At 35.0% G+C, this 1,136,417-nt stretch overlaps 1 protein-coding gene and 1 pseudogene across 4 annotated transcripts; both read right to left on the reverse strand.

Moving 5' to 3' along the window:
• Positions 1-166,247: 166,247 nt before the first annotated feature.
• On the reverse strand, positions 166,248-751,215 carry GRIK2 (glutamate ionotropic receptor kainate type subunit 2; the record flags this gene model as incomplete). 3 transcript variants are annotated; one of them, XM_084228044.1, is made up of 16 exons in its annotated part: positions 166,248-166,412; positions 179,507-179,757; positions 194,675-194,900; positions 262,955-263,172; positions 267,028-267,146; positions 301,397-301,620; positions 337,255-337,461; positions 369,139-369,252; positions 389,553-389,660; positions 392,310-392,453; positions 483,566-483,739; positions 487,045-487,098; positions 492,997-493,178; positions 533,096-533,353; positions 536,664-536,831; positions 751,101-751,215. In XM_084228044.1, the coding sequence occupies 16 exons, from the start codon at positions 751,213-751,215 to the stop codon at positions 166,248-166,250; spliced, it is 2,727 nt and encodes a 908-aa protein (XP_084084170.1). The 3 variants fall into 3 exon arrangements, with proteins under 3 accessions (XP_084084170.1, XP_084084171.1, XP_084084172.1); XM_084228045.1 differs by lacking the exon at positions 166,248-166,412 and adding an exon at positions 168,956-169,075; XM_084228046.1 differs by lacking the exon at positions 166,248-166,412 and adding an exon at positions 171,123-171,170.
• Positions 751,216-1,008,647: 257,432 nt separating this feature from the next.
• Positions 1,008,648-1,009,582, reverse strand: LOC311187175 (transcription initiation factor IIB-like; annotated as a pseudogene). Its single transcript has one exon. The product of its transcript is annotated as a transcription initiation factor IIB-like (transcript).
• Between the last annotated feature and the right edge of the window lie 126,835 nt (positions 1,009,583-1,136,417).

The following is a 1,136,417-nucleotide window of genomic DNA, read 5'->3' on the forward strand; positions in this document are numbered from 1 at the left end:
TATTCAATATAGAGGACTGCATCATAGCTACTAAATTCAGCGTTCATTATCCTGTACTTCCTATTTGCAACAAGGGCAATGAACTAGAATAGCTTCCTCTGTTACAGGACAGGGAGCAGGGCACCCCGGAACCCCCAAGCCTTCCCCCTCTAAATGGGTTCTGCCATCTGCTGCATCAAGACAAAACATACTCTAGTGCATAAGACCTTCAATGGAATGTAACTTTAATATATTAGTGTGCAATATATAATAGGAAAAGAATAAAGTTTCCAAATTAAGCAACTAAAGTTACCCATCCCCGCATGGGCATGGATAAATGTCCAGCCAAACAGGGTTGACTCAAAACAGGGTCTCTGGGGCCCAAAAGCCTGCCACAAGTCTAAGGCACCTTCTGGAGGGGACCCATAGAAAAGGGCCAGAAACAGCCACACAAGTCTGGGAGGAAAAAAGCATACACATCTGTTTGAACCAGTCCAGGATCAAAAAGCAAGTACAGCTTCTTCACATATCTCTCTGTTCTGCGTGCGTCCTCCAGGTCTCCTTCTGTCTCTTCATCCTGCTTCCTTCCTTCCTCAGTCTCCCCTTCCCTCTTTTTCTCTTCCCTGCTCAGCTCCACCCTCCCTTGGGTGGGAAAAGGAACCTGGCAACTTCCCTTTCCTTGGGGACCACCTTGTGATACTTCCACCTAAATTAGGCCCCCATAATTAACACTGCATGTTCTTATTTAATATTAAACAGTTTAAAAACTAAATCTCATAAAAAAAGAAATTCTTTAAATATACAAAATTTCCTTTTGCAAAATATTTTTTTTTATTCCTCCCCATTCTACACTATATGCTGGCTCATGTGAAAGCAGATGCTCTTCAAATCTTTTTTTATGGGGGAAGACCAATAGATTAAGCATCATTCCTTCTTCAGTCTCCTCAGGAGATTATGTGTTTGCCACTGAACAATTGCTCTTGGGACACCAGAATACACATGAGCAATCAAATGTGGAAATACCATGAGTCTGAATCTAGGCATGACTTGATAAAATAGGAAACAAATCTGTGAAGATAGAATGCAGTGACTTTTGATGAAATAAGGGAAATACTACCAGTCTATTTTGCAAAGTCACTTTCCTTATAGAAAACTAAATGGAGACAGAGAGGGCTAGAAACTGTCCATTAATCCAGCTGCAAATGTTTCTAAATTCGCCTACCTCTCCACCTCTCCCTTTCCACACTTAGGTGCATGAAAATGTAGAAAATGATCCTGTATTCTGGGCTAGACAGACAAATAAGCAACACCTTTGCTTCTAGCCTACTACTTGATGAACACCCCCTTCCACCAAAAAGATGATAACAAATTTGCGTGTAAAGGATTTTTCTTTGTATCTGTTCATATCTTCATATCTGGCAAGGTTTTTCAGATATGTAGTTTTTCCCTTAAATTCTATTAGAGGATTTAACCTTCAGCAGCACAAGCATGTGCCACAGAAGAATCATTGTTTTGTAAACTTGAACACCTCTACTAATTGGCTTAAAAGCAGCAGCAGTTATGAATTTTGAAAGAGGGAGTCTTATCTTAAGACACCAAGACTCTGAATCCAGGTGAAGGAGCAAGGTTCCTATTGATTAGGGCAGTAAATGCACAAGCCCTGGCAGCCCTGATGATGGAAATCCAGCACCACGACCACTTGAGGCTCTGGCAGAAGCATCTTCTAGGGATATCTTCAAGGGGTTGTAAGAGGCTGCTTTCTGGCATTAGAACTGCAAGAGTCTTCAATAGAAATGTCTAGTGTTATTTCTAAAGTTTCTAATTCGTCAGTGTCTGCTCTTGTTGGTTGTTTGCTCAGTGATTCAGTGGCCTTACTGTACTACTTCTGCATGTGTAGGCAGTTTTCTACTCTCCTGTTCCTCTTAGTAGGATCCCTGTGTTCTGCAGGGCCAGATCAGCACATGCAACGTGGATCTATTGGTATAATGACAGCCACAAATGCACTGAAAATTCTTGCCACAGTTCTTGGCATGTGTTTTCAAGTCCCACTACTATATACTCATTACCTGTAAGTTTCTTTTCAGCTTGCATTTTCATAGTGTGATGTTTTATGTGGGGGAGTGGGGAGCAGGGTGAGGAAGGTCTGTCAGGATCTTTAGGGCAACTTCAAGGCATTTGTTATGCCATCCTGCAGGCGGTGGCTCTAGACCAGGTGCATGTTGAGCACAGGCTGTTGGCAGGATCTTCCCTCAGCTGTCCACTGTACACAGGATGTAGGTCTGCACTGGCCAGGACAACACTTTTACCAAGTGCTCGATCTTTCCTTGACCCAAGTGTCCAATTGTGGGCTGCTGCCTCTTAGTGATTTCAGGGTTGCTGTGGCTCCTACCATAGATATACAGAAAATATGCAAGAACATGCCAGAATCCCCCTATATTTTTTTTATTTTACTTCCCCAAATGTTAGTATCTTATACCATTTTAATAAAATTATCAACAAAAGAAAAATAAACAAAGCAAGAACAGGTAAAACTAAACTCAAAGAAATCTTAGACATTTGACTATAAAGTCAGATCTGCCAGAGGGTGAGGGTGGGGGGACACAATAGACACTGGTGGAGGATTATGGTGCCTTGGTTGTGGGTCTGGTGTGGTAACATATATCTGAGAAGGTGTGTGTTTATCCCCTAAACCATATATTGTTGTTTGTATTTACGCATGCATAACACACACGTGTTCTAAGAAACTCCCAGTATATATTAGCACTCTGTAATCCATCATATCAAATTTCTTATGAAAATGAGTAGCATTTTCAGAACTGTTTGAATGTTGGAAATGAGGATAAAAGGTTATAGACTGATAATATATTATTCAGGATCATGAATTCAAAAGAAATCCTGTTAGTATACTTTGAGATCTCTATTTGAGATCACATTATGAAGAAGTTTAAGGTCAATTAGCTTTTTAAAAGAAATTGATCCAAATATATGTGCATTATTGTTTCTTTTCTCCATTTAAATTTCTCTGTGTAACTTTCATCAGAGTATAGATCTTTATATAAACATCTCCTAACAACAATGCTTTGAAACCGTAGGATTATAGGAAAATACATCTGATCAAAAACATATGAATGTAATTTTAATTTTCTACACATTTTAAATCTCCACTCATGTTGCTTAATATTAAAAATTTCCAGTCTTGCTTTATACTTAAAGATATAATGGAAAAAATCATTTTATCGTTTTAATATCAAGATTTTTTATGTTAGACCGAATACCTGTTCATAGATTTATGAAAGAGATTATGACAATAACAATTTTGCCACGTTGTGCTTTTTTGTGATCTTTAAAATTAGACCTGAAATATTAATAATTTAACAAGTCTGTTTTGTTCCCTCACTGAAATATTCTAAAATTTGTACAAATTATTTTGATAAAGTAAATGTAACTATAAGCCTTTCACATAAATTAAAACCTTGAAAACATTATATATGAAAGCATTGTGATTATAAAAGTTTAAAAGTACATAAAATAGGGCCTCCCTGGTGGTGCAGGCGGTTGAGCGCAGCGCTGTGAAGCTGTCCGCAGCCTCTGCAGTGCCGGTTCAATTCCCGCTGGCCTTGGAGCAACCCACCTGGCGAGTAGACCTCTCCTGTCTCGCCTGCTGCTCCCCTCAGCAGTGTATTTCAGTCAGTCTGCCTGTTCTGTTCCCCACTCTGTCTCTGGTGAATCCCCTCACCCTCCCATGCATCTGGCCTGTACCCTGGCTCTTGTATAAATAAAATAAATCTTTAAGTAAAAAAGTACATAAAATAGTTTTTATGAAATAAACAACCTGAAAATGTGTCTATAACTTGTTATAGAAAATACAAGTAGATAAAATTGCCCAATGATTGTGAAAAGGAAAAAGCCAAGCTATAATTTTATTTATATTCAATTTGATAGAATAGGGATAGTAATTCAAATCCATTTTTTTTTTTTTAGGATTACTGACCACCTCCTATGAGCTTTATTTTTAACTTATAGTTAAAACAAGGTAAGTTGGAAAATTTCATTTGAAATTTGAATCAAGATACAATTAGGAGAAAATGCATCTACATATTGATTCTTTTCATATGAAGAATTTGATCTTCATGCTTATTTAAATTATTGTGAGTCAAATTAAAATTTTATTGTTATAAAATCTTAATCCCAGCTGAGATAGAAATTAAGGTTTCATAATCTTTAGACTAATATATTATGATTTAGACTTTAGACTAATATATTATGATTTACCACTATAGTGGCCCTCTTCCCTATTATATTTTCTTACTTTTGTGTGAGAAAGTGAAAATACACAATAGGGCTTAAGTGAATTTGTTAGATTAAATATAATTTTAATACTTTCTAACATTCTTTTTAAAAGATTTATTTATTTATGCATACAAGAGCTGGGGCACAGGTCAGAGGTCGGGGGGGGGTGAGAGGAGTCACCAGAGACAGAGTGGGGAACAGAACAGGCAGACTGACCGAAATACACTGCTGCGGGGAGCAGTGGGTGAGTCAGGAGAGGTCGGCTGTGCCATGTGGGTACTCCCTGGCCGGCTGGGGGATCAAACTCATGCTGCAGTGGCTGCAGACAGCTTCATAGGTTGTGTCTTAATCCCTTGTGCCACCAGGGAGGCCCCTATAACATGATTTTTAGGTAGATGTTGGTGCTAAAGATTTTATTTAAATTTTAACAATTAAATAGAGGAATAACAAATACATTAATAAATGTACTCCATTAAATTAATTCCATATAGCACTGAATATTCAAAGTACCATGAGAATAAAAAGGAAGAAAATGGGATATGTGTACACATCCCAAATTAACTAGAATAGTGTTGGTGGTATAGTGATGCTGCGAGCCAGCCTCAGCAGCCTGGATGTCAGGGGTTCCTGAAGGATGGGTAGGCGTTGGCACAATAGTAGAGAATGATGAGGAAGGGGAAATGAGGAGATGCAAATGCTTGATCAGATTGCTGACATCATCCTACTGAGAGTCTCAGCAGTTCTTTATTTATACTAAGCAAATTGTGAGTGCATAAGCATATGCATTAAGGTAGGAAGATCACAATCATCACATGTTTTTCAAGAGCAGCCAAAGGTCTGTTTGCTATCCTGCAGAGGTTATGACATTTATTATTCTTTGTCTTAAAGAAGGCACAGTTGCTAAACAAATGTTCTTAAAATAGTTATTTACTTTAAACAACCCAACAGTTATATTACTAGCAAAAAGCCTATGTGACTGCAACTAACATTTCTAAGTTTGCCTGGTGAATGATTAAGAGCTAGGGGAAACAAGGGCAGAAAGTAACCTGGGAGAAGGGAGACAAAGGGATATTTCTAACTAACCTATAAAGTTTAGACTAACATATAACCAAATGATTAAAGCAAAAAACAGAAGGCTATTATAAAGAAATCATCATCTATAGTATATTGTTTTAATATTGATTCGATATTAAGGAACCAAGGGCCTGGGGGGTGTTAATGCCAGGCAAGCCGCACTGACTCTTTCCTAGCCCACAGCTCTCAAGTAAGGGAGGAATTTTCCTAATCTAACAAAAGAGTTTTCTACCTATTACTCCTCTACTTATCTAGTCAGCCTAGTTTCCGTATCTAACTTTAAGATCAAGGGACAATTTCTTTTTCCGTAAGATTGCTGTTTGTTGTTTAAGGAACTACAAATATTTCATCAGGGGCAGGGTCGGAGATGGTTATAGCTTTTGGTTTTCAAAATGTTTAATATGTGACATATCAGTAGTTGTAACATTGACTATTTCCAAATGCATTATTGTGCTGCCATGTTTATTAGCTTAACCAGTAACAAAATTGTTATTGACTTATTCTCTAATGCATACTCAAACAGCTACCATATCAATTGTTACATCCAGGAGAATTAGCCCTGAACAAGCAGGAAAAATTTATCAGGAGCTGGCTATGAGTCTCCTGGCTTAACAGGAATTTTCTTAAAGACTTTGGCCAAGAGATATTTATAGCCTTTTGTTCCCAGAAGTTTTTTCACTTTGTTAATGTAAGGCCGAATGTTGAATTACTGCCTTTTGGCAGAGAACTACTAATTTTATAAAAAAATGTAATATTTGTATCACGCAGTGCCAATTGCTATCAAATTGGCTATTTAGTAATTGATTAAACAGTATTTGCAGTTTTACTTTTAAATGCATATTTTAACAATGGTAAAAACTAGCTATAAACAAATGAGGAGAATCTAGGAGTCAGCTAACGAGAATCCTGACTTTTCAGATATCTGCCCCATGCCTGGACCTTTGTCAGACCACATGAGTAGTATGGCTCCCAGTATAGTAATGAGTTGTCTTCCAAATTAACCTGGAGTAGAAATTGATTTTAATGCTGTCTCTAAATAACTTCTACTTAACTGCTTACTTTCAGTTAAAAAAAAAAATTAAAGACAATTTGGAGTAATACAAAGGATAGTAACATAGACTGCAAAATATGTTAGAAGACAAAAGCATCTAATACTATGGCACAAACTTACTTCTTAACAACAAAAAAACACATTAGTCAGCAACATCAATGTTTTTAAATGATAATTTTTAAATAGTTGAAGGCACACATTGTTGTTTATTTGAAATGCTGTAAATAAATAAGTCTCTGACATCTCCTGTATCAGTGTTTTCAAGGTACTTAGAAATCCTGGTTAATAATATAAAATATATTTTATATTTATATAAAATATTATATATGTATAATATAATACGCTATATAAATAAATTCATCACTCATAATGGATGGCATCTAAAATTATGTGGTAAAATATATCACCTAGATTTTTCACTGTAAATTATACTTTAAACATAAGTTTTAAAAGATATTTTATTATATTTCCATCAATGAAAAGCTTCTTGATATAGAAACCACTATTGAAAGGCTGTATAGGAAATGTGTGTCTTAGAGAAAGCTCCTCTATGTCTTTCAGGAAACTACATAAAATGATAGATAAATGTCTTATATTATCAAATAATGATTGATATCAATATTATTTTTGTTTTGTTTTTGTATGCATACAATTTTCTTTAGTATTTTAAAATTAGACAAGCTATCAGTTATATTATGAACATTTACATTTAAGTTAAATCTGGATTTTGTCCCAGAACACTGCTACTTGAAATATTGTGAGCCACATCACTTGGAGGACACAGTAATATAAAGATTTCTGGATCACCCCAGTATTCTGTTTCAGTGGTTCTGTGACACAGCCTGAGTTTACATTTCTACCTAGTTCCCAGATGCTGTTGATGTGACTAGTCCGGGACTCACACTTTGAGAACATTGCCCTGGGAGGTCCAATTTGTTCAAGACAGAGCCACACTTAGGAAACTTCTACCAGTTAATTCAGCTTAAGATATCATTTTAAAACCTGATAGAGATGAAATATAACATGCCAGTAAAACACTCATAGATATCAAGGGTTAATTTCCTTTTGCACCGAGTGAAAGAGTCCCAGTTTGGGTCACAGATTTCTTCTGGAATGTCCTCCTGGAATATTCTCCTCACATCAAATTCTTGTCTCATTTTTCTCATGTTGATGCAGTCCCTATTCATTTTGTTGCTGGTCACTTCCTAGAACGAAAAACTTTGCTCCTCAGAAGATTTTACTCCTGTCTACAAGTTGGGCAAAAGCATTTTTTTTTAAATTCTGTCTTTTTTCCCCCAAGAAATTCTCTATCTTCTGTTTACCTACGCAAATCTATGTTTTCTCATTTAAGATTCCATATGCATATGTCATTTTTTCCCTACATTCCACTTTCTCCTTCACAAAAGTATCAATGATCAGTAAACAAATGATAATTCAAATTTTTATTTTGTCTCATTAGTGTAGGCAATAGCATATAATTTATCCTTATGTACTTACTTGCTAAGTTTTCCTACTAATTTTAAAATCATAGCAAAACATTCTCATAAATAGGAAACCATACATGATTTACAATCATAAATTTAAGTATAAGGAAATTCTTAAGAAAGCAGTTACTTATGAAAGCAATATTGAAAGATTCAAAATGTTTTCTGGAAAATTACCAAGTTTATGTGCAGTTGTACATTAGAAGAAGAAATGTATTCTCCTGATAGCATTTATATAAAAAAATGAAGATCAATGTCTTAATGAAAAACTAAGAAAATACCTTCAATTTTGTCTCCTCTACAAATTTCAGACCAAAAAAAAAAAAAAAAAACTAAACAAAAGAAGGTGGGTTCTGCATACTCATCAACCAAATGAAAATGTGGAAGTTTTCAGATATGAAACTTTGCTCTTTTAACTAAAACACGATGTACTTCTAAAAGTTCCATAGACGATTAAATAATATAAAAAGTGTAAAAGTATGTAAGACATATAACTTCATGTTGCCTGTGAAAAACTGAATTAGCTGAAATTTCAAAAGAGCAAATTAGTATGTAAATACCACTTGGTTGAATGATATACTTCCTGATATATAACTTCCAGAAAAATTAAGATTTTAGTATCTCAAATATGCATGGTGCAATACATCTTGAATAATCATGTTATAAATGATAGTTAACATTTACTGATTGTTTTGTATATAACAAGTTAATACAGCTTTATATGTAAATGAGTTAAATGTTTTATATGTAAGTCCTAGGAATTAGAGGATTTTAATTTTGGATTTCATGTGTGTCATTTATTCATGGTATGGCAATAAACAATAACTTAATTCTTGTGAGTTCAGGATATTCATCTTTAAATTATGTTATAACAAATGGCAAGAAGTGTGCTACATAAATAAACTTAACTACTACAAATAGAAATCTGACAAGAAAAATTACTTCCTTTTCACTAACATTTCTGACCTGTAGGAATAAACTAAATCCTTGTTAATTTTTAAACCTCAATAGAGTCAATATTTATTTTTATTTTTCAATGTTACTGGCTCTTTAAACTTTGAAATCAAAACAGATTTCAAAAGAAATCTATTGCTAAGAGTTGCTGAAGGGAAATTATATAAGGACACTAGCCCATAACTGTACTACACATATTGGGTCAATATTGAGTGTCTGCTTAAAGAAAACAAAAAAAATTTGAAAGCCACATATCAAAAAATATCTCCTATGATTAGAAAAGTTCAAGACGTGAATAAAACACTTCAAAAAGCAAAGGGATGCAGACCATAATTATGATTCCTTTGTTCTTTTTTCCCCAAAAATCTCAGATTAGGAACTAGAAAGATGAAACTTCATAATATGGAAAAATATAATTAAGACAAGAGACATAGAAAATAACATAAAAGGGCTGATTTAGATCAAATGCAAGTCTCTCTCTTGAAGTAGTAAGGTGATTCAAGAACAGAGAGATCAATATGAAAGTCTAATATAAAAAATAAAACAGGAAAATGCTTTTCTAACTCATTAGACAACCCTATAATAAACAAGAACAATAATACAATGGAGCAATTTTACTCACTGTAGTAACTGTTATTTATTGCAGTTATTGGCATAAAAATTATCCCAAAGTGGTATAACACAACAACCTTTTAATCATGTAGGGCAAGATTTCTGTAGGGCACATCTGGGAAGACTCATCTCTAGTTAATTTTGAGGGCCTTAATTGGAAAGATGTAGGTGACTTGTGCAAAAAAGGGCAAGACTTATCTTGATACTTCACTCACATTTCTGTCCTTGGCTCTGATGATTTGTTGACTAAGATCATCTAGAAATGGTGATTTACATGTGGCCTGTCCGTGTAACTTGAACTTCTTCACAGTATGATGACCACTGAGTAATTAACCTTTCTACATTGTGGCTGAGGGTTCCAAGAATGGAGCAAGCAACCATTTTATGCAAGCAAAGTAAAACCTCAAGTTTCAAGAAAAGGAGTCTTAAAGCCATCTCTTGTTGAAAGGAGATTCAAAGATGCAGTCATGTTTTAAAATCACCAAACTGTTGGAGTTCTATGCCACATCCCCTAATCCACGCCTGATTTCAGTTTTATAAGCAGTGGGTCATCCCCTTGCATGCTGCAAACATTCCATTGAGCATTTATTGTGTACTGAGTGTACCAGAGATAGTGCCCTCAGGGACAAGACTTAAGCAATGCACAACTGGAGTGAGAAGATGAATGCTCTACATTTCAAGGAGTTAAAACTAACATATATTTTCATAATGTATTCAGGGTGTTCTCAGCAAGGCTGGACCACAGTTGGTCATGGTGGTGACCAGCTTAATAATTCAATCTATATCTCCTTTCTCTATCTCATGCTCTTTGCTGTCTCATGATTTTGTATCTTCCCAAATAAATTAGCCAAGGACAAGTTCTAGTATATGGTTATATTTTTGGAGAGGAGCAAAACATAAAACTAAAGAGAAATCAGTCTTAATTATCAATGAACATAGATTCAAAACTTTGAAAAAAATGTGAAAACTAAGATGCGATATTAAATCGTACATAAATATAGCACATTGTGAAAATGTACAGTAGAAATATCTAATTGAATTAAATTGATATACAGTAAACTACATGTAAAGTGTAAATTTGATATAGACACCCTTGGAATTATTACAATTAATATATTTAGCATAGCTATCATTCCCAAAGTTTCCTTGTATCTTATTTTAATTTCCTCTTCCTGTTCCTCCTGTTTTATTAGCCCTGAGCAGCCACTCCATGTGGTTTCTGTCACCACACATATTCTGCATTTTCCATAATTTCATGTAGATAGGTCCTGCAGTGTGTATTTTTCTTTGTCTGACTACTTTCACTGTCAATATTTTGAAATTCTTCCATGTGGTTGGCTGCAAATTATTAACAGTTCATTCTTTTCTGATTCAGAGGAATATTACATTGAGGAAGATTTATTTGCCCACTAATGAAATTTGGCTTATTTTGTTTTGTATCATGAACAAAATAGCTATAAACATTTTATATGGTTTCTGTGTGGGTATATGCCTTTATTTCTCTTTGGTGAAAACCTAAAAATAGAATGCATGAGTGTTATGGTGGGTATATATACAACTTTTTAAGAAACTGCCAAACATTCTTCCAGAAATCATTGCATCATTTTTATAATGTCAATAGCAATGTTTCAGAGTTTAGCTTCAGTTGTTTCACATCATTTCTAACACTTGTTTAAGAAGTATTTCTAATTTTAGCTGTTCTAGTTGGTGTAGTATGGTATTTCATTGAAACTGAATAAACATTTCTTACTTGACAAATTGCATTGAACATTTTTCTTGGATTTATTTGCCATTCTTATACTACCTTTGGTGGTGTCTACTCATAATTTGTTTATTTATTTTTTTACCTTCTTGATAGTCATAGACATCATGTTCAAATCCTTTGTCAGATACAGGTCATGTAAATAACTGCTCCCAGTATGTGACTTCCTTTTTTTAAAGATTTGCAGCAGTGTCTTTGAAATATAATATGCTTTCCATGCATTTGAAAATTATATATATTTTGTTGTTGTGTGGATTTTCCCATAAATGTCAATTAGGTAAAATTGATGGTATTGTTCATAGCTTCTATATCCTTACTGAATTGTTGACTACTTCTCTCAATTATTGAAGAAGGGTATTGAAATCTCTGACTATAATTATTGATCTTTTTGCTTCATGTATTTTGAAGGTCTGTATTAGATACATGAGCATTAGTATTCCAGGTGATTTTGATGAATTGTCCCTTTTATCATTATGAAATGATCTTATTTATATCTGTTATTATCCCCTCTCAACATTTACTGTCTAAAACAAAGTTTACTATGTCTGAGATAAATTTAGCTATTACAGCTCTTTTGTTGATCAGTGTAGCAAAGATAAAGCTTTCTCCTTTTTGGTTGCAATGTATTTGTCTCTATTTTTAAGGTGAATTTAGTGTGAAAACATATATTAGAACCATGTTTTTTTCTCTAATCTAACAATGTCTGCTTTTTAAATGGAGTATTTAAATATTTTACTTGAAATGTACTGTTTGATATGGTCAGATTTAAATGTTGCTATTTTTTTATTCTGTTGTTTCATCTTTTGCTTTTCCTTTGGATGAAATGAAAATTTTCATTATTCTGTTATCTCTTTTTTGGCTTCATATCTGTGCTTGGGTCCCTAAGACCATCTTCAGGTTCAGTGATTCACTAAACGGTCTCACAGAACTCAGAAATGCTATTATACTGATAGTTATGTGTTATTATAATGAAAAGTACATATTAAAGTAAGCAAAACCAAAATGTCCCTATACAAAATCCAGGAGAAACCAGATATGAGCACCCAGATGTTCAATCTGGGTTTATAGATACCCTTTAATTTCCCCCAACATTATATGTGATAACACATAGGGAGAAAGAACAACCAGGAAAGCTCACGTGAGCTTTGGTGTTCAAGGTTTGCTTGGGGGTCACTCACAGGACACAGAGCATCTGAGAGACTTAGCCTAATTTTTCAGTCTCCATATCCTAGTCAGCCCAGACTTCAAATTGATACAATGTGTCCCAGGACCCTACCAGGACAAAATCAGGCATTTATTATAAATTGCAATAATGTTATAATAAGTTATTTGCCATGGCTGAAGGCCCAGGTATGCAATACTTATCAGACAGGCTATTCCAAACATTTAATGGTTATCGACTAGGAGCTGGTAAAGATCCCATCATTTTTTTGGAATGTGTGTTGCTTGAACATCCAACATCAAGTTTGTTGAGCAACCTATTATTACATAGCATTTATAACCTTGTGTCTGTGTGTGATGCTTTAGAACTTTTAGTATAGATTTTTGTCATCATAGTCTACCATAAGGTAATATTATAATTCTTTATTTGTAATGTCAGTAAAATATAACACCATAAAGAATTCTATTTAAAAATTAGCAACTGACAAAACCTACCTAACTATAGTAAATATAAGTAAAGCTTAAATAGATGGGTGACAGCGTAGGATGAGTGCCAACTGGTACAAATGCCTTGGAGAAAATGTCATTATTTTTTAAGATGAATCATAAGTGTCATTTATGACTTTAGAAAATTCCTTTTAGATGTATAGGCTAGATAAGCGTATATGTGTATTTATATAGACATGTATATGTATATTTATGGTTGCATTTTTCATGTTAGCAAAGTTCTCCTTCACAATGAGAATGGATAAAACAAAAGATTATAGAGAAATGAAAATGAACCATATCATTATGCATTGACAACCATTGATAATCTATATTTGATAAAAAAGTTGAAAATTATATTTTAAAATGTTTAGGGACATAAATGTTATCCACATATATAATAAACATATACACATATATGCATATGTATAATTAGATATATATAGAAAAATGAATAACTCAATATTATATTTAATTCTGGGAAGAAATTTCAAAAAAGTAAATTCATGAGAAGCAAACATGGAAATTTAAGAGTACTAGTACATCACTCTGTTGTGTTGAGAGATGATTGCTTAGTGGTTTGGTGATGAAGGAAAACAAAGAAACTAAGGAAATAAAGGTCTCATAAAAATACATTATTAAGAAATTATAAAAAGGCATAATCATGTACTGAAAAAAATAGTTTATTCTAAAAGAAAGCATAAAAAAACAACTGAATAAAAAAAGTGAAAAAGTCATCCAAACCAACAATTCTCTTATAGCCCATATAAAATTGCCTGCTCTTATTCTTTTAGGATAAAGTATCAAAAATAAATGTCCTGAAGAGAAAGCAGAAAATTATTGTAATATGCCCCTACAGGAAGTAGTGATATATATAAAAGTACATATATCAAACAAAAATTTAAATTCAGAACAGAAATAGGTAAAATATCTTTTTAAGTTGAAATAACAGTTTTTTAGAATATAGGAAAAAAGTTGAAGAAAAGATACTAAATCACTTTAGTCATTAAAAATAAATTAAAGTTTATAGTTGCTTGTTAATTTTGATTTTTACTTTATTATAGTTAGTCTTTTTCCTGGTCCCTTATTTAAGTTTTCTAAATTCCTGCTATGAGTGAGACCATCTGGTATTTTTCTTTTTCTTTCTGGCTTATTTCACTGAGCATGATCCCTTCCAGCTCCAGAGACACACTACAGTGGGGGGGGGGGTAGGGAGGAGGGATTAGGGTCAAAATGGGGGAGGGGAATTGTATGGGGACTATAACCAATATGAAAATGCATACATTGTGCAAAAATGAAAAATGATGTAAAATATATAAAACCAATAAAAAAGAATAAATTAAAGTTAATAAAGGAGAATCAGATAAAACACTGAAAAAATAAATATAATATCAAAAGCACAGTGAAGGTAAAGAGGAATTAAATGAAGAAAAGAATAATTAGGATAAAAATAACAAAAGCTAAAAGTGGTGAGGGAAGAGTAAATATAAATGTATAGAAGAGACACCATTTAAAACATTGCAATATCTGATGAAGAAAATGATAATAATGAGCACGGAACAGTAGTTTAGTGAACTATTAATAACTGTGAGTACTTATGAGAAACAAATTTGCTACCAACTTACCTACCACTAATTCAAGAAAACTTTCAAGGAATAAAAACTTGTATCTACAAATGTACCAGAAAAAAATGTATTGCCTGAAAATGGTTAATTCAGATATACAAAATGCTAAACTATGAAAAGTAAATATATAAAAACAATAATGGTAATAGAATAAACTATTTTTTGTGTTATAAAATAAGGATAAAATAAGCAATCATGGTGGCCAATATGTATCTTAAGAGCAATATATAAAAAAGAGAGCAGTTTAGCAATACATTCAAGAAACCCCAAAACAAGATGTGTGAGCTAAAGATTATATATCTACCTGAATGTCCCTTCAATTACCAAGGTCACAAAGAAAGCATCTAAATGTGCATGAACACATTACCTATAGCACATCTATGAGTCATACTTTTGGAATTTAATGTAGTGTCTAGATTTTTGATTCTACTTTCCATTCAATATTAAAGACATATCCAACAGGTAGGGAATAATTATTAGATTTGGGGCATGTAAGATACAGTGAACTTGAAATATTTTTTGTTCAAAAGCAAGTAAGAAATCAAAGGGTAGGGCCTTCCCGGTGGCGCAGCGGTTGAACACTGGGTTGTGAAGCTGCACACGGCCTCTGCAGCACCGATTCGATCCCCAGCTGCTCCCCAGCCACCTTAGGAGGGTCCCACATGGCGCGCAGACTTCTCCTGCCGCCCGCTGCTCCCCTCAGCAGTGTACTTCATTCCTGCTGCCTGCTCTGCTCCCTGCTCTGGCTCTGGTGAATTCTCTCACCCTTCAGCGCTTCTGACTGTACCCAGTGCTTGTATAAATAAATAAATGAATAAATAAATAAATAAATAAATAAATAAATAAATCTTAAAAAAAAAGAAAAGAAATCAAAGTGTAGCGAGGACAAATACAAAGAATACAAGATCCCATGTGAAGGGGTTCATATGTACAAAATTTGGAACAAGTAATGTCTCAAGAAGAATGTCTTCAATGGCCTGTTACATAGCTATACATTTAAAATTCTATGAGTCCACATTGATATGTGAGAAAAGGAAAGAAAATTAAACTTATCAGGTAACATTGGTAGTGTTTGTGGCAGCAGTTCCTTCTTCTGAAAATTGGTAATTAAAAAAAAACAAATTAAGCTCTAATTCTCATCTCCCATTGATGAGAACAATGCTTTTAATGGAAGAATGCCAGTTAATTAATATAGAAAGCAGAACAGAATTTAAAAACAAAATTGTAGTGCCTTATAAATAATTGCTTCAGGCTAAGATCATCAATAGATGTTGAAACTTCTGTGTATTCACATGAGGATAAAATAACACTGTACACTTTTTCCTATTACAAGGCGAAATGCATACTGTAAAATGTAAAGATACATTGGTTACCACCTTAAACAAATGATATAGCATTGCTGAGATGGGATCTGCCTACCAGATATATTTTCTGATGGCACATCTACCTGTGAAGTCCATATGATCAATTCTATAAACATAACTTCATTCTTTTGGAAATATAGAAGATGGAAAAGTCAGTTTAGTAATATATCAAGAATAGAGTCAGACAAATATATTCTGCTGATATTCTGCAAAACAAAAGTACTTGTCTCTTCAGAAAGCTGTGCCATGAAGAAAATGGAAAAGGGTGTTCTGTTTCCATCGTAAAAGGAACTAGATAGCTAGCATATAATGCATGCATTTGAGCAAAGCTTCTTGAAAAGGTATTTTTGAGATCATTATGAACATGTGAATATGGACTGTATGTTAATTGTTTGGGGAATTTTTTTTTTTTACTTAAATGCTATTGCTTATTTAGAATCTCTCATTTTTAATAGAAGCATGCTGAATTGTTCCTTGTATATATAGCAACTTCGGTAATCTTAGAATTATTGGAGCTACAATAGCTGATGAGCCTATGGTTCTTCATTGAAATTTAATTTATTTATTAAAAATTTTAAAATATATTTTATAATTATTGACATTAAATTTATTTGTTTGTTTAAAATATACCCACCTGCAGTTTTTCCTCAGTCTCCATGCGTTCTTCACATTGCTGTGAGAATTATCTAACTAAAACACAAATCTCATTATTTCCTTAAGACAATTTAAATAGAATCTCTTCTGAAAAGTTTTACTGAATGCCCCAGGAGTAATTCATTATTCTTACTTTATTTTTGGTGACCCCCCCATACATTTTGTCACAATTACAACATTTATATTCTAAATCTAGTTTTATACTTATTTTTTTCATTCCTCTCTCTCAACATTAATGTCCTTTGTTCTATAACTAAACCCCTGAGAGTTGATGTTATAATTCTATATTTAACATTTATAATAGTCAACCTTATAGAATGTCAGAAATTTTAAAAATTACTAGATTATTCAATGTAATGTGTGGGTGTTCAATTTGAAGAAACATATCATACTTTATGTATTAAAAATAATATGCACATTGGGCCTCCCCAGTGGCACAGCGGTTGAGCACTGGGTTACTAAGCTGCCCACAGCCTCTGCAGCACTGGTTCGATCCCCGGCTGCTCCTGGGCTATGGGAGGAGGGTCCCACATAGCGCACAGACCTCTCCTGCCGCCCGCTGCTCCCCTCTGCAGTGTACTTTAGTCCTTCTGCCTGCTCTGCTCCCTTCTCTGGCTCTGGTGAATTCTCTTACCCTCCTGCGCTTCTGACTGTACCCAGTGCTTGTATAAATAAATAAATCTTTAAAAAAAATTAAAAAATGCACATATGAATGATTTATAGATTTATTCTTAACATTTTAGCATTTTATTAAACAATGAAATAAATAAATAAAATAAAATAAAATATCTTTTAATTAAATCACTAAAATTTGCTATTTTGTCTCATATGAAACACATACATACATACATGCACATGAACTTCCCAAACGTCTAATCTATTACTTTAAAAATCAGAAAAACTCTATCAAATATACTAGCAAAAAATACAATGCAGTCGAATTTTGACCAAAACTGAAGCTTGATACTCAGAGAAATTTAAGATTTTTTATTTTTTAAATAGCCTTTGTAATGATATGGAAAGTTAATGCTAAAACCCATAAATATCTTAAAAAAATAGTTTGGTACTGTTTTTCTCCAGAGTTGTTTTTAAAATAACATATAAAAGATATAAGATAAAAATCTTTACTATTAGAGGAAAGTCTGACCACCTAAGCTGTTATAATATGATTTCTGCATTGGGTCATTGATTCAATTGCTGTTGGACGCTTAGGTTATTACTATTGCTGACATTTTAATACCAACCTTTGTTGAGAGAAAATTTAGGTAATAAGAGATTTTGTATTTAATTAGGTCTCATGGATTTTATACTTTGGATGACAAATCAATTCCCTTAAAATACAAAACTAAATGAAAAACAAACACTATCTCATTTAGTCTATTGATTTCCCCCATGTTTTTGCTGTTTCGCTTTTATTTATCTTTTTTTTTTTCTATTTCTCTTGTCATGCTTGGATTGAAGTCTAAGCTACCAGCCACAGTTGCTACCATTCAAGCTAGTCCTAAAGTGAAATAAAGTGTGCTCTTCTCTGACCTTCCTGACCTTAGCTTAGAATTAGACAACTTATTCCTTCTCTTATAGCAATGGCAGAGCCTCCCCTTCATGAAAAGCCGCTGCATCCATATGTATTAGACAAGGTATAAAGCGCTGGCTGCTTTGTAATGCTTTTTCTAGCACACAGAGCTTGCTCACTGCTTATATCTCAGCTCAAGAGACAAACAAAAGGCTTAAGAAAGACTTCTATTTGTTCTGGGGTCTTAGTTTATTCTGCCAAGTAGAACTACAAAAGCCTTTATATTTTTATATCTTTTTTGATGATGAATCCACAAAGGAAATACTTTGTATGACTTCTCTCCTGATATGTTCCCTCTTACTCAAAAGAAATACACTTAAAAACAATAGGTATGATTAACTGAAACAATCAAATATACATGTAGATTGTAGCCTCTACTTTACAGATGGACTACGTTAGTGTCCCATGGTTGTGCCACATAAGTAAATATTACTTTCTAAATTGATACTGAAATAAATGAGAAGGCAGTCATCATTTTCTTTTACAAGTTGCATTTTTTTCATTGCTAAGGGACAACATTGTTATTCTGAGACATTCTCATTGTATCATTCTCAACAATGATAGTAAGATGATGAACTTTTCTATAATTCTTTAAATTTAACATTTTATAGATTAAATGTTAGATTATAGATTATAATTATAGACTATAATTATAATTCTTTAAATTTAACATTTTAGAGATATATATGGATATATATATATATATTTAACTTTGTGAAAACTAGAACTGAGAGACTTTTTGATTCAAGTAATATTTTAATGTTAAGAAAACTATTCACTGACAGGCCATTATTTTATATTATAGATGCCATTTTCTAGGAGTAATATATCATACTGGTTAAGGATTTGTATGCTTTTTTAAATAGAAGAACTGTTGGTTCACATAATTGTTAGTATTTTGTAGGGTTCCATCAACCCCCTCTCCAGGTGCTGTCACAGGGGCATCCACCACCAAAGAACACATGGTCCTCCACCATCGTGCATTGAGATCCCAGCCCATTTTGTTCTCGCTCCATCCCTCCTCCCCCTTTGGATGCCTCAGTTCTGTGGTCAGTTTTCACGAGTTAGTTTATAAGTTTAATTTTATCTGGCCCTTTGTTCAATTTCTCTATAGTCCACGTATAAGAGCTAATATTTGCCTTTCTCTTTCTGACTTACTTAACTTAGCATAATTCTTCCCAACTCCATCCATGTTGCCACAAATGGCATCAGTTTATCTTCTTTGATTGCTGAATAGTATTCCCTTGTGTGTGTGTATATATATATATATATATATATATATATATATATATATATATATATATACCACATCTTCTTGGTCCATTTATGCATTTGTAACACTTAGGTTTTTTATCATACTTGGCAATTATAAATGGTGCTGCAATAAACATGGGAGTGCAAATTTCCTTTTGAATTAGTGTTTTTGTATTCTTTGGTAGATACCTAGGAGTGGAATTGTTGGGTCATATAGCACATCCACTTTTAGTCTTTTGAGAACATTCCATAATGCTTTTCATCAGGGCTGATCTAGTTTGTGGACCAAAAGGATGGTTCCTTTTTCTCCAAAACCTTACTAGTGCTTGTTGTCTTTTTGATATGGGCCATTCCCACAGCTGTGATGTGCTATCTCTTTGTGATTGCAGTTGCATTTCCCTGATGATAAGTGATGATGAACATCTTTCATGTGTCTGTTGGCCATCTCCTTTGGTCTTCTTTGGAGAACTGCCTTTTTAGCTCTGCTGCACATATTTTTAATGAGTACTTTGTCTGCTTTTTGTTGAGTAGTATGAGCTCTTTATAGAGCTTTAATGTCAACCCTTTGTCAGATGTATGGTGTGCAAATATTTTCTTCCATTCAGCAGGGCATCTTTTCATTTTACTTGTGGGTTTTTTCACAACTAAAGATTTTTAGTTTGATGTAGTACCAATTATTTACATTATCTTTTGTTTTCCTTGCTGCTGGAGAAGAATTAACAAAGACTTCACCAAAGCTTATGCTGTAAGGTGTTTTGCCTATGTTTTCTTCTCTATATTTTATGGTTTCAGGTCTTACATCCAAGAACTTGGATTTTGTTTTTTTAATTTTTTTTAAATTTTTTTATTATTTTTTTAATTTTATAGAGGCATGTTTTATTTATTTATTATTTGTTTGTTTGTTTTTTGTTTATACATGCACTGGGTACAGTCAGAAGCGAGGGAGGGTGAGAGAATTCACCAGAGCCAGAGCAGGGAGCAGAGCAGGCAGAAGGACCAAAGTACACTGCTGAGGGCAGCAGCGGGCGGCAGGAGAGGTCTGCGCGCCATGTGGGACCCTCCTCCGGTGGCCGGGGAGCAGCCGGGGATCGAACCGGAGCCGCAGAGGCTGCTGGCAGCTTCGCAACCCAGCACTCAACCGCTGCACCACCGGGGAGGCCCTCAAGAACTTGGATTTTGATATCAGGAAGTCTGGAACTACTCAAAGTAAAATAGTGCTCCGGCCTCCCCAGTGGTGCAACGTTTGAGCGCTGGGCTACGAAGCTGCGCACATCCTCTGCAGTGCCGGTTCAATCCCTGGCCGCCAGCGACGGTCCCAAATGGCGCACAGACCTCTCCTGCCGCACCCGCTGCTCCCCTCAGCAGTGTATTTTGTCAAGTCTGTCTGTTCTGTTCCCTGCTCTGGCTCTGGTGAATTCTCTAACCCTCCCGCTCTTCTGACTGTACCCGGTGCTTGTATAAGTATATAAATAAATCTTTAAAAAAAAAAAAAGAAGAAAAGAGGAAGTGAGAAAAGGTCATGTTCATGTGGCTAGGCATGATAAACTGGCCAGTATCAAATAAACATCATATAATCAAGGGAGTAGGATCAAAACAGGTGTGGGAAAGCACAAGGAACCATGGTGATAGCTCACAGGTGAATGGGTGGTGAGAATTTCATGGGGACTTTAACTGAGATGAAAACGCATATATTGGGGCCTCCCCGGTGGTGCAGCAGTTGAGCGCTGGGTTGCTAAGCTGCCCGCAGCCTCTGCAGAGCCTGTTAGATCCACAGCCACCAGGTGAGGATCCCACATGGCGCGCAGACCTCTCCTGCCACCCGCTGCTCCCCTCAGCAGTGTACTTCGGTCCTTCTGCCTGTTCTCTCCCCGCTCTGGCTCTGGTGAATTCTCTCACCCTCCCACGCTTCTGACTGTACCCAGTGCTTGTATAAATAAAATAAAAATTAAAAAAATAAATAAATAACAAATACATAAATAATTAAAATGCATATATTGTACAAAAATGAAAAATGATGTAAAAATATATAAAATAAAATAACAATTAAAAAATAAATTTAGATTCAATATTCCCACAAGAAAATAGACTGAGGGCCTCCCCTGGTGGCGCAGGGGTGAAGCTGTCCGCAGCCTCTGCAGTGCTGGTTTGATCCCGGCCAGCGAGGGTGCCACATGGCGAGGCAGACCTCTCCTGTAGTTCCCACTGCAGTGTATTTCATCAGTCTGCCTGTTCCGTTCCCCACTCTGTGTCTGGTGAAGCCTCTCACCCTCCCGCGCATCTGGCCTGTACCCCGGTTCTTGTATAAATAAATAAATAAATCTTAAAAAAAATAGGATGAAAATTATAGGTATTGTGTGTGTATATATATATAAAATTATAGGTATTGTGTGTATATGTATATATATACACATATATGTATATATGTATGTTATTTATATAAAAATTATATACATTATTTATATAATAATGTATTATTTGTATTTATATAATATGTATTATATACATAATAAATAAATAATATATGTATTTATGTAATAATGTATTATTTATTATATACATTATTATTATATACATATACACACAATACCTATAATGTATACACATATGTGTATATAGACATGCATATCCATACAGATATATACACGTATATATATCTTCCACTTCTATAATTTTGCATTTGTCTGTAAATAAACATTTATCTCTTTACTTGAACATGTCAAAGGATATATACAGGTAGAGTTGAAAGGACCAAGTCATCTCAACACTAAACAGGATCAGATAGACTATAACATCTTACTTTATTCTTAAGTCCACACAAACAGCAAATGGAGGTCTTCTTAAGATCCTCCCACATTGTATATCACCCATTCCTACAGGAAGTGCCATGTGTTTTTAATGGTAGCATCTTATTCCGCTGCTAAATATGAGGAATATCATTTCTATGTATCAAATTACCCTAAAATTTAGCAACTTAAATCAATCCTTTATTTTGCACATAGTTTTGTGCACTGGACCAGGAAAGAAATTTACTGGGCAGTTCTCACTTGGCGTCTGGCTTGTGTTTACAGCCACTGAGTGGCCAGGACATTAGACATCTGGAGGCTCCGCTGAGCTGAGTAACCGATGGGACTTGCTCACATACCCGCTGACTGAGGACTCCGCTGAAGCTGCTGACCAGATTGTCTATTCACTGACTTTCAGCATGGTGACGTCAGACTCCTTACATGATAGGTCTGGACCCAAGTCCGCAAATGAGGCATAAACAGCTTTCATTTTTGTGACCTAGCCTCAGAAGCCACAAGGCATCAATTTCCTCATGAGTTCCAGTTTGCAGATGTGTAACAATCTTACTGAGATTCAAGGAAGCAAATACAAGCTCTACTTCTTGATGGGAGTGTGGTGCAATTGTGGAAATTTAAAGAATATGTGGGATTTGGGGATGTTGTATTTTTTCGTTTTTTTTTTAAATTCAGTTTGTGACAATATAGAATATTCTTTTATTCGTGATTCATTTTAGTACTCTGAAAGTTTGTTATCTTCTAAATGAATATTTCAAATTCTTTTCTAGTCATTAACACATGTAAAATGTATAATACATAGATGATTGTTAATGTATATGTAAATAGATTTTCATTTGATTATAAGAAGTAATTATGTTAATATGCAACTGATGGGAAAATGAAAGAGGCTTATGAAAGATTAATGTCATTATTAATGAGCATGATAGGTTTTAAAAATGTGATAATAAAATGAAATATAGAAGTCACTTTGGCATAATTTTTTTGGCATAACTTTTTAAGCTTTATTTTTATCTTATAGCCCAACAACAAAGAAGTCTTACTGGAATTTTATTTGCCTGGATTGCAGTTAATTACTTCAACTAAAGATTAGACTTAAGCAGAGTGAATAGTATTAGAGCATAATATTATAAAACTACACAGTCATTGCAAGAGATACGTAGGCTATATAAAAAGTTAATCTGTTCTCAATAAACTAAAAGAAATTCAAAGCATTTACATGATAAACGTATACTTGGAAACTTTACAAGATGGTTAAGGAAACTGTGTTGTATAAATCAGAGTTAGTGATTAGAATGTTACTATATAATATAGAGCTTTTGCAATAAATAATTGAAGAACTAAATTTTCCTAGATGGCACAAGCACATTTCAACACGATGAGCACTTATCTAAGTGCTTTAAATGAGAATCATGACAATGTTACATGTTCTCTAAAATAATTTTTAAATTTATTTTTAATTGAAGTAACATCACTGTATACAATTCAGAGGCACAGGATCATGTCTCTCTTCACTACACCCACCACAAGGCACCCTTAGTCCTTCCACAGTGTCCATTTGGCTCTTCCCGCATTGCTCCCCACCTTCCTCTTCCCCTTCTTATAGTCTCAGATTTAGAACCAGATTTCTAGGTTTGTTACTGGTTTTGTTTTATCCAATCCTTTCTTTTGTTTCTCTTATTTAACATTAGTGATGCCATCCAGTGTATATTCTTCCCTGGACTTATTTTGCTTAGCATAATCTTATCCAGTTTCCGTTTTGTCATAAATGGTCAGAGTTCATCTTTTCATTATTAACTGAGTAGTATTCTCTTGTGTATACATACCACATATTAATACACTCATATGTACTAGGCCACTTGAGTATTTTTTATTTCAAATGACAATGATTCTATTCCCTAAACTAAAATTAAAAATAAAAAAGATGTTCTATATAATAATCTCATGTTCTGTGGAAGAATTATAATATTATCTTACATATCTGAAAAAATACAACAATAACAAGACAGTATATCCTTGTATTTTATGATAGTTGAAACCCAGAAGTAAAATGAAACAAATTGTAAATACTGAAGATAAGAGCTGGGTATTGGGTATTATGATAAGCTGAGAAGTAATGCCAATGTTTTAAAAAGATAAAGATAAAAAAGACCAGAGAGCAAATTTATTATTATATAATTTAACAGCTATTTGAGAGCCCTCAAAGCTTAAAATCAGCAGCAAAAATGTACTGAAAGTTATTTAAATCCAACTGTTAGTTAAATTTAAGTAAGATTAATAACAGAAAAATATGGACTAAGTTCTATAATTGGTAATAGGGTAAAAATTATAAACCAAAAAATAAAAGAGATAAGATTGAAGTGAGAACTGTGACTCATAATACAAAAAAATTAGAGTACTTCCTCCCCCAAAACAAAAGCCCAGGTCCAGATGGCTTCACAAATGAATTCTACTAAACATTCAGCAGTGAATTAGTGCCTATCCTACATAAACTCTTTCATAAAATTGAAAAAGAAGGAATACTACCAAATACGTACTACAAAGCCAACATTACACTAATACCAAAAGCAAACAATGACAGCACAAAAAAGAAAATTACAGGCCAATCTCCCTAATGAACAATGATGTAAAAATCCTCAACAAAATCCTTGCCAACAGAATCTAACAGTGCATCACAGGGATAATACACCCCATCAAGTGGGATCCATCCCAGGGGCACAAGGATGGTTCAACATACGAAAATTGATAAGTGTAATCCAACACATCAACAAAAAGAAAAATAAAAGCATATGATCATATCAATAGATGCTGAGAAAGTGCTCGACAAAGTACAACATCCATTTATGATGAAGGCTCTTGAAATTCTCGGGATAGAAGGAACATAACTTAACATGATAAAAACCACATATGACAAACCCACCGCCAATATTATTCTCAATGGTGAAAAGCTGAAGCCCTTTCCTTAAGATCAAGAACAAGACAAGGATGTCCTCTCTCACCACTGCTCTTCAGCATAATACTGGAGGTCCTGGCCAGGCCAATAAGATAAGAGAAAGACATACAAGGAATCCAGATAGGGAAAGAAAAAAGTAAAACTGCCACTATTTGCAGACGATATGATAACATACATAGAGAACCCTAAAAACTCCACAGAAAAACTGCTCAAAGTAATCAACCAGTTCAGTCAGGTAGCCAGATACAAAATCAACACACAAAAATCAGTAGCTTTCCTATACACAAACAATCAATATGATGAAGAAATCAAGAAAACCCTCCCTTTTATAATAGAAACAAAAAAATTCAAATACTTGGGAATAAACCTAACAAAAGAGGTGAAAGACCTATACAAAGAAAATTATAAAACACTGTCGAAAGAGATAGAAAAAGACACAAAGAAATAGAAAGACATCCCCTGTTCATGGATTGGAAGAATTAACATTATTAAAATGTCCATCCTATCAAAAACAATATGCAGACTCAATGCTATTCCAATAAAACTCTCAATGACATTCTTCAAAGAAATAGAACAAATACTGATGAAATTCATATGGAACCTCAAAAAACCACAAGTAGCCAAAGCCTTACTGATGAAAACAAAGGAGAAAAGAGGTATCATACTTCCAAACTTCAAGCTATACTACAAAGCCATAATAATTAAAACAGTTTGGTATTGGAACAAAAACAGACACACAGACCAATGGAACTGAATAGAGGGCCCAGAAATAAAACCACACTTATATGGACAACTGATCTTTGACAAAGGAGCAAAGAATATGCAATGGAACACGGACAGTTTGTTTAATAAATGGTGCTGGGAAAAGTGGACCACCACATGCAAAAAAATGAAAATAGACCACTACCCTTCACTGTGCACAAAAATCAACTCAAAATGGATAAAAGAACTGGACATAAGACCTGAAACCATAAAATATATAGGGAAAAAATATAGGTAAAACACTACAAGACATATATTGCAATAACATCTTTAAAGACTCATCACCCTGGGCCTCCCCGGTGGTGCAGCAGTTGAGCGCTGGGTTGTGAAGCAGCCCGCAGCCTCTGCAGTGCCGGTTTGATCCCCGGCTGCTCCCCAGCCATTGGGGGAGGGTCCCACATGGCTTGAAGGCCTCTCCTGCCGCCTGCTGCTCCCCTAAGCATTGTGCTTCGCTCCTTCTGCTTGCTTTGCTCCCTGCTCTGGTGAATTCTCTCAACCTCCCGTGCTTCTGACTGTACCCAGTGCATGTATAAATAAATTTAAAAATAAACAAATAAATAAACAATCCAGTTAAGAAATGGGCAGAAGAACTTAAAAGACATAAACACATTTCTCCAAAGAGGAAATGCAAATGGCCAATAGGCATTGAAAAAATGTTCAACATCCCTTATAATCAGGGAAATGCAAATTAAAACCACATTGAGATACCACCTTATACAGTAAGAAGGACACATATCAAAAAAAAAAAACAAGCAACAGCAAATGTTGGTGAGGGTGTGGTGAAAAAAGAACTCTCCTACATTGCTGGTAGGAGTGCAAACTGATTCAACCACTATGGAATGCTGTCTGGAGGTTCCTCAGTCTACTAAACATGGAGCTACCATATGACCCAGCAATTCCACTCCTAGGGATCTACCCAAAGGACACAAAAACATTGATTCAAAAGAACACCTGTACATCTATGTTTATTGTAGCACCATTTACAATAGATAAAACCTGGAAACAACCCAAATGCCCAAAAATAGATGACTGGATCAAGAAGATGTGGTATATATACACTAGGGAATATTATTCAGCAATCAAAAAAGATAAACTCATGCCATTTGCAGGAACATGGATGGGACTAGAAGGAATTATGCTCAGTAAAATAAGCCAGAAGGAAAAATAAAAATATTGCATGGTTTCACTTATAGCAGGAATATAGGGGAACCAAATAAGACATCAGTGTAAAAAATAATAACAGTACAAAACACAACAAAGCAAAAATGGACAATTATAAATCAGAGACATCCTGCAGGGGAGGAGGAGGGAGAGGGATCAGAGGGAGGGAGGGAGGAGCACAGGGGACTGAGGTGATGGTGCACGGGTGCACTGGTGAAGGAAACTCTATGGGAACGACACGTGAAGGGGTGGGGTGAAGCAAATATTATTTGAAAATGAACAATGATGTAAAAACTAAAAATAATATAAAAATAAAAAATAAAAATAAATAAAAATTTTAAAAAATTGACAAAACTTTAGCTTGCCTAATTAAAAAAAAGGAAAAAATGCTAATAAAAAAAATGGCAGAGGAGAAATTACAACAAAAACTCAGAAATACAGTGGGTCATAAAAGAGTGTCATGAAAATCTTTATGTCAATAAACTGGATAATCTAGAAAAATGGACAGGATCTTAGAATAAACAAATTTCCAAGATTGAATCAGAAGGAAACAAAAACACCTAAACAGACCAGTTACAAACAAGGTGATTAAAACAGTAATCAAAATTCTTCCCAAAAAACAAAACCAGAAACAGATGGCTTCGCTTCTGAGTTCTACCAAAGCTTCAAAGAAGATGGAAAGACATCTTAAAATGAAAAGACAGCCTGCTGAATGGGAGAAGGCATTTGTATATCACACTTATGACAAAGGCTTAATATACTAATTTTACAAAAATCTCATATAACTCAACAACAGGGAAAAAAAAATAACTCATTGACAAATTGGGCAGAAGACCTAAATAGACACTTCTTCAAAAAAGACATACATATGGCCAATAGCACATGACAAACATACTTATCACTTGTTATCAGGGAAATGCAAGTTTAGCCCACAATGAGACGTTACCTTCCACTTAAGAGAAAGACTTATACCAAAAAGACAGTAAACATCATATGGAAGCTCTATGTTTACTAGGTCAAGAAATCTCCACACACCTCTCCATAGTGGTTGGACCAGTTTGCACTCCCACCAGCAGTTCAGGAGAGTTCCTTTTTCTCCACAACCTCCCCAACATTTGTTGTTGCTAGTTTTTTTAATATGTGCCATTCTCACTGGTGTAAGATGGTATCTCATTGAAGATTTGATTTGCAGTTCCCTAGGTATTTACCCAAATGACACAGAAACAGTAATTCCAAAGGGTGCCTGCATGCCTATGTTTATAGCAGCACTATTTACAATAGCTAAGCTTTGGAAACAACCCAAATGCCCAAAAATAGATGACTGGATCAAGAAGATGTGGTGCATATACACAATGGAATATTACTCAGCAATCAAAAAAGATAAACACATGAAGTTTGCAGCAACATGGATGGAGCTAGAAGGGATCATGCTCAGTAAAATAAGTTAGAAAGAAAAAGAAAAATACTGGATGGTCTCACTCATAGCAGGAATTTAGAAAACCTAAATAAGAGACCAGGAAAAAGACTAATCAATACAAAGTAAAAATCAAAATCAACAAGCAACTATAAACCAGAGACACACTATAGGGGGGAAGAGGAAGGGGCGGGGAAAGGAAGGACTAGAGTCAAAATAAGGCAGGGGGCAATTATATGGGGAATATAACCAAAATGAAAATGCATACATTGTGCAAAGATGAAAAAAGATGTAAGAATTATATAAAATAAAATATTTAAATTAAAAAAAAGGCAATAAACATCAAACAAAGGAACAGATAAAGTCAAATCAAAATAAATCTCGGCTTCTGACTGCAAAACTGAGGTTACCAGAGCAAAGTAGGGATCAGAACAGAGGGTGCAGGTGGAACAACAGACTGTGGTGAAGGGTTCTGGGTGCTTCAGTGGGGGGTGTGGTGTGACAATATGCATACTACATTTGAAGAGAGATGACCCGTACTCCTAAGCTTACTGTTATTTTTTAATCAATATCATCTCAATAAAAATTAATTAAAAAATTACAGTGCTTCTTTTAATACTTACTCTAACATCTTCCAACAGTTGTTTAAAATGTAATTAAACAACTTGGGAGATATTACATAAAGAAAGGATGCTATTAATGTATTAAAAATCACAGTTAAGCTAATTTTAATGTATTAAAAATCACATTTAAGCTAATTTTGATCTAATTAAGTTATATATTTCTACATTTTACTTTAACCCATATTGGATATATATCTATTCATTCTAGTCATCAAGTACAGTTACTTGTACTTGATATCACTCTATTCAAATAACGTCAAGTTACAAGAACTAAAGAGAGAAATTAAAATAACCTATTTGTAACTTTGCCAATACTATATATTAGGTATTTGAGAAATCTGTTGTATCCTATTTTTATATGCATAACTAGTTGTTATTTTCATGGAATTTACAATACACTAATAATTAATTTTTGTCATTTTTATATAACAGATTATTTTTAAATATATCAACCTATAGAGGCAGTGGGGGGAGGTGAATATATCAATCATTTAATGAATTAGTTTTAATAAATCTGTATTTTATATCATAGTTGACATGTGACAGAGAATAGATTAGGTGTTCAATCAATGCTGAATGCAATTACAAGTATCTAGGTATATGTGTGTATCTGTGTGTGTGTGTGTGTGTGTGTGTGTGTATGTAACTGAATGTGTGACCTATCAGTTCTATAGAGCTTCTTACTCTGTGGTGCCCCTTACTTTAATTCTACCACATATTCCTTGCCTGGTAAGGATTTGGGCTGACCCACTCCTGATATTTTAGTCCTATAATTTAATTATGCTGTTAGTCTCCCAGACTCCACCTAAAGACAATTGAAAACAAAAACAAAAGCAAAGAACCTTACTTTTGCAGTGTTCAGTAATTTTAGATGGCTGCATTACAGAGTAGCCAAGAAATTAGCAATTTTGTTCTTTCCTTTTTCTGATTTTAGTACAAAAGTCTCATCTTTCTTAGGACATATAGGGTAGTGGGATTCCATTTTTTTTCTACAGTGATGCTGAGGAAAGTGGTGCATTCCTTATCATTTAATCACCAGTTAGTCACTCTTTTGGCAGTATTTGAAAGTGTGTGTATGTGTGTGTGTGTTGGGGAGCTAGGGATTAGAGTAGGAGAAATAGATGGGTAGGAGGAAAACAACATATAAATGTCATCCTATTTTCCAGAGGAGATGTAATGATTGAAAAATTCATACCAAGGGCACTACCTTCACCGCTAAAATGACCAGGAAAGAGTTCTGAACTTCAAGAGAGAGAGTTCATGATTAATCTATCTATATCCACTACTGCATGACGCTTCTACCATGATAAAGAAATCATCATGGTAAATGACAAAACAATCATATTACACTGTTCCCATAGTCCTTCACTGAAATTTGACTTCTATTACCAGTCTCCAGTTTGTTTGTATGTAAAAGCAACTGTTAAATGAGAACATTTGACTAAATGCCCATTAAAATGTTTAAAGTACACTGACAGTTAAGGCTTTGTCTGCTCAGAACAGATGGAAGTTCTGGACAGAATGAGATGGGATGTTACCTGATCCATTTATTGGCACATGAATGTCTAAACTTCAGCCAAAAAATGCTAAGAGACATTGTCAAAAATATATGAGACTCTTAAAACTCCTTTTTCCCCCCTTCATCCAAAAAAAAAAATGCATTTAGTTCAGTCCTGGATTAAAACCGTTAAAAGTCTTATGTGGATAAAATCTATTCATAATTATTTTGCATAGACTAATAAATTGAAAAGCATCTGTTCACAGTAGATGGCCAGTTGCTTAGGAACAAGGAATAATGTTCTATCTACTTTTGTATATTCAAAATTAATTTATTCAGTAGTTTATGTCTAATATTTAAGTATATTAGTAGGCACCTTCCTAAGAGCTAAACCCTTCCACCTGGGTATTGTTTCCACTTGCTTAGAGAAAGTAAGCTAATCAGTTTGGTACATTTTCTTAGCTAACATAGTAGAGATATGCATGGAACATGAGGAGAGACAACAATTCTATTCTATGCTGGGGTTGAGAGGTCAAAGCTTTCCTGGTGGTGATACTTGAGCTGAGTTATGAAGCATAATAGAAAATAAGGAAAAATATGTAGGATAGAGATGAAGTGCAAATCAGGAAAATGTGAGGAAGTGATATGTTTGAGAAAATAAAAGCATAGATCAGGTTGAGGGACCCAGATATAAGGATATTATTCTTTAATTCTGAAACATATAGGACCACAGAAATTTTTTTTTATAAGGAGTGATATGGTAAAATTTGGAGTTTACATATATCCCTTTTGTGGCAATGTGGAAATTTCATAGGAATGAAACAATACTGAATGCTGTGAGAAGGACTTTTGTTTAGTATTCTTATATTTAAGTGGTACATGTATATTCTACAATGAAATAGAATACATTTGTTAAGGCCAATGATTTTTTTCAGCTCTTGAATTTAGCAGACCCTTCAAATGAAGACTACAGGTACTATGTTACACATTTTGTTTCATAAAAGTATTTATAAAGCATTCTGGTTGTTGACAAAAAATAGAAGTTCTACAAATACATAACTAGAAACATTTACACATTTTTAAGGAAAATTCTTAAATTGGGACTGAGTTATATGGTATATTAATTATGTATATTATATGTAATAATATATTATATATAGTTAAATATTGTAATAAAATATGATATAGATCTAGTTTAAAAATAAATGGAAGTGTACTAAAAAGTCTTACATTGGATTCTCTAGAAATAGTCTTGGGGAAAGATTGCTTGAGAGAGTGCTCCTTGGAAAAGAGAGGTGTAGGAGGCAGGGAAAGTTAAGAGTGAAAAGATAAACATGGGTGTTTTCTTGGAACACAAATCACATCAAAGAATATATCACACCTAATACCAAGAGACCAGATTTTTTAACTACTTTGGTGAAGAAAGTAATACTCTCCAACACAGCAGACCTATTCTCTGCACATTAAGAGCTTTTCTCCAACTTCCAGAGCCCAGAGGAGAGCATGGTCCTGCTCAAGGGGTGGGAAGGAGGACATCAACAATGTTGTTACACTGTAAACCAAAGGGTACAATTGTGGTTTTTACCTTTTTTTTGCATTCACTAAATGGTGCTTCCATTGGCCTTTTCTTATACTATGTACAGTTAATTTAAAAATATATCAAAATTTCAAGTGGTATATTAGAATTCATGAAAATATCTTCTAATTTATGTATCCAAATCATGCACTTATTTATCTAATTTAATTGCAAAAAAATACATTTACACATTGAATGCCTTTAAACATTGAATGCCAATTTTCAATTTTTACCCATGGTTTAAAATCCTTGAAAAGTAAGGGTTTCAGTGGAAGTACAGAGACAACCTTAATTACTGAACTGGGAATAGTAATGCTTTAATAGCTAAATAGCAGATTGCATTTCTATTGAGGAAACAAGTAAGCCATGAAGTGCAAGTAGAAAGATGAGACATATGTCTCCTGCACTCAGCCTCAGCTAAGATGACAATGTTCAGATCCAGTTGGATTCTTAATCAGATAACTTTATCAGGTACACAGAGTTGTAACTCTCACTGGTCATTAAAAAATAGCTCTTAAAAAAATAGCTCCCGAACGGTGAAAAAGGGGAGATGTCTGTTTCTTCTGTTCATTGGCACTAGAATTTGCCAGCAGTATTTTCATGCCCACTTCTGAGGACTTTTATAATTTTTTTCTCAGAAATGGTACAATTTAAAGATACTAAAGACTTTACTCATAGAGCATCCACAGCAAAAAAAGAAAAGAAAGAAAAAAAAAAAACCTAAAAACTTTTCACATTTGCAATGCTTTATTCTTTGAGGATAAATCATAAGTTTTTATTTTTTTTGAAAAGGGATATATTCTTAATTAAAATAAAGACTAAAAGACTTGTGAACAAAAAAGGAGGACACCTATTTGGTCTGTGTAGACAACTGTGGTAACAAGCTTCTTTAGCAGTGAAGAGCTAAGGAACTATGTAAAGCTATATGAATCTGATATACTTGGTGTCAGTTTTCCTGTAAAAAATTGAAATAAAATGCAAACATAAGAGTAAAAAATACTGCAGTTATAAAATAAATTATTTCACTTTAAATAATTGCACTTTTAGGAAAACTAGTATATTTAGTTATTCTTTTATCCTATACTCTGGCAGGCAAGATTAGAAAAGGAGTGATAAGCACGATATTTGTGCCCTTACTCCCTTGTTCTTATACAGTTGAGGTTTTTAATTCTAATTGCATGATCTATTTACATGACATATTATTAAAAGGAAGAAGACTTAAAAGGAATACATGTGTGTATATATGCATTTATATGCATGTTTGCTTTCATATATGCATGTGTATATATATACATTATGTCTCACATATAACTCATACAAAACTTTATTTCCATCCACAAAAATGTGATCTACATGGATTAAAGACTAGGATGTTAATTACAAAAGAACAAAATACAAAGAAGAACACATAAGCAAAACAGTCTATGACATTTGCTGCAGTGATATCTTTGGGGACTTGATTCTACTGGTGAGGGAAACAAAAAGAAAAAACAGAGATATATGCATGCCTACATACATTGCAGCACTATAGCCAGGATATAGAGATAAGCTAAGTACCCAACACTAGTTGAGTGGATTAAGGAAATGTAGAACTTACATACAACACGATACTAATTTGCTATAAAAAAGAAGATGAACTTTTGCCATTTGCTGCTGTATGGATAGAACTGGAGGGAATTATGCTGAGCAAAATAAGTCAGAAGGACCAAAATGAGTAACAGCTGATTTCATTTATGTGCAGAACATAAAGAAACAAGAGAAAATGAAGGACAGACAACTAAACCAAAATAAGCCCTAGAAATCTGATTGCAGAACTGAGTCTATCAGGAGAGTATGGGGAGAGAGGATGAAAGGAGGAAAGAGGTTCAACACACCGCTGTGATGGGTGTGATGTGGTAACAGTCATCTGATGAGGTATGCACCTATAAAAGGTAGCTAATAGTTAATATATTAATAAAAGGTATAAGGGCCTCCCCGGTGGCACAGTGGTTGAGCGCTGGGTTGCGAAGCTGCCCGCAGCCTCTGCAGCGGCGGTTCGATCCCTGGCTGCTCCCCGGCCACCAGAGGAGGGTCCCACATGGCGCGGAGACCTCTCCTGCCGCCCGCTGCTCCCCTCAGCAGTGTAATTCGGTCCTTCTGCCTGCTCTGCTCCCTGCTCTGGCTCTGGTGAATTTTCTCACCCTCCCGCGCTTCTGACTGTACTCAGTGCTTGTATAAATAAATAAATAAATAAATAAATCTTAAAAAAAAAATAAATAAAATAAATAAAAGGTATATAATGATTTTTAAATTCCTGAAATTCCTCCTTTCTATGTTCCCTATTTAATAATCCAGTTTCTCTTCCAGTTGCATAGGAGAGATACATGAATTAATGTTTTTTTCAGAAATACAGAAAACAGGATATAGATGTTTTATCCAGGAAAAGGGGGAAAAAGGGAGCACATTTTCCTACTCATATAGGTTGTCAGAAGAAGGGAAAAGCAGACTCATATCACCCAGCATAGTTGCAGAACAAGGTTAGGTGGGAAATTTAAAGACAGAGAGTCTCTCATTTTTTTATTGTTATTTTTTAATTTTATATATTTTATATAATTTTTTATTTTTGCACAATGTATGTATTTTCATCTTAGTTATAGGCCCCATACAATTCCCAAACCCCTTGTTTTGATCCTACTCCCTCTGCACCTACCCTCTGCCCTGTAGTGTGTCTCTGGTTTATAGTTGCTTGTTGATTTCATTTTTTACTTTATTATAATTAGTCTTTTACCTAGTCCCTTATTTAGGTTTTCAAAATTCCTGCTATGAGTGAGACCATCTGGTATAAGCTATGAAAACAACCCAAATGCCCAAAAATAAATGACTGGATCAAGAAGATGTGGTACAGGGACTCTCTGGTGTACAGGGACTCTCTGGTGGCGCAGCAGTTGAGCGCTGGGTTGTGAAGCTGCCTGCAGCCTCTGCAGCACCGGTTCCATCCCTGGCCACCGGGCAAGGGTCCCACATGGTGAGCAGACCTCTCCTGCTGCCCGCTGCTCCCCTCAGCAGTGTATTTTGTCAGTCTGCCTGCTCTGCTCTCCCCTCTGGCTCTGGTGAATTCTCTCACCCTCCCGCACTTCTGACTGTACCCAGTGCTTGTGTAAAACAAATAAATCTTTAAAACAACAACAAAAAAAGATGTGGTACATATACACAATGGAATATTAATATTAATATTAATATTAAAATGAGGTGTCTCTCATTTTTGACAAAACTTCCATGGGACATGCAGAGTGATAAACAAGCTGAAGGCAAGGCTTAAGGAAGAGGGTTTATTGGCTGTTCCTTTTATATTTGGGGTGTTGTAGAAAGACATATGAAATGTGTCTCCCACATGGTACTTCCTATGAGAATAAAATCACCTCTGAGAAATGCTGAGGTGAAAGGAAAGTCTGCTATTTATCTTTTTTCCTGATTTATTTTACTTAGAATAATCCTTTCCAGTCCCATCCATGTTGTAAATGGCATGAGTTTGTTTTTTTGATCACTGAGTGGTATTTTGTTGTGTATATATACCACATCTTCACAGAGAGGGGAGGGTAGAGGTGGGAACTGGTGGAGGAAGGAAAGACAATGAACTATGGCAGGGCACTATAGGTGCAATTAAAAAAAAAAGGAAGATGCCAAGGTTTTTTTTCAGACAACCCCATGTCACATAAATGACATCTACTTCACATGTGCCATGTGGAGAAATATATAAGACCTGACCATTCTATTTAGCAAACTTACTCAGGATTTCACTTAACTAGGAATGAAATTACCCTGTCACGGAAAGCTGCATAGCAGAAAACTTGGGTCAGACCTCAGGGAAAACACAGGGGCAACAACAACCAAGATGAGGTTGAGCCCTCTCTGAGAAACCAGATCACAGATGGCAGCAGCCATCAACTTTAATTCACAGTGTACAAGAACCAATTCTGGCTCAGTCTCTTTTTTTAGAAGCATTAGCCCTTATATATTTCATAAATCACAACTATGCAAACTGTCATATACAAATACCATCTGGAAAGAATCCAGGTGGGATTTGAATCTGAAATATTAAATGATCACAAACAGATTGGATTCCATAAGCTGATAATAAAATGACTTGGTCATTCTGAGTTTAGCACATTGAACTATATTACACTTACAGTGTGTGTGTGTGTGTATGTGTGTGTGTTAAGACTAATAGTGTGCCTCATATCACACTTGCCTTTAATTGGAGGGAAGAGGGCTTCTGGATAAAATTAGATCAATTATAGAATAGTTAAAGAAGCTTAACTTTACTTATTAATCTGAATACAATATAGGCAAATTTGCATAATTAACACAAATTTCAATTGGGATGATGAGCCTGAAGCACAACACAAAATGTGAATATGAAAACCTTGAGTTCCCCATGCCTGCTTCTTATCATTTCTCTGGCTATTATCCAAAAAATTAAGGGAGATTTTCAGTTTTGTATTTGGGCCCAAAGAAAGTCATCCAAAGCTTAATATATTTTACTCTAAACCAGATGAAGTACAAGAGCCTTAGAAAACAAATTATCCACAGGTAGTTTACACTTAGTTTTAAAAATATCTCCTAAAATGAATATCTTGGGCCAAGTTCCTGGGGCTTCCCATCTCATTGATGCACAAGCACCTGCACTATCCTACAGATGAGGGGGCCAAGTCTCTGAGAAATTAGCTAGAACCAACAGACCTTGGGTTTGAATACAGAGACCATGGCTTTTCTCCTGCACTGTCTGAAAATATCATATTCTCAAGAGCAAGAAAAGTACTTGAGAATTTTGGCAATAGTTAGGGATGTTACTTGGGAGGAGCAAGTCCCTACAATTATAGAATATGGAAAAATGAGATGTGGGAGGTAGAGATGGGGAAAAATGAGGTGCTGGATAGGAAAGTGTAAAGGCAAATATAAATTTACCAAAATAGCTTTCCAATTTAATATCCATTAGGGGTCTAATGGATATTAATGAGAAGGTTAAAAACTAAGAAGAGGTTAAAAATTAAACAACTGACCCCCAGCTGACCCCTCTAATTTTTTGCCAGATCTTAAATGGTGTAAAACATTGGTGCTTGGATTATTCTAGTCACTTCAAAATGATGTTTAGATTGACAGTTCACATTCCTAGAAGCAGTTTAATAAGAATTACTGTGATCATTTTATGAAGCTCATAGTTCCATAGAAGTTTGAATCCATACTAAAATTGATAAGAGAGAGAAGGTAATTAATTGCTAAGAGAGGCAGACATACCTAGTTGTTAGTTCTAAAGGACAGCTTCCTGGTTTCTCTCAAAGTGTGGGTTCCTGTTTTTGCACTTGTTTCTGATTGCATATGTAATTTTATATTCAAAATCTCTACAGGCAGACATTTTGATTTTTAAAATGAAAATACAAAGGATTTTATACTTTATGAAGTGAACAAGTAAAATATGTAAGAAACTTATATATGAAAGCAATCGGCATGTGAGATGTCTTTAATTAGGGAACTAAAAATCGAGATTAAAGACAAAAAAGGAGAGGTGAACAAGAGAACCACCAGAATTTGCCATATTCTTTAAACTTATTTGGAATTCAGTGAACTAGAAAATGAGAAAAAAATGGTAAAGCAACCCATACAAAAGCCAATTAAAGTAGGCAATTGAACTATTCATAAATATCGCAAAGCTTGACATAAGCAAAATGGAGATTGACTTTTAAAGCTCTAGCTTCTGAAAATTTAAATGCTTTTTTAAAAAAATGCATGTCACTGTCACAAAAGCAGCATTTTGCTTTTTCTGTGTTTTATTTACAAACAACTCCTTCATATTCAATAAAGATATACATATAGGAAGGAATTCCAAACATTTTAATTTACCTAATTAATCACATAGTAAGTCTAAATGTGAATAGTTGCATATGTAATTCTTTCACCTAAATAAACTTTAAAAATATTTGTTAAAATATTCAGTTATAGAGTCTTTGTGTGAAAAGCTTACTGAAATCAGATTAAGGGATAAGAATATAGTTCAGTTTTGTGACTCATTGACTTTAAAAATCGCCCATTAGAAAATATCCCACTGTACCATGTACAGATACACACTTAGAACTAAGCCATTATGTTGTAGCTAATTCTTTACAGGAATGTTTTGTACAAGAGCCTGGATTAATATTGGTAAAAGATTTGCTACAAGAAGATATGCATCTTAGAACAGACGAGAGGGGTGTACTGAAAAGAGTTGAAATAGTCATAACAGATAGAAAATTGTGGGGAAAGTGTATTGGTACATTTATAATAAGAATGAAAATATATTGAAATTGTGGAAAGGTTAATTTTTAAATTCCTAAAATCAGATTCTACAGGAAGACTTTCATCTGTCTAAAGTGGAAAAGTTTTTTCATCATGTCTTATTTTATTTTCTAATGGAAAGAACTGCTCATCATCTAGTTACTTAATCAATGCATACTGAGCCCTCTCAACCCCAAATCCACACAACTATAGTCAAAAAAGGGTATTCACTTTCTGTGTCCTGGAAATCATTCTTTTAACTTAATTTCACTTCTCAGAACACTCCAATCTGAATACATTCATTCATGAGGATTTAAGGCAACAAATGAGAAATGAAGTTTACAGGAAAGATGAAATAAAGGATATGAAGAAATCTTTCAGTTTCACAATGAAATTATTAAAATATTGTAAAACTTCTTTCTTCAAGATTCTTCTCCAATATGTATGCATAGCATATTGTAACTGCCACATATTTGCTCCCCTCTTGTCCTAGTTCTCTCTCTCTCTACATAATTGTCTACATTATTAGCTATATAGTACTACTGTCAAAGCTACATACTGTATCAAATATTTATAAGTCAAGAATTTACCTAAACGTAGGCATTTGGTTAATTTCCAAATCTTAATTTTTTTTTACATTTTAATTAATCTGATATTTTCAAAAAAAAATTAGAGGGATGTTCTATAAATGACTAGCTTAGAAAATCTTAACATGATTGAAAATGGTAAAAATGATCTGAATTTGAATTTTTGACTGCCATATATGAAAATATTGAAAGATAGTACAATAGAATTAATTTTATTTATTTATTTTTGTTCTTTTTTTTTTTTTTATAGAGGCATGCTTTATTTATTTGTTTGCTGGTTTGTTTGTTTGTTTTGTTTATACATGCACTGGGTACAGTCAGAAGCGCGGGAGGGTGAGAGAATTCACCAGAGCCAGAGCGGGGAGCAGAGCAGGCAGAAGGACCGAAGTACACTGCTGAGGGGAGCAGCGGGCGGCAGGAGAGGTCTGCACGCCATGTGGGACCCTCCTCTGGTGGCCGGGGAGCAGCCGGGGATCGAACCGGCGCCGCAGAGGCCGCGCGCAGTTTCGCAACCCAACGCTCAACCGCTGCGCCACCGGGGAGGCCCAATAGAATTAATTTTAAAAGGAAAAATATATTTTAGTATTACCTTTTGGCATTATATTTTTAGCAATTGCAGTCAATTAAAAGCATGAATATCTACACAAAATTTCTGCTAAGAAATATAAAAAAGGCAGATCTTTATAGTGTTTTATGGGTAATTCTGTTTCTATAATTTGTAATTCAATTCTATTTTCTTTCTGAAAGTAACATTTTCTATTTGCCATTATACTTACTTATTTCATGGCAATTTTATAAATGATAAATCATAACAAAGCCTCTAGGAAATGTTTTCCCAAACTGAAACTTTAATTCCAATTTGATCAGCTAATAAATTTACTCCAGAGAATGTACATACATGTCATTAATTCTGAATCTGTGCTTCTTATATATAGCAGTACCATGTTAGAAATAATGTAACACTAAAGCTAAAAAAGTACATCATCGATTCAATAATAATATTCTAAATATTATCCCAGTATTACAATCTGATCAGTACTGCAGTCATTATCATTTTTTAACTTCTATCTCTTTATATTTTCAAATACTTCCCAGATACTTGAATGGAAGACAAGATCTGAGATCAGCAGACTATTTGACTTGGACACAAATGGCACAGTTTTGCAGCTTTGAACTTTAGACATCCATTAACTCATTTTATTTTTTAAATGTACTGAAAGCTATTAAGCAGTGGCTGATTTCCAGGAACTCACTAATATTTACACATAAAATTGTGGAAATAGACAAGCTTCTACTTACTCTGTGAGAAAAAAAAACTTATCTTCCATGGATAATATAAAATATTATCCAATATAAAATATTAGAAAATTATAATTCAAATTGAGAATTATAATAATAATAAATTAGAAAGTTATAGCCACAAATGTACGTTCAGATCGATTCAGGCATAGCCATTGTGAGCAGGAACTAGTATTTCAATGACTATATTCTATAAATGGTGCCATGGCTACAAGTCAGTGCACATAGTGTTTCAGATTTGGACTGAATAATTCCTGACTGTACATGCAGGACTGTTCCATTCAGTCTTTGTAGAAATATTTCCAATTAATTAGAAGGAAGTCCTCTACATACAACTACCTTCAATGTAACTATATAAATTTCAGGTGAATATATTTTAAAATATTTCGTTGTGTTCAGGTTTGCTAAAAATCCAAACAGTTGAAAGGGTAAAGTATAATGGCAATTGTCTCACATAAAATTCACAGTATCTTTTTATAAAGGATCCAAAAATATACAACACAATCTTTCTCCATGGTTTTCTGTTCTGTCAAGAAAAAAAAAGCAGAAGGAATCATTTTTCTGTCAGAAAAAAATTGGACTCGTAGAAAGAATAGTCTTCTCAGAATAATAGCAAAGTGTTAAGGTGACATTTAATATCTTTGTTCTAATAATCACCTGGCAATACTTACAGATAACTGCAGAGTTTAGAAGTCAAAGGTTTTGAAAATTAGGCAGAGACTCAAGCAGAGCTGTGAATAGATTTCATAAATTCTCAGGGTTTGAAGAATCTTTTAAAGGTTTTTAGCAAAAGCACCTATATGATGCTTGAATTTCTTCTATTAGATCCCCACTAAGTTTTTGCACAGTTAAGTCAGAAAATCTACAGTGACAGAGAGAACCCATTCCATCAGGACTATTATAAAGTTACCTTTATAAGCCAAAATTTGTCTTATAAATATCAGTAAACTGTACTTCATTGGGCCATCAAAATCAATATTGCACTTGAGTTTCTATTAGACAATTTTAAACAGTATTTAACTACAAGTCTCTTTACTTCAATGTCTCTCTGCTATTTTATAAAGTACTTCAAGTGTTGTTCCTGGTTTAAAAGGCTTTGTATCCTTAGCACTTAATATAGAGCTATGAGGGGCCTCCCCTGGTGACGCAGGCGGTTGAGGGCAGCACTGTGAAGTTGTCCGCAGCCTCTGCAGCACTGGTTCAATCCCCGCCGGCCGATGAGGGTCCCACATGGCGCAGCAGACCTCTCCTGTCTCGACTGCTGCTCCCCTCAGCAGTGTATTTCATCAGTCTGCCTGTTCTGTGCCCCAGTCTGTCTCTGGTGAATCCTCTCACCTTCCTGCGCATCTGGCCTGTACCTTGGTTCTTGTATAAATGAATGAATGAATGAATGAATGAATGAATGAATGAATGAATGAATAAATGAATCTTAAAAAAATATATTGAGCTATGTATATAGTGTGAATATAGAAAAATTGTTAAATGAAAGAATTTCTCCTGAAATATACACTAATTAAAAAGTGAAACACAACATTTTGTCATAAAACTTAGAGTACATCTTGTAGGATATGTGACAGGAGTTAATGAGTAGTGAGCTAAGGGACACCTATTTAGAAAAATGATCAACATTTCCAAATACCTCCCAGATACTTAAATTGAAGGCAAGACCTAAGATCCAGGACACTATATGACTTGGGTACAAATGGCACTGATGATCTCTAAGTAGGAAAGAATGTGTTTAAAGATAAATAATCAGGAATATGATGTTTTGATATTGGTTACTCATAATCACTGGTAAGTTATGATTCTTTCAAAATCTAATAATTCGAGACATATCTTGCCTTAGAAATGCAGAATAAAAAAATGGTCCCATTTTCTAAATGTGTTATAGTTTTTAAAGAACACATTCAGAAAGATAAATAAAAGGTTTAGAAAGAACATAAATGGCAAGATATTCTGTGTTCATGGATTAGAGGAATTAATGATACTAAAATGTCCAAAGCATCTACAAATGAAAGCAATCCCTAACAATATCCCAATGACACTTTTGCAAAACAAAAAATTCCTAAAATTCATATGGGACCACATAAGACCCCAAACAGTAAAAGTAATCATGAAAAGTAAGAACAAAGCTTGAAACATTACACTCATGATTTTAAAATATATGACAAAACTTTAGTGATCACATATCACGATGGTCTTGACATAAACACAAACACAGTATATATATATATATATATACACTACTCTCTCTCTCTCTCTCTCTCTCTCTCTCTCTCTCTCTATATATATATATATATATATATATATATATATACACACTACTCTTTGGCAAGGGAGACAAGAACACAACACAATAGGGAAAGGAAAAATTTGAATAAATGGTTTTGGGAAAACTAGATATCCACATGCAAAATAATGAAATTGGACCTACACCAATCACAAATATTAATTCAAAATGTAAGATTAAAAACTTAAATATAAGGCCTGAATTCATAAATCTCTAGAAGAGAATATAGAGTTAAAGCTCCTTGACTTTGGTCTCAGCAATGATAAAGTTTCAAAATTTCCCATGCTCTGTCATGCTAGTGATCTATATAGTAATACATATTGGTAATGTACCAAGTGATTCTAAAAGCATCAAGGTCTGGGGAAAAGAGTGGAGGAGGGAATTCCCCTTGAGTGAAATAAACAGCTCTATCTCTCAATTAGTCTTTTTCTTCATGTATAAAATCTGAGTGATATGTAAGAACAGATTTTGTGTTAATTCAGTTTACAGTAAGTAGTCCTGAATATGTTGTAAGATCTTCAAATGCAAGAGGACCTTAACCTTGTTCTGAGGTTTCTGAGAATGATTTCTACGGAAAATTACTTAGTTTCTTCTTCCTTTTTTTTTTTTTTTTTACATAAGTGACCTACAGATTTTGTCAGACATAAACTCACATTACTCTACCTTGGAGAGGACATACAGGATGGCCAAAAGCACAGTGGAACAAAGAGTTGCAACATTCTTGTGCCAGCATTTTTTATAATCCTCACTCTCAGATGTGTCAGCTAGTAGATAAATGACTGAGGTTAAAATAACCAGCTTGATTTTTTTGCCATTGCAATAAAATTTAATTGATTATTTAATAAGATCGTACCATGAAATCATAATACTCTCTTGTTTAACCTTATAATTGATCAGATTTCAGATGAATTTCCAATTAGCTATTATTATAACTATTGTTACAAAAAGAAATCTCTGAATCTTTAATGAGGAATATTTTTACCAATTACACTGCTATAATATATATATATATGCCTTATATCAAATTTTTATAAATATCTTTGGTTATATTAGTATAAAAGTGTACTATAGTATAACAAATGTTTTGATATAATATAATATAATATAATATAATATAATATAATATAATATAATATAGATTAAGCTAATATATTAATATTGTAACACATTTAGTTAATATAGTTCACTTATTTTCAGGATAAATTCTTTAGAATGTAACTAAAAATATCTGCAATTATTTAATTAATGTGATGTTTTCTTCTATATCAGAATATACATGTATTTTGGTTTGCTATAAATGCTTAGCCTCTCAGTTATTTTATAATCTTTCAAATTTTAGATAATATTGTATTTAAAGCACAACAGTATCATTTAAAATTTATTTAAAATAGGGACCATTTATTCAAGTCTAATGAAAGTCATTTTTTGAAAGATAAAATTCAAAACATATAATCAGCAAAAATTTAGAAATAAAATTTTCAGAATTAGGTAGTTTCACAGAATTCATTTTTCTAACTCTTAAGTAGTTCAAAAGTTTGAAGTTGTGTATGTAAGAACAGATGTTATATTGAATTATGTGTTGTTCTGCCTGTATGAAACAAGACTTATAAGGACATACAATTTGGATTTTCATTTTCTAGATGATTAGGTTTGTCATGCGCCATAAGACAAAGTTACTAGATTGTGAGGTTCAGTCATATGGAGGGAAAACAGTTTCAAAAATTAAAATAGAAGTACTAATTTGTACAGAAAAGATTATTTTTATTGGGGATTATAATAACATAAGAAACAGAAATTTTATAATGCCACAATGGTTGTTTTCCAAAGTTTAGGAAGTTCAAAAAACATACATTAGGACCTTCTATGTTTATCCAATATCTGAAAATCATCCTCAGAGTCCTAAATTATTAACTGTATTCTTTCTATATTCTTTTTAAAATAAGAATATTTGAGAGGATTTAAATTTTCTATGTGTTTCTTGGTAGACTTGTTAATGTTAGTCATTTTAAAGTTTTAGTAATAAAGTGCTAGAGGAGTCGTCTATCAGATCAGAGACCCAAACATCTTTTAGCACATTGGTAGTTTTTACATCATCCCTTGTATGAATATTTACATACTAGGCTATGTAATAAATCATTTTTTTTTACTGTTTTTCCCCTGAAGAAGTAGGAGCTAATCATTTTTCAGCACAATACTAGTAATACCTGATGCTCACAGGTGTTAACTGTTCAATGGAGTGATTGTGAATTGGTTTCTCCTCCCATTCTACCCTTGCTTCTCTACTCTTACCACTTTGCAGAAGGGTAGTTTCCAGATTCCAAAGTTTTATCTTTTACAGAGCCATCAGACACATCTCCTCAGGATGACACTTTTGGTACATATTTATTCCATTCTTTTATCTGCTGCTTGTGTTCATCTGAACTCTGACCCTAAAACTATCTCTTCAATTTTGTTTCTTTGCACTTCACACTGTAGACAATTGGATCAACTTACCAATGCCATTTTTTCTGTCCATAATCTTTCCTTTCTTACAAAGTTCTTCATACTCTCTGAATCTTTTTAAAGTCTGCACATTTATTAATATCCAGGTCTAGCTTTTTCAACTTACAGGAAGAATTAATAGAATATAGCAGAAGTATAATACTTCACATCTATCTTATAGACCAGGGGGTTAACAAAGGTCTTACGGAATGAAGCATGATTTAGAAGCTACTTGTTAAAAAAAAAAAAAAAAAAAAAAAGGTGGTCGAATGCTGAGCAAAGTAGATGCCTGATTTACCTGAGAAGATGTATAAGAAGAATCAGGGAAATTGTATGTTCTATAGTAAACATATTATGTCATGGCAGAAGACCCAGTAGAGAATATGTTCTGTGAGAACACACCACTCAAAAAGGCCATGGAAATGAGCCAGTAAGGCAAGCAGTGCACACAGCCACTGCAAGGGGCCACAGAGCTGAGTTCCTTTATATCCATGGGTGTAACACAGTCCTGAAATAATAGAGACCATATGGGAGAAACTAACTACCAAAGCCAAAAGGTCAGAATGATCAGAGTGAATGGCAAATTCAGAGGAAAGCTCTAAGGGAACTGAGTATAAAGGAATTTTCATTTATAGTTAACATATTGTTGTCCCTGAGAGCTAAACAGACAGACAGAGAACAAGGTTGTTACTTAAGAGCTATAACCAAGAAACAAAAGAGAAGGATTCTGAGTGCAGTCACCCCAATAAAATATAATCCTTTGATCACTTCCCAAATTTGAAACCATGTTTAGATCTGAAACATGTTTATTGAGATGGTACCAAGGATAAAAAGACCCTGTAGCACCAGAGTAACCACACAAAGTACTGATTCCTCCAATCCTTCTCCAAAGATATCTATGATTATTGGGTAAATTTATTCTCCAAGGAGAGATAAATACCCAGACATATTGAGTAGACACTGCATCAAGATCCAAATTACCATCATGACTTGTCAGTGTGAGCACTTATAGGGACCAAATAATAAATAGATTTCTGGATACAACCCAGCTCACAGTAGGCCCATCTGTCCCATGGACTCATTTCATGATCATTTCTGAGTCCCTGAGGTTTTAATTGGAATTGACACACTTGATACACCTGCCAATTGGAGCAGCCACCACATTGTTTCCTTGACCTTTGGGAATAAGCTTTACAGTTGGAAAGACCAAGTGGAAACCGCTGAGAAAAATAAAAACCAGTATCACATGCTGGGGGAGGTGGGAGGGTTATAGAAGAAATTACTGCTTTACAGACTTAAACTTTGTAGGATCAGTGGCTACTATTATGTGGCTGTTTAACTTGGTATTCTGTCCCTTGCAGAAATAGAATGGATCCTGGGAAATCATTACAGATTACAAAAAATTCAGTTGAATAGGAGTGTTGATTGTATCCATTCTGCCAGTGGTAGTTTCATGGCTAGAGATTATTACTAATGAAGTGGAATACACAGATACACAGACCATGGTGATTGGTTTGCTGGATACATTATTTCCTATTCCATTTACAAAAGAAAACCAGAAATACTTTTTATTCATATAGAGTAGAAAATAATAGATATTTGTTGCTTTGCCTGGGGACTATGCTAAATATTGTTCCTTCTATTATGATATAGTCTGAAGATATTTTTGTATAAACTGGATGGCTCATGCAACATTACCCAGGACTGTTATATTGATGACATCATGTGATATATCACACATGAAGTGACTAGTACACCAGGACCCTTGGTGAGACACCTAACATGTGGTAGACACATGTTAAAATTAAAAAAAAAATATGGGAAACATGCCAGTTCAATGAAATTTTAAGGGTCCAGTATTCAAGAGCATGCCAAGGGAAAAACAAATCAATAATGCAGTATCCACTATCACAAAAAAGAAAGTGCTTCAAAATTGTCATAAGCATATGAACAGAGTGGTCATATGGGCAGAGGCAAAGGGTATACATAGAATAGCATGGACTTTAACTTACCAAAGACAACAAATTTTTAGCAGTAGTGTGAGACCCTGATATAAAACTCATCATTGAAAAGACCAACCTGTAACTTGCTGGCAAATTGTCTATATTGTGCCTCTTCCTGTAATTTGCTGGCAAATTGTAGGGATAGAGAAGTATAGGTTTAAGTACCTAAATATAGGTTTGTATACCTGCCCTTAAAACCTCAGACAACACCATCTTCTGAGTGCTTATAGAACAGCTAATTCACAGACACAGACATAGAACATGACTAAGGATACTCACCTCAAAGTAAAGGACGTGAGGGGGTGAGACATGTCATACCACTGTATCGTCAAGAAGTTGGCAACTACAAGAATCCCAGGATGGCTTGAGTAGCTGAAGTGAGAGCTTGAAGGCAGTACTCTGAGAAAAAAAAAAAGTTGCATCATTTAAGATACTGTATATTCATTAAATCAGGGATCTTTGCATGGTGCCGTGTCCTCAGTAATAATAATATACTGGGTCCAGGAATGAAGGGCTGGAAGCATAGATAGCTTCCTTACCATCAGGCCCCATGAACCCTTGGGAGGAAATCTGTGGTGGAATGCCAATATTCACCACTCTGCACTCTGCAAGGTTGAAGTTTTGTGTCCAAAGGGATAAGCTTTCTCAAGGGCACATAGCAAGGATGACATTTACACATTGGGTGCAGAGAAGAATCTATGTGGAGCCCTGTCGATCCATTGAGGTACTTGCTGGTACCCACTGGCCCATTACACCTGTACATAGACAAGTGCAGCATCTCCAGCCTGAGATGGTATGATTTTCCTCAAACTCCCCAGGAATGTTGGTTTGGACCACATCACCAGGTGACAACTGAGGGTGAACAAAATTTCGGATGCATAGTGTAGGAGAAAGAGTTGGTACCCAGTGCCAACTACATTACTCTGATCTGTAGCTCTACCCATTAGTCCACCTACTTTAAGTTTTCACTCAGTAAAGAGGTCATGGGAAAAACAGAGGAGCTATTCCTCAAACCCACGTGGAAAAGGAGACTTTGAAGTTTATGTTATAGAAAGTGGTATCTATAAAGATGTGCCGAAAATGCCTACTAATTTGAGGAACATAGTTGACTGATAACACCAATTCCCTCCTCTAATTTACCATTTTCCTTATAATCTGATCATGCTTCTTCTGGCTTGCTCCCAGCCAACAACAGAGGTGTGCAGAAGTACCAGTTCTGGCATTATATATAGAACTAATCTCCTAGCAATTTGGGTATACTTAATTCTTAGGAATTGGATCAAATTTTGGAAAATTTCTATCATTTTTTTTTCACACACAGACTGTAAGAATCCTCTATCCTCTAGGACTGCCACAGTTTTGTGGCTTGAAAACGCTTTCAAATTCTATATTTAACCATCGTAAAAGAAAACTTTTGAAAATAGAGCATATTTACAATTTTTGTGATATAGCATTGAATATATTCCTGACAGGTAAGGTGATATATTTTAATTGGACTTCAATAAAAGCTAAATCCCTCATTTGCAATTTTATGCATCTGAATATTTTTTCACAGATTAGCCTCTGGTTCCATATATAGCAAATCCTGTTACTTTTCCATGACCACATACTGTTGGTGCCAAATAACAAAAAATATGTAAATATAGAACAGCCTCTGGTCCTCAGACTTTGGGTCACATGTGGCAGATTGGCACATAGTGAATAGATGTACTTCTAGAATACATTCCAACATAAAAAGGGTTAGCAACAAGTTTAGCTGAATATGGAAGTGACAAATTTCAAAAAAAAACAAATTGCATCCTCAACTCACAGTCCCTTCAGTCAGACCCTAATCATTCTCTAGACTTTTCAATACAAGCCAGCAAAAAACAAAGAGTGACAAAGAAGTTTCTGTGGAAAGCATGATCAGTCACAACTAATTTGGTTTAAAATAACTCAAGTAAATTTTACAAAAAGAAAAAATATAAAAATGAAATCCTGTGAGCATAATGCTGCTAGAAACAACACCAAATTTCTTAGAAAGAGTCTGGGAAAATACATGACCCTGAGGTTTACAACTCATTAAATTCATGTACTTTTATCTTTTGCTCCAACAAATCACAATTTTTTACTTTTGCATTGTCTATTTCAGTTAAATTCACCTCAAATTCAAGATAGAACCTTCATGCCAATCCTAGATTCTGTTGTTTTATTGTTCTTCTAGGTTGTCACACAATTATATCAAACCTCTTTCAATCACTTTATAATTTTTTTCCTTATTCAAACTTTTTGTAAAACAATATTGAAGGCCATTCTTTTATCTAGGCTATAACAAAATTACCACAGTTTCTGATCTTCCATATCAGTGCTAGAGTCATCTAGCATAAAGGCAGAGCAACCCATCTCTCTCCCACATAGGCCAAAGGAGAACAAAGTTCAGAACACTCTTCTGGGAATACAAAAGCCTTCTCAAGTTGTCTCCACCACCTTTCCAGCTACTTGGCTATGTGAGGCATAGTACAATCTTTAAAACATCTTCGCTCTATGTTCATTCATTTATTATTCTACATAGAATATGCTTTGACTCTTTTTTCATTTAACAAACTTCCAGGAACCTAACAGGAGTTAAGGCCTACATTATCATCTGCCTTTTGCAAACCTTCATCTCTTACAAGTAACAGAGCTATTTCTTAACTCCATGAATGGGTATTTACATGGGCTATCTTTGCATAAGATTTACTTTACCTTTTTCCTAGGACATGGGCTATAAATTTGGAGTTTATTCCTTGTCTCTTATTATTTTAAAGAAACCAGGAAATATTTCTTAACTAGCTGTTTCTTTAAATGCAATTTAATTTTTTCTAATATTTGAATCATCTAGGCAATCAGATCCTATGTGTGTGTGTGTGTGTGTGTATGTGTGTGTGTAAAAGAATTCCAACCAAGCACATCTTTGCTTTGGATTTAGAGTTTTTTCTGTTTTTCTGATTTATCATAAAACAAAGAAATACTTAATGATAACAGAAGAAGAATTATCATGAGTAGACACTCCAAAGGATGAATAATGTACACTAAATGGCCTTTGATATTAATTACCTTTTATATCTATGTTTTGTAAGGTAACAGATGACTAGTATTCAATTTACTATTGTATGGCAAATGTTTGAAATGACTCTATCACCTTTGATGAGAGAAAAATAAATTCAGAGTCATTAACAGAAAGGAACTACATTTTATTTAACATTGCATCCCCTGTAGCTATTATATAAAAGTTTTCAATCATGACATTTTAGTGATATCAATATAATAACAAATATCTTAAGAGATGACAAGCATTATCTTAATAAAAAATGAAAATAGGCAGAAGAACTTAATGAGGGATGACAATGAGCACAGTGGGGAAAAATGGTAATAACACATTTGAGAGGTAAAGTGGAGATTACAATAACTTGGTCTCCTGGTTGCCAGGTCTTCAAACTAAAAACCCACATATATGCTCTCCTATACACACACCCCCTATTGGTTCTGTTTCTCTTGAAAATGCTGATTAATACAGTGACATCACACGGTTCCAAATGCTAAGTATTCTGTAAATTTCTCCAACTCTTTCTCTTTGCATATAACTATTGAATAGATAGATACCTAAAATACTAAGACGAGTGTAAATAACTTAGGCATGCACTACGACAAATTGGAAGTAATGTGGTATACATGTTTGTACTCATTTTATATAGAAACCCCTGCCCATTCTGTTTTTCTTTTGGTATGTCCTAACCTTTATTTTAAACACACCTACTTCACAATCCTTTATTTGGTGTCTCTTGCAATGTGTAATTCTAAGTCATTGTTTGTGTTTTTATGTGACACAGCATTTGTAACCACACAATGTCACCTTTCTCTTCAGTAGGTGTTAAATCTGTGATTTATGTCCACCAGCATTTTTCTCAATTTCAGAGAACCTCATATATAACAAATCAGGAAAAATGTAATCTTTTCCTCATTAATAACTATTAAAAAATAGTTGAAAGGTAACATTTTTGTTTTCTTGTGTGACATCTTGCTCATTTTGCTTTTAACCAGAAAGTAAGTAGGGCATTATTCTTTTTAGTTGCTGACTTAATGCCATATACTGCATATAAAATCTATATTTGCATGTGTACATACACACACCCTCAAAGTCATGGATGCTGTTGAATGTCAGATTATGAAACCTACTTCAGTTAACTGTTGTAAATATGGATAGATAGCTGATAGGCTTATGCAACTGCTATAACCAGTCCCTCATTCCTTATCTCTCTTCTACCACAAAGGCTATAAAAAGCTAGATAATTGCTGTCTTAGTTTCTCTTGTAGCTCACAATGCCAATGTGACACTTGTCTCCATGATATGTAAAGAAAGTTTATGATCCAATAGTAATTAGGCAAACAATCCAGTAAAATGGGAGAAAATATTTGAACATTGTATGAAAGATAATATATGGTGGCCAATAAGTACGTTCAAAGATGCTAAACAACACTAATCATCTAAGAAATGCGTACTAAAACCAGAACAAAATATTACTACAGACCTACTAATACTGACACTATCATGCATTGGTAAGGTTGTAAGGTAGCTGGAATTTCATTCATTATTGGTGGGACTGTTGTACAAATGCACTGTACAACTTTGGTTGGCAGGTTCTTATAATATAACACATATGCTTATCATTATGAGCCAGCGACTTCACTCATGGGTATTTTCCAAAGAGAAATAAAGGCATATGTTCATTAAAAGACTTGTGTATCAATGTTTAAAGTATTTGTTATTTTTAATAGCCCCAAACTGGAAACAATTCAAATGATCATCTACAAGTAAACAGACAAGTAAATATTGGTAGAGGCAGACAGTTGAAATTAAAGTGAATAGGAATGGCATACTAATAAATATGTTGTGGATGAATTGAAAATTGCATAGAACAAAAGAAGCCAGATACAAAAGAGTACCAATTATATGATTTCATTTATATGAATTTCCAAAGTCCTTTGAAATAATCTATAGCGATAGGCAGTCAAGCAGTGGTAACCAAGGATAAGAGCCTGGAATGGAATTGACTGCAAAAAGTCAGAGAATCTTCTGGGGTGATGGAAATATTCTATATCTTAATTGCACTGTTGGTTACAAAATTGTATTCATTGTCAAAATGGATAAAACTACAAATTTGAAATAAGCAAAAATCCATTGGGTGCCATCATATGTACTGAAACGATTCATTTTATCATAAACTAAATAATAGTTTGAAAATAATAATGCCAAAACATTACTAGATTCTCTGTGTATTTTTCATTTATGTGTCATTAATAAAGTATTATTATTCAAGTTTTTCCCCTTTAATTGTAGTTATCAGCATATTTAGATTTTGGTCTCTCTAATTAATCATCTGTACCCTCTATGGCTAAATAGTGCCATGAAATGGGCCCAAGGTGTATATGTATGTATGTGCTCATATATTTTGATTTTTACTATTCCCAGTGTCAGAATTCAGCTAAAGGTTTTGAAGATGAATAGAAATTAGTTTAACTATAGGTTTCTCATATTTTAAATTGTGTGAAATAAGACCATTAAAATCCAATATGAACTTCAAGGATATTCATTCCCCCGGAAGCTTTTCAGTGGACTTCAGGAGGTGAATACAAATGCACTTGTAATGTGATAATAATTGTGATAGAAAAAGTATGCACACTTCTACAGCTGATAGAAGAGTAAAATGTTTTACACTGATGCAACTACAGTAATTGGTTTGTTCTGCTCTGAGTTCAATTTAAAATGGCAATTATTTTTTGAATATGATTTAAATCTTTCAAGATATATTACAGTAAAAAAGAAATAAGCTTTAGTATTGAAATGTAGATTCACACAACTAGTTATGGGGGAGAAAATTAGTGTTCATGAGATAACATTTAAACTTTATTTTGTGACTTCAATCAAGAATGAATTTGAATTTTTAGAATGCATTATAAGGACATACAGACATATAGTATATGTGGCTAACCATTTAAAAATGAATTTTAAATTTATAGCTAAAACCTAATTAAAGATACCAAATGAGGGCTCATTCAAAATGACCAGTTGTACCACCCTCTGAATATAAAAATATCCATCTAAGGCTTTTCCATGTGTTATCACTTTTATGTTTTCACAATTATATAATATATTGCAGGTGAGACTATCTAGGTCAAATTATCTCATTCACTAATTATAACATTTAGAACTATACAGGATAAGCAATAATGTCTTATTCCTTTGTATCAAGAATATTCACCTGAATATAATTGGTATAAAATGAATATTTAGATTATACAACATTTATGATTTTATGAAGTGTTGGAACCTTTTAAAAATAACTCACTATGCAGTTCAAAGCAGCAAAATTAGCATTCTCATCAAAATTCAGACTCTTAGAAAATAATAAATTATGGTGAGACTCATGGCAACAACACAGCAGAGTTACATCATTCATTTATTATGTCACTAATGCTGCATAGAGATGTACAAACCAGGAAAATATCATTTCATAATTCAAAAACATTTGAGAATATTTTATGCATAAAATTTTTATATAAAAAATAGTAGAACGGTCCACAAAAATTTCTTAAATTTATTTTGCTAAAAATACATTATTGTTGGGCCTCCCTGGTGGTGCAAGCGGTTAAGGGCAGCGCTGTGAAGCTGTCCGCAGCCTCTGCAGTGCCGGTTCGATCCCCGCCGGCCTCGTAGCAACCCACATGGCGAGCAGACCTCTCCTGTTTCGTCCCCTGCTCCCCTCAGCAGTATATTTCTGCAGTCTGCCTGTTCTGTTCCCCGCTCTGTCTCTGGTGAATCCTCTTACCCTCCTGAGCATCTGGCCTGTACCCCAGTTCTTTCATGAATAAAATAAATCTTTAAAAAAAGATACATTATTGATATTACATTTAATTATGTCTTGTTTCTTGGGATTCACTAGAGTTTTTAATTGTTTTTTTTTAAGATTTATTTATTTTTGCCTACAAGAGCTGGGGTACAGGCCAGAGATGTGGGGGATGAGAGGATTCACCAGAGACAGTGGGGAGCAGAATAGGCAGACTGAGTGAAATGCAATGCTGAGGGGAGCAGCGGGTGAGACAGGAGAGGTCTGCTGTTCCATGTGGGTTACTCCCTGGCCGGCCCGGCTGGGGATTGAACTCCTGCTGCAGAGGCTTCAGATTGCTTCATAGTGCAATGCTTAACCCCCTGTGCCACCAGGGAGGCCCTAGTTTTTAATGTGTCTCATTTTTGTTTTAGTAAAATGTCCATATTCCACTAAGTTTCCCATTACAAAGGACAAATTAAACTGATCTATGACTGACATATTACTAATAGTATTATTTTATATTTACTATATAGAAAAGTACTGATGAGTATATATCAGCTATTCTTCAAATTTACAGTTTTATTTTGATTTCACTGTAATTGGTCCCACCCTTTAAGAATGAATTCATCTACCACAATTACTAATGCCTTGTTAGCAAAGGGAATAAAATGATAGCGGATTTTCAGGAACAATTGGCAAAGAAACCGGCTTATTAATATTGTAAATGATCATATTGCAAAGGAACATCCTAAAAAATAAATAGTTTTTTTTTTGTGTGTTTGTTTTTTTACCAGTAAAGAATTTAATTAGGAACAAAAGCAGCATAGTTCAGGGGGGAGGCATTTTAATACTAATAAATTCTATTTAATTACTGAGTTTTTTTAGGTACTGTGCTCTATTTTATAATTATTATCTACCTCCTAACAAAAATGTATTAGTGGATTATTATTATCCACAGTTTATAGATGAAATAATTGAGTAAGAAACACTTAAGCTTTGTCCTAAGCTGAGGCTGAAGTTTGTAGTGTGGTTTTTCATGTTATTTAACCCCCTGACTTCTGTCATCAAAAACATCTTCTGAATTTGTGAGAATGTCAAAATAACTCAATTGTTAATTCTCATTTGTTACTGATAATTATATCTGAACTAATCGAGGTATTTATTAACAAATTCTCTTGACACTGATCATATGTGAAATTTAGAGCAGTTCCTTACTTATATACAATTATGAATTTTGTTCAAATCTTCATAGTGATATTCAGCTGTTTTTTTTTTAAACATTGATCAAAATAAATAGGACATTATTTCATTTTTTCCTTCCATATCAAAGTAACTGGTAGAAAAGAAAAGCTCATTGAAATAATTCTTAGGAGAATCACATATAAACATCACATAATTTTCTTTATAGGAATAGTATATAAACTAAATTTAAGTGCCTGTTCTTAAATAATGAGATGCTCAGCATTTTAAAGAAATAATGATTTAATATATGGCAGGAATATGCAATATAAAAAGAACTCATATCTATATATCTCTATATATCATATATATATATACATATATATATAAGATTTATATATGTGTTTTATACCATTGTTCATTTTTGTACAATGTGTGCTCGTATGCTTTCTCTTCTCAGGTGTGTTCCCTGTAAAAGTCCCACCACCAATTTACCCATCAACCCATTACCATAGTCCTTTGTGCTCTTCCCTCTCCTGTTTTGAGCCCTTTCTCGCCCTGCCATGCAGAATGTCTCTGATTTATAATTGCCTGCTAACTTTTTTTAATTTATCATTATTGTTATATTTTTTTCCTGATCCCTTATTTGATTCCCCTGTATTCTTCCTATAAGTGAAACTGTTATAGAGCAACCCCGATATTAAACGGGTTCCTGGCTGTGGGTCCTCACCCGCGCGCTTTAAAGAGACTTATGAATACTCTACTACAGACACACACAAAAGGGTTAATAAAAGGTTTATTTACAAGAGAAAAAGAAAATAAGGAAAAGGTACAACTCAGGGACAAAATAGGGAAATAAAGTCTTTAATGCGTCCTACCCGATCCGACGACCTGGAAACCCAAAGTCACTCTCAGAGCTGACCGGACGCTGCGAGCTGGCCGAGAGCCCAAAAATGGAGAGCCCCCCAAAGCCCACGTGTCTGCCTTTTGTATCCACCTGGCTGCTTAACCCCACCCTCAGGTCCCAGCCACCTTCCCTTTGGTGGTGATGGGATTTGGAGTTCCCAGTGTCTTTGGCTTTGACCTGGGGTGGGGGTGGAGTCCACAAAGCCTATATGGAATTTGCTTTGGGACATCCTTTTCCCCCTAACAAAACCATCAATATTTTTCTTTTTCCTTCTGTCTTATTTCACTGAGCATAATTGCTTCAGCTCCATCCATGTTGTTGCAAACAGCATGAGAGGAAGGGACTTAAACTTTGGCTAACATTTCACTGAAAATTGAATTAGCTATTTTTCACAAGATCATCAACTACTACATAGCTGTGCACAAATTCAAATCTAAGCTAACAACAACAGAGCATGCATATTGTGGATAATTGACAACAAGAATGATAAGATAAAGGAAAACATTATGTAAACAATACTATACATATTGTTAGACAAAAAATTGTCATTAAAGAAAGCTTAGAAAGGCATAGAAATATAATCAATGGTCATTAAGAGCTAAGAGGCAGAACCTCAACTCCTAGCTTATCTCTGCTTCTCTGAAATGTAAGAAAAAAAAAACAATGAAAAATACACTAGTGCCTATAAAAAATAAAGGCCATAGCAAGCTGGATAACCTGATAGGAAGAATTTAATAACCTATGAAAATGAAGAATATTTTCAGTTGCATTTCAAAAAGAGGCAGAGAGCACTGTAGTTTTATAGGTGTCAATATTTTAATCTGATGTGATAAAGATTGGAAAAGTAGATGACAAGAAATTGAAAGAAATAGCAAAGTAAAAACATTCATTTATTTAGTATGTAATAATTAAGCAATAAATGTTTCAGGCACTGTTGTAGATTCTGAGGACAATGATACACAAAAGCAGCGTTCTTTTCACTTAACCTCAGCCTTGAAACTTGCATGTGAATCATAGAACATCCTGAAGAAATGGACCACTCTGTATCACAGCCACTAAAATCTAAATTCTTTCTGTTCTCACTATTAGTTTCACATTGACCTCAGCAGTTCTAGAGAAAGGGAAGATTGTGTTCTTTTAGGGCGTGGACACCCTAATTGTCCTTGCAAGATCATTCTGCATAATCTCAGAAGTTTTCAGAAGTTTTGATATTTATAATGTGTAGAAAGAGAATGAGAAGACATTAATCCCTAGAATAACCTTGGGCTATGGAATATTCTGCAAAATTAAGTTGAGAACAGCTTGTTCTAACTCATTAGGGTCAAAATGCATGAAGACATTTTATTTGGTAGAAAAGAAAAAGTCAAGGGCCTCCCTGGTGGCGCAAGAGGTTAAGTATCGCACTAAGAAGCTTAGTCTGCAGTCTTTGTAGCACAAGTTCCAGGGAGCTGTAGCATGGCCAGGGAGCTACCCACATGGCACAGCAGACCTCTCCTGTAATGCCCACTGCTCCCCTCAGCAGTGGATTTCAGTGGATCTGCCTGCTCTGCTCCCCACTCTGTCTCTAGTGAATCCTCTCATCCCCCACACCTCTGGCCTATACCCCAGCTCTTGTATGCATATTTTTTTTTTTAAAAGAAAAAAGGAAAAGTCACACACTTAGGGATATCAAAACAAAAAAGGGAAAGAAAAAAAAAGAAAGAAGTAGAAGGAGGGTATGCAAAAAACCAAAGAAACTAGCTTTCTCATTAATGGGGGGGGTAGGCAGAACAGCATTTCCTGTCATCTCTAAAAAGAGAAAACTTACACCCTGTTTCTAGGTTTACCAACACAAATCCTAGAGAATTAAAAAAAAATATTCATCCAGCTTATTCTGGTTTTGGTCTGTGCATTTTGGTTAAGGTGAATCTAATTTTGACTAGATTTCCAGGTTGTAATTTTTAAGAAAATAAAGGCTGGATATAATAAATGTTTCTATGGGTGTGATAGTTATCAACTTACTAACCCCAATTTCCAAATTCACTCCTTTTGTGCTGCTTTGTAATAGCGGAGATGGATCCTAGCGCTTCAATATCTTCCCAATCAAACTTGACAGTTCTCCATAGGGAATATTCCCAACAAGCCTTCAGAGTGCCTCGTGGGGAATATATATATATATATATATATATATATATATATATATATATATTTGTATTTTTTTTGTGCTGGCCACTTCAGAGTGTGGGAAGAGGGTTAATGACTCTCCCAAAACTTTTTCTTCTTTGGGTACACTATCTAGACTCCGGGAGTATAACCGTTCCTCAAAATTGGAGTTTCTTTGTTCAAACTCCTGGTGTAAGTTTGCCTCCTGAGTGATAAAGTTAAGTTAAAGATAAGTTTGGATCTTGAGTGATAAAATAATAATGTGAATATTTATTAGCAAGCAATATGCTATTAGTTGTTTGAGATTAATGATCTTTTCAGTTATTGGTATTTTGTCCAGCTATTTTCTTCACCTCATAAAAATCAGATAAAGCATTCATTGTTCTTTACTTCAGGGAAGGAGTGGCCAGAACAGAAATTTGAAAAGAAAAGAAAAAAATCCAGACTAGATACAGTGTTCAAAAATTCTTAATCCAAAAGGGATGGAAAATGATACGCAATATTGATTAAAGTGTCACGGAAAGATCCCCCAATTCCTTACCTCTTCCCAGAGAATTAAAAAAAATATATATCTTTAGATTGAAATAAATTTACAGAGAGAAAAGGCTGAGAGGAGAAATTAGAACTAAAAGCAGCAACTCCAAGCCTCCTCATACCACCATGTCTTTATGACCTGAGGCTGCTGGCCTGACTTGATGTTCCTGAGAAGCACCAGCCACTCCTGCCCTGGGCATGGTGGCCACCTGGGCAGCACGTGTTGTACAATCTGCAACTTCCCATGACTCCTGGCTCTGCTGTGCCAACACCTCAAGGGAAAGGCCCTCCAGCAAAACCTACTGAGATCAGAACTAGGCTGCAGCCGAAGGGGCATGGGCAGAATGGGGCAACTGGGAGATCACCAGCCCTGTCTCCATTGCTTTCTGTTATATAACTGCTCAGCACACTGAAGAAAGTAGCAAGAAAATGCCTTTCATACTCTGGGATGTTTGTCAGTCCCCTGTCTTACTTTTTAGGTCCATTCATACTAAAAACAAATCAGAGCAAAATGACCCTTGAGAAATTATTTTAGGATGAGTTGACTTTTCCTCAATTCCATCAATTCACAGAAAAAATGTTGTCACAAGAACTCTGCATATTTTGTTTTTTGCTCCACCACTCCCAGCTGAGGTAGATAAACACAGAAATAGAGATATCAAGAGAGTTAAATAGTGAGCATCTATTTTCTGTTTTATATGCATGCATATACATATACATGTATATAATTCTGTATACTTTACATATTTAGAAAGGTATTCATTTATTTGTTTCATTTTAATGTGTTATATGCTACATGTTATATGTACTATTATATGTACTGCATGTATTCAGATGTGTGTAAGCATAAAAGTTACAATGCCTTGTATTATTCATTCATTCATATATTCCATCTCTACTATCCTCCATTCTCTTATTTTTAATAAATTAGTATATAATCCAACTGTACTCAAGGAAGAAATTCATAAAAATAATCAAGGAAAAGAAGACAGTTGTTTCAAAGAGTTAATCTAGGAAAAATGTAAAGTGGAATATTTTTACTCCTACTTCCATCAAACATAATGAATATTGTAACTCACAAATCCTAAAAGAAAACTTTAGTGAATGATAAATATTTTCTCCCTACAATAGTAAATCTATCACAGAATGGATCATTTTAAAGCAGTATATAAAAATACATATTTTCCCAAAAATAGTGAGATTTTTATGATAACTTAAATTTTACATCAATTTCTTGTCATTGTACCTTGCTCTGATACTATGCCCATTTGATCCCCTCTTCACTTTTGACATTTCCCTGGTTAAAAGGGTTTGGCAAGTTTCAATTTCTTTGGCACCATATATAGTGTTTTAGCTAGTATCTCAGTTGTGCCATAGAGAGAAGGGTCAGTACCCACTGGCTTCATAGCATAATGTCTTTATGTACACCAGGGTGTATTTCTTTACCTGAATATTGTTTCTTTGATTGTTTTAACAGAGGCAATGTGTTTTCCTAGGGTTCATCTATCACAAAACAATTTACAGTGCCTTGCAAAACCCCCACTGCCTTGGAAAGAATGCATTTATGTTTTCTTTGGCTCAGAGTAAATGACTCAGGTAGTACCATATCCCTGAGGTCTTGTTCTTTACGTTCTTTTTGTTTGAAGAAAATACATTTAGGTCAGATACTGCAAAAGGAACTATGTTTAGATAGCTGCAGGAACTGGTAAAAAGTGCTTGGCAAGCAAACTTCCCTAGCAAAAGTTTGCTCAACTTAAAAGCCTTAAAGCTTAATATGCCTATAACCTTAAATTATTTAAAATTGCAGAAAACCCAAAATTAGTGTTAAAGAAAATGATTAAACATTTAATTAATCAATTAAGATATTGTGATGAAATCTACTTGCATCAATGATAGTTCTCATTCATGACTCAAAAGAGAAATGAAAAGCTTTGTTTTCATCCATGTGAAAAATTTAGATGGGTGTAGCATATAATTATATGCCTGATGTTCACCAATGGGTCTGCCTTTTAGGAATATATTAATATGCAGAACATCAGGGAGCACTTATTTCTTCTCTTTTTGCCAATAAAATTTTACAAGCATTTAATCAGAATAGTATAGTTGTGTGATATAGTTGGGTTCTGCAAGCCACAGTAAATTGTTTTTTGTTTCTGGCTTAGGCTTATGCACCGCTAAAATATGAGCTAGATTTGGAAGGAAACAGTAAAGCAATAGTCAGTTCTCCCTGAGAGCAGCACAGAGGTATGAGCATCACAGTAGCTCACACATGTTGCTGATCCCCTTGCTCATGGAAGGAAGCATAGCTCATGGGCCCTTCTGCTCTGCAGAATCTCCTTCTTTAGTTTGGGCCCTGATCTGAGCACTAGGACTTTTTTTTTTTGCAGATCGTTAATGTCATCAGACTTAAATGGTAGAGACAGAGCAGATACTAGTTTATCCTCACAGATTCCATTTTGTCTTGTGAATTCCAACTTGTTCTTGTGGATTTTGGAGTGTTCTATCTTTTCTTTATTTGGAATGGAGCTTTTACTCTTGTCTACTGTGCTGTTGACCTACAACTTGAGGCCATCTGCAGAAACAGATGCCAGAATCTTCTGTAGACATCTTCACCAGCTGCCCTCTGTAGTCCTTAGTGATTTTTTTTCCTATATCATCTAAACATTTCATTCCAGGATGTTACTTCCCCAAGTACTTAAATAATTGTGCAGAATTTAAAAGAAAGAGCTGTGTACAATTTAAACCAAATAATATATCCTTAATTCCATTTCATTATTAATGGTACTACTATTCTGATATAATCAATAACGACAGAAAGGGAATCTGACACAGAGGCAAACCTAGTTCACTAAATCTCTTTCCCTATGTTTCTTGGGTCCAAAGATAAATTACATTCCTCAGGCATCTTTGCAGTTTGGTAAGATATGTTTGTCCAATCCTTTAAAAAACCTTTGTATTATTCACCAGTGCCCCCCTCTCATTGCTCTGCCTGCTATGCAAAGCATCTAGTGAAGTGTCCTAAGATTATAAAAGTAAGCCTGAACCAGTGGAAGCCAACTGAGTCCCTGAATGATGACTTGGAGTAGAGAATTTTCCTCCTTTAGTGCACACTGTACTGAAGATGATTGAGAAGTAAATCTTATTTAGATAAATCTGAGTTTAAAGTTGTTTGTAATAGCAGTTAACCTACTCTGACTCAAAGTTTTGGAATTAAAGATTAAGAACAGAGTTTACCAATAAAGATTTTTGAAGGTTAAGGACATAGGTAAGCTTCCTTAACAGAATGTAAAGAAACAGAAAATTACAGTTAAAATAGAGTTTCCCAATTAGTTTGCAAAAATTGGGTGTCAAGTAATTATATATATACAGTCTCTCAGTCTTCACGGTGGTTTTGTGTTATCCCAGTTAGTTCAAACTCCAAGAGCTTCAGGGCATACTTAATAGCATATCCCATAGTCCACAAGAAATAATCTCTCCAATTTTATGTATGACATGGTGTGAAAAAGATTGAGAGACATAAATTAGGGTAATATCTACATTTAGTAAATAAAAGAAGAAAGAGAAACCAAAAGTGAATGTAGCATTGCAATATTTTTGGATGTTGACACAGAACTAAAAATTTTCCAAGTTAGATGCTATGGGAAGATGTTTCTAGGTGGGGTAAGAAAGTAAATTGTGTATTTTCTCAAATTAACATCTGATATAATCACTTGAAATTAAGAATTTTAAATGTTGTTCCCATTCAGAGTGGGAAGGGAAGAGGAACAGCCAACACAAAGTGGAGAGGGAGCACAATGGACCTGGTGGTAAACTCTGGATGCTTTGGTAGTGAGAGCACTATGGTAATGGCACCAGAAATTGGGGGTGGGGGGGTCCTATACTTCTAAAATGCAATCAATAATGTAAACCAACATTACATTACATATCAAATAAAAATTACTTGTATTTTTATTTAAAAAATAATAAAATGGTCATTTGATGAAATCATTTTTCTTTTTTTTTTTTTTTAAAGATTTATTTATTTATTTATATAAGCACTGGGTACAGTCAGAAGCGCGGGAGGGTGAGAGAATTCACCAGAGCCAGAGCGGGGAGCAGAGCAGGCAGAAGGACCGAAATACACTGCTGAGGGGTGCAGCGGGCGGCAGGAGAGGTCTGCGCGCCATGTGGGACCCTCCTCCGGTGGCCGGGGAGCAGCCAGGGATCGAACTGGCACTGCAGAGGCTGCGGGCAGCTTCGCAACCCAGAGCTCAACCGCTGCGCCACCAGGGAGGCCCTGATGAAATCATTTTTCTAAGTTATCTGTGACAATTGGTTGGATTGTAATAATCAGCAATAGTAATATGTAAACAAAGATTACATGTAAAGAGTAGAAAAAGTGATATAGCAACTAAGTATATGTCTCTCTCTGTCCCACCAGTTAAGCACTCCCATTGTTTTTATTTTCCCTGGAGGTGTAATAAACTCTGCTTTTTTGTATTCCTAGGGAAAAGTTTCATTACAAAGAAAACATCAAAATTGCTAACCACCAGATGATGGTAAAAGCAAGCTGGTGTCAAACAGAATCAGCAAACGCTCCTGTTGCAAGGAGGGACAAGCTGACATTTGCCCACTCCCCCTCTTACTCCCTTGTAACTCTACATAAATACCCCTGCACTCTGCCAAAAAGCATGATGGTGGTCTTTCAGACACTAATCTGCTGCCCTACTCAATTTGTCAACAAATTAAACTTCTTTCCTTTCCTTAAACTCTATGTTTCCTTTTATTGCCCAAGGGAGCTGAGACTGGCTGGCATTCCAGTATCATAAGCAGAAACATTGAATTCCTGAAAATATGTACTGTCTAGATAATTGCATATCCATATCTACAGAACTCTGTTCACATTCATAAGTGTATCTGAAATTGAATAATTGCTAAATAGATTAAAAGAATGAAGAAAATTATGAAATCCCACGCCCCCACCACAATGTATTTAAACCTAATGGAAATAATATTACTAACACCAGACACCACAAGGCTGGAGGACCTTCTTCAAAGACAGACAAGGGCAAAAAAAGATATTTTTGGAGATTTTTGAGCTCTAATTACTATAAATCATTTTTAAAAATCAATAGAGGATATCAGCTGGTGGAGTATCATAGCAAAAATTAATCAAAAGAAGATGAAGACAGGAGAAACCAAGATTCACCCTCTGGATCAGCCTACTAAGTGCTACTGAGATTGTCTGGTCAAAGATCTAAAAGGCAGTGGGGGGATAGGTCCTAAGAATGATCAGAGGCATATCTCAGTGGAAGTCATTAGAATTTCTCCCTGCAGAGGAGAAAGTGGTGATTCTATAGAAAAAGAAAGCTCAATAGAACTTAGGGCTTCAAGGATCAAGCTTGAGTTTCTATGGATTTTGCCTCCTATCCCAATTTGTTACAACCTACCACTTTCTAATCAATTCTTAACTTCAATGCAAGAGATTTTGTAAGGCATTCAATTCAATTTGCATTATGTATACTCATATAGAAGTGGCTTTGGCTTTTGTTTTTAGAGAATTAACCCTACATGTCAGTAACCTGGGGTCTTAAAGGGTAAACTTTAAGTATGAGATCAAGGGGAAATAAATTAAGACTAACTTATAAAAGAAATATCCACAAAAGGAAAGGACAGCTAACTATAAAATATAGTGACTGAGAGGTTAAAACTATAAGGGGATCAAAAATCTGTTAATAGAAGAGTTTCAACAGTGATTAATTTTGGAGGATAGCAGGGGATTAGGTTTGGGATGGGTTGCATAAAGGGCCTTCGTTTTCGTGACCTGAGTTATGACTGCAAGTATGTTCATCTTAAATTCTATATTGATGCATGTGATTTTTAAAATCACTTTTATTTTATAGTAGAACTGCTTAAATAAGAAGAATGAAAAGTGACTATGGCTGCATACATTATGCAAAATCACTCCATCAGCACTGGTTTAAGCCAAACGAATAGTCTAAATATTATTTCATATATGATCACTTTTAGGTCCCAGGAGAACATTTCTCCACATCTCTTGACCCTAAATCTTAAAAGCAAATTTAAACATTTCAAAATGTTCTTTGATATCTACTCCAGAGAACAGCTTTCAAATATGAACAAAAAGAGATATTCAAATTACATTTATTTAAGCATATATATGTGCACATTTGAAACATTCTAAAGTTTATCAATTAGCTATACAGAATAATAAACAACTATTCAAAAAAAGATGAAATATTTGAAATATACTTTTGAGTGACTAATATTGCCAAGGTGAATTACAGTAAGATGCCACTTATTAAAAAAAATACTATCAACATAATGCTTTAAATGGGTGTGTATATATGTTGTTACATGCATGGAAAATTATCTCTGAAGGTACATTCCAAATTATCTCTAACCAAAAAATATTACATATTTAAAAAGATAAAGGAAAAGTGGTGAACTTAGAAAAAAATAAAGAAAAAAATATTTTCAGTCAATATGTTTTAAGTCTTTCTTTTTTGAAACTATTTTGAAGAATTAAAAGTAGAGAAACTAATAGTTTTCTCATAATTTTACACTATAAGAAATTAAAAAATGCAATTTTTATTAACACAGCCTTATCAAAATTGACATATACTTAAATTTCCATCTATTGCAGCATTCATAACAATCATAACTGCCAAATTAAGAAAATTTAACCACTCTTTAGATGATAATAATATTTACCATAAAAACCAAGATTTTTTAAACCCTAAACCTTTCCTAACCTAGACTCTTTTTTCTTAAAATAACCATGTAAACCAATGTCCATGTAAATTTAAAATCTAATCTTCTAAAATGTTTTATAAAAGTAGTAAATGATTTAGCTTTCTTCAATTGCTTAAAATGTTGAAGTCCTTTCTGAAAATAGCTTTTGATATTTTATAAGGTGAGCTCTGCATTTTAAAAAAGTTTAAGATTGTGTTTCCAAAATTTTATTATTTTCACAAATAATTCACTTTAGAGGAGTTAATAAGTCATTACTCTTGAAAAAAGTAACACCCTGAAAAAACATTTTGAATAGCACCTTTTCTTAGGGCAATTTAGGCTTAATGGCTACAGAAGAACTGTGCAATTTAAATTTAAAATTTAAAAACTTAAGTTTCTTAATAAAAAAATTATCAAAAATATTTTTATTAAGTGGACATTAACTTATTTTGCCTTATTTGAAGCTAGAAATAAACCAGAGAAATGTGATACATGAAAGGCACAATAAAGGTTTATTAACTGCATTGCATCAAATTAAGCAAATCAAGCTTTAACTATTTCATTTTAAAATTAGAAATGTATATATTAGGATGAAATTAAATGAAGAGTTGACTACAAAAATGTGCTGATGGTGAAAAATAAAGTTAATATTAATTAATAACAGCATCAACAAAGAAGCAATGACAAAGTGAGTCAAAAATTATTTTTTTGCATGCATGAAGAATGAGACGAAAGTTAGCAGAACCCCCACTATGCATTAATTTAAACTTTTATGACATTTGAGAAATTCTCCTCAGGCATTCAAGTCTGTATCTTTTTGCAATTTTCCAAGCAATTTCCTTCTCATTATTTACTTGACATTTGAATTATTTTCAGAAAAAAAAATTTACCAAATAAAAGCTATTTTTTTCTGCCAAAGGAAATTCCTTAAGACAATTTGTAAATCTGAACAGGTGTAGGATACATCCTTTCCACTCTTTGCAATATAATCCAGTATCATTGTGGTATATCTATTTTACTTTATTTCTTTCACATAATGACCTTAGAGAACCCATCGCCCACATCCTATTTGTGTCCTCAATCTAGGGTTAAAAAAAATATTGCATATTCTCAGTGCCTGTACTGTACAAAAAAATAAAAAAGATAAAACAATATTTACATATTTTCTTAATTTGTTCTTAATATTTCCTGTGAATTTGTTTCATTTCTTATATTTTGACTTATTTAAGTATGTGTACTTTCTAAACATTGTTTCATGTTGTGTTCTTTGAACTGTTAAAATGGAATATAAATTTAAAATCTGAAACATGTAATTTTAGACATTTAATGGTTCATAGCTTTTTAAAGTAACTCTACACTGTGTTATAAGGATACTCATTGGAGTACACATTATTATTATGTTTCATCTATTATGTATTACATATTTCTTGTCTATGTTAATATTTCATGTATGAAATTTCTCAAAGGACATATTAAACTAAGATAGATTTCATAAGGATATTTTATTTTTTTAAGATTTATTTACTTATGATTATAAGAACTGGGGTACAGGCCAGAGATGTGGGAGGTGAGAGGATTCATCAGATACAGAGCAGGGAACAGAACAGGCAGATCTACTGAAATACACTGCTGAGGGGAGCAGCGGGTGCGTCAGGAGAGGTCTGCTGGACCATGTGGGTAGCTCCTGGCCAGCCGGGGATCGAAATGGTGCTGCGGAGGCTGCGGAGAGCTTCACAGCACTGTGCTTAACCCCTTGTGCCACCAGGGAGGCCCCTCATAAGGATGTTTTAAAGAACATCCTTATTTTTCTTAATATATTCCTAAATACCTAATAGGAAACTCAGAAAAGGATATGGATTTATATTAAAAAAACATAAATTCATAAAAATCGTATGGCCAGTTTCAATATATAAATGTAAAAACTGAAATTCAAGACTATATCAAGTCAAAAGTTGAACTTTTAGTAATCTAAAGTAATAAAGAATGTTAGCCTAGTTTTTTTAAAGGTCATTTATTTCCTGATAAAATTATAGACTTTGAAGAGATTGTACCCTCATTTTTGCCTGTTATATAAAAATTCTATTTATAAAGAATTGTCCAGTATACTTTTTATATCTTTCACAGACATAGAAGAAATTAAACAAGTTATTTTTCTGGGGCTTTTGTGTTCTACACTTTACTCTCCTAATGGGTAAATCAACCGATGTCTTTGATTCTCAGTAATCAGTTCTTCAAATTGTACCTTTTCTTCAATAGAGAACACACATTTGTAGGTATGTGACAATATGACATATATTCCCTCAAATGTAAGACTGTTGCTCAGGTTTTATACTAGGAGAAAAAGTAAGTTGAAACCTTACATTATCAACTCTCATTGAAACAAAGCAATGACTTAAAGATTTTTCAAGAAAATAAAATATTTTACCCTTCCTTCCTTCCTTGTAGCTTTAACCTCATGTTCTGAGCAAAATTGTATTATATCACTTAATAATAATCAGTGGGAAATAATAATATTTTCTCTTTTGTACTTATTTCAAATGTATATGTTATTATGAAATAACAGTATTATAATTTATCAGAAAATTGAATGCATATTACATTAATTTTATTAAAATTTTGCTTTGGAAATTATAAATAATAAATGCCTTACAATAGAAGTTTCAGTGATAGCATTTTACAACAAATAATAATGTAGGGAGGAGTGGGAATAAGATGGCAAAGAGGAAGTGTCTTGCTTTGCTCCTGATATCATCAAAAACAAAATATAACCAGAGGAAACTTATACCTAGAGAGTCCTGTAGTTTTGCTGAACCTGGAACACATCTTGGACATCATGAATCAGCACTGACAGGAATAGAGAAGAATCATGTTTCACTGAAAGGTGGTTAGAAAGAAACGCCTGGAGGGTAGGGGACATGGGAGTACATCAGAAAGCTGCCAGCTCAACCAGGTGGGTGCCCTAGGGAGGGGAACACAAAATGGTGAGGGGGCCACGCTCCCTTGACTGAGAAATACTGGTGGAATTGCCGAGGGTCTCCACAGGCCAGCTATTCAGTAAGGAGATGAGAGATTGTATAATACAGGTCATTTTAAGGTGTTCTGTCTTCACCTTAAAGCAAAATAACTTTCAGAAAACTTCATGCAATACAAGGAGAGTAAGATCATTGCAAATGAATGCAAGTAGGTTTGTAACTCATCGAGTTTACTCTGGCTCTATCTGGAAAGAGGATTTGAGAAGAGTAAGAGAGGTGGTTGTGCAGAAACAATCATGGGTGGACAGGGCAATGACATGTAGATGTTAGAAAAGTGAACTGCACTGAGGTACTTTGGATGGGAAGTCTGGGAAAATTCAAGAGGTTAGTATCTATGATGACTTGACTTTTCTATCTAAACTAGTAGACAATTGGTAGAACCTTTAAAAATGCAGAATATGTATAGGATTCAGTTTAACTTCTTTAATCAGAGATAGCTTTCAGAAATGTCAAGATATAAGACCAAATGAAGCACTGAAAGACTTTAATTTGTGCAGTTCAGTCAATAAGCCCTGTTTACATAAAAATATTTTAAAATAAAATGCAAACTTCAGAATCATCAGTTTCAAGTACTCAATTGCCACTTGCAGATAATGGTTACAATTCCATGTCAATGGAATATTCTCTGGTGCTGGATTGGTCTAGATAAAAATTTTGACTTGTATAATAGAGAGGTATCAAGATATTAGATGAGTAAAAGACCAGTCTAAACTTGTAGAATACCATCCTTTGCTAGGAGAAAAATAATGAGCAGCCATATTATTAAGTCCAGAAAAAGTTTGCATCATTAAATACAAAGGAAGAGAAAACTCCAGAAGATAGAACATTGTAAATAGGTTTGAGTGCTGCTGGAGTTGAGGAAAAATGAGAAAGTTCAAATATCTACTGGGTTTCACAGAGGTCTTTGAAAAATTAATGAGATGTTCACTTTCAGAATTATGTTATGGTGAAAGCCAAAAAGGACTAGTTTGAAGAATGAAAGGGAGATAGGAAAATGAAAACAACAGAATAGATGACTCCTTGATACTTTTTTGGGAAATGAAAGAATGAGAGTTACAATAGGTCCAAGATCATGAGAGGTTAAGTGGGAGAACTGCCTATTTGTCTGTTTATCTACCTATCATTTATCATCTATCATCATCTATTTTATTTTTAGAAAAAAATTAAATGAATTTAATTTGTAGAATTAACCAGTTTGAGGGGTAAGGGAGATAAATGCACAAATGTGAGAAAGAATAATATGTCATACAAATTACTGAGAAAGACAAAGCAAAAAGTGGAAAGATTATCTTGAAATTGACTCAAGATTTATCAGAGTTCCTGTGATTTAAATATCATTTGAGTCATCTTTAAATTCTTTGATTTTTGTTTTTGGATTTTCTGTTATAAAACAATACGACATCTGGTTTCTAAACACACACAATATATTTTACTTACAGGTACTTCTGTTTTCATGCCTGCCTGTTGTTTATACTTGCTTTTCCATAACAACTTCAGCTAAATGAGGCAATGAAGTTCAGTTAATCTGTGCAAGACTCCTTTATATTTCTCCCACATGACAGTTACTTATCAAATGTTAACTTCTTTTCCTCTCAGAGAGAACTGAACATTCTTAACAACATAGATTTAACAACCACATGGTCAAATTTGTTTTAGGTAATTTCTTCCACAGTGTTAAGCCAAGAAAAGACAGAAGTTAGAGAGGATAGTTTTAGGTGACAGCATTAAACCAAGAGGAAAATAACAAAAGTCAGTTATCAGGGATGGGAGTGAGGAACATCCAAACAATGAACAAGAATGACAAAAACATACTGGGATATAAAATTACCTAGGACAGAAAGAATTTCATTGGCTTCCTTACTGCTATTTTTTAATAACCTCGTCTAAGATTTAATATTAATAACAGGATTCAGCTTATGTTAGTTCTGCCTAGTGTTTGTCTACATCAGTGGATTCTAGGTAGATAGTATGTGCCTAAATATTTAACAGATACAGATGATTTATCTTTATACTTTAGCTATACTCATATGTATGTATATTAAAGTTAAATTTATATCAAATATCCTACATTTTAATCTCATGAGTGTTCAGTCTTCTAATATTATTAGTTTTCATTATGTAATTTTTGTTTTTATAAATATATTAAAAAATTGATACATGAACCAGGTAGACAGAATTCAACTAAGTACCAAATATTTCAGAAACTTGAGTTAACCCAGCCAAGTATTGGTTATCATGAAACTTTATGCTAGGTAAACTTTTTACAACATATATATTGACATACAAATAATAGACAGGAATGAAAATTTAAGAATATTGAAAACTAATAAGACTGCAATAACCCAAAATGTATACATTTTCTGTGACTGTTGTGTTTTCCTAAAACAAAAACCTATGTCATTCCTGGATGTCCATGCTCCTCCACTAAGGGTCATGTAGAACTCTATTTCTTCATTCTCCATATGTTTTGTTTATCATAAAGTGCAGTCTTGATTCTTTGCCCAGGTTTGGATTCACACATACAATTCAATGTCTTCATCCAACTGCATTTTTATTAATTACCTAAATTATCTCAAAATATTGCAAGTAGAACTAATTATTTTCATAACAAAAATGTGTATTTTCTGTCCACTTCTAATCTTAGCTAATGTCCTTAAAATATAGAGTCACTAAGACAGAAGCATGAAGATTATTCTGAATTCAACTTTGTCTTTACTCTTTTAATTTGAGGATCTGATTAAGCTATAATTTTTGTTCTATGATAATCTTTTTCTATTTGTCTGTAAAGGACAACATAACCTGTAATGACAAAGAAAGAAAGAACTATAATTTTAGTTCAAAGTTTGTGCAGATGTATTTGCACTATTTAGTTATTTTTATTTTTATTCACACAGATTGTAAGGCATCCTTAGCCTCTAGCATGCTTTGGATACATGTGTCCCCAAATAGAGTCTATTCTGTGCTCCTACTCACTTTGCACACATTCTTATTTCCACCATTCCCATAATAAAATGGTAGCAATGCTTTTGTAATTTTGAGAAAATAACTCAAGTTGGTACTGAAGTGAAAATGTCTCAAATTGCATCAAATCTGTTACCTAATCCCAACTACAACACTGAGACTTTGTTAAATAACCACTCAACTTAACCATCATCTTTTTTTTAATTTAGTTCAGAAATTCCAAAATTTTATTTGTTCTGGCCAGAAATCGATATGACCAGAAAAACAAACAAACAAAAAAAAAATTAACTAAGCTATGGGGTTCACAGATTAGGCAGACCTCAGAAAAGTATATGGAAACTGACCCAACATCACTAATATAACAAAGTTTTCTCTATTGTTTCCATTTCCCTTAATTCTCCAACTATGGTAAAGATACTCTGCATGGCTGTGGAAACCCTTTCTTATAGTGCTTGATATGTATTATAAGAGTACTAGAAAAAGATTGTCCCCTGTCATCCATGCTTAGAAATATGCTAGGATAGATCTTTGATCACTTGACTCAGATCCTATGCTCACAAAGATAGTAGAAATTGGTGTCTGCATGAAAACACCAATCAGAATCTACTGTGATGGAAATAATCAAAATATTTAGATAATAAAACTCAAAGCTACATTTTGAATGAAAACGATGCCACCATCTGGTTCATCTCAAAGAAAAAGAATTACAAAAGTAAGCTTCCAGACTGCTGATTGTGAAGTCAAAATGTATTTGTTAGATGATAGAACTAAAACTTGACTGGTAAGAAATCCTTAAAATGTCACTCATAGTTTCAAAATGGAATCAGAAAACTTGAAAGCGAACAACTCCCTGGTTAAACTTTGTTGGCAGTTGATGGACCATCTTAATATCCTGAATGAATGAGCTCACTTGATCACAATGGCTGACTCATTAGTACAAAAGAATACCTGTTACTCCTGTCACTATGTCATGCATTATGTCATTGTGCCTTCTTCAGAAGTATACAGTTTAATAACAATGACTGACATGAAAATATGATTGCTATCCTATCATTTATTCAACAAAGCATCTCCCTAAAACCAGTAGATTACAAGTATTTTTAAGTTGATGTTGCACCATATGCTAAGTATTTTATTTTTAATAAGGATGCATCACTTTTATATGCCACACCACATATTATTAGACCATTGATAGTAACTTACAAAGATATTAGACATTTAAATTTCTCATTTTGTATTATAGGTAATATGTGATCCGAGCAAATAGAATAAATGGAAGTTGTCCTTTTTCACATGGGGATAATTATAAAAATAGATATTCAATGAAAGTGCTTCAGGGGAAAGGAGAGCCAAAAGCAGTTGCAGAACCAATAAAGGGAAGGCAGCTGTCCAGTATTCCTAAAGGGCACTTAGACCCAGGGAATACATTCACCAAGCATACTAATTATTCACATTTCAACAACAGAGACACTGCCCTTAGACTGAAATTAAAATAAGCACAAGAAAACAAACCAGAGAAATCTTCCTAAATTCATCTCTACCTGATTAATTTTACAATGAGCATATACAATCACATATGATTTTTTAAACCAAATGTCATATGGTATGGTTTAGTTAAACTATGAAAAGGCAATTGACCTTATTACCTAAATCAAAGGCATATATCTGTGTCTCTAAAATGCTATCAAAATTGTACATCTAGGGCTTCCCTGGTAGTGTAGGGGTTAAAGTCTCAACACTATCAAGCTATCACCAGCCACTGCAGCATGAGTTTGATCCCCAGCCAGGGAGCACATGGCTCAACAGATATCTTTTCTCACCCTCTGCTCCCCTCAGCAGTGAATTTCAGTGAATCTGCTTGCTCTGCTCCCCACTCTGTCTCTGGTGAATCCTCTCACCCCCCACATCTCTGGCATACACCCCAGTTCTTATATACATAAATAAAAATAAACCTTAAAAAATTGGAATTTAACTACTAAAGGAATTTGAACAGAACAAAAACTGAGAAAGTTTTCTAGATTTTCTTAAATGTCATTTCTGCTTTCGTCTGGAGTTATAGACAAGGAAATGAGTTTGTTTTTGTATACATTTTTCATTCTTTGAAAATAAATGTCAATGCCACCCCATAAAACACTTGTTAAGCATGAGCTAACACAAAGGATCAGATTGTCAAATCAGGTGCACACAAATTAGAGATTAAACTTTGCTAATAATTTTGAGCAAACAACAATTTAGGAAGAGGTGCTGTAGGAGGAGGCCAGAATTATCAGTGTGCTTTATTGCCCACACTGCATGCATCCATGCCCAAGCTAAATGTTGAGGTCTCTAGCTAGGGAAGTATGTAATTTCCTGAATTACAAGGTCAGAATTCTACTCAGTTATGAAATATCTCCATTTTCTATTCAGTTAGGTATATACAGCTTGTGCTGCATTTTCCAAGAAGTCATAGTCATTAACCTGTAGATATCAGGATTGCTTATCCTAAGCAATCTTAGATTGAGGGATATCCAGCATTCAACATAACTATAGAGACATTGTTTTATACTCAGAAAAACTCATTTGTTGTCATATACCATTAATTTGTTTGCCAGAGGTCAGTTATCACTAAGTTCATAAGGAGATCAGGCCAGGACCACTTGACATCCTACTACCTTGAATATGTTCCCCAACCTCAGGAATGGGAGAAAAATTGATCTAAAGTTATGCCTTAACTCCTTTCTTACTAATAGTCATTTAGCAAATTTAGTTCAGAATAATAACCATTGATTTACTCTCACTAGTGATCCAATTTGACTTGGACATTGGATGGTCCCAAGGCAAGAGACTTATCACAGTGGGGACTCCAGGTATCAAGCAGCAGCCATAAATCACTGGGAACTGATAGTTAACTACTAACATTAACAATCAATGGCCAAAATGGTAGAATACAAAATATCTTTCACTGTGAACTTTTAAAGACTCTAGTATATAAGAGAAACATAAATATTTTTCAATTTGGAGAGACACTCCAAATGTTTAAAACAGAAAACTTTTATGCAGAGACACTCCAAATGTTTAAAACAGAAAACTTCAATTTAAAATTTTATTTAACTTTCCGATATTCTAATTTAAACTTTTAAAAAGTTTTGATCACATCATTTCAGAATATATAAGCTAAATTTGACAAGATTCAGCATTATCAAACTGGTTTTTTGGCTCTAATGAAAAATATGTAAATTCTCTGTAGGTTGCAGATTAAAATAAATAAAGCTGGAATAAAAGTCATGCTGTTTTCAAGCTCTCAAAAGCATGTTATGATGATGAATGGCAGATTAAAATATATACTCTTTAATAAAAAAATAAACCTAACAGGAGTGTTTTATTGAGTCCTCCTGTGTTTTATCAAATGGCATAAATGTTAGCCACTATCATTCATACTTTAAGCTACTGGTTAAATATATTAAGGAAATAAATGTTACCATGATCATATTTGCTATTTTTTAAAACAAATTTTCATAAATTTTGTAAAAGGGGCCCTCCCTGGTGGCTTCGCAGTTGAGTCTCAGGGCTATCACTGCCATGGCCTGCCTGAGTTTGATCCACTGCCAGACAGCTAACCCACCTGGCACAGCTGACCTCTCCTGTCTCACCCTCTACTCCTTTCAGCAGTGTAGTTCATTCAATTTGCCTGTTCTGCTTCCTATTCTGTCTCTCGTGAATCCTCTCACCCCCTGCACCTCTGGCCTATACCCATGTTCTTCTAGGCAAAAATAAATAAATCTTTGAAAAATAAATAAAAAGCAAATTTTGAAAACATATGCATTGTTCTTTCCATAATTGGTTGCTTTGTCAAAATGTTTAAAAACAAAATTCCCATCAAACCAAATATCTATTTTTAGTTTATATTTTACCTTTTTTATCTTTTAGATAAAATCTCAAAAATAGGTTATGTTTCCTCAAAAATGTAAGAACCATTATTCTTGAATTATTTTTATCCTTAAATATGTTAGATTTATTCTCATTAACATCTGGCAATAGAAGAGATATATTTTCCTCAATGTAGAATGTAAATAATACCAAAAATAGTTTCCTTTTCTTTTCTAAAATCCTATATCCAACATTGCAATATTTAGGTTAAATATGTTCCAAGAAATAATACTATATTTTTCAAATAAAATGTATGTTAATCTATGTTGGCTTGCAATGAAGTGAACAATTGAAAAAAAATCTAGGGTTTTTAGTTTTAGCAAGCCAAAGAAACATAATATTCTGTGCAAAAGGTCATGAAGTTTATATGAGATTCCATTCAAGTGAGCTCAAAGAAAGGTAAAGGCTGACCTTAAGAAAACTTGACAGGATTATATAGAGGAACACATCATATCCTTCTGATATTTTATAGCCTAAAGTTTCGATGAAAAAAAAGACTTTGCCATTTAAAAATATATCCATAGAAAAGCTCTAAATATTTCAGAATTTGACAAAAAATTGCTAATACAGTTTTTAAAAACTTTTGTATTTTAGATAATGATCACATTTCTTAACTTAGTAAATGTAACAAAACATATGGTAGAAATAAAAAGCAATCTCAACATATTCATATTATGTCTATGAGACAAATTTAAATTACCAATATACTCGCTAAATCTTAAGAGCAATGGTAAGAATGTTATAAAATAACATCAGCTACATTGTTATGTTCATATTAAAAGGTATTATTATTTTCCAAAGGACATTGAAGCTTAGATAGGCTATACTTTACCTAAAATTTTAAAATGATTGACCTTCAATTTAAACTCACATCTATCCAGATCCAAATTCTTAGCTTTTGTACTTTATCATTCATTCATTTGCATTCATTATTGTTCACTCATGAAGGTGAGCTCAGAGAAATATGGACTGTGTCACGTTTATGTCATAAGCCCAATTCCAGGTGATAGAAGAGTAAACAAAGCAGAAAACCCTCTGCTTTCCCAGGGAAGCATCTTAGAAAAGCTTAGGAATAAAACTAAAGTGAGTGAGGAGTTGTGGAATAATGGTACTAGAGTAGCTGTAGTTTTGGAGCTTTGGTTGGTAAAGGCCTTACTAAAAGGGAGACAATTCAGTAAGGCCTAAAGATGGTCAGAGAACAGACCATGTGAGCAGGCCATGGAGAAAGAATTCTAGGCTGGGAGGTGGAGATGTGAACATAAAGTACTCTGAGGTTGAAGCATACCCAGTGTGTTCATGGAATAGCAATAAGGATAGGGACCTCCCTGCTGGTGTAAGGGGTTAAGTCGCAACACCAAAAACAGTATTAATTTTTCATGAAATAGACACTAATAGCCAAAGTGGAGTGTGGCTATGTGTTAGGACAAGCAACTCCATCAAACTATAGTATTTAGTAAAATACACTAAATGCTTCATTAAAAAGTCGAGAAATGTAAGCATAACTTGTTATTAGTTCTTCCTGAGTTTTACTGAAATAACTTACAGAGTTTAAGATCTAGGCCAAATTAAATTCAAATAAAGTACCTTGAAACTGTTGAAAAAGTAAAAGGGATACAGATTGATTATTTGCATTAGGGTGATGGTCATGAAGAGATTTTTTTTTTCAGCAATTTAAAATGTTATAGTCAATAGGATATTGTGATAGGTTTCAGCAAGGAAGAGGCACCTATAAAGCTTGTATTGACTCCTGGATGTCTGTGAAATAAAAATAAAATTCAAATGAAAAAGGTGTCATTTCCTATTATACAAGTGTTGGGAAAGGACTATAGATAAAAGGGGAGACAATAAACAGAATTCTAAACACAGACAGAGATTTTTTTTTTAAAGATATAGTATGAAAAGCCAAGTTGTTGGACATAGGAGGTTATTGAATGGATAAAATAATTTATGATGGGTTTGGCAATAGGTGATAAAGTTACGGATGTAGATGAGATCACCTGAAGAAAAAATTTACAAAATGAGAGAATCACCAGATGCAGGTATTTCAACATTTAGTAGCAGCATTCAAATAACTTAAACTGGGGTCACACATAGAGAATCACCTTGTAACTGCACATTCTACGAAAGCAGTGTGTCACTCTGGGAAGCCTCAGAGATCCTTGCAGCTCACATTAACTTGTCCTAATTTAGAGCATATGTGCCCCAAGGCATGGGTTGACCATAGGTTAGAGAAAGAATTAGAAGCTTTCTACCTACAGAGCATCAAAAGCAGCTGAACAGGATTATATGCAGTGACTGACAAAGTGGTTTGGGTTTTCCCTGACTCCACAAAGGAGATCAGGCTTGGCTACAAAACAGATACAAGCGTAGCTGGCAAGAAAGCCAGGTCAATCATAAAGCTAAATGCAGAAACCTTGCTCCCTGGGCAACCACCTCATTAACACGGAAAATAAACTATGCAGAAATGAAGTTCCTCTGCTGGAACTGCCCAGAGCTATGATTCCCTTGCTATTAGAGTCATTCTGTTAAAGTGCTGTACAGGAAATGTAAATTTGTATCAACAAGCCCTCCAGCCTAAGATTTGAGGAAAGTACTAAGACAGCAAGTAGGCAAACAGTGATGAAATTTCAACAATACACCATAACTAATTACTAATGTATGCAAGTTGGATATACATACATACATACAAATAAAATTCAAGAGAAAATAGAAATTAAAGAGGGGGGAAAGAATAGAGAAAGGATTAACATACTTTATTAATAATTCTATAAAATAAAGGAAGTATAATCTGCTAATGAAGAATAATTACAAAATTACCCGCAGTTATTCCTGTCATTAAATCTTTCTTTTATCATAGAACCTTGAGAGCTCTCTGATCTGACACTCTTCAGATATACTTCTGACTCCTGTCATTAGCTTTCCAATGGACCATCACAAAGATTAAAAAAGATGTAACTTAACTTAACTCTGATCACATATTTACCTGTGGTTTTGTGCCAGTTGATATAGGTCTGAACTAAATGATATAAAATTAGAGTGTCATGATTTATCAAGAAAGATGGAGAGATTTTTTTGAACTATATTTTAAAACACATTATAGAAGTGAGCAGGTCAAACACACAATGAATCACTAGTTATAATCTCAATTTTATCTTGCAAATATCAATAAAGACTTGGGTATTTTAGTGCAATAACAAAGTGTTAGAAATTGGTATGTCATTTCTAAAGTCTCTAGGACACAGAATAAACATTAAAATATACAACATGTAATACAGCAAGCCATAAATATGTCAACAGAATGAAGAACTCACAGAGCCTCCAGAAAAAAGGTCCTAAAGTTAATACCAGTCAAGCTGAGGTCTCAATGAATCAAACTGCAAACTCAGCTGTGACTTGCACTTGCCAAGGTGAGGAGCAGAAAAGGAACAAGCTATGTTCATATCATCCTGTGGCAATAGACTGCATTTTCACGTGTCTTATCTTTACAGACGTTGGAAGAAATTTCACACGATTTTGTGTGTGCAAGCACCTGAAGTAAGACTTGAAAAATAACAATCTTACTATACCATTTCACTGGAAAGGAAAAAATACAAAAAGAAATCTGTAGAGCTAGAAGACCTATAGGCCAAGAAAGCCCTAATGACATATAAGGCACAGCAATCTTTACTTAAATGAAGTCTTAATGAAATAAGGAAAATAATACATCAAGTTTAATACAAGATATAATACATTTATTAAATGCTACTGTATTCCAGGTGCTTTCTGTACATTACTTTCTTTAATCATAGCAGTAACTAATAGTGTTATTATTCAAATTTTTTTATGTAAAGAAATTGATACTAAAAAAAGAGCTATTAACTTACCAAAGGAGACACAAACAGTAAAGATTTCAGAAGGAAATGTAGTTATATCTAGCTCCTTCAACATAGTAACTTGTCTCTGAACAAGCGATACAGACAAATAATTCTTAGCCAAATTTCAGTCTCCAAAATGTATCAAGAAGAGAAAAATATTCAATTCTATTATCAACTCATCATCAATCTCCTTGTCTGTTGTTGTGAAGAAAATGAGATTGTTAGAAAGGGTCATCCAGAAAAGTCAGAGAAGTGGCCTTTACTACTCATAATGATTTTTTTTTAATGTCTATTAATTAGTGATAATTCCTTTAAAATTAATTTACAGTATTTTATTTCAAAATAATGTATAAACTGTGCTATATAAAGGCAAAAGACTTCAAATACTAAAAAATGCATTAATGAAAAATCTGTATTCCTAATTATGGAATCTATCCTTGTCCCAAATGACTATGTTTAATAGTCGCTTATATAATTTCCTAGAAATTACATATCATTTATATAATATATGTTTGTGTATGTGTACATGTAAATCTCTTTCTAGATAGATAAAAAGATAAATGGATGATAGATACCTGTGATACATGTATACATGCTTAGGTATATAGAAATGTGAAAATATAAATTCCATGATTACTAAAAAATTACCAAATGAAACAAAGTCTCAAGTTTAAGCTTATCATTACTCCATATGTAAGCATTGTATCAAATATATTCCACTCTGAATTTAAATATCCCTTAATAAACCATTAACATTAAACATACATCTACAAGAAGCTTAGAAACCTTTTTTAACTGAAAAAAGATAACTAAAATCTTTCCCCACACAAATAACATAACTGAGAATTTATGAAAGTTCCTTGTTCTCTTATAAGAACAAACATTATGCATATTAATGACAAATTTCGCAATAAAAATCAAGCAGTCTTTGTAGTATTTTCCATCCTTAACAGAATTTAATCTACTTGACATGCTCATTTTCAATTTGTTTTATCTCTGTGTGATGTTATACTGACTTTAAGGGCACTTCCATGAAGTGATTATTATTCTCTGTCATGGAGTATAAGCAAAGATCTTTCTAAGATATAGAATATTAATAAATGAGAAACTAAACATGTTTCTACTGGTGTAGATTATTAGCATATGAATATGCTAAAGGATTCCCTAGAGGTTTTAAAAATAAATTACTAAAAGATCATCTTTGTTCATTCAAGAATAATTTTAAGACTTTAGGTGGTTTATGTGAAAAGAGAAATTATAGTCCATTTTTTAAGGCTGTTTTTGTTTTTTTTTTTTTTTCAACTTGAAGTCACCACCACTTTATAGTAAGCCCTCTAAAATTAAAAACAAAACAAAAAAATCAGTTCTGGGAACTGGCCTATCCATGAACATTCTATAAAGTGTTTACACATTGGTCATTAGAAATTCTCATGCTACTTTGGTTGTTAGAAGTTTGGAATTGTCATATACTTTGTGCTTGATGCAGTTTCACTAAAAAAAAATTCTATTTTATGTTGATCCAAGATTTAAGTTGTTAGAACTTCTGCAGGTTCTGCTTTAAAAATCATCCACCATTTAATAAAAAAATATTAATATCTTTATGAAACTTATACTGGAACGCTAAACCCCATGATCAAAAGGGGGAAAATGCCTCCAAAGTCCTTTTTCTATCTTATCTCATAGCTGAGCCCACTAAAGACATGAAGAGAAATTATCAGTAATAATCATTCCCTTTACAGAGGAAGATTCAGTGTTTGCATAGATGCCCTCCCATCTACATAAGATGGTTTTACTTCCTCTCTCGCCTAGGCAGTGCTTATCAAGCATGAATTTTTTAATACTTACTTCCTCAATAAACCAGATAATATTTTTGTTATTATTCTATTCTCATTGTCCAAGCCATTCCCATTACAACAATGCTGAAGCACAAGGCTCTACTGGATATGTTGCCCATACTCACCTCCAGCTACCCATCCCTGGCAGGTCAAATAGCAGAGACAGGGCTGAAGTTAGAAAGGTTTAGAGACCAGTACCGTGAGCAGATAACCCCACTCCTGTCCCAAGAAACCATCTCAACTCCCATATGAGTGATATTTATAGTGATGTGAGGATGTACTTTTGCTAAGTTGTGTTATGGCAGCTTTCCTTGAGGTTACTCCTGGGCTTCTGGATCTCAGTGTACAGGATTGCCACACTGCAACTACTTGCCATCTATACTGGTATCTAGATCTGCCACCAAGATCTGCATGGTTGTCTGGTAATAAAAATCTCAGACATTTTTGTTAGTTTCAATTCACAATAAAAGGCAACAAACAACATTTGATACGGTTAATCATTTTCTCAGGAATGTTGGCCAGCAGGGGAAGAGAAGCTGAGAAGCAAGTAAAATGGCTACTGCTGTCTGAAACCTCTTCCTCTGGGGGAGGGGCTTCCCTGCAAAACGGGCATTCTCTTTCAGATAGACCCTTGCATTCTACTGCATTTCTGACAAACAGCTCACTATCTTCCTGTATCACTGCACACCAGTTGCATTAAACTCCGTGGTGTTTCTCAAACTTGCCACACATTCTCTTTTTTCAGGGTTAGGCCATTGCAGCTCCATCATTTGTTGCAGTGGCCATAAGTCTAGTTCTTGCACCTTACTCAAGTCCTTCCCACAATGAGATAATAAAGTGAGCCCTTGGAGTTGAAACAAACAAATGCTAAGCAGCAATATAAAGCCAAATACAAGAATGTGGTTCCACAGTAACCTATAGTATTACAACCTAGTAACCTACAGTATTGCAAATTTGGTAAGTAGAATTTAAATGACAAAAATATTTTAAATGAATAAAAATCTATTTTAATGGTTATGTAATATGAACAGATGTAATATATAATATATCAATAACAAAGAGGGTGAAGCTATGAAAGAGTAGTTATAACGTGTGAGTGAAATTAAGATGTTGTAAGTGTAAAATAGAATACTGTAATTTCAATATGTTTTATGTGATTGTAGTGGTAACTGCAAGGAAAATATCTGTAGAATATACACAAGAGGCAATGAGAAGGTAATCAAAGATTGTTACTACAACAACAAAAAAAATCAATGAAATGTAAAAGAAAGCAGTAAGAGAGGAAATAAAAGGCAAAAAAGCTTTAGGACAAACACTGAACAATTAGCAAAGTGTCAATAGTAAGCCCTTCCCTATCAGTTGTTATTTTTAAATGCAAAATACAACCAATGGAATTAAAAGACCCAATAAAAAGACATACACTAGTTTATGAATTAAAAACATAAAAGAAGATCCAACTATATATAATGTAGAAATTTACTTTAAAGCTAAGGATTGTTCCATGCAAATAGGATCCAAATGAAAGCAAGGTTTACTATAATAATTTAAGGTGGAAAGAAAAGTTAAGACGAAGCTATTGGAGTAGACAAATATGGACAATATATAATGATCAAAGTGTCAATTTAATAAAAAGAAATTAAAATTATAACTATAAAACAAACCTTATAGCCACTAAATATATGAAGCATATGTTGATAAAACCAAAGGGTCACATAGACAATCACACATTAATAATGGGAAACTTTGATGTTACACTTCCAATAATGGATAAAAAAAAAAAAGCCAGACAGAAGATCAATCAGTAAACAGGTGACCTAACAACACTATGGACCTTGTAAACATAACAAGCACATCTAGAACATTCCAACAGCAACATAATACACATTCTTCTCAAGTGTGCATAGCATATTCTCTCAGATTAGACTGTATTAGTCAAAAAAGTTTCAACAAATTCAAGAATATTGAAGTCATGCAAAATTAATTTTTGATAATAACAGAATGAAATTAAAAATAGCAGAAGGAAAACTAGAAAAATCCATAAATACATGGAAATTATGTACTCAACTAATGGGTTAAACAGAGTCACGAGGGAGCCAGAAAATACCTGAGGAAAAAAATGAAAATACAAGATAGAATATTTCCATACAATGGAAAGATGCCCAGTGTTCATGATTCAGGAGAATGGATGTAAGTATTCATACTACAAGAGTAAGTATTCATTCATACAAGAGATTAAATTTAATCTCTTGAATAATCAGAGCATAAACATACCCCTTCATCTTCCACCTCTATGTCTAGTTTTTAAAATTCTGTCTCCATTATGTCACTTTCTTCGCTTTAATTGATCTCCAAAGTTTTGTTTTTATGCCCTGGCATCCACAATATTAACACAGCTTGAAACTAATCTCCTTTACTTCAGTTGTACCCTTCTCAAACCCAAACTCACAAATCTGTCAAAATAATCTAAAACCAAATATCACTCCATGTGTTTGAAATGATTTCTTTGCATCATCAGATTAAAAGTTTGGCACTTAGCCTAGTTTATAGTTATAAAGTTCTTCATATTCTGATCTCTGTAACTTTATTAGCTCTGATACTCTCCTTCTCATTGTGTTAATAACAGATAGACACCAATTCTTTGTTTTATTCTTTGAGATGTGTAGCCCAGTTCCTACCACTATCACCCTACCCTCATGACTAAATTTTACCAACAAAATACAGCAGAAGTAGTTCTGTTTAGTTGATACCTAATCATTATCCCCTAGCTTGCATATATTAGCCCTCACAACATTTTCATGATATTAACTTGTATCATTTAATATAGATAAGGACATTGGAACTCAAGGCATTATAAAGATGGCTAAGATAAGCCAAGCTTAAAATGATCTCCTGCTTTTGTTTTCACCTTCTTGTAACACTAGTTTTTACAATTGAGTTGAAAGGAAGCCCAGTCACATGGAAATGTCCACATGGAGGAGAAAAAAATGACACCAAGCTCTAGCTAACAACTCCTACTGAGATCCCAGCCAGCCAGTCACCAAGTCCATCTGCTGGTAATGCTAGTGATGCTGATGGGGGCAGAGTCATCTCTGCTGAAATCTGCCCTAATTGTATAATCATGGGCAAGAAAGTGACTTTGCTCTTTATCTGTTACACATTGATAAAACTCAAAATATACACATCTAAGTATATATAATTTTTTTTACTGAACATATATTTCATGCCTCTATTATTTTACTTCTGCTCTTACCACTTTCTAAAATATCTTTCTTAACTGGTTGCTCAAACACATTTTAAAGAACAGTAGAAGCAGAATCTTGTTGAGGATGCATGCTTTGGCACTACGAATTCACCCCCCTCCCACTGCCCAAACTGCAAGATGAAGCTTTGAATCCTTCCTTTGTGCCTCTATGATATTTATTAGAATGAAAATTTCCAAAAATTAGTGCTTTGGACTCCATTTTCAATTGATTTTCGTATCACTTTGTCTCCTTATCATTTGTAAATGATGCTTAGACAAATAGTCATCTATTGAATATTGAAATAATTAAACTCTGTTACATGCTAGCTACCTGATTTGTGGAGAAATGATCTTCGAAGTAAAATAAGAATAGGGGTTGGAAGGAAAATGATGAAGGAAGAATTGAAATCTAAATGCAATGCCTATATTTACATATTTATTACACCTTTATGAAGCGTTAACCTTCTTATTTTAGAAATGAAGAAATTGAGGTTCAAAGGATTCACAAAGATTAATGAGATTCAACCTCAAGTGTGAAAGATTTCAAATTTCTTACTCCTACAGCCAAATTATTGAGCCTTATGTGCCCAACATATGCAATATTGTAAAGTAGTAAAGTCATGTAGAATCAGAAAGTGATATTCAGCAAGCACATTATGCAAAGTTAAACATATAATGCTGATGCCCAATGTGTTATAAAGTAGTGCTATGAAAAGTGTGATCTGAAAATACATCTTCATTCAGAGAACTTGTTAGAAATGCAAATTCATGGTATTCACCCCTTACCCTATTTAGACCTACCAAATCAAATAGTGGGCATTGGGGCATTACGTTTGTGTTTTAGCAAATTCTATAGGTGATTATAATACCTTATCAATCTGAGATCCACTGCCTGCATAAATTACAATATTTGAAAGAAAGGAGACACTTCAACATTCATTTAGTATGATTTCCTCTTCTCACAGATAAAGGAACTGAGATTAAGTATGGTTGAACTTTGAAGTTCCTATAATTAATATGGGAAACTAAATTCAAGATATTATCAGTTGAAAGCTTTTATTGCATCTCAGTAGATTTTCACTTTTAACACATGTCAAATGTGGATAGTCAATAGCATGGAAATTTTGTTTCAAACAAAAGAGTGGAAAGTGTATATACATATATAACCGTATCCAAATACGTTGAAATGACAATTGCACTTAGAAGGATATGTGCAGAGAATTGAATCTCAGCAGGCTACCAAATCCAGCTGGAGTAGGGCATTGACAAGTGAGGTTCACAAAAGAAAACCGCTAAGGATACATTGAACCAGCATGAATTGATGAGGCATGATTACAGAGTACTGAGACATAATCATGGCATAAAGAGCAGACTGGAGTACCAAAATCAGAAATGTGAGCAAAGGCTCTGCAAACATCTGCTTTAACCCAACTCAAGATTACTATTCATATTTGCCCAGGGTAAAACAATTTGCTGGTCACACTTTATCAAACTCAGATGGCAATTCTGAAACATGAGAAGACAAAGGAAAGGCATGGATATACGTATGTTAAAACATACACAAATGCCCAGAAAACAAAACTTCATATTTATATTGGTAATATATAAATACAGATATATCAGTATTTAGATGCATGGCATTTTGATATTCCCAAAATGATGAAATATATTTTCATCTTTGCAAAATTTAGGAAAAATTAAATACAATAGTCTCCGCTTGGAGATGTCCATGTGTTTACTGTATAAATTAAGCTTAAGGTGTTCTATTATAAAACTTTCCTTAAACCTTCATTACTCAGGGGTCTCCCTGGTGCAAGGGGTTAAGCATTGCACTATGAAGCAATCCACAGCCTCTGCAGCACAAATTCGATGCCCAGCCAGCCATGGAGAAACACACAGGGTGCAGCAGACCTCTCCTGTCATGCTGACTAGTCCCCTCAGCAGTGTATTTCAGTCAGTCTGGCTGTTCTGCTCCCCACTCTGTCTCTGGTGAGTCCTCTCACCCACCGTATCTCTGTCCTGTACCCCAGCTCTTGCATGCATAAATAAATCTTTAAAAAAAAAACCTTCATCACTCATTCTTATTTGATTGGAGATTGTTTAATTTTTAATTTCCAAGAAGCATATGGCACTCACTAGAAACAGACCACACTCTTACTCTCTATTATCTCATTATCTCTGCTACCTAGCCTGTCATTGATAGAGAAGCAAGAACCATCCACACAAAGGAGCAATAACAAACCTGTGAGAAAGAAATCACTACTTGGAGAGATTTTTTATTTTTATTTTTATGTTTTACATCCTCTTGGGGGAAAAAAAAATCCACAAAGACAGTGCTTACTTTCTGCAAGGTAACAATTAGCTCTCACTTGTTATTGGCTGCCATTTTGCAGAGGCCTGGACTCTACTGTTAGTCACAGTGCCCACTACAGCCTAATTCAGTCAATTTATCCGCTTGTCCCTGTACATTTCAGAATTTATTAATTTTGCTGTGGTACTTAGAGGAAAAAGAGTCATCCACTTCAGAGCATGAGCAATTGCCAGTGATTTAGGTGGAGACATCATTAATTACTCTGCAACTTAGTGAATTTTACCTTTGCTTAAACTACTTGCTGATGATAGTCATAGGTCAGAATGTAAATGTGCACATTATTCTTTCCCGTGCACATTATACCTTTCCCATTCTGTTTGATTTTTAGATGAAAATAATGCAGTGAAGAAACAATTGATAATTTTTAGACTCAAATATACACGTAAATCAAAATCCTTCCCCTGTATGTTCTAATAAGATGATTTAAAAACCATATCATCTCTGCTCTTTGGAAACCTTACTTTCATTAATTAATATGACAGGCAATGTTATTCCTATCATCTGCTTTTCTGTGAGGGGATCACATTGCCATTTGCTTTTATTCTATTTAAACATCTATGATGAACAAGAGTAAAATAATATGCTGAACTTCTTGTTTGAATTGCTATTTAGTACAATGCCTAGATTTTATTGTTTGAAGAGTATTCCTTTGACATTAAAATAATTATTTTATTTTAAAAGAAAGAGAGAAAGTGTGGGAATAACACACTGCCTTCAGTTTTTCTTGCCTCTGGTTCCTAAGAGCTGTCTTTCTTCTGGGCATGAAAAGAAGATAAGCTTCTCTGACTTTCTCCTTCTGCTCATTTTTCTCTTCTGGCTATGCCTGTTTCTGAAGGGAATAGAAACTGTCAGGAAGCTTTTAGAGAGCAGCTTATGTGTTATCTGGACTGGCTTTTCCATTCTCTACCTGTTCCATAAGGTACCATGGAATAACTCCCAACCTTCTCAGGACTGTTAGGACCATTTCTGAGAAAGAAGACGAGGGAAACTAGGAGCATTTTTAAAATTTTTCATGTTAGATTTTGTTTAGATTTACATAAGAATTATAGAACAATATACAGAACTTCTATATACATTTCAATGAAATTTTTCCTTATATCAACAACTTATGTAATCAGAGAATAGCAAAAATAAGAAAGTAACATTGATACAGTACTTTAACTAAAATACATAGTGCATGTGAATTTTCATTTTTTTATACTGTTCTCCTTTTTCTGTTCTGGAAAATAATTCAGAGTCCCACATTACATTTTGCTGGAATATTGCCTTAATTTCCCCTCCAATTGAGGAGACTCTCACAAGCTTGCCATCGTTTTAAAAGAACTTAACGCTTTTGAAAAGTACTCCTCAACTATTTTGTAGACTGTCACTCAATTTGTATTTGATATTTTCTCTTGTTTAGATTGAGGTTTTGAATTATCAGGAAAGATCTCAGAGATGTTTTTCCTTTCTCAATGTATCATATCAGGAGCACTTGATGTCCATATGGCAAAAATAGCAACTGCTAGAATTTTGTAAAGCTGTTAACTTCCCCTATTAATTAGTAAATATTTTGTAAGATACACTGGGAAACTATATAAATATTCTGTTTCTACTTAAACTTGTTCACTATTTTCTGCATCCATGACAGGAAGGTAATTTTCATTTACTAGGTTTCTTCTACCCCTAATATTTGAAATTCCTATGTATAGGATATCTATCTCCTCTACTTACTAACTTATTTTGTTGTTACAACATATTTACACATGAGTGTTTATTTTATTTTGGTGGTAATTCAATATTACTGTTACTTATTTTGTTGTTCAAAGTGTTCTACTATTGGCATTGAGAACACTTTCAGGAGAGCTAATAGGTCCTTTTAGTATTTATCAGTCCTTAATTTTTTTTTTTAGCATTTCCTTATGGTCAGGAGCCATGGGATACTGTAGCATCACTTTATTTTTCTCTGTCTAGTTCTGGAATCAGCCATTCCTCCAAGGAGATCTGATTCCTTTCCATGGAGAACAGTATTTAGAAACCAAAATCTGAGACTTAAGCATTCCTTGTTTCTAGAGTATCACAAGTCCCAGCCCCTTTCTTCCCCTCAGTGAAGAGCAAGAGACTTTATATGTGAAATTTTGCTCTAGGCACTTGGAAAATATCAGTGAATTAAACTTACAAAAATCCTTCACATGGAGCTTGTATTTTGATAAAGATTATCTTAATGAACTATTGTCCTCTGTTATAACCTGCATGAGAGTAATTAAGAATCCATAGTACAGGGCCTCCCTGGTGGCAAAAGGGATAAAGACACAACCTATAAAGCAATCTGCAGCCTCTGCAGCATGTGTTCGATCCCCCAGCCAGCCAGGGAGCAACACACATGGCGCAGCAGACCTCTCCTGACTCACCCACTGCTCCCCTCAGCAGTGTACTTCCATCAATCTGCCTGTCCTGTTCCCCACTCTGTCTCTGGTGAATCCTCTCACCTCCTGTTCCTCTGGCCTGTACCCCAGCTCTTGTATGCATAAACAAATAAATAAATCTTTAAAAAAAAAAAAAACAAAATACAGGGCCTCCCCGGTGGCGCAGTGGTTGAGCGCTGGGTTGCGAACCTGCCCGCAGCCTCTGCGGCGCCAGTTCGATCCCCAGCTGCTCCCCGGCCACCAGAGGAGGGTCCCACATGGCGCGCAGACCTCTCCTGCCGCCCGCTGCTCCCCTCAGCAGTGTACTTCGGTCCTTCTGCCTGCTCTGCTCCCCGCTCTGGCTCTGGTGAATTCTCTCACCCTCCCGCGCTTCTGACTGTACCCAGTGCATGTATAAACAAAACAAACAAACAAATAAATAAATAAATGAACATGTCTCTATAAAAAAAAAATTAAAAAAAAAAAACAAAATACACGCTAACTTCGTAAATAGAAGCCAACCCTGTTTTGATGGCCTTCAGATACACTTGAGTGTAAAGTTACCAGTATAAGAGAAATAAATTCTAGGAAAAGGGGGAATGGGAGCAGTTCTAGGTGTTATGACCCAATATGATTACTGTGAATCCTTGCTAGGTAGCAAATGATAGTGTGTGCAAAGATAGAGAGACTGTCTCCAGGTCAATTACTAAGAAACAGAGCAAAAAATAAAAGAGGTTAAATTAAATAGCAAGATTTCACAAGATTCCTCAATTTTGGTTACCAGCAAATGGAACTTCTTAAAATGAGATGGGTAATCAGCAAAGTTTTAAGGCTTAAAAAATTTAGTCAGTTGATACCGTTTATATTATGTTGGAATGATTGCTAGTCTATAGAAGCATCCTGAATTTACTGAAAACTTTAATTAAAATATGGACATGATTTATATCTTTGAGGAGCTCATAATTAGGCTATGTAAAGCTGTAAGGAAATAAATAACAGTACAGAGTACAGAAAAAAGAAGTCCAGAGGGATGAGCAAAATCATAGATAGTGCAACTGCCAAAGGGCCCAGATTTACTCTAAGCCTGAATCTATACACTTGACATTCAGAGTAAAGCCAAATCCCACTTTAATGAGACCATTTTATCATCAGCTTCTGCTTTTTCTCATTCAAGTAGCTAGCTAGTAAGAGCAGTATGTTAATAATCCACTTTCAAAGCAAACTTTGATATAACTATAACCATATTCAGGCATCAATACACTTATTTAGTAATATATTTTTTAAATCAGAGTTTCTGCTTCTATTATGAATATATTTATACTTAGTGCCTTAGTCCCATAGAAAAAGAAAACACAAATACATCCAAGAATAACAACAATAATAAAGCAATAGAAGATGATGAGGAAGGCCTCTCTGGTGGTGCAAGGAGGTTAAGCACAGCACTATGAAGCAATCCACAGCCTCTGCAGCACAAGTTCAATCCCCAGCCAGAGATAAACCCACATGGCACAGCAGACCTCTCCTGTCTAGCCCACTACTCCCCTCAGCAGTATATTTCAGTCAGTGTGCCTGTTCTGCTCCCCACTCTGTCTCTGGTGAATCCTCTCACCCCCCACACCTCTGACCTGTACTCCAGTTCTTGCATGCATAAATAAATAAATCTTTAAAAAAATAAAAAATGGGGCCTCCCTGGTGGCGCAGCGGTTGGTTGAGCGCTGGGTTGTGAAGCTGCCCACGGCCTCTGTGGCGCCAGTTGGATCCCCGGCTGCTCCCCGGCCACCGGAGGAGAATCCCACGTGGTGCGCAGACCTCTCCTGCCACCCGCTGCTCCCCTCAGCAGTGTACTTCGGTCCTTCTGCCTGCTCTGCTCCCCGCTCTGGCTCTGGTGAATTCTCTCACCCTCCCGCGCTTCTGACTGTACCCAGTGCATGTATAAACAAAACAAACAAACAAACAAATAAATAAATAAATAAACATGCCTCTATTAAAAAAAATTAAAAAAAAATAAAAAATGAAGATGATAAGGAGACCTAATCCAAGGAAATACAAAATTGTAACTAGAAAATAATTTAGAGGTTGTTTAAATCAAAAACTCTTATTTTGAAGATAAGAAAAACCAGGATAGGCTAAATTCATGTATATGTAGACCAGAAGTAGATGCATATATTCCAGTAAAAAGTAGATATCAGAACAGGAGCCATACAGTCAATATAGACTTACAGCTAATGAAGAGACACATATGTGCACATACACACAAACATAGAGATAAACACACACAGGGACACCACTTTCATGTGTTCTTTGTTCTCATTGTCCTTTAAAGCACAAAAGCAGCAAATTTCACTGGGTCTGTGAATATTAAAAATATAGAGTACACCAGAGCTCTGATAAACATTGGCAAATGTGGTGGCTGCTGAAAAATTTATCTTCTGAAACAAACAAAACCTGCATGACTATACATTAACACAAAGGTTTGAAATCAGGTTTTACCCATAACATGAGACAAAGATGATTATTTCTCACTAAAATCTAATTCTGAAGGGAATAACATAGTCAAGAAAATTGTAGCAGGTGATATAAATAAATAGCATGCCATGCTAAAAGGTCCTATAATGAAGAGCAGATTAAGTTATGATTGTCACATGGTGGGAATCAGAGAAACTGATGAGAATATTAGTGTTCTGCAGGATCAGGCCACAGTTCAGTGGAAGGCATAGAGAACTCAAATACAATTCAGCTTAATACCTCTATGCAGCAATGTTCACTTTGAGATTACTGAAAGTTGCTCTGAGATGTAAGGGAATTTCTGGGAGACATAATTTTCCACAAGAATAATTTCCCCAAGTTACAGACAAGGAAGTTTATATAGTTTAATTAGAAATATACCATAAAATGGCAGTCCTATAAGGAAGGTCCTAGAGAGACATATGTGAGAAACTCAGGATTTCTAGATCAAATCTTATCTCAGAACCAGATTTAAAGCCTGTGATGGAATTTAACATTGAAATGGAAATTAGTACTCAAAAAAATTTACTGTAACATAGTGGTCATCTCATAAAATTGTCAAATCAAAAAATAAATTAATAATGGCATTTACCCATTGAAATAGAGTAACATATTGCCCTCAGTTTTTTGTTAAGCACATATTGTTTCAGCATCTTTAATTTCCAGTGTGTTTTGATAGGTTCTAGCAATGATACAAAATAAACTGATAGAATTCTTTCCTCAGAGTACAGAGTTTAGCCAGGAAGCCATGACAAAAATGTCCATAGAAGGTGCATGGAACAAGTGCACATTTGGAAGAACAAAAATGTAATTGCGAAAGTTAAAATACAATTTTAAAATTTCACATATAATTTCAAAGAGGTACAGTAAATATAATAATTGAGATTTAAAGTATTTAAAAGGGCCTCCCCAGTGGCGCAGTGGTTGAGCGCTGGGTTGCGAAGCTGCCCGCAGACTCTGCAGCGCCAGTTCAATCCCCGGCCACAGGGCGAGGGTCTCACATGGCGTGCAGACCTCTCCTGCCGCCCGCTGCTCCCCTCAGCAGTGTACTTCATCATTCTGTCTGCTCTGTTCTCCCCTCTGACTCTGGTGAATTCTCTCACCCTCCTGTGCTTCTGACTGTACCCAGTGCTTGTATAAATAAATAAATAAAATCTTAAAAAAAAAAGCATTTAAAAGAAAGACTTACTTGTAGTCAGAAAAAAAATTGTTTGCTACAATTCAGTTATGAGCAAGAGAGCAACTATGATGGAATGGGCAGATGTACACTGTCATCTATGAGAAACAGCAAAGAATGGTTATGGATCTTTGGATCCCTAGAACCTGTTGTTGTTAGTGGGAAGAATGGGGAACATCCCAGGACCCCCAAATCCTCTTGCTCTAAATGGGCTCTGCCATCCACTGTAAAACATAAAACATACTCCTAGTGCATAGAAACTTCAATAGAAAAGAATGTTGATACACTTAGTGTACAATAGAGAGAATAGAAAGAATATAGTTAACACAGTTTCCAATTAAACATCCAAAGTTACCCCATCACTCTGTGAGTAAATGCCCGGACAAACAGTGTTGGCCCAAAGCAGGACCACTGAGGCCTGAAAGTTTGCCACAATTCTTAAGGCATCTTCTGGCAGTACCCATAGGAAAGGGGCAGAAGGGCCCAGGAAAGTCTGGTAGGAAAAAAGCAAAATCAAAATACAAGTTAAGGTAAAGGCTGCCATTGTCAGCATCCCCAGGGGTCTCTTACCTCTGTCTCTGTTTCTTTCAATTGTCTCCTTCCATGTCCCCCAAGACCCTGCTGCAAGTCCAAGGCTGAGAAGCAAACAAGGCATTTTCTTTACAGGTCATTTTGCTCCACTTGTCCCCTACAGCTCACCTTTTCAACTTCTATCTTCTCCCTGCCTTTTTTCTAGTTTCTCATCCAAGCTCAACTCCACCCTTTCTTAGGTGGGGCAGGGAACATGGAAACTCCCCTTTCTATAGATTTCACACTGTTAACTTCCTTGCTTGTGTTATAGGATTAACCTGATCCTTGTTTGTTACCTTCTTATTGTTGAAAACCTAATCAATCAACCGGATTGCCCTTGCTGGTGTAGTGGGGGGTGGAGTAAGCATGAGACCAGGGTGGGTACTTGTGGTTTCTTAGAAGTCCTAAAACTCAAGCTACAAAACCCAGTCAGAGAGCACCCTGTTTACAAAACTCTACATGCTTTCCTGCTACCCCAACTCTGAAGATCAGTTCTGTTAAATTAGGATCCCTACTTCTCACAACAGTGTGGCTCAAGCCACACCTACCCTATTGTGATTCACAATTAACATTTCTTGCTTGAAGCCTGTAATTTACTTTGTCAAATTTGTGTGAGATAAATAGGTGGAAGCAAGACAAACACACTTCAGAATCAGTCACAGAGTTATGATTGGACCAGAACAAAGGATACAAAAACTTGGTTAAAATAGAGAGAAAAATCTTTCAAAAGTTACAGTTGAGTCAAATCCTGAAGATCTTGTAAATTATTCATAATTTTCACTTTATTTTGATAGCTTAAAAGATATTAATGCTAAACAGTAGAGTCAGAATCCAAGTGGCTTTCTGAGGTTCATTTTGGCAGTCATCTGTGGGGTAGATAAAATAGGGAGAAACAGGATACAAATAAATCCATCTGATGACTGCTACAAAGATCCAGATTAACAAACTTTTTAAACAACTATAATTTTCCATGAGCTTCAATGTAGGAGAATATAATTTCATATAAAACAATACCTTTGTAGGGTAAAGAAAATGTCAGGCTTTTCTGCCCTTCCGCCATCAGGATAGATGATGGATCCTTGTCCTGAATGCATGCCTGATGGCGGGCACCTGGAATAGGGTGTGGGCATAGGTAGATGGGATTCAGCTGAGCTAAGACTGTGCTTTTTTAAGGGCGGCGTCACGGGGGGACGCCCGCAGCAGCAGGAGCAGCAGTAGAAGCCGAAGCAGCAGAACGAACGCTAGAGAGCCCAGATAGAGTGAAGACTTGCTGGGGGCTGGGCGGCCTCCCAGCCCTCCAGCCAGCACCCCTGCCTGCCATATGCCTGGTGAACCCCAATAAAAAACCTGCAAAACTACTGAGGACTCTGACTCCTCCTTTACCCGGTCTGCATGGGATCAGAAAACCTGCACTGTGGCCATTCCTGACTCTACAACCTTGTTTCATATAAATTGTTTATTTCATAGCAAACTCTAAAAGTCAAATATTGAGTATTTTAGGAATGTTAGAAGAATAAAAGTAATAAAAGATCAGAAGTTAGAAGTAATAAAAGATCAATATTTTTAGTTATCCTACTTTACAGTATAGCAAACTCATAACTACCCAACTAAATGCGTTGAAAGTTCTTTAAGAAACAGTATAATAGAGTTTTTAATGGGGAAAAAAGAAGGTCAGTTTCTCACCAAGAGAGGTTTCTGTCAAAGGAGAGAAGAAATTCACAGTTCACTGCCTCTTCTATAGTGCATCTTTTGCTCCTGTTTCTTGCTAGAGTTTGGGGCAGGTCGAGGAGGCAAAGGTCAAATTGCCATGAAGGTGATGAAGTAAATCATTATAGAGAAAAAAATAAACATAAAATGCATGAACAGAATTCTCCTGGTGTAAAAATTTCTAAAAAAAAAAAAAAAAAAAAAAACTGTTCGCAGCTGTCCTACAAAAAAACCCTATTTCTCTTCTCACAATGTTGCAATCAATTCTTGATTACCTATACTAATTGGGGAAGTAGTGGTACATTAATCTCAAATTCATTTGTATGTGATGACTGACTCAAGGGCACTTGATAGCATTTGTGGTCTATTGAGATTCTTTGAAGACTATGTTCTAATGATCTAATACCAGTATTCTAACACCAATTTTTAGGAGTTTTAGAGTGCCCTTGAGAAAAATGTGAAAAGAAGTGAATAAAACAGAAAAATGTGTATTCCACTTTACTTCATTAACTATAAAGAACAGGATGGGAATGACAACATCAAATAAAAAACAATTTTCACAAGGCTGTCCTGGGATGCACTGCTTAGGCAAAGTTGTGATTTTAGGTTTGTCATGGAAACGAATGCTTGTCTGAAAACTTACAGAAAATAAAATGAAATCTAAACCAACCTACTGTACGATGAAGCACTGCAAACAACCTTATCAATTCAAACTCTGAGTTTTGAGAACAATAAAGTCTGTCCTTTAGATTAGTTATACAGAAAGTAATCCAACAGCAGCAGTCCCTTCCACCCTCTTTGTGTGTATGTTATCACAGGTAAGTTTATTCCCTTTTTAAAAAAGATTTATTTTTTATTTAGACATGAGCTGAGGTACAGGCCAGAGTCGCGGGAGGGTGAGAGGATCCACCAGGGACAGAGCGGGGTGCAGAACAGGCAGATGGAACGAAAGCACTACTGAAGGAAGCCCCAGGTGAGACAGGAGAGGTCTGCCATGTGGGACCTTAGCTGGCAGGCCGTGATGGAACCTGCACTGCAGAGGCTGCAGATAGCTTCTCAGCACTGCAGTCAACCTGCTGCACCACCGGAGAGGTCCAAGTTTACACTATTGATGAACACTCTATACACTATTTTCAGAAAAATCATGTCAATAGTTTTTTTTATGATTTGTTTATGATTACAAGAACTGGGGTACATGCCAGAGGTGTGGGAGGTGAGAGGATCCACCAGAGACAGAGCGGGGAACAGAAGAAGCAGATAGACCAAAGTACACTGTTGAGGGGAGCAGCGAGTGATTCAGGAGAGGCCTACTGCGCCATGTGGGTAGCTCCCTGGCCAGGGATAGAACTCACACTGCAGAGGCTGCGGACAGCTTCACAGTGCTGCGCTCAACCCCTTGCACCACCAGGGAGGCCCAAAAGCATATCTATTGTGCCAATAATTTGCATAATTTGAGGAATTTCATCCATCCCCTAGAACACTCTCCAGTCAGTGAGTTTTTTCATTGTTGTTGTTATTGTTGTTTGTTTTTGTGTCAAGTACAAGGCCTTCAACTTCAGCCAATGCTAATCAATAGTTACTAACACATATTGTGGAAAGCAAACTGCTATCTGAGTTTCCTGTATCTTCTAATCCTGTTGACTGGGAAAAGAAAATAATCATTGTCATGCTAATAATTACAAAAAGAACACTAATACCAAAACTGATGACCCAAATTTTAATTTTTTTAACTTAAAAACAGACCTTTTATTTAAAATAGCCAGGAGGAATAGATCAACTGTATTGATAGTGATGGATAAATAGGAAACCATAAGATTTTAAAAGCTACTTAATCCAAGACTGTAAACTCAGGTTAAATGTCTCTTGAGAATATGAAACTCTTAAAATTGAATCTACTTTAATTAAAACAGTGCTTGGACAGTGATATCATTCTCCTTTTAAAGCCTGGTACTACTTTTCTTCTGTTTAGGTGTTTTATCAATTTAAGGTTTCGTTCCGTTCTAAGTGATACAATGGGTGATTTTTAAGTTATTTTAAGAAGAGAATTAGATCCTTGAAGCCTGTGCAGGAAACCAAAAGACATAGTTAAGTGTGGGTATTTCACTTTTATGGGACAATGCTCTAGTGTCCCCAGTGATGAGGGGTTTTCCCTTCAATCACTGCCATCCTTGTGACAACCTGGTTACATATCTGGTATTATGTGAATTACAAAAATGTGAACATTCCTATAAGTTAAATAAAGTTCATTTAAAATATAAAAGAATGGAGATAGTATAAAGAAAAATTAAGTAAAAATGTAGGCGGTATCGAAGTTGGTAAAAAACGTAATTGTTTTAACTGAAGATTACATATGAGAAAATTAAATGGCATTTATCCAATTGAGATTGATTTTCTGGTTCATCTTAACACTCATAAAGAAAGGTGACTTTCTTCCTTTACCCATCTCCAGCATGCTTCTCAAGATTGTATCTTTGGCATTCTTCTCATTCTTCTATATGTACGTGAAAAGAAAACACAACATAACAAAACAAAAAAAATACCATTTTCAGAGCATCAATATCCCTTTTGTGGTACCCATCATCCTGTGTAAGCATCATTACCTCTGCCACAACAGTGTTCAGGAGAGCACTACCACCAGGTCAACACTACCCCACTCTACCTTCAAATCACACCTCTGCACAATAGCACTTAGTAATACAGGACAAATTCCAGACAGTATTCTATAACTTAAAATATCTACATCTAATCTCCCTTTTCATATTTATTACTGATCCTCTCAACATGACCCTCATTGGCATTTCTAACTATGACTTGAACTTGCTTCTCAGAACAAACCATCATTTTCTTAACTTTGCCTCTATGCAACATGTACAAGCTCTTCCCTGTATATGGTGTACCTTCCTTTTGGAATTTTTTTTTATTTTTTATGATGTGACCACTTCTTTCAATAGTTCATCCTTGACTTTCTAGATCTTAATATTTATTCTTTTCTCAGTCTCAATGGCAATTAATTAATTAATTTATTTATTTAAAAAGTTATTTGTTTAAAGAGTTATTTATTTATTTATACAAGCACTGGGTACAGTCAGAAGCACGGGAGGGCGAGAGGATTCAACAGAGTCAGAGCAGAGAGCAGAGTCAGAGCAGGCAGACTGACAAGTACACTGCTGAGGGGAGCAGTGGCAGGAGAGGTCTGTGCACCATGTGGGACCCTCACCAGGTGGCTGGTGATCGAACCGGCGCTGCAGAGGCTGTGGGCAGCTTCGCAACCCAGCGCTCAACTGCTGCGCCACCAGGGAGGCCCTGACAATTTATTTAATTTTACACTTTCATTTTGCATTAAAATTGTTTAGATTCCCTTTCTTTATTGAAAGTTCAGCCATTAAAAAATTGTTAAATCTCTGCCAATAGGTTGTCATTGATATTTCTCCACAATTTCATACTATCCTCACCCCAAACTTACCTTTGTCCAGGCTACTTTTTATCATAGCTTTCAGTTTAACAACAATTCCAGAATCATTCACTCATAGTTTTTCTCTTCATTAATGTTTAAGGGAGGAAAGTGCCATTGTAATGGGAATGAATGTGGGCAAATTCCTTTATGATGCAACCAAGATGGGTTTGAATTTCACATCCAGTGCTGCCTAGCTACACGCCATAGTTATGACTTTTACCACCAAATTCCAAATTCAGTCCAAATTCCCTCATTTATAAATAATTGTTAGAAAAATTGTCATTCAGGATTTTTAAAATATAAATATATTAATGTGTGTAAAGTTCTCTGGCAGAAAGAGGCATTAAAATGTGAAAAATGTGTTTTCCTCATGTCTCAGCATAAGTTAAAAAAAATAGGTGAACTTAATTATAAATATGTACAGCTTTAATTAGAGTATTAAGATGATTCTTTCTTGATTCATACTTAATGATGTGAATATCCCAGTTGTCTCTCAAGTGAGAAAGAAGGCAGTATGGTGAAAGAGACCTGAGTTCTAATCCCTATTGTGTTACTCCCTTGTTGTACAACTCTGAGCAAGTTAATTAATTAAACTATCTGAGTTACAGTTTACATGTCTGGGGGGGGGGAAAGCTGGTGTAATATTGCTTGCCCCTCAAAGAATTTGTTTCAAGATTTAGTAAGAATGAGCTTAATGCACAGGTTTTCCAATGCACTTCTCAATGATTATTCTTGAAGAAAATAGTTCTCTGATTTGACTATTTCATAAAATTGAATAATAATGGCATCCAGTATTGTCATGAAACTTTGTAATGAAATCATTTCTAATTGTAGGCTCTAGAAAACATTTCACTTGCTACTGTGCCCCTCTTGTAAGGAGAAAAAACAAACAAAAATTTATCTATGTTAATATTTACAATCTTTATTTCCTCTGGTTTTGTTTCTAGTAAATTTTACTATATTTACATATATTTCTTTTTAGTCTCTTCTACTATTCTCATTGTTCACAGCTGTGGCTGCATAATAGACTTACCTGAAGAGATCTAGAGAAATGATGAACACCTAGGTTACACTCTAGATCAGCTGAATCTGGAATCTAACAATTGTCTTAAACATCATCATGCATCAGAATCCTTTGGAGGGCTTCATAAAGCCAGTTTTCTGGTACGAACTTTCTGATTTAGTAAGTCTGTAGTGGGGCTCAGTTATTTGCATTTCTAACACATCCTCAGATGATGCCGACATTGCTGGTATAGGAAACTCTTGAGAATCACTGCACTAGAGACTAAAACTCAGATATCAGTGTTTTTATAAAAAGTCCTCACTTATGCCTAACAAGATTTGAGAACTCCTATACTGTTATTTCCTTGGTTCAGAAGCTGTGATTGTATAGCAACATCATTACTATTCAGCCATTTTCTACCCACAACCTGATCTGCTATCTTTGGTTTTGTTTGTCAAGCTTGGCTGATCACATCATCTATCTGATCATCCATGCATCCCTCCATTCATCCCATGCTTAACTATTAAGATAAATTCCTTGCCACCAAGATTTCAGGGTCTTATGGATAAGAGTAGACTAACAAAATTTTCAATGTAATTTAAATATGTTTAACTTTGGGTTATAGGATTGGAGAAAAAGGTTCATTTTGACTATACAGAGAACACTATGTTGAAGTCAAGTCTTGAATTTTAAATACAAATTTAAATGAGGCAAGTATGCATAACATTTCTAAAATAAATGTTTTATTATTTTTTCATGGAAGGATGCAAAGTATGTTTATATTTGTTCTTAGAAGACATAATTTACTATGAAATGTTTATCAGTAATTGATCTAGGTAACTATGGTACACTTGGATGGGATGTGGGTGGAAAGAAGACAAATAAATGTGGTCAAACTGTTACAGGGCAACATCCTGTCCCCCTGACAAAACTATACTGAAATTCAGTACAAGTTTTAAAGTCAATGTCAGCACAAATCCACATTCTATAACTCAGAATAATCCTTACTTAGCAAAAAGAGTAATAGGACAGAAGTGCAACAATTTTCATCTAAAAATTTATCGCAGCTATTTATTGTTGAGCCCCTCCACTGCCCCCACTGCACTTGGCATCCAGATTTACTTATGCCTGGGCAGTGCTAGACGAGATAGGCTATAAATCAGGCTGCATTCCCTGACCTCCATTGGTGCTGCTGAAAGAATAATTAGCACCTGCCCCACAGGCTCAGATTCCAACTTTGCTGCCTATTTATGCATCACTCCAAGTAAAAAACAAACTACTTCTCTTGCCTGCTTTGACCACCTGCCACCCTATGCCTTTATCATTTCCGAAAACATAACCTTCAGTTGTTGTCTAAGGTGCAACAACCTAACAGCTTTTTAGAAAGACACAGTTCATGTGCCTGTTCATCTGAGTGCTAAGTGCCAATTATATGCTTCTTTGTACTCCTACCTACTTGCTAAATTGTTTCTTCCAGTTTCCATGGTCTTGCCATGAACAATTGCTGGTGTTGCCAAGTCTCCTTTTAAGTAAGTGAGGTGAATATACAGTTCAAATGTACTATGACAAACACAAAAATGCTTAATTTGTTCCAGTGACTCCAGCACAGAAGTAAATAGTATCTGTACTGCTCCTAACACCTGAAGTGAACATTCAAACCTTTCACCTGCTTCAGTCTCTAAATCTATTGTCTGAAATAACTAAACTGGTTTGTGTTTACCAAGTTATTTCCATTAATAATTTCAAATTAACCTCAACAAATTTACAGTTCATAAAAAATGACACATGCCTTTTATAATGCATATAAGGTAAAAACATATTTGGGTAAATATATCAATTTCTAAATAGATACTTACAGAATCAGAGAATCATACAGCTTTAGAAAGACCTTGACTGTAATCTAATCTTAATTTTCATGTAAAGAAATAAAAACTCAATAAATTTGTATAACACAGACACTTAGATGGAAGTATTAAAATTCTAGTCTTCCCAACTTCAATTGAGAAATATTTTTATGAAACATAATTTTCAAAGTGTTTCTTAAAAGTATTGCCTAACAAAAGCAAAGCAAATGTATAGAACTAAAATAAAAGTATGTATTATTGAATTAAAATGTCAGCTTGAAAGAAAATTTTAAAGTAGAACTTAGGCAGAAATTAGATGTTCCTATTTTAGCTGTTTTTTATGGTCACTTGCTAAAGATACTCATAGAGGGCCATTGTAATTTATTCATTTTGCCTTAATGATGCCATTTTCTACACTTTTAATTTGACGGCTGTATTCACTTGTCTCTTTGGAGCATCATAGACAGCTGCAGAAGAGAGATCCAACTGGATATTGGCAGGCTCCCACAGACATATAAGGTTGTTTGGGGTACAATTGCAGTTTAATTTAGGTTGAAGAGAAAACACACTAGAGTTTGCTTGTCAGGGATTTGGCCACATCTTTTGCTGAATATTTATGTGCTTCTGAATTTCTGTAATTCTTAGGAAATACATTTTTTTGTGTATTTAACATCCTGTATAACAAGGAGCTTGTATTTTCTCACAGTTTTTAAAATCTTTAGATTCCAAGGTTATTTAGTCCACGTACAAATTTCACAGATGAGAAAACAGATCCTGAGAGGTTAAGAAATAATTGCAAAATCGCACAGCTAGTTCATTGTGAAACTGAATTTCAGAATTCCCAGTTTATTCTAACTTCCACCAGAAAATGGTTTTGTAGTAGATATTAATAAGTAACCATCATTTTTTTGAAAAATAATGCAAAAGTCATAAATTCTTCCTTAACCTTTTATGTCATCCAAGTCACCAAAGTTCTCTTATAATAAACTGTGGTAATATAAGCCATTTAATAATTGTTTTCTACTCTATTTTGTCTAACTGTAGTTAGATCTTCTTTATATACCTAAGAGTCTTAGGTTGAGACTGTGAGAATTCATCTTGTACTCTCGTCCTGGTACTTTCTTCTTCTTCTTCTTTTTTTTTTGAAAGATTTAGTTTATTTATTTATACATACAAGAACCAGAGGTGCAGGTTGGGGTGGTGTGTGTGTGAGAGCATTCACCACAGACAGAGTGGGAAGCAGAACACGCAGATCTACTGAAATACAATTCTGAAGGGGAGAGGCAGGAGAGATAGGAGGGATCTGCTGTGTCATGTGGCTTACTTAGCTCCCTGGCTGGAGATCGAACTTATGCCACAGTGGCTGGTGATATCTGTATAGCTTTGGGACTTTAACCCCTGTGCCACCAGGGAGGCCCCTTCCTGGTACTTAGCTTTATGCATTATGCAACTGAGTTAGCTAACTTCTCCTAGAACAGTTTTAGTAGTGGGAAATTTCTTGAGGTAAACTTTCCTCCATTATTAGGCAACTCCAATGGATTCAGTGATTATTTTATTCAATTAGTCATTAATTTAGATTTACTATGAACAAGATAGTGTGCTAAACACTAAGGAAATAAAATGAGAAATTAATAAAAATTGTTGACATTAGTAGTTTATGGTGCACAAGAAGATAAAAATAATGCTTGTATGCACTTAAGCATAGTGCAAATCAAAACTGAGGAGTTCTGTAAAACACTTATATGAAGTAACAAGAGCTAATATTCCTTGAGTCCTTTTTCTGTGCCAGACACCAACGGTGTGTGGGTGGTGAGTGCTCTAGGAGGTAAAGACTGCCATCCTCCATTTATTACTTACTCATGAGGAAATCAAAACTCCGGATGACAATGGTGTCTCAAAGCCACACAGTGTGTCAGTGGTGGATGTGGAAGTTGAACAAAAATCTATTTCTAATCAATACTTCCTTGTTATAGTTTTGAGAAAATAAAGTTGTCAAAGCTGCTGGAAAGAAAGCTTAGTCTTGAATGAATATATCTTGAGGTGATTATGTTAGTGAAATATCCCAGAAAATGAAATACAGACAAGGGATGGTTTCACTTATTTGTGGAATATAAATAACTAAGAAAAAAACTGACAAAGCACAGCAAAAATAATTCTTAGACTCTGAAAGTTATGCTGGTACAAGAGGGAAAATGTGGGAGGAAGTAGGGCATGTGGCAGGGAGGCCATAGGACATCAGTATGGAAATTTTGGTGAAGGGTGAGTGAAGGGCACCTATGGAGCTGTGAAGACCTGCACCACAAAGTATATGTCTATGTGAATGACTGACAAATTAATAAAATTTGAGGTTGAAAAGTGTTTCAGTTTCAAGAAAGCTTAATGAATGGAATAGAGGAAATGTAGGTTGCAATCAGATTATAGAGAACCTGGAAGACCAGTCTCAGGCATTTGTTGGTTATTGAGGAGCTACTGAAATTTTTGAGCATGATATATGATATAGAGAGAACTCTAAGATTACTAATTTCATAGGAGGTTGAGAAAATCTTGGATGAAACCAGAGAGGAATATAGTTTTGAAAATGCTGAAGACTAAGAAAGTGATTTTTTTAACCATGAATCAGCATATTTCTCCTTTTATTTATTTATATTTATAAGAACTGGGGTCTAGGCCAGAGATGCAGGGGATGAGAAGATTCACCAGAGACAGAGTAGGGAGCAGAACAGGTGGATTTACTAAAATACACTGCGGAGGGGAGCAGCGGGTGAGACAGAAGAGGTCTGCTCCGCCACATGGGTCAGCTCCCTGACTGGAGATTTAACTCATCCTGCAGTGTCTGGCTTCATAGTACTGAGACTTAACTCCTGTGCCACCAGGAGGCCCACTGTATTTCTAACTTCTTGAGTGACAAAATGACATAAGGTTTTCACAATGTAATAGGTTACATGATAAAAAAAAATATTTGTTTTGAGAATTCAAATCACAAAATATCAACATTGTCTAATGGCCAAATCGCCTAATAGACTATTCTGAAAACCAACATATAAATGAACACGTACTTTCAGGTCCCTTTAAAATATGCAAATACTGAGGGGCGGAGCAACATGGCGGCGAGGAGACGCTGCGAGTAAGATCTCCCATTAAAAAAAGTTAATAGGGAGGAAAAGCGGCAGGTCCCAGTGAGAACTGGGACACGGAAGATAAACGGGTGACTCCAGCAAACTGCCCGAAGAAGAAAGTGGCCATAAAAGAGGACGAGAAGGGAGGGAAGCGCAGAACCCTGCTCCCCTCCCCCGCCCACAGAGGCGGCACTCTCCCACCGGCAGAGACGAGGGAAACAACAAACCAAAACGCCCAACAAGAAAAACGGACGCAGCAAGTGGGACTGTGAGTGGAAAGGAACTATTTCAGCCACCACACCCCGTGAACGGGAGCTGAGGCGAACCCTGCAGGATCCGCCGCGGAGGTGAGCTCCAGGCGCCATTAAAGAGAGCCCCGCCCCCCAGGAGGAGACCAGCACCAGCACACAGCCCCGGCCGCCCAGTAAGCTTGCGCGAAAGCGGCGCTCTGATTGCAGCTGCCCAGGTCCCTGTGCCTGCGACCTAGGCTTGCGGGGAGACGGCCGGAGGCCCTCCCTGAGTGAGCAGGAACAAGGTGCCCAGACAGGGGAGCGGAATTCAAAAGGCGCCATTCCCGCGCCACTGATCTGGGCTACAGCCCGAGTCCTGGAACTGAGGGCTTTGGAACTGAGACCCGGGGCACGAAATTAGGGGCGTGGGTTCCCCACGACGGTGGGGCACAAGGCAGACACAGCACCCCAAAGCCATTGAGGTGTACCCTACCATCCCCGCTCTGCTCCCTGTCCCACAGGGTGGAAAATCAGCTCCCCAAGGGCTCTAGGAGAGATCTCTGGCGCCACCTAGCGACTTGACCCAGCACAGGCTACTGAAGGAGCTAGTGGCCAGCTGGGGAGTTAGCCCACACCGGGCCCCTTCCGAACAAGTAGTCTGAGCCCACAGGGAGAGCAAGCACCCACAGCCGGGGCAGACCAGGCACGCAGAAGAGTGTGCCTGAGACCAGAAGCGCAGGGAGTGTGTCCCACATCACCATTTGAGAACAGGGACATTTCTTCAGTAAAGACTACCTGCAGAAGGCTTCCTCAGGAGCCAGAGGTGAGCGGGGGAAGTTCGCCCACGCCAGACCCCCTCTGGCCTGCAGTCCAAGCCCAGAGGGGAGCAGGAACCCACCGCCGGGGCAGACCAGGCGCACAGGGGAGTGTGTCCCCACATCGGCATTTTAGAACAGGGACCTTTCTCCAGTAAAGGCTGCTTGAAACTGACAGATGACTCCTGGAAGAACCAGAGGGGAACAGAGAAGCCCACCCAAGATGCCGGCCAGTCCCAACAATACAGTGTCCCAACGCATACGGCAAATTAGAAAACAGACAGTAGGGAGGAGAAGAACCAAACGCAACCTAGCAACTCTCCAGAGAAAAAGCACACCACAAAAAGAAAGCCAGATCCCAGATTGCAACGACAATAACTTGGGAGAATTTCTGAGCCTTCCAGAAAGAGAATTTAAAATTGCCGTGATTAAAAAACTGACAGAAGTCATAAAGGAAAACAATGATAAGGGAAAAATAATCAACGATCAGAAGAATGCAATTGAGTCCCTAGAGAGGGAAAACAATGGTCAGAAGAAAGAAATTGAGTCCCTAAAGAGGGAAGTAAAAGAAATGCAGGAGATCAAAGAATTAATGGAAGAACTAAAGAATTCTGGGAAAAGCAATGAAAGCAGAATAGATGAAATGGAAGAACGAATAAGTAATCTTGAAGACACAGAAATAAAAAGAACCAAAACAGAAAAGGAAAGAGAAGTACGAAGGAAAAAGAACGAAGAAAGACTTCGGGAACTATCTGACTCCATGAGGAAAGGAAATATAAGAGTTATAGGAATACCAGAAGGAGAGGAGAGAGATGTAGGAACAGAGAAAATATTCAAAGAGATAATTGAAGAGAACTTCCCAAATGTGAAGAAGGAGCTGAAAATTGATATACAAGAAGCAAGAAGAACACCAAACTTCCACGACGAAAGGAAAAATACAGCAAGACACATAATAGTAAAGCTCCCAAGAATCCAGGACAAGGAAAAAATAATGAAGCTGGCAAGAGGGAAGAAACAGATAACATTCAAAGGAAAACCAATCAGGCTGACATCAGACTTCTCCGAAGAAACACTACGGGCAAGGAGAGAGTGGAGGGACATAGTCAACAGACTCCAAGAAAACAGATGCCAACCAAGAATACTCTATCCCGCAAAGCTCTCCTTCCTCTTTGAAGAAAGAATATGGACCTTCCCAGACAAACAGAAACTCCGGAATTTCATTGCAACTAAACCCCCACTCCAAAAAATACTACAAGGAGTCCTAAAGCCAGAAACTCAGAGCGACGAATAATAATGAAAGAAGGAAAAAAAAAATACAGATGTTAACATATCAATATTAACTCTAAATGTAAATGGACTAAACTCTTCAATAAAAAGACACAGAGTTGCAGCCTGGATTAAGAAACAAAACCCAACCTTTTGCTGTCTCCAGGAAACACATTTAGCTACAAAAGATAAAAATAGGCTCAAAGTTAAAGGATGGAAAACAATCCTACAAGCAAATGGACCAAAAAAGAAAGCAGGAACAGCTATACTTATATCAGATAAAACAGATTTCAAACTCAAAAAGACAAAAAGAGACCCCAATGGTCACTACATTATGATCAAGGGGACAATACTTCAAGAAGAAATAACACTCATTAACATATACTCACCAAACGAAGGAGCACCAAAATATATCAGACAACTGTTGTCCTCTCTGAAAACAGACATCAGAGAAAACACATACGTAGTGGGAGACTTCAACACACCACTATCAACAATGGATAGATCAACAAGACAAAAAATAAGTAAAGAAACAAAAGCTCTAAATAAAGACCTAGAGCAATTGGGCTTAACAGACATCTATAGAACACTAAACCCCAAAAAAAACGGAGTACACATTTTTCTCAAGCGCACACGGATCATTCTCCAGGATCGATCACATACTGGGGCACAAGACAAACATCAACAGATACACCAAGATTGAAATCATATCAACCATCTTTTCTGACCATGAAGGCATCAAACTAGAAATAAACCATAAAAAGAAGGCAAGGAACTTTCCTACCTCATGCAGATTAAAAACCACACTACTGGAAGACCATTGGACTAATGAGGAGATCAAAGAAGAGATTAAAAAATTTTTTGAATTGAACGACAAGGAGGACACCAATATCCTAAATGTATGGGATGCAGCAAAAGCAGTAATAAGAGGAAAATATATAGCAATAGAAGCTCACATCAAGAAACAAGAAAGAACGCAAAGAAACAACCTAATCTCGAAGCTCAAAGATCTAGAAAAAGAACAACAAAAAACCCCAAAACCAGTAGAAGAAAAGAAATAATAAAAACCAAAGCAGAAATAAATGAAATTGAAACTAAAAAAACAATCCAAAAGATCAATGAAACCAAGAGCTGGTTCTTTGAAAAAATCAATAAAATAGACAAACCCCTAGCCAGGCTCACAAAGGAAAAAAGGGAGAAAGCACAAATAAACAGGATCATCAATGAAAGAGGAGAAATCACAACGGACACAGCAGAAATCAAAAGAATAATCAGTAACTACTATGAACAGTTATATGGAAACAAGTTTAACAATCTAGAGGAGATGGACAAATTCCTACAACTCTACAATCACCCAAAGCTAGATAAAGAAGAAATAGAACACCTAAACAGACCAATTACAATTAGCGAAATTGAAATGGTAATCAAAAACCTCCCCAAAAACAAAAGCCCAGGACCTGATGGATTTACAAATGAATTCTACCAAACATTCAGAGCCGAATTAGTGCCTATCCTTCACAAACTCTTCCAAAAAATTGAGAAGGAAGGGACAATACCAAACACGTTCTATGAAGCCAACATTACACTAATACCAAAACCGAACAAGGACAACACAAAAAAGGAAAACTACAGGCCAATCTCCCTAATGAACACTGATGCAAAAATCCTCAATAAAATTTTAGCCATCAGAATCCAACAATGTATCCATAAGATAATTCACCACGACCAAGTTGGATTCATTCCAGGGGCACAAGGATGGTTTAACATCCGAAAATCAATCAACGTTATCCAACACATCAACAAAAAGAAATATAAAAACCATATGATAATATCAATAGATGCTGAGAAAGCTTTCGACAAAGTGCAACACCCATTCATGATAAAAGCCCTTGAAATTCTTGGGATACAAGGAACATACCTCAACATCATAAAGGCCATCTATGACAAGCCAACAGCCAGTATCATTCTCAATGGTGAAAAGCTGAAAGCAATTCCATTAAGATCTGGAACAAGACAAGGATGTCCACTCTCACCATTGCTTTTCAATATAATACTGGAAGTCCTAGCCAGGGCAATAAGACAAGAGAAAGACATCCAAGGAATCCAAATAGGAAAAGAAGAAGCCAAACTATCACTATTTGCAGACGATATGATATTATACATAGAGAACCCCAAAAACTCCACAGAAAAGCTAATTCAACTCATCAATCAGTTCAGTAAAGTGGCAGGATACAAAATCAACACGCAAAAGTCAGTAGCCTTCCTATACACAAACAATAAATCTGAAGAAGAAGAAATCAAAAAGACCATCCCTTTTGTTATTGAAACAAAAAAAATCAAATATTTGGGAATAAATCTAACAAAAGAGGTAAAGGACCTATACAAAGAAAACTATAAAACACTGTTAAAAGAAATAGAAGAAGACACAAAGAAATGGAGAGACATCCCCTGCTCATGGATTGGAAGAATAAACATTATTAAAATGGCCATCCTTCCAAAAGCAATATACAGATTCAATGCTATTCCAATCAAAATTTCAATGTCATTCTTCAAAGAAATAGAACAATTATTGATGAAATTCATATGGAATCACAAAAAACCCCAAATAGCCAACGCTCTCCTGAAAAAAAAAGAAGGGAATGGAGGCATCAGACTCCCAGACTTCAAACTATACTACAAAGCCATAATCATCAAAACTGCATGGTATTGGAACAAGAACAGACATACAGACCAATGGAATCGAATAGAAAATCCAGAAATAAACCCACAGATTTATGGTCAACTAATCTTTGACAAAGGAGCAAAGAATATGCATTGGAGCAAAGAAAGTTTGTTCAATAAATGGTGCTGGGAAAACTGGGTCGCTACATGCAAAAGAATGAAGCTTGACCACCACCTCACACCATACACAAAAATCAACTCAAAATGGATTAAAGAACTAGACATAAGACCTGAAACCATAAAATATATAGAAGGAAATATAGGGGAAACACTACGTGATTTGCACATCAAAGACATCTTTACAGACACATCACCCAAAGCAGTGATAGTGAAAGCAAAGATAAACAGCTGGGACTACATCAAATTAAAGAGCTTTTGCACAGCAAAAGAGACAATAACAAAAACAAAGACAACCCCACCAACTGGGAGAACATTTTTGCACCCAACACTAATGATAAAGGACTGATCACAAAAATCTGCAAAGAGCTGATGAGACTCAACAACAACAAAGAAAATAATCCAGTCAAAAAATGGGCAGAAGAGCTAAAAAGAAACTTCTCTGAAGAGGAAATGCAAATGGCCAACAGGCATATGAAAAAATGTTCAACATCACTTGTCATCAGGGAAATGCAAATCAAAACTACCATGAGATACCATCTTACACCAGTGAGAATGGCACATATTAAAAAAACTAGCAACAACAAATGTTGGCGAGGGTGTGGAGAAAAAGGAACTCTTCTGCACTGTTGGTGGGAGTGCAAACTGGTCCAACCACTGTGGAAAGCTGTGTGGAGATTTCTGGACCTACTAAACATAGAGCTTCCATATGATCCAGCAATTCCACTCCTAGGTATTTACCCAAAGGACACAGAAACATCAATTCCAAAGAACACCTGCACCCCTATGTTTATAGCAGCACTGTTTACAATAGCTAAGCTTTGGAAACAACCCAAATGCCCAAAAATAGATGACTGGATCAAGAAGATGTGGTACATATATACCATGGAATATTACTCAGCATTCAAAAAAGATAAACACATGCAATTTGCTGCAACATGGATGGCGCTGGAACTGATCATGCTCAGCGAAATAAGCCAAAAAGAAAAAGAAAAATACCGGATGGTCTCACTCATAGCAGGAATCTAGAAAACTTAAATAAGGGTCCAGGAAAATGAATAACTATAAGAAAGTGAAAATCAAAATCAACAAAAAACTATGAACCAGAGACACTTTTAGGGGGGCGGGGGCAGGAGGGGAGGGATTGGGGTCAGAATGGGGGGCTGCAATTGTATGGGGAATATAACAATAAAATTTATAAAAAAAAAAAAATGCAAATACTGGGCTTCCCTGGTGGTGCAAGGGTTTAAGAAGCAACCTATGAAGCTATCTGCAGCCACTGCAGCACAAGATCAATCCCCAGCCAGGGAGCTACCCACATGGTGCAGCAGACCTCTCCTGACTTGCCTGATGATCCCCTCAGCAGTGTATTTCAGTCAATCTGCCTGATCTGCTCCCCACTCTGTATCTGGTGAATCCTCTCACCCCCTGCACTTCTAGTCTGTACCCTAGTTCTTGTGTACATAAATAAATAAATCTTAAAAAATAATAATAACATATGCAAGAACTATTTGCATTAGTAGAGAGCAGCTATATGTCAGAATTATTAATGTTTTCAGGATTTATATAAATGTATTTTAAAAACTTGATAAATGTAGGATGCACAGTAATACAAGTTTGCATTTGATTATGAGAAAAATATAAGGATTATATGTAGACTGACAATAGGAGTACAGAAAAAAAAAATATGAGGTCCAGTACCATAGTAAATTATTGTGAATTGATTATCTTATTATTAGAGAACTTATAACTTTTTTTTTAAAGATTTATTATTTATTTATTATTCAGAAGTGCGGGAGGGTGAGAGAATTCACCAGAGCCAGAGCAGGGAACAGAACAGACAGACCGACGAAACACACTGCTGAGGGGAGCAGCTGGCACAGCAGAAGTCTGTGCCATGTGGGACCCTCCCCAGAGGCCAGGGATCAAACCAGCGCTGCAGAGGCTGTGGGCAGCTTTGCAGCCCAGCGCTCAACTGCTGTGCCACCGGGGGAGGCCCTAGAAAACTTATAACTTTAGGACAAATATAACATTTATCCTCAACCTGTTTTCTGAAAGTACTTAAGCAACAAAACAACAATAAAAATAGTACTTACATTTTTACTTCCTTTATGCACATATTTTCATATTTCACATAAAAAACTGCATGCTATGGTAATCATTTTGTTGAACAACTGATCCATTTAAAATATATTCAGCATTAATGTCAAAAGTTCTAAGAATGCACATATTCTATAAATCATCAATTTTAATTTATTCTAAAGACAAACTGATGGGTAGCTGCCAAAACTTAACTCTAAGAATGTCTATTATAACCTGGCTTATACTAAAAGAAAATTTGAGGATTGATGAAATAAAAAATGGCCCCATAACTTAGAACTTATTTTTATAAATGTGTATTCCATAAATAATAAATAAATAATCTGAAAAAAGCTATGCTATAATACAATAAATTGGGGTATTTTTAAATTATATGAACTAATATGTATGATGCATTAAAAATAAAATTAATTTAGTAAAAATGAATATGGAAAATCATGATTAAGAAGTTGTGACATACAGATGAAAGATCCAAGGAGAATTATGTGTATTCTGGGTGTCATCCTGTACCTCTAAATCACATCCAATGTTGTAAACCAATGTGACCTCGAAAAGAAATGTACCAGGTACATTGGGTGATAATTTTATTTAATGTTTGGGATTTTTTAATGCCTTTGTTCATTTAGCAAATTTCCTGAATTAGAACATAACTTGGAAAGGCTATTTTTTAATAGATTTTATGTGACCTGCAGTGAATCCTTCTGATTTCCATGTTTTGATGCTTTTTCACTTCACTGAAGTATTTCTCAATTGTTTTTAATAATGATTTCCATCTCCACATTTTCTTTTCGATTCTCCTTGGATCTTTCATCTGTATGTCACAACTTCTCAATCATGATTTTCCATATTCATTTTTACTTAATTAATTTTATTTTTTAAAATATATATTTATTTATGCATACAAGAACTGGGGTATAGGCCAGAGGTGCGGATGGTGAGAGGATTCACCAGAGACAGAGTGGGGAACAGAACAGGCAGATCCACTGAAATACACTGCTGAGGGGAGCAGGGGGCAAGACAGGAGAGGTCCATATGCACCATGTGGGTAACTCCCTGGCCAGCCGGGGATCGAACTTGTGCTGCAGAGACTGTGGATAACTTCATACTGCTATGCTTAACCCCTTGCACCACCAGGGAGTCCCATGACTTATTTTACTCAGCATTCTCCCTTCCAGCTCCAGCGATGTTGTCACAAATGGCATGAGTTTATTTTTTGTGATTGCTGAGTAATATTTTATTGTGTATGCATACCAAGTCTTCTTGATTCACTCATCTATATTCACTCATCTATATAAGTGTTTAGCTTGTTTTCATAATTTAGTTATTGTAAATAGTGCTGCTATAAATTTGAGAGTGCAGGTTTGCTTTCAAATTAGTGATTTTGAATTTTTGAGGTAAATGTCTAGAAGTGCAATTACTGGGTCAAATCGCTGATTCATTTTTAATGTTTTGAGACACCTCCATATTGCTTTCCATAAGAACTTAACCAGTTTGCATTCTCACGGGATTTTTCTGCATCTTCACCAGCACTTGTTGTTGCTGGTCATTTGAGATGGCCATTCTCACAGGTGTCACATGGTATCTTATTGGGGTTTTGATTTTCATTTCTCTAACAATGAGAGATGGTGCATATTTTATCATGTGCTTGTTTGCAGTCTGAATGTTTTCTTTGAAGCTGTATCTGTTTAGTTTCCTGCCTACTTTTGATAATGTTGTTTTGTTTTTGTAGAGTTTTATGAGTTCTTTGTATATCTTTGATATCAGTTCTTTGTCAGATTTAATATTTGGTGTGCAAATATTTTTCCCATTCATTAGGATGTCTTTTTATTTTACTTACAGCATTTTTTTTTTTTTTTTTTTGCTATACAGAATCTTCGACATAAGCTTTAGTGATGCCTTCAGGGATTCATCCCCAACAGCAAGGAAAACAAGAAAACATAAATAACTGGGACGTCATTTATTCTGAAGCAATCTGTAAGACATAAATTTTACCTCTAAACTATTCATTTAATTTTCAACATTGTTTACCTATCTTTAACTTGTATTATTTATATTCCCTTATGTATACTTCTTTTTAGTTATCTGTCCCATATATATTACATTGGTGTTTCTTAATCTTAATGTATATCCTCTTCACATTTGTTTCTCTTTCATGATGAGTTTCCACATATTATTGAAGATGCTAATAGATTTCTGAATAATTCTTTAAGTCCTTATAAATTACTATCAGAGGATTATGTGATCTTCTTAAAGTCTCTAAAATCATATTGCCATTATTGGGTGCTTAGTATAGTTTACTGGTTCTGCTTATTAACAGAGATGCTCTGAATTTTAAACAAGGCTCCTTCACAGGCATAATTTATGAGCACATTGAAATGTACAATTTCCAACTTGATCTCATGAGACTAATGAACATCAGGATTATCCTAGTGATATAGTGTACACTTTAATAGCACAGTAACAGTATAGTAAATACGGAAGTATAGTATTAACAAGATAGTATAGTGAGTTTTTAAGAGCTTGGATTTTATAACTAGAACTTGTATACCAGCTCTTCCATTTGCTAGCAATTTATACTTCGGCAAGTTACTTAAACTTTGAGGATTCAATCTATTTATGTAATAAAGATACTTTCTTTATTGATAGAACCGAGTTATTGTACACAAAGTGCTTAGAATGAAACTTGCCATGTAAGAATTATTACAAAAATGTTGGTTAGTACTTTTATTCCTTTCCCCACCCTACCATTATTCATTGACTCTCTGGAACTCTAATCAGAGAAAGGATAAGAAAAAATAGTTTCACAAGTACAATATCTCTGACGTCTATCCCAACAATAGCTTAATAATTATGGATACCAAACCCTTGGAGAAGTGACTTACCCCCAGGCTGTCTCAACCAACCCTCCTTTGCACTGTGTATGTCTAGTTCAGGTACATTTTGTGAGTTATTGGTTCCAGATAATTATTTAGAGATATAAATGTGATAGTGATGATAGTGTGAGGACAACACACCAGGGATTATTCAAAATACAATCTATAGGGCCTCCCTGGTGGTGCAGCAGTTGAGCACTGGGCTGCGAAGATGCCTGCAGCCTCTGCAGCGCCGGTTGATTCCTGGCCACCAGGTGAGGGTCCCTTATGGCGCACAGACCTCTCCTGTGGCTCGCTGCTCCCCTCAGCAGTGAACTTCGTCAGTCTGCCTGTTCTGCTCCCCACTCTGGCTCTGGTGAATTCTCTCATCCTCCTACTCTTCTGATTGTACCCAGTGCTTGTATAAATAAATAAATCTTTAAAAAAAAATGCAATCTATACACTAAAGTAATGTTACTGATTTTTCCATATGTGTTTCCCCTTTTATTTTTCAAGTCAAAGAAGTGCCATTCACTTCTTGTTCTCTTTCAGGAAATAGAAATGCTATGCCATGTTTTTGTCATAGTTTTGGTTAATCTGATTGATTTTTTTGAGTTTTTGTAGATTTTTGCAATCCAGATTCATCACACTTGACATTAATAGAAATATAATTGCCCCTCACACTTTCAGTTTTTCTGACCTAGTTGACTAAATATGTGACTGACTAAACCTTTCCAAAATGCTATTTTTCATCCAATTAATGTATAATATGTAACAAATGGTTATAAAATAAGCTTCTATACGAAGGAAACCTTAACGTTTAGAATTAAGTAGGCAGTCCAAAATGGGTAGACAATTTTTGGGACCCATGAGATCTTTATTCGGAGACATAACTTAATTCTACCTTTTTCTATAGTCTTCCAGTATGTTGTCATTCTATGTACAGCTCAAGTTAGCCTGTTCCACAGTTATGCTTCTATTCCAGGAAGTAAGTAAAGGGAGAGCGCCTTTATATTAAGCAGTTATACCAGTAAGAGTTTTGCTAAAGAAACAACTAGAGGGAAAAACAATAGGTGATTTTATACATATATAATGTTATATATGTATAGTTATACATATTCTATATATTCTATATTTTATATGTAGTCTATTGTTTACTTCCTTCTCTATATGTACATTTTATAGCTCATAAATTTATAATTTATAAAACTTATAATATAAATTTTATAACAAATTTATAATTAAAACATGCAAATATATATTATATATTTTTGACCTTTAAAATTTATATATATTATAATGTATAAAATCTATTACAGTAGATATTTTATCTATATTCCTTGGGGTTATTGGGAAGACAGAAGTCAGAAATTTAGTAAGATAGGTGTATGTGTGTGTGTGTGTGTGTGCATGAGAGCATGTCATTTCAGACATCATACCTCATGATTTCCTGAGGAAAATCATCACCCCCTCTAAAAGCAAAGTCCCTTGTCTCCCTTTTTAAATGTTGCTAAATCAAAAATCAAAGTGTCCACCCTCCCCTTCACTTACCATCCAAGTGTTCATTCATTCTCAAGGGAATGAAGGAGGACAAGCTAAAAGTAAGGAAATCCCATATACATATTTATCTCTCCTTCCATATAGCCCCCTGATCTTTTGGACATTTTTGCAGGGGTAGTTCTCCTAATAACCCTCCTTTCTAGTTAATAATATCCTCAGACTGGGGCCTCCCTGGTGGCACAGCGGTTGAGCATGGGTTGGGAAGCTGGTTCGAAGCTCCCTGGCTGCTCCCCAGCCACTGGAGGAGGGTCCCACATGGCGCGCAGACCTCTCCTGCCGTCCGCTGCTCCCCTCAGCAGTGTACTTCGGTCCTTCTGCCTGCTCTGCTCCCCGCTCTGGCTCTGGTGAATTCTCTCACCCTCCCGCACTTCTGACTGTACCCAGTGCTTGTATAAATAAATAAATCTTAAAAAAAAAATATCCTCAGACTGAAGCTTTGAAAAAACAAAACCACCTCTTGGCTTAACTATTAAGTCTCTCCATGACTGCAGATGCTAGCAGTCCCTGGTCAGATTCTTGTCTCAAAAACAAAACAAAACAAAACAAAACACAAATGTATGTATATATAGATTCAGATATGCATATATAAAAATAGCACAAGTATATATATATAATTTATAATGTAAACTGTATTATATATCACATGTCTCATTTATACAAAAATTTGTTTATGCAACCCACAGAGCCACTCATCGGGAAGGGAATGTCTTGTGCAGGGTGGAATCCATGGGCATGGACTAGTTACTCTCAGCATGATTTCTTCATTTCTTCTTCTCCTCTTTTTCACCTTCCATTTCCCCAACCCTTCTTCATTTTCTTCTCTCACTCCCCCTGTGTGCATGTGTGTGTCTCAAATACACACACATACACACATGCACACAATCAGTGCTGCTTTAAGCATTCCAACTGATTAAGGCAGACCCATGCAAATTATCAATTGATGAGGGACATTATTTAAATCTGAGACATCCCTTTACAGCAACACTTAGATTAGTGTTTGATTAAATAATTGAGAACTATAGCTTAGGCAAGTTGACATAACAAAAATTCCCATCATAGCAGGTTACTTGAAAATTATCCCTATTAATTCCACTCACTTTTTAATGTGAAAAATTAATTTCATAACCCATATTGTTGCAAAGGAGATTGAGAATAGTAGTCTATAACTGGACCATATCACAGCTAAAACTCTATTAGTGCCATTGCTCATTAAGTCTCTTAATTTCATTTAAAGCACTCTATAAATTGATGTTACTTTGTCTAAAAAAAATTACTTCTGAATATCTCTCCATTTGCTCTTTCAATTCCAATTATGCAGAAATTCTTATTCTTTCTTTATAACTTGTTTCTCCTCAACTCCCGTTCCTGACCATCATTCTTATACTTCTTTCCCTTTGTATCTTTTTTTCCTTAGCAGCAACAAAAATAGTTACTTTTTATAAGATTCATAATAAAAGCATTTTCGGACCTCCCTGGTGGTGCAGCGGTTGAGCGCTGGTTTGCGAAGCTGCCCGCAGCCTCTGCAGTGCCAGTTCGATCCCCAGCCACCAGCGAGGGTCCCACATGGCACACTGACCTCTCCTGCTGCCCCTGCTCCCCTCAGCAGTGTACTTCATCACTCTGCCTGTTCTACTCCCTGCTCTGGCTCTGGTGAATTCTCTCACCTTCCTGTGCCTCTGACTGTACCCACTGCTTGTATAAATAAATAAATAAATCTTAAAAAAAAAAAAGCATTTGCTTGGCGCTTTTGAATTAATTCCACCCCAAACCCACCTTTCTCACAATTGCCATTCCTTCAGGATCAGATATATAATTTTTCTGTTATCATATTTGCATTTAAGTTTTTTCTTAAAAATTTTCACTTTTTAAGTGACAAAAGTGACTTTTTCTCTCCATGTTCCCTTCCATTTCTCTTTAACCCTAGTAAAATAGATTTAGTAAAATATGATTCACTAGTTTAACAAAGTATTGAGTGTTGTTATAAAAAATATGAATGTTAGCAAGAGAAAACTGTCTTGTAGATTATTCATAGCAAAGCTAAGTAAAGATTTAAAGCTTCTTCTTAGAATAAAAATTCACATAAATCCACGGAAATGATTTGTGAGAGAAGATGAGAAGTTTCAGTTAGAACATCAGGATTTGTTAGCATTTCTCTATGAGAGAACTGACAATTTGGGAGGAGGGTAAAAGATGAAACCATACTGAGAGCATGAAGGTAGAATTGGGGAGCAGGAAGAAAAAGAGAAGAGAATAAAGATCATGAATTTTAGGGTGTTTTTAGGAACCCATCTAAGTTTTATTCTGTTTGGATCAAAGAGAACACAATGGAAGTAGAATAAAAGGTTTTGCAATATTTACCTTATCAATGATCTGATTACCTGACTTAGGTAAATCTGACACTTGTTTCCTCCATGGACTCCTCTGAGCACCTTCATTAAGGTACAAAATATTAAGGCATTTATAACATGTATCTTGCATTTTCTCCTGATTATTAGTGGACAGAAGGAGGGGTACCCTGAGACCCCCACATCTGCACATTGTAAATGGGTTTCACCATCCATTGCATAAAGACAAATCATACTCAGTGTATAAAACTTTCAATAGAAAAGAACTTTGACACAATTAGTGTGTAATAGAGAGAAGAGAAAGAATATAGTTAAAATAGTTTCCCGTAAAGCATCCAAAGCTATCTGTCCCCTTGTGGATAAATGCCCAGCCAAAAAGGGCTACAGAACAGGGCCATGGAGGCCCAAAAGCCAGCCATGAGTCTAAGGTGTCTTCTGGTGAGAAACCATAACAAAGGGGCAGGAGGGGCCAGGCAAGTCTGGCAGGAAAGCAGCAAAATCAAAATACAAACCAAGATAAAGGCTGTCATTGTCAGCTTCCCCACAAGTCTAAACTTACCTAGGTTTCTATCACTTTCAAGTGTCTCCTTCCCTGCTCCACAAGTCCCTGGTACCAGTTCAAGGCAGAGAAGCATATACACATGGCTTCTCTTTCACACATCTCTCCGCTCCATGTGCCTCCTTTGGTCGTCTCTCTTTCTTACTATTTTTTTTTTCTTCTTCCTCTATTCTCAGTCCTCCCTACCTTCTCTAGCTTCTCCTCACTGCCCAGCTCCACCTTTCCTTGGGTGGGGCAGGGATCCTGGAACCTTCCCTTTCTATGGCTATCATATTGTTACATAATCACAAGGAGAAAAGAAGTAACTCTTTTCCACATGAAAACAAAGTATTGGAATGAACTAGGCCCGTTTGCCCTTTGCCATATCTTGACTAAGGTCTCCACAAAAATGCAAGAATTGCTAATTTCCTTAGGCAAAGTTCAAAGTCATGATGCAAACATAAAAAATACCATGAAAGGAAATGACTATGAAATCATTGTCTTCTGTGTCCTAGGTAAGTAGTTTACTCATTAAAATGACCTAATCAAGTATTTTAAGTACTCTCTATCTTTCAGAATTCATACTCTGAGAGCTTTCTTCTACTCGCCTTCATAGTACGTACCCTCTTTTTAGGGTCTGATTTCTGGTTTCTCTTCCATAACTAAATGAATTTTAGTTTGGAGGAAGGTGATAAGGATGATTATAACTTATTTTTGTAGGTATCCATCCCACTTTTCTGAAATTTTACCAGAAGTTTTCATGTGATAAGAGGGCAATACTGCCTGATGATGTGATATATGGATTGGTGTTTCCTGCACATACTTTATTTCATATATTTCATATTAGGATACATGTTTGAATATATATCAAAACTTTGGAGTAGAAGTTTAGAAAATTAGATTTGAAAAGTAATTTCCCATTCCTAGTGCGTATTAGTAACATAAACAATACAGGTTTTTCATATACTTTGCAAACTGTCAGAGATAATCCTCATCACGATCTTAATGTCTTCTTTCTGATAAAATTTTATGTAACTTATTGCCATTTCAGAGTACACAGGTAAATGTTCTGAAAAACTGAAATTATATTTCTTTGTATCAGCATATGTCAGTTGTTTAATTTGATTGGTAGGGCAAGGCCCAGCCATTTCTATCAGCATATCCCCTACAAAGCTATGTCATATTACCACTGACCACTTGTGCATCTATTTATTCTTTTCTTTCTCCATTCCTGCATGCCTCCCTTTTTCTATAATCTCATTTTCTCCCTTCCCTGTGAATATTTATACCTTCATTTATGCCTTCATGTAACCGTGTAGAAAGCTGCTAAACTCTGTAATTGACTCTTAAGAATTAAACAGGTAGGCACCTAAATTTAGTACAAATGCTGTCTGTACTCTGCAATTCTCAGCTAGATGATTTTGTATCTCATAAACAACATCTCAAATATTCTACTATTTGTTTTTCTTTTTATTAAGGCAACTACTGGGTAATAAAGTGGCTATCTCCATCCTCTCAGCACACTTCAATGAGGCTACTTTAGCACCATGCGTGAGTTGGCAGCACTTCAAGAGACCCGGGATGTGGTGGAGCCCTGCCGGGGGATTATCAAACCATGTCCACTGAGAATGAAGAATTCGTCAGAAACACTGAATGGAGAAAATTAGGCATGAACTAAGAACCCAGAGGATTGTGTTACTTAAGGGCCATGAAATTACTTAGAAACTTAATTATGAAAAAGGATGAGATGATTCTAGGGTAGGAGGTCAAATTTGCCTTTTATAAGATGGAAGAAAATTCCTTTCACATGAAAAGAAATTCACTTGGCATCTCCATTAAGTATCTTATTATATATTTACTAATTAAGAGCCTGTTCTAACCTTTAAATGATGAATTACCAGTAAATATCTCCATGATACTCACATACCTAGTATAATTTCTTTTAGCGCAAAAGGCAGCCAGCATAGTACTATTTATTAAGAAGAGAAATTGAGCTCTTCATAAAGTCCTAGGAATGTGTTCCTCTGGCATATTCTAGACACAGATCCTTGAAAACACTCTATTAATAATGTGCTGAGATGGATCTGTGCCCTGCCCACTAATCACAGGATGAAAACATACATTCTTTTAGTTTTTTCATTTTTAATGTTTAATCTCTAAACGTAAATTTTCCCCTACAGAGAACATCAAAAGACAAATTCCCTTAGTGACATTTTACAATTAATTTTAATATCAGTGAACTAAGCACATAAATTCTTCTAGTCCTAGCATATGCAAATGTGTTTCTGCATATCTTTGAAGTAGCTGTTATTAAATGCAGATACCATCTCTGCTTGGGGCTGAGCATTAACATAGTTTTTACAAAATAACAAAAGATGCTGTATTTTATTTTCTAGATGGTTTGTTTAATTCAATAAATTTCCTTAGATAGAAAGTATAAAAATGCTGTAACTCAAATTCCATAATTTATACTCATGGAATGTGTCTATGTATGATTAAAGAATTTAAAATAATTAAAGTCAATATCTTCAATGCAGAGAAGAAAGCCTAGATAAAATGCATCCAAAATAAAAAAAAAAGTTCTACTTAGAAAAATTGAATTAGATGTTATAAAATGAATTATCTAATGTAATAAAATGTTTACAATAGTTTATGCATCTGTGTCCATATTCTGGTAATATCCCCCTTTCTTAATGAAGAGTCACCAAAGAAATAGAAACAACAGGATGGAGACTAGACATAGATATAGATGATACAGACATAGATATGGATTAATTGAGAGAATAAAGAACAGAGACATACATTCATAAAGGTGAGTCTAGGTAAAAAACTGGGACTGCCTAAATGCACATCCTCTGAGTAAGAAGAAATAAATATTATTCCAAAAGGAGAAAGCAAGTAAACTTTCCTGCTTTGGTATTATCTCTTAAATGGGTGGGAAATCATTAGAACTGAGCTTATGTTTCCATTAACCAATATTTATGGTTCAAAAAATTCCGAACAGAGAATTTAGTCTAAAATGATTATCCAATAGTAGTAATTCTAGATGCTTAAAAGAAATATAGGCAAATTCTTCCAGAAGGAACATATGTTTTGGTTCATGACACCTAAGAAATACCACCAAGAACAGATTAAATGAGCAAGAGATTTATTTGAGAAAACACCTGTGAAATATAAAGGGCTTGGAAGAAGAGGTGGTTAGATTTCATTTTTTGATGCAGACCTAGCACCTGTGAAAAAAGAAAGTGAGAAGGAAAGATTTGAGTTGAAAGACAACAGAGTAATCAAATAGTTAGTTGGTTTTCAGTTGGTGTTCTTGATAAATAGTGCCATTTTGGAGGCTTAGCACTGGTCTCTGTTGCTGGCAGTTTGAATTTTGTGCGATAGCAGTAGTTTCTAAATGGCATATGGGCTGTTATATAGATAAGGAGAAATAAACAGAGAAGTCAGGAATAAATTCACATATATAAGCAAATGATAAACACCAAGGTGGTATTGCAACAGGGTGGTCCCCAGGAAAGGGGGAGGTTCCCTGCCCCACCCAAGGGAGGGTGGAGCTGAGCAGGAAGAGGAGAAGCAGCAGAAGAGACTGAGGAAGGAAGCAGGATGGAGCCAGGAGACCTGGAGGAGGCGCATGGAGCCTAGAGACACGTGAAGAAACTGCGCTTGTTTTTTGGTCATAGACTGGGTGATACAGATGTGGGTGAGACCCATGGGGAGGTGACAATGGCAGTTTTTATCTTAATGTTGATTTTGCTCTTTTCCTTCCGGGCTTGTCTTGTTATTTCTGACCCTTTGCTGTGGGTCCCCACTGGAAGATGCTTTAGACTTGTGGCAGGCTTTGGGGCTTTGCTCTGGGCCAATCCCATTTGGATGGACTTTTACCCACAAGGGGACGGGTAACTTTGGGTGCTTCATTTAGAAACTAGACTCTTTGCCTTACCTGTATTGTTTCCTAGTTTTATTAAAGTTCCTTCCCATTAAAGTCTTATATGTTTTGTGTTGATGCGGCGGATGGCAGAACCCATTTAGAATAGGCAGGTTTGCGGGGTTTGGGCTGACCCTCTCCCTGTCCTATAACAATTTATGAGCAATAGTGAAGAAAGGAATTCAAAGAAGTACTTTAGCACTTTCCTAATATAAAACTTTTTATTTCCTAATAAAATAAATTAAAAAAAAGGAAAATTGTAACTTCTCTTACAAATGCTTAAGTTTGAGATAAATTTTGAAATAAAATGTGAAATGCACATATGTAAAATTCTTCAAATCAATGTAGGACATATGTTCATGATTCTGAGGTGTTTTGTTCTGTTGTTTTCTTCTGTTGTTTTGTTCTGTTGTATAAATAAGATAGGTTATCTACGATGGAAAATTCACAAAAAAATATAATATTCTGTTACCTTAAAGGATATAAAGAAAATAAAAGGCCACACCCCCAACAAGGAGGCAATATTGCAGCAAGTACAACAGAAAAGATCTAATGAAGTATTTAAAAATATGTAAGTTATTAACAGTACAGGAACCAAAATCTCATTTTTTAATCTTATTCACAGAAATATACCTCATGGAGATATTTTACACAGAAAAATGTTAGCAAGGAAATTTAGAATGTGGACTGGTGTAAGGATTGTGGAAAGCAATCTGGATTTACATTAAAAAATGGAAATACTGTACAACTTGGCCACCCCACACTCAGGCATACATCCACAGAATTTGAAACCATCATCAACAACAACAAAAAGAAAACAAACATATTTTCTGCAGTGTTCATAGCAGCATTATTTATAAAAGGTAGGTAACATGGAAACAACCTAAATGTTCATTGATGCACTACTGGATCAAGAAAATGTGGTATATGCACACCATGATGTATCACATAGCCATAAAGAAAGATCAAATGCAGCCATTTTCAACAAGATGGACAAAATTTGAGTGAATGATGTGCAGCAAAGTAAGTCAAAATGGTAAAAAAAAAAATACTGGGATTTATATAGCACACAATTTGATAACATAAAGCACTTTTGAAAACTAGTGGACATTAATGAAATATCTGAGGACTCAGATTTTAAGAAGGAAGGGGAAGAGATAAGGATCAGGTGACACAACAGATGGTGGTTGGGGAAATAAATAAAATGTCTAGTTAAACAATAAATAAATAAAGTAATTCAATTTTATAAATGGCAGGAGATGTTGGAAGCAACTAAGTTAGTGTTGTTTAAGAGAAAAAGGATCAGTATTGCCCAGTGTACTCACGTGACTGTAATAATAATAATATTAATACCCAAAATAGAATTTTTCACATTTTACATAGGCATTTTGAGTTCTTATTTTTAGTCAAATATTAGCCCATGGGCTTCTTTTGGGCTTAGTCTTTGTATTATCAAGACAGATTGATAAAAATAAATTATTTTGTACTACCCATGGTCATAAAAGTAATAAATACATCAAATTATTTTCTCTAATGTTAAAAATATTAAATATGAAAGTCCCTGAAAGAAACATATGGATTCAAAAATGTCCCTTTCTTTTTTTTAACTTTTTTTTTTTTTGTGCATATAAGAACTGGTGTGGGGGGTGAGATGATTTTCCAGAGACAGAGTGAGGAACAGAGCAGGTGACTCTACTGAAATACGCTGCTGAAGGGAGCATTGGTGAGTCAGGAAAGGCCTGCTGTGTCATATGGTTTAGCTCCATGGGTAGGGATAGAACTCAGGCCTTTGTGGTGGTAATAGCACTGAGATTTAACCTCTAGGCCACCAGGGAGGCCCCAAATGTCCCTTTCTTACCGGCTATTTTCAGCATAATTATTCTTATCTAGGGTGAAATAATGGATGAAAACTCTAAAGTGCCAATAAGTAAAGACAATCTAATATATGTATATACACACATATACATTTCTTTTTAATATATATAAATTAAAAAGAAATTTGAACACCTTTATTTTTTAGCATAAAAACAAGACGTTCATATAAAAAAGGCCTTAAAACAAAATCCCACATTATCCAACACATAGTCTTATAAAGAGACAAATTTACCCTTTACTTTTAACCCTTTCTTTGCAAATTCAATGGTTCATTAATACCTCATGTAAAACAGGGCAAATATATCATCATTTATATCTAAGTGGAATTTCAGGCAATAATTTCCTGTTAAGTCCAAACAGCATGATAACTATTAGTTAACAGATTGTGTTGTGTATTTGACAGTTGTTAAGAGAGTGGCTCTTAAAAGTTCTCAGCAAGAAATAAAAAAATAATAATAATAATGTTACTGTGTGGTGATGGATATTAAACTAAACTTACTGTGGTAATCATTTTGCAATAAACACATACATCAAGTCATTATGGTTTGTATCTAACGTGAATACAAATGCATATATCAATTATATCTCAATTAAAAAAGAAAAAGAAACATGCTTACATATCTGTGGCAGGCAGATTCTAAGAGAATCCCAAGACTCCCATTCAGTGATGTGCGTTAACTCATGTTAGTGCTGCAAAAACCTGTGGATAAATTACTCTCATATACAGACCACTGATCAGCTGATTTCAAGTTAATCAGAAAGATTATCTCCTTGGGCCTGATGAGATCTTCTTGAAGGGAGAAGATTGATGAGAACCATGTGGCAAGGAATTATATGCAAAGCAGCCCCTGTCTGACAGTCAGCAAGACAATTTAGGGGACATTGCTCTGGTCTATGACTTCAAGGAACTGAACTCTGCCAGTAACGATGAGAGCTTAAAAAAGAATCCAAGCTTCAGAAAGCAAAAGAAAGCCAGTCAACAACTTAATTTTAACTGTGTGAAACACCAGAGACTACAGTGAGCCCATGTCAGAACATGAAACCCAAAGAAACTGAGACAATAAATTTGTATGTGAAGTCATGAAGTTTGTGATAATGTGTGATAAATTGTGAAATACAGCAATAGAAAATCAATGCAATATTAAACCTAAATAAGAAGGAAGACCAATGCAGATGAATTAGAAAAGTAAGGTAATGAGATTAGAAAAGTAAGGTAATGAGATATTGTTTGCACAAAGAAAGAACTTGCACTTCTAATTTCTTCAGTGTCAGGTGGTGTGGTTTGTTCCATTTCCAGCAGGGCCATTGATAAATGCAGCATATCCATGCAATTGGAATAAGTCTTTCAAGAAATGTGTAGAGATTATTGTGCTTCTACCAACCTTTCATATTTATGAAATGAAAATGACTGGCTCCCTAAATGCTATCCACATAGATCCTGTAAAAAATGAAAAAGCATGCAAAATTCTCAAAGAAAAAGATTACCGCTTTCAAATAAAAGCAAGATTCTGAAATAAATGGTGTTTTTCTAACACTGTATCTTAGAAGTTTAAAATATTTCATGAAATTTAGATTTTCTGGTTCAATATTTTAATAAATAAAAAATGTGCTTCCTAATGCTTCCTCCCTAAAAAAATTCTCTTTCTCACTTACAAATATTAAAGACTTACTCCTACATGGACAAGAGTGAACACTTCAAAGAACCTGTGTTTTACACAGCATGGCTGGAGGTACATAAAATCCAGCTACCTGAAAACACACAGCTTGTCTTTCATGTTAGTGGAAAACAAATAATATTAACACACCCCATGGTAACACCAATGGGAATTGTATGGTTTTTAATAAAAGCATCACATTTCCATTACTTCTGTTTCTTTACAAATACTGTGTCTTATTTTTGACTTCCTTCTGTGTTCATCCTTTGGTGGAAACACAATATGAATCTGCTTGTCACTATTGCCCTCAAGCATCAGATATACAAATAATTTCATATGGGATTTGAGAAAGTTGACCATTGACAGATAGGTGAACGGAGTATAGCTAATGTTGGGGGGTGGGATTAGACAGGAGCAAGTGAAGAATGCCTGAAAAAGGGGCCTTTCTCCTATCTCCTTGGGATCTCTAGCTGAACACAGAGCAATAGCACATGGGTGTCCCAATAGGAGCAGTAATTTCTAGAAGGTGAAGTCAAACCCAATTGTCTTAGAAGGAGTTTGGTCTTTTGGAGGTGTGGGTCACTGGGTCACTTGGTCACCTGGGATGAGCCTCAGTAGGAATCTGTCTCCTGTAGTTTGAATGGTCCATAGGCTTGTCTTTGTTCTCCCTGACTGTCCTGCAGACTTCTGTGCTCTGCCTCCTGCCTTTCTTGTGGTCATTCGGCCTTCCCCAGAGTGGTACTAATGGGGTAGTGGGAGTTGCACAGGGTCTCCTGAAGGACAGGGTTCTTTGTGTCCCGGGAAGGGGTGATATTGGCCAGAGCAGGATTTTCATCCTGCTTAATCTGCAGTAAAGGGTGACTCAGTCTTTGGGGTGACTCAGCCTTCCTGATGCTGCTGTCACTTCCAATGTGGGGGAAGGGTTCAGGGATCTTTTATGACTGATAACATCAAAGAAATAAAATCATGTTTGAATTTACCTTTTCACAAGACCCCTCTCAAATTATCATTGGTCCCTTGAGATTTTACAAGTTCATTTTACTTTAAGTAAATTTCAAAGTAAACATCATCGAGGAACTAGAGACTAAGTTTTGCTAATTCACCCTGTAGAAAATGTGTGCAGTTTAAACTCCTCTAGCACTGTCAGCTGGAATTGTGTCACTCTCATCAAATTATAATAAATCTGCTCATTATCTTGTTAGAAATCTGTTCTCAGTTTGACATGCAACACAATCTAAATTTTGTATTTCTTTCAGTACTAGTAAGTTTGATAGCTATCAATATTATTTGTATTTGTTTTTGGTTATTTATTTTATTACACCCTGAACAGATTAATATCATCATCCAGTCTTAAAACACTTGCTTTTAATTTATCTTGTAGCTTTAGACTGAATTCTCCAGGAATTGCTCAAAAATATCTTTTTGTTTCTTAAAAAGAACATAAATTGTGAAGAAAATTGCCAGGTTTTCTCAGCAGGATACATGTTATTACATTTGAAATAATAAAATGTTTTTTAAGTTTTATAACATTAAAATTAACAACTGCTAATTATGGTAATGACCAATAGACAAAAGTTTATAATTTGCTTTTTTTTTAAATACATATACATTGGAAGATGTTATTCAAAAGATTAAAAATGTGTAAAAAATTAGCAGAAAAAATGCTCTCTTGTTTTAGTGATGTTAAAATTCTGTATCATAAGATATTTTCCAGATCTGATCTCTAAAATTAAATTTTCAGTTTTAATTATATATTTTATTGATTTACCATTGGTTCACAATATTAAATAAGTTTTAGAAGTGTAGCCTTACATGTTGATATTTGTATAAACTATTTCTGCTAACATAAAAACTGCTACTTTCAATATTTAAGCAATTCAACATCTTTATATAACCTTTTTTACCTTTTTTTATCAGTCATTTCCCATATTTCTGTTCTTTCCAATTCAAGTATGTTTACCATTAAAATATAAAAGATTGGGAAAAAATACTCTAATCTATTTCATTTTATTTACATAATTTGAATCTATGAGATGATTTATCAAACGTTTCATATTTTAATGAATATGCTTATCAGGTCCATTAAAATGAATTGTATTGCCTAGGTTTTAAATAAAACTATACACCCTCCATCAAAAAAATTATATTTTCCGTTTTATGAAATACTTTGCCATTAAAGGAAATGATCATTTTAAGATGTTCTAAAATTTTCCTACTCACAATGTACCAAAAGATTTATAAATGTTAATATATCTTTGACTCAGCATAAGTATCTAGAGTAATTTCACTTACAGATTATCATCTTAAATTATTTATATAAATAAATAAATCACTGTTCTTAGTAAAAGCAAATGAATTAGTTTTCTATTGTTGCTGTAACAAATTACTATGAATTCAGAAGATTAAAAAAAGTTTATTTTCTTAAAAGTTTTGGATATCTGAAGTTCAACTGAATTATTATTATAATTAAAATCAATAGGTCAGCAAGGACCGATGTCTCTAGGGGACATTTGTCTAGATGTCTTAAGGGAAGACCTATTTCTTACCCTACACACCTCTTAGAGCCTGCCATCTTTCCTTGGCTTGTGATTACAATACCTAATATCAGTTTTCCTGGTCACATCACCTTCCACTTTTCTGTGATTTTCTGTTTTTCTTTTATAAGAACACTTGTGACTACATCTGAACACATCCAAATAGTTTAGGATAATCTCGCCACGTAAAACTCCTTAATCAATATCCCTTTTTACTCTATAATACAACGTGTTCTGGGGTTAGGGCATGGAAAACTTTGGTGAACTTTATACAGTCTACTTGAGAAACATATTTATCTTTTAAATGGAAAAAAATATGGTGTAAAACTATTACCTAGAAATTAATAAAACTTTCCTGACTCTGGAAGAGTCAGGATAATATGAACTGTATATTGCACCAGGTAGAAAGCTGAAGCAAAATTTATTTTTTAACCGAAAGATGACTGTTAAAGTACTGTTAGTATACTCAGAATAGTTTGATGGATTTATAATTGATCTATTTTTGCTTCATGATTTTTTACTAAAATGTGATTTAGTTCCATAAAACCAAATATGCAAAAAAACTAGGTATAAGAACTTTTGATAAACAAATGAAGGAAATTCACTCTCAGCTCATATTATACACTGATTTCTAGTTTGAAGGCTATCTTTACTACCAGAAGGACTACAGATTATGCTTTCCAAAAGGAGTTTATAATCTATAGAATTCATAAAATGTGAGGAAAATACCTTAATTTGGAATTCAGGAATTTTCTACCTCCAAGGATTTCTTCTGTCTATGCTCATCCTTCCACTTGGCTTTGAAAGAAAATTATCAGTAAGGTTCTTAAAATGAGTTAATATTTAGGTAAGTAAATAAATGTTTATATGAAAATACTCATATGTTGATTGGATATTTTTCTGACCCACTATTAAGTATTCTACTTTGCATTATATCTCTGCCATAGTTTCTTTTCCAAACCCAGAAAATAAATATTAATTATATCTTATAGATCACAGTACCATTTTAAATCATTGGCATGTATATTTTCAAGATGAATCAATTGTTAGAGTTTGCTGTCTCTTAATATTATTATTTATTCTATAGGTGTAGAAGTTAATATACTAAAGTTGAGAAAAATATCTCATTTGAGTTGGCAATACAAATGAATAAATCTTAAAAAGTGAAGTTCCTTTCCAATTCAAAACAGCTTGAGAATTTTAAAGCATATATTTTTTAAAATAACAGTTAATCAGATATATTTAAACTAAATTGCACACCCAAATGCCTACACATAATCACATACCTTCTCTGTCATATTTAAAAATCATTTTATCATCTAAATAATTATAATAAGTACTATTTTCAACTGATTCATAAAAAAAAATTAGGTAACCACCTACCATTTCCTGGATACTCTTTAAGGAACTGAGTATAGAGCAACACACTAATCAACCAACCCCTTGTTTATACTGTGTTGTGTTGTGATGGAACAGGCTAAAATGACTGGTGAAGACTAAGCCAATTGTTCCAGACTCAGTGGCATCAGGATATTAATCTTGAGATTGGTCCTATTTCTCTGTAGAGCTCTGATCAATATGCATACTTTCTTTTTTCCCCTTATACTAAAGATCTGGCTTTAATAATTGTGATAGTAAGGACTGGTAAGTTTAAATCCCCGAGGTTGTCCAGTCAGCTGGAAACTGAGGTTGGGTTTCTTTGTTACCATTTTTAGAAAAAATCCTTCTTTGGAAAACCTCAAAATTTATTCTTCAGCAAACTGATTAGATAATACCCACCCCCATCGTAGAGGGTAATTGGTGTTAGTTCAAGAGTTCAAGTTTACCTATTACAAATGTTAATCACATCTTAACAACAACGAAAAAAAGCCTAATAGGAACTTATATAGTAACTGGGCAACATAGTTTGACCAAGCTTACACATAAATTAACCTTTATAGTCAAGAACTAAAATCTCTAAGGAATGAGGAGAACTGCATGGAGGCAAAAACAATAGAAAGATTAGGGTTAGTATGTAGCAGGTCTGTAGATAGGGTATAAAAATCTGAGTGCTCTGTACCCCTTTGTTTATTGCAGCACTATTTACAATGGGTAGGACCTGGAAACAACCCAAACACCCAAAAAATAGATGACTGGATCAAGAAGATGTGGTACATATACACAATGGAATATTACTCAGCAATAAAAAAGATAAACTCATGCCATTCACAGCAACGTGGATGGAGCTAGAAGGAGTTATGCTCAGTGAAAGCCAGAAGGAGAAAGAAAGATATTGGATGATTTCACTTACAGCAGGAATATAGGGGAACTAAATAAGACATCAGTGTAAAAAAATAATAACAGTACAAAACATAACAAAGCAAAAACAGACAATTATAAATCAGAGACATCCTGCAGGGGAGGAGGAGGGAGAGGGATCAGCGGGAGGGAGGGAGGAGCACAACGGACTGAGGTGATGGTGCACGGATACATTGGTGAAGGAAATTCTATGGGTACTACACCTGGGGGCGGGTAGCAAATATTGTTTAAAAATGAATAATGTAAAAAATAAAAAAAATAAATCTGAGTGCTGAGGCAGCGCTCTGGCCAGCTTGTGACAATACAGATATTTCTTTTCACAAACCTTATCCCTTCACAAAGCTACAGCGTCAGCTCTCCTGCTCATCTCTGACTACACAGGTGCCTCTCTTTTTCTTTCTCCTTTTCCTAATAAACCTGTCCTTTTAAAATGTAATGAATGTGGGGCCTCCTTGGTGGCACAAGGGGTTGAGCACAGCACTATGAAGCTATCCACAGCCATTGCAGCACGAGTTCGATTCCCAGCCGGCCAGGGAGGAGCACACATGGAGAGGCAGACCTCTCCTGACTCGCCTGCTACTTCCCTCAGCAGTGTATTTCAGTAGATCTGCCTGTTCTGCTCCCCACTCTGTCTCTGGTGAGTCCTCTCACCCCCCATACGTCTGGCCTGTACCCCAGATCTTGTATGCATAAATAAATAAATCTTAAAAAAAACAAAAAAATAAAATGTAATGAATGAGTGATGAATTAAATCTGGTGTGGAGGAATCTTAAATGAATGTTTCTATCTGGAAAGATTAGCGTATGTATGATTCTAATTATATCACATTGTAGAAAAGGAAAAGCTAGGGAGACAAAAGGATCAGTGATTGCCAGGAGAGAATGGGAGAGATGAACAGGCAGAGTACAGAGGACTTTTAGGGCAGTGAAAATGCTCTGTATGATATTATAATGACAGATCTATACCATTATTCTTTTATTCATACCAATGGGTACAACATTAAGTAAACTCCAAGGCAAACTATGGCATTTGATGATTATAATGTCAATGTAAGTTCTTCCTTAGTTAAAAATCGTATCGTTCTGGTGAGTCATATTATAATGGGGAATTTTATGTATGTGAGGGACATGAACTAGATGAGAAAACTTTGTGCCTTCTTCTTGTTTTTGTTGCAAATCTAAAACTGCTTTAAAAATAAAAATAAGAAACAAATAAAAATCTTGATGCTTTGAGACAGGAATAATCAATATGGTTTTGATCTGGAAGCAGAAATAAGAAATAAGTAGGTCAGTTAAATAATTATCACAGCAGTTTACAAGTTTTTAAATGCATTATGTTTTAACTGGTCATCTCAAAAAGTTTAAAAACTCACTTTACACTCATTCACATAACACTCATTCACATAACATGTGCACTGAGTGACAGAATTATTACATCTACTCATAATGGGAGGTAAAGTAAAAATAGATGCAAGAGAAGACAGAAGACTTTGCCTTTAAGATTATTGAGGAACACATTGATACATTGAGAGCCTAGGTGATGATAAAAAAGTTTTTTCTATAATTAAAAAGAACCTCATAAGGCACTTTTATACATTATCATTTCACATCATACCATGTATTTTTTGAACCAGTTTATCTCTGAGATGTACAGATTGTCACATTGCAGGCATTTTGTTTACTACTCGCTTTCAATTTTATGCTCAGGGCTAGTCTGTGCCATTATTGGAAACTGACAGAAAATTGCCATAGGGGTTCTAATAAAAACTGAAGAATTAAAATGATTGTTATTGTAGTGCATTGAGAATGGTTTAATAGATTAAACAAAATGATTCAGTTATGGTCCAAGGAATTTTAACATTTAGTTTTATGTCTCTAAATTTAGGATTATGACACCAGAAATTATACATCATTTTGCAGAAATGTCAACATGTTATTTTAAAATATACGTACCCTGTAGTTTTTAGGCCAAAAGGTAATCCACGAGATCCCTAAGTCTCTGTATCACTTCAGGACTTAAGAAAAGAATAAAATGTTTCTAGTTTATGATAGAGGGCAGAAAAAGTTTTTTTTTCCAGAATTATTCCTATTTCATGCAACAGTTTCAAGTCTCTATATTATACATTTTCAAATTTTCCGAAATATGGAAAATTATCATAAATAAGTTAAGATAATATAAAATTATTTTTAATATAGTTAATTGATTACTTAGAATTTAAATGTTTAGTTAGAGCTTTCAAACACAATGATAAAAGTGGTTTTGGAAAAAATAACTGATTTTTTTTTTGTTAGTGTCATATTTCTATCGAAGAACTGATACTAGAACTAAATATTTCTCATTCTTATGAAGGTTATGTCACTTCTATTTCTTTGTCTTCTTGTTCACCAGTTCTTTCCTCTGTATCCTCCATTCTACTGCTGAGCCTATCTACTGAACTTTCATTCAGTCAGCAACACTATTTTAGTTGCAAAATTTGGTTTGCTTTTATATGTTCTATTTATTTGGAAGATTTTCTATTTCTTTGTCGAACTTCCAAATTTTCATTTGTTTTAAGAATGCTCAATGTGCCTCCCTGGTGGCACAAGGGGTTAAAGACTCAGCACTATGAAGCCATCACCAGCCACCACAGCATGAGTTTGATCTCCAGCCAGGGAGCTACCCACATGGCGCAGGAGACCTCTCCAGTCTCATCCACTGCTCCCCTCAGCACTGTGTTTCAGTAAATCCACCTGCTCTGCTCTCCACTCTGTCTCTGGTGAATCTTCTCACCCACCACCCCCACATCTCTGGCCCACACCTCTCTTCTTATATGTATAAATAAATAAAAATAAATCATTTTAAAAAAAGAATGCTAGGTCCTCCCTGGTGCTGCAGGTGGTTGAGCACCATACTGGGAAGCTGTCCGCAGCCTCTGTAGCACAGGTTTGATCCCGACCAGCGGGCGAGAATCCCACATGGCAAAGCAGACCTCTCCTGTCTCACCTGCTGTTTCCCTCAGCAGTGTATTTCATCAGTCCACCTGTTCTGTTCCCCGCTCTGTCTCTGGTGAATCCTCTCACCTTCCCACACATCTGGCCTGTACCCTGGTTCTTGTATAAAGAAATAAATATTTAAAAATAATAATAAAATGAAATAAATAAAAATGAATGCTCATAATAAGGGTTAGAACACTTTTACCACATATGTTGTGTATATAGATATACATTATACAATAATAAATATATAAAATACATAAAGCATATACTTTATATGTATATATGTGTGTTAGATAATTCTAACTAGCATTTGTTATCTCTGTGTTGTCATCTACTGATTGTCTTCTTTTTCCCTAAAGATTTTATTTATTTATTTTTGTGTAGAAGAACAGGGGTGCAGATCTGAGGTGTGGGGGTTGAGAGGATTCACCTGAGACAGAGCGGGAGCAGAACAGGTGGATCTATTGAAATACACTGCTAAGGGGAGCATCCAATGAGACAGGAGAGGTCTGCTGTTTCATATGTAGGTCAGTTTCCTGGCTGGAGATAGAACTCAAGCTGTAGTGGTGAGAGCACTGAGCATTAACCCCTACACCACCAGGGAGGCTCAGATTGTCTTTTTTTTTTTTTCCATCATAAATTGTATATTTATTTATTTTTAAAATTTTATATATTTTTTACATCAGTTTTCATTTTTGCACAATGTATGCATTTTTATCTTGGTTATAGTCCCCATGCAATTCCCACCACCCCTTGTTTTGATCCTACTTTCTCCTTCCCCCCTGTAGTATGTCTCTGGTTTATAGTTGCTTATTGCTTTTGATTTTTACATTATTATAATTAGGAATTTAGAAAACCTAAATAAGGGACCAGGAAAAAGACTGATTATAATAAGGTAAAAATCAAAATCAACAGATTGTATTTTTAACGTTAGGTTATAGGTCTTCCTACTCCTTGCTGTAACATGATAGTCAGTTGAAATATTCATATTATGTTATGAAACTCTGGGTTTTATTTAAAATAACTTTGTTTTAAATGTATTTCTCTGGAAGGTTTATCTTCTCAAAAATCTTCAAGGAGACACAGACCATTTCTTCTCCACTGCATTTCCCGTTTGAGCACATATTGAAGCATGGAAGCCACTCTGCAAATGCATTATGGGAACAAGTGGAGTAAAGTACCCAACTATTAGGAGTGCCTGTTTACTCATATGGCCTGCACTTTTACTGCTGAGAAGCTGTCCTCATAACTACTGGGCAGTGGTGAAAGCCTGCCTCTCCACAATACGTTCTCTGACACCACACTAGTGGGGAAGGCGAGGAGACATAATAGTGTTTGGTGCAAATGGAAGTCCAGGCTCTCCATATAGGTTACACAGACATATGCAAATGGTAGCCTCATTGTCAACTAGCAGGGATGAAAACTCCAGCTCCCCCTTTGACCACCTTTCACACTACTTGGTAGTTGTGTTGGGAGACATCATTACAGCCTTGCAAGGATGAAATACAAATTCTCCAGTTTCATGGAATGACAGTTTTCTCCTGTGCTGTTTGGCTGCAGTATAGAAGAATTGTCTAAACTTTTTCTGTTTTATTTCATTGACTGTTGCCTAGTTAGAACATGATACTATTTGGATTTTGTTTAGTCAGTTTTCACTGAGGTTTCTGGAATCTAGATCTTCAACTTCAGGTGTGGGATGTCTGAAGCAAAAAAAAAAAAAGAAAACAGGAAACTGAGCATTTTGTAATTTCTCATTCCTGAGTACCAAATTAGTCTGCTGCTTTCTCTCTATGTTTTAAAGGTTTCTTATGTTTGTTTCATACAGGATTTCTAAGGACTTAAACTTATCAGTGGTAGGAAGAGGGAAAAATAATCTTTCTCTCTATTTTTTTTATATTTTTAGTATAATGTTGTTAGTGCAAGAAGTGCATTTGAATCTACTTCTATTTTGTTCTATGTTGTCCATTCTTATGATTCTGTCCTTGCTTGTATGCACAACAGCAAGACATTTTTAGTAGTGAAGAAATTATTTAATCCTGACAAAAAAAGAAACGCTTCCTTGACCCACCCCAAGGCAATCATCTGGGGATAATGTATTTGGCTATTGAACAGGAAAGCACTGGCCTGTGCTTATAAAGAATAGATTTTCAGGAAACTCTATAAAAAAATTAGCTTAAATCATTAGACATTTGATTATCTATTACTGGCAAAAACAAAAGTTAATTGCTCATATCATAAAATCTTTGCTTTTGACAGAGTTGTAAAAACCTATGAAAGAAAAAAAAAGCAAAGCAAACTCATTCCTTGATATAAAGCATCCATTTTCCGATAAAATAATAATTCTTTGCTGAAGCCCTCAATAGATGACCCTGACATGTTTCCAGGGAAAACCTCATTAGCAGTATACGAGATTGGAAAAAACATATTCAATGTCATTGCCAACCTAGATAATAAGAGATTTTCAAGACTAATGTAAATTATTTTGTGCAAAAACATAAACAAAACTGTCCACTCTTCCAAGTGGAAGGTGTGATTTTGTGGAGCCACTTAAAAGGTTTGTACAAATGTTTAACTTTCATGATTTGGTAAACCAACCTGCAACTAGGTTAAACTCTCACTTAATGTATCTTTTATAGTAAAAACAATTTTTTAGCAAAGATGTTCTGAAGGTCAGATCACAAAATAGCCTTGATATATATTCAGAATAAAATATTATCTCTTAATAACTTGAAAGTGTCACATAAAAACAGCAAGTAAAGAGGTTAACTCTGTTTGGTTTTATTTTGTTCTACACACAAAATATAAGCATGTGTTCAAGAATCTATAATCCAGAGAAAGATGTTTTAGTTCCACCCTGTCCTTAATCAAGTCACTTAACCATTCTAAGAATTTGTCCTCTGAAAATTATTTTTGTTTATTATGTCTTACAGATTGCAACAATTGTGTCCTTTAGGGTTCAAAGATCCAGTAGGAGGAATAAATAAATTAATATGTTGTATTAATTCAACAAATTAATATTATTTGCCCCTCACTTGACAGATGCTGGGAATGATAAAGGAGCTAGGCCCAAGCTGGTTCTTGGAGGGGATTTTAATTTCACAGACCCAAGTGGCAAGAGATCAGGAAAGTCTCTCAGGGTAGTGACATCTCACCCCAGGAATAATTAAATAGAGGTGCTAAATTTGTGTAGAGGAATAAGTTTGAGGCTGAGATGAAAGTACACTCTCTTTTTAAATTTTAGGCAAAATGTGTCTTTTTCTTGATAGGATGATTCCATAGTTTTTGCTTAAACAGCAAAAGTCCAAGAATTACCGCCTGCAAGGAAAGTAGAATTTAACCAAAGTGACTGCAGAGCTGATGAGGTGTGTTAGGTAGATGGGTCAACTTGAGCAAGGATACAAAGATATAGGCAATTAGAAATAGAGCTTAAAGCACAATGTGCTTATCTTAAAGATAAGATTTTATCTTTTTATCATAGTGAAGCAATTGAAAGATTTTTAAATTAGACATATTCAGATTTAGGTTAGAAAAATCACTTTGACAGTTGCATGGAAGTTGAATCCAAGAGCCAGAAACAAGTAAGGTGACATTTCAGTTTGCCAAGCAATTCATAAACCATAAATAGGTTGATGCTTATTGTTCTGTCATAATTATTAATAGTACAGCCACTCACTCTCCAAAGTGTCCTGATTTTTATGATAAAATAACTAAAAATTGAAAACAGGGATATTGGCATCAGGGAATAAAAGTACTAAATTTATAGTAATTAGAAGATAATAGCATACTTCAATACTATTTCAATCAGAAAAGATCTAGTAATAGAAGCCTATAAAGATCAGTCAGAATCTATTTGTGCAAAAGTGTGGCAATGCTCAGATCAGGACATTTCTATAGTATTTAAGTCACTTCAGAACGTTGTCTTATTATAAAGATCAATGTATGTCACAATCACAACATAATGGTATATGTCATCGAGAATCTACAACTTTCTACTGCTCCTTGAATATATCATTAAGCCACTTTCTGGTTATCTTTTTTACTTTTCACAGAACTATGCACACTCAGTTTTTTATTCAGCCTGTATTTAGCACCTACCACATGTCAAGAATTTTGATGGACATTGAATATACTAAGATGGATTCTGCTGTCAGAAACCACAGCTATGTCAGCAGGGAGAATAAGGGAGATGGAGAGGGTAAGAGATGAAATAACCATTGTTTGGGATCCCCGGGGACCACCTCTAGCAGAATCAGGGACAGGAAGTGAAGAATGCCAAAGGAAGCTTCCTGAAGGAGGTGACATTTAAGTGGGATTAAGAACAAAAAAATGAAGACAAGTTGGGTAGACAGAATAAGAGAAAGCACATTATAGGCAGATGAAGACAAACATGGCAGTTATGGAGTTTGAAATTTACACTTGAAGATGAAGTAGCAAGGTTGTTTTATTTTCTTCTTTGTATGCTTATATTTATTCCTGATCTATGTAGTCAAGTCCCCAGTGGAATGCTTTATAAGCTAAAGAGAAGTAGATTGTTCATCAGAGAAATAGAGTACATGTGGAGAAACGGAAAAAGTTATTAAATACATAGGCATTTGTTTTCCACTTTTTCTCTTTTCTCAAATGGAAAAAGACATGAAAGAGATGGTAAAAGCATACATAAGCAATGTATATCATTATGTTAGCAATACAGATTAATTAGATGTATAATTAAGAGATCAATTAATATTATTATTAAAGGAGATCCAATAGTCGTTATTAAAAAATCTTCAGTCATTCTTTGATGTTTAGTTTGAAGTTTCATCTGAAAGTGAGAATCTATACCTTTGTATAGTTTGTAAACCAATGTCAACTCAATATTAAAAACAAGTGACATTAAAGCTATTGAAGTGAATTAACAGGTTTTATTCTCCAAATAAAATTGCATATATAGACACAGTCTATGTTAATTTTAACCTGTTATTATAGGAAACCATCTTTTAAATCATTTTAATAATGTTTAAATAATTATAAATAATTATTATATTAGCTGTGGATATAGGTTAATATTGGAACTTGTTTTAGGAATGTTGGCTTAAATGGCCTGCTTTCACCAAAAACAAAATGATCCAAATTTGTCTAAAAATGAAAATTATTTACAATGAAATTTTTAAACAATTGATGTATTGATGGTGGAAATATTTTCTATGAACTTCATGTATAAGCATAATATTTTACATTTCTTCCAATATAAATGAATTTTCAAAAATAAAATCTTAGTTTACATGCAATAAAGGTAAAAAGAGACTCCAGAAGAAATGTAGATTCTTTTTGTAGTAGTGAAATTTTCTTCCTATGATTACAATGTCTTCACATGCAATATCTGCTTGTTGACTTTGAATGGTGCAATTATTTCTCTGTGGTGAATCCACTGCAGGGATAGTCAGGTTTTTAGCACTCAAAATTCATTCTTTTTATATTTTATGAATCTCTATATGTACTTTGACACAAAATTTGATAGGACTTGACACTATAATATCAAATCAGAAAATAATTAGTCTTTATGGAGTCTGTATTCCTTACAAATATGACATAGTTTTCTGCATTGTGTCTATTTGCCTGGCTGCTTTTTACAATATCTTTAACCACAATGTCAGAGGCGCTTATCATCCACAAAGTTAAAAGAACTGCTTAAAGGAATCAACAAGGAAGAGTTGACAATACAGAGGAAGTTGAAAGGTGTGACTGGCTAATATTTAGCTCATATTCCAGCACCTGCCTCCTCCTCACATCCCTCATTTCTCTTTGCCATATTTTCTCATTTCTTTAATTAGGTGCAAGTTACTGAAAACCTCAGGCCTGTTTCATAAGATATCCTTAACAAGGTATTTGGTAAATTTTTGGAGTAGTGATGTATTATATTTATAGATGCATTTGAGATATTCTATGAAGGCACCATTAAAAAAGTGAGTTTTGAGAGGTATCTGTTATTATATCTCTAATGGTTATTGCTATTATCTGTACTGATAGATTCAAGGAACTCATGATTTTTAAAACCGTATTCAGGATTTCAAAATGTTCACTTTTCTAGGGTTGGATAGTTTCCTCTATTAAAATTGTTAGGGGTCTACCTGGTGGTGCAAGGAGTTAAGCATCAGCACTATGAAGCAGTCCGTAGCTACTGCAGAACTAGTTTAATCCCCGGTCAGGGAGGTGACCCACATTGTGCAGCAGACCTCTCCTGTCTCACCTGTTGTTCCCCTCAGCAGTGTATTTCAGCGGATCTGCTTGTTCTGCATCCCACTCTGTCTCTGGTGAATCCTCTCACCCCCTGCACCTCTGGCCTGTACCCCAGTTTTTATATGCATAAAAATAAATCTTTAGGGCCTCCCCTGGTGGCGCAGCTGTTGAGCTCAGGGCTGTGAAGCTGCCCGCAGCCTCTGCAGCACCGGTTTGATCCCCAGCTGCCAGCAAGGGTCCCACATGATGCGCAGAGCTCTCCTGCTGCTCCCACTGCTCCCCTCAGCAGTGTATTTCGTCAGTCTGCCTGTTCTGTTCCCCGCTCTGGCTCTGGTGAATTCTCATACCCTCCCGCACTTCTGATTGTACCCAGTGCTTGTATAAATAAATAAATAAATCTTAAAAAAAAAAAGAACTTACAAAAAAATAAATCTTTTAAAAAAATGTTAGGAAAAAAAATGTTAGTATGCAAAAAACACTACTCAAAACTCAGTTTAGGTCAATTGTTACTCTTGATGGGCAAAAAGTTAATTAATTCAATGCAACTTTAAGTGATGGGTAAATAAATAGGTTAGCTAATTAATTTAATTTAATAAGCAGGTACACAGAAGATGAAATCAGTCTTGGGGAAAAGTAACTATAGACCAAAAAGAATTAACAGTAAAAACAAAAAATGTATTTCTAACAGATCAGTTGTACTTTTAAATTACATGTATGTTCTTCCATCATTTTCTAGTTATTTTATTTTCTTCCCTTTATAATTTACTTTGTCAAGTGTATTTTAAATTGTCAAACTTAGAGAAAATAACTTTTCACATTTAATGTTGATTTGAAAATCACATTATTTTTTATAATCACAGATACCATTCATGTCAGGAAAGAACAATTAAAAATTCATGAATGGTTTCTACTTTCTCAAAGTTAATTGTTTTAGTAGAAGGTTTTATCTCTATTACAGATTACTCAGTAATTGAAAGCTGTTTGTACTTCACACTAGAGAGGTCAAGTTTATGTTCATAGTAACACCTCAGATTAAAGAATACACCTCAACTAAAGAAAGAATTAACCTGGAAAACAGAAATTTATTCAAAAGCACAGCTTGTGATTTTTTTTTCCCATTTAGGAGAAACTTAGCACTTAAAAAAATGGTCTACTATATGTCTGCCTGAACTCTTCCAAGCCACCACTGCTGATCTTCCTTTTATATACACACACACACACACACACACACACACCCCACACACAAAACCTACTGATTTCCCTAGAGCCTCGATGATATAAAAGCAATTTTCTTCCTTTTCCCTCATGAAGTTTGCATTTTCAATCTGCTGTGAAACCATGCATTTAGTATAGCACTTCATTTCTTTTTCAATTACCTAAAAGAAATATCCATCTTTTAACTGGATTTAGGAATGTATCATCATACTTCTAATTGAATAGCCATTCTTGCACTGAGTCTACTTCCTATACTTATGGGTGCAAGAATGCCAGTATATCTACATTGAAATTAGATTCCCCTCAAATTGGAAGTTCCATACCTAAGGTGGCTTTGCTTTGTTTGAATGTCCTTTGTTTATGCTCAGTTGTCATCAACAATTTCAATGTAGTGTGTAGAAATAAGTTCTGAGATAGTTGTATTTTCTCAATGAATCCTCCTTTTAATCACATTAAGCACAGTAACATTTAGTACAGCTAATAATGTTGCTAACTAATAACTAATGTTAACACACTAGTAATGAATTTATTAGACTTTAAATCCAGTATCTTGAAATCTGTCAGCTAAAATGTGGGTTTTGTTCTCCTATGAAAAAATTAACAGCTCTTTAAGACAATACATATAGATAATATTCTGTTCATTGATTATATTTATTGTGTGATTTATACTTTATATAAATCATGATTCAACTGTTATAAATAATAAATGATTTATTTATCAATATAATAGAAAAATTAGACATAAGATAGTTAAAGAATTCCAATTAGCCAGCAGTCACAAAATCTGCTCTTATCCACTAATTTTTCTATAGAAAAATTAACTCAGTACTTCTGATAGCACATATCTCAATTATAACATACAAACATTTAAAACAAAATAAAAAATGTATGTATACAGAAATTTCTGCTAAAATAGATATTAAAATGTTCATAAGATTTGCTAAATAGTATATAAAAATGTGAATGACTGATAGACTCAACTTTATTGTTTATAAATATGTGAATCAAGATCAACTGTCCCCAAATCATTTTTTTTTCTCATTATTGATCTCTGATACATGTTAAGCAGATATGTACAATTTACTAAATTCCTAGGTATATCTCATGCAGACTAATATTTGGGATAACTGACCCCTTTAAAATATTTTCATTACTTAATATCCTATAAAGGCTATATCTATTTTAATCTAAGTGAAAAGAAATGGCACAATATCCTTTGTAGATTTCTACATATTCTGGGATATTATTTCACCTCTCTATATTTATTTATCCATTATTTTCCTCTAAATTAAATTAGTAACTAAATCTCAGTTCTATTTGTTTTAAAATAAAATTGAAATCTAATCATTTCATAGTTTGTTCAACTCTGCTTTTTCTCTATCCCTGATTTCTTACCTCTGCTTCATGAAATAAATATGAATGTAGTAGGCAATAAAGAATGCCACATTAGCTTATATTCACGGATGTCAAAATATAGTTCCAGAGAGTAAAAGTCTCTGTTATTAAAGTCTCTATTATTAAAGCATTAAAGTCTCTGTTACTAATGGAATGGGAAAGGATAACTTTGGAGTTACCAATTGTGGAATTCAGAGTGATGGTGAAACCGATCTTAATCATCATTTCAGTTATCTGATCAAGTTAGATGCAATATTTTAGAAGAAATAATCAATGTCTTCAAACCTTATGCACAAGCTGTACCCATAATCAATGAAGGATGATAGAAATTAAAATATCACCTTCTTTCTTTTGTCTGCTATTTCTTACTTGGATTTTGGCAGTCTTTTAAGACTTTTCCTTTTCTTTTTAAAGATTTTATCTATTTAAGCATACAAGGACTAGGGTGTAAGCCAGAATTGCGGGGGTGAGAGGATTCACCAGAGACAGACTGGGGAACAGAACAGGCAGATTTACTGAAATACACTGCTGAGGGGAGCAATCATTGTGACAGGAGAGGTCTGCTGTGCCATGTGGGTTAGCTCCCTGCCCGGGGATTGAACTCATGCAGCAGTGGCTGCTAATAGTTTGACAGTGCTTTGACTTAACCCCTGCACTTCCAGGAAGGCCCAAAATTTTCCCTTTCAAGTCTATCTAATACACTTAGTACGAAATTTTTATTCATAAGCATAAATCTGATTGTTCATGCCACAGCAAATACAGCAAAGGAAACTAATTTAGTCTAAAAGTCCAGGAAGGGTGGCCTCCCTGGTGGTGCAGGCAGTTGAGCACAGTGTTGTGAAGCTGTCTGCAGCCTCTGCAGTGCCAGTTTGATCCCCACCTGCCGCGGAGCAACGCACAGGGCGCAGCAGACCGTTTCTGTCTCCCCTGCTGCTCCCCTCAGCAGTGTATTTCAGTCAGTCTGCCTGTTCTGCTCGCCGCTGTCTCTGGTGAATCCTCTCACCCTCCCACACATCTGGCCTGTACCCTGGTTTTCTTGTATAAATAAATAAATCATAAAAAAAAAACAGTCCAAGAAGGAACTTGGGAGGAGGTGTGAAAGATGAACATGAACAAGGAAGAATTCTCCATGCAGAGGAAATTCTCCATGCATTTCAAAATAACTGAAGCAGGAAATTGTGCAGCTTATTTTGAAATATGTGCACACTTCAGGGAGCTCAGCATTCCATGGGTGGAGAGAAAGAATGCAGTGGTTCAGAAGATGGAATTTAGGTTCTAGTGAAAGATAAAAATAGTTAAACAGAGGCAATGTATGGGTCTTCATCTTTTTTAAGAAGCTTATTATGTGGAGTTAGTGAAAAAATTTTATTTGGTAGCTGGAATGTTCAAATTGTCATTTAAAAAGCCCACTCCAGTTGAATGATGTATTAGTACATACAGGCAGCTATAGCTGAATACCAAAGACTGAATGACTTATGAGAAACAGAAATTCATTTTTCACAGTTCTGAAGGCTGAGAAGTCCAAGATCAAGCCAAAAAAAGACAGCTTCAGTGTCTGGTGAGGACTCCCTTCCTAGGTACTAGATGACTGTTTTTAGGCAAAAGCTATAAGCTCCCATGGTAGAGGAGACAAGGAAAGTCTTTGCCAAGGACATATTCCCATTCATGAGCACCCCATGCACATGACAGAATCACCTCCCAAAGGCCTCCCTTCCAAACACCGCACATTGGGGATTAAATTTCAAAATACAAATTTGGAAAAACAAAAACTTCAGTTCACAGCAAATTATACAGGGATTTGGGGACCTGCAATCAAGGGTGGCATTCTTTTCTTTTGCAGGATATATGTTATTTTTTCACTTCTTTGTGTAAGGCACTGAGCAAAAATCTCAAAATAGGTAGGTACCAACATAGGTAAAATTCATGTTATTTTTTCTAATATTTTTATGATACAATTTAGATACACAGATTCAACAGCTTTCCTTGAAGTATAATTGGCATATAAACCACAGGTTTAATGGGTGCAATTTGACAAGTTTTCAAATATGTAGTTATGAAACATCAGCACAAGCAAAATAGTGAACAAATCCATCACCTCCAGTACAATGTAATGGAGATGTGGAGAGAGTATATATCCTGGCTTTGTTCTTGATCTTAGGTGGTTACTTGCAGTCTTATTCCAATAAATATGATATTAGTTCCAATTTTTAATATAAAACCACCAAATTGAAGAAGTTCTTTTTGGCTCACAGTTTGGTAAGTTATTGTCAATGAATGTTGGAACACAATATTTTCAATTATATTGTTTCCTATTTCATTGCCTTCAACCCTGATCGTTTTTTCTTGTTTTTTAAGATGGACACAGCAGTGACGAGATTTGAGTTGCATTTTTTTCTAAGAAATCATTTTGTATCATAAATTCCCTCCTATATTCTGCTATAACTACCTCACAAATAATGCCATGTTTCCATTTTCATTCAGTTCAAAAAAATTTTAATTTACCTTTTGATTTTTTCCCAGACTCAAATTACTTAGAAGACATTTTTCAAAAGTATTTTAGTATTGTGCAGAAAATTGTATAATTGATTTCTTATGCCTTTCTCATGTGGGCAAAGGATGACACATTTCAATTTTATGATACTGGTTTCATGGCACATGTTCTGTGTACATAAAAAGTAATGTGTTCTGCTATTGTTGGCTAAAGAATTTTATAAATGTTAAATAGGTGAAGTTGGTCGATGGTGTTGTTCAAGTTTTCTATAACCTTATTATATTCTTTCCATATCTTTTGGTCAATTATTGAGATAGCTATGTTCACATGTCTGACCATAATTGAGGAATGGTCTGTTTATAATTACAGTTCTACAAGAACTAACATAATATCTACTGAAACTCCACTTTCATTTAAAAATTATGTTATTACTGTGGTTCACATTTGCTAACCTTTTCTGCTGAAATGACTATTCAGCCAGTGCATTTTATTTTTCATCTCAGATATTGTAGTTTTCAGCTCTAGAAAATCTAAAGATCTTCAACCTTTCTACTAGCTTCTTGAACTTATAAAATCATAAAAACTGCATTTTTATGACCTGTTTGATATTTTCATTGTGTGTGTCACTTGTGAGCAGTTTCTTTGGTGAATTTTCTTTTCACTGAGCTTGTAGTTTGCTGCTTCCTTACATGAGTGCTAATTTCATTAAGTGTTAGTTAATGTGAACTTTGCCTTTTCAGATGTTGGGCTTTTTCATATTATTATAGATATTCTATAGATTATTCTGGATACAGTAAATCTATTTAAAATAATTTGATTTTTAGAGTTTTACTTTTATGGCTTTTTCAGAAGAAAACAGTAGATTTTAAGATTAATTTTCCCCACAATTGAGTGAGGACTTTGTCAGCACTCTAGCCAACAAACAAACAAATATTTTTCAGTAAGTAAATAAATCATCCATGAAATAAACAAACATAAAATAATATTTATATAAAATGGTACTTATTTTGTTTTTTGGGTCACAAATTATCTGTCACATATTCTTTATTTGTATGAATAAGTGTATGTATGTGTTTTGTTGCTTTTAGGCACTTCTTAAATATATATAAGACTTCTAACTTAAGTGATCTATTTGGTTCAAAATCGATCACAGGTGAAGTACAGCTCACAGGTCAGACTAATGAATACAGCTCTAACCAAGTGCTTGAATTTTGCAATTTGCTGTTTTAACTGTTGAAAACAGGTGTTCTCTGCTGTGTATAAACTTTAGATAGTACTTCTTTCATTTCTTTTGGGTGGTTTTTTCTCTGTCTTTGGTTAGTTTCCTCATACATCATTTGTTCTTCAGCAGTCAGATGGTTACTTGAAGATCACAAGCTGTATGTCTTTAGATCTCTTCCGCATGCGGTCTTCCCTTTCAGAGCTCTGCCCTGGAAACTCTAGCTTCCTGGGCATTCTCCTGACTCTCAACTACATCTCTTGAATGCGGTGAAATGCTGGACTCTATTCAGTCCCACTCCCTGTGCCACAACCAGTAAGATACAGACATAACAGATTCAGTTGATCCGTCAGCCATTGCTCAGGTTTCATTAGCATTTGCTACCTACTTTTTAGATCTTGAATGTCATTCTGCCATGTATTTTGTTTACTTTATTTTTTCTAATTCCTAAGGTGGAAGGGGAATGGTTGCTATTATTTCAGTATTTCCCAAAGCTGAAGTGGCAGTATATATATAGAGTTAAATATGGAAGGTATTGAATTTTGTAAATGTATATATTCTTGTAACTGCAACCAAAGTCAAAATATAGAACATTTACACTGTGGCAGAAAAATTTTTTGTGATTCCTTTCAGTTAATCAACTCTTTGAGGAGAACATAGCTGCATAAAATCTATGAAATTATCCTGTATGAGATTTTGTCTATTTTCATATTTATTTATTATTTATTTATTTATTCAATCATATTTTTATCAGTATAGATTTTGGCATTTTTATTTTGTATTTCATGTTACAATTGGATAATATTGTATTTCCTTTGCTGTTCAAGATTCTTCCAGCTTTGCCATTAGGAGTTCTTTGAGCTTCCTTCTGTATCTTTTTGACACATTTTTATGATTGGTTTTTTGCTTGTTTGTTTGTTTTTTTTTTTTTTTTGTATCATTGCTCTTTTGTGCTTTATCTTTTCCTTGTTTTGAAATTTCCTTATTTCTGGCTCCGAGCAATGCATGGGTTTATCTTGTTTGCCTTGAACCAATCATGGTAACAGCCATTTTTTTCAAGGAGTCCTCATTCCTTTAAATAATGACATTAAAACCAAGATATTGTCTCTGGATCTCTAATAATGTGCTCACTATTATTGAAGTGCATATTTCTAAGTGTCTTGGCTGACAGATTATGGAAATATATGTTTGTATACTAAAACATGGAAATATGCACATCCATAAATATGTCTACATTGATTCTTCTTTGTCCATATGTATGTGCACTACTGTGTTGTATATATGTATATGTGTGTATGTGTACATATGTATGTATGCATGTATGTATATAAAGGTAAACATGAGATGATACTGATGTCTCAATTCTAACTCTTTGCCACTTAACTCATTCCAGCCCTTTGTTTCTTTGTAACCTCTACTCCAACAATGATCAACCTGATTTATACCATCCAATATGCACTTAACTTGATCACTCAATTCTAGCAGAGATGCATAGTGGTTTTAGAATAGGTAACTCATAGCCTATAGAACTGCCAATAAAATAAAAAAAAAAACAGCCTACCAATTAGAATACAGCTACCTATAATTTCTTTTGCCTTAATCTTTGAAAATCTACCCTTTTAAAAGTTACATAAGTGAGGTCACTTTTCTACAACCTCAGTGAAATTATTTCATACATTTGTAACTGAGATTCTTTTGTCACTGTACATTCCATCCTGGGATCCCTGTTCTCCTAAATGATTTATTTTTAAACTTGCATACTTTAAGATTCACTTTTTATACTGCAAATCTCTATGGATCTTGGCAAATTCATAGTACTGTGGTAGATAAACCTTGTTTATACAGATTAGATTTATTGTCCTAAAGAATCCCCTGTGCTTCACCTACTCAATATTTCCTATCCCTTAAACCCTGGAAACCACTCATCTTTTTGTTATCTGAATTTTTATCTTTTACAGAATTCTGTAAAATGTACATATCATCTAATAGGTAGCCTTTCAACTGACTTCTTTTACTGAGCAATATGAATTTAAGATGTAGTATTGTGTTTGTGTGGTTTAATACCTCATTCTTTTTAATTACTGAATAGTAGTAGCCCATTGTATTATCATATATTGTTTATACATTCACAGATAGAAGGACAAATTGATTTTAGTTTTTGATGATTATAAATAAAGTTTTTAAATTTGGTATTACTCCAAAATTCATATACTGAAGTTCACCATTCACTACACAAAATGTGACTATATTTGGATAGCCTTTAAAGAGGTAATTAAAATTTTGCATATATGATATTGTTGATATAAAATAACTATATATTTAATAAGAATATTATAGACAACTCATTTGCTTTATTTTCTGAATATTTATCATTGATTAGTCAGATGATTCTATCACTATATTGGTGATAGTGCAATGAGAAAAGGTTTATGTCTCCTAAATTTTTTTTTTGGTAGCATTACCACTATAAATAAAGCCTTTTAATTATGGTGTCCTCTCTGCCTTTAAAGAAAAATTAATAATAACTCATATTTCTAAAATTATTACTTTAAGTTTTTTGAGAGGAAAATATGTAGTTCAGTTTTTCTGTTGTATTGCTTTGTTAGAACTAAAATTAACAAAATATTTAATGGCATCAGTAGAATTTGAAAAAAAAATTTGGCAAGGATTAATACATTAGTAATAAGAACTTAAAAATTGCTAATTCTATGCAATCTATATCTCAAATGTTCATCAATATAATTATTATTTGGACTTTCTAATTTCCTGAGCAGCCTTCTTAATAGAGATTCACTTTTACCATATACTATTTTCATTTTGCTTTTCTTATTCATTATATTTATAATTATGATTTTGTTCTATATTGTAATATTTATGACTACATTTATCAACATCTTTATATTCCATTAAACTACATTTGGGTCATTTCTCCATTTCTGTAAAAGGGAATTAAAATGTAGCACAACAGTCACAGGAAATAAGTGCTTCATGATTTATCCAGACACGTTTACAGATAAATCGTGCCCAAATTCAATTCTAATTTACTATTCATATTTTTATAAATTTTATGTTCATAATTTCTTTGCTTAGAAATTTTCAATTTCTGAATTCATTGTAATGGATAACTAGGGACAGACTCATTATTACTATTTTTTTAAAGATTTATTTTATTTATACAACAACTAGGGTATAGGCCAGATGCACGGGAGGGTGAGAAGATTCACCAGAGACAGAGTGGGGAACAGAACAGGCAGACCAACAAAATACACTGCTTAGGGGATCAGTGGGTGAGACAGGAGAGGTCTGCTTGCCATGTGGGTTGCTCTGAGGCTGGCCGGGATCAAACTGACACTGCAGAGGTTGCGGATGCGTCACAGGGCGGCACTCAACCCATTGTGCCACCAGGGAGGCCCTACTATTTCTTACTAAGTATAAAGCCTCATCTTTTTTATAATCTACACTACAGAGGCATGGTTCACAGAAAATTAGGATAATCTTGGTATAAATAAGAGTATTAATCACATTATTTCTTTTTGAACTGGCATTTCCAAACAGGAAAGCAGAGGTTGCGACTCCCCAAGATGAGTTTTAGTATATCATCTATACTTCTTTTAAATTATTTGTTAAATGGTTTAAAAGTGACTTGTCAGGTGAATTAGATCCAAATACTCCTCCCTGATTTGATCAATTTTGTCAAAACAGTTGAAAAATTGTATATATGTAACTATGATAAAGTCATTGAAAAAGTTAAAAACTTGGAACTTGTGAATAAAGATACCTGGCAGGAAAACAAGACCCAGTCTATAATTAAGAAGATTATGAAAATTGTTTTCCTCTAAGGAGCAAGGGAATGTGAAAGGAAGGAGTTAGTCAACCTGAAGCATGGAAAAATAATTTCCAGTGTCAGCTTTAATTCCTGCACCTCTAACACTCAGGAGGTGATGTGCAGTCCACTGATAGCACTTTCCTTTGTCAGGCAGACAAACAATAAGGATCCCTGATGAAGTTTCAGGAAAAAAGATAATTTGATGGTACAAACTAATAAAAGTTAAAAAACCTCACTACCTATAAACTAGTTTCATATCACCAGCAAGTCTTGTATCATTACAGAGAGTAATAATTGACATCCTAGTAGGTTTCCTTAAAAAAGTAGGGAATAGTGGAAAACCAAACATATTCACAGTACATATCAGCTACACTTAAAATTTTTCATTCATGTTTAAATATAATATGTTGTGATTTTTGGATAATGCTCTTCATCAGAATCTGAATCCATCTAGAAAAGATGAAGTTGCTAGAGGTAGGACACTGGAATTGAGAGCCAGAGTCTTACTGAGCAGGGAGCGAAGTCTGAGCCTGTGAGTGATGTCCTGATGTCCTGAATGAACTGAGGAATCCTCTAAACAGATTTTTGCTTTTAACATATACTGTTTTCATTTGACTTTTTTTGTTGCTGTTATTCAAGGACTATACTCCACCTCCACTCTGAAAAAAATCTCATGTGTCAGGGGCACAACTCCCAGAATGTCATTGTTCTAACTGTCCTGTTCCCAGGGGTTCCCTGGGAATGGGTGGAATTAAGTAGCCATACTGGGCATAAAATTGATCATCGTGGGCTTGGGCTTTTTGATTTGGGGTGGGGGGTTTGATTTGCACCTGGGTGTCTCATGGCATATGGTGTTTCTGGTAGTAACCATTAACTGGTATTGTCAGCCAATTAATCTCTCTGTGTCTCTCTGACTCTCTCTCTCTACTCTCTTCTCATTTCCCCTGTAAATAAACTTTTTTTTTTAAAGTTCCCTCTCCGTGTCTGTTTTGGGGTCTTGTCACGATTTCTTAACATACAGGTAACCACGTTTCCCCCGGGAGCTGCCCTGTAACAGCCTCAGAACAGAAAATGCTTAAGGGATGTTCTCTGCAACTGGGATTGGAAGAAGAAATGAAAGAGATCCAAGATAGATTGTTGAATCCATGAAAAGAAGGCAGGTTGACAATTAAAGCCAGGCAAACCATATGCAAAATCAAAAGTGATTGTAAACTCTAATTTTATATTACAGCCAATTAGAACTCAATTAAATAAGCAACTTGGGAGATACATTTTCACAGTTGCACTGTGCCACCTTTTCAGACAAAAAAAAATATATATATATGGATCTTTAGGTGATTAGGCTAAGTGAAATAATCCAGAAAGTGAAAGACAGTCACTGGATGGTTTCACTCACTTGTGGAATCTAAATAACCAAAGAAAATAAACTGACAAAGCAGAGCAAAAATATTTTGTAGACTTTCTGAAAAACGTAGTGGTACCCATAAATAATGGGGGAAGAGGGAGGGAATAGGGGAGGGAAGGTGATCGCTCACTGACACCCTGCAGAAGTTAATGTACATGTGAAAGGGTGAAGAAGCATTCCAAAAATTATATCATTATGTAAACAATTGGAAAATCAATAAAATTGTACTGTGCCATAGTCACTGGCCACATGACACTATTTACACAAAATAATTAAATCTGAGTAAAATGAACTGTTCTGTTTATCAATTGAACCATTCATTGCTCAATGACCACATGCATCTAGCACCTATTATATGGCACACAGTAGGTCTAGGGGGTTTCAGTCACCACAGAGAGGTGTGTTAATAATGCTGTTCAAAGTGATGGCCTCAAACATTTTAAGTAGTGTAGCAACTTGCATTGCATGGAAACCTTATTGTGGTTTAAAAGTATAGTTTTCCAAAAGACAATGCTACAGCAGTCAGCAAGTTAATGCAGATGAAATAAAAATTCTGGACTTTTGAAAGTAGTGATTTGTTCTTGCACTATGATGAACACTTCAAGGCATTATAGAAAAACACAGGCATCTTTCCTCACTGGTCTTTTCCTCTAAAGTTCCAATAGCTGTATCTGTATATTACTCATAGATTCATCCAGTCACTCACTCATTCAAAAGTATAGTGTGTAAAAAATACCTGTTAGGTGCTAAGGTAGGATGTACAAATACAAATACAGATTGTACCTACAAGAATCTCACAGCCCGAAAATGGAGCTAGGTATGCCAGGAAATCATTCCAATACTCTCCCACAGGAAAACAGTTGCATTTTTTGCAATTCCACAGCCCATCTGGGGTTACCACTTTTTTTCAAGGACCAGATAAGGTCCATTGTTCTGGGAGCCCTGGGAAGAGTCTTTTAATGACAGCTTCCCCTGAATTGGAAAAGAGGGAGAAAAGGTTAGTTCCAATTAGTCCCTATATCAGGAGGATTGATGGGTGCAATGTATGCGAAATTAAGAGGGCCCCTTCCAGACCCAGAAAGGAAGGGAAAAAAAAAAAAAACTTAAAAATCCTACTGCTTCACTGCTCAGTGCAGCTCTCCCACTTTCTGAGACTGCCCACTACTTCTTGCAGATTTCCATCCTACTATTTCCCAATAAACTTTGTTGCTGGTTTCATTCCGGTGCTTCATGAAATTCTTTTCTCCAGCTATACCACGGGCCCTTAGATATCACAGAACCTGAGAGTAGAAGTAACGGAAAAAAATAAATTCAAAAACATGTAGGAGAACAATTGATCAAAAATACCTTTAGGATCAGGGTTACCTCATTTAATATATTATCTCAAGAATTTTTTATTTCACTAAATAAATATTTATTGAATGAAAAAATCAGGAGAAAAATTTAATGCAATTTAATGAGAGTTAAGTGTAAGAATGATGAAAAACTGTGTGAAAGATAATGCTTACAACTCTGCTACATACTATGATCTTTTAATCTATGGTCAAACATAATCCTCCATGCTGTTGCCCAAGCCAGAAGTCTGGAAGTCACCTTTGATTCTGCCTTTATCTTCTCTGCAAGGTTATATCTTGACTCTGCAGGCCCTTAAATTCTCTCAAAGTTGTTCAAATTTTTCACCTGCATTTTTATTGATTTGGTTTTTTGTTCTATTTTGGTTTTGTTTTGCTTCATTTTGTTTTTCCTAAAATGACTTTATAGAAACCTATTCTTTTTTTTTTTTTTTTTGAGACTATCCATTTCTTTAAGGGTAAGTAAAAACTCCTCAGAATGTCATTTCTTCAGCATTTTTTTCTCCCCTTCCCATATGTATATTCACAATCTCAAGGGTACGTTTGAACCATATTTAAACTTTCACAGTTTTCTGACTGAAGTGTGTGCTGGTTCCTATTTTCTGTCTTTAGCCTTATTCAACTGTCAATGTTCCACTCCACAACCTGCATCCATACTTTGGGTGATAATTTATGCTGGCTCCTCCAGTCAGCTTGTGTGTCATCTCCTGATGAGGCTTTCCCCACTCTTGTTTCCTGGCCACCCTCTGGACCTTCTCTACAGTGTCATAAAATCCTCTGCATACATATAGGAACACTTTTCACAAATAATTTTGATCTGTTTACTTAAAGCATTTGCTTAAGGTTCTTCAGCCTCTGGTAGAGTGTTTAGCAGTGACTTTAACCACGGTATGTATGTAATACAGAGAGTGGATATTTGGGGGAAAGAGTAGGTGCCTAGTGGATTACACAATTAATTACATAGTTCATCTGTCTGCCAATCAGAAATATTCTTAGCTTAATGTAAGTGTAGGAGTCACTGAAACCCACCTAATAATGTAAACAGTGAGGCTACATACAATGTGCATGTGGAAAGAATGTTGAGAAATACAAGGGAATTTTACTAGATAACTTCTTGATTTCCCCATCAATTCAAAACTTAATACTAAAAGCCAAATAACAGATTCATGTATATTGGTAAATGTATTGACTTCCACCTTCCAATCTTGTCCTTACAAGCTTACTAAATATACTAATATATATTTGTTCTTGTTACTACTTATTATAAATTCTTTAATATTCAATTTGACTCTTCTAACACTAAATTATCACCAAATCACCAGTATAGTCTTCACCTCCTCCTTCCACTCATTATTTGCCAATGAGTTATAACTATTAATTAATGGTTTGCTATTTTCCTGAAAGGCCATTGTTCAATTTTTTTCTCTTCAAAAAACTCATATTTGATCACATAACTCCCCCTAAACAAAACTTTAAGCACTTCTGACTATACTAAAAATGTGGAATTCTTTATAATAGCATTAAGGACTCTAGTGATTCAGGCTTTGCTTAAGTACAGATCTAATTCTCAATTCATTCTTTTCATCACTCAGCATGCTTTGACTATACTAATCTATCATCCTGCCTCTGTTTTCACACCTGCTATTTGAGTGGCTCTTCCCTAGAAATTTCTTCTTCTCTTGTCCAATTCCAATTTTCACAATGTAACCTAACATTTCACTTACTGAGAGCTAACCCTTTACTTAACAAATGTTAACCATGTCCTTTTTTTTTTACACTCTGTTCTTATGATACTAGTTAATTGGTTAGTAACGTAATAATATATTGATCTGTGTGAGTATTTGTGGAGTGTTGCCTACCCTCTCTTCTGTAATCTGTACCAGAAAACCAAGTGACTTTCTAACCATTAAATCCTTAGTTAACTTGGTAATATCTGGCTCTCAAAAGGTGTTAAGAAAACATTTGTGGAATGAAAATGTTTCAGATTATTTCCTTTAAAAGGAAATCTCATAGGGCCTCCCCTGGTGGCGGAGGCAGTTGAGCGCAGCACTGTGAAACTGTCTGCAGCCTCTGCAGCACCAGTTCAATCCCAGCTGGTTTGCGAGGGTCCCACATGGCACAGCAGACCTCTCCTGTCTCACCCGCTGCTCTCCTCAGCAGTGTATTTTGTTAATCTGCCTATTCTGTTCCCCACTCTGTCTCTGGTGAATCTTCTCACCCTTCCGGGCATCTGGCCTGTACCCCGGTTCTTGTATAAATAAATAAATGAATCTTTAAAAAAAGGAAGCCTCATAAATCATGCCATGGAGATTCTCAACTAGTGCTAACAAAAATAGAATTGACACATGAAATACATAGCACTTACTTCAATAAGGACTGAATAACAAATTAACCAAAGCTAATGCTTGCTGATATGCACTTAAGACTATCATAAGTAAATGATGTATATTATTTCTGTGTCTGTTACCACTGCAGTAACAGGAATATTTCTCTTTATTCTGTTCATATATGCCTCTTTATTGCAATTTAACTAACTTTAGGGGTAATTTCCAAACATTTTTTTCAGTCTGTAAGTTATAAATTAAAATTATTTCTTAAAAAAATATAAATGTTACAAATAATTGCGTACCTACTGTTTGAAGAGACATGCTAAATTCTGGAAGACTTCCAAAAGAGGTCTTAGGGACATTCTTCCTGTGAACTATACCAAGAAAAATGAGCAGAAAATTCTGATAGGGGAAGAGAGAGACAAAAAGCTTTTAAGCATATCAAGTGTAAGAAAATGAGAATATTCATGACAAAGTTATAAATCCACTTTTTGTGTGTGTTTGATGCAGCAGGTATATGGGCTTTCTGAGAAGTAGGACAAAAGATTTCAAAAATCAGTTTGGAATCTGTGTAGAATTCAAGTGTTTCTAAATGGCCTTTAGGTCCTATTTAGATCATAGGTAACATGGAAAAAACAAAACTTTTAATATTTGCAGCAAATGATTTATCAGGTTCTGTTTTCTAAACAACTCTATTGGGAGTATGTGGAACAGGTTAAAAAAACCAAACATTGGAAAGAGGAAAACGATATAGTAGGTGCTTACACTGGAATAAATAAAAGATAAGGAGAATTTTTACGGGCTTTTACAAAGAATCTAAAATATGTGTGGGCATTGACTTGTTTACCTCCTTTAACAAAGGCTCTCCGGGGGACAGTCTATATTTCATACATATTTTTGTAACCTGAGGGTCAGTACAGTCTTTGAAAGCTAGATGGAAATTGAAAGTATAGTGGGAAAGGGGAAAATTTATAATGATGTAAACAGTAATTTCAAAAAAACTGAAGCAAATGAATAATGCCAAATAGGTTGGAAATATTTCTTTTGAAGTCAGTAGAGGACAAGGATGTCTACTACCACGCATGATAGTCAACATTAATTAGAAGTCGTAGATAGCACAATAAGACAGGAAGAAACATAAAAACAAAGATTGAAAGATGATACAAAATGTTCATTATGTACATATTTGACCATATACATAAAAATCTAAAATAATTTAGAGACAAATATGTAAAAATAAAAGTAGAGTTTAGAAAGATAACTAAATGTATGAGATAAATACATGTGCATGCCTATGTACAAGCAACAAACAATAAGTCTAAAAACATTTTTTTAAAGACACAATTTACAGTAGTTACAAAAAATATAAATGACCTAATAATAATTAAACAAATATGTATAGCTACATGCAAAAATAATTATAAAGGACATTAAAGAAGACAAGTAAGTATTTATGATAAAAAAAGATATTATCAAGCAAATACAGTTCTCTCCCAACTTGATACAAATATTTGATTTTATCATGATTAAAATTCTAGCAATTCTCTGTATGTATGTGTGTAACTTGAATGATTGCTTCTGAAATTTAATTGATATAAGATACTTCTGAAGATAAAGAAAAAAGAAAGCAGTAAGTATAAAGTCCAGAAACAGACCCATGCAGATAGGATATCATGATATGTTCCAAACGTAGCACTGCAGATCATTAAGAGGAGATACTGTCCAACAAATTAAGTGAGCGGGGAAAATGGTTATACAAGTTGGGGGAAATGAATTCACACATTTTAACTGAAAAAAAATTATAAAATAAAACATTAAAATTTTTAGAAAAGCATACATGAATAGCATTCTGTTACCATTTAAAGGAGATTTTTTTAAACAGGGTAACAAAAGTTATAATAGTAAATTAATAGAATAATAAATTTAAGAACATTAAAAGTAGCAACCTCTGCTCATCAGACTTGAAAGAAAATGAAAAACACAAAGGGTAACACATGGAAAGAACATGTTTGCAGCAAATAAAATCCAATAATAGATTAGATAGCTTCATTAGCATACATACTCCTAGAAATCATTATGATAAACAATCCAGTAGAAAACTGGATGAAAGACCTGTGTAGAAATTTCTAAAAATAAGTAACACACATGGCTAATGTACATAGAATATCAATAGCACTAGTCATAGGCAAATGCAAATCAAGGCCACAATGGCATTTGCACACATTTGATAAGCACAGTTTTCAATCTGACAAAGACCAAGAGTTGGAGAGGAAATAGATTATCAAATTATGTGATATATTGATGGATTGTCTAGAGGCTTTGGCAGTGTTTTAGAGTAGAAGATTGACATAACTGAAGGCACAGAGTACGTATCTCAAAGAAAAAATTTAACACATAAATACCAGAGGGTTTGATACATAAATACCATATAGATACATATATATATATATATATGTGTGTATATCTACTTTCCCTTTTCAATATATTATGGATCTCTAAATAAATAGAGATCAGCCATGACATCCATGGATGCTCACAGGAAATGATGTCACACATAGGCAAGACTTCCCAGGCCAGCATCTATCATTTTAATTTCACTGAGTGAACTATAAGATGGCAATATACAAATAATTAATGTATGGACCTGTGCTCCTCAAAAAAATGATAGGAAAATTAAGCTGAAAACCTCTTCAATTTAGATTTGGTTAGTGAAATTTCCAGAAGTGAAGCACCTAACCAGTTTCAAAAATAAAGGCCACCTGAAGCATGCTGGGCAATGTTCCAGGAATATATGACACTAGTATCCATTTGACTTCCAATATTAGCCCAAGCTGCCTATACATACTTCTTCCAGGTATGCTTCAGATTTACAATGTAAATATCATTACTTTTCTTCTGGGCATCAGGTTTTGTATGACTCATGTTCCTATGGCAAAGAATTTAAGGATATCCTCATTTTCCATCTGTGGGACAATAAGGACTGAAGATAGTAATTTATCTATATGACTATGGCTCTTCTCTGGTAGCATGAAAAATTATGAAGCTTTGAAACATCATAATCCTATTTCTCTGACCAATCATTTATCATCTCCTTTGCAAACTTAACCTCATTACTCAATACTTAAAGTTTAGAGGTAGTCAAGGCATTGATCTAGATCATCTTCTTTCTTTGTACTGTTTTCTGAGTTTTATTTCAATTAGTATTTCTATGTTGCTGATTTTAATATTTATATATTTTTCAGACTTTAAATCTATCTCACACATGTATAAACAGTTGCATACAAGAAACTCCACTTGAATATTTCAGAGATATTTCAAGTTGTAGGAAACACTAAATGCATCCTCTTCCCCACAGATTTAAATTTCTTGTTTCCTAGTTGAGCTGATGACAGTTGGTAAAGCCATAAATCTACAACAGGCTCACACTGCATAGTAAGCATTACTAGCTTTCACAAAACAGGTATTCCTCTTTTTCCATATTGCAACATTCTCAAGCATTTGTGAGTTTTCTAAAGTAAGTCAAGACAGTGAGGCAAGGTCCTGCTAAAGACCTCTAAAGTGATCTAGGAGAAGGCCTCATATGCACACTAAAATTCAAAATCTGGATCTTGAATTATCACAGAGGAGACAATAGCCATAGAGGAATTTTCATGAATGAGACATAAATGTTCATTTTAATAAACTATTGATATGTTACATGTTTCCATGAGCTCGTATAGTTGCCAAGAACACTGGTGTCATATTGCCTGCCTATGGCACTGCTAAAGACTTCTAAAATTTTATTTAAATTCTCCTGTCATTAGTTTCCATGTCTATAATATGGTGATATTAGTCCTAGACTCATAGGGTTGCTTGGAAAATTTGAGAAGATAATTCATATAAAACAATATTTGTAAGTTATGGCACAGTAATTGTTAGCACTTTTTATTACCGAATTCACCATGAAAGTATATCAATTTTGGCTTATTAAATACATTTTAAATTTTTTTTTCTTTCATCTTCAATGCTACCATTTGATTCTCATCTAAACTAACATGTTATCTTACCCAAACTACTTACTGATAAGGCCTCTTCACTAATCTGTCCATATTCACTGTGGTGCCTATTTAAACTCCAAATTGCAGCCTGAATGGTCTTTACAAAGTGCAGATCTTATCCAATAATCTTGCTTCTCCTTAAGGGGTTTAAATGGTTTCTCTTTGCTCTTTGGATAAAGATAATCATTGAGTTCAATTGCATTGCCTTGTTAAGGTGAGTTGTTAGTTATATTTTAAATTCCTATTACATATTCCCATGCCTTCTTTATGCACCATCAATATTTACTCTGTTATACAAGCCTTGCTTCACCTTATCACAGGATGTTATACATGCTTTGTCATAGGCTTGTAAAACTTTCTTTTCCTGAGTATCTGGTTTTCATCATATTTCAGCACAAACATTACTTCCCCAGGAAAGTCTACCCCTATTCTCTAGTCTAAATTAAGTTCACTTATTATCTAATAAAAAGATACCTGTGTGAGACAGACTCAAGTGCCATTTGGTAAACTTTTGGACCAGGGCCAAGTACTTGGGATTTGACTCCCATTTCACCACATTTCAAAATGTTCTCAGTTCCAAAGTCAATTGTTAGGGCACTTTCTACTTTTACCCTGTAAACAAAGTAAGGGCATTAACAAACATCAGGGATGGTAGAAATTGCGGATTGTTTCCCCATATCTCTTTAGACATTTTCCTTGATAATAGAACTCCTAAATTTTAACTGACACATGGATGTCTGAATTAAAGTCTACAGTTTCCAGTCTACTTTATATGACTAAATTCTAATCAGTGTAACATTCAGCTCTGGTTTTTACCCTTAAAAGGAAGGAGCAGACTTTTTATTTTTTATCTTGTGGCCTTCTTCCTGGTGGAAATTTGGCTACAATGACTGAACCTATAGTAGCTGTCTTAAACAATATGAAAACCTCAGGTGAGCAGTAAATATTAAAAAGTCCTTTAAAATAGTATAGAAGGATCCTGTTAATAGTATCTTTTATTTCTCCTTTAACACATGAATTTTGATTAAAGTAGAATTTATAAGTCTTTTCAGTGCATTAAGACACTGGTTTCAATATTAAACTCTATAGATTGACCTTAAGATTAACTATGCTGGTCATTGAAATTATGATATTTTGTAAGTTTAATATAAAAATCTCTAATTGAAATGTAAATGACTTGAAATTCTCTGTAAAGAGGCAGTGGAACATTTGTTTAAAATATATACTTTTAAGTAGATTCACAACAAATAATGAAAATAAGGTACAATGGAAGGCAATATATTAAAAATGTTTCTTAAAATCTTACAGTTCAGCATGATTCACTAAGAAAATGTTTATTATCTGCATTATATCATATGTTTCTTGAGCTGTATAAAATAGAAATTGGAATGTTTTGAATTAGACATAAGCCCTTAGGTATAAATTACATTGGTTTCCAGATTTAGCATTATTTGACAGATACTAAAATAGAAATCTTCCCTATTTCAGAAATAATTTTTGGTTTTATTTTGTGAAATTCATTTTTATTGTGAGAGTATCACCTTTATATAGTTAGAAAAATTATTTGGTAAGAAGATAACATTGGTAATATTAGTTTCTCTGTAATTCCATTCTGTTTTCACTCACTTACACCAGAGTATAGTTTCTATACACTTTCCATCTGGATTTTTTGCACAATACTTTCTTTAAAGAAAGGGTTCTTGTTTCTGTTAAAAGTTAAAGACTGAATATATGCATCTAATTTTGCTTTTAATCAAGCATAAAAATTACAGATTTTTTTTTAATGCAGAAAACTCCAACACCAAAAACAGAAGAGGCAAAAATTTCATGAGGAGCACATAAAGAAATGATAGTTAAGTAGGCATACTCAAAAAAAAAATGGAATCCTAAATGAGTAGCTGAAAAACCAAGAATTAGATTATATCACAGAATCCTTAAAGGCACAGGAATAAGCTTTACCATACACATCAATAAGTAGTCTAAGAGGGAGAATACAATAAGATTTTGTCAAATGAAGTTTGAAAACTGTGGATTGCTATAATCTTCTCTGTCTTCTTCATCCCTGGGAGTCTGTTCTCCAGCAAAGTAATAATAAATAATTGTCAAAAAAGGACTCAAAATTAGAGAATGATAGATCTAGTTTCAAACCTAAGTACCAAACTTAAACACAGGTGATGAAGTGACCTTAGTCATTATGAATGCAGAGGTTTCAAATTTCCTGGAAAAACTACAAGAACATGCAGTCAGAGCTCTTCATCTTCAGGTAAAAAATTAAGACATTTCTCAGAGGAATCTAAGAGACCTAAAAGCAGAGATCTCAAGGTAGAAGCATTTTGAAAGGATCACCAGATCCCCGAATAATAGTCCATCTAGACTAATTTACAGCAAATTTCAAATTGGATTACGTTCTCCCCTACCTTGCTTTTCTCTCAAAGCTTCCAAATCAGATTTTTGTCTCTTTTCTTCATCACTAACAGATTATAAGACTTAAGAAATATATGAACAAAATCTCTAATATTTAAGATAAAAAACAAACAAGCAATCATAAAAATGCAACTGGCAGGAAACTGAGGTTAATTCAGGAGGACGTACATGTAAAAGCACATTCAGTGTCTTCAGATATAAGAAGATACTATAGTTGTTAAAAAAGAACTCATAGACTCAAACAATTTGGAAGTGAAAAACTCAATGGAATATTTGGAAGATAAAGATAATGAAAAAGGAAAATAGGAGAAAAACGTTCACAAGGGTGACTAAATTAAAAAAAAATTCAACAGTAGCCCAGCACAAGTGAAATCCATACATATCATCGGGATATTTCTGGATGCTGATGGAAAAGATCAAATAAACCTAAGAGGGTTTAAAGTAATCACCTACAAACAATATGAGATTGGAATGACTTCAAGTATGTCCACAGTAGACTGGAAGTAAGAAAGCAATAAAAGAATGTATTCAAATTTATTCAGGGAAATTATTTTCAACTTAGAATTTCACATTCAGCAAATATATCAATTTATGAGTAGAATTAAACAATTTCAGATATGAACTAGCTCAAAAAAATGGATCTTTTAAGGCACTCTTCTCTACAAGCCACCAAAATTAGAGCGGGCAGGGGAAGAAAAACAAGAAATAGGAGGACATATTCTAGAGGCAATGAGATACAACATGGTAGAGAGACTAAGGGGATCACAAGAAGGTGAAAGGAGGAATCTCATAATAATTAATGTTGTAGACACATAGTGAGGAATGTGACTCAAACTACAGATGCATCAATACTGCCGAGACTTAAATGGCAGTATCTCTCCTGCTAGTGTACCACCTTTTGAACCTGAGGACAACATTCCCAGGTGAGCCTGGTCTATATTGTTATCCATAATTTTCTTACTTTGACACATACTGATGACATTCTTGTTCCTTTCATGGCCTGTTTCCTGCAACAGTTGAGTACTCTCTTGTTTGTATAAAGTATTCTGCTCAAATTTATACCTGAGAATTGGAGGTAAGTGAAAATAAACCTAGTCTCTGACTATATAGGGCAGCCCACTCCCTAACAAATTTTGGTACACACTATTGCCAGATGCCGTGATTTTGTTAATATACATGTCGCACAAAATTTTCTGTATGTCTGTTTTCTTATAAATCTATTTGTATTATTTAGTTGTGGTAGAAGTGAATACAGTGTTCCCATCCACTAGTGTTCCCATCCATAGTAGCTAGTTATTTATTTGTGGTATCTGTGTCTTCATTGACTGCCTTAAATCATCAGGTTATTTTGTCAAGAAGAACAGATGTTATCTTCATGTTTTTCTTGTAATTTGAACAATCTTTAATAAAATTTCCTTTCCGGAGAGAGAAGATATTCTTGCATTGATTGAGTTTCATTTTGAGTAATCAAGATTTTATGAAAATTAAGTAGTATCCCATATTTTCATAAGTTTCTAATGAGTAAAGAAGTATGCTTTGGTAATAATGCAGAAACCTTCTAGGGAAGGTATAAAGCACTATATATTGTTTATATATTCTATTAAATATTATATATATAGTCTATTAAATTAACTTATTAGAGTTAAATTTCAGCAGGATTTTTATGTTTTCAAAATTTGTTAATTACTACTTGAATAAAATGATTGCCAAGATTTACCAAAAATCTAAATAATTATTTTCTGACTACTTAAAAAATAAGCAGAGTTATCATTTCTGCCTATTATTAAGGACTGGTTAAAATAAGGAAGAACTGGAACTTTGAAAATGCTTTAAAATCTGATTATAACAACATTTATAAAAATATCCAAAATCGTAACATTTTTATGACATTAATTTAGGCTTATTTGCCTCTAAAAAAATGTTGAGATTTTTAGCAGTGACTAGTGTATGTAAATTTATAAAATATTTTTGGATAAGACTATTATTGAAATGAGCTTGAATTTAAAATAAACCTGACTCTAGATATTATGAAAAGACTTGGACATTATTTAAATTTAATTAGATATTATCAACTTAATTATGAAACTACTGTGAGTTTAAAAAATTCTTTACAGAACTTTGTTAATTTTTCAGGAGTTTTAATTAAAATGGGTAACACTTTGTTAGTAAAATATATGTTACAACTTGTGGTATTAAAATAAAAAGCTGTTAGGATGTTAATATAGAAATGACATCATCTTGTTATTATTGAAACTCTTGCTTCTCCCTTTGCTGAAACTAATGATCGCCAATGCACAAGGAATTCTTAAATTCAATATTGGTTGAATTTCAAATGTATTTTCAGCAATCACTATATAGTTGTACAAACCCTCTGATATCCATTCATGGAAATGGTAGCATCATGGTTGTCACCTCTAGGACATCGCATTTCTCTTAATTGCCCTAAGTCCACAGGTTCCATTATTTATGCCAATCCAGCTTTTCCTACATCTGAGTAGCTCATCTCCTGATACTGTTTTTCTTAGCTTCTTGATTTTTAGCCACAGGAAGTGGCCATCCTTGAGGACTTAGAACTATTCTTCCTTAATGCAATGAGCATATTGTGCATTCACTTACACATATAAGAGAAAAATAAAAGTCAAAGATGAAAGTAAAATGGACATAATTTTAATGATTTTTTTTAATTTTGTGCATTGGATTCAAACAGCAAACTGTGTGCACTCAACTGTTATCACAATGTTGTCAAGAGGTCTGTGTCTTTTACCATTTTACACACAATTGTTCATTACAGTATGTCATCAGCCTCGTGGAAACCAGGGGTGTGGCATGGTAAGCAGTGGTGGTAGTGCACCTAGCTTTTATATTATCTAACTTGAAAATATTTCTCTTCTATGATTCCTTTTTTCTTGATAAAAATAGTTTTCACCAAACGTTGGTGGTGCACACGCACTACCATTCATGCTTGACATCACACCCCTGACAGGAACACGTGTTCTTATTTTGTTGATAAAAAGTATTACAAAAATTTCCATACAAAAACTATTTTCATAGAAATCTTGCATTTCCACAAATAAACCTGAACATTTTTTTGAAAAAAACTGCTCAAGAATTTTGTTCATTTAACATTGTGACTGTACTGATAAATGCAGTCCACTTCAAAGTTCTTCCAATATATTTTTCTGTAGATGACCTTTCTCCTTTCACCGAGATCTGCCCAGGCTCTGTTACCTCCATTTTATAGCAGGAACGAGGGTTTGGATTACCATATCTGAATGTTAGAGTGAAAACTTCAGTCTTCTATATAACCGTCAATACTCAGTCCTCTTTTACAACTTAAGACAAAGGGCAAAACATCATCCTTTAAAATTCAGAATCTCTGGACCAACTGTTGCTTTTTTATTCTTGGTGTGGGGTTGAGGAAAGGATGTTGGGTGGGGAGGGTAGGGAGGGATCTGGTAGAGTCACATGTTATATCACCTGCCTTGGTGTATTTAAGAAAAAACATTATTGCCTTGGTAATTGACATTTCTATCTTAATCAGTGACACAGACTGTCAAAAAAGAAAGAAAAACACTAATGAAGATCTGCTTTATGTTCCATTTGCCATGAAATTCAGATTTGTTTTTGCATTGCATTTTTTTCACATCCTATAAACATTTATCGTCTATCAGGTGATCATTATACTGAGTAGTTGGGGGCTACTAACATCACCACCTCTGTTGTCTGGGTGTTCAGAAGACTGTGCTGTTTCTTGTAACACTACAGTTTTTGCTGATTCCAAGTATTTTTATTCATAATAATTTTTTACTGGTTACCCTTGGGGCATTGATATTCCATCTCCTGGCAACAGTTGTACTTCAAATGGAACCTGTAATTTCTCATTGGACTGCATTTGAAACCAGCCACAAAATGCGCATGTAACATTCACTCAGAAGAAGGGAGGAACCCATGATAAACAGTGTAACCCCGTGTAACTTGGTTGATCCATGATGCTTGTAAATCAAGTCTGATCATTGCAATTGCTTAGATCACAGAGTCTCTAGTTCATAGACACAGCGGCATGAGGTAACTCATTTTATTTTGCACAGGTTGCATATTTCCACAGGAAACATTCTCGCTAAATTGTTTGGAAAAAAGACGACAGTTTGTGCTTGGGTGTTTGATCTCCCAGCTTTATGCCATGGTTTCTTTACCTGGCAACCTTCTGTCGTTAAAAGTGTGCATGTTGATAACTTCTTCTGTTTTCACAATAACTGGGGCCTGTGGCTTGTGTTTTAATCGACGCTGGCACTTCAGGGACATCCTCAGTTCTTCTACCATGGCACTACAGAAGGATCTCTACAGGACACAGAAAATGAAATATTACAAAATAGATACATTGCAACTATCCAGAGACAATATTAAAAGCATGCTCAACAGACTTGTCAGTATAACAGCCTTGAAGTTTGGAAAATTTCATTTGAAAGGGTATAACAAATTGTTACAATTTTAATACACAACATATGATAAACTTTATTCAAGGGGATTAGCTTAAAGAAAATTTCCATCTGATACTGAAATTAATTGTCAACTACACCGCATATATTACATTTATATTTGAATATGACTTCTAGATGTGAAATTGATTAGCATTATATGATATAAATCTACCTTAAAGTTTAAAAACAATACAAACACAAATACACAAACCTATAACCAGAGATCCATTTTTTAGATAAAAAGTAGAAATGTAATATGCTTAAGATAATAACATGAGATACGCAAACACTTTTTAAACATGGATTCTTCATTGTGTATCTTAAAACAGAACAAAAATAGCAGTCACACAGTTAGACATAAAAATATGGAAAACCATTTCTGGTATTTATTGTATTTTTTATGATTATGCCTATAAGATTATTGATGGTGATTACAAACAAATATGATTTAATCATGAAATGACAAACTGTAGCACATTAAAATTCCATGAACATATATTAACTCTTAATATCAAACATTTGATAACTAATAGCTGGTGAGTAATATAGCCTATGAGGAAAATGAAGTGACCTATTAATACATTTTTCTTAATTTTCATTACATTTGCAATAGATTGACTATAAATTCTGTATATCTGGGGTTCATTATTACACACTCTTCAAAATTCATATATGTGAAATAAAATTTTGTTAGTCTTCCTCTCAGCTAATTGAAATATATATGTGTTACTTACATATTAATTAGATTCACGAACTAGTTGCTTATATTATTTGTATTTGCACATTTTTTTATTGTTGTCTAAATTTTTGGTTTTGCACAGTAATCCTAAATCTTTGCCTATCTGAATTTATGCTTTGCCTCTAACAGTAATAAAACAGAAAAAGAAAAAGAAAAAATTGTGAACGAGTATGAAAACTTTACATAATTTCAAAAAATGACATGAAAAATTAATGAAATAAATTTAATCAAATACTCATGCCAAGACTTATTTTTGTTTAAGATGTTTCTGCTTCATTTATCAAGTTAGACTAATTCCAAAAGAATACAGAAAATAATTAATGACATATATGTCATGTTTTTAAAAAAATATTTTGCAAGCACAGCCTTTTGTGACACTCACTAATAGTTTGAATTAAAGTAAGCAAAATTAAGAATAAATAAAATAAATAAATTCTCCAATAAATTTTGAAAAATTAAGCAAAGAAAGAAGTGTAGGCCTCTATATGACAGAAAACTGTTTCAGAGAAACTATGTCACTTTCTGCAGCTTGCATCTAAATTCCAGCAATATATCCTAACATCCATTTTTTAAATTCCGATCCTTCCCTAGTACCTCATTGTTTGCCCCTCACTATGTCCTAATGACTTCTTTTCTGGATTCCTTGAACAGTTTTTTTGTGATCTTCTAACTCTATGGCTAGGCTATTGCTTCTCATACTTTTTTTTTTTTTTTTTTTTTTGCTCATTATCCACATTATCTTTAAATTCCATTACTTTCTTTCCGACCATCAGGTATAATCCCAAGATCACTGATTCCCAAAATTTTATACCCATGACCTCTTATTTTCTTGCCCCCAAATAGGTGAAATTAAAATCTCCTATATTCCCCTCATGATTTCTCTGATTCCATTCTCCTATTTCCTTCTCTACCCTCACCCCCACCTTATTTTCTCTACACACACTTCTTATTGCTTTGGCCTGGAAGGTTTTTCTCCTTTACTTTTTCGTACTTTGGTACCCTGCTGAGTTGCTTCATCCTTCACATCAATCCAGCTTTATCCCTTCCCCAGGACATGATTCAAATTTTAATTTATCCAAGACTCTTTCCATTTGACCGGTCTCATTATTCTCACTCAATATAGTTTGATCCCATCAGTATTTTTCATTCATCATATTTTTTTAATATCATCTGTAGATCTATATATCACTTTCACTGAGTTGTAATAAGCAGAAATCCAGTTTTTACAGCACTGACTAGATACATGTGTTCTTCACATGGTGACTGAATTGACAATAGCTACAAAACACTCTAATGCTTTAATTCTTATTTTAGAAATGTTCCTAATTTAATTGTTTCAGAAATTTTTTTCAGAGATTTAGTAAAATGCATTGTATACAAGTAAATCTAATTAATTAGGTAAAACTTTGGTAATTGTTTAATAACATTGAATTACCAAAAATACTAATTTATTAGTGCTTGAATTATGATTAAATGCTATACATGAAGTCATGAATTTCCCATTAGCTAGAGTTACTGCCATGCATTATTTTTTATTATGTGTTAAATTATACAAACTGCAATTCATGAATTATATTTCTATTAAAGGAGCTACATGATACCTGACAGTCATTATATGGACACAGTGTTTCTTGTTGCTTAATACCTACTATTAGATGTACTTATTAAGAACATGATGATAATGATGATGAAGATGGTGATGATGACAACACTGTAGAAATGGAAAAATCTGACTCCAAAAGGGGAAGGAATACATAGTCTTGAGGTAACTTAGTCTTGGCTATCTGTTGAAACATTTAACAGAACAATTGATTAGATAGTAAAACAAAGTCAGACTTGATGCCATTGACACTTAAAAATGTTATAGGATGTAAATAATTTTGAATTGTTTGAAATCAGCTTTTATTTAAAATTAATAAATTTCCCAAATGGCAAATAATTTGTAATACTCACTTCTGGACAAACTCAGTTTCTAGACATTTTGATAGTACTTTTGAAACAGAATAGGTATATCAATTAATTTTCATCCATGTAAGAGATCCTAGCCACTGATTTTCTTAAAAAAATTCTGATAAATAATATACCCATTCAACAACAAAATGATTGAATTTTATTTTTAGTTAAGGAATAAACTATTTATATTTTTTACTGTAGACTATGAATACATAAAATATTTTTCAAGCAGTTTTATAGTATAAAATCTATAATGTTGTTATATAAAATGTAGGTAAAAACCTTCCCAAAGTCAAAATATCTTCATATTTTATAATGTAAAATTACATTCTGTAAATTATACTTCAAATTTAGAACCCTGAAAATTATAAATGTGTAACCCCACTATTACCTCTTTAGGTTTTATCTATTTTGCAAAGGCTAATAGAAAGTAAAAATATCAACAACTTTTATCCAACCAACAAATTGCCTTGAATATATATTGTCAACTTCCAACTTTAATAACTTTTTTCTCTTAATTAGTTGAATTTTGCTACTTCTTTGCCATATCTATTCATGTTTATTTGAATGAATAGTTTTCAGTAATTAATGAAATCATTGAGACATTAGGTTATCTTCCCAAATACAAAATATTTTTAATTTATCATAAAACTGATAACATTTAGGTTTAAATCAGAGTTTGGAATCAATAAGGCAAATTAAAATAATTTAATGATATCATACAACGCTGTCCACTTGTGGTACTGGGATAATATACTTTTTATAAAAGATTTAGAATGCAAATTCTATACCTTTATCTATAGGAGAATCTAAAGTTGAAACTCTAGAGATTATTGTGAAATAGTTGTTACCCTATGTTGAATGTTGTCAAAAAATGTTACTGACTTTAAATAAAATTCTAACTTGCTGTCACTTGATAGAGACAAATCATCTTGTCTACATACATGATTGGAATCTTTTAAATGTGTTTTTTTAATAGAACTATGAAATAAGACTTTGAAAAGCCAAAGTGTAATTAAGAAATGTTTCCTGGGTTATAATAAGGAAGGAGGAGGGAGAGGAGGAGATAGAAGGAGGATGAATAAATAGAAGAAGAAAGACAGAGTGAGATATGGAAAAAACCCAAATGCCCAAAAATAGATGACTGGATCAAGAAGATGTGGTACAAATATATAATGGGATATTACTCAGCAATCAAAAAAGATAAACTCATGCAATTTGCAGCAACATGGATGGAGCTGGAAGGGATCATGTTCAGCGAAATAAGCCAGAAAGAAAAAGAAAAATAGCGGATGGTCTCACTCATAGCAGGAATTTAGAAAACCTAAATAAGGGACCAGGAAAAAGACTAATTTTAATAAAGTAAATATCAAAATCAATAAGCAACTATTAACCAGAGACAAACTGGGGGGGGGCAGGGAGAGAAGGGAGTAGGATCAAAACAAGGGTGGTGGGAATTGTATGGGAACTATAACCAAGATGAAAATGCATACATCATGCAAAAATGAAAAAACGATGTAAAATATATAAAATTAAAAAATAATAATTAAAAAATAAAGAGTGAGAGCAAGTGGGAGGAAAGAAAGAAGAGAGGGAGGGAGGAAATAGAACAAAAGGAGAAAAGAAAGAAGAAAGGAAGAGAGGAGAAGAATCAAAGAAGAAAGGGAAGACAGAAAATAAAGAAAAATATCTTGCTTTTCAAATTACTCTTAGGGATAGAAACCCATAAATGTGTCATTAATGAGGTAAATTTCTAGGGTGTAAACAACAACAAAAATGTTTCTTCACATTAATATAACAGACTACAAAAAGAAAAAAGAAAGGCACAAGGATACTAACCATTATTAAAAACCTCTTTTAGTAAGTTTCAAAAGTTTACTAAACAGTGTCTGGATGGTAGGGTGGCACTAACCAAATAGAAGATTCCTGAAAACGAAAATTTAAATCTTTGAGCTGTTAGCAAGTATAATTACATTTAAGTTAGTAAAACTCATTATAAAATTCACTGTATTTAGTGAGGCAACCTGTATTTACACATCTCTAATTCTTGAAACAATAAAGGCCTGGAAACCTTAAAGTATGAATTTGGCTATATTTACACTGATTTTTTACAAAGGTATTGTTTTCTTTGGAGTATAAGATAACCATTGTAAAGTTCACAGATACATGTTCTCAAGAATATAACTGCTGGTATTCTACAATAATTTATTCTTAATAGTTTAACTTCTTAATTTAATAGTTTAACAACGTGACTGCACTTGGAGATGCACAGAATTTTTAAAATACAGAAAGCTAGTTGTAAACATGTACACATTGAACACTAACTTATTAAACTTCATTTTTAGTTAAATCTTTTATATTTAGCAATATCTTTTTTTCAAAAACAGCAACTGATAAAAAAAACAGTTTGATTTTTTAAACTTTGATGTTCATCACCTTATGTTGAATATATTTATACACATATATAGTCATATATCATCTGAAGGAAAACTAATCATAAAATATTGTACATTGTTCTCAGATTTGTATTTAACATCTATTTTTAAGGAGGAAACTATTTTATGTGTTTTGATATCCTATTTTTGGTCATATAAAATTAACTAAATGTTAATCCATTATTGCTTCAGAATAATTTCAACCTTTTTCCATAAAGTTCCACTGAAGTCCTACCAACACATTTTTAAACATTTTCAATAAGATTTGGTAATTCAGTGTTTGGCTATGCTAGCATTATGAAACCTAACTGTTCTGCTTTGTCTTTGTCATTTGTAGATTTTGCCCACTATACCTAATCCATTCCCAGATACTTTCTAATTTCTGATGTTTTAAGTCCTCTGATGGAGAATTCCAAATCATCTCTATAGAGACAAATTCAAACAATCATTGTGGTCTTAGCAGAAAATTATCACACATTAGATAAATCTGAATTACATAATAACTAACATGGTATACAATGTACATATGATACAATATTTTATATAAATATTGATGTATTATAAGAGGAAAATAAATATTTTATGTGATTTATACTTTTGATTTATACTTTTTAATTGGTAGTCTTTTTAAAAATATCAAATTGCTAATGTTATGTATCAGAAGAATGAATGACCTAAGGATATATGAAGATAAAGTGAAGCAATGAAAGATGAAAAATGAATATTTAAAACTCATGTCAAAAACATATGTAGCAAATATGATCTGATAATTTAGTTTTGGAGCTTCTAATTTTTGAAAATCTGTATGATTTAGATAAATTGGGCAAGTCAGACAAATCTTTACATGTAGGTTCTTTAGTGATCCTACTGCATTTAGAGCTATAAAACCTAACTCTGGAAAGTTATCTATCCAAGGTTGAGCACATAAATGGTATAAGAGGTAAGAGAGGAGTGCTAGTCTCTTGACTTTCATTCTATGAGTGCTTCATCAAGTTACCCTGTCTCATTAGCAATGATTTGAGTTTTACCCAAGCCTTTTACGTAGAACTTACTACTAATAAATGGCAATTTTTTGAAACTCAACAATAAATCAGAAAGAAAAAAATTAAGGAGCAAAAAATACATTTTTCCCCAATGAATAAAATGATAGATCACTATGCTTCAGCCTGGATTATTTTACAATAATAAACATAATGAAAGGTTGAAATATTCTCAGAAACTTTGATTCCTACAGAAACAGTTACACAGTATCTTTATATTGAATTTTGCAACTACAATGAGACAGAGAAAAATGGGACATTATACATTTTTACACTTCTTCTACTTAAGCTAGAAAAATCAATAAATAAGATGTGACAAGCTTCAGCATCACTTTAGTCAACAGGGCTGTGAAATGCTTTGTAAGAAAAAGCAATGTTAATCATGAATTTCTTGCTAGGAGTCATAATGATACATTTTCAACAAGACACTTTGTATACTAATTCATAATTTTTAGAACATTTTGTATACTAATTTTTAGAACAATTTAGAACATTTTCATTTGATTGTATTTGTAATCCATTTACTTATTTTAAAAAACATATAGAAAAGTTAAGTAATTTTGTCCAAGTTTAAACAAAGTTGAGAAATGATCCCAAGTCTTTTTTATTTTATACCTCATGCTTAATGTGTAAGAAAGTGATAACCAGACAGTATTTATAATCAAAGTGCACAATCTGTTTTAAACTCCTAAGCCACACATTTTACCAATGAAACTTCAAGGAGAAAATCTATCAAGAAAAACAATTAGGTATTCTCCCTACATTTTGTGCAGTAATGTGTAGTGTGAATGGTTTTAGACTTTGACCTTGGAAAACATACTTGAACCTGAGACACTTCTCTTCTGCACAATATGGATGACAGTATTTACACAGTTCTCAGTTCTCAAGGTAACACTGTATTTAATGAAATGTTATACTTTAACAGCTGTAAAGTCATTTGTAAAAACATTGTCATAAGATTATTATCTATCAAGCTATAACCTTAACTTTAAAATATTATTATTTATGGGAATAGAAAGAAAATGGGATCATAAACGACTTATAAATCCTTTTGTTGATTTGAAAGTAGGTTAGTGAATTAAGTGAAGATTGTCATTTTATTTTGGAGGATGATTTCATATTTATATGTAGAAACATTAAAAAAAATCCAGTTAGCCATTATATAGGTCATTAATGAGAATTGCGAGATACACTGCTCTCGGAAAAAGGCAATAACATAAAAATGGTACAAGATGGAATATTTGCAGGTTTTCATTTCTGAAGATCAACATGCTTCAAACCTAAATTTTCTTTTTTTTTTTTTAAAGATTTATTTATTTATTTACACAAGAACTGGGGTACAGTCCAGATGCGCAGGAGGGTAAGAGGATTCACCAAAGACAGAGCAGGGAACAGAACAGGCAGACTAACGAAATACACTGCTGAGGGGAGCAGCAGGCAAGACAGGAGAGGTCTGCTAAGCCATGTGGGACCCTCTAGGCCAGCTGGGATCGAACCGGCACTAAGAGGCTACGGACAGCCTCACAGATCTGCGCTCAACCTCCTGTGCCACCAGAGGAGGGCCATAAATTTTCTTATATTAAAATTTGTCTCCAATTTTTAACTTCTGAAAAATTAAATGTAGTTAAATTTTCATACAGTAAACATAATGAAAAGCAGAGGCAGTTTATAAATTAGCACTGCTTAGAAATGTAAATATTGAAATATTACATTTACTGATAATTTGTAAATATTTGCATGCTGTAGATTAGCCAATAGATGGCTTCTCTTAAAAAGAATTGCTCCTGTTAAGACTAAATCTTCAACATTCTAATATCAATTTATATATCATGATCTGTGAGTGAGCTGTTTTTATCCTTCAGTTTCCATGAAATGCAGATTAAAACAGCTTTGAAAAATTTTTCTTTGTGTATAATCTTTTGCCCAGGGTTCCTAGCCTTGTAGATGTAAATTAAACTGCTATGATTTCTCCTTATAATTCCCCAAATTTCTTTGTCTTATTCATCCTTTTACTATGGGTTATGGCTACCTTTCACATTCGTTATTCTACTATAGACTGAATAATATTATGTATCCCCCATAATATTTTTGAATTTTCAGTGATTGGAAAACTATCTTTATGTGGGGATTATCTTGTATATGACTTACCAATATTTATAATACAAATAACTAAATTGACTACAATGAACTATATCCTGAAAAGCAATACTACCATGTAGTTATTAAAATGTGCCTCACAATCATCTTAGAGGAAAAGTGGAACAAAAATGTGTCCAACACAAGATGCATAGCTAACAAATTCAATATATGAACAACAATTTATTTTTTACTTCTCAGAAAATTTACTGCATTTGGTATATACTTAAGAAATAGGAAAGGGAATGGTTTTATCATCAAGGTTTTGATTTCAGGAATCGCAAAGATTCATGTTCAAACTGTTCAACAAAAATAATTTATACAGTCAAATCCATTTTTCATTACACAGGAAAGAAAATATTTCTGTGTATAAAATTAGATAAAAACCAAAAGATTACACTGTGTCATAATACTATTGTTTCTGGAAATAAAAGCAAGGCATAATGTATATATTTTTTATAAGCAGACATAATCAAATGTTTAAGAAGTGATGAGTAACTTTAGACATAAATTAGTAAATCATAACATCCATAAAGCAGTTTATAAAAATTAAAATTATAATTCATGCTTCTAAAAATGAATATATTATCATAAATATTACCAGAGAAAATAAAACTGTATGTTAAGCCACAATTTCAATTCTAAGACTAGAAGGGAAATACAGGAACTTTGTAATAAATGTACATAACCTGGAAAATACAAAAATTGCCTCAGGTATACAACCATTTCTTGCAGTGCTTACCAAATGAACTTTAAGTAGTAATATTTTTTATATCAGGGAAAAGGTATGGGAAAAAGAAAATCTATTAGTAAATGCATAGTTGATTAGTTACTTTTCCAGAAACACTTTGAACAAAAAACCTTTGAGTTATCTTTTCAAATGATTATTACATTTTGGAAAAATCAGTAAAATAAATGCTTATTTATTTTAAATGGCTGAATAAGTAAAAAGTAATGTATTTTTGCTGCATTTGCTGCATTTGCATCAAAAATTAACACCATTAAGCATTATAAAAATTGTAATGCACCATCTTGTGGTTACCTCAAAGGAATGCAATTTACAGTTTCTGAATTCTTCAAGACCTGCATATTTCAACCATATGTTACATTTTCAGTTTTAATCTGCTATCATTTTAAAATGATACATTCTTAATACTACTTTTAATTATCAAATCACAGACATATAAAAAGCTATAGTCATCAAGAAATATTTGTTTCATTAATATTTTACAAAGTGTATGATAAGACATTTTATTTTCATCTTTATATGAAAATATTATTAATTTTTATGATTATCATCATTAGAAGACTTGAATGGAAAGATATTAGCTATATGGTAACCTAAAAGTTAAACTAGTCAACTAGTTTGTGTGATTACTTTATCTGCAGACTTATTTAGATAACATAGGCAGTTCCACTTGTTCTTATAAAAAATACTAGAATAATGTAAAGAATGAGGAGAAAGAAAGGAAAAAGAGGTAGTGAAGCAGTTTGTGCCTGGAATTATGCATTTTAACACTGCCTACTATCAATGTGCAAAATATTATTCACTGTATATTTATTTCTCAATAAAATATTACTGAGCAAATGAATAATTTCACAAGTATTTACCTTATTTTGCAAATTTAAGAAAGTTAGGTGGAAGAAACAACCTAAAGTGTAAGTAAACTGAGAATATCAGTATGTTCTCATGCATATCTTATGACAAAATCTTGGAATTTCTTAGCAGCAAATTTTAACAAATGGAATAAGATGTTAAACAGCTGTTTAGTCAACTGAATAAAATATTTTTTCTCAAGAAAGTTGACAAAGAATTTATCACAATCAATGAATAAACTGTATCTCTTCTAGTGAACACATACATAAGTACTGAATTTATAAATACAGTTCTTTCATATTATACGGAAATATAGTTATTTTTTAATTATGTAATAGATTTTTCTAAACAGGTTGCTGGAATCAACTTCACTATTAATTGAAATAGATGGAAAGGAGGAGGGAACGAGGGAGGAATGAAGGAAGACAGACAGATGATAGATTACAGAGTGATCTATCTACTCTTAACAGGAACTGTTTGAGACCTTGGAAATAAAAATTAAAAATGCTAGTTTCTTGTCCTAAAGGAACTAACAGTCTGGTAGGGAGAAAGGCACACACATCAGAAACCAATCAATATGAATTAAACAGTATACTGAGTGAAAATGGAGATATGTGCATAGACTTCACAGAGAAAATGGATCTAATCTAAACTAATGGTGGATATAGCTTGACATGCTGGTCTCAACTTTTGCAAAGGAGGTGATATTTTTGAAATGATGATTGACTCTGAAATCAGCTGAGTAAATAATAAGTGAAACATACAAGTCATTTTTCTTTCCATCTTATGAAATTACTATGTTCTGTGGCCAAACCCATTATATATATATAAATTAGAAAAAGCTTTTTCAGCAAGTTGATGACTAGTCTTCAATGCCCAATCTAAACTTATTAGTGGAAGTTTGCCAAGTAGAATCATGGACAAGTTTTGCTTAAGTCAAATGGAAGAGGATTCGTAAAAGCTGTATGATATTGGAAAATTGTATATGATTTAGTTTGTCTAGAGGTAACGTGTAAATTGGGGAGAAGCAAAAGATAAAAATTACAATGGTGGACAGAAACAGACCCTGAAGCACCTCATCAGCTAAGTTGGGGGCTTTAGATCTTATTATAGAAGCTATGTGCATTATGTGAAAGTATTAGGAAATATGACCATCAACACATTTGATAGTTGTTCTTTACAAGAAAATGTTTCATGTGTTTCTGACCAAAATAAGAATCTCAATTTACTTTCCATAACTTTTTAGAAGGTTCTAAGGATCAATAGAAAATCAAGAGACTTGTTTAGATGACATGTGAAAAATTTAACTACTTATCTATAATAACAATAAAGCAGATTATTTTACGGAATTAAATCACCACATCTTTTGTTTTTGTTTTAAACATAAATCTTGAAAAAGAATTGTGCATAAAAACAAGGCTTAGGCAAGTCATATAAACAGGACACAAAGAGACAAGGACAATAGAATACCGCATATCATTTAGAAATAAATTCATTTGTTTTATTTTAATACTGATCTTAACTGAAAGAAAATAATTACATATGGATTTGAGGTTCCAAATTCCTTCTATAAATTTTGGACTCACTGCAAGCACCAACTAACCAAGGATCACATTTTAAACAAATTATACTAAAAATGAAAATTGATGAGTTGTTTTTTTATCTTTGGTTAGTTCTTTCAATTTGATTTCAAAACTCACTTTGGCATCATACAAGCAATCATGACACAAAAAATCTACTTAGACCTTAGATCAGTCACACCAGTGCAATAAATATTTCATTAAGCTAAGTCAGCAAATACTAAATGCTGTGGGAAAATAAATCATGTGATGGTCTGAATTTTTCAAACTATTGGATTACTTAACCTAGAGACAGGATAGTAAAAGTGTAGAAATGCTACATTCAAAATTTTGACTCTAGAAAGAATAAGTAATTGTTACATAAATGATTTAAATAAAGGAAATATTTTTATCTTTTAAAAAGTTTTAAATTGCAAATACTTTAAAGATTAGAATATATTTACCTCATATTCATGTATGATTATTTATAAAACATCATTTTTCCAATCTTCATATTTACCAATAAAAGTTCACAATTTTTAAAAAATATTGAAAATACTGAAATCTCACTCTGATGCAAGGTCAAAAAGTTAAGCCCTAAAGAATTTTTTAATTAAAATCAAAAAGGATAAAAAGACTAAATAAGTGCCAGAAAAATTAAAAATGTGAATGCAGTATTTCACATCCAGAGCTATAAATTTACATACAAAAGTGCCTTGGACATCTGAGAAACTTTTCAACAAATATTTTCTCATATTTAAAGAACTGAGGAAATTACACTACTAGAAATATATAATCTGAATGAGATTCATGAGCTTTTAAAAAATAGAATATAAAGACATTTATACAAAAGAATGAATATATTAAAATCAAAAGAAAATTATAATCATCTCAATATTTTTGGGATCTACATATTTTAAAGACTGGAGCCAGGAAATAAAGAACTCATTATGAATAACATTAAATGGCAAATAATAACCCCACAATATTTTCACACACTCATTAATGTAGAAAATTATTTATAATTTCCATATGTGCAGGTTTATTTATAATTAAAAATTTTATTGATTCAAAATCTTTAAAGTTTTTATTATTCTATGACTTGTAACTGTTCATCAGTTATAGCATAAATTTTTTTATCTGAAAAGAAGTATTATTTTCTTTCATATACATTTTCTGACTTTTGCTTTCTTTATTATAGTCCTCTGTTAACCATCTACATAAAACTTCAAGCTGTATGTTTCTTTTTTAGGTTTCATTGTCTCAATAGGGTAGGGATAGTCACTTTTTCTGAAGCTGGCTACAATTAGACATATTACAGTTAAAACTCATGAAGGTGATCATGAGCTCTTTTTGTGAACTTTCGTTATGTAATGGATGACATAAGACAATTAACAGTCATAGTTCTATAGCACTACCTTTGTTTGGAAAGATCAAAAATAGTTCGTTTTATTATAACTACTATTGTTTTAAATTGCAAAAAAGTGACATTTACCTTTTCCAATTGAGCATTTTTTTTGGATTTGTATAAAAACTCTCCCACTGCCACAAAAACTGAGAGCACCAAGCCGGCTGCCAGAACAATGAAGATGCCACCAATATTTTGAACCCCCAGGGCGCTGGCCTCTTTGCTTTCCTCCTCTGGGCAACCATTGCCCCTCCACCACTTCTCCTTCATCATGTGAAGCTTGCCTTCTTCTTGTAGCTGAAGAATTGCTATAGTGATTTTGTCTCTATATGGAGAACCTAAGAAAAGAGAGTAAATTAAGTATTTCAAAGAACCCAGAATTTCAGAACTAAAGGTCATCATGATGAGAGGAAAATGAATTTTTTTCCAATTGTCCATTGTGCCAATCATTATTTTCAGTATTGACAAACAACTAGAAAAGGGTAGAGAACAGAAGTTTAACAAAAATAAGGGGGGTGGCCATTCTAGATATTGAAGGCTAAAAATCATTTTTTGTTCAAAGAAGAAAAATGTCTCTTTAAAAGTCAGGCTCAACACAGAACATTGGAAAATAAAACAATGAGTAGTAATCTACAAAAGGAAATGGAATGAAAGGATATTTAGTTAATATATAGGAATCATTCTACACTGAAAACAGAACACTGGTAGAATAGTAACTTATTTTTAGGAAAATTACAGGAAAAATAGAGTAATTCAAGTGATTATGACTGAGCTATATTCAAAGGTAATTACTACCTCCCCACTGGTAGTTAACCACTCATATTTGTTATTCGATGTGAATAACAGAAGTACCAGATTTGTATAGACTTGGATCATTCAAAAATAATTATGACAATGCATTGTAAGATTATGTTGATTGTTTATCATTTTATGGTTTGAGAGGTAATGCTATTTTCAGTGGCAGCAACTATTTAATTTAAATTTATGCTGATGGGATAGATATTCATCTACATTAACTAATATATGATAAGTAATAACATTTATAATTGGTCACAAAGCACATAGAATAATACTGAATTACATGTGTCTTTCAATATCTGTTCCAAGGGATTGATTTTATTGCTTTATCCCACCCAGAAATAACCTGTCTCTAAAATTTATTCTTCTTTTCTAAAACTACCATATTGCACAGTTAATTTTCCTTCACAAATTCATCCACAAGTATTTTGGTTTGCACTCAATGTTGCCTAAGCTTTTGTTTTGACTTTAGTATATACACTTCTATGCCTAAAACTATTTTTGCTAAAAGCAATTAAAAACTTATCAGGAAACTTTTCTGTCTCATAAGGAACTACTAGTCATCTTGAGTTATTTTTATTAATATAGAAAAAGTAATTCAGTATTACTCTTTTAGCAAGAGTAGGCAAAAAGTAGAAAGATGAGGAAATTAGGAAGTTAGTAATCTGTTGAAAAAGTTGTAGTTGTAAAGATGTACCAAATGTAGCAGGAGAACTGGTTCTTTAACATAATCCTAAATCTACACATCAGAAATGCAGTAGATGGCTTCAATTTAAAAAAAAAAAATTATATTTTTTTACTGTGGTCACACCACCATATATGACTCAGTGGTAAAAACACACATTTTCAGATTTGTTACCACACCATACCCACCACCAAGATTTTTTAATTTTCCTTAGAATGGCATAACCCATTCTTAGAATTTAAATATTTAATTTTTATTTTGTGATAATTCCTAAGCACACTAGGGTAGCTTTGCTTTTCAGTATCTTTTCTATGCTGTCTCCCAAATACTACTCTGATGAAAACGGTTTAATATCGGTTCCTCAGTCATGTCAGATTCCAAGGGATTAGTCTAGCCCAGACTACTTTCTATTCATCACACACAGCCTAGCTTACCTACTATTATTATTTTAGCTTTCAAGATGTAATCTATGTAATTACAATCTTTTTTGGCATAGAGCATATTTATCTCTAGCTCCTTAGCACTGTCTCTCTGTTCATCCATCCATCCATCCATCCATCCATCCATCCATCCAATCATCTTTATTCTCAATCATTTTTTTCACATTATAGACTCAACAAATGTTATGTCTTAAGAGGAGCATGCTATCTTGCTGAGGTATTCGGAACATGATATAAGAATGACATCCTGGCACTTTTGGTCTCTGACATGTATTTAACACCATGAGTTAAAACAATGTTGTTTGACCATCTAGTTTTCATTAATTCATTACATGCAAACTAGTATGGTATTCAATGTCATTTTAACTCTGAATTGCCATTCTGATTAACCGTTGTATTTCGTCCAAAATCAAAATCTGGTTGAGTGGGGAAAGCCTCCAATTTAAGCAGAATTTTAATTTATCAAGTATGTCTTTCAATTAGAAATAGTATCTGAAACAAGTCTTATGTGGAGAGTACTTGTAGAATAGTCGCACATAGCAAAATAAAAACGTGGCTTCTTTCCTGGAAATCAGTTAATTATAAGCAAATTGGGGGAGTGATAATTACTTAAAAAAAGAGGCTCTTAAATATGGAATTTTTTTGATCCAGCAAAGCAATATGGTGGGCTAGTTCATTTCTCATGTTCAACAATATTGAATATTCTCTCATTGCTCAATATTATACCCACTGAACTGCATTAGAATGTGTATTCTAATTGCCTCAACTACAATATTCTCGACTACATCCTCAAGAACAAAATAAGGTACAAACAAAAGCAACACACGTTCCAACAGATGATGAATACATCTTGATTTCTTGCTGGCTGTACTTCTTATTTCCACTCCAATTGTAGATATAAAAATTTCCCACTGAAAACAAAACTCCCCACACTGTCCCCACTATGTTTTCAGTGTAAACATAGTAATGTATTAGTAGTATTTGGTTTGAACTAAAATTACAAAGTTAGTATGCTTTGTGTTGATATTTTTATCAGTATGAAATATTAGGGAATATAATCAATGATAGCAAATTATTGCCCTATGTTAATCATTATTCTTCATTGAATCAGTTTAAGTAATTAAACAAAGGATTCAGGGCCTCCCTAGTGGCGCAAGGGGTTAATCACAGCACTGTGAACCTATCTGCAACCTCTGTGGCACAAGTTTGATCCTAGGCCAGGGAGCTACCCACATGACACAGCAGACCTCTCCTGCATAGCCTGCTGCTCCCCTCAGCGGTGTATTTCAGTCAATCTGCCTGTTCTGCTCACCACTATCTTTGGTGACTCCTTTCACGCCTTGCACCTCTGGCCTGTACCCCAGTTCTTGTATGCATAAATAAATAAATATTAAAAATTAAAAAAAAAGATTCAATGATAAATTCTTGCTTTTTTGGTATATCTATTGAATATCCCTGGGAAGCATTTCCAAATAAATACCCGTTGAAGTTAAATGTGGACTGTAATGTCATGTAGACAAAAAATTTCAAGGAATATTGAGAACAGAGAACAAAATATTTTTCATACTTCTTATGACATGAACAGCTATGAGTTTAGTTCTAATGATGTGAACAGCCACTAGGTATATAGAGCATAAGTCTTGCCCAAGACACAGCCATCCTCCAGCAATATATTGGCAATCAAACTATGCTGGCCTTCAATTTCAACTAAGAGAAGCTGGGAATGTAAGAGAAGCACAATGTAAGGTTGCCTCTAAGGAGGATGCATATTTCTGTAGGAGGGTTCTAAGTTTGGTTAGAAAAAAGTTTTCATTTATCACATTAAAACAGCTCTAACTTATAGAGGTGAAGGGAAGAAAAGGGAGGGAGCAGAAGAAGGAAGAGAGGGAGGGAGAAAAGGAAATAAGAAACAAATGAATGTTTATTACATCATGAAGTCCCCTGATACATCAGATGCATAAGACATGGAGTCCAAATGGAGAACTTAGGAGACACTGAGGCAACTCAAATGATACAACATGAGAACATACGTGTGGTCATCAATAAAAACTACAAATGCATTTATTCCAAATTTTCTCAGTAATACAATTACTATCTCTAAAAATCATTGTTAAATTTGATCAAGGAATTTTATAGAAAACTAGAATTTCATTAGAACATTTCCCAAAGGATAGATTGAAAATTCGGTAAGAAAATTAACTGTGATTATCACAAACAATTAATGTAAAATTCAACAAATATTTCAAAGCTGATTTGTAGGACTGATTGAGTCTCTTCCTTTATCCTTCCCTCCCTCTGTCCCCCATGCCCTCCTTCTTTCCTTCCTTTCTCCCATTACTAATTCCCTTTCTTCATTTTTCTTTTCCTCTTATACTTTGTCTTCTCCTGTCTGCCCTCTTTTTTTATTTCTTTTCCTTCTTTCTCTTTCACACCCTTTCCTTTCTCCTCCTTTTCCTAAATCCTTCAATGCTCCCAAACGTCCTTCCCTCCTTCATTTCTTTCTACTATTCTAACTTTCCTTCTTGTGAAATAGAACCCGCTTTGTTATATATACTTGGTCATAAGACTAACTCTACACAATTTTTTTGCTCACTTGATTTTCCTTTCATATTCTTTACAAACTTGTAATATTAAGTATATACCAATATTTTCCTTATTCTGTTTCAATACATCTATGTAGGATACAAATTATAAAGTAAATGCATTTAGTATTACACTTAAATTCCTGGGGAGGCTTATTGATTAACAAATAGCTTTTCTTTAAAGGTTGCACAGCAAGTTGTCTAATACTGCTTTTGTGAAGTATGCTAAAATCACATCATCTATTCTGACAATATTCCACCCAAAAGTTTCTTTACTTTTAAATCAGGCTTCTGTTTGCTTTAGTCAATTACAAAAGTCATAAACAAAATCTCTCCTGATTTTTGAAAAGGACCTCTTTCTAAAACTCATTACACCAATATGTTCTTTTCCATCTACTGATCCATACACTTCATGAAGCACCCACTCATAAGAATTTACAATGCTCACTTTAAGACATGTCTCCACATCTGACTTTCAAATCTTTTTGCAGGATAATTTTGAAATATAAGAGTTATTTAAATATATTTGCATACTAAATTAATGAAAATAATTTTGGGGGGAGGAAGTACTCATTTTTGTTCCCCCTGATAGTGTTCAAATTCTTTAATATACTGCTAAAATAATAAGGGGCTGGCTGAGTATTGCTATTAGTCACAATGGCAAAAACTCCCCATTTCAAAAGGACTTTAGTGTCTTTTTGTTTTATATATTTTGTTGTTACTCAGACCATCATGATGCTATTATATCCTATGTATGACAGAATTAGTTTACAACCTGGAAGTATTCTCTTTGAGCTGGGAAGATATTTCTATGAAGTAGACTACTAACAATTTTAGGTTTCTTCTAGCTTGTCATTATTTCACAATGTTGAGCACTTTCGGAAATGTAATTTATAAGATGTTTGGGCATATGAATATAACATTACCACTAAACACACAGTATACTAAGGACTGTCTCAAAGAACTTTAGTTGTATCAGAATCATTTGTGTTCTTGAAAGAGTTTAGATTGATAAATATTTCTAAGACATATTCCTAAACTATGGAGGCCCTGTAAATGCTGACTTAAGACTGGGCTATATGTCATTTATAGGTAACAAAACATATATTACTCACCTTATTCCATTCAGCAAATAACACAGGACCCTAACACCACAGTAAACATTCAATAACTGCTTTTTGAACGAAATATTTGAGTAATGAAATCAATCATGATATTGCCAAAATGTCAAACTGACATTGGAATCTTCTAAGGTTCTTACTAAATTCAATAGAAATGTAGAATCTATAAATGGACACTTCACAATTCTAGTACTAACCTTCTAGAAAACTCAGAGTGGCAAATAAGTATACAAATTCTTATGCCATCCTTGCACTGATTTCAGCAATCAGTGGCTTCCTTTCCTTAATAAGTAAAAGGTCTGCTAGCAAAGATCTGAGGGTGACTGCAGAGCCATCGACTCATGTCCTTAAATGGCAGTTCTGCTGACAATGTTAAAGTTTATAAAATCCTTCCCTGCTTCCAATGCTAACCTGAATACTAGGTACCTTAAATGTACTTCAGAACAGGGGATTTAGTATCTATTAGGGTACTTTTTGTCTCATATTTATTTTTAAGAAGTACAAAAACAAATTTTACATTCACATTTTGGAATAAATTATGTATTTGTGTATCTTTGGTTTTATCTGTCAATAATGCTGTCATACAACACCACAACCTCATTGTCCTTTTCCTATGTAAACCTGCCTCAGTTTATAACTAAAAAATTATTTCTGTGATTGTTTAATGCTCATTTATACTAATGGGTTGTAAGTGTCTTAAGGACAGGAATTGTATTTGCTTTGTTAGTATAACACCTGGCACACACAGTAAGGAAACAATTTTGAATTTATTGAATGACTACATGCATAAATAAAGGCATATGCTAGTTAACATTGGCTAGTATGCTTGCAATTGCATCTTTAGTTATCTCTTGTGAACCCATATGTTATCTAGATTTTTGTAATCTATGTCCAGTAATTAATAATACACTTTATTTCAAAGGGAACACTTATCATATATAGAAGCTAAATAGTTGATGGGGCTATTACTGATTTCCTGTTCGATAATAGCTACCCTGGTATGGTGTTACTATTATTATGAATTGTTTTGTTCTTCTGAAGCCATCCCAACAAAAGGTCTCAATTTTTAATAAGAGTACAGGGAATTCATAATAAAGAATGATAAAAATGAAAAAAGAACAATGTCATCTTAAAAACAAATTCTCAATCCATAATATTTTTACCAACACACAATAAATGACAGATAAAAGTGATCCATTATCCATGATAAGTAATAATCATTCAACATTAAAAATCAATGAATGATGCCCAGCTGAAACATATAATGCTATAATGCAATGTTCCCTCAATTAAAAAAGGGGGTATTAAGAATTATTTTATCAAAAATAAAAAAGATTTCTATGAACATCATTTTCTTGCTTACAATTTTGCAGTGGTACGCTAGAGCAGTACAACAAAATTCCCATTCTTAAATAAGTTATACACTCCCTTTCTTCAAACTACCACAGGTTTCTTTGACTTTAACTCTTTTTACACCTAGCCTTACAGCAATATACACAGTGATATTTCCTGTTACTGGACTGTTCACTTTTCACATTTGCTCCAATTTTCTGGTTGAACTTCCTCTCATCCATCCCTATCTTGCACACTTTTCTTTGACTGCTACAGAGATACGTAGGTGTTATGGTACATTGCAGATACTCTAGCATGGCATTTATCACATTATTTTCCAATGTTTTCCTCTATGCTGTTAACTACTAGATGATAATAGGAAAGGCCTAAAGGCAAGGACCATGTTTAAATCATGTTTTATTACTATTACTACAAACACAAACATTACTTAGCACGGAAGCCTGATTCTAAAAATACAGTGGCAAAAAATGTAACATGAGACTTGCCCTTCAAGTTTTCACTGGAACAAAATGCCCACATATTTTGAATAACTTTTTACATATGTATGATGAAGAGCACAATCTTATACAGCCATGTAACTGGTAATTATTATCTTAGTCTGCTGAGTTGGTACACAAAAACTGTTGCGTACTTTAAAAATGAGAGTAGGGACAATAACTTATTTTCCTTTAGTCTATCTTTCCTTTACTTTCTTTATATATGCATTTCTGTTTTAGAAAGGCATATAAAGAAAGGAAAATGATAGTGAGAACTTGGCACAAGATACCAGGTTTATGGTGAATGGAGCCAAATATAAATGCCATTGCTAAAGTAGAAATTAAAGAAATTAGATGTATACATGTGTGCATGTGAGAGAAAGAAAAATTACATGTGATGGGTGCATACACACACACAGATATATATACACATACATGCTTCTGAATGAAATGTTTGAGTCAAATGGATAGATGTACCACCAAGAACACCATAGATATATTTTAAAGTACCTATATTCAAAATCAATAACTGGCTTAAATTTTATATAAAGACTGTTACTTCCTCCAATGTCAACCTTAAAATGCAATGTCTTTATGACCTGTAGAGAAAAGCAACATAGTATTTGAAGAAATATTTGCGCAATTCTCAGGAGAACATTCACATGTCTAGGATCACAAAAAGAGATGCTTAAGGGACACAAAATATATCAATCAAAATCCAAATTAGAGTATGTGTTTTAGACAGTTTCATTTTAGTCATATTCTGAATATTCTCCAACATATGTAAAAATAATAAGAAGGGCAAATATTATAGGCACATAATGGAAAAGTAAACTATTTTCATTGGTTCTGACATATTCATATTTATTAGTTTAAAGTGGCTCATGAAGTAGATTGGTAGCCATTTTCCTTCTCTGGGTATTTAATAATGAAATTCTGACACTAAGTATAAAAATGCAAATAGTTTTATCCTAGACACACTACCTTCAGTACAATTGTTGCATTTGCATAGTACTCATTTGAATAGTAGTGTGGGGGTCTCCCTGGCAGTACAAGGGGTTAAGCACCGCCCTATCACGCAATCCAAAGCCTCTGCAGCACAAGCTCAATCCCCTGACGGCCAAGGAGCAACTCACCAGGCAAAGTAGACCTCTCCTGACTCACCCACTGCTCCCCCTCATATGTGTATTTCACTTAGTCTGCCTGTTCTGTTCCCTCCTCTGTCTCTGTTGAATCTTCACACCCCCTGCATCTCCGGCCTGTACCCCAGCTCTTGTATGCATAAATAAATAAATATTTAAAAAAATAGTAGTATGAATGGAAATACCAGAAATACTTTCCCTACCACGTTGTTTTATTCCAAATCCTTTAATAAATGAATTATAACAGTTGGAACATTTTAAATAAAATCATAATCCTAATTAATTATCAAGAAACCAAAATCAAGGGCCTCCCTGGTGGCGCAGGTGGTTGAGTGCAGTGCTGTGTAGCTGTCTGCAGCCTCTGCAGCATGGGTTCAATGCTGGCCAGCCGTGGAGATACCCATATGGTGCATCAGACATCTCCTGTCTCATGCGCTGTTCCCCTCAGCAGTGTATTTCAGTCAGTCTGCCTGTTCTGTTCCCTGCTCTTTCTCTGATGAATCCTCTTACTCACCCACACATGTGGCCTGTACCCCGGTTCTTGTATAAATAAATAAATCTTTTTTAAAAAAGAAAGAAACCAAAATCAAGTGAGTCATCACTTAACTCTACCGATATGAGTCCCTAAATTAAATAGTAAATATATGGACTACTTGTTTATGTTGCCATTCTCTATTTTGTGTTAACTTTGTTTTCTACATTTGTCTTGTTGGGAAAGAGAATATTATATAACTTAATTCTATGTTTATTATTCTACAGCATAAGCAGAATGATGAATGACAAAATTTCTTAGATTAACCAAATGCAAAGGAAACATATATACTTTTATAGATGAACCTTCCATAATATAACTGGAACACTGTTTACTAAACACTCAAGAAGTGTTTAAAGGGGCCTCCTCAGTGGCACAAAGGTTAAAGACATAGCACTATCAAGCTATCACAAGCCATTGTAGCACAAGTTTGATCCCCCTGCTGGCCAGGTTGCTGACCTACATGGTGCAGCAGACTTCTCCTGTCTCACCTGCTGTTCCCCTCAGCAGTGTATTTCAGTAGATCTGCCTGTTTTGTTACTCACTCTCTCTTGTGAATCCTCTCACCCTCCACACCTCTGGCCTACACCCCACAGCTAAAGATATCTAATTGGTTAGAAATGGATCATTCTAATAATCCACTTCATCTAAGATATATCCAATATTTCCAAATAAATAAAAATAGACAACAAAAAGAATAAGATACAAATAACTTAAAAACCAAAAAAAACAAAAATGCATTATTTCATTATTATAAACATTTTTTTCAAGATGGCCTTCAGAACTCCTTGTGGTATATATGTCCTGATGAAAATATATTATGTTTATTTCTTATTGCAATCCAATGATGTAGGCATGATTCTAGACATCTACTGATGAGGACACTGAGCTCAGTAACTTCACATAGACATTTAGGACACTCAGGTGGAACTAGGATTTACATATAAGTCATCTAACTATAAGGTCATATATTGTAGATAGCATACTAAGAATATGTTTTGCACATGAGGGCCAGTAAGTGCAAGTCATTCATCTTTGGAGTTTAGTACTTACACATTTTACCTCTATGTTTTGACTCTTTTTTTTTTTTTTTTGTTCTACTAAGAGTGATTCATTGATCTTACTTAGTCCTGCTAAGCAAAGGTTGACAGTTTGGCATAGTCAATCTGGCTGTCTGTAATAGAATTTGAACCCATGGCCACAGATCAATCAACACAACAATAAATGTGTGTAATGATCCAATGTTTGCATAAAAAAAATCTATCAGAACAAACTCTACTTTCAAGATAATTATCCATTTATACATGGCTTAGGTACCATTTGGTCAGCTTTGTAATATTAATGAAGGTTGTTCACCCTGGTGCTCACAATTCATCAAGTTCTCTCTGGAAACTTCCTAGATTCAAGCAGGCAGTCTATTGATGATGTCTGTGGAGTAGGCATAGCTCACTAAGACTGTCATCTATTTTCAGTGACATGAAATCTAGATTTTAACAAATATGTCAGAAATGTACAGCTTCTACAGGTATAATTTGACATTTTTTGTTTAACTCAGATCCTGAAAATTATTAGATCTTGATTTAGCCTTGCAAAATCACTTCACCAACATTAAAATTATGCTGCTTATGCAATGAAAAAATAGAATGCATCTTAATGGAAGGTTTGACCTGCAGAAAGATGAATAATTTGCATCAATTTTTGTGCATTATGTTCAACTAATGAAGACAAATGTATTCATTCATTTTAGTAAAACTGAAGAACTGAAGGCCAGAAATTTTATGCATCTATAATGATGAATATTACAGTACTTATTATATGATGAATTGGGAATTCTAGAAGTGGATGGTGAACAAAATGGGGAAAAAACATGCTTCTCATACTGATTTCTATTTTTATAAACATTGGCAGCTGCCTTAAGCAAACAACATGTCTCCCCTAGTACTAATACCACATCTCTCCCTTCATCAAATAATGAGAAATGAAGCAGTAAAGTTGCATGCATTTAACAATAGAAAACAGAAGAAAAGAAATTCACATTGTTCACATGTCAAGTACATAAAAGGTTAATGGTACAGCCTATTACAACATTCTTTACTTTAGACTGATTATGTGTAAAGACATTATACTGAGCTAAAGTGTACATGAGAATTGTTAACAGGGCTATTGTTATTTTGTATTCATTAGCACAAAATGTTATAAAACATTATTTTATAAAGGTACCATTAAAATCCAATTATGATATAAGACTATATATAATGTATATAATTAAATTAGTAAAAATGATAGAAATGAAATGTATATGACAATTTTATGTATGATAAATTTAACCTTACTACTAAAAGGCATTTACAATATTATCACATCATCTTTTCATTTCCCCTTTATATTCTTCATCTATTACATATATTTTCCAGTTATACTATGCTATGACTAATTTAATTTGAATTTTGTTCACAGAAATAATTACTTACTGGCTTTAAAACATAAAATTGATGGATTTAACACCAACAATGAAATGGAAACAAATGAGATTATAGAAAATTTTAGCATCTAAAAAACAATATGTTCAAACATGAGAGCACAATTCCCTTCATCTTCTTTTCTGCTGATATATATTTTACATACAATATTAAGGTTATGAGGAACTAACAAACAAAAGAAGCATGCCACTAATTTGATGCTAAAAACAAGAGTAGTTTTAATGAAGACTTTCATTCACATTACAATATTTCTACCAAATTGAACACAGCACACAAAATAACACCAACTGACCCTAATGGATTTCTCTAAACTGCTGCTTTCCTACCAACTTATGGACTGCTGAGTCTGCCTGGTTCTCAAAGAGCAACAGACACTCAACATTTGAAAGAGAGAAGCCAAGAAGGCTTTTAGTGTGGACAGTCTAAAAGGAGGCAATGTAGTTGAAAATGCCATTAAGTAGAAGTGTTTGGATAAAATAGATTATCACCTATGGTGAATTAAGAGGCAAGCCTGCAACTGCTCACATTTTAAATATTCCTTAATGAAAACTGCTGCGATTTGCTTTTTTTACTTTTGTCCCATCCAGAGCTGCTTTTTAAAAATTCTTTTAAATGCAATAGGATGTTCAGTTAAGAGTTAGAAGATCTACAACTTCAAAAATCTACTATAAATACCACATTAAAATAAAATTGCTGCAGTCAATAAAAGTATGAAAAGAGTTTAATGTCCCCCAAAGCTTAATTAAACCAGTTTATGCTTATTTAGCATTTACCTTCACATCATTGTTGATTGCTCCACTAAGGTATTTTTGTGTAAACAGAGCTTCCCTAATTAAATAGCCTATATCTGAGTCATTCAGCAATTTCACTACACACATTGGACAATAATCATCACACTCAGAGTGATGAATGGTGATGGTGGAGCCCCTAGATTAATCACACAGGAAGAGGCCTAGAAGGCCAAGAAGATGCTTTGACATTTTGGGAAAAAAGGAAAATGTGTATTATTTTAAACATAATCTTGATTTTGCTCTCTGAAACATGGTATTTTCTATTTTAACATCCTGCACTTAGCCACATATGCCTCTATGACAATATCTGAAAATCTGAGCAACAATAAAAGGAAAGAAAATAAGTTCCTCTCTTTGATTAATTTATAGTTTATAAAGATGAAATTTTTATTACATTTTATGGCTCCTGCAGATACAGAGTCACCATTCCAGGGAATTTTTGGAACTGATGGAAATTTCCAAAACCTGAGCCTATATTGTTTTACTATGAATATATTTATTTCATTACCTCTTCCTAGAAAAAAAAGCAAGAGGCCCAAACTTTTCTTAACATGAGTGCATTCTGTTCAAGGGTGTGGGGCTTAGGATTCAATAAAAATTGAAAACTAGGCAGATATAATACATTACTAATAATCTTCAATATGTTTGAACAATGATGATATAAAGGGCAAATTCTAATAACTAGTTGAGTAATGCATATTATGATGTTGGTTGAAAGTTTAGGGTAAGTCAGAAAATTACTCAAGTACTAAAGATGCATGTCATTGTGTTTATTAATGATCAAATAAACATGAATAATTTATAAAGCCATATTTCCAGTAGAGGTATAACATAGTAAATCATAAATTACTGCATGAAATCTTTTTTCTGAGAAGTGAGGGAGTGAAGTGAGAAATACCTCTTTCTACACTATGCTTTTTGATGAAGTTTTATAAAAGTTAACTCACTCATAATGTATTATCTCAAAGCCATTCCAATATTATGCTATGCAATGAATGAATAATATATAATCCACTGAAGTTAAGAACTTAATGCTGTGAAGTCAAAGAGAAGAAAACAAGTTATCGGAACAAGAGAAAATTAAATATATCACAATATCTGCAGGTTAGTGATTTGAAAATTCATTCCCTTAAACTTAAATGATTATGTTCAAATTTATCTTTCAGAATTAGACTAAAAACAAAATATATATTAAACACATTAAACAATATTTTTTGTTAAAAATAAAACATTAATAAATTTTAATTAAATATTATTTGGCATGTATATAAAGAAATTATCCCACTTGGAAATAAAATTAAACTTTTCTCTAAGTTTCTAGTTTAAGTGACCTTGCCAATATTGATGAATATTTTCTGCATTAACTAAACTTTATTCAGTAGGGCAAGAGTTGATTTGATCAATCAAAAGCTAAGTAGATAAAAAGAAAAAAATGACATCCTAATGTTATAATTTAATTTTTTAATAGCTTATCTATGTTTCTTTGCCTTCTAAACTAATGTCCTGGCTTGTGTCCCTTCCTTCATTTGTAATGCAGCATTTACAGGTGGATTCCCTCTTTCTTTCCCTGTCCCTATCTTTCTCTCTTCCCCACTCCCACCCTTCCTCTCTCTGTTTCAGCACCCTCATGTCACAGTCTGAATGTTTGTATCCAACCCATATTCAAATATTGAAAATTATGGTATTAGGAGATGGTGCCTTTGGGAGTTGATTAGGACATAAAGGTGCAGCTCTCATGAATGAGACTTAAATCCATATATAAAAGACCCCAGAGAGATCCTTGATGCTTCCATAACATGAGGAGAAGTGAGAAAATAGTCATCAATTAACTAGGATGGAGGGTTCTTACCAGACACTGATTTTGGATTTCTAGTTTCCAGAACTGTGAAAATTAAATTGCTATTGTTCATAAAGCATGCAATCTCTGGTATTTGTTATAGCAGTAACTAATTGTCATGTCTCCTTAACTGGGACTCTTGACTCTCCAGCTTCTTTCTTACAAAGACTTTTTTTTATTACACTGGACCACCTTGGTTAATTCAAGATAATTTCCTTATCTCAAGACCATTAACTTAACCACATCTGCAAAATCCCTTAAGGTAACATTTTTTTACAGCACTGGAGATGAGGCTGTGGACATTTGGGGGAACCAATTTTATGACCAACACACGAGCAAATGTACTATATTATGTATTTATGTACTTAAGTACGGTAAGAAAAGACATATATTTTCATTTATATAGTGCATATATATGAAGTTCAATAAATAACAATTTAATTGTCTTTCCTTCGAGTTATAATCTTGTATTTCTAGATCATTATTGAAAATAATTTTGCCATATGAAAAAGAGGATATGTTAAAAATAATTAACCCTGGTGATCAAATATTCCAGATGTATTACTAGTAAATAGTCTCCTACATGTAACTTTCTTACATAAAATAAACATTCATGGGGACAATTTGTGATTCATTTTTTAATCAACTTTTAAGTCAAGTGCTATACTCATAAGCCACAAACATGAAAAAAAATTGAGTTAAGAAACTCAATTTTATTCATAAAGTACTTTTTAAATGTAGTGTTGAGAAGGTTCTTAGGGGTCTGTTGTAGTTTTTTTCAAAATTGATACAGTAATAATGTCTGCTAACCATTTTGGTAGAAATCAATTGTTCTTTTGTTTCTTATCCATTGAGAAGCAAATGTTCAAACTGCTTTCTTGATTTTACACAATAACTGAATATAGCAAGATGCATTTGTTAGAATCAAAATTCCTAATGGCATACAGACACAGCTTTTCCCCTTCTTACAGCAACTGAGATTGATGACCAAAGCACAAGAGGCTGACATAAAACCTACCCATGGGGGTGCCAACACCATAACCTTTGGAGTCTATAAGGCCGCCAATCTGTGTCAGGTTGCAATTCCTCTGGGTAACAAACTCGATGGTTGTGGACTCCATTAGGAAAGCATAATCAGAGGTGAGGACTCGCTGGATTCCTTCTTCATTACTTTTGACGAGCACTGACTGCCTCCTGCTACTCATAAAGGCCCACATTTTGTCATATGTGGAGATTTTTGATTTCTGGGGGAAAATAAAACACAAAAGAAAGATATTTCTTAGTTTCCATGTGCTCTTCCCACATTTATATGAAACTGACTATATTTAGTTTACTCATACTACCTTATAAATACATTATTAATAATAATGATATCCAAACAAAAAAGCAATAATTGTTTAAGTGTTTCTCATAGTAATTCCTCACCATATTTCTAAGTATAGACCAGATTTAATTAACAAATATATCAAATATGTCTTAATGTTCAAAACACATACAAGTAATAAATCATAGAAGACAAAATAAAAAAAAAGAAAAATTAAGATTAATAAAAAGGGTCTTTTATTTTCTGTATCTTGCATGAGTATCCATATGTATAATTTTATCTTTCAACATTACTGTAACATCAGTTTGGAAGGCTGGACACCAAGTGACACTGGTAGACTTCCAGAGGTTTCTTTTTCCCTCACTTTGACCTTAAGACATATGTCCTATTAATCCCCAAGGATAGAGAAGGATATAAATTGAGAGATAAGGGAAATCTACAAATAAGAGCGTTACAAATAAGGATGATTATATTTCCACTGAGACATAATCTGGACACCACAGTATTTCTTTTTGCCTGCCTTAAGGCAACAGGAAATCTATCATTCAGGTCTCCCAACCAACTAAGTTTCCAGCACCAATAAAACTGAATGGTTTTTATATCCAACTGAAAATCCACAGCAGGACTATACCAGGAATTCATTACTAAAGGAACGAAATAGGCTTTGTTCAGAAGGCACTGGTAAAACATAAACATGAAAAATGTTAGCATCTGCTTATGGAAAGCTTATTTGTTAAACCCTTACCCCAGTTTAATTTTTGTACAAATACAAAAATAATATTAAAGTTATATACACAAAGAGGCTATTCATCACACTTGTTGCACTGTCATAAAAGCTGATAACTATTTTCAAAGAAATAGACAGGCCGTCTTTATAAAGCTCAGGCATGCAGTTAGTTCTATACGTGCCAAGTCATAAATGTGATATTACTATTCCCTCCAATAAAAGGCAGGTGCACAATAGCATTTAGAAAAATTTCTATCACTAGTTCAATGATAAAAATGGGAAGAAAAGCCTTACATAAACTGGGGCAAAACTAAAAGTTACAGAGTGCTTAAAACAACAACAACAACTATAGAACTAGGGCCAACATATGGTAGATAAAAACTTTTGAAATGCTAAAACATACTATAAGGGCCATGGCTCAAAGTTTGAAAGAAAGCAACTAATTCACCTAGATAGCACTACAGATTTGGTTAATATGGTTGTGTCATTTGTTTTCAAGTAATTTAACCAAGTATTGGGGTTAGAAAAAAGAATATGAGAGACATATTTAAGTTTATGATGAAATTTTTATTGGAATAAAAACTGATTGTGAGATGTGACAGACTTCTTTGCCTATCTAAATCAGCAACATTATAGCTAGAACACATCCATTTCCTTTCAACAATGAAGAATTTTTCTTTTAATGTTTTGCACTAATGAGATCTAACTACAAAATAAAATTAAAATTAGAGTTCAACTACAAAGGATTTTATATATATACATATATGTATACATGCACACATACATATATATGTATGCATGCATAAAAGAATCAGTTTATGATAATGAATCCATGACAAATAATAGATTAAAAAATCCCTTAAATGATATTATACTAAGAAGTTTTCAAAATCACACATTCATCACTTGACAATTTAAAATAAAACAGCTTAAATGGAGAGTGATAGCATGCTATACCAGCGGTATACTCTCTGAGGATAAAACCAAACAGGTAGCTAAGAAAGTGCAGCTATTTTTACCCTCCATTTGGTCATAAATTGCCTAAATTCTATGCTTTGATTCAATCATAAGAACATGCAGTCAATGTTTTATTCCTTAAATTACATGCTTTCTGATTTATATCTTGTTCCAATCATTGATGAGTTTTTAAACAAAATAATAAATTTAAACAAAATGTAACTTAAACAAAACTATAAAGCAAGTATTTTTCCCCAAATAAAAGGGGAACATGTTAATAGTAGTGCTATTCATCTGCATAATGTAATTACCTGTTTTTCTTTTTTAATATTTAAGGTAAAGCTTTCTGATTTTAACACTATTTACACCAAACAATTTAAAAGATGAAAATTACATTTTACAACAGTGTATGAATGCATCCATTATTATAGTTTGCTGTGACTGACAAAGTAAACACTTTTTTAACAACTGAAAACCAACAAAGAAATTTCTAATCTACCCTTTACAAATATGTGTAGTTTAAAAAAAAGGTCAAAAAAACAAATGTATAGTTTAATTTTAAATTTAAATATTAAATGCTGTATTATTTTAATTTTGAAATATCTAATCTACAATACTAGTCTTTAGTTATCAAAATAAAGATTTTACAAAATAAATTTTCATATACAATCTTGCACCCTAACCAGGACTGACTTTTTATTTTTGTAAGAACTACCTAAAAGTACTATTTATACTTGTTTTGAAACTAATATTTTAACCTTCTATTGTTAAAATCATATTTGTATAATTCATTTATCTTGTGCTTGCATAAGATACAAGTATTTCTCTTGTTCTCAGAATTGGAAAATGTTTAGACAGAAAGTCATCCAAATTGTTTCAGTTCTCATAATAAATATAAAAAGCAAAAATAAAAAATATTTCAATTTAGCAATATTGACTATTTTCTGGTCACACACATAATTTGTTTTTATTTTTTTCTTTAGCTATTGCTCCTTGAACACAATTTTCAATTTAGTGGAATTTAGCACCTTCCAGTGATAGCTGTATAGCTAATTCTACAAAAAGTTGAAAAAGAAGGAATAATGTTTAACATCTCCTGGCAATTTTATTACTTCTAGTATTTTTAGTTGTACAAGAGCAGAGTACATTCCCAGTTTAAAATCAAAAAGATCTGTACAACATGTGTTTTCCAAAAGTCTTTAAATAAAGCAATTAAGATGGGTTATAATGTCTCTGAATAAAAGATTTCAAACAAATTCCTCAGCTGAATATGAAGATGAAGATGCTTTTTTATCTATACATCTGACCATTCAGAGTGTAATACATGTTTGTATATAAGTTACTTAATCTCTTTACATTTTAACTTATGTAATAGTCAAATATCTTTTACAATTTCACAATATTAAATTACTTAATTTTTAAAATAATTTTATCAAGGTGGTAGGTATTTTTGTCACCATTTTACAAATGAGAAAGCCAAAATACAAAAAGGTTAATGATTTGCCTAGAATCATGTAGCTACTTCATAACTAAACCAGGATTCAAACATGAGCAAATTAGCGACAAAATGTGTATTTTTAATAATTGCACTACAGCAACTCTGTCTAAAGATACAGATCATGGATTTCAACAAAAGTGACCCACTACATCACCCTATAATGAAGCTCGGAGTTTTTCAGACTCTAGTAAGTACCCAGGGCATTCTCTAATATGAAATATAAACATTAAAACAAATAAGATGGCATAAATGTCCCAGAAGTGTAAAATATGTTGCACAGAAGTGAAAAGAAAAATAAAGGAAATCTTTTGAAAGAAAATATCTTCAGATAGCAAATACTTATTTAAAACATATTGGCAATAAAAAACTGTAGTGAATGTTAGAAAATAAACATCTACAGAATAAAGAATTTCTACAAAATAAAGAAAATCTACCAAAAAATAGAAAAATGTTAGAAAGAATGTCCTGAGGAGGTAACATCAACTAATAGCTAAAGAATGAGTTCAAACCCAGAACTTTATACATTGAGGGAAAAGCAGCTATGAGATGCTATCTTGGATATAGATTTAATGGGTTGAGGCACTTGAAAGACTGACTTTTTGGCAGGGCACATAGAGTCATGGAACATGGTGGTAGAAGATGACAGAGAAACAGATAAATGGTAAGTTTCTCAGATTTCTAAACTTCAGACTGGCCCCTTTTTGCCTCCAAGTCCTTGAGTTCATGCCTACCTTAGCCATTCCAGAATTCAAATGATCTAACCACAGTGATCACCTCTCTCCCTTTTAAAAGATTATTTACTTACTTTAGGAAATGTATAATTTGTAATTCTTCTTTCAAATCTTTGAGATATAAATCTTTTTAAATGCTATCGTCAGTTTTACAACCAGGACTGTTTTTCTCCACAACTTGGAAACCATCTTTTTGAAATATAATCATTAAAGGAGATAGTGCATCTGTCATCCAGTCTCTGTGGGAGGGGAGGAGCTTTACTTATGTAGGCACCTTGCTCCACATTGTAGAACTACTTTCTGTAATGAAGATCCTAGAAAGTTTATTTTTCCTTTGGGTAAGACCAATTAGCAAACAGACAGTTATGATGCTCCTACTACAGCTCTTAAAAACTTCCCCACCTTTAAAAACTCTCACTAGCCTTTAAAACTCTCCATTTCAGCACAGTTGAAGTCTGAGTTCTAGCCTTGGTATGTCAAGGCAATAGTTTTGAATAAATTATTCCTTTCCTGTTTATCCTTGTTCAGTATAATTTTTGCTTTGATAGGGACAACTTTCTCTCTCTCTCTCTCTGTCTCTCTCTGTCTGTCTCTGTCTCTCTCTCTCTCTCTCTCTCTCTCTCTCTCTCTCTCTATATATATATATATATATATATATATATATATATATATGTTGCTATTCAGGCAAGGACAGCAAGAACAGTGAGAAACTGGAGCAGTTATGAAGCAAACTGGGAGTGCAACAGGATTTGCAATGCAAAGAGATCACAAAGACAACTATGTGAAGCATGGGTTCTCAGTAGTAAAGGTTGAAGTAGGAATATCATTTAGGAACACAAGAGTACTATAGATAAGAAATAGTACTTGCATTAGGGAAGTGATTTTGGAAATGAGAGAAATCCAAGAATTTAAAGAGTGAGAGACAGACAGAATACATGTGTTGTGTAACGAATAACATTTGGTCATTGTTAGAATACAGGAAGAAGGGACTTTGAGTGACTTTGTTTAAACTTGAGAGTCATTGAGGAGATTAAAAAAACAAAAAGAAAAAAAATATTGAGAAAGATCATTTCTAGTAATTTGGAGGTATTTAGGCAACATGTAACTGGAACTTCACTTCTCATGTGAAGTGAGATATGGAAGACTGGAATTCAGCAGAAAGTTTAAAGTTGAAAATATGAATTTTTGAGTCCTTTTGGATATAGAAAGCAAGAAGTGGACAAATGAGAAATATTACGGAGGAAGAGGAGTCTTAGGGTCAAGTTTTGTGAAATTTTGGATTTGAAGGGCTGGCAGAGAAGGTTGAATTTGTGAATGAGAGACAAAAGGGTGAACAGTGACTCAGAATCAAAATCTGGAAATTTTGGTATTATAGAAATCAAAGCAAGAGAATGTTACAGTGAAGAAGTGGTCACTGGTAGTGATTTTCCTCCAAAAGGCTCACAACTAGACTGAATAAATGCCTTTAGATTTAACAGTAGAAAGATCCTTGAGAACTAAAAGTTACATTGACGTGGATTAAGGAAGGATTTGGGGGAAGTAAAATGGAGTCAGTAAATGCAATAAAAAAAAAAAATCAGAAAGTAGGACTGTAACAAACAGGAGATGCAGGGAAATGGAAAGAAGACTATTCGATTTAAGTATGATTTTCAAAGATTGAAACAATGGAATGTTAAAATGCCAAAGGGGGAGCTTTCAGGGAAAAGAAAGGCTTGAAATATCACACAAAGACCAATAAATTCAGCACAGAGTTTCTAATATGTGAGCTTGAGTAGAATAACAGAGGACTCAAAATACTGCTTTTGGCTTCACTTCAAATTTAAAATATTTCTATTAAGTACACATGGGCTTACACTTAGACTCTAAGTTTTATTGTGTAAGAAGACAATAAGAAGTCTCAGCTATATTTATTTTAAATGAAATATAAAATTTCTGAACAGTTTCAAATAAACATTAGACTCTTAAGATCTCTAAGCTTCAAGACAATATATGTAAGTTGAATAAAATTAATAATAAAGGTAATAAAATACATTTAGTCAGTGGTGTTGTGGTAAAAATACAATTAATAAATAGCAAAATAATAAATGTGAAAGTGATGGGTAAACTTATTAGAAAGGACATATAAAGTTATAATGTGAACTAAAGATTATAGTTTTTCAACTTGGTTAAAAAAAGGCCACTTGTAGTGTTTTACTCAATTTCTTTTGACTGTGATTAACTTCAATGAAGTACCTACTTACTGTCATTGCCAAAGAATGACAAAATCATGGCTAGGAACTAAGCTACTGAGCTAAAACGTGCATAGTTTTTGAAAGTCCTCTGACCACAGTGATGCAGAGAAGGGAGGACCAAGAAAGGAAACCAGGGAAAAAAAGAGGAATTGGGACAAGATTTGGCTTTGAGCATTGCTGCTGCCAAGTCAATTAAGACTTTCCAGAAGAATACATTACTTAAGAGAAATAAGAAAAATGATTCAAGTAATAAGTCAAGCATGAAATAATTTAATTGTCTGTAAGGAAAAAATTGAGATAATGACAAATTAGAACACTATTAGAGAAGCTATTCTGATAGAGCATAGTCAAGTAAAATATTGAATTAATGAAGGAAAAAACCACAAATACTTTGCTTTCTTCACAGATGAGAAAGCTAAGGTTATTTGATAAAAAATATCAATCAAGGAAGAGTTTTAAGGAGAAAATGATAGAAGATATGACATGATTTGATAGAATTCTGATTACATAATATTTTTTGCAAAAATGAAAAGCATCCCTAAGTATTATCCTTAAGGCTATGCTATATGTAGTAATTTAAATAAAGACAATAAGTAAATTAAATCTTGTCTCAGATTAATTACTCGACATGCAGATACAAATCAAAGTACTAGAGGAAAAACATTTTAAAAATTCTAAATGAAATCATCTTATTTTCTCATGCAACTTAACATGTAACTCTGAATACTGAAATCAATTTTTTTCTTAACTTTATTTTGTGCCCCACGTTAATTACACTTACCTTTCTATGTTACATCAGGGGCATTTAGGATGTTAATACTTAGCAATGTTCATTTTACCAAAGTGCTGAGTCTTGTGAGCTGATTTGGTTTTTGTTATATCAAGACTAAAACCAATAAAAGTAGTTCATAAGGCACTATTTCTGTAACAGCAGTTTTCATTGGCTAAGAACAACAAAAGGATTAGAGATTCCTAATAACTTATAATAAATAAGATATACAACTCTTTTTTTTTTTAAATTTGGATGCCAGATGATTTTGTGTTTAAAAAAGAGCATTTAGTATTAATACTGAAATGTTTTAAACATATAGCTTATGATTTTAAACTTAAGGATATTTTAGTTTTAATTTCTGACAGTATTCTAACTAAAGCTTGCAATCTTAAGTTAACTGTCTTCTTAAATTAATTTAACAATCTTAAATTAATTCTCTTTACAGCTCTCAAATAACTAATGGGTTTTAGACAACATTTTCCCTGAACATTTCAGAAAGAGATTTTTTTAGGTACTGATAAGATATTAGTGTAAGTTTGATGCTCTGAAATTTTGTTTCTATCCTTCCTAAAATGTTAAGAAAGATTCAAAGTAAAGATTGCTTACTATCGCTTGTATAATCATCTTTTCTTATTGGTAGTAACATACTTCATACATACAAAGTAATCTTTAAAAAAAAAAATCTTTGGTTTAAATTACTTTAGTATACAAATGAATTTTTCACCTACATTCATTTTACCTGCTGTCAAATACAACTTAAAATTTAGAAATCACCTTGTGTTCACTGGGTCTATATTAATAAACCTGTCAGCCTAAAGATGATAAGAAAATAACTATCAATACTTCTGTGACCTCTGCAAGTAAGAATTTAAAATTAACATTTAACTATTTTCCAGAGGAAAGTCTATTTTAATGAATGAGATAGAAAATCTTTAATATTACTTTTCTTTCAATTATCATAACCAGAAAGCAACAACAATACAAAGAAAATTCAGTCCTATTTTGTAAAATGGTTTATTATACCTCTAATAAGAAGTGCTGTCTACAATTCAGATTATTCTAAAAATTTAATGAAATGATGCATCATCCAAAACAACTTGAAGTAACATATAAGATTTTATGTTAACAACCCATTTCTTAAAAATAAACGTTAGGAAAAAAAATTTGTCTTCTAAGCTATATAGTCTAACACAATTAATTTAACTTTGGTATATGGATATACCATATATATACACACCATATATAAGGATACTATATATATATATATATATATATATATATATGATGAAATCTGCCCACCCCAAAAAAATCAGTAATTTCTGAGTACTTTTTTTATAATCACCAAAGTAAATTTAGTGGTACTTGGCATTTTTTCAAATTATTCCTTTTAATAACTTCCACATGACAAATTTTGTTTATAATATTAACTTAAATACTTATTTGTAAGTGCCATAATAGTACTCTTGTTATAGAAAAAGCACATGAAATAGTCGCTAGTATGTGTTTTGAAAAAAAGCCCATGTGAAGGTCTCTGTTGATAAAGTAGAACTTGGCTGAAATTTGCATTTTAATTTTTTATTACAGTAAATAAATTACCAACAATACTGGAACATATGTGCTAGGTAAGAACAGCTGAGCCCTATCTGGACTCATCTGACCTTGGTCACTAGGAAATTAGAGTTAATTCAGGAAAACAGGCTTGAAGCCATATGTGGTTCATATCAAAGATGGGCTGAGGCTAGTGCAGTGATCTGAAAGCATTTGATTGTTAGCAAACCTGTCAGTCCTTGGAATAATTCTAGCAGTTTTATCTCAAAGCATCTGTAATCTCTTGAAACAGGATATTTGAAAGGAAGGACAATGAAACAGAAAACTGTTCTCAGTGTTACTGAGTTAATAGAGGAATAAGCGAGAGCATTATAACTGAGGAAAATATTATAGGCAGCAAGTTTAAAATGATTTGGTGCAGTTAAATGCAGTTATCCTTTTTAGATAGTTGAATCAGTATTTGATAGTTTATTCTGCACTATTCAGAATATCTAATAATGAGTTATCTAGTCATTGCATTTTACCTTTAAATTAGATCTCTTGAACTTTCCCAGTCAAATGTTTTCTTTTCCTATAAATAATAATGATAAATAATATATTTTCCCATCATTTGCTCAAATTGAAAGAAAATTAGAGAACTTTACTTCTCTGGGTCAGTGGAACACCTTGAATAAGTCATGATTTGTTAGCAGTATCTAATAAAAAGTTTCCATACCAATTTCATAGAAATTTTATGAGGAACAAATGAGAAATTCATGCAAAGTCACTTTGACAAGTTATAAAGCTCCCTAAAGATATCAGGATTTTATTTTTATTGCAAGTTTTATGTAACCAGTCAATGGGGAAACATAGTAACTCTGTTATGACTGTAGCATATGCTGACTACATTCTAATCATCTATGCCTTTACACTTAGAATAATTTATAGTATTTTGAAATATAGAAACATTCCCCTGCTTACTCATATGTTCTTTCATTGTAATATTTATTAAGGACCAGTTGGCTATAAAGGACCATGACAGGTACTTATCGAGATTAGCCAAAAACAAAGCATGACCCTTGTCTTAGCAAAGCTTAAATTCTCATAATACAGGACAAATAAACTAAAAAGTATAAAATGATGGCATGATCACCATGACAAATGACAGATAAGGTGTAACCTATGCTGTTGAGGGAGGCATTACAGAAAGTCAGAGAAGAAATTCACATTCTTTTAAGATTCAAATTAGTCAGTTTTTCTGGATCTCACTCGTCTTTGTCATTGAAATTCTGAATTACAAATGGGCATGGTCAAAAAGAAAAAAATACCCTCAACATTGGAAACTCTTTAAAGAATCATTCTTACTTGAAGCCAGCACCTTTTCTCAGATTTCTAAACTTTTGTGAGAGGAAATATAAGTAATATTGATGTATAACTTATGACATATAATATCCATATTGTTGCAACTTACATACATCAAAATACACGTAAAATATACATTTTGTTTCTAAATAGTACATCAATGGCCTCAGTTGGGTCCTAGGGATTTGAGGGAGAAGAGAAAATCAATTGCAACCAAATTTTATTCACTAGCTAGAAAAATATTTGATCATAATAATCTTCAATTTAATATGTATAGAGTAATTATTTCAATGATTATATGAATCGTTCATCTGAGGTACATTTTAATTGCAAGTGCTACTCTATATTCTAGGGGCTTGAACTTGGTATTTTTCTGTAGCATATCTTCCTAGCATACACAGATATGCTTCCTAGCATACACAGATATCCCCTGATCTTTGTTAAACATCACTTTTTCAAGGAGATGACCACTATTTACTCAATTTATAATTTCAATTCTCAATTTACCAAAGATTTGCTCTCTGCTTTATTTTTTTAAAGATATATTTATTTATACAAGAACTGGGGTACAAAAAAACGGGGTACAGACCAGATGCATGGGAGGGTGAGAGGATTCACACACAGAGTGGGGAACAGAATAGGCAGGCTGATGAAATACACTGCTGAGGGGAGCAGCAGGCATGACAGGAGAGGTCTGCCGTGCCATGTGGGACCCTCGCAGGCCAGCTGGGATGGAGCCGGCGCTGCAGGGACTGCAGATAGCTTCACAGCGCTGCACTCAACCACCTGTGCCACGAGGGGAGGCCCTGTTCTCTGCTTTATTTTATTTATTTATTTTTTTAATAGAGGCATGCTTTATTTGTTTGTTTGCTGGTTTGTTCGTTTGTTTTGTTTATACATGCACTGGGTACAGTCAGAAGCGCGGGAGGGTGAGAGAATTCACCAGAGCCAGAGCGGGGAGCAGAGCAGGCAGAAGGACCGAAGTACACTGCTGAGGGGAGCAGCGGGCGGCAGGAGAGGTCTGCACGCCATGTGGGACCCTCCTCCGGTGGCCGGGGAGCAGCCGGGGATCGAACCGGCGCCGCAGAGGCCGCGCGCAGTTTCGCAACCCAGCGCTCAACCGCTGCGCCACCGGGGAGGCCCTCTCTGCTTTATTTTTATTTTTCTTCATAGCTTTTAAAAACTAGAAAGCATATATTTCCTATTTTATGTTCATTCAGTTTTATGTCAGACCACTATGAAGTAGATTTTATGAAGACATAATTTTTGTATTATTTTGATCAACCCCTAAACCTAGGAAAGTTCCTGTAATGTCTGCATTCCAATTCACTAGCTTCTTCTAATTCTCTTTATTCTATTTGCTTGGGTGAACTTAGAGGTAATTTATTATTTTTTTTAATTTTTGCATAGAAGAACTGCGGTGCAGGCCAGGGGTATGGGGGACGAGATGATTCACCAGAGACAGAGTGAGGAGCAGGACAGGTGGATTTACTGAAATACACTGCTAAGGGGAGCACTGGCAAACCAGAAGTCTGCTGTGCCTTGGCCTGGAATCGAACTCAGGCTGTAGTGGTGAAAGCTGTGAGACTTAAGCCCTAGGCCACCAAGGAGGCCCTTTTGAGCTACTTTCTTTCAAAATTGTTACAGCTAATTTTGAAAACTCACTAACCCTATTCTCTTTGTATGACGTAAGTGATTCTTAACCTTGCGTAAACCCAAATACCTACTTCTAAATATAGATGAAAGTAGCATAGTGTTGCTAAAAAATGTCATATGACAAAGTATGAAGCTAAAGTAGATAACTGAAATATAATACTTCTATCAATTTACTCTCTACATTGTCTATTTAAATTTTTCTCCATTCCAGAAATGTAAGACCTCCTATGGACTCATTATTATTGGTTATTGATTTTGCTTTCATTTTATAAAGAAAAATGACCATGTATGGCAACAAATTCAAAGCCCAATCAAAACTTTTCTTTCAGTAAAAATGTTCTCATATAAAGGGAAGCATATAATAAATACAGGCCCACTTCAATAAAAAAGAAAGGGCTCAACGGCCTCCGTGGTGGCACAGAGGTTAAAGATACAGCACTATCACATCGCTTCTCGGCCTTTTGGCTAAGATCAAGTGAAGATACAGCACTATCAGGCTAACTCCAGCCATTGCAGCATAAATTTGATCTCTGCTGGCCAGGTAGCTAACCCACATGGTGCAGCAGACTACCCCTGACTCGCCTGCTGCTCCCCTCAGCAGTGTATTTCAGTAGATCTACCTGTTCTGCTCCCTACTCTCTCTGGTGAATCCTCTCACCCCCTGAACCTCTGGTCTACACCTCAGTTCTTGTTTTGCTTAAATAAATTAAAAAATAAAGAAAGAGAAGTAAATAACCTTACCTTTCACTTTGAGGAACTAGAAAAGGAATAAAAAAAACCAAAAGCCAGTAGAAGAAAGGAAATAATAAACATAAATAAATAAAATGGAAATGAAAAAGGCAGTCCATAAAATTAATGAAACCAAAAGTTGGTTCTTAAAAAAAAAAAAATAGACAAACCTCTAGCTACATTCACTAAAAAAATGAGAAAATTCAAATAAGCAGGATCAGAAATGAGAGTGGAAAAGTTACAAAGACACTACAGAAACTCAGAGGATAATGACAGAGCACTATAAACAATTATATGTTAATGAATTCAATAACCTATATGAGATGGTGAAAGTCTTAGAATTATACAATCATTAATATTAAACAGTAAAGAAAAAGAAAACATGAAAAGACCAATCAAAAGCAAAAAATTGAAACAATAATCAAAATTCTCCCAAAAAAACAAAAATTCCAGGACCTGATAATGTCACAAGTGAATTCTACCAAACCTTCAAATATGAACTAACACCTATCCTGCTTAAACTCTTCCAATAAAGTGATAAAGAAGGAATTATTTCAAACATATTTTATGGGACAAACACTGAAACCAATCAAAGATAACACACAAAAAGAAAACTACAGACCAACCTCCTGAGTGAACACAGATGCAAAAAATACTCAACAAAATGTTAGTAGACTAAATTCAACAATGCAGTAAAAGGATCATACACCATTACCAAGAGGAATTTATACCAGTGACACAGGGGTGGTTTAACATTGAACTAAATTAATGCAATTCACCACATCAACAAAAAGATAAAAACCCTATGAGCATATCAATAATTACCAAGAAAGTGTTAACATCCATTTATGATGAAAAACTTGAAAAGCTGGGGATAAATGGAACATAACATAATAAAATCCACGTATACAAATCCACAGATTACATTCTCAATGGCAAAAAACTGAAAGCTTTTCCACTAAGATCTGGTACAAGACAAGAATATCCACTCTCGCCATTACTGTTCAACATAGTGTTGGAATTCCTAGTGAGAACAATTAGGCCAGAGAATATAAAATTAATCCAAACTGGGAAAGAAGAAGTAAAGCTATCATTATTTGCAGATGGCATGATGATATATAGAGAGACCACTAAAAACTTCACTGAAAAACCAACTAAAACAATAAATAAATTCAGCCAAGCGGTAGGCTCTAAAATCAATACACAAAAATAAGTTGCCTTGCTATATGCAAGCAATGAGTTAGAAAAGGAAGAAATTAAGAAAATGTAAAAAAATGTAAAAAATAAAATGCCTAGAAGTAAATCTAACAAAGAGGTGAAAGCTCTATATAAAAAACATTATGAGGGCCTCCCAGGTGGCGCAGCGGTTGAGCGCTGGATTGTGAAGCTACCCACAGCTTCTGCAGAGGCGGTTCGATCCCTGGCTGTTCCCCGGGCACCAGAGGAGGATCCCACATGGCGCGCAGACCTCTCCTGCCGCCCGCTGCTCCCCTCAGCAGTGTGCTTTGGTCCTTCTGCCTGCTCTGCTCCCCGCTCTGTCTCTGGTGAATTCTCTCACCCTCCCGCGCTTCTGACTATACCCAGTGCTTGTATAAATAAATAATAAATAAATCTTTAAAAAAAAAAAAAAATTATGTAACTGCAAAAAGAAATAGAAGAAGAAAAATAAATGGAAAGATATTCCTTGCTCATGAATTGGAAGACACAACATTGTCAAAATAGCCAATATACTGAAAATAATGCACAGATTTTATGTAACCCCTATCAAAATCTTAAATGTTATTCATCAAAGAAATAGATAAAACATTATGAAATTCATATGGAACAAGACAAAAAGATGAGAAGGATGAAATTAGTGTAGTCAAAAGTTTAGCTCCAGGTTTAAGGAAGATTTCTAACCTATATGCTAAAACAACTTGCTCTGAATTATAGTAGGGAAAACATTGTTGAAGCTGCTTTTCTGTAATTAGTTCTTGATATTATTTAAGTTCACTTTTACTTTCCAAAATAAGTACTGCAAATAAAATAAAATAATAGATTCTGGAAAACAGATTAAGCAACAAGAAGTTTGAAAGTAAACACTAAAAAATACACATGCAGAAAGGTAAGATATGGAATGAAACAAAGAATACCAAAAAATTCAGGAGACATTCCAAATTAAAAAAAAAAAATACCTGCATAGTATGACTGCCAGGGATATTTTTTTTTAATCCTTTGAAGTTAATGTCAAAAATGATAATTCCAAGTATGTGTTAAGTGATTCCTAAATAAAGCAAAATCAGAGGATGGTGAGAATACCTTGGGTATGTGAGTGTGTGTGATACGCTGACAACCTGTTCAATTCCCACTACATACCCTGAGTAGGTAGGTTTTAACCCACTGGGAAGTGCAGAAAGACTATTTTAAGCAAGTAGAGGCTAAAATTGATCCAAATCCAGGTCAGCTTACAAGGAACATGAATAATTATCAACCCTTTGCCAGCATGGGGTTTCAACTTGTAGGCAGCAATGACAAGAACAGATGAAGCAAGGTGGATTTGCAAATATGTGTGGTTTATTACTTTACACTGTTGTCCACCCAAGGCAATGGGATAAATGACCTGTATGTATTCTATACTTAATATTTAAACAAAATTACTTTTTTTAAAAAAAGTTTTATTTTATTTATTTATACAAGCACTGGGTACAGTCAGAAGCGTGGGAGGGTGAGAGAATTCACCAGAGCCAGAGCAGAAAGCGGAATAGGCAGACTGACAAAGTACACTGCTGAGGGGAGCAGCGGGCAGCAGGAGAGGTCTGCGTGCCATGTGGGACCCTCACCTGGTGGCCAGGGCTCGATCCGACGCTATAGAGGCTGCGGGCAGATTTGCAACCCAGTGCTCAACCACTGCACCACCAGGGAGGTCCCTCCACAGAATCTTTAGTCTGTACCTTATAGTGGAGATAGCTAGGTCATATGAGGCTATGTCTCTAATTATTATTCACTTCTTACCAACCAAATATCATTGCTAATTAGTAAAGTATAGATTGCTGGGTTATTTTTAGAAACTGTCTTAATCATATTAAAATAAATTAATCATAAAATCATATTGATAAAAAGCAATTAACTGCTTCTTTTTTCTGTTCAAGCATTCAATTTGGTAACTACCTACTTTTCTTTCTTTCTCTCTATTTTATTTTATTTTATTTTGCTCTCTGAGTTAGAGATCCAAAGCTATGTGGCTACAGGTTTGACCACATGTTAGTCCTGCTTGTAAAAGCCTAACTTTAATTTTATTCCCTAGGTTCCATATTAGAAATTCTTATCTAGATTTGTTCCACAGGCATAGTCACTCAAGAAGAGTGGACAATGACATGTTTTTTAAACCAGGCAACTGTGTTGGATTCCATGTAGATACAAGCTTGAATTTTATTCAATCACAGATAATTTTCTATTACTTCATAGAACTTTCAACTCTCCTCGAGATGGAAGACTTAGATTTTGAGTGGATTATTAAGTATAAGGTGAAATGGTATACAAAAATGGATCAGAAAAAATTAACCAGGCTTCCAAAGTGAAATTATAGAAAACATGTGCGGGCATGTACATGTACATTCCCATCTAATCAGCAAATCTTACTAAATTTTAGAATGAGGAACAATGACTAAATGGAAAAGTTTATATTCCTTGTAATTAATTTAGCAAAATATGTTTTTTACCATGCTTTATGGACTTTATTTTGAAATGTTAGCTTTAAGTGTATGTTAGAAACTTGTCAAATTATAACAAAAAGAGCCATTTAAAAGGAAAGAAAAAGACAGTAGGTTTTTAAAAAACTGAGGGATTATTTTTGACAATACCAATGAACTTAAAAAACATTGATTTACTTGATGGATATCTATATATCTAGGTACCTATAAAAACCAAAAACATTTTCTGATATATTCACAGCTTTTATCCTTAAATGTTTTTGCATCAGAGTGATTATACTGTGGCTGGAATAAATGATGAAATGCATTATCTACTATTTAAAACACAAACTCACAATACTTTTTTAAAATTCAAAATTCATTTATATTGGGTTGAAGTTTCAAGGGCATTTTAAAGAAATTATAGCTATAATTCAATCTTCTTAATACATAGGCATTGGAGTTCAGCTGTGACTAAATATGCATGAAATTAGATATGGATGCATTTAGTTAAGTAAAAGAAACATCAACTAAAAATATGGGGCAAAAAATAAATAAACCTAACTTAGGAATGTGACTAAAAGTTTGAATAAATCTCTAAAAAGACAAAACTATATAATTCTCATTTCAGTTTATTGCCTCTGCTATCATTAAAGGGGCATAAAATTCTATTAACAATATAAACTAGAAATTAAAAAATTACATAATTTAAATATTTTGCTACAACAAAGTAAACAAAAATCAAAGATTAGTTTTCACTCAATACTTATATGAAATGATACAAATTTAAGACTATTATATAAACAAAGTAATTATCTACACTGGCACTTAGTAGCTATAGAATTAATAAAAAATAGTTAGACTATATCAAAAGATTATTGAATTTACTGTGTTGCGATCTGTCTTAGTAAACAAAATTTTCTATGCTGCCTAAGAAAACAAAGGTGCAAAAATGGCGTAAGCCTTTTCACTGGAATACATTTGTTATATTTTTACTCCCCTTGGGTTGTATGTAAGTAAATTATAAAAACAATTCTAAAATGAAATGTTCTAAGAATTTTCATAGCAATCACAACATCAAAGGCAGTCTCCTGAGGTATTTCCTTTGTGGGATGGTCCTCATTTCTGCATACAATTTATAATATTTGTATACAGTATGGTCTTTTAACCTAAAGAGCTTTCTTTATTATAAATATTTTGATTTACCTAGAAAACAGATATGTCTGTGAAAAACTAGTTCGGTCTAAAATCTCTTTAACAGCTGTATGGATAATATGATGTTAAATCGTGCATTTCACTTGAGGCACTTAGAAAAAATTGACAAAAAACACCAGGTAAAGTTTAAAATAGACAACCATGAAGACATTCATTGTAGATAGAGAAGCAATTAGGTGACTGATCTACAGGGGGTATAAGAAAATAATGAAAGATTATTAATAGACATTTTGTCGATAATTTGAGACAGTTATGTTCTCTGATTCTCAAAAATCTTTTACCTTGGCTGAGATGGCATGGGGAAGGATAGTGGGAAATAGACCTCATACTTCCAAACAGGTTGAAAAATTGATCCAAATCCCCTGCATTGGTTTAGACAGCTAGCCCATGTGCCTCACAGTTATAAAAGCTAACAAGTAAATGACTATATAAAAGAAGTGACTACTTCCACTTCCAGGGTGATAGAGGTATTTTAAGATCCAGGAAGAAATGCATGCATCTGAGAAAGAAAGTTAGTCTGGGGTGAAGAGGGCAGTAACACGGAAGAGGCTGCTAGTTTGTGTTCCAGTCAGCAGGAATTCAGCATCTGCTGAGTAGGTGTCACAGCTACTTCACCAAACCCCTGTTGTTGATTCTGAAGGAGTTGCATGTTGAGCAATGCTGCCTTTGCTGATGGAGAGTTTCCTGTTACACCATCCATCAAAAAGATATTATGTCAAGAAGGCATCAAACCAGATGGCAAAGACAAGTTTCGAGATGGCAGTTTGACTGACTCCAGCTCTAAATTTTGGCTTATAAGTTCTTTTTAACTTGATAAAAGTAAGCAGAACTGCTAGCATACCCAGCTAATATGCCTGAGCAAAGGTTACTAACAAAATATCTATTTAAATGAGGTTAAGGCAAATTATATCTGTTTTTAAAGTTTGTTTATCTATCTATCTGTCTGTCTGTCTAGATAGATAGCTAGATAGACAGCTAGATAGATAAACAACTAAAATCATAATAGAGTGCTATTTCTTAAATATTTTTAAAAATGCCTTTATAGAAAAAAAATGAAATTTTATTTTAAGCAAAAGAAAAAGGAACTAGAAGCCTCATAAAATATTTTAAAAATTGTTTAGTTACTTCTAGAAAACAAGCAGCATTATCACTAAAATAACTAATTCAACATAAAGATTTATTAAAAATCTTTCCTGGCAACATGGTCATTTAAGAGATATTACTAAAGTTATCAAAATCCACAATTATTGAATTGCAAATTAAGCAAGCAACAATGCTTGTATGGTCTTATTCTTATATTTCATAAGTTTTCTAAAAGTACCCTAAATCAATTAAGGACTTTTAGCAATTTTAGATCATATATTTATTTAAGTAGTCAGTTGATTTCCTGCCTAAAGTAGTATACAAGGCTCTTGAAGGCATCCATGTAGCCCACATGTAGCAGACACTAGAGATTTATAGAGAAAAAGTTTAGAGAAATAAAGCCAAAGCCAAGGACAGGAACGGGAGTAGGAAAGAGAATACTCATTAATTCAATAAAGGAATTTAGGATATTAAAGACTTATGAACTTTTTTTTTACATGATACTTAAGGAAGAAATTAAACTGGAAGTCATCTTACATCAAAGGTTTGGACAGTATATAAAAAGTTCCTTTTACTTCTGCCACTTGGGGAACGAGAAGTTTCTCCTTTTTAACTATGTCTATTGAAGGCATTTCACAGAGTGAAGTGTAGATGAATAAAGAATCTTAAAAAAAAAAGAATTATAGTTTCACACTTTCTGGAAATGCATATGATCTCTTAAACAACTGAAAACACAGACTGAAGAAACATTAATTTATACAAAAGTCCAAATATATATAGCCATTACAATGAAGGTAAAGTGGGACAATGTCTAAATGGGGCAAAAAGTAAGTTTGTGGTACAGATTACAAAATCAAAAATAAGGTTTCATTAGTTGGATCTATCTTTTTTATTTCCATTTTGTGTGTGTGTGTGTGTGTGTGTGTGTTCGAAGAACAGAGGGCACATCTAAAAACTAATGTAATACATGCTTAGATATATGTTATTTAAAATAACTGGTTGAGGGCCTCCCCGGTGGCGCAGCAGTTGAGCGCTGGGTTGCGAAGCTGCCAACAGCTTCTACAGCGCCGGTTCTATCCCCGGCTGCTCCCCGGCCACCAGAGGAGGGTCCCACATGGCACGCAGACCTCTCCTGCTGCCCGCTGCTCCCCTCAGCAGTGTACTTCGGTCCTTCTGCCTGTTCTTCTCCCTGCTCTGGCTCTGGTGAATTCTCTCACCATCCCACACTTCTGATTATACCCAGTGCTTGTATAAATAAATAAATAAACCTTTAAAAAAAAAACTGGTTGGATTAATTTATTTCAATTAATTTAAACAATCCTTTATAAGTTCAATTTTAAATAATTGATCTAAACCAGCTTTTCTATACATTTTCGGCAGTAGTTAATTCTGATTTATTATAATTATGTGTACAAACACATAAACATGTATGCATACACACCTGGATATATGTATTACATATACAATGGTATATATGACATGATGTCTTATAGCATTGCCACATTTAAAATTTTTCTTTAAAACTTATGTTAAAATATTATGGTTCTGGCCATGCATGATTTTATAGTAATTTTTCCCTCAAAATCCTAAGACTTATTCAAAGCCCTCACTTTCAGTAAGACTTATTATGATTCATAAAGAACTTAGCCTGGATCAATAGGAAACATAAAATTATTTTAAGCAGGTAAGTACATTTATAAAACATTTTACATTTGAAAAAAAAACATAAATAATATATTAGATAAATTACCTAATATTTGTCTTGAGTTTTGAAGGCAGAACTCTTTTTGGGGTTTAAATATCCTAACTCCTAGGGTTTATTATTAAGGAGGGGTCACCACAAGCAGATCTCATAACAGTCTTTTTGCTTATCATTTTTGTCTACCTCCTTTTTTTTTTTTACTATATACATAGGAAACATTTTCTACTGTTTTTCAATCACTGAAACTCACTGTTACTTTCTCTCTGTCATCAGATGACCTTGCCTTCAATCTTGTTGACATCATTCAAGTTGGTTCCCTTAATTTCCTTATGCCTATCTTGTATATTATCAGAACTGTACCCTCATGCATTTAATCTTCTATGCTATTGCATGATCCTGTGTTCTATATCCCTGAAAATTTTCATTCTAAAAAGTCACTTTTGTTTCCTTATCTTTTCCATTTTCTACCTTTCAAATGACTCCTCATTTGTACACTGAACTTTTAAAGTTATAGACCTATGGCTTTTTCACATTCTTCACCATCTTCTTGGTATTTACTCTCTTCTTTCTGGCATTATATAATTCTTTACTTCCCTGGTTTGACTTACGTAATCCACTTTAAAATATTCTCTTTTTTTTTCCTGCCTTCTACCATTTGATTTCTCTAAAGTTCTCTTGTTATCCTTTCCCCCCACTTCACATTTGGTGAAACCATTAAAGTAATAATTTGAATAATAATATTTTAATGATTTTTCCCCCTCATCTAACTCTCTTCTAGGAGACAAAAGAAAAAAAATAGTTTGTCGTTTCAACTTCTTTCATGTGAACTGGCTCAGAATGAATAACTTCTTACCCTCCCAAAATTTTGCTGTTCCAAATTGAGTTCATATAAATGATATTATCGCTCTCTAATTTCCTCCATCTTTATCATCCAAAGTCAATTCCTGATTCCATCCAATTCAATATTGTCAATTTTTAAAGAATGTTTTCCATAAATTCTCTCTTGTTATTTTCTGGGAGACTAACAAAAAAAGTGGCACAACTTTCTGCCTTCATGTAATTTAAGTCCCAGCAATGGTCAAAAGGAGAACAGAAATGTTAATAATGTAATGAACTGTGTAGCCACAAAGTGAAGGTAGCAGGGAAAGAACATTCTAACAAGTTGCAAACCTTGTTTCTAAATATTTCTGCCACTTATCTGTCCTGTGTCTGTTTCTCAAAGGTTATTTTATTTCAGAACACTGTAACTTCTCACTCAAACTCTCTATACACATTCTTAAATTAATCCAATTTCTTCTAATCCCTGTATTTTTCAATTACCTTCTTGAAATATATTTTTTAAATTACCTTGCTTTATCCCAATAGTTTTGATTAGGCATTTCTACACCCCTCCCATAAGCTAAAACCATAGTTCATGGGGTATTACCATTAAGCAAACTTCTATTATACAAATTGATATGTGTTTTATTATAAATATATCTTCAACATTGGAAATAGGTTTGTTCATATTTCTATCATACCCAGTACCCAATGTAATAGTTTAAACATAATAGATACTCATCAGCCATTCATTTCTACAGAATTCAGATGCTATAGGATTTCAAATTATTGAAAAGTCTTCTATAAAATATTCTAACAAAATCATTAATTATTTCTATATAAAATGACATAGAAATTCAGCATCCACTTCTGATAAAAGTTCTTAATAAAATGGGATAGAAGGCAATTACCTCAACATATTAAAGTACATATATGACAAACCCATGGCTGATATACTTAAAGGTAAGAAATTGAAAACTTTTTCTCTAACATGAGGAGCAAGACCAGGATGTCAACGTTCAGTATAGTAAGTATGATAACTGTTACTCAATGTAGTAGAAGAAATCCTAGTCAGAGCAATTAGGAAAGGAAAATAAATAAAAGAATCTAAACTGGAAAAGTGGTAAAACTATCACATCCTGCAGATAACACAATAATATTCATAGAAAAGAAAAGACTACACTAAAAAAAGCTTTTAGAAACCAAATATCAGTAAAGTGATTGGTTACAAAATCAATAGGCAAAAATTTACTGTATATGTATATGCTATGAGCTAAATGAGAAACCATCATGAAAACAATCTAATTTATAATAACAAAGAATAGAGTACCTAGGAATAAACATAACAAAGAGATGGAATATCATAAATGAAAATTATAAGACATCATTTAAAAAAATAGAAGAAACAAAGAAACGGAAAGCCATTCCATGTTCATGGATTAAAAGAATTAACATGCTATTTCTTATTAAAGTGGTAATCTTACTGAAGTCAATACACAGATCAATGCAATCCCTACCAAAATTACAAAGGCATATTTACAGGAAACAGAACAAACATTGCTAAAATTCGTAGACCACAAAAGAGGACCAATAGTCAAAGCAATACTGACTAAAACAAATTAGAAAGAAAAGGGAAGAATGGAGGTATCACGTCCTAGACTTCAAATATACTACAAAGAAACATTAGGCAGAACAATAAGACATTATAACGAAAACAGACACACAGATCAATGGAATAAAATTGAAAGTTCAGATATAAACCTATGCATATAAAAGATAGTTAATGTACAGTAAAGAAGCCAAGAACATATAATTGAAAAAGGAAAGGTTTTATTTTTAACAAATGGAGTTAGGAAACCAGTATTGACACAGATAAAAGAATGAAACTATACCACTATTTCACATCATACACAAAAATCAACTAAAAATGAATTAAAGATGTAAAACCTGAAACATTAAAGTACACAAAAGAAAACATTGGCCTTAGAGAACTGAAACTAAAATGGCACGGGAAGTAAAAGCAACAATAAACAAGTTGGACTATAACAAACTAAAACGGTACTAAATAACTTTCACTAAAATGAATAGAAACCCTATCAAATGCTAGAAAACAATGTACATCATACATATAAGGAGTTAATATTCAAGATCTACAAATACTCTTACAACTCCACAACAACATAAAAAAAAGCTAAATTATTCAATCAAAAAACTGAGAGAATATTTGACCAGACACTTCTCCAAAGAAGAAATACCAATGGTAACAAACGCCAAAAATGGTCATCATCATTTATCTTTGGGAAAATACAAATCAAAACCACTAAAACACCTGTGAGAATGGCTGATATAAAAGAATCTGAAAATAGTAAGTGTTGATGAACATGTGAAAAAAGTAGTTCTACTGACAGGAATGTAAATTGGTGTAGCCTCTATGGAAAATGTAAGTTTAGACGCTTCCAAACCAATTCCTGATAAATGGACTTAATTAGAAATCAAAATAACAGAGATACTTATAAATTCACCAGTAATTTAGATTAACACAATTCCATATAATCCATAAGTGAAAGAAGAAATCAATGGACAAATTAAAAAAAAAATCAATCCCAATGAAAATGAAAATATAATCTTTCAAAATTTATTGCTTGTAAAAAATGCAGTAGCACTGAACATACATACAATAGAAAGAAAGAAAAAATCAAATCAGTAACTTCAACTTCTACCTTAGGAACTAGAAAAAAAGAACAAATAAAACCAACATTAAGCGGAAAAAGGAAATGCCAGAGATCAGTGTAGAAATCAGCAAACTAGAAAAGAAAAAAATAATAGAGAAAAATCAATGAAGTTGAGACAGTTCTTATCAAAGTTAACAACAATAAGAATAGCCTCAAGTCTTTAGTGGTCATTATTACCTGATAATAAAACTATAAAAGGCATGAAAAGAAAGGTCTAGACCAATATCTTTCATGCATATATATGCCAAAGTTCTTCAGAACATCTTCTTAGCAAATAAAATCCAAAAATATATTAAAAAGATAAAATATAAAGACCACGTAGGGTTTACCCCCAGTATGGATGTTTGCTTTTGCACTTGAAAGAAAATGTCATTCATCAAATACAAATATGATTATCTCAGCAACTACCAAAAGTCATTTTGAAAAATCCAGCTTCTATTCCTGATTTTAAAAAGAAAATTTCAGTAAAATAGTAAAGAAAGAAATTCTTCAGTCTCTTTAATAGTTTTCTACAAACTCTGAAGATAATATAATTCTTGATGAAAGACTAAATGCTTTTCAAGAACAAACAAATGAAAATATAATCACTCCCATTATTCCTAGTCAACATTTTAGTGGCAGTTCCAATTTATTAAGGCACAAAATCAAATCAGAAAGGAAGAAATAAAATTGTCTTTTTACACAGACAACATGATTATCTATATGGAAAAGTCTATGAACTCTCCCCAAACTATGCTACAATGAAAAAGTGAGTTTAGTTGATGTCTCAGAATATTGAAATACTGTAAAATAAATAATTGTGTTTCTATAAGCTAATAATGGAAAAAGTGTTGAAATTCCATTTAAAGTAGTATCAAAATTATCAAATACTAGAGATAACTTTCACAAAATTTATGTAAGACACAAAAATTGAAAACCAGAAATCATAGCTGAGAAAATTTAGATAGAATTTTTAATAAATGGAGAAATATACTGTTTATCTATCAAAACTGTTAATGTTCAAGAATTCATCTTCTCCCAAACAAATAATCTTCACAATCAATGCAATCCCACTTAAATTTTCTTCTTTTTTTATTCCCACTTAAATTTCCAATAAATATTTTGGTACAATTTGGCACACTGACTCTAAAATTAATAGAGAAAAGAAAGGGTCTAGAATAGTCAATCATGTTTGTAAAGACAAGGTTGAAGGATTTACACTATCTGATTTCAGACTAATTATCAACCTATTGTGATAACATAGCACTGGCATAGATAAACTGATAGAATTGACTGGAAAGTACAAAAAAGATCCAGCCTTTGTGAGTTAATTGATTTTTAGACTAAGCACAAAAGAAATTCAATGAAAAAGAAGACAGTCTTCAATAAAGTCATTTAAAATTGAATATACATATGGAAAACAGAAAGCCCTGATCTAAATCGTACACTAATGAAATTAACTCAAAATGAAACACAGAGCTAATTTTAAATCTAACCCTATACCCAAATAAAGCCTCTAGAAGAAAACAAAGTAGAAAAATTTAGGATCTTGAACCTTCATAATAAATAAATACATCAAAAGCATAATACCAAAAAGAAAAAAAAAATAAGAAAAATCTGGCTTCATTAAATTAAGCATTTCTGGCATTTGAAAGTCACATTTTTTATGGTTAAAAGACAAGTCATGTGCTAGGAGAATATAATAAAGATCAATCTCAAAATAATTATGCAGAATTAAAGATTTAAAACAATACTCTAAATATATTTATATAAAACTAAAGCAAACTAATCTATATTAAAATCAGTAGTTGCCTGAAATTATGTATGGAGTTGAGGCAAGGTGGAGAAGACAGATTGCCAAGGGATACAATGAAACTTTTGGGGGTGATAGACCAAGTTCATTATCTTGATTATGGTGTTATCTCAAGGCCCATTCACATGTCAAAAATCAAATTTGCATCTTAAGTATATTTAGCTTATTTCATGTTAACTTTGTTCAACAAGACTTAAGTAAAGTTGATTATTTTTAGTTCTTCTACATACTTATTCCAAAGTTTATATATCAGAATAAACTTGGAGGTTAATTTTTAAAAAGACAGAATAAGGGGATTTATTTGACCTATCAATACCAATGTTTACTATTAAGAGATATTAATACAAATAAGTTGAGAGAAATACACAAGAAAGATCAACAGAATGTAAGCTTTCAAAACACATCCTTATAGATGACATATAACATTAGAAGATATATCTATCAATTGATAGCTATAGACAGATACTCTGATACAGGACATAACCCACACACAATTTAATGAGGAAAAAATTATCAGTATACGAAGATGCATACTGAAGATGTGGTTACAGGATGTTAAAGATATAGCTTCCATCACCAGCAGGTGGATTAAAAAATGTGATGGAGGGCCTCCCCGGTGGCGCAGCGATTGAGCGCTGGGTTGCGAAGCTGCCCGCAGCCTCTGCAGCGCCGGTTCAATCCCCGGCTGCTCCCCGGCCACCAGAGGAGGGTCCCACATGGCGCGCAGACCTCTCCTGCCGCCCGCTGCTCCCCTCAGCAGTGTACTTCGGTCCTTCTGCCTGCTCTGCTCCCTGCTCTGGCTCTGGTGAATTCTCTCACCCTTCCGCGCTTCTGACTGTACCCAGTGCTTGTATAAATAAATAAATAAATCTTTAAAAAAAAATGTGATGGATACATACTATGCAAAATTTTCTAGAAATTACAAACTAATAATAACCATGAGTGAAAAATAAGAACTCATAGTGGACATAAATTTAAAATATAAATATTTTAAATATATACATTAAAATATTTACAAATATATATTAAAAACCACCATATATTCCTCAAGAATATAGTCATAAAAACACACTGGAGTGCTGTTCATGGGAAGAGTAAAAAGGAAGAGGGGTTTAGGGCTCAGTGTGGGTGAGAGGTAACAAATTTTAAAATGTTTTTATTACAATAAAATTAAATAGGGGTCCTGCACAGACTGACAGTATAACAGGGACAGAGATTAATCTTACTCACCATGTTTCTAAAAAAGAGGGGGGAGAAACTACTTTTTTTTTAAAAGATTTATTTATTTAAATATACAAGCACTGGCTACAGTCAGAAGTGAGGGAGGGTGAGAGAATTCACCAGAGCCAGAGCGGGGAGCAGAGCAGGCAGAAGGACCGAAGTACACTGCTGAGGGGAGCAGCGGGCGGCAGGAGGGGTCTGCGCGCCATGTGGGACCCTCCTCTAGTGCCCGGGGAGCAGCCGGGGATCGAACCGGCACTGCAGAGGCTACAGGTAGCATCGCAACCCAGCGCCCAACCACTGCACTACCGGGGAGGCCCGAAAGTACTTTTTTTAAATTGAGGTCATATTGGTTTACATCATAGTATATAATTTAAAGGAATACGATCATACACTCTGGGCATTGTTACCACACCACACCCACTACTAAGCCACCCATAGTCCTTCACCATAGTCTACTGTGTCCCCTCCCCACTTTGCTCTACCCTTTTAGCCTTCCCCTTTCCCTGTGGTAGCCTCAGTTCTATAATCAAATTTCTAGGATTTGTTATTAGCTTTATCAGGCACTTTGTTTTGCGCTCCTGTATTCCATATATAAGTGACAACATCTGGTATTTGTCTTTCTCCTTTTGACTTAATTTGCTTAGCAAATTGTAGTTTTCTTTCAGAACTCTTGCTTTTTAAAGAGTTACAGAAATGGAAATCCGAACAATTTTAGCAAGTTACAAACCTTTCTTTAAATTAATAGGGGAAAGAAAGCCTTGCTGAATATGTGTAGTTATATTTTAAAACTCAAATATGGACCAACAGACACATATCTGAATAGTGTTAAATCAACAGCTCAAAATAATTCAGGATATTTAATAAACTGAGAAATTCTACTATTGCAACACATCAATATAGGCCAATGTTAGGGAAATTGAATTTCAAAATAGCGATTCAATGCAACAAATCTATGGCCAAGCCTTGATGAGTAAGTGCAAGGGGCATAGGTCTGTGTGAATGCAAAACCAACCAAAACACTGACTTAAGAACTCTATCCCTCTGTATCTGCTTTCTAAAGCAAGGATACTTTGATGAGGGCATAAGCAGATGTAAATTATGATGTCTAAACTTTAGTAATAACCTTTCTTTAGATTCCCCGTCAAAGATGAGACTCCATTTTACTTTGGCAATTACAAAAAAAATAAATAAATAACACTGTCAAGCTAACATGCAAAGTAAACAAAAACATACATTCTGCACATGAAGACTGTCTGACTGAAGGATTTTAGTGGAAACAGCATTTTTAATATTTTTGACTATATGTAAAAATAAATAGTGTATAACCAGACTATGGGTTTTAAATATACAAGAAAAAACCTGGTTGTAGTAGTTATAAAATATTACTTTTCAACTGTTTGAAATATTCTGCCTTATCCAATCTATTGTTACACATCTCCCCTCAAACTGTAATCACCTCTTTTGGTAGAAAATCTAATGTAATAAAAATCAGGGAATGAGACCAATTTTTTTTTTAAAGTGAATTTCCCATTTATTGTTATCCTTTCTTTAGCTACATAGGTTATCCATGGATTCATTAATGAAGGACACATTATCTGAATTGAAAACTGGGTTTTTAAAGTCCATTCCCATGCTTGGTGTTTTGATGTAGTTGACAAGAGCTAATTTTGTTGAATGCTCACTAATGGATAGGTATTGTTCTATGCAATCATTATTGATTCAATTGATTATTAATTCATTCATTCAAAATGCTATGAGGTAGACACAATAATTACCATTATTTTTAAAAGCAAGGCATCATAATCACAAGATTTAAGAACATTTTCTAAAGTTATGCTAATAAAATCATAGAAGAGGATTCAAACTAGGCAATTTTGTTCACAAACTTTTCAATCCCTCTGATAAAATGGGTTTTAAAATGGACTTCAGCAAAGGGAGAAATTAGAAGATTTTTAAGACACAATAAATTGTGTAACATCTTACATATGGTGGAAGATATCAATGAAAAAAAATGTATTCAAATAGCTCACTGAAGAATTCACTCCAGTCACATTCTGAGATGCTACATAGACTCTATAGTTCTTATATTCTCCTTAAACTAACTTCAATTTTAACATGCTATAAACATATATAGATAGATAGATAAACTTTATACCAAAATAGCTATTTGGGATAACATAAAAAAATAGTTATGTTAGTGTCTTGTTTTAAACCAATCTTATTTAAATTATTTTGTGAATAACAGACAAGTCTATGGATTTTTCATTCCTGCCCAGTGATTTCCATAATAAGATTGCAGGAAGTAATCTCCTCTAAGTTTTTTGGAAGGATTATGTGCCCTTCTTTTACACACACACACACACACACACAGATTACTCATATCTCATATATACATATTATATGAATTCTCTGGACTTGATGAATTTGAACAAATCTTAACCTCTGTCAAATCTTTTCACATTTGGAAATATATTTTTTAAGATACCTTATTTTTTTTGAAAACGTATTGAGGAGCATTAAAACAGTCTGCTACTTGCTGGATAATAGAAACAATAATTATAACTTTCTAAAAAAACCAGATTTTTAAAAGAGGAAAAATATTCAAGATTATTAATATTAAGAGTTCATTTCTGAAGAGAAACATGAACTACAAAATAAAACAAGCATCAAGAAATATGTTCAGTTTTCAATTACTGGGTCCAAGAAAACTTGTAATATGTTAGTTTGGCAGTCATCTATTAATTTATATAAGGAACACATTCTAATGCAAAGTAAGTTTATGTTGCAACATTGCATTCTTATTAATCAAAAAGAGCCTCTTATAAACTAGACACATTGTGGTGGTCACTTTGTAACAAATGCAAATATTGAGTCATTATGTTATATATCTGATACTACATAAATATTATTTGTAAAGTGTACCTCAATTTAAAAAAAGACACTTCTCTCATTCAGTCTGACTTAACTGTTACAAAGCATGTGGGCGGTTCAATTTTCTCATCCCATCTACTAGCTGGAATGTCAAATTTTAGATTTACATGGATCTACTTTCACATAGTGTAATATCTTAAAAATGTTTAGGGCCTCCCTGGTGGCGCAGGCAGTTGAGCACAGCGCTGTGAAGCTGTCTGCAGCCTCTGCAGCACGGGTGCGATCCCCACCGCACAAGGAGCCGCCCACATGGCGCAGCAGACCTCTCCTGCCTTACTTGCTGCTCCCCTCAGCAGTGTATTTCAGTCAGTCTGCATGTTCTGTTCCCCACTCTGTCTCTGATGAGTCCTCTCACCCTCCCACACATCTGGCCTGTACCCCAGTTCGTGTATGCATAAATAAATATATCTTTAAAAAAATGTTTATATATTGTTTGGATATATTCATAGATAATTCAGTAGGTTTCAAATGATAATAAGAATTATATCAAAATGGTTATAATTGTTTATATGGAAGTTTTCTATCCTGAGCTCTTGAAAGATTATATTATTTATGGTCACAAACTCGTAAAATCTCAGTGGCATCAGTTTAACTTATTTTTGATACAACTTAATTCTGACTGCTTATTTACTTCTCACTTTGAGCTATAATTACCATAACCATATAGTTTTTGTTTTTACTTTATTTTTTTAAGATTTATTTATTTATGCATATAAGAACTAGGGAACAGGCCAGAGGTGTGGAGGGGGTGAGAGGATTCACCAGAGACAGAGTGGGGAACAGAACGGGCAGATTGACTGAAATACACTGCTGAGGGGAACAGTGGGTGAGTCAGGAGAGATCTGCTGCGCCATGTGGGTAGCTTCCTGGCTGGGGATCGAACTCGTGCTGCAGTCTGCGGATAGCTTCATAGATTGTGTCTTAACCCTTGCACTGTCAGGGAGGCCCATACAATAACCATACAGTTTATTATAACTATTGAGAGTGAATGAGGGCACAATTGATGATCAATTCAGTATTCCAGGTATGAAGTGAGACTTTTTTGGAAAATTCAGGGCATGTGTTCATCCTAGCTCTAAAGGAAAAAAAGACCGAGAATTTACAATCAGGAGCTCTGGATTCCATTACTAGTTTATCACTCACTAGAAGAAATTGTCGGAAAGTCTCTTTATCATATCATTTACTCCGTATAAATTAGAATATTTATTCCTGTTACATCTAATTTTCAAAAGTACTGTGGGGATTACTGTGAGGATGTAAGAGGTAATTGAGTTCTTTCTGTGTTCCCAAATAAACAAGGATTATATTTAAAATATTAGAGTTCCACATATAAATCTTTAAAAATAAATAAAATAAGATATTAGTGCATCTTTGGCATGATTTTGTATATTTCTGGAACAGGAAAAAAAGAATTTTTCATTATCATTATTTGAAACCTATAGGTTTCAAATGAAAAAGCATAGGACTTTTCAATCTTCATGAACAACTTCATCTAATGAACTTCACTATGTAAAACACACACTAAAAGTGCAAAAGCAAAAAAAAAAAAATCAGGCTAGAAATACAGGTAAGGGTGCTTTCATGTGGGAAGTTCAAAAACTAGATGATAATTCTGAATCACTGAGAAGTTGGGAATAACTATAGGGCAGAAATTACAACAGAAGATTGTTGTAATAATAATAATACAGATTGTTTGAGTGAATTAATAGGTAGCATTAATTGAGTGAACTGAGTGTACACATATGTACTATATATACATATATATTTATACATTTAACACTATAAGTAAAACACTATATCTAAAACACTATATACCCTAATATTAATGAAACACATGCCAGTATCAATGGACTCAAATACTCAAGGAATGCTAACCATGTATAGATAAATACTATGTCCATATTTTCTAAATAAGAATAAGAAATTGTGAGTTATTTCAGCACAAAACTATGGTAATTTAACTTAAGCAGCCCTGTGCATAGATGCCATTTTATTCTATATATTAAAATGTCCAAACTATGACTACTTATGAAAGTCATCTCAGATTGTAAAATCTGTAACACTCAACCATACTTATAATCTTTGGATCCCCTCTAGCACTTGATATGTAACTTACCAAATAAGCTCTCCATCAAAAAGCTTTCATTTTAAGCTTGAATTAAATATTGGTAAATATAGTTGAAAAGAAATCCTGAGAAAAATAAAATGTCTAATTCTTCAGCAAGAAAATTGACAACAATTTGTATTATGCACAACAGGATTTTGTGTTTCTAGTTCCCTTTCCCTCTTCTTCCTCATATTTGTTTTTAAATTTAGAATGAAGATTGTTTGATGGAGTTAATTGTATCAGGGAAAGAAATTTATTATTTCTCTCTTTGTCAAAAGGAATTTAACGGCCCTCCGGTGGCACAGCGGTTGAGCGCTGGGCTGCAAAGATATCCGCAGCCTCTGCAGCACCCGTTCAATCCCTGGCCGCCAGCGAGGTCCCACATGGTGAGCAGACCTCTCCTGCCACACCCACTGCTCCCCTCAGCAGTGTACTTCGTCAGTCTGCCTTTTCTGCTCCCCGCTCTGGCTCTGGTGAATTCTCTCACCCTCCCGCGTTTCTGACTGTTCCCAGTGCTTGTATAAATAAATAAATCTTTAAAAAAAAAAGGAATTTAGCAAACTCAGAAGACAGTTTACAGAAATATTATTCTGAAAGCTTTATAAAAATGAAAAGTACCTATATTTAATTATGGAAAGTATCTTAAAAATACATTTTTTAAATTATAAATGCATACATCTACATTTAAAATGTGTGCAGATTTTGTTCAGCACACATTTTAAATGTTTTAAAATAAGCTACTTTAATCATTCAAAGTAGTGAAATTTCCTCAATAAAAGCAACTTTTATAATTTCATTTATCTTTAGAATATTTCATGTCTTTTCCTATTGATAGAAAGTTTATTTTGTCAGGATAGTTCAAACTTGAGGGCTTCTCTTAAAAACCTCTGCTGAGAAGTCATTAAAACTTGTCCACCGTGTTTCTGCAAACTGAATCTGATTTTGTGACCTCTATATCTCACTTTAAAAATTCCAATCTGTCTGAAATTACAAGCTTATTTTTTCTTTTTGCCTTTACCAAAATCCTCTCTATTGACCTCAGCTGCTTTGACCCTCACCCACATGCAGTATGATTAATACAGAAATGAAGCTGCATTAAGTATTTGCTTTGATGGGCTCATTATCTTTCCTCTTTGTTATTTTTCTTTGAGTTCTTTTTGATATGTATGAATTTGTTGCAAACTGACAAGAGGCTTATGGTGATCTTATGTACCCCTAAATAGGCTTTTATCTATGCCCTTTCAAATGGCACAGAAATATTAGAATGTATCACCCCTTTTACTTTGAGAACATAGAGCAATCTATTTATTCAAAAAATTGAATAATAGAGAAGAGACTAATCTGAGGTCATATAACTGTCTTTCTTTGGGAGCAACATTGTGAAATACTGTGGAAAGAAAAGCTGTTTACAACTGATTGCTGCAACTGACTAAATGCTCCTTTATATTTCTCTCCTAATTAACATAAATATTAACATTATCAACTATAAGGACATCAGTATAATAAACAAGACATGTTCCTGTTTTTGTAAATATTACAAATATTCCATAGATTGATGCAAATTTCAAAATTCTACCATTTCTTAAATTTAAAAGCAGCATGGTTATTTTTACTAATAAACATATAAAGAGGAGATATATATCACATATATTAATATATATTACAATAACTGAGCCAGTTCACAATAAAGTAGTCTATCTCATAATTGATATTGCTTATTTCCCAAGTGCATAATGAAATGGTTATTAAAGAAGCAACAAGAACTCACAACATTTAGAGTCAGTTACAAACCAAGTTTGCAGAATCTTGCATGTTACTGCCATGAACAATGCAAGAATCAAACATATAATATTTCCTATTATTCTCACTAATCCAAAGTCTAATGAATATGAATATAATATTTTTTTCCCTTTTCACAGACACTGAATAGAACACCTGTATAATTAAGGGGAATTTTTGCTATAACTTTCTAATTTCCTTTAATTTTTCATTGGTATATAATGAGATAAAACAAATATTGTATATGATAAGAATGCCTCTTTAAATACTATATCTCATTTTGCTTTTATAGAAACCTGGACTCATAAAGAAACCAAATACTTCTAACATAGTCATGAGTTACTTCACATATTTTCAATATTAGAACATTTTAGAAAACAAAACAGCAATGAATAGCAAGCTGTAGGAAAACACTGTAAATAATATATTGAGCATTAGAGTAATATGTCCCAACTTTTTACTACTTTCTTTTCAGTGGGCAAGTTACTAATTTTTTCTAAGCTTCAGTTTCTTCATCTATGAAATGGGAATGAAAAACAAAATACTTTAGTATTTATTGCTAAAATATAGGAAAGACTCAATAAAAAGTGCTATAATTGTGACTCATTAGCATTAGTGGCTAAGATGTGACTCTCCATAGAAGAATAGTACTAGTCCAGTCAAGAACTGCATATTTGACAATATTATTCTAGCACACAAGTATAAAGACAGTTTACAGACTGGTGGTTTACACTATGGCTAATTCATCTATGGGGTCTTTCCATGAAATATTTTATTGTACATAGTGATTACCAATTTTTTACTTATTATTTACTTGCATAAGGCATTTAATAAGCACATATACCATTAAAATAAAAGAACACATGGCTCTAAAATGCCCCCATTTATGATATATTCCCTAAACTGATCTAGAAAAGTAAGGAATTAATGACAATGAAACAAATATCCTCAACATGATCCCATTAATTTATTATTTTTTTTTGTCCATCTGGCATTTTTCAATATTCACTTAGGTAACTCAGACCTGAAAAGAGAAATGAAATGATTTCCTACTTAAAGACAATAAGAAACCATTTCAAAAACTTGAGCTCACTGAATGAAAATTCACCATATTATTAAAATAGCAGAAATAAATCATTCCTGCAAACAATAAGTAATTGACATCTCAGTGTCTCATATAATTAAAAACATTTTAATTTACTCATGTATTATCCACACTGAAATGAAAGGCGATAGTTTCTAGCTATCTTTACATAACATATATAGAGAAAAATATCTGTGTATTTTGGAGAATATTCTTAGAAGATGCCTTATTTATCTGAATCAATCTCACATTTCCACTAATGACTAAAGAGGATTCAGGAAGCATAATCTAACATTGTATTAAAACATTCCATCTGCTGTAATCATACCAATTAAATTTCTGCTTTTAGAATACAATATTATTAAAGTCTCCAAAAACAACAAAACACATTCTAAATGTGTACACATTCTAAATTTTCTAAGGAAAAAAAAAACAAATATATGCCATGTATTAATGAGACATTTGACACTCTCTTAAGTATCTTACAACTGCCAGGTAAAAGGAAGGATCTTGCAAGATAGAATTTCTTAGCCCCATGGTGTATCTAGGAGACAGGTTGAGATGAAGCAATTTTTCAAGGTAGCACTAATGATAAATGAAGACTGCAAGTTCTTGTAAAATAAAGAGCTGCCTATTTAACGTAATTCAATTTTTTATATCAACAAAATCATTATAAATCCCAAACTTATTAGCAAACTAAATTTTCCAATTCACAACACACTCACTTTCTTCTCCCAAATGATTGCACTAAATACAAAATCAAGTAAAAATGGTCTAGTTTAAAATTTAGCGTTCTATCCAAACATGCATTTTTCAATCCATAATGCAGACAATGTACTCAAAGACTCTAATTTAATTAATAAACATGCCTTTCATAAAATGAAAATCTGAAAACTTAAAACTACAGAAAGATATTTATATACAAAAATCTTTGAGGTGTGCAGTACAAATGAACTGTCTAAAAGGGTGCCCAGAAATAATTAACAAGTTCCTTGAGGTGCTGTTATAAAAATAGACCAATTTGATATACTTCAACTTTGAAACTGGTGCTGGAAAATAACTCTGATATTTATGCAGTTCACTATTTGATTTTATTGACATTAAACACCAGAATATGAATTTATAGATGTAAAAAACATTTTTCTTCAGACCATCAACAACATATTTTCATTAAAGTTTAGATCAATTATTTTCAAGTCAGTTGGTTAGATCCATAAATGAATTAGCCATGTATTCTAGGTTTTAATAAGAATTAACTCATAATAATTTTATGAGGTAGATACTTTTATTATTCCCATTTTGTAGGTAAGTCATGGGGCATTAAGCATCTTGTCCAAGGTTGAATAGCTAGTGTGTGGGAAAAGTAGGATTCAAATTGAAAGTTCTACAGTCCAAGAACCTATATTCTTTGTAATATTATTTTGCAAGCTCCTGTCAACCTGTAATTTCAATCTGCAGTATGTCACACAGCATATTAGAGTTAAAAAAAATCCATACCTCACCTATTGTAAATAGTGCTACATTAAACATAGGAGTGCAGGGAAGGGACCAAAACAGAAGGGATGAATACAAGGGAATATGGTGATGGTTCATGGGTGATAAGGTGGTGGAAGAACTATGGGGACCACAAAGATGTAAAAAATATATATAAATAAAAGAAAATACAAAATAGATTATCCAATAAAAACTATTTTGTATAACTTGCTGATGAAATGCTATATATACTACAGTAAAATGTTAGACTATACTTAAGGAAAATTATCTCAGAATACAGTTTTAGTAACCTCCACCCCTCAATAATAATGGAGCGAAGCAGTATGCAAGCTCATTATGACTAAGTTTTTTTTCAGTTTGTCACAAAACATGAACACACATATAAACAATTACACATACACACACAGACCTAACACAGGCATAAGCCTTGAATTTATCAGTTCCTATAGCACTGAGTTATTTCAGGCAGCAGATGAAGGAGAAGGAAAGCAATTTTATGATCTGATAAAACAAATAGTAAAGAGAAGATGTTTAAATAGTTTCCAAGGTAACTGCCTAAGGACATGGAATTTATTAATAGGGACAAAGGATTTTAAGCCCAAGGAAGAAGAAAGGGAAATAAATGCTACCTTTTCCGAAAAAAAAAAATGAGTAAAAATCAAATGAGAGATTAAATTAGAAAATAGAAAAAAGTTACAGGAAATATATTTATTTGATTACTTATTAATAATGTCATAGCATATGTTTCATGAATCTGTACTTCCTGGAATTTAGCAAGATGATATTCAAATGTGAATCTGTAAGTATAATTTGGTCAATTTTAATAATTAAACATAGCTATATGTAATTACTTATGCATTGTATTACAATAGTTATATATATATAAAATATATTATCTACAATACAGGAAGACAATAGTATTTAATAGGAATTTATTAATATAATTTAGCATATATTTTATCAATCATTCTATGGTTTACACTAAGCATCATACACCTGATAGGAATTTATTTATTTTTTTTATTTTTTTTTTTTTACCTGCTTTAGTGAACTTATTTTGTAAAATAGTGTAACTTACATGATTCATTAGTTAAATATTCAACCACGTAAATGACTTGAAAATAGTTTACTTTCTAAAATAGGTTTAATATTTTCCTCTGAAATATTTTTATTTTATTTTATTTTATTTTTTTTTGATTATTCTAATTTTCTTTTTTTTTTTTTATAAATTTTATTGTTATATTCCCCATACAATTGCAGCCCCCCATTCTGACCCCAATCCCTCCCCTCCCGCCCCCGCCCCCCTAAAAGTGTCTCTGGTTCATAGTTTTTTGTTGATTTTGATTTTCACTTTCTTATAGTTATTCATTTTCCTGGTCCCTTATTTAAGTTTTCTAGATTCCTGCTATGAGTGAGACCATCCGGTATTTTTCTTTTTCTTTTTGGCTTATTTCGCTGAGCATGATCCCTTCCAGCGCCATCCATGTTGCTGCAAATTGCATGTGTTTATCTTTTTTGAATGCTGAGTAATATTCCATGGTATATATGTACCACATCTTCTTGATCCAGTCATCTATTTTTGGGCATTTGGGTTGTTTCCAAAGCTTAGCTATTGTAAACAGTGCTGCTATAAACATAGGGGTGCAGGTGGTGCATGTAATTGCTTGTTAAATTCCTATCAGGTGTACACTAAGCATCATACACCTGATAGGAATTTAACAAGCAATTACATGCACATTACTTTTAGTCACAAAGTAAGCTTACTGTTAAAATGTTAAAATGGCCAAAGATCCATATTCATTAGGCTTACTATTTGCACATGAGAGAAATTACTACAGCAAAAACTACCAGCTACTTTTTTGATTTTGTTTTACTTATTGTTAGTATTTCATTTGCTATGATTCTGAGGAACCAACCTAAAACGTTGCCATCCTGAATGTAGCCATCTACATCTTCACTACTGCTTGATACATATTAAAATGTTCCAAGAATTAGTATAATGCTAATAACAATATAATTCTCCTGTAGTGATAGTTTTTAATTGTTTTTCATATAGTAATAGATTGTTTTGGACAGATTCACTCATACAACCAACAAGTGTTAGGCACTGCTTCAGGCATAAATTAGAATAGAATGATTCTTTGCTTATAGTGAAGTGCAACCACATAATCAGGCCTGGACAACAGATCCTGCAGTGTTGTGAAGTGCTAATGGATCAAAATAAGATATAAAGTACAGGCCTCTATGCTCCAGCTAGCCTAATAGAAAAAGTAAATAAGCCTACAAATCTTTCATCATGATATTTTTTAAAGTGTTTTTCTCTCCTTTAACTATCAGGGCTATTCCAATGACAATAGAGATCTTTCAAAGAAAGTCCAATTATGCAGAAGAAAATATGAAAACTGATGAAGGTGTGTGGTTAGTTCGGGGAAAGTATCCATACAACCTACATCACCAACACTTTCACCATTGCTAAATTATTTTTCTCTTTTTGAGTATGAAACATAACCCTAACTTACACACTAAAATATAATAAATGCAAAATTAAAAGAATTTAAGGGTAAATATGTATTGTTCATAATTCTGAAGTCTGAATTCATTTGTCCCTTATTTAAATAAAAAATAAGTTTTCATTTTTTTCAATTTGTAATTGTAGGCCTCTAAAAAAAAGTCATATATATGAGTGTTCTGAAAAAGAATCGATTGACATTTAAACCATATCAAAAGTACATTTAGTTCAATTTAATTGCTAATTTGTAAGAGGTTGAAATCCAGACATTAAGATAAAAGTGCATAAATAGATATTCAAATGAATTTCCTCATAATATAAAATGCATATGGCATGAACTTTACAAGAGACACATTTTACCAATAGCATAAGTGTAAAATATGCAATAGGCTTTATATCTTTTTATAAGAGAAAAAGATGATATCATTATATTATGAAGGAAAATATTACATTTATCACAAAATTTGTAATAAATTGCATTCCAAACATATGTGAACCTAAACATTGCCTTTCCTGTCATTCTCCAGCGTTTATTACCACTTTCTTTCCACTCTTCTACACTCTTCCATTACAATGTAAATCTCAGTATTCATCCTAAAATTTTTTTCAAGTCCACCCGGGTTTTCAAGTCCATCTGAGTTATTAACATTTTATACAATCTGAAGATTATCTTATGCCTTCTTTAATTAAAGGATAGGAATGGCATGAGTATTTATAGTACTGGAGTTTGTCTGAAAGGGATGAGCCTTGTTCATTGATCACTTCTCCTTTATGAAACACAGCTAATGCAAACATATTTGGAACAAAGTTCCAAACATGCAAATATATATCTTTTGATCTCCAAAATTTGAGAAAGACTTCAGACTGCATTCAAGGAGAATGTAGAAAGTCAGAGAACATTACTGAGGTGTGGAACTACATCTCCAGATTGTTGACCTATTGTTGAAATATTAAAAAACATGATGGCTTTTTGGATAAATGTCCTAGTTACAATGACTGAATAAAAGTTCTTTTAACAATGGAACATGTTTTGTCTAAATTATATTACAAAAATACCCCTCAAGGGCAAAATGTATTTGTTCTTTGAAGGACAAAATATATTTCCTTTGAAATGCAAATCTTTTTTTTTTTTCATTGAATTTGAATGTTTTGCTGTATGGTAGGGAGTCTCAACTTTACCTCAATGGCACTTCTGCTGAGTGAGCAAGACTGACACAGCTGACTTCGCTTGCTTATCATCTGACCATTTGCTGAGCTTGGTGACTTTGTCCCACTATATTATATGGAACTCTTGGATTTAATAAAAAAAAGTCATTAGAGTATCTGAAGAGAAAGACATGATATGGGAAATGTGGGGACCAGGGTGCATTACAGAGGTCAACTTTCATACATTTTATATATTTTCACATTCAAATACAGTTCCTTATAAAATTTATATGGCATTAGTATAAGGTACTTTCAGGTGAGAACAATTAAAACCTTCCTTTTGGACATACTATATATGAAATGAAGTTTTTAAGTAAATTTTCCATTAAAAATATGTCCAGGGCCCTCCCTGGTGGTGCAGCGGTTGAGCGCTGGGCTGCGAAGCTGCCCACAGACTCTGCAGTGCAGGTTCAATCCCCAGCCACTGGTGAGGGTCCCACATGGTGCACAGACCTCTCCTGCTGCGCCCACTAAAAAAAAAAAGTATATGTCCAGGCACCAATGTCTTCCAACACCTAGACACCAGTGATGTGAGTAGGGTGGAACTTGCCCACCTGAGTGGGTGGAGCTTGCCCAAATGCTAGGGAAACTGCAGGTGGTAGGGAAGCTGCAGGTGGAAGCTGCAAGAGAAAGCAGGGTTGGGTGAGACACAGGAGCATGGCGGGCCTGTAGGCTCCTAGATAGCTCTGCCCTCAGTCCCCACCTCACCAGGGCTTCATGGGCTTCCCCAAGTCATCTGCACAGCATTCCTCAGTAGGCTTCTCTTTGGACCTCGGGCAACACTAGGCATGGGCTTAGCTAAAAATGCATTCTTGTTGCTGCCCCCAGTTGGAAAATATGGGGTGCATACAAATGAGAGGAGGGAGAAGATTGTCTCTGTAATTATGTGAAATTTCACCTCTATAATTTTATTTTGATAGCAAACTTCCAGTAACCTCCCAAGATTATAAAACTTGGCTTATAATACTGGATTTCTGGAAAATTTTCAGAACATCAGGTGTGTAGGAGGCAAAGTACATTTGTGCCCATATACATCTAGACTTGAGAGCCAGAGAGACAAAGTGTTGGGGGTGGGGAGGGGAACTATGTTTCTAGAAGTCAAAGCCACAAAATTGTAATCCTATTGGTGAAATTTGTAACATAATCAGGAAAAAATAGAGTTCAGGTCAACGGATAGGCTGAATCTTCATTAAATGTTATGAACAAAGGAATTAATTCTAATAAATATAATTGTAGTAAAATTAAAGTGGTTTAATATTGTTAAGTAGAATTAATTGACCTAATAGAGTTTGCTCTGGAAATTACTTTTTGGACAGTGTTGCTACAATTCTTAGTATTTGTGTTTACAACACAGACAACAACATCCTAGTGTGTCAAAGTGTTTTATTTTAAGAAACAGCCTCAGGGGCCTCCCTGATGGCTGAAGGGGTTAAGCACGGCACTTTGAAGCTATCAGCAGCTCCTGCAGCATGAGTTCGATCCCCAGCTGCCAAGGAGCTAACCACATGGTGCAGCAGACCTCTCCTGTCTCACCTGCTGCTCCTCTCAGCAGTGTATTTCAGTTAGTCTGCCACTCTGTGTCTGGTGAATCTTCTTAACCCCTTACACCTCTGGCCTGTACCTCAGTTCTTATAAGCATAAGTAAACAAACCTTTAAAAAACAAAAAAGAAACTGCTTCAGAGATCAAGTGCATCTAAAATTGATCATCAAGAGGAAAACTAACTTATTTGAAGTAATAAAACAATAAGCAATTATAACAAGGGTAACTCTAGGCCTGGCATCTTTTTTTTTAAAGATTTATTTATTTATACAAGAACTGGGGTACAGGCCAGAAGCATGGGAAGGTGAGAGGATTAACCAGAGACAGAGTGGGGAGCAGAACAGAGAGACAATCGAAAACACTGAGAGAAGCCACGGGCAAGACAGGAGAGGTCTGCCGTGCCATGTGGGTATCTCCCTAGCCAGCCGGGAAATTAACCTGTGTTGCAGAGCAGAGGCTGTGGACAGCTTCACAGTGCTGCACTCAACTGCCTGTGCCACCAGGGTGGCCCTGCCATCCTTCTTTTGCTAATAAGTCCCTGGTGAGTATTAGTACTCTTTAGTGAAATAATTGTTTTAGAGAAATAGAATAGCTGTAACCCCAGAGACTGCATTTAGAGTAATAGTGGAAAAGTAGCAGATTTCTGAATATTTCATTTTGAGTAAGGAAGTTTAGGTTTAAATTCTAGATCTACCTCTTGAGACTTGGAACTACTGTTTTCTCCCTGCCCAGTGTAGATTTAAAATTTGCCTACCTCATACATAGTGTGAGGCAATATTAGTTACAATCAAGTTGAGTCCCCTAATCCTCTTAGCTCCTAACAAATAACAGAGCTGAACTCTACCTTTCTCCCCAGCCCATCCCCAAACAGTGTAAGAGAAAGGATCCTGAATGATCTACAAATTAGGTAATTCATACAGCTGAAGGTGAATTCAGTAAGAGTAACAAAACTCAATTTTGTTTTCTGTATTTGAGTAAGTAATATGTATTACGGTGGCATGTGTTTGAATATTTGTGTGACAAATGAAATTTGTTTAATTTAGATTTTTAAAAAGAATTTTGATCATTAAACTAACAGCTACAGGAATACATTGTATAATAATATTGTCTTCACATTCTTTCAGTGATTTTCAAATTCTTCTGCTATTTATATAGAAATTACTTTAGATACTTAGCAATCTCTAATTCTACCAGGGGGCCTTGAAGATATCTACTTTAGTTAGAAAGATTTCTCCCTGGGCCTCCCCGGTGGCACAGCGATTGAGTGCTGGGTTGCAAAGCTGCCCACAGCCTCTGCAGCACAGGTTCGATCCCCGGCTGCTCCCCGGCCACCAGAGGAGGGTCCCACATGGTGCGCAGACCTCTCTTGCTGCCTGCTGCTCCCCTCAGCAGTGTACTTCAGTCCTTCTGCCTGCTGCTCCCAGCTCTGGCTCTGGTGAATTCTCTCACCCTCCTGTACTTCTGACTGTACCCAGTGTTTGTATAAATAAATAAATCTTAAAAAAAAATATTAAAAAAAAGAAAGATTTCTCCTTTTTCTCTCAGACTCAAGAAAAACAGGAGGTAAAGTATGAGCAGTGGTAAAGCATGCTTCCTTTATCCTGCTGAAAATAATCATTTGTACTTTGTCAAGTTCTCTTAAAATGTTTGAAAAGGTTCTTGCTCTTTTGACAATCTCAGAAGCTATGGGTATTGAGAATTGTGAGATTTAATGGTAAGTAGAAGGAAATTATGTAGGATGTATGAAAAATACCAAGCTTGAGGCTGCCTGTCTTCCTTATCTCTGGATTTTCTTCTGCTTGACATGCTTCCCACCTCCTCAAAAGCATCTGTTCAAAAATATTAAATGTCACTCTTTTAAAGAAACCCCCTGACAACAAAAACAAATCTAGAGTCCCAGTTATATGCTCTCCTGACAAATACAGCTGTCTTCCACGAAAATCACCATAGCTTTAATTGGCCATTATTTGTGAAATAACTGGCTTTGTCACTTTCCTATGCTGTGCATTTGACTGCAACAGTTCAAAGACTAAGCACTCACTACACTTGATGTTTAGGAGAAATTCAGTGGTATTTATTGGATGAATTGAAGAGGGAAAATAGGTAGGAACTTAAGGCACAGAGCAAACCTAGCCTGAAGAACAAATTTTCTCTTTAGGTGCATTTATCAAGATGAAGAGCAAGTCCACATGCTAAAGTAAGAAATAGCTTCAACACAACACCTTACCAAGTAGGGTCCTTATTTGGAATATAAACCTACCCCTTCCTACAGCAGTCAAGTGTGAATGCTAGACAACCTCCTCTCAATCAAGAGGGACCAAAAACATGTCACTTTTTCTTACCTACCTATTCATACATTTCAGTAGTCACGTGCCTTCAAGTGAAACCCTTTGGCATTCAGCAAATACCCATCCGTGCATAACTTCTACTCCGCTTTCTGCTTTCATAGATAACTAGTTCTTTATTAGTGATGATGCTTCCTCCCAAAGTCATCTCCAGTGACAGCTTTTATTTCCCCAAGAGTTCTTGTGACATTAGGGTGGGCTATTGTCTTTTTTGTCCTATCTTTGTGCTTTCCAGAACTTTTTCTTTTATTCTTTCCTAAAGTGTCCCATGTTTTAAGATTTCATGTTACACAACATATTTCTTACATCAGAAAAAACAAAACTATTGTATTTAACTCCACTGTGCCAATAAATTATATGGTATGTCAAGAAATAATTTTCACACAGACAACTATGTTTATGACTTTACTGAAGTTTGGGTATCTAGTTATGGTGGGTTCCCTATCTCATGCATCTTTATCTTAGCCCTTCACCATTATTTGAAGAAGTATAAAAGTGAGTGTCCTTGTTATTTCCAACTAACACATCCTTGACTCAAAGGGCAGTTCTTCGTTAGTCATTTATTTCTCAAAATATCTGCTCTCAGTCTACTGATATTCAAATTCTGTGAAAGGGAGAATTACGGAGCTAATAAAAGTAATATTTATAAGAGAACAAGAGTTATGGCAAGAGTGGTTCTGTTGGATTTGACTGATAGTTACTTATGATTTAGCTTATTCTTTGATTACTCTGATGAAGAGCTACATTTGTAGTCCAGACATTTTACTAATCCACTTTCAAAATAAAGATAAGCCAAGACTTTTCAAAGAGTGAAGCTTAGTGTCAATAGAATAGGTTTGAATTTATTATTCACTTTAATAAATTTCATCATACCCATATGGTGGTCAGGAAGAACAAAACTAATTGAATTTAGAAGAGTATAACTGTTAGAATTTTGGAAAGCATTCCTGTTTGTTTATGCTATTCAAATATTTGCTTACATGAAAACTGAATATAATTAATTAGTCGACAATATATGTTATCCAAAACTGACCATGGGAAATTAAATGCTGTAACTCATGAGTAGCATAACACATAGAGGTAAAAAGAAAATAATACTTAAGAAAAAAAAAACAGTTACAAAATAAAACAGTATAAGATACTAGAGAACAGATAATTTTGAGGCAGGTGTTAGTACTACAAAACCATTGTCATTTGTTTAGTAGTAGTAGTTTTCTATTGAATAGAAAGCCATTCATTAATAAATGATTCTAAATGTTATGTACATGCTTTCCATACAAGCGAATTGATCGATTATAAATATTTATGCCTTACTGACTTAGTTTAACTCAAGTACTCTTTCATAGTGTTTATATAGAAGAATTGGCAATAGTACCAGAAAAAAAATTGAGGAAAATTGGCTTTATATTCTAACATCTTTCTGTTGGTAACTGTCAGATTGCTTTAAATAAATGACATACAGACATTGAAAATATAATGAGCTTAAAGTGAGCAATATTCAAAGAGTAAAAATGTAAGGACTGTAAGTACCCAACAGCTGTCAATCAGAATTCAGTAAACACCATAAGGTTACTCTCTGACAGTGAAAAAAAGGGCAACTCAACAGTAAAGTATAATTCTATTTCAGCCATTTCAGAATAAATGTCCTTTTTTTTTTTTAAGATCCTGGGTAATAGGTGGCAGAAATATGACTGTACTATTCTTACACTCCTCATAATTAAGGGTGGAAATGTACAATCAAGTACATACATCAACAATCAGTTCTCTGATTAAAAGACATCCTCACTCCTTTAATCTTGAAACACCTGTGATGTACAGAATTGTTACCCATCAGATTTGATCCATAACATACTGACATCTAAACCATACTTTGCATGAAGATAAGAAACTAACTGGCTGCTAAGTTTATGAAATTATTTCTCTGAGGATATAAATATTTAGAATTCAAAAAACCTAAATATCAGGAATTCAACTTTCATGACTTTTAAAAAGAGCTTTATATACAGAATGAATTAAAATCACTTTTCTTCTACAAGCAACCAACTACACTGCCCCGTGTAACTCACAATAATAACTCGAAGCCATTTCAAGTATGTTTGTCAGGTAGTCAAGCTCCAGGGAAGTGTCTCAAGGATTTTTGTTTAGCAGATACCATTTTTTTTTTCTAAATAGAATGTTTCTAGGACAGGAAGTAAAATAAATCAAAGAAAATAAATATGATGAGGAAAGACTCAAAGAACTTATATAAGATCTGCACAGGAGCAGTGTGATGACAAAAAGGAAAAAAGTAATCAGTCAGACAAGCCTTTGGCTCAGATCTCTTTTCAAGAAAGAAATCAGAATTGGTTGAAAATCTCCAGTTGTGGTGGCTTTATAGCAAATCCACACTTCCTATGGTCTGTTTCTGGCCAATGAGGGAGTATTGTGAGACTTCTGAGTCCGGGCCCTCCAGGAATGGAGATTCCAATGAGGAGTACTTGCCTGGGAACTCCCCACTGGTCTGGTTGAGTTTTTTGCAGAATATTTGAGTGGCCTAAAGTTCTTTCCACCCAATATGTCTTCTTTCCCTATCTCTTTCCACAGGCCTGAATTAGTGTCCAAAGAGTTTCCTTGCCCACTTTTGCTCCCCGCCCTTCCTCTTTATCAAACAAATTCTGGCATCATTGATTCCATCTTGATGCATTCACAGAAGACTCAATTTCACTCACATAGTATATGGACTAATAAATGGGTATAAACTACATTATACCTCCTACTACATCTTCTCTTGGAAAAGGTCCCTTTCCTATTTAGCTCACAACGTAAGGTTTTATAAATTTGCTCCATCACTTTGTTACTAATGTCTGGTCATTCTACTCATGTAAGCACTTGTGACCATGAAGGTGCCTCTCTTTTTTCTTTCTCCATTTCCTAACAAACCTGTCCTTTAAATATATATATATATATTTACTTATTTGTGTGTGCGTATATTTTCACCTGTTATTATCTGCATTTTATTACTATCACAACTAATTTATGCTCAACTTAACAAGTAATTGTTTATTTGAAATGCAGCTCTTTGTGGTATGAAGTGCCCTCAACAAAGGAGGAATCTCAAAAATCAATGTTTCTAATTGATTTTTTTTTTTTGGTACCATGGAGATATCCCCTCCCTCAACTGCCACTAGGTACAAAAAGTTGTCATGGGTAGAAAAGAGTGTGCATCTCTTTTAATAATTTGGGAAATACAAATTTGAAAGGGAAGTGAAAGAAAGAATATACATAAAGTTTGTCTTGTAGACAAGACAAGACAGGCCTGTCCATAGTAGGGACCATATATCATGAAGTTTAGGATCTAGTAATAGCAAAATGATTATTTCATCATGTTGAGTGCTGCATGATATCTGGTAAACTGTTTGGAGATCATTTGATTTGATGTACTATTTTCCTTTGAATGACCTTCTATTGACTAGTTGACTAGTTTATTTCTATTTTGTAGTAGTAGAAGCTATCCTTTAAAAAAATACATGAAAGTGGGCCTCCCGGGTGGCACAGTGGTTGAGCGCTGGGTTGCGAAGCTGCCTGCAGCCTCTGCAGCGCCGGTTCAATCCCCGGCTGCTCCCCGGCCACAGGAGGAGGGTCCCACATGGCACACAGACCTCTCCTGCCGCCCGCTGCTCCCCTCAGCAGTGTACTTCAGTCCTTCTGCCTGCTCTGCTCCCTGATCTGGCTCTGGTGAATTCTCTCGCCCTCCCGCACTTCTGACTGTACCCAGTGCTTGTATAAATAAGTAAATGAATCTTAAAAAAGTACCTGAAAGTGATATACATTATTCTAATTCATATTTATTTTATATAGTACAGAAAAAGTGTTTCCACCCTGTAGAAAAGTTAACCCCATTTCTTTTTTGTTTTGTTCTAAAGGATTTTAACTGTTTTTAAATCTATTAGTAAATATATTTCAGCTATCCTGATCATGTGTACCTGTATGTATATGTTCTCCAATTTCTCCTTTGAAAATAAAATAATAATAATCTGTGAACACAAATTTATCATGTGTTAAGTTTATATTTAGATGAAACTCATGTTGTTAAGTTTTTGGGAATTATAGTTCAGTATTTTCACAGTTAATTTACCAATATACCTAAGAGGATTCACCAGGCAGAGCCATAACAATTTTAAGTCGGACAGTCATCCACATGGGATATTTAAACTAAGGAAAATTAAGGAACACCATTCTTGGTTATCACAATAAATTCAAAATGTCAACAGAACTTTGACTTTTCTGCCTCTCTAATACTCAGTTTAATTTCTTCGTTTCCCTCTACTCTTTAGGCCTTACTTTTTGTTTCCAGATCTTATCTGAACAGCAATTATGCCTGTTGACAGCAATGATTTTAGATTTGATTTTCTCTCTGATAACCTGGTGATCTCTATCAGATGGACAATGGAAATATATTCTTTACTGGGTGAAAGTTGACTTAGAATCTGTTTTAACAGTCTTTTTGTTTGTTGCTTATGGGTTCAAATTAATTAGGAAAATGTTTCATGTCCATTGGAATGAAAATCTCTTATTTGATATATGGACCAGGGAACTTTTATTTTTCTGTGTTTACTTTTGACCTTTTGTTGAGGTGGTAAAACTACAGCTTTATGTTAGCTTTGTGATTATATCTCTGTCTGCAACTGAGACAGCTCTTGACTTCTACCTCCAGAAGTTATTAAGATGTTAAGTTATACCAGCTCGTTCTTATTTTTTTAAAAAATGCACTTCTGGGGCCTCCCCGGTGGCGCAGCGGTTGAGCGCTGGGTTGCGAAACTGCCTGCAGCCTCTGCAGCGCCGGTTCGATCCCAGGCTGCTCCCCGGCCACCAGAGGAGGGTCCCACATGGCGCACAGACCTCTCCTGCTGCCCGCTGCGCTGCTCCCCTCAGCAGTTTACTTCGGTCCTTCTGCCTGCTGCTCCCCGCTCTGGCTCTGGTGAATTCTCTCACCCTCCCGCGCTTCTGACTGTACCCAGTGCTTGTATAAATAAATAAATGAAAATAATAATAATAATAAATGCACTTCTGATTAGTTTACAGAAATTAATAAGTATTATATCAACTAAATATTCTCAAATACTTAGGAAGAAAAAACCAGAATTTCTAATACATAGTGAAAACCTCTTTAAAAAAAGAAACCAAAAGTTCTCCAAATAGAGTTATTTGTGACAAATACCATGAAGACTTAGTATATAATTGCAGTTTGAGTTTCTCTCAAAAGAGGAATGTTAAATGGACCAATCCGAAATTTCAAAGTCACTACTAGTGAGGTAATCTGCATTGTAAGATCTCACCAACTATATGAAATAATCTTTCTCTCTTTTTATCCCACCCTCTTTCTGACTATAAAAACCTTTCATTTTGTACAAAACCTTATAGTGCCTTTGTAATTGTTATATTGGATGGTGCCTGATTCATAATGAAGACAACTAGCTCTTCACATTTATTTAGGTGAATTCTTAACGCTTCTAAAACATGTTTGTACAAAGCATTTTCTATAAAAATCCAACTCACACTGGTTAAATAATTATTTAAATAGAATAATACACACACATAAATCATTTATATGAATGACCTAGGCTAAGTAATATACATGGGCATATTTTATAAGATTTAGGTTTGATTTCTCATGAAAAAACTATATCAAAGTTATTACTACACTAGCTAACTATTCACTAATTAATTACTACTAAACTAAAATTACTCCTACATAAATATTTACTATATGAAACATAATTTTCAAAATAAGTTGAATCATAATGTCTTAATCATCTTATATCAGCAATAATTTTGCTTTTTAGTATGTCAATTTAAATAAAATTTTCAAGATCTTTAGGTAACTAAGACCTAGACTCATACTAAACTGAGTTAATAGATAACATTGAATGCATACTAATTTCAAAGCAGGGCCACTGAGGCCCCAAAGATTGCCTCATGGCTAAGGCAACTTCTGGCAGGAAACCATAGGAAAGGCGCAATGCCTATTTGGTTGGGCATTTACCTACCAGGAAATAGAAAACCTGGGGTGATTTATTGGAAAGCTATTATCTTCACTCTCTATGTTATACACACTATTTTATTAAGGTTCTTTTCTATTAGAGATCTTACACACTAAGAATATGATTTGCCTTTATGTGGCAGATGGCAGAGCCCATTTAAAGTAAGTTTGGGGGCCTCTCATGGTGTGCCCCTCAGTCTGCCCACTAACATAGCTTCGTGCTGATTATATTGTGTTCCTATTTAAAATTAAAGAGTGTCTCAATAATAAGAGAATTAAGATATGTTACTTCTTAATGTTCATTTAAAATATTTTGCCACTTTTATTAAAAAGAAAATCAGCTATTGTTGCTCAAGGATCTTGAGTCTATATCAAAGTGACCAAATCTGACAACTCTTTTGATTTTAACTTCACAAGACTAGGATTTAAATTTAAAATAATTAAAAACAAATTATCAGAATATCTTATAAAAGAAAACGATCTTTGGATGTTCCCAAAAGGTTCCTAGAAAATCAGAAAGATTGTTCTTTTGCACAATTAAAAGAAATGGAAAAAATAATTGGGGTTGTTTGGTATGCTCCATATTTCTGAATTAGCTGAGTGCTGAGTTAATTGGGAAAGGACTGAATGGGAAAAGGTTTCAAATCAAAGAGATACTCTTCCTTAGTTAGGTTATATAGGCTTAATATTAGTAGCGTATCTAAGCAATTTAAAGTTTTACAAAAGGACCGGAAGGCTTTATAGTGCTCTCATTATGTTTATAATGTTTTTACATTTAGGGGAAATACTCATCAAATTTTTATAAAATAGTTGCATATTATACTCTAGCAGAGAGCTTAATATTTCATATATATGTATGTGTGTCTGTACGTATGTATAATTGTTACTGTGACAAGTTATTCGGACTGTGATTTTTGTCTAAAAGCTTGTAAGAAAAGCAGCAGACACAAAATGGAGTCAAGCTCCATTAAGATGACCTAATAACTAAGCTAACTGCAATTTCAACATCTCCCAAAAGTGGAATTTTAAACTAATCAATCTAGAGTTTTCTGGTTAGCACTAGTGAAGTCATTAGCATGATAGGACCTCCCTGCCTTCCCCTAAATGAAGGTGACTTTGCCTGAAATAATCTTCCTTCTTTTGCTTATAACATACCACCTTCTTTGTGACAACATAAAAATCTTCCTTTTGGTACAAATTACTTGTCTTGCCTTTCTTTATGCTAGATGGGATTCTGCTGGATTCATAAATTGTTTAATAAAGTCAACCACACCTTTAAATTTATTGGGGTGAATTTTGTTTTTTTAATAATCTGCAGTAAATCTTACAGTATAGAATTTGTGTCTTTAAAAAAAAAGGGCTTTCTCAAAAACTCATGGAAAGACAGTACCAAATATTGAATTTTTCACACTATAAAGAGCAGAAACTAAGTTTCCAGGTGGTATTACTTAAAAAAATTGCAGAGTAGAATAATGGATTTTCAGGTCTCATCCATCCCAAACCAGGCATACTTCATGGAAAAAGATTGACACTGCATGATTTCAAGGAACAAGAATAAATTACAAAAGAGTGAATGAAATGATGAAGGAAATTTATTTGTACCTATCCATTTAAAATATTGCGAGTATTGTTTTTCATATTCTGTTATCATAGTTATACAATAGAACTCTCCTTTCTTACATGAATGCCTCTAACATTAGATGTTGTTGTGAAGGGGAGCAGAATATACTACCCCAAATGATGACTGCTTGGCACAAATGGCACAAGGATTATTTTGAGCTCCTTTTTCTTTAAGAAAAGGCTGACACAAAAAAGCTCTAAATATCAAGTAGAAATTTCCCCTTTCTAAGAATCATATACATCTTTAAGAGCTATTTTCACCTGTAAGCGTTTCTTCCTCTCTTTAACAGGAAATCGTCTTTTCAGCCTAGATATCAAGGCACAAAGCAGTGAAGTTGTTGTCCCCATTCTGTACACTGTACACACTAACTGAAATTGGATCACAAATATAATTATATCTGTGATATAATTATACAAAATATAATAATATGATAGAAGTTAAAATTTATAAATCCAAAAATATTTAGTGGTAAATTTTTAAAACTTAGGTTAGGAAAAGTCTGTGATATACTACCAAAATCATAATCAATTGAAGAAAAAAATAAAATTAGATTTTATCAAGATTAAAAACTTTTCTACACCAATGGACATAAACTCAAGAATGGGAGATAATATGTGTAAATCACATTTCTGATGAAGGATTTGTAACTACAATATTTGTAAAGAAATTTTAAAACTCAACAAAGAAAAAAAAAGTCCAATAAAAATTTAGCAAAGAATGGGCACACATTTCTCAAATATATCTCTAATATATACAAATCAACAATGAACACACAAAAGATGTTCAATGTCATTAGCCAAGAGGGAAAAGCAAATCAAAACCACAATGAGATGTCATTTCATTCTCCATAGAATGGCTATATAAAAAGATAACAGGAAATACTGGTGAGGATGTGAAGAAATTGGAATGTTGAAGATAATGAGCTTTGAACCGTTGAGGTTAAGGAAAAATTGTGTAGCTAATTGGAAATGGTTCTAGGAATTCCTTGGTAGTTTAAACATACTGCACAGTTATCTGACCTACCAATTCTACATCCAAGAAACAAGAAAGGATATATTCACTCAAAAACATAAATGATTTACAAGAAACTTATAACAATAGCAAAGAAAATCAAACAAACAAAAAAAATGGGTAGAAGAGCTAATGAGATACTTCTCGAAAGAAGATACTTCATGAAAGAAGACATAAAGATGACCAACAGGCACATGGAAAAAAAAAAAAAAAAGTACTCATCACTTATTATCAGGGAAACACCCCTATCTCCACTCTCTGCAGTATGGCAGGGACCTGAGTTTTCTGGATACCTTGCTCCTACTTTCAATCCACCTCCTGTCATGAGATCTGTTTTCTGCTGTCAGAAAGCTTCCATTCTCTTGGGTAAGATCCATTAGTAAACACAGGTGGCCTACCGTCCTCCCACACTAGATCTTAATATCACCCAGTTCTTTCTTCCAACTGAGTTCTGGACTCTTTCCCAGTGCATAATCTTGTGTAAGACTTCATAGACTGTTTAACTTTGGTGCATTTTTTTTATTTGATACAGGAAATATTTTTTTTTCATATGTAGTATGAAAATGTGTGTTAATTTCCATTAACAGAATTTTACTTTAATAAGTTCCTAATTTTACAGTATTAATTTTACTTTAATATTGATAACCATGTTGGCAAAAATGGTTTGACATTTTTAGAATTATTTAACTTGGTGCTTAGTCATTTACAAGCTGTTGTATTAATACAAAGAGTACATATGTGATCTCAGGACTCCAGATTCCACAAAATTAGTTTTCAGACATCTTCAAATGTGAGTTATTCTTTCCCCAATGCTAGTATGCTAGTGTGTCTGCTTTTTGAGAATGAATTTTACTGGCTTTGTTAAAGTCACTTGTATTTTTTTTTCCCTCATATACATAAATAACTCTAGTGTTTTCCCTGTATTCTTGAGTGGGGGAGGGGAGGGTTCTTTAAGGAACATTAAAGAACACCTCTTTAATATCATAATTTTCATCATTAAATTTGGGGATTCCTTTCCAAAACATCTAAGGGTTGTTAGTATGTGCCACACTGACCTAGAAATAGTTGTTTTTCTTGACCAAGTTTATTTCCTAGATTTGACCATCTCAGAGTGTCATTTCCTTCTAGTTTGACTCAGTAAACTCCTGTGCTACCAACTAAACTCTATGTATTTGTTTGAGTAAGGTATATTATTTTCTTCTATAATAGAAAAGAAGGTTAATAAAGGAAAATATCTTTATAAAAACATTAAAATAATATGAACTAACATAAAGTCCCCTGCTGATAGATTCTGGAATACTGGGCCTCCCCGGTGGCGCAGCGGTTGAGCGTTGGGTTGTGAAGCTGTCCGCAGCCTCTGCAGTGCAGGTTCGATCCCTGGCTGCTCCCGGGCCACCAGAGGAGGGTCCCACATGGCGCGCAGACCTCTCCTGCCGCCCGCTGCTCCCCTCAGCAGTGTACTTCCGTCCTTCTGCCTGCTCTGCTCCCTGCTCTGGCTCTGGTGAATTCTCTCACCCTCCCCAGCTTCTGCCTGTACACAGTGCTTGTATAAATAAATAAATAAATCTTAAAAAAAAAGATTCTGGAGTACTACATTAGTACAACTGAGAAACTGAGTTCCAATGGAAGTCCTTGCAATGTCAGCTCTTTGTAAGAGGAGTGCAGGCAGGCCTATGGTCTTTCTCATTCACAGAAATTGAAAGACCATACACACTGCTATCTAATAGATAAATAAAAATAATTCTATGATCATTTTTTCTCAATGCATATTTATCTGAAAAAAGCATCATTACCTGCATCAGTGAAAACAATAGAATCTGTATAGCTGATTATGCCTAGAAGTCTTTAACTATGAAATTAAAGATAAAGTCATGAGATCAAAATATACCTATGGAGAAAATATTGAAAATTATCATTACAAGATATTAAGAACTGTAAGTTTAACTTTGGACATTTTTTCCTTGTGTTCCTAAAGTTTTATAGTTCTCATGAGTCATATGCTTTATTTCATAAAATAATAAGAAATTTGCTTAAAGTGATAATGGTTATTTTTAATAGAGTAGAAGAATAATTAAAAAAGAGTTTTTCTTCTATTTTAGTGCCAATTTTGAACATGATTTTTTTTGTCAAATAATCTCACACATTAATAAGGCTATTAATTAAATAACCATCAATAAAAAGAACTTTAAAAACTAGAATGGGATTTTTAATGAACTTTTCACCAGTAAAAGAGAGTAACTCAGAATATTTGACTTTTAATAATGTATAATCAGGATTAAATTATTAATAAAAATACATTTGAGCAATATTTTGTCATTAATCATAAGAAAGCTACATTTATTCTTAGGAATGTGAGCATTCATCTTGAGGGAAATGCTTTCAACTATTACAGTTTAATAATTCAACTATTAAGTTTTTTGAATAAGGACAGCAGTAAACACATTCTGAGCTTAGTGTAAGCTTAGTGTTTTATATAAACTTTTATAAGACATATACTTACAAGAAAACAGGAGCCTGAAGAGGTTAAATAAAGTGAGTGACAATTGTAGGATTTCATGTGATAACTTATTTTATGTGTTGAATCATTATGTTGAGTTGAATTATATTGACTCAACGATCCTTGATACCCATTATTAATGCTGCTTCCTGTTTCTTTGGTCTGTATTCAATTGTTTTTATAATAAATTAATATGAAACATAAACTCATAGCGTTCTGAAAATAGTCAAGCGACCTACAAAGCAAACTTATTTATTATGTAACCTCTAATTAGTTGGAATTATAATATTTAATAAATAAAACATCTACCTTTAGAGATAATCAAATCTTTTCATTGAACTCTACTATGGTTGTATATAACAGGCTAATAACAATCAAATTATTATTCAAATGCTGTCAGGAAATATAAAAGTACAATTCATTGCCAACCCTGAACTATTCTTCCACTAAAATAGATTAAATATGGAAACTGGGTATAGGGAAAATAAATTATGTAATCATCCATAATTTCACTCCAATTAAAGTAGCATGTCTTATTCCTACAAAACATATTCACTTATGCACATGTATACAATCAGGAAGATACATTCATTCCTCTAGAAAGTTCTTTATTTATGAAACTGTTAAAATATTTCTCTGAATACCAGGGGCAATGAAAGGGCTCACCTGTATGAATTAAACATTTAAACAACTGTAGGCACGGCTGCAATCACTAATATCACAGCAAAAGAGGAATCTAGTTATTTTAGAATGTGATTCCTTTCTGATGAATACATTTAGCATAATGCTATATCTAGTCTTCTCTTTTAAAGCAATATTTTAGGAATTTATTATATTCTGTTTACATCTATCAACACTGCAGCTCTAAAGTTTTGTTTTTTTTTTTTGCCTTTTTTCCCATCTATGTATGGGTAAATTAAGGATAAATAAATTATGTTTTATGACCTGTATTTGCTACTTGTAAATATGCATGATGAAGTGATATAGTCAAGAAGTATCAAAAAATTTGTGATCTTATATTTTGCTTGTTTCCAAAAGGGACATACAGCTTTTTGTGTCTTTAAATAAAAGTCTAATCCTCAAAGATGACAAGAGCAGTAAATAATAGTAAACTTTATTCTGCTTTATATTATGAAAGAACAAACGTAATACTATGTGCTGTCTTCAATGTGTTCTTTAAGAATTCATATCAAAGAACAAAAGTAGTAGTACTGCTAGTTGGGCTTTTAAAAAAAAGGGATAGGAAAACAAATGAGCAACAGAAAATACAGCTCACCAAAGATGTCAATTAATTGAAAGCACATTTGTAACAAAAGATCAGCTTCCTCCCAAAAGACATTATGGGGTATAAAATATCAAGAGCATTAACTGCCAAGCATATTCTGAATTAAGTACGATTTTTAGGTATTCACGCTGGATGGACTATCCAGAGAAATAAGGATAATGTTTTTGTTGATAATCACCCCAGCAAAAAACAAGACCATTAAACAGGATTAAAAGATCTTTCTTAACCACAATGCCAATATATATAGTTTCCTCAAAGAATTTACAAAGCAGAGTCAGGTTTTATTGTTTATACATCAATTTTAAAAATATGAAATATTGGTTTATCTAGCTATTTGTTTAGGATAAATGGAATTTTCATTTTAATTATTTTTACCTAAGAAAGAAAACATAATTATTAAGTGATACCTTTTGATACTTATCCCAGCCTGTATTTTTATGCCCAAAAAATATGCTTGCTTCAATTTCCTTCAAATTGTTACCTAACCAGTGGCTATAAACTCTTACAGTGACAACTATTATCCATTACCCAGCACTTGACATGCCAGCTCAACATCACTATATTAACTGACTTTCTAGTTTTCTTACTCCCTGTGGGGCGCTCTCTCCTAAGATTGATGAGGTGCAGCGTATTGTTTGAGCTGCCATCCTGATCTGACAAACAACAAGAATGATTCCTGCACAGAGCGGAGAAGGGAGGGCGAAGGAAGGAGAGAACCACAGTGTATCCTGGTATGCCTGCAGCCTCCCACACTTACTTTCCAAGGCAATTAAAACATGTTTCTCAGATTTTATACTTTAGTCAAACACATAACTTCTCTCTTCAATGAAAGCACATCAAAGCTTCATTGGTATTTACTGAAAATATAACAATTAGAGAGGGATTAAACTTTTGTCCCTCAGACATTTTAGAGAAGCTGAGAAAAAAGTTTCTACTCCTTCCAAGTTTAAATACATTGAGAGTCTAATCACTTCTTATAATTCCCAAAATGGTTTTATTGCTTACATTTTAACTATTGAATCCACTCTGGCAGAGCTAGGGTAATAAAACCCATCATATTCTAATTTTCAGACAGCTTGATAGAACCAATGTTCTTAGCATAGATAAAGTGTAATGAAGCACTCTCTTTCCCATAGGAAAGTGTTCGATTCATACGCTTTGACACCAACTAGCCTTCACATCTGCTGTTTTACCATTGATAGCTGTAACTTGGCATGCCAAACTAGTGGCTGATGAAGCAGCTTTACTCAAAGGCACCATTTTATTTCTTGCAATGGGAACATAGTAAAATGGGGTTGCTTTTCTGTAAGCCTTATGCAAATCTCTGTAATAAACATAAGATCACACCTTACATACAATAAATTGTGTGTTAGATGAGGAGAGGGAGAGGGAGACAACCTCCTTGGATAAAAATACCCCCCTTAGCATGCTAATAAGTTAAATGCATAATAAAAATGGTGTTAATTTTTTTCAAATTTGACTAATGTCAAAACCATATTGGACATTAATAATACCCTAACAAAATTTAAAATATGAACCCTATTTCATTAAAACATTACCATTTAAAATAATGTTAACAGTGATCCATTCCCACAAAATTATATTAACCCCATGATAAAGACAAAATGATTTGGGAGAGTAAGTAGATACACCTACAAAAATCTGAGCTTTTTTTTTTTTTAGATTTCTAGAAAAGGTATCTGATGGAAAAGAGAAAATATCATCATGGACATATGAAAATTTCAGTAATAAGTAATCTAAATTGCTCAGATACATGGTGTCCATTTACATAAAGATTTTTTCTGTCACATTTGCACATTTAAGTATGCGTAACAATTGAAATAGTAAACTAAATCATCCAGCATGTGAATACATGAAAAAATTTCAAAATAAAGTTTCTATTTATTCTGAATAACCATGGAGTTACTTACTAATTAGTAACTTAAAAAGCAAGTTATCCAGAACAATTTTGTTTAGAACAGAATGTCATGTTTGAAGAACATGTTTCAGTTTTTAGGTCTGCAGAGAGATATTAAAGAATTTTCATTTGACACAAGGCAGAATTAAATTAGAAGCGAGTAATAATGTAGCCCATAAGTAAATGTTGGTGCAATTATATTTCCCACACTAAAGAGAGACCATGGTTTAGCAAATACTAAGGATTGTAGAATAAACTCAGCAAGAAATCTACAAGAGCTCCAACTCAAACTGTTGCTCAGAATGTAACATTAAACTATACCTTAGAACAGAGTACTGCATCTCTTCTTAATCTGCTCTTTTAAGTAAACATGAAAGTTACATGCTCAATCCTTCAAAGATTCTATAATATGTCCCCTTATTGTTCTCTAATATTCCTTCCCATTTCCCATGGTAGAAGATGTTGCAATATAGGTTTACAAAGGAAATGTGAATATATTCACTCCACAATTCCTACAGAACACACATTATCTAAACTCACTCAGAGACACAAACAAAAATCAAAATTTACCCCATTACACTTCTCTGAGAAAGGAGAAGGCTCTTATCATTTTGATATCTGACAACTCACATAAGTAATATTGAGGGTCTTCAGGAGTGGTGTCAGAAATGAAGATGTGATTACATTATTAATTCAGCAAATCTCCATGAAAAAAAAGGCTTTAAATACAGTTTGGGCAAATGATTTAAAAGAAGTATGAATATGGGTAGTAGATTGTTCATCACTTTCTGCCTTTGATATTTCGTGGGGTTTAGTTTCAAAAAGAAAAATGGCCACCCTAGACATCATCAGTTATTAAAGACTGATCCCTATAACAAAGGGATTATATACATTTCAAATTAAATTAACTGTGTGCACACTAGAATCACCAGGTTATAAAAATAAAAACCCTCATATACTAAGGATACCAATTCTAGATATTTTTAATTACTTAGCCTGGAGAGGAGACTGGGGCTCAGTATTCTCTCAAAGTTCATCAGGTGATTCTAATGTTCTAATGCACAGACTGGTTGGGACTACTGACTAACACAAATGCATATTTTAAAGTTGGCTAAACTCAGTGAATGATACCCAGAGTTCAAAATAATGACTATCCCTTGGAAAAGGAAAATTGATGTGAAAATCAAGACTATATCCTTATTTATCAACGTGATATGATTGTCTATCATGGATGAGACTTTATTTCCATATGACAAACATGCTATCTAGCTCTACTAGCTGATTTGCAACTACATTTCCTATGACAGTAGTAAATAAAAGACTGTTTCAACAAGTTGAAGCAATGATTTAGTTGGAGATTCCAATAAAATAGATCACTAAATTTGCTGGGCTATGCATGGAATTTTTGAAGCATACTTAGGGTAGTACAACATATCAACAAATCAAACTATGTCACAAAACTATGATGTCAATACACCTATGTTTATGTTAATATTTCATTTTCAAATTAGTTTTTTAGCACAGAGACCATAACCCCTATATGAGATCCAAAACTGAGATTTGAGACCATCTTTTCCCTAAATTATTGAGAAATAAAGCACAGTGTCACTACTAAGCAAAAATCAAACCTGAATAAATGAAGATTATCTGGAAGCAAAACTATGTGAGAAATAAGTAATAAATACCTAAATAAACAGGCAGACTCTTTCATGAGAAAGTACTAAAAGAAAAATCCTTGTACTTAATTGAAGTATCATAAAGATTTCCTCATTATAATACTGTTAAATAAGCCCTTCTGGGTAGTGGTAAAAATGATTAAGTGCTATGTTCATGTAAATATCACATACATTGAAAGATATAACCAATTTCTATCCATGTACTGACAGAAAATTACTGAACCTCTTCTTTGCAATAACTATTGCTTAATTACGAGTTGGCTATATAAAATACAAAAGGCATTCAAAGAAGAACATCTGATGATCTAATGCAGAGTACAGGGAACATGTTCAAAAATACTGTCCTACATAAACTTCATAGTTGCTAGATCTCAATTATTAGGACAACTGAGATTTCCTAATCACTGAAAACAGCAATTATATGATAGGACAGAGCTGACATCTAATGCTGTGGTGGTATATGTTTAGCAACATATAATTGTATCAAATCTACTTTGTTCACCTTAAGATTACATATTGTTGTAGGTCAACTATAACTCAATAAAAAGTGAAAGAAAATATAATTCCAAAGTAAAATGATGTTCTCATCTTTGAAAACTATGTTCTGCAAATGTGAAATACAAATTTGAAAATGTTTTACTGTCAACATAGCAAGAGTAAAATAAACATTCATTTTGGAAGATACTTTTCAACACAAAAAGTACACTATAGGTGTCATTTTGAGAATTTACTTTTCTAATGTGTAAATCATTTTATAATTGTGTATCGCCAATGTTATAAATAAAATTTTTAAAATTATATTTTGAAGAAATATTAAAAATATATGAAATGTCTAATGAATTGTATATGTTACTAAGTCTGTCAAGTTCATACCATACACTTTTTACATTCTATACTTCAACTCAAATATTGCTTATGTTCTGCTGGCATTTAGGAGGCAAAATTCACTCAAGCTTTCAAAAAATCATTACAGGCATGCCACACAAGCAATTCAGCCTTAAAATTCTATACAGTCACACCAGCATAATTTAATTTTATAAGACCATTGAACTGATAACAGCAGAATAACTGGAAGACTATAAAAACCTGTTATAGCTGTATCTTCCCCAATGGCTGAAGACAAATGTTTTAGAAACTTAATATGAGCAAACACTTGAGGTCACGTGGGTGAGTCAAAGTGACTAATGCACTTAGCTCTTCTGAGTAATGATGGTTATCCCATGCTATCTTTGGCTATTACTTTTATTGTCGATAAGTCCCTTGGTTATTGCTTTCATAATTAATAAGTCACTTAACCTCTCCATGGCCCAGTTTCCTCATCTGTTAAATGAGCATAATTATAATTGCTTCCTACTTTCTTTAGGGGTTGCTGTGAAGATTAATGAGCTGGCTTTTAGAATGTACCTTGAGTTTTCCTAAAGAGGGAAAGTATGTAGGAGTAAAACAAAACAAAATAAAAATCCTCTTTGGTGCTGGGTACAAAAATTAAAACCCCTTCCCCAATAATTGCTTTAGTTGTTTACATTCCTAACACCATATTGTCCACTTCCAAATAAACTGACTTTTTTAAAATGGAAATGCTATAGAGTGTTGCAATTTTGAGGAGATCTTTTTATTTCCCTATAGAATAGCAAAAGTTATCAGCTATCACACATTCTACTTAAAGCTGTCATAGGAGCTCCATCAATGGATGCATTTTTCACTCTGCCAATGTACAGCTGTACAGAATTTGGTAAAATAACTGAGTTGGTCCCATAAAGAAGACCTAAATATGTAGTGCTGATTAGGGCACATATTATGAATGACAATGACATCTTTAGGATAGGCTAGCAAAATGAGATCTGTGATACTATGGGAAGCATCTAGAGGGTATTATGCTTAATGAGATAAATAAGTCACAGAGAAAGAAAAACACTTTATGATTTCATTTATGTGATATATAGTCACAAATGAATGACAAAAACAAAGTTTTATACTATAAGACCGAGTTTGTTGCTACAAGAAGGGAAGAGGTTGGGTAATGGGTAAAGATGACAATTGTTTGGTGAAGGATTGAATTGAATTTTTAGTGGTGAATTTATTGTAGTATATACACATGTTGATTTTAAATTATATAAACCTAAAACTTATATAACGTTACAATGCAACATTACTTCAATAAAAAGGTATTTAAAATATAGTTATGTTTTTATTTTATTTTTTTAAGATTTATTTATTTATGCACACAAGAACTGCGGTACAGGATAGATGTGTGGGAGGGTGAGAGGATTCACCAGAGACAGAGCAGGGAACAGAGCAGGCAGACTGACTGAAATACACTGCCAAGGGGAGCAGCGGGTGAGACAGGAGAGGTCTGCTGTGACATGTGGGTATCTCCCTGGCTGGCTGAGATCGAACCCATGCTTAACAGTGCTGCACTCAACAGCCTGTGCCACTAGGGAGACCCCTAAAGTTATGTTTTTAAACATAAACTTTTCCTAAGTAAAAAAAATGTCTCAAGCCCCTTCGGATGTGAGGGGTCATTAAAGTGACTGACATGTTAAAACAGTGTTTGTTTTAGAAGAATTACCAAAATGCAATTTTGTTTAGAATATGAATTAGAAGCAATTCTTAAAAAATATATATAAATTTCCTAATTTCTACCTTAGTAGTTTATCTCATATTATAGAAATATACACAATAAACAGGATAGAGTTTATGGAAATGTGAAGATATAGCATTTATTAAATTAGAGATAAAATTTTTTAAAAAATATTTTAAATGCGTGCCTTGTACATTTTGAAGATAGAGAGTGCACTAATAATCTTTTGGGCTTGCCCAAACAATATTTCAGACAAAATGAGAAAAAATTCAAAGAATCAGTGGACAGAGAATAAGCTAGTTCAAAAAACAGACAATATAACAAGAAGAACAGTGAAGAGGAAGAGCAAGAGAAAATAATTTAAATGAACTAACCACAGTCTGCAACAGAATTTTGAGTTGATATAGAGAAGTCAGAATTTGCATGGTTGGGTAATAAAAGTGTTTCTAATCTTTAGTGTCTCCAGGCAGAAAAGGTTCTCAAAATTGTTTCAACATGGTGTCAGGCCTTAATTAAAGATCAAATTAAGCATGCTGCCTTGAGGTACTTTTTTTTACCTCTGAAAAGTTAAGAAAATGTAGATTTTCTTCTCTGAATTTTCTCACTAGTTTCTAGCTCAGAGTAGCAATACTTAAGTCTAAAGAATTGTGGGTATGGTGTTTAGATTATATATGGATTCAACTGGATACATTTATAGGTTTAGCAGAAATGATATTGACAAAAGGGTTGCCACCCTGGCATAATGAAACAGTCTGTTGAAATGTAGAAAAACCTCTCAGCCTCCACGTGTCTAGGAGTAGGAAAACTGACCTATACATTAAATAAAGGGTTATGCTCATGCCACTAAATTTTTTTGATTATTTGTTAAACAACATTACTGTGTCAACCCAAACTACTAAAACTCAATTTATACACAAAATCTGTGCTGCGGATTAGAGATTCAATTCCTGTCCTCCTGCTGTACAGCATAGTATAGAAAAGGAAACACAAAAATAACCAGTGAGAAGTGATAATTTTATGTTGACTGAGTTAAAAAGTGCTCATAGAATATAAATGAGTATTTTACCCAAGTGGGAAGTTTTGGGTAGGAAAGGATCATGAAAAGTTGCATGGAGTAATTGAAATATGAATTAGCATCAAAGAAATAAAAAGAATTAGTCAATTATATTGGTAGGGAATCAGGATTAAAGAATGCATAACAATCATTATTAGAGAAGGAGGAACATCAGGTACTAGTGATATAACACAGAACTAAAAAAAAAAAAAAAAAAAGTTTGGATGGAGTTTAGAGTGGAGGCTACAAAATAAGAAACCAGACCATGATGTCTCTTGTAAACTTACAGGGAATCTAGGATCTTACCCTAAAAAAATGGGGGTGGCAATTTTGCAAGGTTTTAAGTCGCTGGTTGTAGGGTAGAGAACAGGGACAAAACTGAAAAAAAGAAGTTAGATGATTACTGCAAAATCCTCTACACAGACAAAACTGGTCTGAACTAGGCTATAGTAAAGGAGACAGAAAGATATATAGGAGGTAGAAAGGACAGGTATTGGGAGTGCTTGCTAATGCTGGATATATGTCTAAGATTTAATATAATTCCTGCAGGCCTCCCCTGGTGGCGCAGCGGTTGAGTGCTGGGCTGCGAGGCTGCCCGCAGCCTCTGCAGCGCCAGTTCATTCCCTGGCCGCCGGCGAGGGTCCCACAAAAAAAAAAAATATATATATATATATATATATATATATATATATATATATATAAAATTCCTGCTACATAAAAAGTGATCAGCAAATATTTACTGACTAGAAACTTGATATCTTATAATTGAAAAATACTATGCATGGTGAATCTGGCTAAGGTAGATATTAATAGACATTAGATTTCAAAAAGTTAAAATTAATAATGAACATTTGTTATATTAAATATTTTTTTTAAAGTTCCCTTTACCTGTGATTTGACATATATATTTCAAAGAATCATTAATTGTGCTTCAATATATATTTCAAAATGGATAGCACTGAATAGAATTTTTGAAAACTGCTCCACAGATTCTTTTAATTCACTTATCAAATTACTCCTTCTTTATGACAATAATCAGCAGAATGAAGCAATTTATATTAGATAATGATGTACTCTCTTTTTAAATCTAACCAAAAAATATTTACAAAATTGTTAGTCATGAGAAACATAATTTGCCTGACCATGTTTAAAATTGTTCTAAATTCTGATTTTTTTTAATTAGCCACACACTCTAATAATAGTATTAACATATAATATCTATCAAGCTTTTACTAAGGGGTTGGCGTACCATATTGAGTTTTTATTTAATATTCAAAAATATTGAGACAGTGGTCCTATTAGTTATTGCAATTTGGAAACAAGGAATCAGAGGTTGGCATGGGGTAATGTTTTATCCAAGTACTAGTTACTAGTTGGTGAGCAAGAAATACCTTAAGTTTCTCTGATTCTATAGTTTCCTTCATTTTTAACAATTATTCTAAAATACAAACTCTGTTCTCAGAAGAATTAAACAAATTACAGTAGATATCTGATACCCCCATTAAAATTTCCTTTTAACATGTGGCATAAATTTGTTTTTAACCATAAAAAGGGACATATATCCCCTTTGACACCACTTTTTTTTTGGAAGGATGGACTATATTAGTACATGCGGCAAAGTGAGAGATTTCAGTTAACCCAAAGAGAATTTGTAGAAACTAGAAAGCTTGAGTCAGAGGTTGCATAGTAAAAAGGCTATTCAGCAAACTTTTTGAAATACATGAGTCATTTTGAAATCATACAGTATCTCAAAAGAGACCACAACACCTACAGGTTCTTGCTGAGTTATTTTTGAGCATGTAATCCATAAGTATTCATTTTCCTAATCTTTATACTTCAGAGAGAAAAGGATGTGCTTGTTGCTTGGTAATATTTTGTATAATGTTCAGCCCTGGGGTGAATTTCACCTCTAGTGCACGCAGGTCCCAAATTCTGAAAACTAGCAGGATTTGACTACTTCTTAATTACTTTTCAATAAAACCCTTAGGCTGTCAGTTATTCTGTTATTGAGATATGATTAAGAAGATATTGATGATGCCATATAGTTTTCTATTGCTTACCTAGAAAAACAGGGGAAAAAACTACGCTTAATTTTGAGTTATTTCACCAATAACTCATATGTAAAGTAAAATATGGTTTTACTTTTATTTCTGGGTAGAATATGTGTGGAGCAGAAAGAAACTCTTCCTGAAGACAACATACACATGAGTTCATTGAACAAAGTCAAGTGTGTTCCCTGGAAAAGGAATTTTTTGTGAAATAGCCATATCACATCCATCTGTTTGCAAAACATGGGACTTACCTCTTTAAAGGTCATGTGCCTTGAGTCTGATCTTCTTACTTGTAGTAACAAAAGTATACCAATCTTTAAAATAATTCTCTGGAACTGAGAGTTCCAGAACAATTAGCTAACAGCAGGGTAATGCTAAATTAGTAAAAACAAGATGGAAATTCCTTTAGAAATAATGTCTTAAGGGTGCTTCCTAGAGTTTTGCATATGTTACTGTTAAGCAAAAAAAATAAAAGAATCATGCCAAATGTAAATAACCTACGCACAAAAGCTCCTGGTTCAATGAAGGGTTTCAAATTGAGTATAATTTGCTTCAAGTAAAGATTGCTGGGTAATTGAAAAAATATTTATACCTGTGACTTGTATAAGTATATAGTTAGACAAAATAAGAGATTGAGGTTAATATCTTTTAGGGCTTCATTAAAAAATAGTATTTAATATTTTCTTTTAAATCTGAACATTTCCCTCTAATTTTAACAGTACAAATTCAACATGTGATAAAGTTACCAACATAAGATAATCATCATCTTAATAATTATTACTGTGTGTTTTTTAATGTGACCAGAATACTTTCATTCCAGAAGGTTTCAATTCTACAGAAAGGCTGTGCTGCTGGTAACAGAAAGTTGTTCATTTTCTCTGGATGCCAGGGTCACTTTGTATTTTAGAGAGGAAAACAAAGATAAAAGCAAGTCAGTAGAAAGGAGTTGTGAAAGTAGGCAGAGATGACACTACAGAGAGCACTGCACTAAAAAAGAAGAACAGAGATTGGGAAAAAGTGAAGTCAACAAAATAGAAAATATCTTTAAAGATGAGAAAAAAGAGAAGTTTGGTTTGAATTGAATTTGCAGGTAAACTTTTAGTAATACATAATCTTCAAAACAAGATATTTGAATCTCTGGAAGATAAAAATGAAATTAAAACTGAATATTTGTGAAGAAGGAATAATTACTCTGGTGTCAATCACTTATTAGGTTTTGTATTTGTGTTGTTCTTCAAAAGTTCCTAGGATACTGTCATAATTCAAATGCTTCACATATTCACCTTGGAAAGCTGTTGGCACTAGCAATATGTATTTAGCATTTGCAATAGCTGATTTCTTCTTTTAAAAGTTTCATAACAGAAGAAATCTTTATGAATTATGAATATTTGGGGAAAACTGAATATTTGTAATTAATATAGTCAAATAACACCAGCTGAACATAATGCTTTGCTCAAATTTTGTCACTCAATAAATTTGATTAAATAATGATTTCCCAGAAAAATGCAAAATATGCATCCAATCTTTAATCTACCATATGAAAAACTCACTTTGAAAATAGATTTTAAAATTATACAGATTTGACTAAACAATCTATGTCATTTTTTGGATATTTGGTATATTCCAGTATCTTAAACATTTTATTTGTGTTAGAATTTTTACAAAGAAAATCACTTAATTATTTGGCAAAAGTGCTGCTTGAAGTCACATAAAAACTAGTTCTATTAATTATTGGTTTAGTTTCCTTGTCTTCGACTAATTCCTTGGAAGTGTAAACTAGATTTTATTTGTTGTAGAAAACCCAATGCACAGTGCAATTCCTGGCATTTCAATAGGCACTTGATGAATATTTGAAGAATTTATTTTGTAACTTGAATGAATTATTTAAAAAAATAATAAATCTACCACTTCCGCACATTTGAGTTGTGAATTAAAAGTTGTAAACAGTGAAGAAAATACCAATAATTAAAATCTTGCACAACCTACCCAAAAAAAAATCAGAAAAATACTGGATCTATTAAGTAATACTGATTTCTTTAAGTGAAATCTCCCAATTTGGTTTACTTTGACCCAGTGAAAACATCTGGAGAAAAGAGAAAAGAAAAAAGAGGAGGACAATGCACCCTATGTGCCCAGAATTTCGGAAAAGCACACTTTCCATTTAAATGACTCACAGGACTGTCCCTCTGCAGAATATTCAATAGCTGAATGTACATATAACAAGAGCTGTTTCTGCTATTTTTTTTTTACCAGCCTTTATGTCCCTTCTTTTTCTATAAGCTTCTAAACAAGCAAACTTGTTATTTCACTGTAATAGAAATGTACATCTGAAAAATATTCTTATATGTAGCCATTCTATTCTGATCAGTCAATCTTTGTAGTTTGAATTACTATTTAATTTTTAATAAATATATCACTTTGTTTTTTTATTAAAAGATAAATCCATTTTGGGAATGAATGTTGCTGATGGGAAGATTTTTCTAATTCTTTCAAAGGAAAAAATATACTTTTTTTTTATAATAAATTTTATTTTTATATACCCCATACAGTTGCAACCCCCCCATTCTGACCCCAATCCCTCCCCTCCCGCCCCCCACCCCCCAAAAAGTGTCTCTGGTTCATAGTTGGAAAAAATATACTTTTAAAGTAAAAACTCCTTGTCATTTGCAAGTACTACACTGTTTTCCCTTGATAGCTATAACTTTGTACACTTCTTCACATTCTGAAGTATATGTTGTTGATTATTCAATACAACTAACAGTGTTGCTATGTTGTTACATTGAGAGTGACTTGTTTGCATGATTTTAAATAATAAATGTTAGATAACCAACAGGACTTACCTTAAAAAAAGTCATTGTTGCACCATCCTCCACTGCTCCATACTCTATCTTGGTTTGTTTAGCTAAATCATCAGCAGAGTCAATAGGGGATTCCATGCGCTCCACTGTCAGAAAGGCGGCTAAGTTAGCAGTATACGAAGAAATGATGATAAGTGTGAAAAACCACCAAATGCCTCCCACTATCCTGGTGGAGAGCGCTTTGGGCATGAGCTCAGAACCTAACAGAGATTGGGGGGAAGAGGTGAAACGAATACAGAGAGTTTGATCAGCAGTCAAGTACTTTTGGTCACAGTGGAAGAACGGAATCACTGTGTAATAAAAATTTAAACCATAAATGTACATATTGTTTTAGTAAGCAAGCAACAACCATTGGGAGAGCAGAGGCCAATTTCAGATAACAGTCTCTTAGGACAGTTGTACTTAATTATAGTGACAGGAGACTCAAGTTCTATCTGACATGGTGCAAAGTAAGAATTAAAATATTGAGTGAAAATTCTTTATGAAAAACAGCATTCAAAGGCAGAACAATTTCTCTAGTTTATAAATCACACATCTAGTTTTTTTGTTAGTTATCTGGACTTTAAAAGAACTGATTTTATATATGTTCAGCTACATCTTTTATAAGCTTTGTGTAACCTTTCATTGTTCATGTACATGAAGCATGAAAATTTTGTCTCAATATTTAATATAAATAATGCAGTATAAAAATAATTTCAATGATCCATATACCTTGATATGCAGGGTTTTGGTGAAGTTTTTATTTGAAAATAAGATAGTACATTATTTCCATCTTATAAGCAAATATCTCCCATCACTATAGTTAGCCTTAATAAGGGAAACCAGAATAAGAATAGTCACGAATTTATTTTTACACATGTAATTTATAAATATATGGCTGGAGTTGCCTGGTCATGGTATTAAAAAGAGAATGTGATGCAAGAATTATATTTTACTTTTGGCTATTATTAATTTTAATTAATTTAGATTTTAACATAAAATTAATTAAATTTTTTTCTTAGGGCTTGACCACAATATTTACATTATGTACATTATTTATAGTATTAAAGTTGAAAAGGTAAACCAGCATTTGTGATTTTTATAAGGAAACTATACTAAAGGCATAGGTATTATATTATTACTCACTTTTAATAATTTTGAACCTATGATCAAGAAGGCATTGGCTACAAATAACTCAATTTTTAATAGGGTTTGAGTAAAATGGAATGAAGCAAAGATGGACTCCATTTGCTGATTTGACTTATATTTTTAATATAATCAGTGGCACACAACACATAAAAAGTAGAATAAAACTACAAAAATTATTCATGTATACAGTGAAAAAAATTGTATCATTGGACTATATCATAACAGCCCATCTTACACTGCAGTTCATCTTACCCTTGCAATTTCAAACAAATAAACAAACAAAATTTAAAAAGCAGACAGACTTGGACATGACAGCCAACTCCAGCTCCAGACTCTGCCTACCACTCTGTAAGGAAGAAAACAGAAAAGTACCTTTCTGATGTAGTTGCTCCTAGGCCCTGTCAGACACACACTCGGACACTGAAACACTAAAATACTTCCAGGATGACCAGCAGCTTTGGCTGCCCACCTATATTTTGTGTGTTTTTTCATTTGTTTTTTTTTTGAACAACACCACCAATAAAGTCAACAAGACTAACAAGACTGGGAAAGAAAAGAACAGTGGAGACATTCGACAAAAATGGCCCAATTACCACAAGTTCATATCTTACCCATGGACTTAAAGCGATTACCTCCTAGGCTTGTGAATCAGAGCCTGGTTAGGGGCTGACTGTCATGTACTCAAGGTAACGTCATGTCCAGCACTATATCCCACTAATTCCTGGGGAGCTGGGCATCAGTCAGAATAGAATGGGTTCCTCTTTCATGTATCCACCAGCAGTGAAGTAGTTATGTGGCAAAGCAAATGTATATTTGAATTTTTCATTGCTTGTTTTACTTGTCATCCCTTTCAGAGACCTCAGATATAGTCATAATTCTAATTGCTAGATTTTACATGTATTAAGTTCATCTTATATACAAATTCTTAATAACCTTCAAATATTTTAGGAAATAAAAGTGAAAAATATCTTAATTTGCAAAGTGGCAGCAAAAATAATAAGGAAAGTTATCTTTGTTATAGTTGGATCTTTATTATTTTCTCCAAACTATTTATGTTACTTATTAGCAGTAACTAGCAGTTTGCCTAGGTGAGCTACATTATCCAGTCCATCTGTAGGAGATGTTTGTCCCATATGAAAGACCTATAGTCATTTCTAAAATTTTGAAAGAATTTGAATAGTGCATTCCAAGTGTAGATTATGCTTTAAGGAAAAAAAAATTGGACCCCAAATATAGAAATGGGAAAATAAAAGTACTGGGTTTTTATTTTATTTTGAAAGAGACAGAAACTTAGATTAGTTCATTGAAGAGTACTCTTCTCAAGGTTTAAATAGCTGTAAAACTATGTATATGGATACTCATTTATGTAAAAGGATTTATTTCCACTTCAAAAGGCTTTGCTTATTACATGTATTTATTAAGCTTTTTTCCTTTTGACACTTACTATTGTCATTTTAGGAAGTAATTTATAATTTAAAAGTACAAAAGTAATACTGAGTTAATGGTTTTGTACATAATATTAAATATGTAAAGAGAAGCACCTTTTATAATAATATTTTATAATTTAATAATAAATTTTCACTTCTTCAGATCTAAATCCAATTACTAAATGGATTTTTCAAAGTGGATAATAAATATACCACCATAATTTAAGGTAAACTTTTCTAAGCTATTTGGTAATGCTTAAAAATGAATAGGCTTTTTACCTTAATACTTTTTATTGTCAGTTGTTCAAATTGTAGGCATTTTGCTTTATTTGCTAATTTTAAATTGCAGTTTTAATAATTTTTGAATCTATAAACAAGAAGATACTGTCTACAAATTACTCAGTTTTTAATAGTGTTTGAACAAAATGGGATGTAATAAAGATGGACTCTATTTACTGATTTGTCTTAAAATCATATAGTTAGTATAATCTCTGACATGCACACGTCTTGAGATAGAATAAAACTACAAAAATAGTTCAAGTATACAGTGTAAAAGAGTTGTAATTGTAATTTTATAATTAAATTAAAACAAATATAATTAAATTAAAAATAAGACATTTTTAAATGCATGAAAGTTTCTGATCTTAGCTAATGAAGTCTTTTGAGTAGCAGTTTGTCTGAAATATTAATTTACTGAACATTATATTGTCTGAAATATTAATTTACTGAACATTATATAAATATTAAAAAAATAATAGAAGGAACCATAGCAGCAAAAATAAATTCATCTTGGGAGAACTGGGGATAAAATAATGAATTCATAGTTATATATAAATTACTAAGATATATGGCATGTATTATGTCATACTCTAAAAAATATAACTTTTACTTTTAACATTAATATTATAAATTTTAAATAATTATGAGTATTTTTCATGCATTTCTGAGCAAGCAATAGTTGATAATCTTATATGCTATCAGATGCAGCTAATATTTCACTCAAAAAGGTAACTCTAAATGGTTAAATATTTTAAGTTTGCAAATAATATGCGGTAGATTTACTAATCATGCACTACAAATGCATCTAATCATCAAGAATTGATATGAAAATTATTTTACATCAAAATGAAACAGGAAACAGTATCATTACATTACGCTGTATTCTTGTCTCAAGGAGATGTAATCTTAGTAGTACTTTAAATGCAACTTCTAGCTAATGGATCAGGTTAGCTTGGTTATCTATGAAATAATGTGCCTACTGTGGGTTAAGAAAAAAAACAGATGAGGATACTGTATGTGCATTTGCAAAAGCTAATTATTTTCTCAGAATCTCTCTTGGATGGGATTTGAGAATGCCTAAATGCAGTAAGTAGATGGAGAAGCTGGATTATGGTTACATGCACAGAGGCTCCCATGCAAGCGACTTGTGCCAGCAAGAGCTGTCACCCAGCAAAGAGTGGGACATGGTGCCCAAAGGAAATAGCAGGCTGAATCGTATACCTTGCTGCATGAGAGCTCCAACTCCAAACCAGAAACTATTAAGCAAGGTAAAATTGTTTTCCACCACGTCTGAGTCAGGGTTGCAAGGGTGTGGATTATACCACTCATAGGGACTAAACCTGTGGTAATTGACAAAAGAAAAGAATATATTTAAATGGCAGTGAGAAGAAATTCTATCCGGTATTTTTGCTGCAAAAGAAACAGAAAGACAGGTAAGATTAAGTAGAAAGCAAAAATAAACATTTTTCTAGTACAATTTCTTATGCATGATAGCAAATGCTAGGCTTTCAAGATCCCTTTCCTTATCAGCTAATCTTCACACTAACATGATAAATAGCATTCATTTACTATATATTACCTATAGAAGAAAATCTTTCTACCTGTAAACCAAGAACAATTTTTCATGTATAGGATTAAGGAAAAAATATAAAACTAATAAAAAATCATTAAAAAAGAAAACAAATGAGTGACAAAACATTTTTAAAATGGGAAAATTGTTAGACAGAAAACAATACAAAAATCAGCTTAAAAATTTCTTATGATATAATAGAAACCAACAAGTTGATAGATATTAAAATAATCACTGAATAATTATGATTTTAAGAAAATAGTATTCTGGATTTACACCTTTACATGTTACAAACTCAACATGAAAAAAGCAAATCAGAATGAATTGCATTCTAACACATGCTTCTGACATCATTAGAGGTTTCAAAATACATGCCAATATACATGGTATAAAAGCAGTGTTAGAAGTGGGAATGCATATTGAGGCTGATTGGTTTCCAATTATTACTTGGTTTCAAATCTATAATTTATTTAAATCTGTTATAAGATAAAGAAAAGCAGACATAATTTTTGAGATAAGTTGTAGGTGATTTTAGAAATACTAATAACAACCCAAAATAATTCATGCTGAGTTTTTAAATTGTCAACTGAATACATACATAATTATTTTATTCTGATTAAAATTCAGATATATTTACCAATTAAAGGTACTATCCAAAAATATCACCACCATAATTAACAATGCTAAATTTAATTATTAAATGGAGAAAATATTTTCCCTAATATCTCAAATTTTAAAGCCACTCTTTTATAAACCAAATTAGTGCATGTACCCTTTATGAACACATTAAAAAAACTTACATTCAATCAAAGTTATTTGAATAATGTATCTGTCACTTCAGAGATCCCAATTTTCTTCACAATAATCCTTCTGACATATTAAAATTCAGAAGATCAAACAAACCATTTTCATCTTTCTAATGCAATTTTAGAACAACCCTATTTTAATAGCCTATCCTTGACAAACAAAGAAATGTTTTGCTTGGTTTTCTAAGTTAAACTGACACACTGAACAGAAAGGTTGATTGGATAGTAATTAAACATTCTGATCTGATTTGCTGTTTGGCTGAAATAGAACTGGCTTTGGTTGCAGACACTTTATTTTTATTTAAATTTTTGATTATTTTTACCTTAGTTTATATACATCTTCAACATTTCTGAGTACCAGAATGTTGGCAATCAATCTTTAGAGAGTGTAATGAATTTTAATGAACTGTCTAAACAATTCATTCCTCATGAGAGGCAGTGTTCTCAAGCAGTTAGATCATGAAATCTATAGCCAGACCTTCCTGTTCTATTCATTGATAATTACATAACCTCTTCATCCTGTTACCCTACCTGGAAAAGAATGACAGTATTAAGATCTAACTTAAAAGATGTTGAAAGGATCGTATGAGTTAATATAGTGCAGGCAGACAGCAATTTCTCAATAGTTTGATGCAATACTACTATTAATATTGCTATATAAATATGACTGCCTGTGGTTATATAACCATACTCCAATTTTGATTTTTTGATAATTAATTTTTTCTACTCATAAAAGTGTATTAGCTATAACCACAATGTTGGTCTGTTAGAGATGGACTTAGTTTTCACACATGACAAATCCTAGAAATATAACACAGATAGTGAGACTATATAATGTGACTAAGTAAGATCACTAGTTTTTATATAGAATTCCACAAACCTTGAGGTGCTTGAAGAGAGTCCATGATGAAGAGAGAGATGTGGTGGTAAGGGGTGGGGAAGGTAGAATTGTAAATATGCAGAGCTCTATTCTCCCTTCCCAAATCACATATATTTTTAATTCTGAGAAGGAAAGAGGGAAGGAAAGGAGGAAGGAACGGAAAAGGGGAGAAGCACATCTAGGCAGATAGGGAAGAAAAATCTGGAAAGACTGGCATTGATGTCAAGGGATTACTATCCACTTCAGTGAAGCTGTTTGTTCTAAACTTTAATTTAAAAACAGGAAAAATGGTACAGTAAACTAATGCATAAATTTAAATTGTATACATCTTTTACATACTAACATTCTTTCCTCTTCCCTGAGACTGAATATACCTAGTGGACAAAACCTCTAAAATATGCAAGTTGACCCAACAAAAATTTTGTCTAACCTGAGTTTGCAATTTACTTCTTATGGTCATATTAGGGAATTTTTCCCTCTGTCTCCATTTGATCGGTTACCATTCTAATGTTGACAATTATTAATAAACCATACTTTTCAAATGCCTACACCCAAGCAACAATACATCCCAAAGACCCACATACCACATATTCATTGGACTTTCACTTCTTTGTGTCTGCTTTATCTCCTTCACCTTTAAGTCAACACAGCTCTGATTCTAGTTCCATTCTCCATTTCTTTCTAAGCTAAATCACCTCTCATTTCTATGTTTAACTCTATTTTCCACATCTCTTGCTCCTATAAATACTCCTAGTTTCCAATTCCTTCAAACACACAAAAATATTCTATTGGACTCCATATTTTTAAAACACATAAAAATATTCAGTTATCTCAAGAATATACATTTAACCCCTACCACTCTCTTGGCCAAAATTGAATTTCCAATAGCCTGACAGTAGATTTTTCAATATTAATACATCAAATATGAATTCATATTTCCTCTTAATCCCTTTCTTTTATTGCTTTCTCCATCTCTCAATAACATCACCTGCCAGAATTCATAAATTAATAATTTCAATAGTCATGTCATAGCCTTTAGTCGCTTAGGCTTAATGCTTTAGACAAACTTTAGTTACCTATATGCCTTTGTCCCACAACTCTGACCACCAAACACTTTTCCAGTTCTATCAGCCTACCTCCAGAATGTCTCTTTCAATTCTTGCCCTCCAGCATCCCGGTTTATTTCCATTAGCATCAATGCTAGTTAAGACCATCACATCCTATAGCTATGATCAATGAACTTGGCATTTTTTATTTCAAATTTATAAGCTGTATGTACTACTTCCCATTAATTTTATGGAGACTAATTCCCAAATTGCCACAGCTCTACTAAATACAAATTTTCAATCATGTCCACAGACTACAGATTAAATAGCCATATGTTTAAGCACAGAATTCAAGATTGTTAACACTGTTCTCCTAAATACCTTTCCAGAGTTAGATTCTACTACTTTTTCCCCTACCAGCTGGCCACTTAAAAAAAAAAGTTCTATATTAATACTTCTCCATTTGCTCATACTGTTCTTCAGCTTCTAGTTCCTTACACTCTACTCCAGATACAAAAATCTTAAACCCACATATCAATTTCAATCCAGTACCACCAATTGGTTGCAGTCTTCTGGATCCTTTCATGGAAAGTATCTATGGTAGTGACTGGTGACTGTCCCTCAAGCATTAATTGCCCTACATGATTTTTTACTAAAAGCATTGCTTCCCAGCTAAAAATTCCCATTTTTCTTTGTTAGACAACTAAAAGTGAGCCACTGGAATATGAGTATGTGATGTGTACAATTTCTGAGAAATATCCTTAAGGATATTTGCCCTGAAATCTTTTCTTTTTCCATCTTTTAAGAAATGCTAATGAAAGATGTATTAGAAGTTCCATGTTAAGGATGGCAGAGCTGCTTCAGCAGCTTTGAATTGCTTTCCACTGAACTGTGAAGTAAGAGAAATAAATGTTTTCTGATTCAAGGCACTATATTTCTGGTGATTTTTCTTAGAGAAGTTGAACTAGTTCTTGAATGATGCAGGTATTTCTTTTTTTCTTTATAGCTATAGCATTGAGACTCAAGTTACAATTTCCTGGTACAAATGTACAAATTAGTGCACATATTACCCTTTAGTTATTAGGTTGTAAACAAATACAGTTTCTGATTTGTCTTATGTCTCCTAAAATTCCTAGCTAAAGAATCCTAGCAGGCATTTAAAATATATTCATATTTAAATTATTCTGATGTTCCTACTTTTTTCTAATTTCTGCCCAAATATCTAAAATGATAATCTTCCTATTTTTTATATCTCTCTTTAAACCTAAGCTTCTACCCCTAAAATCTTAGTTTTAAAATCATTGTTTTTTTCCTCAAGATTATCTTTTAACAATTCTGTAGCTTCTAATAAAATAATTGCTGAATACCAGTTCCTTAATGTTCCTCTCTGAATTTATGTGACTGCATTCCAACATCACTACTGTCTGCCACACTAACAGGGTATGCCTTTGGGCTAAATCTTCACTTTCAGATCCTTCATCCATTTTAATGACCTAAGACACCCAAATTTTAATGTCTCTGCTGATAATTTCAAAACTTCTCAATTTATAGCTATAAATTCTCATGGAAATTGTTATAGTCCATTTTTGTATATTCCTACTTATGCAGCACACCATCATTCCACAGTTAAACAGTTTACATTTGAATCCAACCACTTATTCCATACTAGCTCTCCTTCCCAACTGCTCTATTCTAAAGTGATACAGCACTTCCCTGAGTTATTTAGACATAAAGTTAATTTTAATCTTCTTTCAATCTTTCTTTAAATACAAAGTATGCTCTAGTCACATCAACTTTTGCTTTACGATGATATTTTGTTTCTTCCCAACAATTTCCACTGCCTTTTCATCTCAGTTCTAAATTATAGACTTTCAAAGTCAAATCCTACATTGTTCTCCCTTCCTTCATTTTGTCTTATAAACTGTGTTCATATTAACTTTTGCACCATGAAACTCACCTTCTCTAGAACCAGTCAATTATTAGCTACTGAATCATTTAATATTCTATTCTTCTGAATTTTAAGGTTTCATCTTTTTAATTTTACTCAAACTATTATGTAAACTGGCTAATTGCCTCACTATGTTTATGCTGTTCCTACCAAGTAAAAAAATTCTCTTCCTTGCATTTGATTCACTTCTATCTACCTTTCTTATGGAATTTTATGATGTTTACTTTTTCCTCAAAACTGCTTGTGTCAAATATCTATATCTCATAATCTACTATTATTTCTTGCACTAATTTGGTATTCTTCAAATGTTATGAGTTCTTTGAGAGATGGAGTTTTCAAAAAATATTTTCATCATCATCGCTATTATAGCTATATAATTTCAGTGCCTACAATGCCATAGCAGAGTGACTATAGGTTTTGGCATTAAAAGTCTTATGTTCAAGTCACATGTATATTTTGTACTTGGTGACAGATTGTTAAATCTCGCTGAGCTAAAGGTTTCTCTCTACAAAGGGAGGAGGGGGCGATGGACAACTAAGCCTGAGAGATAATATGTGCAAAGCATTTTGAAGACTACCTGGTGCTACGCATGTGTTAACTAAAATCTTTCTTTAAAGATTTCTTAACCTAGAGTCTTATAAAGAAAATAATTGATAATACATATGAAATAATCTACTGCTCATTGAGGAAATGCTTTTTACTATATTTTGCAAGATGTTAATTCAGCATATACTTGAAGACTTTATCATATCAGAGGCAAACTACATCATAGCTAATGGACAAATTGAGAATATATAGTTTTTATAACATTATAAATTATTATGAACCAATGAACTATATATTTTCATATCTTCATAATTTGATAACTAATTTTTGTTTTTCCTTAAGTTGGAATGAGTTTTCTAAAATGTGTCCTGTCTATATTTTAGGATTTGAATTCACTATGAGTTGATATCTACATTATTAATATCATTGCATAATAACCCTCAACTTTGGTCTGCATTATAAATCCAAAGTAGTACCTTTTGAAAATGTATCAATAATGTAACTCTGATATTTTGAATTTTCTATTCTGCTTTATTCTCCTTACTTATAAAAAGACAAATCAACCCTTTACTGAATTTAGATTTGGGATTAGATTAGTTTGAATAGGGAAAAAGAACAGCTTTCCAACTGAATCTGCCTTACCAAAATAGATACACCATTTCCAAAATTAAGCATAATCTTACATTAAAGTATTGAAAATACAAACTTTTTTTAGCATTATATATTATTAACATATCGACTATGGTTTTGTTTTTTCTTTCATGGCATATAGTTAAAATGAGGATGTGAAAGCAAGTGATTTCTTACTGCTCTTTTGTTTTAGAGATTCAGAAAGGTCAGGGATCTGCCCAAGAGTGCACAGAAAGCTGCAGCCAGGTGTGCAACGAGGCTTCTTGAAATGTCTGCTCCCTTATTACAACCCATCTCAGTCAGAGTCCAGTATTTATCATCTTCCATAAAAAGGATAACAAATTGCTAAGAACTAATTCAGTTCCTTGTGATAGAATATTAATTCCAGTTTCCTTATTCTCTAGTCAATGAGGAATTGCTTGATTTTCACTCAGAATAGAAAAGATTGTTTCATCATTTTTTAGCACATTTATATGCTGTACTCTGTAGAGTCAAATATTACATATTAAAAAGTTAAAAATTAAGATTTGTTGATAATACCTCAAAATCCCTGGATTACAGAAAAATTCAAAAATTAGCAAAGATCGTATTTTGAGTAACAAACATTAACTGCCATCTGACTTTTATTCAGAAATATTACAGAATATTTTTAAATTGCCACCATACCAAGCCTAATAATATAAACATTTTAATATTAAAATCAAATAATGTTACTAGATATGAAATCCCTTAAGGGATATTCAAATTCATTTGAAGATAAATTATGTTTACCATATTATCTTTGCTCTATACTTTGCCACTGTCACCTGAATTCTCACTATTTTACTCATAGAATATAATATTGCTTCTCTTATGCTGAAAAGTTATATCTTTGAATCCATGAAGAAATGATAAAAACAAGACTCTCAGTCAATTTTCTGGACGATCACAGCTTAATTGAGCTAAAATAAATCAAGTTAAAAGAATTTAACTTAACATATTAGCCAGATTGGGGGGGTTATACCTTGTATGAAATACTGCTTATTTTTAATTAATTTTGATTTCATAAAAGAAAATATAAATAAATATTTTAAACATTTTATGTTACTATTAGAAATAAGAATCAAAGTAATACCATATGACTTTTGGAAAATTCACTCATGAAATATGGCACTGATAAGTTTTCTTCCTAAACCTGTACAAAATGTAGTGGTTCACAAGAAATTTCCATCAAAATGCCCACACTATCTTAAAACTTAGTTTATCAGTCTTTTACAGTGTGACTAAATTCTAAGAAATGACTCAAAAACTAAATTGTCTAAAAACTGTTTACTCAAATACTATAGTTAAACATAACACTAGTGTTTTCAGCAGCATGATTCAATTTGTAAAACTGATTCTGCAAAATCATTTTATGGGTAATGTTCTATTCATATTCAGCAGGTATAATTTTAAGTTTTATCACTTGTTTGATTGCTTTTTACTTTCTGAATCCTTACTACCAAATAATTTATTTCTGTGCATAATTAATATTAAACACTATCCTTTGTCAGAAAAGTAGTAAATTGTGATCATTCCAAATAATTGGTTTATAGAACTTAAATAAAAATTTATTTTTAGAAATAAGGAAAATTTATATTCAGTGTCAAATGATACTTCATCTTTGTTGTTAGTTGTGTATAACACACAGGTATCCCACAATCTATTGCTCAGTAGATTAAATTTGTATTATTTAAAAGTAAATGAGTCACACAAACCCATATTGGAATTTATCTTAAATTCTATAAGAATTAGTTTCTGAGGAACAACTTCACTAGCTATAGTTAATTTCAGTACCTTCCAAATCATTAATGAGCAGGATATTAGTTAAAGATCTATTGTGTTTTCTATACTCAGATGTAAAAGGTTTCATAACGTAAAATGAAAGTGGTGAAGTTTTGAAATTGGATGAAGTTAAACTAAGGTTAAGTAATGAAAGGAGAAAAACATTTGGAAAACATTATTATAGTGAATAGGAAATAATAGGCAAGTTTGCCATTTATAAAGATGATTTTTAAAACATAAACATAATTGAGCATAAATACATTTCATTCACTAAATGCAGTTCAAGATTGAAGAACTGTAATTCATATACTCATGACCTCATTCAATACTATTAGATAAGTTCTACTGCAATATATTAGCTATTTATTGGCTATTCTAAAACATGTTCAAATAACAACTGAAAACAACAACCATGACTTCACACTCCAGAACAAAGTAACTTCCACACTGCAAAAAGTAAAATGTAAAATGTCAATAGATAGCACATGCCATCATCATTACCATATTTTATAAACTTAATCCTTCTATTATTCAATATGTGTATGTATATATGTGCATATGCATGTTTGCATATATGTGGTGTAGCTGTTTGCTGACTTTGGATATCTTGAATATTTGTGTATCTACTCTCATTTGAATCTTACCAGTGCTCCATCCTATATTTCCAGTTTCCTTCAAGAGATTTCCATGTGTAAGAACAGTCATCCCTCACATTTAGCATGACCGAAACCAAACTGGCTATCCTTCCCATACCAAACCAAACCATAAAACATATCATACTATGTAGATCACATTAAAACAGCTGATGGAACTATTCCTACAGCTATAAACCCAAAGATAATAAGATCTATTCTGAATCATAAGACTTCTGCATTTTATTCAGTTAACTCTTATTCTGAACAATAAACAAAGTTCCTGCACATATCAAAAGAGTAGAAGTTAGAGCCTCCATGGTAGCGCAAGGGGTTAAGATGCAACCTATGAAACTGTCTGCAGCCACTGCAGCACGAGTTTGATTCCCCAGCTGGCCAGGGAGCTACCCACATGGCATGGCAGACCTCTCCTGACTCTCCCGCTGCTCCCCTTAGCAGTGTACTTTGGTCAATCTGCCTGTTCTGTTCCCCACTCTATCTCTGGTGAATCCTCCTACCCCCCGTATCTCTGGCCTGTACCCCAGCTCTTGTATGCATAAATAAATCTTTTTTTAAAAAAGAGTAGAAATTAAAGAAAAAGTGCTTTCTATTTCTTTTATTGTTAATTCAGTTTCCCTCAACCTAGTGATTGATGGGGCCAAAGACATAACTTGTTTTGAAACACTATGTCATAAAACCTATTTCCTGTATAAAGTAGATCATAATAAAGTAGATCATCCAGACAACTACTGGATGTCTATCTCAGTGGAAAAATATACAAGAAAGTGGCCATAAGTAATTTTTTGATATGATAACATAAAACAAGATGAGGTCATTCAGTAATATTGACAATAGAATTCTTCATGAAACTGAGGTAGCAACACAATAATACCCACCCTTGTTAACAGGGTTTAGGCTATAAATGAAACTTCCGTTTTTCAATGTACACAAAGAGAAACCATTATTCCTGCTTTCCCACCACTGGTGATTGCTGTTGATAATATAATCCTTGAGCATGTATGCATGTAAATACTGAGAGCTGACAGGGGATAGGATTGAGACTGATAAGCCCAACCACAGTTAATAATGCTAATAAGTAGTGGGGGCTGACAGTTGTTTAGAGAGCCTATTGTTTTAGTTGCCCTGTAATTTTTTTTTTTTAAAGGCCTAATCTTTCTATGATTGCCTACCATAAGGTTACTATTTTCTTACAGCTTCCTGTCATTTTTTTTAAATAATGTTTTAGGATGTCTGTGTAAATTAGTTGGTTGCCCAATCAATGATATAATTGATGGTTGTGCTGTTATAACAGATTGTGTATCTTGTCTGTAGTGCTCTCTAACTTCTCTCTCTGAGTGTTTTTCTCATTCTCAATTGCACAGTAACACAAGTCAATTCATTCATCCTTCTCTGCTAAATGATGGTACTGGATTAAATGCTCTCAAATTCTTTCCACTTCTGAATGTCATAATTTCAAAATATGGCACAAAAAATGCTTTGTGAGAAGCTTAATAGGGCCATTGTTCGAACTGTTTTAATGTCAGATTTTGAAGAATAAGAACTTCCGCTGGACAAGATTCAAGATGAAATAGAGGAAGTTCAGTGTTAGAATATTCAATTAACTAAAATTGCTTAAACATTACAATGATTAAGCAAACAAATCTAATTGTTACAAATATGATTATCTTTAAAATTAAATGTTGTCTAAGTTTACTTTTAGTTCAAGATTTCCTAAAAATCAAGCAATTTAAACTAGCAACAGAAACACTGAACACTAAAGCTACCCAGATAACTTTTATTATGTTTACAGGAATAGACACTTTCTTTCCTGAAGTCATGAATACTTTAAAGAATTTTTTATGTATATTTATAGGTCTTTCCTTCACTCAATACAGCTGGTGCTCTCTTCTTTACACTACATTACACTATTCACTGAACTATTTATGAGATATTGCAACAAGGGTTTAGAATAACTCTTCAGAGAATCAAAAGGTATTATTTAACATCAACCTGTGCATTTTAAAAAGTATTTTATAGATTTATCTTAAGCAAAATATTAAGAAAAACAGTTAAATTTTCACTGTGTATTCAATTTTATCATCTTCAAATGTTTTGCCCATCAAATATAAACAAATTCATGAAAGCTCTAAATTAAAAATATATTTTATATACATAGGAAATACAGTAATGAAGACACTACTGAGCCAGTAGAGATTTTAAGATATAATTAAAAACACTTTGTCATTACTAATATCACACTTATCTGTCATTTATCTGGTCTCTTCTCTCTTATCCTTAATTTCTTAATCTGTGGAGTATGTAGGCTGCCTCTAGTCATTACTAAAACTTCCTTGACATAAACCATGATTTTATTATTTTTTCAAAGAATATACTTATTACCTTACTGATTATTTTCTTGGTGGCATATTATGTGCCTGATTACCCAACAGGACAAACAGCAAAGGATTTAAATTTATAAGTAAATCCTTGTTAAAAAAAATAACAAAATAATGCAATTAAATTTTATCTACGTTAACACACATTTAAATTATGAAGGAAAAACAAGATAATTGCATTAATTTGCCCCTGGTAAGAACTCTGAAAACATCACTTTCAGAGTATAAATTAGTGCATGTTTGTCATTTATTACTTTTCAATTTTGTAAGACAGAAAAAATTATTTACCTTGCAAAACTTTCAACTGTCACCAAAGTGTAGTAGTTTCTTTTTGTTTACTCAGTAGAGAAAAATAGATAATATGAAAATATAATTTACAGCTAGATATGAAGATATGTATGCAATAGAACACTTATTACTGTAAGTATGAAACAAGTTTTTTCATCAAATAAATGCAAATAATCTATTGATGCAATGTCATAATCAATTGGTTCTGAACACTTGATCCATCCACATGAAAAGCCAAAGATTATGTGGTTATGGCAGGTACCCTACTTTAATAAGGATAGGGAATATTTGTTCAAAGTACTTTGCTGTAGCTCCAACCTCCTAATTGGTAATATTCCTTCACCTTGCTCTTGATCTTCCTTGTATGATCAGCTACCCCAAATTGACTGATCTTTTCAGATCCTGTTGATCCTCTCATTTCCAACTCATTTCTTCCTTATTTATTATATTCCTAACAGAAAACAAAACAACCTTCACATTTAAATAAGGGCAAGAAATAAAAGCACAAATACAGTGATTGTTGCCTCTTTCAAAACAATAGTTATACATGTATATTAAGTGAATTCCCTGAAGGAAAAAAAAAAACAAAAATGAAATCAGGCAATATAAAAAAATGCTTGAAGAATTATTGGCCAGAGTGTGGTATGTGTATGTATGTGTGTGTGTGTGTGTGTGTGTGTGTGTGAAATTTGTGGTATTTTACAAACTCTCCTTAGTTGTGGTCATCTCATTTCTTTGTTAGAATGTCTGTGGTATTCTTTAGCCCTTATTTTATTTATTTCAATTTCAAGTAGTTCAAGAAAAGTTAAGTCTAGTTATTTCTGCAATTTTTAGAAAATGAAAAAGGAATGCATTTAAAATACATTGACTTCAATGCACAACATGCTCAAATATATATCACTAAAGTATGTGACTTACTTGTAAGTGCATACTACATTATTTATCACTGAAAAAAAAAGCTTACACAATTACAAACTGCTCAAATTTGATTTGAGTTGATGACATATCATGTTTACCTAGTTAGTTTCTACCATCAGTTTAGGAATGGAAAAATAAAGTTTGTTATGTTTTCATCTAAGGCCAAAACAAAGTAAACATTAGATTAGCTTGAATTTTGTACCTGGTTAAATTATTTTATGCTCTATTGCCTGAATCACTGATATGTTTAGGGCTTTCACTCACTATAAAGCAGACTGGCTTTGATTCAATTAAATTCCTTTTCACAAATATGAATAAAAAATTTCTTGCATGAAAGAGCATAATTAGTTAAGAACTTAGTACTAAGAGTACGAGCAACACTGATTTACAAACACCATGAATATTGTGTGAATTCTACAAATAACGGGAAGAAAAGTTAGTGGTTTTTAAAAGGAAAAACATTAATGTTTTGACAGATTATGTAGCTTGATAACAGGCAAAAGAGCATCAGGTATATGTCCTCAACACCAGAAAAAGAAACATTGCCTTAAAGAAATTGTATTAATATAGAAACATGCTTAGAAGGTTAAAATTAATTGTTTGGATTCAGGTATTTTACAAATGTAACATATATTTAGAAGACAGATCAACTTATTGATTTATTTACATATATAATAGTAGCATTATCTCTAATAAAATATTTGTGCCAGCATTTAAAGTTTCATCCTGCAGTCCTGCCCATCACTCAAACTACCTACTCCTCAAAGTTTCTTCCTGTTTTGAAAATAATAGTAAAAAGTCAATACATGAGTTTATCCTATTTTTATAATCTATTCAAATTATGACCATGCAATTATTTTAGTGATTTATCATGATTTCCTGGAGGTAATAAATAGGAGAGACAAATTCAAGTTGCAAGTAGTTTTGTTAGTCAAAATTATCTGTTTTCTTTGGGTGTGGTGTGGTAGTTGACATCTGAAGAGGTGGGAGCTTATATTTCTGAATCATATACAGTGTAAACTAATGCTATCTTAATTTAAAAAAAATTAACGTTTTCTTAAATTTAAAACCAAGTTTGTCCAAACTTGTTCTATAAAATCTTTATATTTCAACTGTACTGTCAGAAAAGAACTACCAATGTCTATTTTTATACTTCCATCTTTATTTTAGGTCTATTATATATTTCTTATCTGACCATTTTTATCAATGCAATTGATTAAATTGCAAAAAAAAAAACAATTCTAATTGTTGTTGGAAATATATAAAAGACAACCATAATGACTGGATGTCTTGTATATAGCAAATACTGACCCTGTGGCCACCTACTCTGTATATGATATTTGGTTTAATTTGTGGACACAGGAAGCAGCCTTGATTTCTCAAACTGTGTAGGCTGAAATGGAAAACTGTGTCAGAAATACAAAATGGAGTACCAGTATGTTGAACCAATAAATTATTTATTTAAAGGTAAATTTTGTACTTTTAAAGAAATATAAGTGATCCCACAATATCTACTTTAGTCAAAAAATGGAATAAGCTGAAAATCATGACAGATAAATGTATAAGGAAATTGTAGTTTTGAAAAAGTAATATTTTTTTAAAATTTACATAAAATATAGTAAAGTTGATGACTCAAACATTAGCAATTGTATGGAACAAAAGGGTCTATTAAATGGGTAGTAGTAGTAGAAAATAAGAGTAGGTTAATTTACACTGACTAATATACATTGACTAAGAGTAGGTTAATATACATTAATTCAAGATATGAATTCTGTATCAGTCATTTTGACCTATTAAATTATTTTCATTATTTCATTTCCTTCTACATTCGATATAAGATTTTAATAAAAATTTAATGAAAAAGCATGATATTTTCTAAATTGTACTTTTCTTTAGCAAATAAAATGCCCTAGTCATGTGGACTTTGAAAACAACATATAATTATATTGGTAAATGCTTGCAAAATTATTTGCTCACAATATTTTGACTTGCAAAATATATAGTCTTGATTGCACAGTGAGCATGTTGCATGTTTGTGAATTAGATTATAATCACATATTTATTTTGGTCTTTAATAAAATAGAAAAATATTGATAATATTCAATAAATGTTACCTTATTCTATGCTATTAAATATTAAAATAGTTTTAATTAATCCTGCTTAATACTCAAATTTTATAACTATATACAATATTTATTAGAGCACCTATATTGATTATTAAATAGGAGCTTCATTAAATTATAACATTTACATTAGTTTATGTGTTTTCAAAACTGGAAATTTCCAATTTTAACATTTCTATTTTTTCCGTGTTTATTTTTCTTAAGATTATATAGTCAAGAGTTTTTATTATGCACTTAGAATTGTTTTTTAACTTCTGGACAATGGGACTGCATATATATAAATATATATTTATATGTGTAGTATGTATATTTGTGTATATGTAATTATACACACACACAGATATGGTACTTATTTTTTCAGAGAGAGAATATATTTTATACTTTTCCAAAAGATACATTTGTGTTCTGCATTTTGATTCATTTAAATGGATTTATTTCTCCCAAGCCAATAAAATAGGAAATGTGCTCATGAAATAAGGCCAAGAAGTCCATCTGTGTCTGTTCATTTCTCTCAGCTATCAGTTCTTTAATTTCTCAAAATATTTTTTCAACTCAAGCTTGACTACTTGCTTTGCTAAACAAATAGACTGTTCCAACTTCTAGTAGTAAGATACCTTTTTTCCTAAATTGTAAAAGATTTTTCCTAAAAAAAAATAACCAAACTTCCTTCTTTCTCTAGCGTCCAAAATTTCTCCATTTAATCTGAGACCATCTTAGTATATATTAGTATATTTAGTATATATATATATTTAGAGTATTAAAATTATTATACCCTGCCTCTTTTTTTTTAATATTTTTTATTTATACAAGCACTGGGTACAGTCAGTAGCGTGAGAGGGTGAGAGAATTCACCAGAGCCAGAGGGGAGAGTAGAACAGGCAGAAGGACTGAAGCACAATGATGAGGGGAGCAGTGGGCGGCAGGAGAGGTCTGCGCGCCATGTGAGACCCTCGCCCGGCGGCCGGGGATTGAACCGGTGCTGCAGAGGCTGTGGGCAGCTTCGCAGCCCAGTGCTCAACCGCTGAGCCACCAGGGAGGTCCCTCCTGCCTCTTCTTGTAGGCATTTCCAGTTATATCTTAATAACAGTGTTTATAATTTATTATCATTTGGAATAATCAATAATCTCTCACACAATTTATATCAAATTCCCTTCTACATTGACAACAGCCTATGATTTAATCAGATTTTTAATTATGTTTTGCTTTCTGAGCAACAAAAAAGTTATTTAATAAACCCCTTAAACTTTGAGTTTAGTTGTATTAATAATTTAAAAAAGCTTTATGATAGTTTTCTAAAAGAGTACTTTAATTTTTTTAATTTCTGTATTATATTTGTTACTTTTTTTGTTACGTTATATATTTTGTTATATTTATTATATCATGATGGTCCTTCAAGCATTCACTACCTAAATTTTCTTATGTATAAAATAAGAGAGTCACATGAAATCACTTCATTGTTTAAAAGAATATTTCCATGCTCTTAGTGTTGTTTCATTTCATTTACTTTCAACTTTTTGTGAAAGTATGTCCCCTTTTTTTCTAGGTGCTTATCATAGGGATTTTTTTGAATATGTTCATAGTTCATCCTATATGGTTATGAATTAAGCAAAACTCATTCAAATAAATCAGTCTACATTATTTTACATAATTATTTACTAGTTTTACTAAATCCTAGTGCCTATTTTTTACTTTTACCAACCTCTCCTAAGGTAACATTCACTTATAGTTCCTCAAATTTTCACATAAACATGTTACATGTAAATAATTTTCACTTTAATTCATATTCAATTGTGCTAAAATGATATATCAGAGAATAAGTAAACTGACAATCAAAATCTTACCTCCTACAATTAGCTTAGATATGACCATTCATACAGTCTCAAAACTATATGAAAGATAATAAAGAGCAAATTTAATAAAATTGTATGTTAAAAAAAAACACACATGATACATTATTCTCAAAACTAGCCTAGCCTCAGATATTTCATTTAGATATTAAAACAATGAAAGGCAGTATAATAAATGAAATTGTTAACTTATTCTAAATTAAATCTGTACCAAACACTCATTGCACAAAAAAATAATGAAGGATTTAGCTTTCGATGACCAGGAGTTAGGAAATACAGAAAGGAGAAATTCTGAAATGTATACACTCTACATTAAACAGACAGTAAATAGAAGTGGATGGCATAAGAGGGGGAGGAATAAAAGACATTTCTAATGGCTCTGAGTACATAAAGATGCACCTTACATTCAGATGTCTTTAATGGCCTAAACAAAAAATGAGGGGCTAAGTGACAAAATAAAATGTAGGATGTTGCCTAATACTATGTAGCTGATTGACCTCTAAATTTATGCTAATCATGTTTTAAAGATTAGAATATTAAAGCCTTATAAAGGAAAACAAGAAATCAAAATGTAATAACTAATACCTAAAATATTAAATATCATAAACAAAACACATTGTTAGATACAGCACTTCTTAAAATCCTGCAGGTTTGAGATCTTGAACTTTAATTAAATTGTGAAAGTGGTGTTCTGTTAATGAGTGTCTAAATTCTCCTTTAATATTATGGTGCCCTGCTTGTTATTAGAACTCTGGCTCCAGTTCTTTTTAAAATATTGGTCTTTTTTTTAGGTTACTTTGTTTTTCTAGACTTTAGTTTCCTCACTTATTGCATTGAGGTTTCATTGATTATAAGTTAAAGTTATGTTTATTAGTTACAGTTCTAGACACTTACAGAATACTAATTATTTGACATGGTTTTAAAATATAATTTTCCCTAAATGTCTTAATGCATGTATATGACATAGACAGTTCCTATCATTCCAATGATACGATTTGTTCTATTAAATGTTTTAAGAATTTCTGACTTTGTATTGTAAAAGACACATCCCAATGTCTTACTTAAGTATATAACTGAGTTATGTCCCTTAACATTTTTATATTTTTGCTACATTTATTTATACTTCCAATATATTATACAAAATATCATAGCCAGTGATTTTGAGAATTGGATGCAACAATCACATTGTCTTTATACTGCAAATCTCTGGCAATCTGTTAGTGGTCCTTTTAGGGTTTTAGTCATTTTTAGTGCTTTGTCCATGTTTTATGCCTTTGTTCATAAATTGATGGCTATACAAGTGCTTGGTTTTGAAAATACATGAGGAAAAAAATAACTAAAGCAATGTGTTCTTATTTGCTGTACTACCAATTCTCAGCATGGACTAAAATTCACTAATATTAGGCCAGTAAATCAAATCTTAGATAGGTAATGGGTGATTAATGGAGCCAGAAAACTACAAATGGAATCAATGATTGCTGTAGCCTAGCATGTAACTTGCAGATGAATTTTAGACAAAATTATCAATTGGATGGTATTTTATGTAGGCAATACTTAACATGGAAATGCCAGTATGCTTTTCAAATGTTTTCTTGAGCAGAAATTTTGTGCCCTTTTGGAATGCCACCTGTCCTGCTAGACTGTCTCTTGATGGGCTAACTTATTCAGTACCTTTCCATGTAATTTTGTCCTTTTATAATATCAAATGTTAAATCAGTACATTTAGATTGGACACATTAAATATATATATTTTTTCACTTAGTATTCTACAAAGAAAGGGCACTCAATAATTTGGGGTTAAATGGATGTAAGTCTCTGAAGTTTGTAATCTTATACCAAGCTTTTAAAATAAAGAAATACACACATGTAAATAAGATCTTTATGATTAAAATGCCAAAAAAAAAAACCTAAAGAAATTGTAGGAATCATTTCACACAAAATTCCTTTAAAATATCCAGGTTAAAATGAAGTGGAAAATTATAGTTTCTTTCAAAAAATTGGATCTTTGAAATAGCATTTTGTATGTGTTTTATTATAAAATAAAATAATTTTGGAAGTGCTTTTACATTTGAATTAAGGAGATCAGTAAGTGACCTACTTAACTACAATCATTATTCAGAATGTTCACCAAAAAAATTTTAAAAAATCTAATTACCTTGTGCTTTTTATGTAATCTTAAACAATTAAAGTTTCTATCTTTTTATTTCTGAAATAATTTAAGTATTGACCCTGGTAAGACATGTGGAATAATACATACCAGAAATTATGAATAAATAATACTTAAAGGAATATTTCATAATTTATGTGACTAATTCTTATTTATAAATTGATGGGTTGAGAGAAAGGGAGGATTGACAGATTTAACTGGAGTGATTTTCAGTCAATGAAAAGATCAAAGAACAAAAATGAAATCTATGGTATATAATTTAGCACCAATTTGAATTTCTATTATCTCAAGTTAGTTGTAAATTATAATCATAGTCTTAATATTTGGGGTACATACAATCTTAAGTTCACAAAGTAAATAAATGATCTACCTGCATTAATTCTAAGAAACAAACAACATTTGGTCTAAATTTGAGAGACAGTAACTGCCATGTATGAAGCTTTTATCTAACAGCATATTTTATTTTAAATAGGATAAGACCTAAGCTCTAAAACTTTCCATTAAAAATAAATGAGTGTGAATCAGAGGGGCTAGACGGCTACAAACAAAAAATTAAAATGAGTGAGTGCCTTGCAGGATGGACCATGTAATCCTTTGATAATTGCATTCATTTTAAGATGAGCCATTCAAAATTGCTACCTGTCTACCATGCATAAGATGAGCAGACTAGAAGCATGTAGACAAAAATTGTAGGCTGTCCCTAGACAGGCCAATTTAGTATCACTATAACTGAATTCCTGACACTCTAGCCTTACATGTATGCTGAGTGTACTACTTATTTTCTAGATTTTTGTCTACTTAAAGAACTTGTATTCATATAATACCAGAACACTAATAACTATCATTTGATGCTGTTAATATGTAAATGAAGTTTAAAGTGCTGTGACCTCTTTTGGCCTTGTTTACAGAGTGTGGGTCATAAGCTAGATAAATAAGACTAGCAGAAAATATTAAAAATATAAAAATATGTTGCTTCAAAGTTATGTTTCAAATTAAAATCTATATAATTCCTCTCCCTAGAGTGCTCATCATTCATAAAAGAACAACCAAGTTCAAACTTGCAGAAAACACAAAATAAATTATCAACTGCTTTGTAAAATACTTCTTATTTTACAAAATTATTTACAAAAGTGGAATTTTGCTTGCACTCAAATCACAACTTGCCAGTATGAAAGGGGAGTTTATTTGGTAGATTTATCATTATTCCAATAAAAGATTTTTTCTGTCTCTTTCCAATCATCTTACTCATGTAATTTTTAATGGAAGTAGGGAAATATCTTAACCAGCCAATCAGTGTCTTACTGATAATTTAAGATCAAAATTTGACTTTTTAACCAAGTTTACATTAATGGTAAATTGTCCTAACACCCAATATTTTAGATAGAAGTAATTTTTAAATTTCATAGTTAAATTTATTTTTTCTTATTCACTATTTTACTTTAGAAGTACTAAAATTGAAGCAATTATATAAATAAAAAATTAAAAATGTTTACACTTTGGTTAACTTATACAGTACTGCAGTCATAATTTGTCAGTTAAATAGATGTGATAGAATCATCCTAGGTGTATCAGCAACACTGGTAGTAATTCCATAAGAAATTAAATGCATTGATGCCGACCTTCACTTGTTAATTAAAAGGAATGTGTATGATGAAAACAAAAAAATTAAATGAATTTATGCCTTAAAGAAATGCTCCATGCCTTTAGTTCTGCGGATTGGTAAATTATAAAGAAGTCTAGAGATTAATGAGAAAAAAAGGGGAAAGGTTTGGGAAAAAAAACCCATGGCAGAAAGGTTTGGAAAAAGAAATGTGTTGAACAAAGTAATAATTGTTTTTTGGAAGTGATTTTAGAATCTTTGTAATAGGAAATCTTCAAGAGAAACATCTAGAACATCATTTTCCTGAACTTGTTTAATTGTAAAACTTTCAAGTTAATTTTGTATTTCTTGGAAACAGCTTAGTATCTGATGTTTTGTAAATGTTGCAATATGATATGCTATATTTAGAGTGTATGAGTTTTATGGGGCATACTACATTTACCAATTATTTTTTAAGAATTTGAACAAAGGTCTTCCTATCTCAAGAGCCATCATCTATACACTTTTTCCCCCACTTTATTGCTTTAGAAAAGTTAGGGAGAACATTGATGCATTGGAATACTGCATATCAAAAGTAAGTCATTTTTCATAGGATTGAAAATTTATATGTAGATGGTATTATTTAGGATAATATTAGAGTAATAATTCATGTTTCTTGAACAACAGTAATTTGGCAAATTCATATCATACAAATATAGGCCAAGAACAGAAAGTACAAACGACTTCTGAAATATGAAATATTTTCAATTACTTTCAATACATGTTTAAACAAGCTTCATTAACTTTTTTTAAAGAAAATTCCAGTTTAAAATAAGAAACAGAAACAAAGTAGTCAGGCTGCTTAAAGACAGCACCCTGATAAAAGATAAGAAAAAAATTCAGAAATGGACACTTGAAAAGGAAATGAGAGAATATTATGTGTCATAAAATATTGCTTCAAAATTTAGTAATCTCTGTGGCAGACACAGCCATATACATACTCAATAACATATTTTATATTTACAAAACAACTGGGGTGGCAGTATACCCAGATAATAGAAACATCTATGACCATTTTTTGCACTAGAAATAGCCATGTAACACAAATTCTAGTCAACATGATGAGAGAGAAGAAGCACTTGCTTCCTGAATTAAAATACTAAATGGAAATACTCAACTATAAAAAGATATGAAACAGTGCCTTTTGGGATGAAATGAATGGATCTATAGGTGATTATGCTTAGCTTAGATATAGTTATGCTCAGTTATGCTTAGTTATGCTAAGTTTTGCAAACTTAAGTCAGAAAGTAAAAGACAATTAGTGGTTCACTCACTTGTAAAATATAAATAACCAAAGATGACAAACAGGCACAGCAAAAACAGTATATTAGAGTCTGTAATATATATGTGCGTATGCGTTTATGTATGTATTACATCATTATACATATATACATACATGTATATATGTAATGATTACCAGAGTTAGGGAGAAGGACAAGATGGGAAGGTGAATGGGGCATTGGCATTGGAGTTTTGGTGGAGAGTGAGTCAATCATGTGTGCTAATGAAGAGGTGAAAATGTACTCTTAAAATCATATAGTTGTATAATGATTGGAAAATCAATAAAATTTTTAAAAATAAATGTTTTTTAAAAGGCAATGTCTTTTGACTTTTGCCCTTTTCCTTTTTTCCTTCTTTCTGTAGGGACACAGATCTGCCTAGAGTTACATTGGCCATCTTGCCATCATAAGAATCAACTCCTCAGCCTAGGAATAGAGGGCATGAAGATAGCAGGAGTCAAGTTCTTTGATAGTACCTTTTAGCAGCTGTTTCAATCTCATCCATTCTAATTTTGCACACTGAGACTAAGAATCCCCTATTTAACTGTTTTGTCAGGTATCCACAGGCAAACTTATTCTTACTAACATAACATAACTAAATCTATTACTGAGCTTTCAGAGGATATAAACTGACATTTACTGTACTGCTACTGAATGATCTTAGAAAATTTTATTCATTTTAGAAATTTTTATTAAAGACTATAAGCAAAGAAATAATTTCATGGCTATACATTTTCCATGTAAAAATTATAGAATTCTAGTTTAATGAAAAAACTCAATAATTCTGAAAACATTAGTATCCACAATGACTCATTCCATAAGATTTTCATAGATTTTCCTATTTTTTCTCTTTTCCATAGCTATTTAAATAAGCACCTAACTTCAAAATTATGCTAGTTGTTTAAATATCAAATTATTTTTATGAACAAGATTTATTATTATTTAAGTTTAAAATTAGTTCAAAGGTTCTAATTGTATAAAGATCCAGCGCTCTACTTTTTGCTTTCAAGGCTCTTTGATCTCCCCATCATCATTTATATATCATACTAACAAAAACCTGCATATAAGCATCTGGACTACTTGCTATTCACTTGTATGACGTATGTGTTTCCCTTCACTTGTATGCTGTAGTATACTGGAATGAGTTCACATAGGCTGTGAAAGCAATTTTGTACCTATCTTCCCATTTCTGCATTGAGTGAGACCCCACTGGTAGCTTCATATTGATCACAGTGATCATTTTTATCCCATTAAACTGGCAATTGTCACTATTCCAAGTTTCTCTCCTTGTCTTAGCCAGTTATTAAATGATTACCATCACCTCACTGGATAATATGAATCATTTATGCTAAATTTTTATGCCATACATTGCTCATTCCTTTTCACTATTTAAATAGTAGCTTTAGTACTATCAAGTCCCCAATTTTATACAGAGTGAAGTGCAAGGATTTTCTGTATATGGATACTACAATAATATGCTAGTGAACATATTATTTAGTAGATCTAAATGGATTGGAAAGGCTTAATGAGATGGTAACAATGATCAATTCCATTGTTTTGTTATTTATTAATGACATTTAAATTATGATCAATTTTTATTAAAATATAATCTTGAGCAAAAATAAAAGGACTATATGAAAACATTATTAGAAATAAGTATTTTCAAAATATAAGACTTTCCACTAAACCCAATTTAAAATTTATATTTAATTTAGAAAATTAACTTAGAAAATTAACAGTAGGCTGATATCTGAGCCTTATGACCTATACTTATCTTAAGAAATATATTTTAATTAAGTCATAATGGTATACTGCAATTTAAATTTTAACCTAGTTAAAAATATTTTTAGTTATAGAATAAAAAATCCTTATATTGACCATTTTAAGATTTCTATAATAAAGATATTAATTTTCTCAGCTTAAAATTCAGTATTAATTTTACAAATGTAAAATAAAAATATAATTCTAAATTTAAAGCTGAAATATGTTTTTGAAATTGTATAATGGCTTTCATATAATTCCATACATAGCTGTTACACTGGTTTTCTATAAAACACTCAATTGTCCAATCAAATTAAATAAAGAGTGGCTTTAAATTGGGAATAATAAGGAAAATGGCTCACATAGCAACATTGCATAAGAAAGCAGAGTTTTGTCCTATAATAGCTCCTTACAATTATAGCTATTTATTGCAAATAGAGTATCAAATATTAAAATATAGCTATTTTAAAATTAATATAAACATAATTTACATTTAAAAGAACTCCCTTTTAGACTTACACATCAGAAGCAAGTGTTTAGCTTTCAACACACTTGCTAAGGATTTTAAAAGCAATAAGTCCAGTATTACAACCTTCAAGGCAGTCAGGTATTTCAAGAGGTCTCCAATACTGGAAAATGAAACAAGACTATTTTTTTTTTTTTAAGAATGGAGACTCAAAAAGTTAATTAGGTTATGACAAAGAACTTGAAGCTAGCATTGGGAAGGTAGCATTTTTACTTTCTAGTATTACTTGGATATTATTTAAATATACAAATATCCGGATTATACAAAATAAAGCAACCAGCAACTATAAACATGCAAAGCATTTAATGTTTTTGCCATTGTATTTTTCACTATAAAATTAATTTTAATAAAAACTCCAAAAGGTTAATTGGCTATGGGCTTTCTTTTATTCCAGTTAAATGTTTTTAAAATTATCCTGTATTTTACCAATATATCTAAAGTATTTAAAAATTAAGTGGATGCATCACATATCATTTAGTATCTAAAACAAGTGAAATATGTTTGGAAAGCAGTCAATATTTTTGTTTTCAATTAAAATATCTTAATTAAGAAATTACAAAATAAATGATTTTAAGTTTCTAACAGAAGGAAGAGTTTAAGCATTATTTTTAACATCTTCCTAATTAATTTTTTTAAGTCCTAATGGAAAAAATGAAGTAACAATTTGAAAATTTTAAAATCAACATGCATTTCCCTGAATGTGAATCTTATTTTTGATTCTTCTATAACCAAATTTTCAGTTTTTGGGATTTTTTTGTAAAATCACTTTTGTAATACCAGTTTCCAAAACATATCTTCAGTCTTGTGAATTGCTAAACTTATATTAAAACACACCTCCCAGAACCCCCATTCTCAGTACCAATAATAGTAAGGGAAGCAGGGAAACACTTACCTAATTTTATTATGTTAAAATAATATTCAGGTGCATATTCTGAACCAACTTAGATGACAGTTGTAGCCCTATTCTGTTTGTAATGTTTATCATGCCAGTAACATTCAAAACCTATAATTTCACCTTTGCTTCAAATATTAAGTACATTAATTATATAGGAAAATCTATTATAAATTCATTCACCTCATTTTATTATCTCAGGAATAGGACCCTATGAGAGTGTAGACTACCTTGAAATAATTAATTGGGGGCTCGACAAATCTCATAAAGAACAGCAAAAGCTATGTAATATCCTGGTTGGTGGGGGAGGGGAAGGTGAAAGGTGGAGAAATCACCTTTACCTAAGTTATAAGGTATTCAAAATCATGTTTCTATTCCATTTACACTGGAAAAAAATTTCAAAAATCACTAGTTTTTAAATGCAGATCTGATAATTACTTTCATTAATAAGGATATTTGTCATAAGGTTGTCAGATTAATATCTGGGCTTTCAGACAATATTTCAAAAATCAATCACTATAAAGTCAATATATTTCTAATAGAACTTCACATATGCAAATTTCCTCATTTACAACAATGGTTATCTAGAAATATTTTAAACTATATGTATTGAAAATAGAATATCTTGTATTATCATTTGTTTTGCTAATTCTATTAATATACAAAAAGATGCTATCAAGTTTTATCAATGCAAATAACTGAAATCCCTATTACTAATTCAGCAAATTGTGATATTTTTCCAAAATAATATATATACATATATATATGCACACACCCAACAGGATTGATATGAAAACAATTTAACTTGAATGATGTAATTATGTAATGGAATGTAAAAAATTATAGCAATTAAGGTGTTGTGACATGCTCTAATGAATGAAGTTATACTGGTTGATGACACTATATCTCCTACTCATTAATTATTTGGACAGAGTGCATTATTTTACATAGCTTAAAAAATAAAGCAATAAATTACCACTAAAAATTACATCCATACGTTTTCATTTAATATTGATATTTTCCCACATCCATGAATTATGAAAATCATCAAAACAATATTAATAACATTTTGAGTTGCCAGAAAAGATCACAATGTAGTTTAATTCTTCTATATGCAGCTAGCAATTTTCAGGGGCAAGAAAGCATTTTTAGAGAACTGGTTTGTAAGGTAAATCTACATGTGTAGCTTGCTAGTATCTCCTACTTATGTACCCAAGTGACTGGAAATATTTTTAAAGTTTTTTGTTGGTAGGGATTTTGTTTTTACAGAGATGAAAAAAGTTCTAAAGTACAGTTAAATAAAGTGATTTTTTTAAATAACCACGTCATTATAAAACAGTATACTGTTAACCTGTAGCATAAAAATTTAACATGATATTCTTTAAAAAATTAAAAAATGGTAGCCATGTATTTTTCCCTAAAACCTTAGAAGGAAAATGTGAAAGATGACTTGAACAAGCTATTCAAAATGAACTAAGAACACAAATTCTTTTTTTTAAGTTTGCTTTCTGTTCTCTTCTTAATCTGTTTTCTTTTCTTTAGAACAACATTTTCACATTCTCTATAATAATTTTTTTTTTTTTTTTGGTGGGACCCTCACCGGTGGCCGGGATTCGAACTGGCGCTGCAGAGGCTGCGGGCAGCCTAGCAACCCAGCACTCAACCACTGTGCCACCAGGGGAGGCCCTCTCTATAATAATTTTTAACTAAAAAAGTATGATAACATTAAGCAAAGATAAAGCATCTCTAATTGGTGAGGGGTTAATGAATGGGATAATGTACATCTAGTCATCGCTTAAATCAGAGTATGAAAACAGTTCCTAAAAAAAAGAACCTAGGAGATTTCTATATGGTTCTCAGAATTAACCGAGCAATTGTTGACTTGCAATTTGTATTAGTTTTCTTCCTTTTTCTCTCAATAACTTCCTCCACATGACCTACCATCTTAGTACAAAAATATTTTAAAAAGACACCATCTGAATGGACTTATACCTAAGAATCTATAACAAAAGGACAAAATGTTACTAATTTAGTTGTTACCCTACCAGTCAAGAAAAAAACATGACCTATTTCTCTACAGTTTTCAACACTAAAACCTTTATATAAGTACTCTCCAAATATTGAACAAAATCATATGAAAAACGGAAAAGATCCTAATAAACATTCCTTGTGTCCTTATTATTTTTGTTTCACTGATATCCTTCACAGGTTCAACTGCTTTCAAGGTGAATGTTTATATGAGGCTTTGACCTCACTTAACTAGACATCGTACATTAAACTATTTCATAAAGAAAATACAAAAAAAAATTCCTTTTCTTCAATAGCTTCAGACTATGAAGATCTTTCTTAGGTGACTGAGGAAACCTCAGTAAGTCTAAGGGACTATTTTCCTGATGGCTACGGGAAAACAGAGGAGCAGTTTTGTTGCAAGAATTAATACATAAAAAACAAGCTGGAAAGTTGATTTCTTATAAACAAGACATAGAACTCTGCTGCTATGGAAATAGCTACCTAGAAAGTGAAATGTGGAAAAATAAATACATCACTTGTTGAAAAATACTTGGTTTTCTTTATCTTGTCGGTCCTAAATAGTCACCTCAGGAATTTTTTTCTTAGGGTCCCAAAAAAAAAAAAAAAAAGATAAATTATTCACAGCTCTGTACTTATCCTATTAGTTTTTCAATTTGAATTAGCTAACAAGAAACGTATAAAAGATGTGGTGGTAACTGCCAAAGATGACATGAACCCTCTTCCAAATCTTTCAAAGCAAAAGTAATTTCATTAAGAGTACTGCTTCTCATCAGAGGAGAGTGAGGGTGTGTGTGTGTGTGTGTGTGTGTGTGTGTGTGTGTGTGTGTGTGTGTGTGTGTGTGTGTGTGAGAAACAAGTTGATATTTCTTAAAGGATTCATTAAAAACAGCTGTGCCATGCTGGATTTGGTCCAGAGGCTATATAGCTTGTGGACACATGCTCAATAATAATACTTCATGTTATTATTTTTTCCCCAGAACAAGCTTATGTGGAGGTAACTTTATTATCCCCACTTTATAGGGAAGGAAAAAAAAAAGAACAACAGATGTTCCATTTTTACGTAGCAAACACAGTAATTAATAAATATTCAATATTGTTTTAGCATCCTTGAGTTTCCTAATGTAAATCTATACACTGTAATTTATTAAAATTAGTTTCAGAGTGACTTACTGAGCTAGACAATGTGGAACTTCTAAATCGAAAAAAGTCATCATAGGTTGAGCAAAGTTCTCAAAAGCTCATTGGCTACAATATTTATTTATTAAACACATTTGCAATGACTAGATAGAGAGGCAGCCTTTTATAATTTGTTTTGTCTAACATCTTTGAATTCAATTCTGCTGATGGGGGCTAGGAAAGATGCAGAGATACTTTACTCATAGAATAGGGCTATCAAGTTTCTATTTTTGTATTAATACTTATTTTATACTAATAATCAAAACCAAATTTTTACATGAAAACTTGGAAAGAGATATAGAAACTTTTAAAAGATACTGAAGTACAGTTATTAAAAATGCTAATAAGCATTTGATTTCAGATGATTACATGAAAAAGCACTTTAGTTTTGAATCTCTTAATCTTATTTGATTTTTTCACAAAAATTTCTTCTTATAAAGGTCTAGAATAATTATAAAATTAATAGGTAAAACATATGCTTGCTTTCTCTTATGACAATTATAATTCTCTTCTTTATCCTGTGCAGGTATATCAGTGAAAATTTCTATTGCCTCAATTATTTAGAGATCATATTCACCCTAGCTGAAAAGAAGTCCCTGATTCAATTTTATTTTAATTGATTTATGCCCATTAGTTATACAAATAAATATATTTTTTTTACCTGTTTGTGACTCCAGGTGTACTTTGCAGCAGTCAACATTGTTGGAATCATTAATAATAAAAAGGATACATTATTTTGATGGATTTATCAAACAATAACTGAAAAAATTCCTCATCTAGTTTGAAAGTGCATTCAGTTTGAATTGATTTTAACTTTAAGATCCATATTTGAGGTATTTGTTAATATAATAACAAGATTAGTAATCTTTTTCACATGTGTGAAAGTCATGTTAGAAAAACAACACTATTTCAAAACAAATTTTCATTAGTCAAAGATGAGGAATAAAAATACTATTATATGGCATGAGGAATAACAGTAAATAACAGTAATAATTTCCCTGTGATTTATTTGAGTGAAAAAATGACTAAAATGTTAAAGCAAAATATATCTAAAATTATAAAGGTAAAATTGAAATGGTTTTTTAGTAAAAGGTAGGTAAGTTGGTGGCAAAGGCACACAACAAAATTGGCATTTCATTTCAATGTGACAACAGTCTTTTGACAGCAGATTAGTTTAAAATTGAACATCTCGCCAAAACAGTTATCCATTTCCAAGTGCATAATAATTCATTGTTGCCCTTCATCGTACATTAAATGTCACCCATCATTGTGACAGGAATATAAAAGCTATTGCACACTAGTCAGGAACCAAGATCAAAACTGTTAATGCAAGTACTTTGGACATGGTTTTCTAAACTCTTAGATCTTCAAAAACACTATGTTTAGAACATCTTATTACTGCTGGGCTCCCAGAGAGATACAGAAAAATTTTACAAGTATATGGACTCTCAATAAGGTAACAGTTTTGTTTTCTTGTGACCCCAGATTATGTTAGAGCCAAAACACATGTCAAAACAGTCCTGTAACAATAAACCCTTGAACAGATTATAAGGAGACCATTCCTGCTGCCTAATCCAATAAATAATATTGTAGTATCCAAAGAAAAATATGCAAAATAATTCAACTAAAAACTGAACAATAAATTCTTGTATTCATTTTAACAGGAAAAATAATGACATTAATTTAATATATTTTACATTTTTTTTATTTACTATTCTTGCTAAAAACACCAGGTTAGTCAATATTGTTTTTACTTTTTCCTGTATTGATTAGTTTGTTCATTTAAGTAAACTAAGAATTGTCTATAATAGTATTCTTACTACAAAGTGGTACTAATTTTCATCTGCAGGTTTTTTTTTTTTCTCAACAATTTCAATCTCAGTAAGAATGCAAATCTCTCAAATGCTTAGTAAACAATTTTTAAAATTACATCAATCCTGTTGGAGGGAAATGTATGTTTCATTATTCCCTTCTTTTAAGTTTGATTTTCAGTAATTTATCTCTGTATAACAAACTACTAAGAGCCCTAGACCAAGATTTACATGCTAAAATCAAAACGTATTTGGTTGTCTTGGAGACAATGATGGTTATAAAAAAAGGATATTATGGAAATTTAAATTTACTTCTTTTATAAATGACCTCTACTGTATCATTATTTTCTGTTTTTTAATAAAGGAAATATTTGAAGCAAGGTGAAAAAGAACTCCCATTATTAGTATAAAGGGTAGGTTTCCTAACCAGACTTTTTTATATGACTAATGGCCATCTCTATACTAACATACCTAGTAGAAGGAAAATGAGAGTAGAAAGAGAAAGGAAAAGGTTAAGTGGTAGATATGATTAAGAAGAAGTCCATCATGGACAGATTTCTTTCTAATACTCTGTCAGACAAACGTTTTCAGAATACCTCCACTAAGGTCACCCTATGTCTGGAATATACTACCTCAGCCTCATTTTTACTTTTTAATAACAATACTCAGCTAATTCAGAAAAGCGTGCTGATTATGTCATTATGCTATAAATAATGTGACTGTTTGCAAGAGATCTTAGATTATACATCCATGCTAAGACAAACAAGTGACATCCATATATATCACATATCTCTTTCTTTACCCTGGTTAAAAAATTTGGGGCATCTGCCAAATATTTCAAGATAAATTTTCTTATAAGTAAACATTTTAAAAGATAATATTAACCTAATTTCAATCTAATTTTTAAAAATTCTAAATTTTTATCAGTTATTAATTCATGATAAAATTATTGCTAATGCTATGATATAGAAGATACTCAGTAAGTCTCAAATCTAGTCTTCAAATCAGATTTTTCTTCATGTCCTATTTCCTTTATAGTTATAATTTCTTGTCACTGAAATATATGATATTTTTAGGAAAATATATTTAAAAGATAACATTCATAAAAGTATTTAAAAGAACTACCAAATAAGGCTGTGAATTTTATTCATCAAAAGATTATCATCATATAAATGAAGTGATTGTGAGTTTATTAATGAAAAGAATATACCCAGTCATGTTTGTTTTTGGAATTAAGTATCTGATATGATTCTCAGAACATTATATGGATTGAATAGACATTTTATGAATACATAAATAGATCATGGATATAAATTAATTTTAATATTTTCAGAAATCCTAATTATCCAGTGCTTAGTATATGGTCAACTAACATTTGACTAATTGAGGGAGAGACTGATGAAAGAACCCAAAGTGAAAACAAAAAATAAAGATATTGCTTGGTACCTAAAAAATACAGAATATTAATTTTCACAATAGTAATAAGAACAATATCAGTTGCTAACCAAAAAAGTTAATAACAATTAAAAATCATTGATATTTATATAATTTAATGTAGTTTATTTTTAAGAGAAAATGCCTTTCCTTTTCTCATTCCTAAGTAGATATTACATACTTCTTAATATGACATAACTTCCAGTCATTAATAAATATGAACGTTGTTGTTAGAGTGATATTTTAGAACTTTTAAATGTGATCTTCAGTGAGAATGAAACACATACTTGAGAATTTAATGTAACTAGGCTTTTCCTTCTCCATGATCATTTGGAGACAAAGTAAACATAAAGAAAAAAAAAGACATTTATTTTAATATCAACAATGTTAAGTTCATCAATGATCTCTCCACAACATAAGACAATCTTCATATGTAAAATCAAAATGTTGTATTTATTTTGAATTGATAGCAAATATCAAGATGTCATTGAAGTTAGATAGATAAGCTCTAGAATTTCAATGTGGACATTTTGCCTGCATTTATATCATGAACTTTTTTTTTTAAGATTTATTTATTTTTATTTATACAAGCACTGGGTACAGTCAGAAGTGCGGGAGGGTGAGAGAATTCACCAGAGCCAGAGCGGGGAGCAGAGCAGGCAGAAGGACCGAAGTACACTGCTGCGCGCCATGTGGGACCCTCCTCTGGTTGCCAGGGAGCAGGCGGGGATCGAACCGGCACAACTCAGCGCTCAACTGCTGTGCCACCGGGAAGGCCCTATATCATGAACTTTTCTTAAGGTAGCAAGAGTTCAAAACCATGCCAGAATGAATTTTAATTTTTCAAATTCAATTGTTTTTTTAATTTCAGTTTAAATTTTAAATGGACTATTTAAGAAATTTTCCTTCAAGTTTTAGTGTTTTTTTAAATTGACAATATTTATACAAGATTTTAACGACTTTGAGAATTGAATAAAATATTCTGAGATTATCTGTAAAAGACTGATATTATATATTATTATACCAAGAATAACTAGTAGTCTTATTACTTAATATAGAACATTTAACACTGCTTACTTAAGAGGGTATCTTGTTAATTTGCCCATAAATTATGACATTATACCTAATTTTTAACAATACTTGGCTTTTCATAATATTGAATAAAATGTTGAAATAGAATTATTTTCAAATCTACTCATTTAATAACTAATATAACAGCAACACTTCAAAATTTAAAGTTACTACAAAAATGGCACACCAGCAACTATTATGTTCTCATATAGAATTACATGACTATATTTCTCTTATGAAAAATTAATGCAGGTTATAATATTATAGATAATAATTTATAATATTATTTGACAAGTTATCAAAGTTGAAGAGAAATATATTAAAAGTTAGATAAGTGCATGTTCATACAGTATGCCTCTATTTGCAACCCATTTTTAAACTGGAAAATAATCCAGATGTTTCAGTATTTGCATTTGAATCTGATATCAGAATATCTGCATTCAAAAATGCCTAATAAAAATTTGTAATAAACATAGCATCTCTGCTTAAGATTTCCTGGAAATTACTATTACACTTGTTCCAATTTGACTGGTATCCACACAACTGTCTCAAAATCTTTTCTCTAGGCTTTGTCTATGTCTTTCCTGGGACTTTTGTTAATTTGATTCAAAAGGAACTAGTGTACCTGCAGATATTAAAAGTTTTTTCTAAATTTTGGAGTATTTATATTTCTGTTTGTCCTATGGACAAGATGCAGAGTGCTTTTAGTTATTGAATTATTTAAGCTGTAATCCTTGAATTCATTTCTCTAAATTAATATGAAATAGCTGGTTTTAATCACTATGAAAAAATGTAAATTTTTTCAAATTTACTTAAAAATGATAAAACTTTTATTTCCACAAGATAGGAGAAAAACTGGAACTAAAAGTTTATAAACTTTATACTCTAAATTCTCACTTTTGGGGTAAAATTATAAATCTCAAATAAAAATTTAAAATAATTTACCATAAATTTACAAATGCTATAAGTATATATGGTTCCAACACAAAGTTTTGGCCTAATGAAAATGACTATTGTCTGAAGGACTTGAGTGTTAATACTGAACTAATTAGGTAGAAAATTATAAATCTGTATAACATTTATGTGTAAATATATAAAGATATCTGTATAACTATAAAATGAATATGTATTGAAAATATGATACTTTATAATCGTGTTCTTTTTAAATTAAATGAACTAAACTATTTATTGCTAGGAAAAATAGATGACTTCATTGAAAAAGGAATAGCGTTTAAGAAAGGACAAATATACTTAGCAATACTATGATCAGGCTAACCTTTATAGTATAACTTTATGGTATAATATAGTATACAGTATAACTTTATAGTATAATAAATACACACTGTATACGTGATATTTAATTTTGATGATAGGGAAAATATTTATAGTTATTATTGTAAGTATAATTATCAACATGAAAAAATTATATGAATATCGCCAATTCATTTGAATTAAAGCAAAATTTTTATAAGATATGGAACATAAAAATTCAATGATTACAAATAATATGTAACTTTCAAGGTCATCAAGGTAACAGAGTTCGAAGTCATGAGGGAATTTTAATCATCTTAAGGAAAAAACAAACCATACATGTTGAATTGATCTATCAGTGAGAAATTTGATAGTGAGAAACAAATGAAATTTGATTACAAATTTCTGTTCCAGAGTAACGAGAAAGTGACAAGATCAACATATATTACATGGACTTTAAAGGTCACTATAAACTATGTATTTTTCAATTAGCATTTGAATTTCTGATCCTATAATTGAAGTATTCCCTGCATGATTGTGAAAATAAGGCAAACTTATGTGGCAATATATTTATTCTGTGGAAAAATGACCAATTTTATATAGAAAATTATTGTAGTTTTTTATATCTGAAATGCTTATTTTTCAATTAACCTTGATTTTGCTAAAAGCCTTTTAAATTTTACCAATTGTTTTTTTCTTATGATTGACTTATTAAATCAATTTAAATTATTTTAAAATCTATATTGGAGATTTATAGTTTTATGCCAAGTTTTCAAGTTAGTAAAGCATACTATTTTTGCTGTCTGGCTCAAAAGAAATCTCCAAAATGAGAAAATAATTGATATATCATAGTAATTTAGACTACTTTTTGATTCCTATTAAGAACAATAAGCTCTACCACACTTATAGCTTACTGACACAACCAGCATGCTTTCAGCCCAAAAGAGGCATCCTAGTGCACTATTATAAGTTATATAACTCTTAAAAGCTCATTATCCTTCAGCACCTCATGGGTAATAAAGAAAAAGAAAAGTAAAGTTGATTGTGACTTTTGACAATTATTAGTTAGAAAAAGGAGGTAACAATTGCCAAAAAAATCACAAAAGTGAGCATGTTACCTGGCTATGACAAAGAGCACACAACTGACACCCAAGTAAGCCAGCAGAATATACATCCAGATATCAGGGGAGAGAGGATTCAGGAAGGAGAAGACTCCTGGGTTTGTACCATTGGGCTTGCGGTACAAAATACTTATTCCAAGTGTCATAAAGGGCTTGGAAAAGTCGATGACCTTCTCTCGAACATAGGTAATAGCCAGTGGAGCAACAGCAAGGTCAGCTTTCTGTAGAGAGAGAGAAAGAACAACAAATTTTTATTTTGATTCTTAGTCACAAGAAGGAAAGAAGCCAGTGATGAAGTCAAACGTAAGAAAGACTTTATGCTTGAGAATTGTCTCAGTAATGATTAACATTTTAAGCATTCTTTACTCAGATATACAAAAATATACAGCATCTGATTTGCTGTTATTCATTTCTATGTATTCTAGATTAGCGAAGCAACAACTATTGCAAGAAAATTTAAAAAGAAAAAGCTGTACAAAATGAACAAAAAATGGAGAAATTATTGTATATTCAATACTTGAATTATTATTCTACTAAAACATTTTATACATTTTAACTTAAACTTTTAAAATTCATTTAACATCAATTATAATTTTATAAATAGTTTGGTTAAATTCTAAATAGTAATAATTACTATCACAAATTATCTTACTAATACTTGAGAAATCTTTTTTTTGTTTTAAAACTATAGAGTATAGTCAAAAGGTTTTAGTCATTAAAGAGTTAACATGAGGAAAAATCATCTTTTCATGTGATTGTTTTCACTGCCCTTGAGTTTTGTTTCTATCCCTCTAATTTGTTTTATATTATTTAATGAAAATTCTTGCAGCCTTGCCTAAATCATATTAGGAAATGAGTATTCCAATTTTACAAAGTTTTTAATTTTCCACGGTAGCTTAAATATGTTAAATTACTAATGCTTTTCACTCATCATTTCATAACTATCTGTCAGGAATGAACTTAAGCTCTAATACATTGAAAAAATAATTGCAATATTTTAAAGTAACAAAACATCAATTCTAATCTATGATGGGAAACTTTATTTCTGCATTTCCTTTCTTTTCAAAAACAACTAAACTTTCAGAGAATATGTAAGAAATGCTCATTGTAGAGAATTATACAAAAAGATACAATATAATAAAATTGAGCCTTTGTTTCCTTGGCTCAACTGTTTTTGGAGGATTCAAAGAAAAAACTTCTCTAAGGGGTTAAACTTGATATATTATTTGGAGTGTGTGTTTTCAAGTATTTATGTCTTGAGGTTGAATGCAAAGAAATCACTGAGATTTCTATGTAAAGTATCTTTGAGAATACCAATAAGCAGAGAAACACATTATTCAAAAAAACAGGGAATTAAACAAACAAACAACAACAAAAAAAAAGGTCTTCAGAGAACTGGAGGAGGTATCATCATATTTGACCTCTCCTGTCTCGCCCCTTGCTCCCTTCAGCAGTGTATTTTAGCCAGTCTGCCTGTTCTGCTCCCCGCTCTCTCTGGTGAATCTTCTTAGCGCCCCATACCTCTGGCCTATACCCCAGTTCTTGTATGAATAAATAAATCTTAAGATGAAAAATACTAATTTAGCAATAAAATTACACTTGTTATGCAACAGGTTCTGTGTTAAACACATTACATGGTTGGTCCCATTTAATTCAAATACGACCATACTTTTATTCCTATTTTAGATAAGGAAACTGATGTCAAGAGATGCTAAGAACTTGTTCATTGTTACAGACTAAATGAGCTTTAGAACCAGGGCATAAACCCAAGTTACAGAAAACTACAGATAGACCTAACCTAACTAAGTGTGATATTCATCTCAGAAGTAAGAAAAGGAATCATGAAGACATCATTCATCATTCATTCATGAAAGAGTTCGTAAACATGGAAAGGAAAGTACATACAAGCAATGGCAGCAATTGATAAATTATAGTCTGAGAATTTAGGAGCTCAAGTACACAGGAAGGAAGCAACTCTTCCTCTGAGAAAGAAGAGAGGGAAGTAAAGAGGAATTAATTTAAGAAATATAAATTTCAGGTAAAAATCAGATGCCATAAAGTTGTGGTTTGCTCTTAATTTGGATGGTAAATATATAGCAGCTTATCTGAGTACTACTTCACTTTGTAATGTACCTTTATCTACAAATATGGAAAGCAAAATTTCATCACATGCAAAGCATATAAGTGAATATACTTTAAACTGATAAAAATATTTTTAAATTCATAGTATATGTCAATAAAAGAAAAAATTCAAAAATATATTTAAATAAAACTGTTATTTCCAAAAAAGTTGCTCTATAGCATATATTAGTAGGATTGACTAGTATACCTCAAATTTCAAAATTTCCTTAACATTACTTCACATAAAATTTTCATTTCAAATATAAAAGGAAAAAATTTACTAAAAATTACATAGAAGATACTTTCAATTATAAAAGACATTAGTGACTTGAAACAAAAGATATAAACAGGCACTTTTAAATATTTAATTTAAAAAATATGGATCAATAAACTGTGGTATATCCATTTAATAAAATATTAGCAATAAAATTAAATGAGCTATCAAGGCATGAAATGAAAGAAACTTAAATGCATATTAAATTCTAAGAGAAAGATGCCAGTCTGAAAAGGCTACAAACTATCTGATTCCAAATAAATGACATTCTGAAAAGGCAAAATGATTGAAAATATCCACGTTTGCCAAGGCCATAGGAGATAAGGTTGTGATGAATACGTGTAACATGGAACTTGGAACGTTTTTAGATGGCAAAACCATTCTAAGATAGGTGGGTACATGACAAATGTTTTTGGCAAAATTCTTAAAACTGTACAACAGGAAGTGTGAATTCTAATGTAAACTATGAGCTTTAGTGAATAATAACAAAATGTATCAATAATGTTTCATCAATTGCAACAAATGTTCTATACTAATGGAAGCTGTTTATAAAAAGGCAAACTGTGGAGGGTAGGCTGAGAGAAGGTTTATGGAAATAACTTTTTGCATACCTCTTCACTCAACATAATACCCTTCTATAAAAAATTCTACGAGTTCATTATTAAAATAGTAACATTGTGAGCATTAACCATGTTGTCAGTTAGAATTTAGTGCTGTTGATTATTTAATTAGTATTTGGTTGCTACTATTAATGTTAACATACACAAAGTGTATCAAACATCAATTATCAAAAATAAGCAATAACTAATTGCATAACAAATAGGTTTCTTAAATACACTTCAAAATGGGACATCAGGACTATCTTGTAGCATTAAAGAATAATTATTTATATGTATTTGCATTCTCTCTGAATAAGATCTAACTCCATTACATTTATATTAATAATTTTGGAATCAAATCAAGATATGTTAAAAATTTGATAGATGTGTGCTTTCCAATAAACATGTTAATAATACTGAGTAGTTAGAGAATAGAGTCTGATATTAAAATAAAATGCTTTAAGAACTTTTTACTTCTATAGGTAGAGGTTAATATAACTTAGTAAAAATATATTAATTTTAAAAATAAACTTTTTATTGAAGTAACATATTATAGCATTGCATAAGTATATCACTAAAAACTAGCATGCGTATATGCTCCATTATGTTCACCACTAGAATTGCAATTCTATCCTTCATATAAAATTAAACTTTTACCTGTTTTATTCGTTCTCCATTCTCCCTTCTTTTCTGATAATCACTAACAGACCTTACAGTCTAAAAGGTTTGTTTTATTTAGTTCATTCCTGACTTTGTTTTCTCTATATACCATATAAGAGTGAAATCATAGTGTTTGTCTTGCTTCCATTTGAGTAATTTCACTAAGCATAATACTCCTTAGGTATAAGGCAATATTATTGAAAATGTCAGGATTACAAATTTTTAATCTCTGAGGAGTGTTCTACTATGTATAGATGCCTTATTTTCATTAACCAGTCAACAGACACAGTTTGTTCCAAGCTCTTGGCTATTATTCATAAACATAAGAATGCATATGTTTCTTCAAATTAGTTTTGGTATTTGGGGGAGGGTAAATACCTAGAAGTGGGATAATATGGAATTTCTATTATTAATTTTTTACAAGAATCTCCATAATGCTTTCTGTAATGGCTGGATTTACACTCCAATTTACATTCTCACCATATATTACCTAACATACAGAGTCAATACAATAACTCAAATTCCCAATGGAATTCTTTACAGAAATAGAAAAAAAAAATCATGAAATTTTTAAATATATTCTCTTACTTCAAATTCTTCAAACTCTGCTAAAGTGACAGCAATTTAAACAGCATAGTATTGTAATAAGATTTAGAAAAAGACAGATGAAAAAAACAGATTTGAGGGCCTCCCCTGGTGGCGCAGCAGTTGAGCACTGGGTTGCGAGGCTGCCTGCAGCCTCTGCAGCACCAGTTCAATCCCTGGCCACCAGTGAAGGTCCCACAAAAACAAAAACAAAAAAAAAAAAAAAACACAGATTTGATAGGTCAGATAGAAACTATATATATATATATATATATAGGCACATAAAGAGATGGTCATCACATCTTATTATTAGGAATATGCATATCAAAATGATGAGATATCATTTCATACCTCTTACAATGATTATTCAAAAGAAAAAAATATATATATATATGGGCTACTAATTTACAACAAAGAAGACAAGAACATACAATGGAGAAAGTAAAATCTCTTCAATAAGGGAAAACTGGATAGTCATATGCAAAATAAAACTAGATGACTAACACCATACACAAAAATTTAATAAAGATGGTGTAAAATTCCTGATGTAACAGATCTTTCCATGCAAAAATACAAATACTAAAAGGAAAAAAAGACCATATACTACACAACACTGGTCTTAAAGAAATGTTTGAGGACTCAATTACAACAGCAAGGGAGACAAAAGGAAAAATAAATGGGAAGACTACAAAAGCTTATTTACAGCGAAAGAAATTTGATCAAAATGAAAAGGCACTCTACTGAATGGGAGAAGATACTAGCACATCTTACATCTGACAAGGGGTTAATATTCAAGATATATAATTAACCCTTAAACCTCAATAAAAAAGCAATCTGATTTTAAAAAATGGACAGGGGCTCTAAATAGACAAATGTCCAACAGGCACATAAAGAGATGGTCATCACATCTTATTATTAGGAATATGCATATCAAAATGATGAGATATCATCTCATACCTCTTACAATGATTATTCAAAAGAAAATAAATGAAATAAAAAATGTTAGAGAGAAAGGAACCTCTGTATATTGTTGTTAAGAATATAGTAATCTTGGACCTCCCTGGTGGTGCAAGGGGTTAAGACGCAACCTATGAAGCTATCCCCAGCCACTACAGCACGCTTTGGCTCCCCAACCAGGATGGTACCCACATGGTGCAGCAGACCTCTCCTGACTCACCCACTGCTCCCCTCAGCAGTGTATTTCAGTAGATCTGCCTGTACTGTTCCCCACTCTGTCTCTGGTGAATCCTCTCACACCCCCATACCTCTGGCCTGTACCACAATTCTTGTATGCATAAATAAATATTTTTAAAAAAGAATATAGTAATCTTGCTTTTAGAAAAAAGTCCAGGTCAAAACTGCTGAACAAATCTATTTCAGTAAAATAAAAATAAATAAGGGAGGGAGGAGAGAAGAGGAAGACATGAAAGAGGGAAGGAAGGACAGAAAGATCAATTTTGCCTGATGTTTAGCTTTACTAAACATTGATACCTGTGGTTGCAAGCTTGAAGGAAGAGTTGAATTGACAAAGACCTGAAGTAGGAGAGTGGCAGCAATAGGGAAAAAGGAATCATAGTAGTAGCTAGCATTATTCTTTGCCCATATCACTTTCATAATCTGCACAACAGTTCTATCAAAGTTATGGTGTGACTACCTTTCTACAAATGATTAAACCAGAATCATGCGAGTTAAAGAAAAAGATGGCTCCCAAGATGACTTAACCATTTTCACTTATCACTATTTTTCTGTAGAGTAATTCAAATTCTCCATCACCATTTTTCTGCTGTACTGTTTCTATATTTCCCTGTCTATGTTAAATTTCTCCTAACTGAATTTCCATATTATCTATAAACTTAACCATGTAATTTAAAATAAAATAATACTTTATGTTGCTATTTCTGATTTTTTCATGTATATGTCCACTAATACATGAGAGATTTGAATGTAAATATTGTAAGTTTATTTCCCTTGTTCCTATGAGAATATAAGAAATTTAAACCTGCTTATATTCCTTTTAATCAAAGTACATTTCTTTGAAATAAGGGAATGTAAAGTATCTCTCCCTGGAAATTTCACCAAGATGCCTAGGCAATAGCGATCTTGTTAATTTAATAAGTAACAATTTCATATTCTATCATTCTATGTGAAATTATTCCAAGCTGTCTTATTAAGCCCTATGATCATAATCTAAGTAACATCCCTAGGGTACTAACAAAATCTGACACCAAAGAACTGCTTAACAAATGTTTGCTGAATACAGTTTCAATTTAATGCACTAAAATTTTCAAAGAAAATCACCCAGAGAACTTTAAAATTAAACTTTTTTTCTGATCTTGCTCTAGAAATAAGATTCACTTTTATATAATAATGATAATTACTAATGAACAAATTAGGAGGACAGAATATTTATATGAAGTTATAAAGCTAATAGCAAAACTCTGATAAAAGTCTCATAGAACAATGGTAACATTTATTATTCTAACTTCTAATTACCTAATACAAAATTGATAATATGTCTTCATGAATGACATGATAACTTCAAATCTGATCATGTTGAGAAAATATTCATTTTTGTGTACTCACTGTACACATGGTGTCACGGCTCCACTTAATTATACTGACTAAATTCTTGCAGTGACTTCCTTATTGGTCCCCTGCTTTCATTCTTTCTCAGAGCCTGTTCTTTATCCCCAAACCAGAAATATATTAAAAAAAATCAGATCATCACTTTTTTTTCAGAATCCTCAAATGAGTTCTAGCTCATATAAGATAAAACTTAACTTCAGTATACAGAGTACTATAAAAGATAGCCCTGGATACTTCATCACCATCAGTCCTAATCACCCTTCTAGTCTCACTTTGGTCCAGTTGTTTCACTTTTGTTCCAGCAACTCTATCTGTCTTGCTAATCTTTAAATATGTGCACACATTCCTGTCTCAAGATCTTTACTCCACTCTTTCCTCTGCCTGTAAAGCTTATCCTTCATACATCCATATGCATTGTTCTCTCATTTCATTCATGTCTGTTCTGTAGTCACTCAAAAGGATCTTCTCTGACCACTCATTCTATCACTATCTTCATTTTTTCATTTTCTTCATAAAACTTACATTCTGTCACTTATTGTTAGCCTCTTTTCAATAGAATACAACTCCCTTTTGATAAAAGATTTTCTATTTGTCAAATTCTGTATCTCCAGTGCCTAGTATAGTGCCTATCATCTCACTATTACCTCACTATTTCAGTCTACTGTTGGCTGTCAATGTCTTTGTTTCCGGCAGCATGAGAGGGATGCTAACTGGGTCACATGGTTAATACTGTAATCATATAAGAAACAGAATAAGAATTTTAAAAATAGCAAGATTTCTCCCCATGCATAATTTTTATTTTTTATATAACATAATAATAAATAGTTACTACAAAGTTTTCATATGTAATAACTGACAATTTGTGGACTTTAATTATTATAACAAATAAAATATCACTCACACCATAATGTTAGAAAATATTAACTGTTAGTAAACAGTTTAAGTAAAAATTTTCAATATTAAATTTACATGTTTCAACCATGTGAAACAAACTTTACACATCTACAAATTGTATATATATCCAATATAATAATATCTAGTGTAGGCTTTCAAAGCATAAGTTTGTTTTTTAGCAATATGCTGTTAGTTGCTTTTCATCAAGCCATGTAGTAGCTACATAATACTCTGTAGAAAGTAAAGTAGATAATTAAGTTATAAAATACGGAGATTTCTTTCACATTTATAAGTCTGAATAAGGGCAAATAAGAAAGAATTAAACACAAATAGTAATATATGCAGCTGCTACTTTATTAATGCTTAAAAATGTCTACTGATAATTTTAAACAATATTGACTAAATCTACCAAAGTTGACATTAATGACAAAGTGAACTTCTCAGCTGGCAATTCTTCAGAAGAGTTATATCTCCAAAGCATTTCTCACTCGATGTGCTTTTTTTTTAAGGCAAGCAATTAATAGTGTTTGTTTTCCCCTGGTAGATTCCCCACTTAGATATGACTTCTTTCTGAAATCTCAACTAGAAAGTTTATAAATATTAATATTTCTGTAATAGGATTATCATAATACCATCCTCTCTCATGGAGTCTTTGTTTATTTGTACTAGTTGAGGTAGTTTAGCTTCTTAGAAAAAAACAATGTTCCAAAAATTCAGGATATTTTTCACATTGATAACTTTAAAATAAGTTTCTACTAAAAGTAATCTAAAATCATATGTAAATACTCCAAAGTGGAATTTAGTATGTCTATTATTCATCATCCAAGCACTAAATAATGGTGTCTCTGACATTGTCTGTTCTATACACAGGATATTAAAGATTTTCTGATTTTTTTTAAAAAGTTAATGTTTTTTGAAATTCTAAGTGAAGATACTTTGTCCTCTCAAAATTAACTACCTAAATATGAAAAGCATTCAATTACATTCTATAATTCTTATGGGTGTGGCTAAATAAACATTTAAAACTAGAAGAGCCACAGTATTACAAGAACTTAATGTTAACATTTAAGAAGCAATTAATAAACTTTTTTTTTTAAAGATTTATTTGTTTATTTATACAAGCACTGGGTACAGTCAGAAGCTCGAGAGGGCGAGAGAATTCACCAGATCCAGAGCGGGGAGCAGAACAGGCAGAAGGACTCAAGTACACTGCTGAGGGGAGCATCCGGGGATCAAACCGGCACTGCAGAGGCTGCGGGCAGCCTCATAACCCAGTGCTCAACCACTGCGCCACCTGGGAGGACCAATTAAAAAACTCTTCAAAAATGGCTTCTTTGGACCTCCCCAGAGGTGCAGCGGTTGAGCGTTGGGTTGCGAAGCTGCCCACAGCCTCTGCAGCGCTGGTTCAATCCCTGGCTGCTCCCTGGCCACCGGAGGAGGGTCCCATATGGTGCGCAGACCTCTCCTGCTGCCCGCTGCTCCCCTCAGCAGTGTACTTCGGTCCTTCTGCCTGCTCTGCTCCCTGCTCTGGCTCTGGTGAATTCTCTCACCCTCCCGCACTTCTGACTATACCCATTGCTTGTATGTATGTATGCATAAATAAATAAAAAATAAACAAATAAATAATAAAAATCTTTAAAAAAAGTGGCTTCTTGGAAACACATTTATATGCAAGTTTCAAAATAGAAAATTAGGAACAGCTCAAAAAAATCTTAAGTTCAGGTTATTTCTTGAACCTACATTATAGAATGTTCACATTTCTCATTATTGGTTTAAGTTATTATTTCATACACAAATTTTCTGCTAAGCCTATTTTCATTCTCAGTTTTAATGCTATGGGAATACAACCAGTGGACCAAGAAACAACTACTAGGCCTAAGATGGATGACTATAACTACAAGGACTTTCATAATGGAATCATGAAATTAGAAATTCTGCCATGTGGATAATGGACTAGGAATACTGGAATCCCAGGATCTATTTTAAAATATTAAGTAAATTATAATAGTTGCAAATACTCTATATAAAATTTTCTAGCATGATTAGTTTATTTTCAAACCAGTCATTAATTTGAATAATTTTAGAATTAATTCTTGAATTTACTTAGTGTATTTGTCACAATAACAAACATTCCCTTGACAAAATATTATCAAAATTCAACTATGCATCAGTCCTGGGGCAAAGTATAGGATAAAGAGCTGTTGATGACAGTCTTATTTTTCAGGTGCTCACAGTGGCAAAGGGAAGATTAACATGGAAATAAATAATGCAAATATCTAACAAGTATGTCAGTTGAAGTATGAAGCTGTGCTGCAGTGCTACTGGCTTACGAAATTGTTGCGTTAATGTATTAATATGAAAAGATATTCATTATTAGAATTTATATTAATTCTGCAAAACTTGGAGTTAAAATGGAATCTAAACACAAATGCTCCATAGTTAGTATTAAAAAAAAATTGCAGTGAACTCAAGAGGGAAAAAAATAGATATTATAACCCATCTTCCCACTGCCAATTATTTACTATTATTTATTATTACCTAAAGGATTTGTTCCCCATTTAAGTAGCATAGAAAATAAATAACAAAAATGATCTTCATTATATTTTCCAACAGAAAAAGATGGCTTTACTGAAGAGATGTGCTTATCCTAAAACTGGTTTTAGAAATAAATTTGCATCATATGCTGAATTATTAAGCAATCCTATTGGTGAATGGGTCAAATCTAAAATATAAATTCACTTAATGCCCTACATTCAAAATCTATATGATTTTTATATTTATTTTTTTAAAGATTTTTTTTTATAGAGGCATGTTTTATTTATTTATTTATTGTTTGTTTGTTCATTCATGCACTGGGTACAGTCAGAAGTGCGGGAGGGTGAGAGAATTCACCAGAGCCAGAGCGGGGAACAGAGCAGGCAGAAGGACCAAAGTACACTGCTGAGGGGAGCAGCGGGTGGGAGGAGAGGTCTGCGCGCCATATGGGACCCTCCTCTGGTGGCCGGGGAGCAGCCGGGGATCGAACGGCGCCGCAATGGCCGCAGGCAGCTTTGCAACCCAGCGCTCAACCGCTGCACCACCGGGGAGGCCCTATGATTTTTATATTTATAACAAATGAAAAGCACATATTAATATTCTTTAAATAGATAAATTTATATATATATACCATAATGAAGAGCTTTGTATAATAAAAATATTCACAATATATATAAATAGCCATTAGGGTTGCAATTATATATCTTTATTTCTATAGTAAAAATAACTTACACCTTGTTTTCTCTGGATCCTATCACCAATGAAGCTTCTTTAATCTTTACTATTTGATTAAATAGTGTAAAGGTTTAACTACAATTATTTGATATTTGTTGAAACTTTTGAGGTATGAGGGAACTTAAAATCCTGCTATCTGAAATCATTCACTTACTAATTTATTCAACAGCTTATTATTGAACAATTCACTGATTTACTCAACAAGTATTTATTTCTCAGTGACTACTCAGTAATAAGAGCTATTCTAGCTGCTTAGAGCACTAGCAAAACCAAGCAAAATGAAAAAGACACTAAGTATGACAAAAATTAAAGGATGTAATTTCAGATACTGAACAGTGCTATAAAAGAAGATAAAGCAGGTCAGAGGATCAGAGTGTGACTAGAGAGGAAAGAAGGGCACTATTCTTAATAAGATGAACCTCTCCAATATCCTGATATATGAGTCCAGACTTTAGACAAGTGAGGGGTAAAGGCTAAGCAAAGACTTGTAAAGAGATCTGGGTGCCCCAGAGACTGTTGTGGAAACAAGCTGGACATGCTGAGGAGCAGCGAACACGTCTCTAACTCTGCCCATCTCCTCCCACTCTCATCATCCTGGTGATCCTCTCCGGAAAATCCCATGGAAGTACAGCAATGCCACATGAAAAGATACTCTAACCAATGAACAAAAGGCGGTCTGACTTAGAAAAGAAAATTTCTGTCATATCACCTTTCATTTTCATTCTCTCTGTGAGCTTTATCCACTAAAATTACGTTGTACCATTAGGCTTATTCTCTTATCCTTACTCAATAGATGTGATTTATTTAACTCTAAAATATTATTTTGTTCAACTTTAATTGCCAGAAAACGATGTTTCTTTAAAGCTATAATTTTATACTACCTATTAAATATTTAAGTAAAACAGTTACTATAATGTGGCAACTCAACATTATATAATAATAGAAAGAAAAAGAAAAGATTAACCATTCTGTCTTAGCCCTACTGTGATCACCTACTCCCTAAGAAATGTCCTGATTAATAAGAACAATATCACTGTTTTCTGCCGGTATTAGTGGGGAAATGAAATTCCAACAAGCGTATTTGATTTTTCAATAATGTAGGCATCACAACTGACTTGAGACCACTTCCCCAAGTCTGTTTGTTGATTACAAAAATGAGGACATTCTATATTTTCATTCTATTTAATAATACAGTACCATATATATAAGGATGCTCAAGTAACTCAGATAAATTTAAGCACAAAGATTAAACAAAAATTCCTGCAAATAGCAAACAAAATCTTTCCAATACTAGTTGCTAAAATTGTAATAGTGCCTGAGAGTAAAAAAACCAGATGCAAATAAGAAAAAAATGTATCTTTATTAGATGATTAGAATACTCCATTTATCCATTTAAATTGATCATTTTAGTCAGTGTCTTTTCCCTCCCTTCCCCTTTCTACCTCCTTTCTCTTCCCTTCTTTCTTTGTTCTTACCTAAAACCAGAAAGAATGGTTCCTATTTTTAAAAAATCTATAAATAAAGTAAAATTTCTTATGGCAAATGCAAAAGGACTTAGGACAGGAATCATACACAAATCTAAAACATTTTAAATATATCCGTAATTCTCAGTCTTGTAATGTCATATGTAGAATTTTTAAGATATAATCCTTAAATTCAGAAACAGGCTGATAGACAAATGTGCTCCCCAAGACAACCTATAATCTGGAAATGTAATCCATATTCCCCAAAAGAACGTGGACAGAATTATTACATAATACTATGTAACAATGTATGTTTTCCATGAAATATGAACACTGATAATTTATGTGACCATAGAAATATACATCATTAAAAATGAATTAAACTCACTAGAAATGGTAAAAAGGGAACTCTATAGATTAAATTGATTTTGAAATATATCAACCAAACAAAAATTAAAGCATATTTTAGAAACCAATTTAATAAACAAATGATAATACCTTATTATTAAATACTAAGTAAAGAAATAAATAATATGTAAATACTCTAAGACAATAAGAAAAATATAAATACTGTTGACTAGACATTTGATATCAGTAATGAATTATATTTTTTCTGTTTGATACCAAGAGTGTGATTTTTCTTTTTAGCCTATGTCATTTAGTGATAAATATTCAAGTATGTATTTATGACATGATATGAAGTGTAGGATTTGCTTCAAAATAATATAAGTAGCAAGGATGCTGGTGGGAGTAGAGGTGAGATGAGATTGACTAACTTTATAACACCTCAAGATTGGGAATGAGTATAAGGTTCTTTGCAAAACTTTTCTATTTGCATGTTTCAAAAGTTCTATAATATAACCTCTAAGAAGTATAGAATAAATATGGAAAATGAGCAAAATATTAGTATTTGTTGCTGGTTAGTAAATTTTATGGTTATTTTTATGTTTTTCTAAATTTTATATTTTTGTACACTGAAAACATATGTCTCATATATATACATTTGAAAACCTATGTTAATCATATAAAACTCTATAAGCAATATAGCAACAAATTTTGTGGTCATTATCTTTAAGACTATAAAGATCCAAATACACATATTAAAAACTTATTTAAACTAAATTTATAAATTAAGTTCAGTACAAATATAGTTATTTTCTGAAAAAAGTAATATATTAAAACATGAAATGAATTATTAGTTAAGGCTATTTTGCTTTGATTTTATTTCTTAAATTGATTAACATCTTTTGTATTTGAGGGCACAGAAAAATAAACTTTCGTTTCATAATTATTTTAACCTGACAGTTCAGATGGAGCCTATGATATAAAATATTAAAAAACATGTTGGAGAAAATGTGACTAATTCTTAGCTTTTTCATATGTTCATGTAGTTCTTTAATCAGACTATCTTTCTATGGATATAAAAGCAAAAACAAAAACAAAAACTTGGAATACTAAATTATAAAAATATTTAATACCCTTGATTTCCAAAGGCAATTACTATCCCTTCACTAGTTTAAAAAGTTCACATTAAGTACACTTCATAGTGAAATAAAATAAGCTTTTATTTTCTCAACTGTGAAACAATATGACAAGATCGATCATTCAGTATTTACTGGTAGACTAAGCAGAGTGGAGATGCACAGATATTTAAACTTGATCCCTCCCAGAGCTTAGATAAGATTCCTTGAAGGAAGAAATACCCAGAGGAACTACAGAAACACAATGAATTTTATAAGCAAGGGATCAATGGAGTGGTAGGGGAGGATTCATATCTTTAACTCTGAATGAGAAAAACCAAGACAGAAGTTAATGAGCACGTATTCTAAAATCATTAGTAACTCAAAATTGCCAATCAGCAGTCACATTTGTTTCCTTAGGAATCCAGAGAGGGATAGATTTAATCTGCTCTAATCTACCAATCTATAGCTTTCCAAAGAACAGACTAAAACCCAGGCCACAGGCCACAATTTGAGTCATAGTTGGAGTTATTAGAATGGTTTTGAGTTCTGCCCACTATTGAGATTGCTTATATCTAGTTTCAGTTCTGTGTAGCCAGCACTGAGGCTGGACAGCCACAGGAGCTCAGTGGATAACATCATGTTTCACCTTGTCAACGAACCAAGCTCTATGAAACTAGGGCCCTATTTAGTCAACTATATAAGGTGGGGTATAAAATTTCCCCCAAAGGAAAAGTTGCTTCTTTACATGTAATGCTAAGATGTTGCTGTTACTTGGCTAGTTATGTGCTTAAACCCATCATAGCCATTTGATAAATAAAACTTTTGGGATCTTCCCACATTGTTAATTTTTAAAGTCCAAGTTAAACTACCTCAAAAATAGGACCATCAGGTCATAAAGTTGAAAGGTTCCTTCAAGATAATAGCGATTTGTTAAAAGTGTATACATGGTAGCCTTTCCAGAAGGTCATGAGTCCAGAACTCCGAGGGAAAATTCAGGTACAGGATGACAGAAGGCATCAGTCACAGGAACTTAAAATTCAAAAGGATCACTAGGGTCATGGGGTTCCAAAAGTAGGATAAGTTTGTCAGTTTGATGTTTCTGCATCTTCTTAATAAGAAGCCACTATTTTTCTAAGTTTACTTTAATATGCAGTCTCTCTAGTAGCACTTAAAATATAATCAGAATAAGCAATGGTAGCAAATAGACCTGTGAAGCAACAACTTAAACAACTTAGGAAAGTCACAACTGGAAAATGAACAGCATGTTATGGAAGGCAGTGGAAGAGACTTCAAGGAGAGTAGTAAGTTGAGCCAAGTTTCTTACAGATAAAATAATAAAGCCTGACAAATTTTCAGTAGATTTAGCAAGTTGGAGATATTATTAAGAGTAATGTTTGAGAAACTGTAAGTTCAAAAGTTATCATGGGGAAGATGTGAAACAATGGAGACACTTTATTGGTCAAAGTTTGCCACAGAGGAAGCAGAAACACAGGATGATGATTGAAAGATATTTATTTTAATGAGAGATCATGATATTTTAAAGATGTAAACGTTAATGTGTCCCTTAGAGAAAGGCATAGATATCTTAAGCATAGAAAGACATGGGCTAAAAATTCATGAGCAGACAAATTCAAGTGTTATGGAAAGATGAAAATAAGGAAAGAAAGAATAGCATAAAAAAAGAAGGGAACACATTCAGTGATGAGCCCCAAAGAAATGTGTTTTTTTTTTTTTTTGCTGAACCTTACCAAATAAACTGGAAATTAACTGGAAACATCAGGGAATATGTTATTAGTTTATTCAACAACATTCCAGGTTGTCTTTTTCTAAGCACATGGTAGATTGCACTGCCTTATCACTTTTATGTTGAGCACAATATGATTTATTTTGCTCAGGGGAATGTAAGCAGAGGTAGTGCACTTTCATTTCTAAGAAGAAATATTTAAGAAACTTGTGTTCAATTCACCAGTGTTCCCTGTCTTTCCCCTGAAGTGATAATTAATGATGTTCACATGGCAGTGACTCCATCGACTTGGATTCTTGAGTGAGAAAACATAGAGTGGAGTCTTCAGTGACCCTTGAACTATTTATAATGGGAGCGAAAACCAATTTCTGTAAAGTATAAGCTACTAAGACATTCAAGTCTATTCCATATTGCCTATTCCAGGCAGTCAAGAGGATGGATGTCCTAGCCTCTTGAGATAAGTTGGGGAGGAAAGACAGTAACCATCACTGCCAATACTACAAAGAGAAATTTCAAGAGGCAAAGGGTCAAATACAATAGGAAATAATCAAGGAAGAGTTTCGAAATGAAGTGAGATTATAAAATGAAGGGAGTTGGACTTCCCAAAGAGAAATTGGTCAGAGCAGAGCAGAGCAAAGCCCACTGCATTCCAGAAATAAAAATTCAGGATGAATTAAATTGACCAGAGTTTCAAAATTCCTGCAATTTTCAGTAATAATAAATTTGTAGGATACATCTTATTTAGATTGACTGAAGAATCATTATCATGTTAAAAAAATAAATTTACTGGGAATACAAAGTAAAAAAATCTCATTGCTTTCCACTAAATTATCTAACACACTGATATTTTATGAGAGTGGGATCAGGTCTTTCTGATCTTCCTTCTCCCCAGTCAAGGTTAAGCAGAAAAAACTAGTCAAACTTGCCATTTGACTAGCCCCAAAATTCCATAGGAAACATCAGCTTTTCCTTATTTGTTTATCCTGTTGACTATTTCAATGCTAGGTAGGTTAAACAGAAGAGGGACTGAAATGGCCAAATTTATGCTATCATTCATTTTTATAAGTTTTCTTATTATTTCTATAGGGAGAAAATACTTATGATAGCTAACATAGCATATTTAATCTGTGTCACTTAATCTGTAGCATAATTGTATGTCTTCATCAATGCCCTTTCTTAGGTGAGAAAAAGTGAGACTTGGGGAACTTACACAAGTTGCTTATGATCACACTTCTGATAAGCAACATAGGGGTATTTGGAAATCTGGCAGATTACAAAGTTATTCTAATGCTTGTGATTTTAAAGGGTTTTAAATATATATTTGGTGATCTGATTCTCTTTCAAAACAGAATGAAAATATATTTAGGATTAATAAATTGAAAATAAATTTGAGTGGCTATAATAAATCTGTGATTAAATCTTCATTAAATTATACAAGGTCATGATATTTAGTAATTCCTGTTTTTTACTGAGATTCTTGTATACTTTTAAAACTGTTTTAAGTATAGACATACATACATGTATGCTGTTGGTATGTATTCTTGGGCATAAATATACAACATAGATAACCACTACATATGCATGTGTATAGTCTGTGTACACATACACTATGTAAATACATAAAAATAATGTATGTATGTACTTGTAATATGTTCCAATCTTAAAAATTGTGAGGAGTTAAGATAAATCATAAAAAATCACTGAGGTAAAGAGGTGTGTGGGGATGAAAACATCTAGGGAGCACATACATAAGAGTAACACATTCACTTATGTTCTTGGAATGTCTGACAAACGTTGACTAGAAACAAGACTCGTAATTCAAAAAATTTTTACACAATGACAGATTGATTTAGAAACAGAAGGACATTGCTTGTTTTGTTACTCTGGCTATTCCTGGCAGTTTTATCTAGGGATTATAACTGCACAACCTTACAAGTAGCATAGAAATAAACTGACTCTTTTAACAAAGGGTCTCAGCAGGGTAATGAGTGGTACACATTAATTCTCACTGTGCATTGATGAGCTCTCTTTGAACTTGGCCAAGGTCTAAACAATGGTGACAGGCCCCAGGCACTGGCAGAAAATGTGAATAGTTTTTCTTGAATAGTTTTTCAAGAATGAGATTTCTTTGTTTTTATAGGAAAGCATATTTTAATCATTTAGATGGCTCTTAGTTCTAATTAGATCTGGAGTCTTAAGGAAGTTTGTGAAACATCACAGACAAATTTTTGTCACAACTATCTTCTAAAGAAAGGGATCTGGAGTTCTTTCATTCAATATATTTAAATACCAAGGTAGAAAAACCTTCAGTGGTACCACAAATAGGGCAGAATATATAATATTTTGCCCAATTCTGCCCAGGTTGGATATTAGGAAATTCTTGATATTTCATTTATATTAAAAAAATAACAATTTTATGTTTTACCCTAATAGTACTATGCACATAATGATCTAATTAAGATAAACACTGTTTTTTCTTAAAATGTAACTTTTCAAAACTAACAACAGATTTCATATGTAGTTCAAATTACATTTTGTAATGCTGATTTCAAGGTAAGAAATCATATTTCTAAACATTATGTTGCCTTTTTAATAATGTAATTTTTAACCTGAAAGATCTGTATGTGTGCATGTCTGTATACACATATGTGTACTCCTGCAACTGATTCATCACCAATGTTGACTAATAGATGCTGCTGACCAGTGAATAATATTTTAAGGGAAAGTGATTAGAAATAATTAGATGCACTGCCTTCTATTATGATCTTGACTAGGCTTTATACAAAAACAGGTTGTCTGAACACATTTTCTGAATTCATAACTCTGATCATGTTAAAATGATCCCTCAAAACCCATTCACAGTGCCATCACTTCACATACCTCCAACCTATATATTTTCTTCTCCTTATTCTAGACTTTACTCTCCATTCCTCATGTGTCCATTATGGAACTTAATTCTTCAATCTTTTATGGTAATTTTAAACTCATATACATATGCATATGAATATTTTCTGTATTATTTGAAATATTCTGGAATTCAAAGCTCAGTCATCTTTGTATCACTGACAGTTATGTGTACAGAGTAGTGCACAAAGCCCTTCCTTCAATAAAAAATACTTAATGTTTTGAACTTCTTGTTTAATATAGTTATATAATGATATTAACCACATTGCTCTTTTTTAATTTTATATATTTTACATCATTTTTCATTTTTGCACAATGTATGCGTTTTCTTCTTGGTTATAGTCCCCATACAATTCTCACCCTCCCTTGCTTTCATCCCACTCCCTCCTCCCCCAACTGCAATGCATCTTGTTGATTTTGATTTTTACTTTCTTATAATTAGTCATTTTCCTGGTCTCTTATTTAGGTTTTCTAAATTCTTGATATGAGTGAGACCATCTGGTATTTTTCTTTTTCTTTCTGGCTTATTTCGCTGAGCATGATCCCTTCCAGCGCCATCCATGTTGCTGCAAATTGCATGTGTTTATCTTTTTGGATTGCTGAGTAATATTCCATTGTGTTTATGTACCACATCTTCTTGATCCAGTCATCTATTTTTGGGCATTTGGGTTGTTTCCATAGCTTAGCTATTGCAAATAGTGCTGCTATAAACATAGGGGTGCAGGTGCTCTTTTGAATTAAGGTTTCTGTGTCCTTTGGGTAAATACCTAGGAGTGGAATTATTGCTCTCTTTCTATAGCTTTTATTTTTAACAAATTAAATAACAGTCAGAAGAGTGGGAGGGTGAGATAATTCACCAGGGCCAGAACAGGGAGCAGAACAGGCAGACTGACGAAGTACACTGCTGAGGGGAGCAGCAGGCGGCAGGAGAGGTCTGCGCGCCATGGGGGACCCTCGGCTGAGGATGGAACCCGCACTGCAGAGGCTGCGGGCAGCTTTGCAACCCGGCACTCAACTGCTGTGCCACTGGGGAGGCCCCTAAATTTTCAGTTTTGATGTCCTCCCATTTGGAGATTTACAACAAGAAAATATGCCTTCCCTGAAAATGAAATTGAAAATACCAAACTCCAACATATAATGATACTACTAGCTATTTTTAGAAATGTCCTACCAGACACATTTCTGTAAGAATTGACCATAAACATGCTTTTAATTCATAACAGTTAAATTAAAAAAATATTGTTCCAGAAATTCACCTTGAGAATATTTACAATCCTTTAATTTTCATAGACCAGGACCTGAGTTTAATGGGCAAGAATACATTAGATGATAAGATTTAAATTCTATTCAAAATGAATGAAAGATTGGGAACTTTTATATAAAGTTAACACACTCAGTGGATCAACTAATATTGTGCCACTCTCATAGAAGTAGATTGTGGAGATACTTGTCTGACTTAGTAAGTAGATGAGAATAAAGAGAAAAATACCTGTTCTGAGAATCTCTAGCCATTCAACCACCCTTGTATGGTGATCTAAATAAAAAACTATAAAGAAAATCTTTTAATTGGTCCTTGATTGATTTTGTCGCTAGGCACTTTCTGTGAGGAAATTCATATTAACAAAAGTTCAAGTATTTCAACTGATGATGTTTCAACAGATGACATTTCTCTGACAATCAAACAACAAAAAGTATCCAATAAAAAAATTCACTGTAACAGCCAGCTGAAATAATAAACTATAGTATCACACTCAATAATACAGATACTAAAATTATCAAATATATAATGGCAAACAAAATAAATATGTACATGTCATTTAAAGAAATAAATAGGAAAACACTAAATGAAAAAAACCTACTATGATATATCACAAATGAGATATATATATATATATATATATATAAGAGCCCACTAAGTTTTCTACAATAAAATTAGTAATTCAATGAACTAATTGCACTACAGGTTAAAAAGCAGAAGCATGAATTAGTAAAATAGAATATATGTCAGAATTAATTATATAGAACGCAGCGCAGAAAAAATAAATAGGAAAATATAGTTTAAAAAACTTGGAAGAGTTCAAAATGGTAGAGTAGCAAGACCCTGGAAGCACCTTCATTCCACAGATACAACAAACCATTATCTACACTGGAGTAACTGCCTTTATAAAAGAAGGCAGGAATGGAGGATTAGTATCTCCATAAGGAAAAATGACAGAAACCTTCAGAAAGAGTAGAAAGTCTGACACAGCATCACCAGGAATGCTACCAGGGCACTGTGGTCAATGGTCTAGAGGAATATCAGGGATAGGGAGACTCTCCCTAGAGATGGAAGGAATTACTCCCACATCCTGTGTCCCAGCATCTGTGAACTACATGTAGAGGGGATTCCACACATCAGGTATGGGAAACAGAGGGGCTTTCCTTTGGAGAAAAATAGGACTCTGGAGGACAAAGATCCTGTGCCTGAGCACAAAAGGAACAGATCAATAAAGAAAGCACAGACCTAACTGAAGAATTTTCATTTATTGACACTAAAACCTCAGTGTGATGAGAGAGCGGGTGGATAGTTATGAACAGAGACATTGCTGGACACATACTCTAGACCTCTTTATTCTGTACAAGCCATACTGGAAAAAATGAAATAAGGATCCAGGGTTGGAGAGCTAATTACTCCTCCCCTCTGCCATCATGGGATTTGGATGTGTCCTGTTAGTTCTTGTGACTACCTGTCCACACTAGCACACAACAATGCTAGGGATTCATCTTTCAGGCAAAAACTTTGTGGAACTGGCTGGGAGTAGGCAGTGATCTGATCACAGCTCCCCCTGCTACCAGTCTTCATTTAGGAGTCATGGTTCCATGAAACACCTGCCCCTCTCCCACTTGGAGTCCTCAGGTTTCTAGGCATCCTGTCTGCTACTAAGATTGCAATCACCCAAAATGCTTTCTGGTAGCTTGAACCCACAGTCTCTTGGACACTGCTTTTAACTTGAATCTCTAGGAAAACTGCAGAACCGACTAAGATTTAAGCTAGGTTATAGCTGAGAGGTCAGTTGTAGCCTAATGTAACTGGGAAAGCTCTCTCACTGGTATCTTGAAATGAAAGCATTTGTTGGCCTCTTTCTTTCTCTGTTCAAGAAGCCACAACATCCAGGAAGATCTTTAAACTTGGCACTCTACAGCAGCAACTTAACATGCATCTCACCTTCCCAGCTCCCACCTTCTAGACTGGATCTTGTGGTACCATCCCACACTGACTAATCCTGATTGGTGAAAAGCCTTGAGTTAGAAAAATAGAAAAAGAGCCTCCAGGCCAACATCCCAGAACTAATACCCCATACTTTCAATACTGACACAATGCCATCGTGTCAGGCCTGGGAATAAACACTGTTCAGTCTAATCCACAGAAATAAATATAGAGAATCAAAGAAAAGGAAGAGACAGAGGAATCTGAAAACAATCCTAATGTGCCAGAACTAAGTAAACTACCTGGAAAAAAGACTTCATAGTAACAGCCTTACTGATATTCACTAAAATTTGGAGAACAACAGATGAACAAAATAAGAACAAAAATACAGAGAAAAAATGAGAAAGCATCAAACAGAAATCATAAAGCTAAAGAACACAGTAGTAGTTCTTATGAAGATAGCATGAGAATCTTGTGTGATAACATCGAGAGAAATAATATTTGCATCATAGGGGTTCCAGAAGAAGAGATAGAAAGGGGAATATACCTTGAAGAAATAGCTAAAATCTTCCTCATCCAGGAAACACAGAGTTCCAGACAAAATAAACCCAACAGATGCACACCAAGAAACATTATAATTAATATGACAAAAATTAAAGATATCTTAAAATCAGCAAGAGAAAGTCATTCACTCATACATAAGAGAAGCTCCAAAAGATTATGAGCTGGCTTTTTAGCAGAAATCTGACAGAAAAAAACAGAATAACAAAGATATTATACAAAAAGCACATACATCAAAACAACCAAATAACCCAATCGAAAAATGGGCAGAAGGGTTAAATAGGCACTTGTTCAAAGAAGACATACAAAAGGCCAACAGGAACATGAAAAACATTTAGATAATAGCTCACACCTGTGAAAATGCCCCATATTGAAAAGATAAGTAAAACAAGTGTGGTGAGGATGTGGAGGAAAAAAGGAAATACCAGTACACTGTTGGTGTGAGAATGCAGAGGAGTCAAACCCCTATTGAAAACAGTATGGATATTTCTCAAAATATTAAAAATAAATCATATAATCCAGCAATTTCACTCATAGGTTCCTACATAAAGAATGAAAAACACTACTAATTTAGAGAGATGTATGAATTCCTTATGTCCTTGCAACACTATTTACAGTAGTCAAGTTATAGAAACAACCTCTGTGCCCAAAGACACATGAGTGGATTGGAAGATGCGGTATATATACAAAATGAAATACTGCTCATGTATATAAAAAAGAAAAAAAAAGAAACTCTTACCATTTGCAACAACCTGATGGAGCTAGAAGGGATTATGTTAAGTGAAGTAATTCATAAGGAGAAAGACAAATACTGGATGGTGTCACTTATACGTAGGATAGAGAGAGGCTCAGATTAAACCAAGACAGTAATAAATGCTGAAAGTCTGACTGTAGAATTGACATTACTAGAGAAGTAGAGAGAGGGGGCGTAAGGACTATGGCAAAGAAATATGGATGCCCTGGTGGTGGGTGTGGTGTGGTGATATATATCTGAAGGGGTGATCCAATACCTCTTATATCATATACAATGTTGTAAAACAATGTTACCTCAATAAAAAATAATAAAATGTTTAGTTTCTGTTTAGGATTTTGTTTTGTTTTTATTTGGATTTGTTTTATGTTCTAATTAAAATGGCTCCTTAAAAGAACCAACATTTGTTAGTATCTGTTTTCAATCTCATTGATTCTGCTTTTTTGGGAGGTAGTAAAAGATGTAAATCAGTGTTTTTTTAAAGATTTATATATGCATGCAGGAGCCGGGGTATAGTCCAGAAGTGCAGGGGGTGAGAGGATCCACCAGAGACAGGGTGGGGAACAGAACAGGCAGATCTTCTGAAATACACTGCAGAGAGCAGCAGTGAAAGAGACAGGAAAAGTTGGCTGTGCTTTGGGAATCAGCTCCCTGGCCAGGGATCGAACTCATGTTGCAATGGCTGTAGATAGCTTCACGGTGCTGAGACTTAACCCCTTGAGCCATCAGGGAGGCCCCTGTAAATCAGTGTTTATTATTCAATAACACACAGATGTTCCATATACCACAGAGAAATGTTCTAGCCTGCTGCTTCAATAGTGTAGCTATAAATTCTCTCTGTATCAAATAAAAGCATTATTGAGGGCCTCCCTGGTAGCACAGGCGGTTGAGCGCAGCATTGTGAAGCTGTCTGCAGCCTCTGCATCATAGGTTTGACCCCGGCCCGCCTAGATACCCACATGGCACAGCAGACCTCTCCTGTCTCGCTCGCAGCTCCCCTCAGCAGTGTATTTCAGTCAGTTTGCCTGTTCTGTTCCCCACGCTGTCTCTAGTGAATCCTCTCACCCTCCTGCACATCTGGACTGTACCCTGGTTCTTGTACATATAAATAAAATAAATAAATCTTTAAAAAAAACATTATTGAACTCAAATAATTCAAGATTTTAGTTTTAATTTATGTGGACAGTTTTCTCCCTGTATACTTTGTCTTTAATTTATATTTCTCCTTTCTTTTTGTACAATATTTTGTTTATTTGAATAATAAAATCTCCAATTTCAAGACTTTTCCACTCCAATATGTTTTCCACTTTCATTTCAGAAGTTTTTGAAAAATTATTTTCAGAAGACTTTGCTGAGTATGTTAAGCAAATGTTTCATGTGTGAGTCTGATTAGTCACATGTTGTTTTTATAAGGGGAAAAATGAAAGCATACGATGTATAAAATGCATGCACAGGAGATTCTATATAGCTATAAGACTCTCGATATATCAACTTAGCATTTTAATTCCTCATAAGCTTCAAATCGTTTTGTGATTTTTTGATAAATATTTTAAACTAAATGTTATTTTACTGATATTTTAAGTACCTTGTGTTTAAGAATCATATTTGAAGAAATTAGTATCCATGGGATATATTGATTCAATGATTGTAACATAGAATAATGTTTGGTCCTGGGTTTTGCTATAGTATTGCAATTAAAGAGAAAATTACCAAAAGATGGTTAGGAAAGAATTTCCTTTCAAAATCTTGTGAATACATGATAAAAAACAAATTTTAATTAAAAACAAAAGGCACTTAATTATTTCAAATAAAGCCAATTTCTTTGAAACTACATAGAGCAAGGGAAAATTCTTTATCACTCTAGTTTCAAAAGAATAATTCAATACTTAATATGCCTGATTTGTTTTTTCAAAAGCAGGAACATAGTCTTTATTTTTAAAATACTTCTAATGTTTCTGTTAACAGTGTCTTTCCCAGAACAGACATTCAATAAATGGTTGGTGAGTATCTACCACAAGATAATTTTCAAACAATTATTATAAAATACAAATCAGAATTGCATTGGTATTGATAGCCTGAGTCTAAATTAATGATCTTTGTATCTTTGTCTCTGAACTATTTGTATTACAATTTTCACTTTCAGCACTTATTTAAGTCTACTCTGAGAAAAAAGTACAGTTAAAAAGAACCCTTTCAAAATGCCACATACTTTTCTAATGCCCTACTCTAGTATCTGATTATTATCAGCCTTAGTGGTCTCTCTGTTTTGTGGGGTTATTAACAGATTATAAGTTTTCCTCTTTTGATTTATCAGAAATTTCTATAGCACTATGTTTGTAATAAATTATAATAAAGATGAAACATTAAGAATCTGTCATTAAAAGTAAACATCACTTGGCATCCAAGTTGCTTTTTTTCCTACAGAGAAAAAAAAATATTAACAAATATGTTATAGCTTAGATTATTTGAGGTTTATCTTCCTGAAACGAGACAACAGAATTCAGACTGACTTAAATCAAAATCTCAACCAGTGTGGAATAACTTAGTGGACAAATAAATCACAAATGGATGAAACAATTATATTTTAATGAAAAAACCTTAACCATCTTAAATAATAGGAGACTATCTTCATGAGATCCAGTAAAGGAAGAATTTCTCCAACAAAGTACAAAACAGAAGCCGTAAAGGAAAATTAAGTATTAGTGTTTCAAAATCTAGAAGATATAACTAATGACTATACAGCAATTAAAAGTCAAAAGAAGTAAATGTAAAATTTAAAGGAGACACTAAAAAGTCTATAAAAAAAAGAGAAGGAAAGAGGCTAGCCGTCAGGAAATTGAAAATTAAAGCTTGAGATTCTATTTGTCTTCAGACTGACCAAATTCAAATGTGAGAATCTCAAATCAGTAATTTTACAGAACAATAGAAACATTTATAAACCACCGGCAGAAATGAAATCTGATTTAAAAAATGTGAAGAACAATATTTTCATCTAATGAAATTGAAAATACACATGACCTTTGACTAATTTCTTTCTCACTAGATCCCTTAGAGAAGATGTGCAAGCAAGCTTGGGTGACAGGATGTGGCTCTTCACGGCAGCACTGGTTTGCATAGCATAACACTGGAAATAACTTGAATTATCTCCAAGCAGAAGACTGATTAAGTAAAATGGTATATTCCTATTACAGTAAATGATTGGACAATTCATACAAAATGGACCAGAAAAATACCAATCATAAATTAGTGGTAACATGTGGAGAGGAGTGAGGGAAATGTTATCTGTTGGCTTGATTTGGAAAATAGCTAAATTGAGAAAATTTATGGTGATTAAAGGTCTTAAAACATTTTATAACTTTTTATTAAAGGAGAGAAACCTGAAGCAAAGGTAACAAATATGTTAGTAACTGTCACTTTTGGGTCAAGCCCAAGAGACTTTTATAAATATGCACTCTTTTTAAGTTATTTTTAATTAAAAATAAAAGCCATAAAAATGTTACTGTGGTAAAAAAAAATTAAGGAAAGTACTGGATTGCTCCTACTCTAATACAAAATTGAGACATGTTATCAAAATCTAATGCTATGGTATACAAATTGATTTCCATCTAGTAGAATCTGTTTTGATTCAGTGTTTACATTTTTGGGATAAGACCTGGAGATTTTTAAGTTTGCTTAAAAACTAATATTTGATTTCCTCCCTAGTACACAATAAAGGTGCAATCAGGAGGCAAAGGCAAAGCATAGTGAGGTCCTCTAAGACTCATTTATGAATCATAAAGGTTTGATAGTGTTAAATACCAATTGCAATGCTAAGGCAGCATGCCGGGAAGCATTCACACAGCTGGAAGACCATAGCATCCAGGGTCTTCTTAAAAATAATGTAAAAGAGGAGTGAATTAGATCCCAGCAGACTTTCCACTTTGCCATAATAGTCTCATAAGCTGAAACTATTTTTTTCTTGTTCTGTTTTGTTTTAATTTTCAAATTATCAAGTTCTTGCTTGCCTTTAAGTTTCAATAGCTTTTGAAGTTATAAAAAAGGAACCTCATTAAAAGAAAAAAGCTTTCATTGATCAACCCACTCCGTTATCAAAATACACAAGTGTCTTTAAACAGAAAGAAGTTGTAAAATTCTAAAAGAGCAAGGTTTATAAGAGCAAGGTTTATATTTCAATGTTACTTTAAATCACTTAGTCATAGAACTAAATACAGTTTCTAACTTGCACCACAGGGTAATAGTTTTTTGACTAGGGTTTGGGCTTTTGTGTTATATGTATTTGTATGCATGAGTGTCTATTTATGCCAGGAACTTTTCACACAGTAAGTTATGAGACCTACAATGTAATCAGCATTACTATGTGACATTTAACTTGCTTTTTTTTCTTCCTGTTCTTGTTCTCCTTTTTCCTGTGCCTCCATATATGTCCCCAATCTTTGCTGTCTCAATGATGTGTTGATCAAATTAAAAATGTCTACAGTGTTGGGCCTCCCCTGGCGGTGCAGTGGTTGAGCACTGGGCTGCGAAGCTGCCCGCAGCTCCTGCAGCGCTGGTTCGATCCCCGGCCACTGGTGAGGGTCCCAAATGGTGCAACAGACCTCTCCTGCCATGCCCGCTGCTCCCCTCAGCAGTGCATTTTTTCAGTCTACCTGTTCTGTTCCCTGATTTGGCTCTGGTGAATTCTCTCACCCTCCCGCACTTCTGACTGTACCTAGTGCTTGTATTAATAAATAAATCAATCTTAAAAAAAAAATAAAAGCTGACATTTATTAAAAAAAAGTCTACAGTGTTGCTGCACTCAGATATTAAGTTTTAATATGCTCCATCATCCTATGAGACATCATTATTTCCAAGGTATATGTGAAAAAAAATACAACCTTTAGGCAGAATAAATAACTTTCCCAAGACTACATAGCATACACAGCTAGACAGATGAGACAGAGAAATGAGAGGGAGTGGGAGAGACTGAGACAGAGACAGAGACATAGAGATAAGAAGGGATCATGCTCAGCGAAATAAGCCAAAAAGAAAAAGAAAAATACCGGATGGTCTCACTCATAGCAGGAATCTAGAAAACTTAAATAAGGGACCAGGAAAATGAATAACTATAAGAAAGTGAAAATCAAAATCAACAAAAAACTATGAACCAGAGACACTTTTAGGGGGGCGGGGGTGGGAGATTGGGGTCAGAATGGGGGGGCTGCAATTGTATGGGGAATATAACAATAAAATTTATTAAAAAAAATAAATAAATAAATAAATTCATACTACTACTTTAAAAAAAAAAAGAGGGGAGGAGAGAGAGAGCTAGAGAGAGCTAGAGAGGGGAGGTAGTCAGGTAATTAGGTAAATAGGTAGGTAGGTAGAGATAGACAATCAAAGATAGATGGCACTAAAATTCCCATATTGGGACAGTTAAGAACTATAGTCCTGTGAAATATGAGAACACAGTATTCTCAGACACATTTTATCAGCATTATGACACTAGGTCAGAAAAACCCCGGAAGATCACTGGCTGAAGGGCATTCTGAAATTTGCTTCGAGCTGGAACTTATTCTGTTATGAAAGATGAAAAGATAAAGAATTTCAAGTAACAAGTAGAGTTTGTGATTAAGTACCAAAGGTAGTTGTTCTACAGGTGTTCAAAAAAGTGGGCTCCTTAGACAAGAGAAAGGGGCAGGAAGAGCCTTGCAGAGCAAGCTCCTATACAGAGCCCTGAGAAGAATTTTAAATAGGTGACAATGTGAGAAAATTAATGGACTGCATGAACCTTTAGGTGACAGGCACAGTGAAAAATAAATTAAAGGTCAACAGGAGTACTTAAAATTTCTTATTGCAATTTTTTGGTATCTCTGAAATGCTTTAAAATGGTAAGTCATATGAAGGCATTGGCAATTAAGAATACAACTATAATGTATAGGTGGATTCCCAAAAATGAGGCAGGAAACACACAATAAAGGCATAATAAGGTGGCAACTAGAGTGGTGAGTATAAACCTGGAAAGTAAACATAGATCTGAGATCTATTTTTAACCTGCACATCAAGTTTGCATGCTGCTTTATTAGCTTATATAGCAACGTTTACAGGTATAATTCTTCCTGAAATTTTCCACTGCCAAGGCAACTACCACAAGAGATTTGAATGTAATTTAACTGCCCTTGTCTCCTTTAAGTAGTCCCTTAATACTATGTGCTGCCAGCTTATTGCAGCTTAGGTGTTTTCCCTCATGGTTATGAATAACTCTAGTTGGCTTTATGAATAACATACAACAGTTTTCTCATGAGCCCATAAATGAGTTATTAGCCATAAAAAATACACAACCCAGAGTTACAAGTAAAATTTATGCCCAACTTAATACAATGGTTACATTAGCAAGTTTCTATGTATTCATCTCTACTATGGCAGGCTCAATAGCTAAGCTTGCTTAAGAATGAAAAACTTGATAAAAATATTTCATAAAATATTATACAAAAAAGTTATGATTTAATTTCAACAGGAAAATATGTCAATGCTTGGTTCTTTTGTTGAGCCGTGAATAGACATATTTATTGGGTCCCTTAAAAAGCAACATAAGAATAAGCACATTTGGAAAACATGTAGCGTGTTCTTTAAGGAGCATGTGCTTGACTTTCACTTTGTTTAGGAACATTATTGAAGGATAGGCTTCTCCAGATGTATAGAAGAGGGTTCAAGATATCAATTTGGGGGGGGGGGGCTTCCCTGGTGGCACAGGGGTTAAAGACAGCACTATCGAGCTATGGCCAGCCACTGAGGCCTGAATTCGATCTCCCACCAGGGAGTTAACATACATGGCTCAGAGGATGTATCCTGTCTCACCCACTGATCCCCTCAGCAGTGTATTTCAGTAGATCTGCCTGATCTGCTCCTCACTCTGTCTCTGATGAATCCTCTCATCCCCTGTGCTTCTAGCTTACACTCCAGTTCTTGTATGCATAAATAAATAAACAAATCTTTTTTTTTTAAAGGTGACATCAATTTGGCATGTGGATTATTTTGAGCTGAGGCAAACTGAGGCCCTGCAGACTCATGATGAGGGCCTTACAACTCACTTACCTACCTAGATGGAAAAAAAAAAATGCACGAGGGGTTGGGGCAGGGAGGATTATCTAGAACCAGGGATTTGAGCAGGAATAAACTTTCTATTAAAGAAATCTTTCTATAAGGCAGAGAAAATATATTTACAGAGCACCTGATCTTTGTCATATGAGTCACCCTCTTCCTGTCATGTGAGACTTTCTTCTTGAAACCCCTATCCCATTTCTTAGCTCAAGATATATACCCCCATTTCTATTCACTGACCTTGGAATCAATGTCTGTGTAGATTCCCTGTAATAGGTAATCAAATTGCATTTTTTTTGCCTACTAATTTGACTGTTGATCATTTGACCAAATCTATGAAAAACCAAGAGAGTAAGGGGAAATTTCCTCTATTCCACAAACACTATCAAACATTTTTGTTATTATTTTTTCAATGAGTATTCTTGAATGCTGAATACTTTTTGGATTATTTGTGTCTCCAAGTTATTTTAGTTATCATTGCGGAAAAAAGGTGTACTTGAAGTATACACAACAGAGAAAAATAAAAATGCAGTGAACAGATATGGCAAAATAGTATCTTGACTCAGAAAATTGTCAACTTTTGTAACTGCCCAACAAATTTCAAATAGAATGGCTCAGATCACCAATCATCTTAAAAACTCAAATAATGGGGCCTCCCCTGGTGGTGCAGCGGTTGAGCGCCGGGCAAAAAGTTGCCCACAGCCTCGGCAGCACTGGTTCGATCCCTGGCCGCCAGCAAGGGTCCCACATGGCAAGCAGACCTCTCCTGCCGTGCCCGCTGCTCCCCTCAGCAGTGTATTTCATCAGTCTGCCTGTTCTGTTCCCCACTCTGGTGAATTTTCACACCCTCCCGCACTTCTGACTGTACCCAGCGCTTGTATAAATAAATAAATCAATCTTTAAAAAAAAAAACTCAAATAATGTCTAATCTGATGGAAAGAATTTACAAGTGTTTGTAGATTGTTTTTACCTCCTCTGTAGCAGGACACATGATATTAACATTTCTTGAAATTGATTAAATAGCAATTTTTATAAAAATAATCTACTTAAGAAATGCTAGACTAAAATCTTAAAGAATTTAAGCAAGGAAAATAAATCTATTCAATTTCAGTTTTATATATAGTTCAAATTTGTCACAATACCAAATCATAAAATAAGTACAAGGAGGTACAACATGATTTGTCCCATAATGACTACTGTGATTTTTAAGAAATATTTTGCATATTTTTTAAATGGGTGTTTCTAGTTTGCTAGAATCCTAAACATCATTTCTTAACATTGATCATACCTACTTCTAATCTAACCAAATTTGATTCTCTATTAATGTTCTCATGTTTAAGTAATTCTACTAGTCACAAGACATAATCCATTTAAGTTGGAAAGTACTAAGATACTTGAACACCAAAAGTTTTAATTAATAAATTTACAATTAAACTTTATGCTGACTTTATTGACTACCTGGGGTTCAATTCAAAATCAGTATCAATGGCATCTATGAATCCCTCCATCATTCTCATTTCAATAATATCTAAATTTTCTACCCTTTAGTCCAAGAACACTCATACTTTTGTAGAAATATAGAATAAGAAAACAAACTTTGAACCAATTAGTTATATCTCTACGGATTATCTATTATATGTCAGGCATTGCATTAGGAAATTTATATGTATCATTTTTAATTATTAATATAATTATATACTTGATGAGAATTATATACTTGATGAGAATTATATACTTGATGAGAAAATAAAGGTTCAAAAACTTTAGGGCAGCATGTCTGAGGCATAGACAACTTAGGATTTGAATCCACATCTGCCTTACCAAGGCAGCCCTGCTGTGGAGGTGATGGAGGAGGAGAAGGTTGTTTACAGGGAAACAGCTTATAATTTTTCAAGAACAAATAATACCTCTGGAGCCACATTTTTCTGATAATGTTCTGCAGTCGTATCTTCGCATTGTACAACAAAGAACCATGCCTTGTTAGATCATAATAAATTTCAGAGATCATATCAATCCCAGTACACTGAGGATCCTCTCACAAGAGAGGGATGGAGAAGGTTGTAAACCAAGCTGTGGCATAAAATAATAAGCACTTGTAATTTTGGGGCAAATATAAATTAATATAAACAGCTAAATTCTCCCTGTTACAAATAAGGGAAGAGACCTAGGGCATTTCATTTAGAAAACCTAAAATTAGAAGTTTTTTCTCTCACTTTGTAATATGTATATAATTGTTTAAATAGTTAAGTATTCCTCTTGACAGTTTTAAAACCAGGGATGCTTTTCTGAAGGACCTGGCAAGTAACTCTCTGAAATGCGAACACTAAGGAAAATATCTATCTATAAGTTTCTGTGGGAAGGTAGGAAACTAACTTTGGTGGGTGAGTACCTAAAAACTATGTATTATCATAAATACGAGACTTATTTTTCCAAATAGCTAAACAGATTTCCATCCCTATTAGCAATTAAATTTAGGATGAACTATGTGTGATAAATGTTGCTTTGAAGTTTGCTTGAAGACTAGTTGTTTATCCTGAGAACATCTCTGTAATGTGTTGTATTTTCTTGGCTGTGTAGAAGGGTAACACTTCTTTCTGTCTTTGTAGTCTTAGTGAATTTCCTGGAATCTGCATAATTTTTTAGTTTAATGTTTACTCAATTAATTAATTACACAGTTTTGGATGGAGGATAGAGCATTAACTCTCAAACTTCAGGGATCATCAGAATCAATAGTTTTTTAAAAACAGGGATTGCTGGTCTCCACCTCAGAGCTTCAAAGCCAGTAGGATCTAGAGTAGGACATGAAAATTTGCATTTGTAACACATTCTAAAGTGATGCTATATCTGTAGTTCTTTGGAAAATACTTTGAGAACCAGTGATATAAGAAGGTTTTAACAGGTGGTGCAGGAATACGCTAATTAATAGCAGCTAATCTGTAACCATCTCCAAAAGTTAACAAAACTATGTAGTGGGGGAGCCTCCCTGGTGGCCTATGGGTTTAGTGACACAGTGTTATCACTGTAAAGGCCTGAGTTCAATCCCCTGCAGGGAGCTACCCAAGTATGGTCCCGCAGACCTCTTCTGTCTCGCCCACTGCTCCACTAGCATGTGTTTCAGTAAATCAGGCTGTTCTGCTCCCCACTTTGTCTCCAGTAAATCCTTTGATCCCTACAACTCTGGCCTACAGCCCAATTTCTTTCACCCAAAAAAAAAAAAAAAAAAAAAAAAAAAGCTACTATGCAGAGCATAAATTAGAATGCAGACAGAGAGAGAGATTTGTATAGAACAGACATTATTACAAGAACAGCCTATGCAGGGACACAGCCAGCCCAAGGCAAAGAAATAAGAATTGAAATAAATATACTAACCTCACTTTCCTCTCTCCCTTTCATTTCTGTTTGGGGAGTCCTGTTGATTTTATCCATAAAGGACAATCTTTAACATAGAAAGTAGAATTGAAAAGAACTGAGACTAGATTTAGACTGTGAAAAAGATTTTCATAGCAGATAAACAATAATCAAATGTAGAAGGGACTGTAACTATATTATAGAGGCATTTCTATGACCTTAGGATGATGGAAACTGCTGAAAGATTATGCAAGAGAAGATCATGATCACATTCCTCTTTCTGAAACAAGACCCTAACCAAAAACCAAAAATGATTAATGGATTAGGAGGGAAGGAGTCTCATATCAGGATATTATTCCAAGTGACAGTGAAGAGTTGGAGAGAAATGAACAGCTTTCAGAATTATGTAAGAAGCACACTCAATAAATAATTTGAGTTGATCATTAATCATTGGCTGGGAAATCTGTGAATTATTGTGCCATGAGCTGATAATAGGAAATACGTCAGAAGGAACTGATTCAGCATAAATAATAAATTCAGTCTAGAACATGCTACCTTTGAGGTACTTACATGATATTTAAGCATAAAATAAACTGTAAGTAGCCAGATAATGGGTCTAAGGCTCAGAACTGAAGCTTTAGAGCAGTGAAATTTAAGTACAAGAATGGTAATTAAACTATGGGGGAAGATGATCTTCCCAAGGAAAGAGATGAGAAGAGAACTTCAGGTGTTGATCTTATTATCAATCAGATTCTACTTTGCACTGAAACTAGCATACTCATACATATGCAAACTGGGTAGAGGTTGTACAAAGAGAAATATGTAGACTGTATTTTGATATTGATATGTCAATATATTTGATGCTGGATGTATAAGTACATTGAATATATTTATTATAATCATCATTCTAGTTTAATAGGTAAAACTCATAATATTGGGACCACTATAATATATCAGGGCTGTCACTGAGCAGAATGTTCATAAAAGACAAATGACTGTATGTATGTATGCATGCATATACATGAATATGTGCATGCATATATGTTCCAATATTTTTATCACTAATAAATTTTACATAGTTAGGGGTCTCCCTGCTGGTGCAAAGGGTTAAGTACCATACTATGAAGCAATCTGCAGCCTCTGCAGCACGAGTTCGATCCCCGGATGGCCAGGGAGCAACTTACATGGTGCAGCTGACCTCTCCTGACTCGCCTGCAGCTCCCCTCAGCAGTGTACTTCGGTCAATCTGCCTGTTCTGTTACCACTGTCTTTGGTGAATCCTTTCACCGCCCCCCCACATCTCTGGCCTGTACCCTAGCTCTTGTATTCATAAATAAATAAATCTTTAAAAAAATTTACATAGTTAAAATATAATACTCTATTTAAGCAGACCTGTGAGAAAGAACTGATCAAAGTCAAAATTTTAATAACTCCAAATCATTAAGAATGTTGAATATTTGAAAAAAAATTTTTTTATTTTTTTATTATGCTTCTAATCAGAACCTACTGTCACTATCTGGACAGATACATAGATAGATCTCCTTGACTCCCTTATTCTCGATAATGAACTTTGAAATCAACAGTAACAAAATATTTAGAAAATGCTGTAAAAATTTTCTATATTTTCTATATTTGGTAAGAATTTTTGTATAGGGTTCATGAAGCTTTTTTAAGGGTAAGTATTTTTACTAAGTTGTAGAAGTCTTAGCAACAGTTACATGTCATAATATTATGGAAAATATCAAAATAAACTTAATGCTAAAAAACAGAATCAAATTTTTATGACATTTAAAAAAGCTTATTTCAAACAAATGAATTAAGAAATTATGAATCTTTCCTAGCCAAGAAGGAATACAGGCCTATTCAATTGAAAAAATAAAATATTTATTTTCCTGCTTCAATATGCTTAATATTCTAGTTCTATTTTATGGACTATTTTATTACATACTTTTGGCATATAAATTTCTCTCATCTCTATGTTGAAGTATTCTATCCTAGTAAGGAAGTTTTTAATCATGAAATTGAAAGTTTGCATCATACATTTTTATGGTTCATTAAGAAGTTAAAATTATAAAAGTGAAAAAGAAACTCACATTTTGGAAACCACATTCCAATTTGCAATTAAGTCCAAATACTTACATATATTAATCACTAAATACTAGTGAATTGAAGACAGAAGTCTAATAGAACTATACATGCCCCTTGTTTTTAATGTGTGTGTACATATATATATACATACCATGAATTACTAAAAATAATGCACACTTAGAATATGTTAATGCTCTTTGCCATTATTTACCCTAACCATTAAAACAATATATTTTTAGCAATCTAACAAAGGTAATAAATAATGAGAAAAGGGACTTACATGATCAATTAATTCACGGACCATTCCATTCCATTGTCCATTGGCATCATCCTGAGCTCCATATTTCCCATCCTCCACAAGTCTAATTTCATATGTAAAGCCAAGGATTGTAGACAACTCTCTGAGGAGGTCAATGCAATAACCTTCAAATCGATCATTCCCATAGAGAGGTTTGTCAGACTTCTTAAACAAGACGTAGGGCTCTTCCTGGAAATAGTGAACATGAAGGTAGGAAGTCTCAGTAATCAGAAAGCCTATCATCAGAATCATAGCTATTCTTAGGAAATAGGAAACTTCATATTAACTTAGGATGACAATAAATGTTAACTTCTTATAATTTATATAGTTTGAAATATAAAAAGGCAGATTACTTCAGGGACATTTGGACTTCAGGTACATTTGGGCTTCAAAAGAGAATATTAGGATATACTAATATCACTGTGACTATATAATAAAAAAATATGCTCGCTATCATATCCTATATAAGATATAGCATGATAAGCTGCATATGCTACATATGATTTAATTGCACCAGGGTTGCAATAATCTAATTAAGTCAAACTATACCCAATGTCTAGTATGTCTTTTCAGAGGACTCTACTGATGAAAGAAAAATGTTACTGCCTAATTACCTAATACATTATATGAATTGGAGTATAAATTTTGTATGCATTATCACGTTCTGTCCTAACAATCATGAAATTACAAGGGCTATACTTAATTATAAGAGAAAAATAGTTTACTCTAGAATATAGAAAAAGAAATTAACATTTATCAAGTGCTTATACATTTAGTCAACATTTTATGGAAGATTTACTATATGCTATCCTTCCTCTGTATAAAAGAAATTCTTGAATCAGGAAGTTTACCAGATAAAGGAAGGAAATCAATAACACATAGAGTATATAAGAAGTAGAATACATACATGGTAAAAAACAAACAAAAAGCACTAGAACACCACAAAACTTAAAATAGGGATAGCATCAAGAACAACTGTAAGGTACTTGACAAAGTAGAAGGCAAGACAAAATTGAGTAATATGGCCTCCTTGGTGGCACAAGGGGTTAAGCACCACACTATGAAGCAATCCACAGCCTCTGCAGCACCAGTTCGATCTCCGGCCAGCCAGGGAGAAACCACATGGTGAGGGGGACCTTTCCTGTCTCGCCCGCTGCTCCCCTCAGCAGTGTATTTTGTCAGTCTGCCTGTTCTGTTCCCCACTCTGTCTCTGGTGAATCTTCTCACCCCCAAACCTTTCTGGCCTGTACCCCGGCTCTTGTATGCATAAATAAATAAATATTAAAAAAAAAAGAAAAAAAGTTGAGTAATATGTCTGGAAGTCTTCTGAGAAGATGAGAGATGAGGTGAAATCTGAAAGATGAAGAGCCCAGCCATTTGAAAATATGAAAAAAAGAACATTTCCAAAGACATCACAAATAAAAAGACCTGAGACCAATATGACAGTGGATTGTTCCAGGAAGAAGACAATAGCCATTAGAGAGACTGAAGTCACATTGAAATAGAGCAAAATTGGGGGTGGAGGGGAGGATATGCTCACAGTTTGTGGGTTCTTGTTGATGCACTCACAATTGCAACACAGCTCAGTCTCAGGGTGCAAAAGGGTTTATTTCCCAAATGGGAGATTGGGATAAGAAAAGCATTTCTAAGGCCACAAGTGGCCACTGTCTCATCCCAGAGAGTGTCCATAGTGTCCCATAGTCCAAATCAAAAGCTTCTCAAGCAAGATGGGCCCGACCCTCCCATAATAATCTGGAACTGGTGTTGTGTGGCAAGCGTTGAACCAGGAGCCAACTAATGTGTGGCAACTGGGGGTGGTCACAGGCTGCCACGGGTGTACCTCAGCAGTGACTCTCCTGAGCCATCTGTTTCCCTGAAGTTAAGGTCTGTTTCCCTTAAGCGGAGGAGGTCTCCTCCTGAAGCTTCTCCAAGCTGAGTCAAGCCTCTTCTCTCAACCTACCATAGTCTTCCTAAGCAGCCTTTAGCGGTGCCCACGCCTCACTTAAATCTCCCCTTACAGGATCCACCTTTCAAATCTGATTGGTCCACTTTCAGAGCCAGCTGTTTCCAAGACTTGATTGATGCTAGTGAAAGCTTGAGCCTGATTGGTGCCAGTGGGAGCACCTGTTTCACCCATTTTCCAAACCAACTATGGGTTCAAAAACAAAGTCCCAGTAGAAAGTCCAACCTGTCTCACACCAGAGCTGGGCAGGTAAGTCCTGCTGAATCTGAATGGCATTGACCAGGTTCAAACCTTACTGGCACATCTCCAAAACTGCCTCTGTTTTTACTTTTTTTCCTCCAAAACCCAAACATGGCTGCTCAGGTACTTGGGAGTTGGCTCTCAAGTAGGCCCAGGCTGATGCACCTCATCTGGGGGCTGCAGCACCTTCAAGAACCAGGAGCTGTGCGGGCCGCTCTTACATTATCTAGTAAGTGATGAAATTAGTTTAGCAAGGTGAGAAGGTGAGGATGAAGATTGAGGAGCCATGCATTGATGGCTCTGCAAGGCAGGCACTGTTTAAAAGGTGTTTGTTTAGAGAAAGGCAAATATAGCATGATTTTATGCATATGTGGAATACAAAAAAAAAAAAAAAAAAACAGGTTCAGACAAAATCAGACCAACAAAAACCCCTTGAAATCTGAGGAATTAAGATTACCAGATGGGGAACAGGAGGATGAAGGTGGGGAGCACAGTGTGAAGTGGACACAATGGACTCTGGTGGAAGACTATGGGTGTCTTGGTGTGGTGTGGTCACACACATTTGAAAGGTGTGAATCTGTACCTCTGTATCACACACAATTTGCAAACCAATGTTACCTCAAAAATTTTTTTAATAAAAATAATTGGCCTGTTCTCTGTCCTATGTAATAAAAATTTTTGGTAAAAAAAAAGTGTGTATTTTAACTCAAAGTTAAGAGAATTCATGATTTAGTACATTTTATCAGGGGCAGGTTGAAAATGGTTTGACAAACTGCTGTGAATAAAACAGGGTGCAACGGGCTTTATTATTTACTCTGACCCTGGTCAAAATCTCTGGGAGCTGCTCTTTTAGAGGAAGACATTGCAAGTGAAAAAGGTTAAAAAGTTCAATGTCAGTCCATTTAGGAACATGATCTCCTCTCCCCATCCCAAGAAGGACTGTCCACCACAAAGGCGTTTTGGATATGCCTGTGATGTGGCAGCTTCCCCACTCATCTTTGAAAAAATATTAATTACATCTTTTTCCCCATCCTTATAGATCCATGTAAGGTAGATAATGGTCACACCATTAGGATTAATGATGCATCCTGCAGTCTTGAATGCATGCCTGATGGCGGACACCTGGAGTGGGTTGTGGGCATACTTAGGGGCGTTCACCTGGACTGAGACTGGGGTTTAAAAGGGTGGCGTCACAGGGGACCAGAAGAAAGAGAAGAAAATGGAACCAGCAAAGAAGCAGAGGCCACAAGATAATGCCAGACAGCCCAGACAGAGTGAAGATGCACTGGGGGCTTGGAGGCCTGCCAGCCTCCTGGCCCCCCAGCACCCCTGCCTGCCCTGTACCTGGTAAAAGTCAATAAAAGCCTGAAAAAGCCACTGATTGCCCCAGAACTCCTCCTTCACCCGTCTGTTCCGGTCACAGAGAACCTGCACTGTCCCTGCCACTACAATCCACCGATCCTTAAACTATTTGTTGCACACTCTTGCCGGACCAGTTCCCTATTCTGAGACTACACTGTGTGTTAAAGAAGTTCAGCTCTCAGCACACTGATCCAGATAGGGGAATACTCCTGTCAAGTCCTTTCTTTACTGCACTCTACCTTGAAGACACTGCTTTTCCTTCAGTCTTTTTCCTCAGAAACTATCTTCAGTGTCACCTCCACAATCCTTATGGACAGAGGGATGTCTGATAGCTTCCTTAATGGGACAGATGGATACTCTTCCACCCTAAAAGATATTTTGCTTATTTTCTTCTCCTTTCCTCTTGACTGGATAGTCTTATCCAGATAACACATTTCCATGGATCATAGTTTAAATGACCTTGTTAGTTTGGAAAGAGAAGATGACTTGAAGCTAAACAGCTTTCTTGTGCTGGATATTCATATTCCAAGCATATTCAGGTCTCTCTTTTCTGGTTCTCCAACAACTTTTGAATCATTTCATATTTATCATATTGAGTAGCAAGTGCTGATTTATATCTTCTGGGTTAGACTTGAACAATTTATATGACAAGGTAGTTACCTAAATTTCCATCAAAAGCACCAGACATAGGGCTTTCATGGTGGCAGAGGGGTTAAGACTCAGTGCTATCAGCTTTGCAGCTTGAGTTTGATCCCCCACCAAGGAGATAAACCACATGGAACAACAGACTTCTCCTGTCTCACCTGCTGTCCTCTCTGCAGCGTACTTCAGTAAATATGCCAGTTTTGCTCCCATTCTGTCTCTGATGAATCATCTCACCTCCAGCACCTCTGGCCTACACCCCAATTCTTCTATGCAAAAAAGAAAAAGCACCAACCACCTCTAGACACAACAGATTTACAAATAAAATGACTGATGTAATAAATTGAATAGAAATGGATTGCTCTTGTCAACTGGGGATGTCAAGGAAACTTGAATTTGAAAGGGAAAAAAATTAAGACAGGTAAATTCCCCTTGGCATTCAGGTATTGTAGTAACAATCCTCAGGTCCATAACCCCTAAGTTGGTTAAGGGATGGAGGACACACCATGTTTCCCTGCCCTGGAGAGGACAGTCTGAGAATTCTATAAAATGGGAATCAAAAGAAGTATGATGGAAAAAATAAATGAACTCTATGGGTGTTAGTTTGGTTTCTGTTAGTTTTTTTCTTATAAATAAATCAATGGATAATTTTTATTTAAAATCCACAAATATTGATCATTTGTCAAGTTTTACACACCAAGTTAAAACATTACCACACATTTTCAAGTCTTTACTTTGTGCTAGCTCTTGTTCTGAGACTTTTCTTGGATTAATTTATTTATTCCTCATGACAGTTATGTGAGGTGATTTAAGATTATTTTTTCCGTTTTTTGGATAAAGAAACTGAGTTCAGGGTGTTATTAAGTATTTCAAGGACAAGAGTAAGAATAAGACCTCTCTGGTAAACTACTGGACCACTTACCACCACCACTTCCATATTAAATGGTTCCTAGTGATCATTTTCAAACTCCATGCAAATACATAATAGCATATATCTCATAATATATATTGTATAGCTTTATTTTTATTATTTTTCAATCAACCAGCATAGCCACCAGTTGATACTGCACGCAAAACTGTAATAATGCAATCAAAATACAATTGTAGAAAAGAATAAAAATATCCAGAAAATTAATTTTCTCCATCATAAATGATCTCTTTCCCTAAGAATATATGTTTTTGATATAAAAGTATCTTAAGAACTTGTGAAACTAGTATATCTAAAGCCCTTAAGATTTAAGTCTAAAAACATTTTCCCCTTTTTGTAGTATTAGATTATCATTTCCTCTATTTTAATTTTCTTCCAAAATATTTATGGTTTATTTTCATGCAAATTCAGAAAAAAATGTGGTGAACGTTAGTGGTTACTTAAGAGGAAGTGAGGCGTGTAAGAGAGATATATGTAAAATGTACCAAAGCAGAGAAAAATTGCAAAGTTTATTTTGTTTTTTATATCTCATTAAATTAGCTTTTCCTAGTACCCATTCTATCTATTAATTTACTCCTAAGCTAACAAAAAAAGTATCATAGTTAAATAAATTTGTTGAACTGTGTGAGATTAAAGAGCCTATTTAGATAAAAGTTTTAAAAAGGTTATATACCACTAAAAAAAAAAGTGGTAGCTTTTTAGTATTTATGGATGGCCACAATGTCAAATATGATCCTTCCAATATTCAATTCTGATAAGTAAGATACAGTTTTCCAGTTGTGATTTCTATCTCCAGCTACACTATGTCACAAGATAGTTTTACATCAAGTTATGATTCTCCTTTAGACTCTCTTTTTCTGTTTCACACAGCACAAGGATAAATAATAACCTAGCGTAAGAAAAGAAAAATGGTACCAGAAGCAATTACTGTACCACATACTGAGTTCAATGAATAATATGATAAAAGTCTCCTGGGCAACTTTACTGATTTCTCATATAGTCTTAAATCTCCACATCAGCATTTGCTAGAAGTAAAGGTACTTCATTCCACTGGCATCTGTAATAAGGATTTGTCAGCATTTCCACTATCAGCCCCATTTTTAAGAAACCCAATAACTCATGTATTTTTATCTGCATTAGACCAGGAGTTGGCACAGTATAAACCCAAAATGAGGTTCTGGAAAAGTAAAATATGTTTTAAGGTTGAGGAAACAAAATGTTTCATTTAAATGTAATAAAACATAATTTTAAGTTTATAACTCTCATATGCCTCTGTCTCTTAGAGCCTAATTATTTTATTTGTGTGTTACCCTTGGACTATTATCTTGCCTATGATATTAAAAAATAGGGATATAAATTATAAATTACTTTTATGAAATGTATAGAACATGCCCTATTACAATGCTATTCTATAACAATAAGGCTAAACTCATTTATTGATTAACTTATTCCAGCAGGTATTGAACTTCTCTTATGTACCACTATTCTTGTAGGTTTCAGGGATAAAAAAAAGTCATGAGGACAAAACAAAACAACACAGAAAATTACTGCTTTATGGAACTTCCAATGTAGTGATGAATTTGAAATTCTTATCTATTTTTATTATTCTGCGTCATTCCCATGGTACTTTGCTTCATTAATTATCAGTAGAAGAATATCATCAGCCAACACATTTTCAAGAAACATGACTACGTGTCTTGCTGCAGAGTATTTTGGTGAATGCTATGACCTGTGACACTGTGACTCTCAAATAATTTATTTGAGAAAATGGAAATTCAGTTAACTCCAACCTAGTTGTGCATTTACTATTAACACCAGAAAACTTTTAAAATCAGTTTGTGGCAACCAGCTGAAACTCCAGTTGCTTATGGTAAAAATATTCTCAACTAAGAATAGTATCAGAACAGTTAGAGGATAATGGTAATGGCTTTTAAATTTTCCTTAATATAGATAGGTTGACCAAAAAAAAAAAAAAAAAAAAAAAAAACACCTTTTCAATAGCATTATTCTTCTGGGCCAAATGAAAAGACATCACAATTTATAATAACAACATAAGGTGAAAAATAGTTTTGGAGATCGATTTTTAAAACAGAACAGTTTATATTTTCCCAAGAATCAGTTATTTCTTTTTATTTTCTAAGTCTTAGGGACATAATTCTTTTTATTCTTTCATTGATTGTACACTGCAAGCATTAAATAGTAAATAATAACAGAACAACTTGATTTTAAAGAGTGTATAGATCAAGATAAGGGCTACAAAATTGATTGAAGTAGAAAGCTGATGAGTGGTCAGCATGAAGTGCGGTAGCAAAGATACTGCTAAAGCTGGTTCTTGAGGAAGGTAAGTCAGCTCTTTAAAATTACAGAACTGGGCCTTCCTGGTGGCACAGGGGTTAAAGACAGCCCTATCAAGCTATCATCAGCCACTGCAGCACAAATTAAACCCCTGGCCTGAGAAGTAACCCACATGGCGCAGCAGACCTCTCCTGTCTTACCCGCTGCTCTATAGTGTATTTCAGTAGATCTGCCTATTCTGCTCCCGCCTCTCTGGTGAATCCTCTCACCACTGCCACCCCCCACTCCTGTTCCCGCACCTCTGGCTTACATCCCAGTTCTTGTTTTCATAAATAAATAAATCTTAAAAAAAAAAAAACTACAGAACTTACTCCTTAGGAAGAGAAAATAATAAGCCCTGAACGTCTTGTGCTAGATGCTCAAGAAAATGCAAAGCGGACAATCATGTTACTTAGGAAATTAAGGATAAAAGGACATAACCCTGGACAACATTAAGAGAAGATGAGTATTTCTTTAACAAATGTTTCAACTCACCATAACTCCTGACCATGGCTATCCCACTGCTCTAATAAGCAACACACCTGGATTTGTTAAGAATATGTAATGTATGATGTGATCCAGGAAAAGATTATAATAATTAAAAGGAGTGACTGTGCACCAACTCAATTGTAAAACTGTTCCTGACTGAGGTCAGATAATGGACCTCTAAGGGTAAAAATTGTAACTATAAAGATTATCAATAAATTATCATGTTCTTCTAAGCAAATGTGATTTGAAGTTTCTATCCAATGTTTAACAAGATACATGTTGATATTTTCATTTGATAACCTCATGCTCAAATATAAATGCAAAATATTTTTTATTAATTCACACTTTCATTCACTAATCCATCCATCCATGCATTCATTTTTTTAAAGATCATGTAATTCTCTATATAGATTTTTAGAACACAAGTCAGCAAATTTTCTCTTAGAAGACAAGTGGTAAATGCAGATACAACCATTGAAGACAAGTGGTAAATGCAGATAGGCCATTGTGGAGCAAATGTAGCCACATAAGAAATGATTAATCTGGCAAAAACTGTCAGAGTTTTGAGGAATTAAAATTTTTAGGAACTCTGGAATCAAATAAAAAAAAAAACTTAGAACAACCAGGAGAATGCTTTGTGAGGAATAAAACTGCAGAATTTCATAGAAGAGCTAGGTGGCATATCAACTTACCCTGTTATTACTCTTCTCCACTTTTGAATTCTGTAGCAACAATGAAGATGGCATCCTACAGTGTTGGTGCTGATTGTGGGCACCATAGATATGGGTCTTTTCTCAAACAAGGTAGTTCTATATTTTGAGCTGGGTGATGGCCCCCTGAAAGACAGACTCAAGGTCCTACTCCAACAGGAGTTTCCCTAGTGTTGAAGTTGTTTGACAGGTAGTGTTTTCCTAAGTACTAAAGGCAAATATATCAGCACTGCCTCCTAAGCAATAGATAACAGCCAAGGCATGGCATAGGCTGACAAAGTGCCTGGAAAAAAGAGGCTGGCGAAAGTGATACTTGTGAGGACTAGGACTATGTAAAGCTCCTGTATATTCAAGGAAATCTAGAAGCCCACACAAATGTCTAAGTAGTATGCTCATAAAAGCTCATGAGATCACAACCCTCACAAGGCAGCTGGGCTTAAGGAGGAGGAACAGTGAGTTGCAGGGACAGCATGTATGGAGGATGTTGTGCCTCTCCTATACCCCCAAACTATTACTACAAGCCTCATATTCCACCCCCAGCACTTACTGGCCTGAGCAGGCCACCCTCCTCCAAACCCAAGAGTAGATCTCAAATGCATTCATCAAAAACAAAAACAAAACAAAACAACAACCAAAAAATCACCATATTTGTAACTGTGTGGTAAATCATTTCGCAATATATACATATATCAAATCATTATGTATTATGTAATTTCAATACAGTGGTATATGTTAATTATATCTCAATAAAAAGAATAAATAAAACACATCTTGTGTTCTCTAATTGCTATGGTATATTCCATAACACAATTACAATACATATGGTAATAATATTAAGTATAAAAACCTTGCATAATAGTGGGCCTCCCTGCTGATGCAAGGAGTTAAGCACAGCACTGTGAAGCTATCTGTAGCCTCTGCAGCACTAGTTCTATCCCCCGCCAGCCTGGGAGCAACACACATGGTGCAGCAGACCTCTTCTGACATGCTGGCTGCTCCCCTCAGCAGTGTATTTCACTCAGTCTGCCTGTTCTGTTCCCCACTCTGTCTCTGGTGAATCCTCTCACCACTGGCACCTCTTGCCTATACACCAGTTCTTGTATGCATAAATAAATAAATCTTAAGGAAAAAAAAAAGAGTCTTGCATAATAGTATAATGGAAACTGCTGTAGGCTGTGTTAAAATCCAGGTTAAAATATTCAATACTAGTTGAACTACTAGTATAATGCAATACTAGTTTAATTATTGTTTATGGATGATTACATTTATTCTATTAATTTGTTCTGGCAAGCCATTGTTGATAATAGCTCATTATTTTCCAACTCTAATCCCAATAGCAAGCTACCCAGCACAGAACATAGGGAGGTGTTCTCCACTACACATTTACTCTCCCATTGTTCAAATGTGATTGATGGATCTAAGGGAATCTTAATTCTATCTAAAATTTCTCTGATCTCTTTTCCCTATTCTTTCAAAGAGTAACAGTAGAAATAAAAATAAATATTCCTCTAAGTATAGAATAGTAGAGTCTATTTTGTAGGTCAATCACCTTGTTCAATAAGAAATTAACACTGAGATATAATTTCTCAAGTCTCTTATTTTACATTATTCATTCTCCTTTAAGAGCATGCTTCATCTTTTCACTTTGAAATTATCATCCAATACGCCTACCTTTACTTTTTTCTCCTTTTTCACTTTCTATTCTATTTTCTATTTCCATTATAGAGTTTATTCTCTATGAAATGAATGAACATAAAACATTTTCTATTTCTATTCTAGAGTTTATTCTCTATAAAATGAATAAATACATCATAAATATTAATATCTATTTATCCATTCATTTAACAACCATTTAATAGCTCCCTGTAACTTTCTGGGAATTATTCTCTATCATGAAGATGCAAAATCCAATAATAAAGGGTATCTGCTCATAGGAAACATTATAGGCTAGTGAGCAAAACAAAAATTAAGTAAGTACAAACTAAAGTCACAAAGAAATGGCATTTGAATTCAGTTCTCAGCTCTGATTTTACATAGAAATTAATTTTTACAATTAAAATTACAACACTCTCCTGCACCTCTGGCCTGTACCCCAGTTCTTGTATGCATAAATAAATAAATCTTTAAAAAATAAATTATTATAAAGAAACATGAGGAATTTTCTTTAGCCAGTATTTTCTGAATATATCTACAGAGAAGTTTTGGATGTGCTGTATCATATATATGTGTATATATATATATATATATATATATATATATATATATCTCAGAAGTGTAGAGGACATGTTGAAATTCTGATGCAACAAATAATAAGCATGGGATATTATTGCTACAGGGCATAGAAAGCACATACTGTATTATAAAAGTATTGCTTTGTTTCCAAGATCAGAGAGCACTTTATTTGCCAACAACTACAAATAAAAAAGTTCAAAAGAGGTAATATAAATTTAGATAAAAAAAATCTACAAAAAAAAACTACAAAGTTCTGACATATATGAAAAAAATATAGTTTATGACCTTTGGCTCCAATTACATGTGAGTACAGTATAAAGTATTCTCCATGTAATACGATTTTTTCAAGCAGCTATGTTGCAAAGGCATTCCTTTTCTATTAGTTCTCAGATTAAGGAGAGAAAAACATTTCATTTGTTTGTCCAATATAGGGATTCTCAAACAGATGGTAAAAATAAATTAATTAGATTTTTGTTTTAATCAATTACTACATAAAAAATAAAGCTGAGCATTTAGAACATAAAATTTACAGGATTTCAAGTTAACAATACTCATTTAGGTGTCTAATGAATGACATACTTTGATGGCATAAATTCTTTATGAGGTGTACACTTAATAAAATATATTGATTGACAAATAGATAAGGACCTGGGGACTCATCTGTCATCATTAATTCCTAGGGGCCTCCCTGATGGAGCAGGCGGTGTGAGCACAGCACTATGAAGCTGTCCCCAGCCTCTGCAGTGGGGTTTCGATCCTCGCCAGCCAGTGAGAATCCTGCATGGCAACCAGACCTCTCCTGTCTTGCCCACTGCTCCCCTCAGCAGTGAATTTCATCATTCTGCCTATTCTGTTCCCCGTTCTGTCTCTGGTGAATCCTCTCACCCTCCAGTACATCTGGCCTGTACCCCGGTTCTTGTATAAAATAAAATAAATCTTTAAAAAAATAAAATAAAATATTAATTCCTAGATGGAAAGCACTCACTTTACTGATATCAGTACCTATTTTTTTTAATTTACTTTGGTGAGCTTAATTAGAATCAGGATAAAGTCTGTTATTAAGATACCATATACCTTTGAATCAAATACAACATTGTAAACCAACACTACTTCAGTTAACAAAAAGTACCAATTAAATCACAAATAAAGAAAACAATTAGGAATCACTGTCAAGTGATTAGTTTTATTGAAAACACAGAAACTAGAACCTAAGAATCAGACATCAAACAAAAAGTGGGGGGTTAAGTCAGAAGTGCCAAACATGATCTAGAATTTACTGGACATAAGTGTTACCATCTTGTTATCTTACAACCACCACTTCGCATAGAATGGATAAGAGAATTTTAAGCCTGACTCACAGATCAGCATATACTTATTTTGTACCAGTCATTATCTTCCTGAAAACCCTGGATTTATGATTTCTTGTCAAACCAAACAGACTACAGCAAGTTATAGGACTGAATCAACAGAAGTGTCAAGATAGGAAAAAGACCATGCAGCAGTCAGATGATTCAATGACAGCATACATTGTTCTCTATGTCACCAATATTCATAACACCAACTGCCATCTATTTTGATAACTCCAAATCTTCCATCCAGCCTAGATCATTCTAGGCTAGTGGTGATAAATTCTACTAAAAAAAAGAATTCTTGGGGGCCTCTCTGGTGGTGCAAGGGGTTAAAGACAGCACTATGAAGCTATCTGCAGCCTCTGCAGCACGAGATTGATCCCTGGCCGGCCACAGAGCAACCCACATGGAGCAGCAGACCTCTCCTTCCTATTCCACTGTTCCCTTCAGCAGTATTTCAGTTATTATGCCTGTTCTGCTCCCCACTCTGTCTCCTAAAAACGAGGCTCTAGCAAAGGAACCTGACAAATAGGATGATTGTAAAGAGAAGTCCCAGGATTACAGTTGAGCAAGAGCCCTAAAGGAATAGAAGGTTTTTTGCAGGTTCATCAGCAGAACACATGACTGCAGGATGGCTCTCAATGGCCTAAGGGGCCCAGAAGTAATCAGGTACATCTGCCATTAAGAGAAAATTTTTATTTTATTTTTTTAATTTTTTTAAAAAAGATTTTATTTATTTATATAAGCACCGGGTACAGTCAGAAGCATGGGAGGGTGAGAGAATTCACCAGAGCCAGAGCAGGGAGCAGAGCAGGCAGAAGGACTGAAGTACACTGCTGAAGGGAGCAGCGGGCGGCTGGAGAGGTCTGCGTACCATGTGGGACACTTGCTCGGTGGCCGGGGATCGAACCTGCTCTGCAGAGGCTGAGGGCAGTTTCTCAACCCAGCACTCAACTGCTGCGCCACAGGGGAGGCCCAAGAGAAAATTTTTAAAGCTTAGTGTGTTTCAGGATGAATTAATGATGCTTTCATAGAAAGTTAATGACTGGATTAAAATTAGAACTTTCTTACAAGACACACTCTGGCCCAAATAAATACATAAAAAACAGACCACAAGGATAAGTAAATAGTCTGTTGAATGTAGCAAATGCTGTGAAAATAATTCCTCTTTTTATATGTTTCTGTTGCACTACTCTGCAACCTCCAGTTCCTTTCTTTTTAAATGAGGTTAGCTTATCATAACATAAAAAACTAACAAAACAATTAAATATAACTATGGGATAGTCACTATCAAATTTATCTAAAAGCAATATAAGGGCCTCCCTGGTGGTGCAGTGGTTAAGCCCTGGGATGCGATGTTTCCCGCAGTCTTTGCAGCACCGCTTCGATCCCCAGCAGGCCAGCGAGGGTCCCACATGGCACGCAAACCCCTCCTGCCATGCCCACTGCTCCCCTCAGCAGTGTCCTCCGTCTTTCTGCCTGTTCTGCTCTGGCTCTGGTGAAGTCTCTCACCCTCCCAGGCTTCTGACTGTACCCAGTGCTTGTATAAACAAATAAATCAATCTTAAAAAAAAAAAAATGTTTAAAATAAATAAATAAAAATAAAAGCAATATAATAATCAAAAATGTAGCAATTTTGAAATATTTTTCAAGTATATCCTATAATAATACATCTCTGGTGCCTTCTGGATGATGCAGAGGTTAAAGACACAGCACTATCAAGCTAGTGCCACCCACTGCAGCCTGAATTCAGTCCCCAGATGGCCAGGGAGCTGACCCACATCGTGCAGTGGACCTCTCATGTCTAGCCTGCTGCTCCCCTCAGCAGTGTATTTCAGTACATCTGCTTGTTCTGTTCTCTACTCTCGCTGGTGAATATGCTCACCCCTCCAAACTCTGGCCTACACCCCAGTTCTTGTGTGCATAAATAAAGAAATCTTTAAGGAGCAACATGGCGGCGAGGAGACACTGCGAGTAAGATCTCCCATTAAAAAAAGTTAATAGGGAGGAAAAGCGGCAGGTCCCAGTGAGAACTGGGACACGGAAGATAAAGGGGTGACTCCAGCAAACTACCCGAAGAAGAAAGTTGCCATAAAAGAGGACGAGAAGGGAGGGAAGCGCAGAACCCTGCTCCCCTCCCCCGCCCACAGAGGCGGCACTCTCCGACCAGCAGAGAGGAGGGAAACAACAAACCAAAACGGCCACCAAGAACAAAGGACGCAGCAAGCGGGACTGTGAGTGGAAAGGAACTATTGCAGCCACCACACCCCGTGAACGGGAGCTGAGGCGAACCCTGCAGGATTCGCCCGCAGTGGTGAGCGAACGGCTCCTGGCACCATTAGAGAAGAACACGCACACAGCCCAGGCTGCCGGTAAGCTGGCGCGGAAAAGGGCGCGCTCAGCACGCTTGAAAAGCAAGTGCAGACGGGGATAGTGGCTGCCCAGGTCCCCACGCCTGAGACCTAGGCTTGGGAGACGACCTAGGCTTGCGGGGAGACGCGCGGAGGTCCTCACTGAGGTGAAGGTCCCTCCCTGAGTAAGCAGGAACCAGGCGCCCAGGCACGGGAGCGGTGCAAAAGGCGCCATTCCCGCGCCACTGAACTGGGCTACAGCCCGCGTCCTGGAACTGAGGGCTTTGGAACTGAGACCCGGGGCACGAAATTAGGGGCGGGGGTTCCCCACGATGGTGGGGCACAAGGCAGACACAGCACCCCAAAGCCGTTGAGGTGTACCCTACCATCCCCGCTCTGTTCCCTGTTCCACGGGGTGGAAAATCAGCTCCCCAAGGGCTCTAGGAGAGATCTCTGGCGCCACCTAGCAACTTGAAGCCAGCACAGGCTCCTGAAGGAGCTAGTGGCCAGCTGGGGAGTTAGCCCACACCAGGCCCCTTCCGAACAAGTAGTCTGAGCAAACAGGGAGAGCGAGCACCCACAGCCGGGGCAGACCAGGCACGCAGAAGAGTGTGCCTGAGACCAGACGCGCAGGGAGTGTGTCCCACATCACCATTTTAGAACAGGGACATTTCTTCAGTAAAGACTACCTGCAGAAGGCTTCCTCAGGAGCCAGAGGTGAGCGGGGGAAGTTCGCCCACGCCAGACCCCCTCTGGCCTGCAGTCCAAGCCCAGAGGGGGAGCAGGAACCTACCGCCGGGGCAGACCAGGCGCACAGGGGAGTGTGTCCCCACATCGACATTTTAGGACAGGGACCTTTCTCCAATAAAGACTGCTTGAAACTGACAGATGACTCCTGGAGGAACCAGAGGGGACCAGAGAAGCTCACCCAAGATGCCGGCCAGTCCCAACAACACAGTGTCCCAACGCATACGGCAAATTAGAAAACAGACAGTAGGGAGGAGAAGAACCACACGCAACCTAGCAACTCTCCAGAGAAAAAGCACACCACAAAGAGAAAACCAGCCCCCAGATTGCAACGACAGTAACTTGGAAGAACTTCTGAGCCTTCCAGAAAGAGAATTTAAAATTACCGTGATTAAAAAACTGACAGAAGTCATAAAGGAAAACAATGATAAGGGAAAAATAATCAACGATCAGAAGAATGAAATTGAGTCCCTAAAGAGGGAAGTAAAAGAAATGCAGGAGATCAAAGAATTAGTGGAAGAACTAAAGAATTCTGGGAAAAGCAATGAAAGCAGAATTGATGAAATGGAAGAACGAATAAGTGCTCTTGAAGACACAGAAATAAAAAGAACCAAAACAGAAAAGGAAAGAGAAGTACGAAGGAAAAAGAATGAAGAAAGACTTCGGGAACTATCTGACTCCATGAGGAAAGGAAATATAAGAGTTATAGGAATACCAGAAGGAGAGGAGAGAGAAGTAGGAACAGAGAAAATATTCAAAGAGATAATTGAAGAGAACTTCCCAAATGTGAAGAAGGAGCTGAAAATTGATATACAAGATGCAAGAAGAACACCAATCTTCCACGACGAAAGGAAAAATACAGCAAGACACATAATAGTAAAGCTCCCAAGAATCCAGGACAAGGAAAAAATAATGAAGCTGGCAAGAGGGAAGAAACAGATAACATTCAAAGGAAAGCCAATCAGGCTGACATCAGACTTCTCCGAAGAAACACTACGGGCGAGGAGAGAGAGGAGGGACATAGTCAACAGACTCCAAGAAAACAGATGCCAACCAAGAATACTCTATCCCGCAAAGCTCTCCTTCCTCTTTGAAGAAAGAATATGGACCTTCCCAGACAAACAGAAACTCCGGAATTTCATTGCAACTAAACCCCCACTCCAAAAAATACTACAAGGAGTCCTAAAGCCAGAACCTCAGAGGGACGAATAACAATGAAAGAAGGCCAAAAAAAAAAAGTTATTAAAAGAATAAATAAATAAAATCAAAGGAAAGACAAACACAATGGCAAATACAGATGTTAACATATCAATATTAACTCTAAATGTAAATGGAATAAACTCTTCAATAAAAAGACACAGAGTTGCAGCCTGGATTAAGAAACAAAACCCAACCTTTTGCTGTCTCCAGGAAACACATTTAGCTACAAAAGATAAAAATAGGCTCAAAGTTAAAGGATGGAAAACAATCCTACAAGCAAATGGACCAAAAAAGAAAGCAGGAACAGCTATACTTATATCAGATAAAACAGATTTCAAACTCAAAAAGACAAAAAGAGACCCCAATGGTCACTACATTATGATCAAGGGGACAATACTTCAAGAAGAAATAACACTCATTAACATATACTCACCAAACGAAGGAGCACCAAAATATATCAGACAACTGTTGTCCTCTCTGAAAACAGACATCAGAGAAAACACATACGTAGTGGGAGACTTCAACACACCACTATCAACAATGGATAGATCAACAAGACAAAAAATAAGAAACCAAAGCTCTAAATAAGGACCTAGAGCAATTGGGCTTAACAGACATCTATAGAACACTAAACCCCAAAAAAACGGAGTGCACATTTTTCTCAAGCGCACATGGATCATTCTCCAGGATCGATCACATACTGGGGCACAAGACAAACATCAACAGATACACCAAGATTGAAATCATATCAACCATCTTTTCTGACCATGAAGGCATCAAACTAGAAATAAACCATAAAAAGAAGGCAAGGAACTTTCCTACCTCATGGAGATTAAAAACCACACTGCTGGAAGACCACTGGACTAATGAGGAGATCAAAGAAGAAATTAAAAAAATTTTTGAATTGAACGACAAGGAAGACACCAATATCCTAAATGTATGGGATGCAGCAAAAGCAGTAATAAGAGGAAAATATATAGCAATAGAAGCTCACATCAAGAAACAAGAAAGAACTCAAAGAAACAACCTAATCTCGAAGCTCAAAGATCTAGAAAAAGAACAACAAAAAAACCCCAAAACCAGTAGAAGAAAAGAAATAATAAAAACCAAAGCAGAAATAAATGAAATTGAAACTAAAAAAACAATCCAAAAGATCAATGAAACCAAGAGCTGGTTCTTTGAAAAAATCAATAAAATAGACAAACCCCTAGCCAGGCTCACAAAGGAAAAAAGGGAGAAAGCACAAATAAACAGGATCATCAAAGAGAGAGGAGAAATCACAACGGACACAGCAGAAATCAAAAGAATAATCAGTAACTACTATGAACAGTTATATGGAAACAAGTTTAACAATCTAGAGGAGATGGACAAATTCCTACAACTCTACAATCACCCAAAGCTAGATAAAGAAGAAATAGAACACCTAAACAGACCAATTACAATTAGCGAAATTGAAATGGTAATCAAAAACCTCCCCAAAAACAAAAGCCCAGGACCTGATGGATTTACAAATGAATTCTACCAAACATTCAGAGACGAATTAGTGCCTATCCTTCACAAACTCTTCCAAAAAATTGAGAAGGAAGGGACAATACCAAACACGTTCTATGAAGCCAACATTACACTAATACCAAAACCGAACAAGGACAACACAAAAAAGGAAAACTACAGGCCAATCTCCCTAATGAACACTGATGCAAAAATCCTCAATAAAATTTTAGCCATCAGAATCCAACAATGTATCCATAAGATAATTCACCACGACCAAGTTGGATTCATTCCAGGGGCACAAGGATGGTTTAACATCCGAAAATCAATCAACGTTAACCAACACATCAACAAAAAGAAATATAAAAACCATATGATAATATCAATAGATGCTGAGAAAGCTTTCGACAAAGTGCAACACCCATTCATGATAAAAGCCCTTGAAATTCTTGGGATACAAGGAACATACCTCAACATCATAAAGGCCATCTATGACAAGCCAACAGCCAGTATCATTCTCAATGGTGAAAAGCTGAAAGCAATTCCATTAAGATCTGGAACAAGACAAGGATGTCCACTCTCACCACTGCTTTTCAATATAATACTGGAAGTCCTAGCCAGGGCAATAAGACAAGAGAAAGACATCCAAGGAATCCAAATAGGAAAAGAAGAAGTCAAACTATCACTATTTGCAGACGATATGATATTATACATAGAGAACCCCAAAAACTCCACAGAAAAGCTAATTCAACTCATCAATCAGTTCAGTAAAGTGGCAGGATACAAAATCAACACGCAAACGTCAGTAGCCTTCCTATACACAAACAATAAATCTGAAGAAGAAGAAATCAAAAAAACCATCCCTTTTGTTATTGAAACAAAAAAAATCAAATATTTGGGAATAAATCTAACAAAAGAGGTAAAGGACCTATACAAAGAAAACTATAAAACACTGTTAAAAGAAATAGAAGAAGACACAAAGAAATGGAGAGACATCCCCTGCTTGTGGATTGGAAGAATAAACATTATTAAAATGGCCATCCTTCCAAAAGCAATATACAGATTCAATGCTATTCCAATCAAAATTTCAATGTCATTCTTCAAAGAAATAGAACAATTATTGATGAAATTCATATGGAATCACAAAAAACCCCGAATAGCCAAAGCTCTCCTGAAAAAAAAAGAAGGGAATGGAGGCATTACACTCCCAGACTTCAAACTATACTACAAAGCCATAATCATCAAAACTGCATGGTATTGGAACAAGAACAGACATACAGACCAATGGAATCGAATAGAAAATCCAGAAATAAACCCACAGATTTATGGTCAACTAATCTTTGACAAAGGAGCAAAGACTATGCATTGGAGCAAAGAAAGTTTGTTCAATAAATGGTGCTGGGAAAACTGGGTTGATACATGCAAAAGAATGAAGCTTGACCACTACCTCACACCATACACAAAAATCAACTCAAAATGGATTAAAGAACTAGACATAAGACCTGAAACCATAAAATATATAGAAGGAAATATAGGCAAAACACTACGTGATTTGCACATCAAAGACATCTTTACAGACACATCACCCAAAGCAGTGATAGTGAAGGCAAAGATAAACAGCTGGGACTACATCAAATTAAAGAGCTTCTGCACAGCAAAAGAGACAATAACAAAAACAAAGAGAAACCCCACCAACTGGGAGAACATTTTTGCACCCAACACTAATGATAAAGGACTGATCACAAAAATCTGCAAAGAGCTGATGAGACTCAACAACAACAAAGAAAAGAATCCAGTCAAAAAATGGGCAGAAGAGCTAAAAAGAAACTTCTCTGAAGAGGAAATGCAAATGGCCAACAGGCATATGAAAAAATGTTCAACATCACTTGCCATCAGGGAAATGCAAATCAAAACTACCATGAGATACCATCTTACACCAGTGAGAATGGCACATATTAAAAAAACTAGCAACAACAAATGCTGGCGAGGGTGTGGAGAAAAAGGAACTCTTCTGCACTGTTGGTGGGAGTGCAAACTGGTCCAACCACTGTGGAAAGCTGTGTGGAGATTTCTGGACCTACTAAACATAGAGCTTCCATATGATCCAGCAATTCCACTCCTAGGTATTTACCCAAAGGACACAGAAACATCAATTCCAAAGAACACCTGCACCCCTATGTTTATAGCCGCACTGTTTACAATAGCTAAGCTTTGGAAACAACCCAAATGCCCAAAAATAGATGACTGGATCAATAAGATGTGGTACATATACACCATGGAATATTACTCAGCATTCAAAAAAGATAAACACATGCAATTTGCAGCAACATGGATGGCACTGGAAGGGATCATGCTCAGCGAAATAAGCCAAAAAGAAAAAGAAAAATACCGGATGGTCTCACTCATAGCAGGAATCTAGAAAACTTAAATAAGGGACCAGGAAAATGAATAACTATAAGAAAGTGAAAATCAAAATCAACAAAAAACTATGAACCAGAGACACTTTTAGGGGGGCGGGGGCGGGAGGGGAGGGATTGGGGTCAGAATGGGGGGGCTGCAATTGTATGGGGAATATAACAATAAAATTTATTATAAAAATAAAAAAAAAAGAAAAAAGAAAATGAGCTGACTCATGCCCTGTGGACCAGGCGGAGAAAAAAAAAAAAAAAAGAAATCTTTAATAAAAATGGTACATCTATGGAATACAAGCTTTGTTACCATTCAGAACTTGGTTTTATATGTTCATCATAAATATAAGTACAACTAGAAAAATTAATGATAGTCTGTACAATTAACCAAAGCATTATATATGATAATGTATATTAATGTTTTAGTGTCCATTCTTGAAAAACAATTAATTGGAAAACTCAGATTAAAATGTCTCCTTGAGAATGAATCTATTAGCATAGTTAATAATAAGAAAACAACATATCATCAAAACAAGGGAAATGGATTCAATGAAGTTCTTACTAAAGGCCAATAAAAATAAAATAGACAAAGGCAATTAAATATTAGTAAGGGAAGAAATGAAATTATAGCTACGTATTAGATACATAAGTAAATATCTAAACAACCAGAGGCAATGACTTGTAGATCTCTTAAATAGAGGGATATTTCCATATAGTGACTTGAGGTAAGTGAATCATTCAAAAATAAAATAATTTCATATATTTATGTCATAAAATAATTTGTCATTGTTTGAATTCATAAATAGGGTCCACAAATGCTGTTTCAAAAATAATCAAAAATCTGTTCTCATAAACTCTATTTGATATTCTCCTGAAATTATGATATGTGTTCTTTTTTGGGTTTTTTTTGTTTTTTGTTTTTTGTTTTTTTTTGTGGGACCATTGCCTGTGGCCGGGGATCGAACTGGCACTGTAGAGGCTGCGGGCAGCCTCGCAATCCAGTGCTCAACTGCTGCGCCACCAGGGGAGGCCCTGGTATGTGTTCTTTTTAACTTTAACTTATAAAATTACTAATTTGTATTGTTATTGTATAGTTCTCTCCAAATCTTCATTGAAAATTGTATTGGAAAACAAGGCCTCCCCGGTGGCACAGCGGTTGAATGCTGGGTTGCGAAGCTGCCCACAGCCTCTGCGGCGCCGGTTCGATCCCCGGCTGTTCCCCGGCCACCAGAGGAGGGTCCCACATGGTGCACGGACCTCTCCTCCCGCCCGCTGCTCCCCTCAGCAGTGTACTTCGGTCCTTCTGCTCCCCACTCTGGCTCTGGTGAATTCTCTCACCCTCCCGCGCTTCTGACTGTACCCAGTGCTTGCATAGATAAATGAATAAATCTTTAAAAAAAAGAAAAGAAAATTGTATTGAAAAATAAAGAGAAAGCAGAACCTTAAGAGCTTTAATGAGGATAGCTCCCATTATTGATAGGTAGTGAATACTTTGATTACAGATTTTCCGACAATTTTATCTGCACTATAAAACTAATACCAGCGTTAAGAAAAAGGATCACCAGTATAAAAAAGTATTTTAAAGACAAAAAAGACTACAAATTTAAAAAAAAAAGCAAACTCTTAAGGATAAGAAATTTTGTTAAGCTCCTTCAGTTTGTTTTTCTTTCGAGCTGACTTGGAAACACCACACATAGATTTTTCTAACATAAGTGCCCAGCTCTGCTTGAAAGCTGGTGCAAAGGTGCCAGGTCATCAGCCAAGTGAGGAACCAAGCCATGTTCAAACTCCTCCAAGCAGAATGAAGAACTAATAAAGAAGTCCCAACTTTTAAACAGCTTGCAATTTTCCTCTCTAAAAATGGCTAGTTGTTTGTATGCATATTCTATATTGTTTAAAAAATACATTACTTAAGAAAATTTCATAGAATCATTTTGTTATGATGTTGAGAAGAGTAGAATTTTTTATCAATTTTATTTCTAAATGCTAATTTAGTTGATCTGAGTATATAAATTGTTTCCCAAAAATTAAGAAGTAAAGATTGTTACAGTATTTAAAGCATTTGTCTGCATTAATTTAAATGGCACCATTAAGCATGATGAGACTTAACAATCCAGTATCATTAATATTTGTAAAGTTCAATGACTACTTGTTTTTATAACTTTGAGGCTGATAATTTCAAACTTGCAATTTCACTTCCTTTAATAAATACCACCAGTGGTCTAAAGTACATTCTAGTCATTCTAAAATAATGTTATTTTTTTCTTAGCTAAATAAAGAAAATTCCATAACTGTTTATAGTAAATTTTGGTCTTAAAAATGAAAAGGGATAACATATTTATGACAATTCATTAAAAATAAGCTTACCCATTAGTATTTCATTATATCTTAATGATTAATAATAACCTACAAACTGATGGAGAAAATACACAGAAATATAATGGGGCATGCCAATTTTTTTTTCTAAATCACAGTCATAGAAATTAATAAGAACAATAAGCAATAGATAAGCAGAAATAGTAGTAACACAGTTGACCGTTAAAATTCCATCGACAGGGCATCATTATTCATTTCCTTTTTCAGGATCCACCATTCTAACTGTTGAGCTTTTGCTGATGTAGAGATAAAAGATCTTGCCATTTTCTGATTCCTGGTCTCATAGAATTCTTTTATTTTTTAGACTCTTAAGTATGAGTTCAGCCATACCTGATTAGCATTTATGTCAGAAGCCTGTGGTGCACTTCAGGTTACCAAAATTGGAAGCGAGACTACCAAGAGGAAAAAGTGAAAAAACCTAGCAGCTACCATCTAGAACAACTTAATGCTTCAAGAAAAGGCAATAGTAAGGAAGTGTTGTTTGTCAGGATCAAAAATTACTGATGAAAGAGTCTCCACATGGACTCATATTTTATTCTCTTGCCTGAGAAGCAAAGCCTGGTCAATTGATATTACAAGACATTATTAAAAATAGCAATGAGTAGAAAATGAGTATCATAATCTGGGGTTTATGTTTTTTAAGTAAGAACAAAATAACATGACAGTCCTGTAAAGCAGAACTACCTTAATAATAACTTTGTAATGGACCATGTTTATTATTATTTTTTTTTATTTTTTTTCCAAAATCAAGACCATTCTGCAGGAATCCACAAAGTTTCTTTCCTTTTTCTTTCTTTTATTTTGTTTTGCAAGTCTATTACACAAAGACATTCTTTTTAATGACTGATCCTCTTTCTTGCACACAAATTCTTTAGTACACTACTGAAGGCACAATTACCACAGTCTTAGTTGTTGCAAACTGTATTTACTTCCTTTCAGAAAAGTAACTTCAGAGAATTTACATGATTTACAAAAATCTAAGTCTTTATTGGCCATAATTATCATTCTAAGAGGAGTTTTTGCTTTTACTCTATATCTATAGAAAATCTGCTGGGATTTTGGAAAGCAAGAACTTCTTTCTCCTTCAAATGTGATATTTAATCATGAGGAATTGTAGTGAATCCTATGGAAATAATGACTGCATAAATATGTTGAAATTAACTTTCAAGAAAAAGATTTGCTAGTTGTGTTGTTCACTAACATTTTAGGAAATATACTGATGTCAGAGCAATATGAATTTAAAGGAGCATTTGGCTTAGCGATTATCATTCATGTTTATATGAAAAAAGAATTCACATTTTTGTAAAAATCGGCATGCTCTTAAATTCCTCTACTGACTGAATTAACAGTGCAGATTGGAGATCTTGGTCTTTATGCTGGTATTTATATTTTGGCCTTTAATATTTCATCAGCTTAATTCACAAGTGAAATAATAAAGAGGGGGGAAAAAGCTGAAGCTCAAATCAATCAAATATGCCATTTCACTGTTCTTCCAGTAAAAGGTTTGATGAGAAAGGAGATTTCACCTATTAGCTAATCTCCAAACTGCATTTCATTTCTGAATTTAATTTATTATTCTCTTAAATGAATAATCAAGATTTGACTACATAACAGTTACTGCCAACATCTTCATCCATACATGGCTAAATAATTTTATTACCCTCCCCACCATTCTTATGATGCTCTGTGATGAAGCCAACGACCCAGCTTCTTAGGCTTTTAACCTTCAAGTCCTCATCCATGCTTCTCAATTATTTTTTTGCCCCATCAAATCTATTGCCTAGAAATTTCATGCCTGATTTTTCCATGTTGCCATCTCTTTCCTGTTGCTTGTAGTTATAACACCTTTCAAATCAGATTCTACAACTTCTTCATTTTATAATACACATGATCAATCCATAGCTCATTGTTCAACATACTCCTGACTAGTTTCTTATATTCTCTTACAATAATCTTTTCCTTTCTTTCTTTTTGTTATTTGAATCATGAATACGGAGTTTAAAGAGACTGAGGTATTTAGGAAAATAAATGTCTGCCTTTGAGTGAACAGAAAATTATTGGAACCATAAAGTTTAGAAATATAGGAGAAACAGTGTGTTAAGGCCTGAGTGATGAAGGAGGTTCAATACATGTTGAATTTGGCCCTAAACATTCAGGTGGATATATGTTCTACAACTAATAGCAAATTTATATCTGAATCTCAGATCAAGATTAAATTTGAAATTTAGATTAAATGATTTTCATAGCACTATTGTGATAACATCATTAAAAATGAGAAAGCTAAAGTAAAATTATTGCATTTCCATGTAATTTGCTGTGGTTAAGCTGATCCAAAAATGCAGATTTCTCTATATATTCTTCTATGCCAAATTTAATATATTATTCATAAGAAAATAATCTTAAACAAAATTATAGTATTGGCAATTAAAATAACAAAAAATGGAAATACTCAACAGTCTTTATTATGGCAGCATTTAAAAATTAGATTAAATAAGGAAGGATAAAGGAAGCAACACTAATGCATCAGTGTGTATATTATGAGGTAAAAACATAAGATTGAGACCCTAGGATTTTAAAAATTATGACTAACTTCACAAAAAAACTACAGTTTCTTTCTGTACTACCTCCAACAGCTTTATAACTGATCAGGATGTCTAAAAATATATATAAGAAGTTATTTGAAATAAAATACATTGAGGTATTAGAACAGATACGAAAGGGGGAAATGTAATACTAGCATGATCCCCAAAATAGAAGACAAATATATGATGAAAAAAGGCTTGGTTGCCTTTGAACAAGTGAGCTGCAGGAATGGGGTCTGAAGAGACTGAGCTTGACTGAGGCATTCTCATCTTGAATGTTAACATTGAAGAAGTACTTACATATATGTATGTACAATATTCTCCTTAAAGTATTTTGATCTTTTGATCTTATTATCTCCACATTACATGCTTAAAACTGTTTATAAAGAGTGTAGAGCCTGCTAAGAATGAAATATTTTTCTTTGTGAAGCTGTAATGTCTGAATTTCCAAGCCCAAATGCTAGCAACTCTAAGAACTAGGTGCTTGACAGTCCTTCTGTGACAATGGAAAGAGTAAAATCAGAGGGAAAACTCATTGCTGTGGGGTACTTGAAGCCCTAGAAATCTGCTTTTGTTGATATTACAGAAGAAGCTACAAAACCATTTAGGGTATGATTTGGTCACATCACTTTTTTGAACGTGATTCTTTCCATTGTCCTTGGGACTTTGCTCCCAGCTAAGCTTTCTATATTTGTGGACTGTAACAGCAAAGCTGTACAAGCCTAAGCAAGTAAACGCTGAAATACACTGAAATACAATACAATGTTCAGGAAATGTTAGTAAATAAATAAATAAATAAATAAAAATAAAAAACAAGATTAAATTGCAAAGACAAGCAACTTTGCTTCATTCATTGAGCTGCTGAAAGAAAGAACCTTTGCAAGAGTAAGTAATTTTTCTGAAAAGGTAACCACATTTATAATAATTTGCATATTGAAGTTCTAGTAGTCATCAAGGGAAAGAGTATGTACAGTGACATTTAAGTGCTAACACTCTTTTGATGAACAAAAATCAATTATTCTACAAGAGCAGTACAGTGGAAAGCACTCAACATAGAGAGGCCTGAAAAAAAACCCATTGAAAACTAGGAACACAATGGGAAATAGGCATTCCCTCTACTGACTTAAATAATACTCAGCCAGCTGAATCAGTCCCAAGTAGTAAATCCATAGCTGTAAGGACTATAGAGCCAAATTATAAATCGAAGACACAGCAAACATTATTCTTTAAAAACTCTCTCCATCTCAGTCAGAATTAGGATTTTTGTTACCATTTTTTTGATAAAAAATCTACAAATTTTAAATGAAAAAATTTAATAAAAATTTGTATACCTCCTGTACACAAGGAAGAGACTAAGCATGACTGAAAACACCCAAGTGACTTCAGAAGCTTCTTAAATAGCTTACTTAAGCAAGAGAAAGGGATTGGGGGGCATGGGGAATTCAAAGGCCAGAGAAGTAATATGAGGAATATTAAGGAAAGGACATACGTAGACCTGAGCTTTAGGTTTAGACCCTCAGGTGAAGTTGCATAGATTTCTAAGGTATATGAAATCCTAAATCTCAGTTAAAAACTAAAATAAAATAAAAAGTTTAGGACTTTCTAAAATGAATTCATTATATGATATAATTATATGCTGCCTCTACATATTTTACTAGTAGAGTAAACTATGTGTTGCTAAAAGTAAATTAAAAATTATTATATATATGATGTTTAACCTCAGCCTTAAAGAGAAAAAATGAGATCAGTCCCAATACTATGTTATTGATCAAAAAATCAGAGATCATGGTTTAGAGACTGAAAGAAAACTGAGTGCTAAATTAAAACAGGTGAGAAATAAGAAGCCTAAGATCTCCAAGGAAGAAGACACTAAATCAGACTTTCTAGTTGGAATGTGTCAATAGTTGAAGTTACACTTATACCAATATCACATTGCTTTCACACATGTGGATTTCTGGATGAGTATTGCTTTAGGTAAACAGTTCTCAGTCAAGATGCTATTTTGATCATAAAATATAGTTGTTAGACTTTTGCATAGTGGATCACTATAGATTTTATTTTATAATATTATTGTTCAGGGCCTCCCCTGGTGGCACAGGTGGTTGAGTGCCACACTGTGAAGCTGTCCGCAGCCTCTGTAGCGCTGGTTCAATCCCGGCCTGCCGGCGAGGGTCCCACATGGCACGGCAAACCTCTCCAGTCTCGCCCACTGCTCCCCTCAGCAATGTATTTCTTCATTCTGCCTGTTCTGCTCCCCACTCTGTCTCTGGTGAATCCTCTCACCCTCCCATGAATCTGGCCTACATCCCTGTTCTTGTATTAATTAATTAATTAATTAATTAATCTTAAAAAATATTATTGTTCAGGTTGGCTAAACAGATTGATTGATATCTTGCTGTGCCACTTTCTACCTGTGAAACCATAAGTAGATGACCTAGGCAAACTGGACGGGAGCTTTCTCACCTATGAAATGGTACTAATAATGGTACTACATGAACAGGTCACCATGACAAATAAATGAGTAAATTCATTAGTAGTGCATTCAATATTGTCTAGCATATAGTAGGCCTACAATAAAAGTCTACTATTGATTTTATAATGAACCATATTATATAATCATATTTGATGAAGTTGAGAAACAGAACATAGCATCAGTCCCAGTAATTAAGGCCTTCTTTCAATTTTATAAATTTTCCAAGATCTTTATCACTTTAGAACCCCTGAACATACTGTTCTCTCTTCCAAAAATACTCCTTTCCCTTTCTAATTCTATCTCAAACTTCACATCTCAGTTGTTTATTCTTCTTCTGTGAAGCCTAACATGACTGATCTTTCCACTCCTGACATCCAATGTAACTCAGGATCATCCCGTAAAAGGTGTCACACCATTTATTCTTCTCTTCTATCCTAAGCACAAAGGGTGTGTGTGTGTGTGTGTGTGCATAGGTGAAAAGACAGAGAAGAGAGTGTGAGAAAGAGTATGAGAAATAGCATAAATTAATTAATTAATTAATTCTCCCCATGAATCCCTACCAATAATTTCTATATTCCATGAAGACAGATAACATGTCTATTTTGTTCATCAAATACAGCTTTTAATGCAATGCCTAGTAGATTGTCATCACTCCATATGTATTTGTTAAATAAAAGAATGAATAAAATAAGTAAATAAATGAAATTCAAAAGAAATAGAAATGATTATGATTAACAACTGGTAAGAGGGAATTCTAGAAACCTCTCTGGTTTTTTTAAGACATATCACAAAACTGCTGAACAAGAAGCATAAGTGAACTCTTTATGAACATCGTAATTTAGCAACAATCTTCTCAGAAATTTTCTAAGGGAGAAAAGTATAAAATAACCATAACATAAATCAAATGATGATAACCTCCTTGTAAACTGTAAATTAAATATCAATAAATTACATCAAGCATAAGACTTATGTAAATAAGGTAAATAATCTCTCCAAACCTGTTTTTTTTTTCTTGATTATGGTTACTATGTGAACAGAGGATCAGAATTTTTTTTTTCCTACAAAATAGTATAAAAACAATTAGAGTACCTTCCTTTTAATAAACATCATAATCTTTTAAACATCATCATACTCTAAAATATAAACAACATGTTTGCTAAAATGTAAGATTAATATATGGTCCACAGTTGATCTTACTGTTTAGTTACAAAGAGTAATGATCTGAGCGGTAATTTTTAATCATTATTTAGATGAAAATTACCTGCGTAATTAAAAAATATGAACAAGTTCAAAGTTTAAAGGTTACAGTATGGTTTGGTTAGTGGTACTATATTAAAGGTTTTATACCTGACTTCAAATGAAGCTAAGATTCAATACCACTTCTTTTAAGACAGATACACAGTTAGTTATGATTGAGAAAAACATCTGGATACTTTATATAAAACAATTCTGAATAATTAAGATTGAGAAATTAGATGGGTAGTCTTAATCACCTCCTTTGTTTGGACAAGAAGTTTGCAATAACTTGACTTGAAAAATGCTTAATTATAATCATTTAAAGTTTGCTTACTTCCTCCAATTTTCCATTTAATTAGATATCATTTATTTAATTTGACAAATACTTAATGTTTACTATTATGCCAAAAACTTTTTTCTCCAACACTGATCCAAACACTAAAAAATTTGACCACTGGTCTTTTATAGATTCATGTCAAATGGAGACATAGACATACATAAATGTTCCCCCCCAAAAAAAGCCTGGCAAATACCATAATAGAGTATTCTATAAATTCTACTCCCTTCTCCCTAGCAGTCACACAACTAAAGCGTTGTTCAGCAGTTTCAGAAAGTTGGTGTCATTTGAGATGGGTCTGGAAGAATGACTAGGATTTGCACAGAGGGAATAATTTATAATGAGTAAAGATTTGGAGACAGAGAATAAGTGATGCATTTGGAAGTTTGACTGGGTTAAGAATAATATAGAAGGAAGCCATATGATGAAGACTGTAGGATCCCCTACTCAGCACTGTACTCCATGAGCACCATAGAGGCACACGTATAAAAACAGGAGACACAGATCTATTCCTCTAAGGACATTTAGTGATATTGAAGAAATAATGAAAAAATAGCATAATCAGCATAATATTAACTCTGAACAATATCTCAGTATTATAATAGTATTATAATTTCTCATGGAGAGAAACATGCTACAGAGAAAGAAAACAGGGCTAACACAATCACAGTAGCAGCCTAATTGGCTATGCCAGTTCAGTTAACAGGGGTTCTGAAAGGGAGTAATGGAAAACAAGGATAGCAAGGTGGCAGAAAACAAGACTTTAGAAGGTTTTGCAAAACAGTGTAGAAATTGGAGGGCTTTTTTAGTGTCAGTATGGAGTCACTGAAAATGTATAAGGAGAAAGCAGACAAATAATAGTTTTAGATGTTTACAGTGGAGAATGGGGGTACACTGCAAAAGGGGAAGGTTGTTGGCAGGAGGGATAGTTACAAAGTTAATAGAATACAATAGTACTAGTATGAGATTGTAAAACTGAGGACATGCTGACATAAAATTACTCCCTTTCAGAACCCCTGTTAACTGAACTGGGATAGCCAATTAGGCTGCTACTGTGATTGTGTTAGCCCTGTTTTCTTTCTCTGCAGCATGTTTCCCTCCATTTCTGAGGGAATTATAGTACTATTATAATACTGAGATATTATATTGTTCAGAGTTAATATTATGCTGATTATGTTATTATTTAATAGCAGAATACAGAATGACATAATATAGAATACTAGCACTCTGTAAGAATATTCCAACTGAAAACAGAGTAGATTGGTGGGTATGAGAGTCATCTCTGAAAATATAAAGAGATACAGGAAAATTAATTTTAAAGGGGCTTAGGATGTTTGACTATCATGGGTAGTAAGCAAGAAGTCACTGAGGTCCTTAGCATGGGAATGATTAAAAAAAGGTCTCATGCGCTTCTTCCAGTGTCATTTCATGATTACCAGCTTTGCTTCATTACCAAGCTGTTTTAACCCAAGCTATTTTAACTCAAGCTGTTTTATTTTGACATGCCTGGAGATCTGACATCCCTTGTTGTCACTAACAGGACAAGATTATGAATTCCCCTTGGCTTAATTTGCCACCATAAATCAAATTTGGAAATTATATAAATGCAAACAGTGTGGGGTGGTTTTCTGGACATTAATCTCACATTTGTATTGACTACCTGGGGAGACACAGACATTGATAAGCTTATTCTGTAGGTAGAAATTCTGACTAAAAAATGTAAGAGTTCCTTACTTACCTAAAATTAAATTTTCCATTTGTAAATGGCATAGTAGGCATAAATGAACATTACTGTGTGATCCAATTAAAATATATAATTATAAGAGAGGTAAAAATATCTAACTTATCAGTATTAATTTAACTGTGTTGGTGGTAAAAATATTTCTGGCTTATAAAAGCACTTGTTATTTGATTTCATTAGGAAGATTAGTAAAGTAAAAAGTGATTCTCCATGATGAAAGCAATTACATTAAAAGCAAAGTTAATATATAATTATAATAGAAAAAAATCCTGAAAAATAAATGGGGCACCCTGTGAAATAATTTGCATGAATGAAGGAAGCAGCAAAATTCACTAGCTATATTTATACAACTGCATGTCCATGTATTTTTCAAACCTTAACATTGACAATTCTTCAACAGTGATTAAATTTGAAAAAAGGTAAAGATGCACAGTGATATATGAAGCTGTATTATTAATCGACATAAGCAACCCAAACATTAATATAATTTATATCACTGAAGACTAACAAAATAAAACTGACTCAATTAACATTGACTCATCTATTATACAGTAATTGCTAAATAACTGTCAAATACATTACATTTTGTTCATTACTAGCCCAATTATAATGTCCTTTTCTATCCCCTTCCATGTTTATCTACAGTTATCTAAAAATAATGGGAAAACAAATACTTACCAAAATGGTGGTAACGATCAGAGAACGATTAGATAAGGAATCTGTAATGTTGGCTGGTTTTCCCTTTTGACTTTCTGTCATATTCAGGCCACTGGCTGGATCCCAAGTACCAATCTATAAAATACCATATGTATTTTTTAAATTATCCATCAGGCACCTGGGAGAGTACTGCAAGAGAAAGTTAAGACTGCTAACACTTATTATTCACCTCTGCTGCATTACCTGCTGTCGTTAAAGGCTGCTTGTTTTAAGCATGATTCACTGCTCTGTGAAGTGTGTCCAGTGAAGTGTGACATTAAAGAAGAAAATGATCCACTGCACTTCTACAGTCAGTGTGGGAGCTCAATTTTCCATTCAAACCTTCATTCACCAAGATTAACCGTATTTGATGATACCTTGATAGCTGGCTAGAAACTCATTAATAGCACATATCTTTTACTGTAATGGATCTATCCCATCCTCTCATTATAAAGATGACATGCCATATTATATGGACAAAACTAAAAGACAGCAAAACCTGAGGATCCAGGATAAATTGATAGGTAAAGGCAAGTTTAAATATAACAAGTATGCTATGTAAACCTCAGTAAGGCAAAATTGTAGCCAGAATCATCTTAGGAGCTATTAAAATACACCAATGTAGTTTTTAAAACACTCTGAGAAAGGGAGATTATAGCACAATCTCATCTGAATTAGTCACCCAAATATTTTCTTCTGTAGTCTAATATATATTTTAACTTAACTAATATTCTCAGATTAGATCATATACTCTTAGTGTTCATACACTTTATTCCCACTGAACACAGCCTATAGGACACACCTCCTGGAGACTGAAAAAAGCATACATTAATACATATAGCAGTGGTTTATAAGAGTCTGCACCATTGTACCTTTATACAACAATGGTCACCACTAAAATACAACAGAAACCGGAGGAGATATGGAATCAGTAGTTCTATTCTTCATCCTCTTAAATCAGGGAGTTATTAATAGTGAGATTTGCCTTTCATATACACTTAGCAAATGAGCTAACTTTTTCCCTCAAAGGTAAGGAAAACCATCAAATTATCTTTAAAATAAAGTTTTGATTGTAAATTATTTGAAAGTGACATTGATTTAGCAGGCAATATTTATATGTTGCCTATCTAAATATGCTGATAAGAGTCTTATCAGCATAAACATTCAAATATCCAATTACAATCTTTTTGTTTTCTCTATATATCATTGGATTTACTCTTTCTGATTCCTTTATAATATGCTTGTTTCATAGGGATTTCTTAAGACAACTATCTCCCTTTAACTGGAGCAGATTAAACGTAAAAATATTAGTAATTTGTGCTCTTCATAAAATATATACATCATTCTAAATATTGTATATAAGTGCAAGCCCTGGTATGTTTTTTTTAAGAATGCATTTGACTATACTAGGGCCCCCATTAACTGTATTTCCAGTGCTGCCTAAAAAAAAATTCTCACCGTGATTTCTCGAGTTAATTTTCCTTTTACCATTTAAATATTACATATTTCTGATGTTTGTATCAATAAAGAAAAAAGTAAAATAATACACTGAGATAAAAAACAGAAAGTATTGATTTAGACTTCTTTACCAAGAAAGTTACCCGGCAGAGAATTAATTTTCTTAACCTCAAACTATGAATATCCTGCATCATATATTGCAACTACAAAACATCGTAATTTTGGGTCAATAATAAAAGGTCCTCAGAAACCAGGCAGTTACATCAGAAGCAAAGTGGAAGGGCACAAACCAACAGCAATAATCTCACAAAATTTCAAGATATATAAGTGAGGGGCACAATCTGATTCTGCTCTGATCACAGAGTGTGCTTTGGGGCTGCATGTTCCCAGAGCAGGTGCTTTGTTCAAGTTCCAGCAAGACATCAAGGGAAGTAGGAGGCCCTGCTAGAGGACTGAGGAGAGGTAGACAGAGGGGATGTAAAACCTAGAATGCCTGCTGACATGATTAAAGTGATTCAAATTCAAAATCATTTAAAAAACACTCTGTTGGCGTGCAGACCTCTCCTACCGCCCGCTGCTCCCCTCAGCAGTGTACCTCGGTCCTTCTACCTGCTCTGCTCCCCGCTCTGGCTCTGGTGAATTCTCTCACCCTCCCGTGCTTGTATAAATAAATAAATAAATAAATCTTTAAAAAAAAAAAAAGAGGAAAAAAAAAAACAATTCTTAAAAAAATAAATAAAAAACACTCTGTTGGCTAAACAAGACACTCTGTACATCTTAAACTGCAGTGACTGTTACTTCTCTGTCTCTGGTCTATAATTAATATTTAGCTTGCATTTGTTCCCTTTGGTTTTAAGTCCTTTCTTTCATTACATTTTTCAGACATATAATGCCACTGAAGTATTGGCAAACATTTTCCCCATGTTGTCTGCATAATGACATCCTAAAGATATCTATATCACTTTTGTAAATCTCAGATTTCTTGGCAGAATATTATGAATATTCAGAAATTTTAATAAAATTAAATTTTAAATCAAATACAATTTTGTATGATTCCTAGATTTTAAGTACCCTGGGATGGTATAATCCAAAACTTTCTATTGATTGAAGAAATTGTCACCAGTGGGTCTTTTGTTTTAATCACAAGAACCATAAAGTAAGTCAAGATAAGTTATTGACTTAAATTTATTTTCAAAGGCACTATTTTTCATTATGAATTTAATCATCTCATTTTAGTATTTTTTTTTCAGTTCTATAATGAGATAAATATATCTAATCTTTACTGGCCTCACAGGAATGCTTTACATAGACTGAGACTACATCTTGGTTGTATAGGCACTTGAAGTCTATAACTATCTTTCTGGTATGACATTAATAGCACACTCTTAAGCAATAACAAATATGGTATATATAACAAGTTATAAGGTCACGCTAACTATAAAGATCAAACTATATCAGTAAATAAAGGTGATTCAAAAACATAAAGAGCTATGCCAAATTATGTCATTCATTTTATCATGTTTTATATTATAAAGGATTTTTAAAATAATTTTAGCCTTCTGTTCAAAAAAAATAATTCATGTGAAACTATGAGATTCAGAAAAGATATGAGGTAATCAATTTAAATTTTGAACCTATGCACTTACAAAAAGTCAATCCTAGTCTAATGTTTTTCTTTTAATTAAAATATATTTGACATGGGCCTCCCCGGTGGCGCAGCAGTTGAGCGCTGGGTTGCGAAGCTGCCCGCAGCCTCTACAGCACCAGCTCGATCCCCGGCTGCTCCCCGGCCACCAGAGGAGGGTCCCACATGGTGCGCAGACCTCTCCTGCCACCCGCTGCTCCCCTCAGCAGTGTATCTCCATCCTTCTGCCTGCTCTGCCTCTGGTGAATTCTCTCACCCTCCCACGCTTCTGACTGTATCCAGTGCTTGCATAAATAAATAAATAAATCTTTAAAAATAAAGAAAGAAAGAACAATCGTGAAGTTTTAAAAAAAATAATATATATATATATATGACATAACATTTTGTAAATTTAAGATGTCCAACATGTTAACTTGGTATGGACTAATATTCAGCCATAAGAAAGAAGGAAATCATACCATTTGCAACAACATAAATGAACCTTAAGCATGAGTTATATTGAGATTAAGTCAGACAGATAAAGATGAGTACTATATGATATCAGTTTATAGATAACATCTAAAAGATCTAACCTTATAAAAACAAAGAGCAGGGCCTCCCTGGAGGAGTAAGGGGTTGGGACACAAACTATGAATCTGTCCACAGCCTCTGCAGCAAGAATTCAAGTTCAATCCTGGCCAGCCAGGGAGCCACCCACATGGTGCAGCAGACCTCTCCTGGATCACCCGCTGCTCCACTCAGTAGTGTACTTTGGTCAGTTTTTCTGTTCTGTACCCTGACTCTGTCTCTGGTGAAGCCTCTCACACCCCCACACACACCCACACTTCTGGCCTGTACCCCAGCACTTTTATGCATAAATAAATAAATAAATCTTAAATAAAATAAAAACAAAGCGTAATTATTGGTTACCAGAAGATGGGGGTTCAGGGGATAAAAGTACGACTTTGCAATGAACAGTAAATGATTCCAAGATCATAGTAATGTTTTAGCGTACTCCAAGTGTTTGATCTTTAAATGTACGTTCCTCGATAATTTTTATTATACTCCATTGAATAGACAAGACCTCGCAGAGAGTGTCAGATTGTCTAAATCCCATCACAGGGCCTCCCCTGGTGGCGCAGCCACACTGTGAAGCTGTCTGCAGCCTCTGCAGTGCCGGTTCTATCCTGGCCGGGTCCCACATGGTGCAGCAGACCTCTCCTGTCTCGCCTGCTGCTCCCCTCAGCAGTGTATTTCTTCAGTCTGCCTGTTCTGTTCCCTTCTCTGTCTCTGGTGAATCCTCTCACCCTCCTGCACATCTGTCTTGTACCCCAGTACTTGTATAAATAAATAAATAAACCTTTAAAAAATAATAATAATTTGGAAAAAAATAAAATAAATCCCATCAAATCTTCATCACTTACTATTTGAGGTTTTACTATGATTTCTAACCAGTTTCCTCTTTGTTGACTGTTTACTTTTCACGTATCTTTGTTCTTATACAAAACAATTTATTTGTAAGGGATAACTATATGACATACTTCTAGCTACTTGCAAAATTGAAGACATTTTTGTTGCCTTTCTAGGAAAGAAAACTTGACTGAATAAAGACATATTGTGTTATAGACTTGTCCAGACCTCTCTAAGGGCAACCTGTTTTGCAGTTTTTTGTTTTTTGTTTAAAGGAAATCATTCTAACATTGTCTATTTGGAAGTTTTAATGAGAGAAAGAGAGAGATTCTGTCATTATGTTTTCAAGAATGTATAACATGTATATCTTCATTTTTTGAAGGTGAATTTTATTGCATTTATAATTTTTGGAATTGTTCATGTTATCATGTCTTCTATTTAAAATATACTTTTTAAACTAAATAGACACTTCTCCAAAGAAGACATACACTAGTCAACATGGGAAAATGCTTAACAGTATTTATCATAAGGAAAATGCAAACCCAAACCACAGAGAGATACCACCTCATTTGATGAGAATGGTCCATATCAAAAATTCCAGAAATAACAAGTGTTGGCAAGGATGTGGAGATAAAGAGACACTTGTAGAAAGGGAGACTGAAAAATAGTATGAAGGTTTCTCAAAATATTACAAATAGATCTACCATATCTTCCAGCAATTTCATACCTAGGAATTCCATACCTACCATATCTTCCAGCATTTCCACACCTACACCCAAAACATGCAAAAACATCAATTTGAAGAGATATATACACTCCTATATTCATTGTAGCACTATTTACAACAGTCAAATGTCCAACGACAGATGAGTGGATGTATATATACACATTGGAATATTACTATGCTATAAAAAGAAAAAGTTGAAACCTTGCCATTTGCAACGAACATGGATGAAACTAGAGGGGATTATGCTGAGCCAAATAAAGCAGAGGAGAAAGACAAATTATAGATGCTTTCACTCATAATGTAGAATATGTAAAAAAAAAAAGGAAGACACATATCTAAACCAAAACAAACACTAGAAATCTGACTGTAGAATTGAGGCTACCAGTGGGTATAGAGAAAAGGGGGAAAGGAGCCCAATGGACTATTGTGGAGGATTACAGGTCCTTTGGTGTGGTAACATACATCTAAATGCCTGTGAAGCAGTGCCTCTAAATCATATACTAAATGCTACCTCAATAAAACATAACATGTTAAAAAGTAGTTATATTCTCTATATGGAATAATTTCCCCCTTTTACTACCTCCCACATGTACCTTGCTCATTGCTTCAAATCTAGGGGAAAAACAGTCCCTACATTTGTTCTTCAATGGACAGAACACCTTGTATAGCCCCCGAGAGTAGAACCCAGACCCCAAAGTCTTTGAATACAGGTCCTACAGGAGTTTTATATGTGAGTGCTCAGAACATATTGATTGAATGAAAAAATAAATGTGTTACATCCTTCAGGAAATATATACAGCTTTAAATTAAAATTATATTTTATTTTTACTTATCTTCCTGGTTAGATTCTAAATGACTTGAATATAGTATATCACCATTTTGAATTACAGATACTCAATATTCATGACTATTGAATAAATGAATGCATGTGATAGGTGAGTGCTGAAAATTTCAGCCTCTTTCAGTTTGTTACCTTCCCAAACCTGTTCATTCATTCATCTGTTTAGCAAATATTCACACTACAGTGTGCTTATTCTTTCACATGTATGCATTTTGTTAATTATGTTTGTTCAAGCTCTATTTCAATATCATATTTAATTTTGGGGAGTATTATACTACATGGCTTTGCCATTCCTTGACTATATTTTTGCCATTTCCTAGACTATATTTTAATATAATTTTTTTTCTGTATAAATGTTTTATGATTTATTTTTTGTATTTTTCAGGAAAGTTTAAATTCTTCATATAATATTGCTGGGTTACTGGATTTTTTTTATTTCTGTGTAGAAAAAACATTTTTAGAATGATTTTTAAATTATTTATTTAAATATTTTTGTAATTGGTTGATTATGTTTTTGACAGTTTTCTCATTATAAACTTTTTATTTTACTACTCATATTGCATTTTATGGTTTCTTACAAATGTGTAAGTTCACTCTGTTTCATGCAAACAGAATCATTGGGACATGTTTCTAATTCTCTGCAGAATTTGCACCAATAATCCGTTTGTCCAGTTTACCTAAAACTTTCTCATATAGGAACAAATAAACATTCACTGTTAGGTTTAAAATATCAATTGTAAATCAAGACAAGTTCATTTAAAGTTAAGAAATAATTCAACATGATTTCTCCTCTAAAACACAATGGTACAATAGGATTTTTCAAAATTCTACTTAAGCTGGGCCTCCCTGGTGGCACAGGAGTTAAAGTCTCAGCACTATTAAGCTATAGCCAGCCACTAAGGCATAAGTTTGATCCCCAGCCAGGGAGCTGACCCACATGGTGTAGCAAACCTCTCCTTTCTTGCCCACTGCTCCCCTCAGCAGTGTATTTCAATAGATCTGCCTGTTCTGCTCCCCACTCTGTCTCTAGTGAATCCTCTCATACCCTGCATCTCTCACCTACACTCCAGTTTTGTATGCATAAATAAATAAAGCTTAAAAAATCTACGTACACTGTCTTACTGACCTTTACTAACAAAATATCTCTGGATATTGGAAGATGGCAGGAAAAAAGCAACAGTTTTCCACTATAGAACAATGTAAAAAAGAAAAAAAACACACTGTTTTGACTTAATGTTGGATAATATATCTGTCATAAGTAAAGGACATCAGTTTTACTTCTCCAGAGAAGACCTATGTGGTGATTATGAAAAACCAAAGTGTGAATTATGTTTAAAACTGACTTAAGAGAAACATATTGTCTTGCAAAGTAAGTTTCTTTTAAAAAAAGGCCTTCCTTTAATGAGTTGCCTCCAATCACATGACCCATAAAGATTAGTTTGCCTTGAAGTATATTTACCATTCCATTAAATGAAAAGGCATCCCTCAGAGTATCATTTGAGGGTATTAAGAAAAGGAAAACATAAAGAAGGTCTTGATATTAGGAGCTAATTTATATTCAGGAGATGAAAATTCTCTCCAATGATTGAATGTACACTGTGGGCTGAATCAATGAATTAATCATATGGGTATATTACAATAGCCATTCTTTCTGGATAATTTGCAAATTCAGATTTGTCTAGTCTGTTTGATACTTGAACAGTGGGGACAGATATTTTCCACATAGTGTTTTTTCTTTCTAACTGCAGCAGGCTAGTTGGAGACTTTTTTTTTTCTTACTTCATCCTTTCTAATGTTAAATTTTAAATGAAAAGTAGAGATAGTTGCTTGCATGATGTTTACAAAAAATTCAAGTACATGCCTAAAATTATTGTCAGTCAGTTTCCATAGTATCTGAAATTTCACCATTGAGAACTACAGAGCTAATATAAGAATAATGAATCAATACTCACATAATCATCCAACAGGGATGATTAAGATAAACACAAATATTTCATGTTTAGGATTTTCATTTAAGGCAAAGTTAACCCAAAACACAACAAAGAGTTAAGAGACTACTAGTAGTTTGTTTTCAAAAAATAGAGTTTGAATAATGAACTAATTTTCTCAAATATAATAATGTAATAACATTCAATTAAGGCCCTTTATTCCAAACATAAAAATGTAGTTTAGAGAGTATTTTGAAATCAAGCCAGTGCATTACAATTGTGTTATTGTAGTAAATATGTTAGTATACAATTGTTGAATAGTCCAGTTATAGAAATAACCCAAATGTCAAAAGAGTGGATTAAGAAGATACGGTACACACACACACACACACACACAACAGATTGTTTAGTGATAAAAAGAGCTGAACTGTTGTCATTTGTGACAATATGGATGGAACTGGAAGGTATTGTGCTAACCAAAATAAATCAGGAGGAGAAATACAAATATTGCATGGTTTCGCTTATTAGTGAAATGCAGAGAAACAAAACAAAGGGCCATTCAAAACCAAGCCAATACAAAATCTAGAAATTTGTCAATTAAAATTAAAATTACCATTGTGGGGAACAATGGGAGGTAGAGAGCAAAGTGTGGAGAGGGCTCAGTGGACTGTGGTAGAGGACTATGGGTGCCTTGGTGGTGGGAGCGTGTAGTAACATACATCTGAAGAGGTTTGATCCTATACCTCTGAATCACATACAGTGCTATAAAACAACCATACTTTGACAAAATAAAAAAAAATATTTTGTTGAAAGGAAAAAGTCAATATTCTCTGATGGGCCAAAAGAAGAAAGTTGTGCCGTTTTTAAAAGAAATTATTATTGAACCGATATTCTTTTATGACATTATGATAATCATTTCAGCTGTACACTTTCATAATTAGGCATTTGTATACACTACACATCAAGACCACTGACAAAAGTCTAATTTCCAACCCTTATCAAATATTTGACTCCATTTATCAGGTTCACCTCCCACAATGCCTTCCCCTCTCTTAACCACTTATCTGTCTCCTGTACCTGTTTATTTTTGCTCCATTTTGTTTGTCCTTAGATAAAGTGACTTCTACATATAAACATGATGCATAAATAGTATTCTTATTTAAGTATAATATTCTTATTTTACCATCATAGAAGTTAAAATTTACCAAGAAAAATAACTACAACCACATTCACAATCAAAAACTTTCAGTACATCTGTGAGACAGTGCATATAATGAATTCTATAAAAGTTAGAAAAACAAAATGGTAACATCTCTTAAGAGAGACACTAAGCTTGAATTCTACCCAGGGTGCATTTTTGTTTTTTAAGATGCAAACAACACATTCTAGCTGACATAAAGAATACTAGTCAACATCAACTTTACTATTGTTTCCCTACAGGGAGGCAAAAGAAATATCAGTTCTCCAAAAGTTGGAATCCTTGTTTCTATGGGAACCAGGGTCTAAGTATTAAGTGTCATAAAAGAGAGGTAGATTATAAAAAAAAAAAAAACCAACTGTTAAACATTAGATATATAGAAATGTATTACCTATCCAGGGTGGAACTTTAGATATGATAAATTTTGGACTATAAATTCCATTCAGAAAACCTTTTATAAGGAGTTAATGAGTGCAAGATTCTACAGGCAAGAGAAAGGTCAATAGTAAAGATTGCTATGGAAATCACCACTTTTTTCTACTATACAAAAAATTCTTCAAAAATCATCTTGAAATGTTCTGATCCTAAAAGCTCAGAATGCAGTGTTCATTATAAAATCTCATTTTCTCTATTTATAATCAAAATGTTTGAATTTCCAGCAAGAAGTCTGTGAATTGCTGATACCAGTTTCTGTACTTATGAGTATAAATGCAAGCAGTGAATATTCAGAAAGTAAAGATATTAAAATTGAAATGATGCTTCACTTGAAAGTGAAATTTAAACTTTTTAAAGGTTTGCAAATTTGGATGATCTTAATTTACTTTATTCACATAAAGTCTTAACTTTGTAAAAATTGACAAACATATTTCCATAAGACAGATTTTTGTAGCCACCTTCATTTTTTAAGATCTTCTCTAAGGATGTGCAAGTTAGATATTGATTTTATCATAAAAGCATGCTTAGGCAAAGACATAGTTGAATTTTTTCTGTTTTTATAATTTATTTTAATAAGGTAATATTGATTTACAACAGAAATACAAGATCCCATCTCTTTGGCTATTCACAGGCGCGATCCCACTAAGATCCCATCTCTTTGGGTATATGTTACTACACTACATTCTCCATCAAGGCAACCATAGTCCTCTACCATAGTTCATTTTGCCCCCTCTACCCTTTCCTCTCTACCTTTCTCTTCCCCTGTTTCTCTGTATTCCACATATAACTATATATTTCTTCTTCTGGCTTATTTTTCTTAGCATGACCCCTGCAATTCCATCCATGATGTTGCAAATGACAAGAGTTCATCTTTAAAAATAATTTTTTTTTGCTGAGTAGTATTCCATTGTGTGTGTGTGTGTACACACACACACATATATGTGTGTGTGCATATGCATGTGTTTGTATATATGTATGTATGTATGTATTTATAATCCTATCTCTTTTTTAATATTTATTTATTTATGCATACAAGATGTGGGGTATAAGACAGAGGTGTGGGAGAGTGAGTAGTTTCACCAGAGACAAAGTGGGAGCAGAACAGGTGAACTGATGGAAACACACTGCTGAAGGGAGCAGCAGGCAAGACAGGAGAGGTCTGCTGGGGCCTGTGGGTTGGCTCTCTGGCCGGGGACCAATCTCACACTGTAGTGGCTGCCTGATAACTTCATAATGCTGATATTTAAACCCTTGCATCACAGGGAGGCCCATACACCATATCTTTTTAATCACTATGTGTCTTTGGACATTTAGGTTGCTTTTATAACTTGGTTATTGTAAATAGTGCTACAATGAACACAGGATTGCATATATCTCTTTGAAATAACGTTTTTGCATTTGGGGGAAGATACTGAGGAGTGGTAATACAGGATCAAATATGATAAATTTATTTTTAATATTTTGAGAATACTATTTTCCATAGGGACAGGACCAGTCTACATTTCCACAAGGGTTCCATTTTCCCCCACCTCTTCACCAACACATTGTTTCTGGGCTTTTTAAAATGAGCCATTCTCATAGGATGAGGTGATACCTCATTGTGATTTTGGTTCGCATTTCCCTTATGATAAGTGATGATGATTTTTTCATGTACCTACTAGCCACCTGTGTTTCCTTTGCAGAAGCATCTATTTAGATCTTCTGTCCATTTCATTATTAGGTTTTTCCTTTTTGTTGAGTTGTATGAGTTCTTTTCTACTTTTTATAGTTTCCAGGGAGAAATTCTTTAAGTGTAAGTGTTTATTTTCACAAAAATGGTTTCTAGATAGATCACCTTGCAGTGGAAATACACCGCTATCAGGCAACTTCATCTATTCAGTTCAAATCTATTTTATATAAAACGCTTCCAACTCTTTTTGCTCTAAACAGAATTCTTTTGAAGTTAAATTATAAGAACTTTCTGATTATTTCTTCATATCTTATACCATCAGTCATGTGTTCTGTTCCATTTGATGTTGGCCTTTCCTAAGCACATAGTAGAGCTTCAAAAGTCTAGAGAGGCAAGATTAAGTCAAATGGTAAATGACAGAAATCGAAATCTAAAAAAATCTCATTTTGTTGTCAGTTATGAAAATATATTTATGTTTCCTCATGTCATTTTTTCTTGACACATTATTTTGCTACTTCTCCCACTCTTTCCAAATGACTTTATTAATTCCTATGACAGACTGAATATACTAACAGACAATGCTCATACCAAGTATAATAACAGAACTTTGACCCAGAATCTCTAGAGCAAACTTCCTAGGAAACCAAACCACAACCTCAATAGAAATCTGCAAAAACAGGGCCTCCCTGGTGGTGCAAGAGGTTAAGACACAACTATGAAGCTCTCCGCAGCCGCTGCAGCATGAGTTTGATCCCCAGCCAGAGAGCTACCCATATGGTGCAGCGGACCTCTCCTGACTCGCCCACTGCTCCCCTCAGCAGTGTATTTCAGTCAGTCTGCCTGTTCTGTTCCCCACTCTGTCTCTGGTAAATCTTCTCACCCTCTACACCTCGGGCCTGTACCCCAGTTCTTGTATGCATAAATTAAAAAAAAAAAGAAATCTTTAAAAAACAAAAGAAATCTGCAAAAACAGTAAAGATCTGTTCACTGCTTTCTAAACTCAACTATTGATATGTCTTCCAAGTCAACCACTCAGGAAACCATACTCCTAGTTAGCACACCTCCATTTCCTCATGCACACTCTCTCCAAACTGGGCACACCTGAGTTTTTTCACTATAAAGCTATTCCACAACACTGCTTGCCTTTGAACATTTACCAGATGCAAATGATAGTGGCTGGCTTTCTTACTGTATAGTAAGTTCTGGAGAATAACTTCTATTTGGTCTCTTATAAGTAAGTGGTCTTTACTTCCACATAATAAACTTAGGGGAAAAAAGAGAAATTGTATAAAGAATAATTATCTTTACTTTTTGATGTGTCAGATTATTGGACTGTCCACAAATTATTAAATTTCACCATGCAATTTGCCATTGGTGCAATGCACCTCTCTTTGTAAGCTGGGTTGCCTTCTCCAGCTTAACCCATGACAGCTATCCAGTTTGTTTGACTACTTGATTTTTCTCTTTTTACCCTAGGTTTGCTATCAATGTGGAAGAATGCTGAAAAATGTAAAAAACAACTGTTTTATAGAAAATAGCTGGACCAGGGCCTCCCTGGTGGCGCAGGTGGTTGAGTGCCTCACTGTGAAGCTGTCCTCAGCCTCTGCAGCGCAGGTTTGATCCTGGCTGGCTGATGAGAATCCCACATGGTACAGCAGACCTCTCCTGTCTTGCCCGGTGCTCCCCTCAGCAGTGTACTTCATCAATCTGGCTGTTCTGTTCCCCGCTCTGTCTCTGGTGAATCCTCTCACCCTCCTGCACATCTGGGCTGTACCCCAGTTCTTGTATAAATAAATAAATGTTTAAAAAAATGATTTAAAAATAAAGAATATAGGTGTACCAGTACAATTGAGTAAAAACTCTCTGATGTCCTATGATTCCCAGAGTGATCCTTCATTCATTTCACAATCAATAAATATTTTTTAAGGATGTTCTTTGTGATAGACACTTTGCTAGGACTTCAAAATACAAATAGTGAGAAAGGGGGGACTTATTTTCCTCAATTAACAGAACTTGTATTTTAGCTAGGAACACAGACTCTTTTAAAAAACAAAGTATACATAAATGCATAATTACTCTTGTGATAGGTATCAGAAAGGAAAAATCACAGGTCCTTATGAGAAACTTAAATTTGCTTAGGCTGGGTGGATACCTATCTAAGGAAGCAATATTTAAGCTTCAACCTCCAGGATGATTAAGAGTTAGTCAGGCAAAGTGAACTGGGATGGTTATTTGAGGCTAGGAAAACTGTATTGCCAAATAGAGTAAGTTTCATTCCTATGAAGACATGAAAAAAAGTCAGTATAACTAGAGTATAGAAAAATTTGAAAGGGTGGTGAGAATTCAAAGTGAAGAGTAGGCAGCGTTGCAAATCACGCTTGAATTTTAATGAAAACACAATGGAAATAAATGAAAGGATTTAAGTGGAAGAATGACAAGGATGAATTTTCTTCTAAAAACATAAGTCTGGATGTTGTGATTTAAGGGGTGGATTATAAGTGGGAGTAGAACAGAGAGGTTTGTTTGGGCTCCAACATTCAGGTGAAAGAATACTGGCTATGATTAGAGCAATAGGTATGGAGAGAACTAGATGGAAAGAATTCTAAACATATTTTTAAAGTTGAAAATGTGCTATGTATTTTGAACTGATCAAAATAATTCAATCTGGGAAAACCATTTATTCTAACATCCTTTTTCCTGTTCTTGAGGATTCAAAACCACACTCATAAAAAAAGAAATTGTCCTATTATTGTCTGAGTTAGACTAATTCTGAAAGGCTTCTATGGTTTTGTCCCTTTATTCTTCCTCCTCAGCTCCACAGAAGGCACGGGCATGGTTGCAAGAACTTATCTGGACAGATTTACTAAGTATGGGTGATTCTTCTTAGAGCATGACTAACTGAGCTGCATTACAACCAAGCTCCCTATTGAGACAGAATGCAAAGGAAGTATTTTGATCTATGGGCACTAAATGGAAAGATGTATCTATAGCAGCATTTTAACACTGAGTTCTGTTTCTTGAACATGTTCTACCTCTTTCTGTTCATTAGGAACTTAAATATTCCTTCTTGATTTATCTGATCCACAGTTGCAAGCATTTGGATCACAGACTTTCCTCCCATTAAATACTTCAATTCTAAGGTCTGAATTAAAAAAAAAAAAAGATTCAAAATCTATCATTTTAATGACAAACAGGATATTTTTTTTTCTTAGCATTTATTATTGCCCAGACCTACAATATGATTTTATGAGTCCATTTATTATCGGGAGGTTTCCTCCACTAGAGGATAACATTCATGAGGGCACAAAATAGATGTTCATTCCATATTTGCAGGAAGATTAAATAAAGTCTGCAGGTCAAAGATGACCAAGAAAAACTAGGAGAAAAGAGTAGGAACAAGAAATAGCTAAAGCTAGTTCTTTAAACAATTTCTTTGTTCATTTTCCTCATGCATTCATAACTTAGAATTGAGGGAAATTAAATTGTCTAGCCCAGGGCCTCCCTGGTGGCACAGCGGTTGAGCGCTGGGTTGCCAAGCTGCCCGCAGCCTCTGCAGTGCCAGTTCCATCCCCGGCTGCTCCCCGGCCACCAGAGAAGGGTCCCACACGGCGCGCAGACCTCTCCTGCCGCCCGCTGCTCCCCTCAGCAGTGTACTTCGGTCCTTCTGCCTGCTCTGTTCCCCGCTCTGGCTCTGGTGAATTCTCTCACCCTCCCGTGCTTCTGACTGTACCCAGTGCTTGTATAAATAAATAAATAAATCTTTAAAAAAAAAAAAAATGTCTAGCCCAGACCCCTATAATACAGTATTTCCAGGTTTCTTTAGAGACCATGAGAGTCTCACTTTACCCTATGTGAGAGGAGACATTTTCCACACTTTTTTTGAGGTGAGGACTCTGACACAAAGAATTTGGGTGGAACAGTAAAGTTACGATAGAAATGGAATCATAACTTAAGCTTTCTGTAGCATCAACTATTGAACTTTCCATACTGTAAACTCTACCAAGGTAGGAACTCTGCCTTTTCATCAATAGCTTGATAAGCATACTTTTTAAGGAAGAAAATAAAAGTAAAATCAATAATACTCATTAGTCTCATGAGGCTGTTACCCCAGGATGCAGTTGAAGACACTATGTGTAGCGGAATTAAGAAACTTTCCCATAAATAGTAAATGGCAGAGTGAGGATTGAGCCTAATTCTATCTAAATCCATACCTTGGTATCTTACTCATTGTACTAAATTAAAAAATGCATACCTTTTGCTACTTAGCAGCAGTACTTAACCTTATTCCTACTCAATCAAAGTCAAGTCTGTCACAATGGCATTTCTAAGACATTTCCATAAATCTATAATTCTTAAGATGACTAAAATAAATCTTAACTCCAATTTTTTTTTTTAATAGAGGCATGTTTTATTTATTTATTTGTTTGTTTTTTTGTTTATACATGCACTGGGTACAGTCAGAAGCACGGGAGGGTGAGAGAATTCACCAGAGCCAGAGCGGGGAGCAGAGCAGGCAGAAGGACCGAAGTACACTGCTGAGGGGAGCAGCGGGTAGCAGGGGAGGTCTGCGCGCCATGTGGGATCCTCCTCCGGTGGCCAGGGAGCAGCCGGGGATTGAACCAGCGCCGGAGAGGCCGCGGGCAGCTTCGTAACCCAGTGCTCAACCGCTGCGCCACCGGGGAGGCCCTTACCTCCATTTTTTAGTTGCTGATTTAGCATACTAATTTTTAAGGATATTAAAAAGATGTAATTTGAGCATTTTTTTAACATTTCTACTTTTTTATTATTTCATATAGTCTGTGATACTTTTTCCAATTTCAAGTTCTGCAAATTGTTTATATTATATGTAATTGTTGAGAATTGTGATATCTTACAGATATGATTATTAAAAAAAATTGAGTTCAGAACAAATGAGCCACTTTGCTTTGCTATAGTATAAAAATCCTGTCCTGGAAGGAATTGTGCTAAGCAAAATAAGGAGAAAGATAAATACTGGATGGTTTCACTTATATGTGGAATACAGAAAAAACAAACAAAGGGTCAAGCAAAGACAAACTTTGAAATAAACTGTTGAAAGCTGACCACAGATCTGAGGAATCCAGGAGGGAGTAGAAGTGGGAGGGTTAGAAATGTCAGGGGGCAGGGAGACAGTGTAATGGACTATGGTGGAGGGCTATGGATGCTTTGGTGGTGGAAGAAGAATGTTAACTACACCTGAAGGGAGAATTCCTGTACTGTCAGAATATTAACAAAGATATAAAAGTTACACTTTATTAAAAAATAATTAAAAAAAAGAAAAGAGAGAAAGAAAATCCTGGCCTGAGAAGCAGACAGATTTTAGTTCTAATTCAGTCAGTTCTCTAAGCTAGTTCACCATTGTGAGTCATTCTTCTCATCTCAATAGAGGAAAAAATAAAATTAAAAATAACCGCAACTGGTAGGTTTTAGTACACTTATTCTATAACAGAAACCACATTATTTTGCAAGAATTACCTAATCCAAACCTGTGAAGAGAAGATGAGAATAGAAGGCTTTTGAGGATTGATTTAAGAATAAATGAACATGTATTCTCTAGCACAATGCTTGACACCCCAAGTTGTATTTAGCATTGGTGGTATAGTGGTGAGCACAGCTGTCTTCCAAGTTGTATTTACTGGGAATCCCTCCACCTGTCCACATTCCCAACTCAAGAAAAATGGGTAGGAGCCTCCCTGGTGGCATAGGCGGTTGAGCACAGCACTGTGAAGCAGTCCACACGCAGCCTCTGAAGCACGGGTTCGATCCTGGCCAGCCAGAAAAAAACCCACATGGTGCAGCAGACCTCTCCTGTCTCGCCCGCTGCTCCCCTCAGCAATGTATTTCATCAGTCTGTCTGTTCTGTTCCCTGCTCTGTCTCTGGTGAATCCTCTCACCCTCCCGCACATCTGGCCTGTACCCTGATTCTCATATAAATAAATAAATCTTTTTTTTTTTTTTTAAATTTTTTTTTTTTTTTTTTTTTATAGAGGCATGCTTTATTTATTTGTTTGCTGGTTTGTTTGTTTGTTTTGTTTATACATGCACTGGGTACAGTCAGAAGCGCGGGAGGGTGAGAGAATTCACCAGAGCCAGAGCGGGGAGCAGAACAGGCAGAAGGACCGAAGTACACTGCTGAGGGGAGCAGCGGGCGGCAGGAGAGGTCTGCGCGCCATGTGGGATCCTCCTCCGGTGGCCGGGGAGCAGCCGGGGATCGAACCGGCGCCGCCGAGGCCGCGGGCAGCTTCGCAACCCAGCGCTCAACCGCTGCGCCACCGGGGAGGCCCAATAAATAAATCTTAAAAAAAAGAAAAGAAAAATGGATAGTTTCACTAAAAGTGTGTTTGTGTGGGGGAGGGAGGCATGGCAGTTCTTTTTTAGTTAAGAGAGAAAAATTTAAGATGAGTTGATACTTGGAATTCACATGAGAAATGGCCCAGAGGGAGATCACAGGATAGTGTTCATCCCCTTTGAAGATAAAGATGATCATAATTCGGCTTTGGAAAAAGAAAATATGTATATATTTTCCCTTTCCACAGTCAATTAATAGTTGCTTCTATCAAAGGCAAAATACTGAACTAGGTCAATTCTGTTTTATTATATATGATTATATCTTTCATTGAATATTTTATATGCAAATTTTTGCTTCCACTGAGCAAAGGGTAAAATCTCAGAAAATGCTATTTGTTTGTGAGGCTGCTCACACTATCACAGATGAACTGTACTGAATTTCTCATTTTTTTTGCTATTACTACTATTTATTAAACTTTATTTTTGCCTTTATATTTGGAAAATTTTTAATTTATTCATTTATTTATTCATTCCATAACATTTTATTGAAGTTACATTGCATTATAACATTTTATCAGTCTCATGTGTTCATCAATATAAATTAAAATGTGTATATACACATTAAGTTCACCACTAAAAGCCCAATTCTATCCTCCTCCATCCAGTTGATCCCTTTTATTAGATTTACCCACCCACTCCTTCCCCCTTCCTTTCTAGCAACCACTAATTTGGTCTCATTGTTCAAATAATCATTTTGTTTCAATTAGATCATTCATCTGTTTTCTCTGTATATCACATATGAGTGAAATTATATGGTGTTTACCTTTCTCCATCTGATGAATTTCACTAAGCATAATATCCTCTATATCTACCATGTTGTTGCAAGTGGCAGGATATATTTTTTATAGCTGAGTAGTATTCCATTTTTATATATTACATATAATTTATATATATACATACATACATACATATATATAATATATATATATATACCACATCTAATATGCAACCATCTATAGCAGAACACTTAGGTTATCAGAACTTTTTTCTATTGAAAATAATACTGTAATTAATTCCCCTTCTTTCTACTTCCTTTTACCCATTCTCAGTGCCATGTGTGTCTTCTTTGGAGATTTGTGTCAATATCTGCCTAATACTAATTTCTTCACCTAACTTCTTTTCCAATCTTTGATTTATGACTTTTTAACTGACTTTTCCTACTTTTGCTACATGGCCTTTTCATTATTCTATAAAAACATAATCCAAATGTTCCACCATTCCTTGTACTAACAGCGGTGCTGAAGGTTCATTTAATGCCTGCTGTTGCTGCTTATTCATCTTTCATTTCCAGTCGCAGAATAGTTTTAAATTCATGACTCCATATTAAAATTATTCCAAACTACAATATCTTTTCAAACAACTCCCTCCAGGGTATTCTCTCTTTGAATGCATATTGTACACTAATAGATTGCAAATATCTCAACATGGTGCTCACTTTATGACTTAAATTTAACATTTTAACTCTATATGCCATGTCTACTGTGAATACATACATACTGTGAATACATACAGGTGCACACACACACACACACATACACCCCGCAAATCAAACACTGTACTGTCATTCCCAGCCTCATTAACGCTCTCTGAAATGACTCATATCTACCAATCAATAACTCTCCAAATTCAAAGGCTAATTCTAAGTACCTCATAAATTTGGATTTTTTACTCCTTGTCTAATTTAGTTTTTCACTGTACTTTATGATTGAAATAGAGAACTTTCTATTGTATTTATTCACAAATGTGTGTTAATTGATTGAGTATAGTGTATTACTACAGATATTTTTAATCTTTATATCCAGGGTCTTTCTATAATCCACATTAGAGCCTAAAATAACCTGCACTAGTTTTCTTCATTTTGAGTTCAATACAAGACTGGTTCTTAAATAATATGATGAGCATCAACATTTTCATATTCATGTTTTGAAATACAGCAATGGTTGGACTCATCCATGTGACATGCATACACAGCACCAATACATACTGGTATAAAATCCTGAAAAGCTGGCTAAGCCCTAATATTATCAATCCCAGTTTGGGCTATAGACTAATGTTCTTTTTCCACAAGTAAGGCAGTTAGGAAGTGACTATCTCATGAACATTGGACTACCTTTAGAGCAATATTATCTCAATCCAATAGAATTTTTATCAGGTTTTTATCAAAATATCTTTTTAATCTGTAATTTTTAATGACTAAAATATTCCTAATATAGCACATGTTCAAATTCTATAAACCCTGCTCAGTCCAAGAAACAGAATAAGTAGCACAGATTCAGAGTAATATACTGCACTTATAATCATATTTTATTAGAAATTAGTAAATATATAACTTATTTTATATAATATTAATTCAGATACTTCACTTCAATCTGATCCAGCAATGGGAACATACCAATGTCATGGCCTGCTATAAGTAGGAAAGTCTATGCAGCCACACATATAAATATTTTGCAATTACTACATTAAGTCTTAAGGTTAAAAGATTTTTGCACTTCAAAGTAGCAGAAATATCTGATGTGAAAATAAAATATTTAAATTATCTTAAGGTACCCTTTATTCTCAAGTCCTAATTGTCAATTTTTATAGTCAATGGCATGAATTAAATGAATTTTTAGAATTAATTACTCTAAAAAGTTAAATGTCAATGAAATGTGGCTACAAGAGGGAACATTTCCTTATTTCTTCACTAAAATGTGTTTCATTTAATAATTAAAATAAGTAATCTGAATGTCTCAAGTACCTTTTCCAGACCTTCTTCCTTGAGACTGATCACGTCCAAATCAAAATCTGTTCTCAAACCATTGGTTTTGTTGAAAGTTATTCTACCTGTGAGACCCTCCCAATGTGCCTAGGGAAAAGAAAAATAAAACATAGATTAGTAAGTAAAAGGAGTAAAAAGAAGACATTTTTCCACAAAAAGGAATATTTTCTTTTTTTCCCATAAATTTACATTACTAAAGATTTGTAAAATCTTTTTAAAATTCTCTTCTGAACTTTGAATGCATTTTTAAAAATAAATTATCCTAGTTCTAGGATGAAATATATATATATGGTAAATTTTTTACTTTAAGCAATGAATTTTCCAGGCATATCTTTCCTTTATTAGAAATTTAAAGATTAAGTTTGAAATAGTAAAACTCTTTCAGCAAAATGAGAAAAATTTAGTCACTAATTATGATATATGAGATAGTGAATATCTCAATGAATATTACAAATGAAATACTTTTATGAAATACCACTCTTGACTTCGCACTAATAATAAAAATAATTTTTACAATGAAAGAAACTAAATATCTATGCTGTACAACTAAAATTACTTTCCCTTAGAATAATTAACCTATTGTTTTATTTTCCCTAAGTGAAACTGAGAGAATGATATCATAATTACTTCACATTAAGCTGTGATTCTTATTAAAATTACTCTCCATGTAGAAGGAGGTGAGAATTTAATAATCTAGCTACATAGTGAGTTTACCTCCCAGAGGTAAATAAATATCTGGGCTTTTAAAAATGTATAAAGTATTTTCACATTCTGCTTATTGTAGAGTGAAATTTAGACATTCTCCATTATGTGTCATTAGGAAATTACTTGAAAAACTAGTTATATATGAAAATTTAAGCAATGTAACATGTGTATACACAACTATAATATTTAATACACATAGACCCAAAAACAGTAAACTCAATTTACTAAGGGAATCATTTCAATAAGGACTTTAAACAGATATCATTATTACCAATTTTCTTTTCTTAAGGTCCATCTGCTTCTTGTATTTATTTGTAGGATTTTTAAATTAATTTTAGGTTAATAAATTAGAAACAAAATAGAAAAAATTATAATGCTTTTCTAAAGGCATACTGAACATGTCATCACTGAGTTCTAACATGCATTAACTATTCCCAAATAATGACAACAACATATTTTTAATCCACCTTCTAAAAAAATTTTCAGATGGGTAACAAAAAAATATATTCACATAAAAACAGACAGTAGAATTAAGAAGTACAGATGCAGAACTGTATAACTATAAAACAAATCTGGAATAGAGATAGCACAAAGAAATCTACAGAAATGTGTTATCTTAGGTGAAAATACACAACTAACAAAATTCAGTCAAATTCAATTCTGAATTTCCTAGCTACCAAACCAAAAATGAAAATATGCTGAAAAAAAAATATCAGGGTCCATAATTTAAGATAACAACTATTCAGGGAAAGGAAAAGGTTTTCCTGGGACTGAGACCTGAGAGAAATGTCTTGGTCCTCATAAGGATGACACTATGATTTAGTGGACAAGGTCCTAGTAACATCCTACAATATACACAATAGTAAGTATCTCACGATTCTTTCTTGTAGATCTATTTGACACACCCCACGGACTCAAATATTCAAACAGTGATTTTATAAAAAGCAGCTGCTCAGCTAGCTAAAACCATATAAGAGCTTTGCAGCTCTCTGATGTTCAGTTTAAAACCAGCAATCCATACAGAATGTGGAGCAATAAATGAACTACATATTTTTCAGGGAATATCATTTCAGCTACCAAAGACTTGATAATAATTTGACTGGGGAAATTCATGGAAAATCTTTGTGAAAAACTTGGAGATTCTTAATTATGATGCCATTTGTACTTTTGTCTTTATGATGGATAATTTATTTTAAGAAAATTATTTCTTGTAAACCATTGATGAAAAATCTTATAAGGTAATAATAATGCTTGTAATTTTTTATAAGAAAGATTAACTTTTGTAGTTTTTTGACAAATCAGAAAGTACCCAAAGCTGACAAAGGAATTTCTTTCATGATACAAAGAATAGGAAGAATTTGTGTTTATGTGTAATTTATAGAATTCTCTCTCTTTTTTTTTTTTTTTAACCATTATGGGTATGCTTGGTCTCTAGAGCAGACAGAATCTGAAATTATCTATGGCCATAAGAATTGTTGTTTCATGCAATTTGAAGTAAACTTTGTACTCCTATGAATCCACATAGTATTGCCTGTTAACTGCTAATGTAATCAATATAACTACACATTATATTTGGAAACCATACATCTAAATACCAATTGTTTGACTTACAAATTGGATATAATTCAGTTTAGGGCAAAAGGCATTTCATTTGTAAAAATTCATAGCATATTTTATTGCCTAAAGTATAAACATGCATCCTTTAAGTATCTAAACTTACACATAAATGAAAAGAAATAAATATTCAGAAAGGTGAAAACTAATGTTATGAATCATGGGTCACAAATTTTCATCTATTTTCACAATCAAAGATATTTTGAAGCTTAACTTCAGTTTTATTTATAATGCAATTCATAATTTAATTTTCCTCCTTTTTTTCCATATTATTTAGTAAAAATGTTAACTTCTATGGGGGAAGAGAAAAAGTTTGTTAAAAGAGAAAATTAAAGGCACCTATTAGGAAAACTGAAACAATTTTAATTTTTTGAGCTTGAGGATAAGAGACAAGGCAGACATGCTTTGGGGACATACCTCTTTAATTAGACTCATAAAGCGGGTCCCGAAGCGCCAGGGTTTGTGTCGATTACACTGTAAGGAACTGACTGTCATTTGGGGAAACTGCTGGACGCCCACAGACACCACATGCACGGCATCATACATGAGAGCAGCATCAGTCTGCAAGCAGAGGAAAAAGAGATACATGGAATCAATACAACATGCGCAACCCATGCTAAAAGTTTCATAGTAGAGATAAGGAAGGAGTGAGAGAAATAACTATCCAGTTTGTTTTTCAATGTAAAGGAGAAGAAACTTTTCTCCATGTGCTCTCATTCCATAGGACATTTTGATCAAATCACTACATCAGATCCATTGGAACATTTGATCTACTTTCCCTTTCCGGACATGATCACTCAATTACATGTTGCCCTAGTAGCTCTGTTGAAGTAGAACATGTGTGAAGACATTCATTATTTCATTTTCTGTTACTCCCTCTATCTCTATCTTACTCGCCTAACCACACACATACACTTAATGAATTTGCTACCATTTTGAATAGTTACATAAATAACCTAAAGTATATAAAACTGAACAGGCAACAATTTTCTTGCAAAGTAAAAATAAAGTGATTTGGAATGAGAATCACCCAAAAAGTGTAAAGACATAATCCCTGATCTTTTTCTCAACTCAATTTTTCCAAAGTTTCATTCTCAGAAATGATGCTACAGTTATGAATCTCAATACATGCATTAATTCTTTTCAAGAAATATATCCTAACCCTCATATTACTTTCTTTCCCCAAAACATCCATATGAATAAAAGTTCATTTTGGCTTCTCAACTAAAATAAATATGAGTTCTACTGTGTTGCACCTGCTCAAATGACTGACCACTTTAGAGGGTGATGATTAAAAATAAAATGCTTGTAAGTCATAACAAGCCAGAGAGTCAGTGACTGTCAAGTGCTCTGTTAAATGGACCCTCACAATGTGTTTAATAGATCCATGCCAGACTCACTACCTACAGAAGCTGGTCACACTAACAGAGCTAGTGGCAATGAACTCTGGGCCATCTGCTTGGCAAGCTTTGAAATAAAAGCATATATTTCCTCTTCTCATTCACACAATTAGTGAGCTGTGAAATGAATTCCAAAATGAATAGGAACCCTGTAGATTATAGTGTTTGCCACAATACAATACAAAATGAGTATACACAGTAGCTTTCATGCAAATGGATCCTAAGGAGCTTTACCACATAAAACAGAAGACAGCTAAAGAGCACAATGCAATGACAAAACATAATAATAATACCATTTTATAGTTCATAAATCCTTGGGGAAGATAGCTCAGATGCATAACCTTCATTTTATAAATACCAGCTGACTACTTTTTCATACTCTGATGGCTGCATAGCGAAAGCTGGAAGAGTAGAATTGATATAGGCATACATCATGAGCCTGAGACCAGAATGATATTTGTCTTTGTCTTGAGTTAATATTGGGAGCACATATTTCAGATACCACATAGGTGTTCAAAAAATAGCTGCCAATATGAAATACACATTTTGATGTACAAATAAGTAAGTTTATAAAAACAACATTATTAACAACAGTATAGAGAAAGACTTTCAGACATTAATAGAGTAAGATAAAGGGCAGTTTCACAACTTGTACCACAGGGAGAATTAAAAATATTATATTATTTTAAACCCAATCATTTATCCTTCTGGAATCTTCCCAAAGAAAATCAGAGATTTAAAAAAAAAAGACTATATATAATGTTATGGTGGGGGGAGGAATGGAAATCTAGTGAATGTCAAAAATATTTTAATATCACAATGAGGATATCTCATGTAATCACTAAGCAGCATGTTTTACAAAATACTCAGAGGAAATATGACACATGACAGATGTGATGCTAAGTGTAACAACAGATTATAAAGAACTGATTTCCAACATAAACCATATTATATATCTTTATGAGTCCTTAATATGTACTATTTAAATTATTTAATTCTCACTATAATGGCTTAATAAAAACCACTTTTACTGTTTCACTTTACAATGGACAAAATCAAGGTAGAGAAAAATTAACTATTTAACCAAAGTCACACAGCTAACATTCAGTCTCTGCTTACATTCTCTTGACCACCACACTGCATATTTGATAGCAATGATTACTCTTGACAAGTCATAATTTGTAGATTTTTAATTATTTTTATTTATTATCCAAAATGTAAGTGGAAGTTTACTAAATACCAGTGTAATTATTCCCACAATGGAACTTTGTATGTCCACAAAACAACTAAAAGAACACAAAAAATGATAGTTCTACAATCTTGTCATGCCTTATATGATCTTTGGTGATTGACATTAATGTCCTAGAATAGTAATTTTATCTAAAATGACAATGATAGGAAATTATTCTGCCAATTATTTGAGCTTAAAAATTATTTTTGGTAGATCAGAGCACATAGTAATTGATAAAGCTATTTGTGAGCTATGATCATAAATGCAATTATAAAGGCAAGACTATTTATTAAACTATAAGATAAATATGTGACAAAGCATTGCTGATCAAATAACTTCAGAATTTCCAATTTAAAAGATGTTGATTTATGAATGCAACAAACAGAACTTCTGGAATTATTCTCTATGATATTCCATCAGTTCAGAGTGCTTTCTTTGTCCTACTCTATAATAATCATTTAATGCAATGATAAGGAATTATTTTTCATTTACACTTGATATATGTCAGACTTACCTTTACTCTCTTTGCAAAACCATACATATGTAAATGCTACCACCTTTGAAAAGTTGTGAGAAAACTAAAGATTCACATATATTTTTTTCTTATTTCCATCATAATACATATGCTTGAAAGCTTGTCTTATATTAACAATATTAGTTAATATTCATTCAGTATTTGCTATATGTGAGGCCTTCTTTTAAATCATTTCCTGTAATTTGTATAACCATTATCCAGTTGGAAATCCACAGAATTTGTATCAAATAAGAAACTGAAACAGGTAATTCAGTAACTGGCCCAAGATGTCAACAGAAATAGAGCAGAGTTTGAATCCAGACAATCTATCCAGAGTTTACTTATTGCCCTACTTTTAATTAAATTACTTTAAATGATTTTGAAGGTACAGATTATAAGAAATATCAGCGTGCTTTAATGCATTGATATAATTTGTTGATAAACAGTAAATAGTACCATGATCTCAGTGTACTCCACAAGTTAGGAAAGGTATGGACTGTGAAGAATCAATAAATATAAATTCACAAAAAGAAATACATCACACTAACAGAATGGGTCACCAATATTTCAGTTAGGAAGCTACTGGTGTTAACCAGGAATAATTTCATGAAAAGAGCATATTTCTTCTATATAATTGATGGTCAGATTTTCTAAAAACAAAGGTCCTAGAGTGTTCAAGACCAGGCTTAAGTAGCCTTTTATATTCCTACCTCTAAAGTACAGAGGTTGATTGACCTGCTCTTTTTAAGCTTTCCACCCTCTCAAGTTGACTCTATAGTCCTTTGCCTTGACTCCCCTCTTGAAGGAAAATATATGGAAAGAAGGGATGTTTATAACAGAATTGCAAAAATGTAGAGTGATTCACAGGTTAATTATTTTGCCATCAGTTTTTATTATTACTATCAAGTTATAATGTATGTATATTCTATGCCACACAACTATGTCTATTTATATGCATTATCTCATTTAATTCTCACAAAGACCATATATTTTAGTTGATATTACTATTACCATTTTAGAAAGGAGGAAACTATAGCTTAGCAAGGTTAAAAGTAATTCTTTCAAGGTTTGTGACCTTGAGAAAAAAGTTTCAGAAGTAAGAACAGACAAAGCTTAAATCTTAGAACTACCATCAAATTTTGTATAGCAAGATGCTGGCAGAAGTAAGATTCAGAAGCAAGACCCAGAAACAATATTCTGGCAGCACCTAGTTCTTAGAATCACTGTCTGAATTATCAGAATCTATTGCTTCCCATATGCCACAGTCCCACTGAACCATAAAAAGCAATGATGGGGAAACTGATGGGGGCAGGCCTCATATTTTGGAGGCTTTGCTGAATACAAGAAAATAATATCTCCAGGGACCCTAGAGCTCTGAGCTATGGTTCAAATAAAAGTTCATTTGGCCTCAGGGTTAAACATAACTGCAATTTAAGCCATTAAATTAAAATCAAATATCTGTACAATTTGGTTATAAAAATCCATATGTGGGGATTAGATAAAATTATAATAATTCACATCCTAAACTACAAAGACACAAACTAAGCAAATTAAAAAAAAAAAATCAACCACAACAATAAGGCAATCTGTCCTATTTTCTCTTCCAAGTATAATTACTGACTATATAAAAAAAATCACAATTATTAGAAAGGTAGAATATCAGTTTGCCCAAGGAATATAGCCCAGGAGAAGAAAATGCAGGTAGAGATAGAATTAGGGACAGACTGAACTAAGAGCGATAGAGCTATAGGAGTCCCCTTGAGAGCTGACTAGATTGGAGTTGGGGCTTTGTTTGTCATTCTAAAATAAGTTGATTAGCTTATAAATAATGTCTATGAGCATTCTGTAAACCCTTAAAAATGTACAATGGCCATCCACACAGTTCAGTAAGATTATGGTAATATTTCTAAATGGGGGATTTAAAAAGATAATGAGAGGTATTTTTACATACATTTAAAACATTCACTAACCTTCTCACTAACTTTTTGCAGGTTTATCTTATAGAGAGTCTAATTATTTCTAGGCATGGAGCATGTAATGGGGTGTAGGTGGAGGAGTAACAAATGCTAATTTCAATGGCTGAGCTATTGTTAGAGAAATTGGTTTAGTCATCCAGTACTATTTCATATAGCTCAAGTAATCTGGTGAGACTAAAGTATGGGAGGACAGTGAAACATGTCTGTATGCTTATATTTCTTTCATGTTCTGCAAAAGTCTACTGATTGTTTTGAATAATAGAAGAATTCGGAAAATTAGATTTTTCTCAAAGTTTCAAATAATAGAAATTGCCTTGGCAAATATGTTTTTTAATTTATATGTATAATTGAAATGCCTCTCAACATAGACAAGTGGAATAATAATGCATGCTAGGAATATTTAAATACATCTCTATGTACTTAGATGTCATATGCAGAAGTACCTGGTACTAAGCAGTAAAGTAATAATTAACAAGCATACCCATATTGAGTGTATTTGCTATTTCTATTTCTGATCACTATAATCATCTTCATTAAACATCTCCTGTGCAAAGTTCTGTCATATCTATTTTGTACCTTTTAGAAGTACAAAAATTAAAACATACTTTCATTGTTATGAATCATGAAACAAATACTTAGAAATAAATAATTCTGAACAATATATTACACAGAAGGGAACAGTGATAATAAAATCTGTCTGATATGTTAAAGATTTTAGAAAAAGTTATCAAAAGTATTTTTCTTTTCCTCTGGGAAACACTCTTTTGGAATTCTCTATGCCCCAGTTAATATGGCCTTTGGGTATCCCCGTTGAATGTTGGCTGGGAGCAACAGAGCTTTGGACAGAGCCTTCTCCAATTTATTTTCTCTATTAGGGCAAGCAAGTCACACTTGTGGCAATATAATTCTGCCTAAGCACTTTTTTGCATATCTGTGTTCTTTTGACCTAGTCTCCAAACATACCCTTTATTGTATGTAATAATTTACATTTAAAAGCAATCACCAGGGCCTCCCCCGTGGTGCAGCGGTTGAGCGCTGGGTTGAGAAGCTGCCCGCGGCCTCTGCAGCGCCGGTTCGATCCCCGGCTGCTCCCCGGCCACCAGAGGAGGGTCCCACATGGCGCGCAGACCTCTCCTGCCACCCGCTGCTCCCCTCAGCAGTGTACCTCGGTCCTTCTGCCTGCTCTGCTCCCCGCTCTGGCTCTGGTGAATTCTCTCACCCTCCCGTGCTTCTGGCTGTGCCCAGTGCATGTGTAAACAGAACGGACAAACAAATAAATAAATAAACATGCCTCTATAAAAAAAAAAAAAAAGTTAAAAAAGTTAAAAGCAATCACCATAAGAGTGATCACAATAAACATCCATACCTTGATTATAGTAATGATTTTATGATTGAATACATATATCAAAATTGAGCAAACTGTAATCTAAGTATGAGGAATTCATAGCATGTCAATTTTACTGCAGTATAGCCATTAAAAATAAAAGGATGTGTGGGCCTCCCTGGTGGTGCAGGGGTTGAGCGCTGGGTTGCGAAGCTGCCTGCAGCCTCTGTAGCACCTGTTCGATCCCCGGTCACCAGGAGAGGGTCCCACATGGTGCGCAGACCTCTCCTGCCGCCCGCTGCTCCCCCCAGCAGTGTACTTCGTCAGTCTGCCTGCTCTGCTCTCCGCTCTGGCTCTGGTGAATTCTCTCACCCTTCCAACTTCTGACTGTACCCAGTGCTTATATAAATAAATAAATAAATCTTCCAAAAAAAAAAGAGCTTTCTTTTTAAAAAAATAAATAAATAATAAAAGGGTATGCAATTTTCTCGAAAGATAGTTCATAGATTTCATTTACTTTAGAAGTGTCCAGAATGATTTTAAACTAAATATCACCGGCAGGCATTTTCTTTCTTCCTTGCATAGTTTAGTTAAAATAAAACTGTGTTTTCTCACCTTTTTATATTTCTTTTGAGGTCACAAGCAACTTTTGGATAATTACCAGGCCTATATTTGTGATACTCTGTACAGTATTCCATAAATTGCCTTGCCCACAGTAAGTGTACAAAAGCATTTCTCAAAAATTGGTGAATTCAACCAAAAAGTTCATTTAAACTGTAAAAGAAATAGGTATTAGAGAGCTCTGAATAGCAATCACACTTTGCCATCCCCAGCTAGACTATATACCTCCCAAAGGTACAGTGAACCAAATCTGCCAGCAGCTCAGACCTGGGAGGAACGTGAGTGCAGGCTCTGTCCCATTTCCAAATGAATTTATAGTAACAGTTCCATGAACACATTTATCTTTCCATTAAATAAGTGCAGGCAGGTCCCCTTTGAGATCTGAATGCTAGCTGGCAGGTGGCAGTTCCATTCTGGAACTCCTACGTCTCAGATTTTGCTCATTTCTGAATTCCCATCTGAAGTACAGTGCATAACACAAAGTGCAGCATGGTCTAACAAATGGAATTTAAGTTTATGAATTCTGGCTCTTACATTGGCTTGATCTTTTATCTAAAACAAATAAAAAAAAAAGAATTCCTTTTGCCTTGTTTCCTCATTTCACAATTGGTGAAAATGTTCTGCCTTATCATTTCCTTTTTGGAAATTCAAATAGTTTCAATAGAAAACAGCTACAAACTTTGATTCTTCAATCAGAAAATGCAGATATTAGAGGTGGTGAGGCAGGGGACGGATTCTAACTTCTGGAATTCCTCTACAGTCAGTACAGCCTAAATGGGATGAAGAATCATTTACTCCTTGGAGCAAGGTTAAGGTCATACATGGACAGCAGGCTGGTGTTCATGTGCTCAGCTGGCACACTGCACCCAGCGCTCATGCCGCCAGCACAGAGCAGGTGCTCAGTGGTTGCTAACTGAATGGAGGGACTGATGAAGAAATGCCCTCAGACTCAGTCGGGAGCCGATTGTCAGAGACAATTCTCCCAGTTACACTGCAGCTGTCATTATACTTTCTGTGTTGTCGACTCTTTGTACTTCTCTGAAACAGAGTTCTTTACTAGCAGCTGCGTGGACTGCACAGACTGCATGAAGATAATACATAAAAGCAATTTGCACAATCCCTGGCACATGGTGCACAGGCAGGTGTTACACGATGATGATGAGATGATGATGATGATGATGATGATGATGATGAGATGATGATGATGATGATCGCCACAGAGCGGTAATCTCTTCAAAATGGACACCATCCAAAACAAGGCTCTGGTTTAGAAAGTATAATGTTTCAACCCTTCTGTACCCACTGTTAGCTTAAATGAGGGAACAGGACTCTTGCTGTTCAAGAAAGCAAATCAAGTTCTGCAAGGAGGAAGAGCAGGAAGGAAATTATCATACAACAAATTAATCACTATAAAATGTGATTGTGAGACATCACAATTCAGAGCTCAGAAAGGAAGAAAATACTGAATATACAAGTGTTTTCTGACAAGCATAGACTTGAACTACAATAAAAGTGGGAAAATAGTATTGTAGTATCTTAAATTTGTTGCCAAATGAAGGACTAATGATTCTGTATCATCAATGTGAAGAAATCTGCTGTTTTCTCTAGTGTTTGTTTCTTTATCTGTATACACCAAAAGGAGGCTAGAAACAGGTAGAGTTTAAAGTTTACAACTGATTTTAAAGTTTACAACTGATCTCCTAGAAAATACACATTTTATTGTGATTTCATTTTAGCCTTTATAATATAATCATAATATTATCTATCACCTTTCCATAATTTTTGTTATGTTAATAAATTTTGCATCAAAATCTTATATAAATAAATAAATAAAGGAAATCAAAAGTCACTTTTCTTCAGCAATTGTCTCTATGAATACTCTACCCAATTCCTTCCAGATTCAATAACATCTGACGATACTTGTATTTTATTTTCTTATTTTAACCCCATCCCTGTTAAACTTACCCATTAAAACCTACATTTGCTTCCTAATACTCTGTAGAACAAAACTAAGATCCTTTCTCTCCTATCCAATGTCATTCACTGAGATTGCAGTATTTTATTTTCTTTTGTCTTAGAACATAGATATGCCTATGTTTCATATTTTAAAGGAAAAAATAGATTCCTATATGTCATATTAGTTCAATAAAGACATAATCCAGAAAAAGTTTGATCCAATATTGTTTGATCCAATATCAACTGTATTGTGTCTCTACTGATAAGGCACTCATTACCTGAAAGGCTAAAAGGGATAAGAGCTTAAAGGAAAGATAAAGGAAAAGAATAGGCTCAGTTCAGCTTCACAACCAAATAGATGAGTTAGAAAGAATATTCAACAATGCTTTGAAGATCAAATGAAGGAGACCTTAGTGGATGCTAATGTTGCTGGGATTCAAAAAGGCAATGGCATTGGCCAGGATTAATGCCATGAGTAATTAACAGATCCATTTGTTTGGTGTTCCAATGAATTTGTGAATTTGAATAAATGTCTGTTTCTTCAAACCAATGCCCTCAGGCTTAAACTAAAAGCTACCAAAAGATAGTGATAACTAATTAAACTATTTTTTGCAAAACCATTAAAATACAGTCTAAAATGTGAGCAATGCTAATTTTGATAGTAAGAATTTTCATTGGTCCTTTATGTTTATATTTCACAATTTTAGGTTTTCAATTTTGTAACAATTCTTGCTGGATATGTTTTTCTTAGCAACACTCACAAGATAATTTACAAACATCATTATTCTCCTTTAAGTTCTTAGAGCTTTTTAAGGTATGAAATTCAGTCCATGTAATTTTAAAGTTACAATTTTGAAAGTGTTAGGAGATGACTACTTTGTGTTTCTTCCAAGAATTTTGCATTTCTTCCAAGAATTATGCGTATTTACCATGAATATTTTCAATGTAAGTTTCTTTCATTTCTATATCCAGTTTTAAGATACAAAGTTACCCAAGTAGAAATCCCTATTTGTTCTTATGGACACACTTCTAATTTCTTTAAACATTTAAATACAAATTCCAAGAAGTTTAGATGTTTCTCAAAACACCATGTAGAGAAACTCTTCACTTTTTAAATATAAATGATTAAGGGACAGCCTTGAGGCAGGTTAGAAAATGCTAACAGGTTTTCAATTAAAAATTTCATTTAGCTAATGTAATTATTCTTATCTAATTAAATTTTTTCCACTAAGACCAATCCATGGAGATATCTCATTCTCTTTTGAAATGTTCTGTGAAGTTCTTACTAACATACATGAACCACGCTGTATTGACGGCTTGTTAATGAACTCTCTAACAATGCACTAGCCTTAATAATTTAGGCCCTGTTAAATCTTGCCTGCTTTTTACTACATTTGGAACCACTATTGATCTAGAGAAGAGTCAATAGCAAGGGGGAAGAATTTGTTGCACTTTCATCTGGTCTTCAATATATCCAATTATCTTGATATTTGGAATTCAAATTAGCTTCTGCATTTAAAAATGTATTACTCATCAATATTGTTTAGATTTACTTTTTTCAATATGAAGAATTAAATTGAAATTTTTGTTAACAGACTGATTCTAATTTGAGACTTAGGAGTATGCAAACCAAATACAATGCCAAATTTGGGGTTTATGAATTCAAAAGTGTATAAAAGCAATAATTCCAAATGTGTATAAAAATTAAGAAACTAGGACTTCATATATCATTTACCCAAACCAAAAATTAAATTGTAAAGATTTATTTTAAGCATGACTTGAAGAAAAATATAGAAATTAATATAGATATTTCTACAAAAATGAAATAGTAGAGATGCAAATAAATATTGATGTCTTTTGTGAATTGAGTTCTTATTGTGTGTTTAGCTTTGTTTATTACACTTATTCTGTAAAAAGCAGTAGTAACTTCTCACAGAAATGTAAAAAAGTAAAATGTTCATAGAAAACTATGGGAATTAAAGCTTTAGCTGTGTGACTTATTAATCACTATGGGAAGTCATACTATCTTAACTTCATTTTTGTGATCTTTAAAATGAGTAGAATAGTAATCTACTTCACAGTTGTAAAGATCGAGTTAGATAAATTTACAAAAGTGTTAACCATAAAGCTTTTTAAATATGTGATAATTATGAGACAGAGCAACAGAATCTCAAGTATGTTAGCAACTTACGATAACAATTTAGATCAAGCAAAAATCTTTGAGGAAAAAAAAGACTGATTTGCATAGTTATATTTTACAATATACCTGGGATCTCAAACTTGAAGACTTGGCAGCTCTTCATGACTTTAATTAACAGGATTACTTTCTACTTTGAAAATTCATTGAATTAACTATTGTTTTATTGCTGTGAGGAAATGCCTTTGCTTTTCTATTCTTAGGTCTCATGAATATCCCTTTTCCCAGATTAACATATACAATACCAAATGTCTTTTTCCTCATTTGTTTCTAAATATTTTATAGTTTTATTTATTTAACATTTATAAATTATGTTATTGTGTTATTGACATCAAATACAAGGGCATGAACATGGGCAATAGAAATAGGAAATCAGAGATGATTTAGACCTTTCGGATATTCACAGTAGCTGAGTGGTACAAACAAGTAAAACAATATCTTTAATATAATGCCTTATATAGGATAATATAATAGTATCTAATTTTGTCTAGAGTAATGCCTACATTGATGATTGAAAGTAGTCATTGTTTGAAAGCTCTTTCTATAAGCATTTATAGTTTCAGAAAAAAGTAGTGGAAAAAAGCTAAGAAAACAACTGTGGGAAAGTAAGGTATGGTCAAGGGAAAAAGTCAAGCTAAAATTTTCACTAGCATCTTTAAAAACAAAATAATGATACTTTATTCACAATCAGTCTCCTAGCATCTCTTCCTGACAATTAGAATATATATGTCCTTTAAAAGAATAAATATTATAAGAATTCCCTAAAGTTGAATATGTATATATCATTTCATCTTAGAAATGATTTACATGTGAGACTCAATAAGTAGAACATGGGACTCACAAGACTGAGAGTATGATTCTAATTAAGTCGTGTGATAGGATCTGTTGTTTGTCTCTGAAGTAAGTCTTATTGCAAAAGGCCTTTTCCTTTCTATTCCATTCTTTGACCCAATCTCCTACCTCCAGGCTGCTGGCCTGGCAACAGCCATCACTTCAGACATGGTCAAGTGACACAAATTTGGCACATCAGTTAAATGCAGGCCTATTAAGGGAGACTTGAAAAAGAGGTACATTCTTTCCCATGGGGTTCTGTACTGTTGGATATAAACCTCGATGCTACCTCTGCACCCCTGAGAATGAGGACGAAGAGATGCGGGAGAAACTGTGCTCCTGAATCCAGCTGGCTTTGAAGACCAATTACTTTCTACTTTGTAAACTAAAGGACCACTCTTGTCTTTTTGCTTGTAACTCATTTTAGGAGAATTTTAGACAACTGGAATTCAAAGAATCTTGAATAATGCAACTTTGGCTTCAATTTCCTCAGGGAAATTTTTTTCATTCTATCTCCACATAGAGTTGGAATATACATTAAAAAAAAAAAGCTATACTTAATAGCAGGCCATATATAACTATACATATGCTAATATTTTAAAATAAACCATATTTAATATATTTACTAAATGTACAATTTTATCTTCCAATTATTAAGACAATTATTTATGAAAAATTCAATAGTGCTAAAATTTGACATAATGTATAATATGTATCTATCATACTGTGAATTGGTTACACTCATGAAAGCACAAAATGGAGCCACTGTAAGATGACACAGAAGTATACACTATGCCTGACAAAATGTATGTATCAAAATTTTGTCTGAATGAACATTACCCTTCCTACTGTGAACTACACAGGTTCAGGGATAATCAGAATGTGAACTGAACCAAAAACCCTTAATGGTATACTGCTGTGAATATTATTAAGAAAAAAATCATAGAAGACTACAAAACCAAATGCAAACTAACACTCTACGATGCCCTTTTAGTCAGTAGGTTAATAGACTGACATGAAAATTGGAAATGACCGATTAAACTGTTATCAGTTAACTCTTGACATTTATACTTTTGAGTTTTATACTTATGAAACAAATTATAAATCACAAATCAGGGCATAAAATACTTTCATTACAGTAACATTTATTTATTTTTTTTTGCACTGAAACCTATGCCACTGAGGAAATTAATTCAAAGTAGACAAAGAGCAGGAGGTTAGGTAATGCTACTTTACTCAGAAGGAAAAAAATAGTTTAATAATCATCACTTGCCAGATTTAACAACTAAACAGCTGCAGTCATAGTAAGAAGGGAAAGTAACATACAACAGGACACAGGAAAGCCGGAAGGAATAGCAATTTCACAAAGAAACTAGCAGCAAGAGGATGTTAGGAATGACCATCAAACAAAGAAATGATGAAGCATTAAAGGTGAAATATCAAAATATTCTTTACCTATTACCTGAAATAAATAAACTTTATACTTTTGTAAGGAAAAGAAATTCAAATTAAACGACATTCAGGATTAGTTCAATTTCATTCTTGAGCTTAGTTCATGAGCTAGCTGAGAACCTCATGGAAGGGAGTCCTATAGAGCAAGCACTAACTCAACTCTCACTGATGGTGCCTCAATGTGTCCAGCAATCTAAGAGCAAGGCCGCAGCTATCCACTGGATTTTTGAGACTCCATGTATCAATGATAATTCTTCTGCTCCTTTGCTTCCCCAATCCTGAACACCTCCAATCCTCTTTAAGAATTATAGTCCTCAGTGTCTTTTTGTTCCTTCCTCAACTCTTAAATATTAACTACCTAATAAATATTTGCATTATTTTCATTTTGAAGAGCAAATTACTGCAAATATAAGCATCAGTCTATGTTAAAAATTCAACACATTTTATAAAAATTCAACACATTTTATACCTAGGCATTTGGATAGGTATTTGTATAAAGGAAATTAGTATAAAGCTGGTATATACATCCATGAGGCAAAGTGGAAGAATAAAGTTAGTTTTTATTTCATTATTCTTTGAAACTAGTCAAATCATTGACCCTTACTGGCCTAAAGTTAAATGAATGACATTTACTACAGGTATTTAAAACTGGAGAAATAACGGCCGCCGAGTGCATGACGCCGCGAAGCAGAAGGAGGAAATCTCGCGCGAGAGCCATGACGAGGAACGCGGGTGCTCGCACGCCGCAACCCCTGCGGCCTTTGCCTGGCCCTTCCAAGCACATTACTGAAGATCAATGAAAGTTGAAAGGGCCTCCCTGGTGGTACAAAGGGTGAAGTGTCAGCACTATCAAGCTATCCGCAACTACTGCAGCATGAGTTCAATCCCCAGCCAGAGAAGTGACCCACATGGCACAGCAGACCTCTCCTGTCTCGCCTGCTGCTCCCCTCAGCAATGTATTTCAGTCAGTCCCCCTGTTCTGCTCCCTACTCTGTCTCTGGTGAATCCTCTCACCCCCCACACCTCTGGCCTGTACTCCAGTTCTTGTATGCATAAATAAATAAATAAATAAATCTTAAAAAAAAAAATAAAAAAAAAATAAAACTGGAGAAATAAGCTTAACAATTATAACCATGGTCTTTTATGTCAGTTTTAAAGTATATTCTGCAAAGTATATTTTGATTTTTATTATCAAAAATAAACATTTCACAAAGAAATTATTTGATCAAAAGATTTCTTTCCATAACACGTACTATATTTGACTGTGAGAGACACTTCCTAGGCATTATTTAATTTTTCTTAACAATCTTATTATGTAAAAAATATATCCCAAGAAACTAGACTCAATTGAGATACATAACTGAGATTTGAACCCAGGCCTGTGAAATTTCAAAGATTATGCTTTTTTTCCTGCCACATTATTATAATTTATAATAACATAAACTGCTGCTCTATATAGCTGTGCCCAAGCAATATAAATTAGTCATCTATTTTAGAGACTAGATCCATTCAACTTACAATAATAAAACGTGCTCTGACACAAAGATCATCGAAACGATAACTTTCATACAAGGCTCTTCATAATTGGAAAGGCAGTGTTCATTTCTAGATGACACAAACTCACTTTCCTAGTTTACAGGTAAGAGAAAATCAGTAAAATTTCTCAATAAGAGAGTTTCCAACTTCCTTAGCAGACATAAGTAAATAATAATGTATGAGCACCCCTGGTTGGGTGACAGAAGAAACTGGTAATAGTATTCTGGAGAAGAATCTGGAAAGATGAGTCAAACACAAATGGGGGTAGGGACAATATAATTCTACTTGGAGAATTTACTACTTGGAAACAAAAACGTAAGCACATATGTACACACACACACACACACACTATATCCATTACACTGTAGCTTATGTATATTTTTAAACATAGAACTTCAATGTTTCTCATAAATTTAAGCAATTTATATATTTATACAACTGAATATTGTAACTATTACCACTATGTAAAAATTTAGACACTAGAACCATATTTATTGGCATGTAAAGATGAATGTCAAAATTGACACATCTACATCAAAAAATAATACATTCCCATTATAATTCATTATCACAGTAGAGCATTAATTGTTCACTAAGATATTTCAGAGTCCACCACTCATGCCCCAAACTTCCTCAGAGGTATTCTCAGCACTATGGATCTTAAACACAAACAGATAGTTTATTTCTTTTGTTTAAATCAAAAGTGGGATACACTACAATTTGGTTTTAAAAAAAACTTAGAATATCCCCTTCAAAAATAAGTAATAATAGATTTAACTAATGATTTTAACATTAACTTTTAATTATGAATATTCTTAATATTGCTTAAGTATAAAACAGAATATGGTTATGCCTCTCTTATTAATGTAAGTATATCTATATCTGGCTATCTTCACAAACACATACAGAGAGAAATCATAATGGAGCTAAGATGTTTACAATGATAATGAAATTATGAAAAAAAGTATCTTCTTTGCATTTCTATATTGTATGAGAGTGCTTAAGTAGAAAAAATGCTAACATTACTTTGCAACAGAAAAGAAAGCACAGTTTTACTTATCTTTACTATTTAAAAATTATAAATGCTGTGCCTATGTACAGCAGAATTAATGGACCAAAAGCAAATTAAAATTTCTAATTAAAGTTAGCTGTTGTTTGTTCTGAATTCTAGATAATATTCCATTTATCTGAGTCACTTCTACATTCCCTGAAGTTAAACTGCACATTTTCCATCTTCTCATATATATGCTCAATCAGAAGTAAGAGCCAGGCCCCTAGATTGCCAGTTAGATCAAAAGAGCTGCCACATCAGTCTAAAGACAACTTTTGAGCAACTGCAAACTAACATCCAGGCGATCTACTATGTCAGGGAACATGAATTATTTTCTAAACAGGGACATCAAAAGAAATAAGTGATTAATCAAGTAGTATCTTAAAGCTTTTCTACAAGCATTGTTCTGTTAATTAACATGGTGTATACTTCCTGCAAATGAAGCCCTGAGCTATTAAATAAAATTACAGCAGCCCTCACTAAGTATGGGGCTCATTTGGAAGCGCACTAATATGCTTTCTTTCTGTCTTGAGCAGTCATTAGCAGGCAGTCATTAGCAGCTCCAGAGGATGACACTCCCAGAAGTCATTTGGTTATAAAGACATATTGTATTTACCTAAAACAGTTTGACAATTACATGTCAGAACTAGATGTTTTTAAACAAACATAGTTGTTTTATGTGTTTATTTAAACCAAATTTAGCATAAAAATAGAATTGGAGGTTAAACACAACAGATCTTATCCCTATCTCAGCACAACAGAAATCAAAAATGTGTTCATTTATGTCAAATATGACTTTCAGAGTGGTTTAAAATATTTCTAGAACTATTTATAATATCATATAGGTATCCTCAATGACATTAAATCTTTAAACACGAGATTTAGAAAAAATATTAAAAAGTAATTATCAGAAATAAATAATTAATGATATAGCCAGTTTACTTTTTAAAAATGTCTATTAAATATTAAGATTGATTTTCTCAGATTGTTCTGCAAGAGAGTTTCCGAACACATTGCATAGTTGCAATAAACATAAGTGTGGACTTAACTTATTGTGGAAATGATTCTAAATAACTTTCAGGACCCAGTGAAAAACAAAAATATCTGGCCCATATTCAAATATTAAAAAGAATTACAAGATGGCAACAGTACAGCATTAAAATAAGCATTGGCCCCGCCTATGCTTGGGTCCTGTGAGATTATACAAGAGTCTGAAATTACTATTCCATATAATAATTATTCCATATACCTGAAACCAGCCCTAGAAGCATTCCTCTTTCAACTCCCACCAGGCTTAAAGAAAGTAAAAAAAAAAAAAAAAAAAAAAAAGTTACTTTCCATAGAAGATAACTATTTCATCTGACCACATTTCTTAATACATGAGTGAACAGGGAAAAAATACCCTGAATCCTCACCACTTACTTTGCAATTAACAGTTTATTGTTAAGATCAGAGAACCATCTACTCCATCAAAAGGGGATTGAGTAGAAAATACAGATTTTAACTGGTTGAATAAGTTGAATATAATTATAAAGTAGTAACATCTTCATATTAGGAGAAAAAAGGAAAAGAAATGTTTATCTTCTGAGATGCATAAATATTCATAATATATCCAAATAACCAGTTAATTTGTTGTTTAATCAGAGACTAACAAACAACAGAAAGTGAGTCAATAAAGGTAAAAATTCATGTCTAGAAAACTCAGATTTAGACTGTTTTTCAGGATTGAGTGAATTAGGACAATTATACTGGCCCAGAGCTCTAATGCCAGGGGAGTCACTCAGTTGTTAAAAACAAATCCTGCTACTCCAAAGTTCTTACCACACTGTCACTGAATCAAAGCTAGAGGGACATCCCCTTTGATTTTCTGCCGAGACCCTCGATCTGTACATTGTCCTTTTGCCATTACTTGTTTCTCTGGAGGATGGCCTTGATGTTCTTTGAAACATTATTTCATTTGTAGATGAGAATCTCCAAGGAATACCCAGCATGCTTTGCCCTGGCACTGAGTCTCTTACAGACAGCCCTGACACCACTACCTACTGCTGAACAACGGCCCAGCTGACTCTAGAAGCTGCACAGTTAAAAGCGAGTTCTTTATGTCTGATAACTCAGTCATAGGGAGTTTCTCAGTCAAATGATTTCATCAACAAGAAAAACAGAATGAATTGAAAACACTGCACTTTGATGGTGACTTTGTTTCTAGATGAATCTCTTCCGTCTGCATCTGATCTAAAGAATGTATCCACTCTTAAGCTAAATATTCACTGGACAAGAAAGGTGTAATTAACATTTTGAATTTCAACAAACTTGAAATTTTGTCAAAGCATGTACCAAATGACACCCTTATAGACTAAGTAATTTACAAATGTTGGTCTTGTCACCCTAAATACCCAGATTCAGGTGCAAATAAGTACCTAAACCATCCACTCTCAATCCAATTTAATTGGGGGTGCCTAATTAAAAAGAAGAAGAAGAAGAAGATATGGGAACTTTATGGGAAGATGTAAATAGGTAAAATCTTTGCATCTGATTCTGTTAAAAATTAACCCTGTGATATCCTGGCCAGGAAAGTTCTTACTGTAAATTTGATGAAAGGCAAAAGCTTTTAAGGTTTTACTATAGTGAAAGACTTTATAAGTTTGCTGCTATAGTATTGAGTTTTACTGATTTTTATAGTCAAGAAATAACTATTGCAAAATGGTGGGGAAATTATAAACAGCTCCGACAGGGATAGAGCCTTTGAGCTATCAGAGTCCTTTGGATAAAGGAAGAAGGCATAATAACACAATTTTGCTTCTCATCCCTCTCCTAATGGGTCAGTTAGATTTGCCTTGAGTGGACACGTTTTAACATAAGTAATTTTTGGAGGAAAAGAAAAAGAGGAATGGTGGATGAAATCAGAGCTACAAAGACGTAAAGGCTCCTCTTTCCCTTTATTTTCCTTTCGAAGCGATCAGCAAAGACCTAACAAAAATAGCTACCCCAACCACTGACACTATTACTGTTTGTAGTCACAAAACACAATGGGGCTGACCCCAGAGGTGTGCTTGAAAAGACTAACGTTTGATCACTGCTCCTTACCTGGCTGAGTGTTATGAACTCTCTAAAAAAGAGGACACTCAATATGTGAGCTCTTTGGGGGCATTTAACTGTCTTTGGACAGTTTTGTTCAGATTCACCACTAAAGTATCACAAGACTTGATGGCATCCATCAACTAACAGCCACATTGATTCTCATTATTTTTTAACATGGAGAAGTATCTCCTGTGAGACATACACTACACAGATGATGCAAAACACACAACTGTCAAAGTTAAGAGTTGAAAATTAATTTTGTATGACAGTGTTCACTTTCTCAAAAATTATACCTGCTAAGTAAAAATCTCAAGATAAAATGATACACTGCACAAGAGGCATAGTTTATCCAAACCTTACTCTTATACTTAAAATTCCAAAATTTAATTAAATATTAGTAAATTCACATCTAAGTAAACCATTAAAACCTTCACATGTATACCATTATTCAAAGATGTTTAAAAATTTAAAATATATTTTTGTTTAAAAATAAGATGTTGTGTGCCTTCCTAGTGGCACAAGGGGTTAAGCACCACACTATGAAGCAATCCGCAGCCTCTTGCAGCAAGAGTTCAATCCCTGGCCGGCCAGGGAGCTACCCACATGGCAAAGCAGACCTCTCCTGTCGCGCCCGCTGCTCCCCTCAGCAGTGTATTGCAGTCTGCCTCCCTGTTCTGTTCCCTACTCTGTCTCTGGTGAATCCTCTCACCCCCCACATCTCTGGCCTATACCCCAGCTCTTGTAGGCATAAATAAATCTTTAAAAATAAATAAATAAATGAAAATAAGATGTTGAGATTATCCAGCTAGTGATCACTAAGTCAAACATCGTAAGAAAATAAAAAAATTATTGAAATTACTATTGTATTTTGAATAAGCACAAATTAAATTTTGACTCAAATAAAACTAATGTTATTAAGTCCTGCTGTTTAATATATAGAAAAAGACCTTACTGGTATTTCTATAGCTTAAACTCAAATGCCCAGTATAGATCTGCAGTGTACATAGCCATGTCCTTTGGTAAATGTAACCGCTCCTAACCTCAATTTTCTCAGCTATACAATGGGGACAATGATAGCTACCTTACTTATTGCACCAGGTGTAATGAGATTCAAATGATACAATGTATGTAAAAACATTTAAATCTCAATATATTTGCTGCCATTGTTTTTGTTATACAGATCAAGATTTTTCAACTTTGGGGAAGGCTCCTTTCTCTAAACCATAAAAAAATTTTCCACCCCAACAAAAGGAAAAAACTAGCAATTTAAGGCATACATTTGAGTAATTCTTACAGATTAATTTACTATTCTCATAAATGGGATGTTCTGATTGTTTAATACTTCTCTAAGTAAAACGAAAGGTAGAGAAAATCAAAACAAGATAAAAAAATAAAATAGCACCCATTTGTGGCAAAGCTTCCAAGGAATTGGTCATTATATATGCAGAAAATATGCCTAAGAATTTTTAATATGTTATTTGACATGCAAAAAAAATGAAATTACGTGAAACTACAGTGTTGTCAAGCATCATTTAGTCTGGGGGCAAAGTAAACGGATTTAAAAAAAAAGAAAGTTGGTCAATTCTCCTTGAATATAAATATTTCATTTTACAGCTTTAAAATAGTCTCAGCCACAATTTCAATTTCAATAATATTTGAGTGGGATAAGTCTACTCTTTTGAAATTAAACAAAGTTAAACAGTTTTTTGTTGTTGTTGTCCCCTACTTGTTTAGAAAAAGTTTTTTGTGTAAGACAATTATCTCCAAAGAATAAATTAACAAGAAATCGCTTGAAAAAATGGAATGAGTCCCCCACTTTATCAGGCAATAAAATCTATTGCCCCTGAAATCATTTCACTTAATTCTCACTTGCGCTCATATCCCATACTCCATTTTGCTGAGTGAAATTTAATAAATCTCTCAGTACAGGATTAAATTTTACTGTTTTATGAACTGTTAAATTGCATTGTATGCTTATTAAAGCTGGTGTTCTCTCACTCCTAGACACATTCTCATTGCTACCCTAGGGCACAATTAAACAAACAGGAGAGATTTTGTTTTTACCACTGGAATATCTTCCAACCGGGAACAATATATGAACATCAGCAAGTCATTTAAACAATGTGCATTTAATAATCTGTGTATGCCTTGAATGATACAAACTATTTCAAAGAAGATAATACATAAAATGAATAATAATCCCCACATCATGGATTCAGACTTAGTTAAAGCAAGATAGTTACTGAGATGTACTGCTATATATTAAAATACTTTACATCATTTACATAGTATACTTTTTGGTAACATACTGAGATTTAATTGCTTTTTGTACTAACATGTGTTTACTCTTAATGCCAGAATCAAGCTATTATTTATAATTAGATGCCAGTTATAAGTAGGCAATTGTACTAAATGTATAGAACTGTGCCAGAGCTTACGCCTAGACTAACAGAAGAGAGTCCTTAGGAACTCACTATGAGCCAGAAGTAAAGACAGAATTCATTTTTGGGGGTTTTATAACCTTGCTCATCCCCTATGAAGCTCAGTGTACTAACCAGTGAAATAGGAATGACAATTATATTTAGCTCAAGTGGAAATTAGGAAAATAAGTTAAATCCAGTCCCAGTTTGAAAATACAAAAGAAATTATATATATAGTGTGTCTCAATGGACTAAGATCCCCCATAAAAATGGCTATTATGACTGTGTAATAGAACTGTTGTTTGATTTTTATTTAATGTTTATATTTTAATAATAACATTCATTATTTTTCATATTTATGATGTAATATGATCTAGGGAGAACTAAACATTTTTTAACTTTCCCTATAACACTCTCGATACTACATGGTTACTGATTTGATCAGAAATTAGTGATCTAAATCTCAGTTTCCCTGTTTGAAAATATATTTATTTTGATCAATAATAAAACAAAGGTCTTTAAAACATACAAAGGTCTTTAAAACAAGGGCTGTATAAGCATGATAACCCAACACATGACATCAGTAACTGAATTTTTTTTTCTTCCTTACCAGCCCTAAACATTCCATTGATTATTTAAATTAATGTTTTTTGTTTGTTTGTTTTTGAAAATTAACTCTCAGCGATTAGAGTTCCTAGGAAGTAATTACTCATAAGATTTCAAGAAGTCACTTTTCAAAATTAAGTGCCTATATCTAAAATAGCTTTCCCTTTAAAAATATCCATTGGATTTAAAAACCATGAGGAATAAATTTTTAGTAAGTGTAATAAAAAAATAGTGCCCAATTGTTGACCAAATATTATGAAAATTTGGCAGTCATGAATAGTGACTAACAGATAATCAACTCTGTATTTTAAACTAATACATTGTCTAATAATTTCTATTATCAGGTACTTTTGGCTACCTAAGTAATGGAAAAAAAGACTACTTTTGAAATTCAGATATTGGTCATCTGAAGAAACTGTTTTGAAAGAAGGCTGATATTTACAAAAGTTTCATACTAAGCCCTCAAAAGCCTGTCCTGAGTCTGTAGCAACCTTCCAAATGACATTTAGAACAGCCTCAGAGAATTGAGATTGACATGTTTTTGGGAGAGAAAATATCTTTTAAACAGTATTGGAATAAAATGCTTAGATTTCATATATGCAGTCATCTTATGATAAGGAAACTGGTTTTCCTTAGAAAAATTGTCACCAAGTCTCTTCTAAGCCGTCAGTGGGGAGGCCGCACAGCAAACTTGGTTCCCCCATGATTCTTAGTGTTCTTTTTATTCTTGTCTGTGTTTGGTCTTGACTCCAATTTGTTTTCTAAATATCCCAGTGCTTCCCTCCATTTAATTAATTTTCTAACTACTCCCTTAGGAAAACTACCTCTTTCACTAGTCTTGTCTAAACTGTGCAGCAGCAGCACTAACAAGGAATGGCATCATATTGGCCTCAGATGTTACTGAGCAACCCAAAGCCTGGATGGAGGAGCTCTACATCCTACAGAAGTCCTGTAGTATACCACCTTTCAAAGACACTGTCTACATGACATCTTTTAACAGAAAATATTCCTTTCATTCTCTCTCTCCCAGAAGTTAAAGTATTTGCATTTAACAACTAATTGAAAATACACAATTTTCTTGACAATAACATTTGATAAATTGCTTTCTAGAATCAATGCAGTACATAAATCAGTTTTACCAATACACAGTGTCTACCTATAAAAATACAATATTTCACAATATCTAGCTGCTATTTTGTGATATTTTATTAATTATTAAGCACAGAATCCAATACTGCTCTGTTCCAAATGACTGAAAACCAATGGCTCCCACTTGGCAGATACACTTTCAAATAAGGTTTTGATTAGTGTGTAGTCTGATTTTTCTATATATTGGGCAAATTGGGAAGATAGAACACACTAGTTTACAAGAAGATAGAATGTTTCCTCCCATTATTCCTCATGGAGGAAAACTATCTCCTTGAAAATTCTGTAGAGTCTAGATTAGGTAGAAAAGATCTTGGAATCATCCAACTATGATGAAGTTACATTTCCATAAACCCTCTAAAGTTGAAAATATATTTAATTATAACTTATGTACAAAACATTATAACTTAGCCTCTACTACCTTAAGTGTGCTCAGAGCAATTACATATGTCTACAGTTGGGCAAAATAATTTAATACAAAGTTTATTTTATAATATAGTGTTGCATATTTCAATAAATGTATAAAACAGAATGCTTGTGTTAAAAATTCAAAGTTCTGTTTTTACTAAATGCGTATCAATTTTGCACCATTGTGAAGTCAAAAATTGTAAGTCTGCAAATCAAACAATTGTAAGTCAGGGACTAACTCTACTATTGGAGTAATTTTAGAGATGATTTATGCTAATCATGTCAAGATGATAGAGAGTTTAAAAGACTGGTTTTTGGATAAATTCCTGGTTCTGGAACAAAATAGTATACAAGATAAATCTGGAAAAGCTTGTTAATACTTTATAATAAAGGATGCTATCAATGAGAAACAGTTCTAAATCAAAATTACTTAGAGATCCTCTTGAAGAGATTCACAATGACCTATATAGAATAACTGGAGAATCAAAAGAAGAGTAAATGAAATGGATTGAACCACAATAAGTATATTTAAGTATACTTCATAATAATATAAAACAAACTAATTGGCCAAGTAACAATGGACCTATTTATTATTTTGAAAACTAATAAAGGGAAATTATTAAACATTAAATTTATTTTCCTACATTTAGTTGTGTAACTGGGAAAGCAAATAATAGGGATTTGTTTTCTTGCAAAAATATTCCAGCTAATAAATGAGGAAGATATGAGAGAAGTAAAATCTCTTCATTTGGCCCATAATGAATTAAAGGTTTGGGCACTTATCATCATGAGTTTCTAATATTATAAGAGGCCACCAAATATTAAATGCCTTCAGATGGAGAAATGCAACTCAGTTCTGTTTGCTACTTTAATAGTTTTGACCAAAAATGAAGCAAATGATCCAACTTAACTGTGTCTAGGTCTTTAGAACCAACTACCAATTTACATAAAATGTAGAATCAGATGAACATATTAACGATTACCATGGTGATGTAATCAGGAAAACTCAGAGTAATAATGTCAATCTATCATGATGAGTGGATATTATTTGGATTCCAAATCTAGTAATCAAGATATAAAAATAATATGAAATTTATGAGGCAAATGGAAATCAAAACATTGTATATTTGATTGTGTTAAGGAATTATTTGTTAATTTTGGGTATATTACTATTATTTAGGTCACATGTGTTTTTAAGAATCCTTATTTTCTAGTAATACCAAATAAAATATGAATAAAATGATGAGCTATCTGGGATTTATTCTTAGGTAATATGGGAGGGTATAATGAGCTGATAATTTCTGAAGCTGGATAGAATACTAGGGGTTTACTATTACTATTCTGTCTACATTTGCACATATTTAAAAGTTACCATAACAAAATGTAAAAATAAAAAAGAAATGATTAAACGAAGTTTAGAAAATAGAAGTGACCATACAGAACTGAAGTTCATAGTACACAATAGAAGAGATTTGTATGTTTCACTTACAAATCCTGTATTTTTTCAATGGACCACAATATCCACAATGCAATGAGAACTTGAATGTCACTTAAAGTTAAATGACAATAGGTCCTCCCTGGTGGCACAAGGGATTAAGCACCACGCTATGAAGCAATCTGTAGCCTCTGCAGCACAAGTTCGATCCCTGGCCACCAGGGAGCAGCCCACATGGTGCAGCAGACCTCTCCTGACTCGCCCTCTGCTCCCCTCAGCAGTGTATTTCAGTCAGTCTGCCTGTTCAGTTCCCCTCTCTGTCTCTGGTGAATCCTCTCACCCCCTGCATGTCTGGACTGTACCCCAGCTCTTATGTGCATAAATAAATAAACCTTTAAAAAAAAAGTTAAATCAAGTAGCCTTTTAGAAAAATAGTCTTCAACCATTTTCCCTGTTAAATCTCAAAAAGACATGGGAATAAATGAGAAAGCAGTAAAGGAAAGAGACAGTACACCTGTATGAAAGAACACAGGGAGTCTTCCATTCTTCTACTGATCATCTGTCCCATGGCAATTAATCCACAAACCTTGACCACAGTAACAATTCTCTCCCACTGACCATTCAGCTGCTAATATTCCAAAAACGAGAAGTTTGGAACTACAGAAAAGTAATTGCATCCTTTTTCCTGCATGATTTTCCTTGCCACAGCATTGAGACATTGATGAATCTTGTTACTATAGCTGGTGTATAGATATTTGCAACAGTCATGCAATTTTGTGTGCCATTAATCAGTGTCCATGGGAGAAAATACTGGTTGTGCCATTGAGAAGAGAAAGGATTCTACTATCAAGTTTGACACTTTTATTTTCTATCCAATTTCCAATGAAAATGATTTAGTGGCTTTCAAACACATTTATCTGGGTCTTTGTAAGCAGGTTAAAAAAAGAAAGCATCATGGTCACATCACAAAATCTGGCTCTTATGAGACAGAAAAATTATTTATTGTGATTATGGAATATGAGCTTTGGATTTTGAGAAATGCCAAATCTTAGCCCAGACATATACCTATTGTGTGACCCTAGCCAACCTCATATCTCTAAGCCTAAATATACACAACTGCAAAATGGTAAAAATAATTATGTGTTAAGCAAGACAATTTTAGGTAAATATTTACTATAAAGGCAGGCTCCTATGATGTCTAATAAATAGTTGTGTTGGTTTGCCATTTCTGTTCTTATTGAAAGAAAACAAGAAGTGACTAAATATTAAACGGTTGCTTTTATTAAGGATTTTTGCTTGTTTACCACAAAGGGAAAAAAATACTTTTCTTCATCGAGGTCATATAGATATAAAATGCTTAAATACACAATATGAATATAAATTCTACCCTCATTGGTAGACTGCTGTGATAAAATACTATCATCCTCAGTTGAAGAAAAAGCACATGCTAGACATCATTATTAAATAAGGTTTTAGGTCAGGTTCTGGATCTAACTTCTTAGAATCTATGCTTTGAAATCTGCTTAGCAAATAACACTTATTTTGCAATATGTAAATTTAATAACAAACAGATTTATCTTTCCTACTTGGTGCTCAGTACATATTGATTCCTTTTCTTTGTCATTATTCAGCTTCCTTAAAATAACGAAAACAAAACCCATCTTTGTAATAGTCTACTAGTTCTTTTTAAGCACATGTTGCAAATTTAATATTTGTTTTGAGACTGAAATGTTAGAGTTTTTAAAGCAATGGCCTCCTTCCAGACAGACACACATACAAAAGCATCTTTTAACTATCTATCTAAAATGTTTATTGATGTACCTAAATTGTAATGAATGGGAACATAATTTGCACATGTATTTTCACTTCAAGTCAATCAAAAGTTTGGAGATGATTATCCTGAAGAACAATCTAAGGTGCTATTAAAGTACCTTCAGTTCAACATGTTTGTAATACCTACTACTTATCAGGTATTGTTATGTATCCTGAGGATATATACATCAATAATCTTGCCCTAACAGAACTCATAATTTGTTGGGAAAGAAGAAATTCTTATAAATATTTATGATGTAAATAATGCAGTAAGTTTGGGTTATATGAAAGTACAGATACAACCATTTTTACTTATAAAACTAGCAATTTCATATGGTTCAATTAATATATTTAAAAACCATGTCATAGTCTTTAGTTGTCTAGAATTTCCTAGTATTAATTTTCCCTTTAATTGAACAAGAGTAGCTAACGCCCAAAATACAAATTATGTTACTACTAAATAATTTTATTTAATTATTTGATTTGTTCCAAATTTATCAGAGGAAAGAAAGAACCAAAATATAACTATATCCTATGACATCGCCTAACAAATAATATGGCTTGGTTTCTTTTTTTCTAACAACTTCTAGAATACAAAGTAGATAACTCCAAAGAATTAGTTGATTTTGCTTATATGCAAAATATTTTTCAGCTACTCACTTTCCATTTGCACACCATTCTATAATTATATTAGCTCAATAAGAATCTATACCTGGTGTTACATGGTAGATATTGTGGTAACATCATTCTCTTTACTTTTCCCTAAAATATTAACATTTCAGGAGAAATTCCAGCAATTGCTGTGCCATTTCTCTTTGGCTGGTATCTTTCTCTGACTTGGCAGTATTTGAAATCCTCCTGCAGAGAATCTGGCTGCTGGCCTTTACAGCACAGGGTCTGCCAGCCACAGAACAAAGTAAGATATAATTGTTGTTTAATAATATCCAAAGATAAATTCTGTATTGCAGTTTTCTTTTTCATTCATTGTGGCCTCAAAAAGCCAGAGAGATGGTCTTTTTCTCTCTATTTTCTTCTGAATTTAATTAGTATCCAGATATAATTTAAACCACCAAAATAATAGTGAATGACAAGTCTATTAACATTATTGTCTATGCTTTTATTAACAGTGTTATTTATCTTTGGATTAGTTTTTGAAATGCATTAATACTAACTCAATAAATGAGGACAGACTGTGTGTGTATGTGTGTGTGTGCACATATAAATTCACAGATATGAAATGCAGAAATTTCATAAGACCAAGAAACCAGATATTACTATGTAATAGCCTATATTGCAGGAAAAAAAAAAAGAATGATAGCCATCTAATTGGATAAAATCTCCCATTCACCAGGAAAAAGAGCAAATTTCATGTAGACTTGTAGCCAAATGTAAAAAATGTAGTGTTTTAATGGAACTTGTGTTTAGGATTTGATGGTAAAATTGTCAAGACTTATTACAACTGCTGACAATTACCCATTCCTGCCTGTTCATGAGGGCAGGATCACAATCCTGATGCCTTGGGGATCGACATACAAACCATTTCTAGAGGCCATGGTGCCCTAGGCAGAAAACTAAAGGACTAATGGGATCCAGGTGTCATTTTAAACTCTTCCTTCAATTTAGTGTATGATTTAGGAATGGAAAAAACACTGTGTAGTTGATTAAAGAGGTGGTGGGAGAATCATTATTCAAAACACCAAAACTGGTTTGTGTTAGCTAGGTATGAAATGTATTTTCATAGAGATAAGAAAGAATATTATTTCTCTGGTGAACCACTAATCTAATTCAGAGGATTTTAAAGTAAACTTTATGTGGAGAGAAACATAATAACAAAATATCAAGAATTATAAAAATTATATGAGTTATGACACAAAAAAATCAGGAAGTTTCTCAAAATGTTCATATAAGATAACTGAATTATATAAAATGCCTGTGTCCTCAGATAACTGTGTATCAATGGGCAGTGTATTATAAAAAAGAGGATATGTGTGTGGGTCCATTCACTTACGCTTGTGTGTATTTGCCAAGGGAAATTGAGGGATTCAAAATTAGAATTGTAGCAATGCAAGTGTATAGTTTAATTGAAAAACAAGTCTGTTAGAAGGAAGAATAGAATAATAAATCTATCTTATTTGCTGAGGTAGAAATTTGAAGGTAGCAGGACATTGACAATAAAAGGAGACTGGATTGTTTCACCATTTGTGAGGATGATACAGACTATTCTGTTAAATGATTGAAATGTATAATTATCCCACATTCACATCCAAAAAATGCTACAGTGATTAGTTATACAAATGATAGGAAGGAGGGAGGAAAAACAGTGCTCAACTCTCCTTGGAGTGTTATTCAACTAAAGAAGTGAACTTGGCTTGCCTGACTGGCTGGCAATTTAAAGCCTCAGAAGCCAGAGGAAGCAGTAACAGTTTCTTCAGATCAATAAGAAGAAACTGGTGGCTAAGTTGGAATGATGAGATTCCTTGACTACAACTTAGTGTTTTATGTCAGGATAATCTTGGGGAAGGGTGGTAAGGAGATAAGGTGATAATTTAGCCCATGTTTTAAGAAACCGAATTTTAAAACTTTCAGAAAACAGAAAGACCTAATATTCTTATGTGATGACAGAGTTCAATTAGTAAGGATTGAAAAAAAGTCCTCTGAGAATTGAAATTAAAATGTTTCAATTGTAAATGACCCTCATGAAGAGGAAAACTGGGAAACATCTAAAAATATAGCTGCATGGAGAGCACCCTAAAGAGTAAGATTTTAAAAAGACATTTATAATTGACAGAAGAGAGAGGATTGACCTATTTTGAGAGTAGGTCAAAGAAATTGGGTTTTACAATAGAATCTCATATCCCTTATTCATAAAATGTCTCTCCATCCAATGGTTACGAGATCCCTTAGCCTTTTTAACACATATAATGTTATCAAGTGTTTTTTAAACACTGACTCTACTGGTAATAAAAAGTAGAATAACAGGTCCATCATGTTCAGCTATTTGCTATGTGTGTGCTGTCAACCTTAGAGAGGGCATTCTCTGTGATCTGGTGGCTATTCACTGATATACTTCCTAAATTGTGAAAATCAAAAAAATAGATCTCCAAAATCTAGTACGAGTTTATATCACTTTTAACTACAAGTAGATATTCTTTTATTGAATAACATGTTGAGAGTATATTCTCAGTCTTTATCAATTTTTTTTAAAAAGCTAACTCTGAAAAATGTTATATGCATCTCTCAAGATTCTCATATAAGCATTCATTTAATAAATTTCTTAGATCATAAAAAATAATCTTTTCAAATAAACTATAAATATTTTTCCCTTTAGTAATCATGAAAATTACACAAATCATTTTGTGCTTTTTTTCCTTACCTACACGGAGGCTCACTTGTCTTAAGCAGCTTTTACTTTTAAATTATTTTTAGAATAAAGAAAACTATGGAAAAAATAGAACCTACCTCATAGGACACTTGATATTCTCTGTAAAAGTTAAGGTGATGTTGCTGGGGCTCAGGAAATGTTGTCTCAGAATGTGGCAGAATGTGTTCAGCTGAAGGAGTTTGAGAAAATTGCAGAAGCAGGAAGGTCATTCTGACTTCCCCTTCTCCACCCCCACCTTTTTTTTTCCTGAAACAGATCACAAAACCCTCAAGTAAATGGCACCCTCCATATGCTCAGAGGCAAGGAACACCTTATCCTTGAAGACAATGGGACTTTAAGAAGAATCCTAGTAAACAAACCTTGCTAAGTTTCTCCCAGTTTACTAATTTACCTCATACTCCTTAAATTATTATATTTCTCCCTGAATGTGTACTCTTCATCAAACACAGCATAAAAATACTGAGGTCTTTTTCTCCCAGTTCTTCATTTCTTTATGCAGATTCCTGTGTCATGTAAGACTTCTGTTAAATAAATTGTATGTTTTTCTGTTAATCTGTCTTTGTCAGTTTAAATTGCAGACCCAAAAGATAACTTTTGCCTCCCCTCCAATTTTATTACTTGGAACCAGAAGGAGATTAGGAAACCTTGAAACTCCAATTTTAATTCTTTTACCCCTCTCAAGGAAGGCAAGGTTTACATGGGAAAGTATGAAAAGAGGCCTCTGAAGACTGAGAGAGAACATCATTAGGAAGTCAGCTTTCAGCTAAGTTCCTGCACTCAAGTGAATTGCATCCCAATGTGCTGATACGTTTTTCAAATTAGATGATCCATCCCTTGTAAAATGCTGAAAATTTTAAAGAAGCATAAAATTGCTACTTCCAGATATAAAGATGACATATTCTGAAACTTAGCACTAGTAAAGTTTTATGATATCGTTATAACCTGATTATAACTCTAAAATGACACATGGATCACCAGGGTATATTAGAAATGGTGTAATAGATTATTGACCTTGGATCAGATAAACGTGGATTTAATCCTGGCTCTGTTATGTATTAGCTATTGATTGAGCAGACGATTTGGTCTATTTAAACAAAATTTAGACACAGTAAGGATTCAGTTATGCCATACAAAAATGATTTGTTTGGATGCAGGTATGGGTCATCCTATACTCTGGTTTTAAGAATTATCAGATGAAAGAATCACAATTTGGGCATAAAGATTATTTTAAAGCAAAATCATTTGAGCTATAAAAGATAGAAATTTCATATACATTTTCTTTATGTGCTGTAGGGTAAGGAAAAATATCAGGCTTTTCTGCCCTCCCGCCATCACGATAGATGAGGGAACCTGTGATCCTGAATGCATGCCTGATGGCGGGCACCTGCAGTGGGTACACCTGGGCCAAGACTGTGCTTTTAAGGGCGGCGTCGAACGCCAAAGAGCCCAGATAGAGTGAAGACTTGCTGGGGGCTGGGAGGCTGGCATGCCTCCCAGCCCCCCAGCCAGCACCCCTGCCTGCCATATGCCTGGTGAACCCTAATAAAAGACCTGCAAAAAACCACTGAGGAATCTGATTGCTCCTTTACCCAGGATCAGAAAACCTGCTCTGTGTCCTGTCCTGCCTTTACATGTGCCTAAAGCAGAATCTCCCCAAAACAGCTGTCATGAACTTCCCCTCAAAGAGTTTCCTGTGATTTTTCATCTGTCATGGAGACAGTCCATTCTTCTAGCATAAAAAAGCCTAATAAAACATTTTATCCTTTCCTCAAAACCATTATACTTTCCCAAAACCTCTCTCCACCTTTTTTGTTAAGGTTATTTCTGGTTATTCATTGAATTACTTATCACTGAGCATCCTCATGAGTACATGTGCACATGTAAATAAACATTGTCTTTTCCCCTGCTAAGCTCTCCATTGTCAGTTAATTTGCAGATCCCAGTCTTTTGAACTAAAGATCAAAGAGAAAAAGTGTTCCTTAAAGTAGATGAATTCCATAGACAAATTATATCCAAATTTCAACAGGGAATTATGCAAAGTCTAGTAATATCCTTGTAAAGAGAAAGAGAAATCTGGGCCAAATAGTTGTGATGAGAAAATATATTATTGAGCAAACGAATATAATAAAAATTCCAGCAGAACTTCCAGCCCAGGTGCAATTGTAACAGGGTGGTCCCCAGGAAAGGGGGAGATCCCAAGTTCCCTGCCCCACCCAAGGGAGAGTGGAGCTGAGAAGGAGAGAAGAGGCTACAGAGGAGACTGAGGAAGGAAGGAAGCAGGATGGAGAGCCAGAAGGAGACATGGAGGAGGCACGTGGAGCAGAGAGACACGTGAAGAAACTATGCTTGCCTTTTGGTCATGGACGGGGTGACACAGATGTGGGTGAGAGACCCATGGGGAAGTGACAATGGTGGTTTTTTCTATTGATTTTGATTTGCTCTTTTCCTTCCAGACTTATCTGGTTGTTTCTGATCCTTTTCTGTGGGTCCCCACTGGAAGATGCTTTAGACTTGTGGCTGGCTTTGGGGCCTTGCTCTGGGCCAATCCTGCTTGGGTGGACTTTTACGTACAAGGGAATGGGTAACTTTGGGTGCTTGACTTAGAAACTATATTCTTTGCCTTTCCTATATTGTTTCCTAATTGTATTAAAGTTCCTTCCCGTTAAAGTCTCATATGTTTTGTGTCGATGCGGCGGATAGCAGAACCTATTTAGAGCAGGCAGGTTTGCGGGTTCTGGGCTGCCCCCTCCCTGCCTTGTAACACAATGAACGCTCCAACACAGTCATAATCAAAAAGTTTGCTTACTTACAGCTCCTTCCCTTTCAAGATTCATGGCCAGGGCCTGAGCACTCTTACCTATAAGGTCGGACAGCCGGCCAAGCTGGTCTCTCTCTCCAAGGTCATTCCCCAGTGCTTGTATCTTCCCCACCCCTTGCCTTGCCCCCCTTGTCTGGGACTTCACTGCAAATGGTTGCACCTGCTAAAAACGATGTTATCAATGTAACAGATATGGACACAGTTGTGTACAAAAGGAACCCTTGGTCTTTAAACTGATGCTCAGACCTTACAGGGCTACCCAGGTCTGGTACCTCATGCATGAGTAATAAAATTTTCCTGACCTCACCATTCCTAAAGTACCGCTTGTTCTTCCTCTGCCTGGGTAAAAGGCTAGAATTTATTTCTACAACAGTTGATTTAAATGGATGTCCTACAATTTGAAAATTGCGCTTTCCTACAATTTCACCATGCTTCAAAATATAATTGCTGGGTGAATTTTTAAAAATTCACTCCTCAGTCTAATATGTACTGTCACTCCTCAGTCTAATATATACTGTCAAATTCGAGAACCACTGTCCTAAGGGGAAAATGCTAGTTGGACACCTGTTTGCTTTTCATTCTGATCTTGTCCTCCCCAAGTAGTGACTTTTTTTTCATCTGGGATGACCACAAAAGTCAATTAAATTTGCAGCTGACAGGCTGAACTAGAAGGTCGTTTCTAACAAGACAAAAGCAAAACAGGAGCAAAGGTTAAGTTCTGAACATCATTTAAAAAATAACATAGCCACTGCATAAATTACAAAGCACAGTGGCATGACTTAAAAGCACTCGTCTCCCCTTCTCTTTTTTCCTTTGCAGTTTTCAATTGCAATTTTCTATGCTATTAGGTATTAACAATGATGAACGTTTGTGTTTATCATTTATCAAGCACTATGCTAAGTGCTCTCTAAGCTCCACCTCACTTAATTCCCACAACTCAGGAGAAGAGTGAATATTATACTCTTTTTCAGCCAAAGAACAATTCAGAGAATTGAGAGAACAGAGAAGAGAAAACCAGCCTGGAGCGCAGTGGTTTAACACTAGATCCTCAACTGTGCCACAGTCCTACCTGGGAGACCCATGATCAGATTAGACTAAAATGGGGAGGTAGACTTCAACTGGAATCTAGAAACACTAAAACATTCTTACTCAATGAGGGGAAGACTTTGTCATGTCACAGCCAGAGGGCATAACTTGTTCTGGAGCAGGAACATCATGGGGTGAGTAATTAGGAAAAAAATGTCTAAAAAGTTTCCTTGGGAGTTGGGAAGAGACAATGAAAAAGAAAATCACTGCTCTAGAACAAAAGTTTTAATAGTTTTATTGCAGTTTGCTGGTTTAGCCATATCTAACAGAAAACTGCATTAATTTTTCAATGAACCATGGTGAGTACTGGCAAACTAGAGAGAGATTTCCAGGGTAGTGCAAGGACCTGAAAAATTTACATAGGTTAGATGCAAAGTCACACTGAGCAAGGGGTATGGTGACAATTGTTCTTTGACTCAAAAATAACTGAATAACATCATTAATATTTCTACTGATTAAAACTATATATGTATATATGTGTTTGGTTTTTTTCATAATACTTTCTAAATGCTCTTACATCTATTGTGTCATTTCTTCATAGAAAATCATGAAACAAGGAAAGGGGCGGAGCAACATGGCGGCGAGGAGACGCTGCTAGTAAGATCTCCCATTAAAAAAAGTTAATAGGGAGGAAAAGCGGCAGGTCCCAGTGAGAACTGGGACACGGAAGATAAACGGACGACTCCAGCAAACTGCCCGAAGAAGAAAGTTGCCATAAAAGAGGACCAGAAGGGAGGGAAGCGCAGAACCCTGCTCCCCTCCCCCGCCCACAAAGTCGGCACTCTCCAAACCTGCGGAGAGGAGGGAAACAACAAACCAAAACGGCCAACAAGAAAAAACGGACGCAGCAAGTGGGACTGTGAGTGGAAAGGAACTATTGCAGCCACCACACCCCGTGAACGGGAGCTGAGGCGAACCCTGCAGGATTCGCCGCAAACGGCTCCGGGCACCATTAGAGAAGAACAAAGACCCCAGGAGACACGCACACAGCCCAGGCTGCCGGTAAGCTTGCGCGGAAAGTGGCACGCTCGGCGCGCTTGAAAAGCAAGTGCAGACCAGGATCGCGGCTGCCCAGGTCCCCGCGCCTGCGACCTAGGCTTGGGAGACGACCTAGGCTTGCGGGGAGACTCTCGGAGGTCCTCACTGAGGTGAAGGTCCCTCCCTGAGTAAGCAGGAACCAGGCACCCAGGCACGGGAGCGGTGCAAAAGGCGCCATTCCCGCGCCACTGAACTAGGCTACAGCCCGCGTCCTGGAACTGAGGGCTTTGGAACTGAGACCCGGGGCACGAAATTAGGGGCGTGGGTTCCCCACGACGGTGGGGCACAAGGCAGACACAGCACCCCAAAGCCGTTGAGGTGTACCCTACCATCCCCGCTCTGCTCCCTGTCCCACGGGGTGGAAAATCAGCTCCCCAAGGGCTCTAGGAGAGATCTCTGGCGCCACCTAGCGACTTGAAGCCAGCACAGGCTCCTGAAGGAGCTAGTGGCCAGCTGGGGAGTTAGCCCACACCCGGCCCCTTCCGAACAAGTAGTCTGAGCCCACAGGGAGAGTGAGCACCCACAGCCGGGGCAGACCAGGCACGCAGAAGAGTGTGCCTGACACCGTACGCGCAGGGAGTGTGTCCCACATCACCATTTTAGAACAGGGACATTTCTTCAGTAAAGACTACCTGCAGAAGGCTTCCTCAGGAGCCAGAGGTGAGCGGGGGAAGTTCGCCCACGCCAGACCCCCTCTGGCCTGCAGTCCAAGCCCAGTGGGGGAGCAGGAACCCACCGCTGGGGCAGACCAGGTGCACAGGGGAGTGTGTCCCCACATCGACATTTTAGGACAGGGACCTTTCTCCAATAAAGACTGCTTGAAACTGACTGATGACTCCTGGAGGAACCAGAGGGGACCAGAGAAGCTCACCCAAGATGCCGGCCAGTCACAACTACACAGTGTCCCAACGCATACGGCAAATTAGAAAACAGACAGTAGGGAGGAGAAGAACCACACGCAACCTAGCAACTCTCCAGAGAAAAAGCACACCACAAAAAGAAAACCAGCCCTCAGATTGCAACGACAGTAACTTGGAAGAACTTCTGAGCCTTCCAGAAAGAGAATTTAAAATTGCCGTGATTAAAAAAATGACAGAAGTCATAAAGGAAAACAATGATAAGGGAAAAATAATCAACGATCAGAAGAATGAAATTGAGTCCCTAAAGAGGTAAGTAAAAGAAATGCAGGAGATCAAAGAATTAGTGGAAGAACTAAAGAATTCTGGGAAAAGCAATGAAAGCAGAAATGATGAAATGGAAGAACGAATAAGTGCTCTTGAAGACACAGAAATAAAAAGAACCAAAACAGAAAAGGAAAGAGAAGTACGAAGGAAAAAGAATGAAGAAAGACTTCGGGAACTATCTGACTCCATGAGGAAAGGAAATATAAGAGTTATAGGAATACCAGAAGGAGAGGAGAGAGATGTAGGAACAGAGAAAATATTCAAAGAGATAATTGAAGAGAACTTCCCAAATGTGAAGAAGGAGCTGAAAATTGATATACAAGAAGCAAGAAGAACACCAAACTTCCACGACAAAAGAAAAAATACAGCAAGACACATAATAGTAAAGCTCCCAAGAATCCAGGACAAGGAAAAAATAATGAAGCTGGCAAGAGGGAAGAAACAGATAACATTCAAAGGAAAGCCAATCAGGCTGACATCAGACTTCTCCGAAGAAACACTACGGGCAAGGAGAGAGTGGAGGGACATAGTCAACAGACTCCAAGAAAACAGATGCCAACCAAGAATACTCTATCCCGCAAAGCTCTCCTTCCTCTTTGAAGAAAGAATATGGACCTTCTCAGACAAACAGAAACTCCGGAATTTCATTGCAACTAAACCCCCACTCCAAAAAATACTACAAGGAGTCCTAAAGCCAGAACCTCAGAGGGACGAATAACAATGAAAGAAGGCCAAAAAAAAAAAAAAGTTATTAAAAGAATAAATAAATAAAATCAAAGGAAAGACAAACACAATGGCAAATACAGATGTTAACATATCAATATTAACTCTAAATGTAAATGGACTAAACTCTTCAATAAAAAGACACAGAGTTGCAGCCTGGATTAAGAAACAAAACCCAACCTTTTGCTGTCTCCAGGAAACACATTTAGCTACAAAAGATAAAAATAGGCTCAAAGTTAAAGGATGGAAAACAATCCTACAAGCAAATGGACCAAAAAAGAAAGCAGGAACAGCTATATTTATATCAGATAAAACAGATTTCAAACTCAAAAAGATAAAAAGAGACCCCAATGGTCACTACATTATGATCAAGGGGACAATACTTCAAGAAGAAATAACACTCATTAACATATACTCACCAAACGAAGGAGCACCAAAATATATCAGACAACTGTTGTCCTCTCTGAAAACAGACATCAGAGAAAACACATACGTAGTGGGAGACTTCAACACACCACTATCAACAATGGATAGATCAACAAGACAAAAAATAAGTAAAGAAACCAAAGCTCTAAATAAGGACCTAGAGCAATTGGGCTTAACAGACATCTATAGAACACTAAACCCCAAAAAAACGGAGTACACATTTTTCTCAAGCGCACACGGATCATTCTCCAGGATCGATCACATACTGGGGCACAAGACAAACATCAACAGATACACCAAGTTTGAAATCATATCAACCATCTTTTCTGACCATGAAGGCATCAAACTAGAAATAAACCATAAAAAGAAGGCAAGGAACTTTCCTACCTCATGGAGATTAAAAACCACACTACTGGAAGACCACTGGACTAATGAGGAGATCAAAGAGGAAATTAAAAAATTTTTTGAATTGAATGACAAGGAGGACACCAATATCCTAAATGTATGGGATGCAGCAAAAGCAGTAATAAGAGGAAAATATATAGCAATAGAAGCTCACATCAAGAAACAAGAAAGAACTCAAAGAAACAACCTAATCTCGAAGCTCAAAGATCTAGAAAAAGAACAACAAGAAAACCCCAAAACCAGTAGAAGAAAAGAAATAATAAAAACCAAAGCAGAAATAAATGAAATTGAAACTAAAAAAACAATCCAAAAGATCAATGAAACCAAGAGCTGGTTCTTTGAAAAAATCAATAAAATAGACAAACCCCTAGCAAGGCTCACAAAGGAAAAAAGGGAGAAAGCACAAATAAACAGGATCATCAATGAAAGAGGAGAAATCACAACGGACACAGCAGAAATCAAAAGAATAATCAGTAACTACTATGAACAGTTATATGGAAACAAGTTTAACAATCTAGAGGAGATGGACAAATTCCTACAACTCTACAATCACCCAAAGCTAGATAAAGAAGAAATAGAACACCTAAACAGACCAATTACAATTAGCGAAATTGAAATGGTAATCAAAAACCTCCCCAAAAACAAAAGCCCAGGACCTGATGGATTTACAAATGAATTCTACCAAACATTCAGAGACGAATTAGTGCCTATCCTTCACAAACTCTTCCAAAAAATTGAGAAGGAAGGGACAATACCAAACACGTTCTATGAAGCCAACATTACACTAATACCAAAACCGAACAAGGACAACACAAAAAAGGAAAACTACAGGCCAATCTCCCTAATGAACACTGATGCAAAAATCCTCAATAAAATTTTAGCCATCAGAATCCAACAATGTATCCATAAGATAATTCACCACGACCAAGTAGGATTCATTCCAGGGGCACAAGGATGGTTTAACATCCGAAAATCAATCAACGTTATCCAACACATTAACAAAAAGAAATATAAAAACCATATGATAATATCAATAGATGCTGAGAAAGCTTTCGACAAAGTGCAACACCCATTCATGATAAAAGCCCTTGAAATTCTTGGGATACAGGGAACATACCTCAACATCATAAAGGCCATCTATGACAAGCCAACAGCCAGTATCATTCTCAATGGTGAAAAGCTGAAAGCAATTCCATTAAGATCTGGAACAAGACAAGGATGTCCACTCTCACCACTGCTTTTCAATATAATACTGGAAGTCCTAGCCAGGGCAATAAGACAAGAGAAAGACATCCAAGGAATCCAAATAGGAAAAGAAGAAGTCAAACTATCACTATTTGCAGACGATATGATATTATACATAGAGAACCCCAAAAACTCCACAGAAAAGCTAATTCAACTCATCAATCAGTTCAGTAAAGTGGCAGGATACAAAATCAACACGCAAAAGTCAGTAGCCTTCCTATACACAAACAATAAATCTGAAGAAGAAGAAATAAAAAAAAACCATCCCTTTTGTTATTGAAACAAAAAAAATCAAATATTTGGGAATAAATCTAACAAAAGAGGTAAAGGACCTATACAAAGAAAACTATAAAACACTGTTAAAAGAAATAGAAGAAGACACAAAGAAATGGAGAGACATCCCCTGCTCATGGATTGGAAGAATAAACATTATTAAAATGGCCATCCTTCCAAAAGCAATATACAGATTCAATGCTATTCCAATCAAAATTTCAATGTCATTCTTCAAAGAAATAGAACAATTATTGATGAAATTCATATGGAATCACAAAAAAACCCCGAATAGCCAAAGCTCTCCTGAAAAAAAAAGAAGGGAATGGAGGCATTACACTCCCAGACTTCAAACTATACTACAAAGCCATAATCATCAAAACTGCATGGTATTGGAACAAGAACAGACATACAGACCAATGGAATCGAATAGAAAATCCAGAAATAAACCCACAGATTTATGGTCAACTAATCTTTGACAAAGGAGCAAAGACTATGCATTGGAGCAAAGAAAGTTTGTTCAATAAATGGTGCTGGGAAAACTGGGTCGCTACATGCAAAAGAATGAAGCTTGACCACTACCTCACACCATACACAAAAATCAACTCAAAATGGATTAAAGAACTAGACATAAGACCTGAAACCATAAAATATATAGAAGGAAATATAGGCGAAACACTACGTGATTTGCACATCAAAGACATCTTTACAAACACATCACCCAAAGCAGTGATAGTGAAGGCAAAGATAAACAGCTGGGACTACATCAAATTAAAGAGCTTCTGCACAGCAAAAGAGACAATAACAAAAACAAAGAGAAACCCCACCAACTGGGAGAACATTTTTGCACCCAACACTAATGATAAAGGACTGATCACAAAAATCTGCAAAGAGCTGATGAGACTCAACAACAACAAAGAAAAGAATCCAGTCAAAAAATGGGCAGAAGAGCTAAAAAGAAACTTCTCTGAAGAGGAAATGCAAATGGCCAACAGGCATATGAAAAAATGTTCAACATCACTTGCCATCAGGGAAATGCAAATCAAAACTACCATGAGATACCATCTTACACCAGTGAGAATGGCACATATTAAAAAAACTAGCAACAACAAATGTTGGCGAGGGTGTGGAGAAAAAGGAACTCTTCTACACTGTTGGTGGGAGTGCAAACTGGTCCAGCCACTGTGGAAAGCTGTGTGGAGATTTCTGGACCTACTAAACATAGAGCTTCCATATGATCCAGCAATTCCACTCCTAGGTATTTACCCAAAGGACACAGAAACATCAATTCCAAAGAACACCTGCACCCCTATGTTTATAGCAGCACTGTTTACAATAGCTAAGCTTTGGAAACAACCCAAATGCCCAAAAATAGATGACTGGATCAAGAAGATGTGGTCCATATATACCATGGAATATTACTCAGCATTCAAAAAAGATAAACACATGCAATTTGCAGCAACATGGATGGCGCTGGAAGGGATCATGCTCAGCGAAATAAGCCAAAAAGAAAAAGAAAAATACCGGATGGTCTCACTCATAGCAGGAATCTAGAAAACTTAAATAAGGGACCAGGAAAATGAATAACTATAAGAAAGTGAAAATCAAAATCAACAAAAACTATGAACCAGAGACACTTTTAGGGGGGCGGGGGCGGGAGGGGAGGGATTGGGGTCAGAATGGGGGGGCTGCAATTGTATGGGGAATATAACAATAAAATTTATTATTAAAAATAAAAAAATTAAAAAATAAAAAAAAAAAAGAAAATCATGAAACAATTAAAGTATAATAGTTCCCATTTAAGAAAAGATGCTTAGGGGTGAAATTATTGTCACTAAATAACAGACCTTGAAATAGAATCCAAGTGTGCTACTAATGTCCACTGCTTTTTCATTTATCACAGTGTCACAGAATATTCCATTCAGAGTCCTAACAATTCTATAACCCATAAAAGTGGCAGACCCACTATGGATAACTAATGTAATAAACAAAAATTAATGGAATGATTTTAAATAAATATACCTTCTATCCATTCATTGGGGGCCTGCATGACTTATTGATCTTCCTGTTTCCCAGTGGCAGAAACAGGACAACGAAATCAATAGCAAACGATAGTCCATTTGAAGTTATAAATGCTCCATTCAGTTGAGGTACTGACATATTCTAAAAACATCTTACTGTGACGGTGGCATTTTGTAAATAATCACGAAGCAGAAATAATTTAATCATATAAATAATATATCAGGCTTTAGCCTTAATTGACAATTTCACAGGCAAGTTCTGTGTGAATGATAAGCATTTGGGTAAAGAAAAATAGGGCTTCTTGTGTCTGAGCACAGGACAAACTGCTGACCTTGATAAAAAATACTTAGAGCTCTTGCCCTCTTACCACAGTCCCATGTTCTATTTTACTTCACCGGACTGGCCATCACAGTAGTTATGCATGTTATAATTGTTTATTGTTTCTGCTCTCTCTCTAGAAGAGCTATTCTCTATAGGAGTGATTTTACTGCCCAGGAAACATGTGGTACTCTCTGGAGACATTTTCAGATGAACTAGTGGCATCTATTGGGGAGAGGCCAGAGATGCTGCTAAACATCCCACATTGCACAGGAGAGCACACCAGAACAAAGAATTATCTAGCCTGCATGGTCAATAGAACCAAGTCTGAGAAAGCCTGTTCTAGAATTAAAAATTCTATGAATAGAACCCAGAGATTATCTGTTTTGTTTAACAAATATTTATCACATAAATGAATGGATGGAGGAATAAATTTAAATGGTTGGTACCAGTATCTCAAAGGATAAAGAGGGTCTGGGGGTCAAAAAAATGTATAAAAATGGGGCAGATGGGAGCATCAAACAATTTCCAAGGGAAAAAATACAAAACTGAGATATGCATTAAACCCTTAAAGATCAAATCCTTAAGACAGTCAAAACCTGGCATTATGCTATTAGTCTCTTGGGAATTTACTTCACATAACTTTTAATTACTTCTGAAAGTAATGAAAAAGTCTATGGTCATTCCACACTGAATGCGCCCAATCTCATCTAACAGTAATGAAGAAAGGGATTATTTTTTGACTGGAAAACATTCATACTCATAACCACACACACATATATATCAAGTAGCAAGTATATTGTATTTTGCTTATATTATTGTGATAAGTTTTCAATTCATCCATACAACAGTTTAACTCTATGTTACATATGAGAGGGAATAATCTGTTTCTTTTCACTAGGAATAAAACAGCAAGTCATACATCTCAATCTCTGCCTTCTTAGACTTGATATTTCTGAGTAATCGATAATCCATTTGCCTCTAAAGCTCATTTAATTATTTTCATCCTAAATATCCTGTTGACATTGGAAAATTTTCCTGATTTTAATCAAATCTGAAGTGGATTGATTTTTGTACAAACTCTTCTTCCACAGCACACATTCATTTTCACATCAACAACCAAAGTATACCTATAGCCTCTAAGCACATTTTGCTGACAGAAGCAAAACTCAACATAAAAGCTCAAATGCTTATTAAAGCATTACTAAAATGCTCTGACCAAAAGGAGCCATGGTTTCTGCACATTTTCCAGCATGATATCATTGTATCTGGACCCTGAAGTTTCTGAGATGCTGTGTAAATGTGGACATATTGAATACAATGGTAGCAAAGGACAATCCAATGAGCCTACAGTGACTCCCCTCCTCCATTCATTAAATACTGGCTGCCTTTTCATTAAATCTTATATTCTCTTTAAGCTCTACATCCCCTCTCCCCAACTCCTCTAGGGAAACTTGATCACTCACAATGAGAAAGATCATCACCACACACTGAAGAGCTAAACCTCACCACTCAGGACACCAGTCCTCCATCTTCATACATCACCTTTCTTCAAAAACTACCTCCTTGGTAAAGCTGGAAAAACTACCTCCTTGGTAAAGCCTTTATTGACTCCACCTTCTTCTTCTCAAACGCAATAGCAACTCAATCTCTCACTATATTTTATAACCTTTCACTTCCAACTGCACAAAAACATGAGACCAAAACACAATTTCAAACTGTAGTACTACCTGGCTCCCTGTCTTTAGCAAAAATTAGACACTACAAAATATGGTTTGTTTGGGTTTTTTTGTTTTGTTTTGCTTTCTTTTGTTCTTTAGCAAGAGGTGTATGTCATGGAGGTGCTCTGAAGGCCGGTGGAGGTTGCTTCTGAAAGAGACATATATATATATATATATATATATATATATAAAGGAGAAACTCTTCTTTATGGACCTTTCCTAGAAGTACCCAAAGACTAAATTGTCATATCATTTTTTAGTGGAGAAGATAGAACTTAAACCCACATACCTGTGTTTAGTGCCCTCCTTTGCAAATGCTTTAATTGATGACCTGCCCTCTACCTCTCTTTCTTAGCTAATTTATTCAAGCTGGCCTCTGAAGCCATATGAGTGAGTTCTCCTGGGCCTCTCCCATGTATCCAGGATAATATATTGTTATTAAACTTCTTTTTGACTTTTTCTCTTGTCAATCTGATGCTTGTTTATTGAATTATTTGCCAGCCTAGAAGAACCACTAGGGATGGGGGATGATTTCCTTTGCAACCTGACATTTTCCTCTCAAGAAAGCAACCTCACCACATGATCCTTTTCTATTTTAATCAGATTGCCTTACTCTCCCTAAAATTCTCCAATGACTTACCATTAGAATGAAAATTCCTTAATGAGTCCTTTAATCCCCTGTAGGATCTATTCTACTCTTTCCCCAATTTCCCTCAGGATCTTTCAACTCCCTGTGATGGTTGACTTTACTATGCCACAGAATGCCCCAATATTTGGTCACACATTATTCTGAGAGTGGCTGTTGGGGTATTTGCAGATGAGATTAACGTTTGAATCAGTAGACTGAACAAAACATAACACTGTCTTAATGTGAGTGTCCTTCATCCCCAAAGCCTGAATAGAACAAAAAGGTTGACCCTCCTATGAGGATGAGGGAATTTTTTCTGATTGACTACTTGAGCTGGGACTAGAACAAAAACATCAGCTCTTCTTATGACTGGAATATGCTGGTTTTCAGGCTAGAATTACACCATTGACACTCCTTTATTTCCAGCTTGTCTAGTGCAGATCTTGGAACTTCTCAACCTCCATAATTGCATGTAGGGCATATCTATCTACCTATATATGTACTGTGAATATGTTATCTATTTATTTATTTATCTACCTCATCTCCCCCAGGGTTCTAATTCTCTGAAGATTCCCTGATTAATTCAGATTTGGGTAATGATATGGGGTGCTATGCTAACAAATATTTAAACACATGGAGGTGGCTTTGGAACTGGATAATATGTGGAAGCCAGAAGAATTTTGAGAAATATGCTAGAAATATGAGTGTGGAGGGTAATTCAGATGAGATCATAAATGCTAAAGAGGGACATGTTATTGGAAACTAGAGGCAAGGCAATCCTTGTTATAAAGTTACAAGAATTTGACTGAACTATATTCCAGTGTTTTGTGGAAGGTGGAACTTGTAAGTGTTGAAAGGAAAGTGTTAAAGGAGGTTTTTAACTATTTCTAGTAAAATGAAAAGGGAGAGATGAATTGAAGATGGAGCTATTAAAAAAAAAAGGCTTAGAAGGCTTAGAATTCAAATAATGCTCTATGCGTCTATATTTTTTTTTCCCTCCACCAAACCACCTGTGCCTATATCACACCTGCCACGATAAAGAAATATGAATTAGGGCCCCCCCTGGTGGTGCAGTGGTTGAGTGCTGGGTTGCAAGGCTGCCCACAGCCTCTGCAGCGCTGGTTCGATCCCCGGCCACCGGCAAGGGTCCCACCAAAAAAAAAAAAAAAAAAAAGAATTAATTAAAAAAATAATAATAATAAGCCTAGGGGCCTCCCTGGTGGCACAGCGGTTGAGCACTGGGTTGCGAAGATGCCAGGAGCTTCTGCAGCGCCGGTTCAATCCCGCTGCTCCCCAGCCGGAGGAGGGTCCCACATGGCACGTAGACCTCTCCTGCTGCCCGCTGCTCCCCTCAGCAGTGTACTTCAGTCTGCCTAGTCTGCTCCTGGCTCTGGCTCTGGTGAATTCTCTCACCCTCCCACGCTTCTGACTATACCCAGTGCTTGTATAAATAAATAAAAATAAATCTTTAAAAAAAAAAATAAGCCTAGGACATTTCCTTATGCTCAAAGAGTCAACTTAAAAGACTCTAGCACAGACCAAAACTTACATAATTTAATCATCAAGATAAATGTTGATTAAAATTAATAATAAGAAAAAAGATTACATAAACAAAAGTTGGGAGTATATGCCAGAATAAAAAAACTCCCAACTTTTGCTTGGCAACCAAGATAGGCAGAAGTCACCTGTGATCTGATGTGAAAGACAACAGAAGGAAAAAAAAGAAAATGATGCCCTATGGAATTTCTTCCAAAGGGGGGAAAAATCATATATTTTAGAGAACTGCAAATACTCTGAATAACTGTGATTTCATTATCTTTATAATGAGAATCAAATTAGAACACAGGGTCTCCCTGGTGGCAAAAGGGGTTAAGATGCAACCTATGAAGCTATCTGCACCCTCTGCAGTATGAATTTGATCCCCAGCCAGGGAGCTACCCACATGGTGCAGCAAACCTCTCCTGTCTCACCCACTGCTCCCCTCAGCAGTGTATTTCAGTCGATCTGCCTGTTCTGTCCCCCACTCTGTCTCTGGTGAATCCTCTCACCCCCCACACCTCTGGCCTGTACCGCAGTTCTTGTATACAGAAATAAATATTTTTTTAAAAAATTAGAAAATAATATTTGTTAATTTTTGTATTTTGAAAAGAAGATTATCTAAATGCAGAAACATGTATAGTATCTTTAAAATATTACTAAGGAATAATATAGTATCTTCACTACTGAAAAATGAAGTTCCTCAGTCCTTGACTATGGTATGAGAAAAATTCACAGCCACATCTTTAGCAGAAGCAAAAGCAAAGTTTACTTAGAGAATAAAAGCACACATAGGGAGAGGTCCCTGGTTAGGCAAAGTCTTTGGAAGAGCAACTGGGAAAGAATGTTAGGAGCTCTTGTCTTACATGGGGTGCAGTTGCTGTTTACTGCATCCTTTCCTGGGGAGCATTGCACAGGTACTCCCAGGTTATTGGTTTATGGGTCCAGGCAGCAGTTTCTAAGTTACTTCCCTTCTACTGTGATCCTGGGCAGTAGCAGTAGTTTCATTAGTACAGGCAGCAGTTGGGGCAAGGGAGAATGTTAGGCCTGTGTCGCCATTGTGTCAACCAGCTTTGTCCTTTCCTTAGGAAAGGGAGCATATTCTGGGAATTGTCTTATCACGAAGAGACCTGCCAATTTTCCGTGCTGTCACTTTCCTTAGCTTATTTGGACCACCTATAGATTGGGGTGGGGCTCTTTTTCCTTTCTGGGGGTTCCTTAGCTCCACCTGGACATATCAGCTCTAGCAAGTTATTTCCTGTAGTCCTGGGAACAGTTGGCTGTTAGATTTTCTTTAGGCAAGCCCTCCCAACCCTAAATGTCTAACACTAAAAATAGAACCTAATTAATTAAATAATTATAACATTTCCTCTAACTTAATACAGACCCTGTATCTCTACTATTAATTAAACATACATTTCTTCTAAAGATCCAAAAAGAGGTTAATTTATCTCATCCATGGTAGACAAAAAAGACATCATCTCAGAGGAATACATCAGTTGATTAGACTCTGTGAAATGAAATGTTAAGTTTTATGTAAAATAAAACCCAATATATAAAGCAATTATCACACCAGGGAAAAAGTGTGTGTGTGTGTGTGCATGTGTGTGTGTGCATGCATACAAACATCAAGAATGGACAATATTTCACATGGTAACTTGTGTAGTCAAGGTTTCTATTTTTTTAATGTACATAATATGCTGTTCACTACTAATCTGAAGATCATGCAATGAGTCTTACTACGGTTTTCTAGGTTTTTTATTTTGCTATTTAAAGGAATTGGTCTACAGTACTCTTGACCTTGGTAAGCCAAGATTAGGATTCTATGGAGGTTGTTTAGTACCCTGTAAATTGTATTAAGTTGAACCAGCACTGCAGAGGCTGCGGACAGCTTCACAGCACTGCATTCAACCGCCTGCGCCAGCAGGGAGGCCCTACTATGATCTATTCTGTGTTTTTTTGAAAAGATGGTCTTAGGTTCTGTTTTGTCAGACTCTTAAAAGAGAGCCAAGTGAGACCCTTTCCTACAGGTGTTGCTCCAGTTTTTCATTATAAAATATACACAGTTTTTAATTGCATAGCCTTTAAAATGGCTCATGAGTTGTACCATTCTGCCTACCTTATTTTCCAAGTTATAGTGAACTTGAGGAGAAACTTATATACTTTTTATTTTCTCTCCTTCCTGAAGTTCTTAGTACAGAGAGATTTTCACGCCAGCCCCTCTGTGGCACTCACTAGAAAAGCAATAGACGGCAGAGAAGAGAAACAAGTAAAGGAAGCAAAACAGTTCCTTTGGCGAACGGCTTAGCGTGGGAATTGTCCATTAATAAAAGAGTCACAATTCAATTTTAGCTTAAATCCATTCCTTCCTTAAGATGTGCAATGCTCTCTTCACTGCTGGGATAATTTCTAAGTCTTGTTAACTACTGGGACTAAAACTACATAGAAGTACTTGAAGATCTGCTTGTAAAGAAAGTTGAAGAACTATGAATAGTAATCAATCATCTACTTTGCATTTCAAAGCAGTGATAAGATATGATAATACTTTGAAGATGAACATTCAAGTAAGTCAAATTATGCGAGAAGCAGAGTTTACTAATAACACTTCAAGCTCAAGTTTTCTCCCCTCTCTCTTGTCCTCTTCTTAATACTAACTTTCCAGTTGATCTTTCAAAATTCTGGGTCAGTCCTCTCATTTCTGACTTGTGTCAAGTGACTTTTTTCCTTCTGTGGGATATTTATGCACATGACAATAGTACATATCAAGGGCTTAGTTTATATTAATTAGAATATTTTATAATTTATTTTTGTCAAGTGTAAATTGCACGCCTATCAGCACCTTTTTTTTAAGATTTATTTTTATTTATACAAGCACTGGGGTACAGGTCAGAGGCATGGGAGGGTAAGAGAATTCACCAGAGACAGAGCAGGGAACAGAATAGGCAGACAGACTGAAGACACCACTGTGGGGAGCAGCGGGCGAGACAGGAGAGGTCTGCCATGCCATGGTGGTTGCTCCCTGGGCGGCCAGGAATCAAACCTGTGGTGCAGAGGCTGCAGACAGCTTCACAGTGCAGTGCTCAACCTGCTACACCACCAGTGAGGCCCAGCACTTTTTTTTTTTTTTAAACTTCAATAGTCTTGGTTGGGGGATGAGATGGGAAGGAGAATGTAATTTATTTTTTTTAAGATTTATTTATGCATACAAGAATGGGGTGTAGGCCAGAGGTATGGGGGGGTGAGAGGATTCACCAGAGACAGACTGGGGAACAGAACAGTCAGATCCACTGAAATACACTGCTAAGGGCAGCAGAGGGTGAGACAGGAGATGTCTGCAGTGCCATGTGGGTAGCTACTTGGCCAGGATCAAACTCATTCTGCTGTGTCTGGGGAGAGCTTAATACCCCTGAGACTTAACCTCTGCACCACGAGGGAGGCCTGAGAATACAATTTAAGCATGCATTGAGGAAGTGAATATATTCTCATTGAAATCAACCTTGAACTCGAGTCTGTTGTCAAGATTAGGGGTTCTTGCTTCTTGACTGGCATGAGAAGAATTCACAGCCATATCTTTAGCACAAGCAAAAGCAAAGTTTATTTAGACACCCTGAGTCCTTGGTAAGAACAACTGTGAGGGAATTATGGGAACTCTGGCCTTAAACGGGGTGCAGGAACTGTCCTTGGAGAGTAGTTTGCAGGCACACCAATAGGGAATAGTCTATTTTCCAGGTAGCAGTTTCTAAATCACTCCCCCTTCTAATGTGTTCCTGGGGTATAGTTTATCAGCCCATGCAGCAAGTTGGGGTATGGGAGAATGTTAGGCCTGAGTCGCCATGGTGTCAACAGGTTCTGCCCTTCCCTTTGGGGGGTTTTGCTGGGTATTGCTTGCCCTGTTTAAGGGAATTGCTTTATATTCCAGAGACTGGCCAATTTCAAGGAATTTCTCCTCTCTAGTTGCTTCTTACTTTATTTGGACTTCATGGCCAGTCTGTAGATTGGGGTGAGGGACTGCCTTTCTCCCCTCTGGGCATTTCTTGGCTCTCCTTGGATTTATCAGCTCTAGCAATTCGGGTTCTTTGTGTAGTTGTCCATTTAATAGTTGGCATTGCTTTCCTCACCCTAAATATCTAACAAGGCCACCTCTGGCTGTCGTACAACATAGGGCATATGTATATTAGTATTGTATATTAGTATTATATACTAGTATTGTTAATTTATATACCAATTTGAAACTCATTCTCACATATACACAAATGCACAAATAAGCTATAACATGTGAGTTTTACTTATGAGTGTGACTGTGAGTGACTCTGTTGATTTAGCATTCTACTTTTAAGGGATCAGGAATTCTCAGTAGAAAATTCTTCAGTGCCTCAGACTTAGATATAATATAGTTCACCAGTATACCTAGATTCTGCAGAAGAAAATGAATTGTGTTTTTCTAATGAAATGAATAAGAAGCTAATAAAGACTGTTTAGTTTATCCTTAACCATTATAATGAAAATCTTTAACCAACTTTTCTCTTACTGAAATTTATGGATCTGAAAAACCTAAGGCCATTCATGAATAAATTGCAAATACCTATGTACACATTGAATCAGTAGTCAACTAATTACAGTCCCTATAGTTCATTGCCACTATCAAGTAGAATTATAATATATAGATGACTCTCCTCTTCAAATATTTTGAAGTCACATTATTATATTAAAAGTAAAATTACTATAAATGTCAAATACCCTATTTTTGAACACATGTTGTTAAATAGACTTACTTTTACAATATGAAAAATAGAACATACCTTCACTCCAAAACTATATTTCGTGATTGATTTCTGATGCATGAGAAAGATCAAAATTGCTTTTTTAAATCTGACAAATGGTATATTTTCATTTTTTAAAATTCTTCAGAATGATAATTAAAAATAATATTCAATGGAGTGAATAAGGACACTTATTAAGGTGAAATATAACACATCTAAAAAAACCTACAAAACAGGAAATTGATTCCCATAGTGCTTCCAAGGTCTACTTCGATTAAGTAAAAAACAAATTCTATAATTTTATAATTAGAACTTTATATACATTCTCCATGGAACACCAGGGAACAATTAGTCAAGGATTTTTAAGTTTTTCAAAGGAATAAAATTAATATCCAAAAAAGGTTTTTAAAAAGGGTTTTATATACATTGTGTGTGTGTGGGGGGGCGTGCCTGTGTACTGACAGAACTATGGATAGATAGGTTATAGGGGAAAACACACTTCTCTAATTAAATGCATAATCATGGATGCTGATCCATGTTACTGATGCTAAATGGTTTCCACTTTAATGAGCCATTTTAAATGAAATGGTTGCCTGCAATTAGACATCTGCAATCCAAGGAAAGCAAGCCAACTCTGTCGTCTGGCTGCCAGAATTACGGTGCATTCCTCAGCAGGACAATGAAGAGAAAGGATAAGTGTAATTATAACATATATGTCTTTAGTGTTCTGTGCTTGAAAGTGTGCAAAACAAGGCTTCTTAATATATTTAATTGCTGACTGTTAATAAAGGGTTGTCAAAAAGAAATGCTTTTAAGGCATCCATATTCCATTTACAGTATTAACAACCGATACACAAAAAGTACCTATTTCAACACAGAAACCTGCAAAGAAAGACATGATAATGGATTCTCACATTTTATAAGCCTTGGTTACTTGTTTGAGGTCACAATTAAAGGATCATATAGGTTTTGATGTTCCTGATTGAAGATAAATAAAACACTCCTTAAAATATTTGGATGCATGTTAAAAGTCATATTTGTTATAAAAATCTGACTCAGCTAAGGTAACATATCTCACTTGATTTTAATATTACTGAGTGCTTACTGTGTGTATTGCTAGCCTCGTTTTATAAATAAGAAAATAGGCACAAATGGGATAAGTAATGTGTCAGAGCCCACAAAGCTACCACAAATCAGTCATTGTCAGAATTTAAACCCAGGTCTGATTTTCTGTAAATCCTATGCTCTTGACCATTACATTAACTAAATTTTATTCATGTTCTATTTTTTAATACACTGACTGGTACCAGAGACATGTATGCAAATCTTGACTGTGTCACATCACTAAATGATTTGGGTAAAATTTTCATCTCCTACACATCAGTTTTCTCATAATACACAGATAAAGGACATGTTTTCCTTTCTGTCCCATCAGGTAAGCATTCTTGTCTTTTTTATTTATCCTCTAGGTTTCCTTTTATTGGTTAAGGGAAACTGAGACCAGCATTCATACCAGAATCACATAGAAATGCAGATATTTACAATATAGGATTGTTTGTTTCAGTGAAAATTAGCACATAGTGTGTCTAACACATAGTAGGTACTGAAAGGTCTTATGTTTTATTACTACTTAGTCAATGACAGTTATGTGACCCACATCATTTCCTTCATATACTTAATTGGATTCTCTTCAAAAAAATCTTCGACATTCAGATTAGATACTTTATTACTTCAATGAAATAATTTCCAACCTAACTTTTACAGCATTTAGGCAGGTACCATTTGTCAATTCATTTACAATCGTGTGCATATGAGTCATTCTATCATGTTTGCTTTCAATATTAGTTTATGTGGCGTTCTTATCTCTAACACACACATGCTCACAGTTCACAGACATACAGACAACACTCAGTCAACTATAGATCATACTTTCAGTTCACAGATGTTATAGACTTCATTTTATATTTTAAGCCCCTGCCTCTAGGAGTGCAGCAGAGGGCCTTTTCCCTTCATCACCTCACCTCTTCACTGGTGGCATGCATTTTTTTTTAAGCATATATTTATTTTTTAAATATTTTTTATTTACATCTTTTACATCACTGTGTATTCCCTGTAAATTTCCCACCACCAGTTCATCCATGAACCATCACCATAGTCCCCTGTGCTCTTCACTCCCCTGTTATAATCCTCCCCCCCTTTTTTTTTGTATTACATGCATAAATGGAATGGGCCATTAAAATGGATAGGAGCCAGTAAAATGGATAGGGCCTCCATTATAGCACAGGCCAAAAAAATAACTATACAATTAATATTTCAAATAACTTCACTTCCCTCTCAGGAAAAGCAGAAATCACCCAGACAAATCATTAAAAGATAAAAAAGAGTTGTAAGAGCAGACAAGAAAGATATGCTCTCTCATACAGGTCTGGTGCACAAAGGCAGCCTTTCAGGAAGCACAACTAGCAGCAAAGGAGAATCAGGCCAAGCCACCTCCTTGGAATCTTTATAGACTCACTTTCCTAATGAGGTGCCTATGACTCCAAGAATATCAGACATCCCAGTATTGGGCTCCATTCTTTAAATAAGTTGTCCTAGCAAATATCCTGTTCTATTTTTTAGCTCTGCATTATTCAGGATTGAAATTATTTGATATATGAAACAACAATCCTTTTTCTTTGAATTTTTCTGTCAGAGTTGATTGTTTCTGTGAATCAATATAAAAAGCATGTAAATCAGAATTAGTTGTCTTTCTTATGTTGTTGAATCAGTCTTATAAGAATTCATGTATTTACTTCTTAAATATAGCTTACTTCCTGATGTTCAATAAATATGTAAGTAATTTATATACATATATGAATGAATTGATCAAAATAATGTTTACATTTTACCACATATATGGTAATACTTAATCTGAAATATATGAAATGTGAGATACTGAAAACAAAGATAAACTACAGTTTAGGGTATACACTGTTAAAAATTAATATCTGTAAATACTGTCGAGCAGGTACTAAGTTACTATCAAGTTGGCAGGCAAGCCAATAAATATAACAACTCAAAATATAGCATTAATTTCCTGCTTTTCTGAATTAGTTCCTGTTATAGAAATGTTATAAAAATAGACTTATTAACAACCATTTTAAAACACAAATTGTTTCATATCATCTATTCTTTTTCAGTTTTTAAAATATGTAAAAGATAGAATTTAACCAGCGAGAACACAGACATACACATAAAATTTTTAAAATACATACATATCATGCCTGTAATTTTTTAGTCCATGTGTATGGTTCAAATATGCAATCACTACTTGGTATTTTTGACAATATGTTACTTTTGATATACATTTTAACTTCCACCAATGTAAATTCTTATGTTCATTTGCTGGTACTCCAGTCATCAATATAACTGTCATATGTTTGGTTCCTATCAAAGCAAGTGATTGTAAATGCTAATGCTACTTGCTGCCACACTTGATACCTATTATTATGCATATCTAATTACAAGTTTATTATTAAAATAGAACTATAACCAATTCATGAGGATTTTATGTATTCAAGTTTTCATTAAGCATTTAAAAAATTCATCAGTCAGATTATTGATTCATTTTTGTACTTTTTACTAGCTTCCAGAAAATCACTGCTATAATCTGGATCAACAGACACTATCTTTGCAGTAGCAAGTTTGATTTTCTATTAAACATAGGGGCTAACCAAGCATAACCAGTTTTAATGAGGATTAGATCTTTTCTCTGGACACTGTTTGCATAAGAGGGTTATCCGTCACACAAGGATTATTCTTCAAATCCTCCTATGAAGAGAAAATTACAATAATTATCTAAGGTCTATCTTAGTGTTGTTATGTATATAAGTGCATTTTTCAATTTTTATGAGGTTTAAAAAATTCTGAAAGGCCAGTGATTATATTTAAAGTCGGTTGATTCTAAGAATTAGACAATTATATTAATAGAACTCACCCAAAACCATTGCTACAAATAAACCTGAATAAAACTGGTTATGAAATTGTCATTTAATTATTATTATGAAAACCAAAATCAAACACACTTACTTTAAGAATATATAGACTAATTTTCATTTTCATTGTTGGGTTGAACAATTAGGTAAGAAAAATATGTAGTGTTTAGGGTAGGTGGGGGTTGGGGGACAAAAAAATATGTCCTATTTTAAAATACAAATTCAAAAGAGTCCTTGAAATTTTAATTACTAATGCAAAGGACAGTCTCTTGAGCTATATAGAGACTTGGGGGGGGGGTCTGACAAACATTGAAGGTTTAAATTCTACATTTAAGAAATAATGTCTTAGATTAAGTAATAATGTTATTAAGTCAAAATTAATTATTAAATTATTCTTATAACATGTTACCTATAGAGCAAAAGCAAAATATATTTTCTTTCACTTAGTGTTCTCATAAACATAAAAGAAAAATGTCTTCTGTTCATGAATAAGAGAAAAATAATCACTGCATCTATTGTCCCACACATGTGCAAAGAAAATATAGATGAATTCTCACATGAAATTGAATAGTAGCTTTTATTATATAAGTAAACATCGGTTCAGATTGAGTGGAGTGGTCTGAAAAAACATTTCAGAAATTACAATGGTGATGACTCTAGATTTAACATTTATGGAGTCCCACAGAACTAAAATTAGACGGGCAATCAACCACTGAAATAGTCTTCCTAATGGTGTTTCTTTTGGGAAACTCTACTTTGGAAAAGGTCAGACACAAGGAAAGAAATCAATAGCTGTAGAAGTTCATTTTGAAGGATCACAAACGTGGGGTATAAGATCAGCCATTTAATATATGAGTTATTGTTATCTGGAAAAAGCCATAAGCCTGGGTCATTATCTCAAAATAGCTGCCTGGACACACTGAATTCACAAGGTAAATGTAAAAATAACTTTTAAGGAGTTTAATGTTAGAAGAGATGGGATCATAGCAGAGATACTAATATAAAGAAAGCAATAAAATGAAGATGAGACAAGATAGGAATGTCCAGACTGCAGGAGTCCCACAGCGAAATACATGTTAGATAAAGAAATGTCAGAGCATAAAGAAGGGAAATGCCTGTCATTTTGGCCCACAAATCTCCTATTTCTCTGATCTCTTACAGTAATTGATCACATCAAGGGCCTCCCTGGTGGTGTAAGGGGTTAAGTCTCAGCACTATGAAGCTATCCCCAGCCATTGCAGCACAAGTTCAATCCCAGCCAGGGAGCTACCCACATGGCACAGCAGACCTCTCCTGTCTTACTCACTGCTCCCCTCAGCAGTGTATTTCAGTTAATCCATCTGTTCTGCTCCCTACTCTGTCTCTGGTGAATCCTCTCACACACACACCTTTGGCATACACCCCAGCTCTTGTATGCATAAATAAATAGAATAAATTTTAAAATAAAAAAGATCATATCACTCATTCTATTATTTCATTAGGTTGTATCTTAACCATTTAGAGCACTTTTTCTTTCCTCAACACCGGTATGGGTTTCTAAATAGTAGGATTATATCTATATCTACATCATTTTCTATTAATGGCTTCTCATTTATCCAAATGTCCCCATGCACATTTTATATAATGAATGAATCCATTCAGACTGATGAATAAAGACCATACCTGAGACATGGGTGATCATATAATTTATCATCCAAACAGACAATTTTGAGGGTGGAAAGGGCATTATGAACTATTATACTTTGACAACCAGGAGGGTCCACAAGACAACAGAATGTATGACCAACCTAACTAAGATGAATGTTGACACTCTACAACCTCACTGACATGTAATACAAAGTCAAAACAATGTAAATGGGACAATAGCTACTGACCTACCAAAAGGGTTCATATAATTTCAACTTTTTTTTCTTTATCAGGAATAATTCCATCCTCAATTTCAGTGGGAATGCAATGGTCCAAAGGTAGGAAGTTTTTTATTCCATAAAAAGGCTTTTATAAACTTAGGGCATTGATTCTCCTGCCATTAGAATGTATTAAGAACTAAAGGACTCCAGAATTACATTAAAACTATTACAGTTTTGGGCCTTCCAAGTGGAGCATCGGGATGAGCACAGCACTATGAAGCTGTCTGCAGCCTCTGCAGTGTGGGTTCAATTCCCAGCCAGCCAGGGAGATACCCACATGGCGTGCAGACCTCACGTGTCTTCCCCGCTGCTCCCCTCAGCAGCTTTTGGTCCGTCTGCCTGTTCTGCACCCTGCTCTGTCTCTGGTGAGTCCTCTCACCCTCCCATGCCTCTGACCTGTACCCCAGCTCTTGTATAAGTAAATAAATCTTTAAAAAAAAAAGGCCTCTCCGGTGGCGCAGCAGTTGAGTGCTGGGTTGTGAAGCTGCCTGCAGCCTCTGTAGCACCGGTTCTATCCCTGGCTGCTCCCCGGCCACCAGAGGAGGGTCCCACATGGCGCACAGACCTCTCCTGCCACCCGCTGCTCCCCACAGCAGTGTACTTTGGACCTTCTACCTGTTCTGCTCCCCACTCTGGCTCTGGTGAATTCTCTCACCCTCCCGTGCTTCTGACTGTACGCAGTGCTTGTATAAATAAATAAATAAATCTTTAAAAAAAAAAAAAAACTATTACAATTTTTTTAGAGTTGACTTTAGTTCAGCCCTGGCATTTATAAAAAGAAGCAAAATGTTGTAAATGAGTTTTTTTAAATGTAGATAACAGAGGTGCTGTGAGAAAAGTGATATTAGTAAATAAACACAAAGGGCCTAACATGTTTTAGTAGGAGAAACACCAATACAGAGGTCCGAGGTGTTTTTATGGCTTAGGGCAGAAATATTAGGGGTTAGTAATAGACAATGCCACAATTATACATTTCGATTCAAATCCAAATTAAAACTCTGTTAACTGACTGGAATATTCGTCTGAGACAAATTAACTGCTATGTTTAAGCAAATGATGAAATAATATATTTAAGTGTATTCAATTTACCTATTTGGAGAATGTAGAACATAATAGAAGATGAGAACATGAAAAATAAGTAATGGGAAAATGCTTTCAATGGTAAAAGTACATTAGCTATTTTATAGATAAACAGCAGTTTAGATTGACAAAACAAACTCTCTAAGGGTGTTGGTCTGAGACGGTCTCATAATGATACTGGAAAACACTCCAGATACAATGCCCTTTCCTGTAATTCTGCTAGATTCTAAAGATGATGAATAACTAGGAGGAGGGGTGTGGGGAAGGGAAGTAAAATAAAAATTGTCTTGAGCTACAATGAATATTGAAGGAAAACAGAAACACAATGCATAATTGAATTAACTGCATTCATCACATTTATCTTTTTTTTTTAAAGATTTATTTATTTATGAATACAAGAGCTGGGGCACAGGCCAAAGATGCAGGGGGTGAGAGGATTCACCAGAGACAGAGTGGGGAACAGAACAGGCAGACTGACTTGAAATACACTGCTGAGGTGAGCAGCTGGGGAGTCAGGAGAGGTCTGCCTCACCATGTGGGTTGCTCCCTGGCCATCCAGGGATCGAACTCATGCTGCAGAAGGTGTGGATTGCTTCACAGTGTAGTGCTTAACCACTTGCTACACCAGGGAGGTCCCACATACATCTTTAATGCAAGACTTAGTGCTCTGTCTCTCTCCCCCTCAGAAAATGCATGTGCTCCAAAATAAGAAAACAATTTGTACTTCTTTGTGAAATAAAAATAAAGAGCAGTGCCACAACCACAGTGGCTCTAAGAGGAGAGTCAATGGACTATTAAATGGGAAATCATCTGTTTTCAGATTTTACTTTACCACCATTACATTCCTCCAGTGAGCAGTTATCTGGTTGGGGGAGGGGGAGCTTTAATCACCTCAGAAAACCTCCTTGCCTTTAGTAGTTATTCATATCATAATGTGCAATCGCCTCCACACAAAAATTCCAACTAAAATACGCCGTGCTTTCCCTGCCCAGCACTAGCATGAGTGCGTCTAACTGCCCACTGAACTCCAAAGACTTAATGTTACTCTATTCCAGCCTATTGATGGCTCATTATTTAATCTGGGAATATTTGATGGTTCACAGTTACTTAGTTAATATCCCTCCTTTTTCTTTTTATTATTGGGTGTTAGTCCCTCGGTGTATGACTCAGGCAGATTTAAGTAATTGATACAAAATTAAATATTACCACTAGGTCATGTATATGTTTGGCTATCTGTGAAAGTATATTTTGTTAACAACTCCTCTGCCTCAAGTTGCTGTACAGTTAATGGTGAGAGGATATGAAAGAAAAACAGCAACCAATGGACCTGGAGAGAATGTATTTGATAGTTTCCTGAAACAGCTGTAATTTGATTCAGGAAATCTGCCATGCAACAAATTAAAAATGCTTAGGACAATAATGAAGTCATGAAAAGAAATCCCTTGACATATACTGCAAATTTCAGAAAATACATTTGTAATTTTTTAGGATATATTCAAATAAAAATAATTCATATATATTGTGCTTGGAAAATACAGTGATAAAATAAGGAAATAGATGCTTATAAATCATTAGCATTATATTTTACAGGCTTAATAATTATAGAATATTTATTAATTTGTACTTTCTACAGAAACGTGATTGCCTTATTAGACAAATTATATAACAAAGTTATTACTTTATTGAGAGCATGAAGATGGCAAATCAGGGTTGAATATATTACCTCTTGGTTGGTGATAACATACTAGCTGTGACAGCTAATCTCTACCTTTAAAAAGCACTACAGCAGGACAAACTAAAATTAGCTTTATGAACCTCAGTATCTTCAAGTAAAAACAGAGGTGGTGAATAGCATAACTTCAAAAACCCCTCCTATTACAAATGAATATAATTCTCTACATATTGGCAACATGAGTCACAAGAATTTTTCAAAATTCACTGTCAGGGCAAAGTCTATATAAGGGCAAAAGGGCCATAAATAGGAATGTAAGATTTATAATCTTTTCTCTATCTTCTTAAAATCTTGAAGGAAATTTGCAGCATTTACATATTTTCAGTTGTTCTTGGAATATCAACTCAATAATAGTAAAAATGACTATTATATCAAAATTGAGACCTGAATGTCTGACCTTTTTTCTGATATATGATATTTGTCACTATTAGCCATAGAAATGTTTATAATAAATGGCTCATCTAATTTTTATCATAATTGTGCATTGACATTCAGTTGTTTTCTAGACATTTTATGCCTTTGTCTCCCTTCACAGATAAAATCTCTTAGAAAATACCAAACATGATTTCTCTTTTTTCTTAAAGGGTACCGAGAATGAGTAAGTGAATTCACAATCAGTAGAGTTGAGTCTTGCTGGGATACTCAATTATTATCAGTTTGTAGTTAATTTTATTATATTTCAATGAATAAATTTTTTTTTAATTTTTTTTATTTATTTATTTATTTATTTATTTATTTTTAAAGAGGCATGTGTTTTTATTTATTTATTCGTTTGTTTTGTTTATACATGCACTGGGTACAGTCAGAAGTGCAGGAGGGTGAGAGAATTCACCAGAGCCAGAGCGGGGAGCAGAGCAGGCAGAAGGACCCAAGTACACTGCTGAGGGGAGCAGCGGGCGGCAGGAGAGGTCTGCGCGCCATGTGGGACCCTCCTCCTGTGGCCGGGGAGCAGACGGGGAACGAAACGTCGCCTCAGAGGCTGCGGGCAGCTTCGCAACCCAGCGCTCAACCTCTGCGCCACCGGGGAGGCCCCAATGAATAAAATTTTTTAAAAGCATTGTAAATCCAAATATATTTTGTAGGTAAAGACAAGATAGTGTTAGGGGGAAAAGGATGTCCTAAAGCTAATTCCATACAGGCTTTGTGGACTCCACCCCAACCCCAGGCCAAAGCCAAAGACACTGGGAACTCCAAATCCCATCACCACCAAAGGGAAGGTGGCTGGGACCTGAGGGTGGGGTTAAGCAGGCAGGTTGGTAAAAAGCCAGACACGTGGGCTTTGGAGGGGTCCCCCATTTTGGCGCTCTGCCAGCTCGCAGCATCTGGCCAGTGCTGAGAGTGCCTTTGGATTTCCAGGTCGGCGGATCGGGTAGGACGCATTAAAGACTTTATTTCCCTAATTTCTCCCTGAGTTGTACATTTTCCTTATTTCCTTTTCCGTTGTAAATAAACCTTTTATTAACCTTTGTGGGTGAGGACCCACAGCCAGGAACCCGTTCAATATCGGGGCTGCCCTATAACAATAGCAATACCTGATATAGCAACATGTGCAGCAGGTAATATTTGATTAACAAATGTTTCCTTTAATAAGAATGGCTAATATAATTTAATATGACATTATATGATTTATAGAAACCAGTTTATCATAAACCTGGCACAGTTTAATGAAGACTAAAGACTTTCCCCAAATATATATAGCATTTTGCTAAATCCATAAAACAATTGTAGAGGACTATTATGGGTTTAATATTTTCCTATAAATATCAGTCACCTTAGCCTCATTCATAAACTTAAGTCGGTACTAGTTATTAAGTACTTACACATTCAATGCATATATACTAAATTCCTCTTCAGAGGTATCAAGTATCAAAAATAGAAACATTCAGGCCATGACTTCAGTACCATCATGGAACAAAACACATATTTTATATATTACATATACATAACTACAAACTCCCTATTCCTAATCGCACTCAACATACACAAGGGCAAAGGTTTATCCCATTAATTCTTATCATAACAAGTCACTCTTAGAAAAATTCTTAAAATAAAACCGAGGAACCATTTTCTCCTAACTAAAAGCATATCTTACAAATTCTGAACCCTTAACAAAATTAGGAATTTAAATTTGAACATATCTATTTCCCATGAATGATATGTTAGTGTTAACACAAGTATGAGAGGGGACATAATCTCCTTTATTAAAGCTTTATTTTACTTTTTAAAAAAGTGTTATCTTTAGGGAAAGAATAAAAGATGACAAGCAGTTTATTTCCCAAGGTTTGTCAACTGGTTCACTTAATTTTCTGATCTCATCCAACTTTCCCCGCCTTTTTTTCTCTGCATTCATTGTATGCTCCCACTCTTGACTCCTTTTCTCTATAACCTCATTCACAAAGCTTGATGCTAAACCTGAAACACCCCTAGAACAAATCCAAACACTTTCCATTCTTCTTTGAAAAATCCATTTCCTCCACAAAGCTACTTAATTAGATGGAAGTAAAGTGCTAATTTGCTAAGGGGGAAAGATCATTTGCATATCAATTTACACACTTTTCTCCAAGTATTTATAATTAGAGAGCAATCAACAAGCTTTTGAAGGCTGATAGAATGAAGAAAATGATTCCTGTGGAGATTAAGAAGGCAGTAAAGTATGGAAAGGAAAGAGCACAGGAGAAGGAGCCAGATGTCCTCATGTTGAGCAATTAATTTAACGTTTTGGAATCTCAATTTTCAGCTATAAAATGGGAATAATTCTGCCTACTTTAAATGTTTCATGGTCTGTGAGGATTAACTTCATTATTCATAAGGGCCCAATAAAAAAGCATTGTCTCTCCATAGGCTGTCAACTGGAGTCAGTAATAAAACATTATCTTCTAAGGTATAATTGACAATTCACATATAAGCTTACCAGTTTCAGATGTGTAACGCAATGATTTGATATTTATATATATTTTGAAAATATCACCATAGTAAATCTCGTAAACATCTGTCCCATAATTACTAATTTTTTTCTTGTGATTAGGACTTTTAAAATTTATTGTCTTAGCAATTTAAAAAATATGCATTACAATATTATTAATTATAGTCATCCTTCTTTATGAATACTACTGTGACATATATTTTATAAATGGAAGTTTGTACCTTTGGGCCTCCTTAACTGTCTATGGAGTCAATAAGAAACTATTTTGTAATCCTTCTTACCAACATTAATTTCTTTGCATGGTGGAATTAATGTATCTAATCTAGGGTGGTTGTGTTAGGGGGAAAAGGATGTCCTAAACTAATTCCATACAGGCTTTGTGGACTCCAGACCAAAGCCATCAGGACATTGGGAAAGACAAATCCCATCACCACCAAAGGGAAGGTTGCTGGAACCTGAGGGTGGAGTTAAGCAGCCAGGTTTGGTATAATCAAAATCAAAATATGTAAAATATCTGGAACATAACCAAAAACTAAGAACCAAAAACTAAGGCTGTGATTACCATATTTCATTGTATCTTAAAGATTTTTCTAATCAAACAGAACATCAAAACTTCTAGACTCTTGCCTGGCAATTACCACCTTTCATTACACTTTATCGGTCCTGTTCATTAGATCCTGCCTCTGATAAAGGGACATGTCTAATTGAACTTGACTGTTTTTTTTTCCCCACAAGTCCCCAAATTTCTTTTTTCCTGTATTCCTCTTCTCCCCTTCACTATTAATTAATTGCTAATTAAACACCATTCAGGGGCCTCCCCGGTGGCACAGCGGTTGAGCGCTGGCTTGCGAAGCTGCCCGCGGCCTCTGTGGCGCCGGTTCAATCCCCGGCTGCTCCCTGGCCAACGGAAGAGGGTCCCACATGGTGCGCAGACCTCTCCTGCCGCCCGCTGCTCCCCTCAGCAGTGTACTTTGGTCCTTCTGCCTGCTCTGCTCCCTGCTCTGGCTCTGGTGAATTCTCTCACCCTCCTGCACTTCTGACTGTACCCAGTGCATATATAAACAAAACAATCAAACAAATAAATAAAACATGCCTCTATTAAAAAAATAAATAAATAAAAATAAACACCATTCAGTTATGAAAAATACTGCCTAAAATATTAGAAATTATTTGGGTAAGTAATTTTCAGACTTTGTTATATGAATACTTATAATACATTCACCAGAGATGTTCAGTAGTCATTATAGAAAATTTGAAAAAGCAGAAAGATAGGAAAATAGGGGTGAAGAAAAGATAGGAAAATAGGGGTGAAGAAAAGAAGCAAGTGGCGGAAACTTGAAAGAGTCAACAGCACAGCAACAAAGTATGTGACTTTCTCTCAACTAGATTAAGTCCTCTGACTTTCTCTCTTTTCCCTCTAAGTTTAGCAAACCCTGTTGCTTTTACATTCCAAGAACAAAGAGCCTTGCTATAAAGATAACATTAGAATTGTTCACCACCAGTAGTTGGGAAAGCAAGTCAGCATCAACCAGAATCGCCAGACACTGGTCTCCCAAGGACAGCCATGCTAACTCTTGCCTACTCCCCTGGTTCTAATCCTTTTAATACTAGATAAATACTCAGGCACTTTGCCAAAGAGCAGGACAGGAGTCTTTTAGTACTAATCTGGACTCATCATTTGTCAGCAAATTAATAAATCTACTTTCCTTCTCTTCAAAACTCTGTTCCTTTTATTGGCCAAGGAAACCTAGATTGGCCAGAATTCCAGTATTATCTGAAGGGTCGTATTTTGAGACTTCTTTCAAGATTTCCAACCAACACTTCATTTTTTTATCTCTTGAATAACAGTTTTGTTAAAACACACTTACAAGCTTCTTATTTAGATCACGTATTATTTTATATTTAAGAAACAAAGGGCCAGCATTACTGGTTATGAAGCAGGTTTAAAAACTGAACTGCTATTAAATGGATTTTTAAGAATATTAAATGAATAGGTGAACCAAACTAAGATAAAAGGGGACAAATAGTAACAAAATACAGGACTTATGACAAAATAAAAGAATTAAGATGTGTTAAAAAATGAAATTAGACATTGGATATAATAAAATTGAAACTTGATAACAATGCTTCATCAAAAACAAATGAGTAGATGTATGTGACCATCTCTGAAGTGAGCTTCCAAGGTGAAAAACCCAATAAGTAAATCAACAGATATCATTTTAAAAGTTAATATCAAAGTGTTTTTAAATAATTTCTTTATAATAAAATATTAAAATATTTTTTTCTAAATCTCAAAAGTATTAATTGGTCATTCTTCTTGGAGAGAAAAGATATGGACTAAGATACATCAGTTTATGAAAAGCATGGGCGTCAAGGCATCAAAAAGCATGTTTATTCCTGGTTGCTAACAACATAAAAAAAAATAACTTGTGAAAAGTGATTCACAATAGTCTTGTGAAGAGTCTTTACAAGAGTTATTGCAAAAATTCACTTAATTCATTTTTATTTTAATTTTGGAAGTATAATTGACATTTTAATTCTGCATGTGTGAGATCTGATTTGCTTTAAACTAAAAGAGCTTTGATTTTCCAAAAATTAAGAGAAACAACCTATAAATGGCTAATACTAAAGTGCTTTGTCAGTTCAAAAGAAGTGTGCCCTGGCAACCAGCCTTCATTCTGTGTGACACTTGTCCATAACAAATGAGTATACTGCTCTAAAATACACCGGATATTTCTTTGTGTTACAACATAAGAAAGAAGGGAGAAATTAATTTCACTAAAAGGAAAGCTTATTTTGAAAATAATAAACAACAAGCTCAAAAGTCTTCTAATCTTTAACTTAATCTAATATAAAGGAAAGGAAGCAATCCTAGTCAAGTTCAAGGTTTTTAGGGTACGATATCCTTCACCCTTATTCCATTTTCACTTTAGAGATAATACATGACAAGAAAGCAAAGAACAGCTAAGTTGTTCTCTCTTTCAAGATAGAGATATAATTTAAAATACAAGGATTAGAAAGTTTAACTTTATTTGTCACAAGTGCAATTATAAATTTGTTTATTTCTAATCATAGTCACTAGAAATATAAATGAGTTTCCGATTACTAAAGAAATAAAGTTTAATTACCAGAACAGAAGCTATCAAGAAATAGTTGCTCATCATGCAGACTTACATTGAGAAGTAACTAGGATGAAATTGTTGAAGTAATGTCAACAAAAAGAAACTAAATTATCATCATCTTTCACTGAATATCTGTATAATTTAATAACCTCAATATAGAAGATAGTAAGGCCATTTTGAATTTTTTCCTTCGATAAATATATTTCTTGAATAACATCTGTTTGCTTTTATTGAATATAAATGTGTTATGACATAGTATATTTAAAAACAAAGTATCCTATCGACTTGAGTCTCCTCCACTAATCCAATTACTTGAAGGAACTTAACAGACTGAATTATCAAGAAAGTAATAGCACCAATTAATAAGTCCTTAAGGAAACAGCATTTTATGAGTTATAAAACATAAAAAAAGAAAAGGTCAGGAGGTTTTCTTCATGCAAACAAATCGGTAAGGATGAGAGACATCAAGTAGAATACTGGGGTAATTTTTATTTTTAAAATAACAGTCTCACAACCTAGAAGACTTTGGTCATAACCATCTTTTTTTTTTTTTCTGACAACCTCCCCTCCTACACTTTGAAAGAGGACTGCATCCAGGGTTCCCTTTTTCTTTTTTCTTTGTGACAATTTGCCATCGTCAAATGAAAAACTGAAGGTCTTTTTCTGATCACCATAGCCTCTTGTGCTCTTCTATCCCCTGTTTTGATCCTTCTACCACCCCCTTCCTTGCAGAATATCTCTGATTTAAAGTTGCTTGCTATTTATTTATTTATCATCAGTGTTATTTCTTTTTTCTTTATTCCTTATTTGGTTCCCCTATATGTGAAACCATACAATATTTTTCTTTTTCCTTCTGGCTTATTTCACTGAGCATAATTCCTTCTAGTTCCATCCATGTTAGTGTGAATGGCCTTATCTTTTTTGATTGCTGAGTAGTATTCCATTGTGTATATTTACTATATCATCTTGATCCAGTCATCTATTTTTAGGCATTTGGGTTTGTTTCTATATCTTACATATTGTAAATGGTGCTGCAATAAACATAAGAGTGCAGGTATCCTTTTGAATTAATGTTGAGCCAATTTCAGTATAGAGGTAGTACATAAAATATCTGAAAAGAGTTCTGATAATATGATTAATTCATTATTAAAACAGGCAACAGCCTAGTACCTTAAGAGCAGTTGGAAACTATAAATAAGATCTAAACAGTGTGCTGTTGAACGCTGTGGTTGGAGCAGTATTCCAGTCAGTTAATGACTTTGGATGTGCGTGACAATAATGTGTCTTCCAATGGTGAAGAGTGAAATTTCACCTTCATACCTTATTGCCCATAAACACTTTGTCACCTGAATGAAACATTTAGATAGTGTTAAATCTTTACTAGTTACAAAATATCAATACCCAGTCAGAAGAAAATATAATACATGTTGCATTGTTCTCTCTTGGGAATCTGGCTTTCTCATTCTTAGAAAGTCTAATGGATATTTGACATTTGATGATAAAATTAATATTTTTATTGCAGTACACCCTGGTAAGTGGTTCATACCTATTACTTACCAAAAAAAAAAAATGAGAAAGTATATAGTAATGCTTTAAGTCAGTGCTTACTCAACTTTAATGGGCACACAAATCACAGGAGATTTTATTAGAAGGTAGATTATGGCTCAGTAGGTCTGAGCGGAAACTAAGGCTCAGTGTTTTTGCCTGGATACTGATGCTGCAGGTTAGTGGCCCACACATAGAATAAAAAGGCTCTAAATGAAACCAATGAACTATAAGCCTATGGCCCAAACAAAAAACCTTTAAGGTATTGAGGTGCTAAATATACTTTTTTTTTATGATTGACTCTTTAATTTCAATTATGTTTCTAATCATAATTGAAAATTCTATTTTCAGCTTGGCTACAAATTTAATCAGTCATTTGAGTGATTAACTTGACCTATCTATGGCATAATTTATAGCTCCTATTTTAGCAGTTGAAGAAAATCTAGAAAGAAAAATAAATACAATCTTAGTATCAAATTGAAACAGAAATATTGACAGAAACAGTTACTATAAGAAGCTTTCCTAAATGTCGAGTATAATGTCACAGTCTCATATTTTTGTGAAAAAACATCACTTGCTACCTTTTATCATATAATATTTAAGCCAATTTGTGCTGATAAGTGTGCCCAGAACACATGAAAATGCCACTCTATATTTTTGTTATGCAACTTGAAGCTCAACTTGAAGCTTAAGTGTGAATTCTCTACTGATTAGGAGTTATTTAACATAACATACTTCCTCTTTTGACCTTATATGTAAGTCAATAATGCCCTTTGACACCGAAATTCTCATTACAACATTAAAGGCATTTTTTCTCAATACTCTGTCAGCAGGTTTGGATGTAGGTCCCTGGCTTCTCAAGGAAGACAAGCATTAGGAAAGAAAAAACAATTTAAATTCAATTGTCTCCTTTAATGCAAATGACTGAATTAGGTAGTTTATTAATAGTTAATATTACTACCACGTATTTAGAGAGAACATGTATAAGCATATGGTCATGAATATTATTCTCCAGATTTTATATTAAAATTAAGAGGTTTTTTGGTATCTCAAATTATGGAACCAATTTAGAACACAGATGGACAAAATGTAAGCTCAGGATGATTTTAAAATATTCTTTTGTAGGATTTTTGAGATATATTTGGCAATGTGTTTACTATGTAGTAAGTGCATTTCATCATCACACTGAATTTATCCTGAAGAATGTTTTATGCTTTTCTAATTTTAGTCATAAACATTCATAGTTTATCTTCTAAAATTCAGCAGCCAACTAAACTGCCAAGGTTAAAAATAGCACATGTTAACTGGGATAGATAGGTGCAATCATAAAAGGCAACTTAGATAAGGTGTGCTTTTCTGCTGTGCACTCCTATCAGTGTCCTAGTGATTCCTACTGCTCCAGAGAACACTTATAATGTGACACCCAGGGCCTCCCTGGTGGTGCAAGGGGTTAAGTCCCAGCACTATGAAGTTATTGGCAGCCACTGCAGCACGAGTTCTATCCCGGGCCAGGGAACTACCCACATGGCACAGGAGACGTCTCCTGTATCGCTCGCTTTCCCCTCAGTATTCAGTCAATCTGTCCTGTTTCCCACTCTGTCTCTGGTGAATCCTGTCACCTCCCTGTACCTCTGGCCTATACCCTAGTTCTTGTGTACATAAATAAATAAATCTTCAAAAAAAGAAAGACATCAATAAAAGGATAGGTGGTCATCTGATGGTGTCCACACAGCTTCCCCAGCAAGGTACAATCCATTAAATAGAAACTCAACATTGCTAAGTCCCCAAGTGTGTGCTAAAGTTAAACAAGAGCAAAACAAGACAGTTCTTCATAAAAATTACTCTGTGGCTAAGCAATCAGATATAAATCTAAATATGCATGTTTAAATCACCCTTTTCCTTTGATCTCAATTTCCCTCACCTCTCCCACAGAAAATAAAATAATTATTTTACCACAGCACTTCAACTTTACTCCTCTGGATAGTTGTTACTAAAATATAGTGCAAATCCACATTTCCTTAAGCAACTGGCATTTATTGAGTACTTACTTGGTAATGTGGTAAATACTTTACACATACTTACACTCGTTGTTTATATAATTATGTTATAACCCCTATCAAGTAGAATCTATTATCTAAGTTTATTTATTTATTCATTCAATAAATGAGTTTGTTATAGAGGTAATAGCCACAGTGGTAACCAAGACAGGCAAGATTCCTGCTTTGTGGCTCTTCTATGGGAGGAGAGCTATTGAATAAAAACTGTGAAAATAATAAAGCAGGTGACCACACAATAACTATAGAGGCATGTTTCTGCAATGGAGTGGATGGTCAGAAAATGTCTGAGGAAGTGCAATAACTCAAGATGAATCCTGAATGACAGGAAGGGTTCTACCAACTAAAGCTGTGGAAGGATTCCACTCATTAGCTCAAAGAACCCATAGAACAGGAAGGTTTCACCTGACCGAATCAAAGGCATATAAGCACAACAAGAATTTTTGGAAGGGTAATGCTTATTACAACATAAGCATGCCATTCAATTGGTAATAAAAGAGAGAAGGTTACCAATGCCTTGGCAAGGCTCAGGAGACTGGCAACACAGAGCAGGTAGGGCCTAGCTGGAAGAGTTTCCAGCAGTGTCCATCTGCAGGGAAGGGAGAGTGCCTTCTCAAGAGTGAAAGTCTTGGGTGACTTGTCAAAACCTGGAGACACTTCCAGGACTTTGGGCATGGAGTCCATAAACGTGTCAAATTGACTTAAATTTGGTTACTATAGGTATATAGTCACCTATAGTCACCAAATAGGTATATAGTCACTGAATTTACATATATAATCATCAACTATATATATATATATGTATGTATGTATATATGCATGTATACACATACCTCTTTTCAGAAGTGTGTTATCAAGATCCTCTGTTAATTTTAATTTAGGCAGGGCCACTTGGTGCATATAAGGTTTTAACCTGACCTTGCCTTTTGCATGTCTGTTTATTAATGTCTTCATAAAAATGCAGTTACTTTGTAATTGATGATTTAGGTCACTTTACCTTAACTGTCTCCACTTCTCCTTCAGTCAGGGCCATTGCAATGTCAATACACTAATGTCTTGATCAGTCAAGATCATTACGATATCAATACATGTAACAGGCGGCAAAAGGAATAAAAATTCTCCAATATCCCGCCATAGTAAATCCTGAGAGAATAAATATTCTCCTGAAATATTTTGAGCTGAATGCCAGAGGTTGAGAACTTGTTTATACAGAAAAGAAGGAGAAACACTAAAATGTCTGTACTATTAAAATGTGCATAGCCATATTTTTGATTGCTGAGTAATATTCCATTGGTATATGTACCACATTGGATCTTCTTGATCTGATCCAGTCATCTACTGTTGGGCATTTGGGTTGTTTCCATAGCTTAGCTATTGTAAATAGTGCTGCAGTTTGCGGCAACATGGATTGAGCTAGAAGGGATCATGCTCAGTGAAATAAGTCAGAAAGAAAAAGAAAAATACCGATGGTCTCACCCACAGCAGGAATTTAGAAAACCTAAACAAGGGACCAGGAAAAAGACTAATTAATACAAAGTAAAAATCAAAATCAACAAGCAACTATAAACCAGAGACATGCTATGGGGGGTTAGGGGCAGGGAGAGGAAAGACTAGGGTCAAAATAAGGAGGGGTGCAATTATGTGGGGAATGTAACCAAAACGAAAATGCATACTTTGTGCAAAAATGAAAAATTATGTAAGAATTATATAAAATAAAATATTAAAAAATGTGCATAGCCATAGCCCATGTAAGGAAATAGCAGAACTCTAAAATCTGTAAATCAACAGTTTATCATGTTTCATTCTGGTTTCTAGTTAAGGGAAATTGAAAGTCTCTATGATCTTCATTAAGACTTACATGATTCATATTCTTGGTGATTGTTAGCATATAATCAGGAAATTGTTTTTTACTATTTTTCTCCTTCACAACTTATCAGAACTCTCATAAACAGAACTGCATCTCCACATTGAAGTCTGTCTGTGTTAGTGGTGACTCAATTGTTTTTTTTCCAGGTTTAGCATTAGGAATAGAAAATGAAGTAAGACTTATAGTACAGTGTGAACTCAATTGCCAAAATGTCAGATAGTATATAGAGAGAGCCCTGACAACAAATAGAAGGAGCTCTGACTGAAAGGAAGTGAAATAAGGCAGAATTATGATTTGAATAGCTATTCAATGCTCAAATCGGCAAAGCTAGTTGATCAAGGTTATCAGTTTGGCTCCTTTGAAACACACAGACCTCAGGTTTAAAATGAGTCTGCATGGAAAGGAAGAAATCCCTGGGATTGGAAGAGTGGGTGAGTCATAGGAGGGAAGGGGATAATCTCAATGATAAAGCCCTTTTTCCTAGAGTCAGGCCCAATCAAAAAAATTTTATTTATTATAGTTTTTATTTTGTTTCTAATCTATAGACTACATATAACTCAAAGATATAAAAGAGAAAGAAAATATATAGTCACAAATTCCTCTTGATTTAAACTAAAATTCTACATCTTAGGACATTTCATATATATTTTAGCAGTTGGCACTGAAGAACAGGCTGCCCCAAAATGTTCAGGGCAAACTTTTTCCAGAACATGTCACATTGGCCTATGGGGTTAAGGTCAACAGAGACCCTACAGGCTTTAAGAGAAATCTTTACCATTACCTTAAAGAATAAAGACTACCCAGATTTAAATTTTTCTCCAGAAATAAGCTTTTTGGTCAGAGAAATTTATGACAGGGAGAACATCTAGAGCATCTTATTTTATCATAAAAGACACACTCTTCTCATCATGTGAGACCCCCCTCCTCTCCCTTTGACACCTCATGCCCCTACCATTCATTAGCTCATGAATAAAAACCCAGCCTGTCCCATTTAGTTTAAAATTTACAGGCATATAAACTCTCCATACATATGTAATTAAATTTATTCTTTTTCTCCTACTAATTTAGGGAAGTTAATTTGTTTGCTCAACCAGGCAAATAAGAACCTAGGGGAAATTTTCCTCTGTGCCTCTATGGCATTTCCAAAACTGGCATAAACATGGACTTAATTTGATCCTCAAAATCACTATTTGTGGTATATTTTATAAACCTACCCGACTGATGAGAAAATATGGACTCAAGTCAGTCACCTTTCCAAAGATGTCAAAGTAGCCTGTTCTCCCATTTCACTGTGAACTGCCCCACCATTCCAGGCCATAGAATTTTAAATGTTTTTCTAATTTGGAAAAAAAAATTGACAAAGAGGACTCATCAGTGGACTCTTCTCATTCTTAAAATATAGCAAATGTCACCCTGAACAAATTGACCTAAGACCAGCATGGCACTATTAGTGTTTGGTAGGAATTTTTGTTTCTCATGACATAATGCCCAGAGCTGCAAAGGACAAACCCAGTAGATTCCTTAATTGACATTATCAGGAAGTGATAGTGTCACTTCCCATCCAAAACTAATTCTGCATATTTCAGCAGTCCAGACAAACTCCCTTGAGAGCAAGGCTGAGCATTAATGGCAGGAATCTCAACCTTCTATCCCAGAGACATAGCACATGATTCCCTGCTATCCTAGTTCTGCACCAAAACCTGAAGCTAGGAGATAAGGGGCAGCCAGAAGCCACAAATTTGTGGGATTTTAAGCCAGCAATCCAGTCACTATGATAGTCATCAGTTTAAATACTAGAATTTTCAGCTGGAAGGGTGACACCTAAGCTTTAGCAACCCTTTCTTATTATTATGACTTATTTATTTATTTTTATTTTCTTATTATTTATTTTTATTTTCTTATTATTTATTTTTATTTTCTTATTATTATGACTTATTTATTTAGTAGAAATTTCCATTAATTCTATTTAGTGTGGGGTTTGCTAGAAATCCTTGGTAATCCTTGGCTTGGAACTGTATAAGGCCAATCTCTATCTTTATCATCATCTGGTGTTCTCACTGTTTGTGTCTTCACAAGATATTCTCTTTGTGTATATATGCATATATTCAAATTTTCCTATTACAGCACAGCAATCATATAGCATCTGATTTGCTTCCCCATGTATCAGTAGTAGTTAGGATTGTATGTCTGGCATACAATTTAAACTCACTCAGTTGAATAAAAGATTTTATAAATTTAAGAAATGTTGAATTATATAGATTTCAATGAACTCAATGTGTTCATTGCTGTATCATAGACAATAATACCTAATTGTACAATAACTATATTAAATTATCCTCTAGAAATACTGAAGAGCCAGCAATCATTGTGATTTTTTTGTGTGAATCAAAGACTAAATTATGGTCTATTAAGTAAGATAAAGTAAGTTGAGCACCTTTCAGAGCTCACAGAGTGGGATAACCTATTCATTCTTTCCTTTGCTGTAGAGTTTTAATTTCAGAGGAATGATACTACCTTAATTCCTTAAAAATATATAATGCATATGTATTATGGTGATTTGAATGTTCTTAACTAAATTATTAAATTTATGTGCCTTATTATCAGATTGTACTATTTTTCATGCTTACAATTTTCTCTTCCTATTATTCTGAACATTGCTGGGCATTTTTCATTGAAATATATAATTTCGAATTTGCCTCTTAGAAGTATGTGTCAAATTAAAACATGTTCATTCATTTGGAAACATATGTTTGTTCATTTGCAAACATATATAATCAGACATATTTGGAGATTTATTTATCCATCTTTTAGTTGTTTTGTGGTTTTTAATGCAGACCCCATGATGTAGCTAAATAATCCATATCAGTCTCTGATCCATAACACTTAGAACACGTGGTAAGTTTGGGGCAGGCATTATAAACTAAGGAAACTAAGAAAGACATCTAAATCTCCTTCACAACAGAGCCACTAATAGGTCAAAATATGAATATGTGATGGCCATGGGGAGATACCATCTCAAATTTTCATTAAAGAAAAACTGCTCCAAGGAGCACAGCTAATCAACAGTGTCCAGCTTCTGCACTTTGACATGAGTCACATTCACCAGGTCATTCTGCTGGACTGCTCCCCATCAGTGATGGGATTTGGCAGGCTTGCTAGAACAAGGCCATTCCTGCCTAATGCAAAATCTCTCTAGCAAGGAGAGCTGAATCAAGGAATTCCTTTTGGCATGGTTAAGAATTTCTGCATTGCAGTCTCAACCAGGGAGGTGCCTCTTTAAAGTATCTTTAATTTATACTTTAATCATGATCAGGTTAATAATCTCTAATATAGTTCTCTACATCATTTTTAAACTATCATATGCATAGAAGTATATATATATATGTACTTATATATATGTGTGTGTGTGTGTGTGTGTATATATATATATATATATATATATATATATATATATATATATGGTAGAACAAAGGCTAGAAAGTTCAGCTTTTACTACAAGAGATCTAAAACAAAACATGATAAACGTCTCTCTAGGTAGTATCTTCACAGTGCTCATCTTTGAACTAAAAACAAAAATCAAAGCTTGAAGCATAGTCACTGATTCATAGATGAAGAGGCAATACAGATCTACTAAAGATCACAGAAAGATACTCTGTCCAGCTGTGTTCCTGTGGGTACCTTTTGATGAAGGCAAAATATTGAATTCAACCCTAACAAGATTAAAATTCTGCATGTCTATATATTTTCTAACACTGTGGATTTATTTTTTATTATTGTATGTCTTAAAGAACTTACTTTGAATAGTTCATTAAATAAACTGAAACAATGCAGCTTAAAGAATTATATATTCAATATTTAAAGGGCATCAAAGTAGATGGAGAAATTAATTGACATGCAAAATATTTTTTATCACATTTAACTTTGTCATTTGTTGGCAATTATAAATGATTGCTGTCTTACATTGGGAGCATATTAAAACTGCAACAAACAGCAAACTCTCATAGTAACTGTCATTAGTTTTATTTTACTTATAAGTTGATACAATTTACCAAATCTCATTTCCTTTGATTTGTTACCACTTGAAACATATACACTGTACGCAAAGATTTTTCTATACATCCTAAAGTAATATTCTATTCTCTCTAAAATATTATAAAATGAGATGGATATGAAAAGTAAAATTCCTATCAACCAATGCCACATTAAGTCTCATAACCTTTTGTAAGTACAAGTACATACACAGTTCATCTAACGACCAATTCTCTAAACTCTCTAATTTTTTTTAAATTATTTATTTTTTACATCATTGTTCCTTTTACATCATTGTTCCAATATTTGATTCCCCCACCCAGAGGTGTAGTCCCCATAGAATTTTCTTCACCAATGCATCCATGCACCATCACCACAGCCCCCTGTGCTCCTTCCTCCCTCTCTCTGATCCCTCTCCCTCCTCCTCCTCCTCTGCAGGATGTCTCTGGTTTAAAATTGTCTTAAACTCTCTGGTCTTGAACAGTGCTAGTAGCATGATTTGACACAATGACCTCTCTGTCTCTCTCAATACACTTTCTTCTTTATGCTTCTCTTTTTGTTATCCTTCTACCTTACTGCACAGCTAGCTCTTACTGCACTGCTAGCTCCTACTCTTCCTTATTTTTTAAGGTCAGTTCTTTTGACCTTACTCTTGCCTCCTCTGTCCACATTCTGTCCTTTGATCATATTATCCAGTGCTTTGACTTTTAATATTATCTATGTTTTTTGACTCACAAATCTTATATTTAATCCTGTCTTTCACTTGAGTTTCAAACTCATAACACATCTGTCTTCTCTATATCATACATTCCCAAATGATTCTTTCCTTCATAATACAAATAATTATAGAGTGCTTATTATGTGTCTGACAGTGTTTAGGCACCAAAAAATACAATAGCCAACAAAACAAAATATCTCTACTTGAATATCTAAGTAGCAATTCAAACATAATGCAATGTAGAGAGCAATTCAGACATAATGCATCTCAAGGTCACATTGATTTATTTTACCTCAAAATCAATCCATGATTATTCTTCTACATTTTCAGTATATAACTTCAGTCTCATCAACTTTAATCAGACTTCAAAAACCTAGAAGTTCTCTATCAAAATGTAGATTTCCATGGAACCAGACACTGAGATAAAGATTCAGTACAAGCAGTTTATTTGGGAATTATAGGGAACACCAGCCAAGAAAGGAAGAAATGATATAGGGAAAGGAAAGGAGTTAATAAATAGTGATTAAGTCACTTATTATAATGTGAAAATGGAGCTTGATCTTGCAAAGACATTTTGAGAAATCAAGTAAAGTGTGTATCTCAAAATTGTCTCTTTAATAGGGAGCTGGTTAAAGGCATCTTTGGACTATGGGGAAAGAGGGCTAACTCCTTGATAATCCCAGTCTGCTAGATACATGAACAAAGAAGCCTTCTGGAAATAGTCCTAGACACGGAGAAGCAAGCACTAGCAGACATAAGTCTTTTGGGCACCAAACCATAAAGTCAGAAGGATAAGGATGAAACACTGACAGTAATTGTTACATCCTCTTTGATTCTGCCTTACATCCCAAATTTACACAAAGAATCCTGTGGACATCATCCCAAGCTATATTTCAATTTCTATCCCTCTTCCCAGCTTCACTGCTGAACCCTGAAATCAAATCACTGGCATCTTTCACCATCACTATTGAAATAGCTTTAACTATTCTCTCTACTTTTCTTGCTCCTTATATTCCAGTTTCACACAGAAGCTAGAGACATGATCTTAAAGCCTGAATTAGATAATATCCCTCATCTTATTAAAGACTTAGAGTGAGAGTGCTTCCATTATAATTAGATCAAAATCCAAACTTATATGTCCTTCAAAGTCCTGAATAATATTTCTCATGACCATATCCCTGATTTTCTAGCATTTTTCTCTCTTGCCATAAATAATTCAATAGATTGACAGGTCACCTTTGTTTCTCTCAGCCATACTAGCTTGTTTCTATCTCGAGGACTTAATCCTTTTTCATTCTGACTAGGGTGCTCTTCTGATACATCCTTGCATAGTTAATTAGTAGTCATCACTTAAATCTATACTACACATCATTTCCCCCAGTACCCAAACAAAGAGCATTGCCCACCCCAAATCACTCTCTGTCCTTATATTTTAAGATGTTTTCTTTCACTTATTCTTCTATTTACCTTCAGAAGGTAACTTCATCATTTTCCAGTTTAATCACTATATCCCTATGCCAAGAATTGTACCTGACACACAGCAGATTTTCAATAAATAATATTGTAACTCTAAGAAAACATCATGTAAGCCTACATTAATGAAATATGTACAAGGGTACAGAAAAATTAATAGAAATACATAGATAATCTTTTCAATATAACCAAAACTAATATTTCAAAGTCAACTAAGATGGTTGGTTGAAGTACATATAATTAAATTTTTATTTTAAAGTAAAACACTTATGCAAATTATCCCTAAATATATGAATAGATAACTAAGACCCTTTACATGAGCCTGTGGATTGGAATCCTTTCCTATATTTATGAGCCCCAAACATAATGGATTATCTATGATTTCAACTTTTTTTTAATTGAAAGAATGCTAGATTTTTTATGATAAAAAGATGAATAAAGAAATTTTTTATTAACAATAAAAAGACCCTTGCAAAGCAAACTACGTGCATAATCAACTTCATAGAGCTTTTCTGCTCACACTAATATAAAAATAATCCTGCCTTATAAAAATATTACATTTTTCAATGTAATAATATTAGTTTTCATGGAAATATTTTTGTTTTGTCCCTGTATTCTATAAAAATATTATTTTATAATATCTAATAGAAATACATCATTAATAAGTATAAGTAAAAATTGGTTTGGGAAGAAACACTACTGATCTTTTTTTAAAAAAATACTCAACTGTAGGAGTAAAATACAGAAACATAATAGAGCAGGTGTTAGCAGTGGTAAGTTTTCAGGCTGCTGTGGGCATCAATCAGCTTATTTTTAGGCAATGTATAGACAGCTTTGGTTATTCTCATAAATCAGGTAAGGAAAGTTAGAGTAAATAAGCTTCCACTGGTCCCTACACTGTTAATGCCATTCTTTTTACTTGATGTGTTAATAAATAGAAAATTTTAATTTTCTGCCATATTGTCCTTTTAGTTTACAAATTTTCTATACTATGAATAACTTATACAATAAAATTTAAATAATATTCAATATCCAGAGTAATTATGATGCTTTAAAAAGTGAACAAAGGAGTTAACACCTGTATTTACCTCATAGTGATTTTGATTATTTCAAATTTACTAAAATGAAATTTTAGTCTAGCATACTTTCAACTATAGGAAACTATGTACAATATTTGTCAGTGAAATTTACATGCACATGACTTAGGGACTAGAGAAATTCATCCTAAAGAAATTCATCTTTAATGTATCACTTATTCATTTTACTTTTCCATTTTTTTAAAGATTTGTTCATTCATTCATTCATTCATTCATTCATTCATTCATTCATTTATTTATACAAGCACTGGGTACTGTCAGAAGCACGGGAGGGTGAGAGAATTTACCAGAGCCAGAGTGGGAATAGAACAGGCAGAAGGACCGAAGCACACTGCTGAGGGGAACAGTAGGCGCAGCAGGAGAGGTCTGCGTGCCATGTGGGACCCTCGCCTGGCGGCTGGGGATCAAACTGGCGCTGCAGAGGCTGTGGGCAGCTTCGCAGCCTAGCGCTCAAATGCTGCGCCACCAGGGGAGGCCCCATTTTCCTTTTCCATTTGATAAAGAATTTGGAAAGAGAGATAAATATTTAAAATCTGAGAATGGAGTCCAAGAAGCTGATTTTTAAAGGTAACATTTAGCAGAAGTAATATTTTCCTTGAAATCCAGGACTGGAATTCAAATTAACATCTTTCCCTAGGCATATTCTCAAGACTCAACACATTTGGTTTGGAGCCGCAGGATGTTCTGGCATAAGAAACAAAGGCATTAAAAGGAGCAGTGATTCTTTAACCAACATTCAATTCAACTTAAATTATCTCACTTTCCAGGTTGCTTAGTCGAGAGATTCAAACAGGACTGCTAGATCCTTTTCTTTGAAGAGTGGTTAAAAAAATGCACCTTTAAATCAGGACTACACCTTCTATTTCTGGGGAATAAAAACAAAAACAACTGAGACAATACTTCAATGAGAAACAATATTCCCACTTCCAACTGTTTGTCTGATGCTCTTACCAGGTGAGCTATCCAGACTCATACCTTCTCTTTTTTAGACATCACCAGCAAGTGGAATCTAAAATTCTACTTACCTATAAAAAAGGGCAACCCTTTCCAAGTCACCTTCTCCAGATGTCCCATTTTTGATAAATATCTAGTGTCCTCCCAGTCACCTAAGCGAGAAAGCTTAAAGACTCTATTTGTTTTTTTTTTTCTCCTTTTTTCCCTCAAAATATTTTTCATGTCAGGCACTCCTTTGAGCCCTCTCTACTTCTAGCCATCATGCTGAAGCCTGAATAACAGCTTCTTGTCTCCTCCTGGAGTGAGTCAAATGTACTGAGCCATCTGATGCACCTTCTGGAGGAGGACAGGTCAGTAAAAGCACAATTGTCAAATAAGAAAGATCTTGACTTAAAGTTCAGCCTTCGTTATCTTACTTGAATGCCCTGGGACAATATAGCTAACATAGTTAAGCCTCAGTTATGTTATCTGTAAAGTGAGAAAAATACTTTCTTACCACATTTTTGTAAGAATTAGAGCGCAGAAGGCAAGCATATCACTATATAACTACCACAAATGGCATAACACTTGGCAAAGAGTGCCAATATTTACACAGTAAATGGTAAACATTACTTTTATCACACTCTCATTCTAAAACATTCAATGGTGTTTCCTTTTTCTCCTCTAACATAATCTTTTTGCTCAGGGAAGGTCTGATCAAAATGCTATTTTATGTTCAGATTCACATTCAAGATCCTGTTCAAGCCACATCTCCTACAGAATCACTTTCCCAATCACAACAATCTGAAAAATTCTCATAACGCTGCAGCAGCTGTTCCAGGTGCTTGGCAATACTAAAACAATAAAACACACCCATTATCATTATTATTGTTGTTATTATCATCATCATTATTAATTTAGCTGTATGTTGAAAGACAGAAACATCAGATTCTCTTGGTGTAGGTTTCCTTTATCTGAGTAGATCCACTGAATAATGGGATTGATTGACTGATTTGAAGTAGATGAAAGCTACTCAGCCAACAGCCAACTTGAATAGTGCTGGAGAGGAAGCTGATATATTTGCAAAAGAGAAAAAGAAACTCCTTGGAGAAAAACAATCAAGACCCCAGTCTAGAATAATTCTAAGCAATGAGGCTTCTGGGGAGAGTTTGATAAGGAAAAGCAATCCTCAGCTGAAAGAGCATCAGACAAAGCCTGAGAGCACTAAGAAAGGGCTGAGTGTGAAAACATACAAGTTGGCACTATGGGCAGGTGCCCAGGTACATGTTTGTCCTGTAAACCAAAGAACCACATAACTGAAAAGTTGAACACTGTAACAGTGGGAATTCAAGACAACTGGGTAATGAATTTGAGCCACAGCTCCAGTGATGTGTGACTAGCCAGGATCTAGAGAAACAATCAGTAAAAGTGGCCTCCAACGCCAAAGGCAACAGAAATAAGATGGACAGAGATGATCGCTTGGCTGCCACATTTTTAGCAGACAAACCAAGACTCCCAGCAGCTTCAGGACTACAGTACCACTTTCTGGAGCACTTGAAACATGGTAGCACTGTGGAATTCTCCAGTTTAAATAGAGACATCAGCTTGAGTATTAATGGAGACAGTGGCTCCATCAACTGTCTGATCAATCTAATCAAATCTTTGAGTTTCATGAACTTTTCATAGGATGGTGGATTTTTTACCATATCCAGTGTGAAAATTACAAAGAAAGAAAACAGTTCTTTCTGGGTAATATTCTGAAGTTGTGACTTTATGTGAAGTTCTAATTATGTCCTAAACAAAATCAGGGTAAACTCACATCTCACTGAATTATTTTCTACATACCTTCTTTATTGCATGCCAGAATTTTTTTTCATCTTCTAAGGCTATGTTTCACTTTCTTCACTAATCTGATAGTAAGGAAAGGCAAGCATATCACTGTATAACTACCACAAAGGGCATAATGCTTGGCAAAGTGAAGACATCATGTTTATAAATACATATATCTTTTTTACTTATCCTCCATGTGGTCTAAAACCACATTGTGTATATAGTAGGTGTTCAATAAATATTTGGGGAATGAATTAGTGAGTAGCAATACACAGGGATTTTTCATGAAGGACTGATTTGGTACCATTTCAACATCTGTGTCTATTTAATAACTTTGCTTTTCCCTCTGTGCAATTTGGTCACAGGCTATTCTGAAGATTAATGAATAAAATATTTATGAATTCTTTTAGAAAGGCAAATGAAAGATCAACATAATATTTCCTCTCTGCATAATAAAGCAAGAGAATTCCTAATATCCCTTAGGCAAATTCACCCCAAAACTCTTCATTTCATTTTGTCTGAAATATTCTTTTGATTTATTAATGTGGATTTAAAGAGTATTGCCCAAGCATAACTGGGAAATTAGTGCATCAGAGTAGAGTCTTGATCATTCTTTAGACCTTTATTCATAAAAGACAACTTTTAAAAGTTGTTTTTCGAATGTAAATATAATTACATAGGTATCCACATCATGAAATAAACATCAACAACTTACTAGTAAAACTAGTACTGATTCATGTTCATTATTCACTTAATCTCATCCAGCACATTAAAGTAAGCAACTACCTACTCTAAAATGTGAAAAGGAAGGTGATATATGTGTTGTTTAATTGTTATTTAATTGTCATATTTGTACAAGTAGGGCATTAAAAGATACTTTGATACATTTTACTCTGAACAGAAATGCCATTTACACTGAAGTATAGAAACCAGCATTTGCATTGAAGTAAAAGGATACCACTTTCAGACTCCTTTATGTGCAAGATACTGTTTGTAAGCAACTGTAAATGTCATATATTTAATCTTTGCAGTGACACTATGATGTAGGCATTAATATTTCCATTAAATATATGAATCAAGTCTTGGAGGTATTAAATAATTAGCAGAAGTTTATAAAGGTGTAATCAAACCTCATTTTCAATAGTCAGATGATTCTGATTCCAAAGTTATCACTCTAAGATGGAAATAGAATAGATTTAAGTCCTTTACAAATGACATAAAAGGAAAAAAAAACTAAACAGGGACTCCATGGTTGCACAGGGGTTAAAGTCTCATTGCTATCAAGCCACTGCAGCATGAGTTCCATCCCTGGCCAGGGAGCTAACTCACATGGCAGCAGACCTGTCCTGTCTTGCTTGCTGCTCCCCTTAGCAGTATATTTCAATAGACCACTTGTTCTGCTCCCCATTCTGTCTCTGACGAATCCTCTAACCCCCCTGAACTCTTGCCAACACCTCAGTTCTTGTATATATAAATGAATGAAAATAAATCTTAAAAAAAAACTAAACAAAAAATCCATCCATTCATTCTGTGTCCAACAAGTCATCTCTGAACATTAAAAGAGATGTGACCTGACATTGAAAGGAAATGAATGCCAATACTACTTTCACAAATTTCTAACTAGACATAACAATCCTGTTGAATAAGGAAATATCATTCTAATAACACATTTCAAATCACTGTGATTGAGTTCATTTCTAAAAACTACTAGATTCTAGTGCTAAGTAGATTCGGTTTGAATGCTTCTTAAGCCTTTCGTGTCAATTAACAGTACATGTCCCACTCCTACTGGGGTGTTTTAAAAAGTGTCCAGACACTGGCTTCTAATTTGTATTTGTAAGTTGAATATTAGGGCATGAAATAGGAGAGCTTAGTAGAGCAACACCCACCACCACATCCAAAGTTGATATGAAACTATATATTAAAATTGAAGAACAAACAACAAATCTAGCACTTTTTGCTGTTTTATTTTTTTTTAAAGATTTACTTATTTATTTATACAAGAACCAGGGTACAGGCAAGATGCGTGGGAGGGTGAGAGATTCACTAGAGACAGAGCGGGAAACAGAACAGGCAGACTGACAAATACACTGCCGAGGGGAGCAGCGGGAGCAACAGGAGAGGTGTGCTGTACCATGTGGGACCCTCGCCGGCCAGCCGGGATTGAACCAGCACTGTAGAGGCTGCGGATACCTTCACAGCACTGCGCTCAATAGCCTGTGCCACCAGGGGAAGCCCACTTTTTGCTAGTTTCTAATTCATCATGCCTAATTTTACTTTTGGATCCTACAGAATTCCTTTATATTTGCTTCTGACCATGGATCTTCCTTTATATATGATCTATCTATTCATATATCTGCATTTATAAAAATGAGAATACAAATGTCCCTTGACGTTGTCATGAGGGAATAATAGCACTTGAAAATAGTAAACACTAAATGCATTTCATAATTGGGTTATTTAATAATAGAGATTCTCAAATGCAAATGCTAACATTGAGAGCAGACTCGAATTGTATACAAAGGGATTGTTTGGATCTAACTTCCTAGGACTACTATGCCCCTCAAGGTCATTAATATTCATAGTCTATATATGTATACACTCCAGTTTCAAATACTAGAGTTAGGCAATTCCTTGGATCAAATAAGCAAGACAATTTCTGCACTGGGGGATCCAAAAGTTGGTACTTTAGAAGAAAAAAGATGGAAATATGTATTGTTGTAAATATCTATCTGAAAAAAATCAGCGATGTGTTTTTTCTACCATATATAACAAAAATTTTATTACCTATCAAAATCTTGATTTATATGCAGTATTTTATAGTTGTGTCAACTTTTAAATAATATTCTTTTGAAATTGAGGATGACAAAAAATTTGAACTTTGTTATAAATCATAGTAGGTAACAGGGAAAATAATTTTTAATTAAACAGATATTTTGAGTCCAAAATTAATGAAAGCTACTGTTAAATAAGTTACATATTTATAAATTAATAATTTTATAAATAGTTGATGGTTAATATTTAACAACAATAATCTATCAAATCTTAGTTATTTAGTATCATGTGGCCACACATTATAAATGCTAATTATCCTATTAATATTACAGCCAGAAACTGTCTTTCTAGCAAATAGATATGAGTATATAGCTTACTATTCATGTCTAAAGCTAATATGAATTTATATAAATATAAATAATAAATTTGTTTGATAATTTATTTTATATAAAACCATATAGAGGAACTTAAATAAATGGAAACTTTTAAGATTACAGTGAAGCTAGCTATATTTTATATGGAGTTACATTTAAACTTTTTTTTTTAAGATTTATTTATTTATACAAGCTCTGTGGTACAGGCCAGATGTGCAGGAGGTTGAGAGAATTCACCAGAGACAGAGCAGGGAGCAGAACAGGCAGAAGGACTGAAGTACATTGCTGAGGGGAGCAGCAGGCAAGACAGGGAAGGTCTGTCTCCCCATCTGGGAATCTCCCTAGCCAGCCAGTAATGGAACAAGCGCTGCAGAGGCTGTGGACAGCTTCACTGTGTTGCGTTCAACCCTGTGTTGCTGTGCCACTGGGGAGGCCCCTAAATATTTTTTGAAAATAAATTCCAAAATTATGGAAATAATAATACTCCTAAAATAAATTCCTAAAATTATTATTACACTGGAGTCATACAGGAAAACACATAGTATCAACAGTAATTATCACTGATCTAATCTCTTTCCATTCATCCTCCCTTGGCCAGAACATTCATATGGGTCATTATGAATATAATTAAAATTCTTATTATTTATAAGCTTTGGTGCCATTTCATACTCAGATTTTTAAAATATAATTCAGACCAATATTTTATGACATCTTTAATTATTCTGAACCTTTATATTGTAAAGGTTACACATTAAAAATTATCTATTAACTCATATAAAAAAATCTTCCCAGCTTTATTTCCCATGGCTTCCTCACCCATTTCTCTACTCTTGGACTTTGAACATTATGTCAAACTTGCTGTTAGCCACATTGTAGCCTGAGTGCCTATTCCAGTAAAGGAACCTAGTACTTGTTTTCTTGACCACCCTGTATTTCCTTTATATCATGATCTTCCCTTTTTTCCCAAGAAGTGTGACGCCTTGTAATCTCTACAACCTGCTTGGAATTTTGGTTTTCCAAAGTTATGTTCATTGGTAACGCTCACCAGTTCTACCTGGATGCTCAGTACAGAAGTCCTAAATATCAGAGTATCACCCGTTTCCAGACTTTGCTCTGCTGGATTGCCCTTATGGTCAAGGCATTTGGGGATCACCTTCTCCAGGTATTCTGTCATTGTCCCTTACAGGCCCTTCTTCCAGAATTCCAGACATTATTGTGGAGGTAGACTTGTCCATACGATCTGTGATTGGTTATATCCATATGTAATGTAACTATGTAGCTATTAAATATAAGATAGGAAGTGGAAAGAAGCTGAAGAACATTGTGGAAAGAAATGTATTTAGCCTTTACATGTCCTAAAAGTGTGCATTACAAAATTTAAATCAAAGTTTTGAAGATAAATTATGCTCTTCAGGACAGAAGAAGTAAAAGTCTCTTAAATCAACCTTATTTTTTCCAAGAGAAAGGTTTAAAAATTGCTCTAAAAATAACATTACTATGAAAGAAATGTGTCATTGCAGCTGCCATTCTCCTATAAGAAAAAAAATACTTAAAATAGAAATTCTCTTTTCATTAGCTTTAGATAAATGCTGATTATTTAATCTGCCAATGAACAAAGGCCATTAGATGGGATGCTCCATGATAATGAAATAATGGAGGTTATTGGATCAACTCAATTATTTATATTCAGATTTAACTTATAGCTTAGTACATCATAGATGATTGATAGGTATATAAAGTAAAGAAATACAGTATTATTCTGTTATTCATGGCACATATTCCATGTTCCTTTACTGTTCACTAAATCAATCTACACTTATGTAATTACCATTGTGCTTATGACTTCATTACATACTTTCATATCAACTGAATCAAAGAAAATAGCTACAGCTAATGAAGACAAGCAGATAGCAGCAAAGGCAGGTTGTAGTTCTAGTAGTAAATAAAAGTCTACCTGTCGTATTTTATTTCTTTATGGCTCGATTTTTGTTGCCTTTATAAATGTAAATCTTTGTACAGTAACAGAGTGATCACTTCTGCCCCCGTAGTGCATATGCTAACTCTGCTGTGAATTGTACATATAAGATGTTGGCAATTTAAGTTAATTAAGTGATTAAAAAATATACAATTTCTGGTCATGATCTGTTGTAAAGAAATCATTGTTCAGAGAACAATGACACTTAAACATATAAAGGCTCATCTCTTCTATTCACGAGTGTTTTGCAAAGGAATATGGAAACTACTTTTCTAACTCCCTAAGGCTTCGCCATTTATTCAAAAGTGTTTCTAAGCATTTGCCTTCTAAGGTATTTTTCTATAAATTATTGATACTAGCCTAATTGCATTTTCTGAATGATTAGATATCTTGATAATAAAGTGCAAGTAGGCAAAGCAAAGCAGCTCTCCAGAATATATTGGGGAAAATGAGAGGGCTTAGTGATTAGAACATAGATGTAACTTGATTAAAATAAATTAACACATATTTATTCAATCAGGCATTCATGCCTTCATCAGGAGCACCATACAGAACACCAGACACTGAACTGGGTACAAGGGACTTCAAGAATAACAAAACCAAACTATTACCTCAAAAGGGCTTATAATCATTAGGAAAGAGATGTTAAAACAAGCAAACACAAGTAAGGTGTTACATACAAAATGCATAAATGAAGGAGCACAAAAGTAAAAAATGTCAGGAGAACTCAGAACAAATTCACAGAAGAGGTAACAAATGACTTGAGCATGGATAGGGATATACACTCAAGTAGGTATAGGTGGCTTAGGCATTGGGAACATGTGATTCTAAATTGAGGAGACACATCAGCACTACAGGGTGCTGCCTTGGTGACTTGGTAAAGCAGGAAGATGGCAAATATGATGCTGGACAAGTAAGTGGAAGCCATACGGTGGAGAGTCTCAACACACTAGAAAGAATGTGAATTAAGGAGAAAGAAGTTAGGAGTAGAACTTTAGTGAGGAGATTATTAAAATATTTAGAGGAGAGACCACTGTGTCCTTACCTAGGGTGTAGCTCTGTGGGTGAAAATAAAAATGTAGGTAAGAAAGATATTGATACATTAGATTTGCCATTGTGTGATGGCTGTTGTATGTAAGGAGAGGAGAAAGGAAATGGAGAGTGTAGTTGTATCCAGAGTTTATATTTCCAAAGCAGTAATCTCTCTATGGCAATCCAAGTGATATAGAAACTAATATAATCATTAATGATTTGTGTTGCAAATTTACATTACCAAGGGATATATGTGGTATTGTATATCAACATAGGAAGAAAATGATATTTTTAAGCTACCAGAGGGATTATAGGCACATCAGTTTTAATATGCATAGGTGTAGCAAAATCATTCTCCTAAGGCATTAGTATAAGAAAAGAAATAGGTATTTCCATCATGAATGGAGTTAGGAAATAAGAAGATTCTAGTCAGAAAATATCTGGGAACATGGAAAAGAGCTGGAGGCTATACCCAGACCGTTTAAATTTACCTGGAAGTATTTATACTTTATTTGGTACGTTGAAATTGAGATTGTTGCAAACTCAAAAACTGAATAATGAATATAACCAACAGGTTCTGATGAATTCAAACAGTGAGTTTAATTAATGATAATAATATAATAATAATTGTATTGGAGTAGGCAGACATCTGGATAGAAGACTGGGAAATATGGCACCATACCACACATTAAAGAACAGTAATAATGCTCACTCAAAGGGATTTTCTCAACTCAGAGCAAGGAAATATGTGAATAAGTAACAGAGAATGCATAGTTAGAGAAATGGTTTTATAAAAAGGACTCACATCTGGGGTGGAGTTGAGAGCACTGTGAAGTGACTATGTGTGAGCATGAGAGAAAGTGCTAGAAAGGTGACATGGGGGGAAAGGAACAAAAATGCCTCATGTATAAAGAAAGAGGTTTGTGCTCCTTTCCTCCTTAACTAGATCGGGTTTGGATATATGATATGACTTTGTTTCTTGACTGGGTTCACATCAAGTGAAGATAAAAATTTTGTTGACCTAGTAACATTAATGTCTTGATTATGATGACCTCAGGCCATAGAAGAAACTACAACTGCAAGAGAAGTGGTCTCGTATTCAACGGTCATTTGACTGATAAACACTTAACACAGGAATCAATTAAGGTGCTAAGTCAACCAGAAAAATTCTTATGAATTCACTTCTTTGTTTTCTTTTATAGCTCAAACAAGAAGAAAGTATGTGAAAGTCTAAGCACTATGATCTTACAAAATGATAGATGAATATGATACTGATAATAATAGGTCTTGCTCCAAGTACTTGGGACATTGCTGATAATCCCATTTTCTATGGGACCATGGCAGGAGAAAAGAGAACAAAAGATACATAAACACTGAGATCTCATGAATTGACTGAAGGGAATACTGCCAATGCCACAATGCCAGGCTATAATTCTTTCCTTTTCTAACTAGAATTTCTTATTTCCTAACTCCATTCATGGTGAAAATAGCCTATTAACTTCTTTTCCTAAACATTTAATGAGTTAGGGAAATGCTTACAATATAATCTTAAGTGGGAAAGAAAAAGAAATGCTGATACAATGCATGAACATACCAGTATTTTACATAAATCTCACACTGGTTTTATTTTTATAATGATCCTACACTATTGTATAATTAAGAGTTAAAGCTATTATAATGTAATGAAACAATTTGTATATATTCTTTTTATCACTATATGATGAAGACTTTAAAATCTTCTAAAATCATGTCAGATTTCAAAAAGGAAACTCAACCTGCATCCATTTTGTAAGACATCTTCATTTTTTCATGGAAAACTTAAAAACTGTCAACTTAAAAACTTAAAAACATGTCAACTTCAAAATATTTTGAGTTTCATGTTCTATTTTTAAACATAATCAAGTAAATAGCTGTTATATATTTTAGATAGAAAAATATTATTCAGGGCCTCCCTGGTGGTGCAAGGGGTTAAGCACCTCACTATGAAGTAATCCACTGCCTCTGCAGCACGAGTTCGATCCCCAGTCAGCCAGGGAGAAACCCACATGGCGAAGCAGAACTCTCCTGTCTCACTGCTGCTCCCCTCAGTAGTGTATTTCAGTCAGTCTGCCTGTTCTGTTCCCCACTCTGTCTCTGGTGGATCCTCTCACCCCCCACATCTCTGGCCTGTACCCCAGCTTTTGTATGCATAAATAAATAAATCTTTTTTGAAAAAGAAAAAATATTATTCAAAAAGCATTCATACAAATAAATCTGTCTTCAGTCCACTCATTTAAAAAATGTTCTTATTAAGTTTTGTGGTGACCTCCTCTATTGTGCAGTTACTCAAATGAAAATATATGAATGAAGGGGCAATTCATCTCTTGCATGTAAATACTTTCCATTTTTCTTATTTAAGATATTATTTTATTTTAAGATACTATTTTAAAGATAACTCATGATGATACCAAAGCAAAGGGTGCTATCTTGAAAATTCTTGTAACGATTTAAAGAAAAACATGGTCTACATAGAATGCCTACAATTTTTAATAAATAGGTTATCTTTTTCATCAGTATATTTTTGTTATATCATTTATCCATTTCCACTAAATCATCCACTGGTTCAAAAGAAGGCAGTGATAAGGAGGAATAGACTCATTATTAGAAAGAACCCCAACTTGTATTCTTCCTAATATCCTGTCTTTTTTGCTTCATCTTCTGAGCATCTGCCTTCCTGGATGAGAAATTAAAACACATTCATCTGTATTTATCTGCCTCCCAATAGTCTACATAAGTTGATAGAAGTTAGAAAGCATGACAACAGAGTCATACACAGGAATCACAGAGGCATGTAGACTGTGCCTCAGTAAAGTTGAATAATTTTTGTAATTCTGATATAAAAATTTGCACATTAATCTTTGGGTTTATCAGCAGAAATCTTAGAATATAAGAGTTTTAAGATTGCCACAATACTATGGATTTACTTTTCCTAAAAGCATTTAACAATGCTTTTGAATAAGAAATAGTCATATCAATCCTGAATTTAAAGAAAGGTAAAGAGAGCCAGATTTCATATGTAGAAAAATATATACAAGATTAAAATAACAATTTAAGGCATACTATAATTTTAATTTTTTTTAACAAATTGCTTTTAGGTTCTAATTTTGACTCACTAAACTAAGAAGGAAGTATAATTGTCATTTTTTATATTGTATTTTATTTTAACTCTGTACATACTTCAGAAGAAAATTATCTTTATTTTGTAAAGTTATTTAAGTATTTCCAACCAATAAAGCTTTTTAAATACATCTTAGGTCAAGATCAATATAATGAAACTAGTCAACCATGTTTTTTTATGCCAAAAAGTAAAATTTCCTTCATATTGGCTCTTTGAAAAATTAATGTGGTTATAAGACATTTCTAAATTATAGTAGGTTTTTTTTCTCACTAAAAGCAAACAAATCTTATTTTTCCACTAGAAAGGTTTCTTGAGGATGTTCATGATTTCTTCACTTTATTAAGATACTTAATTTATATTACTAAATTTTCTTTTCAGGGAAATATCATCTGTCCCTTATCTTGCTAACATTAAGAACATACATTGAAACTTTTAATGAAAAATTACAGTCATAATAGAAAAAGATTTTCCACACACAAGGATAGAAGATGTTTATACTTTTAAAGATTTCAGTTAGACTGACACACAAAAAAAGATGGTAACGACATAGGAAATATAAATATTGTCAAAGTCCTATACTATATCCTAAACTTTAGCAGTAATTTGATCTATAAGAAAATAGATTTAATGAGATACCAAGCATTTATAATTTGCTTAAATAGCACAGTACAAACCTACCAGTCCTATAAGGTAGTTACTAGTTACATGTGGCTATTGAGCATTTGAACTATCAATAATATATAGTGTCAAATACACCCAAATTTCCAAAGACTTAGTAGAGAAAGAATGCAAATATTTCAGTAATAAATTTATATTGATTACCTGCTTAAATAATAGTATTTCTGATACAGCTGGTTTAAAAAATTAATATTATTGACTTTCAACTGCTTTGTGTATATTTTTAACATTGCTATTAAAATACTTTATGTATGTACCTTGTGTGAGATTTTCATTAGCAGCAGTGGTATAAATGACTACATAAAAATGCACCCTTCTTTTATAGTTTATATGAAAATTCAGTTTCTAGGCTTAAAGTAGGACATGAAAATGACAAATTTCTGATTTTTAGTAAGTCTTGAACCTTAAAGAATGCATATCTGAGTGGAATTTTTTTGAGTGATATAAGTCATCCATATGACATCAGATATCAGGAACAAACATGATGAATGACAATCACATATTAATGGTTAGGGACAGAAGTATAACTCTTGAGTTAATGTATCCTTTTCTATCTCTAATTCATTACATGTGGTACTAATTAAGTTTTGGAAAAAAAACCTACATTGTAGTATTCAAATTATATTGATAGTTGTAATGCTTTTTGAGATAACTGCATAAAAGTATAAACTTGCCATGTAAAATTGATTTATAAAACCCTTAATAGAATTATTTGCAATATTAGCTCATATCATGCCTACAATGTCAAACAATTAAACCACAGTTTGGAGCCAGAGAACTTAATAATTTATGTAATATTTTTTAAGAAACACACAAACTGATCTTTAAATGGGTATTCATACCGTCATAAATCCATCCAGCAAACCTGAATCAGGCTTCGGAGGTGCTTGCAATCGTTCCATTGACCACTTTTCAATGATGGAGGAGACCTGGGTATTTTCTGTATTTAATATCCTGAATCCTGTCATATTAACACCACTGTATCGATAGGGTTCTACATCAAGAGCAAAGAGATCCTGAAAGACAAATTTCTTTGTGTTATTACCCACATGGTATAAGTATATTTACAGCATCTGTAATAGTCACTTACTTTTGCTTCCTAAGGATAGTTAGAACCATTGTGTCTCAAGTGATATTAAACATTGTTAAGTCATCAAAATTCAAATAGATTGTCCTTTGCTATGCAAAATAAACCCTGTACATTAACATGTATATGTATCAAATTCTGATTCCACCACTGGAACAAAAAGCTTGTCTACAACCTACCCTATAGATGTGCCTAAGTCTCCTTCTCCATGTGAAAGAAAGCTTGCCCTTGATTTCTTTTTTCATTACTATTTACTTTAAACTGACTAGGTGTGTTTTCTATGTCTTGCTTGCTTAACTGTTCATTGCTATTCTTTCAATTTTACTTTACTTTTTTAACAAGTCATGAAATATGGCTTCTAGGGAATGAAAACTGTATAAAATCCTAGGAAAAAAAGTTAAGATGGGCCTTTGGATTTCAAAATCCTTGCAGTTCCTTAGTCAACATTGTCAGAAGGAACCCTTTAGATTCTGATTATTACTTCCAGTCTATATAATTGAACATTCTTGCTTTGTCTTTCAGTTTTCCCAGGAGATAGGAATCCAAAGCAGTGAGGGGAATTGGATATCATCATGAGAACATATAGCATTTGGCACTTTGACCTCATTCAAACTGGTATTAGCTTATCCTCAGATTTTATAGACAGCAGTAAGAACCAGGGAAATATTACTACCATTGGTTCAGTGTACAGCTTGTCTTAGACTCACACAGCTCCACAGGCTCTATAAAACTAATATAATTCAGTGGGGGAACAGTTGAGATTGTCCTGAATTGTGCTCTGTGATGTGAAAACTATAAGGTTTTTATTTTTCAGAGTTTACAATCTAGCCAGAGACTGATTGGTTGTTTTTTAGTGGTAAATAAATAATGTGATACAGTATAAACTAAGGGGTAAAGGTGTAGAAGTGATAAGTGTAAGGAGTTGGAAACAAGATAGGTGACTTATTTTTAAGTCAGAAACATCTTCATAGAGCAGTTGGATCTTAGCTGCTGTTAAAGAATAAAAATGCCTTTGATAGGAAAGAAGAGCCCATTCAAAGCATCAGTAGAGACACCAGAACTAGAAAGCATAAAGCAAGTTCATAAGATCGATCAAGATCAGTTTGGTTAAGAAAAAAAATTCATGAAAGAATAATAGCAAAATAAAATAGGAAAGTCAGGTTAGAATCAAACTAAAAAATAAGAGTTCAATTACGGGCTAATGAGTTCAATGTATTCTAAAGTATTTTTTTTTCCTTACTAAGATACATTCTTGATGTTCTTAAATTCTTGTGATCATGATGAAACTAAGTTGCAATAGGATTGAAGTAAAATTTTGCTATTGAATAAAGGCTCCTACTAACTCGCTGTATGCCTACCACTAAATTCCATAGAGGCTGCAAAAAGTCATTTGGTGGAAAGCGATACAGAGGTACAACAAAGTCAGTCTTGGTATTTACCAACAAAATACAACCTACTTCACAAAGAATCTCTTTGGAGTTTTTATTACAGAAATCCATTGTGTTTAACTAAATTGTAGTAATTTGATCTGGTAGCTTCAAGAATCCTAGAAGCAAGAACACCAATTGGAAGACTTTTGAGTGAACAGAAAGAGAGAGCATTGGTTAGAGTGGTTATTATGAGAATGGAGAAGAGGAATCCAAGAGACATTATAAAGAAAAATCAATAGAATTTTGTTGGTGATACAGGAATTAAAGGTAATGGAAGTTTTAAAGGAAATAAGGGTCAATTTAGAAGATGCACATCAAAGCTTAAATAATTCAAAATTATTTCAATGTCCAAGCCATTAGAATTGTTCCACATAGTAAAAAAAAAGAGTATTATAGATAGAACAAACATATAGATCTCATCTGAACAACAATTATTGGAGCTATAAATACATACCAGTTCTTAAGAAAAATAATTTAAGAAAAAATAGAAAATTGGATGTGGTAGGAGAGGTACCATATCCTGGCCATATCCTGGCCCCTCTTAACATGTTTTCACCTTGGTTTAGATATTAGAAACTACTAGGGAGTAGAACTGAATGGCCAAGTGAAGCTCTATAATTGGAAAGCAGGTAGGTTCTGGGGTTTTGTTGCTCCTCCTGGCTTTGAATTGCATATAGGGACTTAGAGGGACTTGGAAGGTGACACATGGAGGAGAAACATGTAGAGACACTTGAAAGAGACACATGGGGATGAGAGAAATGTGGAAAGGCTGTGCGGTAGACACAATGGCAGCTGTTATCTTTATTGATACTATGTTTTTGCTTCTTTTGTCCCAGACTTGCCTGGTGCCTTTCGCCCCTTTCTAATGTTCCTCTGCCAGAAAGCAAGCTTTCAGGCCTCAGTGGCCCCACTGTGGGTCGTCCTTGTTTGACTCTGCATTTGCCCATGAGGGGATGGGTAATTTTGGATGTTTTATTTGGAAACATTTATTATAAATGTCCTCTGTTCTCCTACCTATGCTGCTTTCTTTGTCTTTATGAGGCAGATGCAAGACCCTGGTTTGGAGTATGCACCCCTTAATAGTTTGGGGCCCATGCGTGCCACTCAGTCATGTACTAAAAGATGAGTTCCAAACTTGAAAACACTTTCATATTTGGGGAATGGGCAGGAAATAATTAGTGAATGAGACACAGAGCTGTTTCACAGATGAAGGAAACCAAAATAATATATTAGTAAATAACAGGACTAAGTGTAAAAAGGCTTGAATAAAGGGCGATGTCAGGTTTTTATGTATATTCTGGAAAAATTGTTTGGTGGGTTTGTGAAGACAAAAGATGTAAGGTAACATTCAATTTTCTAATTGTAAATTAAATCATATTATCTTTATTTGCCTAAATACAGGCAAAAATTAGAAAACCTATTAAAAGAGCAACTTATTAAACTTAAATTCTGTGAAGTGAAAAGAACTAACAACATAAGAATTTGTGCTTTTATAAAACATTGATTTCCCAGCAAACTAATCTTAAAATCCATTATGTTCTGGAAGTCCTCTAGAGCAATATAAAAATAAGAGATAAAATTTTGAATTGATATCTGAAATAATATTGTCTGAAAATCATCAGCTTCCCACCAAGATATTAGTTTTCTGTAATAATTTCTCCTTGGTTTTATCAAAATAAAATAAAGTATAACTACAAAAATGTCACTCATTATATTACTTCTGCCTACTCAAAAACCCATTTCCATGTTGAAAAATCAAAATAATATAATTAAAATATTATCTTTGTTTTAGTAAAATACTCACCAAAGTGGTAAAGATATAATGATAGTATTCTGTCATCATTCCCATAGCTAATGCCTAAGAAGTAAAAAAAGAAAAAGAAAAAAGAAAATTAATATTAACATTAATATTGAAGTACACATTATATGAAAAACATTTATCAATAAGACAAGTGAGAACAAAATAGTAGGATGTGATGAGGAATCATCCTATAATATTCAGATTGCATTAAAATTGGGTCACACTAAATCTTTCCTCCATATTTAAAGAAGATTAGTGGTTACTGAAGGAATTTTGAATCAATTCTCTTGATAAAAAAAGTTATTAGTTGAATGTTTGCAATTGTAAAGCTTATGGCTTTACATATTAAAGGAGGCATTATATTTGTCACAATACCTGAAATTAGCACAACTTAGTTCATTATGTTAGTAATATCTCCACTCCAAATACTCTAATGAGAAATATCATTTTATTTTGATGAACAATATTACTCTATTAGGAAAAACAGTGCTGAAAAGTACAAAGCAACACGCAATTTTCTTGAAACTTTTGAAACATTTCATTAGCATTAATGAAGTCAATATAATTTACTACTGCTATTTAAAAAATACAGGTGACAAAATGTTTTTTAATTTTTATTAACAGTCCTACTGCAAATGACTGTTTTATTTAACATTTTTATAGTCTTCCTCAATCATAAATTATTAATTTTAAAATAAAAACATTTGGATTAAAACATCTGATCATAAGAAGTATTGATTTCCGCTATCAAATTACAGAATTCCTTTGAAATAGCTGTAAATCAATAAACAATTTTAAGTGATGATTATAGAAAAATGATGTATTTTAGAGTTGAGTGAAATTCTTAATAGGAAACAAGTATTCTCTGGTGCATCTAAGGGGCTTTCCCACAACTATCTACTACACAAATTCATTGGCTGAGTATCTCCTCCAGGTACACCCTACATATTCTATGTTCATAGATAGGTCTTAATCAGTTAGCCAGAATAAAACTTGTATTTTTACATGACTTGCTCAATTATGAAAGGATATGTGGTGGGCCTCCCTGGTGGCCTATGGGTTAAGTCTCAGTGCTACCACCACTATGGCCTGAGTTTGATCCCCTGCCAGGGAGTTAACCCACATATGGCACAGAGACCTCTCCTATCTCGTCCATTGCACCTTAGCAGTATATTTTAGTAAATCCACCTGTTCTGTTTCCCACTCTGTCTCTGGTGAATCCTTTCACCCCCTGCACTGCTGGCCTACACAACAGTTTTTTCACACACACATACACACGCAAAGACAGGATATGTGTTTGTGGAAAAGCTTGGAAAATATAAAGCGCATTTCTTTTAATCAAGGAAGGGTGTCATTGGTTAATATCAGTTGGTATCAAAGAATTGAAAAGGAAGGAATTTAGGAATCAAATCACTAAATAATATTTCTTCAATAGATAAAAATTAAAAACGCCAACAATGCTCTGATGAAATTTGCATCTTAAGCAAAAAAACAAATGAAAATTTCTCTTATTAAATGAAATTTTAGGTTATCTTGGCAGAAAGCATTTATTGCTCTTAATTGATAGGTACCAAATTTTTCCCAACTCTAGAACCATTTAATGGCAGGTTAGGATTATCATTGCTGATATATTTTACATTAGCAAATTAAGAATTGAAAGAATAGCGATTCAAATGTATAAATGGTAATGACTCTTATTTAATCCTTAAAATGCTTAGATACTATTATAAGCACAATGAACATTTTAAATAATTTAAATTTTATTAAAAATCTTATAAAGTAGGTTCTATTATTAGAGTTATTTTACAGGTTAAGAAGGCAAAATATAAGAAAGATGAATAAATTGGCTAACAAATGGAGACAATGAGTAAACATGAGCTCCACGTCTCTAACATTTGGAGACAGGACATAGAGCATAATTTACCTCATTTTACAAAATGATTTAATTTGTATCCCCAAAGATGTAGATCCATTTTAGGATCTATGCATTCTAAACATTTTTTTTTTCCTTTTGATAATTGGAAAACCTGAGTATATTTCAACAGTATTTGAAATTGTGTTTTGGAGGCAGGGGTAGACAGGAGGCATTCCTTTTGACATGGGCATTCTGCACCAATTACAGTTCCTTTTCATCAACTGAAAAAAAGAAATCTGTAACAGATAATTGAGGACTGTTTGTGCTTTCTGTGCACCTAGCAAGACATAAAAATTATAATTAAAAGGTTGAAAAGTTCTTTGTTTTAATCCCACCAGAAATTACTAATTAATATTTCAAGAAAGTGTTCCTAGCTATTCATTTTTGTTAGTGCTGTTTATTTATTTATTTGTTTATTCATTTATTTATTTTTTTAAGATTTATTTATTTATTTATTCATTTATACAAAAACCGAGGTACAGGTCAGATGCGTGGGAGGGTGAGAGGATTCACCAGAGACAGAGCGGGGAACAGAACAGGCAGACTGACGAAATTCACTGCTGAGGGAGCAGCAGGTGAGACAGGAGAGGTCTGCCGTGCCATGTGGTACCCTCGCTAACCTGCTGGGATCACTGGGATCCGAACCGGCGCTAGAGAGGGTGTGGACAGCTTCACAGCGCGGCGCTCAACCGCCTGTGCCACCAGGGGAGGCCTTGTTAATGCTGTTTATAGTCTAAGCTTTAATAAGAAAAAAATGAATCTCTTCTATTTAGATGATATGTTGTAGTCATAAATAATTCTTGTTTTCAAATGACTTGAATGCACATTTCAAGTCACAATAGAGAGAATAAAATTAATATCTTATTTTTAAATAACATAAGAGTGGCCACAAAAGAAAACTGTTTGAGTAATATTGTCCCTCCAGGAAATAAATACCACAAATTAATTTATCCAAAATCATAATATTATTAGAAATCCCCAACATGGAATATTGTTAAGATCAATGGGATCTAATCTAGTTAACACTGCACTTATCTAGCCATGTAATTTACAACCAATTGATCCTTCAGGTTGTATGCAGAAGCTATACTGCTCAAGGCTGACAAATGAAGGGATGAGCTATATATAAAGTTGTTAAAATTTAATTGAATTTTGGTTCTTGCTGCTATGGGAGTTTATTTGTACATGTTTTCTATTTTTCCAGGTTTGCTATTTTGATTTCACACTTTTTGAACTAGACTTTCAAGTCAATGATTACCATTTATTCTTTGTGATAGAATATTCTAAGAGACTTTACTGTTGAGCATCTCAGCCCTGTCACAGGAAATTCTCTGGCATATCTGAGTGAAGAATTCCTTTGTTATGAATGCATGTATGCCGATTAGTACACTCAGTTTGCCTCAGAAGAAATTGAGGTAGACCCAAGCTTTTAAAATTTTCATGCAGAAAAATATCAAACTCACTGTTGCTCAACATTCAGTAAAAGTTCAGTCAGTTTAAGTGAGTAAATTAGGCAAACACATAAGGTTAATTAGGGAAGTCTATCCTTTTTCCTGCTTACTTCTAATTCTTTGGATTAAGTTAAACTCCCTGAAAGTCTATCTATATCTGCTTTCCAATTCTTGTACCACTTCTTTGGAATTCCAACCTTAGCAAGTCTTTAAGAGTCTGAGAAAAATTCTCTGTACTATAAAAAGAGTACTATTAAATATACTACTGCATTTACTGGAAGGACATTATTTGCTTTCTTCTCAACTTGTTTTCCAGAATACCAGTTTCAAATGTGTTTTTTTTCCCCACATTTTTATTGTCCAATTTTATAGGCAAATGCATCTGAGACCAGATAATTATTATTTTATATATCTTCTGTGGGTATTACAAGGATCTAAAAACAGGTATTCTGTGTAATAATGTCACTTAGACTTCATCTTAACTTTCATATTCTCCTTTTACCTTTGTTCTGAGTTTGATCTGGTAGTCCTAAAATTATGTAATTTTCTGATATATTTAAATATTATCTTCATTTTGCTTTCATTTTGAAAGCAGAGTAGGTTACACATAAAAAGACAAATATAAAATAATAGCTAGATCAACAGAAGGCAGAATGAATTCTGTTATCAATGATGATAGGTACTCATACCTGTCAGATAGCAAAATAGGTCAGTTTGTTACTCTAGAGACAAGACAACTGGTCATTTACATACTTGTTGGAAGCCAAGAGAAAGCAGACAAATCATAGTGTGCTACTTACTTCAGGCATTAAAGAAAGTTTTCCTTTCCAAGTCTGTGGATGCTAAACGTGATCAAGAATTGTCTTGGTATTATATGAATTATTCTTTACTCAAGATTTCAGTGCTTACTTTATTGTATCATTTTATTCATAACCAAAATCACACAAAAACAATCCTCATATGCTTTATTACCCAAATATAACACTAGAACAATTTTCCAAATCCAATTAAATATTTTACTGTAGTGAAACTAACACTGGACAAACATCTGCTTAATAATCTAATCATGTTTTAACAGGCATTTATTGCTGGTAGTTACATTTTATGCAATATAATTTGACATATGAATTGGCATAACTCTCCAGTAGAGATACTTTATCTTATACATGAGAGGTTTTAAGATAGTTGACTAATTCCCAAGTACTGTGGTTTCAATATGTATAAGAATTTAAAATGTGAAGCCCAAAGCCTCCAGTTTAAATCCAAGCTCTATTACATAGTTTCAATATAACCTTATTACTGGTCATTTAACCCTAACATCAGTGCTCTTATCTGTAAGACATGAGCTAATAATAGTTACTATTTTCCAGTGTGCGGTTAGATCTGAAAAGGTGTTAAGTAACATTAGGCAGTTTTGCTACAAAGAATTATTTCATTAGACTGATTTAGTATTATCTTTATATATAGGTTAAACTTATTCTAGACTGAATACTTCTTTTTAAAGATTTATTTATTTATGCATACAAGAACTGGGGTACAGGCCAGAGGTGCTGAGAGGATTCACCAGAGACAGAGTGGGGAACAGAACAGGCGGATCTACTAAAATACATGCTGTGGGGAGCAGCAGGCAAGACTGGAGAGGTCTGCTGTGCCATGTGTGTAGCTCGATAGCCAGGAATTGGAACTAAGGCTGCAGTGACTACTGATAGCTTCATAGTGCTGCGACTTAATCCCTTGAGCCACCAGGGAGGTCCTAGACTGAATATCTCTTATGAGGTGGATATGAGTGACCCTTCCTTGCTGCTAGACATTGATCAAATCACCTACCTTTCATAAGATTCAGTTATTTTGTAAAGTGGAGATAGTTCTTACTTTATTTGGCTGTGGTAATAATGAAAAAAAAAAAACATCAAATATCTAAGGAAACTAACTCACAATAGAGGCCAACTAAATAGAATTTTTTTTCTCTTTTTCCTATTAATTGATTGCAATGGTTCAGTGGCTCAATCATTGACTCTTAGTTTTTTCCTTCATTTTAGTACAAAATAGAAATACTTATGTTAATTAATATTCAATTAATAAATCATATTTTAGCCATTTGAAAATAAGTTCATAACTTCAAACAAACTGCATTGAAGATCATCAATATTACCATTCTTTTGTTTTGAGACATTTAAAAACAATTTGGAGACTTTTAAATCAGAAAATTACACCAAGATGGCTTCCCTGGTGGCTCAGGAGTTAAAGACACAGAGCTATCAAGCTATCGCCAGCCACTAAAGCACAAGAGTTCCAATCCAGGCCAGCCAGTGAGCTGTGACCCACATGGAGCAGCAGACCTCTCCTGTCTTGTCCGCTGCTCCCTTCAGCAGTATATTTCAGTAGATCTGCCTTGTCTGCTCCCCACTCTGTCTCTGGTGAATCCTCTCATCCCCTCAACCCACACCTCTAGCCTAGACCCCACTGCTTGTATGCATAAATAATTCTTGAAAAAAAATTAATAGTAACACTTTGATTAAAAAAACAACAACAAACTTTAAAATGCAATTTTTTAAAAAAAAATAAGAATTTAAGTAATTTAAAGATTACCTGTTTCAAAATACCTGCTGCCATTTCATGGCTACAGTCAAAAATTACGTGGAACTCCTTGCCTCTTTTCATTTCTTTTAGTAAGGGTTTTGCATCCTTTGTATCAGCAGGTAACTGACGGATTTTAAGTCGAAGATTATACCTTGATGGAGCTTTGATGAGCTCTTGCAAACGAATGAGACCTTTAATGAAACAGAGGGAAAAAAAGATGTTAGAGAAAAAGCAAAGTGAAAGAAAGAACATAAAACAAACTCATTTTAGTGCCTGATTTTCTTGATCTTGTAGATGTGCATTTCACGGTGTCATCATTGAAACCCCAGTTTAACTTTTAAGTTTTTCCTTTAATTGAGGCAACATTGGTTTATAACACTGTATATGATTCAGAGGCACAGGTCACATCTCTTCAGAAGTTGCACCACCACAGCACCCATAGTCTTTCACCATCGCCCATTGTGCCTATTTCAGAACTCCTGATATCCAGGGATTTTGTTTTTTTTTTTCCCCAAATGGTTAAAAGTGTAACTTTTCAAATTCTTTAAACTGCTTTTCTAAGTTATGAAAGAGATACATGACTCTCCATCCACATCTCAATTCCACCCCTAGTAGACTGTAACTATTAGTGACTTGACATATTATTCTTCCACATTCATTCTGCATATTTCTATACGTAGGTTGAGTTTGGTTTATATTTGACATAAATAGTAATTCTGTGACAATGCATCGTGGATCATTGCAAGCCAGTGATTATTGTTCTAACTTGTTCTGAATTAACATCATGTGTTAGAATGGACATAATTTATGTAATTATTCTCTATTGTTGGAAACTTTGGTTATCTCCTACCAGACAAGTAATGGTCTAGTCATTTGGTATATATGTAAGGCAAAACAACTTTCCTTAGGGAAATAGACTCTCACTAACCTGAATCACAATTGAATTACTTTAGGAAATAACACTTTCTTTTGTGTTGTTTTCTAGATATATTAGCTTCAGAAATAAATATAATCACAGATATTCGTAACCCAAAAATTTTCCTGGACAAGTAGCTTCTGGCTATATGTTTCAAAAATAAAACAAATTAATAAGTACATTTTCAATAGGTCATGAAACTGTTAAGGATCTTAAAATAATGGAGGCAAATCATTGAATTTACTCTTTTATGGAAAATTCAAGTATAAAACCCTTTAAAAACATACAAAAGACTCAACATAGAAAAATATAACATGAAAAATAATCATCCAATTCTGTCTTGGGTCAAATTAAATAATTTCCTTTTTCTTGTTCTACTCTTCTTTCTTACCTACCTTGTTCAATCTCATGTCTACATTTATCTCTATTTCTATTCACCCTGAAAAGCTACCTTCATGGTATGAAGTATGTTGGTATAACAAAAAATAACAAAGGGAAAATGTTTATAAATAACGAATCTGGATATATGTTTTTAATTTCTCTGTTGCTTTCCTTGGAAAAAGGAATAAAAATAGATCTTATTATGACTAAAAATCTACTGTATACTAAAAATCCTGATACTTAGAAAAATGTAATTTTGGGGATTTTTCCCACTCAATTTTTAAATAAAAAACAGACACCACTGTGTATTCAGTGCTACATATACTTTACTATGCAGTAGTTAATACAGTTAGTGCCATGACTGATTTTCAGTATTTTCATGCTGTACAATGTAAAAAGTATGCAAATTACCTGTGTAGTGTTTTTCTATTTTAAAATATTGTTTCATTACATTAAACTAAAAGCTTCAGCACAGTGAAAGCAACTATCATAAAAACAAAAGATACCTTACCAAATGGGAGAAAATATTGATACATCATACATCTGACAAAGGGTCAATATCCAATATCAAACAAAGATCTCATACAACTCAACAATAAAGAAACAAATAATCCAATCAAGAAATAGCAAGATCTAAATATCTAAATAGACACTGCTCTAAAGAAGACAAAAGATGGCCAATGGGCATGAAAAATACTTGTTGGAGACCCCTAAAGCTTGTAGTACTAAGGCAAGGAAAACATCAAAGTCATGGCTAAAAAACTGATCAACTCAGGTCGGAGGACTGGCCTGTGTACAGATGGGGATGTTGTTTCTTGTGTCTGTGAAGCTATGTCTAGGGGACAAATGGTAGTAAAACTTTTTAATTTTTTTATAAATAAATAAAGAGTATAATTGCAGTAAGGCAGTGGCTCCCAAACTTTGGAAGTATAACAGTAATCTGTGAAGGTGGTTACAATCTAAACACCTAAATCATAATCTTTAGGGTAGGACTCATGCAGGTGTATTTTTAACAAATTCCAGGAGATTTTTCTGAGTGAGGTCTACTTTCCCAAGATTGGTCTGATTAATATGAGAGACCTTATGAACTACCTTGTTATAGGAATAGGATAGGACACAAAAGTAATATGATAGGGTAATATAGTAACTAGTAGTGAAAGATAATAAAATAATTCAACAAATATTTTCCAATTTCATTAGGGAGGGTAAGTCAGAAAATTATAATTAAAATGAACCATGGGCATAAGAGAAAACAAAAAAAAAAATGACACTAGCATTTATTTACATATGACACAAATGTTTACTAAGGTCAGGCACTGTTCTAAACATTGGGGATATAATGAAGATAAAAGACAAAGTTCCTGCCAAAGCATGCTAAAAATGTACAGTGGAGCAAAGGTTATTAAGAAAACAATTATAAATGAAAAGCTACAAATTATATGTTGGTGGAAAGAGTACAGATTGTTGAGGAAGCATGTCACAGGGTCCTCTAACTCAGAATGTTGAGTGCTCAGGGAAATTATCCTAAAGGAGGTTACATCTATGTTGACACTTGACTAAAAAGACAAAGAGCAGAAGGAATAAATTGACAATAACAAAAAAGCAGTTTTTATACTATCCTTGAGATAAAAGAGCCTAGGCAATGACAAGATGCAAGGAAAAAGTTGACAAATATAATATGAAAAGAGGGCATGGAACTCCTTAAGAGGGGCTAGTAACATTTTTTTAATTTTTTAAATTTAATTTTATATATTTTTACATCATTTTTTCATTTTTGCACGATGTATGCATTTTCATCTTGGTTATAGTCCCCATCAAATTCCCACCCCTCTTGTTTTGATCCTACTCCCCCCACCCTGTTGTGACTATGGTTTATAGTTGCTTATTGATTTTGATTTTTACTTTATTATAATTAGTTTTTTTCCTGGTCCCTTATTTAGGTTTTCTAAACGCTTGCTATGAATGAGACCATCCAGTATTTTTCTTTTTCTTTCTGGCTTATTTCGCTAAGCATGATCCCTTCCAGCTCCATCCATGTTACTGCAAATTGCATGCGTTTATCTTTTTTTGATTGTTCAGTAATAGTTCATTGTGTATATGTATCACATCTTCTTGATCCAGTCATCATTTCTGGGCATTTGGGTTGTTTTCATAGCTTACCTATTGTAAATAGTGCTTCTATAAGTTACTTTAGAGAAAAAGGAGTGACCCACTTGGAATTTGCATTTCAAAATCACTAAGATCCTCAGTATGGAGAACGGATCAGAAAAGCTGAAACTGAAGGAAGGAAGAGCTAGAAGGCAGTCGTAATTTTGCAGGTTTTGAAAGGAAAGTTGTGTGTTCAGGCAAGAGAACAGGAAGAGAAGAAGTGGACGTAGTAAAGAGAGACTTTTTGAAGAAGGGCAAGACAATGATGTAGAAGACTGAGTCAGGGAAGTTTCTCAGATTTCTAGCGTGGGCATCTGATGAGGGAGGGTATTTCCAGAGTATGAAATCATGGGAGGATCAAGTTAGTGGAAGATTCAATATGAGTGGAATGATCAGCCATGACTAGAGTTGTTGGTAGATAAAGAAATATTAAACACTTTAAGAAAGGGTTTATTCAATTTACACCCAAGATCACTGCCAGCCCCAAAAAGGACAATTTCAATAAGAATGTAGCAGTAGGTTGTTGTGCAGTTAGTAGGAGTGGGAGGTAAAAAATAGATCCCCTCAGAACCATTTTTCATTTATTTCCACGATGTAGTTTAGTACCCATACTAATCAGATCTAATCCTCTGATAGAAAATTACCATCTCCTTCTTAACCCATCATTAGATCTTTAACTCAGTTGCAGATTCACAGGACACCATAGTTGACATATATATTAGATGGTAGTCTTGTGTAGATCCGTAGTTCTCAAAGTGTGGTCTACAGTTTCCTGTACCTTTCAGAAGGGCTCCTGAGGTCCAACTATATTCATAATACCAATACTATGAGGCTATTTCATTTATTTTATTCTATCACACATGTGCAGTAGAATGTTCAAGATGCTATAACACCTGTGCTATCACAGTGATTGAATGAGGAAGCAGTTATGAAAATAAGGTATCTCCCATTAGGCCAAACATTAAGGAGACTTATTAGAATGCAAAATAACCTCACACTTTTAACTAATTTTTTTGTTTTAGAAAATATAGCTATTTATCATTAAAATATGCTAATTCTGAAATATATAATGGACTTATTGATATTAAATGAACTAATGTTTTAAAGTATTATTACAAATATAATATGTAAATATAACAAAATTACAAATCATTTAGAGATCCTAGACAATTATTATGACTATAAAGAGGTATGAGAACTAAAATTGAATTATCTTTAAATCTTTTTCTAACTCAAAATTTCTATGATTCTCATAAAATTATATACAAATGCAAATCAAACTGCATTTATAAACTGCCAATTTTAGCTGCCTGAAGAAAAGAAAGCTACCCTTGACATGCTTACCTCAGAAGACTTTGTGCAAGTCAAATATAAACTAGGGGAATTAAATTTATCATAGGCAGAGACAGATTGGCTGTTGGTTTTGAATCTCAGTTCAAAACCCTATGACTTACGTCATTTTGTACAGGTATTATATCTCTTAGCTTTGCTTTATTTTCTCTTTTCTAAATAGGATAAAGCCATCTATATATTAATATATAACACAACAATAAAGAACCTGTTAGATGGTAATGTTAGATGGTAACATGGGAAGAATATAGTTATTTTAAAAGACATGTTGGTTCTGACCCCAATCCCTCCCCTCCCGCCCTCCACCCCCCAAAAAGTGTCTCTTGGGGTCAGAATGGGGGGATTGCAATTGTATGGGGAATATAAAAATAAAAAAAGACATGTTGGTTACTAAATCTGTTCTTAGAACTTATTTTAATACTGATTTAAACTGAAAATCTCACAACCCCCAAATTTTAATCAAACTTTTAAGAGATTAAATCATTATCACTGGAAAAGGACAAATGAAGCTAGAGATTAGCCCAGCAAGCCCAGCAGTTTGAACTGAAAAAGTTCAGCTGATTAAAAAATAAAATAAAAATTTACTAAAGGATAAAACCCACAAATAGTATTTGTAGAGTTTATCCTATGTATAAATACTGCCAAGTATTTTCAAGTCTTTTAAGAGCTCATGTGTATAGTTCATTGAGCCATCAGGTACAATAAATATTTGCTTATTCTCTTTACAGGTATATATCCCTGCTGGCATTAATGTAACAGATTTCAGTTTGCCAGCTTCCCTCAGGAATAATATTGAAGAGCTAAAAAAAAATTAAAAAAAAAAAACACTGCTGCAGGAGGAGCTATCATCTTCTGCATGAGATTATGAGTGAATTGTCCTCATCCAGTCACTGAACATAGATTTGCTGTGTCTACCATGTGAAAGGCATTGTTTCATGCAGAAATAGAGATTGGAATAATACTATTTATTCAAGCATGAGATACAGCTTGACTGGTGTTACTGACCCCCACCCCATCCTATTATTCTCTACAAATTTTTTTCTGTAGTGCTTTCACATTCAGTTTTTGGAATAAAAATGGTTCAGCATGTCTATCAGTTAGAAGAAATATGGAGAGTTCTTGAACTACTGAAAGTAGGATAAACATTTAACAACTCTCACTTTCCATCATTTCTTATACCAGGTGCTTACATAGTCCTCTCTTGGCTTCTAAGCCCTCATTGCTCTATTCTACACCATTATTCAATAATTCCATTCTAGATATCTGGCTTTCTGCATTATCTGACATTTAGATACAAACCTCTGTCACATTTTAGAAGAATGAGTGGTAAAATTACAAAATGGAAGATGAATTCAAGACATTCAAAGAATGGATATATACTATCCAATTTATATTGGCGATTTGATGGTATCCCTGCAATTTAATTTATGTGGAGAAGTTTTTTATCCAAAGGAAATGGTCTTTATACTTCAGGAATGCTTTTTAATTACAACACTGGTGAGGCATTTTCCTCTATTTATCTCTATTGGTCTCCCTACCTCCCTCGATGTCCCTTTGCAACATGGGTTCTAAAAATGCCAGTTTCATCTGAGTTTCCTAATCAAATAAAAGTAAGCCTTTCAAAATAATTGGGATGGTTTTATGTAGTCCAGTCCTTTGGTCCTTAGTAAAAATGGAAAAATAAAATGACCCACCTATTAGGTGAAATAAAAGATTAATATCTATTTTGTTGAAAATGTAGCCAATAACAATTTCCAAACAACAACTTTCTGAGATATAGTTTACTTTAACAAATTTGGCACCCATTTAAGTTATTTAATGAAAGAGTAAATTATAACTCCTTAAAACAGTCTTTTAATTAAAATGCCCCCTTTTACCCTAATGTAATTAGTGGATGTAATGATAATAAAAAAGAAACAATCTGCACAGATGGGACCTGAAAATCTTCTAACAAAGAAGAGCACCACATTGCAATTATCCCTTTATTTTGGTAGATGAGTAACATTCTATTCCCTCTAATTCCTTCACTGAGAGTACATTTTTGTTTAACCGTTTTTTACTTTCAATTATTTTAGCAGTAGCTGGAATCAAGGTTTATCTTAAGCATACAGAGAATAGAGGTCTGAGCTGCTCTTTTTATAAGTTGTCATCAATTTAGCTTTTAAGGAGAATCCAGAAGGAGCCATTTATGCACACTCCAGCTGGCACTTTCTTCCAAAGAGATCAATCACACCACCTCTCCATGGGCAGACCCAAGCCTCTCTGAGCTCCCAGAAGGGAGTCCCAGGTTTCCTCCCATAACCATGTATCCATTTCAGCTGCCACACAAACTAAAGCTTTGCCACCTGGCTTACTCATCAGGTCAATTTATCATTTTAGTTAATGTGCTTTCTTGCAGCCAGACTCCCCCCAACCCCAAAATGCATTGTATAATAAACTGCACAAAAATGATTCCTCAACAATCCACACTTCATCATCACCCATATTTTTAGTTGAGAAAAGGTAACTCATTGAGGGGCCAAAGTATAATTTTCAAAGAGCTATTTTTCTTCTAATGCTTCATTTATACTACAGAAATATTTCAAAGAAAACTAAGTAGAATATGTATACCAATTTTGAACTTTGAATTGTATGTCAATGCTGTAAATGTAGAGAAGGAAGCTAGTCACAATAAAACTAAAGCTAATCTGACCACTTTTAGACCCGTTTTAGGGGGGACAGATTCTATGTTCAAATTTTTTCAAGACTTTCTCTCTTCTAGGGATGGATTCCTCAGTACAGGGAAAACAGAAAATAAAGAAAATTGGGGTATAGAAAGAGAATTAAGAAGAGAAAGGGAAGATGAGAGGAAACTTCCCAAGTACTTTTCATCTTAGAGGAAGGAAAGAAAGTTACATACAGTAAAATTAGAGAATTGGTCTCCCTGAAAAATCTTCAATTCATAACACTAACTTTAGAAAGTTAGTGCCTTCTTTTTGAAATGTGTTATATTTTTGAAGTGCGATAGAGCCTAAGACATTCAAAACTCAAAAAATATAAAAGAACTTTAGCATAATATATTAAAAACCAGTGGCAAATGAGTTTCAGTTTACATGCCAGAGTCCACTGCTTGTCAGTGTTAGTGAGCTGAAGCCCTGTACTAAGAATGCTGTTGAGACCAGGTCTGTTTTCATGGACCTGGCTGGATATGCAGCTAGACCCTGGGTAGAGGGGTAGCATTGGTTATCCCTGTATAATACTCCTAATGTTTTAGTGTCATCAAATTCTATCCATGATATTGTTTTATTGATAACAACAGCCTATGTTTTAGAATGAAAAATAACACAATGCAGGCCGTACATTCTAGGCACCAGTTTTTCTAGTGAAGCTAGGAGCCATATGAGCTAACACTGAAATTATGATGCACTCAAATAAGTTCAAAGAGAAATTCTGACATTCAGAGCCTCCTGAAAAACATTTTTAAAAGTGTAAAAATTTATAGCCTGAGCAACTCGTTAATTTTCTAAAATTTTTCCTCTTTACAAACACACCCAACTCCTGAAAACTTACTTTAACATATAATACACACATATATATGTGTGGACACTTGTGCATGCACATACCAGCACACTTGTACATGTACACATATACTATTCCTTCACTTCTACATCCCTGGGAAATCTAATTTATTTTTGTACCTCCTCTACCCTATTCCCAGAAAAATCTGTTCATGATGTTTTAGCTCTCTCTGCTCTGCCCTCAAGTGTAAAGTCCACACCAGAAATGTTCACAACAGTGATCTAGCAAAGCAGAAACCTACTCAGAAGACCTAAGTAGGAAAGTCACAAACTGGTAATACTAGAATCACCAGTCATTCAGTCATGGGGAAAGGCTGAAACCCATAGACCACTCTCAAATGTTTCATCATGATGCCAAGCGCTGAACACTATAGTGGCATGGCAATCTCCAGCAGGCAGAAATTGGGATGAAACCCTACCTTATGAACTTTAGCATAATAATGACTATAACCAAAGGTACTCAAATTTTCTAGACTTTATTTCTCTTATCTATACAATGTTAAAATAATAAGAAAAATCAAATGACCTAATGCACATGAAAGACTTACTACTGTGCCTGGTACTTATTAATTCTCTTGCTGGTTTCTGGTAACTACTTCTCCCTCCGAACCCAGAGATGGCGGGTATATGTGTGCCTCAACAGATCCTATTTGCTCCCCAAACCCTGCCTGCAATCTTGTGAGTGGTTTCTATCAAAATTTGCAATAATCTAAGTGAACTCTGCCTCTTGCTAGGACCCTAATTAACACTTCATCTATATGCTGATGACTCCCAAATTTATATCTCTTGCCAGATCACTTCCCTGAACTCTTATACTGCTAAGTTCACTTTCCTAATTGAAAATTGTGTAGTAAAGAATTAGCTGTACTTAAGAGAGGTTTGGCTTTTGCTATCAACTCCTGGTAGGTGGTGATCTGCGTGCTTTTGGAATGTTCTGCTTGATGAAAGTGTCTGCTTATTGGAAGCCTTCTGTTGCACAGGATAGCCTAATAATGTGATTTATGGTAAGGACACTGGGTTCTGTGGTATCAGCTCAACCTTCGGAAGGGCTAAAGACTATATATAGTGCAGTCAAGAGCATGGTGAGTCATATCTACATAATTAATCCCAATAAAATTTCTGGATGCTAAGGGTCAGGTGAGCTTTCCTGCAATGTTCTATGCATATTGCCACTCATTGTTACCTGAAAAAATTAACACTGCCCAAATGTCCACTAGGAGACAACAAGAAACTGTGAGTATAGACCTCTTGAACTCTGCCTCACATGCATCTTCTCTTGGCTGATATTAATACGTACCCTTTTATCATACTAATATGTAATGTAATAGTGAATATAAACACTTTCAGTCATTCTGTGAGTTGTTCCAGGGAATTTTCAAACTTCAGGACGAAATTGCAGTTGATACAGAAGTGAAGGTGGGGGTCTCCCTGGTGGCGTACAGGCTAAATCTCAGCACTATCACTGTTAGGGCCTTAGTTCGATCCCCGGCCAAGGAGCTCACCCACATGTGGAGCAGCAGATCTCCCCTGTCAAGCAGCAGATACCACCCGTATCTCTAGCGAATCCTTTCACCCACACCACCCCACCTCTGGGGCCTACATCCAAGCTCTTCTCTGCATAAATAAAATAAATAAATCCTCCTTTAAAAAAAAAGTGAGGGTGTTCTTAGCGAACTCGGAACTTTGTAGCTGACGTCAGAAGTGAGGGTGCTCTTGGGAGCTCCTGGATAATGCAATATCTCTACTTTGATGTATAGCAGATACTACATAGCACTACAAAACTGTCTCTCCATGTCTTCAGTTTCTAAACCTATTCTTCTCTCAGTTGTCTCTATATAGGATAATGGCCACTCTTGCCATTCCAGTTGCTCAGAATAAAATTCTTGGTATTTTCTTTGATTCTTTTTCTTTATAGCACATCTTACATGCAACTTATCAGAAAAAAATATCATTCTCCATTCAAAATATACATAGAAAGCCACCAATGCTTACTACTTCCAACACACTAAGTTGATCTTTATGATGTTTCAAATGGATCATTGTAAAAGCCTCTTCTCTCACATTGCCCATGCATAGTTGTATATCTAGCAGCATTTCACAGCATTGGGGCTTATTCATAAGTCTTGTGAGTATATTTCTCTGCTCCCTTTTAAGATTTGAAGAAGGGAGGAACATGCAGAACTGTTTTAGTGCAGGCCCGGATACCAGAAGAACAACTAGGTGGAACCACATGCAGCAGCTGTTGAAATATGGAGTCCTTCGGTTTGACTCAGTACACAGGGAATTCCAAGCATGGGGAACTTTATAACAGTGGATTGTGGGCCTCCCCCCATGGTGCAGAGGGTTGAGTGCTGCATTGTAAAGCTGTCCTCAGCCTCTGCAGTGCTGGTTCGATTCTCAGCTGGCAAGGGAGAAACCCACATGGTGCAACAGACCTCTCCTGCCTCGCCCGCTGCTCCCCTCAGCAGTGTCTTTGGTCCATCTGCCTGTTCTGCTCCCCAATCTGTCTCTGGTAAATTCTCTCACCTGCCCATGCCTCTGACCTGTACCCCAGTTCTTGTATAAATAATTAGGAAAAAAAAAAACAATGGATTGTGATTCTCTAGCCAAGTTGAGGGAGACATTATGCTTCTAGACAATCCATCAAAATAAAGTTGTTCCAAAAATAGTACAGAGAGAAGAAAGCAGTCTTACTAGGTAGACTCTCAAGGATATAACCAGAATCTTGAATTCAGAATAGGGGAAATAAGAGACTGCTGGAACTCCTACCATATGCTTGACACTGGATGCAAGCTGCAACCCTAGCTCCACACTATCCACGGGGGCTCCTACCTGGTCACAACCTGCCTCAGAAAATAGACTGAAATAACACATTTCCTGGAGTATAAAATGTTATCCCAGGAAGGCAAGGCTGTCAACCTAACTAAAACTTCTCAAGTCAATATTAAAACATGTTGTCGCTGTTTTTTCTCTTCCTGTTATGAGAAAAAGCAATTATGCCATTATTAGAAAGCTAATAGTGCTCCTGACCATGTCAAGGCTAAAACCTTTGGGCCTTTAATGCCTTGGGTCTAAATTCCCTGTGCTCTAAGGTCCATTTTCTAGTCAGAATGTTTCCATTTGTGAGAAGCCAGTAGAATTAATGTTGCATTTTCTTCTTCTTTGCTTACTGCCATTAAAATTTGCTTGTGTTCTTTCATGAAAAAAATAAGCACACTAGTGACTAATTTCCAATCGAGGCGCCATAAGTACTGTGCTCACTGGGGCCACCACAGTTAAGGTAAGTGACTTTGTCCTGGGGTGACCCAATCATAGATTCATCCTATCATCTTTTTTTCCTTTGTCCAGTTCACAAGGCTGCTGAATGTACATCTATACCTGGTGTAATGAGATAGAGCAGGTAAAAACCTGCTAAACAGTTTAATGAAAAGACGCTTATAACTGTCAGGATTCTTTTGGTAATACACGTAGACCTAATTCATACTACACTAAAAAAAATGGAACTCAATGCCTCTCATCACTAAAAATAAACTCTAGGCAAGGTTGGAGGCTAGGATTCTTTCTTTAATTCTCAGTTCCCTCTTCCTCCTGTGTTGCCTTCACATTTCCATTATGCCTGAACATTTTTCACCTGATGGCACAAATGATAACAGAATATCAAATGCTTAGAGACTTTCCTCAAAAGTTCTGTCAAAATCCTAGGGACTCTGGTTGGCCCAGATCAGAGTTAATTGGTGGGAGAGGAAGGGTTGAAGTTAGAAGCACCCACGGGTTGTAAGGAAAGCAAGCCTTATCAGCAACATAGAGACTAAGGTGATTCCCTCACAGGGATCATGAGCAAACACACAAACAAGCACCATCCAGAAGTGCACCACAGAATTATTTTCAAAATTCTCTAAACAGGATGACTGCCCTTCAGTTTGTGATCAGAATTTTGATAATACTTTGATTACATAGTTTTTTAAAAGTAAAGTCAAGCTTATTATATTTTTTTTAAATCAAACTGGAGCCTTTTAAGGGATATATATGTAAGTGAGTCATAGTGAAACCAAGACAACAAGCATAAGTCAGAAGAGTGCTGGGTAAATCAGTTCTATACCGTCCTTCTCATACTTCATAGCACTTTCATCCTTTATCATAGACATTCCACGCTCTGCTGTCCTGGCAAAGTTACTGACTCACCCCCAGTGGGACCAGCACATCTCATTGTTCACTTCTAATGACCATAGTGCTGGCTCCTCTGTCTCCAAACACCCCTGTTCAGATGTACACCTGTCCTTCCGTCACTCTAACTGCCCTCTCAGCTTGCGATAAACCAACATTGCTCTCCAGATAGTGGCTGATTAGGTAGCCTGCTGTTGTTTAATCCCCACTTGTGTCTAGGTCAGTGCAATGAGGAAGCAGCAAATGATCCTTCACAGCTCTTATTTGGCTCTATCCCAGGATGCTGCTGTTTGCAGTATTATCTTGCAACTTAATACATCAAATATGATTTAAAGTTGACACTGATGAAACAGCTTAAGAACCTTCATGAGGTAGGCCCATGATTAACAATAATAATCAGAGCTACTATATGCTGGTGGGAATGCCAAATAAAATACAACTCTTCAGGAGCTCAGGTCTTATGTTATCTTTTGTCCCAGAAAAAAAATGCCATTAACCCCCAATGACTTCAGCAATTGTGCTCACTGAACATGCATCTAATCTTGTGAATGGTTGAAAGTTGTGAATGAATTAGGAATACATGACAGCACATGTTAGTGCTTTGAATTTGGAATGCTGAAGTGAAATACAAAAATATAAATAGTAAATGTTTGTCATCTATGAGATTATAGGATACTGGGGAATCAAATATACAAATCATTCTTCTAGAATAATGTATCTCTAAAGCATAATGGAAGTAGTCAGCACAGAATGCCTAAGGATGGGCAACCGTTTGGCAGAAAGTAAAGGATAATTGGCTATTGAAGGAAGAAGAAACTGCATATATGAGGGTATGGAAGTGCAAAAAATTTTGTGTTATTTGCTTAGTGCTGGAAAGTCAAGAATAAACCATGACATGGCAGGATGTGAGACTGGGCCAGTTATGAAGGGCATCATATTAGATTGCTTCTTTTTGTTGTTGTTGAAGTAACATGGCATTATAACATTATATAAGTCTCAGGCCTCCCTGGTGGTACAGGGGTTATGTCTGCACGCTATCAAGCTATCACCAGCCACTGCAGCATGAGTTCTATCCCCAGCCAGGGAGCTAACCCACATGGCACAGCAGACCTCTCCAGTCTCGCTGGCTGCTCCCCTCAGCAGTGTATTTCAGATCTGCCTATTCTGCTCCCCACTTTGTCTCTGGTGATTCCTCTCATACCCGTCTGCCCCAACACCTCTGGCCTAGACCCCTGTTCTTATATGCATAAATACATAAAAAAATAAAACCTTAGAAGAAAACATTATATAAGTTTCAGGTACACAGCATTCAAAATCACCATGTGCATATACTACATCAGTGATCTTTGGAGTCAGGAGTATTTAACAAACAATTCAGGTTGGATTAAGCAGAAGGGAGAATTGATTTAAAAAATTCAGGTGGTTTCATGAAATCCAGGTGTGGGAATTCAATTATTCCTTAGACACAGAAACAAGTAGCAACAGGGGTATTAAGAAGATCAGTATCTTTCTCTTCTGTTCTCTTTTGTGTATTTGCTTCATTCTTATCTTTCTAAACAGACCAGCTTCTTTCCTTGACAGTTCACACAGGAGACATGTCCATCCTTCAGTTTCACTCCTGAGTTTACTTATCATAGGTCCAGCAGTTGGCAGAGACCAGCTAATCTCCTTTCATCCCAATATCAAATTTTTGGAGAGAAAATATAATTAGCTCAACTGTGTTAACCCTTCAACTGAGGCCAGGGGCAGAGACCTACTTAATAAACATTAGCTTGGACTCCACCTCTGAGGGTTGAAGAAACTAGAGGGCTTGGGAAGTTAAGTATACTTCCCCTGTCCTCTATGGGAAATTAAGGAGAGTGATATAAACATTTAAAGATCACTTTGATAGCATTTTTACATATGGATTTATGAGTGCTAAGCTAGGGAATATTTAAAATAATGTACAGTATTACCATACAGGAGGTTGTCTTGTTTTAGCCTCCATCACCATAAGGGAGATAATAGTAGAAGGGCTTCTACCTAGTCTTGATTTGTCTAATGTCTTACTATATATCTATTTGCATTATCTATTATTATTTTTCTGGAAACAACTTTTTATAAGGAAGAATTGTCACCCAATTTAACTACACCCTTCTCTGAGGCAATGGACATTGGATTTTTGAATTTTCACTTTTGCTTGAAAGACATTTCTGAAACATATGCCACATTGCTAACATAACAGACTCACATTAATCAAGATCATGATAGTGACATATAACACCAGAAATCCAACGTACTAATTTATAAAGAGAAATGTATCTGTCAAAGACATGGTAATATGGGTGCTGTATGTCCACTGCATTCTCAAATTATGAGAAAACATACCACCATCTGAAGGTTGCTGAATTTTAGTTTGGAATCTGAACAAAGGGACTTGGTCCAATGAATGTAATAATTGTATATAGCATTTATTGAAGGTTTGTGTTCTATTCATAAACACTGGGGAGAAGTAGTATTTATTAGCACTGATTTTCAGATAAGGTAAAAACACCGATCTCTGTTAATATGTCCAATTCCCATAGATTTTGAAGTCACAAGTCTTTAAGAAACAAGATTCAAACCCAAGAAGTCTTTCTCCAAACCCAACACTCAATCTTTGCATCCAAGTGCAGTAAGGCTCATCTTATTGGCAGTGAATCAACTAAGAATTTATTTTCCTTGAACAATTTTTTGGTATGTCATCTGTGATTCCCTGTGCCACTTTGTTTTTAAGAATCTCAAATATTTAATCAATCCTCTTTCAGATGGACATATCCATTCGTTGTTTAAGTTGGTACGTTCAGAAAGGATTTAATCAAATTTTGAAAGATTCTGTCTTTTAAGGGAGCACTGCAACCTTTCATTCTCACTCATTAATTCTGATTTCACAGTTATTTCTTAGAGAACAACCTAATTGCTAGATATTTCCAGAGTACTTTGCTCAAAGCTCAGACAGTGACAACGGTACCCATAGAGTGCATTGAATTGTATTTCAGTTTGTTGTATTCACCCATCATGAATTTGGGCAGTAAAACTATCCTACTTATTACCTACTTGTTATGCAAACAAAAACCTGCCATTGTATTCAAACATAATTCTTTGTTTTTTAAAAGATTTATTCATTTATGCATACAAGAACTGGGGTACAGGTTAGAGGTGTGGGAGATGAGAGGATTCACCAGAGATGGAGTGGGGAACAGAACAGGCAAATTGACTGAAATACACTGCTGAGGGGAGCAGTGGGCAAGTCAGGAGAGGTCTGCTGCACCTCATGGGTCACCTCCCTGGCCAGCACAACTTGTGCTGCAGTGGCTGCAGATAACTTCATAGTGCTTCCTCTTAACTCTTTGTGCCACCAGGGAGGAACTCAAACATAATTCTGAATTTAAAATTTCTATTTCAGGGCCTCCCTCCTGGCCTAGGGGTTAAAGTCCCAGAGCTATCAAGCTATAGCCAGCCACTGAGGCATGAGTTTGATCCCCAGCCAGGTTGCTAACTCACAGAACATAGCAAACCTCTCCTGTTTCACCCGCTGCTCCCCTCAGCAGTGTATTTCAGTGGATCTGCCTGCTTTGCTCCCCAATCTGTCTCTGGTGAATCCTCTTGCCCTCCCCCCAATCTCTGGTCCACATCCCAGTTCTTCTATACAAAAATAAATAAAATAAAAATCTAACAATAAAGGAATAATTCTTTGAAAAAATAAAATTTCTATTCCAAACTTTAGAGTTTTAACTTTTATATTTTCTTTCATTTTTATATTGTATATTTTTCTCCTTTCCTTCTGATTATCATTTTCCATTTCTATTGCTTTTCAAATCCTTTCCATTTTCTCATAAATCAAATGAGAAAGTTTCAGCCTTAATACGATGAAGGAGGAATGATTCTCTATTAAAGCCTCTCAAACAATAAGCTGATGCATTGCATAGCTTTCTCATAACTGATGTTAAGCAGTAGTCCTTACTTGTCATTCAGTATGACAGTCTAGTAAGCACTCCACCCTCAACACACACATTTGGATATTTAAAATCATTCTTTGTTCCTGCTCCTTATCAGTATGATGCTATCTTATCAACTCTACCAATAATTCCTGTTATTGTGTATCTATGGCTCACTGAGATTCATTTGAAACACAAAAAAGTAAGTTAAAAAATTCATAAATTGTTTTTGTTCTTTCACAACTCAGTATTTTTGAAAATGATATTTGATAATATTTATGACCACTTTTATGTACAAAATTTGTGTTTTATTAATTCTTACCAAAAATTCTGAAAGGTATTTTTTCCTCTTTATACAGAAAAATAAGGCACAGGGATTTGAGCCAATTGAGAAATGGCTTAAATATAGTAAGTGGCAGAACAGGAATTTGCACTCACTGGTTCAGCTATATTTTTCTCTTGAGTCATTGAGTTTAGAACAGGAGGTAAAATGAGCTCAATTAGGTTGAGTTGTCCTTTTCTTTTTTGCCAAAACTGTCAAAATACCTTGATAATGATTTGCCTTAAGAAGAATATTTAGCCATTTTAGTGATAGGTGTAGTGTGCTTCTACAAAAATTTCCTACTCTACCAGAAATTCATGTATCACATTTTCTGGGTATAATCCAGATTCTGCAGCATGCTCAAACCTTAAATGCAATTAGCAGTTTTACTGTATGAAACTGTGCTAGAACTTTCTTGGAAAATTGAAGGAATTCTATGAACTTGAGAATTCAGGGATGGGCTAGATACTAAATAAGTGCTATATAGTCAGAAGCACTCTGAAAACTGTCAGCTTTTTATTAAAATTGAAGTGATGATCATGGGTTATCATCCAAAGTTTCTTAGCTATAGTTTTCAGAACATTTTAAGATCAAAGTTAATAATCCCAGGAGAAACAATTCCCATGCATGTGCCATGTGCAATTCCAACTTCTTAATAAAATTTAAGACTGTAATTAAACCACACAGTGGTCAACATAAGGGACAGCTATGAGCTGTGCCAGCAAGGTGAAGAATAAGGACTGGGAAAGATTTCAGAGAAAGGGTAGATAAGATAGATGACTGGGCATGTGGAATGGTTCAGAGGTGCATGTAAAGGCAAAGCCAATGTCAGATACATGATAAAGGGATCTGAACAGAGCCATAACTAAGCCTCCCAGAGGAGACATTGCCACCTCAGATGGGCAAAAATAGAGTGAAATAAAAGTTGGAAGTAGCATGGCTGAGTTAATGCAGTAGTTGGATAATCCAGTTCTTCTCCCAAATTGAGGGCAAATCTAAATAATAAAGTTTGCTTTAATGTGGGCATGCATTGTCTTCAATGTGTCACAGAGTAAGATTAAGAATATGGAGAAAGAGTCAAGCAGCAGCAGATATTGTACAATCTGACTTCAGCTCTAGAGATCCTAGGCCAGCTCCCTAAAGGCTGATAGGTTCTACTGACTAGAATTACAGAAGTGAGTTCAAAACATAGTAGAAGAAATTAAACTGGAGGGAGAATCCCCAATCAAATTAATTGTAATTTAGGAACAATCTTCAGTTCCAACAGAGGACTGGGGAAACAAAGAAAACATAACAGAACAAACAGCAGGATCCCAGGTGTATCTTGATATAGTTGTGATAGTAGAATTACAATAACTTTTATTTCAGAGAAGATGAGCTCTGAAATCCCTTGTATGAGGCCAGGGCTAATGTTAGACTACCTCACTTGGTATGCACAAATTTTGGTATTATATGATTATTTAATTTTGGATAAATATTTATTAAGCAACTACTATATAATAGACCCCATGTTAAGTATATAGAATGATAGAGATCAAGATGATAGAGGCCTCAAAGTTCACTCTAGTATATAAACAATAACCCATAAGTTGCGATTCATCGTGATAAGTACTACCATGAAGTGCAGAGGCAGGTAAAACTGGTAGAAGAAAATAAAATTTTAAAGGACCACAAGTTAAACAGGCAAAAAAGTGGGCTTCATTCTTAGAGGAAAAGATATGTAGGCAGAGGGAATGTAATCCACAAAGGCTTTGCTGACAGTATGTGAGTATAAGGAAATTCAAGTTCAGTTTGCCTGGCATGAAACAAGGAGGAAATATGATGCTGAAAGATGAGGGGTGAAAGGTAACCAGAGGCTGTGCCCCAATTAGGCAAGGATGACATCTCAGACAGTCAGAACCAGAGAGATAAGTCAGGAGCCTGGAGTATATGTAACCAGGCAAGACTGAAAAACGAGGGGGGTACACTATTCTGAGAGGGTAATTTGGTTTAAAATATATGAGAGCTCCCAGGAGAAATGGCAAAGTTCTGGCAGAAGGAATAAGCTGTGCAATCCTGACATGGTGTCTTTCCGGGGAATCTTTTGCCTTCACTCTTTAAATCTGCTTATATAATCTTGAGATATTTTTCAGCCAATTTTGACATTTTCCATAATAATATCTACAAATACAGATTTTCCTGACAAGTTATTGGGGAATAAATGGGGTAGGTTTATCTCACAAAACACACGGCATTCCAAAAAACCTGACATTTCCCTCCTTGGCTGTGTGAACACGTAGTCCCCTTCTTAAGCATTTTTGGCCCTGCCCTCCATGCATTGTCTATTCTCTCCCTCTTTTGTATGCAAACATGATTCTATCTTAACTATCTTACTCTTAAGAATAAGTTGATAGAGAAGCCATATTACAGAGAGGAATTTTTAGAGTAATCTCTATAAAATGAGGAGGTTCTAGGTTCCCTGACCCACCTAATCAAGGGTGGAGCTGAGCAGCAAGGAAAGCTAGGGAAGACTTAAAGAAGACATGGAGGAGACACATGGAGCAGAGACACAAGGAACAGAGACACAAGTGAAGAAGAAGTTGTGCTTGCTTCTCAGCTCTGGACTTGCATCAGGGACTTAGGGAACATGGAGGAGACACCTGGAGTCGAAACATGTAGAGATACTTGGAAGAGATGTGAGTGAGAGAACCTAGGGGAGACTGACAATGGCAGCCTTTAACTTGATTTGTGTTTTGATTTTGCCTGCTTTCCTATGGTTCCCTGCCAGAATGTGCCCTAGACTTGTGGCAAGCTTTTGGGCCTCAGTGGCCCTGCTTGGGCCATCCCTGTTTGGCTGGGCATTTAACCAGGAGGGAATGGCTAACATTGGGTGTTTTATTGGAAAAAACAATTATCCTTTCACTTCTTCTCTCTATGCATACTATTTTATTAAAGTTCTTTCACGCTAAAGTATGCTTTGTCTTTCTGTGGCAGATGGCAGAACCTGTATAGAGCAAGTTTACATGTCTCAGAGTACCCCTCAGTCTACACACTAACAGCCCTGGGGGTCTATCTACCAAGTTGGTTTATCAAAGCAATCACAAACTGAGTCTCTCCTTGTGAGACTGCTACACTATCACTTGTTATAAAAAATAAACATCTCCTTCTTATTTTTATATTTGACCATAATTCACCTCATCAACCTTGCATTGTCAAGTCTTCTGTACTCATTCATTCCCTTTAGTTTACAAAAATATTAAGTAACTTTTTTCTGTATTAACTTTCCCACCAACTGTCACCTATTACTAGGTGCTGTCTTACTTTCTAAGAAAGTTCCTAGAAAGACTTGTCTATATTCACAATCTTCTTTTCTTCACTTGATAGCCTCACTAAAACTCTTTCTAATCAGGTTTGTGTCTCTACCACGACACTGAAACTGCTTTTGTCATTACCAATGACCTTCAGGTTTGCTAAATTCCATGGTCAAGTCACCACCTTCATTTCATTTGACTTATCAGCAATATTAGCCCTTGCTTCTTAGACTGAATTTCTTCTTGATTTCTAGGATACCCCACACTCTTAGCTTTCCTCTTACCTTATAGAATATTTCTTTTTTTAAGATTGATTTATTTATGCATACAAGAGCTGGGGTACAAGCCAAAGTTGTGGGGGGGGGGTGAGAGGATTCACCCAGAACAGGCAGATTGACCAAAGTACACTGCTGAGGGGAGCAGCAGGTGAGTCAGGAGAGGTCTGCTGGGCCATGTGGGTGGCTCCCTGGCCAGGGATTGAACTCGTGCTGCAGTGGTTGCAGATTGCTTCATAAGTTGCGTCTTAACCCCTTCTGCTGCCAGGGAGGTACAACCTATAGACTACTTATCTCTTATTCTTCTTCTAATTATTCACATCTGGGGAGATATCACCCACTTCCCTAGTACTGCTCATAAATGAATTTCCATCCCAGACCCTACTGGGTCTTATATCCAACTGCCTGCTTTATTATCTCTCTGAATGTGAGTGGATATCTCATATTTACATATTCAAAGCTATACTGTGTTCCATTCAGAAAGGAGTCATGTAACGGCAACTCTATTCTTTAAGTTCCCACCTTAGGGTATTTCCTTTGCCGATAGTGCTCTTCTGCTTATTCACACGACTGCTATCTCATCTATGGTCATCAACCCATTTTAAATTGTAGTCTTCATTCATATTTTAGATTTATCTTAAATTGTTTTATTTATTTTGGTTGCACTTAACATCCTCCAACATATTTATAATTTACATATTATGACACTGATTTTATTCTCTGTCATTCTCCACTAGAATATAAACTCCATGGAGGCAAGAATTTTTGTCTGATTATTTCTTGGCTATCTCTCAAGTGATTAGTGTACTCTAGCACATGTCAGATGTTCAAAAATGTGTTCAATGAATGAATGAATTACATATTCTTTAATCTTGAGAAGCTTGCATTCTATTTGGAGAAATAAAGTATATGTTAAATAAAAGTATTTCTGTTGGTAATAGGCAGAATGTGCCAAGTGATAAGTGAGTAGAATAAACCCGAAGTGCTAAGACATTGTTTTTTCTATGAATTCAGGAGACTGGGCTCAATTTGAATAATTCATTCCAGGGGAAAATTGATCATAATCTATGAAAGTGAGGATGGGAGTAAAACATTTTAGACGAGAACAATTTAGGGGCTCAATGCCATTGCATTTCTGAATTTAACAGGAAGCTATTTGTTGCCAAAAAAAAAAAAAATACAGAGTTCATTCCAAGTGGAAGCCTCTTTCCTTTCTGTCTACAGAAGTGCAAAACATTGTGCCACTAATGGGTCTTTCGGTTAATGCATATGCAGTGGTTCTTCCGAGGTGCTGAGGGGGAGGTGTACAGAAGAAAAGAAGAAATCCATCTGTAAACCCAATTTCAAATCAGATTTTTTTCAAGTCAGTTAACTGCAAAATAAAAGGAGGTGGGATTAAACAGTTACTTAGAAACAAAAGAAAAAAAAATGTAAGTGGGCCAAGAGAAAAGCTTTTAGTAAATGTAAAAAAAATCACACTGGCACTGATGATGGTCCACTTAGGAGTGATTATTTCTAATGGACTAAAGAGAGGCAGTGGGTGCTGTGAAGTGCTGGCTGGAGTCTCCTCAAAAAGACCCTGGGTTCCTCAACTGTCACTTTCTCTTGCAGCTTGGGCCTACTTTCTGCTAATGCACCCTCACCCCTGCATCGTTGTTCATAAGCACAGTCAATTATGAGATGAAACAGTTTTTAGTACAGCTTTTCTTTGTCAAATGAATACTGATTCAGAAGCAGCTGAGGGCTAGCTACACTGAAATGGAATTGGATAAAATTTATCTTTGCCCAAAGATGCCCTCTTGTCCTTTCCTCACCATTGGTGACCCCCACAGTGTTTTAAGAGCTAGGGTGGACAGCATACTTTGTCCTCTCCTTCCAGCCAAACAGAAATAATATGTTTCTGGCCATTCAGATTGACATCCTTCCTAGCTGTTTTCTAATATGTTTCCTCTCGTGGGACTACTGGTATTTTAACTTTGGGTTTTCAGTTGTGATCTGAAAAATCCTCTTCTCTGGAAGGTGAAGGAGCATTTAAGTATCTACATTAATTTTAATGATGTCCAAACTACATTTCAAGATGCTTCGACCAAAGGAAACGGTGATTTGTCCAAGTTAGCCTAAAAGCCCTATTTCAAGAAGCTTGTCAAGGAGTTGTCAATCAGTTTTAAGTGTATGAGGAATATTCCTGTAAGATCTAAAAATGGCAAAGACTCATCTGGACTTTACTGCTTCCATCTGTGGCCCAAAGCAGGTCTCTGTTCAGACTTGGTACTAAGGGTCCTTTTAGCTTAGCTACTTTGATCCTTTTGTACCCTTGTCCTCCTCAAAATAACATTCTCGCCTTCTTCCTCCCTCCTCAGCTGTTCAGGATCAGCCAGTGGTGATCCAAGACTCATAATGTGGACATTTTTTTTTTGACTCTTGATTGGCACCTAGTATGATTTCCTTGACCCCACGCCAAAGCATAGTGACCCTGGTGGTACCTTGAACATTGAATGAACTCAATTGCTTATTTACTCTATACCTTAAATGTTCAAGTTTATTATGGGCAGGATTGTCTGCAGTGTTTTAGGAAAGAATATACAGTTTTAATAATTTATGAGAGATAAAAGCTCAAACGTGATTTGCATTTGCATATGGACAATTATGAGTTGGTAATATGTGAAAGTCAGAGCTATTTATCAGCTAGTAAACTTCTTTAAGGTGTACCAGCTATCAGTTATTGCTTGGGGGGAAACTGGTTGCTGATCATTTTGAATATTATCCTATCTTTCCACATAGGTAAACTGATAGAATATCAAAAGCAGAGATTTTCTAAACATGAGTACCAATTAACTTGTGATCTTAGGCAAGTTACATAATTTCTTTACCAATTCTATGCTGTCATTTTTTCTATGCATCCTGCAAGACTAAATAAAATGACAGAAAGGAATTATGTATCACAGTACTACTAATATTTTCATTTTTATGTATTTGTTTTTATTACAGGACCTGAACTACTTTCTTAGAGGGAATACAGGGAAAAAAAGTAGTCAGAATTGTGTTTCTGGAAAGAATAGTTTTGGCAATTCTTCAGAATATTTATTTTTTTTATAATTCTCTAACAATAGAACTAATTTTAAAAGTATAATTATAATGATTTCAAACAGTAAATACATATATATAATCACAGGCTGGTAAACAATCTTTATAGCTTTGAACTCAAGCCTTAGTTTATTAAATTTTTGCAGTAGGATATCAAATAGCATGGAACATGGCATTCTGGCTTATAACTCTGCGATTTTAATTTTCAAACTTACATGGAGAAATAAAGCTCCAATTGGTTCATACCTTTTTTAAAAACTCAGAATAATTTTAAAGGATGTTTTCTTGTCCATTTTCCAGGAAAACCATCACTCAGTGAACATACTTCTACATAGGCATGAAATAGTAAGACCTAAAGTCTGTGGTTTGGAATATATTTGTAGACCTTGAGGAATCTGGATGGATAAATAGTTTATGTGATATCTGCTCTAATTCAAATCTCAAATAAATTCATTTTTTTGTAGCTCCAGAACCCAGAACAGTGACAGGTCTTTAGTAGGTGACTAACAAATGCTAACGTGACCAGTGACTAGAGACCTGACTTCAGTGAACATATGATTGTTAGCTTTTAAGTTATAGGATAGACTTCTAAACCATATAATATGTAAAGTTATAATCTATCCTATTACAAGCCTAAATGTATTTTTAAAAATGCCTAGGAATATCCCAGGAAAGAAACAGTGGTGCTCTATAGTGGCCTCCAGGAGACACTTGGCAATGTCTAGAGACATTTTTTTTTTTACTTTTTTTTTTTTTTTAAAAGATTTATTTATTTATTTATACAAGCACTGGGTACAGTCAGAGGCACGGGAGGGTGAGAGAATTCACCAGAGCCAGAGCAGGGAAGAGAACAGGCAGATTGATGAAGTACACTGCTGAGGGGAGCAGCGGGCGGCAGGAGTGGTCTGTGCACCATGTGGGACCCTCGTCCGGTGGCCGGGGATTGAACCAGCGCTGCAGAGGCTTCAGGCAGCTTCGCAACGCAGCGCTCAACGGCTGCGCCATTGGGGAGGCCCTAGAGACATTTTTGATTGTCACAATTTTGATAGGTGAGCACTACTATAGACATCTAGTAAGTAGAGCTCAGAGATGCCACTAAACACCCCACAGCATTTAGGACAGCTCCCTGCAACAAATAATTATCTGGCCCCAAGGTCACTGGTACCGAGAATGAGAAACCTGGCTTAAACCATGAATATTTGAGGCTGGCACTTAGCTCAGCAGAGTGAAATGTAATTCTATTCTTCATGCTGGATGCTTTATGTGCTGTCCATAAGACATGTATTACAAGCCCGTGTGGGATACAAATGTGTGTATCCCAGCCATTTAGGTAGATTTTCTAAAATACCACTTTGTCCTTTTACAATATGGCAAAGGCTATTCTTCTTTAGCAAAAAAAAAAAAAAAAAAAAGACTGAATTCTGAATTGTGTGAGTGGCATTATACATCCTTTTTATAGTGACAATTTGCTGATTCAGATATAATCTTTATCCTCTATAAAACTTGAGATACTCTATAACCTTTACTCATCTCTGTTTACCTCCTATATTTGTCTGGCTGTAGTTTCTTATGTCTCATGAAATAAAACCTTCCCTTAATGTGTATTTTTTTTAGCCTCAGAGAAAACTTTGGGTCCTCAAAAAACGCATATAGTGCAAAAGTTGCAATGATCATCTTATTATTACTTCTGTTTAATGCGTCCTGCAGGTCTTAGCACTTCTCTATCTGGAGCCAATGGTCTATTAGAGAGCGCAGGCAGGCTAAGTATAGATAGCTATGTATGGGTCATGGGTTCCTGTTTAACTTCAGCTGCTAAATCCCTCTCACCTGCCAGTATTTAGAGGCGTTTGTTACTCTTTATCATCGCCCTTTCTTATGACCAGTTGGTTTCTCCCTATTTGTGTCAATTTATGAGAAGATAGAGAATTGCAGTGAAGTACTGGAGTACTGGAATCAACATGTGGCTTTACATCCTGATTCGGACACTAGTTATAGGGTAAGGAAAAAGTATCAGGCTTTTCTGCCCTCCCACCATTAGGACAGATGAGGGAACCCTGTGATCCTGAATGCATGCCTGATGGGGGGCACCTGGAGTGGGTACACCTGGGCTGAGAGACTGAGTTCATAAGAGCAGCGTCAAGGGGACATCAGCAGAAGCCAAAAACGAACGGAAGCCGAGAGAAGAAGAAGAGAAGCAAAGAGAACGCCAGAGAGCCCAGATAGAGTGAGGATTTGCTGGGGGCTGGGAGGACTGTCAGCCTCCCTGCCCCCCAGCACCCTGCCTGCCACATGCCTGGTAAATCTAAATAAAAGACCTGCAAATGCCACAGAGGACTCTGACTCCTCCTTTACCTGGTCTGCTGGATCAGAAGACCTGTTCTGTGCCCTGTCCTGCTGCTACACTAGTACTTTAGTTTGGAAAAGTTTTAAATGTTTTTGTAACTGAAATTCCATACATTGTCTTTCTTTCAATGTTTTGATTTACTTTAATTGCTAAGTAGTACTCCATTGTTGTATATGTGATCTTTATCCAGTCACCATGGGGAAAATAAAAACATTTGGATTATCTCCATTTTTTTTTCAACATCCTTCTTTAATTTCTTACAATATAGAAAAATTCCATATTGAGTTTTGTGGAACTAGAATGAGGAGTGTGTGCTCAGAACATTAACTGACATGGGGCAAGTGCTCTGTGGCAGTTGCTATTATGATGATCACTATTGATGTTTGTCTCTCATGATTATACATCTCTTTTCTGTTTCTACTAATGTGATAAGATAATTTGATTCCTAAATATCTCTCTTCTCCCAGATATTCCTGGGGAAAGATTGGAAATCTTAAGATATGTTGACAGATGTAAAAATATTGTATTATAAATTTCTCTATCTTGCAAGAAATTTAACATATTCTGCTGGCAATCTCAAAAATTATTCTCAATTTCTCAAAAATTCTCAATTTCTGCAGTGATATCTTTGCAAATCTTCAAACTTAGAGGCAGAATATTTATAGAAATACTGCAGTTGTAACCTAAAACAATATGTTATTCTTCGTTTTAATTTCCCTTTTTTTTTTTTTCTGGTCCATACAGTCAACGTTACAAACATTTCTATCATCCACTAAGATTTTGTTATCATCCTTTGTAATTATGTTTACTTTTACTATAGCAAAAGGACAGAAAGAACAATTAACTAGATTTAGATCAATATAAACAAATCTTGCACTTCTCAAGTAGACATGCAGAATGGCAATTAAACCAACAAGACAATAGCAAAATCTTTTCCTTTCAAATACAAATGAGAGACATAATTAGGACAGAATACAGGTTCTTGATTCACTTAACAAATCTGCCTTAAGCCTCTACTAGAAGCCAGTTCCTGTTCCTGGAGGTAAAGACACAGTGAGAAAGAAAAAAAAAATTCCCTGGAATGACTTATATTGGAGAAAAGCAATAAACAAAAAGTCTTTTGAGAAAGATAAAACATCTCAGAAGGATTTTTTTTAATGTAATGCAAAAAGAAATGACAGAAATAGAAAATATTGTGTAAAGCACTAAATTGTGATAATCACATATAAATATTATTTATATGCAATAAGACATCAATAATGAAGTTTCATTTTTATATTTGACCCTAGTATTAGAGGGGCAGTGGAAACGAGAAGTGCTACTCATACTGAAAATAAATTTGCATTAAGGCAATTTGGAAATATATTAACCTCACAATTCTTAGAAGGACACTAAGTGATAATCAAAAGCAATGATGTTAAGGATAATTTCTAGATAGTGCAATAAAAATTTCAACTAAAAAGAATAACAACAACTAGTAATTATGGGTGAGGATGTGGAGAAATTGGAAGCCTTGTACAATGTTGTTGGAAATGTAAAACAATGCATCCTCTTTGGAAAATAATAGGCTGTTTCCTCAAAAAATTACACATAGAATTGCCTTATGGATCAAGCAATTCCACTTCCATATGTATATCCAAAAGAAAATTTATAATAAGATTTTAAGAGATGTTTGTTTACACATGTTCAGAGCAGTAGTAGCCAAAAGGTGGAAGTAACCAAGGTATCCAACAATAGATGAATGGATAAACAAAATGCAGTAAATACATAAAATGGAATATTATTCAGCCTTTAAAAATGAAGAAAATTTAGACATGCTACACTATGGATAAAACTTGGAGATATTATTTTAAGTAAAATAAGTTAATCACACACACACAAAAAAAAACATGTAATTATATGAGGTATCTGGAAAAATCAAACTCATAGAAACAGAAAGTAAACCAATAGAAACTGGTTGCCAGGATCTGGGGGAAGGAGAAAACAGGAAGTTACTGTATAATAAGTATAGAGTTTCAATTTTACATGATCAAAAATTGTTTAGTGTTACTGAACTGTACACTTAAAAACAGAAAGAGAAATTGTGTGTTATATGTATACTCCTGCAATTAAAAACAAACAAAAAAAAAATCTAAGAACTATATTATAGTGCCCTAAACATGTCAAGTACAAACTAATGACCAATAGAATTACAAATGTCAATTTCACAGTCACTGTAATATAAAATTTTCCCTAAATAATTTAGATTTACTCTACCAAAAATTGTAACTTTCAATAACTACTGTTTTTTTTATTTTTTTAAGATTTATATATTTATATAAGAACCATAACTACTGTTTTAATAGAGAAAACCATTCTGTATATTTCCAGCATGCCTACACAAGTAAACATGCTGTTCTTATAGAAATCATCCAATACACCTTAGACTTACACAAAGGGCCTCCCCTGGTGGCACAGGCGGTTGAGCGCTGTGCTGTGAAGCTGTCCACAGCCTCTCCACAGCATGGGTTCCATCCCCCCAGCTGGCGAGAATCTCACATTGCACTGCAGACCTCTCCTGTCCTGCATGCTGCTCCCCTCAGCAGTGTATTTCAGTCAGTCTGCCTGTTCTGTTCCCTGCTCTGTCTCTGGTGAATCCTCTCACCCTCCCATACATCACACCTGTACCCCGGTAATTGGATGCATGAATAAATAAGTCTTTAAAAAAAAATCCTAATCTTAAAAAAAAGACTTACACAAAATTTTATGTCAATTAGATCTCAATAAATCTGGGGTGGGGGGAGCAGAATGACAAAAGTATTTGAATCTGTATGTTAAAATAAGTTAAATCTAAAAGACTCAAACACTGCTCAGGTCTTAGTTTTTGCACCAATGATAAAGCTTTTATACTATTTACACTATTAACTTACAACAAAGTCCAAAGAGCATTTGCAGAGGCAATTGGCAAGTATATAATAACCATGTTGTACAAGAGAGTTCCACAATATATTCATCTTATAACTGGAAGTATCTCTTGACCAGTATCCCTCCATTTCCACCATCCCTGTACCTTTGGTGACCACCACTCCATAGTCTATTTCTCTGCATTGATTTTTCCAGATTTCACATAGAAGTGAGTTCATACAATGTCTAGCTTTCTCATCCTGATTTATTTTACTTATAGTTCCCTCAAAATCTATCCATGTTGTCATGAATGTCAGAACTTCCTTCTTTCTCATAGCTAAAAAATATTAATATATATATATATACGTATATAGATAGTATATACACTATATAGATATTGCTATATAGCACATCTTTACACAATAATCATTTTTTCATAGACATTGCATTATTTGCATATCTTGGCTATTATGAACAACACTGCAATGAATCTACAGTATAGATATATCTTTCAAATCCTCATTTCATTTCCTTTGGATATATATCCTTTTCTCGATATCCTCCTCAATACTTGTTATCTATTCTGTTTTTAAGGTAGCCTTTTAGAAGGTGTGACATTATATCTCAATAGGGCTTTAAATGCCTTTCCCTGATAATGAGTGATGTTGCCTTTTCATGTACCTGTTAACATTTTGTATGTCTTTGGAAAAACCCCTATTCAGACTCTTCTGCCATTTTTTAATTAGATTGTTGTTTTGCTATTATCACATTACTTCTTATAATAAGTACTGTTTCCTTTAAGAATAAATTTTTAAAAATGTTTAAAGACTATGTTTAAATCATTAATCTAGTTCTTGGTTCCAATGACATCTAATGGTATTAAAAAAAAATGTATCATTCACTTTTCCTCTCAGTATGCCAATAAGATAGCTCTCTGACCTTCCATCATACTTTAGGAAGGGAATTATAATTTATCGTTTCTCATTGTGTAATTAATAGGATAATTAACAAGTTAGTGGCAAGATTTCAAGGGCTGATTAAATTTTCTTTCTTTAATGTCAACTCAATTATTTAAATTGTATAAAATGATAAAAAGTTCATTGCACTATGAATATAGAACAGGAGATTTTTAGAAATGCTCAATTGACAAATCAAAATCATTAATCATGCAATTAATACTTATTGTAAAATTCTTTAAATTTAAATTAAAAAGTAAAATTACTATAAATTTACTGAAATAGATATTGTAAAGCATTATACCAATGTAAGATCATTCTAAATCTTACTTGTACTAAATACATTTTACTATATTTACAGTTAATGTTACCTCCCCATATTAAAACAATTTTGAAATTGTCTAAAATACTCTAAAGATAAGAATAATAGCAGAATTAAAACTACTCAGTGTAGAAGTTCAGACAAACTATTATTTTTAGCAGTAGTTGATAATTTTGTCAATGTTAAATAACTATAAAATGCTTCTAGGTTTGCTTAAAATTTTTAAATTTAATTTTAGCTATAAAATTATGCTTTTGTTTGTTATATTGATAAATTTAGTTTACCATCAATTATATTGCAAAATATGACAATTTACATATTATTCAAAATTAAATAGATCAATAACTGCCTCAGTTAGTCAAGATTAGATGGATTAATGGTTTTAAAGTGTGATCACTGGAGTAAAAGCATCATAATCACTTGGGAAATCAGAAAAAGGTCTGAGGAATTCTCTTGCCTCACCCCATACTTACTAAATCATAAACTGGGAGTAAGGCCTTCAAGCAGTGTATTAAGAAGTTTCCCTAAAGATTTAAATGCACACTGAAGTTTGAGAAATGGTAGCCTAGGTTACACTAAGGAAAAACCACCCCCTACAAATCACAAATTCAACAAAACAACATTTTATGCATCATAAAGTAAGGCCTACTTAGATCTAAATAATTCTTCATGACAGCTATCTTTTATATTTTGATTCAGATTGTAAGATGCTTCAACCTTATAGCTCAGTTGATATGGTAGGGAAACAAGTGAACTGGAGAATTTTGGGTCAGGCAAGTAAATGCTTCTCCCTAGAAATAAGCACACTACTGCTCATGTTTCATCAACTAAAGGAAATCACATGGCCACACTCAAATTCCAGGACTAAGGAACTGCAATCTCTTGAGGTACAGAAGTAGAGATAATCAGACTGCTAAACATTAGTAATGCCTACTACAATTAGGGGATCTTTCCAATTCCAATTGCAAATGCTTAGATATAGTGTCAGAATTACTGAATCATGAATTGGTCTTGGAATTTCTAGTTTTAATCCCCTATACCTAAAACAATCACATTTAAGAACTTGTGTTTTTAATTTGAATTTTGATATCTGTTACATAATAAATTTTGTTTTATAAATAAGGCTAAGGTTTACAGAAATCTAAGTATTTAAAAATAGTAAAATAATAGCTTTATTCATTAAACAGGGCCAAACCTATTATCAGATTTATTGAATACAAGTAATTATAAATAGTAAAATGGCACCTTTAGTTATTATATGTAAGATTTTCTGTTGTCATTAGCCCTGGCTATGTGGATCACAGGATAGGTTTATTATAAGTTTTGTTCATTTATATAAAAAAAATTTCTGTGTTCCTTTTTAAGTAAATGAAAAACAATCAATGTGAACATTGCATCACCTTCACTTTGAACAAATTCTGAAATAGTGATGGACAATTAGCCTGTCTAGAAATTGGATGTCAATTCTTCTTGTCTTCTCAAAATTTTTTATTCTAAATAATTTTGTTCCCAAATATATGTTATATTTAAAAGAAGATAAACAGTTATACAATGTTGAGTAGGCAACAGAAAATTCTTTTAGAAGGCAATTGTTCTAATCTGATATATCACAATTATCAAATCTAAGTTTTGAAAGTTCTGCTCAGATCTGGGGTTTTTTTAAAAAAAGTATTTCTGATATAGAAATCAATTTATTTTAAATATAGTCAATATAAATATCTAGCCTCCCAGCTGGATAAGGAAAAAAAAATGGAGTTGGGGAGAAAGAGAAGAATTGGAAGGTATTTGATTTGGGTTTCTTAAACTCCTTATTTTGCCTGCTGGCATGACTGTCCTCAGCTGTTAACTCTGAGAATCTCAGATAAATAACTTACTACATCTGGCAGAAATTAGATTCATGTTAGGTTATTTCTCTTCTTGTTTATCTGAGGTCTTAATAACACTAAAAAAGGGACTGTTACTTTTTTGGGAGTTAGTGTCATAGATTATAATCACTATTTAGTAACTCCAAATATGAATCTTGATGTGAAAAAGTCTCTACACGGAGTTATTTTTAAAGAAGTGATATAACTGTTACCAAAACAGTAACAAAATACATACATATATAGTCACATATGCATATATACTCACATCTATAAGCACATGTAAGTATATAAAACAAATGAGATGTCACAAAAACATTCTTCAGTTTTCAGTTACACAAACCTTCCAAACAAAAACAAAATCCCCTTCCTATGAAATTCTTTATCTCCCTTGCTTATTTTTTTCTACTTACTTTTTATCTGAAATACTCTTTCTTCAGATATTCTTATGGCATATTTCCTGAGCACATTCAAGTCTTATCTCTTGCCTTCTAACTGACGTCTTTTCTGACAATTCAACTTAATATTGCAACACTTCCTCCCATGTATTCTCTATATACCCCCCTGCTTTATTTCTCTCCATAACATTCACTGTGCTTGATGCTATATAATATGCACATTCATTTTGTTATTGTTTGTCACCCTAACTCTGCAGAGAAAGAATTTATGGTTTGTTCACTTTTAAATCTTCAGTAACTAAAAATGAAGAGCCAAATAAAATGATAGGCTAATTATGCAATATTAAGAGTTCTCATGTCCAGGAAAGCAAACCCCCTGTTTAATAGGTTATATATATTGACACTAAGATTTGTTACTGAATTGATAATCTGCTTTTATTAACTAACTAGCCCTTGCATTATACACAGAATAATACATTTGTTAATTCACAAGGTTAGAAGCCAAGGAAAGTTGCTTCACATTTATATTTATAAAGGTGTTTTAAGGTGCATCTTGAAGGTGGGTGAAGCGATCACCAGATTGGAAGGGTATATTAGGCAAGGAACAATTAGACCACAGCAGAGACTTGAGACAGCGGATTATAACTGGTGAGCAAGAAATACAATTATTCAAGGAAAGCAGTAGCATCAGTATTGAGAGAAGAAATACCAAGGAAGTAAATCAAGGGGTAAATATGCCAATGACGAAGGTTATATGTGTCACACTGAGCAATTAGAACTCATTTCTCCAAGAACTTAGAAGTCACGGGCATCTTTAAATGTTAGGAATGACACTACCAGATGGTCATTTCAAAAAAAAAAAACCTTATTGTCTTCATCAGATAGATGAGGTTAAGTTGGGCATAGGCAGATGTAGAGTCAGGAATGGGCACAGTGCAGGTTTTCTGATCCCATGCATACCGGGTAAAGGAGCAATCGGAGTCCTCAGTGGTTTTGCAAGTTTTTTATTGGGGTTCACCAGGCATATGGCAGGCAGGGGTGCTGGGGGGCCAGGAGGCTGGCAGTCCTCCCAGCCCCCAGCAAATCCTCACTATCTGGGCTCTCAGACCTTCTCTCGACTTCTCTTTTGGCTTCTTGGCTTCTGCTGGCATCCCCTTGACGTCGCCCTTAAAAAGCACAGTCTTAGCCCAGGTGAATCCCATCTACCTATGCCCACACCCTATTCCAGGTGCCCGCCATCAGGCATGCATTCAGGACAAGGATCCATCATCTATCCTGATGGCGGGAGGGCAGAAAAGCCTGACATTTTTTCCTTACCCTACAGCAGAACATGGCCGAGGACGTAAATGATAAGGATGTTAACTAAGACTGGCAGTGGGGATGGGGATAGAGAAATGTGATATAACAGTAAGAATATTAGGTGATCAATTGAGAATGAAGGCTAAGAGAAAGACAAGCATCTATAATGTTCTTTAGAAATCTGGCAGAGCAACCTGATAATGAAAGAAATTCAGGAAATAAAGCAAGTTTTGGAGTAAAAATAATGAGTTTTGATTTTTGTAGTATTTGGGTTATGTGTACCCTTGAGAGAGCCAAGACAACTCATAGATTGCATCTATGAGAATGGAACTGGGTAGAAATAACTGAAGATATAGATCAATGAGTCCACAGTATATAGATAGAAGAAAGCATATGTCAGATAAAAGGTTTTAGAGATAGTGTAGTTAACAAACAAGAAGAGAGAGAATATAACCTTGACCAACATCAGCTCTTTAGGGTCAGGGAAAGAAGCCAGTTTAACAATATGAGAATGAGACTAAAGGACTGAAAAGAAGGAGGTACCAAGGAAAGAATGACAGCATGAGAGTCCTTTGAAGATAGAAGCAGTCAAAATTGTAAAGTATATCAAATTTCAAAGTATAAGTTAAGTACTGCTTTTCCCTCTATCCTGCATAAAAAGGAAGACAGATAAGAAGAAGAAAAGGCTAGGAGAAATGTAGCTATCAAGAAGCATATTCAAGATTCAAATTTAGGAAAACTAGCAGTGTTTGACCATTACCAGGGACTTGCTCTCAATTTATGATTGTTTTTTTCTTTTCCAAGAAAAGCAAATGTTACTGATCATTGAGGTCTACATGAGACCTGCCCTTTCCATTTCTTTAGATTTATGTATGCAATTATCTCACTATCTGCAGAAATATGAATTGTGTGATTGGAGTAGAAATTTTATTTTGTAATTTAGGATTGTGTATATTACTTTAATAATCTTAAATTTTATTTTTTTTATATTTTTTTCTTTTTTTTTTAATAGAGGCATGTTTTATTTATTTATTCATTTATTTGTTTGTTTTTGTTTATACATGCACTGGGTACAGTCAGAAGCGCGGGAGGGTGAGAGAATTCACCAGAGCCAGAGCGGGGAGCAGAGCAGGCAGAAGGAGCGAAGTACACTGCTGAGGGGAGCAGCGGGCGGCAGGAGAGGTCTGCGCGCCATGTGGGACCCTCCTCTGGTGGCCGGGGAGCAGCAGGGGATTGAACCGGCACCGCAGAGGCCGCGGGCAGCTTCGCAACCCAGTGCTCAACCGCTGCGCCACCAGGGAGGCCCAATAATCTTAAATTTTAGAGAAATAATTAGTTCTATGAATATGTCTCAAATATTAACTATCATATAATGAGAAGCAAGAAATAATATTCCAAATATTTTTTATAATTATTTAAATAGGGATGAAGAAACTGTTCAAGCAAAACCAACTTTATGGAAACACCAATACACCAAGCTATGTAATCAACTAAATCCAAATAATTAGGTTTAAATCATAACTGCTAATTGTATTTGCATTTGGAATTAGAGAACGGATGCTTTATACTTTGAATGTACAACATATAATCATCTTAGATCCAAATTATCCCACTCCCTGATATAAAATTGAAAATTATTTAGCTATATGTTTCACAATACAAAAAAAATGTTATATTATCCAAAAAAACACAGTCTTCCAGGAAGACATTCTACTATTAATTTATTCTATTGAATTACCCTATGTTATTTTACATTATTTATACACAGGTCCAAGATAAAGTAAAATAAAATTGTACTATTAATTGACTTTTCATTTTATTACAGTAATTCCAAAAACACACAGAGACCTATTTAGAATATAGTCCATACATATACTTTATTCAAGTAATAATGTTAATAAAGAAAGCATTTCTCCTCCATATGCCATTGGTTCCCCAACAGGGGTGCTATGGTGGTGGGGTGAGGCGGTAACATCTGAAGAGGTAGGAGCCTGTACCTCTAAATTATATAGTGTTGTAAACCAACATTATCTCAATAATGAAGGTTTTAAAATATAATAAAAAAGCATTTCTACTTTTCTTAGGATAAGGGACCTAGCCTTTTTATTCTGTTTATAGAGCAGAAATTAAATAAAATTCAGCTTCTTAAATATTACAATACCTAAAAAAGTGAATTTTTCTTCATTAATTAAAAGAATTTATATTCTCTCTAAATTCTGCTCAATAATAGTCATCGCAATGACAGTCTACTCACTAACATAATTCTCTACTTTCTTGTATCATGATCTAGTCCTCTTTTTTGGTAAATTTTCTTTACCACAAAGAAGTCCAAAGAAGTCCAAAGGGCAAAGCAAAATGCCAACAGGTGTATTATATGCCCATAGTAGCATCCTATTTTTCAAGATACAATTACGATACTGTGGGGTAAATTATTGTCAGGCTTTTCTGCCCTCCCGCCATTAGGATTAATGATGAATTCTGCAGTCTAATGGCTAATGCATGCCTAATGGCAGGTACCTGGAGTAGGGTGTGGGCATATGTAAGTGGATTTACCTGGGCTGAGACTGGGCTTATAAGAGAGGAATGGAATCAGAAATAAAAAGAGAGAATGAGAGAAGGATGAGAACACCAGAGAGCCCAGATAGAGTGAAGATATACCCCCCGGGGCTGGGAGGCCTGCCAGCCTCCTACCTCCCCCACCCACAATGCCTCCACCAACCCCTGACTGCAGTGTACCTGGAAAAATCAATAAAAGCCTGAAAAAGCCACCGAGGACTCCAGGACTCTCCTTTACCCGTCTGCTCAGGTCATAGAAATCCTGTTCCGTGCCCATCCTGCCCCTACAGATACCTATAAAACCATATATAAAATAAATAAAATAAAGCCCTCTTATCTTGAGCTGCTGGAATAATGTTCTCAAGGAGACTATTAGTAAAAATCCAGGTGAGAAATAATGATGATCTTGACCTCACAAGTAGTAGAACATTGGAGAAATGAATCTATTTGAGAGATCATAGGTGTAGAATTGCCAGTGGTTAGTGCTTACTTGTGGGGCCGAAGAAAAGAAGGAATCGAGGAAGATGAGCTGCTGGTGGGCAGAAGAGGGAGTTCTGCAGAAAGCAGGAATGGTGAGGCAATAAACTGTTTTCTTTAGAATTCATAGAACTGTTTTGATGATTAAACAAAATAGTTTACATTATAGCAACTAACACAATGCCTCGAGCATTATACCCCCTTCTAGTTATATCTATTCACTTCTTCTCTTCCAAACTTTTACCAATAATTTAGTAGAAAAACAGGGAATAGAGTCCCAGGTTTTGTTTACCAGTCCAGAATTCTTTGTTAATGGACTGCTGATCTATAAACAAAGATGAAACACAGGGACTTTAAAGCAAATATTCACAATTTATCTTGGAATTGCTTACAAGCTGACAACTATCCAACTTATTTTTAGCTTATATTTAAAATGAATCATATGTTCCAAAATGACTGACAGAAACACAGCTTTGTTTCTGAAGCCAATTCTTTTCCATCATTTTTGGACATCATTCAGAGCTATAACAGACTTTCAGGGTGTTTAAAAGCATTCATCCACGACAACAACAAATGCTAATTATCATAAAAAATAAACAGCTCCTGTTAACATCATTCTAAGAATTTCTCCTACTCCAGCACTATATTTCATCTATCATCCCATCTGTTTTGGGGGTGGAAACAAAGACTGGATGAAAGTACAATTATCATGTATCAAACTGGACAATACAACAAAACAGAAATGAATATAAATAGGAGGAATAGCATACATAATAAATAAACCTGGAAAGGGAAAAAGGAAACATGTAAATAAAATGGCACAGTGTGGCCTGCAGTAAACAGCAGACACATAGTCCAAAATGAGTCAATAATGCTTATCTTCTTGGGTATGAGATGGATTTATTTTCCCCACTTCAGATAATAGTTCTAGTTACAATCAGATTTCCTCTCAATTGATCAAATAATTACCTTATTCATCTGGGAAGTTTACAAATTCGGTTGCATTCTATCATTAAAATTCCACTTTGAGACATTTAATATCTTTATGTATGTATGATAAGTATTTACAAATACATTATGCATATGTATGATATATATTTACAGTTAATATATTTTATATGTGCATGAATATATTCCAAACCAAGTATGTCTTCTTTGAACTGGTTTTATAACATATATAGAAGGTAAAAATAGCTAAGTTCTCAGAGGAGCATTAAGTTAAAAGAGATTGCAAATGTCCAGCTACAAAATAATATTAAAACTATAAACAATCATATATCCCTAAATTGAAGCTAGAAATTCAACAAGAGCTGGGACTTTGTTTCTTTTGCTGGCATAAACTAATAATTATAACTATCCCTGGCAGGTAGCAGATACTTAATCAATATTTGTTTAATTAAATATTGCATAAAATGGATCATTAATAAGCTTTATTTTCCTCAAAGGATTTTTAAAGCATACTTCTTCTGCAAATAATTTTGTAATAGCTGTCAGTTAACACTAATATGTAAATAATCAAGACCTTTGGAAATTCCAAGTATCTATGTCACTTTCAAAGTGATGGGAGTGGATTAGTTATTTGAACTATTTTATTAAATATAATCCATTAAAAGTATATACATTAAGTTAAGTATATATTTAATTAACTCTTTAAATTTGTCTCAATAACATAAAAGTTTATATTATTATTTAAAACAAAGGACCAATAACATATGAATAAGTTCACCAAATTGTGATACTACTTAGATTACATTATTGTTTTATCCAATCACTCAAGAATCACATTTGAGAAATAAAAATCACACACACACACACGCAGGGAGAGAGAATAGTGAAGAAAAGTGTTATAACCATAAATATTTTAAACATTTGCCCATTTGGGCATACTATAAGGAATTCCCAGATAATCAAAAATAAATACAAAATACCAGACATCAACATGCTTATATATGTTTGCACATGATCAAGTGTGTACACATGAAGATCTATGTTATTTGGGCAGCATCCATCTGAATTATATCAAAAGGGAATAGAGAAGTAAATTACCCATGAATTCATAATGTATGTATATTTATATTGGCATAATTTTTTATTACTATCCATAAACAACAAATCTGTTGTTGTATGTGGACTAATCTGTAACCGGGGATGCCCTCTTCCATCACATTATACAACTCCAGAGAAACCATTTGCATAGAGCCTGCTTTTCCTAATTTTGCATCTAGAACTATCAACAACAAAAACATAAGGACTTCGCACAATAAATTTAATGTGCCTAATTTCGAGCTAAAATATACTTAGGTCGATCTTAAGGACTTGTATTGGTGATTTATAACTTAAAGTTATTTTAAGACATTTTCCCTTTTTTAATCAGAAAACCAAAATTAATCTATTAATGTAAAATGCAATGTGTAGTTGGACTTAACTATTTTAATCCCAATGAAATTGTTTTTCAAATAATTTTCATTGTTTTTCCAACCCTGTAACTCCCTGTTCTCTGTTTTTTGGAAAAAATTCTTATAAATTTTCAGAAGATCAGGTTTATTGGTAAATAGACTATTTTCTGTACATATTTCTAAGAACTGCATGCATGAGCATTGTATGTTTCTGGCTTATTTTGAGAGTATATAAATTAAAATTAATTTCAATTTTGATGTAAACATGAATGTTTAATAAAATTATGTAGGATAAAATAGTTTTGCATTCTAATATAAAGAGCACAATATCTAATATAAAGAGCACCTTTGATAAATATTTTAATGTAAAATTCCTTATCACTATACAATAACCATAGTATATAGTTATTTATCAATAAAACTGCCAAAGAAAATTAATACTTTATTTTTACTTTTTAATTTATGTTTCTCTATGAGACTTGTTTTAAACTGATATGTCAAGATAACTACTCATATATGAAAATAATAGCACAAATTAAAACAAGGAAGTAAAAACCAACCACTTTCCAGTAGTCATTAAAATGTTCCTCGAAGACACAGAAATAAGTACCACTTTGTAAATTCAATTTTCCATGTCCCTAAACTGTATCTCCACACAAATAATTCCAAAAACTGAGCATCAGAATGAGTAATATATTGTTGCAAATTTGAAAAAAAAGTTTAAAATTTTAACATGCTTTAAAGATATGAGTTATTACTTTCCACATAAATTCTTTGCACATAAACAGCTGGAGAATATGTTGATTCAAAATTCTAAATTTCCTGATTAGTTTCACTAACAGTCAATCATAACGGTTTAATTTAGGAAATTACCCAGAACCTAGAGAAAAAAAATTATCTCAATATTATATTTCATACTATCCCTATCCTTCATCTAATATAGTTCACACTAACTGATCCTTCACAGAAAAAAAACTGTTCATTTTACAAATACAAAGAAAAAAAATTTGATCTAACTGTTCTTTGTTTGAAATTAGCATTGTCATTTGATTTCAGCTGTTTTTTCTATCCTTTGACTTAATTAAAACAAATATGAATACAGTAAGAATTAAATGATCTTCAGAAAAGTATCTATATTTAAAGAATAGCATTAAATATATAATTTATCTTACCAGTGCTGTCATCATAGACAACTGTGACAGTTTTCCACTTGAAGAACTGCACCAAATCCAAAATGGCACGGCTGAGTGAAGAGAAGTCTGGGTAGAGACTGACATAGAAGGAATCTTTGTTGTCTGACACCTGGTGCTTCCAGCGGGTCTGTATGTGGGGAACCCCCAGAGCGTTGCAGATGGACTGCACGGCATTAGCTGAAGAGCTGTGGGAAGGCCCGAAGATGGCAGCCACCCCAAGAGACAGTTGATCACAGGCTGTAGAGAAGATAGAAATCTATTAATAATGAGCGGAGAGATGCCAGGTGTCAACAGCTCCCACACTACTATTGTCAACCCAGTGGTATTATACTGAAGAAAGATTTGCCATATAGATATTTCTCCATATAGCTAATTTTACATTTTCTCTCACCTTTGTTAGGGAATTAATTCACCCAGACACTTGAAACTCTATGTTCAAATAATTCTACAACTAGTATCAAGAGAGGGAGAGAGAGGGAAAGTGACAGAGAGAAAGAATGTTCTGAAATTTAAGAGGACAATGTTCATTTCATTAAAACAGTTCATATCAGGGTTTTGGTAGAACAGTTTTCCATCCTAAATTTGCTTGCCACCCTCTTTAATTTCAAATTCTTAAATAGAAGTCATTTTGTATCCCCTCCTCATTCAAAACATATGACCATAGACATATATGGATTTGCACATATCTCATGATGAGGCACAAGTTACACATATCACCACATGTATGAGAACTGATACGAGTCACAGGAGATGATTTCATATGGATTGATGACATTGAGTAGAAAGAACATTAAAAATAGATAATCTATTTTATTTGACTTTTTACTTATTCTAAAATGTTTTTAAAATTTATACTTAAAAAAGAAATTATATCCATGTCAATAATAATTACAGTAATTAAGAAGGCACAAGCAAATTAGAATTCAAATGAAAAGAGACTGTTCAGGACTTGAGATTCTATAAAGTTCAATGAAGGAGTTAGTGAGTTTGGACCGAGAGAGTGAATAATTATTGAAAACATGAAAATCATCCTTAAATGTTTGAAGATAGAGCCTGTGAAACTGGCTAAGTATATTTCATCTGTCTGGAAAAGAGAATTAGGACAAAGGTAACCCTTCTCATGAATTTTGATGAAATTTAAATTTAAAAAACTAAATTCAAAAGGAAATAGGAAATATCTAAAAATGAAACAGTTTGCTACAAAAGGCAGTGGGTGGTCCAGTTCTACAAATATTTAAATGGTATTAGGGGAATTTGGGGGGACTTAGTATCCATTGGGTATTCAGATCCAAATCCTCCAACATAGTTAAAGATATTTTCCTTTAGAGAGATCTTCCTACATAAATGTGATGCATAGGTTTTTAAGTACAGATATTTAATAATTAAAATGTAGTTGAAGAAAACACACAAGTATTCATCTATCAAGCCAAATAGTATTATCTATTAAAAGTGTAAGACTAGGTATCAGACAAAATGTTGAGACTAAAACATTAAAATTCTTTTATATTCATACCTTGAACAAATAATTTATAAAAATTTTAAGAATTTTCATTTTAGGGGCCTCCCTGGTGGCACAAGGGGTTAAGGTGCAGCACTATGAAGCTGTCCGCAGCCACTGCAGCACCAGTTCCATCCCTAGCCAGGGAGGTGACTCATGTGGTGTAGCCGACCTCTCCTGACTCACCCGCTGCTCTTCTCAGCAGTGTATTTCAGTTAATCTGCCTGTTCTGTTCCCCACTTTGTCCCTGGTTGAGTCCTCTCACACCCCACACCTCTGGCCTGTACCCCAGTTCTTGTATGCATAAAATCTTTAAAAATTTTTTCATCTTATTATTTAAATTATTTACAAATAATCATCAATATCACCATCAATATATACATATTTAATGAACTTCAAAAAGCAGGGACTATACAAGATCAATTGCTAACCATGACATTTCCCTTTTAATATCTTTCAAGGAGAGTTACCTTTACTTGAAATTTTATTTTAGCATGAGATCAGTCAATAAATAAATCTGATTCCCTATAATAGAAATGTAATGGGTGACGACGTTTGTAAATTCCTTTTAAAATTTTTGGAAACAAAATGAGTTTAAAACTTCATAATTTTGCTAAGGCATTTTCAGGATAGTATCCTGTTTGTTGTTAGAACATTGTCTGTTTTTTCACATTGTTTCTTTGAAGTACCATCAAGGAATCTATTAATACTTTATATTATACTCATATTCCATATTCTTTAGCCTAAATGATTTTATTTGAAACAGAGCATCTTCTTCCTAATGGAAATAATCTTGAACTATGTCACCAATCATATGCACTTGTCTTGCAGTTAATGACTTATTTTGCAATTATGATGGCAAATGTAGTATTTCACAATAACCTTTGCCCTCTTTTTCAGCCTTAATCACTCTGACATAGTCTGATGTGAAAACTTATTTTGTATTCATAAAGATATGAATTCAAAGGGCAGGCAGGATATAGGCTTTGATAAACACTAGTTAGCTGGGGGGGGAAAAGGGATACTTTCATCTTAAAAAATACTGTACCTTATCAGCTGTTATTAATATTAATGAGCTTGGAAGAAATCTGCACCAAGTTAGAATTATAATTATGTACAGTCTCATCAATGTAAGGTAGCTAATAAAACATTAGCATTACAGAAGAGTAAACATTGTTTTTAAAATATGAATTTGAAACAAATGCTTTGTAAGCCCACTCCTTTGAGAAAATATATATTATGAAATTTAATCCCTGTTAATGAATGTTAACTATTCAAAAGTCAACTACTAAAACAAAGTAAGACTAAGGAAACATCTCTCAAAACACACTACTAAGACTGTTATTTGGATGAAATGCCTTGATAATAATTTTTCTGGTACCCAACTTAATATATAAATGTTAATTTCACAAAATCATTTTCTTATTCTTATTTAAAACAATTTTCAGCATGATGAAATAAATAAAAAATTCATAAAATGGTCTAATTATTTCTTCATATATTCCAGTAGTTCTATCTTTGGCCATGTATTTTCTGTTTTAAGACAAAACATCACATGGTCAAATAAATGGGCATTGTGTGCACAGAAACTAAAGGTTATTCAAAATTTTCCAATAAATTTCTAAGACTAGCCTGACTTTTTGAAGTCATTCAGAACCATAATATATTAAAACCACAGTAATGATATAGTGGAACTGACAAATAATAAAATGAAAATGTAAAAAATGAATTGACAAAATTTGGTAAATCTACTGATACAATTTTTTATTTTAGTGGGTTATTGAAAATAGGAATCATTTAATAGCAAAGAGGGAAAAATTCACTATCACAGATCTAACTGCATTTCAGAATAAAATACAAGCATTTTTTTTTTGGCAATAAATTGCTGTAACACTACCTTCCCTAATAAAATGTATATGTTTTGAAAAGAAATCTCTAAATGAAAATATTCCTAACGATTTTTCAATTGCAATTGGAATTCAAAAATCTATTAGGAATATCTGAACATTTGAATCCCAGAAAACATTATGTTAAAGATCTATTAATTACCTTTCTTGGATGCTTCAAAACTGTCATAGAGGTTTATCTTCTGGGTGTCGTATGTTAGGGTGGTGTTGGGCAACAAAGTTCTGTTTCTGTTGATTGTGTTCACAGCAAATCTGAATGCAAGTTCCTCAGCTCCCATTGGGCCAGATTCCACATATTCAAAAATACCACCTAGCAAAAAGAAAAATATGAACACATAGTTCTTACAAGATAGAAAAAATGTCCCCACATTTTTTTTAGTTTTATGTATGTGTTGAAGGAACCACATGTTCTGAATGAACTACACCCACAGTCCATCCCACCTCCATAACAGAGATCTCAGGTGCTAAGGACTACAACTCTCATCATGCCATGAATATGCTAGGTGGATTTAAGCAGCCATACTTGGTATAAACCTGAAACCACATGGAGTTATGTTCTCTTGCTTTTCCTGCTTTCAGCTTGTACCCAGGGTCTCAGCACACACAAAGTTACTGGTGGGATGTATTGACCAATTAATCTCTCTCTGTGCTTTTCCTTTTCTCAGCTCCTTTGTAAATAAACCTTTTATTAACTTTTTTCTTAATGCCTGCTTAAGTCTTGTCCTGAGTTTTTAAGAACATGGGTGAGAACTCACACGAGGTCTCCACATTTCACCTTGGGATTGTCCTGTAACATATGCATATTAGCATTTATTTGTGTGTGTATAATTTACTTAAGTACATGAAACTTGTGCATATTTTTTATTGACTTGAATATTTGGGAAGTGTACTTTCAGATAAATACACAATAGTAAAATTTGCTTGCTATTACTACCAAAATTTGACAAGATTGAAATATGATTTTGCCCTTTTTCATTAGTAATTCCTTTTAGGATGTATGTATATATAGACTTTGCCTTAAATAGTGAATAAACACTGTTCCTCGAAATTTTGCAAGTGGTTCTAGAATAATCAATCCTCCATGTTGGTCTAAAGCCATAAAGTTAAACATTGGGGAAACTATTAAATTTGTCTCTATTGATTCAGAAATCAGTATTCTTTAGCACAATTTTTATAGCACTTACTGTGGTAAAAGCCCCAAATACTCATTTATAAATGCCAATATCTTATTTGCAAGAAAAGAGAACAAAGTAGTAGCAGTCTATTAACTTTATTTCAAAGCCTTTTTCAGAAAATAGGTGATATTGTGAAAGATAACTCCCCCAAACAATGCAAATTCCTTAATCAGTGAATACCACTGTAGGATGCAATTTGGGTCATAAAATGTAGAGAATAATTTGACACATTTCTTTTCCAGTTGTCACTTTCCACCATCTGTCTCAATCCTGTTCACTTACTGTTCTAGCTTTTCCTCTTCTTAATATATTAAGGAAGCAAAAGTCTGCAACCTTGCAACAAATCTTTAGCAGGGTGGAGGTTGCTTTTGATGTTTATATCTAAACTTTTCTCAATAAAAGGGTTTATTCCAGGAAGACCCAATTCTATTATCTTCTTCTCAGGAAGAAGGCAGAGGTAGCTTTCTTTTCCCCAGTAAACTCCCAAACTGAATGTTCCCTCTTTCACCAACCTCCCTTGTCCTAATTAAGCTATTTTAGATGGCATCTAAAGTCATGTAAGGACTTGAGCCATGCTGTGTCTCTCCCCTGTATACAGATATATACATGTTCTTATGCATCTTCTTTTCAGCTTTTTTCTCTTAGCATTTGCCTGATGCATGTTTAACTATTTGCCAGCCTATAAGAACCAAGAGGGGCACAGGATGATTTTCTTTGCACCAGACAATATCATATCTTTTTTCTCTTCAGATACGTGTGTTCTAATGATAATATTTGGCTCCAAAAGAATCCCCTACTTGTTGCTGCCTTTATGAATGGAATGGATCCTTACCTGACACTCTCATCTGACACCCTCAACCTCCATCCTTGGAAAACTAGTATTTTAAAAATAGAGAGCATTTATCTTTCTCCCTTTCAAATTTCACACCATGTACTCTCAGCAAAGTCATTCACAAATTAAACTCCCTTTCTACAGTTTTAATTCACACCTCATCAAAAGTCTTTTCACACATTATGTCAGGTAAAAAAAAAAACTATTAGAAAACTACCTATTCTAAATTAATCAGAAGTCATGTTATAGTAACCAAGACAGACTAGTAAAAGAAACTGTGAATAGTAGTCCCACAAAAAGGGGAGATTCCAAGTCCCCTACTCCATCTAATGAAGGGTGGAGCTAAGTACGGAGGAGAAGAAGAAAACTTGGTGGAGGTGGTGGAGCAGAGAGACATGTGAAGAAGTTGCTCTTGCTTCTCAGCTTTGGACTTGCACCAGGGACTTGGGGGACATGGAATGAGACATGCGGCATCAAGACACAGAGACACTTGGAGGAGATGTAGGTGAGAAACCCACGGAGGTTGACAATTGCAACCTTTATCTTGATTTGTACTTTGATTTTGCTCCTTTCATTCTAAACTTGCTTGGCTCCTTCTGATCCTATGTTTCCCTGCTAGAAGATGTCTTAGACATGTGGCCAGTTTTCAGGCCCCAGCAACCCTGTTTTGTGTAAATCCTGTTTGGGTAACTGGATATTTTATTGAAAACTATTTTCCCTTCTTCCCTTTCTATGGACACTTATTTTATTAAAGTTCTTTTTTATTAAAACTCTTACATCTGAAGAATATGCTTTGTCTTTACTCAGCAGATGGCTGAAGGTTTAGATCATGCATTTTTGGGGTTCCCACGGTATCCCTCATTCTGCCAATTAACAGTAGGATAAGAGTTGCCCTGATTCCTATTTGAACAGGTGCACTAATTCATGGACTGATGAACCCCATCTCAACATCCAGGCTGAACAATTTAACTCACTGCATTGACCATAAGGTCCCATGCTAGACAAAATGCATTAGAATCTGATGGATGATTATCTCACAATTTCCTGGAGGGAGAAGGCTGAGAGTTCACATTATATGTGCAGTTGGAATACAGTCCATCTGTCTTTGCATGCCCAACCCAGAACAAGATATGACTGCTCTCCTCCACTTCTCCTCATAGCACACCCTTTAAATAACTCCTCTTAATTCCCTTCTTGGAGTCAAGCTAAATTCTCCTTTCCAGCACTGGTTCCCTCATGCACAAGGTTCTAATAAACCCTTGCCTAATTCAAATATAACTAGCACTCTCTTGTGAATTCTTTCTCTCGAGGTCAATGGATCCACTCTTTTGGGATAGAGTCTGACATAACAATTGCTCTAAATATGAGAAATTAGGACTCAAATCATACCACAGGGATCAGACACATATATTCATGTAGAATTGGAAAAATTTTTACTTGATACGATATTAGTTTAAAATATTTCTTATGCTTTTACTCAATTGATGGTGTAGTTACAATAACCATTCATTTCTTGTAGAAATAATACTCTGAATACATTTAAAATCCTCAATGATTTATGCTAAGCAGAAGTATAAAAAGTATGTATTTAATGGATGTCAAGAGTCAAATTAGATGTCTTCCATATGTGGAGGAAAACAGTGCTATAAGCATGACTCGGAGACAGAATGGGTTTATTTCTATTCTGCCATTTGCCCCCCCATTTAAATATGAGTTGTTTAAATACTCTGTTTCTTTCTGGGAGAAAATTTTTGCACACAACACTAATGATAAAGGACTGATGACAAACATCTACATAGAGCTGATGAGACTCAAAAAAAACAAAGAAAATAATCCAGTTAAAAATGGGCAGAAGAGCTAAAAAGAAACTTCTCTGAAGAAGAAATGCAAATGGCCAACAGGCATATGAAAAAATGTTCAACATCACTTGTAATCAGGGAAATGCAAATCAAAACTACAATGAGATACCATCTCATGCCAGTGAGAATGGTACATATTAAAAAAAAAACTAGCAACAACAAATGTTGGCGAGGCTGTGGAGAAAAAGGAACTCTCCTGCACTGCTGGTCGAGGTGCAAACTTGTCCAACCACTATGGAGAGCTGTGTGGAGATTTTTTGATCTACTAAACATAGAGCTTCCATATGATCCAGCAATTCCACTCCTAGGATTTACCCAAATGACACAGAAACAGTAATTCCAAAGAGCACCTGCACCCCTATGTTTATAGCAGCACTCTTACAATAGCTAAGCTATGGAAACAACCCAAATGCCCAAAAATAGATGACTGGATCAAGAAGATGTGGTACATATACACAATGGAATATTACTCAGCGATCAAAAAAGATAAACACATGCAGTTTGCAGCAACATGGATGGAGCTAGAAGGGATCATGCTAAGTGAAATAAGTCAGAAAGAAAAAGAAAAATACCATATGGTCTCACTCATAGCAGGAATTTAGAAAACCTAAATAAGAGACCAGAAAAAAAAGACTAATCAGTACGAAGTAAAAATCAAAATCAACAAGCAACTATAAACCAGAGACACACTATGGGGGGGTGGGGGGGCAGGAAAAGGAAGCACTAGAGTCAAAATAAGGGGGGAGGTGCAATTTATGGGGAATATAAACAAAATGAAAATGCATACATTGTGCAAAGATGAAAAAAGATGTAAGAATTATATAAAATAAAATATTTAAATAAAAAAATTAAGGGACCAGGAAAAAGACTAATTATAATAAAGTAAAAATCAAAATCAACAAGCAACTATAAACCAGAGACACACTACTGATGAGGGGGAGAGAGGGAGAGAAGGGAGTGGGATCAAACAAGGAGGGTGGGAATTATATGGGGACTATAACCAAGATGAAAATATATAAATGGTGCAAAAATGATGTAAAAATATATATAAAATAAAATAAAGGAAAAAAATTACAATAAATAAATAAATAAAAGAGATGATAATGAAGGCTACCTCACAGGGTTGTTATAAAGATTAAATGGTATCTCCTAACAAAGCATTTGCGAACAGCGGATGCCATAGAGTAAGCACTCAATAAGTCTTTAAAGTTTCACTGAATCTTCAAAGCAATTCCTGGCAGTATTATTTTATAGGAAAAGCTCTTCAGTCAAAGATCATACAGCAATAAAGTGATAGAGCCAACAGTTGAATCTCTTCATTCCTGACTTCAAAGCCCTTACCTTTTTACAACAAACCATCAGTTTTCTTCAAAGTTTCACTAAAGCAAAATGCAAAGAACTGCCTCAAATGTGACATATAATGAATTTAATAAATGCAATATAAATGTAAGAACTCACACATGGAACAGAAAAATATTCAAAAGTGCTTCTTAAAGTCCATTCAAAATAATTGATTGCAGAAATACAAGCCTAAAGTTGTTTCTTAATGGCAAAATAAAAGGAAACGTGTGGGCCTCACTGATGGTGCAAGAGATGAAGTCTCATAAGCTATCCACAGCCACTGCAGCACAAGTTCTATCCCCGGCCAGGGAGCTACCCACATGGCGCAGCAGATCTCTCTCCTGTCTCGCCCACTGCTCTCCTTAGCAGCGTATTTCAGTAGATCTGCCTGTTCTGTTCCCCACTCTGTCTCCAGTGAATTCTCTTACCTTCCCGCACCTCTGGCCTATACCCCAGTTCTTGTATAAATAAAATAAATCTTACAAAAAATAAAAATTGGCAGCAAAAAATTGAATGACAAAGTGCTGCTCCATCTATTCACTTACCTACAAAAGGGTAATGGTTCACATGATCTTGAGCAGGGCTTTTCTCTTTCTATAGCTTGAGAGGTGATATTCACTTTGTACTATGTACTTCCTATAAAAAGTATTTGCTTCTAGACTTACTCTTTTTAACATGAAGTGTCAGAGTTGTATGTAGCATATTATAAGAATGTGATACATGAAAAGAGAATTAGTACCCTGAAAAGCTCAATCATGTTTGGTAGGTAAAATACATCCCAAAGTGATGAGGAACATAGAAGAGCTATATGATCCTAAAGCAGCATCTATAATTATGTAGCAATTATATAATGTATAATTATGTGCTTTCCCCAGACTTCTACCAAGATTCACATTTTCAAGAATCTAGACATCATTTTCTTGTTATCAACAAATTCCCTAATCTCTATAGGATACAAACAAAATAGTACTGCTTTCATACTCTTTTATTTGGATTTTTTAATAAAAAAAAAGTCATCTAATTTAAACATTCACACAGCTTTATTTTTCTTGGATTCCATTGTTTTGTTTCTTTGTTTAATTCAATAAAGGCTGTGGCATCTTGCACAATCTCTATATCAAACAATAAATATATGTGTGCAGTCCTTTCTATAAGCTTATAGTAATATTAATGGTTTGCATCACTCTATAATAGGCACATTAAAGAGAAGAGGAGTGAATCATAAGAATAGCCTTTTTTTCAATAAGCATCACTGCCCCACTTTGCTTTGCAGATACAGAAGAATAAATGGCAAGGAATTCTTCCTTTACATCAGCACTCCCAAACTTTCCCCATCATAGTCTCTGACTCACATAAGGACAGCATAACTGAAGACTTGAAATAAAAGATTTATTAGTCAACAACTGAAGCCTATCCAAATGTTTTCTTTAGATCAATTTTAACTACTATGAGGATTGTATGACTCATAAACCTGTGATGAATGTACCAACCAATGTCACATCTAACTTCTGAAATTGTTCAAATAGGTCCTATCTTCAAGCAGGTACAATGAATGTTTTATAGACTTCAACATAACAAAGGAATTGATGTTATGAGTATCACATTATCTTTTATTCTCTGGAAAGACAGGCTGACTTTTTCAACCGTTATAATTGCTTTATTTTCTATCTAAACAATTGCAAAAGGTTTCCTCTTCATTGCAATTTTGTATAAATACTTACCCCAATGATAAAATCATCAAGAATCTTTACAAATGCCAAAGGCTATATTCAAAATGCTCTAAATATAAAATGAAATTATAGAATTATTTGTTTCTAATTTCTCCTTAGGCAAAATAATTATTTAGCAGTTACATAGGAAAATATCTTTGTTCTTAGGAGATCCATTTGAGGGTTTATGTGTAAAGTGCCATAAAAGCAAAGATGGAAAATCTTAACAATTATTAACCAAGGTGGCAAGTATATAAATATTTATAATATGGCTTGAACTTTTTACTGCTCTGGAAGAGTTCAAGTACAAAGTTCTCCCATGCATGAATCTTCTTCCTTCAAGTGTCTACTTTTTTGTTTTAATTAGAATAAATTTAAATCCAACATTCACATGATCATTTTCCAACTCTTGAAAACAAATACATCTTCCTACTTTATTTTATTCTAAAATGATTTATACTTGAAATATTTTGTTTGCCACATGACTATTTGAAAACTTTGGCTTTACTAGTTTTTTTCTCTGAACATATTCCAGTATATCCACAGCTCAACACAACTTCATAATCATATTCCGAGTGGGTCTAATGTAGTACACATACTGTAGCATTTTTAAGAGTACAATATCATATTACTAATTCATATTAATTTTATTTTAAAAGTTTGTGATGCACTACTTTTATTACATATTTCTGATTATTATATATTTTAATTTATTTATAATTATTTAATTTTCCAACTAAGACTATTTGGATTTGATTTTATCTTCAATTCTTTATTAACAATAATTTATTCAACAACTAATCCATCATGACACGTTACTAATATTACAAAGATATATGAAATATATTTCTTTTTTCTTTGCCTTTAGGTAATAGATTTGTTTCTATAACTAAGTCAATGATACAAGTTATGAGATGAACAAGAGCAACAGGAGGATAAAGTGTCAGATTATAACCTATGGATACCCCCAGAGGAAACTTTACCTGTTGTTAAACTGTTAATGATTTTCTTAATTATTCTAGTTAACAAGTTATAGGCTTCCATCATTCCACAGAATATCATTATTAGCCTTTCGCATGCTTGACTAAATCCAGATACACTCTCTTCACTGGACTTTTTGCAGATTTGCCCCCATTTTAGCTTTCATGAATAGATTCTCTATACTTCAGTGTGAGTAGATTTCTAAAATACAACTTTCAATATGTATTTAATTTCTTAAAATATTTAATAACTGCCGTATTTTAAGTGTACTGTTTTGTTTTTTTTTTTTTATAATTGCTCTTCTGCCTCCTTTGCTGGGATCCTTTCTTACTACTCCCACTTGCCCAGTGCTAGAACCCTATTAATCCATCCGAATGGACAAGGGTCCATTCCTAACAAATGCTCTTCCTTTGCTCAGTAACCTAGTCTTTATCAACACGCAAACACTCACACTCACATACATACAAAAATATTAATGCACATGTCTGTCACTTTCTTTTTCTCCTTATGATTGTGAGCCTTTCTTATGCTCACCTTTTCAGGAAAGAAATTCTTCACTATCCCTAACCCCAGCCCTACTAAGTTATACCTCTGTTTTTCCTAAATCATTTTTAAACATTATAATGCATACTCCTGCAATCTGATGCTACAGAAAGTCAAGTCATCATGCAACATGTTTAAATCTGAGCTCACTCTGAAGGATGAAAACTTTTAACATTTAACATTTACTGAATGCATATGAAAAACTGTAATAAATGTTTTACAAATATTAATGGAAAGTCACCAACAAATGTAACTGAATCACATTTTTCTGCCTTCTCTACATTCCCCATTGTTGTAATAGTTCATATTTTAATTTTAATATAACCCTGACATTTATAAGTTGTCCACTTTGTAGAGTCTAAGAATTGATTTCCTCCTTCATGCTCCATAATATCAGTAGTAGTTTAATTTAAGCCAAATAACTTGCTTTACTGGATCTATTCTACTCTGCTTTCGCAAGACCTTGGAGCACGTCCAGTATCCTGAGTATCTTGTCTAAAGATAGCTACACAGTCAGGAAGTGATGGATACAGGATTCAGACACAGGAGAGCTCAATCCAGTCTCCATGTTTACAATGTTGTACTGCTTCCTGCCATATAACACTAGTCTTTATCTTCAACTTCTGGTTGGTTTCATAGCAACTTTTCTTTTTCTGAATGGTAAACACTTGCACTTTTCTAAAACAGATTCTTGGACTTTTATAAGTATATGAAGTATGACTATACCATTCTGTAAGTGTTTTTGGTGAAGTTGGTGGATGTCATCCCACTTAACTAAATATGTAAATGTAGAAAATAGGTAAAGGTAGAAAATCACAAGAATGACTGACAAAAATGAAGAAATAGGTTACAGCTCCCAAAAAGGGGATTGTGTAGAATGCACAAAAATTTTCCAAGAAGAGCAATGGCCAATCTCTACAATGAGCAATACCTCCCACTCGCCTTTAATTCCCTTGAATTATGAAGTGATAAGTATTTCTAATTAAATAAAAGGACTGACTGGCTCCAATATTTTGAGTCTTATTTTCAGTGATAATAACATTTTTTATTATCATGCTCCCAGGTTAGGTCTCATCCAAGCACACAAATTAGCATTTTTGTCAATATTCAAGTATACTAAAAATTCTACACAAACACATGACCAATGCAAATTTTGTCTGCTGAATATTCTGGATTCTGCACCCCCACGAATTTTAGCATTCTTTGCAGTTCTTCAACTATTAAAAATGTGAAAACTACTCTTGCATATTTTGTTCCTTATTGATCATGTTTAATTCAGCTAAAACTTGTTCTATGCATTTGGAAAAAGGAAGTTGATGATAGAATCTAGAAAAATGAATGAATTGGATGGCAGTACATAAACAGAAATCAAGATGCAGGAAATTATGTCATCATCCCACTGGACAAAGATTGGTTGTGTTCAGACATGTAAATGTGCTTTCTGATTTTAAAAATAAATAAGCTTTTCACTTTACAAACCTCCTACTGCTTCCAACATATTTTTTCTCTAGATGGAAAATAGGTGTTGATATTTCTTTCTACAAATGGATCCTTAAACTCATAGGGAGGACCACTGAGTTACACATTCAAATAATATAAATTTTAAAGTAGATGTACTACATACTGCGAGGAAAATTGGGAAATGGCTACTTAAATGTTAGCAATTTAAGTCCTAAAAGGAATACATACTGATTGAGAAGGCAGATGCTTGAATAATATCGAGCTATAAATAGAACAGATCAAACTGAGATAACAGGGAAAGCAGCCACATGAATAATCACCACATAAACAGGATAAATAACACCAACGATTTGAGGGCCAAGAGCACAAACTCTAATTATATTGATTTTTAAAAAATAGGTCAGCTAAGTGAAGAGAAAAGGCAGAAAGCGAATGAATGAACAAAGTCCTTCACTCTTTAGACAGCGCTCTTCTCAAAAATAAAGGGACTGGGTGAAATGATCTCAAAGATCAGAAATTCAGATAACTTTCATGATTCTAAGATTTCTTAAGAACTGCACATAAATTGGGGAGCAACACTGATTCTGCTGGAATTTTAAGTCTGTTAAATTTCAGTCACTTGAACTATAATACAGTGTTTAAAATCATTTCATTTGCTAAAAAAAAAAACTGATTTAGAAAACCAAATTATATCAACAAAAATATAAACATGAAAAAATTTTGAATATGTAAAGAGCATTTAAATATTATGAGACTACATTAGAGATATCAAGACAGACTTGAGTTTTAATCCAGAAAGAGCAACAAAAAGATGGCTAGCATATCAGAAATCCATTTAATGGTATAGTATAATTAACTATGAGTAGTCCTTTCATTCTTCCTTGTATGTTTACTTAGCAGAAATACTTAAATTTTTTCTTCAGTGTGGTATTGTGTTTTTGTGTATTTGTTATTTTGTTTAAAGTGTCATGAGTTAATTTTCTGATTATAACAACCAATAACTAAGGCTAATTGGAATTTATATAAAAATGTCTTGCACTTACATTTAGCATTAAATAATGGATATTATTTCCTGAGAAATTTTAAATCAGAAAAAATCCAAAGCAGCTGTGAAAAGAAAATATGTAGGAAGTTTTTTTATCAAGAAAAATGTAAATAGGTAAAATAAAGTATGAAAGGTAGCACCTTTCTTTTTCCAAACACCTCATTCAAAAAAGTTGTGGAAATTATTTTGTGGATGATGTGACTAAGCCAGTAGAGATAAAATATAGAAATAGTGTACAAATGTGAGTATGCATGCAAAACCAATTATACCCACAAAGACGCAAACACAAGATTTGAAGAAACATTAATCAGCCAGTTAATCCAGAGGCAAAAGAGAAGAGAAAAATATAGTGACCTGATATGTCAAATAAAGTGATAGGTTGCCAACTCTATGTAAACAGTCTACTGGACTATGTCCTTATGGTCAAATGAAATGACCCCAGATTCTAAGGCTTTGTTTGTATGTTCATAATAGAGAATGAGTCAACACACACACACACACACATACCAGCTTCTAGCTGGTACTACTGAACATTTCCTGAGAAGGGAACTGTGATTCTATCAACAAAACTTAAAAAAAAAAAGCTTCTAAAACTTATATAACACTATTAAAACTTTAAACTTAAAAATGTTTCTAAAGTTCACAGTGACGCTAAGTCGCATGTAAACTCTCGAGCATTTGCTCACTTACTGTCACACAGTAAGTGCTCAATAAATAATGTAAAATTTCTTACATTAAAATAATTTTACTGACATACAGAATCAAGAAATCATATCTAAGCAAGCAATTCTATAGGGTAAATTGAATTAGCAGAAAAGGCAAACTGCATAGAGATTAAAAAGTCAGACAATTATAGTATAAATCACATATATTCTAAGATAGTCATAGAAGTATCAATTTTATTAATGAAATAAACTAGAAAGAATCAAAATGTACATAATGTTAGGGTTGGTTCTATATGACTTTGTAAACCGCCAATGGAATACTGTGCAAACATTAAAATGTTTGTAGATGTACATTTATAGAAATGTTAAGAAAATCATGTTGTACTGCTAATGAAATAGCAAGTCAAAAGCCATGATTTTAAGAGGTAATATTGTGTAGTAGTTAAAAATAAGGTCTCTAGAGTCAGCCTGCTTCTGTTCATAGCATAGTTCAGTCTTTACACAGTGACCTTAAGCAATCAATTTTTTTACTTCAGTTTCCTATTACAAAAACATTGCTACCATACTACTTTTATGAAGTACTAACTTCAGAAGGTTGTTGTGAAGATTAAATGAAAAAAATAAATTAAAAATTTTAGAACAAAAGGGGTATCTCAATAAAACCTACTGTTTTCATTTCAGCTACATTTATATTTTTACCTATTAATGTTGATGCCTATTGATAAAATAAATGTGATATAATATGTCTGAAAAGATATATATCAAAATATTACTGGAAGTTATGTACGAACAATAAATTTTTAGATAGTTTTTATTTTCTGGACTTCTTGAAATAAAAAGAATTTGCATTTATCTGAGATACCTTTACAGAAAGTAAGCAATTTTTGATGATGCAGGAAAGATGATTATTCAACTTTAGTTTTTTTTTAGCATTGGACAGAACCCAAGCAAAAGAAAGAATGTTTCCAACCAAAGGGAAATACCCAAATATAGATTCAGCAAATTTAGCCCATCTCTATAGAAATGAACCACTTTAAATTTACCAAAAAATAACCTTGAAAGTTGACCTAAAAATGACCTGATTTTAAAAAGGCATGTGATACAGGTCAGGTAGAGACAATTATACTTTTCATCCCCTACTTTCCTTAGAAATGTACTTTCCAATATTTGTTGAGTATGTGAGCAACTTGGCTGAAATTTTCTCCCAAGTTTCAGATGTACTAACCAGTTCAAAATCAAAATTGTTGTTTAAATTAGAAAGCAACTGTATACTGCATGGAAAGAATTAAAAGATATTTAAAATGCTTGCAAAATAAATACATAAAAAAACCAAAAATTAAAAGTGTCTTCTGCTTGCATCCCAGTAAATGATGATAACTGATAATTCTCCTGAGATTGGCTGACTGATGTGAAGGAAATTTGCAGGAAATCAGAAAAATGGACAGAGATCCTTACACAAGGTGACCTCATTATCTACTCCTCAGTAAGAATTTTCTTTGACTAATCATTTTGGGAGAAAAATAATGAGAGCAATATTAATTTTATCAATGTTTACTTTATGGCTCTTAGCTCCTTAACCCCAAATTTACAAAGGCTATATGGAAGTGATATACTCAATACACATTCAAGAATCTTTGCCATGTTGTCTTGAAGTTATCTTGACAGTTGCTTACTTTCCTGTAGGCTCTGGAATACTAGAAACTACTGTTCAAATTGCTATAAAGGTTACCTTAATTGATTTCAAGAAAGACAAATAACTTCCCAGCTGGGCAGCACCCATGTGAGAACAATAAAAAACATCTTTCTTTCCTCTAGTAAGTTAAAGAATGACAGGTTTCAGCAACATTTTCAAACATCCTCATTTGCATAAAGCCACAGATCTGAAGAATGACTTTTAGTACTTTACAATTCAAAAATCAACTCTCATTCACTGTTCCGTTTATCATAACAGATGTTCTGATCAGCATTCCCAGGTCACCATGTACAGTGTACATGTTTATATAATTACAAGAGAAAAGAGGTTAAAGCGTTGTGCCTCATCCAATACTGTCAAAATGAACCGATACAACGATTCACACAGGGGAACAGCAAGAGAGTAAATGCAAGCACTATAAATGTACATAAGCCACAACCTAAACTGTTTTTTTTTTTCAATCCAACCTCCAAAAATGGATTCCTCCCAATACACATAAAAGAACCAATATATATCCTTAACTGCCTGGTGTGACCTAGTTGAAGGCAGCCTACAGGCAAAGATGGAATTTCCACTACATTTGTAGGATGCTATGAATATTTATTTAGCTTTTGTCAGAGGACAACAAATATCCCATAGTCCCAATTTGAGTAAAAGTGCCATTTGTTTTTCTTCTCACTTACCTATTTGTGACACAGAAAATGTGGCAAAAAGTACACTTCAGAGGAAAGCGAGAGGTTATTTATGGACAGATTCACAGAATGAAGATACCGAGAAAAATGGTAAAAATGTAAACAAAGATATTTTCTTTCTCTAAGCAGGAAAAGGTTTTACTCTTCTGGCTGTGATGTCAGTTTGCATATAAACGCACCTGAGTTTACTCTGGCACCCTTTAAGTTTTGTGTGTAAGTGTTGGTACAAATATATGATACTTATGTAATAAGATACTTACGTGAATTTATAAGAAAAATTGGAAGGCCCCATAGTCATGTTAAGTGTCAGGCAGGGTGGTGGTCCAGAGGTTGAGATTCTAGTAGCGACTTGATGATTAACCAACCAAACATTAAGCAAGTCACTTATTTGTTTTGGAAACTCAGTTTACCAAGCTATGATCTGAAGAGCTGGACATACTCAAGTGATGTCAATGCTCATATTGTTGCTATTCTTTTTCATCTACTTAACTCCAGTGCCCAACACAATACTTAGAGTATGAGGTATTCAACAAATATCCATGGATATGAATGAGTGAATTAAATATGAATATTTAAATAATTATTAAGTGATTGTTTAAATAATTAAAATAATTAAATATAGTGAATAATTAAATAGTGAATTAAATATGACTTATTTAATGACTCAATGAATAAAAGCACCCCTAAGGCTTCTGTTAATCTGAATGGCAAACAAAACTCTTAAAGTTAAACTCTGATTCTGAGACAAATGTGCGTTTCTGAAAAAGGTAATGGCACCTCGAAAGTAATATTACAGCATCACAATATAAACCCCCTGTCAGTTAAGGCTAAATCATATACCTGTCTGGAGGAAGCATTTAAAACAATGACTCAGCTTAGTCATCCAGTGAGAGCCCAATAATGCAGGCAAAGTTAGAGACCTCATCCATGATCAAATTTCTACTGGTGGTGACTTAATTAACCATTGACCTTGCACTGAACAGCAGAAATCATAAGAGTGGATTTCTGTCAGCCTACTGCCTCTCCTGTTCATGCCACATCCACTCCACTAGAAAATTATTATCTTATCCAAGAATAGCAAGTGAGCTCTACTTTCTAGAAACGGGTTATATATTTGGAATAATCCAATCATTATATTTCTACCCTATGGAATTATTATGTTAATGAGTTGCTCTCTACAAAAGTCATTTTCTCTGGCTTTTATTCAAGCTTGGGAGAAAAGGTTAGGGAGAAATAACACTGATTTCAGCCTATGCCAAGGTATACTTAAAAAACTGCATAGGGGCCTCCCTGGTGGCGCAGCGGTTGAGCGCTGGGTTGCGAAGCTGCCCGCAGCCTCTGCAGCGCCGGTTCAATCCCTGGCTGCTCCCTGGCCACCAGCGAGGGTCCCACATGGCACGCAGACCTCTCCTGCCGCCCGCTGCTCCCCTCAGCAGTGTACTTCAGTCCTTCTGCCTGTTCTGCTCCCTGCTCTGGCTCTGGTGAATTCTCTCACCCTCCCGCGCTTCTGACTGTACCCAGTGCTTGTATAAACAAACAAACAAATAAATAAAGCATGCCTCTTAAAAAAAAAAAAAAACTGCATAAAAATTTTTTAAAAAATCTGAGTTAAAACTTTTTTTTATATCACACCCAATGCCTTAACAACCATTATTTAAGCTTTGAATTTCTGTGTGTATGTGTGCGTGTGTGTGTGTGTGTGTGTGTTTACTTTTAGATATCTTCACTATAAGGAAAAATATTGGAAGGAAAATGAAACAAAAAAGGAAAGCAGGAAGTGAGAAGGGGGAGAGGAAGGTTTGGAGAAAGGAAATGAAGAAGGAAGGAAAGAAAAAGAAAACGGAATACACGAAGCACTAGTGACATCAAAGGAATTGATAATGAATACAGATTTTCCATAGCAATCACATATTCTCTGTTGGGGAAAATATTAATAATACTGCTCCATTTTTCAGATAAGAAAAAAGTCACACAGAAATTAAGTGACTTGTTCAAGATCATACTGCAGGAAGAAAGCAGAGCAAAGGACTTAAATTCAGGTATTTTGTATGTGAACATCAAACCTTTCCAAGTTTCATTTTGTTGAGGGTTAGTGAAAAATAGGAATTCATTAAAAAATGAAAATGGTGACAAGTTATCTCCCATAGGATAATATTTAACAAAAAGAGGGTATAAATCAATGGAATTGTTTCATCCAGTAGCTATGTAAGATTCCAAAAATTAATAACTATTGTGACCCCCTTCCATTTCACTAATTGTTCTTGTTATTTCTCTAAATTTGTAGACCTACTTATTTTTAAATGTTATATATCTCCACAAAGAAACCAAAATATCATATCTTGCTTAGAAGAGAGCAAATTAAAAATGTTCATGATCAGACAGGTCATTGCATATTTAAGTAAATAATTAGCTTTTTAAACTATCATTATGTGGATAATTAACCAGTCTTCTTCTCTCCTAACAGCTCTTCAAATAGCATAGTTTACCATCCTCAGTTCTGAAATTTCCCTTTGGCCATTGATTAAAATGAATAAAATAAGAGTTACAAAATTTGGAAAATTAAAGGCAATATTTACTTCTGCTAAACTCTAACAGCACTTAAAGCTATGCCACTTATCACTCATTTATACATTTTTTTGCCTTGTTCTTCATTTCTGTCATAGTTTTGTGTAGATTAAACTAGGTTTATAAGAACTCTCACAATTCCTGAAATGCAAATGGAAGATATATTAAAAAAAAATAATTTATTGTTCACTACCAATACCATCCATTGTATATAACCATATACATACATTGGTTGCATATTTTAATTACATATATTATTTTTTACTTTAAAATATTTATATTTTAATTTTATGTCCATGGATAATTTAAGTTAAGTTTTCAAATGGTAATGATTAACCTTTCAATGAAACGTGGATTCTATTTATTTTTAATAATTTATTTTTAATAAAATAAATGAATATTTTCTTAGGGCAATATAGAACACCTTTTCCACTCCTAACAAAGATGACTCTTTAAAAGGAGTTCAGTTCTAACTTTAGTATGTTGCTGCTATACCACTATCTATTTTCAGGACACTTAGTTACAGACAAACTTTTGTATACTACATGAGCATTATAGAAGTAATTATTATACATCTACATTTTATATGCCATGAATCCCCTCACAACTAAAATCCACTCTGAATAGAAACTACAGTTGTCAAACTTAAAAATACAGACACACAGTTTTTTTCTTATTCCTAGCAATTATAAAAGTAATTATGAACAAGATTGCTGGTCAAATGTGTGAAATTCCTGGTTGTTAAAGCCCCAGCTCACAGCCTCTGCTTTAATGAAATATGTCATACAATGCATAGTTCTCTAATATCATTTAACCTATAAATTGTGCTTCTGACCCTTTCATCACTCAGAGAACACACAAAGAATAGCATTCATTATAAATTCATAGAGCTTCTAGAACATGAAGAGATACCGCTTATAATTCATTCATGAGTTATTTTCAGTTTATGAAGGAAGGTCTTGCCAAAAGAGAGTAAAAGAAAAGCATGTTAGATCACAAAATTATATGCAGATTTGCTGAATGCGCTCTTTAAGTTTCTTCACAAAGAGCCCCAATTCCAATCTTATCCCATCCCTGAAACAAAACAACTGTTCTTTTTCAGCACATGAACTTCAGTATCCCACCAAATATCCTGCTTGCCAAGATTGTTATGACATTATTTCTAGTCCCACATTGATCTCCCAGAATCTGTATTATTCATAAATTCATACTTCTGTAGTTTTCCTTCAGTCTTCTAACAAAATACTGGTTTCTAAGGTAACTGTGTAGAAGAGAGAAAAATCAACTACTTTATTCATGTTGACTTTATGTGCGCATACTGGAATTTGTGAGATTCTGACATATCCAGGTGACAGTGAAGATATATATGTTGATTATTTGCTCTCCTAAGTCTATTTCATATTTATTATTTTCAGTTAATTGTTCAAGTCTTTTAGATCAGGGATTATGTCATTGATTTGATTTATACTACTCCAAAGTTAATATATTGAGCTAATACTTTGGACATCTGTTATGCAAAAGAAGAATGCATCTAACAAGAAGTAGGTGAGAGCATGGTATAACATCTACTATAAGAAATTTAAAATAATTAAGAAATTCAAATATGGTAATCTTATTCTGAAAAATAATTTTCTTTGACTGGGTCTTCAACCAATGTGATGTGACAGATATATATTATTGTTGAATATTCACTTTGGCAGAAGTATGAAAGCAGGATTTTTTTTTGTACTGATTTCAAGTGAATGCTGCTGACTTTCCATTTTATTCTAGAGTTATGTAACATCAATAAGGAAAAATGCAGAAACAATATCTCAGAGTTTCTTGGCTCCAATCCTATCAATGAAACATGATATGATGTCTAAAATATAGTAAATTCACCTATAAAAAGTAAAAATTATGATGAACACTTTCCACAGGAAAGAGAAAATCGAGTGACCAAAATGAAACTGTAATGCTTCCTTCTGGTTTTAGAGTAAAAACTAAAATTTGGTTTTTTAGCAAGGAGGAAATAATATTATTTTAATGATAAATAGCCCTTGTGAGGAAATTTCTGTACACTGATAGGATAGTTTTTTTTTTTCCTTTTCTTTTTTTAAGCTTAAAAAGAGAGCCCTTGAAGCATGATAGTGATAATTAGCATTTAATGAGAGTTTTCTATTATACCATACTTTTCTAACTGCTTTACATTTATCAATTATCATTACATTCCTGCAAAAAAAATTAAAAAAAGGAACCAGAAGACAGAAAAGTTAAATAAATTTCCCAGGTCCACATAGCTAATAAAAGCAGAAGACTTAACACCAATGAGGTCTCACTATGAGGCTGGGTACTTAAACGATGAACTATGTTGCCACAATGGTCCTGCTTAAGAAGTTGTCAAGTGGGGAGGGAGACACAGATAAATGAACTAGGAAGGCGAGTCATGAAGGGAACTTGACGTGTTTTGGAAACCCTGAAACAAACCAGGTTAATATACAAGAGAGAATAAATTAATATGCAGGAGGACAGTAAGAAAGAGTAAGAAAGCATCATTCAAATACATATGTGTATGGGTCTATGCATGTTTTTTTCAATCAAGAAAGTCTTAAAGTCATGCTACTTTGTTCTATCTATAAGCAAGTAGACCCTGGCATCATATGAATCAGGAGTTGGTAAACTATTTCCCTTAAACCAAATCTGACCAGCCATCTGTTTTGTTCATAAAATTTTATTAGAACATAACACCATCAATTGATGTATGTATTGTCTATGCTTGCCATTGTGCTACAAAGCAGATTGGAACAGTTTCAATAGAGTTAATGAGTCTCAAGTTATAAATCTTTACTATTAGCTCTTCCCAGAAAAAAAATCATTTACCCCCTAACCTGGATCATCATCCTCCCAACCTCCTTCTCTCCTTCATTTGTCCTTCCTGTCTCCCTTTCTCTCTCTACTCTTCCCTTTCTCCTTTTCTTTACTCCTTCCTGTATTTTAAGAGAACATTCATTTACTGAGGGTCTATTATTATTTTGTCTTTATATTTAAAGACCTTTTTTCAAGAGAAAGTTTTAGATTCACAGAAAAATTGAGGGAATGGTACAGATATAATCCATGTACTCCCTGCAACCTCTCCCTCACCATTCAATTCCCTCACTAGAAAGGCAAATTTGTTACAGTTGGTGAAACTACATGGATACATAATAATCACCCAAAGTCCATAGTTTATATCACTCTTCACTCCTGCTATTCTCTTCTCCATGGATTTGGACAAACATATATGGACCCATACCCATCAATACAGTGTCATACAAGATATTTTCACAGCCTTACACATCCTCTGTGCTCTTCCTAATCATCTCTCCCATGCATCCTATAATATTTTTGCTGCCTTCACAGTTTTAATTTTTCCAGAATGTCATAGAGTTGGAATTATACAGTATATAGTCTTTTCAACCTGTTTGTAATATACATTTAAGTTTCCTCCATGTCTTTTCAATGCTTGATAGCTCATTTCTTTTTAGCACAGAATATTCTATTGTCTAAATTTACCACCATTTCTTTACCCACTCACCTAATAAAGGGCAACTGGGTTGCTTCCAAGTTTCAGTAATTATAAATGAAACTACTGTAAGTATTGGTGTGTAGGTTCTTGTGTGGATAGAAGTTCTCAACTCCTTTGGGTAAATAGCAGGAAATGTGACTGCTGAATTATGTATTTATGAATATGTTTAGTTTTGCAAGAAACTGCCCAACTGTCTTCCAAAGTAGCTGTGCCATTTTGCACTTCCACCTTCAATGATTGAGAATTCTTATATCTAGTCATTGTCAACAGCAGTTGGAGAAGTCAGTTTTCTGGATTTTGTCCATGTTAATAAGTGTGTTGTGGTATTTCATTGTCTTTTAATTTGCATTTCCCTGATGGCTTATCATATGAAGATCTCCATTATTGTCATCTTTTATATTTTCATTGATAAGGTATCTGTTAAGATCTTTGGCCCATCTTTAAATCAGGTTGTTTGTTTCTTATTGCTATGTGTTTCATTTTATTGTATTAGTTTTTATTTAGGTAACACTGGTGTGCAACATTGCATATGATTTAGAGGTATAGGTTTATACTTTTTCATATATATGTTGCCACACCATATCCATCACTAAAGCACACATGTTCCTCCATTATAATCCATTGGGCACTGTTTCCCTTTGCTTTGCAAACCCCACCTTCCCCCCCTCCCTGCCCCAGTAGTCTCAGTTCAACAGTCAGATTTTTCCTGTTCATTTTGATTTAGTTTTGTCTGTCCCTTTGTTTTGCTTCCTTATATTCTACATGTGAATGAAATTATCTAGTATTTATCTTTCTCCTTCTGACATTTCCCCTAAAATAATCCTCTTCAATTTCATCCACGTTGTCACAAATGACAAGATGAATATATTAAAAAGATATAGTGCATATACAAAATGGAATATTACTCAGTGATAAAAAGGTGAAATATTATTGCTAAATTTGAAGAGTTATTTATATATGTTGGAAAACAATTCTTTATCAGATGTGCTTTTTGCAGGTATTTTCTCTCGGTTTGTGACTTGTCACTCTCTTGCCATCATTTTCTCTTAAGTAACAATTTCATTTTTTTTTCATTCTGTGAATGTTCAATTTGAACTTCTTCTATATATACATCTCCCTCTTTCTTTCACTTCTATTTTTCTATGTTAACCACCCAATTTTTCCCCAATCCAATAACTGTCAAACATCATTATCTTGCCCAAATTCACTCCCAGATGATTTTTCATTTAGTTTTCTCTATTTTCCCTTAAAAAACAATACAAAACCATCTCTCCAATGTTTATTTCCTATAAATCACCAAGCTAGGTATTTTATCCATATTTTAAAGCTACCAATATTTCTTTAAACTTAACCCATATGCTTTTTTATTAATATTCACTCACATTATAAATTTCTTCAATCTTGCTTTACTGACTATTCCATTGAATTTTACTCAGAATTCATCAAGCACCAACTGATAATCAGTTTTCTGTTCTCTTCCTCTGTACAGTCTCTTTAGGAATAGATTTTGTTATGTCTTTTTCAAACTCTCATTTGGTTTCTGAAACTTTCTAAACATTCACTAGAACCCAGTAAAATACCCAGTAAAATATATTACTAACTTTTCTTAAAGATATACTCTGCTTTCCAGCATCAGGTAAAATTTTATAGTTATGCTTCCTTTGAAATAAACTGTGATTTTTATGTAACACAAGTTCTATTTACTTCAGGTTCTAATGTAACAAATCCATTAAATAAACAATACTGGTATAAAAGATCCAGTAGGACAGGCAAATGTCTTATTTTTTGCTGTGTCTCCAGTATCAGCTACACATTAACTACTAAAAAATAACTGTATAAATTCATTTACTGTCTGAAAGAAAATAGAGACATCATCTAGTTTAACACCTTTTGACTTTCCCAACTGGATAAAATAAAGTATTGAAAAGCTAGAACATCAGAACTCATTCTTGTCTTTGTTTCCACATATTCATGTGGTCTCTCCAATGTTAGGGGATTTTCATGAAATATTTTTTCTTTTCAAAGTCACTATTGTAATTATCAGAAATCATGAACTTAGTTAATGTATTATCTAACACATGCAAATTTATAGTTTTACATATACATACACACACACACAATTTTGGTTTAAGTGACATAAGTATACCAAGATATACATAAATTTTTCATTGGGAGTATATTCATTTTGGGAAAACACTTATAGTATACATTCTACCTGAAAATTCTGCAGCACTTTCAAAGAGCATGAGAAAAACGTCTCCCAAATGTGATATTACACCCAAAGTAACATATGAAGCTGTCACCTATTCCCTAACTAAACCTTACTCATTCAGAAGCAAAATGAAAAAAAGTCAACTTTAATATTGCTTGAAGTCATCTGTTGGAAGCATAATATATAACACCTAATTTTATGAGATGGTAGAGCTTCAAATAAAAGCTTACACTCATCCTACTAAAGTTTGTTGACTGTTTTTCATATTCACAGCATTATTCTACACTCTGTAAGGATATAAATGAACTCTGTAGTTTGAAGATGTGTATAACATTGTGAGAAGAAAATAACACTAACCAACTGGGCTTTCATTTTTGCATCCAGAAACAGAAATAAAAATTCCCCTCCTGTTTACCTTATGGTATGTTTGAAAGTGTCAGATGAGCATTGAGAGCACACTGTTAAATATAAATAAATATACAAATTCTGATTATCATTGTACTGATTATAGCAAATTCTCAAAGAAAAAAATGTATAAAACGGGCAATATGGCCTGTAGCAGATAAAAGGGGAAACTCAACATGGAGCAAAGGGTTAGGGAAATCTTTATAAAGGAAGTTGCTTCCATTTCCATCATCACATCTATCACCTCATCTCTAGACTGTGAAAATTACCTAGCAGCGGTCAGCTTTCTGCCTGTCTTTTCTTACTCTAATATATTACCACTGCCAGAGCAAGTTTTTTTCTAAGATCTTCACAATTCTTTTATCAACGCCAAAAAACACCCCTAGGATTCAGGAAAAAACAGCCTACATTCCTTATTTGAAAGCATTTTAGCCTTATCTTCAAATGCTCACTTTCCCTAACTATCTACTCCAGCTAAACTCTTGTAGAAATAACACCCTATATCATTAATTGAGTAATTTATTTTTATTTGGTCCAGCAAAGATTTAATGTGGCTCATTTGGCAATTAATCATGTAATGTAATTCCTCGTGGCATCTGTTCTGCTGTTGGATCAAACTGCTACTTATATTTTCTTTTCACTTATAGTTTATTTTCTTTCTTTCTTTTTTTTTTTGTTCTCTCAACCAGACACTAATTACCATTAAGCACTGACACCACATTTTAATCTTCTTTCCATACCCATACCCTGAGGGACACATGATTTTGATACAATCCAAACAATATACTGATGGACAAAGCATAGTCCTTTCTACTAAGAGAGATGATAGACACAGTTTCTAAGAAAAGCATAAAAGATCAGATATTAGCAATTCTACCCTCTGCCTCCCAGATCTACTTCCAAGATTAAAGGGTTGATTCCCTTGGTTGCTGAGGAGGCTATTTGCTGGTCTACCAAGGAATTGTCTCTGCTGGAATCCCTACTCCAAAGCACACCTCCTTCTTGGGGCAGATCACATCCAAGGACTAATCAGCATCAGGGAATAAGGACCCAGCTCCCACACCCCACCAACAGACAACTCTGAGTGGTTTCATCTTACAGTCAGAGCATCCCTGAGGAATCAACTGATCCCTTGTTGTGACTCCACTGTAGCCAAACTTCTCCCTCTGCCCAGTTCTACTTCTTTCTCTTTTCTTTGTAGCACTTCCTACACACAAATATCCAATTCTGTCTCCTTTCCAAAGAATCCAAACTGACCAAAAAATGAAATAAACACAAAAGAACACAAAGTTCATCTTGTTTTCCTCTTTCATTTTTCTCTAAGAACTCTTAGTTCAGCTTAATGCCCAATTAAGGTAGCTTTCTATATTTGGGTTATAGGTATCCCTCATCCCATGGTTTACCATTAATCCATTTTTTATACTTTTTTATATTTATCTATTTATGATTGCAAGAACTTGGGTACAGGTCAGAGGTGTGAGAGACAAGAGGATCCACCAGAGACAGAGCAGGGAACAGAACAGACAGATAGACCAAAGTACACTGCTGAGGGGAGCAGTGGGGAAGTCAGGAGAGGTCTGCTGTGCCATGTGGGTAGGTTCCTGGCCGGGGATCGAACTCATGCTGCAGTGGCTTCAGATAGCTTCATAGATTGTGTTTAACCCTTTACACCACCAGGGAAGCCCCATTTTTTATACTTTAATAAATATCCACTCTGTAATTTTCTTATGAAGGTCAGTTTTGAAACATTTTTTTCAAATTAAAAGAATAGTCTTGAGAAAAGAAAAAGGGAAAACAATAATTTCTGTGCAAAATTGCACAGATTCAAGGAAGGGATATTTAATATTTGGTTCTAGTCATTCATTAGAACAATATCCTTAAGTAAGTTGAATTTAAGATGGGAGTTGGCACACAGAAGTAATGAGGTAGTGGATGATCTGCATGAGGATAACCTTGGAAAGAGTGGATGCTCTATAGCATGAGCTAGCCAACAAAGGATGACAAGTATGAAAATAGTATAAGAGAGAAATACTAAATGATAATCATAGAAAATTTAAGTTACAGAGATAAAAAATGAATATTATGTAGGCTTGTGTGGAGGAATTGAAAACACACACACAAGACATCTTAACTGAAGTTTCTTAACTTTAGAAATGACCATTGTTTCTGAAATCAACAACAGTCAGTATAGATCCTCATGAAGAATTCTCAAAGTACAATGCTTGTGAATGCAAGTCAGCAAAAACACTATATGCATACAAGTCCTTCACCATTGTTTCAACATAACAGGTGTCAGAAAGCAGCCTTTTTGTTTTCTACAAAATCGTTATATTTTATTTCTCTGCTTAGAAAAGTGTCTGCCTTCCAGTCAATTTCTACAGTCGAGGCATCAGAAGAGTCCAAAAAGGGAACCCATATCACACCAATAATTAAACAGAAAAAAAATAATATAAATGTGTATCAACTAATAAAAGCTAGTATCTTTTTTAATATTTTATTTTATATAATTCTTACATCATTTTTCATCTTTGTACAATGTATGCGTTTTTCATTATGGTTATATTCCCCATACAATTGCACCCCCCCCTTATTTTGACTCTTGTCCTTCCTCTCCCCGCCCCTCCCTCCTACTCCCCCCCCTCCCAGTGTGTCTCTGGTTTATAGTTGTAAAAGCTAATATCTTAAAGGGATAAAACAATACTCTAAAATCTAAAGAAATAAAATTAGAGAGATAGTTCTACCTAGAACTGAGGAAGAAAACCCAATGAAGAGAGCAAGTCTCAAGTTCTCCCATCCTGTTGCTGTAAGGCAGATACACAGACAGTGGAGAAGAGCATGATAGCAGCTGTCTGGATGGTCAGGCATTTGTCAAGCTATCTAAATGCTGGTAAATGCTGGTACACAGGAAACCACCCTCTGTGTTACCTTCATAGTTTGCTGAAACCCTGTGAGTACAAGCTGGTATCTAGGAAGATATCTGCTGTGTGGTGGGGACCAGAATCAGGCCACACTCCTCAGTGATGGAGAAATTCTTCAGAAGTTGAGTAGAGAAACTCACTGAAGTACCACAGGGTTCTCATGTACCTATTTCCACATGGAAAGAAGGAGATTCATGCCTGAACTCTCAAGAGAAGCCCTTTCCTCTGTTACAAACATATACTGTCCTCCAGAATCCTCAAATCCAACACTGAGTCAACTCACAGACAAGAGCTATTTATAGGGCCCCGCTCCAGTATCACAAAGCAGGAGAGTGGGACTGGAGCTGAGAGAAAATCAACTGACAACTGTTTGGTCTAGCAGAGAATTAACTAAGTTAAATGACATAATAAAAACCACATATACTAAAGAAAAATGATGCTGATTTTTTCCAAAAACACTATGTTTTAAAAATGAAGGATTATGTCCAAGTAATGCTGCATACATCATATAGACAGGCAAACACATTTGGTTCTAAAAGGAATGTATACTTCAAAACCAAGCAAAACTCAGTCTAGGCTTTTGAACAACTTAAGAGTATTCAAAAGTTTTCATTATACAGATTATTATGAATATTCTCTACAAGTATGTGAGTAAATTGAGTTAGTAAATAAGTCAGTTACCTAAAATGCCTGTTTCAAATCTCTGTCCCCAAATCACCTTTCTCCTGAGCTCCAGATACATTTAACTTAATATTTACTGAATATCTCTTTTTGGATTTCCAATTAGTACTTCTAGCATAATATTCAATTTTTTAGTTTAGTAAAATAGTTCTTCAAAATAAAAACTAAACCTGATTTTTTTTCCCATTTCTATGGTATAAATATTCTCAATATGGACAAATTTGAAACTTCTGGTAATTTAACAACCATTAAAACTAAAACTCTCAGTCTTGTTCACTCCAATATTTAAGCTAGAAGACTTGATGTCTTTAATCTTCCCTTTTATACTACCCATATAATTTTCTAAGTTTTATCAATTCCTCAGTGCTGTTTCTCCAATCTGCCACTGCCTTTGTTTCACTGCCACCACCTTCCATGATATTTTTGTGTTTCACTAAGCTCATTGGTATTTCTTCTGACCTGCCTTTTGGTTTTTTTTAATAAGGATTTATTTATATATTTATGCATACAAGAACTGGGGTGCAGGCCAGAGATGCAGGGGGGTGAGAGGATTCACAAGAGACAGAGAGGGTAGCAGAACAGGCGGATTGACTGAAATACACTGCTGAGGGGAGCAGCGGGTGAGACAGGAGAGGTCTGCTGTGCCATGTGGTTTGCTCCCTGGCTGGCCAGGGATTGAACTCTTACTGCAGTGGCTGCAGATTGCTTCATAATGCTGATGCTTAACCCCTTGTGCCACCAGGGAGGCCCTTGATCTACCTTTTCATTTATTAGTTACTGCAGCCAGAATCCTTCTTCCCTTTCTTTTTATTGAGATATAATTGGCACAAAGCACCACATTAGCCTAACATGTACAACATGCTGTCTTGATACATTCGTATTTTCCACCATGATAACCCCCTTGGCTTTAAACACCTTTATCACATCATATAATCATTTCAATTTTGCGGTGAGAACATTTGAATTCTAGTCTCTTAGCAACTTAGAATTTTATAATAAAGTATTGTTGACTATAATCACTATGTTGTACATTAGATTTCCAAAATTTATTCATCTTCTAGTTGCAAGCTGATACACTTAAACCTCTCCCCAATTCTCACAACCCTCAGTCCCTGGGAACCATCATTCTAATCTCTGTTACTTGGACTTCTGCTCTTTTAGATTGCACATATAAATGACATCATACAGCAATTGTCTTTTGATGTGCAGCTTATGTCACTTAACATAATGTCCTCAAGGTTTATCCACATTTCCCCAAAAAGGTCAGACTGATTCTTCATTGCACAAAATCTGCTTAATTTGGGTTAAAACACTTTTGCACCTTTTGATATGAAATATGATGATTCTTTGGTTCCTGATCACCTTTCTTTTTTTTTTTTTTTTTTTTTTTATAAATTTTATTGTTATATTCCCCATACAATTGCAGCCCCCCATTCTGACCCCAATCCCTCCCCTCCCGCCCCCGCCCCCCTAAAAGTGTCTCTGGTTCATAGTTTTTTGTTGATTTTGATTTTCACTTTCTTATAGTTATTCATTTTCCTGGTCCCTTATTTAAGTTTTCTAGATTCCTGCTATGAGTGAGACCATCCGGTATTTTTCTTTTTCTTTTTGGCTTATTTCGCTGAGCATGATCCCTTCCAGCGCCATCCATGTTGCAGCAAATTGCATGTGTTTATCTTTTTTGAATGCTGAGTAATATTCCATGGTATATATGTACCACATCTTCTTGATCCAGTCATCTATTTTTGGGCATTTGGGTTGTTTCCAAAGCTTAGCTATTGTAAACAGTGCTGCTATAAACATAGGGGTGCAGGTGTTCTTTGGAATTGATGTTTCTGTGTCCTTTGGGTAAATACCTAGGAGTGGAATTGCTGGGTCATATGGAAGCTCTATGTTTAGTAGGTCCAGAAATCTCCACACAGCTTTCCACAGTGGTTGGACCAGTTTGCACTCCCACCAACAGTGCAGAAGAGTTCCTTTTTCTCCACACCCTCGCCAACATTTGTTGTTGCTAGTTTTTTTAATATGTGCCATTCTCACTGGTGTAAGATGGTATCTCACACGCAAAAGTCAGTAGCCTTCCTATACACAAACAATAAATCTGAAGAAGAAGAAATCAAAAAGACCATCCCTTTTGGTATTGAAACAAAAAAATCAAATATTTGGGAATAAATCTAACAAAAGAGGTAAAGGACCTATACAAAGAAAACTATAAAACACTGTTAAAAGAAATAGAAGAAGACACAAAGAAATGGAGAGACATCCCCTGCTCATGGATTGGAAGAATAAACATTATTAAAATGGCCATCCTTCCAAAAGCAATATACAGATTCAATGCTATTCCAATCAAAATTTCAATGTCATTCTTCAAAGAAATAGAACAATTATTGATGAAATTCATATGGAATCACAAAAAACCCCGAATAGCCAAAGCTCTCCTGAAAAAAAAAGAAGGGAATGGAGGCATCAGACTCCCAGACTTCAAACTATACTACAAAGCCATAATCATCAAAACCGCATGGTATTGGAACAAGAACAGACATACAGACCAATGGAATCGAATAGAAAATCCAGAAATAAACCCACAGGTTTATGGTCAACTAATCTTTGACAAAGGAGCAAAGACTATGCATTGGAGCAAAGAAAGTTTGTTCAATAAATGGTGCTGGGAAAACTGGGTCGCTACATGCAAAAGAATGAAGCTTGACCACCACCTCACACCATACACAAAAATCAACTCAAAATGGATTAAAGAACTAGACATAAGACCTGAAACCATAAAATATATAGAAGGAAATATAGGCGAAACACTACGTGATTTGCACATCAAAGACATCTTTACAGACACATCACCCAAAGCAGTGATAGTGAAGGCAAAGATAAACAGCTGGGACTATATCAAATTAAAGAGCTTTTGCACAGCAAAAGAGACAATAACAAAAACAAAGAGAAACCCCACCAATTGGGAGAACATTTTTGCACCCAACACTAATGATAAAGGACTGATCACAAAAATCTGCAAAGAGCTGATGAGTCTCAACAACAACAAAGAAAATAATCCAGTCAAAAAATGGGCAGAAGAGCTTAAAAGAAACTTCTCTGAAGAGGAAATGCAAATGGCCAACAGGCATATGAAAAAATGTTCAACATCACTTGTCATCAGGGAAATGCAAATCAAAACTACCTGATCACCTTTCTAACTCTAATCTTTTTTCCCTTGCATACCTCAACCTGCCTCTGCTCCAGTTGCTTTGAATTACTAGCAGCTTCCAATGTGACTGTTCTCCCTGGCTTTCAAACTTTTTAATGTCTGGCTTTTTCTGGGCAGATTGTTCATTTTTTTTCTCTATTTTATGCTTTTTATACTTTTTTTTCCCCTTATCAGTGGCTTGATCAATTTGTGAATTCCTCTTTTTTTATCTATTGGCTTGAAAGTTGTATCTATTTATATTTGATTATCATAACACTTTAAGCTGCATTCAGATTTTATTCCACCAAAATAGAAGGTTAATGGAAATTTCCACTATCCCCACAGCACGAAGACCTGAGAATCTTGTGTACATATGTTCCCCCTGACAATGCTCCCTTGTTCTTGTCCTGTATCTTTTTTCCAGTCTCATTTTAGCTGTCCCGAGGTGGTTTTTAGAGCCATCAATTATTTGTATTTGCTTATATGCTTACCAATTTTTTGCTCATTCTATCTCACATTTTTTTTTTAAAACCTGGTTTCAATTCCTTCTTCCTGAGGTACATACTTTAGTAGTTCAGAATGCCTGTGTGCAAAAACCTCAGCTGTCTGTGCCTGAAAGTCTCAACTTTCATAGTCATTTTAACAATTCTGAATTAGAATTCTAGCCCGACAATAAATTCAACTCAGACTTTGAAGATATCACTCTCCTCTAGTCTCCAATGTTGATTTAAAACTTACAACTAATTTGTTCAAATATCTATAAATGGATTTATATTTATGCTCAGAACTCACTGTGGTTTTCCACCTGAGGATTCATATATTTCATTAATTCTGGAAATTTCTTAGTCATTAGCTCCTTAAATACTACCTCTTCCATAGTCTCTCAGCATCTTCTGGAAATCCTTGCTCAGATGAATAGATAGATAAACATATGAGGGGTACACAGACAGATACATTTAATCATTTTATTTATTGTATCTCTCATTATTCTTCTTTATAAACTCGTGTCTTTTCCACTTGTCCCACATTTGGGCATTTATCCCAGATCTTTTTTGTGAGCATGCTGTTGTCTAATTTTCCCTTTAATCTATCTTTTATGCTTTTAAATGTTAATATCTATAATTTTCATTTCTAGGCATTTTGCTTAGTGTTTTTCCCCTAATTTTCCCTGTTCATTTTCTGTCTTGTCTTCTTTTTGAACTCTAATTCCCTTTATGTCTCTTTGTTTAAAATATATAATCCATTCAACAAATTCAAAAACTAACCTCAACACTGTGAGGATTCACACAGTGAATAAAATGGGCAAAAGATTCTTATCACCATTAAGCATATATCCTTATTTTATGGTCATTTTCAGATTGTCTGTTATCAGACATTCTCAGGACTGTTGACTCTCCTATTTATTGTGACTTCTACCTCTGACTCACTTTGGATGTCTTTTGTAATGGTGTGTGGGGTTAGAGCAGGACTCACCATACCTGAGAACAATTTTCTCTGTGGGACTCTCTATGGGACAGCTGAATTTAAGTGTCCCTTCAGAATAGTTTTGCATTACATTTGGTTCTGCCATATACAAAGTATTTCATTGTCATAAGATCAATTTTTATTTTATAGTCTTGACATAGAGATCCCTGTAACATGAAGGGAAAGAAACCTGCATGTCATACCTACTGCATCGAATAAGCTTTGAATTTTGATTTCGCATAGAAACATGCTTCTTTTGTTTCTTTTTTTTTTCCCCATTCAGAGTCTTGGGTAGAGTTATTCTTTCTTCCTCTGTGACCCTGCTGGTAGAGACTGTGGGCCCTGCTCCATGGAAGAATCAGCCCTATTACATCTAGCTCCATGCAGGGATCTCAGTTACAAATTCAATTTCAAATTCTGTCCTAACCTATTGTTTCCTACCTTTCACTTGCAATTAAAGCCCAAGTGTTCAGCCATAAGGGCTTTTTTTAAGGACTAATGTCCCTAAACCCACCCTGAAACCCTGCACTACAGAATTACAGCAGCTTGTGTTGTTACTGCTTTGGCTTTAAGAGCCCATTCTTCTTTTCCTGGATTTTATTTAATTTTAATCAACTTTTATTGATTTATGATTTGTTTAAAAAATATAATTTTGTGAGTAAAGTTCAACAATTCCAAACGTGTATACTCTTCACTCACCTACCACCAAAGTCCTAGCACCACCTTATAGTCAAATTGACCTTCTCCCCCACTTCCCACTCATTCCCCCACTATATTTTCTAGTATGTAAGACTTAATTTGTTGTGTTGTTTCAGTTTGTTTGCTTTGGTTAATTATATTCAACATTTGAGTGAAATCATCTGACAATTTTCTTTCACTTTCTGATTTATCTCGCTTAGCATAATCACCTCAAGTTCCATCCATGTCTCAAAAAGCAAGATTTCATCTTTTTCATACTTAGTAAGGCATTGTGTATTAAATATTTGGAGGAGTCACTTGGGAAATACATCTGAGGAGACACATGGAGGAGAGACACTTGGAAGGGGAGACATGAAGAGAGACACCAGAAGAAGAGACAGGTGGGTAACAGACATGTGGGTAGGTTGCTCCTGGTCTTTTGCAGAGACCATGGGAGCCATTATATTGACCTCATGGTGGTTCATATGGTACATTTTGAATTTTGGGTCTTTCCTTCTGTCCCAGCTCTCTGGGACCTGCTTATTCCATTTCTTACGGTTCACTTTCAGAAGGTGCTTTAAACTTGTGGCAAGTTTTCAGGCCTCTGTTGCCCCACTTTGTGCTCACCCTATTTGAGTTGGCATTTGTCCACAAAGGGATCGGTAATTTTCAGAGCATTATTAGGAATATTCTTTTCATCTCTCTCTTTATGCACATCAATTCTATTAAAGATCTTTCACACTAAGAGTGTGCTTGATTTGCTTTGTGGGCTCAGATAGCTGGACTATTTTAGAGTGGGCACCCCTTTAACAGGCTGGGGTCCCTGGGTACCTCTCAGTCTCATGCTTATATATTCCTTACATAATTTGGAAATTAATTCCTTCTCAGACATATGATACACAAATATCTTAGTAGATTGTCATTATGTTTTTGTGGTGGTTTCTTTCAGTACCAAGTTTTTAGTTTGATGGAGTCTACTTGTTTATTTTCTTACATATTAAACACCCATATACATATGTATACATACATCTATAAACACACATATAATTTCAACATTTTAAAGTTAATTTTATAAAAAAAAGTTATAGAACCTAAATAAACACCTAGCCCCAGAATCAACATATTATTATGAAACTGCACTAGCAATTATCAAGCAAATTTCTGATATTCAAAGATCTCATTTATTATAGTGACTATTTTTTAATCTCAAATTTTTATTTTATTTTAATTTTTTATATTATTTTTTATTTTTAACATCATTGTTCATTTTTAAACAATATTTGCTTCCCCCCACCCCCTCCGGTGTAGTCCCCGTATAGTTTCCTTCACCAATGCACCCGTGCACCATCACCTCAGTCCCCTGTGCTCCTCACTCCCTCCCTCTGATCCCTCTTCCTTAAATCTCAAAATTTTATTTATTTATTTTTAAAAGATTTATTTTTTCATTTACACAAGAACCAGAGTACAGGCCAGATGCACAGGAGGGTGAGAAGATTCACCAGAGACAGAGCGGGGAACAGAACAGGCAGACTGACAAAATACACTGCTGAGAGGAGCAGCAGGCACAACAGGAGAGGTCTGCCAAGCCATGTGGAACCCTCGCAGGCTGGCAGGGATCGAACTGGCGCTGCAAGGCTGCAGACAGCTTCATAGTGCTGCGCTCAACCGCCTGCACCACCAGGGGAGGCCCTAAATCTCAAATTTTTAGATTACAATCAAGGACGACTATTATCAGAGAATTATTATAAACTTATTCAATTATTTATGTAACTGAGAAGCATGTATTTGAGTTGAGGGATTCCTCTACTTCATTTTTCAAATGGAAAAAAGTTTTATTCAGAGCTCAGGAAAATAAGAAATGCTGGTTTATTGATCACAACCCTCTTTCATGAGGTAACATCTCCATCTATTGGAATTTCAACTCTTGTTGAAAGTAAAAGTCAAGTTTCATAATTTTGCAACTTCTGCCATCTAAATGCATGTGTTTATAAGTGAGGATTGCACTGGACAGTGGTGAATGCCTTGCTATACAACTTAAAGTGTCAGTTTTGCTCTCCCTCTTGTGTCTTCTTGGTAACATTCCTATAACATTAGATAATTATGCTGACTTCAAACCTTTTCTTACGCTCTTAAAACATATTACAAGAATTTTAAATAAAGTGGAACATGGAGGCAGCATTATTCCTCAAGCAGCTTCCCTGTATCAAGATTTCTGGCTACATTTCTAAAATGTTAGTTTTTAAAATGTCTCCTGATGCTAAGAAAATATTTCCCGATGCAGAGCAAAGTGGCAGACTCTGTTACTGTTCTTATAAAGAAGAAGAGTACATTAAACTAGACCATTTTCATTTGAAAACTTGAGAAGTTTACATTGTTCTGCATAAAACCTTCTTCTAGATTAAAAAAAAACATATTTTCCTAATGCAGAAAATAGTTTGAATTATGTTTGAGTAGATGGTTAAAACAACTGAGAGAAGTTTGTTTTATTTTAATATTGTTTTAAGAGAACTGCTTTGCATCACTAGGTCAAGAAAAGCAAAAATTAGTATCAAAAGTGAAATAGAATTAAAATATGCCCCCATCTTATAAATAGTCCTGCTAAATATTCCATTAATTTAGATTTTTTCTTTAAGAGAAAATTTAGAAAATAGTACATGCATGCAAAACAAGATCCATTTTTCACTGTATTTGTGCATATAATAACATCAACAGCAACTATCATGTCAATACTCAATGACGGATAGCATATGATATCAAGAAATCTAGTTATATACATCTACATCATATAAAATCTGTCATAGTAAAAAGGTTTTTGCTCACATTAAAGCTACTTCTAATTTTCTCTGCCACAGTAAGCAATTTATTAGGCAGCATGTTTGATGAGAGCAATTAAATTCTCATCTTTTTAGGATGGTAGCATCTTTCATGGATGAGACATACAACTTCAAACAAAAGCACCAACTAAAATGAAAGGAGAAAAATAAGTCCAGTTTGCACTAAACTAGATTTTTCTGTTCCCAGCTATCAAAATATAATGATGGGCTTTTTATGATAATACCATTTTACATGAAAAACATGTAAGTAATCAATTTGAAATAAAGGAAGAGAATTTCCATTGCTGTATAAAACATTGACTGAAATTTAGCAAATGCACTTCATGTGGTACATCATAGTTCAGAAGCAAATACTAATGACACGAACACAAAAGGTTTACATAAGGATATTTGAACCAAGTATCAGCAACTCAGGCAATCATAAATAGTGTTTATATGATACAGTGATAATGGAAGTAAGGCAGAAAAAGCTCATAGGAATGAAAGAAAATAAATTTTAAAGCAGTCAGGTTACATGTAGGTCTCATTTTGTTGCTTCAATAATAAGAACAGGAGTTTGTTCATCTTCTTCACTCTAATGCACCTCCATTAATATGACATAGGGGTCCACCAAGTCCTGGCATCTCTATGTTTTTTTTTTTTGACTAATTCTCCTTCTACCAGCAAGTTCCCTTTTAATCTGCATGTTACTTTTTCATGTCATTTATTTTTTTTCACCAGTGATTGCCACATATTTGTATAATCACTGCTTCTTTACACCTGAAAATACATATAATTTCTACGTACTGATGCTTCCTTATGGCCTCTTTGTTTCCTGACCTTTTTGTTATGTCCCCATTGCTCTTGCCTGATTGTCCTCTGATTTCATAGCTGCCAAGAGACAAGATTCACTTTCATGTTTAACAGAACAGGGCTTTCCACACCAGACTGTTCTGAAGACTTGGCAACCACTGATTTTATTGAATGTGGACAAAGGAAAGGTCAGAAAAGTGAGCTAGTAACACAAACCACATGGTTTTCCCTGATCACAGAATAGGCACATAGAAGCTTCCATTTGTCAGGAACTCTATGTGAAGAAGAGTTTATTACAAATAAATCATACTTCCCACCCACTTGATATGCATGTTCCATACTTTCTGAAACTACTCTTTACCATTTATATAAATATTTGTTCATGGTATTTGTAGGGTAGGGTAAAAGTATCAGGCTTTTCTGCCCTCCGGCCATTAGGATAGATGAGGGAACCCTGGGGTCCTGAATGCATGTCAGATGGCCAGCACCTGGAATAGGGTGTGGGCATAGGTAGATAGGATTTGCCTGGGCTAAGACTAGGCTTTTAAGGGCGGCAGGGACGCCAGCAGAAGCAGGGAAGCATAATGAATGGAAGAACCACGAGAGAAGCAGAGACCACCAGAGAACGCCGGATAGCCCAGACAGAGTGAAGACTTGCTGCGGCCTAGTGGGCCTGCCAGCCTCCTGGCCCCCCAGTACCCCTGCCTTCTGCGTACCTGGTAAATCCCAATAAAAGCCTGCAAAAGCCACTGAGGACTCTCTTCTCCTTTACCTGGTCTGCTCAGGTCATAGGAAACCTGCTCTGTGCCAATCCTGCCCCTTACAGTATTCTTTCTGCCATAAAAATCCTCCAACTTCTATCTCACCTCTCCTGGTTAAAATCCCATCACATCGGGTTCATTCTTAGATGTCAAAGTCGCACAGAAATCCATCTTTTTCTGCTTTGCATTTTACTCTAATCTTTTAATGCCATTTTTCATATTCTGTCTTATACTGGAAATATGTGTACGCTTCATTTCCTAACTTTGATTTTAATTTTTTGAAGATATATTTTATCCCTTCTTTGTCATAAGTATCAATAGCACTTAATCCAATGCTCTGCGTTAAGTACTCAGTAAATTCTCACAGAGTAAATTAATTCAACCATTCAACAAATATGTATTATGTGCCTAATAGGTACTAAGCACTATTGTAGACTTGGGAGATACAGAAGTGAACAAAAAGGTCCAAACCCATGCTTTCCTTGGACTTATGTTCTATTGGAAGAGAAAATAGACAGATCTTATTACGGAGAAAACTTCTGTTAGGAGCTGGATGGTAATTTGAAGAGAATGGTCAGGGAAGTCCTTGCTGTGAAGGTAACATCTGTACACAGACCTGGATGGGGAAGGGGGCAAGCTGTACAGATATCTGAAGGAAGAACACTGCAGACTAGGGGAAAAGCAAATCATAAATGCCCAGATGCAGGAGCATACTTGACATATCCAAGAAAGAACAGGGAGGTCATGGAAGGTGAGGGAGAGGGAAAGAACTGAGGACAGAAAGAGTAAGGTCTCAGAAGTGACTATTTTGGCTTTTTCTAGCAGAGATGTGATAAGATACTACTTACACTTTAGGAACATCACTCTGTTGTGTTCAGAAGAAAATGAATGGGGGCAAATACACATGTAAGGGTGGGAAAGTTCTCTGATAGTCATGTTGAGAAATGAATGTGGCTTGGACCAGGAGGTAGTGATAAAGTTGGTGAGAAGTGATCATATTCTGGATATAAAATGTGAAGATAGCGCTGACAGACTTGGCTGACAGGTCACACATTATGTGAAAGGGAAAAAAAAATTTGAAAATTATTTCCAAATTTTGGGAACTGTGCAAACTGGAAGGATGAAGTTACAATTTCTTGAATCAGGGAAGATTATTAAAAAAAAAAAAAGTTTTGTGGGTCATAAAACCAGGAGTTCAGTTTGAGATAACATTAGAAAGTTAAGAGCACAAATTACATTTTGGGGAGAGAAAAACAAATTGAGAAACAAATGTGGGAGTCATCAGAATATAGACAGTGTTTAAAGTCATAGGATTCAATAAGATCAGCTGAGGAAAGAGTAGAAACAGCCCTGGACTTTCTAAAGTTAGTGTCTACTAACTTCCACTAAGATTCCTACTTTACAGAAGAGGAAAATGTTTCAGAACTTCCCTGGAAGTATGGTTTTATTTCACATCTTTTAATAAATACAAATGCTTTTTGCATTGCAAATATTCAATTAAATATTCACCAGTTTGAATATAGGACATTGACTATAGGAACAATTTCATTCCTAAATCTAGAAATAAACCTTCATCAAATAGCTCTTAGGCAATTTAGAAAAGGGCCCATAAAACCAAAGGAAAATTTTCATGTGGATGAGGTGGGATGGCCAAGGGTAATTTAGGCCACTTAAAGGTAGAGTGGCCACAGCTGTTGTAGCCCCTACAGCCACCCCCCACACCCCCCATTCAGCTAAGATTACCAGACAAAACCCACATGCCTCTGAAGCAGTCCAAATGAACAACCAGATATTTAACATCATTTCCTTGTTCAAAAGCCCCATATGCTGGACTCTGATTAGATTTTTTGGCACCAAAATTCAAACCAATCCAGGCTGGTTGCTTTCTGGCTTGCTGCGTTCTATGATAAAGTAGAGCAGAACTCAAGCAAAATGAAATGTCAGTTTAGCGCCAAAACCATTCTCATCTTCCAATTTTAGTCAACAATATAGAAAATACATAGGCAGAGTTCAGCTTTAAGCTAGTGCTGCAGACTGATACCTGGGATGCTTTCAGTAGTACACAGAGGGCAGATTTCAGTTATAACAAATACTTCAGCTTGTTTCTTCTAAATTAGGCACACTTTTATATTAACCAAAAAGGGAAAGGAAGAAAGGCTAGTGTTGTGAAAAAATGAACCATTACATCTCTGGCCCCATTGAAATGTACAGTTGGATATAAAATATAGTCAGTGGATTCTGGATTATTGCTATATAGTTTGGGATCAAGTTAGGACCCAGTCTCAAAAAGGTGAAGAGTCATATTTTGAGGAGTCATTCACTCATACTACAGAGATGGGTTGTCTGCTGCAGCAATCCAAGTTTGTAATCAAAACGCAAATCTTTTTTAAGTGTTCCTGCTCTACCTTTCCACCATCTACACACACACACACACACACACGCACGCACGCACGCACGCACGCACGCACACAAGTGCCTTATTTATTCAGATTAATGGTAACTTTCCTTTGTTCCTCCTCTTGCAAGGCTGTTTCATTACAAGCAAAGGATTACATATCTCATTGACTTTTCTTTTCCTAAAATGTGTTATGTGTAGGTCTAATTAACATTTTATTAATAAACTGAGTTATCATGTTAAAGGAAATAAACTTAGTATGTCATACATTCTTCTGATTATTGTATTGACCTGTACATTTAATTCACAATATAAGACAAATTCACTAGCATGTACTTTAAATAAACAATGCTCCTATTTTATTAAGTGTTTTTATAAAACATTTAGTTTCATTTTGTGGTTTAGCACTTCAATGTTGGGTTTAGTTTGAGACTCATCAAGTGTTCTAATTTGAGGTTTACTTGTAGGTTATTTTCTTACTCAAAAGAAAAATTATGGTATCTGTGAATATGTGCATTACTTTGAATACTTTTTGATTAATATTCATGGTTTGGAGATTGTTTTAATAAAAATGTAGCCCTTAGGAGCACCATTTAAAAGCATGCAGGGAACACTGTTATCATGTATTTACTATCATTTATTTAGAATTTTTATGACATTGTTGACCTATGAAACCAAATACATCAGTTTAATTAAAGTTCTTTCTTTATAGTGCAAAACAGCCAATTAGTTTCTTTTATGAATGCTGTGTCAGATGCAAAGTTACATTAGATGGAGTTGATATTTTACCCATACACAGCCCACTGTAACAGCTGTCAAAGGAAGCAAAATACCACTGTAAAGACCTTTCTTAAGCAAGGTTGAAACCCCCATTATTTGCTCCTAAAAACTAGTTGATTAGGTTGCCAAATATAAAAACATGAATTGTATGTGATATATTATAGAATGTAGCTCTTCTTATGTAGCAGGGCCACAACACAACTTTTAGGAAAAAAAACATATACTCAAAAGACAGACAAAAATATTAAGTTCAGGTATCCTATGTATCATAGCAATTCTTATTTACACAGTAAAGTAATATATAAATTGCTATTTTTCTTAAATAGTCAGGAATCTAAATATATTTATGTCCTGGTAAGAAAACAGCAAAAGACATTAACTTATCATTAGGAGTCAATATAAAAATTAGTGTCTATGCATAATATGACAGATATTTGCCCAAGATATACCACTCTGGATATTTTAATAAAAATCTTGATAAACATGTCCGTTTTGTACACACAAACACTGGGACACAGCATATTTACCCCAGGTAAATAACTTTCTTTGGGCAAAGAGGAAAAAAAGAAGGGTAATTTCTTTAATTTTATAACTTGTACTGATCCTAGAGGAATATGACCTTTAGTTTCTGTAATTATCACTGAATAAACATCATAAATGTCACTATAATTATAGCAGTGACTGAAGATTTCCTACAAATTGCAAACATTCCTTTAGACCCAAGAAGTTTAGAGCAAAACCCCATCTTGAAGTGAGCCCTGTAACTAGTGACTCCGTTGTATCTCTTCCCAATGCCTGCTGACATTGCAAATGCTTAGAGAGGTTTTTCTTCTCTATCACTGGTAGCTGAGCACCTTGTAGAATATATGCAGAAATTTCATATACTCAAAGAATAACCATGTTTATTATATCCTGATTTGCCCTATTAATGTCAAAAATGAATAGATTCAAACTCTTCATTCAGCTGAATGACAATTATCTACTAGTTAACCTTTCCAAAACATCCCTGGATTGAAACTGAAAGGGGTGGAAGGATAGAGAGTTCTCACAGAGTTTGCACAGAAAAGGGACACTTAATGCCAGGGAATGTTGTCAAATGGAAATGCTGATAAGAGAACTTGTAGAATAGGCTACAGATGTTAATTTTAGACATAAATCAAAATGTGACCAGCTATTATATAGATTGCAGAGCTAGATCTGAATGGTTTGAATGAAAACAAAAAGGAAATTTCCAGATCTTTGTTAGGGCCTAAGAAATATATTCAATTAATGGAATTAAGCAACATAATTTTATTTATATTTTCTATGTGAAAACATAGTTCATTATCATTAGTTCAATTAAAAACAAACCACCCAGTATGTCCCCCAAAAGAAGTCATATTCAGTTATGTGAACTTAGAATATAAAAAAATGGAAGATGTATGGTGCTGCAGGAGGCCTTGATGCCCCAGCCAGATAAGACACTGGCAAGCAGCGAAGCCAAAGGGCCTCACACCGTGGGGCCGAAGCCAAAGGGCCTCACACCGTGGGGCCAAAGATTCCTTGTGCCTCACACCGTGAGGTTGAAGATCTAACATTCCTTCACTTTTTGTTCTTGGTTATAAATAAGAAAAAATTTCCCAAAAGGTACATTAGGCACTATATTATATGCATCAGTATATTGTAAATAAACGGCATGGAAAATTAGAAACTAATTATTAAACAATTTGGCCTACTTGACAATGGAAGACAACTTATTGAATATGCCTGACAAGCATTACAATACAATAATCATAGCAGGTCCTTCTATTTTGTTTTCTCTTGAAGTTTCTTGGGAAAGTTTTTAATATGAAGCTATTTGAGTTAAGGAGTTTCTAGGTAGAAAAAGTTCTGATAGCTGAACTGCAGCTGGTCTCCGGCTGAAGGTCATGTGAATAGAATAGTCCTTTGATGCTTAGGCTTTAGCTGATAGGGATGCACTGGCGGTTATTCACTATTTTCAATAATTGTCTAAATGAAAAAATAAGTAGCTTTAATGTTAGGTTTGGTTTATTATCTGTTAACCTTGAGAGCTGCCGTCTAGCTGAGACCTGTAGGGGCCAGTAGTCTATGGGAAACATAATATACTAATTGTTTATGCTTTACACTTGATAATGTATTTTCTTATTATTATTACTAATAATGAATAAATAAAGACCTGCTGAGTCTCTCGGCAGAAGATACTAGCACCTCACCAAGTGTCAGTGTCTCCTCATTCTACCTCATTCCCCTTCCCCTCAGCCCTTAAGTTTTCAGTTCTTTCGTTTTCGCCTAGGCCGTCTCATCCTTTCAGGAACCCCTGACAAGACGTTTTGCCGGAGGCTGGTCCCCGGCAAGATTTATTGATGGTTACCCCCAAAAAACTCATGAATGGAAATATAAAGCTTATAGGCTTAGAAAATGATTTCTTACTTTTTATATTATTGAATACATTTTACTTAGATTTTATTTAATTGAATCTTTTTTCAAAAATTAATGACTAATTTTTGCACCTGTATTTAAATAAAATTCTACTCTGCTCACAAAAAATATTAGGAAAGTATTACATTCATGAATTGTGTAAACTGAATTAACGTAACATTACTTACTACAATTCTATTGCAATGTTACCTACTATAATGAGGGAGTTTAATTGATTGAGGCTTGGGGACAATTTCATTGTGCTCTATTTCCTATCTTTGAAAATAATGAGAACAAAGTGGCATATATTACAGGTAAGAAGTAATGAAATTATTCTAAAATATGAATAAATTATATTATGTTAAATAATATCAGGTGCAACTTATTTGCATTTGAAAAGTCAACTCTTTGTAATATTACAGAGGTATTTATTTCAATCTAATTTTCCCAGCACATAATAAAGAACAGCATTTTTCAAGAAATGAATAAAGGAATTGTTTATTTCAGATAAACAGTATCTTAAATTACATATCTGAAAGCCTAATGTTAGCTAATGCAATAGCTAACTTTTGGGAAAATTTACTATTTAATGCAATTATCTATCTAATATTGCAGATCTCAGATAAAACATTTTTAATATAGTTTTAAACTTGGTGTTCTAGAATCATATTTTTCTCTGCTGACATATCCAAAAAAACACATTAATGAATTACACTAGCATTTTGCTATGTATAATCTTTATAAAAGTAAGCTCTGAATATCCATTTCTAACAAGGAGAACTACCCATGTTTAACTACAAGCTGGTTACTTTACAATTCTCTATTCTTCTGCTATGTCATAATTTTATTGTCTAAATATTGAGTTCATAACTCTTGCTTTCAAGTTTTTTTTCTTAAAATAGGTTACAATCTTATACTAGAGTTCTTCAGAAATACACATAAATTTAAACAGTTTATTCATAGCACAGTTGCCTCATTTGGTATTGAAACTCATCTTTTCTATTTTTAAATTTGCAGTTACTTTCTCTCGTTTCTTTATTTTTAATAAATGTTTTGAATAATACCAATAATTTATCCTCAAAAATAACGTCCCCTTCTATTTTATGTCTATGATACATTTTTAGTACAAATCTCAATAAAAGTGCAATCAAAACTAAACTATTATCTTGTATAAAGTAAAATTTTGAGTGTGCTATAGAGAAGTAAACATAGCAAGAAAGCAATTGCATGTAAGTTATGTCATCTTTCTTAGGGGGAAAACTAATGAGAATCCAGTGATAGTTTAATATTATTGGTAAAATATTTTTATAAATTAAAGGACATTTCCTCTAGAGTCACCCGTTAAATTCTACCAGAAAGAGAAGTAAAGCACTCCATGGATTTTGCTATTTCCTAATTCTTAATATAAATGTGATAAAAATTGATTGGTTATTTGTACTTATGTTATTGAATCCCTGCCTAGTCCTACAAAATATTTCAAGTAATTTGAGGTCTCCCTGGTGGCACAAGGGGTTAAGCACAGCACTATGAAGCTATCTGCAGCCTCTGTGGCCAACTCTGGCCAGCCAGGGAGCTACCCACATGGCACAACAGACCTCTCCTGTCTCATCCGCTGCTCCCCTCAGCAGTGTATTTCAGTCAGTCTGCCTGTTCTGCTCCCTACTCTGTCTCAGGTGAATGCTCTCATCCCCTGCACCTCTGGCCTACACCACAGTTCTTCCATTCATAAATATATAAATCTTAAAAAAAAGGAAGTCATATACATGCACAGTGGACTACTACTCGCTTTTGAAAAAAAAGATCAAATCTTGCCATTTGCAATTCTATGGATGGAATGGAGGGTATATGCTAAATGAAATTAGTCAGAAGGAGAAAGAAAATCCTGGATAATGTCATCCATATATTGAATATAAACAAAGTAGCAACAGACATATCTAAAATAAAACAAACTCTAGAAATATGACTGCAGAGTTGAGGCTACTAGAGGGGGAGGATGGGTTTGGGGATTAAGGAAGGGAGGTGGCCAAGAGAGCTATGTGGAATATTGAGGGTACTTTTGTGGTGGGCATAGTGTGTTGGCAAACATCAGGAGAGGTGTGATTCTATACTCCTAGATCATATAAACCAGGTTATAACCAAGTGTTATCTCAATTTTAAAAAATGCTACCAAAATTTTTAATTAGGATCAAACCAAGACAGAAAAAAAAATAAACAACAAATGAAATATCACCTTAAGCCTGTTAGAAGAGTTACTATCAATAAAATAAGTGATAACAAGTAAGGTGAGGATGTAGAGAAAAGGGAATCTGTGGAAAATGTTGGAGGAACTATAAATTGGTGTAGCCTCTATAGAAAACAATATGGAAATTCCTCAAAAAAATTAAAATAGAATTACCAGATGATCTAACCATTCCACTGCCGAGTACATATCAAAGGAAATGAAATCAAGATCTGGTAGGGAGATCACCACTCATAGATGAATTCCAACTTTATTCATAATAGTCAAGATATGGAACATACCAAATGTTCCTCTATGGATGAAAGAATAAAGAAGACACTACACATAAACACACATACACACACTGAAATACACTGCCACTTAGAACAACACAGGGGGGTACCTTGAGAACATTGTACTATGTGAAGTCCATCAAGTAGAACAAGACACTATATTTCATTATCAATATGTAGAATTTAAAAAAGTCGAATCCATAGAAAAAAAGACCTGACTGTTTTCCAGGTTCTGGGTAGATAGGGGGAAAAGTGAGCTATTGGTCAGAGTATACACTTCCAGAAATAAGAAAAATTTTAAAACACAATGGAGAGAAATAAAGACAGTCTGAAAACACTTGCTACTAAATTTTATAAGGACTTGCCTGCTGAATAAAAATTAAGTGAATCATTCCTTGTCTAGTAAAGCTCCCCTTTTCACCTATAAAAAGCAACTTTATATAAATAAAGCTAGAAGGGAACAAAAAGCATAAAATGAAGACATAAAACAATAATCAAGACCAGCAGTGTTGAGAGTCACTGTTAGAAGTACAGATAGCATGGCAGCAGCAGAAAATAAGAAAATTAGTTACGGAGATGACAACAAGCTTCAAATACCTACATATAATTTTCCATTTCCATTTATCCTGACTTGTCCTTCCTTTATTCTCACATCACTGTCGCTATCTGCTGCTTGCAGAACAACATCACCATTTGTTGAGCATTTATTGTGTGTCAGACAGTGAGTTTAAGTGATTTATAGAAATGATCTCATTTATTCCTTAGACCTACTCTAAGAGGCTGACATTTTTTTCCTTAAAGAATTCCTTTTTTTATTAACATATATGTGACATGTGACATTATATTTGTTTTAGATGTATCACAAAAGAATTTGATATTTGTATGCAGAGCAAAATGATCTCTACAATAAATCTAGTTAATATCTATTGTCATACAGAGCTACATTATTTTTCTTATGATGCGAACTTTTAAGACCTACTGTCAGCAACTGTCAAATATGTAATACAGCATTATTAGCAATAGTCACCTACTACATTTTATATGCCCATGACTTATTTATTTTATCAGTGGAAGCTGGAAGTTTAACATTTGGACTACATTTACCACCTCTTGCAATCAACAGCAATCATCAAGTTCTCTGTATATAGGAGCTTGGTTTGTGTTGTTTTTGTTTGTTTTTTCTTAGATTCTCTATATAATGGAGATTATACAATATTCGTCTTTCTCTATCTGACTTATTTCATTTTACACAATGTCCTCAATATCCACTCATGCTGCAAATGGCAAGATTTCATTGTTTTATGGCCAAATAAAATACTCCATTATTTATAGATAGATAGATATCTAAATCTATATATAAATATATATATGTGTGTGTGTGTATATATATACCCATACATAACTCCTTTTATTTATCTGTTCATTCATCAATGGACAATTAGGTTGTTTTCATGTCTTAGCTATTATAAATGAATGTTACAATGAACATGTGGTATATATTTCTTTCTGAGCCTATGTTTTTGTTTTCTTCATATATATTCCCAGAAGTAGAATAGCTAGATCATATGGAACTCTATTTTTAGTTTTGTGAGTAGACTGCACCAATTTATTTTCTTACCAACAGTTAACAAGGATTCCCTTTTCTCTGCACCCTCACCAACACTTGCTATTTCTTTTTGATAGATTTTTGGATATTTTTCTTTTTGATAGTGATCATAAAATAAGTGATAACTTGTTAATATTATTGCTCTATGTTTACCATACAGAAAACTAAATTTGGCTGAGTTGAAATAATCTTCCCCCAACTACAATAGTTTATGATGTGGAAGGTCTGGGATTCAAAAGGGAATTGATTGTGTTTCCAAGACTGCTCTAAACCACTGTTTTCAATGACTGAGGAAGATCGCAATTAAGCTGTTTCTGCCAGTTTCAGGCATCATATCCACTTAGCTTCTTTTTCTACTCTATCATTAACTGTAACTGAACCTTTAGTAACTTCTAATAAATAAAGTTCATGAAGATTATTCTCATTTAATATGAAATGTTTGCATCAAGCTCAATATACTATTTATTTAAGAAAACAAGAAATTCTTTTTTTGCCTTGGTCTCTAGGAATTTACTCTTCTTTCTATAATTATTCCTACTAAAAGGATGAAGTTGAATGAAGATAGTTTTATTAAGTATATAATTGTTTTATATAAGTAATTATTGCTTTTATATAAGTAATTGTTTTATGTAAGTAATTAGTGCTTTTGGTTAAATGCATAAATACTTGATGATTATTTAGATAGAAATATCAACAAACACAGGAATACAAAGAATTCACTGAATTATTCACTGAATTATTCTGTTTGTTATTTGGGTAACATATATGGGATATATCATTTACACTTCAGAGTAGTGTTCAGAAAATAAATTTTGATTAAAATATAATTCCATTTGGATCATAAAGTTTAATATCTATTATTTTACAAAACTTTATAGCATTGAGTATCACTTTTAAAAAATCTATCTTATTATGAGACTTTGACTGTTGAGTTTCATTTTTCATTCACATAGCTTGTATAAATTAAATAACATTCATTTTTAATTTCTACCAATGCCAAAAAAAATAGGAATTTTAAGGAAAATGCAAACATTTGGGAGGCTAAAGTTCATGTAAGCTCTATCTGTTACAAAAGACTCAGAAATAATAAAACAATAGCTTTTACATGGAATATGTGTTCCTCTCAAATTTCAAAAGCTGCTAAAAAGTTTCATGTAGGATAGCAGGGATGGTTTCACAACAATGTGAAATATTTAGATCATTAAATTTTATAATTAAAATGGTCAATATGATAAATATTATATTTGCTAAATATTAGTTATGTATAAAATTAACCATGATAAAATAATTCAGAAGCTTCTCCTCCATTTGTTGATATACACTCAGTTATGAACAGATGTGAACATCAATAATCTCAAAGCAAGGTCTTTTTCATGGAGAGTCCCTGACTTTGTAATTATGTCCTACTCTAGCTCTAAACGTGTCTGTTGAACACAAAATTCTAGGCAAATTGAATTTCACTGTGAAAAGAAACATAGTTGACATGAGGACTTTTGAATAATGTTTCATGCCATGTTGTTTTCTGTAGACTTTCACATGTGACTGTAATGGCTTACTATCTGAGTAAAAAACACACAAATCTTTCAAAGTAATTTGAAGTAATTAAATAAAATCACCACAACAAAAATGTCATGAAGATAAATTTTAACCACTTCTAAAACTGATAAAAATAATCACATGGTTATAAAAAGAAGTTTATAGTATGCATAAAAATTAAAATTCTTAGCAGAATCATTTACATCTTCAAATTACATTTATTAAGAATCTCCTGATTAAAAAATATGCAATGGTAAGCTGTCTAAGTAATAAGAGGATAAGATGTATTCTATAGCTTAAAAGAGACTGCTTAGTAAAACACATAAACAGATGAACAGGCAGTTATATAAATTCATCTGTCTAAGAGGAAACGATACAGATATTTTTTAAGGAAAAAAAATGGATGGAGGAAAGATGGATGAAAGAGCACAAGGGACTAGGGTGATGGTGCCAGGGTGAATTGGTGGTGGGAATTTCACAGGAACACACACATTGTACAAATATGAAGGATGATGTAGTAAATGTGTGTGTGTGTATATATATATATATGTATATATAGAGAGAGTAAATATATATAAATATATATAGTAAATAAATATATACACACACACACACTCACACACACACACATATGAAAAGACCAGTTTAAGTAGGAGGAAGGAGAAAATGAATCACTTTGGAAATGTTAAAATTGATGTACACCTGTGAGACTATCAGATAGATACAATAATAAACACAATAGCTACAAGGAAAAAAATGTAAATGAAGGAAAAAGTCAACAGACTTTACTACTTCAATCAGTATTATTTTTAAAATTTGATTGATTTACCATCAATTAATAAAATTATGTAAATTTGGGGGTGATCTTCACCTTTATGTATATATAATGCTCATCCTACCTATCACTAAAATTCTAGTGCTATTCCTACCATCAAGTTGATGTGATCTACCATCCTCCCAACCATACATTTTCCTCCAATCTGGCAACTAATTTAATTTTCATAAAGTATATGAATTTTTTAATTGTGGTTTGCCAGGTCATTTGCTTTGATTATTTATATTCTGCATGTAAAGCAATCAATATTTCTTAGTATATCCTTAATAGCAAAGTCTATGTAGGAGTAGGATATAGGATAAAAAATGGGCATTAGTAATTGACCAGTAACAAAGACAACCTTTCACATTTTGTTTAAACCTGCTCCACAAGTAATATAAGTAACAAGTACAAACAAGTGTGACTTGCAACATAGAAACATGTTTTTGCAACAGTTTTCTAAAGACTTCTTATTGAAGTCTTATTGAAGTCTCTGTAACAACATAGATACATTATTATGCTTCATATATTTAAGAAACAAACAGAGGCTGCAAGTTTGGTAACTGGAACTTACAATAACTCAGACATTAAATAACATTTATTTTACCTAATTTACATTTTAATGAGCTATTTCTTCACTCTTGGAGAGAAGGAAAGTACTATACTCATTTTACAAGAATAAGTTTCTGTACTTAACAAAAAGTCTTAACGCAAATCAATTCTATTTTGATGTTTATTATACATGGTCTTCTGTAGAAGAAGGGAGAAAGGTGATCTGGATTTACATCTCTTCTGTGTCTAAGATGAAGAGATATAAATATTTTTTGAGGATATAAATGGATGAAGAAAAGGTGGATAAATAGGCAAATGAAAGAAAAAGTCAACAGACTTGAAGAACAAAAATCTCATCATCTTTAGGGCATAACAATCCTTGAATCCAGTTATCGCATCCTCATGTTTTGTGTCTTACACAATCCATAAAGGAAAAATACCAAGTTTAAAATATTTTAGCTCTTAAAAAGTTAAAATATAAAAAAAATACCTGACGTTTGATTAAATCTGGATCTCAGGCATCAGATTCTTCACAATATTTGCAATTGAATGCTTACATTTAGTGGAAATAGTGGCTAGGGTTATAAGCATGTGTAGTGTCCAGAGAACACAAAAGATTTAGGTCAGTTTGTCATTAGCCCTTGATTTTGCCCCACTGTCTGTAGTTTGAGAAGCAGTATACCTCAAAAATACAGATCAGAGAGCTGAAAAACCAAATGAAAAAAATATGAAATCATCTGGAAAAAAATGAGTATGTATGTATACTTTTATTAATTTGATGAGAAAATGATACTTACAAAGCTATTTCTTTATTGGGTTGCTATAATAACACAGAGGATCTATATTCTGTAAAATTCACCCCAGATTCATTTTGCAATATTAAGTAGAGAGAAAAATTCATATCTGTAAGAGAATAGGATTCTTTCTGTATTATGCTTCACAGTTAAACATTTACCCTTTTTTCCTGCTTATGTATATAAGAACTTTATTTTAAAAGATCAGATTAGTTTTCTTATATATATATTCATTTTATATAGATATTATCTTATAACTTCAATGAACTGCATTTAGTTAGGAAGATATTTATTAAAAATAAAGAATGTAATGTTTCAAAAATACTAGAGTAAATATAATAAATTGTGAATTAAGTGGATTTAGAATGGTGGTTGTCAAATAAATTGATAATAGATAATCAGTTAAGGACCTACTGTGCTTCTACATTGTGAGAAATTCCACAAAACAGATCTTTTTATAGTTCTGGGGCAGAATAGTTTGACAAGGTATGGTTTGCATACTTAAAAAATTCAGAAACATTCCCTGAAGATGGCAGTGGTACAACTTGACTTGAAATAACTCTGGAGAGTAAGTTTATGAAACAGAGGTTATTCCATTTGTCCAGAATATAAGGTTGATGAAGAAAATATTATAGGGAGAAATAGGAAATTACTAAGCAACAAAAGAAAATGCCAGTGTTAAAATTTGATATAAATTTAGAAAACAATGAGGAACCCCTCGAGTCTTTGAAAAAAAAGTAGTGACATGATAGATACATATTTATAAACATTAATCTGTAATTTAATTTGTAGGATGGATTGGAACAAAAGATTTTGGTGGGCTAGAAGCAATTTAGAAGGTTATAAAAATATGCTGAGAGAGATAATGAAATCTTAAAATAAGAAAGAATGTGAATGAACAAGAATCTAGGTAACAAGGAAGTTGAAAAATAAATGGATTTCATCACTTCTATCATCAAGGAATATTTAGGGTACCTACTACAGTATACTGGGCACCATGCTCACTCAGAAAGTAAAATGAAACATATGTTTATAGGCAAAACTATTTTTATCCTTCAAATTGACAATATGCTAAAAATCACAGTTATTAATAAAAATTTTAATTAACCAGTGTATATACACACTTTTACAACTATAGATTTAAAAACCCTGTATGCTATTTATTCTCATTTATGATTCTGAATGTCAAGTAAGAACAGAGGAGAAAAGCAACAAAAGACTTGATAATGTCAAAGTTAGTTAAATATTCATTTCTAGGTTAGATGGATATACTATGGAAAGAAAACCTTAGCACAGTTGTTGTTTGCTTTTTAGTTTGACTGTCATTAAAAAAATCAGTTTCCAATTTATTTCATTTTTTAAAGATTTATTTATTTATTTATGAATAGAAGAACTAGGGTCTAGGCCAGATTTGCAGGGGTGAGATTACCAGACAGAGTGGGGAGCAGAAGAGATGGATCTTCTAAAATACACTGTTAAAGGGAGCATCAGATGAGACAGGAGAGGTCTGCTCTGCCATATATGGGTTAGCTTCCTTGCTGGGTATGGAACTCAGTCTGCAGCAGTGAACTAGGGCGTAGACTTAACCTCTATGCCACCAGGGAGGCCCTCCAATTTCTTTCATTTTTTTTAATAATTATTTTTAAGATTTATTTATTTATGCATACAAGAGCTGGGGTGTAGGCCAGAGGTGCAGGGGTGGTGAGAGGATTCACCAGAGACAGAGTGGGGAATAGAACAGGCAGATCTACTGAAATACACTCCTGAGGGGAGACAGGAGAGGTCTGCTGCACCATGTGGGTCATGTCCTTGGCCGGCCAGGGAATCAAACTCATGCTGCAGTGGCTGGCAATAGCTTGACAGCACTGTCTTTAATCCCTGTGCCACCAGGGAGTGCCCCCTCCAATTTCTTTAAATTAAAAGTATGTAACAATAAAAATTTTAAGGCATGATTTTCCTTTAAAGATGTTTAGAAATAAAAGTGTACAGGGCAAATAGTACACCTTGTAAGGGAGTGGACAGATGGTTTTGTATGAAAACAGGTGGTTGGTTATAAAGGACATAGGATAGGTGTTTGCAGTATTAGCCACAATTCCAAATAGGATATAATATTATTCCCTCAGAAAATAATTATTCTTTCAATATTTGAAGTTTAACTCAATAATCATTCTGCCATTAGTTAAAATTTAAGATTTCAGAATGTAATCTGAAATGATTATCACATGTATATAAACAGTTAAAAATTGGTTTATTTTAATGAGATAAGACATTTATGTTATGATTTCTGAATCAGTTAGGAATTGATTAACTCTAATCCCTAAAAGAAAGTAATGAATTTTGTTCTATCTATTGGCTGAAAATTCCTTTTAGAAGTTCCTTTCATTACATTCTACGTCTTCAATTAATCTTCTTTATTAAATAAATTGTTGTCTGTAGAGAGAAGTAATGTGTTAAATTTACATCATCATTTTCATATTTGACACCGGTGAGCTGGTAAATTAAATATTACAAAGATCTGTACCTATATATAATGCATAATATTTTCAGAAATATACCCACTTAGAAACTCTGAAAAGTAGAAAAACTAGAGAATTATCAAGGATATATTTGAGTTGACTAGGAAGGATTGAACCTAAAACTTTTTTTACAAAGTTGTACAAAGAGTTATCTGCACTTTTTGCCTTGTAGGATGGAAATTTTCAGAATTATCTTGGGAACCAACTAATGGTATCTTGTCAGAGGGACCACTCTCAATAATCCAACTTTTTATTCAGATATCCATATATCGTCCTTTTGGGGAAGGCTTGACTACAGTGTGAAAGGTGAGTGCAGCTATTTCAGACTGAGATGGTAAGTGTTTGACTCAGTAATGCAACTGGTGTATCTATCAGAAGAACCCAACCTCTATAAACAGTGTTAGATACTCCCCCTAAATCTTTAAAATCAGATCTAGGTAGCTTCCTGCCTGAAACATTATTTGTTTTAAATATGTGTGTTTTTCATTATTAAAATGGCCATCCTACCAAAAGCAATATACAGATTCAATGCTATTCCAATCAAAATTTCAATGTCATTCTTCAAAGAAATAGAACAATTGTTGATGAAATTCATATGGAATCACAAAAAACCCCGAATAGCCAAAGCTCTCCTGAAAAAGAAAGAAGGGAATGGAGGCATCACACTCCCAGACTTCAAACTATACTACAAAGCCATAATCATCAAAACCGCATGGTATTGGAACAAGAACAGACATACAGACCAATGGAATCAAATAGAAAATCCAGAAATAAACCCACAGATTTATGGTCAACTAATCTTTGACAAAGGAGCATAGACTATGCATTGGAGCAAAGAAAGTTTGTTCAATAAATGGTGCTGGGAAAACTGGGTTGCTACATGCAAAAGAATGAAGCTTGACCACTACCTCACACCATACACAAAAATCAACTCAAAATGGATTAAAGAACTAGACATAAGACCTGAAACCATAAAATATATAGAAGGAAATATAGGCAAAATGCTACGTGATTTGCACATCAAAGACATCTTTACAGACACATCACCCAAAGCAGTGATAGTGAAGGCAAAGATAAACAGCTGGGACTACATCAAATTAAAGAGCTTCTGCACAGCAAGAGAGACAACAACAAAAACAAAGAGAAATCCCACCAACTGGGAGAACATTTTTGCACCCAACACTAATGATAAAGGACTGATCACAAAAATCTGCAAAGAGCTGATGAGACTCAACAACAACAAAGAAAATAATCCAGTCCAAAAATGGGCAGAAGAGCTAAAAAAGAAACTTCTCTGAAGAGGAAATGCAAATGGCCAACAGGCATATGAAAAAATGTTCAACATCACTTTTAATCAGGGAAATGCAAATCAAAACTACCATGAGATACCATCTTACACCAGTGAGAATGGCACATATTAAAAAAAAACTAGCAACAACAAATGTTGGCAAGGGTGTGGAGAAAAAGGAACTCTTCTGCACTGTTGGTGGGAGTGCAAACTGGTCCAACCACTATGGAGAGCTGTGTGGAGATTTCTGGACCTACTAAACATAGAGCTTCCATAAGATCCAGCAATTCCACTCCTAGGTGTTTACCCAGGGGACACAGAAACATCAATTCCAAAGAACACCTGCACCCCTATGTTTATAGAAGCACTATTTACAATAGCTAAGCTTTGGAAACAGCCCAAATGCCCAAAAATAGATGACTGGATCAAGAAGATGTGGTACATATATACCATGGAATATTACTCAGCATTCAAAAAAGATAAACACATGCAATTTGCAGCAACATGGATGGCGCTGGAAGGGATCATGCTCAGCGAAATAAGCCAAAAAGAAAAAGAAAAATACCGGATGGTCTCACTCATAGCAGGAATCTAGAAAACTTAAATAAGGGACCAGGAAAATGAATAACTAAGAAAGTGAAAATCAAAATCAACAAAAAACTATGAACCAGAGACACTTTTTGGGGGGTGGGGGCCAGGAGGGGAGGGATTAGGGTCAGAATGGGGGGGTTGCAATTGTATGGGGAATATAAAAATAAAATTTATTATTTAAAAAATAAATAAATAAATAAATAAATAAATAAATATGTGTGGTTTTGTCCAAGCAATAGAAAAATGATATTGATAATGAAAGGAAGACTGAAGAGAAGAAAGTGTGCTTCTGATATTCCCTTTCCTCCTCCTACAGAGAAAATGAAACATGGTAAAGTACAACATGGATCAGAATGCTGTTTTCTCATACATGTACTACTGAGCAATCAAGAGTGTGGAAAATGTTATTTTTTAAAAAGATTTATTTATTTTATGCATACAAGAACTGGAGTACAGGCCAGAGGTGTGGGGGGTGAGAGGGTTCACCAGAGACAGAGTAGGGAGCAGAACAGGTGGGTTGACTGAAATACACTGCTGAGGGGAGAAGCAGGTGAGTCAGAAGTCTGCTGAGCCATGTGGGTCACCACCCTGGCCGGGGATCATACTTGTGCTGCAGCAGCTGTGGACAGCTTCATAGGTTGCGTCTCAACAACTTGCACCACCAGGGAGGCCCTAAAAATGTTATTTTAGACCAAGATTATCACCTTGGAGTCATAGTACAGGATAACACGCTAAAGGAGGTATGGACTGGGAAATTCTCCTGAAATGAACAATGGAGGTAGAAGTCAATCTAGGGGAGCAATATAATGAGGTTTAATGGCGCAAAGATGGTACTTAATTCCCTCCTGGTGTCTGGTTTTAATTGGGGTGATAATTTGGTAAATTCCCCCCAAGGCAAATAGTTATTTGAAAACTGTCAGGGGGAAGCCAGGCAGAAGATAGACAAAGAGGCATAATGAGGGAACTTGAAGTAAAACTGCAGCATCTGTCTCCTAAGAAAAAACATGCCCAGTACCAGCTGACATTATATTCAGTTACTCTAAAGAATAGGTGTGTTGGGGTCCCCCCGGTGGCACAGGAGTTAAAATCTGAGTGCCATCAAGCTATCACCAGCCACTGACGCCTGAGTTCAATCCCTGGCTAAGGAGCTACCCGCCGGATGCAGCAGACCCCTCCTGTCTTGCCCTTGCCTGCTGCTCCCCTCAGCAGTGTATTTCAGTCAATCTGCCTGTTCTGCTCGCCACTCTGTCTCTGGTGAATTCTCTCACTCCTGGCACCTTTGGTCAACACCCCAGTTCTTATATGCATAAATAAATAAAATAAGTCTTAAAAAAAAGGAATAGGTGTGTTATCTTATTTGTCTCATTCTAAAGGCTCTAGCCCAATCCTACTGTTTTGATTTGATTTTAGTTTTGCTCTGAAGTAGAATAAAATTCTTATGCACACTTGTTGATAAGGTCAAGAAGAAAGTGACACCTATTCTTTCATATTCTTGAAGTTTCTTTCAGAGGTCACCAGTGAAAGAAAGCTTTACACAACAGAAGGGCATTCCCTGGGAGTCACTGCTAGAGGAGGCAACATTCTTGTGACCAGATAAGAAATTAAAATAACTGTATTTAGTATGCAAGAGGCAGAACAGTAGAGACATCTCAAAAAGACCTTAGGGGTGATTTGAGAAAACAAAGATTTCCATTTGAGCAATTAGCCCAATAAGGAGCTCAGCTTGGATAATTTCGGTATAAGACATAAACAGGTCTTATGTTGTATTGTATTTAGACTGCGTGTAACATGTATTTGTTAAGCAAATTATGAAGTAGTTCAAGGTATCTCATAAAATAGTATATTAAATAGGAATACTAAACATTACATATTCTATAAAGCTTTTGCACTGTTTCATCTTTTTTTTAATTGTTATAATGTTATTTTTGTGTGTCTGATTAAAAAAAATGAGGCTAAAATGTGCTAAAAGCAGAAAGTCAAAGATAATAGCTGGGCCAAGTCAATCTCATAGGATTTATGAGGAAGGTGTTTAGAAAATGTGGATAAAACAGTATCCTAAATTATAAGACATCATACAAATACAAAGTAGTTCTATTATTTTGAATTTCAATTTCAAAATTATTTACACAAAACATTTAATGTTTTACATGTGTTATATTTATAATTTAGTAACCCATTCATTAGAAATGTAGATTTTAGACTCTCCTTTTTTAATTTTTAAAATGGAAAATTTGTGTGGAACGAAAAATTATTTTAAATCCACTTATTTTTCTAATAATGTACATATTTAAGTACAATATTAGAAAGCATCCATCTGAAGTTAAGTTATGAAAACGAATGTTCTACATCTTACCATATGAAGTGACACAATGTTTCAACAACTCTAAATAGAATATAAAGATGTTTGTGGGAAATATGCTCTTCCCTTCACTTATAAATAAAATTATCTTGTCAGTCAAAAACCAAACTACATTTTCTTCGCTTAAGCTTTTAGAAATCAGTAATGATTTGTTATTGACATGCTGAGATATTACTTAATAGAACCAAAAAGTACAATTAAAGAAAGATGTCCTCCCTGCTGGTGCTCCATCCTATCCTTCACACCCCAATTACTATCTGTCTTGTTTATAGTGTTTTCAAAAACGATGTGTTGCATATAAGCAGATGGAAAATATGAATATATCCTTCATTGGAGGAGAGGAAAGACCAAAGTATGAAAACTGTTGTAATCCTCAGAGACCTGGTGGTAGCAGCTGCCTTATTAAACATAGGAGAATTTCCTATAATACAAGATGCCAAACCATTAAAACTCTGGTGGCCCAGAAAGCATCAATGTCCTTTTCTTATTTCTACTAGTTTTATTTTAAAATCATCATTATGTTAAAATCAAAATTATAAGTAGATACTACAGGCTGATATTTGAATTCCAATATATGAAATTATCAATGTGCTAAAAAAAAAGTCTTAAAAACAAGAAGGAAAATATAATTTATTGAGTATATGGCACTCAACATTTTACATATTTTATTTCATTTAACCATAAGAATAACCCTAAAAAATCATCATAATTTCCACTTAACAGATGACAAAACAGACTCTGAAGAAACTTGCCCCAGATCAAACAGCTGTTAAGTATTTGAACTGTAGAATGTTCTTTTCATTATGTCAGAGTTGTCATCCTGGAGAATATGCCATTATGAATCAAATAAATATCAGAATAACAGTCTCCTTAAATATTTTTAGGGAATTATGGCAGCTCTAAATAATTTAATTTGTAGACATTTCTCAAAGCTGTCCCATAAGGACCACAAGCGAATACAGGAGACTTTTCCCCTTTCCACAGACATGTGCTCAGCTGAAATTAGGAAAAAAAAAAAAACAGCATAAAGTTATGCTATTATTTTTGCACATCTGTCAGACTAGGGATGATATCCACTAACTTCAAGTTAGCTTAACCCTTTAAGTGCAAGAACAGTTAAAATAATTAAAAGAGAACAATAGATGCACAAACCAATATACCATTAAAAAATTAATTCCTGGCCTCCCTGGTGGCGCAGCAGGCTAAACCCAGTGCTATGATGCTGTCCACAGCCTCTGCAGCATGGGTTTGATTCCTGGCCGGCCAGGGAGAGACCCATATGGTGCGACAGACCTCTCCTGTCTTGCCTGCTGCTCCCCTCAGCAGTATACTTTGGTCCTTCTGCCTGTTCTGCTCCCTGCACTGTCTCTAGTGAATTATCTCACCCTCCCGCCCTCTGGCCTGTACCCCAGATCCTGTATAAATAAATAAATAAACAAACAAATAAATAAATAAAATTAATTCCTTCGCCATCCATCTTTCTATAACTATCACCTAATCTTTCTCTCCTTTCATAACCAATTTCTTCTAACACTACTCCCAGATATATTCCAACTTAATTTCTTCACCTCATAATTTTACCAAAATCATCCATGTAAGTTCATTAAAATGACTACCAGGTGGCTAAAGTCATCAGACAGTTTTCAGTTCTCATGTTCCTTGATAGCATAGCAACATATGTTGTCATTGATTGTGTTTTCCTTGTGAAATTCAGTCCACCTATGGTTTCTACAACAGCACACTCATCCTATGCTTCTATCCACTATGACAAAGTCTCACTAATTGTTATTTGCCCTCAAAAATAATCATTGCGACAGTTTCTCAAGCCTTAGTCTTAGTGCTTTCATTTGTCCTCTATAAAAAGGCACCTCCATCAAAACTCATAGCTTAGCAATTGAAGAATTACCAAACAAGCATATTGAATTGTCGGCTCAATTTTCGTATCATAAAGGCACTCCAAACTCCAAATATTAAAAGCCAAATTCCCCATCTTTTTCCAAAACTCTGGTATACTTTCAATACTCAACTGATTATATTGTTGAGACCTAGGAGTCATCCTTGACAACTCTTCCCCCAATTAAGGATTTTCTCTTCTAAAGTATACCTTAAATCCTTTCATATCTTAGGTACCTATTCTCATAGTGCCAAATTACTATCCTTTATAGCATTTCTTAAAATTTTAATTGAAATTAAATGGGCAAAAAAAAAAGAAATTAAATGGGCAGCCAGTTATTTAATGACATAATTTTTGCTTGATTAAAAGTCCCATGACTTTTAAGACTAGATCATATTCATGGTTGTGTCCCAAACACAATGCTTTGCATAACATAAGTTTAGAATAAATGTATGCGGAGAGAATGAATTAGATAATAGTTGACAATCAGTTTTATTTTTATACTTTCAATCCACTCACTGGCATGTCTTACTCTAATCTCTATTCTCTAACTTCCAAAAAAAGTATTCTATTTCCAAAATGTCACCAATGACCTCTATTAAATCTGGTAGACACAGTTAGAAACTTTTAATACTGACTTTCCCACATCCTTCAGAACTACTGGTCATTTTCGTATTTTTGAAGTTATCTTCTACTGAGTGCCCCATGACAGAATTATGTTCTGTTTTTTCCCATTTTCTGGTCTTTATTTTTGCATCAATCTTTTTGGCATACTGTTTGTCTACTAGTTGTTTGAATGATGATATTCCCAGTGTTACAGAACCAGTTGTACACTCTGGAATAAGGCTAATTTTTTTTTGAGTATTTATACTACTTTTCTAAGTGTGTTATATTTTCACGTTTTTATTAATATACTAAATCCATTTTACTGATAAAGAGACAAATATTAGCAGGCCAATTGATTTTCTAAGGTTTACATAGTAATTAAGAAATTGGGGATTCAATGCTATCAGTCTGGTACAAGAACAGATTTCTTCCTGTTTTTCAACTAGTTGACCCATTGAATTGAATATCACTTTATAGTGATGACTCTTAAATACTTTCTCTAGTTAAAATGACTCTGATTGTTAATACCACCTATTCAGTAGACCTCTTCACTAGGCATCCCTCAAGTAAATTGAAAGCTACATGACATCAAAATAGAATTCTAACCTTGCTCAAACTATTTTTATTCTAAATTCCTTGTATTATAAAATATCATCATGAGATGCACACAAGTCAAAAATATCCAAGTCAAATTCACAAATTCTTCCCTCTCCCTCACCGCTATGGATCTCCCTTTTAGTTTCCAATTTCAGGGGATTTTTTTCCATCTGCATATTCATATAGATAGATAGATACAGATATAGATATCTCTCTCTATCTATATATCTTATTTTGCATTTCCAACATTACTCTTATTGTCTGTATGTTCATTAGTTCTTGTCTGTACAATATTGGCTTCTCAACTGATCTGTCTAAACCATCTTACTGCTTTCTTATATCCTTCCTACTGCGCTCCAGTGAATTTTCTAAAACATTAATTTTACTGTGTTATTTCCCTGTTTGATAGCATTTAATACTTCCCCATGGCTTTCAAAATAAAAACCTAATTACTTAACAAAAAGTATATGTCTATATATCTGTCTGCCCCTAACCTACATACTTATTCCCGTTCCTAACACCTTGCTGGCATTCTGAATATCAATCATACTAAGCACATACTAATACTAATCATACTAAACACTTATTTCCTCTAAGGTGCTATTCTTTCCTCATGATATCCTTTAGACGGGAATCCTTTAGTCCCACCACAAACGCTATCATATTGTAAGATAAGCTGAGATGTTGCACCTTCAAATGAACTTTCCTTGACCTTGTCTCCGGGTCTAGTCAGATCAAATAACCAATCCATAATGTCCTAAGAGATTTTTGCATTCTTTGGCAAAATAATACTCCAAAATATATTGAGATTGTATATGAACAATCTATTAGCAGTGTCCATGATTACTATCTGTGTGGTGTCATCACCAATGATTGGGCCATATCTAAAGTAGTCAATGAATGACAAATAAAGGTACATATAGCAAAAGTGTAAATTTATTTCCCATTCTGCCTAATATAGACATTATTGTTTAACATTTATTTTTTCAAGTCTACATTCTTCAGAATATTACATGTGGTGGATATTTTTGTGAATATATTTACTAATTTTACACAGAATAAAATAATGCATCCTAAGACAGTGTTTTCTTTTAAAATACACTGTTATACAACATTCCAGTAGCTATTCTGTTTTCTTTTTTTTAAAGATTTATTTATTTATTCCATAGAAGAATTGGGGTATAGGCCAGAGGTTCGGGGTAAGGGGATTAATCAGAGACAGAGTGGGGAGCACAACAGGCAGTTTGACTGAAATACACTGCCAAGGGGAGTAGCAGGCAAGACAGGAGAGGTCTGCTGCACCATATGTGGGTTAGTTCCTTGGCTGGGGATTGAACTCAGGCTATAGTAGTGATAGCACTGAGATTTAACCCTTAATCCACCAGGAAGGCCCTGCATCTGCTTTCTTAACACAAAAATCCTTCTTCAAATTAGTAGCACATTGATGATAGGAAGTGAATAGAAATAGCTAGTTTTGAACTAGTTTTGTGTGTAGTAACATGACTTAAAAGGAACTTTCACAAATAGTGATGTTTTGTGGGGTATTTTTTCCTCTTAAGACTTAGTTTTCCCTTGCTTTGAGAAAAGAAATATTTCTAGTGCTGCAAAGGGCATCAAGTTATCTTATAGTATTTAGAGATGCTTGATTTATATTAGAGTTAAATATCTTCTAAATTAATTTTCAATAATCATTAGTCTAGTTGTTTTAACTAGTTGCTTAAATTCCTTTATTTTGCTTTTAATCCAATGTCCAATTATCTATAGCTTGCTTGATAATCAGATCAGTTGTAAGACGGCAAGATTGGAATAAATATTTTCGAGATCATGAACATGCTATTCTTGCACTGAATACACTAATGTGTGACCTTTAGTTTTTAAGCAGGAAAATATTAAATATCCATTATGAGATGGAACTTTTTAGTGACCTTTAAAAGTCAAAAAGGCATTTGTACTACAAAAAAAAAGAGTATGTGCTAATTTGTCATTAAATTGGTTAATTTATAAAATCTAACTCATCAATATGTAATATAAATTTATAAGTAATGTTTTGAAGATAAATTCCACAATGGACATAAACATAGAACATTGGAGAAATATATTTCAATCTCTTGATACTCATCTGATGGGTATGAGCCATGCTATCCCACAATTGTCTGGCATTGGCAATCTGGACAGGGTTATTGGGCTGTAGATACTACACTCTAAAATAACAACTCTTAAACATCTTTTCCAACAGAACATCAAAAAGCTAACCTGTTTCTCTACTGTGAAGCAAAGACAAGTTAGAAAAACCTTCTGGAATCGTTGCCTTGTTTATTGCTTTTGCCCATTTCTCTCACTCCTACTTTGCACTCTGCTTCTTAGACTATTCCAGGTCTCCCTGACTCCTAACCTCTGGCTCCCTCACATGGCGTTTTGAACCTGGTAACTGATGTGGTCCCTTTGTCATTAACCTTTGTTACAATGGTTGCACTTCCTCCCCTCTATTTATTTCCCAACTAAACCCAGGACACTCCTGCCAAGTACCATGAGTATTCCAAAAGCTCATGTATTAATTAAGGTAGAATATGTACAGCTACAGTAATAAACTTCAACATTTCTGTAGCACAAGACAATAACTATGTGCTTCACTCTGGTCTGCTGCAGGTTCAGCAGCTCTGTAAGGCAGCTCTATAATGCATTGATATAAGCTACAATCTTAGGATGCAGCATCAGTCCATCTTGTGACTACACAATCTTAACTAGAAGTTTCCATGATCACTGAGGCAGGAACAAAAGAAAACTTGAATATCCAACAACTTTTAAATTCTCTACCTTCAGAAGACACATAGGCTATTAGTTAGATAATTCACAAAATTATTCCTTATTCCAAAATAAAGATGAAAAATTGAAGGAACATATGTATAGCTGGAAAACAATAAATGTCTCATCCAGAAAATTTAATACATTTAATCTGCTCAAAAATGTAGTGTCAGCCCAAATTAAACTAGTTTTATGCCCAAATAAAAGAAATAAATTCCAGAAAAAATGATAAAATTTAATGATAATTATATATACTGGTAGCCACATATCCTATTTTGGATATTATTTTATTTAGTGATATAAACTACGTTATCTTTCTTTCATATAAACTACATTATAGTTCTTTGTTAAATATATATATGTGTGTGTGCACATACATAGAGACAGTGAACACATCTACTGATTTTAGTGACTTCATAGTCCAATGAAGGAGACTCTGAAGTAGATAAGCAAATAAATGTTGAAATGAGTGTGATGATAAAAGAAAGTCCAGAATTTGGGGCACTTATAATAGAGTCAACTAAATCAAATTGATTCTTTGGTGGAAAAAGGGAAGGAGATTCAAGGTTCAAGATTCATAAATATGTATGGCTTACAAAGAAACTCTCTCCCTCAATGTTACTAAAGCTGTAAGGCCATTAAGGATAGCTGGATTTTTCATATGCCTGTTGGCCATTTGCATTTCCTCTTCAGAGAAGTTTCTTTTTAGCTCTTCTGCCCATTTTTTGACTGGATTATTTTCTTTGTTGTTGTTGAGTCTCATCAGCTCTTTGCAGATTTTTGTGATCAGTCCTTTATCATTAGTGTTGGGTGCAAAAATGTTCTCCCAGTCGGTGGGGTTTCTCTTTGTTTTTGTTATTGTCTCTTTTGCTGTGCAAATGTTCAACATCACTTGTCATCAGGGAAATGCAAATCAAAACTACCATGAGATACCATCTTACACCAGTGAGAATGGCACATATTAAAAAAACTAGCAACAACAAATGTTGGCGAGGGTGTGGAGAAAAAGGAACTCTTCTGCACTGTTGGTGGGAGTGCAAACTGGTCCAACCACTGTGGAAAGCTGTGTGGAGATTTCTGGACCTACTAAACATAGAGCTTCCATATGATCCAGCAATTCCACTCCTAGGTATTTACCCAAAGGACACAGAAACATCAATTCCAAAGAACACCTGCACCCCTATGTTTATAGCAGCACTGTTTACAATAGCTAAGCTTTGGAAACAACCCAAATGCCCAAAAATAGATGACTGGATCAAGAAGATGTGGTACATATATACCATGGAATATTACTCAGCATTCAAAAAAGATAAACACATGCAATTTGCAGCAACATGGATGGCACTGGAAGGGATCATGCTCAGCGAAATAAGCCAAAAAGAAAAAGAAAAATACCGGATGGTCTCACTCATAGCAGGAATCTAGAAAACTTAAATAAGGGACCAGGAAAATGAATATAAGAAAGTGAAAATCAAAATCAACAAAAAACTATGAACCAGAGACACTTTTAGGGGGGTGGGGGCGGGAGGGGAGGGATTGGGGTCAGAATGGGGGGGCTGCAATTGTATGGGGAATATAACAATAAAATTTATAAAAAAAAAAGGATAGCTGGATTAAACAACAAATGTTGAATTAATATTGTGTTCCTAACATTCTTGGGAGTAATTGATTATAGATATCTCTAAATCCCTGTCCTTGAGGTACTTTTAGTCAAAAAATATATGACATACAAGTTTAATCTACAGATAACTGAGATACCTATGGTTAGCACAAAGGACACTAACAATTAATATGAGGTTGTATTGGAACACGAATTGCAATGAACTACTTGGTAGCCAAAATAAGTTAAAATATAAAATCATACGCTTAGGAAAATTAAAATATAATTAGACAATAGATAAATACTTTGAATCAATGTAGAAAATATGTATTTTCTTAAAGTTCCAAATCATGTTAAGGAAACATCAAAGACCAATTTTTTACACAACAGTAATGAAGGAAAGTATAAAGAGTAGGAACTAGTAACAGTGAAATTTATAGGAAATACAGATTCATTGTATGAAGAGGAAATGAGACATTGATATGGACAAAATAAACATTGAGTGACTCCTCAAGGGAATGAAAGGGCAAATTCAGTGACTTGATGGATTCCAGAGTATTGGTAGTCATGGTCGGTATTAAAGAACCAGAAATACAGGTTTTAACAAGTCTATAAAGAGCCTCTGGACAGAACAATAATAAGATTTTAGGAGGAAAATAAGTTGATTCCTTTAAACTCTATTTCATATAGTTTTACATTATTATCTCTGTTATAAATGACAAGTTGAAGAGTAAAACGATCATTAAAATAATTAGACAATAGTTTAGGTAAAAAAATAAAGGCATGAACGATGAGAGTACAATATAATATAAGTGGTTAAACTCAAAAATATTTTAGTAAAGTGATTACTTGAATGTTGGGAGTTATCCAGAGGGAGGAAGAAAAAATTAATATATCTTCTCTTGGTAGCCATTTAGAAGGTGGGATCATTGATTGAGAAAATGAATGCAGAAGGAGTCAAAAGTTTTAAGCATCAGTACACTATTTTATTTGGACATATTTGATATAAGGTACATAACACAGAGCAAAGATGAAAATTCATATCTGTAGTTCAGAAGAGAAATCAGGTATGAAGATTTACAGTTTGTAGTAAACCACACATACTTAATATAAAGGTTGAAAACATGAAAAAGATAATGTCACTTGGGACAGTGTGTAGAATGATGTCATATAAAGGAAGAACTATTTTTGAGAACTAATCTGAATAAATGGGAGTCAACCAAGGAAAACCAGAGTCAAAGAGGGAGTGACAGAATTAATGGGGGGGAAAGTTTTAAATCTGTACGATCTAACCCTAAATTGCTTCCAATGTGTACCATTACCCGCACTCCCACCTCATCCCCAGGTGTTAAAAGCTTAAACGACACTCACAATTTCCAAAACATGCTGTGTGTTTCCAGCTCTTTGTTGCTTTGTACTATTTAATCTGCATGTGTGGGCCTTAATGATCGTCTTAAGGCAAGAAACTTGCACATAACAGGATGCCTAGTAAACATGGAAAGCTTGGGTGGATGGTAATGCTACAGACAGAATGGTTTAAGTAGAATGAGCATAGAGAAGAGTTGGATGTGGCTATTTTAGAGGGTAGAGATGACCTTTGGAAGAATGATTTCACTGTAATGCTGTGGGTTGAAGTCAGATAATAAAGGATTAAGGAAGGAGTGGGTGGTAATTAGACAGAAAAACTATAGATCACTTTACAATTTGCTACGAAAGGGCAGTTAGAGATGAGAGAGTAACTTGGAGAAGCAGGGTTGAGGGAAGAGTTTTAAGAATAAGGAAATCTTGAGTAAATTTATAGGCTGAAAGTGAGTATTTAAGAAATCAAATGATAGGCATAATTGTGTAATGTAGAAAGCAGTGAAGAGGGGGTTTTACAAAATGCACAGAGAGCAGAAAGTGAATAGGAGCCATCCTTCCTCTGGAGATTGAAGGTAAAGGACAAGTAAGCATCCAGAAGAAATTTTCTCTTGTAGATGAGAAAAAAAATAAGCCTTATTTTCATATCATGGTTTCCATGAATAGGTGATAATTATTCTGCTGCCTCCCATGAGGACTGGAGTTAGGAATGGGAATACGGAAAAATAGTTTGGAGAATCAATGAAGGCTGCATGACTAATTAATTTAGGAACAAGCAAGTACAAAACCCAACTTCATTGAACTGAGGCAAAATATGTTAAAAGTCACACAGTTAAGTAGCAAATTAATAAACCTTAATATCTATTATATATAATAATATTTATTGGGTTAATGAAATACCTCAGCTAGCACAGTTATATAAATCATAATCTAGTTTTAAAATGATCACAAAAGTGGGATTTTTAAATTGTCCTCAGCACCAAAACCAAATGAATCTTAACTGTGACTTTGCAAAAGATAATACTTCAGAATATTACTCTGCTTAGAGTCAGGATTATCACCTTTAATTTCCATGGTACTTGAGTAGGTGGTATATGTATATATGTATATGTATATATATATACACACACACACACATATACAATGGAATATTACTCAGCAATCAAAAAAGATAAACATACGCAGTTTGCAGCAACATGGATGGAGCTAGAAGGGATCATGCTCAGCGAAATAAGTCAGAAAGAAAAAGAAAAATACCGGATGGTCTCACTCATAGCAGGAATTTAGAAAATCTAAATAAGGGACCAGGAAAAAGACTAATTAATACAAAGAAAAATCAAAATCAACAAGCAACTATAAACCAGAGACACACTACCGGGTGGGGTCAGGGATATAAAGAATTAGGGTCAAAATAAGGGGGGTGCAATTGTATGGGGAACATAACCCAAATGAAAATGCATACATTGTACAAAAATGAAAAATCATGTAAGAATTATATAAAATAAAATATTAAAAAAAAAACAGTCAAGAAACTTCTAGAAGGTAAAAATGTAGGAAAAAACATCTAACAGTACATGTTACATTATATACATAAGTTTACTCTGTTGTATTAGCTCATCTGTATTGACAATATTAAGTCACCTTTCTAAGTTTTTAAAACTGTATTCTTTAGACAAATGTGACTTAAATATATAGAGAATAAAGCACTTTAAAAACACAAATGCTTATGTGAAGTAAAAAATAATTTAGAAATTCCATAGACTTAATTTTTTTTTTACTTCAACACACTAAAGTATAAATCCATCATATCATTTTTCTTCTCAAAATAGTACCATGAAGAAGAGTCCTAAAATATAGTGTAGCGATTAAGAACTCGAGGTTTGGCATTACATAAATCTGTTTAAATACTCAATCCACCATTTACCAGTTAAGCGATCTTGGCAAGATGCTTAAACTATCCGCACCTGTTACCTCTTTTGTGCAAAGGGGATAATAGCACCAATTGCACAGGTTTGTTGTGAAGATAAAGCAACCTGCCGCATGTATAACCACTTTAAAAGGTGCCTGGCACAGGTAAGCTCACAATAATCGGCAGCTATTGTTACGAGTGATGACTTTCTATAGTTCAACCATTTTCCTTTTCATGTATCTTCTACAATTGAAAAAAATACAATCAAACATATGGGAAAGAAGAAGTGTTAATTTTGTGATGCAATTTTTCAAATATTAGCAACTGATCACAAAGAATGATAGTTCTTGATGCAACTTTTAAAAATTAGCTAAATCTGCTGATAAGAGTTGGAAATTAAATGAGAAGATACAATTTTTATTTACAGAATATTTTTTATTTAAATATTTTATTTTATATAATTCTTACATCATTTTTCATCTTTGCACAATGTATGCGTTTTCATTTTGGTTATATTCCCCATACAATTGCACCTCCCCCCTTATTTTGACTCTAGTCCTTCCTTTCCCCGTCCCTCTTTCCCCCCACCCCGCCCCGTAGTGTGTCTCTGGTTTATAGTTGCTTGTTATTTTTTTTTTTTAATTTAGAGGCATGTTTTATTTATTTATTTGTTTGTTTGTGTTCATACAAGCACTGGGTACAGTCAGAAGCGCGGGAGGGTGAGAGAATTCACCAGAGCCAGAGCAGGGAGCAGAGCAGGCAGAAGGACCGAAGTACACTGCTGAGGGGAGCAGCGGGAGGCAGGAGAGGTCTGCACGCCATGTGGGACCCTCCTCTGGTGGCCGGGGAGCAGCTGGGGATATAACCGGCGCTGCAGAGGCCGCGGGCAGCTTCGCAACCCAGTGCTTAAGCGCTGCGCCACCGGGGAGGCCCGTTATTTTGATTTTTTTTATTAACAAAATCTTTTATAGAAAAAATGTCTGGGTAACTTTTGAAAGTTCAGTATCCTTATGATTAGCATTTATGGAGCTATATAGACATTTGCAACTTGGAGATACATCTGCAATATGCATATCATTAAAAATAAAAATGTACTTGTTCCAGCACTTACTGATGAAATGCCAACATTAAATCTTGTAATCAGTTACTAAAAATGTCAGTGTTTAATACTCTATTCATAACATTGTTCCTGTTGTCCTCCTTGCCCTTCATCAATAATGAATTTATTTTGGTTTGGTTTTCTTTCTCATATTAATACACAGTGTGCCAGTGATCAGTCAGATATTTACTATTCTGTCTGAAAGGTATTTTTCAAAATTCCCCATTCATTACCAGTGTTTGCACTTGTAGTTACCTCAACAAAAATAGTTGGGTTGAAAAATAAATCAAACAATTCTGTTGAAATGACCAAGTATTTAATGTTTGTTTCTACACTCATGAAAATGTAATTGAAAAATTAACATTTACTGAAATCATTCATATTTAAAAGTCTCACAAAATATTAAAATTCTGGATTAAATAAATTTATTTTATACTCTTTGTAAGGGAACAAATATTCCCAACAGAAAGACAATTACATAAAATTTTTTAATGAAAATGTTCAGCTCTGCATGTACCTTTCTCTTTACTAACCTTGAAACCCAAAATCCCTCTGGATACAGAAGTTATTCTAAAACATCTACATGTCTCACAATGCAAATATGTCAAGTTTGACATTGAAAAGAGCAGCCAAGAACTACTGAGCCAGATGTTTCTGGAAAATCAGGAAAGCCATCATGAGCATGGGCTTGCCACAGGGAGAAATGTTCCACTCACCTTCCCTGAGACCCTGTAATTACAACTAAGGGGTGGCTGCAAACCCTACCTACTTACAGCAAAGGGCATCCCGGTCACTATGTGAACAGCTCATTTACTTGAAGACTAGCAGGATTTTTGCTTTGAGTCACTAACGTAAAAGTGAAAGGAAATGCCACAACAGAAACAATAAGATCCAAATATCAAGCCCCAGTATGAAAAGGAATCCAAAAACGAATTAGTGAAAGGAAAAAGCATACTTTCAGGATTCAGCACTGAAGTTTTTCTTAGTAATATGCTTTAGCATCCAGTATAGAAGATGCAAATATCAATTTGCTGAGGTTATTGTGTCCATCAGCAAGCAGTTTCTTTGAAAACTGAGATAGGAGACATTTTCCAAAAAGGTTTCAGGGCACATTCTGACTCTTGCCTTAATAACCTCATGTTTCCTTCCAATTCTCTAAAATTTGATTAATGACATGCAGAACTTGGTTGTTTTAGCTTATCTTTTAAATATCTTTGCCTTACCCCATGATACAAATTTAACTTGGTTCTTAGTGAAGGAAACTTTGACCTTACAGTTCTCTACACAAACCAAGTAAGCCCTGGAGTTTAAACTCCCTGTAGTCATTTCCACTACAATTCTATAATCAAATTTTGATGATAGTATTTTTTTCATATGAAGGATAATTCTTCATTTATTCAAGTATTTAACTTTTACTCTGTTCTAAGAACTCTTTTAAATACTGAGGTTGAATCAGTGTACCAAAAAAAAAAACCCTCTTTTATAGCCAGAAATTTCTAAAAAATAAAATATTTGAAACAATGACAATTCCAGAACAAAAATACATACTTTTACTCAACACATTTTGAATTAAGTCTTTGTAAGATGAATTTGATCAATCCCAACCTTTTAATCAAGAATTTTGGAAACATGTAACCATTTCCTAATAACAAAGGACAATCATTATGATTATCTATTATTGTGTCATATAATATCTATGGTGTACTGTATATAATTCTTACAGTATTTATGGTATTGTACTTCTATTGTTTACTTTTCTAATATCCTTTACAAAAATGTGAGTTCCTTGAAGACATTTTATATTTCTCCCCAGTGTCTCACATAGAACTTGCCTTGACTATTGAAGGAATGAAAATGAAATATTCACAGGGCTAGCTCTGAGGGAAAAGTAATTTGATCATGTACATTTCCAATATGATTACAAGTGGAAGTTAAAGAGCATGCTGTTGTGCAGGACTGCCCAAACTTGTTAGATTCCAACAGTTTGAACTTCAGGCACAGTATTTTGAGAGTGTTTCCTATTGATCATCTCTGAACATCAATGACAGAGTAAAAAGAAACCTCAGGTGGCAGGAGAGGCTTTTTCATTAGTGGATTTTGAAGTGTCTAGAGAAATAAACTTAGAATAGAATACTCAGCACATCACCTTTCCAATTCTCAGGTGTACAGACAGCAGGTTAGACACATCTGTGCTGGGCATAGCGTCGTGATTAGTGCCACGTGTGCAATGAAGAATCACAAAGGCCAACAAATTGAAACACACACATGAAGATACCCCACCCATGTATGATACTAAAAAGGAGTAGGATCAAACCTTGTTTGGGAGCAAACACCCTTCAAGAGCCCCTAATGATTATCTTCTCTAACCTTTATATTTTTTGCCCTCTAGAAAATGAGGAGATAAAGGGATTAGAGGGGGCCCATAAACTTTACTCCAAAAGAATCTGGTCAAAGGCAGTACTGTGTGAGACCTTTAGAAACAAGCAAGAGCCTCCCTGGTGGCACAAGGGGTTAAGCATAGCACTATGACGCTATCCGCAGCCTCTACAGCTCAAGTTCGATCCCCAGTAAGGGAGCAACCCACATGGAGCTGCAGATATCTCCTGTCTTGCCCGTTGCTCCCCTCAGCAGTGTATCTCAGTCAATCTGCCTGTTCTGTTCCCCACCTGTCTCTGGTGAATTCTCTCACCCCCCCCCCACACACACACACCTGTGGCTGTACTCTGTTCTTGTAAACATAAATAAATAAATCTTAAAAAAGAAAGAAAGAAGCAAGAGCAACAGAGATTCTCTGGGTGAAAGTTCAGAAACCACCTTGACCCTTTGGCACCAAAAACTTCTCAGTGACTTTCTGTATAATTCTGACAACTCAATTTGTATTTTTCAGCTCAAATTTACACAACTGTCAAATGACAGGAATGGATGACTGACCTATACAATGCATTCATGATTTATTCCCACTCCTAGGGCTTCTGTTTTCTAAGACTCAAGTACATATCCCTTCACTATCCTGCAGCCCTGACACTGAGAGAAAACTACAAACACCTCTCTCTGTCCCAGCTACCTCCCACCATGCCCAAACCTAATGGCAGACCAAATTAAAATTTACTCCATACTTTTTCATTTATGATTAACTCATTACCACAGGTCAGCTCTGTACTTATGCTGAAGTTTTTCACTAATTTCCTCAATTCAGTCTTTGTCACATCATTAGAAAGTGAGGTCATCACTAATCACATTTTGCTATTGCATTAATATTTTGCTGTTTCCTAGAATTATCTATTTAACTTTATGACTAGACAGAATTTCAACAACCAAAAAAGAAGCAAAGTGAAGAGGGGAAATACAAAAAGTAGGTGTAAAAATGATGTTTTAGTGAAAGTCAGCTCACATCTTAGTGATGAACCCTCCTTGGTATAAATCTTATGAGATCAGAGGTTTTGTTTGTTAATTTCTGTGTTGCCAGGACTGAGGAAAGCATCTAAACACAAGCTGGGTGCACAAGTTCTTTTATATTAAATAATGAATTAACATAATTGGGATTCAGCAAGATCCAGATATAATCACATCCAATGATGAAGTGAAAAAAGAGTTAGGTTTCGAGATCATAAATGTCCTACAATGTCTTCGCATTCCATTAGCGGTTCCCTCTCACCCCTTGGCCCTAGGTAGGCCATGCCTGTGATAAGTAGTAAAAGGGAACAATATAAAAAAAAAATAGTGCATAACTTCAGATGACATCCAAAGATGAACTACAGGAGACAAAGTGTCCCAAAATGTAACTACCGTCTCTGAGGATCCACAGGCAGAAAAAAATCTGACCTCCTATCTGTAAGTGCTGTGCAGTGCTCTTCCAAATGAGAATCATGTTTTGAACAATTAGATGAAAGCTTTTTGTCCACCAGTCCCCAAATAAAAATCTTATATTCTTAATAATTTCATTTTGAAAATTTCTGTACTAGCTCTCAGGAAACATGCATTTCTTCGAGTAAGGTAAGTGGAAGTGTGAGATCACAGTAATTTTGTTATAGTTATCCATTTTGGGTGAGAGTCCAGCCATAAGGTGAACCTTAGGTGGGTGCTGACCTAAGGCTTCCTCAGGCCATCTAAGCAGAATCACAGAGTTGTGAAAGTAATACAGTTCCCAAGATCACAAAACATCATGATTCTATCTTAAATGACTTCCTCAAAAAAATTGCAATAAGCCTTTCACTTTGTAGGTAAGGAAATAGAAACCCAGAGAGGTAAAAGAAACATATCCAAGGTTACTCAAGTTATTAGTGACAGATGGGAGTTCTCTCCAAATCATAAATGCTTTGAAAGGGAAACTGTACCCACAGCACATTTGAGCACACTGCACCTGTCTACCTCCACTGCATATGTGGGCACATGCTATTCACTTTTGACAAGAAAGGTAAAATTGGGCCAAATAATATTTAATTCCCCACTGTAATAGTAGTTTTACATTCCATATTCAGACAGCTGGCATAATTGAAGACAGCTCAGAACCCCTGAGGATATCCAAACTGTCACAATTGGAGAAAAGATTTAAGTATCCTGCAGTGTAAGACCTACTCAATGACATTACAAAGCTGATTCAAAATATCATCTTTGTTGGATCTTCAATATCCAATCTATGAACAATAGACACAATTAAACATAAAGAGCTGTAAATTAAGCAGTCTAAATGATGGAGTAAATCATTTCATTTTTGCACCTGTGAAGTACAGTATGCCATTGTTATTTTCCCAAAGAAGAGAGAACAGACTCTTGCATGGACAATTATCAAAAGGGTTCAGAGCAGTGGCAGCTATAATGGACAATAGATTTCTTTCCAAAGACTAAAAAGATATCAATGAATGTAGTTTCCAAGTCAAAGTAGAATACACAGCTGCTGCCAGATTCTATTTAACATATTTCAATGTTACTAATTAAAATAAAACTTAGGTCTCCTATTCTCAAGCTTGTAAAAAGCAGAAAACACAGAAAATCCACTTCAAGTTATAATTTTGTATGTCTCTGCAAGAAAGCTTTTTCCCATTTTGTGCTTGACTGTTACAGAAAATAGCCTGAGCAATAAAGCATTCTGCCTAGAGATGACAGTCCAAAAGGAGGTGGTGTCAAGGTTAAGAGCATGGCTTCTGAAGACAGAGGCCTGCATGCAAATCTGACTTGGCTACCTCCTGAGTAGCTGCATACAAGTTCTTTAATCACTCCATATTTTGTTTTCTTCATGGGTAAGATGCGGCTAATTTTAATTGCTAGCTCATTGGATTCCTATGCTGTGAACATAATAACCTACAATTTATGTACAACACCTAAAACTATGGCCTCAATAACCACTCAGCAAGTATAAAATTTTATTATTCGGAATAAAATATTGCATATGTGATTCATAACTAAGTCAAACAAGAGCAGGTATGGAAAACCTGTTCATACCCTAAAATGTTGATGGTCAAGGAAATTTCTTCTGTAAAATAGTCCTCTAAACATTCAAATTTAAAGAATAAACCTTATAATAAGATTAGATAAAAAGTGAATTAGAGCCTCCCTGGTGGTGCAAGGGGTTAAGATGCAACCTATGAAGCTATACGCAGCCACTGCAGCACAAGTTCGATCCCTGGCCAGGGAGCTACCCACATGGCGCAGCAGACCTCTCCTGACTCAACCACTGCTCCACTCAGCAGTGTATTTCAGTAAGATGGCCAGTTTTGTTCCCCACCCTGTCCTGGTGAATCTTCTCACACCCCCACACCTCTGGCCTCTGGCCTGTACCCCATTCTTGTATACATAAATAAATAATTTTTTTTAAAAAAGTTAATTAGAATATGTTCTAATGCAAAGTGTTAAAATATTTAACTGGTAAAGTGTTGGCAAGGTCATTGTATACATATTGCCAGGAAAGATACAAAGTGTCACCTCAAGCCTGGATTGAACTGAAAGAGCCAAGAGGAAATGTGCCAATGAGCCCAACATGAACTAGCATAAAACCACCTGCAAAATTCATTCAAGCATCTGTCTCTGTGAAGTGCCAAACTTTCTCTTCCCACCACACCAGACTGGGCCCATCTACCACAAAGCAATACCACAGGCTATTTTATTTATTTTTTTAATCAATTCATCATTGTAGGCTTCCTCTATTTGACCACTCCAGGAGGCATTGCATGAAACATCACACTGCAACCATGTTCATTCTATGTTGCGATTTATTCAGTATGTGCTTTTCCTTCTAATTTAGTATCAGCCAAAACCAATCACACTGTTCCACGTATTTAAGGTCCCCTAAATGAATCCTCAGAACTGTCCTAAGGGAAATGATGAACATAGCATCATATCAATTCAATGGTCATCTGTAATCTTCTAGGGGTTCAAAATAGGGAAGAGACCAAGGGTCAGCTTCAAAGGGGTGCAGCAGGTACAATGGCTCTCTGAAGCAATGCGGGTACGACAGAAGCAAGCAAAGTGATTGCAGTCCTAAAACATCTCTGTATCTGTAACCAAGTATAATAACATTACATGCTTTGTGCATTATTTTTTAAATAAAATAATTCAATAAATGTAGAGTGCTTAAACTAATTCCTAGCAGGTCTTAAGTTTTCAATAAAAGTTAGATATGATGAGATAATAATCATGAGATGGTAATGATGATGATGATGATGATGATGATGATGATGATGATGAAAGAAACTGATAATAGGTAATACACCAAAGCAGCAGACTAAAAAATGCAGTTTGGAGAGGATAATTAGAATATTCAACTCATTCTCTGCTTTTACTAATCTTACATATTATAGGGGAAAATGGGGAAGCAAAAATAATATAGATGGCAGTTGTATAGTTCATAATAATTAGACATATACTGGAGAAGCAAAAATAGGTGAGAATTTAAAGGAAACAGAAAACAAGGCATGAAAGACACTAGACCTATGGCTTTATCAACAGTTTACTTCAGGAGATAACAAAATGATATCACAAGACACTCATAATACACATGTAATACTTGCAATGTATCAGCCACTGTTCATATTCCTTAACAAATATCATTAATTTAATCCACAGAAAAATATTTTGTGTTAAGAACTATTAGTATTCACTGAATCTAGGGCAGAGAAAGATTAAATAATTGGCTCAACATTATGTAGCAGATACATGTGTGAAATTGTGATTTAATACCTTCAGTTTGTTTCCAATCATTGCTCTTAACTGCCCTAGTACAATGTTCCTCTATATATGAAAGTGATCTTATGAGAGCTTTACATATAATAGAAAAGTTAAGACAAATTGTAAGAGAAGATATGGAAAATATCTTTAGCAAAATACCAACATAAATTACATTTCCAAGGGTATCAGGTTAATCACTAGAGGTGATTAGTATGCAAAGTTTATGGTAAGCAGACTCTGTTCCAAGACAGAAATATTTATCATGCTTTTTCTGAAATCATTTTTGAGGGAATTGAGGTATTTTATACTCTTGTTTTAATAATAAAGATGCTTAATCCAGAAAAGTTTTTGCCCATGTTTAGTATTTACATCAGAGCTCAATATCATTCTTGCCTGTAGCATAAGTAAATGGAAATAATCCAAGCCCTTTGAGAACCTGCAATCCAAAACTGAATAACCATGAAAGGTGTGTGCAATACATTTAAATAAGTAGGGAGAGATCTTATTCCATTCAGCTGCAAGAGAAAAATGGATGGGGCATTAGTTGCAGGGGAATGAAAAGCTGGAAGGATCTTTTCAAAAAAAAAATATTGCGAACTCAACAGCAGCACAGATCAGCAAGAATTCGGATCTCATGAAAGCAGAAAAGAGGTAAGAGTTTTCCATATATCTATAATAAGGCTAATTATACAAAGGAAAACTAATTATAAATTCTAAAATCTTGAGGAAGTCTCTATGAGAAAGGCTTCAAGGTTTGTTGCTTAAGAATTGAGTGATATAATTATGCTCTAGTATCTCAAATTAACTCAAAATTGAAAGCTTAGCCAAGTAAAAAGTTGTTTTTATGAAAGGAAATTATACATATTGGCACTATACCTATTTAACAAATTCATATTCTATTTTTTTCATCGCCTCCAAAATCAAGCTGAGTGTCTATGAAACACAAATATGCACACTCATACATTTTATAATTACAGTGTCATGTGTTCTCAGAAAGACTTCCATAATAGAGCTGTGCAAGTTCCAAGATGAAGCATAACTCTTCCTGAGGTCTGTGTTTCTAAAAGGGTTACTTCTGCCCCACAGAGCATTCAGGGTGGTTCTGGGATACATAAATCCACACAATAAACACTATACAAAAATCTGGCTAGGCACAATATCCCAAAGATTTGTGAGGAATGTGGCATTTTTATATTTCAACAAAAACCTCTGTATTACAAAGTAAAGTATAAAATTTGCATAAAATTTAGTAAACAGTAAACTCCCAAGATGTTTGCTCTTAAAATAAGTCAGTTTTTTCTCAATCAGAAAATATGCATATGGTCTACTGGGCCTTTGGGGGCTGTTAAAAGACAATATGTAAGAAACAATGCTTAACTTTGTGTTGTGAGATAGAACATCAGGGAGGGGATGTGGCAGCACTTTCAGTACCCTTGGGTGGGTTCAGACAAGCATTCATCTGTTTAAGCAGTCAGGGTGAAAGGCCCACCCTCCAACACGCTGTGAGACTCTCCCCAATGACATAACTAAATATTTTCAGGGAAATATTAAGGAAATACGAACATAATATAGAATTAAGAAGCAACGTGAAGCAGTATCTTAAAAGTTTGAAGGAGGAGAAATTTAAGGAGGAAAGTTGGAAAGAACAACACAGATGAGGAAATTAAATGTTTAGCTATGACTGCTTGGTAAAATAGAAAATATATATGGGATACACCCTAGGGTGATTTTTATTAATCTAAAAAAGACCAAATAAGCCATCTATATTTGGAGACACTTCTCCATATTTATCCCTCAAGCAGAGTTCAACAGATGCTTTGGAAGAAATCTGCAGATTGTACAATGAGAAGACCAAGGTTTGAATTTCATCTTCACCAGTGCCTGGTTAGATGGTCTGGAGCAAGTTAATTTTCTGAATCTCAATTTCCCCAACTGAACAATAAGCAGGATGATAACTATTTCAAACAGTCATTTAAAAGATTAAATTATTTGAAATGTGTAAGAGCACAGAGCATGACATAGAAGTGGTAGTTAATGGATAGTTGATTTAAAAAAAAATCCCATAGATCATAAATGAGGCAGGTACATGTGGAACCAAGCATAAGTATTCTTAGCCATTGCTTTGTCGTTTTGTGTGTAACTGCCATTTTAGAATTTTATGTTTTGCTATCCCAGGAAAGACTGCATTCCAGAGATAGTTTCAACAGTTTCGACCCTCACTCCACCCTTGCCCTCGGTCACCAATGAGGGAGAACTTGCTGTAATTGGAGCTTCAGGCTGTAGCTGCATTTCGGCCAGGCCAGTCAGCTTAGAATGATAGCCAGGCAAAGTTGGAGAATGCATCCTTGTAGCCAATGAGTAACTGCCAGCATAATTTAACCTTATTAAAAGACCCCATGCTTCCTTTGTTCGGGGCTCTCGTTATCTGCCACTGCGTTGGTAGGTGCCATGAGCCCAGACTGGAGTCTGTAATAAACTCCCCTTTGTATTTGCATCAGCTGTCTTTGGATTCTTGGAGGCTATGCTCGCCAAGTCTGCTGATCTTGGGCACAACAGTACAGAATCCAATATGAAATAATAATCGAAAGGGAGACAGTAGAGAGAAGCACTACAGTGGTCATAAGACTGATACAGGTCCTATAGGGAGCACCACTTTTCTTCCAAGGAAAGCCTGAAGGCCAGCTTTCATTCCTGAGGATGCACTAAAGATCCACTCAGCGCAATAGAACAGAATTGACATGGAGGTTCAGTGAGGCAGAAAACAGACCCTATCCCTCTTTGTCTTAAATGACATGGAAAAGTAAGGCCTTAAAATACTGTTTATACTACAAAATGTCCTGTACAGGTACTCTATCCCTCCAAACTATCGATTTCTCCTCAGCATATTTTTAATAATAAACACATTGCTATGTTTTTCCCTAGATAATCTCCTTTTTCTCAAATTACTTTTTTAATAATAGGAAAAAGGAAGAAAGGGAGAAGATAGAAGGGCAGGAGGATAAAAAGGGAAAGAAAACTAAATTGGTTATAATACACTGACAAGAGGTAAAGGCACTAACTTCAGTATAAATGATGTTTTGCCACTCTTCCTCCAAAACAATACAGCGTCTGTTTGTTTTAAGTAATCCCAGCCCTGATTCTTGACATATGCTCAACCAGTGTCTCGCTGAGATCACAGCACTTCCTCTGCTCTATTATACTCTGCTTATCAATCATGTTCTATCACTGGGCATCGTATGGAAGTCAAAACTAAAAGCAGTATTTTTTGGCCAACTCCTTACTAAGCACTATTCTGTGATAATTTATTATTTGTATTACATTTTTATTTATCTAATAAAACATGTGTATCATTACCTTAAACAGGGATAGCCACTGTTTAAGCAGTTTATAATTAATTTTTATAATAACTCTTAAGGACAAAGAATTACTATGTTCATTTTACATATGAGGAAACCGAGGAAAGACAGCAGGTGAATAACTTGTCAAAGCTTACACAGCTAAATAGTAAAGTTGATGTTTAAACTCAGGTTCAAGTCTTTACTAGTAGCTAATGCTATTCACCAAATAGGAATAAATTGGTTCACACAAACAGACACATATGTACATACATATGTATACCATAGAAAAATGTCTGACAAATAATAAGGGTTGAATACATGTTAGGTATTTTTATTGCTGTTGTGATGGTGTTGTTGAGATCATGTAAATATATATTGGGTGATCATTCTGATACGGTTTATTTAAAATTGTCCCTATTACCAAACTTTAATATATTGGCAGAAAGATTTACATTATTCAACTTGTTAACTGGGATATAGTTCAGAATAGAAGAAAAGTCTCACTAACTCAAGTTATATTGAGACTTTGACTTCAGATGGATCTACTAAGTCTGTCACTCTGGCACAGAAAAAAATTAGATTAATCCAACAAGAAGTGTTTCTCATGGAGTTCCATTGATTTTTGCCTGCATTAGCTGTTCTTCCTTCTGCTTACAAAATTGATCTAATCTAGGTGAGCAGTAAATCTATGATTTGGGGGTTTGTCCTTTTTTGTTTGCTTGTTTTTAAAATGGCTTTGAGAGCACATGTTCCTAAGCATATATTCCAAAAGCAAAGACAGAAGAGAATCCAATTTTCCACAAAAAACACAATTTTTCCCCCTCGTGTGGATTTATAGCAGAAGGTATGAACCCATTAGCAGAAGGTATGAATCCAGTGCTTATTTGTGTATCTTCCCTGACAACAATGGGTTTGGAATAAATCAGTAGCATTCTAAACACATGACAGTCCTTACATCAAACAGTCATTGATGACATTCTAGAAGTAGACATTCTGCCCCTATTCAAATAGGGCAGAGTTATAAATGTGAGATTCTTGATACTACTGAATTTCATTTTATATGTAGACATGTTTTATAGTTTAGTTAATTTTCTGCTTGAGATGTGAGATCATTTACAGTTTTACATTTATTATATAATAATATAACTATAAAAAAATCTCCAACTGTCTCATATTCTTCCCAAACAGCTATCTGTAACTGCGGTCTAAACATTGCTAACTTTGAAATTCTTTGAATTTATGCATAATACTTTAAATACTATAAGCTATTCTACCCTATGTACATTTGCTGACAGAAATGTGTTTTAAAGGAAGATGCTATGACTTCTTCTGGATTGTGTGCCTCAATCTTTCTACTAGGTAACCACTCTTTAGGTAGATTTGTTATTGATATGGAAGCATTTATATAGATCATGTGCCTATAAATTGTAAAGAACACTAAGCTGCTGGTGACATTTATTCAAATGTGAATACAGTGAACATGATATAAAAACAATTTATTCTTGAGTTAGTTATTTCTGATTTCAATAATTTCAGCCTCATTAACAGCATTTGAATTTTTTTCTAAAATTATTTTTTTCTTCAAATGTACAAGAAAAACCTCTCAAACCTCATTATAAATTATGATTAGGTCTACTTTTGAACTGGATTTCATCAAAGCTTTAAAAAGTTTCATCAGATGAGAGACTTGATTATTACAGTTTCCTTAGAAACACGGGAAACAGTAAAAACACCTTAGAATCCAAGACTTTTTGGCAAAGAGTCTTACAGTCCATCTGCTGTGTTCCACTACTATGAAAATACAAACAGAACAGTGATCATTGGGGGCTGTTCCGTGGGACGATGGTTGGTGAAGATGCCTAGTGTTGGCCTAGGCATTCTAGACATCCTGGTGGGGGCCTGGATCTGCAGAAACTGTGTATGAGGTTTCCTGGCATGTGACTCAATGCTCTTTGCGCCCAGTTCCCTATTCTGCTCTCTTGGGAATCCTTTTGTCCTGAGAGATGACTCTTTGGGTTCCTGGCAACAAGACTCCGGAGCAAAGCTGCTGCTGGAGTATGGAGGCTGCAGGAGGCCTCTCACATATAGAAGCTCCAACTTGGGTAGACATGACAATTCCAGAAACTCTTCAGCTATGCCAAGTGGGGTCTGGAGAGACTGAAGGGACTCTCAGCAGAGCCACTGAGGCTGAGGGGACATGTTTCCTAATATGGAGGGCAGGGTGGAAATGGAGAAAAGCTGGAATAACCTCAAAATCTAAGGAGAATGCACTGCTTTCTAGATGCTCTGCCTTTCCTTATGAAGAGGAGGAAATGCCCAAATTATAGGAGCTGCTGGCTTCCAGAGATGTGGCTGAACTTTACCCAGTAAGAGTGGGAATAATGGATCCCTCTCAGAGGTACCCATAGAGACAAGTGATTTTGGAGAATTACAAGAATCTCATCATCTTGGGACATATGCCATTCATAGAGGGACAGAGGAAGAGGAGGGAAGAGAAATGAAAGAAAATGAGAGGAAAAAGGAAAAAAGGGATGCTTGCACATACTTCACTGCCCAGTAGCCATATTTGATAGTCTCTGAAGGTCAATGGGTCATTGTTATATTGTATTATTTACTTCTATTAACAGTGGTCCAGTAAAATTCTAAATGATATCACTTTAATTTATTTAGTTGTTTATTAATTTGTGTGTTCACCAAATATGTACCACACAAAATCCTGCATGTCAGTGAATGTAATAGAGTTAGGGACTTAACACTGAACAAGACAAAATCTTGGACTTCAAGATGCTTAGAGACCACTGGGTAAACAGAAAAAGAAAATAATATAACAAATTGTTTAATCTTCCTAGCAAATTCACCCCATCCCATTATTTTGATGAGATTTTATCCTTCTTTTTGAGTTACAACTAATCCATTCCTTACTTAAGATACCACTTTCAACCAATATTCTCATTAGATCTTGATTCTGGTAGGGCTGGTAGTCACAGTTATAAAGGTGTTTCCTTTTACCTACCTCATATTTCACTGCTATGGCAAAAGGAATATTATTACTTAATTTAGGTCTACTGATTTTCCTAGGAAATTTGAACATTGAACACAATTCACACAGAAATAGACGGGCTTTGAAATTGAGTCAATTTATAGACCACAAATTCTGCTGCTGATATTCAGTATTCTCATCTTTGCCCAAAATGATTTCAATTGTTCCTTTGATTGATATCCTCACAAAGAATCTTTTTCTCTTTTTCTTGCTTATACTACTTATTGGATTGGTGTCCAAATTCTGACTTATTAATTATTCTAATATATCAGTATAAAGTGTCAAGTCTACTTCCCCATGCATTAACTAAGAAAGACAGATGTTCTGAGACTAATATTTCATGGAATCCTTACTCAAGCAAAATTCTCAGATCAATATAATTATATTTTATTTGGGACTCATAGAAACTGAAAACCAGAAAGAACTTTAAGACAAGATCATCAAGTCTCCCACTCACTGGTTTTGAAAATTCCTTCATGTAACCATACAACTGCTTTCTGAATATACCCATGATGGGAAACTCACATTGTACAAAGCAATTAGTTTTACTTTTGGATGATTCCAGTTGTCAGATAGGCCTGGCATTTAGCTAAAGTTTGTCTCCTCATAAATTTTCATCTTACAACTTTCCAATGAGCATTATGTTCTTTGCCATTTTCCACAAAGGTCTAAACTTAATTTGACACTTGCACTATCAACTAGTCTTCTTATGTGTTCCAATATAAATTGTCAGAATAGACTAAAAAATCCTAGAAGATGTAGTTGCAAAAGAATGTACCTTTACAGACCACAACTATGACCACAGAAAAATAGCCATGCTTGAGTGAATATTAAAAGATCAGGTGAAAAAAAAAAGCCAAGAAATTCTGATCTTTCATGACAAGCTGCCAAGGAAATAAATATTTCTTGGCAGGTAGATCAGATCCAAAGGCCAAATATCAATGGATGCATACTCATCCTCAATCTTTAATATGATTCAAGGAATCTTATAGTTGGCAAGCACTTTAGAAATCATGGAGCTGAAATACATTATTTTACAGCAAAAAAAAAAAAAAAAAAAAACCCTAACAAACAAACCAAAAATCCCTGAGGCATGGGAGTTAACTTCTATTCCCTAAATGATTTCGCTAATTGCTGGTGTTTTAAAATGTGAGAAAAGCCTACAGCTAAAAATATATTATTGTTCTTTGATACACATAACCTAAGACATTGAGAATTGTCCATTCAACCATCTAGAATGCAAAGTATGAGACACATAATTTAAGGCATTTGAAAGATGTCATTTAGCAAAGAAAATGATACCCACTAAAAAACCCACACACAAAACTGGAGCTTGTCACTTAATACTATCCCTCCTAAGCAGATGACTTTGTTGCAAAAATCCAAAAGTTAACTTTAAAATGTATGGTTGTTAATCTGAGATGAAAAATTATAGTCATTTCAATTTTTTGCTTTAGTCATTGGTGATTTGAAAATAAAACCCTTCAAGTACTCACATTATTTACTTTCTTCCAACTCCATGATAATGTTATTAGTTTTCTGGAATTTAGTGTTAAGTTTCCATGTAATTCACACACCCTGACATCAAGGGTATATTTTCTTTAGAGCCATTTCAACAAATGTTTATATTTTCTGCTACATATGGTTGTTGCTATACAGATTGGCTTATTATAATCTTTGCAAAAATGTAAATAAAACTAAAAGGTTAGATTTATTTTCTAGAATATAAATGAATTATCCTTTAGAAATTCTCACATTTCAAGAATCTGTGTTAGTCACCATCTAACCAATTGCATGAAGTGGCAGGTCAATCTCTGTCTCTGAGTAATGATTTTATGTTGGCTAACGCCACCTTATTTAACTTACTTGCTAGATTAGCCCTGAAAATATTTTCGACATGCCATATTTTCATTTGTGCAATATGATTAATAAAACTTTAAAAATATAGTAATAACTCCACTTATCATTAAGTTAAACATTCAGTGTTCCCAATCACATGAAATTTGGCTGATAATAGCCGTTTATCAGACATTCCTAAGAGATATCTTTGGGCAGAAGAAATAAATTTCATAAACCATTCATTAAATTACCTCAATTTTAGTCATAAGAAAAGTCCATTACACTTACTCAGTACCTGTATATTCTTGTACTGCAGAAATTTCTAAACTATTCATATAGATAAGAAATAGAAATTGAATGACTAAATGAAGAAGGAAAATTCACACCAGTCAAGTTACAGTTGACAGGAAGGACTCACTGCAGCAGACTGGAGTCATTTAAACTAAGTACAAACAGGACTGAGTAAGCAAAAATTACTGATAACCTCTATGGGTCACAGAAAAATATGATAATTGATAGTCTTAATTTGAGCCCAGATTATGAAAAACATTTAAATATGCTTAATTTTCTATGTATAAGTCAAATAAAAATATACTGCTTATCATGAAATTTTCTGAGTAATGAAATTACTCTCCAATCTATTTGTATAACTAGGAGACCAGCTGCCATTATTAAGTTTAGTTTAATAGAGTCTATGTTCTAAATTATCTAATTGTGCATGATAGTATAATGAGGTAGTACTAGCTCTGCAAATATAAAGCACTAGTATGCACCCTAATAGAAAAACAAAACCAAAATTATTCTCTAAGCAAGATTATAGTATGCTGTCATAAACACTCTTGGTTTCACATGTTGTTGACATTGTTCATTCTTTCTTGTTTCTATGGTAATAAGTAGTTCCATTTATTGCAATCACCATTGCTATTGGTATAAACCTGAATATCTCATCTTTATTATCCCTCAGAATTCTTTAAACAAACAATTCAATGCACCAGGTATTAGCAAAACATTAGTGTGACAGGCATGTTCTAAGAGATGATTGCTCACAGTAAGGTATTCCCTCTAGCATTGAAAATGTGTTTTGTTCAATGGCAGGGGTATATGTACAACAGTGTACTTGAAAATAGGGCTCCCTTGTTCCTTCTCTTCAGCTGCAACGTTGATGATTTGTGGAAGTCAACTAATAGCCAACCAACTACCAGCATGTTTCTTCAATTATATAGCAAAATGGAAAAACTACTAATGGTTCTCCTATGTGTATAGGAAAATTTGAAATCCTCTTGGGTTATTCCACTTTGCCAAGTCTATCATCCTCTCTGTGTGGTACAGAGGCTACAAATACCAGAACACAAAAAAGTGATTATCCCAGTACTCTGTAAAATATCATCTCCCTAATATGCTTTAAAAAATACACAAAAATTCCCACAACCACACTGACTGTATACATAAAACAATTGATTAAATGCTAATTAATGTTTATGTCATGGTTTTTGAGGAAACAGTAAAGGAAGGGCCCATTCTAACTGAACCAATATTCAATATACAAAATATAATGATCTCTATTGATTTGTCAACAAAATGTAAGTTAACTGCATTATAAATTATTTTTTAGTTCTTACGGAAATGAACGGTTCATATCTAATATAAATTATAAAGGATGAGGAGTCAACATGGAGAGCCAAAAGTGCTCCATAGGAATAGCTGGATGGTTTCAGAAATACTTCAGTTGCTCTGCCTCACTTGGTTATCAATCATTTCAAGTTCTTTCATACTAATATACTAAATAAAACTCCAGGAACATAAGAGCTAGCATGCCTCAATGTTTTGATCCATTTCCATAGCAGTCTGATAGCACAGCACTTTTTCAAACACCATATATTTAGAAATTTTACTACTCATTACAAAGAAAAAATTGATAAGGCTGCAATTTGGATTGCAGTAATTTGGTATTGACTTAAACTTAAATAAATTTAACCTTTTGACTGAGAAGTATTACCTGTGTGAAGAATCCAGATGAATGTGTACAAACAACTTGTTACATAAAAGAAAATTTTAATAACAAGAAATAACAATACCCTTATATTCCAAATAGGTTCAGAAATATCTGAAAATATCAAAGGCTTTCTGGAGCCAGAGTAAAATCATGTCATATATTAAAGCAAAGTACAAATCAGAATAAACCCAATAATACAAAGATAATTATAACCAAACAACTATAATCCCTGTATCTTTTCAAAATCTTTTCTTTATTTGTGTGTGCTGTTCCTGTCTATTCCCAGCCCACTGAAACTTATGCCTAGAGAAAATTGAATGTACAGATTTCCCTCTGATAAAACATGACATATAGGGTGAATTAGAAGAAGATGGACATGCTAGAATAAAAAGGAGATGTGCCCAATATACTTAAACTCATTCTTGAAAATTGAATTTTTTTTTTTTTTGGACTTAATAGCATTCTGTCTAAGGTATTGTAAAAACCAGGTCAGCTTTGATGCACAACAGAATAAAGAGTGCTGGAGCAAGAAACATCATTTCTGTACATCTTTCAATTCCAAAAATGGTGGGAGGTTTCAGAAAGGTCATAACAAACACTCTCCTTTACCCTTTTAAATGTCAATAAAGTGAATGGGGAATGGAATTAATAAAGGTAATTAGTATAACAATTACCTTAGATGACCATGAAATCATAGCTTATCCCTTAAGATTTTCTATCTGTTGCTGTGCAACTGGGAAGAATTAAATTCATGAATGTAATCTAGAGGGAAAAATGCACTGAAACCTACTAACAGTGTATATACTTTATTTGAAGCAAGGCTTGCTAATTGATTTGATGTTTTGCTTAAATACTTAAGTGTGTGTGACCAAAACATTTGTACAATACTTCATTTAGGTGCTTACTGTCAGTGACAGCAGCATTTTGCAGCAAGGAGATGTTGTCTTCCTAAAATATGCCAGCATTATGAAAGAAAAGGAGAAAGATCACAGCAAGTTCTTCAACACAGCTCATCCATTAGCATACAACTATAACATAACAATTACTTTATAAGTAGACGAGAACCTCACAACTATGCAAGGTGGCCCTATTTATCTTAAAATAAGAGTTAATTCAGTGTCAGGAAGATGAGTTCTGAGCAAATGTATTGACAACTGAAATAAGAGCACTGATAATTATTTGATTACCATTTTAATTAAAATATGATCAGCAGTTTGTTATTCCCATGGTTTCCCAAACAAAGCCATCTTGTGGTACAGTTGCATGGCTCTTATTTTCTTTACATTAAAAACAAAAAGTATCCAACATGAACAGGGAAAGAATTATGCCTCAGATCAAAAAGTGAATTTTCATTTTCATGTGGGACAACCAGGCAGTTATATTCTGCTAGTTGACAAGTACGATATTGCTACCATACTGATGTAATCTCGGTTTAAGCCCAATATTTCATGAATGTTTCTCATTTCTAGCCAAGATTTAGAGATATCAACAGTAAACACATCATGCTTTTATGGAGGTTTTCGTTCCCCTCTGACACACCATTTTAGTGATACATTTTGTTACATTAATAGAATTCGTTTGTTTTTTTTTTTTTCTACAAGACCGGGGCAATACCTAGTTATTTGCAGAGAAATTATACTTTTTACTACTTGTAGAAAATGTGGGGTATTATGCCACAAAATGAAACTACTTTGCTTTTAGTCATAAGCAATATGTTAATGATGTAGCTCAGAACCCAGCAAAATAATGTCAAACTTATCTGCAATCTGCCCAGAAAAAATGAAATGTCAGCCAAATCTACCAAATGGCAAATGGTTTTGCTGTTCAAAGTACATGGCTTAAAAATCTGCTGGTTTGGAGTAAAGAAAAAAAGAAATATCAAAAGCCTTGGAAAAAAATCACTACGATGGCAATCTTTTTTATTCTTCCTCAGAGGAACTTACTAAAATTTTGTTGATGGTGTTTTAATTGGTAAGTTTTCCTTGTTTTTAGTGCCATTAGAATGACTGATTTAGTAGCACAAAGATATGTTATCATTTTTCAGGGTTTGTAAGATAATATGCTTCAAAGGAATAATCTACAAAAAAAAAGATTATCTTTCTCAAACATTATTAAAAATAGCCCTCATTAGTAAAACCATTGAATGACATTTTGTATATAAAATCATACATCTGTGACAATGTCACAAGGATTTTCACAGACTTCATCATGAAGTCATGCTACTTAAAAGTAAGACCAGCTTAAAACACAGACAGCTTTACCTACGGTTTAGATCATTTGGGCTGAATTCAACAGCACTCATTACAGTATTAGCACACAGGTTTAATAATCTGGGGATAAGAAAGCAAAATAGCATATTCAGCAACTTATCTTAAAACTTATTTTAAGCATATCTATCTAGATATCAATCTAGAACTTAAGCAGATGTTAAAAAGTGACTTCTTTTTCTTTCTCATGCATGTGAACACCAAAAACTGTCTGAAGCTTTTCTGTATGAGAAGCATAAATTGAAAGCATTCAGTAACATCCTACAACAATAGTGTCTAATCAACCAATATTAAGCAAATCTTTTCTTTTAACATCTTTTATTATAACTATTCTTTCCTGATTTTTTGCAAAATTTTATGTAATCTGGAAATTTAAAATTTTGACTTGCACTATTTTAGATTAGGTTTTCAGTCTATTTCTCTTTTTAGATATTTTTTTAATTGAAGTAACACTGCATTGTTATATACGTTTCAGGTGTGCATTATTAAGAATCAACAAGTATATCTACTACATTAAGTTCTCTTTCTCCATACCATTTCCCCTTTCTCCCTGATTTACCCTTCTCTTAACTCCCTTGCCTTCTGGTAATCACTAATTGGTTTTATCATCCAAAAGTTTACTTTTTGTTTTATTTAGTTCATCTGTTAAGCCAATCTTATATCGGTCACTAATAATAGGAGACACAAAGTTGTGAAGATATGTCTTCCAACTCAGATTATTTTCCTAAGGTTAAAAATAATTTTTATGTGTATTGTACTTGAAAAAAATTAAGACTTAATTTATATCACAGTTTCTGCTTCTAATTAAGTTAATACTATCTTTTTTAAAAAAAATAATAGGGAAAATGTGTATTTTCTTGGCTTGCATGAAGTGTTTTTATAAAGGTTATTTCTTGAATCTGTAAAATATTGTCTCTTAGTGTCAATGAGTCATAAAGATATGAAAGTAAAGGGGAATCTATGCTATTGAAAACCAGAACTTCATTGTTACCTTAATCAATTTTTGTAATTTTAAAAATCATAACTTTGTAACTAAGGAAGGACAAAGGTGAAATAAACACAGAAACACTACAAAACTATGATAGATAAATTCCACTGGCATCAACTTAGATAATCAAGGATTTTGATTAACTATGAGGGCAGATGCTTAATTTCCTTCATTATGAAAATAAGTGTTTCAACAGCTGTCATGCAGTAAAATCACTGAACTCTTGTAGCGAGGCACTCATACTCCAAACCAGAGCACAATCCATTTTGTCTCTACAGTGCCCTATCAGCATGAAAGGCCTAACAGCATTGTCAGCCTGCCAGGTTTGATAGCCTGCATGGCGTCTCAGTTATTTAAAAGGACCATTTAAAATCTTCAAACAGAATTGCTTTCTCTGGAGTTTTGCAGACTGAAAATCTTTTCATATGTATTAGGATACCTTTTAGAATAAAGTATATTCCCAGAGATGGGGCATAATATGGTACAAAAGATACCATTCTCTCCTAAACTTAGACTCCTGTCTCTTCTCTAGCCCCCCAAGCTAACTAATCTTCAATTTCTCCTTTTTTTCCTCTAATATACTTCACATCAATGTTTTGTTATGTTTTTACTGATCCCTTAATCCTGACACTGTTATTCATGTTTGGGCAATCTCTCACTCCTCATGACCTGGTAAATTTAATCCAACTAAAATAACACTTCCAAAAGGACTCTCATTCTCAGGGAGGGAGGGAGAGAAGAGGAGACAGAGGTGAGAGAGAAAGAGTGAGCAGGTGGAATCCTAAAGACTAGACCGCCAAGAGGCTTCTCTCAGAGAGTAGAAAGAGCTCCCTCTGTAAAAAGAACCAAAGTCGAAGTGGTTACCATGATATTTTAAAGATCTTAATAATCTGGCCTCAAATTAGTTTTCCAATCTAGTTAAAGACAGCAAGTGTGCCAAAAGATAAGAATGAGGAAAGACTTATGCTGATGATTTCATGGAAAAGCTTGCAATAACCTGGACTTAATTGTTCATTTTGTATTAAATATTAATTTCTTCAATATATCACTTTTAACAACCCTCACCTATGCCTTTAAACTATCCATTCTTCTTTTCCTCATTTTCACCCTTACTCTTTCCCAACAGTCCATATGCATATATTGAATGATCTTATATGCAAAACATTAAATATACAAAGATGTATAAGTCAAAGTCCTCTTCCTCTGCACTTTCATCTGTCATTGGCTCCTCTTTTCCTCATATAGAAACATATTCTTCAAACTAAAATCTATTTTTTCCCATTGGTTCCTTTCGAACAGCCCAATATCCTATACTTTCAGATCTTCCATTCAAAATCTCTTGGGACTCTAATACTCCTTTAAGATTCATCCATTTATTTTGGCCACATTTGCTGAATCTAGCTCTTCATTCCCTTTTTCCTTAAACTTCTAAAATCTGTCCTTATTCTTCATTTCTCTTCTAATGGTATTATATTAAGGTCACAAATAAGAACCTAATTTTTCAAAACGATCTCTTTCAGTCATCAGCGTTCATCTATGCAGGAGTTGATAAATATTTATTGGCTATTTATTATGCATCAGGCATTGCACCTGATATAGGACAAAAAGACAGCTAGGTCACCTCCATTCCTTTGGAAGTCACAGCATAAATCCCTGTCTTATAGGCATGTAAATGCAATAATGTATGACAGAAACTATAGATGACATAAGATAAAATCAGGACATAAGAGAAGGAGTGATCAAGTCTCTCAGGAGCAGTCAAAGAATGTGACTTAGTTGACTGGTGATTGAGCTTGTGCTGGAAAGGTAAACTGGAATTTTTCAGAGTAGAGAAAATACATTCCAAAGAGAAGTACTAACAAGCTATAAAACTGATGCAGTGTTAGTTAGGTCAGTAGGTTGGAAGAGAAAGTAAATGACAGCAGTGAAATTAGAATGGTTGATAGACCAAAACACAGCAGGCACCTACCACACCAGTGAGTGTGATTTGTGACCCAATCAATTGAGAGCCATTGCAGCATTTTTTAAGAGATAAGAAAAAATGATGACATTTGTGTTTTATAACAATAGTTTGTTCTCTGATGATACAAACTTGGAGGTACAGGTAAAACTGGAGTCAACGAAGACAAATCGGGAGGATATTGCAATGTTTCGTATGAACAATTTTGGAGAAGAGGAATAATTGAGAAGTAAATGGGGACAGAAAGAGGTATATATTTATGACATTCTTAGGAAGTAAATGTGGTTAGACAAGAACATGATCTGGGGAAAGAGGAAATCTCAATTCCTAGATTTCTGATTCACTGGATGGTTGGTACCATTAGCCAAGATATGATGCAGGGTGGATAAACAGACTGAATGGGGAGAACTGTGATTTATTCAATGTTGAAATCCTTAATTTTAAGGGACTATTTAGAAGGTAATTTAGATTATTTGTAATGTAGAAGTGAGAGCAGAGCTTAAATAAGTATTCAAAAGTCTCCAGTACATAGGTAATACACCTATATAAATAAACCTATATAGCTATACCTATATAGTGGAAAACCTCAACCAGGGGTATCTCTTTTGAAAGTATACAGTCTCTTTTGAGAACTCTCATTCACATAGGTTCTATGGGATCTGTCACAAATTCTAGGAAGATTCTTAAAGCTGTGAACTACTTGGCATCTTTTTTATTTATTCATCTAAACAATTTTGAGTGCCTGCAATACTGGCACTGGACTAAACACTGTGTGTGTGTGTGTGTGTGTGTGCAATGAATAAGGCATGGTCCCTTCTTTACTGAGGTGTTATATCAGAAAAAAATGACAGACAAATAAAATACAATGTGGCAAATGTTGTATTAGAAGTGTGTATAATTCCATGGGACCATAGAGGATCATTACTTTCAGTTACAGGGAATTATGGAGCTTGACATAACTCTAACTCCATATTTCTAACAGGTTTATCAGATATCCCAATGGGATATCTTCTGGGACTTTAAATGTACTGCATCTAAACTCAATCTCTGTGTAACTTTTTATAAATCATTTAATTTCCCTTTCATTTTTGCCTAAATACAAACAGAGAAGAAAAATAAGTGATCACTTTCAGAGCTAACACTGATTTTTCTGTGTTTTTCTGAGCTCTTTTACAACTGCTTTATTTAGGTTAATAGCATTTAGTACTAATCAGTGGTCCCTCCCTCTCCTTTGTCTTCACTATCAGACACACTGTGTAAATTCTGTTAACCCTCCCTCCAAAAAATAAATAAAATGGCATCGGGCCTCCCCGGTGGTGCAGCGGGTTGAGTGCAATGCTGTGAAGCTGGCCACAGCCTCTGCAGTGCCGGTTTGATTCCTGGCTGGCCAGGGAGATACCCAAATGGTGCAGCAGACCTCTCCTGCCTCGCCCACTGCTCCCCTCAGCAGTGTTTTCGGTCATCTGCCCGTTCTGCTCCCCACTATGTCTGGCGAATCCTCTCACCCTCCCACACATCTGGCCTTTACCCCAGTTTTTGTATAAATAAATATATCTTATAAATAAACAAACAAACAAACAAATAAATAAAATGGCATCTATGCTTCTTTTGCATCTCCACTGCCAGAGTCAAATTCCATGTACTCCTTGCTTCTCTTGTATGTTACTACGTAAACCAAAGTCTAGTCTCAGTTGACAAAAATCTCTTCAAGGATTGTTTCCAGAACAACTTTTAATTGAAGGCTTTTTACTGATATAATTATTACTCAGCCCCCAAACCACAATTTTCTCTTTCTGCTTTGCCATTTAAAGTCAGATTTGTATTTCTCAATACAAATTGAGGTTTTCCAACTTTACTTCATTCATCTTTTTATCAACTTCTTTTCATCTACTTTTTGCTCATGCCAAATAGAATTATTTTAACACAAACATAGCCATAAATTCCAGTTGCCATATCCTTCACTAATTTATAATAGTTAATATATTGTCCAAAATGACTTTTTATATAATGATTTTTAATTGCTTTATTTCCTTTGTAGAATTGATTCAGTCACTGTAAATAATTTAAAGAAAATAAAAAATACAAAGTAGACAAAAACCACTCAAAATGTTACTCAAATTTTATTGATCATCTTTTCAATTCTGTAGATGTCTGAAAATATGATCATACTGATCTATGCTAATGTTTAACTTAATGTTTAATGTTATGCTTTATTATGAAATAACATATTGCAGACATTCTTCCATGTAGAGAAATGTGTATTTGAATCATCATATTAATCATTATATATTCCATTGCAGGTAAGGTTGATATGCACCCAGTATGCACCACTATGATACACAGGTTGGCATCATCTGTTGTTCCAAAAAGTGAGGCATTTAGTCTGACTTGTGAGTGTACACAGTGTACCAGCTGTTAAATATTCTTAATAACAACCCAATTTTAGAAGTGTGGAATTATTTGCCTAATCAATCTTCTCTTGATGGAAAACAGGTAACATTTTAATCAATTTTTAATAAAAAATGAATTGTATTTATCATTTACTATACCACTTAATGCAATTTCCTCCTTTAAACCATTTTTTAACTCTCCAGCCAGAAATGATTTCCATCCTTCTTAATTCCCAAATGACTTTGCCAGTCCTCTGCACTTACCACTTTCAACCTTGACATTCTAATTATTTCAGTCTTCTTTCCTAATAGAATATAAGCTCCTTTAGGACAACAGCCCTCCTTATAGATTTCACAGTAGTTGGATCAATGCTTTGTACATCATAAACATTCAAAGCTTGTTTGTTGAATAAATGGTGGAACTAATGAATGTCAAAAAATAGATCCATGAGAACACTGTATCACAAGGGCAATTCAGAATTCTGCATGTTGAAATTATTTTTAAATGCTCAAATAAATTATGTAACTTATCCCAAATTATCTAGTAAGCAAATTAGCAACTGTCAATGCCATTAGAAAGAAAAGGGAGAAAAATCTATCAAATAGCAATTTCTCATAAAGCAATTAGGAAAGCAATTAATGAGTGGTGAGCCTTAGAGACTATAATGGAATTATTGGGTGGGAATGTATTCATTTAGCCATCATTTTTCTACATGTCAAGCAAAACTCTACAAAGTTAATTCACTGATGGTATTCTGATGTAAGGAAACTAAAAATCACAAGGAGACAGATAAATTTGTGTAAACTGTATTTTGAGTTTTGCCACCATCAATATACCTCAAAAGAAATCTGAAATCTATGGACAAACAAGGTAAATGATTAATAACGCAAGTTCAACTTCTATGGGCATGGGGATCCTATTGTGCTTTTTGTTGATGAGAAGAAATCCAGCTTAACACTCCATTAATCAGACAGAGTGAAAGGCATGGATTTTGCCCTTAAGAAAGGATATCCATAGACTAAATTGTAGCATCACCCAAGCTCATGCTTTAACAAATTAACTTTAATCAGTAGTAAAGAAAATCCTTTTCTCCTCTCCTCTTATCTTAAATTTCATAGGCAAAAGAATGCCATGGATTTGTAGCACCACCATGAAGTGAATATGCAGAATGAAAGAACCAGACTAAATGAGTTACATACCAAATTATATTCCATAATTGTATAGCTTGGCATTTTCTTATCTAAAACTTCAAAGCAACCTTTCAAGTAAACCTCAATCTCCACATAGGCTGTGTGTGCCTGACAAGAATAAAACAGAGCAATGTAAGACGAGGTCAGGGGCATAGGTACTGCAACCTTGGAGGTGAGCCCCTGCCTCTGGGCAGCACAAGAGCCCTAGAACTTTTGGGGTGAAAACAGGATGAACCAAAGCCAATGCTCCTATGAAGAGGAGATATAAAGGAAGCACTGCATATCTTTTATAATGGAAAATCTCTGATGTTGTGCAGCAAAACTAAATTTTGAGAGTATACTTTCTGAAAATCAAGCAGCAAGATTTCAGTGAGGAATATTTTCATTCCATGTATGATGTCTGTTCAGTCCCAAATATTAGAAACCTCATGTAAATCAGTCTGCCCCACAGTGAGGCCTGAGTCCAAATTACAGTGAGACACAAACAACAGGTCTCCTCCTTTCTTTGCTGCATTATCATAGGATCTGGTTTGGTTTAGAGACGTGAGAAAATATAAAACAGGTTCACAATTCCTTATTTGAAATTTGAAAATCTCTATCAAAAAGCTTTTTTTGTTTTTTTGGTAACTGGTTTAGTAGCAAAACCTAATGTGAACTGACTTGAGGCAATTTGTACTTTAATCATCCCATAGAATGTGAATATTTTATAGATTTGGCGGCAGAAATATCAATGTGTTTGATTAAGTCTCTTCTTCAGACCCCAAAGTAAATGCTATATGGAGAGATTATAGGTAACTTTTAAAATCTAAAATATTCTTTATCCCAAAACCTAGAGTCCTACAGATTTCAAATGTGTAATGATAACAGATGATATTATCATACTTATTATTTACTAGGTGCTGGCTGAACGCCACACATTCTATGTGAAATTAGAACACTATATTAATTAGTTCATTAATGCTCACTGCAAGAACTCTCTGGTGATCCATATTTTGCAGTTGAAGAAACTGAAGTAAAAGGTAGGTGCAGTAACTTACCCATAGCTACCCCCACGTTTAGTGGTAAAGCTTAGATATGAACCCAGTAGTTTGATGATGTAGCCCACACAAAGACTAATTCCAGGACACTCTCTGGGTTTTGTTAGAAGATATTTTGAATCAATATGCTTTTTGGACAAATTAACTGTTTAAAGGACTCTGTGATAAAGACTTGCTATACAAGAAAGAATTAAATACATAATCAGTCACTAGCCAAAATCTCCTTAGAGGAGAATGTTACTAAACTCTGCATACTGGACTTTGCCTCTATGAGACATCACATCCTTAAATGAACTGTTAAGATGCCATTGCTGGAAACTATTCCTAATGTGGTCTGAAGAACACTGGAACACCTCTGTGCATAGCTTGACATTACCCACAAGGTGACAGAAACAAGCAGACAAGACTGGCCTTCATCAGAATCACAAAATCAAAAAGTGGTTGACATGTTCTGAGAAAGCATCCCTTCGAGACACAGAGAAATTGACTTTTTGGTTGAAAATTAACTTTGACTTGAAAATTGACTCCATTTTAGTTCCAACTCTGGTCACGATATCTGTCTTGATTAAAGGTCTCTGAGATAGTCATTTGCTAACCTTTAGGGATCATTAAGCAAATACTATTTTGTAATGAGACTTCCTTTCTTTTGTTCCTTGAAGCAGTTAAAGCCTGTAAGCTTCTAGTTTTAAAATTAAGTGATGGAATTTGGCCATAATACAGCAGTTTTGATTTGGATGGCAATACTCTGTGTGAGTGGGACTGGTTTACAGTTAACTTTTCTAAGTGGAGGACCAGGTTGCTATTGATGAGGGGTGGGGAGCAAACTTAGACCATCCTGCCATGCCCATTGTGATGGACTCCTGGCATCCGTCCACTCTCCAAAACAATAGAGGCCACACTTCACTAGATTCAATAGAAATAAAACCTGGAAACCTTCACTCCAGAAAGAACTCAGTTTTCCATAAGACCCACTGCCCAAGAGTGGCACCAATGTGTGCAAAAATCTGTGTTCAGGGGTGAGGAATTGGACGCCTATCTTCCTCTCTAATCAGTGATCTTCCTCTCTGGATATCACGAGAAGTATAGCAACATTAAGCTCTGAGCCTATCTTCTACATAAATATTTACCCTCCTAGAGGAAAGTGAGTTTCCCCAGCTACACATTTGGAATTAGAAAATTCAGGCTAATCTATACACTATCCATCCCTTAATCTACAATAATTAAGGTGAGAGAATGTCATAAAACAGCTATAGCTACCTTCACTTTTTTTAATTCAACACATATCTGAGCAGACAAGTTGAAACAAACCAATTTATGCTTATTTTCTTTCTGATTTAGCACTTAAGAATAAATAGTTTTGGTGCAGCAGACCTCTCCTGTCTCGCCCACTGCTCCCCTTTGCAGTGTATTTCAGTAGATCCTCCTGTTCTGCTCCAGACTCTGTCTCTGGTGAATCCAATCATCCCCCACACCTCTGGCCTGCACCCCAATTCTTCTATGCATAAATAAGAATAAAGCTTAAAAATATGAGAATAAATGTTTTGTATTAGTTTCATATATTCACCCTGATTATTAGAAATATGGTTAACTCTCCCATTCAATTCTCTCTGTTTTTTAAAACCTGTCAATACATACCAGTTTCTGAAAACATCATACAGAGTCATTAAAACATGAATTGTATAAGAGTGAATTTGAAGCAAATTATTATCCTATTAGGGATATTAATATTAATCACAGCAATGAAAGCTCTCTTTGACACATTGAAGTCAAGGGTGATTGTGGAAGATAACAGGAAGTGAAACACCTGTAGGAACTGGGCAAAGACAGTTAAAGACAGAATAGTAGATCTGTGCACACATTTAAGAAATCATTTAGATGTGATTTTTCCACTCTGCTGCATTTTTCCAGACAACATTTCAAGCTCTTCTGGTATAAGCATGCTCACCTCCAGGATCTCAGTCATCTCACTGTATTTAACTCCCATTTTATTCTTCACTGTATCACACTTTCTACAGCATAGGTTGTATTTGCTTTCCTCTCTTTTTATTCAGCACATTATATGTTGTGTCTGATTAATATGCGAACTTGATAATCCTCCCTCCTGTAACAAAATTGACAGCATGTAATTATATACGCACATTATTTTCATAAATGTGCTCACTTGGGTCATGTTTGAAATTCACAGTGTACTTATTTTTTATAAAGTAGGTGCTGGAAAACAAGGAGGTCTGACTCATCCTCAAGCACAAAGAAATCAAAACCTGTGTATGAAATATATGATTTTTTAATAGCTTCCTCTTCTCTGAAATTCAGGAATTGGTTTTAAAGTTGTCAGATTTTTAAAAATGGGATTATTAAATAACTTCTATAGGTTTTTGCATCAGAAGTATTTTTCTCTATTTTTACAAGTTCCTACATATTTGGCAGTAAAGCTCAATCTAATGAAAGATGAAGAGGCTCTAATTCTTTGTCATTAACAGGAATTTACACCCGACGATAATAACTAGAATATTGAAATCCCCGAATCTGTAATTCATGTGACTATATTCACTGCAAGAATGATAAACATTAGCCTACGTCCAAAAACAAATATTCATCCTGCTGACAATACAGATCACCCATAAATCATTTGTGTGTAACTGAATGTGTGAAAAACAGAAATTAAATGATATGATCAAAAACAAAGAGATTGTGTTCTCCTTGGAAAAAAATTAACATGCACGCATAGTCTTTATTTATTTATTTATTTATTTGCATGCATAGTCTTTAAACAGTCTAAATTCTCATATGATTCTTGTAAGGACATATTTTGAAAAGCCTGTCAAATTACTCATTCGGCATCGTATGGACAAAAAAAATGTGACTGAAGAGTTCAGCTTTTTATACTGCTCCCAAGAGCCTGTACTTCTTCCATTTCTTACTAATTTGATGAAGAATCAATTTATAAAATAGTATGGCATGAGGTGATTAAACATCAGCCAAACGATTGGCAGTCTAGTTGCTGTTCATATTTGGGGTTTGTACTATATGGGCCTTGGGCTTGTTCTAATTAGTTAATTTATCAAATCCTATCCTTTTAGATTTAAAGAAGACAGAGAGATGATCACAGATGCCAACTACACATGTGGTAAATAAAATTGAGTACTATATTAGTTTTCTAATTCTAACTTTCATAGAGGTGTAAACATCTGTTTTACATGTATATACATGCAAACACATATATATTCTACTTTTGATCAGGATAGACCAGATTATGCTTTTAGCAATCAAATCCAAAATGTCAGATGGTTTTAAAGAACAAAATATTTACTCTCGCTCATACCACATGTCCAACAGATGTTGATGGAGATGGTTCTGATCCCTTCGCCAAGGACTTATACTGAGGGAGTCTTGACCATGTTATGACACAAGCTCAACCTAAAACTTCAAATTTTTGAAGACATCGGAAACAAGTATGGAAAAATCAAGCACTATCTCTTTAGGAATTTGGCTCAGAAATAACAAACATCACTTCCAAGTACAGTTCATTTACTTGAATTAGCCCATGACTAGCTAACATTAAGAGTTAAGAAACACTGTCATCTGTCTTTAAAGTAAAAAGAACTGAGAATATTGCTAACTACTATCCATTCAAATACAACTAATTAACCAATGAGCATGCTCTAGAGTCTGTTTTCTCCTCAGCTCAGAATGTGCTTCTCATGTCATTTCTACATGCCCAAGAATTTCAAGCCCAGATCCAATGGTATTTCCTCCACAAAACCTTCCCTGATATTCTTAGCTTGAAACTGTTATTGAAAGTTGATGCAGAGATTATAACCCAAACTCCTATGAGGCCCCCTTGTGGTGTAGGGGTTAAGTCTCAGCACCATCAAGCTACCGCCAGCCACTGAGGCATGAGTTTGGTCCCTGGCAAGGGAGCTAACCCACATGGCACAATATAACTCTCCTGTCTAGCCCGCTGCTCCCCTCAGCAGTATAATTCAGTAGCCCTGTTCTGCTCCCCCCTCTATCTCTGGTGAATCCTCTCACCCCCCTGTACTTCTGGCCTACACCCCAGTTCTTGTATGTATAAATAAATCTTTAAAAAAATATTTAAAAAATAACCCAACCTCTTATCACTTATAAAATAAAGAACTTTCTGCAACAGTTATGATTATATGGACATCTTCTCTGCAATACATGGCCTTGAACTCTGAGGACAAATATTGTGCCTCATTCTTCTCCCATTTTACCTCCACTAAGTTTCAAGTATAGATTTTATAGTAGATCTACAAATGTTTTGTTAATTGGTGGGTGAGAAGGTCAACAAAAATATCTTAAGGAAAAATTATTTGTGACCACCAAAAGTAAGTTTCCTCCTGGTTGCACTGGAATATAATCATTCCCAGAGAGAAATTTCCTCTAATAGTGTCGAGCACATAATATGTACTAAATAAATACTCAGCTCATCTAATAAGAAAGAATTTGTCACATACTATGTGTACAACAACATGCATGAAATCATTGGGGAAACAAAAGAAATCAACATAGATGCAACATAATCACTTAGTATTCTAATTGGAAGACTGTGAACCATAAAAAGCATTCAGTTCATTAATTTAGCAAATATATAATTAGTTCCCTATTATACATCAGTTAATGTGAATAAAATTGTGAGCAAAAATAGATGTAGTTCCAGAAGTCATGGAGCTTGCAATATAGATGGGAAAAGATAGACAATTAAACAATTTATTATGATAATGACTATAAAATAAAAAACAAGGGGAAAGAACAGTAGAAGATCAGGAGAGAGTGCATAGATCAATAAAAGAAAGATGAATGTTTTATTTAAACTCAATTTGGCAGGCATTACTAGTGCCTTCCAGCATTCTACTACCTGGATGGTGGGCAAATTATACTTCCAGAAAGAAATATTTGAAAAGTGTCTCATGATTGTTATACTGTCTTCCTCTGTATTCTTCCTATTACAGAATCAAATGTTAAGATATAAGTACCACAACATAGAAGCTACTGGAAGACAGAGACACCCACAAAGGACAGCAGTTCATGACAATCACCTCCAAACACAATAGGCTCCTGTGGGAGAGAAACAAACATTTGCAATAACTAGCAACTGAGATTTTGGTCTTTTAAAAATGCATCATAACATAGTCTATTCAGACTAATATGCAGAGACCAAAAGGATAAGTGGTTAGGTAAATGAAAGGACAGGAAAAGGGAGAAGAGAGGAGGTAATATGTCAAATAAAAACAACAAAAACTGGTTAAGTCCTCATATCAGACATAACAGGTTCTTTTAAGAAACAGAATAAAATTAACTTCATAGCTACATTCCTGCATAAGAATCTAAATAGTTTCCAGGGGTCATTTAGATTTAAATTCGTGATAGTTTAGAAGGAGATATTTGGCACAAATCTAAATGATGCAATTTTGAGGGAGACACTATCTCCACAATATCTTCAAAATACCCTTAAATCAAATGCCCAAATATTCACTGAAATTTCCTTAAACAAAGAAAAAAAAAAGTCTTAGTTTAAATGTCTATTTTTTTCTTTCAATTTAAGTAAAACAAATACAAACAACACATTTTTTTTCTAGAAAATTGAACTTTCTTTTTTCAAATGTTGTCAAATACACATTTTCCCATACTCCACAGTGGACAATGTATAAAGTCGAGCTCTCTTTGATTTTATCCTTTTTTCTAAAATGTGTAAGCCAGTAAAAGGAGGGAGAAGGAATATTTTTCCCACATTGCAACTTATTTCAAAATAATCCTAATTCACTATTAAGATACTAGACAATGATCTCCTATATAATAATTGCAGTGACTTAAAAGTATTCTTTTTTTATTTCTTCTAATATGATTTTCAAATGAAGCAATTCTACTCTCAATTCCTGATTAATATATTGCTAATATTTTAACTTCAGAAAAATTTCATTTGAGCATTAAAGAACTTCAGTCATTACAGAAAAACAGTTTTGTTCTGCCAATTAATGCAGGCTAAGATGTGAGAAAAGAAACAGTAAATAAAAATAAAAAATACAAACAAAAGTCTGCATAAAGATGCCTTAGTCAATTCCTAGAACTAAAGTTTCCATAAAATAATGTTTCTGAAAATATAGCTGAAAAAATATCATTGTGTTGTTTTGCTAATAAAATTAATGATTTCTTTTGTTATTTTTAAAATAAGTCCCAGTAAACTGGCTTGCTATTACAACAAAACTCCAAGTCTATTAAAATTGGATGCAGTTTAGCCTATACAATAGTTTTCTTTTCTCAGCCAAAATAGATGTGGCAATTTAAGTTACTAGCAATTTAAATGGGCATTTATCTTTGAAATAGTAATTTTTATGCTTTCATTTCTTTAGAGAAACTAATTATAGAAATTGGTTGTAAACCTTTCAGTCTAGAAACTTATTTTTCTGAGCAAACATGTGTATAATTATATGAGTAATGACAAATTAGCATGGTCAAATATTACAATTTGGTTTTTTAATTTGATAAACTAATTTTCTTTGTTTTTTTTTCTGAAAGTGGGATTTTCTATGTACATAAAACATGATGTATAAAGCATAAATAATTTTGAAATCCTTCATTATAATTAAATATATTTTCCACAAAAACAATCACAAGCAAAACTGAATTTTTCTTTAAGACCTCAAGATATTGCTCTATTCATGAACTGCAATGTCATTTCTCATTGTATAGTATGTACATTGCGAATATTTAGAAGGCTGAATTGTACTCTACTAAGTCTATATGTTCCCTTCATTTTTTTAAAACCCTCCTTTTTTAAAAACCCTTTATATATTATCACATATGCTTTTCTCAGAAAAAAAGTTGCCAACAAAATGCCAAATGAAATTGGATGCCACACTAACAAGAAAGCCCCTAGTCCATTTATTACATTCAACAAGATGTAAGAAGATAGGAAATGTAAAACTACACGTGTTTTGATTATACTCTCCTTCCCACCTTTTTCTTCCTTTTCATATTTGGGTATTCCATACCAATAATATTAAATATAGCATTTGTTTATTAACAATGAAGCTGCCCTCTATGCATATAGTTTCTATTTCTTTGACCACATTAAACATTTAAGTTTGATGTATCAAATAATATAGCAACACTAAAAAAAGATTTTATGTTAAAGAAAAAATGCTTAGATAATAGCACTTAACTGCGAAAATTCTGAAAAAGTATGAAAACATTGATATTTAATTCAGAATTTTGTGGGATTAACAATATTTCCATTAACTAAGAATTCTCATTGCATCAGTATTCTAAGCATAACCTTCACAATAGCTGTCAATTAACAACATTGGACCACAAAGAAAAAAATTAGGATAGCTTTGAAATTCCCATAGGCTCCCTCTGATTTTTGAGGCAATCTTTGTTATCCAGTCAACATTTCAAATACACATTTTCTCATCTATTCCACAGAGGAAAGTACATAACTTAGCTTGTTTCATAAGCCAAACTTCAATCTCAAGTATGGCTGATTGTACAGAAAGAAAACAAGAGTCAAGTCATCCAAATTGTTCCATATGTGCCTTACAGAAATCATAATGCATAAAATTCCTTAAAAGAGAGTCAAATATAAAGATGCAACTTGACTGGCTCCATTTTGAACCAAAAGAAGTAAACATGATGTAATATATACAGATGTCAAATTATAATGTATAGTTGGAACTTATGTAATTACTAACCAGTATTATCTTAATAAAAATTTTAAAATGATAATTATTCTATTAGGGAAAACTGGGTCTGGGTTATATGGGTACTATCTTCATATTTTAATATAAAACCATTTTAAAATAAAACTTGATTAATAAATCAACAGGAAAATAATTTATATAAGTAGTTTGAAACTTTGTACCTTATGTGCAACTGCAGGTCACATTACTATGATGGCTCATAATCTTTCTTATTTTTATATACCAGCAGTAACTCAATCAAAGAATATGGATTTCAGTATAGTAGGAAAGAATTCTCACTTGTCCACAAGGATGAGTTAGTGGAGGTATTTTGTATTGTAGGACTTAATTGGAAGACCCTCTTGCACCAATACAAAAAATTGGTTAATATATTGGCTCTGGGATAGAATTACCAATCTCCAACTTTTGCTAGCATTGTAACCCCTAAAAAAGATTACATGAAATCTTATAAAAAAGAAAATAATAGTATTCATATCATGGGATTTTTTTTTTTTTACTCAGTGAGATAATTTAGTAATGTGCTTTATCACTGCCTGGCATATAGTAGCACCACTAACCAACATAAAAAAGAAAGAAAAATTAGTCTTTAACAAACTCCACAATCTGCTAACATAATTTTAGACTTGAAAATTGGAGTACCAAGTGTAGAGGGATATCTTTTCTCCTATCAAAATACCCATCCACTGAGGCTGATTTAAGTTCCAACTGATCCATGAATCTTTTTCCAACCTTTCAAGCGTCCATAAATCTGTCTCTAGTCTTCATCTTGGCAACATCTTGTGTATGCCGATATATACCAGGAGTATTGGGAAATGGGGAAGATGTTGAATGGCATGCTGATGAGATTATCCTTAGTTCAGAGGTAAAGCTTAGCTATTAAAAGCTTTTGAAAATGAAATTTATAGAAGTATGATTTCTAAGCAAAAGGGCATTTATATTTTACAATTTTGCATGCTTTGCCAAGTGTCCTCCTGGAAAGTTGTAGCAATCCCCACTGTACTCACACAGTAATTTTTTTAAAGCCCTATTTATACATACAAGAACTGGGGTACAAGCCAGAGGTGTGAGGGTTGAGAGGATTCACCAGAGACAGAGTGGGGAACAGAACAGGCAGACTGACTGAAATACACTGCTGAGCAGTGGGAGAGACAAGAGAGGTCTGCTGCGCCATGTGGGTAGCTCCTTGGACAGGGATTGAAATCATGCTGCAATGGCTGCGGATAGCTTCACTGGTTGTGTCTTAACACCTTGCGCCACCAGGGAGGCCCTCACACAATAATTTTTAACTTGAGACTTCAAGTCAGCATTTTGTCATAGAAAGTTAACTTTCCATCCTTTAAGGAGCGGCATTGTTGGATTAATTAGATTCTAAATCAAGAAGCATGTATATATAGATAGATAGATAGATAGATAGATAGATAGATAGATAGATAGATAGATAGATAGATAGAGAGAGAGAGAGAGAGAGAGAGAGAGAGATAGATAGATAGATAGATAGATAGATAGATAGATAGATAGATAGATAGTTAGATAGACAGATAGATATAGGACCACATTTCCCAAACATATTTGGCCATAGAATCTGCTTCTTGGAACATTTTAAAGAAATGTTTCAAAGAATACTTTGGGAAATGCTGCTCATTATTTACTCATATATCAACTAATATTATTATCTGTTTCCTGCAGAGAATTTATGACCTCTCCAATATGATGGGAAACTACTTACCTTGTTCTTACAAGTCTGTATTCTGCATAAGTATCAAAAAACACACAGCAGAAAAGGTGTGTAATAAATCTTTGCTGATTACCTGACAGATTGCATATTTGACAAAAGAAAATTGTATGTGCTGGAAGTTCAAATAGAGTACATGAGAAAACAATACTCCTAAGTGAGGAGGACACAAAACCATTTTCATCTTTTTAACTAATGAAAGTACTTTTTGCTTTTATCACACACAGAAGTGTCATTAAATGTTGCAGTACATTAACAGTGACTGTTTTCTCTCTACAATTAAACAAACACTTGCTCTATCACTGTTTTAAAACTTTATTGCCAACATATTTGTCTTAACAACAAGACACATTGCAATAAACACTTCATCTTACCATTTTAATAACTCAAAGCACTGGGGATCTGAAAATACTCATAGACTCTTTACAAAGAATAAAATAATTATTTTTCATGTTTAAAGAAGATTGGCTTTAGGTTGAAAAGGGTGCAGTTTAAAATAATCACGTAATTTTATGGTAAATAACAAATTCTATGTAGTTATTTTATATCTATGAGAACTAGAAAGAAAAATGGTTAATAGTACTATGACTATTAGTTCAAACATTTGCTCTCTCCCTATCTATCTTTTAAGATATATTTAGCCTATAAATGGGAAGCTTTATTAAGTAATGTTGCTTAAGGAACAGCAAAGCTCTGAGTAAAATCACAACTGCTCATATAAAGTACTTCAGAAGAAACTATACATATTACTCAATATGTGTAATTAGAGGTTTTAAAGTCAAAACTATTGCCTCACTAAAAACCATCATGCTGCCCCTTTTATTTTTTTTAAGATTTATTTATTTATGCATACAAGAGCTGGGGTGCAGACCAGAAGTGCAGAGGGTGACAGGATTCACCAGAGGCAGAGTGGGAAGCAGAACAGGCAGATCTACTGAAATACACTACTGGATAGACAGCAGCAGGGGAGACAGGAGAGGTCTACTGCACCATGTGAGTCACCTCCCTGGTCGGGGATTGAACTCATGCTGGCAGTGGCGGATAGCTTCATAGTTACATTTATCTCCCCTTCTCAGACTTACACAAGGTAAGCAATTTTCCAGAAGTTTCACAGATGTTAAGTGATACATTTGGGTTTCAATCTCAGAGTTCCTGTGGTTTGAAGCCTGCCCTCCTTCCCCTACAACTTGCTAGGTGTCTTTACATTTCACATCCTCCCAAAGTTTCCCATTTGGTATATAAATGTCCTATAAGGGGCCTCCCCAGAGGCGCAGCGGTTGAGCGCCGGTTTGTGAAGCTGCCCGCAGCCTCTGCAGCACCGGTTAGATCCCCGGCCACAGGGCGAGGGTCCCACATGGCGCGCAGACCTCTCCTGCTGCCTGCTGCCCCCCTCAGCAGTGTACTTCGTCAGTCTGCCTGTTCTGCTCCCTGCTCTGGCTCTGGTGAATTCTCTCACCCTTCCGTGCTTCTGACTGTACCCAGTGCTTAAATAAATAAATAAATATTTTTTTTGAATAAATAAATGTCCTATAAGATATGCATGTTTGGTCAATGAAAAGTGAAAATGAGAAAAGTAAGTACGTTAATTTATCCAACAAGGAAGGGAAGGAAACAGAAAATGCATTCCAGAAAAAAGCAACCGACCTGAGAATTGCTGATATGGTGACCTGAGAATTTGGCAAATTTGTCCCATAAAAGAAATTCAGCTTGGAATAGAAAACTACATACTGTTAATTACCAGAGTTGTAACATAAGTTGTTTGTGCACATGTGAAAAAGACATTGTGTCCTGACTGAACATATATATTCATTATATATAATATAAATACATATTATATAAATTATATATGATATATAATATATATATACATACACGAAGGTTGAGTAGACCAACTTATTTAACAGATAAGGAAATTCAGTTTTTATATACTTGCCTTTTGCTGGGAAGGCAGCCAAATTTCTAACTGAATCAAGGAAAGTATATATTTTATTACAGTTATATGCATGTAAATGAACAGTATATAAAATAAAGGCAGTCTCCTTTCAGGTTATTTAAACTATAAGGGATCATTCTACCATTAAGAAAATATTCTTTGTTCTACCTTTTTTTAGGACCTGAAGATTTCAAGATGTCTTTAAAAATTATATGTCATTTCAGAATTTCAATGTCTCTATTCATCTGCAGTCTTAGTTTATTAAAAAAAAGCACTGAAAGCTATATGATCATTATATTGCACATTTCCATACCACATATCTTTATTAGTGGTATAATTTACCATCATGATCTCGTTCCATTAAAAAAGACCTTTACTTCATCATCACCACTTTCATTCTATCATAGTGGTAAAATACAGGAGATTGAAACATCAGTGTCTCCAACAAGTCTCAGATTGGGGTATTAGTTAGATTGCTTCAATAAAATACAACATGGTCTACTTTTTATTATTAACCATTAAGGAAAAAGTTGCAGTAGAGGATTTATAATATTACACTAAAGGAGATTATTTAAAAAATATTTTAAATGAACATTCCAGGGGCAACTAGAAAAATTCAAATGAGATCGCCAGATTATGAAAACATTATAATAATGTTGTATCAGTGTTAACTTCCTGGTTTTGATAATTTTGGTTTGAAATGACTATGAAATCTTTTACAGGGAAAACTGGTGAAGGATATGTAAGAACTCATTTCTTAGTACAATTAGTTCTAGTTTTGTAGCTTTTCTATAAGACTAACATTATGTCAAAATTTTAAACATTTAAAGATAAAATATATATATTTTTTAAGATTTATTTTTATTTATTTATACAAGCACTGGGTACAGTCAGAAGCGCGGGAGGGTGAGAGAATTCACCAGAGCCAGAGCGGGGAGCAGAGCAGGCAGAAGGACCGAAGTACACTGCTGAGGGGAGCAGCGGGTGGCAGGAGAGGTCTGCTCGCCATGTGGGACCCTCCTCTGGTGGCCGGGGAGCAGCCAGGGATCAAACCGTAGCAGCAGAGGCTGCGGGCAGCTTCGCAACCCGGCGCTCAACCGCTGCGCCACCGGGGAGGCCCCTGTTTTATCTTAATATATTGTTCCCTTGTAAAAAAAAATACTGTATAACAAATGACAGGGTTTAAGTTTGACTGAAATAAAAAAATAATAGCAAAGCAAGTGCACAATAATATCTCCACAATAAAAGTCATTGTTTACATTAATTACAGGCAAAATATTGTGCAAAGAATCTGAGACCAGAAGTTTTCTTTTTTTTTTTTATTAAAGATTTATTTTTATTTATTTATACAAGCACTGGGTACAGTCAGAAGCGCGGGAGGGTGAGAGAATTCACCAGAGCCAGAGCGGGGAGCAGAGCAGGCAGAAGGAACGAAGTACACTGCTGAGGGGAGCAGCGGGCGGCAGGAGAGGTCTGCGCGCCATGTGGGACCCTCCTTCGGTGGCCGGGGAGCAGCCGGGGATCAAACTGGCGCTGCAGAGGCTGCGGGCAGCTTCGCAACCCAGCGCTCAACCGCTGCGCCACTGGGGAGGCCCCAGAAGTTTTCTAAGTATGACAGGATGATCTCAAAAGCTAATTATCTGAAAACAAGACTTTTAAAACATGGAGTCTTCAGAATACTTTATATTGAGATGATGTGACTCTAAATGTCATTTGAGACATTTATAGGTGTTTGCTGTTTATATTATGGCAAAATCAAAAATAACAGATGGTTCATTTTAAAAGGTTAATATGAAAGTGTAGGAAAGATGGATGTTCAGAAATATTTTCAGAAAGTGAATGACCAAATCCTTCACAGGATTTTAAGCCCATTGGGTAAACATATATAAGTTTAACACCATGTGCTATATAAAGGATATAGTGAAGATTTTATAGAGGATATATAAAGGATTTTATTATGCTTAATGTTAAATTTATTTGTCCCTCTCATATCATAATGTTTTACAAAACTGTGAGATCTTAAAGATCTTCTCCCACAAGCTAACAAATAAGGGAACAAGGATCCCTGAACTATTGAGTTAAAACTTCTAACCAGGTCATGTAAATCTTTGCCCAGTTTTTTCCCCATTAAACTTCATAAATACATAAGACTACTGGCATGTTAAACTATAATGTTCTGCTATTAGGCTAGAGGTTTCAATGATGAATACATTTTTAAAGTATTCCTTTTCTTGTAAGGTAATTAAAATCTGTATTCCCATTTCCATACCATATTTACCTCGAGCCAGAGCAACTTCCCAAAAGTTCAGATAACAAGATGAAGCTATCAGAGGGTGAGGGTGAAGATGGGGAGCAAATGGATTAGGCAGAACAAAGGAGTATGGTGGAGGGCTGTGGGTGCCTTGATGGTGGGTGTCTGAAGAGCTGTGAACCTGCACTTCTGAATCATGTTGTAAACCAATGTTACCTAAAAAAAAAAAAACAAAAACCCACCAATTCTTCAAATTGATTGTAAAATTTCTACTTAGTGGTATCGCTTATTTGGTAATGTTTACACATAATTTGTATTATAAAAAGCAGAATATGTCACCTTATGGCTACTGGATTTTAATGCCTGCCTGGAATTCACCATATCCTCTTTAGGTAATAGCAGTTTTGTTGCTGGTTTTTTTTGTTTTGTTTTGTTTTATCTTAATTATACTTTTCTCTATTTTTACTGCAGTAATGTTGGTTTATAACATCATTTATAACTTCACACCTCTTCAGTTGTATGTTAGTACACAACCCCCCCAAGGCACCTCCACATAATCCACTGAGGGTCCAGGCCCCTTCGCTTCCCACTTCCCTGTCTCCACTTCTGTCCTAGGTTCTGCAGTCAGATTTCTAGGGTTTGTTTTGTTTTGTTTTGTTTTGTTGTTTCTCTAAGTTCTACACATGAGTGACATCATAAGGTACTTATCTTTCTCCTTGTCTTATTTCATTTGGCATAATCCCCTCCAGGGTCCTCTTCCCCAACTCCCAACTCTCAGACTATGACTTCTTTAGTCAAACAAAAAGGTTACAAGGAACAGACAATGACACTTCTGCTGAGGATGTGGGAACACAGCTACTCCAGAAACCCTTGAGAGGATGATGGGATCGAACTGGTGCAGCAACATTCCCACCACCTGAGTGAGCGTAAGGACACAGGCAGCCCACCCGCCCAGTGCATCCTCTCACAATAACCCTCCCAGTCTCCTCCCACAGCAAGTCCTTGACAGCACTTTATGAAATTTGAGGAAAAACTCTGTTATGCCACGGGTTATATAAATCACAGGAAGGTTAACAAGTCACAAGTGTTAGTCACATTCACACCTTTATTTATGTGCATAATTTCTTCTAGTTCCATTTACAACTAATTCACTATTCTTATTTCCCTAATGATAAAATTTGAGGCAATGAGACATAATTTCAATTGCTGCAGAAAGACTTTCCATCTCTATTCAGATGCATTAATTCATCAATATGTTATTACTTCATCAATATCAATATGAAATATACCAACACAGGTGAGTGTCATGCTATAGTTTTAATTTTCACATCTGGAACTATTACTGAATGATAATAAATTATTGCTGACTTTCATATAATTTAAAATCCATTTTTTCAAATTTTATTAATTTCAATTTTGAATGTACATTTTTATTACTTATAACCCATCAAGTAATTTTCCAGTTTATAAGCAATACAACTTTAGAGATGTATATTTTAATATGGACATTATTTATACTGTTTACACAATCTTCATGTTTAGTAACAATTTCATGCCACAAGACATCTAAGTACCAACAGAGCAGTAGGACTCAAACTCCACCTACATATGAATAACCTAGAGGATCATGTCAAAATGCAAGTTTTGATTCAGTAGATCTGAGTTGAAACCAGAGAATAAGCATTTCTAACAACCTCCAAGGAAATGTCAATGCTGCTGGATCAGGGAGCACACTTTGACTGGTAAATTAGTAGACTACAAAACTAATATTAGTTGTATTTAAAAATAACCAGCATTATTATATTGGGAATCTAGAGCTGAACTAAATATTCCTTTCTCTTAACTATAAGAAGTTCACACATATGTACAAATTTCCTAGTGTATGAAATACTTATGAACATATTGCCATGTGTTACATTAATGCAACCAATTGCCTGACAAATATTGAAAGCTCAATTTCAGCATATTTTCTACAACCATGCACAAATCCCTACATTGTTTCATGACATCAAACTGTCCTCTCCAGAACAATATCAATGTATGTTAGCATAGCAATTCCATAGTTAATAATGTTTCCTTTACAAATAGATGGAATTTGGTATAACCGTGTAAGAGAAAAATAGCCCTAATCTTTTCTGTTCTTCCACTTAGTGTGAAATGGATCTCCTAGAAGACAGGTTTAGAGAGCAACAATTTAAGTGATTCTCTCATGACACATAGATGTTACATATTTGGTTAAGTGCCAGATAATTATAGAATCACTTTTTTTAAATGAAAATCAGTTTGTGTTCTATCAGTGTCCCTTTAAAATGTTTAGATATTTGCTATTATGTCTGCCTGAACACCTCTGAAACTTCTACTGTTAGAAAAGCAAACCATTGTCACAAACTAAGGTGTATTATATCTAATCAGGATTATAAACAATTACTTGACTTATGAAAAAGTGTTTTTAAAGACCAAACTTGTTTTGAATATCTTAGTTCCATTTACAATATCTTAGTTCCAAATATCTTAGTTCCAAGGGGCCTCTTACTATCAAAAAAACCAAGCCAAAAATAAAAGTCAAACTGTTTGTAGAGATGACTAATAGAGTCAAAATCTCCCAATCCTTTGGACTTAAAATAATCTTATAATTATAATCTTATAATTACTAGGTTATGGGTATTGGTTTATTTAAAAATTATAAACCAAAAACTACTTTAATATCACTGAAATAAACTTACTTATACTTCTTTAAAAATTGTGACACTATTTAATTAAGCAAATTAAATATACATTTCTAAATTAATAAAAAGTGACAAATTACTCTGTCAGTTAATTATAATTAAACAAATATGAATTTGGAAATTCCACATTGAAAATTTTAAATCCTACACTAATGTTTGATCCCTTCTTAGAAAGAGGCTTGAACATAATAGATGGGAGGAAGAGAGTGAAATGTAAACTATATTCTTTGCACTTTGCTGTGCACACAGTAGTGACATTTCTAAAGTCAACTCCAATGATTCATACTAAGAGAACAAAGCAATAGAGCAGAAAATACCAAATTGCAAATAATCCAAATATCATTGGGAATGCATGTGTTGCTGTCTATTTGATTATAAATACCCTGGGTGTTTTGGAGTTTACAGGCAGAACTTCAAACTAAATAACAAAGCCAAGGTTAATATCTAATTCAGAAGCAGATGGAAAGTTTCCCAGATTCTTCATTCTCTACCTGGATCATTTCCTTTCTATACCCATTCCATCCCTTACTGAAGAGACAGAGTAGTTCAAGTTACTCCAGAACTTCTTCCTAAGCTCAGATCAGAGGAAGAAGATAACTGCACATTTTTGTTTAAACAGATATTTGCTGGTTGAATTAGAGAAGTCTTCAAACAGCCTTGACTTTCAGTTTTTAATGGTTAATTCATTTGTAAATGCAGTCATTTAGCACATACAAATTTCTAGGACTAGGGAATTAATAGTTCAGTGGGGAAAAAAAATCCAATTTACATACACTGAAGACCTTAAATGTTACCTGGTATTATACTAGATATAAGCAAGGAATAGTCACCGTGGTCAGGTTATTAGTTGCTTTGTATACCCCATAAAATTTAATCCTTGCAGTTATGTCTGGGAGATATTAGTAAAATATCACTTTATGGGTGAAGAAATTGACATTTGGAGGAGATAAATAATTTCCCTAAAGTTACATAATCAGAAAATGTCAGAGATGAAATTCAGAAATACCTCTTTAAAATTTGATGTTCTGGGCCTCCCCTGGTGGTGCAGCAGCTGAGCCCTGGGCTGCAAAGCTGCCCGCAGCCTCTGCAGCACCCGTTCGATCCACCGCCACCAGTGAGGGTCCCACATGGTGCACAGACCTTTCTTGCCACACCCACTGCTCCCCTCAGCAGTGTATTTCGTCAGTCTGCCTGTTCTGTTCCCCACTCTGGCTCTGGTGAATTCTCCCACGCTTCTGACTGTACCCAGTGCTTGTATAAATAAATAAATTTGTAAAAAAAAAAAAAAACTTGATGTTCTTTTCAACATATCAAACTAATTCCTAGACAAGGTAAAGGACTTGTTATTGCCATCCATGTTAAAAAGTCCCTGGTATAAAAATATTATTTTTCAAATAAGCTATGCGGGATAGTCAGCCCTCCTTATTCTCAAGGATACTGTCTTGGTGCCCAGAGTTCCTGCTTGTCAACTAGGTATAGGGTCACGCAGGGGGCTTCTCACCAAGGGCAGAAGTCCTGGTATGAGGAACATACTGGAAACCAGTATCTGTTGATAACAGCAGGCAGATATTAGACTAGAGATAATATGCTTAGACTGGCAGGAATAATGGAGCCCTCCAGGCAATAGGCCCTGGTCATGCAACCCTAGTTTACATCCCTAATCCCATCACCCACACATGTACACTCCCTATGTACTTGCCCCACCTCTATACTAATAAATACGAGGCTGCCTTTGGATCTGGGCTGCACATTATTTCCAGTGTAGCCCCTCTAGCTTCTCACTGCTCTGCATGGACTTTGAGTAATCTTTCCCTCATTGTACCACTTCCAGCACTGCTGCCTCGGGAGGCGACAAGCAGAAGTCCTGGTATGAGGAACATACTGGGAAACCGTATCTGTTGATAACAGCAGGCAAATATTAGACCAGGGCCTAGTTAGTTCATGGAATTGATACATTGGTCTTACATCTTAATAACATGAAAAGGAAACACCAGAGAATGGAAAAATACAAATTTATGAAATAATCAAAGCAAAAAGTTTTGTCAAAATTTCAATCACATTTTTCTATACAAAGAGTTATAAAGCTTCACTTTATTCATGTTTTCTTATAAGGAATGGATTATCTTCAAGTACTTCATTCATTTAAATTTACCTAACACTACTGTTTTCAGAATTGGCATTATAATCAGGCACATTTTGGTCTCATGTTAGTTCAAGATTCATTCAAGATCCTGAAGACCAAAAATTCATCTTACTCTGGGACTTTCGCTCACCCAACATACCATCAGACAGGTGATGTGAGACCTCAATAAATATTTCTTAAATTTAATTTTTTCTCACATTTTTTAATTTGTACTGAAGTGACCCTCCCACTTAAATGAATATTAAGCAGAGAAAGAAACTGTAAGGCTTTTAACATGATATAGTCCTACCTACCTAAAATATCAACAAATCAGTAAACCTGTTATTATATTTGATCTTATGTGGACTTAACACTACTTAATCTCTTAAATTTCCCACTTCACTAGTTTCTTCTAAGGCATATACAATAACCAACAGGCAGAAAATTAACTATTGCCTTTCATTTTTCTCCACTATATAGTATCTGATGGATTGAAAACAATATATGTTAATGTAACTTAAGAAGCATAGTGATAAAACCAACTCTTGAAATCACACCATTAAATTAAATCTTAGAATATAAACATTACCTTCTCCTGATTATCCTTTCAGTCCCCTGCATCCCTACTGGAGGCAGTATCCTGATTTTTGCATTTAAAATCATTCTTTCCTCCTTTTATAAAACAGTTTCACTACATATTTGTGTATTTCCAAACAATGAATAAATTAGTTTTTATTCTATTAGAGCTGTAAAATATTAGAATATACTCTATGTTGGCCTCTACAATTTGTATTTTTTATTCCAAATTAGGATTCCATAATTCACCTTTCTGTGTTTTAGCTGCAATCCATTCATATTTATGCCCACTAAATAATATTCCATTGTGTGAACATACACGAGCTTCATATTTCTTTTTTTTTTTTTAAGATTTATTTATTTATACAAGAACCAGGGTACAGGCCAGAGGTGCAGGAGGGCAAGAGGATTCACCAGAGACAGAGCGGGGAACAAACAGTCAGACTGACTGAAATACACTGCTGAGGGGAGCAGCAGGCAGAACAGGAGAGGTCTGCCACGCCATGTGGGATTCTCGCTGGCCGGCCAGGATCGAACCCGCACTGCAGAGGCTGCGGACAGATTCACAGTGCGGCGCTCAACCGCCTGCGCCACCGGGGAGGTCCGAGCTTCATATTTCTTAACTTAAAAAGTATTTGAAATTTAGGCCTCCCCAGTGGTGCAGTGGGTTGAGCACCGCCCTGTGAAGCTGTCCGCAGCCTCTGCGGCACAGGTTCGATTCCCAGCCATCCACGGAGATGCCCACATGGTGTGGCAGACCTCTCCTGTCTCACCTGCTGCTCTCCTCAGCAGTGTCTTTGGTTGGTCTGCCTGTTCTGCTCCCACTCTGTCTCTGGTGAAGTCTCGCATCCTCCCCCACCTCTGACCTGGACCCCAGTTCTTGTATAAATAAAATCTTAAAAAAAAAATTGAAATTTTTTTAACCTAAATTTTCAATCTTCGACATTTAGAAAGAAACTAGATCTTAACCACGATAGGAAAGTTCTGATAAATATCTACAATAGGAAATATTTCCACTATATGAATGGAATAACATCAAGGGTTATATTTAAACATACATGCAACACGCTCAAAGGACATGACAAATTATCATTCTAAAATCAATGAGCTCTTCTGCTCTTTTGCAGTTGCATGATTTATTAAAACAAAGTAGTCTAAATAAAGCACCTATTATGAATAGTTAATTTAAGCACATTTTAAAAAAACATTTTCCAACCTAATCATAATTATACATTTAAAGAAAGTGAAATTCTAAATGAGGTTCTAAGATCCGTGCATGATTTCACGATTTCTAAAAGAATAATTGGGCAATAAATTTTCAAAGTCCATAAAAATAAAACATCTGACTCTGGCAGTCATGTTTAATTAGTTATACAAAGTACTTCATGTGAATGCAGTGGTTCTAACTGCTTCCATGGGAATTCACATGGCTATCATTCCTATGCTCCACAGAGAGTAGGCTGAATAATTCACATGAACATCACTTTAAAGGTACTAAGAATTGAGCATTTTCATCAGACATCAATCATTTCAACCTGATTTTGATAAATCACAAGTAATACAATGGTTTATTTGGTATGAAAACCTAACATGGACTTTGAATCAGAATTATTTCTGCAAGTTGCCCCTCATATTGTTACCCATTTAAGTCTTCCCAAAATATGCACGTAGGTATATGATTTGAGCTCTATCAATGCATAAAACTATTACTAATTTAAAATATACCAGGAGCTAACAGTATCAGCAATAGTTTGCTTTCAAAATTAGAGAGAAAAGTTTGCTTTTAAATTTAGAGAGAATAGTTTGCTTTCAAATAGTCTGCTAATAGTTTGCTTTCAAAATTCGAGAAAAGCTCTATTAGAGCTCTAAATCCATATACAATGCTCTAAACCAGTTACCCCAATTAAAAAAAAACAACTTTTAGAAAATAAAAACCCTATTAATCTTTTATTAAGTACTACAGGGTCAGGAGAGTAAAATGAAAACACTTGTAAATTATTCTTTTAATCACATCATTATCGAATTTTGATCTTTTAAGTGTCTATTCACCTAGCATACACAAAACCCAAATACATAAATGGAAGTCAGTAAGTTCAATCCTTGTACTATTTGTACTAGCTTACTAATTTTGTACTATTCTTACACAATTTTTATATTGTTTGTACCATTCTTAAAAACATTTGCATTATATATGTTTGGAATCATTCAAACATAGAACAAAAATTCTCTATACTTCTATATTATCATGAAGGAGTAAGGCAGTGGGAACAAAAGGGATTTTGAATTTTTATATGAGAATAAGATTTTTTAAATGAAACTTTAGTCCAACTTCTTTTTATTGGAAAGAACAAAGAATCCCCCTATCTAAACAGAGTTCTATTTCCTACCAATGGTGTAGAAAGCTGCCCATAGGGCAGTTCAGCTTGTGGGCACCAGGGTCCATTTCCTGCACTTTTACTCCAGCTTTGCCACTTCACAACCATGTGACAGTGGACTGATCAATGAATCCCACCATAATAATTTTAGTACACATTTCATTGAGTGATCATGAAAATTATATTTGTAAATTCATGCAAAGCACTATAACAACATCTAGCAGAATGTGAATACTAAGAAGGCTTATATTTGATTATTAATTTGAAACTTATAAACTTATTCCTAATACCAATATATGTGCCCTTTTGAAAATTATTTTAATATGTTTTCGATGAAGAAAATATACTTTCATCGGGGAATACTAGAGATTGACACTGCTTTTGCTCCAGTTTTCTATTGCAGGTGGAAAACAAAATGCCTTCTGATTTCTAAATTTTTCAAGTAGTTTTGCAAAAGGCTGAGAAAGTCTAGCCTTGATTAGGATCTTAGAGAGAAGTGAGAGTTGACTATCCTTCCCTCCCCTACTTCTCACTTTAAATTGGTACATTAACCTCTAATAAGTTTGGGACTTTGTGAAACTAGGCCAATACACTGAGGGGACTCAGTGCATTCCTAGGGGAATGTCTATGTAATGAACGCTATTATTCTTGTACAATAATTTCAGTTTTCCATGTTTGGTACAATAAGCTCAAGCACAGTTTCAGTTTAGTGTTATCATTAATAACTACAGTAGTCAGTAGTCACAAAGAATGGAAATCTTGAAGGAGACATTGTCAGTGGGCTGAGCCACAGTGTGAAAATCCTCTTCATTTTTTCTAAGGAAGTACCAGCATGCAGTTAGTGGGTTAATGTAGGAAAACTCTACATGCCATTGACAAAGGACATCAACTTGGGCAATATTTTCAAAACCATCAACAAATGAACATCTTTTGGCCCAACGTGTGCCAGGTAGTAGAAGACATAAAAATAGAATAATGGAAAACTTGAAAGGAAGTGAAACATGGAAATAAATGTTAATTGACCAATAATATAGGGGAATAAAAACAATGCAAATTTCAAAAATCTAAGACATTACATCCACAAAAGAATAAGTAAACAGTGTTTTCAAAACTTAATGCCAGAGTTGCATTTACCAAATAAGATTGCTTACTAAAAATAGCAATAGTAATTTTAAAAAACATTTTTTTAAATAATTGACTTTAAAAGTATGATCGCTAAATTGCAAAATCCAATCATTTCTCATTTCTCTCTGCAACTTACCATGGATATGTCTAAGGATACATTTTTTCATGCAAGTTCTTAATGCCATATGGGAAAAAGACATCACACACACAAAAACTAAAACTAATAGACAACTTCTTGCTTGAATAAAATATTACCCTACTCCTTTAGTACAAGCTCATAAACTCCACAAAGGATTTACAATAACATATAATGAATGCAACAGATAATAAAACCGGGTATTTTATATAATATCCATTTAAAGATTATATTGCTAAATCCAGGCTGTCACCTATTGGCTCAGGTATAATAACCAATCTAATATAGTTTATATAGTTACTCTTGTCCTTCAATATGACCAAAATGAATAGAAAATTTACTTTCAAGTTTAAAGTTACTTTAAATGAAAGAAAAGTAAAAGAAAATAATTACTAAACTCTGAATTATGACATAGTAATTTTTTCTATAGTTTCCATTTGTCTAAAGCCATGTCTTAAATAAGAAAAAAAAAATGCTCAACTATAGCTCACTGAATTGGTCACATGATTCATATCCAGACTGTTATTTATTCAGGATGCTTCATGATGCCTGAATATGTTCTGTAGGCTTTATTTACCTCTAAATCTTTACTTACATGATTATCAAGGGAGTTGGTCCTCAAGCTGAGGAAACTGTCCTATCATCAATTTCAAAAAAGTAACAGCATTTTCATATATTCAATATGAAAATGCAGAATATTCAATTGCTCCCTGCCCTGCTATTTAAAGGAAATAATTAGTACTTTGTCTCTTTATCAATTAGGAAAGGAAGTAAATATTCCTGGAGCTCTAAGCAAGTGCCAACTGCTGTTGTGGGTTTTGAGACACAGTTCTTAGCTTAATGGATCTTGTAGTCAGTATAGTGTATACACCTATATTATGCTATAAACCTACAAGTAGAAAAATAGTCTAATTTGAAAACATAACAAATGTTAGAGACAGAAATAAGAAATGTGAAATATTGCAAATAGAGAAAACATTTCCACAAATTTAAGTAATTTTCTCCAAAAAGAAACCAAAAAAAAAAAAAAGGAAAACATAAAAATATAGCAGGGGATTTAAGGGAATCATAAAATCAAAATGCATTAAAACATACTTAAATATCATTGCCACTTTTATAAACCACTACAAACCTAAGTTTATTTGTTGCAGGTTAACTGAATGTTCTAAAACAAATACAGCCTTTCTATTATGACAGTAATAAAATATGCTAACATATCAATAAAAAGCATAAAGTTTGCTAAAGAAAATAAGTACTCTGCTTTAAAGTGACTAAGTCATTTGTACTTGGCAAATGGAAAAAAATAACATTATTTCAAATGTTATTGACTTTTTCTAAAGCAAACTATTCACAGCATCAAAGTCTTTTGTAAAGACATCTCATCTTTATAGTATTTATGTGTTTGTTAATAAAAAATGAGCTTGGGGCCTCCCCAGTGGCGCAGTGGGTTGAGCACAGCGCTGTGAAGCTGTCCGCAGCCTCTGCAGCACGGGTTCGATTCCCAGCGGGCCACATGGCGCAGCAGACCTCTCCTGTCACGCCCGCTGCTCCCCTCAGCAATGTATTTCAGTCAGTCTGTCTGTTCTGCTCCCCACTCTGTCTCTGGTGAATCCTCTCACCCACCTGCGTCTCTGACCTGTACCCTAGCTATTATATAAATTAAAAAAATGAGCTTATAAAAATCAATGTTTAATGTTCAAATTGGAATATTCAATATGCATAATTTAGAATATGTTAGTCATACATTTCTATTTCTTATTTTAAAGTAAAATTTCACAACACTTTTTAAATACAGGATATAAACTCAATTTTAAATTAGTTATGAATGTGAACATATGGAAGTTTTTAGATAAGGAATAAATCTTTAGTATTAAGTATGAAATTTTATGCCATTCAGTACATAAAAAAGAATAAGTGATAAGAGGTTCAATATTCTTTCCAAATTCATACTCCCATCTGGTGGAACAAAAATGTTATTACCTCATTTTTAAAAATGAAAAGCAAAGCACAATAAAAAGTAACAGACTTGGGCCTCCCCGGTGGTGCAGTGGTTGAGCGCTGGGTTGTGAAGCTGCCCGCAGTCTCTGCAGCACCAGTTTGATCCCCAGCTGCTCACCGGAGGAGGGTCCCACATGGCGCGCAGACCTCTCCTGCTGCCCGCTGCTCCCTTCAGCAGTGTACTTAGGTCCGGTCCATCTGCCTGCTCTGCTCCCCGCTCTGGCTCTGGTGATTTCTCTCACCCTCCCATGCTTCTGACTGTACCCAGTGCTTGTATAAATAAATAAATAAATCTTTCAAAAAAAAAAAAAAAACAGTTAAGAGCTCTTACTTGCATAAGACTTAAAAAAAAATAGACTTAACACTCAAAATGTACATATTTTCGATTTTTTCATTTAGCCATTTATTTTACACAAAGTCAGCAAAGTATTTATTGAGTATGTGCTGTCTGTGTGGCACTATGGCAGGACTGGAAACAGATGGTTAAAAAGTTAGATATGCTCTCTGACACAGAGTTACTTATGCAGAAGGTATGGATTCAATGAAAAAAGGAAAGAATAAAAGAGAATCCCAGGTTGTGATAGGTTTTTGAAGGGAAGGGAGAAAAGAGTAGAAGGAGAAAGAACAGTAGAGATAGCTTTCTTAAGTTGAGTTACTCAAGGAACTGTGCTACCAGAAAATGAGTAAGAGACAGCACTAAGAAGATAGAGCAGCAAGGATAAAAGCCTTGTGCTGGAAAGGAATTTAGTGTGTTTGGCAAGAAAAGAATGGTCAGAACAGAATGAGGGAAAGAAGGTCAGAGAAAAATGTGAATCAAATCTGTTTAGCCTTGTGAAGATTGTGCATTTTTTGCTTTAATTTCTTTTTAGACTATTTAGTACCCTTGACCAAACATAAAACCAGAGACCATAAAGTAAGAAAGCTATTTCTCAAAGCATGATAGAAGCTATTTCAGAGGTTGATTTGATCAGTCTCTTTAAATCCTTATGTTATCAGCCAAACTGAGTGAGCTAAATATGGGCCTAAAACATAAGTGACCTTCAAGCTCAGAGTAACTACAGATATTTTTTAATTGAAACCACACTCTAACTCATTATTTGGGCACTAATGTTAGTAAAAATGATCACTTAAACTTTAAAAATCCAAAAACACACTCTTCTCCATTAAAATTGAAAGCAATAAATTATATTTCATGGATGCTTAGTTACTCACTAAACCTTGTTACTTTAAAAAGCACAGATTTTGTTTTTCTTGGGCACTGAAAATGAAGCATTTTTATAGATGCCAAGTTAATCCTTGTTGGCAAAATACATACTATGCATAGTGTTTGTGCAATTTGTAATTACAAACTGACACCCACTGACAATACAGAATAGCTGCTACCCCAGCAAGTAGCTACAAATATTGAAGGCCATTGTCTGATCCCATAAGGCATGTCATTAACTTTCATTATTACTAATGGGAGTTAAGGGCATACTTCCAAAGTAAATCACAGGCACTGTGTCACATCACTGCTCCTAAAAAGATTTTATTTTCAGGTTGAATATTTTTGGGCACAGAGGCACTTTGCTATTTTATTTTTCCCCAGACAAGTGCAAAGTGCAGACACGTGAAATACCAGCACAGATCTTTTCTTTTTCATCTTTTTTGATCTCTTAGTCAGTATATAATTTAGGAAAGGACATAAAGTTAATATAAATATTTACTTGGAAAAATCTGATGTTAAAATAAACCGTATTTATGTAACAGAACCAACCTGTGTTGGTATGTAAAATGTATATCCCCTTACACTCTGCTTGAGGTATGAACTAGTAAGATCTTCATGGCAATCTGGCAATGTGACTAAAAAGCTTTGAAAGCATTCCTGATCTTTTATTCAATAATTCCACATTAAGATATTTGTATAAGAAAATAATCAGAAAAGTGTATGTGCCTATTAAAAAAACTAGCAACAACAAATGTTGGTGAGGGTGTGGAGAAAAAGGAACTCTTCTGCACTGTTGGTGGGAGTGCAAACTGGTCCAACCACTGTGGAAAGCTGTGTGGAGATTTCTGGACCTACTAAACATAGAGCTTCCATATGATCCAGCAATTCCACTCCTAGGTATTTACCCAAAGGACACAGAAACATCAATTCCAAAGAGCAACTGCACCCCTATGTTTATAGCAGCACTATTTACAATAGCTAAGCTTTGGAAACAGCCCAAATGCCCAAAAATAGATGACTGGATCAAGAAGATGTGGTACATATATACCATGGAATATTACTCAGCATTCAAAAAAGATAAACACATGCAATTTGCAGCAACATGGATGGTGCTGGAAGGGATCATGCTCAGCGAAATAAGGCAAAAAGAAAAAGAAAAATACCGGATGGTCTCACTCATAGCAGGAATCTAGAAAACTTAAATAAGGGACCAGGAAAATGAATAACTATAAGAAAGTGAAAATCAAAGTCAACAAAAAACTATGAACCAGAGACACTTTTTGGGGGGTGGGGGGCGGGAGGGGAGGGATTGGGGTCAGAATTGGGGGGTTGCAATTGTATGGGGAATATAAAATAAAATTTATTATTTAAAAAAAAATAAATAAAAGTGATCTTTAAAAAAAAAAAAAAGTGTATGTGCCCAAGAATTCAAACATTTGGGGAAAATTAATACATGGAACCCAATGGAAACTTAAGTTCATCTTAAAGACTGAATGACAGAAATATCATATTCCTTTTTGCATCCCTGACATCACTTCATGGTTCTACTTTCTTCTTCTTAAATTATATTCATTAAAATTTCAGGTAATGATAATTCATTAGTTAGGAAACATTTCTTTATTCTTGTGGCCTGAGAATGTTTTTATTTTTGCTATTTTTTTAAAAAATAATATTGCTGATATCTAATTCTATGTTGACAGTCATTATCTCTTAGAAATCAGATATTACTTCACTAAATTCTGGTTTCCATTGTTTTTATTCAGAAGTTAGATGTCAATCAAAATTTGTTCCTTTGTAAATAATCTATATTTTTTTGTTTGTATCCTCCAAAGATTATTTTATCTGTCATAGATATTGGGAAGTTTCACTGCAGTATGTCTGGGTATAAATTTCTCTTTTGATTTGTTGGATTTCCTAAATCTGAGGATTTATGTCTTTAATATTTCCAGAAACCTCTTAGCTATTACCTCCTTGACTACTGCCTTTCTTCAAATTTCTCTAATCTCATCTTCTAGTAGCCAGATTAAATTTTATATTTTGTCTTATAGATCTAAAATTTTTCTATTTCTTTCTCATTTGGGCTATATTTTGTATCATTCTGAAGATCTTCTAATTCACTAACACTTCTATTTATATATCTATATACACAACAAATCTAAATGTATAATTATATGCAATGCATATATGTACCACATATATTTTAATATATTTAATATATTTAATACTACATATCTATCTGAACTCAAAGTACAATAGTTGACTTCAACTGTATACACACACGTTTACTTCAAGAAGTTTTATTTAAATATTCTTCAAATCTTCCAGGTTATTTTTGATAATCTTCTTTGTCTTATTCCTTTGCTATCTATCATAACTATCAATACAATTTTATATCTATTTGTGTAGTAAATATATTTGTTCTAATGAATATAATTGCCCTGTTCATGGGATTTGAAAGTCTAATCTGATTCTAGAATTCATTTTCTCTTCTATCTCTAATGATAATTGTCTTAAAACATATTTTGCTTTAGGGACTCCCTGATGGTGCAAGGGGTTAAGCACCACACTATGAAGCAATTCGCAGCCTCTGCAGCACGAGTTTGATCCCCGGCCGGCCAGGGAGCAAATGACATGGGGCAGCAGACCTCTCCTGTCTCACCTGCTGCTCCCCTCAGCAATGTATTTCAGTCTGTCTGCCTGTTCTGTTCCCCACTCTGTCTCTGGTGAATCCTCTCATCCCCCGCATCTCTGGCCTATACCCCAGATCTTGTATGCATAATAAATAAATCTTTAAAAAAAAACATATTTTGCTTTATTTGTGTTTGTGAGTTTATAGCATTGATAGAGTTATGCAATGGAATTGCCTGTCCTTACAGTACATTACTCTGTGGCTCCCTAGAAAAGTGTCAAATTTCAGGTCTAGGGCAGGCAAAGTACAAGTACAGTCTTGGACTTGTTCTATACAGAAAGGAAGCCCTCAAAAGTAAATGAGGTCAAGTTAATATGATGTAAGAGATAGTTTAGGACATTGTAATCTTCAAAAGAACAATAACTATAATTTATTATGACTCATGAAACAGATTTTTAAAAAATGAGTCCATCCATAGTGATGAATGTGCTTGTGTATGTGCGAGAGAGAGTGAGTGAGAGAGAGAGAGAGAGAAAGAGAGAGAGAGAGAGAGAGAGAGAACACCAGCAGGAAAGGAAGAGATGCATTACTTACATTTATTGGAAGTGACCATTATGCCAATAACATTCTCTGAGAATTGGCAATTGAAGGGGAAATATATTCTTTTATCTTTTAAAGGAATTGTTGTGGTTCATTCCAAGTTGATAAATGAAAATTCATCATCACAAATGAACATCAGCCAATAAATGTTAAATATCTGCTAATAAATATCAGCTCTCAATAAAGTAATTGATTCAGCTGGTGTCACTATAAATTGTTGAAACTAAAGTTGAAAAGTTATCAGGAAATAAGACATTCAACTAGGGGCTAAGTATCACTTTATGGATAATTTGTTAAGGCAAAGGAAAAAATAATTTACATTTACAAGGAAATCTAGACATCTTTACTTTATGATCAAACTCACTAAAAGTACAACATCCTAACTTCCTGAACCTCCTGATGAAGTACAGTATAAAGAAGGTAATAGAAACAATGTTTGCCAAGAAAGTTTAAACTTAACACCCACTAAGTATTTAGAACTTTCAATAAATACATGAAACTGTATGTGTGTGTGTGTGTATATATATATACACACACATACAGTAATGCACATGTATATGTATGTATATTTGTGTAAGTAAACCATGTAAACTATGATAGAACACTAGTCAGAGAAAAGAAAACAGGATAAAGATGATGTAGTGTCTCCAGTGGAAACATGAATATAGACTAGGCACGAGATAATAATTAAAGAATTATTATCAATTATCTTAAATGTGATAAAAAAATAATAATGTGATTGATACGTGATATGTATCTTTGGAGATGTATGCTGAAAAATATATGGGTAAAACAATCATGATGTCTGTAGCTTACATTCAAATGTTTCAATAATAAAAAAGGGAAACACAGATAAAGCAAATTTGGCAAAAAGCTGATTATGTTGAATCTGAGTGTGGGTATATGGGTGGTCATTGTAGTACTCTTTCAATATTTATATCTTTGAACATTTCATAATTAAAACATTTTTTAAATAGTAAGAAAAAATGAAATATATTTCTTCAGAGAAGGTTTGTATTTGCTTCTCACACACACCTGGAGACCAACCCAAGAAAAAATAACTATATTTATGATCTGGGGTTTTTCAGGCCACCCACACTGTTGTATAGCTCACAACCTTAAATGAATGTGAGATTTGTTTTTCTTTTTTTTAACCTCATCCAGAAACAGGTCTAGAATGACAAACACATTTCTGTATTTGGATAGACAGAAAATTTTCTTCTTTTTGCTTACTCACTCACCAGGAAAGCAGCCACTTTAGGGTCACAGCTTTTGGGGGACAGTTTCCATCTAGCCTCCACCTTGATAAGGCCCAAACTCTGTCCCTGACCTTCACACCTGTGTCCTATTCAAGTCTAAGGTCACCAATGAATGGCAGACCTCTGTGGATGCCAATCTTCTCACCGCTTCTGATCTCTGAAATTATTCTTACTTTAAGATGTATATAAATCACTAAAATATATAATGAAATATTCAAAGATATATCTGGAATGTGTGTGATTATTTTTTTCTATCAGCTAATTTATCATATTATTAGAACAGGAAATTAGGATTCAAAAAAGAAATTATGAGACACATTTAGCACAGTAAAGAGGAGGATGAGAAGTAAGAAAGAGCATTGTCACCTGATCATCTCCAGAGAAGACACCAAGACTTGGACAAGCCCTGGTTCTCTCCCACACTGAGCTACAGGAGGAGTAGGAGTCTTTCTTTCAGAAGGAGGAATTGGTCTTCCAAAAGGAGGAGTCCTTCCCCTCCTTGAGAAAGTAACAGTAGCAAGAATTCAAGATATCCTAGCAGAAGTTCCAAACATAGAGGCTCATCTCCCACTCCATGTCCCCAGGTCATCACATTCATAGACACAGGAGTCACTCAAAATCTCCTCAAAGATCTAAGACAAGCTACAAGAAGAGCCACAGAGGGAATGAGCAGTAGATTCAGTTTGGTTTTAGGTCAAGTGACATTCCCTGGATTTGAAGGCATCTGTCTACATGGAAAGATTAAGAACTACGTCCTAGGTAGTTATGAGACTATTCCAATTTCTAAACGATTTTCCTAATCTTTTTAAAGGAAAAGGTGTTGAATGTATTTCTTTTTGAATTGTAATTCATATTGCTGAAGAAATAGGGCTTCCCAAGGGTTGCTTTTGATCCCTTTGTACAAAATTCCTTTGATTTTACTCATTTTGTGAGGGTATAAAGGATTTGGAATGTGGAAGGTATGATTGACCAGAAAAGGCTTTGGCCAATTGATAACACTTTTGTTGTCTAATTTAACATACCCATTTTGCAAACAAAATAAAACAAAGTCTTCCAGTATAACACAATATGAGAAGTTCAAAACAGAAGGGTAAATTGAGCAAAAAGGGTACATTGTTGAGTGATGAATGAAACTGTACCTTTAGTGGCAGACATAATGTAGCATACAGTTCATACAGTTTGTGACTTATAAGGTGACACACCCAAAACCTATATAATATTATAAATCAATGTTACTTTAATTTTAAAAAGATAAGATAATTAGCAGGTAAGTTTGCCAGGAAAATCAAACATTATGTTGTCATGGTAGGGAAGATAATTTCACAAATTCAGTAGAATTTCTGTAGAAATTCAAAATACAGTATCAATGGAAAAAAGAATAAATAAGTGCTGGGGAGATAAAAGTTTCCAATTATATTTTATTGGTGTTTTTAATTAATAGGTCTCCACAGTGGAATAATCAACTGGCCTTCAGGAATATCTTTGGCTTTTCTTGGAGAGTTCCCATAGAACCTGAATGTTATTTGATGGAAAATAATATCTATTTGGGATGTCCATCATGGTAATTTTTACTCCTAAAATAAAAGCTAATTGTGTACCTTCCACTTATGCAAATATAGCATGCTTCACCCTGAGTATTTATGACATTTTGATAATATTTGGTAAAACAGCTAGATGGGGATACTCTCTAAGTATATTTATATTCAGAAATTAAATCGAGTGGTCAAAGTATTGAAAAGAATAATACTGTTAGAATTCAAATGAAAATACAGATTTAGCCACTTTATTTTTGGATAAGAAAGCAGAATCCCAAAAAGGAAAAATGACTTCTAAGTCACATATGGTAAAGTCAAAATTAGTTCCTCAAAATCTAATAGATATATCCATCTATCAATATAAATAATGTTAGCTGGAATGAGTCCCCAAAGTAAAAGGGATCATTCTGTCAACAAAATTATAGATTAATCTCACATCAAATTCACCTCTACCAAGTATATGAGAACCTTTGAGTTATTCATACCTTTACAATAATGTTGTTTTCTTCGTTGATGAAAGATATTTTACCACAGAATGAAATCAAAAGCTTTTTAAAAATCACAATCCATGATATCTTTCACCTAAATAGACAGTCTGCCAAGAGATTTAATTAACTATGGGGGCCATAAACTATGGAAGTTAAACTTCTATTCTTCAAGAGGACTTTGAAGGTTTTCATAAAGTTCTAACATTCTTCAAGAACAATTAAATTAGAATAGTTTCGTCAATATAGGGCAGTATGATAACATAGAAAATAGGAATACTATAAAAATATGTTATAAAACTAATGATGCCTAAAATATTTTAAGACTTATGTCTAGTAAGAACTTTCTTATATTGTTTTCAAATATGACCTAAATAGAAGAAAGGAAAAAATGAGAACTTATACCTTTATAACTGACATCCATCTACACACAATTTTGAGTTGAAAATCAAAAGAATAGGGGCTTATATTTTTTTGACTTTAAAGAGATTAGAGAGAGTGTACATTTCTTGGTAATACAAAAATAAAACTACATATTTTCCTCTTAATGGGGAGAATCACAAGAAGATCACCTAAGCATAAGCTCTGGCCCCTAATCTTGATTATTGTGAATCTAACATGGTGAATTCCACTCTGATTTACTGCTGTCAAATTGTGAAAACAGATTTGATGAAATGTATTTCTGGAGACTGCTTTTAGATGATTCAGTTTTTAAAAAGTACATGCAAAGAGGTAATAGACCATTAAGGTTCTTTATCAGTCTGGCTCTTCCTTCATCCACCAAAAGTAACTCCTGGGCACTTTTACCTTATGGGGGTCCCTAACTTAAATAGTTTAATAATTTCCTCTCATGTATAGCTTGAAATGAAAACTTTTCATTTGGCAGAATTTCTGCTATATGTATAATTTCTTTCCAGTTTTACTTGCTAATTCTCAAAGTTCTATTTCCATCATGCTGATCACAGTTACCTAATGGACATCCATAAGGAAGCCATCCTCATTAGTATCACTATTGAGTTCTTTCCCCCATACCTACTCAGACTGAATGTTTTCTTCAGCCATATCACTTCTTTCATTTCAAGTTTGTTTTTCTTTTTTTTTAATTGCCTAAGTATTGCCTGTTAAAAGACAAGACCAAAAAACATAAGACATAGAACATAGTTTTTCCAAGGAATACTTCTCCAGAGGAAACCCTCACACAAGACTAACGCCCACAATATTCAGCAACTTCATTACTACCAGGTTGATAGATTAAATTTCATATAATCATAAAACAGCATAACTAGGAATCTATGGATTTCATATTACAATGCTTTATACACATATTACCAGCCTCTCCCCAAAGTAAATCTATTTTACTAAATATAAACATAACAGTGTCTGCTAATTAATTTTCCACCAAACAGAAAAATGGCAATATAAATTGAAAATATAAAGCTCCTTTTGATCACATATCATAGTTCAAAAGAAGTATAGTTTTCCTTTGCCTATTATGCAGAAATTCAGCTGTAATTATGCTATTTTTAAAAAACAAATATTCATTGTAAAGTATTTCATTTTATATTTATGTTTTATCATCTAAGTATATTTCAATATAATCACCTTATTCCTATAAAACCACTCTGACTGGTCTAATCATAGCTACTAATATTTATGGTGCAAATCCTTCTTAAATTCCATAAGAATTGCTTTCCAAAATTAATGACTGAAACAAAATGACTAATGTACAAGGTTATCACCACATTTCATATAAATACCACAAAGCAACTTCCCCCAAAATGTTGCAGCTATATTTTACACCAAATGAATTAGGAGTTCTTTATAAGTTACATAGAATTTCCATAAATGGAAAATATTTATATTTGAAAGATTAAGGAAAAATCACTGATTACTCAAATCGATTTACTTTACCTAAAAAATTAAGTATAATACAATGCAAAAAAGAATACTGGAGAGGGCTGATGGAATGAGTGTTGCAGTATATTCCCACATATCCACCAGTTGCTCCATCATTTAAACTTTAAGGACTTGAATCTATAAAATGAAGAATTTGTAATATCCCACTGGTAAGCTACCTTGAAAATATGTAATAAATAAAACTGTAACTGGTTTATATAATTTGGAGTTAGATGTAGCATTTAGTATATAGACATTTAAAGCTTTTTCTTTTGCTGAAGCAAATGGCTCTGTGTTTAGTCAAGGTTGCTGTCATCACACTATGTAAAGTCAAGGATATTTGATGCTATTTAGTTTTCCTGATAGGAAAAATGTGTTTCAATTGAATTATGACATGCTTCTGCAGCCTGTTTCCTGCAAGACAGCCCCAGTACACTGTCTGTCAACTCTGCCAATAAAAGTGATAAATATTTCCAGTGATTAAGTTATTTGTCAATAATAGAAAAGGATTTTGAACTCATAAATTCTGCACCTATAATTTCATATTTATCTAAAAGAGTATAATCTATTTAAGCATTGAAATATAACAGAAATAGTTAAGAAAAATTAGCAGTATGTTTTCTAGGTTATAGAAATAGAATTTATCTCAAATTGAAGCCTGAGAATAAAAATAATAATAATAATAAGTAATAATAGTTGGGTGTTCATTGCCTCTTTGAGACAGTTGCTTGAATGTCATCTTAACATTAACTAGATATAATTTACGCATATCAAAGACAAAAATACCAACTTACATGTCACATACATTTACATGCCTATGCATCTGTGCACTTATATATTAAATGTCGTAGAATTCAGTATAAGAATCAATTAGCAAGTTTTCAAATTGAATGCATTTAAATTATTTTAAATAAATGATAGGATTCCAATAAAATCTTTTCAGAAAATACATTGAAGGATAATATGCTAAGGTAGTAATATTCGGGCTGTGGCAGGTCTTCAGGGAAATATTCAATGCTCTCTTCAGCTTTCATTGAAAAACTGAATATATAAACCACAAGCAGCAGGATAGTTTTCCCTCCGGAAGTGGATTGTTATAGATGTATTAAGAAGTATAACATATGCTATTAAATATGGATAGTGAATAATTCATATGTGCTATCAAAAGGAGCCAAGCAATTGGGAATAATATTCATTCTGCTAAAATCGTCATTGTGTTCTTTGTTGTCTTTTGCAATCATGGAATATCTGGAATAAATGAAAGTAAGGTTGACTGCAAAGCTATAAAAAATAAACAAATTTAACAGGTTATAAGCCAGTGTTGACACATTTCCCTGTACTTGAACAAATCTACAAAATATTCTAAATAGCTGCCTAAAACTCTCATTACAATCTAAGTAATATGTTGGCAAAATGAAAATATTAATTTCCTATTTTAAATACCTCTTTGGGGCCTTCCTGGTGGTACAGGCAGTTGAGCGCCGCACTGTGAAGCTATCCGCAGCCTCTGCAACTCAGGTTCAATCCTGGCTGGCCACGGAGCAACCCACATAGCGCAGCAGACCTCTCCTGTCTCACCCACTACTCCCCTCAGCAGTGTATTTCATCAGTCTGCCCGTTCTGTTCCCCACTCTGTTTCTGGTGAATCCTCTCACCCTCTCATGCAAGTGGCCTATACCCCAGTTCTTGTATAAATAAATAAATCTTTAAAAAAAAAAAAACAAAAAACCTCTTTGGTTGAGGAGAGAGGGAAAGTGGAACAAAAAAAAATTGATAGAGAAATAGTAGAAGAAATGGTCATAGAAATTGTATCAGTTCAATTATTGTGCTCAAGTTAATTATAGGAATATGACATTCTACCTAAAGATACATTCGGATAAGCAAGAATGTGGCATAGGAAAGAATCGAGAAGGACTTGGCCTCAAAAGTTTCAGTAATGACATTTTTAAACCCACTAATAATTGTACTGTAGAAAATCTCAAAGATGCAGAAGTTGCTTTTTAATGTGTTTCTTTTTTTTTCTTTTTTTTAAAGATTTATTTATTTATTATTTATTTATTTATTTATACAAGCACTGGGTACAGTCAGAAGCGCGGGAGAGTGAGAGAATTCACCAGAGCCAGAGCTGGGAGCAGAGCAGGCAGAAGGACCGAAGTACACTGCTGAGGGGAGCAGCGGGCGGCAGGAGAGGTCTGCGCCATGTGGGACACTCCTCCTGTGGCCGGGTAGCAGCCGGGGATAGAACAGGCGCTGCAGAGGCTGCGGGCAGCTTCGCAACCCAGCGCTCAACCGCTGCACCTTCCGGGAGGCCCTAATATGTGTTTCCTAATAGTAAAACCTACTGCCAGGTATTAAATAGCTTCTTGCCCAACATAGGCTTCGTCACAAAGAAAACCTTGAGGAGGACAGGTCTCTGACAGAATTCCATAAAAAAACTGAATGCCCACTATGAATTCAGCAATATTTTAAAATATATTAAAACACAAATGACATTTAAAAATTACAGTAACTATTTTTTGTTTTCATATAGCCCCAATTATTTACTTTTGCTTTTGTTTACCTTGCCTTTGTTGTCATGTTTCCAAAGACATCTGTGAAGTCAATGCATTATAGTGCTTTGCCTATGTTTGTTTCTACGTATATTATGGTTTCTGTTATAACAAATCTTTGATTCATTTTGAATTAATTTTTGTGTATAGAATGAAATAGTGGTCTAGTTTCATTCTTTCGTTGGTGGCTGTCCAATTTTCAACACCTGTTGTTGGAGAGGGTTTATCTGTTGAATATTCTTGGCTTTCTTATAAATTAATGGTCCATCTAAATGTGGGTTTATTTCTGGGCTCCCAATTCTTTACATTGACCTGTGTGTCTATTTTTATTCCAATATTACACTGTTTTGATTACTATTGCTTTATAATATAATTGAAGTCTGGGAGTGTAATACCTCGCTTTTCTAGTGAAAGAAACTCAATAAAACAAAAAGACATCCTACTAAGTGGGAAAAGTTTTTGTACATTAGCTATCCTACAAGGTGCTGATATCCAAAATATACAAAGAACTCATACAAGTCAACAACAAGGAAACAATTATTACAATCAAAAAGAAAATGAGCAGAAGAGCTAAACAGACACTTCTTCCAAGAAAACAGACAGATGGCCAACAGGCATATGGAAAAAATATTCATTATTTACCATCAGGGAAATTGAATTCAAAACCAAAATGAGATACCAACTCACACCCAAGAGAATGGCCCATATCAAAAAGAACAGAACAAAAGATGTGTTGGTGAAGGTGTAGAAGAGAAGGAACACTTGTACACTGTTGGTAGGAACTTAGATTAGGCCCATCTCTATGGAAAACAGTGTGGAGGATTCTCAAAACATTTAAAAACCTTTTCTAGAAATTTACCTAAATAATACAAAAACACTAATTCAGAGGGATATATGCACTCCTAAATTTATTACAACAGCATTTTCAATAAATAAGTTATGGAAACAATCTAAGTGCCCAATGATAGATAGAAGGATAAAGAAGACATGTTATATATTACATACACAATATAATACTACTCAACTGTATTTAAGATGAAATTTAGCCATTTACAACATATAAATGGAACTGGAGGGGATTATGCTAAATGAAATAAATCAGAAAGGGAATGACAAATGCAAGATTATTTCACTCATATATGGAATATAAAAAAAAAAAAAAGCAAAGGAACAAACAAAAACAAACCCTTGAAATATGACTGCAGAACTGAAGCTACCAGAAGGGGATAGTGTTCTGAAGGAAGAGTTGAGGGGCTTTGGTGGTGGATACAGTCTGATAACATATATTCATAGAGGTGTGACTCTGTGCCCATACAGTGTTAAAAATCAGTGTTTCCTCAATAAACATAATTTAAAAAATAACTATTGCTTTTGAAAGATAAATATAAAACTGCTACAATGCATATATAAATCTATTCTATCTCAAACATCATATGACATATATAATACATAAAAGTTGCACAATAGATTCAGATCATTGTTTATTAAAACTACCAAATACAAAATACAAAATTATACTTGGTTTTACATTGTTAAATAAAAAGCAAAAACATCATTTCACAGACATTAACATATAGCTTTAATAAAGTTGTAGATGATTAAGAAGATGATTTTAAAAGTACCTCTCCATTTCCACTCCTACTACCTTAGTCATGGCCTTTTATTCTTATCTGGATTACTCTAATCATCTCTTAAAGTGTCTAACTTGCACTTTGCTTCTGTATTTCAAATTTACATGAACAGCCTAGTCTCACTCCTACACACTTATATCCCACATCCCCATTACTTCACAAAAGATCTTCCTAAAATACAAATCTGATTCCATTCCTTTAATGAAAATCCTTCAAATATTTTTCATAACTTTTATACAGTCATCCACAGTCCTTAGTTTAAATCATGAAGCATTTCCTGATTTCATTCTTGTTTACCTGTATAACTTCAGCTTCAGTTCTGACTTCATAAATACCTTTTTCTCTAGGCATCTAAATTACTTGGTGCAGACTGACATTGCAAACTGAATCCCACCTCCAAGCCATCGCTCACAGTGATTTTTCTTTAGGAGAATAACCTTCCCTCTTTCTCCATGCACAATAAAACTTCCAGCTAGTATCACCTTTTGCACCCCATTTCTCTCAGGGCACTACATTACAAAAAAGAGATATATCACTGAAAATCTCTGACTTAACCAGTTAAAATTGGGAAATCCATTGAGAAAAGGGAACATAATTGATTTTATTTGTCCAGTGTTAAGAATAGATCTGACTATAGTACATGCTCAATAAATGTGTGAATGAATCGAGGGAGAAATTCTAACTTACTGAAGAGAATAAAAACAATATTAGTACTTTGGCTTCACAAGTATATATAAAATCAAAGACATATCTGTACACATTCACTGGTTAAATCCAAAGACAAGTACTTCTACATGGCAAAGTGTCTTGGAAATGTGTTTAGTTTAATCTTGGTCATTTGTAATTCAAAGAAATATAACTGCATTTACCTGAAAATATTATGTATTTAATATTCAAAATTTACCTAGAATTGCCTTTGCAATTGGTATAAGTACAAATTTTAATTAAAGAGCAAATAATTTATATATAAATTATAACAAAGCAATGTTTCATGAATGTTATCTTCTTATCAATAATGTTTTCTAAAGCATAATTTCACCAGTAACTTGAGACTTAACCTCTATAACTACAAGGATATACTCCACACTTCTAAATATGAGATGGAAACTTAGTTGAGAACTGATTCTAAAGAAAACAAATTATGAAGATACTTCTAAGAGTATTTGCTCAGAGTATGATGGCAAAAATAACCCTGTGCATTGATTCTAAACACTAAAAACAGCATGTAAAATCCTGTATCCCCCCCAAAAATTCAAATGTTGGGCTATTAGCTTCCAATACTAACTAAAGAGAGTCTTGAGAAAATACAAGAACAATGTATTTCATCAGTTACATTAAAGAAAATGAATGTCACTAAGGTTATATGTTAATTACATGGACTTCAGAGTAAAATAAATTAGACAAAAATTTATTTTGACTTCTTATTTAGCCTTGTTTTAAAAACGGGCTTATCTTCTCATTTCCAAATTACACATTCATAAAGAATCATTCTGTGTTTCCTATGTCATTCCTGTGTGTCAACATGCTATTCATAGTCTGTTTTCCTTCCAATGCATAATTATTTTATGCTCAGATGTTTCTCTGCTTTTAAGTTCTCATAATTGACCTCATATTTCCTTATCAATTCCTGAAATTGCAGAATATCTCTAACTTTTTCTAATAAGCTAATATTACTCAACAGGACACTTTGCAAGTTTTGGAGAAAACTCTTTGGAAAAATGTCTTACCAAGGTATACCAGGCACTACTTTGGCAGAGGTAGAAGCCAAAGCAACAAAGCAATAGTGAGGTTTTGTAAAAAGCTGGAAAATTCATTTGTAATAGGAAAATGAGATTTATTTTCCTCTTTGCAAAAGTGAAAGAGTGCATTAGATATGAATGATAAGAAAGAAAGAGGAACTGGAAATGGGGGAGAATAGAATTTTATGAAGTTGGAGCCAAAGGAAATTCCTGAGAGAGATTCTAACAACAAGGCTGATTTAAATTCCAATATAAAGTCATTTGCACTGACTTTGTTTTCTTAAAATCATCAGCAAAATCTATTGCTCTTGAGAATAACTAGATTTAATGGTAGTTTGTTGGTCATTGATGAAGAGGCTTGTTCTGCCCCCTGAGTTAACACTTTACAGAACAGAACCTTCTCTGGAATAAGCACAAATTCTCCAAAGGATGGATGGCCTTGAACACTTAACATTTTTCCACCCTTTACCTTCTTTTGTAAGTCTGCAAAAACCTTAGGGAGGGAATTGGGCCTGCATGGGGTAAGCTAGAAGAGACTGAAACTACTATTATTTGAATGTTCCACCAATGTATGTGTTGCTTTAAGAGTATGAGATCTTTCAAGTCCAACCTTTATCCCTATTAAGTACAGTACAATTTTGCCTCTCAATATTGAAATATTCTACAATTTAAAAAAAAACTTCAAAATACAAAATTAGTGTTACTTCCCAAATAAAATAATCCAAATATCGGGAAACATTCAAAATGAAAAATGTTTGAGTTTTATTCACATTCATCCACCAAATGAACCATTTTTCATTGTCTAAGGGCAAAGATTAAAAAGACATCTCAGTGTTGACATTTAACATTTGGTGTCTACAGATCACTTACATATTCAAGTTAGTAACCTATTTATTATTCTAACAGGCAAGGGAAGAGTTAAAATCAGCAAAAGATAAAATACTTTGTAATAATAAATATTAATAATTTTAACAGTGATTTTTTTAGAAAACTAAAAAATATTAGCATTCATTTTTCAACTAGTTTCTTAAGTCAAGTCATTGTTTTGTAGACTTGAAAACAAACTTTTTTTCCCTCCTAATCTACATGCAGGTCTCTGTTAAAAATGTACATGGTGGTCCTCCCAGGTGGCGCCGCGGTTGAGCGCTGGGTTGCGAAGCTGCCCGCAGCCTCTGCAGTGCTGGTTCGATCCCTGGCTGCTCCCCGGCCACCAGAGGAGGGTCCCACATGGCACGCAGACCTCTCCTGGCGCCCGCTGCTCCCCTCAGCAGTGTACTTCGGTCCTTCTGCCTGCTCTGCTCCCCGCTCTGGCTCTGGTGAATTCTCTCACCCTCCCGCACTTATGACTGTACCCAGTGCTTGCATTAATTAATTAATTGATTGATTGATTTAAAATAAATAAATAAATAAATAAAAATGCACATGGCAGGTCATAATGATAAATGATTTAGTTGGTTTTCTAATTATGCCAAAGTCTCATCAATCTTGAAATGTAAGAAAGAAATCCCCCCTCACTGAAAATGGAATACTTATATGATACAACCATTCAACAAACATTGTTTACAGTACATCACAATCACTGCTAATAAAGCTAGGATAAGTGAACAGACTACTAAAATGTAAAAGTTACAGAGAAAAATAAGGTCAAAGAAATGAGATTAGTGACCATAGCAATAGGGATGACAGCTTAGATCTGTCTAGACATTTGTTTTTCTATTTTGTATAATTGTATAAGGCAAAATTTTTAAAACTCAAATAAAATGAGAACAAGTTACTAGCAACCTTCTGGTTTATGAGTATGCATTCTGTTTGTGCTTCAATTTCAATTCACATGTCCAATATATTTCAAATTTTTCTGCAACTCAAATTTTTCTGCAACTCAAAAACCCTGCTGATTGCTGATCTAAGAACATTTCAATAAAAATGCCAAGAGAGGGCCTTCCCAGTGGCACAGGGGTTAAAGTCTCAGCACTATCTAGCTATCACCAGCCACTGCAACAGGACTTTGAATCCAGACCAGGGAGCTACCCACAGCAGACCTCTCAGTCTAGCTGCTGATCCCCTCAGTAGTATATATCAGTAGATCTGCCTGTTCTGCTCCCCACTCTGTCTCTGGTGAATCCTCTCACTGCCCCCCACACATACCTCTGGCCTACACCCAAGTTATTATATGCATAAATAAAATAAATAAATCTTTTAAAATGCCAAAATATGTCTGAAAATTAAAAGCATATGGCTATCAATGCTATATAAAAGACTAAATGTTACCAAACAAGATAAAAACAAGGTCAAACAAAAAAGAGGTGTAATGGATGCTACATTCATTCATTTTAGACCTAGGCCTTCACTTTTAAGCTATCATTTAAAGCAGATGCTGTAAAAACAAAAATAAAAGAACAAGTTCATTCCTTGGCATATAGGGAGTTTTTATAAAAAATCTCAATATTCCTATTTTATTTAAAACCATTTTAATCACTCATCCAGTCATCATTAATTGTGCTTTGTTTAGAGAACACAGTGACCAAAGAGAAGTTTGCCTTCACTCTAATACAGAACACAAAGATAAAATGACAAGTGTCATTTGAACCAGATTTTTGAAGTACCTAATAATTTTCAAGGACTAAAAAAAAGATCATTAGTTTGAAAAATTAGGTTAAAACACTGTATAGTTTACTTTTCCTAATTCCCAATGACTTCATTAATAATACAATTCTACTCACATTATACATCCCCATTAAAAAAAATGTAGCTTTTAGTAAAGATAGTTCATAGACCATAATCAACCTAAACCCTGTCATAAAAAAATCAAAGATGCTCACTCAGCCATCTCAGCCTAAGTTTCAAGTGGCGTCTGGCATAGACAGTTAATGTTTGATATTAAAGACATTTCTATTTTTAAAAGCTACCTGTAGTGCTATTTCTAGGAATGGCAAGCATGATACACGGATAGGTTCCATGGCTATTACAATGCAACTGACAATATCAAATGCAAATTATGTCTAAATTGGTGAAGAGGGGAATCATTTAGGCCTTAATCTCTTTGAGGTTCTTTCTAAAAGTCCCTTAGAATGAAAGACACCTTCCTCCTGTTGCTCATTTAATATTGGCATTTCTGTGTGGCAGATGGTGACCTTATCCCTGTGCTTCAGCTAAAAAGATTTTTATTAAGGCTAAAGAAGTGTGAACAACACTAATTTCTTGCAGCAGGCTGATATGAATAAACCCCTAGAATGAGTGTAAGTGCCCTGCCTCACCATATGGTGATGGTCTGCATCCTGCCAATGAATGGACTGAAAAGTAGCCAACGTGCTTGAATCCTGCCCTGAGCCCCATGTTTCAGCATTAGATACCCAACCAAAGAACAGCTCCATAGGAAGGGAGAACATCATGGATAAAAAACATAGTCTGATGATTTGTATGTTGGGTTAAAGCTCTGAAGAAGAGCCAGTTGTGAATAAATTCCGAAATATGAAATATTTGCCTTTCAGTATCTTTCACCATTCTTGTGATGCTCTTGCCATTTTTCTCCTTAATGCCAATGTACTGTTACCCTTTTTTCAACCCAGAGCTCAATGATGACAGCTATTTAAAGATTGCTCTGGGCATACCTCCCTAAATTGCTCTTTTAAATGTATGTTCCAGGTTCTCAAAGTGTCTCATACTGAAGGATTCTATATACCTACTTTATAGAACATGTATGTTTACAGACTGTTAGTCTTAATTTATCAGGTTTCTTAAGTATGTACAGACATAAACAAGTATACTTTTAATCCATACAGAGCATTAGAAAATTATAAAACAGTTGAAAGTCCCTGCAATTAGTAAGTTTTAATAGCAAAGTTTATTGCTTTGACATGAGATTTGAATATGGTGTAATTTCTTCTAGGTGAGCTACACTGTATACCTTGGGTGATGACCTAGGTCCCCACCACTTTAGCTTCCTGGATGTACCTTACAACTTCATTGATGGAACCTAGACTTGACATCACTAGGTTTGAATATGTTGTAAATACGAGAGTATCTGTTAATGCTCCTTAAAAAGCTGACTGTCTCTCCCGAGAACATTTACATTTCTCCATTTTCCCATCCACACAAAATTTTCTAACTATTAAATGGAGAGGGCCTCCCTGGTGGCGCAAGGGATTAAACATTGCACTATGAAGCAATCCACAGCAACCCGCAGCCTCTGCAGCACGAGTTCGATCCCCCGCCTGCCAGGGAGAAACCCACATGGTTAGGCAGACCTCTCCTGTCTCGCCCACTGCTCCTCTCAGCACTGTGTTTCAGTCAATCTGACTGTTCTGTTCCCCACTCTGTCTCTGGTGAATCCTCTCACCCCCCCCCCCACATCTCTCGCCTGTACCACAGCTCTTTTATGCATAAATAAATAAATCTTTAAAAAATTAAATGGAGAGATAAAGAGAGAAACAAATAGTTTAGTGTCAGGAATATTTAAATAGGAGGTGGGTGAAGATAATGGAATTACAGGGATAGTAACTTATTCTCGAAGGGTTCTGTTGATATATAGGGTATATATATATATAGTATATATATATATATACACACTATATACAATATATATATAGGGTTCAGAGGATATATAATAGTTGAAGCCATTAACTGCTATCTTCTAAATTAATTGTATGATTTTCCTGGGGTTAGTTTCGCATTTGCTGAATTAAAGAAAATGATGACATACATTGCAACAGTGTGGATAGATTTTGAGGGGACTATGCTAAGAAATTCCTTCTCTTACAGAAAAAGAAAAGTTCAGTGTGCCCTGAACTCTACAAAAAGTACAACACAAAACCTATCAGAAACAAAACAAAGCAAATGAAACAAAACTCACTAAAGAAAAAGATATTAAGTTTATAAAATCATTCTTCATAATTTATACAATTCTTACATCTGATTCAACTTTCAAATGGATTAAAGTTCAGAGTCTATATACAACATTTTTTCTCAACCCAAATAATTCCTTTAACTATTTAACTACATTCTCTATTATGCATTCACATACAATTTAATACATCATTTTGGTGGACTCAGACAAATACAGTACTTCCAATGTTAAAAAATAAATAAATTCAATTATGTGTTTTCTCACCAAGTTGAGTTTTCTAAATTCACTAGGCGCCAGACATCTGATGATAGTCAGATCTCTAGGGCACAATACACCTTCCCTAAATGTGTGTCAGCTTCTAACACATATTAGCCTTTAGATGTGTTATCAGTCATCAAAGAGAGTCAGGCAAAGCAAATAAGAATTTCTTTCATGAATCCTTTTTCTAATGCCTCAAGGGAAGTTTCCTATAATTGATCAACACAAGAGTTACACCTTCTGGTTATCTAGGAAGCACAAATGATCCATGAAATGAAGCACTCAAGTGTTTGCATGCATGGGACTATGGGAAGAAGAAAAATATGCATGAGTAGAAAAGAAATCACTGATGTAAAGATTTACATTTTAGATTTCCTAAAAATTCAAATTGTAGATATTGTGATAGTATTATGTGAGCTTTCTTTCAAACAGTATCTACACTATATAATCAAACATTTACATTACCTATAAAAGTTATCTAATATCCAATTTGCACAATATAATTTGGATAGTCAAAGTACAAGTGAAGAAAACATGTCAGTCTCCCATTTTCTCCTGTGGAATGTTAATTTATTTCACTGACTTAGATATAGCAATGATACATGTAACAGCTTAGTAGGAATATGAAATAGAGGGTAAAGGTCTTGGAATATGATTATCATAGAAATAAGATTTTTAGAGGCATAATGCCTTTACAGTGCATTATCAAGAAAATCCACAGCAAAAATGCAAAGCACAACATTCATCTCTGAACTTCTCATAATAAGCCAAATATTTTAATTGACCAGATAAATCTTCAGGACATTTATTATATTAAAAATAAATAAGACTGACACTGGGCAAGAAATATGTGCTAAAGATTGTTCCCATATTCCGGGCATTTTGGTTCTCTTCAAACAATCATACCATTTAATAATCCATGTAGCTTAAGAAATAAAGCCCTTGCAATTTTAAATCTTCAACCCAAATGATTAAGACATTTTCTTTCTAATTGTAAGAACAGTTTAAAGGTCTTTACCTCAAGCTTTTTATTATCATTTTCATTTACTCAATCAACTAGACTATTTTATTTTTTTAAAGATTTATTTATTGATTGATTGATACATACATACATACAAGCACTGGGTACAGTCAGAAGCGCGGGAGGGTGAGAGAATTCACCAGAGCCAGAGCGGGGAGCAGACCAGGCAGAAGGACCGAAGTACACTGCTGAGGGGAGCAGCGGGCGGCAGGAGAGGTCTGCGTGCCACGTGGGACCCTCCTCTGGTGGCCGGGGAGCAGCCGGGGATCGAACCGGCGCTGTAGAGGCTGCGGGCAGCTTCGCAACCCAGCGCTCAACCGCTGCGCCACGGGGGAAGCCCTAGACTATTTTAAATGAACATCTCTGTGGTAACATTTAGTTAAACCCTTAATGATAAAAAAAAAAAAAAAAAACCTTTTGGACCAGAGGAGAGTTTTGCTTTTTCTTCACTATCCCCTCAACACAAACCCATTCTTACAACCACCTTCTCAGAAAGTATCCTACATAGATTCATTGGTAGCACAATGTGGGGGAAAGATGGCATTAAAAAAACTAGAAAATTACCAAGTGACTGATAAGTTATATAGAACTGGGTAGCATAGTTTTGTTGTAAGGTAGCTAACAGTGGAAATATGCACATTCCAATATTCCTGCAAAATTTTGTATGAGCTTAATTTGAGATATGTAAAACAAAGCAAAATGAGAAAAAGCAACATCTGCTACTCATTTTTTGTCCTTCCATCTAGTGATCGATCACCACATCTATTCCTCAAAGCTATGATTATGTTTTATTTTTGACAGAGTAGATAAATAAAATATGCTACAAAACCTAAGGGCACTAAATATTTTGAAAATATGGGCAATAATTTGTCCATCAGTCATAATAGAACTAATTGATTTAGTTATTATTTGATTGTGGAACAAAAATATAAAGCTATCTCAAACTTGGGTAGTTTATAAGAACTAATCATTGAAATATTTTAATTCAACTCCCATTCTCTTTTGTTTGCTGTAAGAAAATACTTGTTTTTAATAAATAGTGTCAGACCAAATAAAGTACAAACTACCAGTAGTATAAATGAATTCCAACTAAAATTTTTATATAGTTGCTAATCATGTTGTTTAATAACAAATAATGACATTCTAGTAATTTATAAATTCACATTATATATAAGGAAACATACAAAGGAAAACTGAAATACCACTTTATTCATTAAGATTTAAAATCCCTGAAAAAAATCAATGAATGAATTAAACATCCAATAAAATAAATTATTTATTGCACATTTCTAAAATATTATATCAGATTCTGAATTAATCACAAGGTGCTTTAAGAGAAACAGCTGCTATTAATTTTCTTTCTATGCCTGAAACTAAAAAAAAAAAGCATCATCTTACTGTACTGTTGAAGTCTCAGAAATAAAAGAAAAATATGTGTCATAAAAATTATACATAAATGAAGGAATTTCCTTCAACTGGGCTGAATACACACAAGAGGTAATCAATTAGAGACAATTTCATTTTTAGTTATTAAATCTCTTTTTCTTCCTTCCTCACATCTATTTTGAAGTTTCTATTAAACCAAAAAATTGAAAATGAATACAATTTGTTGCTTTCCAATTCTGAATATATAACATTTCTCATTTTTAAATGAATATCATTCTTTAAATTTAGCAATCAAAGAACTTTGAAAGCGGACAGTGCAACAAACTGCATAATGATTTTAAATCACAAGAAGGAATAACTGCCAATCAGCTAATTATAATTATGTATTGTGCCTGCTCAAAAAGGACCTGAAATGGAAATTGTTTCTTATTCACATACTTTAAATAAATTTCAGTCTGCACAAACTTCATGAATTTTGAGTAGTCTTTCAGCTATACATTTTATCTGTCAAGCCATAGGAGATGTTCCTTATTTTAAAAGGAAAAATAAAACAGTATCTTTATACTTCTGTAAACATGTTGTGAAGGCATTTATTTTAAATACATATATTCACATGGCAAATCTATGATGTGTCTCTTAGGACTCTATATTGAATTCTGAAGTCAAAATAAATAACCCTGGATATTTTGAAAAATACCAGAGCAAAAGGTAATCTTCAGTATCACTGTTTCTAAACAGTATTATTCTCTACAGAGAAAACAAATTCAAACATAAAATGTGGCACAAACGAAAGGATTTCTTTGAAAAATCAATCTTTTAGGGCTGATATTTCCAAAATGAAAGTTATCCCAAAAGAGAAGCCAGATACCGTCAATCACAAACACAATTTTTTAAAAAAAGATAATTTATAAAAACAAAATTTACAAAAAGGTTATTGCTCTAAGGCAAACAAAAGTTGTAACTTAATAATCTGGACTAAATAACATAAAAAATGTTTAGCAATACAACTCCAACATCCAAGTATCTTGAGAGAAAAGCTACACGTCAAACATTGTATGACAATAGGAAAACATCGCTGATTGAGGAATATTTATGGACACCATGACCTATATGGAACATACAGCTCACTTTGAATACTTAACATATTGGCTTCTTTTCTGTTCATGTATATGCATAATAAACTAACCTTGTGGCGTTAATGAAAGAGTAGCATTCTAAAGGAAAAGAATTTCTATCAATTTATACCGACTTGCTTACGCTTTGGTTACATTTGAATGCTTAAAGGTTTAATGATCTTTAAGCCATCTAATTAATGGATTAGGAAATTAAATATTTTAAAGAAATATATCACATTTCTCAAATAGTAACTGCAAGACTGAAACCACAATGTCAATCTTAACATTAAAAATAGATTCTGCACAAAAATCAAAGCATTTCAGTTTCAAGCTAAGTTGCATATATAATATTTAAAGTCTGATATTTAACTGCAAGATATGCTTATTACTTTATCTCTAAATTTTTGTATGACCGTAAGCAAAATAACTTAAAACATCTAAAGGTCTACTTTACCAGGATTGTGTAAAAGTTATAGCCACCGGATCATGGAATATCAGGCTACCAGGAACACACTAAAATCAAATGATGTCAACAAACTTTAAACAAACACATTAAATTATTGACTCAATAGCAGTCTCTTGGTAATTGGGATTAGTATTAACCATAACATGAGAGATCAACTAATCTTCTAATGTTTAACTCATAAGTAAAGTTCAAAGCAGGTAGAGTCACACAATAATACAGTCACCTAGAAGAGGCTAGATTTGAGCTCAGGTTTTATGACGTCAAGTTTAGGATTTTTTCCATATTATATGAAAATAGAAAATGCTGGTTGTACATTAAAGAATGAATTGAAAATATGGGATTAATAAAACCATACCAATTACTTTGCATAATTACACAAAAATGAAACATCAAAAGGCAATATTTTTATTTGAGTGATTATAGTCAACTTAATAAGTTCTCCCCATGTGCATTCATTTTTACAACATCATGGTTGTATTGTAAATCATGCAGTCTAATAAACGGTTTTACATGGTTAAAATATCTGATAAGAAAAGGAGTAGAAATTGGTTTTTAAACTTTAAAAAAGTTAGCTAAGGGGCATCCCCTGGTGGCGCAGTGATTGAGCGCTGGGCTGCGAGGCTGCCCACAGCCTCTGCAGAGCCGGTTCGTTCCCCAGCCGCTGGCGAGGGTCCCACCAAAAAAAAAAAAAAAAAAAAAAAAGTTAGCTAAGAATTTGTTAGATTGTTTCCTTTCTATTTCCCTTGTACAGTCTTTTTTTTTTTTTTAAGATTTATTTATTTATTTATACAAGCACTGGGTACAGTCAGAAGCGCGGGAGGGTGAGAGAATTCACCAGAGCCAGAGCAGGGAACAGAGCAGGCAGAAGGACTGAAGTACACTGCTGAGGGGAGCAGCGGGCGGCAGGAGAGGTCTGCGCACCATGTGGGACACTCCTCCGGTGGCCAGGGAGCAGCCGGGGATCGAACCGGTGCTGCAGAGGCTGCGGGCAGCTTCGCAACCCAGCGCTCAACCGCTGCGCCACCGGGGAGGCCCTTCCCTTGTACAGTCTTATATCAATGTGTAGGAGGATATTAAATCGGGAATTTCCTGTTTCTCAGAAATTGGTGACTTAGCTCACAGACGAACACAATGAATCACTTAGTTGAAGATAATGACGCCCCTGCAGGTCTTCAGCTCACCCTTTCAAGATAGGCCTTACCTCCACCCCTATGACAGAAAGGTGAACACTTGTTATGAAGAGAGAGGGTCTTCAAAATCAGCTAGGTGAGGGAGCTCCTGAGGGAAGGAAGAAAAATTCACTTCCCAGAGTTAAGTACTTGTGTAGTTGTGAGGGTGAGTTAACATCCAAAGAGCACCTGCACCCCTATGTTTATAGCAGCACTATTTACAATAGCTAAGCTTTGGAAGCAGCCCAAATGCCCAAAAATAGATGACTGGATTAAGAAGATGTGGTACATATACGCCATGGAATATTACTCAGCACTCAAAAAAAGATAAACACATGCAATTTTGCAGCAACATGGATGGAGCTGGAAGGGATCATGCTCAGTGAAATAAGCCAGAAAGAAAAAGAAAAATACCAGATGGTCTCACTCAAAGCAGGAATCTAGAAAACTTAAATAAGGGACCAGGAAAAAGAATAACTATAAGAAAGAAAATATCAAAATCAACAAACAACTATGAACCAGAGAAACTCTATGGGGGTTGGGGGTGGGGAAAGGAGGGCTTGGGGTCAAAATAAGGGGGTGGTAATTGTAAGGGAAATATAAAAATAAAAATAAATAAATAAAAGAAAGAGAATGGCATCTAAACACTGAAGGGCCTCCCATAAAGGAGGCCCTTTTGCTCCTCATATAGACATCTACTCTAACAACTTCCTGGTTATCCCCATTCATAACACAGGAAGAAAATGTGGAAAGAGATCACAGAGCCAAGAGAAAGGTGCTAGAGTAAATTAGTTCACACTCCATCAATTGCCATGCAATGATGTAAAAAATATCACCCGGGTCAAGAAAAAGGAGGCATATTCCAGTTGTTCTACTGGCACTATCCAAGGGAGCTAATCACCAGTTAGCCCCAGAAACAAGATGTTCCTGAACTACAGTGGCAGTCCTAACTGCCTATGTGGGATAGTAGAAGTGAAGTCTCTATTTTCAAGGACCTGTCCAGTTGAAGGCTACACGGAACCTGCAAAAAACTCATGTGTCACACACCAGCCACACAGAGGGCAACAGCACCAGAGAGGGCTACCAAGAGAATCACTGACAACGGAAAGTCCTATGACGGCACCAAGTAACATCAAGAGCATTTCTCTTTTTACCTCTCACTTCTTAATGGAACCAGATCCTGAAGAGAGAGAGAAAAGAGGTATCTCAGTGCAAGCCTTCTCCTAACACCTACACCACTCCAAGAAATCATGCCACCTCCTCGGGTGTGCAACTGGAAGATGGCATACAATGAAAGTGAAATATTAAACTTCACTGGCTTTCAAGAATTAGAGTGATAGGAAAGTTATGGAATCTGTTAAAAGTACTGTTAAAGAAGGGACAGGAACACAGTACAGCATGATTAAAATACTGACTGGAGAAAAACAAGACCATCTAGGGTTATATCAATTGAATTCAGAGTTTAATGAATATACTTTGTATAATCTATCTATGTTAACTTACCAATAATATTAATTCCTCATTCTCCCAGAAAAAAATTTACTCCTATTCATTTTGTTGGACAATCATCAACACAGACACAGGGTGAAGGTGAGTAGGACTTTTTCAAATAGAAGTTCTATTTGAATAATCTATTAACCTAAACAGGCCTTAGACATCCTCTAGAGGATTTAGATCCTGTCGAAGGAAGAGGAGAAGAAATGATATTGTCTATTTTAAATAATTTCCTTTGTTTGGCTTGGGTCTTGCATTAAGGAGTGTGAGGAAAAAGAGGCATCTCTCCTTATATGCCTGTAACATTTTTCCCCTTGCATTTACATGTTGTTTTAATCATACAAATGACAAAGATAAACAGAATCCCCATGTGTTAAAGTAGGTCATTGATCAAGAAACCTAAAATCACACATTCCAATAGTCTTGAATAAATCATACATTCCAATTTTCTCTAGTACAGGTTAATAACCATAGAATGTTCTAGTAAGAAGATGATTAGAGAGCATATAATATCTTCTCATTCACACTGAATTCTTCTTGTTAACAGTTCTGAAAGGTGACCACCCAAACTCCAAATAAATCTAGTGGTCACTGTCCTGATGACTTCACTGGAACTTGGGTAATCCTAATCCCCCCTCACACCAAGTGTCTACATTGATGACTGTCCAACAAAATGAATAGGAGTAAATTTTTTTTCTGGGAGAGAGGGATAGAGAGAAAGATTTGGTGAGAAAATATGGGGTATTATAATGTTTTGCCTTGTAATAAATGGTGACATTTTCTCTCATCTGGATTTGTAGTTTATTAGATTATTGTGGTTCAAGAAAATCTCCTAAAATTCTACCTGTAAATGGTTTCTCCCTTCTCCATTTATGTTAGCTTATATCAGGATACATCATGGCAGTGCTAGAGGGAAATGTGTTCTAGAAGATGTTTTAATGGGAACAGGTTCTTATAACTTTCAAAAGCAAATTAAAATCCACAAGAGGCAGCCTCCATATTTACAAGTCTTTTGTCCAGACACTTTCATATTTTTTTTAATTACTGAACTAAAATCTGTCTAGAATTTCCAATAGCAATTGAAGTTTCTAGTTCATGTCAAAGAGAACGGATATTACTAAAGACATGTAATTTAACAGGAATTGCAACTTAGGTTTCTATTCAATCTAGCCCTCCCCCCCCCTTATTATAGATAGAAACTCAAAAACTTAATTTTTTCTGTGAGTAGAGCTGTAGTAGAGGAACAGAAAGGAAGCAATCTAGGGGGTAAAAAAGGGATATGACTACAGTAGTAGCATATATTGACTGGGCCCTTATATTTGAAATATAGTCTACACTATTTTTCACTGTGGGAGGTTCCGTGTGTATATTCAGCACATAAACTGAAGTACATCTGTTTCTAAGTTGATGTTATATGTTGCTAAACTTGGATGAGACAAGAAGGTGGGGAGAGACTAGACAGGCACTTGTACATGCTATCTCTTAGGGTGTATAAAAATGTTTCCCTCGAAATATCTTACCTGGAGTTGTTCCCCTTTCTTCCCAGCACATCAGGTAGGGACAATTCGAGGCAATGGATGAGAACCCTGATTTTTGTCAACTGGGAAATATAAGAATGAAAGACTCTAACTTGCCCTAGTCTACATTTGATTAGTTATGCATTTTTACCAGGCTATATAGAGACTCTAAAACCCTTGTCTCCCATCCAAACATCGAAAACTTTTTATCTTTGATAAAATCTCTGATTATGTTAATAAAACAATCCATAATTGGCCTATCTATGTTACTTTAGCATCTGGCAGTTTTATAGACTTGACTAAAAATACACATTTAAAGCCCAGTCCTGCATAATTAAATGAAAATTTGGCCTTATTCATAAATGTAAATGAACCCTTGGCTTTTTCTCTTAAACACTTTTCAATTATTTATATGTATTCTGCATTCACAATGCTTTTCCTCATCCAGAAACTACTCAATTTCAACAAATTTCCACTGTTTAAAATTTTATAGTAGAAAAGCTTTAAATTATATGATAAAATATATTTTTGTTGCTAGAGAGATAAAATATATTTTTGTTGCAGTACATCATGTGCATGCAACTTGCTAAATCAGGATTGAATGAAGAGTTCATTTTCTTGTATCATTGGCACAGCTATTTTATGTATATTATAAGGTGCTTAGCTCAAAACTCAGAAGAGATGAAATTATTTTTATAAGTAATTGGAAAGCAATAAATGAATATCTTTAAATGTCTTCTACCCTTGGAAATCGAATCAGTCTCAAGTAAATGTTCTAATTCTATAGTTACCACCAAAGAGTAAATAGCAAACATTTCCAGGTTTCAACTCCATTGTCTGCAAGAATTTCCAGCAAAACATACAGAAGCACATTCACTCTATCAAAGTACTTAGAGCTTGGGCCTCCCCGGTGGTGCAGCGGTTGAGCACTGGGTTGCGAAGCTGCCCGCAGCCTCTGCAGCGCCGGTTCGATCCCCGGCTGCTCCTCGGCCACCAGGGGAGGGTCCCACATGGCGCGCAGACCTCTCCTGCCACCCGCTGCTCCCCTCAGCAGTGTACTTTGGTCCTTCTGCCTGCTCTGCTCCCCGCTCTGGTTCTGGTGAATTCTCTCACCCTCCTGCTTCTGACTGTACCCAGTGCATGTATAAGCAAAACAAACAAATAAATAAAACATGCCTCTATTAAAAAAAAAAAAAACAAAGTACTTCGAGCTTCAGAGCCTGAAATATCTGATGTCTCCTCTGTTTTCCATAAAGGCTGACATCTCAAGAGGGTAAATTTTATCCTGGAAAATGGATGAATGAAAAATGATATATGCTCTAAGACCAATTTATATAGGGAGAAAACTTTTATTTTTTAAGTATTTCAAAGTAACCACTAAACAGGTTTTCACTCACTCAAAATGTTTTTATTTACATAGTAACCTACTATGAATTGTCAAGTAAATGTACACTATAAACTCCGGTGCATATAATCCAATAAGTATTGGCCATGTTTGAAACTGCTCAAATCAATAAAATGCTGCAGGGCCTCCCTGGTGGCGCAAGGGGTTAATCACCACACTGTGAAGCAATCCACAGCCTCTGCAGCATGAGTTCGATCCACGGCCGGCCAGGGAGAAACCCACATGGCAAGGAAGACCTCTCCTGTCTTGCCCGCTGCTCCCCTCAGCAGTGTATTTCAGTCAGTCTGCCTGTTCTGTTCCTCACTCTGTCTCTGGTGGATCCTCTCACCCCCCACATTGCTGGCCTGTACCCCAGCTCTTGTATGCATAAATAAATAAATCTTTAAAAATAAATAAATAAAATGCTACAGACAATAGTAATATACCAATATTCATCAAGTCACCAAAACTGGCACAAACTACATATTAGTTTTTTTCTTTATATATAAGATAAAGTTACTAAGAGACATATAGTGAGTATTGTATGAAATCTCATATAATCGTAAACTATAATTGTTTGCTCTGAGGTAAATAAAATTAATGTAAAAATAGGTTAGTTTAGTTTCATGGAATAGATGAAGTTTGAAGAGTTTCAAGGTGATGAAACCATGACCCAGAAAGAAATATTTTGACAAATTAAGAACACTGACAATGACAGAAGGAAATATTTTGGAAACAACTGAATAAGTGTGAACCATAACAGCCTAAAGTGTCAATGACAACAACATTGACTGGAGGCCAAGATTTAAATAAACCTGTCTTTGATTTATTATTGTTCTTGTTGATCCTGTTTTGGAGCTCACTTGGGAAGACGAGCTTACCTCATGCTTTGAGACATTGTGTCCCTCTAGTCAAAACAGCACTCAACCTCCATTAGACTTGAATTAATCTGATCTTATATTCCAAATTGAGGATAATTTTCTTTCTGAGAAATGCTGCTAAATACTTGACCTGAGTGGAATCTTGATAAATCTGAATTCCTTTGACTTAAATAACATGTGTCATGCTTGATATTTCCCAGCTAAAAGAGGGATAATTTTGCAAGTGCAAAGATTTCAGTGGTGGTTCCTGGGAATTATTGAGGTAGCTCCTCAAGAAGGAAGAACCCTCGGGCCTCCCTGGTGGCGCAGCGGGTTGAGCGCAGCGCTGTGAAGCTCTGCAGCCTCTGCAGCACGGGTCCAATTTCCGGCAGGCCAGGGAGATTCCCACATGGAGTGGCAGACCTTTCCTGTCGCACCCACTGCTCCCCTCAGCAGTGTATTTTGGTCATCTGCCTGTTCTGCTCCCCACTCTGTCTCTGGTGAATCCTCTCACCCTCCCACACCGCTGGCCTGAACCTCAGCTCCTGTATAAAAAAAAATAATAATAAATCTTAAAAAAAAATAAAAAGAGGAAGAGCCCTCATCCTACTAGGTCAGACTCCCTAAATCTAGTAGATAAGACTATGCTTTTATGATAAGCTCTCCAAGGATCTCCACATTAGGATACATTCATCTCAGATGTTATTTCCTTGACCATATTACATTCCAGGACTATTAAAGTACTGCAGGAGATGAAACAGGGAAAATTTAGCAGTCCTACTATGAAGAGTAGCTCATAAAGACTTATTGCTCTAATACCCCCCTTTTCTACATTTATGCCGTTATATGACCTTTAGAAGGCCTATGTTATACTACCTTTTTATGAGAATGTATGGCAAAAATTATAATAAAGTTCAGTGCAATTGTCTATAATCCACAGGAATGGTCCATATCTGTTCCACTGATACTAGCTCCCAACCAAGAGGAGCCATGAAAAAAATACTTCCTTCCTCATCCACTCCCTTTATGGTAACCTCAAGTCTACAGTCAGATTTCTATGGTTTATTATTGGTTTGATTTTGTCTGACTTTTTGTTTTGTTTCTCCATATTCCACATAAAACTGAAGGCATCTGGTATTTAGCTATCTCTTTCTGACTTATTTAGTTTAGCATTGTCTTCTCCTGTTTCATCCATGTTGTACCAAATGGCAAGAGTTCATTTTTTTTTTTTTTTTTTTTTTTTTATTATAGCTGAGAGTACCCAATGGACTATGGTGGAGGACTGGGTGCCTTGATGTTGGGTGGGGTGTGGTAACATACATCTGAAGAGATGTGATGGTGTACCTGTAAATCATATACAGTGTTGTAAACCAATGTGACTTCAATAAAAATAAATACTAAGTAACTTGATAATTAAAAAATCATTTTCTTCACCATTATAGCAGAAAAATGACTTCCCAAAGATATCTATATATTAATCTCTGAAACCTTTGAATACATTACCATTAGTTGAAAACTAGACTTTGCAGATGTGATTAAGAATATGGATTAAGAGATATGAAGACAATCATGGATCATCCTGGTGAGTCAATGTTAATCACATGACTCCTTAAAAGTGGAGAACTTTTCTTAGTTGTGCCACAAAAATGCTATGTGAAAACTCAACCAGCTACTAGCAGTTTAGAAGATGGATGGATGAAGATAAGACAGGAATATGGTGGCATCTAAAACTTCAGAACAAACATTGGCTGACAGTCAGCAACCAAATATGGTATCAGTCTTATAACCAAGAATGAATGCTAACTGGGATAAGCAGCAAAAGAATTCTTCCCTCGAGTCTTCAGAAGAAAGTTGGTCTTGCTGACACTTTGATTTAGTCTGATGACACCCACAGCACGTTTCTGAACAATAGAACTAAAAGAAAATAAACGTATGATATTTTAAGTCATTAAGTTTGTGGTAATTTTTATGTCAGAAAAAATGAAGATGATGATGATATAAATACTCATGGATAACACATATAAGTGCCCACTGCTTCATCTCCAGTATTTAGAAAATGGAGAATTAGCAAACACTTCTGCCTTAATTAAATATTAAAAGACATCACTTTATCACCACATTGTATCATTCTGCTTATATTTAAGATAATGCCACAAATGCTGGTCACACCCAGAGACTGATATGAAATGTATTTCTGTTAAAAATAATATGTTACCTCTAACTCTCATCACAAAATGACTTCCTAAGTTCCACTAGAAATAGTAAATTTGTTGTAAAACTAAAAGAAAAAATACATGTGATTTTTCATCAAAGTAAAAAAATTGACTTGTCAAAAATGTCCTTCTGCTTTCCCTTAGGCTTCTAAGTACAAAACATCTGATGTTAGGAAAAGCTTGTTTTATTCTTTCAGGTGTCCTTCCAGAGAAAATTAAGGAATTGCATAGTGAAAATTGAACTCTCTATATGGAGATAACCCCCTGGTGTTCAAAGATTAAATGCAAATTTCTCCAGGATAGGGGTGTAAATATCTTCTCTCTGTATATGAAATGGACCAAAGTGTTAATGTGCTGTATCATTCTCACTATATTAGAAAAGTAATCCAAACTGCAAAGGACTATTCTAGCTTATTTACAATAGTTCCTGTCAGTGTTAAGAATGCATGTTGCTACAAATTAGATTTTAAACTGGTGTTACATTACTAACATAATACATTTATTGTAGGATCTATTCTTTCATTGAAGAAGAAACCAATTTCCCATCAAGGAATAATAAATACCAATACATCACACTAATTTCATCAGAATGCTCTACACCTGTTCATAGGTTCATCATCAGAAATGGTTATACTACTACAGGAATGCTTTTCCTCCTTTGAAAATGTGTCTATGTCTAAAAAGTCCTAAAAAGGAAAGCACAGGGACATGTTGCTAGAAGGCTGTAAAGCTGAAAGAAATGCTAGGAAAGGCTTCACAGAGGAGGTGATATTTCAACTGTGGCTTCCAAATGTCAATGTACATCAAGAAAACTGGAAGACAAAGAAGGTAGTAACAGAAGAATAAATAGGGGTAGGACTTGAAGGACATAGCTGAGAATCAGAACAAGTAGAGTACAATTTCTATAGTCTAAAGCACAATATCCCCTATAGAGCAAGAATATTAGAAACATGCTTCAAGAATTCATGACAGTATCTATATTTTGGGACTTGCTTATAGGCCACTAGGAATGACCCAATATAGTTGGAAAACTATTAATCTGAAATTTCCGATAAACTTTCTTCTTTGCATACTTTAGGTCAACTTGCAGCAAGAATCATCACTACCATATCCAAATAAACTGTTCCTTCTAAAAATAAGTTTTTAACCTCTCTATGTCTGAGTAGAACTATAATATTATTATACTAACAAAAATTGAGAAAAGTTATTTCAGTAAGAGTACATTATGAAAGATTTTCTCAAGATGCATAGCAAATATATTTTCACCTTCTAAATGGAAGACTAAATGGTTTATTCCACATCAACAGAAATTGTAATATATGACTATTACTCTTTTTGCTCCTTGGACTGAGTCTCATATGCTTCAAATTGACAACATTCAAAGGTTCAATTCAATTTAGGTAATCATCAGAAATGTCAGCTGCCTTTCAAAGGACCCTTGAAGTCTGCCAAATTGGGTTAGAAATCATGCACAGATAGTTTTCATTACATGCGAGCTGACAGTTCCTGCTTCTGGTCAAGAAAAATACCTTCCTGCAAAGAAAGTGTGCCGAGTACATTAGACCCTGCCTGAGAAGGGCACAGAAGCAGAAGGTGACAGACCAGTTACTGGGACACCAACTTTGAAAAAATGAGAATTTTGGTGTTTTGTAGTTTTGTACTTTCAAAAATATTAAAGTGAAAAAATCAGGAGCATAATCACAAAAAGATTTGTTTTAAATTTTTTAGCCAATGTCAACCTTATTCTCTTGGATTAAAAATTAATTTCAAACCAAGAAATACTTGACCTCTTCGAATGAGAAGTCTTATGTTATGAGATAGATTTAATGAGGCAATACTCTGTGTGGATAAATGAACCACTTCAGGAGGCGCCCTCTCAGATTTGCAAAGATCTTCCTTTTAGCTAAAAGGCTGCCATAGTCATAGGGCCTGTAAGGGCAGGACTGGGCACAGTGCAGGTTTTCTGATCCCATGCAGACCGGGTAAAGGAGGAGTCAGAGTCCTCAGTAGTTTTGCAGGTTTTTTATTTGGGGTTCACCAGGCATATGGCAGGCAGGGGTGCTGGCTGGGAGGCTGGGAGGCTGGCAGGCCTCCCAGCCCCCAGCAAGTCTTCACTCTATCTGGGCTCTCTGGAGTTCGTTCTGCTGCTTCTCGGCTTCTCTTTCAGCTTCGGCTTCAGCTTCTACTGCTGCTACTGCTGCTGCTGGCGTCCCCGTGACGCCGCCCTTAAAAGCACAGTCTTAACTCAGCTGAATCCCATCTACCTATGCCCACACCCTATTCCAGGTGCCCGCCATCAGGCATGCATTCAGGACAAGGATCCATCATCTATCCTGATGGCGGAAGGGCAGAAAAGCCTGACATTTTCTTTACCCTACAGGGCCCAATAAAGAGGTGGGCCAAGTTCCACCAAGTGAATACCTATATAGCTGGCACAGATCACAGAGACACTCTCTGATGGATCTTTCTTTGTACCTGGGGTATCTAAAACTGAGGCCAAGACAGAGTTTAGTGAGTGTCAGTTACATTAGAGCCTCTCACCCCTGTAAGGAAGGGTTGGGGGAAGGCTATTGTAGGCTGCTAGTGCAGCTCAAGCTCTGGCCCAGCTGACATCACCCTCAAGCTCTGGCTACCAATTCAACCACAGATATCTGATCCCTCTCTATGTTTACCAAAATGTGAAAAACACTCAGAACACTGAATGGAATGAATGAATAGCCCAATCAAGTAAGGAATCTAACAAACCTGGTCAAAGAGATTGACTCATAGTTTTTCAAATATATGTTATGATGGGATAAGTCAATTGCATAAAATTCTTAAAATAACAACATTTATTAATGTAAGCTTTTTCCAGTAATTTCCTATAAAATGATTGATTCCCTGCCCGAAGGAAAAAAAGTAGAATGTGGAACAAAAATAATTTAATAGGATAATATAGTAATGATAACACTATATGATTTAACAAAATCTTTATTTTAATGTTTGTTTTCCAAAAATATGCAGTATGTTTTTGTGAAAAATTTATTTTTCATCAAGGCAGCTTAAGAAATGATGATTTAAGTACTTTTACCTTTTTGCTCTTAGTTTTTCAGAGTAAATTATTTTTAAGCTCTATGATTTTTATCAGTTTAAATACAGCTATTATAGAAAGATTTAATGGTTTTAAATTTACCATAAAATATTTGCTCTCGAGTTGAATGCCCTTCACCCTTGCTTTCAGAATAGTAGCCACAGGATTCTGTGACATCCCAGCAGTTGTTGTATAAAAGCAAGGCTATAGTATTTCCACATCAACTTTGTCACAGAGGAAAAAGCATTCAAAGGAATAACCTTGAGTGAAGTACTAAAATCTGAAATCTTGAAATTCCTAATTTAAAAGAAGGTAAAAGAACCCACGGGAGCACTTAGCATATAATTATAATTATAGGGCTATGTTCAGAGGATTGTATTTAGAGACCAAAGTGGACATTCAAAAGTCAAAATATTAATTAAATCAGAGTTAGCTATGAAAAAATATTAAACATCCCATAAGAGTAAAATGTGGGTAGATCATCTTTAGTAATATTTTATTCAGATGTTTAAAAAAGGGTATTGATCTCAGGTGTGCTAAGTGCCATCCTGTCAATTTATATTTGGTGTCACCCTGCAAAATTTGCAAAAGCAATTACTCCACTAAACACATGTTAAAGATATCAAGATTAATTTGTAATCAATAAGTGACCTCAAGAGGTACAACTTAACATATGCCTATTTTTTAACAAGTTCCCATAGCCTGTTATGATTACCTAGTTTATAATATTGTGCTGATATTAAATTATGCACACAAGAAAAACAGGCATACACTTAGAATTTGGGCCTAAATTCTTATCCAGTGACTTGGTAACTGACAGCTATATATCTGCAGCTAAATAAGCATGTCAATTTTACTCTTATGCTTAGCTTCACCTAAATTTATACACACACACAAAACACCACCTTGCTCCTTTTAGCACTATTTAGTAATCAGTTCAACAACTAAACTAAACCAATTGTTATATCTTTAAAACTTGTTTTAGGCAGGTGATTAACTCAACTTTGTTTAGGGTATCCCACAAAAAGAATCACCTGAACTCTGGGTACGTCCTCTATCCTTGTGTTAGTTTTGTGTTTGTGTTAGATCTGTTTCATCTATGAGCATCATATGTCTTCCTTGCTTGAATGAAATAATCCGAAACATTTAAAATTTACATATCAAAATATACACAGTTCAAAATTAAGTCTTAATAATGCAAGAACCAAAGATTTCTAAAGTAAAAACTATAGTAAATAATTTGCCTTCATCTTGAACCTCTATTTTTTCCCAAAGTAAGGTTGTATTCATACACAATTCCATGTATGCTCAGACCATATACACATTTGAATTTGAATTAAAATAAAGTTATGTTCACTTTTCTATTTTTTTTAGCATTTACTATGTGCCAAATATTGTTCATTAGGTACAGTGAATGCAGACAATGTTTATTTCAGATAATTATTGGTTATTTGACTAAACATTTTTCAAAATTTGTTATTAAGAGCAACTCTAACAAGTGGGTCCTCTCCCCCCACATCTCCACCACCAAGTATCGTCTTTGAAAAACAATATTCAGTCTAGGAAAGTTTGAGTATAAATAAGTCTAAGAAAAATAGTTAACCTCAAATCAAAGATATTTTAAAATACAATTCTGGATTCTACTAAAGCATTTTTGGGTCTTAGGCATTCAAACTCTCCTATCAATTCAGACCACAAGCAATCAAAATTATTAGGTGAAGTATTCCTTTTGTGTCTTCTCACAGGCACATGTCATTTTCACAATCCCTCTTTTCCTTTCCGAAAATATGCCCCGGGCCTCCCCGCTGGCGCAGCGGATGAGCACTAGGCTGCAAAGCTGCCCGCAGCCTCTGTAGCACCAGTTAGTTCCCTGGACGCTGACAAGGGTCCCACATGGCACGGCAGGCCTCTCCTGCCTCACCCACTGCTCCCCTCAGCAGTGTACTTCGTCAGTCTGCCTGTTCTGCTCCCCACTCTGGCTCTGGTGAATTCTCTCACCCTCCCACATTTCTGATTGTACCCAGTGCTTGTATAAATAAATAAATAAATCTTTTTTTTTAAAAGCCCCTATTTCCTGCTAATGCCCAGCAACCTAGAGGTGTGCAGAGTCCTCAATATCTGTCACATATTAGAAGCATCTAGTATTCTACATCAAGTTCCTGAATCAAACATGCCATTTTATATCTTCTTAAAAAATAACATGAGTGCTTATTAAGGACCTGCTCTGTATCAGGACCTAACACCCCTTTGGGACAGCTCTAATGAAGACAGCCAATTCATCTAATAAGCTGAGCTAATGTGTTAGTGCATCCTACTGGGAAAGAGATTGCTTTTATAGTAATATATTACATGTTAATAAGTGTTTCCTGGATATAGTTTTTATATTTGTAGAAATTATTACAGTAGTTGAAATTTCAGGTACCAGGACAAGCCTGTATTTAAAGATTATTTCAGATCAGGAAACTTCAGATTATTTCAGAGCACAGAACTTTCAGCATCATCTGGTCACAACCCATGTACAGAAACCCAAAAGTGTTATGATTTTCCTAAAATCTTGTATCTCTTTCCTAGAGAAAATAACATACAAATTCTAGGTTTTTTCTTTTGTACCCCAGGTTTTTGCCTCTCAAGTCAGGTTAAAATACCATTACTAAATTCAATTATTTATACTGAACAGACCTTGTTTGTGGAGCTGTAATTGTGATTCTAATGATAGCCACCATTTGAAGTACTATGGTGCAAGCAGATTACATGCAGACAAAACAAATTATCCTTCAAATAGTAAATAGCTTTTATTTCTCTCTTTTATTTTATTAAGGATTCTTAATATATTTAAACGGGGCCACAATAACAATGCAGATTTATTTTATATGAAGATGTCTGAATAAAACAATTATCTACTTTCATAATCTAGGTAGATGAACCACTAAATAAGAATTCTGGGAATTATTAAACTCTTAATTTATTAGAACACCCCCAAATGTCCATATTCTATTGAAATTTCCTGGGGAAGTATAAAGCTAAGCTAGATTAATATCATAGCACCTATAACACTGCTCTAAGAATGCAGACAGGCCCCTGGCATGCCAGAAGCAGGGAGACAGGAGCAATTCAGCAAAGGTTGAAACAACTAGAAACTAAGTTAACAGAGAATGTTTTCATACTTCTAACACCATTTTTCCCCTCCACCCATTCCAATTTCTTCAGAAGCACTATCTTGAATTATAGAATATTGTATGGAGAAATATGTCTCAATATATAAAATACAAAATATTGCCATAATCACTGGAACTAAATAGAACTAACATTGCTAATACATTATTCACCTTTTATTTTTCTTCTTTTTAGACATAAAAGACACAGCTAAAATAATCAAATTATCACCAATCCCTGTTACCCCCACATCCAATAACTCCTTGAAATAATGGCTTTTTATCTGTTAATGGATAAATCTAGAGGATAAATTATGAAAGACCTTTATAAATTACAGTCATGTGAAATTATTTCAAATAGTTAATATTCAGTATTTCATGAAAAAATAAACATTAGAGAGACAACACTAGTAAAAGACATATATTGTCTGCATATAAAATTTTGATGTTCACATATATGAAGAAATTCCAGGTTACTCAGCATAATTTGAAGTATTTAGAAGCCAAGAACCCAAAGCTTAGGTCTATGGAAAAGTTTAACAATGTAACAGAGCATGAAGGAAACTAATTAGTCATCCTTGAACATGCAATGAATTCAATAAACTCAATTTGCAGAAACAATTTATAATTAAAGTATTATTGGTAATTATCAGTAGCACCTGCCTACAGATAGCCTGACTTCCATCTTGGATATTCCCCCTCATTATTAGCTTTCTGTCAGCTTTATAGCCAGATTCCTCCCTAGTTATTTTTTGTAAGAAAGAACAGTTCCCACAGATAGATCTAAATTCTAGTGTGGGAGTGGATCCTGTGCTCCTAATTAGTTGGTACTGATGGAGGACAAGAATAGAAAAAAAAAATTTTGAAAAGGAGGTGCACCACAAGACCAGAAACCTGGTTCATGGAGGTGGGGGTAGGAGAAATTAGCATAGCCATTGACACAGCTAAAGAAACCAAGATCCTTAGGCACAGAGGACACAGGCCATCCAAAGGTAAAGATATGGAGATTGAGCCCAAAATTAGCAACCAACTGATGACTCACCAAGAAGAAGAAGACTGTAACAGTTCAGTGTCTGCACAGCCTCAGGGTAGCACTCTGTCTGACCATTTGACTATGCAGATGCCTTTCACCAACTCTCTCCCTCTGCAGGGCAGCAGCCTCCCTGCCTGCCTTGTACCATGCCGGGACTTCTCTTCACAGACCTCCCTCAGCAGAGGCAGCTCTCCTCAATGCCGCTCTTAGCAAACCTGTCCCTTCCAGGGCAGGTCTTCCTGCCCCCTTGTGTCTATGCAAATGTCTTTAGCTGTTTTATCCCTTCCCTAATAAGCCTGGCCTTTAAATATAACGAATATCTCTGTCTTGTGGAGAAACTCACCAGGAAACTCGCCATGTGCAGCTGAAAGGCCAAAGACCCCGCGCTCCAAACCCAGACTCCAAAAACTCCAACAGTACTGAACACAATCTAAAAACAATATATTTAACCTATGAAATAAAAACAGAAGCAATGGTCATATAGATCTTGAGCAACAAAGAAATATTTATGTTATTCAATCTTTTGTGAAAAGGCAGGTACAAAATGGCTTATGAAAAAATAAATGCATAAAAAACTGAAAAAATAGAACCAAATTTCTAGTAATTATATTAAGTGGCAAAGTTATAGGTGAGGTTTTCTTATTTTGGTTTTTCAGATTTTCCTTGATAACAATGCTTAACTTCTATCATGAAAATGTTTAATTAGAAAAGTAGGCTAAATTATTAGTATATTATTAAAACCAAAATCTTCTGAGTTTATCTTAAAGTGGACATTATGATTTACCCAAAAGTCTGTCCACATAACACATATTTTCATTTTGATTTAACAATGTCACCATATTAGTTTAAAAGCAGGCACAATATTCACTCTTTTATAAATGGCATACCAGTTCAGACCTTAAAACAGATCACTATTTAATTTAAAAGTGGAAAATGTTAAGTTGCAAAATAAGTTAGAGGGAGAAAGACAATACCAGATGGCTTCATTTACATGTGGACTATAGGGAAACAAAACAAAGCATCAAACAAAGTCAAACTGTAACAGGGTGGTCCCCAGGAAAGGGGGAGGTTCCCTGCCCCACCCAAGGGAGGGTGGAGCTGAGCAGGAAGAGGAGAAGCTGAAGAAGAGACTGAGGAAGGAAGCAGGATGGAGCAAGGAGACCTGGAGGAGGCGCATGGAGCCTAGAGACACGTGAAGAAACTGCGCTTGTCTTTTGGTCGTGGACTAGGTGACAAGATGTGGGTGAGACCCGTGGGGAGGTGACCATGGCAGCTTTTATCTTGATGTTGATTTTGCTCTTTTCCTTCCGGGCTTGTCTGGTAGTTTCTGATCCTTTTCTGTGGGTCCCCACTGGAAGATGCTTTAGACTTGTGGCAGGCTTTGGGGCCTTGCTCTAGGCCAATCCCATTTGGATGGAGTTTTACCCACGAGGGGATGGGTAACTTTGGGTGCTTCATTTAGAAACTAGACTCTTTGCCTTACCTGTATTGTTTCCTAGTTTTATTAAAGTTCCTTCCCATTAAAGTCTCCTATGTTTTGTGTTGATGCGGCGGATGGCAGAACCCATTTAGAATAGGCAGGTTTGCGGGGTTTGGGTTGCCCCTCTCCCTGTCCTATAACAAAACCAGTAACAAACCCTAGAAATCTGATTTTGGGTTGAGGCTACAAGATGGGAAGAAGGGAGGGGAAAACAAAATGGGAAGAGGGAATAATGGACTGTGGTGGAGGGCTCAGGGTGCCTTAAAGACAGGTGTGGCAAGGTGATAAGCCTCTGGGGATATATAATCCTCTGCATCTGAATCATATACAGTGTTGTAAACCAAAGATACCTCAATTAACAAAAAAAAGGTAGAAAATAGTTCTGATGATTATGCATTATTGATCTGATTTAGAATCCTAAGGTAAAGCTAACACTGAATTTCAATGAAATAATAGCTATTATGATATTATATAAATATTAATGATCAATGTGCAAAAATCTTGAAATTCCACCAATTCATACCAACAAGATTCAATTCCTCTCTTAGCACAGGACTAAAGCTAATGCTTCTAAAATCTTCAACAACTCTGCCCCGTTTAGATTTATAACTCACTGAAGCAAAAAACTTATAGTATGAAGTTTAGTAAAAGCTAATTGTTGGGCCTCCAGGTGGCGCAGCAGTTGAGTGCTAGGCTGCAAAGCTGCCCGCAGCCTCTGCAGCGCTGGATCAATCCCCAGCCAGCAGCAAGCGACAGACCTCTCCTGCCACGCCTGCTGCTCCCCTCAGCAGTGTATTTCATCAGTCTGTCTGTTCTGCTCCCCGCTCTGGCTCTGGTGAATTCTCTCACCCTCCCGTGATTCTGACTGTACCCAGTGCTTGTATAAATAAATAAATAAATCTTTTTTTTTTTTTTAAAAGCTAATTGTTGCCTTAGACCTTACAAATGTTTAATTTTAGAAATTCTAAAAAGAGCTCAGTATTGGTCAAGTTATACTGTTATAGTTATACTCTTATCCTAAGTCATCCCTAGTCAAACCTACTGCTAGTACTGCTAGTACTACTAGTCTCCTATGGTGAAAACCCAATACTTAAACAGAAGGCGTAAAACCAGTACCAGACACTTGTCTGGGACAACAGCACTGACTTGCAGGTTTTTCTCTGCTGGGAAGTCTCGCATGCCTGGCTATACACATGTAAGGGCTGGAAGCTGGACAGTGGAAATTCTCATGGTAGCTCATGAATTTATATTGAATTTCTTAGGCTGTCTGCAAGTGTTCCATCCCATAAATTATAGATCATTCCACTGTCATTAGAATCGATGATTAAAAACAAATAGCTTTTGGTATTTCTTATGTCGTGAGGAAAATAAAAGGTACAAACCTGTTTTACACAAAATCAGAAGTCTTAAACATATAACACTATCAATCAAAGAAGTTGACAAAGGAGGGAAACAAGAAAGAAAAGGAGTAAGCAGAAGAGGTAGCAGCAAAATAGGCCTATTTGTTTCAGTGTGAGGTAGAATTAACTCAATTTTACCCCTCATACAAAAGTGTGAGTTCAGCTACTCTTCCTTTGTTTTCTTTGTTTCCTAAAAGGACTGTTTGGTATTTAGCATCTCTTGACTATTTCTTTTTTCTATCTTATGTTTTGTTTAAACAAATGGGAATCTTCAAAATCTATGACAGGGAAGTAAGTTGGTGTATAGAAAATTTTAAAATTGTACATTTTTGAAGGAATGTGTCAATGAAAAAGGAAAATTAATGGAATAAAATACAATGTATTTGTACTAAAGGGATATTTATAAAAGCAAAGCATAGACATAAAGCACATGGAGTGGCAGGAAAGTTTAATAATAGCATTCCAGGGGGTCATTTCCAACTGATATCTCAGAAGAAAATACATCTGTATTGCTCTAGTGACTGGAAAATCACAAACAAATTAGACATTTTGAATACATCACAACTAACAAGACTATGTAAACCTTTCCTTATTAAACTAGGTTAACATTATCAATTTAAAGCATATTTCTGACAGTCCAAATAAATTTTTTGGCCATGTAACAGGTTTGCAAATCTTAAATGGTTTCACATTTCTCTAAACCATAATAAGAGCATAACATGAATATTTAAGCAGCTTAGCTTTATTTAAATATATTTGCTCAGGATATGCTGGCAGCAACCCAAAATGTAGTGTAATACTGTCAAAGCTGGCAATTCCAAACTCATTTAAGAAAGTAGATAATATAGGCTGGCATCATTATAGCAAATAAAGTCAATTAATTTTTTTTCTTAATTTGTTTCTTCCAGCTTGAAATTGCCAGGGATGGATAAATCTGAAGATGAATTAAAAAAAAAATAAATTACTAGGAAAGGAACAAAACAAAAAAAGGGATGAAAAATACCTAAAGCTGCTATTTCTTATTCTGATCTTAATAGCAGGTTACAGTTGAATAATAACATTATCTATTGGAGGTCACTGAAATGTAGAGGGAAATCCATTTTGAAAACTTTAATATGTAGTAAGTCAGTACATCTTCACAAGCACTATTGTAAACGGAAATTTTTGTTAGCCTTATCATGTTACAGAAAACTGCATTTTATAGTAACTGAAGAGTATAAACTTACTGCAAAAATAAAACTGTCATTTTCTTTTTATTACCATCAATCATGTTTTTGCATTTTGATCACTTGTTGAAACTAAGACTATCAAATGTTTAGATATTTCTACAGACCCCATTTATACAGTGTTTTCAATGTTTCATTACTCTTCTTCCGCCCATGTTAGTTTACTCTGAGTCTATACTACCATCTTTTTAAAGATGGGAAAGCAATAAAGTAGCACATTGAAATGGAATCCTAACATGCTCTCCAATAAAAATACATTTTGCATTATTTAGTTTTTGCTTGAAGGCTCTTCAATTTTTGATGCCTAGAATTGACTCAACTTAAGTGTTGAGCAAATATCTTTCATACTATCATTGCTATCTTTTTAAGAAAATAAAAAATGATAGTAGTTTTGGTGAAACATGAAAGCATGTCTTATTTGATACTCTAAGAGCAATAATTCTTAACCCTCACTTCACACTGGAGAACTCAAAAAAAAAAAAAAAACATGTTTGTGTTGTAACCCCAGATCAATTAAATAACAATGCTTTGGGGTAAGAACTCAAGCATAGAAAATTGTTTTAAAGTCCCCCTGGGTAATTCTAATATATAGCCAGTCTTAGGAACCACTGTTTTAAGGGTAAATTATTCTTAAAATATTAGTAACATTTTTGTAGCAGGGTACTCCCCAGGGAAAGGGGAGGCTCCAGATTCCCTGCTGCACCCAAGGAAGAGTGGAGCTGGGCAGAGACAACAAGCTAGAGAAGACAGAGCAAGAAGGATGAAAGAGGATCAAGAAGAAGACCTGAAAGAGACACATGGAACAGAGAAATGTAAAAAGGCTGTGCTTGCCTTGGACTTGTACCAGGGAGTTGGACATGGAAGGAGACACTTGAAAGAGACAGAGATGTCAATAAGAGATGCAGGGAGACTGACAATGGCAGCCTTTATCTTGATTTGGGTTTTGATTTTGCTCTTTTCTTTCCATACTTGCCTGGTCCCTCCTGCCCCTTTCTACTGGTTCCCTACCAGCAGCTGCCTTAGACCTTAGACTGTGTCAAGCTTTTGGGCCTCAGCTGCTTTGAGTCAACCCTGTTTTGTTGGGCATGCACCCACTAGGGGATGGGTAATTTTGAGTGTTTAATTGAAAACTATTTTAACTATATTCTTTCTCTTCTCTTCATTGCATGCTAATTGTATTAAAGTTATTTTCTGCTGATGGTCTTCTACACCAAGAGTATGTTTGCATTTATATGGTGGATGGCAAAACCAATTTAGAGTAGGCAGGTTTAGGGGTCCCGGGGTACCCCTCACTCTGCCCTGTAACATTTTTAATACCACCAAATGAAGAATCTAGTAGTTAACTAAAGCAGGGTATCATACCATACTGATTCTACCCATTTTTCTTGAAGAGTTTAACATATGGAGAGCCATACGCTTCACTTGCAGATCCATATGTTCTGTTTCTATGTATGTTTTTCAACCATTTTAGCCTGCCTTTGTGTCACTGTCATGAGAAATGTGCCCTCTGTATTTTATGAACTAATTAATAGTAGAGTGTTTAAATTGTGTATATAGATCTAATTAGGGATATATAGATAGGGGTACATTTAAAATTAATAAAATATTATCTCAAGCTATGATCCATGAAAAACTATTGGGATTAACTTTGAATAGTAATATACATATTTTTATATTTTAATATATAATACTGTATGTCAAGAGTGTCTCCACAAGAAGGATAAAATAACATAAAACAAAATAAGTACAAAACAAAGTTTCTAATATTTACTTAAAGAGTAATAAGGATAAAAACTATAGATAGTAGATAGAAAAGATTCAAGAATGAAATCCATGTGAGCCTTGCCATTAAATATAGTATTACATAATACTAATTGATAATACAATATATTGAGGAGTAAAGCAGAGATATAAACCAATAAAGTAGTGCAAAAGGTAGAGAAATTACTTTCCATATCAGGAACAAAGGAAGTAATGAAGATGCCAATTGAGCTCAACTAGGAAGATTATGTATTGATATATTTTGTACAGGATAAGGGGTATGAGAGGACGGTGCAGTGATTAATCTACAAGTGGTTAAGAATGGTTTAAATATTGAACAGAAGTAGAGAGATACAGCTGAAGTATATAATACTTAAAAAGACAAATTGGGATAAAGTGATCTAGTCATGGGATCAAAACCTAAACGACCTGACACTATGAACAAGAATTTGCTTTTGGAAGCCCCAGCCATTGCCCTTAAGTGCATTTCCTTCTCCCCTTTGGAAGATCTTTTTACAAGTTTAAAGGAGAATAATTGTGAGAACAGAAAAGAAGTGTTTGAAGGTTGCAGGTCACTTGTAATAAAATGAATCTTGATTTTCTGACTTGAAATCTTAGACACTGTGAAGTCATTTCATAAGAAGATAAACTTTAATACAGAGATAATCTATTAAAGTTATTAAAGTACTTATTGGTGAAATGTCTTCAATATTAAGCAAAAATGTTTGTTGCTATAAATGATTATTTTTCTGTATTTATTTACACATTAAATTCTTTTTAAAAAAATGACTTGAAACCATCATTTGAAAGATTTTCAAGATGAATTCTCTCTCTTTACTTGGGGAAACGGAGACCCAATAATGTTTACTTTACCAACATTACATTAGTGAATTGCAGTAGTGGCACCAATTCACATTTTCACCAACCGGGCATAAAGGTTCTCTTTTCTCCATATCCTCACCAGTATTTGTTATCAATGATCAATTTTGGATTTTTTTTGTTTTAGCATTTATAGAAAATATACTTTATTAAGCCAGAGGAGATCTTCTAGCAAAGTGGTGAATATAAGAGAAAGGCAAGGAAAAACCATTTATAGGTTTAAAAATCTTTATATGAAATAAGAATTAATTTTGCTCAAGGGAAATGCATACACACAAATACATTGTAGGGTACATGAATGGATCAGTCTTTATCTGCCACTAGCCTCTGTGACTTGTGGCCTTGATTGTGCTAGTGTAGGAGGCACTTGGGAGTGCGGGTGTGGTGCACGCATGCCTGATTGTGGACACCTGGAGCATGGGTGTGCAGGCATGCATAAGTGTGCACACCTGAGCTTGGAGGGCTATGAGGGCGGCATCACTCAGAGAGGGGACGGCTGTGAGAGGACGAGCTGCGTGACTACAGAGAGGCAAAAGACCACAACACAATGCCAGAGAGAGCCCGGAGAGTGTAAAGCTTCAATGGGGCCTGGGGGGCGTGGTTGCTGCCAGCCTCCCCCACCCCAGCCTCCCTGCCTTGCCAGCCTCCAGGCTTGCCACTACATATATATTTTCATATTTATAGTTAGTAATCTTTAGACACTTTAGTAATCTTCAATTATTGTAAATCAAACTTTAAAATAATAAATTTAATGTAAACATTTGGATGGAAATCTTTTCAGTTGACTTTCCACTTTCCATTGCACTTTGATTATCTATGGACCCTAACTTACTTTTTCTGCTCATTTGGAGCACTCCGGAGGAACCTGAAAAGATGGACCATACAATATATAATCCAGGGATGCCCTCCATCTTCTGAGATTATAGAGCTTTTTCTAGCCTTACTCTTAACCAAAGTTCAAGATATTGAGTTTATGGTTGTGTGTTTTGAAGAAGGAAGTTACTGTGTGTTTTCTCAGGTTCTATCTATGAATTCTTACTAATCATTTTGTAACTGTTTTTATAGTCTGCTTCTTCCCTTCCATTTCCATACTTCAAAATGGTTCAGAAACCAGAAAAAAAAGGTTTATTAATATGCAAATAAATACACATGGTGGAAAGTGTTTCTTTAATGTACAAACTTTTACCAATGCCTACACTATATAAAGAAATGGAAGTCTATAGAAATAAATTTATTTCCCCAAGATCACTTTACTTCCTACTACCTTACTTTATAGTTAGCACAGATTTGGGAAAAGGTTCAGCTCATGCATTTTCTATGACAAAATTTCATTGCTATTTAGTTCCTTTCTCATATACCACTTGTTAAACAGGGTTTCAGATCTTAGGTTTAAGATGTTCTTACAGAATATATTTATTAATTCATTTTGATGCTAAGCAGTGTGCACAGTTTCATTTTTCAAATCAAAAGTGTATTTGACAAATGACTTTGCCCAAAATATAAATGTGTATTTCAAAATGAGATTAGTGTCCTCACTCTTAGTAAGGAATTTCAGGAAAGTCTACATAAAACACAAGAACAGTCACGCCATATCAAATAGACTGTCTAAAACAGTACATACTGAAAGAATTCATGCCTGTAATTGACCACAAATTCAATGAGTCAACACTTGAACTGACTGCCTAAAACTTAATTCAAGACTGAAGTACACAGCATATAAAGTAGTGACACTTAATGTCACACCATACTCTATATTAGATTATTAGGTTCAGTTCTAAGAATATTTTTAAATCAGGACATTTACAGAGTATTCAAAGGAATGAGATAGGATGAAAAAAGTTCTGGAAACTATGCTATGTATGGAATAGTTTAATTTAAAAATCTTAAGTAATTAAAGAGAAATGATATTTAAACAGCTGTTCCCATCCAAATGCAATTAGTCTTATTTGGCTAAATGTCAACTCAGGGACTTAGGGAGGCTTTTCCAACAATATGTATTGACAAAAAGGAAGAGGTTCTGAAGCAAGCAATGTCCCCTACATAGATGTGTATAAGATAGCTCTAGATGAAAATATATCTGTTAAGGATATCATAGCGATATCAGACCTGAACTAGTTTTAAAATTTTATTTAATTTTTGAAATGTATATAAGTGTATAAAATATGATTACAGATTCCCAATTATTTAACAATTTATAATCCAAATTCCCGAGAGACCTGTTGTTCTAGGATTATCACGAAAGCAAATATAGAGTTCCTAGGTAAGCTTCTGCTTTGAAACATATGTTATCTAAAGAGAAAAAAAAAGGAGTCTTTAAGAATTATTGGATTAGATTAGTTCAAATATATTTACCTAGGAAAAAATTAAATTATACTTACAGTCCTCACTGGAAATTTATGTAAAATGATACAACTTTCTCATATATATATATATATATTTCTATATGTTCATTCATAGAATTATATATATAAAATATATATATATATATTTCTACACCTCAGAGGCCTTTTCTATTTCCCTTCAAGTTTTCAAGATTTTGATTTTCTTTTGGTTCTTTTCTACTGCAAGGAGAAAGCACAGCTTCAAGAAACTATTCTTATTGAGAGTAGTTTCTTCTTATTGAGGAAATGTAGATCACACAGATATGTTGAGAAAAAAATAAAAGCAGAGAAGCAATGTCATATAGGCACAAAATTTTTCCATATTCAATGTTTCAGAATCAAATGCAAAGAGAGAAGTAACTGAAGTGACTCCAGTAAAGCATAGGTGACATTTCCATAAATTCTCTTACAAAAATACTAATAAAGTCAAGTGTGTAGAGTGTTTTTAAAATTGTTTTGACATTTAATCCAGTTGTCCTTCAAGGTTCAGAACTCTTAAGAAAAATTTTGAAAATATATGGTTAGTTCAAATGAAGTTATTTTCCCAAGGAGATGGTGATAAAAGTAATCTATCAAGCCAAGTTCCTTTCTCATAGTTTGTTCCAAAATATGTGTACTAACACAGGTCTGATTATCTAATATGATTAAGCTCATACAAGACAACAATCTTATACTAATAAAACCATAAAGTTCTTGGTGCACAAGAGAAAGATTATAAGCAATGAACAGCAGCATTAATGCACACTTTGAATTTGCTTATTGTAAAACAGTATGATTTTAAGTAATAAGAGTTTTATTGCAATGAATGTGTGATTGTAATGAAGTATAATAATGCGCTGTATAGATATAAAGGATAGAAATTTCACAAAGTCCTGTGAATAACCCATAATTTCATTCAACACTTATGCCATCAGGGGCATGCCGCTAAATTCGTAAAACTCATCATTCAATTGATTTTGGTTCAGCAAAGATGTACTCTGAGCACCTATATACAGAGCACTGTATTAACTATGACCAGAGACCTTGAACATAGAATCTCTTACAGGCAAAATTGTCAAGATAAAGATTCTACTGAGCAAATCCAATAGGAACCAGCTGAATGCTTGGGGCAGAAAAAGATTTTAAATATTGAAGTTTTAGGAAGGATATCACAGGCAAAGATCAGGATGAACAACATAAAAGTGTTAAAGCATGAGCTGCGCCACAGAATGACTATAATTAGTACAAAGGCCATATAGATGTAAAATTGTAGGTTTGTACACATTATCTCATGAATCCCTTACAATATCTGTCCCTGTATTTGAGGCAAATATTTCACTCACTTTTATAGACAAAGAATCACACAAAAGTAGTTTCTATTTGTGCCTTGACAGGAAAACCTGTGCAAGCACTGAAATATGGACAGGTTTATCACAGCAACATTACTGAGTCAACTGGATTCTGGAAAAGTGGTCATGACCCATCTGCTGTAAATTTGCAAGAATTTGTTGTAGAGTTAGTTAGACAGCACTCATGTGGTTTCATAGCCCATATCAAGTAATTATTTTTTGCCCATTACAAAAGAGAAAACAGACACAGGAGAATAAACAAGGCTATAGAAGGAAGAAAGGAAATTGGTAGAAGATCGAAGGGACAATGGATTCTAAAGTGGTAGCAAATGTACTTTTGAAATGGCTGTCCCCAGAGTACAAGCTGAACATTTAAGCAGATGAACCAGAATGAATAAGACGTAGAGGGCATTTAAGAAGGACAGAAGGACTCGGGGGAGGAGATAAAGGAAAAGTTCATTATGGGGGCGATGGCTGCAGGGAAGAACAGAAGAGAGAATGGGTAAGATGTAATGTTCACAGAAAGTATGTTCAGAATTAAAGATATTGGAAATGGAATTTTATTTAAGTAATGATAGAGAGTATAATCACAATGATGCCACTAGGTTCTGGAAGGTGGAAATAATGAAAAGACTGGGGCAGTCAAGTGTCATCAACATGAGTACAAAGTCTCCAAACACAATAGCAAGATAAAATCATTGAGGATGACTGAATCAAATCCTTCAGTTACTGAGGGAAAAGAGCTAAACTGTGGATCTAGTAGTTTGCTAGGTCTACCTCTTGGTTTCAAGATTTTCAGGGAACTGAAAGAGAAGCAACCCTACACAAGAAAAGACTACCAGTGTGTTCCCCAAAGAAGGACACATGCATGTAGCAAAGTACAACTGATAAGAAGGCAGAGTGACCTGAGTTCCCATAGGGCAGGGGTGGTAAGGGATAAGAAAACAGGTGAAAAAGGTAGCAAAACAACACTTTCAGCCAAGGGGGAAAAAATGTCCTGATTCAGTAATGATATAGGGAGAGCTAATAAACTGAATGGAGTTAATTAAGAACATTTTAGTATCACCAACTATGTTTGTCAAGTTGGTACCTTTTTTGAATCTGAAAACACAAATTTTCAATAAGGAAAAAGGATCACAATTCTCAAATTGGAAGTTCTTACTTAGTGACTAAATTGCGTGGTCCACAACAAAATGCAATTAAGGTGAACTTGGCATATAAATTGAAGGGATTTTGTAAATATGGATCTCTACCACCTTCAGAAGTAAATTAGAACCCAAGTGTCACCAGAGACTATAAGACAATATTTTCAATTCCAGTTCATAAACAATGCATTTTACAAATGGTATTTTAAAAATCATATTGTTAAATTAAGGTTCAGAATGATACATTTTGACTAAATTTGATATACTATTTATCATATACCTAAAGTATTTCCAGTATTATTATACAACTATATGAATAAACATAAAGAAAACTTCAATCTAGGCCTTATCAGAATATCAGAAGTGTAAAAAAAGTAATTTATTTAAGACTGAGGTACACTTACTAAAATGCAAAATGTTTTAGTTAGTAACCATATTTCTAGAGTAAGTAATCCAAACAGAGAAAATTCCTATCTAGTTTTAGTTTCAAACTTTCCAGTTATTTGCACTTATTCAAAAGGTATAGTCTACTAAAACTTTCAGAAATCAATTTCACTGTATACAATAATCACATTTTAAAGTATTTTTTTAAAATTATTGTCTCACATTCCAAATAATCTTGCCCTCTTCAACTTTATTGTCTCAGAAATATTCAGTTAAACAAATGAATTCCCTGATTAAAACTCACTCCTCAGCCAATCATTCCTCATTTGCCTTAAGGAAGAATCATAACACATCCACGTAATTTATTTTGATGTACAATATATTCTTTCTTGATCAATCGCTGGATATTTTGGTACTTTTCTACAGGGCAGTTTTCCTCTCTTAAAGAAGAATTCAATTATTTAGTTATTACAATACGTTCCTCGAACTTTATTTAGAGACACATTCCTCGAACTTTGATTTTCTTTCAAGTAACCTATTTGATTCTTAAAGAAAAAGCAATACTGTATATTATTCACCTTTTTACCACCACATAGCATATTATTAGCTCCCCTTGTCCTTTACATACATCAGCATCTTTTGTTGAGAACCCCCTCTTACTTCAGATATTTAGAAATGGGTATCAGCTAATCTCAAATTGACAGCTTTGTAATATATTTTACTATGTTAAATATAATAAAATTATATAATAGGATAAAAGAAAGGTAGCAGTAGATTTAACAGTATTCATGTCCAGTTCTCTTGTAAACATAAGAAAAAGTGTAAAGTTGGAAAAATATATTGTCATATACGTATGACTTGCTAACACAGACACAGTAAATATTTTGATTTACATAAATCTGAAAAAAATATGGTTTAGACAGGGAATGAAAATTACCACCTTCAGACCAAATCTGCTTTAATGCTACAAAGGTAGATTTGAGTAGTTGATACAGAAAATGCATGTTTTACAAAGCTGAAATTATTTACACCTCCATCCCTTCTAAGATTACAGTTTCTTGTGCAAAGTGGCAAAGAGAATGAGTCTTCAGATCTGAGTCTGATGAGGACTAGGTCCTGAAGGTCCTTGCAGATTTAGGAGGAGGTGGAGCACACAATATGAGGAAGGAATACATTGTGATTTTGGGGAAACGCTCTGACTCTCAAATGAAAATATAAGTAAATGTGCCAATATGTCCCAGGGCAGAAAGGGATCTCCAACTCAAATATGATCATCAATTTTAATTTTTAAGCTGAAAAGCAGGAAATATAGTTGTTCAACAGCCTGTGTGGGTACAAGTTCTATTGCACAGGGAGAAAGATGTACAGTTTTCAGTTCTAGAATCAGTTACTTCCAACTGGGCAGAATAATCTTCTTTAAATGATTTTCCTTCAAAGTTGACTGGTCTTAGAATTGGCTGATTAACTGGATCGACTATGCAAGCATTTGTACTGGTGTTCTTATGGCTCCAAAGCATTGGGTGAAGAAATAGAGATTCAAGTGCCTCAGCAGGATGATCTTAATTACTGATTAACTTAATGCACTGAGCCAAATTGAAACTTTGCTCATTTCTTCATAAAACCTAGTATTTCTCTCCAGTTTTTGTTGACATCAATTGACCCCTGTCAAATAAGATTTGATACAAGCTGTGTCTTATACCTAATTCTGTTGAATTTCTCTATATCGAATTTCACCTTATTTCCTAATGTTTTACGTTTTAACAGTTTTCCAAGGATATATCCATGAAAAGGTTATTTTTCTTTCATATTTCATCATTTTTTTCTGCAACTGCATATGGATGATCTTGCTTTTATTTCAATGAAGTTATATTATTTTTCTCAATTGGTATCTACCAACATTTATCCATAAACATTTTTATAATCTCACTGAGGTAATTACCAATAGAACTATTGTCATAATTACACTTTTTAAGTCTCAGAGTCTCACTAAATTGTCACAAAACAAAGATGAATATTCCCTTGGGAATTTTTTCCAACAGTCTTCTTTTCACAAACCTCAACCTAAAACATATCAATGCTTTTCTTCACAAAGCATATAATCCAAATGTCCATCTTGACATATTCTCATGATAGATAACGCCCTATATTTTCTTATTTTTGTTATGTCAACTAAAGTGCATTGCATTTCCATTTTTAACTTATATATACACTTATATATCACACACATATCACATATATATCACATATGTGTATGCATATACACACACATATATATCACATATATTATACGTGTGTGTGTATATATATATATTCACAATTCTAGTAATGACTTTAACAAAGAAAGTAGAAAAGAAGAGGAAAGTTTTTAGTCAGTAGAGTATATTGGAAAAACTATATTTGGATATTAGAAAACACTGGGTTTACATGACGATTTGGGTAAATCTGAGTAATATAACATTGTTTAATTTCTCCATCTGAAAGATGAGAGTGGTAATGATTTTCTTATAGGGTCGCTGATCTGAGGATTAAATGAGATTATAAAGCATAATGGAGTCTATGAGGCACTAAGCGTTTACCATGATTACACCCTCCTTCTAAGGCTAGATGTCCCAAGATGTCCCTTCTGCATAAAGTTGTTACTTTCATACATAGGTACAGGTGTGCTGTGAAATCATCAGTTTAGAGCAAAATTAACTGGGCAAGGAGTTGGTGCTCAAGTTACAGACAAACATGGTTGCCTTGTATCCTATTTGAGACAGGATACATGGAATAATAAACAATAGGAGTAAGTTATACAATATAAACATTCTGGTCCAATGGAACCCACTTCCAGAAAATAAGAAAGTTCAGTGAATCAGATAAGGTTGTTACCCAACTCCAGCTGTACTATGAATACAGTTAGAGAATTATTAAAAACACTGATTCAAAAGACCACCTGTATCCCTATGTTTAGTGCAGCACTATTTACAATAGGTAAAACCTGGAAACAACCCAAAAATAAATGACTGGATCAAGAAGATGTGGTATATATACACAATGGAATATTATTCAGCAATAAAAAAGATAAACTCATGCCATTCACAGCAATGTGGATGGAGCTAGAAGAAACTATACTCAGTTAATAAGCCAGAAGGAAAAAGAAAAATATCAGATGGTTTCACTGATAGCAGGAATATAGAGGAACCAAGTAAGACATCAGTGTAAAAATATAATAACAGTACAAAACACAACAAAGCAAAAACAGACAATTATAAATCAGAGACATCCTGCAGGGGAGGAGGTAGAAGCGAGATCAGAGGGAGGGAGGGAGGAGCACAAGGGACTGAGGTGATGGTGCATGGGTGCATTGGTGAAGGAAACTCTATGGAAACTACATCTGAGAGTGTGGGGGGAAGCATATATTGTTTAAAAATGAACAATGATGTAAAACAAATTTTAATTAATAAAAAGGAAAAAATAAAAAGGAAAAATGTAAACAAAAAAAAAGAAAATATTATGACCTATTTTACATCCTAGGTTCAGAAATTCTAACATAAAATTGCAAATCAAGGTAAATTAAATCAGAATGACCTAAAACATGCCAGACCTCATTAGTTCTATACTAATGTTACTTTAAAACAAATTGTTCTGTTCAATTATGTCATTTTGTGAAAAATTAAAACATTTCAGTTGGCTAAGACCAAAACAAGAATAAATGAATGCTTTACCTTGAATTAGTAAAATCCTAATCAACCTCTAAGGTGATTTCAAGTCCCACTTGTTCCGTTATAGTTTCCTATTCACTTTCTTCAACCCATGTGGACCAATAACTTATTAGAATTATAATAAGTTTAACTGTCTGCATAACACATTTTGTACTTACTCTAAGACTACCCAGTTAAATCTATATCTTATGGGTAAATGGAGACATAGACTTTATGATCAAACCAAGATCATATTCTTTTGGCAAAAGCAGAACTAAAAGAAACTAGGATGTTTCATGCGAAGTTGTTTTTGTTGTTATTCCACACTACATTCTATGCTCTCTGCCCACTGAAATACATTTTATTTCCTTTTATGTATGTCTTTGTCTCTTACAATAAAAACTTAAGATCTTTGAGGGAAGAAGGAAGGAGGTTGGTCCAAGAAAATACAGGGGATATGATTGGCATCTTGCTTGTTTCTTTACCTAAGTCATTTACTTACTCATTATATAGTATCTATGTAACAATCTATATTGCATTGCTGAAGATCTGAGGCACAGAAAGATTATGTTAGTTGTATAACTGACAAGTTGGACTGCTGGGACTCTTTAGGAAATGATTTTATTATACTGTACATAATATAAGAAAGCACTGTTCTACTCTTCCCCTACTCTCCACGATGTTAGGAATGTGTCCTGATTTATTTACAACACCCTCTTATTCTAAGAAATGTCCAATGAAATCACAAATTTTTAAAAGCATAATAACAGAGAAACAGAATGGGAAATTTTTAATCACGATATTTGCTAAATAGCAATAAAAAATATAAAAAGAGTCTTTGCAATAAATGGAAATGGATTAATCCATTTTTGTCTTAATTGGTATCATTTTGGGCAGTTGTGAGGTATGTTAGGTGCTTACCACATTACCCTACTATTATGTGGCTAGACCATTATCAATAAAAAGAAAACATATTTTCTAAGATTTCCATTAAGTAAATAGGCCTCATGAAGGAAGGAGAAGGGACTTTTCTTGCTAATGCTTTCCCTTTGTGAGAATGGAAAGCCAAAGATTTTTTTGAATATGGAAACAAACCAACAATGTATTCTGTTGATTGCTTACTAGCACCAAATAACAGGAAAGTCTTTCCTTCAGTTCTTAGTAAATTTAGGGGATTTGTTTGCCAATTACTGACTGAAAAAGACACTAAGTTTTTTCAATGTTAATGTGCTTGCAAAATACAATATGTATGTTCACATAGCTAACTAAATCTGAAAGCATTTTAGCAATTGTATGTAACCTATCATATGATATAAACAAGAACAAAATCTCTAAAATTATGGTGTAGACCAATTCTAATCTTATCTAGAAGAAATGTATAATACTTTTTTAGATAATCTAGGATTTCTTTTTAACTTTAAATCATTTGATTTTTACCTCTAAAAAAGTGTTTCTAATTATATAAGACCAAAGAAAAACTACAAACCTTAAGCCTGATGATTTAGTTCTAGGAAAAGATTATACATGATGAACCAAAAAGAATCTGAAAATTTGCAGAAGATACCAATTCCCCAAATTATATATTCTCTATCCAGACTAGTACTTGCTCCCACATAAAAATCTTCCTCCAGTAAGAGCAGGGGTAACATAAATCACAGGATCTAAATATGGAAGAAACCTAATTATTCACCACACCCCCACTCTATTCAAGCTTTGTCACAGAACATTTTTCTCACAAGGCAAATGCTAAATATCTCAGCACATAGCTTTGCAGCTGAAAAAGAAAAAGTAACAATGTCACTAAGAGTTCAGTACAAAAAAGAAGCCATCATCATCTCAATCAAGCTTTCAGTTTTGTGGATTATTATGAGATACTCAAAAAACATACTGTAGGAATATAATATACATGAAGCTTAAAAAAATTTGAAAAAGTACTCATTCCCTGTTTATCTCATGAAAACTGATAATCAATAAAATGTATATTAATATGACATAAATATATCAACTTGTCCAAAAGTTCCCATCTTGAAAAATTCTAGATAGAATTTATTAAACAAATTTTATTTTAGGGCCTCCCTGGTGGCGCAGAGAGTTAAGACACAAACTATGAAGCTCTGCAGGATGAGTTTGATCCACGGCCGGCCAGGGAGAAACCCACATGGCGCAGCAGACCTCTCCTGACTCACCCGCTGCTCCCCTCAGCGGTGTATTTCAGTCAGTCTGCCTGTTCTGTTCCCCACTCTGTCTCTGGTGAATCCTCTCACCACACCCCCCACACCCCCACCCCCACACCTCTGGCCTGTACCCCAGCTCTAATATGCATAAATAAATAAATGTTTTTAAAAAACACAAATTTTATTTTAAATGCAAGATAGATTAGGCCTAAAAGTAATTTAAGTTGAATTTTGTAAGGATAAACAATAGATCTTAACTTTTAAATAAATGATGTGCATATTTTAATTTCTATATGAAATAAAAGAAAAGAATACAGATTGAGAAACAAATTTAGAGGCCACTGCAATCATCCATGTGAAGAAATAATGAGTACCTTAGCTATGCATGGAAAGAAAATCAGAGCCAGGAAGCATTAAAACTGAAAAGTCTCCAAGTTTGGAAAATGTTTAGCCATATGAGTAGGGAAGAGAAAGAGTCAAATACAAATAAGAGATTCTGTGTCCAAGAAACTGGAGAATATTAAACATATAAATAGGAATAAGAGTATGGATTAAGGTGGGTAAGGAAGGGGGCTATTTGGGCACATAACTCTTAAGATACAAAGGAAATTTTGATGGCATTAAAAGAGAACAGGTCTAGAGATAGAGATTTACAAATGATATGTATAAAAGGAAGTTCTTAAGCCATTAGTATGGAGTCAATCAAAAATACAGCAAGTACAGTTGGTATGGTATGGTATGGTATGGTATGGTATGGTATGGTATGGTATGGTATGGTATGGTGTAGTAGAAAAAGAGGCCTAGAGATATTACCAGCAAACTGAGAAAGAAATGGCTTCCAGAATGAAAGGAGAAAATAGAAAAGAATAGCTTATTTGGGAAAGGGGAGGTAGGGCAATAAATAAACTGTGCTTTAAATTGCCTGTTTTATTCAACACAATCCTCACCAAAATACCAACAGTATTTTTCACAGAAATAGAAAAAAATAACCCTAAAATTTGAATGCAACAAAAGACCCTGAATAGTCAAAGAAGTCATGGGGGGGGAAGGGAGGAAACAAAGCCAAAGGTAGCACACATGCTGATTTCAAACTATACTACAGGGGCTTCCCTGGTAGTGCAAGTGGTTAAATCTCAGCACTATAAAGCTATCAGCACCCACCGTAGCATGAGTTGGATCTCCAACCAGGGAGTAACCTGCATGGCACAGCAGACCTCTCCTGTCTCACCCCCAGCTCCCCTCAACAGTGCATTTCAGTCAATCCACATGGTCTACTCCCCACTCTGTCTCTGGTGAACCCTGTCATCTCCCTCCCCTGCCTACACTTCTGGCCTACACACCCTAGCTCTTGTATGCAAAAATAAATAAAATAAATCTTTTAAAAATGGTTTAAATTGTCAATTTAGGATAAAAAAAAAAGAAGGGAAGGGAGAATGGCATCCTTTCCACACACACACACAAAAAAAAAAAAACCACTATACTACAAAGCCATAATTATAAAAGCAGAATGGTGCTGGCATTAAACTGGACATATATAGTTCATGATAAAACCCCCAAATCTACAGATAAATAATATTTGATAAGAGAGCCATGAATACCCAATGAGAAAATGATAGTCTCTTCAACAAATGATGTTGGGAAGGCTAGATAAATATTCATGCGTGCACAACAATTAAAGTGAGCCCTTATTTATGCCACTTATAAAAATTAACACAAAATGGATCAAAACATTTAAACATAAAACCTGATACCATAAAACTACTGAAAGAAAACACAGAAATTCCTCAGCAATAGTCTTGGCAATAATTTTTTGTATACGAAGACAAAAGTACAAGCAACAAAAGCAAAAATCGATAAATCGTATTATGTTAATCTAAAAAAGCTTCTGCACAGCAAAATAAACAAAATGAAAAGGCAATATATAAAATGGGTGAAAATTTTGTAAATCATCTATCTGATAAGAGTTTAATATTCAAAATACATTAAGAATTCTACAACTCGGGCCTCCCCAGTGGCGCAGCGGTTGAGCGCGGGGTTGCGAAGCTGCCCGCAGCCTCTGCAGCGCCGGTTCGATCCCCGGCTGCTCCCCGGCCACCGGAGGAGGGTCCCACATGGCGTGCAGACCTCTCCTGCCGCCCGCTGCTCCCCTCAGCAGTGTACTTCGGTCCTTCTGCCTGCTTTGCTCCCTGCTCTGGCTCTGGTGATTTCTCTCACCCTCCCCGCGCGCTTCTGACTGTACCCAGTGCTTGTATAAATAAATAAATAAATAAATCTTTAAAAAAAAAAAAGAATTCTACAACTCAACAACAACAAAAACCAGACAATCCGGTTAAAAAATTGGTAGAGGGACTAAACAGACAATTTTCTAAAGAAGACTTTCAAATGACAAACAAGTGAGTGTATTGCAGCTCTACTTACCATAGCCAAGATAAGGAAACAACAATCAATAGATGAATGGAGAAAGATGTAGTGTGTGTGTTTCTATGTGTGTGTGTGTGCGCGCCCGTGTGAGCATGCATTTGTGCATGAATGCATTCATGAGTCCATGCATTGTAATATTATTCAGATATGAGAAAAAAAAGACATCCTACCATTTGCAACAACACAGATGGACCTTGATTATATTATGTTAAGTGACATAAGAAAGATAAGTACTATATGATACCACTTATATGTGAAATCTAAAAAACAAACTCAATAACAGAATATAAAATAGTGTTACTAAGGGAGTAGAAGGGTAGAATATATTTGCTTAAGGGTAAAAATTCACAAGCAGTAACTAAGCCCTCTAGATCTACTGCACAGTGTAGTGAATACAGACAAGAAGTTTGTATTGTAATCGTAAAATCTGCTAAGGTATTAGAACATCGTGATTCCAACCACTAAAAAGAAAGGATAACTATGCAGCATGATAGAGGTGCTAATTATCACTGCAATGAAATCATAACACAATATCTAAATGCATCAAATTAATATGATGTACACCTTAAACATGTACAAAATTATATGTCAAATATATTTCAATAAATAAAATGTCTATTTTCAAAGTGAGTCTGTTGCAATGCAATCATTAACGATCACTTGGATGTCTTCATAATTGGAGAACTGTCTAATTTGCTGCACAGTTGAAGCAGGGCAAGTAGAGATGGAGACCTGAAGGGCAGGTAGAGATGGAGACCTGAAGGGAATGATCTCTTCTCTCAACAGCAGAAAGTGCCAGCATCAAAGGTAAGAGCTATTTCATGGCTCACAACAGCTACTGGGGAATTGTAGCATAGGCATTGTTACTGTTGCTGAGTCACACTATATTAAAAAAGAAGAATAGAAAACTATGCTTTTAGATGAAAGCACTCAACAATCTGATCTAGAAACTGGTATATAGTTGAAAAAATGGCACTAATACAGAAGAAAAAAAAATTAACTCTACGACCTGGAACTATGTGATCTATTATTTTCTTTGAACAAGCAGGCTCAGTTTGAATAACCTAAATATCTATGGAAAGAACTCTTTTTTCTCCTCAGACTCCTCCTCAGGAGCAAATATAGATTTGCCAAGTACTCAAATTCCTCACAGGGTAGTTGCAAGGAAACAAGCAAAATGGTCTTTACTTCCTGTGAATTTATTTTTCCTTTAGGGATCAAGATGACCAGTCAAGGAGAGAAGCGCCCCATTCAAGGTGGTGCCTACATGAGCATGTCATATAACAGCCCCCCCCCACCAAAAAAAAAAGACAGCCTTCCAGGAGAGACCTGCATGTGACATGTTAGATAACCACAAAGAGATTAGGAAATGCCCCTCCCCTGTAAAAGGTTCTATCTCATTACAGAAAGTGGTAGGAAAAGAGAACATTTCAAATCCCCGTCTCCAGAAGGTAATATTCAAACTATTAAACTCAATAGAGCTATGAAATATCACCTAAGATTCACAAACTTCTCAAAGGGAAAAATATATAAATGACTCACCCTTTTCTTGCTTCTTCCAATAAAAAAAAATATATTCAAATTAGTGACAAAAGTCTACATATCATCTTTTCTGTTCACTGATTCAGATACCTACAAGGTACTTCAAATTTTGAACTAGATGTCCACCTAAATCCACATCTGAGTTCTATCTTCTGTCTTCTATCTCTGAGTTCACCTCAGAGGAGGGAAACTTTTCTCTGAATCTATTTTTAAGGAGATGGCTTAGCCCAAATCACCCCCTTGGACTTGATTATAGGAATCTGCCCTCACAAATGATCCTAGAGCATACACCCCAATACATCATCTCTTCCTCACCTCCAGCTGGAGCTTCTGCTGAAGGCTTCCAGAATTCTGCTGCCAGTGGCCCCACCTCTCCCACAGAAATAAGTAGCAAGCAGGGACGCCCACTTTGTACTATTTGCCTGTGAGTTTTTAAAAAGCCCACAGCCGGATGCTATTCTATATGTAAGGGTGATCTTTAAGGCACATATATATCCCTCTATCAGTGGGCTACAGTAAAATTTGCTATGCTTGGTCACGCACTATTTATTCTAGCATAGTAAAGAGGGATTTCAAATCTCTAGTCACTGTTTGAAGATCTATTCCTGGCCTCCAAGACTCATAAAGTGTTCCTTAAGCTCCTCTTGGGAATAATTTGCATAGGCAACTGGTGATCATTAAATGGGTGCCTGCAAATGTAGGCAAATAGGGGATAAATAAATGTAGAACTTTCTATTTTAATCATATCGCTTACCTCCAGATTCAGAACAAAAAGGAAGCTTTCATCCCTGTGGACCACCTGCTCTGTCATGGAATTCTAAATAGAAAGCTATATATCTTGTTCTTTAGCACACAAAAAGAGCCAAAAAATAAGAAAAAATGTGTATTTGATGTTGCTACTTTTCAATGAAGAAAATCTAAAGCTAATCAGACACATCAGATAACAGAAAGGTAAGAGAAAGATAACAAAAAGAAGGGACAAAATATATATATTTATATTCTCAGACACAGCAAACATTCATTTTAGCCTAGCCACACATAAGGTTGTGGCTAAGCCGACTCCTTACCTGTATTATCTATTAGTCCTCATAACCATCCTACTAAGAAGTTTACTAATACAATGCTCATCTTATAAATAAGGAAATTAAGACTTAAAGAGGTTAAGCAATTTGCCCAGGGTTGCACAGTTGAAAAAGCAGCAAGCCAGGCCAATCTGTTCTTCCAGTATTTTCAACCTTTGAGGAAGCTATTCAGTCCTGCCAGAAGGCAAATTGTAAAGAAATGCAAGGAAATTTATACTTCTTAAGCATTTTCTAGATGCCAAGCACTTTACACACCTTTTGCATGATCCATACACCAGCCCCCAAAGTAGTTATGATGACCTCAAACTTACAGAAAAGTCACTTCAGGATCAGTCAGTCCTAAAGTCCTCCATAGTCTCTGACTTAGGTCACCTTGCTTTGTCAAGACCAACAGCTCTCAACTCAGTACCTGTGCCTCAAATGGTCAACCTCCCACACTCACCTGCAGCCTGACCATAGTGTGTTGTCCAGGTTTCTCTTTCCTCCTCCTCTACTTCTTAAACTCATAGAATCTGGGAAGAAGGTGGAATTTTACTCCTGTGTCTCACATCTCCTTTTTCTCTGGCTCAGCAAAGTTTTAATAGCAGAGAAGGTCCTAGCCTCCATGGTTATCCTTGTTGATTTGCCAAAGGGGAAGAAAAAGATATTGAGATTTCTTCTCAGGAAAATAGCCCAGTTTGTATAGTTATCTTTTGTGCTTTTTAATCCTATTATTGAGTGATGGAAACTGAATGTTATCATGGTCTTTTTCTTAACAAAACCTAATCACTTCACTCTACCTCCTATCATCCCAAACAGATAAGATACTTTAATAGACTAGGATGAATTTATTCCCCAAAGGCAAGAGATAAATGCACATTTATTTTTAAATATCATCTTCAGTATATAGATATCAGTCTCTTCTCCTAGACTACTAGAATATGGGGATAAACCTTATTAATCTTGTATTCCTATGGTACATTTTTAAATATTCAATAAATGTTCATAGAATGGAGTGCTATTGAGTATTGTGTGGTCACAAATTATCACTTAATCCGGTATTTGAAATTTATGCCACAGCATAAATTAGTTTCTCAGAATAACTACCTCAAGAGAAACTCAAGGAGTTAGTACACTAGAATATAAGTTCCATGAGACTAGGATCTTATCATTCCAGTAAGTATCTAGGCTAGAGCCAGGAAAAGAGCAGGATCAAAGGAAGTATAGTAGAATGAGTGGTAAAGGAGCAATTCTTCCTAATAGAAACAAAAGAGAAAAATTGAAAATAAAATAAAAAAAGTGAAGGTATGACCTGATTCAATCATGGGTAGGAAGTCCGGGCAGGATGTCCTGGAGAAATGGGTAGAAATAGAAGGTCATGGGGTAACTGGGGAGGAGCAAGACAATATCTATATATGTTGTTGTAATGAAAAGAGCAGCAATTAGCTGCAGAATTCTATTTTTTTAAAGATTTATTTATGTATGTATACAAGAAGTATACAAGAACTGGGGTACAGGCCAGAGGTGTGGAGGGTGAGAAGATGCACCAGAGACAGAACAGAACAGAATTATTATCACAGAACAGGCAGATTGACTGAAATACACTGCTGAGGGGAACAGTGGGCGAGACAGGAAAGGTCTGCTGTGCCATGTGGGTAGCTCCCTGGCCGGGGATCAAACTCGTCTGCAGTGGCTGCAGATAGCTTCATAGGTTGCATCTAAACCCCTTGGCCAGCAGGGAGTCCCCGCTACAGGATTCTTATGTGCTAACTACTTTAACAATTGTTCAAAATTGTTCCCTTCTGAATGAAGAAAATAGAATAGAAATTGCTTTCTAATTGGGAATAATATTTTATTAATAATAGTAATATTTTATTAGGAACATGACACATAGAGTGTTACATGTTTTCTACTACCCACCATCCACAGAAACTGAATCAAGAGTTAGAAGTTATCCATGGAAAGTCAAGTAACAAAGTGCTAACACATATTCTCATTTTCAAATGACCAAACTGATAATATAGACAGATTCTGCTCTGGTAAAAAATAACATATGCTAAATTTGTTTTGTTTTGGTCACAAACTCCCCTCCACACATACACAAACACACCAAGCACACACATACAGTAAAAGTCCTCCTTTCCTTGAGAAAGTCTGTTATCTTTTCTCTTATAAGCCTGCAACCTTTTTGTGGCTCATGACCAAGAACTTTTCCAGGTTGCCACTGAGAGGAAAGATGCTAATTATCTACTTAGCACTTTCGTTTTAGGCTCTCAGTACTAACTGCTCTTCATTTCTTTGCCAAGATAATTCTTGGTTTATTATCAGAGCTCTGAGGCCCTTATGCCATCATTTTCACTCACAGCTGTGAACTGCCCTGCTCAAAAATCAGGAAAGAGGGTGGTCTGCATAGTTAGGGTGTGCACTCTCTCTTTCTCTCTAGTTTTCTCTCTCTCTCTTAAGTTTTCAAGAAACAATTAGGTAGTGACAAGGGTACCATTTCTTCTGATCTTATGTAAATTTTCTCATTCACTTTGAATGTGGTTCTCCTCTTAACATGCTACCTAAAAATGAAGGTTTTTGTGGCACCAGAATTAGAAATAAATAACTACTTTTGAAGCATTTTAACTAAAGATCTGGTCCTGTTCACATGTGCCATTCCCACTAGACGCTGTTGGGGATACCAACATCACCAAGGCTTTTACTGCTCCCAAGAGAAATTAGAATGAAATGGCAACAAATTTAGCATTTTAGACTCAGGATGAAGTGCAAAGATAAACATATTTAAATTATAATGAATAAGAAGTTATTTGATTTTCATAAGGTTTTATCTTAGAATTCCGATGTAACAAATTTTAATAAGAAACCTAAGACTTGAAGAGAAAGGAGAATTATATATAAAATAGATTTACAAGAATGACAGTGTGAATCAGTGGAAGAGCACAAGCCTGGGAGATGGGAGATATGGGTGGGAGTCTAATTCTTACCCCAAGCTGCAGACTAACGCTGGTGAGTGCTTAGTCTCACACCCACGTTCCTTATGGAAAGAAATGAGGGTGGTAGATATAAAGACTGCTAAGTTACTCTGTGCTTTTCAACTTCATGGTTTTATAGATTCTCATTATATTTGCTTTTTGAAAAACTAACACATGCATTTGCATTCACACTTTGTTCTTACAAAAGTAGAGGTTTTCAAATTGTTTGATAATGTCATTATCTTCCTGAGAAAATAATGGTAACTTATGTAGATAACTTATGTAACTTGATATAATGTCATTCTTTTCCTTCTGTAACTTTTTTATCAAAGTCATCATGGACGTTTTTGAAATCAAATAAGAAAAAGTGCTATCTTCATCCTACCAATATTTAAAAAAATATTTTCTAAATGTTTTTTAATGAGGAAAACTTTCAGTTTTTTCTATTGTCTTGGCATCTGACTGACAAAAGGCATTCTGACTTTCGTTCTCATTTAATGCTGTAAAAATAGCTACAATGGGTGTCTTGCAATGCCCTCGCTTCAATATAGAGGACAACATAAAAATTGTATGTTAACAAGTCAAAACTGTATTAAAGAATTCTCAGGCCATAACCAGCCAACAGAGTTGATAACAAAAAACAAGTTTAAAGAGATATCTGGATTTTTTTTATTTTAGTTGTAGTATCAGTGATCCACATTTAGAAATTATTGTGCAACTGGTTTGGTTCACATACAAAAAAAATCCTTATATTTTGTTCATAGTTGATAAATGTGGCCTGGGCATTACTTCCAACAGAAGTATTAACTCCTAATGAGCTAATTAAAGGAAAATCTCATAGTAATTTATATTGAGCAAAAGATGTCTCCAGTACCACTTCTTAAATAGATAACTACAAAAATTAAAAATTACAAAAGCTTTTAAAACTCATTCTTAAAAACTTGTATATTTTGCTTCTATAGACATCAATTATTCCAGAAATTTTACAATAGTTTAGACATTACCAAAATCTATTAGTTCTAAATTGTTGGCATTCAGTGAACGAATGAATGAAAGAACAAATGATACATAAATTACAGACAGACTAAAGACAGAATAACCTAACGGACAGACTGATCAACTCACTTAAAAGAATCACTGAATTTTAAAAATCATTCCAGATTTTTATTTCCTCACAAAATTCAGAGATAAAAAATACTACCATAAACCAAAGCTGGTAACTTGCAATCAGTCTGCGAAAACTTTACAAAGAACAGTTACATTCTTTCCCAGGAAACTAAACAAGTATTGGGTAGTACCAGCTCCAAGTTATTCACTCAGTAAATACCAACAGGCTGCCCACAAAGATGAGGGCATTAGGGTATGTATGCAAAGATGAAAAGCTTACAAACTCTGTCTTCAAACAAGACTAGACACCACTTAGACAATATATTGTTGCTGTCTAAGTGTCCATATACACATTATATATATTCACGCATAAAATAACTACAAAAAAAGGCAGAGGAATGTTTAACATCCAAAATAGAGTTATTTAGAAGTGCTAGGGGATTTCAGAAAAGTAGAGCAGTAGGAATGAAGGTGGCATTTTATCTAAATCTTGAACATAGAGGAATTTCAACAAAAGTTCAATGAGCAAGAGGAGAGGGATTAAGAGGAAGGTGCTTGGCCAGAGGTGACATTCAGTTTGTAGGTCTCAGTCTGGCTATATAATCTGTTAAAATATGGAGATACTTCCATACCAAGTGCTACCTGGTCTCTGCCCCAAACTTCCCCTGAGCCCTCTTGCCATGCCAGCTGCAAGGGAACTCTTACAATCCAACCACCAAAGTTTTAATTAGTGGCACAGCAGGGTTCCTTAAAACCCTATTTTAGCTTTTGTTCTGTGCCTGTGCTTTAAGGGATATGAAATATGTATCAGCCTTACACTGGGACTTTTTAGAAAAAATAGCCACATAGTTTGAATTGTCTAAAGTTCAGGAATTACTGAGGTTCTTGAAATCTAGTTATGTGGAAGGTTAAATGTCAGGCAAAGGAGTTTGGATATCATTTGGGGTTTCTGGGGAGGGTAAGATCACAAAGGGAGGAAATCATTAGGACTAAAACTATGTCCCAGGAAAATCAGTGTGGCAGTAGTGTGTAGGATATATTAGAGAGGAGAGACGGGCATCAAATATGTTATACTCTTTGAGTGCTGGCTATATAATAGGTACTCAGTCGTCCTCATCACAACCTTGTAAGCACTATGACATTATGCATTTTATAGACCAAAGACAAAGAGGGGCTTTTAAAATCTTGTATAAATTCATGGAGCTAATAAACAGCCAGGCTGTGATTTTTTTTTCCCCAAACAACCAAGTTCCAGAGAAGAAAAAGAAAACTCAAAAATTCTAAGCTTTCAAGTCTGATAGAATAAAAGGCCCATCAACAAAAAACAAAGTAAATAATCCACTCAAGAAATGAGCAGAGTCTCCCCTCCTGGCACAGGCAGTTGAGTGCAGTGCTGTGAAGCTGTCTGCAGTCTCTACAGCACGGGTTTGATCCCGGCCAGCCAGCGAGGATCCCACATGGTGCTGCAGAACTCTCCTGTCACACCCGCTGCTCCCCTCAGCAGTGTATTTCATCAGTCTGCCTGTTCTGTTCCCTGCTCTGTCTCTGGTGAATCTTCTTACCCTCCCGTGCATCTGGCCAGTACCCTGGTTCTTGTATAAATAAAATAAATAAATATTTAAAAAAAAAAAAAGAAATGGGCAGAAGAACTTAAAAGACATTTCTCCAAAGAGGAAATGCAAATGGCCAACAGGTATATGAAAAAATGTTCAACATCCCTTATCAGCAGGGAAATGCAAATCAAACCCACTCTGAGATGCCACCTTACACCAGGAAGAATGGCATATATTAAAAAAACTAGCAATAACAAATGTTGGCTAGGATGTGATGAAAAAGGAACTCTCCTACATTGCTGGTGGGAGTGCAAACTGGTCCAACCACTATGCAAAGCTGTCTGGAGGTTCCTCAGTCTACTAAAAATGGAGCTACCATATGACCCAGAGCAATTCCACTCCTAGGGATCTACCCAAAGGACACAAAAGCATTGATTCAAAAGAGCACCTGTACCCCTATGTTTATTGAAGCACTATTTACAATAGGCAAAACCTGGAAACAACCCAAATGCCCAAAAATAGATGACTGGATCAAGAAGATGTGGTATATATACACAATGGAATATTACTCAGCAATCAAAAAGATAAACTCATGCCATTCCTAACAACGTGGATGGAGCTGGAAGGAATTATGCTCAGTGAAATAAGCCAGAAGGAAAAAGAAAAATATCAGATGTTTTCACTGATAGGGGAACCAAATAAGACATCAGCATAAAAAAAATAATAGCAGTACAAAACACAACAAAGCAAAAACAGACAATTATAAATCAGATACATACTGCAGGGGAGGAGACAGGAGCAGATCAGAGGGAGGGAGGGAGGCGCACAGGAGACTGAGGTGATGGTGCACGGGTACATTGGTGAAGGAAACTCTATGGGGGCTATGCATGAGGGAGTGGAGGGGGAGCAAATATTGTTTAAAAATAAACAATGATGTGAAAAATAAAAAAAATTTAAGAAAAGGAAAATTAATTTTGGAATAATAGATAATGATCTCAGTCCAGTGTGGATTGCCAATCAACAATGTGAAGTTGAGGTCCTGGAAAGGGAAACTAAAGCTCAGAAGACAGAACTGAACTCTCTTCTGGAATAATCCACAAGGAGAATTAGAAGAAACTAGGGGAATGGTGGTAAGGCAGAAGCAGAAGTGACAAGTCTAGGGATAGTTAGATTTAAATGTTGGGATAAGGAATAAACAAAAACATCTTAAATTTTAATTTTTCTGAGATATATAGAACTAATTGTAAGAAAAGTTAAGTATTTTAAAATATACTTGCTTTGCTGCTTTTAAAATTTTTATATTCCATGTCAGTAAGTGCTTATAAATTACAACAGCAGGTTAAAAAAAAACTGGATAAAATTGTGTAAATCTAGTAATACATATTAGGGAAAAATACATATTAAAGCATGGAACAGAATATGTCAAAATACAATCAGTGATTGCATGAGGTGTTACTGTTATGAATAATTTATTCATATTAATTTCCATATTATATGATATATCATGATATAAATCATATAATATACATTTATTGAAACAATTTAATTGATATACCCCAGCTCTGGTGAACATTAATATAACTCATTGTTCTACAGTATTAATCACATCTCATGTCTCCACTAATTATTATATTTGATTAGTGAAAATTTGGATACAGGAAGATTCATAATGCTTATTATTAATTCTAAACACTTTATTGTAAGTTTGAGCTGTTTCTTTTCAGGATATAGTAACAACCTCCACGTAAATATATTATCAATGGAGAAACCAAGTCCTCATGAGTAATCTATCTAACTTCCCTCTGGCTCTAGACATTTTCTACTCTCACAACTACCGTGCATTTCAAATTTGAGGAAACTCCTATTTGGCAAGTAGTCAAAGCTTTAGTGAGTACTTCTTTAAAGAAACAGATTAGTGCTGTCCCAGTACGTAAGGATCCCAATTTCCTATAAACGTCTAGAACAGGTATACTTGACGATGTGTTATCTGCTCTACAAAAATGAAAATAATGAGTTTTGTAAGTCAGAAATTTTATTATTCATTTGGAGCCAGCCCATCCCTAAAATCATAAAAGGCAAACCTTAATTTATGTCAAAATACAGAACTCTATGCTTCCCCATCGCATAGTTCCTTCAGGCTTTAAAAACCCATCTGTTTCCTTATTCCAGTGAACTTCCTCTTACATTCTCCTAATATCTCAGGCCTAAAAATCACCTTTCCTTTCTTCCCTATACTCTGTCAAAATCAGAGGAAAACAATCAAGTTAAACTAATTTGTACTAAACAGTGAATGACAGGTGTTCTTCCAAAAATATTTTCAGGGCCTCCCCGGTGGCGTAGCGGTTGAGCGCTGGGCTGCGAAGCTGCCCGCAGCCTCTGCAGCGCCGGTTCAATCCCCAGCTGCTCCCCGGCCACCGGAGGAGGGTCCCACATGGCGCGCAGACCTCTCCTGCCGCCCGCTGCTCCCCTCAGCAGTGTACTTCGGTCCTTCTGCCTGCTCTGCTCCCAGCTCTGGCTCTGGTGAATTCTCTCACCCTCCCACGCTTCTGACTGTGCCCAGTGCTTGTATAAATAAATAAATAAATCTTTAAAAAAAAAAAAATATTTTCACATTTTTCTCCATTTTCACTTTTTTAACTTATGCATATAATGAAAAACATGTATAATTTTATATTAATTTATAAGTATGCTCATGTAATGCCTTCCTTTTATTCCTCATTTTCGTTTGATTTCTCCCTTTGTTTTTCCCATATACAGATACATTTCCTATATATGTATCTCCATACTTCTTCTCCAGGCATCTATATTAGCATTCAGCAGGTTTTATTCTGTATTCATATAATCTCATATAGCACTATACTGACCAATGCATGGTCACACAGACTCACACAGCATACTCATATATACATAACACATGCATGTATATTTACACAGGTATTTCTATTATTATTTTACAAGGGAGAGGAAAATATTGTTTTTAGATACATATATATTTTTCTAACTTAGTCCTTTTCTCATTCAACCTCTAAGTTGTCTATTACATTCCTAACTCGTTCTTTTAATAGTGCTAGAATATTACATGGCATGAAAATATCACAATTTATTCAGGAAAATATCACAATTTATTCAGGATTTTCCTCCTAATGGAAATTTGCTATATTTCCATTTTTTGCCACAACAAATAACAATGAAATAAAGATCCATTTACTGCCTTTATATATAATGATTTTATTTCTATGGGCTAGAGCTTATGAATCTATTGCTTGTGTATGTGTGTTTAGTTTTAGCAGATACAGCCAGATGGATTTCCAACATGTCTGTAATGTTTGACATTTCCACCAGCAATGTATAAAAGTATCCTTTCCCCGACATCCCAGCCAGCAATGCAGGCAATAGCTCTATTCTATTTCTGCCAGGCTGATGAATGTGAAGTGATATATCCTTATTTTCAATTTGTCTTTCCCTTACTGCTAGTAAACTTGAACATCTTTTCATATGCATATTGGCCAAGTGCCCTGAAAAAGAGGCCCTTTTTAAGGGACATTCTATAAGGGCTTCCTAGTATTCTAAAAACTAGCCCACCTATGGAAGTAAAATGGGGTTCCCTCTAGCTATTCAAAACCAAGTCAGTGTGAAAAAGATAATGATTTGCACACCGTGAAGTCACTGAGGAATTTCCTAGCTCCAACTTTAGGGATCTAGGACTGTTCAACCTGGGCACCGGTTGTCATGTGGGTTCATGAATTGACAGAAAAGAGTAAGGCACACAGACAGATACTCATTGGTGGAGTCTGCTGAATAATAAGCATTGCCTTCAGACTTATTTCTTCAGCATGTGCTATAGTGAAAAGGCCCATCTGCTCACTAGTAGGACAAATCCCATGTGGTAATAAATAAAAGTGAGAGAGCTTTTATTTGGTATTATGGTACCATGAAGTTTCATATGAATTCCCATAAGAGTCATAAGGTAAAAATGCAGTCTAATTTCAGGAAAACACACAAAAGATTCCATATGGAGTTCTAAGAGATGTCTACATATATTCACATAATCGGTTTTCTTGGTCACATTCCAATGTTGAATAATTCAGGGAAAATATACATATACATATGTATAATATACATATAATATTAAAATTATTTTACTTTTCAATAGTAAGGAATTAATTGTGAGTAGTAGATTGAATTTATATTCAAAAGTGTCTCTTGGTTTATTTATTTATGGCTTTTTTTTTCTTTATCTTTAGGAGTAGGAATAGAGTAAATACGAAATCCTGAGATTACTTCTTTCCAAGAATGTACTCACTGAAATTGTAAACCTGAAGTGTTTCTCTAAAAGAACTGAAAAAGAAAGGAGGACTTCATCAGGTAGGTCATAAAATCTTGAAACATTGTGAAATCAGAGCCATAATGATGCTTCAAATTAGCTTCCCCGAGGAGGAGATTCTGGCCACAGCCTTTGTTAAGTGCTGTAATGTGTAGTGAGTAAAATGAATTATTCATGTAATACTTGAACATACTCTGGGAATTTCTGAAGGACTCCAGGAGAAAAATATGATTTGTCTTTCAGGAGATAAGAATAATCTGGATCCTGATTTCAAGCAAATAATACAATCTGAGAGCAGCTTGCATCGATTTCATAAACTTTAGAGTTTCCCCCCTTCGGTAAAGGCCAAGGAAATATAATTTAATCCATTTGGTAAAATCCTGTGCTGATTATGTGAGTGTTCCTATGAATTCTCAGAGGTGGGACTTCCATTCCTGATGCATGATATGCATTTGGCTTGCCTTTGCTAAGTACACAATTGCTGCTATTTGTGTATGTGAGTTATTTCTCCTATAACAAGGCTGCAATTGCATTTGGGGATTTAATTCAAATTAAGTATTAATAATGGGCACAACCTTTTTTAATGTCATAAAAAAGTTCCATCAGTACTTAAGAAGGAAATTGTCACAAAGCAGCCTGCTCCTGTATACTTTTAGGTTCTAATCCCATTATTAAATTTTCTGTAAAATTATTTCTGTTACTAGTGAAAGGAAGGGAATCCAAATGAGATTCAATGTTCATTTACACTTGAGATTGCTTTAAAACCTGATTTTTGTTGCTTTATTTTTTAGAGACCATACACAGATGTTTAGTCTTTTCTTTGGGAACTTGGTGAACAATGACCTAAGAATTCTTTCAAGAAAAAAAATAACACAGATTTATTTAAGTTGAATTATTTGTACTAAACTGTTATTTATAAAAAGTTGGATAATAAAGAATTAAAATATGAACCCAGGATGATCCTAACTTCAAAATATTACTCAGCAAATAATACCCTTCAAGTTTTCAGGACTCATGCCTTGGTAAGTCAAAGAGTATTAGAAATGTCTCCCTCTGGGATGACAAAAGGTTAATAATCATATGTTAAGGAGCATAACTCTCAGACTGGAGGACACCCAGACAACAGCAATGTCCCAGTGACTGCTCTTCATACCCACTGACCCCTGCCTGCCCTTCTTCCCTTTACATGACTAAACCTTAGCCCAATTTCTAGGATACTAGGAGAGTCATCCTCTAAGTCTTACTTTACAACTTACTTAAGAGAGAAAGAAAAAGTTCTGGAATGAAGCCTTTTCTGAGACTTTGCTATTTTTTCACAAAAAGAATTTCCTCAGCTCAAGAAGTAGCAGCAGTTGACTAGTTCAAGGAACCTGATGGATGGAGGCTTAAGTCCAGCCTCGAATATTCCTAGCTGCCCCATACTGCAAAGTGGATTGACTGCACTCCCCTCACCCCAACAGGGCCTTAAAGTGCAACAGGGCCACCTCAGAAGGCAGAGTGAGGAATCGGACAGAGACTGGACCCAGAAGGCACTGATCCATGAATACTATCCTCCCCCTCTCTCTTCCCGTCCCCTAGTCCCTCCTTTTGTATTTATCCTGGTCATGCTCACCCATGTGATGGGAAGCTAGACATTTTTTCTACTCTAATTTTACCTCTAAAGGATCCCAGTCTTTTGGCAGAGATCTAGAAGCTTGTGAAGGGGGGGGGGGGGTATATAAATAACACAAAATGAGTAACTTGGATATCTGTAAAGTTATCTTTTCTAATGAGGAAAGGAATTATGTCCATTTCTGTTCATATCCCTAACCCAGGGGCGAACACAGCACCTGGCCCAGAGCAGTGGTCAATGAGCATGCTAGGTAAACCAGGAGTTCTCAAACTTCAGTGAATTCCAGGGGTAGAGGAGGTCTTGTTAAGTCTGACACTGCTAAGCCCAGCTTTGTGATCCAGTGGATCTGGGCTGGGATTTAACAGATTCTCAGGTGCTGCTGTCAGTCCAGAGCCCACATTTTGAGATCTGCTGCATTAAACTACATGAAATTACATTTTTTATTGGTCCAAGATGACCAAATATTAGCAATTTTATATGACTCAACTCAATATGCTTATGAGTTAATATTTACGAATAAATTGAGTATCATCTAGGCATTTATTTATAGTCTTCGTTGATCTTCTCCTATTCAGAACCAGCATACACAAAGCACGAGTGCACATAGCAGATGAGAGAGCATGCACTTTGAGCAAACAGACCACGTTAAATTCTACCTCTGACACCTACCAGTTGTGTTGTCCCAGAGGAATCATTTATTTTCCTGAGGCCTTAATTTTCTCATCTCTAAAAGGGGAGTGATGGACCTTCTGAGGGGATTAAATGAGGTAACATATTAAAAACATCTGCATTGTGTCTGGCTTGTGGCAGAGATTCAATAAAGCATAATCATTGTTATTAATAATATCACCATTATTATTATCATCTTAACATTGGGACACACTCTAGAAATTAGAATAACTTATGTTCTTCTATGTGTTTTCTCTATGTAAGAAGCCAGCATGGGGTAAGGCTGCTCTGGGTTTGTTTCATAAGAGCAATGACTTTATAAAATAACCATCTTCCTCCAGCTGAGGAAGATATTCGTACATGGGAATGTACACGCACATGTGTAAGAAAAGAAAAACTTTCTATTTTTCTGGCTTTTTGAATAAGGGACTGTATTTTCATTACATACTAGGTTCCAAAAGTTATGAAGCTGGTGCTGGTGGCAGGGTTTAATAACTCAGTAAGAGTGAAAAAAACATTTATTTTCAAGAATTTACCTACACTGTTCTCAAGCCTCTATGCTAGAGAGTAGGCAGGTATCTTATCATTTAACTAAGGAAGATGTCCCTGTTTCACTATGTAACACCTGCTCTAGTTCCAACAGAACTCTTGGAGAACTTCACATTCTAATCAAACAGTAGCAAAATTCACTTAAATTCAATTAAAACTTACTGAAATGAAAGAATCATAAGATGTAATGTCAATAATATAAACCAGTCTGAATAGTTGAGACATTTGAAAAAGTTATTTAGCCTTTCTCAGACAGTTTCTTCATCTGTGAAAGGAGGTTAATAACACCAAATTCTTAGGTTTTTTATATAGATTAAAGAAATACCATGTATACAAATGCATATAAAATTCAAAGCACTATACAAGTATGCAAACAGTCCCAGTTCCTTCACTGCCCTCCTTCACTGCCCATGTAAATCCACCCACAAGTACCACATTTTCATGTTGATTGAGAGGATAGAGAATGAAGCCATTGTAGCTGCACAGTATTTAATTATCTCAAGACCTCAACTATCCTTCTGTTACCAGAGGGCCCAAACACCTTCCGTCATCTCCCAGCCTCCTTGAACAGGCCTGTATAAGATGAGTTTTTGGTTATTTAATAGAGCCATAAGCTATAAAGAGGAAAAGAAACACACTGAGAATAAGATAACTATGGGTGGAAGGAAACAGAAGTTTCTTGAAGAAGCAGAAGGAATGGGAAGAGATCCTCTAACATAGAGAATAGATGATGTGATAGAACAAAGTAAAGAAATGAGTAAAGCCAGCTGTCTACCATGGGGACGGAATGAGTCAGAAGAAGGATAAGAAAGAAAATAATGAAAGTTATATAAGAGGTTTTCTTCTCTCCTATCTTGGGCGCAGCTAGCTGGTACTCATCTCTGTTCTGAAAGACTAGAGGAGTCATGTAGACATGACCATATTAAAAATAGCACACTCAATAGGTTCTAGTCAAGATTTTAAATCCCTTTGGCAGGTCAGGGTGACCCTGTTACTGGGGCTCTAAATAAATGAGAGAAAATGAGAAAATAATCTGGGTTTAGGGGCTTATTTCTTTGAGATCACATAAACATTGTATCGATGCTATTTGGAGTAGCTATTAGCAATTGAATAATTGATGTAGAGAACATAGATGTTTCTGTTATGAGAACTCAAGGAAAGAGGCACACACAGAATAACAGGTCAATGGGGATGAGCAGAGGAATGACTGAGTCTCCTTTCCTACCTACCCTCACCTGCTCAACCCTCACTCTTACAAAAAGGCCCAAACAACCCAATAACACCCCGTTGGAAAGTCAAGTAAAAACAGATGTCTTCTTGACCAATCAAGGTGACAAAAAGAAATGAAGAAACTACAGAGAAACATTTGGAAAGCTTAGAGTCATACATTTCTGGGGAGTGGCATTTGAATTCATGGAAATTTTAAGCTACGATTTTATAAACAAGTGGAAAAACTAGCTTCTCCCCACCCCTCCACATGTAATCTAGTACCAGTCCAGAAAAGGGCTGCTAAACTCTACACAAATCACTTTATAAAAATGGGCCTTTTATCTACTGTCAGAAACGACAAAGGAACTCCTGCTTGTCTGTGGAGATTCTAGGATTATATTAGGATGGATAACAGAAAGACAAATGCTTGCTAAAATACTATTTGTTACTCCCAGCATTGCTATAGCAATATCCAAGCCAAGCAGCAGAGAAAAACCTTAAGACACTGTGCAATTCAGCTGCAACTCATCATTGCCACTATAATTACAGGTGCCTGCCTTCCTCCTCTCAGATCTGGAGATAAAAGTCTAGTGCTGAATTTGTATCTAAGCTGCACAGAAGTCGAAGCTAGTAGTCAATAAACACATAGAGTCTGCATTTGACAGACAGACTCTCGTAGAATATAGAGCTAACCTATTGTTCAACAGCTCTTCCATTCATTCTCAGATTTTCAGATAACAAAAAGGGAAGGGACATTTCTGAATGCTTCCTAAGTGCAAGGATTTTATTTCATTTATGCCTGTAAGTATCACATAAGTGAGTATTATTATCCTTATTTTTACTGAACTGATTAAGAATAGATACCACACTTGATCTCAGCCAAAAAGCCAAGAAACAATTACATATCCTTACTTTTTAAATAAGAAAAACTGACATCCACAGACCAAGTAACTTTCCTCAGAATATACACCTTATAAATGGTGAAACTGGTGTTAGAATCCTAATTTTTCCAACCACACTGTCCATTCCTTTCCGTATCAGTCTGGAATCAGATTGCTAGTGATAGCAGGTTATGAGCAATTTGTTCTGTTTCTCATAACTTATAAATGCTTCTCAAAAGCTGAGGAGTTGTAGTATTCAAAGGGGAATTCTGCACGCCAGCCCTTTTGAGGAAGTGAAGTATTAAGATTAAAGATTCCATTGTGGTTTTATCAAAGTACTGAACTTAAACGTTACCTAAAAAAGTTAAGAACACACCAGAGTAACTAGAGGAAGGATTTTAGGAGAGTGTAAACATTCGAATCTGTAGAATCCCTATTTTATTAAAATGGGGTTGACAACAAAAGGGTGGTAACCAAGGTGGGGAGGAAAAGAGGGGTGCAGGAATATATAGAGGAGATCATTTGGATAGTAGTTGTAGGGACAAGAATGACCACTGAGCAGGTTTTCTATGATCCAGCAGACCGGGTAAAGGAGGAGTCAGAGTCCTCAGTGGCTTTTGCAGGTTTTTTATTGGGATTTACCCGGTACACAGCGGGCAGAGGTGCTGGGGGGCAGGGAGGCTGGCAGTCCTCCCAGCCCCCAGCAAGTCTTCACTCTCTCTGGGCTCTCCGGTGATCTCTGCTTCTGCTCTGGGCTTCTGCTACTTCTTTCTCAGCTTCTCTCTCAGCTTCTCCTTGGCTTCTACTGCTGGCATCCCCATGATGTCACCCTTAAAAGCCCAGTCTCAGCCCAGGTGAATCCCATCTACCTCTGCCCACACCCTACTCCAGGTGCCCGCCATCAGGCATGCATTCAGGACTGCAAGGATCCATCATCTATCCTGATGGCAGGAGGGCAGAAAAGCCTGACATTTTTCCTTACCTTAAAGTAGTGAGTAGTGACTAGATTTTTGGGTGATGGGTGTGGTGTGGTGTAAACATTTATTGAGGTATAAAGTAATACTCCAGAAACTTATACAGTATTTTGAACCAACGATACTTCAGGGTGGAGGAAGAGGCCACAGGGAGGGGATGGGAGAAAAAAATCTTCTTTTAAAGGACTAAAGGACTAAAAATCAATGGAACTGAAAATATTTGTGCTGAGGTTATAGAGATTCTATTAGAGAATGGGGACAGTGTGCATCAGACACTTAGAAATTTGACTTTTTACACTTGTAAGTCACCCTCAGGCATTTTTACTATATTAATATTGAAACTACAACTCTGTGAGCAGACCAACAGATACCTCTATTCAATGATATAGGCTCCTCTCAACTACAGAACCTTCCAATTTCCCACTCAGTAAATCATAGCATTAGTCTGCCTCAAAGGCTCCAGCCACACATTCCTCTATCATTTTACTAGGGATTTATGTAGCCTTAACAGCCCACATTTTAAAAATATGATCTTAAATAGATGGAACAAATAAATTTAGCATTTGAGATGGAACAAATAAATTTAGCATACACTCTTTCAAGGAAAAAACTGGGTAAAACAACCTAGCAACAAACCCTAAGGAATTACCCATTTCAAAATGTTAATTGTTATGTGGAAGTAGATTTTAAAGTTCAATTTAATCTCCTGAAAGCCCCAAACAATTCTATTTCCCTACAGAAAATAATTAAGCATTGGGGATGATAATTTGATTAGCAAATAAAACACTTGGAATTTGCTTAGCAAATCAAAAAGCACAGAGAGGAAGGCAGGGAGGCCGCTGCTCCTCTTCAGCCCCAACCTGTCTCCAGCACTGGAGAACCATCCTTGACCTTGGAAGAGGGGAGGGCGGATCCCATAGGCTGAAAAACCTCATAGCACTTCTGTGGGATCCAGCCCTGGTAAGAATAGCCTAAGAACTTGAAGCGGCTGATCTAAACGAGCCTGAACCAATGACAGAAATCAAATACTTTATGGGATAAAATTAAACGATCAGATAGATCAACTGATTGATTATGCTAACATTGTTAGGTGACTGCAAGTTGGCACTTCACAAAGTGCTATATCTGTGTTATCTCTTTTATGTACTTTATAAGTTATATGATAATATTATTCCTATTTTATAGTAAGGGAACTAAAACTTAGGAAGATGCACCAGCCTGTCTCAATCATATAACTCAAAACAGGAGAGCCAGGTTCAAACTTAGCTTCAAAATCCAATCTCATGACTATAATGGAGGGGCTGATAATAAATGACAAACATCTATATAATGGAAAGTCAGACATGGTTAAAAACTGTTACAGAAAAATGTCTTGTATGGAAATACACCCTGAGTTTTTCAGCTCGGCACACCTTTTCCTGTAATAGGGCTACAATCCCCAGGCTCCTGTGAGCCAAGGTGTAGCCATGTGACTAAGCTGCTGCCATGGGATGTGAGGTAAAATAGTGTGTGCAACACCCAGGAGGTATCTATCCTACTGTTGGGAAGGGGCATGAGATAACCATCTTAGACCACAGCTCTGTATAGATTCCAGAAAACAGAGCGGGATACAGCACTGAGTTCACAGGCTGCAGACCCACCATACCATCCTGCACCGCCCAGATTGAGGCTTGGATGTGAGAGATAAGTAAACACCCATCTTGGAGGGTGTTTCCCTCTGGGAGTTGGGAGGATATTTCTGTGATATGTCACTAAAAGCTACATTCTAATATAGTACTCGAACATTTAGAATGATTTAGATGCCCTCTAAATTATATATATATAGGGCCTACCGGGTGGCGCAGTGGTTGAGCGCTGGGTTGCGAAGCTGCCCGCAACCTCTGCAGCGCCGGTTCGATCCCAGGCTGCTCCCTGGTCACCAGAGGCGGGTCCCACATGGCGCGCAGACCTCTCCTGCCACCCGCTGCTCCCCTCAGCAGTGTACTTCGGTCCTTCTGCCTGCTCTGCTCCCTGCTCTGGCTCTGGTGAATTCTCTCACCCTCCCGCGCTTCTGACTGTACCCAGTGCATGTATAAACAAAACAAACAAATAATAAATTAAAAAAAACATGCCTCTATAAAAAAATTATATATATAGATAGATATATAAAATTCATATTTATATTTATCTCTCTATTTAAAAGAAATACAGTAATGGCATCACTATGATTTGAGACAGATGACCAAGCTTCTGTTGATAGGAGCAATGGAGAGAAGGAACACTGACAGAATAGCCATTCTAATCTGATATAAAAAATGGAATTTCTGAGCAAAGACCTCAAAGAATCATAAGACTTAGAGAAAGATGCAAACAACAGACTTAAAAGCTTATCTTTGTAGATATACCAATTCTTTCTTTGTGTTAGAATACCTATTTACATACCACTATGTGTAGTTGTCACATTGTTTAGCAATTTTCTTTTATGTGGCTACATGTACCATAGAATATTAGCACCTTGACACTAGGACAAGTTCTATTTTTCAAATGTTTGATGTCTTAGTGTGCAGTGCAGTGGATGGCATATAGTAAGAAATTAAACATTTGTAAAATAACCAAAAGAATGAAAAAATAAACAATGAGTTGGATTACTAGTTACTTATACAAAGAGGTAAAAATTAAAGGTATATGTATATTAAAAATATGCAACATTTTACCAGGTATCAACTCTATTAGAAAAAAAAACCACCTCTAGAGACATAAATATATATTGATCAATTATATCATATTAAATTTTGAATTTCCCATATTAAAGGTCAGTGTGGTGATTCTTTAATTCTAACAAGGAATTGAAATATTGAAATAGAATCTGTAAGATGAAATTGAAAAATATACATTTTGCAGCCCCTCAGGGAGAAAAAAGACCTATAAAAATATTATTAGGAACCTCCATGAAATAATTTTCTAAATAATCAACTCTATTTTAGGGATATCTTCTTTTTACTGAATTTTTAATGACATCTTGCATCTCAATTATGGCATTTATCCAACAACTGAAGAACTATATTAGATATTAATGCTGAATAAACATTTGGTGGATTAAGTAACAATTTAATTTTTTAAAAACTAATCAAAGTCAAGAGAATCAATAAGTTTTTAGCATCTTCCTTACAACTACAGTTATAAAGTATTGCTTTATTTTCTAGAAAATATCTTTAAGTTGATCTTTCTGGAAAAATAAGGCTGGGTTGGAGAGGAAGGGAGGAAGATAAATTACCTATACTAAAAAGGGGTTTTCGGGCCTCCCCGATGGCGCAGCGGTAGAGCACTGGGTTGCGAAGCTGCCCGCAGCCTCTGCGGTGCAGGTTCGATCCCCGGCTGCTCCCCAGCCACCAGAGGACAGTCCTGCATGGCGCGCAGACCTCTCCTGCTACCCGCTGCTCCCCTCAGCAGTGTACTTCAGTCCTTCTGCCTGCTCTGCTCCCTGCTCCCTGCTCTGGCTCTGGTGAATTCTCTTACCCACCTGTGCTCTGACTGTGCCCAGTGCATGTATAAACAAAAACAAACAAACAAACAAATAAATAAATAAACATGCCTCTAAAAATAAAAATGGGTTTTCCTTATTAGAGTGAGTTTTATATTCAAGTTTAATGCTCTTATAATATACATAGCATAATACGGTGGAGTGAAAATGTACCCCCAAAGTTACATAGATATGTAAATGACTGACAATAAATGAAAAAAGTACATAGTATAAAAGAGCAATAAACAAATTTGAAGGTTACATTTCTCTTCACTTTGTACTTATAATATGGTTCTCTGATATTTTAATTAAGATTTTATCCTTATATTAAAAATACTGCTTATCAGTTGGCTACTTGTTAGAAAATAAAAGATGTACAAATTCAAAAATATTTAAGAATTTCACTTCAATTACTATTTACTTGTGAATAAGTCTAATATCAGAAGCTCCTACCTAAAGTCAATAAATAATATCCCAAAGTAACTGTAAATTTATTAATTTGTATTCTCTATTATAAATACTTTTTTCATATCCTACATCTACATAAATTTATTCTACACAAGTGGTAAGGTCAAAAGCATAGTTCCTCTACAACTAGAATCGGATGAATAAGAGATGTACTGTGAAGTTCATGCCATATAAAAGGATTTTTCATAACTTGTCTTCTACACACCTGAACACCACCAAATACATATTTGAACTTACACATTTATGCTATCAATTTTTAAATCTCCTCTGAAAAAAAATATATTAAAAGAATCAACAGTATTTAAATACATACTGGTAAAATTAGCTGAGTACACATAAGAAAATTCTGAGGAACAATAAAGTTAACTTTTAAAAATAGTAAACTTTGGCAAGTATACTCAATATTTATCTTAAAATTATCATTAGCATATGGTTATGATGGTTTGAATATATTAAAATCTCTAATCAATCTAGAACATCACCCCCAGTCTCCAGGAAGACTTCCTGAGGAGAAAATGATTCTGTAAAATACTGCTCTGTTCTTCACTCACTAGAGTTGGCAACTAAGCTAGGTGAAGATCTACCCATCAGCTCTACCACCATGGGCAGGCTGCTTCTAAGAGGAAACACAAGAACCATACTGAAGACAGGAGAGTTTTTATTCAACTTTCATTTAGTCCATTCCTCCTTTAGATTACCATAAAAATCTTAAGACTGTCTCTCCTTCATTCCATTTCTGATAGCTGCGAATCACTGGTCCAAAAACCTCATTATCCTCCACATGGAGAAAAATTTTCTAAAAGATTTCATATTCTGAAGTTTTGAAAACTTAAAAAAATATTCCAAATATAGAAGTGTATTATAAATTAAGTATATATTTCAAATTGTCTCTTGTATTCTCTAATGTGGCACCCTTGGCAATGGGGAAGTAAGGGAAAGTGTCCTCATCTCTCTACCAAACTTTATGCTGATTCCTGCAAACTAGGTTAAATCTTAAAGAAAAGGGCCAAGAGCAACTTAGAGGGGTTTTAGGGAAGAATGGTGAGGTTAATTGTGTAGGGATGGAACTAAAGTCTGTCGTGCCTTAAAAAGTAAGTTCTAGCAAGACACCTAGGATGGCTTTTTGATGAAGAGACTAATGTAACCACAGAAAGTCCCACAGATCTATCCCAAATAACTGTAGCAAACATGAGTGTTGAACTTTCCTTAATTATCACAAATAGATCAAATATAGTCACTATGTGGCTACAAAACTTGAATATTAGCTAAGAGTTCATCACTGCAGATGAATCAAGAATGAATGAATATTTGAAATGAGGCACAGCTTTTCAGTAATATGAACATAAATTAGAAAACTATGCAGCTCTGAAAAATCTTAAACTATGGAATTTAACATGAACTATTTGCTTATTATTTTTACTTTTAGTTGTGATTTGTTTCCTACTTATATTATGAATATTTGAAAATACCAATTAAACTCTTAATGCTTAAAGAAAAAAACAGAAACAGTGAACTTGCTCTACCATAAAACTACCAACACAGAAGAAAGTTTATTCTATTAGAGTGTTTATTATAGCCAATAAATCCCTTTTAACTTGTTAATAATAGTTTCAAGTATATGCCAAGGAAGACTGTTATAGAATATTTTAGAAAAGCAGACTATTTTAAATGTTTGTGAAGTTTAAAAGTGGAATGGAATGTACATGGTGATAACAAATAATATGTTGTTTCATACATACACAGCAAATAAACAATTACACCTTCAATTTCAAGACTCATTTTCTGCCACTAAGCTCAGTATTCCAAACATTTTTCTGTTAATTCTGATATTGTTCTTGAAAATTAGAGAGGTAGCAATAATACCCATTCAATGGAAATCAAGACCCAGTGAGATTAAATTATTTTTCCCAGATGACAAAATCAAGAGTAAAATTTGTGACTCAACTAAATTCAGGGTGAAGGGTCCTGAGTTCATATAGAATTAAAAAAAAATATTACTAAGAATAAACCAAGTCTACTTAAAATTAATTTAAATTTAACTTTTAATTCTTAAAAATAATTCTATGATAGGCAGCAGCCTTTCTGCCTGCCTGTGTCTATGCAGGTGTTCCTTATCACCAACTTTCTCCTTTTGCAGGGCATCAGTCGTCCTGCCCACTTGTGTCTCTTTGCTGACCTTCTCCCTTTGCAAAGCAGCAGAGGCAGCTGCTCCCAATGTTGCTCACCTGTGACTATGCAGGCCTTTCTTTTTAGCAAACCTGTCCCTTTCAGGGGTAGCTCTTTCTGCCCACTGGTGTCTTAGCAAGCATCCTTTACTGCCCTCTCCCTTCTTAGAACAAACCTACCATTTTTTATATAAAAAATTATATTATATAGTATATATAATTATATATAATGATATATCTAAATCTATAAATAAAAATGTTTTAGGTAATGGAAATCTCTTGAATTATACAAAAAAAAAAAGCCTTGAAAATTCCTTGGAAGCAATTTACTGTACCCTCAAAGGAGCTGAAGGTATTTTAAATTATCCTCCAAAGCATTTTTCTTTAGCTTAACTAGAAATTTTTCCTTGCTTAATCATTTGATATTACCGTGTGTTTAAAAGACACTCCTTTTTTCATTTCAGAATTTTGCATAGGAAATATCTCTGATTCCAGACCAAGAACTTCTTAAAGGCTTCAGTGATCAAGGACAAAGATCAGTACTTTGCTTTCATTTCAGTAAGACAGAGAAAGGAGATCCACTTATTCCTCATAAAATGCAAGCAGCAGACTGAGAAACCAATTGACTGCTCGTTGCAGACCAAGTTAAGATCATCCTTTCACGTTCAATGACTTTCCAGGGGATACAGACAGGAATCCAAGCCCTATAACCTAAATATCAAAGCTCTGAAAAAGGAAGGCATTATCTATTCTCACACAGTGTCAATCCATTCCCTGTCCAAAAGGTTACATTCTTAAATTCTGCCTCATTCCTTTTCTTGTGCTGAGTTTTCTGATGATGATACATTTTTCCCTTTCCCTTCCCTATAACAATCTTTACAGGTTCCATCCAGGGTCCCATGTCTTCTATATAAATTGTGAGTCCACAATAATCCTCTTTCAACAAATATTACATATATTCTGACCAATCAGGGTATTTTAATATTTACCTTTTTTTCTTTAAATTGGTCTACCAACTCCTTAACGTTAGAAAACAGGTCTAAAAGGTCTATCTGCCTGCTGCCCACATACACTCAACCAGAATTTGTTGAATGAATGGCTACAATCAAAGCTTTGAACAAAAGGGAAAGAGCTACTTTAGCAGACATGGGAGAGGTGAATGGAGAGAACTATAGAAAAAGACAATGAGATAAAAAAGGAATCATCTATGAGATATTGTTCTATTGGTAGAAAAAGTGGAGGGAACAAAGTAGGGGAATGTCTACAGGAGCTAACACAACTAGAGGCTCTTCTTAAAATTATTCACAACATAGAGAAGCCGAGACCATAGTGGAAAAATAACATGATTCACTGAAAAACATCATCGCTAGACTAGCAGTCAGGATATTCATGTTGTGCTCTAAAATCTGACACTAACTGGCTTTGACCAGAGCAATTTATTTAATTGCCCTTGCCAATTCATCTCTAAACTTATGGAGATGAGACTTGATTACTAAAGTCCCCTTTGACTGAGATAGTCTAGGATTCTACAGTTTTCCTTCATCTTGAGAGGGTTTTTGCTTCAGTTCTACTGGGTTAGAAGGGTTAGAAGGGACCTGAAAGCACTACAAGCTATGATAAAGTAAATACAGAAATTTCAGTTACTAAAAAGAAAGATGGAATTTAAAATATAAAATAAAATAACATAAAACCATGATGGTACAAAAGAACATTTCTTTAAATTAGCTTTGTTTATTTTATCAATTTAGCTGATTAATATTCCCAATGGGATAGGTCAAGGACTCAAAATGAAACTGAGCTGGAGAAAGAAATGGGAATTAGAGGTAACACCTTCCATATATGTGCTTTAATTCAATGATAGAAAAGTGGTTTGTGATTTAATAGGTGTACAAAGCATTTAAACACTCCTTTGATTAAGAGAAAATATGTCAATATAAGATTATCATTGTTATTTTGTTTAAAATAACCTCACATACCCCAAATTTTGGACTAAAACAAGCAAAAAGATCAATTTACAAAGCGTTGCGATGTCTGCCAATAAATCAAGAAAAAACTGTGTGAAAATACCATTTGACTTTTTTCTTTTCTCAGCATCCCCTTTATATCAGTGTTAATCACTTAGCACTCCCTTAGGCACCCAATGTTCTCTTTTGTATCTAAGCATCTCTGTCACAGAAAGAATCGATTGATCTAATAAACTCATCCTAACTTTACTGTCTAGGGACAATGTGCTCTCCCTTCCAGAATATACTTGTCCTAAAACAAGGCCATGGGAGAGGACAAATGCTTAGCCATAAAGACTGACTGATAGAACTACATGTATCTATGGGGAGGACATCTGAACACACAACCTCCCCAGAGACACTTACAGATCTTCACACATAGCCTTGCTATCCAATGACCTGATTTTTTAACCTTTAGTTGTAATCTAAGGAAAGAAAAAGTTAAGTCAGGATATAGGCTATATTTGAATACTGTTGTAAGTGGAAAGGAACAAATACAAAAACAGTATTTAAAAAGTCCTGAGAAAGATTTTTGAGTGTTTCCTCTAACTTGGACTCATATCATTTTTTTTCAGATTAGACAATTAGCTAATCACTCTGAAAACATAACAATACAAAATGTTTGTTCTTAAAGTTATGAAACAAGAAACAAGTAAGCCTTACTTGTTTGGGGAGCAATGAAGAGTGAGAAAAGCATGTGTTCTTTAGAAAACATGTGCCATGTGGGACTGGTTGGAGGATGAAACTGGTGACCTTCGAGCCACATCCCATCATGTTGACTTCTTTTGGTTTGATGAACACAGGATTTTGAAAGCAATTTTAAAAATAGTGTACAATTAAAATTTGGGGAATTTCTACATGAAAATACAGGTTTCCGATTACTCTGGGATAATCAAAGGAATTGACAAATCTGAGTAGATAATTCCACAAGGCAAGACACCATTGAGGTGTGAACAATCTCTTAAGAGGCTTGACCATGGAGACTGGCTGAACCTAACGAAAAGCAGGGAATCACCTTTTTTTTTCTGAGGCAGAAAAGAACTGACTGCATAAAAATATGGTAACTTGAAAGAAGTTTCAGTAAGAAAAAAAGGACAGGATTCAAAATGCAACATAAAACAGATCAAATAACTATGGTTGTACTGAAGCTGTAGATGAAGGACATTCCTTTATTATCTCTGCAGTTTCTCCATTATAGACAAGCTTGTTTATAAGAAAAAACACCAATAATGATATTTTAAAAGTCAAATTTATTCTTTTCAGTTAAAGAAAAGAAAGAATTCATCATCAACACTTATCATCAATAGCCTATATACCCTCAAAGGATTTTAAATGTCTTTTGTTTTTGAAAGAAGATATATAATTCCATTTATTTAGTCAGCTCTTAAAAATATCTCCTTATTGAAACTTGGTCCTAAATCTAGGTTCATAGTATATGATGAAGGTCTATTGAAAGCTTATTTAACCTACATTAAATCTTGATAATGCATTAATGAGTTTTTTAAAGGGATAATTTTAATTCCCCAATCTTCAACCATAAAGACTATATAGTGCTAATCTGCCTTGCCCTTTCCATTAAACTTGTTAAGGGCATTCTATTTAGTCAGCACCCAGAATGGGCCATTAAAATTCTTGTTCGGTAAGAGTTGTGTTCTGTGCTCTGTTGTTTTAAATTCCATTAAATCCAAATGGTCTTTATCGCCCCATGACCACTGTGACTTCAATCAGCCAATTTAATTACCTTACAAAATTGTCAGCAGAAGCAACAAAGAAAAACAGGAAGCCCTATGACGTTATCAGATTGAAATCTTCCTCTTCAGTGTTTAATCTAGACCAGTCAATAATGATGATGTACACCTACTTCCCTCACTTTCAGGGGCTTTTGACCTTACCTTTCATGCAAAGATTTAGGGTTTTAGATTCATTTGAAGCAGTTGTAATACCTTGATAACTGGACTACAAATTGAAAGCCTGTAGAAGATAAATCTTCATCAACCAAATGCAAAAACAATCAACAATTTCAAAATAGCAAACCAACCCTCTGAGAAAAACCTGGCATCTCCTGCAAACCCCATTATTATGCATGCAGATTAATGATTTTTTAATGTATAGTACAGTTGAAAAACAATGAACTACTTTCTACTCTGATGTGTAAAACTGGACATCAACAGTTTCTAGGAATAAATGTAAGTGGAGCTTAACACTAAAATCCTAAGAACAGAAGGAGAAAATGAGGTAATGCCTCTCACTTGAATTTCCACCACAAAAAAAGCAAGACATTTTCCCTAGCAGAAATTTTGATAATTAAAAGAAAATCAAAGATTGTGATAATCATAGACAACACTTTATTTAATGAAAAGACTTAAAAAGGTTCTGATAATCAATGATACATGCAGTGTTTGGTCTATGGTATATGCCTCCTTTGTGTGGGAGCAATTCACATTAACTTTCCTGTGCTGAGTAAATGTTGAAACAGTGTCATTTGAGAATTCAGGGAATGAACACACTGCAATGATCATTTGAATTAAACTAAAAAGCAAAAGGTGTCTGACAATATGTCTACTGATAGATAAACCCTTGTTCACTTCTGAAAGACAACCTCACAAAGCCAGAAAATGTGTTGAGTTCCATGTGTCTGGCTGGAGAAGGGGTGCTATTTCTAGAGGACGAAAAGATCATTTTTCAAAGTCTTTTTTTTTTTTTTGAAATCACTGTGCCTCTGTTGATGGATCACATCAGAGTTATTCTTTGAAGCTTTAGGAATAAGTGAGACCTTATGTGAAAAACAGATTTTTTTTTTTTTTTTTTTTAGTGTGGCTGTTGTGTTGGCGATTCTTGGAAATATTTTCCCTCCCCTGCTTTCCATAGCTCAGCTGAGCAGGTGTTTGGGCTTGATCTGTTTCCCACAGTAGCAGACATTACTTCCCCATCCCCACCTCCCAACAGCCAGTTTTCCCGCTCCCAAATGTAAGACCACTCCTCCCTACCCGCCCACCTCAACTCCCAAAGGCAGAAAAATCCCTTTCAAAGAATTAGTAGAGTGGCAGCTTCTAAGCACGCTCAGTTCACTCACAGTCCTTGATGTTGTAGTACATCTGCTACTAATTATTCTATCAGGGAGCACATGGGATATCCAGGAAATAGGGAGGATTTCATAGGAATTCTTTCTGTTCCTCTCACGTGGCCTTTATTACCTGAGCAGTTCCAGAGCTGAATGCCTTCACCTTTGGCCTGTACCCAGGGAGGTGGTTATATGCTGTGCCTCGGGCCGCGCCAAAAAGGTACAAGATCATCTTGGGGGGCGGGGGAGATTCTGCCTGGGAAGCCTTTTAACACCGCCGTTCTACCCGCATACTTAAGAAAAAACTAGGTGGAAACATCCAAAGGGCAGAAGTGACCTACCACATGCTCAGCTCCTCCGCCAGGACTACCTAAGAGAAGTTTCCCATGAGTTTGGAAGAAAGTTGGGGCCCGAGTCTTCGTCCCTAGCGTTCTAAATGCTAATTTAGATAAAGACTTTGAAAAATACCCGACCTCTAAGATGAAAAGCAAGTGGTGGCTTGAGGACTCAATCCCAGAAGATGTGTAACCTCCCCAACCTCTGGCGGTACCGTCAGCCCTGCGCCAAATCCCAGTGAGCCGGCCACCACTCCTCTCCATGCTTTCTCGGGAGCCAAGGTCGGGGCACACCCAGAGGAGTAGGACCGGTTAAAGTAACAAATAAACAAAATCAAGGGCGGCAGAGCCACAAAAGTTGAGCTGGCAGTTGACAAAAATGGGGGCCACGGCCCCGCGCACCGAAAGATCCCGCCTTCACCCTCTCCAGCCCAAAGCTCCTGGAGGACGCAGCTGCGGGGAAACAAAGGTGCCTCATTTACATAGCGGGGACGCGCGGCGCCCAGCAGTCGGAGTGCGCTGGTGAGGCCGGGCTGGGGCCGTAGCAGGCGCCTGATTGCAGGCGTGAGATCTCTGACCTGACCTGGAGAGGAAGAGCTGCCTAACTTACCCAAGAGTCACCTAGTCTCCTGACAGCGTGCCCACCAGGTGGTCGCCCAGGAATAGTCACGCTGTGCCGAGCCACGAGCGAAGGAGGGTAAACAGTCAAGACCCAGAGCGAGGCGACCCGCCCGACTGCTTGCAAGGAGCTGACCCTTGGCAGATCCTCAGGTCGCCTTCCCCCCACCCTGCCCACCCTCCCACCCCTGCCCCGGGCAGGCTTAATGCTTGGGAAAAGCATCCTGGGGTCGGCGCTTGGGAGACCTTCTCTTGGAGATGTTTGCTAAGTGGCCACAGTGGAGCAGGGCCGGGTGTGCAGACCGCTGGAGTCAGGCGGGGAGGGGGGAGGTTGGGGGCACCCGGAGGGAGGCGCTCCTGGGAGCGCCTGCAGGAAGTTTTCCTGTACAGCAGAGAGAAGTCACTGTATCGAAGTGGTGAAAGTGGTGGACTTGGTGGATCTTGCGATCTTGTGAGCGCACTTGCGTGTGCGTGTGCGTGTGCGTGTGTGTGCGTGTGTGAGAGAGATCGAGCGAGAGAGAGCGCGCGTGAGCGCGCTTACGCCTGGGAGACGTGAGCGGGTCAGCTCCCCAAGCATAGGCTGTGAGCTGGAGGACGCAGGGTCGAGTCATAGTTTTAGTGGGAGCAGGGGAAAGGACAGCATAGGAAGGGTGCTTTCTACCAACAACGTAAAGGGGGGCTGGGGTGGCCTCTGGATTCCGCGGTTGCCATAGCGCCGAGGCGAAGGCGCAGGCGGTTGACTACTTGTCGCCACGCCGAGTCCGTGGGGGAAGAGGGAGAAGATGCTGGATGCCACCTCCCCAGCAGAGGCAGCAGGTCTCGCCCGCACCCGGCGACCTGCTGCCCAGGGGCAGCTGCTCCAGCAGCAACTCCAATCTTTTCCCTTCCCAGGCTCGGGCCAGAGATGAGGCTCCAGTGCTCCTTCCGAGCCAAAGTTGAAAATAACCTTTCTCCAATATGGCCTATAGGCGCTCAACCAACCATCCACTCCACTCAAAACATCTTTTCCCCAGAAGAAAATAAAACTCCCACCATTGCATCAAAATAGCCCCAACAGAGAAATGCTCCAATGATTACAATGTACACAGTCCTTCCCCACAATTCAGAAGAAATCAGAGAAAATGGATCTCCACGTGGAAAATGTTTAAAGTTAATGGAAAAAAATAACAGGTTTTCCAGAAACTAGGCTGTTGGTTTAGGTTATCAAGGCACTGGTGAGAAGGTCTTTGATACTCCCCTATTTCTTAAGGACATTCTTAGTAAGCATTGGTCTAAGAAAATGTATTTTTGTGTATGTGTCAGCTCTTTTGGAAAGCTGCTACACACTCTGCTACGGTCGCCAAGATTTTTAATATGAAGATATGAAATGATCAGCGAATGTAACAATCTAATGATTCAGCAAATATTGTACTGCAAGATCAGAGCAGTAATAATTAAATCTGTAGAGTATTGGTATCAGATTCCAACTCCAAGACTTCTTATTTTCCCACCCAGTCTGCAAACACACTAAGGCACGCTCATTCACAAACACACTTCAAAAAATAACTAGTATTTCAAATAAGTAGGTTGTACTACTCAAAACATTGGGCAAAACTACCATATTGTAGCACTTACCATGCTTGAACAGAAGAGCTGAATACACTACATTTCCAGTAATACCGGGACCTGTTTAATCTAGCCCAAAGAAACAAGCATTCCTTTGGATGCTTGTTGCTAAGAGCAACATGCTTAAGTATCATCTAAAGACATGAAAAAAAGGAAAAAACTACAGTAGGAATAGGAATCCACTTATAACATTGTCTTTTTTTTTTTTTTTTTTTTTTTTTTTTTTTTGGTCATTACCAGCCTCCTGGATACCAGATGACTATGTGCAGGGGTAGGTAGGGTTCCTATTTTTTGATACTTGAAAAGTACTCTTACCCTGGTTCCCCAAAGCCTGAGAGATAAGACAAATTCTATCATTATAGAAAAAAGCACATGGGAAAAGGGAAAGAAAGAAGATGCTATTGACATAATAGAAGCTGCATCAAATCACTCTTCGATTTAAATTTTGACTGAATGAGTTACTGCATGCTTTTATCTCAAGGCATAATCAGGAGTATAGGCTTTCCTGGATTGGTCTAAATCCACTTGAACTTTCAAAAGAGGTACCCACAGTGGGAGTGTTTATCCCCTTGGTTTTCTTCTCTCCCTCCATCTACTTTGAGAAACTTTCCCTTACTAGCTCCCCTCTTATTAAAACTCCAGTGGCCATCAGGAGGGGATGAGAGTAGCCCATGAGTAGTCCCCACGTTTCATTTCCTCCAACCAAATATTCAGCACTGTTCCCACTGAGGTCCCACGTTTAAATTTTCTAAGGAATCCTAGATTCCTAAGGAAAGCAATAGATTTCCCTAACCCATCACTGCAAACTTGGCTCTTAATCATGACACAGTGAAATCAGGATGTAGATTCAGATCCCACGCACAGCTACTCGCAGCCCCAATCACCACTGTTAATCATCTATTACCCCAGGACGAGCGAGCTGAGCTATTAGTCCAGGACGAGCAAGCAGTGAGAACACAGAGAGAGAAGGGCTCACAAGTTAAAAACAAACAAAAAGCCCTTTCCTGTGACGCTACTTCACCCCAGATAAGCAACAGTCTTTCAAAGTAGAGCCTTCAACCTTATAACAATATTTTTAAAAGCTCCGCGTCCCAGGGATTGCAAAAGCGGTGAAATTAACCCAAAAGACTAAGAAATCAAAAGATTAGCGCCTTTCACTTGTGCGTGAGGACCCGACTGGGTTCCGGGCGAAAGCGGACCAACGCCAACTCACCAAAGAGTTAGCAGTTATTAACTCATCGACTCAGCAAGGTGAGAGGCGTGTAGCCCCGGCGCGCACGTTTGTGAGGACCGTGCAGCCAGCCAAGCTCGGAAGCCTCCCGGGGAGACAGGCGGGCGCGGCGGCCGGCCGAGCCCCCAGCGTCATCACATCTCTGTGGCAGGCAACTGTGGGGAGGTAATGCAGCGACCACTACCACACACTGGAACTCATTTCATTTTTCCGAAGCTAGAAAAAAAATTTTTTAAGGAAAAAAGGAAAAGCACAGAGTGTTCTTTAAAACCCCAGGAGGCGATAGAGCCGTGAACAGGTCGGAAAACATCGAGCCCACCCTCCTGGCAGAGCAAACCCGCCTGTTTACATCCGGCTGCCTCGGAGCCGGATCCAGGCAATGGAGACAGATGGGGAACCTTACCAAATCTTAACACATGTGTGGTTCCTTGAGAATATCCAATCCACAGTAAGCAGAGCAGGAATTTAATGGTGTGCCTGAAGACTGGATTACTTAGAATCGGGAAAATAATCTTCATGGTGTTTCTGCGTCCACACGCGCGTCACCCACTTCCCCGATCTAGCGTTAGGCTCCCGGTTCGGGTAGGAATGAAGATGCGTGGAGTGGTGGCCGCAGACACGATCACGGCATGGTTCTCACAGAGAGGAAGGAGTCTCTGCTTCCCAAACCCATTAGCAATCGCTGCATGTTCTTCACTCACTGCGCCAAGGAGCAACCTTCCACTGCAAGGGATGGTGGGACATCCATGTTAGCCGGGGAGCATCCGGGAGAAATCCAGCACGCAAACCCACAATGTCCGGCCGCGCGAGCCTGGGGAAGCAAAGGAGCAGGGAAATCAATAGGAAATTCAGCCTTGGAAACCGCCTAGGAGCCACAGTCCCAGCACAAAAGGCGCTTTGCTCGCAAAGGTTTTGTCAGGCCCTATTCTACTGCACTGCTGCACAGCTTCTGACGTGAAGCCAAGATTAAGTGAGAAAAATTGAGATAGCTGCTTGCCTCTTAAGGCTCCCTGCCAGTGAGCTTCCCAATATCTATTATGCAACCGATCTGATCGCCTGCCTTGATTGCAAGACAGAAAACAGGTTTATTTGCGTGGAGAAAAGTGCTTTTATTTTCAATCAGAGTCTTTGCTAGGAGTGGTGTATGCAAGGAAACTTCTTACAATTAACTGAGGAATTTTAATAAATGACTGGCTTAGTGAAAGTCACTTTGCCAAGGAGTTATTAAAAAAAAGGAGGAGGGGAGTAAGACAGAGGAATTTATTACAAATGTAACATCAGTTTAGGTTGAAAGAAGGTCTTATTTATACTTTTAGCATGTTGCCCAAGAAAGATTATAGATTGGTGTACAATTGTAAAGGTGAGGATAGTTTTTAAAAACTTCAGCGGGACATTCCTTGATTACTACCCAGGAGTAGAAATGGATTTCTTCAAATGGCCTTTTAGTAGTAAATATGTTTAAGTAAAATAAAGGAGTCATATTTTCCTATCCGTTTTTAGCTCATCTAAAATAACTGAGCATATATGGGGAAAGTTATGTTTGAATTAATGCAGCAAATTCCAGAGGCTTCAGTAATTTATGCCCAAATTTCTTCTCAGTTTGGCTTATGAATGTTTTTCTTTGAAAGGCAGAATATGGGATTGCAGATTCAGCAACAGTGAGAGTCACAGTTTTGTCTTAAGATGTCTTATTATTTTTCTAATTTTCTGGTCAAAATATTTTACATCTCCAGTAGTGACGGTCTTGGCTTTTACAATTGTCAGTTTATCCAAGAAAGAAAATTCATAAATACATTTTTCTTTTAAAATAAAATGCATTTTATTGTTGGTAATATGTAGTCCTCCAGGCATATAGATAAGAATATCTAATCCTAATGGTTTACACCCAGCAAGTAAATCAAATGGATAGTAATAAACATATTGCTACATATTAATACTTCTAAGTGTTAATACTTCTAAGTGATCAAGCAACACGCAAAGTGAAGCACTGGACCTGTATATCTTTAATCTCTTTTTTTCATTATCAACTAACAGAACATAGGCTAAAACTTATAAAAATATAATATGATACCTTACTTGAAGAATATCTTTCTAATAAGGGGGAGTATGACCACTATTTCCTCCAAATAACAAGAAAATACTGTAATGTTTTCATTCCACCATAATGATTTTTTCAACATATTTTTAATTAAGATATTAAAATGCTGATTTGAAAATAAACCTACATTTTACATTTTACAAAGACATTAAGAGAGCATTTTTTTAAGATGGAGTCATAACTGCAGTGTCAAAAATAAGTATCATGAATGGCTAGCTCTGCAGTGTAGCGGGCAATTCAATCAAATAATTTGACTATTTGAGCACTTTAAAAGGAACACCTTGTGCTAAAATCAAGGGTATCTAGCGACTCCTTCAGTCCATGTTTAAAATATCTCTTGTAAGACATGTAGAACCCAACATGCTCTGTCTCGTATTTTGCTGTCTCATTTATAGCATTCTGTTTATTTTTTTCTTGTTTTTTGCAGAGGCAAAAGTGACTGCCAGGGCAACAATAAATATTCTTAGGGTTGTTTCCATCAATATAATTGATAAGTACTTCCTGAAAATAGCATATTCTGTTATGATTAATCAAAATACCGCAATTTTGCAGTGTAGTTAGCATTTAATGGAACCTGCAAAAACAAAATGTAGCATCATTCCTTATTCATGTATTCTGTTTACATAGTGGCTTTTGACATTCCAGTTGTAACTGATATTCCAGTTGTACAGTTGCTTAAAACCAGAATTCTAAGTTCATTCTTGTGGGATTATTTATTGTATATTTAGTTCAAAAACTGAAAGATCATGCTTCCAGATTCAAATTTCAGATCAGGAATTTCTCAGTAAATTAAATAGTTAAAAATCTGTCATACATTGTTCTTACTATTAATTGGTCCCTAAAGAACCAGTTTTGCACATATGCTAAATTAGGTTCATTTACATCCATCAACTGATCTGAAAGTCTTTAACACCATAGACAGCAACTCCACCTGTACCATTGAACTTCTGTAAGACAGGAGTCAACCTTTCTTCAGGACCGCGGACAGCGCCCCCAGGCCCTGATTCATTCTGGAGTAGTACATTAAAAGTAGTACATTGAATGAGTAATGTGATGCCATTTGAAGTGACAATGTGAATATTTTTGCTACACAGAGTAGGGGAATTTGGATTATTGCATTGTTCATATTGTCAAGAGGACTATTTTGTCAACTCTACAGTGTGTATATTTCAGTGTGACTTGCTGAGATTGTTTGGCATCCCCAATATGTACCAACAGTCATCCTTTTCCATGGCATACTACAAGTCATTTACATTAACTGTGAATTCTCTTGTGAACACTAAGCTGCTTGCTTTTCAATATAAAAATTTCCTGAAAGATCACCAAGAATTCAGTATACTGAGCAACATGCTGTCAATTTCAGTGGCTAAAGACATTTCTAAAATGTACAATTAGTTATTGCTTTCAAATGCCCCACTTCAACATTTTCATCTGTTATAAGGGTAATCAGATCAATTCCAATTCTCTCTCATTAAACTACTTCACTCACTCACAGGGCAGAAACAACAAAAACACTAAAATTACTTTCCCACTATAGGAGAATTTGGTGGTACAGGAGATGCTTTATAGTAAGGCAATTGTGAAATTATTACAAGGGTCTCCTCATTGCTGATACCATACAACACAGTTCTGGAGATATATGAAGAGTTGATAAAGTCATTATATAGTACCCACCTATCAAATTTAACTCTTTTTAAAATTGTGTCAGTTTTGTAATTTGTTCCTATTTTAAAGAAAAAAAATACCACTACTTGGTATCATGCGATCACATATACTTAGTAACAGTGAGATTTATATACTTCATTCCATGGTTTCATTTCTTTTTTTCTCATTTTAACCATATGGCAACATTTATTTCTGAGAGCCAAAGCGCTATAGGTTCCAAGGTCAAAGCATAGATGACAAACTACAAATGAACACATATATGCACACACAGAGAAGCCGTGTTTAAAAGTAAGTGTCGAACACACACACAGAAGACTAACATGAAAAGATATCAACTCTGTGATAAACAAGCAAAGATAAAATACATATCATGTTTATGTAAATCTTGTTCCAACAACAGCAACACAAGCCATTAGCTTCATCTTTCACTATATTCTTATATTTACTGACACTAATGACCTCTTATTCTTGGGCACTATTACTTGAGAAGCAATTTTAGTTTTCTATTCTCCAGTGAAAATGAATCTTATTCTAGTTAGCTGCCACCTGCTGGGGCATGTACAAATGTGTAATAATCCTTACAACACAACCTTTAAAAAGACAATGCTTATACCTTGTGCAAGAATCAGAAAATAGATCAGCACAATCTGAATCTCAAAGGTGTTTTAAATGTTTTTCCATGTCATATCTATATTTAAATTTTTCACATGGAATTCTGTCTAAGGATTCCATTTGACTTCCCACTGAAGTCCTGCTGTTATGTGACATTTGAGAAACCTCATCTTATAGTAACACCTGACCTATTCTTCCATGCATGTGGCCTGTTGTATTGCAGCTAAGCAAAAATAAACAGCCTGTTCATCCATGGCATTTGAAGTGCTGGAGAATAAAGTCAGAGCTAATATCAGTTAAAACCGCACTGTTGCATCCTTGCACTTCACTCTTCCTATCTATGAATGCTATATGATCTCTTGTGATTCTGGACACATATCAACTGTTCCACCAACATTCTTTGCATTGGTAATTAATGACGTTTAGAGTTTTAATTAATTTTAGATGCTTAAAAGAATTTTATCTTAATTAAGAAATTGAATGGGAATAGATTTACATGCCATGGAATTTTTTTTCAGCCTGTGCACTGTGGAATTAAATAGAAGAAAACAACAGGTAAGACTTCTACACATCAATTATATCTCTAGCATCTTCCTTCCATGTGCTTCATTTTATTTTCTTGTTTAATAAGTTCCTAAGGCCACTAAAAGCTGCTTACCGGTTACAGGAATATGTTCTACTAAAAGTTATAAGGTAATGAACTTAGACAAATCAAGATTGAAATATTGCCTATCTTCTGGCAACTAAAGTATGAGCTAATTAAGATTCAAATGAATCAATCATCTCTTATGCAATGAAAATAATCATTAATCCACAAGATTATTTCCAATAACAAAATCCTTAACAGTACAATGAAGAAATGACAGAGGAAATCTATGTGCTATCAAAAAAAAAAAAAAAGTAGTAGTGGGTTTTCCAATACCCCAAATTCTCTAAATTGGAAACAATTATCTAAGAAGCATCACATAGGTCATGTTGTTTGAAAAAAGAACTCCCATCTCCACAGAGGTAAAAATGTCAGAGGCTGGAGAGTCATTAAAAGTTCTTGACGTTTATGATCCACCCTGGTGACACTATTCCCTTTACCTTAATGGGACGCCCTCAGAGTTCTTTTAGATGCTCTCAATATTGGCATCGGTTTAAAAGAACGTCTGCACTTTCAAAGCACAGCACTAAGGAGCAGGGTTAATGAAAGAATGGGCGTATAAAAATAAGGCTCGGGAGTTCGTCAAGAAGGCAAGGCAGCCACACAGCACCTTGCTCTCTGTCTCTCTCCGCCTCGCGCGAGTCCCAGCAGCTGAGGCCACTTTCTGACACGTCTACTTATTACATTATTTTATGTGGAGAACGCGGGTGCCCGCAGCCAACCGAGCCAGTTGCATCCTTGACGGGAATTGGCTGATGCGAGCGGGACAAAGCCACTCGCAGCGAATGGGTCCAGCCGGTGGCCCGAGCGCACCCGTCTCCGCACGCGGCTCTGCCTTCTCGCTCTCCAGGCGGAACATGCCCCTCGCGCACCCGCGGCCCCTTCAGTCCTCTTGGGCACCGACACCCAGGGCGGCAGCCCCGAACGGAGCCCACCGGGGGCCGGCGTGAGTGTGCCTTGCAAGGGGGCTGGGGGCGAGGGTGTTAGTTGAGGGGAGTCCTTACCTTTCGCGGGGGGCTGGTGGGCGGGGAGGGGGAGGGGTGGTCCTCGGGGAGGAGCAGCCGGAGGAGGTCGGGCGGGAAGTCCCCGGCTCCCGGACGGAGCAGCGCAGCCGCCGGCGCCGAGTCCAAGTGACGGCGGCTGCGGAGACGGAGCCCGCGGAGCCGCGGCGGCAGCGCTGAGACAGACACGCCTCCTGGCGGAGGGTCCTCGCCTCCTGCTTTAAAGGCGCCGCGTTCCTTTACCCGCGGCCCCTGCGCGCGCCCGGCCGCGCTGGCCGCCAGGGAGCAGCGCTTGCCCCGACCACAGATGTCCAAGTGCGAAGATTGTCTAATCGCCCCCAGACTTGGACTTTATCAAGCCCGGGACTGAGTCTTGGCCCCCTGAGCGCACCCGCACCTCCTCTGGGATGAGGGGGGTCCTGCACCCTGATGCTCGGTCTGGGAGGAATGCAAATCGCCAAGGAATTCGTCCGCTCTGGCTGGTGACAACATATATAAGGAGCTCGAGCACGTTTGATTCTGTCTGGGTGGTAGCTTTTATACCTCTCCGAAACCATAGCAACGAAACTTCTCTGCTGCCAGGATTTGGGGGAGCAGCTGATAGTTTCCAAAGTGGCCCTCTTAGCTCAACCCTTTTGAGGTCCGAGGGAAAGATCTTAACTTTAGTCTAACCCCACCTCCATCCTCGGAGCACAGGACCAATATGCCCCCAGCCTCTATCCTGCAAATACCCCCTTAGACGCTCCTTGCTGAGACCTCCAGACTCCCTGGCAGAAAACAAAAACAAAAACAAAAAAAAAAAAAAAAGATTTTTTTTTCCTAATGGCAAGGGGTCAGTGAGCAGTCTTTGTTTTGTGTGGAGTCTTAATATCAGATGTCTCCTTTTCCCGAGGTCCCTGAACTCTCAAACCAAGCAAATCTTAAAAAGAAGTTGGGTTTGAGATCTGGTGGGCGCAGGCTCAAAATAGCCCGGGGAGCAGTTCAGGCCTGAAGACCATAAGGCTAAATGCTCTAAGTTCCTGAAAGAACTTTTTAATAGACCGGAGGTAAGGAGGAGCACCTGGTCCCTGAATTTTCCCGAAGCTGGATTTCCAGAGGGCAACCGCACCCGGCAGGGGAAGCAAGCACACCAGACTCACCCTGCTTCCTAGTTTCCAAAAAAAAAAAAAAAAAAAAAACCGATTAGCTTCTGCAAACAATCCCGGATTTCCGCTCCTCTGGGTCGAAAAGTCAACATCTATTCAATATCGTTGCTATTTTATCCTCGGCCCTAAAATATTAACTAGAGCAGAGACTTAGCAGTTGCCCCCAGAGGAAGCTGGCAAGAAGCGATTCGCTAGGTTTAAGTGAGGCTGAGCGGGAACAGTTTGGATGCTCCGGGCCTGGCAGGCAATTTTCAAACAGGTTGTGTAAAGAAAGTGCCAGGTGAGATTCCCATAACTGCTGAGTCCTAAAGCAGCCCTGATACCCAGTGGCATTACAATCTCTAAATCAGAAGATCCGGAAGTAAAAAGATTATGCGCCCCCCAGGTATCAATTTTCTTGATTGGAGACAAGCATTTGTCCATTGGTTACTTCTTTCCTTGCAGCCCTGGGAGAGTTAAAGCAGAGTACAAACCTGGGGAAGCACTGTCTACCTCCAGTCCCCAGGGCTAGAACCTGACTCATTAGCCCTGACCCCAGACCCAAAACACAGAAACTCAGTACTACTAAATCCCACTCCAGTCTCATAGTCTCATGAAAAAAAAAGTCTCTATCATCTAGGTTCTAGGCTCTGGGCTCTCCAGTGCCCCCTACATGCTTTTTTTTTTTTCCACTCACCCAAGTAGAGGAGACTGAAACTTACAAAGGTTACAGATGATTTAGTGGCAATGGCTAGTCGTTAGTCCTTTAAAGATCCCCTCAGAGTGGTTGGGAGGCTCCCTTAATTAAGTCAACAGCAGCCTTGTTGTACCCAGTAAATAAATAGTCAATGAGTCCATTGTGTCTCCAGGAGCAGGCAGCACAGACCCGTGACCGCCTCTGGGTGCCTGGGCTCCAGCTGCTGTGACCTGCAGTCTAATGGACCCTGGAGGCACAGCGGAGTTTGGGCCAGGCCTTGAAAAAATGTCCCATTCACCCCCTCTCCCTCACAGGAGTAATGAAGACAACTTGTCTATTGGCCAAAGACATTCTCCTTGTCATCATACAACCCAGCCTCCCCATTTCCAGGGAAGGAGGAGCAAAATGTTGAACACAGAGTAGATTCCAGTGTGAATCCCTGGGAGAAGACATCAGGCTTTGTTTTGTTGTGACTTTGAGGCTGTAGAATAGGGAGTGTGTCTCTTTTGACTTTAAGTATTCAGCATAGGGTTTGGCAAGCAGTAGGCACTGAATGAAAGAATGAGAGGGTTATTGGATCAACATTTCACCTTCCACACTATCCCCCCTGTCCCCCTCATATTGTATCCTAGGAAGAAGAAGTTTCACACAAATTCCTCTAAATGCTATGTCTCTTCTTGGAACATAATTATTTATGTTCTAAGTTCACAGTTATTTATTTTCCAGAGCAAAGAGGACACACATATAAAGAGAGAAATAACAGGCACTAGCAAGCACTTGAGGGCCAGGGAGACAGAGCTGGGAGAAAAGTGGAACAAATCAAAATTATGCAAAATTATTTGACAATTCATTTCCTCAATGACAAAATGTTATCCAGATTCTAAAGAGAAAAGTTGACTAGCAAGGGTACATTAGACTAAACACAATCATTTAGCCCTTCAAAATAAAATTCCCCAATACTATAGAAAGATACTTGCTTTAATTTATGTCAGGATTTATGAGGGTAAACATTCAAGAACCGGACTCCAAGTCTCTTGGGGGAAAGCAGTAAAGTTTTTCCATCTCCATTCCCAGTATCCTTAAAACTTCATTTTCCATCTTAAAGAAGTTCACTGAGTACCTCAGTTAGAGTTTTAGGCAGGAACCACCCGTCTATTGTCCCTTCCTTACCTTTCAAATTGCTCCTAGAATTTAGCAGTTTTGGGATTCTGAACCCTGAGGACCCAGAAGATGAAACTGAGTTCCCAGTTTACTACTAGGGTTTATTATTATTATTACTTTGGATCTGGTTTGTTTAAATTGAATGTAGAATCAGAAAGTACTATCCTGGATCATCTGATACAAATGACTTCACTGTGCAGGTGATATAAACCAAAATACGAGGAGCAGCCACTTGCTCATAGTGTGGTAGAACTGCCTCTGCCTGGGCAAAGGAGCATCGAGCTGTCTCCTGTCAGCCTCTTCAAAACTTAGAATCATATGAAGCTGGACTAAAAGAGACTCAAAGGACATCGACTCCATTTCAGGGTTACCATCTTTCTCTCACTTGAGGAGGGGGAGGGGAAATGGATATATGTGCATGTGGCCTCAAAATTTTTTATACAAAAATAAAAAAATGCACATACCCCCTGAAGCCCATTTTGGGCTGATGAGGAGTCCTTAGGTTTCAAATTAAGAAATGTCCATCCAATCCAACAACACTATTTTAAAGATGACAAAAAAAAAAATCTCACTGACTTATAGTGCTGGTTAAGGACATTTTCAGAATTGAAACCTGGTGTACAAATTCCTATCTGTCCTTATTCCCTCATGACTTTTTAATTATATCGGACATAAATCACACTGATGTGTCAACAACTCATATCAACATAGGGGATTTCTCTCTCAGAATAATTAATATCTACCCTTGAAGAATGAAATCTATTACTCATTTCTGAAACTTCTCAATATATTTATGGAGTAGATGCTCTCTCTTAGACACTGTCCTCGTACTAACAAAACAACAGGGAACAAAATAAACAAAACCCCTTCCTGCAATGAGTTTTCAATTTAGTGGTGGGAAGAAAGACAGTAAATAAATATATAAGTAAATGTCTGTCAGATGGAGAGGAGTGTTAAGGAGACAAATAAAGCACACTGAGCAGAACAGGAATGTTGGGAGGACTCGAGTAGGGAAAACTATTACTTTACAGTGGTTGTCAGGGTGTCTGATTAGTTTGCATTTGAGTAGAAATCTGAAGGGAGGCGAGAACCAAGTGTATATTTGGAGAAAAGTTTCAGGCAGAGGAAATAGCAGGTGTAAAGATCCTATGGTTACGACAAGTACAAAGCATCTAAGAGCGAGCGAAGGAGCCAATTCCCAGAGATGAGACAGGAGATTAGTAGAAAATCTAGTCAGAAAAGAGCATAGGGTCATGTCTTAGAGAGTTTTGGATTTTTCACCACAACAGAAGTACAACCTGACACAAATGTAAGAGGACAACTCTGGCTGCTCTATTAAGATAGACTGGCTTGCTAAAGGCTAGGGTGGAAGCAAGCTATCCAGTTAGAGGATGGCTATAATAATCCAGATAAGAGAAAATTATGAACATGGGACATGGGGATGGTAAAATGTGGTCAGCTTTTTAATGTATTTTTAAATAAAGCTGAATTCATGATGGATCACATAAGGAATGACTCCAAGGCTTTAGGCCTGAGTAACTAAGGAATGGAGTTGTTACTGAGATCAGGAAGCTTACAGGAGGAGCAGGTTTGGAGGATATTAGATAAATAATGAGTAGGGATTTGGATATATTAGGGTTTTGACATACATTAGACATCCAGGAAGAGATGCTAAATAGGTAATTGTATACAATAATTCTGGAGTTCAGAGACAAGATATGCATTTGTGAATCATCAAGTCATGAAATTATGAGACAAATGATATAATCTAGAGGATAACATAGACAGAGAAATGAGTAGTTCTCAGGATTGAGCAGACGTTCCAAAATGTAGATACTGAAGAAATGAGAAGGGAACAGCAAAAGAAATAGAAAAGTAGCAGCCACTGAGATTAAAAAAAAAAAAAGGTTTTCATAAATCTAGTGAACAAAGTATTTCCACAAATGAGTAATCTTGAGGCTAAATGATACTGATAGGTGAGATAAGAATTGGTCATTTGATTTAATGATGTGGAAGCCACTGTTGACCTTGATGAGTGAAGTTTTGGAGTAGTAGTAGGGATTAAACAAACCTAAAATAAGTTCAAAAGAGAATAGGAGGAGAGGAATTGAAGATGGAGAATGAAACCAATTTTTTGCTTTTGTTTTTTTTTTTTCCCCCAAGAAACTTTGCTCTTTAATGTAGAGATGAAAAGGGCAGTATCTGGAGAACAAAGTGGAGTCAAGGGATTTTTATTTTAAGCAGAAGCCACTACAGCTAGTACCCTGATGGGAACGGTATAGCAAGATGAATTGACATTAAAGAAGAGATGTATGTATATCACTAACTAGTCAAGAGGGGATGGTATCTATTGTTCAAGCAGAGGAGTTAGCATTGAATAGAAGAGCCGGTTAATTCAAGCAATAGGAGGCAAAACAGAGTAGGGAATAGAGATGTAAATTAGTTTGTAACTGTGGTGCTGGCAATCTACTTTTCTACATGAGTAATAAAGTCCCATGACGTGGTCCAAAGACAACTTCTTAACCATTCTCTGGCTCCCCCATTCTAATTCCCATGGAGATGCCTTTTTGCTTGATCCAACTATACCTAAAATCTTAAGTACTGAATTTTCCAGGAAAGGAAGGAAAAGGATGGAGAAGAATAAGAATTGGAAGATGATGTAAGAGCCTCTTTTGTTCTTTGCATTTTTTTCATGAAATTGTAACAGGGTGGTCCCCCAGGAAAAGGGGAGGTCCCAGGTTCCCTGCTCCACCCAAAGGAGGGTGGAGCTCAGCAGGGAGGAGAAGAAGCCGGAGAAGAGACTGGAGAAGGAGAGAAGCTGGAGAGCAAAGAGAAGACCTGAAGGAGTACATGGAGCAGAGAGACACGTGAAGAAGCTGCACTTGCTTTTTGGTCCTGGACTGGTTGAAACAGATGTGGGTGAGAGACCCGTGGGAAGGTTAACAATGGAACTTTCATTTGATTTAGATTTTGCTCTTTTCCTCCCAGACTTGTCTTTTCTATGAGTCCCCGCCAGCCTTGTGGCAGGCTTTCAGGCCTTGCTCTGGGCCAATCCCGTTTGGGTGGACTTTTACCCACGTGGGGATGGGTAAGTTTGGGTGCTTGATTTAGAAACTATGTTCTTTGTCTTTTCTGTATTGTTCACTAATTGTGTTAAGGTTTCTTTCCAATAAAGGTCTTATATGTTTTGTATTGATGCGGCAAATGGCAGAACCTATTTAGAGCAGGCAAGTTTGGGGGTTCTGGGTGGCCCTCTCCCTGCCCTGCAACAAAATGAAAATAAAAAATAAGGTAAGATTTTTTTTTCTGGGAAGAATGTGTTAGATTTTTAAGGAGAATAGAAAAAGAGTGAAAGAATAATAGAATTTAATTGGATATCTAACCAACACCCAGGGTCACTTGAAGTTAATAGTCAAGAATTTAACCAGTGAGCATGAGTACTTCCTTCAATGCACTTTCACCATCTTATCAGTCACCTAAACTGTACAATTGGCACTCTTTACCTTGAGTAACTCCGTATCTTGACTCAACAAGTCATGAGACCTCCATCATCTGATATGTCTAAATGGTTTGTTTCTGTAGTCAATCTACTGCTTCATGTGTAAACCATTTATTATTATTAATTTATTTTTTTGACTTTTTCTTTTTCTTTTTTTTTAAAGATTTATTTATTTATGCATATAAGAGCTGGGGGACAGGCCAGAGATGCAGGGGGTGAGAGGATACACCAGAGACAGAGTGAGGGACAGCACAGACAGACTGATTGAAATACACTGCTGAGGGGAGCAGTGGGCGAGTTAGGAGAGGTCTGCCTCACCATGTGGGTTGCTCCCTGGCTGGCCGGGAATCGAACTCGTGCTGCAGAGGCTGTGGATTGCTTTATAGTGCAGTGCTTAATCACTTGCGCCACCAGGGAGGCCTTGTAAACCACTTTTTTAAAATTTATTTTATTGAAGTGTCATTGGTTTACATCCTTGGTATTGTTTTGGAAGTATAAGATCTCCCCCATAATGTGTACTCACCATAGAACACCACCCACAAAGCACCAATAGTTCTCCACAATTGTCCATCATGCGCTTTCCCCACTCTGTTCTCACCTTCTCCACTTCCCCTTGAATGTCTCAATTCTGCGGTCGGTTTTCAAGGGTTGGTTTTAAAGTTTATCTTTGTCTGACCTTTTGCTTAGTTTTTCTATATTCCTTCTTGTGTAACCTTTTCCATTCAGCATTTTCCATATTTATTGCATCTAAACATTCTCACTGTCAAAAGTTGCTCGTTTAATTACTTCACTTTTGCCAAGATTCTTGAAACAGTACTAAGACCTATGCTCTCCTCAAGTACTCTACTTTGATGACACAAATCTTTGGGTGTTCCAAAGATTGTCACTCACCTTTCTTAACAGCATAAATTTTAGATTCCTAAGGTCAATTTATGTCCTCTCATCTACCCCAGTACTACTGCCACTTCCTTTACTAATCTTTAAATCTCCAAGTCCTAATTTAGCCCCTGCCTAATTTATTTTTAGCAATTATTTATTAATACCTACTATATTTCAGGAAAATGAATCAAGCGATAAAGAAAAATGTAAATACAATTTGTAATATATTTCTAAAGACATATGGTAACTTTTGTTAGCAAAACTACATGATATCCCTGCTCTTCCTTTTGTAGAGAGCACTGATATAAAGGCAAAATGTATTGGCAATATGCACAAAATTGACAGTTGTTAGAGAAGTGCATTGTACCAGAAAATATCCCTTACTGGACTCACTACTGCACCCCTACCAAACAAGGAAAGAAGCCAAATAAAAGCAATAAAAATCATTAAGAATATGAAAAGGGGCCTCCCCTGGTGGCTCAGGAGGTTGAGCACCACACTGTGAAGCTGTCTGCAGCCTCTGCAGTGCGGGTTCGATCCTGGCTGGTCTGCAAGAATCCCACATGGCGAAGCAGACCTCTACTGTCTCGCCGGCTGCACAGCAGTGTATTTCGTCAGTCTGCCTGTTCTATTTCCCATTCTGTATCTGGTGAATCCTCTCACCCTCCCACACATCTGGCCTGTACCCTGGTTCTTGTATAAATAAATACATCTTAAAAAAAAAAAGAATATGAGAAAACGGAGAAGAATTCCTACTTTGGATATGCTAAGGGGGCAGAAGTATCCGTGGGACTTGCTTTGAGGAACAAAGCATGAGACCTAATTTCCTAGATGATGAGGGATCTTTCAATACAAATAAATCTTCAGAACCATTCCCACCTACTCTTGATCTCTACTCCTTTTTTAAAAACTTAATGCAGGGATATGTGCATTAATGCAGGAATTGGTGCAGGAAACTATTCTTTATACAAGTCTCATTCTACGAACATTTTCATATAAAATACCACATTTAATTCTTTGAATAGTCTTCCAAACTATATCATTCTTATCTTAAGGATGATAAAACTAAAACACAGAAAGGTCATATAACTTACCTGTGGAGCTTGCAAAGGCAAAACTGGGATTCAAAATATTGTAGTTTATTATTCTTGCTGGTACATGAGAGGAAGCTTGTAGGATAAAGTAGAATTTGCCCCAGCTCTCTGACTTTTATTCCAAAGGATTTCAATATGGTTTCTAAGCTATGAGGGATAAAACCCTACAGAATAAACTGGGAATATGGAGGGTTGGAGAACATGGAAAAGCTTGGGCTGAACAGATTTTCTCCTTTAGCAATCCTTGAGAAAATGATTTGCAGAGAAGCAGATGCCTTTCACAGGGGAAACCAGCTTAAGAGCAAACAGAGGACTCTTCCTCTCAGCTTTTATCAAAGTGCAAGGAAAACCCCAGAATTTGACCTGATCCCTTAAGAGTATTCTCAACATAACATAAAGAATATCCTTGGTGAAAAGCTTGATTATTACAGTAAATGAGAACTAAAGCAAAAACATTTATGGTAATATCTCTTTATCCATGATGATAATACCTGCTGAGTTATTCCTTCTATGGGAGAACCTATGCCTGCCAGCTATGAGCTAACTTTCTAATTATATAACTGTCTAGAAACTTCCAAAATGGGAAAAGGAGATGTGATCCAAGAATATAGGGTTCATGGGTTTTTCCAATGATAGTTCATTTGTATATGTCACAAGATTCTTTGTAAACTGCTTTAGAATGTCAAATAGGAGTTTATATTCATTTTTCATTCAGCAGTAAAATATTCTGATTGATTCATCTCATCATCAAGTAAGTTGTTGGATAGAAAATTAAGACTGTTTCCTTAATGCACCCTGCCTGGAGAGGTCATCTGTGTTATAGAAAGCTGTCATGGAGAACCGTTAGGAACCAACCGGCATGCTGTTAGAGTTTCCTCCCTTTACTTTAATGTAGTGATTCTAATTAGCGATTAGAATTTTCAAGTCTCTTATTGACAGTGAACCCAGTTTCAAGGAATGTATTCATTTAAGATATGGGCACTACTGACCACTGACTTTTTGCTTCCCCGCTACCAAAGGATTATATGGGCTGTAGAATCAGAGCTGCCATGGCTTTTTTCTGGACATGCACTGTTGGAAAGCACACAACAGAGGTAAGAGAATTCAATTATAGTTTTTCACTCTGCAAATTAATGGGCAAAGCAATAAGTTTAAAATGAAGAGGAAAGGAACAGAGAGGAGTTTAAAATCAAAATATAGGCTCATACTCCATATAGTAGTGGAAAGCGTGAGAAATGGAAAATAAACTTTCATTTTGAAATCTGTTGTCCCAATAAACTTTTAATATATAACTGTTTCCACCTGCTTCCAGATTAGTGTCCCTTTGTAAATACACATTAAGTTTGAGTACAAAGAGATGAACAATAGCAATGCATCACTTACCTGCATCAATATTTCATACAGCTGATCATGTAAAAATCAGAAACAAATTTAGCCTTCTCTGTGGACTATAGAGACTAAGGGTCTGTTGGCCACAATTTCTCTTATAAACACAGTTATCCAACCAAGACTTATTTACAAACTGGAAATGTGGTCAAACACACTGAACCTGATGTTTTGTTTGCTCTTCTAGGATGTTATTTAATGTTATTCCCACAAAACTGGATACACATAGAACTAGGGAGGGAGAAAGAAAACAATTTGTGATATGGAAACAAGTGATAATTGATAATTAAGAATTGTCCCAGTGGAAAAAATGGAAGGAACAGTCATTTCTATATTTTTCAATAGTCACTCATAAAGTAAGATATAGGTTTTATATTTATATGCATGTCATTATCTCTAACACTATAAAATAAGGTACCTAGGAATCAAGATCTAATTGTCAGGAGGCAGAATTATTGAAATTGGTCTCAGCTGTAAGGGGGAGAAGACTCTAGGGTTTTAAATTTTTTTTTCACAATATTTATTTTTCTTCATTCTAAAGATAGTAAATAAATTTAAAGGTCAAAACAATTTTATGACATTGCAGAAATAACACTGAACTAAAGGTTTAGGCAATTCAACCTGTAAATATAATGACTTGAGTAATTCAATTAACTACAAGTTAGATGAAGTCATATTAAATAAAGGTAGGTCCAAAATCCAATTGAACTGCTGTCCTTATAAAGAAGAGGGACATTCAGACACGGACACACACAGAAGAAGGAAAGCAGCTTGTGATGATGGAGGTAGAGATAGGAGAGATACATCTATAAACTATGGAACACCAAGGATTGTGTTCTGGAAAATAATCTATTTTCAACTTTCTCTTATAAAACCTAATAGAAGAGTAGAAAAGCAAAAATTCATGTTATTTTTTTCTGAATCATTATACCACTTTGAGGGTTGAAGAAGGGACAGACTTTTATTGAGTCAACTACTATATAAAGACACTCTGTTAGGTGTTTTGCATATTTGATCTCAATAAATCCCCATAAAACAATTCTTCAATAAAAGTATAGAGGGGTCTTTGGATCCCCAGTCTACTTGGTAATTGCTGAGCAAAGCTCTATTGACTTCACATTCTTTTCATTCTACTCCTTTATAATGACTGCTAACAAAAATTACCATTTTAAAATAAAATGTTTTTGGTGAGAGACAAAGACTTTCTCCTGACTCAGTATATACTTTGATAATATGCTTGGTTTAACATCAATTCGATCAAGGAATCTTCAAAATAGTTTTCTCCAATTTTCTATAAAAGTGGTTTTATTCCAGAAGGACAATGCTGAAAGACTTTGAAAGTAAACTAATTTTCAGGGATTTACCCCTGAATATTGTTGAAATGTCTATATGTCAGTTGTTTATATGTCAGTTTTCTTTATACTGTTTCATACAGACAACAAAAACAGTGGTTAATTTCCCCCCTAGTCAAAATACCTTTTAAAAAGAAAGAATTCCTAACTTCCAATTCCATTGACCCTATGTAAACTCTTCAAACTCAGAACTGATTTTAAGTTTGGCAGTTTCTATTGCCTGAAATATAAAGGTGAGGGAAATCTAAGATTAGAACTCTGAGTGTGGGAAAGGAAGATGTAATAGATAGAAATCCAGAGAAAACATGTGCTCCAGCTAACTTCCAGCGCAAAATGAGGAATACTCACCTTGAGTAAAAGTATTTTTAGAGATTTAAGGATACTGATGGAAAAAAATCTAAGATTGTAGTGAAAGTCCTTTTGTATACTAATTTTATTAACTGATAGACATTAAACATACTCCTTAATGCAGAATTGGAACACATGATCTGAACAGAAAATAAAATAATGGCAATCAGAAACCTTCCAGAAAATTTTAGTTATGTTTATAGAAGAATGCTTGTTTCCTAATTAAAAAAAAAAAGTCATAATATGGGCATTTGCTACAAGTCCATTATAATGTCTGTGTCTTTTTCACTTCCTCTATCTCCCTTAAGAGTACACAGACATACAGTGATTTTTCTCTTTGTCAAAGAAAGCTTTACAATTTCTAAAGCTGCCCATTGAGTGTTTCTGAGCCATAGCCAAGAGCTATTTCAAAATGAGGACAGATTCTTTTCTCCCTAGGGACAGACAGCATGATGCTTCCTCAGTCTTGCATTCTAAGTCTTTCCTCCCTCAGATCTTGTCCAATCCCAGTTGTAAAAAAGGCACTTCTTCCACTATTAAAATGCTGACAGCAATCAAGGTGGGAGTGAGTCCATTTTTTATTCATTTCATGTTAAATTAAATCATCGGTAGTTCTGTAACAATGAATTTAGCCATTTACTTAAAGAGAAACAAAAGAGATTTCAACCATTCCATTGGAAAAGAAGCAACTACCAAATTATTCTAGATATGGGTCAAGAACAGGTCATTGTGACTGCAGTTGAACATAATTATGGCATATATTCATAATTCTTGGCATTGTCTCCTTTCTCATTAAAGAGTGTGCAGAGAGAGTACTTTAGATATCAACAGATAAAATCATCTCATCTGCCCAACCCATCACTGTGTTTTCTCAGGCCTGCCTTCCCCTCCATCTTTTTTGCATCAGCTATAGTAAAACAACAGTCCTTTTTTGTTATTGTCGAAGAGTTCTCCCAATATAGCACCTTTTTCATATTTTCATAGAACTTGAACAACCTGCAGATGAATTCTCACAACATCTCTTCAGACTTCCTACGTGGATTCAAACACAATATGCAATTATGTCATTTATATCAGTACAGAGAAACCAAGAAAGGTTAATGTTCCAAAGCTTTTAACTGAGATCTTTCTGCATCATACCATTTTATTTCTCTGCAAAGAAAAAAAAATATTCAGCTTTATGATGCTAAAAGAACTGAACCAAATAAGCCTGCATCATATTAGTGATATTGAGTTAAGCCTCGGCTTTCAGATTCTCCTAACTTGCCACAATATGAGCACTCAACATTCTTCTAACAACATTCTTCTCCAATATTTGGATTTTCTCCCTATTTAAACACCAGGGGAGGAAGAAGGGGGAGACGAAAAGTAATACATTTTTCATGTGAATCATCTGCCTTATAAAGAATAATAATGTTAATTGATATTAAAAAATGCTAATGGCAATTCCATTTTGAAATGAAAATAAGAAAAAAATGTAATAACTCATCTCAACTATTCAACTCTTTGTTAGTTTTGAGGAGTGTGTGTGTTTGTGTTTGTGTGTGTATTTTATCAGATTCATATGGTTAAGAATGGGAACAAGGAATTGGCCATCAGAATCCCAAAAGAGCTGAGCAATAGTTTCAAATACCCCTACATAAGCAACATGCAGAAGTTTCCAGGAGCCCCACACCATAAAACGCTTTTATCACTGTATGTCAAGTTATCTTCAGAGGCCACTGAAATCTTACAGCTTGAAAAAAACAGGAAGCCTCAACCACTGACCAGATTCAGCATAAGCCAAACTATGGAACATGCATAGGAAAGAGCTGGTGACTCACTTCAATGTTAGGATTTCCTCTGGCCCAGATTTGCCTTCCATTTTCTGAACATGTGTTATATGAAGAAGCATGATCTGTGACTGTGCATGCATCACCCGGAATGTATGGAGGAGTCCCCCCTCCTGATGTAATGAAGCCATCTCCCTTTTCCACCACTATCTTATTAGTATATAAGCTGAAACTAGCCTTTTAGGGAGCCTTTTTTTATAAGGAGGTCTGGAGCTCAGTTTCTTGCTCTATCAATTTCTAATAAATTCTTTCTTTTAACCAGTGTCAGGAGTTCCTCATTCTAGTTATAGTCTGAGATGCTCAAGGGTCTAAGGATTTATGAGGGGAATAGGGTGCCAATTCATACAGGTGTCCCTAGACATTCAGCCTGGAACCAGGGCTCCACAGAGCCCAGCAGGTGAGATGGTGGGCTATGGCAGCATTCATGTTGTCAAGCACCTGGGTGAGGCACTCCCTTTCTAGTCACAAGGCCACTGCAGAATTCTCATACCGGTTCCAGTTTATTGCTTGGAACAGATTTATGTTTAGATGTTTAGCAAGGAACAAGTTCATAAACATTTCTATATCATTACTCTGCCTGTCAACTGCCACACCGGACTCCATAAAAGATAATTGACACAAGGGAAGGCCAAACCAATCTGTGGTTTGAGAAGCCAAGATGAGAGCTGAATTAGTAAGAGAAGGAAGGCAGACAGAACTTAGGTTCCACAAGCTGAGAATCTAAGCAGCAAAGATGGAGACTCACATACATGTGGGGCCAAATCTAGGCACAAAGAGATTTAAAGCTAAGGGCAGAATTCTAGGAGATTAAAGATGACAACATCTTCAGTACACACACACAAAAAAAGAGCTAATCTAATAACAAAACATGGAGGAATCTTAAATGCCTATTAGTAAGTGACATAAGTCCACCTGAAAAGCTACACAATTTATGATTCCAACTATATTTCATTCTGGAAAGGGCAAAATAATGGATATAGTTTAAGCACTAAGTGTTTGCCAGGGTTAGGTGGGAGGGAGGGATGAATGTGTGGAGCATACAGGATTTTTATGGCAACAAAATTATTCTGTCTTACACAAAAATGTTGGCTACATGTCATTACACATTTTCCTAAACTATTCTTTGTACAATATACATTTATAAATAGAATGTATAACACCAAGAGAACCCTAATGTAAATTGTGAACTTTTGGTGGTAATGAATGTCAATGTAATTCATCCTTTATAACAAATGCACCACTCTGGTACAGGATATAAATAGTGGGGAAGAATGCATGTAGGGTGTTGGGGTCAGGTTGTTTATGGAAAGTATGTTTTCTTTTTTTTTTTAAGATTCATTTATTTTTATACAAGAACCAGGGTACAAGCCAGATGTGTGGGAGGGTGAGAGGATTCACCAGAGACAGAGCAGGGAACAGAACAGGCAGACAGACGAAATACACTGCTGAGGGGAGCAGCGGGCAAGACAGGAGAGGTCTGCTGTGCCATGTGGGACCCTTGCCAGCCAGCTGGGATCAAACCCACGCTGCAAAGGCTACAGACAGCTTCACAGTGCGGCGCGCAACCGCCTGTGCCACCAGAGAGGCCCCGGAAAGTATGCTTTCTGATTTATTTTTCTGTGAATCTAAAATTTATCCAGTAAATAAAGTCTTTTTTCAAAAAATCAAGTTCAGAGCAGAACCAGTAACAAGACTGCTTTCAGCACAGACCTAGGATATCATACAAAAAGTATACCAACATGCCCTGATGTCCCAAACGTAAGGAAGGGAAAAGATTGAGCCTAGAGGTGGATGATGCTAGAGACTGAATTGTAGCTCCCAAACTTCATATTTTGAAGCATTAACTGAAAAATGCTGGACCTTTAGGAGATAATTAGATCTATATAAAATCATGAGTTCTTCATGATGAGATTGTCCCCTGCATTCTCTCTCTTCCTCCCTCCTCTAGAAAGCCAGGAAGAGAGTCCTAAAGTTTGGATGTGGTAAATGTCTACTATAGTCCTGAATCCTTGTCTCTTCCATAGACAGAGGGCCTTAGGTCTTCTCCTGGGTGCAGAATAAATTGCTCAAAGCAAAAATATATTTAGATACTTACATTCCATCTTGCTTTGTGAAAGAGAACTCTATAATGCTGAGTTAATATCTACTCCTTAATGTGAAAAATGGGAAAATTCCTGCAGAATATAAATAATAAGGAAGGTGGTGAATATATATATATATACACACACACACACATGTCCCCTCAACCCTTCTGTTTTAAGTGAAAATGCAAAGGAAAATAAAGGAATTAAGGATAAATATGCTGCTTTATTGGATTTTTTTTTTTAGAATCTTGCCATTAAAATCACTTCAAAGAAGAGCTGTCCTCTGGTTTATCTATTCTTGGATTTGCTTAATAATTTCACATTCATGATAGCCATTCCCTGCTTATCTTGACTCTTATTTCTAGCCTCATCATTTAATCTGTGATCAAAAATTGCTTTGATGTTTTGATTTGCTTTATTTTGCTCTTCCCTCCAGAAACAATGATTAGGATGAGGTAGCATGGCCCAGGGAGTAGCACACTCACACCTTGTAAAGGATCCATGATGAAGACTGTCATTGCTCTTCCTGAATGTGTGGTCACGAACTGGGGATGGGGTTTGGCATCAAGATCCTGCCTCTATGAAGCAAGCCATAGGTAGAAAGAAATGTAATCACTTCTTGTGCTTTTCTTAGTTACAGTAAGAAAATGAAACTGAAAATTATTGTAATGTGAGGCCTCAGATGACAAAACAATAATAGATATTAAAAATGAACTCAATTTCAGTGAAATAAGAATCTTAAAAATTCTAATGGAATTTTAAATAAAAGGGAATCTGAGGAGATGCTAGTGGAGAAGGAGAAGTAGGAGAATAACATTTAGGGCAAAGGCAGAAGTTAGGAATCATACTGACTCCTATGTAAACCATTCTGTAGAGGTTATGTTACCAATGTGCTTCCCACAGCCCTTATGGCTGCCACCGCTCCTCCCAACCCTACATTTACTCCTCTGCATAGAAGGAAGATTGTTCTGTGTTTAGTCTGCAGAGTACTCTGCAATCCCAAGATACTCTTTTCTAGACGAAACTATTCTCCCCCAGTACTACAATTCATTCAAATGACAACTTTTTGTAGTGTATTAGCACCAACTACAGAGGTTCTACCAAGAGCAAGACACATTCTCTCATGCAATAATTAAACTTCACAAGTGTCCTTTCTCTGTTGTAAATATCATTGACATTTTCTATACAGTCACAGAGATTCAAAACCACATATAACTTTACGAAGGTCAATGCCAGTAGCATGAGAGATAGAATCTTAACCCACACCCATTTAATTGAAATTATGTGGTGTTCCGTTGAGCCAAAACATGTAAGCAATTTGATATATTTTATATTAAAATAAGCATGCATGGCTATTTTATATATCTAACTGCCAACATTGCCAGTATTTTAATAAGATCATGAGACTTCAAAAACACGTCTACATGTATTAGTCATTATGGATTATGCCCCAGGACTTCTGTCCATTTCATTCTCTTTCCATTTATTAGATGTTGCCTTGAAAAGCAGGGAGTATGTTCCTTCCATGCAACTACTTTCACAGCAGTCAAATTTTCAGCATTTATAAATATTTTTTTCTGAGGACTAATGGAAGAAAGTATACCAGATGGAGTGCAAACATACATAACTGAATAAATAAAATATAGAGTCCCCTGTGTTTTGGTCAACATAAACTCCAAGTTCTCACTTCATTTTTGTCTTATTTGGCACTAGGCTACCAGGGGACAGTCAGGCCAATGTGGACTTGAGTTGTGCTTTGGTTTAGAGGTATTCTAAGGTCTCTCTGCAACTTCCTTTCCTTGCCCCCTGAGGAAAGAGTGCTACATCTGGCCTTGGATCTGCTTGACTTCAGTTCTGCAGCCATCTTGATATGAAGAAACACCTCATTATCTGACTCCAAAGTATCCCTCTTGTAAGCCATTCACACCAGCTCTACAGAGACTTCACCAAAAGAAAGCCAGGATGCTTGCTGATTCCTCCCCCCCGTCGTGGTTCAGTATTACAGCAATTCCAGCACATGAGTCACCCTTTCCGCCTTCTTCATTCCTTTGAACCGCAACTACTACCCCCACTACTATTTTAAGAGGAGCTCACCTTTTGATAGAGGTGAGCACAAGAAGCTGATCTTCTAAGCATTCAAAGGGCCTCAGTGTCTGCCAAGGTTGTCCAGGCAGAATCGCGGTTTCATGATACTTCCAAGCTGTCTGAAGCTATCACACCTGGCAGGAGTGCTTTCCCAAGGTAGGGAAATTTGGCAATTGTAGTTGAGAAGTCTTAGGGTTTTACCTTAGGTTTATGTAATTAAAACTAAGTAAAAGCTTATTATATACAATAGACATAGAATTTTTTAAATGGAGACAAGATATTGGAACACACATCTGAGCCACATGTCTCTCCAGAGGCACAGCCTTCTTTACCTTTTTCTCTTCTATCCACTGTGCTCCCATCAACATGTCCAGTCACTGAAACAGATCCTTAGGCAGTTTACAGAAGTGGTGAATAAAATGAGAGCCTAAGCTACCTCCCAAAATGATTGCTGATCGACTCAAATGAACATGCAGTTGTGAGGTGGGTGGGAGTGCTCCCAGTGCCAGCGGGGGCTGCTGCTCTCTTTCCATCACCACTTTACAAACCACCTGACAAAGAAAGCAGGGCCAGCAGCAAAATTCATGGAATCACATCATCTAATGTCATTTACCTGCAGTCTTTTTCACTTTGTTTCCCTTAGTAAAACAGTGAAACAGTCTTTCAATAGCAAAGAATATATTTTAAAACCAGTAGTGGAAAGCATGCAAATTATAGAGGTTTCCTATCCTGCTTTTTCCTGTTTTTGCTTTGCAAAAAACTATAAAGAAATAACTCTTCGTTGTCCCCATCCCTTTCCAAATGAATTTGCAAATCTTCTGGTCTGAACTTCCATCAAAAAATTATAAGCTTTGAGAGCCTGCAAGCTCTGACCCAAATTCACCCCATTCTGCCTCTAATCACAAAAACATAATACCCTTTTGCTTTTTAACAGAACATGACTTTGGTATAGAAGTTCTTTATTTTGATACAAATCTCATTCTGCAAGAAAACATGAATAGTCAATATTTCCTCATGTATCATGCTGTTCATCTACAATAACCAATTTATTCAAAAAGATTTATTACCTAACTCCAGCCCACTGCTTAACACTGACAAAGCTGATAAGAAATTCACTATATTTATGAAACTACAGCCTTTTTGGTTAGGTAAAAAGGAAGTACATATGAAGACATGCAATGAGTATGTTCTTACATAACCAGAGATGGAATCAAGGGTGTTGAAACTGACAGAGCCACCTTAAGGCATCAGGTGCTGGCAAAACTGGCTGAGGGTCCCCTGGGCTCCCGCTTAGGAGCACTTCTATTAAGCAGAAACTCTATGTATGAAAATGTCAACTCCTTCATATCTTTGACAAGTATGTGTCAGTGTTAAGTTCCCATTAAATGCAAATTTGATCTTTTATAAAATCATGTTTAAAGCTAATATCACAGAGTGTCAATTAGACTTCTGCATGCTTTTAGGAGGTTGAATAATTTTTGTTCATTTACAAGATACCTTGTGATATGTATAAAACAGAAATTTTCATCAAGTTGAACTAATTATAACATAAGCTAAATTCCATTTCTAGTATGTAAATAACATCATCCCACTACTTGTTTACATACTTGGTTCCTTTTTCCTCTAAAGAAATCGGGTTTTTGAAATCAAGTGTAAATTTTTTCATTGTGCAGTAATGCTTTATTATTTACCAGGCATGAGAAATGAGGTATTTTGGAAAATAAAGGATTGCAGATCATTTAATATATGTTCAAGCCTTAAAAAATTTCTAACCATAACAACATAATCTTACAAATACATTATACATATTTTAATTACTCAAAGAATATACATTATTTCAATCATGATTTGTCTCCACTCTTCAAAATATGCAAGACAGGTATTTTTACTGAACAGAGATTAAAGAAAAAAGAAAGCTAAATGTAGCTAAAGACTTTTTCAACTTCACTTGTAAATGGAAGACATAATAATGGAATCTGGGTCTTCACAGTCCACAAAAAAATGTTATTTCTGTTATAAAGATTTTTTGAAATTATACTTCATTCTCTTCTTTATAAAATAGAAGCTTCTCAATATATTTATAAAAGTTTTGATATATCAAAAAATTTATGAACAACTGACAAATTGAACAATGCAATAATAGTTTTACTACTTTCTGCTCTTTAACATATGAAAGAGTTTTTTCCCCCAACACTGTATAATTCCAGAATGTTCTGCTGTTTTAATTGGTGAGCTTTTGTCTTTAACTGGCACTAAGATTTCCAAAAGAGTTAATGAATCATGCAGAATTTAACTTGCCCTTACACTAAGTATTCTCAGAGTATCATAGTGTTTAACAGAGGTTTCCTTCTTTTACCTTGGTTATCTGAGGACACTCTCATCAATGCACCACCAAGTCCAGTATCATCATTTTCTGCTATCCCAATTTTTCCCTGTCTCTGTCATCTTGCTGAGATTTAAGTTACTACATTGAATATCCAGGAATAGTATTCCTTTCTTCAGTTTGATGAATTAAATAATTACATTGCCTTCCTTATTACCATTTTTTCACTGTTCACTTTTAGAATATATATATATGTTATATTATTATAAATGTTAATTATACACAATTTTGAGCACTGGATTTGTGCTTGCTTAAAACTGTTAATACAAATAACTGGAGAGCTTGCTGTTCTAAATAAAACAAATTATTTGGAATAGTTGATACAAAAGTTTTCACTGAACTGATAAACTGATAGAAAATGATGGCTCTCAGGTAGATAAAGTAATTTAAAAGATAGTTTGTATCCCTTTTGTATGTGATATGGGGGTTAGAAAATAACTGCAGTGAAATTGGGATAATGGAATTTTATGGAGTAATAATCATCTGAATAAGGTCCTGGAGTTCTCATCCTCTTTTTTTGAATCCATATATAAAATGATTCTCATAATCATGAACTATGTCCCAAGTTTATTCCTGGTACATAAGCCACAAATGCCTCCTTTTTTTCCTCCCACTGAAAATTAGCATATAGGAATGAGAATTAGTGTGAATGACATTATTCTAGTAATAGCTATTCTAAGATAAAATCTAAATCCTTTCTAAATTTGGTTTTCTGTCTACCACTAGAAACAAATTAATCTCAAAACACATTACATAGATTTGCTATGTCATTGTGTCAGAATCGAGAGACCAAGTCTTTGTGCTAAAACTGGTTTGGGAGAGGTAGAGTAACGTATAAGATCACATAGTAAGTGGTGATAGTGACAATGTTGGAATTTTAAACCTATTGATGCTCAGAGCATAACATGCTGTCTCACAATTAAAATAAAAGACCATGAAGTATTTAAATACTGGAGAAACAATGTAATAATTTTCAAAGTGCACTATGATGTTGAAGTGGAATATTATTTATCTTACTCATTTAAGCCACAATTGTTATTAGTGATAACTGTCAATGGGAAATTTTTGGTGTATAGATATTACCCAATAGATAAAAAATTCCACAAAAGATTCTTAAGTGATTACTAGTTAGCACATGTGTTACCACAATCATACTATTTCTATGCCCTATTATTCTATTCTGTTAATGGAGGAGAAATGTTTCCAAGGAAATAACATCATAATAATCAATAAATATGTATGGATGCAAGATAAAATTTTGATACCAAGTAAAGTGGTTTCCAGTAAGCTTGTATCTACATGCCCAAAGTAGCAGGTGGAAACTACAATTGTCTTTATGCAATTAATTTATATATCTGGCTTAATTTCTTTTTAAGTGAATCAGCTGATGGCCAAGAAATAGCATGAAACTCTTGCCTTTTAGAAACTTGTAATGCAGTGAACAACACTCTTATACTGACAGTAATCTGTGAACTAACTAATGTACCTCCATGACATGATTAAGAAGCCAATATCAATTTTTATCACAACCTATGACAAATTAATCCAAAGAAAAATGTGCAAAAGCACTGTAGGTCTGCCTAATAGACATTTATTTCTCAGAGCTCTGGAGGCCTGCAAGGTCAGGTCCTGATGAGGGCTCTCTTCTTGGCGTGCAAACTGGTGCCTTCTTGCTGTCCTCACAGGAGATTGAGAGCAATTTCTGGGTCTCTTCTTAAAAGGACACTAATTCCTTCTCACAGACTTCTACTCTCCTGACTTCATCTAAACTTAATTACTTCTCAAATACACTACCTCCTCATGCTATCTCATTGAGAGTGAGAGTTATAACACATGAATTTTGGGTGTGACACAAATATTCAATCTAAAACACAACCAGAACATTAGTTTTGTGATTTAATGGCAAAAGTAGATTTGTATCATTGTCATAGTATTTTTAAAATCCTATATTCATTCAAAAAATACTCTTTAAAATTCAATGGAATATGTCTTGTTTTTCCTTACAGGTGATTTTAATTCCATAAGTCTAACTGCAGATAAATTTTTTGTCAGATACAAAAGACACCCTATCTATTTCACACATAGTTGGCTTATCTGCATTGATAAAATTATATTCCATATACTTTGGGGAGAATAAAAAGTTACACCCTACTCTTTGCCTGATCCTATACCACCTCCTCTATGCTGTCAATACCTAGTACCCTTTTGTGGGTGATTGAAGTTTTACATATATACTGTACTATATATATATAATATATATTATATTTAATATATATTTTCTCTCTATATATAACCTATCAATCAAATGATAGACCTGAAACCATTCTGGCATCAAAACAGTGTTTAATGCTTTCTGCTCTTTTAACATGTGATAGAAAATTCCTCTAAACAAGCCCAGTCTTTCTTCATAGTGCAGCAAACCAAAAGACTACTGGAAAACAAACAGGGTAGATCAATGAAATTGGTCATTATCAATAAGGAATCTGTGGTTCTTTATGAACAAAGAACCTGAAAAATAAAGCCAACAAAATTTAGAGTCACAGATGGCAATGGTTGTATTGTGCCTATACCTTATAAAAAAATAAACCATTTTTAGACAGTCATATAAACATTTTCTCAGAAAGTGAAAGTCAAAACTATTCAAAAGATATGTGAAGATGAATGGTTAAATGATTTTTGTAAAACCTGGGAAACATATATCTTTAGCAGGTATTTTCTCTCAATGTACATTAGGAAATTCAGAATGTGCTTAGAATAGATAGATTCAAATGTAGAATGACTTCAAGTCCTAAATGTGCAGCTAAAATGTTTAATGTTACACAGTTCAAGTACTTTGAACTTACAGACAACCATCAACAAACAATCATCAGCCATCCATCTGGGAAAAATACAAAAAGACAAAGAGAAAAACATCTAGACTGTTCAATTTCTTAAAGACATGAATCTGTTATGGAAAGAGTAGAGACTAATTGAATATGTTAAATAAGTAGTAAGAAAACTGAGTCTCAAATCATTTAGTTCTAAAGTTCAGTAGAATAGATTTTATTCTGTAAGTATTTATTTCATTCTCTTTTTTTATTTTTGCATAGAAGAACTGGGGTGTAGGCCAGAGGTGCAGGGAGTGAGAGGATTCACTAGAGACAGAGTGGGGAGCAGACAGGCGATTTACTGAAATAAGGGGAGCAACAGGCAAGACAGGTGAGGTTTGCTGCGCCATATGTGGGCTAGCTCCCTGGCTAGGGATCAAATTCAGGTCATAGCAGTGATAATGCTGAGACTTAACCCCTAGGCCACCAGGGAGAACCAAGTATTAGTTTAATAGTCTACTAACATATGCTAGTCAGATCATGAAAACAAAATTTGAAACCCAGCTGTTTTTCTACATAAATATGATAAATTAACTAATATTTACATAGGTTAATTTGAAGAATACTAACCAAAGTGGACATGTTAGCAAGTAATCTTCTATCATAGAGCCCCTTGAATTCCAAATTTAATATAAAAACCCAATACAGTAACAAAATTTGAGGGAGAGTAAATTTGAATTTTGGCATATTTCAAAGACATGAATTTTGTAATTACTTTCAAATGTATACAACAAGACTAAAATATCAATTGTACTGATAGATCAGATTCAAAATCATCAGATTTATTTCATCTATATTGCACTTATGTTCATAAATTATTTATTAACTTACATATCTCAATATTTAAGAAACTTTAATTTCAGAGTAGTTCAAACATTGCTCAATTCCAGGTTTATTAATCATATAGGAGGGAGGATATTTCTGAGCAAAACATGACAAAATTAGCTTCTGCCCAATTGTCGAAATCTAAACCTAATTTCAATTCCAGGAGTTGGTATTGATGTGGTTTTATTTTTAAGAGTGTAAACATCAAGAAGGTATTTTTATTTCTTTTGTTCCCAACTATATCTCCAGCACCTATAATAATACTGTGCCCATGATGGGGACTAAAGTCTTTGTTGAATATACAGTATTCCCATTTCTACTTCTGGAGAAAGTCTGCTATGCCTTTTTCTGGTAGAGAAAGTTTTACAGGAGAGAGGTTCTATAATTTGACTTTTTCAGATTGTCTCGGTCTCAAAGTTCACATTTTCTTAAATAAATGCATGCTATTATTTTTAGAAAAAAGATTTTATTATATGATGTTGCTTTTAATCACATTGAATTGCAGGATCTTTTAGAATGTATAAAGACACTTGGGTATACTTAAGGAAAAGAAGCTTCTTGCTAAGCTTCCTCCTCAAGGAAGTTAACTGGCTAAGTGTAAATGTTTCAATTTATTCAGTGTAACCAGGAGACTGATGTGAGCTGGAAATTTTAAAATGTTCCAAGGATTAGCATTTCAAAAAGGCATATTACTAAATCCTTTTCTTAACCCCCCATACTTAATTTACTCTGAGAAAAATTTCTCAAACATTAGTAGAAATAAAATGGTTCAAAAGATAAAATAAGGAAAATCACAAAGATTAGAAAAAGTCACCTTTTTTAGCATATCCATTGACAGAAGATAATAAGTAAAACATTGCATGGAGTTCATCTCCTTCAAGGCAATATATTTCAAAGCTCATATAAGAGAGATCACATTGAACATTTTACTATCTATTACTCAGAAATAATCCATCATTTTTATTTCACAGAAACTATGTTTAGGGATGCTCCATGCATTCTGCAGCATGACTTGTAATCCTGGATCTGTTAGATGAAGCAAAACCTAAAATATGTTTCAGGTATATCTTTACACATTCTGCTTCCTTTTAATCTTTTTAGAATTCTATTTTTACTTATATTTCAAAAATATGTGATTGTTGGGCGTCCCCGGTGGCACAGCGGTTGAGTGCCGGGTTGCGAAGCTGCCCGCAGCCTCTGCAGCGCCGGTTCGATCCCCGGCTGCTCCCCGGCCACCGAAGGAGGGTCCCACATGGCGCGCAGACCTCTCCTGCCGCCCGCTGCTCCCCTCAGCAGTGTACTTCGGCCCTTCTGCCTTCTCTGCTCCCCGCTCTGGCTCTGGTGAATTCTCTCACCCTCCAGTGCTTCTGACTGTACCCCAGTGCTTGTATAAACAAACAAACAAACAAACAAATAAATCTTAAAAACAAAACAAAAACAAACAAAAAAAGTGATTGTTTTTTAAAAAATGCAAACATTAATAAAAATGTGTGAGCTAGAAATTGAAAATCCTCAAATCCTCAAATCAATGACTATTACCAGGTAATGAACATATCTCCTATCTTTTTACTGTGCACATACTAAAATGTGTGTTGTGTATATAAGCAGATATATGTGTCTATTTTTTATAGAAATTTGTAACAAATATATTGGACTATATTGTCTTTTTATGTCTTACAATATATTTTGTAAACCTTACCATGCTAGTAGAAAATTTTCATTATATAAAATAAGAGCATATGTTGACTATAATATAAAATACTTAACTTACTATCAGAAAGGTAGACATGTAAATTTTTCTTTTTCTCTGTCTCTACCATATATTATATATATATATATAAAATACATATATGTGTACACATTCCACATACTCTGCCTGTGCCAATGCCCTGTTCCTTTGTTCTCCTACCCCCTCCTCCTTCCCACCCTGTTCCTCCTGGTAACCTGTAAATTTTTTCACTATGTCCAAGATTTGTTTTGCTGTATTTTGCCAGTTTTTATATCTCATAGATAAAGGAAGACATCTGATATCTGTCTCACTTTCTGAACTTATTTAACTTAGCATAATCACCTCAAGTTCCATCCATTTGTCCCAAAGGCACCATTTCACCATTTTTCATTAGTTCTGTAATATTCCTTAGAGTATGTATTCACATATTTTTTTTTTATCTATTCGTCTGCCTGTGGGCACTTAGGTTTGGTCCATTACTTCATAATTGTAGATAGTGCTGTCATGAACATAGAAGTGCTGTCTTTTCTTATTCGAGTTTTCATATTTGGGGAGTAAATAACTAGCTGAAGTATTGCTGAATTACATGAAATATCCATTTTTGTTTTCTTAAGACCCCCCCATACTGCTTTCCACAGAGGTTGCAACAATTTGCATTCCTTCCAATAGTGGATGAGAGTTCCTTTTTCACCACATCCCCACCAACAGCACTGTTTCATTTATTTTATGATTTAAATTTTTATACATAAGTCTCTTATCCATATTAAATGTATTTTGTATAAGGAATGAGATAGGGGATACAACACAACACCCCCAAAAGCGACATGACTATTTTCTCATCATCTGTTAAATAATTCACTTTACTCTATTGACATGAAATATGATAAAATGTAATTTTGTTTCATGTAACAAGTGTAATTTTGTTTCATATAAGCTATAGAAAAATTTCAGGGAAAGAAGTGTTCTAAGAAGATAAGACAACTAAGGCAAAGACTCAAGTGCACAATGTCTGTATTGTTCAGGGACATTAAATGAGTGTGTGGCTGGGGAACGAGAGAAAGAGGAACAGGAGATGAGATCATTTGGAAAATGGGGTACCCACATCATGTAGGACCCCCTAACTACTCTACCTCTGAGTTTTACTGATTTATTTTATTGGTTTGTTTGTTGGTAGTTAGGAATGGGGATAGACTATTGAAAATCTCCACCTTTATCTCATTTTTTTATTTGCTCAATTATCTTTCTTATTTTAGATCAATTTTGATGATTTTTATTTCAAAAACATTTATCTTATGCAGGGTTTTTCCAAAAAAATCGTTAGTGCGCAAAGGTACAAAGAAATTGATTAATGTTTAAATTGTATATTTTCCCTCAATTCATAGATACTACTTTTTCTCATTTCCTATTTTTCCTTGCTGGGTTAGCAAGTAGCTTAGTTATGTTTTCAAACAGGATTCTTTCATGAAGTCAACTTTTGATATTTTTCTATGTCACTGTTTTCCTTTAAATTCATCAATTTATACTTTTATCTAACATTATTTTTCTCTTTATTCTTTGCATTTATTTTTATTTTCCTATTTTTTGAGTTTGATATGTAATCAAGTCATCTTTATTCATTTATGTTTAATTAGTTAAATATTTAATTCTCAGAATTTTTATCCAGTTACATTCTTAGCCATATCCTACAGCTCATGACTGATAATAAAGTAACTTTATTTCATAGATATTCTACAGTTTGTTTTTATTTCTTCTTTGACTGGAGAACTGAATTGTATAGGAGGAGAAATAGTTGCTTCATGGCTTTCTTTTTTACTGGTTTCAGTTTCTGGTCTCTATTTTTGCTATAGCTTTTTTATTGCTTTTGGCAAATATGTCATTTTTACTGCTTTCATTTCTTAAACTCTTTGGGCTTATATTTGGAGTCAATATGACAGTCTTAAATTTTTTCATAGGTACATTTACACTTAATAACAAACCTGAATTCAGCATTTGAAATGTACTCAAAATATTTTTTTACTCTCTGAACTGTTAAGAATTATAGAATATGCTGAAGTCATTACTTATCGCTCACAGAATAATCTGAAATCACTACTTGGCTAAAATGCATTGATCTTATCAATGCAATCAAACCCATTCAAGTCAATCCAACTAGTATCAACCCTGCTAGTTTCTGTACTAAATATGTAGCATAGAATCATAAAGAATTCAACCCCTATTTCTCACTGGACCTGATTCAGTGAGTAAGAAATTTGAGGGAAAATAAAAAAAAAAATTCAGAGGGTCACACAGTAAGTCTGGTGAGTAAACACAGTTGGGAGAAATTAATTCTGAGAGGAGAATCAATGAAGGCAGCAGGAATCATTACCTTTCTCTAATAAATTCTTCAATACATATTCCTCAACACACCAGCCCACAGCTAAGATCAGAAAAGGTGAGGATTGTCATAATATATAAATTGGACCTGAAAATGTCATGAAGTCTGCACTATATGGCAAGGTTTGGATCATGAACCCAACATCGGAAATATTTCGTTATACATCTTCCAATGCAGATTTTCTGGCAAGTCTTACTAAACTGTTTCTCAGATGGATAACAACCCCCTACCCTGACTCAGCCCACACAATTGAAAAAGATACGTCTTAAGGGAATTTTTATTTGAAAGCATGAATCATTGAGGCCATCCTGAAAACTAGTGAGATAAAGACCATCAAAAAAGAAAATAAGGCTTTATAAAACAAAATGGGGCATTTCTCTTATTATTAAAACATGCCATGGAACTCTAGGGATTATGGTACTCAGGTGCAGAATAATGAGCCTTGATTTGGCAATGGAAAATTCTGTGAAGAGTCCAATAATATGTTATGCCTTATTAATATAAGAATTTTTACATTTATACTGTGATTTTTCACCCTTCATTATTCCAAAATGCTTTATTAACTGAAGGTACTATTAACAAAATCTCACTATCCATTTTAAATTAAAATGTAAAAAACAATTTTATTTAAGGAAGGGGCTACAAATGTTACCGAAAAGGACATTTCAGAAATATTTAAGCAGGGCCAGCAAATCTTAGTACCATCACATCTTAAGTGTAGATTTATACATTATACAGTGTTATTTATTTGCACTTAGAGTTAAGGGCTGGCCATCCTCCTTGCTGCCTGGAAAGATCTTTGAGTGACAATCTCTGGAAGACCAGATAGATATAAAACTGCCAAATGATACTTGCAACAAGCAACTCTAATCTGTGTAATCACCTGCCCCTGAAAATTTTCACCAGGTTCTTTCCTTTCCACCTAAGGTTTCCCTGACATTCCTAATAGAAGAAATATAGAAAGATAACAGAAATAAGTTAAATCTTTTCTCTTTCCCTGGACACACTAATAAAGATCTCCTGCCTATTGTAGAAACATTCATTTTTTAAAATATACTATTTATTTGTTTTATATATATATTTTAATTTTTTATATCATTGTTCATTTTTAAATAATATTTGCTTCCCCCACCCCCTCAGGTGTAGTCCCCATAGAATTTCCTTTACCAATGCACCCGTGCACCTTCACCTCAGTCCGCTGTGCTCCTCCCTCCCTCCCTCTGATCCCTCTCCCTCCTCCTCCCTTGCAGGATGTCTCTAATTTATAATTGTCTGTTTCTGCTTTGTTGTGCTTTGTACTGTTATTATTTTTTTTACACTGATGTCTTATTTGGTTCCCCTATATTCCTGCTATAAGTGATACCATGCGATATTTTTCTTTTTCCTTCTGGCTTATTTCACTGAGCATAAGTTCTTCTAGTTCCATCCACGTTGCTGTGAATAGCATGAGTTTATCTTTTTTGATTGCTGAATAATATTCCACTGTGTATATGTACCATGTCTTCTTGATCCAGTCATCTATTTTTGGGCATTTGGGTTGTTAACAGGTTTTACCTATTGTAAACAGTGCTGCAATAAACATAGGGGTACAGGTGTTTTTTTTTTTTAATCAATGTTTTTGTGTCCTTTGGGTAGATCCCTAGGAGTAGAATTGCCGGGTGGTATGCTAACTCCATTTTTAGTAGACTGAGGAAACTCCCACATCTTTCCATAGTGGTTGGACCAGTTTGCACTCCCACCAGCAATGTAAAGAAACAAACATTCTGTGAACTGAAGTTGTTCCCTAGTTTCCAGCAGCAGAGTCAGCAAATCACACCAATGCTCTTAGTTGAGGGTTCACTAAAGAATTCCTGGACTGTTCCCAAAGGGGCCTTTCCCAGGACACAAGTAGCAGCCTCATCTATAAGAGAATGCCTGGGAAGCTGCTGATCAGCAGTACCGGATTGAGTCCCTCTGTCTTAAAAGTATAATCACGATCATATCCATAACCTCTCTAGGTTTTAGAATAGATCTTAACACATGGAATATACTTTATACAAACTGTTATTATCATATTTCATTTCCCTTACTTTTATTCTGGGAGCATTTTCTCCTGTCATTAGTATTTTCAACAATGGCTTTAATGGTTTTATTTTAGTTTCTCACATAAGGATATATTATGATATATTTAAGTTTCCCTATTTAAGACAGAGACTTTTCAGTCGTTACTGTTTGAAAAATGCTAGAATGAGTATCCTTGCACACAAATACTGAAGTAAATAACTGATTTTTAATTCCTCAGGATACATTACATGAATGGGATTTCTTGGTCAGTAGAAATGGACACCCTCCTGCTCTCTATAGGTAGCTCCCAATTGCTTTCACAAAGGATTATCCTAATTTGCATTTCAACTGGAAACACATGAAAATCCTAGACAAACTACCCCCTATTTCAGCATTGCAACATGATAAAGAGTGCAGGTAACTAATATGTTCATTTGATTTTCTCTAATTACAGTGAGATTGAACTTTTATCAAAGTTTGTATTTCATCTGTGAATTGTCTGTTCCTGTCTTTTGATCATCTTGTATTTGTGTTTTAGTTACAGTATGGTTTTGTTGGTCATATTTTGAAAATATTTCATCACAATAGCTATTCACCTCTTTTCTTTCTAGTGATATTTTATCTATTCAATAGGTATTTTTTAGTGTTAAGTATATGATGGTCAGTACTCCAGGCTGAGGGGATAGCAGTGGCATGGAGTATATTTTATTTTTTCTAAACTGACATAGAGTAGAATGATATGTGAAAAAGATTCACAAAACTAGATCAAATCAAGAAACAGAAGGTGTCTCTCCTCCAAAAGAAAACATCAGTTATTTTTTTAAATCCTCATCAGATATGTGTTGGCTAGGGTGAATGCTGTTTACAGGGCATTACAGTTGAACTACATTGTCTAAGGATTGAATTGTGTTCACCTCACCAGCCATAGATAGATAGATAGATAGATAGATAGATAGATAGATAGATAGATAGATAGATAGATAGATAGAAGATATATATGTATATAATAGAATATATATGTGTGTGTGTGTATGTATATATATATTCTATTTCCCAGTGGAATGGTATTGGAGAGGGAGTCACTGGGAAGTACTTAGTTGTTGATGACAGAACCCTCAACCCTCGTGATGGGATTAGTGCCCTTACAAGAAAAGACAAGATCTCTCTGTCTCTATCTCTGTCTCTGTCTGTCTCTGTCTTTCTCTTTTCCCTTCCTCCCTTCCTCCCATGCGAGGACACAGAAAGATGATGACCATCTGCAAACCAGGTAGAAAGCCTTCACCAGGAACCAAATCAGCCCCTTGATCTCAAACTTAGCCTCTAAAATCAAGAGAAATAAATTTCTGTTGTTTGAGCCAACCAGTCTATGGCATATTGTCATAACAGCCTGCGCAAACTAAAATACTGTCCAAGAATGCTAATTTGCCTTTCATAGTGTAACGTACTGTGGACAATTCTAACTTGTTTCCAGAAGTTACCACTTTTCTTTTTGTTCAGAACCTGGAATTCTCCACTGAGACTCTCCTGCACCCATGCTTTCTCCCCTGCACTTCCCTGGCCTCCTTATCTTTCCAAATCTCAGTCCTCTCCCTTCACCAATTTTCTACCACAGAATTATTTCAAAACCCACATTTACTAAAACTTCAGTTCTGCACATTGAGGAAGCACTTCTTGAACCAAATTTTTAAGGGAAAGAAACTTGTATAAGGACAGACTAAATTAAGAAATTGCAACTCAAAAATCTGTCATGATATTTTTTGTATTATACATATGGTAGTGTACATTAATAAGGTAAAATTTAACAGAATTTTCCTCAAATAGCAGCATCTATGCTTGTGCCTTCCCTAGCTTTAAGCAGACTTCAAAATTATAACTGATTCCTTTTCAATGTTAACTTTGAGAGGGTAAGGATAGAAAATGATCTCATATTTTGATTATATAAAAAAAAATTGTGTGGAGAAAGTCCTATAGACTGCATGTCCAAGGCTTTCTTAGACACAATTTGGTAAACTTATACATGTTAGTAATGTACTCTTCTTTAACACTGCCTCATGACTGACCTGACGGGGGAAGAGGGCTATTTTAGAATACCTTTATGTTATCCTTATATGTGCTGTTACTCTAAACTTGGTGCATTAGTTATCCATCTTTAACAGGGAATCTGGGCTTCCAAAGACTTCAGTGTTCTTATGTCCTTCAGATTATAATATACAAGTTGAACCTATAATGGAATTTCTAGGGACACTTACAGGTCTTCAGTAGCAGGAATTGGAGTTAGAGGGTCACAAAGTTGATGTGTATTAATTGAGGACCTGCTGTGTTTTCCCCACAATTTTTATTTACCATCTTAATTTGCAAGAAATTTCTCAGTTTACCAGTTCATAGCTTCATTTTTCTTCAAAGGTAAGTATTTAAGTGATTTAGTTATTCTTCCTCTTTTAATAAAATAAAGCAGCATTATTTGGAACCTTTAACCCCCTTGAAAATAATCTCGATACTAAGCTTATAAATCAGCACTGCTGCTCATCATTTCCAACTTTAAGGGCCACCATTATGTTTGCTTCTGTATCTTCCTTTATGTTTGTTTTCCATGTATTTAAAGTGCTAATGACATTCATTGCTTTTGAGATTTATCAGATTAGCACCACTGTAACAGTTTATGGTGTTACATTTTACAAGATTCACTTAATATAATTTTAATTATCACTAAAAAATGGCTTCTAGTCATAAAAGTGCATTTAAAATTACAAGCTGAACCCACCCTAAATTAAAAGTCAGGGCTTGTGCTGTTAACAATAATTTTACAAAATGAAAACATCACATGGTACAGTAGCTCAAAATTGAATATTCATATTTTCTATAATAAAAATACATTTAGAAATATAAAACTGCCAAATAAAATGGGCTCTTTGTGACAATATTTTACAGCATTGTAGAATTACTGATGTGACAATTATAGGTTATTAGCGATGTGTGCTATTTCAATAAACAAGATATAGTTTGGAATGTTCACATTCTAGAACTATGTGATGACTCAGAAATGTTATATTAGGGTGGTAAAAAGAAGCTATCTAATACCAAGCACATGGAGACTGAACTTGCATGAAAGATATACCTAATTTTGAATATCTACAAATAAAAACTCAATAAAACCTTGAAATAATGACTCTGAAAAATCAATATTGCCAATGATTTTAAAAGACTGATTTTTTTTAAATTCTAGAAGTCCCATTTCAGAAATTTTATAAATGAAAATATCAACTCTACTTCAGTCACTATAGAAATTATGACAATTATTTTGCAGAACTACTTCTTCCTTCCTAACATGCTATAAGATCTCTACCTCTCTAAATTTATTTAAATTACTTTCCATATGTCTTACTAAAATATTTTTATATATTTGAAAAACTCCCTACTACCTTCCTCAAAATATATTGACATATTACTTTTGGGACTTTGGTCAAGTCTGATAATTATTTAAAAATCTAGTATATATAATTCCCATTTATACCTAAAGTGTCAGCTCCTAAAAGGTTGGCAAATGGCAGAGATTGAGCATGTTAATAATTTACAGCACAAGATCATTGACCAGGGACTCAATGAAACTTGCAGATAAGTTAATCAGGGGAGGAAAGAGAGATGACTAAGTTTGACTAGTCAAAAGTTATGTACCTTATCTGAAATTCAAGGTATCCATTCAGCCAGGGTAGTTAGCAATGGAAAAAAAAAAATCAGGGAGAAGACAAGGGTTAGCATTTGAAAATCTGGCAACAGATACTGAAAAGTCAGTTCTCTAAGAAGTTGGTTCAAGGACAGAAAATTCGGGCCTCCCCTGGTGGTACAGGTGGCTGAGTGCAGCTCTTTGAAGCTGTCCACAGCCTCTGCAGCGTGGGTTCGATCCTGACCCACCAGCAAGAATCCCACATGGCACAGCAGACCTCTCCTGTCGGGCCTGCTGCTCCCCTCAGCAGTGTACATTGTCAGTCTGCCTGTTCTGTTCCCCGCTCTGTCTCTGGTGAATCCTCTTGCCCTCCCGCGCATCTGGCCTATACCTGGGTTCTTGTATAAATAAATAAATCTTAAAAAAAAAAAAAAGGACAGAAAAAGCGTTCTCTGGAAGGTCTGGGCTGGGATAGGGTAGGGTTGCTGGTAAGGATTCATCCAATGCAGACTTGATTACTGGGAAATTGAAGCATAAGATAAGAATTTACCCACAGATTCACAGGCTAGTAACTCAGATAATGGGAGTGGTGCTGAGGTCAGAGTGGAGGCAAATGCTGTTAGGAATGAGATTGGCCAAAGAAGTCACCCTATGTTGGGCATCAGGAGTCTTGGCCATAAAAACTTCTGACTCCCACTGAAAAAACAACTGCCCTTAACCCACTGAAAAGCTGACTCCCCCTTGAAAAACTAAGGACATGAAACCAAAAACTCCCATGTAATTTCAGAAGATCCTTGTCATTTGTAAAGCCAGTCTATGGATCCTTTGTTGGTACATGGGTTATTTTCACAAACAACTGAGTCTTAAACCATGGGATTAAAACCTAGATAGAGATCATTGCAGTCCTTCTCTGTGGTGCTTCCTCCCCATCCTAGGAGTTCACTTCTGAACACCTGTAATAATTATTATTTTCCTTACTTATGTGACATTAAGAATTTGCTATTAATATAGAGTTTTAAATACATATTTAGGTCTGTGATCGCCTTCTCCCCTGAAGTCTAAGGCGTTATTTTAAATCTCTTTGCCCTTTATTTCCCGGGAGTCTGGCACATAGGCTATTAGCAAAGGTTTGCAGATGATGGTAAGTTTATAAGACAGGATGATGAGAGCTGGCAAAGATGCTGGACTTTGAAAATGTCCAATAATTTTGAGGGAAAGGGGTAAATTTATTTACCTTGAAAACTGGATATTGCTCCAGTAAGCTTCCAAATATCAGATAAACAGCTGTTCAGATTAACCAGATAAACTTTAAATCCTTGCCAGGGGAATCTCATACTTCTCAGTATTATGAGGTAGGGAAGAGAAGGGTGTGTGTGTGTGTGTGTGTGTGTGTGTGTGTGTGTGAGAGGGGGGGGGCATGATTAACTGGAAATTATTTAAATGAGTGGAAATTTTTAAATCATCTTTCAAATACTTATAGAAAAGGTGATTAAATACACCGAAAAGAGAAAAATTTTAAGAGGCTTTAAAAGTATATGATTAAGATGAAATGGATGGAAAGAAGGAAAAAGAAAATGAGACTCGAAATCAGGAAAGATTTTAGTAGCAGTCATTATCCTGAGGAATCTGAAAGCAGGTAGCAGGATTAAAGTTTCTGTGAATAGATGAAACTTATCATCCTAGAGAACAGACTAGACTTGAGTTAATCTTTTCCCATTCACAAGTGAGTTGTTTTGTGAACTAATTAGTATCATAGTAGTTCTAAAGAGTCTTGCCCTCACTTTGCTTATAAGAATATTTGTGTCTAAGAAAGGGTTGATGGCTTTCTATCTCAGGATTAAATATTTTTGTTCTTTGTGCTGATGGAGGTTCATATATGCACATTCATTCCACAAGTGCACACACACACACAAGAAAAAGGAGAGACTTGTATTTCATCTACCTTTGAGATATGAACTGAAAGATATCTTATTTGCAACTGCAAAAGTAGTGTTATGACTTAAGTATGAATTCTATTAACACTAAATGGAGACAGAGTCACCAGTCCCACAGCAAAGTTATCTCATCAGCTGGCCGCAGTGATTGAAGTAATGTGTACAGGGGAACTGCTCACTTCTGTTCCCCAGTGGAGGAGGAGCAGAGTTGTAATAATAATAAGTCACTAAGAGCTAAGGGGGGCAGGAGACACTTCTAAAATGCACTGTAGGGTTTCATAGTCATTTTTCCTAGTTTATAAGCAGCAGTCAAAGTAGATCTTAGAATGCAAATTCATAGACTATTTGCTGGGAGGAACTTGGAGCTTTCCCAGAGCAGCCTAATTTTCAGTCTTTAGATGGAGAAATTGAGGCCCAGTGAAAGAAAATTAGTTGTCTGGGAACATATTCATGGTCAGCAATGCCAGGTCAACCAAAATTTCAGACTTTTGGAGCCAAGGCTTTGAGTGACAGTCAGTGTTGAAGCATGTTGCTAGTTCAAGCCTACAATACTCTCACTTAGAAAACAAAGGGATTCTTTAAGCATAAATAATAAAAACATTCATTGGCTGCCATAAGTTTTCAAATGCTCCTTTCAATTATACAGATATCCATTCCTCTTAGCAGTGATATCTTTAAAGAAGAGAGAGCATTATATACATACATGAACTGAATAACACAATTGTCTTTATTCAAGTATTTCACTTGGTAATCAAACTCAGTAACTTCACTCTACTCAGGGGAAGCCCTTGGAAATGCAATATTCTTCCTGGCTTATTAAGCCATATCATTCCATTAGTTTCCCAAGCACACATTCAGTCATTCATTAACCCTCTCATTCAGTAGATATTTGCTGTGTAGCTACTAGTCCCAGATACCATTCTGGGCTATAGGAATAGGTACATTGATAAAATAGACTTAAATTCTGGTAAATACAATAGAATAGATTGGACAAAATATCAATAGCACATAACTTTTAAAAGGATGCAAATTTATAGTTTAAATTGTCTCTTGCAAAGGGAAAGAGCTTCACCTAAATAATTGTCTTAATAGCTTTTCAAACTTCCCACTTTATAACTTCAGAATAATTGTTAAAAATCAGAGTTTGATATTAGCTGTAAATTTAAGCACCCCCTATATTTTATTTTTTTAAAGATTTATTTATTTATGCATACAAGAACCAGGATACAGGCCAGAGGTGTGGAGGGTGAGGGGATTCACCAGAGATAGAGTAGGGAGCAGAAGAGGCAGACTGACTGAAATACACTGCTGAGGGGAGAAGCAGGTGAGACAGGAGAGGTCTTCTGAGCCATGTGGGCAGCTCCCTGGCTGGCCAGGATCGAACTTTTGCTGCAGAGGCTGTGGATAGCTTCTTATGGTGAGTCTTAACCCCTTGTGCCACCAGGGAGGCCCAACCCCCTATATTTTAAATTCCCGTTCAAAGAGCAAAACCACAATAAACAAATAGGTTGCTTCCCCTTTTTTTTTGCAATAGATAGTTTCATTTATATTTGCTAGAAGAGAATCACTATTCTTGTCCTTCATGTCAGAATAATAAATTATCGCATGGAAATGTTTCAAAAGTCTCATTCAATTATCCAGAAACCAGCCAGTGCTGGCCAATTGCAAGGTGACCTTAGTTCCTTTCACTCTCGCTCTTGCTCCAGCTTTGTCCACCAGCTCCTATATGATACACAGAGCTTCATAAATGGAGCATTTGCTATGATGGAGATAAGAAGTCACTTTCTCCTTGATGCATTACTGAAGCCCAGCACATAGAAAATGTACCAACTGTTGTCTGATGCTACTCAGTACAGATCCACAATCCGAATGTAACTCAGACCAGGTGAATATGAAAAGAAATGGGAAAATAAAATACTCCATGTCTAATGTCAATATCCCATTTCTTATCATTTTTGTATAAATGCTCTAGTGTACAAAAGATGTAGCTAGCATAAAGGAAACTAAAATAAAGCCTTTTGATATAATCAGCAAGTAGTTTGCTTTGCATATATCAGCTTTCCCCCCCTAAAATACTATTACTAGAATTTTCTATGTTCTCTAATTCTTGATTTCCTGAGGAATATTAATATTAAATCACTGTGAAGTGGCAGATTATTCATAGGAAACATAGTTGCCAACTAAACAATGTATCAAAATTCAAGTATGATTTTTTTTTAAATTTCATGTTTTTATTTATTGCTCCTGAGAAATGCTTGTGTGCCTCTGAATCCCTAGGAAAGTGTAGGGGCCTGTGCTTTTCTTAATCAACAAATATTTATGTGGTAAATAGAATGCCTTTGGCCAAGAACTCGCATGTCGACTTGCATCCTGATGAAAATTTAAATAGCTGATTAAACTCCTCAAACACAGGATTTATAATGGATGCCACTATCATTTTGCAAAGTAATTTAATGCATATTTAGTGCAATTATTATGTGCTCTCTTTTCATAAGGAGACCCAGCTGTGATTCTGCAAGTGTAAGAAATAAAGCAATTGGTATAAGGGCAGCAGTGTGTTGAGATTTATGTGAAGAAGGTCTTCTGAACCTTACTTCACTAGAGATACATAATTCTAGCTTTGAACAAACTCCTTGATGTTCCTACTATGTATTGTGTGCATTTTGAGTGAAGCAGATAATAAATATAATATTCAACATCCAAAGACTGAAAAAAATTATTTGGAATTTCCTATCTCTAATTAGATAAACACTTTTAAATGAGTCTCTTCTATGCTACATCCCTCATTAGACTCTGGAGGACCAAGTGAGGTAAAGGCACAGGTGGTTAGCTGAGCAATGGCTTATATGTGCATGGCACACAGGCACACCCACAGCGCATAGAACAAACAAAGACTAATTAATGTCAGTCTTTTTGCATGGTATAATTACACTATAAACATGAAGGTCTGCCTTAATTAAATCAAATTAAAATTTTTCCAATTCCCAAAGATTTTACTTTCTTCAGAGAAATTGTTCCCATACTCTCAAACTGAGCAATAATTGGTGGTGATGATGATGATGAAGAACAACAAAAACAGCTCTTATTTCATGTTCTAAGGTAGTTGAACATTCATTGGAGAGAGCCTATCAAATCAGTTTTTGCAGAGACACCATATAAAGCCTGATGTTTCACAGAGTAAAATAAGAAGGTCAGGAAATGATGAGAAATATATTGTCAATGAGAGTTAAAATGAACCTAACTAATGTAGCCCCATAATTTATTTCTAAGCTGTCTGTAGTCTGCAGCACTGACATATCCTAATTTTACAATCTTTCATGAGGAGGAAAAAGAGGTTTATTCAGTGTATCATATTTTACATACATTCTTTCTGCTGCTTTTAATACAAATGTTATCAAATCTTTCCAGTGCATTTTGGCATCATTTACTCACATCTTGGCCTGTATGTGCATGCCTGAATCAGCCTTCTTCCTGCAAGCACCTAAAATCTGTTATTAGCACTATTTCCCCTCTGAAGAAGCATAATAAATACCTTGGTCCCTTGAACCTCACTTAAATTGACATATTTAGACTACTATCAAAAAAATATGTCAATTCTCGCTTCTCTTTAAATGAAATCCAAAATTAGCCATAGAATTTAAAAATATTTGGGGAAAACTGGCCTAGAAAATTATATTCTTTAATGGAAAATAGTATTTTTAAGATACCTGAGTATTTTGCTATAAAGAGAATGTAATAAAGGTGTCACATGTTATCTTTATTATGGCTTCAACCTGACACTCTCTAGAGGAAAGAGAGAGCTGGGAGGTATGCCTTTTTTGCATAATTACAGAACAAGCAAGAAAGAGCACCAAGATACATATATATGCACATACACACATATGTACATACATACATACATATATATCATTGATATATATTTAAGTTGGGTTCACATTAGTACAGGAAATGCACTAGGGTCTTGGTAACCTCCATAAATGTTACTCAGTTTAGTGGCTTGGATTCCATTAGTCAATTATCTCAACCTGATGTTGAAAACAAAAATATAGCCAGCCAATAAAAATACTAATCCAGATCTTCATCTATCATAACTTTTCAAAGGGAGTTCCAATTTCAACACTTTAATTATTACTATTGACTTTTCCAATAAATATTATGTTGTTTTTTATACTTTTCAGTAGGCTCTGGAAGGGAAGAACGGTATTTTTTCCAACAGCCCTCAAGGTAGCTCAACTTTAGTGAAAAGGAGAGAAGTACAAAAAGAAGGGACAGACTTAACTGCCTTTCTTTCCAGAGAAACCACCAAATTGAGGCAGAATTTGGGTGGTTTGCTCAAAGAACATCAACTTTGGAGGTCTGTCCTCAGTGCTGAGAGGGAGAGGTTAAACTCTCCTAAAATCACTATGGTAAGAAACTGAAATAGTTTTCTTCCAAACTTCTCTGAATTATAATTTCACAGAATAACTCAGTATGTGCCCTTAAAAAGTATATTTTACAGAAGCATCAGGTAATTTCTTATTCAAAAAATTAAATTCATTAGCCAAAAACAAAGGGTCAGACAAAGACAAACTTTAACCAACCCTTGAACACTGATCTTTGGCTTTCAGAGGGGTGGGGGAAAAGTGGGAAATAAAAGAAGGGGAATGGGTAAGGGAGAACACAGTGGACTATGGTGGAGGACTATGGGTATTGCTTCAGAGTGGGGGTGGTATCTTATACTGTCAGTCATTAGCAGGGATGTAAAATAATAATAAAAAAAAAACAATAAAAATAAAAATAAATGAATAATTCAATGCACAGTTTAATAAGTATCTGATGGATTTCTACTATTCATCTAACCTTGAAATATGAATATAGAGGGGATGCAGGAAAAAAAATTAAGAAAAACTATGACCTGTGAAATGGCCACCACCCTAGAAATCTACAGTTTAGTTGAGGTATCTGTATCTAGTGTATCCAGTTTCCTTAATGGACTGCAATGTTTTCCCCTATTCTGGGTGGACAGGAAATAGAGCTTAATCAAAGTGATTTTTATTATTATTTATGCATACAAGAGCTGGGGTACAGGCCAGAGATGTGGAGGGGTGAGAGGATTTCCCAGATACAGAGTGGGGAACAGAATAGGCAGATTGACTGAAGTACACTGCTGAGGGGAGTAGCTGGTGAGTCAGGAGAGGTCTGCTGCACCATGTGGGTTGCTCCCTGGCTGGCCGGGGATGGAACTCATGCTGCAGAGGCTGCAGATTGCTTCATAGTGTGATTCTTAACTCCTTGCACCACCAGGGAGACCCCTCAAAGTGATTTTGAATGAAGAATTAAATTCTGTGGCAGGCTGGATCAGTTCATTTGACTACGTTAGTTCAATGCTAGTTAATATAAAATGTTTTTATATTTTTAAGAACTAGAGTAACAGATTGTTCTGAGTTCCCCTGAACTACAGATTCAGTTTTTTACAAACTGTCCTAAATTGCAAGAGTTCTGAAAGTTATATTATTTTTTTCTATGCCAGGTTACTCTCTTTTATTTCCTTTTCTAGCAAATAATTTTGACTGAATAAGGTTGTTAAAGGATGTCTAAGTAAATGTTGGAACTGCTGCACAGTTATAAGTTAGGATAATCAAGCTAGAATTTGTGACACAAATTTTAGAGCAGCTTGGGAAATTTCATGAGAATGGTTAAAGAAACAGGTAGTGAAGATTAACTGGCAGTTGGGGATTGGAGGAAGTGTGACATTACTAAGGCACCATAGAGTTATTGCACCTGGGAAGGCCCCACCAACAAATGTACCTTGAATAGCTAGAAGAAAATATAGTCAAAAGTAAATCTCTACATCAGGGATTTAAGAGAAGAAAAGAAGGGTTATTAACAAGAGTAAGACTCAGCAGAGCAACACTGAAGAAATTCCGAATTTGAGTTCTCACTTGAAAGACTGCAACCCCAGGGCCTAGTTGGTGGTGCAAGGGGTTAAGCACCGCACTATGAAGCAATCGAAAGCCTCTGCAGCACCAGTTCGATTCCTGGCCTGCCGGGGAGCAAACCACATGCTGCAGCAGACCTCTCCTGTCTCGCCTGCTGCTCTCCTCAGCAGTGCATTTCAGTCAGTCTGCCTGTTCTGTTGCCCACTCTGTCTCTGGTGAATCCTCTCACCCCCCAGATCTCTGGCCGGTACCTCAGCTCTTATATGCATAAATAAATAAATCTTTAAAAAAAAAAAAAGAGGGCCTCCCAGGTGGCCTAGTGGTTGAGCGCTGGGTTGCAAAGTTGCCCGCAGCCTCTGCAGTGCTGGTTCGATCCCCGGTGCCGGGGAGGGTCCCACATGGCGCGCAGACCTCTCCTGCCGCCCGCTGCTCCCCTCAGCAGTGTATTTCATCAGTCTGCCTGTTCTACTCCCTGCTCTGGCTCTGGTGAATTCTCTCACCCTCCTGCACTTCTGACTGTACCCAGTGCTTGTATAAATAAATAAATAAATCTTTAAAAAAAAAAAAAAGAAAGAAAGACTGCAAGACTGCAACTCCAACAACACCAGAGCCTACTTGTATTCGTTTTTAAGAATAGAGCAAGTTTTCTGGTTACGTTTGTCCAACAGTAAGATTTTGAGCATAAAGTCTCTATATGTAGTCTACTTCTTCATAGCACAATACTGAAGTATTTTGTGCATGAAAGAACAAATATAAAAAGATGACAAAAAGATTAAATAAAGTTTAATTTTAAATATTTTTTCATTTAATGGAAAAAAGTGGCTTTTTTATCTTACAGTAGTGTTTATAAGAAATATTTATTTTTTTAAAATTGACTTAAACTTTGTGACTCGGCTATTTTGTTTTGCTTTGTTTAATTAAAAAAAATTATTGTGTTTAGTTTACAGCAAGAATAGATTTCAGATGTGCATGCTATTTCTCAAGTTTCTGTATATATCATACTATATCCACCACCAATTATCTATTCCCCATCCCTCAGAAGCTCTGATTTTAAGAACAATTTATTTGAATACAAACTTTCAGTCACCATCATAATTGAAAAGATATCTCAAAAACATAGTTTCCAACTGAAGTGTATCACTAGCTAGGTTTACTAAAATCATGAAACGCATTTTTCAGTCCCATGATCCAATTACACAAAATTTTTGCCAATTTTTAGATAGTAAATTTTCCCTGATATTAATCAGCATTTTTGTAAACAAATTGGAAGGCAATGATTTTTCCAAAACAAATGAGTTGAACATTTATGGAATAACTTCATTTGGAAGATACTTTAAAACCAGTTAGGAAATTCAGCTTCCAAGCTTTAGAGGTAACACAATATTTTCAGCAATAAAATTATACAGCAATGGAAACATTTCCAAATATCCATTTTTGAAGTGCTGTATAGTAAGATTTCCTTTTAAAATAGCATTTACTTTCTCACTTATTGTTTGAATGTCACCTTTACCTTCGAGAGGGGCTGATTTGATGGGGTTTTTAATCTTCTAGATATAATACTGTTGAAAGACTTTTTCATAACAAAAATATTAAGCAAATTCAAATATTTATCTTTTTATAAATTAAAAATGTACAACTTTTAAATTTCAACAATTTTAAATATTTTGTTACAAGATAATTGGCAAACTGCTGTGTGAAACAAATTTTCAAAGCTATTCCATTTCTCATTAGAAAACAATTAAAAATTATATTTCCAGATCTTACTTTTGTGAAAATAATCACTTGGGTGGCACAAATGGCAAGTAAAATGTACTTTTTCTTGAGATGCTAAAATCAAGCGAGTGAAGGCAGCCCTGTCAACACCTCCATATTGAGAAACATCCATTTTTTTGTTAAGGATGCCTCAAGAGCCAGCTTTCCTGTCTAAGATGCCAATAGGTATGGGAATCAGCATTAGCCTATACATATTAGAGAAGTAATATAAAGGAAAAATCTAACTATTCTTTTTCTGTTCTAATGAATGCCCTTGAACACTCCAGGGAACATAGCCATATGAAGACCATGACAGTGTGTGGTCACACTTGTCTGGATTTTTCCACACTACCATTTAGATATAGGAGCAGAGGAACTGTGGAAGAGCAAGTGAAAGTTTGGGATTTGAACTCATGTGCTTATAAGTCCCAGAACCCACACCTTTAACTATCTCATACTCAGCCTCTCCACTGGAAGTTGGAAATGGTGAGCATGCCCCACTCACACAGAGGTGCATGTGACAAGAGGCAAAGACAGAGTCTTTGAGAACTACCTCCTGAGAACCTAAGTGTCAAAGAGGAAAGTGAGCAGCTTCTTTGCACCCATAGACCAGAGACCTGACCATATTTATAAGAATGAATGAATTTCCCAAAGTTTGACCAGGATATCATGGTCTGCTTTGCTAAGTAGGATTAAAAAGGGAAATTATTGGAGGAGAAGAACCACACGCAACCTAGCAACTCTCCAGAGAAAAAGCACACCACAAAAAGAAAGCCAGCCCCCAGATTGCAACGACAATAACTTGGAAGAATTTCTGAGCCTTCCAGAAAGAGAATTTAAAATTGCCGTGATTAAAAAACTGACAGAAGTCATAAAGGAAAACAATGATAAGGGAAAAATAATCAACGATCAGAAGAATGCAATTGAGTCCCTAGAGAGGGAAAACAATGGTCAGAAGAAAGAAATTGAGTCCCTAAAGAGGGAAGTAAAAGAAATGCAGGAGATCAAAGAATTAATGGAAGAACTAAAGAATTCTGGGAAAAGCAATGAAAGCAGAATAGATGAAATGGAAGAACGAATAAGTAATCTTGAAGACACAGAAATAAAAAGAACCAAAACAGAAAAGGAAAGAGAAGTACGAAGGAAAAAGAACGAAGAAAGACTTCGGGAACTATCTGACTCCATGAGGAAAGGAAATATAAGAGTTATAGGAATACCAGAAGGAGAGGAGAGAGATGTAGGAACAGAGAAAATATTCAAAGAGATAATTGAAGAGAACTTCCCAAATGTGAAGAAGGAGCTGAAAATTGATATACAAGAAGCAAGAAGAACACCAAACTTCCACGACGAAAGGAAAAATACAGCAAGACACATAATAGTAAAGCTCCCAAGAATCCAGGACAAGGAAAAAATAATGAAGCTGGCAAGAGGGAAGAAACAGATAACATTCAAAGGAAAACCAATCAGGCTGACATCAGACTTCTCCGAAGAAACACTACGGGCAAGGAGAGAGTGGAGGGACATAGTCAACAGACTCCAAGAAAACAGATGCCAACCAAGAATACTCTATCCCGCAAAGCTCTCCTTCCTCTTTGAAGAAAGAATATGGACCTTCCCAGACAAACAGAAACTCCGGAATTTCATTGCAACTAAACCCCCACTCCAAAAAATACTACAAGGAGTCCTAAAGCCAGAACCTCAGAGGGACGAATAACAATGAAAGAAGGCCAAAAAAAAAAAAGTTATTAAAAGAATAAATAAAATCAAAGGAAAGACAAACACAATGGCAAATACAGATGCTAACATATCAATATTAACTCTAAATGTAAATGGACTAAACTCTTCAATAAAAAGACACAGAGTTGCAGCCTGGATTAAGAAACAAAACCCAACCTTTTGCTGTCTCCAGGAAACACATTTAGCTACAAAAGATAAAAATAGGCTCAAAGTTAAAGGATGGAAAACAATCCTACAAGCAAATGGACCAAAAAAGAAAGCAGGAACAGCTATACTTATATCAGATAAAACAGATTTCAAACTCAAAAAGATAAAAAGAGACCCCAATGGTCACTACATTATGATCAAGGGGACAATACTTCAAGAAGAAATAACACTCATTAACATATACTCACCAAACGAAGGAGCACCAAAATATATCAGACAACTGTTGTCCTCTCTGAAAACAGACATCAGAGAAAACACATACGTAGTGGGAGACTTCAACACACCACTATCAACAATGGATAGATCAACAAGACAAAAAATAAGTAAAGAAACCAAAGCTCTAAATAAAGACCTAGAGCAATTGGGCTTAACAGACATCTATAGAACACTAAACCCCAAAAAAATGGAGTACACATTTTTCTCAAGCGCACACGGATCATTCTCCAGGATCGATCACATACTGGGGCACAAGACAAACATCAACAGATACACCAAGATTGAAATCATATCAACCATCTTTTCTGACCATGAAGGCATCAAACTAGAAATAAACCATAAAAAGAAGGCAAGGAACTTTCCTACCTCATGGAGATTAAAAACCACACTACTGGAAGACCATTGGACTAATGAGGAGATCAAAGAAGAAATTAAAAAATTTTTTGAATTGAACGACAAGGAGGACACCAATATCCTAAATGTATGGGATGCAGCAAAAGCAGTAATAAGAGGAAAATATATAGCAATAGAAGCTCACATCAAGAAACAAGAAAGAACGCAAAGAAACAACCTAATCTCGAAGCTCAAAGATCTAGAAAAAGAACAACAAAAAAACCCCAAAACCAGTAGAAGAAAAGAAATAATAAAAACCAAAGCAGAAATAAATGAAATTGAAACTAAAAAAACAATCCAAAAGATCAATGAAACCAAGAGCTGGTTCTTTGAAAAAATCAATAAAATAGACAAACCCCTAGCCAGGCTCACAAAGGAAAAAAGGGAGAAAGCACAAATAAACAGGATCATCAATGAAAGAGGAGAAATCACAACGGACACAGCAGAAATCAAAAGAATAATCAGTAACTACTATGAACAGTTATATGGAAACAAGTTTAACAATCTAGAGGAGATGGACAAATTCCTACAACTCTACCATCACCCAAAGCTAGATAAAGAAGAAATAGAACACCTAAACAGACCAATTACAATTAGCGAAATTGAAATGGTAATCAAAAACCTCCCCAAAAACAAAAGCCCAGGACCTGATGGATTTACAAATGAATTCTACCAAACATTCAGAGACGAATTAGTGCCTATCCTTCACAAACTCTTCCAAAAAATTGAGAAGGAAGGGACAATACCAAACACGTTTTATGAAGCCAACATTACACTAATACCAAAACCGAACAAGGACAACACAAAAAAGGAAAACTACAGGCCAATCTCCCTAATGAACACTGATGCAAAAATCCTGAATAAAATTTTAGCTATCAGAATCCAACAATGTATCCATAAGATAATTCACCACGACCAAGTTGGATTCATTCCAGGGGCACAAGGATGGTTTAACATCCGAAAATCAATCAACGTTATCCAACACATCAACAAAAAGAAATATAAAAACCATATGATAATATCAATAGATGCTGAGAAAGCTTTCGACAAAGTGCAACACCCATTCATGATAAAAGCCCTTGAAATTCTTGGGATACAAGGAACATACCTCAACATCATAAAGGCCATCTATGACAAGCCAACAGCCAGTATCATTCTCAATGGTGAAAAGCTGAAAGCAATTCCATTAAGATCTGGAACAAGACAAGGATGTCCACTCTCACCATTGCTTTTCAATATAATACTGGAAGTCCTAGCCAGGGCAATAAGACAAGAGAAAGACATCCAAGGAATCCAAATAGGAAAAGAAGAAGTCAAACTATCACTATTTGCAGACGATATGATATTATACATAGAGAACCCCAAAAACTCCACAGAAAAGCTAATTCAACTCATCAATCAGTTCAGTAAAGTGGCAGGATACAAAATCAACACGCAAAAGTCAGTAGCCTTCCTATACACAAACAATAAATCTGAAGAAGAAGAAATCAAAAAGACCATCCCTTTTGTTATTGAAACAAAAAAAATCAAATATTTGGGAATAAATCTAACAAAAGAGGTAAAGGACCTATACAAAGAAAACTATAAAACACTGTTAAAAGAAATAGAAGAAGACACAAAGAAATGGAGAGACATCCCCTGCTCATGGATTGGAAGAATAAACATTATTAAAATGGCCATCCTTCCAAAAGCAATATACAGATTCAATGCTATTCCAATCAAAATTTCAATGTCATTCTTCAAAGAAATAGAACAATTATTGATGAAATTCATATGGAATCACAAAAAACCCCGAATAGCCAAAGCTCTCCTGAAAAAAAAAGAAGGGAATGGAGGCATCAGACTCCCAGACTTCAAACTATACTACAAAGCTATAATCATCAAAACCGCATGGTATTGGAACAAGAACAGACATACAGACCAATGGAATCGAATAGAAAATCCAGAAATAAACCCACAGGTTTATGGTCAACTAATCTTTGACAAAGGAGCAAAGACTATGCATTGGAGCAAAGAAAGTTTGTTCAATAAATGGTGCTGGGAAAACTGGGTCGCTACATGCAAAAGAATGAAGCTTGACCACCACCTCACACCATACACAAAAATCAACTCAAAATGGATTAAAGAACTAGACATAAGACCTGAAACCATAAAATATATAGAAGGAAATATAGGCGAAACACTACGTGATTTGCACATCAAAGACATCTTTACAGACACATCACCCAAAGCAGTGATAGTGAAGGCAAAGATAAACAGCTGGGACTATATCAAATTAAAGAGCTTTTGCACAGCAAAAGAGACAATAACAAAAACAAAGAGAAACCCCACCAACTGGGAGAACATTTTTGCACCCAACACTAATGATAAAGGACTGATCACAAAAATCTGCAAAGAGCTGATGAGTCTCAACAACAACAAAGAAAATAATCCAGTCAAAAAATGGGCAGAAGAGCTAAAAAGAAACTTCTCTGAAGAGGAAATGCAAATGGCCAACAGGCATATGAAAAAATGTTCAACATCACTTGTCATCAGGGAAATGCAAATCAAAACTACCATGAGATACCATCTTACACCAGTGAGAATGGCACATATTAAAAAAACTAGCAATAACAAATGTTGGCGAGGGTGTGGAGAAAAAGGAACTCTTCTGCACTGTTGGTGGGAGTGCAAACTGGTCCAACCACTGTGGAAAGCTGTGTGGAGATTTCTGGACCTACTAAACATAGAGCTTCCATATGACCCAGCAACTCCACTCCTAGGTATTTACCCAAAGGACACAGAAACATCAATTCCAAAGAGCACCTGCACCCCTATGTTTATAGCAGCACTGTTTACAATAGCTAAGCTTTGGAAACAACCCAAATGCCCAAAAATAGATGACTGGATCAAGAAGATGTGGTACATATATACCATGGAATATTACTCAGCATTCAAAAAAGATAAACACATGCAATTTGCTGCAACATGGATGGCGCTGGAAGGGATCATGCTCAGCGAAATAAGCCAAAAAGAAAAAGAAAAATACCGGATGGTCTCACTCATAGCAGGAATCTAGAAAACTTAAATAAGGGACCAGGAAAATGAATAACTATAAGAAAGTGAAAATCAAAATCAACAAAAAACTATGAACCAGAGACACTTTTAGGGGGGCGGGGGCGGGAGGGGAGGGATTGGGGTCAGAATGGGGGGCTGCAATTGTATGGGGAATATAACAATAAAATTTATAAAAAAAAAAAAAAAAAAAAAAAATAAATGTTTGATAAAATTCAAAAAAAAAAAAAAAAAAAAAAAAAAAAAAAGGGAAATTATTAAGAAGCTAAATAATTCCCATCAACACCCTACCAAATTAAAAGAATAAAGGGGCAATACCACCCTATGGTCTGAGTTTTCCTTCAACTCTCTGTATTTAGGAAAACTCTTTCAAACTCTAAGCTTTTTTGTCCTCCCTCCTCTGTAAAACAGAAATTACAAGACATGCTGCCAGAGTTAAATGAATGTGCTTAATGATGTGTAAAATACTATGAATGTGGAGATGGATCAGGTAGGAAGGAATGCCAGAGTGCCCTCACTATTCCTCAAGTAGTTTCAGCAGCTGAAAACATCCCTGTCCATGGCTAACTGGTGGTTGAAGGGAGGAAAGGAATACTTTCTAAGTAAGGCAATTTCAAAGAAATTGGTTTTCAATTCACAGCTTGGGTGGGTACAAGTGTTCCACCCACAGCCAGCTGTGCACAGAGAAAACCTAGTCCTGTGTTGGGTGGCACCTGGCCTGCCTAGAAAGTTTGAGAAACAGTTCTATTTCTGGCCATCTCAACACTCCCCAAGAACTCCTCCACAACATGCAATTTAATCAGTGCCTTCCCTGGACTGCCTGCCTTTTCATTACCAGTATTACATTTTATAAAACCTTTGTAGATTCGCAGAATTCTCATTAACAGCCCTTTGTCTTCCCAAAAGTTAACCAAAATGTTACAAAAGAGTTAAAATAAAAAGCTCCACTTCTTCAAACTTGAAATTTCATTCAGCAAATAAAAATGATACCTTTGTCTAACGATGTTGTGTTTCTTTTGTTCTACGACCCCCTGAACTTCATTCTTATAGAATTGCTTATGAAAGTTTCTTTCAATTCAGAATTAGTGTAAATGATAAATGAAATGAACAGCATAATTCACAACGAGATATTTAATGGGTCTCTTGCCTTTGCTACAAGTCAGAATTCTGCCTTGCTTCTCTTTAATAAAATCTCCCAAATAGGGCCTCCCTTGGTGGCGCAGGCTGTTGAGCACCGCTCTGTGAAGCCGCCCGCAGCCTTTGCAGCACTGGTTCAATCCCAGCCAGCTGGTGAGGGTCCCACATGGCGTGGCAGACCTCTCCTGTCACACCGCAGCTCCCCTCAGCAGTGTATTTCTTCAGTCTGCCTGTTCTGTTCCCTGCTGTATCTCTGGTGAATCTTCTCACCCTCCTGTGCATCTGGCCTGTACCCTGGTTCTTGTATAAATAAACAAATCTTTTTAAAAAAATCTCCCAAATAACTTATCTTATTCTAAGTCTAATGTGCTGTATTTTTATATATCTGAAATGCATATTTTATGTAATAAATCTGAAAATAAACTTCAGATACAATTGTAAATCATTTTTTTTTTGTACTAAAGCAACCAGTCCAAGTTTTCTTTCTCATTATCATTGCACTTCTACAATGAGTATTGTGACTCATTCTATCCTTACCTCGTCCCCTGACTTCTCTCATTTCTAGACTAGAGCTGCTCGCTTGAAGATCATCAGCTGAGACGAATTCATCTCAACGTCATGAAACAGTAACATTCTGTCCTAGAATTCCCTCTCCTCCACTGATCTCCAGCTTGTCTCTCAGTTCCGTCTCACCTCTCCAGTGGCTTGTGCAGTTTGCTGACTTCCCCTCATTCCCAGTCTTAGTGACCTACTCACAGATCTCCCTACTGGCCTGGCTTCCTTCTGTTTCACTTTACAAATATTCCCTTTGTTTGACCTTTTTCATCTTTCTCTAGCTTACATTGTTGCCTTCTCTATCTGACTCATGTACTTTCAGATTGTATTTTCAGTGTGTAATTCAGATTGTATTTTATTTCTACTCTTTAACTTTATAATCTTTATTTATCCCAAATATATGCTAGATCTTATCATTCACCTCCTTTGAAAACTGTGTCTTCCCATTAATTTTACAGTCTATATAAATTCCCTAACAAGGATGGCTCCCCCATAATCTGATTCCAGCCATACATCCAAGTCTTATTTCCTAACCATCCCTCTAAGTAGTCCTCTCTCAGGGATGTAGATGTGTTATTGTGCTCTGATAGCACCATGTAGTTTTCAGACCTCTGTTCCCTTAGTCTGAAACTCCCTGTCTCAAGAATGAAAGGGGTTTCAATCAAGCCCAGCATACACAGTACCACCTTCGAGAATCCAACCCCAACACCCAATGAGAATCCATCTCTCCTTCAAGCCTAACACTACCATCCTTCTCCATACACAGTGTGAGATCTGACCTTTCTGCTAGAGCACGTAGGTGATTCTCTCTTGTGTTAGTTGTCTACATGCATGTTTAACAAAGGGGATTTTAATCTTCTTCGACGCTAATGCATGGAAGATGTGCAATAAATATATAACAAAGGAATTAAAGAATAATTAGAAACCTGAATCTAATTGCTATAAATGAGTAGGGGAGGGGAATAACTTTTTCAAAAGTTATATACAATTCTAAAAGAAAGAGCAGGAAATATTATAATAAGCATTAATGTATCACTAGAAATAATAAGCAATAGTTGATATTTTATCTTATTTGCCACAAATGCTTTTTAATTAACAAAGCATTCTGCTACAATTGTAGTTCCCTTAGTATTCCATTTTCTTCTCATTTCTAACTGCAGGGAATCTGACATAAGTTATTTTATATCCTATCTCTCTAAGATTTTTTAAAAAGATTTATTTATGCATACAACAACTGGGGTACAGGTCAGAGGTGTGGGGGGGGTGAGAGGATTCACCAGAAACAGAGTGGGGAACAGAACAGGCGGATTGAAATACACTGCTGAGGGAATAGCGGGCAAGTGCAAGTCAGGAGAGGTCTGCTGTGCCATGTGGGTCACCTCCCTCGCCAAGGATTGAACTTGTGCTGCAGTGGCTATAGGTAGCTTCATAGTGCTGCATCTTAACCCCTGTGCCATTAGAGAGGCCCCTAAGATTTTTAGTTTTAATACATTTTATATATTCATTAGTCCATAAACAATGTTAGTATTGCTTTATACACTTTGCATGCTTACATAAATGGCATTACTCTGTAACTTGTTTTCACTCAACATTAAACTTTGATATCTGTCCATATTGATGCATATATATGTGTGTGTATACTGATACATATATATACATATATATGTACATATATATATATATATAAAACAGTTTATTTATTTGTTCCCCCATTAGTGGATATTAAATTTTCCATAGATTGTTGGTTGGGAAACAGTGCTGCAATGAGCATACTTGTATCCATCCCCTCTGCATATATTCAAGTGTTTCTCATATATATTCTGCATATATTCAAGTGTTGATTGATGAGTATTGTTGGTTCATTTGCATTTTCAACTTTAATAGATATTGCTGAGTTGGTTCTTAAAATGGTGTTTGAAGATAGAGACATTTTTCTGAAATTTGGATGTAATTGATCAAACAAAGTCTTATTTACATCATCACTGATGTTCAGATCTAACTCAAAAAGCAGGAAATTAAGGAATACATACATTTTGGTAATTGGCAATTCATTTATTATCAGTCAGTAATCAAGTAGGCCTAAATTACAAAGACCCTACTGTCAGCAGTTTCTGTGACCTTTTCTAGTTTATCAATTTTACCATTCTTTAGCAGATACGAATCGCTATAAAAATCTCAAAAACATTGAAATTTTATTTTCATTAAATCAACTACATTTTGGCTAATATCTTCATTCTTCTCTTGCCCTCTCACCCTCTCAAGGGTATGCAATATTTCCAAGAAATTACAAAGCATTAGGATTTCCAAGAGTCTTCTCCAATGACTGCTCCAGCTTGCCACTGAATCTCCTTTGTCCCAGAGGGCCCACTCAGATGGCCAGTTTTGGTTCTTTCTCATTTGTCACACATAAAGCACAAGAATCTTTGTTGAAGTGGTGATTCCTGTGTCTAGGGTTCATCTGACTCAGGAGCACTGCGCAACCTTCTCAGGCCTTTGCAACTTCTTGAGAGCCTCTCCTGAGGAGTGAGGATCACCTAACCTTTGGAATTTCCTACTACTGTTGTCCTTCCCCCCATCTTCTGGAAACCTGGAATCTAAATCTAATCTCTCTCTCTCTCTCTCTCTCTCTCACACACACACACACACACACACACACGCACACACACACACACAGTCTTTCTCCCTTTCTGTTTTTTCAAAGAACTTTATCTTTCTTCCTTTTCACCATAAATATTTAAGAATAAAGCTCATGGTTTACTAGAACAAAGAAATTCTGTCCTCTGCTTTGTGGAATTTGAAAAATCCAAGGTATTTCAGGGACAAATGCCACTTTTCTTTGATTACTAAAAAAGGTAATTAGGGATACCAATTAGCCAGAAGTGTTGCTTTAATTAGGTGAAATAACTATTTTTTGCAGGACTTGGAAAAAACATAAGTAGCCACTTCTTAAACAACTGAACAATTTGGGGAGGACAGATTTAGAATTACCAGTTCCCATTTCTTCCAAACTTTTCTCAAATATGTTAGGCACAGTGTTAAGGTGTTTTAACACAGAATGAGCACCAGTGCTGGAAATCGTCAGCTAACACCACTTGGCAATGCACTGTCAATATAAAAAAATAAGAACTTTTATTTCTTGGGCACTTAAGGGTTATTATAGTTTTATAAAGAACTGTTCCCAGGTTACTAAACTTCTCAGTCATCTAAGTAATGTAACCTACACAATGTAATATAATTAAGTAATCTATATAATAAATGCACAGTTGGAGAAAGTCAAGAAAATCAAGAGAAAACCATTAGACAATTGGATTCCCTGTCCAATTCACCTCCAAACATCTGTTTTCCAAGAACTCTATTTGGACACTATGAACAGGATTTCAGAACCCCATACATGGTTCTTTATTTTTTTAAAAGATATATTTACTATGCATACCAATTTGGGGTACAGGCCAGAGGTATGGTGGGCAGAGGGGTGAGAGGATTCACCAGAGACAGAGTGGGGAACAGAACAGGCAGACCGACTGAAATACACTGCTGAAGGGAGCAGCTGGTGAGACAGGAGAGGTCTGCTGTCCCATGTGGGTAGCTCCCTGGCAGGGAATCGAACTCCTGCCATAGAGGCTGCAAACAGCCTCACAGTGCTGTGTTTAACCTCTTATGCCACCAGGGTGGCCCCATACATGTTTCATGTGAACATTGCCTTAGTATCTGATGACCAGATCTCTTGCCAAGATAGTGCCTTGGGTAACCATGAAAACATGACACGGGCCTCCCTGGTGGCGTAAGCGGTTGAGCGCAGCGCTGTGAAGCTGTATGCAGCCTCTGCAGTGCCGGTTCGATCCCCACCGGCCTGGGAGCAACCCACATGGCAAGCAGACCTCTCCTGTCTCCCCCGCTGCTCCCCTCAGCAGTGTATTTCATCAGTCTGCCTGTTCTGTTCCCCACTCTGTCTCTGGTGAATCCTCTCACCCTCCCGCACATCTGGCCTGTACCCCAGCTCTTGTATACATAAAATAAATATTTAAAAACAAACAAACTGTGGACTTCTAGTGAGTCCGAGACCTGGGACACGACAGTGAGGGAAATCAGACATGGGGGACTGTCATGTCCAGCATGCAGTAAATCTTTATTGTCTTAGTGCTCATTATATACTATTTTAATTGCAGCAGGTGTAACATCAAAGCATACCATATAATGATAACATGCACGAGTGATTAATCTATTTTCTTACTATTATCTATTTACTTCAGACAGTAGGGTACCAGGTGGTTAGTTCTCATGCACATAATCTTATCACCCCCTAGCCAGAGCCTGGGAAGTTTGCTCATTTTTGTTGTTCTCAAACTGTGGAGATGTACTCAGGTCACTGCCAGGCTCTCAACACCAAGTCCTGTCACCCAGAGGTTTTCCTCTGAGATGCATGTGTTTTCACATGCCTTAGGGACTCAGGTCAAGGCCCTTCTGCTCACTGCGCAGGGTCTCTCCATTTTGTTATTCTCAGACTGTGGAGATGTAGAAGCCTGACTCCATGCAGGTCACTTTCCAGGCTCTCAACACCAAGTCCTGTCACTCAGAGGTTTTCCTCTGAGACGCATGTGTTTTCACATGCCTTAGGGACTCGGGTCAAGGCCCTTCTGCTCACTATGCAGGGTGGCCGCCTCCAACACAAACAAACAACAACAAAAAAAACATGACACTAGACAAATCAATATCTCTTCTTTTGGTGTGGAATTTTGGAGAAAAAAACTCTATATGCTGAGTTATTTCTCAGCATATGTTGTCTAACAGGAGTGAACTTTTAAAAGTTTTTTGCCGCAGAGTTTCTTGATCTTGATGGAGTATAAGAATCATTCTAGCATTTAATTTTTTCAAAGATGACCACTCAAATATAAGTGAATCATGTTAAACATGATGAGGAAACAAACCTGTGAACAATGAAGAAACAATGAATCCAGAACATAACTTTTTTAGTACTTGATTAAAATAAACTTTAATTGCCCTTAAATATATACTTTGAACATGGGAAAAAGGAGTCAAGACAACAAGAATTAGTGTTTGGTATTCTACTCAGTATTTAGCTAAGACAAAGGAAAAGTTAAGAGAGTCACCACCACTTCTTACTTTGCAGGCTAGAATATGCAACTTTATGAGGCCAAAGTCAAAATGGGAAGAGCAGTTAGAAGGAAGAGCTCTAGAACTGGAAAATTGGTAATAGCTGACCTCTGCAAGCCAACCTCCTGTCCATTGGTGAAAAAGTCTAAGACTATCCCTATGTACACAAAGAAGTAAAAATAGGACTGAGATTTAAATTGGTTCAAAGAAATACTCTTATGTCCATGGGAGAATGCAGGGGAAAATTACCCCTGGTGCCCCAGCATATAATAAGACCGGGGAAGTTGAAAAGGCAGCAACCAAACAGATTAAGAATGAGGAAGGAAGTCAAGCGCTGAGACATGGCGGGAAATAGGAAAGCATTTGTAGGTGGACACAAGACAAAACTGTTTAAACTATAGAAACCAAAATATGACTGGGACATCGTGGGGCAGAAGTAAGGATATTAATTCTGTAGAGAGAAAAAAACTTTCACAAGAGAAATATACTTGGAAGAATAAGTGAATAGCAGGTACCAGATAAAAAAAGATACTAGAAATCAAAAAGTAACAGTATTTCTAAACAAGTTATGAGAAAATCAAGAAAAAAATTATAATGCAAATTACACAACACATAGAAAAGAATGATAATAAATTTACAACATAGCAAAAGGATGATATGCAGGTTAAGTGCACACTTAAAGGTTATTGATTAACTGCTTAGAGAAAAAAGTGACAATAAAAAAGTTATCATGTTATCAAAGTTATGATGTTAAGGGTTGTACTCAGAAAGATAGAAGAAAAACAACAGGCTAAATTAAAGAATGGAGCACAAAAAGCTTAAAGAATGAAATAAGTATGATACTAAGCATTATAAAATAGACAATAAAAATAAAATAGTAAGAATAAATTTTTCCAAAATGTTTTTCAAACAGTCTAGCAAGGTTGACCAATTTATGACAAAAATTTATGAAGAAAAAAACTCAATAATGATAAAAGAATCATACAGATTGAACAAAAAATTTAAATAGAATCAAAAATATTCTTAATTTTATGCTGATAAATTTGAAACTGTAAACAAGTGTTTTCTAGAAAAAAAGTTACTTAAGTTGAATTAAAATGAAAGAGGAACATGAATGAATTTAACCATTAAACTAGTCATTAAAACCATCTAATCGGGCCTCCCCGGTGGCGCAGCGGTTGAGCTCTGGGTTGCAAAGCTGCCCGCAGCCTATAAAGCGCCGGTTCGATCCCTGGCTGCTCCCTGGCCACCAGAGGAGGGTCCCACATGGCGCGCAGACCTCTCCTGCCACCCGCTGCTCCCTTCAGCAGTGTACTTCGGTCCTTCTGCCTGCTCTGCTCCCCGCTCTGGCTCGGTGTACCCAGTGCTTGTATAAATAAATAAATAAATCTTAAAAAATATATATCTAATCAACTGGGATTTGAGAGAAAAAAAGGTCCAGATTTAGTCTATCTCCTGAAATAAATGGGGAAAGAAAAATACCTACACAGAAATAAATAAATCAACAATTGCATCCCCAAATTTAGATAATCTTGACAAAATGGACAAATTCCTCGAAAGACCAAAACTATCTAAAATGACTCAAAAAGGAACATAAAATCTAAATATACCTTTGACCAAGTAATAGTTGGATTTATGAGCAATGATCTTAACATTCCCCTCAGCTTCACTAAACTTTAGCCTTATTCCTCACTGTAGATTCCTGACCTCTTTTTGCTTAGATCACTTACATTAGAAAACTTGCAACTGTAAATTCTTTCTCTGCTTCTTGAAATGTAAATCTTCCCCAGCCTCTTACAAGTTTTATAACCCACGTATATCTTTCTCAAAGACCTAGGAACCATCTTTTTAAAATGTAATTATCAAGATATATACTGCTCCACTCAGTTTCTACGGGAGGATTGGAGCATAACAGTTGCAGGAAAGGAAGGCAGGTAGTTTCTTCTGAGTTGTAAAACTAAGTCACGTCTAGAAAGTAAGAGAAAATTTACTTTTCCTTTGGATTTACTTTTCCTTTCAGTTTGTAAATATACATGGCCTATGATCCCCTGGCAAGAACACAAGGGCTCTAAAAACCATCCAACCCTTTGCCTTGGCAAAACTGGGTGCCCAGTCTTGCTCTGTACTCTCTCCACTATTGCTGGCACTAGTATCAAAAAAAAAAAAAAAATCCACTTCTGTCAGTTCATCTTGTTCACTGCAATTATTTTTTCTTTTATAGTTAGTAATTTCTTCTTTAACTCTTCAAAGAAAAGCTCAGGACCAGATGGTTTAACGGGTGAAGTCTACTAAATGTTTGAACAAAAAAAATAACAGCAATTCTTCACAAAGTCAATAGAAGAAGAGGGAACACTTACAACTTCATTCTATAATTGTAGCATTATTAATTTCAAAACAAGACAAAAACGTCACAGTGAAAGAAAACTACACATGACTATGGATGCAAAAGTCCTTAACAAAATACTGCCAAAGCAAATTTAGCAGCACATAAAAAGATAATATTTGCTCAAGTGGGATTTATTCCAGGAAAACAAGGGTAGGTCTGCATATAAAATCACTATTTTAATATTCCATGTTACTAGAATTAAGGAGAAAAATAAGATATCATCTCAATGGGGACAGAAAAAGTATTTGACAAATGAAAAAAAGGCAACATTTTTATGATTAAGAAAATACCAGAAATAAGAATGGAATGTCCTTAAACTGATAACAAACATCTATGCAATATCCACAGATAACTCAATGGTGAAAAAATTAAATCTTCCTGTAAGATTTAGAACAAGATAGGGTTCTCCACTTTTGCCACTTCTATTCAAAATTGTCCCAAAAATTCTAGTCAAGCAATTAGACAAGAAAAAAAAAGGAACCACATTGGAAAGGAAGAAGTAAAACTAATTTTTACTTGTACTTGTGTGGTGGTGCAAGGGGTTAAGCACAGCACTATGAAGCTATCTGCAACCTCTGCAGCACAAGTTTGATCCCTGGCTGGCCAGGGAGATACCCACATCCTGCACAGCAGACCTCTCCTGTCTGGCCCGCTGCTCCCCTCAGCAGTATATTTCAGTCAGTCTGCCTCTTCTGTTCCCCACTCTGTCTCAGCTGAATCCTCTTACCCCCAGCACCTCTGGCCTGTATCCCAGTTCTTATATGCATAAAAAAATAAATCTTTTTTTAAAAAGAAGATGTGGTTTATATAGAAACAACAGAATACTATTCAGCTATAAAAAAAGATGAATTCTTGCCATTTGCAACAACCTAGGTAGAACTGAAGGGTGTTATGCTAAGTGAAATAAGTCAGAAGTATACAGCCAAATATTGATAATTTCACTCGTGTGGATTATAGAGAACAACAACAAAAGGATGAGAGAAAACAAAACAAAAAATGAAATCACCCTAGAACTTTGTTTATAAAATCAGGGTTGCCAGAAATTAGAGAGCAAAGAGGAAAGGGGACCCAATGGACTACGTTGGTTGTGCACTATTGATGATGGTGGGTGGGTTGTAGTAACATATGTCTGAAGAGGTATATACTTCTGAATCATATACAGTATGGTAAATGTAAACTGGCCTTTAAAGAAACATAAATTCTTAACATATGGGTAATAAGATATTTAAACATTTTAAAAAAGAATTAATACCAATTCTCTTGAACTTTTCCAATTTGAGAAGGAAAGGAATATTTTCTAATTTATTCCATGAAGTTAGTAATTGCTCTGATACTAAAGTCAACTAAAGTTATCACAAGAAAATAATTTTTCAGACCAAAATAACTTAATACATACCAAAAAAAACCCTCAATAAAAGTTAGCAAACCAAATAAGACAGCATATTAAAATAACTGTTCATTATGGACAATGGGGACTTAATCCAGTAATATGAGGGTCACTCAACATCAATCAATCAATGTTATACATCACATTCCTAGAATGAAAAAAAAAGAATACATGATCATTGCATTTAATTAAGGAAGGGCACTGACAAAGTCTAAGTCTTTCATGATGAAAACTTTCATAAAACATGTCCTCAACATGACAAGGAGTGTTTGTGAAAAACCCACAGCTAACAACATTCAGTGGTAGAGACTGAAAAGCACTCCCCCAAGATCAGAAGTAAGACAAAGAAAACCACTTTCACCACTGCAATCTAACATTTCACTGTAAATTCTAATGAGAACAAAAAGAAGCAAAAGATCCAAAGAAGTAAAAGAAGTAAAAAACTACCCATATTTGCAGATGACATGATTCTATATATAGAATATCACAAATAGTCCACGATCCATTTGGTGAAGTTGTGGGGTACAAAATCAACACACAAAAGTCAGTTTCACTTGTATAGCAATGAATAATCTGAGAAGAAAATTAGGAAAACAATTCCAATTACAATAGTACATGATAAAATTAAATATTTAGAAGTCTAATCAAGGAAGTTAAACACTTAAACACCAAAAATGACAAAACATTGCTGAAAGAAATTAAAGGTGACCTAAATAAATGGAAATAAATCCTATGTTCACTTAGAGGAAGAATTAACATTGTTAAATGTCAATACTACCCGAAGTAATCTATAAATTCAACATAATTTCTATTACAATTTTAGCATCCTTTTTTTTTCTGAAATGGGTAATAGTGATGGATACATAACAGTATGAACGTACAGACATAATAAAAGGTATACTTAATAATTAATGTAATAAACATTGTGCTATGCATATTTTGTTACAGAAAATTTTAAATGCAAAACCAAAGCCAAAACCTAAAATTGTTATAAGAAAGGATACCTATAGCTAACTATCTCTTATGAACAGAGATGCAAAAATCTTCAACAATATATTAGCAAATTGAATTCAAAGTATAAAAATAATTGTAACTACAAGAAAGGGGGATTGTTTCAGGTGCAAGACTACTTAAACATTTAAAAATCAATTAATATAATGCATCACATCAACAGGTTAAAGGAGAAAAATTACATGAACATATCCACTGTTATAGAAAAAGCATTTGACAAAAATCTAAAACCTATGATAAAAACCCTCAACAAACTAGGAATAGAGTTGAATTTCTTCAACCTGGTAGAAAACATCTACCAAAACTAAAGCTAACATCACACTTAATTGAGACACTAGTTTCTTTCAATCCGTGCATGAAGAAAATACAAATATGTCCCTATCTCTACTTTTATTTGGTATCATACTAGAAGTCTTAGATAGTGATAAAAGATAAGAAAAATAAATTAAAAATAGATTGGGAAAGATCAAATTATTTTCAAATATAAAAATAAGTTAATTGCATAGGTTACTGCAGTAAAAAGCTATTAAATTGGCATTGGCTTCACTAGATAATTTTTACATTTTTTATTTGCTTAGCTGTACAAAACAAATGCTACTTAAACTTTCACATTTTGCAATAAATTTTTATTTTATTTAAAAAGTAATAAAAAAATAAAAATAGAGATTGGGAGCATCTTACAAAATTATACACAGCCTTTTCAGAAAACCCAACAATTGTGTACCATGTTGAATTAAAAACTTATATTCTTAAATAGATGAAACAAACTGTGGTATAGTTATATAATAGAATAGTATTCAACTAAAAGAAATGTGCTATCAACTCATTAACAGATATGGAGAAAAATTGAGTAAACACATTGCTAAAAATCTACATACTCTATAATGACAATTATACAACATTTTGGAAAAGAACAAACTATAGAGACTTAAAAATATGCTGCTAGGGATTCATGAGAGTGGGAGCAGGAATAAACAGGTGAAGCACATGGGTGAACTCTTCTGCATGATGCTGTAATGGTGGATATATGAATTATGCATTTATAAAAACTAATAGAACTTTACAACACAAAACACATGTTTGCAAATTAAAAAAAATCATTTATATTATTTTCACAAATAAAGATTCTTTTATTTTTATTTTTATTTCTATTGAGGTAGCATCAGTTTTTAACATTGTATAAGTTTTAGTAGTACAGTTTCACACATATTCAGATGTAAGATCCCATATGACTACCACCACTGAAGTTTCAATTACCATCTTGCACTATCCAATTGACTACCTCTACCTATTCTTTTTTTTTTTTTATAAATTTTATTGTTATATTCCCCATACAATTGCAGCCCCCCATTCTGACCCCAATCCCTCCCCTCCCGCCCCCGCCCCCCTAAAAGTGTCTCTGGTTCATAGTTTTTTGTTGATTTTGATTTTCACTTTCTTATAGTTATTCATTTTCCTGGTCCATTATTTAAGTTTTCTAGATTCCTGCTATGAGTGAGACCATCCGGTATTTTTCTTTTTCTTTTTGGCTTATTTCGCTGAGCATGATCCCTTCCAGCGCCATCCATGTTGCAGCAAATTGCATGTGTTTATCTTGTTTGAATGCTGAGTAATATTCCATGGTATATATGTACCACATCTTCTTGATCCAGTCATCTATTTTTGGGCATTTGGGTTGTTTCCAAAGCTTAGCTATTGTAAACAGTGCTGCTATAAACATAGGGGTGCAGGTGTTCTTTGGAATTGATGTTTCTGTGTCCTTTGGGTAAATACCTAGGAGTGGAATTGCTGGGTCATATGGAAGCTCTATGTTTAGTAGGTCCAGTTTGGAAGCCTCTCACTTCCCCTGGTAGCCACTGCTCTATTGACAGAATCCAAAATTTGGTTTTCTTGAGTTTTGCTTGTTCATATTCTTTGTTTCTTTATATTAGGAATGAAATCATCCAGAATTTATCTTTCTCCTGATTTCACTTAGTATAATACCCTCGAGTTCCACCCATGTTGTTGGAAATGGCAAGATTTCATAATTTTTATAGCAGAGTAGTATTCCATTGTGTATACCGACCACATTTCCTTTATCCCTTTACCTATATTTGGACACTTCAGTTGTTTGCATAGCTTTGCTATTATTTAAAAGTGCTGCAATGAACATAGGAGTGCATATATTCCTTTGCATTAGTGTTTTTATATTCTTCAGACAGATACTTAGACATGGAATTGCTGGCTCATTAGGCAGTTCTATCGCTTTCAAAAGTTTCCTAATTTTTCCTAATAACATAGGAATTAAAAATGATTGAGGAGTATTCCTTATGAGAGTTCAGATTGGGAGTTGTGGTAGGCAGAATGGTCTCCAAAAGATTTCTTCATCCTGCTAACTGGAACATGGGGTAGTGTTACATTGTATGGCAAAAGAGATTTAAATGCAATTAACATTATGAAATTCAAAATAGGAAGATTATGTTGGGATTATCAGGGTGGACTCAATCCAGTCACTGGAACTCTTTAAAACCGAAAACCTCTCTGCTGAGGCAGAAGTATGACAAGGAATTCAGAAAGTTTCAAAGTGTTAGGAAAACTCAACCTGTAGCTGCTGGCATGTGCAGCTCCTGGTTGACATTGAATCAGGAAATTGTGATTTCCGTGCTGTTGTTGCAGAGACCTGAATTCTGCCAACAACCTCAATGAGACTGAAAGCAGATTGTCCCCCAGTTTCCCCAGATAAGAGGTAGCACACCTAGACCTTGATTTCAGATTTTTGAGATCAAAGTAGAGAATTAAGTTGAATTGGTCCAAATTCTGATTTATAGAATTGTGATATAAGTAGTATTGCTTTAAACCACTAATATTGTGCAAATTGTGATTTTACCCAACTTGAAAACAACTTTGATTTTAGTAAAGGGAATGTTAAAAAACCCTCACAGTATACCCCTCATATGATGTAAAACCAAGTAGCATCCAGGAGGATACTAGCAAAGAGAACCTTACCTATTCTAAGCCACTGCACTAACACTATCCTGCTCTTTTATGCATTCATCCAATTCACTCATTCAACAGATATTTTGAAATAAAAGATAAAAAATTCTCAAAAGAGAAAATAGCAACATGAATGCAAAAGAAATAATTGTGAGTTTAGAGAGAATAAAGAATAAAACAAGAACATAGAGAAAGAACAATGAGAAAAACAAAATTTCACATAAGCAAAAATATAAGCTTAACCATCAATCACCTTACAAGTGGCTTGATGAAAGAGTGATAGAGGCCTAGGTTTTTGTTTCAGCTCTGACTCTAACTGGATCTATTAGTAGAATTTTAAATAAATTCATTAATTGCATTATTCCCTCTGTGAGTTGATAGACATTTTCTAGATCCTTTCAGAATTCAAGTTAATTTTTAAAAGATAAATATTGGGTGAGTGGCTCTAGAAAAATGTTTTATTTTCATGAAGCACTCCCCTTTGATATGATTCCTATGAACTCTAAATGAAGCCATTACTTCCTTTGGGACAGGGGTATACTTTGAAAGGCAATTTTTTAAAATCCAGAAAAAACTAGCTGAAATTAAAACAGAAAGGGACTGATTAAGACATAAAATCCTCTTAAGGGATTGATGCAATAAAAATAAAAGCTAACAGCTGGATTAACATGAATATGATCTTTCTTCACCAAAATGACAACTCTCTAAAGATTTAAGTACTGGGCAAACTATTGAAAATTGTGTTTAAATAGAAAGCTTCACCGATTTTTTCTTCTGTACTGACATCTCATTCAATTATACTTTTCATTTAACAGTTATTGAGATAGTTTTATGCTAGCAAGTTGACAATTTAGTAGGGATAATAAGGGGAATTCATTTTGGCCATTAACTACTCCCCAAAGGTTCCCATTTGAATCTTGCATCTCATTGAAATGGAAACTAAGGTTGTGTAAAAATTCCCATAAGAGTAAATTGCAGTATTCTCTATGTTTCTCCTTTTCTGTGAAAATTTGGTTAAGGTAACATTGGCACTGATAGGGAAACACAATAAAGTAATTTTTCTCTAATTACTATCATTACAAGCTTTAAATGAGAAACATGAGGGTTGAGACTGGATTTTGAAAGCAAGTTTGTGTAAGTTGTTATCAGAGGACTTGCCAACTGCATAGGAGAGGAAATCCTCTCAGGTCAGTGACTGCATTTTCTACAAACATCTGAGTGCAAAGGGGTGACAAGGCCTTCACAGAATCCATCCTGCTAATGTTAGCTGTGGTTGGATAGGGTTGTAAATTGTATGCACATTACAAATTAAAAATTTCTGGCTTTCTTCTTATAATTTGGGTTTGAGAAAAGCGTAAGAAAAGGAAGAGTGGATAAAGGATTCCAAATAGGAAAAATGGAGTGAGTAAAAGGGAAATATTTGAAATTATTTTATAGTTTCTAAAAATCTTGCTTTCTCTCACTTAGTAATTTCCAAAATATAGCTTTGACTTTTATTTGCCCCTGGTAACCACTGTTCAACACATTTTCTGAGTTCAACTTTTAATTTTTAATTGTTTTTATTCTTCATGTAAATGACATCATTCAGTATTTGTCATAGTCTGGATAAATTCACCTATAATATCCTCCAAATCATCCACATTGTTGTGAATGGCAGTACTTCCTTAATTTTTTAAGACTGAATAGTATTCCAGTATTCCATAGTAAAAATATACTATGTCTTCTTGATCCATTTTTTTGTTGATAGACACTAAGTTTGTTTCCATAGCTTGGTTATTGTGAATATTGCTGTAAACCATGTAGGAGTAGAGATATTGACTTCCTGGTTTTATTTCCTTTGGTATTATGCCCAGAGTGGGATTGTTGGATCATAAGGTAGTTCTATTTTTAATTTCTTTTTTTAAAGATTTATTTTATTTATTTATGCATACAAGAGCTGGGGTGCAAGCCAGAGCTATGAGGGGTGGTGAGAGGATTCACCAGAAACAGAGTGGGAAGTCGAACAGGCAGATCAACTGAAATACACTGCTGAGGGGAGCAGCTGGTGAGAAAGGAGAGGTCTGCTGTGCCATGTAGGTCACCTCCCTGGCTGGGGATCAAACTCGTGCTGCAGTGGCTGCTAATAGCTTTATAGTGCTGAGACTTAATCCCTTGTGCCACCAGAGCCTCTATTCTTAGTTTCTTAAAGAACCTCCTGTTTGCTATATGAACTTAAATTTCAACTAACAGTGCACAAGAGTTCCATTTTCTCTATGATCATGTCAACAAATATTATTTCTTGTCTTTTTGATAATAGACATCCTAATAGGTGTGAAATAATTAGCTCATTGCAATTTTTATTTACATTTCCTTGATTATTTATTAGTCATGTTGAATACCTTTTTTTTTTTTTTTTGGTGGGACCCTCGCTGGCGGCCGGGTAACGAACCCCGGCGCTGCAGAGGCTGCGGGAGGACTCGCAGCCCAGCGCTCAACCGCTGCGCTATCAGGGGAGGCCCCATGTTGAATACCTTTTAATGTACCTTTTAATTAATGAACTTCTAAATTCACTTCTTTGAGAAAATGGGTATTCAGTCTGTCCATTTTTATACTGAATTACTTATTTTTTGCCATTGGTTGGTTGAGTTTTTTCACTTCTGTTTATATATCTTTTAACTTAAATTTTTTTTTTGTTTTTAATCTCTAATTAAAAAAAATAAAAATTATCTTTATTGAGGTAAAGCTGGTTGACATCATTGCACATTTGGGGTTCAAATCTCCACAAATGCTTATCTTTACATAATGCCCATTAAATCCAATCATGCTCCACTGGGCCATTTTGGATATGAACCCCTTATCAGGTGTATTATTTATTTGTAAGTATTTTCTCCATTCTATAGGTTGCTTTTTCATTTTGTTAATGGTTTCTTTACTGTATAGGAGCTTTTTAGTTTAATATAGACTGACTATCCATTTTTTCCAACATCATTTATTGAGGAGACTATCCTTTCCCCACTGTATTTTTTTGGATCCTCTCCATAAAGTAATTGACCATTTATGCATAGGTTTATGTCGGGGCTTCTATTCTCTTCTATTAATCTATGTTCCTGATTTTATGCCAAATATCATGGTGTATTGATTATACCTTTGAAATATAGTTTGAAATCAGATAAACTGATTCCATACAAAATTCAAAATTGTTTTTTATAATTTTGTGAAAATGCCATGGGAATTTTGATAGGAATTTCATTAAATGTTACATATAAGTTTTATATTTCTTAGGGCCCTACATATCTTAAGAGGAACAAGAACCAAAAAACATTAAAATCATTTCAAATCAACATCTGAAAGGACCAAATAATAAAATTCATCTGTTTTTCTATTAGGGTAGCCATACAGTTTCACAGCAAGTCTACTTACTCATACTTTAGGCACAAATCTAAGAAAATTGAGCACAGCTAATTACAAAAACAAGTAGAAGAGGTATAGGGAAAAAAGTAACATGCTCAATGTTGGACATTTTAAATATAGTAAGAAGTGGTTGTCTGATATTTGAAAAAATAATGCATTATTTTAATTTAATTTTTTTCAAATAATGTTTATTGAGGTAAAATGTTTTAATATCATTGGATCTGCTTTGGGGGTTGTAGTTTTAAACCTCTACAAAAGTATATTTTCATATCATGCATTATTTTCTTTTAAAATCAGACCTAGTAGTTCAAAATAAAAATAATTATTAGCATCAGAAATGCTTCTGAATTATTTTATCACATGTATTATTTGTAGCTATTCATATTTATTGAGTAGTACTGTTCAACATTTATGTATATACAGACATTGAATGGTCACTAAAATACTCTACATGTGAACTGTTAGTATTCCAATTTTACAGATGAGGGAACTGAGACAAAAAGAATTTTGTAACTTGCCCAAGGCCTCAGAGCTAAGCAAAGATTCCTATCCAGACAGTCTAGCTCAGAGCATGTGTTTTTAATTGCCCTATTCTAACATATGATGATTCTGCACAACCAAGGAATTAATCTATTATACACCATACATGTTTTTAGAAAACAGAAAAATGGATGATTTTAAAAACCATTTTTTCAAACATTTTCACAGTTTTAGTTAATTCTTAAGTTCATACATTTCTTATGTGAAAAAAAATGCTTAAAAAATTCCTTTCCTCAATAAAACTAGGGTTTTTGCTTGTATTTTTTTTTTTTTAGCTTTGCAGTATTAAAAAATTCTGGCTATCTAGAATCTAACTCATCCTTTGGGAAGCTAAATAGCTTGAAGAACCAAAATGAGAAACTGTCTCTGACCACTTCATTAGAAGGAGAAAGGAAAAAAATAATAGGCAGTTCAGACTAACAGGCATTGATTTTCTTCTCTATGCCAATTTTGCATGCCAGGTAGCAAAGAGAAGAGTATCCCCAAATCCCAGAGAAGCTGGAGGTGCACAGATTCTGCTGAGGATGGAAATTCCAGGTCAGTATTTCAAGGTGCCTAGAGATGCAGCTGGACTTCAGGAGTAAATGGCTTTCTGAGGGTGACTATGCAGCCCAGTTGACAGTCCTGTTGTTATAGACCAGTTAGGTCAAAGTATGACCCCTTTTCACTCTCAAATGTATTAATTTGGATTATAAATTTGGTGTAGTGATAAAGGTTGAGTGCTAGACACCAAGGTCCCAAGCCAGCCAGGTATCTTCCACCACAGAGGCAGAACAGTGGGCTTGAACCAGAAGCATTTCAGCAGCAAACCACGAAGCTAATAACCAGGAAACTTCAATATCCATAAGGCCCCAGACATCTAAGCTACAGTGACTAACAGAATGGTATTTGGGGAGATACTTTATTTAAAAAGTAATAATAACATAATGGGAGATTTCTATATGCTATGAGCTAGGCTGGCTTTATGGGTGAATACCCCATGCAGTTGGTTAGAAAGGCCTTGGGCTTAGTTTAATGATCTTCTGTTTCTGCAACAGGGTGGTCCCCAGGAAAGGGGGAGGTTTCCTGCCCCACCCAAGGGAGGGTGGAGCTGAGCAGGAAGAGGAGAAGCTGCAGAAGAGACTGAGGAAGGAAGCAGGATGGAGCCAGAAGACCTGGAGGAGGCGCATGGAGCCTAGAGACACGTGAAGAAACTGCGCTTGTCTTTTGGTCGTGGACTGGGTGACACAGATGTGGGTGAGACCCATGGGGAGGTGACAATGGCAGCTTTTATCTTGATGTTGATTTTGCTCTTTTCCTTCCAGGCTTGTCTGGTTGTTTCTGACTCTTTTCTGTGGGTCCCCACTGGAAGATGCTTTAGACTTGTGGCAGGCTTTGGGGCCTTGCTCTGGGCCAATGCCATATGGATGGACTTTTACCCACGAGGGGACGGGTAACTTTGGGTGCTTTATTTAGAAACTAGACTCTTTGCCTTTCCTGTATTGTTTCCTAGTTTTATTAAAGTTCCTTCCCATTAAAGTCTCATGTTTTGTGTTGATGCGGCGGATGGCAGAACCCATTTAGAATAGGCAGGTTTGCGGGGTTTGGGCTGCCCCTCTCCCTGTCCTATAACATTTCCACATTGAAATTCTAAGTTTTTGAACAAGGGAAGCCCCATTTTTATTTTGTGCAAGGCCCTGAAAACTAAGTATTTGTCATGTTTGTGAGTGTAGTGAAACTGATACCTGTTACATAGTTTCAAATAAGTTTTACATCTCCACTTCACCTGACATGAAATTTAGCTATAGTAAATAGTCAATAAGTCTTTAGGCTGAGTTAAAATCTCACACCAAATACAAATAAAATCTATCCAAAGGTAATTTTTTCTTTTGTTTCACAATTTAATAATCTTGTTGTCTAATTAAATTTTAAAACACAAACCTTCCAGGCAAAGAGGGTTTAAAAAAAATCCTTGTAGAAATATATATTTTAAAGGGAAGTAATAATTGAATCCCTGCAGACTAAACAATATCACTTAGCAGCCTGCACAATGTGAAAGACTAAAAGCTTTTAATTAGACTTTTACTCAATAGGGGAGGAAAAATAATTTAAAAGACTCAGGGCTAAAGCTGAATTGTTAGTTTTAACTTTGAACACAATGAAGAAACAATTTGACTAAATTAGTTTAGCTGTGTATTCATTAGCCTTTAATAGAAATGTGGAAGCAAACTGACTCCAGGTTATTGTACTTAAAGCCAGCTTTTTAATTAGTGATTGGCAAAATGTTTATCTAGTTTGTTGTTGGAATGTTGAACCATTTACACAACAGGTCTGTTGTAAACCTTTATGTAATCTTAATTGGATATTTCAGAACAAGATTTCGTGTACATAAAATCTCAAACTATAGTAATAAAGTTAGCTATTTTATATCAATTTTTGCACTCAAAAAGAAAAAGTTGTACTATGTGATTCAATGAGGTGGAGAAATGGTTAACATCACTGGCTTTGAAATTAAAATTCCCGATTTCCAGGTGCTAAATGGGATATAATACTGTAATACTGAGCATATTAATTAGCCTCTCTGAGCCTCAGTTTCCATATCTTTAAAACTGGGATTATACAATGGGTCTTGAATATAGTTACTGTGAATACTGAAGATAATATATTAAAGTCCCTATCTGAGACATGCAGTATACGGTAACTCTTATCAACATCATCATCATTAAGGCTCTTTTCTTTTTATTGAGGTGACATTAATTTACAACTTTGTATAGGTCCCAGGACTACATTTTCTTATGTCAGCAACTCCATATATCTTACCATGTTCACTACTAAATGTCCAGTCACCATCACCAACAAGGGATCATCAGTTCCCTCTACCCATTTCCTCGCCTCTTCTTCCCCTGATAACTACCATTCTGTCAGCAGAGTCTAAGTTTATTTTTGAGTTTGTTACTGTATGAGTAAAATCATACAATATTTGCCTTTCTCCTTTTGATTATTTCACATAGCATAATCCCATCAAGATTCATCCATGTTGTCACAAATGACATTGTTTCATCTTTTTATGGCTGACTAGTATTTCACAGTTTTATTCATTCATCTGTTAGGTATTAAGGTTGTTTTCACATTGTGGCTATTGTGAATAGAGTGGCAATGAATAGGGGTTCAAATATCTTGTCAAATTACTGTTTTCATATTATTCAGGTAAATACCCACAAATGAAATTACTGGATCGTGTGGTAGTTTGATTTTTAATTTTTTTGAGAAACCTAATACCGTATTCCATAGTACTTAGTTACTTCCCACCAACAGTGAATGAGGGTTCCTTTATCTTCACATCCTTGTCAACACTTATTATTTCTTGACTTTTTGATTGTAGTCATTCTACCTGATGTAAGGTAAGATCTCACTGTGGTTTTGATTTGCTTTTCTCTAATGACAAGTGATGTAGGACATCTTTTCACATGTCTATTGGCCATCTGTGTATTTTTTTGTGTGAAATTCTTATTTAGTTTCTTTGCCCATTTTTTAATTGCATGTTTTTGTTGTAGTTCAGGTATACAAGTTGTTTACATTTTTTATATATAACCCTTTGACTGATATACTGATATATGGTATGCAAATATTTTCTACCATCCAGTAGGATACCTTTCCACTTTAGCTATCATTTCTTTCACTGTGCAGTTTTTGAGTTTGAGGTTATCCCATTTATTTATTTTTGTGTGTTTCTGTTGCTGTTGTAGAAAAATTCCACAAAGATATCACTAAAATAAATGTCAAAGGTCTACTACCTATATATTTTTTCTATGTATTTTATGTTATCAGGTCTTATAGTCTAGTCTTATATCCAGTTTTATTTTTTTTAAGATTTATTTATTTATGCATACAAGAGCTGGGGTATAGGTCAGAGATGCGGGGCTTGAGAGGATTCACCAGAGACAGAATGGCTAACAAAACAGGCAGATTGACTAGAAAACACTGCTGAGAGGAGCAGCGGGCAAGACAGGAGAGGTCTGCCTTGCCATGTGGATTTCTCCCTGGCCAGCCAGGGATCAAACTTGTGCTGCAGGCCGCAGATTGCTTCACAGTGTGGTGCTTAACCCCTTGCGCCACCAGGGAGGCCCAATATATCCAGTTTTAATTGAATTTAATATATAATATAATATAGTGGTCTAGTTTCATTCATCTGCCTTCCCATTTTCAGGGTTCCTTCCTTATTTTAAATATACATAAATTCTTTTGAACAGATAAAATTAATGATATGCTGCAAAATTCAAAATGTAGAAAAGAGCAGATAAAGGCAGTCTTCAATTCACTATGAGTAATATAGCATTCTATGCATTGCTTAATAAATTGCTATTATGCCACAATAACATTACATAATTATATAATATAGTAATTTTCTTAGAGATCATTCTGTATCAATATAAAAAATTCTCATTCTTTTAATGGCTACATGGATAAAATCATAATTAAAGTAAGTAGTGCCATATTATTGCAAAGTTAGCTGATTTCCACACTTTTGCAATTGTAAATATCACTGAAATAAAAATACTTAGGCATAGATAATCTTGTACCTCTGTGAGAATAGCTATAGGATGAATTTCTATAATCAATATTGGTAGTGAAAAACATATCTTTCTAAAATTTTAATTGCTTTATAAACTTCCCTCCACAGAACTGTACCAATTTATACTTCCACCAATAACTATGAGGATGTGTTTCCAATGCCCTCAACAAAAACCACTGTCAATATTTTACATGAACATTTCCATATAGTTTCAATTTGCTTTTCTTTTATTTTTATGTAAAGTTTTACATATTTTCCTTCATAAGGTATACTTTACATTAACTCTAGAAAAATGTCACTCTCCAAGAATATTTTAAAAATATTTCCTCTAGTATATTTTGCTTTTAGTGTTTATATTTATGTCTTTAGTAAGCCATTTAGTTGTTGCATTCTTATTTGCTGAATAATCCATCTCAAACTATTAGAATATAATGTGATTATCATATGCTAAAGTCTTTCATTAATAAACTATATTTGCTTCATGACTTTATATTTAGTCCCACTGATTTATTTGCCTAAATAGTATAGTCAACTGTTTAATATTCTGTACTGTTTATATAATTTCAATTCATTTATATAGTAACCAATTCATAATTACTTTTTATTCACATAAACTTTAGAATTAGATCATTTATTTCTAAAAAATACTCAGTATTTTTATTGAGATTGAATTAAAATTTTATATTGTTAAAGAAAGTAATGCTTTTATGATATTACATATACATTATCAGTTATACTTTTGGTTATCTTTCCAGCACATTAAAACTTTCTTTGCATAGATATTTCATATTTACTTATATGTTTGCTTCTGAATTTTATACTTTTTTCTGTTATTGAACATAGTTTATACTATATATATAACTATGCTTCTGTGAAGACATTGAATCTGAGTCCTTAGTCCTTTCCAAAATAAATTATCTATTTGATGATTTTTTTGTGATTTCACCCATGTGAAATATAAAGAAACAGAAGACAGGAATAGACAAAATGAAATCAAAATACACCACAGAAATACAACTGCAGGCTTGAGGCAGCCAGAAGGGGAGTGTCGGAAGGGGAACAAAAGGGGCCCCAATGGACCGTGTTGGAGGATTGTGGGTGCTTTGGTAGTGGGCATGGTATGTAACATACAACTGAAGAGGTGTGAATCTATCATCCCTCCGTTACAGTTCTGCAAACTAGTTACCTCAACAAAATTAATACAATATAATATGATTACAAAAACAAAACAACAAAATATAGAAAGAAAGTATTAACAGACCTAAAGACAGAAAATTAACAGCAACACAGTAATAGTAAAGGACTTAACTGACATCAGTGGATAGACCCTCCACCACCATCCCCTATCTACTTACATAAATGACTAGCTCCTGCAGATGAAAAAATGACAATAGCACATTGGTCTAAAATGACACAGTAGAATAGTTGAAATTAACAGATATATACAGAATAATACTACCCAAAGCAGCAAAGTACACACTATTCTAAAATGTATGTTCAATATCACACATTAATATGTTAATATCACACATTAATATCAATATCACACATTAATATGTTCAATATCACACAAAACTTGAATATAAGAAAATTAAAACATATCACGCATCTATTCTGACCACAGTGATATGAAGTTAGAAATCAACTGTGAGAAGAAAGTGGGAAAAATCGCAAATATGGAGATTAAAAAATATATTACTGAACTGCCAGGTAACCAAAAAAATCAAAGAACAATTTTTAAACATCTGGAAAAAAATGACAATGAAAATACTACAAATCAAAATCTTTAGGATGCAATATAAGAGATATGAAGATGAAAGTTTATAACAATATAAAATTATCTCAAGGAAAAAACAACAAAAAACTTCAAATAAATATTCTAACCTTACATGTAAAGGAACTAGAAAAAAGAAGTCCAAAGTCCTTATAAAGAATTAAATAATAGGGCCTCCCCAGTGGCGCAGAAGTTGAGCACGGGGTTGCGAAGCTGCCAGCAACTTCTGCAGTGCCAGTTCGATCCCCAGCTGCTCCCGGCCACCAGAGGAGGGTCCCACATGGCGCGCAGACCTCTCCTGCCACCCACTGCTCCCCTCAGCAGTGTACTTCGGTCCTTCTTCCTGCTCTGCTCCAGGCTCTGGCTCTGGTGAATTCTCTCACCCTCCCGCGCTTCTGATTGTACCCAGTGCTTGTATAAATAAGTAAATAATAAATAAATCTTTAAAAAAATTTTAAAAAAGAATTAAATAATAAAAGCCATTGCAGAAATAAATGAAATAGAAACCCAAAAGACAATAAAACGATTAATTAAATTAAGTAGTAATTCTTAAAAAACAAAACATAAAAAAACCTGACAAGCCATCTAGTTTCTTTCACTAAGAAAAAGAAACTACGCAAATAAAATCAAAAAAAGGAGAACTGACAAAGAATTTATAAGGTACCACAATGAACATTTACATGCCAACATATAAAACAACCCAGAAGAAGGTGATAAATTCTTCGAATCAAGAATTTGATTCATCCAAACTTCTAAAAAGAAATAGAAAATCTAAATGGACATTCACTAGTAAAGAAATTAAAAGAGTAATCAAAACCTCCTAAAAAACAAATGTACAAGACCAGGAGGTTTCACCGGTAAATTCTACTAATATTCAAAGATTTAATTCTTATCCTTCTCAAACTATTTAAAAAAAACTGTAGGAGGGAACACTTCCAAAAATGCTTTATGAGTCCAACATTACCATGATAGAAAAAAAAAAAAAAAACATAACGATATCACAAAAAAATGAAATTTTTGGCCAATATCTCTGATGAACATATATGCAAAAACCTTCAACAAAATATTAACGAATTAAATTTAACAATACATTAAAAGGAACATAATGAGAATGTGGAATTTATTTCTGGGATATAAGTGTGGTTCATCATATGCAGATGATAAATGTGCTATATAATGCCACAAAATGAAAACTAAATGTTACATGATCATCTAAATAAACACAGAGGAAGCATTTGACAATAATCAACATCCATATATGATAAAAATTCTCAATATAATGGGTATAAAAGGATCATACCTAAAAATTTTAAAGGCCATATACAACAAATCTGTAACTCACATCACACTAATGATAAAAAGCAAAAAATTTTAGTAGCATCAGGAATGAGATAAGGATGCCTGCTTTTACCACAATTATTCGACATAATATTAGAACTCCTAACTAATAAAGGCATCTAAATTGGAAAGATAGAAGTAAAATTGTCAGTATTTGTGGATGACATATTATACATAGTGAGCCCTAAAACTCTTAGAGACAATAAACAAATACAGTAGGTTGCAGGATTCAAGCAATATACAAAAATCTTTGCATTTATATATACAATAAACTATCAATGAAAGAATTTTTTAAGTATTTCCAATTGCATCACAAAGACTAAAATACGTAGTAATAAATTTAACCAAGTGAAAAATCTGTACAAATCTATAGGACATTGCTGAAAAAAATTAGAGTCAAAGAATTGATAAGACATTCAGTACTCCTGAACCAGAAGAATTAACTTTGTTAAAATGGTCATTTTCCCTAGGGCAATATACAGATCCAATATAACTCCTATCAAAATCCCAAATGCATTTCTCACATAGATAAAACAAAAAATGATAAATTTTGTAAAGAAACACAAAAGCCCTCAAATAGACAAGGCAATTCTGAGAAATAAGAGCAATAACAGAAGTATCATGTTCCCTGACTTCAGGCTATACTCCAGATCTTCAGTAATTAAACAATATGAAATCAGAATAAAAACAAAGATCAATGGAACAGAATTAAGATGTCAGAAATAAAATCCACATATACAAACACCTAATTTATGACAAAGATGCTAAGAAAATACATTGAAAAAAAGGAAAATATCTTTAATAGTGTTGCATGTGGACAGACACAGGCAAAACAAAACACAACAACAACAAAACTATATTATTAAATTACTCTATGCACAATACATAATTCAAAGTGAATTAAAAATGTGGGTATAAAACTGAAACCATAAAATGCATAGAAAAAACAGAGGTGATAAACTCCTGGACCCTAGTCTTAGAGATATATATGAGGCTAGATCCCCCCAATGGCAGAGAAATAATAGCAAAATTAAGCAAATGAGACTATATCAAATTAAAAAGCTTTTGCACAGCATGAGAAACCATCATCAAAATAAATATGCAAACTACTGAATGGAAGAAGCTATTTGTACACTATATATACTATAGGTGGTTAATATTCAAAATATATCAAAACCAATTTAAAAGTAGGCAAAGGTTTTAAATAGACATTTCACTAAAGAAAACACAGAAGGCCAACAGACAAATGACAAGATGTTCATTATCACCTGTCATTAGGGAAATGGAAATCAAAACCACAATGAGATATAACCTCATACCTGTTAGAATTGATATTGTCAAAAAGTCTAGAAAAAGAAGTGTTGGAGAGGATGTGAAGAAATGAGAACCCTTTTATATAGTTGGTAGAAAAACAAATTAGTACAGTTACTATGGAAAACAGTTTGGAAATTTTTCCAAAAATTAAGACTATAAATATAACACGATTCAACTACTCCACTTCAGGTCATCTAGCCAAAGAATATGAAAATACTAATTCAAAAAGATATATGCATGCCTATATTCATTGCAGCAGGATTTTCAATAGCCATGATATGGAAACTATCTAAGTGCCCAACAATGGATGATTGGATAAAGAACATATGGTCTATATACACAATGGAATACTAGTCAGCAATAAAAAAGATGAAACCCCGCCACTTGTGACAGCATGGATGGGTCTTTTTTTTTTTTTTTTTTTGCTTTGAATTTTTTTTTTTTATTTTTATATTCCCCATACAATTGCAGCCCCCCATTCTGACCCCAATCCCTCCCCTCCCGCCCCCGCCCCCCTAAAAGTGTCTCTGGTTCATAGATTTTTGTTGATTTTGATTTTCACTTTCTTATAGTTATTCATTTTCCTGGTCCCTTATTTAAGTTTTCTAGATTCCTGCTATGAGTGAGACCATCCGGTATTTTTCTTTTTCTTTTTGGCTTATTTCGCTGAGCATGATCCCTTCCAGCGCCAATGGATGGGTCTTAAGGGGATTATGTTAAGCAAAATAAGTAAGACATATGGTTTCATTAATATGTGGGGGGGAAAGAAATAAAGCAAATGGAAAAAAAAAAACTATACTAAGACAATTGTTTAGATTTTGATAACAGAATAATGGTTACCAGAGGTAAAGGGGAGAAAGATGTTGGGAAAATGGTTAAAGCGATCTACTGCATGGTAGTAAATGGCAACTACCCTTTTGGCAGTGATCACATTGTAGAACAAGCAATGACAACATATAAAACTGTACACCTGAAACTTATTTTGGAGACCAATGATACCTCAAAAAATAAGTAAATAAAGTTTTGACTATAAGGGTGTTTGATTATAACTATATTCTGATGTTGATGGAAAATAAAAACAATTGGCACTTAAGAAAACAATTAGGGCCTCCCCGGTGGCGCAGTGGTTGAGCACTGGGTTGTGAAGCTGCCCGCAGCCTCTGCAGTGCCGGTTTGATCCCAGGCTGCTCCCTGGCCACCTCTCCTGCTGCCCGCTGCTCCCCTCAGCAGTGTACTTCGGTCCTTCTGCCTGCTCTGCTCCCCGCTCTGGCTCTGGTGAATTCTCTCACCCTCCCGCGCTTCTGACTGTACCCAGTGCTTGTATAAATAAATAAATAAATCTTTAAAAAAAAAAAAGGAAAGCAATTAACAAAATCCAATCGAGTGGTAATTGGTGACACACTAAATCTAAGCCACCATCAGTTGTAAGCCGCATTATTATTTTATGTAGTATTGTGAAAAAAGCGTTGTGGACTACTAATTTTACTAGGATTCAATCCTAATATACCAATAATTGTAGGACATGTGCCAGTTTCAGAGATGTTAATATCTGAACAAATATGCATATTAGAATAGATGAAATACTGTATAATTTTTTTAATGCAATGGAAGGGGAGATTTAAAGTTTTGACAGAATCTGGTAAGTGGAGACAGTGAAAAAAGAGGGATCAAACACAAAGCTGAGATTTTTAATTTAATTCCTTAATTCCATTATCAAAAAAATGGGAATGATTTCATTACAGTTCTCTTGGAACTCTGGGATGTTGTCAATCAAAGAACTTGGGAACATGTCTGTTATTTGAGAGTGATATTTGAATTTGAAAATCATCCACTGATGGATAATCACTGAAGTCATATGTGTGTGTGTATGTGTTCACTAAAGACCAGAAAATATAGATAGCAGAAAAACAGATTAAGGAAAGGAAACTACAGTTTTTGAGAAGGGGCATGGAAGAAAGAAGAAAGGAAAAAAAATATTTGCAAAATAAAAAACACTTATCCTAGGATAGGGAATCCCAGTTAAGGAAAAAAAAATTCTAGAAGAAAGGGTTGGTCATGTTAATGGATGTACGGTGGTAAAAGCAGCCAACCACTGTAGAAAATAAACACAGTTCTATTTCAAATCAGAATTAATTAAGATTTTATGTGCTGGAAAAAAAAATTCTCAAAGAAACATGCCTAACAGATTTTATGTTCTTTTCTTTTTGAGAATTTTCCAGCATTTAAGAGAAACACATTTGTTTTAAAAAAGCTAGTATATAGGTGTTTAGAATCTGCCCCAAAATTTTAAAAGCTAATGCATGCAATTTACCAGTTATCTTAACCAAATCTGAAATATAGCTGTCATAATAACTTCTCTAGTTCCCAGTAGTGCAGATGGTCATTAGAATTTTTAGAGAAAAAATAAATGTAGCATCCAGAAATATAAAAACAAAGTGAAAAACATTTCTCTAAATGAATAAATAAATATTAATATGAATTATATTACAAGTATTTTCCAACACAGGAAAGATACCTGGTGCATATTCTTTCTGAGCCATAAGCTCTACCTAGTCACACCTCAGAGAATGAACATATTTTCAGTGAGAGGAAGCACCTCAGGCTGTGTCCAGCTCCTCATTCACCTGAGTAGTAACCTGACTATGTTACATGAAGAAAGATGGGAATTTTTGAGTCTCCACATATTCATGGAACTCTTTACTTGCATGCCATTTTTTTTTTCCAATTTCTATTATGTTTCTCAATGTAACTCATCAGCCCAATTCACCCATTGCCCGACATTAAGGGTTCTGAGGAAATCGTAATGTTAAACCCACTTCTAGAATCATTCCTGGGGAAAGAAATGGAGATGAGGGAGAAACAAATGATTTTATTCAACTATCTCTCCATTTTGAAGATTTCTATATTAGCCAAGTCATAATAAAATGAGCATCAGGAGAAGCCTTAATATGGAAAATGTAGGCTCAAAAATTGGTGACAGAAAGTAACATTTATTAGTTTAGTTAGCATTTATCTATGTGCCAAATCCTCTACTAGATGCCCTACAGATGTCATTTTATTTCATTTTCAAAACCCATATTGAAAATGTACATTATTCGTCCCAATTTACAGGTTCTGATACTGAAGGACCAAGAGGTTTATTTGCCTGTGACAAGTCTGTGACAGATCAATATTCAAATTCAGGTACAAATTTCATGATCTTTCTGCAACACAAGGTTGCTGCTTGAATATTGGCTGGAAGTAGAACAGAGATCCAAAGTTATGCTTGGCGTTATCTATGGGAAGCCTTTATAGGCTCATTATGTATGTGAAGGTTCACTCTTCTTTTATGCCATCAACTTCCTATCATGTGCCTCTCCGATAGGTGTTTACTGACAGCTCTGAGACACCAACTAAAGTGGACCTAGGATTTAAATTAATTACACATTTTTATCAATATATACTATATAAAATACTGCTGCTACAAATTAGATATAAAAAGTTTATTATAATTCTATGTGCTTGTAAATACCCTAAAACTTTTCAAATTATAACCTAATGAGAGAAATGTGCTCCATCATATAATTTGTCTTACCAAAAAGCTTCCACTTTTTGTATTCTATTATGTTACAAATTAACTTTGACAAAGATCTGTATAAATATGACTACTGTATCTCAATGCCCACCAAAAATAATTGCTTTGGGAAGGTGTATCATAATATGTGAAATAACTACAACTATATCTACTTTCCAGTATTGTTGGTAATATTAGAGATGAATTTTTAATTCAAAAATATTTGTTGAGTGCCTGTTATATACCAAGAACATTTCTAGATATGCACAGTTCTAGATATGTAAATCTCAGCACTGTGCATGGTATATACCTGGTTTTAAATAAACAAGGGCACAAACATCAAGGAAGAAAGCAACTACTAAACAAATAAGCCTACGAAAGAAAATGTTCATAACTCTGAAAGATGTCATTTTCCCTTTGCCCCTTTAGCACAGAGATCATTGAAGAACACTGCTATTTCATCAGTGGATGTTTGGCCATATTTCCTTTCCCTGCAGCTACATACCTGGATAACACAATGTTATGAAAATGGGCCAAGAATATTCCCTATGTATTGGCTTCTGTGTTGTTTACTTCTACACAGCAGGCTAGGACTATTATGCCAAAGTGCACTAAACTCTAATTCCTGCACACTCAATGGCATTAAATATAGCTCCAAAGCAATGGTCTTAGCCCCTTAGAGCCTTGTGCCTTGTTCATCCCATGAAATTACACCCAAAATCTGCTAGTCATAGATAAGACAAGTTAAGCATGCAAAATAATTGTAAGAACCTAGGAATTGCTGACTAGTGGGTATAAAGTTATAGAGGATGAATAAATTCTGGAGATCTGTTGTGCACATTTTGCCTGTAGTTAACAACACTGTATTGTGCACTTAATAATTCATTAGGAGGGTAAATCTCAATTTAAGTGTAATTAACAAAATGAAAAAAAAAAATCATATAAAAAATAACATTCCAAAATTTGAATGATAATTCCCCCCCTACCCTGCCAACACTCACACATGAACACAACATCTCTAATAAAGGACAGTAAGGAAAACTTAAGCTTGAAACAAAAACAAAATAAAGAGAAAGAATTGGTACTTATTTTGTCACCATTTATACAAACTTAACTCTACCTTATTAATATGCTAACTGTGGGCGTTTGAGATACGGTAACTGTATTTCTACAATTCTTTGTCAAAAGTTAATATATGGCATATTAGAATTTAAAAAGTAGAGGGTTTCTAGCAAGAAAAATTGAATGGAAGGGCACGTTTATCCCATTAAAATATAATTTGGAAAGGTTTTAGAGTATTACTTACATGCAAATAGAAAAAGCTAATAATAAACTATTTTTACCTAGTTATAGAAGCAAGGTTTTATATAGTATTTATAAGTGTGGACTGGGTTTAAATTCCAGGTTGGCCACTTAGTAGCTATAAAACCACCCAAATTAGTTATCTTCCTTAGGTCTCAGTGTTTTGATCTGTAAAATAGAATAACATTTAGAATAACCTATATGAAATTGCTGATATTTGACAGTTTTTGACCTACAAAGAGGGCAATTTCATGTGGTTTAATCTAGTAACTAACTTTAATATATATTCTGAGGGGATTTTAGAGATAATATGTGAAGAGCATCTAACACACTTCTTGGAATATATTCAACTCACAGTAATGCCCTCTCATATTCCCCTCAATTCTCCATGGATGATGCTGACCTTTAGGTATAATCTGTTCTCAATTTTCTGTGTTAGTGAAGATAGACATGGGATGGAAAACCAAACACTGCAAGTGATAATCACATATTATAAAAACTGAATTGGACCTTAGAAATCTTTCCAGCCTACTAATTTTTTTAAATGAATATTCTGAACTTATTTACTCATTGAGGACCTCTTCGCAATCCTAGCTTAGGATCATGATCTAAAAGCCTTCAGTTTTTCTGATAGAGCCAGTCTATCTGGATGTCACAGAATTATCTTTCAACTCAATTTAAAAGCCAAAATATTTAAGAATGCCTTTTGGGCACCATTTTAAAGTTCAAAATACAGCATAACATCAGTGGCAATTTAGACTGATAAGAATATGCTAAACAGTATAAACTATAAACATTTCACATGCTCAAGTCACTAAGAACACTTATGAAAACAGTAAAAAATCTCTAAAATGGAGATAAAATATTAAATTAGCAGTATACAATCTAATACATTTCCATGCTACTTTCTCTTCATATATTCTTAGGGACTCCTAGGTTTACTTATTTCATACAAATTCTAAATAATAATATACCCAAAATCTTTATAAAGAACAGACCAACCCTTACAACTTACGTATGCAGTTGGTTTATAATGTAGCAGTGTATATAAATGCTATATCCAAAATAAAAATACCAGCTGCAGGAAACAGCAGAGTGTCATGACCACTTCACTTAAGAAATGTAGTCATTTGTTAGCTTAATTAAGACTCTAGGCTTTGATTCAGAAAAGTATTGACTAAAGTTTGGCCTCAAATACAGTCTAAATTGACAGAAAGCAAACACATAAATCTATGTTCACTAATGGCTGATAGCCTTGGAAAAATCTGGTCGAAAAACAAGAAATTGTTTTCTGGGTATGAAATACAAACAAGTCACAATCCATTTTTCTCTACTCATACCCTGTCAGTGGTATTGTTATATTGCCTATGGAATTTAAATTACAAGCAATCCTTGTTGGTAAAGTTGTACTGAGTCTTGTGCGCCAAAACTCAGAAATATAAAACTACAATGGTTCATTTTTAATAAAGAGGAAATAATTGGCTAGCTCTTTATTTGGAGGAGTAACATTCCTATTGATAGACCAGGAGAAGGAAGTGGGAAAATTTTAGAAAAAACAAACAAACAACAACAAAAAAAAAAAACACAAAGAAAAAGTCAAAGACTGCCAGAGAAGACTAAAGCTAAGAAGACCACCAAAGAGTCAGCACCGCTTGCCGTTTTCCCACATTTCTAGCTATTGACTAACACTCTAAGCAATCTGGACTATTTATCTCTACATTAGCTCTGCTGTACTCACTCCCTAATATAGCTGGATATCAGCTGATTTTTTTTCTGATTAAATTACAAGAACAATACAAAAAACAATTGCACTGTGAATTTTGCCTCTGATACCCCAGACAGCCAAATGTAAAAGTGGCATATGGCACAGAAGCAAAATGCAGATGGCACAACAGCAGCCGTGCACATCTGGCACATAGCTGTTTGATTTTGTATTTGCCAACTTGCCAGATGACTCTTTCTGGAGAGAAGCCCAATAAAAGAAATTCACTATCTTCCTTATTCTACAGGCTCAATGCTTGAGCCAGTCTTCCTGTTCTCATCTGTACATCCCAAAACAATCATAGATTCTTAGCTTTTCTAAAAGGAAAAAAAAAAAAGAAAGGAAAGAGAGAAAAATACTCTGGTTCAGTTTGGTGGCAAATAATACCAAGGTTTTCTAATCGATAACCTCTGTAACCACTTCAGAGCTATAACTGGGAGCTATTTAGATAGCCTACAAAACAGAGGAACATTTGGCTCAATGATTATGTGATTGTAAACATCGATAGAAATTTATGAATATCAATTTCCCTCAAAACGCTTTGCAGTTAGATATTGGAATTAAGCCGTCAAGCTATTTTAAATCTCACCCAATTAAATACCAGGAGTCAACCTGACCAAGAGTGTGAAGAAAGCATTCTTTTCTTATAAAAATTTATGTTATATAGATTTGTATATTCTAGGGAGAGAGTGCATGTTCTCTTCAAGTATGAATTAACTGCATATGATGTCATTTTTGCTTATCTCCAGCTATTACTGATTCTCCCCATTTATAGATATACAGTGGGATTAATCATTGTGACTATGTAACTTCTAATTATATTAACTATGATTAATAAAATTGAGTGCAAGTGAGAGAGGTCAATTCCGCAAGAAAGGTTTAAGAGTCAGAATGTGGTTAATCTGTCTAGAAGGAACCACCATCATCCTGGGTATATAAGTAACTACAATGACTATAATTTTGCTGCCAACTCACTTTGGGTGTATAGGCTGAATGAGAAACTTTCGCTAAGTACTGAGATTTGGGAGTTATTTTTTTGTTGTACTATTAACCCATCCTCAGTAATATAAAATCAAATATATTCCATGACAATAACCATCTTAATTTCAAGTTTGATGAAAAGAATTAGAGTGATTTAGAAACTAGTTCTCAGAAAAATTACCTTATATAGTGAAATAAAAAAACTTACAGTATTTTATTGAGAAGTCTGAAGGCTTCAATCTCTGACTTAATTACTCCCCTTTCTTCTTGCTTGACAACAGAGAAAAGAGAAACCAAAGAAACTGGAAGAAGCTTTATAGTATAATGTTATAACCAAGCATTAAAATCTTTCCGTGATGTTATAATAATAACATCAAAAGCTTAATAGAAGCCACCAGCAGAGATTCTAGTAATCAAGACTCCTTGGTTCCTAGCACAAAACAGAAAACATGAGAATTACCAGGGATGACTTTGACTACAAGAAAAAATGTTTGGGGAGTTGTTTTTGTTTTTGAACACAACATATGTAGATAGTTTAATCATCATCCTGAATTTTTTCACTAAAAATAAACAAAACATTTAAAAACATACTATAATCACTTGAGACTTCCCATTATAACAGAAATATCGATATAAAGCACCTGAAACTACCAACTCTTACACAGTCATAAAATTAATTTTTAAATACATCTTTTCTTTTGGACTAGTAATTGCCAACCTTAAAATTTGACCATAAAACTGAGGCATCCAGCGAGGAAGGGGTAAGAACGGGGTGGGGAGGGAGCACAGTGGACCATGGTAGAGGACTATGGGTGCTGTGATGGTGGGTGCACTAAGGTGACTACACCAATAACAAGGATGCAAAACAATGGTACTTCAATAATTTTTTCAAAAACATTTAATTTTTTTTTCTAATTCTAATCTTGACTCCCATTTGTCATAACAGTACCTGAAAAAAATGCTAGAGATTAAAGTTCAAGATGTGGCTTCCCATTACGGCAGACTAGACAAGGTGTTTGAGTCATAGGATTTTTCTGCACACAACCAACTGAATCTTTCACCAGTGCCTCATACTCTACAATCCCAAAAGGAAACAAACATCCTTCTTAAGACTTTTTTTTCTCTTACTTAATCTCTTAGCTACAATAACAGAACGACTATTCCCTTTAAGGGAATCTGGTATCAAATTGATAGTTTCCTAAACCAACGATCAGTAATCTTTCCTTGATTTCTTTATATTTTTCAGTTTGCCAGGTTTTGTCAGTTCTGTTTCTAGGTTATCTGCCATCTCTCATCACTATTTCTGTTGCTGTAGGCCAAATATTTCATTATATTTCACACAGCTATCACTACAATCATTTTACTTCCGGCATTCAGACTGCTTTGATCAAGTCCACCCCTTCTTGGTTACCAGAGTTAACTTTCTTTTGTCACTCTTCTGTTTGGATCTTACTTTTTCAGTTGTTTTTAATTTTTTGCTACCTATACCCATATATTTTATTATAACAAGTTCCCCAAAGCAATAATCTCCCTATTAGTTGTTTCAATATATTCCTCTATAGATATTTATCTTAATATTATAGCAAGTTTCCATAGTCGTCCATTGTAATAATAATTTTCAAATTTTGGGAGGATGGGAAAAGTTAGTTTCTAAAGGACCTACAAATGATACTGGTTGAAAATAGCTGGTTGAGGATAGCTCTAATTCTTGTTGAGAACAGCTAAACGATATATTGAAGCCTAAATGCATTCAAGGCATAAAAGATCCTTCGTGTTCTGATTTCATATTCTCTACTCCTTATCTATCTCCCCCTTTAGTACTTCACATCTCCACATATGTGGATGTGTACTCACACACATTTCCAAATCTGTGAAATAATTTGCACTGAAATAAATATGCCATGTTTTATCAGGTCATCCTGTATTTGCATATGCTTTTCACTCTACTGAAAGTATTTTTTCTGCTACTTTTTCACTTACTATCTTGTTAGCATTCAGAATTCAAAATATTACTACTTCTATGAATATTTCTCTTCTTCCTTCTTTTCCCCACACCAAAAAGTAACTAGTCTCTATTGGCAAATTGATAGCACCTGTGGAAGGGGAGGAGACACTGATGTCTCCAATTTGCTTTCAGAGTGCTTATTTTAAAAGTGCACTCATCCTTACGTATCTCCTTGATCGATATATTGGTTTGCTAGGGCTGCCATAACCAATTACCAAAGACTGGGTGACTTAAACAAAAAACTACATTGTCTTATAATTCCGAAGGCTGGAATTTTGAGATCAAGATGGGAGAAGCATTTATTTCTTCTAAGACCTCTCTCCTCGGCTTGTGACAGCCTTCTTCTCCCTCATCCTCACATGTTTTTCTCTCTGTACACTTCTGTGACTGCCTCTCCTGTTCTTATTAGTACACCAGTGCAGGGTAAGGAAAAATGTCAGGCTTTTCTGCCCTCCCGCCATCAGGATAGATGATGGATCCTTGCGGTCCTGAATGCATGCCTGATGGCGGGCACCTGGAGTAGGGTGTGGGCAGATGTAGATAGGATTCACTTGGGCTGAGACTGGGCTTTTAAGGGCTGTGTCACGGGGATGCCAGCAGAAGTTGAGAAAGCAGAAGCCGAAAGAGAAGTCGAGAGAGAAGCAGAGAAGAAGCAGCAGAAGCAGAGAACGCCAGAGAGCCTATGTAAGGGCAGGACTGGACGCGGTGCAGGTTTTCTGATCCCATGCAGACCGGGTAAAGGAGGAGTCAGAGTCCTCAGTAGTTTTGCAGGTTTTTTATTTGGGGTTCACCAGGCATATGGCAGGCAGGGGTGCTGGCTGGGGGGCTGGGAGGCTGGCAGGCCTCTATTCTCAAGTCTTCACTCTATTTGGGCTCTCTGGCGTTGGTTCTGCTGCTTCTCGGCTTTTCTTTCGGCTTCAGCTTCGGCTTCTACTGCTGCTACTGCTGCTTCTACTGCTACTGCTACTGCTACTGCTACTGCTACTGCTGCTGCTGCTGCTGCTCACGTCCCCCCGTGATGCCACCCTTAAAAGCACAGTCTTAGCTCAGCTGAATCCCATCTACCTATGCCCACACCCTATTCCAGGTGCCCGCCATCAGGCATGCATTCAGGACAAGGATCCATCATCTATCCTGATGGCGGAAGGGCAGAAAAGCCTGACATTCTCTTTACCCTACAGCCTAGATAGAGTGAGGATTTGCTGGGGGCTGGGAGGACTGCCAGCCTCCCGGCCCCCCAGCACCCCTACCTGCCGAACCCCAATAAAAGACCTGCAAAGACCTGCTGAGGACTCTGACTCCTCCTTTACCTGGTCTGCATGGGATCAGAAAACCTGCTCAGTGGTCAGTCCTGCCCCTCTACAACCAGTGATAATTATTAAGGTTCACTTTAATGACTTTATTTTAGCTTAATTAACTCTTTAAAATTCCTCTCCCAAAATACTATCACATTTTAAGTTACTGGAGGTTATGACATCAATATATGTATTTGGGGGTATTCAGCTAAAGCAACTAAGTTATGAATACTCTGATAATCAAGACTGTCTTTATTACTTCTACATTTCCAACATCTACCACACTCTAAAATACATAACTTGAGAGCAAGATCTCAAATAATTTCTTGAGAAATTATTAGACAGATATGAAAGTTGAGGGCAGGTCTAAATCCAAAGGGAAGAAAGGTCCTAGCTAGGACATGTGAATAGCATTTGTACATAAGATTCTCTCAATAACCCCTGGGACATTCCCTGCCATGCCATTTTTCAGGCAAAGGGGATCCATAAAAGACAAAGGTGAAGAAGTTATTGCCACTGAGGGGAGAGTAGGTTTAGTCACAAATATTGATAAACCAAGACACAAGTGAGAAAACGTGGACAAAAAAATGAAGAGGCCCAAAAACCTAACACTAAAATGTGGGGCTATCAATACTGCCAACGTTGTATAGTTGTGGTCTGTATAAGTAATCTAGTATTAACAATGCAAAGTAACAACTCACTCAAAATTCATTTTTTTAGAACAGCAATCATTTATTCATTCTCAGCTAAACTGGTCAGCTCTGCTTCAAGTTTTCATAGTATCTAAGCTGATCTTATTGCACTATGGGCCAGGGCAGTACCACATGTGTTCACTCCATGTAAAACTACTGCTCTGCTCTCACGGCACTCTGAACTTTCCTCATCTTCGAAAATTCACTGATTACTTCCATTATACGGAAGACGAGATCTATGACTTCCCTGCTTACCTATATAATCTGAACATGTCACATGCTTTCTAACACACAGCATGTGCCAAGGAAATATGTGTTGAATGAACAAAAATGATGCCCATGGTTTAGAGAGAGGCTTCTCAGATTAAGTGATAAATTGATTTCTATAGATTCAAAATGAACAACTTAATGCTGCATTTAAAAATTTTCATAAGAGGGCCTCCCCTGGTGGCGCAGGCAGTTGAGCTCAGCACTGTGAAGCTGTCTGCAGTCTCTGCAGTGCGGGTTTGATCCCGGCCAGCCGGCAAGAATCCCACATGGTGTGGCAGACCTCTCCTGTCTTGCCTGCTGCTCCCCTTAGCAGTGTATTTCAGTCAGTCTGCCTGTCCTATTCCCTGCTTTGTCTCTGGTGAATTCTCTCACCCTCCCGTGCATCTGGCCTATACCCTGGTTCTTGTATGCATGAATAAATAAATCTTAAAAAAATAAATAAAATAAAATTTTTCATAAGAGTATTACTGGACCTTATGAGGCCCTTAGACTTGGTCTAGCATCTCAGCAAACATGGATTCTAAACAATGGGTCATAAAGTCTTCTGAATACAAAAGAATGCAGTGACTGACTCCATCTTAAGTTCACAGTTGGTCTAAATAACAAAGCTTTTTTCACCCTTACATTTTTTCTGACAGAGCATGCAAGTGTTCCTGTAGGATAATTATTGGATCTAGATCCTTGAGGTCAGAATATATTGGTCAGAATATATAAACTCACTTTTGGGGAGTCAGAGGACTGTCTGAAATGGAATATAAGTGTCTTGGTAATAACAGAATCATTTCTCATACTGAGCATTAACTCAGGTCTATGTCTTCAGCTTGAGTGAAAACCACAGATGATCTTCTGTGTGCTCCTAAATTTGCTACCTTCTAATAAAGTTATTGAAAGCATTAAATATAATTAAGTCACATTAAAAAAAAGAAAAACAATGGAATATCAGCTTTCAAATAACCCTATGAAGTAAGTTACAATTTTTAACTCTATTTAACAAGTAAAGAAAGTGATGGCTACAAAACCTAAGCTATTTGCTAGAGGATTCTTAGTAAGTTAAAACCATAAAGAGAAGTTCCAGAGATAAAGTATAAGCTCAATGCCAAGCTGCCTCACGATACAAATGATACATACGCAGTCCCTTTTGGTCTTTTGCTTTTCTAGCAATTATTACACTAAGGTATATCATAATAACCTCATTGTTTTTCTTTCTGCTCCTTTCTCACCCCTCCTTTCCTTCATGATACAGGGGACTAGCATCTAGAATAAACCTTATTTCAATTCTCCAGCTCCATTCCAAGGCATTAAGACCTTAGTGACACATGTAGACTCCACAGATCTCTCCTTCTAGGTACCTAAATTCTTAGAATGTGTAAATTTTCTTCACTGTCAGCCTGTTTTGTTTATTTCTTGGCAATCAAGCTTTCCTTGCCTATTACTCAGATTTTGTTCTCTGTTACTGACTATGCATGCCATAGCATATTCTAACTAAATTTACAAATTATAGTACATAAACATTTTCAAATTGGCAATTCTGATTTAGTAATGGATTTACTTTCTGTCTTTCTGTTTTGAGGACTTTAACATTCCAGCAATGTGACACAGGTTCATATAGAAAGAAACATCTCTTAGATAACCTCCAAGATTCTAATTTTCTGTTTTGCTTTCTCTCTCTCTCTCTCTCTCTGTGTGTATATATATATATATATATATATATGCATATATGCATATATACACAGACACATTTCCAGAATATATATGAGACAAGCATGTTTGTGATTATAGGTTTTGACCCCTACTAGTTTCCTTTTTTTTAGTGTGTTCACAAAAATTATTTGAATAAAGAAATCACTGGCATATCAATTACCTAATGAGAGATAAAGATTAGACAAGAGCTTCAGTGGGAATGGCAACATTGGAAAACTGAGTTGAGGGTTATCAAAATTAGGTTATTTTCCTAGAAATTATAATTCCTAACCTGAAAAGTGGGATTCTGCGATATGGTTTTGTTTTAAGAGTTCACTGTCCAGTGCAGTGTTGTCTATATTGTTAGCAATTAAAATTTATTGTTTGCCAGGCAATATAACTGAGATTCAGTACAATGTCAGTGAGCTCATCTAGCAATCTAGCAAACTGTCAATCACTTTGATAAAAGTTCACATAAATATTAGTTCCAGTCTACGATTCTTCTAACTCACAGCACAAAAATGAACCTATTCACTTGTCTTCAGCATATTTTCACATGGTTCTTTTCACTTATATTTATCCATATCACTCGTTAAATATAAGATAGTATGAAAATCAAAGTAAGAATAATTTGAGTAAAGCAAAAATAGTTCATATCAATAGTTTTGTAAGAATCAAATCTACTGGTGATTGAGACACATATTTGAGAACTTTTCTACAACCAATACCTCTGGAAAAATAACTATGTTCTAATCAAGTATGATCTTAATAGGAAGTGCCATATACAAAATACCCATGTGTAAGAAGGTCTAAGGTCATGGCTCTGGAATTAACCCCATACTAAATCCACACATCAAACTCCATGAACTTTAACTGCAATTGGGAAAGACAATTTCAGAACATGGCTGTAGGTGGATAATTTATGACGTAGTGTGAAATAAAGAACTTTCTACACCTGAGCAATACAAAGAGCCAAATTTACTGTCGTCAATTACTTTTATACAACAGCAGGGTCAGCCTCTGTCCCCAATTACTAATGTGCAGAAACAAAACGGTAGCAAGGAAAGCAAGAAATTCTCAGAGGTTGTAAAAGAAACCCAAACTGCACTGAGCACACAACACAGGTTTCCGCATTTTCTACCTTGGGAACCAGGAAAGTCCTTTTACCTAAAGAAACTAAGTCAGATTTTCTGAAATTGTGATTCCAAAAGAATGCCTTGAGTTTGATTCTTCTTTTAGTACACAGGAGGGTACAGTCTGTAGAGGAACTGGAGTCTACGTAGACTATCTCATACATCTCTTTTCTTTTTGTTTACAGATGACTGAATCAGGCCAGGAGTGCTATATGGATTCTTGAATGAAGAAATTGTATGCAGAGGGGAAAGTGTCACCCACCAGCTTAACAGGAGTTAGATTTTCCCTCTCTGGTCCATGCAAACTCTACCTAAGTGCATAAGACAAATGACAGTTGTAGACCTGCCAAATCATAGCTCATCCCCACAGTGTACCCCCATGGCCCATTTTCTACCAGAACATTAGAAGTACAGACCTAGACCAGTGGATATTGGCCACACATTCTAACCTCTAGCTAGGGCAGTCGCTTTCAAAAGTGGTCCAACACCTAGACTACCTCCTGCTCTTTAATTCATCCAGAAAATCTTCGAATTTATTAATTTTTTATAAATGAGATTAAATGTAAGGTTTTATTCATTTTAAGGCTAAATATTTTGAAAAGCAGTGCAGAAACAGAAGCTCAAATTTTTATTTTCTCCTCATATCCACAGGTGAATTCCTCTTGAACATATGGACAAAATATAGTTTTGAGGAGAAAAGATCACCTGGAAGTGCAACTTTGAGAAGTGGAATTAGGCACTGAACTTGAATGGAACCATCTTGGTGGTGGACTCCTTTCTGTTTCCCCTCTTCCACATTCTCCTTATTCATTTCCATTTAAGATGGGTTCAGAATGTTGGGGTAAGTGTACCTTCTAATGAGGAAGCTTTATAGTAACAAGTTGGGGTTAAAGAGATTCAAGTGAGATACTTCAACCTATGTAATAGGAAGTTCCCCTTGTCTTCTTTCTCATTTCACTGCTTTTACAGTGAAAACTAAGGGCAAAACCATATGCATATCTAAGAAGGTAGGAAGACCTTTACTGCCTTTAGTCTAGGCATTATATAGTGGATGTAAAAGTATTCTTGAGGCTCATTTGTGGTTTAGTCCAGCTTCATTGGGGTATAAGATAAGATAAGGATTAGAGTTCAGTGCTCTAGTTAGTGATAATGTGCACACATTGCCTGGAGTGCCTTGTAAAAATATGTCTCATGAGGGGCAAAAGCTATGCTAAGCTGAAGATTCAGATTAAAGTTTCATGACACCAAAGAACTTTCTTTAGAAGAAATATGAATAATAGAATGGCCTGAAGGGCAGAATCAGTAGTTTATGGGAGGGAATTATACCCTTTTGAAATGTCTACAGAGTACAGAGACCTCTCCAAAGGTCTTACTTGAAGGAACAGTGCCCAAGAAGACATGAGTTTTCAGGGGAAAATACACATATAAACTATTTTTCTTGCCTTCAGTAATTTCTCCTGCATAAAATGAACTATTTTAATACATCTGACTATGAAGCAAATATAAAAAGACCTGGAAGTGTGCAAAGATTGAAGAGTAGAGTCACTATCTGCCATATCCAAATTTTATGTCAGACTTTTAGGAACTTTGACTCAGGCAGCCACAACAAAGTATTATAGACTAGAAGACATATACAACGGAAATTTATTTTCTCACAGTTCTGGAGGCTGGATGTATGAGATCATGGTTGGGTGCTGGTGATAAGTCTCTTCCTGGCCTGTAGTCAGTCATCTCATTATATCCTAACAATGAAGGGGCAGGCAAAAGAGAAAGAGTTAAAGAGAGAAAGAGAGAGAGAGAGAGAGAGAGAGAGAGAGAGAGAATGAACTATAGAACTGTGCTCTCTCTTCTTGTAAGGATACTAATCACATCATGAGGAGTCTACTCTCATATCATTTAAACCTAATCACTTTGGAGAGTTGTGATTTAACATGAGTTTTAGAGATTCACAATTCAATCCATAGCATATATAAGTACATAGAAACACTCTCTATGGACTGAATTAGGAGAAAGGAATTAGGAATGACTAATAGGTCAGCTGTCTGTGGTGAGCAGAATTCTAATACAGTCCCTTCCCCCAATCTCAGCTATGCTGTACACACACCTTCTCCTACTTTTCCAATCAAATTCATATATAAGTACCGCAGTGAAAGGATTTTTGAAGATGTATTTAAGGTCCCAAATTAGTTGATTTTAACAAAGAGAGATTATCTAAGTGGTTTTAGCCTAATCACATAACCCTTTAAACGTGGGTCTAAATATCAGAGACAGAGAAACCAAGGGAGAATTGGAGATGCCTTTTTTCACTCGAATTTCAAAAGGCCACGTGGCCAAGAATCTATCAACCTGTGGGATATTACAGAGTCTCCCACCTAACAAAAAGCAAGGAAATAGGGACCTCAGAGTATGTCTTCAAGGAACTAAAATTCAAGTAACAAGAATGAGCTTGAAAAAAGATCTTTCCCTTCAGAGCCTCCAGGCAAAACTCATTTCAATTGATATCCTGATTTCATCCTGTGAGACTGAGTTCTAAATCTAGTCTTGCTGTGCTCAACTTCTGATCTGAAGAACTGTGAATTAATGAATGGTATTGTCCCAAAGCCACTAAGTTTGTGGTAATTTGTTACAGAGCATTAGAAAGCTGACATACTATCCAAAACTGGCTACCAAATCCTTTCATTTCACTATTAGAATATTCTTTTAAAAAATACATGTCATAGGACCTCCCCGGTGGTGCAGCAGTTGAGCGCTGGGTTGCGAAGCTGCCCGCAGCCTCTGCAGCGCCTGTTCGATCCCTGGCTGCTCCCCGGCCACCAGAGGAGGGTCCCACATGGCGCGCAGACCTCTCCTGCCACCCACTGCTCCCCTCAGCAGTGTACTTCGGTCCTTCTTCCTGCTCTGCTCCCGGCTCTGGCTCTGGTGAATTCTCTCACCCTCCCATGCTTCTGACTGTACCCAGTGCTTGCATAAATAAACAAACAAATAAATAAATAAATAAATAAATAAATAAATAAATAAATAAATCTTTAAAATAAATAAATAAATACAGAACAACCCAGAATTTAAAAAAAAAAAACAACAACAAAACACGTCATATAGTCTAGGTAATTGAAGAATATAGTGTGTGGTGGGAAGGTGAGAACTACTTTGAAAGACAACATGTAAAGACAATATGTAAATATAGCACAATGAATGACAAGACAAGCAAGGAAAAGAGTTTTGAACAATTTGGGACTGAAAGTCATAAGAAAATTAGGTATTTAGCAAGTAACAGGGATTTCAAATAGCATGGAAGTTTTAAAACCTCCCCCAAAAAGGAAAAACATAGCATTGTTTTAGAATTCAATGATATCATCATTTGTCCCAAGACAAATCTGGCCATTAAACTAAGATATGAACTTGCTATATTATGGCTCCACAGGAAAAGACTTACTCTAGCCTGCATCTTGAGATGTATTTTTCTGAGTTTAATTTGCTTAAATTCTAAATAAAAATGAGCTTCAATAACTGCTCAGAAGATATAACCAATTATTTACCAAACATGTATTTAATTTAAATCTATGTAACATCAAATCTTCAATATTTGCACAAACTAAAAGATTGAGTGAGAAGAACAGTCAAAAAGCCAAAGACAAACATGTAGTATCTATACCAATTTCAGATAAGTTGATCATTTAGGATCCCCTAACACCCATTCAGACATGGAGAATCACTATTCTCCATTGGGTCAATAAGAACACTGACCCCCATGCCACCTGGGGCAGGTGAGAACTTATCAAGCCTTCCCCTTTGCTGTAAAAAGAAAATAAACCAGATGTATACACCATCCCAACCAGGGCATCTTATAGATGACATGGTCATTTGTCAGAATGATACCAGGATATTTTGAGGAGAGCATGAAACCTAAATACCACCCAGCACATTAGGATTCTGTAAGAGAAAAGTAAAAATCACTCTGTCACTTGGTGGAACTGAAGGCTAGAAAAATTAGACTTCCTCATGATTAATGTTAGTACCTTCAGCTTCTATTCTGTCACCTACTTCTATGGAATCTGGGTTTACATTGTGGGTAGGAAGAAACAGTTGAAGCATGCATCAAAGCAAAAACAGAACACCAGCTTTTAAAGAAAGATTGCTTTAACTCTTCAAAGAACCTCCCCTTTCACATACATCATGTCTCTTTCTATGGCTGGCTCAGATCAGCGAGTATAATTAGACTGAATCTCTGGTGGCAAGGCAGGTGGCAGCTGAATGGCTAGAAAATTACACACTTTGTTTCTCCACTGCCAGAAGCTCCAGTTTTCCTGTTTCTGATTTTGTTCTTTGAAAAAAAAAAAAAGTTGTTTCAAAGAACAAGTTTAAGTAGAGCTACATCAAAATTGTAATAAAACAGATAATATTGTAAGAAGAGAGCCCACCAATATAAGGCCTTGGTAAATAAAGTCAGTAAGTTAATAAAATGTAATTCAATACCACCCACACAGGGTAAGAAAGAAAAGTAGTGATATCAATTATATATGAATTTTTTCAAATTCACATAAAAATTTAATCCTATGTATTTGTTTTTAAGTTGAGGGTAAGATATTGATCTTTAAACTCTTAAGCAAGCATGCTTATTTTCATCTTAAAGACTTTTAACAATTAGCTAAGCTGATGAATGTTCTCCATAAGAAAAACGCATATGTACAAATTTATGGTGCAGGAACCGAATATAAAAAATTTTTTAGAAATATTGGTTTCAAATCTCTTAATTAGAATTCTATTCTTATAACTTAGTAGGTTTAGAAATAAGAAATATGAGAAAGATACAGGAATATGAAAGAACAATCCCTTCCTTCAAGAAATATACATCCCAAGCAAGACAGATGTTCAGATGTTATTGTTCCTTTCTCAGAAGTAGTAACAGGAATTGGTAACATGTGCTATGAGCTAAATTAAGGAAGGACTTCTTTTAAAGCAAGTTTTAAATATAAGAAGTGATCGACAAAAATCATAGATAATTTAAGAAAAGGACAGTGGGAGGATGTTAGGAGAAGGCTTAAATTGATAAAGCAAGCAAATAGAAATGATGGTTATTTGAATGGAGTCTAGGAAAAGGACAAAGTGTATGATGATATAGAGAAGGAATATTGACAGAGCTCTGAAACCTGGAAAGAAATCTGGGCAAAGAACAACAGACAAACCTGTGGAAAATATAAAAGGTAAGGAACATTTTCAAAGTTGTATCAAAAGAAAAAAGCAGGAGCTGAAAGAAATGAAGTTGATGAAAAAGAAAGTTTATTACTCAAGTAAAAAAATTAAAACTAAGCCATGGAATTAAAAAAATAAATGATAGGTCCTCCCCGGTGGCGCAGTGGTTGAACGCTGGGTTGCGAAGCTGCCCGCAGCCTCTGCAGTGCCATTTTGATCCCCGGCTGCTGGGTGAGGGTCCCACATAGCGCGCAGACCTCTCCTGCCACCCACTGCTCCCCTCAGCAGTGTATTTCGTCAGTCTGCCTGTTGTTCCCGGCTCTGACTCTGATGAATTCTCTCACCCTCCTGCGCTTCTGACTGTACCCAGTGCTTGTATAAATAAATAAATAAATCTTAAAATAAATAAATAAATAAATGATAGAGTTTAAAAGTAACACAAATAAATTGGTGTCAGACTTCTGAGAATATGAGCAATTAAATTAGTGTTGTGATAACTTTAGAAACTGAAGTCATTATACTCCCTTTTCTAAGGGAGTATAATGCAAGACTGTGGTCCAGACATGACCCAGGGTTGGGCAGTAGAGGAGGAGGAGAGTCTCTTTACTTGTTTTTGCTTCCCTGGGACTTAGCTTTCAGTGAGACTCTTCAGGATATTTCTAGAAAATCTCCTGGCATAGATGTTCCTTAATAACCATGAGATATTGTTAAGTTTCTAAATTCATTGCCAGACAAAAAATCCCTGCACCACACCTAGGGAAGAATTCTTGACCTCCCAGAACCTCTGAACTTCTCTTTTTAATCTACAAATTGTCTTTAGTTGGAGTCAGCTGCAGGAGTCTATGCTCTCCCCTAAATCTCTATCTCCAGTTTCCTCTCTTTCCTAAGCTCTCATCCTATATTTTCAATTGCTTCCTGGACTGGAATTCTAGCTTCCTAATGACTTTAGGTATGCTCCAATAGAATCACCTTTGATCTCTCTAGTCTATCAACTCCATATTTTGCTCTACATCCCCACCTCTAGCCAAACTCAGTTTCCCGAAACACATGAACAGAGTGTTCCTTCATCCCGACCAGGAAAATCTTATTTTCATTCCACAAATGTCAAATATCACTTCTCAGAGCCCAAGCCTTTTATCTATACCTTTATATCCACCTCTGTCATAACACTTTCAGTATTGAACTACAAATATGATGACATGCTCATCTCTGCTTCTGGTACAGAGTCTACTATGTCTTGTTTTTAAAAAATATATTTCACAGATTACTACAAATACTGTCACTTCATACTTTTGTTTCAACCTTCAGTTTCCCTTATGTCCACTGATTATTTTCTCCAATATACCAACATAACTACACTACCAGAAAAAAATGTGTTAGAATAGGAAAGGATATTTTATGAGATACTGAGAAGTAGCAAAGAGAAGAATTGGAAGCACACAAATTCTATTGCTATATTATTTTCAGGGTTAGATATAAAAATGTAATAGTCTGACATATCATGACATGCATTTTAAAATACAAATCTATATGTATTCAGGTAGATGATTACCAAAGTCACGAAAGAACATGGGGAAAACAAGATGAATTGGGATTTTATTCCAATTATTAACTGAAGAAAAAAACTCAGTGGATATAAAGACATCTTCTTTGGCCTACAAGAATTGACCATGACCATGGGCCTCCCCAGTGGCGCAGCGGTTGAGCGCTGGGTTGCAAAGCTGCCTGCAGCCTCTGCAGAGCCGGTTCGATCCCCGGCTGCTCCCCGGCCACCGGAGGAGGGTCCCACATGGCGCTCAGACCTCTCCTGCTGCCCGCTGCTCTCCTCAGCAGTATACTTCGGTCCTTCTGCCTGCTCTGCTACCTGCTCTGGCTCTGGTGAATGCTCTCACCCTCCCTCGCTTCTGACTGTACCCAGTGCTTGTATAAATAAATAAAAATAAAAAAATCTTTAAATAAAAAAAAAAAAGAATTGACCATGACCTAATCAACATCACTGATATAACTGAACAAAGAACCTTTCATTCCAAAGAAAGATTGTACAGCTATAAGAGCACGCGCGCTCGTGCGTGCGCACACACACACACACACACACACACACACACGGTCACAGAGGAAAACATCCACAGTGATAATATAAACAGTACCCAGGAAAGAAGTACCCATTTCAGGCAGGCACAGAATAGACCCAATGCAGCTGGAATATTTCTGTTACATAATTCTGTTCTGTAAGTTATTGAAGATGGGTGTTGTTACAGATCAAATCCACTTAGTTAAAACCTCTTGTCCTAATTACATCAACAATACCAAATAATTTTCCTATAAGGGAGGTGAGCAGTTCAGGTCAAGAGAAATACCTGATCTTTCTAATTGTTAAATTTCTAATTTTATTTTTTTTTTATTTTTTTTATAGAGGCATGTTTTTATTTATTTATTATATTTGTTTGTTTGTTTTGTTTATACATGCACTGGGTACAGTCAGAAGCGCGGGAGGGTGAGAGAATTCACCAGAGCCAGAGCGGGGAGCAGAGCAGGCAGAAGGACTGAAGTACACTGCTGAGGGGAGCAGCGGGTGGCAGGAGAGGTCTGCGCACCATGTGGGATCCTCCTCCGGTGGCCGGGGAGCAGCCGGGGATCGAACCGGCGCCGCAGAGGCCGCAGGCAGCTTCGCAACCCAGCGCTCAACCGCTGCTCCACCGGGGAGGCCCTAAATTTCTAATTTTAAATGAATAAACTGCTTTATTGTTTTATATACTGCTTGTGTGTGTGTGCATGTAGGAGTACATATGTATGGCCTGTCTGTATGAGTCAACATACCATAATCTTATCATTTTGGAATACAGTTGAAGTTGTGTTTCTGATTTCACAAGGGTGAGTGCCAGATTCATCTGTCATCCTTAACACATACCCTTTATAATTAAATACTTTTTTTCCCTAATACAAATTTCCCCAAAAGAGAAATATGGAACATTTGGTACCAGTTTTAAGACAATGATCTCCTAGAAAAATAATGGTAACTGACATAAATAAAGGCAAAATATTTTAGACAAAGGTCAAAACTTTTATCTAAAACAAAGAACAAGAATGAGGGAAAAAAACTATATTTCTGGATCCTTAAGTGTATTTTCAAGGAGGAAAGAGAAACAAAAGCAAAGATAAACTCCAGAAGGATAAGTAATGATTCATAAACTTAGAATTGATAAGGATGTGATTTTAAAGGAGTCAGCAACCAACCTGCTGTGAGTCAAGGAGAAAGCAAGAGAAAGAAAACTAAAGGCAATAATGTAAATCTTGTAATGCACAGAGAAAGTGACACAGTAGATTTACATATACATACATCTGAGAGTTTTGAGTTTTGCTCCCAGACCACAGCAAACCATTCTATTCAGTAATTACAGAAGTGACTGTAAGCAGGAGATTTCAGAAAGGTAGTCACCAAAAAAAAAAAAAAAAAAAAGATGATGATGATCAATGCCAATTTTATAAATTAAGAACTAAAATGGCTCCCCATTTCTCATATCAAAACCAACCCAACAGGTAAAGGTCAAAGTTTAAGTGGCAATAGAGAGGATGCTGCATCCATTGTAGACGTCAGGACTACAGGACTTGTGATTTTACTACAACAAAATCAAGACTATCTTGGCCATTTTGTACTTAAGTGCAGATTTTACCACCAGTGTACAGGTAACTGAAAGGATACTCTCAAGTCCAATTTCATAATGTTAAGAAACTTTCATTTTACTTAAAATGCTTGTGGATTCTTCTTACATAGAGGGATACTGTTCACTATTTTTGAAATGGAAACTTGAAGAGTAAGAGGATCAGTAACATATACTTGGCAAAGATAATCTAAGTCACTGCCGTTTATCAGGATTAATCTAGCCTTTAGCGCTTAGAATACTTATGTTATAATTTAAATATAGAACTGGGATAAACTCAAGCAGTTATTTGTTCTCTGAAATGGTCCCTAAAGCAAGTAGTTCAAGTTCAGTAATTTAAAATTTCTAAAGTTAAACTGAAATTATTCACAGGGCTATTGAGAAGGTAATCCTTTATTGGCATAGTACCAGGCAGCAAAACAAGTCTTTTCCATTTTTCATTTCTGCATGGAGAGTAAAAATTCTAAGAGCATTCAATTCTTATGGGATTAGATAAACATGAATAGTAAGCTTTCTAAAAGTTTATGAAACCCCCCTTAAAGCAAGACTCTGTTCTACCACATTATTAGCAGCTAAGCAAAACTCAAGTTTTGGATCAAATTCCATGAAACTGGGCAGGGTCAGTGTTTTTACTTATCAATAATTCTGGGCCTCCCTGGTGGCGCAGCGGGTAGAGCGCAGCACTGTGAAGCTGTCCACAGCCTCCACAGCGCCAGTTCGATTCCCGCCCAGCCCAGGCAGAGTCCCACACGGTGCAACAGACCTCTCCTGTCTCACTCACTGCTCCTCTCAGCAGTGTTTTCCTCGGTCTGCCTGTTCTGCTCCCTGCTCTGTCACTGGTGGATTCTCTCACCCTCCTGTGCCTCTGGCCTGTACCCCAATGCTCGTATAAATAAATAAATCTTTAAAAAAAAAATTCTGTCCAGAGTTGGAGTGATAAGAAGGGAAGAGAATACAATGCACAACAAATACTTATATTTGAATTCTTATAAATAGCAATAAATTTCTCATCCAATATTAAACATACATATAGGAAAAATTGGATACAAAATTCCCAACATGTATCACCTAGAGTATATATGTGCGTGGATCAGATTCACAGAATGTTAAAGGCAGAAGGTACTCAATAATTCCCTGCTCCACAGGGAAAGACTAAACACTATATGATCATTTATCAACTTAACTATTCCTTCTTGCAGATCAGAGATTATTTTTCAATGTTGATGACTTCCACTCTAGTAAAAATCACATATACACACACGTAACCTGATATACCTCGCAATACTGCAAAGAATGTCAAGGACTTTTATACGCTTTGAAGCAAGAACCACTGTGTCCATCTGGAGTCTCTCCAAACCCCCTTCCCATGATAAAATTTTTCTCTCTGTGCTCACTGATTCAATTTTAATGGTCACAGGAGCCCATGAAGCAATTGTAGTTTGCAGAGGTTGAAATTGTGCTTAAGAATCTTTAAAATTCTTTAAAAATAGAGCTCTAAGTGAAAACTAATGGAATTTCACAATAATACCACTTCACACTTACTAGAATGGATTAAATTCAAGAAAACAGCAAGTCAATATGCTAATAAGAATGTAGAGCAACTGGAACTCCTCTACATTGCTGGTGAGATTGTACAATGCATTTGGAAACTCTTAAGCAGTTTAGTATAAAATTAAACATGCACTACACTATGACCCATGCTTTTATATTTATTCCAGAGAAATGAGAACAGGTCCAACAAAGATTTGTACAAAAACTCTCCAAAACATCTTTATTTTCCATAGTCAAAAAGGGGGAAACAACCCAAATATTCATAATTAAGAGTCTGGATATACTAAATGTGTTATAGTCATAAAAATGGAATACTTCTCAATAATAAAATAATAAATTATTAATGTAACATTGATCTCTAAAACACTACATTTGGTGAAGAAGTCAGATACAGGGCCTCCCCGGTGGCACAGCGGTTGAGTGCTCGGTTGCGAGGCTGCCCACAGCTTCTGCGATGCCGGTTCGATGCCAGGCTGCTCCCCGGCCACCAGAGGAGGGTCCCACATGGTGCGCAGACCTCTCCTGCCACACCTGCTGCTCCCCTCAGCAGTGTTCCCCTCAGCAGTGTGCGCTCTGTCTGCTCTGCTCCCCACTCTGGCTCTGGTGAATTCTCTCACCCTCCCGCGCTTCTGACTGTACCCAGTGCTTATATAAATAAAATATAAATAAATCTTAAAAAAAAGAAAAAAAAGTCAGATACAAAATATATTCTCTTTTTAGCATATATTCTCTTTCCTGAAAAAAAAAATCAACAAATAAAAATCCAAACAGTGTTTACCCCTCAGGAAAGAAATGAAATTAAAGGGAATTTCTAGGGTGTTGGAAATTTTTTTATATGTTGTATAGGGTAAAGGTTAAATGAATGCATATATTTTTTCAAAATTCATCCAACTATGCATATCAGATCTATGTGTTTTGCTATTTATAAATTATGCCTTATTTTTTAAAACTTTAAAAGTATAAAGATAAATATTGAGTTTAGTCTGAAGTGAGAGAAAGAACAGAGGAAGGGCCTTAATGAAAATAGTGGAAAAGCTCTAAAAGGAATATAGTTAGGGACCTTACACAGGGATATTCTCCAGACAAATATAATCTTAAATCATAAAAACTGCAAGTGGAAATCCACCACATGTAATATCTAGGCATGAACTCTTGAGCCTTGACACTTTCCAGCACTTTTCTCTCTGGAAGGTAATTCCTTGCTCTTAATTATGCTCTGTGGCAGTCACAGATTATAGATAGCCTTTTGCCCACTTGAGAACATTTAAAATATTTACTGACACCATTCTCTCGCCTTAGCTTTCTCTCAAACAGTTCCAGTTCCTTACTTCAATTCTCTCATGTCCAACATGGACCTAAGGCTTTCTTCCTCTCCGATCCTTCTCTTCTTACTAGCTGTTCATTTGTCAATGGGCTATGCTTTTATTAATCAATCTTTTACATTAACATTTTGAAAATCATATCACTTTTTCAAGTGAACTGCTATTAAGACATGTAGCACTATACATGTGCAATGGATCAGATTCACAGACTGTTAAAGGCAGAACATACACCAAGAATCCCCTACTCCACAGAGAAAGACAAACACTGTATGATCTCACTCATATGTAGAATCAAAAAAGAAAATTTGAACCCATAAATACAGAGTACAAATTAGGAGTTGCCAGAGACAGGGGATGAAGAGTGGGTAACACATTTCTGGTTCTATAATTTCTAAGTCCTGCAGATTTAAATATTATCAAACCATATCATATATTTAAAAGTTGCTAGGAGTGGATCTTAAATGTTCCATCACGGAAAATAAAATTGTAACTATGCATGGTGATAAATGCTAACTAGACATGTGGTGATCATTTCACAATTTATACATTTTATTATTATACATAATATATATTTATAATTAGTATGTTTATGCCTTTAACACAGTGTTCTATGTCAATTATCTCTCAATATAGAAGAAAAAAGAATGTTCTGGTCAAAACTACCTCTTCTACACCTGAAGAAACTAGAGCTTGGGAACTGAGCAACCCAAAGCTTTCAGCAAGTTTATGAAGAATCAAAGCAATCATCCCCACATATACCACTATCACACATATAGTATTAGGTCTCAGAAGTCCAAAAGAGTCTCAAAGACCTAACATTTGAGTTAAAACATAAACAAAAACTTCACACTAAAAAATACATACAGGAAACAGGCTGATAGAAACCAAATTAGTTAATAAATATTACTTGATTTTTATTATCATAGAAATGTCCTTTGAGATCTAGTTTTTGTGCAAGAGCTGGAGTTATTAGAGTCACAGTATTTATTCTATTTCTAGCCATGGGTTAAATAAACACTTAGATTCATTACGTTATTTAAATCTCCAAATCACATTAATAGGTAGATACCATTTTATCCTTACTTATTAGATAAATTAGAGAAAAATGAGGCTTAGAGAGAGTTAATTTTTTAAGAATTTATGTTTTCACCAAATGTGGGTCAATTTTGAAGTAAGATATACGCTGATTAACACAATAGGGACAATTAAAAAGAAAAAAAATTTAAGATCACAAATTAGTTGGCAGAATCAGGACTTACACACTTCTGACCATATACATGTATTTCAACGTATAAACCACAGCTGCACTCTTAACCACAAGAACTTTGTACCCTTCTTATATTGTTTGAGAAGAAACATGGGTTACTATTTTTCCATGCAATATTGGGGCAGAAAAAATTCTAGAAAATAACTTACTTTTATTAATATTCTTATCACATTAAAACACTAGCATTAGAATTAAGCAGCTGTCATGCAGTCTCTATATGCTTATCATTAACAATATGTACCAAAACAGGCCCCAGAGACTGACAACCTTCATAAGTCATAAAGGGCTGCCTGTCTGTCTCTTTCAAGTATGTGTCACAAAGATGTAGAATATAGCCCTAAAATGGATCTTAGTGTATATCACCTAATAGATACAAAATAAATGATGTGTTGTATCAAATATAAAAATCATACTGTAATTCCAGTTTGTATTCTATTTCCTGCCTATATCACACATTTTAACTCTCAATTATATTAATTAGCAACTATAATATCTGTTTCTGTGTATCTTTGTTCCTTAAATAATTCATAAATTTCAGAAAGAAAATCTTTTCATAAAGTGCAATCTTTTCTATAAATCCGCTAAATCAAATGGCAGTTTCATGTAAATGAATTTCATAAAATCTTGTTAGTTTTTGTAGTTAACACTTGGGTTGCTTCCACAATTTGGCTATTGTGATTAATACTGCTACAAACATGGGGGTGTTCAAATGAAATTTTAGATTTTTCTTAGTACTTGTAAATAATTATATTAGAAGTTAAGATAACGAGAAACCATAAATCAAATATTATGCATTTGGCAATAGAATACTACAAGTTTTCCAAGCAATTTAACAGTCTTCACAAAGTTTAATATGAAAAACCATGTACTTGCCAAATACATAATTAGAGAGAACTTTCAGAAAACGAAAATAATGTTTCAGTTTTACATATATTATATATGTAAAGTTTCTAAGTTTTACTGTTAGTTGAATAATTAAAAAGTAAAACCAGATATAAATCCTTTGCTTTAAAGTTACATGGAGACAATTTGTAATACAAGGAGACAATTTGTTATTGGTCACGCTAACTAAACTCCCTCAAGATAAATGTCATGCATTAATAAAAATATATATATATATTGAGATGCATCCTATAGGGTTTTTGGACAATAGGAACTGAAAATTTTTTAACTACACATTGAATAAGAGGAATGATTTAAACATATGGATAGGTTTGCAGTTGTAACTCAGCAGATGTTTAATACTAAACTTGAAAAACTAAAATGGAATTTCTTAGCATCTTAAGATATCACTTGATTTTATTTTCCTGTTCAATGACTATCTTTCTACAATGTGAATCATTTAAATCATGTCTCTAAGAGGCAAAAATAAAGAAAACACTTGCTAGACATAAGAAAAAGAAGTGAAACAATCATAATACCCCAAGAATATTATTACTGGTTTACTCAGTCTTAAAATAGAAGTATTAGTGAAGCACCACTCTAATTACCTTACTACAAGTTCTACTAAATCATGTCTCTCTTGTCCTGCATGTGTGATTCTTACTCCACACAAGGAACCTATAACACTTGTGTTAATTACACTGATTCTTTCATCTTCAGTGATATGATGCTATGCTTCCAAAAATAATGAAATAATCAAAAACAAAACCTCCCTCCCCATGTCAGGATCATTTGTTTACTAGAAAAGTATCTATCTAAACAGTGATATGATCATAGAGAAATAAGTATTTTAAATTTTAACTATCAATAAGCTGCATATTTCAACTTTTTGTGCATTAGAGTTCTAAAGTATATGTATTTTTAATTTTCTAATACATAGAACATATAAAAGTTACACAAAAACTAATTACATTGTTCAGGAAAATAAATATCTAATAGTTTTTTAATCTATTTTTTACATTATTTTTTTAATTTAAATTTTATTTTTATATTCCCCATACAATTACAACCCCCTTATTTTGACCCCAAGCCCTCCTTTCCCCACCCCCCACCCCCCATAGTGTGTCTCTGGTTCATAGTTGTTTGTTGATTTTGATATTTTCTTTCTTATAGTTATTCTTTTTCTGGTCCCTTATTTAAGTTTTCTAGATTCCTGCTATGAGTGAGACCATCCGGTAGTTTTCTTTTTCTTTCTGGCTTATTTTGCTGAGCATGATCTCTTCCAGCTCCATCCATGTTGCTGCAAATTGCATGTGTTTATCTTTTTTGAATGCTGAGTAATATTCCATGGTGTATATGTACCACATCTTCTTGATCCCGTCATCTATTTTTGGGCATTTGGGTTGTTTCCAAAGCTTAGCTATTGTAAATAGTGCTGCTATAAACATATCTAATAGTTTTATAAAAAATATGGTTCACTGATAAAAGCAGCAAAGAAATTCAATATGGTAGAGGAAAAAAAAAACATGAAGGTGATTAGATACATATGACTGAGTCACTGTCTTTAGCAGTTATGTTCTATAAAATTGCTACGAACTCTGAATTCAGGGTTAGTCTCCTGTGAGCTTCTGGCTACAAAATTCTCATCAACCAAAATAACACTTGCATTATAAAAATTCATTTGGCAAAGTTCTTTTTGAGCAAGTCTGTATCATCAGTGGTGAAAACCTGTTTTTGGACAAACTATTTTCCTGTATAACACTTATAGCAGGGTTTTAATTTTTTTTTTTTCCTGCAGCATCCTGATCTGCAGAACCTGCCTCACCTTCAAGTTTAATTTTTTTAGACCATATCGCCTTTGGAATGTGTGAGCAAACCACCACTAGCCAAGAATGGCTTAACATTTTCTTGACCCTGGGAAATGTCACCATAAATTTCCTTGTCTGCAGCCTCAGAACAATGCTATCTACTACATTTTAAAAATCAGTTGTCATCTCATGAATGACCCACTTTTCCAGAGCTTCATCATACACCATAAATGTTACTATAGCACTACAGATTGAGAATTTCCTCTTACTTTTTCTAGATAAACAATATTGCTAATTCATTAGCACTGAACTCAGGCCTTGCCATGCTTATCTCAGTACTTTCTCTATTAGATACATCACAGTTCACTTGCACTAAACAGGACTTCCACACTATATTGGGGAAATATTTTGAACAATGAAACTATCAACAAAAAGTGCAAAAATGCAAAAAAAAAAAAAAAAAACACATGGCAATAAATAGACAATGCGAAGGAGGCGTGTTTACAGTATGAGACCTGAAATAAGAAGGCAAAAATTCATCATGTTCAACCTTATCTGTAATGTGTGGGTCACATGGGCAAGTCAATTTTTTTTGCAATTGTGCACATATCTGTGAAAGGTTGGCAACATCAGAGTATTAATTTGGGGGTTACAAATAAATTTTAACAAGCAGGTAAATTTGCAAATGTGAATAACAAGGGTCAACTGCATTTCATAAAGAAAAAATGCAAGTTTTCCTTTGAAAGTGGGACTTACAGAATTACATCATTGTAGCAGAAGGTTCCAGAGCAAAATAGAGCAATCAAAGAGGTAAGGATATGTAGATGTGGTTCTAACACACATATATTACAAGGATCTGCCTCCCTTAGCATTTTTCAACTCATATAGCTCCTGAATATATTCAATGTAAATTGGAAAATCAAAGTCAACCAGAAGGTCCTGATGTATGGACAGCATCATGACACAGAACGATGTTCTTTCTAATTTCAGTTCCTTTGCAGTGAACTTACCTGAAAACAGAGTGATATGACATTAGTATAGTTTTACCCCCCGAAAGGGAAGAAGCACAAGAAAAGTAGAAAAAGGAAAAATAATATGCATCTGTCATGTGTCAGAGCTGAGAATCTAATAGGAAGAGGAGTGGGAAGCCAACATTATCAAATCCCCTAATATCTCTCAGGCATTTCAGTATTCCCATTTTGAAGGGGGAGAAAATTGAGGAAAGAGATTAGTATACTTAAGAACACGAAGAAAAACAGTGATTCAAATCTGCAGCTACAACACACGAAGAAAGTCATTTCAAAACAAGAATTTAAGACTAACATCAGATTAAGGGACAATGTTATACAGCAAATTAGCTTCTACTAAGGAGTATATAGACGTATCTAGGATTCCAAGTTGAACTGGGAAAATGGACTTATTAGTCTGTCTAATTCTACCACCATTATATTCACACTATCTGTATTTGTTGCAGGTTCTGATCACAGTGACAGAGCTCTCTTGCCCTCTGGCTTACAGTTGGGTTTAACTAGTGAGAGGAGCCAGCAGGAGAGCAGCCATCAGAGTAAACCAAGGTAGCCCTCACAGGGAAGAGGTGTTACTGTTAACATGTATTCATAGTTTACAGAGATGGGTCCCAGGTGCAGTCATAAAGCTGGACATCCCCATTTGAATTTATGAGTGGGGACAACAACACATTGTTTTTAGCATTGAATGTTAATATAATAAAATGGGCTATGAATTCAACAAAACCAATTGTTTTATTTTAACTTAAAAAGTAAGACAATAACTAAAGCCCTTTATAATAGGACATACTAAATGACTTACACAAGCTCAACAAATCATGGACTTACATGGGAACCTGAAGAACGTTTCTGCTTTCTTTTCAATCTATGAGTTTAGTAGAAACTCTCCAAAATTACAACTCATCAGTTCCATGATATTTTCCAATGCCAGGTCCCACCAGTCCCCATTCTAAGGTTACTCTAGTCTACCTACAGACCATGGGTAAGTGTGAATTGAAGGAACTTGAGCACGGTGGCCTTTAATCTCCTTGACAGTAAGAAAAGCTAATCTTGTTCCTTCCTCTCCCTACATAGCAATAAACCAGAAGTTCAAAGAAATAATTATTGAAATATACAGGAACTAATTTTTATGATTTTTAAAATAGGTGTATCATGGGAAATTCATATAAAATGAATTATACATTATTAGTGTACAATCCAATGCCTTGACATGTAAAAACTCATAAAATAGCAGCACAATCAAGGTAATGAATATTATATAAATGCAAGTTTCCTTATATCCATTTATAATTTTCCTTCTTGCCCATACCAACCCCTATCCCCACACATGCTCTCCATGTAACCTCTGATATGCTCTTTACAACTATAAATTCATTTGTAATTCTCAGAATTTTATATAAATAAAGTTATATAGTATTTTTTTTTTGGTCTGGCATTTTTCATTGTGCACAATTTTTTGAGTTTCATCTCTGTGGTTATATATTTCAGTAGCTCATTTTCTTAGTTATTGCTGAGTGGTATTCAATTGTGTGGATATATCATCAATTGCTTGTTCATTGACCTGTTGATGGACATTTGAATTGACTCTGGATTGGGGCTATGGGCATTCATGTGCAAGTTTTATATGACATTTTCAGGAAACAATGCACTATAAATATTTACACTTTTCTACAGTCAGGACTTTCTGAGCAAAGAAAACTGGCATTTGGGTTAAGAAGTAATTGAGTAGCAACATGAAAGATAGATTCCACCAGGGAGACAGAGTCTCATCTCTACCTAAATCCATCATTTATTTTTATTTTAAAAGAAAATAGACCTAGAGACCTTACCTCCCCCCTCACAGAGAGGATTTGCTTATATTCTGTACACTCAATAGCAACAATCTTTCTCTGGAGGGCAAAACAAGAATGAATGTGCAAGTTCCTCTATATAAATCAAAGATGCATAATTTAGGATTTCCTCTCCTGTGGTACAAATCTCTCCCCATGAACCAAAACATTTCCCACCTAGAATGAAAGTCATTAGTCTCACGAAAAAAACTTGCCCACTTTTAATCTTGGTTAGGAGAAATCTCTGCTCTGTTTGACATGATTGGGGAACTGGCCCAGGTATTATTTTTGGTAAGGGTAAATCTGGTTTCTGCCCCTTTTCACAAACCAGAAGCACTCTTTGTTTTGTTCAAGGTTGGGAGCAGGTTACTTTATCAGAAGAGCTCTTTATGATTTTATGAGCATCCTAGTAGTATCCTACTTATTTCTTCACAGCTCTATACCCATTAGAAAAGATCTCAACTCTTTTGCTCATTACTGAAGTAAAGGTCCCCAGATTGATGAATTTGAATGATAGCATCAGTGAACTGACCATAATGTAGTGTGCTTTTCTGCTTGGGAAAGTTTGCATCCCTATGAACTCCAGGGCCCAATGTACGCTCAACAGCACCACACTACATGAGCTGAGAATCAAGTAGAAATGCCTCCCCAGATGATAATCAGGGTACCTTTGCAAGAAGGACAAATGGATAAATAAATGGAGAAAAACAAAACACAAGCAAAAACTATTATATGCTTATGAGAAGTATGAGAATTAGGAAACAATTTAGTCTTTATTTTTATTTAAAAGAATGATAATTGAAAGGTCTTTTTGTATTGTTTTTATATGTGTTTTGCTTTTTATTTCATTTTATTAACAGTTACAGCTTCAAAATAACTCAACTGAGCTAAATTAATTCTTGGGTTCAATATTATAAATGTTCATTGTGTAAGTTCATAAATAAAACAGTCTTTTGCTAATAAAATATTTTAAGAGCAGAGAAAATAGCATTGAAAATAATAAGAAAATTCAACTTTATCTTTGGTCTATACCAAATGCTTGAAACATCTTTCTCAATTATTTAACTTCTCTAGATGTGTGTTTTCAATTCTGTAAGGTCAATATTTTCATGATTTTTTTATATTACAGAATAGGAACCATTCATTAATAAGGATTTTAAAATTCCATCTTATTCCAATTAGTTTAAGTAAGGTGACCTATCCCTGTTGACCAATGGGGTTCACACTGCCTCTTGTAAACAGAGCAAAAGAGGTAAAAGTGCACATCTCAACCCTCTGTATTTGTATTTCTAAATTGCTATGGGTAGGTAGATCTATCCTAGGAAGATAACATTATCATCAAAGTAAATATTACTTACTTTTTCACGACCTTTTCCACATTTTCTAGTTTCTTAACAAGTAGGAGTACCATAAGTATAACTAAAAAGTGATATTCAATGCTTCTTTCATTTTTACCATAGGTTACTAACGAGTAACCAAGGAGCTGATACTACAGTCTTTTCCATCTTCCAACTACATCTGTTCAAAGCAGCATGAAATTCATTTGAAAGTTTCAGAGGTATTTAACTAAAATTTCTTTAAGTCAAAATTCTGTGATGTAAATAAAGGTTATCTGCAAAACAATGCAATGACTATGAGGAAGTAATAGCTATGTCACCTCACTGGATGCTTTAATTTGCACCTGGACTATTTCTCCACACAAACCACCCCTAATTGCAGACAGGTATAATTATATAAAATATGAATGACTTTTTTTTTGCATGCATCAGTGCATCATTTCAGATATGCTTAAGTTTCTCATTTGTCCCCTATTATGTTACTAAAATGTTGGTTCTTTTTAAAAAATGATACAGTGACTCATCAAGTTCAATTGAATAATCCTTTTCATCCTAAGGACTACAAACTACAATCTATATGATTCTATTATTTATTTCTCAAGTTGATTGGATAGTGTTGATTTGCCTCTACTTAAATTTCATAACTTCCTAAAGCTCTTTTCAAAGTTATACTAAAGTTCTTAAATGTAAGACTCTTTCCGACTAAATTCATAGAGACAATGAGTCAGAATGATTGTTGGTAAAATAATTATTAATTTTGTCTGGTTTCTGTCAGACAACTATATAATGTGATTTATTTTTCAAGATATTGAAATGGATTAAAGACTTAGCTATAAGACCTGAAACCATATCATGCATGTAAGAAAACAGGTAATACACCCGTGACAATGGCTTTAGAGATATCTTTGGCAGTTGGACTCCAACAGCCATGGAAACAAAAGCAAAATGAACAAACGGGACTACAGCAAACCATAAAGCTTCTGCAGAGTGGAAGAAAGCAAAGACATCTTATGGATTGGAAGAAGATATTTTCACATCTTACATCTCACAAGAGGTTAATTTCCAAAATATACAAAGAACTCATAAAAGTTAAAAAAAAAAAGTCCACTGAAAAAATTGGCAGAGGATCCAAACAGCAAATCTTCTTCAAAGAAATACAGATGATCAACAATCACATGAAAAGATGTCCACCAACTGTTAATATTAGAGAAATGCAAATCAAAACAATAATGAGATATCATCTCACACCTGTGAGAATGGTTGATATCCAAAAGACAGTAAACAGGGCCTCCCCGGTGGTGCAGTGGGTTGAGCACCATGCTATGAAGCTGTCCGCAGCTTTGGCAGTGCGGTTTCCATCCCAGTTGGTCAGCGAGAATCCCACATGGTGCCACAGACCTCTCCTGTCGCACGAGCTGCTCCCCTCAGCAGTGTATTTCTGTTATCTGCCTGTTCTGCTCCCTGCTCTGTCTCTGGTGAATCCTCTCACCCTCCCATGCCTCTGGCCTGTACTCCAGCTCTTGTATAAAAATAAAAAAATTAAAAAGAAGATTCCACAAAAACTGTCAGACCTCTTAAAAAAAAAGACAATAAACAATAAGTGATGGAGAGAATAAGGAGAGAAGGGAACCCTGTTGGTGGGAATATAAATTGGTATAGACATTATGGAAAGCAGTGTGGAGATTCCTTAAAAAAATAAAATAGGGCCTCCCTGGCTATCAGCAGCCACTGTAACATGAGTGCGATCCCTGACCAGGGAGCTAAGCCACATATGGGTCACCAGACCTCTCCTGTCTTGCCCACTGCTTCCCTCAGAGGGGTACTTCAGTAGTACCCCTGTTCTGCTATTCTGCTCCCCACTCTGTTTCTGGTGAATGCTCTCACTCCACTGCAGCTCTGGAATACACTCCCAGTTCTTGTATGCATAAATAAATAAATCTTCTAAAAAAATAAAAATAGAAATTTCACATCATTCAATTTCCCCACTTCTAGATGCTTACCTGGAAATACAGAAACACTAACTTGAAGAGACATATGCACTCCCATATTTATTGTGTGTTTTCATTTCTAGAAGGTTAATATAATAGCCAAGAACTGGGAACCACCTAAATACCCATCAACTAAAAAATAGCTAAAGAAGATGTGATTTATACACAATGGAATACTATTCGACTATAAGAAAAATGAAAAAGGTGATCACTCCCTCCACTTTCTCACTCCTGCTCAATCAAACAAGAAAACTATGTCACCAGCATCCCCTGGAAGGAGTTTTTCACAAATCTAGAACCCCAAATTTTATAGCTGCCCCAAATTACATATCTCTCATAGCCAACAGGATTTGCATTCACAAGTTCCACAAAATTATTGATGTCAAGGAAGCATATTTTAAATGGGCACACGCACTCTCCCTTACCATGGTTGCAAATCTAGGCTCAGTGTGGGGGGAGACAAAAATTCATCCCCAGTTTATCTTTGGAAAAAAACTTTTCCTGCAAACTTTCCCTGATGGACTAGCTTCTAATCAGTAGCACACTTTTTGAGACACTGATGTGTCTTACAACACTCTGAGCTACCAGGAACCTCAATGAACATCTATTTCATAAGTCATAGCCTCTGTTTTCCTCATGTATTCCCCTAAATTGTATGGATTTTTTAACTCAAACTGAAGCTTACAACTAATTCATTATTAACAAGGATTTTAATTATCTCAAACATGCCTCTTATGTTCAACCCAACAGAGTTTCTAATCAGTGTTCCCTGGTTGAACAACTCTTCTCAGCCCCCTGTGGTACATCTTCACAGTGGTTCTTCCTTTGAAGACATCACCAGCAGCCCTTGTATCCTCCTAGAAACTGAACAATTCCTTTTCAAGCTTACTCTTAAGCTCCTCCCTAAGCTACTCCTTATTTAAACAAAAGAACACAGAGAAGCCAACAGGTGAGAAGATTGCTTGCCTTTCTCCTCCCTGCCTTTTGTTCTTTTTACCCCATTTACTCAGCTTCTCACTATTGTTCCTCTTTTTCAAAGTTCACATTTGCAAGTAGCCTGGGCACTGAGAGTGGGTTTGGCTCAAACTCAGGAACACCACCAAGATCTCACCGCAGGCACTCTTGCTGGTGGGTTCCTCTGTGGCTCTCCTTCTTCATGAGGACAACAGAAGCATGAGCACATACTGACCTACTGCTTTCTCCTTAGTCTTCCAACACATAACTGTGTGAGTCGTCAGCCCTAGATTGAAAAGCAGAGGCACTAAAATTATTTTAGGAGTCCACTGAAGTCATTTATTTACTCCTGGTACACATCTCTAAATTAAATATACTGTTTTTTTCACTCTTTGTTCTTTCCGTGCCCTTCATCCCAGGGGCAATCATGCCACCTCATCAGAAATGTAATCTATGCACACAGGTATAAGAGACTCCACAAACTAAATTTAGCAGGAGCTCTGTTTGAACAATTTGCTCTAGTACCTTTAATTATTTATAACCTGGAAATTACAGGGGTCTGCTATGATCTAATATGGTATAGTATCATAATCAAAGAAACATACTTAATCAAACTAAACAAAATTATTCCAAATGTGAATTTAGCTCTTAGAAAATCTAAAAGACACAATGAAATATCTTTAACTATTTCTAGCCATCACTGTCACTACCTACATCATCCATAGAAATGGAGGTTCTCACAAAAACTCAATCCACATAACTCACTTCTCATTTTATACAATATCTCCTAATTTAAAGGTTAAATCACCCTTTCTCTATGTAATTTAAAATACCTCTTTTTTTTCCTAAACATCATTTTCCAGCTTTCCAAGTTCCCATTATGCATGCTAATGCAAGACTTCATTCTCTATAAGTCTAAACTCTCCACTCTTTCAACACCCCACAGAGCATAAAGGAAGTGTAGTGAATTACTTTTCTCATTAAGAATCAGCACATTCCAGGGTCTCCCTGGTGGTGCAGGGGTTAAAGTCTCAGAACTATCAAGCTATCGCCAGCCACTGCAGCATGAGTTCAATCCCTGACCAGGGAGCTAACCCAAATGGTACAGCAGACCTCTCCTTTCTGCCCACTGTTGCCCCCTCAGCAGTGTATTTCTGTAGATCCACCTGTTCTGCTCCCCACTCTGCTCTGGTGAATCCTCTCACCACCACCACCCCCCCACACACCCCTCTGGCAAATAACCCAGTTCTTGTATGCATAAATAAATAAAATAAATATTTTTAAAGATTGATTGATTTATGCATACAAGAACTGGGGTGCAGGCCAGAGGTGTGGGGGGAGAGAATCCACCAGAGACAGAGTGGGGAACAGAACAGGCAGATTGACTGAAATACACTGCTGAGGGGACCAGGGGATGAGTCAGGAGAGGTCTGCTGCACCACGTGGGTCGCTTTCTGGCCGGGGATCGAACTCACGCTGCAGTGCTGTGGACAGCTTCATAGGTTGTGTCTTAACCCCTTGCGCCACCAGGGAGGCCCAAAATAAATATTTTAAAGAATAAAAGAATCAACACATTACATAATAAAGTACAACAAAGGAAGTCCCATGAACTGATCCAACAAAGTAGACTCTTCCATCCTTTGAAGGAGAGCAAGAAGTAAGAAAAACACATGAACACGGCAAATATATTATTGTATTTTCTTTTTACAAAGTATGCAGTAAGAACTAGGAGAAATATTTTCTGATTATATTCCTAAATTCTTGATGTGTTTAATGTAATTCATCTATATAAAGGCCTAGAATTAATCAATATCTAGCTCTAGTGTAGACAGAGCACTTCCGGAATGCAGTAGTGAAAAGAGCACTTGTCTGAATTGGAAGGCCTAGAATTAAACTCTGCGCTATCACTGATTGGATGACATTTAGCAAGTCATTGCTGTCTTGTTTTGAGTTCCCTAGAAGCAGATCCTAAGACCAATATTTAAGTACAAGTAGTTGACTTGCACCGTGACTCTAAGAAACAAAACTAGTTGAATATGGAAGCATGAGAGAAAAAGGAAAGAAATCAGTAACAGGAATAGGAATTGTGACCAAGTGGTGTATAATCCTACTGAGGAATTACAAAGAATATATAGAAAATATCCCTTAAATTTATCCCACTCCTGGATGAGGGAGCTAGGAATCACTGTTCCTATCTGACATATGTCGAGAGCTTTTTTGTAGGGAGAGAAGATGCTAAGTACAATCTTCCTTAGAATAGACACAGAGGCATCTATTGATCAAAGTGTGCACTCAAAGATTCACAAATCCTGTCAATTGGAAGATGTGGCAGGGTACTTCAAAATGGTAAATATCAAGGAGCTACAGGTAAGAAGACACTTACATGCCTTGCTATATTCTTCTAATGGTAGGACTAAAGGATTCTGAGGTCCTTCACTTAACCCCTATCCCTATAAGTGGTTCCCTTTTTCCAAGCAATGTCATGTAGAATTCCATTATGATAAACCATGCACTTTGTGGGCTGATTATGATGCTGAAAAGGCAAAAGTCACATTTACTGGTGTTTCTAACAAGCTGGCATATACAGAATTGACAATGATAAATGCCACAGGGATAAAGATGGGGCATTGTTATCAGCTGGCTTCCTGAATCTCAGTTTCCTCAGGTATAAATTTTATATCTCAAAGTAATTTTATGGAAACCTGTGTTTTAAATGTTATAGAAATTTAAGTTATAAATATTTACTTTTCTGATAGAAACTACAAAGGAAATAAATATCACTCCAATCTCCAGAAAATAGAACTTACCTTCAATTTTCTTTTACATCCTGTCTCATACTTAGCCATCTGTGGTTAATATATGACTTTAGATCTAAGGTATAAAAATTAGTCAACTAAAAGGAAAAACTATTTTAACTTATTAATGAAAAGCAGAAAATTAAGATTTTCATTATCAAAAGGATTATTCCTATTAATAACACAAACAAAAGATACCAAAAGTAATTGAATTTGTAATGAAATCTGTAATTAAACACTTGATAGAAGGAAGATCATTTACCTGCCCAAGTTTGATTGACATTTTGGTCTAAAATATTAATCAAATATTTCACTTATTTTGGAAAATATGATCACTGGATGACACCCTCAGTTTCTAAGATTATTAAAAGTAATGCTAAATATGAAAAAGAAAAAATCACTAATGACAACAAAATTGACAAATCACAACTTTTCGCCATATCAACATTCAAGATTAATGCTCACTTTGTTCACATGGAGAGGCCTGAACACGATTTAAGTCTCTTTCACCATATTCTCGCTTGTGTTCTTCTCACACAGAAATATTTTCACTCCCATCAGTTTGAGGATAGCTATACCATACACTATATCCACACTCAGGAAAAATTTATACAATATTGTAAAGCATATTGACTTTATGTATTTTACTATCTATAACATGAACGTTAATTAAAATTACACACATACCATGTATATATAGTCTATATATGCAATGTCATATTCCTTCACTTGACTCATTATGCTTTTCTTCTACCAACATTTGAAATTAGTGACCCAAGGGAATAATATTTTTGACATTACTAGGGGGAGAGGAGTTTATTTTTTCCATTTCAGTACACAGAGATGTTTATTTTCTTTGCACTTGGAAAATATTTTAAATATTATTTTTCACACTACTTTAAAAGAAATTTTCATCTCATGATATTTAGTGATAGATGCAATCTCCCAAAAAACAAGGAGATATGAGGGGGAAAGGAGAAAGAATAAAATGTTTAAAAATAATTACATGATTGCCAGGACATGAATTATTTTTAATTAGGTTGTGATTAGAATTAGGATTCTAAACCCCTGGTCTTAAGGCTTATTGTAACATAATTTTCTGTGAAATTTAAATACTTAGATATTGAATTGAATTCTGTTAAAATGGAAAGCTAGATATATTTCAACAAAATGGATGTTCAATTTGAAATGCTCAAACTGTCCACCAGTTACATTACACAAATTGCAATACTTTTGTTCTATTCAAAGGAGAACACAAAGAATTAAGACATAATTTCTGTACTTATGGTATTTCAAGAACTATTATTTTATGTATTTCATCTAGTTTGCTTTCTTGCATAACAATTTGATTTAGACTTAATTTACATAGCTGACAAGAAGATATTAAACTAATCTGCTCACCATATCACAGTTCTAAGTATTAAATACAACCAGATACATGGCAAAGTTCAATTTTTCTATTTGCTTCAAACACCTGGATTTTCAAAGTCAGAAAATTTTAATGCAGAGGAAATTCTGTGAACTAAAGACAACACCTTTATGTAATACTGCTATTAAACTCTTACCACAGATGCACGTACTTAAAGGGGACAAATCCTGTACTTCTGAATCATATGCAGTGTTTAAGCCAGTGTTACCTTAATAAAACATTTTTTTAAAGCCTCATGGAAGATCACTGTTCTCTTCTCAAGGTAGGGAGGTCATTAGGTGATCATCTTTTAGAGTTGAGGGATTAGAACTCAGGGTGGCCTTTAAAGCTGTTTGTCTTTAAATGTTGTCCTAGGTTGGCATACACTTTACTGTCATTTCTAATGCACTTGTATTTGTTCTTTTTTAATTTGATGTTGTTTGTAGATGTTTTAATAGCCCTTTATTTGCTTCTTTTGCTTGATAAAGCAAATCATAGTAGTAAAATATTGAGAATAGCACAAAGAAGAACGCAAAACTCACTTCTAATCTCATTAATCAGAAATAACGTGTTTGTCTATGTGTTCTGTGCATAGTGCAAAGTACATAAAGAGATGTGACTCTCTATTTGTATAATACAAACATACATCTTTGTTTTAATTCATATTATATCATGAACATTTTCCTGTAGCATTCAAAATGATACATATACATCATTTTAAATGATTCCACAAAAAATATAATACATACTTAGTGAAATGGGTGAGGGGGTTGAAGGGAATAAATTTCCTATTATAAAGTGAATGTGTTGTGGGGATGGATGTACACCACGGGAATCTATGGTTAATAACACCGTATTGCCTATTTGAAGGTTGCTAACAGAGAAGATCTTAAAAGTTCTTATTATTAGAAAAACATTTTTGTAACCATTTATGCTGACAGATATTGAGCAGATCTAGAGTAATGATCATATTGTAATATGGAAGCACATTGAGTCATTATGTTGATGCTGTGGAACTGAAGCTAAAATAATGTCATACATCAATTTATATATACCTCAATAAAAATAGATTTATATGTCACAGGTATGAATAATTAGTGAGATATATGTCTGGGATTTCAAACTTCAAAATAATTACAATTAAATTCCAATTAGAAAACCCCTTTGCTGCAATCACCTAAAAAATTTACAACAACTTATCGTAAAAGATTTTAACTGATTAGTGTATATTTAAAGTTGGTTTTTTAAAAGTGAGTCCACTCTAAATTCAAATATATAAAACTATCCTAATAAGAAAATATATTAAACAGTATGCATGAGCTCTGAATGTTTTAAATTCTCTTCCAATGTAAATTAGATGATGACAATCCTCTGCATAAAACCCTTCAACTGTCAACGTACAAAGAAAAAAAAAAACCCAATTTCTTATTACAAAAACTCCCTAAAACCCTTCAATCCATTTTTTTTTTAGTGTGTGTGTGTGGGGGGGGGGGATTGGGGGAGGGAGGTTGCACAGAATCTTTTAGTCCTTATACTCCAGCCACACTGACTTCTTTAGCTTCTCAAATGAACCAAAACTTTCCTCCTCAGGAAATCTGAGCATGTGTTACCCTCACCTTGGAATGCTCTTCTCGCCTTTCTTAACTTGGATAATTTGGGACTCCAATGTTACCTTCTCAGAATGATTTTCAGATGTGGCAATATAACTTAGATCTCTTTTTTTATTGTTCACACCTTCTTTCATAATACCATACTTTTCTTCATAGAACTTGTGTGTGTGTGTAAAAAATTTTTTCTTTTATTTTAAAGATTTTTTTAAATTTGTTTATGCATACAAGAGGTGGGGTATAGGCCAGAGGTATGGCAGGCGGGGGTGAGAGAATTCACCAGAGACAGAGTGGGGAGTAGAACAGGCAGACGGCCTGAAATACACTGCTGAGGGGAGCAGTCGGTCAGACAGGAGAGGTCTACTGTGCCATGTGGGTTAGCTCCCTGGCTGAGGATCGAACTCATGCTGCCGTGGCTGGCAATAGAAACATTTTTCTCTCTATTGATTACATTCTTATATCACCTACTATGCAGAGTTCCCCAGATAGGTAGCAGGTAACATAGGGGATGCAACTGAAGACCCATCATTAAAATGTTTAGTTATGTTTCTTTCATCTTATCCCATCAAATCGACTTGGTTTATTGGGCCTCCCTGGTGGCACAGGGGTTAAAATCAGCACTATCAAACTATTGCCAGCCAGCCACTGCAGCATGAGTTTGATCCCTAGCCAGGAAGCTAACCCACATGGCGCTGCAGACCTCTCCTGTTTCGCCCACTACTCCCCTTAGCAGTGTATTTGAGTAGATCCTCCTATTCTGCTCCCTATTCTGTCTTTGGTGAATCCTCTCACCACCTGCACTTCTGGCCTATCATCCCAGTTCTTGCATGCATAAATAAGTCTTTTAAAAAATTGGTTTATTAGTATATTAGCAGAATAGTACATGCATGCAATTTGTAAATAATATGCATTTATACAGGTGATTCTCAAATATTTTTGCTAATAGAACTAAGCAATCAAAATTTTTAAATATTTCACTAGACTATAACCTCCACATGAAGAAGGAGTATGTCTGTCTCTGCATCCTTCATAAGGACTTGCTCTTGATTATCCCTCGACAAATACTTGCTTAATAAGTAAATGAAAAATAAGCACCTCTAATTCATTGTCTTTCATAATTAGTCAGTTATGTATTCTACAATAATGAATGTATTTGTAAAAAGAAATTATTCTAGATTTACCATAATAGACAAAAATCAATTCATAAATAATAGCAGCTATTTACATATTAACAATGTTCAAAAGTATTCTAAAATTATGTTGTCTCTTTTAAAAAAGTAAAGTATCCCCCACCACCTTCTTAAGCTATTCAACTATTCAGCTAAAACTTTCTTCAAGATAATACAAAGGGAAATGTCAGCCATGAAAAGTAATCACAAATTCCAAATTAGTTGAGTTTGAATTAAAGTGGTTTTTCATATCTTCAAACCAAATAGCTTACTATGTTGAAGATCATTATTTCTTTTTTTTAATGATTAATTTTTAAGCAAATGTGTGCTAAGTAGTGATTCTCTAAACCCTATGGTGCATTCATACCTTGAAAATCATGTAATGGGAACATTAAAGTAAAATATTGCTATTAAAATTCATATTTTCTGTATAATTTACACCTTATTTTTATAAGCTTTCTAACCATACAGTTGTGTAATAATTTTCTTTTTTACAACCTTTCTTAGACTATTTATATAAAGAAATATATTTTTAAAGTAAGTCTAATTTTCAACTCCAAATTCCATTTTTTCCCATCCTCTACTTTCCTTTAAGCTATAAGAATCCACCTTCCTCTTGTTAGCAAGATATCCGAAAAATTAACAAAGTTCAGAAAGTTCTTGATCTTTGATTTCCAGGTTCTCTGTGATTAAGGCTGGAAGGATGATTTGAAGAACCAATATTAGTAGCGAATGTCAGACACTAATCTTCACATACACTGATATGATTTCCTAAACACCACATGCCACATATTATTAATTCATGAGTGAACAAATAGACTTAGAACCTGCCTTCATGGAGTTCATTGTCCAATAAATGTTTCACTAGACTATGAACAGATACATGAGCATATTCTTTGCAAACTGTGACAAATGTTAACAATCAAAAGAACGGTAATTCCAATCACATTGCACCAACAAACTGATTTATTTTTTATAATAATAAATTTTATTTTTATATTCCCCATACAATTGCAACCCCCCCATTCTGACCCCAGTCCCTCTCCTCCCACCCCCCACCCCTCAAAAAGTGTCTCTGGTTCATAGTTTTTTGTTGATTTTGATTTTCACTTTCTTATAGTTATTCATTTTCCTGGTCCCTTATTTAAGTTTTCTAGATTCCTGCTATGAGTGAGACCATCCGGTATTTTTCTTTTTCTTTTTGCCTTATTTCGCTGAGCATGATCCCTTCCAGCGCCATCCATGTTGCTGCAAATTGCATGTGTTTATCTTTTAGGAATGCTGAGTAATAGTCCATGGTGTATATGTACCACATCTTCTTGATCCAGTCATCTATTTTTGGGCATTTGGGTTGTTTCCAAAGCTTAGCTATTGTAAATAGTGCTGCTATAAATACAGGGGTGCAGTTGCTCTTTGAAATTGATGTTTCTGTGTCCTTTGGGTAAATATCTAGGAGTGGAATTGCTGGATCATATGGAAGCTCTATGTTTAGTAGGTCCAGAAATCTCCACACAGCTCTCCATAGTGGTTGGACCAGTCTGCACTCCCACCAACAGTGCAGAAGAGTTCCTTTTTCTCCACAACCTCGCCAACATTTGTTGTTGCTAGTTTTTTTAATATGTGCCATTCTCACTGGTGTAAGATGGTATCTCATGGTAGTTTTGATTTGCATTTCCCTGATTACAAGTGATGTTGAACATTTTTTCATATGCCTGTTGGCCATTTGCATTTCCTCTTCAGAGAAGTTTCTTTTTAGCTCTTCTGCTCATTTTTTGACGGGATTATTTTCTTTGTTGTTGAGTCTCATCAGCTCTTTGCAGATTTTTGTGATCAGTCCTTTGTCATTAGTGTTGTGTGCAAAAATGTTCTCCCAGTTGGTGGGGTTTCTCTTTGTTTTTGTTATTGTCTCTTTTGCTGTGCAGAAGCTCTTTAATTTGATGTAGTCCCAGCTGTTTATCTTTGCCTTCACTATCACTGCTTTGGGTGATGTGTCTGTAAAGATGTCTTTGATGTGCAAATCCCGTAGTGTTTCGCCTATATTTCCTTCTATGTATTTTATGGTTTCAGGTCTTATGTCTAGTTCTTTAATCCATTTTGAGTTGATTTTTGTGTATGGCGTGAGGTAGTGGTCAAGCTTCATTCTTTTGCATGTAGCGACCCAGTTTTCCCAGCACCATTTATTGAACAAACTTTCTTTGCTCCAATGCATAGTCTTTGCTCCTTTGTCAAAGATTAGTTGACCATAAACCTGTGGATTTATTTCTGGATTTTCTATTCGATTCCATTGGTCTGTATGTCTCCAACAAACTGATTTAATCAACACAACCGACCATAATAGAAAATGGAACATTTTCTGAAATTCCATTCTACATATTGCAAATAGATGAGAATTAGCCAAGACTCTGCTGGTTAGAAATCAAATACCATTTTGCTCCCCACTCTCTCTCTCTGGTGAATCCTCTCAGCCCACACACATCTGGCCTACTCCCCAGTTCTTACATAAAATAAAAATAAATCTTTAAAAAAAAAGAAAAAAATCAAACACCACTGTACTGTTCACTCTCAGTATCGTAATTATGTCACACCTTGCTTTTATTGCCAGCCTTTCTTTCTGTTGAATCTTTCATGAATACTCTGCATAAGAAATTTCTGAAGGACAAGGTAGAATATGAGAACTAAAAGAAGTCAGAATTTAACTTTTTACTGTGTGTAGAAAATAAGATGTTTACCATTGTAAACACTGAGGAAAATGGAGACAAAGGCAAGGAAAAACAAAAGGTCTTTAAAATGCTGAAGATGCAATTGATCATTAATAGCATTAGCCAGAAAAAAAAAATACAAATATAACCTGCTTGCCTTTGGCTAAGAAATGCCATCACCAGTTTTAACTCAAGTCACTATCTTCTCTCAAGCACAACCTGGTGATCAGGGCTCACAGAATCCAACACGTTCCTAATGTCCACACAATGCAGACCAAAGAGCATTTTCAGTTGTATGTACTAATGTATTTATCATCTAAGGAACAATTTCTCTTCAGTTTCTGCTGTGGAATGCAGTTAATTATCTTTTTTTTCCCCTGAACGAACTTCCAGTACAATTATCAACTTAAACCTCCAAGACAAATGAGAACACAGTTTAATTATTACCATTAGTTCTGAAAATATCATGTAGTAATTCACGGAGGAGGGGAAGCTCTGAAGGAGGACATTCTATGTGGAACAACAGCAGTAAGACAGTACTTCTCTTCTTTATTGTCTATTCCTTTTTAATAAACTTTTTTTCTTATTAGTGTTATTTGGAAAGTAAAATATATCTGTGTACAAAAGTCCAGGTATGCTGATAAATTACACCCATACATCATCTTTCCCAAGGTAAGAGCTGGGTCATCTTTAGGTACATTTTTATTGCTTTGATTATTTGTTCATTAAATTATCATTATAAAACACTCTGCTTTCTCCCATTTCTAAGCAGACATTCATCTTTTTTCTTTTTTTAACAATTTATTTGTTTATTTATTTATACAAGAACTGCAGTACAGGCCAGATTTGCAGGAAGGTGAGAGGATTTACCAGAGACAGAGTGGGGAACAGAACAGGCAGACTGACGAAACATACTGATGAGAGGAGCAGGAGCGCAACAGGGGATTCTCACTGGCTGGACCAGTTTGACTCCCACCAGCAATGTAGGAGAGTTCCATTTTCACCACATCCTCACCAACATTTGTTGTTACTGGTTTTTTTGATATGTGCCATTCTTACTGCTGTAAGGTGGTATCTCAACATGGTTTTGATTTGCATTTTCCTGATTTTAAGGGATGTTGAACATTTTTTCATATGCCTGTTGGCCATTTGCATTTCTTTTTTGGAGGAATGTCTTTTAAGTTCTTCTGCCCATTTCTTGACTGGTGTGTTTATTTTGTTTTTGTTGAGTCATGTGATTTCTTTGTATATCTTTGTGATCAGTTCCTTATCAGTTGAATGGAGTGCAAAGATTTTTTTCCCAATTAGTGGGGTGTCTCTCTGATTTGGTTAGTCTCTTTTGCTGTACAGAAGCTATTCAGTTTGATGTAATCCAAGGTGTTTATCTTTTCCTTGACTTTCTTTGCTTTGTGTGGGTGATGAGTCTTTAAAGATGCTATTGCGATGTATGTCTTAGTGTTTTACCTATATTTTCTTCTATGTATTTTATGATTTCAGATCTTATGTCCAGTTCTTTTATCCATTTTGAGTTTATTTTTGTGCATGGTGAAAGGTATTGGTCTAGTTTCATTTTTTTGCATGTGGTGGTCCAGTTTTCCCAGCACCATTTATTGAACACACTGTCTGTGTACCATTGCATATTCATTGCTGGTGGGAGTGCAAACCGGTCCAACTACTATGGAAAGCTGTCTGGAGATTCCTCTGTCTACTAAAAATGGAGCTAGCATTTTAATCAATGAATATGTTGAGAATGACTTAGCAGAAAAGATTAATATGAAAGCATTTATAGGTAAAATGACATGACATCTTGGATTTATTTTTAAAATACCTCAGAAAAATAACATGTTTGGGAAATATTGATAAATGAAAACAAATGATGATTGTTGACTCTGGGTGATGAATACATGAGAGTTCACTATCCAACACTGTGTTCTCTACTTTTGTGTATATTTGAAAATTTTCATGATAAAGAGACTTAAATTTTAAGGAATGGATGGACTGGGAGATTTTAGTTGATAATGTATGGATCATGTAGAAATATAAAATATATATTAAATAAAATTAAGATTCACATAACAAAATATCATTATGACACAATTCCAATTTTTTTTCTATGTATGTGTATATGTAAGAAAGTGATAGTTTCTACTGAAAGAAAAATGGCTTATCTTGGGAGACAGGAAACAAGAACAGGACTAAAAGCATTATACTGATTTTAGGGTCAATTTATGACAACTTGGAAAGCATTGAACCAGCTACTGCAGCTTTGCCTTTAAAACAGGGTTATGAGTGAACACCAAAAAAAAACAAAACAAAATGTAGGTTTTAGAATATAACTAATCTTAATATTGAATATTTCTGGCTGAGAAAAATAAATGAACAAAGGACATTCCTCCCTCCTACTTCAAGGCACACTTGAATGTTCGCTGGCAGAGTGGGCAGTAAATGAGCAGGAGGCTGAGACCTAACCATAATTTTCCGTATTGACAAATAACAGGGGCAGCACCTGCTTCCTGACTTCTTGTAAACTGAGTAGTGCAGTGATATATTGTGGAGCAACTAGCGTTCAGTGGACTGTAAAGTCCATTATGCACTAGACAGAGATTCTCAATTATGATTTTTAAATCTCACTTGAAAAACCAGGATGAATCCTATGGACACAAGTAAAGAAGTCTAGGCATTTTGGGGAGTATCACTGAAGAAGGAGAGCAGAAAATATAAGCATTTTACTAAGATTGGTAGGATGGTACTCTACTGTCCTGCTTTTGGGGTACTATTGAAGAGTCATTAAGCAATTAAGCAAAATATCTCAGTTAAATACATATTTACATAAATATCACATGTACACACTCTGCTTTCTTTCACTTAATAAACCTTGAAAATACTGATAACCTATAATGTTATCAGCTCCATTATGTTACTATAATTCAGTTTCCTCAATTTAACCTCTATATCCATATTCAGTTAGCTTCTCAATTTGCACACTATTATAAATAGAGACCCAGTGCATATTTTGCAGTTAAATCTTTGTGTTCTTCCTCATTTTCCTAGGATGCATTTTAATCAATGAAATTTCTAAGTCAACATGTTACTATGAATGAGCAAAACAAAGTGAAAAGCGAAAAGTTTAATATGTGCTATTTGGAGAATTAAGTATATGATAACATAGACTTCATAGGTTAGTGTAGAATGTACTTTTCAATAACAAAAGCTGCTAAGCAACTACTTAGCTAGTCATAAGATTTTACCGTTTTGCTCTTCCCTTTTCTGGCCATCATTGAAACACCAGTGACCAGAATGAATCTCAGTTCTTTTGTGACTACTGACTGGAACAAAAACCATAAAAGGTGTTTCAAAGCACCTTTCCACATTCCTAGGAAGAGTATGCCTTCTTCTGTCTCTAAAGAGCTGAGACTGAAGTAGAATGTTCTATCCATGCCCGTCTGGAAGGATGATGAAGGTCAGGTTGTTTGAGGGCACTACAAATGGCAGCAAATTGGCAGAGTCCAGGTTTACAGGAAGAAATATGCCATCTACATTAAGCAAGTACTTAATGGGAGAAGGAAAATAGTTCAACCATCCATATGGGCATTCATCCACCAAGGTGATTATGGATAGACTAAAACTGGACAAACATAGTCTAGAATGCAAAGTCAAATTCCAAGAGACCCTAGACACATCTGTCCAAGGAGAAAAGGAGAAAGGCAAATACAAGAAAGAAGCAATTGGGAATATGAAGGAATAAAATGATCTTGCATACAACTTTCACTAAAAGCTGCTAAAATGAAAAATGAGCTTTAATTTTTATACCCCTCTTTGTTACAGAAATGTTCCATGATCATGTACTTAAGTTGTGTATCACAGAGCAAAGTAAGGTAAATTTCAGATGGAAGAAAAGGAGAAAACAGACATAATAGGGAAGAGGTTTTTTTGTTTTGTTTTGTTTTGTTTTGTTTTTTTAAGTGAATGCCTTAGAACTCTATGTCCTTTCTGGACATAAGGCACAAACCCTAGCTTTCTAACATCAAATGAGAAGACCAGAAGTAGTAGTAGTTATAATTCACATAAACAAATAATAAACAAGTTGCTAGGAAGAAGCACAAATATTCGTGTGCTAACCCTTGAAATTCTTCCAGCTTCTCTTGAAGAACAAGGTGTAAATGTAATAGACAAGACCCTTACAGTATGCACGGCAATGCCTTCATGCTGTTTCCCTGCAGCATCTTTCAATATAAGTTAATGGCATTGTACTGAAGTGCAAATCCATATAAACTCTACTGGGGAAGGTGGGCAGTAAAATGCAGTCCACACAGGAAACAACCTATTTTATATTGATTTCAAAGACAAAAATATCTGAAGGAGGATAAATAGCATATTTTTAAGCCAATACTTGTAAATTTCCTCTCAGCAAGAGCTTTGGTAGAGGCTGAGCAGCAGTGAGTTAATACTTCCTGAAAAACACTGTTAGTGTAGCAATGCTGAAAGTGAGGAAAGATGAACAGAAGAATGACATCTCTCACAAGCATACATAAACCTTGGTGTAAGTCCAACTAATGTCTCTGAAAGAATCAGGACAAGTCACTTTCAACAGTTTAGGTGGGATAACTAGTGAGTTTATTGTTCCATATGCTTTATTCATAGTTAGAATTTAATACTTATGTGATGATATATTTATGTGTAATCTTCCTGCTAGACTGTAAGCTCTAAGGTAAGAAATAATAACAACTTCATGCATCACAGACCTGAAGTATCATAGGCATTTAAAATCCACCACCATCACTACCAACTTGCCTCTTACATGGAATATTGACAGATTCAAGCTAGTAATTTATAAGCCAGAGTGACACACATTTTGGATGAAATGTCCAATAGATTAGTAGTCTATAATTTGGGAGAGAGATTAAAAGACCTTCTCTTTTAAGAAAAGAATACATTAGAACTTGGGATCTCATATAATTAAATTCTACATGTTGAGCTGGTAAAGTTGAACATGCAAGCAAGAGCTAAAGGCCAAAATTCAGAGACATTCCAGTCAATGTTAACATGAGGAATTTCTCTCCAGTTGCTCCATTTTGTTTAAAATTTTAATCATATTCTATATGGGTTCTTCAAATTCTGAAACAGGGACCTTTGGTTTATCAACTGGAAAGAGTAAATCTTCCAGGTGTTAATTTCCCAAATGTATTGTGTTCGTTAAACAAAAGAATCTGTAATTGATAGAAATGTTGTGGAATTCATATTCCACAGCTTTTCTCTTAAGATATACTCCGCCTGTTGGAGGCTGAAGGGAAGGAGAAAAAGAAACAGCAGGTGAGCTGCATGTTCTTTCCTCTTGTTTATTTTTTGTATGTTTTTGTAGCATGTAAGCATTTTAAAACATGTCTTACTTGCACTGTAAGGCACCTATACATATCACGTATTTTTAAATGATTTAACATTTTTAAATTCTTTCATAAGGTAACCACTAACATGGTTTCCCTAAATAAAGTAACAAAACAGTCCCACTCAAAAGCTATGAAGCATCCAGGGAAAGTTATAGTAATATCACAGTGAATTCTATGCTTAGAATACTGGCCCTACGGAAAGTTTCTTATTTGTATTTTTGGTTTTATTCTGGCAGAACAAGGGAAAATAAGTAACCTTATTAATACATCAGTGAAACATGCATATGAATGAAGGTCTTACTTTTTCTGCTAACAATAATTTGGATAAATATGTAGTAAAACTAAAAATATCAAGACAAATATTTAAATAGTTTTAATATTGATCCTTGACTTTAGTACTGATGAAAAAGTAAATTATGAATATACTTAACACATTTTGCATTTCATCCAGGAAACCAAACTAAGATATTTCATTTGCCTGTATGTCAGTAATCAAGACAAAAAGAAAAAATTCCCAAAAATCAACAAAATGAAATTTATAGTTAAAACAACACTTTTCACAATTACTTGAAATAAAATAAACATTAGAGTCTTATCCTAAATTTTAAAAAGGTCCAGTAGCATGTGTAATTATCCAGAGGCCTTAATCAACACTGATTCTTGAGATACTGATGTCTTGGTGTACCCCCTCTTCAGAGGAAAGGAGAGATATAGTAATGGGGCATAGTAGAGCAGAGACAGGAGAATCAATGGTCTGAGATTTTAGGGGAGGGAGGCAGGGTCCTTGGCAGTTTGCCAGAAAGGAATAAAAAGCACTAAGTTGACAAACATACAATTTGATCCACTGAGTCAACAAACATCTGAATGCTTACAATATGCCAGATAACGCTGTAAGCATTATTATGCCATTAATTTCAAATAGCTAAGATAATACCTTCAGATACAAAGACCACTATAGCCCTTGCCAAAATGATAAATGTATCATTTATATATATATATATATATATATATATATGCACAGTATACACTATAATATTAGGGTGAGAACTATTAAGAACTTACTATGGAACATATAATATTTCCAGGCTCCAGTGCCATACATGCTTTAATAGTGTCAGCTACTCTCTTTTGACCCAACTCTATTTGAAAAACTGCTGTGGTGTCTTCTCTCCTTATCTAAGTTAAGTATCACATTTATCCTCTGGCCTTGTCCTCATTGAGAATTACTATAGACATGGTGTCTTCTGTCAGCTTCTTGCTGCTTATTGCTCAGTAAAGTAAGATTCAGATAAAACCTTAATATGCTTTACCCCATTCATCTTAGGGGAAACTTAGGAAAACATGAAGGGCCATGTAAATTTTATAACTAGTAACTCAGTTTAGGAAAAAGCTAAATTATTATTACCACAAGCATCCAAAAGATATATTCTGATATCTTAAACATAATAGGAATTCAACAAATATTAATGAATTGGTGAACAAATGAATGATAAATGCAATTCCCTTTATAATCACAAACTTGCAAAGTAGAATTACACTTATCTAATGATCCAATATTTTATTCACTTACTCCACATAATTTTTCCATATTATCATTCTTTTCTAACCTGCAAAACATTATAACCTGCAATTTAAATCACACACACACACACGCAAACACATACACACTTTATTATTTTTTTAATTAGAAGTAGCTGATTTGGAGCACAGGGTCTTTTCTTCTCTATAAAACCATTTTGACCCAGAAAATAAAAGACCTAAGACCACTTTGATTTATTTGATCAATGATAGCTAACCTAAAATAACCTAAATTAAGTAATACAGGAGACCACACTGGCTAAGACAAGTTGTTAGACAATTTCAAGTTCTGATTTCTTTGGATTTTTCTAGATTTTTTAAAATATAATTTTTAAAAAGGAAGAAACAATTTTTATGCACTCAGGTATGCCTAACATTTAGACCTTTGAGTTTAAAATTTCCACTAAAGACAAATGGCTATTACCAGTCACCCAGAGCTATCATAGGTTATACAGCAATTAAGACCCTTTTTAGAGTTCATAATGACTATTTTCTCTTAAAATATTATAGCAAGCAACAACTGACTTTCAACTTCATTTAAATCATTTTAATGGTTTGATTGGATCACATTTATCATTTGGACAAAAAACTCAGAGGGCACATTTTTCATAATCACTCTGTACAAATTATTGCTGCACATATATTACTTAAGAGTCTGTCTCAAATCCTATAAGCAGGGGCATAAAGGTAGTCTGGAAGTTTTAGCATCATCTCTATTACATTGATTGGTATATTAACACTAGAATATATCCTCAGTATTTTATGGGAATTCCTTCTGGTGCCATAGGGTCTTCTGCCTACGTATTTTTTATGCATGAGAAGATATATACAGCTATAACCAGAAGGGAGCATTTTAAAAAGTAATCTGTAATCATAGCTAAGCCCTTTAAATGATATGGACGACAAGTGTAATGAGCAAATCTGTTTACTGGCTAGAGTGACAGGTGCAGATAAAGTCAAGTTCTGGTTATCAAGAAAGGACAGAAGAAAGCTCAGTGCTTAAGAAAAATGAACGGAAATGTGCTGCCTTAAGGCTCTGAAACAAACGCTGAGGTCTGGATGACAGCTTCCATTTTCGCTTACTGCTTGTACAAGATTGATGACAAGTGGTAGACGAAGAAAAAAGACAGCCCAGTCCTATATATACACAGCATATTTCAACAGTTTCCTTGGGAATATTAAAGTATTATTGTTTTTACATCCTAAACCCAGATTCAGTTCCAAAGAGTAATCGAGAATCTAACCTAAATTGCATTAACCCCTAGGAATAGAAAGCATGGAATAATAAAAGCTAAAAATGCATTTAGGAAATGAAGTCTGAAATTTAAATTATATTTTATTATGTTCAATATGTAATTAATCTGATGCATAAACTTAACTCCATGGAATATAAATTAGCATGCAATGACATTTTTAGTTGTATTAAAGTGTGTAAACACACTTTCTTTTGGATATCATCCATGAGTCATTGTATATGTTAAAATCATCTATATCTGGTAACATGAATGTATCAATATATGTCAATAATCACTCAAAAATTAACCTAACTTCTCTAATTTTTTTATATACTGTAGAGAAGAAAGTTGTAAGAGACATTGTGTGGTCTGCAATATTCCATTTATCACATTCCTAGAGCATACTTTCTTTGTTCATGGTGTTATTACTATGGGTTCATTTTTAATCATCCTCAACCTCACCCTCTAAAATGATAGAATGTGTATACCAGAAGCAACATCAGAGATAATTTTTCCAAACTCCTTAATTTTCAAGAAATTAAGGTCTAAAAAATGTTAAACATGTTGAAAGCTGATTACAGAACTGAAGCATCAGTCAGAGGGAGAAAGGGAATAGGAGAGTGGGTCTCTATGATGTCAATACCTGATTGGGGTGTCCAAAAAGTTTCTCAATAAAAAATTAATTAATTCAAATGAAAAACATTATGCATAAAAAGTTAAACAATGCAAAACAATCTTGCAAGGGAACAAAGATTCAAATATCATCACACATAAGACAATACTTTGCCACTAATTTTGTGATACATTGAATGGCAGATTCTATTGTACTTCACATTATTGAATGCAAAACATACAAAGTATCTGACACATCATTATTTTACATGCTACTTTAAAGAGAGAATTGACATTAAACTATCATATACCTTCAACTGTAAGCTACCTTTTCATTTCAAAGATGTTAAAAGTGAAAAAAAATGTAATCATAGAATTATTGAAAAATGGCATCACACTATACATGTAGGAAAGGATCTTTTTGGTCTAATCAAGTTTATAATTTTAAAAATTCATAATTACCTAATTCATAAACAACTTTAATCTTCTAAGTAATTGAGATCTAGAAGAACAAGTGACTTGCCCTAAATCACAGAGATCTGATGAAAATGTGGAGATTTAAACACATATTTGGACTAGCTGTGATAGCAGCTTCCATAACTTCAACTCCAATCTCAAACTGTAGGCCCCTATGTGACAGGGGATGAGTCACATAGCTCACTCTCTGGATCACTGAAATAAGAAGGAAAGTCTAAAAGAAAACTATAGCACTAAGTATACAGTGCAATCTTTTCCACACCTAATGGACTTTAATCATTATGCATGTATGCAAGAATATATTGCACAAATAATAAATCATGTTCCTTATTATTTGTAAGAGAAATGCAAAAAATTTGAATGCTTTTCTCCATCTTATGCTGAATTCAGTAAAAAAGCTATAATTTTTTTAATGTATGATGGTTTATTATCACCCATGTCTAATATAATCAGGACTTATTATTTAATTTTCTATACTTTAAATACTTTCAGAAATAAGTTGAGGGAATACAAATAAATGAATAAATGTATTTAAAAAAATATAAATTGGCAGACTATGAACTAAGGGATAAAGGATAGAAGATAATTTATCAAAAACCTAGACTAATATAGAAATTAGACCCAAAAAATATTTCTAAAAAGTCTCAAAAAAAAAAAAAAACAGAAAGAAATCTAGAGAGTATGTTCAAAATTTATTACAGTTTTTTTTCTAGGGCCTCCCCAGTGGCACAGCGGTTGAGCGCTGGGTTGCGAAGCTGCCTGCAGCCTCTGCAGCGCCGGTTCGATCCCCGGATGCTCCCCGGCCACAGGAGGAGGGTCCCACATGGCACGCAGACCTCTCCTGCCGCCCGCTGCTCCCCTCAGCAGTGTGCTTCGGTCCTTCTGCCTGCTCTGCTCCCCGCTCTGGCTCTGGTGAATTCTCTCACCCTCCCGCGCTTCTGACTGTACTCAGTGCTTGTATAAATAAATAAATAAACTAAATCTTAAAAAAAAATTATTACAGTTTTTTTTTTTCATTACATGGGATATTACAAAAGAGGACACTAATGGTTCTGGATAGATTCTTGAGCCAAACTAATAGAGTCCTAACTTTAATTGTATCATCAATCCTTTTAAATTTGAATAAAGCCTCTTCCAAATTTTATAAGCAAATGCACATAAAATGCTGCATGCAATTGTAGGGAGTTCTTGAATTAGAATCAAGAAATCCTGCCTTAATTTCTAATCCATCCATATTACAGTTTCAGGCACACATTCAAGGTTTGGGCAATTTCTACCACACATCAGTAGAGCAAAATTTCTGATTTTCCTTCCCCTAGCAGTGAATTCTCCTAAACTCCCTTCACTCTCAAGCAGGTCACTTGCTCTACCGAGAAGCCACTGAGATATGTTTTCTTAGCTTGCTAAGGATGTGGTTTTTGCTCTTATATGGCAGTCTTTGATCTCCCCTTTCCCTTTTCTCTTTCTTTCCTTCTACATCTCATTTTTGCTGAAAAAAATCTATAATTTGATGCTTTTAGTTTTAGAACTATGTTTTCTCCAATTAAATAAACTTGGTTTCTACTTCAAAATTGTTTATTTAAATTATAAAAGTACTAAACTATCACAGACTATTCCATGTAGAGGATAGAAAGCTTAAAATCATGCCAAAAGTCTTCCCTGGTGTCTACTCCCATTTCTATAATTTGAGTATATTTTCCCAGAAATTTCTCTATCTTTTAAGTCAGCATACTTATGTGCACTCAAGCACAAAGATCCATGAATTATTATAAAAATAGATAAAACTATTCCCACTGATTTATATTTACTTGTTTAAATGCATGCCACAATGTTCACATGCAAATGGTCAAAAAGGAGTATACCCAAAATATAAGACAAATCTTCATTTGCTTCTTAAAAGGATTCAATATTTTGGGAAGGTGTCCAGCTTTAAAATTCAAACATTTGGAGATATAGATAAAATATTCAATGTCTACGTAGAACATTGAATTAATTTTGGTATGATACATGCTTTAAGTGACATATTATATAAAACACTACTTTCTTTTCACTCTTGAATTTCATGAAAAAAATTATTGAAACTCTTCAAATATATGTTGGAAACTATTTCTGTGATCAACAAAACAAGTTTTGGAGTCTTCTAACATCATTTTCTAAGTATTTCATCTTCAACTCCATCTAAATGTTTAGGAAGATTTTACAGTAAACTTACTGAAAAGTGTGTGTAAGTGCCCATACACAAAATTCTAGAATAATGATTTTTACTATGATGATTATTCTGATTTATGTAATATTCAGTGGTTATCAATATGTGATTCTCTGCCAGTAACATTAGTATCACCTGGAAACTTTTAAAAATGAAAAATTTCAGGTACCATATCTTATCCATGAATCTGAAGCTTTGAGGTTGGGGCCAAGAAATTTGTATTTGAGCAAGCCCACCAGGAGCTTCTGAAGCACACTGAAATTTGAGAGCCACTATAGTAGATATTTATTTTTATTTGCCATAAGAACTACTTACTGTATTGCTTTTTAAATTTATATTTAAAAATATTTCTAGTTATATTTATGTAAGCTTATATTTCTATTTGTGAGGAATATATACAAGAATAAAAAAGTCAAATTTGCACTAATCTGAAAAAATGTTTTTATGTCAGATTATCTTGATTTAAAAAATTCACAAATGGTTTGATTTAAAAAACCTTACAAATGGCTTGATTAAAATTGTGTCAAGCTACTATATCTTCTTCAAAGTAGTATTTCTTTGGTTTAAACTGAAAAATTGACAGTATAGCCTATAATATGAGATATTTTTAGTGCCAGGCATAAATTAACTGTGTTTTTTCAAAGAACAATTTGGGGAGAAAATTTTTTTTTCCTTAATTAGCCATGTATATGCCTTCTATAATTTCAGGAGTTACTTATTGTAGAGTATACACATGAACTGAAACTAAATTCTGGCCACAGCACTTTTTCAGTACTTTATCAGCACCATAAGAACTGCTTATCACAGTGAAAAATACCTAACTTACTATTTGTAAATTCTAAAGTGTTATAGAAGGTTGTAGCAGAATCTGATATTCATATTCACATCTCTAACTGACATATTAGGATTTATAAAGTATAAAATTCCAAGTTTTTCGCTGCATGTGATACTTGTTACCTCGAAAGGAATATCTGGTGACCTAGACTTCTCCAAGACTAGATGGGTCAAGTCTCTAGCTACAGACTACAGATCGGGCTCTGACCAGAAATCTATGTACCGGATCCTATTTACTTTGATAATCTAGGCAGCCATAAGAAGGAGTCACTACAAGGAGTTTACAGGACCAGCACAGACACCGGGTTCCCCATTTAGTACTGAGGGTGCTCATTGCCCCAACTGCCAGGTCAATTCTGTCAACAATAGTTCACAGCTGAGTTCCTCTACATGCATTGCCCTGAGCTAGAGAGTTACTTCACCAAAGATTATGCCCTTCCTGAGAGCAATCTGTATGACTGGTCAGTGTCGGGGTTACAAAAGCCCAGTACTCCTGCCTCAAGTTATATAATTCCAGCTCCAGAGATCCCCAGGGGTTGAACTGAGCTTTACAACTGCAGGGCAGTTCAGTTTGTTTCCTGCCCAATCTGGCTCCCTTCTCTCCTCACAGGCATTGTTATTAAGAACACTCCCAATATATCACTTGCAAGCACATCTCTACCCCCGAGTATATTTCCCAGGGAAATAGACATAAGACAAGAAATAAGTGTTGGCAAGGATGTGGAGAAAAGGGAAACTTTCTGCATTGTTGGTGAGAATGTAAATGGGTGCAGCCACTGTGGAAAATTGTATGGTGATGTCTCCAGAAATTAAAAAGATAAAAAAAAATCTACCATATGATCTAGCAAGTTCATTTCTAAGTATTAGCTAAAGTAAATAAAAGCATTAACTCAAAAATACATGTTCATGCCCATGTTCATTGCAGTGTTATTGACAATAGCCAAGAAATAGAAGCAATGAGAGTGTTCATTAATGAATGGGGAAATGCAGATGTGGAGATACACACACACACACACACACACACACAATTAGCCATAAGAAATAATTAAATCTTTCTAAATGAAACACCATGGATGGAAATTGAGGGTATCATGGTAAGCGGAACATATCAGAGAAAGACAAATACTGTTTGAGATGACTGTAATACCATGTAGAAGACCAAAAAGTCAAACTTGTACAGATAGAATAAAATGGTGATTATTAGGGGGGTTGGACCAATGGGAAAGATGCTATTTAAAGGTATAAGCTTACAACAAATAAATAAGTTCTGGGAATCTAATGCATAGAAGAGTGATTTCAGTCAACAATACTGCATTATATAATAACTTTGAAGATGTAAGAGACTGCATTTTAGTTGTCCTTACCACAAAAAAGAAATAGTTATGTAACATGACAGAGGCATTAGCTAATACCACAGTGGTAAACACATTACAATGTATAAATATCATTTCTGTTTCTCATTTGGAGAAAGACTTCAGAGAAAAGGTGAGATTTTATAGATGTCAATCAAAGATGATATGTGCCTCTTATGTTCATTCTCAAAAAGTTACTATAAGAGCAGACCACAATGCATGTTTTGTGAACTGCAGTAATGCTAAAGAAAAGTGACATTATCCACTTTTCCCTTCAGTACTTTATGGGACCAAGAAAATCTCTGTTGAGAATAGTTTTGAAATATTGTTAACAGACATAACCGAAGAAAATTTAAATGTCTTAAACTACTTCCTTATTCCCATTTTTATAAAGTATAGTTTATTGAATTCCTCTGAAGTCAAGACAGCTTGGGAAGTATGTGAGCGTTTGAGGACAGGCCAACAACTGAATCCAAAACATTTCATATGCCTAGAATAGATGCAAAATGTATTGCAACAGTATAAAGACTGGGCTACTCCTACTCACATGGAGGGGGAAGTGTGAGATAAAATTTACTAGAAACTGATTATTTTTCTTCTTTTCCTGAATTCAGGTTTTCTAAATTTCAAGCTATGAGTAATGACAAAGAAGTGAACTAAACCCTATGTTGTAATAATCTAACCATCTGCTAATGAAAATTATGTTTTAAAAAGGGCATATAGGGACAAAGCAATTAGAATATTTTCTACAGCAAATATCCTTCAAAGGCTTTTAAAAATATTTTGCAAGAATCTTCAATGAAATTTTAGTCATCTACTTGACTGTGGGAAAAAAAGCACTAAGACACTTTTAATAAAAATGTCATACCGGTTTCAGATTTGAACCTAACATGAAGTACTTTTGAAATATGAGATACTTGAAACTGTTTATAGTGTTCTTTTTATTTGTTTTAACAAGACTGATTCTATATATACACCTTTTTTTTAAGCCAGTCATAAAGTAGTAAAAATTTGATACTTCTAGTTCTTTAAAACACATATATCATCAATAATAGACCATATGTATTTACAGATAAAAGTTAAATTTTTAATATTATTTCGAGTACTTTTCTCTATATAGCAGATTATCTGAGTATTCCATAATTACACCACTGTATTTTCTGTCTAGTTTAACTTTTATTTTTCATACTCACTAGTTAAGTAAGAATCACAGCTAAAACAAAATAGTATACAACCATTGCACTCCCCATCCCCTCACCCCCCAAGAAAAAACCAAAAACTTTTGCTTGGATACAATTCTGTTTGCTGGTGCTGAGTGCTAGAATGTGGAACATTTAAGAATGTGTGGGTGGAGGTAAGAACTTAGGGGATGGATCCTCTGTCTCACTACATGACCCTGTGCTCTCTCCCATGTTTTCTGATTTCTCTAAGCCGTTTCCTCACCCACAAAACTAGAGTCACTGGTAACACTTTCCTGGTAGGGTATCTGTGTACACTGAATTTGCTGATTTATAGAAAACCATTTGAACATCTTCTCACACATAAGTAGTCATAGACATGGCAGTACCAGCATTCTGGAAATTCACCTCAAACAAAATTCTAAAACCACAATGAGGAAGACTGACTTAAGAGGTTTTAAGGAATAATATTTACCATGAGAATATGTCAGAGAAAATAATCTCATTCTAATTTGAAAGTTGCACATCACAGAGCCTGATAACTGAACAGTTGACTGCTGATAACATTCTCACATTTAGGGTGACAAGGTCTTCTGTATGGGATCTGGACTGTGCACCACAGTATCTCCCACACATAGTGAGAGGCCCTGTGAAAACAGTGACATTTCAGTCAAATAAGAAACATGTATGTATTATTTAGAAATCTAATCATTATCCTCAGCGGAATTTCTACTCATAAATCAAAAGTAAGTGTCAATGAAATAATCAAAGAACAAGAAAGAACTTTTTTTTGTTGTGTGTTTTTATTGTGTGTGTGTGGGACCCTCGCCAGCGGCCAGGGAACAAACCAGCACTGCAGAGGCTGCGGGCAGCCTCTCAACACAGTGCTCAACCACTGCGCCACCAGGGGAGGCCCAACAAGAAAGAACTTTTAAAATATGCTTACTTAAATTAAAAAAAATTAGTAGATGGTTGGGAAAAACCAAACCAAAAAGAATGGGCATAAAATACTAAATATAAAAAAAAAATTAAAGTTTAGTAGAATAGTCTGGTCCAATGTTAAAAAATCAACTCACTAAAAAGCTGGGAAAGCTAGAAGCCCAAAACAGTGAAAATAACTCAAAGAATGAATGATTATAACAACCTTAAGCCAGTTATTTTATCATCTCTGTAATTCCTTGCTTGGAATATGAATCCAAGTAGTTATAGCAAAGGAAGGAGTTGAGAGAGTACCTGAATAATATTTCTCTATCTTTCTAGCCTGACTTAACTTAGAAGTAGGAAATATTAAAGGATAATGAGAAGCTAAAAGGTAATTTGAAGACTCCCCTCAACATAAATATGTAATGAGCAATGAGCCAAACCTATGATGTCCCATCAGTGGCTGTTTCAAAGAACAGAACCTGAGGGTTGAAGTGACAGCTTCCTTCATAATGAGGCAGCAGTTCAGGGAGAAATGCTGCAGGGATTCTAGGCCAAAGCGCTCAGCTGCCAAACAATGGCAGGGGTGCCCACTGCAGATGACCCCAGAATAATGCCTTATCAGAGCTAACTGAAAGAGTAAAAATCAGTGGTATTGAAAAGACAGAAGGTTAAGCCTAGTTTGTTTCCTTTAACTTTAATTCCTTTTATGTGTCCATACATATCAGTTTCATGTCGCAATGTTTATACTAATAACATGCATTCCATCAGAACTGTTTTATAGATTTGCCCTGTATTTGCCTTTAATATGTCCCCATCTCTGCTTATAGGCCCTAGATTGCATTCACCACAAAGTGGCTTCTCTACCTTGTATCACTTCCTGCCATTTGCAGAAATGAGCCAGAAGGTGACAATGAACCTAAAGAGGGCGTCCTCACCAACACAAAATGACATTAGTGATAGTTCATGAGATTTGGAACTGAAAGAGACATTTCAGTTATCAAGGGGGGAGATACTCAGCTATCTCTCATTTTAGGTGAGGACTCTGAGGCCAGAAAAAGATGAAAGAGGTGGCTAAGCTCATGCAGTTAATTGGTGACAGGACTTGGAGTAGAACCAGGTATCCTAATTTATGCAATTCCCACAATATCACCAAACCACACCAACATTTTTGAGATGTGAGGGTGAGGCGGAGGTAGAACTTGGCTCTGAAGCTGCCAATTTTACATAAATCTTATGTTGCTCTTGCAAAGGAGAGTATGAAACCAGGGAATATATATATATATATATATATATCCTTTTTATTTCCATGCTTCATACTGTTACACAGTATTATAATTAATGAAAATATTTTTAGCATGTGTTCCAAATGTAATCTATTTTCCTGCTTCCCATTTGTTTGTCTCTACTACCCCGTGTCCTCCACCATGTGTTCAGTGTGGACTTTTGCTCTCATCACATTGCCTAACCTAGCAGCACCATTAGTGTCTCAGTCTTGCCCAAAACGAGGACAGATTCTGACTAGGTCTCCATGTGCTAAGATACCAGGAGCCATTGCAGCCCCTGATTCCATGCCTTGCCTTAGGGGAATAAAAAAAAACTTGGGTTCCAAGACAAGGATGTCCACTCTCACCACTGCTTTTCAATATAATACTGGAAGTCCTAGCCAGGGCAATAAGACAAGAGAAAGACATCCAAGGAATCCAAATAGGAAAAGAAGAAGTCAAACTATCACTATTTGCAGACGATATGATATTATACATAGAGATCCCCAAAAACTCCACAGAAAAGCTAATTCAACTCATCAATCAGTTCAGTAAAGTGGCAGGATACAAAATCAACATGCAAAAGTCAGTAGCCTTCCTATACACAAACAATAAATCTGAAGAAGAAATCAAAAAAACCATCCCTTTTGTTATTGAAACAAAAAAAATCAAATATTTGGGAATAAATCTAACAAAAGAGGTAAAGGACCTATACAAAGAAAACTATAAAACACTGTTAAAAGAAATAGAAGACACAAAGAAATGGAGAGACATCCCCTGCTCATGGATTGGAAGAATAAACATTATTAAAATGGCCATCCTTCCAAAAGCAATATACAGATTCAATGCTATTCCAATCAAAATTTCAATGTCATTCTTCAAAGAAATAGAACAATTATTGATGAAATTCATATGGAATCACAAAAAACCCCGAATAGCCAAAGCTCTCCTGAAAAAAAAAAGAAGGGAATGGAGGCATTACACTCCCAGACTTCAAACTATACTACAAAGCCATAATCATCAAAACTGCATGGTATTGGAACAAGAACAGACATACAGACCAATGGAATCGAATAGAAAATCCAGAAATAAACCCACAGATTTATGGTCAACTAATCTTTGACAAAGGAGCAAAGACTATGCATTGGAGCAAAGAAAGTTTGTTCAATTAATGGTGCTGGGAAAACTGGGTCGCTACATGCAAAAGAATGAAGCTTGACCACTACCTCACACCATACACAAAAATCAACTCAAAATGGATTAAAGAACTAGACATAAGACCTGAAACCATAAAATATATAGAAGGAAATATAGGCGAAACACTACGTGATTTGCACATCAAAGACATCTTTACAGACACATCACCCAAAGCAGTGATAGTGAAGGCAAAGATAAACAGCTGGGACTACATCAAATTAAAGAGCTTCTGCACAGCAAAAGAGACAATAACAAAAACAAAGAGAAACCCCACCAACTGGGAGAACATTTTTGCACCCAACACTAATGATAAAGGACTGATCACAAAAATCTGCAAAGAGCTGATGAGACTCAACAACAACAAAGAAAATAATCCAGTCAAAAAATGGGCAGAAGAGCTAAAAAGAAACTTCTCTGAAGAGGAAATGCAAATGGCCAACAGGCATATGAAAAAATGTTCAACATCACTTGCCATCAGGGAAATGCAAATCAAAACTACCATGAGATACCATCTTACACCAGTGAGAATGGCACATATTAAAAAAACTAGCAACAACAAATGCTGGCGAGGGTGTGGAGAAAAAGGAACTCTTCTGCACTGTTGGTGGGAGTGCAAACTGGTCCAACCACTGTGGAGAGCTGTGTGGAGATTTCTGGACCTACTAAACATAGAGCTTCCATATGATCCAGCAATTCCACTCCTAGGTATTTACCCAAAGGACACAGAAACATCAATTCCAAAGAACACCTGCACCCCTATGTTTATAGCAGCACTGTTTACAATAGCTAAGCTTTGGAAACAACCCAAATGCCCAAAAATAGATGACTGGATCAAGAAGATGTGGTACATATACACCATGGAATATTACTCAGCATTCAAAAAAGATAAACACATGCAATTTGCAGCAACATGGATGGCGCTGGAAGGGATCATGCTCAGCGAAATAAGCCAAAAAGAAAAAGAAAAATACCGGATGGTCTCACTCATAGCAGGAATCTAGAAAACTTAAATAAGGGACCAGGAAAATGAATAACTATAAGAAAGTGAAAATCAAAATCAACAAAAAACTATGAACCAGAGACACTTTTAGGGGGGCGGCAGGGGAGGGATTGGGGTCAGAATGGGGGGCTGCAATTGTATGGGGAATATAACAATAAAATTTATAAAAAAAAAAGAATTATATAAAAATAAAATATTAAAAAAATAAAAAAAGGAAAAAAAAAAACAACTTGGGTTCCAATCCAATTCTGGACTTAATTGAGGTATATTTGTGGGGGTATATGGAACCTGGCCTCCTATCAGCACTAATATTCAATGGTTTACAGAATGCCTGATCCTTCAGTATGGTATTCCCATGACATTATCTTAGAACAAAAGATTCATTTGTTAAATATGAATTAAGACAATGGGCTTATGAACATGGAAGCTCAGTCAAAGATGAAAGAAAAAAATAGCCTGATAAAAGAGAAACAGCCTGTTAAAAGGACTACTGAATTACTAGCATGGGGAAAACACATTTTCAAATTGCACTGACAATGGTCAATACATGATACTAGTTCCCTAATAATTGGAATACATAGGGTTTGAATTAGGAGACACCCTTTCCAACATCATTTCCATTACCTTGCAAAACATGTGTGTTCTCAAACTGAAAATATGAGGTCTACAGGCCAGGAATCCTGGCTCTAAGAATATGATTCATTCTCACTTCTGTTGGAGTTTATATTATTATTTCCATTGACTTGGAGGCAATGATGACAACCAAGTCACTTTGAAATCTGAACATCAGTGGACAAGTAGTAAGAAAGAGGAATATAACACTTGGGGGTTAATCAACCCTAATTACCATAGTAACTAAGATTATAACACAATGGATCACAGAGAATCATGTCTGAACATATCTTACTATTTTCACCTCCAGTGACAACTATCAGTAGGCAAGCAACAACTGATCCCCCAAAAGAAAGAGTATTAAGGACTCATACCCTTTCTTGAGGAGTGTCATCAAGGTGAGAAACCTTTCAAAAAAAGATGAATATCAATTATAGCAGCAGGTTAAGCAACAGCAGATGGGGTATATTTGAATTAAAAAGTATCTTTAAACTATTTTTCAGAGATTGTAGTTACCATCTTTGAAGAAAATCTGTGATTGTCTGGATTCATTCCTTCCCTGTTGGGCATCCCCTCTTGAAAGCATCTTGTTCTTAAAAAAAAAAAAAAAATGTATCAGTAGAGGGTGTGGACAGATCTGAATGGCACAAGAGAAACTGATTTATTTGTCTGCGCAGATCTGCACAAACTAATCTGCCCAGAGAATTACCTTCCAATACTACCAGGTGTCTCTGCCATCTCCTCCCCTCAGTCTTCGGGCTGGGACCTGTCAGCCTCTCTTAGATCCACTGAGGCAGGAGCTGCCACAGTTCCAGCTTCAAGTCCAGCCTGAGATTCTGATATCCCCACTCACCTACACTCAGATGAAGGGTTGTGTCATAGGAATTCAGCTTTGACTTCCCCAGGCACTATCCATAGGGCTCAGGTGGCAAAACTCTGAAGAGTAGGAGATAACAGATTTTTCTCCCTTTCTCACTCTGTGAGACTGTTCCAAAGTTAGTGGTTCCCTACACTTTATCTCCCTCTCATGATCAAGCAACTAGCTGGATATTTTCATCAGATGATGCCAATTTGGAAATGACCCACCTTGTACTTGTTCCTCCTTCCCTGCATCTCCTTCTTCCCCCCTGTTACTCTGGAACTATACTTCCCCATAAGACATTACCATGGAAAGTTTTACCTCAAGCTCTGTTTTCTGGAGAACCCTGGCTAAGACTGAATATTTTAAATCACTCCTCCAAGAGAGTTACTCCAAAATTGAAAGGCGTCTGTGTGCTGCTTTCTCTGAGTTTACTGTGAGAAGAAATATATCACTACCAGAAGGTTATATTTCAATAGATGAACAGTCTCAATTTGTCCTTGCCATAAAATAAAAGATTTAATGTTGCTCTAATATTTTTTATTTATTTTCTCAAATATTCACTCCACTAAAATCTGTGCCTCACTGTACTTGAAAGACTTTTTCTTCTAGTTATTTCACTTTTCCAAGCATCTTTTCATGCACTTTTATTTGAAAATGTACCATTTAAGTTTGAAATATTTCCACACTTTAAAAAAGCACATTGTTGGATAAAATATATTTTTAAAAAGTTTGCTTCATAAGTCAGTTTTTTTAAGAAGGGAGGGGTGTTGTTTTTAAAATTAGAATATGAGTTTATAAAAGGATAAAATGCTTAAATTTTTACTAATTCCTCCTATTACTAAAATGGAAATGTAAGACACATTATTTTGAGACTATCACACAAAAAATATAGATGTTAAAATAGTGTTCCAGCCCCTCTCCATTACTATATAGAGAGAAGGCTGCCCTATCAAAAGAAGAAAATCAATATGCCAGCAGGGGAGACAGAAGGGTATCAAGTTATAAATACCTAAAAGTTCCACTGATTTAATTGAAGCATTCCGATATATTTATTAATAAATCTCAGCGATAGTGATATATTGGAAATGAACTGCATGTTCATTAATAGAGTGTTCAAAAGATCCCAGAGAGACTGACTTGGTCCTACAAGGGATTACTTCAGATATTCAGCGTGCACTTGACAGAGTGCTCAAAAAATCAGGGCTTATATAGGTCAGTACAACTAAACAAAATAAATGAAGCATTCACAATCATAGACTCTCAAGGGAGGAAAATGTTAGGCTTCCCTGCTTTTTTACAATAAATTCTCTATTGGATTTTTTTAAATTTGTTTTTCCTGAGATGTAGCAGAAAGCTTAAAAATGTTTTCCTTAAGCAGGTTCCAACAAAAGGAAACATACCACTCAGAGAATATCAATTGAAATCTCAGCACAGAGGTGGTGATGTCTCACCACCAACAAATAATAGACTTAAGACTGAGTGAACAGATGTCTACTGCTTTGGGGAAGCAGCTATACATCTATCTTATTTTCCTCTGTGGAAAGTTAGGTAGATTATGGTGTGTTCTCTCCTTTTCAGTTTTGACATACTGGCCTTTGAGAAAGTCATCAAATCCCTGAGAATATCAATTTCCTTTCTGCCAATTCAGCCTTCATCTATATGCGAGAGTCCTAGTAAAGATTTTACAGAACTCTTCTAAATATAATCAGTTTCAGGGAATGGTGTCTCCTTTACTTATCTCAAATAAGTATACAAACCACACATCTTTTAAAAAAGAAATCAGAAACCCCTGATCTATACAATTGGAGAATAGAGATCATAAAGCATTTAGAAAATTATGCTTTTTTTTTTTTATAAAATGTGTTTGTTATAGTAAAAACATGTTTGAAAGAGTAGGAAGAAAAAAGCAACTTTGAAATCTGTAGTCTATTTGCTTCTCAAAGAAAAAAACCTTATCTCTAGTTGTTAATGAATAGGAAGGAAAAGGAAGAAAGATAGGAAGAACTGAGTAGGGTGGTTGTTTTGGCAAGAATAAATATAGAAATAGCCTGCAATAGAAGCTTGGAAACATAACTATTGCTGATTGGAAGTTTGGCATCATAGGGAGACAGGGCAGAAGAAGAGAGAGAAGAAATAGCATATATTCTATTTTTGTCTGAAATTAGGCAACATCAAGCAGTAGCCCTTCTAAGTACTGTGCTGTAAACTAGCCTTCTAGACTGTGAGCTCCTGGATAACAAGGTCTCTGTATTTATGTCCTTTATACCCTGCCTGCCACACATCATGGGGCACACAAAATGTATGCAGTAGATGTTTATTGACTGAATAAATGACTGTAAGAGGGAAGCTAAAATGGGCATGATACAGAAGAATGAGAAAGTTAACATGTGGAGGATGTCATCTGTCAGTGACTGCCACATACAGAGGAGCCGAGAAACAGAGGCAGCCTGGTCTTTTATCAACTGTCTCCACCATGTGAATTTGGTTAGAATCCTAACCAAAGCCTCCTGTGCAAATAAGTTAAAGGTGTCACTGCTGACATCTAAAATTGTCTTGAAATATTACATTATCTTCTGAAATTTGCTGTTAGAAACTAGGACTTCCATAGATTCCCTATGCCCTGACTCTTCCTTCTTGGCTATTCTATGAGCAGCTTGGTTTTACCTCTATCTCAGAGACATGCATATTCAGAATCACATTTACTTTATTTACTTGTGCAACTCACAAATTCATTGCACCCATTTGATTGCAGAATGACTTGAGAATGTATTCTACTCACATTTTATGGTTACAATTAAGAAAAATATTGGTTTAAATTCCAATCTGTAGAAATAATTCTTCCTCATCTACCACAAATGTATTCAGTGGCTATTTGTTTGGGATGTTTTTATGTCCCCAGACACCAATTCAGAACAGAATACAGGGTAAGTCATTACTTAAAGCACAGCTACTCTTTAAATTGAGTGTTTAAATGACCTTGTGAATTTCTGTTTCTCTAAGTGACATTCACATTAAGCTTATAACTTAACAAACCAGCATGCAAGACTCTTGGGCACTAGCATGAGAAAGCACCACCCCTACTTCTGACCACTCCTCTCAATGGCCCCTGAGAGCAAGTGTGCTGGTGCCAGAAGCATGTGCCAGTCACATTTGAGGAGGCATTCAGAAGCTGTCCTCTTTCATAGCTCTCAAGCTAATTGACACATTGGTGTACCACACAATTCTGTCACCCCTAGTTCTGACATTGGCTGTTCCATTAATTGCTCTCTCTCCCATTTTGGCAAATGCTGCCATGAACAAAGACATTTTATTTCCACCTATCACCAGAATATTTGTATACATTTATATGCCACCTTCATATACTATACATAATCTTTACATACCACCAATTACCATCCTGGGAATAGTTTTCTTCTGACTTGTCTCCATTGTGCAGACAGAACGTGTACAATATTTTAAACTATAATGGAATATACCATACAAATCACACATTACAGACGTTATTGGAGTATGTTTTACTACAGACTTTTTTGGCATGACAGGTTATCAAACAGATACATGAAACTCATCCTTTCTGCCTTCACTTTTTTCCAATTTCATCAACTAAATACCATAGCCATAGAAATACATACATCCCCTATATCTTGTTCTTATTGTTGTTCTAGGATTAGGAGACCTCAACCCAAGTAATGACCTCAAAGTACAACTGCTTTGCTCACATGTCCACTCTTGAACTTCATTTTCCCTTTGCTTTATTTTGAGCATTCCCAGCTCATTGTTCTCTGACACTTACCCTTTCAAGGATAGGCCCCCCAAACAAAACTAAAACACACTAAGCTGCTAATACTGAGCAAGCACTTCATGAAATTAGCCCTATTGTATCTTCCTTCTATAAATGGACAGCTGTTTATTAATAGAGAAATTACACTAGTGAGTGATCAATGAGGATATATTCCAGGGAAGAAACACTTCTCATAGGAAATTACTTCCCTCCATTCATAAAATGGACCTAACAGTTTATTTTTAGACTTCAGCCTTCCAAAATGTCAATAACCTATACGACTAATTTCTAAATATCCCTGGAAGACACTGAGTGTCTTGTCTATCACAGCCAATAATTAGATTTTTCTATTGGATCCTATTGTTTCTTGTTAACCACACGTAAATTTGATTTAATTCAATAATACATATATTATCATCCCAGGATATACCTGATGAATTTTACAGTATTGTACATTTGATAAAATAATTCCTGACTCCTAGTGTCAATTATTTCATTAAGGAAAGTCTGTGACTTAATTAAATAGAATTCAGCAAATATCATTGTTAATAGCTTTGTTTATGTGTCATTAAATGATCCCACCATGATATTATTCTAGAATGTTTCTTTCTAGATTTGACCTCCATACCACAGGACACAAAATATTTCTCAAGATAAAAATAGTAAATCTCTATTAAGGAAGAAAAAAAGAAAATTTGATTGGCTAGAGTGACTCAATAAGCAAAACCTGTGTTTAGCAAGAGTATAGAATGTTCCAGTCTCAAAAGTGATTACCCTGAAAGTAATGGTGAATGAAATTGAGTTTAAAATTCAATCTTTAAATTGAAATGCATTATCAATTCTAAAATTGAGAATAAAAGAAAAACAAAACTTGCTAGCTTTCCCATCATGTCCTTGTAGGATGATTCTATGCTTCCAAGGGGGTTGATCCTCCCTCTGACTGAATGCAACACTGTCCTTAACCACTTGGCAGGCTCTTTCTAGACCTATTTAAATGCCACCTCCTTCATAAATATTTCCAAGCTATGTAGGGACACTAAAAGTGGGGCCATGAAGGGCTGTTCTGTCCTTCATGGTGTAGATGTAATTCAGTAGGAAATATCTACTTCCACCTATAAAATATAATTGCAAAAAAAGTAGAAACTCCATCTAATCAACTTCTCAATCTAATCAGCAGTTCATACAAAGAGAAAAACCAGTTAAATGAGTCCCAAAGAAGTAATTAGCCAAATCAAGAATGTAGGGTGTTCTCCAGGGAAAATTGTTATGTTTTTTAAAAGGTGAAGATGACTGTTACAGAACAAAAATACTGAAGAGATTTAACAACCAGATGTAATAGCTGGATTGTGTTTTGGCCCTGATTCCAACAAAACAATTCTGTAAGGACACTTTTGAGAAAATAAGACAAATTTGAAAATGGACAGGGTATGACATGATAGTAAGAAATGTTCATGAATTCAGTAATGAGATGGCAGTTATATAAAAATCTTTCTTTTTGGTTATAGACTCATAGTTGGTTAGAGACTCATGATGTGGGATTTGCTTTATAATACTATTTAAACAAAATATAAGGAATACAGGATAGTTCCAATGAGACTGACAAAGTGGAAATTATTGAGACTAGTGGAAGATACATGAAGATTCATTTAAAAAATCTGTACTTTGGGGCCTCCCCTGGTGGCGCAGCAGTTGAGCGCTGGGCTGCAAGGCTGCCCGCAGCCTCTGCAGCGCCAGTTCATTCCCAGGCCGCTGGTGAGGGTCTCACCCAAAAAAAAAAAAAAAATCTGTACTTTGTGTGGCTTTGAAAATTTATATAATAAAAAGTTTAAAATGGGAAAAATATAGTGGGGAAAAGTCACAGAATTCTGGGTCTGCAAAGGTGAAAAAAGAACCTCTAAGAAGATTATATTCTTAAGCAAGAAAAACAACACTAACCAGAAGTTTTTTTTTATAAATAATTAATAAACTACTATTGATTAGTACTCCAGATGAAAAGTACAGCGTGTTCTGAGAGTGCAATTGGAATTGTGCCTGGCTATCTGGAAGGACCCTTGCATTCTTCTCAGCATTCAGCTCAAACATCACATCAGTTCTCAGTTATCCTATCTTCTCTAGGACTTTTAATCACTCCTTTAAATCTTAAATCTTATACATTATGCAGTTTTATCTATAACATCTATTGGAATGTGAATTCAACTATTGAATTCAACTATGAATGAACCCAAATCTGTCCAATCATGTCCACTTGTTCTTTCCTCTCACCAAGCTTAAAAAGTCCTTAATAACAGACACACTAGCTTATCCAGCCTTGTGTTCCTAATACTATTTAACTGTGAGCCAGTGGAGATACTACCTGATCATACTGATACAAAACTTGCACCAAATGGCTTGAATAGCCATAGTAATCACAGTCCAGATGCATTATAGAATAAATTTTTGAAAATAAAAGTGAGCTAAGGGCACAAACTTCTAATAAGACCTCTCTCTGCTCCTACAATAAGGCCATGACATCAGGCCAGATGCCAGGACACAGAGGAACAAAGGTCCCTAATCTGGACCCTAACAACTCCAGTTCCTGATTTTTCTGATCATTTCCCCTCATTTCTGTCTACCTTAGCATGCAGTGAGGATTTTCTGTATCCTTCAGAGATAGAAGCAGCCTAGATTCATAGTTGAATGAACCCAAAACTCCACCAGTAAAACAAAGTAATGTGCATAGTTTTCCCTGTGTTGCCTAACATGATAATCAAAGGACCCATTCAATGATGGGATTGTAGCAACCAGCAAATGTATTTATTTTAATGTTTTTATGTATCCCATTTGTAAATAATATATACATACATAGATTTTTGGAGAGAAAATGAGAATGAGTGAAAAAAGGATTCTGACATAAATCTTTACAATTTTTCGCAGCAAAAACATATTCTAGTCCCAGTAGAAAAACAAATAGTAGCCAAAACCTTCCACTGAGTTCAGCATAAGGACATATTTAAAAATTTTATGTGAGCTAATTTTTTTTGAGGTAACCTTGTTGACCTTGTTGTATGTGTATCAGAAGTATAGGATCATCCCCCTTCAGGTGTGGTTACCAAGCCACAGTCATCACCAATAGACTTCTCCCAAACTCCACTGTGTGAGCTTAATTTACATCTTGATTAATTCTGCTGAAAAGGGGGCAGTTTTACTCAGAAATGTCTCATGGGGCATGGTTAAGAGGAATGGGCTTCAGGGGCAGATCTCTCCCTTATTTCAACCTCAGATCAGAGCAAGGTAAGTATGCCCATTCTCTGATCATTTCCATCAACATAGTAGAGCTCCTAAAGAGAGGGACACTGAAGAACAAAACAGCAGAAGCAACAACAACAAAAATAGTATCCAGGTGAGTATTCCGTGAATTTAGAAATTTACAGGCTACAATGGCAATATATATGTCAATCAAATTTTATTTACTAGCAATGAACAATTAGAAATTGGAAATTAAAAATAGCAATACCACCTGAAATAGCATCCGAATAACATGAAATACTTAAAGGAGCCCTGTGTAAATTAAAAGTGTACTGGGGGGCCTCCCTGGCAGTGCAAGGGTTTAAGTCTCAGCACTCTGAAGCTATTGGCAACCACTGCAGCCTGAGTTCTATTCCCAGCCAGGGAGTTAACCCACTTGGGGCAGCAGACCTCTCCCTTCTCGCCCCACTGCTTCCCTCAGCAGTGCATTTCAATAGATCCGCCTGTTCTGCTCCCCATTTCTGTCTCTGGTGAATCCTCTCACCCCCTGTACCTCTGGCCTATATCCCAGTTCTTATATGCATAAATAAATATTTAAAAAGAAAGTATACTGGGTTTATGGATCAGAACCTTCAATGCTGTTAACATGTATTTCCCACATATTAACCCACAAATATTTAAAACAAACCCTCAATAGGATCAATAGAGAAGAAAGATGACAAGCTATATTAAATGCTCCCATGAAAATCCCAGCAGTCTTTTTTGTAGATTTAACATGCTGATTCTAAAATTCATACAAAATGCAAAGGATTTAAAATAGTCAAAGTAACTTTGAAAAAGAACAAAGATATGAGTTTTATACTACAAGCAACATAAAACTATATTAATCAAAAGTGTGACATGGGCATAAAAAGGAGAATTAGATAAAATCAGACTGCATAAGGAGTCTAAAAATAGACCCACACATGTGGTCAGTTGATTTTTGACAAAAATATTAAATAATTCAGTAAAAAATGGATAGTCTTTCAAGAAATAACCCTGGAACTACTGGTACCAAGGCAAAAATTATAAACTTTAATCCACAGGCACCCCCATTTAAAACCCCAAAAGGATCTGAGGGCTAAATGCAAAGTCTAAATCTATAAAAGTTCTACAAGAAAACATAGTAAAAATGATGCTTAATTAATGCAAAGATTACCTAGATACAACAAATCATGATCTATAAATGAACAAATTTACAAATTAGACTTTATCGAAATGAAGAACATCTGCCCTTTGAACGATTCTTAAGGAAATGAAAAACAAACCACACAGGGAGAAAATCATTTCAGACTGTTGAAAATTTTACATCTTATAAAACACTTGTAACAGAATATATTATTTTTAACTCACAAAAGTACTCCATAATAAAAAATAAAATGCACAAAATCTTTGAGTGGACACTTGACCAGCAAAGATAAATAAATGAGTAATAAATGAGCCCTCTGTATATAAAAAGATAGTCAATATCATTAATCATTAGGGAAATGTAAATCACAATCACAATGTGATACCACTATACACCTAAGGTATTGCTAAACAAAATTTTAAATTGATAATAATGAATTCTGGCAAGAATATGGATGTAAAATTGGACAACACTCTTGGAAAACAATTTGGCAGTTTCTTATAAAGTTGAACATGCACCAACCATACGACTCAGCCATTCTATTCCTAGGCATTTACCCAAGAGAAGTAAAAGAATAAATGTGTGTACACTAAAGGTGTGTGCACTAATGCTCTTAGCAACTATATTGGTTATAACTAAAATTTGGAAACAACCCAAATGGCCCTCAAAATGTGAGCCAATAAGCAAATTGTGGTGTATCCATACAATAGAATATTAATAATAAAAGAGAATAAACTATTGATACATGCACTAACAGATAAATCTTAAAATATATTGAGTGAATCAAAATGAAAGAGGACATAATGGATAATTTCATTTATATAAAATTTTGGAAAATGAAAACTAATATATACTGAAAAAAGTCAGATCAGTGGCTTCCTATACATGGGGAGGAGGTTGGGGAAAGGAGTAAAAAAACCAAAAACAAAAACAAAAAGATGTGAATGGGAAGAATTACAAAAGGGCATAAGGAAAATTTAGGAAATAGATGGATATGTTTATTATCTTGATAGTAGTAATACTTTCATAACTGTGGGTGTGTATAATATGTATATGAAAGAGTTTTCTAAATATAATGGTGGGTATATTTGATGTATATAAATATATATCAAAACTTCTTAAGTTATACACATTAAATATATCAATAATACCTAAAGTTTTTTATAAGCTCACAAAAAACATTATACTTAAGAAAATTTACATGTTTCTCTTTTAATGATCATGCACAGGGCCTCCCTGGTGGTGCAGGGGTTAAGTCTCAAAGCTATCAAGCAACATCAGCCACTGTGGTCTGAGTTCAATCCCTGGCCAGGGAGTTAACCCACCTGGTGCAGCACACCTCTGCTGTTCCTTCAGCAGTGTATTTCAGTAGATAGGCCTTCCTTTTCTGTTCCCCACTCTGTCTCTGTTGAATCCTCTCACCCCTGCACCTCTGGCCTACACCCCAGTTTTTGTTTGCATAAATAAATAAAATCTTTAAAAAAGGATAATGAACAAAAACTGTAGCTCTCACTACTGATTCAACATAATAGGAAGTCCTGCATAACTACCTAAGAAATAAAAAGGAATAAGAGATCATAGGGGCAGGAAGGGACACGGAGCAGGATCTTTATGAGCGGAGCAGACAGGGTAAAGGAGAGAGTCCTGGAGCCCTCAGCGGGTTTTCAGGCTTTTATTGGGATTTACCAGGTACACAGCACGCAGGGCTGGCAAGTCTTCACTCTGTCTGGGCTCTCCGGCATTTTCTGGTGGTCTTGGCTTTCCCTGCTTCTCTTCTACTAGCATCCCCGTGACACCACCCTTAAAAAACCAGTCTTAGCCCAGGTGAATCCCATCTACCTATGCCCACACCCTACTCCAGGTGCCCGCCATCAGGCATGCATTCAGGACCACAGGGTTCCATCATCTATCCTAATGGCGGGAGGGCAGAAAAGCCTGATACTTTTTACCTTACCCTACAGAGATGAATCAAAGAAATTCATAACTCAAAGAGAAAAGACAAATAGGTCAGTATTTACAAAAGATATAATTTGCCTAAAGGAAAAAAACCGTGGATAGAATAGGTGAGAGGTGTTCTATGTAGAACACTTGAAAAATATAATAAATAACATAGAAGTTTAAGTAAATAAATGGAGAGTTGTTCCAGGCTTTAGAAGTGAAGGACAGACCTTCCCAAAGATGTGTCACTTTGGCATATAATTATTTTAAACTAAGGCCAATCAAGAACTTGAAGACTCAAGAGATGTTTACCATTCCCTAAACTACCAAGAGGAATGATAATTAGGGGTATTACCCAGATTTAGGGTTAAAATAAAAGAGAAAAATCAGACCTGAACTTCTCTGATTGATGAGGATAGGATAAATATTTCAGATTCTTTGCAGCCTTCTTTCTGAAGTCTAGGGTGCTTTGGTTTATACATGTAAAAACCATCAAGCTAGATTCTAATTGAGGGTATGGGAAGGAAGAGGAGCAGAATTTGCATGTCTATCAAGAACATAGGGTTGCTAATGATGCTAATGCTACAAGTCTGTCCTCCACCTTTTAACAAGTTACTGCATGATTTCAATGCCTCTACTAATACCAATGTGGAATTTTATCTTTGTTTTACTAAACACTCATTTTTGTAAGTCCATTGGCAACAGAGATCCATCACAAGATGCATTACTGGCTTCCGATTTACTAATGAAAAAGCTGACAAGAACAATTAGAATCCAGATCTGCACTGAAGCACCAGAGCACAGTGATGGAGAACATAACTTCTCAGTGTGATAGAAGTAGATTCAAGATTCAACTGGAACTGGACTCAAATTTCAGTTTTCCTACTATAGGGTAAGGAAAAATGTCAGGCTTTTCTGCCCTCCCGCCGTCAGGATAGATGATGGATCTTTGCAGTCCTGAATGCATGCCTGATGGCGGGCACCTGGAGTAGGGTGTGGGCCTAGGTAAATGGGATTCACCTGGGCTAAGACTGTGCTTTTAAGGGCGGCGTCATGGGGATCCCAGCAGAAGCAGAAGAAGCTGAAAGAGAAGCCAAGAGAGAGAGAGATCACCGGAGAGCCCAGATAGAGTGAAGACTTGCTGCCTGCCACGTACCCGCTGAACCCCAATAAAAGACCTGCAAAACCCCTGAGGGCTCTGACTCCTCCTTTACCTGATCTGCTGGATCAGAAAACCTGCACTGTGGTCATTCCTTGCTTTACACCTACTTACTGATTGGGTGAGCTTGGTAAATAACTTCATCTATATGGATATCAGACTTTGAATGTAACATGGAGATAAAAGTATTTGTCTTTGAGGCTGCTGTTTTTGTGAGGATCATAAATGATATTATGATTTAAGGTCCATAGCACAGTGCCTATGCTAAGCATTCATTAATAGGCACTATTTTAAAGAATTTTTCATAAAATCTTAACTCCTGTATCAAAGCACTTGTGTAAAAATAATTATAACCTGTGGCTAGTAGACCCAAAACAAAGTTATAATGTTAAACCTAGAGCACATGAAAGGGTAATCAACAGAAAGACTAGATCATTTTTGTCAGTGTCCTACTGACAATTTATTACCTATCCATAAAGTAATGTCAACATGTCATTACAGTTACTCAGTTGTCAGAAAGGATTGTACATCTAATGTGTCTTTCTAAGAACAAGTTATAAATAAAATACAAAGCAAGAGCAGATCTTTTCTAAGTTATAAACTAATTAAATCTTTCCTGAAACTGCTCCTCACTCTGTGAATCCTCTCACTGCCCCCCACACCTCTGACCTACACCCCAGCTCTTGTATGCATAAATAAAATAAATCTTTAAAAAAATGAAAAAAAATTCCTGAAACATTGTAGGGTAAGGAAAAATGTCAGGCTTTTCAGCCCTCCCATCAGGATAGATGACGGAACCCTGCGGTCCTGAATGCATGCCTGATGGTGGGCACCTGGAATAGGGTGTGGGCATAGGTAGATGGGATTCACCTGGGCTGAGACTGGTTTTAAGGGCAGAATCACGGGGACGCCAGCAGCAGCTGAAAGAGAAGCAGAGAAAGAAGCAGCAGAAGCCAAGAGAAGAAGAGAAGCAGAGGAGCCCAGATAGAGTGAAGATTTGCTGGGGGCTGGGAGAACTGCCAGCCTCCCAGTCCCCCAGCACCCCTGCCTGCCATATGCCTGGTAAAATGCCAATAAAAGACCTATAAAAGCCATTGAGGGCTCCAGGACTTCTCCTTTACCCAGTCTGCATGGGATCCTAGAAAACCTGCACTGTGGTATTCCTGCTGCTACAAACATTGATTACATTGCCTCAGTTTTTCTGTCAATTTTTTTCTGTTAAAACACTGCTATTATAAGAAAAGAAACATTTTATAATCATCATTAAGACCAAGTGCCAACATTCCATCATATCAAAAATACTCCCTCTAATATCTCCCAGTTCACCATACATAAATTATCAAAATAATTTTTTTGAAGATTCTACACTACAGAATTATAGATTTAAATGTAGGAGAGCATCTCACTTTTTTAGGAAACATGCTCAAAATTACATGTTTCTTTCAGATTTCCTTTGATTTAGAACTTGCAACTATGCAGGACAAGGAATTTGTTGAGCCTTTAGTTGCCCAGACAATACTGAAGAAAAGAAGGTGAAAGATGGAATTCACTCACATTTTAATAAGATGTATTGTGCTTTCTCACATTCAAGAAGTAACTTGCCATTTTAATAATCTCCAAAAGACAAATTGATTTCTTCCCAATTTTCTTTTTTAAATTTATTTATTTATACTATAGCTGAGATACAGGCCAGAGGCGTGGAGGGGTGAGAGGATTCACCAGAGACAGAGTGGGGACCAGAACAGGCAGAATGACCAAAATACATTGCTGAAGGGAGCAATGGGAGTGACAGGAGAGGTCTGTTGTGACATGTGGGCTTCTCCCTGGCTGGCCAGGAATTGAACCGGCACTGAAGAGGCTGCGGACAGCTTCACAGTGCAGTGCTCAAGTGCCTGCGACACCAGGGAGGCCCTCTTCCCAATTTTCATCTACTGAGATATATGACCTTAAGAAAGTCATTTAACTTCTCTGAAGGGACTGACCATTTCAATGATAATTTCTATTATAAATACACTGTTATATTTATTATGATATAAAGGTATATCTATTTTTATTACAAATCTATTAATATATAGAAAAATTATAAACAAATTTTCTATATTTGTTCAGTGCTTATTATTATAATGCTTTCCACTCTCATCTTTACTTGGTTCCAATTTCACATGTGGCAAATTTTTTAAATTATTAAAATAAATTGTGTATAGTAAGGTGTGCATGTGTGAGTTTGTGACTGAAAGAATACATATGTGTCTAAAATATAATAAATATACCTTTCTCTAAAATAAACTAAGGTTTTACTTCTATTTGAGTTGTATATTTACATTTCTACCTGAAGGAAAAGGAAAGTAGCGTTGGAATGATTCTGTACAGTGCCTGCGACGGTCTCACAGGCATTTAGGGAGTTATGAGGCATCATACCCATTAGAATTGTTTCTTCCCTAAAGAATTACTCTTCTTTCTCTTCCATGACATTTCTTACTATTTATTTCCCAAAAGGCACAGTGTCTTGCAGGCTCTCAATAAATATTTGCAGAACAGAATTGACTGCTAGCCAACGTGAAAACAGGGTAAGAGGAGCAGTATCTCCTTCTGAGCTTCTTCCTCCTAGTTCAGTAAGTTTGTCTCTTACTTTGAAGTCTTAGTGTCCATCACACCAATGAGGTTTGCCCTTTCTCTAGTTCTCAGCCTGGAAACCTCCTGCAGCTCAGCCACCTGCTTCCTGGTAGAGTTAACCAGCACATACCTCCTTCACCAGATGGCTTCCTTCTCCTGTCTTTGCTTGGAAAGAAATTATAAGCATATTTCCACGTGTCCAGCCTAGACAGGGATGCCTGAATCCAAGGGTCAAAGCGCTGTGTAATCACCAGCAGAAGAGACCCAAATAGTCTAACTGAACTTGGAAGACCTATTTCTGCACCATTTTGCATTATGTTTTGTTTACAATATCATTTTTTGCATATGAATACATGTGCCCCTCTACCACCCTGCCACTATATAAAGTAAAAGGTTCCTGTGAAAACTTTCATAAGCCAACATGCTATAAAATGATAACACAGTTACCATTCACTTATACCGAAAAATTTTAGTGCACTTGCAAACCCAAAAAATAACCTACCAAATCATACCAAATAACACATAAACTCAAAAATAGCACTCACGTGTAGCAAAAGCAGGAATGATATGATAAATGTATATCCTATATGAGGTCACTGTAGTGAAGCAACTCTGATAGCACCACTCTCACAGCACACAGCTCAAGAAGGACTGTTGTAAAAGAAAAGCAGAACACTATTTGCTTTACATCTTTTGTTACAAAAATGAAAATCCTCTGGATTTCTTTTGGTTAGTGAAAACAGGTACTAATATATGCCTGCCACAAAAACTCAGTGGCATAATGTGAACTTTCAAAAGTAGAATATTTGTACTTTTTCTAGGATCTAAAAAATCTATTTATTGATTTGCCATTCATTTGCATAATTATAATTTTAGAAGTACAGCGTTACATTTCAACACGTGCGCAGGCTTCACTCACCCTCCACCAAAGCTCTAGTTCCAATACACTGTCACATTGTGTCCCCATCCCCATCTTCCTCCCACCTTCACCCCACCCTAGTAACACCATATTTTTCAAACAATCTAAGAGTTTTGTTGTATTTGGCCAGTTTTTTCATTAGCTATTTACATTTGAAAAAAATATGAAATTATCCAGTAATTTTCTTTCACCTTCTGACTGTTTCATTCAGCATAGTCACTTCGAGATCCATCCCTTTGTCATACATACACACACACACGTATATTTGTCATACACACACACACACCACACATATGTGTATGTATGAATATATATATATACATATATCACAATTTCTTTCTCCAGTTAGCTATCTGTGTGTATTTAGATAGTGAACTGGCTTGGCTATTTTGAATAATGCTGCTATGAACATAGGAATACATAAGTCTTTTGTATTAGTCTGTTTATATTCTTTGGGTCAATATCTAGGCATGGCATTCCGGCTAGATGGCTTTTTCAATTTTTTGTTTTTTAAGCATCTCCATAGCATTTTGACATAGGCTGCCCCAATGTACATTCCCAGCAACAGTGGGTAAGTGTGCCTTTTTATCAATACTCTCACCAAACTTACTCATATAGTAAGTTTCTGATACTTACGATATGAGCTATTCTCACAGATGTTAGTTGGTATCTCATTGTGGTTTTGATTTGCCTTTCCCTGATGATAAGTAATGATGAGCATTTTTCTTATAGCTGTGAGCCATCTATTTGTCTTCTTTGCAGAAGTGACTATTTAAATAGTTTACTCATTTTTTGATTGAGTTGTTTTTTGTTGCTGAGTTGTATGAGTTCTTTCTGTAATTTTGATGTTAACCCATTGCTGGATATGCACATAAAAATATTTTTTTCCAGTCTGTAAATTGCCTTTTTGCTTCTTTTTTTTTATTGTTGTTGTATATATTTTTTGAATAAATTTTATTTTTATATTCACCATACAATTGCAGCCCCCTTATTTTGACCCTAATCCCTCCTCCCCCGCCCCCACCCCCCATAGAGTGTCTCTGGTTCATAGTTTGTTGATTTTGATTTTCACTTTCTTATAGTTATTCATTTTCCTGGTCCCTTATTTAAGTTTTCTAGATTCCTGCTATGAGTGAGACCATCCGGTATTTTTCTTTTTCTTTCTGGCTTATTTGACTGAGCATGATCCCTTCCAGTGCCATCCATGTTGCTGCAAATTGCATGGGTTTATCTTTTTTGAATGCTGAGTAATAGTCCATGGTGTATATGTACCACATCTTCTTGATACACTCATCTATTTTTGGGCATTTGGGTTGTTTCCAAAGCTTAGCTATTATAAACAGTGCTGCTATAAACATAGGGGTGCAGGTGCTCTTTGGAATTGATGTTTCTGTGTCCTTTGGGTAAATACCTAGGAGTGGAATTGCTGGATCAGCCTTTTTGCTTTTATGGTGATTTCCTTCACTGCCCAAAAGTCTCTTAGTTTAATGTAGTCCCAGTTATTTATTTTTGCTTTTGTTTCCCTTGCTGTTGGAATTGAGATTCTAAATACAACTCTATAGTTGATGTCCAGGAGTGCATCAGCTATGTTTTCTTCAATGTATTTTATGGTTTCAGGTATTATCCAAAACTTTTATCCATTTTAAATTAGTTTTTGTGCATGATGTGAAATAGTGATCGAGTTTAATTCTGCCGCATATGGCTGTCCAGTTTTCCCAACATCATTTGTTGAGAAACGTTTCCTTTCTCTGTCATATGGTCTTGACTTATTTGCCACAGATTAAGTGTCCGTATAAGTGTAGGCTTATTTCTGGGCTCTATTCTAGTCCATTGCTCTGTGTTTCTGTTTTTGTTTCAATACCATACTCTTTTGATTGCTATTACTTTGTAGTGTAGTTTGAAGTCAAACTTTTTTTCCTTCAACTGTCTTCAGAATTCCTCAAAACTTTCCCAGTGTCCACTTAACAAGGCTATAATAGCTGATAAGATTTCTTAGTAATCTAAGTTTTATGACCTCACAGTTTTGTATAACATGAATGTCAATTATAACTCCACCATGATTGTGAAATTAAAAACAGCGCTTCTTTAGCGCAAGTCCAATTATATGTTTGGGGGAGGAAAACTGTGTGAAGCAGGTATTCTGTACAAACTGCTTGGAAACCAAATTGACAAATGACTTGCAGAGGCTATAACAGCAAACTTTGCTATCAATATTTCAAAGATGCCTGTATTTTCTGTCCTTTTTGAATTTAATTGTTTAAAATTGAACACATTTGTCAAGTTGGGAGTATAAACATAAAAATTTGGAATTGAATGGACTTTATTTCCTCTTGTTTAATTTGTGTGGAACTGAAGGAAGGAACTAAGTGTTCTACCTTAGTTGTTTCTATTACACTGTACAAACTAATATACAAAGGTGAACTAAAAGTATAACATAGCAACCTTCGAAAAAATAGAGCCAATAATTTAATTCTATCCCTTTTAATAGCCAACTTCCCCCAATGAAAAAGCAATACTATATCTGGGCCAGTTAGCTCAGTTGGTTAGATTCTTGGTCTCAAAACACACATGAAGAATTATGAATCCTTTATTAGGGTTAGCAGGTAAACTCTGGTGTGGTTGTTAGGTCATGATAATTATGATATTGCAGAGCCTAACCTCATAATTGCAGGAGAATAAGTAATTCGATTATAACTTTTAATATAGGACTTTTACTGAAAACTATAAACTGTCAACTTTCCCTCTCTGATCAATGAAGCTCTTGGGTTATTCATTTGTTTGGATAGGTGATAATAGTAAAAGTCAAAAACTATTTGAGTGGTCCTTAGTTATTTCTTAACAAGAACCACTCTATGTAAATTCCAACTACTATGTATTTGCTTGAATATATTCCAACTTCACAAAATTATCCTCCACCCACATGAAGAAGGAAATGAGAAAATCAAGAAAGATGATGTCCTTGAATAATTTCTACACCTACACATATTTTTCTCTCCTTGAAATAACAACTATGACAAAAAAACTTTAAGATCAATCAGTTTCACAGCTGGTGGGAGGAAATCTTGTATATCCATCATTTTCTTAAACATTCTCCTTTAATTCAAGGAGATCTTTCCATTAAGAGTAGTTAGTATACACTGAGCCACACTGAAGATTTCTAATGTTCGTAGCTACTTCACCCCTGCCCTCCAATTGTTGTTGTCTGTATCCATTTTTCCTTATTTGTACCAGCTTAGCATAATTTGTCTTCCTGTGGACCAAAGTTCCTGAAGCCAAAATCCAAAAGCTGAAAGAAAAAGAAAGTAATAAATATAAACATCACTTTTCAATCATTTTGCTAGCATCCAAGAGCATGTGGTACATTTATTTTTATTACTTTCCTAAAGATACTCTCCCTAAATTGCTCTCAAGAAATAGCAGAGAGAAGTCAGAGAAGAGGGAAGGAGAGAGAGAAAAATCAGAGACCAAGGTTAAATGTTGATGTTCTGAGTAGGCAAATATTTATGGCTGCCTACATTGTGTCCTTTCAGAAATGTACCACTGCCCCACAAATTTCATTACCCCACCAGCTTTCTAAAGTTTAAAACAGCTTCATTATGCTTAACATGATTTTGAATTAAAATGCAGGTTGCTACTAAAATACAATCGCAAACCAAAGAATCCTTAAGTAAAAGATTTATCAATTCCATTCATAACAGTAGATTTAGTATCAGTCATGGAGGAAGAACATGAAGAAAATGGAAATAGATTTTCTTTAAGAATGAGGAAAGTATACAGAGAAATTACTAGTTAGCACACTATGGAAACAGGTGCTACCTGATATTGAGGCCAGCATTAGGATTTTAGTAACAAGAAATAGAATTGCAGGTAATCATACATTTATATTAGTTTCCTTCTTTCTCAGAGAATAAGGTTGAAGTGTGAAGACTGTCATCAAAGCACCTACTTTGAAGCCTGATTCTGCCATGTACAATACAAATAACTGGTCAAATATATAACCCTCTCCAGTCTCAATTTCCTCATCTATAAATTGGTATAATGAGACTGTCTATGTTGGTGATAATTTGTGACATGCTGCATAAAAAAATGCTTAATTCAGTACTTGCTACAGTAAAAGGTTCTTTAAAAAGTGTTTAGTTATGATTATTTATTATCATTGCTGATACTGTTATATGGGAATACCATGAAAAACAGGGATGTATGAAAAATGTATGGAAAGTAAGAAGGTACAAAAAAAAAGGTAAAAAAATATATTCTTATTTGATTTAAAAAATCCATATAATTAAACTTAGTAAAAAAAATTGTGTGATTTGTTCATCTTGAATAATTATAGTCATCATTTATTGAGCAATTACTAAGGGCAAAAGCACTATACTATTTACTATATACATTCACATTTAATCTAAGACACAGTAATCTCCCAGAATAAATTTTAGACAATAGGGGGCCTAGAGTTAACAATGTACTACTATATTTAAGAATTTACTAAGAGGGTAGATCTTATATTAGGTGATTTTTACCATAAAAGAAAAAAATAGGTATCTTTAAACAAATAATTGGAGATAACTTCTGGAGGTGATGGATAACTTTATGACACTTGATTACAGTGATAGTTTCATGTGTGTATACTTGTCTCTAACTCATCAAGTAGTGTACATTAAATATGAACAGCCTGTTTTATGTCAATCATACTTTGAGTGGTTTTTTTAAAAGTACAGCACATATGGAGAAAAGAATTTTTTTCTAAATAAACATTAAAATTTGCAATTTCTTTCAACACAGCAGTTTACCTACTAGGAATTTTCTGAAGGAGGTAACTCCGTTAAAAAAAACAAAACAAAACTCTAATCCACTTCTCTTGCTAGCTACCACCCTCTCTCCTCTCTTTCACACTCAAACCTCTCCTTTTTTTCTAGAGTGTTTTTGTTGGAATTTTCTTTTTTGCATGACTTTTATTGAGGTAATGGCGGTTTACAATACCCTATATGATTTAAGGATACAGATTCACATCTTCAGATGTCTGTCACCACTCCTTTTCTATGCTCACTGCCTACTCTCTTTTTTTCCTCAAGGCTGTGTAACCTGATTTTTTCCCACTAGAGTACACCTGCAGAGCCTTTCTCCAAGGTCACCAATGGTATCCGATTAACTAAATCCAGTGGGCACTCAGTGTTTCTCTCTTACCTGACCACTCACAGCACTTACCACTGAGGGTCATTCCCTACTTCTGGAGACATTTTCTTTCCTTTGCTTCCAGGATGCCGCTGACTAACTTTCCTCTGAAAATCTCTGGCCCTTACTTGTCTGTCTTCTTTACTGGCTCACTCTCCCCTAGTAGACCATTATATATCAACATCTTCAAGAGCAAAATTTAGTCCCTCTGCTCTTTACACTTTAAACATTATATGTTTTTTAATCTCCCAAGGGGTTTCATCTTATCCATGTTATAATCCAGATGGTGACTCCCAAGTTATCTCCAGCTCAAACCTGGATATCTGTTGCCTACCAGAGTTTTCCATTTAGATAGCTTAAAAGCAAATTGTTTTCTCAAAACAAGATCCCCCCCTAAACTTTTGAATGGCTTCATAAACCACCACTACCATCACCACCACCAACCAAAAAAAAAAAAAAAAATCCTCCACACAGGATTCCCTCTCTCTAACCTCACTGAAGACTGATATAATCTTACATAATATTTACTTCTCTTTCCTCCCCTATGACTAACTTATTTCAAACCACTATCACCTCATACCTGAACTAATATAATAGCCACTTAAAGCATCTCCCTAGATTTATTTCACCCTCTCACGATCATTCTCTTTCTACATGTCAGAATATTCTGTTTCAAGTATAACTTTCTCTCCACTGCTTTAAGTCCTGCTCACAGACTAAACTATAATGTCCAAGTCTGGTCTACAGGATCTTGAAGGATCTTGCCCACACTGCCCCCTCATTCTCTCTTCCCATGCCTCTTCCTCCTTTCCCCTCTCTCTTAATTTCAGTGGTCTCCTCCCAGTTGCTTGAACTGAACACCAGGTTCTCTGTCACCTTGAGGCTTTTGAAAATGTTTTCCATTTCCCTCCCCCATTTAATATTTAATTCATATCCATCTCGATTTTTTTGTCAGATGTTACTCCCTCAGGAAAGCCTTCTCTCACTTCACAAGTTTGAATTAAACCTTTCACTGAATGTTCTACAAGCACTAAGCATATTCCCTTCATAGCTCATTCTGTGTTTGTAACTATACAATTAAGAGATTATTTAACTATTTTTTGAACCACTACTATACTGTAAACCTTATGAAGGTAAAGTTAATTTCCATTTTTGCTCAGCAATATTAATTCTCAACCAAGCAGAGTCTAGTGTATTCAATATATACTAATTAAATGAATGTGCAGCATATTTTATCCATCCTCTTCATTTCTACAACCTTTCCTAAGTCAGACCTGCATTCTGACTTTCTGCAGTATTCTCTTAAATGGAATTCCACCTCCTAGTCTCTTCTCCCTTTAGCACATCTTACAATACTGACAGATTAATCATCCAGAAGCACAACTCTGAATATTTCATTCCCAGCTCAAGAACCTCAAGTGGTTTCCCATTGCCCCCAGAATAAAATCTGAATTCCTTTTGGCCTCCAACTAACCTTTCTAATCACACTTTCACACTAATCTTCCTAGGCCCTATGCTCTAGTTAAAAGGAACTCTGTGTGATAGGTGACAATTCTGTAATTTGGGGCCACACACTGGATCCCTTTTTCACACAGCTTCCTCCACCTGCAATATTTTAATAATGTCTCCACCTTCTCCACATATTCAAATCTTTATGATGTTTTAAATTTAGGAAAAGTCTAATTCCTCCAAGAAGCACTTTGATTTCTTACAGCTAGAAATAATTTATCTTGCTTTTGAATCCCCACCCTTTTTTTTTCTATGTCTCTGTAATGAAGCGTGTCATCTTCTACCATTCATTATACTATTCATTATGAGCAAGTGCCACCAAACTGAAAACTCTTTGGAGACATGACTAGAACACCCAATCAGTGTCTTGAACATTGGAAAAATCACATGAATATTCACTGGATTTTTGACCTGTGCAAATATTTGAATTATTTTTAGCAAGATGCTCCTTAAGGATTATTTCATAAGTAGAAAGGCAGAAAATCCATCCATATCACCTCTCCTTTGAGGACAGAAGTTAGTTTTCATTGACCCAGCAGGAAATTTTCTTTGTGCACTCATTTAATTTCTTCTAATCAGTAAAGTGGCAAAAATTTAAAAATGAAGCAGTAGAAAATTATACTTTTAGCCATTTTCTTCTTTTTTGATGGTAACTTCAGGAAAAGACTGCTAGAGATCCTTTTGACAGAATACAATTATAGTCTGTAGTTTTTATCTATTCCTTGTTAATTCCATTTTGGGGCTCCTGCTGGCAATTGAAATTCTTAGTTCTTTTTTGCCTGAGCTACTGCTTCCAGCCAGTTCGGACAGCTCATACTGTGCTCCCAGCCCACCTTTCTCAATGGGCTCCTGCCTCCTTTTTTGAAGTCAGGAAGCAAACAACATAAAGTACTTTTTCTTGAGAAATTTAAAGCATTTAAAGGGAGAATGAAGCAACTAACCCATCAGCATAGTACAATAAAAGATAAAGAATTTAATTGTACATGAAGGATGCACTATATTTTGTTTGAGGACCTAAACATTTTATACAAATAGAGTACCCATTAGGCAAGGTGGCCAATTATAAAGGACACTACAGCAGAAGTCAGGAAACCTGTGTTCTGGTTCCAACTGCTACTTATTCATCACAAGCCCCAGAGAGACAAGCTAAAGCTCTCAGCTGCAAATATTTTCCTTGTGAAATGAAAATATTATTAATTTTACCTGCATTTCTGGATATTTGTAAGAATCAAATGAGAATAAATTAGTATATATACATATATATGTATATATATAAGCAAATTATAAACTGAACATGATTTTAGTGGAAGATTTCAAATCTAATCTAATTAATATATGGTATGAAATAAAAACATTTCCAGAATTTTTTATATTTTTTGCATAGAATAACTGGGGTATAGGACAGAGGTGCAGGAGGTGAGAGAATTCACCAGAGACAGAGTGGGGAGCAGAACAGGCAGATTTTGCTGAAATACACTGCTGAGGGGAGCAGCTGGCGAACCAGGAAAGGTCTGCTGTGCCATCTGTGGGTTAGCTCCCTGGCCAGGGCTCGAACTCAGGCTATAGCGGTGATAGCACTTATACTTAACACCTAGGTACCAGGAAAGTCCCAACATGTCCAGAAATATTCAACATAAAACCAATTTTTAATTTTGCTTGCCTTATGAGGAAAAAACGGTGATATTAGAACAACTCCTCAGACAGTTGAATGTAGTCTGTCCTAACCTCAAATAATCTATTTTTAAGCGAGTTAGGAACTACCTTGAGCCTTTTCTCACAAGACCAATTACCACAAAACTGGTATCATTACCCCTTTTATATCCACCTTTTCCAAATTTCCTAAATCTGGTTTAAAATGCCAATCTTAGGTGTGGAGAGATTGAGCCAATGGATATCAATTTCTGGCTGACCTTATTACCTCACACAGTTCTTCCTTCATGCTCCATAGAGTCCAATAATTATTCACTTATATTAGCATCAACTGTTCCATGGCATTTATTGAGCTCATACCATATGGAAGGCACTAGAGGATATAGACATTGTAGAAAATATGAAGTTGTGTGATGTTTGATCCCATCTTGGTTTGCTAGAAGTATAAACCTCTAGTAGAGGAGATAAAACATGCAGACAAGTAAAGAAGGAAGAAGTTGGGAAATAGGTATAGGCAAGGCAGTTAGAAACAAGGTGCCCCAAGCCCCAAGTCCATTTATCAGCCTGATTGAGAAATAATCACAAACCAAGAGGTTGCCCCTTCCCGCCCCCACAATTCAACTAAAATTGGAATGTTCAGAACACCAACATAATAGCACAATAGTAATAGACCAAAGCTGGTTTCTGAAAAGTAGGGTAAGATGGGAAAACTCAGGGGGCCTCGGTAGCCTAGGAGACCTCTGCAGGCTCAACCAATCAGCAAGAGACACAATGCAAAGACACCCAACGGCCAAACCCACACTCCTTGCCCACGGTACCTATAGGAGCACCTACTTCTTGCCACCTCAGTTACTACCTGCTCAGCACCTCTCTGCTTGGAGAGCTTTCCTGTCCTTCCTCCTATCTACCAATACATTTCTTGTTTCTCTGTAACTTTGGTCTCGAGGATGAATTCTTTCTTCACTAAGATAAAAATAGAAAGAGCCCACCTGGGTTCCTCATAGACCGGACCTGCTCCCAAAAGTCCTGATACAGAAATACTGCCAGAGTGATTCAGTTTCAATAAGGAACCGAGAAATTTTTAATCTGTGGAAACTAATTCATGATGTTCCAGGACTCTTACTTGAAAGAGTATTTTCCCTTCTCTTAGGAGCAGTCACATCTAAGGTGCTAAAAGTCTTAGGTTACCAGCGTTGGTTAGCTTTCTTCACCTATTTGAACAATGTTCTTCCTCCCCAGGCAAAGGCCCAGAATCTAACCAAGGCCCTCCTACAGCGCTGCTAATTCCTTCTCAGACACGAGACAGTGAGGGTTCATGAAAATGTCCAACATCACTGACTTCACGTGACTATAACCCAATATAAGTATTTTAAAGTGAAATACAATATTATAAATCTTCTGATTCAGTGTTTATTTTACAGATTTGAATTGAAGCGTAAAAAATCTCAAACTAACCTGAGGTTACAAAAGTAATTAGTGACTAATCTATGACTCTCACTTTCCAAGTCAGTGACTGTTCTACACACTTCAAAAGACAGAATTTCTCAGGTTAAATTCTAAATATCCCCTAAGTTTTTATTTTCCATTTATTTTATAATGCAGCTCTCTGTTTTAAAATATTGGAATACATATTGGGTTTTTTTTCTTGGTATTATTGTTTATTGAGGTAACATTGATATATAATGTCATATATGATTCAGAAGTATAGCAACTCTCTTTTCTATCAATACCTACCTTGTGCTGTATCTTTTCCACAGAGTTCCATAGATTGTTAGCTTGTGAAACCTAGTAACATGAATTGAACCCCAGTGTCTAATACACTGTCTAGACATAGAATGCATTATTTTTTAATATATCAAATAATAAGTTCAAACAAACAGGTAATTATAATTCTTTCCAAGTAATGTATGACAGATGAAAGAAAATCATCCACCTTTCAATTCAATTTACTTATACAGCTATAATGAGCTTGATATATTAATAAAATGACAATGACTCATCCAGAAATAACAGTTATATCACTATACACATATTATAGTTTAGTTTTTAGAACTGGATTCTCTGCTAGTCTAGATTCCAAATAAACACACTGTTCACTATCCCTGTGTTTAGTACTGTATCAAATAATTTTAGATCTTCATTAGAGATAAAAAAAATCCCAAAACAAAACCTTTAAAATTTATTTTTGCTAAAGAAATAACTTAGTTGATTACTGAAACCACTCCTGTAGTCAGGAGAAAATAAATATCATTTAACACATTCTAAAACTTTCTATATTAACATCTTTCATAAAAACAATGCATTTATTTGTCATAAAATGAATTTATAGTCTATTATTTCAAAAGAGACATAAGGGGCCTCCCTGGTGAGTCAAGGGGTTAAGACACAACCTATGAAGCTATCTGTAGCCTCTGCAGCACGAGTTCGATCCGTGGCCAGGGATCATCTCACATGGCGCAGCAGACCTCTTCTGTCTCGCCCACTGCTCCCCTCAGCAGCGTATTTCAGTCAGTCTGCTTGTTCTGTTCCCCACTATCTCTCTGGTGAATCCTCTCTCTCACACACACACCTCTGGCCTGTATTCCAGTTCTTGTATGCATAAATAAAAATAAATCTTTAAAAAAGAGAGAGATAAGTTTTTTTCCTTGATATTTTATTTCTGCATTAAATTTGTCAGAGTCATGCAGACTTTCTTTGTATTTTAATTTTTCAATTACATGTGACCATTATTTGCTTGAAAAATTCACTTTCACTTGGGTCATAATGTTTCCTCACAATCCATCACCAGCGTAAGGTTCTAAAGCAATATTTAATTCTTTGTTATTAACAACATGTAAGAATGACGTACTTTTTCCCCTGAAAAAAACTTTGTTTCATAAGAGATATACAATTTTAAAAAATGAAAGAAAGGAATACTTGCTTCAAGAGTATCTGCAAATGAACACAAAAATAAGGTTAGAGATCTGGAAGACCTTGGCCCTTTGCACACCATAACCACATCAATTTTAACACATCTACTAACAGAGTGAAAGGTGGGAGATGGGGATTATTTTACTTCAGTGCTCTGAACAAGGCTGACTAATTGCTGGTTTCTAGAGCGCTGGACTTGTCTGGACATCAGGTCATTCTATGACTGCTAATTCCACATTTATCTCAACATTAAACAAGTCAATTAACATTTTTGGGTGTTACTTTTCTGATTGTGCTGTAAAGATATTAAATGTGTCAATTTTCTACTTCCTACATGTGAATAGGTGTAAATTATCTACAATATGTCCCAAGTAGGCTAAAACAGAACTTTATAGAAGTACATAGAACTGACAGAATTTTCAAAAGAGTAAGGGGGAATAAAAAATGAGAAAATCTTTGTCCTGGCTAATTTCATGTTTTAAAAGGCAGCCAAAGTATTTATTCCATAACTTCAGTAATTTCAATGCATTTGATATTTAAAAAAATCACAAAATCACCAAATGTTAAATGATAGACAGTGTTTTCTTAACAGATAGCAAAAGTTCATGAATGGAAAATTAAATGTTATTTGTGTTGGCAGGAATGCTTAAAAAAATATTGACACTGTCTGCATAAGGCAAAAAATTCAAGAACAGACCAATTTGCTCATTTCTGCTTTTTTACATCAATAAGGTTAATGGTGGGTACTTTCATTTTTCTTCTGGGGAAGGGCATTGGGTCAGAGGGCTCACATCATTCTTATTCAACCAAGATTCTGTTTTATCTTCTGGCCTTAACTCTTAGATGTCACTGATTTCACAATAACTTACTATGACCACATTGTGAGTAACTGGCAATATCTTGATTTATATGCCATAAATCGAACCATGACTATGCCACATCATTAAACAATTAGAATTATGTCATCTGTTTCCCTGGGGCAAAATCAGTAACAAAGACAAAATAAAAAATATTTTATTCTAAGGAACTTATTTATAAAGAAGATATTTAATTTAAAGCTTATATTTGCAGTATAGAAATTCATCATGCATCTAATAAACATTTGCAGTGTGGAAAATGTTTGTGATTCATCTAATATTTATGTAGGAACTTTCCCTAAGGAAAATATGTTGGTAACATGATTATTCTCAAAACAGTTAAAAGCAAGTTTTATTAACAGAGAGGCCATATTATATTTCATGTACTAATGGTGCCATTTTACCTATTTAAGGTGCCTAACAGCAAGGCTACTATAGGAAACCAGGTTGCTCATTTCTTATGTAGTATCTATGCCACACTCCCTCCCTCCCTTTTTCAACTATCTATTATGTGTCAAACTGTGTGCTCCATACTGTGAAAAGAGTGCACAGTTTTGGTGTCTAAGGTTCCTGGTTTTTAAAATGAGCCTTACCCTTACTAAGTGCATTACCAGGGACAAGATTCATGTCTTCTCCGAAAATCATTTTCATAAAAAAATTAAGATAATACTACTTGACTGATCTCTTTTGAAGAACAAATGAGATGCTATCAGTAGGTGAAGAATCTAGCATATTAGAGTTTGAGAATGCAAAAGAGAAAGAAGACAAGAATGGGGCAGGCAGAAGAAAACAACTAAATAGAAAAGCAAGGATGTGATTATTTGCTCTTAGTCTCATATCCTTTACCCTCAGATTGTCATCTTCATTCTCTTTTCCATCTCCTCAAATCTAAAACAGTCATCACATAAGTCCAGGCTGGCACTGATAAAACCCAGATTGGCATAGACCAAGTGACAGTGCTGCTGTATGACTCTTCTTAAAAATGTTTCCTGCCTTGGATTGCTTTTCTGCCTCTTTCTCCTCCCTGACACTGTCTCTTGCCTTGATTCCCACCACTTTGCTCCTGGTTTTGTTTATTTCCACTCTTCCTTTTCTTTATTGTCTCTTCTTTGTTCTCCTATATTCTAAATATGGCTTTTCCTCAGAGGCCTACCCTATCTCACCCTCCCCTGCCCCTTCACTCCTTCTCCACCCTGACTGTGCTCTGGAAGGCTGACCTAAATGAATGGATGACATTAACAGCTCTTTTGATCTGACTTCAAGTTGTGTGTGACCAAAGGGGGACACCAGCAAGAGACCAAAGGAGGGAAGAGACTCAGATCGTGATATTTCCCTGAAGTTGCTGTGGACTGGCTGCCTCTTTCTGCTAATGGCTTTTTCTCCACACAATTCTCTCCTAGGTCCTGATAACACTCTATCCCAGGCCATTATCACCTAAGGGTGGTGATGGCCCCTGCTCTAAGAAGTCCCAAAGAACTGCATTACTTTTCCCTCACGGTTCCCCTCCACCCCCCCATGATTCTTATATGTGAAAATAATTTCTTTACTCTCCTCAGAATACCCAAATCAAAGGTGCCATATGTTTCCAACTAGATCCCATGTAAAATTTCTTATACCTTTACTCTCTAATTCCACACCACTCGCAATAATCCAGGCACTAGCACATCATAATATTTTCACAACTTGCCTTGTCCTCTTCTCTATCCTAATTTTTCTTAGGCAACATTTCTTAAACCTTACAACTAAACCTACTATTCTTTTCCTCAGACTCTTTCAATGGCTATATCCAAATTAAAGAAGTCTGCATATCTCTTCTAACATTTAAAGCCTTCTATAGCTAAGATCACCCTGCCTTTCCAACTTCATTTTCCTCCATTTCTCCAAGTGTACCTGAGCTCTGGATGCATTCAACTATTTGCTAGTCCAAAATACAGACCACTTTCCCACTGTCATAGCCTTGCTCGTGCTCTTCTCCAATCCCTTTAATCCCTATCAAACAAAATTTTAACACTTCATGTCCATTTTAGAGGACATTCTTCGCACAGGTCTCAATTACATAAACTAGTTTCTGATTTTCAGTCAACATACAAATTATTTGTACTTTGTTAATTCTTGATTATAACCACTTATGTTTTATCTTAACTCCACTATTGAATTATGGGCTTCTTATCTATTGCCACATTCTTATACACCCATCTTATATACAGTAGTCTTTGAAACACACTTTTTCAATTGAAACAGAAAGTTAATTTTTTATATTATCATATATTTCATATACATTTCTGAGTTCTTGTGTTACTGGCCAAAAATTATGAAAAATATACTAATACATGCTATTAAATATGTCAGCTTATATATTTGACCCTTGCTCTTGATATATGTGCCTCTTTAGCCATTTCACAATGTGTCACTTTATGCCTTTATTGTTTTATATCTATGTATAGAAAAAGAGAGAATTCCCTCACTCATTCTATTATTATTGCATGTCACATGCAATAAGGAATCATACAAGATTTTGCTGTGCTAGATTTTGTCCCACATGACATTGAGGAAGCTAGGAGAATAGTACCATCACAGATTCTAAGCCAAGTGTCAAAAATCCAAAATGCCAACTATTACTCTAGGTAATAGGATAGTATCTACTGGCCTATCTGCTACCTATGCATACTACTAGGTCACAAGCTGCTCAGAATCAGGGCAAAGAAAGAAGAGAATTTCCAACTTCCCAATAAGAAAAGAAAAGCTGTACTCAGTTCAACTCTGGTGTAAATTTTGCATTTTCATGTTGGCGATTTTATCCAAAGTCAAATTGTTAGTGTCTGCTTGGACATAACAAAACATGGAGCATAAGAAGGTCTTAGGGATAAGATAGTTGGCACATCAATTCACTGGTTCATTCACCAATGTATTCAATTACTCATTAATTAAGAATCTGTGGAGTGACTACAATGATCAAGTCACAGGGAAATTAGTAAATAATAAAGAAATAGAGTAGTGAAAATAATAAAGAAATGTTCAGGGAACTCACTATTTAATTGCAAAATAATAGAGTTTGACTCCTTTCCTTTAAAAAGGAAATCTAGAAGAGAGTTTTTTGTACCTTTACTTTTACTTTGTTATAATAATCAAAATATTAAGGTATGTATGTATATATGTATATGATGAGGGTTTTTAGCAACTTAATTATTTTTTAAATGATACCTTAAACAGAATCCACTGTGTAAAATATGATATATTATATAATATATATTTATATATAATTTATTATATTTGATATAATACATATAATTATACAAAATGAAAAATATCAATGAGTTCCTTAAGCAACTGAAATTTTAACTCTTAGATGGAAAATACTTTGATGTTCATCATTCTGAAGCTTCTCCTTGAAATCATTGTGTTCCCAAGAGCAGGATCTGAAAATCTCTTGATGTAATCAGTAACTTCCTCTTGTGAGTGGGGCGCTACTTCTTCATGACTAGAGGGTGTCTTCATTCAAATTTTAGTGTTTTTATTTGCTGATTAGTTTGTTTTAACCAAGATAAAAAACAGGTACAGATTGAGTAGATACTCAAAAACCTACTGGGTTTTTGCTGATTCGATGTGGCTGAGCATCAGAAGGATGAGAATTCAAGAAGCAATGATTGTTTGATATGGTCCTTAGAGAATGCTCACAATGCTATGTCCTAGGTGTCACATCAAATTAAAAACATATGATTCTTGTCCTCTAGAAAACTAAAATCCTATTTTGGTCTTTATTTAAAAACAGAATCCTCAAGTGGACCAGCTTTCATTTACTTTTTCAGTTTTGTACAGAAGCAATACAAAGTTTCCCTTTGCAGGGTGGACACTCTGAATGACCTAATTGAATGTCAGGAGCTGCGACTCCCCAGAGAGGATTCTATTTTAGTTGAATGACCTTTAGTGGTTTCCTGGTTGCTGAGTACCAACCTAAAACAGGAAAAAGTCCTGTTTGTGTCTCATTTCTGAGAATAGCTTACCTGGACCCTCCAATATTGTCTAATAGAGAGTAATCTGTCCATGAAGTTATATTGCACTGAAAGTAGAGTTGTTTCCCCTGAAGAGTTCAAAAGTCTGAATGAAGGAAAAAATGTGCAGGTAGACATAGGTAATAGATAATAGACACAATCAATAAAGGGAGAAAATATTTTTTAAAAAGTAATTCTGAGTAAAGAACAGATATGATTCACAAAAGAAGTTTGAAAGCCTCCCATAGACACTAAAATTAGTAGATGGGTCTGCTTCAAGTATTCTTTTCTTAGTTTTTTATAGTTGTTTGCAGCCATGCCATAGAAATCACATGTCAGAAAAGTTAGTTGATCTTGTCTAAATCTTCTGCCCCTAGAAAGAGACATTAGTTAATTTGCAAGTGTGGTTACAGGTATATAAGTTGAATTGGGCCCCCCCCAAAAAAAAACATATGTTGAAATCCTAACTCTCAGTTACCTTAGAATGTGAACTTAGAAATAGCACTATTTGCAGATATAATGAGTTAAGATGAGATCATGCAGGAGTAGATTGGACCTCTAGTCCAATACGACTGGACAAAGAAAATTTGGACACAGACATGCACACAGGGGAAGACTGTGTGAAGATTAGAATTATGTTGTTGCATGTCACAGGACTACAAAAAAAAATAAAAAAGACAAAGGCCTGGTACTGACCTTTCCCTGGATACTCACGAAGGGAGTATCATCCTACCAATACCTTGAGCTTAAGATTTTGGCCTCCAGGACTGTTAGACCATAAATTTCTTTTGCTTAAACAACTCAGTGTATGGTTCCAGAAACATAATACACTGGGCTTGTTAATAATTTAATGATAATAGAAGTACTAGAGCTTCTTTACTGCCAGTTTCACTCCCACAGTAAGAAAGTCAGGAGAACTGGTCAAATTAGGAACATGTGAGTGAGAAGTGTTCAATGTCTAAACCACTCAAGAGGAAACTGAATTGTTATATTAGAATATTATTGAGAAATCAAGGTATGAGCAAGTCTTAAAATACCCTAAAATCATAGAAAAAGACCATCTTTGTTGTTTTAATCCTGAACTACTACATAATACAAGTATACATGTAATTTTTTTTCATAAAAAGAAAGATCCATCATTGGATCTTTAACTTTTGAGAATTAAAGTACTAAATGAAAAACCAAACCAGTTTCTAAGTGTCTTTCCAGAATCCTGACTAACAATTATAATCAAAGTTTCTACATGTGAACTACTAAAATTATGCTTCATGAATAAAATAGCAGATACAAAATAAGTGTATTCTCCAAATGGAAAATAGTGAGAATACAGAATAAAGTACATCTAGTTTTATGGTTAATTGAAAATTACAAATGCTGAGAACCACGTGGAGTTGTCATTACTGTTCAGATACAGTGGAATAAAGCAGATGAAACTCATTAAAAGATATTTACTGAAAATATCATTAATTAATGCAAAAATCATTTACACACTGCTGTATTAAAAGTTCTCTAGTAAACATTAGTTCTTTAAATATGGAGACTGACAGTGTTAGAAAAGAGAGAAAAAATCCTCAGGAATTACAAGCTGTGTATTTCATGCTAACTTTTTTTTAAAGATTTATTTATTTATACAAGAACAGGGGTACAGGTCAGAGGCGTGGGAGGGTGAAAGAATTCACCAGAGACAGAGCTGGGAGCAGAACAGGCAGACAGACCAAAGACACTAACCATTTTCATTGTTAATTTTATAATAGAGTATAATATTTTATTATTTTAGTTTTATAATGTCATAATTTTATAATGCATTGCCTACTGACATCTTTTTTCATCTTTTTTGTTGATTCATAACTTAAATACATAATAAAATTCATTTCAATTATTTGAGTTCTAGTAACTGGACAGAATAGTGTAGTTGTCACCAAAACCAATAAACAAAAAACTGTACATCATTCCATAAGTTTTGTGTGCCTTTGTTGTCAAATCTTCCCTGCTATAGATTTATGTCCTCTCCATTTCTTCCCTTGTCCCCAATTCATAAACTTAATACTCGATATGATAGTATTAGGAATCAGGGCCTTTTGGGAAGAACTTAGGCCATGAAGGTGAAGAATTCATGCATACAATTAGTGTCTTATAAAAGAGACCATACAGCACTACCTAGCCCATCCCACCATGTGTAGACCCAGAAAACTATCTAAGACAAGGAAGTGGGTCTTCACCAAACAGTGAATCCAACAACAACTTGATTTTGGACTTTCCAGTCTCTAGAGCTATGAGAAATAAACTTCTGTTCATAAGCCACTCTGTCTATGGCATTTTTATCATAACAACGCAAATGGACCAAGATACTCTCTCTAGTCCCATTACCTGAAAATCACTGATCTGTTTTCTATACCATTGTCTCTACCTTTTCCAGAATGTCATGCAAATGGAATCATTCAGCAAATAGTTATTTGAAACTGGCTTCTTTAAGTCAATACATGTCTTTAAGATGCATCCACATCACTGTATATATCAATAGTATATTTCATTTTTTATTTATTTTTTATTTTTTTTTATAAATTTTATTGTTATATTCCCCATACATTGCAGCCCCCCATTCTGACCCCAATCCCTCCCCTCCCGCCCCCGCCCCCCTAAAAGTGTCTCTGGTTCATAGTTTTTTGTTGATTTTGATTTTCACTTTCTTATAGTTATTCATTTTCCTGGTCCCTTATTTAAGTTTTCTAGATTCCTGCTATGAGTGAGACCATCCGGTATTTTTCTTTTTCTTTTTGGCTTATTTTGCTGAGCATGATCACTTCCAGCGCCATCCATGTTGCTGCAAATTGCATGTGTTTATCTTTTTTGAATGCTGAGTAATATTCCATGGTATATATGTACCACATCTTCTTGATCCAGTCATCTATTTTTGGGCATTTGGGTTGTTTCCAAAGCTTAGCTATTGTAAACAGTGCTGCTATAAACATAGGGGTGCAGGTGTTCTTTGGAATTGATGTTTCTGTGTCCTTTGGGTAAATACCTAGGAGTGGAATTGCTGGATCATATGGAAGCTCTATGTTTAGTAGGTCCAGAAATCTCCACACAGCTCTCCACAGTGGTTGGACCAGTTTGCACTCCCACCAACAGTGCAGAAGAGTTCCTTTTTCTCCACACCCTCGCCAGCATTTGTTGTTGCTAGTTTTTTTAATATGTGCCATTCTCACTGGTGTAAGATGGTATCTCATGGTAGTTTTGATTTGCATTTCCCTGATGGCAAGTGATGTTGAACATTTTTTCATATGCCTGTTGGCCATTTGCATTTCCTCTTCAGAGAAGTTTCTTTTTAGCTCTTCTGCCCATTTTTTGACTGGATTATTTTCTTTGTTGTTGTTGAGTCTCATCAGCTCTTTGCAGATTTTTGTGATCAGTCCTTTATCATTAGTGTTGGGTGCAAAAATGTTCTCCCAGTTGGTGGGGTTTCTCTTTGTTTTTGTTATTGTCTCTTTTGCTGTGCAGAAGCTCTTTAATTTGATGTAGTCCCAGCTGTTTATCTTTGCCTTCACTATCACTGCTTTGGGTGATGTGTCTGTAAAGATGTCTTTGATGTGCAGATCACGTAGTGTTTCGCCTATATTTCCTTCTATATATTTTATGGTTTCAGGTCTTATGTCTAGTTCTTTAATCCATTTTGAGTTGATTTTTGTGTATGGTGTGAGGTAGTGGTCAAGCTTCATTCTTTTGCATGTAGCGACCCAGTTTCCCCAGCACCATTTATTGAACAAACTTTCTTTGCTCCAATGCATAGTCTTTGCTCCTTTGTCAAAGATTAGTTGACCATAAATCTGTGGGTTTATTTCTGGATTTTCTATTCGATTCCATTGGTCTGTATGTCTGTTCTTGTTCCAATACCATGCAATTTTGATGATTATGGCTTTGTAGTATAGTTTGAAGTCTGGGAGTGTAATGCCTCCATTCCCTTCTTTTTTTTTCAGGAGAGCTTTGGCTATTCCGGGTTTTTTGTGATTCCATATGAATTTCATCAATAATTGTTCTATTTCTTTGAAGAATGACATTGAAATTTTGATTGGAATAGCATTGAATCTGTATATTGCTTTTGGAAGGATGGCCATTTTAATAATGTTTATTCTTCCAATCCACGAGCAGGGGATGTCTCTCCATTTCTTTGTGTCTTCTTCTATTTCTTTTAACAGTGTTTTATAGTTTTCTTTGTATAGGTCCTTTACCTCTTTTGTTAGATTTATTCCCAAATATTTGATTTTTTTGTTTCGATAATAAAAGGGATGTTTGTTTTGATTTCTTCTTCTTCAGATTTATTGTTTGTGTATAGGAAGGCTCCTGACTTTTGCGTGTTGATTTTGTATCCTGCCACTTTACTGAACTGATTGATGAGTTGAATTAGCTTTTCTGTGGAGTTTTTGGGGTTCTCTATGTATAATATCATATCGTCTGCAAATAGTGATAGTTTGACTTCTTCTTTTCCTATTTGGATTCCTTGGATGTCTTTCTCTTGTCTTATTGCCCTGGCTAGGACTTCCAGTATTATATTGAAAAGCAGTGGTGAGAGTGGACATCCTTGTCTTGTTCCAGATCTTAATGGAATTGCTTTCAGCTTTTCACCATTGAGAATGATACTGGCTGTTGGCTTGTCATAGATGGCCTTTATGATGTTGAGGTATGTTCCTTGTATCCCAAGAATTTCAAGGGCTTTTATCATGAATGGGTGTTGCACTTTGTCAAAAGCTTTCTCAGCATCTATTGATATTATCATATGGTTTTTATATTTCTTTTTGTTGATGTGTTGGATAACGTTGATTGATTTTCGGATGTTAAACCATCCTTGTGCCCCTGGAATGAATCCTACTTGGTCGTGGTGAATTATCTTATGGATACATTTTTGGATTCTGATGGCTAAAATTTTATTGAGGATTTTTGCATCAGTGTTCATTAGGGAGATTGGCCTGTAGTTTTCCTTTTTTGTGTTGTCCTTGTTCGGTTTTGGTATTAGTGTAATGTTGGCTTCATAGAACGTGTTTGGTATTGTCCCTTCCTTCTCAATTTTTTGGAAGAGTTTGTGAAGGATAGGCACTAATTCGTCTCTGAATGTTTGGTAGAATTCATTTGTAAATCCATCAGGTCCTGGGCTTTTGTTTTTGGGGAGGTTTTTGATTACCATTTCAATTTCGCTAATTGTAATTGGTCTGTTTAGGTGTTCTATTTCTTCTTTATCTAGCTTTGGGTGATTGTAGAGTTGTAGGAATTTGTCCATCTCCTCTAGATTGTTAAACTTGTTTCCATATAACTGTTCATAGTAGTTACTGATTATTCTTTTGATTTCTGCTGTGTCCGTTGTGATTTCTCCTCTTTCATTGATGATCCTGTTTATTTGTGCTTTCTCCCTTTTTTCCTTTGTGAGCCTGGCTAGGGGTTTGTCTATTTTATTGATTTTTTCAGAGAACCAGCTCTTGGTTTCATTGATCTTTTGGATTGTTTTTTTAGTTTCAATTTCATTTATTTCTGCTTTGGTTTTTATTATTTCTTTTCTTCTACTGGTTTTGGGGTTTTTTTGTTGTTCTTTTTCTAGATCTTTGAGCTTCGAGATTAGGTTGTTTCTTTGCGTTCTTTCTTGTTTCTTGATGTGAGCTTCTATTGCTATATATTTTCCTCTTATTACTGCTTTTGCTGCATCCCATACATTTAGGATATTGGTGTCCTCCTTGTCGTTCAATTCAAAAAATTTTTTAATTTCTTCGTTGATCTCCTCATTAGTCCAATGGTCTTCCAGTAGTGTGGTTTTTAATCTCCATGAGGTAGGAAAGTTCCTTGCCTTCTTTTTATGGTTTATTTCTAGTTTGATGCCTTCATGGTCAGAAAAGATGGTTGATATGATTTCAAACTTGGTGTATCTGTTGATGTTTGTCTTGTGCCCCAGTATGTGATCGATCCTGGAGAATGATCCGTGTGCGCTTGAGAAAAATGTGTACTCCGTTTTTTGGGGGTTTAGTGTTCTATAGATGTCTGTTAAGCCCAATTGCTCTAGGTCCTTATTTAGAGCTTTGGTTTCTTTACTTATTTTTTGTCTTGTTGATCTATCCATTGTTGATAGTGGTGTGTTGAAGTCTCCCACTACGTATGTGTTTTCTCTGATGTCTGTTTTCAGAGAGGACAACAGTTGTCTGATATATTTTGGTGCTCCTTCGTTTGGTGAGTATATGTTAATGAGTGTTATTTCTTCTTGAAGTATTGTCCCCTTGATCATAATGTAGTGACCATTGGGGTCTCTTTTTATCTTTTTGAGTTTGAAATCTGTTTTATCTGATATAAGTATAGCTGTTCCTGCTTTCTTTTTTGGTCCATTTGCTTGTAGGATTGTTTTCCATCCTTTAACTTTGAGCCTATTTTTATCTTTTGTAGCTAAATGTGTTTCCTGGAGACAGCAAAAGGTTGGGTTTTGTTTCTTAATCCAGGCTGCAACTCTGTGTCTTTTTATTGAAGAGTTTAGTCCATTTACATTTAGAGTTAATATTGATATGTTAACATCTGTATTTGCCATTGTGTTTGTCTTTCCTTTGATTTTATTTATTTATTCTTTTAATAACTTTTTTTTTGGCCTTCTTTGGGCAGTTTGCTGGAGTCGTCCGTTTATCTTCCGTGTCCCAGTTCTCACTGGGACCTGCCGCTTTTCCTCCCTATTAACTTTTTTTAATGGGAGATCTTACTCGCAGCGTCTCCTCGCCGCCATGTTGCTCCGCCCCCCCCAGCGTGAGCTTTTTTTTTTATATTTCATTTTTTAATTTAATAGTATTGCATTTTATGGATGTATCACAGTTGATATATCCATTCACCAGCTTCTAGAAATTTGTGTTGTAACCAGTTTGAAGATATTACAAATAAAATTGCTATGAACATTAGCATACAGATTTTGTTTCCTAAATAATTTCTATGGGTGTCAATACTAGACCTTATGATAAATGTATGTTTAACTTCATAAGAACACTGCTAAATTGTTTTCCACAGCTTCTCTAATTCCCATCCCCACCAGCAATATATGAGCATTCTAGTTGCTCCACATCATTGCTTGAACTTGGAACAAGCAGCTGTGGTTTTGTATTTTAAGCATTCTAGCAGGTATATGACAGTATCACATTGTGGATTTAAATTGCATTCTCTTAATGAAAAATACTATTTAGAATAGTTGTATGTTCTTATTTGATATTCATAGCACTCATTTTTTAAAATCTAATTGTTCAATTTTTTATGAATGTGTTTTGAGAATTCTTTTTATAATCTAGTAACTTGTCTTTTACAAGAGATGTGGGTATTTGAAAATATTTTTACCTAGTATTATGAAGAATAAGAGTTTGATTTATGATGAAATCAAATTTATCAAAGTTTTCTCTTATGGATCATGTTTTTTGTGTCATATATTTAAAAATATGCCTAACTTGGGGTCTCCCTGGTGGCGTAAGGGGTTAAGACACAACCTATGAAGCTATCCACAGCCACTGCAGCATGAGTTTGATCCCCGGCCAGCCAGGGAGCAACCCACATGGTGCAGCAGACCTCTCCTGACTTGCCCGCTGCTCCCCTCAGCAGTATATTTCAGTAGATCTGCCTGTTCAGCTCCCCACTCTGTCTCTGGTGAATTCTCTCACCCCACACACCTCTGACCTGTACCCCCATTCTTGTACAAATAAATAAATAAATCTTTAAAAAAAATATATGCCTAACCTGAAGTCACAAAAGTTTTCTCTAAGATTTTTTTCTAGAAGCTTTATATCTTTAGGTTGTACATTGATGTCTATTATCCATTCTGAGTTAATTTTTTAAACTGATGAAAGACATGAATCAATAGTCTTTTTATTTCATATTGATATCCAATTGTTCCAGCGCCACATCTTGAAAAACAATCTCGGATTTCTGGTTTCAGTGAGAATATGTAAAGAGCTTAAAAATCATCACTTCTACCCTCAGAAGAAAAAAACTGACAGACTGAAAATTAATGACTTTTCTTAGACCCAGCAGAAAATTGAGGTTTCAGGGAAAACTGCTATCTCCCAAATCTGCAAAAATAAGTAAATACAGAGTTGTAGCATGATTTTTTTTTCACCTCAAACAGAAGACACATAACAGTAGGAACACTTAAATGGTAAAACTTTGACTAATTACTGGAAGTTGAAAGAGGATTACTGTGAAAGGGCCACAGGTAAAAGGGGTTCTTGTCACAGTGGGTTTCACCTCCAGAAACCCAATCATGTTCTCACAGCAAACAGCCAGGAAGGAAGAGAGCACTGGGATTGCAAGATTGCAGGATTTGGGGGTACAGTATCTTTTCGTTTTTACAACTTCTGGGATATCATTTGCAAGCCTCAAACTTGAAGTTTCATTATTTTTGGATTCATAGCTGTTTCTTATATTTGGTGCATTTCAAATAATGGAAAAGATAACAACGCTTATTTGGTTAACTACAGCAAAACATCTATCACCAACTACAATTAAAATATTTCTGAGCTACATAAAAAGAAATGGAAGCATAAACTACCATACCATTAGAATTTATCAAACAACAATGCCAGGCCAGGTCAGCATAGGTTAGGCTAATACAGTAGGGTCAGACTAATAAAGAGGAATCTAAGTCCTGGCCCTTGGGATTCCTGGTTCTCTAAAGGAACCCACGCACCAGCTGAGCAGTATCACCCAGGCTACTCCAAGACAGCCAACTTTGACAATGGACCCTCTGCAACAACTGCATTTGGTTTGAGAGGAAAAAAAAAAAAAAACAGCAGTTTTGTTTTTGCAATGCTCAGATTTTGAACATGACCAGCACAATTCCATACAGCAGAGCTTAACAGCCCAGCTGGTACTCAAGACAGTACAGGGCAGACCAGATGCATTACCGGTGTTTTGGTTTTCTATCCTGAGCTCATTTTGAAAACAGACTGGTTTGGGTCATTCTAGTATTGATTAACTTCTGTGTTTCATATATATATATATATATATATATATATATATATATATATATATGTTTCATATATACGGATGTTTGCTATAACATCTGGAGGTGCAATATCTGCAAATAAAGAAAGTAAAGGAGCCCAGGAGATATAAGGCTGGGCTACTCTTAGAATGGGTGGTGACTGAGTCAGAAAAGATTTCCCCAAGGAGCATACATTTGGGCTGAGTCATGAATGATGTGAGGGAGCAAATTCACCAGCTATCTTGGGGAACAGCTCCACAGATATGGAGGGGGGCAAGTGCAAAGGTCCTGGGGTAGAGTGAGCCAGAAGAATAGGGAAGAGAGTAGCAAGATATGATACCAGAGAGTTAGTGGGTAGGCTTTCAGGTTAGGTTTATTACTACAAGGCCAGATGTTTTGAAGTATATATAATTCATAAAACCTCAGTTCCATACTAGTAAGGTGACACATGGAAGACCTGATGAAATTTGAATGACTTTGTAGCCAAGAGGTTAGGTTCTGCTAGGCCAGGTCACTCCAGATCAGGCCATGTCAGGCCAGCGTAGGCTAAGCTAATATGGTGGGCAGCACCACTTAAGATGGCTCTAGCTCATTGTCCTTAGTATCCTCGTTCTCTGAAGGCACCTGGGCCCCAGCTGAGTGGCATCACCCAGGCTGCACAAAGGCAGCCAACTTTGCTAGTCAACCCCCAGAAACAGGTGTATTTGTGCTTTAGAAATGAGGAGAAAAATGTGGCATTTGTGTATATGCATGGCTCATGTTTGAACCTCATCAGCACCACTGAGATACAAGATATATTTTGTGTGTGTTTCACATCTATATATGTTCCATACATGTTGCATATGTTTTGTTTTGTATTTTTCACATATATATGTTTCATAAAATGTTTGTGTAGAGAAAAAGCACAACTCAAAGTAGACCAGTTAAGAATAAATAGGGTCGGGCCTCCCCGGTGGTGCAGCAGTTGAGCGCTGGGTTGCGAAGCTGCCCGCAGTCTCTGCAGCGCCGGTTCGATCCCCAGCCGCTGGTGAGGGTTCCACATGGTGCGCAGACCTCTTCTGCCGCCCGCTGCTCCTCTCAGCAGTGTATTTCGTCAGTCTGCCTGTTCTGCTCCCCGTTCTGGCTCTGGTGAATTCTCTCACCCTCCCCCCACCCCGTGCTTCTGACTGTACCCAGTGCTTGTATAAATAAATAAATAAATCTTCAAAAAAAAAAAAAGAATAAATAGGGTCAATGCAGGAGCATATAAAAACTATATATAAGTAACAAATGAAAAACCTGAATGAATTTCACTGGTGAAAGCATCTTCAATAATATAGCTGGAAAATGTGGAAGGTGCTGGAAAATGAATGGCATTACAATGCTACAAAACCATTAAGAATAACATATAAAAATGCACATGTAGTAACTTGGTAGAGGGAAGAAATGCCAACATCTTTCCAAATGGGAAAAGAGAGCCAGGCAGAAAAATAATTTAAGTGTTTCCTTATTGTAGAATTCATGAATAAGATCAAGAAAAACAGCAAAGAAGTAATAGACAGGGCAAATATGAGCAATGGGAATTGTAGGAAAGTAAGTATTTATGCACTGACAAGTACATATTACACATACAGACATAAGAAAAAATTAAAACAGAAATGAAAAATGTTATAAAGATGAGATACACCAAAAACAAAAATTAACAAAGGAAATAGGTTTCAAATATTAAAGCAAAGAAATACCAATTTCACGCCATAAAAATAAAAGAGAGGTTTAAGTAACAAAATCCTTACTTGAAGTAACAGGGAGACCCCCAAAAGATAAACAGAATACCTAAATGTTACGAGAGTATACAATCAAAATGGACAGATCCGCAATAAGTCCCATAATACCTAGTTTCCAACACAGCTGTTAAATAAGTTATGGCAATTTCTTTTATGCATTTAAAAAATAAACAGGAGGGTCTCCCTGGTGGTGCAAGGAGTTAAGTCTCAGCACTATGAAGCTATTGGCAGTCACTGCAGCATGAATTCTATCCCTGGCTAAGGAGTTGACCCACATAAAGCAGCAGATCTCTCCTGTCTCTCCTGCTGCCTGCCCCCCCCCAGCAGTGTATTTCAGTAGATCTGCCTGTTCTGATTCTGTCTCTGCTGAATCCTCTCAGCTCTCCACATCTCTGGCCTACACCTCAGCTCTTGTATGCATAAATAAATAAATCTTTTTTAAAAAAGGTAAATAGTAAAGAAAGGCCAGTGGTCTGGAATGTGTGGGATTATTTTCAAAATAACTACAAAAAATAATGTCAAAATGTAAAAAAAGGAGAAAATTCATATTTGTCTAGTGCCTGTAAAATACATAGGCTTTGCAGCAACACTTGAAAAACAGTACCTGTGTCACTGTCTACAGAGTGATAAACTAAATTCTAGGAATTTAAGTAATCAACTCTAGGAATATAGTCCTAAGTTAGTTTGCTGGTCTCTGATTGCAAAGTTCATTATGTTCCACTTTCTATGTTTCTGCCTACTACTACTAAATCTAGAGATGCACATAATAGAAAAAAACATGTGATTGTGTAGGGTCTAGGAAACTTCGACTGTGAAATCCATTGTAGGAGTGGTAGGAATAAAATTCACTGTAAAATTCACTCAGTTTGGCTGTGTTAAAAAAAGTTTCAAAATAAAATGTTGTATCTTAGTGTTGAGGGAGCTAACAGCTGAAAAGTTATCATTAAAAGCAAACAAGATATGAAGGCTGAGGTGTTACCTACACTGAATATCAAATGTTCAAAGGTCCATCTTCTATATGGGCACTTTTATCAGGGTGCCAAAGAAGTCACTAACACCTCTTATAGTTAGCTTATTTGTAATTCTATATATTTCATGTTGAAGTAGAAATATGTTGCCCAAATTGAGATTACACCTCAAAACATTTAAATCCATGAACATAGTGTGCTAATGACATCCTCTGAATACGTCAAAAATCACAGAAGAGGGCACTAGAATAATGGAACCATGAATAGATATACTTTGGTACAGAAAACAGCAGTCGTACTTGTGAGAATAGCTTCCCATCACCCTTGGATTACTATGTTATGGACACTATTCTAAACACATAACAAGTAAAAACTTTAAGTAATAACTTCAATTATTTAAGCTTCTAAACAATTCAATGAAGTAGGCATCATTATTATTTCATGATATAATAGAAACCAGCAGTTTGATTCCTAAGGCCACACCCTTTGCCATTGTACTGCTCTGTCTATCTGAGGTCCAATGCTATCCCTTTGGCATATGTGGGGTCCTGAATGCCTGAGAAATGATAGGAAACATTGAATGTGATAGTGGTCATTCAGGGGTCAGGATATGTGGAGAGGGGTTAAAGAGCATGTGGGACTGGAAAATAAACAGAACCTATAGAAGTTTGTTTAGGTACAAACCAGTATTTTATGGCAAGAGAAAGGAAAGCAAGATGTAGACAAGATGTTTTAGATAAAAATGAGTACAAGGAAGCAAGATATAAAGTCAATAAGAAATAAAAAAAGAGAGAAGAAAAGAAAAAGAGGAATGGGTATGTATTGAATAAATGCAAGTTGAGCAAGAAGCACAGGAGTAAATGACAGTGAAAAATACATAAATTCATTTTGCTAAAAAAATAATCATTTTATTGAATAAGAAAAGTAAACCCACAAACAAATTAAATTCAAAATGTCATATACCTTAATTTAAAAAGGTCAAGGGATGTGAACAGGCTATCTGAGAAAAAAGTATAAATTGGCATTGTGTAAAGAAGTGTTCACACATAAATAAAGTGTTCACACATAAAGACATGATAATTATACTAAAATTAATCATATTCTTTTCCTTGCCAGATTGGTAAATATTTTTTAAAATTATTAACTTAAAAAGAAGTCTTTTAACATTTTTTTTTCACATTTTATTTAAATTTTATTTTTTATATTCCCCATACAATTACAACCCCCTTATTTTGACCCCAATCCCTCCCCCCAGCCCCCCACCTCCCATAGAGTGTCTCTGGTTCATAGTTGTTTGTTGATTTTGATTTTCACTTTCTTACAGTTATTCATTTTCCTGGTTCCTTATTTAAGTTTTCTAGATTCCTGCTATGGGTGAGACCATCCGGTATTTTTCTTTTTCTTTCTGGCTTATTTCGCTGAGCATGATCCCTTCCAGCGCCATCCATGTTGCTGCAAATTGCATGTGTTTATCTTTTTTGAATGCTGAGTAATAGTCCATGGTGTATATGTACCACATCTTCTTGATCCAGTCATCTATTTTTGGGCATTTGGGTTGTTTCCAAAGCTTAGCTATTGTAAATAGTGCTGCTATAAACATAGGGGTGCAGGTGCTCTTTGGAACTGATGTTTCTGTGTCCTCTGGGTAAATACCTAGGAGTGGAATTGCTGGATCACATGGAAGCTCTATGTTTAGTAGGTCCAGAAATCTCCACACAGCTCTCCATAGTGGTTGGAGCAGTCTGCACTCCCACCAACAGTGCAGGAGAGTTCCTTTTTCTCCACAACCTCACCAACATTTGTTGTTGCTAGTTTTTTTAATATGTGCCATTCTCAATGGTGTAAGATGGTATCTCACTGTAGTTTTGATTTGCATTTCCCTGATTATAAGTGATGTTGAACATTTTTTCATATGCCTGTTAGCCATTTGCATTTCCTCTTCAGAGAAGGTTCTTTTTAGCTCTTCTGCCCATTTTTTGACTGGATTATTTTCTTTGTTTTTGTTGAGTCTCATCAGCTCTTTGTAGATGTTTGTGATCAGTCCTTTATCATTAGTGTTGTGTGCAAAAATGTTCTCCCAGTCGGGGGGGGGGGGTTTCTCTTTGTTTTGGTTATTGTCTCTTTTGCTGTGCAGAAGCTCTTTAATTTGAGCTTTTAACAGTCCCAGCTGTTTATCTTTGCCTTCACTATCACTGCTTCGGGTGATGTGTCTGTGAAGATGTCTTTGATGTGCATATCATGGAGTGTTTCACCTATATTTCCGTCTATGTATTTTATGGTTTCAGGTCTTATGTCTAGTTCTTTAATCCATTTTGAGTTGGTTTTTGTGCATGGTGTTAGGTAGTAGTCAAGCTTCATTCTTTTGCATGTAGCGAACCAATTTTCCCAGCACCATTTATTGAACAAACTTTCTTTGCTCCAATGCATATTCTTTGCTGCTTTGTCAAAGATTAGTTGACTATAAATATGTGGGTTTATTTCTGGATTTTCTATTTGATTCCATTGGTCTGTGTGTCTGTTTTTGTTCCAATACCATGCAGTTTTGATGATTATGGCTTTGTAGTATAGTTTGAAGTCTGGGAGTGTGATGCCTCCATTCCCTTCTTTTTTTTTTTTTCAGGAGAGCTTTGGCTATTAGGGGTTTTTGGTGGTTCCATATGAATTTCATCAATAATTGTTCTATTTCTTTGAAGAATGACATTGAAATATTTATTGGAATAGCATTGAATCTGTATATTGCTTTTGGTAGGATGGCCATTTTAATAATGTTTATTCTTCCAATCCATGAGCAGGGGATGTCTTTCTATTTCTTTGTGTCTTCTTCTATTTCTTTTAACAGTGTTTTATGGTTTTCTTTGTATAGATCCTTTACCTCTTTTGTTAGATTTATTCCCAAGTATTTCATTTTTTTGTTTCGATAATAAAAGGGATTTTTTTTTTTATTTCTTCTTCTTCGGATTTATTGTTTGTGTATAGGAAGGCTACAGATTTTTGCGTGTTGATTTTGTATCCTGCCACTTTACTGAACTGATTGATGAGTTGAATTAGTTTTTCTGTGGAGTTTTTGGGGTTCTCTATGTATATTATCATATCATCTGCAAATAGTGATAGTTTGACTTCTTCTTTTCCTATTTGGATTCCTTGTATGTCTTTCTCTTCTCTTATTGCTCTGGCTAGGACTTCCAGTATTATATTGAAAAGCAGTGGTGAGAGTGGACATACTTGTCTTGTTCCAGATCTTAATGGGAATGCTTTCAGCTTTTTGCCATTAAGTCATTCTCTTATTTCTTAAGAGCCTCCATGGCTCACCTTTGCTCTGTTGCACAGGTTAATAGGAGGGCAGAGGCAAAATTTCAACATCGACTGGAAAGTTGGGGGAGTAGTGAGGCCCCAAGACAAATGACATCTATATGTCATTAGAATCCTGCGTCTGCAAAGACCTCTTTTCAGTGGAGTTGGGTATTCTGTGTCTATAACTCCCTATCTCCCAGAAAACACATCTCCTTAGGATGATTCCATTTCTGATCCTGAAATTAATAATAAAATGGATCAAGTGTATCTCTCATCCTTAGGCTCTTGGATTCTTCTCATTCTTCCTAATCATTCTAACCTATCTTGGTAAATTCCTACTCAAGAAGAAATCCACTATCATTACACCAAGTTGTTAATGAACCATTAGGCTAAAGGTATTATTCTTCCCAGGGATTTGCATTTTCAGTGGAGATAAGTTATATGCCACAATAATTAATATCATCCATGAGTGATGCAGGTGAGAAGAATATTTTGTAGGTTCCCATAAACAGATAATCATACTTTATATCTTGTCATGAAACTGACTTTAGACCAATATACTTGAATTTTAAAGCATTATTCAATTTGGTGTTAATTTTTGCCTCTACCTTGGTGGAGTGGTCTATTTTCCATCATTAAAAGAAGAAGGTAGGGTCTAAGTATATATGTGTGTGTGTGAATGTGTATAGGTACACATATGTTTCAATGAAATGATTGTATTTCAGTATGAATTATATTTGGTAGGCATTTTTATTCCACAGTATAGTAAATTTGTATTTGTGAAGTATTCATTGGCTCAATAAAAGTACAACCAAAGAATGACAGTAATTAATATCAATGATTCACACATTAGATATTTAAATATAATCTGGACATTTTGTAGCATTCTCTTTTCCAATGTTAAGAGCAGAGGTAATATGTAAAAATATGCTCACAGGAGTGTTGTTCATATGTGTGTGTGTGTATGACTATGTTTATGGATTTGCAGAAAGTGACAGTGTAGCAGTTAATTATTATTCACAACAGACAACTGCTAGCCTGGAAGTTACAATAACAACAACTTATATTCTGAAATGATTCTACATTCTGGTGATGGTTCAGTTGGGCAAGATTCAGTTGGTTATTCTTCTACTGATCTTGCTTGGCACCCCTCTTGTGTCTCTAGTTATGTCATCTTTGTTTTACTGGTGATTGGCTGCTTCACAATAACACCGTTTACATGTCTAGGATTATCCTGGGCTTTTGGCTATTTTAGCTACCTTCTCCTCCATGTAGTTTTTCCAATAGGATTGTCTGAGTTTCTTACATGGTATTCTGAAATAATATGTCCTGATGTTCTAGCATGTATTAAGTCTCTGCTTGTTTCATATTTATGCAACCTGTGACCCAAGCAAGGCACTTAGCCATACTTAAAGTCAGCGTAGAAGGAGACTACAAAAAATGTGGTCTCCACTTGAGTGCGGTGGGAGGTAATATTTTTGTTATAAGATCTCCTTCCAAAATGATATGTTGAAAGTTTATTTTTTTACTATCACAGAACGAATAGATTAATAATGTATGTTTCACAGCTTTATATAGCTGATGTTGTGTTTTTCTATATTTAATGTTGTGTGCTATGGTATTTAAACAACTACAATTGTTATCTCAAGATGTGGTGATCTTGCAAGAGGGTAGGACACATGTAGTAAACCTACTTCATGATTCAGCAGCAGTGCCATCCCTCCTTCATAGTGCTTAAGAAAATTGTGGTTACTAACACGGACTTTAACTGACAACTCAGCCAATTACTATCCTGGGTAAATTTGTAAACCCCTCTATCTCAATTTCTTCAGCTATAATAGTTGATAAGAGTTTGAAGAACATTTACTTACTTTTCCCAGTGACAGACATATTAAACTCTGAAAAATATTATCTGTTATTATTGCTATATAGTAGTAGTAGGACATTGTTCCCCCATGCATTCTTCCTAGATTCTTAAATGATTCTTCATCTGAATAACAGCCACTCAGTCTTTTCTGTACTAATTTAAAAAGAGTTAAGTTATTGCTACATTACATGTGGGCACCACCACCACAAAGACAACAGGGAACTGTCCCAGTGACTCCATTTCTACCTGGATCTACTCACTCAGATCCATATCATTCTCTTAAAATTTCCCTCTTGAAAGGATTTGACATTATTTGGTGATCATAAGAATTTTGTAGGTATTTGTCTATTCCTCTCTCTTTCTATCCTACTTTAATAAATCTCAAGATGGCAGATTTAGTTGAAACAACTAAATATTGGGGTTCAGAAAAACCTGTGTGGAAATCCTGTTGCTGTTACTTATAGCAATGACTAATTCAGTTTTTCATCTGTAAAATGGGGATAATAATATAGTCTCAGCAGGGTTATGATATTTCAAAGGGATAATGTATGTAACATGCCCAGCATATAGCTTGGTTTAATAAATGAAAGCCCTTACAATAAATTTAAATGTAGTTTTAGCAGGGTTACGTGACTTCATTATCTAATCAGTTTCAAAATGAGCGTTATGACACCTTGGTGTATAAGAATATTGCTGCTGCCAAAGCTATCACTGCAAGTTTTAATCAAGATTCCAGATAACTGTGATTACTTTGCATTTCTGTGTCAAGATTGCCCCAGGACATATCCAAGAACAAATAGCCTACTGTCGGATGGAAATATGGAAACAGACTTTGGTATACTAGCATGCAGTTAGCTCACTATGACTGTTTCTGAAACACTTCAAAATGACTCCAAAAAACATAAAAGACAGAAGGAAACATCAGGGAATATTTACAGAAAATAATCAAGAGAAGATAAATTCACTTTTGAAATCTTCTATAATAATTTTCAACTTAAAAAAAATAATTTTCAACTTACATGTCTTTCCAAATGAATATAATGTTTTTTAGAATTTTAAGGAAAGCCATACAAGCAAAACAAGTATCAAAGCACCAAATGAACAAAACCCCATTTCTTCCCTTAGTCTAAAAACAAGGCCTGATTTTGTCTAGCCTATTTTAAATGGCGGTGGCATTAACTCTTTAAAGTTTTGGGGTTTCTATTTAGTAGCTTTCATCTACACTGCAGTTAATGCAATCCTAGTAGACTGATAGTATTTAAAGGTATTTCTAGAAACCTCAGAATTCTAGAAGGCCATGGTAAAGTGGAGGTGAAAGATATTATGATTAACTCATCAATTTCAGCCAGGTTTCTTGGTTCCCTTTGGTTCAAGGTGACTGACTTGGGAGCCTGAGAATGCAGTCTGCAGGGTCAGTACCTCTTAGTAATGAGCTATGGGTTCCTGTGAGCTGACCTTTTATGGTCAACTGTGTCCTATTTGCTATCTGCAAATCATAATAGAACATTCCTGCTTGACTACCTATTGACAATTGTCCGTATCATGAGGCAGGCCCAGAGATGCCGAGGCCACCATTGACCTGATTATGTGACTAACTCCATGGCATTCTCAGTATAACTCTGCCTGTCATAACATCAGCACATATACTTTGCTGATGCAAATATATTTCTTGATATATATGGTCGCAATGTCTCCTTCTCTGTTTCTCATAAACATTTATCCCCCTTGACCCACAGAACTTATTCCTCATACCATTGTCTCATCATCAGTTTTTACTAGCCTGTATGCTTTCAAGAAATGACACAAGAACTTCTGTTCAAGTAGCTGAGTCTTGCCTTGCCAATCTGCTCCACGATTGTTGTGTCCCTCATTGTGTTCCATCCACAAAGTGGCAACAAAGTTCCTGTCACAATAGAGCCAAGCAGAGGGAAGGACTCAGAAGGAATCGGAGGGCCATTGACTGACAAGGGAAGACAGATCCGTGGAGATTTACTTCTTTTTTTTGTTTGTTAGTTTTTTAAGATTTATTTATTTATTTATTTATTTATACAAGCACTGGGGTACAGTCAGAAGCGCAGGAGGGTGAGAGAATTCACTAGAGTCAGAGCAGGGAACAGAACAGGCAGACTGATGAAGTACACTGCTGAGAGGAGCAGCGGGCAGCAGGAGAGGTCTGAGCGCCATGTGGGACCCTCGCCGGTGGCCGGGGATCAAACTGGCGCTTCAGAGGCTGCGGGCAACTTCGCAACCCAGCACTCAACCACTGCGCCACCGGGGAGGCCCCTGGATATTTACTTCTACCAAAAGAAAATAGTTTACCAAAGATAAGCACATTAGATAATTATTATATAGCATGTTATAAGAGGATGAGTTGCAATGGGGAAAAAAAGTAGAGAATATCAAGGTATATTGAGAGTACTAGATGGGAGAAAGGGAGCCAGAATTAAATAGGATGTTTGCTTCATTGAGAAAGCAAAGACTTGAAAAAGGTGAAGAAACCAACTACATCTATACTCAGGAGCAGACTGTTCCAGACAGAAATAGCATTAGGTGCAAAGGCCCTTAAGGTAATGAATGTGTATTTGGAAGCTCAGGAACCAACAGAGACCAGCGTGACTGGAACAGAGTGAAGAGCCGGTGGTACAAGGAAGGGTCAGAGGGCAACTGGAAGCTGTATCATGTAGTGGTTCATGGATTATTTTTTTATTTTATTATTTTTTTAAGATTTATTTATTTATGCATACAAGAGCTGGGGTACAGGCCAGAGATGCAGGGGTGAGAGTATTCACCAGAGACAGAATGGGGTACAGAACAGCAGACTGACTGAAATACACTGTTGAGGGGAGCAGCGGGTGAGTCACTAGAGGTTCTGTTTCGCCATGTGGGTTTCTCTCTGGCCGGCCGGGGACTGAACTCGTGCTGCGGAGGCTGCGGATTGCTTCATAGTGCGGTGCTTAACCCCTTGTGCCACCAGGGAGGCCCTCATGGATTATTTTTAAAGGTTTTTGATTTTACTCTATGAAATGGAGAGTCTGCAGTTTTCAAGAACATGATATGACTGTTGCTTATAAGATCCATCTGACTACTGAATGGGGAATAATGCATGAGAATGGGGATGGGCGAGGCAATACAGAAGTCCATAAACCAGTTAGGAAACTTTCCCAGTGATCTGATGGGAGATGATGGTGGCTCAGACCACGGTGGTAACAATGGAGTGGTCAGAAGTATATTCAAAAGACATTCTGAATGTAAAGCCAACAGGATTTCCTAATGGAAACTAACAAGGATTTATTGGCATGCCACCTTCATTTTAATGCTGTCCATCACTGATTCCAAGTTTCTAATAATCAGCTGAGCAAACAATTATAATCCTTCCCAGCTGCTCAAGGCAGTACACCAAAGCGTGCAGTGATGCATTTGACCTTCCAGGCATGCTGGGAATGAGAAGAAAGGGCAGAGAGAGGTGGGGTTTACACATTGACTTCCTCTGGTCAGGTAATTCCCAAGGTAAGGGAAGAACAGCCTCACAGATAATGAGGTAGTTAATGCATCGGCTGACAAGAAAGTCTCAGTAAGGTGGGAATGAGTGGTTGGGGTTCAGGGTGATTTGCGTTCCATGAAGACTTTTTTTTTATCCCTATCTCAGTTTATAGAGTCTCACTCTTTCTTTATCAGTATCATAATTTTTACATGAAAGGAATTTTGTGAAGTTCCTTTCAATGGATATAATTCAACATATTACTTGTCCAAGCTGTAAAAGTTGTTCATGGTCACCCTAGCCCTTAAGTTTTAAGACTTAAACTCTTTGGTTTCTTCAGAGGATGTTTCTAGCTATCAGTTTGTTCCTTCAGCCACACATTTGGGGTTATAAGCTTGTGATGCTTGCCTTAATCTATGTAATGCTACTGGAAGAAGTGCTACCAATAGATCATGACTTTGTGACAATGTCCTTGTTGCAGGTGGTCTGTCATATCTTGCCCTTAATGCTGCATCCCCTTCCTGAGGATCCATTTTTTGTTTCAGGGTTTCTGATTATAAACAAAAAAACTAAATCTGACTAATTTAAGCTGAAAATGAATTTATTGGAAGATAGCTCATAAAGTTGATGGGGAAACTGAAAAATTAAGCTTTGGAATAGCAACAGTAAGGTCACTTGCAGCAGAAAATTCAGTGGAGGTTGCATACAGTAAATTGAATGGATACTGCTAGAGACTTCCTGCCTCTGCTTGTTGATAGGAGTTGATCTCTGAGGCTCTATCTGGATTCCAGTCACTGAGTATTTGCATCATACCTGTAAGACTTCCAGTTCCCTCGGGAGCATCCAGTTAGTTAATCTGAGGTTACATATCTCCTATTTGACTGGGGTAGGAGTTTTGGAAATCAAAGGAATAGTCTTCTCTCATAACACACAATGGGGAATTTTCCCCCAGAAGAAAATACTTGGATACTGAGTAACAAAACTCATCATTTCATAATAAAATGAAATAATATAACTAGAAACATTTAAATGGAAACACATTATACAGAAATGCATAATGATTTGCAAATAACTTGCATTTACACTAATGGGCTTATTCCATGCTGTATCCTTAGGTACTTCTCTATTTAAAATGTTAACTTACGGAAGAGTGTGCCTGTCTCCGAATCGCCATTTTAGAATAGGGACCGTTCTTCAATAAAGACTGCTTGAAACTGGCAGAAGGCTCCCGGAGGAGCCAGAGGTGAGCTGGGAAGTTCGCCCATGCCAGGCCCCTTCTGGCCAGCAGTCTGAGCCCAGAGGGGGAGCAGGCATCCAAGGCCGGGGCAGACCAGGCGTGCAGGGGAGTGTGTACCCGTATCGCCATTTTAGAACAGGAAACGTTCTTCAATAAAGACTGCTTGAAACCGGCAGAAGCCTCCCAGAGGAGCCAGAGGTGAGCTGGGAAGTTCTCCCAGGCCAGGCTCCTTTTGGCCAGCAGTCCGAGGGAGCGGGCACCCACGGCTAGGGCTGACCAGGCATGCGGGAGAGTACGTCTGTCTCCAAATAACCATTTTAGAATAGGGACCTTTCTTCAATAAAGACTGCTTGAAACCAGCAGAAGGCTCCTGGAGGAGCCAGAGGTGAGCTGGGAAGTTTGCCCACACCAGGCCCCTTCAGGCCAGCAGTCCGAACCCAGAGGGGGAGTGGGCACCCACAGCTGGGGCAGACCGGGCACATGGAAGAGTGTGCCTGTCTCTAAAGAGCCATTTTAGAACAGGAACCTTTCTTCAAAAAAGACTGCTTGAATTTGGTAGAAGGCTCCCCGTGGAGCCCAAGGGAGAAGTTTCCCTGTGCAGTCAGAGGTGAGCTGAAGGCCCCCACAAGCCTGGTCCCACCTGGAAGGAAGTTGGAGCCCAGTGGAGGATCCAGAGATTGGGAACCCAGAGTGCAATCCAGCTGCCCCACCTCCAGGGAAGTCTGTGGGACTTCAAGATGCACCTTTGGAACTAAACACAGGAGGAGAGATTCTGTGACAGTGACCATTAACATACTAAAAGTACCACTGCCTCACTAGACTTCTGTCATAACAGTTTTGAATCGTTTTGATTGCCAGTTTCTGAAACTCCCGAAAGAACACACCAAAAAGATGCCAGCCAATACCAGCGACAGTGTCCCAATGCATAAGGCAAATTAGAAGACAGGTATCAAGGAAAAGAAAAACTACAAGCAAAGTAGCAATGCCTCAGAAAAAAGACACACTACAAAAAACAAAACAAAACAAACAAAAAAAAAAACAACCACCAGCTTGGACTTGGAAGAACTTCTGAGCCTTCCAGAAAAAGAATTTAAAATTCCTGTGATGAAAAAACTGATGGAAGTCATTAAGGAAAACAATGCTCATAAGAATGAAATTGAGTCCCTAGAGAGGGAAGCAAAAGAAATGCAGGAGATCAAAGAATTAATGGAGGCACTAAAGAACTCTGGGAAAAACAATGAAAGCAGAATAGATGAAATGGAAGAACAAATAAGTACTCTTGAAGACACAGCAATAAAAGAACCAAAACAGAAAAGGAAAGAGAAGTACGAAGGAAATAAAACAAAGAAAGACATCGGGAACTATCTGACTCTATGACGAAAGGAAATATAAGAGTTATAGGAATCCCAGAAGGAGAGGAGAGAGATGTAGGAACGGAGAAAATATTCAAGGAAATAATTGAAGAGAACTTCCCAAATGTGAAGAAGGAGCTGAAAATTGATATACAAGAAGCAAGAAGAACACCAAACTTCCATGACGAAAGGAAAAATGCAGCAAGACACCTAATAGTAAAGCTCCCAAGAATCCAAGACAAGGGAAAAATAATGAAGCTGACAAGAGGGAAGAAACAGATAACATTCAAAGGGAAACCAGTCAGACTGACATCAGACTTCTCCGAAGAAACATTATGAGCAAGGAGAGAGTGGAGGGACATAGTCAACAGACTCCAAGAAAACAGATGACAACCAACAATACTCTTTCAGAAAAGCTCTCTTTCCTCTATGAAGAAAGAATAAGGACCTTCCCAGACAAACAGAAACTCTGGAATTTCATTACGACTAAACCCCCACACCAAAAAATACTACACAGAGTCCTAAAGCCAGAACCTCAGAGGGACGAATAACAATGAAAGAAGGCCAAAAAAAAAAAACAGTTATTAAAAGAATAAATAAATAAAATCAAAGGAAAGACAAACACAATGGCAAATACAGATGCTAACATAGCAATATTAACTCTAAATGTAAATGGACTAAACTCTTCAATAAGAAGACACAGAGTCGCAGCCTGGATTAAGAAACAAAACCCAACCTTTTGCTGTCTCCAGCAAACACATTTAGCTACAAAAGATAAAAATAGACTCAAAGTTAAAGTATGGAAAACAATCCTACAAGCAAATGGACCAAAAAAGAAAGCAGGGACAGCTATACTTATATCAGATAAAACAGATTTCAAAATCAAAAAGATAAAAAGAGACCCCAACGGTCACTACATTATGCTCAAGGGGACAATACTTCAAGAAGAAATAACACTCATTAACATATATTCACCAAATGAATCCAACAGTATATCCATAAGATAATTCAGCACAACCAAGTAGGATTCATTCCAGGGACACAAGGATGGTTCAAGATCCGAATCAATCAATGTTATCCAAAACATCACCAAAAAGAAATATAAAAACCATATGATAATATCAATAGATGCTGAGAAAGCTTTCAACAAAGTGCAACACCCAGTCATGATAAAAGCCCTTGAAATTCTTGGGATACAAGGCACATACCTCAACATCATAAATGGCATATATGACAAGCCAACAGCAATTATCATTCTCAATGGCGAAAAGATGAAAGCATTTCCATTAAGATCTGGAACAAGACAAGGATGTCCACTCTCACCACTGCTTTTCAATATAATACTGGAAGTCCTAGCCAGAGCAATAAGACAAGAGAAAGACATACAAGGAATCCAAATAGGAAAAGAAGAAGTCAAACTATCACTATTTGCAGATGATATGATAATATACATAGAGAACCCCAAAAACTCCACAGAAAAACTAATTCAACTCATCAATCAGTTCAGTAAAGTGGCAGGATACAAAATCAACACGCAAAAATCTGTAGCCTTCCTATACACAAACAACAAATCTGAAGAAGAAAAAAATAAAAAAAAATCCCTTTTATTATCGAAACAAAAAAATGAAATACTTGGGAATAAATCTAACAAAAGAGGTAAAGGACCTATACAAAGAAAACCATAAAACACTGTTAAAAGGAATAGAAGAAGACACAAAGAAATGGAAAGACATCCCCTGCTCATGGATTGGAAGAATAAACATTATTAAAATGGCCATCCTACCAAAAGCAATATACAGATTCAATGCTATTCCAATAAATATTTCAATGTCATTCTTCAAAGAAATAGAACAATTATTGATGAAATTCATATGGAACCACCAAAAACCCCTAATAGCCAAAGCTCTCCTGAAAAAAAAAGAAGGGAATGGAGGCATCACACTCCCAGACTTCAAACTATACTACAAATCCATAATCATCAAAACTGCATGGTATTGGAACAAGAACAGACACACAGACCAATGGAATCAAATAGAAAATCCAGAAATAAACCCACAGATTTATAGTCAACTAATCTTTGACAAAGCAGCAAAGACTATGCATTGGAGCAAAGAAAGTTTGTTCAATAAATGGTGCTGGGAAAATTGGTTCGCTACATGCAAAAGAATGAAGCTTGACTACTACCTAACACCATACACAAAAATCAACTCAAAATGGATTCAAGAACTAGACATAAGACCTGAAACCATAAAATACATAGAAGGAAATATAGGCGAAACACTCCATGATATGCACATCAAAGACATCTTCACAGACACATCACCCAAAGCTGTGATAGTGAAGGCAAAGATAAACAGCTGGGACTGTTAAAAGCTTAAATTAAAGAGCTTCTGCACAGCAAAAGAGACAATAACCAAAACAAAGAGAACCCCCCCCCCCGACTGGAAGAACATTTTTGCACACAACACTAATGATAAAGGACTGATCACAAACATTTACAAGAGCTGATGAGACTCAACAAAAACAAAGAAAATAATCCAGTCAAAAAATGGGCAGAAGAGCTAAAAAGAACCTTCTCTGAAGAGGAAATACAAATGGCCAACAGGCATATGAAAAAATGTTCAACATCACTTATAATCAGGGAAATGCAAATCAAAACTACAGTGAGATATCATCTTATTACACCATTGAGAATGGCACATATTAAAAAAACTAGCAACAACAAATGTTGGCGAGGACATGGAGAAAAAGGAACACTCCTGCACTGTTGGTGGGAGTGAAAACTGGTCCAACCCCTATGTTTATAGCAGCACTATTTACAATAGCTAAGCTTTGGAAACAACCCAAATGCCCAAAAATAGATGACTGGATCAAGAAGATGTGGTACATATACACCATGGACTATTACTCAGCATTCAAAAAAGATAAACACATGCAATTTGCAGCAACATGGATGGAGCTGGAAGGGATCATGCTCAGCCAAATAAGCCAGAAAGAAAAGAAAAATACCCGATGGTCTCACTCATAGCAGGAATCTAGAAAACTTAAATAAGGGACCAGGAAAATAACTATAAGAAAGAAAATATCAAAATCAACAAACAACTATGAACCAAAGACACTCTATGGGGTTGAGGGATAGGGAAAGGAGGGCTTGGGGTCAAAATAAGGGGGTTGTAATTGTATGGGGAATATAAAAATAAAATTTAAATAAATAAAATTTAAAAAAGAGAATGAATTCTAGAAACATATATAAACTCTGATATATATAAAACTTTGACCTAAATTCTACTATATTCTTTTCAAAAAATGAGAATAAAATATTTTCATATAATTATCCAAAGATAAAGATGAACAAATTCAGGCCAATAGGTTAAATATAGTCCATTTCCTCTTTTTTGTTTAGCCTGTAAGCCATTTTTAGTCTAGCTAACGAAGTATCCAACTTAACCAACGGTGGTTCAATTTTTTTTCTTGTGATCCTTATTAAAATTTCAACAAAATAATTCATATCAAAATTTAATCATGATAAAAATTTCAGTAACAAATATTGCTTTTTTATAAATTCTTGAGAGCATGAAATATTTTTTCAATAATTACTATGAACAAAAAGTAATGTTTAGTACTAATATGATGCACATGGAAAACTTCTGTATAAACTTCTGTATATTTCTATTCATTACTAATAACTTTATTATTATCTTATTTACTTATGTACAGCCAGAAAAATCCTCCAAATGCAGAAAATATTGAGTAAATTGGACTAATATAGACAGGAAAATTAGTTTCCAAAATAGATTTATTTAGATTGACAGCTTTTACTGCTTTAACAACATATAGTAACTCTGTTACTATCTGCTTTACCTCATTTGTGTGGGCCTTATCTTAAAAGACAAAGTGAAATATTTGAGGCTAAAGAAAGCAGAAGAAGGACTATTTTGAAGACTAACAGAGGAATCCTGGGAACAGATGGGCAGATTAGAGAAAGAACAGCAGAGCCATGGCAGTAGCTGCACCTGTCAAAATTTGGCTGGGAAGGATGTTCCCAGTTGATCTGATTTTAGAGTAACAGGATGGGTCCATGAAATACTTATCCTGACACTTTAAAATTGTGGATTTTACGGTTTGCTGCTGCTCCTGCTGGGCTGCCTGTTCCATTCAGCTATGCTGAATCCACACATCTGAAAACAGCATCTTTAGTCAGAGAGAGGACTGCTTCCAAAAAGGCCAGTTTAACCCAAAGAGACTCAAGATTGGCAGTGGGATCAGAAGTATCACAAGGTTTTTGAATATAAGAAAAGAGCAGTATATTGGAGGAGAAATTGCATTCCAGGAATCAGTGAAATTGATTGTCTTTCAGAGATTTATTACCTGGATTTGAATCTTTCACAAAGTAAAACTTAGTTTCAATGGACTCTAAGATGACTGTAGTGTTTGAATCTGTAATTAATTCAATCTCTTCAAATCTGCAATGAATAAAGACCAAGATTGTAAGCTACTGTGGCTCCCATCCTGGTGAGTTTTGACACATGATATCTGTGCATGCAAGGAAGAACAAGGACTTGGCACAGGTCTTGATCTAGATCAGCAGCCCTGGGCCCCTTCCCTCACCACCATATAGCCTCATTCCCCTACCATCATCTGACTTAAGCTACTTCTCTGTAATACTCCCATCAAGTCTGCCTGTTGTTGACTTTGTCAACCCACATTCCAGCATTGTGATAAACTAAATGATCTGACTGAAACTCCAAAACTTAAGAAAAAGCTGAACCAAATGTCTTTATAAAACCTTAAATTTATCTATGTGTTGCAAAGAAGTAAGAAATACTGAGTGAAGGCAAAAAAACCCAAAAAGAGAAACTTGGTGTTCACCTTGTAAAAAGTCGCCAAATTCTAACATATTTTCACTTTAGTTTTCATGGCTTTGAGATTGGGGATATTAGACAAGAGGGGAAAAAAGCCCATGGTCTCTTTCTTGAGGAATACGAAAAGATCTCCCCCCATAAATCTGGACTTCAAAGAGCTAAAATCTCAATGTAAAGGTGAGTGAGGACCTGAAATAATTCTATCAATCAGCCACATTTCAGAGCTTCTGTTTGAAGGGGAATACCTCTGAGAATTTTTAATCACAATCTAGGCTTCTGTAAGTTTTACCTGAACTCATACTACTTATTTAACCTGAAATACCCCAACTTCAGAATTTCAAGTGTTTGTACGCTAGAACTAGCAGAGAAAAATGCAACTCGTCTTTGCATGAAGTTATCTTTGTCCCAGGACTCAAATTATTCTGACAGGTTAAATGCCAAGCATTATTTACTCCCAGCCAAAATCACAAAACAGAAATCAGTCACCAAATGCAATAGAAAATGATAGAGAATGGAATTAACCCTGGAAACTGTTTTGATGTTGAAATCATCAGGTAGAATGTAAAATAATCATGTTCACATTAAAAAAGTAATGAACAGATTACTAATACAAATAATGATCAAGAAACTATAAAATGACCAGCCATGTTTAAAAAAATAATAGCTAAGCAATTGCTGTAAATGAAAAATCCAATGATTATAATTAGAAACTCAATAAATGGATTTAATATATGAGAGCTTTATTCAGGAGTAAAATATATCTAAAAATTGCATCACAGAAAGACAAGGAGATGGTAAATATAAAAGAAATGTTGACACATGGAATAAGTAATTAGAAAAATATCATTTTAATCAGTTAAATTCTCTCTGGCTTAATATGTATCAAGCAAGATGGATAAAAGAGACATTCATTCCCTAGTAAAATTACTGTCAACTACAGAAAAAGAGCTTATAACGGAAGGAAAATATACTTATTTTTAAAGAAATTACAATTATTTTGATGGCAGACTTCAAATGGCACCAATGAAAGCCTGAAGTAGAATATTTATAATAATATATTGAGAAAAAAACAATCATCGATCTATAATTCATATCAAGTAAAAATATCTTACTGAAAAAAAAAAGACAAATAAGACATTGCTATGTAGTCAAACATGAAGGTTTGCTCATCAACAGAACTGCACTAAAATGAATTCCAAATTCTAAATATCAGGCAAAAGGAAGGTGATTGTAATAGAAGATTTGAGAAGCAAGAGAAAATAAAGAACAGAGACATTAATAAATACTATAAATCTGGATAAATCTAAATCTATTTATCTATACACACACATATATATATATACACACTGAATTAAACAATGACAATGTATCACAGATTAAAAAGATGAAACTAAAATACATGACATTAATAGAGGTAAGAGATGAGAAATTGAATTTATAATTAAGGTCCTAACATTATTTTGTTTAAGGTCCTTATATTGTTTTTAAAAAGTAAAGGTGCTGTTTAAATTAAGACTTGAAAAATACACTTGTTGAATTTTCCAGAAAAATCATTAAAAAATATATAAAAGAAACCCCATCTTCCAAATTGATAGACAAAAAAATTAAATACAAAAGATAATCAACTAATCCAAGAAGAGAAAAAACCAGAGAAAAAGGAAATGTAAATTTATCAGGATTAAAAAATCACTAATGACTATCAAAAATCAAAGTACTTTAATAATTATAACAAATATAAATTTTAAAATTCTACTTTTAAAAGACAGATAATGACTAATTTCTTAGATTTCTATCATGGATATATTTTTAAATGCTCTTTACAAAACTTTCAATATGTATTTCTAAATTGTACAGATTTTTTATCATAACTATATTACAATATTTATATTTAAATTTTTTAATTAAAACCTTCAACTATCCACTGGTATTTAACATCCAACTGCCTTATAGATCCCCATACATGAAATTATGTATAGCTATAATTTCTTTATGTGACTCAAAATCCAAGTAAGTTTAATACATTGTGGTTAATTGATATAGCTCTTTAGTCTCTTTCATCTCAGAGTCCTCTTCCAACCTTTGCAATTTATTAGCTTAAGAAAATGGGATAGATATCCTATAGCATTCCCCATATCCCAGATGATATTGATTATATCCTTCTTGTATTATTTCACATATTTTTTGTCCTCCAGATTTGTTGTAACTGGTAATTGGATCTAGAGACTTAACCAGAATGTTTCTTTTTCCAGGATTACATCATAGGTGGTGCTACATTCTACAAACAAGAGGTATATAATGTCTGCTTATCTTTCTTTTTGTATGTAAGCAGTCAATGATAATCACTGCTTGATTACACTTATTAAAATTGTCTGCTAGCATCTAAACATTTTCTCCACCCTTCATGTCTCAATGAATACACTCCTCTTTGGGGGGCTTCCCCGACTTTTCTCATCCTTGTGCATTACATACTAAATCATGTTCTCCAGATATGTATCTATTATCACATTCTACCTCACACTGTTGTTGCCTGTTAAATAGAGCATCAGCCCACCAAAACAGAAATCTCATGTAGTAGGGATTATATCTACTTACTGACTTTTAAATCACAGAAACTGGCACTCTGTCTGACACATCATAAATGTACAAAAAGTGTAGAGAGTTAAAGGAAAGAAAAGAAGGACATTTTTCAATGTTTCATGAGACACAATTTTAAACACACATGGGTTACTGACAACAGAATTCAGTCACACAAGAACATAATGGAAGTAGAAAAAGAGAACATGTAGAGGGTTACCTAGATTTATTTTTCTTGCTAGAATCAGGTCATTTAACAAGCATGTCTCAGCAACTTTCAGACATACATTTTAAGTTTTAAGTTCTCTCAGATGAGACAAGAATAGTACAGGAGACAATGTATTGAGAGGAAGCTGAGATACTAAGAAATACTCTGGAAGCCTGGTAGTGACTGAAGCAAAACAAAACAAAACCAAAAATCTTGAATGGTAAGGGCAGAAATGTTTTACCCAGTGTCTTCCCACATCTTTCTCTGTTGGCTTCTCTTTGAAAAGTACTTCAAAGTCAACTTGGGGAAAAGCAAAAACAAAAACTCTTCTCTCGATCCCTGCCTTATACTTTGTAACACAGATATTTGCACTTTTTCTGAGAATTGAACATAAGAAGGAGTCACTAGTGGTTTGTGCTTCTGCAGAAAAGAGACTATATCATTTGTGCCTGGGTATTTCATTGGAAATTTGTGCAACGGATGGGTAAGCAGATGAAAAAATCCATTTCTATGTACATAGAATAGTAAAAATAAAGTATCATGTAACCATAACAATCATCTTTGTTGATAAGAAAGTTCCCCTTATGATCATTCAAAACTCAGATATCCCTGAAGAAATTTCTGAATCTTCAGGTTGCATAGAGGTGCCACCCTCTACCATCCCACCTCTAACAGTACTGCGGGCATATCAACAATAAACTCTCTATTACAGGGCATCTCAACAATAAACTCCCATTTACACTAAGAATTTCTGGCAGCCTATTTCATGAGTTACTCTAGAGTAGCAATAATGCTGCTTTTATCATCATAACTCTTAACTGTAACACATGCATAACACATATGTTCAATAATTTTTTTAAACTATGGCTACATGGTGATCCCATAAAAAATGAAATATTATTCCCCTTAATCTAATTACCACAAAAAGGTAGTCTGCCAGTAAGTGACAATATTTAGCCTACTGTTACAATTAGAAATATAAACCCAACAATGTTAACATAAACAAGAAAATTTTCTTCATGCAAGTTTTATCTTCACTAAAAATAAAATTTCACCTGATGCCACTGATGTGTAATGCAGATACCTCAGACCAGGTAAAGTATCTGAAACATGGTTGTTCACACTCAGCTTTGAACATAGGTATCTTCTCCAACTGCTGAGCTTTTACACATACCTTTCTTTCTTGGCAAGATCATCTCATCCCCTGAAACACCTTCAAACATTTAATTTAATAATGTAATATGATGTAACAGAATGTCCTCAAACAATTCCACGGTGTATGAAAGACAGTATACCACAATAAAGGAGTTAGTGTAATGCTTTGGCCCTTACTGCTTAATAGCTCTGGTACATAATTTTATATATATATACTTTTTAATTATATATATCAAATATAATCTATTTGTCCTATATATATTATTTCTCAGACTTCATGAGAGACTTCTAATATCTCTATAAAAGTATCCTGTCTTTGTAACAGAAAAATTTCTGTGAACTGAATTTTTTAGACTTTTAGGCAAACAGATTGTAAGGGTTGGATGGTGGGAATGTGGGGTTTTTTTGTCAGTTGCAAGTATTTAAGATTTTACCCAAATTAAAAAAAATAAATCATCCTTACATTGAAATAGAAGTTGTGGATACAGATTACAGAAGAAAGACCATCAGCATCTAAGTCAAGTGTGAGACACTAGGAAAGCAGACACCACTTCTTTTGTCACGTTCTACTCATGGTTCTCAATAGCATGGAATCTGGTGATACCTGAATCCCCACTACAAGTCAAAATTTTTGTTTAGCATTTCAGAAAATAATGCAGCTCCTTTGGAAGAATGCCCTTTTTTTCTTATAAAGAAAGATCTCAAGTGTGATGGTCTCAGAATTTTGTTTAGTGGTGATTTTAAGAACCCACCAACAGCGCACTCTCTTTGAATTGAGACTGCCTATATGTACTAGTTTCAAAATGCGCCCATATATGACATTATGGATGCCAGAATATCACTCAAGTCATTCTATTGATAATATATTACTAGTGACTCTAGTCATTATGACTGACAGTTTATTGTGAGAAAAAAAATCAGTAACTTTGTTTCAATTGCTTTCTGAAAGCCTCTAAAATTCCGTCTTAGGAAGGTATGTTATATAAAAATGAGGGATATAACTCCTGCCAAAAAGTAACATCCAGTCAGATTTAGCACTGAAGGGTGCAGAATATTTAAGGGCAATTGTACACGTGGCGATAAAAAATGTACAAGTTGAAACCAGGTAGGGTACAAATAATAAGTGCTTATTTTCCAGGTAGTTTTTTAAAATCCTTGAAGCCTCCACTTCCTTAACTATAAAATGGAGCTAACGAAACTAACCTCACGGAGCTATTGACAGATTAAATTAGATAAATTATGCCAAAAGTTTAGCACAGTATATGTCATGTGAGAAATACACAAAATACTAGTGTAAGTATAATGCCAGGAAGCAATAACTGATTAATGTAAGCAGAAAGAAAAAAAAATATTTAATTTTACACTTATTTACCTTCTTTACAATGAAAACATTATTTTTGAAATATCCACAACTAACAATTACTTTGCTTGAATTCTTACTCATCTTTGTATATATTAACCTTTTATTTTTCCTTATAATTTAAACCTTACTTTGATCCTTTTCCAAAGGTCTATTTGATTCTTCAGATTCTTTGTTCATCATATTTAACAAACGATAAAAAGAAATGAATTTGGGGTTGTCATTTGTACATAGAGGAAAGGAAGACTGGAGAGTGTTAGATAATATGAATCTATTTTTTGAAGAATCACATAAATTTCATAGATTTTGCAAGTGAGTGGGATATAAATGATTTGGGAGTCAAATCTCACTGTACTGAGTGTCCCTGTTAGATTAGGACAAGATAAATGCTTGGTTGCTTTCAGTATCTTTCTTGTTAATTCTATTACTGTTCTTATAATGCCTTGTGCTGACAGTTGCGGTTTCCAAAACATTTAGCACTGTTAATTTTATCTGTATTTTTAATAATGCTGTTTTACTCATTTTTAATAGATCCAAGTTGACTAGCTTTCTATCACATGAAGATAAAATCACAGCAAAATGAAAGTAAACATGCTACATTAAAAATCTCATATAGTCTTTTTCAGGTTCTCTGGTCTCTTTGTTTATAAAACTGGAAAATAAAAACTAAAATGACTGCATGAATTAAAATTTTACCACATCAATTTTATTGTGGTACTAATAGGTTGGCAGAGTACATTTCAGATTATGGTGACACAAATGCTTAATCTCTGAGCAAAACAATAAATTTCAAAAACATACATTCCTTGGGGGTGGGAGGAGTTGCTTTTGAATGAGCTCTATAAAGAAAAAAATGCTAACTGATTACTCCAAGAACACAGAAAATTAGACATTGCCAGAAGGAACATGTAAAAAGCTTTCTGATGGCTTGGATTAGAGACAACTGTTCCCACAAAGCCTATCAGAAATAAATGAAATAAATGAGAGAAAGATGCACACTCGGTCTTTGTTCCAATAACTGCCGAATGTCATATTGGAATTCTCCACACAAAACTAAATGGCTAGCAAGATCATCTGTATGCAAATGCAGAGTAAGTGACCCCCCCCTCCCCAGTTCAGTGCTATTATGAGATAATTGAAGTCTATACTGTCAGAAAGTGGGTTTTTTTTTTTTTGAGAACTATGTTGCCTTTTCAAGAAACCTGAAAATTTCTATGTGAGCACTTATTAAGCAAAAATATTACTTTTATGGTTTTATGGACATGAGCTAATTCTTTAACTGCTCAGCATCTGAACCCCCTTCCTACCTGGAAAAGGCAAGGTTTCATCTCTCTGAAAATCTAAGGTCAGAGATTACCTCTTACTTCCACTGACAGGTAGGGCAGGTGACCCAGGTTTGGCCTATCTGATAATCCTGACTGCCACTTTGAATTATAAACAAGTGACAGAAAAATCAGGGAGTTTAGAATTCACTTTGATGCTTCCCCAGAATCAGCACCAGCACCCCACGCCCTGTGTGAAGGCTGTGGAGGTGTAGTTACAGCAGGACTGGGAGGATGTCAGACCCAGGCTATTCCTGCAGCATGACCTTGGCCATGGTTCTTATTGCTTGAAGCTGCCTGCATCTCTGCCAGTTTGCAGGGTCGCTAGGCTTCTCTGAACACAAGAGAGCTTCCTGATATACTGCCAGCAAATCTCTCTATGCTGAAGTTAAAGAGAGTCAGCTTTGGCTGTTTGCAACAAAGAGCCCTGACTGGCACATGGAGGGTTTATTTATTGTTGTGTTGTCAGCACTAGTCCAATATGCTTTGTTCTTTGTATGAAAAAAGAATGCTTGATGGGAATGCACCCAGTCTTCCACAGTCTATTTGTATAATGAAAAGCCTTGTCATTCTAAAGACTAGCCAGATAAAAATATCATTTTAGAGATAGATTAGGGTAGTTAAAATTATTAAAGATTAATTAGTATTGTGGTATCATTATATGTCATATAATAAGTACAACAAAGGACTGTTACTAAAAATAATAGAAATACTTATTTTAAAAAGTACTTTCTTGATAAAGGATAAACACTGAGAAAAAAATTCATAGATGTCCAACTTTGTGCAAGTGAAAATAACACTTTAGAATTATGTAACTAGCAAAAGACTTTGGGAAGTAGTATAATCATTGAGATCACATATCTGCATTGCAACTTATAACTTATACAATTTTAGACATTCTACAGGTCATGCTTATGTATAAAATGTGTGCATTGATATATTTAGTTCACAGGTCTCATGTGAAAATTGAGGTATTGAATATAAATCAGAGCACAGTGATAACATATAGTAAGAGCTTATACAGTAAGAGGCCCACTTGCCTAGTTAGTCCACCACACAATGATGCCTTTGTCCCCAGTTACATGTTTTGTGCAGATTAATGCAGTTCAGATTATCATTCGCTCTCCCAGTCTCTAAGGTACATTATCAAAAGAGCCTATCTTTTCCCTATGTCTCATCTCCTACAGACCTCCCAGTGTTATGCTGCTGGCATTGTTGTTTCTGGATGATGTGATGTTCTATGACAGTAAAAATAAATAAATAAAACACAAAATCTCAACTTTATCCTGAGAATAATAGTAATTTGCTCTAGAATAAAACACACTAGTGACTGAGACAATGAATGCAATGATTTGGGAAATATTATTGAAATCTTCCTGACCTATTTAGATTAGTTCCTCATCCCTTTTTTTCTCCACTGCTGCTGCCATCCACTTCGTCCCCCATTACTTCTCTTAGACCAATAATTGCCTGGTGAAAAAACTATCAAGCTTCAAATAATAGACTTGAAAATAGGGTCCATGGTTCAAAGCTGTTCATTATTAAAGGAATGATCTCAAGTCCCTGGCCAAGCTAACCCCATCACCATGTCCCCCTGCACCACTGCTCTTTCCTCCTAACTGATCTCCCTGCTCTGCACTCTGCCCCCCACCAATTCTCTCATCAACATCCTGAATGATCTTTTTAAAGCATAAACCAAATTACGTTACAACTCCTCATAAAACCTTCAGTCATACATCTCTTAGGATCAAATTTAAACTATAAATGTGACCCACAGGAGTCCCATAGTCTGTAACTCAACTTCCCTCTCTGTGCTCACTTTGAGCTACTTTCTCCTTGCCCCTTGTGTGCTAACCTTCATTTCCTTCCTTGAACAAGCCAAGCATTTCCTGAGATAAGACCTCATGTCAGTTTTTCCTCTGCAAACCACCTTCTTCTCCCAGATCACCTTTGGTTTTAATCAGTCATCTCGGCTTAAATGTCACCACCACCAAGCACTCTCTAGCCCATTGCTCACTTTCTGCAGAGCTGTTTTCTGAAAAAATCTTGCATGTTTCTTTCTTTCTCTCCCATGCACCAATGGAATTAAGGTCCATGAAAGCGGGATCCAAGTCATCTTTATTTCCCAGTGTGTTCCCAGGACTTCAAGCCATATTTACACAATAAATATCGGTGACCTGACTGACTAAATGAATGAATGAATGATTGATCTCACTTATTCCCCTTTTTGAAAGCTCCTCTAATTTCCTGGGTAGGATTATGACAGGAAAATAGAAAAAAATGGCTCCACAGCTACCAACAGCTTCTGGTTCTGCTGGCAAAAGGGACTTACAGACGTTGTAGCCTCTAACAGTTTCCTAGATAACAGCCTGAATTCTCCTTTGCCATGTAATAGTCTTCCATGCTCCTGTCTGGACTAATGAACCACTATCCAGAACTTTGCCCCTCAGAGAGACTGTTAGAAGACAACCTCATGGAAATGCTACACCCAAGCACAGGCCAGAAAACTTCCCACCATATACTTAAGTAATGGAAGCACCTAAGTGCAATTTCACACCAGACTTTCTGCTCTCTCACACAAAGAGTAAGGATGTACTTCATTAGCCAGCTTTGAACGTAAGAGTAAAATGTCCTGTTTTTAAAGGAGGAAATATTTTAGCCCCAGTTCTTACTCAGTCTTTTAATTCCTAAATGCAGAAATGAACTAAATAGTAAGCTTCTTAGAATACACACATAAGAAGCTCTGTTTAACCCTAAGCTATTTAACACCTCAGTGGTTTTATAAGCGCCAAAGTCTCATTAAATCTTGTGTGTGTGTCTTTGTGCAAGTAAGGTAAATGATGGTCCCCAACTGATCACTGCCACACTGAACAGAGACATTGAAAAAAGCTATGGAGGGACTGAAATTAGGAGGCAAGCAACAGTGACATCTAGTGTGAGTAAGAAATGCCAGTGCAGGCAAACCTGCAAAAGAGAAGACAAAAGAGTGATGGATGACAAATTAGGGTGAGAAAACTCCTGATGAGGGCAAATGTGAAAGCAGAATGCAAATACGGCAGATACTACAGAAAAAGACTTGACTTAAATGACATTGCTGCAGAACTTCCTCCCCAGTTACACATTACTATGCACTTTCTCCTACCACAAAGTCTGAGGTTAACCTAGTCATCCATTTCTGTAGCATTCCCTCATCCCAACCCTTTCACTGTGCCCTCTGAAATTAGCAAATTCACCCTCAGCCTCAACCATCTGGAAACATTTCTTCACCCTTTGATTTAAAGGAAATCTGTTTGGATACTACCTGTTCTGAAACCCTCTTCAGGAAATGCTCTTTTCTGTGTTTGGTTCAATGTGTACTTTCACTTTGCTAGTCCTGTTTCCTCTCATCTAATTCTTCCACCATCTTACAAAATTTCCTGTTCTTCTGCGCTACTGCTAATTGGATAGATCACTCTATCCTCATACTAGCTGCAATCATTGGTCAAATCCCTAGTCATTCACAATCATTTGTTGAGTATTTTAAGTCCTGGTTCAGATTTCCCTAGTCGACACACCTATAATCACTTTCAATACCACTTTCTACACCTCCATCACTCCCCTCCTGGGTACACTGCCTTCCTAGCCAACCCATATACTCAAGGTTCAATGTTTTATTCTCTATCTTGCAAATACATCTATTTCACTTACTTGTTTCTACCTCTACCAAACTGATGGATAAGATGGCTTATTTTAGCAGCTTAACGTCACTAAAGTAAAATTATTAAACTCAGCTGATTAGTTGCACATTAAATTAATGACTACAAATGCTAAATAGGGATGCTCACTACTGCTTGGCAACCTTACTATGTTTCTCAAGTAACTTGCAACTTCTAGCTCTCCAAAACTATTTTATACATACTTCAATCTCACTCTTGCATAAAAGCCTCACCTCATTACTCTTTGAAAATAAGAAAGTCAATGATCCATTCTATATTCAGTATCCTCACCCATTTTTCCCATCTTCCCTTCTATCAAAGCCTAATTCCTTCCTTAATGCACAGCTTCCCACTTTCTCTCTCACCTTTCATGGACTTCACTACTTTAATCAGTTTCTCCTTCTTCTACAACATCAATTCCCCTCTACACTAAATCAGTTCTATCTTAATACAAACATGCTGCAGTATCATTGATCTAATAGGGGAAAAAAATCATCTTTCAAGCCCAAAATATTCAAATCCCTCCTTCATAGCTGTAGAGAGCAGGAATGGCCACTGAGCAGGTTTTCTGATCCCATGCAGACGGGTAAAGGAGGAGTTCTGGAGCCATCAGGGGTTTTGCAGGTTTTTGTTGGGACTCACCAGGCATATGGCAGGCAGGGGTGCTGGGGGGCCAGGAGACTGGCAGGCCTCCCAGCCCCCAGCAAGTCTTCACTCTCTCTGGGCCCTCTCCCTCTCCCTCTCCCTCTCCCTCCTCCCTCCTCCCTCCTCCCTCCTCCCTCCTCCCTCCTCCCTCCTCCCTCCTCCCTCCTCCCTCCTCCCTCTCCCTTCCCTTCTCTTCGTTCTTTCTTGGCTTCTCTTTCAGCTTCTGCTGGCGTCCCGTGAAGCCGCCCTTAAAAGCCCAGTCTCAGCCCAGGTGAATCCCATCTACCTATGCCCACACCCTACTCCAGGTGCCTGCCATCAGGCATGCATTCAGGACTGCAAGGATCCATCATCTATCCTGATGGCAGGAGGGCAGAAAAGCCTGACATTTTTCCTTACCTTACAATAGCCAAATTCCTCAAAGGAGGCATTACTGTGGCATTACACTTTCTGTGGTATTACATTTTCTCACCTCCCATTCACTCTTCCACCCACTTCAGGCTGATTTGTACCCCCATCATTCTGGCAAATATTTCCCTATCTTCACCTCTCAGCTGCAATTATCAGAGTTGACAATTCCATCCCTCTGCAGGGCTTAGGATTCACACCCAGTTTTCCTTCTACTTCTCTGGTTTTCCCTTGTCAGTCTCCTTGTTAGGTTCTTTTTCCCCATACTAACTTTGTAAATGTTGTCAGTCCCCATGCTCACTATTAGTTTGACTTCCCTTTTCGCCTTATAGGATCTTATGTATTCTAAATACATTAATCTTACTGAATAATGCCACATCCATGCAACCATGCTCAATGACAGGGCATAAGTAGATACCAGTAAATAGTTGTTAAAAGAATAATTAAATCAACATTACATAAGCTTGAATGATATTTCTGCATTCAACTCCACATTATACTCCCTCTCACTGTATCACTCTTTTTTTTTCTACTTTTCCTTGTAAAAATAATATCACTTGCTGACCCAAGTTCTTACTTTCCTCTCTCAAGTACACATTGCACCCTGACAAGATGCTGGATTCTAACAAATATACTTCAACTGTTTCCTAAATATTAATATTAGGCTTTTCTAATTCTAGAGCAATGATTTTCAATCTTGGCTGCATAGAATCAGCTGGAGAGCTTTTAAAACTCAACACAGCCTACACATACCAAACCACTTACATTAGAGTCTCCAGGGGTGGGATCCAGGCATCAATACTTTTTTTGTATCTCCTCAGGTTTTCCCATTGCAGTCAAGGTTGATAACTATTGTTCCAGAGTGAGTCTTCTTTCTATCTCCATCTTACCTCCATAATTTTGAACCCTAATACTGATTGTTCAACCTATGGATTTACAATCATTCCTAACAGCAAATCAACAAGTATTGAATTCCCTAAGTACTCACATCTGTGACTAATTTTACTTCCTCCTCATGTTTTTCCCCCTCCCAGCTGCATCTCTCCCTCTCTATTCATTGCACTAAATTCTTGATTTTAACACTTGAACTTTAATTTCCTTTTACATTTGATCCCATGTATTCTCTCCTCAAACCAAAATCTTCCTTCACATTTCAACTAAATATTCTACATTTTCTCAAATGGCACATGTGCTTATTATCTTTTGCTTTCACTGGTTTCACTTATTCTCTTTGTTTTGTTTTATCACTGAAATGGGATATTTATAGATATTTTTTAACTCTGCCTACTTGTTATGTGCCCTGACAGTCTGTCCTGACTTATGTTTTCTGAGTACTATTACTGTTTATCAAATTCCCTTGCAGATATCTCCCTAAATATGAGGAGATGAATACATTGTTATTTACAGTCTGAATGCCTGAAAAAAATCAATAAAAATGCACATCGCTGTTTCATATGATTTGCTATGGACCCAGTGATCAAAAAATAGAGTGTATTTTGAAATAGAATTAAAAAATACACATTTGGAGGCCCATAATTTTAAAATATGCACATGAACACAAAAACATATGATGAAGAATGGAAACATCTTCTGATATTCCATCAACCTTCCTTAACATGTAAAATGGTCTGAATATGTGTGTGTGGATACAGAATATCAAATGCTTGAAAGTCCTGAATCTGGTCACTGGCATTTAAACTTCCTCTTTAGATTTCATCTTACTCTAGATAGGACATAATAAGCTGTTGGAAACATAACTCTGGAAATGTTTCCAGTCTGGAGTATAATTTAGACAGGTTATGTGTACAGGTAGGAGTGGAATTCAATCCAGACTCAGCTGGAGGCAAGGGCTAGCCATAGAAACAATTAAGATCAGACAGAGAATGGATCTTCACTGTTCTGCTCAAAAAGTACTTGCTGATTTCCTATATTGTCAGAAGCACAGCACAAAGTGCCAGAATTTTAAAAATCAAAGGACAAGTGGAGGAGGTAAATGTACTAAAATAATGGTACTACAATTTAAAAAAGGAGATTTATATTGAATAGAAGCATTTCATGAAGGAGTGTTAGAATAGGTCCCTAAACTCATTGGGAACCAGGATATAAAAATTACCAAACTAAAATAAATATCTAGAAGAACTTTGCAATAATTAATTGACATAAAACAATGTTGTAAGCTATTTTGAAAACTAAGGAACTTCCTTCTCATCAAAGAGAGGATGGTCATATCTGAGAGATGTTGGAAAATACTTTACCTAGGAGTGAAGACAGCTAAGGTAACCTATTAAGTGGGTAAGATATCTTACTGAATAGGAGTTCTCTATACCTATCTACAATCCTGGAGTTGAGAATGAACATTTAAAAATAGAATTAGGGGGCTTCTCTAGTGGCTCAAGGGGTTAAGCATAGCACTGTGAAGCTGTCCGCAGATTCTGCAGCATGAGAATCCCTGGCCGGCCAAGGAGCTACCCACATGGCACAGCAGACCTCTCCTGACTCGCCCGCTGCTCCTCTCAGCAGTGTACTTCGGTCAATCTGCCTGTTCTGTTCCCCACTCTGTCTCTGGTGAATCCTCTCACCACCCCCTCCCACATCTCTGACCTGTACCCCTACTCTTGTATGCATAAATAAATAAGTCTTTAAAAAAAATAGAACTAGGTAAATAGATAAAGTCATATGTCAGTGTGTGAGAGAGATGAAAACTCCACTTAATACACATATTTGGAACTTTTAAAAAGAGAATCATTGTTAGTGAAATTAATGAAGTCAAATGGAACAATTTCACTCGCAAAATCTTTCCAAATGTACTGTCTTAATTTGAAGATTCTCATGATTTAGAGCAGTGACTGTCATATTAACTCATAGAAATACTTCGACCTTTGCATTCACTGTGTGATAAACTACAACTTATAGCAACCCAATTAGCTCTGTAGATTCCTCTCATCTCAGTATCTTTATCACTTACTATTTTCTAATCACTCTTCTAAATGTCCTCCTCAGGCTATTTCCCATTATACTATTTTATACCTTGGAATTCACATTTTCTAGGACTCCCAAAAGTTTCTTGTCATTTTACAGATTGAATTTCTAATAATGTCTTTGATTGTATTTAAACATCCTAATTCACTCTATACTTTTGCATTGGTCACATTAGCAGAATGTGACCAGAAGGCACAAATCCTGTCACATTTATGATACCACTGAAGAAAGGGTTAATGATTTTTCAGCTGCATTTCTTGCTGGTGAATATGCCCAGATGAATATTTTCAAAATGAATATGAATGGTTTTAGATGAGTGCTCCTTAAATGTCACTGTGTATTAGTCATGCAAGGATCATTAAGGAGTATGAGAGGTAGACTTGCACATTTCATCCAAGACATACTTTCTTGCTGTAGACTGTTACTGTCAGAGTTGCCAGGTTAGACTCTGCTGGTAATGATTATTAATGTAACTGAAGCATTAAATGGTTCATTTTTCTCTTTTTCTCTCCATATACAGTATTTCCAAAATAAAAAAAAGAAACATTTTTCTGCACGAGTCTATGGGAGTTGCAAAGAATACAAGGTGAATAAAAATGCTACAGATTTCAAAATAAATTGATGAAATGCAAATTGATTTCTTATTAAAAACTTAATAATATATTAATGTGCCTTTTTATAGGCAGGAAGAGCATTCTTACCAATTAACCTTCTTGTTTTTTAGGAAAACATGAATCATTGAGCGTCTGAATGCTTAAATGCCATAGATAATGATAGGTTCCTTTTTGAAATTTTTTTGATACTTATGTGAGATATCAGTCCTTGGTTTATAAGCATATAATTGGCCTTACGATGACATCTGGTGTCTCCTCAAATATTTAAATGATAAATGGAAAACTTCACAATCTCTTCCCCAAACACACCGGCGATATCAACTGCTTGAAAGAGTCTTGAGACTGATAACCAAAGAAGAGAGACTTTGACATTTTTCTGATTGCCCCGACAGCCTATCTAGGTAATGTTCTTGCTGCCTAAAGATGGGCAGGTTTCAACCAGTGGCCTAAATAAGACCCTAAATGATTTTTTTAGAGACCTGATATTGAAACCTTTTTTCAATATCTGGTCTCATATAACAATTCTTTTGACTTTGAACAAATCACTTACCTTCAGTTTCTCCATCCATAAAGCAACTACCTCATGGGGATGAAAAAAACTGCTAACAGCTTTTAATAAGTTCTTTAAAGAAAGCTAAAACAATTTGTCTTGAATTTGAATTAATTTTTTTTCCTCCTTAGTAATCCCAGTTACCGAGCCCTCTTTGTTAGTAAAGTAAATTATTCTGCAACTAGGTAAAGCTAGTGGGAAAAGTTACTATCAGCATCTTAACTCTACACAGAAGAAAAAACTCATCTCTAAAACAGTACAGCCTTTTCCTGGTCGAAATGTAAGATAGTGAATAAATGTGATTTTTAACTTCCTTGTTAAAAAATGTGTTCACAAGGTTAGTAGAAGACCCCATTAAAGGAAAAAAATTCCCTGGCATTTATTGTTATTACTATTTTGTTTTCAGAATCCAAAACTTTATATTAAAAACTATAATTAATTTCTAAAAATTAAATCATAGCATAAACAAAACCTCCTTTCTCTTAATAGAATAGAAATGATCTTCATTTCTTGACAAAAATAGGATTTCTCTGAAAAGATCTTCTTGTCTACCTCACTCTATTCATCTGTCTCCTGTGTATAATCAAGTAAAAATTCTCCCAAGGCAACTCAAATGATTAAATAAACCAGCCCTATCTATCCACAGCCTGTTAAATGAGCTTGAAGTAGATGTAGCAGGACACACATGCATCAGAAATGTACTCAGGTCAAACTGCAGAGGGAAAACTATCATTTCCCTGCCAGTTCAGATATATTTTTACTAAATGATATGCTTCATTTCCATTACATTATGTCCTATACTGGTGAATAGAATCTAAATGGTTGTGAATATAATCTTTCTATTAATTAGCATGCTAAGGTCCAAGGATTCAATGGCAGTTCCAGTAATCCTTAAGAAATCAGAAACACACACACACACATAGGTTTAGGACCAGTCACTTGCTTGGCACTGTGGGAGTGCAAAGAACTATAAACATAGCTTCCCAGGATCCTGTCTCAGTCCATCCACCCTCCACAATCCTAGTATCATCAGGACGAAGCCTAAATAGCAGCACCCAATCAGTCCTTCAGCTTTTGTCTTTCTTTGCCAACCTCTCCAGGCTATTCTTCTATATACATTTCTTGTTCTTTCCCATCTTCCCTGATATGTTATACACACACACATGCATGTATGTATGTGTTGACAACACACATTCTTTCCTATGTCTTCATGTACTTGCTGTTAACTACACAGGATACCTACCTGTTCATCCTTCAAGCCCTCTCCTCCAGGAAGCCTTTCCTTAGTACCAAATCCCAGTTTGTTCTCCTGTGGTGCCCTCTTTACTCCTGTCATAGTGCTTTTCATAAAATTCTCCATTTTCTCCATAAACTGTGTTGCTCAAGAGCCAGGGCAGTGTCTGCTTTATTCCCACAGCCACATAGCTTAGTACAGTGACTGGGTCATAATGTATGTTCCATCTGTGTGCTACTAGTGCTAATAAGCTGGTCAAATAGCTATGACATGCATATATCATGTAATAAAACAAAAGACCATATCAACATGTGAAGCGTGGCATTTGCTGCTAATTGACATGGATGGCCTTTTTATTTTTATTTATTTTTTTTTGACAGACTTCCATTTTATTTTAATTTCCCCCCACCATCCCTTGTGTCCTCTCCCTTTTCCCTCCCCCCTCCTTCTTCATCTCAGAGAATTCAGGATGTTTATTAATGTCCACTCATTTTTTTATTTTTTAATTTTTTTGAGCATTTCTTTATTTTATATATTTTTTACATATTTTTCATTTTTGCACAATGTATACATTTTCATCTTGGCTATAGTCCCCATACAATTCCCACCCTTTTTTTTAATAATAAATTTTATTTTTATATTCCCCATACAATTTCAACCCCCCCATTTTGACCCCAATCCCTCCCCTCCCGCCACCCACCCCCCCAAAAGTGTCTCTGGTTCATAGATTTTTGTTGATTTTGATTTTCACTTTCTTATAGTTATTCATTTTCCTGGTCCCTTATTTAAGATTTCTAGATTCCTGCTATGAGTGAGACCAATGGATGGCCTTTTTAAAGAAACAAACTTTGGTCTGAGCCCACATGAACCAGAAAATGAAGATAAGCAATACACTATGGCAATCAAAAAGGCAAAAAGTAAAGTATTGGGTCTAGCCTACAAGCGAGGAAAATGAAACAAGAGTCAAATTCAAGCAATATAAGACTATAATACAACAATATATTGTACACTTAAAACCTATTAAGTAGATCTCATGTAAAGTCTTCTGATAAAAAAGTAAAATATCTAATATCACTTTTATGTACTACTGTTATGAATATAAAGTATTTCTAGAAGGTAGTTTTTCAGTAGCAAAGCCTTAAAATGTGCATCTAGCAATCACCACCATACCACACTCTTGACTCTATGCCTTTCCTGACCTATTAACACAGTTGAATCTACTTCTAGTAACTTTCCTGGGAAAAAGGCAGTTAAGTATGCATAAAAGGTATATATGTACAAAGTTGTTTATTAGACTATTCTGAATTACTGTTTATATTGGCAGGAAAAAAAAACCTGAAAATAAATGAATGTGTTAACAATGGAGAATGTGTTAACAAAAATATGGAAAATTTTTGTTTTGCTTATTCGCATTTTATGTATTTTTGAGGAGAAAAGCCTTTTATAATAAGAAAAAACATAAATTCATCTTAATTGACAGAAAATTTTAAGAAAGAAGGATGATTTGTGATATGAAGATAATTTGGGAGAAATGCTGATGTCGTTTCAGACTGTCTTATAAAAGGGTTTATGGAATCCAAAGAGATCAAATGTGAAAGGGCCTGAAGAATTGTTAAGCATAGTGGCTGCATATTGTGAAGTCTCAGGATGTTTGTAGAGACTATGGCATAATGTCACGTGGTATAATAAAGGTAGAATATTCCACATTAAGCAAAACAATGTGGATTCTCATTGCAGGACATATAAGAGCCTTTAATATGTTGATTTTCACTGTGGATCTTCAAGAGGGTCACATAATATGCACTGTTTACAAAGCACATGTCACAATTTTCCTACAGAATATTTGATAGGATAGATCAGACTCTGAAAATATTGCATTATAAATGATTACAAGCAACTGTAATATAGTTTCAGAGTTATCACATTGGGTCAGGTTTTCTCAGTATGGTACTACAGATATTTGGGGCCAGATAATCCTTTGCTGTGGGGAACTGTCCCATGCATTGCAGCATGTTTAGCAGTGCACCTGATATCCACTCACCAGGTGCCAGCAGCAAACACCACTTCCCATACCAGTTCTGACAACCAAAAATATCTCTAGATAGTGCCAGAGGTCCCCAACAGTGGAAAAGAATACTTATTTGAGGAAATAGGCTTGCAAACTTTGGTTATGGTCAGAATTTCCAGCTCTGATCTTTAGTCTTTTTAAATATAATATGCCTTAACATCTTGCAAAATGTCTGTCTGCTCTAACATGTGCAGAATGTCATCATTACTTTGTGAAAGCACGATGTCAAAAAACAAGCATCTGTTAAAAGGCCTCATTGCACATTATCATCACTGTATTTATATAACATTTTGATAAATGCTTAATTTTAAAAACCTGTTATGACCTTGACAAACAAATAAAAATGTTCTCTTTTTTACGCTAGTTGCAAAAAATAGGCGTGGTTTGTGAAATTACTTAGAGTCTTGATTTCCTCACAAGCGCAAAGATGAGACTGAATCCATTGGCCAGGGTAATTTCTGGAGTCCCTCTGAACACTAAAAATCAATAAATATCATAAAAGCTGAATTTTATTTTTCATTTATGATATAAAACATTTTATACATTAAGCTCACTTTCTGGTTGCTACAATACTTGCAACTGGGAAAATGTTACATTCAGACATTGAAACAAATTATATTCAAAAGAAACTGGAGTTATAACCTTCCTCATACTTTGGAAACCCAATGTGCAACTGGGGAAATAAGCTATGAGTTTATCAAAAACAATAATACAAATGAAAAAATGAGATATAACTTCAGACAGACTTAAGTTATGAGCAAATACTATTCTAACATTAAAATTAGAATTATTGATACAAAGAATTTTCTAGAAAAAAAAAAGAAAGTTATTGAAAGAGAAGCCAGTCTCAGTTTTTTTTTTTTAATTTTCGTTTTACTTATATAATTTTTTCATCATTGTTCATTTTTAAACAATGCTTGCTTTTCTCCCCTGCCCCACCTCAGGTGTAGTCCCCATAGAATTTCCTTCACCAATGCACCCATGCACCATCACCTTAGTCCCCTGTGCTCCTTCCCCCCTCCTCTGATCCGTCTCCCTCTTCCTCCCCTGCAGGATGTACCTGGTTTATAATAGTCTGTTTGTTTTTGTTTTGTTGTGTTGTGTTTTATACTGTTATTATTTCATTCTCAGTTTTATGGCAGAATTCTTATTTAAAACACAGGCCAATCCTATGCTATTTTAAGGTTTCCAGTATAGAAAGTCTTGAAAACTTGCTGATTGTTGTTCAAAAGTTATCACAATCCTGATACCATAACCTAACTGATTTATCCTCAAAGGAAAAAAAAAAAAAAAGAACACTAAAATAGCAACCTCATTAACATACATGCAAAAATCCTAAGTAAAATACTAGTAAATCATATACTTGAACGAGTCAAAAGAAAAAGCTTAATGAATTAAAGTCTTAGATGTAAGACCTGAGACTATAAAACACACAGAAAATATAGGCAAAACACTCTATGGCATAGGTTTCAAGGATGTCTTTGGGGACTTGACTCCAACATCAAGGGAAACAATAGCAATTTTTTTTTTTTAAGAGAGGGCCTTCAAATACTAAAAAGCTTCTTTACAGAAAAAGAAAATGTTCTTAAAACTATAAAAGACACCCTACTGGATGGGAGAGAAATATTTGTATGCAATGCATCTGAAGAAAAGTCTAAAGCCGAAGACTTACAAAGAGTTCATTTTTAAAGCTCAAAAATTGGACAGAAGAGCTAAATAGACAATTCTCCAAAGAACACATATAGATGGCCAACAGGCACATGAAAAAATGCTTATTATCACTTATCAGGAAAATAGAAATCAAAACTACCTTATACCTGTGAGAATGGCCCATATCAAAAAGACCAAAAACAACAAGTATCGGACAGGATATGAAGAAAAAGCAACCCTTGCACACTGTTAGTAGCAAATATAGATTGTTCAGTCCCTATGGAAAACAGTATGGAGATTTTTGAAAAATATTAAAATGGATCAACATATAACCCATCAATTTTACTCCTAGGTATCTACCCAAAGAATGCAAAAAATACTAATATTAAGTGTTATATGCATGCCTATGTTAATTGCAGCACAATTTACAATAATCAAGTTATGGAAATACTCTAAGTGTCCAAAGACAGACGAGTGGATTAGGAAGATGTGGAATACACATACACACACGCGTGCGCATGCACATGCACAAACACACACAGGAATATACATACATATATGGAATGTATGGAATATATACATACACAATGGGATATACACATGAATATATATATTTATACACACACACAATGGAATACTACTTAGCTATTAAAATATATAAACTCTCTGCCTCCCCTGGTGGCGCAAGCAGTTGAGGGCAGCGCTGTGAAGCTGTCCGCAGCCTCTGCAGTGCCAGTTCGATCCCTGCCATCCTCAGAGCAACCCACATGGCGAGCAGACCTCTCCTGTCTCGCCTGCTGCTTCCCTCAGCAGTGTATTTCATCAGTCTGCCTGTTCTGTTCCCCGCTCTGTCTCTGGTGAATGCTCTCACCCTCTCATGTATTTGGCCTGTACCCCAGCTCTTGCATAAATAAATAAATAAATAAATAAATAAATAAATAAATAAATAAATCTTTAATATATATATATACATAAACTCTTGACTTTTGCAAAAACAATGGATTTGGAGGGATTATGCTAAGTGAAATAAGTCAAAAGGAGAAAGATCTATACCAGGTTGTGCTACTAATATGCAGAAGATAGAGAAACAAAATAAAGGGTCAAAATAAAATAAAGGGTCAAAATAAAAAAACAATAACAAAACTTAGAAACCTGACTGTATAATTAAGTTTACCAGAAGGGGAGGTTGAAGTGAAAGGGAAACAGGAGAGGGTACACAAAAGACTATGGTGGAGGACATGGGTACCTTGGTGGTGGGTTTGGTATAGTAACACACATATGAAGAGGTGTGAAAACTGAACCTATGAATCATACAGTGTTGTAAACTAACATTAACTCATTAGAAATAAATCAACATAAAAAATCAACTCCAAAAACTTTATAATGCATGAAAGTCCTAAGTGAGGCTAGCTAAAAAAAGTAAATATGAAAATTTCATTTGTTTAAAATATAAAAACAGTAACCAGTCAAAAATATAAATATGTTATTTTCAACATCATACATAAAGCTAATATATCTTGAAATAATAGCTAATATGACTAAAAAATGTGGCTGCTAAAAATGTCAGTTGTATAAAGCATATACAACTTTTGACTAAAACATCTGTTAGTCAAAAGGATATAAGGGAACTAACCAGTGTCATACAAGATATCAAGTATAATGCCCCAGCAATTATACCTTCTCTCTGCATCTTTATCAGGCTCATAAATGGAGTCACCTACTTTCTCAGCTTTCTCTTAGACAATGGGACCAGTTTTATTTCCAGTGACATTTTGATAGCTTCATACTGGCAGTAGTCACTTCTCTGATCAAACTAGGTGCACATGATTGTCATTATTACTTCCCAAATGGAATACATTGCTTTATGACAATAACAATGCATTTTCCTTAAAATTTCTGACCTTTTCATTCCTTTCATTTGGTTTGTATTTGTTATTCTAAGTAGGATAACAAAAAAAAAAAAAAAAAAAACCCTGGAGTCATTTAAATGATAAGGAGGTTTCCATTTTGATATGATAAAATATAAGACCTCCCTAAAAGCTTTACAGGATAACAGGTAAGAAGATTTGGAAGAAAGATCCACAGAGACCATAAAAACATTCCTTCCTGAACTAAACAGATGTCTGAAATTAGTTCCCCAGAATTGTGATGGAGGTCTGTGAGAATACTGGGTGTGGAGGGATGGTTTTGTTGAGGTCTCTTCCTCATGAAAAATGTCATAGCCAAGCATTAGATTTCAGAGAACTGTAATTACTGATGAGGAAAATGCAAAAAAAGATTCATGCACTAGCCAAAATATTTGGAGACCTGAATTATAGTTCAGCCTGCCAGTGAAACATTATCATACCTTACAGTTGTGTAGAATTGTGCAGTTGGTGAAACATCTTAGTCCTCTTATCATTCACGTGAGGTTGTTCAAAGCTGGGACAGAGACTGCCATTCCCCTTTGCTGGAGAAAAGGGGACCTAGATTCCTAGAGATTAAAAGACTTGCCTGAGTTTACAAAATCAGTGAACAGCAAAGCCCAAGGTTGAAACCAGGTCTCCTGACTCCAAATCTAGAGTCTTACCATCACATCACTGGCTAGCCCTGGACTAACCAGTTCACTTCTTAAAGTCTCAGTTTCCTCATTTCCACAGTCTACAACCACTAAAGTACCAATACTCTGGATCTAAATTCCTTGTGTTTTATAGAGGTGAAAAAAAGAAGAAATCCAGAGTCAACCACTAAGTGTGTTATTAATTGTACTCTAGTGTGTGTTATTATACTCTAATAAAGTGTGTTATTAATTATACTCTACATCTAGGCAGTGAAAAAAATTAGAATCTAAAATCTCACACACATTCCTTCATAATTTTTATATCAGTTGCTTAATATAAATTCTCTAATTTCAAATTTATGTTATCAAAATCTGGCTGGTTGTACTGCTGAACTATTTGTATGTTATAGATGGTACCATGCTCACACTTGCCTGCTCAAGCACTTTTTCATATTTCACCACATTCTAAATCTCCTCTCTTTCATTTGATGTTCAATTTTCCTCTCATCTGGTTGAATCCTGTTTAAACATATTACAAAAATTGCACCTTTTTTTAATCAGCACTGTATCCTTACCAACCAAAGAACCCAGAGTTCAAGTCCACACTTGTGTTTTGGGGCACATTGTTCCCTTACCTGGAATTGTCTCCCTAACATTCCACATATTTCAATGCTATATCTCCCTGAAGACTACTCCCTTTCAGCTAGCACCTCAAAATCTCTTATTACTCAAATACACTAAAACCTCTTTCACCAGTTTCTCCTTCAAAAGTCTCAAAATGCCTATCAAACTCTAGCTATCCTTCTGAAGATCTTAATAATATTTACTATAAAGTAGATATTTTTCTATTCTTAACACAGAGTTGTTCATGCCTACATAATTTCAAAGGTACAGAAAAATCTAGTTTTGTGGTCAGTGTGCTACTAAGTCATAACCAATCTTTGAGCTCTCAATAAGACTATTAGCCAACAATTTATAAACTACATCTTCAAATTATTCTGCAGAAATTACATTATTTCATATTGGTCTAGATGAACTGCCTTGGCTTTCATTGAAAAATATTTCCTCAAGCATAGGCCTTAAAGGAAAACTAACCAAATTGTTAACCACAGTTCTCCTATATAGCTACAGTGTAAGATACATAACTACTATAATATAAAACATCATTTTATGTAAAATTATAATGTAAGTATAAGATATTTAGGGTAATATAAAATTTATGCCAGAAACATTGGAAGATAGAGATTCTTAAGTTCTTTAATATTACTTATTATGGGTTAGATATAATATTCAAAATACTGTAATAGATGAGGCAAGAAAAACATGTATAGTACTTGGGAAAACTTAAATTTATATTTTCCTGAAGGCTTAAATCTAAGCAACTTACTTAGGGAAAAAAAAAAAAGCTAGTTGATTTAATGACTGCTTTTGCCTGAATAATTTTCTGCTGACTGCTATATTCAAGTGGTTTATCTTACCACATTTTAACTTATTAACTTGAATAGTTTGAAAGTTGCACATTAAAGATTATAATGTCTCTGAATATCATAAAGTAAAGGGAGACATGAAATGCCAACTCCGAGAACTGCAGACATCCATAGGTCTGTAGAAGGTCCATCTTACATATACTCAGAGTCAGATGATAGCAGTGACTAGTTTACAAGAAATTATCTCATATAAAAGTTATTGTTTTAAAAAGCTTATTATCAATTTAATTATTAGTGATTAAAATCAAAGCAGAAAGAAAAATACAATATTCAAAATCAATCTCAGAGGCAAAGAAATCAGATGTAATCTTGAAAGTACAGAAGAAAATAGAATCTTTAGGAGAGATTCCTCTAGGAATCAAAGCAAAAAGAAAATAAAATTGTCATCACTAAGACATAAAAGTACGATTTTGATACTTTCAAAAAATCATTTTTAAATGTTCTTATACTGGTAAATTTGGTAGATATAAAAGAAGTTCCATAACTTAATATATAACATGTATGTGCAATTTTCTGAGATACAATGAGTGTTGTGTGCAATGTTTTTCTATTCAAATCTATCAACTTACATAAAAATACTGGGGAAATTCAATAGTTGCTGATTACTATCTTCTCCTGAATCTTGCATTTAGTGTTGCTTGAATAATAACTTCTTTTTTTTTTTTAAAGATTTATTTTATTTATTTATTTATACAAGCACTGAGTACAGTCAGAAGCGCGGGAGGGTGAGAGAATTCACCAGAGCCAGAGCGGGGAGCAGAGCAGGCAGAAGGACCGAAGTACACTGCTGAGGGGAGCAGCGGGTGGCAGGAGAGGTCTGCGCGCCATGCGGGACCCTCTTCCGGTGGCCGGGGAGCAGCCAGGGATTGAACCGGCGCTGCAGTGGCTGCGGGTAGCTTCGCAACCCAGCGCTCAACCGTTGCGCCACCAGGGAGGCCCTTGAATAATAACTTCTTTTATGAATATTTTCATAATCAAATTTTTATTTATTATTAATATTGAAAATACAAAAGTTAAATAAATCATCCATTTACTGATATAAAGTAATAACATCTAAGTAATATTTAATTAGAAGTTCTAAAACTAGATTACTTACAGAAGGCATATATTCAATAATTAAAGAGATTTTAAAATTAATTGTGTTACTCTGGATCTCTCGACCCATCTCTATAATCAAAGATTTCTCCCTTTGTTTTATCATATTTTACCATGTGCAACTTAAACCTGTCACTATCCATACAGGAATCAAACCAAAATGAACTTCACCAGGACCCTAGAGAAGAAAGTATGGTAAATATATCTACTCACGTTGGAACTGGGTACTGGAGAGTATAAAGCACGGACCTTTAACACCTCATCTTGGCTAGTTTAGCATTACCTAGTTTTCCTAACTTCTGACCTGAATCTGTGAAGCATGATAAGAGTCTACCCCAAAAGATGCCATGGTTCTTTTAAACATCACAGTAACTTATGAGAACTGAGTACCACCAATGAATCAAAAATACAAAAGAGTTGCCTTTAGGACGTCATTCTAAAATAGATCCAATATCATTTTGGCATTTTAAAATTAACTATTTGCATTTCAAAAGGGAACCTTATGGGAGTCAACATATTTACCTTATGGAAACACTAAGGAACTATTTTTACTATCTCAAAATGTATGGTCAAGATCCAAATGTCCTGAATCTCCTTTATTTTCCCTCCAGATAATTTCTCCATTCTTCTCCCCCAAGCTTTGTGCCCAGAATGTTGACCTCTCTACCTTGCCTTCTGGATTCCGCTCGGGTTTGACCAACGAGAGACACCGGAAGCTGATTGGAGAATGGAAAGAAGAAAGATGTGGATTTTTTCCCCCGTCTCATTCCTGCCAAGTGCAAGACAGCAGAGGCTACATTCCATTGGGTACTCTCCAGCTCCTGTCTGCTCCTCCTCTCTTTTAGCTATATAGTTCGCTGAGTTCTAATTACCCTTGCTCCTTCCCCTTACTGCAAATCTGAGGGCCCCCTATCACCGTTAGCCTTGTAGAATTACCTTAACTCTGACCATAACTTACAAATAGCACTTCATTAAATGAGCCTGTTTACCAGAATGGATGTCATTTGTTTTCTACCAGGACCCTAAGTGATACAAGTAATAAAACAGAATACTGTTTTAGAAAAAAAAAAAAAAAGAAAAGAAAAGAAATGCTTCTTCCTGCTAGACTGACTTACCCTTTTATACTCTATTGCAAGGTACTAGGGAGAAGCAACTCTTTTGGGAAGAAACTAAATTTCTGAAACTCAGGGAACTATGAATTCTACCTCTTACTGTTACCCATCACATATCATAACTCTCTGATTCCTAGAGATAAGTATAATAATGTGCATTTATTAGGCAATTAGCAAATTGTTGTTAGTTGAAAACTCTAATCGAAGTTAAGTTACTTCTGTATTTGTTATCCCAACTTCTAGATAATGTTACCTGGAAAAAAATTTATATGAAAAATAATTGTTTTTATCAATCAACAGGAAAAGAACACAAAATAGTTTCAAGCTCAAAAACTTCTGAAATTTCTAGGCTCACCTTTGAGAATAATTAATGAAATTGAATAAGCAACTCTATAAAAAAGGAAATTACAATTTTTAATCAAATATAATCGAGGAATTGTGTATGCTAACTAATGGACAGAATTTAGTCTGTTTGAGTCATGAGTTAACATTATGTGTCTTTTTCTGAAAATTTCCTTACAGGCATATCTAATTAAAACATAAGCTTCCTATCTCCTGAATTTTCATTATCATTACAAATTAATGTAATGCAGCCATCTTAAAATAAGCAGTAGTTACTATAGATAAATAGAAAGGGAAAATTATATATAAATAAGGCAGACAATGTTATTCTACAGCCAATTCAAACAAACATTGAATTGTTTCTGATTTATCATTCTTATTTACACAACTTAAAAATAGAAAATTTGCAGAAATTGCATCTTACAGAAATTTATTTAACTTTTCATTATGTAAATCAAAGAAGCCAAGCTCCCACAGCTTTGACAAATGAAGATTAAGTACTCTATTTGTGTTGGTTAGTTCACTCTCTTTCACAAGCCACAGACCTACAATTAAGAAGAGCCTCATTCCAGGTCGAAAGACAAACACTTTTATGTACAAAGCAATTTAACCTGCCTATCCCCAGCCTTGTCTCTAAGAAAGAAAGAGTTCAATAAACTTAAGCTATAGGAAAAGTGTTTCCCCAGACAATGAAGAGAAAGCCAAGGACTGAACCATCTGAGTCTATGGAAGGTTTGTGACCTGCACTGTGTTATACTTAATTACTTATGAAATTTAATGCAAACTTCAAGATCCTACAAATGTAATGTGCTAGCTTATAAAGTATAATTGTGCCATGAAAAATATATAATAATAAAAATCTTCAGATGATGAACATTGTTCATTTTGGAGTCACTAAAAACGTAGTTTTCCACACAAGTTGGAATCTGATTCATCTTATAAAAGATAACACTTATATTTTAAAAAAAACTAGAAAAATTTTCAATATCCTATAATATAAACTTTAAAGACAGATAATTATAATAAATACTGAAATTGGTAAATATTAATATATAGAATCATTTCAAATATCAAATATACTGGAAAAGCATAAAATTTTTAGTTAAAAATACTTCTAATTACAATGGATTATTTTATTTTCTCAGTTTATGATCCTGAAAAACAAAGTTACTGAATATTTTCCTCTTAGAATTTCAGAAGAGAAAAAAACCTTCATAGTTACAAAGAACATGAACATTTGGTGGTTGCCAAAGGTGGTGTTTGGGGTGTGTTTTTACCTTTTCAAAAGGTAAAAAGAAAAACAAAAAAAGGGAAAAGAGACTTTAAAAAAGGTTTATTTAAATCTATATACGGTAGAACATTAATACTATTTACCCTCAAGAAGAGAACTACTATTTGCGTGTGACCACATGGATGGCCCTTGAAGGTATTAAGATTAGTGAGATGTCAAAGAAAGACAAATATTGTATGATACTATTTTTTTTAACCAGGCAGTTAGTTATTTTTGTTGTTTCATTTATTTTGGATATTAACCCCTTATCAGAGTATGATGAACAAATATCCTCTACCATTCAGAAAGGTGTCTTTTATTTTAATGCAAACTTCTTTAGCTGTGCAAAAGCTTTTTAGTATGATGTACCCCCATTTATTTATTTTTGTTTTCTGTTTTCCTTGTTGTTAGAGCTCATTCCCCAAATGCATCACTGAGGCCAATGTCAAGGATCATGTACTGACTGCCTATATTTCCCTTTATGAATTTTATGGTTTCAGATTATACATACAAATTCTTTATCAATTTTCAATCAATTTTTGTGTATGGTGTCAGATGGCATTCTACTTTTATTCTTTTCACATTGCTTTAGGTTATATAGGATGGCTGGTTTCATGGACATGAAAACTCAAGAATAGTATATCTGTTTTAAATAATAATTGTAATTTCCCATTAGTTCTTCTTATGACTAGAAGACTCAAAATAGCTATTGTTGACTGAACCCTTCTAAGTGTAACTAACACCTAACCCATTTTCTGTGATTATCTCAAAAATCTCAACTATATGTAGTAAAATCTCCACAGAGCACCACTGCCCTGAGATATATGAGTAAGAAATAAATCTTTAGTGCAATAAACTCCAAAGACTTGGGGGTGGGAGGTTGTTACCCAATTATTACTCATCCTATCCCCAACTAAGTCAACATTGAAGAATTAGTAGCAATTAAAAAGATAAAGAGAATAAAGACAAACATCGTCCAACCATAATGGAAAATTTACAGTAAATTTTTCAACTACAAGAACCACAAAGTATTTCTAAATTTATTATTTAACATAGTAATAATAAAAAATCTATAGGCAAATGCCTACTTACAATAACTGATAGCTGATCATACCTTAAAATGTATATCTTCATCAATAGTAGACCATTTTACTGAACAAAACACAAAAACTATTTTATATAGAAAAAAATGTTGTGGGGGGAGATATAAAATTCAATTTTTGTATTTAGAGTCATTATGTCAATATATTACTTTAAATTCCTCTATTTTTTGGAACCCATATTTGGATAAGTAAAATTTATTTCTCTTAAAATGGATTGATTACAAACATTTTTAAGAATAGTCAAACATTAATATTGTTTGAGCTTTCTGTAAGTTAAAATGTAAATAAATTATCATGAAATCCTTTAAAAATGCTAGGACTTTGTCCAAATGTCTATTCCATTAATAGAAAATTCTCTTAGAAAATGTCCATTTAAACAGAGAAGCCCACCCAAGATGCCGGCAAGTCCCAACAACACAGTGTCCCAACGCATACGGCAAATTAGAAAACAGACAGTAGGGAGGAGAAGAACCACACGCAACCTAGCAACTCTCCAGAGAAAAAGCACACCACAAAAAGAAAGCCAGCCCCCAGATTGCAACGACAATAACTTGGAAGAATTTCTGAGCCTTCCAGAAAGAGAATTTAAAATTGCCGTGATTAAAAAACTGACAGAAGTCATAAAGGAAAACAATGATAAGGGAAAAATAATCAACGATCAGAAGAATGCAATTGAGTCCCTAGAGAGGGAAAACAATGGTCAGAAGAAAGAAATTGAGTCCCTAAAGAGGGAAGTAAAAGAAATGCAGGAGATCAAAGAATTAATGGAAGAACTAAAGAATTCTGGGAAAAGCAATGAAAGCAGAATAGATGAAATGGAAGAACGAATAAGTAATCTTGAAGACACAGAAATAAAAAGAACCAAAACAGAAAAGGAAAGAGAAGTACGAAGGAAAAAGAACGAAGAAAGACTTCGGGAACTATCTGACTCCATGAGGAAAGGAAATATAAGAGTTATAGGAATACCAGAAGGAGAGGAGAGAGATGTAGGAACAGAGAAAATATTCAAAGAGATAATTGAAGAGAACTTCCCAAATGTGAAGAAGGAGCTGAAAATTGATATACAAGAAGCAAGAAGAACACCAAACTTCCACGACGAAAGGAAAAATACAGCAAGACACATAATAGTAAAGCTCCCAAGAATCCAGGACAAGGAAAAAATAATGAAGCTGGCAAGAGGGAAGAAACAGATAACATTCAAAGGAAAACCAATCAGGCTGACATCAGACTTCTCCGAAGAAACACTACGGGCAAGGAGAGAGTGGAGGGACATAGTCAACAGACTCCAAGAAAACAGATGCCAACCAAGAATACTCTATCCCGCAAAGCTCTCCTTCCTCTTTGAAGAAAGAATATGGACCTTCCCAGACAAACAGAAACTCCGGAATTTCATTGCAACTAAACCCCCACTCCAAAAAATACTACAAGGAGTCCTAAAGCCAGAACCTCAGAGCGACGAATAACAATGAAAGAAGGCCAAAAAAAAAAAAAAGTTATTAAAAGAATAAATAAATAAAATCAAAGGAAAGACAAACACAATGGCAAATACAGATGTTAACATATCAATATTAACTCTAAATGTAAATGGACTAAACTCTTCAATAAAAAGACACAGAGTTGCAGCCTGGATTAAGAAACAAAACCCAACCTTTTGCTGTCTCCAGGAAACACATTTAGCTACAAAAGATAAAAATAGGCTCAAAGTTAAAGGATGGAAAACAATCCTACAAGCAAATGGACCAAAAAAGAAAGCAGGAACAGCTATACTTATATCAGATAAAACAGATTTCAAACTCAAAAAGATAAAAAGAGACCCCAATGGTCACTACATTATGATCAAGGGGACAATACTTCAAGAAGAAATAACACTCATTAACATATACTCACCAAACGAAGGAGCACCAAAATATATCAGACAACTGTTGTCCTCTCTGAAAACAGACATCAGAGAAAACACATACGTAGTGGGAGACTTCAACACACCACTATCAACAATGGATAGATCAACAAGACAAAAAATAAGTAAAGAAACCAAAGCTCTAAATAAAGACCTAGAGCAATTGGGCTTAACAGACATCTATAGAACACTAAACCCCAAAAAAATGGAGTACACATTTTTCTCAAGCGCACACGGATCATTCTCCAGGATCGATCACATACTGGGGCACAAGACAAACATCAACAGATACACCAAGATTGAAATCATATCAACCATCTTTTCTGACCATGAAGGCATCAAACTAGAAATAAACCATAAAAAAGAAGGCAAGGAACTTTCCTACCTCATGGAGATTAAAAACCACACTACTGGAGGACCATTGGACTAAGGAGGAGATCAAAGAAGAAATTAAAAAATTTTTTGAATTGAATGACAAGGAGGACACCAATATCCTAAATGTATGGGATGCAGCAAAAGCAGTAATAAGAGGAAAATATATAGCAATAGAAGCTCACATCAAGAAACAAGAAAGAACGCAAAGAAACAACCTAATCTCGAAGCTCAAAGATCTAGAAAAAGAACAACAAAAAAACCCCAAAACCAATAGAAGAAAAGAAATAATAAAAACCAAAGCAGAAATAAATGAAATTGAAACTAAAAAAACAATCCAAAAGATCAATGAAACCAAGAGCTGGTTCTTTGAAAAAATCAATAAAATAGACAAACCCCTAGCCAGGCTCACAAAGGAAAAAAGGGAGAAAGCACAAATAAACAGGATCATCAATGAAAGAGGAGAAATCACAACGGACACAGCAGAAATCAAAAGAATAATCAGTAACTACTATGAACAGTTATATGGAAACAAGTTTAACAATCTAGAGGAGATGGACAAATTCCTACAACTCTACAATCACCCAAAGCTAGATAAAGAAGAAATAGAACACCTAAACAGACCAATTACAATTAGCGAAATTGAAATGGTAATCAAAAACCTCCCCAAAAACAAAAGCCCAGGACCTGATGGATTTACAAATGAATTCTACCAAACATTCAGAGACGAATTAGTGCCTATCCTTCACAAACTCTTCCAAAAAATTGAGAAGGAAGGGACAATACCAAACACGTTCTATGAAGCCAACATTACACTAATACCAAAACCGAACAAGGACAACACAAAAAAGGAAAACTACAGGCCAATCTCCCTAATGAACACTGATGCAAAAATCCTGAATAAAATTTTAGCTATCAGAATCCAACAATGTATCCATAAGATAATTCACCACGACCAAGTTGGATTCATTCCAGGGGCACAAGGATGGTTTAACATCCGAAAATCAATCAACGTTATCCAACACATCAACAAAAAGAAATATAAAAACCATATGATAATATCAATAGATGCTGAGAAAGCTTTCGACAAAGTGCAACACCCATTCATGATAAAAGCCCTTGAAATTCTTGGGATACAAGGAACATACCTCAACATCATAAAGGCCATCTATGACAAGCCAACAGCCAGTATCATTCTCAATGGTGAAAAGCTGAAAGCAATTCCATTAAGATCTGGAACAAGACAAGGATGTCCACTCTCACCATTGCTTTTCAATATAATACTGGAAGTCCTAGCCAGGGCAATAAGACAAGAGAAAGACATCCAAGGAATCCAAATAGGAAAAGAAGAAGTCAAACTATCACTATTTGCAGACGATATGATATTATACATAGAGAACCCCAAAAACTCCACAGAAAAGCTAATTCAACTCATCAATCAGTTCAGTAAAGTGGCAGGATACAAAATCAACACGCAAAAGTCAGTAGCCTTCCTATACACAAACAATAAATCTGAAGAAGAAGAAATCAAAAAGACCATCCCTTTTGTTATTGAAACAAAAAAAATCAAATATTTGGGAATAAATCTAACAAAAGAGGTAAAGGACCTATACAAAGAAAACTATAAAACACTGTTAAAAGAAATAGAAGAAGACACAAAGAAATGGAGAGACATCCCCTGCTCATGGATTGGAAGAATAAACATTATTAAAATGGCCATCCTTCCAAAAGCAATATACAGATTCAATGCTATTCCAATCAAAATTTCAATGTCATTCTTCAAAGAAATAGAACAATTATTGATGAAATTCATATGGAATCACAAAAAACCCCGAATAGCCAAAGCTCTCCTGAAAAAAAAAGAAGGGAATGGAGGCATCAGACTCCCAGACTTCAAACTATACTACAAAGCCATAATCATCAAAACCGCATGGTATTGGAACAAGAACAGACATACAGACCAATGCAATCGAATAGAAAATCCAGAAATAAACCCACAGGTTTATGGTCAACTAATCTTTGACAAAGGAGCAAAGACTATGCATTGGAGCAAAGAAAGTTTGTTCAATAAATGGTGCTGGGAAAACTGGGTCGCTACATGCAAAAGAATGAAGCTTGACCACCACCTCACACCATACACAAAAATCAACTCAAAATGGATTAAAGAACTAGACATAAGACCTGAAACCATAAAATATATAGAAGGAAATATAGGCGAAACACTACGTGATTTGCACATCAAAGACATCTTTACAGACACATCACCCAAAGCAGTGATAGTGAAGGCAAAGATAAACAGCTGGGACTATATCAAATTAAAGAGCTTTTGCACAGCAAAAGAGACAATAACAAAAACAAAGAGAAACCCCACCAACTGGGAGAACATTTTTGCACCCAACACTAATGATAAAGGACTGATCACAAAAATCTGCAAAGAGCTGATGAGTCTCAACAACAACAAAGAAAATAATCCAGTCAAAAAATGGGCAGAAGAGCTTAAAAGAAACTTCTCTGAAGAGGAAATGCAAATGGCCAACAGGCATATGAAAAAATGTTCAACATCACTTGTCATCAGGGAAATGCAAATCAAAACTACCATGAGATACCATCTTACACCAGTGAGAATGGCACATATTAAAAAAACTAGCAACAACAAATGTTGGCGAGGGTGTGGAGAAAAAGGAACTCTTCTGCACTGTTGGTGGGAGTGCAAACTGGTCCAACCACTGTGGAAAGCTGTGTGGAGATTTCTGGACCTACTAAACATAGAGCTTCCATATGACCCAGCAATTCCACTCCTAGGTATTTACCCAAAGGACACAGAAACATCAATTCCAAAGAACACCTGCACCCCTATGTTTATAGCAGCACTGTTTACAATAGCTAAGCTTTGGAAACAACCCAAATGCCCAAAAATAGATGACTGGATCAAGAAGATGTGGTACATATATACCATGGAATATTACTCAGCATTCAAAAAAGATAAACACATGCAATTTGCTGCAACATGGATGGCGCTGGAAGGGATCATGCTCAGCGAAATAAGCCAAAAAGAAAAAGAAAAATACCGGATGGTCTCACTCATAGCAGGAATCTAGAAAACTTAAATAAGGGACCAGGAAAATGAATAACTATAAGAAAGTGAAAATCAAAATCAACAAAAAACTATGAACCAGAGACACTTTTAGGGGGGCGGGGGCGGGAGGGGAGGGATTGGGGTCAGAATGGGGGGCTGCAATTGTATGGGGAATATAACAATAAAATTTTATAAAAAAAAAAAAAAAAAAAGAAAATGTCCATTTAGCTGCATAACCAAGCAATTCACTCATTTTCCCAATTTTTGACTTCAGTTCTACATAAAATGTGCACATATTTTTTTGCAGATCTTCCTCACTAACAGAGCAAAAGCGTGCTACTAAAATTGCATAGGGGCATAAAGACCTAGCCTTTCAGAAATGCATATCTTTTGTCAATGCAAAAAATGGTTTCTGGTGACTTCTTTCAAAGCAAACTTTGATTTATTAATACAACATAGTAAGAGTTAGAACTCACCCTTTTTTTTACAAAAATATGTTTTTTAATGATCTAGAAATGGAAATCCTCTGAAAAGTCTAAAATCATGGTATCGCCATATAAAATATTAATTAAAACCTCAAACGTGCCTTCATCGTATTCTCCCAAAAGCCTTTTTTTACTGCATTCCTCAACTTTAAAAGCGGTATAATTATCATTACAGTTATCCAGACTCTCAGCCTCACTTACTCTTGTTATCCTGCTGCCATACCCAAGCTCTAAGTTCTATTGCCCATATATCCAATATGTTCTCTCTTTAGCCCAAATCATACTGCTATAAGGGTTATCTATTTTAAATAAACTATAAATTGAAATTATAATAAGATACTACTGTGCATCCACAAGAAATATCTGAAAGAGGTAAAATAGACCAAGTAATTGTGTCAATGATGTGGATAAACCAAAATTCTCCTATCATGTTGGTGGGAGTATAAACTGAAACAACTTGTTTGGAAGTCAATCATATAGTCTACTAAAGATTAATATGTATGCACACAACTTCACTCCAAAGAAGATTCCCAGAATTACAGGGTATGTATTTAGAAATGTAACATCTTTTGTTCTCATGGAAAAAATAATAGAAAAAAGACAAGTATCATTTTTCACTAGACTATTCAAGGACATAGCCAAAGGATACAGGGACATACTTTTTAATTTTTCAAAATACCCATGACTACAATATAATTAATAAAGATTCAACTACAATAAACTGCATTCAACATTAATCCAACTATGTGTCTTCTATTTAATTTAGCAAAAAGAACATTAAACAATTATCTATTTGAGTGCCCTTCTGAAGCTCCTGCTGACTTTCTGGCAAACTTTCAGTCCATTATGACTGCATTCTTTGTGTTCACCCTCTTTATTTTCCTACTTTAGTCCATGGTTTTATGTGCTTCAATTTCTTCATCTATTTGTCAGTTCTTTTGGATAGTTTCCTTGTACACCATCTCAGTTTACCTGCACATTATGATGGAATATAAAGTTAAAGTGGCACTTTATTTTCATTGGAATTTTTAAAAATAACTCAAAAGTTTAGGCCAGATTCAGAGGAAAACAAATAAGTTAAATGGTATGCTATAAGCAAAATTGCCATTACTATTCTGAATAAATAAACTTGCTCTTTTACAAATAAGAATCAGTGTTATCATTTTGATTGCTGTAGCTTCTTTATTCATAGGAATAGAAGAATTGTTCCTATGAGATCTTTTTCATTTAGTCTTAGCACTAATTTCATAACATAAGGTGAGTCAATATACAGAAGATTGGTACCCCAGAGGGCAATGCCTATAAATAGCCTGTTTGTCTTTTGTACTTTTAATATAAATCATAACACATTTTTCATAACTGGAACACAACGTAAAATATTTTTCACTGTCATAATATACTTATTCATTAGTTTGAACTACTTGAGTTGAAAGTAAGTTGAGTGATGTTATACATATCAATTCCCTAATTGTGACAGAAAATCAAATAACATGCTTATTGCTGTGGGATAATCTAGGATAATTTTTTTTGTCAACACATCTACTGCAAAGAATGGATTTCAATTAAAGGACTTAATCTGACTGCTTTTGTTTGTAATGAATCATCTCAAGGTGCCATGACATTTTTGCTCTGCCAGATAATTAATCTGTAATTCTCCTTAAAAGTCATTGCAATTCTATGCATCATGTTATAGCTAGTAAAAGATATGGTTTAATTAAAAGCATGAAATATGTGAAGATATGTATAACTGTGCAGGTTGGAGTAAAGGCAACCCATTCAATAGCCTTCCTTCAGTTCTCCTGTGCACCAGGTATCCTTCTGGTGCTGCAAGAGAAAAATGAAAAATGAAAAATGAGCATCATCTCTGTTCTTTTTTTTTTTTTTTTTTTTTTGGTGGGACCCTCCTTGGCAGCGGCCGGGGAACCAACCGGCGCTGCAGAGGCTGGCGGGCAGCCTCGCAGCCCAGCGCTCAACTGCTGCACCACCAGGGGAGGCCCGATCATCTCTGTTCTTAAGGAGCCAAAGGCTTATGTAAAGAATAACAAATTTTTAAATGATGTAATAAGTTCTCTTAAGAGTTATTTACTGTGAGATCCCAGAGCAGAATTGGGAGATTTGAGAGCTCACTGGAGATAATCTATGTTCTGGGTTCTATGGGATGCCTGGATTCTGTGAATTATTTGCTCTATTGGCAAAAGAAGTAAGAAGATCACAGACAGAGGGAAGACATACAGGCTGCCCCTGCCACCCCTACACATGGAATCTCCAGAGAGAGGAAGATTGTCTTGTTCCTTGTTCTAATACTAAAGATCCCACAAATGACTACACCCTTTTCAGTTTGTAAATCAAATAATGGTGTTGGAGCACCTAGAAAGTCTGCATTTATTTGGATTGGAGAAACTTTCTGAAGGAATTTATCTCCTGCCAGAAAATGGAATTTATTATTAAAGCCATTAAGGAGAGGCGCTTAAGCAGAACAATTGCAAAGTGTGTCTGTCAGTGCACTTTGAAAGCTGCTAAGGGGCCTTTTTCTCTGGATTTAATAATCCAATTAAAGGCTACAGAGATAGACTCTATGGAAAGAAAAAATACTTTCCTCTTTTTGTTCCAAATTTTTTCTTTTATCCCACACTGATATTTCAAGTCCATTTATGTTGAATGCAGTGTGATCTTATCTCTTGAACTGTGTGATTTAGCTTGCCCCAAGAGTGAGATGAGGGTGAAGGAGAGTGAGGAGGAAGAGTAGCTATCTCCAGTAACATTTCATTAACTAGTTTTCATTTAGGCTGCATTGTGAAAAAAAAAAGTGACAAATGTTATAAGAGCAAGTTTTCAGAAATCTCCCATGGTTCGTGGTCAGATAAGGTTATCTTTGAATCTTAATATATTATGCCCTATAACATCTCACCCACTGAGATTTCAGCAATGACTGCAAAATATCTGCTATGTGAAGTTGTTCATCATTAGTATAATAAAGGAGTAGGTTATTTACCCAATATAGCGAATCAAGAAAATTTCTTAATTGTTCAGAAATAGCAAATGATTTTTAAATTATAGAAATCAGAATGCCAGGATAACATGGATATAACTTGAGGACATTGTGCTAAGTGAAATAAGTCAGATAGAAAGATAAATAGTGTGAGACATCACTTATTTGTGGAATCTTTTTTAGAAAGGTCATATCCATAAAACAGAGAGTAGAAAGCTGATCGCCAGGGGATAAGGGTAGTGGAAACAGGGAGAGACTGATAAAAGGGTACAAACTTTCAGCTCTAAAATGTGTAAAGTCTAAGGAACTAATTTATTTTAAACACATTAATGTTAGCTGATAACACTTTATATCACAGAATTAAAATTTACTGAGAGTAGAACTCAAATGCTCTAACCAAAAAGAAAAGAAAAAAAGATGAGATGAAGTCTGTGTTAATTAACTCAACAGGAGAAATCCTTTCACAATGTATACATGTATCAGATCATCACATTGTACACTTCAAATATCTCACAATCTTATTTATCAAGTATACCTCAATGAAGCTGATTAAAAAAAGAAATCAGACTGTCCATGATGATAAATTTTTAATGATAAGTGTAGAGTGAAGATTGCTCAGATTTTTGCACCATTGGCCAATGTGGCTATCACCTGAGGCATTGAACACTGGAGGCACTTGGGAGCCTGGGCTCAGGGTGCACATGCCTCATGGTGGACACCTGGAGTGTGGTGTGGGCAAGTATACCTAAGTGTAAGAGGGTATATCTAAGCCTGGAGGCTGAGCATATAAGGGCAGCATCACAGCCAATGGAGTGTGGCAGAGGACCATGCAGTGGAGTGCAGTAGAGTGCAGTGGAGTGCAGCGGAGAGCAGCGCAGAGCAGTGGAGAGCTTCTGAGAGTGTTGGAGAATCAGAACCCCCAGAGAGTCCCCAGAGAGCCCCTGAGAGCCAGATAGTCCAGAGAGCATAAAGATTGGCCCCCCTGCCTGCCCTGAACCTAGTCACCTCACTACAAATGGTGGTGTAGAAAGATCATTAAAAGCCTAAAAAACCCACTGAGGAGCAAAGGACTCTCCTTTGCCCACTCTGCCCTACAGCTTGCCTGCACTCCACTGGCGTAGGTCAGGAGGATGGTTCAACACAGACAGTTACGGAGCCCTCCAAAGACCTCTGGAGGGACTGAGGGGAGGCAGGCTGCGAGCATGTAGTGCTTGGTGGCCAGGCTCCTCTCTGTGGGTGCCTCCCGAGTCCCTGGTGCAGGTGGAGAGGACTCTGCACACAGTGGGAAGGCATTGAGTGGACATGGTACCTGCTCAGAGGCAAGGTTGGGGGTTGAGTGTTCCCTCACAACGCTGCAAAGTGTGTCAAGGACAACGCTGGAGGCACCATGGCCTCACAGAAGTGCTCAGCGTCCAGGAGCTTCGAGAAGAGCTAAAGACACTGCAGGAGCACAGGAAGTGGACAAGGTCCAGGAACTGTGGGACAAGACTTTGAGAGGAGGAGGAGACAGCCTAGGAGAACCAGTCCACAACCTCTGATACAGCAGATTCGTTGGGGGTGAAAGAGGATGACAAGTCATCATTCAGAGCTCGCCCAGTGTTGATGCAAGGATAAAAATGACAGACTTGGAGTAACAATTCCTCCAGAAGGCAAGGGAACTTTGGCAGGTCGATGTTATAAATATGGGATCCTAGGGATGGAAGGAGTCATTTTTACACCCCAGGAGATGAATATCAAGGGGTGGTCGGTGGGCCTTGGTGGCCTAAAGCAGCCTTGTGTGAAGTTCTGTGCAGGCTGGCAGAGATGTATCAAAAAAGCCAACTTAGACAAGGCAAATGGTGGTGCCAAGGTCAGGAAGCCCTGAGTGGTTAAGCAGCTGAAAGCATGTTAAAGAAGGCAAGTGAGTCTCTTAAAATCACCTCTGTGTGATGCCCTGTTCACTTTTGAATAAGTGTGAGGTGCTAAGGAAACCATCCTCAGGGGACGGGTGGGAAAGATGGCTTGTGGTAGAGCCCACAGCCAAAGAGGGGACCCAAGAGAGGCCGCATGTGGAGCTTGTATCCACGGGCCCCTGACCCTTGTGCATGTGCAAAGGGTTGGACTTAGTTTAGGGTTCTGCTTGTCACACTGGTGGCTATGAAAGCTGAGCGTTGGAATGACAGCAGTGAGTACCCCTGAGGATTGGGCAATTATGCCCCAAAGAGGATAGTGTCTCCAATCTCAGAGTGAGTGCATCCTGGGGGTGCATGACGTGTATGGCTTGTGGCTGAGACCCCAGCTGAAAAAGACAAGGAAGCCTGATGGCTCCTGGCATGTGACAGAGGCACTTGCCTCCATTAGCAGGGGGGACCATTAGAGTGGGTTCTCCCTTGAATGAGCAGTGCCTTCAGCAGCAGACTTGACCGATCATCTGCTGGTACCAATAGCCACCTTGTCTTTTTTTGCCCCTAGGTTGGTGCCCTGCCTGGGCTTAGTTGTATTCTGTTGCATTTTTTACTTTTGCAGGCCATGGCTGCAATGTTCCACTTTAGGCAAGTGAAACTTAAGTGCAGATTGTATGGCGAAAAATCCTAACGGGGTGGATTGTAGGGTAAATGAGGATGTCTCAGGCTTTTGTGGCATTGGCCTCTGTGGCTATCACCTGCAGCCATGATGCAGGAGGGATGAGCTCAGGGTACCCATGCCTGATGTAGTGAACCTTAGTGAACACCAAAGGGAAGGTAACGTTAGACATTAGGATATATAACAGCTACAATAATTCTTTCCAGGATTAATTACAGACAGGTCTTCCAGAATGGAGGTCTTTTACTTTTCCAGAAGTGTTAGCTCTGTACTATTAACATCTGGATGGGTAAAAACAGGAAAGATACTGCAATCAATCTATTATGTGCCAATCATTGGAAAATCGATTGCAGAGCTAAAGGACATAAAATTTCTCATCCTTCATTTTCTTCTAGTCACAAAATCCAGCTTCAAATTCATCTATTAAAGACTAAGCCTTGAACATAGGTCAGAAGTCAACACTTTAAAACAGAGGTCGTAAACTGGCAATCTGTGGACTGAATTAAGCTTCACATATGTTACATTTGGCTAGCAGTGTTCTTAACAATTTGAATTTAATGCCTTTGGATTGGAAATGTGTCCTTCACCCTGCCAAGTCTCCTGTACTACCTAGCATTTTACAAAGCATTACTCACTCAGTTATGTTGCCCGCCTGGCCTCTACATGCATTTCAGTGAATCTGCACATGTTTTTGGAATAACTAAAATCACCTTTAAAATTAAATGTGTCAAATAAGTTTGCAATGTCTTCAAGAGTATTTGAAAATGGTCATTATAAGGTTATTTCAAAGGAAATATTCAGTATATTCAATCTCAGTTGCCAGAATAGCTAGACACATAAAATCTAGAGTTAGAAGAAGAGAACCCTTGGGTTCCACTTCATGTTATGCAGTTATATGGGCCAAAGTTCTAGAAAATCATAAAAGTTGTACTTTTATATTATAATTTTCATGCTAATTGACCTTACAATTTGTAAGTAAGAATGATAAATAGCCACAAAACCTCAGTGACAGAGTGGCATACAATAATAAATATTTGTGTGGAGTCTAGGGTTAGCTGGGTGATTCTGCTGATCTAAGCTGAGCTCAGTGTAGCTTAACTATGTTTCTGCTGGCAAGTCAAGTGGGGATAGGCTGATAGAAGACAATATTGGTTGGGACAACTGATCTTTTATGTATCTGAAGATTAGCCAGTGGTAGCAAGTTCCCCAAAAGGAAATAAGCTAAAGAACATAAGCCTTCTTTAAGTCTACACTCAAACTGTCACACCCTGAAATTAGCCAAAATAAACCACAAGGCCAGGCCAGATTTAACAGGTTGGGAAACAGACCTTTGGTGTACAGTCACATCACAGAGAGGGGTGGAAAATTGAGGGCATTTTCTTGAAACTGGTCTACCCTAGCACCATTTTCTAAAATAACTACATCATAAAATCCTTAGGAATAACAATGTCTAAAGAATGTTTTTAAATTTAATAGCACAGAATTTTAATGTTGCTTGGAAGTATAAAGATTCATGTTCTAAGAATATGTTTGAGATTTATAATTTTGAGTCATACATAATATAAAGATTTAAGATGCTAAGAAAAAATAATTTAATGACAGAACTAGAAAGAAAATCTTCCAAGACTATCACTCTGACTCTCCTTAGACTTCATTGGTTTCCTTTTTTATTATTATTGTTAATGCTATCTCCTATCTGAAATATAATTATGCTAAGAGCTCTTTCTACTTCCAGTCTTCTGGAAGCTCCTCCAAGGCATCTATGCGCAACAATCAAAATGACCCTTACAATATCCAATCACCCAACTCCACGTTATAAATTATAGCCCCACCATGATTTTCTTGTCCTCTCAGAAAAAAAATTCAAACCCTCCATTCAGCATCATACATGCACACATCCCAAGAAACCATCTGGTTTCTTCCAATATCTAACCTCAACTCCTGCCACCTTCACACAGTCCTTATGTTCTAAATGTACTTTAACATTCTAAAATTATGTTGTGCTATATCACATCTTTGAACTAGTGAGAGCAATTGTTTATGTTGTGCTATATCACATCTTTGAACTAGTGAGATGCAGTTGTTGCCAATGAAATTGAAAAAAGTTTTAAATGCCCCAAAATAGATGGCTGGATCAAAAAGATGTGGTACATATACACAATGGAATATTACTCAGCAATCAAAAAAAATAACCTCATGCAATTTGCAGCAACATGGATGGAGCTGAAAGGGAACATGCTCAGCGAAATAAGCAAGAAAGAAAAAGAAAAATACCAGATGGTCTCAGTTATAGCAGGAATTTAGAAAACCTAAATAAGGGACCAGGAAAAAGACTAATTATAATACAGTAAAAATCAAAATCAACAAGCAACTATAAACCAGAGACACACTACAGGGTAAGGGGGTGGGGAGGAGGGAGTAGAATCAAAACAAGAGAGGGGTGGGAATTGTATGGGGACTATAACCAAGATGAAAATGCATGCATTGTGCAAAAATGAAAAATGATGTAAAAAATTTATAAAATTAAAAAATAATAATAATAATAAAATATAAAAAAATTTTAAATGTGGCTAAGGTATAGTAGCAAATACTCAAATATACTGAGTGAAAGTCTAAATTGCTACCAACTTTCTGCAAAGCTGGTTGTATCCAAATCTATGCTTTACAGTAAAACACAAGATATTTATGTTTTAGGGGAAAAGCACATTAAATTCCAATCATCCTGCTTCAATTTCCATTATAAAACTACATATAGATAAGAATGGGTACAGTAAAGTGAAATTTAACTGAAGTTGACAGATAAAAACATTGTTAAATAGATTGAGTAGTTAATAAACATTACATAGTATAAAAATCTAGAAATACGCATGGTTAGCCCTATGAAGCTATCAGCAGCCACTGCAGCACAAGTTCAATCCCCAGCCCAGAAGCTGACCCACATGGCACAGCAGACCTCTCCTGTCTTGCCCACTGTTCCCCTCAGCAGTGTATTTCAGTAGATCTTCCTTTTCTGATCCCCACTGTGTCTCTGGTGAATCCTGTCACTATCCCCCCCAACACCTCAGGCCTACACCCAGGTCTTGTATACATAATAAATAAAATAAATCTTTTAAAAAAAGGCAGGAGCACTGTGAGCATCTCAGTGAGGTTTGCAATTTTGCTTCTTAGTCCCTCTGACAAGTCAGGTAGACAACCCGAAATGACAGCAGGATAATGATGGGCAGATCATGAGCTAAAATGACCAGAGTGAAAGGGAGCGATTGAAGCATCTGCTCACCCCAGGTTTGGTACATACAAATCCATATGCCACCAGCGAAATGGGATGAAAAGGGGCTGACCCTGCCTTCTTTGCAAAGTTGACCCGACACATCTTCATTCACCACCCTCATCATGGGGTAACCCATTTACTAATCCTTAAAACACGTTCCTTCAATGAAACCTTTGGCTATTACACTGAAGAAAACTATTTTTAAGCAAGGTTCGTGGAAAGCACCCACTTTGATTTGAGTTTACTCAAATCAAACAGAAATTGCAGATACAAAACTTGAATTTTTTTCTATACTTTTATGGTTTTATTAAGCACTTTTCATAAATATAAATAAACAATTCACTTTACCTTATAAGCAAGAACAATTTGGCTATGAACTGTGGAAATTAGAGGCAGGTGCTTACTGATAAATAATTCATTTTTTACTATTAACCAATGGAGTTGAGAGCTAGAAGTGAACAGTCTAAGAACCAAGTGTAAGTATTAAATTCCTTAAACTAGGACCTAATTCTAGATATGACCATAAAGAAAACCACATACCACTTTTAAGGCAACATATTAGTAGTAGTTTTAAAAAGGGATATCAAAATAAGGGAAAGAAACTCCTTTCTGCTCTCAGAGAAAAATTTAACAGCGTATGTAGGCACTGGCAGAAAACAGGATGAATGCTCAGTATCACTGAGCATTCTTTTTTTTTAACTTGTTTTTAAAAATTATTTTTTAATCATTGTTCATTTTTAAACAATATTTGCTTCCCCCACCCAGGTGTAGTCCCCATAGAATTCCCTTCACCAATGCACTCTGCACCATCACCAGTCCCCTGTGCTCCTCTCTCTCCCCCTCCTTCTGGTCCTTCTCCCTCCTCCTCCCCTGCAGGATGTCTTTTGTTTATAATTGTCTGTTTTTGTTTTGTTGTGTTTTGTATTGTTACTATTTTTTTACACTGATGTCTATATTCCCCCTATAAGTGAAACCATCTGATATTTTTCTTTTTCCTTCTGACTTATTTCACTGAGCATAATTCCTTTTAGTTCCATCCACGTTGCAGTGAATGGCATGAGTTTATCTTTTTTGATTGCTGAGTAATATTCCACCGTGTATATATACCACATATTCCTGATCCAGTCATCTATTTTTGGACATTTGTGTTGTTTCCAGGACATTTGTGTTGTAAATAATGCTGCTGCAGTTGGAAACAAAGTCATCTTCAAAGCCTTAACAGTCACAGTATTCTAGACTAGTGGGCCCAATGCAGATAGAGTCTAGTTCACTTAAGCAAGCATCAGGACTTTTAATCCATTTCTGAATTAAAGGCTATTCTTAACCTCATACAAGAAAAATATGTCATTAAAAGTTCTTTAAAGAGGGCCTCCTCGGTGGCATAGCAGGTGGAGTTTAGCGCTGTGAAGCTGTTTGCAGCCTCTGCAGCTCAGGTTCGATTCCCAGCCTGCCAGGGAGAAACCCACATGGCTCAGCAGATCTCTCCTGCCTTGCCCACTGCTCTCCTCAGCAGTATTTTCCTCTGTCTATCTGCCTGTTCTGCTCCCTACTCTGTCTCTGGTGAATTCTCTCACCCTCCCACGCCTCTGGCTTGTACTCTAGTTCTTGCATAAATAATAAATCTTTTTTAAAAAGTCCTTTAAAGGTAAAGAAAATGCACAAACTAAACCATGAAAATCATTGTCTTCTAGATATAAGTTTTGCTGCTTTCAATATTTTAACATCAATGGGACTCTCCTAGTCTATAGTGATTCTGAGATGACTTACAAGAATCCCACCTCTCGGTATACAAGATTCTGTATTCTCCCCATTTGAGTCAGAAGAGTACCCGAAAATATAACAGAAAATCACGTCTGTAACTAGGTTAGCCACATGGTAAAGGGTGAATGGATTTTGCAAATGTAATTAAGGATCCCTAACTGAGTCAGACAAAGGTAGATTATCGTAGGGGAAACCACCTAATCAGGTGAGTTTTTTATAAAAATGGAGAATCTAGAGATCTAGACATCAATAATTAGAAAAAGGCTCCAGTAAGCCTTTAAGAAACAGACATTTGTCATGTGAACTGCATCTAGAAAGGGAAGCCTCTGGAAGCTGGTCCCCAATCTGCAAGGAGCTGAATTCTCCCAGCAATCCAAATAAACTTTGAAGAAGACTCCAAACCTTAGATGAAATTATAACCCCAGCTGACACTTTGATTTTCACTTGGTGAGTCCTCAAATAGACTTAGCTCACATTTGAACTCCTAACTCACAGAAACTGTAACATAATAATTTGCGTCTTTCTAAACTGCTAAATTCATAATTTATTATAGAACAACAAAAATTAATGTGCCCAGTAAATTATTGGCTAGGCTTCAGCGTATAGTGTGTACCATGAAAATAAGACACGTGGGTGTGTGAACACAAAGAAAATTACCTGGATCTTTCATAGACATGAATTTCAAATGATCTTATAACTAAAAGGGAAATAAATGTATTGTTACTAACAAATGTTTCAATACAAAGCCCATGGAAGACATGATTTTTACAATATGTAATTGTAAGATTTTTGTTGAGGTAAAGAATAGGAAAAAGGAGGGGATCCTAAGTCATAGATCCTAATAATATTACGAAGAACTAAGACAAAAATTTTGAACTTTTTAGTGCCAATCAAAAACATGATTCAATAGAGGGAAAGCTGTTATTTCCCCTGGATTTCAGTCGAGCTTTCCATAGTACATAAAAGTAAATGCTATATTGAGAAAACCCTTTTGTAGGAGAAGGTGCTAAATCTCCAATTACATCTCAGGAAGGAAAAAAAAACCCTCAATAGTTACTCATCATAGAAAATGACACATATTTTGAGATCAAGAGTCAGCATAGAGTGAAAGAACGGGGAAAAAAAACCTATCCTATAGTCTGTGATAATATAAGTGTGATAAGAAAAATAGAGACGATTAATGCATGATATAGCTGCATGCTTGTAGTTAAAATTAATGGCCATCAGAGTTCTTTCTGACTCTCTCATGAGCGTTTCAAAAAGTTCTTTTGAAATCTACAAAGTTTCATAGTGCATGCTGTAGTACAGAGGCAAGTCTTCAATTATGAAGAAATTTTTAAGCCATTTTTAATTTTTATACAGTAAAAATCACACATGTGTATACAGATATGTGTATGTGTGTGTGGATCTATATATACACATATATTTAATTTTCTAAAAAATGTTTACCTTTCATATCACCACTCTTTTAATTCAATGACTTTAAGCTTTGAATATCATATCTGATTATTAAGAGTTCTACCTCTAAAATATTTCCTTTTTAGGCAGGGTCAAAAATATCCAATAACAAAGAAAGATAAACTACAGGGTTTTCTACAGAAAACCCATTTTAAAGCAAAACACTTTTTAAAGTAGAAAACCATTTTTAAAGCAAAATTTAAAGAATCATACACATACCAAAACAAGAAAGTAAAAGACCAGTGTAAAAATTTAGCAGGAGTGAAAAGATGATACCTGTTTGAAAAGACTGTGCAGTTGTTCCTCATAAGTATGTTCATTATTTTGATACTACTATCAAAAGCATATTGTACTCACTCATTGGAGTGATGTGAAATGTTACCTCAGAAAAATCAATGGGAAGGAATAGATTAGGACCAATGTGCATACAATCCTTGTGAAAAGGAAGCAGAGCATATATTGAAATGTGAGTAGACTACCCCAGGAAGGATTCATGAGAAACAAGTTGCCTTCTGGGAGGGTATCTAGAGAATTAGGAATAAAGTTGCAGGGAAACTTAAGCTATATTATGTGTATATGCTTTATATTCTGGTCTAATGCTTTACTACAAGCACAGATTACCTTTTCAATCAAATAAAAATAAAGTAAAAGTGGCATGTGCTTGTTATCTATCACATCTAGTAGGGATTACAAAGAAAGAGGACTATACAGAACCACCCCATATGCAACTGTAGCAGTATATGTTTCATGCAGGAATCCAGAGGCCTATGAATCTTGGGTAAGCAGACACAGTCTTCGACCCCCACCCAAGTGAACAAGGCAGAAAAGGCCTCTGGGTGAGGCTGTAACCTCATTATAACTAGCCTTCAGATCACTAGGTCTTCATCCTCTGCCTCGGTGTCCCTGACAGTGCTGCTGATGTGATGATCATTGAATATGTATAGTCAGTGTCTCATTCTCACAAAAACTCTGCAGGGTAGACATTCTATTCCACCTTTTAAAATGAGGTTTGGTGAGGTTAAAAGACTTGCCCAAGTTCTTGCAAATCCCAAGTGGTAGAATGAGGAACCCCTCGGGATATTTGACCCAAATACCATTCTCCCCAGCTGTCAGGAGATGGGATGCCCATATCAAGAGCAGCAAAATGCCAAAGTAAGGATGGCAGCTGATAGCAGAAAGGCGGAGAGGAAAAAGAAAGCAACTTCCAATTTGTGTCATTCATCAGAGCTCCAGTGAGATCCAGAGCTAATGCTCCTAGTTAAAAACACTGAAGTGCTGTATTAGTGTTTTTTCTACTACTGCTATAACAAATTACCACAAACTTGGTGAGTTAAAAATCACTACAAACTTATGTTCTTATGTTTCTGAAAGTCAGGGCCTAAAAAGAGTCTCACTAGACTAAAGTCAAAATGTTATCAGGGATGTGTTCCTTCTGGAAGCTCTAGGGGAGAATTTTTTTCCCTGGTTTGTGATGTCCTTCATCTTCAAGCCAGCAACGGGCATCTGGAGTCTCTTTCGTGCTGCATCACTCTGACATCAACAATTCTGACTTCTGTTTCCTCTTGTGGTTGTATTGGACCCCCTTGCATAATCCAAGATGGATTTTTTTCCCCTTTGGTTTTGAAAACCTTTTATTTGAGAATTTTATAATTCTAGATATCTTTCAAACATTGTTTCTGAAATAGGTTCAAAAGAAAGCAAGTTGAATAAGAAATTTAAATCATTAAATATGTTTCACTAGTATGCCAAGCAATTAGTATTTAACCCTGCAGTATATATCATGTATTTTGTTTTGCTTCATTAAAGACTCCAGCACTTGATGTAGATTATGTCCAATAAGCAAGATGTAGATTAGATTGATGTAGATTGATGTAGATTATGTCCAACAAGCATTAAAGACTCCAGCACTTGATGTAGATTACGTCCAACAAGCAAAGTTCAGTGTTCATAAAATTTGACATTAGTTGCCTTATTTTATAGCTGTGGTTATTTGTTCACAGGCATGACAAATTTGAAGTCTGTATGAAACAAATTTGGGAATTGGGGATAGATTAGTCTCTAAAACTGTCTGATTGTAACAGTCACAATACCAACCATATCTCCAATTTATTCCTGGGTCCTCTTGTCAACAGTTGCCTGAGAGACCATGTGAATGGCTGCTGCTGCCACAGATAGCAACTTCCTCCAGGAACCAAGTCCAATTCCACGGCTTTACCCACTACTTGTGTAGCCGCCATGTACATTTGCTTAGGGAGAGAAAGATTGGAAAAAAACCAGATGTGATGTTTCCAGTTGTAATTATATCCATACTGGTTTCTAAAGCTTTCAAAATAAGTCTAAAACATTGTCTAAATTCTTTCTTAGAAATTTGTGATAAAGCACAAATTTATTTAAATGTCCTGGGAACACCTTCTTGTCTGCAGGAAATAGCAAGACAAGTGGAAATATCATTAGCTCTTCCTTTTGGGTTTTTCTGTTCATCCACGTGCTTGAATAATTTATTTGATCTAGCAACTGCATTTTAAGGGAAGTTAATTCTATATGCCATGATAGTGATTCCATTGAATGTATTCACCATTATCTGATCAGTATTACTCATTATTCTTTGATTTGATTCTTAGAATTGCCAAAATTCATCAAAACTTGCAGCTACTATACCCTTGCCAATAGGGGCAAACAAATCACCATCACTCAGAAGAGGGATTCTGAGAATCTCCAACTTGAAATGAATATTATGTTATATTATTATCGCTGGAATTTTTCCATTCAGCTCCCAGCACGTCAATAACATGATCATTTACAACCAGGCCACATTCAGGATAGAGCTTATCACCAGCTCTGTAGTCCTCCACTAAAATCACATCTGGATGACTTGGACATGTGAGTCTCGGAAGAACATACAAATGGCTGGTAGACACCATTTTCATGGTCACTTCAGTTTCAGCCACAAGCAGCTGATACAATAAGAACAGAAAGAGTTCGTGGCTGATAATCTTAAAGACAGTTGATTAGCAACTTTAATTCTACCCACACCATTTTTCCCCTGGACACATAACACAACATATTGTTAGGTTCCAGGGATTAGAAGAATGTGTGAAACCTTGAGGGGTCATTATTCTGCCTACTTACATACACTACTAAAGAAAAATGTTCATTGATAATATTAAAGTAAAGGTGTGCTCATGTCACCATTTTAGTTTTCTGGAAAATGTGTGTATAGGACACCTTGATGTTAATGGAGAAAAATGTGCACCCTTTGAAAGTTAGATTATTCTGAAAAAGAAAAGTCATTTTGTATACAATAGTACTTATACCTTTTGGAGCCTGGATAAGTCATATAAATCATTATAAATAATAATATGTGACTATTTAAATATTAAAACTTTATACTGTCCTGTTGTGTCATAGTCCCATAAAAAGCTATGAGCACCCTGCCCAGGTGATCAGACCCATCAGTATTATAAAATGATCCCTCTACAAGTTCCCCTTCTTTCCCTCTCCTGATTGTGACCTGGTAACATTAAAATGCACCAATGAGATGTTCTCACTCCTTTTGCTGTGTAGTGCCATAAAGGCACTTGTCAGGGGTCCTCACTCTCTCCCTGCCCCCCTAGTTGAGCCAACTCCCTTAGTCTTTCCAAGACCCCGATTATGGATAGTGTGCGTGCCTTCCACTTTTAGGACCTGTGAGTATAAAAATTCTCCTAATTTCACATGCCTCTTCAAGTGTAATTTTCACAGATGTGTTGGAGTGACCCTCAATGACCTCACAAGAAGGACTTGCTCCCCCACTTATAGTACAATGACTACTTTCTAACAGGCTCACAAGGTTCATAATAATCAGTTGAATGCACTTTATAAAATAGCTGGTAGTGATGCCGCAACTTTCTATATAGTTTTACCTCTTTATCATATCAAACATATCCATATAGTTGAGAAGGCCCCACTGGACTCATTCAGACTGAATGTCCTGTAGGCACACAGCCAGCTTTCAGGTATATATCTGACTCCACATTATCACTCTAGAACTTACCTTCTAAAATTCCAAATTTTCACTATATCAGGCAAATCCAACATTTCCCACATATACACTAAGGGAGATAAATATTTTAAATGCCTACCTAGTTCACAGTTTCATATGTAGTTAATTTGATCATCTATCCTTATAGTCATCTGCCAAAAATCCAAATGGAACAAAGAAGGAAAAAAAAAGAGTTGAGCAATGTGGCTGGAAAAAATGATTTTTTTTAAGAATTTAGACTTTTACAAAGATAATAAGTGAAATTTTCTTTAAAGATGTAATAAAAATAATTAAATCACCTAATTTATAATTTTCTAGCTAAGAATATTGGTTAAAGAATGAGAAGTCATTGATACCAAAACAACTGAAAAAAGAAAACCCAAATTGAGAAGATGTGTGTGTGTGTGTATTTATTCCAGTTGCAGCAAGTTTGCCTAAAATCAAAATTTTTTTGGTGTGCCATAGGGTAGCTAACACTATTAGTTTTGGTTCAATGCTTGCAGTATTAGGAACAAAAGGTGATGTGTTCTATAACATTTAAAAAAATTATAATCTTAAATGTCTATAGTTTCCCACAAATGTTACTATAATTGTTTTAAATCATCTAATATTATTCCAGGAAAAAGTGAGTTAACTGTGTTCTACCCACATTCATTTTATAGAAATGAACAGCATGGTCCAGAGCTGGACAATTTTTTTTCTCTTTGTTTTTATTTTAATCAAGATGTCAGTTGCTGTTTAATTATTATGGTTTTCAAGAAGTCTTCTTTAGGCAGGCATAAAAATGATTCAATTGATGTAAAGAATGTCAACTAGGGGGGCCTCCCCAATGGCACAGCGGTTGAGCACTGAGCTGCAAAGCTGCCCACAGCCTCTGCAGCACCAGTTCGATCCCTGGTCAGCAGCGAGTGTCCCACATGGTGCACAGAACTCTCCTGTCGCACCTGCTGCTCCCCTCAGCAGTATATTTCGTTGGTCAGCCTGTTCTGCTCCCCGCTTGGGCTCTGGTGAATTCTCTCACCCTCCCGCGCTTCTGACTGTACCCAATGCTTGCATGAATAAATAAATAAATCTTAAAAAAAAATCTCTTCTGCAACCATTCTCTGTGCTTTGCATAACCAGTAATAATCACAGATGCTGACCATAATACTTGACTTTGTCATATTCAGGAGATCAAAAAAATGAAACAGAAAAAAAAAAACCTGCTTCAACACTCAACCTAAGCTTACCTGGTTAGTGTACTAGTAAATAAAAGGAAATTGCTACTCTGTAGTTAAGAAACAGGGCCTCCCCGGTGGTGCAGCGGGTTGAGCACAGAGCTGTGAAGCTGTCCACAGCCTCTGCAGCATGGGTTTGATTCCCTGCCAGCCAGGGAGATTCCCCAGCAGTGCTTTCGGTCAGTCTGCCTGTTCTGCTCCTCACTCTGTCTCTGGTGAATCCTTTCACCCTCCCGCTCTTCTGGCCTGTACCCCAACTATTGTATAAATAAAAATAAATCTTAAAAAAAAAAAAACAATTGAATGCTATTCCCTGAAAAAAAAAATAATAAGTTTTGCAACATCACTGATTTTTTTTCATAATAAAATATTAGAAGAAAAAGTCAAATATTAGTATATTCATATAGTTAATGTAATAGTTTCCCTAACTCCATACTTTCAATTTTCTGAAAAGAGATTCCCAAACCTTCAACTCCTTGATTTCTAAGTCCTACCTACTTCTACTTAAATGACCAATGTCCCAAACTCTGCCCGACATCATCCTGGCATGCTCCCACTCACTCCTCCCACTCACAACCTATGAAAACATGGCAGTGAAAGTAGATAGGTGGCCTCCCTGGTGGCGCAAGGGGTTAAGATGCTACCTCAGAAGCTGTCCACAGCTACTGCAGCACGAGTTTGATCCCCAGGTGGCCAGGGAGCTACCCACATGGCGCAGCAGACCTCTCCTGACTTGCCCGCTCCTCCCCTCAGCAGATTATTTCAGTCAATCTGCCTCTACTGTTCCCTACTCTGTCTCTAGTGAATCCTCTCACCCCCCACAACTCAGGCTATACCCCAGTTCTTGTATGCATATATAAATAGACCTTTTTTTTAAAAAGGCAAGAAAATAAGTAGATGGGGCCTCCTAGAGCCTCCAGAGAAACATCCCTCCAACTGATTTCCTGCATTTCTAAAAAGAGGTCACCTAAAAGTTTCCTGTACTTCAGCATCCCCTAGTCATCAACACAGAAGTTATCCAGGTTTATGTCAAGTGCCAGGACCCTGTGGGAGTTCCTCTGCACAATCATCTAAATGCTTTTACCCATCTGATTCCTAGTGTGTGCTTCCTCTTCAGCTTGCCACCTACGCTGTGCAGTCCCTACAGCAACATCCTTTAAGCATTTCCCAGCTCAGTCTTTTCTTTTCAGTCAGCACCAGTTCCAGCATCCTCTCAGGTATGTCTTATGTATGTAGATTATGAGGACCTGCTTAATGCATCTTTGAATATAGATATCAATGAGTCATGTAACCTATTTTAAATGGCTACAGTCTGTAGTTTCAAAATGACTGCATGCAGTGGGAAAAGGTACCACAAGGAAGATGAACCAGCTGGACTATTCATTAAACATTCAACCAAATTACCTGTCAAAAAATAGCCACTTCTCCTCACAAGATTTCTTTGTGTTGAAGTATAAATTTCAATTTGTGACTTTTCAGTTGTTCCTGTTTTAATTTTATCTAAGTATCATATTCACATAACTTTAAGTCTAAAGATCCTTTTGAGCCTAATGAGTCTTGTAATAAAAATTAGCAGAATCCCACACCTTATATTCCCCACTTAAAGTTGCCAAAAAAAAGTGGCAGCCTCTTTCTCTCTTTTTTTTTAACTAAAAAGTACTTTCATAGTGCTTGCTGTGTTGCCAGAAATTAGGTGCTTTAAAATAGTAACTCACTGAATCCTCAATAATAACGTCCAAGGTTGCTACATCTCCTTTCTAAATAGGAATTTGAGGCAAAGAAAGCTCAAGCAACTTGGTCATGGTCATATGACCAGTAAGTCATGGAGCCAGGATTCTAATCAAAATAAGTCTGGTTTAAGCCCATGCTCAAAACTACAACAATGTGTGTGTGTATAGTTTTTCTTAAGCAATGATCTTGGACTGTAATATTTTAATCTTTTTCATTTTGACAATATTGATTTTTCTATGGTGGAAAATTAGGATAATTTCCCACACAAAATGCAAAACAAACAAAACACAAACACACACACACATTTTTCTTCCCCTTCCTCCCAATATGTTCATGATTATTTTTGTTAAATTACCATCCAGTTTACATTTTTGTGGTAGCTGATCCATGCAGTGCACTTGATTACATATTCTTTCTTTTATAGATTTTGTTTTTAAGATTTTATGAAAATTCTTGGATATTGGACTTCACATCTCAAAATATTTAATGTTTGTTTTGTTAGAAATCTGAAGTAGACCATATCCCTGTAATCTTAATAGATTTAGATCAGCCCTATTTCCCAACCCACACAGTTTTCAGTAGATAATTTTGAATGTGCATAACTTGAATTAGTATGACCTGTTTTGAAAAATAAAGAAAGAAATGTTTGAATGCAAGTTGATATTTGTAAAATAAATCTTCAAATTTCTTGAAAAAATGCTTTGTAAATAAAACTCCCCTTGGTTATATTGTTTATTTCCTTAAAAACTTATACATCAAATATTGCAAAAAAAGTCCATATAGCCTGTTTCCTAATAAACACAAATTGCAAATCAATGAGGTCTATGTATACAACACCAAATTAAAATAACTATATGGCATTAAAATAAGATATTTTAACAAGTTCACATGTCAGCTATTTAGTCTTTCTCCTTTCTCAAAAACACCTTTCAATTTTCAACTTGAAAAGCTAAAGTTAAAGTAAGTCTTAAATATATATTGACAAGAAAGACTTTTGAAATTATAATATTTATCCATTTGTCAGAATTTTATATAATTACAAATCCCAACATTTTATTTATAATTTTTTTCTAGACCAAATTATTGTAAATATATCATCTGCTATGGAAAAGTTCAGTGGAATTTAATCTTATATTCAAAACCCAATCTTCCTGTGGTGCAAGCTTTGAAAATTTAACATTTTTGCCCAGTATCAACTCAACACAGTAAGAAAAAATAAACCACATGACATAATTCATTCTGTCAGGAAGAAATCCATCAAGTCATTCTAGATAGTACTCAGCAATAAGACATGAGTAATGGATCAGGCTTCAGGAACCTATCAAGAAGTTTTAAATCATAGTATACATAGCAAATTAGCATTTTTTTAAAAAAAAAGAAGGCAGCAGGTTTCTCACAAGTAAGTCAGTCATGCATGAATTCTGCAAACTTCCTACAGAGTAGAAGTTTTAGAAACAGAGTAAAAAGAGCAAATTTATACCAAAAAAAAGGGGAGAGAAGAAAATCAGAGGATTTGATTCAAAAATAAGCAACTAAACAAATCAATCTAAAGTTTAGTCAGCAGCTCTAATTATCTTACAAATACCTAATTCTGATTCCTAAAGATAAATATGTCAATAGATTTTACATACTTTACCAGCAGACAGAAACCTATGCCAGTACTTTATCTAACCTGAATGAGGCTGATACACTTGAAGAAGATACAATTCCCAAGTCCAGATTCAGTGGGTAGCAATAATTGCTAACCCTTTTTTTCCCTGCTACCACACCGTTGTCTGGCTGAGACTTCTTTTGGATAACAAAACTGGAGTCTGGCACATGCCATATGAATGAGATTGCTCTTGTAGAATGTGTCCTATGTCCCAGTAAGGGGCATTCTGCTCAGTCCTACCATCCTATATTGCCAAGTTCCAGCTTGGCAATAAATGAGACAAGAGTTCAAATGACCATTCTAAAAATTTATAGAATTACTCTAAAGATTCATACATACTTGTTTTAATGATAAAAATTATGTATAACTTACAATAAGTCACTTAAAATGTAAGAGAAATAAAGAAAAACAAGATAAGAATGAGTTTTCTGCTCTGGTTATAATAGAATAAAACAGTCTAGATTCACCTTGCTAATGTAAACAATTAGAAAATGAGACCAAATAATTAAAGCAACTGTTATCAGAAAATAAGAAATACACACTACAAGAAATCCACTTCCAGTATAAAAACATGGATAAAATAAATATAAAGAGAGAGATTGACAGTGCAAAAACTAGGGTAGCTATTTAAGTGTTAAATCCAGTAGACTTAAGAACAAGGATTATCACCATGGTGAAGAGAAATGGTCATAATGATAAAGGTATCAATTCAACAAGAATATGGCAACAGTCTTAACTGTATAAATCTAATAAGTTGAACTTCAAATAAATGTAGCAAAAACTGACAGAACTAATGGAAGTTTTCAAAAATCCACAAATACAGTTAGAAATTACAATAATCCTCTTTCACAAATTGTTATAACAAGTAAAAGAAAAGTAGTTCATACATAGATGACATGGGAAAAAACTCAACACCCTTGACCTGATTGGCATTTATAAAAAGTTTCCATACCAAAAAAGAAAATAGCAAAAGCCTCATTCTTTTCATATTCATATAACATTAACAAAAACAGACCATATTCTGGAACAAGAAATAAAATTTCAATGAATTAAAAGAGTTGAAATCATACAAAGTATGTTCTTTGACCACACTGAAATCAGACTTGAAAGTAGTAGAAGAAAAATACTGGAAAATTGCATAGATATTAAACATGATTCTAAAAAACCCTTGGGTCAAAAAGAAGCCACAGGAATAATTAGAAAACATTCTGAAGTGAATTAAATGAAAATGCTAACATATCAAAATATATAAAATATTGCCCAAGCAGTGCTTTGAGGAAAATTACAGTTTTCCCCTCAATAAGTGAGAAAAAGAAAGCAATTAAACCCAAAACAAGTAAGCAAAGAAATACAAGATCAGAGTATGACAATATATATCTGAAAAGGTGTCAACCTAGACATCTACTCACATACAGTGTTGCAAACCAATATTAACTCAAAAAAAAATACAATATAAGAAATTAAGAAAACAAATTATCAGAAATCAATGAAAGAAAACATTTAAAACATAAAGAAATTCTTTAAACAGAATATTCTTTAAAATACTCAATAATATTGGCAAACAGCAAAATTTATGAAGAAAAAAGAGAGGAAAGAAAAATTATCAATATTTAAAATAAAAGAGAGCTATCACTACATATTCTACAATCATCAAATGAATAAGAAAACATTATGAACAACTTCATGATAATAAATTTGGCAGTTTACTTAAAATGGACTAATTAATAGACATAAACTACCAAATCAATTCAAAAAAAATAGTTGGATAGTTATTAAATAAATTAAAATTATAAAAGTTTCTCCCAAAGAAAGCTCCAAGTCTGGCTGTACTGGTAAATTCTACTAGATTTTAAAAATACTATAAATAGCACATAAAATCTTTTAGTAAGAAGAATAGGGGTATTTTCCAACTCATTTTTTTTAAGACCAAATTACCTTGATTCCAAAAGCTGGCAAAAGATTGCAAGAAAAGAAATATACAATCAATCTTTCATGAAAATAAAAAACTAAAATAAGAAATTCAATAACTATTTATGAGATGCAGTAATTCAAAATTCAGCACCATATTAAATCAAGTGGGGTTTAGCCTCAGAATTAATTTTCCATTTTACAATTGAAAACCTGTCAATGTAAGTCACTATATTAATAGAATAAAAGATAAAAATCATATGATCATCTCAATAAATATGGAAGTATTTGACACAATCCAACAACCACCCATTCATAAAAATACTCTTTCAGTAAACTATTATATCAATGAAAGAGACCTACAGCTAACTTCACATTTAAAGATTAAAGATGAATATTTCTTTTCAAATCAAGAATAAGACAAGGTTATATGTGTATTCATATCACTTCTATTTAACTTTAGTCTGAAAGTCTAGATAATGAAAGAAGGCAAGAAAATATTTTAAAAGGATACAAATTAGAGCCAAATGTGTAAAACTGTCTTTATTCCCAGAATATGTGATTATCTATGTAGAAAACTCTAACATATCTACCAAAATCTATTAAACCAAATAACTAAATATAGTAAGTCACATGACACAAATTCAATACTATTGTATTTACAATAAAAGTTGGGAAATGAAAATTTTATTTTATTTTATTTTATTTTTTTGTGGGACCCTCGCCAGAGGCCAGGGAAAGAACCGGCGCTGCAGAGGCTGTGGCAGCTGTGCAGCCCAGCACTCAACTACTGCGCCACCAGGGGAGGCCCTGAAAATTTTATTTTAATGCCATCTAAAATATTAAATCTCTAAAATTATTAAGAGAATTTAAAACTATAAAAGATCTACATGTATAAGTTATAACATGGTTGAGCAAATTAAAGACAATCTAAATAAAAACCAAGATATGCCATGTTCATTACTTAAAAGATTCGTTATTGTTAAGATGCCAATTTTCCCTAAGTTGAACTATAGAAGCTTTAAGCATAACAGCCAAAAGCTGGAGACAACTCAAATGCCTATCAATAGGCAGATGGATAAATAAAGTCTGATGTATCCATACAATGGAATACTACCTAGCAATAAAAAGGGATAAACTGGCTTTTATATTCAACAATACGGATGATCTCAAAAACAACTAAATGAAAATAATTGTTTTTTTAATCCAGACACAAAAGAGTACAAAGAAGCACACTCTGCATAATCCACTTAAATGAACACTAGAAAAGACAAAAACTTTGGTGTATATCAATCTGACGCTGGGAATAGCAGAGGATTGACTTGAATGTTTGGGAGTGATGAAAATGTTCTTTAGCTTGATTGTAGTGATAGTTACCCAGGGTTATGTATTTTTCATTTTAACCCATATCCTCAGTGATTAGCCAAACTAATAGACCAAAAAAAAAAAAAAACTATGAGTATAGAAGACTTCATTAATGTGATTAACAAATGATACAGTGAACAACCAACTTAAACAGCATATTCTTTTCAAACGCATAGGAAACATTTATAAATATTGACCATATTTTTCTCTTTATGGACCTAAACTATGACCCTTCAATATGCAGTATTAAAAATAAGATGGGAACCTGGCAATATATAAAAAAACTATCAACTAACTACCAAATAGAATTTATCTTGGGCATGCAAGGCTGACTCAACATTCAAAAATCAATCAATGTAACCTATCACATTTACAGATAAAGAAGAAAAGACATCTCATCATCTCACTTGAGACATAAAAAGCATTTGCCAAACTCTGTATCTATTCATGACCCCTTTAACATACTAGTAATAGAAGAGAAATTCCTGAGCTTAAATAAGAGAACCTGAAAAAAAGAAAGAAAGAAATCTATACAGCTATATCATGCTTAATGATGAAACACTTAATGTTTTCTCCCTAAGATTGGGAACGAGTCTTGAATTTTTTTTCCCAGAAAGCTTAGATTGTTAACTTTCCAAATAGTTGTCTATATTCAAATGTCAATTTTGCTCCTGTCCTTCACTATCTTCTTTATTGAATTATATTTCAACAGTCTTAGGAGGAACACCAATCTCCATTTTTCAACATATGAAACACTTTTCTCCTTTCAGAGTTCCATCCCCTATGCCTTCTCTCATTTCACATCTAAGAACCTCTCTTCATTCAGTGATTCTCCCACTCTCTTTGCAATTCTTTAATGAGCAGTAGTCGCTGGTTTGAAACAGTTGTTTTGGCAATTCTTTCTTCTCCCTGGCCAGTCAAACAAAATCCCTGAAGAGAGAGACTATTTTTCCTATCATGCCTCAGCAACACCCAATTGAGCGCCCTGTGAAAAGTTATTAATTAAGTAACAGTTCTTAAACAGAATAGGATACAGCTGCTAAACATTAGAGAAGAACTAACTGGTGAAAACATGTACCTTACCTGTCATCTAAAAATAGTAGAGGGCCTCCCCGGTGGCACAGCGGTTGAGCGCTGGGTTGCAAAGCTGCCCGCGGCCTCTATGGCGCCGGTTCGATCCCCGGCTGCTCCCCAGCCACCTGAGGAGGGTCCCACATGGCGTTCAGACCTCTCCTGCCGCCCGCTGCTCCCCTCAGCAGTGTACTTCGGTCCTTCTGCCTGCTCTGCTTCCTGCTCTGGCTCTGGTGAATTCTCTCACCCTCCCGCGCTTCTGACTGTACCCAGTGCATGTATAAACAAAAACAAATTAAATAAATAAATAAATGAAAAACATGCCTCTATAAAATAAAAATAAATAAATAAATAATAAAAATAGCAGAGCTGGGCCTCCCCGGTGGTGCAAGGGGTTAAAACACCACACTATGAAGCAATCTGCAGCCTCGGCAGCATGAGTTGGATCCCCCCTGCCAGCCGGAGAGCAACCCACATGGTGAGGCAGACCTCTCCTGTTTCGCCTGCTGCTCCCCTTAGCAGTATATTTCAGTCAGTCTGCCTGTTCTCTTCCCATTCTGTCTTGGTGAATCCTCTCACCCTCCTCATCTTTGGCCTGCACCCAAAGTCTTGTATGCATAAATAAATATTTAAAAAAATAAAATAAAATAAAAATAGTAGAGCTTGTTTATTTCATTTATTTAGGGCACCTTCTGCTGACATAGTTGTTAAAACTCGAGTCATTAATTAAATGCCACTCAGTTCCATTTTACAAGCACCTAATGTTTCAGTGACTTCATACAACCTAAGAAATATAGCAGTAAAGCAAATAGTTACCTTTTAAAGAAAAAATATAGTTAACAGTATTTCTTCCTTTCCAACTAAAAATCAAGAAACTCCCATAGTCCCCCTACCAAGGGAAACTATTAATGATGCTTCATAAAATTGTGCACTTTCAGATGCCAAAATGAAATTATGGAAGTGGAGGGACAGGTAATTTTATCCCTCCATTCATGTCACAGATGATGAGGTAGATAACTTGGAGAAGTTTATCAGAAATGGAACTGGCTCTCTCAAAAGCTAGGAAAAAACATCATTTATTTATCAGGAAGTTCAGAAAAAATCAGTGTCTACAGCAAAAACACTTCAAAATATGCTTTTAAAATCACAATTCTGAAACATAATTTTTGGAAACTTACAAACACGCACAAGAAGATCAAGAATCTCATCAATAACATGACATTTTCCAAAGCAGTGTTATCTGTGTTCATTGTCAACAGATTGATTTTCATTACAACTGATACTGGAATCCTAATGACCTATGTAGATAGTATATGTGCTTTAAAGTAGGTAAATAAGCAAAATTTACTCCATGTATTTACCATTATAATGTGCACATGCCCCTTTGACAAGATTAGTTAATAGCTACTTGTTAATAAAGACCAGAATATTTTCTAGAAGAAAACTTCAGAGATCCAGTACTGAGTGTAGCTTATGACATAGGATAATCACTTAATAAATATTTGTAGAAGAGAAGAAAAGAAATGGAAGAAGGAAATAATGATCAAATAAATATTTCTAGTTCCATTCAAAATAGACACTTTACAGTTACAATTGTAAATAAAGATAAGTCATTAAAAATGAACATAACTACTTATAATGAAAGTAAATTCATCGCAGACAGCATAAGTTAATTACTGCAATTTTATTTCAGATTATTTTAAATTTCTTCCTAATTTTAAACAAACCTCCATGGGTTTAATTAAGATTTTTTTTTTTCATTTTTCAGACTGCTTCTCTTAATCATAGTAATTTCCCTTGGTTTTCCTTATAGGTAGTTCTGGAACTATACATTTTGGGGTTCAATTCTTAACCATCACTGCTGTCCAAAATAAATGGTGTTTGTTGAGAGGACAAATTATTTTATTTGATTAATAATTTAAAGTTCTGTTTGGATCTTCCACTTTTCCTCAATCTCTTTCGGCAATCATGAAAAATTTATATGAACTTTGATATTACCAAAAGTTAAAGGGAAATTATAATTGAGGCAAAGGGTTTAGAGAGAAATGAGGGACTTCTGTCCACAGAAGGAAGAAACTGGTGCTTCTTAGACTGGAGGTTCTGGTATGTTAAATGAAGTTTGTCACTATGGTCTGTATTCTACAGCTGCTATCCAACCTAAATGGAATTTCCCAAATAATCTTCTTCACAGGAAAGACAGTTTACTAATTGAGCTAAGTTAATATTAGCAGCAGCAGTAGCAATCCTATCTCTTATTATAAAGAATTCAATTTACTTTCTGGTACACTGTAAGTTTGCTCTGGGATTGCGTGCTATCAGTTTGCTCTGGGATTGGTCACTTTTAAATGACTTTGCCATCCAAATTTCAGAACTTCAAAAAGAAGAAAGGAAAACCTGAAACCGAGAAGTAACAACCAGATTTTCTTGATCACCAACCCATTTCCCACTAGGACAGTGCTGTGTACTGAACTTACCAGCTGAAAGCAAGTATGACTATACAGCTAGAAAGGATGTCACAATCACTCATTCAAAGTACCTATTGATCTAGTATTTGCATGATAACAGTTGTAATAGATGAGAAAAAGACAACATTAAAGATATTAGTTGCAAGTCAAAGTCTCTAGGATGGTCAGTCATCTACCATGGTCTAAAATCAACATCCCTTTGAAAACCTTTCTCTATAATCGAGCATACAGTATATGCAGCAGCAATTTTGCTACTCTCTTAATAGAAAATATGCATAATTTCATATATACCAAGTAATTTACTGTTATTATTTATAATAGCAAAATGTTGAAAACAACAGTTTCTCATAAATAGGGACTAGTTGAATAAGCTAGTGTATCCCATAACATGAAGTACTATACAGTGATAATTAGGAGGAAGATCTCCATGTTTCAGTCTGAAGGGACTGTCAAGATATATTGTTAAGTGAAGAAAGCAAAACAAATAACAAAGTATGCTACACTTTTGTTTAGGAGAAGAGGGACATCTACATAAAAATGTGCATTTGCTTGTATTTGCAAAAGAAACACAGAAGATAAATAAAAAACTAAAAAATAATGGCAACTTAGAGGAGAGATGGAGGAGGAAAAGAAACAGGCCTTCTTTCAATAGAACTTGCTATTTAGCTTGACTTTGTAATCAGGAAAATTGTTTATATATTCAAAAAGCAGAATTAAATAAAAAGTAGTCCATAAAAGATGAAAGCAAATTCAAATAGCAACTTTGGAAAAAATACCTCCATTAAATTAGTGGCATAACAAGTGGAATAAAGTTTTGTATCAAATGATTTTGGAAGGCAGTATTTTTTTTTTTGGCTGTATTTTCTTAACGAGATACATGCAAAGGAGAAATTTTTTTTATACTTTTTGTTTGCTTTAAAATTATATAAAGGGCCTCCCCTGGTGGTACAGCGATTGAGCGCTGGGCTGCAAAGCTGCCCGCAGCCTCCACAGCGCGGGTTCGCTCCCCGGTCGCTGGCGAGGGTCCCACATGGGATCAGCGCAGACCTCTCCTGCTGCGCCCACTGGTCCCTCAGCAGTGTATTTCGTCCATCTATCTGTTCAGTTCCTTGCTCTGGCTCTGGTGAATTCTCTCACACACACACCACCCCCCCCCGCCCCGTGCTTCTGACTGTAGCCAGAGCTTGTACAAATAAATAAATAAATAAATAAATCTTTTAAAAAAAAATACTCAGAAGAAGAGACTCTTTTAAAAAATAAATAAATAAAATAAAATTATATGAAGTATTTAAAACTTTTAAAAATATGCCTTTATTATATATTTGGGGGCAAAAATGATCACTCTAAAAACAGAAATAATTATAATTGTGCAATCAAAAAGTAAACTGCAATTTTGTTCAAAATCAAATTTCAATGAGAAATCTGCTATTGTTGATCATTATATGACATCTTTTCAGTGGAAGTATTTTTCTCATGAGGGGATTCCGGATGCATACTACATTTCAGTACAATTGTAGGGTGTACAGCTAACTTTGTTAGATTCATACTTTCCCTGGAAAGAACTTGCCATACACAAAGCACTACATCTATTGAGTTCCATCACATTCATGGAACAAAGAAAAAATACTTGTCTAAGAGTCAATTACAATGGAAAAAGGATAAAAGAATCTTAAAATCAATTTCTGCCATGCTTAACAAAATCTAAATCTCTTAACAATCAGGCTTTTAAAAGAGAAGTATGAGAGAAGACTTAAAATTTAGAACAAGTTTAAATGAGAGTAAAAAGATTGCATCTATCTGAATCTTTGCTGCAGTTCTTCAAAGTGGGGTATATTTTCAAAGTAAAAAAGTAAAAGACACACAAACACACACACACACACACACACAAACTTCATGTTGTTTCAAATCTACCATGGTAATCAATTGAACATCACAATTTCATAATGACTTTATTTTTTTTTTTTGATGTTCACAATAGTGTTATTTTTTTTTTTTATAAATTTTATTGTTATATTCCCCATACAATTGCAGCCCCCCATTCTGACCCCAATCCCTCCCCTCCCGCCCCCGCCCCCCTAAAAGTGTCTCTGGTTCATAGTTTTTTGTTGATTTTGATTTTCACTTTCTTATAGTTATTCATTTTCCTGGTCCCTTATTTAAGTTTTCTAGATTCCTGCTATGAGTGAGACCATCCGGTATTTTTCTTTTTCTTTTTGGCTTATTTCGCTGAGCATGATCCCTTCCAGCGCCATCCATGTTGCAGCAAATTGCATGTGTTTATCTTTTTTGAATGCTGAGTAATATTCCATGGTATATATGTACCACATCTTCTTGATCCAGTCATCTATTTTTGGGCATTTGGGTTGTTTCCAAAGCTTAGCTATTGTAAACAGTGCTGCTATAAACATAGGGGTGCAGGTGTTCTTTGGAATTGATGTTTCTGTGTCCTTTGGGTAAATACCTAGGAGTGGAATTGCTGGGTCATATGGAAGCTCTATGTTTAGTAGGTCCAGAAATCTCCACACAGCTTTCCACAGTGGTTGGACCAGTTTGCACTCCCACCAACAGTGCAGAAGAGTTCCTTTTTCTCCACACCCTCGCCAACATTTGTTGTTGCTAGTTTTTTTAATATGTGCCATTCTCACTGGTGTAAGATGGTATCTCATGGTAGTTTTGATTTGCATTTCCCTGATGACAAGTGATGTTGAACATTTTTTCATATGCCTGTTGGCCATTTGCATTTCCTCTTCAGAGAAGTTTCTTTTAAGCTCTTCTGCCCATTTTTTGACTGGATTATTTTCTTTGTTGTTGTTGAGACTCATCAGCTCTTTGCAGATTTTTGTGATCAGTCCTTTATCATTAGTGTTGGGTGCAAAAATGTTCTCCCAGTTGGTGGGGTTTCTCTTTGTTTTTGTTATTGTCTCTTTTGCTGTGCAAAAGCTCTTTAATTTGATATAGTCCCAGCTGTTTATCTTTGCCTTCACTATCACTGCTTTGGGTGATGTGTCTGTAAAGATGTCTTTGATGTGCAAATCACGTAGTGTTTCGCCTATATTTCCTTCTATATATTTTATGGTTTCAGGTCTTATGTCTAGTTCTTTAATCCATTTTGAGTTGATTTTTGTGTATGGTGTGAGGTGGTGGTCAAGCTTCATTCTTTTGCATGTAGCGACCCAGTTTTCCCAGCACCATTTATTGAACAAACTTTCTTTGCTCCAATGCATAGTCTTTGCTCCTTTGTCAAAGATTAGTTGACCATAAACCTGTGGGTTTATTTCTGGATTTTCTATTCGATTCCATTGGTCTGTATGTCTGTTCTTGTTCCAATACCATGCGGATTTGATGATTATGGCTTTGTAGTATAGTTTGAAGTCTGGGAGTCTGATGCCTCCATTCCCTTCTTTTTTTTTCAGGAGAGCTTTGGCTATTCGGGGTTTTTTGTGATTCCATATGAATTTCATCAATAATTGTTCTATTTCTTTGAAGAATGACATTGAAATTTTGATTGGAATAGCATTGAATCTGTATATTGCTTTTGGAAGGATGGCCATTTTAATAATGTTTATTCTTCCAATCCATGAGCAGGGGATGTCTCTCCATTTCTTTGTGTCTTCTTCTATTTCTTTTAACAGTGTTTTATAGTTTTCTTTGTATAGGTCCTTTACCTCTTTTGTTAGATTTATTCCCAAATATTTGATTTTTTTTGTTTCAATAACAAAAGGGATGGTCTTTTTGATTTCTTCTTCTTCAGATTTATTGTTTGTGTATAGGAAGGCTACTGACTTTTGCGTGTTGATTTTGTATCCTGCCACTTTACTGAACTGATTGATGAGTTGAATTAGCTTTTCTGTGGAGTTTTTGGGGTTCTCTATGTATAATATCATATCGTCTGCAAATAGTGATAGTTTGACTTCTTCTTTTCCTATTTGGATTCCTTGGATGTCTTTCTCTTGTCTTATTGCCCTGGCTAGGACTTCCAGTATTATATTGAAAAGCAATGGTGAGAGTGGACATCCTTGTCTTGTTCCAGATCTTAATGGAATTGCTTTCAGCTTTTCACCATTGAGAATGATACTGGCTGTTGGCTTGTCATAGATGGCCTTTATGATGTTGAGGTATGTTCCTTGTATCCCAAGAATTTCAAGGGCTTTTATCATGAATGGGTGTTGCACTTTGTCGAAAGCTTTCTCAGCATCTATTGATATTATCATATGGTTTTTATATTTCTTTTTGTTGATGTGTTGGATAACGTTGATTGATTTTCGGATGTTAAACCATCCTTGTGCCCCTGGAATGAATCCAACTTGGTCGTGGTGAATTATCTTATGGATACATTGTTGGATTCTGATAGCTAAAATTTTATTCAGGATTTTTGCATCAGTGTTCATTAGGGAGATTGGCCTGTAGTTTTCCTTTTTTGTGTTGTCCTTGTTCGGTTTTGGTATTAGTGTAATGTTGGCTTCATAGAACGTGTTTGGTATTGTCCCTTCCTTCTCAATTTTTTGGAAGAGTTTGTGAAGGATAGGCACTAATTCGTCTCTGAATGTTTGGTAGAATTCATTTGTAAATCCATCAGGTCCTGGGCTTTTGTTTTTGGGGAGGTTTTTGATTACCATTTCAATTTCGCTAATTGTAATTGGTCTGTTTAGGTGTTCTATTTCTTCTTTATCTAGCTTTGGGTGATTGTAGAGTTGTAGGAATTTGTCCATCTCCTCTAGATTGTTAAACTTGTTTCCATATAACTGTTCATAGTAGTTACTGATTATTCTTTTGATTTCTGCTGTGTCCGTTGTGATTTCTCCTCTTTCATTGATGATCCTGTTTATTTGTGCTTTCTCCCTTTTTTCCTTTGTGAGCCTGGCTAGGGGTTTGTCTATTTTATTGATTTTTTCAAAGAACCAGCTCTTGGTTTCATTGATCTTTTGGATTGTTTTTTTAGTTTCAATTTCATTTATTTCTGCTTTGGTTTTTATTATTTCTTTTCTTCTACTGGTTTTGGGGTTTTTTTGTTGTTCTTTTTCTAGATCTTTGAGCTTCGAGATTAGGTTGTTTCTTTGCGTTCTTTCTTGTTTCTTGATGTGAGCTTCTATTGCTATATATTTTCCTCTTATTACTGCTTTTGCTGCATCCCATACATTTAGGATATTGGTGTCCTCCTTGTCGTTCAATTCAAAAAATTTTTTAATTTCTTCTTTGATCTCCTCATTAGTCCAATGGTCTTCCAGTAGTGTGGTTTTTAATCTCCATGAGGTAGGAAAGTTCCTTGCCTTCTTTTTATGGTTTATTTCTAGTTTGATGCCTTCATGGTCAGAAAAGATGGTTGATATGATTTCAATCTTGGTGTATCTGTTGATGTTTGTCTTGTGCCCCAGTATGTGATCGATCCTGGAGAATGATCCGTGTGCGCTTGAGAAAAATGTGTACTCCATTTTTTTGGGGTTTAGTGTTCTATAGATGTCTGTTAAGCCCAATTGCTCTAGGTCTTTATTTAGAGCTTTGGTTTCTTTACTTATTTTTTGTCTTGTTGATCTATCCATTGTTGATAGTGGTGTGTTGAAGTCTCCCACTACGTATGTGTTTTCTCTGATGTCTGTTTTCAGAGAGGACAACAGTTGTCTGATATATTTTGGTGCTCCTTCGTTTGGTGAGTATATGTTAATGAGTGTTATTTCTTCTTGAAGTATTGTCCCCTTGATCATAATGTAGTGACCATTGGGGTCTCTTTTTATCTTTTTGAGTTTGAAATCTGTTTTATCTGATATAAGTATAGCTGTTCCTGCTTTCTTTTTTGGTCCATTTGCTTGTAGGATTGTTTTCCATCCTTTAACTTTGAGCCTATTTTTATCTTTTGTAGCTAAATGTGTTTCCTGGAGACAGCAAAAGGTTGGGTTTTGTTTCTTAATCCAGGCTGCAACTCTGTGTCTTTTTATTGAAGAGTTTAGTCCATTTACATTTAGAGTTAATATTGATATGTTAACATCTGTATTTGCCATTGTGTTTGTCTTTCCTTTGATTTTATTTATTTATTCTTTTAATAACTTTTTTTTTTTTTTGGCCTTCTTTCATTGTTATTCGTCGCTCTGAGGTTCTGGCTTTAGGACTCCTTGTAGTATTTTTTGGAGTGGGGGTTTAGTTGCAATGAAATTCCGGAGTTTCTGTTTGTCTGGGAAGGTCCATATTCTTTCTTCAAAGAGGAAGGAGAGCTTTGCGGGATAGAGTATTCTTGGTTGGCATCTGTTTTCTTGGAGTCTGTTGACTATGTCCCTCCACTCTCTCCTTGCCCGTAGTGTTTCTTCGGAGAAGTCTGATGTCAGCCTGATTGGTTTTCCTTTGAATGTTATCTGTTTCTTCCCTCTTGCCAGCTTCATTATTTTTTCCTTGTCCTGGATTCTTGGGAGCTTTACTATTATGTGTCTTGCTGTATTTTTCCTTTCGTCGTGGAAGTTTGGTGTTCTTCTTGCTTCTTGTATATCAATTTTCAGCTCCTTCTTCACATTTGGGAAGTTCTCTTCAATTATCTCTTTGAATATTTTCTCTGTTCCTACATCTCTCTCCTCTCCTTCTGGTATTCCTATAACTCTTATATTTCCTTTCCTCATGGAGTCAGATAGTTCCCGAAGTCTTTCTTCGTTCTTTTTCCTTCGTACTTCTCTTTCCTTTTCTGTTTTGGTTCTTTTTATTTCTGTGTCTTCAAGATTACTTATTCGTTCTTCCATTTCATCTATTCTGCTTTCATTGCTTTTCCCAGAATTCTTTAGTTCTTCCATTAATTCTTTGATCTCCTGCATTTCTTTTACTTCCCTCTTTAGGGACTCAATTTCTTTCTTCTGACCATTGTTTTCCCTCTCTAGGGACTCAATTGCATTCTTCTGATCGTTGATTATTTTTCCCTTATCATTGTTTTCCTTTATGACTTCTGTCAGTTTTTTAATCACGGCAATTTTAAATTCTCTTTCTGGAAGGCTCAGAAATTCTTCCAAGTTATTGTCGTTGCAATCTGGGGGCTGGCTTTCTTTTTGTGGTGTGCTTTTTCTCTGGAGAGTTGCTAGGTTGCGTGTGGTTCTTCTCCTCCCTACTGTCTGTTTTCTAATTTGCCGTATGCGTTGGGACACTGTGTTGTTGGGACTTGCCGGCATCTTGGGTGGGCTTCTCTGTTCCCCTCTGGTTCTTCCAGGAGTCATCTGTCAGTTTCAAGCAGCCTTTACTGGAGAAAGGTCCCTGTTCTAAAATGCCGATGTGGGGACACACTCCCCTGTGCGCCTGGTCTGCCCCGGCGGTGGGTTCCTGCTCCCCTCTGGGCTTGGACTGCAGGCCAGAGGGGGTCTGGCGTGGGCGAACTTCCCCCGCTCACCTTTGGCTTCTGAGGAAGCCTTCTGCAGGTAGTCTTTACTGAAGAAATGTCCCTGTTCTAAAATGGTGATGTGGGACACACTCCCTGCGCTTCTGGTCTCAGGCACACTCTTCTGCGCGCCTGGTCTGCCCCGGCTGTGGGTGCTCGCTCTCCCTGTGGGCTCAGACTACTTGTTCAGAAGGGGCCCGGTGTGGGCTAACTCCCCAGCTGGCCACTAGCTCCTTCAGTAGCCTGTGCTGGGGTCAAGTCGCTAGGTGGCACCAGAGATCTCTCCTAGAGCCCTTGGGGAGCTGATTTTCCACCCCGTGGGACAGGGAGCAGAGCGGGGATGGTTCGGTACACCTCAACGGCTTTGGGGTGCTGTGTCTGCCTTGTGCCCCACCGTCGTGGGGAACCCACGCCCCTAATTTCGTGCCCCGGGTCTCAGTTCCAAAGCCCTCAGTTCCAGGACGCGGGCTGTAGCCCAGATCAGTGGCGCGGGTATGGCGCCTTTTGAATCCCGCTCCCCTGCCTGGGCGCCTTGTTCCTGCTCACTCAGGGAGGGCCTCCGCCCGGGTCTCAGTTCCAAAGCCCTCAGTTCCAGGACGCGGGCTGTAGCCCAGATCAGTGGCGCGGGAATGGCGCCTTTTGAATCCCGCTCCCCTGCCTGGGCACCTTGTTCCTGCTCACTCAGGGAGGGCCTCCGCCGTCACCCCGCAAGCCTAGGTCGCAGGCGCAGGGGCCTGGGCAGCTGCAATCCGAGCGCTGCTTTCGCGCAAGCTTACCGGGCGGCCGGGGCTGTGTGCTGGTGCTGGTCTCCTCCTGGTGGGCGGGGCTCTCTTTAATGGCGCCTGGAGCTCACCTCCGCGGTGGATCCTGCAGGGTTCGCCTCAGCTCCCGTTCACGGGGTGTGGTGGCTGAAATAGTTCCTTTCCACTCACAGTCCCGCTTGCTGCATCCGTTTTTCTTGTTGGGCGTTTTGGTTTGTTGTTTCCCTAGTCTCTGTGCCGCCTCTGTGCCGCCTCTGTGGGCGGGGGAGGGGAGCAGGGTTCTGCGCTTCCCTCCCTTCTCGTCCTCTTTTATGGCAACTTTCTTCTTCGGGCAGTTTGCTGGAGTTGTCCGTTTATCTTCCGTGTCCCAGTTCTCACTGGGACCTGCCGCTTTTCCTCCCTATTAACTTTTTTTAATGGGAGATCTTACTCGCAGCGTCTCCTCGCCGCCATGTTGCTCCGCCCCTCCACAATAGTGTTATTTACAATAACCAGGGCCTCCCCGGTGGTGCAGCGGTTGAGCGCTGGGTTGCGAAGCTGCCCGCCGCCTCTGAGGCGCAGGTTTGATCCCCGGCTGCTCCCTGGCCACCGGAGGAGGGTCTCACATGGCGCAGACCTCTCCTGCCGCCCGCTGCTCCCCTCAGCAGTGTACTTCGGTCCTTCAGCCTGCTCTGCTCCCCGCTCTGGCTCCGGTGAATTCTTTCATCCTCCCGCGCTTCTGACTCTCCAGCGCCAGGCGCGCTCAGCCGCCTCATAATGACTTTAATTCAGTGTTTAGTTTTATCCTAGGAATAAGTGATTGAAATGCTATCAAACCTTAGGGCAACAGAGGACAAAAAAACTTAAACATTTCTTTGAGACTTGTTTTCAGAGACATAGTAGATCCTGGAGGCTTATTGACTAACCTTGAACTGAGTGAGCTCCAAGACTGCTTGGAGCTGGAAGATACCAATACAAAAGAGAGGAACTATGCAGGGCCAAAGAGTCTATCAACAGAAATTCAAAACTCTAGTTATCTAAAGAAAAGTCTCTTCATACTCCTTCATGTATGAACTGCCCTGTGACTAGCCAATGAACTTCAGGCATGTTCACATCTCTTTTCCCCAACTTGCTGTTCAGTCAGTAAAATTTAACTACTTTTCTCAACGTTTGTCCCCAAAACCTATATAAGTTCCTTCCCTTTCTTAATCAGGGAGGCAAATTTGAGTTTATATCCTGTCCCTTGCCAAGTGATTTGCAAGAAAACTCATTTCTTTTCTCAAATACCTGGTGTCATAATATTCTGGTCTATTCATGTCAAATAATGAGCCCATTGCTGGATAACAGAAGGGTGTAAAAGGGTGCACAGTTGTTTGAAGTATAAAAAACATAATCCATTTGTCTGTGTTGTTAGGAATATCCTCTTGATTAATGCAGGAGTCATCATTTTGGATTATACTGAAGGAAATAAACACTTAGCAATATTTGCTTTACTGAAAAATGTAAACAACATCTATTGGAATTTTATTTTTATTCATTCATTAGCTGTATTTCAGGCACAAATCTAGAAACCAATTGTAATTTATTTAAACAAGCCTTAAGAGAAACCATAGAAGACTCGTTTTATTACAGAAGCAAATTAAATGTAACAATATCACAGGAGGTATAGGTGAGAGACAGTGGAAGATGTATAGGATGGTATAGGGGAAACTGGAAAACTCTAAATGTCGCATTATATAAATGACAGTGGATAGAGATTAAGTTGGAGGAATTTGAATGGAAACAAAAATATAAATCTCCAATAAACAATAAAATTTGTAGAAGATAAAGAAGCAAATGTGGAATTTACTTAGTTAAATCCTCATTGTGTACAATAAGGAGTCTATAGCTATTGTCTTGATAAAGTTGATTATCAAGCAAAAGAAACACGAGCATGCTATTTAAAGGTATAATCAGAAGTTTTCCAAGGTTTCCAAGCACTGCTGAATATTTCATTGATTTTTGAGGTAAATTTATAAAATCATCTAAAAATAACCAACATTCAATATAAATTAATATACACTTCATATGTATTCCTGAGTAAGATGTACACTTACAATGATTCAGATATCCTCATGTTCTTTCATAGAGTTTTAAAATCATCTCCATTCTTTCAATCATTCAGCAAATATTTACATCTACTATGTTCCATGCAATGTGCTGTCCAGTAAGAACAGGAAGCAGTGAACAAGACTTACTCTTGGTACAGAAGCTTGGATTTTAACAGTGACATTTCTTTAACAAATTGTTAAGATTTTGTAGTTTGGGGGGTGATTTTAAATGATATTTTATTTGCTATTGAATTTACTAGTTTGTTATTATTCTTATGAAGAGAAGTTGCTGATCTTTGTGTGTTGATCATGATTTGGCAAACTTTCTGAACTCTTATTTCTATATTTGATCTATTGCTTCTCCATTTTTTCTTTACATAAAGTCTATTTTTTACATAAAGTCTATCATTATTGTCAGTGAATACTGCAAATTTTCTCTTTCTTTTAAATCTTAATACATCATTTTTCTTTTGTATTGTACTATCTATACGAAATATGAATTATATCATGTCACTACACTAAACTCAATTGTTCCAAGATAAAGTAAAAGTTGACCCTCTCTCCCTTTCCAGCATCATCTCAGACCATATAATTTTCACTTTTCCCAACTCATTTACCTGTGCCTTCCAACAGAGGGTATTGTCCAATACTACTCTCCTTTCCTAGAAAACTCTTCCCTTCTTCATTTGTTTGGGTTAACATCCTACTTATGCCACAGATTTCAGATCAAGGATTTCATCTTACCAAATACGTTCTCCCTGATCAAACCAAATGTCTTTCTTCTAAAATTTTACTTTACGTTTGTTTGAAGATCTTTTTTTTTTTTTTAAGATTTATTTATTTATACAAGCACTGGGTACAGTCAGAAACGCGGAAGGGTGAGAGAATTTACCAGAGCCAGAGTGGGGAACAGAAGAGGCAGACCAACGAAATACACTGCTGAGGCGAGCAGCGGATGCAGCAGGAGAGGTCTGTCGAGCCATGTGGGACCCTCGCCGGCGGCTGGGGATCTAACTGGCGATGCAGAGGCTGGGGACAGCTCCGCAGCCCAGTGCTCAATCGCTGCACCACCAGGGGAGGCCCAAGATCGTTTTCATTAACAACTGTATTTGCAGGCTGTAAAATGTTGAGAGACTGACTGCGAAACAATGACCTTTTTTCTTACTCTTTTATCTTAAGTCCCTAGCATTTCCTGGCACATAGCAGATGTTCAACAAATACGAACTTCTTGAAAGAATTAATAAAAATTAACACTTTGTTGGGGTCTCCCTGGTGGCACAGCGGTTGAGCACTGGGCTGCCCAAGCTGCCCGCAGCCTCTGCAGCGCCAGTTCTATCCCTGACCACCAGCGAGGGTCCCACATGGCTCGACAGACCTCTCCTGCCGTCCGCTGCTCCCCTCAGCAGTGTATTTCATTGGTCCGCCTGTTCTGTTCCCGGCTCCGGCTCTGGTGAATTCTCTCACCCTCCCGTGCTTCAGACTGTACCCAATGCTTGCATAAATAAATAAATAAATGTATCTTTTAAAAAAAAATTAACACTTTGTTCCTTAAGAATGTGTGTTCTTGTGTTGATACCATTAATTTCAGGTTTTCAGGTTTAGTCTCCCAGCCAGGAATTGATCCCAGGCTGCAATGGCAGCACTGTGTTCCAGCCACTAGGCTAGCACGGATTGGTGTCTCATGAAGCTGCAGCAGGAACTTTGCTCACGCTCAGGCAAGCAAGCGAAAAGAGACAAGTTTCTTTACAGAAATAGATATAAGAGACTCCTAGGCCAGTGGAATCAAGCCAGGGAGGGGCAAGGAAGCCAAAGTAGAGTCGTGCCTCAGGGAATACAAACCTTCTTTCCCTAATTATTCTAAAGCCCCATCATCTTTTAGTGATTGGTTAATTTTTGGTGGTCTCACACACTCTTCCTAAATGTCTCTGTGCCAGAATTAATTCTTGTGTCCCAGCTCTTATCTTAGAGTTCTTTTTCTTTATTGTCCAGTTCTAGAATGTCCCATTGCCTCTAATCCCCATTGGGATTTGTTGCCCTTATCTCTGGAGACTTCCTTATTCCTCCAAGGCTTTTCCTAGTCTATTCTGACCCTAGAAGCTATGCACATACCCTATGATACAGTGTGATATTATTTAGAAAAATTAAAATATTTTAAGGTCACAATATTTTCAAAATGAATGAGAATATTGGATCCCATGAAACATTTATTTTACTAAATAGAAAAATTATATTGAAAAAATTTGGCATTTTTTCCCTACTAAGATGCTTCAGTGTGACAATATTTGAGAAGAAACAACATGGAAAGAACTTTCCAGTGTGTCAGCTATTTTATATCATTAGTGTTTACACATTCTTTCATTTCATTCTCAAAGAAATTCCACAGGATCTATGCTATTGTTTCTATTTTAAGACGGGAGAAATGAGGCATAGTGTGGTACAGGATTTACCTCCAATGCAACATAACCTGAGGGCCTTATGAAAGCCAGTCACAGTGCCAATTGGTGAATTAACCCACTATCTCCTCACATTACTCTCTACCTGGTTATAGGGTCACCTAGGAACTGACCCTCAGGAAAAGAGAATGATTGTCCTGCCATTTGCACAATTTATTTTTTATGTTTATTACATGAAATTTACGTGAGTTTGATTAAAATAAGAATCATAGTCTACTTTGTCCTCAGACGTTGCTCTGCTCAAAAGAGGACCAAGATCCAGGGCTTTTCTCTTCATAATGGACTCTTAATAGATAAGATGGCTGAGAGTCTTGCTTAAAACAAATTCCTCTAGGGGAGGAGAAGAAATCAGACTCTGGTGAAGAAAAACAAAAGAGGGACAAATATAATCAGGTACCCAGACCTCTGGGTGTGGGGCTAGGTTTAAGACCTGGAAATGGGCCTCCCAAGTCCTGCTCCCTCCCCCATGAACACCTTATCCTCTTTTAACATTCCAGGCACAGTCTCCTCAGATTTGCTTAGAGATGTCCCAGCTCTGTTTGATTCTAAGAATAATCTACCAGTGATCTCAACAAAGATCAAAAACCCAAAACTGTATCAAATGACTAATAAACATAACAAAAGATGCTCAATTTTCCTATCACTTGTAATCTCCCCTAAGGGTGCTCCCCCACCTCCATGATTTCTGACAATGAGGAACTAGGCAGAATCATATCTAAATGAGGGCACAAATATTCTGAACAGCATTCTAATTCTCCCAATAATCCAGAATGGGTCTAAAAATGTAAATGACTCATAGTTTAGAATTTTTTAAGTAACAAAAATATTATTAAATACACATAGATAATCAATATTAACTCTAAATGTAAATGGACTAAACTCTTCAATAAAAAGACACAGAGTTGCAGCCTGGATTAAGAAACAAAACCCAACCTTTTGCTGTCTCCAGGAAACACATTTAGCTACAAAAGATAAAAATAGGCTCAAAGTTAAAGGATGGAAAACAATCCTACAAGCAAATGGACCAAAAAAGAAAGCAGGAACAGCTATACTTATATCAGATAAAACAGATTTCAAACTCAAAAAGATAAAAAGAGACCCCAATGGTCACTACATTATGATCAAGGGGACAATACTTCAAGAAGAAATAACACTCATTAACATATACTCACCAAACAAAGGAGCACCAAAATATATCAGACAACTGTTGTCCTCTCTGAAAACAGACATCAGAGAAAACACATACGTAGTGGGAGACTTCAACACACCACTATCAACAATGGATAGATCAACAAGACAAAAAATAAGTAAAGAAACCAAAGCTCTAAATAAGGACCTAGAGCAATTGGGCTTAACAGACATCTATAGAACACTAAACCCCAAAAAAACGGAGTACACATTTTTCTCAAGCGCACACGGATCATTCTCCAGGATCGATCACATACTGGGGCACAAGACAAACATCAACAGATACACCAAGTTTGAAATCATATCAACCATCTTTTCTGACCATGAAGGCATCAAACTAGAAATAAACCATAAAAAGAAGGCAAGGAACTGTCCTACCTCATGGAGATTAAAAACCACACTACTGGAAGACCACTGGACTAATGAGGAGATCAAAGAAGAAATTAAAAATTTTTTGAATTGAACGACAAGGAGGACACCAATATCCTAAATGTATGGGATGCAGCAAAAGCAGTAATAAGAGGAAAATATATAGCAATAGAAGCTCACATCAAGAAACAAGAAAGAACTCAAAGAAACAACCTAATCTCGAAGCTCAAAGATCTAGAAAAAGAACAACAAAAAAACCCCAAAACCAGTAGAAGAAAAGAAATAATAAAAACCAAAGCAGAAATAAATGAAATTGAAACTAAAAAAACAATCCAAAAGATCAATGAAACCAAGAGCTGGTTCTTTGAAAAAAATCAATAAAATAGACAAACCCCTAGCCAGACTCACAAAGGAAAAAAGGGAGAAAACACAAATAAACAGGATCATCAATGAAAGAGGAGAAATCACAACGGACACAGCAGAAATCAAAAGAATAATCAGTAACTACTATGAACAGCTATATGGAAACAAGTTTAACAATCTAGAGGAGATGGACAAATTCCTACAACTCTACAATCACCCAAAGCTAGATAAAGAAGAAATAGAACACCTAAACAGACCAATTACAAGCAGCGAAATTGAAATGGTAATCAAAAACCTCCCCAAAAACAAAAGCCCAGGACCTGATGGATTTACAAATGAATTCTACCAAAGATTCAGAGATGAATTAGTGCCTATCCTTCACAAACTCTTCCAAAAAATTGAGAAGGAAGGGACAATACCAAACACGTTCTATGAAGCCAACATTACACTAATACCAAAACCGAACAAGGACAACACAAAAAAGGAAAACTACAGGCCAATCTCCCTAATGAACACTGATGCAAAAATCCTCCATAAAATTTTAGCCATCAGAATCCAACAATGTATCCATAAGATAATTCACCACGACCAAGTAGGATTCATTCCAGGGACACAAGGATGGTTTAACATCCGAAAATCAATCAACGTTATCCAACACATCAACAAAAAGAAATATAAAAACCATATGATAATATCAATAGATGCTGAGAAAGCTTTCGACAAAGTGCAACACCCATTCATGATAAAAGCCCTTGAAATTCTTGGGATACAAGAAACATACCTCAACATCATAAAGGCCATCTATGACAAGCCAACAGCCAGTATCATTCTCAATGGTGAAAAGCTGAAAGCAATTCCATTAAGACCTGGAACAAGACAAGGAAGTCCACTCTCACCCCTGCTTTTCAATATAATACTGGAAGTCCTAGCCAGGGCAATAAGACAAGAGAAAGACATCCAAGGAATCCAAATAGGAAAAGAAGAAGTCAAACTATCACTATTTGCAGACGATATGATATTATACATAGAGAACCCCAAAAACTCCACAGAAAAGCTAATTCAACTCATCAATCAGTTCAGTAAAGTGGCAGGATACAAAATCAACACGCAAAAGTCAGTAGCCTTCCTATACACAAACAATAATTCTGAAGAAGAAGAAATCAAAAAAAAATCCCTTTTGTTATTGAAACAAAAAAAATCAAATATTTGGGAATAAATCTAACAAAAGAGGTAAAGGACCTTTACAAAGAAAACTATAAAACACTGTTAAAAGAAATAGAAGAAGACACAAAGAAATGGAGAGACATCCCCTGCTCATGGATTGGAAGAATAAACATTATTAAAATGGCCATCTTACCAAAAGCAATATACAGATTCAATGCTATTCCAATCAAAATTTCAATGTCATTCTTCAAAGAAATAGAACAATTATTGATGAAATTCATATGGAATCACAAAAAACCCCGAATAGCCAAATCTCTCCTGAAAAAAAAAGAAGGGAATGGAGGCATCATACTCCCAGACTTCAAACTATACTACAAAGCCATAATCATCAAAACTGCATGGTATTGGAACAAGAACAGACATACAGACCAATGGAATCGAATAGAAAATCCAGAAATAAACCCACAGATTTACGGTCAACTAATCTTTGACAAAGGAGCAAAGACTATGCATTGGAGCAAAGAAAGTTTGTTCAATAAATGGTGCTGGGAAAACTGGGTCGCTACATGCAAAAGAATGAAGCTTGACCACTACCTCACACCATACACAAAAATCAACTCAAAATGGATTAAAGAACTAGACATAAGACCTGAAACCATAAAATATATAGAAGGAAATATAGGCGAAACACTACGTGATTTGCACATCAAAGACATCTTTACAGACACATCACCCAAAGCAGTGATAGTGAAGGCAAAGATAAACAGCTGGGACTACATCAAATTAAAGAGCTTCTGCACAGCAAAAGAGACAATAACAAAAACAAAGAGAAACCCCACCAACTGGGAGAACATTTTTGCACCCAACACTAATGATAAAGGACTGATCACAAAAATCTGCAAAGAGCTGATGAGACTCAACAACAACAAAGAAAATAATCCAGTCAAAAAATGGGCAGAAGAGCTAAAAAGAAACTTCTCTGAAGAGGAAATGCAAATGGCCAACAGGCATATGAAAAAATGTTCAACATCACTTGTCATCAGGGAAATGCAAATCAAAACTACCATGAGTTACCATCTTACACCAGGCACATATTAAAAAAACTAGCAACAACAAATGTTGGCGAGGGTGTGGAGAAAAAGGAACTCTTCTGCACTGTTGGTGGGAGTGCAAACTGGTCCAACCACTGTGGAGAGCTGTGTGGAGATTTCTGGACCTACTAAACATAGAGCTTCCATATGATCCAGCAATTCCACTCCTAGGTATTTACCCAAAGGACACAGAAACATCAATTCCAAAGAACACTTGCACCCCTATGTTTATAGCAGCACTATTTACAATAGCTAAGCTTTGGAAACAACCCAAGTGCCCAAAAATAGATGACTGTATCAAGAAGATGTGGTACATATACACCATGGAATATTACTCAGCATTCAAAAAAGATAAACACATGCAATTTGCAGCAACATGGATGGCGCTGGAAGGGATCATGCTCAGCAAAATAAGCCAAAAAGAAAAAGAAAAATACCGATGGTCTCACTCATAGCAGGAATCTAGAAAACTTAAATAAGGGACCAGGAAAATGAATAACTATAAGAAAGTGAAAATCAAAATCAACAAAAAACTATGAACCAGAGACACTTTTACGGGGGTGGGGGCGGGAGGGGAGGGATTGGGGTCAGAATGGGGGGGCTGCAATTGTATGGGGAATATAACAATAAAAAAAAAAAGAAAAATGGCACAAAGTCTGGAATATGTACTCCCATTATATATGAGCAGTATATGTAATTCCAAAAATAAGTTAAAATATATAAAATTAAAATGGTAAACTGAATATTATAATTGTATAGAGCAAAATGAAAGAAAGTAAAAAAGGAGAAATGAAATTCCAGAGTTTCTAAAAAAAAAAAATACACATAGATATTTCAGCCTTTGAAAACAGCACTCGATAATGGAAGACCAAAAGCCATGCTTCATTAACAAAACCCAGAAATCAGCCAGCCTCCCTACTCTCTAAGGACACAGCTGCTTGGTGCTCTGGCCACTCCTGACCCAGATCCAGCCCTGGGAAGAAGGCAGAACTATCCCTCCCAAGAAGCAACATCCCTTCTCCCAAACCTGGACCTCACCAACACCGCCTAACGACAATCTCCATTCAGGAACTTGTTCTGTGGACATTTTTTACTCTAAACTTTTAAGTGAGTTAAAAGACTGCCTTTGAAAGTAGTTCAAAATCATATTTTGAAGTTAGGCTGGCCAAAGAATGGTCCCAGGGATGCAGGTTATTTATGCCCATCTCAGAGTAAACTGAAATTCCAGTTAAAATTAAGGTCACCCTGACTCTGAGACTTTGAAACCCCTAAGTTCTTCAGTCTATTCCAGACAACTTTTTCAGACCAACTGAGCTTTGTAGTATTTGGTGATACACAGAATGGCTACTATAGTGGAGCTTAACTTTTTTTGAATATTTTAAGTATTTAAATCACATACAGCATTGAGGGTGTATGAGGAAAGAGGATATATGTCATTATAAACTTGCAAAGTAAATATAATTTGTATTATGCATTTATCAGCTCCATTGTTATAAAGCATATTTAGTCTCTGGTCACTCAATTGACCTTAAGAAATTATTTTTCTTGGGCCTTTCTCGTGGTGCAAGGGGTTAAGCACAGCACTGTGAAGCTATCCTTAGCCTCTGCAGCACGAATTCGATTCCCTGCCAGCCACAGAGTTACCCACATGGAGCTGCAGACCTCTCCTATCTCGCCTGCTGCAGTGTATTTCAGTTAGTTTGCCTGTTCTGTTCCCCACTCTGTCTCTGGTGAATCCTCTCACCCTCCACACCTCTGGCCTGTACCCCAGTTCTTGTATGCATAAATAAATAAATCTTGAAAAAAAAGAAATTATTTTTCTCCAAGAATTGTAACATAAAAATTAAGAGAATATAAAGTTGCTCCTGAGCTGACAAAAAAGAAAGTAGGTAAATGAATGAAAGTGAGAAATGAGGAGTTAAAGAGATATTTCAAGAGATTCTCAACAGATAAAATCAACAGTTGACAGTTTGGATAGAGAGGAAAATGTTTTAGATACACCTCGGTGAAGGAGACACCATTTTCCTCAAACCCCACCCCCCCGCCCCATTACACGTAGCTGCTGGGATTACAAGTCCCATAAGTCATGAACCTGTGGGGAGTGGGGCGCTGAAAATTAGGGATAGGAAGAACTGAGCACCTAGGTGGACCAATAGAACCCAGAGAGCAGGTTGGTGGTCTCTTACTTCTGCTTTCAACTTGCACCCTACCCCCACTTAGTTTGCACAATAGACTATATTTGACTAGGTAATGGTCAATTAACTCTCTTTTCTTTCTTTTTCTCTTTCTCTACCTCTCTCCTTTCCCTCTTCTAATTGCCCTTGTTAATAAACCATTTTATTTAAATTTTATTTAAATTTTATTTTAAAGTTTATTTAAATTTCTTTCTATGTCTCTGTTTTTGGGTTCTGTCACAGAGGTGAGGACCCATACCCAGGTCACTTTGTTTCCCCTAGGGGTGCCCTATCACAAAAGGAGCATGTAGTCTAGAAAAACCCAATACACTTGGCTTGAGCAACTTTCTGTATACAAATACTGTAGGTATTATCAATTCAGAAATACAATTTAGGGTCATGCTTAAAGGAAATACACAATTAAGTTTAGTATAATTTTGAAGTGTTTGTGGATAATCTAGGCAGAAATACATAGTAGGTAGTTCTATACACTCCTATAACTCAGAGAATAACTGGGTATAGACATATTTTTTCAGTTTTATTGAAGTAGAATTTATAAACCATAAGTTCACTCATTGTAAATGTATAGTTTAACAATTTTAGCAGCTGTGCAATCATTGTCATATTCCAGTTTTAGAACACACCCACCTCCAGTTTCATGCCAACACTGATCTACATTCTACTGCTATAATTTAGAAATTTCATAAAAACAGTCATCTAAAAAGTAAACTTTTATTTAGTATACTGATTTTTACTTAGTGTACTGATTTTGAGGTACATCTATGTTGTTGCATATGTCAGTATTTCATCCCTTTTTGTTGTGAGTAGTACTCCATTATACGGATACACTAGTTTTGCTCATCCACTCACATATTGGTTGGCATTTGACTGTTAGGCTGTTATGAACATTTGTAAAATGTCTTTGTGTGAACATATGTTTTCATTTCTCTTACATAATTAACAGAATTTCTTGGCTTAAAATAGGTATATGTTTGACTTTTTGGAAACTGTCAAATTTCTTCAATGAGTATATCATTTTACATCCTCACCCACAATATGTTATAGATACACATTTGATTGTTGTAAGTTTATTATTAGCAGTAGAAACATAGATATGATCAGCCAGCATATCTGTCATAGTAGGCTAGGGTGTACTGCATAAAAACATTCCAGAATTTTGGTGGCTTATCGTAACAATATCTTTCTCAGGTAACAAGTCTCATGCATCAAGGGTTATTTGCAATACTACTCTATTTCATCTTAGGCTAATGTATCTTAGGCTAATGCTTTGTATAGAACACTTGCCTTTTATAATGGCAAGGAAAAATAGAATGTAGCAAAGCAAAAGTTGCTTCTTAAAATTTCTGCCTGGAAGTAACACTTACCAGTTCCACTCATTACTTTGTTTAGTCAAGTCATGTGGTTAAGCCTGACCTCAATGAATGGTGAACATATACTCTTCTCCTAGGGAGGACTAGGGTAGCAGAAATTAGTGAATCTGAGGTTTATAATCTACCAAACTCAGTGAGGTCGTAAATGACCAGAAATGGACAAGTACAAAATCTACAGAATGGCAGACTTAATTTATTTATAAACATGTTCATTGAGAGCTTACTATGTGCCACTGATACTGTAGCTCTCATCATCCAGCTAGCCTGAGCTTGTTCATATGGTGGTGGTAGAGGACCAAGGGACAAGTAGAAACACTCAAGATCCTTTGAGGCTTATGCCTAAAACTGGAACAATTGCAGCACATTACACTGTCCAACAAAAGGCACAAAACCTGCCTAGTTTAAAGATGTAAGGAAACAGACTCTACCTCTTGATGTGAGAACCTGCAAAGTTACACTACAAAGGACATGGATACAGAGAGGATGAATAATTATGGTCATTTTACAACTAATATATCATATATCAGAATGCCAATTATTGTACAAAGCCAGTGTAATACTGCTTTCACATCCATATTGAAAAGTTCTATTGGATATGGATTGCTGGGATAAACCCAGGATGGAGGTGATTGCTGATTGCAGTTTAAAAGGTAAAAGACAGGTCAAGCCTCAGGAATTCAAACTCTGGTTCTTTGTAAGATGCAGGTTTCATCCACAGGTCTTTGTTGACTGAGCTTGATCCCATGGGTCTCTGGTAGAGACCTAAGTTAGAGACAGGTCCTGGCTCTCACTCACTCTGGGCCTACTGTGGGAGTGGTTTGATGTCAGTTCTCCCTTTCTTGAAAAATGATGTGACTTCACTGTAGATTAGCTCTATGGTATGTCAGGTGAGGTTTAAGAAGTCCAAAAGTTTTCTTTTGCCCCATTTTCTCTTGTCCTAGCTGGCAACGTTTATGTTGGTGAAATTGATTCTCTCTATTCCTGGCCTTTGTTGAAATGTTTGATAAAGTACCCTTGGGTGATACCCATACAAATCTCCTCATTCATCACGCTCTTGGTATTATCTAAAAATCTTCCTACTTTCTTTTGTAATGTGGAGAGGCAGAGAATTTTCTGAAACTTTAAGTTCTGGCTCTTTTTTTCTTAACAATTTTTTTCAAATATTTTTTTATTTATGTATACAAGAACTGGGGTACAGGTCAGAGGTGTGGGGGGGGGGTGAGAGGATTCACCAGAGAGTGGGGAACAGAACAGGCAGACTGACTGAAATACACTGCTGAGGGGAGAAGTGGGTGAGTCAGGAGAGGTCTACTGTGTCATATGGGTAGCTCCCTGGCCAAGGATTGAACTTGTGCTGCAGTGACTGTGAATAGCTTCATAGGTTGCATCTTAACCCCTTGTGCCACCAGGGAGGCCCCTTTCTCTTAGCAATTTCATCTTCAATCCATATTTCTCTTTTTGCATAGTGCTCAAAAGAGTCAGGGGAACTAAGATACCTTTCAACATTTTTCTCAGAGATCTCCTTTCTTAAATAATTAATATCATCACTTGCAAGTTCTACCTTTCACAAAGCACTAAAAAACAAACATAATTCAGTCAAGTTCTTTGCCAATTTATAACAAGGATTAGCTTTCCTTCTGTTTCCAATAACATATTCCTCATTTCTGCCTGAGACTTCATCATGAAATCTGAGACTTCATGGCTAAATGGTCTGAGACTTAATGGCCTTTGTCAACCATGTTTCTACAATTGTTCTATCTATAGTATACGCTAAGGAGATGGAAGTTTTCTCTATGGATCTCCTCCTTACTTCCAGAGATCCCGCCAGAATTCTGTTTATATATCTATTGTTGGCAGGTAGGCCTTTTTCCCAGCATGTTCCTCAAATATCTTCCAGTAACTGCCCATTATTTAGTTCCAAAGCTACTTCCACATTTTTAGGTATTTGTTACAACAGCACTCCTGTTGTTTCCATACTAATTTCTGCCTTAATCTATTCAAGCTGCTCTAACAGAATTCCATAGACTCTGAGGATTCCATAACTCAAAGTTATGAAGGCTTTAAATCCAAGATCAGGGTGTCAACATGGGCAACCTGGGTGTCACATTCTGGTGAAAGCTCTCTTCTAGGCTGCAGACTGCCAACTATGCATTGTGTCTCACTTGTGTAAAAGAAAGGGAGATAAATTCTAGTATTTCTATTATGAAAGCATTGATTTTCTCCATGAGAACATCAACTTCATAACTTAATTATCTCCAAAGAACCCCCACCCCCTGGCCTGGCCAATTGCATCACACTGGGTATCTGACCATGAATTTTGGTGATACACAAACATTGAGTGCATAATGCCACTGAATTTTCACCCTTATATAATAATAGGGAAATTTCTATATCTCATGGTATTCTATAAAGATCAGCATGGAAATAGCATGATCAAAATTCCACATGCTAGAGGACTAACAGTACTTTTTCTAATGTAGTATAGGAGCAGCACTGCTACATTCTTATTACAACTTTCAGATTTGTGCAGAACTGCTTCAACTTCAAAATATACCACAGCCTTACATATGGTGATGTGGAAGAACATGTTTCCTAGAACATGTCATGTGTAAAATGTTAGAAGTTTGGACACCGAATGAGTTAACCAATTTCTCACAGGAAAATTTATTTTCCATTTATTTTTCCCCAGTATTCAGAATAAAATATCTGCTTCTAACAGTCTGTGCTAAATAAATGAAAATAGAGGATGATCTCAAAGATAGGGAATTCAAAAGACAAGGAATGAAGGTTTGAATGCTAATAGCATTAAATGTCCAATAATTACTACATAAATAAAACATCACTGTTTTATAAACTCATCACTTTCCTGGTGAAATACCCTGAGAAGTCTTCCACACTTCTCATGATTGGACCTGCCTAAGTGATATGTGAATCTCCTTTGACATTGCTTCTCACCTGTACAGGTGACGCTAACCTTAAGAAAACATTTTGTTTTGAAAATATATGGTGACATTTTAAATAGCATTTGTATTTAGAAATAGAGAAAATTGAAATGAAATCAAATATCTAAGTTTGAAAAGGAGCTACTCACCTTCCATCTTAGATGAAAAATTAGAAGTCATTTGCAAATGAATTTCCATGGTAGGCAATTACAAAGTTAATATATATTTTATATCAAACTAACCATGTAAGTATATACATAAATATAACTTTATATAGAGGTCAGTCTTGGCATTTGTTAGCCAGAGAGTTGGGGCAGATGTCCATTTTACTCAGTCTTGTCCTCCTGTAACGTAGGTGACAACATGGGAAAAGACAGTTCAGTCCCGCTTTTCTGCAGATTTACTGCTACTCACAAGGCTGACAGAATCCTGCACCTGAGGCATCAGTGTTAATCATCCCACAGATGTTCTCAATTTACCTCTTGAGCTTCCCAAATGTTAATAGCATCTACTAGTTCAGAATGGCAAAGAGAAAAGCTTTGAGTAAAGATTTAAATATTTATTAAAAGATATAGACATAGAGGTAGATGACATTATGTTACAAATCAAAGAGAATAGATGACATGGATTACATGAGAAAAGGGGGACTTGAAAAACATTTCTGTTTTTAAAATTCTCATAAACTACTATGAAAAGTTGACATAAGTTAGTTTGATATAAAGTTGACATATAAGTTAGTGTAGGGTAAAGAAAATGTCAGGCTTTTCTGCCCTTCCGCCATCAGGATAGATGATGGATCCTTGTCCTGAATGCATGCCTGATGGCGGGCACCTGGAATAGGGTGTGGGCATAGGTAGATGGGATTCAGCTGAGTTAAGACTGTGCTTTTAAGGGCGGCGACATGGGGGGGACGCCAGCAGCCCCAGCCAGCAGTAGCAGCAGTAGAAGCCGAAGCGGAAAAGCAGCAGAAAGAACGCCAGAGAGCCCAGATAGAGTAAAGACTTGCTGGGGGGCTGGGAGGCCTGCCAGCCTCCCAGCCCCCCAGCCAGCACCCCTGCCTGCCATATGCCTGGTGAACCCCAAATAAAAGACCTGCAAAACCACTGAAGACTGACTCCTCCTTTACCCGGTCTGCATGGCATCAGAAAACCTGCACCTGTGCCCAGTCCGGCCCTTACAATGGCGTAGTCGGCAGGATCCATGCAGACGGGTATTGGAGCCCTCCAAAGACCTGGAGGGACTAAGGAGTAAAAGACTGCCTGTGACGACGCTGGAGGCGCCATGGCGGTACAGAAGATGGATACGTCCACGAGCTACAGGATGAGACCTGGCGTGAAGGAGACGCCCGAAAGGACCAGCCAATGACCCCTGAGGCAGCAGGCCGTTGCTGAAGCAGGGAGAGGCCAATGGACTTGGACTGATAGACTGATGGACTGATGATCTTGGACTGACAATCCCGCCAAAAGGCGGAGGACCTTGGCAGGTTATGTTTTTTTTTGAGAATCTGGGGGTGGCCAGTGGGCCTTGATGGCCAAAAGCAGCCTGTGCATGCCCAGCAGCCAGGTGGAGGAGAAAAGCCAACTAAGAAGGCAAAAGCTGGTACTGATGCTAAGTTGAGAAGCCCTGAGTGGCTGTTAAGCAGCCTGAGTATGCTGAAGAACTGTGAGTCTCGTAAAATCACCTGTGGGTGATGCCCTGCTTATTCTTGAGTGAGGGTGAGGAACTGAGGAACCTGTCCTCGGGGGACGGGTGGGGAATGTGGCTTGGGGTGGAGCCCAAGCCGAATGCAAAGTTTGGATCCCCAACCCATGTGCTTGTGCAGTGGGTTGGCTTGAGAGCAGGGGTCTGTGAGTCGCATGGGTGGCCATGAAGGCCGAGTGTTGGAGCGACTGCAGACAGAAACCCTGAGGATTGGCGATTACCCCCAACAAAATAAAATTGCCAATCCCAGAGCTAGTGCATCCTGGGGGTGGATGCTGTGTGTACCTTGTGGCCAAGACTACAGACAGAGAAGGCCAGGAAGCCTGACGGCTCCTGGTATGTTATAATAGATGCCGTGAGTGATTCCCCTCCTTCATATGAGCAGTGCCTTCAGCAGCAGATTTGGTGGCTCATCTGCTGGTACCAATAATTGTCTTTTGCACTAGGTTGGTGCCCTGTCTGGACTTATTTGTGTTCTGTTGTATTTTGTTATATTTGATGTATTTGCTTTTGTGGGCCATGGCTGCATTGTTTGTTTGCTTAGAAAATTGTATATATATGTATAGACTGTATGGCAGAAAACCCTGAGGGGGTGGACTGTAGGGTAAAGAAAATGTCAGGCTTTTCTGCCCTTCCGCCATCAGGATAGATGATGGATCCTTGTCCTGAATGCATGCCTGATGGCGGGCACCTGGAATAGGGTGTGGGCATAGGTAGATGGGATTCAGCTGAGTTAAGACTGTGCTTTTAAGGGCGGCATCATGGGGGGACGCCAGCAGCCCCAGCCAGCAGCAGCAGCAGCAGTAGCAGCAGTAGCAGCAGTAGAAGCCGAAGCGGAAAAGCAGCAGAAAGAACGCCAGAGAGCCCAGATAGAGTAAAGACTTGCTGGGGGCTGGGAGGCCTGCCAGCCTCCCAGCCCCCCAGCCAGCACCCCTGCCTGCCATATGCCTGGTGAACCCCAAATAAAAGACCTGCAAAACCACTGAAGACTGACTCCTCCTTTACCCGGTCTGCATGGGATCAGAAAACCTGCACCTGTGCCCAGTCCGGCCCTTACAGTTAGTTTGATATAAAGTTGACTGGTAGTTTGATATAAAGTTGACATAAATAAGTACAGCCATTTGGCAGCCACTGCAGAAAACCTACTCTGCTATTTTGTTTAAATTAAATTATTAAAATTGTGCCAGAATTTTAGACTGGGCCAAATAGAAGTAGTTTCACAAAAGGTTGTTTGGATGCCAGCAGAGAACATGGACATCCTGTTTGAAAAGACTGAAAAAAGTAAACTTTTACATTATGATGGCTTTACCTGACCTTTTTATCTATATAAAAGACCTCTACCTGAATTTTGTCCTGCTTCTGGACAGGTTTTGGGATCTGTATGCAAATCTTTGCTCCCTGAATTAAATTTTTTACCCCTGTAGGGGCAGGACTGGACACAGTGCAGGTTTTCTGATCCCATGCAGACCGGGTAAAGGAGGAGTCAGAGTCCTCAGTGGGTTTTGGCAGGTCTTTTATTGGGGTTCACCAGGCATATGGCTGGCAGGGGTGCTGGGGGGCCAGGAGGCTGGCAGTCCTCCCAGCCCCCAGCAAATCCTCACTCTATCTGGGTTCTCTAGTGTTCTCTGCTTCTGCTTCTTTTTCTCGGCTTCTCTCTCGGCTTCTACTGCTGCTGGCGTCCCCGTGATGCCGCCCTTAAAAGCACAGTCTTAGCCCAGGTGAATCCCATCTACCTATGCCCACACCCTATTCCAGGTGCCCGCCATCAGGCATGCATTCAGGACTGCAAGGATCCATCATCTATCCTGATGGCGGGAGGGCAGAAAAGCCTGACATTTTTCCTTACCCTACAACCCCAAATAAACATGCTTCATATTTTAATTTTCTTATATTTTTTATGTTAACACTACATATAGAACTACTGTGCTTAAATATCATTCTTGTGTGTTTCAAATATTGCCTATGTGAACTTGCATAAGCATTACCACATTACTTTGTAAGCATTAATTACAAAGTTTTTCCAAATAAGTAAAATTTATTATTGTACATTGTAGGGTGAGTTGATCAGGCTTTTATGCCACTAGCCTCTGTGGCTATCACCTGTGGCCTTGATCATGTTGGGAGCGTGGGTGACACCTGGAACATGGGTGTGCGCATGCATAAGTGTGCATACATGCGCCTAGAGGCCAGGGATATACGGGCTGTGTCACTCAGAAACAAAGGGCTATGCGAGGACGGCTATGAGAAGGGGAGAGGTGTGATTACTGAAGCGGCAAGACCACAAGAAAATACCAGAAAGAGTCCAGAAAAAGAGTAAAGATTTGTGGGGAGGGGGGCTGGGAGGTTCCCTTGCCTGTCTCCCAGCCCCGCCCCTGCCTAGCCTGTGCTTGCCTCCTGCAGGCCAGCCTCCCTGCCTGGTGTGCCAGTGTGCCTGGCTCCCTGAGAGATCATTAAAGTCTGAAAAATCCACCCAGGGCTCCCGGACTCTTTATCCATCTGCCCGAATCCATAGTGAACCTGCCCTGTGGATGCTTGCACAACATACATTAGCAAAAAATCAGAGTGATTTGTGGGCTTAGACTCTACCTAAGTACAAGCAGGAAAAAATGGAAAATTACTTTTTTTTAATAAAATGAGATCATTTTTCACTATCTCTGTTTGTTTACCTAAATTTCCTTTTGGAAATAGTAAGAAGTTAAAGGAATAGATGTAACCTTAAAATACCTTTCAAAAGAAAATTCAACACTAGTCTGTTGAAAGTTTATAAAACTCCAAAACTAATTTTTTGAATAAATGATTTTTATGGAAACCCTCAAAGATCAAAGAAGGCCAAATGGTGAATTTGGGTATGAAAACAGAAAATCTCACCTAACTGTACCATCATTCACAGGAATGAACAACCTACACAAGAAAAAATTCCAATTCTCGTGTAATTGCTACAAGTGAATGTAAATGAACTAATAATTTTCATAGACTTCCTTTAATCATAGGAAAAAGAAGGGAATTTACATGGCATAACAAAAGATATGCAAAACTTAATGAAAACACAGTTCCCTTACATTTCTCCAGCTTATTTTTATAGGATGCAGAACACACTTGAAATGACTAAATGAGTTAAGCTGACTTTTTTTATTGCAAACTATTTTAACATCAGCTTAACCCCATGCATGGTATTCAAAAAGAACACAGCTTCTGAATTAAAAGATCACTTAAGTTAAAATGAGGAATTAAGAATTGAATTAGGAAAAGCCTGGACTTGCTTTTGAAAGCAGTCTTCAAGTACCAATATGTATAGAGAAAGAATACTAATTTTGGTGATATTTCTTCCCTTACTGTTAAATATACAAACTATAATATCTTTCAAAAGAAAATATCCATATAACTGTAATAAGAAACATTCAAACCAGATCTTGGAAAACATTAAACAGAGATTTACTGGGACTATATTATTTGAATTAGCAATTATTCAAATATTTAATTAAGGATCTCCTACTAGAGAGTCCAATTTCTCCCTTTTGGACCCTATAGTTAAGAAACATTCAGTTAGTTGTGCTAATGAGACAAACTGATAATTTCACTTAGAGGAAAATAGTTTGCAATACATTGACAGACCAAGGAGGAAGATGCTACTGGAGCTCTGACGAAAACTTGAATGAGAAAAAGAAAAAGGTTTTTCTTTTCCAAAGGAATGCTGCATCCATTTTACTTATTAGAAATCCAAAATAAAGACACTGGGATGTACACCTCACCACCAACAGGCTACCCAATTACCTTTGACATTTCTGAGACTGCTCTTGCAATAAATCTGCTTGCTAAATATTTTTGTGATACTCTCAAAATTAATTTTAGATACAAAAATTGATTCTCTTTCAAAGTGACTTTAAAAAGCCTTGGGTGATACAGATAATTCACTTAATTTGTTTCTGACATGTATAAAACAACTCAATCTGTTTTCACATCTATAAAATAAAAGGAATGTTGTCTTTCTTATAAGAGTTGCTATAAGGATTAAATGTGATAATATGCATTTACAAAACTTAAACATAACATCCAATTTCTCTGGAATAAAAAGTATGGAACTGAAAAAGAGAAAAATCCTAGTAAGTATGTTTTTAATAGTCTGCTTTCTCTGCTTGCTTGCTGGCTGACTTGGCTGGCTAGCTGACTGAATAAATACTCCAATCTCACTTCCTCCTTTTAATGCCCTGCTAGGCTCCTATTACCCAACCAAAAGCCAATGAACAAGATGGCCCATTGGATGAGAGCCATATTACATCAGCATTGTATAGAAGTGAGAATGTATGGAAGAAAGAAAAAGAAAGAGTGAATTTGAAGAGCAAATGGAAGACACCTTACATTTTTTCACTGATGTTTCTTCAACACCACAAGGTAGTATATAATCCATGACAACATTTATAAAACTCCTCAATACTTAACTTCTCTCAACACAGCTCCTACCACACTACCCTCTCTTAACAGTCCAGGAAAAAAAGGTATGCTCCAGAAATCCTCCTCCAAACTCATCCCTCTTCTCCCTTTTCTGCCTCACAACAGCCCACAGGAGTTCAACAATGACAGAGATCTCCCATGAAGTGATCTGGAAAAAGAGAAGAAAATAAACAAAGGCAAATCCTTTCCTAGCTAAGTAGTAAAGGAAAGGCTCATAATATCAATATGATAATTTTCCCTAGTATAATTGCAAAAGCTTTCTAACATCTATTCTTTTTCTTTTTTCTACCTCCTTTCCTCTTTTTTCACACTGCCTTTAGAGTAATTACTTTAAATGCAAATTTGATCTTACTATTCATTACAAGACATTTAAATGGTTTTCCACTTTAGATTGGCCACTATTCTCCAGTATTTCCTATACTCATACCCTTTGCACTGGTGATGCTGCTGATTGTCTTATCAAAAGGTATAATCTAGTTCCTCACATACTTGGGAATACTGCCACCATCTGTGAATAAGACTAAGCTGATAGGCTGGCTGATGAGGGACATTTGACTCAATAACCTCTGTCACTCCAAATAACAATAAGCCAAACGCCAAACACCAAACACATTGGGCATCCCACTTAATCAATCGCAGACCAATGAGCAAATCTAGCCAAGTTCAGTGGAGCCTGACCTGAATCAGCATTACAGGCCAACAAATACTTCGGCTTATGTTTAATAAATTATTATTATTTTAGGCCATTTAGTTTTGGAATTGTTTGTTATGTAGCAATGGATAACTGATAAACTCCTCACCGCATATAAGAACTTCTTACATGACAAGACCCTTAATAAAGCCTAATGTTAATGTTCAGCCTTATAATTCAGTTTCTAAACTTATTTGTATTACAGTTTAATGCATAGGGTCTGATCAATGTTCTGCAAACAAAGGTACGCTTTCTTACCTCAATACCTGCATATGAGTTGGAGGATAAAAAAGTAGAAACTAACAGGTATAGAAAACATATAATGTCTCAAGATTTTTAGATATGCTTGCTTATTAAACCTTTACAATAACCCTGTAAAATTACAGTTATCCCCATTTTGTAGATTGGAACACTATGGCACAAAAAATTTAGAGTTTCAAGGTTACACAGTTATATGGTCGGTGATCCTTTTATTGCACAATTTGTTCTGTTTAGTGGTCAAATGGGGGATGAACTAGGCTAGGATTCATTGAGAATTATCTTGGTAGTGCTTTCAAAAATTATTTGCCTACCTTGTTTCTCCAGTTGAATACATAAATATTTCAACTGGAATGGAAATGAGTTCTTCTAATTCAGCTCTCTTTTCTATACTCCCCTCTTTGAAAATGACCACACTGGCTTTACCTACACTATTGTCTATGCCTGAAAAAAACCCTTTGCTCTTTTTCTATCTAGCTAATTCATACATCCTTCAAGGCTCAGCTAAAATTCTAATCTCAGTGAAACTCAGGACTATTACAAATACAAAGATAATATTGTAAATAGTAAATGCCCACTCCTCTGAGATTCAAAACCACTTTTTGAGGTCTTTTTTTTTAATTTATTTATTTGTTTATACAAGCACTGGGTATAGTCAGAAGCGCGGGAGGGTGAGAGAATTAACCAGAGCCAGAGCAGGGAGCAGAACAGGCAGACGGACGAAGTACACTTCTGAGGGGAGCAGTGGGCAGCAGGAAAGGTCTGCGCGCCATGTGGGGCCCTTGCCTGGGGCCAGGTATGGAACCGGCACTGCAGAGGCTGCGGGCAACTTCGCATCCCAGCGCTCAACTGCTGCACCACCAGGGAGGCCCACTTTTTGAGGTCTTTATCATGGTACATTGTACTTAGTTTTATAATTTTCTCTTCTCCCTTATGAGTTAATTGAAGACAAGAACCATATTTTATTCATTTGCATCCCTGAAACTTAGCACTATACCTGGTATATAAAAATACTCACTTTTTATAAAATTAGAGCGAACAGTTTCCTATGCACATAATAGGAGATGGAGGAAGTATGTTTGATTTTTTACCCTGAACTTAGGGAAGGGGAGATGGTTTGGACAAGGAAAGATGTTCTCTGGAATCCTAAATTCTCTCACTATTCTTAAATTTAAAAATTTTTTTTTAGATTTCTTTTACAGTATTAAGTAATTTACAATGTATTAAGCCAAGAATTAAGACAGTAAGCTCTCTAGAGAAGAAAAACAATGACAGCGGTGTCTGAAGTAATTGGGAAATGTAATCATGTATTTGCACAATAGATGAGTAGACTACTTTAGCGATTCATCCCATTAAATGTAGTTATTAGCAAAGCACATATTAATCTTCTCATGCCAGATAAAACTTCCTACTTAAACTTTTACCTACATGATTACTTAGCTGACAAAATTGTAATTACAGCTGCAAATTTTAAAAGAAATGTCAAGATACTGAAGTAGCCTGTTCTAGAAGTGTAAATGTTCTTTATTTGTGTGGGTTAAACTATTTTGTAGATAATGCTCTTTTCAGAGTAAAGGAATAAAAATAAGAGAGTACATGTGATGACTAAATTTCTGGACTCTTTCCAAATATCCCCCCAACCCAAACCAAATCTTCCAAAGAAAAAAACTTCTAATTATTTCCCCCTAGAAATTCAAAGGAATTAGGGCCCCTAATGATTAAGATGCATTTTGACATAGTGATATATATCTCAGGGTTCAATAATGCTATTTTTAATTCTCAGGTTAAATTTGACTCTTACCCTGTTTTAGTCACTCTCACACTACCATCATCCTCAAATGCAGGATCAACCTTGTGAATTATTGCCTGTACAGGAATATGAAGGTTATTTCCTTTGTCTTCAATGGATCTCATACAACTGTCAATATTGTTCAGAATAAAGAAAGTTTTGTTCATAAGTATACTAATTGGTGACCACAATGGGATACATTAAGTCACTTATGTTATCTGACTATATGAAAAATTTATAAAGACACATAATATCACCGATAAAGAAGAGGTAAAATCCTATGGTGAAATGATTTGGGTAGGTAGCCAAATTGATCACAGATCAGAAATAAATGACCGCTTGCCAATAAACAATAGATCCTGAAGGTGTACATGATTTATTAGATAGATACTGGATTAAGGTGGTAAGAGTCCAGGACCTGACCAAGTCTCCTTCAGGTAGATCAGTAACTTTTTAGATCAGGTAACTGCTGGCTGCCTGGGAAAATGGAAGTCAGGGTTTAGCTTTAGACAACACTGGTTTATTATAAATGTTTGAGTAGGAAAGGAAATTTCCACTTAAAAATTAAAACTCTCCAAAATTTAACCTTCAACTGTCTAGGGCAATTATGTGTGTAAACTGATTCATTATCATTATGGATTGATTCATTTTTTAAAAAAGTAAAAATACAAAGCAGTATCATCTTCAAAATTATTTTGTTAACACTAATGAGGATGAAATCATGAGAAAATGGGTGAGAAAAAAACAATCAGAATCTCTAAAAAGAAAATGTCATAGTAAAGGTGAAAAACTTTATCCTAAATCATATATTTTTAAATGTCTCTGAAGAATGATGATCACTCATAGGGAAACAAAATTGAAACAATTTTGAAAAATAATTGAAAACTTGGGAGCAATTCTACATGTTTTCTTGTATTTTCCCCCATTAAAGATTTTGGTTTGAGTTCTATTTCCTTTGCTGCTTTCACCTGCCTGAAGTCATAATCTTCCAATTGTAACATAAAAAACCTTTTCTGTAACAACCAACTGTGATACCTCAAACAGAGGACTACTCTTTGAGATTTGAAAAAGCAGCAGGAAATGACTGTCAAAAGTAAAAAAAATAATAAAAAATAAAAAAAAAAATCTCCCAGAAAAGAACTAAGCAAGAGAAATTCAGAGAACATAATGTAGAAACAGAAATGACCTTCCAGAGAATGTCTAATTTTCCCATAGAGATTTCATTGGTTCTGTTAGGCCACTTTCACAAAATACAATCAGCCAGGACTCATCTTGGAAATAATGACAATGTTTCAGAATGCTGAAATTTAAGACCTGGGAATTGCTTAAAACTCAGTTTAAAAAAAATCTCACTATTCCAAATAACAAATACTAATCTATTGAAAATTATTGACTAAGTATTAGTAAGTCAAACTGAAGGATAAATATTAAGGAAATAGGCTATCAACAATAGAAATGTTTTAATTTTCCTCTAAATCATATACTGCTTTTATCTATAGTAAGAATTTTTTGCAATCAGGGCCTCCCCTGGTGGTGCAGCGGTTGAGCGCTGGGCTGCGAAGCTTCCCACAGCCTCTGCACCGCCAGTTCGATCCCTGGCCACCAGAGAGGGTCCACATGGCACGACAGACCTCTCCTGTCTCGCCCACTGCTCCTCTCAGCAGTGTATTTCGTTGGTCTGCCTGTTCTGTACCCCGCTCTGGCTCTGGTGAATTCTCTCACCCTCCCACACTTCTGACTGTACCCAGTGCTTGTATAAATAAATCTTTAAAGATTAAAAAAAAAAAAGAATTGTTAGCAATCATAGAATTGGTAGATTAGGTAACAAAAATTCACCTGTATATAAATATGAAACAATCTTGAAATGAAGAAGTGTTTATATAATGTTCTTTGGAAAACATTGTTGAATTATAAGAAGAAAATCCCAAATTAAAAACCACTAATGTTGAAAAAAATTTTTACACCATCCAAGCCATTAAGAAACCTTAGATCAGGTCTCCCAAGTGGCACAAGGGGTTAAGTACCACACTATGAAGCAATCTGCAGCATCTGCAGCATGGGTTTGATCCCCGGGTGGCCAGAGAGAGACCCACATGGTGAATCAGACCTCTCCTGTCTCACCCACTGCTCCCCTCAGCAGTGCATTTCAGTCAGTCTGCCTGTTCTTTTCCCTGCTTTGTCTCTGGTGAATCCTCTCAACCCCCTACATATCTGGCCTATGCCCCAGCTCTTTTTTTTTTTTCCATTCTCTTTTTTTTTAAAGATTTATTTATTTATTTTTACAAGCACTGGGTACAGTCAGAAGCGCGGGAGGGTAAGAGGATTCACCAGTGACAGAATGGGGAACAGAACAGGCAGACTAACAAAGTACACTGCTGAGGGGAGCAGCGGGCATGGCAGGAGAGGTTTGTGTGCCATGTGGGACCCTCACCGGTGGCTGGGGATGGAACAGGCGCTGCAGAGGCTGTGGGCAGCTTCGCAGCCCAGCGTTCAACCACTGTGCCACTGGGGAGGCCCTGCCCCAATTCTTGTATGCATAAATAAATAAATCTTAAAAAAGAAGAGAAAGAAAAAAAAAAGAAACTTTAGATGACTGAAATACCAAAAATAATCTCAACAATTGGGGGAATTAAAAGGGATAATATAAATGAAAGTATGTACAAATATGGAGCGTTCTTTATAAGAAAGGAGTTGAAATTGTTTTGGAGGTTGACACAAATAATCACATGCAAAATCTTGGCTTTTTCATAATATAATCATATGTACTATCACCTGATTCTGACTCTTTAAATCCAAATATTTTGTTCTCTTTTCTGATTTACTAGGAATATATTTTCTTTCTACCTTCAGCTCTAAATGTCTTGGCAGTATTTATAAGACATTATACTAAAGGGGGTATGTTTTTTTTTTTTATTAAAGCAACATTTATTTAACATTATATAGATTTCCAGTGTACATTAACAATGAACATCTGTATATACTACACTACGTTCACCACCAAAAGTCTAATTGCCATCCATCAGCACATAATTGACCCCTTGTACCCAGTTTACTCATCCTCATTCTTCCTTCCCTTCTGATAACCACAATTTTGTTCATAGAGTCTAACAGTTTTATTTTGTGTTGTTTTATCTTCCTCATATCAATCAGTGAAATAATTCAGACAGAAATATATCACATGATTTCACTCATCTGTGGGAGATAAACAAAACAAAAGGAGGTATCTTCTTTTTTTTTTTTTTTTAGGAGGTATCTTCTTAACTAGTTCTTCTAAAAGACCTTAAATATTTGGATTTTCCTGAAAACCACCTGAGCTGAGCATTTACATGCAGGTGAGATTACTGCAAAGAGAAAGTAGGACAGAGAAGAAAGACACGTTAATAAAAAAGAGGAACTACTGAAATTGTTGCTGTAGACATGACAGGCTCAGTTCTACCTGGACTTCTGTGAAATATATGAATTGTCTACTTGAAGAGCATTAGGTTTGATTTTATATCCACTAACTTTTGCTTTCATTGTGTTAGTGGCCCTCAGAGCATTAAGTTCCTCATATTTTCAAGCTATGATTGCACAAAGCCAAAGAAACTGCTATTGCAATGGAGAAGACTACGAGGTAAAAAGCAGATGGACACACAGTGTACCTCTGAGATAGAATGCTGCTAGTGCGAGGTGGTTGGCTCATGCAGACTGGCTGCAAGAGTTAAGGTGACACATTTTCTATTGCTGTATAATAAATTACCCCAAACAACAATTTACAACAACACCCATTTATTAGTTCACAGTTTTTGTAGTGAGGAGTCCAGGCCCTCTGCTTTGGGCCTCATGGTTTTGGCGGTGGCTGTGTTTCTCTTCTGTACTCAATACTCTTCCAAGCTAACTGGTTGTTAGCAGAATCCCCTTTCTTGTGGTTGTAGTACCAAAATCCCTGTTGTCCTGTTAGCTGTCGACTCTACCTGCTCTTGCTCCTACAGCCTATCCACTTACCCTTGCCTTGTGAATGCCCCTAAGCACTTCACCAGAAGGTGTTTTTTTCTTCCAGGCCAGTAGGAGTGCATCTCTCTGACTTCCTTTTCTGTCATTAGGAAAGAAAACTGTTTTTAAAATGTTCATATGATGAAATCAGATAATCTTATTTTCCGGTCAACTGATTAGGACTTGAATTGCTTCTACAAAATTCCTTCATAGTGACATCTAGGTAAGTGTTTGAATAACCTGATGTGTACACTAGGAACTAGTAACTTGGGAAACATCTTAGAGTTCTGTCTACCCCAGAATGAACTCACACATTAGCTGAAGGGATATCACCGGGATCCTGAAAACATCTGCTGTAGCCATTTTTAAAAATCAAGTTTGTTTAGCAGTTTTTGTAAGGCAGAAGTCAGAATCTAGAAAGATGGGTCTGAATTTAAGTTTGGTTTAGGTAATTAATTGATCACATTCTTTCAGGTACTTAAAAAAACAGAAAATATCTTGGTATCCAACATAATCTAGGTTTTCAATTATTTTCTGTGATATCTTCTATATGGGGTGCTTAAATAGGTATGTCTGTTAAATAAGGCTCCTGCCATAAAACTGACTGCTCTGAAGAAACTGTCCAACTACTGAAGAAGGCAAACTGGGAGATATTTAAAGATTACTTCCCATTTATTCTGTATTGTGAACATTATTTAAATGAATTATAACAGACTCAATTAATTTTTTCACACATAATTGTTATATTTTATCTAGTCTATTAAATCTAACATTTAAATTAAAAAACCCAGTAGCTATAAATTAAATATCTGCCAATTTTATGCCTAAAAGCACATGTTAATCTTTATGCTGGAAGATGAGCCATGCAGATTACAAGAAACTGAGTTATATTTAGAAGCACATTACTATAGCTGGGTATTTAAATTCGAGCTCTGCTGGATCTTGTATAAAGTTCTTTTTTTCCATTTTGTAAAAAGTATGTTCAACAGTTCTTCTAATTGTATAATTCAACTACTGGGAAGCTCGACATTACCTATTTCTGTGCAGATAATAGCAGTTTCATGTTTGTGGTTACTGACACACAAAAGCAGCACTGATTTTACTGAATTCATTTGCAGCTCTGTGTGGAATCTCTGGTTTTCTTTGCTGTGCCTCCCTGGGCAGCTCCCTGAGCTACTGATGAGCAAGAGAGAAACAAATAAAAATATAAAGCTCAAGGGGTACTATCCTTACTATGTTTGCACCCTGATCATTCTCCTGCTTCCCTGTTTGAAAGAGGGAACATCACAAAACGTGCCACCACTTACCATGTGCCAAGCCCTATGCTGAGAATGTGATTTATATGTCTTCCCCTCATTTAATGCTCATAAAAACCTTAGGAAACAGGCATAGTGATATCCACATTTTACACATGAGGTTACAGAAGAGCTTATGTGACTTGCATATGGCTAACAAGGTAGCATAGCTAATAATAAGCTATTCAAACCCAGGAAATCTAACTCTACAGTCAGTGTTCTGAAACCCTATGCTATATACTGTCATGAAGACAGTGAATAGATTAATTTCTAAAATTGCAATTCAAGGTCCACAGAAATTAGTGAATTTTCCCTCAAGTCCTTAAAGCTAACATGACTCTCAGACATGTATTTATAAAATACTATGAAAGGCAGCACATAAGTACTGTGTTGTACTACCAAGTACCCTTTAGTATAAAGCATTTGAAGTTCCCAAGACTTCTTTTTCTTTTATATGACATGCCATTTATTTGGTTATAGGCAGAAATTTTATTATCAAAACTTGATTTTTCCAAATGGAAAAATAACTAACATTATTTCCTATTTTACAATAAAAAATGTGACTACAAAATCAGAATTTATTTTCTATTTATTTTTTCATCAATACCAGTCATGTATTAAAACAAGAAAAAAAATGTTTCATATCCCATACACTCATAACTGATAACTACTCAGATTTCTTTGTTCTGTTTTCCTAAACTCACTTATCAGTTCTAAATGCCCTCATTCAGGCAGGATTCATGACGGGCTATGGGTAATCATCTATGAAGGCAAGATGATAGAAAACTTCTAATGTTCACTTACTATCACATGTTGGAGAAATTACCTTGAAATTTGGTTTTTATTTGGAGGGAACAAAGTGCCCTCAAGAATTAAAAGACTACCAACTGGTGATTCATAGCTAAAATACCTTGGTTCATGTACTCTAAAAGTAGAATATTAAGCAAAGTGTTTTAATTGCCTGTGGGTGATTTAAATGAGCCTAAGAATCAAACCACTGAAATGCATCATGGATAAATTTCAACAAAGTATCCCCTTCCAAATTTATTGTTATAAATTTCCAATTCAGATGTTGTAGAATTTTGTAAAATATTGGGAAGCCAATATTTAAGCTCAGGCATGTGTTCTTCCTTTAAAATGCCCTGATATATTGGGATTGAAAATGCTACTTCACAGCTGGAGATGATCACCCATATTCCATCCTACCAGTTAGTTCAGCCTTCACTGAGTTCTCAGAACTTCTCACAAAGCACAAAATCTCATTTCCTCTTTCCTTTTACTAAGCATAGATAAACTTGGGGAATTGTATTAATACACAATATAATATAAGAATAAAACTGCTGAATTCTTTTCCAGTTTGCTAAGTATAATGCTTACATCTTTAAAATTACAACTGTACAGTCAGTGAAAGAAATACATTACTTTTAAAATACTAGCAAATTAAAAACTTAGCATGAATAATCTAAACCATCACCACCCCCCCCAAAAAAAAACCTTAGAAACACATAATTTGTGCTAGTCCCTGCTCTAGGTTCTACTGTGAGGCAATGAGTGTAAGAGATGATGATGTTTTAAAGAGACTAAATTATGTAGATAAATTGTTAATACCATAGCTCCATGAAAGCTGTATATACAGAAATTGTGTTTTCAAAAAAAGCAGAAAAAAGTTGTTTTTGTTTTATTTTATGGTATTTTTTTCTTTAGAGTACCAATTAATTGAAAGTGCAAATCCACAGTATTATGCTGAGGTGTTTTTATGAAATAAAAATTTATGCCAAATTTTAAATCATAAAAGGATTTCTAGCATATCATAATTCATTGTATTTTGAGAGAGCAAAAATCTTTTTCTGTAAAAGATAATTGATGAGTGATTCTCCTTTCTGGCTTAATATTTATACAGTATGTACAGTTCTGATACCTTTATTATTTAATGCAACATTAATTCTTAAACTTATTTTGCTGGAAATACCTAATCATGAATGACTCATATTTCTGAATCAAATTCATATCAGAAAGCACACAAGCATGTCCAGACCAGAACATAAAATAAAAAATAAACAAATATAACAAATTATTTAACTATATTGTCAAATTATTGTAAAGTATTAAATATACAATTGATAAAAGGTTTTTAAAAGCAATGAACATTAAATGTTCTTCACTAGGCAGAAAACCTAAAGAGGAGGAAGGTATAGTATTTGTGACCTTGGTCTTAGATGACAAATTATCCTTAAAAACAAAAAAACAAACAAAAAAACCCAGCTCTTTTTAATTGAATAACACAGGAGCTTAATTGCTTTCCCATGAGAGAAAGTAATACCAAAGTCATTAGTTTTTGTGTGATAATGCATATCAAACAATGAATAGGAGAAATTACATTTTCTGAAATAAGTGAAATAGCAGTTATTATTTAATCAGTAATTACAACAATCAAAAAATTCAATATTATTCCTCATTTTTTTGTATAAAAATACTGAAGCTCAGAGAATCTAAATAATTTGCTCAAGGATGCCCAGCCAGGGCATGGTAAAATTAAGATGTGATCCCATATTTGTCTGATTCTTCACATAGCAGATAGCCAACTATAATCTACAGTTCTCAAAATCCCCCAAGTGGAGGTTTTAACTTTAATTTTTAATTTTTTTTATTGACATCTATAGCCCCTAAACTAATTTGCTAGGACTGCTATAACAAAGTTCCAAAAACTGAATGGCTGAAAAGAATAGAAATTTAATTTTTCACAGTTCTAGAAGATAAAAATCCTAGATTAAGCTTTTAACAGGGTTGTTACCTTCTAAGGGTCAGTGAGAGGGGACTTATTCCATCCCTCTCTCATAGTTTATTGTGATTTAATATCAATCTTTGGCATTCCTTGGTTTCTATTCCATCACCTTAATCTAGGCTTTCAGCTTTATGTAGCATTCTTTCAACATCCATGTCTGCGTGCAAATGTCTTCTTTTTTTTTTTAATTATTTTTATTGAGGTAATGAGGTGTATGGTACTGCAGGTTTTATTTTATTTTTTTTAAGATTTATCTTTATTTATTTATACAAGCACTGGGTACAGTCAGGAGCGCGGGAGGGTGAGAGAATTCACCAGAGCCAGAGCAGGGGGCAGAGCAGGCAGAAGGACCGAAGGACACTGCTGAGGGGAGCAGCGGGCGGCAGGAGAGATCTGCGCGCCATGTGGGACCCTCTTCGGTGGCCGGGGAGCAGCCGGGGATCGAACCGGCGCTGCAGAGGCTGCGGGCAGCTTCACAACCCAGCGCTCAACCGCTGCACCACCGGGGAGGACCGCAAATGTCTTCTTTTTATTGTATAAGGACACTGGTCATATTGTATTAGGGACACACTATTTCACTATGACCTCATTTTACCTAATTGCATCCACAATGATCCTATTTCCAAATAAGGTCACATTCTGAGGTATGGGGAGCAGGTAGGATCTCAATATATGAATTTAGGGGGAGAAACAATTCAGTATCCAAAGGGGAGAAGGAAATATTTTCATGTAGGTAAGTGGAAAATCTTGCGACTCTACCATTCACTGATATGGTTTGCCCCATATTCTTTCTAGGAAGCATAAAATAATTCAAATTTGTTCTTAGTTTCTGAGATCCCTTACATGACAGTAATTATGAGCATGTGTTCTGTACATGTTAGACTTCTCTTGTTTATAAGGGAGCAGGAAGTCAGGACCTGAAATGGCACAGTTGTTTTTGTTTATGTCTATACCCTGTTATTCAGATATAGGAAATTAAAAAATCCAATATTACAGCATTTATGAAAATACATACATATATGTATTTATACATGTTTCTTTATAAAACACCTGGAGTTCTATGGGTTCTCTTAATAATTAGTTCCAGTTAATGTGGGTTTTCATTAAGAGGAAGCATAGAAGAAAGATTATGTGCTCAGGCCATAGGGTCTGGCAAGACCAAGTTCAGGTCCTAGTTCAGTCACCTCCCACTTTTGTGACTTTGACTAAGTTAATTAACCTCAATAGCCTCATGTGTAAAATGGTGAATAAAAATAGCACCTACACATGAGGCTGTACTTATGAAAGCAGTGTTTCTAAAACTTGCCCAGTGTTACAAATCACCTGTGTTAAATGCATTAAAAACAAAGATTCCAAGACCCCTCTTTTGAAAAATAGGATTCAGAAGTCCTGGGTGCAGGTTTCCAAATCAATATGTTCAGTAAGCTCCCAAATTATCAGTGCCATCAGGCAAATTTAGGGATTGTTGCTATATTGCATAGTTTATATCTTATTTAAAAATGTTAATATTGGGGCCGCCCTGGTGGTGCAGGTGGTTGAGCACAACACTGTGAAGCTGTCTGCAGTCTCTGCAGAGCCGCTTCAATCCCCATCAGCCTCGAAGCAACCCACATGGCGAGCAGACCTCTCCTGTCTTGCCTGCTGCTCCCTTCAGCAGTGTATTTCGTCAGTCTGCCTGTTCTGCTGCCCATTCTATCTCTGGTGAATCCTCTCACCCCTGGCATCTCTGGCCTGTACCCCTGCTCTTGTATAAATAAAAAATAAATCTTTAAAAAAAAGTTAATATTGGGCCTCCCCTGGTAGCACAGCGGTTAAGCGCTGGGCTGCGAAGCTGCCCACAGTCTCCTCAGCGCTGGTTCGATCTCTGCTGCTGGGCGAGGGTCCCACATGGCGCGCACACCTCTCCTGCTGCACCTACTGCTTCCCTCAGCAGTGTATTTTGTTGGTCTGCCTGTTCTGTTCCCTGCTCTGGCTCTGGTGAATTTTCTCACCCTCCCGAGCTTCTGACTGTACCCAGTGCTTGTATAAATAAATAAATAAATCTTAAAAAAAAAGTTAATATTATTTGGATTTATCAAAATTCATTACATAGAGACCCACAGGGAGAAGGCTAGTTAGATACTCACAAAATAGTTGCCTTTTCCTGAACACATTGCTAACCTACTGTTCCCATTTCTTGCTTCTAGGTGACTCCATGAGATTATACAGAAATAATGTATACAGAAAAAATGTCAACAGAAATAATGTGTCTCTTCTCTCTCTTCAGCTCTCTCCCTCCAGTTTCAGTTACATACACTATAATGAGACCTTAAAACCACAAGTTAAAGATGGTAAACACAGAGGTTACAACTTACAGGGGATCTTAAATGATTTTGTAGCATCTGCAGGTTTTATTTTATTTACTTTTTTTTTACTGTGTTATTAAGTCCCCTAATAACACAATGTACTGCAACATGAGGAATAATAAAGCTTTATTATGTTAAATCACTGACTTTTGGACTTAGTGCAGCAACTAATATAACATATCTTAACACACCCACATTACATCTCTAGTTTTTCAGATTACTGAACTGGTCTTACTCCCTTCATTCAAGTTTCTCATCTTTCCAAACACCTTACACATGACTGTTTGCAGCACTAGTCTTCTAAAAATCTTATTTTCCAGATTTTGATTGATAATAATGTACAACACTGATTCTACAGGCTGATGAAGCCCAAATCCCTCTGAAAGTTTTCTGTGAACTGAATCATGTCTCCTTTGAATTCTCATAGGCAGCCTTTTGTTTGCTCCTCAGCAAACCAAATATTAAATATAGTCGCTATTGCATCCATTTCTACAAAAGCTACATAAAAGCACTAGTGAATCAGGACACTTAACTGAAGATCAGAGATTACGAGAAGGAATCATACAGCAATTTTAAGATCCTTATTAAACATGCCTTTCCCCCAGGGACCCTTCAAACACCAGGCATTCCTGTCTTGGCATGTCCCCATGTTGCACAGTCCTCTCATCTTTCTTTATAATAAAAAGGAACAACTGAAAAAAATTAAATTTTCTCATCTCAGGGAGAGCCACTTATCCTCCTTTTTCGAAAACTTTCTCTTCAGTTCTCAGGGCCTTGAGCATCTTACCTTTTATTCCTAGAGCCTATTAAGATATTTTTCCAAACAAAATTCTCTCTCTCTATAAGTCAGAATACTCTTTGTTGGAAGTTACTGAAAACAACAAATTAGTTTAAGCCACAGTGGGTGGATTTATTGGTTCATGTCTCTTGGAAGTTTGGGGGGATACTATGACTTATACAGTGACATCAAGACTCTCTCACTAATGTTTCTGTTTCTCTGGATGTCAGCACCAATCTTTCAGATCTATCCTCTATGTGGGGATATGGCAATTGGCAACTAGGGATCATATTATTAGACCTCAAAATCCAAGAAGAACAAGAGATCCATGAATAGAGTGTACAGATCTTTACCCAAAGTTTGGATAAACAAATATCAAGACTGATGACACCACACACACATACACATGAACACACACATACACACACACACACACAAACACCAGGGGGGTATGAAAAAAGCTTATTACTTTTATAATGAAGCTTTCTGAAGAGCATATGGCAGGTTGTCCAAGCTCATCAGAAGCTTGGCTTGAGAGAGCAAGGAAAAAAGACTTTTGAAGCTTTTATAGTGACTAGGAGGTAGGGCCAGAGCAAGAGTTCCCTGCTTGGGCATGTGCTTGTATGGTTTGACTCTCCCACTAGTGCTAAAGGAGAAGTACTGGCATTTCTTATCAGCTTGCCCAAATGTGAGACAGAAGCCATGAGAAAGAAGTGAGGCTTAAGAGCTTGTCAGCAATTAAGTATCAAAATATGGAGTATAGGGCCTCCCCAGTGGTGGAGCGGTTGAGCGCTGGGTTGTGAAGCTGCCCGCAGCTTCTGCAACGCCAGTTCGATACCCAGCCACAGGGCGAGGGTGCCAAATGGTGCGCAGACCTCTCCTGCCACCCGCTGCTCCCCTCAGCAGTGTACTTCAGTCCTTCTGCCTGCTCTGCTCCCCGCTCTGGCTCTGGTGAATTCTCTCGCCCACCCGCGCTTCTGACTGTACCCAGTGCTTGTATAAATAAATAAATAAATCTTTTAAAAAAATATGGAGTATAATCTTTGTTATAATATCTCAACTTGAGGAACACACCCAACTGTCAAGTCCTCATTCATCTAGAAGGATACAATGCTATGATAGAGTTTGTGCTCACATCTGTGACCATGGTTCCAGTGGCATCCAGTGGCAGTCCCACCATATCCAGCATAATGGCTGGTGAGAAGAGTAGATATGTTCTTGCTAAAAGGTGAGTTTGCATGCTAAGCAGAAAAAAATAACATTATGCCATAACTCAATAAAGAGATTGCAGTTACTTGATAAGATTTATAAAAAGTGTCCACCTTGTTATGTGTGAATAGCATAAGAAATTAGCACAGGTAAATAAAAAAGTTTTATTAGATATAGAATGAGCTAAGGAATATAAGTGCTTTCACTAGCTGTTGGGACTTGGCAAGAGTAAAAGACAAGGAAAAGGGGAAAATGAAGACTTTTACAGTGTGTTTACTAAGTGCCATGTAGCATTAATATGGATAGTCTAATCTCCCGCAAGAACCCTATGATTTTGATGCTGCTATAACCTCCTCTTTATACATTTGAAAGAAAAGTTTAGACAAGTTAAATAACTTCCCTAAAACCTACCACTAGAAAGTTGTTGGTACTAAATATAATTTAATTGCAAAGTATGCATGATTAACCTCCATGACTTAACTTCTCTAAGCCTATTTATTCCACTGTAAAATAAATACCTACTGCATAAATTTGTTGTGAACAGGAAATTATACATTTCATCAACATCTAACACCCATTGAATGAATACTTAGTAGTCATTAATAAATGTCTGTCCTCTATCTCCAAATACACATTTACATGTGTATGTATACATCATTTATCACAATGATTTTTAAATTATATTTTTGGAAAATATATTTCAATGTACAAAAGCTAGTTGTAGCTGAGAAATATAGTGCTTGCCAAGGTAGAGGTAAACTAAATATAAATTTTAACTGTGTCAATAATAAAGTGTTAAAATTAATATTTGGTCCAAAATAAATATTACCATGGTAGATTATATTTCTTTGATACAGTAATATATATGTGTCTTTAAATAATTATTTTAAATTTTATTATTAAAAATTTTAGCAGCCCAGAATTAAGCTCTGTCATTTGATGTCATTTGAAACAATCGTGATGTAAACTATTATATCAGCTTTCATATTGTTCCAGATGTCACTATGCAGTATATTTCTGATAACAACTTGGAAAAGGAGAAATTTGTTTTAAGAGTAGCTCTTTTTCTTCTAGAACTTTCTTTCTTTCTTCAAGCTCTTTATACTTTATGTCTGAATTTAAAATTATGTTAGTCAAATTATTACGTTAGGTTATACCACCAGAATAACTGGTCTTCAACCAGTCTTCCCAAGTGCAACACTAAATTTTTTTCATTATTTCATATACTATAGATTCCTTTTCCTCTTTCTCCTTACTGCCAGCTTCTTCCTGGTTCCCAAAGAGTTCACCTTCTGGCCCAAACACTTGTTACATACTTTTCATATTAAAATAATCCTTCCCATGTGAGGAATTTTTATGCTGTTAATGTGATATTTTTTTTCCTGCAAAATCATCAAAATAAAAATGATAAAGAACAGCAATGACATTATTAGCTCTCATGTGATTGAAGGATCTTATTTTATGAGAGACTTAGTCAAAAATCTATAGGTATTTCCATCAAAAATCCATCCAGGTCCCCACCTGGGACCAACATTTAATTTGTCATTGAATAAGACCAGCACATCCAGCTCTTTCACCAGCATTGGAAAATGCCATTCTTTTTATTAAGTCCCATGAAATATTGGGATTAAGAAGTAATGTGTGAAAAATTCATACCTTTAATCACTAAAATTACATTAAACATATCAAGAAATTCACACCATGAGAGATACAAAGAAATTAGGATTAGTGGTAGAAACTAGATTCAATGAACCTTAAGAATAAACATGAAAGACACAAAAAATGTTGGCATTTTAATGGTTATTCTTGTTTCAATGTGGAAAACAGATGCAAGGAAAGTGTCCAGCATGATGGCTATCGTAAGACTCCAAATTGAAAATGGCGGTAGTCCAGACTAAAGTGGTAGAATTGGGGAGTGGAGATGAGGAATTGAGTCAAGTGTTATTAAGGAGGTAGATACAACAGAACATGGTGTTTGAGTGTAAAGGAAAGGAAAGAGTCAAGTAGAAAGGTGGATATTAAGATGATGTATGTATGTATGTTACTTCTAACACAAAAAACACTGAAACAATTACATTTTATCATGTGGGAAGCTGATTTTCCAGTAAAGCAACACAAAATGATTGCTCTTTCAATAGCATATTAAACTTTTAACCAACTAAATTCCCAGGCATTTTTTCTGACTAGTTAATGTTCCCCGATTCTGAAATTTGTACACAAATTTTATTTATTTTTTTTAAGAGGCATGTTTATTTATTTATTTGTTTGTTTGTTTGTTTGTTTTGTTTATACACGCACTGGGTACAGTCAGAAGCGCGGGAGGGCGAGAGAATTCACCAGAGCCAGAGCGGGGAGCAGAGCAGGCAGAAGGACCGAAGTACACTGCTGAGGGGAGCAGCGGGCAGCAGGAGAGGTCTGCGCGCCATGTGGGACCCTCCTCTGGTGGCCAGGGAGCAGCCAGGGATCGAACCGGTGCCGCAGAGGCCGCGGGCAGCTTCGCAACCCAGCGCTCAACCGCTGCGCCACCGGGGAGGCCCTGTACACAAATTTTAACCCACTGATCCATTGTGGTAATTCTCAATTCTAATTGTTACCATAACCTAGATTAATGTTTTATTAGTCTGTATTTTATAACTATGGACAATAACAAAGTTCAGAGATTTGACCAAGGTCACTCAAGTAAATGAGACAGAACTGAAACTAAATTTTATGTGACTCATTAATTTGTTACCATCAAATACTCAAGTTCAGCAAAGCAAGATAGCAAAATACTTTGTAGTCCCTGAAAATATATCAGTTAACAGAAGTCTAAGTTTTTTTATATTTTAACAGCTAAATATTAACATTTCCTATAGACCTATCGTTTCAATGAGCATTCATTATACTGTCGTAGTGGTCATTGGTATGTCACTAATTCGTTTTGCTTTGTGACCTCATATTTCACTCCCAAATTCATTGCCACGAACCAGAAACTAGGACATTTCTTTATTTATTTAGTATCACCTAGTCTCCAGATATAAGGCATTGCTATCTGTCATGGTAACTTTATATCTTAATTTGAGAAAATCAATAAGAGCAATAGGGACAGAAGTCCTAGCAGTAACAGAGATCAGGAATGAAAATATACTTTTGTGGAAAAAATAATAAAAAGGCCATCTGAAAGACACAGACACAAACAATAAAATGCCAGAAGTCCCCAAATCTGCCACCATAAGTTATTACTATCACAAGGTGTGAAATCAGTAATGACAACAGCAATGATTCAAGTTAATTGAATTCTGAACTCTCTTACTATTATCTTCACACCCAAATAGGTGCATAAGCCTCTCTCTGACTGAAATCATCTACACAATACTTTCCACTCTCTTCTTCCAAAATGTATAATATGTGAGAAATAAAATCAAATTTCTCATCCATGTTATATAGCAGGCATTGACCCAGATTTGGAATACAAAGATAGCCAATATTCTTCTGTGGTAACAAATGACCCCCAAAATCTAAGCAGGATTGTCTGCTTCAGGTTGAACAACTTTCCTGTGTAATTTGATATTTATATGGTGATTCAGCATCCCAGTCTGGTGGGATCTCCACTTTCTTACAACTGTGCCATTATAAACAGCTCACTTCCTTATCACATAGATCAGGGAAAGACTAGTAAGTAGCACAATCAATGACTTTTCACTGGCACCCTCCCTCAGACCATTGGCCAGACCCAGTCACATAGCCCTGCATACCACCAATAATTTACTGGAACGCTGCCTTTAAGATGTGTACCATTTAACTTGGTACACAAGGACCACCTTAACCCATGCATTCCCCTTTTATCTCTCCAACTTCTGTCCCTCTTAATGAAGAAAATCTGTTCATTCACATATTTGCTTTCAATTCCTGAAAAGCTACTCCTCATCTCCCTCATTATCCAGGATAATTCTTATTTTTGTTTCATAACCCTGGATACTAGTCATCTCCTCCTGAGATTCTTCTGACTCCTCAAAACTGCCTCCTCTCTTGTGCTCCCAAACTGCCCTGCACTTACCTCTTTACTTGTCATTTCATGAACTGTCTCTCTGCTAACTGTTCCACTAGTTTGCAAACAGGGAGAGCATAACTGTGTCCTCCTATTATTGCACCCCAACATAGGTTCTTAAAACATAGGAAGTAGTTAAATAATTGTGGGAAAATGGGGAGAAAAAGATAAACTGGAATAAAGATGCTGGATTTTTTAAGTGTTATTAGCTAAGAATATAACACTATTCACAAAAAAAAAGGAAAAACTCATGAGGACAAGCAGGACTGATGCAAGAAGAGAACTGGAACTTTTTGAGTGCCTATTATATTTTGAGTTCCAGTTACAGAGCTAAAAGTGTTATGGGTATTCAGTTAGGGTTTAGACATAATGAATTTGAAATACTATTGGAATAAGCATGAGAACATGTCTAAAAGTGTAAACTAAACTCCCAGTTGTCATGGCTGAAGACACAGAGATTTGATATTCATCAATATGCATGATAGGTAAATGGTGTCATTGCATATAGAGCCCTGCATTTCAGGCAGGCAACACCTGATAGAACAATATAGATAAATAGAATCTGGTCAAGTTAACAACCAATAAACACTGGGCAATAGTGGAAAAAAAAAAGCACTTCTGACATCCTGAAGCAGTATATGTCAATAGTTAGGAATTCTGAAAGGTCTATTCTATGACACACAGGAGCTAATAGAAAAAGCATCAAACTCAAATTAATTCCATTATACTTTTTGTGTTCAGCTTGATTTTGCTATCGTTACTATACTCCATGTCAATTTTATATCCCCCACAAGTCCATGATGCATTAAAATACCACTGTTTCTGAAAAGCATTAGTCAAAGAAATCTTTATAACAAAGAGGGAAAAAAATACAAGGACTGTGAGGAACAAAGGAAGAGTGAAATAGGAGAGGAAGTAAAGAGCAGGAGAGGGGTAATAGCCTAGAATCTAAAGAGGCAAATATATATCAAAGCTGGCAAAAAATAGCCAAAGGGCTAGGAAAAGAACAGCTGTACAGATGTGAAGTATAATCCTGGTGTGTTTCAAGTGATTATTTCCAAATTCATTAAATAAAGGAAAGAGCCAGTAAAAGAATAAGAGGTAAAGCCAATAGAAATAATTGTAAATTAGTTATTTCTTTCTTAATGATGAAAGAATTTCAATTTATAATTAACCACTGAGAATTATCTGAAAAGAAAACTTTTATTTATCAGTTGAAATGTTGCTTCTATCTAATTTTATTTCTCATACCACTCATGTGTCTTTGGTGGAAGGACTAGTTAACTGTCAGCACAAATCTGGGAAATGCACCAAATTTGTTGATTCTGCCAGACTGCAGAAGAATCATATGTGACTGGGACAGTCAGTTCAATATGCAGTCTTTCAGCTCATGACGACAATCCTTTGAGATCAGTACTTGAAACCTCCCACTTTCATGCTATTTGTGGAGCTGTATAGATTGTATTAAAATGGAGGCAGGGGGCCTCCCCGGTGGCGCAACGGTTGAGCGCTGGGTTGCGAAGCTGCCCGCAGCCTCTGCGGCGCCGGTTCTATCCCCGGCTGCTCCCCGGCCACCGGAGGAGGGTCCCACATGGCACGCAGACCTCTCCTGCCGCCCGCTGCTCCCCTCAGCAGTGTACTTCGGTCCTTCTGCCTGCTCTGCTCCCCGCTCTGGCTCTGGTGAATTCTCTCGCCCTCCCGCACTTCTGACTGTACCCAGTGCATGTATAAACAAAAACAAACAAACAAACCAGCAAACAAATAAATAAAGCATGCCTCTATATAAAAAAAAATAAAATAAAATAAAATGGAGGCAGGAACTCTTTTGTTCATGTCAGCTTAACTCCAGTCCTGCAAATATTGTTGTAATAGAGGTGGCCTTTTAGCCTCTTTGACTTTTATTGCACTCATCCAGAATTTGCAGTATATTAACTTATTCTGGGATGAAGCTTCCTAAAACCTAAAAACTCTGAGCTTCCATTTCCAGTAAGCATTTAACCAAATTATTTTTGAAGTATAGTCTGCAGAATAAATATTCAGGGTTGGTTTAGGTATTAACTCTGGAATAAGAAAAGTTAAACAGCTTCATTTACTTTGACATTTCTTTGGCTTTTTAAATATATTAGTATCCATTGTGATTTTCCAAAGGCAGATATACTATGAAATGTTTCCAAAAGTTATTTTATCATGGAAACTTATTCTCTTGAAACACATATCAGGGACTATTAAATCAGCTTAACACCTGACACTGAAGATTTCATTTACTTTGGAAGCATCTACAATATCATGGGCATTGTGAGGGACCAGACTGAATTCCTATCTTGGAATAAGATATTAAATTATAGTTGATTTAATAATTATACACATGCAAATTACTGTAAGGAGGTGAATGAAGGCTATCCTAGGAGGTGAATGAAGATTTCTCTGTGAAGCAATGTTTATGGAAGCAACAAATGCAAAGACTCTCAGATAGGAGAAAGTATGGCCTGTCTGAAAACCTGACAGCAAATCAGTGGAACTAAAGTGAAGGAAAGAGCCTTCATGGAGCATGAGGGAGACTTGGTCTATACTTCACCTTTCTCATTGCAAACCATAAAGAATCTACATTTCCAGCAACAGAGGAATTAGTTGTTCAAGATTAATATTGCTAATAATAACCCAAAGAGCAGGAATAAACATAAAAATCTTTTTTTTTTTTTAAGGCACTGGTTAGTTGCAACACACACATGCAAGGGCTCATGATTTCAGAAAAATAGGGAAACCCAGAGAGGTGAGGCAAACATTGAGAGCCTCTTTTAACCTGGAGGCCTTTGCCAGTTTGAAAATGTCAGCTGAGTGGCCAGGATGTTCAGCAGAGCAGCAGTAGTTTCACAGAACTTGGGGAACAAACAATTAAGTCCAGGGCCTACCGAGGAGAAGGGACATGGGTTAAAATACAAAAGGCCTTCAGTTGAGTAAACTGAAGGAATATAACATGACTAAAGTGGGTATTCACAAAAGCAAAATCCCTGCTTCAAATCAGCCCAATTATTATTTAGGTTAAAGTGAACTATCTTACCCTAAATCTTTACTGGAAGCAAAGGTAAATTCTCTCAGTCTGAAGAGATTATCATACCAAATTTCAAACTATCTCTACAGATTATAATTCATAATGGAAGGCACTAACAATCAGAATAAAACACCAAAATGAAGAAGAAAAAATATAGGAAATATAGAACATTTAAGAAACACTTGAACTTGGTTAAAATGTCTAATATACTTTGAATTTTTAGCACTAAAGGAGTGAGAATGTAGACAAAGCAATATTTCAACAGGTAATGATCAATAACTTCTAAACCAATGAAAAATATTAAGCCACAGACATCAGATGTAACATAATTCTCAAGCAAAATAAATGAAAAGAAAACTTCGTCTAGGCATCCCATAGAAGAAGTAAAAAACAAGACAAGTAATCTTAAAAACAAGAGTGAACAGGACACATTGCCTCCAAAGAACAAACAATAATATTGAAAGCCTCAGCAGCAAAATAAATAAATAAACAAAGTAATGGTTTTTAACGGGGAGTGATTTCTACTGCCACTCAGACATTTAGTAATGTCTGGAGATACTTTTGATTGTCCCAACTGGCAGAAGGGTGCTATTGGCATTTAAAGACTAGCAGTCAATGATGCTGCTAACATTTTACAATGCACAGGTTAACCTCCCACTAAAAGTAAATTGGTCCAAAATGTCAATAGTGTTGAGCTGAGAAACTGTTCTTTAAGGCAAGACCAACCATATAGTAATAATCTTTGCATTCTGTACCTAGTGCAATATTTCATACACAGAAAGTACTCTATAGATGCTTATTGAGCAGACTCAACTGATATTATAGGTTAGAAAATTATAAGCCATTTTTATTCATTTGAAAAGGTCTTCCCTTAAGTTTCCAGGCTGAGTTGACCCCTACATCCCCCATGTGTTAATATTAAATTAAGTCCCCACCAAACTGAAGAAATCTCTTCAATGACATGCTTATTAGATGATGACCTCTTACCAGGCTAAGATATCTTTGCATGTCAGTTCTTAACAACAAAAAGTGATTTTTAAAGATATTAAAAGAGACTCTATAAAGAAATACTCACCATCAGTAGGTGCCTTGTTGCAATCTCCTTCCTGGTAAAGCTAACCTCTGGACTAGGTTTGACTTAGTCCCAAAATTTTGGGACATGCAGCCAAAAGGCGACCTGCAGGTAGAGAGTAAAATCATCTGGGTGGGATGAATCTGGTCCTCATGCATATGACTATTTTCTGATTTTCCATTAAGTAAGTCTACATTCCATTGTTTATAAACATTCCATTGTTTATAAATAATAGCTGACTCTCCTCAAGTTTCCCAGCAAAGTTGTGATTTTATTTTTATGTGTTCTTCGCAGGTCTGAAAAACCATGTTGCCAAAACTAGTGTCAGGACACTCTGCAGGGGCTTTCTTGATTTTGTTGAAGAACTATAAGCAAACAACCCCCGAGCACTTGTAGAGAGTAAGTTGTGATTTTCTTCTTTGAAAACAGGTGAAAAGGGGTCAAGGGCCATAATTGTTTAAGAGCAAGAAACTTGGTCTTTATCACAAAAGGAATCAACAAAGTGTCAAATTTCTTTGGCTTATTAACAACCTATTTATATTCTCCTAATTGATGCTTTTGTTTGACAGCAATCTAATATTCTAAAATAGCTACAATAGGGGCATAAATCTGAAGAAGAAGAAATCAAAAAAACCATCCCTTTTATTATTGAAACAAAAAAAATCAAATATTTGGGAATAAATCTAACAAAAGAGGTAAAGGACCTATACAAAGAAAACTATAAAACACTGTTAAAAGAAATAGAAGAAGACACAAAGAAATGGAAAAACATCCCCTGCTCATGGATTGGGAGAATAAACATTATTAAAAGGGCCATCCTACCAAAAGCAATATACAGATTCAATGCTATTCCAATCAAAATTTCAATGTCATTCTTCAAAGAAATAGAACAATTATTGATGAAATTCATATGGAATCACAAAAAACCCCGAATAGCCAAAGTTCTCCTGAAAAAAAAAAGAAGGGAATGGAGGCATCACACTCCCAGACTTCAAACTCTACTAGAAAACCACAATCATCAAAACTGCATGGTATTGGAACAAGAACAGACATACAGACCAATGGAATCAAATAGAAAATCCAGAAATAAACCCACAGATTTATGGTCAACTAATCTTTGACAAAGGAGCAAAGACTATGCATTGGAGCAAAGAAAGTTTGTTCAATAAATGGTGCTGGGAAAACTGGGTCGCTACAAGCAAAAGAATGAAGCTTGACCACTACCTCACACCATACACAAAAATCAACTCAAAATGGATTAAAGAACTAGACATAAGACCTGAAACCATAAAATACACAGAAGGAAATATAGGCAAAACACTACGTGATTTGCACATCAAAGACATCTTTACAGACACATTACCCAAAGCAGTGATAGTGAAGGCAAATATAAACAGCTGGGACTACATCAAATTAAAGAGCTTCTGCACAGCAAAAGAGACAATAACAAAAACAAAGAGAAACCCCACCAACTGGGAGAACATTTTTGCACCCAACACTAATGATAAAGGACTGATCACAAAAATCTGCAAAGAGCTGATGAGACTCAACAACAACAAAGAAAATAATCCAGTCCAAAAATGGGCAGAAGAGCTTAAAAGAAACTTCTCTGAAGAGGAAATGCAAATGGCCAACAAGCATATGAAAAAATGTTCAACATCACTTTTAATCAGGGAAATGCAAATCAAAACTACCATGAGATACCATCTTACACCTGTGAGAATGGCACATATTAAAAAAACTAGCAACAACAAATGTTGGCGAGGTTGTGGAGAAAAAGGAACTCTTCTGCACTGTTGGTGGGAGTGCAGACTGGTCCAACCACTATGGAGAGCTGTGTGGAGATTTCTAGACCTACTAAACATAGAGCTTCCATATGATCCAGCAATTCCACTCCTACGTTTTTACCCAAAGGACACAGAAACATCAATTCCAAAGAACACCTGCACCCCTATGTTTATAGCAGCACTATTTACAATAGCTAAGCTTTGGAAACAGTCCAAATGCCCAAAAATAGATGACTGGATCAAGAAGATGTGGTACATATATACCATGGAATATTACTCAGCATTCAAAAAAGATAAACACATGCAATTTGCAGGAACATGGATGGCACTGGAAGGGATCATGCTCAGTGAAATAATCCAAAAAGTAAAAGAAAAATACTGGATGGTCTCACTCATAGCAGGAATCTAGAAAACTTAAATAAGGGACCAGGAAAATGAATAACTATAAGAAAGTGAAAATCAAAATCAACAAAAAGCTATGAACCAGAGACACTTTTTGGGGGGTGGGGGGCAGGAGGGGAGGGATTGGGGTCAGAATGGGGGGGTTGCAATTGTATGGGGAATATAAAAATAAAATTTATTATTTAAAAAAAAAAGAAAATACCTACATAGAACAAATTACTGTGAAAATATGATTTGTGGTTACAATAATAAACTGGATTGTGTTTGTGATGTTTCAACTAAAAAAAAAATAAAATAGCTACAATAATAGTAGTTCTCATGCCTCCCATAGTTTTCATGAGTTATTGACCTGATGTCGTCTTCCTTAGCTTAATATCTCAGTTTTTCTTAGGCTACGCCATCCTTTTCCTGGTTTAAGATTTAATTAAGATGTTATTCTGGTGTTTTTAAGCACTCAATAACCATTTGTCATTAGATCATTCTTTACATAAAAGAAAATGACACAACTTCTATTAGCTATGACAAAGAAGCTATCAGCAGGTCTAAATTCCCATCAAAAAAAAAATTAGAAAAGTTGGATAAATACCAAAAAAAAAAAAAAAAATCATGCTGGGTATTGGGAGAGGTTCAAAGCAACCAAAATTGAGTGGCCAAGCACTCATAGATGAGATACTTGTGGGAATGAACTTGACATCCTATGCTCCAGTTTTCGCTTCTGAGACATTTTCCAAATCTTAAGAGTTTTGAAGCAAGAAACAAGAGGCTGGCTGGTTAAAAGTATCAGGAATTAGCAGATGAATAGTACTTTCAGTTTTCTCAAGGAACTGGGCAAATAAAAATTTGATCTCAGGCCTGAAAAGGCATCCAGGATGTAAGAAACAAAACAGCTGTATTGAGGAAAGGATAAATTTTGGTAAATGCTGGGGCTCATTTGTCAAACAGCTTGCATCCAAAAAATCTTTCAAGTGTGCTTTATCTAGGTTTATTTCATTTATTTATTTATTTATTTATTTATTTATTTATTTAAGCATTGGGTACAGTCAGAAGTGTGGGAGGGTGAGAGAATTCACCAGAGCCAGAGGGGAGAGCATAGCAGGCAGACTGACAAAGTCCACTGCTGAGGGGCAGCAGTGGGCGGCAGGAGAAGTCTGCGAGCCATGTGGGACCATTGCTGGTGGCCGGGGATCAAACCGGCGCTGCAGAGGCTTCGGGCAGCTTTGCGACCCAGCGCTCAACCGCTGCGCCACCAGGGAGGCCCTATTTAGGTTTATAAGTAAACTTTGAAAACTTTTAAAAGTTAACCTAAGACTATCTATTAAGGCTGGGAAACACTTTTTAAACAGGATCTCAAAGAACTAACCTTAAAAGAGAAGACTGATCAATTGGGTATATTAAAAATAACGATTTCTTATCAAGAATGTGAAGTCTCAAAATATGACTAATGCTGATTAGACATTTGTGGCAATGAGTTCTCAGTGAATACATACATAAAATCATTATGTTGTATAATTGAAACCAATGTAATATTATATATCAAATATACCTAAATAAAAAAAATTAAAATAGTAAACAAAATTAACAACTATTTTTTAAAGACACCCCTAAGAAATCAAAAACAGTAAATAACAGACTGAGACAGAATATCTTCACTTCTTATATTGAACAAAAGACAAGTACCTAGAACATACTCCAACAAACAAAAAAGAAAAAAACAAAACAATATTTAAAAAAGAACAATAAACCTGTACAGGTATATATCATAAAAGATATCAAATGGTCCAAAAACATGAACATGTGTTCAAAGTCATTATTCATCTTGTAAATGCAAAGTAAAGCTACAATGTAATACTGTAATGACTAAAATTAAAAAAAGGATAACATCAGTTCATGAGATTGTGGATATTCAAAGTCCCGTGTTCTGAAAAATTTAAAAATACTGGGAAATAACCCCTTAATCCTGCTTCCAAGCACTACTGTGGAAAAAGACTAGAAAGCATTAAAAAGTAATCTTTTAGTTTGAAGGACTTTCTTAGGAGTCATATTTTTCTCCAAAAGTTTTACTTTACTCTAAAAGTATTGTTCCTCACACAAGTAGTGGAAGGAAAACAAGGTTCAATGACCACAGGATAGTGTAGTGATTGGATTAGTGAGTGTCCAGAGTGAGGTGACCACTTGCTGATTGGTATCCAGTCCTACTAAACCACAGAGGGAAGGGGAAGTCATGGTGGGTAACCTAAATAAGAACACTCTGCTCATGAAACAGGCGACACAAGCCCTATCCTTACAGTCAGGCATCTCCAGAGCATGTGACTTCTGGGCCTAGACAAGCAGCACAATGGGGTAACTCAGAGAAGCCAGGGAAAGTCTGTATAGTGTGCCAGGCATGGGGTGAGCCTGTGAAAGCATGCACACCATGGTTGCAGCAGAGGTAATAGCATTACAGGGCAACAGTGGGTCGTTTAATATAAAGAATAAAGGAGAGAAAAATTGGAACATAAATAGAAGGCTGACAATTAGAGCAATTGCAGGGGGACAGGAAAATGAACATGTGTCCATCTGTATGAAGACAAGCAAGCCCAGATATATAACTGTGCATTTAGTCAGTTTGCATAAAACTGATAACTGAATCAATTTGCATAAAAATATGTGAGAAGAGGAAAGAGAAGGACAAGAGATGGACAAATATGGGACAAATGTGAAGGGACAGTCCTTATGTAGAGGGTAAAGCTAAATGCATATTTTTCTATATTGTAATGGTTTTGATGTTCAGTTTAGCAGCTTAGTAAATTTAGTGAATAATTCATTTTTAAAGCTAATATTATAGGAAACTAGTAAGTAACTTTCAAAACAAGAATTCTCAAAGACCATTAGTTTACATTTCTTCAATTATCAATTTTTTTAAATTACCAAAATCAGGAGGACAGCTTTGTGAGCTGAGGCTTGCACTGTCCCTACCCCGCAGAGAAGAAATGGGAGGGCTACAGGGCAAATTCTCTAAATACATGTGACTTGAAGGATGTCCATGATATTTCTTCAGATATACAAGCAGAGTAAAATTGGGTACATGAATCTCTTCTTTTCTGCCCTGGGTCCATGCAGTTAGGGTTTGGTCTTTCTTTATACATAAATATGGCTTAAATTAGGTACTGTAATATTCTTGGGTCAATAGATACTGTTAAGGATTCAAAATTAAAACTAATATCAGAAACTGTTAGAAGCACTTTTTTTAAAATGCAGGCTTACCGAACACATACCTTAGTTTGGTTATTAAAGCTCTAAGCAGAAAAAAAATCTCCCATAGAAGTTAAAATGTTAATGAAATGTCATTACCAGGGGCAAGGGAAAGGAAAGGATTAAACAAACTACTGTTGTGTAACTTTGACTTAAGGGACAATATCCATGATGAACCTAATATCTCTTTTTCCAGGCAAGATATTTACGGAATCCACTTTTTAAACTAGCCAAAATTGCAAAATGCAGTTCATTCTTTATATAATTGGAAATCAGTATTATGAATGAATTTTGATTGCTAAGGGGGAAAAAATGTTAGCTTTTTCTTATTAGCAAAGCATAACTGAAAATGAAAATGGAAGACAAATAAAATATATACCTCTTAATGGACTCTGGAAAATAAATGAAGTTTTTCTAATTTCATAGTCACTGTGGAGAGAGTATTTATTTCATAATGAAACAACAGCTCTGTCTGAAGATAGTATGAAACATTGAATTTGGTCATTTTTTCCTTGAGCAAATTTTTAAAAGACATTTTAAAATAAGAAACTAAATACTAAATCACTTATCCAGTTTGATTTTTCCTGTATATTTTGAAATCTTAAACATGCAGGAAATATGTAGGTTCATTGATTCCAGAGGCAAATATATTTTCAAGGTATATAATTTTGTATAAAGAGTTGATACTTAAATCTGTAAATAGAAAAGGTTCTGCTCCAGAATGAGCCCTTGGTTATATATACAGATTGGAATTGGTCCCTTAACTTCTGAGCATTTATTCACCTATTTGTACAGTGAGGAAAATAATACGTTCTGATAGATTTCAATACTCATTTTTTGAAAATGAAATTGGATAACAGAAGGCACAGTTTCATGATAGTAATATTTCCTCTGTCTCAGAATTTTGTCTAAAGCTCCAAATCAAGTTAAACAAACATAAAATGTTCCAAATAATCCTTTCAAAGAGTCAAACAGTCCTGATATCCTCATCCTCACCACTACAATCAACTTGCATAAGTACTTATATAAGTGTCTTAGAAAGAAGACAGTCAGGCCTCCCTGGTGGTGCAAGGGGTTAAGCACAGCACTGTGAAGCTATCAGCAGCCTCTGTAGCATGAGTTCTATCCCTGCCCAGTCAGGAAGGTACCCACATGGCGCAGCAGACCTGTCCTGCCTCGCCCGCTGCTCCCCTCAGCAGTGTATTTCAGTAGATCCTTCTGTTCTGCTCCCAGCTCTGTCTCTGGTGACTCCTCTCACCCACTGCACCTCTGGTCTGTATCCCAGCTCTTGTATGCATAAATAAATAAATCTTAAAAAAAAAAAAAAAAAAAGAAGACAATCTCCTTCCTTATAGAAGTAATAGAGGTTGCTTCCACACCATCCCAAGCCAAATGGAGAGGCACCCAAGGAACCACTCAGGGACATTACCCTGTAATATGATCCTATCAATAGATGCAAAGAAGTGATGAGATTCAGCATCCATTATTGAGAAAAACTCTTAGTAAATTGAAGGAAAATACATCAACATAAAGGCCATATATAACAAACCCACATGTAACATAATCAATGGTGAGAAACTGAGTGTTTTTTCTCCAAGATTAAGGACAAAGATGTACACTCTTACCACTACTGTTCAACTTATAATATTGGAAGTGCTAGCTAGAACAATTAGGCAAGAGAATGATATAAAAGGAATTCAAAGTAAAAAAGAAGTAAATCTATCATTATTTCCAGATGATATGATAATTTACATAGTGAACCTTAAAGACTTCTAAAAAACTATTACTCATTGTTTAAGAAATAAATTTTCTTAAAATAATCATTGATATCATTGAGTATAATTGTTGCATTTTTTTAAAGATTTATTTATTTATACAAGCACAGGGGTACAGGCCAGAGGAGTGGGAGGGTGAGAGAATTTACCAGAGACAGAGCAGGGAGCAGAACAGGCAGAAGGACAGAAGTACACTGCTGAGGGGAGCAGCAGGTGAAACAGGAGAGGTCTGCTGCGCCATGTGGAATCTCCCAGGCCAGAGGGGAATCAAACTGGTGCTGCAGAGGTTGCAGACAGCTTCACAGCACTGTGTTCAACATGCTGCGCCACCGAGGAGGCCCTAATTGTTGTATTTCATGTGATCCAGACTTCTTCAAGTAATAGTTTTCAGAATATTGTTTCTGAACATATTTTTCATTTATTAAATGTTAATACTAAACCCCCTTTTCAGGCTTTTCTTGGTTAATAACCTAAATCTCCCCTTTCATTAAAGTATCCTTCTATCTTCATTCAATGACCAAATCTCATTGACACACGGAGTGATAACCTGTACACAGACACCCTACCTTTCACAATCAGAACTATCTGTAGGCACAGAAAAAAGGGACCATTCACCTGAAACCCACAAATGTCTCCTCCCAACTTCATCCTCCTGAGGATAGATTACCCTGCAGACATGTGCACCACAGGCTCACAGGTATCCTGGATTGGCTATTTTAGCAGGTGTAATAAGAGTTTGGACAGTAGGTTAAGTTGAGCACATGTGTGGTATAAGCCCTTCATAGGGTTGGAGGTAAGAGAAGAAAAGGGTGTGGGCCACTTTATTTGAATGCAAAACATCTTGGAGTCTGAGATTTCTAGCAGCAATTTTATTTTCTAAATCATTATGAAGGTTTTTTTTTTTCCCAAGAGAAGAGTATAGGGTACGTTTTATATAAGAGTTTACTTTATAAACAACATAGACCATTTACTGTATATAATAATAATCTGTTATATAAAATTATTTAGTATTTAAGTGTTTAGACACTTGGTTTATAGGCCTCTATTTTTACTCTTGCCTTTTTCATATAATGTTAGAGGCAGGCAGGACTGCCATCATCCCCTAAGTCATATTCCATAAATAAAACTAATGGGACACAGTGAAAAGGTCCAATGGGAAGCAATGCTAAAGAATCATTGACTTTAGCAATGCTAAGGAAGCAGGGATAAATTGTAGCATATGCTCACTGACTTGAATTTATTTCATTTTTGAAATGTTAGTTAAACCCCATTTGGGTAATTGAGCATGTCTAATTAAACTACCTAGGTGGTTTCAATTTGTTATGACATTTTTCAATGTTTCTACTCACCCAGAGTTGGGTGAAATATTTTCCAAGCATTCTGTTTTGTAAAGCTCTCTAGAGTGAAACACAAGATTAGAATATGGTCATCATTGTGATAATAAAAGCAGAGTCTTAAATTTATGTTTAAAATTTCTAAGATGATTTGAGAAAAAAAATTTACCATAAAATGTGATCAGTGAAAATGCAGGTCATTCAAACTAAAACTAAATTGATTATCAAATTGTTTCACTGATAGTCTATGCTTTATTTTTACATGCCTTCTGTTAAATTTTCAAGACTATCTCCAAAACAGATCCAGCAGCTCTAATAGCTACTTGCTAATCAATTCTATAAGTCCATGCCTGTTTTAAGAAATGTAGGATCACAATAGCCACTGAATGGGCAGAGGACTATCTGCCCACTTCCCTTGGTCTAGCAACTAGAAAAGGATGATTACCTGACCTGAGCTGGACCAATTTATCTCAAAAATCAGTTCAAGTACATAAGAACTCTAGTCAATCCCCTTTGGACACAACCTGATAGAAGATGCAATAACAAGGTGATAAGCTCAAGAGCAAATGGAGTAGAGGAACTCTATCTGCAAAAAAAGGAGAATCATAAAGCCAACTCACATAGAAAGATGCTTAGCAAAGAGCCCTTATAGCTTATAACACAGAGAGGGAAAGGGAAAGTGAGTGTGGGGTGAGGTGGAGGAAAGAGAGAGAGAGCGAGCTTTGATTTGTGCTGCTTTCCAGATCCTGTTTCCAGACCAAACCAACAGTTAGCTACATTTTCTCCCTTGGGTTCTAAAAAAAGTACACTCAATATATTTATAATAAATTAGACATTTAATTTGTGCTAACTTAACTTGTACCTAAGAGTACTTATCTTCAACAAAGAACAAATAGACTTTTCCATCTCTAATTCTGCAATTCTATGATGATATTTTGTGTACACTCTATATGCCGAAATGGGATTAAACCAAACTCTTATCCTTATAAGGATTATATGATGTAGGTACTGTGATAATGCACAAGGGGTTAAGTTTCAGCACTATGTAGCTATTGGCAGCCACTGCAGCACGAGTTTTATACCCAGCCAGGGAGCTGACCCACATGGCACTGCAGGCCTCTCCTATCTCACCTGCGCTCCCTTTTGCAGTGTATTTCTGTATATCTGCCTGTTCTGTTCCCCACTCTGTCTCTGGTGAATCCTCTCAACCCCTATAGCTCTGGCCTATACCCCAGCTCTTGTATGTATAAATAAATTAAATAAATCTTTTTTTAAAAATGATCATTTTAGAAATGAGAAAATTAAGGCACAAAGAAGTTAAGCAATCTTTCAATGTTATTCAAATAATGTTTAAGATCATTTGCTTAGAAATCAAACACAGATTGCATAACTCCAAGATCCACACCCTTATAGTATATCAATCATTCTTCTATGATTCAAATAATCACATTTTAAAGAAGGCAGATGGCAACTCATAATTTATTTAGAAAGTACAGTAAGCAGGATAAACAAAACAATGCAGCCATTAGGAGACTGAGACAGCTAAGCATTTAAAATTAGAAGTTGCATGTGCAGATTAAAGTCATAAAACTTTTAACCTTCCTTCACAGAATGCCTCATTGACCATCCTTTCTCAGAGGAGTTACAAAGAAGATTGATATATGATAAAATCATTATGAAAATTAGGGGATTTATTTTAATTTTCCAATGAATAAGCAAACATGAACTAGAGGGTAATAAGACCAAATATTTATTAAGCACTCAAGAGAGCTTGAGTAACAGTTCTTGCAAGACTGAAAATCTCTTTCCAGATTAAAATAGTTTCTGTATATAGACTTTCCTTCTCCATAATACATATTTACCTAACATGAGACACAAAAAGACAGAGTACCGTGTGATTAAACAGATATTTGTAAGGATTTGAGGTTTTTTATTTCACTAAAATTGATATCGTTTTAAAGTAAAGTCAAATATAATCTCTGAAAGTAAATTTTAAAATGTAATGATCAAGTATGTAATAATAATGAGCAATGTTGCATTCTGAATCACTAAGAATTAGACAATAATAATCTGCTATTTATTTTTTTTAATAAATTTTATTGTTATATTCCCCATACAATTGCAGCCCCCCCATTCTGACCCCAATCCCTCCCCTCCCGCCCCCGCCCCCCTAAAAGTGTCTCTGGTTCATAGTTTTTTGTTGATTTTGATTTTCACTTTCTTATAGTTATTCATTTTCCTGGTCCCTTATTTAAGTTTTCTAGATTCCTGCTATGAGTGAGACCATCCGGTATTTTTCTTTTTCTTTTTGGCTTATTTCGCTGAGCATCATCCCTTCCAGCACCATCCATGTTGCTGGAAATTGCATGTGTTTATCTTTTTTGAATGCTGAGTAATATTCCATGCTATATATGGACCACATCTTCTTGATCCAGTCATCTATTTTTGGGCATTTGGGTTGTTTCCAAAGCTTAGCTATTGTACACAGTGCTGCTATAAACATAGGGGTGCAGGTGTTCTTTGGAATTGATGTTTCTGTGTCCTTTGGGTAAATACCTAGGAGTGGAATTGCTGGATCAGATGGAAGCTCTATGTTTAGTAGGTCCAGAAATCTCCACACAGCTTTCCACAGTGGTTGGACCAGTTTGCACTCCCACCAACAGTGCAGAAGAGTTCCTTTTTCTCCACACCCTCGCCAACATTTGTTGTTGCTAGTTTTTTTAATATGTGCCATTCTCACTGGTGTAAGATGGTATCTCATGGTAGTTTTGATTTGCATTTCCCTGATGACAAGTGATGTTGAACATTTTTTCATATGCCTGTTGGCCATTTGCATTTCCTCTTCAGAGAAGTTTCTTTTAAGCTCTTCTGCCCATTTTTTGACTGGATTATTTTCTTTGTTGTTGTTGAGTCTCATCAGCTCTTTGCAGATTTTTGTGATCAGTCCTTTATCATTAGTGTTGGGTGCAAAAATGTTCTCCCAGTTGGTGGGGTTTCTCTTTGTTTTTGTTATTGTCTCTTTTGCTGTGCAAAAGCTCTTTAATTTGATGTAGTCCCAGCTGTTTATCTTTGCCTTCACTATCACTGCTTTGGGTGATGTGTCTGTAAAGATGTCTTTGATGTGCAAATCACGTAGTGTTTCGCCTATATTTCCTTCTATATATTTTATGGTTTCAGGTCTTATGTCTAGTTCTTTAATCCATTTTGAGTTGATTTTTGTGTATGGTGTGAGGTGGTGGTCAAGCTTCATTCTTTTGCATGTAGCGACCCAGTTTTCCCAGCACCATTTATTGAACAAACTTTCTTTGCTCCAATGCATATTCTTTGCTCCTTTGTCAAAGATTAGTTGACCATAAATCTGTGGGTTTATTTCTGGATTTTCTATTCGATTCCATTGGTCTGTATGTCTGTTCTTGTTCCAATACCATGCAGTTTTGATGATTATGGCTTTGTAGTATAGTTTGAAGTCTGGGAGTCTGATGCCTCCATTCCCTTCTTTTTTTTTCAGGAGAGCTTTGGCTATTCGGGGTTTTTTGTGATTCCATATGAATTTCATCAATAATTGTTCTATTTCTTTGAAGAATGACATTGAAATTTTGATTGGAATAGCATTGAATCTGTATATTGCTTTTGGAAGGATGGCCATTTTAATAATGTTTATTCTTCCAATCCATGAGCAGGGGATGTCTCTCCATTTCTTTGTGTCTTCTTCTATTTCTTTTAACAGTGTTTTATAGTTTTCTTTGTATAGGTCCTTTACCTCTTTTGTTAGATTTATTCCCAAATATTTGATTTTTTTTGTTTCAATAACAAAAGGGATGGTCTTTTTGATTTCTTCTTCTTCAGATTTATTGTTTGTGTATAGGAAGGCTACTGACTTTTGCGTGTTGATTTTGTATCCTGCCACTTTACTGAACTGATTGATGAGTTGAATTAGCTTTTCTGTGGAGTTTTTGGGGTTCTCTATGTATAATATCATATCGTCTGCAAATAGTGATAGTTTGACTTCTTCTTTTCCTATTAGGATTCCTTGGATGTCTTTCTCTTGTCTTATTGCCCTGGCTAGGACTTCCAGTATTATATTGAAAAGCAATGGTGAGAGTGGACATCCTTGTCTTGTTCCAGATTTAATGGAATTGCTTTCAGCTTTTCACCATTGAGAATGATACTGGCTGTTGGCTTGTACTAGATGGCCTTTATGATGTTGAGGTACGTTCCTTGTATCCCAAGAATTTCAAGGGCTTTTATCATGAATGGGTGTTGCACTTTGTCGAAAGCTTTCTCAGCATCTATTGATATTATCATATGGTTTTTATATTTCTTTTTGTTGATGTGTTGGATAACGTTGATTGATTTTCGGATGTTAAACCATCCTTGTGTCCCTGGAATGAATCCTACTTGGTCGTGGTGAATTATCTTATGGATACATTGTTGGATTCTGATGGCTAAAATTTTATTGAGGATTTTTGCATCAGTGTTCATTAAGGAGATTGGCCTGTAGTTTTCCTTTTTTGTGTTGTCCTTGTTCAGTTTTGGTATTAGTGTAATGTTGGCTTCATAAAACGTGTTTGGTATTGTCCCTTCCTTCTCAATTTTTTGGAAGAGTTTGTGAAGGATAGGCACTAATTCGTCTCTGAATGTTTGGTAGAATTCATTTGTAAATCCATCAGGTCCTGGGCTTTTGTTTTTGGGAGGTTTTTGATTACCATTTCAATTTCGCTAATTGTAATTGGTCTGTTTAGGTGTTCTATTTCTTCTTTATCTAGCTTTGGGTGATTGTAGAGTTGTAGGAATTTGTCCATCTCCTCTAGATTGTTAAACTTGTTTCCATATAACTGTTCATAGTAGTTACTGATTATTCTTTTGATTTCTGCTGTGTCCGTTGTGATTTCTCCTCTTTCATTGATGATCCTGTTTATTTGTGCTTTCTCCCTTTTTTCCTTTGTGAGCCTGGCTAGGGGTTTGTCTATTTTATTGATTTTTTCAAAGAACCAGCTCTTGGTTTCATTGATCTTTTGGATTGTTTTTTTACTTTCAATTTCATTTATTTCTGCTTTGGTTTTTATTATTTCTTTTCTTCTACTGGTTTTGGGGTTTTTTTTGTTGTTCTTTTTCTAGATCTTTGAGCTTCGAGATTAGGTTGTTTCTTTGCGTTCTTTCTTGTTTCTTGATGTGAGCTTCTATTGCTATATATTTTCCTCTTATTACTGCTTTTGCTGCATCCCATACATTTAGGATATTGGTGTCCTCCTTGTCGTTCAATTCAAAAAATTTTTTAATTTCTTCTTTGATCTCCTCATTAGTCCAATGGTCTTCCAGTAGTGTGGTTTTTAATCTCCATGAGGTAGGAAAGTTCCTTGCCTTCTTTTTATGGTTTATTTCTAGTTTGATGCCTTCATGGTCAGAAAAGATGGTTGATATGATTTCAAACTTGGTGTATCTGTTGATGTTTGTCTTGTGCCCCAGTATGTGATCGATCCTGGAGAATGATCCATGTGCGCTTGAGAAAAATGTGTACTCCGTTTTTTGGGGGTTTAGTGTTCTATAGATGTCTGTTAAGCCCAATTGCTCTAGGTCCTTATTTAGAGCTTTGGTTTCTTTACTTATTTTTTGTCTTGTTGATCTATCCATTGTTGATAGTGGTGTGTTGAAGTCTCCCACTACATATGTGTTTTCTCTGATGTCTGTTTTCAGAGAGGACAACAGTTGTCTGATATATTTTGGTGCTCCTTTGTTTGGTGAGTATATGTTAATGAGTGTTATTTCTTCTTGAAGTATTGTCCCCTTGATCATAATGTAGTGACCATTGGGGTCTCTTTTTATCTTTTTGAGTTTGAAATCTGTTTTATCTGATATAAGTATAGCTGTTCCTGCTTTCTTTTTTGGTCCATTTGCTTGTAGGATTGTTTTCCATCCTTTAACTTTGAGCCTATTTTTATCTTTTGTAGCTAAATGTGTTTCCTGGAGACAGCAAAAGGTTGGGTTTTGTTTCTTAATCCAGGCTGCAACTCTGTGTCTTTTTATTGAAGAGTTTAGTCCATTTACATTTAGAGTTAATATTGATATGTTAACATCTGTATTTGCCATTGTGTTTGTCTTTCCTTTGATTTTATTTATTTATTCTTTTAATAACTTTTTTTTTTTTTGGCCTTCTTTCATTGTTATTCGTCCCTCTGAGGTTCTGGCTTTAGGACTCCTTGTAGTATTTTTTGGAGTTGGGGTTTAGTTGCAATGAAATTCCGGAGTTTCTGTTTGTCTGGGAAGGTCCATATTCTTTCTTCAAAGAGGAAGGAGAGCTTTGCGGGATAGAGTATTCTTGGTTGGCATCTGTTTTCTTGGAGTCTGTTGACTATGTCCCTCCACTCTCTCCTTGCCCGTAGTGTTTCTTTGGAGAAGTCTGATGTCAGCCTGATTGGTTTTCCTTTGAATGTTATCTGTTTCTTCCCTCTTGCCAGCTTCATTATTTTTTCCTTGTCCTGGATTCTTGGGAGCTTTACTATTATGTGTCTTGCTGTATTTTTCCTTTCGTCGTGGAAGTTTGGTGTTCTTCTTGCTTCTTGTATATCAATTTTCAGCTCCTTCTTCACATTTGGGAAGTTCTCTTCAATTATCTCTTTGAATATTTTCTCTGTTCCTACATCTCTCTCCTCTCCTTCTGGAATTCCTATAACTCTTATATTTCCTTTCCTCATGGAGTCAGATAGTTCCCGAAGTTTTTCTTCGTTCTTTTTCCTTCGTACTTCTCTTTCCTTTTCTGTTTTGGTTCTTTTTATTTCTGTGTCTTCCAGATTACTTATTCGTTCTTCCATTTCATCTATTCTGCTTTCATTGCTTTTCCCAGAATTCTTTAGTTCTTCCATTAATTCTTTGATCTCCTGCATTTCTTTTACTTCCCTCTTTAGGGGCTCAATTTCTTTCTTCTGACCATTGTTTTCCATCTCTAGGGACTCAATTGCATTCTTCTGATCGTTGATTATTTTTCCCTTATCATTGTTTTCCTTTATGACTTCTGTCAGTTTTTTAATCACAGCAATTTTAAATTCTCTTTCTGGAAGGCTCAGAAATTCTTCCAAGTTATTGTCTTTGCAATCTGGGGGCTGGCTTTCTTTTTGTGGTGTGCTTTTTCTCTGGAGAGTTGCTAGGTTGCGTGTGGTTCTTCTCCTCCCTACTGTCTGTTTTCTAATTTGCCGTATGCGTTGGGACACTGTGTTGTTGGGACTGGCCGGCATCTTGGGTGGGCTTCTCTGTTCCCCTCTGGTTCCTCCAGGAGTCATCTGTCAGTTTCAAGCAGTCTTTACTGGAGAAAGATCCCTGTTCTAAAATGCCGATGTGGGGACACACTCCCCTGTGCGCCTGGTCTGCCCCGGCGGTGGGTTCCTGCTCCCCTCTGGGCTTGGATTGCAGGCCAGAGGGGGTCTGGCGTGGGCGAACTTCCCCCGCTCACCTCTGGCTCCTGAGGAAGCCTTCTGCAGGTAGTCTTTACTGAAGAAATATCCCTGTTCTAAAATGGTGATGTGGGACACACTCCCTGCGCGTCTGGTCTCAGGCACACTCTTCTGCGCGCCTGGTCTGCCCCGGCTGTGGGTGCTCGCTCTCCCAGTGGGCTCAGACTACTTGTTCGGAAGGGGGCCGGTGTGGGCAAACTCCCCAGCTGGCCACTAGCTCCTTCAGGAGCCTCTGCTGGCTTCAAGTCGCTAGGTGGTGCCAGAGATCTCTCCTAGAGCCCTTGGGGAGCTGATTTTCCACCCCGTGGGACAGGGAGCAGAGCGGGGATGGTAGGGTACACCTCAACGGCTTTGGGGTGCTGTGTCTGCCTTGTGCCCCACCGTCGTGGGGAACCCACGCCCCTAATTTCGTGCCCCGGGTCTCAGTTCCAAAGCCCTCAGTTCCAGGACGCGGGCTGTAGCCCAGATCAGTGGCACGGGAATGGCGCCTTTTGAATCCCGCTCCCCTGCCTGGGCGCCTTGTTCCTGCTCACTCAGGGAGGGCCTCCTTGGTCTCCCCGCAAGCCTAGGTCGCAGGCACAGGGACCTGGGCAACTGCGATCCGGTCTGGATCCGCGCCGCTTTCCGCGCAAGCTTACGGGGCGCAAGCTTACGGGGAGGCCGGGGCTGTGTGCTGGTGCTGGTCTCCTCCTGGGGGGCGGGGCTCTCTTTAATGGCGCCTGGAGCTCACCTCCGCTGCAGATCCTGCAGGGTTCGCCTCAGCTCCCGTTCACGCGGTGTGGTGGCTGAAATAGTTCCTTTCCACTCACAGTCCCACTTGCTGCGTCCGTTTTTCTTGTTGGCCGTTTTTGTTTGTTGTTTCCCTCCTCTCTGCCGGTCGGAGAGTGCCGACTTTGTGGGCGGGGGAGGGGAGCAGGGTTCTGCGCTTCCCTCCCTTCTGGTCCTCTTTTATGGCAACTTTCTTCTTGGGCAGTTTGCTGGAGTCGTCCGTTTATCTTCCGTGTCCCAGTTCTCACTGGGACCTGCTGCTTTTCCTCCCTATTAACTTTTTTTAATGGGAGATCTTACTCGCAGCGTCTCCTCGCCGCCATGTTGCTCCCCCCACCAATAATCTGCTATTTAAAGTCTGAGTCCAGTTCGGTGAAAAACAAGCAAAAATAATGAGAAAAATCCCTGCCACAAAAAGTATATAATATGGCTTCGGAGACAAAAGAGACCTGCATGAAAGAAGAGAAGAATGATAAATGAGAACATATTTTGTTATTTATTTATGCCCCAACTCATTGAAATAAAGATCTGAATTCATTTTAAGTAGCATCATATAATCCAGCCATCTACCATGTCGTTAAAAAAAAAAAAAAAAGGCTACCAGAGAAGAGAAAAAATAATGTCAAATATATATAATGTCAAATATATCTGGAAGAAGGTAAGTCTTTTTTTTAAAGACTTATTTATTTATGCATACAAGAGTTGGGGTGCAGGCCAGAGCTGCTAGTCGTGACACGATTCACCAGAGACAGAGAGGGATGCAGAACTGGCAGATCTACTGAAATACACTGCTGAGGGGAGCAGCAGGCGAGGCAGGAGAGGTCTGCTGTGGCAAAGCAGGTAAGTCTTTACCCTATCTTTACATGATAAAAGTGTTTTAATAAAGAGAAACAAGGAAGGAGTTCACTTTTAATTCCAAGGAAGCAACATAAACATCAGCTTGTAAACAGTATTGTATTGTGATTGTCCTCCCAACATCCATTCCTGCCACCATGCAGATTAGAAGATAATGATTTCAATTTCAGGAAGGAGTCCTGTATGATCAGGATAAATACATCCTTCCTTCCTAGTCCAGGTTATCCAGACAATATGATCATTAAATGGTATGCATTGGTCTCAGTCAAGAACTTGATTTTGAAGTGGGAAGGATGCTTTTCTCACATTGGTCATTGTGAAGTTAGGTCTCTGATTATGAATAGTCTTAAGTATTAAAACATAGAAAGTCTGATTCTTCACAATCATGGGAAACAGATAACTTTCTACAAAAGAAATATTGTCAGCATAAAATACTATTAATTTGTGATTCTGTTCACTGTTCTTAAAATGTGACACCTATAAAGTCTTGCTCACTGGTTGCATAATACTCTCACTGATAACACATTATCAACAAAGAAGAAAATATAGAGAGAGATTTGCAAAACATTTCTACTGAATATAATACTGTCCCATCTATTTGACTTCAATGATTATCACTTCATTAAAAGCAAATTTAATTTTTGTCCCTATCTCACAAAGATATTGTGATATTCAGAGTTTATAAAAGGAGTATGTAGTGGTAATGCATAATAATTATGCATTAATAATTTCAGAAAGAACAGAGGCATAATTTCTCCAAACGAAAATCACTGCTAAGTCAGTTAATGGCCAAATTTATATTCCCTTTCAATATAAGTTTAATTAATGTCTACTAGTTTTTAAGACATCCAGAATACTAATCATATAGCATCTTTAATCAATCAAATTTCTTCTAATTCATTTTCCTTTCTAAAATATTTGAAACATCTGGAATAACACAACATAGACAAAGTAAAAATAAAAAAGAATAATTTTATACAACACCTATTTCAAATAAGAAAAATTACAATGCAGCTAATCTGTATTCCTTTGAATTAAAGACAGTTACAATATTATTTCAAATAGCCATTTTTTTTTTAATTTTTCTTCTTGAAAGCTAAACAGTCCTTTCATTACTTGTAGTCAGTGATTTTAACTGAAATTTAGGTCATCCACTGTCCTCTTTTTTCTTCCATCCTAGTTTCCAAATCTCTAAGTTTCATCATTTCACTTTCAGTCAGCACAATATATAAATACACAAAATCAATACTCAATTTGATAGATATAGGACTAATTTTAACAAACTTTATCTCTATTAAACCTTATTCCAAATGTTATCTTTATTTTAAATGCCCTATATTCCTTAGTGTTTTAAAGTTCATTTTACACTCAAAACCTCTTTCTCTTTTCACATAGTTAACAATAGTTCATCCATCTTTCCTTATTTTTGATTTAGAAATTCTTACCACTGAGTAAGCAGCTACAGTTGATTCCAGTTCATCTCAATTATATCTTTAGATTTTTTTAATATGTAAAAACAAATTCCTATCTGCTGCTAAGAATACTAACTAATCCTCTTAGGTCAAAAGTTGTGCTTTATTATATTTTTGTAATATGATTAGTTTTGAGCAAACTGAAAAAGAAATGAAAAAAGTCAAATAATCTCTAAAAACAGTAGTTTTCTAAAGTCCTATAAGTAACCCCGCAATTAAAAAAATAAAATCTAAAATTTTATAAGAAGCTTATTTTTGTCTAAATGTATTTGTATTGCTTCTTAAAAAACTTCCCAAAATATTACCTAACAACCTATTAATAAAGCCAAACTACTTGGCTTTATGTGGACTCACTGTCCTAAAGGGAGTATATGACTTTGAAAACATGTTTGAAGAAGAATGTCAGAAGTGAGATTTTATGTCTTTGCACTAATATTATTTACAGTGGATCTTTCAAGATAGAGAGCTAATTAGGATTAGGTAAAAATGTGTAATATAATAGTTGATGATTGGTAAACACAGCAAAACTAAAGTAGTTTTTTTTTTAAGTACCTCAAGTGCTTTATTTGTATCCCAAAGTTTTATTTTTTTATTTTTTTTGTAAATAAATTTTATTTTTATATTCCCATTACAATTGCACCCCCCTTAAAGTTTTGAAGGAGGTCTGGAAAATAAACCCCTGCTTGATAAGTAAGCAATTTGCCCAAGAGAGCAAATTATTGTTTGCAATAAATTGATCTGCAGGGAATTCTGAAGCAAATCATGGTGGTATTTATTGGTTTATCATTTTACCTCTCCCAGACAAAATTTTCTTGGAATAACTAAGTCAGGTTGACATAATTGTTCTGAAATCTTATCAATTAAAAATATTGAAACAAATGATCTTCTTTCAAAGTTTTCTCTTAAGGTTATTCTTCATCTTGACCTGGGATATAGCTAGTTACCATAAAGGGAAATGATTACATAAATGTTTATAGAGATATTACTACATATCAGGGTTGACAATCATTCCAACCATTATATATATATATCAGTTTTTCTTGCTATTTCTGATGGAATAGTGCATAAAAAGGGCACTTAGTTCTAGAGGTTAAATATCCAAACATGATAGCACAAACACTAGGAGTTTTACAGTCAGATTCTATAGTCTTCATCTAAGCTAAGAGCCATGGGTGGGCTAATAAAATCAAGAAAACACACTGCCCCAAAAAAACAAAATTGCCTATGACTAGAGATTGGTAGTTTAGTCAAATGACCTAATTTTGACCTAATTTTATAATTTCCTTAGTTGTTTCCTGGGCCTCCTTTTTAGTAAGGATAAAATTCTAAGAAAATTCTATGGGGATGTAAATACAATATTCTTTTCCTAAAATGGTATGTATAATATCTCTACAGTCCAATTATATCTAGGGCTTCATATTTTTGAACAGAGGAAGTTCTAAGGATTTCTGATATTATCAACTTCATTTTTAAACCTGAGTCAAGACATATTAAGATTTTCCTACCATCCATACTGCCAGTGAAAAGCAATATAAATATGATCCAGCAATTCCACTCCTAGGTATTTACCCAAAGGACACAGAAACATCAATTCCAAAGAACACCTGCACCCCTATGTTTATAGCAGCACTGTTTACAATAGCTAAGCTTTGGAAACAACCCAAATGCCCAAAAATAGATGACTGGATCAAGAAGATGTGGTACATATATACCATGGAATATTACTCAGCATTCAAAAAAGATAAACACATGCAATTTGCAGCAACATGGATGGCGCTGGAAGGGATCATGCTCAGTGAAATAAGCCAAAAAGAAAAAGAAAAATACCGGATGGTCTCACTCATAGCAGGAATCTAGAAAACTTAAATAAGGGACCAGGAAAATGAATAACTATAAGAAAGTGAAAATCAAAATCAACAAAAAACAATGAACCAGAGACACTTTTAGGGGGGTGGGGGCGGGAGGGGAGGGATTGGGGTCAGAATGGGGGGGCTGCAATTGTATGGGGAATATAACAATAAAATTTATTATCTAAAAAAATAAAAAAATAAATAAAAAAAAAGCAATATAAATAGGCTTAAGGACAGAAGGAAACCATTCGTAATTCTCCTTGAATAGTGCTCTGATCTCAACAGAGGTCCAATCTTTCTGCTTGCTGAAACAAGCAGAAGTAATTATTACTTTTTCTGAGGGTGTCAAATATGGACCAAAAGCAGCATGAGTAATATTGAAACACGTATCAATTTAAAGTATCTGTCCAACATGTTAGTATGCTTTTGTGCCACAAATTCAAAACCGATAGTAGGGAGCTTCCCAAGGACAAGTTCCAAATTATGTCCTACTTCATGTAAGGATGAAGTACTATACATATGTACTATACTGCTGACCATTTGACAAGCTCTAGAAGAAAAAGAAAAAATCAAATATCTGGTCTAATCTAAATTTACTGCTGATAATAGATCACATTCCAAGAGAGAACTGAGATCTATCATGGCATATCTTTCTGTATATTTTTCAGTTGCAGTATTAAGAGATGACTCATCAAGAAAAGTATACATCAGAATTTTCTAGGTATGCTTAAAATAAATCTGTTTAAGACATGGATCTGGAACAAAAGATAGGAAATACCATCAAGTTTAAGGAAGATTCTAAAATCATGTCAGAAAAAGTCTCCATTTGTTTAGTTTCTACTGCTTAAACAAGGAGGTTATGGATCTGGGAAAAAGTAGAAGTAAGCAATTGGTATGTGATGATTCACATGGGTTTGTACCAGAACAGAGAAGGATTATCCACAGCATTCAGGTATAAATAGGTGAAAGGTATGTAATTAGGAAGGCCCAGACTATGGGACTTTCCCAACGTAATTTCAAGTCATAAAAATGCCTTTAATATTGTGTTTAGATTATCATGAAAGAGGCTCAGTTAACAATTTTTTCTGTTCTGAAAAACAGAAAACCTTTCCAAGTTTAAGTAGCAAGTAAATAGGAGTAAATCTTTAAGACCACCTCATTCTGAGAACATGGTAAATGTCATGCACATATTGAATAAGAAAAATTCAGTCCTAAAATTCCTAGTCATGGGGCCTGTATAAAATAGGAAGTGTTTCAGTAAACCCACAAAGCATGAATGTTCAATAAGTTGCTGGACTTTCCTGGAGGGGAAGGGAGAGGAATACACCCAGCATGAACTATTTTATCTATAGGGATGCTAAAGAAAAGAGAAAACATACTTATAATGATGGCATTGAGAATAAAGAAGTACTGGGATCTGGTATCACAGGGAAGCAGGGGATGATTTGATTGGGCTTAAGTTTATAAACAAAATCTGTATCCTAATTTTCTAGTTTACTTGACTAGAAAAGAGTATCACAGGACCAGTATAAAATATGACTGATCTTTATCTATTTGACTTTTAGTTATTGACTTGAGGTCTTTCTTAGGTCTTCTGGTTTTAGGGGATATTATGAGAGCTAAGGATCAATCTGAACCCTGGTGAACTCATCCTCAAGGATTCTGAAAAATAGAATTTTTGCCCACCAAAAACCTGGCACCATGTAGTCATTTTTAATCTGGATTTCATTTAGACAGAAAAATACTGCAGACTCAAAATGAAATTTGACTAGGAAGCTATAGAACAATTCTAAGAGAACGATTCTAATAGAACGATTCTAAGAGATCTGAAGAATAAGACCATTGGGAGAGCTTTTGACTTAGCAATTCCACAGATTTCCATTAAAATCTTTGTGCAATTCAGTCTTTCCAAGTAGCCTTTATGATCTTCCTCAAGTTCTTTTTATCATTTACTTTTTTTATATACTACCCTCTTACTATATAAAGCAATTGATGTTGATCCAGGAATCTGGGTTTTATGTTCTTAAAACTACACTAAATTCCTTGTAAATTCCTGTCTAAGCTAAACTTCTGAAAGTTTTTCACAATGATTTTCAGCTTATGCTAGTCTTGATATGAGTCTTGGGATTTAAAATCATTCATAAGGGGCTTCCCCTATTCCAAAAGTTCTTTAGATTTGTGGGTTTCTGAACACCAAGAAGAAAGGAAAGAGAAGTAGAGACATTGAATAATGGAAGAGTAAAAGATAAAGAAGAGGAATAATGTGAAAGAAATTAGTTTCACATTGTGATTGGGAAATATCTAAAAAAAAAATTTTAATTTTCCCATTTTGGGGTCTTAGTTAAGAAATCATGAGGAAGCAATTTGGAACTTCTTTTAGAAGCACCTTCTAAAAAATAAAATCAATGTGGACAATTAAATATCTGGGGTTTTCCCTATTTCATTGCAACATGCATCTCAAATGAACAAATTAGTATAAAAGGTTCTCCAGAAACAACCCAAATGCCCCAAAATAGATGACTGGATCAAGAAGATGTGGTACATATACACAATGGAATATTACTCAGCAATCAAAAAGATAAACTCATGCAATTTGCAGCAACATGGGTGGAGCTGGAAGGGATCATTTTGCTCAGCAAAATAAGCCAGAAAGAAAAAGAAAAATACTGGATGGTCTCACTCATAGCAGGAATCTAGAAAACCTAAATAAGGCACTAGGAAAAAGAATAACTATAAGAAAGAAAAAATCAAAATCAACAAACAACTATGAACCAGAGACATAGTATGGGGGGTGGGGAAAGGAAGGTTGGGGTCAAAATAAGGGGGGTGCAATTGTATGGGGAATATAAAAATAAAAAAAAATAAAAAAGTTCTCCAGAGTGGTCAATATAATGTAAATTATTCTTAGTGTAATTATGTTACCTAGAAAGACAGTCACTAAAACAAAAGGTAGACATGTCAGAGATAGAAGATCTGACCATGATGGGACACAGTCTTATTTTTAGAGTGTGGTAAACCCAAGAGTCTAGCAATAGTCCACATAAAGCACTGTTGATAAAACTGTATCTTGAGTTCACAAATGATTGGCCTTCACCCTACCACATTACACAATTATTTCGTCATTTAACCATCCAGATCTATAGCAGCAAACAGAAGCTTGGAAGAATAGATGTCTTCCAAAATTATGTTCTCATGGGGAAATATAAGACTAAGGGAAATTCTCATGAAATTGTTATGGATAGTAACTTAATACAAAATTTGTCCAAAGGTCACTAGCCTAAGTGAAAACCTTCTATAATCTTCAGCTGTTGGGGAATAAACTTAATAGGGCTTATATACTTTCTTTTCCCTCTTGTATATTTTCTCTCTCTCTGTCTCTCTCACACACACACGCACACATGCACACACGCACATGCACACCCCCCAAATAGAATTATTAGCAACAAAGCAGATTTTCAGCAAAGTTAAAAACTTTCAAATCTAATCAGATAATAATGGCATCCATAAAAAGAATTCTATTTCCCAAATGAAAATACAAACTTGGCATTTCTAACCACAAGAAAAAAATTGGAACTAGTTCTCAACCCTCCCCCTCATCAGTCAGGGGCCACTAAGTTCAAGGAGCCCAAGTGGACACTGCTGTTTTTTAATTGAGGATCTTACCCATAGCAGACAGGTGAGGTCTTAGCTGAGTATCAGTGAAATCTCCAGATCTGCGTTATCCAATATGGTAGATAGACTCTAGAGACATGTAAATATTTTGATTAAATTTATGATTATTAAAATTCAATACAACTAACAATTAGTTCCTCAGTCACATTAGCCCTATTTTGAATATACATATGGTCAGTGACTACCATATTTGTCTTTTCTATCACTGTGTTAAGTTCTATAGGACTGCGCTGTTCTGGACTGTAGAACTCACCAAGATATCACCAAATTTTATAATAAAGCAAAAGAAATTTATTTTAATTTACTATAACAGGAAGAATACGCCCTTGACAGAATCCTAGCTGTGTGTCAAAACAGAGAAGTCAAAAGTAAATCTAGGATCAGGTGGTATAAGTTACAATTTTTGAGGCAGATAACTGGTTAGGATTGAGAAAATTTTGTAATATAAGGATTCCAACTTGGTAGGAACAGCAAAGTGAGGGTCTTCAAAAAAACCTTGATAAGTAAATGTTTAATAAGCAAACTGTTTCCCTAGGCAAACAGACTATTGTCTTTGATAAAATTCAACTATAGAAACATTCTGCAATAAACACTGAAATTATTTTTAGTTTACAGCTTTATCTTTACAAGGCAAAGTAAACTGGAGCAAGGTCAATTAAGTCATATTCAGAGTCCTCATGCTATTTAAAAACAAAGATAACATTGATAACATATATCAAAATAGGAACATTTTTTCTTCTGCAAAATAAAATAAAAATTAAAACTATTATCTATACCAAAAATGCTATTCTTATTTTAGTATGTAAAGTTTAACTGCTAAAGTAGTACCAATGAAGGCATCAAAAAATAGAAAAGCACTATAATAAAATCTAAAATAATAACAGAGTATTTAACTCTTGCAGTAGTAAAAGAATCTAAACTTTCTTTAAATTCTGAGGATCACAATTAAGATCCACAGTTCGGTGCTGGGTGGTGATGGAAACTGTGGGCACACACCACAGGCTGGGCAGATTCTGCTAAGACAGACAAACCCTTCCTCTGCTGCAAAGAAGGAAGATGAATGTGCACTATGGGAGATGGACTTCCTCCAAGGTTCTTGTGTGGGACCCTAAGTGAAGGTGGGCAGCACATGGGCAGAGAGTATTTGCAAATACCCTCCTGAGTATTTGCATACTACAAGGAACTAGGGGTCACAGCTGCTTCTTTGGATCCTGTCCTTATAGAGAATGGTCTGTCCCTATTCCTTTTTGGAACAGGGAGGAACAGCCTGTTTCATTTGTTTTCCACCATGTTTTCTTTTAACAGAGTGAAATATACGTAACTTGAAAGCTACCATTTACAAACTATTTTGAAGTGTACAATTCAATAAGTATGTTCACATTGTCATATAACCATTGCCACTATTCTGAGAAATTTTCGTCATCCTAAACAGAAACTCTGTACCCATTCAACATTAATTTCCCATTCCTCTTATCCCCAAATTGAGGACATTTCTAATCTACTTTCTCTGTGGATTAGCCTAGTCTAGATAATTCATGTAAGTGGAATCATAAAATATTAATAACTAAGTAATATTACTCTTTCTTTTTGCATAGATATACCACATTTTGTTTACGTGTCTGTCAATGGTCATTTGAGTTGTGTCCAGCTTTTGACCATTGTGAATGATGCTGTTATGAACAATGGTGTACAAGTGTCAGTTCAAGTTCTTACTTTCAATTCTTTGGGGTATACAGCTAAGAGTAGAATTGCTGGATTGGATTATAATTCTATTTAACTTTTGGAGGAACCACTGGGCTGGATATGAGATGGTACTGGTGCTTTTGATTTCCATTTCCCTAAACTCTAGTGCTTTGAAAAGTTTTTTATGTGTTTGCCAGTCATTTTTGTGATCTCTTTTGGAGAACTGTCTATCCAAATCTTTTGCTCATTTTCTAATTGGGATGTATAGTTTGCTTTTGTTTAAGTTTATTTTAATTTAAATAAACTATTATTGGTTTGCCAAGAGTTTTTTGTTTGGTTAATTGTTTTTTTATTTTTTACAGTGTTATACAAATTTCAGGAATACAGCTTTATACTTGAACATGTTCATAAATCTTACACCACCTACCACCAAAGTTCCAGTCCTCATTACCAAGATCAAATTGACCCCCCTCTTTCCTCTCCTCCCACCCTCTCTTTCCTTTGTCCTCTGGTAATCACCTTATTTTCATAAGATCAGTGATCTTTCCTGGGCATTGGAGAATGGATGAAAATTTGAATGGTTCAGTAATTGGTAAACTAATAAATTTTTACAAGAAAAAAATATTGTTTTGTTATAGCTTTTCATTTTAAAATGAGTCCTTATTATCATCTGCAGTTTTAAAACCTATTAATTTCAGCTAGTTAACATTTCTATCCCCAGACTCAAAATACCTACCACCAACCAAAATTCCACTGAGACTTGGAGCTCTAATAGCTTTCCTATTTGTTTTGATGAAAAGACAAATAGGAATGCAAAGACAAACCAGAGACTAATAAACAATGCTTACAAATGGCTCAAAATATGTTGTAACGAGCTTCTGCTAGTTTCATTGCTAGAAATTAGCTCCCTTTCAAACTGAGTGCTTTGTGATCATCTTCCAGGGTGCTGCCTCCCATATGCTCTCATGTCGATCATTACATTCTTCCTCAGACTGCACTGCTACCGTAATGCTGAGATCTTCCTAAAATGGCTTTACTATTGATATAACTGTCCTCATTCAGCAGTGCTTTTGCTACCACTATCAGTCTTCAGAGAAAGATCTCTGCCTATTTATTGCCTGCTTTATAACAAACTTTGCTCAGGCAGTTCTCTTCTGTAATTCCCCATAACACACCATCAACCTTGTAAGTTACATGAGAAACAAGATTTGTTACATGTCTAAATTGAAGAATAAGGTATAACAGAAAGGAAATATAAAGGAACAACCATATGTAACCAACATTTGAATAAATAATATAAACGTAGAGTCAATGAATTTTCACCACCAAAAAAGGGGATCAATTAATCATGGAAGTCTATTTCCCTTGAACCACTATGTATTCCAATGACCAAATAAGTCGTGTACCTTCTATATGTCCAGACTCATACTTTCTCTTGGATGCCCATTTCTTTATCAATAATTAACCTAAATTTTGTAATTCCTTTAAATCTGAAATAAAAATATTTTTCCACCCCTAAGTTTTACTACCTGGGCTCACCAGAATATTCATCATTTCTGAACTGTTATAATATTTACATTTGTAATGATAGAATATAGGTATTACACTGCAAGTTCTTTTATGCATATATATTTCTTTTATCTAAAGTCTTTCTCTACAACTACATAACTAATATCTCAATGACAGGAAAAACTATAATTTCTTTTTTTTTAAAGATTTACTTGTTTATGCATACAAGAACTGGGGTACAGGCCAGAGATGTGGGGGATGAGAGGACTCACCAGAGACACAGTGGGGAGCAGAACAGGCAGATTAACTGAAATACACTGCTGAAGGGCGCAGCAGGCAAGACAGGAAAGGTTGGCTGCACCATCTGGGTCAGCTCCCTGGTCGGTGATCGAACTTGTGCTGCAGTGGCTGTGGATAGCTTCATAGTTAGCGTATTAACCCCTTGCTCCACCAGGACTACTATTTCTTTTTCATTTTCCAAAATACTTTGCACAATAGTGGACACAGAGTAGGTTTTTAACATTCACATGTTTGAGTGAATTTGACTTATAGCACTGGGATAATTTGAGATTTGAGGCATGAAGGCAATGGTTTTCTTCAATACTTGTTCTCTTTTTTGGTGATTTAATTTAAATGGCTTAGTCCTTAATACAAGAGTAAACATAAATCATTGTAAACACTCAGAAAACAATAAGAATAGAACTCAGGATTAGAGAAACAATAACTACACATACATATCATCAGTTATTTGAATTTTACAATTTCTGGGTTATTTTATTTCTTTATGTGATTTGCTTAGGTTTTAATGACAAAAATAGTCTTTGAAAAAATCATTCTATTTTATATCATTTGAAGAAAATGCATGGACCAGTAGTATCCTAAGCGCATTAACCTGCTGACTAGGGACTATCTTAAAAAACAGCAATCTAATATTCATTCACTGGAACAAGGACAAATAGAATACAAAAACGGTTCACCTCTAGACTCAGGCAATTAGTTTTAAGTATGTTTAGATGAGAGCCACTACCCCAAAAAAAAAAATGCACTGAATAGTAAATCTGAAAAAGATAAATTACAAATGAAGACAAGGTATAAGTAAATATCCTAGCAGAAATCACATGAAAATACTACTATTATTGGAGTGCTCAAAATATAAAGATCTACTAAATTTTATTTTTGAACTTTCATAGCTGTCTCCATGGTAACAGTCTAGAACAATTCAGATGGAAAATTTAAATTAAGACCCATACATTGGACAGAAAGAAAAAACATCCACAAATCCCTAACCTAATTAAGCAGATGAAATCTAGCATTCATTTAAAAAATATACAGTAATAAGCCTTCTGTCATGATCAGGAGATGACTAATCTAAAGACAATCAGATAATATTTTAAGGATGTAAATATGAAAATACAATGTAATGAATATTTTTAAGGTAATGTTTCTCTTTCTCTGGAATGGCAGATGAAGAGTTTTAAATGAAAAAGTTTTTTTTCCTGCATTCTACTCCAATTTCACTCTTAATATACAACAATTTTTTTACACTATCTCTATTTTTAATTCTCTAAAGGGAAAAAGGTTTTCTAAACTCTAGGTTATCTCCTAGAGGTTATCTACATAAGCTTATAACAATATGCTCATACATTTTCACCTCAATTTCTTTTATCAACTGTTCTCTAAGATGAGAAGTTAGCTCACCCACATTTCTCCTTCCTCTCCTTGATCAATTTTACATTATTATTTTAGTAGGTTTACTTGAAAACTTTAAGAAATATGCTTAAACACCTCATTCTTTGGTGTGTATTTCTTAACTCCTCATTATAAATGTGAAAAAATGTTAGTACTTCTGCACTTCTTCCCTACTGCCCAACCTCCATCAGATACACTTTTATTATTGTCAAGATTTACAGAATTTGCATTTTATTCTTTAACAATGGTTAGAGCTTTATTCTTTGTGTATATATGTTGATTCTGAAAGATGAAAATCAATAAAAAGAATTTACATGATTATTCATTACAGAGTCCTGTTGCATGGTTGGGTTTATAGAAAAAGAAATTTAATCTGTAAAACTGAACCTAGTGAAAAAATATTTTAAGCACAGGTACCAAATAGAATCTTGACTACTTCTCAAAGTCTGATTAAGATAAAATATCTGAAGAAATAATGAAGATATATTTTCTAGAATATTTTTTAAAAGCTAAAATACTTCAAATTGAAAAGGCCCATAAAATGCTAAAGAAAATAAGGCAAAATCCACCTGAGATATATTAGAGTGACATTTATGAATATCAAAGAGAAAGGGAATGCTTTTTAAAAGCTTACAGAGACAGTAGATAAAAATTTGAATTCAGATTTTTTGCTAGCAAAACTAGATTTAAGAAGACACTGGAGAAAAGTTCCCAAGGTATTAAAGAGCAAGAACTTAGAATCCGGGCCTCCCCGGTGGCGCAGCGGTTGAGCGCTGGGTTGCGAAGCTGCCCACAGCCTCTGCAACGCCGGTTCGATCCCCGGCTGCTCCCAGGCCACCGGAAGAGGGTCCCACATGGCGCACAGACCTCTCCTGCCGCCCGCTGCTCCCCTCAGCAGTGTACTTCGGTCCTTCTGCCTGCTCTGCTCCCCGCTCTGGCTCTGGTGAATTCTCTCACCCTCCCGCGCTTCTGACTGTACCCAGTGCTTGTATAAATAAATAAATAAATAAAAATCTTTAAAAAAAAAAAAAGAATTTAGAATCCAGAATTTTCTATGTAGCTATAAAAGCATGATGCATGTTAAAACATTATCAGATAGGTAAGAATGTTGTAGAGCAACCCCGATACAAAACGGGGTGCCTGACTGTGGGTCCTCACCCGCGCGCTTAAAAGGACTTATCAATGCTCTACTGCAGGCACACGTGAAAGGTTAATAAAAGGTTTATTTACAAGGGAAGGGGAAATGAGGAAATGTACAGCTCTGGGAGAAAAGTGGGAGACAAAGTTTTAAATGAGTCCTACCCGATCCGCCGATCAGGAATCCCAAAATGGCGCTCTGAGAGCTGGCCGCCAGCCAGGAGCGGTGAAGCCAGGAGGCCAGCGATCTCGAGCCAGAGAGCCAGCAGGCCCACGTGTTTGGTTTTTATATCCAACCTGGCTGCCCAACTCCACCCTCAGGTCCCAGCCACCCTCCCTTGGTGGTGATGGGATTTGTCTTTCCCAGAGTCTTGATGGCTTTAGTCTGGAGTGGGGGTGGAGTCCACAAAGCCTGTATGGGATTAACTCAGGACATCACTTCCCCCTAACAAGAACTCAGAAGTTTTGCTGCAATAGAATTTTTCTTGAATTCTCCATTTTTACTAGAGAGACTTTACAAGGTAGGTACTCAAAAATACACAATAAAAAAGAGTGGAACAGCGAGATAAAAGAAAAAAGGAAGTAATAAAAGAGAAAAAATCCTATCAGTAACGAGGACACTGGGGTAGGACAGATGGCATCTGGCCACATGCCAATTTGTAAATATTCTCTTCTCTATCTTTTTCTCTCTCTTCGCCTTTCCTTTTCTCACTCTGTACATAAATAAATTCTGTCATTGTTGTTTCTCTCCATGTGCCCACTTTTGTGCTGTGTCTTGCATTCTTGAACATGCAGGTGGGTACCCACCAACGGGATCATCCATCCCAGGATCCCAGGTTTGTATTGTTTCAGACCTACATTAAAATAACTCTGGACACTTGAATAAGAGAGACAAAGTCAAAAGAAGTTACAGAGAAATATGAAATAAAGATGATAAAACATTTTGGCAAAGTTTATTGTCTTAAAAAATAGCTATAACTATTTAGCCTTAAAAACAACCTATACCATCCTATGCATGAACCTTGAGGACATTATACTAAATGAAATAAGTCACAGAGGGAAAAGTACTACATGATCCTGCTTATATAAGATATCTAAATTAGTTCAACTGTTGGAAAGTATAATGGTTTTTGTCAAGAAATAGGAAGAGAAAAAAAAAGAATCCTTCAATGGGATCAGAGTTTTGATTTTGCAAAATAAAAAATGTCTCTTGTACAACAATGTGCATATAGCTAGCATTACCACACAACTTAAAAGTGGTTAAGATGGCAAATTTTATGTAATATATTTTTTACCAAGATAAAAAAAATTTAAACTGGTGCTTTTGTCTCTGCAATTATTTAGTAAAATAGAATACCTGCCTTTAAAGTACTTCCTGGGGAACACCTGGTAACTATTAGGTTTTTTTTAACAACTAGCACTTATTCTCCAATCTCCTTTCAGGTATTGGTTCCTCTTTCCTTATCATTCTGACTTCTGTGACAATGGCCCAGACAAAGCTGGTCAGTTCCCCTTCTCAGTATTATGGATATAATTTATTTCCCAGTACCTCAGAATGTGACTATATTTAGAAATATGGTCTTTCAAGAAGCAATTAAGTTAAAATGAGACCATTTAGGATGGTATATGGTTGGTGTTCTTCAAAAGGGAAGAGACACCAGGGACATGCACACATAGAGAAAAGGCCACATGAGGACAGACCAAGAACGCACCACTTTCTTGAGGACTCAGGAGAAACCGAACCCACTGACGACTTTGTCTCAGACTTCTAGCCTCTTTGGGAAAAGTAATGTATTTTATTTAATTCACTTGGCCTGCAGTATTTCGTTATGTTAGCCCTAGCAAACACCTTCAGAAATTTTCTAAACAAAGTCATTAAACACCAACGATAGTTGGTATGATAGAGCATCTATCCTTCCTTGGGGTGGGAGTGGGGCGGCTGGGAAACACACACGTTTATATATAAAACTTAGTATCAAGTAATAGTCATATAAAGAAAACTGCATGAGAGTGAAGGGATATAATAATAGAGGATGAGGGCCAATTTTAAGGTAGTTAGTAAAGTAAAAACATGACATGTCTTTCTACAAAGACTTGAAGAAAAAATTCTCTTTAGTGTCAAAAAGATATATACTTTCATATGCCTTAATGATCAACTGGTTCATTTTCATTGTGTTAAAGCCTGTACACCTGTAACTATTCACATTACTCACATAACATTTATGACATACCCTTATCAACTACAGAGAAAAGATAATTTACCAACAAAGGAAAGGACAATTGGATAGGCAGCTGACATCTTAACAACAACAATAAAAGACACAAAACAGAGGGAAAATATTTTCACAGTGATGAGAGAAAAGAAAATTGTAAGGTTTCTTACAGTCATACTTTAAAGTTAATCTACCTGGTCCGAAAAACAGGTGCATTCCTTACAAAGGTAACAGGTTATTGATGTGGAACATTTGAATCAGAATAATACCTACTAAAAATATCACTTTAATGCACCTACAATTCAAAAGTAATCTCTAATCCTCAGGACAATTCTAAAAATAGACAGCATTATCTCTATTTTATCAAGCAGAACCAGAAACTCAGAGACATTAAATTATATAAGACCACACAACTAATCAAAAGCAGAGCTATGACTCAGATCCACTATTACATTTCAAAGGTCATACTCTGTACATTATACCGCTGGCCTTTCTTAACAAATTCTTTTTACTCTAAATTTATGCTCACCAAGCAAACTGGGCATTATAATAGTTATCATTACATAAATTTTCAGAGATCAAAATTGCACACTGATTTTTTGTCAAAAATTTTTAAGGAATATGTTTCAAACATTAAAGAATTTACACAAAGCCTATTCACATAAACACTAGAACCATGTATATGATCAAAAATTAAATATGCTTATATTTACAAAGTTATGAACTCTTATAAAACCTATTTTTCCTAATCATACAAATAAACTACCATTTCTAGTATATAAAGTGCTAGTCTATCATCAAAAGGACATGAGCAGTGGGATTTTTTTTCAGTATAAATGAAATGTTAATATTACTTTGCTTTCTTCCTTGATTTTATTTATGTCTTTCCCCCACCTGCCCCCTCTACCCCCAACTGCAAGATGATTGGTTGTGATTAAGTGTTTAAGTCGGCCATGGAAATTCTGACCCACAAAGAAATCAAATTCATGTCCTTGGCCTCGTTAGAACAGTTTCACTAATCATCATTATCCAAATTTACTTTTTAAAAATTCCAATAGCAATTATTGTCTGTAGAAATCTTTTTGCAATTAATCATGCACTGCTTTGTGACAAACCTATTGTTCTCTTGAACTGTTCCTTATTTTGTTTTAAACTTATGCTACAGTCTATCTTTTATAATAGCACAAAATTGTCTTTCCAAAACATAGATATTATGAGCATGTCATTGCTCTACTCAAAAAACTATGACAGGCATATTCTCATGACCCCCTTTGGCTTCAGGTTTCTTGCTTTCACTAAATTGAACATTTTAGAGATCATCATACTGATCTAACTACACTGGGCCCTGTGATAGACAGAGAAAGTAATAGACCCCCCAAAGATGTCCCCATACTAATCCCCAGAACCTGTGAATTTGTTACTTTTTATGTCAAAATGGGCTTTGCAGTTATGACTATGGATCTTGAGATGGAAATATTATTCTGAATTATGTGAATGGGCCCAATGTGATCACAAGGGAAAGAGGCAAGAAGGAGAGTCAGAATGAGAAAAAGAGAAATGACAACAGGAACATGGCATGGGGGGGTAGGGAGAGAGATAGAGAGAGAGAGAGAGAGAGAGATTTGAAGATGTGATGGTACTAGCCTGGAAGATAGAGGACAGGGCCATGCACAAAGTGTCGGAAGCCTTTAGAATCTGGAAAAGACAAGGTACAAATTCTCCCCTCAAGCTTCCAGAGAGAATCAGTCCTGTTAACAACTTCATTTTAGTCCTATAAGATCCTGTAACGTAAAACCTGACATATGGTTTCTCTTCTTGGAATGCAAGTGCCTGATTTAAACTTTAAAGTCAAGGCATCAAAGAGGGCTAACTCAAACACATTGCCAGTCACACTAGATAAAGAGGGAGTACTTTATTCCTTGCCTTCTCTGGAAGGCAAGGAAGGTCTTTACCTTTATAATTTTCAAGGTGTACAAATGTCTCCAGAAGAGACAAGTGTCTAAATCTCTAGTTTCCAAGTCATTTGCTACTCAAACATGTCCACTTAGTTTGAAGACCATAATTATGTAGAAACATGAAAATATCCACAAATATTTGTCTATCAGTAACAAATATCAAACATTCTATTATAAACACAGTCAAATCCTTTCTTTAGGGGAAGACCACTCCAAAACTCATTCAGTTATTATATCAAGAGACAATATCATGACACTACTGTTGTGTACATGACATCCAGGTTTTCTATGATTTGGTTAAAGGAATATGATTCAGGAAATTCATTCCATCTTATGGTTTTATAATCCATAGTCCTTTGTCATCTTTAAGTTCTAGGGTAAGACTTGACATCCAGTTTCTAGTCAAAAATAGGAGAATATAGGAAAGGCCTAGCTTCTCTCAGAAATGAATATGATAACCAGTCTCCATGAAGAACCCCAATGAATCCAACCTCCTAGATTTTATAACTGAAACAAAGGAATATCCAGGAACCCCACACTGTTAAGGTAAAAAAAATAATCATTTTGCCCATTCTAAGGTTCCAACCACATATGCACACAAAAGCAATGAAAGCAGACTCTTAGTGTGCTCAAAGTTCTTTAATTGGCGTGATGCTCAAAGGACACAGGGAGAGGAAAGAAAATAAAGGATTTCAAATAACAGACTCCCAGTCAAATTCCAAAAATTACCAAAACCCTCCTGGGAAAACACCCAGGCAAAAAGGCTAGCATCAAAGATTTCTAGGAGTCTAAAATACATAGTGGCAAGGAACTCCAAAAAAGGGTTTAGGCAGTATAGAAAGTTGAGACAGAGGAGGACTTTGACATTCAAAATATACCTTATAATGCACCACAAAGTCAAGATGAAGGCTATAATTGTCTCTGCCAAAACACTAAAGCTCCAGTGCCAAGGACCAGGAGTAGCCTACACACATCTCTCTTCCCCTCATGTGTCTCCCCTTCTCCTCTGTTCCATCTCCAAAATCTTCCTCCCTTCTTCCTCCTGACCAGTTATCACCAATCACGAAACCCCGTTAATGGCCTGCTGGGAGTTGTAATCCAAAGTGCCTGTGGAAATGGCACCCATTCCTGCAGTCAAGGCAATGACCCCACCTTGGTGTGTGGAAAATCCACACATCTAGTGTCAGAAGTGAAGTCATGTTGTAGGAGGGTATTAAGAGTAGAGACACATAGGAGTGCATGTTTTTCCCTTATAAAATGTTTACTGCTCCTTTAGACTATATCTTATTACACAGCAAGAAATAACATATATTGGAGTGCATTATTTCCACTCACATTTCATTGGTAAGAATTTAGTTGTTTTTACTACATATGGCAAAAAAAAAAAAAGTCTAGGAAATAGAGACTAGCCATATACCCAGTAGGGAGAATACTGGCATTCTGTGCAAAACGCATTCTAAAATGTACATTACCTGGCTTGTTTGTCAATTTCTCCAACTATATATTATGAATATAAAAATCCATATTTTACTGTCTATTAGTTCTTTCTGTCATAGCTGACTTGTATTAAATGCTCTCTTGAACTGAAGAATTGAGGGCAAGTGACAGGATTACATTGTAGTTTGGCACACAAATGGGATAACAGCTCTCAGAATATATGTACGGGGGTATTAGATAGACAATTGCATATTTATTTACTATATCTCTCAATAAATATCTACAAGATGAGATATTTATTTGACTTCTCTGTAACTATTAGTAGCATGAGATAGATAGATATCATGTCATGACGTGAAAAGAAGTCTGTGCTATACTGTTAAGTGAGAAAAGTAGATTATAGAAGTCTGTATAACAATCACCCCACTTATAAAATAAAATAAATGAATATGAATAAATATATATGCATGAAAAAGTCTTGAAAAAATATACCTCATATATCTAACAAATATTGCCTTGGAGAATATTCATTTTCTCCTTATACATTTTGCTATTGTTTGAATATTTTACTATCTATTTTATACACTGAATCATTTAAATTGTTTATAATAATATCTATTATTTCTATAGGGATACATAGTAATAAAAAAGCAATAAAATAAATATATTCTTTGGGGGAAAAATAACCTCTCTCTACTGTGCTTCACAAATCTGTCTCTTTCTCTCCATACAACCTTTATTCCTTAGTTCATCCTTTGTCATTTATTACCTGGACCAAGATTCAGCAAATTTTTCCTGTTAAGAGTCATAAATAGTTTATGCATGCAAGCTATATGATCTCTTTTGCAAGTGCTCACTCAGTTCTGCTATTAAAGTTTAAAAGCAGCTACATGAATTGCGTGTGTCTGTATTTCCCTGCATGGCATTGCTTACAACTGCATTCCAATAAAACTTTATTTACCAAAACAGATGGTGGCCAGCCCATGGGCTATCACTTGGACTACCAAAGTCTCCAAATTATCTCTCTGATTTCAGTTTTTCAACCCTCCCTATCTCATATCTTACATTATTTCTACATGTCATGCAATATGTTTACATTTCATGTTTTTGCGTAAGTCTCATTTGTCTGGGAAGTTCTAAGCTTTCTGGTGATCTTAAGATCATTTTCTAAGGCCCAGAATAGTTTATGACCCCAGTAAATAAAACTGATTGCTTTATTCTGCATTTTTTGCACTCTGTATATATTTTGGTTAACATTTTGTATCATGGTGATTTCCATATATACCTCTCAGATACAATATACCAGTAGGACTGAAAGTTTGCTTTTGAATTCCTGGAGCCTAACATAAGACAGAGCAGAGAATAGGGATTCAGAAATATTTGCTGAGTGCATAGACAGAAGTATCTCTTTGGCCTCCTAGGTTTTCAAATTAGGTGCAGAAAATTGTTCCTCCTAATAGTTATTTTTCCCTTTACAATCAGAACAAGCAATATGTGGCAGCTTGAAATTTTTTTCTGATTTTTTTATATTTCTGCATGACAAAATGCCCAGAGGAAAAAAGATAATATAACAATATCAAATTTTTGAATCTCATTTGTCATCTGATCAAAAATAATACTCTCAGCATTTACAAATAATATCATTCAGGGATACCCTGAACCCTTCAGTTCAATTTAGGAGGACTTCTGCCCCACCCAAGCTCATTAAATGGTGAGCCATTTGGGGAGTATATGTTTAAGGATAATAAATACTCACTGCACAAATGAATGACTACATAAGGCCCAACCTGCAAGTTCAAAATGAATCCCAGGTATGCTTGGAACACTCACAGGGCTTTTACAGAGGAGAAATTTTACCTTATGTAGAATAAATTATCAAAACCAGTTGTTCTGGGCCCACTATGTGTTAGGTAACTTCATTTACAGTCTATATTCAAGTTAACTCTCTTCAGCCCTTTATATTATTAACAACCTGCTGATGAGGAAAGTGAGGTCCAGGGTTGTTAAGTATCTCACCCAATGTTATAGTGGACATGGGGATGATGCTAAGCTTCAAACTCAGACCTGCATATTTTCAATCTTGTATTTTTTCTCATATGTAGCTTACCCTCAGCTTCCTTTAATTCTTAGCATTTGTACAAAAATCATTTGCAAATCATTTAATATGAATTAATTGAACTATTCTATCCAATCCTTGCAGGTTTTCTACTAAATAATATGGTTAATTATGCAAATTATTATTGAATGGGCTTTTTTAAATATTTTTTAAATATTTAGAACAGACAAAATAGTTTTAAGCATCACTATGTACAGAGCTTTGTTAAACTGCGTTTTCACCAGCAGTGAGATGGACTAGCTGAGATGACCTGCAGCTGAAAACTCAATAAACATCCATCCATTGGCAAAGCAGGTGTGTGGACTAGACCCAAGCAGCCCAACATGATTAATGTCAGCTAGACATACCAAAAATTTTAACAGTACAGGGAATTCTCAACAGACATAGAGAATATGAAAGCAAAAGTACCAGAGATCTACTGACCATCTGAAAGATCCTGAAGCTAATAATGGAAATTGATTCAAAAGAGGGATTGAGTCAAGAAAATAACAATGAAGAAACTCAGCTCTTAAGAACTAGCACCCATCTAAGAAATTAGGCTGATACTCAGACACAGGGTAACCATACCACAACTCACTGGCAAAAGTAAGATACAAAGTTAAATTGAAAGCAGCTGACTTAATAGCTCAAGACCCTTTCAAAAGGCAGAAATGTTCGGAACATACAATTGAAATATATGAGTGATATAAACAATCCTCTAGCTCTGAAGAGATAGAAAAAAGAAGCAGAGATTATAATACTCATCTGTGTGAATTTTCATTCCAGTGTGCTCTTCTTATGTGCGTCTGTCTCCACTCCTATTTCCTGTCTATTTTCTGTTCCAAATTTTTTTAATAATTTAATATTGTATGTTTCGCTATGGAAAAATGTGATCAAATTTTTTCTGTGGATGAATAGGCCTCTGTAAAAACTTCTAATCCTGTTTTAACCCACTTTATTAATTAAATTTAAAGTTTTAATTAATCCAAATTAAAAGATTGGATTTGTGCTTTTTAAAAACCTAAACTAGAAAAAAAATAAGATTATATATGACTCCTAAATATTCAGAAATGATGAAATAGTTGATTATTGTGCACTCACTTGATGAAACGTGCAGTGATTAAAATGATATTTTAAAATGCTAAGAAGCAGGGTGTAGATACTTGTATTAAAAAAAAAATCTGAACCCATAACTGCAAATAGGTAAAATTTTAATACTAATCTGAGCAAAAATTCTATGAGAATATGAAAAAATTAAAAATATGTTTCATAGAAAATAAGAAAGAAAAATGAATGATAAATTACATATATGTATTTAACATACATGGTATTATAATGTTATTTGGGAAATTAATCATATTTCTTAAACATTAAATGTATATTCCACACATAAACTCCTTTTACATTTGACTTTTAATTCATTGAGATGGGTGCAGAAGCTCATATAACATAATGTCAATTTTATAGCATCTCTATCCTAAAAAATGCTCAGCTGTCCCACTGTGACACTTTTAAACTAAAGCATTTCAAACATTTGAGTATCTTTGGGAAATGAAGTTACAAGTTCATATATCTAAAGCAAAAATGTCCTTCCATGATAGACATGATAAAAGAAGGTATCATTCAACAGAGATTAGAATAGAATTAGAATAGAATTAGTACCAGGTAAATCTCTGCCTATAGCCTAATCACTTCCAGTCCCCAATCTTGCCTTTCCCCATCCTCTCGCAATAGCAAAGAACTGGTTTACACTGAGGATTTGAAATTTATCTCTAGTCTGCATTTTTCCTGCAACAAACACCAAAAGACTAACTTTTTACCTTTCTCTGCTTTCTGATATGTCATATTTGATTTCTAATTAGAATGCACTTAAATTTTGCACAAAATGAAATTCTGATTATGCATTCATTTACCTTTTATTCCTTAAAAGTAGTTTTCCTTCCCCTGAGCTTTAGTAGCAAACTGATAAAGACCCGCTTCCATGTGCAATTTTATTAAATTAATACACATTCAATGGAAATTTTCAGATATGATTATTTTACTATTCATAATATGTAATTTGTTTCCTTTGAGAAATGATTTATTCTTCCAACAAATATCTTCAAAAAATACAATAGCATAAGATTGAATATTTGGATAGGCTCTTTTCATTATGAGAAAATAATAATGCTTATTAAAAACGTGAACTATTCTCATAAGAACTTCTAAAACATCAGTTCTCAAAAGCTGAAGTAAAAGGAATTTTTATAATAGTATTAAAATGTGTGGCTACTTAAACTGAAATAAGATTCCGATATGAAAATGCTTACTTTTTAATGTTTGTATCTTCAGATTCATTACCACTCTATTGTTTTGGCCGCTAGCTATGATCTGGTTTTCATTTGTTTTTATGCTTTATTGCTTTTTTTTAATCTTACAGCAAAATATAAAATACTGCAAATTTATTTTAAATAGCATTGAAGATTTTTATATCAAGTGGAAAAAATCTGCATTTCAGTGAATATAAATTTGGAATGGTGACTCTGAGGCAGGAGCATGCTCAGCATATTCAACAATAGCAAGGATTCAGGATGATTGGAGCAAAGAGAGGGAAAGGGCAAGTGTAGCTTTGAAAGCATAATCTTTTCTGGGATCTCTAAACTAGAGCCACGGGAAGAGGTAAGAGATAAAAACAGTAATAGGTAAATTTAATTAAGAGCTATTGGTAAGTGAATGGCACAATTAAGGATCGAAAATTTCCCCAGGCTCTTGATACTCAAATTGTGGTTCTGGGAGCAGCGGTGGCATTATCTCAGAGATCTTCAGAAATGAGGAATTGGAGGCCACATCTCAAATCTACTGGATTAGAATCTGCATTTTATAAGACTCAGAGTGACAAGATAATATTTGCATTTTAGGTCAACCAACTTGCTGGTGTTATGAATAACAGATTAAAATGGGTAAAACTCAAGGCAGAGATGAGTGACTGCAACAGTTCTGGTAAAGTATTATAATTATAATTTTCAGCATGAGTGTGTGGAAGCTTCCTCATACCAACAAGCAATTCTCAGACACCAAGATGTGTCTAAACTCAACTATATTCTGACACCATTTATCCAGAGGTAGCATCAGTCTCCACAAGTTAAGGGCTCAATGTCCTAAGATTGTCCTCATTTCAGACACTACCCACAGGCCCAGGATGTTATCTGGGCTTCTGGCCAATCAGTTACAGATTAGAAGTTCCCAGGACCTAGTCCTCATATTTTTGGTGTCTGTTGCAAGTCCAGATTATTAGCAATGCTTCTGACTGGTTATAAATCAGGGGTTCCCAGGTCACTCTCCTCATGTTCGATAAATTTGCTAGAACAGTTCACAGAACTCAGGAGACCTATTTACTCACTAAATCACCTTTTTCTTGCCAAGGATATAACTGAGGAACAGTTAAACGCAAGAGATGTATAAATCAAGGTATGGGGAACGAATATGGAGTTTCCATATCCTCTCCAGGCATGCTATTCTGCTCACATTTCATTTCATCATTTCATCAACATAGAAGCTCTCTGAAGGCCCTCCTTCTGGGCTTTTATGAAGGCTTTGTTACATAGGCATGATTGATAAACTCACTGGCCATTAACAATTGAATTCAATCCCTAGCCTGTCTCCTCTCCCAGGAAATCAGGGAGTGGAATGAAAGTCCCACCTTCTATTCTTGTTGACCCCCCTGGTAACCTCCCTCTATCTTCAAATGTTTCCCCAAAAGTCACCTCATTAACATACAAGAGACACCTTTATCACTTACCACTTAGGAAATTCCAAGGCTTTTGAGAGATGTGAGCGAGGAACTGTGGCTAAAAACCAAATATGTACGAGAAATATATTTTGGTTTACTGATATATATATATATATATATTGATCATCTGATATATAGTCTATATACAGTAAATCATAATATCACAGTTTCTAACAAGATAGTGGTAATGGGGATGGGAAAAATATGATATAATTTTTAGAAAGATTAAAACCTGATATCTACTAATGATGCTCACACCTGCAGCTTTGTGTTTCTACTTCTAACAGAATCTCACAATGAGACTTTCTATCATAGTTCTATTGAAGCAGCAAGGGATGACAGGATACTCAAGAGTGTATGAGATACATCATCATCTCCGTATGCAGGTGTACAAAAGAAATAGATTTGAGAAACTGTGATATGATTCTTTGAGCATTCAACCATACTCAGAATAAAAACAAGTGTCAGAGAAAGTAAAGGAGAAGCTTCTTTTGAGAACTGTGACTGTGTTATGGGTACCTATTCCTTGCAGGAAATAGGTGTGGTATGACGATCTAACTTCAGATCAAGAGAGCAGTATTGCCAGTGGAACACAGAAGAGCTTTGAAATGTGTTTCTGCAATTGAAAAATGCAAAGAACTAGTATATTGATGCCCCCAAAGCGTAAGTGTACTGAAGCTTAATATCTGACCACCTCTACCATGGAAAATTTAGAGACTAAGAGGCTAATTGACTGCTTGGTAGCAGAGCCAGGAGTGTTGCTGCTTTAGGACCAAACTCCTATATCTTATGAGGGCAAGCAGAATAAGACATGGAGAAAAGAGCTAGCATGGATTTAAAGGGTTCACAATAAGCCTCCCCAAAATGTGCCTCTTTGACACACAAATTATTTTGAGCTGAAGGCAATCAAGACCCAGCATGTTCAAGAAAAACTTAACCTCTCATTTAACTATCTAAAATAATTTAGAGGGCCTAACCCAGAAAGAGATCTAGTATCACTTTTTATCTGAATGACCTATCTGTATAGCAGGGCAAACATCTAATTACCTACCAAACATCTGCTCTTCTTACCATCCTATGAATTACTCTACTCTCTTTGAAGTTTCAGACTTCCATTTCTTAGCTTAAGAAGGCATATAAGCCTCATTGTCTGACTTGTCCTTGAATCTCACATCTCTGTGGCTCCCATAGGTATGAAATTAAATTTTTTTCCTATTAATATGTATTTTATTATAGGAGGGTGTCTTAGCCAAGGACCTTGAAGGATATTTTATCTCCCCTAGAGAGACCTCTTGGATTCTGTCCAGAATGCCATCTGGAGGAATAAGGAATTCCCCTCAAAAAGACAGAGTAGGTGCACAGCAGGCTTCCCAGTGCCTGGGGGAAGGAATGATGCATCAGTCAGGGGATTTCAAGATCTGGGCAGGTCTCCTTGGAAACCTTCAAAAATCCTCAAATGTCACTCCCCCCAACCCCGGCCCTGAGAGATATTACCCACTTTAAATCATTTCCCAGGACCTGTCAGGGACCCCTGCCTTTAGACCCAGAGAAGAAAATCAACAGGCTAAGCACGTAAGTAAGAAATTTTCTTTATCTCTTGACCTTTCCTCAATCCCCTACCTCCTAAGAGATATATGAGGCCTTAGAAATGACACAAAATGTAGGGTGGAAGATATTGGGATGTGGAGAAAGGAGATAGAAGGCCCACTCCATTTTTCCAATTCAGGCTTTCAGTTCCAAGTAGGCTTATGCTTATGGAAGGGAAAAGAATTAATACAAAATTCAATTCTGAATTTTCATTATTATTTCTTTAATGAACAGTCTACTATTAAATAGCCTAATTGCAATAATGTTTGTGAACTAAAATGTCAATGGAAGTTATATTTTTTAAAACTGAGTAATAAAAAACCACAATTTTATGAGAATTTTCTCCAGCAACAAGTAATAAATTCAAATAAAATTTAAAGGAATTGTGAGGGAAATAAAACATTTGGTTTAGTTATATCAAAAGCTATGTTTGCCCTAATATACAGATTAAAATTTTAGCAAATGTAGTGTGTGCCCCCTTGATAAAGTTCACGTAAAATGACAAATGCCATTTCTGGACTGAAAATAAGGAAGAAGAAGATGCCCCAGAGGTCATGCTGGTCTCATCCTGTAGCTAGGGGCTGCCCAGCTGGGTCCTTAGGCTCCCTGGGTCCACCAGACACAGATACATGCCTCTGGCATTGCTGCCATTATATGTATCCTCTACATTTTCCGTGTATGATGAGGCACTGCTTTCTGAAGAAGGCTGTTTGCTACTGTCTTCACACTCTGAAAAGGTTTTGAGATCTTAACATTATTGTTCTTATTAGAGGTGGTATAATAAATACATTATTTTCAGGAGTGTAAATAGAAGAATTTTTTCAGGGAAGGTTAAGCATTCTATTTTTTCCCCAAAGCCCTTCTGAGAATAGAATTGATTGAATACAGAGAACTACATTTTTGCCTATAAAACCCTGTATCAATGGATTTGATTCAATTTTGGTTTTAAGAGTAAAGAAACAAATAAAAATAATATAGTAAATGGCAGTGGCTCAATGGAGTATGAGAAGTTAAAGTGGTATATTTAGGTTAGAAGGTGACAAAACAGAAAAAGATGGAATTCTAGAACTTATGTGAGTCTTGGCATTGGTAACCCTCATTCATGCCTGTGGGTGGGGGCCTCAACCTCCAAACTTGTTATTTCTAGGATAAAGTTGTCTACTTCTAGAATTTGAGACTATGAGAGGATATAGTACTATTTCTGCTTTTAGAAAAAAAGCACTATAATTAGTGCTATAGATGTAATAAATAATTGTTGCTTAATCTTGATTTGTTTATATAATCATTTATAACTTCTTGCTGTGTCTTTCTGAAAGTTTAAGAGAAGAAATTATCTCATAGAGCACATATATCAGCTTTTGTTTTGTAAAAATTCACTTTAGTGGTTTTTAAATATTCAGAGTTGTATAAACCTGAGACTTTGAGTTCAGACAAGGACATTTTTTCTCTGTTCATTAATTTATCTATATTTTAAATTTTAAATAAGCTATTGGTGACTTCAACATCATATTTCTATGGAAGAACTTATTTTACAGTAAACTTAACTTGTAGCTTCAGTACTAATACAGTAAAATTAATTATCTGTCTCCATCTTTCTATTTTCCTGTGTGTGCAACAGGAAAATAACAAATGATAGAATTGTAAGTAAAGGAACCCCTTCTAGTCTAGAAAACATTAGAATACTGGATAATAAGCCATTCAGTATAGAAAAGAGTAAGATAGCTCTTATGCATTTGTCATCTGTCCTCCCTCAGGTCAAGTCCTTCCTTATGAGATTCCACATCTTGCCAAAAGATGGGGCTCTTGTATCTAGCTTAGCAACTGAAAGTGATAGATCAAGATACTTTTTCAGATACTGAGGAACTATGTCCATTCCAATGGGTGAATGCCTTTTGACAGCAAGAAAGTTCACTTTTAAAGTGTAGGCCAAGAGACCTTTAGACATTCTTCTCTAGGCAGATCATCAATTTCTTAGAGATTCTATTTCCTCACCAGTGAAAGCTCATAATGCACTTATGTCAGATAATGAAAGTTAGACCAATAAACCCTCATAGAATTCCAGGAAAAATGTTTGGCAAATAGCAGATAGGTACACAATGAATATAAGCTATCATCTGTAAAAGCCAAACTGATGTTAGTCTTGTCTGCTATTGTCTGCTGAGTCATAGTAGGTTCTCTAAATATATCAATAGAATGAAAGTATGAATGGAACTTCAAATCATCCTAGAGAGTTAGCTAAATATGGCTTTTAGTCTGAGAGTGTAAAATCAGAGTCTTATTCTGACTTGAACTTTACCCTTTCAGGTAAAGGAATGACTCTGTAATATCTGCCTGCCTACTCTGTGACTTAACTGACTCTAATTGCTTCAGTTCTTGCTTAAGCTGCTAAGGTGGTATTTCTGTTTCTAGCCTGTTTCATTAACTGAAGTCCTGTATCATTCTTATATCTTATCCGGAACAATAACAAAAAATGTCACAACTCATTAAGAGACTAAGCCTATCAAAAAAATAAAGGGCCTCCCTGGTGGCTCAGGCTGTTGAGCACCCCTCTGTGAAGCTGTCCTCAGCCTCTGCAGTGCCGGTTTGATCCCCATGGGCCTCGGAGCAACCCACATGTCAAGCGGGCTTCTCCCCTCAGCAGTGTATTTCAGTCAGTCTGCCTGTTCTGTTCCCTGCTCTGTCTCTGGTGAAACCCTCTCACCCTCCCGCGCATCTGGCCTGTAATCCGGTTCTTGTATAAATAAATAAAATAAATAAATAAATCGTAATAAATAAATAAATAACAAATAAAAATTATCTAAAACTGAAATTTGACATTAATAACATGGCACCTTAACTTTCAAATATTTTAATTTTATTTTAAACTATAGTGGTATTAGTTCCTCAGTGAGGACTCTTCCATACATTTATATAATTAAAGAATGTTCAAAATATAGGGACACTTTTGGATAATTTCACTTTTCTATGGATATTTTTGGGAGTTTACCTTCTAGGAGAGTCCTGTATGCTTACCCAACCCCCAAGCCTCAAAGTCATTGAAATGTGGCCACTAATCCTTGCATTTTATCCGTTGTTAGTTGTGATATTATATTCTTTTAGAAAACTCTCAATTTTATTTTGTAGCTCTTGCCCAACTTTAATTAGAATACATTAGAAGTGAGTAATCTTGGTAGAACACTCATAAATATATATATACATACAGTTACATATACACACATATATGTACATATAAAGTGCAATTAGGAGAAAAAGAAAATGTTAGTACTCCTACTCCATTCTTTTTTTTTTTTTTAAGATTTTTATTTTATTTATTTATTTATTTATACAAGCACTGGGTACAGTCAGAAGCGCAGGAGGGTGAGAGAATTCACCAGAGCCAGAGCGGGGAGCAGAACAGGCATGAAGGACCGAAGTACACTGCTGAGGGGAGCAGAGGGCGGCAGGAGAGGTCTGCGCGCCATGTGGGACCCTCCTCCGGTGGCCAGGGAGCAGCCGGGGATCAAACCGGCGCTGCAGAGGCCGCGGCAGCTTAGCAACCCAGCGCTCAACCGCTGCGCCACCGGGGAGGCCTTCCTACTCCATTCTTAATTCTCTTGTCAAATATGTTGAGATGCTTCATAATCATTCAGAATTTTAAAAGATATATAATCATAAAATTAATTTTTGAGGAACATTTTGTTGAAGAGACAATTTAATTTCAGATTTTGGATACAACAAATTTTCAATAAGAGAAGCAAAGATTTAGGAGTAGGTAGTAAAGAATTTGAGTTTTCCCAAAGAAAAGGCCTGGCCTTTGTTCTTAGAGCCTTGCAGTGTGCCTGAGGGCTTTGGGTTATGCTGGGTTGTCTAACAATATGATTTAGAATGGGAACTGTCAATACCGGTATAATTTAGATTGGGGGCTGCTCCTCCCAAAAGACTACAATGTAATTTTAGGTGGGGGATGTGGGTCACACAATATAAGAGGATACAGAAGCTGAGATTAACGAAGTAGGTAATCAATCAATGAAACAATTCATCATGCCAATTTGATGAAGCTCCCCATCCGCCCAAAACTCTGCACACCAAACTCAGATGAACCTTCCCGATTGGCAATACTCCATGGATACAGTCACACATCAGTGCTGGAACAGTAACATGTCCTATCTCCATGACGAGGAGAGAATTCTTGCATTTAAAACCTTCTGGAGCTGCTCTTTGTCTATTTTCTTTGGGCTAACCTTAATCTGTAGGTTGCGCCTTTAATAAACTACAACCACAAGTATAACAGCTTTCAGTAATTTTCAGGAGCCTCTCTGGCAAGCTATTGAAATTGAAGTAGTTTGGGGAGCCCCCACCCCACCTTTGCAAAGTTATAATGGTGTCATAGTCAGGGTAATTACATTTATAAGGACTGTGAATCTAACTCTGTAGTAGGCCTGAAGTTTTCATAGGGCATTTCCAGGCTTGTTCAAGTAAAAGTCACAGCAAGTTACCTTACTGTCATCCAAGCAGGATGGAGTTGTGCTGACCTTGCTTACCCTTAAAGTAAGCATAACCTGTCTTTGAAGTTTAAAGATCATTGACACTTAATGTATATAACTACATAATAAACATCTTCTCCATGCTTTTATGGGATTTTCCCATAAGAAAGAGAATGGAAAATATCTCTTTAAAATAGGGGATGGAAAATCTCTCTTTCAAGTATCAACGAGCCTCACACATCAAGGCCAGGGCGGCAAAAACATGAAAAAATGTTGCTTGATACCCTATATGATTTCATTTACATAATTCAGAAACCATGGCCACTATATATGTTGATAGAAGTAAGAATCAGGACTACTTTGAGGTGGCTGGAAGTGGGTGAAGGGATGTGAATGTTGACTGAGAGGGTATAAAAGGAGTATTATGGGTGTTGGAAATGTTCTATAATTTGATTTGGGTAGTGGTGGTATATGGCAATGTACAATTAAGATGTATACTCTTTGGCACACTAGAAAAGCTATACCTCAAATTAAAATGCAAGAGAAACACTGAATGCAAAAGGAAAATTACAATTTTTGACACTTGGTTCCAATATGCATCAGGCATTTTGCTAGTTCTTGTGGGTACAAATAGAGCAAAAAGCAGGAGTGAAACCTGTTTGTAACTCCAGTCAGACATTGTTAGCCTATGCATCAGCAACAGCTTGGGCTTTTAAAATTCAACATGTCTTTACTCTCTAAAATCAATCCGAAATATAAATCTTTCATAATTTTGCATCTGAGTTTTATAAATAATTTCTATTGGCCTTATATGCAATTTCAATTTTTGCTATTTCCACAAGAGTTTTTCAATTCCTGCAGCCCACCTATCTTTATTTTGGACTCCTTTTGGACTTTTAAAGGATCATATAACTCAGTACTTAATTGTTCTCAAATAGTTTTGCACGTACTAAATTTGTCTTCCACTTAAACTGTAAGTTCCTTCCTAAGTTTTTTGACACTAGAGATAATATAATAATTTTCTTTGAAAAGTTTCACAGTGTTTAACAAATTGTGGGTTATGTGATACTTAATTACTTGTGGGTAGAATGAATTAAAACTTCACTTTGACCATATTAAACAGGTTTAAGAATAGTTTAGTCTTCAGGAAAAATTAATCCTTTAATTAATATCTAGGATTTTATTTCACCATTTTTTACTAGTTCACTTTTTATGTGCCTGAAAGAGATAAAAATTATTCTTGACATTCTATTTTGCTCCCTGTGGCTCAGTTCAGATAAAAAGGCTATCCTTATCTGTTTAATACCAACATATTTGTTTTAATTGAGAAGGAAGAGTATTCTGGATTAAACATTTCTCTCCAAATTTCTCTTTATAAATCATGGTAATAGAACTCATGATTTCATTGATTTTATAATTACCCAAAATAAAACTACATTTCCCAGTCTGCCTTCCATTTTGACTGTGTGTAAAAAGTGTGCTTTCACCTAATGTTCCCAAAGAAATGTACTCCTCTTCCTTTAAATGCTAGTTGGAACATTATCATGATTTTGCATCATCTTGGACTATCAGATGAGGACAACACCCTATTAGTGGTAGAGAAACAAGAAGGTGCCTGGGTTCTTGAATGACTAAATCAAGAAAGCAACTATACCATTCCAAGATTACCCATTAATCTGAAATGTGAGAGGAAAATTCTATTGTTTAAGTATTGCTATTTTGGGTCTCATTATATATAGCTTATCAATTTCCTTACTTATCCATTGGGGGCAATCATATAATGGGACCAGTTAGTATATAATGATTCTTCCCTTCCTACACAATGCTTTAAGGAATAGACATTCTTTTTTTTTTTAATTTTTATTTTTTTTAAAGATTATTTATTTATACAAGCACTGGGTACAGTCAGAAGCACGGGAGGGTGAGAGAATTCACCAAGCCAGAACAGGGAGCAGAGCAGGCAGAAGGACTGAAGTACACTGCTGAGGGGAGCAGCGGGCAGCAGGAGAGATCTGCGCGCCATGTGGGACCCTTGCCCGGTGGCCGGGGAGCAGCCGGGGATCGAACCGGCGTTGCAGAGGCTGTGGGCAGCTTCGCAACCCAGCGCTCAACCGCTGTGCCACCAGGGAGGCCTAGAATAGACATTCTTTAAGCCCAAACTTTGGGTGGGTGATTTACTTTTATAAGAAAGTCAAATCTGGCTTCTGATATCAAAGGCTAGTAAAATATGATTCTGTACGAAGCTTATTGCCCCTAATCTTCTTTCCCCCAAGTCTCATACACACATGAAAACATGTATTCATATACATACTCCACTTAGCTGGGGTGTGACCTGGCACTTGGGCAATCAATTGGATATCAAGTTAAAGTAACCACTGAGAACTATGAGACTTACAGTTTACATTTCCTAAGTTTATACTGACTTTACATGTTGTGATTTTTATTATTTTTTAATAAAGATTTTATTTATTTATGCATACAAGAGCTGCGGTCTAGGCCAGAGTGCAGGGGGCTGAGAGGATTCACCAAAGACAGAGTGGGGAACAGAACAGGCAGACTGACTGAAATACACTGCTGAGGGGAGCAGCGGGTGCAACAGGAGAGGTCTGCTGCGCCATGTGGGTTGCTCCCTGGCCAGCCGGGGGATCGAACTCGTGCTGCAGAGGCTGCAGATTGCTTCATCTTGCTGTGCTTACCCCCGTGCACCACCAGGGAGGCCGCGTGTTGTGATTTTTAAAACCTAACATACAACTGCAAGCTTGAAAGAGGCTTTTGTCTACATTTTGTAATATTTTATAAAAATTTAATTATATCTTCTTATCTTGTAAAAAAGAGTTAACGATATTCATCCATCCACTAAACATTTCATAAGAAGCATAACTTTCATATTTTATACTCAACTTTGACATTTTTTTCATCAAATTTTACTGACTTAACACCTGATCATGTGAACATGCTTCACTCACACACCAACAACACTCCTTTGGCACTTACATGTAACTGCCCCACCCCACTTTCCCTCTGTTCCCTGCCCATCAGTTACTGGAATTTCAAAAGACATTTATTCAGTATCTATTTACCTTGACTTTGAAACAAGAGTTAACCTTGTTGATGACTTAAAAAAAAGATTTTATACATCTTTGCCTAACTCCTCCCTCCTTGGTCACACACTATTTCTTTTTTTTTTTTTTTTAAGATTTAATTTATTCATACAAGAACCAGGGTACAGGCCAGATTTGCGGGAGGGTGAGAGGATTCACCAGAGACAAAGTAGGGAACAGAACAAGAAGACTGACAAAATACACTGCTGAGGGGAGCAGTGGGCGTGACAGGAGAGGTCTGCTCGCCATGTGTGACCCTTGCCTGCTGGCCAGGATTGAACCGGTGCGTGCTTAACTGCCTGCGCCACCAGGGGAGGACCCACACACACCATTTCTAATCCCTTGCTGGTTCCCGTTCTTCCTCACAATTCTAGGTGTAGTGGCTATGTATTATTTGATCCTTTTCCTGAAAATATTTTTTTTCTGAATTTCCTTTGAGGAACTACCCCATTTTATCCCTGCACTAATTGGGTATATACTGTTTTCCCCGTTTTTATCATTGTATATCTGATGTTTATTTCTATATAATATTATAGTACTACATTCTGTGACTTCACCTCTTGTCAAATTTCCTATCTTACCTCTATTCTACTATATTCCCCTCCCTCCAACATTTCCTCCCATAAGGCCTTGCTTCCTGACCCTTCTTTTTCTTGTTCCCATCTACACTTGTTGTCTTCTAGACTCGATGCATAGCCTTCTTGAAGGACTTTTTCTGTGCCTTTTTCTAGTATTGGTATGCCTTTTTTAAAATCCTATGTTTTCTTCTTAGTTTTCCCCTTTATTTTGCTGGAGTATATGGCTTGGTAACTTAATATCACACGTTCTGCATTCTGCATCCTTGCTGCTCTGAAATTATCTTTATTTTGTTCTCCTAGTTAACTGATAATTTGAATTCTAGACTGAAAAATACCTACCACTAAAACTTGGGAAATCATCTGACATTGTTTTCTAGGATCTAGTAATGCAATGGATCTTATTTTCATTCCTTTGTTGATAACATGTCTTTTATGTTTAAATACTTGAGGATTTATTATCATTACTGTTATTTTTGACTACCACTATTCAGTTTCTATTCTTGACATTGCATGAAAACATCTTCAAGTATGAGTCTCTTTTTCTAGTAACCTGTAATCTACACAAAACTTATCCTTCATTTTGTTCTTTAAAAAAATCATAATTAAAAAAATTTCCTCAGTTTTTGAATCTCTTTCTCATCTACTAATTGAATATTATCAGTCTCTTGGATTGGCCCTCCATGACTCTTACTTTTCTCATATTCTCTTTGTATGTTGCATTCTAGATTTCTCTGATCTAATCTCCAGTAGTTTTTAATTTCTTATTTATCTTGTCTTTAATGTCATTCTCTGGTTGATCCTTTTCCAGAGTTCCTTGTCTCTATCTTACAGATATACATGTGCATACCAGAGTGTATTATTTAGAATGGTATTTAAAATTTTTCTCATCTATTTCACAAATTAAATAAGTTTCCTTTAGAGATAGCTTTTCTCTTTCTCTTCTATAATGGTAATTTTCCTGATTTGCTAGTTGACTCTTTATTGTATATTCATATAAATGGATGGACAGATAGAAAATACATACATACATACATACATACATACATACTTACATACTTACTTACATACATAGATTTCTTCTGGTTTTCTCTGCTAGTGGGAGTTGTGACTAAATGAATGAGTTAGGTTGGGCAGGGTCAGGAATGCCAATAATCAGGCTTCACTTTAGGATGAATCAGCAGATTGCTAACTCTGGACGCTGGCCCTGAATACCAGAATGGTTTCATTCTGTGTTGTCAACATAAAAGCTTTCACTTCCTCTCCACTATTTATGCAATTTATTCAGAGAAGACTTTGTGAAGGGTCTTTCTTGGTTTCTGTTTTTGTCAGATGGCAGATAACTGTGCCTAAAGTGTGTTTGGAGGAGAGAAGCAAATACATGTGCTGACTGATTCCATTATATCATAGTTAGAATGTTATCCTCATTTTCAGTCCTTATTCTCACTTCTGCCTTCTGTCATGCCGTGAAACTAACTCTTGTAAAGTTTTTTCACTATATATTTAGGCAATATTTTTAGGTATTATTAATAATCAAACCACTGCTCTTTGTTTTCCAGGAAATTGTTGAAATTTCAATTACATTTCTCCATCCTCCACTCCTTTGCATAAGTACATACATATAAACATACCTATCTTGATTCTTTTGCCTATTCCTTGGTTTTTCTATTTCTACATTTTTACTTCAGTAGTGTCTAGGAAAGAATAGTAGGAAAATTATATGCCAACTCCACCATCATGAACCCAGGAATATCTGTTTGTATTTCATAGGCATCTAACTTGCCATCTGAGTAAAATACATTGTATTTTCCTCCCTAGTTGCTGCCCCTTGATCGCTTGACCACACATGTAACATTCTTATTCAAAGGGAAATGGGATTACTTCCCTGATAATGGGAAGAACTCATATTTCTTCAGTTGTTTGGTGACCTAACAAATTAATTTTATTAATTAAGGATAAGGAAAGAAGTGGTGTTTAGGTAGACAACCAATAGTGCATGCTATGGTAGTGATTAAATTTTTTCCTTCCCAACATCATTTATTTAAAAGATTAGGGAAGCTTATTTTATAATTGGGTTATTTATTAATCAGCATTCTCTTAAGGTTAAGTATCAATTCCAGGAAAGGAACTGCACTAGTGTCAGCACAGATGACATTTTCAGACCCAATGTTGTAAGCTGGAGTAGGCAAAAGAAATAGTGACAGCAGTTAGAGACTAGATAACACCAGAAAGACTGAAGCTGAGTCTGTGGGTCACTGGTGAGCTGAGAAGACCCAGTGGACATCATACTCAAGGAGAACTAAGAAAATGATGGGCTGGAAGATAAATTGGAGCTTGTCAACATATTTTGACAAGCCTTGAGGTAATAAGGCTGAGAATGAAAGACTGACATACTAAGGATAATGGAGCATAGAGATGAACAGTGCCAAAAATATGGATGACATTGTTGTACTACAAATATGTTGAAAACATTTACACCTTGAGATTTTCTGTTTTTGAGACATTAAGGCACTCTTAGTCAAATGATCTAGTTATACACACACAAAAATAATTTTCTGTATCTGGATTTACACTGGGTAGATACTGTTTTCTGAACTATTTTACTCAAATCTACATCTTGGCTATATCCCTATATGAAGCAATAGAAATTCATGTCATTTTTTTTTTAATATCTATAAAGTATACCACTTTAGAGAAGTCAATCTCTTGTTGAATAATTTGGGTATAATTCATTTTTAAGTACCATGATTTTAAAATTGTTTCTCAAGCACACATTAATTTCAATTCACACTACTAAATATGGCCAAGGTGCTTTTGAAATCTTATTTTATAACTGCCAGCTCCTGATGTCTACAGTACTAAATTCCTTAATTTCAAAATTGAGTCTCCTTACAGATACATTCCCATATAATTTCAACTTTTGTCTCTACCCTCACTATAAATAAACAGGTTACTCACTATCATGGAATGCATCTGCAGTCTTGTTTCTTTGGCTTTTCATGACATACTTCTGGATAATCTTCCTTCTCTTCATTAGGAATCCTGTCACCAGACTATCTTTCCATTAACATTTGGGAAAACCTTGAGACTACAAAGAAGACAGCACATACAAAATTCTTAGAGTAAAATAGAGTACATGTTTTTCTTTCTAGGCCAAGAATATCGAATGGAAATATTATGCAAGCCTCATATTTATTTTAAAATTTTTGAAAGACCATGTTAAAAAGGTAAAAATAAACAGGTGAAATAAATTTTAATATATTGACCCAATACACACAATATTATTTCAACATGTAGTCAATGAATTAAGATATTTTATATAATTTGTACTAAATCTTTGACATATGTTGTGTATTTCACACTTATTGCATGTCAATTTGAATCAATCACATTTAAGAGTAAATAGCTATATTCGGCTAGTAGCTAGTAGTTAAGCAGTACCCTACTTAAAAGGGCAGTTGTAGGCATAATCTGTTTTCAAGTTTTTTCTTCTCCCTTGGGTGTCTGGAATTGTGATGAAACTAATCTGTCATGTACATTCCTAGCACTGACAATACAGCTCTTATTACATGGTGTCCTTGCATTATTTACCTTTTGATGCATTTGTCTAGTCTCATAAGCAAACGTGTAAATTCGTTAAAGACTGGGACCATGGACTCATCAAATCTGCTTGGCAATAACTTTAACAAAACCATTAGTGAGGTCTTTTTTTGATGCATGCCCCCCTGCATCTATCTAGCCTCTATTAAATAGATCTTCGGATTCTACTTAAAGTTAAACCAGTAGTGGAAACACCCAAGGATACCTTAGGAATTAACATAAGGCAGACAAATTCTGTGGCTAGTGACAGAAGGGAATCTTCTTTTCAGGATTTGAAATCGATTTCCCTCAAGTCCACATCTCTTCTAACCCCAGGAAAAATATCTACCTCATATGATAAGGCTACATATTTGGAGAGAATACCAATAGCTTTCTCTCTTCTATGAGAATACTCCCGAATTTGATCAGCACTTCTTTGCTGGTCACGCTTTTGAGTTCTCATCATTTTTGCAGTTCTCTGAAATAATTCCAACTTGTATAAGGCCTTCTTAAAGTGTTCAATCAACCTAGACATGATCTGGCCATTGAAGCGTGTACACTGGATCACAACTGGCTGCCTCCCTATAAAACACAGTTGTACTGGGTGTCAAGACACGTTCTTGTATTATCAGAGAGACTGGAAGAGAAATAGGGAGCCACGACGTATTATTAACTCATACCATCTTTGCATGTCTGGCTTTTAGTCCATAATTCTACGCACATACACCACACAGTTCTTGAGGGCAGCTAATTTTTCTTAATGTAACTCTTGTCCTTTCAATTGAGCCAAAGAAGCTTCAGACTTTTTGTTTCTCGTGGGAGTCTTCCAAGTAAAGGACCGAATATAGAGATAACTTGAGAAGAATACACTGAGAATCCAAAAAGTTTAAGGCAAGTGGGACTAGAGGCCGGAGAACCATGTACGAAGTGTCCAGAAGTCAGGAGCCCAGGCTGGCGACAGTGACAATGGCCTGGTTCTTCATACTCACAGCTGTTCTCTCCTTTATCTTTAGACGAATTATCTCATCCTCTTCACCTTACAAAGAGCAGTGAGGAGACGCAGCCGACTTGAGTAAGTCCAGGGAAAAAGGCCTGGAAAGTTGAGAGTTCAAAGCCACCAATCTGCCTGGTGAAGAAGGCGCCAACCTGAGCAGCACTCTGGAATGCGAGCGCCCGCGCCCGCGCCCGCGCCCGCGCCCGCGCCCGCGCCCGCGCCCGCGCCCGCGCCCGCGCCCGCGCCCGCGCCCGCGCCCGCGCCCGCGCCCGCGCCCGCGCCCGCGCCCGCGCCCGCGCCCGCGCCCGGGTCTCCATTGCGCCTGGGCGAGTGAGAGGCGGGGCGGCGGCGCGCGCACACGCCGGGGGTGGGCCTGGGGGATCGACGTGCCGACGTTGGCGCGGCGGCGAGCGGGTGACGTGTCGGCCCGCGACGGCCCCGCCCCGTCCCATCTCGCCGGGGCTGTGCTTCAGTTCGGACGGCAGACAGTTTCTGCGCCCAGTACCCTGCGCCTGGAAGCGAACCCCGCCAGTCCCGCTCGGGGTCCCGCTCGGAGCGCGGCGGCGCAGCTGCCTGCTGGCAACCTCAGCCCGGCCTTCCGCTCCCCCGCCGCGTGGGACGTCTAAATAATAAAACCGAAAGGGAGGGAGGCACGGAGGAGGGAGCAGAACGGGAGATGGGGAGCGCATGAGCCAGCGCGGAGCGAGGTGAGTAGTTGGAGGCGGGAGGTGGAGTCGGGGCTCGGCTGCCTCGGGAGGAGGGCGGGACGCGGGCGCTGCGGCCCGGGCGATTCCGCCCGGGGAGCCTCAGGGGCCGGTTTCCTTGGCTTCTGGGGTCAGGCTCGGAGCTGTCAGCCCTCTCTTGGCCTGTAAGCGTGTCGGGGTCGCTGACATTCTTGTCCCACTCTAGAATCAGTAGGTGGGCTTAGGGGTTAAAAATTAATCCGATCCAGATATTGCCCAGGTATTAGACTACAGCGTGATAAGCAGATGGGGTGGTTTTTCTTCCCTCTGTGTGGGTAATTTGATTTTATTATCTTTATTTTCTGTTACAAAGATAAGAACGTTTTCTTCATGGAGATTTTGGGAAAGAAATCTGCTTCCTTGTATTTTTTTTTTTTAATACCCTCACTGAAAAGTAAATCAATTGGGTAGGATGCCAGTTGTAGGTGAATTTAGCATTCGTGGAGTCTTGATGTCATTTTGAAATAAGTAAATGCGTGTTGCACTAAAAAGGTGTTGTGGGTGGGCGGGGCAGTTTTGATCTTCTTAATTAACACATTAACTTTATTCATTGAATGCAATGTATTTAGATATTTTGCTATTATTTGATCTAAAAGAAGAGTAATTTTTGCAGTAGCCAAAAGTTTGATGTGAATGGTATCATGTACTCCAACTAGTAATCATTTTTTCTTTTTTTTTTTTTATAAGTGTGATGATTGGCCTACATCTCCACCACCATCCGCTTTCATGTTTCACGGATTGAAATAAATTTTCTGATTTACATTGTCCTCAAAAGTTGATAATTCAGCTTTTGATTTTACTTTGGATTGTGCTCCTGTTCGTGTATATTTTATTTTTAGTAATGATTATAATAATAGTCTTGCATGACAAAAATGCTCCTTAAAGGAGAGATATCTGTGAAGTGGAGGCTAAATAATCTTATTTGAAGGAATTAATATTTAATGGTTTAGCCTTTTTGATCCCTGGTGAACAGTTTTCTTTTGTCATTCATTCTTGTCTTCAAATGTGCCAGGCACTGTACTAGGCTTAGGAAGTAAAATATATCTGTGTTTATGGAACTTTCTGTAGTTCAGTACCCTTTTAATAGAGAGTTTAACTGGGGCTGCTCTTCATGCCAGTTCACCAAAGCAAGACTTTTTGTAAGAATAAGTTATTGTCAATATTTATATGTAACAGACATGGAAAGAGAGCAGATCATTTTACTTGAACAGCATGGCTGGATATTGTCTTTGATCAAAAAGATAATATACCTGCCAGTGTTCGCCAGTTAAGAAATTTTATTTTTTTGCTGAGTTGGCTTAGATGTAATATAGTTCCCAATTGGAAATCAATTTCTATCTGAAAAAAAGACTTTTCCCAATATTTACATTACTCTTCTATGTGATAATAACTCACTTCATAAGGATTCATTACACAAAACTTATTCATCAAGAGCACATATAATACTTATTAATTAAAGTACATTTATTGCCCATAGCATGGGGAGGTAGTTCTTGTAAGCCCTTTTAGTTTTACTGTGTCTTGATACAATGTGGCACAGTTTTCAACTTGAGAAGATACCTGCCTGAAATTGAAATTTTAGCTAACCAAACAGTTATGAAAAAAAGTGCATAATTACCAAGTGTATAAAGTAATATATGTCTAATAACCATCAAAATACAGGGATTAATGTGTCTTGCATTATATGTATAATGTCTTGCATTACGTAAGTTGTACTTTATAGTATGATTGAATCTTATTTCTTGTATCTTTTGCTTAGTATTATACCTAACATAATAGACATATCAATGTTCATTCAACATGTGCAATCTCATTTAAATCCTCCATTTTGCATGTAGATGAGCGCGTGAGTATGTTTGAGCATGTCTACTGTTTGTTCGTTGTCATTTTTCTGCTATTGATTATCCTAGTGGCATAACAGTTGTTTTTAATACCTTTTATATTTTATCAATCAGAAAATTGATACCCAGAGAAGTTAGCTGATTTTCTGCCATCAAGCCCAAATGGCATCTGAACTCATTGATATTTTAATTCTATTTTTACTGCTAAATCATTCTCTTCATGTTTTTTAAAATTTTTGTTGCTATAATTGACATATTACATTATACTAGTTTCAGATACACAATGGTTTGATCTTTGTATGTCGTAAGATGATCACCACAATAACTCTAGTTAACATTATCATAAATTTTTTTTTTTACTATGATGAAAACTAAAGAACTACTCTTAGCAAATTTCAAATATGCACTATAGTGTTGTCAATTATAGTCACTAAGCTGTACATTACATCCCCTGATTTATTTTGTAACTGGGAGTTTTTCTCTTTTGACTTGCTAAATCCATTTTTCATAGTCCCCACCACTTTCCACCTCCTTCACTAACTTCCAGTTTGATCTCTGTAACTATGCTCCTGTTACTTGAATAGACTAACTCTTGGGGAGCTTTGTAAATTTAGATACCAATTTTGTCTCCCTGGTTTTAAAGTTTTTGACTAGTCTTCCTCAATTTCTGTGATTCATTCTTTAAAAGAGAATTCTTAGAAATTGCACTCATTATCAAAGGTTTGAACTGACATGGAAAATTAGGAGAAGCACATAACTTAAAAAACTAGAAATATGTAAGAAATATGTAGGTATCAGGACATTCTAATAAGTGACTAGCAAGTTACTCATTTGTGTGTCGCTAAGAAACATGGCATATAAATTTGATAAAGGAAAACTTATATTCTATCCCAAGAGAGGAAATCCTTGCTTACCAATGAGACAACTTGTCATTTTAGAAAAATTCCTTAATGGCAAATGAATATGGTACATACCTAATAAGCTTACTAGGTGGAAGAATATAAAAAAGTAAAATTCTACTCTTAAGCATAAATAGAAATGAATATACCTTCATCTTGATTTAAGAAATTTAATTATAAAATTCAGTAAATGATTTATAAGAAGAAATTGATATGATGGTGATAATCAATTTGAAAATTTCAGAACCTCTTTTTCAGTGTGCATGTGTTTTCTAAAATGAAACCTGCTCTGAGTTGTACTTTGGCACCAGGGAGACTCAATAAATGATCTTTCTGAGCATTATGTAAAAACTTAAGGAAGCTTTGCTTTGCAAAAATTATTATCACTGTATTATGAGGATTGGAGTGGTAAGGGAGAATGTAACAATCACTGCTAGAAAATTCTGAATATTCACCTTTGAACAAATATTTGAGTTCCGTGGCACAGGCCAAGAACCATGCAGGGTGCCAGGGAATAATAAGGTGTACACTATTACTGCCCTTCTCGAAACTGTAATCTGGATGCTGGCTTTGTGAGACTGGTCAGTGTGTTAACTTGAATCCAGAAGTTTTAGTGAATGCTCTCTTGGTCAACCTGAAGTTTGCAAAGTGGAGACTTTGTCACTGATTAAAAAAATGAAAAAGTGGAAATGTTGATATCCTTAATTACCGATTCCAGCCTGGAAAAAAAAATTTGTGTGGTTTTCAGTCTGGGAGTATGAACACAATCGTAGGTCATCAGAGTTTGGTGTAATCTGGACAATGTAGTCCTGATAGAGTAGTCACACGTAACTCTTATGATCAGGAAAGGGGAGGTATCTAAAGAAACTAATGTTTCAGTGCCTGAATATTTTTGAAGAATAGGAATGAAAACACAGTATACAAACTAAGGCCCAATAAAAGAAGATAATTTGTAAGAACTGAGATGCATATATTTGAGGAAACATAAAGATTTGCAAAAACAATTTTGAAGCTATATCCATCAATTTGCTTCTTGGGGCAAGTGTTGGGATATTAAAAAATAGAAAACAGTTATTTATCTACTTAGTATATTTCTTTTATGCTAAGAATAAAATAGCCTGTGGATTAGAAATGGTAGTAATGATTTGGGTCAAGTGGAATTTATGGTTGGAAACATTAAAGTATCCCAGATGTTCATTGTGCAGATGATTAATCTCTCATAAACCTGATAGAGTTTTCAGAGTCTGATTTACCAGACATTCAGTTTGATCTTTTTTTATCTCTTATTAGCATTCATATATTTATAACTTAATTATAGCTTTAAATTATGGAATATTTCAAGAATATGGAGAATTTCCGAAAATAACATGACACTGATATACTTGCCATGCACCTTTAACAAGTGTTAAATTTTACCTTATTTCCTTCATATTTTTTTTCTTTTAAAAAATATTGCTAGTTACTTTCCTTTTATCACTTCTCACTCCTCTTCAGTATACTACCTTGAAACTCATGCATGTTTCTACATATTTCTATGTGACAGGATATAATCCAAGGTATAATGAGGGGAATTAGTGGAAAAGAAATGGGACTCCTTGATTAGCTTGGTAAATACAAGATTTGAAGTAGAATGACAGGTGTCTTCACCTGTTTAGAAGTCACTCATGTGGAAGAGTACTTAAAGAATAGAAACAACATCCAATACTTAGTGATTTTATATTCTGTTCTTATATGAACTTTTTATAA

This window comes from Talpa europaea, assembly GCF_964194135.1.
Source record: "Talpa europaea genome assembly, chromosome: 2".
Lineage (NCBI taxonomy): Eukaryota > Metazoa > Chordata > Mammalia > Eulipotyphla > Talpidae > Talpa > Talpa europaea.